This window comes from Pleurodeles waltl, chromosome 4_1 (assembly GCF_031143425.1).
Source record: "Pleurodeles waltl isolate 20211129_DDA chromosome 4_1, aPleWal1.hap1.20221129, whole genome shotgun sequence".
In the NCBI taxonomy this organism is placed as follows: Eukaryota; Metazoa; Chordata; class Amphibia; order Caudata; family Salamandridae; genus Pleurodeles; species Pleurodeles waltl.
The window spans coordinates 710954566-712107998 of NC_090442.1; the positions used below are offsets into that span (position 1 = coordinate 710954566).

At 46.3% G+C, this 1153433-nt stretch overlaps 2 protein-coding genes across 5 annotated transcripts; one reads left to right on the top strand and one right to left on the bottom strand.

Annotated features, from left to right (window-relative positions):
- Positions 1–91306: 91306 nt before the first annotated feature.
- Positions 91307–851195, bottom strand: TASOR2 (transcription activation suppressor family member 2). 3 transcript variants are annotated; one of them, XM_069229294.1, is made up of 40 exons: positions 850500–851195; positions 821507–821652; positions 821312–821407; positions 812240–812312; positions 798438–798529; positions 760029–760166; positions 759771–759907; positions 759665–759684; positions 759449–759548; positions 715336–715436; positions 714075–714178; positions 697182–697254; positions 697009–697101; positions 660187–660978; positions 614114–614407; positions 610538–611474; positions 533697–534141; positions 514127–514171; positions 503053–503106; positions 502565–502642; positions 500724–500801; positions 494173–494250; positions 423211–423273; positions 422706–422786; positions 422350–422427; positions 415412–415489; positions 414894–414971; positions 414381–414452; positions 413878–414078; positions 413453–413533; positions 371581–371667; positions 371258–371305; positions 343375–343452; positions 339368–341608; positions 210566–210691; positions 194017–194170; positions 178742–178847; positions 156083–156264; positions 141589–141697; positions 91307–92249 (listed from the first exon to the last, which is right to left on the bottom strand). In XM_069229294.1, coding segments are annotated over exons 1-40 (7956 nt in total). In that variant the 5' UTR covers positions 850618–851195; the 3' UTR covers positions 91307–92248. The 3 variants fall into 3 exon arrangements, with proteins under 3 accessions (XP_069085395.1, XP_069085396.1, XP_069085397.1); XM_069229295.1 differs by lacking the exon at positions 371258–371305; XM_069229296.1 differs by lacking the exons at positions 371258–371305; positions 371581–371667.
- Positions 851196–1023717: 172522 nt separating this feature from the next.
- On the top strand, positions 1023718–1117001 carry ASB13 (ankyrin repeat and SOCS box containing 13). Of its 2 annotated transcripts, XM_069229297.1 has the most exons (6): positions 1023718–1023854; positions 1037851–1038038; positions 1073472–1073622; positions 1092463–1092597; positions 1111427–1111618; positions 1114461–1117001. In XM_069229297.1, exons 1-6 carry the CDS (start codon positions 1023824–1023826, stop codon positions 1114586–1114588), a joined length of 825 nt encoding a protein of 274 aa, XP_069085398.1. In that variant the 5' UTR covers positions 1023718–1023823; the 3' UTR covers positions 1114589–1117001. The 2 variants fall into 2 exon arrangements, with proteins under 2 accessions (XP_069085398.1, XP_069085399.1); XM_069229298.1 differs by lacking the exon at positions 1092463–1092597 and having other exon boundaries at positions 1023727–1023854; positions 1114461–1114750.
- Positions 1117002–1153433: the final 36432 nt, after the last annotated feature.

Sequence of the window (1153433 nt, forward strand, 5' to 3'; positions counted from 1 at the left end):
CTTCGTGGCCAGTTCGCCGGTCCCAGTCACTCCTGTCGCGGATCCATGGCATTCCAGGCGTCACCAGCTATTAGTCTGCCTGGGGGGGCACCTCCTGGTCAGATGTAGTCAGATTTTGTCACGGGGGTCGGGGTTATTTATATGAGCTCCCTGAAGCTCCCTTACATTGTGGCCATCTTGGCTGCAGCCAAGCCACGCCCCAAGTTATCATTGTTTAGATCCTTGCATAGACTGCTAAGCATGGAGGGGAGGGAAGATAGTTTGTTCACAATATGGATGGTATCGACAGCTAAGTTGTGCACTAAGAGAGTCAGACTGTGCTTGTTTGAAGAGTAAATTGAGCTCCCCTAGCTTCCCATCAATGCCCACAACAAGGGTGTTAAGTAGGGTCAACTGAATGTCCATTTTATCTGATTGATATTGGAGAACCTCCACCATAAGTTGCATAGTTTTTAACAGAGATGCCTAGGCACTGTCTGCACTTGTTTGATCTGTGCTCAGTCAGTCCTCCCTGCCAGAGTTGGCCTTTTCTCCTCTGCCCCGCTGGAAGCCTTGCTCAGCCTTGTGTGCAAGCTGTTGGGTTGTGGGCAAGGGATGTACCCTGTGAATTGGCTGTTAACATATCCTCCTACTCTTGCATGCCCAGATATGATAGTAAACCTTGCTCTTCCACTACATGCCCTTGAGTTTCTTCTTGGTGCACCTGATGCACGGAGTATGAGTGGTATGATTTGTCACAGTTTGATGGTGGAGAGGGCTGTGTTGGTTAGAGTTTACTGCAAAATCCGAACCTTAGTTTCCAAAGGGGATGAGTTGTCCTCCTAGATAATAGTTAATATCTCATTTAGTTGACAATTCTGCAGCTATATACTGTGTCTTTCGCCATTTTGTGGATCATGTTCTTCCTTGGTCCTATTTTGTGGTCCTGGCATGAAAGAGACTGTGTCCCATGCTGTTGTGTTGTGTCTTTGTTCATTTCTGCTGGGTGTGTCTGCACCCAGGTTCCGCTCATGTGCTGCAATGACATCCAACCGGACCATTAGCTCTGTTTGTCTTCGCGCTAGTGGGGCTTGGTCTGAGGTTGTCAGGCTTGTAGTGGTGATTGGGCTGGATCCTAGCCCTCTTTCTGCCTTAGCATTGGATAGCCAGAGGGTGCTTGCCTCTAGCAGCTGGAGAAAAGAATGCAGGCCTTGGACCTTACTATTACCTGAAAAGAGGACCCAATCTGCATCTTTCAAGAAGCAGAACTTTGAATATATTTTAGGCTGAAGTGAGTCAGTACAATGTCTGTTTACATAAACGATTGGCTTGCCAGTGTTGCTACTTGGTTTTTATTCTTTGTCTGACTCAGTCTCTATAAGTGGTGAGCAAGGCTGCATTTTTGCGTGATTTGCTGTTGATTGTGATCTCCTCTTCTGCTTTCTTCCCACAGATTTGCTGGAGGGAGTCCTTCTTACTCAACCTGACCTCATCATGTATTCTTCTATTGACCTATTGGCCGGTGAGATTGGGCCTGGTAGTCAGAAATCGATGGGCACTTCTTACGTTAGGCTAGGTCCAGGCAAATTCTCAAATAGATTGCTCTTTAGTTAGCAGCGCTTCCCACCCCTTCCAATGTGGGTAGTTCCTTGTTAGGTGAGGGGACACGAGCATGCGCAGCTGGTGAATGGGAGACAAATCTATGTGGGTGAACGTGCCTTTGCTCCAAGTACCCTCCTTCCCAAACTGAATATGTAGGTTATCCTGTGGTTGGATAGCGCCGCCACACCCCCTTCTCGTGGGTTCTTGTTTAATGAGGGTGGCCTGGGCACGCTTGTTTTGGAAATTTGATTAAAGCAGCGCTCAGTTGGCTCTCCCCTGTGGAGCCACTCTACGCACCCCCAACTCTCCTTGCCAGAAGAGGTTAGGCTTTTAATGCTGCTCAAGGATCTCCTTGCACATAGAGGATTGAGTTTAGGCTTTAAAGTACTTTGGAGTGTCAAGCATTGAACTGTAGGAGGGTGGCGAGGGGGGTGAGATCAAGGGGAAGATGGGCGAGGAGCAAGTGAGTCTCACCAGGTCCCTGCAAACTGCACCCAGCCCTAGATGGGCCGCTTCTATGAGGTCCTGGGGCACACTCTTAGCAGTGGCTACTTACAGCCACCGCACTCACCCTCCACTGATTCCTGTTACAGCCTTGCAGTTGGTGCAGAAGAATACTTAAAATACTTCAAGAGCTTCAGAGACTCAGCTCTCCTACTTCTTTTTGCGACTTACGGCTGCTCTGCTACTTCCTCCCTTGCACTTCAGCAGCACCGGCAACCCTGGACCATGGTCGGCAATCCCCAGAGATATTCCAGATCTCTTCTAGCTCTCCTGGCTGCGATAGCTTTATTTGTGCAATCATTTTCAAAGAATCATCACACTTAATATTATTATTGGATCCTCCATTCTTTGAGATTTACAAATCTTCCAGTGACATGTTGAAATTTAACAAGGAGGCAGCAATTTGTTCTTGTTAAATATACTAACACATTCTGCACAGGTTGACAGAGTTACTTTCCTTTTTTTGTGTGGATGGTGTGAATCCACTTCAGAATTCCTGCACACTTTACCACAGTGTTAGTCGTCAAAATCACTTGATAGGGGCCATACCACCCTTTCGCAAACAGTTTTTTCTGCATGCTTCAGGACCACTATACAGTCTCCTGTATTCCATCCATGTCAGTATATGTCTTTTGGTGCTTGTGTTGCCACATTCACTTGAGGGGAGACAGATTTTACCATATCATTCAGACCTTTTCAATAATCTAGCAGGGTGTCATCAGTTGTTGAAAGAAACTAATTTAGTTGAATGAATATGAGCAATTCACATTGCTCTTCCCTTAACCACCTCATGAGAAGATAGACCAGTCTTCTTGTCAGGGGTACATCTGATACTCATCAAAACATATGAAGGGCATACGGTCACATTAAACCAGTTGAAGCAGAGACTTTAGCATATTTGTTTTTGAGAGGTTCATTCATCCTCTCAACCACTCCAGAGAACTGAGGATGATAACTACAGTGGAACCTCTGATTTACCAGGAATGCAGTACAAATTATCTGCAAAATCTCATTTTTAAAGTGTGAGCCACGGTCAGTTTCAATTGATTTTTGAGAGGCCAAACTGATCACCAGGTGGGGTATGCCTTGACTCATTTAGAAAACAAAGAATGAGCAAGATGTATTTTAAATCATTACAAACTGCCATCTCAACAAAGTCTGCTTGGAGTCCTGCAAAGATATTGTAGGCCTTCTGATTTGTCAACATGATTCATTACAGTCAGCGTTTTCTTTCCCTGGTTGTTTCTTTGACATCCCAGACACCTAACACACAATTTTTCAGAAGCATTTCTTAAGTTTGATTTCCCAATATTTGTTTTAATATACGGACAATCAAATCCATTCCTTAGTGTGTTTGATTGTGCATATACCTTGCAAAGGGATATAACATGGCTTTAAATAGGTTGTACTTATTTTCAAAAGTAATATACAAGTCTTGATGATTTTTCTTGTAGACTAGTTTTCCCCATTTCTTTGAATCATCTTCTGTAGCTTCCTCCCGAGTGTCTCTAAACTCACTTGAAGTCTGAATTGAATTTAAAAAGAAACAGTTCACATTTTATGCATGCTGTATGGTGTTTATTCTTGAATCATTAGTTTCTTGGACCACTCTTTCACTTTCAAGAGCACATTATCAAGCTACTTGATCAGCATAGTTATTAACATGAGTAACCAAATATTTTCCAGAATATGTCATAAAACATCTTTGTGACCACACTTGACCAAAATCCTGCATCAAACTAAAACCATGCTGACTGTACGTATATATTGTCACATTCACATTTTCTGATGGGTAGCAAGCTCTTGTCAGTGCAGCTAACTCTGCTACTTGAGCTGAAGTTACATTCAGTAGGTAGGATGCTTCAAGAAGTTTGTTCATTAAATTTACTGCATAGGCAGCATTCAGTAATCCATATTGGACTCAAACAAGAGCCATCAACGAATATTGTTAGATCATCCATTTCTAATTGAGTTCTTTTACATCTGGTCATAGTTTAGTGCAATCCTGTTCACTTTCATTATCCTCTTCTTATTCTCATCAATGTCACTGTCTTCACAAGCTTTGTCTAGAATCAGAAGTAGTGTTGCAGGGTTGTGCAAATTGCATGTTTCAGTTGAGATGTTCTTTTCTGCAAGAATGACCCACTCAGACCTGGTCAGTCTGCTGTTTGTCACGTGCTGAGTCCTTGTATGTGTTAACAGGATCTCAAGAGAGTGTGTGCCATATACAATTAAAGTATGGCCCCATCTCAATTTCTTTACTTTGTTAAGTGGCAGTGCAAACAGCTGCAACCAACATCAAACAACCAGAAAAAACTTTCCAGATCTCTCTTCAGAATTTGACCAAGGATTGAAGTACTTTCTATATACTCTTGTGGGACCATACAAGAACTTTATTTTGGAACTGATGTGCAAATAGAAATTGAGAATATGGATTGGCATGTCAATGACTGTATACCACTCTGCATCTGAAGGAATCTGGAACAAAGTTACTACTGGTATTGGTACAACCAGACAACATGGGATGACAATGTTATTAATATTGCGAAGATCTTGAACAGTGCACCACTTTCTACTAGGCTTCTTTATCCCCATTACGGGAGAACTGCAAGGGCTACCAAGCATCTCCTAAAGAATTTCTTACTAAATCATTTTCTCAAAAACTGGTATTATTCCTTCCTCAGCTTCTTTCGAAAGTTTATACTGTTTAATTCTGTAGCAAATAGCATCAGGTTTAATTTAATTCAACTGGCTCCGCACTTTTATCAGTCGTATCTCTTTTCCAGAAAAATCACATACCTTTTCTTTGACAATATACCTTAAATCCAGAGGCAGATCACCTTTTGTTAGAGCTGGGAACAGTTAAATCCTCGAGCCTTGTGATTTGACTAAAACACAGAGGGCCTGATTACCACCTTGGCGGATGGGACACTTCATCACATAAAATGACGGATATCCCATCCACTGTATTACAAGTTCTGTTACATTCTATGGAACTTGTAAAACAGCAGTGGGATATCCGTCACTTTTGTGACAGAGTAGCCCATCTGCCAGGGTCACAATAAAGCTCTATGTCATCATCTTCTGTTTTAATTGTAACACCATCCACTGTCCAGTAAATCACGCAATTCATCTTGCAAAGCAAGTCTCTGCCCAACAGGTTCACAGGATTTCAATCACAAATATGAACTGATGTTTATTCTCCATAAGTCCTTCTGATGTAACCTAATTAACAATGTATAACTGACCACTACCATTTGGACTTCTCTTCCTGAGAGGGATAGGTTTGGGACTTCCACAAAATGAGTTTTAGAATGGGTAGGTCTTGTATCAGTCAAAAATGAAACGGGGTGGCCATTGACTTCACCATCCATGTATAAGCCACTTTGCTCTACCTCTGGGACTTTTCAAGTAAGCTTCCCTCCTATCTCAGTCAGAGTCATTAATAATTATTTCCCGAAGAAAACTGAGAAAAATCGTTACTCAGGGTCAGTGGAGTCTGTTGGAAACATGTACAATATATCATTTTGTTCTTAATACTTGATGTTACACTGGGGCTGAAGGCATCATTATGCTAAAATGTTTCTGATCAGGTACACCGTGCACAGAGGTTCACTGAGTCGGGAACATTAGTAGTGTATTTTTCTGAACATGAGGAACAAATACCTGGATTTTGTCTGCATTCCTGTTTCCAGTGCCCAATATTTGCACAGAACTGATGAGCAGTATTCCTTTTTAACATTTCAATATTCACATTTGTTCCTGGATTGTTCAACATCCCTTTTCCACCACCTTGCATTTGTCCATTTCCTAAACTTGCACCTTGCATTTGAATCATCTCATTCACTGCAACATTCTCAGACTGAACATAAACTTTATTGGAACCCATCCACTGATTTTGGGCACTCCTCTCAGATTGTTTTGTTTTAGCAACCATCAATTTCTCCTTGATTCTCTTCTGCTGTGCATCAAAATAATCACTTCTGTACTTGGCCAGTTTCAAAATTTAATCTGTGCATTGCCAGCACATTTCACTCTGTTGTATCTGACTACTCAAGTCAGGACGCAATCCTATATCAAAAGCAGAAACTAAACCACTGATACTATCCTTCTCAGGATTATCAACTCCGCTGTGTGTTTCGGAAATCCACTTGAGCCTCTCACATTAAGCATGCATTGGATGCCTTTGGTTCCTGTGAAGTTCTCAAAATCTTTCCCCAATTAGTGTCCTTTTAAGGCACCTTCTTTTTTTAAGTGTTCAGTCACCAACCTATGTTTATCAGCTACCTCAGAAGGAGCATTATTAGGAGCAACTCTAGCTGGTTCTTCATTTGACCAAGCAACAGCCTCTTTACATTCAGACCACAAATTACTAGGGATCACAATTTCAAACAATGAATTTAACTCAGTCCACAGCAACTGTGAAATTTTTGTCAGCCAATAAACTTCTTTGCACCACTTCTCTGGCTCCTCTCAGTTTGTAAATTTAGTAGTAACAGCCAGTGCTTTAAATGGAAAAATAGAAGTGCAGAGTACCTGCTTGTTTCTGAGAAGTGCTGGTACTCTCCAATTGAAAGTATTAGGTTTTTCAGAGAAGTGCAGGTACTCTCCCTCTCAAAATACAAAAGTGCCAGTAGTCAGTACCAGACAGTACCACCCCATTCAAAGCACTGGTAACTGCATAACGATCAGCTCTTGTCCAGGGCACATACACTAGATTTTCTCCATGTACTTCTCTCAGTGGAAAATCTATAACTGTTCTTCATCCCACTTTGGAATCGTCTAACAATCTCTTTGCCATTGTGAGGAAATGGGGTGTATTATGTGTTTAATACACTAACCATCACTTTAGGTCTAGTAGGTTTTGTCTGTAAAACCCTCAGCTTAATCCTGGGTAGCTGTGGTACTGAGCAGCAAGGCTTACACAGAGGAACAAGTGTTAGGCATTTAAGCAGCACCAAAACAATTGAAGAAGAAATCAACAAAAAACCCAAGAAAACTGACACCAACTTATAAAAATAGACTGCTTTGTAAGATTTTAGACACTAGAATGATAAAAAAAATCCACCAGAGGGTTCTGGAGATAAAGATTTTGCATGGACCTCCCCGATCTGGCTGAAGTCCAATCATCACTGGACTAACAGTCACCTGTTGTCACTGTCACAGGCCAATCTTTCCTGGGTCGATAAGTTTCCTCATGAGGGTCCCAGCAACTCTCTGACAGTACTTTTTGGCTCAGTGCAACTCTGTGCGTCAGGTCTTTGTCGGCGGTGCTGCAAGCAGCAGTGGTAGCGGCTTAGACTTTGGGCTACCAACTTGCTCCTGCAAATGTGTCCCTGTGCTGCAAACAGTAGGCCAGTCAGCTGACCCTTGGAGGCAGCTTCTCCCTGAGCAGGACACGGCAGGCACAGTCCCTCTCTATGCTAGCCAACAGGTGCAGAAGATGCAGTCCTCTCTTTGCTGGTCCGTCAGTGCAGCAGGGAAGTCCTTCTTCCGTCATTCTACAAGTTTGTCGAGATGTGAGGTCTGAGTGCCCCCTTTATGCTCGGAAAGTGCTCTCATGGCAGGATGCTGTTGGCAGCAACTAGGCTCCCAGGTTCCCTCCAACCTGGTAACCACTTCCTATGGACTGTAGTATCTGGCTATGCCAGGATGCACCATTCTACCCACTCCTAAGATGGAGAGACCCCTCTCTTGGTGTACAGAACTCACTAACCCACCCCCAGGGTGTGGCTACCTCTGGGCTACACGTTCCTGAGGAAACAGGTTTGGTGACTGGTTTCCCCTTTCTGCTTCCTGTGCCAGCCTGTCTACCTCAACAGTGGGGCAGCCATCCCCCATGGTGCTACACTTCTGCCCTTCAAAGACGGCTTGACCTTTTAAGCTTGCCTTTTGAGATAACATCCAAGTGACTTCCTGCAGGAAAGAGGTGATACCTCCCTGGCCTGCAATCCCTCATTTTACTCTTTCCTGAGAGTCATTTGTTTGTCTCTCCAGGAGGGCAGAAAGCTGCCCCGTTAAGCAGGCTCCATATGTGCGCTCGGAAAGGCACATGAGCTTTAAGGGCAACAAAGTGACAGCTCTGTTAAAGTTGTACAGTAGAACAAGTTATATTAATTTCAACTTCAAATACAAGTCAGGCTTCATGTAACCAGTTGTTTGATACCTTAGAATGCCCACTTTGGTTGCACTGTTCAATAGTTAGCACAGCTGATGTGTCAGCATGTAACCCTGACTCATCAATTGTGCGACCAAGTGTTTCCACAGCAAAAACAGTTGATTTGTGTGTTTTACTGTCAGGACATGTAAAATACATGTCCTGCCTGAGTCATATTTCACACCCTGCCTTCAGGGCTCAGTAGATCTGCCAGAGGGGTGACTTACACACATGTCTAGAGGAAGTGGTGGCTTTGCCATTGCTTTCAATGGCAAAATTGGGCTAGAAGTGCTCTACCAGTCTGCAGTGGCAGGCTGGGGATCTTTATTTTACTTGGGGGACTTCCAGGGTGCAAGGTATAAGGTACATGCCCTGGGTACCATGGTACCATTTGCTAGTGACGTACAGGTATTTTAGCCATTCCTAATTGGGTATAGCCAATTTGACATACACTTTAGGATCAGGGCACTGGCACTGAGTTCTGGTTAGCAGGCCTCATGCACTCGAAAAACCAGCAGCATCTGCCAAGAATCTTCGGGTGATCATACAAAACGAGGCAGCCATATTCTTGCTGGCATTTCCCTTTTTTCATCTTTCTCTGTGTTTCTTCAAATCACTTCATTCACTTGTTTTCTCAGTTTAATCTGTAATGTGAGCTTTAAGTTATCAAACCCATTTCTTTTATTTCTTTTTGTGTCAAATCCATTTTATAGTTTTACCTCCACTCTTCATCTTACCAATATCAACCTCACACTCGTCAGCTAATTCCTCTAATTTATCATCTGCTTCATTTGCACAGCTGGCTCCTTTGATCAAATGCCTCCTTTCATCAACAATCAAATGTCCCTTGTAGTGTTTCTCCAAATTCGATTTTTCAAAGACCAACATTAATAGTTCTTACTTTAGGAGTTTCTTGCCCCACAACCGTAGTAACAGGTGGATCGCCTTGAGTTTGAGAAGCAATAGGTGTATTTCTGCTAGTACCTGCCACTGCAGTCAATCCAGCTTCAAGTGGGACACTTGGTATTTGGCTAGCAGCTGTAGGTGAAATCTGTGTCTCTAACACTGCACTGTCTCCTGCCTCACCCATATCAGGTACTCCACCAGGACCTACATCAGTTCCTGTGCCCTGTCAATATATGTAGGAGGTATTGAATTCAAAAGCTCATTAATAAAAGTACTCTCCTCATCTCTACCCTGATTCTTTTTATCATTGGCTTCTTTAACTATTGCAGGAAAAACTTTCACATCTTCCATTGTATCCTCTTTCCAATATTTCTCCTGTCAATCCCATTTGCTCTCCAACCATTGTCTGAACAAACCCTTCACTTGCTTCACTTTCTTCCTTTCCTTTTCTTTGGCAATTCTATCCCACCTATTCAGTGCCTCAAACTGTGTAGGTCTAGGTAACAGCTTTTACCCATACATTACTTGTCTCAATAAATCTAGATTTCTAATGTTAAAAGTACTCTCTAAAGAAAACTGAGGGGAAGATTTATCATTCTTTCATGCAATGAAGCAAGTCACCTTGCTGTGTGAAAGGGTAGGAATGTTGAAGGATGCCTGCATTGTAGGCAGGATGTTTTTGTGCAGAAAGGGACACTTTCCTACACACAAACAATCCTGAGAGGTATTCTTCTCCTTCTATGGATGCTGCTGGATGCAGAAGTGTAGAAAGAGAAACAAACAAAGAGAAATAAATATATGTCTCCTCTTTATGCCCCACCTAGGGAGGTGTAACATTTTGATGTATTCCCACGTCTCCCAATAAAGGTAAATCTGAGAATGCGCCAAAATCCATGGGTTGATGCGTGGGAACACCCACACTCCACCCATGGAATGCTTCCCTGCTGCAAAATAACGCAAGGCAGCAAACGGCGCTGCCTTGCCGTAGTCTAGATATATGATGCCATGCAGGGCCATTGAATGTGGCATTGCGTAGTTTGATAAATCTCACTTAGGTTCTGCATCCCTAGTGTGTGGTGCAAGACCGATGCAAAACCTTGACAAATATGGATCTAATTCTATCAAAAGCAGTATAATCATGCCGTTCAGAAATCCAGGTACGTGTAAAAATTCATCATTTTGCATGCAGGCGTTCCCTTGGCAGTTATTTTCTGGCCATTCACAGAAGACAGTATAGAACCCTTAGACTTTTTCAATACAGCACCCATTATTTGGTTCAAAATGATCTAAAAAACACAAAAACATCTAACAAACAACAACCAAAGATGCTCTGACAGCAGCCAACCAATAACAGCATGGCACTGTGGTGACGTCACACGAAACCTAGTGTGGTTTCCTGGCTGACTAACCAATCACAGCATAGCTTTTCTGTGAATGAGTAAAACAATTACAAAACCATCTTAGTTCAATTTACACAAAATAAACCCTTGTCTGCTGAACCTAAATCAGAAGAAAGTCGGCAAGTAAAAGTAACACAAATCAATCGTAACAAGAACAACAATCTTCACAATGCTGTTTAAAGTCTCAATTCACACCAAGTAGACCCCCCCATCCAGCGGAAATCCACACTGGCTAATGCTTTTACTCTTGAGCACTTAGTAGCTGAACAAACCAACCTCCAGTAGGCACACAGCCCTGAAAAGAAAAACATGTTATTTCAGAAATCCCTGTCTGTGTGCATGCTGTGCCTCACACCACATGCTACTTTTTGCAGACAAGTAAAACTGCAATATCTTGAGATCTTAGATTTCAACAAATCTGATAACCAAACCAACATACAGTAAGCAATTTTTTATAAATCAAAATTACCAACAAGAATAATACATCAATACCACAGTCATCAAACCACCAAACCCAGAATCTACATCACATTACCAAAACCTGCATAAAGCACAGCAATCCATCTCACAAACACAGAACTTAATAGTATATCTCAAACACCTCAAATCTCACAGAATATTCCACCCTATTGATACTTACTCTCCAAACCATTCAGGAACTACGCGGCTAGGCAGACTTCTCTGTAAAATCTTGACACTAGGAACTACACAGGAAAATCCACTAATTCCTGGGACCAGCCATAACGGGTGCAAGGAAATTAAATAGGGTCTCTTTGTAAACAGAGGTGCTCCTTAATGTGCAGCCATCCTCTGCTACCAACTTTGTGGCAACAAAACCACAACCCTAAATTTAGACACCCCAGAATTTTACCTAATCCGGTTATCCCGCTGTACAGTGGACTGTAGAAAGCGCTGAACCTCAATTTAATGAGACAAGGTGTTCCCCGGGAAGGCACCTCCACAACATCAATTAGCAGAGTAAAACAGTTCAATAAGTAATAGGACCGAATCAATAATTAAGACATGATCAATGAAAAGTTACTGCAAACATTTTAAATCAAGAAGTACAAAGTCAATGCCATGAAGGCTCCCAGTGGAATCAAACATTCTAATTGTAGATTCCTCACATTAGGATATTTCCCACGCATCAGATTGGATCTGGAAAACTTGAGCAGTACTTCCAACATAGCTTAGGTAGGAACCGCACATGTTACGCATTGTGACAGTATGGTGGGACTTTTCTTGTTTTTCACTTTTCTTGTTACCATTTTGCTTCTAGCATGTTTCATCATTCTAACCATTGCAATTCATGCCATTTTATCTAAGACACAGTTGTTTCAATAAATCTTATTGAACCATTTCCTGCCTCTGTCTGTCTTTGCATGTGTGAGACTTATGTAACTGAGAGAACAGGATGAGATCTGATAGACTACGATTTCCCTGAGAAGTCATTCTTGTCATGTTCCTGGTTGTCACAATCTTCCCTGTTCTCGGACGAAGATGAAGTGCTGCTAGTTTGCTGTGAATTAGGCCGACAGTTATTACATGGTGTGGGATTGAAGTCAGTTCCCCACAATTCAGGTGATGCTGCTGCCCGAATCCAGCAGCCTCATTAGGATAATGAAAGCCCACGCAACAGTTTGTGTCTGGTGCCTAGGGTTGGGCCACAACCCTAAGGACTCCACTGAGTGCAAGTCGATGCACCCCAAGGCTATTCACGAGCGGACAATGAAGCTCATGGCAGCATGCCAGAAAAAGACTCTGCGTCGCCCCTTGTCTCGTGGAAGGTCTTGGAGCCAGTACTGGAGGATTGTATTCTCACTCCAAGACTTCTTCCTCTAAGTCAGGTAAGTGCAAGATTCGAAAGAACTCAAAGCTTTATTCACTTTTCCCCTTTTAAATATCATGTGTTGAGGTCCTGACCCTGCACTGTATGCGGAGCCGGCATCCGGGTCTGCTCTGCACTTCTCCAGAGCATCTCCTGCCCAGTTAAAATAATTTGACAAAGCCACGTACACCATCTTTGGGCCACCAACTCCCACTGCCACGCCTTCTGGGTCCACAGAGCCGTGAGGTAGGTCCCAGCTCGCGGCTGGGCCCTCTGAAACCAGCTCTGGGTCTGTTTTGATGACACAACAACTGCCAGTACCCATCCAGGCCCCTGTCCGTCCAGTGCCAGCCCTGACACCACCGGCACCACTAAATGATGAATCCATCCATATCTCCGACAACTGTGCCAACCAGACCATCTCCACCCCTGGACTTGCCGCCTTTGGACACATCCTTCCTGTCTGAAGGGGACGATGAGTAAGACCGGTATTGCCCCTTTGAGGATGAATTTGACCAGGAAGAAAACTGATATGAGAAGCTAAGTGATGTCAGTGGCCTGGACACCACCCCAGAATCTAGCATGCTTTCCTCTTTGGACCCTGTTTCTGAGGAAGGCACATGCTTTGCGATTGTGACGTGCAGGACAGCGGGGGTCCTTGATGGAGGTGCTTTCCCTGGGGGCAAGCTCTGCCCGTTCCTTCATTCTTTTGGGGGCCTGGGATAAACCTTGCACGGGGTCTCCTGATGCACCACATGATTGCCCATCACCATCGTCTTGACCCAGCCTTCTCCCAGCATCCCTTCCCTGAGAGCCTGGTGATACAGACTCAGCAGCCAATGTCAACCAAATGTATTCCCTTCTGCTGCACCGAATAGGGAATCCAAGAGGCTGAATACTTTTGGGAAGTACATTTTCTCTTTTGCCAGCTTGGCCTTGCAGTCAGTGGACACCTCGTGTCTCTTGGGCCGAAACTACCATGCTTTATCGGACTCTGATGCACACCTGCTCCCCATTTTTCCTGATCGTTGGGCGATCCTGAATAAATTCTTGGAGGATGGTTGAGATGCAGTGAAGCTTCTCATCAGGCGTGGGCTAGGCACCATGGACTCCATAATCGGGGCCATGGCTTTTGCCATGATGCTCTGTCACCACGCCTAGTTGAGATCCTTGTGAAACATATTGCAGCTAACTTTAGAAACACAGAATTTGACTTTGAAAGGGGCTTGTAGGACCAATATGCGAGGCCTACTCTTGGAGAATAGGTGGAGGTAGAACATGCTACGTGGGATAAGGTGAGATAGAACATCTAGCTGAGTAGCACATATATTCACAAATACAACGTACAAGGAGTGTCCTTTTACAAACTGGATATAACGCAATTTACATTATGAAAATGGGTAGTAACTTTAGGGTGTTTAATGGCATTATCTACCGTGTGAATCGTATGTACTTACTGTGGACCTGATTTAGAGTTTATCAGACAAGGTACCCCTGTCTGCCCACCCTAATATGAGTTGGTCGGACTGCTAGGTTTACATCGAGGGAGTAAAATTTACTCCCTCTGCATAAACCTTCATCTGACGACCTGAGCAAGTACTTGACGTCAGATAGGAGATAAGTCATCCAACTGGCCGCCGTACTTGGAGTGAGCGGTCTCATGGCTATTTTTTTCAGTGCATCTAAAACTAAAAAAAAAAATGATCCCCCCAGTCCATATGAGAAATCACCCATGTGTTGGGGCCATTAGTTTTAACTTTCCCAGTATCAAACTCCTGCTTTGGGAGTTTGTTTTTGGAAAAGAAAATCATGTAATCGTTCACCACCAATGACAGTTGCACACTAAACTTTGAAATTACTTTGTAGGAACTGCTGTTGAGATGACACATACAAACCTGTAGAGTTCACCGCTGGGCCGACGGTCGACCCTTAAACTGGGGAGAGCAGTAAAGGCAGGGTGACCGACGTAAATCCCTCCGCCACCCTGACGGCCTCTATTCTGTCGAACAACATTTAATTCATATCTCTGTGGCCTCCCTGTACCCCCGGACCAAGCATACTCTTCACTTGTCGGCCTAAGTGCTTCTGGTGGCAGAGTTGGCGCAGGTGTTACTGAAGTTTTGGAGAGGAGTCCTAGAGCTCTTGGAAAGAGGCTGGACCTTATTGGGGAATCGAAGCGCACTAGGGCCAATTTGGGCCGGTCATCAAGGGCCAGTAGCTCCAGGGTAGCGGGGTCCATTAATATGGAATCTATAATGGACCCTTTTCACTCCATTATAGTTACAGCTCTGGATGCTAAGCTGGAGCCCATTCTTCAGCGCTTGATGGCAATTGAGATGGAACTTTTTAATCTTTCTACACACAATTGCCCAGGGGCAAAGAGCGGCCAATGGTTGAAGGGCCAGCGAGGGTTGAGGGGTAAAGAGGCTACAGATGGGGCGACCACCCTACCCTATACGTCTTAAGGGGGTATTGTTGATGGTAGGGCACATGCATGCCCACAAGGCTCTGGGTCGGACATCACAATTAGGGGCGGTACAGACATTTCCAGAAATCGGACTGTGAGATCCCCTTTGTCTAAACCTGTGCATCTTAACTTACCCCCTGAAGCGATGCCTTATGTCGTCATCCTGAAAAACGTCCTTCCGCTTTCGGTTGACACTTCGGAGTCTTTCTCCCAATTGAGGACAAAGTTGTATACAGACTAGGCAAGAATACTGCAATGGGGGATTTTGTCTCTTCTATCTTGGCTCTCTCTTTTGTTTTTTTCTATAGATCCCTGGCTGGCACTCCCACATATGATTCTTGGCAAATACCGAGATGGCAGGCACAGGTGAGGGATGGTCGGACTGTGGCTCCATCATAGTTGACACTTTCTAATAGTTTCGCCTCCCTGTCTTGTTTGGATGCATGTGACTGATTGTTACGATGGGAAAAGGCTGCTGTGCAGAACACCCAAATGTTTGGCAAGGAGTTGGTTAATCTTTCCAGTACCCTGAGTTTCCCTTAGATTGTAACCCCTGGAATGTATGTAAAAGTGTCACTTGGAATGTTGCCGCCATTGCAGGGAAACTTGACATAAAACAGCTGGGTTTTGTCAGAGGAATCAAAATAATCTGTCTTCAAGAGACAAGGACAATTGAGAATGGTAATTTTTTACAAGGTTACAAAACCTTTTTACCGGCGCTGGAATCCAGGTCTGGTCGCCCTAAGGGGGGGTTGATTATTTTTGTCTCATTGGCAATCAAAGAGTGGCTTGAAGTATTACCTACTGGTGTTTCCACCGTGCAGGCGTCACTATTCTCTATTTGTAGGTTGTTAATGTTAAATTTCTATAATGCCAAATCCTTCTCACAGGAGGCCTGTAATGTACAAATTCTGGGTTCTTTTGTGAAAAACTTGGGGTCAGATTTACAAGGCCCTAGCGCCTCTTAGTGCCACACTAGCATAATTTTATTTATGCTGCTGTGATGCTAAGAAGGCCATTCTCCTTCGCCATGTTTTCAAAGAGGCGCATTGCTAGTATTCTGCCACTTTGAAACTCCTTGCACCATATTATACATGTGCCGGGTATATTGTATGCTAGGGGGGCGTTCCCAAGCAGGGAGGCCACAAATCATGGCGCAGTGAAACCTACAAGATTTCACTGCAACATTCTTTCCATAATTTTTAATGTCTGCTCGGGAAAGCGTTAAAGTGGCGGGCCCATAATAGCCTATAGGCCCCTCTAGTGATTTTCTGCACTAGCGCCATCATTTATGGAGCTAATCCAGCAAAGCATCACAGTAGCATCATCAATCATGACACTATTGGGGAAACAAGTACCATGGTGCGCAGCATTGTAAGTACGGTGCAACCTGGTGCTGTTAGGTGGGGCAGCGCAAGAAAAGTGGCGCATCGGGACTGATGTGCCACTTTCTTGTAGATCTGGTCCTTGATGTGTACAAAATTGCTTTTGGGATATATTGTGGTGGCAGGGGATTTTCATGTTCACTTGTGTGGGGACCCGAGGACAAAAGGGGTTTGAAGTGTAGGTTGCCCTCTTGTGTCAGTTACTCATTGAGAACATAGTCAACAGGGAACCTGTTTAAACACACTGTTGAATGAGCTCGATCTAGCCTTTATAATGTACAAGATGTCACTAACACAAAAGGGTATTAATCCTACCTTTACAGGAAGACAGGAAGAGGTTGTGAGTCATTCATATATTTTATTTTCATTTCCACTTTACTCTTGCCCTTTATTTTTTAAATGTGGATCCCTTTGTTCCCTTTCAGCAATCACAATCCAGTGTATGTTTCTTTCTGTCGCATCCCCCCCCCCCCCTGATATTAAGCCCTAGGGTTTATGCCAATATGGTTACAAAGCCAGGGGAGGAGATTGGAGTGGTCTCAGATAATACCAGAGGACTTTTATTAGTCCTTATATCTTGGTTGTGAAAAGGAGTTTGAAAACTGTGTATCTTCCATGAGCACTCATTGTGACATCCTGAGGTCCTTTTCGGAGATCTCTAAAGTAGTGTCTAGTCTCTTGGAGATGCACATGTCCCGTAAGTTAAATAGGTTTCCCAGATGGTTTGACTTCGGTTGCTCAAAGGTGTTGGGGGAGCTTAAACGAGCTTTCCGCAATAAGCATAGGGATTCGGCTCTGGTGCCGATGCTTGTATATAAGCGATCTGGCTAGGCGCAAACATGATTTAAGGGAGGAGACCTGGGCAGATTTGATTGAGGCTAGTACCTTGAACTGTAGCTCAAAATTCTGGGGCATTATTAATGGAACCATATTTTCCCCGGAGTTGGCAGCTCGATCGAAGGCACGTATCACCGAAGACTCATGGATTGTCCATTTTGAGGACATCTGTAGCTCAGTCCTGTTGGAGCTATAGGGAAGGGAACATGAGTTGAGAGGGACTACCAAGTTGATTTTTTCTTGTAAAGAAGTAAAAAAGCGTTGTAGGAAGTTGGCTATGTATATACTATCTCAAAGTAAGAGATAGTGTGCAGAGTCCACGGGTTCCCTTTAGAGGTTGATAGTGGCAAAATTAGATAATACTAATGCTCTATTTTGTGGTAGTGTGGTCGAGCAGTAGGCTTATCAGAGGGTAGTGTTAAGCATTTGCTGTACACACAGATGCAATAAATGAGAACACACACTCAAAGACTTAACTCCAGGCCAATAGGTTTTTATATAGAAAAATATTATTTTCTTAATTTATTTTAGAACCACAAGATTCAGAAGTTAGGTAAGTACATAAATTGTAAGGTACTTCACACAGGTAAGTATGGAACTTTGAATTAAAGCAGTAGTATACTCAGTTTTGGCAAAAATAGCAATAAGCTATTTTAAAAGTGGACACTGCAAAAATCAACAGTTCCTGGGGGAGGTAAGTAATAGTTAGTTTCTCAGGTAAGTAAAGCACTTACAAAATACACCCTCAGCGGCACAGGGGTGGCCGGGTGCTGTGTGCAAAGTAGGTGTTGGGTTTTGCGTTGAAATCAATGAAGGGACCCGGGGGTCACTCTGGCGATTTAGGCAGGGCACAGGAAGGCTTCTTGGGCCAGCCACCGACTGGGCTAGGATGAGGGCCACCTGGTGGTCACTCCTGCACAGGTAGGTGATTTCTCTCGGTCCTGGGGGATGCGGGTGCAGTACTTTGTCCAGGCGTTAGGTTTCTTTGTTACCAGGCCGTCACGGTCAGGGGGGCCTCTGGATCCTCTCTGCAGGCGTCGCTGTGGGGGTGCAGGGAGGTCGACTCAGGGTGTCCACATTGTTGGAGTTGCCTGGGAGTCCTCTCTGCTGTGTTAGTTCTCCTGAACTCGAGTCTGGGTCGTCGGGTGCAGAGTGGGAAGACTCACGCTTCCGGAGTGAGGCGGGAGTCTCTTTAAAGTTGGTTTCTTGTTGCTGTTTTTGGACAGAGCTGCTATCCTCAGGAGGTTCTTGGTCCTTTAGGTGCAGGTCAGTCCTCTGAGTCCTCAGAGGTCACTGGTCCTGCTGGATGTGTCGCTGTGTAGGTTCTTTGAGGTTGGAGACAGGCCGGGATGGCTGGGGCCAAGTCAGTTGTTGTCTCCGTCGTCTCTGCGGGCCTTTCAGGTCAGCAGTCCTTCTTCTTTCTTCAGGTTGCAGTAATCTGTTTTCCTGGTTCAGGGTCGCCCCTAAATACTCAATTTAGGGGTGTGTTTAGATCTGGGGGGCAGTAGCCAATGGCTACTGTCCTGGAGGGCGGCTACACCCTCTTTGTGCCTCCTCCCTGAGGGGAGGGGGCACATCGCTATTCCTATTGGGGGAATCCTCAAAAACAAGATGGAGGATTTCTTAAGGAAGGGGTCACCTCAGCTCAGGACACCTTAGGTGCTGTCCTGACTGGTGGGTGACTCCTCCTTGTTTTTCGCATCATCTCATCCGGACTTGCCGCCAAAAGTGGGGGCTGAATCCGGAGGGGCAGGCATCTCCACTAGCTGGAGTGCCCTGGGGTGCTCTAACACCAGGGTTGAGCCATTGAGGCTCACCACCAGGTGTTACAGGACCTGCAGGGGGAGGTGGGAAGCACCTCCACCCAGTTCAGGCTTTGTTCCTGACCACAGAGTGACAAAGGCACTCACCCCATGTGGCCAGAAACCCGAATGGATGTGGCAGGCTGGCAGGAACTGGTCAGCCTAACACTAGAAATTGGACTGGTATACAGGTGGCATCTCTAAGACGCCCTCTGTGTGCATTTTTCAATAAATCCCACACTGGCATCAGTGTAGATTTATTGTGCTGAGAAGTTTGATACCAAACTTCCCAGAATTCAGTGTAGCCATTATGGAACTGTGGAGTTGGTGTTTGACAAACTCCCAGACCATATACACTTTTTGGCTACTCTGCACTTACAATGTCTAAGATTTGGCTTAGACACTGTAGTGGCATAGTGCTCATGCAACTATGCCCTCACCTGTGGTATAGTGCGCCCTGCCTTAGGGCTGTAAGGCCTGCTGGAGGGGTGACTTACCAATGCCACAGGCAGTGGGTTGTGGGCATGGCACTCTGAGGGGAGTGCCATGTCGACTTAGTCATTTTCTCCCCACCAGCACACACAAGCTGTGAGGCAGTGTGCATGTGCTGATTGAGGGGTCCCCAGGGTGGCATAATACATGCTGCAGCCCTTAGAGACCTTCCCTGGCCAAAGGGCCCTTGGTACCAGGGGTACCTGTTACAAGGGACTTATCTGTGTGCCAGGGCTGTGCCATTTGTGGAGGCAAAAGTACAGTTTAGGGAAAGAACACTGGTGCAGGGGCCTGGTTAGCAGGATCTAAGCACACTTTCAATCATAACTAGCATCAACAAAAGGCAAAATGTTAGGGGGTAACCATGCCAGGAGATGCATTTTCCTACAAGCGTAATTTGGGTTTACCTACCAACAAGGTCTCTGGCCCAGTAAGAAATTCCGCTTTACGTATAGGTAAATGATGTGGGTGCATGCGTGCCTATTTTTACATCCCTTATTAACGGAGCATTAATGGTTGGTCCTCCACAGTCATGGGCTATGTCTACTATTGTACAAATCTTTAAGAAGGGGGCAAAGATAGCCATATGCTACAGGCCTATCTCTCTACTTGATTCAGTTGTTAAGGTAGTAGGTTGCATGCTATTGGAGAGAGCTTCAGTGTGGCAGAGGAAAATAACGTGTTGTCAGAAGCCAAATATGGGTTTGGTGCAGAAAGGTTCACTATAGATTGAACTTGTGTTTGATGTTAGGGAAATACACAATTGCACGTTCTGGTTCTATTTATCTAGGTTTGATGGACCTCTCATCTGCATTTTTTTGAGCTAACCAATCAAAATTGTGGCAGATTATGCTGGTGTTGGGGGTGGACCGGGACATCATCCTGTTCTACGTGATCTCCATAGGGGCACCAAGGCCTCAGTTCACTTCTCTAAAGACTTACAGTTTTCACATACTTTTAGTATTAACAGAGGGGTACGACAGTTGTATTTTTGCCTCTTCTCTGTTCAACTTGTATATTAACTGTTAGGGCAGGCCCTGGTTGCTGTGAAAGCACATTGCCTGCAAGTGGGGTCCCATAGTCTACCGGTTTTACTCTATGCAGATGACGCTCTCCTTATGGCCAGAACAGTCAGAGGTCTCCAGTCCCTGCTGAACTTTTTTGCAAGGTCTATGGAAGAGCTGTATTTGTCGATAAAGGAGAAGAAATGTTTTGTGATGGTAATTTAGGACTCTGTGCTCTTCCTAAGGCCAGAGCATTTTCTTACTTGGGGTTGTTATTTGACTCAGCCTTAAGTTGGCACCCATTAATTAACAGGAAAAATGAGGACTTGTTACTTGCGAATGCCGCAGTTTTTAGCTTTGCCACTAGGCTGGGTAGTAGACCTATCAGGGCCCTATTGCAGATTTATAAAGCAAAATGTATTACCAAAGTTATCTATAGGAGTGAAATTTAGGGTACATTAAACAGGCTGAGCTACAAATAGTGGAAAACAAGATTTTAAGGAAGTTTTTTTGTCTTCCACAAAGCATCCCTTCTCTTTTGGTGCACAGGGAGTTCACATAGGCTGCATATCAAACTTCATGGCCTTTTCGTCCTCTTGCTTTTTGACTGGATATCTGGTTTAGGCCAGATATCAAACTTAGCAAGGAGATTTTGCTAGACTGTTTGTCCATCGACCATGCACTTTACATCTCTTGGCTTAAGTATATTAGGGCCTCGTTCCAGAATCTGAGTAGGAGTGACCTTTTTAGTTCTCTGGAGGGGATTCGAAAGGCTGATTATACTTGGGTTAAAGCACACTTCTTCAGACAAAGGCTTTTGAATAGAGAAGGGTCTTCTCTAGTAAAGCTCTGTACCTGACAACATGCTATGCTGAAGACAGTGCCAATTACAGAACCCTATCCTCTCTTTGTTAATAATAGGCATGATCGATTCCTGTTAACCAGGTTTCGACTGGATTTTTTACCATATTTGTTAGCTTATCCCTGGGGTAAGAATAGGGGGTATAAATTTGCACCCTGCAGCTGCGACAACAGGTCTCTGCAAGCTACTTTGTGTAAGAAAGCACCCTTTTTTACATGGTTAGCCCCTACTTTTTGCCTGGTATCCGATGTAATTCCAACTGAAAGTTCACTGGGTTCCTGCTGACCAGGTCCCCAGTGCCAGATCAGTTCCCCAAAATTTCACAGTTGTTTCCCCAATTGGCAAAACCTTTAGCACCCTTTGTAAGTCCCGAGTATGTGGTACCCCTGGTACCCAGGGCCTGGGGTACTAGAGAGGGTCTCTAAGGGTTGCAGCATGAATTGTGCCACCCTAAGGGACCTCTCAACAAGCACATGACAGGTTGTCATTGCTAGCTGCTTGTCTTGGTGAGGACAAAAGTGAAAACACGACATGGCACACATCATTTGTGCCATGTCCCCTAGCACTGCATGCAATTTAAGTAAGTCACCCCTCTAGCAGGCTTACAACCCTACAGCAGGGTGCAGTATATGACATGGGAGGGCATATCTGCATGAACAGATGTGCCCCTGCTATGTCTTTGTTTATTCTCAGACATAGCAAGTGACCAGGGAAGCCATTTTAAATACCTGTGCAGGACACTGGTCACTACGAGTTCCTTAGCTACTTGATGGCTTCACTGAAGATAGGGATGTTTGGTATTAAACATCTCGTACTGGTGAACCCACACTGATGCCAGTGGTATATTTACCAATACGGGCACCCAGAGAGCACCATAGAGGTACCCATGAAAACCTACCAACTCCTAGTGTGTTAACTGACTGGTCCTGATCAGTTCAGCCACTTTAGCTAAATTTCTGACCCACTAAGGTGACAGCCAGTGCTCTTGTGGGCCAGAAACAAAAGCCTGCACTAGGTAGGGGTGTTGACACCTCCTCCGGACTGGATGGACATTCCTGGGAGGGAAGCTTCAAAGGCCTAGCCGCCTTTTGTAATGCGACCCAGGTCTCTCCAAATGACAGAGATGACCAACCCCCTGTCCTAACCCCACTTTTTAGCAGCAAGACAGGTGGAATAATTTGTCAGATTAGGAGGTGTGCCCACTTCATGCCAGTCCCACTCCTAAGGTGGACGAGCTAAAGTGGACAACACTTTTTAAATTCCTCCTTCTTGTTGTGGGTGGAATTAGACCTCTAGGGTCAGGGTTATGCCTACTTCCCAACAGAAGTGGTTATAAAGAGGGTGTAGTCACCCTAAAGGTGGGCAACCCATTTGCTGCCACCTAGCACTCCTTGTAACATCCCTAAATTGAGCATTTGGCTGGCACTTCTGAACCCAAGAAGTCAGATCCCTTCTCTGAAGAAGAAGGACACTGAAGATACTCAAAAAGCAAGATCTGAAGATCCGTGATGGACTCGGCAACAGCCCTGCCAGCCTGCCTGTGGACTTGAAAACTGCAAGAAAGACTCCTCGTCCTCCAGGTGCTGAAACTTGCAAAAGCTGGGAAAACTGCCAGCCTTCATCCCAGCACGAGGAACTCCAGTGGAGTAGCGGAGCTGTTCTCCTGGATCCTTGCAGCGACCCAAAAATCGTTGAAGAAGTCTCCAGACCACCAAAACAGCTGCCGGACAGCACCACTACACCCAAGCCCTCCAGTCCGTGTTGAAGTGGGTCAACGTGCCAATCTGGTCCTCATCCTCTCCAGAGACAAAGTCCATTGTGGGTTCCCCGCTGCGACCTTCACACTGACGTCTGCAGCCTTTTTGGACAGGCACCATCTCAACCGCGGCCGTTTGCGGTGACGGTAACCCCAACGGTCCACTGCTCCTCTGCACCCGGATACCCTGGACTGAGAAGAGGAGGACCACTGGTGTTACCACATTACCCAGACTCATGAGACTTGAGCCTACTTGTTAGTACACCCGGACTGCATTCCCAGTCCACGCCTGCAGCCTGTTCTGTGGGCCCCCCCTTCACCGCGACCAGTGACAGACATCTGATGTTCTAAGAACCCTCTGCACCTGGACACTCCGGACCAAGGAGAGGAGTACCACCAGTGTCCCAATGTCCCTGAGCATCACAAGACCTGAGCCCACTTGGTGGCTCATCTAAATAGGACACCCAGTCTTAACCTGCAGCCTCTTTTCACATTGACTGATGTCAATAGAAATGCGTTGGGCACCCAATGCTGGTTTGCACCCTGCACCCGGCAGCCCCTATGCCACTGAGGGTGTACTGTGGGTGCTGCCTTGGATCTTGCCCTCTACTCACTTTAAACCCAGGAGATTGGTTCTGTAAGTTGCTGTAATCTACTTGTTTGCTTACTTTGTTTTTCTCCCATAGGTTAAGATTCAAGAACTCAAAAATTGCACTGTGTCCATTTTTGCATGTGAAAAGTATTTATGTTTGAAAATGTGCTTATCTCGTAACGATGTTCTTGGTTTCGAAGTTTACATAAAAAGAAATGTTATTTTTCTAAATTGGTCTTGGGTTTATTCTTTGAGTGTGTGTCTCATTTAGTGCCTCTGTGAATACAACAGACGTCACTTTTGAGTGCATAATGCGTTAGAAATCCTTCAAAAAGTAATGCATTTAAAAATGCTTTCCCCATTCATTGAAAGGAAATTATGGAGCAGGCAGCAGCAGCCAGGGGAACAACCCCAACAACCCCAGCACTAGCCAGGATGTCCAGTCAGAGTCTGAAGGGAAGAAGAGTATTTTTAGTGAAAAGGAGAATCACGTACTCATAACAGAGGTGCCAAAAAATGAGCAACAACTCTTTGTCACCTCAAAATTGCTATTAGGGCAGAAAGAGGCCATATGGAAGGCCATATTGGATACATTAAACAGTGTAGAGCAGGTCAGAAGGACAATGACAGAATGCAAGAAGTGTTGGCATGACTACAAGCACAGGACCAAGGAGAAACTGGCCAGAAACTTGAAGGCAGGCATGTGGATTGGAGGAAGAGGAGGAGGACCTGAGGTCCATGAGAAACTGACATCCTTGAAGGAGCAGGTGGCATCAGACATCCCAGCCGAGTCGGTGGCAGGAGTGGAAGGACATGACAGTGCAGCCTATGAAGACCAATAAGACACACAGTTAAGTGGAAACAAGGGACAATATCACCAAGTATGTCAAGTTCAGTAGTTTCTGCATTATATTATTGTAAGGGAAAGGGATAGAAATGGCCACATGTCCAGTCACACATCGTAGAATTGTAACTTAAGAAAAGTACTCACATGTTGCACAGCCCAGTCTACATCGGTCTTGTGTGTTCAGTCCATGTGTGGTGTGCTGCACCAGTGCAGCTTCACCGTTGTATCTTGGGATTTTTTTGGGCAATGTATACCATCAGTGTCCCGTACTACAAGTCCCACAATACCATGCAAAAGATCTGGGGATTGTTCAGGACAAAACTGTTGAAGTGGTAAATTCTTCCAGGGATAATCCCTATCTTGATTTAGAATTATAACATGTTCTGCATGGAGTTAATATGAATTCATTTAGTGTAGATAAATCTTCAAGTTTAGCACACAAGCTCCCAATGAAAGACAGCCAACATGTGTTTCACCTTCTCGTGGCTTTGAAGCCTTGGGCTTTTTCAAGGCTACAATACATAGTACATGTGAAAGCATGGTACACACAGAAAGATATACAGAGATATAAGGATAATATTTGGAAACAGATTACCAATATACCTGTTATCAAGGAAGAAAAGAATTGGTGAAACGAATAATGAAAATCAGATCCAACAGAGAAAAAAGGAAGTGCACCCTAACACAAAAATGGTAACAGTCCATTTTCAGGCAGCAAGGTCAGGTAATATAAGGAAAAAAGTATACACAATTAACTACAGCCAATAACCTATTTGAAATGAGTAGCAAGTACAGGTATTGTGCCTCAACATTGTATAAATGACATGGCAAATACACAAGGCCACACACATTGCAGCACAGAGTGGCATTGTGGCAGGCAGTTGGCACACAGATGGAGGGTGGCTAGCTATCCTCCAATTGAACCAGTCTGTTGGACACCTCTCCAATACTGACTCATTGACTTTCCTGGAACCCCTTTAATTAGTTTATGTAATGAGATTCAAGCATTAACATGTGGCCCTTTGCATATCCTAGTGTCTGTCCATACATGTCAGTTTGGAATTTTACCTTGAGGAAGTGAACTCAAACCACAGCCATGTGATGAGTGTGTGCATGAATGTGTACGAATATCTTGTGTTGTACCTTGCAGTTATTTGCCAAAAATGAATCAAGGGTGCCAGTTTTTATAGGTGAGCCAGTACATGTAACACCACCAATGGGTGGACTGTGTAAGGACCTGCATGCTGACAACACAGTGCAGACATGCATGTGGTACTTCACACATTGGCTCTTTACTTCACAAAATACGACAAAGGCATGATCATGTGTCAATTATACGACATTAGGTATATGAGGGCCTGAGTCAGGCATGTAACTGTATTATCATGTGTGGACTGGTGACGTGCCACATCTAGTCATACCTATTTTGTCTGCACTGAGGTGGGAGTCCTCATATCCTGTGTAGACCTGCCACACAAAATGTCCATACATTGCCATGTGTGCAACTGTACTAGCAATAGGCATCAGACAGGCAGATGGAAGTTGAACCGTCCAAAGGCATGTTCACATAGACTTTCACATAGACTGTCTCTCCAATATCCTTGAAACTAACATGGCATGTTGGTAATTGCTCCTCTGCCACCCCCATCTCAAATGTCACTGATATGCAGAACTCTGAGGGATGCTCAGGTAACCATGATGCTGGATGACAGTTGCCACATATCATGATAAATGTGGTCTAAGTGATGAACCCAAGTAAAGAATTACTATGGACAATGCACTTAAACACTCATAGCAACACACAGGGATATGCCATTTGCCCACAGGATTTACTATAATGACTGATACATATCAACTTTGCCACATCACAAATACATATAAAGCATCTGTACTTGGAAGTAATTTTGTTTTGTGATGCCTAGTCTGCTCACATGGTCACACAAGTTTATTGGATTTCAAATTTTGGTAAGACGCCTAGCTACTGCTACATGTATTGATCCAAAAATATTTTGTTGTTTGAATTACATGAATGTCTGAACATACCTTAAATCCCTCACAATTGTGGAAGGGATGACAAATGTATTCTGCACGTATGGCATAGTATTATATGAAAACACAATAGGAAGACTATTACCTTATTAAAGATGTTCATTGTTGACTATTGGTACTGTTATGTGGGAAATGTGTTACACCCCCAAACACACCTGTGACCTGGTCCGATTTGGCTTAATGATAAACATATGTATGCCATGTTGCAGTGTTTACAGATAACATCAGAGAAATCACGTCTCAGTGCACAGAATGCAAAGTACCAAACCATCCTTCCTTGCTTGCTACATGGTGTAAGGATGCCTGACTTGGATGCCTATGTGAACAGAATAAAATGACAGACCACAGTCTGCAAGGTGTTAATTTTGCTGGCCCTTCTCAAATCAATACCTGTTCCGGACAATGCTACACACATCAGACAGTAGCCATGCTTGTTTTTTTCCTTCACTAAGCTCCTTACATGTTACTACTGCCAGGTAAATGATCATTGTCCATTCATGCCCAGTACCTGCCCATAAAGGAATTGTGACCATTTTCCAAATAACATGTATGTTAAATTGTTATGGGTGCACCAAACAGCCTGTCTAATCTGTGGTGTGATGATGTGAGTGTGCTCCCCTGCAACATACATGGTGGGTGACCCCACAATTTGGAGTCAGTAATGATCTAGCAGCCCAGGTGACAACACTCCCTGCACAGTGCTGGATGGGTCCCCAACAACCTTTGGGCCTCCCCTGCACTGCATTGTCTGTTTGGGCTAGTGCAAGGCCAGTGTGAACATGCCTCTGTGGCAGGATTATTTTGAGCAGAGTTCACCAACTTCAATGACAAGATGATCAATAAGATCTGTATCCCGGATAATCACATTTGCCCATCTGTGCTTTAGTTGGTGGACAGTCCATTGTACGCTGAAGGCACGGCTCATGTGGAAGCGTGCCTTCTCCCGCCCCTCCTTCCTGTCTCGTGTAGGGCAACCCTGGCTCACTCTACCCCTGTGGCAATCATGTTTGACAGATAATGGACCAGGAGCTACAGGAGGCTACCAAATTTCTCCTCTGACAGATTCTTTGATCTGCCCCTCCCTGACATATTCCTATCCAAACGAAATACCCTTAACTACAACTAAACTTAACCTAACATTTCCCCATCCCGAAAACTACAAATCCCTATATAGACAAACACCCAACAATACAGTTCACAAAACAATACAAAATACAATAACAATATACAAATAACACTTTTGGAATATAACAGAGACAACACAGACACCAACAAGAGAAAAAAACTCCACCAATCAACCAAGCACACCAAACACCTCCACCAGCCAGCACAGACAAAAATACTGTAAGTAAAAGTGGAGGTAAATTCACACTTCCTAGTTTGCAGCATGGCAGCCATTGCATTATTTCCTGGGTGGATGTGCCACATCTTGTTTTTACAAATACATTGGGTTTTCTGTCACATCATTGGAGAATTAGGCAATGCGTGATTTACACACCACGTGTGCCAATGCAGAATGCATTATTTTTTAGGCATTAGCGTGGATGCGTTGCTTCTGAGCGATGTACAAGGTGCAATGCGTCTCATAAAAGGCTAATGCATCTGTTTTTATTGACGCAACTAGTATATTGTGTGTGGTACAGTGTAGTGCATTGTGCAAGGCAGGTAAACACTCCAGGGATCAGTTGTCTTGGTCAAATTTTGTTAGCTGACATGTTTGACGACTTGGGATGTATTGCATGTGTGTGTTAACAGTGCTCATATGTGTGACTCGTTGCATTAATGGTGCAGACACTAGAACACACAATATATCACTATGAAATACACTGACATATTGTGAATTGTTGAGACCTTGAAATTATTTACATGTCTTACAGTTTGTTTCATGCTTGGCTGGACGTAGATAGCTGCTTAGTAGTTTTTTGTTTTTTTACATTTCAAAGATATTGCAGTCCTATGCAAATGTAGTACACATTGCCATGCATGATCATGCCATAACTTGAGGAATATACTAGCTGTCTTCATTACTGACACGGGATGTGTTACGGATGCAGTACACACTCAGGGGCTGAGATACACTGGCTGCTTCAGCCAGTCCAAAGTGTATGTGGCACTCAGGTCACAGATTGGCTGTCTAGTTATGTAAGGCAGTGTTGTCCAACCTTTTTATCGCCGCGGACCAGTAAATGTTTGATCATTTTTCCGTGGCCCGCTTGTCCCATTGTGTGACAAGTGGGCCACGGAAAAATTATCAAACATTTACCGCCCGCAACAGTGGGGCGGCCCGGTGCCGATTGATCCACGGACCGGCACCGGTCCGCGGCCCGGGGGTTGGGGAACTCTGATGTAAGGTATGTGGCTAGGCCTATATGACACCTGTTAATATGTGTGAGACAGCATTTACCAGATGAAAATACCCAACAAACACCATATAATGTTGTGGGGCACACACATCAGCTGTCTGGGCTTGGTGCCTGGAACAATATGTGTGGTACATGCACATTACCTAAGCATACATGTTTTTGCCTAAATTTTTAGCCTATATTTTGATCATCACGAGGCCAACTTCAGCATCCAAAACAAGTGCGATGACTTCCAAGTAGGAATATGTTTACCATTACCCTGCATCACATTATTTGGCTACTTAGAATGTGAGTAGGCATTCACACCAGATGGTCATGTGTGCGTTTACTGTCACATTACGCCACTCTAACCTGGAATGCATCAGTGCATGCTACCTTGGCAGAAGTGATATTGCATGTAGTTAGACATTCACATCTATTTAGGGTTTTATTTTCCTTGATGCTACCTAAAGGACTAATGCACAGGAGGTAAACTGAAGAACAGGATGCCTTTTACGTGGATAAAACAGTTTAAAAAGTACAATTGCGTGTTAATCGCTATTGGACACTGCATTAAGTCTTCCTTCATTCAGACAGAAGGACATTAGGTAAAGTGCCGGTGCATAGAAAGCACAGATGAGAAGGGGAAATCCTTTAGGGCATGATTCCTTCATTTGACTGTATGATCACTTTGTGTTGATGTTCCACAGTGATAGTAAATTTTACCAGGCAATTCTTATTTCAGGGCTCTGGCATTGCAAGCAGAACAAGGCTTGGCAGCATGTCCTTACTCCATTAGCATTAAAGAGGTTGCGTAAAAGCTTTCTGTGTGCCAGTTGCAAATTAGGACATAAGCATAATAGATTGTTGTGATCTGGGTCACATGAGTCTGTCTTCGCTGTTTACCTCGTCTTCGTCTCGGCTGCTGGTTACAGGTTGCTGGGGCCGCCTGCCTGCCTGCGCTCCTGCCGCCTTACCGCTTCACCGCTTGCGGCCTGTGGCCTTCTTCGGTTGGCAGCCCTTGCTGTCTCGCGGCTACGGCTTTGTTCTCCTCTGTAGCCTTTGCGGCCCGCGGCCTCCCACGGCTACCAGCTGCCTGTGGCCCCGCCCATCTTGCGGCACTGCAACTTCCAGGCCTCGGGGATAGCCTTGGGTTGTGCAAGAACCTGGGACAAGGATTTATCGATACAGGGGGCCTGGTGATCGGCGGGAGCCGCGGGACCGCCCCTCGCTCCACATTAGTGCCGCAGCCCCAACCCCAGGCCCAGGACCTCACCCCAGGCCTTCGCTTAGACCGAAAAGGAGTCAGCGGCTAGGACCAGCTAGAAGCTAGATGGGTAGAAGAAGATCCTCTCCCCCTGTTAGTCCGCGACTACAGCGAGAAAATGCCCAGAGAAAGCCGGAAGAAAAGCATGGCTGCGAGGTGTGAGCGCTGGAGCACATCCTGCAGTCGCCGACTATCGACAGCCAAAGCTCCCACTGTCTGGGAGCCCAATGAGCCAACACCAAGCTAGGAGCACAGGAAAGGGCAGGAAAGGCCAGAGCTGAGCAGTGGAGGGGCAACGGTGATGCGGTGAGGGCGACTGTGACTTTTGAAAACCCAGAGACCTAGCCCGACCTGATAAGACGCTGTGAGTTCCTGGCTTTCTCCATCTATATCCTTCTGTATCCATCGCTGTTTGTTACAGCACATGTGTAAGGAAATGCCTCCTTGGCATGGTTACCCCCTGACGTCTTGCCTTTGCTGATGCTAAGTTATGATTTGAAAGTGTGCTGGGATCCTGCTAACCAGGCCCCAGCACCAGTGTCCTTTCCCTAAACTGTACTTTTGTCTCCACAATTGGCACAACCCTGGCACCCAGGTAAGTCCCTTGTAACTGTTACCCCTGGTACCAAGGGCCCTGATGCCAAGGAAGGTCTCTAAGGGCTGCAGTATGTCTTATGCCACCCTAGGGACCCCTCACTCAGCACATGCATTCTGCCTCACAGCTTGTGTGTGCTGGTGGGTAGAAAATGACTAAGTCGACATGGCACTCCACTCAGAGTGCCATGCCAACCTCACACGGCCAGTGGCATAGGTAAGTCACCCCTCTAGCAGGCCTTAAAGCCCTAAGGCAGGGTGCACTATACCACAGGTGAGGGCATATGTGCATGAGCACTATGCCCCTACAGTGTCTAAGCAAAACCTTAGACATTGTAAGTGCAGGGTAGCCATAAGGGTATATGGTCTGGGAGTTTGTCAAACACGAACTCCACAGCACCATAATGGCTACACTGAAAACTGGGAAGTTTGGTATCAAACTTCTCAGCACAATAAATGCACATTGATGCCAGTGTGCAATTAATTGTAAACATTCACCAAGAGGGCATCTTAGAGATGCCCCCTTGAAACATACCCAACTTCCAGTGTAGGCTGACCAGTTTCTGCCAGCCTGCCAAACACCAGACATGTTGCGGGCCACATGGGGAGAGTGCCTTTGTCACTCTGTGGCCAGGAACAAAGCCTGTACTGGGTGGAGGAGCTTCTCACCTCCCCCTGCAGGAACTGTAACACCTGGCGGTGAGCCTCAAAGGCTCAACCCTTTTGTTACAGCGCCCCAGGGCATCCCAGCTAGCGGAAATGCCCCCCCCCCCCTCCGGCCACTGCCCCCACTTTTGGCGGCAAGGCTGGAGGAGATAAGGAGAAAAACAAGGAGGAGTCACCCACCAGTCAGGACAGCCCCTATGGTGTCCTGAGCTGAGATGACCCCTGCCTTGAGAAATCCTCCATCTTGTGAGTGGAGGATTCCCCCAATAGGATTAGGTTTGTTTCCCCCTCCCCACAGGGAGGAGGCACAAATAGGGTGTAGCCACCCTCAAGGACAGTAGCCATTGGCTACTGCCCTCCCAGACCTAAACACCCCCCTAAATTCAGTATTTAGGGGCACCCCAAAACCTAGGAAACTAGTTTCCTGCAGCCTTAACAAGAAGAAGGACTGCTAACCTGAAGCCCTGCAGAGAAGACGGAGACGACAACTGCTTTGGCCCCAGCCCTACCAGCCTGTCTCCCAACTTTGAAGAAAACTGCAACAGCGATGCATCCAACAGGGACCAGCGATCTCTGAAGCCTCAGAGGACTGCCCTGCACCCAAGGACCAAGAAACTCCTGTGAACAGCGGCTCTGTTAAAAAACCTGCAACTTCTTTGCAACAAAGAAGCAACGTTAAAGACTTCACGTTTCCCACCAGAAGCGTGAGACTTCCCACTCTGCACCTGACGCCCCCGGCTCGACCTGCAGAAAACCAACACCTCAGGGAGGACTCCCCGGCGACTGTGAGCCCATGAGTAACCAGAGACGATCCCCCTGAGCCCCTACAGTGCCGCCTGTGGAGAGAATCCAGAGGCTCCCCCTGACAACGACTGCCTGTAACAAGGGACCCAATGCCTGGAACAACACTGCACCCGCAGCGCCCAGGACCTGAAGGAACCGAACTCCAGTGCAGGATCGACCGCCAGGCAACCCTCTGCCTAGCCCAGGTGGTGGCTACCCCGAGGAGCCCCCCCTGTGCCTGCCTGCATCTTTGAAGTGACCCCCCGGGTCCTTCCATTACTTCCTATACAAAACCCGACGCCTGTTTGCACACTGCACCCTGCCGCCCCTGTGCCGCTGAGGGTGTACTTTCTGTGCTTCTTGTGTCCCCCCTGGTGCCCTACAAACCCCCCTTGGTCTGCCTGCTGGCAGACTGGAACCGGGGCACTCCTGTTCTCCATAGAAGCCTATGTGTTTTAGGCACCTCTTTGACCTCTGCACCTGGCCGGCCCTGAGCTGCTGGTGTGGTAACTTTGGGGTTGCCTTGAACCACCAACGGTGGGCTACCTATGCCCCAACTTTGAGACTTGTAAGTGTTTTACTTACCTGCAAAACTAACCTTTATTTACCTCCCCCAGGAACTGTTGATGTTTGCACTGTGTCCACTTTGAAAATAGCTTATTGCCATTTTTACAAAGACTGTATGTGATATTGCTTTTATTCAAATTTCCTAAAGTATATAAGTGAAGTACCTTACCTTTAAAGTATTAACTGTAAATCTTGAACCTGTTGTTCTTAAAATAAACTAAGAAAATATATTTTTCAATATAAAAACCTATTGGCCTGGAGTAAGTCTTTGAGTGTGTGTTCCTCATTTATTGCCTGTGTGTGTACAACAAATGCTTAACAATACCCTCTGATAAGCCTACTGCTCGACCACACTACCACAAAATAGAGCATTAGAATTATCTACTTTTGCCTCTAAAGGGAACCCTTGGACTCTGTGCACACTATTTATTACTTTGAAATAGTATGTACAGAGCCAACTTCCTACAACATTCCTCCCTGTTATTTCACCAGTTTCTTTGCCTTGCCCTGCCCACCTTCCCTTTGGGTCAAGATCTAGGAAAGATCTCTGGCATACCCTGGGAAATTTAAGAGACTTAAACATTGACAAGCAGCTCATCTGCCTGTGAGTTCAGCCCTACAAAGGCCGAACCTGTCTGTGTGACATACAAATAATGCAGAGGTTGTAGAAAAAGGGAAATAAGACAGGTGCTCAAGGACTGAGTAAGGCACAAAGTACAAATACAGTGCACTCACAGGGGAAACACCCAAACCCCTGTAGTTTACATGGTAAACAAACATTTAAAAAAAAAACAAAAAAAAACAACCAATGTAAGTCACTCATTAACAAATGATTATCAAACAATCTAATGGAAAATATGTATAAGAAATGAATACCACACTTGTTTATAGGCTTGATATATTCTTAAAAGTCAGAATACTGCAAGAACAACTTTTGAGGAAGTTAGTCAGTCTTTTTGGATTTATTCACAAAGTAATTTGGAATCCAAATATTGGTAAAGCTTCCTCAGAAAAGTGCGTCAAATCCATATGATGCACCTCATAAAATTCCCAGGTACTATGTAGATACAGTTCAAGAAAACACAGCCCATCATTGATGGGATCTTTACATCTTGAACAACCTGACAGCCAACACGTGTTTTGTCTAAGGGGAATAACCCCAAGGGCTTCCGCAGGGCTGAAATTTCATCAAAACACAAACTTGAAATAAACAATAGCATGAAATCTGTATCAAAGCCAAGCCACCACCTTGTGAATATGAAACCAAAAGGAAAGAAACTGGACGCTGTAGATGGGAAACCAGAATAAAAAGAGAAAAACAGGGATAACAAACCAGAATGATATATATGCAAATTAGTAGTGACATATGATAACACTGAAAAACACCCAAAAGAAAAACACCCTATAGGTCCCCAATTCTTACATGTATGGTAAAAACACCTGTGCTTCAGTGTATTTACAAAGACCAAATTTAGCCAATACCTGATAGAATAATCGAAGATCATGTTTATGATCCAAAATAGAGAACAATGTATAAGCACTCTTTTAGTACCGGTAACCACCAATGTCGAGCGTCAACACCAACTGTTGTATATGAACACAAGACAAAATGCCCCAATATATCAAGTCACACATTAAAAGTTGAACAAATAAAGGACAGATCAGACAAGAAAATATATAATGACTATATCCTCTCGCAAGCTCACCTGCATGTAGAGTATCTTGAATGCGTCAATTTCAATCAAAATCCGATTCATAGGTACGCTAACCGGACCGCCAAAAGAGACTCATTAAATAGACCACAAAAGCATACACATAGAAAGCAGACTACTGTGGGGAAGACGATGGAATAAACATAGAAAACGGACTAGTGTTTATGACTTATAACGATCTTGCAGTAAAAATTGGTCTAATAGAGGACAAATTAGACGAGAATTATATGAATAGTACTTTTTCTGCTAACTCCCCTCTAAGTTGAATATCTCTAACTGCATCAATTTTCATTAGAATCTGATTCGAGAGTACGCTAACCAGACCAATAAAAGGGAGTTGCTAATTGGACCACAAACATACACATGGAAAACGGACTATTGCAAAGGAATGAAGGGTAAACATCAATATGCATCAACAGATATCTACAAAGATATAAGATCATCATTCAGAGATATATGTGTAAATGAATAACATCAAATTAGTCCCCCCAAAAATACTCCAATTCTCTATCAGAGTTAAGGCCCATTTCAACCGCTTTAAGTCTCATTATCCAAATTGCCTCTTTTCTACGTAGAGTAAGTTCCCTATTGCCCCCTCTCGCATTTATTGGAACATGTTCAAAACCAAAAAATTCTAAGGTTTTGTAACTGCCCTGTGAATCACAGGCCAAAATGTGTGCAACTACAGGATATCTCGCATCCTCATTTTTTAGTGCCCTAATATATTCTTCAATCCTGATCTTGAGAGGGTGACTAGCGCTTCTGATGTAAATGTGTCAAATAAATCACAAAGGAAGTGTTACAATCAATTGCTGATTTAAGCCTAAATACCTGATCAGTTGTCACCGAAAACTCCTTGGTACCGTGACAGGCCCAATGGCATACTCCACAACGCCCACATTTGAAAAAAACTTCCCTATGCGTGGAAAGCCAAGTGTTAAGGGGTCTTCTCACTGTGAAACTAGGACTAAGAAAACTTCGCAAGGATTTACCCTTGCGGAATGTAGTAACCACCTTGTCTGCTATAAAGTTTCTCAAAGTCGCATCCTGATATAGAATATTGCAATGCTTTTTGAAAATCCTACCTAGGGCCAAATACGCACAAGTATAATCTGTGACAAATCTCACCTTATCAGATTCATTTTCCAATCTGCCTTGGCTCCTAGACTTCAATGTATCACTTCTATCAATATGTCTGACCCTACCCTGAGCTTTCTTAATCACATTTTTGGAGTAACCCTGTGTCTTAAATCTAATACTCATTTTATCAACACAATTCAGGAATTCGTCATCCTTGCTGCAATTACGTCTAGCTCTCACCATCTTCCCAAACTGCATCGACGTAATCTGATGTTTCGGATGTGCACTCGTAGCGTGTAAAATAGAGCTGCAAGCCGTAGCTTTACAAAATAATCTACTATGAATCCTGTTGTCTTCTATAAAGAGTTCAACATCTAAAAACTCAATTACCTTGGAACTGTATTGATAAGTAAATCTGACATTCATAGTATTAGAATTCCAAAAATTACAAAATTCAATTAATTCTTCTACAATACCTGTCCAAATCATGAGACAATTATCTATGTACTGACCCCAGTACAGAATATGTGTTTGCATTGAGTAGAATCTGGTCCCCAGACCCATCTGTCCTCAAACCACCCCATAAAAAGATTTGCATATGATGGGGAAAATCTGCAGCCCATCGCTACCCCTTGTCTCTGTCGATGCCATTCCTCATTAAAAAGAAAAACATTGTTTGTAAAGATTATATCAATCATTTCAATCAACATTCCTGTATGTTCCCAGAGGCTAGCCGACCTCCTGTTCAAGAAATTTTGCACAGCTGCTTGTCCTAGGTCATGGTTTATACAAGTATAGAGTGAAACAACATCCAGTGTAACCAACAACATGTTGCTATCCCATTCAACATCATTCAGAATGCTCAAAATATGTGTAGTGTTCTTAATGAAAGATGGAAGATTACAAACAAAGGGTTGTAGCAAAAGGTCCACATATTCAGAAAGTTTTTCGGTTGGCCCTGCAATACCAGATACAATATCTGTATGGACATGCAGTCCTACGGACCCAAAAACCAGGGGAAGGGTTCCTGCATAATCCCCCAGCCCCTGCCGTCCTTGTCACCTGCAACTTCCAATCTGGCAACATAAGGATCTGCAGGCGCAGCCAAGGCCTCTAGCATCACCACCACTATTTTGGACAGCTGAAAGCCCAGCACCCACGTCCAACACCCAACCCCAACAACCTTGCCGACTCAGTGGCCGAGACTGGCTGAGACCGCGGCGTTGGCCTCGATATAGGGAACAGGGCACAAAATTGGGGAAAACTGCAGCAGCAAGCAGCAACGAGTAGCAGTGGGTAGCGTGCTCGTGCCCCCTCCCACTCTCCCAAGGGTGGGTGTAGCAGCGCTCAACCCACTCCAGCATACGTCAGTGCAGCGCACACAGTTTGATCAAGTGGCTTCCTTCCTGGTCCTGTGCCCTGCGTTCCACTAGGTGCATTGCGCAATACGGGTACTGCAGTATCAATCGGAATGAAGCACCAAGAAGGATGGGTAAATGAAACAAGCACTACGGCTGGCAAGCAACTAGTAGACAAGAACAAAACTCTAATGGACTCCAAGACCATCCTCAAGCGGAAGGCTTCCAGATCAAAGAAAACTTACATTCACAATTACTTTACAAGAGCAAGACTCGGTGCAGGTGAAGGAGACGAAGAGGGTGACTCCATCATTCTTTGGGATAACCCCACTACACAGGCTTCACAGGCCCCAGCTACCCTGCTATCCCCGACACTGGAGCACGTCACAGTGCCAAGGCCAACACAAGCTGAATACAAACGAGAATATAGACAGGAGCAGAAGCAAGAGCTGGACTCCACAAGACATGTGACAAGCTTTGGTATGGGCTCCTCAATAATCGAAGAACTGGCTGGATTGGCAGACACTGCCTCGGATGAGTGCTGGAATAGCCCCAACGGTAAAAACAATGACAATGACAAACACTTGCCTTGTGGGGGAGCCAAAAGAAGCAAAAGAAGCAATTTGTAATTGAGTCCCGAGTACGAGCTGGAGGAATTAGGTCCAGCATCCATTAGAGGGATCGTCAATTTGGATGATGGAATCTCCAAGTGGGAACAACCGGGTAACAGTGGTCGAGATTCACCAGCAGCCTCAACCACAAATCGAGGTGGTTCAAGCAAACAAATCCACAGACAAGGGATGCCACTAGATGGCTTGATGAAAGCCTAACGGGAATGGCCAAACATATTAGAGCAAGATGATTGGCCACTGCGAGAAACAAACATGGGAGCACAAAGCACCAAGGAAGGGACCAAGAATCCCAAGGAGGAGAAGCCACTCCAAAACAACCCCCACAAGGACAGGGGAGATGTGGTTAGACCAGAGTACATCATAGAGACCATCAATGCCTCCCTTTTAGCCGCCATAAAAGCTTTAACTTGGCAGTCACACAAAATGGAGATCCATCTAGAACTAACCCACATGCTAGCCCAAATTAACTATAGATAGCAAACTGAACTCTTTGTGTGGGAAACTAGACAACTGGGACCATCGCGAAAGAGAGGATAAGGCGGCCACAGGGGCCCGAAATGAAGAAATAATAGATAAACTGGCAACCCTCCCAGATCTACTAACCAGCATTATCCAGCACTGCAAAACAGCTGTAGGAAACTGTAAAAAATGGGAGTAGTGGACATCCAGCAAGAGACTGTTCCATTTGAGTTACCCTTCAAAGAAGGCCCAACAGTGCCCACAAAAGGGGAAGAGGGAAGTGGGGTGTCGGAATCAGACAATATGCAACAAAAAGCAGAACCCCTAGAACTGCAGCCTTCTGTAGTAACTAATATGTCAGTAAACAGTATAGAAGAGCAAGTCCCTGAGGTAAACCACAAATCATGGTGCGAGCATGATCTTGGGGCCAAGCAGCAACCACAATTAACAAGTCGGCAGAAAAAGAAGCTGAAAAAAACATTTACAGTGGCAAAGCAAAAAAATAAAAATTACAGACACCGCGGATTTGGGGACCCTCAGCAGCCATCCGGGCAGATCGAGTCCTATCCAATTTTCCGGCAGAGGCCACAATCAAATGTGCCACATGAAACCTGTGTCCAGGAACAGACTGGTAGAGCAATTGACCAGGATGACACAAGGAAGGTAAAGTTTTACAAGGTCATAAAAATTAATGAATGCTCTACCATAGGGCCTATTGAACACAAAGCAGCCATGGATTCAACACTCTCCAATGGCATAGAAGGGGCAGTCAACAGGAAGCAGCCCCCCTCAACCAGTCAGCCGGCCCCAGTCGATAGAAGGAGCATTACACAGGACAAGGAAACAGAAATTCCCTCATATATTAACAATTACGCTCCCAAACGGTATGAAACATACAATAGAAAGGTCATGAATAGTCCTGCAACTCTATACCAATTCCAGGAACCACTCACACAAGGTCGCAGTAACCAACCAAATAGAATGGAACAGGAAGGGAGACAGGAGGAATACCTCTGGGAATCTAGCCCAAGCGAAAAAAGAGCTGATTGGAAGCTCATCGAAGAATTTCCTGCATGTACAGACGCAAGGGAGATTGCTCAGGGGGACGCCTGGAGCAGAGATTATAGACAGCAAATACTTACACACAACATCAAATCAGAACAGACCATTATAAATAAGTCAGAGAAAGAGCAGGTGTACCAGGGGTCTTCAAATACAAATAGCATAAATTGGAAGGAAATCGCAAACAGCCGACAATGATATTCTCCCCCCTATACGCATCACAGGGCTCCTGGGATATACTAAATAAGTCAAACATCCTGAGATTATTGCATCACATACCATCATTTCTGATTCTCACATCGGGGGACCTCCTAACAGTAAATTTTAACAAATACCCATGGATTTGCCCAGGAGAATCTACATTAACATCTTGGGCCAACCAGGCCTTGGTTGATAAAATTGTCGACTACGAGTGACTCATGGAAGAATGGGGCAAAAAAAAATTGCAAACCAAGAAAGAAGCACTATCCGCTAGTGCTGACCAGGGAAATTCAAGCCATACGCTCGATAAAAAGGCCATTTAGCGCCTTGAGAGGCCCTCCGGCGGTAGAACCATTGATAATAGAAAAGAAGATCTCCGTTCAGCTAATAAAGCACGCTGGAAAGCCCCAACTGGAGAGCGCAAGAACAGACTATCATATCTCAGGTAGGTCGACCTGGGACTGGCTCCCTACAGCTTTGAACATCAATGAAAAAATGTGTCTTTAACTGTCTTGGTCCCCCACCAAGCAACATAGACAATACGATTAAGATCATCAGTTGGAATGTGGAGGGGCTAGCCTCTCTCATTGCTAGCCCCAACATTGAGGACTTCCTAAAAAACGCAGATATTCTCTGCTTCCAGGAAACCTGGATGAAGGAACCACAAAACATTGCCGGTTTCGCAACCACTAATACCCCCGCAAAAAAGAAAAATGTGTTTGGAAGACACATGGGCGGTCCCGCAACATATGTCAATTTAGAACAAGCAGTGAAATCAGTCCCATGGGAGAAATTAACCAACGAGGTCCATGTAATAACCACATATGGCTTTGCCCTGAATAAAAAAGCAACACCAATTGCAATCATAAATTTATACTTAAATCCTAACTGAGAAACTAAACAGACAAAATTTAAGTCAATCCTGTCTACACTAAAGGAATATGCATATGAGTACCGGGATCATGAACTTCTAATCGCGGGTGAATTCAACATTTGACAACTTGGGCAGGGTGCCAGTCTCCCTGGAGATTCTTTGAGATCCGCCCTAGAGTCCTTTTTTACAGAACACCAACTGAGATTATCACATGTTAAGACGACACGGCAAGGCCCCTCTATTCCAACAGTTAAAAATATCTCTATATTAGATTAGATCTTTCTGAGTCAGGCCCTATTGCATAGATGCCTAAATTATGAAGTGGTCCAAAGATCTGAGCGTGATCACAACCCCGTTAAAATAGAAATCACCTTGGAAGCAACACGTCTGCCGTCCTACATAGCTGGTGGCCAGCAATCAGTAACTAACCTGTGTCCATTGACAAAGAGAATCAAATGGAGTGAGAAGGATAAGGAAAAATATGAGCTCTGGAAGAAGGCCCATGGTCCTCCAACTTTAGAAGGAGAGATTAGCAATATAGGTAAACAGTGGGCACATATGATAAAAACCTTACGTTCCTCATTAAGCAGTCCAGCTCAACAAGGGCTCATAGACACCAACCGACAAAAGGTATGGCTGCCCAATTCAACAAACGAAAATGTAGGCAGCTAGAAAAAAGATACAGATGGAACAAATCCCCAGCAGTAGAAACCCTCAGGAGACTGGCGAGGAAAGATCCTAAGGGGAAGGTATGGAAGCTGAAGCAGAAGGAGATTGAAGAGCGCTGGATCCACCTACAAGCTGTGTTGCCCCCTAACAAACGTAGAGAGTTCTGGAATTACATAAATGCCCTAGAACATGGGCCACTACATTAACAGTCACAGCCAAGTCGACTAAAATTATCCTAAATAGTATTAGGTGGGACGGAGCTCCAGGCCCAGGTGGTCAACCCCGGGGCATATTTAAGGATGACCAAGACTTTTGGGCAGCCCCCTTGACCACCTTCTTCAACAACTGCCTATGTCAATCAGACGTTCCTGGAGCCTGGAAAGGCTCATTATTGCTTCCCATTTTTAAAAAAACAGCTGCTCAACCACTCTTTGCGTGCTTCTTCGACTACAGTGCGGCTTTTGATGGCGTAGTACACCACAGTCTGGAAGAAGTTGGCCTCCTGGGGGATACCAGGGAATTTACTGGCGGCGATAATGGCACTCTATTCTGACACATGGGTGAGAGTAAAGGTTTCGAACATGAATGTGACCAAAAGAATACATGCTAACAAAGGCTGTGTCATTGCTCCCACCCTTTTCAATCTTTATACGGCCGACCTTGGTAAGGACCCACTCATAGGAAATACATTTCCCCGAAACTGGGAAAGAAAGTGCTTCCAATAATCCAATATGCTGATGATCTAGACCTGCTTGCCCAGACTTAACTGGGCTTAAAAAGGGTCTTGGCCATCCTGCATGATTACAACGAAAAAAACGCTCTGAAGGTTAATGCAGCGAAAACCAAGGTATTAGTGTTCGGATGCCAGTTGCAGAAATATCCAAGAGCATTGGAAGCTTGGTGCTTTACGAATAGACACGAAGGAAAAATACCAGTACGTTGGGATATGGCTATCTAATGCCGGTAAAATAGTACACCAGGCTACAGCACTAAGGACAAAGGCAGAGAGAACCTCCTACACTTTAGCTAAACTCTTTCTCCGGCTCCAAGCCCCTACATCCGAATCAATTAGGAGAGTTATAAAAGCTAAACTTCTACCCACTATTACCTATGCCCATTTAGCATACCCTGGCAGGGTAACAAAAACTCTGGAGAAATGTCAAATGAGAGCATACAAAAGGATTTTTCATATCCCTAAATCCACCAGACATGCAGGGATACGTCTAGAATTTAACATAACAAGTATGGATATAAATTGTAAAATGGACATAATTAAGTTATTTCATGCTGTCTCCAGGGCCAATACCAACAGTTTGAGGGGTTCGCTGAAAGTAATCTTTGAAGACATTTCCAGCAGCTGGGCCATCTATCTCAGGCACGCCGAGTTTTTTTTTAATCTATTCCCCTCGTATTCATCAGATCCCTTAATATCGAAGGCCCTCTTGAAAAAGATACTGAGAGGTCATGGCACCCAAATCTCAAGAGTACAGGACATCGCCATAATCAGGGAAATTAGGGGGGCAGAGGGTTTAGACGTGTTGTGTAGTGTCGCTAACCTTCAGCCGTATATGACAGCAGCCCTGGGAAATTTTCAAAGCATTTCACATATGCAACTCCTAACACTACCGGCTTGGGAGTTTAGACACAGTTGGAAATCAAAGTGGCGACTCTCTCAGGAATGTAATTATCCCACTGAATCCATTTGTCATTTAATATGCTGCTGCCCGGGTTTGGCCTCAGAGAGACATCGACTTCTAAAACCTCTTTTTCTGAAATATGGTCTAAGGACATGTAAAGAAGCCGTTAAATACATATTTACTGCAGAAATTCCCATGGAGCTGGCTCGTCTTGGGAAATTCTTCATCATCATGAGGAAAAGCCTACTGCAAGCACATGCCCAACAACTTACAGGAATTAAAAAGTGGGAGGTAGCGCCTAAAGCCATGTTGTTAACTAAGTGGCTGTCGCACCCACCCAAATTTTGACTAGGAATAGTTTCAAGAAGGGCAATGGTGCGCTCCAGCGGCACTTACATTTGACACCCAACATAGACCCTGTACATTAGTACACTATCAAAGAGGGCAGGACCCGAATGGAGGCAGATTATGTATTGCAGAATATCTGTATCTATATTTTAAGGGGCATATTTATACTCCGTTTGCGCCGGAATTGCGTCGTTTTTTTTGTACGCAATTCCGACGCAAAACTAACTCCATATTTATACTTTGGCGTTAGACGCGTCTAGCGCCAAAGTCCATGGAGTTTGCGTCATTTTTTAGCGTGGACACCTACTTTGCGTTAATGATATGCAAGGTAGGCGTTCCCGTCTAAAAAATGGACTCCGAGGCATGTGCGTCGTATTTACAATCCCGGGCAAAATTCACGCCCGGGAGTGGGCGGGTCAAAAGAAATGACGTACGGCCGCTTTTGCGCCGTTTTTTAACGTCTGGTCAGGGCAGGCGTTAAGGGACCTGTGGGCTCTGAAGGAGCCCAGAGGTGCCCTCCCATGCCCCCAGGGGCACCCCCTGTCACCCTTGCCCACCCCAGGAGGACACCCAAGGATGGAGGGACCCATCCCTGGAAACTTAAGGTAAGTTCAGGTAGGTATTTCTTTTTTTTTTGGGGTGGCATAGGGGGGCCTGATTTGTGCCCCCCTACATGCCACTATGCCCAATGACCATGCCCAGGGGACAGAAGTCCCCTGGGCATGGCCATTGGGCAAGGGGGCATGACTCCTGTCTTTGCTAAGACAGGAGTCATTTCAATGGGGGTTGGGAGTGAAAAAAAATGACGCAAATCGGGTTGAGGCGAAAAATTTGCCTCAGCCTGACTTGCCCCATTTTTTCACGCCCAAACTCCATATCCCCCTATGCCGGCGCTGCCTGGTGTACGTCGTTTTTTTCCACGCACACCAGGCAGCGCCGGCGGCTAACGCCGGCTAACGTCATTGATTAAATACGGTGCCCGCATGGTGCTTCAGAATGGCGTTAGCCGGCGCTAATTTTTTTGAAGCAAAACTGCGTTAGCGCAGTTTTGCGTCAAAAAGTATAAATATGGGCCTAAATGTCCTTTAGTTAACTTTTATACATACGGTTATAGATTTGGCCTATTTCACTTATTTTTTTGGTATTTTATTATACTCTTTTTAGGCATTAATTTTATCTGTATGTTTATAACAAGTTTGTTTTATTTATGTCATGTAGGTTTGTACACCCCATACACATTGCAGCCACTGTTACATAATTCCCTCTAATAAGCTCTCATAAGCGCGCCCAGTTCCTACAATTTTAATAGGTGCAGGGAATCTTTCTTATGTCATAAGTAATAATATGTTTCGCAAGATGTGGGTATGTTACTTTTTTAAAGATCAGCTACACGTCATTTAGCATTCTATAACCATAACCAAGTTTGGTGATTTAAGTCCTCTCTAGTTTAAGAGAACTTTATGTAATGGCACGATGATAGATGTCCTGAAGAATTTTAGCTTGGTAGCTGTTTTATCATATTTTCCACTTTGATGGTCTTTGCAAAGGTTTTAAATAATCATGCAAAGAAAGATTATTCATGCTAAAAATAATAATATGATTTGTCCGACCCCTGACACAGCATGCAAGACATTGAAGTCGGTTCTGGGGCCCATGGAGACATTGCGTCCTTTGTTGGTAACAGGTCAAATCTGAACGCCAAAGATCTAGATGTGTAAAAGCCTCTGATGGTTTTGAAGAAATAGCTCTGTGGCGATTTGTATGTATTAATACATAGCCACGAGTGTTTACACTCGTAAAAGCGTTCTTTGTCTTGCACGCGGGATAGAAGCCTCATTTGTTTGTTCACTGCGAGTTAAAGTGTGATGTGGTATGTGTGCTTCCTCGTTTGTTTGTGTACTGTGAGTTAAAGTGTGATGTGGTATGTGTGCTTCCCACAAATGTGGCGAGGCCAGTGCTACTAAAGCCTCACTTCTAGCCTGAGTCCAGCCATTCATTTGGCTGTTGTACTGAATCTCTTTCCAGATTAATGTTTTTAGAGTGTTCGGAGGGCTTGATCTTAAGGCCGACAGGTGCTTCAGGAGGGCACTTTGCTGTACTAGACCTTGCTTGTTAAACCCAAATTCCAACCGGATCAGTGCAAGTGATGTGTATTGTGGGAGACCGAATATCAGACAGTAGACTTTACTCTGGGCATTGTTCAGAAACAGACTTAGGCTCTCATTTTGACATTGGCGGTAAATCCCACTTACTGCCATGCTGACTGCTGCCAACATACAGTCACTGCGGCGGATATCTGTTCACCATATTATGACACACACACATCAATCTGTCACTATACAGACACAACTCCAGCACACCAAAGGTCAGTGATAAACTGATGGTACCAAAACCCACACCGTAACGCCAACAGAACTACGCCCACCACATTATGACCCACGAATCACCACAGTGGACATTCAACGGTGGTAAACCATTGGCAGTACATACCACTGCGCTCAAAATACACACACTCAAACAAAACACCACCACATTGGACACCACTATAATACACACACCCACATTATCCACAACCCTTTATGAATACAAACCATTGCCAACAGACTGACATCACAACTACAGACAAGACCAGACCCACACACCACCATCACCTATACACCACCCATGCACCATACATCACACACCCCAACACATCACCCTACACACCCTCACCCACAATACTCACACAACACCCATGGCACCACAACAACACCCCAGATTCTCTGAGAAGGAGCTAAGGGTCATGGTGGAGGAAATCATCCGGGTATAGCCACAGCTATTTGGAGCACAGGTGCAGCAAATATCCATTGCTAGGAAGATGGAGCTATGGTGAAGGATCGTGGACAGGGTCAAAGCCATGGGACAGTACCCAAGAACAAGGAACGACATCAGGAAGAGGTGGAACGACCTATGGGGGAAAGTATGTTTCATTGCAGCAAGACACCAACTCGTTGTACAGAGGACTGGCGGTGGACCCCCACCTCCTCCCCCACAACTAACAACATGGGAGGAGCAAGTCTTGGCAATCATGCATCCTGAGGGCCTGGCAGGAGTAGCAGGAGGACTGGACTCTAGTAAGTCAACTCTATACTACTATCACCCCCCTACCTGCATGCCAGAACATACCCTCACCCTCATCCTCACTCCCATCACTCCACCACCTCTCACATACCCCATCACATACTGACTCACACAAGTGAAAGCTGCCAGGGCAAAAACAACCATAGAGGGCAACCCACCCATGCACAACATGTCACACACAGAAACAATAACACTCCATTTACATCCCCAAGGTATCTCAGCCAATGTCACAGAAGAAGAGGTGCCAGCAACATCCATTCCCCCCACAGAAGAGGCCCACAGTGATGACAGTGACTCTGCTCGCCTGGATCTGGATGTCCAACCTGGCCCATCAGGGACCTCCGGACAGTCAGTTACCGAGCCACAGTCACACACCACCACAGAGCCTCCCCCCTCAGGAAACACCACCACAGCACCCACCCAGCATGCCCATACCTCTGTCCCCAGGACAGGTCAATCAACAGTGTGTCCACCACTACGGGGACCCCAGGGCACACCACAAACCCAAGACAATCAGGGGCCTGGGGTCAGTGGCAGTGGGCACACCGTTCAGGGGACAGAGGCACAGGACAACAGGGAAGCTGGGAGGACTGCGGTACGCCAGGGGGAGGACAGGCCCAGGGAACCAACTCTCCAGGAGGCACTCACGAGATCCTGGGAGCATACCAACATTCCCAGGATTTGCTGGGCCAGATCCTGGACAACGTGCAGGAGAACAGGCGGCTGCAGGAGGGACAGTACCAGGGGATCACGGAGGACTTGCAGGCCATTAACACCACGCTGGTCTCCATTGCAGGGGTGCTGGCAGACATGGCCAACATTATGAGTGAGGCAGTGTCACACCAGCGGGCCCCTGCCACTAGCCACTTACTAGTGGACTTACTACTGAACAGCCCTCCACCTCCACTGCCGCCAGTGGCCAGGAGGCCCCGCCACAGGACCAAAAGGCCACCAGCACCCCTCCCCCTGCAGATGGAGAACCACCCCACAAACATTCCCTGAGATCCAGGCAGCGGAAATAAGACTCTACTGATTGTCACCCTTGTGTCACACCTGTCCACCTCGAACTGCCATTGCTCCCCTTCCCATGCCCCCTTGGACAATGCACCTGGGCTGCAAAAAGACTAGAACTATACCCTGGACTTTGCTCCGTCATCACCCAGCCCATTGCGCTTGCCCCTTTACTGCTTAGCACTTAAATAAACACACTTTGAAAAAATACAAGTATGGAATATGTCAGATGATTGAAGTATGTATTTGTTTAACAAGGTTTAAACATTGCAATTCAACTGTACAGTTATGTTAACATAGGAAAGACCTGTAGTTGGCTGCAGTGACACCAGGAGCGAAAGTGGGGCACCAACATTTGCAAAAAGAGTTGCCAAAGGGAACATTGAGTGGCCATAGAAGTGGGAAATCACAGCCTGCCAGTGACAATGTGAAACAAAAAACTGACAATAAAATGTGAAGTAACACTGTCTTACCTGTGTGTAATTGGAAGTATTGTCTAGTAACTGCAGATCTGTTGTCCTTATCCTCATCCTCTGCCTCCTCATCTTCACTGTCCACAGGGTCCACTGCTGCCACATGGCCATCTCCAGCCTCCTCCTCCTGCAGAAAAGGCACATGGCATCTCAAGGCAAGGTTATGCAACATGCAGCATGCCATGATTATCTGGCAGTCCTTCTTTGGTGAGTAGCAAAGGGATCCACCAGTCAGATGGAGGCACTGAAACCTGGCCTTCAGGAGGCCAAATGTACGTTCAATGATCCTTCTTGTTCGCCCATGTGCCTCATTGTAACGTTCCTCAGCCCTTGTCCTGGGATTCCTCACAGGTGTTAGTAGCCATGATAGCCATGATTGCCATGATTGGGGTAACCTGAGTCACCTGCAAAATTCGTTGGACAACTGTTAGCCACATACTATCCCTTATGGCCCACACACACCATACCCATATACCAACATCCACTGGGTGGGAACCAGGGCTCACCTATTAGCCACACACGGTGCCTCTGTAGTTGGGCCATCACATTTGGGATGCTGCTATTCCTCAGGATTAAGGCATCACGCACAGACCCAGGAGACTTCGCATTGACATGTAAGATGTACTGGTCCACCAAACACACCATCTGCACATTCATCGAGTGAAATGTTTTTTGATTTCTGAAGACCTGTTTATTTTGCTGGGGGGGGGGGAACAAATACAATATGTGTTCCATCAATCGCCCCTATTATGTTGGAGATATGTCCAATTGCATAGAAGTCAGCCTTCACTGTGGCCAAATCATCCATTTGGGGGAAAACAATGTAGCTGCACATGTGTTTAATCAGGGCACCCAGCACTCTTGTCAGCACAATAGAGAACATTGGCTGTGACATTCCTGCTGCCAAGCCCACTGTCACTTGGAAAGAACCAGTTGCCAAGAAAGGGAGCACAGATAGCACTTGCACAAGAGCGGGGATCCCAATGGGGTGACGGATAGTAGATATCAGGTCAGGCTTTAATTGGGCACACAGCTCCATGATTGTGGCCCTGTCAAGTCTGTAGGTGAGGATAATGTGCCTGTCCTCCATTGTTGCCAAGTTCACCAGGGGTCTGTACACAGGGGAATGTCTCCATCTCCTATTCATCTGAAGCGGTTGCAATCTATGGGGCAAAAGAGTAAAATGTACATTGTGGCAACTACAGTTCAGTGCATGATGTGAATTTTAAATGTATTAGTGGCATATGTCCTGAATGTACAATTGTGATCTGTGACGCAGTTATGCTCAATGCACTGTCCCCGATATGGCGTCTGCCTGTGCTGTATGGAGGGACAGGTGGAAGTGAGGTAATTCTGTTGATGTTGTGCGCCGTCGCGGGAGGCGGTCGCGATCCGTTGTGCAATGCCTCATTGGTTAACACTAGGCCCTACGGGGTACAGTGGCCAATTGTGATGTACGCCGGCGGTGACGGTATGCACCGCCGCAGACATCACCCCCATTGTCTACCTGTTTACTCACTTGCTACCTGACCTTCAACAGGAGAGGACTTACACTGCATGTGCTGCTGTGACCTGTGTCTGGAACCTAACATGGCCGTGTGACTGGGGAAAGGGTCCCTGCCTTCACCTCGACGGAGGTGGATGGGGTCCTACCCCAGTACGGACTGCTGTATGGGCCTCCAGACCAACACGTGAGTACACTGTTAGCACGATGCATGGGGCATGAATTCATGGAGTACTGTGTGTGAAGGACTCGTGTCGGGGAGAGTTGGTGGATGGGCCCTGGGCAGCATGCAGCATGTAGGCTGAGCCATGTCTGTGCGAAAGGGGATAGGAAGGGCTATGGTGGGCCATGACTGTAACAGGCAGGACGGTCTGAGTAATACCTTTCCCTGTGTGTATTTTCTCTGCAGGTCAGCGCCCATCAAAAGAAGGGTATATGGCTTCGCCAAGGACGTGCGGACCCTGGGGGTCTACGGCAGGCAGAGCACCCACTGTCGGAAACGGCGGAAGGACCTGAGACGCTGGGCACGGAAGATGGCAGAGGCCCAGCTGGGGATGGCCTCCCAACGAGAAAAGGGTGCCCGTCAAACCCTGACCCCCCTGATGGCCCGCATACTGGTGGTGGCCTATCCGGAGCTGGATGAGCACTTGAGGGCATCAAAGCAGCCACAAGGCGGTGAGTACAGTGCCCATCATTACAACTTACGCCCGGTGGGGTGGTATCTGGGAGGGGGATGTGTGTCTGTGGGTACCCCTAGACCAGGCCTGACATTGCAGAGTAGGTCCCATGTTGGGCTTGAATCTGATCTAAAATTCCTCCACACTAGCTAGTAGGCATCCACTACTGGGCAGGGCTGTGTGGGTCCCAGGTATGCTGCAGTTGGCGGTATGTGTCCCTCCCCGTGCCCTGGTGACTAGCATAGTTACTAGTAGTGCATTGCATAGTGCGTAGGGCTGTTCCCTGTGTGTGAGGGTGGTATGTATGCCAACAGTGGTGTTGGTGCAGCCATTAACCAAGTGTATCCTTTGTCTCTACCCCTTTTTGTTTTGGCATCCTGTCCTTTTGTGCATTAGCATCATCTGTTGGAGGAGCAGAGGCACCTGCGACGAAGGGAGCTGCATCCCACAGGACCCAGGAGGCAGAGCCCACTGACGCTGAGGGCACCAGTGGGACGGAGGGGAGGGGAGCACCACCGCGGAGGTTGGAGGGGACAGTTCGGACATGGATACCTCCTCCGATGGAAGCTACCTGGTGGTGGCGGACACCTCAGTGACCACCCCAGCTACAGGTACAGCCGCCACTCCCCGTACCAGCACCGCCCTCCCAGCAGCCCCTCAGTGAGTTGCCCGTGCCCGCTCACCCAGGAGGGTGGGTATCTCATTCGCCCCAGGCACCTCAGGACCTGCCCCAGTCAGCCCTGCTGCCCTGAGTGAGGAGGCTATTGACCTCCTACAATCCATCTCTGTTGGGCAGTCAACCATTGTGAATGCCATCCAGGGGCTGGCAGCCCAAATGCAACAGACCAATGCATTTCTGGAGGGCATTCACACTGGCTTGGAGGCCCAACAGAGATCAATCCAGGCACTGGCCTCCTCTCTGATGGCAGCCATTGTCCCTGTTTACACCCTCCCCCCTCCAACTTCCTCTTGCCAATCCCATTCACCTCAACCCCAACCTATCCCAAGCACACAGGCAGACGAGCATGCACACAGGACAACACACAAGAGTGGACATGGCAAACACAAGCAACACACATCATCCCACAGGCACTCACACAAACACCATCCAGATGCAGACATACCAACATCCACTGTGGCCCCCTCCTCCTCGTCCACCACCGACCTACCAGTTGCGTCTACCCTCACACCTGCATGCACTACATCCTCATCCACTACCTCCCTCACCAGCACACCTATCAGAACACACACCTCACTGGCAGTCACCACCCCAACATCCATGCACACATCCCCTGTGTCTTCTCCCACTGTGTCTGTCACCCCCCTCCCAAAGTACACAAACACAAGCACTCTGACACCCAACAGCCATCCACCTCACAACAGCATTCAGCCCATGCATCTGCACCCAAACACAGCAGACAGACACCTTCTACAACCACTCCCTCTTCCTCCACTCCCAGACCTTCTCCCTCTTCCCGCCTGAATGTCCTTAAGCAGCTTTTCCTCTCCACCATTGACCTCTTCCCTACCCCTCCCCTCGCCACGTCCTTCACGTCTGACCAGGGTGGATAAAACCCAGACAAGCACCTCAGCCACCCAGTCAACGGGCCCAGTAGTGTCCACAGCAATTCATGGTGGAAAAGGATCCTGGGCACCAGGCAGACACATGGAAAGGGTGCCTGCCCCAAGTGCTGCCGGGAAGTTCAGGGAGCCCTCCCCAGCTGCTGCCAGGAAGGTCAAGGTGCCACCCCCAGCTGCTGCCAGGAAGGTCAAGGTGCCACCCCCAGCTGCTGCCAGGAAGGGCAAGGTGCCAACCCCAGCTGCTGCCAGGAAGGGCAAGGAGCAATCTGCAACTGCTGCCAGGAAGGGCAAGTAGGAATCTCCAGCTGCTGCCAGGAAGGGCAAGAAGCAATCCGCAGCTGCTGCCAGAAAGGGCAAGGAAGAATGCCCAGCTGCTGCCAGGAAGGACAAGGAGCAATCCCCAGATGCTGCCAGGAAGGGCAAGAAGGAATCTCCAGCTGCTGCCAGGAAGGGCAAGGGGCCTGCACAAGCAGGCAGAAAGGACAAGGGGCCTGGTGCTGGGACTCAGTCGGAGCCCCCACCATCAACCATGGTGGTGCAGCCATCCGAGGTTGCAGGGGATGGACAGGAGCCTCCTCCCACACCGCCACCAGCAGCATCAGCACCACCACCAGCAGCAGTGGGCAGCCATCCGAGGCTGCAGGGGATGGGCAGGAGCCTCCCCCCACCACCAACAGCAGCAACACCATCACTGAGCAGCCGTCACCGCTGGCGGACAGCCTGTAGTCCTGCATCCATGGGCTGTTGTGTGGCCTGCCCCCTGCAAATCCTGTGGGTATGACATCCATCTGAGACACTCCCCAAGATGGGCACCACGGGGCATGATGCCCCCTCCAGAACCAGTGGGTAAGGCACCCACTCACCCCATCCTCTCCAGGATGAAGATCACAGGGCATGATAACCCCTCCAGAACCAGTGATAAAGACACCCACTTGACAGACTGTGGCCTTGCACTCCCCAGGACCAAGCACAGGGCATGTTGTTCTCTCCAGAGCCAGTGGATAAGTTACCCACTTGAGAGACTGTGGCCTTGCACTCCCCAGAACCAAGCACAGGGCATGTTGCCCTCTCCAGAGCCAGTGGGCAAGTTACCCACTTGAGAGACTGTGGCCTTGAACTCCCCAGGCACAGGGCATGTTGCCCCCTCCAGAGCCAGTGGGCAAGTCACTCACTTGAGAGACTGTGGCCTTTCACTCCCAGGACCAAGCACAGGGCATATTGCCTCCTCCAGAACCAGTGTATTTGTTCCATCTGCCGGCTGAGGTTCCCCCCCTTGTTCCCCATCCCCCTGAGGTGTCAGCCTATTTTTGAACTGATGCCCCTGCAGTGTTCTATCCGTATTGTTGCAGGAGTCAAGTGGGGCTGTGGACTTTGTAATGTGGCCCTGTGGCCCATGCACATTGAGGACTGGGCAGTCTCCCTTGTTTGTACACATGTATATACTTTTTGATTGAATTTTCGTATTCTACTATAATTAAATTATTACACTCACTTTCATCTATTCCTGTGGTCCTTGCATTATTCCTGAGGGGTACTGGGTAAATATGTTACTGCATCTGCTTGTGTGCATGGTGTTGGAGGTGGGGGTGTTGCATGTTGCATATGTGTGTCACTCTCTTTTTCCTCCCCCCTTCCCTGTGTGCTAGGTGGCTGTACATACCGAGGTCGTCCTGGTGGAGCAGGACGTAGAAAAGCATTGGGAAAATCTGCAGTTCGGACTCCATGGCGGCGTGGTTCTTTCTTGAGTCTCCAATGGTGAGTAGTTTCCCTTCTGTGCAGTGTTTCCGACAAGCTTTTGATGTCGTTGGTACTGCCCCAGAAAAGGTGGCGGATTGGGCTGTCATAATACAATAGGTGGCTGTCTGTCTAAGCTCTTTCCGCCATGGTCATAATTTGGCTGTGTTTACCGCCAACCTGTTGGCGGTATTACCGCTGCTTTATCACCGACTGCCAGGGTTGTAATGAGGGCCTTAGTATCCTCTTTTGCACCCAACCACATTAGCTATAGAAAAAATGCTTTACCTTATTTGCCTGTTGATCTATCAATGTGCATATAATATGTATTTTATTTTTATGCAATAACCTATGTAATATTACCTATGTAATATTTTGCATATTATTACTTACTAGCTCATATATAAGTATTAGGAAGTTATTATGTGCTTATGAGCTCCTATCTGATACAGTTATCTCAATTAACAATCCAGGGATGCTGTGAACACTGCAGCGGCTCATTTAGGCCGCTTCCATTTTATATGTGCTTATTTTGCATATTATTATATCTTTTAGTAGAAAATTGATACTATTATGTCTTTTTCCTATGTAGATTGATCTATTTTTATTATGTATGTTATGGGCACTGATGAAACATCATGGACACTTAGGCCCTCATTACGATCCTGGCGGATGCCGGTATTATGTAGATTAAAATCCCCTTGGGCTCCCTGAGGCTTTGTTCACAGCTGCTGCTGTGAACAAAGCGAACATTGGAATGTTGGCGCTGCGGGCTTTTACCAGCCAGTAAAAGCCCGCAGCACTTCATTGTTTTCAAAGGAGCTGCCAACATTCCAATGTTCTAATATTTATTTAGATTACTGGAACAGCAAGATTACAAGGGGGAATCATTCTCCTCAAATGCTGTATAGATAATTCGATTGCAGTATACATGATGCTTCATGACAGCCATATTTAATCAGCATTATATGGGTGTAAGTTATTTTTAAACTTGGTTAAAATGGTGTCCCGGTAAGAGGCTATTGGGTATTTGAGGAGTCCGAGATTGTCTTCCCTGTGTAACGTGACGCTTTCCGCCTGGGCACACGTGAGAAAAGAGTGGGTGCAAGCAACCAGTACTGGGGAATCAGGTGACTTCCACCTCCTAGTAACGAGACGTTTAGCGTTATGAAACCCAGGTCCAGGAAGCGAGTGGTGGCACTGGTTTTCTTGTGTCTGTGGAATAAGCCTAAAACACACACCTCCCATGTGTGTAGACCCGGCTGGTCAGTACTGGTAGATGGTGAGACGTGACCCCTCGCCAGAAGACCTGCAGTCGTGAGCAAGTATACAGCATATGAAGCAGATCTACGTCACTTTGATGACAGCAAGGGCAGGCTGCGTCTGTTTGATGGAAATACTGATTAATTTTAGCAGGGGTGAGGTATGGCCTATGTATGATATAGAATCAAATTAATTTAAATCAGACACTATGCAGGACATATGCTGGGCCTTCCAATAGGGAAGCCCATTCTTCGTCCTTGCCATGGATGGGACAAGTCAGTATCCCATTTCTGTTGAAGGGCCATAAGTGGCAAGGTGGTGTGGATGCACAGTGGTTCGGCAAACCAATGTATCAGATTTGCCAGCTCTTATCACAAGGAGTTTTGAATCGTGAGGTGAGTGGGAAGTTCATGTGACATATCCCCCTCTTTATCTCCCAACAAGGCCAATAAGGAGTTAGTATAGCATAATAGGAATTGTCCAGGGGGCAAGCCCCCATCTGTCATTAACAATGTATTTGGGAGAAGGATGCCCTCCTGGTACAGGTCGCCTAGTGTGTGTATATCAGCAGTATGCCATACAGTTAATTATGTTGTGGAGATGAAGTTGTCAACCCGGGAGTACCAAGAACTGCCTGTGCTGGTGCATAAGGGACCTGGGATCACTTGAGGTGAAGGCACCCATGGTAACAGTGATGAGCAAATCCCAGCTCCAGGGGATCAGGAGTTTTCATTTGGAAGCATTGGTGAAATAAGTGAAGGATGGTGGGTAGAATCCAGGTAGGTAGGGTCGTGGCTGTATCTGCCAGTTGCCAGCCAGCTAACCATCTGGCAACCCATTGGATCGGAGAAGCAACATAGTAGTGCTCCAGATGCAGTATTGCAAGTCTGCCCTGATTCAGGGGTGAGTATAATTTTGCCAAACTACTCTGCAACAGGAGGTATGCACACAGCCTTAGGTCTAAAGGGAGGCAGTGATGTGTTCTTCGGTATTTGGAGAGCAGTGGGGGCTCACATTTCATCCTGCAAGAGATGCACCTGACGTCTATTGAAAGTAGGGCCATAGTCTCAAAACAAAAGTGTATTTAGCGTGCCTTCTCAGATGAGGCAGAACGAACGCTGGGATGGAACTGATAGATTTTCAGACCCACGGCTCGGGTAGGTGGGTCATTGGGATATTGAAATGTCATAATTATAGCTTTGTATATGCTAGTTTTTACAGTCCTAACTCCGACGATCCTACCTTCATCACATCCTCAGCTGGATTGTAAATCGAGCACTACTTCGAGATGAAAAATTAGGAAAGATTTTGGATAAAGAGACCAGTGATTGCTTCAGAATTCATTATGGGTCCGCCACCTTCCATTCCCTCATCCCCCACATATAGTCTGGGATACCTACAAGGCATTCATTTTTGGGACTGCATGTAAACAAGCCTCAATTAAGAACAAGAGTGAATGGGAGGAGTTGAGCTCCATTGAGAAAGAGATTTCGTCCCTTGAGAGCATTCTGCATACGCATAATTCACAAATAGATATGAAACAAGTCCTAAAGAAACTTGAAGAGTTTCAGGAGAGCTATAAAGTCAGGGATGAATTGAAGTGTCTGAAGTGGATGGCCAATGATCTGAGACTTTCTGAATAAGGAGAAAGGTGTGGGGCTCTGTCAGCATTGAAAGTAAAATCAGACAGATCGAGGAATCATATTAGAGAGCTGATGGTTAATAGCAATGGGACGACCTCCAATAAAAAGGAGAAATGAAGGAATGTTTAATCAATCTGTTTAAGTCTCTCTACACAGAAGAGGCTAACCTGGATATTCTTAAGTTAAGGGACTGGCTAAGGGACAGAGGTCTGCCCCTGCTAACAGATGCAGGGAAACACTTTTTATAGCACGGATCACAGAGGAGGAAGTTAGGGGACACCTAAAAAAGGACAAGAATGGGAAAGCTGCAGGTCCAGATGCTATCACTGTAGAGCTTTACAAACTTGTAAAGGAGTCAGTTATTACAGTGTGGAAGGACCTGTTTAATTCAGTCTGCTCTGTGGGTACCCGATCCCAGATATGTGGAATGAGGCCACTTTGGCACTAATTCTAAAACCGGCAAAGGAGCCCAAGGACTAGACCGTTCTCTATTAAAAAGCGATTATAAAATCTTCACAAGCATCCTCACTAGTAGGAGGGCCAAGTTAGCGCCACAAATTATTCACCCTTACCAGAAAAGCTCTGTTCCAAAATGGCAGATACACAAGCTTTCTCAACTCCTAATATATTGCAGCAACTCATTCAGGCCAGTTGGTGGTAGTAATGATTGATGCAGTCAAGCCTTTCAATAGAGCCTGCCAGGAATACCTTTGGAAGATTTTGAAAGCCCTGGAAGTTAGCCCCAATTTTATCAGGGTACTTCAAAACTTGTATGGGCCTTCTTCTGCCTGAATACTGCTTATTGGTTCGTTAACGAAAAAAATGTACATATCCAGATGTACTAAGCAAAGCTACCCTCTCTCCTCCCTCTTCTTTGACATATATAGAGAGCAGTTGGCACAGTCTCTCAGGTTGGACCCGAAGGTAATCCCCTTCATCTCTCAGGGTTTCAGAAACAAGATAGCCTTGTATACAGAGGACCCTGTAGTCTACCTGGCCGACCCGACTAAGACCAACCAGAGATTGGAGAAGTTAATTGGGGACTTCGGGATTTTTTCTGGTTACAGTATAACTGTGGAATGTGCAATATACAGACGGAGCAGTTAAGCTTGCCCTTAAATCGGTATCACCATGTTCCATACCCGAGGTGAAATACTTCAATACAATTTGGGAAAGGTGGTTAAAGATATCAACCAGCTTTTGGCTAAATGGAGGAATATGCAATTAACAATCTATGGAAATGTAATCTAATAAAAATGTCCATTATTCCAAAGGTGATGTAGCTTTTCAATAGCATCCCTCTCTCTGTCCTTAAAAAAACCTCTACTGGATATTCAAGGGAGGATAACATCTTTCATTTGGGCCTCAAAAGAAATCAGGCTCTTGTGGAAAAAGCTAAGTCGGAGATTGGAGAAAGAGGGCCTATCACTCCCAGACCCAACTGTGACGACTTCCAATTTGAGAACTGTAGGATGTTGTTGACTTCCCCTGACACTTCGACCTGCATTTTTCTGCTTAAGGCTATGCCTAGTAATCTGGGATAAGTCTCTATAAGTTTGGGGCACTGAAATTCTTTAAATTTAAAAAGGTTCGGCTTAAAGTCCTATGGGCTACCCATAATCTTTGGCTTTGATAAAGATGCTTTCTGGGTATGAAATGTTATTCTGGCTTTGCTCCCATTTGGTACTCCCCAGGCACCCTAGAGCTCCAAATAGACCGTTTAAGTCTGCCATTAAAAAAGGCTGATATTACTTTCTGGGTCAGCTTCAGACATTTCAAGGGTTGATACCATAGGAAATGCTGCACGGGATGACCAGTGGGAAACTTTCCATATTTAAATATTTCAACTGGCCTTGTGGTATGCTGTGGAGAGGCAGGAGATAGGAGGCTCCTGGGACTTTGAGATGAAAGTACCAGCCCCGCGGGCTCTGAAGAAAGAGGTCTCCAGCTGGTACTGGGTGTAGGAAAGTCACTCTTTTTGGCATGGTTACCCCCACTTTTTGCTGGTTATCAATGTGCTTAGACTGTTTTCACTGAGATCCTGCTCACCAGGACCCCAGTGATTCTGCTCTCTCCTCTAAATTTGGTTGTCTTGGTACCCTTTACACCCCACAATTGGCATACTGGTGTACCCCTGTAAGTCCCAAGTATATGGTACCTAGGTATCCAGGGCATTTGTACACCAGGGGTACTATGGCACCTATGGGAGCCAATGCAAATTGTGCCTGCCGGCCTGCCATTTGCAGCCTTAGTGAAAAGGTGCATGCACCCTTTCACTGCTGGTCACTGCATCAGGTCACTGTAAGTCACACCTATGGTAGGCCCTCCTAGACCAGAGGGCAGGGTGCAGGTCCCTGTGTGTGTGGGCACCTCTGCATGAGCAGCGGTGCCCCTACGAACTCTAGTTCCAATGCACTGGACTTCGTAAGTGGTCCTCTTCAGCTCTGCAAATCCTCTTTCTGTCCCGATTTGCACTTGCCAAGGCTTGTTAGTGGACCTCCTGACCACTACCCCGTCTGCAACGCAGCGAACAGCACGGGGCAGCTTCTGCATAACTTCAGGGACTCCTCTACAGCTTCTGGGCTCCACAGCTGACTTTCATCTTCCACTGTTGACCCAAATCTTCACCCACAAAAGGGTGGGCAGTGGCTCCTGCCCCACCTGGACATTTCTGCGTGGACTGGACTCTGTGCCCTTCTTTTGCACGTCCTCTTCATCCAGGATCCACCATTGGGTTCCACTGGACTGATCTGGTTCTTGCAAACTTCCTTTTCCAAGTCTCCTTGTTAGTCTTTGGAAAGACTGCTGGGGGTCATCTAGGTACTCACCTTTTGGGGTTCCAAGTTCTCCCAGCTCCATACTAATTACTCCATATCATTGGGTGGGGGACTTAACTTCCCATTCTACTATTTTAGTAAATGGTTTAGCCCCCTATAGGGCCCCACCTATTTCTGCTAGTACTTGCCAATGCTTGTTGTTTTCTGGGCTCATTCCTAGTGCTTACCGTGTATATATAGTGTATACTTACCACCAGTTAGGGGGCTGCCTATAGTAATTTTGTTCAGTGTTACTGTGATAAAGTCCCTTTATTTTTGCAACACTGTGTGGTTCCTTTCCTGTGAGAAACGTTACTGTGTGACTATCGTGGTATTGCAAGTGATTTACACTCCTCCTAGATAAGTCTTGGCTGCTCACAGCAGCTACCACTAGAGAGCCCTGGCTTCCTAAAAACTGTTCAATCACTAATAGGGGTTGCCTGGACCTGGTATAAGGTGCAAACACCACAGGTGTCCACCACACACCAGGCCAGCTTCCTACATTGGTGGTGCAGGAGTGGGATAAGACATTTGCAATCGCCTTATCACTCTGTCACTGGTAACTTTCTACAGGAAAGTCCACCACTAGTCTATAGGTTACACTAGACTTGGTAGTTAGGATCACTAGGCTTCTAGTTTAGGTAAGTTGGGGGTCTGGCATAACCCTTCCTCTAAACTTTTAGAAAGTCTAGTTACTTAGAGTAGGTAGGTGCACCCACACTACTGTAGGGAAAATGTATTCAGTAGAAAACATAACTCAGGCCCCAGACTCTTAGTATGAGGGCCTCACCTGTCTGGAATTGAGGGAGATGTGTCCTTCTAGGAAGCTGAAGACAGAGAGATTGCTTCTTCAGATTAATAGCCAGAGCACAGCAGGCCAGGAAGAGTAGGCGATAGAAACTGGCCCTCCAGTATTAGATAAGGTAGACCTAGATTTCACCTGAGAGAGTCAAAAAGAAACTGGGGAACACACCGGTCCTGTAGGGAGCACTCGTGAGAAAGGGACACACACCAGTAGGTCCACTGTTACTCCCAGTGGGTAGATCCTCCTCATCTGTCTACACCCATGTCACAGCAGTATCTGATGAGACTAAACACTCTAGCTCAGAGGAGGAGTCCCTAGATAGGGAATTCAGCAAGCTGAGGCTAGAAGAGGCCGGACCGAGGCTGCAGCAGCAACAGTTAGCCCTAGGAGGCCTTGGCAGTGGAGAGGGAAAGGCAGAATTTGGAGCTACCCCATGGTGGCAGCAACAGCTTTAGGGACACCAGGGTCAGGGAGGACTCATATGACTCTAGGAACCTAAGTAAAATTGTCCAACCTTACAAGGTTGGGGATGATGTTCACTGCCTTGGAGAAGGCCGGTAAGGTACAGAGGGTCCCTCAAAGACAGTGGGCAGCCATCTTGTGGCTTTTCTTTTCTGACAAAGGCAGGGACAAACTCCTCACTGTCAGGGAGGAAGAGGCAGACAATTATCGAGCACTTATGAATGCACTCTTTGATGTATTTGGGTTAACGACAAAGGAATATAGAATCAAATTCAGGGAGACTAGGAAGGTGTCTTCCCAGGATTGGGTAGATTTTGTGGACAGCTCTGTCAAGTACCTGGAAGGCTGGTCTCATGGCAGCAATATACATGATTATCAGGGCTTGTACAATCTTCTTGTGAGAGAGCACATTCTTAATAATTGCATATCTGATAAGCTGCATCAGTACCTGGTGGACTCAGATCTGACCACTCCCCAAGATTTCGGAAAAATGGCAGACAAATGGATTCGCACCAGGGTGGGTAGGAAAACTCCAACGGGGGGGGGAACCAGAGGAAGAAAGGTTCATTCAAGAATCAGGACAAAGGTAGGGACAAATCAGCCAAGAAAGAGCCTTCATAAGGCCCACAAAACTCTTCTGGGAGTGGGTCTAAATCCTCTTCCCACAAGAAACCTTGGTGCTACATCTCTAGACAAAAAGGCCACAGGGCAGGTAACAGCCCCTGTCCTAAAAAGAGCCTGCTACTACCACTACCACTTCTACCCCTAATGCCCCTAGCTAGCAGTAGCAATTACAATGGTAGTAGTAGTCATTCCAAGAGTGTAGAGGGCTCTGGGTTTGCCAGAGAGACCACTGAGGCAATTTTGGTCTTTGCAGGTGGCAGTGACCTTACCACCCTAGCTGCTTGTCCCCTTCCCTTAATATGGGTAAGTACAGACAGCATCCCCTTATGAATGGTGTTGTGACTAAAGCCCACAGGGACACAGCTGCCAGTGTCACAATGGTGACTGAAAAACTAGTGTCACCTGAATAACACCTACTTGGTCACACTTACCAAGTTGCTGATACTCACAACAATACTCAGTGCCACCCCATGGCTATTGTTGACCTTAGCTGGGGGTGGAGGGGTTTACTGGCCCAAAGAAAGTTGTGGTATCTACTGACCTACCTGTAGAATGTCTGTTAGGTAATGATTTGGAGTCTTTAGCTTGCGCTGAAGTGGAATTGGAAGCCCATGCAGTGATGCTGGGTATCCCTGAGAACGTCTTTGCTTTAATAAGAGCACAGGCCAAGAAACAGGGAGAGCAACGAGCAATTGAGCCTGGAATAAATAGCCCAGGTAGCTCCCAAAAAGAGAGACAGGCAGGGTAAAACGTTACCCCCGTTCAGGCTTCAAATGAGGATCCCATTCCTGAGAGAAGGAACCTGCCTCTTGGGTGAAACCTACACCAGAGGAGCTTAAAGCTGATACAGCTGAGCTCTTAGGTGCAGGAGGGCCCAACAGGGAGGAACTTTACCTAGAACAGAAGTCCTGTCCTACTCTAGAATGTCTGAGGAAGCAAGGTGCAGCTCAGGAAGCAGGGGATGTCAGTGTGACCCATAGGGACTACTGGGACCATAACCTCCTTTATTCTGAGGCAAGGGACCGCAAACCTGGTGCCACCAAGAGAGTTTAGAGAGTTTTTATTGACCTTGGCGCATGACATTACCCTTGCAGGCCATCTGGGGTAAAGCATGACTTGAGACAGACTTGTCCCTCACTTTAAGGGGCCTCACATGTCTGAGGATACAAAGGAGTTTTGTCACTCCTGTGTTACCTGCAGGAAAGTACCCTCTTTTTGGCATGGTTACCTCCACTTTTTACCTGCTGTCAGTATGCTTAGATTGTTTTCATTGGGATCCTGCTAACCAGGACTACAGTCATTGTGCTCTCTCCCTCTAAATGTGGTTGCCTAGGACTTTGCCCACCCCACAATTGGCGTACTAGTCCCCCCTTATAAGTCCCTAGTATATGGTACTTAGGTACCCAGGGCATTGGGGCACCAGGGGTCCCCATGGACTGCAGCATGTATTGAGACACCCATGGGAGCCCATGTAAAATGTGTCTGCAGGCCTGCCATTGCAGCCTACGTGAAAAAGGTGCATGCACCCTTTCACAACAGGTCACTGCACCAGATCACTGTAATTCACCCCTTTGGTAGGCCCTCCTAATCCAGAGGGCAGGGTGCAGATCCCTATGTGTGAGGGCACCCCTGCATGAGCAGAGGTGTCCCTACGAACTCGAGTTCCAATGCACTGGACTTCATAAGTGCGGGGAAGCCATTTTACCCGTGTACTGGAAACGTATTGGTGTCCAGCTACATAATGTTAACTCCGAACGTGGGCTTTGTTTGGTACCAAACTTGTTGGAATCATACCCCAATACTGTTGCCAGTATTGGATGTATGATTCCATGCACTTTGGGGGCTCCTTAGAGGACCCCCAGCATGGCCCCTACCAGTCTTCTGGGGGTTTCTAGGCAGCCCACGCTGCTGCCACCCCTCAGACAGCCCTCCTGTTGCTTGACTAGCTCAGGCAGAGGAAGGCAGAACAAAGGATTTCCTTTGGGAGGGGGGGTAACACCCTCTCCCTTTGGAAATAGATGTTACATGTCTTGGGAGGGGTAGCTTCCCTAAGCTACTGGTATGCTTTGAAGGGCACATTTGGTGCTCTCTGTGCGTAAAGCAGTCTACACCAGTCCAGGGACCCCAAGCCCCTCCTCTGGTGTGCAACTGCACAAAGGAAAGGGGTGTGACCACTCCCCTGTCCATCACCACCCTAGGGGTGGTGCCCAGAGCTCCTCCAGGTGGCCACTTGATTCTGCCATCTTGGAAACAAGATGTGCAGAGGCCCCTGGGTGCATTTGGTTTGTCAGGTCAGGTAACTGATGTAAGTGACTCCCTCTGATAGGTAGTCACCCTGCAAAGTGACCAAGCCCCCTGTTAGGGCAATTTAGGGACTCCCTTGCGGTGGGTCCCCAGATTCGTCATGCAAGTCTCCACTAGGACTCCTCTCCATCGACCTCTTCTGCTCCTGGCCACCAGGCCGCTGCTGGACATCACAGGAATCAAACAAACCTGCAACTCCAGAGTCAACCTCACCTTGCAACATTGTTTCTCTGGCTCCTTCTAGCAATTGAAACATTTCCAGGGCTGTGCATCCTCTGGGGTCAGCTGCACTTCTGGGACTCCTCTGCAGCTCCTGGGCTCCACAGCTGACCTTCATTTTCCACTGCCGACCAGGATCTTCACCCACAGCAGGGTGGACAGTGGTTCCTGCCCCATCTGGACACTCCTGCATGGACTGGACACTGTCACCTTCTTTTGCAGGTAACCTTCATCCGGAATCCACCGTTGGGTTCCACTATACTGGACCGATTCTTGCAAACTTCCTTTTCGAAGTCCTCTTGTTAGTCCATTGGAAGGCCAGGTAACTTACCTCTGCTCTCAGGCCGCGGGGGAGGTGGCATCTAGGTACTCACCTCCTGGGGTTCCAAGTTCTCCCAGATCCCTACTAACTACTCCACATAATTGGGTGGGGGGGCCAACTTCGCATTCCACTATTTTAGTATATGGTTTGGCCACCCTGTAGGGCCCTAGCTATTTTCTACTATTACCTTCTAATGCTTGTTGTTTTCTGTGCTAATTCCTAATACTTACAGTGTACATATAGTGTATACTTATCTCCAGTTGGGGGAGTCTGCCTATAATAATGTCGCTCAGTGTTATTGTAATAAAGTACCTTTATTTTTGCAGCACTGTGTGGTCACTTTCATGTGAGATTAGTTACTGTGTGACTACTGTGGTATTTCAAGTGCTTTACACTCCTGGATAAGTCATGGCTGCTCACCACAAATACTGCTAGAGAGTCCAGGCTTCCTAGACACTGTTCACTCACTAATAGGGGTTGCCTGGAAATGGTAAAAGGTGCAAACACCAAAGTGTTCACCACACACCGGGCCAGCTTCCTACACTGGGAACCCCTGGAAGGAGGGAAAGTTGAAGAGTGCGTACCAGACCTGGAGGGCTTGATGCCGGAATAAGAGTTACAGTATTTAAGGCAGGTATCTGAAACTTGTATATTATACAGTTAAATCTGCCGCCCTAAAAATAAACCATTTCTGCACTCTCCATAGGATTTACTGAACTCCTCAGAAGATCACAAGATTTGCAAATAACTAGATATCCTGAGGAAAGTGCAGATGCACTGAAGCTAACGATGAGCATATGTTTGTATCCTGCCCATACCTCTTTGTCTTTTTGGACATTGTAAGTACTATCATATCCAAGATCTTTGCAATCAGAATTGAGGTAAGCCCTGTCCTCATCTTATTTGGCCTGGAGATGTCATCATACAGTCTCCTCAAGCTCCCTCAGAAATGTTTGCTATTCATCCTAATATTGCTTGTTAAAAGGGAGATTTGTAGAAAATGGTTAAGCTCTGCCCCTCCTTCATGCTGTGCATGGCTGGAAGTAGAACACACAAACAAACTGGACATCAAGGGCTCTGTTGGTAGAAAGGTGGGTGAGGTTTGGTCCTGTTACACCTCATGGGAGGGTAAACAAACCCCTTCAGTCAAAGCATTGTCCAATGATTACATCACAGTGGCCAAAGTGGCTTGTGCTGTAGCTGCCGGGCGCATTTGGATTTGGCAAACTTATCTGCATGACGCAAATGATGCTCCCTCCCTAGCAGTCTGATTGGAAGCCTCTGCCTGGTGATATGAGGACCAAAAAAAAACCAATGCTTATCGTTCCTGGGCAAGCACTGTGATAGAGATTAGCTAAACAGCTATTGTTTACTGAGAGAAGGCATGCTGTACGATCCATTTTAGGAAACTAAATATATAACTAAATATATAGGCTATTTTCTGCTAAAATTTAGCATAGCACAAATAGCAATAGGGTGATAAAATTTTAGTAACTTACCAATCATGTAAGGGATGTTCATATTGTTTTCAATGACCAAGGCGTGTTTTAGTGTATTTTATTTTTACCTTCTGCTTGGTTACCACTTACATTTAATGTACTAGACTTGTTTTTTAGAAACAAACATTTTAAAGTTTATTCCATTTCTCAGTGCTATTTTTGAGTGTATTATTCATTTACGAAACAGGATATGGAGTTTCACTGTGTCCCTAAACACATTGAGCGGGACTGATCGTGACCATAAACAACTTTCTTTTCAGTACTGTGTGGGTTGCAGTCCAACTGGATTTCCATTTCATATTGGTGCACTCAACTGAGTCCTTACATCAAGAGGTTAGAACACCAACTCCTGTGGCTATAGAGGCAGGCCCAGATCATGACCAGAGTGATGTCCCAACATTCCAACCACCTCCAAAGCACAGAGCCTCCTCGTATGTGGCCCAGGAACCCACTTCGCCCGGCTTGTTGCAGTACCACGCCAGTGGTGTTGTCCGTGAAGACCTGTACCAGCCTCCCCTTGATGGACAGTAAAGATATCTTCAACACCAGGCGTATGGGTTGCAACTCCAAACAGATTTAAATTGAGGTGATTTTTTCCTCAGGCACCACAGTCCCCTAATCTTCATCTCTCACAGATGACCTCCCAGCACAGCAGAGATGCATTTATTACTACTGTAGGCTCTGGATGGGGAAGGGAGAGAGTCCTGTGCTATGTAAGGTGGCAGTTCAGTAGCCTCCACTGTAGATCTTATGCAGCCTCTTTCGAAGCCTGGATTACATTTGACAGGTTTCCTTGGGGCTGGACCCACAGGGACTTCAGAGACTTCAGATCCTACTGCAGAGATGCATATGTCACCTAGTGAATGCCGAAGAACAAGTTACTTACCTTTGGTAACTTCCTTTCTGGTTGACACTCTAACTGCAGATTCCACGCCTTCAGAATATACCCATGAACTAGACTTGGTCCGGAACATTTAAACGACGTTGCTCATGCACCAAGGCAGGTGGCACAGTGTAGCTCCGTGTTGACTTTGTTCCGCCCTGCAAGTAGCGATAGAGTTGCATATAAGTGCCACCCCATGCATCAACGTCAGTTTCTTTCTTAGCTCTGGTACCAGTATGCCAAACTCTAATTTAAGAGCTTTTCAGATGTAAAAAGAGACCATTCCGCAGAATGGGGAAGAGGGAGAACAATGTAGAATCTCCACCAGAATGTTAGCAAAATTAAGTAATTTATTCTTCTGATGGATTCTTATAAGTGCAGATTCCTCACCTCTAGAACAGATATCAAAGTAGTACCTGTCAAGGTGGTGAGTCTGTGGAATGGATCAGATCAAAAAGTCCTATAGGAATGAAAGGGCACAATGTCTTTCTGTCAGACCTGGCTGTCAAGTCCTTCGCAGTGCTTCATGAATGTGCACTGACAGCCATGTTACTGCCTTACATATGTCAAGGACAGGCACTCCATGTGCTAGCACAGTAGTAGCAATCTTGGCCCTGGTGGAATGAGCCCTCAACTCTTCCAGAGGTTGCTTCTTGGTCAGTGCATAGTAGATGTTAATGCACAGGACTATCCAGGACTATTCTGCACTAAAAAGTCTTTCTTTGCTTCAGAGAACCCCATAAAGAGCTGACCATCCACTAGATGGTCTTTGGTGTGATCGATGTAAAAACTTTAAAGCTCTTTTGGGGTTTAGCCGATGAAGTCTTATTTCTGCTTTTGGGGGGCTAGAGTGGGGCAAAGAACATGGGAGAGTGACAGCTTGCCCAGTGTGGAAAGCAATCACAACTTTTGGTAAAAAGGCTGTTTCTGATTTCTGGCTGTGAGGTGGGGCAAAGAACACTGGGAGATTGATGGCTTGCTCAATGTGGAAAGCAGTCACAACTTTTGGCACAAAGGCCGTCCTGGTCCTTAACACCACTTTGTCTGGGTAAAAGGCAGGGTACGGTGGCTGCAATGAGAGAGCTTGAAGTTCACTCACGCAAGACGTCGAAGGCAATACGAAAAGAAACACAGTCTTCAAAGTCAGGAGACATCGTAGACAGCTGTGCATTGATTCGAATGGTGTGCACATTTAGACCTTTTAGAAATTTCATCACAACAGGTGATTTGAAGAACTGCTGGTCTGGTAAAGATTAGAAAGGCTAAACAAGATGACAAATAAGAGGCAGCAGCACAAAGGCATACAAGTGCCCGGTGCGTCACTCTATCCAGCATAGCCCCACAACAGATAACCTTATTCGAAACACCAGCATGTAAAAGTTTTGACACTGTGCGTTCTTTAAAGTGGCAAAAATATAAATCCTGGGTTCACCCCATTGCTAGAAGGTGCCCTGTGTCACCTCTGGGTGTAACCACCATTCGCGATCTAGCAGGCACTGCTGGCTCAATTTGTCCACCCTTGCACTGAAAGATTCTGCAAGGTGGTCCCTGACCAGGAAAATGCCTTGACATTTCACCAGCTTCAGGGACAAAAGTATCTCCTGGCACAGGACCCAGTTCCCCACCTTGCCCTGCTTGTTGCAGTACCAGACTGTAGTGGTAGTGTCTGTAAAAACCTGAATCACTGATTTTCATCTCTCCCAGAGGCCCGCCACAACCCAATAACGATACATCCATTACAACACAAGGCCGGAATGTCGTGGACTCTGCTTGAAAGGCACAAAACTATACCATAGCCTGACCAGATCCAATGAACGAGAGCATCTATGAAGGAGTCAAGTGAGACTTGAGCATGTTGATAGTGAACCCCAACAATGTTAAGAGGTTCACTATCATCAAGAGGTGGATGACAACTGTCTGGGACAAATCAGCCTTCAAAAGCCTGTCAGATTATACAGGAAATGGTTTAACTAATCTTGCAGTTCCTAGCCCAGCAGGAGCAATGGATTACAAGCCACTAATCCCCCTTTGGTGCTTTTTTGAGCAGATGAATGTTGGTATGCTCATTCACAGAGGGGTACCAAGGGGGTGGGAGGTATGGGATGAGAAAGAGATAAGACAACTGCCACACTGGTGCCTCTCTAGAGGATCAAGGAGCCTGTTTTGTTTCTTCACACAGCTCTACTTCACAGAGGATACTTTCGCCATCTGATTTTACACATTATTCATCAAACACAGAAATTATCAAGATGAAGCCATTGCTCTTTTTACAATGCCCTATGCATTCTATTCTAACAGTGTAGGAAGTTGGCTTTTTATGTAGTGTACCAATGTAGGGGTACACCATGCAAAAGGTCCAGACAACCCTTATTGGTTTACAGGTGCTTACTTTAATAATCCCAAGGGCTCTATTTGTGGTAGTGCAATCAAGCAGTTTAGGCTTATCAGAGGGGAGTGTTGAGCATTTATTGTACACACAGAGTCAATAAATGACACACATTCAAAAAAGAAATCTGAGACCAATTTACAAAAAAGAACACAGATTGTTAGATAAACTTAGACACCAAGATCATCAATATTGGGCAAGTGCTTTAGGAGTTATGGATTTTTACAGAAAAACAGTAAAAATAGCAAGCTGTCAGATTTGAGGCATGAGCTTTGAACGCAGTAATGTTATCCAACTGGAGAAACATTCACTGCATTGGTATATTTGTAAATGGTTCTAAAGGGTGCTCTTAGGGACTTAAGGTGCTTAGGGAACGAGGTCCAAAAAACCACCAGCAGTTCAAATGTACCTGTCCTTGTGAGTCTGGGTGCAAAGGTGCTGGTTGCATTGGTAGCTTCGAATGATAAAAGTCAATGGCAAGGTACCTAGAAAAGAAATGCTGCAAGGAGGGACGTGGGGACAAGTTCGGCAGAATCCAGAGGGGACTTAAGCTATTGAGGGTCTCTTGAGCACAGGGACACATTTGGCTTCTGTGAAACTGGCTGGGGGACCGAACTGGGGGACTTGGGTGCAGAGGATCTTTGTTCGGAAGGTCGTTGAAGTTAGAGGCTCTCACTTAGTGTTGGTGCCCTGTATAGGGAGAGAAAACAGGACAGCAGGACCACTCTCGTTGAAGGCCTCGTGGATCCTGATGTCCCTCAATCGCAGGTCAGTGTTGGCATCAGTGATGTCTAGATTGGACATTCAACAACCTTTGATAGTTGCAAGGGATCCAGAACCCAGGGTATTGGCCCTGAGAGTCTCCTGGTTTAATGAAAATGACAGGGATGACCTCCTGAACTCATGTCAACCTCTTTCTGGTGAGTTGCTCCCTGGTGGTGCCGATGGCCAGTAACACAAAGTACCGGGTTGGTGCTGTGATGCCTGCAGATGCAGGGGGATGGCTCCTCCACTCCAAGAGAGATGCTGCTTGCTTGTTGAAGGAAGGGTAGAACAGTCCACCAGGGGCTTGGGGAGGCTATTTTGCTTTTGGATGTGTCGGTCTTCATGATTATTGTGATGCAAGCAGCCAGGCAGGGTTTGGTGCCAATTTCACTGCAGGCCCTGTTTTCTTATGACTTGTGCTTTCTTTGTCCTTTCTTCAGTTCCCAGTTGACAAGTCTGAAGTCTTTCCTTTGGTTCCCAGTAGACGAATCTGAAGTCCTGGTGTCCCCTAAATACTGAATATAGGAGGATTTAGTGGAGTGTAAGGAAGGGAGTAGCCAATAGGCTAGTTACCTCTGGGGTGATTACACCCCACATATGACCACTACCTGTGGAAAGTGGGAAAATTCTTGACCCAGAGTTCCTGGTTTTACCAAAAACAAGATGGTAAAACTCTTCCTAGAGTGTCCACTTCAATAGCCCACCTTAAGGGTGAGACTAGCGCAGAAGTGCAACACGCCTCCTGTATATCTAATTTCCTGTCTGCTCCGGGTACAAATGGGCCTCAGGGCAAGGGGGTGGCATTCTCCAGGTCTGGGGGGACGCCAGGATCACAAAGGTGGCAGGGGCTTTGAAGCCCCTGGCCCTAATATCCTAAATTGCTAGCCTTCCAGCTGGAAGAGGTGTGATCGCGTTCCTTCAGAGCAGGCATTGTTTCTGGCCTCTGAGAGCGCAGCTCCACACTTCCACCATTCCACGCGTTATGCAGTGGCCTCCTGCATGTATTTGAGTGTGGGTCCCTTTGAGTGGCATAATACATGCTGCAGCCCTTAGGGACCCTCTTTAGTAACCATTCCCTTGTTACCAGGGGTACCATTTACCAAGGACCTACAGGGGTGCCATCCTCGGTACCATTTACCAAGGACCTACAGGGGTGTTAAAGGCCTTGCCAATTGGGTTACAATGAGACATTTATCTTGTCTAAAGGAAAAAAAACACACTGGTACTGGGGGCCTGGTTAACAGGGACCCAGAGCACCTTCAGCCAAAAAGCATCAGTACTAGGGAAAAAAGTGGGGGTACTATTTTAAAAAGAGCACTTTCCTACAGATAGTACTTGGAAACAGTGCTAAACATTCACCTTTTAAATAAATGGTGATTACGTTGCTTTCAGGATGGTCTTTAGCAGATTATTGTTGGACAACCTTAAACTTTCTCCAGTCCAAATGCTGTCTACCTAACCTGAGTTAAACTTGCATAGTTTAGACTCTTCTTTAAGTTCTGGGGAACTGTGCTTGTTTTTCTTTTAAAACACAATGTCTTGGCTTGTGTCCCTGAACTTTTATCGAGAATGACCCTCTTGTTCACCTTTCTACTTTTACTAAACTTTTCATAAGTGTTTAACCAATCTTTGCGCACACTAATGGTAAGTGTGTGGTAAACACCCAAACTTATACTCGTCTGATTTTGTTGTCTTTTTGTGAGGTCGAGCATGCAAGTGCTCTGGCCTGTTGTAATCTACCGGTGGGCTTTTAACCACGGCCACTGCACACCCATCACTATCAATCGTTCATGGGCTTGCCTTTCAAAAATCCTTTGTTATCATTGTTATGCTTTATGTTTGTCCCTCCTTAGGGCAGTTCTGTTACCGCCTTGGCCATCAACCAAGTAAAATGGATAATTGCACTTTTGACGATATGTTTGACTGCAAGTGAACTTCTTTTTCCTTTTGTGTCTCTCCTTTGCACTCATGCTGGCCATGGCGCTTTGAATCGGCTCGCCTATTTCAATTGTTTTACTTTTCATTTTCAATTTATGTTGCAAGAAAAGTCCAGTTAGGAATTAACAATGCTAATAGCTATAACTTGAGTAAACGCAAGACCCCTTGCATTGCAAACGCTTGTTTTTTTGCAGGTCATCGAAAGTCGTGGCGAACGCTCTGAAGATTTTTTGATCGGGATAGGGAAGGGCATAAGCCATGGAAGAACCAGAACCTCGATTCTCTGGATACTCGTGGGTAAGTGCCAGAGCTCTTGCTGGCAGCTGCTGCAGGACAGGAAATCATTTGCCAAGCTACACGTGGTCCACTGGGCCTGGCCTCTAGAGACCTGGTTCCAAAATGGCTGCCTTAAGAAGTTATTCGGCTTTAAATGGGTTTCTTTGTGCTTTTTTGTGTGAGTGTGAAGCACGTTTCTTGCAACAGCTGCAGCATGCTTAAGAGTTATGACATAAATGTTATAGCCAGATTTATAACACTTCAATCCTCTTCTCATACAGTTTCTCCAGGCCGAACGCTTGGTGTTCAATCTATGGGGGAGTGTAGTGTGCCTTGGTGCTTGGTACGCAGCACACATAATATCGTGAGGTCTGTGTCAGTACCCCGTCTTAACGGCTGCTGTCCCGGCAGTATTCCAGGCTTATTGGGGGATTTTGTAAATTAAATGTTTGCAAGAGCTTCTGTGCGTCGAGAAGTTGTGCAGCGGGTTCCCATGACTTTTCCTCTGGTCAAAAACCCTTCCAGTCTACCAAATAATATACTTTTTCTTGTGTTATCTTGGAGTTCAGTATTTGCTTTACCTAATATTCAACCTCTCAATCAACAATCTCCGGTTTAGGTTGCTTAACCAAGTGAATCTCTTGATGCCACAGTTTGAGTAAGGAGACGTGGAACACTGGATGGATTTGGAGTGACGAGTACAATTACCATCGTGCTGTGTGACTGGATTTATTGGTTTATTTATACCAAAATGCCCCAGAAAGCTTGGTTTACGTTTTAAGCGTCTTTTTAGGTTTAAATGTTTGGTGGCCAACAAAGCTCAATTTTTCACCTCAGGTTCTTTCGAATGTTTCTTGTCTGCATAGTATTAAGCTCTTTTTTCTCGCATTATTTACTTGCATCTTAGCCTTATTTTGGATATTAAAGAGGTGCTGATGATGTTGTTGGGCTGATGGTAAAGGGGAGGGCTCTGCCCATTCGAATGGTAGACTGTCGGGGTGACAATGGTAGAGCCAGTAAAACTTTTTTGATGAATATAGTTGTAACCAATGAATAGAAATGATGTTGCATGATTTAATCATAATGTTTAGAAGTGTTTATTAATGCAGTGTAGTTGTGTCACATTTTCTTAGAGACACCATATATTACTATAGATGCAATTTCTAGTGTTTAGCTCACCTTGTTCCTTCTCACTCCCCCTCACAATTAATATCCGGCTGAGTCTTCTCTCTCTCTACAGTTTCCCTGGAGCAGAGGGCACTGTGACAATTGTTTTCCTTAGAGAGCAGATATTGTGATTGAAACTTTCCATCGTGTTTCTGATGTGTCTTTCCGAAGCGCTCATACACTGCAAACTCCAATATAGGTTTGCTAGCACACTAGTGTAAGGGTGTTTGTTTGAGAATGTTTCATATTGTATTTTATACCTCCAGATTGCTGTTGCAGTGGAAGCTAATGGAAGATTCCTGACTACTTTAGAAATAGATTTCTGGAATAATAATTTTAATGATGATCTTGCTTCTGATTTGTCCACTATGTGCTAACAATTGTCATGCCATGCTGATTTTGCAGGTTAGCTAATTGTTTATGTATAAACGGGTGTATAATACCCACCCCCTAGTTCTGGTAGTGAGACAGGATGACGTCCCTTTTCCTACCACAGATGCTATTGGTTTCTGAAAGTTACATTGAAGAGTCTTTCACTTTTCCTTTAGGGACACTGTCTGTTCCATTTATGATTTTTGCTGTCAAACCAGACTTGATTTAATTCTAATTCTGACTGTGTACTCTTTATCTGTGCCTTAATGGCATTTACTGCATTGTCCTGTATTGCCTTATTGAATATGTTACTTATCTTCGGTAATGTCTCATCTGATCGACGCTATCTAGCTGCAGATTCCTTACTTTTGAATTCTTTGAAATCATCAGGATGGATCCGTAAGTTTTTTTGTGAGGTGTACCCCAGCGTGTCGATCAGCTTTGCATCAGTTGTCAGTGCCACAAGTGACTTAGTGTCAGTTTCTTTTCATGACATTCCATGCCAGAAGCGCAGAACTATGAAGAACGGTGACCACAGCTGTGTCATAACTAGGGCCCTTAAAGGGGTCATCCCTGTCCCTAGAAAACTGTTCACAGAGCGGGGTAGATGGGTGGGTCGGTAAGGATCTGCTGCTAGAAATAGGGCCTGATTTAGATCTCAGCTGAGGGAATACTTCGTCACAAACGTGATGGATATCCTGTCCACCGTATTAAGATCCCTATCAAATATAATAGGATCGTAATACGGCAGAGAGGATATCAGTCCTGCCAAGATCTACACCAGGCCCATAGCCTCTACTCGAAAAGGTGTTACCAAAGGCAAGTAACTTGTTCATCTGATGGAAACTTCGAGCCGCAGATTCCTTACCTTTGAATGGATACCCAAGCAATACCATCCTCGGAGGTTGGTCTGCGAACTAATTTCAAACGAGGAAGTCCTACAGGACTGAATTGGCAAAGTGCCCATCCCTGGGACCTGACTGTCCAGGCAGTAGTGTTTGGTAAATATGTGCAGAGATGCCCACGTTGCTGCCTGCTAGATATCCAGGACAGGAAGTCTGTCTTCTAATGCAGTGGTTGCAGTTTAAGATCTGGTGGAATGAGCTCGCAAACCTTCAAGAGGTTGCTTCTTGGCCAGTGCATAGCAGATTCTGATGCAGAGTATGACCCGAGAGATGGATTGCTTCTGCACAGCCAGACCTTTCTTCGCACCCACATATCCCATGAAGAGTTGGTCAGCTACCCGGAACTCATGAGTACAGTAAAGGTAGAATGCCAACCCTCTTTCCGGGTCCTCTTCCTTAGAAGGATGTGATGGTGTGTAAAAAGTAGGCAGGGTGATTGACTGGCCTACATGAAAAGATGTGACCACCTTTGGCAGAAAAGAGGCCCTTGCGCGAAGCACAAGTTTGTCAGGATACAAAGAGTTAAGGCAGCACTCGAAGAGCTGATGTAATTGCCACAATGAAGGCTGTTTTCAGTGTGAGAAGCCTGAAGGGACAATTGTGGAGGGGCTTGAAAGGAGAACACGTAAAATTTTTAGAACCAAATTAAAGTACCACTGGGTATAATGAATGGAAAAGGAGGGAGGAGATGAGTAAGATCTTAGAGGAACCTATGTACAATAGGGGCTGTGAACAAAGAGGGTAGATCAGGCAACCGCAAGAAGGCAGAAATGGACGATAAACAGTCCTTACGAGTGCCCAAAGCAGACCCCGGCTGAGCAAGGGAAAGAATGAAAAGTAAACCCTCAGAATGCGGGGCAGAAAGGCGATCAACAGATTTTTCTGTATACCGTGCCATACATTTCTACCACTAGCGGGAGTATATTGTCTTGGTGGAGGGATGCCTAGCTTTAAAATTAACGTTACAGAGTTCAGGAGGAAGGTCAAAAGCTGTCAACTGCCGCCACTCAATCTCCACGCAAGAAGGTGGAGAGTGGACAGGTTCGGATGAAGAACCCTACCCTGCTGCTTCAACAGAAGATCTTCCCGAAGGGGCAGCCTGATTGGAGGATCAATTGGCATGCTCAGTACCTTGGAATACCAGACTTTCTGTGCCCAGTCTGGAGCCACAAGAATGACTTGGGCCAGATTGTTCCTGATCTTGAGAACTCTGGGCAGGAGTCGTATGGGTGGAAATGCATACAGGAGGCCTGAGTTCCACTTGAGACAAAAAGCAATTCTGAGCGTGAGCCACCTTGGAAACTCTGGCATGCAAAACTGCTGACAATGCACGTTCTTGGCAAACAGACCTAACCAAGGCTCTCCCCGCTGCTGTAAGAGACCTTGCGCCACCGCCAGGTGGCGACGCCATCCGTAATCCACTAGACATCTTCCTTGAAGCACTCGATCACCGAATCTGCCTTGTCTCCAAAGAGACGGATGCAATCGAAGGGCATGTCCACGAGGGATGCTTGGACATCCCCCAAAAAAACAGACATCCTCAGCCAGGGGTATTTGCCGTGGGAACTGCTCTGCCTTGCGAGCAGGTCGTATCAAGTTAGCAATGAACTGTGAACTTTGCTGCATCACTCTCCTCGATGGCTGCTTGGGTGAGTATGGTCCTGGCCTTCTCCGGACCTGTGGCAGCACTTGCGCAACTGTGTCCCGCAGATTGTGGGAATAATGGCCCAAAAGGCATGTGGTGTTCACGGACTGCAATGCCACGCTAGCAGGAGAAAACATCTTCTCAAGAGTACATCCTCCTGAGGATTGAGGCCTAAAAGGCTGATGTTTCCTCGTCACATCGGCTGACGGATGAAAAGTCGAAGACTGCTTCGGCTTCTTACTCTTTTTCTTGTGCTTCGACTTATCCAATTGTCCAAAGGACTTGGAATGGAACGAAGATGACTTCAGACTGTGCGACCAGTCCAGGGACCTTCCCCTTGACCTTGACTTGCGCAGAGTCGCACAATGGGCTCTCACGAGCCTTAGGAAACGCTCCCTCAAAGCCTTAGGGTGCATGGCCAGGAAATCGGAGCACAACTTTGGGTCGTGGTCGGACTCCAAACATCACGGATAGATGAGGTATGGATCCGTCCTCAACATCAGCCGGTGAGAGGCTCCACAGGCATTAAAACCAATCTTAAGTGATGACATCTGTGACACACCAGGAGGAAAAACTTCAGGAATGTTGAAGAAGTCCAGTCAAAAACTGACTAAGGGGTAGCTCTTCTCCAGATCAGTGCTGGCTAACGTGGAAAGAAGAGTACTGATGCAAGTGCGCCTAGGTGGCACCTATATAGGTATCATGACGTCAGTTCTGGCACAGACGATGCTGACGATGGACGCAGAGCCAATCGATGCCACCTACCAGCACAAAGGGGTACTGCTCAAGAAAAATCTTTTGAATCTAGTCAGAACCCTGGGGAGAATTCAGAGGTACAGAATCTGAGGCTAGAAGTCTCTATTAGGTACAAATAATAAAGCTCTTTAGCATTTATTGATCTAGAACTCAGTGAGTGGTCTTAGTCGCTATTAAATTTACTCTGCTAATTTGTTGAGACTGACGTTGTGGAGGGTGGTGACTCATCGCTAGAACAAGGATGTGTGAGCCAAACCATCAGAGGTAAATTTTAGGGTGTAGAAAATATTGTGTTTCAGTGAATTATTGGGGTCTGGGCTCCCACAGGAGTGCAACCCAAACTAGAATGTTTGGTTTTATTAAAGACAAATTTCACCATCTGGAGGCTTTAGTTCCAATTGTTCCCATGCTGAATAGCTAAACAATGCAGACATTCCCCTAATTTCCGATTGAGTCATTCTGTGATACCATTGGTCTCAGAAACCTAGTTGAACATTTCAGCATCAATTTTCAAATTTATACAGTGAAACTAGTTGCCAATGTAGCATCAGTTTTCAATGTTTTACTTTGCTGTTGCCAGCAATGAGATGTAAATTGTGTACCTTGATCAGTGCTTATGATGCTGGGAATGGCATGTAACCTAAAGATGTGTTGGGTAAATACTTGGGACAATATTGGAGCTGGGGTCGTTTGGGAAGGGATAAGTGCCCCATTTTCATTATGTGGGCTACTACCACTAAGATGACTCTCTTTTAGTCACTACAGTGTAGCTCTACTAATAAGTCCATAGAAATTGTCTGGCAAAGAATGGGTGGTACTGAGATGGATCTGAGAAAACCTGTAGGCATATGCCAATCTGACTTGAATTGGGTGCATATTGCGGAAACAAATATGTAGGGTTCAACATTAGATTTTATACCTGGCCAACAGAAATATTGTAGGATTTGAGCCAATGTTTTCTGTGTTCTCAAGTGTCCTCCTAAGTCTGAATTGTGTGCCAATCGAATTACTTCTTGCTGTTGTTCTTGAGAAAGAATGACAAAACATCTTCATGGTACAGCAAATCTCCTTTTTGTATTTACTTGGTTGTTCCCAAAGCCAGGAATCTGTGTCTACTTTTCAAATGTTTACTCGTAGTGTGTTCAAGAACTCCTTCTGTTTCAGTTTGACTGTCACTTTTTTCACCTCCCTTGTTTTTCTGCGTAGAAAGAGAGGCAGTTCTAACATTATTTTCTGGCTTTCCTCCAATGGATCATAGGCTTTGGATAAGGCATCTGCTTTTCTGTTTTGGGGTGCAGGACAACAAGTTAACAGGAAGTCAAAGTCAGAAAATTGTTCTCTTAAAAGAAGAATAACATGTTCACAATGTGGGGTTAGAGCTCTTGAAGACTGGAAAAGTTGGAGGTGGAGGTTTCTATGGTCTGACTAGACTTATATAGTGTACTCAGCACCCACTAAATAATGGTGCCCTTCTTTGAATGCTCTCCTAATTGCTAGTAATTATTCAATGGAGATGCTATAATTCACCTCAAAGTGAATTTACGAAACTAAAATGCTCTTTGGTGGATTTGGCTGGTCTCCAGATGGCTTTGAGGCAAAACCTCACCCACAGTATGGTAGGAAGCATTCGCTTCCAAGACGAAAGGTAGCAGCATATCAGGATGCCATAGCACAGGAGCCTGCATAAAATTTCTTTTAAGGATTCAAAAAGCATCTTCTGCATCTGGGGTTCATTTGAAAGGCACCTTTTGTCTTAACAAATGGGTCATAGGTTGGATGATTAATGCTAAATCCTGTATAAATATTTGGTAGAAATTTGTGAATCCTGAAAAGCTTTGCAGGGATTTCACTGAGGAGTGGGGTGGCCATTGTACTATAGTCTGGACCTTGTGGTTGTTAATCGGAATTTAAGTAGGACTTATCAAATACCCTAAAAACGCAGTTTCAGAAACATGTAATAGGCATTTCTCTAATTTGGCAAACAGGTGATGTTCTTGTAGCTGTTATAGAACCTCTTTAAGATGGTTGACATGTTCCTCCTCATAATCATGGTAAATTAGTATGTCATCAATTTAGATGATGCAGAAAACATATAAGTACCCTCGTAGAACATCATCAATAAAATACTGAACACTGCCAGATGTTACAGAGTCCGAAGGTCATGACTTAATATTCGAAATGTCTGAATCTGGTCCTAATGATGGGTTTCAATTTGTCATCCTGTCTATCTCTTACAAGATAATATGTACCCCAGAGGTCTAACTTGGTAAAGATGACTGACCATTTTATTTGGTCCAAGAGTAGTGGAATTAGGGGCAAAGGATAGAGTTTTTAATCATCATTCAATTAATTGCCCGGTAATCAATACAAGCTTGCAGCTCTCCTCCCTTCATGGGAACAAATAGAGGACATGACGCTGGAGAATTGGTTGGCCTTATAAACCCATTAGCCAAATTTTTACTGAATGTAGTCTTTTAGATGCTGAGTTTCTGCCTCACTCAGAACATACATCCTACTACACAGAATATTGGTTCCTGACTCTAAGTCTATTTGACAATCAGAGCTGTGATAGGGAGGAAGCTTGCTTGCCTTTAGCTTGTTGAATACTTCACAAAAGCCTTCACAACAGGTGGGTAGAGTAGTGAGGTAAAAGAATTGAGACCCAGTACTCCCATGAGTTAATAACGGGGCCAGGCTCTCAGTTATGTCTGACCAAATTAGTTTGGGTGTGCAGTGATGTTTGCAAAAATCAGAACTTAAATGTACTGAGTGGAAGGCCCATTGTACTAATGGGTCGTGTAAGGTTAACCATGGTGTTGGAAATGGCCATTTCTGAAGGGTTATCCCCAAACATTTTTACTCCCTCCTCCTATTTTTTCTGACCTTCTTTTTGTTAGCCTTAGGTCTCTGGGCACTTTACCACTGCTAATCAGTACTAAAGGGCGTGTGCTCTTTCCCCTATAATTTGGTATGAATGGCTTACACCTGATTGGCATATTTAATTTACCTGTAGGTCCCTTCCTGATAAAGTGGTACACCATATACCTAGGGCCTGTAAATTAAATGCTACTAGTGAGCTGACAACGCAGATTGCGCCACCCACAGAAGTAGCCTTTCATATCTGTCTAAGGCCTGCCACTGCAATGCCTGTGTGCAGTTTACTGTCACTTTGACTTGGCATTTCAAACTACTTGCCAAGGCCTAAACTCCTCTTTTTATTACACCTAAGTCACCCCAAAGGAAGGCCATATAGGATGTGTCCTGCCCTCACACAAAGGGCAGATGAACCCCCACTGATGTCTGGAGCCAGGGCTGGGCTGAAAGGGGTTTGGGTTACACTTGTAAGTGTTCCTCTGAAGTCACCCCTTGCATCAAAGACATTTTGAGTGTAAGTACAGGGCTCTGTCCCCATGCTTTTTTTTTTTAGCACTTTTGGAAGTGGGACTGAGCCTCTGTCAGAAGGACTGCGGATCTGCAGAAAGGACTCATCTGGCCTGCTCTTCTGCTGTTGCCTTGCTGCCTACTACTTACTGGGTGACTTGAGGGACTTACTGGTTTGCTTTTTTGCTTGAGGCCCTGCTGCCAGCTGCTCCCTGACCCTATACTACTTAGGTACGTAAGGTACTACTAGGAAGAAATACCATCCTACATAGCTCTGTTTGTTTGCTGCCTACTTACTGCTGGACTGAGAGAATGACAGTCACTTTGCTAAAGAGGTCCCTTGTGCTGGCCTTACCTTAGTGCCCCCAGTGTTCTCCAGCGGCTGTTGCTTACCCCTACCCTGTGAGCTCTCAGGGCCCCAAGAGTTCTAATGTACCCTACTATCGGGATACCCTGTCCAGCACGGTGCGAGTCAACACAGGGCTGTGTGATTGTCCAGACTAGGGGGTATTGAGCAATTTGTTGCTTTCCCCTCCTTCAGCATTTACTGAGCGCTCTTCATGTGAGAGAGCAGCCTGGATGGTGTAAACTGGCGCTGTAGCGCCTAAGAGCTGATTGTTTGATTCCCCACCCATGTGGCCGGAAGTCTTAAGGGGCTTGGATTGCTCTGCAGCCTAACAACCATTGCAGGGAAGATTTTGCGCCTACACGGATCAAACTCCAGCATGTCACTTGAGGCCGGCGGCTCTTAGTGCAGCTCTCTTAGCTGCCTGAGATGCATTGCTCTGGCAACTCTGGGAGGGTCCGAGACAAAGGGAGCACTTTCTGTCCCCGCCCACCCTGTGTTACAAAGCCTAGAGGACAGAGAATGGGAGAAACAGACGGCCGAGGTTCTGCAGAAGCCTCCCTGCCCTTCTTCATGAATGTCCTGTGTTTTCTGCAGCTGCACTGAGCATTCATGGCCAGCTACTCCTTCTACTCTACTCATGGGAGACCAAGCAAAGTCTCCTCGTAGGGTACCGCAGTGTGTGGGTGCCCCAATGAACGGTACCTCTGGGAATTTGTTCTTCCCCCTTCAAAGCCTTATGGTTGTAGGAGCCTCACACCAGAGAAATTCCTGTATACCACCTCGGAGGACAGGCCTGCCTCTGCCCAGCACCATAGGCCTGGAAAACATCCCTTTCAGTAGGGCTCATGGAATCTACTGCATTTCACTTAATAGGAGCACAGGTGTCCTGACCCCCTATGAGTAAATATGGGGATTTGTGTGTGTACCAAACCGTATTGCATTATTTACCCAACATTTATGGTGCCATGTTGTGATTCATGTGTTGTACTGATGCATTTCAGGACATCCAACATTTGTAGACCCCAAGATACAGAGCGTGTTGGTTCTTGCATTGTCATCATTTGGAGTTCCATGGCAGTGACTGTTTCACATGCTCAATTTTTATGATTTCTGCTGTGTTGGTTATGATATATATATAATATAGAAACATTTTTTACATGTGGAGTCTCTTTTGTGGTATATTTACTTTAACTTGTAGGAGACTGTTGCAGAAATGCTTTACAAAGTGCTTCTGGGGATAAGCCTGACTTCGCTGTGCCAAGCTACCAGGGGTGAGCACAGGTTATCTTTGGTGTGTAACTCACTTGCCCTGACTAGAGTGGTGGGTTCTGCCTGGCTTAGATGGATACCCCACCCAGCCAGAAACCCAATTTCTAACACATGGCATTCCCAGAATAAGCTTAAGCTGTGGCTCATCTATCAAGTAAAAAAGAATAAGTTCCCAATGATTATCACCAATGTGCATGATTAAAGGCCTGATACGATAGCACAGCTCGTCCTATTTAGGTGAGCCATCAACTGCTTTTACTGGTTATGGTGTTTTTGATAATATACGCATGATTCCAAATCTTTTGGCGTAACTCAGGTCTATAAAATATCCTATCGCCCCAGAATTTAGCACTATGGATATCTCCAGTTGTGAACCACAAGGTAGTTATAACTTCACCAGGATGTTTAAGTGAGCTACTGCAGCCTATTGAGTGTTGGACAAATATTTCAAGGCCTCAGATAGGGAACCTCGGTCAAATCTGAGAGCTTTAGTTTTCCCACTCCACACTATTATCGGTTTCTGTAGAGGCAATTGCCTGATTTTATTTGCTGGGGGTTTTACCTCAGAATTCCTACCCCTAGCCATGCAATATTTATGAAGTGGCCACTTCTGCCACAGTACATGCAGAGTTTAAGCATCCTTCTCTCATCTCACTCTTCATGGGTCAAAGGACCTCGGATTCAGTTTACCTGCATATGTTCTATCCTGTTGGATGGTTTTATGACTTCATCAGTGATCGCCCTACTGGGCTGTACTATGCACAACTTTGGTTCACCTCAGGTTTGGTCACCTTGCATCTCTAATACCCTGTGGTCTGTTGTACTGTTTGGTGCAATCAAATCTTCACAGGATTGTGAGGCTGACTATCTGAGCCAGAATGTCTTATAGCTGTCCTTTGAATCCTGATAAAAGAGAGAAGTTCTCTGTTCTTCTGGTCACTTGGTTTCTATAGCTAGTGGGTTAAGATTGGAGATATATGTCAAAACATCTTGTGACCCCTGTGTCAAGGTTAGTCATTCTTTTTCTAATGACAGTGTGTGTGTTTTGGGATCAAATAACTTCTGTATCTCTCTGCAGAAGGTACTAAGATAATACAAATATAGAATCATTCTTCTCAATAATTTGATTTGAACAGCTTGCCATGTTTCACCTCAAAGAGGACAAAACAAATAACTTTTGGGTCTGGTCCTCCGAAAAGTCAGCAGGTTTTCACAAAAAATTTAATGTGCACTGGTTTAGGAATATTACATACTTTTTGGGATCTCCATAAAAGCGTTCTGTCTGGGCCCAAATTTATCTGCGCTGGCTGTACAACCAGACGTGTGTATGGGACCAATGGAAGTTGTGTTCCTTTTGAGGGAGAAAGGGTTGTAGAACCCATAGAGTTCGTCATAGGTGGTGGCAGGGTCCAGGACTTCAGATTAACTCATTTTCCAGAGTCTGGTTTTCCTTTATGGGAGGTCAGCTATCTTCCTACAAATTTTCCGCAACTGCTTCCTTAACTCCTGAATCTCCAGACGGGAGGCCTGCCTTTCTTACTGCAGGGCTGTTTTAGTATCTAGTATAATGGCAAGAATACTATTAGTGTCCATCGCTCAGGCTGGGTCAAAATGTGGGCTTGGAAATCAGTCAGATTACGCAGGAAATGCTTAGACTCCCAGCGCAAGCGATGGATGATACAAGCCACTGATCCCCTTCAGCGCTTTCCTGAGCAGGTGTAGGTTGCTACACAGGGTTGACGGCACGAGGAAGAGTGAAGACATCTGTGGTACTGGTGTCACTATGGAGGATCACAGAACCTCGTGTTTTTTCACACAGCTCTACTTCACTGAGGATGTCTTGCTGGGAACGCAATACTTCCTCACTGTTTTTACACACTATTCATCAAACGCAAAAACAAGCAACATTAAACCCTTGTTCTTTCTACATTGTTCTATACTATTAATATTTGGAAACAGTTCTGAATATTCACCTTGTACTTAACTGTGATCAAATAACTTGCCCACATGCAAGCAAATTGTCTTTGGCAGTTTCTTTTTGGACAACCTTAAACTTACTCCAGCCCAAGTGGTGTCATTGTAATCTGAGTTAATTTGCACAGTTTAAACTCTTAAATTACCGGGCACTGTGCTTGTCTTTCTTTACATAAAATGTAATGGCCCTCTTTTTCACGTTTGCACTTTTACTAAAATTCTCATAAATGCCTTGTAGGTCTTTGCAAACACTAACAATAATTATGTGAAAAGCACCCAATCGTGTACTCACTTTGTTCTTGTATTCTTTATTTTTTATAGGTTGCCGCAAGTCCGGGCTGAAGCTGTGGAAGAACCAGAACTTGAATTCACTGGAGACTTGTAGGTAAGTGTCAGAGCTCTTGCAGGACAGTCAACTGTTGCCAAGCAACGAAGGTCCACTGGGTGCAGACTTTATGGGCATGGCTCCAAAATGGCCACCTAAAAGGAAGTTTTGGTTTTCTGGAGTCATTGGCTTTCTTTGTATGAGCGCAAAGCACTTTTTTTCCCCAACAGCTGTGGAGTGCTTAAGAGTTATGACACATCAATGTTTTAGCCAGATTTATAACACATCAATGCTTTTCTCGTACACAGTTTCTCCAGGCCCGAAATCTTGCATCCAATCTGTGGGAGGTTAGTGTGACTCGGTTCTGTGTACACATGAAATTGAGGAGGCTGTGACACAGCCAGTCATCGAGGTAAGGAAAGACTACTGTCCCTGATTTCCGAATATGTGCTGTAACCACAGCCAACACTCGAGGGGTGCTGGTGAGGCCTAAGGGGAGCACTGCGGACTAAAAATGCGTTTGGCCCACAATGAAATGCAAGTACTGCTTGTGGGTCTGCATGATGGGAGATATGAAAATTAGCACCATGCAGGTCTAATGTCACCATTCAGTCTCCAGGGCAGACAGAACCTGGGTTAGCGTAAGCATCTGGAATTCGTCCTTCTGCAGGAAAGCATTGAGAGGGTGAAGATCTAAAATAGGACAAAGACCTCTGTCCTGCTTCAGCACAAGAAAGTAGCATGAGTAACACCCAGTTCCTACTTCCAGGGCTGGAACCCTCTCTTTGGCTCAAAGGGCCTGCACTTCCTGCTGCAAGATGCACAGATGGTCCTCAGTCAGCTGCCCTGAAGGTGGGGTACAAAGGTATGGGCGGGCATAGCTCTGACCAACAATGTGGAGGGCCCAATTGTCTGAAGTAATCGCCTGCCACCCCTGAAGGAAACATCGGATCCAGCCTTCAACAGGGTGGCTGTGTGCTGGCAAGGCCACACTTTACTGGTTTTGTGGCTGCAGCTACGGGACTGAGCTGCATGTTGTCCTTGCTGAAAAGCGTGCTAGGATGGTGGAGGAATCTGGCATTAGTGAAATGGGAAGCCCTCACCGTAGCCCCTGAGAGGGCAAAATTGGGGGTGGAATTGACTTGTGGGAGCAGAAAAGGCCAATGAACATGCTGTGACTCTGCTCTCCTTAAATTGTTCCAGGGATGAGTCTGCTTTGTCACTAAAAGGCATAAATAGACGTCATTCAGGCATGGTGCGAAAGAGCCACTCAATTACAGATTAGTCGTGTCCAAGCTAGAACTTATGAGAAACTTTTCAGCATTGCAACAGATTTGAATAGCTCAGGTAAGGGATGCCCGTAGGTTGTCTGGAACAGCTGGTAAAACTTGTGCCATTGTACTCCACAGGCACTACAGTAGCAGCCTAGCAACCAGCTGACATTCACTGATCACAGGGCAAGGGTCATAGAGAAAATCAGCTATCCAAATGTCAATTTTTTCAGATTCACGATCACAGAGTGGAAGGAAAAGAGTTGAGATTGACCTTGCTATTAGATGCCTATACCACCAAGCTCTTTGGTGTCGAGTGTTGGGCAAGAAAGCTTGTGCCACATGGTTCAGGAAAACGGGAGCTGGGTCTGGTTGAAATACCTTTGTTAACACATCAGTCTTCACTTCCATAGTGCCTGCTGCCTGTTTCTTAACAACTGAGAAGGCACTTTTCTTTGTGGCATGGCCAGAGGGAGACATAAGACCTGTAACTGGCAAAGTATCCACACCACTGGCATCTTTATGTTCTTCATTTCAGTTTACTTCATCATATTAGGGAACACAGTTGTTCCTGTTATCGTAATTGGCATTGTCCGAATGAGTGCCAAAAAGACTGTGCAAAGTTCAGGTCCTACCACTTAGTAGGGATAAGGTATCAGAATCTGAGGGATTGCCTAATGACTGCATGCTGGTCGAAGCTGGGAGTGATCCAGTTGAGTTTTTTTAATTTTGTTTTTGCAGTTATTGGTAACAAAACCCAAACAGAGCAAAGCTCTAAGGCCAACTGATAAAGACGAAGGTCAGCAAAGAGTACAATTCACAACTGGTGACATAGGAACCATCAAGAGTGTACATCAAGGAGAAGGTGGCATACCGCCGTGAGGCGATGTGTAAACAGAGCCGCATCATGACAACATCCAGATGAAAACAATGTGAGACGAAGAGCGAGATATATAAGAGGAAGAGCAGAATACAGAGGAAAAAGAGAAAACAAGGGAAAAAAAGGAAAGAGGGAGGGGATAACCGAACACCGTAGCCTACAAATCGCCATCAGGAATTTAAATAGTAATTGAATGGCATGTGAGGGGAGCGCATCTATTGCATAATCAGTGGTAAGCGTTTGGCGACCGCATGTTGTTCAATACATGAGCCTCCAAATAAGATTGCAGGGGGGCTCATATTTCTCTCTACCGCAAACCCTCAGGCATAAGCTCCCAGTATATGAGCAGTTGCTCCTGACAGTACGCAGCATCCTGCAATCAGTCACAACAACAGGGGCCCGGGGGGGGGTCGAGCACGGGTCCTTCCCGGGCTTCAAAATGGTCACGATGAGAGCCTCCCGTAACAAGGCTGGGAGAACACTGTTCTTAAGAGCTTACGCATATACCTCCAGGAGGTGCAGCACCAATATATAAGCATATTCCTTATAGAAGGACGGCGTTAGGCCGTCCAGCCCAGGGGCCTTATTGCCAGGCAGACTACAAATCGCTTGAATAACATCGTCCACCGAAAAGGGAGAGTCCAGATATTGCCTATGTGAATTCTCAAACCACAGCAGCCTGATATCCTCAAAGTAGTCAGAGATATCCTCAGATCCCTGTCCCGAGTGCTTGGCATACAGGTCAGAACAGAAATCAGTAAGGACCTGCCTGATCTCCTCAGTACTGGTATATCTCACGCCAGACCACGCCAATCAGTCAGCTCTACAATATAATTATTTGCCCACAGCTTACAAAGCATTGCTGCTAGCGTGCGGCCGGCCCTCTCACCCTCACCATATCTCCGCGCAGTAGCATCTTTCCCTAGGAAGTGAACCTCGCGGAGGGTGGCCTCCTCAAACTGTGTCATCTTTCCCCTCAGTTAAGCCAGAAGATCACCACACCAATTAGAGACCAATCGTCTCTCAAAATCGTCAAGCTGAGCCTCCAGATCGGCCAAGTCTAGCCTTAGCACCTTCACCACACCGTGCTGTTTAGCGAGACAGAGCCCCCAAATCACCACCTTGAAAGCCTCCCATACAGTGCCCACAGAAGACACGAACCCTGATTCTCAGCAAAGTAGAGGACAATGGCTTCACGGATCTCATCCCTAAAAACGTGATCCCTAAGAGCACCATGAGGCAGCCTCCACATGAAGGCACGACCGGGGCCTCCAGGGACAAACAGCTCCAGCGGGACCGGCGAATGATCTGACAAGGTGCAAGCCTTATGCTCAATTGACTGTGTCCAAAGCTCTACATCTCTGGTGCCGAGCCATCTGTCAATGCAGGACCAACTGCTATGCACATAATTGACACAGGTGCCCTCCCTGTCAGTTTCAGGCTTAGCCCTTCATAGGTCAACCAAAGCACCTTCAGCCATCGCAAGAGACAAGGCCTTGGATGATGCCACATGCTGTGGTCTAGCCCGGCTTTCATGGTCCGCCACAAAATCTAGCACCATGTTGAAGTCCCCCCCACCAAAGCAGGAACCATGACCTAGGGAGCCAATCAACCGCCACACTTCCCCAAAGAACTCAGGGTCATCAGTATTTGGTCCATATATCGACACCAATCTGCAAGGTCTATCTAACAGTGTGCCTATCATCATTACATAATGACCATTCAGATCCACAAGCACCTTTTCAGTACGCCATTGCAGCCCCTTCTGGATCAAGAGCGCCACGCCGCATGCTTATCTCGAATACAGCGCAACATGCCACTCACCAATCCAACCGACTTTCACTTGGTGTTTCGTGGGCGCCACCAGATGAGTCTCCTGCAGCATACAAATGTCTATTGCATGCCGCTGCATGTAGGCGGATAACAACCTCATCTTTCGCCCATCATTCAGCCCACGGATGTTCCAACTGAGGCAGCGTACAGGCATCACGCTGTGTTGCACCATCCCAGCAATCTATCGAAACACACCACTCCCCAGACCATCACAAAAATGGAATTGGCTACGTGAAGTGGAAAGGACAGGAGAAAAGGAAAGAAGACATGGAAGAAAACCCCAATACAAGACATTGCAAACCCCCACCCACGCCGATCCCCCCAATCGGGTCAGTACTACAATCCCACCCAAACCCAAATATATTTCCCACAACATGACAATAACCAGCTTGAATAGCCTCATCCAATGGGACGTCAGCGAGGCCATCTGAAAACCATCCCAAATGAGATGGCTGGGAAGGGGGACTCCCAAAATAAGACATAGCAGTACAGACCGCCCTGACATGTAAATAATCAACAAATTAGTGGGCCACAGGGCCCCAGGCAAAGCAACAAGGCCCCAAACGAGAGAGGAAATTCAGTCATTGTCGCTAAGAGCATCGCCCTCTTTACCGTCAGCCTGCGGGGCCCTCCGACGGCGCCTTTTTCGGAACAGATTTAGCATATTTAGCAGCCAGTTTCGGGTCAGTGAAAAAGTGCAGATTGCCCTTATGCTGCACTCACAGTTTAGCTGGATAAAATGAGGGAGCATTTGACATCAGTCTGGCTAAGAGTGCGCTTGGCCGGCTGGAAGGCCTTACGGCCACCTGCACCCCAGGAGTGTAGTCGGGGAAGAAACTCAGTTCAGTGTTATTATAGATCACATGTCGACGCTCTGTGGCGAGTCTAAGTATAGTATCTCTATCCCTGTAGTTCAGTACGCGTACAATAATAGGACGTGCCGGTGCTCCTAGCAGAGGCCGCGGCCCCAGAGACCTGTGGGCCCTCTCCACCACTAACACCCGGGAAAGCTCGCTGAGGAATAGCGCAGACAGCATGGTCTCGACATAGTCCTCCATGCGCCCCATGGCGGTAGACTCTGGGAGGCCCAAAATGCGGACATTATTAGGACGGGAGCGGGCCTCAAGGTCCTCGTCTTTATTCCGGTTCACCTCCAGCATGCACTCCGTGTGCAGCAACTGTTCCCAGTCTCCGCGGCGATTGTCCTCCAAATCCGATGTGAGTGCTTCCAGCTGCTCAAATCGCGTGTCTCTTGACCATCTTCACGTTCCTTCAGACGGTCCATTTGCTCAGTTAAGTGGTTGAGCTTGGCATCAATACTGGCGAGGCTATGCATGAGGTCCAAGAACTTAGCCTTAACGAAGGAAGCGGCGGCCTCCTCCTCAAGCATCAGATCATCTGCCGGCCGGACTGATTTTCTTTTTCCCACCATCAAAAGTGAGCTTAGGCGGTCTCTGATCCGCCTTTCCCATCCTCCACGCAGCCGACCAGGCCAGCAGCCAAGGGAGCGCCCACCACTCCACACAGTAGTAGTCGTCTCAACCTCAATAGGGCCCCAAGGAACCGAAGATTCACGTGGGCACTCCCTCCTGCCCGTCGTACACAGCCCAGCCAAGAAGAAGGCAGTTGGGAGACGTCAGGCACCAAAACTACTCATGCGCGCCACTGCGCAGCCGACAGCGGCCACAAAAATCCGGCTAACAGCAGCCCCCAAAAGCAGCACACTCGCCCATGGGCCGCGCGGCTCGAGCCCCGCTGCTGATCAGGCCCCGCAGGGGATCAAATGGAGGGCCCTGGCCTGCCAAAGAGGCCAGGCCCAGAATCGCCAGCAGGTCACAGAAGGAGAAAAAAGGAAGGGTGGGGAGAAAAGCCCACACCCCAGCGCCCCAAAAAAGGCAGACCCCACAGGCACAGCGTACCCCCACCCTCTGAGACCACCAAAGCACGGGAGGGGCGACCAGAGGAACCAGTCCCCACACCTGCCAGCGATTAGCACCCCCGCGGAGCCACGCGGCCCGACCAAGCCGCAGCCCAGGCCCCGCAGGGGCAGAAAGCAGGGCTATGGCCGAATAGGCTGCCGCAAAGGTCCCTTGCACTTAGCAGCAGCCCGCAGCCTCCCCAAACTTTTCCCAACGGCTCCCAGGGAGGACTAGGAGGCGGGCGGCCACGCGGCAGGAGAAAAAGCATGGAAGAAGTCCCCCGCCGGCAGAGCCTCACAGTGTGGCAGCCATCTTGTGAGACGGCTAGGCCACGGCCCCCCAATCCAGTCGAGTTTATGGTGGATTCTGCTTGGAGCTGGATAACATGATGGGCTGTATATCCTACTCTGGTGTCAATGCGGCAGCATCAGCACTGATGCAATGGATTCTGCTTGGAGCTGGATAACATGATGGGCTGTACATCCTCCTCCGGTGTCAATGCGTCAGTATCAGCATTGATGCAATGGATTCTGCTTGGAGCTGGATAACATGATGGGCTGTACATCCCCCTCCGGTGTCAAAGCGTCAGTATCAGCGTTGATGCAATGGAAATGGGTGCAGGGAAAGAAGAGGGTATCAGAGTCGGTGCTGAACCAATACAGGTTCAAGGGACACAGATGTTGTTGAGGTCAGCTCCACTGGTGCAAGTCCATCTGGAGGCCCCTGTGCATCATTGGAGACTGAAGGCGTGCCAGAGGGAGCCAAGTAAAGTGACAAATATGTGCAGTATGGTTTCTCTGTTTGACTCTACTTGCTGTAAAGTCACCTATGGACGTGGACAGACTCAGGATCCTCCCCAATTGAGATCGGGAGTGAGAGTGGAAGACAGGTCGAGACCCTCACAACCTCACTAGAGTTCAAGAGTGGCAGGCAGGAGCGGATTCCAGCTTCAACTTCTTGGACATACCTGAAGACTTTGACTGCAATTATGATCTGCTGAGGGAACAACTTTGGGAACGAGAACAGGACCTTCCTTTCAAATTTGCCAGGTCACGACGTAGAGCCTTCTTGTATTTTGGGATGTGAAGTTTAGCCTCATGGTCTTGTATAACCTTTCAGTGTCATCTGGGCGCTGGCATCACAGGTTCTGAAGTCGTGCTCAGCCCTGAGATACCATAAGCATAATTTCTGAGGATCCATCACAGACACCTGTTTGCAACAATGCCTACATGCTTTAAACCCAGTTGTTTTAGAGGGTGACATTTTCCCTTGCACACTGGTAAATTTTTATGATATTCGTGCTGTAAAGACCAAGGAGGAGCTCCGGATACATGACTGATCTCAGTATGAGTGGGGCTTAAATGTGGCTGTGCTTGTCACTTCCAGAGTAGAGTAACATTGGCAGGGGGCTGCAAGACACCAACTACTTGCATGAAGTAGTACAGCTTTAAAGTTTTCAGACCCAGTCTGATGTCCAGGGAATAATCATGAGGTGAGGAATCTGCAGTTAAAAGGATCCATCAGAAGCACGATTTTACTGGATTTCATTCATTTGGCCGACACAGGGAACATAAGGGGTTGAATAGATGTTATGGCCATGAGGGAGCTTGCACACACGAAGTGTAGTCTGCCACCTTGACTCTGCCCAATTACCCTATTTTTAGCCTATTCTGTTACGCAGTATTACAGGCATTAACTAAATCCAATTAAATAACTTTTGCTTTTTTTTTTTTTTTTACATTTCATAATTCCATGTCATACAATCACAGAAGAGACTGACAAAGTGGAGTAAACATAAATAACTCTATGTAAATGTTGTTTACTTCAAAATGCTCATTTGTTTTAGGGAAGCACTGACCTGCAAAATGTCCTGTGCTAATCAGTGCAGGGAGGTATGGTGAGGTAATGCCACCAAAGGAGGGCCCCCAGACTATATTTACATAATAGCTAGCTCCATCAGAATCCTGCTTGCAATGTTTGAAAGCGTATGTTTGGGAAGATTTAAATGCTGCAATGAGAGCCGTAAGTATTTTCCTGGTACTGAGCAGTCAATAATGACCAAAACATGCACATGCTTGCTCTTATTGTAAGAAAACCACCTAATAAAGGTGCTACATTTTATTTTATAGCAACAAAATAGGCAACCTCATAGTTGAGATCTAGTTCTATAAACATATGCACAGATATTGAATGTTATGCCTCTAGTTACATTTTAAAAAACATTTCCAATATGGATTTTCTTAATTTGCATGAATGCACTTTTTTAATGTACAGGTAACAGCTTTATGAAGTTCTCTATCATACATTCATGACGATTTATATATTTTTATAAAAAATACAAAACTCTCTCCAAATACAATCATTCTTAGTTCCTTACATGCTTTTCTAGCTCTGGTTTTCTTAGTGTGCCTTATATTTTTTGGATGTTTTGCTCTTTTACACTGTAAACCTGCTGCTTTTGATCAACTGCATTGTCTAGTTTCATAGATACAGGTACAAAATGTCATGTCTTTACAAGAGAAAAATCCATTCATCATTTGTTTTCGAAACTGTAATTTTGATGGGGCACCAAAAACAGGAACATGTGAATCTGTGTGCTCGGAAACCTTAGTGTTTGAACTTAAGCTTTTTTTTTTTTAAACAGTCATGCCAAAAATAGGAAACAGAAGAAAACCTGCACCTAAACATCTTGTTCGTCATATGTACATAAAAATAGTGACTGCTTTAATCGGCACCCCTCCAAAATAAAAAATATACATTAAAGTGCACATATACAATACAACCACTCTGCCTAAGACAGCAAACAAAGCAAAGCAATCGTTTTTCCCTTTTAGAAAAACAAACAGATCTCCTAGAGAAAATAGGTTTTAATTCTGGTATTAAACAAATAAATTAATTCCTTTGATAGATGAAAAGTCAATAAATAAACCTAAAAGCCGAGTGGCATGCAGGAAAAAGCCTGTTTTTAGAAGGCGCAGCATTGCCAGCCTTGAATATTCTTTATATAATATAAAGACTGATTAAACGCCGCGCTTTTCTTGATGTTGAAAGTTTCCATTATGCTCCTCTGACAGAGTACCGTCTCTTTTAAACGTCTGGGTCTGCCGTCAGGAGGCAATTGTGGTATTGCACGATTTCTTGTTGAAACTCTAGCCACAAAATGCTCTTGGTCCATTATCTGGTGAAATGAGAGATTTAAAAAACAAATCAATCCGTTTTTCACTAATAAACAAAACACATTATTTGTAGTCATCAACAAACAGCTTTAAATAAACTTCATCTGTGCTCATTTCTCAGTATTATAAAACAATATTAGTGACTTAATAAAATATTCTGAAAAATGTCTCTCGATGTTGACTGTAAAAATAATTGATAAGTCTCTATTAACTTACACAGCTGGTTCCTGCTCACTCCTGATAACACTTCTTCCCAACGACTGATGTCCCCAAATGTTTCGGCATTTCCTTATTCATGCTATTCTCACACAAACAACAAGTTACTTACCTTTGGTAACGCTCTTCCTAGAGGATACCCTATCAAACCGTGTATTCACCTTCAGACTATTCCTGGGTCGCCAGGCTGGACATGGAACATTAGCTTTGTGTGGCTCTGCAATGACTCCAAATCCCCCCACGACATGACCACTAGAGCCGCATATTTGTATTACCCTAGTGTTAACACATATGACTTAATTAAAAATGATTAATGAATGTTTATGTGTTCTAATAATGAATTTGATAGAAAATAATTAATGTAGGAAAATAATGTGCACGTTTGAAATTGTGACCTCGGAGAATTGCCACTAGCATTCACGAAATGTACTAAATGAGTGATTAACATACATGAAATATGGAAAACGTATTAAAATTATGTAGTAATATGTCATATTGAGAGCTATAACCTATGTCTTGCAATAATTGTAGGCCTTAACTTAGTGAGTGTCTTGGCCTAGTCTTGCCAGAGAGCTGAATTTCTTAAGCGTCTAATAGAAATATGCTGACGAAATGAACGGACCGTGAACTGCTCATAGTTTTAATAAAATGCTTATCTCAACCTTTTTGTGAGAACAGACGGACAGGACATGATGTTCTAGTAATTGTAATAAATTATGTATAACGTGCATGAGATGTACTTTCCCTTGGCTCGAACCATGAAGGCACTGACTGGAGAAGAAGATGCAACATTTTTGATACCTGATGAACCAGATGATGAGGACATTGTAAAGCGGATCAATCAACGTCATGTGAACTGTGAAATATTAGAATACATAGATTTGGAATAGCACAACTATTAGATAGAGTCATAACTTGTGATTAATTGACCAATTGGGGGATAGTCGGGGTAACTTCGATATAACAACGTGACAGAGAGATGAGAGTTCAGAAGATGATGCTAGGGGAGGGAGACTGTGAAATTATAGAGGTGATTCGAGATCCTGTCACTGGGCTCATACTCTTGAGAGCCTGATGTGATGCTGATCGACTGATTACTTAAAGACGAAGACTGACTCTGTTGCTGATCCATACCGAGGATAGGTAGATATGACAATGTGACTGAATTATATTTTTGTGCTTTTCTTTCCAGGTACCGACTGCGCTGTCTAAATAGCCTTCTTAGCTAGATGTTTTTCCAAAATTCTTGTTCTAAATTGTTTTTGCATGAAGTCCCACATGTTGATGCTAATCTGGGTTAGATGAGGTTTTTCTTATATGATTGAAAGATTCAGAGACAAATGGCTGACAGACTGTTTTGCTGAACTCTATGATTAGAAAAGATCTATTGCCTTTGTTTCTTCTGTTGAGCTTTGCTAATGCTTTAGAATATGCTTTGATGCAAGTTTTGATTAGATTATGTTTTTGACGCCTTCTAATAAATCAATACGGATTTTGATTGAATTGAATTGCGTTGAATTAATCTCATTACTTAGTATTGTAATTAATAGGGAAATAAAACCACTAAAACGTATAACAAGTTGTGGTTATTCATAAGGGTCATGGTTTGACATTTCATTGATTAAATATTAATGATGACTAATGCTTATTGAGTTTTCTGTATTGACCATTCAGAACCCCGACCATATCCTAGCTAGGATACTCCATGTGAATCAAAAGGTTCATCGACCTATGCGCGTCCCCTTGTAAGTTTAGTTATTAAGGACCAGGCGCGCTAACACTAGCATGCTCACATCAATTTCCTGTCTTTCCTTATTCTGTGCCCTCAGGCACAGAGCATGAAAAATGATTGGTAACAATGAAGAGCATGAAAAATGATTGGTAACAACGTGTTTATTACTAACTTGAGACCTTTTTCAATGTTAAAAAGAGACCACCTCAGGGTTTGTGGTTAGCGTCTAACAAGATGGCCACAATGTGAAACAGCTCCGCGACTGGAAGACCCTGGCCCCACCATCCGATCGTCAATCTGCCCACATCTGAAATGAAACTGTACGCCCAGGGGGTGTGGGGGTCCTGGAGCCCTGTGGGCGTCAAGAAGAAGCTGCCAGAGCCGTTGGGCGATGCGGCAGGCAGGGGAGGAAAGCTGAGAGGTGGCGAGGCTGTGTGGTGCTGGAGGCTGGGCCTGAAAGTGAATGCGGTGAGGCCGGGGAAACCTGCGGCAGCGCTGCCTGCTGACTCTGGCGTCGCTGGGGACCGGTGCTACACCTTCTTCTCTGCACCACCCCCTCGGCCCAAACGACATGGCAGAGAGAGCGACTGGGGCCGAGCTGGGAAGAATGGACCTGGGTGAGACAAGCCAAGACCTCGGCCTGCTTACAAGGTGAGGCGCGAAGTGTGGCAGCGGGTCGAAGCCACGCTGACTGAGCAGGGCCCGTCTGGTCGTGGGTGAGAGAGCAGCGCCACAGCAGGATGGAGCAGTAAGAGCTGGAGTGGCTGGCGTGGAGGCCACTTCATCGGACGGACCCCGAAGGTCCGATCCATTGAGTTTGCGTGGAGACCTGAGGTTTATGGATCGTCGGCCCAGGCGTTGAAAGGTCCATGGCTGGAGTTTGATCCTGGGGCTCTGGTTTTGCAAGAGGGTTCAGGCCCTGGAGCCGGATGGGGGATTATGGGTCCTGGTTGACACTAGGCATGGAGCGGAGGCCCCTCTTCCTTGCTTGACCCTATCTCCTCCATCTTTCTTTACTTAAACACAGTGCGCACTGAAAATTAAGGAACCGTCCCATTCGAAAACGCTGGCACAGACAGGCACAGGTGAGGAATAGTGTCCCTCCAATTGAGAGAGGAGTACATACTCAGGCACAGTAGTTAATCCATTCGAACAGACCGATGGAGACACTGGGTGAGGGAGCTACGTGGAGGTCTGGAGCGCTCACATCAGCACCCAGGGAATAGCATGATGGTTAAACCTAAGGGTCAGACATCAACGCAATCAAATAAAACAGACAAATATGCCACACCTAGGCCCCCTCAAGAGGCCAAAGAGAAAAGCTTAGAGACCGTGGGAGGGAAAGAGCTCTTCATGAGCACCATAATCGCAGCAATACAAGACCTCAAGAGTACGCTGGAACCTAAAATTGACACCATCATCATGCATGTCGCATTTCTGAGGACGAATGTCAAGAAAATCTCTGAAAAAATTACGGTGGCAGAGACACAGATCAATGTGCTGCAGTCAATTACTAAGTGATTAGAGGAGCAAGTTCAGTGCCTTATGAAGCAACATGTGCAGATGGCAGCTAGGGTCGAGGACCGGGAAGGCATGATGCTGTATCGGGCGAAGCTAAGGGTGTTGGCGGAGGGGAAATCGTGGTACTTTAACACACTGACAAAGGTGTGGGAATGGATCGAGGGCTGGCATCTGCCCAAGCAACGCTCCACTAGGGAGTCAAAGAGGGGGCGCCCGTTGAGTCAATCAACAGAATACGGTGCAGATACTCAAATGCAACATTCCAGCGCAGCTGCTGGGATGGGTGCTGGGCTGAATGATGGGAGGAGGTAGGTGCTGCAGCCAAGTTGAGAACTGAAGACACAGTGGTGCCAGATTTGGAAACTGAAAGGGTAGTGAGTGAATGATCTATACACTGAAAATGAGAAACCTTTAATTGTTTTAGCCAATAGTCTTTCAGATGCGGGGACATGATTTAACTGTAATAAGGGACCTGTCATAGGGGCTAAAGCAGCCTGATATGCTCTACAAGTTGGGGGGGGGGGTGGTGACTAACAACCTACTAAGCGGGTTGGCAGGGAGGGGGGAACTTTGTTGGGGTTTGAAATGTTATATCGTTCTTGTGGTTTTACATTTACTACTTTTGTTATGTACAGTATTTTCAGGCCCAGTATAAGGAAGACTGCGCTTGGGGTGGGAGGAAAGCGAGACTTACTTCATAGGATACATTGAGAGGGGACATCACATGGCGAGTGTTAATATTCTATCACACAGGGGATCAGACCTGAAGGTCATGTTGTGGAACGTTAGTGGCCTGTGCAATAAAATAAAACACACGATTGTGATGCAGTATATCCGCAGACACGCACCAGATATAGCCCTACTTCAGGAAACTCACCCGAGAGGATAGCACTACAAGGTGTATGATCAAAAGGAATACGCCCTCCAATCACAAACAGGTTTTACCACAAATCCAGGGGTGCGGGAATCCTCGTTAAGTCCTCTGTACTGTGCATACCCGTTAAGACATGGCATGACCTGCTAGGTTGCTTCATGGCGCAGACTGGCACCTGGGAACGGCACACACTCTCGGTTCTATGCTCGGTTTATATACTGTAAGGCTACACATGGACACGATGCAAGACCTAAGTGTCCAGCTGCTCGAATACCGCTTGGCACTCTCATCCTTGTGTGGACATGAACACCACCATGGACCGAGAATAGATAAGATGGCAGGAGCTATGCCGTATGTTTACAGAAGCTATAGGTTTTATAGATCTCTGGCAGAAACACAACCCAATGGTTAGGCAATTCAAATATTTATAGGCACCACGCAGCAGTTTTTCTAGGCTAGATTATTTGTTCACTCAATGCACACAGGTGGGGCACTTTCGGGATACTTCCCACCTGGCGAGGGGTGTCTCAGATCACTTTCCAGGGGAGGAGGTGTGGCCCTACCAGGTCCTGGACACTGCCCCCCAGGATAAACCCATGGCTACTGAAGGACAGGAAAATACAAGACAAGCTCCGAGCGTGCACAGGAAAATATTTTCAAGTAAACAAAGGTATGGTGGAATCGGCCACCACCTTGTGGGAGGTCTTCAAGACAGTGCTGAGGGGTCGCTCCCAAGCGCTGATAGGCGGTATACGTAAAGAAAGACACATGCAAATCAAGGCTCTAGAGAAGAATATAGAACAGTTAGAGTCGGAACTATCCAGGGATGAGACACCTGATCCCGCCTTAAATCACAAGCTCCAACTCCGGCAGCGGGAGCTTAGAGACCCTGCGGAAGACGCAGCCTGGACTCACGTTCTAGCTGTTCACCTCGACGACACTGGCGATAAAGCTCACAAACTTTTTGCCTGGCTAGAGAAGCGGGATAGAAGCAGAAACTGGGTAGTGGAGATAAGAGACGCAACAGGAGATGCAGATTACATGGGAGGCCATAGCCAGGATCTTAGCAAGATATTACGAAGACATCTACACAACCACATATCAGACAGACGAATGCTTCTTGGAGACCTCAACCTTCCTGGCTTTGTCCAGAGAGGATAAGGTGGCTCTAGATTAGGACTTGACAGTGGAGAAGGTTAGGAGAGCTATCAGGGAGCTCCAGCCCAGGAAGGCGTCGGGGACAAATGGCCTCCCCATGGAGCTGTACAAATGTTTATCCACCAAGGCTGCTAAACACGTTAGCAATATTTGAAACGGCTAAACCAGAGTCGCCTGCCGGTGGATGACTACCGTCGTCGTAATCCCTATGCGGGACAAACAACCGGCCAAGTGTAACTCTTACAGACCGATCGCACTCCTCAATGTGGAAGTCAAGCTATTAACCAAGATGCTGGCCAAGACTACATAAAGTGATCACTACTGTGATTCATCCAGACCAATCTGGGTTTTTGTCACACAGAGGCACAAGACTGAATCTCCATTGTCTCTTTGGAGTCCTGCACACAACCGGACCGCCCTACGACTCTGATGCCATGCTGCTCTCATTGTATGTGAGGATGGCGTTCAACAGTATCGAATGGCCGTACTTATTTGAAGCCCTCGACAGGCTGGGCTTTGGTCCCCGATTCTGTGCTTTGGTCCCTAATTCTGTGCTTGGGTGAGGCTATTATATCAGGATCCCCTGGTAAGGGTAAAGGTAAATGGAGCACTGCCCCGCCTTTCGCTCTTCACAAGAGCACTAGACAGGGCTGCCCCTTGTCCCCGATGATCTTTGTGCTGGCGTTGGAGCTACTGGCGGCATGGGTGAGGCAGGATCCCCTTACATGGGTAATTCCAAGGAATGGAGGCTGTGAAGAGAGAACTTCTTTATACATGAACATACCAATATACGTGACGCACCCCCGTAAAACAGTAGATAGAATACTTCATATTTTTCAGATATTTGGGAGCTACTCCAGATATTACATCAGCTGGGATAAATCCTTTATTTTCCGCCTAGCGGGGAGAAGGTCGGCCTTCCCACCCATATGCGAGGCTCCAGTGGTGACAGGTGGCTTCCGATATTTGGGTATTTATATAACACACAGTACAGCAACATTCCTGGTGAAAAACCTCACTCCACAGTTGGAGCGGTTACGTGGGGATGTCGACCATTGATGAACCCTTCTGCTGTCTTTGGGTGGCCGAGCGAAACTCTTTAAAATGTTGATGCTCCCTTGGCTCTTAAATGTTTCGTAGAATACCGTGTATTGAGTGTTGACAGACTACTTCTGTAGGATCAATGCGAGCTTCAGAGGCTCCTCTGGGATAGGTTCAGCTCCCGCATAGCACTTACTAAGCTCCAGACAGGGGTGTTCGAGGGTGGGTGGGAGTCCCTGATGAGCGGCTAGACTACCGGGCAGCCCCACAGGCCACAATTAATGAGTGGGTTTTTGCAGCTACTGAGGAGCCTACATACCAAGTCGACAGAGAAGCTATGGGCAGCAGAGGATATCCCTCAAACCTTTATACCAGGAGTCTGGAGAAACGTCTCCTGAGGCATACAGAGTCAGTGGTGAGGATATGGAGAGAGGCCACCAGATTCCTGGGTTGGGAGCATAGGTGTATAGATATGAACCCACTGTGGGATAGTGACCAACTGCAAGAGGTGGGACACTTGAAGGGCTTCCGCAAATGGAGCCTGTTGGGAATCTAACACCTCAGAGACATTTGGAAAGGGGGGGAGTTTATATCCTTTGAGAATTGGCAGACTGAATATGATATGAGAGAATCAAACGGCTTTAAATATCTACAACTAGGCCATGCAGTGCGTTGCTATATGACAGAATGGGACGAACTCCCGGAAGGGTCTCCAACTGGAAGATCACTTATTGTTAGATCCTATGCCGTCCAAAGCTATGTCACTGATATACAAAAAGCTAATGAAGAACTCCCCAGAACCTCTGCGCACGCTAATGGAAGCCTGGGAGGGTGACGTGAGACAACTCGGGCAGGATTACTGGGAAGAGGCGACTCAGAGCCCAAGAGATACTGTTCAGATTAATACACCTCTGGATATTGCACAGGGCATATTACTCCTGTACATTACTAAATCGACAGGGACGTTGTGATTCCGCCCGGTGTGTTAGAGACTGGAGGAGGGTTAGGATCCTTTTTTCATGTCCTGTGGGCCTGTCCCATAATTCAGGAATAGTGGCGAAAGGTGATGAACATAATGACTAGGGTAACCGGGCACACCGTGCCGTTGGAAGCTCGCTGGCTTATCCTACACATAACGTGGGGGATGGGGGATGGGAGGGTGGCCCTATGTAGGAAAGGACTCTCTTTCTTGGCATGGTTATCCCCATTTTCTGTCTGCTGTCAGTATGTTTGACTGTGTCTACTGGGTTCCTGCTAACCAGGACCCGAATAGTTTTGCTCTCTCCTCTAAATTGTACCTTTTTCTTCCCACAATTCTCATACTGGTCCCCCCATGTATGTCCCTAGTATATGGTACCTAGGTACCCAGGGCACTGGGGTTCCAGGGAATCCCTATGGGCTGCAGCACTTATTCTGCCACCCATAGGGAGCATATGCAAAGGGTTCTGCAGGCCTGCCTTTCCAGCCTTGTAATAGGTGCATGCACATGTTTTCACAACAGGTCACTATAAGTCACCCCTAAGGTAGGCCCTCTCAGCCCAGAGGGCAGGGTGCCGGTACCTGTGTATGAGGGCACTCCTTAACTAGCAGAGGTGCTCCCACAAACTCCAGATCCATTTTCCTGGACTTTGTGAGTGCGGGGACGCCATTTTGCACGTGTACTGGACATAGGTCACTACCTATGTCCAGCTACATAATGGTAACACCGAACCTGGGCATGTTTGGTATCAAACATGTCGGAATCATACCCCAATACTGTTGCAAGTATTGGAAGTATTATTCCAGCATTGCTACCACCAGTCTTACAGGGTTTTCCGGTCAGCCCAGCTGCTGCCACCCCTCAGACAGATTTCTGCCCCCCCTGCTGCTTGATCTGATCAAGCCCAGAAAGGCAGAGCAGAGAATTTCCTTTGGGAGAAGGAGGGTAACACCCTCTCCCTTTGGAAATAAGTGTGACTGGCTTGGGAGGGGTAGCCTCCCCAAACCTCTGGTTTGTTTTGAAAGGCACATTTGGTGCCCTCCGTGCATAAACCAGTCCAAGCCGGTTCAGGGACCCCCGGTCCCTGCTCTGACACGAAACTGGACAATGGAAAGAGGAGTGACCACTCCCATGTCCATCACGACCCCAGGGGTAATGTCCAGAGCTCCTACAAAGGGTCCCTGGGTTCTGCCATCTTGTTTCCAAGGTTGGCAGGGAACTCTGGGAGCAACTGAGTGGCCAGGCCAGGCAGGTGATGTCAGAGCACCCTCCTGATAGGTGCTTACCTGGTTAGGTGCTAATACCCCTTGCAGGGCTATTTAGGGTCTCTCTCTTGGGTGGATCCTCAGATTCGGCTTGCAAGATTCCAGCAGGACTCCTGTACAACCTCTGCTTCGACTTCTGGCCACTGGAACTGCAACTGGACCCTCCAGGAATTGACAAACGCTGCTACAATGAAGAAGACTCTTTTGCAACTTTGTTACTACATCTCCGTTCAGCTTTGGAACATTTTCCCGGGCGTGCATCCTCAGAAGATTGCAACTCTTCAGCCTGCACAAGAAGAAGAAGGAATCTCCCTTGGAGTGAAGGAGTCACTTTCCTGCAACTGCAGGCACCTACAACAAGTGACAACCGGCTGCGTAGATCTCCTCTTATCTTGAGCTGCGTGGATTCTGAATTACGGGTGGTTGTCCGGAGTAGTCCTCTTGGTCCTCTCTGCCAGCTGTCCAACTTTGGTGGAGGTAAGACTCTGCCTTCCCACACAGGACAGTACCCCTGTCACTGCGTCTCTTACAGCTGCCAAGGCTTGTTTGCATCTCCTCCAAGGGATCTTCAGGCGACATGTAGCTCCAGCCCTCCATCTGGAAAGCACACCCTTCTGCGTGGTTCTCCTGGGGCGTGGGCTTCTTCTGCAACTCCTTTGTACCCGTCATGTCGGACTCCTGTGGGTGCTGCCTCTGCTCCTGTGGACTCTGCGACACTGAGGGTCCCCTGAGACTCTCCCTCCCGGGTTGAGTCCTCCTCTGACTTGCTGTTCCCCGGCAGCACCTCTTTTCCACTGACCGCTAGTTTGCCTTTGCTAAGGCTTGTTGGTGGAACTTCTGCACCAACACACGCCTGCAGTCTTCCTTCCAGCTTGGGATATCATCAGCATCCATCAGGAAGGTGTAAGTACCTTAGGTACCCACCACACACCAGGCCAGCTTCCTACACCCAGGCATAAGAAGACATGGTTAATGTTGGCAGCGGGCGTGGCAAAGTGAAAAATTGGGAGGTCATGGGGAATAAATCGCTCCCCTGGGAGACAGGAGTGGGAGTGAGACATGGATTGGTGCCAAAGAGCAGAGCAAGTGATTTATAAAAGCTGAGGATGCCTACAAAAATATGAAAAGATATGGAACTCTTGGATAATGTACAGGGAAGGAGGGTAGGGGTGGAGGGATGCGGGGAATGCCCAGGGATGGTCAGTACTTCTGACAATCATTGTAAGACAATTTTAGAACAGGATGAGGAGAGGTGTATGGTTTTCTCTTTTGACTGTGTTGACATATTGGTACATAATGATGTCAAGTTGGTGTACTGAGTAAAAGTTTAATAAAAAGATTAATAAAATAAAAAGAGGTCACTTTACGCACTGCGGAGGTGGGACAGCAGTGAATACTCTACGGTTAGATAAAGCATCCACCAGAAGGAGAAGTGCTGAAGGTATAACTTGTTCCATCGATGAGTACTTCTAACTGCTGATTCCTCATCATAGACCCAATACCAAAGTAGTACCTCCTTAAGATGGAGGATCTGTGCTGTGGGATTTAGTCAGACAGTCCTGCAGGACTGAGTGGGCAAAGTGCCCTTCCCGTCGGACTTAGCTGTCAAGGCAATTGTGCTTCATGAACATATGAACCAATGCACACATTAGAACTGGCAGATGTCAAGAACTAGTGTGGGAAAGTAGCCTCTTTTTGGCATGGTTACCCCCACTTTTTGCCTGCTGTGTTTTGACCTGCTAACCAGGACCCCAGTAACTGCTATCTCCGTCTAAAATTGGTTGTCCCTGACTTTCTGCACCCTACAACTGGCATACTGGTGCTACCTTGTAAATCCCTAGTAAATGGTACCTAGGTACCCAGGGCATTGGAGCACCAGGGGTTCCCCATGGGCTGTAGCATGTATACTGCCACCCATGGGAGCCCATGCAAAATGTGTCAGCAGGCCTGTCATTGTAGCCTGTGTGAAAGGTGCATGTACCCTTTCACTACAGGTCACTGCACCAGGTCACTATAACTCACCCCTATGGCAGGCCCTCCTACCCACAGGGCAGGGTGGAGGTACCTGTGTGTTAGGGCACCCCTGAATGAGTAGAGGTACCCCCACTAACTCCAGCTCCATTTTCCTGTGCTTCGTGAGTGCGGGGAAGCCATTTTACCCGTGTACTAGACATAGGTCACTACCTATGTCCAGCTACATAATGGTAACTCCGAACCTAGGCATGTTTAGTATCAAACATGTCAAACTCATACCCCAGTACTGTTTCCAGTATTGGTTGCATTATTCCATGTTCTCTGGGGCTCCCTAGAAGACCCCCAGCTTTGCTCCTACTAATTTGCAGGGTTTTCCTGGGCAGCCCGCACTACTGCCATCCAACAGACAGGTTTCTGCCCTCCTGCTGCTTGAAGAGCTTAAGTCCAGGAAGGCAGAACAAAGGATTTCCTTTGGGAGAGGGAGGCAACACCTTTTCCCTTTGAAAACAGGTGTTACTGGATAGGGAGGGGTAGATTCCCCAAACCACTGGTACGCTTTGAAGGGCACATTTGGTGCCCTCCTGGCATAAACTGGATTGCACCAGTCCAGGGACCCATGGCCCCTGCTCTGCCGCGAAACTGGACAAGGGAAAGGGGAGTTACTACTCCCCCGTCCATCACCACCATAGGAGTGGTGCCCAGAGCTTCTCCAGGTGGCCACTTGATTCTGCCATCTTGAATCTAAGGTGGGCAGAGGCCCCTGGGAGCATCTGAGTGATTGTCAGGCAGGTGACGTCACAGCCCCATCTAGATGACCAATCCTCCTTTTAGGGCTATACAGGTTCTCCCTCTCTGGAGTCTGTCATTAGATTCAACGTGCAAGATTCCAGCACGACTCCTCTGCAACGTTTACTTCCACTGGAACTGCAAATGGACTCCACAGGATCCTATAATCTGCAGCTCCAGTGATGACTTCACTCTGCAACATAGTTTCTTGCGCTCCTTCCAGCAACTGCAACCTTTCCATGGCTGTGCATCTTCTGAGGGTGGAAAGTCTTCAGTCTGCACCAAGAAGCAAGAAGGAATCTCCCTTGGAGTGAAGGAGTATGCATCCGCAGGCACCAACTGCAACGACGACCGGCTGGGTGAATACTCTCTCCTGCAACTCTGCATGGATCCTGCAACACAGGTGGTAGTATGGAGTAATCCCCTCGGACCTCTCTACCAGCTGTCCACAGGATGGCACCCTTGTGCACCGCAACTCTTCCAGCTACCAAGGCTTGTTGGCTCTTCTTCTGGGGGATCTTCAGGCTCCCTGTAGCCCCGGCCTCCAGCACTCTTCTCTGCAACGTGTAGTCTCCTGCCTGCTGCTCAAGTGACGTGGGACTCCTTTCCAGGCGCGCTGAGTGGGCCTTACTGCAACTCCTGTGCTTGCTGACTGTGATTTGCCTGTGGGGGCTGCATCCTCGACTTCTGGTTCTTCTCACAGCTGAGGGTCACCTGGGACTCCCCTCCTTGGATTGAGTCCCCTCGGATCTTCCTAGTCCCCAGCATCTCTGCAACTCCTCTTCTGCTACTCTTGCCTTTGCCAAGGCTTGTTGGTGGTTTTTCAACACCACTGACAGACTGCAACTCTTATTTCGACGTGGGACCACGACTGCATCACTTCTGGAACTCTTCCTCTGCTCCTGTGCTGTACAGCCGGCTCCTGGTCTTCACAGTCGACCTGACCCTGCATCTCCAGAAGGGTGGGTAGTGTCTCCTGCCCTAACCAGATACTCCAACCGGAACTGGACTTGGTCCCCTTCATTTGCAGGTCCTCGTCTGTCTGGATCCAGCTTCTGTTCCTTCCAGTCTTGCTTGGGACTTGCACAGTCCTTATACAAAGTTTCTATGTGGGTTTGGGAGAAAAAAAACATGTACTTACCTCTTCTCTCCTGATCGCTGGGGGGCACTCTGGTACTTACCTTTTGGGGTTCCTAGTTCCTCCAGCTCCCCTCCACAGATTCCATTTACTTGGGTAGGGGTCTGCCTTTCGCATTCTATTTTTTAGTATATGGTTTGGACTCACCCTAGGGTCACTATTGTCTATTATTACACTGTTTTCTATTGCTTTCTATGCCCATTCCTGATAACTAAGGTGTGTATAAGTGTGGTTACTCACCTGCTAGTAGAGTATTGCCTATATAGTATTTTAGTATATGTGTGTCACTAAAATAAAGTAAATTTTTGTAAGACTGTGTGGTTCTTTCATGTGTGTAAGTGCTGTATGACTATAGGTGGTATTACATGAGCTTTGCATCTATCCTAGAAAAGCCTTGGCTGTTCATCCTCACCTACCTCTAGAGTGCCTGGCCTCACTAATAGGGGATACCTGGACCTGGTATGCAGTGCTAACACCATAGGTGATCACCACACAAAAGGCCAGCTTCCTCCAACTAGCACCCTGCAAGCCAACACAGAGGTAGCCTCCGTAACTCTGTTGGTATGGGTTTTGAGAACATCCGGGGGCTGTTTCTTTGTGAGTGCCTGACAAATTTTAATGGAGATGACTGTCCACCTCAATAGAGTCCTCTTCTGCACAGCTTTCCCATTATTTGCTCCGGAGAAGCCTACAAAAAATTAGTAGTCATCTTGATGGTCAATGTAAAATCTCAAAGCTCTTTTGGAGCAGGCTGATGCAGCCTCTCCTCTTCGTTCGAGGGATGAGGAGGAGCAATGTATGAGGAAGAGTGATGGATTGCTCTACGTGATAACGGGAGTAACTACCTTATGAAAGAATTGCTGCCTGAGTATTCAGCACCAGCTGGTCTGGGAAAATGATAGTGCATGGTGGCTGCACTAAAGGTTCTTGGAGTTTACTAGTGCACTGAGCTGATGTAATCGCGACAAGAAAGACAGTTTTCGAAGTCAATAGATGAAGCAAGCAACTATGCATCGGCTCGAAAGGCAACCACTTTACAAATGTCAAGACCAACTTTAGGTACCAATGTGACATCAGTAATGACTTTGGAGGGAACATGTGCATCAAGCCCTGTAGAAATCGCATCACAACAGGTGATTTAAACAAGGGCAGCTGATCATTTGAATGTACAAGGCTTGGCAGCTGATCCTGTGAACATACAAATCTTGAGAGGGATGATAAATAACATTTAAAAATGATTAATGCAAGACCTTGCTGGGCTAATTGAAAAGTTACCTTTGGTAATGATCTAGCTGCAGAATCCTTACCTTTGACTTTCCCCAGACGTCACACTGGATCCAGAAGATGTTTTGTGAGCAGTACCCCTTTGCGCCAGCAGGTGGCATTGATTGGCTCAGAGCGCGGAGCAATGACATGCACTGACGCTGATGTGTCCAAACTAGGGCATAGAAGTACAAGTTACTTACCTTCGGTAACGAAATATCTGGTAGAGACATATTCTAGTTGCAGAATCCTTACCTTAGAATTTTCCCCCAGGCGTCAGACTGGATCCGGAGATTTTTCTTCGAGCAATACCCTTGCATGTCGGAAGGTGGCGTTGGTCGACTCCACAGGAGTCGTAGGCATTGTGGTCGCCATGATGACGTCGGGAGTAGTACATAGACGCCGCCCTCGCGCAGTGACGTCAGTTTCTTTTAACGACTTTCCACGCCAGAGCGCAGAGCCGCTAAGAACACTGAGACTGGTGCGCCAGAGCTAAGGACCTGAAAGAGAGAATCCCTGTCCCTAGAAATCAGTTCGCAAGCGGGGAGGATGGGTGGGTGGTAAGGAATCTGCAACTAGAATATGTCTCTACCAGATATTTCGTTACCGAAGGTAAGTAACTTGCACATCTGACAGAGACTTCTAGTTGCAGATACCTTACCTTAGAATAGATACCCAAGCAATGCCATCCTCGGTGGTGGGCTGCGAACCAATATCATCTAGAAAGTCCTGCAGGACCGAACAACCAAAGTAGCCGTTTCGACGGACATGACTATCCAGGCAGTAATGCTTAGCAAACGTGTGCAGGGATGCCCACATAGCTGCCTGACAGATATTCAGGACAGGAACTGCGCATGCTGACGCAGTGGATGCAGCAGTTGCTCTGGTAGAATGAGCCCGCAAGCCTTCAGGAGGTTGCTTTATAGCCAAAGCGTAGCACATTTTGATGCAAAGAAGCACCCATCGAGAGATGGTACGCTTTTGCACCGCCTTCCCTTTCTTCGCACCCACATAGCCAACAAAGAGTTGATCGTCCACCCGGAAATCTTTAGTACGATTGAGGTAGAACGCCAACGCTCTTTTTGGGTCCAGACGGTGGAGTCTCTCCTCCTCATGGGAAGGATGTGGGGGTGCGTAGAAGGTAGGCAAAGTGATGGACTGGCCTACATGAAATGGTGTAACCACCTTAGAAAGGAAGGAAGCTCTAGTGCGTAACACCACTTTGTCAGGGTGTACAGACAAGTATGGAGGCTTTGAAGAAAGGGCCTGAAACTCACTCACCCTGCGAGCAGAGGTAATGGCGATGAGAAAGACAGTTTTGAATGTGAGGAGCCGCAAGGGACAATTATGCATTGGCTCAAAGGGGATTCACATCAAGTAAGTAAGTACAAGATTAAGATCCCACTGAGGCATGATGAAGGGAGTGGGAGGAAATAAGTGGGTGAGCCCATTTAAGAACCTACTCACAATAGGAGATTTAAAGAGTGAGGGCTGATCAGGAAGCCTAAGAAAGGTGGAAATGGCAGACAAATACCCTTTAAGAGTGCCCAAGGCAGAGCCTTGCTAAAGAGTGCCCAAGGCAGAGCCTATGCTAAAGAAAGAATGAACAGAAGAACCTCTAATAGAGGGGCAGAAAGGGGGTCAACAGATTTGTTGGTACACCATGCCACAAATTTATTCCAATGACAGGCGTATACAGTTTTAGTCGATGGACGCCTGGCTGCCAAGATATCATTACAGACTCCGGTGGAAGGGCAAATGCCGTCAACTGTTGCCGCTCAATCTCCACACATGAAGGCAGAGGTTCCACAGGTTAGGGTGGAGAATCGTCCCCTGCAGCTGCGACAGACGATCCGCCCAAAGAGGTAGTCTGAGTGGAGGATTGATGGACATGCTCAATAGCTCTGGATACCACACTCTTCGAGTCCAGTCCGGAGCCACCAAGATAACTTGGGACCGGTCGTACTTGATTTTCCTGAGAACTCTGGGCAGAAGAGGGATAGGGAGGAAGGCATTAAGGAGGCCGGAGCTCCACTCGAGATGAAAAGCATCTTCGAGCGAGTGCCGCCTTGGAAACTCCAACGCGCAAAATAGTTGACATTGCGATTTCTCTGCGGAGGCGAACAGATCTAACCAAGGCTCTCCCCACTTGAGAAAGAGACCTTAAACCACCTCCAGATGGAGACGCCATTCGTGATCGGCTGTGCGTCGGCAGCTGAGTTCGTCTGCTCTGGCGTTGAGAGAGCCCGCCAGATGTTGAACCATTACGGTAATGCCCTGATGTTTCAGCCATATCCAGAGGCGTAGTGCCTCCTGACAAAGGGTCCTGGACCCGACCCCGCCTTGTTTGTTGGGGTACCACATGGCGGTAGTGTTGTCCGTGAACACCTGCACCACTTTCCCTTTGAGAGAGAGAAGGAATGCTTTCAACGCAAGCCTGATAGCTCAGAGCTCTAGCATATTTATGTGGAGTCCCGACTCCGCCGGAGACAAGAGGCCTCTGATTTCCGCCTCCCCATGTGGCCACCCCAACCCAGAAGTGACGCATTTGTCACTATAGGGAGATCTGGGTGGAGAAGGGAGAGGGATCTGCCGTTGACTCAATCGGGATTCGAAAGCCACCAATGCAGGTCTTTCGCAGTCCCCTCAGAGATCTGGACCATGTCGGAGAGATTTTCCTGATGCTGCGCCCACTGGAACTTCAGGTCCCACTGCAGAGCCCGCATATGCCATCTGGCATGTGTTACTAGCAGGATGCAAGAGGCCATGAGGCCCAGCAGCCTCGGAGTCAGTCTCACCGAAACCCAAGACCGAGGCTGAAAGATCGGAATCATAGCCTGAATGTCTTGGACCCGTTTTTCGGGAGGATAAGCCCGAAACTGCACTGTGTCCAGAACAGCTCTGATGAAAGGGAGCGTCTGAGAGGGAGTCAGGTGTGACTTCGGCACATTTATAGTGAACCCCCGCTTGTGCAGGAGGTTCGCCGTAGTCTGAAGGTGGGAGACAACTGTCAGGGGTGAAGGCGCCATCAACAACCAGTCATCTAGGTAGGGGAAGACTGAGACCCCTAACCTGCGCAGATGAGCTGCAACCACCGCCATCACTTTCGTGAACACCCCAGGGGCACTGGTAAGGCCGAAGGGGAGCACAGTAAACTGAAAGTGCTCGTGACCTACCACGAATCATAGGTCACGTCTGTGGGCGGGCAGGATGGGGATGTGGAAATAAGCGTCCTGCAAGTCCAGCGCTACCATCCAGTCTCCTGTGTCCAAGGCAGACAGAACATGAGTCAGGGTGAGCATTTTGAATTTCTCCTTCTTGAGGAAGTAGTTCAGGTCCAGAAGATTTATGATAGGACGTAAGCCTTTGTTCTTCTTTGGTATCAGAAAGTAGCGGGAATAACAACCACGACCTACTTCTGGCACAGGGACCTTTCTATAGCTCCCTTGGCCAAGAGAGCCGCGACTACCTGATGGAGAAGCACCAAATGATCCTCCGGAAGATGATGAAAGGATGGCGGCATGTGTTGTGGTGCAGATTCGAAAGGGAGGGAGTAGTCATTCTGAATGATCTGCAAAACCCACCCGTCAGTGGTGATATGTTCCCAGTGGGGCAGCTGATGGCGGATCCTGCCACCAACTGGGTGGGAGTGATGGGACGGACTAGGATGGTTTGGAGGCTGCAGCGGGGGCAGAGGCGGACTGGACAGACCTCTGGATCCCTGTCCCACCGCCACATAGGATTCCGTGTCCATGGCCACGCATAGGCTGTCCAGCGTGCATGGCACGGTGGCTGGGAAGAGGACGTGACCGTGTCCACAAAAGGGACGAAAAGTGGACTGCGGTGGGCGTTTGGCGGAGGAAAGACCAAGGGACCGAGCAGTAGCCAGGGGATCCTTGAATCTCTCCAAGGCCGGGTCGGCTTTCTCTCCGAAGAGACGAGTGGCATCAAAGGGCATGTCCATGAGTGACTGATGGACATCCCCAGAGAAGCCAGAAGTGCATAACCAGGCATGGTGCCGTAAGGCCACTGTTGTCGCAACCGATCTGCCCAGAGAGTCAGTCGTATCCAGCCCACAACGGATAGTGAACTTTGCTGCGTCTCTACCATCTTTCACTGCTTGGGTGACGATAGCACGGGCCTCCTCCGGTATCTGCGGCAGGACTTGCACAACCGTATCCCACAGTGAGTGGGAATAACGGCCCAAAAGACATGCGGTGTTTACAGACCGCAGTGCGAGGCTGGAGGAAGAAAACTTCTTACCAAATAGTTCCTGCCTTTTGGATTCCCTATCCGGGGGTGCGAAAGGGAACGCACTAGAAGAAGAGGAAGCCTGGATTACAAGACTCTCAGGCTTAGGATGGTGGGACAGGAACTTTGGGTCGTTCGGCGTGGGTCGATGGCGGCGAGCGATAGTCCTGTTCACAGGAGCCCCTGTGTTAGATTTGGACCATGTACCCAAAAGGACATCACTGAGGGCCTAATTGAATGGGAGAAGGGGTTCCGAAGTAGAAGCTCCAGGCTGAACACCTCTGTCAGGAGATTAGACCTGACTTCCACAGTAGGTAGCCCAAGGCCAAGGACCTCAGCCGCTCTACTAACCACCATACTATCAGTAGCTCCATCTGCTGTAGCCACAGTAGGAGGAGACAGCATGCCAGCATCAGGAGAAGTATCCAGACCACTGGCTTTGCCCAAGTCCTGTGCCCAGTCCATAGTAGGGTTATCCTGGTATTCATAAGGGTCCAGGGATCCCTCCAATTCCTCCCCGTATTCGTACCCTTAGGAAAATGGGTCTGAATCCGACCTCGGGCAAATAGGGCCCACTGAAGCCGATGGAGTCGTCGGACGATGCCGCTCTCACTCCGAGTCGTCGGGGATAGGAATTGGCACTACCAACGTCGGGAGCGCCGATAATCGACCCGGCGCCGGGGAAGGTCTCGAAGGTGCGACCGGCGTCGGTGCCGATCCACGGACGTATCCGGAGGCTACCTCGGTGGCCCCTCAGCCGAACCCCTTGGGCCTGAGGTGCCGTATCGGGGTCAGCCCGCCCAGGCGCATGGCCTCGTAAAACTCTTTAAGTTGGGCGGAAGTCGCTCCGGCTCCGGGAAACTCAGGGAAGCGTGGAGTCGACCCAGACACAGGCTCTGAGGACGGAGGCCTAGTGCGTGGACACTTGTCCCACGTAGCGTTGCCGAGCGACGGGGTGAAGTCAGAGAGCGATGGGACTTCTTCGACTTCTTCTTCTTACCTTGACCCGAGGACTTCGAAGAAGGCAAGTTGTGATGACTCCGCGACCAATCTCAAGACCTTCCTCTCGAGCGAGACCAGGAACTACACAGAATCGAGTGCCGGGCCGCCATTAGCTTCAGGGACCATTCCCAAAAAGCTTTCGGGTGCATGGCCCGACACTCGGAGCACGACTTTGGGTCGTGGTTGCACTCGAGGCACCACAGACAAACTCGATGAGAATCCGTCACCGACATCGTCCGATGACAGTCCTCAGAAGGCTTAAACCAGGTCTTCGGGGACATCTCGACGCACCAAAGTTGTAACAAAAACGTCGACAAAACGGTCGAATTCGGCCAAAAAATAGCCTAGGGTAGCTTTAAGGAAATGCATCCTTGGCATGGTTACCCCCTGACTTTTTGCCTTTGCTAATGCTAAGTTATGATTTGAAATTGTGCTGGGAACCTGCTAACCAGGCCCCAGCGTTCTTTCCCTAAACTGTACCTTTGTCTCCACAATTGGCACAACCCTGGCACTCAGGTAAGTCCCTTGTAACTGGTACCTCGGGTACCAAGGGCCCTGATGCCAGCGAAGGTCTCTAAGAGCTGCAGCATGTCTTATGCCACCCTGGGGACCCATCACTCAGCACATGCACACTGCCTCACAGCTTGTGTGTGCTGGTGGGGAGAAAATGACTCTGAGGGGAGTGCCATGGCAACCTCACACTGCCTTTGGCATAGGTGAGTCACCCCTCTAGCAGGCCTTATAGCCCTAAGGCAGGGTGCACTATACCACAGGTGAGGGCATATGTACATGAGCACTATGCCCCTACTGTGTCTAAGCAAAACCTTAGACATTGTAAGTGCAGGGTAGCCATAAGAGTATATGGTCTGGGAGTTTGTCAAACACGAACTCCACAGTTCCATAATGGCTACACTGAAAACTGGGAAGTTTGGTATCAAACGTCTCAGCACAATAAATGCACACTGATGCCAGTGTACAATCTATTGTAACATACACCCAGAGGGCACCTTAAAGGTGCCCCCTGAATACCAACCCGACTTCCAGTGTAGGCTGACTAGTTTCTTGCAGCCTGCCCCACACCAGACATGTTGCTGGCCACATGGGGAGAGTGTCTTTGTCACTCTGTGGCCAGGAACAAAGCCTGTACTGGATGGAGGTACTTCTCACCTCCCCCTGCAGGAACTGTAGCCTCAAAGGCTCACCCCTTTTGTTACAGCACCACAAGGCATCTGAGCTAGTGGAGATGCCCACCCCTCCGGCCACTGCCCCCACTTTTGGCAGCAAGGCTGGAGGAGATAATTAGAAAAACAAGGAGGAGCCACCCACCAGTCAGGACAGCCCCTAAGGTGTCCTGAGCTGAGGTGACTCCTGCTTTTAGAAATCCTCCATCTTGAGAGTGGAGGATTCCCCCAATAGGATTAGGGATGTGCCCCCCCCTCCCTACAGGGAGGAGGCTATTGCCCTCCCAGGCCTAAACACACCCCTAAATCTAGTATTTAGGGGCACCCCAGAACCTAGGAAACTAGATTCCTGCAACCTTAACAAAGAAGAAGGACTGCTGACCTGAAGCCCTGCAGAGAAGACGGAGACGACAACTGCCTTGACCCCAGCTCTACCGGCCTGTCTCCCAACTTCAAAGATAACTGCAACAGCGACGCATCCAACAGGGACCAGCGACCACTGAAGCCTCAGAGGACTGCCCTGCACCCAAGGACCAACAAACTCCTGTGAACAGCGGCTCTGTTCAAAACCAGCTACTTCTTGGCAACAAAGAAGCAACTTCCAAAGACTTCATGTTTCCCGCCGGAAGCGTGAGACTTCACCCGACGCCCCCGGCTCGACCTGCAGAAAACCAACACCTCAGGGAGGCCTCCTCGGCGACTGCGAGCCCGTGAGTAACCAGAGATGACCCCACCGAGCCCCCACAGCGACGCCTGCTGAGAGAATCCAGAGGCTCCCCCTGACTGCGACTGCCTGTAACAAGGGACACGACGCCTGGAACCAACACTGCACCCGCAGCCCCCAGGACCAGAAGGAACCGAACTCCAGTGCAAAAGCGAACCCCAGGCGACCCTCTGCCTAGTCCAGGTGGTGGCTGCCCCAAGGAGCCCTCCCCTGTGCCTGCCTGCATCGTTGAAGTGACCCCCCGGGTCTCTTCATTACTTTCTATACAAAACCCGACGCCTGTTTGCACACTGCACCCGGCCGCCCCTGTGCCGCTGAGGGTGTACTTTCTGCGCCTTCTTGTGTCCCCCCGGTGCCCTACAAAACCCCCCTGGTCTGCCCCCGAGGACACAGGTACTTACCTGCTAGCAGACTGGAACCGGGGCACCCCTGTTCTCCATAGAAGCCTATGTGTTTTGGGCATCTCTTTGAAATCTGCACCTGACCGGCCCTGAGCTGCTGGTGTGGTAACTTTGGGGTTGCTTGAACCCCAACGGTGGGCTACCTATGCCCCAACTTTGAGCCTTGTAAGTGTTTTACTTACCTTCAAAACTAACCTTTACTTACATCCCACCAGGAACTGTTGATTTTTGCAGTGTCCACTTTTGAAATAGCTTATTGCCATTTTTACAAAGACTGTACATGATATTGTGTTCATTCAAAGTTCCTAACGTATCTAAGTGAAGTACCTTACATTTAAAGTATTAACTGTAAATCTTGAACCTGTGGTTCTTAAAATAAACTAAGAAATGAAAATGTCACTTACCCAGTGTACATCTGTTCGTGGCATCAGTCGCAGTAGATTCGCATGTTTTGCAATAGCTCGCCATCTGGTGTTGGGCCGGAGTGTTACAAGTTGTTTTTCTTCGAAGAAGTCTTTCGAGTCACGGGACCGAGTGACTCCTCCTTTTGTCTCCATTGCGCATGGACGTCGACTCCATCTTCGATTGTTTTTCCCCGCAGAGGGTGAGGTAGGAGTTGAATTGTAGTAATAGTGCCCATGCAATGGAGTGACTAAGTATGCACCTATTTAAGGTTGAGATGATACATATATAAATAATTGAAGGTAACTTCCAAACTGCTACAGGCTCCCGGGGAGGCGGGTGGGCACATGCGAATCTACTGCGACTGATGCCACGAACAGATGTACACTGGGTAAGTGACATTTTCAGTTCGATGGCATCTGTCGCTGTAGATACGCATGTTTTGCATAGACTAGTAAGCAGTTATCTCCCCAAAAGCGGTGGATCAGCCTGTAGGAGTGGAAGTAGTGTGAAATAATGTTCTTAATACGGCTTGACCCACTGTGGCTTGTTGTGCGGATAACACGTCTACACAGTAGTGCTTGGTGAATGTGTGAGGCGTAGACCATGTGGCTGCCTTACATATTTCTTGCATTGGGATGTTTCCTAGAAAGGCCATGGTAGCACCTTTCTTTCTGGTTGAGTGTGCCCTTGGTGTAATGGGCAGCTGTCGTTTAGCTTTAAGGTAGCAGATTTGGATGCATTTAACTATCCATCTGGCTATACCTTGTTTTGATATTGGGTTTCCTGCATGAGGTTTTTGAAATGCAATAAATAGTTGTTTAGTCTTTCTGATGTTTTTTGTTCTGTCAATGTAATACATCAATGCTCTTTTGACATCTAATGTATGTAGTGCCCTTTCAGCTACGGTATCTGGCTGTGGAAAGAACACTGGAAGTTCCACTGTTTGATTTAGATGGAACGGTGAAATAACCTTTGGCAAAAATTTAGGATTGGTCCTTAGGACGACCTTATTCTTGTGTAGTTGTATAAAAGGTTCCTGTATTGTAAACGCCTGAATCTCGCTTACTCTTCTTAGGGAAGTAATGGCGATGAGAAATGCCACCTTCCAGGTTAGGAACTGTATGTCGCAGGAGTGCATGGGTTCAAAAGGTAGACCCATAAGTCTAGTTAGGACAACATTTAGGTTCCATGAAGGAACAGGTGGTGTTCTTGGTGGTATAATTCTCCTAAGGCCCTCCATGAATGCTTTAATGACTGGTATCTTATATAGGGAAGTTGAATAGGTAGTCTGCAGGTATGCAGATATTGCTGCAAGGTGTATTTTAATGGAAGAGAAAGCCAGGTTAGATTTTTGTAAGTGAAGCAAGTAACCCACTACATGTTCTGGAGTTGTGTGTAATGGTTGTATTTGATTAATATGGCAGTAGCAAACAAACCTCTTCCATTTACTTGCATAGCAGTGCCTGGTGGATGGCCTTCTGGCTTGTTTTATGACTTCCATACATTCTTGGGTAAGTTGTAAGTGCCCGAATTCTAGGATTTCAGGAGCCAGATTGCTAGATTCAGCGATGCTGGATCTGGGTGTCTGATCTTTTGGTTGTGCTGTGTCAACAGATCTGGCCTGTTGGGCAATTTGATGCAGGGTACTACTGATAGGTCTAGCAGCGTTGTGTACCAGGGTTGCCTTGCCCAAGTTGGTGCTATCAATATGGGTTTGAGTTTGTTTTGACTGAGTTTGTTTACCAGGTAAGGAAGGAGAGGGAGAGGAGGAAAAGTGTAAGCAAATATCCCTGACCAGTTCATCCATAGGGCATTGCCTTGGGATTGTTCGTGTGGGTATCTGGATGCGAAGTTTTGGCATTTTGCGTTCTCCCTTGTCGCAAACAAGTCTATCTGAGGTGTTCCCCAGAGTTTGAAATAAGTGTTCAGAATTTGGGGGTGAATTTCCCATTCGTGGACTTGTTGGTGATCTCGAGAGAGATTGTCTGCGAGTTGATTTTGGATCCCTGGTATAAATTGTGCTATTAGGCGAATTTGGTTGTGAATTGCCCAACGCCAAATCTTTTGTGCTAGCAGGCTTAACTGCGTGGAGTGCGTCCCCCCCTGCTTGTTTAGATAATACATTGTTGTCATGTTGTCTGTTTTGACGAGAATGTATTTGTGAACTATTATTGGTTGGAAAGCTTTTAGTGCTTGAAAAACTGCTAGAAGTTCTAGGTGATTTATATGCAGTTTTGTTTGATGTACGTTCCATTGTCCTTGTATGCTGTGTTGATCGAGGTGTGCTCCCCACCCTGTCATGGAAGCATCTGTTGTTATTACGTATTGTGGCACTGGGTCTTGGAAAGGCCGCCCTTTTTTTAAATTTATGTTGTTCCACCACAGAAGCGAGAGGTAAGTTTGGCGGTCTATTAACACCAGATCTAGAAGGTGACCCTGTGCTTGTGACCATTGTGATGCTAGGCACTGTTGTAAGGGCCTCATGTGCAGTCTTGCGTTTGGGACAATGGCTATGCATGAAGACATCATGCCTAGGAGTTGTAGTACCATCTTTGCGTGTATCCTTTGTGTTGGATACATGCGTTGTATGATGGTGTTGAAATTTCGAATTCTTTGTGGACTTGGAGTGGCTACTCCTTTTGATGTGTCTATTATGGCTCCCAGGTATTGTTGTACCTTGCGCGGCATAATTTTGGATTTTGTGAAATTGACGGTGAACCCTAGTTTGAAGAGGGTTTGTATGATATGATTTGTGTGATTTGAGCACTGTATTAACGAATGGGCCTTGATTAGCCAGTCGTCTAGATATGGGAACACATGTATTTGCTGCCTTCTTATGTGTGCAGCGACTACCGCTAGGCATTTGGTAAAGACTCTTGGTGCGGTTGTTAATCCGAAAGGCAGTACCTTGAATTGGTAATGTATTCCCTTGAATACAAACCTTAGGTATTTCCTGTGCGATGGGTGTATTGGTATATGGAAATAAGCATCCTTGAGGTCTAAAGTTGCCATGTAGTCGTGTAGTTTTAGCAATGGCAATACTTCTTGTAGTGTGACCATGTGAAAGTGGTCTGATTTGATGAAAGTGTTCACTACTCTGAGGTCTAGGATTGGTCTCAGCGTTTTGTCCTTTTTTGGTATCAGAAAGTACAGTGAGTAAACTCCTGTGTTTATTTGTGTGTTTGGCACTAATTCGATTGCATTCTTTTGCAATAGTGCCTGCACTTCTATCTCCAGGAGATTGGAATGGTGTGTTGTCAAATTTTGTGCTTTTGGTGGTATGTTTGGAGGGAATTGTAGAAATTCTATGCAATAACCATGTTGGACAATTGCTAGAACCCAAGTGTCTGTAGTGATCTCCTCCCATGCTTTGTAATAATGACTTATTCTTCCCCCCACTGGTGTTGTGTGGAGGGGGTGAGTGACATGTGAGTCACTGTTTAGTAGTAGGGGTTTTGGGGCTTTGAAATCTTCCTCTATTTCTAGGGAATTGCCCTCCTCTATATTGTCCCCGAAAACCTCCTCTATACTGTCCCTGGTAACTGGACGGTGTTGCTTGTGAGGTGCTGGCTTGTGTGGTCTGTCCCCGAAACCCCCCTCGAAAGGGCGTTTTACGGAATGTGCTGTAATTCCCTCTGCTCTGCGGGGAGTAGAGCGCGCCCATGGCTTTGGCAGTGTTCGTATCTTTTTTGAGTTTCTCAATCGCTGTGTCCACTTCTGGACCGAACAGTTCTTTTTCATTAAAAGGCATATTGAGAACTGCTTGTTGAATCTCTGGTTTAAATCCAGACGTTCGGAGCCATGCATGCCTTCTGATAGTTACAGATGTATTAATTGTCCGTGCAGCTGTATCTGCAGCGTCCATGGAGGAGCGGATCTGGTTGTTGGAAATGGTCTGTCCCTCCTCAACCACTTGTTTTGCCATATTTTGTAAGTCCTTGGGCAGATGTTCAATGAGATGTTGCATCTCGTCCCAGTGGGCTCTGTCATAGCGCGCAAGTAGTGCCTGGGAGTTCGCGATGCGCCACTGGTTTGCAGCTTGTGCTGCGACTCTTTTACCAGCTGCATCGAACTTGCGGCTTTCTTTATCTGGGGGTGGTGCATCTCCAGATGTGTGAGGGTTGGCCCTTTTCCTAGCTGCTCCTACAACGACAGAGTCTGGTGGCAGCTGTGTAGTGATGAAAACCGGGTCTGTAGGAGGCGCCTTATACTTTTTTCCACCCTTGGTGTGATTGCCCTACTTTTGACCGGCTCCTTAAAGATTTCTTTCGCGTGCCGGAGCATACCAGGGAGCATAGGCAGGCTTTGGTATGAGCTGTGGGTGGAGGAGAGTGTGTTGAATAAAAAATCATCCTCGACCTGTTCTGAGTGGAGGCTTACGTTGTGAAATTGTGCTGCTCTAGCCACCACTTGAGAATACGCGGTGCTGTCTTCTGGTGGAGATGGCTTCGTAGGGTATGCCTCCGGACTGTTATCTGACACTGGGGCGTCGTATAGGTCCCATGCGTCTTGATCTTGGTCACCCTGGCTTATGGTGGTGTGAGCTGGGGAGTGTGATGGAGTTCGTGCTGGTGAGACGTTAATCACGGGCGGAGGAGAGGGTGGTGGGGTAACTCTTTTCACCACTTTTGGTTGTGGTGTCTGTTCAGTTTGGAACTCCAACCTTCTCTTTCTTCTAATGGGGGGAAGGGTGCTTATTTTTCCTGTCCCCTGCTGTATGAAGATACGCTTTTGCGTATGGTCCACATCAGTTGCTTGTAGCTCTTCCTCAAACTTATGCTTTTGCATTTGGGAGGTTAGCGAGTGCTCTTCTGTATAAGAGCCTGAAGCTGGGTCGCTTGCAGTTTGTTTCGGCATCGAAACCCTGTCTGTGTGTTTTTTCGGCTCCGAGGTGACTTTTTTCTTTTTCGGGGCCGAAACCTCTCGGAGTCGATCTTCTTCGGTGCCGCTGTCTCGGCGTCGAGCCGTGTCCACACCGGCATCTCGGTGTCGAGGCTTGTCTCCAGCACTTTCTCGGTCCCGAGAAGGCTGCGTGCCGGTGTCTCGACCGGAGTCGGACGACCTCGGCACTGTTTGGGCCTTTTTCGGTGCCGACGGTCGGTCACCGAATTTATGGGTGGAGCCATGGCCTGATGGCAGTGGCGTCCCCTGGGCCTTGTAAATCTTTCTCTGTGTGGTTTTCGACGTCTTACTCACGGTTTGTGTATCGTCGAATCCTTCGGAGTCCGATTCTTGGATCGAGAAGGTACCTTCCTCTTCCTGCTCCTCGAACTCTCGGTGGGCTGTCGGCGCGGACGCCATCTGAAGTCTTCTGGCTCGACGGTCTCGGAGTGTCTTTCGGGACCGGAACGCACGACAGGCCTCACAGGTGTCTTCACTGTGCTCAGGTGACAGGCACAGGTTACAGACCAAGTGTTGGTCTGTATAGGGGTATTTATTGTGGCATTTGGGGCAGAAACGGAACGGGGTCCGTTCCATCGGCGTTCTTCAGCACGCGGTCGGGCCGACCAGGCCCCGACGGGGGATCGAAAAACTACCCCGAAGGGCACCGGAGCTCTTCGATCTTCGATGCGGTGTAGAATCTAAGTACGCCGATCCCGAACGCAACAATACCGACGAAAATCTTCCGAAAATAGCTAATTTTCCGTTCCGAAACTCGGAGCGACAGGAACACGTCCGAACCCGATGGCGGAAAAAAAACAATCGAAGATGGAGTCGACGCCTATGCGCAATGGAGACAAAAGGAGGAGTCACTCGGTCCCGTGACTCGAAAGACTTCTTCGAAGAAAAACAACTTGTAACACTCCGGCCCAACACCAGATGGCGAGCTATTGCAAAACATGCGTATCTACAGCGACAGATGCCATCGAACATATATTTTTAAATATAAAAACCTATTGGCCTGGAGTAAGTCTTTGAGTGTGTGTTCCTAATTTATTGCCGGTGTGTGTACAACAAATGCTTAACACTACCCTCTGATAAGCCTACTGCTCGACCACACTACCACAAAATAGAGCATTAGAATTATCTATTTTTGCCACTATCTTACCTCTAAGGGGAACCCTTGGACTCTGCATACTATTTCTTACTTTGAAATAGTATATACAGAGCCAACTTCCTACAGTAGCTCTCTCTGGATCAGCGCGTGGCGTGGAAAGAAAAGAACTGATGTCACTGCGCGAGGACGGTGTCTATGTACTACTCCCGACGTCATCATGGTGACCACGACGCCTGCGGAGTCGACCAACGCCAGCTACTGACTCGCAAGGGTATTGCTAAAAAAAAAAAATCCGGATCCAGTTTGATTCCTGGGAGAAAATTCTAAGTTAAGGAATCTAGAAATCTCTATCAGATAGGGATCATCCCTAACCCTAGAAATCTGTCCACATATTGAGGAGGATGAGTGGATCAGTAAGGAATCTGTGGCTAGAAATTGTTTCTGCCAGATAAGGCATTACTGAAGGCGAGTAACTTGTTAATTCTGATAGTCTTCTAGCTGCAGATTCCTTACCTATGAATAGATACCTAGGCAATGCAGTCCCAGCTGGTGGGACTGCCGGCAAATTTAAACTAGGAAGTCCTGTAGGACCGAATGGGAGTAATGCCTGTCCCTGCAGACCTGACTGTCTAGACAGTTATGCAAAGCAAAACACAAACGCTGTGGGATAGCGTAACTGGATGGACGGAATGCAGAACCAATCAAACATTCACCCCCAGTCACAGATCTGGGTTTAATCCATCCATTATTTTGCTCACCATGCCACCCCAGGTTGAACCTAGCCATATGCAAATCAGTCTTGACCCTGTTCCTCATGGGAACAGTCCAGCCCGAACTGCCAGGCCAGGTTCACCCTGGATCAGAAACAAGCATCCTGGGACCGGTTTCGGGGATTCACTCCTCATCAGCCAGGCTAGCTTGAATCCAGTGGCACAGTGAGCCCGGGACCCACGTCTGGGCATACCCGGCGCACTTAGGGCGGCAAAAGCAAAACACAAACGCTGTGGGATAGCGTGTCTAGACAGTTATGTTTGGTAAACGTGAGCAGGGATGCCTATGCTGCTACCTGGCAGATGCCCAGTACTTGGACTCCATGTGCTAACGCAGTGGTCGCAGCTTTAGCTCTGGTGGAATGAACCCACTCAGGAAGCTGCTTCTTTGCCAGTGTGTAGCAGATTTTGATCCAGGGAACGACCCATTGCGAGATGATTCGTTTCTGCACCACCTGACCGTTCTTCACTCCAATTACCCACGAAGAACTGGTTTTCCACCTGGAACTGTTGTGTATGGTTAAGTTAGAACACTAAGGCTCTTTTTGGATTCAGACGCTCCTCTAATCTGGAGGGATGTTGGGGAGCGTAGAAAGTGGGCAAGGTGGCGGATTGGCCTACATGGGATAGTGTTACCACTTTCGTTGTTCCAGCAACGTTTAGAGGAGCACAGCCTCTTGACAAAGGGTCCACAACCCTACCCCACCCTGTTTGTTGCTGTACCACATGGCAGTGATGTTGTCTGTGGACACCTGCCCTAGCCTTCCCTTGATGGAGGGTAGAAAGGCTTTCAATGCAAGTCGGATCATTCAGAGCTCCAAAAAGTTGATGTGGAGTCTGGATTTTGCCAGGGTCCTCTGACCTTCTCCTCTCTTAGACAGCCGCACCATCCCAGGAGCAACACATCTATCACTAGTGTCAGATCTGGTTATAGAAGGGAGAGGGGTTTGTCTCTGACCCAACTGCGGTTCGTGAGTCACCACTACAGATCTTGTCCAGTTCCCTCCGAGATCTGGACCATGAGATTCCCCTGATGCTGCACCCACTGCAACTTCATGTTCCACTGCAGAGCCTGCATATGCCATCTGGCATGAGTTACTATCAGGATGCAGGAGGCCATGAGGCCCAGCAGCCTCAGAGTCATCTTCACCGAAATTCAGGACAGAGGCAGAAACATCAGTATCATGGTCTAAATATCCTGGACTCGCTGTCCCGGGGGTTAAGTCCAAAACTCCACTATACCCAGAAGAGCTCTGATAAAAGGGAGTCAGGTGTGACTTCAGCACATTTATAGTGAAACCCAGCGAGTGTTGGAAGTTTGCTGTAGTTTGGAGGTGGAAGATGACAGCCTAGGGTGAGCTTGCCTTTAACCTCCAGTCATCGAGATAGGAGAATACTGGATCCCTGATCGTCACAGATGTGCTGCGACCACCACCAACCATCACCTTGGTGAACATCCGAGGGATGTAGGTAAGGTCAAAAGGGAGCACAGTGAACTGAAAGTGCCCATTGACTACTGTAAACTGAAGTTAACGTTGGTGGGCAGGCAGGACGGGAATATTAAAGTAGGCATCCTGCAAGTCCAGCGCTACCATCCAGTCTCCTGAGTTCAGGGCAGACAAGACCTGAGCCAAAGTGACCATCTTGAACGTCTCCTTTTTGAGGAAGAGGTTCAGGGTTCGTTGGATAGGATCCAGATCCTTGTCCTTTTTGGGAATCAGTAAGTAGCAGGAATAGCAACCACAGCCTGCTTCTGGCCCTGAAACCTTCTCTATGGCTCCCTTAGGCAAGAGAGCAGTGACTTCATGCAGAGCAAGGACAAATGATCCTCTGACAGACGGTCTTACGATGGAGGGATGGGGTGGCGGGGTAGATTTGAAGGGGAGGGAGTAGAAGGGGAGGGAGCAGCCGCTCCCAATAATCTGTAAAACCCACCTGTCCTATGTTATGGACTATCGGTGGTGCAGATGATGGCAGATTCGGCCACCAACTGGACAGACATGATCTTGAAGGACCAGTTAAGGTGGGTTAAGAGGCTGTAGCTGGTGGGTAGGGGTATGTGGTTGTTGCTGACCTCTGGCTACCCAACCCACGGGGTCTGTAAGAACTGCACCTCTGCCCACACATAGGTTGGGAAGCTTGCGCGGGACAGTGGCTAGGAGAGGGTTGACCTGGTTGAATGCCTCTTCCATAGACAGAAAAGAGTAAAAGGCAGACTGGGGTTGATGCAGGGGAGCTGAGAGGCCCGAGGACTTGGCCGAAGCCCGTGAGTCATTAAAGCGCTTCAGGTCAGAGTCTGCCTTGTCTCTGAAGAGAAGTTTGCCATCAAAGACCTGGTCCATGAGGGAAGCTTGGACATCCCCTGAAAAGCCAGAGTTCTAAGCCAGGCGTGGCGTCTGAGTGCCACCGTAATAGAAAACCCTCTACCCAGCAAGTCGGTTATCTCTAAACAACAGCAAATTGTGAACTTTGCCGAGTCTCTCCCGTCCTTGACCGCTTGAGAGAGAATGGCCCGGGCCTCCTCTGGGTCATGTTGCACCATGAGCGCAACCGTGTCCCACAGTGCGTGAGAATAGCGGCCCCATAAGTATGCGGTGTTCATGGACCGCAATGCAAGGCTGGTGGAAGAAAACATTTTCTTTCAGACGGTATCCAGCCTCTTGTATTCCCTGTCCGGAGGTGCGGCAGAGAACGTGTCATGGGAAGTGAAGCCTGGACCACCAAGCTTTTCAGGGTGGGGTGTTTGGTGAGGAAATTTGGGTCCCCAGGGACAGGATGGTGGTGGTGGGCAATTCTCCTATTTACTGAAGCCCCTGTGCTGGGCTTGGACCAGGTTCCCAGTAGGACATCTGTAAGTGCTTCAATGAAAGAAAGCAGGGGTTTAAAGGCGGAAGATCCCAGTTGTAGCACTTCTATCAAGATGTTAGTCTTGACTGCCACATAGGGCAACTCGAAGTCCCAGACCTCAGCTTCCCTCTTCACCACCACAGTGTATGTAACTCCCTCCTCTGTAGCCACGGGAGGGGAAGAAAGCATACCAGTCTTTGGAGACGTGTCCAGTCCACTGGCATCATCCATTTCCTCACACCAGTCCATGTCCTGATCTTCAGAATGGTATTCTAAAGGGTCCAGTGACCCCTCTCATTCTTCCCCGAGGCCTAGCCCTTCAGAATAGGGCTGAGACACGAACCTAAGACACACGGGTCCTGTCGGCACCAAGTTAGCATCAGTTGTTGCCACTCAGACTCGGTGTCAGATTCCGGAATCCAAAAGGGCTAGCATCACCAGTGGGTGCCAGGAGCATTGGCGTTGGGACCTGCATTGGGAAAGGTCACATTGGCACAACTGGTGCCAGTCCAGATCCATGATTGGATCCATGGGGGGAATGGCAGGGACCATCGGAGCTAGTGCAGCAGCTGTCGGACCGAAACCCAATGACCCCCCGCACCAACCCTGCGAGGCCTGAAGGAGCTCCAGAGTTGTTACCCACTCTAAGATGGGGAACATGGAGTTGCGCGGGAGTCGTTCCAGCTCCCAGAAAAGCAGGGAAGTGTGGAGTCGGCCCTGGTGCAGGCTCTGAAGAGCAGTGCCTCGAACGCCAACGTTCTCTGTAGGAAGCTGGCTTGGTGTGTGGTGGACATCTATTGTGTTTGAACCTTATACCAGATCCAGGCAATCTCTATTAGTGAATGAAGACAGTGTCTAGGAAGTCAGGGCCCTCTAGTGGTAGCTATGGTGAGCATCCAAGACTAATGTAGGACATTAGTCTTGGCATGTAAAGCACTTGCACTACCACAGCAGTCACACAGCAGCTTATCACACTGGAAAGGAACCACATAGTGTTACAAAAATAATGGTACTTTATTATAGTAGCCATGAACTTTATTACTTATAGGCAGTCCCCCAACTGGAGGTTAAGTACATACACACATATATATATATATACATACAATGTTAGAAACGGGGTCTCTAGTTGGCAGCGGGTTTGCACCTTGTCCAAGTAGGGACCCTCACTCTAATCAGGATAAGGGAGACACCTGCTCACCCCCTTGGTAGCTTGGCACGAGCAGTCATGCTTATTTCGAAGCAATGTTTAAAGCATTTGCACATAACACACAGTAATAAGTGAAAACACTACACAAGGACACCACACCAGTTTTAGAAAAATAGCCAATATTTATCTATATAAAACAAGATGAAATACAATACAAATCCAAAATACAGTAATTAAAATATGAATTCTGCAAGATTTACTAAAAAATGCAGTTCCTTGAAGTTGATAGCTCCACCTGGGACTATCATGGTGTCGTGATGAGCAAAGCCAACAGTTCAGGCCGGCCGCGGCGTTGCGGGCCAGCTACGGTTTGGGAAGACCCTCAAACAGTACCTTGGATTTGCAGGGCTTCGTGATCCTCGCGGTGAGCTTTGGAGAGTGGCGTCGCTGACGTCACAGTGTCGGTTCCAGAGTCGGTGCAGGAGTCATTGGGCCCTTGAGGTTGCGGATTGAACTCCAGGCTGATGAAGTCAGGTGGGCCGGCGTGGATGCCTTCGGGGCTGCGGTTCGTAGCGGGACGATGCAACGCATTGGTGCCCACAGGTCACAGTGCAGGCATCGCCTTGGTGACGGCGTTCAGCAGCGTCGGTAAGACCAGGGCTGCGGTGTGAAGCGGGGCGGTACGACGTGCAGTGTCCACAGGTCACAGTGCAGGCAGCATTGTTGTTGCTGAATCGCTGTCGTCGTTAGGCCCAAGCTAACAGTGTGGGACGGGACGGTGCTTCGTGACCCTCACGAGCGGTGTCCACAGGCCACGGTGCAGGCAGGATGCCTGGTGACGACACAGGAGTCAATGGTGTTGGCATCGGTGGACCGGGGCTGCAGTGTGGGACGGGACGGTGCTTCTTGTACCTCACGAGCGTTGTCCACAGGCCACGGTGCAGTCAGCAGCACCGGTGTCAGCAGGAGCGGCATCGTCCGGGATGCCCAGGCTGCGGTGTGAGCAGGCGATGCCGGAGTGCGGGGATTACAGGTCGCGGTGCGAGCAGCGGCTCAGTGAAGTCGTCCGATGATGGCAATGGGTAGACCAGGGTTGCGGTGCGAAGCGGGGCAATGCAACTCCGTGTGGTGCTGGCAGGTCATGGTGCAGGCCAGTAGCGTCATTGGTGGCATCGCAGTGGTTTCTCCTCTTGAACAGCACAAAACACACAGTTCCCAGTGCTGCAGGTCGAGGAAACTGAAGTCTTTGGTAACCCTGAGACTTCCAACAGGAGGCAAGCTCTACTCCAAGTCGCTGGAGAATTTTCTCAAGCAGGACACACAGCAAAGTTCACCCTTTGCACTCTTTTCAGGCAGAAGCAGCAACAGTAGGCCAGTCCAGCAAAGCAGCACAGCAAATAGACAGTACTCTTCCTTCAGCTCTTCTCCTCGCAGAGGTTCCTCTTGATTTCAGAAAGATTCTAAAAGTCTGGGGTTTTGGGACTTCTTCTTATACCCAGATCTGCCTTTGAAGTTGGCAAACTTCAAAGCAAAGTCTCAAGTGTTTGCAAGATCCTTCCTTGTGCAGGCCAGGCCCCAGACGCACACCAGGGGGTCGGAGACTGCACTGTGTGAGGGCAGGCACAGTCCTTTCAGGTGTGAACACCCGCTGCTCCCTCCTCTCTAGCTCAGATGGCTCATCAGGATATGCAGGCTACACCCCTGCCCCTATTTGTGTCACAGTCTAGAGAGGTGTAAAACTGCCCAACTGTCAAACTGACCCAGATAGACAATCCACACACAGGCAGAGCCACAGAATGGTATAAGCAAGAAAATGCCTACTTTCTAAAAGTGGCATTTGTAAACAGACAATTTAAAAAACAACTTTACTAAAAGATGTATTTTTAAATTGTGAGTTCAGAGACCCTAAACTCCATATTTTCATCTGCTCTCAAAGGGAATCTTCGCTTTAAGGATATTTAAAGGCAGCCCCCATGTTAACCTATGAGAGGGATAGGCCTTACACAGTGAAAACCAAATTTGGCAGTATTTCACTGTTAGGACATATAAAACACACTAGTATATGTCCTACCTTAAACATACACTGCACCCTGACCATAGGGCTATCTCGGCCTACCTTAGGAGTGCCTTACATGTAGTAAAAGGGAAGGTTTAGGCCTGGCAAGTGGGTACACTTGCCAAGTCAAATTGGCAGTTTAAAACTGCGCACACAGACACTGCAGTGGCAGGTCTGAGCTATGTTTACAGGGCTACTACTGTGAGTGGCATAATGTCAACACCAGAGCAGTACGCGCTCTATTGGCGACTAGAATGCAAAAACCCAGCACTCTCAAAACAACGTAATTTATGCATTGTGCTGATATGTTGTGGTTTTACCTTTTGCATTGCAGAGTTCAATCCTGAAAACTTATTTTTAATATGCTTACAAATACTGTTCCTTTGCAATGTATTGCTGCAGGTTTTCAGAGTGTGTTAGGGTGTGGCCCTTTTCCAGTGCCGTCCAGAGACTTTCCCTGCAACATGCCTGGGCGTGGTTGTGGGCTCGGCCAAGACTCTATAAAAGAGAGCCAGCCCAACTCCCAGTGCTCACTATCCAGAGGTCCCAGTGCAGAGCAGCAGCTTCTTCCAGAGCTCCTGTCCCGGCGGCCTATTGGAACTTCCAGGCTTCTGCCCTTCATCCTTCATTGGTGATCATTGTTCCAGGCGGTAAGACGGTGGTTGGACTGTCCCGACACCGTTAATTCTTTAATGATTAACAGATTATTTGCGCGCTACCATTTCTTGACATTTATATGGTAGTTTACAAATCGGCAAGACGCGCGATTTGTTTCATAAAGGTTTGACTTTGTTATTCATTGTGCGCTACCATTTCTTGACATTGTATGGTGGCTTACGAATCGGCAAGATGCGCGATTCGTTTCATAATGATTTGACTTAGTTATTCATTGCGCGCTGTTATTTCTTGACATTTGCATGGTGGCTTAAGAATCGGCAAGACGCGCAATTTGTTTTATGGTGTTTTCACATTGTTGTCCATTGAGTGCTACTATTTCTTGGTATTTACATGATGTCTTACGAATCGGCAAGACACGCGATTCGTTTCATGAGGATTTAACTTTGTTGTTCATTGCGCGCTACCATTTCTTGACATGTACATGGTGGCTTAAGAATCGACAAAAGACACGCGATTCGTTTCATTGTACTTTGATCTTGTTAGTCATTGTGAGCTGTACATTGTGGTTTACAAATCGTCAAGACGCGCGATTCATTTAATGATGATTTGACTTTGATATTTATTGCGTGCTACTATTTCTTGACATTTTACATGGTGACACTCGAATCGGCAAGACGCATGATTCTCTCCTCGAGTTTAATTCATGTTGTTTATTGTATGCCACTATTCTAAGATATTTATTATGTAATATTCGAGTTGACAAGTTATGTGATTTGTTTCCCGAATCCATATTGTGTTATTCATGGTGCACAATCCTTTTATGGTGTTTACTATATATATATATATATATATATATATATGGAAAATGTCACTTACCCAGTGTACATCTGTTCGTGGCATTAGTCGCTGCAGATTCACATGCTGTGCACATCCTGCCATCTGGTGTTGGGCTCGGAGTGTTACAAGTTGTTTTTCTTCGAAGAAGTCTTTTTTCGAGTCACGAGACCGAGGGATTCCTCCCATTTCGACTCCATTGCGCATGGGCGTCGACTCCATCTTAGATTGTTTTCCCCGCAGAGGGTGAGGTAGGAGTTGTGTATGCTAGTAATAGTGCCCATGCAATGGAGTGAATACGTATGTACATAATGAAGTTTAAAGTAATATATTTACAAATTTACAAATGTTCAAGATCAACTTCTAAACGGCTACAGGCTCCCGGGGAGGCGGGTGGGCGCATGTGAATCTGCAGCGACTAATGCCACGAACAGATGTACACTGGGTAAGTGACATTTTCCGTTCGATGGCATGTGTAGCTGCAGATACACATGCTGTGCATAGACTAGTAAGCAGTTATCTCCCCAAAAGCGGTGGTTCAGCCTGTAGGAGTTGAAGTTGTTTGAAATAATGTTCGTAGTACAGCTTGACCTACTGTGGCTTGTTGTGCCGTTAACACATCTACACAGTAGTGTTTGGTAAATGTATGAGGCGTAGACCATGTTGCTGCCTTACATATTTCGTTCATTGGAATGTTTCCTAGAAAGGCCATGGTAGCACCTTTTTTTCTGGTTGAGTGTGCCTTTGGTGTAATAGGCAGCTCTCTCTTTGCTTTAAGATAGCAGGTTTGAATACACTTAACTATCCATCTAGCAATGCCTTGTTTAGAAATTGGATTCCCTGTATGAGGTTTTTGGAAAGCAATAAATAGTTGTTTTGTTTTTCGAATTAGTTTTGTTCTGTCAATGTAGTACATTAGTGCTCTTTTGATGTCTAATGTATGCAGTGCTCTTTCAGCTACATAATCTGGCTGTGGGAAGAACACTGGTAATTCTACCGCTTGATTCAAGTGGAACGGTGAGATCACTTTTGGTAAAATTTTTGGATTTGTCCGTAGAACTACTTTATGCTTGTGTATTTGAATAAATGGTTCTTGTATGGTAAATGCTTGAATTTCACTCACTCTTCTTAGAGATGTGATGGCAATTAAAAATGCAACTTTACATGTTAAATATTGCATTTCACAAGAGTGCATGGGCTCAAAAGGTGGACCCATGAGTCGTGTTAAGACGATGTTGAGGTTCCATGAAGGAATTGGTGGTGTTCGTGGTGGTATAATTCTTTTTAGGCCTTCCATAAATGCTTTTATGACTCGTATCCTAAATAATGAAGTTGAGTGCGTAATTTGCAGGTAGGCTGAAATTGCGGTTAGATGTATCTTTATTGAAGAGAAAGCTAGCTTTGACTTTTGCAATTGTAGTAAGTATCCTACTATATCTTTGGCAGATGCGTGTAGGGGTTGAATTTGATTATTATGGCAGTAATAAACAAATCTTTTCCACTTATTTGCATAGCAGTGTCTAGTGGTAGGTTTCCTAGCTTGTCTTATGACCTCCATACATTCTTGTGTGAGGTCTAAGTGTCCGAATTCTAGGATTTCAGGAGCCAAATTGCTAGATTCAGCGATGCTGGATTTGGATGTCTGATCTGTTGTTTGTGTTGTGTTAACAGATCTGGTCTGTTTGGTAGTTTGACATGAGGTACTACTGAGAGGTGTAGTGTTGTGTACCAAGGTTGTCTTGCCCATGTCGGTGCTATTAGTATGAGTTTGAGTTTGTTTTGACTCAATTTGTTTACTAGATATGGAAGGAGTGGGAGAGGGGGAAAAGCGTAAGCAAATATCCCTGACCAGCTCATCCATAACGCATTGCCGAGACTGATCTTGTGGGTACCTGGATGCGAAGTTTTGGCATTTTGAGTTTTCTTTTGTTGCAAATAGATCTATTTGTGGTGTTCCCCACATTTGGAAGTAAGTGTTTAGTATTTGGGGGTGAATCTCCCATTTGTGGATCTGTTGGTGATCCCGAGAGAGATTATCTGCTAACTGGTTCTGAATTCCTGGAATAAATTGAGCTATTAGGCGAATGTGGTTGTGAATCGCCCAATGCCATATTTTCTGTGTTAGGAGACACAACTGTGTTGAGTGTGTGCCTCCCTGTTTGTTTAGGTAATACATTGTTGTCATGTTGTCTGTTTTGACAAGAATGTGTTTGTGTTTTATTATGGGTTGAAATGCTTTGAGCGCTAGAAATACCGCTAACAGTTCTAAGTGATTTATGTGAAACTGTTTTTGCTGTATGTCCCATTGTCCTTGGATGCTGTGTTGATTGAGGTGTGCTCCCCACCCTATTATGGAAGCATCTGTTGTTATTACGTATTGTGGCACTGGGTCTTGGAAAGGCCGCCCTTGGTATAAATTTATACTGTTCCACTTTTGAAGCGAGATGTATGTTTGGCGGTCTATCAACACCAGATCTAGAAGCTGACCCTGTGCTTGTGACCATTGTGATGCTAGGCACTGTTGTAAGGGCCGCATGTGCAACCTTGCGTTTGGGACAATGGCTATGCATGAAGACATCATGCCTAGTAGTTTCATCACCAGTTTGACTTGTATCTTTTGATTTGGATACATGGTCTGTATCACATTGTGAAATCTTTGTGGACTTGGAGTGGCAATCCCTTTTGCTGTGTTGATTGTTGCTCCTAAGTATTGCTGTGTTTGACACGGCAGAAGGTGTGACTTTGTGTAATTGATTGAGAAACCTAGTTTGTGGAGGATTTCTATGACATATTTTGTGTGTTGTGAACACCGTCTTAGCGTGTTGGTTTTGATTAACCAATCGTCTAGGTACGGGAACAAATGTATTTGCTGCTTTCTGATATGTGCAGCTACTACTGCTAGGCATTTTGTAAAAACTCTTGGTGCAGTTGTTATTCCGAATGGCAACACTTTGAATTGGTAATGTATCCCTTGGAATACAAACCTTAGGTACTTTCTGTGTGAAGGATGTATTGGTATATGGAAATATGCATCCTTTAGGTCTAGTGTTGTCATGTAGTCTTGTAGTTTGAGCAGTGGGATTACGTCTTGTAATGTAACCATGTGAAAGTGATCTGATTTGATGCAGGTATTTAATGTTCTGAGATCTAGTATAGGTCTCAGACTCTTGTCTTTTTTGGGTATTAGAAAGTACAGGGAGTAAACTCCTGTGTTTATTTGTTGTTTTGGTACCAACTCTATTGCTTCTTTTTGTAGCAATGCCTGAACTTCTAGTCCTAGAAGATCTATATGTTGTTTTGACATATTGTGTGTTTTCGGTGGGATGTTTGGAGGGAATTTGAGAAATTCTATGCAATAACCATGCTGGATAATTGCTAAGACCCAAGTGTCTGTTGTTATTTCCTCCCAATGTTTGTAAAACTTGGTTAGTCTCCCCCCCACAGGTGTTATGTGTTGGGGATTTGTGACCTTGAAGTCACTGCTTGTTTGGAGGAGTTTTGGGACTTTGGAACTTTCCTCTATTTTTTTTAAATTGTCCCCCTCTATATTGTCCCCGAAAACCTCCCCGCTGATACTGGCTCTGGTAAGTGGGCTTTGTTTGTGAGGTTGTGGCTTCTGTGGTTTGCCCTCGAAACCCCCCTCGAAATTGTGTCTTTCGAAATGTGCCTCTGCTCTGTGGGGAGTAGAGTGCGCCCACGGCTTTGGCCGTGTCAGTGTCTTTTTTAAGTTTTTCGAGCGCAGTGTCCACCTCCGGCCCAAACAATTGCTGTCCGTTGAATGGCATATTCAGCACAGCTTTCTGTATCTCTGGTTTAAATCCTGATGTACGCAGCCATGCATGTCTCCTTATTGTTACAGCTGTGTTGACAGTTCTAGCAGCTGTGTCTGCAGCATCCATTGCTGACCGTATCGGATTATTGGAGATACCCTGTCCTTCTTCTACTACTTGCTGCGCTCTTTTTTGGAACTCCTTGGGTAAATGTTCAATAAGGTGTTGCATCTCATCCCAATGGGCCCTATCATATCTGGCTAGCAAAGCTTGCAAATTTGCAATACGCCACTGGTTTGCTGCCTGTGCCGCCACCCTTTTGCCTGCAGCATCGAATTTTCGACTTTCTTTATCTGGAGGTGGTGCATCTCCTGAAGTATGAGAGTTGGCTCTTTTGCGCGCTGCTCCCACTACAACAGAGTCTGGTGTTAGCTGTTGTGTAATGTACACTGGGTCTGTTGGTGGCGGTTTATATTTTTTATCTACTCTTGGAGTAATGGCTCTCCCTTTAACAGGCTCCTCAAACACTTGTTTGGAGTGTTTTAGCATTCCGGGCAGCATAGGAAGACTCTGATATTGGCTGTGTGTGGACGACAGTGTATTAAAAAGAAAGTCGTCTTCAATGGGCTCTGAATGAAGGCTGACATTATGAAATGCAGCTGCTCTTGACACCACCTGTGCGTAGCCTGTACTATCCTCTGGTGGCGATGGTTTAGCTGGATAGCATTCTGGACTATTATCTGACACTGGTGCGTCAAAGGTCCCATGCGTCAGGGTCATCTTGACTCATTCCTGTATGAGTTGGGGATTGCATCATTGGTGGAGTGGCTACCGGTGATGGTTGCGGAGAGTGATGCGGGGATGGTGGCGGTGTTACTTGTTTAGCCACCTTTGCGTGTGGCTGTTTGTCTTTGTCTTGGAATGCAAGCTTGCGTTTCATTTTGACTGGAGGAAGAGTGCTGATCTTCCCTGTATCTTTTTGAATAAAGAGCCGTCTTTGTGTGTGATCTGGCTCTATTGCCTGTAATTCCTGTCCAAATCTATGTGTCTTCATTTGTGTGGACAGTCCTTGTTCCTCAGTGTAGGAACTTGTTTTCGGTTCCGAGGCTGGATATTTCGGTACCGAAACCTTTTCGGCTGCTTTTTTCGGCTCCGACGAAACCTTTTTAACTTTCGGCGTCGTGCTCTCTCGGTGCCGACCCATTTCGGTGCCGCTGTCTCGGTGACGAATCTTCTCTGAGCCACTATCTCGGGCTCGAGATTGCTGTGTGCTGGTATCTCGACCGGAGTCGGATGACTTCGACACCAGCTCGCCCTTTTTCGGTACCGATGAACGGTCACCTACTTTTCGGGTTAAGCCATGGCCTGTTGGCGGTGGCGTCCCCTGGGCTTTAGCGCTTTTCTCGTGAGTTCTTGCTTTCGACGTCTTACTCACGGTTTTCGGTGTTTCCTCGGGCTCGATCTCCTCAGAGTCCGACTCTTGGGTGGAGAATGTTTCTTCCTCCTCCTCGAAACGCTCTTGTCCTTTCGGCACCGACGCCATTTGTAGTCTTCTTGCTCTTCGGTCCCTGAGTGTCTTCCTGGACCAAAACGCTCGACAGGCCTCACAAGTATCCTCCTTGTGTTCTGGTGACAAACACAAGTTACAGACCAGATGTTGATCTGTATATGGATACTTGTTATGGCATTTTGGACAGAAGCTGAATGGGGTCCGTTCCATCAGCCTTTAAGAGACACGTGGCCGGGCCGACCAGGCCCCGACAGGGATGGAAGAAAACCCCGAAGGGCCACCGGAGCTCTTCTTAATTCGGTGTCGATCTGTTGTAACTAACCCGATACCGAACGCAAACAATACCGACGATTTTTCCGAGATTCTAACTAACTTTCCGACCCGAAACACGGAGCGAAAAGGAACACGTCCGAACCCGATGGCGGAAAAAAAAACAATCTAAGGTGGAGTCGACGCCCATGCGCAATGGAGTCGAAATGGGAGGAGTCCCTCGGTCTCGTGACTCGAAAAAAGACTTCTTCGAAGAAAAACAACTAGTAACACTCCGAGCCCAACACCAGATGGCGGGATGTGCACAGCATGTGTATCTGCAGCTACACATGCCATCGAACATATATATATATATATATATATATATATAAATCTGCAATATGCGCAATTTGTGTTGAAACATTTTAAGAGTACACAGAAGGCCAGAGTTTCTAGATGGAATATTGTATGGTCCTAGTATGCATTCTCAAAAAAGGATTTATATGACTGGTTTAAAATTTAGTCAGAATGTTTTTCTGATTCTCATGTAAACGAAAGTACTTGAATAAGAAAGTTTTCATTTAATCCATCTTGATTCCCTTACAGGTTCCGGCCATCTTGAAACTTAGTCATTTTAAACTTAATTCTTAGATTGTTCATGTTTTCAGAATGACTAGGCTTAGAATCATAGTCTAGTATTGATTTCAGGAGATATAATTTTCATATTGTGTGTTCTAACCTTTTTCTTACTTCAGGTCTCCTTCCCACCTGTTCCCTTCCTAATCCCCTCTTCACCTCTTGAACTCTCTTAGCCTCTGTGATTTATCTATCAGAGTCTTGGAGCTGTTCAGTGGTGGACGTGTTGGGAACGTGCGCAGACCCTGAGGATCTGGTGACTCTTGACACATAACCAGTGCTGCAGGCCCACTAATAGCATTTGATTTACAAGCCCATGGCACCTCTGGTGCACTTTACCAGGGACTTACCAGTAAATCAAATATGCCAATTATGGATAAACCAATCCCAAATACAATTTAGATGGGGAGCACGTGCATTTTAGCACTGATTAGTGGTGGTAAAGTGCGCAGAGACAATAAACCATCAAAAACAGAGTCCAAAACCAGGAGGTCAGAAGACAAAAAGACAGGGAAGACACGCCAAAAAGCTGCCAGGTCTAACAGTAATCATTAGGAATTAGCATATAGAAACAACAAGCACTGGCAAAACTTTGTGAAAAATAGTCAGAGCCCTATGGGGGATCAAACCATATACTGAAATAATAGTGGAATGTGAAGTGAATATCCCCACCCAAGTATTTGGGGTAGTTAGAGGGGAGCTGGGAGAACTGGGGACCCCAAGAGGTGAGTACCTAAGTGAATCCCAGTGACCAGGAGAGCAGAGGTAAGTACCTGGTCTTCCCAAAGACTAACAAGAGGACTAAGAAAGGGGAACACTGCAAGACCAGGATCAGTCCGATGAAACCCAACTGTGGATTCCGGGAGAAGAGGACCTTAAAAAGAAGGGGACAGAGTCCAATCCATACAGGAGTGTCCATACGGGGCAGGAGCCACTACCCACCCTTCTGTGGATAAAGAACCAGGTCGATGAGGGAAGATGAAGATCAGCTGTGGAGCCCAGGAGCTGCAGAGAAGTCCTTGGAGCCGTGCAGATGATGTCCCACGTTGGTCGCAGCGTCGCAGATGGTCAGTGGTCAGGAGGTCCACAAACAAGCCATGGCAAATGCAAGTTGGAGCAAAAGAAGAGTTGCAGAGCTGAAGAGGAGCAGCAAGGTCCAGGGGACTCAACTCTTGGAGGGGAGTCCAGGCTGACCCTCAGCAGTCGGGAGAGCCAGCAGAAGCAGTCAAAGTCCCCACAGGCAAACCACTGGCAGCAGGCAAAGTAAGTTGCAGTGAGGCCCAGTCAGTATGCCTGGAGAGGAGTTCCACGTCGCTGTACTTGCAGGGATGAAGTGCTGGAGGTGGGGACTACTTGGAGCCCGACGATCTCTTGGAGAAGAAGTCAACAAGCCTTGGTTGCTGCAAAAGTCGCGGTGCACAGGGGTACTCTCCTGCAAGGACAGGCAAGGGCTCACCGTCTCCCCAGTTGGACAGCAGGTAGAGAGGACCAAGGGGACCACTCAGACCCACCACCTATGTTGGAGATTCTTTCTGAAACCGGATGGCAGAAAATCCCAACAGGTCACTGTTGCCATTGTTGCCTTCGGTGCCTGCGGATGCAGGGGTGTGACTCCTTCACTCCAAGGGAGATTCCTTCTTGCTTCTTTGGTGCAGCTGAAGTCTTGCCGACCCCAAAGGATGCACAGCTGTGGAAATGTTGCAAATGCTGGAAGGGCTAGAGAAACAATGTTGCAAGGCGAGATCATCTCGGGAGTTGCAGGCTTGTTCAGTTCCAGAAGAGTCCGGTTGCGGTTCCGGTGGCCAGGAGCAGAAGAGGTCATTGCAGAGGAGTCCTGGTGGAGTCTTGCATGCTGTATCTGGAGATGCACCTTCAAGGGAGTCCCTAAATAGCCCTACAAGGGGAACTGGTCACTCTGCAGGGGGCACTGACAGTCACCTGTTCTGACCAACCAAATGCTCTGAGGGGCCTCTGCACATCTTGTTTTCAAGATGGCAGAATCAAGTGGCCACCTGGAGGAGGTCTGGGCACCACCCCTGGGGTGATGATGGACAGGGGAATGGTCACCCTTTTTCTTTGTATGCTTTCGCGCCAGAACAAGGACCAGCAGGGACTGGAGGTACCTGAACTGGTGCAAACCGGATTATGCAAGGAGGGTACCAATGTGCCTTTCAAAGCAAGCTGGTGACGTGGGGAGGCTACCTCTCCCCACCCATGTAACACTTATTTCCAAGGAAGAGGGTGTTGCCTCCCTCTCCCACAGGAAATCCTTTGTTCTGCCTTTCTCAGCTTGAGCTGGGCAAACATCAGGCGTACAGAATCCTGTCTGAGGAACTGCAGCAGCATGGACTGCCCGCAAACCCTGGAAGACTGGCAGGAGCAATACTGGGTGGTCCTCTAAGGAGCCCCCAGAGTGCATGAAATCAAGCCGTCAATACTTGGATTAGTATTGGGGTATGATTCCGACCTGTTTGATACCAAACATGCCTAGGTTCGGATTTGAATTATGTAGCTGACCACAGGTAGTGGGTGACCTGGGGCCAGTACACAGGTAAAAATGGCTTCCCCACACTTACGAAGTCAAGTGCATTGGAAATGGAGTTCGAAAGGGGCACCTCTGCTCATACTGCGGTGCCCACACACAGGCACTTGTACCCTACCCTCTGGGCGAGGAGGGTGTCCACAAGGATAACTTGCAGTGACCTGGTGCAGTGACCAGCAGTTAAAGGGTGCATGCACCTTTTCACGCAGGTTGCAATGGCAGGCCTCTAGACATAGGTTGCATGGGATCCCATGGGTGGCATAATACATGCTGCAGCCCATGGGAGACCCCTGGTGTGCCAATACCCTGAGTACCCTTGTACCAATTGTGGGGTGTAAAGCAACCACATTTGGATGAGAGAGCACAATCACTGAGGTCCTGGTTAGCAGGATCCCAGTGAAGACAGTCTAAACACACTGATGCATAGGAAAAAAGTGGAGGTAACCATGCCAAAAAGAGTGACTTTCCTACATTCCCTTTTCGCATCGGCTGACGGGTGAGGAGAAGTTGAAGCACACTGAAACTTTTTGTGCTTTTTCTGCCTCTTACCTGAGCATCCTGATGATTTCTAGTGGGACGAAGAGGATTTGGGGCACCGGGAGCAGTTCTGGGACCTTCCTCTCAACTGGGACTGAAACCTCCAAGGAGTCGCATGAGGAGGATTTGCCTGCCAGACTGCTAGCAGCTTTAGGGAGCACTCCCTTAAAACCTCCGGTGTTATACCCTGGCAGTCAGAGTACGACTTGGAGTCATGGTCGCACTTCAGACACCACAGACAGAAAAGGTGTGGATCCATAACCCACATGAATTGGTGACAGGCGTCACATGGTTTAAACCCTGTCTTCCTCGAAGACATCCTCAACATACCAGGAGGTAAAACTTAAAAAAAACGTAGTTAACAAAACACCGAAAAAAATCCTGTCAAAAAACAACAGCCCTTCTCTGGATCAGCATTAACTAGCACAGAGAGCAAAGAACTGATGACTACGCGCCAAGGTGGCGCCTATATAGGTGACGCATATGTCATTTCCTGCGCAGATGCCGCTGCATGGAGCAGATCGATGCCACCTACCGGCGTGCAAAGGGGCACTGCTCCTGAAACATTTTCTGTTTCCATTCTGACACCTGGGGAAATTCAAAGGTAAGGAATCTGTGGCTAATAGTCTTAATCAGATATTAAACAAACGAAAGTACATTCAGCAGTTTTGCTTGCAAGGGATCAGTCTTATGATCACCCCATAAAGCACTCTAGCTCCCAGTACAAATAGGAGAGTGTCTGGCGGCATGGATGACATCCACCAAATCAGACGTCAGGTCAAATGAAGTCTGTTGCCACAACTGAATTCCCCTACATTTGGGTGGTGATTTTCACAGATTCGAGAGGAGAACTTGATCACTGCAACATAACATCTTCCCAAAGTGTGAGCCTGATAGCAGAACAGATGCTCTTGCACAGAGGTTCTGGATACCACACTCTCCTGGCCCAATCCAGAGCCTCTAGGATGACTTTAGGCGTGGTCGACCTTATTCTTATTTCAGAACCCAAGGCAGGGGAGGGAAGAAGTACATTGATTCATTCCAATGAGTGTACTGGAAACTCCAATACGAAAACATTTTACACTGCACATTCTAGATGGTGGTAAAAAGAACTAGGCAGGGTTTTCCCCACTTCTGGAAAATGCCCTGCACCACTTCGGGATGAAGACACCACTCATGATCTGCAAGGCGTAGCCTGCTCAACTCATCTGCTTTGACATTCAGGGACCCTGCCAAGGGGTTCACAGCCAGGCAAATGCACTGGAACGCCAACCAAACACAGGACTCAGGACCCCAAACTGTCCTGTTTGTTGCCATTCCAAATGGTTGTGGTGGTGGTGTCTGCGAGAACCTGCACCAGCCCCACTCAATGGAAGGCTTTAAGCACCAGATGAACAACCTGTAACACAAATAGACCGGACCTGGAGTCAGTTGTCTGTCAGATACCAGAGTCCTCTGATCCCCACCTAAATCAGATGACCTTCACAGGCCAGCAGTACCCGTCCTCCAGCACTGTCAGCTCTGGGTGAGAAAGGGGACTGCGACTGGACCAACTACCCTGAAGCAGCCCTCACTGCAGATCTATAGCCATCACCTCTGAGATCAGGATGCTATCCAAAAGATTTGCTGGATGCTGGGCCCATTGAAACTTCAGATTCAATTGCAGAGACCACATGGGACACCTGGAGTAGATGACAAAGATGATGCAAGAAGCCTCATAGCCGCCATTACTGTGATCCAGGTCTGAAACTCAAACATTTGAATCAAAGTCCGAATGGCCCAGACTTGCTGAAAGAAGGGGATGGCCCGGAAATGCACTGTGTCCAAGACACCTCCAATGAATGGAAGCCTCTGCGAAGGAGTCAGGTGTGATTCTGGCCAGCTGCTAGTGAACGCCACAGATGTCAGGAGGTTCACTGTCTTTTGAAGATGTTCTAGAACTGATTTAGCAAGCCCTCCTTCAACAGCCAGTTGTCAAGGTAGGAGAAGAGTGGTATTCACGACCTCCAAATGTAGGCAGCAACCATCACTTTCATGAACACACAACAGGCACTGGTGATGCCGACACGGAGTACATGAAAATAGAAAATGCTGCTTGCCTACCTTGAACCATATGTAATCTCTGTAGGACTGTAGGACAATACGCTCACTACAGGTCCAAGCTCGTCATCCGGTCGCTGGGGTTCTGGGCATACAGGATTTGGGCCAATTTGGCAGGACGGTATTCAGAGGCCGAAGATAGAAAATAGGCCAAACACACCTCTTTGTCACAAGGAAAAAACATGCAAGAACCCTCTCCTTGTTACCAATGTTGTACCCTCTAGGTAGCGCCCTTAGAGAAAAAGTTTGCATCTTCTGCAGCAGAATAGACAGGTAATCTTCTGAAATTTTGTTTGAAGTTAGGGAAATATCTGGCGGGACATAAAGAAAAGGTAGGGCACATCCATACTGAATGATCTCTAAGAACTATCTGTCAGACGTGATGGCTGGATCACCTTGGGAGGAAGTGTTGAATCCTGAACCTCCATTGGGTGGGTATGTGCCACTAAAGGCAAACTGAAGCTGTTTGGAGGTCGTTCCCGAAGGGGCGAAGAAGTGTGAGGGCTGATACCCTTGCTGGCCTATGAGCTGCCTGCCGGATCCACAACTGCAGACTTGAAAGAATTGGGGTAACTTCTATATTGATAGAGAAGACTGCCTTTGCCTTTGCTTTTATAACAACCTTCTGGAATAGCCTCTGAAATTCTGAATGACTGGAGGCCTGTGTGAATCTTTAGGTCCCAAAAGTGCTGAAGGAGAGCCGGAAAAGAACAGAAGATCTGCAGTGTGGCCTCAATTTGCTGCAGCGTTTCCAATTGCCCGGGAAACTCAAGGAGCACAGGGCTCAGCTGGGAAACCTGAGGTGGGACAAATGCAAAGGTTTCCACTTCTTATGTTTGGCGACATACAACATTCCTCTCAGACCCGGATCGCCTTTGGGTGTATATATGGGTGCACTTGTTGCACAACTTCAAGCCGTGCCCAAGCCCAAACACTAGACAATCGTTGTAAGGCCCACAAATGAGTGAGTGGAGTTCCTGATCCATGTTGGAAGGTGTAGAAAAAAAGGAACGTACGTTGGTAAGCAGGAGTGGCGCTTGTATGCAGCTCCACTCCATCACTTCTGGGTCAGTGCAGAGCTGGCACAAAGCCACTGGTATGGGGAACAACAATAAGAAACTTTTCAGGGCCAGTCTGGGGTCTGGAAAGTATTTAAATGTGAGGAATCTGCAAGTAGAAGTATCCATCATAACACAAGGCACTCTGGATATTGCTTGTTGGAATGTCAAGGGCCAATGAAATCTTCAGACTGCATAGTAATTCGTCCTTGGAATCCAAGTGTTCAAAAAGACAACACTAAAGCAATGACTCCATGGGAGCCCCCACCCAGGGTTTGGGACTTCATAACACCACACATTACAACAATTTCATCATATTACACATTTATGACATATTTAAAAAGCTTGATGTTTCAATTACATCTACTGCCAAAGGGGTTTCTGTATATTATGCCAAGTCCTGTAGTCTCTATAAAGTCCTCAGTTTATATTTATAAATTACGTATTCCCATATTACTGTACACATCCTTTAGATTAATTATAACACACTGCCAGACTTTTGCGTTTGTATCCACATTATGTGCAAAATACAATCATGTCAGATGTAACATGTTTGGTATGATATTATGCTGTTCTTGCTGTTGTATGGGTTTTATGTAGTCTTGTCAATAACATGTTGCCTGTGAGCTTCTCTCCTGAAACCATGGGAAGCTTTTCAAAAGATGGGTCTTTCCAAGGATGTTTATATGATACTTATGTATTATACAGAAACACTAATACACTGAACAACAGATCATCTTAAAAACACATTTTCTTACCAGATGTTAAATGGAACAGTCATCTTCTGAACAGTTTCTATAAATGTATTCACATCGACCACAACGATTCCATGTTTTGTACATGTTTCTTTCACAATACTTGGCTTTTCTAAAAGTTGAAAATGTAACAGTTAAAACACAGAAAGTAGAAAATAGTATATTAGCACTTAAATTATAATTCAAGTGCAAGAAATTGTGCCCATCTTTGAGGAATTTGTGGATATAAGTTGTTTTAAACAGACATTTGTTCTCTCAGTATGACAGAGATGGAGAAAGCATACAAGCTTCCAGAAATGTCCTTTGGGTTAGAGACAGATTAGGTCAGGCCCACCAGAAATGTTTTTTTAAAATTTCTGCTCACCAGAACAGAATAGGACCCATTCAAGTATGTTCAACCTTTGGAGCATTTGGTACCACTCAAGGATTTCAAAGCCTGTCTTGGTTAAAAATATTTCATGTAATGCAGGAATGAAGTTTAATAATGCAGTTTGAAACAAGGCTGCTAAAATGACACTGCGATTTTTAATGCAGCTTCTACATTTCCAAGCAGTTTTTGTCAATACTAATCAGCCAACAGCTCTACTCTCAGGCAGGCAGCCATTCGTCCAGGCACTGGTCCTAGTGCAGAAACATGAGCACACTGTGGCCCTCATTACAACATTGGCAGTAAATCTTGCTTACCGCCGTGCAGAAGACCGTCAACACACCGCTGCAGCGGCGGAATTCCGCTACAGCTATTACGACCCACAGCCCGGAATCCGCCAAAGTCCAGACACCCACACAAGTCCCCCACACCAAAGGTTAGTGATAAACTGGCGATAACAAAACCGACACCGTCACGCCAACAGGAATACGCCCACACTATCACGACCCACGAATCCATGCGGCGGTCTTTCAACCGCGGTATTCCATTGGCGGTACACACCGCTGCGCTCAAAATACACACACATTTACAAAACACAACCACATTGGACAATTCGAAATACACACACATAATACACATACACACACCACTCCCACACACACAATACAATATAAAACACACACCCACATCACCCACAAACCCCTACGACAAAAATTGAGAAAGAAGCCCAGAGACAAAGACACCCGAAACAACACTAGCATCCACAGGCACACAACACCATCACTCACACAACATCCATGCACCTCAGACAACACACACAAACACATCCCCTCACATATCACAACCGACACCACCTCACACATCACCTACACCACACCATGGCACCGCAAAGACACCCCAGGTTCTCTGAGGAGGAGCTCAGGGTCATGGTGGAGGAAATCGTCCGGGTAGAGCCACAGCTATTCGCATCACAGGTGCAGCACACCTCCATAGCTACGAAGATGGAGCTATGGCGCAAAATATTAAACAGGGTCAACGCAGTGGGACAGTATCCAAGAACATGGGATGACATCAGGAAGAGGTGGAACGACCTGCGGGGGAAGGTGCGTTCCGTGGTCTCAAGACAACAGACTGCAGTTCAGAGGACTGGCGGTGGACCCCCACCTCTTCCCCCACAACTAACAACACGGGAGGAGCAGGTCTTGGCTATACTGCATCCTGAGGGCCTCGCAGGACTAGCAGGAGGAATGGACTCTGGTAAGTCAGATCTTAACTATTACATCCCCCACCCTACCTGCATGCTATCACATACCTCACCCGCACCCCTATCACTCCAACACCTCACAAATGTCCCACTATCACAATCCACACATCCCAACACCAAGCCCTGCATGCAACACCAAAGCATGGACACCCATCACCAAAGCATGTCCACTACAGATACCCACACAGATCCCCAAACCAATTATCACACAAGGTCCTACACAAGAATGCAAGCACTGAGGTACAGGGTCACCCACCCATTGCACATGATGGCACACACAAATGCAATAATCATGCCTTTACACACCTGCAGGACCCTACCCAAAGTCACCGGACAGGAGGTTCTAGACTTGTCCACTCCCAAGAGGACATCCCATCTCCTTTTGAGATTTTCAGGGAGCCCTATGATCATGCCCTTCAATGTCTTGTTGAATATTTCCACAAGACCATTGGTTTGTGGATGGTATGGTGAATTTGTAAGTCACCCCACACTCATTCCACATGTGTTTCATGTATGCTGACATGAAGTTGGTACCCCTGTCAGACACCACCTCCTTAGGAAATCCCACTCTGGTAAAGATACCAATGAGTTCTTTAGCTACTGCATGGGCAGTAGTGGACCTAAGGGGAATTGCTTCAGGGTATCTAGTAGCATGAACCACTACTACTAGTATGTACTGGTTCCCTGAGGCTGTGGGAGGTTCAAGTGGACCCACTATGTCCACACACACTCTTTCAAAGGGGACCCCCACCACTGGAAGTGGAATGAGGGGGGCCTTTGGATGGCCACCTGTCTTACCACTAGCTTGACAGGTGGCACAGGAGACACAAAAATCCTTTACTTTCTGGGACATGTTGGGCCAATAGAAATGGTTGACTAACCTCTCCCAAGTCTTGGTTTGTCCCAAATGCCCAGCAAATGGAATATCATGAGCCAAGGTCAGAATGAACTTCCTAAACTCCTGAGGCACTACCATTCTCCTAGTGGCACCAGGTTTGGGATCTCTTCCCTCAGTGTAGAGGAGTCCATCTTCCCAATAGACTCCATGTGTTCCAGTGATTTTTCCTTTGGTCTCTTCAGCAGCTTGCTGCCTAAGGCCTTCAAGAGAGGGGCAGGTTTCTTGCCCCTTACACAACTGTTCCCTTGTGGATCCCCCTGGGCCTAAGAGTTCAACCCGATAAGGTTCCAACTCCATGGGCTCAGTCCCCTCAGAGGGCAGAACTTCTTCCTGGGAAGAGAGGTTCTTTTTCTTTTGTTGTGTTGAAGCTGGTTCCCCAGTCTTCTTTCCTTTTCTCTTGGAGGGTTGGGCCATTATTCCAGGCTCCAACACCTCTTTTTCACCCTGAGCTCTGCACTGTGCCCTTGTCTTGACACACACCAGTTCAGGGATACCCAGCATGGCTGCATGGGTCTTGAGATCTACCTCAGCCCATGCTGAGGACTCCAGGTCATTTCCAAGCAAACAGTCTACAGGGATATTTGAGGAGACCTGTTTCAGGCCATTAACCCCTCCCCCTTCTAAAGTTAGCATAGCCATGGGATGTACTTTAATCTGATTGTCAGTGTTGGTGACTGGATAAGTTTGTCCAGTCAGGTATTGTCCTGGGGAAACCAGTTTGTCTGTCTCCATTGTGATACTGGCACCTGTATCTCTCAGGCCTTCTACACTAGTCCCATTAGTTAAGAGTTGCTGCCTGTATTTTTGCATACTAGGGGGCCAGGCAGCCAGTGTGACTAAGTCCACCCCACCCTCAGAAATGAATATAGCTTCAGTGTGAACCCTGATTTGCTCTGGGCACACTGTTGATCCCACCTGGAGACTGGTTATTCCAGTGCTAACTGGAGTAGAAGTTGAAGTGGAACCTTCCTTGGGACAGGCCTTGTCTCCAGTTTGGTGTCCCTGCTGATTACAGCTACGACACCAGGCCTTTTTGGGATCAAAGTTTTTACCCTTGTACCCAAAACTGGATTGTGAAGAGGCTTTAAACCCTCCCTCCTGAGCAGGTTTTTGGGGCCCTGTAGAAGACTCTTTACTTTTACCCTTGGATGTCTCAACACTCTTCCCCTGGAGAGTCTTTGTGACCCCTTTCTTTTGGTCACCCCCTGTGGAAGTCTTGGCCACCCTAGTCTTGACCCAATGGTCCACCTTCTTTCCCAATTCTTGGGGAGAAATTGGACCTAGGTCTACCAGATGCTGATGCAGTTTATCATTGAAACAATTACTTAAAAGGTGTTCTTTCATAAACAGATTGTACAGCCCATCATAATCATTTACACCACTGCCATTAATCCAACCATCCAGTGTTTTGACTGAGAAGTCAACAAAATCAACCCAGGTCTGGCTCGAGGATTTTTGAGCCCCCCTGAACCTAATCCTGTGCTCCTCAGTTGAGAATCCAAATCCCTCAATCAGGGTAGCCTTCATGAGGTCAGAGGATTCTGCATCTTTTCCAGAGAGTGTGAGGAGTCTATCCCTACACTTGCCAGTGAACATTTCCCAAAGGAGAGCACCCCAGTGAGATTTGTTTACTTTTCTGGTTGCACAAGCCCTCTCAAAAGCTGTGAACCATTTGGTGATGTCATCACCATCTTCATATTTAGTCACAATCCCTTTGAGGATCTTTAGCATGTCAGGAGTATCTCTGACCCTATTTAAATTGCTGCCACCATTGATGGGAGCTAAGCCCATCTCTTGTCTTTCCTTTTCTATGGCTAGGAGCTGTCTCTCCAAAGGCAATCTTTTGGCCATCCTGGCTAACAGGAGGTAATCTTCATTGAGGCTGCCCTCAATGCTTTCAGAGTTGCTGCACTCCCCTGTGGGAGAAGCAGCATCTCTGACTATCACTTGTGGAGTCAGGGTTGGAGAAACTCTGGTCTCCCTAACTAGGACTGGAGGTGGGAATTCCTCCACATCACTAGTTTCCCCCTCCGTGAAGACATCATCAGAGGGGTTGTTTTTAGCAAACTCTGCCAAGAGCTCCTGGAGCTGTACTTTGGTAGGGTTTGAACCAGTATTAATTTTTTTGATTTTGCAGAGAGACCTTAACTCTGACATACTAAGATGCAGGTAACGGGTGAAGTTGAGCTCCACCACCATCTCTTCTACAGCAGACATTATTCTTCTAAAAGTTGGAATACTTTTTAAGAATCTAAAACTATCTCTAGAACTTAATCCAAACGTTTACGAAACTTTTAAACTCTAAAAAGAAATGCTAACAGGGACTAACACAAGGCCCTAGCAGGACGTTTAAATTTTTTGAAAAATAGCTCAAATTTCAAAAATCAGTTTCTAATGACAATTTTTGGAATTTAGTCGTGTGATCAGGTATTGGCTGAGTAGTCCAGCAAATGCAAAGTCTTGTACCCCACCACTGATCCACCAATGTAGGAAGTTGGCTCTATATGTACTATTTCAAAGTAAGAAATAGCATGCACAGAGTCCAAGGGTTCCCCATAGAGGTAAGATAGTGGCAAAAAGAGATAATTCTAATGCTCTATTTTGTGGTAGTGTGGTCGAGCAGTAGGCTTATCAGAGGGTAGTGTTAAGCATTTGTGTACACATACAGGCAATAAATGAGGAACACACACAAAGACAATTCTAGGCCAATAGGTTTTTTATATAGAAAAATAGCTTTTCTTAGTTTATTTTAAGAACCACAGGTTCAAGATTTACAAACAATATTTTAAATGAAAGGTATTTCACTCAGGTATCTTAGGAACTTTGAATCATCACAATAGCATGTACAGTTTTGGCAAAAATGGCAATAAGCTATTTTGAAAATGGACACAGGTAAGTAAAGCACTTACAGAGTTCAAAGTTGTGTCCAAGGTAGCCCACCGTTGGGGGTTCAAGGTAACCCCGAAGTTACCACACCAGCAGCCCAGGGCTGGTCAGGTGCAGAGGTCAAATAGGTGCCCAAAACACATAGACGCCTACGGAGAACAGGGGTGCTCCGGTTCCAGTCTGCCAGCAGGTAAGTACCTGCATCCTCGGGGGGGCAGACCAGGGGGGTTTTGTAGAGCACTGGGGGGACACGAGAAAGCACACAAAGTACACCCTCAGCGGCCCAGGGGCGGCCGGGTGCAGTGAGCAAAGCAGGCGTTGGGTTTCAGATAGGAAACAATGGAGGGACCCAGGGGTCACTCTAGCGGTGCAGGCAGGCACAGGGGGGGCTTCTCGGGACATCCACCACCTGGACAAGGCAGAGGGTCGCCTGGGGGTCACTCCTGCGCAGAGGTTCGGTTCCTTCAGGTCCTGGGGGCTGCAGGTGCAGCGTTGGTTTCAGGCGTCGGGTCCCTTGTTACAGGCAGTCGCGGTCAGGGTGAGCCTCTGGATTCGTCTCTGCAGGCAGTCGCTGTGGGGGCTCGCCTCTGGTTACTCACAGGCTCACAGTCGCCGGGGAGTCCTCCCTGAGGTGTTGGTTTTCTGCAGGTCGAGCCGGGGGCGTCGGGTACAGAGTGTAAAGTCTCACGCTTCTGGCGGGAAACGAGAAGTCCTTGGAAGTTGCTTGTTTGTTGCAAAGAAGTAGCTGGTTTTGAACAGGGCCGCTGTTCACAGGAGTTTCTTGGTCCTGTAGTCCAGGGCAGTCCTCTAAGGCTTCAGAGGTCGCTGGTCCCTGTCAGATGCGTCGCTGGAGCAGGTTTTCAAAGGTGGAGACAGGCCGGAAGGGCTGGGGCCAAATCAGTTGTCGTCTTCCTACTTCTCTGCAGGCTTGTAGGTCAGCAGTCCTTCTTCTTTCTTCAGGTTGCAGGAATCTGATTTTCTGGGATCTGGGGAGCCCCTAAATACTGAATTTAGGGGGGTGTTTAGGTCTGGGAGGACAGTAGCCAATGGCTGCTGTCCTTGAGGGTGTCTACACCCTCTTTGTGCCTCCTCCCTGAGGGGAGGGGGCACATCCCTAATCCTATTGGGGGAATCCTCCAAAACCAAGATGGAGGATTTCTAAAGGCAGGGGTCACCTCAGCTCAGGGCACCTTAGAGGCTGTCCTGACTGGTGGGTGACTCCTCCTTGTTTTTCTCATCATCTCCTCCTGACTTGCTGCCAATAGTGGGGGCTGTGTCCAGGGGGCGGGCATCTCCACTAGCTGGAGTGCCCTGGGGCATTGTAACACGAAGCTTGAGCCTTTGAGGCTCACTGCTAGGTGTTACAGTTCCTGCAGGGGGAGGTGTTAAACAGCTCCACCCAGTGCAGGCTTTGTTTTTGGCCTCAGAGAGCACAAAGGCTGTCATCCCAGGGGGAGCAGACACTCGTCTCAGTGGCAGGCTGGCACAGACCAGTCAGTCCTGTACTGGAAGATTGGGTAAAATACATGGGGCATATTCTAAGATGCCCTCTGTGTGCATTTTGTAATAAGACCAACACTGGCATCAGTGTGGGTTTATTATTCTGAGAAGTTTGATACCAATCTTGCCAGTATTCAGTGTGGCCATTATGGAGCTGTGGAGTTCGTTTTGACAAACTCCCATACCATGTGCTTAATATGGCCACACTGTACTTACAATGTCTAAGAATAGACTTAGACAATGTAGCGGCATATTGCTCATACAACTATGCCCTCACCTGTGGCATAGTGCATCCTGCTTTAGGGCTGTACGGCCTGCTAAAGGCAGTATTTTGTGGGTATGGCACCCTGAGGGGGATACCATGTCGACTTTCCCTTTTTCTCCTCACCAAAACGCACAATCTGCAATGGCAGTGGGCATGTGTCAGGTGAGTGGTCCCTTAGGGTGGCACAACACATGCTGCAGCCCTTAGGAACCTTCCCTGGTAACAGGGCCCTTGGTACCACTGGTACCTTTTGCAAGGGACTTATCTGTGTGCAGGGGTGTGCCAACTGTGGAAACAATGGTACATTTTTAGTGAAGGAACACTGGTGCTGGGGCCTGGTTAGCACGGTCCCAGCACACTTCTCAGTCAAGTCAGCATCAATATCAGGCAAAAGGTGGGGGGTAACTGCAACAGGGAGCCATTTTCCTACACTCTGAGAATCACAGAGATTGACCCGACCAGAAACTGAACAGCCTCCCCAAACCCCCTGCAGGACTGTTCTCACCTTCAACAACCAAACAGCATCTCCCTTGGGGTGAAGGAGCCATCACCCTCCATATGCAGGCACCACAGCATCAGCATGGTATATCGTCTTGTTTTCCATCGGGCCCACTGAGAGAGCAACTCACCAGGAGGAGGTTGTTGTGAGTCCATGAGGTCAGCCCAATCACTTTCACCAAGTATTGAGACGTTGCCCCTACAGGAACCTCTTTGCACCAATACCCTGGGTACCAGAGCCCTTGCAAATACCCCAAAATAACAGATTTGTCATCTGGTATCTTGCTGTGCTTAAGGCAATACAATTGTCCTCAACTATAAAATCATATACTCCTGAGCTTCCCAAACTCTCCCTTCCCCTCCAAAAGTTGCGCCCAAGCAAAATGTATAAATCAGGCTGTTAAGACTTATCCACACTCGTCCCATTAGTACAGTCAAGTAACAGGAAAATCCAATAGCTGCCTTCAATGACTGGGTTTGTGGGGTGTATGTTATCATAAAGTAGTTCATGTAGACATCCTCTGTCCTAGGAGGGGTTTGGGGCAGGTGATCCCAACAGCAATGGTTCTTGACACAGGGTTCCTGGTTCCTTTAAGCAATCCACTAGTGACTCCCAAGCCTGGGCTACATCTAGCGAGCCCAGACCCCTTCTAGCTTCTCTCATCAATACTTCTCCTTCATATCCAACCCATATCTCAAGTTCCATACGCCACATGGCAACTCGAAATCCTCAAATGGAGGAACCTCCCCAGTGCGGATTAAGCCCCCAACTCTCATCACACCTGCGGTGGCCCACACCGCTGGTCCTCCCCAATTACCACCATGGGGAAGCACTGTCAGCACAGTCATGGACAGGTAAGGTGAATATAAGACTTGCGTTCGTGTCTTTTGTAGACATCTAATCCAGCAGGGGCACATTACTCAAAATTCTTGGGTGTCATCATCTACACCCCCGCATTACTCGGTCTGGGGACTGTCTGGCTGCCATCCACTGTGTGAATCACTGCAGCTGTGCTGGTATGTGGTGGTGGTATGTTTCATACTCAGGTACAGCCAGACCAACTTCACTCATCGGGTGCTGCATAGGATAACATTACCACGTTCGAGGCTCATGCCTCAAATGTGACAGCTTACTATTTTTACTGTTTCTCCAGTAAAATTCAATAACGTCTAAAGTACTTACCCAATATTGTTTATCTTGGTGTCTAAATTTATATAAAAATCTGTATTATTTTTCTAAATTAGCCTCAGATTTCCTTTTGAGCATGTGTCTCATTCATTGACTCTCTGTGTAGAACAAATATTCAACACTCACCTCTGATAAGCCTAAGCTGCTCTACCACACTAACACAAATAGAGCACTTAGGATTATTAGAGTGTGGCCCTGTAAACCAATAAGGGTCATCTGGACTTTCTGCATGGTGTACCCCTACACTGATACACTACGTAAAAAGCCAGCTTCCTCCAGATATGAACCAGGTTGCGGAACTGTACTCACTGAAAAAAAAGTCTTTCTGACGTTGGCCCAGCTGAGGATGCTGGTCTTCGGTCTTGGAGCCCAAGAGAAAACTCAGTTCTGGGTTGGAGGGAAACAGCTGTCAGGGGAAGGGTGGCCTCTGGTTCCTCTTCAATGTCCTTGCTGAAGATGTCTGGAGTGTCATCACCTTGTCGATGCACCATCATGCATGGAGAAAGTCAACAATCGCACCAGTAAGTGAGGCTCTTTTTGGACCAGATGGTGGGGTAGGTGGAGAAGGAGGCCTTGTTGTGCTCAGGGAATATGCAAATGTTTCAGACCTGGTGATGATTTATCCATGGAAATGAGCCACACTGTGGATGACACTGAAATGTCGTTATTTCTTTCATGGTCTGTGAATTCTCAGTCAAAAACCCGGGAAGGTTAAGGCCCTGAAATGGGGCTCTGAGAAGGTCCCAGCCCCAGAACCGATGTAATCACGTTTGCGTTGAACCAATTGAAAAACAAAAAACTATTTTCTCTTCCCAATGGGAGTGGAAGAACCACAAGTCAACGACGCTGAAAACCACATGGTGCCAACCCGGAGTTTTATCTATGCCCATCTGAACCAGACTAGTGGAAGTAATCGAATAAAGGCGCAGATGCCCATGCGCATTAAAAGTCATAGGAGGAGTCACTATAGCTCCTGATCTGAAAGACTTCTTCAACTAAAAACAAGTCCAAGCCCAACACTAGATGGTAGGAGTATGCAGAGCATGTCTATCAACAGCTACACATGCCACAGACATTCTGGTTGTGTCATTCCCTATTTAATTTGCATCTAGTGTAAAATTATCCACCCTACTAATTTTAATATCTGCGAACTGAAGTAATAAATACATATCTTAGTTGTGTATGCTAGATACAACAGAAACATCGTTTGAAATTGGTGCTACCTATTCCCAGAATTATTAGCATAAGGCATCTGCAGAACATGTGTGCCAGATGATCCAAGTCACTGATGCATTTTGGGATTCATTTTGAATTTACCAAGTACACTTTATACCTCCTTCTCAGAATGAGAAATTAGCTACTTAATACATCTGCTTCCTGTATGCCTAATTCACAAACTTCCATTAATGCCACCCCAAAATCCATCATCCATTGTGATAATTATATTTAATTTTGAATATCAGTTGTCACTTGATTAGAGGGCAACAAATTCTGCAGGACAGATTGGGCAAGATTTAGAGTTCATTTAAGGATACCTAAGAAAGACGTAATAACTTTGATCAAATGGTTTAAGGGGAGAAAGGTCTTCTTTTTCAAATTCATTGTAGAAAAAAATGTAATCTTTATTCAGTTTTGAGAAACTAAGCTGTAGTAGTGCTGCACATGAAGGTTTGAACACGGACGGAATAACTATTTCCGCAACAAGATCATACAAAAAGCCCCCTCGCTGTTGTGTGATTTTCTCCAGTAAAATAATTCATTACAGAACCATAAATGTATGTAAAAAACGATATTATAGCATGGTGACCCAGTCTTCAAATGGGTCCTCCCCTGGTTGGTGGATCGTGGGACACGTCAATAGAAGGACCTTTCAGGTCAGCAAGCACAGTCGCCCAGGCTCTAAGATCATCTTCTAATCTAAGCGGACATGCTTCATACGGATGTCTTCGGCCACAGCCCATTCAGTGACATCTCTGATACAGTCTCTAAATTTCAGAGGGAAAACACTCAGCCATTTTATTGCTATTAGGCGTTTTGCCAATGTAAGACCCTATAGAGCACATTTCCTGCTGAAAATTCTATCAGAGTGGGAGGGAATGAGACTCAATGTGTATTTTTAACAGTATCTGCATCCAGAGGCCCTATTTATGTTTTCCAAGACTGACCGCCAATAGGGCGACAGTTCCGTGCATTCCCAAATCATGTGTATAACTTTCGCCATCGGGCTTTTGTATGGTGGACATGTGTCGGGTACATAATATGCAAGGTGTCTGGAGATAAATAGGTTTGGTGAATAAAGTTATATTGAATTAATGTAAATCTGGCATTGGCGCTGGCATTTTGAACTCCCTCATGAATAGAGACCCAAATCCTTCCCCGATATTGGCTCCACTATCATTCCCTTCCATTTAGCCTGGAATCGGAGAGGCTTCTCCAGGAGGTCCACCGCTATGGCTTTATAAAGGTGCAAGATTAAATGTCGACCTCCTGCCATCTCCAGCAATGTGGTTAACGTCTTAGAGGTGGGAAGAGCAATCAGAAAGGTAGTGCAAATCTCTCATTACGTAGCCGAGGTTTTCATGTATTGTAGGAATTAACCCATGCCGAGAGTGAAGGACTCCACTGCAGCCCTTTGAGACCCTCAGGGGTGAGTAGCCGCGCTTTACAAAAACTGATTAATTGATTGGAATACAGCGCCCCTTGAGGTATAAAACTCCTAGAGTGGTGCAATCCCCATCCACCCATTTCCGAATCAACATCGATTCTGCTATCTGACGGAAAGGCTGCAGGATCCAGAGAGGGAGATCAGGGGCATAAGGAGCATGGCGGATCATCCTCTTAACCACCCCTGCCCATACCTCAGCCACCTGCCATATTAAATAAGGTGTGTCATGGGGGACTCAGAAGCCACTCATCAATAATACAAGGAGGTTGGCGTCCACATGGGAGCCCCTAAACAGGGTCTTCTCCCAGGAGTTCCCTGGGTAAAGCCAAGAAACAGAGTGCTGCAAGAGCGTCGCCATATAGTATAGTTGAATGTGGGGAACCTCCAAGCCACTTCAAGTTCATGTTCTCTTAAATACAGGGAGTCCTACCCATTTATGTTTGTTCACCCAAAGTGGGTCGCTGATGAGACTATTGATTGTTATAAATTACCAACTAGGAATCGTATGTAGAGACATCGTGGGAGCAATATAATTTTTGTAATCCCAATTTTCCCCATAAAGGAACAAAGGCAAGTCTCTCTAAAATCACACAGAGGCTCACAGTCCCTGCACTACTCTACCAATATTGAGGTCCAAGAATGTTTCCTCGGTAGGGGCTAGTTGAACCCCCAGATAACTGACATTTCTTGGCTCCTAGGGGAGCTCCAGTGGCGGCACAGCAATAAGCGGAAGCTCGGTGAGGGACCCAAGGTGGTAATGTTTGGATGTGGAGGGGCTCACCCGTAGTCCGGAGACCTCCCTGAACTCCTACATCATATTCATAAGAATGGGTACAGAGTAAGTCAGGCGACGAAGGTATATCAGGGCGTCATCTGCATAAAGAGAGACCACATGAGTGGTCTCCCCTATGGTCATTGCCCATGGGCCCAACACCCAGCGGAGTCTCCCAGCCAGTGGCTCCATCACAAGGCATCCCTGTTTAGTACCCCTGTATAGCCTAAACAGGGAGAGACCCTCGAACCAGAGCGCACCCAAGCACAAGGATCAGCTTATAATAAATTGACCCATTCGATGAATTTAGGGCCCATCCCAAACTTCCTCAGGACGTGCCAAAGGTATATCTAGTTCAGTGAATCAAATTTCTTAAATTCCATCATGCATAGTAGCTCAGCTAAGTTGTCTGATTCACGCAGAATCATCAGTACCGAATCTCAAGATTGCCTCTGGAAATTCAAGGCTTTGATAACAGAAACAGAGCAAAGACAGGGGAAGGAAAAAACAAAGAAATACTTCAAAACGGTTGCACTGTAAATAGCCCTGTTCTAAATTTTATTACAGAACACGGATAAAAGTGATAGCTTTAGGTCTCCCATGTTGGTGGAATATAATATTTAGCACTGGTTTGATTCCTTTGATCTTACTAATGCATTTCTTCGTATTAGAGATCTGTGGGGCCCGTCCATTAATCTAGTATTTATTTCAATTTGGAAAGCCCAAACCACTGTGCTTTTTTTAAAGTATCTCCTAAGAAATCCCTGGAAATACGAGCGTCCCAAAAAATCTATATATACACACCCAAGACTCAAGTGTCTTTTAAGCTTTACTTCATGCTGGTGTTGGTCCCATAAAAGTGGAAAGGATATCGTACAGTAAGCTCTAATTGCTGAACACATCCACTACTGAAGGATCAAGTATCAAAACAGAGTAATTTGGTTCTCCAAATAAGAGTGCAACAGTAAACAAGACCACCCTCACAAGCCACTACCAGTTACCATTTAGTATTAAGGACTTCAAGAAAAGGACTCACAACACCCAGTGCCCCACTCACAAGCTCCTCACTTTGTGGCGTTTGTGACTGTTTGAAAGGTAGGTTCCAAGGAACAAATGGAGGATTAATGTATTTAGCTGACAAAATGGGTGTAGAGGAAACATCCTGGGTTAGCATTCATTTATCATAGACAATACTTAATAAAATGTTTTGATTACGAGACTGTTAATAGAAAGCTTTTACACAAGAGGAAAATAAACACTAGTTGAGTTGCCATGATGTATTTACTGCTCTTTGAACAAAAAATTGTTGAAGCTCTTTATGCCCAAAAAGAACAATAAAATGTGCATGCACTAGAAACACTCTTACGAGTTAAAAATATAGCAAATCTAGAGCTGATGTTTTGGATCAGTAGGCTTTAGGTCTCCCATGTTGGTGGAATATAATATTTAGCACTGGTTTGATTCCTTTGATCTTACTAATGCATTTCTTCGTATTAGAGATCTGTGAGGCCCGTCCATTAATCTAGTATTTATTTCAATTTGGAAAGCCCAAACCACTGTGCTTTTTTTTAAAGTATCTCCTATGAAATCCCTGGAAATACGAGCGTCCCAAAAAATCTATATATACACACCCAAGACTCAAGTGTCTTTTAAGCTTTACTTCATGCTGGTGTTGGTCCCATAAAAGTGGAAAGGATATCGTACAGTAAGCTCTAATTGCTGAACACATCCACTACTGAAGGATCAAGTATCAAAACAGAGTAATTTGGTTCTCCAAATAAGAGTGCAACAGTAAACAAGACCACCCTCACAAGCCACTACCAGTTACCATTTAGTATTACAGGACTTCAAGAAAAGGACTCACAACACCCAGTGCCCCACTCACAAGCTCCTCACTTTGTGGTGTTTGTGACTGTTTGAAAGGTAGGTTCCAAGGAACAAATGGAGGATTAATGTATTTAGCTGACAAAATGGGTGTAGAGGAAACATCCTGGGTTAGCATTCATTTATCATAGACAATACTTAATAAAATGTTTTGATTACGAGACTGTTAATAGAAAGCTTTTACACAAGAGGAAAATAAACACTAGTTGAGTTGCCATGATGTATTTACTGCTCTTTGAACAAAAAATTTTGAAGCTCTTTATGCCCAAAAAGAACAATAAAATGTGCATGCACTAGAAACACTCTTACCAGTTAAAAATATAGCAAATCTAGAGCTGATGTTTTGGATCAGTAGGTTCAGTAAACACGCCAAGTCCTCAAATTTGGGAGGTGATTTGGAGTCACATTGGTGATAATGAAGAACCTCCACTATGTTGGACTCTTGATACGACTTGAGCATCAGTTCCTTTTTCTTAGCAATATAATTCACCCTGTTCGGACAGAGAATTGAACATAACTTAATATTTTTTTAAATCAAAACTCAATAGTGTTTGAATTACAAGTGGCTTAGTACAGTACAAAGTAAACAATGTTGACCATGATTATGCCTGCTCAGGCACTCTTAGTTGTGTAAGATGTGATAAATATTGTTATGCATTCACTCACCAATGCCAAGTATCAGTTTAACTTACCAACTGCTAGTGCTTTATATGGAAATACATAAGTGCCAGGGCCGTTCTTCAGGAAGCCACTGCAGCTTGCATAACCCATTGCCTCTCTCACCTCTGCCAACGCCAGTACCAACACAACTATCAACCATCACACTCTTATAAGTATGACAATTCTGACTATTCCAGTCCACCCAAAGCTATGAGAATGACCTAGGCAACAGGTGTTATTCATTTTTAATGTATGTTGAATTATTAAACACTTGTTGTGCCACCTCAAAATTAGACAAACAGCGCCACCATGTAGTGAACTGTCTTAAGTGCTGGGGTTGAAAATTAAGTGCAGTGCCAGCTCAATTTAAGCACTACCAACTGCTGTCTCTCTTCACGCTATTATTCCTCATGAGAATGTGTGTTTCTCTGTAATAGCCTATGCTTGATCTGAAGTGACAACACATACGCAGACGTGTATTGGGAACTAAGTCTACTTACAAAGACATCATAGCCAACAACTTTATCACCATTCTTTCTGTTACACATTATGACACACGGAAAATTTAGATCGCTTTCTGAAATGCTTGTATCCTCTCCTGTGTTGAGAAAGCTTGAGCTAACTGGGTATCCAAAGTTGCTCTCATAAAATTCTGGGTCTTCAATGGTTGCAGATCGGACGTTTGGTGTTGACAGCAAACCTTAAATGATGAAGTTGAAACACTTTTTTCTTGAGTATAAGCTGTTTTCCCCTTTACTAGCCAACTGTAGATAAAAGTAAGCATGTATTACCTGCCGCTAGATAAGAGCCGCCACAATAGCAAGAAATCTGGTAAACACTCTTCCAGAAGATTTTATGTCAAAGGTACAACTGTCCATTTATAATATTTCGCAGCTATACAGGGAGTGCAGAATTATTAGGCAAATGAGTATTTTGACCACATCATCCTCTTTATGCATGTTGTCTTACTCCAAGCTGTATAGGCTCGAAAGCCTACTACCAATTAAGCATATTAGGTGATGTGCATCTCTGTAATGAGAAGGGGTGTGGTCTAATGACATCAACACCCTATATCAGGTGTGCATAATTATTAGGCAACTTCCTTTCCTTTGGCAAAATGGGTCAAAAGAAGGAATTGACAGGCTCAGAAAAGTCAAAAATAGTGAGATATCTTGCAGAGGGATGCAGCACTCTTAAAATTGCAAAGCTTCTGAAGCGTGATCATCGAACAATCAAGCGTTTCATTCAAAATAGTCAACAGGGTCGCAAGAAGCGTGTGGAAAAACCAAGGTGCAAAATAACTGCCCATGAACTGAGAAAAGTCAAGCGTGCAGCTGCCACGATGACACTTGCCACCAGTTTGGCCATATTTCAGAGCTGCAACATCACTGGAGTGCCCAAAAGCACAAGGTGTGCAATACTCAGAGACATGGCCAAGGTAAGAAAGGCTGAAAGACGACCACCACTGAACAAGACACACAAGCTGAAACGTCAAGACTGGGCCAAGAAATATCTCAAGACTGATTTTTCTAAGGTTTTATGGACTGATGAAATGAGAGTGAGTCTTGATGGGCCAGATGGATGGGCCTGTGGCTGGATTGGTAAAGGGCAGAGAGCTCCAGTCCGACTCAGACGCCAGCAAGGTGGAGGTGGAGTACTGGTTTGGGCTGGTATCATCAAAGATGAGCTTGTGGGGCCTTTTCGGGTTGAGGATGGAGTCAAGCTCAACTCCCAGTCCTACTGCCAGTTCCTGGAAGACACCTTCTTCAAGCAGTGGTACAGGAAGAAGTCTGCATCCTTCAAGAAAAACATGATTTTCATGCAGGACAATGCTCCATCACACGCGTCCAAGTACTCCACAGCGTGGCTGGCAAGAAAGGGTATAAAAGAAGGAAATCTAATGACATGGCCTCCTTGTTCACCTGATCTGAACCCCATTGAGAACCTGTGGTCCATCATCAAATGTGAGATTTACAAGGAGGGAAAACAGTACACCTCTCTGAACAGTGTCTGGGAGGCTGTGGTTGCTGCTGCACGCAATGTTGATGGTGAACAGATCAAAAAACTGACAGCATCCATGGATGGCAGGCTTTTGAGTGTCCTTGCAAAGAAAGGTGGCTATATTGGTCACTGATTTGTTTTTGTTTTGTTTTTGAATGTCAGAAATGTATATTTGTGAATGTTGAGATGTTATATTGGTTTCACTGGTAATAATAAATAATTTAAATGGGTATATATTTTTTTTTGTTAAGTTGCCTAATAATTATGCACAGTAATAGTCACCTGCACACACAGATATCCCCCTAACATAGCTAAAACTAAAAACAAACTAAAAACTACTTCCACAAATATTCAGCTTTGATATTAATGAGTTTTTTGGGTTCATTGAGAACATGGTTGTTGTTCAATAATAAAATTAATCCTCAAAAATACAACTTGCCTAATAATTCTGCACTCCCTGTAATAAAACAAAGGCACTGACAGTGACTGGGATGCATTGGGATATGAAAGTAGGCATTATTGAGATTGAGTACTGATAAGATGTCACCTTGCAGGTACGGGATCACCTCCTTCAAAGTTGACATCTTGAATGGTTTGCAGGAAGCTACTCAGGATCAGATACACAGATCTAAGATGGGATACTGTGTGCTGTCCTTTTTTGGCACTGACCTAGATGCACTTCCTCGACTACCCCAGGCTTAACAACAAATTAATTTGTACTAGCAATAGTGGTTCATGATCTGTGGTGATTTTGTACTTTAGTGGAGGTATAATTGGGGGTGGGTGCATGAACTCAATAGAGTTTCCAGGTATCACTGCGGACAATACCCATTTGTCTGTAGCAACCTTCTTCCAATCCTAAGGACAGTCTTTCATCATTCCCCAATCAGTGTTTTGCAACTGGGGAGAATGCACAAAGTTACTGCTTAGACATTCCTTGCAAATGGGAGTCTCTGCTGTGGCCCCGTCTATTACCTCGAAACTCTCGTATCAGAAAAGATTGGATGTGTAAGGTTTGCTGCTGTGCTTACTGCTGAAAATTGTGTGTATCTCGAAAGGCTTGTCTATTTGGAGGAGTGACTCACAGTGTTTGTTTGTCATGTCAATTGCCACTCCTGCCTGCCATAGCAAGATATTTGCAATCCTTTTCCCTTCAGCGGCACCAAGATTATGGATCCCATTCTGTCAGTGTGAACCACTATAGAGTGCAGAGACAAGCGACCTTGAATGTAAGAAGGATCCTGAGGTGCTGCTCTATATTTACTTTCTATTTGAGGGGACTCATTTCCTAAAAACCCATTGTAGGAAAGTGCCACTGTTGGCATGGTTACCCCCCACACACACACTTTTTGCCTGATGTTGACGCCACCTTTGATTGAAAGTGTGCTGGGACTCTGCTAACCTGGCCCCAGCTCTTCTTTCCCTAAAACTGTTCCCTTTTTCCTACAATTGGCGCAGCCCTGGCGCATAGTTAAGCCCCTTGTAAAAGGCACCCATGATACCAAGGGCCCTGTGGCCAGGGAAGGTTTCTAGGGCTGCAGCATGAATTATGCCACCCTGGGGACCCCTCACTCAGTACATGTAGAACATGCACACTGCCTTGCTGTTTGAGTGGGCTGGTGGGGAGAAAAAGGCTAAGTCGGCATGTCACCCCTCTCAGGGTGCCATGCCCACAAACCACTGCCTGTGGCATAGGTAAGTGACCCCTCTAGCAGGCCTTACAGCCTTAAGGCAGGGTGCACTATACCACAGGTCAGGACACAGCTGCAGGAGCAATATGCCCTTACAGTGTCTAAGTCCATTCCTAGACATTGTAAGTGCAGTGTACCCATATCGAGTATATGGTCTGGGGGTTTGTCAGTACGAACTCCACAGCACCATAACGGCTTCACTGAATACTGGGAAGTTTGGTATCAAACTTCTCAGCACAATAAACCCACACTGATGCCAGTGTGGGATTTATTGAGAAATGCACACAGAGGGCATCTTAGAGATGCCCATGCCCATTGTATGTTAGCCCAACTGCTAGTGTACGACTGACCGGTCTGTGCCAGCCTGCCACCTTCAGACGAGTTTCTGACCACATGGGGTGAGTGACTTTGTGCACTCTGTGACCAGGAAAAAAGTCTGTCCTAAGTGGAGATGCTTCACACATCCCCCTGCAGGAACTGTAACACCTGGTGGTGAGCCTCAAAGGCTCAAGCCTCGGAATACAGTGTCCTCAGGGCACTCAAGCTAGTGGAGATGCCCACACCCCGGACACAGCTCCACATTTTGTGGCACGTCCGTCGGGAAAATTAGGAAAACAGGGAGGAGTGACCACCCCAGCCAGGACCACCACCCCATGGTGTCCAGAGCCGAGGTGACCCCCTCCCTGCAGAATACTCCACCTTGGCTTGGAGGACTGGGACCAATAGGGATAGAAATGTGCCCCCCTCGCCAAAGGGAGTGGGCACAAGGAGGGGGTAGCCACCCTCAGGGACAGTAGCCATTGGCTCCTGCCCCCTGACCCTAACACGCCCCTAAATCTAGAATTTAAGGGCCTCCCTGAACCCATCTCACCGGATTCCTGGCGACCTACAAAGAAGAGAAAGGACTGCTGAGCTGAAATCCCTGCAGAGAAGAAGGAAGACGACAACTGCTTTGGCCCAAGCCCTACCGGCCTGTCTCCTGCTTCAGAGAACCTGCAAAAAGAACAGCGACACATCCAGTGGACCGCCCTGCATCCCAAAAGGACCAAGAACTCCCGAGGATAAACTTTCTACCAAGGACTCCTAACTCACTCCTGATGCCTGAGTCCTGACCTCTGTGCACCCGACACCCACGGCCCGTGTCCAGGTGGTCCACCCAGCAAAAAAGGGTCCCCAGGTGATTGGGAACAAGAGCCAACCCTGGGTTTACCTCTCCAAGCTGCCACCACGATGCCTGCAGAGAGAATCCAGAGGACCCCTCCTTCCCCTCCCCGACCGCTAGCTCTGGACAAAGATATCACACACTGCACCCGCAGCTCCCAGACCTTGGAAAACCTTACCTCCAATGAAGCATCAAAAAGCAGGAGGCCCTATCCGACCACTGCTGTGCCCGAGACACCACCCCACCACCGACCTCGCTTGCAGCATCTGAGTGACCCCGGTCTCCCATTGATCTACATTGCAAACCCAATGTCCTGTTTGCACCCTGCACCCGGCCGCCCCTGGGCTGCTGAGGGTGTGTGTTTGGTGCCTGCTTGGAGCCCCTCCAGTGTTCTTTCAATCCCCCTCGTCTGCCCTCTGAGTCGCAGGTACTTACATGCTGGCTGACCAAGATTCGAGTCTGCATAGGAGCCAACGTTAAATTAGTTCCTCTTTGATCTCTGCATCTGACCAGCCCAGTGTTGCTGGTGGTGGGTGTTGGGTGTTAACACAAACCCCCTACGATGGACTACCTAAAACCCAGAGATAGGAACTGTAAGTTGTGTACTTACCTGTTACACTGTTCAATCTTTTCTTCCCCCAGGTAATGTTGAAAATTGCACTGTGTCTACTTTTAAAATACCTTTTGCCATTTTAAAGAAAATTGTATACATTGTTGGTACCATTCAAAGTTCTAAGTATTACTATGCGAAGTACCTTTCAGTTGATGTACTTACCTGCAAACTGAATCTTGTGGTTCTACAAATAAACTAACAAAATATATTTTTCTATATAAAAAAACCTTTGGTCTGGAGTTAAGTCATTTAGTGTGTGTTTCTTCTATTGCTTGTGTGTGTACAACAAATGCTTAACACTACCCTGTGATTAAGCCTAACTGCTCGATCACACTACCAAAAATAGAGCATTAGTATTATCTATTATTGCCTCTGTCAAGCCTCTGGGGAACCCCTGAAGTCTGTGCACACTATATCTCATTTTGATATAATATATACAGAGCCAGCTTCCTACATTGGTGGACCAGCGGTGGGGTCTACGACTTTGCATTTGCTGGACTACTCAGCCAATACCTGAGCACAAGATTAAATTCCAAAACTGTCATTAGAAAATAGTTTTTTGAATTTTGACTGTTTTTCTACACTTTTAAAAGTCCTGCTAGGGCATTGTTTAAGTCCCTGTTAGCATCTCTTTTTTAAGTTTAAAAGTTTGGTAAAAGTTAGGATTTAAGTACTAGAAGTAGTGTTTAGTTTCTAAAAAGTAATCACAACTTTAGTAGCATAATGAGCAACTCAGAGGAAATAGTGATGGAACTCAACCTCACTCCATACCTCCATCTAGGGATGGCAGAGCTAAGGTCCCTCTGTAAGTTGGAAAAAAAATAGACCTGGTTCCAACCCTTCCAAGGTCAAGCTCCAGGAGCTCTTGGCAGAGTACACCAGGGACCATCCTACTGAGGAGGAAGATCTCCCCCTCAGATGGGGAAGAGGTTAAGGATCAGGAGGTTGAACTCCCCACTCCTAACCTAACTAGGGAGACCAGGATTCCAGGATCCCTGTCTCCAAAGATAGTACTCACAGGATCTGGATCTTCCACAGGGGAGACCAGTTCCTCTGGGAACACCGAGGACAACCACAATGAAGAGGATATCCTTTTAGCAAGGATGGTCAAGAGGCTAGCTTTGGAGCAACAACTCCTAGCTATAGAAAGGGAGAGAGCAGAAATGTGCTTAGCACCCATTAGTGGTGGCAGCAACATAAAGAGGGTCAGAGAGAATACTGACATCCCACAAATCCCGAAAGGGAATGTCTAAAAATATGAAGAGGGTGATTGTATGAAAATGCCTGCTTGGCATGGTTTTGCCTTTGCTGATGCTAAGTTTTGATTGAAAGTGTGCTGGGACCCTGCTAACCAGGCCCCAGCACCAGTGTTCTTTCCCTAAACTGTACCTTTGTCTCCACAATTGGCACAACCCTGGCCCTCAGGTAAGTCCCTTGTAACTGGTACCCCTGGTACCAAGGGCCCTGATGCCAGGGAAGGTCTCTAAGGGCTGCAGCATGTCTTATGCCACCCTGGGGACCCCTCACTCAGCACATGCACACTGCTTGCCAGCTTGTGTGTGTTTTGTTGGAGAGAAAATGACTAAGTCGACATGGCACTCCCCTCAGAGTGCCATGCCAACCTCACACTGCCTATGGCATAGATAAGTCACCCCTCTAGCAGGCCTTACAGTCCTAAGGCAGGGTGCACTATACCACAGGTGAGGGCATATGTGCATGAGCACTATGTCCCTACAGTGTCTAAGCAAAACCTTAGACATTGTAAGTGCAGGGTAGCCATAAGAGTATATGGTCTGGGAGTTTGTCAAACACGAACTCCACAGTTCCATAATGGCTACACTGAAAACTGGGAAGTTTGGTATCAAACGTCTAAGCACAATAAATGCACACTGATGCCAGTGTGCAATTTATTGTAACATATACCCAGAGGGCATCTTAGAGATGCCCCCTAAATACCAATCCGACTTCTAGTGTAGGCTGACCAGTTTCTGCCAGCCTGCCACACACCAGACATGTTGCTGGCCACATGGGGAGAGTGCCTTTGTCACTCTGTGGCCAGGAACAAAGCCTGTACTGGGTGGAGGTGCTTCTCACCTCCCCCTGCAGGAACTGTAACACCTGGCGGTGAGCCTCAAGGGCTCACCCCTTTTGTTACAGTGCCCCAGGGCATCCCCTCTGGCCACTGTCCCCACTTTTGGCGGCAAGGCTGGAGGAGATAATGAGAAAAACAAGGAGGAGTCACCCACAAGTCAGGACAGACCCTAAGGTGTCCTGAGCTGAGGTGACTCCTGCCTTTAGAAATCCTCCATCTTGAGTTTGGAGGATTCCCCCAATAGGATCAGGGATGTGCCCCCCTCCCCACAGGGAGGACGCACAAAGAAGGTGTAGCCACCCTCAAGTACAGCAGCCATTGGCTACTGCCCTCCCAGACCTAAACACACCCCTAAATTCAGTATTTAGGGGCACTCCAGAACCTAGGAAACTAGATTCCTGCAACCTGAAGAAACAGGATGGACTGCTGAACTACAAGCCTGCAGAGAAGGAGGAAGACGACAACTGCTTTGGCCCCAGCCCTACCGGCCTGTCTCAAACTTCAAAAACCTGCAACCAGCGACGCATCCGACAGGGACCAGCGACCTCTGAAACCTCAGAGGACTGCCCTGGACTAAAGGACCAAGAAACTCCCGCGAACAGCGGCCCTGTTCAAAACCACCTTCTTCTTTGTAACAAAGAAGCAACTTCCAAAGACTGCACGTTTCCCGCCGGAAGCGTGAGACTTCTCACTCTGCAACCGACGCCCCCGGCTCGAGATTCAGAGAACCAACGCCTCAGGGAAGACTCCCCGGCGACTGCGAGCGCGTGAGTAACCAGAGACAACCCCCCCGAGTCCCCACAGCGAAGCCTGCAGAGAGAATCCAGAAGCTCCCCCTGACCGCGACTGCCTGTAACAAGGGACCCAACGCCTGGAACCAACACTGCACCCGCAGCCCCCAGGACCTAAAGGAACCGAACCTCAGCGCAGGAGTGACCCCCAGGTGACCCTCTGCCTAGCCCAGGTGGTGGCTGTCCCGAGAAGCCCCCCCCACCCGTGTGCCTGCCTGTACCGCCAGAGTGACCCCCCGGGTCCCTCCATTGTTTTCTACCTAAAACCCGACGCCTGCTTTGCACACTGCACCCGACTGCCCCTGTGCCGCGGAGGGTGTGTTTTGTGTGCCTACTTGTGTCCCCCCCCAGTGCTCTACAAAACCCCCCTGGTCTGCCCCCCGAGGACGCAGGTACTTAACCTGCTGGCAGACTGGAACCAGAGCACCCCTGTTCTCCATAGGCGCCTATGTGTTTTGGGCACCTCTTTCACCTCTGCACCTGATCGGCCCTGAGCTGCTGGTGTGGTAGCTTTGGGGTTGCCTTGAACCCCCAACGGTGGGCTGCATATGCCCCAGAACTGAGACTTTTAAGTGTTTTACTTACCTCCTAATCTAACCTTTACTTACCTCCCCCAGGAACTGTTAATTTTTGCACTGTGTCCACTTTGAAAATAGCTTATTGCCATTTTTACAAAGACTGTACATGATATTGCTTTTATTCAAAGTTCCTAAAGTATCTAAGTGAAGTACCTTGCATTGGATGTGTTTACTGCAAATCCTGAACCTGTGGTTCTTAAAATAAACTAAGAAAATATATTTTTCAATTAAAAAACCTATTGACCTGGAGTAAGTCTTTGAGTGTGTGTTCCTCATTTATTGCCTGTAAGTGTACAACAAATGCTTAACATTACCCTCTGATAAGCCTACTGCTCGCCCACACTACCACAAAATAGAGCATTAGAATTATCTACTTTTGCCACTATCTTACCTCTACGGGGAACCCTTGGACTCCGTGCACACTATTTCTTACTTTGAAATAGTACATACAGAGCCAACTTCCTACAAGCGCTGCACTGGGCGGAGTTGTCATCACCTCTCTCAGGCAGGATGGACATTCTAGGGCAGGAATCTTCAAAGGCCTTGCCGCCTTTGTAATGTGACTGAGGTCGCTCCAAATGGTGGAGATGACCAACCTCCCTGCCTTGACCCCACTTTTGGCAGCAGCACAGGCGGGAAAAATAGGCAAATTAGGTTGTGTGCCCACTTCATGTCAGTCCCACCCGTAAGGCGAACGGGCTTAAGTGGACACAACTTTTCAAATTCCTCCACCTTGCTTGGAAACAACTAGGCTACTAGGGTTAGGGTTAAGCCTACTTCCCAAATGAAGTGGTCATAGAAGGGGTGTTGTCACCCTAAAGATGGACAGCCCATTGGATACCACCTGGCACTCCCTGTAACACCCCTAAATTGAGTATTTAGGCGGCACCCCTGAACCCTAGAACTCAGATCTCGATGACCTACGAAGCAAGGACAAAGAAGAGTCGCACCCATGCAGAAGAGGCAAAGAAGAAGCAGCTGAACAAGTACCAGCCCTACCTGCCTGCTGACTTCACTGGACTCTGCCCAAGAAGATGACTCATCCTGCAGCTGAGTCTCCAAGAAACCCAGTAGGACTGCCTGGCTTATTAAAAGGCTTAAGACTCCCATGAGCAGTGGACCTGCTCAGCACCAAAGTAACAAGAAAGGACTCTGCAGCCTCAAGAACAGCAAAGACCTGACAACTGAAGTGACCTCTGCACCTGACATCCACGACCAGAGGCAAAACGAACCAATGGTTTCCCAACTGTCCAGAGTCTGAGTCCACTTCAGTTTAACCTCTCCTGGACTCTCCCATGATGTCTGCAGCCACTAGATGTAGGCTCTCCTCTACTTCAGCCTTGTGGAAAGAGGAAATCTGACACCTCCAGCAACCACTGCACACATTGCCCCGACGCAATCTGAGGTGGGCTACCAGTGCCACGACGTTCCCCGGCTCCTAAGGGCTCGAGTCCACCATGGGTCCACCCCTGCTGAACTCCCCGATAACACCTGCAGCCTCAACACTCAGGACCCCCTGACCGCAAGTGTTCCCGGACAGAAATACCTGATGCCTAAGGAAACCCCTGCATCTGCCATCCCTGGGGCTTGGAGAAAAGGACCAAGGCTGCTCCTACATCCGCGATCATCTCAAGTCTTTTACCTACCTGTTTGTTGTCCCCAACTGGCTTCCTAGACAGAGCCTGCCTTCACAAGGACCAATTTCCCATAGGAAACCTTTGGGCACTCGATGTCTTTCTGCACCCCTGCACCTGGCAGCACCAGTGCTGCCCGGAGTGACCTGCTGGTATTGTTCTGATCAGTGCCCAGTACTTACCTTAACTCCCTGAGATTGGCTTTGTAAGTCGTTAACAATGTGTTTGCTGAACATTGTTTTCCTCCATAGGATAACACTGAGAGAACTCTGAAAACAGAAAGTGTACATTTCTGGACCTGCAAAGTATTTATGCCTACCTACCTGATTACAATCTTCTTGGGTTTGAAACGTATATAAAAAGAATTGTTATTTTTCTAAATTGGTCTTGGATTTATTGTTTGAGTGTGTGTCTAATTTTTTGCCCCTGCCAGTACAACAAATGCGTAGCACTCCCCTCTGATAAGCCTAACTGCTCGCCCACACTATCACAAAACAAAGCATTAGCCCTATCTACTTTTTCCTCTGCAAAACAACTGGGGATACACCAGACCCTCTGCACGGTGTATGTCTTTTTAGTACACTATACAGAGAGCCAGCTTCCTACACCAATGCCTAAAGACACCCCTGCATCCGCCGCCCTAGGTCACAGAAGAGGACCAAAGGTGCACCTATGTCCCCGAGCACCCCAAGTAGACTACTTACCTGCCTGTTGTCCCTGACAACTGGTCTTCCCAGTTGCTGCCTGCGGCTGCAGGGGAGTGACTCTGTCTTTCCAAGGGAGATTCCGTCTTGCTTCTTGGTGCAGACTCAAGACTTGTTGCCCTCACAGGATGTTGCAGTTGCTGGAAGGAGCCGGAGAAACAATGTTGCAGAGCAGAGTCGTCAGTGTAGCTGCAGATTGAAGGTTCCTGTGAAGTCTAGTTGCGGTTCCAGTGGCCAGAAGTCAAAGTAAACGTTGCAGAGGAGTCCTGCTCAATCTGTAGCTACTGCTGGAGTCTTGCACAGCGACTCTGAGGACCCACCCAAGAGGGAGACCCTAAATAGCTCTGGAAGGGGGATAGGTCACCCAGCAAGGTGACCACCTATCAGGAGGGGGCTGTGACATCACCTGATTGACCTGGCTACTCAGATGCTCCCAGAGGCCTCTGCCCACCTTGGATTCAAGATGGCAGAATCAAGTGTTCATCTGGAGGAGCTCTGGGCACCACCCGTGGGGTGGTGATGGACAGGTGAGTGGCTATACCCCTTTCCATTATTCAGTTTCGCGCCACAGCAGGGACTGGAGTTTCCTTAACAGGTGTAGACTGGTTTATGCAAGGAGGGCACCAAATGTGGCCTTCAAAGCATACCAGTGGCTTGGGAAGGCTACCCCTTCCAAGCCATGTAACACCTATTTCCAAAGGGAGAGGGTGTTGACTCCCTCTCCCAAAGGAAATCCTTTATTCTACCTTCCTGGGCTTGAGTTGGTCCAGCAGCATGAGGGCAGAAACCTGCCTTAGGGGTGGCAACAGCGTGGGTTGCCCGGAAAACCCCAGAAAGCTGGTAGGAGCAATGCTGAGGGTCCTCTAAAGAGCCCCCAGAATGCATGGAATCATACAACCTATGCTGTACAGTATTGTGGTATGATTCTGACATGTTTGATACCAAACTTGCCCAGGTTCGGAGTTACCGTTATGTAGCTGGACATAGGTAGTCACCTATGTCCAGTACACGGGTAAAATGGCATCCCTGCACTCAAGAAGTCTAGTACCATGGAACTAGTGTTCATAGGGGCACCTCTGATCATGCAGGGGTGCCCTCACACACAGGTACCTGCACCCTGTTCTCTGGATTAGGAGAGCCTACCATAAGGGTGACTTCCAGTCACCTGGTGCAGTAACCTGTTGTGAAAGGGTGCATGCACCTTTTCACGCAGGCTGCAATGGCAGGCCTGTAGACACATTTTGAATGGGCTCTCATGGATGGCACAATACATGCTGCAGCCCATGTAGAATCCATGGTACCCAAATGCCCTGGGTACCCAAGTATAATTTACTAGGGGACTTATATGGGGGCACCAGTATGCCAACTGTGGGCTGTGCAAAGTCCTAGACAACCATATTTAGAGGGAGAGAGCAAAATCACTGGGGTCCTGGTTAGCAGAATCCCACAGAAACAGTCAAGGCATACTGATATCAGGTAAAAAGTGGGGGTAACCATGCCAAAAAGAGGGTACTTTCTACATGCATAACATATTTAAATACATTTAGTTATCCATCTAGATATGCCTGATTGTGATAAAGTTTTCCCCTTATGCAGTTCAGAAAAAGCAACAAAAAGTTGCACAGCTTTTGAAAAAACTTCATGCTATCCACATAGTACATTAAGGCTCATTTAACTTCTAAGGTATGAAGAGCCTTTTTGTGCAACTGAGTCAAGTTGAGGAAAGAAAACTGGGAGTTTTATAGATTGGTTAAAGTGGAAAGGCGAAACGACCTTAGGAAGAAATTTCGGGTTAGTGTGAAGGACAACCATATCTTTATGAACCTGAAGCCTGGAGGTCACTGACATGCCTTAGTGAAGTAATAACCATGAGAAAAGCTACTATCCAAAAGAGAAACTGAACGGAACATGACTGGAAGGGCTCAAGTGGAGGACACATGAGTCTTGTGAGGACAATGGTGAGATTCTACACGTGGGGCTGAGGGGACCAGAGGAGGAAGGGCTCTCCTAAGTCCCTTCATAAATATTTTAATGACGGGAAACCTAAATAGGAATCCTAAAGTGGGAGCTGTGTTGCTTATTTTGAAGATAAGTAGCCACAGCACCCAAGTTTAGCCAAACGATGGTGAAGGTTACTCCATAGGTTTGTAGGTGAAGTAGGTAATAAACAATGTTTTGGGCATTAGCTGCTAAAGGTCAATATGGTTTGGCAGCATCAGGCAAACCTCTGCCAATTGGCAGCGAAATGGGCACGAGCAGTGCACCTGTGTGCTTATTCAAGTATATTCCTGCATTTAGTAGGCAGATTGAGGTAATCAAACTCTAAGATTTCAGAAGCCAGATCACAAGTTTGGAGAGTCCTGATGTTGGGGTGCCTGATCTCTTCCTGGTTCAGTTTGAGAAGGTTTGGCCTGTTGGGGAGATTCTTGTTTGGGACCACTTAGAGCTTGATGACAGTGCTGAACCATGGCTGACTGGCCTAGGTGGGAATCAATACAATGATGGTGAGGGAGCTTTGCTGAAGCCTTTGAACTCCAAATGACAGGAGTAGGAGAGACAGAAAAGTGTAGGCAAATATCCCTGATCAGTGAATCCATAGAGCATTGCCCATGGACTGTGGGAATCTGGAGGCTACAATAGGGGATTTTGTCTTTTCTGCTGTAGCAAAGAGGTCTACGTCTGGAAACCCCCATCTTTTGAAGTACTGGAGGGGAACTCCTGGGTGGACTTGTTGTTGCATCCTGCTGAGGAGGTCGGCAAAATCATTGCTCACCCCAAAAGGTACTCCGCAAGCAGGTGGATGCTGTGTCGGAGAACCCAGGGCCAGATGGACTTGGCTAGTTGAGGAAGATGGGGAGAGTAAATGCCTCCCTGCTTTTGTAGGTAATACATGGCTGTTATGTTGTCCATCCGGAGAGGAACACCTTGCCAATTATATGTAAAGGAAGGCCTTGAGGGCTAGATGGATAGCTAACATCTCTAGATAGTTGATAAGGAGGCCCCTGTGACTGGGCTCCCACTGTTCCTGGACAGTCTAGACCCAAGAAGAAGTGGACAAAGAACCGCTGAAGAAGTGAGAACTGTGGGTGACTGGTGGACTTTTGGCGCAAAACCCTACCTGCTACTGTCCTGACAATTGTAACATCCTGACTCGTCCTGCAGCTATGGGGACTCCAAAATCCTCTGAGGTTCTCCAGCACTTTACCAGCTCATCAGTACCTCCCTTGGAGTGGAGGAACCACTTCCCTGCTTCCTACAGGAACCAACTGCAAATTCCTGTCCACTGATCTGCTGACCAGACTTGTCCCCAAGTCCCCCCACCTTGCAGTCTCTTTCTAGGTGGCCCCCCTCGTCGTCAACAGTGCGGTGTGCAGAACACACTACCAGCACCACTGCACCCGCAAACCCTAGGGCAGGTAAAACTGTCTCGATCGACCTAGCACCCTACAATCCACAGCGGACCCCTGAGAACTGTTTGCAAGAGCCCCTTTGCAGTAAAATTACTTTGGAACCTTTACTGCCTAAAAACACATTTGAGTAAAAGTGTTACTTGCTAAATTATACAAATTGCAACAATACTTCTCTTCTTTGAAGTTTTCTGGTGTTGAAACATTATATAAACAAAGTAACTATTTTTCTAAACATTGGTCTTTAGTTCCTTCTTGAGTATGCCTCATTCACTCTTTGTGTTTAACAAATGCTTAGCACTACTCTCTGATAAGCCTAACTGCTTGCCCACTCTACCACAAAAGGCAGCTTTTTATATTATTAAGTTTACCCCTCTAAACTTGTAAGGGTCACCTGTACTATCTACATAGTGTTCACCAACATTTGGTACACTGCATAGATAGCCAGCTTCCTACATTGGTGGTTCAGCAGTGGGATGGAAGACTTTGCATTTGCTGATACCACTCTGTCAAAAGGTGTTACCAAGAACAAAACTCACAATTGACTTGTGCTTCAAATAAAAATTCTAATCTTTTTCGATTTTTTAAAAATGACTTGTAGAGCCTTGTGTTAAGTCCCCCTAGTTCAACTGATTACGAAATGTAAAAAGCTTATTAAGTAGTTAGGCCTGTGAAACTGTTTAGAATCTGTTTGTAGATTCCTAAAAAAGGTCCCAACTGCTTTAAACATGTCTGGCACAGAGAAGAGAGTCCAGGAACTCAACTTGACTCCTTTCCTGTAGCTCACTATGCAGCAGCTAAGGAACCTCTGTAAGGCCAGCAAAATAAAAAGCTTTACCATCTCTGCGTCTTTCTTTATCTTCTCCAACAGCTCGTCAACCTGGGGCCTGAAGGGCAGGTGGAGAAGATGTTGTTGAATGCAGGGGTTAAACCCGGAGACATGGAGCCAAAGCGTGTCTGCAGAGGAGCATGCTGGGGTTGATGCCCCAGGCACCTGTGTCAGCAGCATCTGGGGCACATCTAATGGTGATGTTTGAGATGAGCTTACCCTATGTGACCAGCTCTTGCCCTCTCTTACGGTGCTCCTCTGGGAGATATTGGAGAAGTTCCTCCATTGCGTTCTAGTGGGCCTAGTAATATCTGGAAAGCAGACCGATGGAGTTGGCGATGAGCCAATGATTGACGAACAGTGCTGCAACTAGCTTGCAGGCAGGGCCTATGAGCTTCCTTACTTTATCCGGCAGAGGGGTATCACTGGTACTTTGTGCGTTGGCCCTTTTGCGAGCAGTATGCACTACTAGGGATATAATGTAGAGGGGGGTCTGATGGTTAAGCCTTATATTTTATATTGACTTGGGGTGTTAACTTGAGCCTTCACCAGCTTCTTCAAAATGTCAGGAGTGGATTTGAGCATTCCCTTTAACATGGGCAGGTACTGTGTGAAACTGTGGGCAGAGGAAAGAGTTTCGAAGAAGTTCTCTTCAATGAGTTCCTTATGCTAGTCTACCCTATGGTGTGATGCAGCCCTACCAAGGACCTCATTGAAGGAGGTAGTGTTGTCTGGAGGGGACAGTCAGGCAGAGCAGACGGGATCTGTATCCTCTGAGGGATCCACAAGGCAGAAATCCCATAGGTCTCCTTGTATGGACATGTCATATGGCTCCCCCAGCCATGTTTGGCAGGTCTGAATGTGGTGACTGTAGTTGTGCATGAGAAAGTGGGTCAGCAAAATAAGCAGGGGAGATGGTGATGCTGGAGGCCTGGGTGGTGTGGTGGAGGGAGCAGAAAGTAGAGATCAGGAAGAGGATAGGTTGCCTTCTTTTGCTTGGGTTGTGACTGGAGCAGCTAGAGGGCTTCTTCGAAGCTCAACTGCCTCTTTGGAGGGTGAGTTCCTGACCCCAGAGGCTCTGTGAAGATTTGGCTTGTCTGGGAGTGGATAATATGCCTCTAGTGAGCGTCAAGCTGGTCCTGCAGTTTCTGGAGGACTGGTTTGACAGGCCAGACGGCTGATTTTCCTGTTGGCACCAAATGCTACAGTGCTGGTGTCAATTTGTGTTTAGACGTTGATGGTTTCGGATCCAAGGGCTGGGTCGACACTGATATAGGACTGGACGTGGCCGAATGGGTTGGTCTTAGGATCTTCTTTGTTGCTGAGCAGAAGCTGGGAGTGGGATCTGAAGTGGATGGTCATGCTGACCCATTGCCTGAAGACAGTGGCGACCCAGAAGCCTGTCTCTGTGGGTCCAGAGCAGCTGAACTCCTCTTATGGGGTGGAAGCTAGGACTGCAAGCAGGGTTGAAGGGATAAGGAGCGGGAACCGTCCTCACGACCTGTTGAGCGGGTGGAAGGTCTTCAAACACACTGTTGGAGTTGGAACTGGCATTGGGAATCAAAGTCTTCTCATCAGCGGCCGACAAATGGGTGATGTTGCCCCTTGAGATCCCGAGTGCCAAAGAGGTCCATGGTGCCTATGCCGCTACTATATGACATCTCCAGTTGACATGCTCATCTGTCTCAAAGAGTCTTTTTTTGACCGGAAGGAGCAGCAGGTGTTGCAGGTGGCCTTCTTATTTCTTCAGGTTGCAGGAATCTGATTTCCTGGGTTAAGGGTCACTCCTAAATACTCAATTCAGGGGTGTGTTTAGGTCTGGGGGGCAGTAGCCGATGGCTACTGTCCTGGAGGGTGGCTACACCCTCTTTGTGCCTCTTCCCCGAGGGGAGAGGGGCACATCCCTATTACTATTGGAGGAATCCTCCAAAACCAAGATGGAGGATTTCATAAGGCAGTGGTCCCCTCAGCTCAGGACACCTTAGGGGCTGTCCTGACTCGTGGGTGACTCCTCCTTGTTTTTCTCATTATCTCCTCTGGATTTGCCGCCAAAAGTGGGGGCTGTGTCCGGAGGGGCGGGCATCTCGACTAGCTGGGATGCCTTGGGGCGCTGTAACAACAGGCATGAGCCTTTGAGGCTCACCACCAGGTGTTACAGTTCCTGCAGGGGGAGGTGAGAAGCACCTCCACCCAGTGCAGGCTTTGTTCCTGGCCACAGAGTGACAAAGGCACTCACCCCATGTGGCCAGAAACCCGTCTGGTTGTGGCAGGTTGGCAGCAACTGGTCAGCCTAACACTAGGTATTGGAGTGGTATACAGAGGGCATCTCTAAGATGCCCTCTTTGTGCATTTTTCAATAAATCCCACACTGGCATCAGTGTGGATTTATTGTGCTGAGAAGTTTGATACCAAACTTCCCAGATTTCAGTGTAGCAATTATGGAAATGTGGAGTTCGTAATTGACAGACTCCCAGACCATATACTCTTTATGGCTACCCTTCACTTACAATGTCTGAGGTTAGGCTTAGACACTGTAGGGGCATAGTGCTCTTGCAACTATGCCCTCAACTGTGGTATAGCACACCCTGCCTTAGGGCTGTAAGGCCTGCTAGAGGTGTGACTTACCTATGCCACAGGCAGTGGGCTGAGGGCCTGGCACTCTGAGAGGAGTGCCATGTCGACTTAGTAATTTTCTCCCCACCAGCACACACATGCTGTGAGGCAGTGTGCATGTGCTGAGTGAGGGGTCCCCATGGTGGCATAATACATGCAGCAGCCCTTAGAGACCTTCCCTGGCCACAGGGCCCTCGGTACCAGGGGTACCAGTTACAAGGGACTTATCTGCGGGCCAGGGCTGTGCCAAATGAGGGAACAAAAGGACAGTTTAGGGAAAGAACACTGGTGCTGGGGCCTGGCTAGCAGGATCCCAGCACACTTTCAATCATAACTAGCATCAACAAAAGGCAAAACGTTAGTGGGTAACCATGCCAAGGGAGGCATTTCCCTACACATGAGAAGGGGAATGTGATTGAAGACTGACGGAGAGACAGGAACCTTGAAGGCCGAAAAGAACACCGCAACGGCATTGGTCCAGAGTACGGGAAAAGAGTGCCGAACCGACAATGGAAAAAACAAAACAATCTAACAGTGGAGCTGATGACCCTGGAACTGATTACCTTGTGAGTCAAGAAGAATTCTTCAAAGAAAAAGCCTTTGCATGCTTCAGGGCCTGAAAACAGACGGTAAGAGAATGCCAGGCATGTGTATTTGGAGGCACACAAGCCTTGAACATTAATTTTCAACATGCCATGACACCCTACCTTATGGGCCATAAGGCATAAATAGGGGTGATGTACCTTACTAATATTTAAAAGGGAAGTTTTAATCTGTCAAAAAAGGTTATTTCACCAGGTCACACTGCAGGTTTTACACTGTAGCAGTCAGGCTGCAATGGTAGTCCTTAAGTCATGCTTTCCATCGTCACACTAGTGGATGGCACATAAGTGCTGCCGTCCAGAAGTATCATTTAACTTTTCATTTCATGGGTGTATTTCTGCACCATATTCTAAGTATGGCCTTAGAGAAAAGTTAAATAGGCGAATCAGGGGTTAGCCAAATTCTACATGTTTTTGTGGTCACAGCACAAAAGCTTGGCGCAGATACTCAGTAAAAAAGTGGGTGACTATTCAAAAAAGAAGCATTTTCTCACCCTCTTTCCCTGAAAAGGATCACTTTAAGCCAAGCCTCATAGGCATTTGTATCCTCTTTGTCTTTTGATGAGACATTAATGTCCTCCAGCACTTTTCAGTGAACACACAACATAAATTTGTCCTGCTTCAAGCAATGACGTTTCCACTCAATACAGGGATGAGTAAAACTGCAGAGATATGTCAATGATTTCTTGATTCAAGATGTGAACCCTTCCTGAAACAAGTAAAAAACAGATACAACTCCATGTTTAGGAATTCAGTTGTATCACCACTGAAGCAAAGTCGATTATTCTGCATCCAGTTGTGGATCCATCTGAGGTATTTAAACAAATACTGGAGCTTGCCAGGTTCATCAAAAAGAATGAGGTGAAACCTATACATGTCAGCACAGATATATCTCACCTTTAGGATGGTCATGTAAGCACTGACCAGGGTTTGTGGCAAGGCAAGTCTTAGGATCAATGAAATTGATGGAGGATATTCTGGAGAGAAGTGGCAGTGCTTCTGTAAGAATGACACAAACAATGGCAAAGAAGCTTATGAAGTGTGCCAAAGTATCACCAAAGATATGTTGTAAACAGGGTGAGTTGATGTATTTGAATGAATGCAACTACTGAATCTACCTTTTCACAAATCAATTTAATTAAGTATTAAGTGGTGTTGGTTGTTACCTAAATGGGCGAATCAGTAAAATGAATCTTTCACTTGAACTGCAAATAGTCTGGGGCAGGATAGGGAAAATGCAAACATTTGCAATATTTGTATGGACTTAGGATGGATGTAGCATTCCTCAGGACTCTCACCTAAAGATCAACTTTAATAACTGTCATCAATCATAAGGAGTCCCAGATAGCTGTCTGCTATAGTACCATGACCACCATGGGAGTACATGGTTTTGGTTACAGAACAGTCAGCAATCAGCATTAACAGAACCCAATAGAACTGGGTTATTGCAGAAATCCAGGGGTAAGATGTACCCTAATTATCGAATTATATCCAAGTAAATCAGTTGCTGTGACAAAATCTATTTCTCCTTGATGGACGGAAATGTTTTTCTTGTTGATTTGCTTGCTCAAAATAGGATGTTAAATATGTCTTAAAAGTGTGACTTAACTAATTCTAAAACACTACCCAATTCTTTGATTATTGGATACTATATGGATTGGACAGATGCCTAAACTGCAGCGAAGTCGCCTCTTAATTTGCTTGCTCGAGGTTTTGAGGCATTACACAAGTAGTGGACAGTTTTAGGCAGCATTTTTACTGGGCATTGATGGAGATACATTATAAGATGCATGGTGAATGGAAATGGAAAATTTACTCCTGGATACTGAATGCGTTTCACCAATGCTATAGACTGATAGCTACCTTTGAAGACCTTCATATGCACAGACAATTATGTATTTGGAACAAAGAGAAGCAAAAAGACAAGGATGTAAGTATATGCTTAAAGGTTTACTGTAGTCTAGTTAAATACTCAACCTTTAAAAGAATAATCAGATCTTTGACTTGTGTGTGGACTGTTCCATCAACTAATGGGTTTTTTGCATGCATGTCAGCACGCTTAACATCATCTTACCATTATCATAGTGTGGCTTATTTTACTAAGATATATTATCTAGTCCGCAGCCTATTTTATGAATATCACTCTGACTCAGCGTACTATCAATTTATTTAAGTCCTAAATGCACCTCCATCTGACTGCCTCATAGCAAATAATGGTTCCAATATAGGCAAATGGAATAAGTAATAGCACTCTTCGGTACTGGAAGTTAGTAGGTGGCCCAGTGGTAATCCTAAGTGGTGCAGCTCATTGGGTCCTACTTGTTTAGGATTGCCAGATGAATCATGGAGCAAGTCTTTGAGTTGAGGAAGTCGCAGAGTAATGGCACTTGACATGGAAGTGGGTGCTGAGCAATTTGTGGCTTGTAAGGATGTATTTCCTTGTGTAGACTGAATACATAGAGAGTTGTGTATACTTTTGTTAACAATATAAACAGAGCCATGGTAACTACAAAACTTATTTTCTAATTCTGAGAGGTCAGACTTTTTGCATTCACTGTCTATGTGTTTGATGTTCTTTGCTAAATCTGAAACCAGCAAAATTATTTCTAAAGCCGCCTATTTACAGAATGGCATTGTAATGTAGCCTGGATTACATATTAGCACGCTGTAGGATGGCTGTTACATTTTAAAAAGGATGAACATTTGCAACAATTGCAGGAAATACGGACTGGTATCACAACTCTGTTGACGTCAGTTGTAGAATGTATGTTTCATGGCCATGAAGTACAGGCGCAAACTGCTAATGCTATTTTAGGAAATCTCTGGAGAAAGTGGTGGTGACAGGCTGTACCTTCAGGACTGTTTCTCCTCTGCTTGCTCATGAAACATGCCTTTGTGGGTTGGTTACAGATTGGAAACCCAACTGTTGGTGATGACCAATAAAATACTTGTAATTTAGACGAGTCTCAATCAGTGCTTAATTTGTGCTTGTTGTTTACGGTGCAGAGCATCCGGCACTTATTTTTTAGGGCTTGTGCTTATTCTTCTGCCTTAGGCATTTACTGTGAGCAAAATACACATATGGGAAAGACGGGGGAAAAGAAAAACAAAAAAGTGTCAAAATGGGAGAAAACAGAAAGCTGCAAGAGTGAGCTGAAGGGGCAAGGAGTGGCTTTAAATGGATTGAAGAGACCGGAGATGGCTTCAGGATTAGGCTGCCTCAGTGTTCTGTGTTCACACATTTAATTGCAGCAGCAAGGTATTTAAGGGGAGGGCTTTGGGCACTGGTACGTTTTATTTACAAATTAAGCACTGGTCTCAATGCTACATTTTCCTCTGCTTGCTCACAAAACATGCCTTTGGGATCAGTTACAGGTCAGAAACTCAACTGTTGCAGAACACCAAGAAGATATTTGTAGTTAGAGGAGTCTTGTTGCTACTGTTTTTCAGGTGCAGAAACAGAAAGTGAATGTTGGAAATAGGGATGACTGTTAAAAATGCATACCCCAAAATAACCCTGTAGCCAAGTTGCTATTTAAAGTGGTTACACAAGTATAAACATAAAAAAACGAGTAAATAGTTAAATGTTACCTAGCTTCTTCTTTCATCTTTTTCCTTTCCCTGTAGTGAAGGAGCCACTTCCACCTTTCATGTCGATTCAGCTTTTCCAAAAGTTTGAGAATGTCCTGTAATTCCCCTGCAAAATTATTTTAAAAGCGTTACAGGTATGTAAAACCACCGGGAATTCACAACAGCATAATAACCTTGTCTAAAAGCATATAAGCCACAACTAGATTTTGATAAATTTAGTACAAAGTGCTCTTTAAATCTGATCCCATACCTGCCTAGACCATCTCCTTGATGGCAGTACATTATTTTTATCACATACATTCACATTACCTCAATATCTGATTGCGAAGTCTCTAGTGAAAGATGCTTCACCCCCAAAAATATTTTTTGAAACTATAATTAATCATAATCGATGCATACATACGCAGTGTTTACCGGCACCACAAAACTACATAGACTTTGGTATTTAGACCTTCAAGTATGTACTAGAATTGACAAAGCTAGTGTGGTTGTTAGCTGGACACGCCTGCAAACATCCATGATGCTGTTAACTGTAACCTGGACAAGTTACAAAGAATCTGTAATAAGTTACTATGGTGGTCATTACAACCCTGGCGGTCGGTTTTAAAGCGGCGGTAAGACTGCCAACAGGCCGGCGGAAAAAAATGAAATTACGACAGTGGCGGAAACCGCCAACAAAGACAGCCACTTTAACACTCCGACCGCCACGGCGGTACAAACAAACAGCACGGCGGTCACCGCCAACAGACAGGCGGAAGACAATGTACCGCCCACAGTACCACAACCTGCCAATCCGCCACCTTTTCCGGGGCTGATTCACCGCGAACAAAAGCACGGCGGAAACAGGACCCGAAGGGAAAACGCTCACCTCTGCACACCCCACGAGGAACCAGGACCCCATGGAAACAGAGCTCCATATTTTACCAGCCTTCATCGTCTTGCTCCTCTACCAGGAGCATGAACGCCGGCAGCGAAGACCACGGTGAGTACTGCACCTACGACACAGGGGAGGGGGGAGGGAAAAACAGTGACACACACAGGCAATACCCCCACCCTCACCCACTACAACACACACACCAATACAGCATGATACATTACAGTTACACCCCCCAAAGTCCCCGGAAGAATGCAAAGACAAAAGGAAATGAGCTGAACGATTGTAATATGTATCAAAATTCAGTAGTCAAATAATATACATACACTATTTACAAATATATACACCAAGAATATTAGTCCAGGGTATTCCACCCTTAAAGTCTGTGGACCACTGGGCCCACACTGCATGGGCGAGGCCCACACAGGTCATCCGAACATGACGGAGAGAACACTGCAGGGGCATCAGATAGAAATAAAACAGGCACCTCAGGGGGAAGGGAAAGGGGGGGGAGCACCTCAGCCGGTTGAGTGCATGACGTCAAATCCACGAGGGGGCCACATGCCCACTGTTCAATCCTGGGGAGTGCAAAGCCACAGTCTCTCAAGTCTCTACAGTGGGTGGTTTGCCCACTGTTCAATCCTGGGGAGTGCAAAGCCACAGTCTCTCAAGTGGGTAACAGTCTCCACTGGTTCTGGAGGGGGCTTTGTGCCCAGAGTGCTTCATCCTGCCAAGGACTGAGGTATTGGATGCCTTTCTCCACTGGTTCTGGAGGGGGCTTTGTGCCCAGAGTGCTTCATCCTGCCAAGGACTGAGGTACTGGATGTGATACTCCACTGGTTCTGGAGGGGGCTTTGTGTCCAGAGTGCTTCATTCTGCCAAGGACTAAGGTAGTGGATGTGACACTCCACTGGTTCTCGAGGGGGCTTGGTGCCCAGAGTGCTTCATCCTACTTGTGGCGGCCTCAGTAGCGTCAGTGCATTTGGCGCTCGTGGGACTGCGGTGCTTGTGGCGGTCCTGTCTTGGGCAGCGGTGCTTGTGGCGGTCCTGTCTTGGGCAGCGGTGCTTGTGGCGGTCCTGTCTTGAGCAGCGGTGCTTGTGGCGGTCCTGTCTTTGGCAGCGGTGCTTGTGGCGGTCCTGTCTTGGGCAGCGGTGCTTGTGGCGGCCCTGTCTTAGGCTGCGGTGCTTGTGGCGGTCCTGTCTTTGCCAGCGGTGCTTGTGGCGGTCTTGTCTTGGGCAGCGGTGCTTGTGGCGGTCCTGTCTTGGGCAGCGGTTCAGCTGCTGGCGGTCCTGTCTGGGCCAGCGGGGCTGCTGGCGGTTGCCTCTTGGGCAGCGGGGCTGCTGCTGGCGGTCCTCTCTGGGCCAGCGGGGCTGCTGGCGGTTCTGTCTGGACCAGCGGGGCTGCTGCTGGCGGTCCTCTCTGGGCCAGCGGGGCTGCTGCTGGCGGTCCTCTCTGGCCCAGCGGCTGCTGGCTGTTCTGTCTGGACCAGCGGGGCAGCTGGCGGTCTTCTCCGCCGTGGTGATCTTTCCAGACTTGCCGGGTTTCTTGTGCCCCTTCCCCACCTTGGAAGGTGTCGCTGCTGACTCCACACTCCCACCTGTGCCCTTGTGAGCGGCTTTGCTGGCTGTTGTCTTCCCCCTCTCCCGCCGGGCACTGGCCAACTTTTGATGCTTGACAGGTGGGGGACTGTCCGTACTGTGGCTCCTTGCCACAATGGCTGCCCTGCTGCCTGGTGCACTCCAGAATCCGGTGACTACTGGCACCACTGGTCCCAGAGATGTTGTGGCTGAGGTGCTAGGTTGGGACCTGGAGAGTCGGGTCCTAGGAGACTGACGGCATGGGGGGAGGTGAGGGAAAGAGGTCAAGGGTGGCCAGGAAAAGTTTCTTAGGAACACTGGGACGGGTAGCTGGAGGGGGTTTGGGAGTGGAGGAAGAGGTGGTGGTTGTAGGAGGTGTTAGTTTAGTGACTTTGGGGAAGACAGAAGAAATACAAGTTGAGTGCATGCATTACAGCTACCGTTGGCGGACACAACAGGCACAGAAGCCCCCTGCACTACGTCGCGCACTTGGGGTCCATTATTCAATGTCTGGTAAATGGCCTACAAGGCTATGGCTGATATCTGCACACATGGATGTCACAGGAGCCAGACTAGGTGTAGTTGGCACTGTACCCAGGTGGGGAAGGTGCCACAGGGTCTGCCTGAAAAAGGGGACTTAACTAGCACACTCGTCCTGGCCTAGGTAAACCCACAGCCCACTTCCCCCACCCAGACATCTCCACTGCGCGCTGAATCAGTAGAATGAGAGTGTACTCACCCCCTTGTTGCTACTGTGATGCCCTCAAGCGCCCATTCAACTCCGGGTACGCCACCGCCAGTATCCTGTACATCAGGGGGGTCATGGTGCGATGGGCACCCCTCCCACGTTGGGAGGCCATCCCCAGCTGAGCCTCCGCCGTCTTCTTGCTCCAGCTGCGAATGTCCTCCCATCTTTTACGGCAGTGAGTGCTCTGTCTGCGATAGACCCCCAGGGTCCGGATGTCCTTGGCAATGGCATGCCAAATATCCTTCTTCTGGTGGGCGCTGACCTACAGGAATTGTACAGGGGAAAAAGAGAAGTTATTACCAACTGCACCGTCACAGTCATTGGCCCGCATCCCTACCCTTGACATGTGGCACATGCACTCACCGTCGTTTCATGCACGCCTCATTCTCCCCCCCTCTCTTTCATCCACCACACTCCATAGCATCAGGGATGTCCCAGCCTATGTTTTCCAATGTGTTGTCCAGAGTGTTGTCTGCCCTGCTGAAACACATGCAGAGCTATATCGTGTACCCTCAGGTGGAGGATTTGCCTACAGTGAAAGGTGACTTCTATGCCCTTGGACATATCCCCAACATCATAGGTGCCATTGATGGGACACATGTGGCCTTGGTCCCCCCCGCAGGAGTGAACAGGTGTACAGAAACCGGAAGAGTTACCATTCGATGAATGTGCAGATGGTGTGTTTGGCCGACCAGTACATCTCCCATGTGAATGCCAAATTCCCTGGCTCAGTGCATGACGCTTACATCCTGCGGAATAGCCACATCCCTTATGTGATGGGGCAACTCCAGAGGCACCGGGTGTGGCTATTAGGTGAGCACCTGGAACAAAATTGTTGGGAATAGTTGTCTGGGTCTGGGGATATCCCTACAGGTTAGTGTGTGTCTAACAGTTGTCCCTCGCCATTTACAGGTGCCTGGCTACCCCAACCTGTCATGGCTACTGAACCCAGTGAGGAATCCCAGGACAAGGGCAGAGGAACGCTACAATGAGGCCCATGGGTGAACTAGGAGGATTATAGAGCGGACCATCATCCTCCTGAAGGCCAGGTTCAGGTGACTCCATATGACAGGTGGTTCCCTATTCTACTCACCAAAGAAGGTGTGCCAGATCATCGTGGCCTGCTGTATGCTTCACAACTTAGCTTTGCGACAACAGGTGCCTTTTCTGCAGGAGGATGGTCCAGGTGGAGGTGTTGTGGGAGCTGTGGAGCCTGTGGACAGCAAAGACGAGGAAGCAGAAGAAGAGGATGTCGACAACAGGGACTCTGTGATCCTGCAATACTTCCAGTGAGACACAGGTAAGAATACAAACCTGCCTACTACATGTACTTTAACACCACTACCTCTCTACTGTCTGTCCTTTTCACCCAGTGTATGGTCACTGAGTTGTCACTTTCCCTTACAATTTCACAGATGTGGGTCTCACTGTGTGACATCTGCTTTGTTTCCTCATGGACTATAGCTGTGTGACATAGGTATGTTGACATTACAATTGAAAGAGCATTTTGTCACTGTAATTGCTAATGAAAATGTCACTTACCCAGTGTACATCTGTTCGTGGCATCAGTCGCTGTAGATTCGCATGTTTTGCAATAGCTCGCCATCTGGTGTTGGGCCGGAGTGTTACAAGTTGTTTTTCTTCGAAGAAGTCTTTCGAGTCACGGGACCGAGTGACTCCTCCTTTTGTGTCCATTGCGCATGGGTGTCGACTCTATCCTCGATTGTTTTTCCCCGCAGAGGGTGAGGTAGGAGTTGTATTGTAGTAATAGTGCCCATGCAATGGAGTGACTAAGTATGTACCTATATAAGGTTGAAATGATATATATACAAATAGTTGAAGGTAACTTCCGAACTGCTACAGGCTCCCGGGGAGGCGGTGGGCACATGCGAATCTACAGCGACTGATGCCACGAACAGATGTACACTGGGTAAGTGACATTTTCAGTTTGATGGCATCTGTCGCTGTAGATACGCATGTTTTGCATAGACTAGTAAGCAGTTATCTCCCCAAAAGCGGTGGCTCAGCCTGTAGGAGTGGAAGTAGTCTGAAACAATGTTCTTAATACGGCTTGCCCTACTGTGGCTTGTTGTGCGGATAACACGTCTACACAGTAGTGCTTGGTGAATGTGTGAGGCGTAGACCATGTGGCTGCCTTACATATTTCTTGCATTGGGATGTTTCCTAGAAAGGCCATGGTAGCACCTTTCTTTCTGGTTGAGTGTGCCCTTGGTGTAATGGGCAGCTGTCGTTTAGCTTTAAGGTAGCAGATTTGGATGCATTTAACTATCCATCTGGCTATACCTTGTTTTGATATTGGGTTTCCTGCATGAGGTTTTTGGAATGCAATAAATAGTTGTTTAGTCTTTCTGATGTTTTTAGTTCTGTCAATGTAATACATTAATGCTCTTTTGACATCTAATGTATGTAGTGCCCTCTCAGCTACGGAATCTGGCTGTGGGAAGAACACTGGAAGTTCCACTGTTTGATTTAGATGGAACGGTGAAATAACCTTTGGTAAAAATTTAGGATTAGTCCTTAGGACGACCTTATTCTTGTGTAGTTGTATAAAAGGTTCTTGTATTGTAAACGCCTGAATCTCGCTTACTCTTCTTAGGGAAGTAATGGCGATGAGGAATGCAACCTTCCAGGTTAGGAACTGTATTTCGCAGGAGTGCATGGGTTCAAAAGGTGGACCCATAAGTCTAGTTAGGACAACATTTAGGTTCCATGAAGGAACAGGTGGTGTTCTTGGTGGAATAATTCTTTTAAGGCCCTCCATGAATGCTTTAATGACTGGTATCCTATAAAGGGAAGTTGAATAGGTAGTCTGCAGGTATGCAGATATTGCTGCAAGGTGTATTTTAATGGAAGAGAAAGCTAGGTTAGATTTTTGTAAGTGAAGCAAGTAACCCACTACATCTTTTGGAGTTGCGTGTAATGGTTGGATTTGATTAATATGGCAGTAGCAAACAAACCTCTTCCATTTACTTGCATAGCAGTGCCTGGTGGATGGCCTTCTGGCTTGCTTTATGACTTCCATACACTCTTGTGTAAGTTGTAAGTGTCCGAATTCTAGGATTTCAGGAGCCAGATTGCTAGATTCAGCGATGCTGGATCTGGGTGCCTGATCTGTTGGTTGTGTTGAGTTAACAGATCCGGTCTGTTGGGCAGTTTGATGTGTGGTACTACTGATAGGTCTAGCAGCGTTGTGTACCAGGGTTGCCTTGCCCAAGTTGGTGCTATTAATATGAGTTTGAGTTTGTTTTGACTGAGTTTGTTTACCAGATAAGGAAGGAGAGGGAGAGGAGGAAAAGCGTAGGCAAATATCCCTGACCAGTTCATCCATAGGGCATTGCCCTGGGACTGCCTGTGTGGGTATCTGGATGCGAAGTTTTGGCATTTTGCGTTCTCTTTTGTCGCAAACAAGTCTATCTGAGGTGTTCCCCAGATCTTGAAGTAAGCGTTCAGTTTGGGGGTGAATTTCCCATTCGTGGACCTGTTGGTGATCTCGAGAGAGATTGTCTGCGAGTTGATTCTGAATCCCTGGGATAAACTGTGCTATTAGGCGAATTTGGTTGTGAATTGCCCAATGCCATATCTTTTGTGCCAACCGGCTCAACTGTGTTGAGTGTGTCCCCCCTTGCTTGTTTAGATAATACATTGTTGTCATGTTGTCTGTTTTGACGAGAATGTATTTGTGAACTATTATTGGTTGGAAAGCCTTTAGTGCTTGAAAAACTGCTAGCAGTTCTAGGTGATTTATATGCAGTTTTGTTTGATGTACGTTCCATTGTCCTTGTATGCTGTGTTGATCGAGGTGTGCTCCCCACCCTGTCATGGAAGCATCTGTTGTTATTACGTATTGTGGCACTGGGTCTTGGAAAGGCCGCCCTTTGTTTAAATTTATATTGTCCCACCATAGAAGCGAGAGGTAAGTTTGGCGGTCTATTAACACCAGATCTAGAAGGTGACCCTGTGCTTGTGACCATTGTGATGCTAGGCACTGTTGTAAGGGCCTCATGTGCAGTCTTGCGTTCGGGACAATGGCTATGCATGAAGACATCATGCCTAGGAGTTGTAATATCATCTTTGCTTGTATCTTTTGTGTTGGATACATGCGTTGTATGATGTTGTTGAAGTTTTGAATTCTTTGTGGACTTGGAGTGGCTACTCCTTTTGTTGTGTTTATTATGGCTCCTAGGTACTGTTGTACTTTGCACGGCAGGATGTTGGATTTTGCGAAGTTGACGGTGAACCCTAGTTTGTAGAGGGTTTGTATGATTTGATTTGTGTGGTGTGAGCACTTTGATAACGAATGGGTCTTGATTAGCCAGTCGTCTAGATACGGGAATACATGTATTTGCTGCCTTCTGATGTGTGCAGCGACTACTGCTAGACATTTTGTAAAGACTCTTGGTGCTGTTGTTAAACCGAAAGGCAATACTTTGAATTGGTAATGTATTCCTTTGAATACAAACCTTAGGTATTTCCTGTGCGATGGATGTATTGGTATATGGAAATACGCGTCTTTGAGTTCTAAGGTTGTCATGTAGTCGTGTAGTTTGAGCAATGGTAGCACTTCTTGTAGTGTGACCATGTGAAAGTGGTCTGATTTGATGTATGTGTTTACTATCCTGAGGTCTAGGATTGGTCTTAGCGTTTTGTCCTTCTTTGGTATTAAGAAGTACAGTGAATAAACTCCTGTGTTTATTTGTGTGTTTGGTACTAATTCGATTGCATTCTTTTGCAATAGTGCTTGAACTTCTGTCTCCAGGAGCTCGGAATGATGTTGTGATAAATTTTGTGCTCTTGGTGGTATGTTTGGAGGGAATTGTAGAAATTCTATGCAATAACCATGTTGGATAATTGCTAGAACCCAAGTGTCTGTAGTGATTTCCTGCCATGCTTTGTAATAATGACCTATTCTTCCCCCCACTGGTGTTGTGTGGAGGGGATGAGTGACATGTGAGTCACTGCTTAGTTGCAGGGGTTTTGGGGCTTTGAAATTTTCCCCTATTCCTAGGGAATTGCCCTCCTCTGTATTGGCCCCGAAAGCCTCCCCTGTACTGTCCCTGGTAACTGGACGGTGTTGCCTGTGAGGTGCTGGCTTGTGTGGCCTGACCCCGAAACCCCCCTCTAAAGGGTGTCTTGCGGAAGGTGCCGTAGTTTCCTCTGCTCTGCGGGGAGTAGAGTGCGCCCATTGCTTTAGCAGTGTCCGTGTCCTTTTTAAGTTTTTCTATCGCTGTGTCCACTTCTGGACCGAACAGTTCTTTTTCATTGAAAGGCATATTGAGAACTGCCTGCTGTATCTCTGGTTTAAACCCAGACGTTCGTAGCCATGCATGCCTTCTGATGGTCACGGATGTATTAATTGTCCTTGCAGCTGTGTCTGCTGCGTCCATGGAGGAGCGTATCTGGTTGTTTGAAATGTTTTGACCTTCCTCAACCACTTGCTTTGCCCTTTTTTGTAGGTCTTTGGGTAGATGTTCAATGAGGTGTTGCATCTCATCCCAATGGGCTCTGTCATAGCGCGCAAGTAGTGCTTGAGAGTTGGCGATGCGCCACTGGTTTGCAGCCTGTGCTGCGACTCTCTTTCCAGCTGCATCGAACTTGCGGCTTTCTTTATCCGGGGGTGGTGCATCCCCAGATGTGTGGGAGTTGGCCCTTTTCCTAGCTGCTCCTACAACGACGGAATCTGGTGGCAGCTGTGCAGTGATGAAAACAGGGTCTGTAGGGGGCGCCTTATACTTTTTTTCCACTCTTGGTGTGATTGCCCTACTTTTGACCGGCTCCTTAAAAATTTATTTTGCGTGCCGGAGCATACCAGGGAGCATAGGCAGGCTTTGGTAGGAGCTGTGGGTGGAGGAGAGGGTGTTGAATAAAAAGTCATCCTCGACCTGTTCTGAGTGGAGGCTTACATTGTGAAATTGTGCTGCTCTAGCCACCACTTGAGAATACGCAGTGCTGTCTTCTGGTGGAGATGGCTTTGTAGGGTATGCCTCCGGGCTGTTATCTGACACTGGGGCGTCGTATAAGTCCCATGCGTCCTGATCCTGGTCACCCTGGCTCATGGTGGTGTGAGCTGGGGAATGTGATGGAGTTTGTGCTGGTGAGACGTGAATTACAGGTGGAGGAGAGGGTGGTGGAGTAACCTTTTTCACCACCTTTGTTTGTGGTGTTTGTTCAGTTTGGAACTCCAGTCTTCTCTTTCTTCTAATAGGGGGAAGGGTGCTTATTTTCCCTGTTCCCTCCTGTATGAAGATACGCTTTTGCGTATGGTCTACATCGGTAGATTGCAGCTCTTCCTCGAACCTATGCTTTCGCATTTGGGAGGTTAGTGAATGCTCCTCTGTATAAGGGCCTGAAACTGGGTCGGTTGCAGGTTGTTTTGGCGCCGAAACCCTGTCTGCATCTTTTTTCGGCTCCGGGCTGACTTTTCTTTTTTTCAGGCCGAAACATCTCGGCGTCGATCTTCGTCGGTGCCGCTGTCTCGGCGTCGAGCCGTGTCTACACCGCTATCTCGGTGTTGATGCTTGTCTCCAGCACTTTCTCGGTCCCGAGAAGGCTGCGTACCGGTGTCTCGACCGGAGTCGGACTGTCTCGGCACTGTTTGGGCCTTTTTCGGTGCCGACGGTCGGTCACCGAATTTATGGGTCGAGCCATGGCCTGGTGGCAGTGGCGTCCCCTGGGCCTTGTCAATCTTCTTATGTGTTGTTTTCGACGTCTTACTCACGGTTTGTGGGTCATCGAATTCCTCGGAGTCCGATTCGTGGATCGAGAAGGTACCTTCCTCTTCTTGTTCCTCGAACTCTCGGTGGGCTGTCGGCGCGGACGCCATTTGAAGTCTTCTGGCTCGACGGTCTCGGAGTGTTTTTCGGGACCGGAACGCACAACAGGCCTCGCAGGTGTTTTCACTGTGCTCAGGTGACAGGCACAGGTTACAGACCAAGTGTTGGTCTGTATAGGGGTACTTGTTGTGGCATTTGGGACAGAAACGGAACGGGGTCCGTTCCATCGGCGTTCTTCAGCACGCGGTCGGGCCGACCAGGCCCCGACGGGGGATCGAAAAACTACCCTGAAGGGCACCGGAGCTCTTCGATCTTCGATGCGGTGTTGAATCTAACTACGCCGATCCCGAACGCAACAATACCGACGAAAATCTTCCGAATTTAGCTATCTTTCCGTTCCGAAACTCGGAGCGACAGGAACACGTCTGAACCCGATGGCGGAAAAAAAACAATCGAGGATAGAGTCGACGCCCATGCGCAATGGACACAAAAGGAGGAGTCACTCAGTCCCGTGACTCGAAAGACTTCTTCGAAGAAAAACAACTTGTAACACTCCGGCCCAACACCAGATGGCGAGCTATTGCAAAACATGCGTATCTACAGCGACAGATGCCATCGAACTACAACATTTCGAAATCACGGACAGACTCCAGATTGTTTTGTGCTTTAAAGGTGTTTATTTAAGTGCTAAATAGTGGAGGGCGTTGTAAAATGGTGAGGGTTGATGGTGGAGGAATGTCCACGCAGAGTCCAGTCTATTAGTCTCACAGGTGCATTGTCCAAAGGGGCATAGGAAGTGGAGCTGGGGCAGTTTGAGGATGGACAGGGTGACAAGGTGAGACAAAAGGATGACATTCAGGGTGGTCTCATTTCTTGGCGGGGTCTTGGCATTGTTCTCTGTCTTTGTCCTGGATCTCAGGGACCGTTTGCGGGGTGGTTCTCCCTCTGCAGGGGGTGGGGTTCTGGTGTGGTGGTCCTGTGGCGGTGCCTCCTGTCCACTAGCGCCGGTGGAGGTGGTGAGCAGTTCATCGTCCATGCTAGTGTCAGGGGCCCCTTGTTGTGCCTCAGTGTCCCTCCTGGTGTTGAGGACTTCCTTCAGCACCCCTACGATGGTGCCCAGGGTGGAATTGATGGATCTGAGTTCCTCACTGAAGCCCAAATACTGTTCCTCCTGCAGCCGCTGGGTCTCCTGAAACTTGGCCAGTACCGTTGCCATTGTCTCCTGGGAATGGTGGTAGGCTCCCATGATGTTGGAGAGGGCCTCGTGTAGAGTGGGTTCCCTGTAGCACAGCAGCCCTCCCAGTTCCCATTTCCCTGGGCCTCTGTCCCCTGGACCGTGTGCCCACTGCCCCCAGGGCCCTGTTGTTGTTGGGTAGGTGGGTTAGCCTGGGTTCCCTGTAGTGGTGGACACACTGCTGATTGACGTGTCCTGGGGACAGAGGTATGGGCCCGCTGGGTGGGTGCTGTGCTGGTGTTTCCAGAGGGGGAAAGCTCTGTAGTGGCCTGTGACTGTGTCAGGGGAACCAACTGTCCCGAGGTCCCAGATGGGCCGGGCTGGTCATCTAGATCCAGTTGGACAGAGCTGCTGTCATCACTGTGGGCCTCTTCTGTTGGTGGTGTGGACATGTCTGGACCCTCCTGTGCAGTGACGTTGGGTAGGGGTCCTGCAGGGGTATAAAAGCATGATTATTGCATCTGTGTGTGCCATGGTGTGCAATGGGTGGGTGACCGTGTACCCCAGTGCTTGCGTTCCTGTGTGAGACCTTGTGTGATGATGGTTTAGGGGGGTGCATGGGTATGTGCAGTGGCCATGCTTTGGTGATGGGTGTCCATGCTTTGTTGTTGCATGCAGGGCTTGGCGTTGGGATGTGTGGTTTGTGATATTGGGACATTTGTGAGGAGTTGGAGTGATGGGGGTGAGGGCAAAGGTGGGGGTATGTGATGGCATGCAGGTAGGGTGGGGGATATAGTAGTAAAGAATTGCCTTACCAGAGTCCATTCCTCCATCTACTCCTGCGAGGCCCTCAGGATGCAGAATAGCCAAAACTTGCTCCTCCCATGTTGTTAGTTGTGGGGAGGAGGTGGGGGTCCGCCGCCAGTCCTCTGAACCGCAAGGTGGTGTCATGATACCACAGAACGCACCTTCCCCCGTAGGTCGTTCCACCTCTTCCTGATGTCATCCCTATTTCTTGGGTGCTGTCCCACTGCGTTGACCCTGTCCACTATTCTTCGCCATAGATCCATCTTCCTAGCTATGGAGGTGTGCTGCACCTGTGATCCGAATAGTTGTGGCTCTACCCGGACGATTTCCTCCACCATGTCCCTGAGCTCCTCCTCAGAGAACCTGGGGTGTCTTTGCCGTGCCATGGGGTGGTGTGTGTTGTGATGTGTGGGGTGATATTTAGTGGTGTGTTGTGAGGTGCATTGAAGTTATGTGGGTGATGGTACTGTGTGCCTGTGAATGCTTGGTTGTAGTTTGTAGTGTCTCTCTCTGGCCTTCTTTTGGGATTTTGGTCGTAGGGGTTTGTGGGTGATGTGGGTGTGTGTTTTATACTGTATTGGGTGTGGGGGAGTGGTGTGTGTATCAGGTGTGTGTATTTGTAATTGTCCAATGTGGTAGTGTTTTGTATATGTGTGTGTATTTTGAGCGCAGTGGTGTGTACCGCCGATGGAATACCGCGGTTGAAAGACCTCCGCGTGGATTCGTGGGTCATGATAGTGTGGGCGTATTCCTGTTGGTGTTACGGTGGAGGTTTTGTTTTCGCTAGTTTATCACTGACCTTTGGTGTGGCGGACTTGTGTTGTCTACATTTTGGCGTATTCCAAGCTGTGGGTCATAATGACCGTAGCGGAATTCTGCTGCCGCAGCGGTGTGTTAGCAGTCTTCTGCACGGCGGTAAGCGGCTTTTACTGCCAATGTTGTAATGAGGGCCAATGGGTCATAATGAAAGCACAAGATTGCAGATAGTGAATACATTTTTCTATGGTACTTTATGACAATGTAACATTAATAAGAAATAATGGTTCATAAGCAGGGCTGCTCTAGAGGGCTTACTTGATGCCTATAACACTTGGATGTCTGATTTCAATACTACCAATATGTTTCCAAAATGCCTGTTTCGTTTTGTCCCCATTAATTTGCTCTTTCTAGCTTCCACTGGTCCAACCACTCCCCTCACCACTTCTCATTCTCCTATTAATCATACTTTACGCAATTTTGTAGGTGGAATTCAAAATTATTACTTGGTCAGCTGCGTAATTAAATGACCATATTCCAACACACCCTCATCAACAGAATCCACAGCATCGGCATTGAAGCAAACACCATCAAAAAGATTGCCTCCTTCCTGACAGGATGCACCCAGAGCATCCGGCTGCCTCCCTTCACCTCCGAACACAAGGACATCATATTCGACGTACACAAGGCTCATCCCTCAGCACCACAATGTTCAACATCTATATGACCCCCAGGCGGACATCGTCAGATCCCACTGTCTCAACATCATATCCTATGTGGATGATACAGAGCTCAAGCTCTCACTCACCGAAAACCTGCCCACCACCAGGACTAACGTCTGCGAAGCCATGACTAGCGTAGTCCACCTGGATGAAAGCAAACTATCTCAAACTCAACTCCGACAAAACAGAAGTTCTAATCTTTGGGAGAAACACATCCATCTGGGGCCACAGCTGGAGGCCAACCAAACACGGACAAACCCTCCACACCTACGGAACACGCACTGAAACTCGCCTTTATCCTCGACAGCGAACTGACCATGAAGCGACAAATCAACAGTCTCCTCTGCCTGCTTCCACACACTCCCTATGCTACATAGGATCTTCAGATGGATCCCTAGGCACCACCAGGAAAACCGTCACCGAGGCCCTCTTCACCAGCCACCTCAAATATGGCAGAGCACTCTACTCCAGCATCTCCACCCAGCGCAATGCGGCTAGACTCATCCTGGACTTCACCAAACATGCCCACATCATCCCCCACCTAAGAGACTTCCACTGGCTCATATCCAGAAGAGATGCCAGTTCAAGACCTTAATGCACACCAACAAGACCTTACATGACCAAGGACCAGCCTACATCAACCAACGACTGAACTTCGGTCAACCTGCCAGACACTTGCGCTCCTCCTCACTTGCCCTTGCACACACACCCCAAAACCATCACAGGCGCAGTGGTGACTGCTCTGTCTCCTACATCGCCGGCAAGGCCTGGAACGACCTACTCCTCCACCTCCGTATAGTACCCTCCGTAATGGACTTCAGGAAGAAACTCAAGAGCTGGCACTTAGAAGAAGACCTCGCACCCCAGCCCCCAGATACGCCTAAGGGTGATAGTGTTGCACTCTAGAAATGAAATGATTGATGGACTGATTGATTTAACCAACCCAGAGATATAAAACAATCATAAATAGTGCCAGTGAAGCACCTCACTCATTGAAAAACAAACATTCAGGGTTGAGAATGCCAGCCAGCCAGCCTAGAAATATCTATTATTAAAAAGTATTAGTCTGAAAATCACACTGTGGGTGAAGATTCCATGGAGTTTTCTTAATCCTTGGTTTAAACTCCATATTAAAAGTGCTTTGATACTGGGGTATACTGCTTCCTATTATTGTGCCATGAGCCTGATCGTAGCAGAAACAAACAAAAAGAGGAACTTTCAGATGTACACAGGCAATTCACAACAAAGGACATTCAAAAAACGTTTAAAACTTAACCTCAGCTGGCAAAACACAGCTTCAGAGAGGCCACGTGGGCATGGACTTTTCATGATTTAAAAACATGTCTTAACAAGACAGAACATGTCCTTGCCCCCTTGCTTAAAAACATTTTTTAATAACAAACTGATGTATGTTATGAATAAGTATTTGCCTTTGCATTGCGCTTGGTTTCATCAGAAAGTGTATTACTAGCTGTATCTACAACCGGAAAGCAGAGGCAGTGTTATTTTAAAACAATAATTCTGGAATACCATGCTGTAAGGTTTTCCCATAGCTTGTATGGTAAAAATAAAATATGGTATTGGGGAGGAGAGGCCCAATACAGGATTTTGCTAAACATTTTAGTGAGCACTAAGGCGAGGTACTGTAAACGATTTTGCCAAACCTTCCAGTGATTTTGCCAAACCTTCCAGTGAGCACTAAGCCCTAAAGGTGGCAACAATTTAGAATCCAAAATCAATTGCCTTTCAGAAATTCCACATTTTGAGAGTTAACAGGTGTCTTATTGGTCACATTTATTCAATGACAATGAAAAATAATGCTCACCTAAAGTTACATTTTCCAGGACTGTTTCGTCTGATACAACAAAACCTCCTGAGTGGAAAAGCTTTTGATAAGTGCCATCTGTTATATCTTCAGGACTGTCCACTCCAGCAAATGTCACACTTGGTAGCATCTTCAGCTGGAGCAGATCAGGAATCTATAAAGGCAGAAAAAACATCTCTAAAGGTTTTCTTAGATAAACCTTGACTGCTGTGCTGTTCTCAAACAATACATGTAATGCAAAATTACCATGGCTTGTGCCAATTTTCTAAATAAACATACACATTTTGAAACAGGCATTGTGTAAGTAATATAATCATGTAAATTGACCACTGTTCATAAAAATATTATTGCTATTAAAACAAGGAGACTGCGACTAGCCGGTACTAAGGGTCTCAAAGAAAGCAGAAATTACTGAGTATAGGCAACCCTCAGTGATAGTGAGTAGGTGTCCACATAGCATAGGCTCTCTGGGGATAGCTGAAGCGAGCAGTTAAAGCTTATCCAGCAGGAGGAATGTAAAGCGCTTGCAATACCACAGTAGTCAGACAGAAACTCACTCACATGAAAGAACCACACAAATGTTGCAAAAATAAAGGATACCATATTACGGTACCTTCTAATAGACTAACATTGGTATATCTCACTTTGGAGATATCTACACACAACATGTACACAAAATAACCACCAGTAATAGTATAAAAATACACAAGGCACTATGGGAGGGCCGAACCATATACTAAAAAAGTGGAATGTGAAATAGTGAACCCAACCAAGGTAAGTGTGGTACTTAGCTAGGGGAAGATAGAAATGCCAGAGATAAGTACAGTAAGTGTTCCCAGTGACCAGGTGCAAGGTAGTTACCCACCCAGTCATCCCATAGGTTAACGCAGAGAGTAGTGGTTAAAGTTAGTGAATTCAGTATCCTTCCCAGTGGACCCCGAGGAAATCAGCAGAAAAGAGGAAGGATGGAGAGTGCCCCTACCCCTGGATGCCCAGAAGACAGGAGTACCTATGCCAGGGACCCGGATGCAGAGAGGAGAAGGGACTCTCTCTGAAATCAGTGGAAGCCTCAGATTGTCCAGCTGCTGTTATGACCCGTGGATCAGGCCGGTGGAACACATGGGTGGATTCCAGACGTGGAGGACCAGCAAAGGAAGGGGACAGAGTCCAGCACCCTTGGAGATGCCCAGGTGGTGCAGGTGGCAATGCCCACCCTCCGGGAGCTGAAGTTCCTGCAAGTCAGTGAAAGAAGTCCAACTGCAGGGTCCAGGAGCTGCAGAAGATCCCAAGAGTTTCCTATGAGCTGTCCCTGGACGGCCGCCGGATCGCAGGAGGGTTAGTGACAAGCCAGATCACCAACAAGCACTGGCAAAGTTTTGGGGACCAGCAAGGTCCAGGAGACTCTACCCAGAAGGAGGAGTCAGGACTGGCCCTCAGCACACAGGAAGTTGATGGAGCCCCCACAAGTGACCCACAGGCGATGGACACAGGGAGTCACAAGAACGCCTCACCAGCACAACAAAACAGAAGTCCCACGTTGCAGGACAGGGGCTGATCTTCGAGTTGCAGAGTGCTGGAGGCCGGGGCTTCTTGGTGCCTGGAGATCTCCTGGAGGAAGTGTCAACAATCCTTGGCAAGTGCAACAGTTGTAGTGCACAGGGGTTCCAGTCCAGTGGCAGGAGCAGGGACCCACAGTCTCCCAAGTTGGTCAGAAGACAAGCAGGACCCAGAGGAAGCCACAGATCCACCACCTGTGAAGCAGAGCCTTTCGATGTTCGTGGAACAGCAGACCCCACCAGCCGGTCGATGTTGTCTTGAGGTGCCTGCGGTTGCCGGGGAGTAACTCCTTCACTCCAAGGGAGATTCCTTCATGCTTCCAGGTGCAAACAGAGCCCTTGTGACCCTGGAGGATGCACAGCCTTGGATGTTGAAGAATTCTTGCAGGATCCAGAGAAACAATGCTGCAATGGGAGCCTTCCCAACAGGAGCAGATGTGTTTCAGTTCCAAAGCAGACCAGGAGCGGTTCCAGAGGCCTGGAGCAGAAGATGTCTTGCAGAGAGTTTCTTACAGAGTCTTGCTCGACGAATCTGAGGACCCACCCGCGAGAGAGCCCTTAAGTAACATTAAAAGGGGGTTGGTCATGGTCTGAAGTGACCCACCAATCAGAGGGGGTCAGGGACGTCATCTACCTGGCATAACCAGTCAGATGCTCCCAGGGGCCTCTGCCCATCTTGTTTCCCAGATGGCAGAATCAAGTGGCCACCGGGCAGAGCTCTGTGCACCTCCCTAAGGGAGGAGCTGGACAGAGGGGTGGCCACTCCCCTGTCCTTTGTGTAGTTTTGCGCCAGAGCAGGAACCTGGGGTTCCTGAACTTTTGCAAACCAGATTATGCAAGGAGGGCAGCAAATGTGCCCTTCAAAGCAGTCTGGTGGTGCTCAGAGGCCACCCCACCCCTTAGACACATAATACACAGTGGGAGGTGGTCACACCTCTCCCTTGCAGGAAATCCTTTGTTCTGCCTCTCTGGCCTCAGCCATGCTCACCAGCAGGAGTGCAGAACAGTGTCTGGAGTCAGCAGCAGAGTGGGCTGGCAGCTAGACCCCGTAAGGCCGCACAGGCAAAACTGGGGGATCCTCCAAGGAACCCCAGAGTACATGGTATCATGCAACTAACACTGGAATTGGTGCAGTAGCATGATTCCAACATGTTTGATACCACACATGCCTAGGTTCGGAGAAGCCATTATGTAGTTGGACCACTCGTGTTGACCAGTGTCCACTACATACCTTCAAATGGTTTCCCCACACTTTCAGAGTCAAGGAATTGGCCTGGGGTCTGTAGGGGACCTTGCTCATGCAGGGTTACCCTCACAATTTGGAGAAACTTCACAAGCAGGATACACAGCACAGTCCAGTCCAGTCTTTGTTCTCTCTAAGGCAGAAGCAGCAACTGCATGCCAACCCATCAAAGCACACACAGCAAATGGGCAATACTCCTGCTCACAGTTATTTTTGCTTATCAGAGGTTCCTCTTGATTCAGAAGTGTTCTAAAGTTGTGGGGTCAGCAGCCCAATACTTATACTCATTTCTTCCTTTGAAGTAGACAAACTTCAAAGGAAAGTCTTTGTAGTGCACAACACCCTGCCTTTTCCTTGCTCTGCCACAGCCACACTCTAGGGGGTTGGAGACTGTATTTTGTGAGATCAGGCACAGTCCTTTCAAGTGCAGGTATTAGCTCCTCCCGCCAACTCGAGCCTAGGAAAACCCATCAAGATATGCAGGACCCACCTCAGCTCCCTTTGTGTTACTGTCTACAGTGAATTCACAAACAGCCCAACTGTCAGTCCGACCCAGACGCAGATTCAGCAGTCAAGCAGAGGCACAGATTGGTTAACCAAGAAAATGCCCACTTTCTAAAAGTGCCATTTAGAAAACTCACAAGCTAAAAACTTTACCAAAAGATGTTTTTTTAAATTGTGAGTTTAGAGACCCCAAACTCCATCTGCTGCCAATGGGAAACTGCACTTAAAGGTATTTGAAGGCAATCCACATGTTGACCTATGGGAGAGATAGGCCTTGCAATAGTGAAAACCAAATGTGCCAGTATTTCACTATCAGGACATGTAAAACACATCAGTACATGGCCTACCTTTTAAATACACTGCACCCTGCCCACGGGGCTACCTAGGGCTTACATGTACTAAAAGGGAAAGTTTAGGCATAGCAAGTGGGTGCACTTGCCAGGTTGACATGGCAGTTTAGAACTGCTCACACAGAAACTGCAGTGGCAGGTCTGAGACAGGTTTATAGAGCTACTTACTCATGTGGGTGGCATAATTAGTGCTACATGCTCACTAGTAGCATTTGATTTACAGGCCCTGGGCACACATAGTGCACTTTACTAGGGACTTACCAGTAAATCAAATATGCCAATCATGGATAAACAAATCACCAACCCAATTTAGATAGAAAGCAGTTGCACTTTAGTACTGGGCAGCTGTGGTAAAGTGCCCAGAGTCCTGAAATCAGCACAAATAGATCAGAAATAATAGGAGGAAGAAGTTAAACGGTTTGGGGATAATCCTGCAAAAAAGGCCATTTCAAACAGAGACAATATTAAGATAACCTCCTGATAAGGCCAACTTAAAGATCATACAAAAATGTCGAAGTAAACTAACTTTCACCTGTGCTTTTTCTTTCTCATAACTGGCACCCAACACGGCAAAGAGATCCAGAGAATCCTCTTATTACCAGATCCAATCAAGTTTTTTTTAAAGGGACTCCAATTGCTGACTAAAACATGATTCTCTCTACCCAATCAGCATCTCTGTCGGTCTTTCCAGGGCCTGGGGCGACTCTAAACCATATGCGTCTTACGTATATCAGGAGCACTCTTACAATTGAAATTCAAGATGGCCAGCAAGCAGCTAAACTAATCTTTTGCTGCAATATGGATACTACTCTCTCTATGGGTTGAGCTATGGCTTCATCACTCATGCTATGTCGCCATGCCTGGTTGCGTGGCTCCGGATTTTCAGAGGCGGTCCAAGCCACATTGCTTGGCATGCCATTTGATGGTGCCCATTTATTTGATGCACAGGCACACTCAGCTTTAATTAAGGGCGTTTTCGTGACAGTAGGGGTGGAACAGCAAATTAGCTTGGTTCCTCTCTACCTTTTGGTCTGTTGATAACTCCCGTACTCGCTGATAGGGGGTTGTGTTTACTTATTTTAAGGATCAGCCATGCTTCAGGAGGGCTATGAGGCTTTTTCAGTTCTAGGTAAATTCCATCTAACTATGCCACCCGGTGGGTGTTCCTGCTTTCAGCAGGTGTTATTTTTCCTTAAATTGTTTTTGGGGTAAATAGTGCATTGGAACCCTATGGTGCTTTTCCTGCGTGACGTTTCAAGACTGGAAAATGAAGTATGTGCTTCTATGCCGGTGGGCATTCATACATATGTGCATAGTTGGGATTCCTAAACCTGTGGGCTATTACACCTTCACTTGGGGGCACAGAGTTGTATCCTCTGCAGAGAGTTAGTTTTCTAACTTGTGATATTATGGAATTATACTAGTATCCCTCATAGGGAACTTGCAATATTAACAGCTCCTTGGGTGTGTCAGTATACTGTTTAATCTCTGTTTAAAGAGGTTTCTTTATAAAGATTCTACAGCACTAAGGGTGTCTGTTTACTAACTCTATCTGGTACTGTCAAACAAGGTAGCTGTTGATCTACACTAATTGTGGTGTTCATTCTACTTTTACCTATGATATGGTAGTATCAGTTTTCTACTTTTGATAGATTTAATAATTTAAAAGCCAGAAAGTATCACCTTGGGGACTTTAAGACTTTCCTTGTTTTGCTCTTAAGGATTTTATATTAGACAGCCATCACAGTTTGACAGATTTTCAACTCTTTGGTGTAGACAGTAGTATGGTGTCGACATGTTCTTTGAACATTATTATTTTCTTTTCTAGGCTTATGTCAGTTTATCAAGGGTCTTCATTGAGACATCTCTCTCTGTGGATTCTGTTCAGTCTCTTGTAAGGAATAATTAATATTATTGACACTCTAGGAGTTGTTCTGCGCTTTTGCATTTAAGAACTCCTTCCTTTTGGAAGGGTTTTACCCTCTTCGGGGGTATTTCTTCTTCTCTATGAAGATATTTATATCTGTTGTGCATAAGAAGGTTAGATCTTAATACATCATCTAGGTACAACTGTTTTTATCGTTACCTGACTCTAGTTATAGTAGATTGGTTTCACACTTTTAGAATTGTTGACTTAAGACCGAATATACAAAATCGGACAGATTATTTTATTTCAGAATCCTGTTAATTCTCTGTTTTTGCATCATTGACATCTTCTTCTAGTTCATCTGTAGATGATGCTTGTTCATTATAAGAGCCACATTCTCACCTTGGTTTTTAGTTTCCACCACACTACTAAGGCCCCATTTTTCATCAGTTATATATATGGAAAATGTCACTTACCCAGTGTACATCTGTTCGTGGCATGTTCCGCTGCAGATTCACATGCTATGCAAATTATGCCATTTAGTGTTGGGCTCAGAGTGTTACAAGTTGTTTTTCTCCGAAAAAGTATTTTCGAGTCACGGGATCGAGTGACTCCTCCTTTTCGGCTCCATTGCGCATGGGAATCGACTCCATGTTAGATTGTTTTCCCGCAGAGGGTAAGTTAGGAGTGATAGAGTATAAAGAAAACAGATGTCCATGCAAATGGAATATATATATATATATATATATATATATATATATATATATATATATATATATATATATATATATATACACACACATATGTACAAGTGAATGTTGAACATAAACGGCTACAAGATCCCGGGGAGGTGGGAGGGTGCATGTGAATCTGCAGCGGAACATGCCACTAACAGATGTGCACTGGATAAGTGACATTTCCGTTCGATGGCATGTGTAGCTACAGATACACATGCTATGCATAAGCGGTGGTCAGCCTGTAAGAGTTGAAGCTGTTTGAAATAGTGTTCTTAGTACAGCCTGTCCTATTGTGGCCTGTTGTGTTGCTAACACATCTACACAGTAATGCTTGGTAAATGTATGCGGTGTTGTCCAAGTGGCTGCTTTACAGATTTCGGCCATTGGTATGTTTCCTAAGAAAGCCATTGTAACTCCTTTTTTGCGGGTGGAGTGCGCCTTATGTGTAACTAATAGCTGCCTTTTAGCTAACACATTTGGAAGCATTTTTTCTATCCATCTAGCTAGCCCTTGCTTTGAGATAGGGTTACCAGTATGTGGATTTTGGAATGCCACAAATAATAGGTTGCTTTTCCTAAATGATTTAGTTCTATCTATGTAATACATTAGTGCTCTTTTAATGTCTATTGTATGCAGGGCTCTTTGTGCTACAGAGTCTGGCTGTGGGAAGAAGACTGGTAGTTCCACGGTTTGATATGAAACGGTGATATAACCTTTGGGAGAAATTTAAGGTTTGTTCGAAGTACAACTTTATGCTTGTGTACTTGTGTGAATGGTTCTTGAATAGTGAAAGCTTGTATTTCACTAACTCTTCTTAATTAGGAAGGCAACTTTCCATGTGAGGTATTGAATTTGACATGAATGCATAGGTTCAAATGGTGGACCCATGAGTCGTGTGAGTACTATGTTAAGATTACACAATGGCACTGGAGGTGTTCTAGGTGGAATAGTGCGTTTTAATCCTTCCATGAAGGCTTTGACTACAGGGACTCTAAATAAAGATCTGTGTTGTATATTTTGCAAAATACACAGAGATTGCAGTGAGATGTATTTTAATGGACGAGAAGACTAGGTTTGCTTTTTGTAAATGAAGCAAATAACTTACAATGTCTTGTATTGACGCTGAAAGAGGGGCAATTTGTTTAGATTGACAGTAATATACAAACCTCTTACATTTGTTTGCATAACTCTGCCTGGTTGTGGGCTTTCTTGCCTGTTTAAATACTTCCATACATTCAGTTAGTAGTTGTAGATATCCAAACTCTATGACTTCAGGAGCCAAATCGCTAGATTGAGCATTTTGGGATCTGGATGCCTGATCAGTTGTTTGTTTTGGGTTAACAGATCTGGTCTGGTGGGGAGTTTGATATGTGGTACCACCGAGAGATCTAACAGCGTTGTGTACCAGGGTAGACGTGCCCACATTGGTGCAATAAGTATGAGTTTGAGTTTGTATTGACGCAGTTTGTTGACTAGAAATGGAATGAGCGGGAGAGGGGGAAAAGCGTAAGAAAATATCCCTGACCAATTCATCAGGAGAGCATTGCCCTTGGATAGAGGATGTGGGTACCTGGATGCAAAGTTTTGGCATTTTGCGTTTTCGCTGGTGGCGAATAGGTCTATGTCTGGCGTTCCCCAGTGGTGAAAGTATGTCTGAAACACTTGGGGTTGAATTTCCCACTCGTGTGTTTGTTGATGATCTCGGCTGAGAACGTCTGCCAATTGGTTGTGTATCCCTGGAATTTATTGTGCTACTAGGTGAATGTTGTTGTGGATTGCCCAATGCCAAATCTTTTGGGTTAGGAGGGACAGTTGAGATGAATGGGTCCCTCCTTGATTGTTTAGGTAATACATTGTTTTCATGTTGTCTGTTTTGATAAGGACGTTCTTGTGAGTGAGAAGAGGCTGAAAAGCTTTGAGTGCTAGGAATACGGCTAGCAATTCTAGGTGATTTATGTGAAATTGTTTGGTGTCCCATTGTCCTTGAATGTTGTGAATGTTGAGGTGCGCCCCCAATCCAATCACTGATGCATCTGTTGTAAGTATGGTGTGAGGCACAGGGTCTTGAAAAGGCTGCCCTTTGTTTAGATTTGTGGAATTCCACCACTGACGTGATATGCATGTTTGGCGGTCAATCAACACTAGATCTTGGAGTTGACCGTGTGCATGGGATCATTGCTGTGCGAGGTACTGTTGTAAAGGCCACATGTGTAATCTTGCATTTGGGACAATGGTGATGCATGATTCCATCATGCCTAACAGTTTCATTACGAATTTGACTGTGTACTATTGGTCTGGCTGAATTTGTGCTAGTACATTGTGAAATGCTTGCACTCTTTGTGGACTTGGACTCTTGCAAGTGCTGTTTGTGTATTTAGCGTGGCTCCTAAATACTGTTGAATTTGCGCAGGTTGTAGGTGGGATTTTTGGTAGTTTATGGAGAACCCTAGGGTGTGTAGGGTTTGTATTACATAATGTGTATGACTTTGGCACTGTGTATGACTGGTGGACTTTATTAGCCAATCATCGAGATATGGAAAGAGATGAATGTGTTGTCTTCTTAGGCAGGCGGCTACCACCGGCAAACATTTTGTAAAAACTCTGGGAGCTGTTGTTATCCCGAAGGGTAACACTTTGAACTGGTAATGTTTTTCTTGAATTACAAACCTGAGATATTTTCTGTGTGCTGGATGGATGGGTATGTGAAAATACGCATCCTTGAGGTCTAATGTTGCCATGAAATCTTGCTGCTCTGCAGTGGGACCACATCCTCTAGTGTTATCATGTTAAAGTGTTCTGACAAGATGTAAAGATTGAGAGTTCTGAGATCTAATATTGGTCTTAAGGTTCCATCGTTTTGGGGGATTAGGAATTACAGTGAGTAAACCCCTGTTCCTATCTGATGTTGTGGTACAAGCTCTATGGCTTGTTTGAGCAATAGCGATTTCACTTATTCTTGCAACATTGAGATATGTTGGGAGGAAAGATTGTGTGGTTTTGGAGGTATATTTGGGGGAATTTGTGTTAATTCTATGCAATAACCATTGCGGATAATAGATAATACCCAGTTGTCGGTTGTAATGGGTAGCCAATTTTTGTGGAACCTTTGCAGTCTTTCCCCCACAGGTGTGGTGTGAGAGGGGAAGAGATGGAGTAAGTCACTGTTTTGGCTGTGAGGCTTGTTTTGTTGGCTGATATTTTCCCCTGCCTCTGGGGAATTGGCCTCTGTAATTACCTTTAAACCGACCTCGTTGGTATTGAGGTTGGTAGGTTGGCTTTGATTGTGAAGTGGATGTGTAGGAAGTTGGCTCTGTATATACTATTTCAAAGTAAGAAATAGTGTGCACAGAGTCCAAGGGTTCCCCTTAAAGGTAAGATAGTGGCACAAGTAGATAATTCTAATGCTCTATTTTGTGGTAGTGTGGTCAAGCAGTAGGCTTATCAGAGGGTAGTGTTTTTATATTGAAAAATATATTTTCTTAGTTTATTTTTAAAACCACAGGTTCAAGATTTACAGTTAATACTTTAAATGTAAGGTACTTCACTTAGATACTTTAGGAACTTTGAATGAAAACAACATCATGTACAGTCTTTGTAAAAAGGGCAATGAGCTATTTTCAAAGTGGACACAGTGCAAAAAAAATCAACAGTTCCTGGGGGAGGTAAGTAAAGGTTAGTTTTGGAGGTAAGTAAAACACTTACAAGTCTCAGTCCTGGGGAATAGGCAGCCCATCGTTGGGGGTTCAATGCAACCCCAAAGTTACCACACCAGCAGCTCGGGCCGGTCAGGTGCAGAGGTCAAAGAGGTGCTCAAAACACATAGGTGCCTATGGAGAACAGGGGTGCTTCGGTTCCAGTCTGCCAGCAGGTAAGTACCTGCGTCTTCGGGGGGCAGACCCGGGGGGTTTTGTAGAGCACTGGGGAAGGGGGAGAGGGGGGCACAAGTAGGCACACAAAACACACCCTCAGTAGCACTGGGGCGGCCGGGTGCAGTGTGCAAAGCAGGCGCCGGTTTTTGTATAGGTTTCAATGGAGGGACCCGGGGGTCACTCTAGCGGTGCTGGCAGGCACAGAGGGGGTTTCTCGGGACAGCCACCACCTGGGCAAGGCAGCGGGTCACCTAGGGGTCACTTCTGCATCGAAGTTCGGTTCCTTCAGGTCCTGGGGGCTGCAGGTGCAGTGTTGGTTCCAGGCATCGGGTCCCTTGTTACAGTGAGTCGCGGTCAGGGGGAGCCTCTGGATTCTCTCTGCAGGCGTCGCTGTGGGGGCTCAGGGGGGTCGTCTCTGGTTACTCACGGGCTTGCAGTAGCCGGGGAGTCCATCCTGAGGTGTTAGTTTTCTGCAGGTCGAGCCGGGAGCAGAGTGTAGAGTCTCACGCTTCCGGCGGGAAACGTGAAGTCCTTGAAAGTTGCTTCTTTGTTGCAAAGAAGTAGCTGGTTTTGAACAGGGCCGCTGTTCACTGGAGTTTCTTGGTCCTGTAGTCCAGGGCAGCCCTCTGAGGCTTCATGCGTCGCTGGTCCCTGTCGGATGCGTCGCTGGAGCAGGTTTTCGAAGTTGGAGACAGGCCGGTAGGGCTAGGGCTGAATCAGTTGTCGTCTTCCTCCATCTCTGCAGGCTTGTAGGTCAGCACTCCTTTCATCAGGTTGCAGGAATCTGATTTCCTGGGATCTGGGGAGCCCCTAAATACTGAATTTAGGGGTGTGTTTAGGTCTGGGAGGGCAGTAGCCAATGGCTACTGTCTTGGAGGGTGGCTACACCCTCTTGGTGCCTCCTCCCTGTGGGCAGGGGGGCACATCCCTATTCCTATTGGGGGAATCCTCCAAACTCAAGATGGAGGATTTCTCAAGGCAGGGGTCACCTCAGTTCAGGACACCTTAGGGGCTGTCATGACTGGTGGCTGACTCCTCCGTGTTTTTCTCATTATCTCCTCCAGCCTTGCCGCAAAAAGTGAGGGCAGTGGCCGGAGAGGCGGGCATCTCCACTAGCTGGGATGCCCTGGGGCGCTGTAACACAAGGGGTGAGCCTTTGAGGCTCACCGCCAGTTGTTACAGATCCTGCAGGGGGGAGGTGAGAAGCACCTCCACCCAGTACAGGCTTTGTTCCTGGCCACAGAGTGACAAAGGCACTCTCCCCATGTGGCCAGCAACATGTTGGGTGTGTGGCAGGCTGGCAGGAACTGGTCAGCCTACACTAGAAGTGGGTAAGTATTCAGGGGGCATCTCTAAGATGCCCTCTGAGTGTATTTTACAATAAATTGAACACTGGCATCAGTGGTGCATTTATTGTGCTGAGAAGTTTGATACCAAACTTCCCAGTTTTCAGTGTAGCCATTATGGAACTGTGGAGTTTGTGTTTGACAAACTTCCAGACCATATACTCTAATGGCAACCCTGCACTTACAATGTCTAATGTTTTGCTTAGACACTGTAGGGGCATAGTGCTCATGCACATATGCCCTCACCTGTGGTATAGTGCACCCTGCCTTAGGGCTGTATGGCCTGCTAGAGGGGTTACTTACCTATGCCACAGGCAGTGTGAGGTTGGCATGGCACTCTGAGGGGAGTGCCATGTCGACTTAGTCATTTTCTCCCCACCAGCACACACAAGCTGTGAGGCAGTGTGCATGTGCTGAGTGAGGGGTCTCTAGGGTGGCATAAGACATGCTGCAGCCCTCAGAAACCTTCCCTGGCATCAGGGCCCTTGGAACCAGGGGTAACAGTTACAAGGGACTTACCTGAGTGCCAGGGTTGTGCCAATTGTGGAGACAAAAGTACAGTTTAGGGAAAGAACACTGGTGCTGGGGCCTGGTTAGCAAGGTCCCAGCACACTTTCAATCATAACTTAGCATCAGCAAAGGCAAAAAGTTAGGTGGTAACCATGCCAAGGAGGCATTTCCTTACAGGATGCCTAAGGTGTTTGTGCTCTAAAACCACCTCTGTATTGGGGTTTCCGAAAGGATCCCCTGTATTCTGTCGTATTCAAAGCACCCATGGCTTTAGCGGTGTCCGAGTCTTTCTTCATTTTTTCAATAGCCATATCTACTTCAGGGCCAAAAAGCTGTTTTTGATTTAACGGCATGTTAACGACTGCCAGTTGAATTTCAGGCTTAAAGCCTGAAGACCGAAGCCATGCATGTCTCCGTATAGTAACAGCAGTATTCCCGACTATTTGTTGTGCCCTTTTTTGTTGGTCTTTGGGGAGATGTTGCATGCATGTTATCCTTCATCTCGTCCCAGTGGGCCCTATCATACCTAGCCAATAGTGCTTGGGAGTTGGCTATCTTCCATTGGTTGGCTGCTTGCGATGCTACTCTTTTGCCAGCAGCATCAAATTTCCTGCTCTCCTTGTCTGGTGGTGGTGCATCACCAGATGACTGGGAGTTGGCTCTCTTCCTGGCAACACTAACAACTACAGAATCATGAGGCAGTTGTTGTGTAATGAATGCCGGATCAGAGGGAGGTGGTTTATACTTTTTCTCCACTCTGGGAGTAATTATCCTGGCTTTGACTGGCTCTTGAAATATCTGACGTGCATGCTTTAACATGCCTGGAAGCATGGGAAGGGACTGGTAGGTAGAGTGTGTGGAGGATAATGTGTTGAAGAGAAAATGATCCTCCAAGGGCTCGGTGTGCATGGTAACATTGTGGTATGATGCTGCCCTAGCCAGAACCCGAGTGTATCCGGTGCTATCTTCTGGTGGTGATGGATTCGAAGGATAGCAGTGTGGGCTGTTGTCAGGAATGGGATCTGGATCATAGACATCCCATGGATCCACATTGTCTTGTGAATCAAAAGAATGTGCAGGAGATTGTACAGGTGTGGGAGTAGTAGGTGGAAATACAAGCAGGTGAGGAGAATGAGGAGATTGAGGAGGTGAAAATTGTGGAGGGGGAGTTTTTTGTTTAGGCCTTGGCACTTTATCTGGTGGCTGAGCAGTGTCCAATTGTTCGTGAAAGGCCAGCTTCCTCTTAGGTTTCAGAGGAGATGCAGTTATGATCTTGCCAGTGTCTTTGTGAATGTGAATTCTGGCCTCCATTTGTGTGTGTTCCTCCGAAAATGTATGGCTTTCTTTAAGTACTTTGAAAAGTCCATGCTCCTCCGTATAAACTGGCCTTTTCGGCTCTGAAGATGTTTTTTTCGGGATCGAAAGGCTGGGAGTGGATGTTGGCCTCGGCTCCGAAAGCGATTTTCGCGGATTCGACTCGAGGGTTCAACATCAGCTTGCTTCGGAGCCAGTGCCTCGGCTCGAGTCCGAAGGCTTCAGTGGCGTGGCCTTTTTCGGTGCCGAAGTTGTTGCTTGGTCACCGAGGGTCTTTTTGCGGGTCGAGCCATGGCCTTCCGGCAGTGGGGTTCCCAAGGCCTTATGTTTGAGCTTGGATGGGACAGGGGCAAGCGTACTCACTTGCTGTCCTGTCGTGACCGGTCTGTCCTCCTCAGACGGAGACTGCGGTGTGCTCGATCTCCTCTTCCTCGACGTCGAGACGTTCTGTGCTCTTTGACGCCATCTCCAGTCTCAGTGCTCTTCTGTCTCGGAGAGTTTTCTTCGAACTGAAGGATCTGCAAGCCTCACAATTTTCATCTCGATGGTCTGGGGAGAGACAGAGATTACAGACGAGATGTTGGTCTGTATATGGGAGTTTGACGTAGCAGCGAGGACAAAAGCAGAATGGGGTCCGGTCCATGAGGCTTCCATGTGGTCGGCCCGAACAGGCCTGAGTTGGGGTGAGTAAAGATGTTTGATCCGACGGTACCGCAGTGTCGACGAGAGATGTTACGCGATCGAAACAATACTGACGAGAATTAACGAGTTACAAAACTTTTCCGACTCGAACTATCAGAGCGAAAAGAAACACGTCCGAACCCGATGGCGGAAAGAAAACAATCTAACATGGAGTCGATGCCCATGCGCAATGGAGCCGAAAAGGAGGAGTCACTCGATCCTGTGACTCGAAAATACTTCTTCGAAGAAAAACAACTTGTAACACTCCGAGCCCAACACTAGATGGCAGAATATGCATAGCATGTGTATCTGCAGCTACACATGCCATCGAACATATATATATATATATTTTGTTGGTTACTACATAAGTGGTTGTTTATTATACTCTGTCAGTAGGTGTGTGCGTGTGTGTAATGTATATATATATATATATATATATATATATATATATATATATATATATATATATATATATATATATGTATAATATTTTGAAGATGCATGCTTTTAGCATCTCTAGCTATATTTCCTGGCAAAAAGTATAATTATATGCCAAATGGTTGCTATTGTTGTCTTCAACTTCTTTAAAAAAAAAGAGCAATTTCATTTTTATCTGCAAGAGATAAACATTCTATGTGCGTCTTATAGTGTAGGTCTGGTTAGGATATACTTTTATGTGGTAAGAGGTATTGCTCAATGACATGTCATGCTGCTCTGTGTTCCAACACAGTAGAACATGCAGTTTCAGTCTACATATAAGGACAAACAGATTGATCTTCACTAGCTCATTTGGCAATACTGTCCTACGGTCACAGATAGGGTTTGTTACCTGTGTTTTCTTTTTCTACATGACTTTCATTGTTGTGGTCCTTGACACAGTACTTCTCATGCTTGGGCTCGGATCCCATTAAGGGAGCAAGTAGTTTTATATTCATTTTGTCAGTTCACCTCTAACACCGATTGGCCATATTAACATGGATTTTCTTTATTCCATGTTTTAATGTTTATGACTCTTTATCTGTTTTACGTCATGAAATATGTTAGGGCTCACGTACATTCTTATGAATGCCCGGTCTTTTTGAATTATTCTAAACTGCTTTTGTTCTAGGGACAGATTTGTAATGGTCTCGATCAGGGGTGATGCTATCTCCATGCTTTTAATGTTTTTAGAACTTTTTCCTACTGTGGTCTTCTACACAGTTCGTTTAGTAAAGAGGATATATTTCCTCATAGGTATTCTCATGAATACATGGTCTATTTTTCTTGTACTAGACCATTTTGTTTCTGGTTAGAGACTCTAAATATAGTTGGGTCACTTCTGACACACAATTGACATAACAATATGGATGAATTTATTCTCATGTTTTTTCATGTCTTATGGTTGTATTTATTTGTGGTTCCTTCCACAGGTTTTGATGGTGTAGAGTATATTAATACTCACCTTGATTATTATGACTGTCAGGTCTTTTTCTCTTGTTATAGACAGGTTTTGTGATACTGCGACACTTTTTTTTGGAGGTCTTGGTTTGCATTCCCTCCTCTGGGTTACAATGACTTTGGTATCTGATTCTAAAGTAAATAATCTGTGGCTAAATGTCTCTGTCAGATGAACAAGTTACTTACCTTCACTAACACATTATCTGATAGAGATGGGATGTAGCCCAAGATTCCTTAACAACCCTCCCATCCTCCCCGCTCTGTGAACTGAGTCCTTTTTCGTCTCAGAAGATTTTGTTATGGAAATCTACAAGTTAAATTAAGAATTTCATGATTATTTGAAACAAGGGTGTCTTTTGTGCTAGCACACTGTTTCAATAGGCAGTTTGTATATGTGGCTCAATGTTTTGGGAGTGGAAAATAGTAACGGAAGAAATGGACTCAGCTGACGTCACATTCGGTGGACGACGCCGAGACGGAGTCGCGCAACGCCCTGTTCCAACACGCAGATGTGCAATGGGAAAAAAGCTTCTGGATCCAGACTTGTGCCTAGGGAAGATTCTAAAGTAAGGAATCTGCAGCTCGATGTCTCTGTCAGATAGTGGGCATTAGACATAAAAAAAATACATTGCTTGTCAATATGTTTTTGGATTATTAGCTTTAACGAAAAGTATGGATTGCAACAAAAAGTGTTTTAAAAGTAAAACTATTTCCTTAACTTGGATGAAATAGTCCTACCATAAACAATATTTTGGACTTCTAATATGTGATTCTATTGTCAAATTAAAAAGGTAAGGATTTGAACACCACTTTAAAATTTCAAGAACCTTAGAAATATGATCAGCCAGTGGCAATATTTCCTTTAATGCAAATAAACATTAATACAGATCAAAATTAAATACTGTTGGAGGAAGGGTCCTCCGACAATAGTATCTAAATGAAATCTGTTTTCCACAATATCTTCTACAATCACCAAGAACCAATGGCATCCATACAAAAAACATTAAGAACATGCTTTTGAAATACATTGCTTCTCTCTTACATGCAATTAGGAAATACAGTCTCGAAGTTGGGGAAACAAACAACAGATTTTTTTTCTGTCCATTAAATACCTTCTGAAGGACATTAAACCCACCTCCTGGGCATGCACAGCTATGTCCTCATTCCTCATGATGATAGTTAGTACACTGTCTTCTGTTCGATCTGCTTGGAAGAATTGAAGAGGTTCCATTTCACTGTAGCCATCTAACTTTAGCATTGCCTGAAACAGAAATTGGTTCCATCGTATTTAAAAGTCTAGTAAGCAAAGCAGAAAGGCAAAAAATATTTATTGAAAAAAGTGAACAGGTTACATACCCAGGTTCTCTCATTTTAATTACTCATAATCTGTGAGACCAAACTCCCAGGAGAGACATTTACTTCCACTGTAAGGATATTGTAAGTCACAGAGGAGTTTCATGACCCTACAGAGGAACGAGGTGAAAGCCCGAGTTCCTTTATAGGGTTATGGATCGACGAGGTGACTAGCAATATCCTTATGTATGGCGTAGGGTACTTTATTCTGATAATACATAGTCAAACCATCACCTTTCCCACAAACCACTTCAATCCTTGGTGCGTAGCTCTAGCATAGGAAAGGGAAAGCATTTTTGCAAACATGACAAATAAAAATAGAATATCTAGTGCAAAATTAAGCTCATCAATAAAGCTATTGGACATCTGTTGCAAAAGCATATCAGAATCAGTTTAATACAAGCCAGTTTTGTTTAGCAATAAGGCTCAGTAGCTTGGAACATTTAAAAATACCCAGAAACATTCTATCTTTTCTATATATACCCAAGTAGTGCAAAAAAATAAACATGTTGCCATAAATATCCCCTTTCTGCCTGTCACAGTACAGCTAGAAAAACAGTGCAGAAGAAAGAAATGCCATGTTCTGCTTTCATTTTTTAAAGAGCTGCTTTGATTATACTCTGTGACCTGATCTGCCTTTCGCCTCTGCTGCCTGCTCTGGCAGCAGGCATTGTGCTGCCAGAACTCAACTGTTATAAATAGTTATAGTGGAGAGGCTATGTCATTTCTTTATAACAGGTGACTGGTTGCGTCACAAATCGCCAACTATATAAAGAATCATAGATGGGTAACAGTAAATACAGGATGTTTTTGACAGAGTGGTTCTGAGCAACATCACAAAGACAATGAAAACAAAGCTCGAATTGTTAATGATGTCACTCAGAACCTCAAGTTGAAAAACATCCCCGCAATTAACTTTTTATCCATGTACAATTGTATGCTATGTATGGTCTGCCCCTGCTTTCAGTGCTTGTGTAAAGGAGTAAGGGGGAGCCATATAAAACATGGCCTCTGTTCCCTGCCCCAAATGTTTAAAAAATCCTGGCTTCTTCCCACCCGTTCACACACTCTGTGCCTTTCCTTTTCTACACTCCAGAAATTGTGCTCCCTGTTTACCAGAACTGGCCTGACAGGCTCTCTGACAGCCCTGCCAGAGAACCCTAGAATTTCTTTATGACGTAGCAACAGTGGGCAACAGCTTTTGTTAAAACTGTGAGTTACTGAATTTGCATCCAGTTATCCCCACTAATTGCTCTATCTGAGAGCCATACATAACAATACTATACATTTTAAGGCCCATACCAAACCTACCTACCCCACACCCTGCACCACTTCAAAGTAGGTTCACAACACCCAACAGTACTTGTGCCATTTTTCTCTCTGAAATTTAAAAGGGAATCTGCTTGGTATGCTTCCTCACTCTGAGATGTTAATCTACTAACAAAATCTATCTCCTGTGAACTGTCTGCATCTATCATCAGTCTCAAATATTTGTATACAGCAGCATGAAAGTTAATAAATGGGCAAAAAATGTGATGGGATATTATGTAAGTCTTGCTAACTTCAAAAAGAAAATGAAAAATCTAGTGGAGGATAATTCTATCTGAAAACTAATTTTATTTTGAGACATGTAAGGGACATGAAAAGAATTACTAGCCTTGTAGAAAAACAAAGAACATGGGTGGTTTTAAACTGATGAACCTGGGTCACAGGACGACTCAATGACGGCTAAAAAAGAGTTTTCTTGGCCCGACTTTCAGATATGAATAAAGCTAGATAGTACACAATTTAATTGTAAAATGAAATGAAACCTATAAAGCAAGGTTGTTCGGTTGAAAACAAATGCAGTCCTCCACAAGCTCATTATGCCAAGAATTCCTGATATATTGTCCATGTGCCATGTAAAAATGCATCAAAGACCTTCTAACTTGCTTTCCACATCAAAATATTGAGAAATATCTGAAAAATATATGAGAAACTATAGCCAACAGACCAGAACTTTTGAACTATTCTCCACACATGCCTCTCCAGCCTACAGCTGAATCTACGTTCGCCTCTATCCTTCCTTTAGGCCCTGGGTCTAAAGTTCTGAAGATTGAAAACAAGATCAAAGCCTTTAACCTGCACATATAACCTGACTGTAGTAATATGTTAAATAAAAAAAGGCTTCTAGACATTTGCTCACTGCATTATTGATCTTCTTAAAAACACTTCTTTGCAACTCCAACATCCGTAACAAATAAGTTACCTTCTGTAACACGTTTCATGTGGTAGAGACTCGATCTAACCGCAGATTCCTCACCCTAGAATATTACCCAAGCATCAAAGTGGTCCGAAAAATCTTGAGTACTACCTCTGTGTGCCGATAGGTGGTGTTGTTCGGCTCCGATAAGAAGCTGGTTTATGGAGGTTGGACCAACAGAACCTAAAGCTCACTGACCCTCGTCGCCGATGTAGTGGCCACCGGGAACACTGTTTTCAGAGTCAAGAGCTGCAATGGTGCTCAAAGTGAGAACACGTAAGAAACACAAGGACCAAATTAAGGTCCTATTGTTGCATCATAAAACAAGTAGGTGGGAACAAATCTAAACCTTTCAAAAACTGAGTGACTGAAATAGGGTGGGCTGATCCGGCAACCGCAGGAAGGCCAATATGGCTGATAAACAAACTTTAACAGTGGCCAAAGCAAGGCCTTGCTGGACTAAAGAAAGAACAAACAACTAAACCTCCACAAGAGACACAGAAAGGGGGTACACATGGCATGAAGTCACATACTTATCCCAACTGCAGGCGTAGACAGTTTCAGTGGAAGGATGCCTGGCTGCCAAGGTGACATCACAATCTTCGAAAGGGAGATTGAAAACTCTTCACTTATGTCGCTCAGTCTCCATGCATGAAGGCTGAGCATGTGTTGGTTCAGGTGTAGGACCTTACCCTGTTGCTGCGAAGGGGCAGCCTGAGTGCAGGGCAGATGCTCATACTCAGAAGTTCTGGATCCATAGTCATAGTGCCCAATCCAGAGCTACCAGGACATTTGGACTCTGTCAGTCCTGATCTTCTTGAGAACTCTGGGGAGGAGTGATATTGGCGGAAAGGTGAACAGGTGTCCCGGGTTTCAGAGTGAGAGCCACTCTGGAAACTCCAGAGTGCAGAAGTGCTGACATTGTACATTCTTGGTGGCAGCAAACAGACTGAGCCACAGTTCTCCCTAGTCCCGGAACCGACTGTGCGCCACCTCTGGATGTGGACGTCATTCGTGATCTGCAAGACAATGACAGCTGAGAAAATGTCTCGAGTTTCAGCCATGACCAGAGGTGGAGAGGCGGAGAGCCTCCTGCACCGGGTTCACAACTGCACCTTGCCCTGTTTGTTGCAGTACCACATGCTGTTGTTCGTGAATATCTGAACCAGCCTTTACCTGATGGATGTAAGGAAGACTTTCAATGCCAAGTGAACAGTCCTCAGCTCCAACAAATTGATGTGGAGCCTGGATTCTGCTGGAGACCGGAGTCCACTGATCTCCACCTCTCCTAGGTAGCGCCCCTAACCCAGGAGTGACTCATATGACACCATGTGAGCTACGGGTAGGTAAGTATGAGGAGTCTCCCAATTACCCAATCAGGGTTCATCAGTCACCAATGCAGATCTTTTGCAGTCCCCTCCAACATCTGGACCAGGCTAGAAAGATTCCCCTGATACTGCTATCACTGGGACTTCAGATCCCACTGCAGACCCAGCCCATGCCACTGTGCATGTTTTACCAGCAGGATGCAAAAGGTAATGAGACCCAGCAGCCTCAGAGCCAGTCTCACCGAAATCCATGGTAGAGGCCAAACACTGGAATCGGACCCTGAATATTGTTGACTCGCAGCTCCGGAGGATGGGTACAGACCTGCACTGTGTCCACAATGTCTGATGAAAGGGAGAGTCTGGGAGGGAGTCAGAAATGACTTTGGCATACTGACAGTGAACCCTAGGAAATGCAGAAGGTTCGCTCTAGTCTGGTGATGGGCAACAACTGCCTTAAATAGCCAGTCATCGAAGTAGGGGAAGACAGGAACCCTTTATTCACGTTTATGAATACCTGAGGGGCACTGGTGAGGCCAAAGGGGGAGCACAGCAAACTGGAAATGCTGGGGCCAATGTAAATCACAGGTAATGCCTGTGGGTTATCAGGACTGCATGTGGAATCCTGCAGGTCCAGCGCCACCGTGTAGTCTCCAGGATAGGCAAAACTTGAGCTGATTTGCACATCTTGAAATTCTCTTTTTTTCAGGAATGTGTAGAGAGGGTGTGGATCTAGTACAGGGCTGTGTCCTCCATCCTTCACACCAAAAACTATCAGAAATAAAAACATGGCATACGTCTGGTGTGGGTACTCTCTTGACGGCCCTTTTGGCCCAAAGAGCCTGCACTTCCTGATGAAGCAAGAAGAGATAGTTTTCCATCAGCTATTCTTGGGCAGACTGAAGGGACTAAGGTGTTTCTAATAATAGTATGGCATAACCCTTCCACACAATCTAAAGCACCTACATGTGGGATGTAATCACAGACCATTAGAGCAGGTGGTGCCTGACTCTCTCGCCAATGGGATGACTGCGCTGGATGAAGAGTGCACTGTAGGGGCTTGGAGGCTGCACAGCTGGAGGGGTGGGATACTAAGCAGCACGCTGGGACTGGCTCTAATGTCCTTTCTGGGATTCCCAGCTCAGTCCTTTAAAGGACTGCTCAGGCTACTGGACTTGGGACAGCTTGTACTACGGGCACCAAAGACTTCCCCTTGCACATCTGTGTGGGGGTGAAAAAACTGCTGTTGGGGCCAAGTTGGAAGGAACAGGCAAACGGATCTGGCAGTGAACCTGCTCTTGTGAAAGTGCTGCATTGGCCATGTCGCCAAGCAGGCGGAAACCATCAAAGGGCATGTCAATCGGTAAAGACTGGACATACCCTGAGAACTCAGTGGAATGTAACCAAGCATGGCGATGCAAAAGCACTGTATAGGTTACGGCTCTACCCAGGGAGTCTGTGGTATCCAGTTAATGTCGGTTGCCAAGCTGTGCTTCATTCCTGCAGTCCACCAGAGCTTGGCTGAGGGTGGCACGGCTATCCCTGGTCAGCAAACAAAGTAGCTTCACAACGAATCCCACAATGCATGGGAATATCAATTCAAGAGGCATGCGGCGTTCACCGACTGCAGGGCAAAGCTGGTGGAAGAAAAGACGCGCTTCCCACAGGTGTTCATCGCCTTGGATTCTCTATCCAGTGGTGCAGTAGGGAACATGCTGGGTTGACCTTCAATGATGAGGCCTGCACCACCAGGCTCTTAGGGGATGGGTGGTAAGAAAGGAAGGCTGGGGCTCTCAGGACAGTACCAGTGGGCCTTCATTCGGTGCAAAGGAGCCTCTGTGTAAGGTTTAGCCCAAGCCACAGGAGCATGTCAGGGTTGGCCTCGTTAAAAGGGAGCATGGGTCCAGATGATCCTGCCTAAGGTTGAAGCAACTCTGTCAAGATATTGGTCTTGACCTCAATGGCCGGCTGGCGGTTATCGAGAACCTCTGCCGCCCTGTGCATTACAGTGGCAAAAGATGCACATTATTCTGAAAAATGGCCCAGAGAGAAAATCCTGCCAGAGTCTGGGGAGGTATCCAGGCCATTGGTGGCTCCCAGCTCCTCATACCATCTGTCATCATCAGGGTCCTCGAGCGGACCATACACCTCCTCCAGGGAAAGCCTGTTTGGTGTTGAGGATGGTAATCTGCTCGCACCAGCAGCACACAGGAAAACAGTGGAAGGGATGGAGGTGGGGTGGATGGAAGCACCTGAAGGAATATGTGAGATTTAGGTGGCCAACCGCTTATAATGGTGGTAATTTACTGTGGACCTTGATTCTCAGTGAATTATTTTGATCTACTCTGAGACTATCTCAGTGGAATTCAACTATGATAAAAGGGGGATTATTTTTGCCAGCTGCCATCAGAAGGCAGGTCAAAGTTAGACAAATCTGTGAAGTTATGAAGTGCCCAATTGGCATCTGCTGAGGGCCTTTTTCCTTCAAGTCTGGGCACTCGCAAAGATTGATACATTTTATTGCAGTCGAGTGCCAGGATCAGCAGTGAAGGACTATCAGTTGCGTTGGGACTACACTTACCAAAGTCCCAGGTGCCTTCAAACGCTGCCAGCAGGGGCCTAGTTTTGCAGGCCAGGGCTCCTGCAGCACAGGAGGGAACACACCTAACTGGTGCAGGAAGCCAGGAACAGCAGCAGAGTGACTTTCGGGCAGTGCAGGGATTACGTTTACCTAAGTCTCCAGTGCCTTCAAGCCTTCACCAATGACCTATTTCTATGGGCCTGGGCTCCTGCAGTACAGGACTTGACAAGGCCATGGATGAAGATTGGCCAAAATGCATGCCAGCCCACATACCCTGAGCTACAGGATGAGGCCATTGTGGGTCAAAACCCTTTGGTTTTTCTGTCTAATGCTGCTGTTGTTGCTGTGAATAATGTGCAAGGGGAAAGTGTCCTTGTCAAATGAGGATACAGGCAAAGATAAGAAGAAACAGGCATCACACGCTTTGGACTCTTTGACAAAAGGTGGTAGGTGCATTGAATGCTGAAACTGCTCATCCAGAGCTGTCCTTTAAGGCTACTGACAGCGTATAAAGAGATGCCTTCTGGGGGAGCTTCCAATTGTCAATTTGTTGGCACCCAAGTTTGCGCAACTGCTGAGGGTAGTATTTTTACCTATCTTCCACTCATTTTACCCACTACTTCTTTACCTGCTACTGCCCCAGTAGACAAACAACCATTTCAATTCTTATTCCTATGAATATTGCTAACTCAGATGAACTCTGGGGATGGGCATTTTCTTATTCCACAGGGCTTCCTAGAAAGAAAATATGTTAGTATGATCAACTTATTTACAGAGAAACTAGTGAAAAATAAAGAAACGTTCATAGCTTTGCAGTGAAACCCTCCTGTATAGATGCCGCAATGCAAACTTTGGACTTACAACTTTCATCTCCTGATCACTCTTTAAATCATCCCAACACTCTGCTGTCCTATGTCCGAACATGTGGCAACTTCCTGCCATCCTCAGGACAAATTGATATGATGCAAGAGTGCTGGGATGCATCAACTACACTAAGGAAAGGGGCACCTGCACATCTCTAGAGAATCCTGTGGCACACATTCAATGTTGATTTTGGACCACCACACTGGTATACACAGCAATGTCAACGCAGTCTGTAGCATCCACTCTAGACCTTAAAATGAAAATGTACTTGTCTGCATCTTGCCCACTGTGAAACATCTGACTGAACAAGCACCAAAACCCCTCAGGTACAATGGACAAGATCTTGCTTTCCATGTTCCAGATGGCAAACGTGTACACCCATTGCTTAATTGTCAAAAATAAATGAAGAGCCAGGGCCCCCAATATTACGTACTGATCCACTGCAGCTGGCACATCCCATGTGACTTTAAAGTACAAGTTACTTACCTTTGGTAACAATATATCTGGTTGAGAAATATTCTAGTTGCAGATTGTAGGAAGCTGACCTGGTGTATGGTGGGTACCTGAGTTACTTACACCTTGTACCAGGTGCAGGTGTACAAAAATAAAGGTACTTTATTTTTGGTCAAGCAATACCACAAAATACTAGAAGGGCAATTCTCCGATAGGAGGCAAGTATTACACTAATTATGTACATTAGTAAACAGCAATAGGCATAGAAAAGGTTAGAAAACAGTGCAGTTGAAAATAACCAATAGTGACCCAAGGGGGAGCCCAAACCATATACTAAAAAAATGGAATGTGAACACAGGATCCCCACCTAGGTAAGTGGAATGTGTAGAGGAGCGCTGGCAGTACTACAAAACCACAGAGGTAAGTAACACAGTACCCCTCAGCGACCAGAAAAGCAGGAGTATATCACTGGACATTTCCCCCAAACCAACCAAAAGGAAGGAAAAGAAGACACCCAGACAAGACTGTAAGAAACCAGTGGTGGATTACTGGAGAGGAAGATGTTTAGAGAGAGGGGAACAAATCCAAAAGTACTACCCACCCAGCTGTAGTTGCAGAAGTTGGTCGATGGAGAAGAGAAGAAGGTCAGCACTGCAACCCTGGAGCCGGAAAAGAGTTCCTGAGGGTTGCAGCCGACGTCCAACACTGGAAGAAGAATTGCAGTCGAGTGTTGGTGCAGGAATTCCACCAACAAGCCTTGGCAAAGGCAAATGTCACGGTTGGCGAAAAGTGGTGCTGCCAGGGACCAGCAAGGGCCATGAGATGGAGTCGCAGGGGACCCTGAACGATACAGAGAGCCCATAGGAGCAGAGGCAGCTCCCAAAGGACGGTGACACAGAAGTTGCAGAAGGAGCCCAAGCAGCACACAGAAGAAGGGTCCCAGGCCGCAGGAGAACCACGCAAATGGCTGTGCGTCGCAGGAAGGAGTCCTGAGGGCCGGAGCTGCACGTAGCCTGAAGTTTCCTTGGAGGAGATGCAAACAAGCCTTGGCAGCTGCAAGAGATGTGGTGCATGGGGCTACTGTCCTGTGTGGGAAGGCAAGTTGGAGACGACCAAGAGGACTACTCCAGACCCCCCCTTGATGCAGTATCCATGCAGCTCAGGATGAGAGGAGATCCACGCAGCCGGTCGTCGTTGCAGTAGGTGTCTGCTTATGCAGGGGAGTGACTCCTTCACTCCAAGGGAGATTCCTTCTTTTTCCAGTGCAAGCTGAAGACTTTCAGCCCTCAGAGGATGCACAGCCAGGGAAATGTTGCAGAAGCTGGAAGGAGCTGTGGAAACAATGTTACCAGAAGAGTCTTCTTCGTGGATGCAGATTTGTCGGTCCCTGGAGGGTCCAGTCGTGGTTCCAGAGACCAGAAGTCAAAGTAAGGTTGCAGAGGATTCCTGCTGGAATCTTGCAAGCCGAATCTGAAGACCCACCCAAGAGAGGTCACCTAGCTAGTTGACAACCTATCCGGAGGGGGCTCTCACATCACCTGCCTGACCTGGCCACAGAGATGCTCCCAGGGGTCCCTGCCAACCTTGGATTCAAGATGGCAGAACCCAGGGATGTTCTGGAGGAACTCTGAGCACCACCGCTGGGCTGATGATGGACAGGAGAGTGGTCACTCTCCTTTCCATTGTCCAGTTTCGCACCACAGCAGGGACTGGTGGTCCCTGAACCAGTGTAAACTGGTTTATGCACGGAGGGCACCAAATGTGCCCTTCAAAGCATACCAGTGGCTTGGGGAGGCTACCCCTTCCAAGCCATGTAACACTTATTTCCAAAGGGAGAGGGTGTTACCCTCCTCTCCCAAAGGAAAGCCTTTGTTCTGCCTTCCTGGGCTTGAGCTGTTCAAGTAGCAGGAGGGCAGAAACCTGTCTAAGGGGAGGCAGCAGCTTGGGCTGACCGGAAAACCCTGGAAGACTGGTAGGCGCCATGCTGGGAATCTACTAAGGAGCTTCCAGAGTGCATGGAATCATACTTCCAATACTGGCAACAGTATTGGGGTATGATTCCTACATGTTTGATATCAAAAATGTCTAGGCCCGGAGTTACCATTATGTAGCTGGATATAGGTAGTGACCTATGTCCAGTACACGCATAAAATGGCGTCTCCGCATTCACTAAGTCCTTGAAAATGGAGCTGGTGTTCGTGGGGGCACCTCTGCTAGTGCACACAAGTACTTGCACCCTGCCCTCTGGGCTAGGAGGGCCTACCATACGGGTGACTATAGTGACCTGGTGCAGTGACCTAAGGTGAAAAAGGGTGCATGCACCCTTTCACGCAGGCTGCAATGGCAGGCCTGCAGAACATTTTGCAGGGGCTCCCCATAGGTTGCATAATACATGCTGCAGCCCATGGGGATCCCCTGGTACCCCAAAGCCCTGGGTACCCGTGTACCATATACTATGGACTTACATGGGGGCACCAGAATTCCAAATGTGGGGTCAAAATGGTACAGGTTACCAAGTTAGAAGGGAGAGAGCATAGTCACTGGGGTCCTGGTAAGCAGGATCCCAGTGAACACAGTAGAACACAGTCAAATACCCAGACAACAGGCAGAAAATGGGGGTAACCATGCCAAGAAAGAGGGTACTTTCCCACACAGATTCCTTACCTTAGAACTTCCCCAGATGTCAGACTGGATCCGGAAATTTTTCATCAAGCAGTACCCCTGCACGGCATCAGGTGGCGTTGGTCAACATCGCGGGTTTTGTTGGCGTCGTGTTTGCTGTGATGACGTCACAGTCGTATATAGGTGTCACCCCAGCGTGCTGACATCAGTTTCTTTTCACGACTTTCCACTCCAGTAGCGCGGACCCATGAAGAACACTGAGAATTGTGCACCAAAACTAGGGCCCTTAAGGGAAGTTTCTGTCCCTAGAAATCAGTTTGCAGTACGGGGAGGATGGGCAGGTCAGTAAGGAATCTGCAACTAGAATATGTCTCGATCAGATATATCGTTACCAAAGGTAAGTAACCTGTACATCTGATAGAGACTTCTAGTTGTAGATTCCTTACCTTAGAATAGATACCCGAGCAATACCATCCTCAGCGGTGGGCTGCGAACTAAGATCACACCAAAAACTACGACAGGACTGAACTGCCAAAGCAGTCGTCTCTGTTGACCCGGCTGTCCAGGCAGTAATGCTTGGTAAACGTATGCAAAGACGCCCACGTTGCTGCCTGGCAGACATCCAGGACTGGAACCCTGCGTGCTAACGGCTGTGGTAGCAGCAGTTGCTCTGGTTGAATGGATTCGCAAACCCTCAGGGAGTTTCTTTTTCACCAAAGCGTAGCACATCGTGATGCAGAAGACTATCCATCGCAAGATGGTCTTCTTCTGCACTGCCCTTCCTTTCTTCGCACTCACATAACCCTCAAAGAGTTGATCGTCCACTCGGAAATCTTTGGTTCAGTTTAGGCAGAACGCCAACACTCTTTTTGGATCCAGGTGGTGGAGTCTCTCCTCCTCATGAGTGGGATGTGGGGGGCGTAAAAAGTAGGAAAGGTGATTGACTGGACTACGTGAAAAGGTGTCACCACTCTCGGAAGGAAGGAAGCTCTGATACAAAGCACCACCCTCTCAGGATGTACTGCTTGGAAAGGTGGCTTCAAAGAGAGAGCCTGGAGCTCACTCACTGCGAGCAGAGGTGATGGCAAACAAGAAGGCAGTTTTAAGGGTTAACAGACAACAGTTGTGCAGCGGCTCGAAAGAAGCACATGAGGTATGTGAGAATCAAGTTCAAATCCAACTGGGGCATTATGAACTAGATTTGGAGGAAACATACGTGTGAGTCCTTTGAGAAGCCTCCCAGCAATGGAAGATTTGAACAAAGAAGGTTGGCCTAGTAATCTTAAAAAAGCAGAAATGCCAGACATATATGACTTGAGGGTGCCCAGAGCAGAGCTCTGCTGGGCAAGAGTGAGAATAAAGAGGAGAACCTCTGAGAAAGATGCAGAGAGGGGATCAAAAGACTTGCAGATACACCATGCCACAAATTTGTTCCAACAACAGGCATATAACGTTTTAGTGGAGGGATGCTTGGCTGCCAAGATAACATTACAGAATTCGGGCAGAAGGTTGAAAGCCGTCAACTGTCGCCGCTCAATCACCATGCAAGGAGGCGGAGACTGGACAGGATTTGGGTGAATTACTGTCCCCTGCTGCTGCAACAGAAGATCCTCCCGAAGGGGCAGTCTGATCGGAGGACTGATGGCCATGCTCAATAGCTCGGGATACCAGACTCTTCGTACCCAGTCCGGAGCCACCAGGATCACTTGGGCATGGTCTTGCCTGATCTTCTTCAGAACTCTGGGCAGAAGTGGTACTGGCGGAAAGGCGTACAGGAGGCCTGAGTTCCACTTGTTACTAAAAGGGTTGCAGAGCGAGTGCCACCTTGGAAACGTCAGCATGCAAAACAGCTGACATTGCGTGTTCTCTGAGGAGGTGAACAGATATAACCAAAGTTCTCCCCACTGCTGAAAGAGACCTTGTGCCAGCTCCAGGTGGAGACGCCATTCGTGATCGAATATGCATCTACGGCTGAGTTAGTCTGCTCTGACGTTCAGCCAGCCCGCCAGATGTTGAACCACCATTGAAATGGCCTGGCATGCCTCCCATGTTCAGAGGCGAACAGCCTCTTGACAAGTGGTCCACGACCTCACTCCGCCCTGCTTGTTGCAGTACCACATGGCAGTGGTGTTTTCGGTGAACACCTGCACCACTTTCCCTTTGAGAGAGAGAATGAACGGTTTTAATGCAAGTCGGATCACCCAGAGCTCCAAAAGGTTGATGTGGAGCCCAGACACCGCTGGAGACCAGAAGCCTCTGATTTCCGCCTCTCCCATGTGGCCGCCCCATCCCAGGAGTAAAGCATCTGTCACTACTGTGAGATCTGGTTGGGGAAGGAAGAGGGATCTGTCGCTGACCCAATCTTGATTCGACACCCAGCACTGCAGGTCTTCCGCAGTTCCCTCCGAGATCTGAACCATGTCGGAGAGATTCCCCTGATGCTATGCCCACTGGAACTTCAGGTCCCACTGCAGAGCCCACATATGCCATCTGGCATGTTGAACCAGCAGGCTGCAGGAGGCCATGAGGCCCAGCAGCCTCAGAGTCATTCTCACTGAAATCCAGGATACAGGCTGAAACATCGGGATCATAGCCTGAATATCCTGGACACGCTTTTCAGGAGGATAAGCCAGAAACTGCAGTGTTCAGAATAGCTCCAATGAAAGCGAGCATCTTAGAGGGAGTCAGGTGTGACTTCAGCATGTTTATAGTGAACCCCAGCGAATGCATGAGGTTAGCCATATTTTGGAGGTGGGAGATGACTTTCTGGGGCGTGTCCGTCTTCAACAGCCAGCCGTCCAGGTAGGGGAAGACTGGAACCCCTAACCTTCGCAGATGAGCTGCAATCACTACCATCACTTTCATGAACACCCGAGGGGTGCTGGTAAGGCCAAAGGGGAGCACAGTGAACTGAAACTGCTTTTGACCTACCATGAATTGTAAGTAACGTCTGTAGGCTGCCAAGACGGGAATGTAAAAATAATTGTCCTGCAAGTCCAATGCTACCATCCAGTCTCCAGCATCCACGGCAGAAAGGATCTGAGCTACAGTTAGCATCTTGAATTTTTCCTTCTTGAGGAAGAGATTGATGGACCAGAGATCTAGGACAGGACGAAGGCCCTTGTCCTTTTTGGGCACCAGAAAGCAACAGGAATAACAACCTACTTCTGGTGCAGAGCCCCTCTCTATTGCTTCCTTGGCCAAGAAAGCCTTGACTTCCTCGTGGGAGAAGTGCCATATGATCCTCCGATAGATGACCGTATGATGGTGGCATGGCTGGAGGAGAAGTCTCAAAGGGGAGGGAGTAGTCCCGTTGGACAATTTGTAACATTCACCTGTCCATGGTAATGGATTCCCAGTGGGGCAGGCGATGGAGAATCCTGCCGCCAACTGGTTCCGGATGATGTGATGGACTAGGAAGGCTTGGAGGAATAGGGGGGCAGGGGTGGGCTTGATCCACAAGCTTGTGGGATCCAGCATCTGCGGCCGCGCAGGGGCTGCACTGCATACACGGGTCGGTGGCCAGGTGGAAAGGAATGCAGTTGGGTGCCCGTTTCATAGCCATAAAAGGAGCGAAAGGCAGACTGTGGGGGGCAAGGAGCAGCTATGAGGCCAAGGGACCGAGCTGTAGCCCGGGAATCCTTCAAGCCCTCGAGCTCTGAGTCCGCATTGTCTCTGAAGAGACGGGTGCCATCAAGGGGCATGTCAAGGATTGCTGGACATCTCCTGAAAAGCCAGACTGTTAGAAAGTGCCCTCTTTCTTGGCATAGTTACCCACATTTTCTGCCTGTCGGTGTGTTTGACTGTGTCTACTGGGATCCTGCTGAACAGGACCCCAGTAGGTTTGCTCTCTCCCTTGAATTGTACCTGTTTCTTCCCACAATTGGCATACTGGTCCCCCCATTTAAGTCCCTTGTGTATATAGTACCTGGGTACCCAGGGCATTGGGGTTCCAGGGGATCCCTATGGGCTGCAGCAGTTATTCAGCCACCCATAGGGAGCCCATGCAAAGGGTTCTGCAGGTCTGCCATTGCAGCCTGCGTGAAACGGGTGCATGCACCCGTTTTCACTACAGGTCACTGTAAATCACTACTATGGTAGGCTCTTGTAGCCCAGAGGGCAGGGTGCAGGTACACGAGTTTGAGGGCACCCCTGCACTAGCAGAGGTACCCCCACAAACTCCAGTTCCATTTTCCTGGACTTTGTGAGTGCAGGGACGCCATTTTATGCATATACTGGACATAGGTCACTACCTATGTCCAGCTACATAATGGTAACTCCAAACTTGGGCATATTTGGAATCAAACATGTCGGACTCATACCCCAGTACTGTTGCCAGTATTGGTAGTATGATTCCATGCACTCTGGGGGCTCCTTAGAGGACCCTTAGCATTGCTATCACCAGTCTTACAGGGTTTTCCGGGCAGCCCAGCTCCTGCCACCCCTCAGGCAGGTTTCTGCCCTCCTGCTGTTTGATCTGATCAAGCCCAGGAAGTCAGAACAAAGGATTTCCTTTGGGAGAGGGAGGTAATACCCCCTCCCTTTGGAAATAGGTGTTGCATGGCTTGGGAGGGGTAGCCTCCCCAAGCCACTGGTATGCACGAAAGGGCACATTTGGTGCCCTCTGTGCATAAACCAGTTGACACCGGCTCAGGGACCTCTAGTTCTTGCTCTGGTGCAAAACTGGACAATGGAAAGCGGACTGAACAGCCAAAGCAGTCGTCAGAGCCCCCTCCTGATAGGTGGTCACCTGGCTAGGTGATCAATCCCCTTTCCAGGGTAATTTATGGTCACCTTCTTGGGTGGGTTCTCAGATTCAGCTTGCAAGATTCAAGCAGGACTCCTCCGCCACTTCTACTTTGACTTCTGGCCACTGAAACCGCAACTGGACTCCACAGGAACCTAAAATCTGCAGCTCCAGCCACAACTTTGCCCTGCAACATTGTTTCTCCGGCTCCTTCCAGCTTCTGCAACATTTTCCCGGCTGTGCATCCTCTGAGGGCGGCAAGTCTTCAGTCTGCGCAAGAAGGAAGGAGGAATCTCCCTTGGAGTCACTCCCCTGCAGCTGCAGGCACCAACTGCAATGACGACCGGCTGCATGGATTTCCTCTCATCCTGAGCAGCGTGGATCCTGCATCATGCTAAAAGAGGCTACTTTCCTACACTAAATGCAACAGAATATGAACCACAAGAGCAGCTCACGATTAAGTTAGTTTTTCAGGTGCTCCTGCTCAAGGGCTTGTGTGCCATATTACTCAGAATTATGCAAACAGGGGTAATCGAGTAATTCAGCATCAAAAAACTAAGGAGAAATTACTACAATAACTATAACGCAATGAACATTTCACCCAGGCCTGATCTTTAGGGCTGACAGAAGCTGCAACATGTCAGAGCTCTGTCTAAAAACTATGGAGGAGAACATGAGATCCTCAGCAAAACCAGACATTAGGGATAGACAGTGATGAATTTTGACAATGTTGCATAAGGAGTGAAGCTTGTTGGGCTAGGGTCTGGTAGGGATTCGGCCTAGGTTGATACCTGGTCATCTGTCTCTGGTGCTTTGAAGACCAGATTGCCTGCGATGCCGCACCTTTAGTCTACTGAAACATAATGCCTACGAAGAAGCTACAGAAACTAACAATGTGGAAACTGCTTTCTTTATCCCCATGTGGTTTGGAGCAGCTAAATAATCAAGATGATCAGAGACTGGAGATCTGGGTGCCAGGGATGGTTCTTTTTCAGTGTGAAAATTTGACATACCTGAGGAGCTGCAAGATCCCTATAATTGTATTGAAGGCAAGGTTACACATCTTGCAACAACCCTGAGGAGAATGGAGCACAGGGTGACTGCCATGAGCAATCAATGCACAATATGTATTTAGGCTGATATCTGTGGAAAAAGCCATTTAAGAACATGAGAGAACGACAAGGAGCTCCAGAAATGTGCAAAACGTGTGCTCTCATAGACTGCACATGTGGCAACCATTGACCTCTGAGGCTGGCGCTTTATGTAATGAGGTGCTCTTCATTTTTACCATGAAGACGTTTGAGAATAAGTGGTGTCCTGAAATTTATGTGGTTAAAAGGGTTAGCTTTCCCCTGACAGTGCATGGTAAGAGGTGTAGAAGCAGTATTGGGCACTGTCACGGAGAACATGAGAGATTCTGGTTAGCAAGCATTGCGAGCAGGACAAAGGGTTGCCTGTGGAAGAGTGGAGAAACAATATTTACCTAGATATCACTCATTTGACCATGGTAAGGGACAAGGACAGGCAGCAGATTTAGAAGGAGCTTACTGTCTAGGGGTTCAATAGCACCCTCCAGTTCCCCACTAAACATCTGTCTTAACGCACCAGAAGCTAAGCTAAATTCTTAAACTCTGAGAAAGGCAGCAGTGTGCCACATAAGAACACTCAAGCCTGGAGGTGGAAAGCCCTCAAACGTCTTTAAGGAATGGTGAAAGTTGTGGTGATCAGTTGGTCTGGCTACTTGCCTAACATTAGCCTGTTTGGGCCACTTGGGTTCATGTTTTTTACGCTCTATTGTGGGCTAACAGTGAGTTTCAACTTTTAATGGAACACACAAAAGTGAATATGTTCGACTGGAGTCAATTAGCCTCTTCATATCTGCATTTGCAGCTACAGTGAAGCTAGGCCAATTTGCTTATTACTAACGTTATGGTTATGGATGTTCACTAGAAGATTTAAACCACAAATGGTGGTGTAGAGTGGAAGAGAACTGGAATATTATCTTTAAACCTCTCTGACCCACTAGCTTAAATTTTCAGATAGTGATTGTTTGTGAATGTATGCCTAGTAGATCATGATGCTCACTTCTGTATGTGAGGAATGGGTAGGTTCCCTGGAAAAACCTAGGAGTCTATGTCCCAGTGCATTGTGGGGTTTTGGATTACGTATGGAGGAATCATTCGAGTCATGCTTGCAGCTAAAACAAAGACTCGAAGATAAAGAGAAAACATACATTTTCTGAGACCCAACACTAGGTGACACTAGGATGCCCAGTATGTGAATATAAAATCTTATAGGTCCTCCAAATAGTGTGTTTAGACAGAAAAGATCTTTCATATACTAAAAAACAAAGGAGCCTTTAGTGGTTGTGGGGAAATGTGATTTTGTATATTATTCAGTGAAAATTCTAAATATCCACACTGGAAATCCAAGAAATGTTTAAAAACTATGGGCACCACACCTCCAGTGTTAGCCAGAACATTGCTAACTCAGTTCGAATTTTCACTGCTCTCCTTATTTACTTTTGCAGTTTTATGTAGCATGAAGTTGGCCCAGGTGTGTTAGAGAGCTTTACAATAGGAGTTATATGTAAGTAGGTTAAAGGTGTACCAACACAAATCTGTACACCTAAAATTACAAACGTGGAAAGGCATGCCAAGCCTGAGACGATGGCAGACACCTGAATCTGAGATCCTGCCTGGTCTCTGCTAATCTCCCATGGGCATTTAATTTCCCCTCCAGCTGGCTCCCAGCAGTGAAGGTGTCCGTATCAGGAGTTGTGCAAATCTGACAACCTGTAGATGCAGCAGAGAGACAGAAAGAGGTAATCCAAATAGCCTGCCAATCCAAATGGCCTGCTCTGCAAAATGGCAACTCGAATGCCTGTAGGTCTGACCTCTCCAGCACCCACTGGAGCTGGGAGGTGAGTGTTGGGGCGCAACAAGGCCGACCCATGCCAGGACACCTCTTATGAGTGCAATTGGAGATGCTGGCCAAAGACACCTCATCGAGTTCTGCTGAAGAGGCCTAAGGGTTATGAAGAGTGAAAATGGAGGCGTGATCCCAAATGCCTCGTAGCCACCCCCCCCACCCAAAAAAAAAAGGGTAGCTGTGCTGATCCACATGATGCAGATGGCTGGAGGATCCCCAACTGTCTTCGAGGTTCCTAGCACAAGTGCAAGTACTAACATAGACTGGTGAAGGAGTGTGGGGCCAGGGGAGCTCCTGTGTGACAACCAGTGAGAATATTTACTTGCTGAGAGATCCACTGACCACCTATAGCAGAAAGGATGCAAAGTGGGGACTTGCAGCAGCCAACAGTCTAAACCTGCATCCCTGAGAGACCCTTTAGTAGTCGGTACGCTGTGCTCCCATCGCAATAGATAAATGAAAAGGTTACCAGCAAGAAGCCCATTGTGTGTGGAGCAAGCCAGAACCCCAGGGGCACACACAAGAACTGCCTAGGATGATGGAGGGATCCCTACCCCACTCACAGGCCAGTACCCCATCTGTTGACAGTGGAATGTGTAATATCTTCAACCAACTGCAGCAGCAGCACTGTTACTGGGGTGTGACAAAAAAGGCAGCCTACACATTGAATATAAGCAATAGAAGAGATAGAAGAGGACTGGAGTATCCTGGAACTGTGTATGGAGAAGATAGATGGCAAAGTAGACCCACAGGACTTTGCAGAACATTGAACGATCCGGCATTACAGTTGAGGCCAAACAATCTGGAGTTTATACGGTTCCACAAGGTCTCATTACTTAGACCATGTATATGGAATTTTAGATGAAAAATTCAGCTCTGTTCGCCATCTCGAAGAATGGCTTTAGGGTTGAGGTGCCTGGCTGGAATCCAGACTTTAACTATGATGTGCCAATGCAAATCATCTACAGTATGTCCTTTTTCTAAAGCACAGGTAGTCTTTTCGTCTCAGAACATATACATATGCATCTGGAATCTTTTGAGTGAGCATTACCACTGCATGCCATCGGGTGGCTTGGTTCAGTTCCGCGTGGTGTTGATGCCGGAAGTGACATTGCGGTTACCTATATAAGTGCCACCCAGGTGCGTGGACATCAGTTGCTTTTCATGACTTTCCATGGCAGAATACCAGAGCCATGAAGTGAACTGATAGATGTGTATCAAAACTAGGGCCCTGAGAGTGGAACAACCCTAGCCCTAAAAATCGGTCCAGATATTGTCTCTATCAGATAATGCGTTACCAAAGGTAAGTAACTTGTTCATCTGATACAGACTTCTAGGTAGTGATTCCTTCCTTACCTTTAAATAGATACCCAAGCCATAACCTCCTGGTGGTGGGCTGCGGACAAAGTTTCTAAACTATGAACTGCAGGACAAAACAGGTGAAATGCCCACCCCTATGGACCTGACTGTCGAGTAGTAATGTTTGGCAAATGTGTACAGGGACGCCACGCTGCTGTCTGGCAGATGACCAGGAATGGGACTGCACGAGCTAAAGTCGTGGTTGCAGCTTTTCCTATGGTGTAATGAGCCCTTAAGCCCTCAAGCGGCTGCTTCTTAGCCACAGCTTAGCAGATCTTGATACAGAGAATAACACAGAGCGAAATGGTTTGTTTCTGTACTGCCCCACCTTTTTTTAGCTACTATAAAACATACGAAGAGTTGGTCGTCCACCCGGAACTCTTTTGTGCAGTCAAGTTAGAACGACAATGCTCTTTCTAGGTTCAGACAATGAAGTCTCTCCTCTTCTTTAGAAAAATGTGGAGAAGCGTAAAAGGTGGGCAGGCTGACAGACTATCCTAAATGAACTTTGGGAAGGAAAGGGACCGATGTGAGAAGCACCACATTGTCATGGAACAGAGCAAGAAAGGGACGCTTGGATGATAAAGCCTGCAGCTCACTCACCTAGGGGGCAGATGTTATTGCTACTAGAAAGGCTGTCTGGATGGTAAGCAGTCAAAGGGTGCAATTGTGCAGTGGCTCAAAAGAAGCACACCTAAGGTATGTGAGAACCAGGTTCAGGTTTACAATAAGGGACTTAAGGAGGGTTGGTCAGGCAGCCGCAGGAAGGCGGACAGAGCAGAGAGATAACCCTTGCTGGGCAAGGCTAAGAATGAAGAGTAGAATATCAGAAAGAGATGCAGAGAGTCAATAGGCTTTTCTGTACAGTATTTTAGACATTTTTGACAAGGTCAGGTGTATACCGTTTTGGTAGCCTGCTGCCTGGCTGTCAAGATAACTTTACAGACTTTGGGAGAAAGTTCGAAAGCTATCAACTGTTGCCGCTCAATCTCCACACAGGAAGGTGGAGAGTACACAGGTTCGGGTGGAGGACTGTCTCCTGCTGCACCGACCGAAGATCCTCCCTAAGGGCCCGTTGGATTTTCAGAAGCTCAGGATAACAGACTCTCTGCCCAGCCTGGAGCCACAAGGATGACTTGGGCCCAGTCGTTCATGATCTTATTGAGAACTCTGGGTAAAAGGGGTATGAGCGGAAAGGTGTACAGGAGGCCTGAACTCCACTTAAGACGAAAAGTGTCTCCAAGCAATAGCTGCTTTGGAAACTCCAACATGTAAAACTGCTGACTCTCTTCGGAGGTGAACAGATCTAACCAAGGCTCTCCACACTGCTGAAAGAGTCCTTGTGCCACCTCTGAATGGAGACACCATTTGTGATACGCTAGGCATTGATAGCTGAGTTTGTCTGCTCTGGCATTCAGAGAACCTGCCAGGTGTTGAACCACTAGGGTTATGCCCTGTCATTCCAGCCATGTCCAGAGACGTAGGGCCGCTTGACAAAGTGTCCACAACCCCACCCCACCATGCTTGTTGCAGTACCATGTGGCAGTTGTAGTGTCTGTGAACACCTGCACTAACGTCCCCTTAAAAGAGGGAAAAAAAGCTTTCAATGCTAGCTGGATTGCACGGAACTCCAACAAACTGATGTGAAGTCCGGATTCAACTGAAGAATAGAGTCCTCTGATCTCCACCTCTCCCAGATGGCTGTCCCATCCCAGGAGTGACTCATCTGTCACTACTCTCAGATCTTTTTGGGGAAGGGACAGGAGTCTACCTTTGACCCAATCATGATTCGTCAGCCACCACTGCAGGTCTTTTACAGTTCCTTCCGAGATCTGGACCATGTCGGAGAGATTCCCCTGATGCTGTGCCCACTTTAGAGCCCGCATATGCCAAATGGCATGATTCACCAGCAGGATGCATGATGCCATAAGGTCTAGCAGCCTCAGAGTCATTCTCAACAAAACCCAGGCTAGAGGCTCAAACTTCGGTATCATAACCTGAATATCCTGGACTCGCTGCTCTGGAGGATAAGCCTGAAACTGCACTGTATCTAAAAGAGCTCCAATGAAAGGGAGCATCTGAGAAGGAGTCAGGTATGACTAAGGCACATTTATAGTGAACCCTAGCCGTAGTCTGAAGGTAGGAGACAACAGTCTGGGGTGAGGTCACCTTCAGCAGCCAGCTGTCGAGGTAGGGGAAGACTGAAACCCCTAACCTGCACAGATGAGCTGCAACCACAGCCATCACCTTGGTGAACACCGGAGGGGCACTGGTAAGGCCAAAGGATAAGTCCCTTGTAAAAGGTACCAGTGGTACAAAGGGCACTGTGACCAGGGAGGGTCCCAAGGGGCTGAAGCATGCTATGCCACCCTAAGGGACCCCTCATCAAACACATACACACTGCCATTGCAGATTGTGTGTGTTGGTGGGGAGAAAAAGGCAAAATCGACATGGCATCCCTCTCAGGGTGTCATGCCCACAAAACACTGCCTGTGGCATAGGTAAGTCACCCCTCTAGCAGGCCTTACAGCCCTAAGGCAGGTGCACTATACCACAGGTACCGGAATAGCTGCATGAGCAATATGCCCCTACAGTGTCTAAGTCCGTTCTTAGACATTTTAAGTGCTGTGTGCCCTATTAAGTATATGGTCTGGGAGTCTGTCATTGTGAACTCCACAGCTCCATGATGGCTTCACTGGATACTGGGAAGTTTGGTATCAAACATCTCAGCACAATAAACCCACAGTGATGGCAGTGTTGGATGTATTGAAAAATGCACCCAGAGGACATTTTAGAGATGCCTCCTGTATTTACCCATTCCTCTAGTGTAGGACTGACTGGTCTGTGCCAGCCTGCCACTTGCAGACAAGTGTCTGACTCCATGGGCTGAGGGCCTTTGTGGTCTATAAGGCCAGAAACAAAGCCTACTATGGGTGGAGGTGCTTCACACCTCCTCCCTGCAGGGTCTGTAACACCTGGCGGTGAGCCTCAGGCCTCATGTTACAGTGCCCCATGGCACTCTAGCTAGTGGAGATGCCAGCCCCACAGACAAAGCCCCACTTTTGGTAGCAAGTACGGCAGGAAACTTAGGAAAAACAAGGAGTGACCACTTCAGCTGGCACCACTCCTAAGGTGTCCAGAACTGAAATGACCCCCTCCCTGGTTTGGAGGACAGGGACCAATAGGGTTAGGAATATGCCCCCCCCCTACCCCAAGGGAGTAGGAATGGAAGGATGTAGTCACCCTCAGGATAGTAGCCATTGGCTACTGCCCTCTGACCCCTGAAACACCCCTAAATCTTGTATTTAAGGGCTTCCCTGAACCCAGCTCACCAGACTCTGGTAACCTTATAAGAAGAAGGATTGCATAGCTGAAACCTCAGCAGAGAAGAAGGAAGACGACAACTGACTTGGCCCAAGCCCTACCGGCCTGTTTCCTGCTTCAAAGAACCTGCACAAGCACAGCGACGCATCCTGTGGGACCAGCAACCCCTGCTAAGCTCCAGAGGACTGCCCTCCATCCACTCCCTGACTGCAAAAGCTCCAGATGGAGATATCCGACACCTAAAGACACAATGCACCCGCAGCCCCCAGGCCTTGGAGGACCCGACCTCTGGTGTAGCAACATTTGCAGCCCTCCTCCCTGTCCAGCCTGTGGTTTGCCCCAGACGACCTCCTGGACCTCGCCTGCAGCCTCTGAGTGACCCCTGTGTCCCCTCATAGAGAATCACTGGAGACCCGACATCTTGTTTGCACTCTGCACCCAGTCGCCCCAGCGTCGCTGAGGGTGTATGTTTGATGCCTAGTTGTGGCCCCGCCAGTGCTCCTCTAAACTTCCCAGGTATGCCCCCCAAAGATGCAGGTACCTACCTGCCTGCAAATCTGAAACCGAGTGCCTCCAGTCCCCATAAGAGCCCATGTTAATTTTGCCTACACTTTGACCTCTGCACCCGACCGGCCCCATGTTGCCGGTGGTGGTGTTTGGGGTTAACTTGAACCCTGATCTGTGGACTTCCTAACCCAGAGAGACTGAAACTGTAAGTGTTGTACTTACCTGCAAATCGATCTACCTTTTCTTCCCCCCAGGAACTGTTTCTGAAAACTGCACTGTCAACTTTTAAAACAGATAATTTCCAATATTTAAAAAAATGTATAACTCATCGATTTCAAACAAAGTGCTATTGATACATGTGTGAAATACAAACTATTGAAGTACTTAAATGCAACTTGAATCTTGTGGTTCTAAAAATAAGTTAAGAAAATATATTTTTGCTATATAAAACCATTGTTCTGGAGTTAAGTCATTGAGTGTGTGCTTCTTCTATTGTCTGTGTGCGTACAACAAATGCTTTGCACAACCCTCTGATAAGCCTAACTGCTTGATCACACTTCCACAAAAGAGAGCATTAGTATTATCTACTTTAGCCTCTGTTAAGCCTCTGGGGAACCCATGGACTCTGTGCACACTATGGCCCTCGTTACTAGTTTAGCGGACCTAAGACCGCCAGACTCATGGTAGCAGTCGGACCGCCGAGGTCTGACTGCCACATTACGACCCTTGCAGAGCCGCAACGGTTCGACCGCTGACACCGCCAGGTTGCGGCTAGTCAACTGCCTGGTGGTTTCAACGGTTGTAATCCAACCGCAATGGAAAGGCTCGCGGAATGGAGGCCCCCTGGGGGCCCCTGCACTGCCCATGCACTTGGCATCGGCAGTGCAGGGGCTCCCTTGGACAGCCCCGTCACGCTTTCCACTGCTCCAATTACAGGCAGTGGAAAGCATGGTGGGTGCTGCTCCGCACTGCCACATTGCCACCGGCTCGATTAGGAGCCGGTATCAATGTTAAAGCCCTGTTTCCTGCTGGGCCGGCAGGCGGAAACATTGTTTTCGCCCGTCGGCCCAGCGGGAAACTTGTAATAGGGCCGGCGGTGTTCTGGACGCACTGTCAGTACGAGTTTAACTCGCAATGAGGGCCTATATCTCATTTTGATATAGTATCTACAGAGCCAGCTTCCTACACCAATCAGCTAGCTCCTCTGTTAATTTGTCATCAAGTCTTGCGCATTTTATTGGACTTCCCTCAGCTATAGAGTACTAATTCATCTTTTTCTTGTTTGCCCAATGTTGGTTACCTTGAATACAACCCTGGATGCATTTGTGTATGGCCCTTAAAGGCATACATTTACATTTCATCACATGTTTTTTTCTTCTCTGAGATTTCCCTACCAGGCAGTGTTTAAACTCAGGTTTGTAAAGTCACCTTGTATTTGTGCAGCAGTCTGGCAACCACCTCTGTCCAGAATATCTTCACTTTTAGGCAGCTCCTAGTCAAGCACATTATATGAGAACCAGTCTAGCCACATTCTATTATTAAAATAGGCCCTCCCTGGGTAACTCAACCCTAATATCTGCAAGGTCAGATAGGTTTTATGAAGATAATAAAATTGAACCAGTTCGAACCTTGCCTTGCTTGATAGCCCTTTCACCTGCAAGCATGATTTTTCCCAATCTTTCTTACTATCAGTGAGCCATTTTTATGACTCCATCACAACCCCGCCTCAAAGCGAGGAATATGTAGGCTACCTGAGTCACCCTTATATTAGAATTTGCATAATTTCCATTGTGTAGGTCATCTCTAGAGCTTCCCAAAGGCTGTTTGCTTTATCCGTGCATGCTGCAGAAATTGACCACGTCTATCTGAAGTACTCCATTGCCTCTGAAAACTCAATGAACCTATTACCGGGGTATAAGTCTTTCACAGTTTCACACCACAATACCCGTATGTCTGCTGAAAATGGAGTTCTTTCAGTACTGTCCTGCCCACTCTGTTTTATTCTTTAACCACCAGTCTTATGACATACGGCTAACCTTTTTGTAAGATGCTGCCTATTATCAATATTTTTGTAGAAGTTCTTGAGCATACCATTTCTGTGGCATCCTCTTTCCCAGTTATCACCATCAATACAACTGAGTTCTACAGTTGGGACGCCATATATTACATCTATGTCAAGTACCTTTAGCCCTCTTAATTCCAGGGCAGTTTCACCATGTTCAATATTACTCTCCTCTACCTAACTAACCAAATCAACAACATCAGTAACTGGTTTCCTAAATAAATGTGATGTCATGGGGCACATTGATCCATGCTAGATACGCAAACAGTGCATTAGCACATTTCCTTCCAAAACCGTGGCCATGTTAAGTGGATACTGCTCACTGAAATCATGGGACAACTGAATTTCCAAATCTCGAAAGCTTGCATTTGGTGTGAGGACCGCTGGAATCCGAGCTGGTCACGTCTGTTTTAAATTCGTTTTACACTTCATATTATATTGATTTTAGTAAATCTGCTTTTGGCAATGATTTTTACATATTGTTATCAGCTTGCTTTTACTCTAGGGATACCAGGAGCAAGATACTTGTTTAGTTAGCCTTTGCCCGAAATAAAATCAGTACCTTATGTCCAAGGTTAAAGAACACTCTACACAATATGCTAGTTGTGTTGCCTTGCCTGTTTAGGAGACAGTTTCTAACATCTGAATACAACATTGCATCAGAACTGTACTTCCAGTACAGTTTGGTTTATTATATAAATGGTGCCACCCAGAAGGGGCAGAGAGCATTCCGGCCACAAATGTCATGGCACACATGCTGCGAGACATGGCGCTTGCCGGCACTAATCTACAAGCCTCCTGAGAGGATTGCCATCGGCGACACATGAGGGCTTCCGACACTGTCTCCAGGTAAAGGAATGGGACTAATTCCTTAGATTGAGCCAGGCAGAAGGATACACCCGCTATGCTCTCAGCGTAGACTTAGGGTTAGGTAGGAACCTTTAGAACTACATCAGCCATGGTTGGATTGTTTATCTTCTTTACCTTGTTTGTAATGCTGATTAGGTTGCTTTGTTTCATCTGCCCAATTATTGCAGCTCACACTATGGGCCTGATTCTAACTTTGGAGGACGGTGTTAAACCGTCCCAAAAGTGGCGGATATACCACCTACCGTATTACGAGTTCCATAGGATATAATGGACTCGTAATACGGTAGGTGGTATATCCGCCACTTTTGGGACGGTTTAACACCGTCCTCCAAAGTTAGAATCAGGCCCTATGTGTCAGAATGTGATTGTCTCAATAAGTCCCAGACTGTCAATAAATACCAACTTCTCAAGCCTGTCACTGGGGTCACTTCATGCACCACAAGGCAAAAGTAGTCCCAGCAAGCCACAGCCACAGTGCATGGTCGAGGCTGCAGGTGTGGGGACATTGGCTTCCTTTATTGATCCTTGACACAAACCTTGGCACCCATGGCATGCACTCCCAGCAGTGCTAGCCATAGCAGAGCATGGCACAAGTGCAGCTACACTGCATGGCACTCCTTGGCATCCCCAGTTCACTCATCCCATACAGCCATTCATGCAACTCACCTCTTTCATCAGGTGGGTCTCCCATGCACTCTACACCCTTTTACATAAACATGTGCCTCTAGTTACATTACACAGTGCAGTGCTTTACATGGGAGAAGTGCAGGCACTCACTCTGAGAAGTGCTTGGTACTCTCCCAATACATTTACTGCAGCAGCGCTGAGATGCAGATACTCTCCCTCCCAAGTAGAAGTAGTGCAGGCACTCACTCTGAGAAGTGCTCAGTACTCTCCCAATACATTTACTGCAGCAGCTCTGAGATGCAGGTAGTCTCCCTTTCAAGTAGAAGTGCAGGCACTCACTCTGAGAAGAGCTCAGTACTCTCCCAATAATTTTACTGCAGCAGCGCTGAGATGCAGATACTCTCCCTTTCAAGTAGAAGAAGTGCAGGGACTCTGAGAAGTGCTCGGGACTCTCCCAATAAATTTCAATCTCTTTAGTAACTGATGGTTAGACATATAGGTAGTACCTGGTGCAGTGAAAATGGCTATGAAATAGTGTGTGCACTATTTAACTCAGGCTGCAGTGGCAGTCCTGAAGGAGTGTTTATATGAGCTTATTATGGGTGACAAAAGAAATGCTGCAGCCCATAAGGATCTTCTGGAACCACAATGCCCTAGTGATAAATTTGGTACACAGGGAGAGCATAAGCACTGGAGTTTTGGTTAGCAGAACTCCAGTGACACAGTCAAGCATGCTGACAACACAGTAAACCACACTGACATATAGGCCACAAACTATGAGCACTGAGGTCCTGACTAGCAGGATCCCAGTAAGACAGTAAAATCACATTGCCAAACTGGTTGAAATTGGGGGTAACCAAGAAGGATGGTACTTTCCTATCAGGCCCTTTTTGTATAAGATAAAAACAACTGCTTCGAAAGTATATGTCAAAGGGCCTAATTTAGAATATCAACAGATGAGTTAATCTATCACAACGATAACGGATATTCTATCTGCCGCAATCTAAATCCCATTCGATCCTATGGAATTTAGATTTTGGCGGACAGGTTGCTCCGTCACAACGGCGACAAGTATCCCGTCTGCTGAAAATCTAAATTCCATTCATCCTATGGATTTGGATTTCAGCGGATGGGATGTCCATCGCGGTTGTGACGAAGTAACCTGTCCGCCGAGGTCTAAATCAGGCCCTTAGTAATACGCAAACAGTATATAGTGTTCATAAAAAGTATACTTTCCAAAACTCAGGTGATAATACATTTAGGTTAATTCTCAAAAAGAATGAACCTGTGTCTCTATAAACTTCAAGTGACTCCATTGTTTAAAGCCTAGACTGGTTCCCGAGCAGCTTGTAATTTAACCAAATTCGCACATTTACATTTCTTTTGGGTAGTGGGAACTCTCGCGAGAAAGCTTTTTTCTTCTTCAGATCTCTGACCCTTCAGCTTCACAGCACAGGAGATGCCCAAACCCTCTCACACCTGCCCTCTCTTCCCTTTCACCCACAGACATCTCAGGGTCTGCATTAACAGTTGAGGGATGGTTGCTTTTTAACAAAACTCTGGGAATTGTTTTTGTAAAATAAAGAAGAGCAGGGGCATGTCAGTCATGATAGATCCCGCCCACTTTGACTTCTGTCCAGATGTCCTTTGAGGTAGGTCAAGAGGGACCATGGCAGGGAGGAGACTAGCAGGGTTACATTCAGACCCAGAGCCCTGATGGTTTGGAGCCCTGGGTCCTCCTAGTAATGTTCCAGGAGAAAGCGGTAAAGTGCAAGTTTTAAGCATATCGTCAACGAGATGGTCCAGAGGAGGTGATGTTATCTGGAGCTACTCAATTTTTTGTTTACAAATGGACAGACAGATTCCTCAGATGGATGCCCTGAGGAACGCGGGGGCTCATTACAAGGCACAGTCACTGACATTAGTGCAGCAGGTACAGTGGCACCGACATCAGGGGTTTCAGGGGCCATTTATCCTAAATTATGGGTCTATTATTAGCAAAAATGGGATGGGGTCCATTTTCCTTGCTTGCATTAGGGACCATGGGCCAGATGTATCAAGCCTTTTTGCATTCGCAAACGGTGCGAATGCCCTTTTGGAGTGGGAAAATAAGAAATTGCAAAAATAGCAATTTGTAGCGAATGAGACACGATTTTGCGTGTCGCAAACAGCGTATCGCAAGTAGCGATATGATTTGGGTTGTGATTGGTGGTTAGGGCTGAGATTCTGATTGGTTGCTGGTTCTAGGGCTGGGGCTGTGATTGGTTGGCAGGATTAGGGGTATGATTGGTGGTTAGGGCTGGGTCCCCCATTAGTTGTTAGAATCAGGGTTACAAATCTGATTGGTTAGGGTTAGGACTAGGTTTCTATTGGCTAGTAGGGCTATTTAAGCCTAGGACTCAGGACGCCTCAGCCCGAGCGTCGAGGAAAAGGGCGGAGAGGACAAGGGCAGTTGCCTGTTTGGGCCTGTTAGAGGACAAGGGCAGTTGCCTGTTTGCGCCTATAGGAGGACAGGGCAGTTGCCTGTTTGGGCCTGTTCGGGACTGGTAGGACCTAGGACCAGAAATGCTGCCCAATTCTCAATTAACCAGAAATGATTTCACTCCCTACACATCCATCCAAATGCAAACACATTATCTGCAAGGACATTCAACTCATGCATCACAAAATGACTGCACACAGATTGCAATGTCCCATCATCCAACACAATACCTATTATATAACACATATACACATATCCTCCACAACTACAACAGTCAAACACCTGCATTCTCACAACAAACACTACTCTGTACACTCCCACTAACACAACCTGCCATCACCCACACAACACAAAACCACACTATACATTTCCTACACCCTTCCTGATACACACTCCCTGTTCATATAAACCAACAACACTATCCTCTGTGTGCTCCACATAGACCACCTTTCATCATGACAATGCCCAAACCCAGTCTTCCAACACACCATCTACAAATACCCTTCCCCTCTCTTCACCAATTACACACAACCATACAATCCCCACACTCCACCACATATATTACCTCTTCCAGTCATCACAACTAACACAAACTCCCCTGACACACATCCATCCCCTCTTACACACCTCATACATTAATCTCCAAAACACATCAACACCCCCTGTAACACTCTAATTCCACTCACCAGCACTAACTCACATACAGATCCCTCACCAAAAACAACTACATCAATATCCCCTCTCACTATTCCACAAAAACAATACAGACCACACACATCAGCACATGCAATCAACACAAACTTTCATTATACTGTATACTCGTCACACCCGCTCCTACCCTCATGACTACACAAAGAATACAAATCCCGTCCAAACTTTACCCCTATATTCTCACTCTTCACAAACACCTACCACAAGCACCCCAACCCAGCAACTTTCATTCACTCGCCTCTCCTCCATTGCACAATTTAGAGCCTTACATCATGACCCACATGTTCCTCTACCACCCTTAACCCATACTCCTTCCACACTAAGCAGACGCAAACAAAATAAACAACATACCACGCTTAACTTTGCATCCCCTTGTCTATTACATAATAAGGCTACCCTACAAAAAAACAGTACAAAAACAGTAAAAAAACATGTCTCTCTCAGCCATCAAGTCCACCACCCACGCACACAGACCCAGCAAAATGCCTCCTAAAGCTGCTGGAAGAGGAACACTATACTGAAAAACAAGACTATTGTGAGCCTAACACAGTTATCAAAACTAACAACACACCTGCTTCAAGCTTAAATTATACTGCTTACCCTTCTCCTAAACAAAACAACACTGCCACTAACACACCTTTTCTAAACTGCCAGCTCATAAATGGTCGATCACTCTAAAAAATAAAAAACACCACATCTACGACCTGCTCACAGACACACAACCTGACTTACTATTCATGACAGAATCGTGGTTGGGAGAGGACATGGCCCCAGTGTTGCACGAAGCCCTTCCTCCGGGCTATCAAACCATCACACAAAACTGTATAGGCAAGAGAGGAAGTGGACTAGCTATTATATTCAAACAGGCAATAAATCTCAGTAAAACAGACAACATTTCCATACAAGGTTGTGAAGCCCTACTCACCAGATGCCACCCTACTCCAACTTCCTCCTGTAACTTTCTCCTCCTTTACAGACCTTCACCTAACAACTCAACATTCCCAGATGCTTTTCTAGATACAGTCTCAAACCTTATTACACTATACTCCAACCTATGCAGTCTTGGGGACCTAAACATTTGGTTTGACAAACGCAATATGCCCCATCTAAAAGCTGTCACCACTGGCCTAGTCGCATTGAACCTACATCAGATTGTACACAATCCCACACACATCGCTGGACACATCCTAGATGTCATTTTTGCTAAGCATGAACTAGTTACCGTTTATAGCATCACGCAAATCACATGGTCTGACCACCATTTGATAACTTTCCGACAAAAAACTCCACAAATCAACACACCCCACAACTATTTACATACATGCACCTATCAACCATGGAGCAAACTCAATTTGGATGACTTAGAAACGCAACTAACAGCCAACACAGATCTAGATACAATCATTTCTGTTCCAAAACTTTATGAGTGGCTATAGGAAGCTTTTGATATCTTAATACCACTCAAATCAGAAAGTTGCAGCAGACCTGGCTCAAAACAAACAACAGTCAAGACAAACTGCAGCTACACAAACTTAACAGAATATACAAATCACCAATCAAAAAAGCTAAAAAAGGTACTACTCCGACAGAATTAAAAATGCGAAATCTATAAACAAGGAATTTTATAAAATTCACAATGAATTTCGAAAACCTACATGCAAGGAAGGAAGTCACCCCACTACTCAAGATTTCACAAACAAACTGGCAACTCATTACACAACCAAGGCAGACACATTGGACTCCTATTTAAAACAGAAGAAAACCATCAGAACCAACCCCTTTCCTAAAATCCTCTCTAAGAATAAACCGACCCAGCCTCTACAGTCCTTCAAACAAATATCCCAAGGTGAATTTATGGATTTGGTCAAAGCAAGCAGGCCTTCCGGTTACCCTTCTGACCCTTGTCCACCACAAATCTTCAAGAACATTCTTTTATCTACTTCTGCTGCCACACATGTAAGAATCATCAACAACTCTTTATACAGGAACTTTTCCTGTAGACCTGAAAAATTCATATATATGACCATTATTAAAGAAAACAAACCTACACCTGCAGGACCCCAACAACTACAGACCAATCACAAATGGACCTTTCCTGGGCAAACTGATAGAAAGAGCAGCATTCGCCCAGATGTCACAATTCATTGAAGACAATTCTATACTTTCAGACTTCCAAACAGGATTCAGCCCAGGAAGAGGCACTGAATCGGCACTCATAGCAATCTGGGATGATCTTAAAAACACAGTCGACCACAACGGAGTTGCTATACTTCTTCTCTTGGACCTCTCGGCTGTCTTTGATACGGTTGACCATGACACCCTAATTCAAAGACTACACGAAGCCGGCATAGAAGGGACTGCTCTCGACTGGATTACATCCTATCTTCAAAAAAGATCTAATATCATCTATTCACCCCCCTTCTCATCCAAACCCTACCTCACAAAAGCAGGGGTCCCCCAAGGATCAATCCTCTCACCTTTGCTTTTCAACATCTACATGATATCATTACCAGAACTGATCAATGATTTTCACCTCACATGCTACAACTATGCAGATGACACACAAATACTACTTAAATTAGAATGCCCCAAAAACATTGAAAACTCAGAAATCTTCAGTTTCCTCAGAGCCGTTGATCAGTGGATGACCTGGAGCCATCTCAAACTGAATACCTCCAAAACAGAAATACTCATATGTGGTGACTGGAAAAGTTATGACCCACTGTGCGCCTGGCCTGACGATCTCTGACCACCTCCTCAATTATCCAAGGAAGTTCAAAACCTTGGAATCACCATGGACTCCAAGTTAACTATGAATGCCCAAGTGGACAAATTAGTACGAACAAGCTTCATCACCTTGAAGACTCTACGACACATCTTCCCCCACCTCGGATTTCCACACAAGGTGCAAGCTACTATCTCGCTTGTACTATCCAAACTGGATTATGCCAATGGCCTCTACCATGGATCATCTCTATCTATTATAAAAAACTACAACGTATTCAGAACTCCGCAGCCAGGCTACTATCACATGTAAAGCATCAAGCCCACATCTCCCCTGCCTTGAGAGCACTACACTGGTTACCTGTTGCCAGAAGAAAGATGCACTTTCAAGCTGCTTTGTATCACCCACAAAGCTATACATGGAACAGGACCGCTTTTTATCAGAAATAAAATAACCAAATACATTCAACAAAGAAACCTCTGCTCAAGATTGGCACCCCGCCTTAGAACACCACCATACAAGAAAAAGACTATAGGTGGTACATCCTTCTCCGTTCAAGCAGCCAAACTATGGAATTCATTACCCCCAACTATAAGAGCCCCAGATAACTTTCTTGTCTTCAGAAAACTACTCAAGAGTTGGCTCTTTCCTTTATAACCATCATAGTCAAACAACTATGGACTGCATATGCCTATGTTGATAAATATTTTTTCTCATTATGTGTATATTCTAATTATGTATAGTTCTTTAGAAAATATGTATCACTACTATGTCATAACAATAAACTATACACACACTCTTTAAACCTGTTTAACTGAGTATATTTACTCATGGTTTTAAATATGTATATGTATGTACATATGTATGTGCATATGTGTGTGTATTCATGTGTGTATGTATATGTGTGTGTGTGTGTGTGTGTGTTGTTGTTCTGTCCTTGGCATGTTCGTGGGTCATTGCATGGCTCCTGTGTGGGTTGCTATACTAGATATCTATGAATCCCTGCTCTCATTTAATTCACCCTTATCTACCCATCACCATATGTCATTTCTCTATCAATCTATCCTCTATTCCCACTCTAGCTCATCCCAAATCCATTCTACTACTTTCATCTCCTAAATAACTCTGCCTAAGCTCCCTCCACTTCCACATCTAACTCACCAAACCTCACTTTACTACCATGATCTCCCAAACAGCCCTACTAAATTCTCCCTCATTTATCTCACCCTGCTACTATGATCTTCCTAATCCCTCCCACAGACTCCTCCCTCCTCCCTTTACTCATCCCAAGCCTAAATCCTTTTACCATGTACTCCCAATTAACACTTCTGAATTCTTTCCTCCTCCAACCCTTCATTACTCCAGTCAATCTAACTAACAAACTCTCATACCCGCGGCTCAAATTAACTCATAATAATACTAAAACTGTACTCATATTTCCCTATACTAATCCATCACTAGTTCTTGTTGGGTTCCGGAGTAGCGTGCTACTCGCCGAAAAGCGCTTCAACGCCTCGTAAGGGGTAGTAAGCGCTATATAAATACTATTACAATACAACTACATTGAAAAAATATCTCACATCTTTTGCGTCTCGCCTTGGCATGCATGATTAACAATATGAAAAAGTAAACTCTGTTTCCACAACTTTCCTGGGGAGTCAGAATGTCATGATCAGGTTGCCATAATCACAATTTACCCGTGTGAGTTTTGGGGTTTGGGTGAGGCACTATGAGCTAGCCATGAGTTAGGCCGACAGTTACTAACAGTGTGGAAAGACTCAGTCTTCCACACTGTGCCATTCTGCAGTCCTAAACATGCAGTCCTATTATCTGAGTAGGAACTGCATAACACAGCCCCACCAACATATCAAGGTCAGGTACTTATTTAACGGGTATCCTGAGTAGTTTTCTCCTGTATGTCTAAGGTGCCCTATTCACCGTTTTGCTGCGACACCCATGGTGCAGGGAAATATCCTACTTAGGCAGTACCTATACGTGTCTGTAGGTTGTTCAAGCCTGAATGTTAATAGGGTACCTCACTTAGGGTTTCCTTCTCTGAATTCCATTTTTAAAAATGGTGAATCCAGTAGTTATTCCAGTAAATTGTAGACATGCTGTCACAACATTAACTTCAGCATGGGCTACTGAATGGGGGTGGAGATGTTACGTTTGTTGTTGAGGCATATAAAGCTTACAAAACTGAAACATTTTACTCATGGGTCAACTTTCCTGCAACTGATGTCAACACAAATGCATTTCACACATACACAGTGGCTAACCCACCAGCACAATCCAGAGTATACAACTATTTAGAAATATCAACATATCAGGAACAACAAAATTGTCTCGAAGGCAACCTACTACACGTTGTTGAACAAGTTAAATTAGGTCACTTCTTTCATCACAGGAACACATGGCCAGTTCTAGCTGCCTATACTCCATATCAAAATATACAACATTTAGCAGCAGCACATCTACACCAAATATATACTAATATAGTTAGACTATATACATTCTTACCACAATTTGTAATATGAACATTGCCCGAGCCAGGGCTGCTCCAGCTGTCCAACAACAATTGGCTACAACAGGGATTAACCCAGTGACTATTAAGGCTATTATGGATAAAGTACCCACCAAACGGAAAGAAATTCCATTTTGGATTGCTCAAAAAACAAATAAGCAAGTGTTTCCCCATACGGGACCCAAGGTAAACATCGAATTCTCATAATGTGCTTGCCACTTGGGTTGGTACCCTCTATTGATGATTGAGCTACTCGGAGCACAGTTTTTGCTGCAATATATACAATAATTAATGGTACACCATCTTTTGTGGTTTTACCGGAAGTGTTAAAGCAAATACAAAATTAATATGGGGCTGTTTTGGGGCTGAAATTGATAGGCAACTTTGCCCCAGTGTCCTCAATCATTTCATAAAACATGAAAAGGGAAGCAGCAGCATTTGCTGTTCACCAAAGTTTTGTGCAAGTTCCTTTAGTAGATCAGGAACAGGAGTCACCAAAACCAATTGCAGAGGCTTATATGTGTATAGGTTGCAGTAATTTGGGGCCAGACCAAATAAGCTACAGCTTAAAGGTAATTCTGATGGATAATGGTAAGAAAGAGCAGGAGTCTTCTAAAAATCGCTGGACAAACAAAAAACAAATAAAGAAAACTAAAACCACTGGGAGGATCTCCGCAGCCTGAAAATTGATATAATTTGCGTAAATTATTGCTTGGAACAACTCGACAGATAACAGTATACTGATACACGGCTTGGAATTTTTACTGTGATTGAGCCTCACTACAGGTGCCTCACCCACAGTAGTAATCACACGATAAACGGACTGCATGTGTTTACTGGCAGAGTCTGTCTTTTAAGATAAAGCCGGTGCTATGCAGCAAGGGTAAGGCTTGGCTGGATACACGTGAACACGTGTGAGGCTGTGCGTGGAGACTATTATTGTACGCAGACCGGTAACACCGTACAGGTAGCTTGGTGCAATGGGGACTCTGCAGGGATAGGTATTCACATGGGATAGGCCTCATGAGAGTAGTGTACACTATTAGGGAAAGTCAGTGTGCTTTACTGTTTTAATGTAGTGACCTCCCATTATGCACATAGGAAGGGAACTGCCTTAGAGTAGTTTCAGTTCTCCTGGGCCTACAGTGACCACTGACGTTTTGATTAAGAGTGTAACCTTCGCGAGAAAACTAAATATGAAACTTCAAAAAGGATAACTGTGTATTTTGTGGGTCATTCATATTTTCCTCACTGAGCTCTGGATCAGAGCCCAGGTCTGTTGTCACCATGCTGTGTCCAGTAATTCCGTTTTCACCAGCAGCAGTAACAAAGGCCACCCGCACAAAAGGAGCAATTAGCACTACTTCTCCTTGCTCCTGAGCAGGAAAGGGGGTGGACCCTAATGCTGTGTATCAATCACCCAGCTGTCATTATGCACCAGGGATGGGACTGCCCAAGCCCACTGAACAAAGGAGAGTTTCCGGACAACTGTAGCCAAAGCACTGGAAGGCCCCCTTAGAATTCCTAGTGTGCCAATCCCTGGCAGTGATGTCAGCTAAGGGTGGCTCTGAGACCCCAGGAGCTGATGTGACGAGTGGTTCCTTGATGATGCCATTTTGTATTGTCCCAACATCCTGCGCAGGAGGGTTGGTACAGGGGTGGAGAGGTGATGTGGCACCCCAGGATTGGTTAGGGGTGCCTGTTCTCTGGAACTTTCCTCTCCCCTTTATAAACTATTGCACCAGGGAAAGACTTCTCTTGCCTGCGGATATTTTTACCTACTGCACTGCTAAATCATAAGACTGCATGGAGAACTGGAAGGAGGAACCCCCTGTCCCCAATTCAGGACCCAGGACTCTGTGCAGTTGACCCCAGGACCAATGGGTCTCCACGAGGGCCCGTGAGGCTGGCATCTCACTCCCCCTGAGGACAAGTTGGGGGAAACCCTGGACTTTTCTGCACCCACTAACAAAGCCCGAAAGGAAAACTGGGGCACAATGCCAGAATGACCAGGGTTTGAAGGGCTGGGTCCCCCCAGTACTGCAAGGATGCGGGATTGGAAAACCGAAGGAGCCCAGGGTCCAATCCCTTGGCCCCAGTAGGCAGCAGGAGGCTACCACAACCCTACAAGCCTGCCTGCTGGAGCGGGTAGACACACAAAAATGCTGCTTGTTCCGGCAGTAGCACAGGAGCCAAGCGAGGGCAATTGGAGTTGGGCTTCCCATTCTGCCCTCCAATGACTGCAATCTCTGGTGTGCCGCACGGAAGGAGAAACACCACTCTATCGTCACTGCAGCTCTCCCTGGCTCCATGGGAGAGCTGATACTACTGCACGCGGAAACCTCGTTCCATAATGCTTTGCAGAGCATTTCTTTCAAAACACAATTTTTGCTCATATCTTAGCTTGTGGTGGTCCTAGGACGATGGGACCACCATCAAATTACTCAGCATGATCAGCTCTTGCTCTTAGGAACATTTTCTGGGTTCCCACCCCGGGACCCCCAAATCATCACCTGTTCCACTAGCCACAGCATTATCAAGCTCTCCCAAGGCTACAGGTTTTGCTCCACAGCTGGGAGTTATTTGCCTTCGAGAGGCCTTGTGTATGATAACGTTTTAGAAGGTCTGGAAAGCCTAAGAATGTATAATGCACTGCATATTCTAGGGGCTTAATGTATGGTTACAATTCAATGTTTTTCACTCTCCTGTTCTCATGCAGTTTACGCCCTCTAGGGGCTAATTATATGGTTATGCTACAATGCTTTTTCAATATGCTATTTGTATTGTGGTGTTCTCTAGGGGCTGTCCTGACCATTACAGTATAATTGCAAATATAGCAAAGAATACACAAACACAAAGCCTATTTCTGATAAATGTTTTTATTGGGTTCCATGATGACTGCATATGTTCTGAGCCATCATTATCGCAATTATGACAATGATGCATGCGAAAGTAATATTCTTATTACACAATGACTGTTTGCACTCACTTGATATGGTTGGGTGACCCCTCTAGGGAGTCACCAGTGATTACACAATGTCATCTATGGTATGTTCCGTCTGCCAATAAATATTTTTAAGTTACAGTACAGTATTTAGCAGTGTGGGCGTAATAAATGTACTTCGCCCTTTTCTAATGAAAAAGTGTTGACTGGACAATCATTTACTGAGTGTTATTATTGCGTGACAGTGATTGGTTATTCCTAGCCCAAGCCAAGTCCCTTGAGTAGGCCTTAGACTGCCCCACCTCGCTACCCTGACAGAGTCAAGCGGTACAATGGGGTGTTTAGTTCCAATGAAGACAACTGAGGAACTATTACTTGTGCTGGCCACACAACTAATACCCCAATTTCCAACAGAGAGAGAGAGTGGGCAGTCAGAACGCAGACACGAAGAGTACTTGAAACCAAAAAAGGACTCACAATGCTCATCTGACGTCATCATAAAGAACAAAGAGAAACTTTCTCAACAAAAAACCCAATTCAAAAACAAGAAGATTGTGGGAATCGCAAGCAAAATATGCCACAGATACTGAGAGCCTTATTGCGGAACAGGGCGTGGGCAGTGACTCTGCTAGATAGCGCGTCAGAGGTCACAATAGTCTTCCAGAATCTTCAAGAGTTTCTGGATGTGAGAGTAACTAACAGCTACACAGAACTCGAAACACCTGTCAGACGAGTCGCCCCTCCAGACTGAGCCCATAAATTAAATAAACAAATTGATGGAGACATAATGTGCAATTTTCTGGGAAAGATTAACACTTGACATTCTCTTGGATGAAAAAGATTGGCCACCAGAGTTTGTTAGACCACTCCCAAAGGGGAAGATGTGATTTTACTGTCTTTCTCACTCCTCATTCCAGAGCAAGTAAAGCAAGTGTACGCTGCAGATTGGGCCCTTGCACACACCCTGGCACTACAGCGCAAACATGTGTGCTGGAATAAGGATTTTCCTTACCATATAATACCCATAACGTCCAGCGGCAAGTGCACCACTTTACCCCATAAAACATCAGACGAAAGCTCCTGTGAGCATCAGGGAGTAATTGAACCTAATGTATCTCCAAAGAACAACCCCTTGTTCCCAGTAGCTAAGCTAGATCATTCCTATAGAATAGTCTAAGATTATAGACACTTAAATAGTCACACAAGCATGTTTGCAATACAAAACTCAAACAGTACAGCACTAATGAACAATATTGTCTGCAAAAATACAAAACAACTTTGTGCATCTTTGTACAACTTTGTACATCTCCAACAAGTTTTTCTGCCAAAAATTAGCATCTGAAAGCAGGGATTTAATTGCTTTTACTACACTTCGCTACCAGTACCAATTTTAAAGACTTCCTCAAGGGTATAAGAACAGCTCAGGATTGTTCTCTGCCCATGTGACATCAATATTGCATGGTGTTGATCCAGGAGCATTGTCCTATGTTGATGACATATATCTAACAGATGATGACTTAAACTCAGATTTAGCCACGGTAGATTGCTTTGGATTGGGATTTGCTGTATATGGCTACAACGTCTACTTTAAGAAAACAAATATTGCTTTTCTCAGTGTCCTATTCCTGGGATACAAGCTTTCAAATGAGGTACAGAGTCTGGCATCACACTACCTTAGAGAAGTATGCAATACAACTACTAAAAAACGACAATCCTTGCTAGGATTTTTAAATTTTGGCAGAATGTACTTACCAAATCATGCACAACGCATAAAACCACTTAGTGATTTAATTCATCCAGATTTTTCAAACAAACACTGGACACCAGAACACACACAAATAATCAGATTACTACAGACTGACATGCTTGAAGCAAAACATCTACACAGACGTGAAAACAAACCAAATCTGGTCATCAGCATAATTTCGGGTGCCACAGCTTTACCTATGTCACATTCAATGAAGACAACTGCATAAGAATCACATTTGTCTCTAATGCTTAAATGTGTTTTGTATCCATGAAAAAAATACTAACTGCAGTTTAAATAGCTTTCGTTAAGGAAAGACCACTGGCTCAGGTAAAACACATCATTGCTGTAACCCCATTTCCACCCTTAAAGGCTGTGACAAAGGCTAGCGTTCCAAATGCAAAAGCTTTACATCCTAGATGGATACAATGGGCCACTTCCTTGACTGAAAATGATTTAGACTATGGCCCTCATTAAGACATAGGCGGTAAATGGCGCCTACCGCCATGGCGATGGATGCCAAAAGACCGTCGCTGTGGCTACCAGCTGACCGCCATATTATGACCGTAGCTGGAATTCCGCCAGAAGGCTGGCGGAATTCCGGCTACGGTCATGGGGCGGACGGCGGTAAGGTGGCGTTGCTGCCAGCAGCAGCGCCACGCCAGTAGACCGCCCAGACCATATCATGATCCATGATACGCCCTGGCGGTGTTTTGCTGGCTGACGCTGCTGCTGGCAGCAGCACCCCGTCCCCGTCTCCTGCCGGATGGGGTAAGTCGGGTGCTCTGACAGGGAAGGGGGTGGTGTGTGTGTGTGAGGGTGTGTGTGTATGTTTATGTGTGCATGCATGCGGGAGTGGGGGGTGTGGAATGCGTGTGTGCATGAATGGATGTGAGTGTGCGTGCATGGTGTGTTGTGTGAATGCGGGTGTGCTTGTATGTATGTCAGTGTGTGTGGATGTGTGAATGCATGGATGTATGCATGCGGGGGTGAATGTGGGTATGTGTGTGTGTGTGCGTGTGTATGTGAGTGTAGGTGTGTATATGTCAGGGGTGTCGGAGGGGGAGGGAGGGAAGTGCTCTGGGGAGGGGGCAGTGGAGTCCCCTATCAGTGCCAGGGAAGGGATTCCCTGGCACTGATAGTGCCTACCGACTGTAGTCTCCAGCCCGCCGGTCGTCACCACCACGGCGGTCGGTGTGGTACATTGGTGGTTTGGCTTTTGCCAAAACGCCAATGTCATAATATGGCGGTATGTACCGCCAGCCTGTTGGCGGTACTACTGCCACTATAACACCAACCGCTGGGGTCATAATAACCCCCTTTGTCTTGGACCCGAAACTGAAAATTCAAGAGTTTTTCCAGTACAAACCTGGGTACCACAATGCCCACTAACATCATGACTCTTGATCAGTATAAATAAATTAATTACACTGATGGTTCAGCTCAACCTACTGTAGGTACCAAACAGCAATATTTTGCAGCTTGCACAGTTGTTTATGGAGTGATGAGGGATGGAGAATTCCACCCTCAACAAACATTTACACAGTCCCTTGGGGATTGCACTGCATAGGTAGCTGAACTTAAAGCATTGGCACTGACAATCAAACAATCGGACCTGAATACCCAATCCTTAAAGTGTGTGTGTTTTTTTAATACTATGCCTAGTCTTTCAATTAAAATTTGCATTACTGACGCCTCAATGGATTCACAGACTTTAAAGGAAACACTATCAAACATAAAGGGGGTCATTACAACCCTGGCGGATGGCGGAGAACCGGCGGTAAGACTGCCAACAGGCTGGCGGTCTTACCTTGGTGTATTATGACCATGGCGGTTACCGTCATGGTCATCCGCTGGTTCTCCATCCCGCCCGCCAGGGCGGAGACGACCGCTGGGCTGGAGAACTGGGTCTCTAGCCCTGCGGCCATCAGTATACCGCTGGCGGTATTTGGACCCGGCTTACATGCCAGTAAGCACCATCAGTGCCAGGGAATTCCTTCCCTGGCACTGATCGGGTCTCCCCCACCCCCCACCCCCACTCCCTCCCCTACACCCTCACCACCCCCCAAAGAAGGCAGGGCCCCACTCCCCACCCCGACCCCCAACATAACATTACACACACACACCCGACACGCATGCAGGCGCCACCAACACACACACGCAAACACCCTGACATACATGCCTACATCCACACACACACGCACACCCACATTCAAACATACACGCACACATCCATACAGACATACCCACAGCCATACACGCACTCATTCCCATACACACAACACCCCCGCAAGCATTCACGCACTCACACACCCCCATGCACGCACACAACACACAACTCCCCCCACCCCCCTTCCCTAAAGGACGATCGACTTACTTGGTCCGTCGATCCTCCGAGAGGGGACGGGAGCCACGGGGGCAGCTCCGCCGACACCACACCGCCAACAGAACACCGCCACGGCGAATCACAGGACGTGATTCGCTGGGCGGTGTTCTGTTGGCGTGGCGGTGGAGCAACCTCCACTTCCCCGCTGCCCGCAAGTATGGCTGTTGGCGGCTCTCCATCGGAATAACGACGGAGAGCAGCCAACAGTCATAATATAATACGGCGAGTGGCAAACCGCCTGCACAGGCGGTCTTCCGCACGGCGGTCCCTCGGCGGTCTTGCAAAAAGACCGCCGAGGTCGTATTGACCACCCATGTGCTTTGGGGAAAGTTGGCAGAACTCAAAGACACACTGCCACAGACTCATGTAATACATGTTGTAGGGAATTCACTGGCTGTTGAAGCAGCCGAATCTACAGTTGTTACTGCAACTGTAGCTGCGATTACTCGTTCCCATACGAGGGTAGATGAAGAAATACTGGGTGCTGTGAACGCCTCAGCTGATGCCATCCCTTTACCGAAAACACATCCAGCAAAATCCTCCTACCATGTAAGTGCCCAAAACATTCCTCATGTAACTATTCCAAAAAAGCTATTGGTGGCACTGTCTGTACAATCAGACAAAACGGTATGTCCTTAGTTGTGACATTTGACAGCAAATTAAAGGTTCCACTGTTAAGCGCCCCCCACAGACACCCCTCTTTGTCTTAAACAAGCCTATGTAGTGTGTGTACCTGGACCACTGTGGACCCTTAAATTTGGATGGTGCATACAAATACATTCTACTTGATGAAGATTCTTGCTCCAGATTCCTTTGGGTGTGGCCACAATGATCGACTGACACTCACACTGTTATTAAAGATTTTTAAGTCTTTATCAGTTCATATGAAGTAGCAGCATTCTTGTCAGACCAGAGCCCTCCCTTTGCCTCCAAAGAATATAGTGATACCATGAGAACGTAGCGATGCATTATTTTAGCCTATAATCCCAAGAGAAATTCAACAGTGCAGAGAAAGAACCTAGACTTAAAACAATCCTTAACATCTTAAGTGTTAGGTAGCTGGATTCATCATCTTTAAGGGGTCCAGAGAGCATTTAATAACCTGCCTAGAAGATCTTTGGGAAGCCGTACTCCATATGAAGTCCTGTTTGGCATCCCAATATGTGTCCCAGATCTTGATGGTCCTGGCGCAGCGGAAGCAGAATCTCCTTTTGACATAAATGAACATCTCACTGTCTTACACGAACTACAGCACTTCCCTGATTAACGTTCTACTATGCATGCAGCCACTGACTGAATGAGTGATACGCCAGCATTCACTGGGTGGATGTCTACAGGGAGTGCAGAATTATTAGGCAAATTAGTATTTTGACCACATCATCCTCTTTATGCATGTTGTCTTACTCCAAGCTGTATAGGCTCGAAAGCCTACTACCAATTAAGCATATTAGGTGATGTGCATCTCTGTAATGAGAAGGGGTGTGGTCTAATGACATCAACACCCTATATCAGGTGTGCATAATTATTAGGCAACTTCCTTTCCTTTGGCAAAATGGGTCAAAAGAAGGACTTGACAGGCTCAGAAAAGTCAAAAATAGTGAGATATCTTGCAGAGGGATGCAGCACTCTTAAAATTGCAAAGCTTCTGAAGCGTGATCATCGAACAATCAAGCGTTTCATTCAAAATAGTCAACAGGGTCGCAAGAAGCGTGTGGAAAAACCAAGGCGCAAAATAACTGCCCATGAACTGAGAAAAGTCAAGCGTGCAGCTGCCACGATGCCACTTGCCACCAGTTTGGCCATATTTCAGAGCTGCAACATCACTGGAGTGCCCAAAAGCACAAGGTGTGCAATACTCAGAGACATGGCCAAGGTAAGAAAGGCTGAAAGACGACCACCACTGAACAAGACACACAAGCTGAAACGTCAAGACTGGGCCAAGAAATATCTCAAGACTGATTTTTCTAAGGTTTTATGGACTAATGAAATGAGAGTGAGTCTTGATGGGCCAGATGGATGGGCCCGTGGCTGGATTGGTAAAGGGCAGAGAGCTCCAGTCCGACTCAGACGCCAGCAAGGTGGAGGTGGAGTACTGGTTTGGGCTGGTATCATCAAAGATGAGCTTGTGGGGCCTTTTCGGGTTGAGGATGGAGTCAAGCTCAACTCCCAGTCCTACTGCCAGTTCCTGGAAGACACCTTCTTCAAGCAGTGGTACAGGAAGAAGTCTGCATCCTTCAAGAAAAACATGATTTTCATGCAGGACAATGCTCCATCACACGCGTCCAAGTACTCCACAGTGTGGCTGGCAAGAAAGGGTATAAAAGAAGGAAATCTAATGACATGACCTCCTTGTTCACCTGATCTGAACCCCATTGAGAACCTGTGGTCCATCATCAAATGTGAGATTTACAAGGAGGGAAAACAGTACACCTCTCTGAACAGTGTCTGGGAGGCTGTGGTTGCTGCTGCACGCAATGTTGATGGTGAACAGATCAAAACACTGACAGAATCCATGGATGGCAGGCTTTTGAGTGTCCTTGCAAAGAAAGGTGGCTATATTGGTCACTGATTTGTTTTTGTTTTGTTTTTGAATGTCAGAAATGTATATTTGTGAATGTTGAGATGTTATATTGGTTTCACTGGTAATAATAAATAATTGAAATGGGTATATATTTTTTTTTGTTAAGTTGCCTAATAATTATGCACAGTAATAGTCACCTGCACACACAGATATCCCCCTAACATAGCTAAAACTAAAAACAAACTGAAAACTACTTCCAAAAATATTCAGCTTTGATATTAATGAGTTTTTTGGGTTCATTGAGAACATGGTTGTTGTTCAATAATAAAATGAATCCTCAAAAATACAACTTGCCTAATAATTCTGCACTCCCTGTAAAGTTGGGGATCCAGTTTGAGAAAAGATTGTGGTGAAGCAGGAATTCGGTCCATCATACTGTGCACATGTACCTTTGAATTCGAGGTATCAGAACCGTGATCTTGCCACCACATGTTGGGCTCATTACGATTTCGGCGGACGTAAAGCCCGTCTGCCAAAATTCCAACAGGGAGGTTGCCACCATTGCGGCTGCCTCCCCGCCGGGCCCATTACGAGTTTCCCGCTGGGTCAGCGGGTGGAAACCAGTTTCTGCCCGCTAGCCCAGTGGGAAACGGCCCACAGCATTGTCTCCAACTAGTAATCGAGCCAGCGTCAATGCTGTCGTATGCAGGGTGACCACCATGTCTGCCACTGCGAACCTGGCGGTAATAGACTACCAGGTTCATAATAAGGCCCTTTGTCTCCACTGATCAAGTAAAGTTGCATCATGTGGCTGATCCTACACAGCAGGCCCAGAGGACTCCTAGGTAGTTCCCTATCCCATCTCACTACCACACTGGAAAAAACTCCTGAAGCTCCAAAAAGCACTGAAATTGTTTCCCCTAGCTGAAGGGAGCGGAAAATGAACTTTTGTTGATTCCAATTACTGCTACAAGCACCAGAAACGCAACACACCAAAAGCGATTCTACAGTCCAACTATTTCTCAAAACCATGGCAGGGGTGTGGAATTTAACAAAATATCTACTTGTCCATGGGACAGGTTGCTTCCTAAATCTACTTGTCCTGTAAAAAAATCTACTTGTCCCTTTGGTGCCATGTAGTGCGGCAACAAATAATGGCAGCAATCTCAGTAAGTAAGAGCTCTGATAACAGCCTCTTTGATTATGCCAGGTCTACTACTTAAGTAGGGCTTGAATACTTTACATTTCAGTCCCTACTATAGCAATTCCCTTATTTTGCCACCATTCCGCAGATCTACATACTGGAGGAAGCAGTAAGCAAGAGTTCTGGGGTTGGAATGCCATTGAGTCTGCAAACGTACTAACTTGCATGTTTTAAGGATTTTCACCAGCTATTCGCAAATCTTTTTCTATAATGAGAAAGGTTAGAAATATATTCCTGACAACAGCAGAAGCAGAAGTTCTTCCAGGGTTGTGAAAAAAAAATGCCTGGAGGGAAAGTGAACTTGTAAACGTTCAATAGATTTTCACATTAGCAAATCTACACATGCATATTTGTTCGTGCTAAAATACAGTTCACAAATATTTTGTAGGAGTGCGATTTCCTGATCTACTTCTATAAGTTCTTGTGAATTCATGAAAGCCACTAATTCAAAGACATATACCATGGGCGCACTTTTCTGACTTTCTCTAAGAACTGGGTCCCTAATTGGGTCTGGCATTAACAAAGACAGTTTGTTTTTATTAAACTTCTATTTCTCTCTCTATCAGCTGGCTTTACTGTGAGTGATCGCAGTCTGCTCTTCCACAAGGACCTTATTGGTACATAAAGTAGTTTTGTTCAGTGCCAGGAACTATTGTGGCAATCAGTGGCATAACGAAACTGGAGGTGGCTCCCCTGCAAAAAACATGGAGGGGACCCCTCTCTGCAGACTCCCTTAGCATAGGTGCTGTGCTGAGTGGAATCCCTGGAGGGGGGCTGCAGGGCCTTTGTAACGCCACCAGTGTCAGTGTGTGCTTTTTGAGACCAAAAACATTTTTTTCCTTTTAGCCCATGTTTGTTAAAATGGTGAAGGCCTGGCAGCTCTCACAACAGTAAAGGGTTACAAAAGCCATGTCAAAACAAGACATGCATTGACAAAACCAAAAGATCCACAAAAAATGTTGGATCGGTTGGCTTTGCCAGTGCTTGTTTATTTTCATGCTTCCCATAATCTTGCTGAAAATGGTTACACGGATTTTCCATTAGAAATATTTTTCTGAAATACAAGCATGTATCAACAAATTTTCCTAAATGACCCTTCAAAGAAATAGCACCTAAAATTTCATAGTAGCGAAACGTTTTTATCCTACTTGCATTTTTTTCTGAACATTTTATTTTGAAAGCAAAGAACCATCACTCTTTCTTACAAGCTTCTGCAAACATTTGCACCTAATCAGAGAGCATTCTGGGAGCATACACTTCTTTTTTTTTTAACTGGAACCATTGTCCGCAGTGCAGTGTGACCATAAAACGTTTATTTACAGCACTCACCCTATTAATGAAGGTTTTTATTTAATGAACCATAAATACACGTTTGAACAGCATTAATGTACGGACACACATATTACCTCAACTGAAGACAGTTCCCTTCTGTGTAAACTGACAGCCAAAGGGTTTGTGCTGCAGGGGTTGGGCCTACTTGTCCTAAGGACAAAATAAACATGAAATCTTGTTGCCCTTGACCCCAAACAATATATCCCGGGCGTCGGGAGATAGGAGTTCTACATCCCTGCCATGAAGTGAACCACCTTTAGAGGCATCTACCAGTACCCTTTCACCAGCAGTGGCTCATGTCTTCACACAGACTGCTACTAGGTACTTTGTCGACATTGACAACTTATTCTCAGACTCTACTGAAGCTTCTCTTCATGATATACGTAACCTTTTTTATTGGCTTAAATGCACTTATTCTAACAGACCATGGTCCTAGTCATGGATTACACTTACTTTGCTTGCTCTCTTTTTATGGATTGGATTTGTGACAGTTTTCTTCTTCCTGTACACTCTGCTGTTGAACTGGTAGATGAGATACTGAAGCCTCATATGTCTTCTCACAAAGTGCAAACATACTCGTTGTTAGTGAACATTTCTGCTGTCCCAGTTCTAGATGGGATTGTTGGGACAGGGTTTCATATGATATATTTGGTCCTACAGAATCTATTTCCGTATGTTCTCAAAATTTCTATGGACGATATTTTAACACCCAATGTTGTGTCTGACGACTGGGATGTGAAAACAGTTTCTTCAGTGCTTTATGAGCTTGAATATCATACTGTATTTGAAAGTGAAAACAATGTATATGAACTCTGCAAATTATAGCTGCAGTAACAAATTATCTGATAGAGACATAGGGGGTCATTATGAACATGGGGGTAAATACCGTTCCCCGCCATGGCAACAATGAACAGAAACCCGCCTTTGGCGGTGAACAGAAACCCGCCATATAAAGATGAAAAAATTTGAATCCGTCAAAGCCACCAAACACCGCCAGGACCTTGTCGGCAAAAATGCAGGACATCCCACCCCGCCACTGCTAAGCACACAAACTCCCCGCCCTCCAAATAATGATGCACAAATCACCACGGCATTCAGTGGAAGTCGACTGACCATTGGCGGTACAGACCGCCACGGACAGCAATGGAAACCAACAGTAAGAATTGCACACATTGGCAAGTTTAAAACCCACACACCTGACACACATCCACAACACTATAAAACAATCACAGACACACCCCACAATCCTTTGCATCACCAATAGGACAACTGAGATTGAGAACTCCACAAGCAGACACTGAACACCACAACAGATGAATCACACACCCAACCACACAATAGCACCTTCACCTAGATCCACACAACACACCACTCACACACACCATGGCACCCCCCAAGCACCCACGCTTCACAGAAAGGGAGCTAAGGACTCTGGTGGACGAGATACTGAAGGTCGAGCCACAACTATTCAGGGCACAGCTCCAGCACACACCCATCGGCAGGAAGATGGAGTTATGGCAGACCACGGTCAACAAGGTCAATGCCGTGGGACACCATCCACGCACGAGGGACGACATCCGCAAGAGATGGAACGACCTGCGTGGGAAAGTGAGGTCCATGGCATCCCGGCACAACATCGCAGTCCAGAAGACTGGGGGAGGACCTCCACCAACACCACCCGACTACACTGACTGGGAGGAAGAGGTACTGGCCATCCTGCACCCTGAAGGCCTCACTGGACGAATGGACTCGGGCAAGTCGTCTACAATTACCCCATATCCATCACACCACCCCTCTAACAGCCACCAGGACCACTACCCCACCCAGGCCACAATCACATCTATTCACCCTGCATGCCCAAAAACCGACCAACAGGCCCACATACCTCCCCCTGTGCACAGCCTCCTACTCCTGCAAGTGATCACAAAGGCACTACACCACCCACAATGCACGTTCACATCCTAAGCAAAATGCAATGGCAACCTCACAAAGGGACCCTGCAAAGCCCAAAAGTGGAAGACCTGCACAAAACAGCCCAGCCCGTGCACCCCCATCCGATTATGCAATTGTAACAGACATGTCCATTCCCCCCAACAGGCACCACCACCCATGCCACCCTGATGGACAGGACAAGGAGTGGCAGTGCCCCACGTGGCAACAGAGGCACCACCCAGGACACTGGAGAGGGAACCCTGGACAGTGAGGAATACCCTGGCCCCTCACAAAGTCTTGGACTGTCACCATCCAGCAGCCCCACCCAGGACACCACTGACACCCTTACCACACACCCACCAACATCAGACCAGGGCAACTGGACCCACACCTGTGTATCCAGGCCACAGACTGGTGAAACACAAGGACAGAGGCCACAGTCACCACCTACAAACAGGCAGGAAGACGATGGCCCCAGTACAAGTGGTACAGCCAGACCTTGCAGAGGACACAGGCACAGGGGGCTGGGCCCAGTGGGAGGGCATCAGTGGCCCAGGGGGGAGGCCACAGGATGGATGCTGCAGCCCAGGACGTGATCTCTGAGGTCCTGGGAGCATACCACCATACCCAGGACAGATTGGCCCAGATTGTGGCCACCCTGGAGCAGAGTCAAAGGCTGCAGAGATCCCAACACCAAGAGATCATGGAGCAGTGGAAACTGCACAATACCACCATGGCCACCATAGCAGGTGCGCTGCTGCACCTTGTCCCAAACCAGCCTGAGACCCCCACAGACCAGGAAGCCCCTCCTACAGGCCAAAATACAGCCCAGCCAACAACAGCAGCAGCAACTGTACAGGGGCCACCATCTGAGGACACACAGGAGACCTGCACCTCAACCCATACAGGCCAACACCAGCCACCCCAATGGTCCCTCAGGCCCAGATATGGCGCTGGAACACCTGCCAAGACCAAGGCCCCCTCTAAGAAGTGACTCTGACAAGAACTGTCCTCCAAGTGTGCCACTGAACCACCGTCCACACCGTGCAATAACAACCCCAAAAACTGTAAATAACAGATGGACATATTACCACTGCCAACAATCGCTGAGACCATGTAGCGAATATGGACATCCACCAGTAGCCCACTCCCATCACTGTAAAGAGCACAATGGCATCCCTGACACCAAATAAAACACCTGTTCACCAATGTAAATGTCCCCTGTCATTATGTTGAATCAAATGGAAGTGTGCATGCAATTGTCATTGAAATCATTTATTCATTTCTTAATTGCAGGAATGGCACCCCCGCATAACATGAAGTTGTGCCAACAGAAATGTCAAACAAGTTGTCCATAATGTCACATGTCCTATGCAAACCTGGTCACAGTGACAATGTCTATAGACCCAACACCCCCACTGAGGATAAGAAATACCTGCAGTATGCTGCACAGACAGCAACAGCATCAAATAGTACCACTTACTTACTGGAAGTGCAGTTGGATCAGTTGGTTCCCGGAGTGAACATCTTCCCCCTTGTCATCACCATCACTCTCATCCCCTCTCTGAGGAAGCTGGTCTGGATATACAGCCCCCTCACAGCCACGTTGTGCAGCATGCAGCAGGCCACCACTATTCTACACACCTTTTCAGGCTCATAGGCCAGGAATCCCCTAGAGATATGGAGGCAACGGAATCTAGCCTTCAGGAGACCTATTGTGCGCTCTATCACCCTCCTAGTACGTCCATGGGCCTCATTGTAATTCCTCTCTGCATCTGTCCTAGGATTCCTCACTGGTGTCAGGAGCCAACGCATGTTGGGGTAGCCAGAATCACCTGCAAAAGGGGGCAAAACAGGACTGCCACTGACAACCCTCAGTTGCAGACAGCCTGGCTGTCTGCTAAGTGCCAAAAAGTGTCAGACACACTTACCTATGATCCATCCTCTGTCCCCTTGTAGTTCCATCATATGTAGCGTACTACTGTTCCTCAGCACAAAGGAATCATGGACTGATCCAGGGAACATGGCATTCACATGTGAGATGTACTGGTCTGCAGTACCCACCAATTGAATGTTCATGGAGTGAAAGTTCTTCCTGTTTCTGTACACCTGTTCACTTATTCTTGGGAGAATGAGAGTTATGTGGGTTCCATCAAAGGCACCTATCACATGGGACATGTTGGCAAAGGCATAGAAGTCTGACTTGATGGCAGGGTCAGCAGTTTGGGGGAAACCTCCCATAGGACTGCAGGTGCCGTACTAATGCATTCAGGAATCTGGACAGTATAATGCTAAACACTGGCTGTGAAAAGCCTGCACCCATGCCCACTGTCACTTGAAATGAGCCTGTGGACAGGAAATGGAGTGCAGAGAGCACTTGCACTTCAGTAGGGGTGGCATGCTGATTCCGATTAGCCGGGCTCAGTGCTGGATCCAGTAATGCACAAAGTTCATGAATAGTAGCACGGTTAAGTCTGTAATTGATAATGATGTGACGCTCCACCATGGTCCCCAAATCAACAAGTGGTCTGTACACCGATGGGGCCCTCCCTGGCCACATGGGTCTGTACCTAGGGAGGAGTTGAGAACACATGTGAGGAACACACGTACATCTGCCCAACATGTTAAATATTCAGCACTGCTGGCATACAGGTCGATGATACATATGCATGGTAGGATGTTAAACTGAAGTGAACTGTCCTTAATGAAACATCAGGACTCTTGTGGTGAGTAAATGTATATTTGTTCATGCCTATGAGGGTTGGGGACAATAGGGCCTGCATGGGCCAAATGAGAAATTAATAACTGCGTAGTAATGGCTGAAATGCCTGCCCCCTGTAATCCAGAAATGTTGTAGTGGAAGTGACATCATACCGCTAGCGGTTGGCGTAATAGTGCAAGGCAGTGTTCACCGCCATGCGACCGTTTATTGGTTAACCTGGTTGTCAATGGGGAATATTAGCGTATCATGATCGGCGGTGACGGTGCACACCGAAGCGGAGCGTACGCCATCTCGTCACCCCAATTTCACTTGGCTCCCGGATTACGTGCATGCAGGTACTCCACTGAGTGTGCTGCTGTGTCCTGACTTGGGTCCTGGAAATGGCACGAGTGGCAGGGGAAAGGGCCCCGGCCTTCACCAGCGAGGAACTGGACAAGATCGGGGACGGGGTCCTACCCCTGTACATCAAGCTCTATGGTCGACCAGAGGTACAGGTGAGTAGGTGGATTGGGGGGCATGGATGTGTGTAATGGTGGTAGATGGCTGTAAACATGGTGCACGTTTGACACTGTACAGTCATGGGATTCATGACATGCTGCGTGTGTGAGGTCCTGTTCTGCTGTGGCCCATAGGGGACATATAGCCAGCTGTATCTAATGGGCATTGTCTGACCTCTGTGTTACTTTTTTTGTGTGTCCCATATAGGTCAGCTCCCATCAGAAGAAGGGACTCTGGCATGCCATCGCCAGGGAAGTGCGCACCCTGGGGGTCTACAACTGGTGGAGCACCCACTGCAGAAAGCTGTGGGAGGACCTGCGGCCCTGGGTGAGAAAGACCTGCGAGGCCCAGCTGGGGAAGTCCTCCCAACGAGGAAGGGGTGCCCATTGGGCCCTGACCCACCTAATGCACAGCATTCTGGCGGTGGCGTATCCGGACCTGGAAGGTCGCTTGAAGGCTGCACAGCAGACACAAGGGGGTGAGTACAGAAACAGAAACCATTGAATGCCTCCTTGATGGATGTGTGCGTGTGCTGTGGTATGTATGCTGTCTATTGGCAGGGACTCTGACTGATGTCATTTTACATAATGGCCCCCATGGGAAGTCATGTTGTAAGGGACAGGTCTGCATTACTTCAGGTCCCTCTGTGCTGTAGGAAATAGCTGTACAGCAGGGTTGTAGCCAATATTCAGGGGCACAGCCATGTGTACAGCGGTAGGTGCTGCATGGTGGAATATTTGCAGGGTGGGTGTATGTGTGAACCAGTTATGTACCTCTATTCAGCTGTTTAAAAGTGTCTCTCCTGTTTTGTCTCCCATCCCTGTTCTCTTGTGTTGTCTGTGTAAATCAGCATCATCTGGCGAGGGAGCTGTGGCACCGGCAAGTGGGTATGCAGCGGCCCACAGTTCCACAGAGGCAGAGTCGATCAACGACAAGGGGACCAGTGGGTTGGAGGACGAGGGGAGTACCTAGGGGAGGCAACTACCACTGGAGGTAGTCACTCCGATACCTCCTCCGATGGGCGCTCCCTGGCAGTGGGGGACCCTAGTGGGCCCACCCATGCTGTGTCATCTTCCGCCACCCCCTGAACCATCACCGCCCTCCCATTTGCTCCCCACGGAGTTGCCCGTACCCACTCACCTAGAATGGTGGGCGTCTCCTTCGCCCCAGGCACCTCATCCTCTGCCTCAGTCAGCCCTGCTGCCCTCATGGAGGAGTCTTTTGACCTCCTGAGGACCATCTCTGTAGGGCAGACAACCATCGTCAAGGCCATCCAGAGGTGCAGCAGACCAATGCCTACCTGGATGGCATTCACGGTGCCATGTCTGGCCTACAGAGATCTTTTCAGGCTCTGGCCTCCTCTTTGACGGCAGCCAGTGTCCTTGGTTTTTCCGTCCACCTCCAACCACCTCTACCCCTTCCAGCACCCCACTCCTTCCACCCGTCCAAAGCACACATTCTGACAGCCATGCACATGCCTCAACACAGAAGAAGCACACTGAAAAACACAAGCACCACACTTCCCACCACAGGCCAACATAAAAGAGCACACACACCAACATCCACTTCCCCCAGTGTGTCCACCTCTTCCACCTCCCTGTCTTTCACCTCTACAAGCACACTCACAGGCACTGCACCCTCATTCACTGTTGCTGACCCCAGTCTGGCAGTCACCACAAAATCAGACATCCATTCATGCACCCCATACACCACATCTGCATTCGCCACAACGACTTTGGTTGACACATGCAGCACACTCACCAAACTTGCAGACACACAGACAACATACATTTACGTTGGCAGCCTGTCTTGTCCCACTATGTCCACCCCCCCTCCTCCCAAGACACTCAAACGTTCCAAAACACCCACCCAACACACATCCACCACACCTCAGCATACTCTACAGTCACCTGCACCCACGTCACGCACACCTACACCTGTCATGACCACTCCCTCTACCTCCACTTCCACGCCTTCCTCCAGGTCTACGCCGATTGCCCCTAAAAAACTTTTCCTATCCCGTGTTGACCTACTTGAACCCACTGGCCCACCCAGGCTTGTCACCTAAACGTGCTCACCTCCTTGCCCTGTCCACTCCGCCCACGTCACAGCCCGCCCCTGTCCGCCCTTCCCATTCCCATGCTACCTCCTCTGTGAGCAAGAGGCCCCGTGCTGGCCCAGGTACATCTGCCGCACCCCAGTACAAGGCCGCACCACCAGCTTCAAAGACCAGACCCAAGCCCCCTCCACCTCCCAAACGTAAAGCCAACCCCCCCCCAGTCGTAAGTCCCAACCCCCACCACCCCCTGCCCTTGTTTCCTGAGGTGCCTGGATGACCCATTGTTGCCCCCTTAAGGTGGAGTACCATTTGCACTTGTGGGAGCCAGGTTGGGGCCATTTGGGCCCATCGGACTTTGGGCTATGGACTGGCCATTGGACTTCTGTTGCTCATTGAGCTTAATAAAAGTTTGTGTGGACAGTGTTGGTTTTGGCACACTCTGGATCCATGGTTCATTGTTTCTTTGTGGGGGGGTGTTGTGCACATGTGTGTCCTTTGGGCAGGTTGTCTTGGACCTGTGTCGGGTAAGTACCTCTTGCTCTGAGGTGTATGGCTTGTGCTGTTGTGAGGGGTAGTGGGTACTTTGCGGGGTAGGTGGAGTGGGTGGGTATGTAACTGTGCCCTTTCTTCCCTTCTGTAGTAGGTTGCAGGACTTACCGTCGTCGTCGGCGGTCTTGGTCGTGGAGGTATGTGGCAAGGAGCAGGAATGCCATGATTTGAAACTCTCTATCCATGTCTGCTGCGGCGTGTTGTGTGAGCCTCCGGTGAGTGTTTCCTTATATTTGGTTCATTTCCGCCTGTCTTTGCGTGGCAGTGGTTCCTGCCCCGGAACTAACGGCGGTCTAGAGCTTCATTATTTGATGGGCGGGTAGGGCCTTTCCGTCGGCTTGTGGGCGGCCTCAGCCGTCGTTGTCGGCACTCCTCTGCTGGCGGTGAGTGGTTTTCAGGCTGCCTGTTTTTCAGGTGGGTCATAATTTGGCAGCCCAGACCGCGTGACTGTTGGCGGTTGTTACCACCATCGCCGTCGGAGCGGTCTTTCCCGCCATGTTCATAATGAGGGCCATAGTCTAGTTGCAGATTCTTTACCTCAGAATTTCCCCCAGGCGTCAGTCTGGATGTGGAGATTTTTCTACGAGCAGTTCCTCTGTGCGCTGTCAAGTAGCGTTGGTTGATTCCACGTTTGTTGTTGGCATTGTGGTCGCCGGATAGGACGTCGCAGGTCATAAATAGGCACCACCTCAGTGCACTGACGTCAGATTTTTTTCACCACTTTCCACAGCAGAAGCACGGAGCCATGAAGAACACTGACCCTGGTGTGCCAGAACTAGGGCCCTGTAAGAAGCTGGCTTAGTGTGTAGTGGGTACACAAGGTACTTACACCTTATACCATATCCAGTTATCCCCTCTTTGTGAAGTGTAGGCAGTGTCTAGAAACCAGGCTCTCTAGAGGTAGCTATGGATGAGCAGCCAAGGATCATCTAGGAGACATGCAAAGCACATGCAATACCACTGTAGTCACACAGTACTTACACACGCAAAAGAAAACACTCAGTTGTACAAAAATAAAGGTACTTTATTTTTGGAACACAATACCACAAAATGCTAGAGGGGCAACCCTCCAACAAAATATATACACTAGTAAACAGAAATAGGCATAGAAAAGGTTAGGAAACAGAGCAAATAGCAATAAAAAATAGTGACCCGAGGGGGAGCCCACACCATACAGTAAAAAAATGAAATGCGAACACAGGACCCCAACATAGGTAAGTGGAATATGTAGAGGGAGCTGGGAGCACTAGAAAACCAGAGAGGTAAGTAACACAGTACCCCCAGTGACCAGGAATGCAGGAGTAAATCACAGGAATTTCCCCAATCCACTCAAAAGGAGGAAAAGGAAGAAAAGAAGACACCCAGACAAGACTGCATGAAACCAGCGGTGGATTCGTGGAGAAGAAGATCTGTAGAGAGAGGGGACCAAGTCCAAGAGTCACAGTGGAGTCCAGGAGGAGTTGGAGCTACTACCCACCCAGCTGTACTTGCAGGAGTTAGTCGATGGTGATGAAGAACAGGTCAACACTGCAGCCCTGGGCCCGGAGAAGAGTTCCTGATGGATGCAGAAGATGTCCTACGCTAGAGTGAAGATTGCAGATGGGTGTTGGAGCAGGAATTCCACCAAGAAAAAGTGTGCTGAGGGGGACCAGCAAGGCCCAGGAGGACTCAACCCAGGAGGGAGAGTCACAGGGGACCCTTAGCAACACAGAGGACCCACAGAAGCAGAGGCAGCACCCACAGGAATCCAACAGGACGGGGACTCAGGAGTTGTAGGAGGAGCCCACACAGCACTTCAGGAAGAGATCCCATGTCGCAGGAGAACCACGCAGAGGGCTATGCGTCACAGGAAGGAGTGCTGGGGACTGGAGCTTCCTGAAGATCCCTTGGAGGAGATGCAAACAAGCCATGGCCGCTGCAAGAGACGTGGTGCACAGGGGTACGGTCCTGCAAGGGAAGGCAAGGGATTACCCCAACCAAAGTTGGACAGCTGGCAGAGAGGACCAAGAGGACTACTCTGGACCACCACCTGCGATGCAAGATTCATGCAGCTCAAGACAAGGGGGCTGTCATTGCAGTAAGTGCCTGAGGATTCAGGAGAGTGACTCCTTCACTCCAAGGGCGATTCCTTTTTCTTCTTGTGTAGGCTGAAGAGTTGCGGTCTTCAGAGGATGCACAGCTGGGGAAATGTTGCAAAGCTGGAAGGAGCCGTGGGAAACAAAGTTGCAGACGAGTATTCGTTGACACCAGAGTAGGCCTGAAAGGGGGATTGGTTCCTAGCCAGGTAAGCACCTATCAGGAGGAGGCTCTGATGTCACCTGCCTGGCCTGGCCACTCAGTTGCTCCCAGAGTTCCCTGCCAACTTTGGAAACAGAATGGCAGAACCCAGAGACCCTCTGAGGAGCTCTGAGCACCACCCCTGGGGCGGCTAATGGACAGGGGAGTGGTCACTTCCCTTTTCATTTTCCAGTTTAACGCCAGAGCAGGGACTGGGGGTCCCTGAACTAGTGTGGACTGTTTTATGCACAGAGGGCACCAAATGTGCTCTTCAAAGCATACCAGTGGCTTGGGGATGTTACCCCTCCCAAGCCAGTCACACCTATTTCTAAAGGGAGAGGGTGTTATGTCCCTCTCCCAAAGGAAACCCTTTGTTCTGCCTTCCTGGGCTTGATCAGATCAAGCAGCAGTAGGGCAGAAACCTGTCTGTGGGGTGGCAGCAGCTTGGGCTGCCTGGAAAACCCTGTAAGACTGGTGGTAGCAATGCTGGGGGTCCTCTAAGGAGCCCCCAGAGTGTATAGAATCATACTTCCAATACTTGCAACAGTATTGGGGCATGATGCCGATACCAAACACGCCCAGGTGCGGAGTTAGCATTATGTAGCTGGACACAGGTAGTGACCTAAGTCCAGTACACACGTAAAATGGCGTCCCAGCACTCATAATGACCTGGGAAATGGGCCTGGAGTTTTTGGGGGGCACCTCTGCTAGTACAGGGGTGCCCTCACACACAGATATCGGCACACTGCCCTCAGGGCTGAAAAGGCCTACCATGGAGTGACTTACATGGACCTGGGGCAGTGACCTGTAGTGAAAACGGGTGCCTGCACCAGTTTCACGCAGACTGCAGTGGCAGGTCTGCAGAACCCTTTGCATGGGCTCCCTATGGGTGCAGAATAATTGCTGCAGCCCATAGGGATCACCTGGTACCCCAATGCCCTGGGTACCTAGGTACCATTTACTAGGGACTTACATGGGGGGACCATATGCCAACTGTGGGAAGAAAAAAGGTAAAGTTACCAAGTTAGAAGGGAGACAGCATAGTCACTGGAGTCCTGGTTAGCAGGACCCCAGTGAACACAGTCAAACACACTGAAAACAGGCAGAAAATGGGGGTAGCCATGCCAAGAAAAAAGGCACTTTCCTACAGGCCCTGAAAGTAAAGTCCCTGCTCCTTAAAATCAGTTTGCTGAGCGGGGAGGATTGGTGGGTCTGTATTGAATCTGCAACTAGAATATGTCTCTACCAGATAATTTGTTACTGAAAGTAAGTAGCTTGTTCATCTGATATAGACTTCTAGTTCCAGATTCCTTACCTTTGAGTAGATACCCAAGCAATACCATCCCTGGAGGAGGGTCTGCGAACCAAGGTCATACTAGGAAGTCCTGCAGGACCGAATGGGACCTGACTGCCCAGGCAGTAGCGTTTGGTCAACATGTGCAAGGACGCCCACGTTGCTGCCTAGCAGATGTCCAGGTCTGGAACTTTGCCTACTATCATAGTGGTTGCAGCAGTTGCTCTGGTAGAGTGAGCACACAAGCCCTGCGGCGGTTACTTTTTAGCCAAGGTGTAGCACATTTTAATGCAGATAACCTATCTACAGATGGTTCTCTTCTGCATTGGCCGACCTTTCACACTCACATAACCCACAAAGAGTTGATCATCCACCTGGAACTCTTTGGTACGATCAAGATAGAACGTCAACGCTCTTCATGGGTCAAGGCTGTAGAGTCTTCTTAGAAGGATATATGGGGGCATGTAAAAAGTAGGCAAAATGATGGACTGGCCTACATGAAAGGGCGTGACCACCTTAAGTAGAAAGGAAGCCCTGATATGAAGCACCACCTTGTAAGGATGGATAGAGATAAAAGGTTGCAGCCTTCAGCTCACTCACTCTGCGGGCACAGGTGATGGCTACAAGGAAGGCTGTCTTCAGAGGAAGAAGCTGAAGTGGCAGTTGTGAAGTGGTTCAAAACGAGGCCACATCAGAAAAGTAAGAACTAAGTTCAAATCCCAATGGGGCATTATGAACAGAGAAGGAAGAAACAGATGGGTAAGACCCTTTAGAAATCTTCCAACAATGGGAGATTTAAACAAGGAGGGTTGGTCAGGCAATCTAGAGAAAGCCGAGATGGCAGACAAATAACCCTTGAGGGTGCCCAGAGCAGAGCCCTGCTGGGCTAGAGAAAGAACAAACAAAAGAACCTCAGAAAGAGGGCTAGAGAGGAGGTCAACAGACTTGTCTGTACACCATGCCACAAATTTGTTCTAACGATAAGCATATACCGTTTTGGTGGACGGACACCTGGCTGCCAAGACAACATTACAGACTTCGGGCGGAGGATCAAAAGCGGTCAACTGATGCTGCTCAATCTTCAGGCATGAAGGGGGAGACTGGACAAGTTCGGATGGAGAACCGTCCCCTGCTGCTGCGATAGAAGGGGCAGACTGAAGCGGCAATCTGATTGGAGAATCGATGGCCATGCTCAGGATACCAGACTCTTTGTGCCAAGTCTGGAGGCACACAAATTACTTTGGCCCGGTCGTTCTTGGACAGAAGTGGTATCAGCGGAAAGGCGCACAGGAGACCTGATCTCCACTCGAGACAAAAAGCGTTGCTGAGCAAGTGCCACCTTGGAAATGCCAGCGAGCAAAAAAACTGACATTGGGTGTTCTCTGTAGAGGCGAACAAGGTTCTCCCAACTGCTGAAAGAGACCTTGCATCACCTCCAGATGGAGACGCCATTAGTGATCGACCAGGCATTGATGGCTGGTTTTGTCCGCTCTGGCGTTCAGAGAGTCCGCCAGATGTTGAACCACCAGGAACATGCCCTGATGTTCCAGCAATGTCAAGAGGCACAGAGCCCCTGACAAAAGGTCCACGACCCCACCCCGCCCTGCTTGTTGCAGTACCACAGGCGGTGGTGGTGTCCGTGAACAACCGCACCACTTTCCCTTTGAGAGAGGTAAGGAATGCTCTCAATGCTAGCCTGATCACCCTGAGCTCCAAAAGATTCATATGGAGCTCGGGCTCTGCCGGAGACGAGACCAAACACCTCTGACCTCCACCTCTCCCATGTGGCCACTCTATCTCAGTAGTGACACATCTGTTACTACGGTGAGATCTGGCTGGGGAAGGGAGAGAGATCTGCCTCTGACCCAATCATGGTTCAAAAGCCACCACTGCCCACCTTGAGCAGTACCCCCCGAGAGCTCGACCATGTGGGAGAGATTCCCCAGATGCTGTGGCCACTTGAACTTCAGGTACCACTGGAGAGCCTGCATATGCCATCTGGCATGTGTCACCAGCAGGATGCAGGGGGAAACGTCCGGAACAACGAGTATGGAACAACGCTGTAGTTTACAACGCAAGCATCACCGCGCTTGCCAGAAAAACAACTCCCTTTTTCCTTGCATTAACCACACATGTGCTGAACAACGCACATGTGTGGTTAAGGCAGATAAAAAGGTAGATTGCATCAGGAGAGGACACGGTCAGGTAAGTGGGGCTGGGGTAAGGTTGGGGGTAGTTTTTAGGGGTGGGTGGGGGGTCGTAGTTATGTTTTTAGGGCAGTGGTGGGGGGTCGTGTAGTTATTTTTTTAGGGCGGTTGGGGGTTTGGCTAGTTATGTTTTTAGGGCGGGCGGGGGTTGGGGTAGTTCTGTTTCTAGGGCAGATGGAGGTTGGGGTAGTTTTGTTTTTAGGGTGGGTGGGTTTTTGGGTTGGAATGTTTTTAGGGTGGGTGGGGGGTCAGGGCAGTAGTGTTTTTAGGGTGGGTCGTAGGGGGTCAGGGGACTTGTGTTTTTAGGGTGGAGGACTTGTGTTTTTAGGGCAGGCTAATTATGTTTTTATGAAGGGTGGGGGAGTAGTAGTAGTGTTTTTAGGGTGGGTGGGGGAGTCGGGGTACTTGTGTTTTCAGGACGGGTGGCGTACTTGTGTTTTTAAGGCAGGTGGATGTGGCGGGGTAATTATGTTTTTAGGGCGGGTGGGGAGGGGTTGGGGTGGTACTGCTTTTAGGGCGGGTGGGGGGGTCAGGGTACTTGTGTTTTAAGGCTGGGTGGTGGGGAGGGGTCAGGGTGGTTATGCTTTTAGGGTGGGTGGGGAAGTCGGCTAGTTATGTTTTTAGGGCGGGTGGGGAGGGGTCGGGGTAGAAGTGCTTTTAGGATGGGAAGGGGGCAGGTAGTGTTTTTAGGGCAGGTGGTGGGTAGTCGGGGTACTTGTGTTTTTAGGGTAGGTGGGAGGCGGGGCACTTGTGTCTGTAGGGTGGGTGGGGGGCAGGGTACTTGTGTTTTTAGGGTCGGTGGGGAGCGGGGTACCTGTGTTTTTGGGGTGGGTGGATGGGGTAGGGTACTTGTGTTTTTAGGGCGGGTGGGGGAAGGATGGGATAGATATGTTTTTAGGGCAAGTGGGGGGTTGAGGCAGTTATGTTTTTAGGGTGTGTGGGAAGGGGTCGTGGTAGTAGTGCTTTTAGGGCGGGTGGTGGAGGTCGAGGTACTTGTGTTTTTAGGGTGGGTGGGAGGTCAGGGTAGTTATGTTTTTAGGGCGGGTTGGGTAGTTATGTTTTTAGGGCAGATGGGGGGGTGGCATGCTAGAACCATGCATGCCGTTCCCACATATGCCTTTACTAGGCAGGCTTTTACAACGAAAAATCATTGCAAAGGCATGCATGGTAAAGGCATGCGTGGCAACAACGTAGTCGTTGTTCCGACTACGTTGTTCTGGCATGCGTGGTTCATGCATGCGTTGTTTCATCATACAACTGATGCAGGAGGCCATGAGGATCAACAGCCTCAGAAACATTCTCACTGAAATCCAGGATGGAGGCTGAAACATCGGTATCATAGCCTGAATATCCTGGACTCACCACTCTGGAAGATAAGCCAGAAACTGCTCTGTGTCCAGAACAGCTCAGATGAAAGGGTGAATCTGAGAGGAAGTCAGGTGTGACTTTGGCACGTTTATAGTGAACCCCAGCAAATGCAGGAGGTCCACTGTAATCTGGAGGTGGAAGACGACAGCCTGGGGCGAGCCCACCTTCAAAAGCCAGTTATCGAAGTAGGGGAAGACTGAAACCCCTAACCTGCGCAGATGAGCTACGACCACGCCATCACTTTGGTGAACACCTGATGGGCACTGGTAAGGCCAAAGGGGAGCACAGTAAATTGAAAACGCCCGTGACCTACCACGAACCGCAAGGGAGACGGGGATTATGGAAATATGGGTCCTGCAAGTGCAACGGTATCATCCAGTCTTCTGGGTCCAGGGCAGAGAAGACCTGAGTCGGAGTGAGCTTTTTCAACTTCTCCTTTTCTAGGAAGAGATTGAGGGACCAAAGTTCTACGATAGGACAGAGGCCCTTGTCCTTCTTGGGCACCAGAAAGTAGCGTGGATAGCAACCACAACCTACTTCTGGCACAGGAACCCTCTCTATGATCCCTTGGCCAAGAGAGCCGTAACCTCATTGTGGTGCCAGATGATCCTCGGTCATCCGTAGTAGGATAATGGCATGGATGGAGGGGTAGTTTTGAAAAGGAGGAAGTAACCCCTTAGGACAGTTTACAAAACCCCTCTGTCTGACGTGATGGTGTGCTAACAGTGCAGGTGATGGAGAATCCTGCCCGACTGGTCCCTGATGGGGAAGACTCATACAGGGATGGTTTGGAGGCTGCGGCTGTAAGATGTAGGGAGGGGGGATAGGGGTATGGAGGGTGTGTGGACTGGCTAGACCGCTGGCTCCCTGATCCACGCAGATGCTGATTCCCACATCTTTGGCTTACAGAGGCTGGGCAGGATGTGCAGCATGGTGGCTGGCGGGGAAACTGACATGGCTGGGCGTCCCTTCCATAGCCACGAAGGGAAAAAAGGCAGACTGAGGGGGGCGAGGGGCAGCTGTGCGCCCTAAGAACAAGGCTGTAGCCCGGGACTCCATAAAGCACTCAAGCACAGAGACTGCTTTATCTCTGAAGAGACGGGTACCATCAAAGGGAATGTCTATCAGAATGGATTGGACATCCCCTGAAAAGCCAGATGTCCTCAACCAGGGTGGCAACTGAAGGCCACTTTTGAAGCAACCAATCTGCCTAGAAAGTTGGTCGTATCCAGCCAAAATCTGATCCTAAACTTAGTTGCGTCTCTCCCGTCAGCAACAGCTTGGAAGAGAATGGCCAGGCCTCCTCTGGGACCTGTGGTAGCACTTGCGCAACCGTTTCCAGTAAGGTATGGGTATAACGGCCCAAAAGGCACATGGTGTTCATGGACCGCAATGCCAGGCTGGAGGACGAAAACAGCTTCTTCCCAAGATGATCCAGCCTCTTGGATTCCCTATTCGGGGGAATGGAAGGGAATGTGCCATGGGATGTTGAGGCTTGTATAACCAATCTCTCAGGGGTAGAGTGTTGGATTAGGAACGCCAGTTCATTAGGTGCAGGCGCTATGGCGGCAGGCTATTGTCATGCTGACAGGAGCCCTTGTGATGGGTTTTGACCAGGTCCCCAGCAGGACATCAGTGAGGACTTCAATGAAAGGTAAAAGGGGTTCTGACATGGAAGCCCCAGGCTGAAGCACCTCAGTCAGGAGGTTAGTCCTGACAGCCACCAAAGACAGCTCAAGGTCAAAGACCTCAACTACCCTTTGCACTACCATGGAATAAGACACCCCCTCCTCTGTAGCAATGGTAGGGGAAAAAGCATGCCAGCATCAGGGGAGATGTCCAGACCGCTGGCTTCACCCAGAGCCTGAGCCCAGTCCACAGAGTGTTCAAACTGGTATTCTAAAGGATTAAGGGACCCCTCCATACTCTCACCGAACACATACCCATAAGAACAAGGGTCAGGATCTGACCTTGAGAACAAGGTCCCCACCGAAGTCGTAATCAGCGCTGAGTGATGCCGCGCTGGCTCTGTGTCAGAGTCGGCAATGAATATGGGATTGAGAGCGCCCACAGACCCGAGCGACGTCAGGAGCGTCAACGCCAGAACTGTCACTGGGGAAGGTCGCACTGGTATGACCGACCCAAGTTTGGATCCAGAAGCAGATCCCTGGGTGCCCCCTGGAGCTGGGTCCGAAGCTGCCACACGGAACCCAAAGGGGCCCCTGCTGGCACTTCGACGTGGGCAGACATCCCAAAGATGAGGCACATGGCCTCGTAAAATTCCTTCAATCAGGCAGGGGTGCCATCTGGGAATTTCAGCTGTATTCCATGCGCATGCGTACGATACCTGCAATGGCGAATTGTCAGAGAGCTATATATTGAAGTGTTGCCAAACCAAATCTGATCTCCTATTCAAACCAACACAATTCAGCCTGTTAATGGTGCTATGAATCTGTAAGCAACAAAAGAACACAATAAGTATAGTGTCCCGAATCTTCCATAGATCCATGAAATCCACTTCACCCATGAGCCTTATGTGTTTCTGACATATCTGGTTTAACCTTGTCCTTAGGTAGGTGCCCAAACATTTGATAGTCAATGATACAGCCAGTTATGTCTGTGTAGGCCAATGTTGCTTAGACTATGTCCTGACAAAAACTGCCATCAATGTTTGGTACATACATGTTGACAAGACAATTTTAACCCATCCAAAACATCGATGTCCAAAACATATCTTCCGCCTAGATCTATTTCCACCCCAGTTATTTGAAACAGGATACATGCAGCCACCCATGTTATTACGCTTGTGTGAAATTTGCGTAAGCGAAGGTTAAAACTGCCCATGCCACATTATTGTATTCCTTTTCATCTCCTGTAGAATATTGTATCTGAAGGATCTTAGGGTATGCATTGATGCCTTGACTTTCAACATTAGTAGCTCCACTATCTCCTTATTGTGTTTTCTGCTTTATTCATCCACCCTCCCCTTATCATAACTGTTTGTACTACCTATGCAGATGGTGGCACCTTGATTAACACCTTCTGTCCCGCTCTTCCGCCACTGTGTTCATAAATTGTGACTGTTTCCATTTTGTGCAATGATGTAGAGTGTTATAAATTCTACCGCACCATTTCCTTGGGCAGGAACCTAAACGTATTTCTTAAGGTGCAAACATGACTTGTGGTCCAAACTGTAGTTCTGAACTATACAGCTGTTTCCTCCACATTTAGCCTGTCTTATTTTAAACTTATACTAGAACATAACATGCATCTATAAATCCAACAGGTACATATAAAGGCCAGTGAACAATGGCAACAACAAAAAAAGCAGAACAAATCTTATTGTAATTTCCTTCCTAGCATATTCCTCAACTCTCAATAACAATGCCAGCCCTAGATTTCAGTAAAACTGAAGTACGGCCCCCACAAGGCCAGGAAACAGTACGATCGAGCCAATTTAAGCAAAAACGTCCTCCCTTTTAGAACATTTGGCATCACTCACCTTCTCAATTGCAATGCTCCACCAGTCATGAAAGTAATTTAAACGAGAAGCTTAAAAACCCTAATTTTTCTGATCCCGGCTCCACTTAACAACCTTCATATCTAACAAGTTACATAGTAATGTCTCACCACAATCACGATCTCATCACTCTCTTGTATTTATCTCTATCCTGCCTAGTCCACAGTTGAGAGTACCAGTCAGTGTACCACTGCAGTTGTACTCTGTGAGGTAGCATATTGTTGCTGAGTGGCTCTGATTTTGCTATGAATGAACCATCATCCTGAGCTTTGATTCTCCTTTTTATCACTTCGGTGTCTGACATGTCCAATGCTGCAGTTATTCTTGGTATTCTCTCTGGTCTTGCAACAGTTCAAGTATTTCTGTTGGTCCTGCTATTTTGCACCTATTTGCATCCTCCTCTTTAGAGGGGTGACATGGAGCAAAGAACGCTGGAAGAGTGATGTTGTAACCACCATGAAAGGGAGTCGCTACCTTAGGACGGAAGGAGACTCGAATCCACAAAACTACCACGTATGGGTAGAACGTAGAGTAGGGCAGGTTAACAGAGAGGGCCTGCAACTTGCTGACCAATTCCATGTATGTTACAGCGGCAAGAAAGCCTGTCTTGAGAGTAAGGACCCTAAGAGACAACTGTGGAGGGGCTCTCAAGGCGCAACATGAGTAAAATGAGGATCAAATTGAATGCCCATTTGGGCATAACAAATGGAGAAGGGTGGAACAAATGTTGTAACCCTTTAAGGAAACATATCTTAAAGGGTGATTTAAACAATGATGGCTGGGCCGTTAACCATAAGAAAGCAGAAAGAGCTAACAGGTATGGTTTAACAGTGCCCGAGGCAAGGCATTACTGCGTGAGGAACAACACAAGCAACATAAATTCTGACAGTTTGGCATGGAGTGGGCCAATCTGTTTAATAATGTACCAGGTAACAAACCTATCCCAAAGGCAGGCATATGCAAATCTGGTTGAGGGACACCTGGCTGCCAAGACGACATTTACAACTTCAGAGGAATGTACAAAGCACTGAACTGTTGTAGCTCAAACTCCAAGCACAGAGGTGTAGGATGGGAAGATTCTGAGAAGAACCTTGCCCTGTTGCTGTGACAGGAGATCCTTCTGATGAGGCTGCGTGACCAGAGGACAAATGATCAAGCACAGGAGTTTGGGAAACCATACCCTCATTCCCAATCCAAGGTCACTGGGACAGGAGAGGTATTGGCAGGAAGGCATACACAAGTCCCGAGTTCCACTCTACGCGGAACACATCAATGAGCGAGACACACCTTGGTAACTTCAATAAGCAAAAGTGCTGGCATTGCACGTTCTCAGCGGTGGCAAAAAAACAAAAAAAAAAACAAATTGAGCCAGGGTTCTCTCCACTTGTGTAAAAAGATCCTATTCCCCATTGAGATGTAACTGCCATTCATGATCCGCAAAGGGTTGGCGGCTTAGTTTGTCCACCCTGGTGTTCAGGAAACCCGCCAGCTGGGGTATCACCAAAAACATCCTTGGTGCTCTAACCATGCCAGAGCAAAGCCTCCTGGCACAGGTTCCACAACTTCAACCCGCCCTGATTGATGCAGTACCACATGGCAGTGTTGCAGTATGTGACCTCCTGCATGAGCTTTGATGGAGTGGAGGAAGACTTTCAAAGTCAAGCGGATGGCTCTCAGCTCAGAAGGTTGATATGGAGCCGGACCTCCGCCGGAGATCAAACACCTCTGATCTCCATTTCTCCTAGATGGCCTTCCAACCCAGAAGCGATGCATCATTCACCACTGTGAGATCTAGGTGCGATAAGGAGATGGACTATAGACAACACTTGCGTAAAGGAATCCCATGAGCATGAAAGTGGTGGCCTCAGAGGCAAATGGCATTCACTCTACTGTCCAAAGCCTGCACCAGAAGGCTCTCAACAGTTGAGTGCTGTGTGAGGAAAGATGGACCAGCCGGAGCAGGACAATAGTATTTGGGAATGCACAAGTAGACCTGGGTAGGGTTTGGGCCGGTTAGTTTAGAAGTGAGAGCCTCATAAAATGGAAGTAGGGCCTCAGAACCCGACTTTACAAGCTGCAGTTCTGCCGTAAGAAAATTGCTTTTAACTTCCTCAGTGGGAAATTGAAGATCAAAAGCCTCCACTGCCCCTTGCATAACCAGAGCAAATGAGGAGCTGTCTTCTGTGGCAGGCCATGAGAGGAACTAGTCCATCTGGCATCATGGAGATTTGTGTACTAGTTATTCTCAAGGCAAGGCTGGGTAATCTCATACACAGCATCAAAGCTCCCATTGTAGCAGTTAGTGCTGAATAACTCATGAAGGACATGAGCCATTCCAGAATGTAGAGGCACAGTGTCAGAATCTGAAGGGTGGTAAAGAGGTTGTGTAGGAAAATACCCTCTTTTTTGGCTTGAGTACCCCCTTTTTCTGCCTGATGTCAATGTGTATGACTGTGTCCACTGGGATCCTACTATCCAGCACCCCAGTGATTATGCTCTCTCTCTCCCAAAGTCTGTATTTCATCCCACATTTGGCATACTGGTGCCCACATGTAAGTCCCTAATATATGGCACCAAGGTACCCGGGACATTGGGGTACCAGGGGATCCCTATTGGCTGCAGCATGCATTATGCCACACATAGGGACTCTATGCAAACTGTTTAGCAGGCCTGCCATTGCAGCCTGTGTGAAAGGGTGCATGCACCCTTTCATACGAGGTCACTGCACCAGGTCACTGTAAGTCAACCCTATAGCAGACCCTCTCAGCCCAGAGGGCAGCGTGCAAGTATCTGTGTGTGAGGACAACCCGGCACTGGCAGAGGTGCCCCCACAAACTCCAGCTCCATTTTCCTTGACTTCGTGAGTGCGGGTATGCCATTTTATGCGTGTACTGGACATAGGTCACTACCTATGTCCAGCTACATAATGGTAACTCCGAACCTAGGCATGTTTGGTATCAAAAATGTCGGAATCATACCCCAATACTGTTACAAGTATTGGAAGTATGATTCCATGCACTCTGGGGGCTCCTTAGAGGACCCCTAGCATTGCTACCACCAGCCTTACAGGGTTTCCCGGGCAGCCCAGCTCCTGCCACCCCTCAGGCAGGCTTCTGCCCTCCTGCTGATTGATCTAATCAAGCCCAGGAAGGCAGAACAAAGAATTTCCTTTGGGAGAGGGCGGTAACACCCTCTCCCTTTAGAAATAGGTGTGACTGGCTTGGGAGGGGTAGCCTCTCCAAGCCACTGGTTTTGCTTTGGTGCCCTATGTGCATAAAACAGTCCACGTCGGCTCAGGGACCCCCAGTCCCTGCTCTGGTGTGAAACTGGAAAATGGGAAGGGGAGTGACCACTCCCCCTGTCCATCACCACCTCAGGGGTGGTGCCCAGAGATCCTCCAGGGGGCCCATGTGTTCTGCCATCTTGATTCCAAGGATGGCGGGAACTCTGGAAGCACCTGAGTGGCCAGGCCAGGCAGGTGATGTCAGAGCTCCCTCCTGATAGGTGCTTACCTCGTTAGAAGACCAGTCCCACTTTTAGGGCTATTTAGGGTCTTCCTCTGGGGTGGGTCCTCAGATTCGGCTTGCAAGATTCCAGAAGGACTCCACTGCAACATCCACTTCGACTTCAGGCCACTGGAACTGCGACTGGACCTCCCAGGAACCGACAAAGCGGCAGATCCACGAGGAAGACTGTTCTGCAACATAACTTCTAAGACTCCTGCCAGCTCTGCAACACTTCACCAGCTGTGCATCTTCAGAAGACATCAACTCTTCAGCTTGCACAAGAAGGAAGACAGAATCTTCCTTGGAGTGAAGGAGTCACTCCCCTGCATCAGCACGCACCTACAGCAACAAGGACCAGATGTGTTGATCCCTTCTACTGCTGAGCTGCGTGGATCCTGCATCACGGGTGGTTGTCTAGAGTGGTCCCTTTGGTCCTCTCTACCAGCTGTCCGAATTTGGGAGGAGGTTAGCCTTTGCCTTCCATGCAGGACAGAGCCCCTGTGCACCGCTTCTCTTGCAACTGCCAAGGCCTGTTTGCAACTCCTCCAAGGGGTCTTCAGGTGACCTGCAGCTCCAGCCCCTGGCACTCCTTCCTGCAAAGCACAGCCCTCTCCGTGGGATCTCCTTTTTTAGTGCTGCATGGGCTCCTCCCTGCACTTTCTGTTTCCTTGTCCTGTGGGACTCCTGTGGGTGCTGCCTGGGCTTCGGTGGGCTCTCTTGATTGTTGAGGGTCCCCTGCGACCCCCCCACCTCCTGGGTTGAGTCCTCGTGCACATTGCTGGTCCCCAGCAGCTCCACTTTTCTCCAACCACAAAGATTGCCTTTGCCAAGTATTGTTGGAGAAACCTGGACACGCAACCCAGTCTGTAATCTTCTACCCAGCGTGGGACATCACCTGCATCCTCCAAGAATTCGACTCCATCCTCAAAGGTGCAGTGCTAACCAACCTGCGTCCACCAGTGATCAACTATTGCATCTTCAGTGTGGTGGGTAGGGTCTTCTGCCCGCACTGGACTCTGTTGTGCCTTCAGGACTTGGTCCCCTCTCTCCACAGGTCTTCCTTCAACGGTATCCACTGCTGGGGTCTTGCAGCCTCTTCTGGATCCTGCATTTCTTCTCTTTTCTTCTTTGTGGGTAGTCAGGGGAAAATCCACTGGTTTACTCCTTCCTTCCTGGTCGCTGGGGGGAGGGGTGTTGTGGTACTTACCTCTGTGGTTTCCTGGTACCCCCAGCTCTCCTCTACACATTCCACTTACCTGGGTGGAATTCCCATATTCGCATTCCATTTTTTTTAGTATATGGTTTGGGCTCCCCCTAGGGTCACTATTCACTATTGTGATTTACAGTTTTCTATGCCTATCTCTAATTGCTAGCCTGCTAAGGTAGTATTGCCTCATTGCCTCTACAGTATTTTTGGTATTGAGTTACCATAATAAAGTACCTTTATTTTTGTAACACTGTGTTGTATCTTTCATGTGTGTGAGTGCTGTGTGACTACAGTGGTATGGCATGAGCTTTGCATGTCTCCTAGATAAGCCTTGGCTGCTCATCGACAGCTAAATCTAGAGAGCCTAACTTCTAGGCACTGCCTACACTACACTAACAGGGGATACCTGGACCTGGTATTAGGTGTAAGTACTTTAGGTACCCACCACGCACCAGGCCAGCTTCCTCAGGTTGTGGCTAAGATAAAAGAGCGTGCAGCCTCGGTGGAGGTTTGGGCAATGTCATTTCAGTGTTACATAGTGCTATGGGTTGGCTTTAGTTGTCTGGATTCAATGACACTGGCATAAGTAGAACATGTTCCATGGTTTGGTTTGTGGCACCAACAAGGGCATCAGCACCAAAGTCGGCCAGGAGTCCTGAACGGATATAGAAGGCCCCACTGGCACTGAAGGCAGATCGGCACCAGAAACCAGTTAACAAGACCGCCGAGGGACCGCCGCGTGGAAGACCGCCAGTAGTGGCGGTTTGCCGCTCGGCGTTTTATGACTGTTGGCTGCTCTCCGTCCTTTTTAGGACGGAGAGCCGCCAACAGCCATACTGGCGGGCGGCGGGGAAGTGGAGGTTGCTCCACCTCCACCGCCACGCCAACAGAACACCGCCCAGCGAATCACGTCCTGTGATTCGGCGCAGCGGTGTTCTGTTCGCGGTGTGGTGTGGTGTCGGCGGAGCAGACCCATGGCTCCCGTCCCCTCCTGGAGGATCGACGGAACAGGTAAGTCGATCGTCCGTTAGGGGAGGGGGTGGGGGGGTGTTGTGTGGGTGCATGGGGGTGTGCGTCTGTGTATGTAGAGGGGGTGTGTGAGTGCGTGTATGCTTGTGGGTATGTTGCGTGTTTTGGGAATGAGTGCGTGTAAGTCTGTGGGTATGTCTGTATGGATGTGTGCGTGTATGTCTGTATATGGGTGAGCGTGTCTGAGTGTGTGGATGCAGGCATGTATGTCGGTGTGTGTGCGTGTTGGTGGTGCCTGCGTGCGTGTCATGTGTGTGTGAGTTATGTGATGTTGGTGGTCGGGGAGGGGAGGGGAGGGGGGCCCATGTGTGCCATGTTGTCTAAATACTGCAGATAATATTTTTAAGTCACCCCTACAGCAGGCCTTACAGCCCTAAGGTAGGGTGCATTATATTACATGTGTGGACATATCCGCAAGAGCAGATAAGCCCTTGCTATGTCAAGTAAGTGAACAGGGAAGCCATTTAAAAAAATGTGCTGGACAGTGGTCAATATGAGTTCCCCAGTTACAAGATGGCTTCATTGAAAAACCCTCATTGATAGCAGTGATAGATTTTTTAATGCATGCACCCAGAGGGCTACTAGAGGTGACCCCTGAAAACCTACCAACTGCTGGTGGGCTCACTAACTAGTTCTAGCCAGCCCACCACCAACAGATGATATTCAGATCCCAGGGGTGAGAGCCTTTGCTCTATGGCGGTCAGAAACAAAGCATCTTAAGGCAGGGGTGTTAAACGCCCCTTCCCAACTGGATAATCTGCAAATATGCATTCCAAGGCAGGAGGCTTTAAAGAAGGCCAACGCCTTTAGTATGCAGATCTGAGGCCTGCCTCAGAGGAAGATACTATCCCTTCTGCCCCAGGGCGCATCTGACACCTGGACAGGTGGGAAAATTAGCTATGCTGGAGGCTTGTGGCATTTCCAGGCTGGACACACGCCTGGGTGACCAACGTGAAATGAACACAGCCTTAGGAACTCTGCCATCCTGTGTGTGTGGAATTAGGGATTTTAGGACAAGGTGATGCCCACTCCCCAAAGAAAGTTGTCATCTGGGGGGGGTTTTGGGGGGAAGGGGGGGTAGGGGGTAGTGGCCCCAAGGGTAAGTAACCCTTTTGTTACTACCGTTTACTCCTATTAACACCCCCTAAATTGAGTATTTAGGGGACCGCTGACATCAGGACTTCAGATCTTCACTGGACAAAAAAGGAGTGGACAAGAACCCCTGCTGAACCCGAGAACCGAGGAGCAAGACGGACTTTGCACAAACCTTGCTAGCCAGCCAACTGACCTGCCACTGCAGCATTCAAGAAACCGGGAGAGCTGCCAGTGCTTCGCAAATTGCCAAGAAGAACTCCCTTGGAGCAGAGGAGCTGCTTCCCTGCATCTGCCAGAACTGCATCTGCCAGAAAGAACTGTGAGACCCAGGCTGCAAAAACATAGGACATCATCACTGCACTGAGCCACCTAGCCTGAGCTGAGGTGAGTCAATGGTAGCAGCATGTTTCCCAGGCCATCCAGAGGCAAAGCCCACCTGGACTTCCCTACGGCATATGCAGCGTCTTTCTGAAGGCCCCACGTCAACCATGAGTGACCTGGAGACAAAGAGCCAATGCCTCGAAATACCTCTGCAACCGTCCGCTCTCGACTAAGGAGAAGAGGACCAATGGAGCCCCCACATCTCCAAGCCTCATGAGACTTGAGCCCACTTGTTGGCTTGGTCAGACTGGACCCCAAGTCCACACCTGCAGCCTGTTTCTGTGGGTCCCCTTCAACCGTGAGTAACTCCAGCACTAAGACACCAGTGCACCTCAGCCCCACAGTCCAAGAAGAAGTGGACCAACGGTGTCCTCATGTACCAGAGGACATCAAGGGTCGAGGACCCACCCCTGTGGATTCCCCCAGACTGACATTCCAGTCCTAGCTTGCAGGAACTTCTCGACCGGACCGTTTTCCATTGAATGGGACACCCGATGCTGTAACACACCTCTGGCCCCCGAGCCTCACGAGGTGACCTGTTGGTGGGCCTTGGAACCTGCCTCATTCTCATCTTAAGTCCTGGTAAACAGTTCTGTAAGTCGCTGTGCAGTGTCTGAATGAAGTACGTTTCCCGCCATAGGATAACATTACAGCACCCGAAAACTGCACAAACTTTTGAAAACTGTAAACATTTATATCTCGAAAAGTCCTCACCAGTCATCTTGGTATCTAAATTTATATAAAAGTATGGTATTTTTATAAATTGGGGTCAGGTTTCTTTATTGAGTGTGTCTCACTGCCTATGTGTGTGCTGTACATGCTTAGCACTACCCTCTGATATGCCTAACTGATCGACCACACTACCATAAAAGAGAGCATTTGGGATGTCATTTGTGCCTCTGTGATACCTCTGGGGTTTGCCTGGACTCTTTGCACAGTGTACCTCCTTTTCGATCCACTATATCAAGTTCCAGCTTCCTACAGAATGTATGTGGGATTTCCCCAAATTAAATTCTGTCTACATACCTGGACTGTCCAATGTTTTAGCGCACAGTGTTCTACTCATAAGGTAATTAAGAGGGGGATAGAGGATAGCCTTGTTGAGAACATTTGTATGAGGGGAAGCCGAGGTTTTCTCCCATATATTAAAATTGTGTATGAGCTGCACCTTTTGCCAAAAAGCATGTTGTTAAGTTACTTTGAAGATATTCAATGGTAGGTGGCCACTTTCTTTAAAAAGAGCAGGTTATGATTATCTGGGAATCTGCTTTATCTACAAGCGGAGTTGGTCAGATCATACTGACAAGGCATAAACCAACTTGAAATGCACATCAAATGGAATTCTTTAGCTCAAATATAACATTGGTTGCCAAGCACTGAGCGTTAAACTCCAAGTTTAAAGACAGAAAGTTGTTGCCTCTGCACCATACGGTGCTGCGTTATGGGGATATACTAACACTAAGTACCTGCAAACCACTAGGAACAATGTTTAAGATCCCTTCTAAACCTCAACCTGGGTACGCCTCTTATAACGTTGTACTTGGAGTTGGGACTACATACTATTTCTGATATTAATGTCATTGGTCCTGTGATGTACAGATTGGGTCTAAATAAAGATCAACATGGAGCATCTTACTTAAAAGTCACGATTGAATTACCTTCTTGCCAAACAATCATGGAGGTTGGAATATTATCCTAACGCAATAGTGGGGAGGCACAACACACCTTATATGTTAAATTTTGCATACATGTTTTTCCTACTAGATCTTATTTGTCCAACTTTGCAACTAACCCAGGGGGAGTGATTCTTTGTTGCACTTTCTCCTATTTCACAAAAAAAACATCTGCACCATAAGAAGCTAGTGTCACTATTCAAGAAGCTTTCTATTTTAACATGTAATACTGCACTTTTTTTTATAGAATTGACGTTGCACTGAGTTATATGTTGGTGGTAAATTACCACTCAGCTGCTTGGATCAGGACAATAAGGTCAATGCCAGCTACTTGACCAAGGTTTTTCCTGTTGATGGCATACCCGGAAGATTTGTTCACGAAGTGTTGCATGTGCATTCTACTTTTCATTTTTGTTGTCTTTAAGTTGTTTGAAGTGTGGACTACTGTTGTTATTCAACTAAGTCACATTTGCTGCAAATACAAATAGACTGGACCAACTATGTGAAAATATTTTTTTAATTATTTTTAGTTGGCCGTAAGGCTGTAGTTCATGAATCGTGGACGCTTTTTTAACTGTCACTGTCTGCTTTAATTCTTGTTTCTAACAATGGTAATTTTAGTACTACGCAACTGTTGTGATGACTTATTCCGCAAAACAATAAGGGATTGTTGTTGTATGTTACTAACCTCCAGTACTGATCTTTTTGGTGGATCTTACTGCAGATGTCTCACCGGATATAACGATGGAGCTGTATATAAGCGACCCATGAGTGTAGCTGTAAGGTTTTTTTTTTAAACACTGTCTGTGATCTCAGACATGCACCACAACAATATTCAGAGGTACCGGTGGGCAGATCTCTAGTTTAGGACCTCCTAAGGTGGAAAAATAGAAACCATTCCACAGAACGGAGAGGATATGTGAGGAATGTAATATGTTACTTACCTAGTAAGCATCTGTTCATGGCACGTGGTGCTGTAGTTTGTGGTCTGGTGTGGCAACCGCCACTGACTTGTTACATGTCAAACTGTTAGATGACTTAGTATGGGTCTTATCTCTGCCCCAGCAAACACTTGCAGAGGAAACTGTTAAAGGTTATTTCTTGGCCCTGTCGGCTGTTTTTGTGTGTGTGCCGGACCAGCTACCCTTGTTCAATTCACCTGTTCTGATGATGTTTCTCTAAGGTTTGACACATTTTGTCCCCCACACCTTTTATGATGCCACAGTGAAATCTCAAATTCCTGTGTAACCCCTCTGAACCAATGTACAGCTGTTCACTAAGTCTCCTGACCCTGACCACTGTGTTCCTGGTCATGGTAACTTGGGCTCACCGTTTGAATGAACCCCAAGCATTATTGGTGATGCCATTTACCACCTTTTTCAGGATCAAGTGGTGCTGCAGACCAGGACTTCTATTTTTTCCAAAGGTTGTCACTGTTTTTCATATTGGGCAATCCATCTCTCTCCCAACATTCTTTGCTCTGCCTCACCCCTTGAAGGAGGAGGAGAGACTCCATTGGCTGAACTCCCGTCAAGAGTTTTGAGCTTCTACAATGCACCAAAGACCATGAGGTGGATGATCAACTTACTCTTTGTGGGGATTTTGGGGACACAGGAAGGCAAAGTGGTGCAGTAGAGGAATCTGTCAAGGAGGATACTCCTCTGCATCAAAATCTGCTACGCACTGGCCAAGAAGCTGTCTCCAGAGGATTGAGTGCACTTTTCACCAAGGCTAATTAAGCTACTACTACGCTGGCATGCAGCGTGCCGATGCTGGACATCTGTCAGGCTGCACCTTTGGTATCAGTGCACTACTGGCATTGTCAGCCAGGTCTGATGGGAAGGGCATTTTGACCATCCGGTCCTGCAGGATGTTTTGATGTGAGCCATTCCAAAGACACACCACCCTGGGAGGCACTGCTTTGGTATCTAATCTAATGGTGAGGAGTCTCCGGTCAGAATTATCCATCACAAGAACAAGTTACTGACCTTTGGTAATCATCCTCCTGAAACCACATGTTCGTGGCATGTGTAGCTGTAGATACAAATTCTGTGTCTACTCGTGCCATCTAGAGTTGGGATCAGAGTTGTGCAACTTATTTTTGTTCAAACAAGTATTTTTAGAGTCACAAGGTGTTGTGATTCCACCTACTGCAGGTAATGGGCATGGGGTTCGGCTCCATAGTTGGATTGGGTTTCCCGGAGGCCAATGCTGTAGATAGAGCATAGAGATACAGAAAAGGCGACAATGCAAAGTAAATAATTAATGTAAGAGTATCTGCCACTGACTCCGGGGTTGGAAGCATGTGAATCTACAGCATCACATGCCATGAACTGATGCTTACAGGGTAAGTCACATTTTCTGTTTGTGGCATGTGTAGCTGTAGATACTAAGTGGTAGTTTAGCCTGAAGATGCTGAAGAAGGCATAAGCCATTCCATGAAGGCCTTAATGACTGGTTGAAGAGCGAAGTGTGCTGCCTATTCTGTAGGTAAGCAGCCACTGCAGCCAGATGTAACTGAATGAAGTTGTAGACAAGGACTGACAGTTCAAGGTGAAGACGGTAACAATGTCTTGTACCAAAGGGTGAGAGAAGATTGATATATTTTGGAAGGCTATATTGCATAAAATATTTCCATTGGCTGCATAGCAAGTCCTGGTAGTAGGCCTGTGTTCTTCTGTTAGGTTGAGGTAACCAAACTCCAAGACCTCATGAGCCAGACTTCAAGATTGAGCTGCGTAGAATTGGCACAGGAGAGTTCTGTGGATTTGCATGAGAAGGTCTGGCCTGTTGTGAAGCTTCTCATGAGGAATTAGAGAGCTCCAGTAGAGTGGAGTACAAGGATTGCATGGCCAGGTTGGGGCTACTAGAATGAGGGAAACGGCGTCTGCCTTACCTTGCGAACTGCGAACGGTAGGAGCAGAGGGGCAGAAAAGCATATGCAAATATCCCTGACTAGTTCATCAATAGGGCATTGCCCTGGACCACAGATGTATTAATCCAGCAGTGAAGTTTGGGTATTTTGTGTTTTCTGTGGCGGCAACCAGATCTATAGGTATGATTTAAAACATGGCAGAGGAGAATGCTCGGTCACAAATGTGACAGATATTCCGTCCACCGTATTATGCTCCTATTATGTCCTCTGAGGATCGTAATACAGCAGACAAGATATACGTCACATTTGTGCTGAAGTATTCAATCCACCAAGTTCTATGGCAGATGGCCCTATATGACGAAAACCCAATGCCAGAAATAAATGAATAGGCTCTGGGAGTGGAGTTCCCATTCATGGACTCGTTGACGAGTCCTACTGAGCAGGTCAACTAAGTCATTGGCCACACCTAGGATGTACTGTGTAAGGAAATGCCTTCCTGGGCATGGTTACCCCCTAACTGTTTGCCTTTTGTTGATGCCAGTTATGATTGAGAGTGTGCTGGGACCCTGCTAACCAGGCCCCAGCACCAGTGTTCTTTTCCTAAACTGTACCTTTGTTCCCACAATAGGCACAGCCCTGGCACACAGATAAGTCCCTTGTAAATGGTACCCCTGGCACCATGGGGCCCTGTGGCCAGGGAAGGTCTCAAAGGGCTGCAGCATGTATTATGCCACCCTAGGGACCCCTCACTCACCACATGCACACTGCCTCACAGCTTGTGTGTGCTGGTGGAGAGAAAATTACTAAGTCGACAAGGCACTCCCCTCAGAGTACCATGCCCACAACCCACTGCCTGTGGCATAGGTAAGTCACCCCTCAAGCAGGCCTTACGGTCCTAAGGCAGGGTGCACTATACCACAGGTGAGGGCATAGCTGCATGAGCAATACACCCCTACAGTGTTTAGGACCATTTTTAGACACTGTAAGTGCAGTGTGGCCATATAAAGTACATGGGCTGGGAGTCTGTCAATTACGAACTCCACAGTTCCATAATGGCTACACTGAAATCTGGGAAGTTTGATATCAAACTTCTCAGCACAATAAAAGCACACTGATGTCAGTGTGGGATTTACTGTAAAATACACCCAGAGGGCACTTTAAAGATGACCCCTGAATACCAGTCCGACTCCTAGTGTGGGGCAGACCAGTTTCTGCCAGCCTGCCACAACCAGATGAATTTCTGGCCACATGGGGTGAGTGCCTTTGTCACTCTGTGGCCAGGAACAAAGCCTGTACTGGGTGAAGGTGCTTCTCACCTCCCCCTGCAGGAATTGTAACACCTGGCGGTGGGCCCGAAAGGCTCATGCCTTTTGTTTCAGTACCCAGGGCATCCCAGCTAGTGGAGATGCCCGCCCTTCCGGCCACTGCCCCCCTACTTTAGGCGGCAAGGTCGGAGGAGGTAATGAGAAAAACAAGGAGGAGTCACCTACTAGTCAGGACAGACCCTAAGGTGCCCTGAGCTGAGGTGACCCCTGTCTTTAGAAATCCTCCATCTTGAGTTTGGAGGATTCCCCCAATAGGAATAGAGATGTGGCCCCCTCCCCTCAGGGACGAGGCACAAGGAGGGTGTAGCCACCCTCAAGGACAGTAGCTATTGGCTACTGGCCCCCAGACCTAAACACCCCCCTAAATTCAGTATTTAGGGGCGACCCTGAACCCAGGAAATCAGATTCCAGCAACCTACAACAAGAAGAAGGACTGCTGACCTGAAAGCCCCGCAGAGATGACGGAAATGACAACTGACTTGGCCCCAGCTCTACCGGCCTGTCTCGGGACTCAAAGAACATGCACAGCGACGCATCTGACAGGGAAAAGTGACCTCTGAGGACTCAAAGGACTGCCCTGAACCTAAATGACCAAGAAAATTCCATAGAACAGTGGCACTGTTTAAAACCTGCAACAACTTTGCAACAAAGAAACAACTTTTAAAGAACTCTCTCTTCCCGCTGGAAGCATGAGACTTCACACTCTGCACACAACGCCCCCGGCTCGAGTTCAGGAGAACCAACACCGCAGAGAGGACTCCCAGGCGACTACGACGACGTGGGCACCCTGAGTCGACCCCCCTGCACCCACACAGCGACGCCTGCAGAGAGGATCCAGAGGCCACCTTGACCACGACTGCCTGGTAACAAAGGAACCTGACGCCTGGACCAAGCACTGCACCCGCAGCCCCCAGGACTGAGAGGAACCACCTACCAGTGCAGAAGTGACCAGCAGGCGGCCCTCATCCTAGCACAGTCGGTGGCTGGCCCAGAACGCCCCCTGTGCCCCGCCTGCATCGCCTAAGTGACTCCCGGGTCCCTCCATTGTTTTCAATAGCAAACCCGACGCCTACTTTGCCTACCGCACCCGGCTGCCCCTGTGCTGCTGAGGGTGTGTTTTGTGGGCTTGTGCCCCCCCCCCCCCCTCACCCCCAGTGCTCTACAAACGCCCCCGGTCTGCTCCCCGAGGAAGCAGGTACTTACCTGTAAGCAGACTAGGACCAGAGCACCCCTGTTCTTCATAGGCGCCTATGTGTTTTGGGCCCTCCTTTGACCTCTGCACCTGACTGGCCCTGTGTTCCTGATGCAGTGGCTTTGGGGTTGCCTTGAACCCCCAACGGTGGGCTGCCTATGCCCAGGAGACTGACTGTGTAAGTCCACTTTTAAAATAGCTTAGTGCCATTTTAACCTAAACTGTGTGTAATTCTATTTTAAATCAAAGTTCTATACCTACCTGTGTGAAGTACCTTGCATTTTATGTACTTACCTCAAATCTTGAATTTTGTGGTTCTAAAATAAATTTAAGAAAAATGTTTTTTCTATATAAAACCTATTGGCCTACAGTTAAGTCTTTGAGTGTGTGTTCCTCATTTATTGCCTGTGTGTGTACAACAAATTCTTAACACTATCCTCTGATAAGCCTACTGCTCGACCACACTACAACAAAATAGAGCATTAGTATTATCTAATTTTGCCACTATCAACCTGTAAGGGGAACCCTTGGACGCTGTCACACTATCTCTTACTTTGAGATAGTATATACAGAGCCAACTTCCTACATACTGTACATCTGCACCTTGTGATGTATCACCCACCTCTAGATGCTCTGGGCTAGAGCAAACAGTAGGGTGAGTGCATGCCCTCCTGCTTTGTAGTTAAAACATGGCTGTGTTAATGTGGACTAAACAACATTGTTGTCAATGAGTGGAAGGAATGCTTGAAGAGCAAACTGAAGAACTATCAATTCCAGGTGATTGGTGTGGAGGCCCTGCTGTGTGGGCGTACACAAGCACTGTATTGTGTGATCATGCAGATATGCTCTGCATCCAGTAAGCAAGGCATCCGTTGTCATGGTCTCCAGTGGAACTGGGTCTAGAAAGAGCAGTCCCTGCAACAGGCTGTTGGAGTTCCAACACTGCAGAGAGTGATGTGTAGGGCGCCAAATCAAAACTAGATCCTCCCCACAGACCCTCTCACTGACAACTCAGTGTCCCTAGGCATTGCTGCAAGGAATGCATGTGCAAACCTGGCATACTTAACTATTGAAAAGCAGGATGCTATCATGCTTAACAACCGCATTACTGTACTGACGACTACCCGATGCTCTGGTTGAAAAAAAGAGGCAGCACATTTTGAAAAGCGTAGACCCTGGCAAGGTCTGGGTAAGCCTTCCCCACCGTTGAATCTAAAGTAGCCTCAACTCCGAGGGGATGAAGGTGAGATTTGGCTATATTTAACATATAGCCCAACTTGTGAAGAAGATCTATGGTCGCTGTTTGTGCACTAGACATTGCTGTTGTGTGGCGCTCTTGATCACCCAGTCATTAAGGTAAGGGAACAGAGGAATGCCAACCCGCCTGAGGTGAACGTCTACCTCAGCACAGTAGCACCTTGAAGTTATAATGTTGTCCACTCGCCACAAACCACAGGAACCTTTGATGGGCTGGGTGGATGGGAATATGGAAGTAGGAGTCCTTCAAGTTGAGATTGGTCATGAAGTTGCCTTGCCACAGTAGAGGAGTAACTTCCTGAATTGTGACCATGTGGATAAGTTTGGACAGGATGTACTTGTTGAGGGACTGAAGGTCAAGTGTGCGCCAGAAGGAGCCATCTTTCTTGGGAATGAGAAGGAGTACAGCCCTTTTCTGCGATGTAGTGGCAACGCCGGCTCTATGACTCCTTTGGCAAGTGGTGCGCGCATCTCCTCTTGGAACAGATGCTGGTATTCTGCAGACAACTTGTATCTGAAAGGAGGGATGTTGGGTGGTGTTTGGGTGAGTTCTAAACGATGTTCCTTCCATATGTCTAGAACCCCCCGGTTGGAGGTAACTGCCTCCCCCCCAACAACCTGCTCTTTATAAGTGCTGGATGGTCGGGGGGAGGAGAAGAGTGTCACTGTTTTGGGGTGGTGGCTCCTTCAGGAGCTGCCCCTTGGCCTCTACCCTTGTCATTACCCTTCCATATCCTCCCCTGCAGTATCCCAGTGAACTTGTCTTCTGCTGTTATCTGGTGTAGGTGGTAGAAGTCTCGGGTAAGTCAACTGCCTTGGCTGCCCGACAGTACAGCGTGTGGCAAATGAGCTCCGGGCAGAGGGAGTCTGTGGGGCACCTGTGGCCTTAGTTGTATTAGTGTACTTGTCGATCTTTTCGAGCATCTCATCGCCCTCAGGGCCAAAAAGATACTTGCTATCAAAGGGCATATTAAGGAAGTTTTGATGTACCTTCAGTTTAAAACTGGAGATGCATAGCCATGCATGGTGGTGGAGAAGACTAGAATTATTGCCGCGAGTAGTCTTGTCTGCAGCATTCAGAGCACCCCGGATGTTTGTATTGGATATAATCTTCCCCTCCGTTACCAATTTATGCCCCAATCTGCAGTATTGCTCTGGGAGATGTTGGATCAGATCCTCCATCTGGTCCCAGTGAGCGTGATCATGTCAGGCGAGGAAGCCCACGGAGTTGGTGATGCGCAACTGAGTGCTAGATTGCTAGCAGCAACTATTTGTTTGCTCTCCCGGTTTGTAGGGGCGCATCACTCTCCTGGTCTTGTGGGGGAGCATCCCCAGTGCCCTAGGAATTCGCTCTCTTCCTTGACGTATGGACCACTGGAGAATAAGGGGGGTAACTGACCTCTCATGTAGGGAGGGATCAGAGGGAGAAGCTTTAAAGTTTTTGGTAAACCAGAGCATGATGATGCTGGCTTTGACTGGCTCCTCCCTTAAGATGTCCCTACAAGGCTTGAGCATGGCAAACACTGGAGGGACCTCTGTGTGGAGGAGAGGCTTTACAGGGGAACTCATCATCCTCAAGATGAACATGCAACTCAACTGTATTTAAAACAGCCACCCTATATATGACAATTTCCATACGAGTTGTCATTATTAGGGGGGTAGAGGGTCTGGCTGGGTACAAACCCGGGTTTGTGTCTTGTGGGGGATCGACCTGATAGCCCTCCAAAAGTCAGAAGTCTGTAGCTTAAAAGGTGCATCACAAATATCACAGGGAGATCCTGGACTGCCCCTATCCCCTGTATAAGGAGATCTCTGTGGTGAATATGGGTCAGGATCCACAGACAGCAAGGGGGAGGTAGGAATAGAAGGGGATGAAGGAGGAGGTGTAGAAGGAGAAGGAGGAGAAGGAACAGACCTGAAATGGCAAAGCAGCAGCCAAAGAGGGTCCACGTCTCAAATGTACCAAAGCAGGTTTTGGTTCTGAAGCTTTCATTTAGAATGCCCAGTGGTCGGTTCTGGCTCCGAAGCTTTAGAATTAGAGTGTGGCTGAGCCTATGTATTTGAATCTGGAGCCAAAGTGGTGGTTGACGTTGAGGGCCTAGGCTTTGAGGTGGACTTCGCACCAAGGGTTGTGAGGGTGCTGGGTTTGGCGCCAACCTTGGCCATGAGGCAGTGGTTGCCTGGAGCCATCTGAAGAAGCATGAACGCTTCAGGCCGGTGACTCAGAAGGGCGGGTGGCAGTGGTACTCACTGCAGTCCACAGAAACAGGTGTTGGGCCTTTGGGGCCCCTTTGGTTTCAACAGATTAGGAGGCGGCCTCTTCCGATAAAAATGCCTTCTCGATCTCAGCACAAGATGTGCCCAGCTCCATCAGAGCTTCCTCCTCGTCTTCGCCAAAGATGGTTGGAGTGTTTCCTTCTCACTGGCTGTGCCCCATTGAAGCAGAGGCAAGGTAACATGCCCTTCGGTTCAGAAGAGTCTTCTTGTTATGGAACGTAAGACAAGCCGCACAGGATTCTTCTGGGTTCCTGAGGGTGGTCTAGGGATAGACACAGGTTACAAACTTCATGCAAGTCTGTCCTGTGATACTTGGCGTGGCAAGATGGGCAAAACCAAAAAAGAAGTCCTTCCCATCACATGAACATTTTTGACTGTTGAAAGTGATGGGATTCGAAGGGCCAGATCCCTGCTGTGGAGAACTACTCAAACACTTAAAATGGCATTGAAGTAACACCAGATGGCAGACTGCCAAAAAGTAGGACTATTTAAACTGATGAAGCCCTGGTGAAAATACCAAATGGTGTCGAACCCTCCTTGACAGAGTCCTCTACTGCACAGCCTTGCCTTTCTTGGTCCCCAAAAACCCAACAAAGAGTTGAACATAAACATGATGGTCCTTGGTGTAATGCAGAAGCTCAAAGCTCTTCAGGAGTTCAGTCTCTCCTCCTCCTTCAAGTGATGAGGCAGAGCAAAGAATGTTGGGAAGAGGGATGGATTGTCCGAAGTGAAAAACAGTCATGACCTTTGGCAAAAAGAACGCGCTGGTCTGCAGCACCACTTTATCTGAAAAAAGTGGTGTAAGCCGGCACCAATAGTTCTTGGAGTTCACTCAAAACGTGAGGCAATGTTACGGCGACCAGGAATACAGTCATTAGGTTCAGGAGACTTAGGACACAGCTGTATATTGGTTCAAGGGGGGGGGGGGGCTACACAGGAATTTGAGATCTCACTGTGGCATCATAAAAGGTTTGGGGGGGGGGGAGCCAAAGCTTTGAAGAACATCATCAGAATAGGAGATTTGAACATGGACGGCTGGTCCAGCAAACAAAAAGCAACTGACAGGGCCAACAAATAACCTTTAATGGTGGTCACTGCAAGTCCTTCCTGGGCCAGAGATATAACACGTAACAGGCTGTCTGAAAGTGTGGCCTGTAACGAGTCAGTGGCAGGTGCCACACCAGACCACAAACGTGACCCGACGTAAACAGACTTTGTGCAGGAACGCCTGGTGACAAAGATGACATCCATAACTTTGGGATAAACATAGAATGTAGTCAACTTCCTTTGCTCAGTATCTATAGATGGAGTTACAGGTTGAATTGGTTTGGGTGAAGGACCCTGCTCTGTTGCTTGGAGAGAAGCTAATCCCTAAGTGGTAATCTGACCGGGGGACATATGCTCATGCCCAGATGTTTAGGCTACCACGCTCTCTTGGCCCAATACGGTGCCACTAGGATGACTTTGTCCCAGTTGTTCTTGATTGTCTTTAGAATTCAAGTCTGGAGAGGCAGTGGTGAGAAGGCACAAAGGAGTCCTGTGCGCCACCCTATTTGGAACGTATCTCCGAGAGCCTTCTTGAGAACTATGGCATGTAAATGTTTTGATACTGCACATTCTCGACAGTGGTGAAAGGATCTATCCAGGGCTCTTCCTATTACTGGAACTTGCCCTGTGCTACCTCGAGGTGTAACCCCCATTTGTGAGTACCTAGGCACAGATGGCTGTGTTTGTCTGCTGTAGTAGATTCCACCAAGTGGATTACAACCAAGGAAATGCCCTGATGCTCCAGCCAGCTCCAAAGACAGAGTGTCTTTTGGCACAGGACCTGCCCTGTTGGACCCAGAAACCTACCCTGCAGTGTTTGTTGCAGTACCACAAGCAGCTGTGTTGTCTGTGAGAACCTGAGCAACCCTCCCTTTTGATGAATGGTAGGAAAGCTTTAATTGGCAGACAAATTACCCTCAACTCCAATAGGCTGATGTGTGGATGGGTCTCCGCCAGATACCAGAGTTCTCTGATCTCCACCCCTCCCACAGGACTGCTCCATCCCAGCACAGTCAGCTCTGGTTGGGGAAGGAAGAGGGGTCTGCTGCTAGTACAATTGCGACTGAGCCACCACTGCAGGTTTTTGCCACCTGCTTAGAAATCTGGATAGACTCAGAGAGATGCCCATGGTACTGGGCCTACGGATGCTTCAGATTCTATGGCACATTCCACATATGCCACCTGACATAGTTGAAGAGCAGGATGCAGGATAAGAGGCACAGAAGCATCAAATCCACTTCTAGGACAGAGGCTGAAACACTGAGATCATAGCCCAACTGTTCAGAACTTGTGATGGAAGGAAGGCCCAAAACTACTTCGCATCTAGAATGGCTCCAATTAAATGAAGCTTGGGCAAAGGAGTCAGGTGTAACTAAACACGTTGATGGTGAACCACAGTCATGTCAAGAGGGATGTTGCTTTCGTAGGGAGGTTGTCTATGACTCAGCCCGCCTTTAACAGCCAGTTTCTGAGATAGGGGAAAACTAGAATCTCTGACCTCTGAAGGTGTGTTGCGAATACCGCAATCACTTTTGTGAACACCCAAAGGGCACTGGTGAAGCAGAAGGAGAGCATGGCAAATGGAAAATGCTCCAGGCCCACCTTCAACCGCAGTAGTGAATGTGGGATTGCAGGACGGATGTATGAAAGTAGGCATCCTGCAAGTGCTAGTCACCCATCTAGTCACCTATATCTAGGGCAGATATAAACTGGGCCAGCATGAGCATCTTGAATTTTCCCTTCAGCAAAAAAGTGTTTAGAGGAAAGAGATCTAAAATTGGACAAAGGCCTTGGTCCTTCTTTGAAATAGTGAGAGTGTCAGTCAGTCCCTCTCTGCAAGGCTTGAATTTCTCTATGGCTCATTGGCCAAAACAGCCTGTACGTCTTTGAGCAAGATGGAGAGGTGCTCCTCTGAAAGAGGTCTGATGTGGGTGGGAAAGGAATGGCACAGCATAGCTGCACTGGACAATATGAATGACCCATCTGCCAGATGTTATATTTTCCTACTCTCTGAGTAAACGTCTTATCCTTCCTCCTAGAGAGTGGTTGTGCGCCACTAATGGCAAGCTAAAGTGGACTGGAGCTGTATAGGAAGCTAGCTCTGTATATGCTATATCAAATGAGATACAGTGTGCACAGAGTCCAGGGATTCACCAGAGGCTAAAGTAGATAATACTAATGCTCTCTTTTGCGGTAGTGTGGTTGAGCAGTTAGGCTTATCAGAGGGTAGTGCAAAGCATTTATTGTACACACACAGACAATAGAAGAAGCACACACTAAATGACTTAACTCCCGACCAATGGTGTTTTGTATTGCAAAAATATATTTTCTTAGTTTATTTTTATAACCATAAGGTTCACGTTGCAGGTAAGTACCTCAAACATTTTGTATTTCACACAGGTATCAACAGTACTTTGTTTGAAATAGGTAAGTGTAGGAAAATGGCTCCCTGTTGCAGTTACCCCCCAGTTTTGGCCTGATATTGATGCTGACTTGACTGAGAAGTGTGCTGGGACCCTGCTAACAAGGCCCCAGCACCAGAGTTCTTTCACTAAAATTGTACCATTGTTTACCCAATTGGCACACCCCTGGCACACAGGTAAGTCCCTTGTAAAAGGTAACAGTGGTACCAAGGGCCCTGTTACCAGGGAAGGTCTCTAAGGGCTGCAGCATGAGTTGTACCACCCTTAGGGACCCCTCACCTAACACATGCACACTGTCACTGCAGATTGTGTGTGTTAATGGGGAAAAAAAGGCAAAGTCGACATGGCATCTCCCTCAGGGTGCCATGCACACAAAATACTGCCTGTGGCATAGGTAAGTCACCCCTCTAGCAGGCCTTACAGCCCTAAGGCAGGGTGCACTATACCACAGGTGAGGGCAGAGCTGCATGAGCAATATGCCCCTACAGTGTCTAAGTCCATTCTTAGACATTGTAAGTTCAGTGTGGTCATATTAAGTATATGATCTGGGAGTTTGTCAAAAACAAACTCCACAGCTCCATAATGGCTACACTGAATACAGGGAAGTTTGGTATCAAACTTCTCAGAATAATAAACCCACACTGATGCCAGTGTTGGATGTATTAATAAATGCACACAGAGGGCATCTTAGAGATGCCCCCTGTATTTTTCATAATCCTTCAGTGCAGGACTGACTGGTCTGTGCCAGCCTGCTGCTGAGAGACGAGTTTCTGAACCCATGGGGTGAGGGCCTTTGTGCCCTCTGAGGCCAGAAACAAAGCCTGCTCAAGGGTGGAGGTGCTTCACTCCTCCCCCCTGCAGGAACTGTAACACCTAGCAGTGAGCCTCAAAGGCTTAGGCTTCGTGTTACAATGCCCCAGGGAACTCCAGCTAGTGGAGATGCCCGCCCCCTGGACACAGCCCCAACATTTGGTGGCAAGTCCAGGGGAGATAATGAGAAAAACAAGGAGGAGTCACCCACCAGTCAGGACAAACCCTAAGGTGTCCTGAGCTGAGGTGACCCCTGCCTTGACAAATCCTCTGTCTTGAGTTTGGAGGATTCCACCCAATAGGATTAGGGATGTGCCCCCCTCCCCACAGGGAGGTGGCACAAAGAGGGTGTAGCCACCCTCAAGGACAGTAGCCATTGGCTACTGCCCTCCCAGACCTAAACACACCCCTAAATGCAGTATTTAGGGGCTCCCCAGATCCCAGGAAATCAGATTCCTGCAACCTGAAGAAACAAGAAGGACGGCTGACCTACAAACCTGCAGAGAAGAAGGAAGACGACAACTGATTTGCCTCCAGCCCTACCTGCCTGTCTCCAACTTCGAAAACCTGCATCCACTGACGCATCCGACAGGGACCAGCGACCTCAGAAGCCTCAGAGGACTGCCCTGGACTAAAGGACCAAGAAACTCCTGTGAGCAGCGGCCCTGCTCAAAACCAGCTACTTCTTTGCAACAAAAAAACAACTTTCAAAGACTGCACGTTTCCCGCCGGAAGCGTGAGACTTCTCACTCTGCACCCGACACCCCCGGCTCGAGATTCAGAGAACCAACACCTCAGGGAGGACTCCCCGGCGACTGTGAGCCCGTGAGTAACTAGACACGACCTCCCTCAAGCCCCCACAGCAACGCCTGCAGAGAGAATCCAGAGGTTCCCCCTGACCGCGACTGCCTGTAACAAGGGACCCGACGCCTGGAACCAACACTGCATCTGCAGCCCCCAGGACCTAAAGGAACCGAACCTCAGTGCAGGAGTGACCCCCAGGCGACCCTCTGCCTTGCCCAGGTGGTGGCTATCCTGAGAAGCCCCCCACCGTGCCTGCCTGCACCGCTAGAGTGACTCCTGGGTCCCTCCATTGTTTACTATCTGAAACCCCATGCCTGCTTTGCACACTGCACCCATCCGCCCCTGTGCCGCTGAGGGTGTGTTTTGTGTGCCTACTTGTGTCCCCCCCCCCCCAGTGCTCTACAAAACCCCCCTGGTCTGCCCCCCGAAGACGCAGGTACTTACCTGCTGGCAGACTGGAACCTGAGCACCCCTGTTCTCCATAGGCGCCTATGTGTTTTGGGCAACTCTTTGACCTCTGCACCTGACCGGCCCTGAGCTGCTGGGGTGTTAACTTTGGGATTGCCTTGAACCCCCAACGGTGGGCTGCCTATGCCCCAGAACTGAGACTTGTAAGTGTTTTACTTACCTCACAAACTACCTTTACTTACCTCCCCCAGGAACTGTTGATTTTTGCAGTGTCCACTTTGAAAATAGCTTATTGCCATTTTTACAAAGACTGTATATGATATTGCTTTTATTCAAAGTTCCTAAAGTATCTAAGTGAAGTACCTTGCATTTAAAGTGTTTACTGTAAATCTTGAACCTGTGGTTCTTAAACTAAACTAAGAAAATATATTTTTCTATATAAAAACCTATTGGCCTGGAGTAAATCTTTGAGTGTGTGATCCTCATTTAATGCCTGTGTGTGTACAACAAATGCTTAACACTACCCTCTGATAAGCCTACTGCCCGACCACACTACCACAAAATAGAGCATTGGAATTATAACATTTTGCCACTATCTTACCTCTAAGGGGAACCCTTGGACTCTGTGCACGCTATTTCTTACTTTGAAATAGTATATACAGAGCCAGCTTCCTACACTGACCATCTAGGATGGCTTGAGCCAGGTTGGCCTAAAATTCCTAGTGAACTGTGTACAAGATCTTGCCAAGCATGTCCCATAAAGCATGGGAATATTTTCAAAGCACACTTCTGGCATGGACAGGCTGGAGGGCTACACAGTCCAAGGAAAACATGTATTGCCTGAATGCTTCTATTCGTTTGGACAAATAAATAAATTGTGAATAAATTGTGGTTCACTCTGTTAGTGGAAGCCTGAAGCAACAAACTTTCTGGAGTGAGGTGCTGTGTCAAACACACTCAGCGTCACCTGGTGTTGGCCTCCGGCAACCTGCCTTTTCACCTGCAGGCAGGAACAAGGCTTAGACCAAATCCCATTAGGGTGTCATTCAGGGCTTCATTAGATTGAAGTAAGGGTTCAGAGCAAATTTGTCCAGGTTATAATATTTCAGTTAATACATTAGTTTTGACTTCTGTAGTTGGCATCTGTAAGCCTACAACCTCCGCTGCCTATCTCTTCACCACAGTAAAGGGGGCCACTCTATTCTGTTGAAGGCCGAGGGAGAGAACGCAACCCAGCATCTGGAGAAGTGTCCAACCCACATATACGTTTCCAGTGTTATAGTGTGGGGGGAAATAGCTCTCATTATCGCCACAGTTATCATCAAATGCTGGGTGATTCTGATGAGTGTCAGAACCGAAAAAGTGTTGGAGCTCTGGTGTGCAGCTCTGAGGAAGAAGCATGGTTCTGCCTGAGTCGGATTGTACTGGAGCTGGGTACTCTGGTATGGTGCCCGGAAGTGACTTCAGTTAGTACCGAAATGAATACAGCTCAGAATCAGAAAGGACAGTAAGGATAGGATCCTATGGAAAAGGATATGTAATTAGTTATGCTTTAAATTGTTTCCTTATATTACTCTTCACCAAAATCTAATAGCACTGTGAGTGCTGTTTTGGATTTCTGTATTAGGCATTAAAAGTGATACAATAATAAAAAACATACAACTGAAACTGACTTTTTTTAGACATAAAACACAGGGGCAGCACAACTGCAAAAAATAGCAGCTGCAAATTTGATTTCAACTTCATCCATCCACCCTATTCAAATGAAATGTAGTATTCCATACGGTAAACTGCTGCAAGCGAGAAGAAACTGTAGTAATGGTGAGTTGTTTTTAGAACAAACTAAAACAATAGCCTCAAAATTTCTGAGAAGAGGTCACAAGGACAGCCTATAAAAAAGCAGAGTTTGAAAGGTGATGAGAGTGCAGAGATGCAGTTTGCTAACTAACTTTAAGTAAAAAGTTTCCAAGGTGAAACACCAGAAACAATATCAAATAGTATGACTGTAAAAACATAAACAGTCCCAAGAAATTAACAAAATAATTTTAAAAGAGTGGTATTTATTCTGCAATGATCAAGATCATGGGATGGAAAACAAGTAAATCATTTATAGAAAAATGCCTAGTTTGAAGGATGTAGTGACACAAATGTGTTGTTAAGAACAACCTACAAAAAACCCACACCTGGTTCTTCCCATTACTGAAAGGGTTCTATTGTTGTGGGCACTATAGAGCAGAGAATCTAAATTTGTTTAAAACAGAATAAGTGAATTTTATTATGGTAATCACCTTGATAAAAGAGTTGAAAAGTGCTCCTTCTTTGAAGTGTTTATCAATTTAAATATTTTATGTGATAATCTGTACTTGTAGAGAACCAGTGGGAAGTTACAGGTTTCGAAAGTGAGAATTCTAGGGCATATGCATGCTGTGGAAAATCCGATTTACAGTGGATGGAACAGCTTGATGAGTATTCAAGTAATGTCAATGAGCTGCCGTTCTACACAATTGATAAAGTGATCTAAGATCGAAATCATGACAAGAAAGGCACGTAGATGACAAAAGTATATATAGATTTAATTTAAGATCTGGGGAGGAACAAATACAAGCTCTGAACTCAATTGGTTTCCTTGAGCCATCTAGCTGAAGTTTCAAATATTAACCAAAAGATCACAGATATTATAACTGAAGTACACAAGAGGATGCTCACTATAATGCTGTGACCATAAGCCTAGTGAAAGAATAATAGACATTATAAGATTGCTGCTGATTTATTCTTTTAATGAATGAAGAAGGAATTTTAGGTTTATTGTGGCTTACATAACATGCTAACCATGAATAATAGTTTTATAAGAAATAAGCCCAGTGTAAGGAAACAGTACATGAATGGCTTTTCTGTCTGCAACTGACTGATTATAGAGGTGGTTTGGAAGTGGAAAGGATGATAACTATAGCACAAGTGATTAGTAGAAATATTGAGGCCATTAGTAGTGCAGATGAAGGAGCCACGCAATGCAGTACGATTTTCCCTTCATGTTTTTAATAATTAGTGTGCCTAAAGCCAATAGAATCATGATTGTATTAGCACTTCCAGATGACAAATCACATAATTTATTAGAGCATATTAATAACATTTGAGTAGGATGAGAGCTGGACTATTTAAGTATTTAATTAAGGATAAGTGAAGCAATCTATTAAGTAGTCAGTAATGTACAAGTTACTTACCTTGGGTAACGAAATATCTAGCAGAGACATATTCCAGTTGCAGAATGCTTACCTTAGAATCTTCCCCAGGCGTCAGACTGGATCTGGAGATTTTTCTTCGAGCAATACCCTTGCACGTCGGTAGGTGGCGTCTGTCAACTCCCCGAGCATCGTTGGCGTCGTAGTCACCGTGATGACGTGGGGAGTAGTATATAGACGCTGCCCTCCCGCAGTGACGTCAGTTTCTTTCAACGACTTTCCACGCCAAAGCGCAGAGCCGCTAAGAACACTGAGATTGGTGCGCCAGAGCTAAGGACCTGAAAGGGGGAATCCCTGTCCCTAGAAATCAGTTCGCAAGCGGGGAGGATGGGTGGGCGGTAAGGACTCTACAACTAGGATATGTCTCTAACAGATATTTTGTTACCGAAGGTAAGTAACATGTACACCAGATAGACTTCTAGTTGCAGATTCCTTACCTTAAAACAGATACCCAAGCAATGCCATCCTCAGTGGTGGGCTGCAAACCAAGATCATAGTAGGAAGTCCTGCAAGAACGAACGATCAAAGTATCCGTACCAACGGACCTGACTGTCCAGACAGTAGTGCTTAGCAAACGTGTGCAGGGACGCCCACATAGCTGCCTGGCAGATATCCAGGACCGGAACTCCGCATGTTAACGCAGTGGAAGCAGCAGTTGCTCTGGTGGAATGAGTGCTCAAGCCCTCAGGAGGTTGCTTCTTGGCCAAAGCCTAGCACAATTTGATGCAAAGAAGCACCCATCGAGAGATGGTATGCTTTTGCAACGAATTCCCTTGTTTCGCACCCACATACCCAACGAAGAGTTGATCGTCCACCTGGAAATCTTTAGTATGATTGAGGTAGAACGCCAACGCTCTTTTTGGGTCCAGACGGTGGAGTCTCTCCTCCTCATGGGAAGGGTGTGGGGGTGTGTAGAAAGTAGGCAAAGTGATGGACTGGCCTACATGAAAGGGTGTAACCACCTTAGGAAGGGAGGAAGCCTTAGTGCACAACACTTCTTTGTCAAGGTGCAGAGACAAGTATGGGGGTTTTGAGGAAAGGACCTGAAGCTCACTCACCCTGCGAGCAGAGGTGATTGCAACAAGAAAGACAGTTTTGAAGGTGAGGAGCCGCAAGGGACAATTATGCATTGGCTCAAAGGGAGTACACATCAAATAAGTAAGTACAAGATTGAGGTCCCACTGAGGCATGATAAATGGAGAGGGAGGAAATAAATGGGTGAGTCCTTTTAGGAATCTAATCACAATGGGAGATTTAAAGAGTGAGGGCTGATCAGGTAGCCTAAGAAAGGCCGAAATGGCAGATAAATAGCCTTTAAGGGTGCCCAAAGCAGAGCCCTGCTGGGCCAAAGAAAGAATGAACAAAAGAACCTCGGACAGAGGGGCAGAAAGGGGATCAACAGATTTGTTGGTACACCATGTCACAAATTTATTCCAATGAAAGGCTTATACAGTTTCGGTTGAAGGACGCCTGGCTGCCAACATAACATCGCTGAGTTTGTGTGGAAGTGCAAAAGCCGTCAACTATCGCTGCTCAGTCTCCACGCATGAAGGCGGAGGTTGGACAGGTTCAGGTGAAGAACCGTCCCCTGTTGCTGCGACAGAAGATCCGCCCGAAGAGGCAGTCTGAGTGGAGGATCGATGGACAAGCTCAATAACTCTGGATACCATACTCTCCGTGCCCAGTCCGGAGCCACCAAGATGATTTGGGCCCGGTCGTTACTGATTTTCTTGAGAACTCTGGGCAGAAGAGGTATAGGCGGAAAGGCGGAAAGAAGGCCGGAGTTCCACTCGAGACGAAAAGCGTCTCAGAGCGAGTGCCAACTTGGAAAAACCCAACGCGCAAAACAGCTGACATTGCGCATTCTCTGCGGAGGCGAACAGATCTAACCAAGGCTCTCCCCTTGAAAGAGACCTTAGTGCCACCTCCGGGTGGAGATGCCATTTGTGATCGGCTGTGCATCGACGCCTGAGTTCGCCCGCTCTGGCGTTGAGGGAACCCGCCAGATGTTAAACCATCAGGGTAATGACCTGATGTTCCAGCCATGTGCAGAGGCGTAGCACCTCCTAACAAAGGGTCCAGGACCCTACTCCGCCCTGTTTGTTGCAGTACCACATAGCGGTAGTATTGTCCGTGAACACCTGCACCAGTTTCCCTTTGACAGAGGGAAGGAATGCTTTCAATGCAAGCCTGATCGCCCGGAGCTCCAGAAGATTGATATGGAGCCCAGACTCCTCCTCTCCCATGTGGCCGCCTCAACCCAGAAGTGACGCATCTGACACTATAGAGAGATCGGGTTGGGGAAGGGAGAGGGATCTGCTGTGGACCCAATGTGGATTCAAAAGCCACCACTGTAGGTCTCTCGCAGTCCCCTCGGAGATCTAGACCATGTCGGAGAGATTCCCCTGATGCTGCGCCCACTGGAAGAAAACAAGTTACTTACCTGTAACTACAGTTATCCAGTATTGGTATCGTTCATAAATTCACATGCTTGAATCATCCCCGTCGTCGAAGTGGGAGTCCCACGGTACATAAAATAGCAATAAATAATAAAAAAAATGTTTTTGCCATAGGCTATAATGGAGCCAGAACTTGCTCACATAGCCTATCCATGTCCTTTTGTGAAAGGACCCAAACCTGCCTGCTGTCCAATCAGGCACCAGCACCCTCTAGAACCTTCTCCAGAGAAGCTCCCTTCCTCAGATTTTCCAGCACGAGAGTGAAAAATTAGAACCTGAGAGGAAATGCGAGCATCAAAGGGGAAAAGGGTGGGTCGCATGTGAATTTATGAAAGATACCAATACTGGATAACTGTAGTTACAGGTAAGTAACTTGTTTTCTTATCCAGTATTGGATCTTTCATAAATTCACATGCTGCGGAAAAAAAACAATCGAAGATGGAGTCGACGCCTATGCGCAATGGAGACAAAAGGAGGAGTCACTCGGTCCCGTGACTCGAAAGACTTCTTCGAAGAAAAACAACTCGTAACACTCCGGCCCAACACCAGATGGCGAGCTATTGCAGAACATGCGTATCTACAGCGACAGATGCCATCGAACATATTGTATCCAGCGTGGGTGGAGGGTGCGAGCATGAAAACCCTCTATCTCCAATATAAATAATAATAATAATAATAATCATCATAGTAAACTCATACATTTCTGATAGTGAGTTACAAAGGAATACAGATACTGTAAGTACGTGTACCTAAATAGTAAAATTCATGCTGTAAATACCGATATATATATATATATATATACATATATATATATATATATATGAATACATATCTATAAATACATACATACACCTTACATATTCACATGGAAGCATAATAGAAACATGGTTATTTGCATTTCAAACCATATGTCTATAACTAAGGAAAGGTCTCACCTTAATGAAAGAGATGGCGTAGCACAGCTTGTCCTACTAGAGAGTCTGTTCTTTGTGATGACTCCAAACAATAGTGCTGCGTAAAGGAGTGCGTAGTTTTCCATGTCGCAGCCTGGCAAATTTTATCAAGGCAATACCTTGAAACAAAGCAGCCGATGTGGAGACTGCTCTTGTGGAGTGGGCTCTCGGGCGCCTAGTCAAGGGTTTTCCTGCCTTGGTGTGACAAAATTGGATTGTCGAAGAAATCCATCGGGCTATAGTGGCCTTGGTTACTCCTGTTCCCTGTCGTCCCAGAGAATAAGATACTAGGAGTTGGTCTGATTTTCTGATGTGTTTGGTACTTTGCAGATAAAACTTTAGGCATCGTTTGATGTCCAAAGAGTGGAGAGTTTTCTCTGCTATCGTAGTAGGGTTTGGAAAAAAGGTTCGTAGAATAACGGGTTCATTGAGGTGGAACGAAGATGGAACCTTGGGAATATATTTGGGATTGGTTCGGAGCATAACGAAGTCTTCAGAGAAAACTAAAAAGGGTTCTTTAGTAGTGAACGCCTGTATATCACTGACTCTCCTGGTAGAGGTGAGAGCGAGCAAGGTTGACACTTTCCAGGTGATGTACTTGAGCTCCGCCCTATGAATGGGCTCAAAAGGAGCTTTCATGATTTGGGAGAGGACAATATTAAGATGCCACTCTGGCGGAGGTAAGCGTACCAGAGGAAAGGTGCGGGAACAGCCCTTTCATAAACTGTTTGATGACTCTGGATGAGCCAATAGATGGCATGTCAGCCGATCGTCTGTAAGAGGCTATAGCTGCTAGGTGAATCTTGACTGATGCGTGGGAAAGACCAGCTTTGGAGAGGGAGAGCAGGTAAGAAAAAAATTGGTCAGGATTAATCTGAAATGGGTGAAAATTATTCTGAGAGCACCAAACACAGAATCTCTTCCATTTGAGTTTGTATGTCTTGTTCGTGCTCTCTGCTCGTGCCTTAGATAATATAAGTCTACATTCTTGATCAATGTTCATATCTTGGAACTCTCTGTACTCAGGAGCCAAGCATGCAAGTGTAGTGAAGTTGGGTCGGGATGTAAGATGAGACCCTGATTCTTCGGTAGAAGATTGTGGTTGCAAGGGAGGCGGACTGGACTGGCTACTGACAGGAGTAGGAGCTCCGTGTACCAGTACTGCCTCGGACACTTGGGGGCTATGAGAATGATCCTGCAGCATTCAGTCTTCATTTTCCAGAGGAGCCTGGGAATCAGTGGAATGGGGGGAAAAGCGTATGCAAAGATCCCGGACCATCGTATCAAAAGAGCATTTCCCCACGACCCCGGGAGTGGGTATCGACTGGCGTAAAACTGGCATTTGGCGTTCAGATTGGTGGCGAACAAATCTAGGATCGGCCGACCCCATCGTTGGAAGATGTCCTCGAGTATGGTCTGGTTGAGTTCCCACTCGTGACAGTTGTCGTCCGTCCTGCTGAGAGTCTGCTAGAGCATTGTTGACCGCAGCCAGGTGCTCCGCCCTGAGGCAGACGTTGTTCAGTGTGAGCCAATTCCAGAGAGACTGAGCTTCTCTTGAGAGGGAGAGGGATCTTGTTCCTCCCTGCTTGTTGATGTAGAACATGCTTGTTGTGTTGTCTGTTCTGACTAACACTGATGATCCTGCAAAGCGTGGCAGAAAAGCTTTGAGCGTGAGATGAATCGCCTTCAGCTCTAACAGGTTTATGTGCATCTCTTTTTGGAGCTTGGACCATCTGCCTTGAATGCGCATGTCCTGTAAGTGGCCTCCCCATCCTTCCAAGGAGGCGTCCGTGGTGATGACGAAATCTGTTATTGGTGCTAGAAAAGTTAGACCGTGGGAGAGGTGGATGATGTGAGACCACCATTCTAACGCCTGCCAAATCTTTGGTGTGATAGTTATTAAGTCGTCGAAGGATCCTTGCGACTGGGTCCATTGAAGTTGCAATTCTTCTTGCAGCGGCCTCATTTTGAGTCCTGCTAGCCGTACTAGGACTATGGCTGAGGAAATCATGCCCAGAAGTGATTTGAATAGTCGTACTGAAACGAACTTTCTTGCGGAGATTGTGACAGCCAATTGGGTCAGCTTCTGCTGCTTTGCTAGGGTAAGATATGCCTTGTTTTGGATAGTGTCTAATTCTGCTCCCAGGAAAATTCTCCTGCATGCGGGAAGCACGACTGACTTCTGTAGGTTCACTGTTAGACCCAAACCGTTGATTAGTTTTAGGCAGGCGTTTGTCGCTTTGGAAGCTAGTAGAGATGACAGAGCTTTTATGAGACAGTCGTCCAGGTATGGGAACACCTGGAAACCCTTGCTTCTGAGGGAGGCTGCGACTGGGGCAAGGCATTTCGTGAAGATTCTCGGAGCTGATCTGAGGCCAAATGGTAGGACTCTGAACTGATAATGGGCACTGGCTACTGTAAAACTGAGATATTTGCGATGCTTTTGGTGTATTGGAACGTGGAAGTAGGCGTCCTGGAGATCTAGAGTTGTCATAAAATCTCCAGGATTCAGGAGGTGCAAGATATCTGACAGTGTGATCATCCGGAAGGATTGTTTCCGAAGGAACTTGTTGAGTTTCCTGAGGTCTAGTACAGGACGCCACTCTCCCGACTTCTTCCTTATGAGGAAAAACCGGGAGTAGAATCCGAGACCCCGTTGTTGCAGAGGAACTGCCTCTATAGCCCCTTTGGCGAGAAGGCTGAATACTTCCGCTTGAAGCAGACGAAGATGGAGAGACCTGCCTGATGTTGGTGGGTGAAGCGGTGGCTTTTGTGTGAATTCCAGGGTATGACCTCTTGTCACTATATCCAGCACCCATCTGTCTGATGTTATTTTCTTCCACTCTTGGATGAAGTTGGAAATGTTTGCTCCTATTTGCTGATGTCGTGCGCATTGGGGGAGCATAGCCGGTGCCTGTAGATCATTGTTTTCTGGGCTGATCTCTGGATTGCGAACCCTGCCTTCGTTTACCTCCTTGTCTGGTATAGGAGGCAGTCGATGATTGCCTGTACTGCTGGTGGTATGAAGGCCTGTACTGGGATTGCTGGTATTGTCTATGGAAGGAACCTCGAAATGAGGTGAAACCTCTTCCTCTAGCCCCTCGAAAGGGCTGTTTCCGGTACTGCAGGGTACCCAGGGACTTGGCGGTGTCCGTGTCCGTCTTGATGGCTTGAAGTGCGTCATCCACATGTTTGCCAAATAGAGATTCGCCATCGTAAGGCATGTCTAGGATTCGGGACTGCACTTCTGGTCTAAAAGATGTGGCCTTGAGACAACCTTGCCGTCGTAAGACCGCGGCACCCGCTAGTTGGCGGAAACCAGTAGAGGCTATGTCAAGAGCGCAGTCGATAATTTCTTCCGACGTACGCTCACCTTCCTGTAGGATCTTTCGTGCCTCTGCTTGTTTATTTTCAGGGATGAGGTCCAGGAAAGGTTGCATGTCGGACCACATTTGGCGGTCATATCGGCCTAGAATCGCTAAAAAATTTGCTGCCCTGACAGTGATTGCAGACATGGAGGAGAATCTCTTGCCTATATTGTCCAGTCTGCGACCTTCCTTGTCTGGAGGAGTAGAGATAGGCGTCGATGGATTTTTGGAGCGCCTTTGAGCAGCCTGTGAGATGACTGAGTCAGGCTTTGGATGGCCAGTAAGGCATGCCGGAGAATCTTGGGTTGCCTTGTATTTCTTATCCAGTTTTTTTGGAACTGGAGGAACCGTAGCCGGGTTTCGCATAACCTTTGTGCCCTCGCTCCATATGAAGTCAATAATCGGAATGGACCGTACTGACTTCCATGATTGCTCCTTGAAATCATGTAGGAAACATTCCGACTGGGAGACAAATGTTGGCAGGTGAAAACGTACTGCAGCTCTGTCCATAAGATTATGGAAACCACCTATGTCCTCGGGCGGACAATCAGAGGGGCGAGGAGGTGGTGGAGAGGGAGTGGGGGCCAAGTAATCATCCCATTCCTCGGTAGGATGTTGTGGAGTGGAAATTTCTCCTCCTTCCTGTTCCTCTTCCCCTGAAGTGGAACCTTCATCTCTGGGGGTGCAGCTAACACCGAGTGGGATGTCAATCTTGGAGTAGCTGGAGGAGGAGGAGCATTAACTGGTGTCACCGGAGAGACTGGCGCTGGTGGTTGATCTTCCGCTGCCAGTGGGAACCTTCTCCTATAATCCTGAAGCATAGATTGTAAATCCTGGATTAAGGAGGAAGGCATTTGTACAGTATCTCTGTGTTGAGGCTCTCGTGTTTCGTAATACTGTTCCTGATGAGAGTAGTATGGTTGGTATTGTTCATACTCATCCTCTTCATCCTCATCTTGGTACTTGACATGGAGCTGCGAGGGGCTATGTGCATCTCCGAAAGGACCTTCGTCAGATTCCTCCCAGTCAAGAAGATGACTGGGTACTAAAGCCGACACCTTGTTTGGAGATGTGTCAGTTGGATAAATGTCCGGTGCAGGTAGAGATCGGATCCTGACCATGGCTCGGAGATCTGGAGACCTGGAAGAGGCAGGAGTGGCCTCAATCTGTCTACTAGGCACCAGTGCTGTCGATGGCGTGAAAGTTGATGCAGCCGTGGATGGTACAGATTTTTCTGTCGACGGTGGTGTCGTCGACTGTGGTGTCGTCGACTGTAGCTTCTTTGTCGATGGCGAAAGCGCCAATGACAATGGCATCGCTGACGTTATAGTCGACGGGGCAGTCGTTGACGGTGTCGCAACCGACGATGTTTTTGCTATACTCGTCGACGGAGTTTTGAGAGAGGGGATAGGATCCCTTACCGTCGATGTTAAGGTCGTCGACGCTGACGACGGTCTCGTCGACGATGTAGTGGAGACGGTAGTTGTTGGTACCGTCGTCGTCGTCACGGTCGTCGACGGTGTTGTCGTCGTCGATCTAATTTTTAGAGTAATTTTTCCAGAAGTGGAAGGCTCTGAGGAAGGAGATAGACGGTAGGACTCCTTCTTTTGAAGAGGAGAGGAAGGCTCAGAGGAGACTGAAGTCTGTAATCCCTTCCCATGATGTGATTTCTGCCTCTTCCTGGATTTTTCTGTGTGGCCCAGGTCCTCAGATCTGGACCTTTTGTGTGGCCTCTCTGACCCACTCTCCTCACCTGAAGTACAGGATTTGGCCTGTAACCATGTCAGGAGCCTGCCCTCACGGTCTCTGAGGGTCTTTGTGGAGAAGGTGCGACATATTTTGCAGTCCTTAACCTGGTGTTGTGGGTAGAGACAATAGAGACAGTCTTTATGTGGGTCATCCACATGGAGCCTTTTCTTTCCACAGGTCTTACAAGGGCGGAAAAGCCCTTTCCTAGAAGAATCCGACATATTTTCAACTCTTTTGAGAGAAAAAGTTCTGAAGTAGAAGAAAAACTGAGCAGAGCTCAGGGAGACTCCCTTCACACGACGTGCAGTAGAAAATCTGAGGAAGGGAGCTTCTCTGGAGAAGGTTCTAGAGGGTGCTGGTGCCTGATTGGACAGCAGGCAGGTTTCGGTCCTTTCACAAAAGGACATGGATAGGCTATGTGAGCAAGTGCTGGCTCCATTATAGCCTATGGCAAAAAAATGTTTATTTATTATTTATTGCTATTTTATGTACCGTGGGACTCCCACTTCGACGACGGGGATGATTCAAGCATGTGAATTTATGAAAGATCCAATACTGGATAACTTCAGGTCCCACCGTAGAGCCCGCATATGCCATTTGGCATGTGTTACTAGCAGGAGGCCATGAGGCCCAGCAGCCTCAGAGTCAGTCTCACTGAAACCCAAGACCGAGGCTGAAAGATCAGAATCGTAGCCTGAATGTCTTGGATTTGCTTTTCGGGAGGATAAGCCCGAAACTGCACTATGTCCAGAACAGCTCAGATGAAAGGGAGTGTCTGAGAGGGAGTCAGGTGTGACTTTGGCACGTTTATAGTGAACCCCAGCGAGTACAGGAGCTTCTCCGTAGTCTGAAGGTGGGAGAAAACTTTCTGGGGCAAGTTCGGCTTTAACAGCCAGTTGTTGAGGTAGGGGAAGACTGAGACCCCTACCCTGCGCAGATGAGCTGCAACCACCGCCTTCACTTTCGTGAACACCCGAGGGGTGCTGGTAATGCCGAAGGGGAGCACGGTAAACTGAAAGTGCTCGTGACCTACCACGAATCGTAAGTAACATCTGTGGGCAGGCAGGATGGGGATGTGGAAATAAGCGTCCTGCAAGTTCAACGCTACCATCCAGTCTCCTGGGTCCAAGGCAGACAGAACCTGTGGCCAGGGTCAGCATTTTGAGTTTCTCCTTCTTGAGGAAGTAGGTTAGGTCCCGACGTTCTAGGGTAGGACGTAAGCCCTCATCCTTTTTTGGTGTCAGAAAGTAGCAGGAATAACAACCATGATCTACTTCTGGCATAGGGACCTTTTCTATAGCTCCCTTGGCCAAGAGAGCTGCGACTTCTGGTGGAGAAGCACCAAATGATCCTCTGGAAGGTGACTGAAGGATGGAGGCATGGTTGGTGGAGCAGATTCGAAAGGGAGGGAGTAGCCCTTTCGAACTATTTGCAAAACCCGCCTGTCCGTGGTGATGTTTTCCCAGTGGGGCAGGATGATGGCGAATCCTGCCACCAACTGGACGGGAGTGAGGGGACGGACTAGGAGGGTTTGGAGGCTGCAGCGGGTTCAGAGGTGGACTGGGAAGACCTCTGGTTCCCTGTCCCACGGCCACGTGGGATCCTGCATCCCCGGCCACGCAGAGGCTCAATAGCATGGGTAGCATGGTGGAGGATGTGACAGGGAGCCCCTTCTATGGCCACGAAAGGGGCGATAAGCGGAGTGTGGAGGGGCGAGGGGCAGAGGAAAGTCAGAGGGAGCAAGCCGTAGCCTGGGAATCCTTGAATCTCTCCAAGGCTGAGTCCGCTTTGTCTCCGAAGAGAAGCGAGCCATCAAAGGGCATGTCCATGAGTGACTGTTGGACATCCCCAGAAAAATCAGAAGTACGCTACCAGGCGTGGCGTCGTAAGGCCATCGTCGTAGCAACCGTTCTGCCCAGAGAGTCGGATTGTGAACTTTGCCACATCTCTCCCATCGTTCACAGCTTGAGAGACAATAGCACGGGCCTCCTCCATTATCTGCGGCAGGACTTGCGCAACTGTATCCCACAAAGAGTGGGTATAGAGGCCCAAAAGGCATGCAGTGTTCACAGACTGCAGCGCGATACTGGAGGAAGAAAATAACTTCTTGCCAAACTGTTCCAGCCTTTTGGATTTCCTGTCCGGGGGTGAGGAAGGGAACGTGCCTGAAGAAGAGGAAGCCTGGATAACCAGACTCTCAGGCGTGGGTGGTTGGGACAGGAATTTAGGGTCGTTCGAAGCGGGCCGATTGCGGCGTGCGATGGTCCTATTCACAGGAGCCCCTGTACTGGGTTTGGTCCAGGTACTCAAAAGGACATCGGTGAGGGCTTCATTAAACGGCAAAAGGGGTTCTGAAGTAGAAGCCCCAGGATGAAGCACCTCCGTCAGGAGATTACACCTGACCTCAACAGTGGGAAGATCAAGACCAAGGACCTCAGCTGACCTACTGACCACCATAACATAAGTCCCTCCCTCTGCCGTAGCCACGGTAGGAGGAGACAGCATGCCAGCGTCAGGAGAAGTATCCAGACCACTGTTGTCACCCAATTCCTGAACCCAGTCCATAGAAGGGTCATCCTGGTATTCATAAAGGTCCAGGGACCCCTCCAATCCCTCCCCATATTCGTAGCCATAAGAAAAATGGTCCGAATCCAACCTGGGGCGAATAGGCCCCATCGAAGTCAAAGGTGGACTCGGCCAACACCGCTCCGACTTTGAGTCGTCTGGGATAAGAACTGGGTCGACTTCAATAGTGGGCACTACCGACGTCGGGAGCGTCGACAATCGACCCGGCACCGGGGAAGGTCTCAAGGGTGCGACCGGCACCAGTGGGGATCCGGAGGTGACCTCGGTGGCCAGAGCCGAAGCCACCGGCGCGGAACCTGAAGGGCCCTCATCCGAACCCCTTGGGACCGAAGGCACCGTTTTGTGTCGGACCGCCCAAAGAAGAGGCACATGGCCTCATAAAACTCTTTAAGCTGAGCAGGGGTCGCTCCGGCTCTGGGAAACTCAGGGAAGCGCGGAGCTGACCCAGACGCAGGCTCCGAGGACAGAGGCCTTGTGCGTGGACGCTCCTCCAGCGTCACGTCAGCCGAGCGACGAGGCGAAGTCGGAGAGCGATGGGATATCTTTTACTTCTTCTTCTTACCTTGACCTGAGGATTTGGAAGAAGACGAGTGGTGATGGCTGCGTGACCGGTTTCAAGACCTACCTCTCGATCGAGACCGGGACCTACGCGGAGTCGAGTGCCGAGCCACCATGAGCTTTAGGGACTGCTCTCTCAAGGCCTTCGGGTGCATGGCCCGGCACTCGGAGTATGACTTCGGGTCGTGGTCGCACTCGAGACACCACATACAAACCCAATGAGGATCCGTCACCGACATCGTACGATGACAGTCCTCGCACGGCTTGGGACCGGTCTTTGGGGACATCCTCAACACACCAAAGTTCTCACAAACACTTGACAAAATGGCTGAAGTCGGTAAAAAAATAAACTAGGATAGCTCTTCTCCGGATCAGCGCGTGGCGCAGAAAGAAAAGAACTGACGTCACTGCGTGAGGACGGCATCTATATACTACTCCCGACGTCATCACGGCGACCACGACGCCCACGGAGTCGACCGACACCACCTACCGACGTACAAGGATATTGCTTGAAGAAAAATCTCCGGATCCAGTCTGACGCCTGGGGGAAATTCTAAGGTAAGGAATCTGCAAATAGAAGTCTCTATCAGATGTTTTTTTTAAAAATGTGGGTATAAAAATGCACAACAGTGGCACTGTAACAGTCACTGGCATTTGTAAAACCCTTATAAAGTGCTGGATGGTCAGCTCGAAGCACAAACAAACTATGCTGCTCTCTTTGTGTGAATGTTTGTTAGCTGTAAGGTTAATAGAAAGAAACCTCACTGACTTAATTTACCCGCATCAGATTCTGGAAGTGCTGCCTGTAAGACGTGTTTGACAGCGACTGCCTAGATACATACCTGCATATCCATTTCTACATCTAATCTGTTTAACTCATTTCTTAAAAAATTAACAATTAACCCGTTCAGAGTTCTTATCCGTGTCAACAGCAAGTATCATCATAGGAATTTTCACTCTACCTGTCAATTCAATCAAATGCAGGCCTAATGGTGTCAAATTTAGTTTTCTTTTTACATTCCCATTGATTCGGCCTCTCAAATATGGTATCAAGAAATTCCAACCTTATACTTATAATGACAGCCTTGAAGGTATCCCAAAGTGTGTTTAAAAAATCTTGTTCATATTGCTCAGTATGGAGTACTGTTCTATCTGGTCTTTTAAATGTAACTCATATATCCTACTGTTTAATATAGTGGAATTAAATGTCCATGTTTTACCTTTTTTTAGATGTTCCCACTGCCTCAAAATGTCAAATCACTCGGGCAAAGTCTGACATGTTAATTAGGCCAATGTCTATCTTCGTTGTTGCCCCCAGACAAGGAGGTATAGCACCAAATCAAATCAATTCTGAAGAGTTCACTGAAGCTATGAGAGAAAAAAATGCATTTGTTTTCTGCTGGATGTGCATTTCTCCAAATATTTTGCACACTCAGTGTTCCAGTCATTGATCATGATATGTCATTGGTAGTGTATGTACCTTTAGGGTAACTACTGGAGCTATATTGAAGTCAAACACCCAAAATAGGTCTCCCACTAGCATGCCCTGTTATAGTTCTATTGTCGTGGTGAAATATTTCTCATGAGTATAACATATCTACTCTCTTTTCTATCCTGAATTATTTCCTTGATTTCAAATGCATGAACTTTGCAGCCACGACCATCACTCCATTTGCTTTCTGTTCCGCAGATGCAAAATACTGAGGCCCTCATTACAACCTGGCGGTCGGTGTTAAAGCGGCAGTAATACTGCCAACAGGCCAGCGTTAACAAAAATGGAATCACGACCACGGCGGAAACCGCCAACACATACAGACACTTTACCACTATGACCGCCACGGCAGTAGCAACAAACACCACAGCGGTAACCGCCAACAGATTAGCGGAAGACAATGTACCACGCACTTGATTATAACATGCCCATCAGCCAGCGGGGCGGTACCAACGCCATCAAAAGCACGGCAGAAACAGTACTTGGAAGGGAATCCACTCACCTCTCGACACTCAACTAAGAACCAGGACGCCATGGAGCCCGAACTGCACGTCCTGCCCATGCTAGTGTATCTTCTCATCTATCAGGAGTACGAACGGCGGCGGAGAAGACGACCACGGGGAGTACTGCACCTAGCACACGGGGGGGAGAGTGACACGCAACACCTCCACCCCCACCCTCACCCCCAACACCATACACACATACATCAACATTACATATACACCCCGTAACCCTCATGAATAACGCGAGGAAAAAGGAATTGAGTCAAATTAGTGATATATTAGAAATAGTCAGATATACAGGGAGTGCAGAATTATTAGGCAAGTTGTATTTTTGAGGATTAATTTTATTATTGAACAACAACCATGTTCTCAATGAACCCAAAAAACTCATTAATATCAAAGCTGAATATTTTTGGAAGTAGTTTTTAGTTTGTTTTTAGTTTTAGCTATGTTAGGGGGATATCTGTGTGTGCAGGTGACTATTACTGTGCATAATTATTAGGCAACTTAACAAAAAAAATATATATACCCATTTCAATTATTTATTATTACCAGTGAAACCAATATAACATCTCAACATTCACAAATATACATTTCTGACATTCAAAAACAAAACAAAAACAAATCAGTGACCAATATAGCCACCTTTCTTTGCAAGGACACTCAAAAGCCTGCCATCCATGGATTCTGTCAGTGTTTTGATCTGTTCACCATCAACATTGCGTGCAGCAGCAACCACAGCCTCCCAGACACTGTTCAGAGAGGTGTACTGTTTTCCCTCCTTGTAAATCTCACATTTGATGATGGACCACAGGTTCTCAATGGGGTTCAGATCAGGTGAACAAGGAGGCCATGCCATTAGATTTCCTTCTTTTATACCCTTTCTTGCCAGCCACGCTGTGGAGTACTTGGACGCGTGTGATGGAGCATTGTCCTGCATGAAAATCATGTTTTTCTTGAAGGATGCAGACTTCTTCCTGTACCACTGCTTGAAGAAGGTGTCTACCAGGAACTGGCAGTAGGACTGGGAGTTGAGCTTGACTCCATCCTCAACCCGAAAAGGCCCCACAAGCTCATCTTTGATGATACCAGCCCAAACCAGTACTCCACCTCCACCTTGCTGGCGTCTGAGTCGGACTGGAGCTCTCTGCCCTTTACCAATCCAGCCACGGGCCCATCCATCTGGCCCATCAAGACTCACTCTCATTTCATCAGTCCATAAAACCTCAGAAAATCAGTCTTGAGATATTTCTTGGCCCAGTCTTGACGTTTCAGCTTGTGTGTCTTGTTCAGTGGTGGTCGTCTTTCAGCCTTTCTTACCTTGGCCATGTCTCTGAGTATTGCACACCTTGTGCTTTTGGGCACTCCAGTGATGTTGCAGCTCTGAAATATGGCCAAACTGGTGGCAAGTGGCATCGTGGCAGCTGCACGCTTGACTTTTCTCAGTTCATGGGCAGTTATTTTGCGCCTTGGTTTTTCCACACGCTTCTTGCGACCCTGTTGACTATTTTGAATGAAACGCTTGATTGTTCGATGATCACGCTTCAGAAGCTTTGCAATTTTAAGAGTGCTGCATCCCTCTGCAAGATATCTCACTATTTTTGACTTTTCTGAGCCTGTCAAGTCCTTCTTTTGACCCATTTTGCCAAAGGAAAGGAAGTTGCCTAATAATTATGCACACCTGATATAGGGTGTTGATGTCATTAGACCACACCCCTTCTCATTACAGAGATGCACATCACCTAATATGCTTAATTGGTAGTAGGCTTTCGAGCCTATACAGCTTGGAGTAAGACAACATGCATAAAGAGGATGATGTGGTCAAAATACTCATTTGTCTAATAATTCTGCACTCCCTTTACATTATACGTTGAAAAACAGTATCTACAAAAATATACAATATGTACATAAGGGGGTACATTGTCCACTCAAAATGTCTGTGGGCGACTGGGCCAAAACTCATAGGCCAAGCCCACACTTGACTCCTGCCTCAATATGGAGAGAACACTGCAGGGGAATCAGGTCGAAAACACACAGGCACCTCAGGGGGACAAGAAAAGGGGAGGCACCTCAGCCGGAAGATAGGACAACGCCACTGCTCCTCGAGGGGGCTCCATGCCCACAGCGATGTCCTGGGGAGTGCAAGGCCACAGTCTCTCAAGTGGGTGGTTTGCCCACTGCTTGGTCCTGGGGAGTGCAAAGCCACAGTTTCTCAAGTGGGTGGCTTGCCCAATGCTTGGTCCTGGGGAGTGCAAAGCCACAGTCTCTCAAGTCTCTCAAGTGGGTGGTTTGCCCACTGCTTGGTCCTGGGGAGTGTAAAGCCACAGTCTCTCAAGTGGGTGGTTTGCCAACTGCTTGGTCCTGGGGAGTGCAAAGCCACAGTCTCTCAGGTGGGTGCTTTGCCCACTGCTTGGTCCTGGGGAGTGCAAGGCCACAGTCTCTCAAGTGGATGCCTTTCTCCACTGGTTCTGGAGGGGGCTTTGTGCCCAGTGTGCTTCATCCTGCTAAGGATAAGGTGAGTGGATGCCTTTTTCCACTGGTTCTGGAGGGGGCTTTGTGCCCAGTGTGCTTCATCCTGCTAAGGATATGGTGAGTGGATGCCTTTCTCCACTGGTTCTGGAGGGGGCTTTGTGCCCAGTGTGCTTCATCCTGCTAAGGATAGGGTGAGTGGATGCCTTTCTCCACTGGTTCTGGAGGGGGCTCTGTGCCCAGGGATGCAACACTTGGGGGGTGGCAGTTCACAGTCCCTCAACTGGGTGTCTGAGCCACGAGATTTGCAGTGCCCAGGGTGCATGATAGTCCATGGAGGCAGGGCTAGAGTCCATCTGGCGACGGCTACGGCTGCACAGTGGTGGTAGTGCTGGAGGGGGGTGCTGCCAGTGGTGAAGGGAGGCTCCAGCCCCTCTCCTGCAGCCTCAGAAGGCTGCCCACGAGGCTGCTGCTGGAAGTGGTGCTACTGTCAGCGGTGCTTGCAGTGGTGCAGGTGGTGGTGCTGCCCGAGGTGCAGGTGCCGGTGCTGCCAGTGGTGGGGGGAGGCTCCAGCCCTTCTCCTGCAGCCTCGGACGGCTGCCCACTGGGGCTGCTGCTGCTGACAGTAAAGGTGCAGGTGGCGGTGCAGGTGGCAGTGCTAGCGGCGGGGCAGCTGGCAGTGCTGGCTGCGGCGCAGGTGGCGGTGCAGGTGGCAGTGCTTGCGGCGGTGCTGGCGGTTGAGCAGATAGCCACCAGGCCTTCACCAGCAGGCTCGGACGGTTGAAGTGCCTTGGCTGGTGTTTTGTGTCCCTTCCTGACCTTGGCAGATGGTGGTGTCACTTTGGGTCTGGTAGCTGGAGTCTTTGAGGTGGCCTTGCTGGGTGGTTGTGGCTCCTTCCCCTTGCTGGATGCTGTCCTCTTCTTCACCTTGCCAGGTGGCAGAATGGTTTTTGCCTTGCCAGGGGTTGGTGGCACACTGGCTGGTCTGACGGGTGCCCCCTTTGAGCCTCTGACAGCTGCAGGAACCACAGCGGACGTCGACTTGGTTGGTGAGGTGCTTGGCTGGGTTTTGGCCACCCTGGCCCGAGGGAAAGGGGGGGGGGGGTGGTACTGTGGAGGTGGGAAGTGGGAGAGAGGGGGTAGGGAAGAGGTCAATGTTTGCCAGGAAAAGCTTCTTAGGGACACTGGGGCGGGAAGAGGGAGAAGGTTTGGGAGTCGAGGAAGAGGGAGTGGTTGTAGGAGGTGTCTGTCGGCTGAGTTTGGGTGCAGGTGCATGGGCTGGGTGCTGTTGTGAGGTGGATGGCTGTTGGGTGGGTGGGTGCTTGCGTTTGTGTACTTTGGGAGGAGGGGTCACAGACACAGTGGGAGAGGACATAGGGGACGTGTGCATGGATGTGGGGGTGGTGACTGCCAGTGAGGGGCGTGTGGTAATAGGAGTGCTGGTGATGGAGGTAGTGGATGAGGATGTAGTGCATGCAGGTGTAAGTGGAGACGCTACTGGGAGGGAGGTGGACGACGAAGTGGAGGGGGACACAGTGGAGGCAGTGGATGTTGGTGTGTCTGCATGGGGATGGTGCTTGTGTGAGTGCCTGTGAGATGAAGTGTGGTGCTTGTGTGAGCCACTTCTGTGGGTTGATTTAGGTGAATGCTGGTCTGAAGGTGAGCTTGGGATAGGCTGGGGTTGAGAGGATTGGGTAGAGGAAGTTGGAGGTGGGAGGCTAGAGACTGGGACAATGGCTGCCATCAGTGCAGAGGCCAGAGCCTGAAATGCTCTCTGTTGGGCCGCCACGCCAGAGTGAATGCCCTCCAGGTATGCATTTGTTTGTTGCAAATGCCTCTTGACACCCGGGATGGCATTCAGAATGGTTGACTGCTCAACAGTGAGGGATCTCAGGAGTTCAATAGCCTCCTCACTGAGGGCAGCAGGGCTGACTGGGGCAGGGCCTGAGGTGCCTGGGGCGAAGGAGATGCCCACCCTCCTGGGTGAGTGGGCACGGGAAACACGCTGAGGGGCTGCTGGGAGGGCGGTGCTTCTAGGGGGTGTGGCCGCTGTACCTGTTGTTGGGGTGGGCAGAGAGGTGTCTGCCAGCAGAGGCGGAATCGCTGTCTGAGGTGTCCCCCTCCTGTCCCCGTCGTGGTGCTCTCCTCGCCCTCTGTCCCACTGGTGTCCTCAACGTCGATGGATTCGGCCTCCAGGCCCATGTGGGATGCAGCTCCCTCCGTCGCCAGTGCCTCTGCTCCTCCGCCAGATGATTCTAAAGCACCCAAGGACAGGGTGACAAAACAAAAAGGGGGGGAGAGACCGAGGATACACTTGGGTCAATGCCAGCAACAACACTACCGTTGGCGTACACAACTCACAGGGAACAGCCCTATGCACTAGGTCATGCACCACCTGTTACAATGCTAGTCACCAGCCCATGGGGTACAATGCCTAACGCCATCAGCTGCAAACCTGAACCAAACAGGGCCCTGACCAGTAGTAGATGCCCACCAACACTGTTGGGGTTGGAGTGCTTCAGAGCCTACCCAACAAGGGATCTACCCTGGCATGTTCACCCTGGCCTAGGGGCACACACAGTCCACATCCCCACCCAGGTAAAACCTTAACGCGCAAAGTAATGAATCAGATTTTGTACTCACCCCCTTGTGGCTGCTGTGATGCCCCTAAGCGCCCATCCAACTCCGGATAGTCCACCGCCAGGATGGGGAACATCAGGGAGGTCAGGGTACGATGGCCACCCCTTCCTCGTTGGGAGGCCAGCCCCAGCTGGGCCTACACCGTCTTCCTTGCCCAGCGGCGCAGGTCCTCCCACTATTTGTGGCAGTGGGTGATCCGCCTGTCAAAGACCCCTAGGGTCCGCACCTCCTTTGCGATGGCACGCCAAATACCCTTTTTCTGATGGGCCCTGACCTGCAGAAAAAGACAGCAGAAAAGGGAATTAGTTACCCGTCCGGACCGTCACACTCATGGCCCACCATATCCCTCCCATCCCCTGACGCACATACATTGACCACCATACATGCAGCACTCTGGCCAGGACGCCTCAGCCCCCCCCCCAGATATGGCTTACACACACAGCACTCCATACATTCATGGCCCACGCATCATGCTCACAGTGTACTCACCTGTTTGTCTGGAGGACCGTAGAGTAAAGTGTACTGGGGTAGGACCCCATCCACCAATCTCTCCAACTCCTCCACAGTGAAGGCAGGGGCCCTTTCCCCAGACACATGAGCCATTGTCGCTTCCAGACACAGGTCACAGCAGCACTTGCAGTGTAGGTCCTCTCCTGTTGAAGGTCAGGTAGCAAGTGAGTGAATGGATAGAAAATGGCGGTCATGTCTGCGGCGGAGCATACCATCACCGCCGGCGTACATCGCCATTGGCTCCTGGAACCCATAGGGCCCAATGATAACCAATGTAAAGTTGGGCCACGGTCATCGACCGCCTACCGTAATGTTGCACAACGCCAATGGAATTACCTCATTTCCACTTGTCCCTCCTACAGGTCAGGCAGCCGCCATTTCAGGGGGGCCCAGGCCATGGCACCTAACCGCATCACAGTTGCACAGCACATTGGCACAGCAAATGACTCCCCGATTCCCATACTGGTTCTGTAAAAGAAGAAATGCATCATTATTGCAATAGTGTGATTATGACCCTCTGCTCACCGTTTTCCTCCACAGGCTTCAACCACTGAGGATGAGCATGAGATGGAGACATCCTCCAGTGTACAGACCCCTGGTGGGCCTTGCAACAATGGAGGACAGACACATTATACTAACATACAGACTTGATCGGGCCACAATCCAAGAACTGTGTGCCCAACTGGAGCCAGACCAGCTATCCGCCAGCCCACAGGTATTCCCCCTCTAGTGCAGGTCCTGTCAGTGCTCCATTTCCTGGCAAGTGGTTCCTTCCAAACAACAGTGGCCATGGCATCAGGGATGTCTCAGCCAATGTTCTCCAACGTGTTGTCCAGAGTGTTGTCTGCCCTGCTGAAACACATGCGCACATTGTATTCCCACAGGTGTAGGATGTGGCCACAGTGAAAGCTGACTTTTATGCCCTGGGACATATCCCCAACATCATTGGTGCCATTGATGGTACACATGTAGCATTTGCCCCCCCACCCCCTAGAGAAATGAACAAGTGTTCAGGAATAGAAAAAGCTATCACTCTTTGAATGTGCAGATGGTGTGTTTGGCGGACCAGTACATCTCCCATGTGAATGCCAAGTATCCTGGCTCTGTGCATGATGCCTTTATCTTGAGGAAAAGCAGCAACCCATATGTGATGGGCCAACTCCAGAGACACCAGGTGTTGCTAATAGGTGATCCCATGGTCCCCACGCAGTATATGTTGGTGTCTGGGTATGTTTCCCTGTAGGCTTGTGATAGCTCTGTCAGCTTTGCCTTGTGTGCGTGGTGATTCTCTCTAATGGGCATGCTTTGGTGATGGGTGTCCATGCAGGTCTGTGATGGGTGTCCATGCATGGGTGTTGCATGCAGGGCTTGGTATTGGGGTGGGTGGGTTATGATATTGGGGTATTTATGAGTTGGTGGAGTGATGGGGGTGAGGGTAAGGATAGGAGTTGGTGATGGCATGCAGGTAGGGTGGGGGTAGTAAAGATTTGACTTACCAGAGTCCAGTCCTCCTGCTACTCCTGCGAGGCCCTCAGGATGCATTATTGCCAGGACTTGATCCTCCCATTTTGTTAGTTGTGGGGGAGTCGGTGGCGTCTACCGCCAGTCCTCTATACTGCTACCTGGCGTCTTGCAACCATGGAACGCACCTTCCCCCGTAGGTTGTCCACCTCTCCTGATGCCATCCCTTGTTACGGGGTGCTGTCCAACGGCGTTGACCCTGTGGACGACTCTCCGCCATAGCTCCATCTTCCTTGCAATGGACGTCTGCTGCACCTGTGATCCGAATAGCTGTGGCTCTACCCGGAAGGTTTCTTCCACCATGACCCTTAGCTCCTCCTCTGAAAACCTGGGGTGTCTTTGGGTTGCCAGGGATGTGGTATGTGTGGGGTGATGTGTTGGGGGGGGAGGGGGTGAGGTGCGAGGATGGTGTATGGGTGATGGTGTTTTGTGGCTCTGATTGAGTGGGTGCTCCTAGCTTGTGTCTCGCTGTTTGCTATATTTTTTTTTTTTTAGAAAGGGTTGTGGGTAATGTGGGTGTGTGTTTTATAGTGTTGTGGGTGTGGTGTGTGTATGTGTGTCAGGTGTGTGTGGTTTGAATTGTCCAATGTGGTGGAGTTTTGTTTGTGTGCATGTATTTTGGGCGCAGCGGTGTGTACCGCCAATAGTTTATTGCGGTTGAAAGACAGCCGCGGGTCCGGATACTGTGGGCGTAGTTCTGTTGGCGTAACAGTGTGGGTTTTGGTACCGCCAGTTTATCACTGACCTTTGGTCTGGTGGACTTGTGTGGGTGTCTGTGTAGTGGCGGATTTCTCAGTGTGGGTCATAATACCGTAGCGGTATACCGCCGTGGTCACGGTAAGTTGGCGGCCGTCAGCACGCCAGTAGGCAGCATTTACTGCCTGGGTTGTAATGAGGGCCTGAGTCAGTTACAGTGGAGTCTCTTTAGCGATCAGATTTTTTTTTTGCAGACATATTAGATTCAGAAAAAAAGATTGCCATATGTTTTTGGGAAAGCCAAGTTCCCTCTCCTCTCATGTGAGTGAACATAAAGGAAAATGTTACTTACCCAGTAGACATTTGTTCGTTGTATGTAGTGCTGTAGATTCACATGCTTTGCATAGACTGTAAAGCAGTCCCCCCCAAAAAAATAAGCAGTGGTTAGCCTGTAGGAGTTGGAGTAATTTGAAATAGTGTTCTAAGTATTGCCTGTCCAACATTTGCTTGTTGGCGAGATAACACATCCACACCAGTGTTTAGTAAATGTGTGTGGTGTAGACCATGTGGCAGCTTTACATATGTCTGCTATTGGTATATTCCCTAAAAATGCCATTGAAGCTCCCTTTTTCCTATTGGAATGTGCTTTAGGAGTTACTGGTAACTGTATTTTATCTTTCAGATAGGAAGTTTGAAAACACTGAACTATCCATCTGGCTAATCCATTTTTAAAAAAATAGGATTACCTTTGTGAGGTTCTGGAAATGCCACGGAGAGTTGTTTGGATTTTCTGAAATCTTTTGTTCTGTCTATTTAGTACATGAGAGCTCTTTTAACATCAAGGGTGTGAAGAGCTCTTTCAACAACTGACTCTGGCTGTAGAAAGAAGACTGCCAATTCCACTGACTGGTTGATATGAAAAGGTGAAACAACCTTTGGTAGGAACTTTGGATTTGTTCTAATAACTACTATGTCTTTATGTATTTGAAAGTAAGGTTTTTGTAAAGTGAACGCTTGAATTTTACTAACTCTTCTTAAAAAAGTGATTGCTACTAAGAAAACAACTTTACAAGATTTAAACTGTAGAGTACAAGAATGCATGGGTTCAAATGGTGGCCCATAAGTCTTGTGAGTACAATATTAGGATTCCACACAGGGGCTGGAGGAACTGTTGGTGGAATAACCTTTTTAAGACCTTCCATAAACGCTTTTATAACAGGAATCCTGAACAGGGAAATATGCTGTTTTGAAGGTAAGCAGCTATAGCTGCTAAATGAATCCTAATAGATGAATATGTCAGGTTTGTTTTTTGTAAGTGTAGCAAATAGCAAACAATATCTATCCCTACTATAGCAATTTCCTTATTTTGCCACCATTCCGCAGATCTACATACTGGGGCTAGAGGAAGCAGTAAGCCAGAGTTCCGGGGCTGGAATGCCATTGAGTCTGCAATCCTACTAACTTGCATGTTTTAAATTTAAGGACTTTCACCGGCTCTTCTCTAATCATTTTCTATAGTGAGAAAGGTTGGAAATTTACTCCTGACAATAGCAGATGTAGAAGTACTTCCAGGGTTGTGAAAAAAAATGGCTGGAGGGAAAGTGAACTTGTAAACGCTCAATAGATTTTCACTTGAGCAAATCTACACATGCATCTTTGCTTGTGCTAAAATACAGTTCACCAATATTTTGTAGGAGTGCGATTTCCTGATCTACTTCTATAAGTTCTTGTGAATTCATGAAAGCCACTAATTCAAAGACATATACCACTGGTGCAATTTTTTTTTAACTTTCTTTAAGAACTGGGTCCCTAATTAGGTCTGGCATTAACAAAGACATTTAGTTTTTATTAAACGTCTATTTCTCTATTTCACCCTCAATGTAACGGCTGGCTTTACTGTGAGTGATCGCAGTCTGCTCTTCCACAATGACCATATTGGCACACAAAATAGTTTTGTTCAGTGCCAGGAACTACTGTGGCAATCAGTGGCGTAACGAAACTGGAGGTGGCCCCCCTGCAAAACACATGGAGGGACCCCTCTCTGCAGACTCCCTCAGCATAGGTAATGTGCTGAGTGGTACCCCAGGAGGGGGGCTGCAGAGCCTTTGTAACGCCACTGGTGGCAATGTGTGCTTTTTGAGACCAAAAACATTTTATTTTTGCTTTTTGCCCATGTTTGTTACAATGGTAAAGGCCTGGCAGCTCCCACAACAGTAAAGGGTTACAAAAGCCATGTCAAAACAAGACACGCATTGATGAAACCAAAAGATTCACAAAAAATGTTGGATCGGTTGGCTATGCCAGTGCTTGTTTATTTTTATGCTTCCAATAATCTTGCTGAAAATGGTTACACAGATTTTCCATTACAAATATTCTTTTTTTAAATACAAGCATGCATCAACACATTTTACTAAATGACCCTTGAAAGAAATAGCACCTAAAATGTCATAGTAGCAAAACTTTTTTATCCTACTTGCATTTTTTTCTGAACATTTTATTTTGAAAGCAAATAATCATCACTGTTGCTTACAAGCTTCTGCAAACATTTGTGTCTAATCAGAGAGCATTCTGGGAGCATTATACTTAGTCTCATATTGTTAAACTTTTCAAACATGTATGTACACTTTTTTTTTTAACTGGAAGCATTGTCCGTAGTGCAGTGTGACCATAAAACGTTTATTTACATCGCTCACCCTAATAATGAAGGTTTTTCACTAATGAACCATAAATACACGTTTGAACATCATTAACATATGGACACACATATTGCTTCAATGGCAGACAGTTCCCTTCTGTGGAAACTGGCAGCCAAAGGGTTTGTGGGTTTGTGCTGCAGGGGGTTGGGCCTATTTGTTCTAAGGACAAAATACACAGGAAATCTTGTTGCCCTTGAACCCAAACAATATGTCCCGGGCGTCGGGAGATAGGAGTTCTACATCCCTGAGAAGGAAGGGATGAAGAATGTGGTGGTGAAGACTGAGGTTGTTGCGTCGCATTTTGTTTCTCCTTCTGTTTAAGGACTTTAAAAGTTGGAGACCCAGGGTCTAAAGTCTCTTGAAAAGTCAGTTTTCTTTTAATTGTTGGAGGAGGAGATGCTATGATCCTTCCTGTTTGTTTGCGTATATGAAATTTTTGCTGTTTAGAGCACATAACCTCTAAAAGAGGTTGTATCTCCGATGACTCCTCAGTAGCTGGAGAATGTTTACGACTGGCAGCTTTCGATTCTGAAGGTTTGGATATGGAAAGCTTGGTTCAGACCGAAAATGTTGGCTTTGAAAGTGCTGTTAATTTTTTTGGCTCCAAAGTGGGAAAGTCCGATTTTCGGCTCGGTACTGAAACAGATGTGGTAGTTTGTTTAGTATATGCCAAATGTACTTTGGTCTTTTGTTTCAGTGCCGAACCCAAAGGTTGGCAATCCAAAGGTATTTTTCGGGTCCGACCGAGGCCTGAAGGCAGTGGAGGACCAAAGACTGATGTAGGAGTCTTTTTAATTGTCCTTGTTTGGTGTGACGGGCCTAGTGTACTCATCTATTGCATCAGTGGGATGGACGGGCTGTCAACATCTGAATCTCGATCCGAATCTGAACCTGCAATGGAACGGCTACATGCTGTCCTACTTCCTCTTGCGCATGTTCTTCTCCAAAGATGTCGGGTGTGTGATCTGATGACTTGGACGCCATCACCATTCGACGTGCTCTTCGGTCCCAAAGAGTCTTTTAGAATTAAAACGATCTACACGCGTCACAGGTCTCCTCTCTGTGTTCCGGAGACAGGCACAGATTGCTCACCAAATGCTGATCGGAGTAGAGAAATTTTGTGTGACACCGAAGACAGAATCAAAATGGAGTACGTTCCATCAGCCTAACATTGTTCGACTGCAATGTGTCGAAGTAGGTCCAAAACGGGCAAAGTCGCCCCTATGGGTGTGAAATCGACCCCGACAATTACAATCGGATCAACTGTAAGAGTGGAAAAACACGTTCAAAACTATACCGACGTTTATAGAAAGTTAGAAGACGTTTAGAAGATACAGAGTGGAGATGTCCCAGAGTAAGAGCAAACACATCCGAACCCGACAGCAGAAAGAAAACAATCTAACAAAGGACTTGATGCCCATGCACCGTATTACTGAGAGGAGGAGTCACTAGATCCCGTGACTTGAAAACCTTCTTAGAAGAAAAACAACTTGTAACACTCCGACCTCAACACTAGATGGCGGACATATTCAAAGCATGTGTATCTACAGCTACACAAGCCACCGAACATTTATGTTTCAGGTGACAGACTCTCATTCTGCTTTGCTCCCACATTCTTTATACTACATAATCTCCCCCTGAGCTGCCCTGGCTGTATTTGTGTCCAGAGCACCCCTTGCTGCTTCCCTAGCTCTATAAACATTAACTGAGAAGTAGAGAGGTTGATCTCCACAACAACATTTATCCTTAAGATGGGGGATTGGATGCACTCTAAGTGAGTAGGTGAATCTATGGTCAATGTTTCTTTTACCACTGAAGGCCCGTTTAGTATTCGATTATTCTGTGTCAGTTGGTGGTTTGTGACAAGCTTACCTAGCGCTTACTGTGTCCTCCAAACAATCATCTAGCTGGTGACTGTTTATCTCCCCTCTTAGTGCTGCTTATTCATTCCTATTTATCATCACATCAGCATTAGGTTGTGCATCTTGATTCACACTTTCAGTGCTGCCAGTGTTTGCAATTTCCAATATTGCTTTCCCCTTCTCAGGTGATTAAATGGCATGATGTGCTGACTTAAATCAGACTAACAAGGCAAATAGAAAGGCCCTTCTACATTTAACCTGCCTTTCCGTAAGTTCTCTTGTTACCACATTTAGGGCTCTTCTTTTGATCAATGTGCTTGCAAAAGGTTCTGAAAGAGTTGGAATGTGTTGTCTTCGTAGTCAATACTTAATACTTAATTTTCGATTCTTAAAATATTTTGTCCTGCAGTATGCACAATATTAAATGCCCATTCAAAATGTTATGCAGTCTCAATCACCCAAACGTCTCATCACACTTCCCCTCTTACTTGAAATATTAATTTCTCACTGGTGAACTCCTTTACACATGATCCAGAAGTAGCTTACTCCTCACCAGGCCCCACACTCTAGCAGCGTCTCCCTGCCTGTCTTTCTGCATATTCTACTATGGAACGTTGTCAGTTCTACAACGTTGAGATGCCAAAGTTGGGCCCAATACGGCCCACTCCACCTCACATAACAGTACATCCCTCTCAATCTCCCATCTTTCTACCAGGCACCAATTGGAATCTGCCACTCCCAAGGTAATGTCCCTCACTTGTAATCTGTGGCTGGACTTAAAAAAAAAAACAAAGGCAGCACTTTCTTTGGGTGGAGAGGGGATCAGGACAGATCACCCTTCTGGAGCTACTTCACTGCTCTGGTGCTGGCCAAACCCCATTACACAGTTTGACGCACAGGACTCTCCATCAGAATCAGGTTCATTTCGGGACTGTCTTTCCCTTTATTGCACCGGCAAAACCAACAAACAGCTGACCATCCAGGCAACACTCCTTAGCAATAAAGAAGCTCAGTCATGTTTTGGATATAACTGTTGCAATCTCGCCTTCACCGTAAATAGATGAAGAGGCACAAAAAAAGTGTGACGAACAATGGATTGCCCAACATGAAAGGATGACACCACTTTCTGAAGAAATAATGCACGTTCCAAGTTTATCAGTAAAGAAAGTTTTATATGGAGATTGACAGAACAAAGACAAAAGCTTGCTTATGTGACAAGCAGACGTGCTCGCAATGACATGGATAGTTTTCAGAACAGAAAGCTGAGGAGCGCAGCAATGGAGAAATTCAAATGGCACACATCACAAAGATCAACACCAAACTGACAAAGGGAGTCATGGGAAACATATGAGAAAAACTTACATTGAAACACATAATTACCAGTGAATTGAATAATGAGGGCTGATTGGCCAGACAACAAAAGTCCAAAGAACCAATAAGATAAATGTTACTTACACACTAAGCATCTGTACGTGGCATGTAATGCTGTCGGTTCACATGCTTAGCATAATCCCGCAATCTAGTGCTGGGCTTGGAAGTGTGCAAGTTGTTTTTGTCCGAAAAAAGTCTTAAGTCACAAGGTAGAGTGACTCCTCCTCTTGCTGGTAATGGGCTCGGGCATCAATCCATTGATAGATTGTTTTCTTCCGTCATCACGTTCAGGCGTGTATTCCTCTGCTCTATCTCAGCATACATCAGAATTGTTTTCGGTTAGTACTTGATCCTTATTCGATAGTTCACCAACGTCTGCCTTGTGGGGTCAACTCGGTTCGATGGCAGGCTTCTTTTGTCTCTGCCCTTTGGGCAATACTTCTACTTCGATAATGTCTGCACCATGTTTGGTGATGGAATGGATGCACTTGTGGGTCTGCCCTCGATGTCACACTAAGTTTCCATGCACAGACCAACATTAGGTGTGTAACTTGTGCCTTTCTCCAGACTTCTTTGTTCTTGAGTAGTTTCCCACATTTCAATTGGAGGAGTCCTGATCACCTGTTATCATCTTCCTCAAGCCACGAAATCCTGCTCCTTTTATACTATTATCTATCCCCCAACCATTAATATTGGACTTTGGAATGCTGTCTCTCTCTCTAACAAAGTTACACATACCTGTGATCCGTTTTGCACCTGAAACATCGAATCCTTTGCAATTTGGATTCAAAACTGCAATATTGTTATTCCTGCTATTTGCACTAGTTCCAGTTTCTATTTTTCTTGTTTCCCAAATTCCACGTGACAGTGGGAAAGATATTATTTTTCATCTTTCCTTAATTGTTTCCAACTCATGTTATTCCCTCACCATTGTTTTCTGACTTTGAAATCCATTAAAAAAAAAATGTCATCCCCCCATTCCCTATTGGTTCTCTTCCCTCTGCTTCTTGTCAAATTGTTTTTGAAGCAATCAGTCTACAACTCATCCCTTCTATGCCAATACTTCATTTTGTTCTATTCTGGATTTTTACCACTGATCCCAAATACTCTTCCCTTCCTCCCATACGCGGTATCCTTTATTTTCTTCTCCCTAGCCATCTCCTGTATCACTGCTGCTATTCTTATTTCCATTGACTTCAACATCCCCCAACTCCAGTATCTCCATGGGCATGGTCCCTTGTCTTTGCAGTGATCTTTGCTTTGCCTCTGAACTCCATTTCGTTTGCACGCATGTCAGTTCTACTAGTCCTACCACTGCTTCTCCAACCAGCTTTGCTCATCTCCGAGTTATACTCTCTTTATCACTTTTCATACAGCCATTTTCAATCTTTCTTTCACTTCTTGTCCATTCTTGCAATCTTTAAAACATGCCAATATTTTTAGTCAATCCATATTCTTTCTAAACGCCTTGAATGTATAGTGCCTGTCTTTTGAACCTAATTGGCTTCCATCATGCTGACTCAACCAAAAACTATATTTGCCCTGTCTCTTTGCCTTGTCTCCTACCATCCTCACTATGCCAGCCACTCTATGCTTTCTTCCTTACGTATTCTTCTTGACTTTTCCACAGTGTCTGACACGGTGAATCACACAGACCCTGCTCTCCACCTTGTCCTCTCTCGTCTTCCCTGGCACTGCTCTTTCTAGGTTTTTTCTTATCTTTATAACTGTATCTACTCTATCTTCTCCCATCTTACCACAAGGATCTATTCTTTGCCCTGTCCTTCTCTGCCTATAACTTCTCTATGTCTAGGGTTATTGCTCTTTAGTGACTATTAAGATCTGTGAGCTGATGACTCCAGATTTTCATCTCTTCTTTTATTCCTACCCTCCATGACTCCATTTCTTTCTGCCTAACAAACCATAAATAGTCATTCACAGATTTTTCTCATGCTATAACCTCAATTTGCCCAATACCCAACATCCTTTATTATCCAAAGGTCTCATCTTACTTCTCATCTCAGGATTCCTTGATCTTTTTTTGACCACTGTAACTTTTCTCTCCAATTATATTTTTTCAGCTCAGCTGTTCACAACAAATCTCTACTGCCTCTCTCTCTAACCGTTTTCAGCTACTCAGACTACAAAATGTCTACACTGATTTTCAAAACTCGTATCCCTGCTTTTATTTCCCCTGCACTGATTATTGTTCTTTGCTACTCACTGCACTTTCTGCAAAATCAAGTGCGCCTTTAAAGATTTTTTCAACTATGATAATTTGCTTCTTTTTAACTCTCTCCCATCTCTACTTTATTTCTCTCTGCTGGATTACATTTACTTAGCCTTTTCAGCTGCGTTTTTTATGCATAGTCATTAAATGTGTACCTAGCCTGGCTGCCCTAACTTTCTCATCCAGCTCTACATTGCTATTCACTATAATTAAGTTACCAGTTTCATATGGATTGTTTGTGCCGATCTGTCAATTTCAATTTTTTATTTTCTTGCTCGAAAAGGATTATGATTCTTACCCTGTAAGCATCTGTTCTGTGCATGTAGTGCTGTAGTTCCACATGCTCAGCATACTTCTGCCATCTAGTGTTGGGTCTGGATGTCTACAAGTTGTTTTTTCTTCAAAGAAGTCTTCAGAGTCACATGGTATAAGTAACCCCTCCTTTCTGTGATACTGTGCATGGGCGTCGACTCCATTGTTAGATTGATTTCCTGCAGTCGGGTGATAACGGAGGGTGAATATAGTGTTAGTAGAAGATCTTGCCAATAGTGCTTGAGTGTTCACAATTTTCCAGTGGTTGCTTGCCTGAACCTCTAACCCTTTTGTCTGATGTGTCAACAAGCTTGGATTCTTTGTCTGAAGGAGGTGCGTTTCCAGATTTAGATTGTTTACGAGCATTGTAAACTACTGATGAATCTGGAGAAAGTTTCCCCTTAGAATAAGCAGGATTAGATGGGTGAGGTTTATATCTTTTTGTCAACCCTGGGTGTAATTATTTGAGCACTAACAGGGGCTTTAAAAATGTCACCAGCATGTTGCATCATCCTCTTTAACATGGGCAGATACTGAGATGCCCTAGTGGTGGAAGAAAGGGTTTCAAATAAGAAATCATCTTCTATAGGGTCCTTATGTAATGGGACTTGGTAGTATGCAGCAGCCCTAGCTACCAACTCATTGAATGATGTGGTGTCATCTGGTGGAGATGGTTTTGCCGGATATAAATCTGGATCTGTGTCCCCTTGGTGGTTCAATATCATAAGTGTCCCAAGGTTCTAATGGCGTCTGCTGTGTGTAATCAGCCCTCCCCTGATCTTCTACATAGGAGTGGGTCGATGCTAATGGAGTTTCCTCTACTGAATCATCTGCCTCTGAGTGTGAGTGGTGTGGTGAGGGAGATGGAGGAGAGGGTAGTTAAGATGGAGATATCGGACTGGTGGCAAGGCCGTTTTTCTTCTGTGGAGGTGGCTGGATATCAATAACCTCCTCAAATGAAGTTTGGGGCTTAAAATGAGAAGATTTAGCCATGATTCGACAAGTATTTGATTGAATATTTATAGTCTTTTGTTTCGGATCGAGCTTCTCTGCCATAGTCTGTAAAATAGGCTCGGCACCGATACAGATGGTTTTGATCCGAATGGTGAAACTTTCGATGGCGAATAAGGTTTCAGTTTCGGTGCCAAAATGCTCGATACCGATGTTGTCAGAATCGAAGGCAGCCTAGCTTACGTCGATGCTGAAACCTTCTAGGCCAGTTTGTGGGTGGAGTCTTTAGGCTTGGCCTTCGGTGCCGAACCAGAAGGAGGGGCATCCTTGGTAATTATTCGGTGCTGACCATGCCCTGATGGCAGTAGTGGCCCAGTAGCCTTAGTCTCTCTTGAAGCCAAATGCTTCTTTGTTATAAGGGCCTTTGTACTCACTGTGTGCTGCGTCAATGGTACCTGCTTTGGCCGCAAGCCCGCCTCTGTCTCTGAAATGGATATGGCCTTCTCTTCTGCTGCAGAAGCCTCATGGAATTCCTACTGCGACTGGATGTCCTGGAGTCCAAAGATGTCGGGTGTTAATACGAGTTCTTTTCACTGCATTTCTTTCCGACACGCCTAACAATCCTGCAACGTTTTCTTCAACCGAAACGATCAACAGGCCTCACATTCCTCCTCGTTGTGATCGGGTGATAAACAAAGGTTACACACCAAGTGGTATATTTGGCGTGACACCTAGAACAAAAACGATAAGGTGTCCTAATCGGGCAAGGCCCGAATGCAAAATTTGTCAACCCGACGAATTGTGGTTTGTATCCTGAGTTCACAGTATATGAATTAAACACGAACAAAAACAATACCGCTGAGTATGGCAGTCTAAGAGTGGTCCAAAGGGGGCCCGAAAGGGTCTCGAACTGGAGCACCAAAAAACACATCCAATCCCAATGGTGGAAAGAAAACAATCTAACAATGGAGTCAATGCCCATGCGCAGTACCACCAAAAGGAGGGGACACTTTTACCTTGTGACTCTGACGACTCCTTCAAAGAAAAACAACTGGTACACATCCGGACCCAACAATAGATGGAAGAAGCAGTCAGAGCATGTGTATCTACAGCCACACATGCCTTCGAACATGTGGTTTTCCCTTGCCTTTCTATTCCTTCTGTATCAAAATCTTCCGGTGCTCTTATCTCCGCCACAAAGCATTTGTAGTAAGCTTCTCACACCCCACTGCATAAATGAAGCAGCTTTTCGTGATCTTACTCTATTTTATTGCAGCTTTTATGATTTATTGTTCTCTGCACAGAGCATTGGCATGTGTGCAATATAAAAATAAAATAACAAATTTATGTGTTTTCATCTTTAACGCCAAGGTAGCTGTTTTAAATGAAATGGAGTCTCTTACCCTTAGCATTGTCTTCATTGCTTTGTGAGAGAAACACATACACATGCAAGTTTATATTTGGTTATTGAGGCTGCAGCATGGCATTCCATGTCTTAAGCTAGGCTAGAAATTGTTCGAGGCAATCTTTCTTCAAGGCTCAAATCAGAAGGTTGTATCATGCAACTATCACTACCTTCAGCTAAAGAACCATTAATCATTTTGTTCCATCTCAATATGTCCACAGTGAGAGTGTTACAGCATTTCTTACTACCCTGGCCCATATCTTTGTCCTGATCAGCCAGCCAGGGACCATTCAAAATAAAGTGAAAAAACTCTTTTTGAGTCTGAACCTTTAGGATTCCCTCTTCTTGTCTTAAAACAACTGGATTGGGCAAACCACCGGTTTAATATCCCTCTATACAACAAAGGCACATCATATGACGTATTATGATAACACAGTCCAATTAGCACAGGTCATCTAACTCCACTCTCCTAGAAGGTGCAAAATTACGTCAACAGAGATGCAGCAACCAAAGATTCTCATTCTTGGCTCTAATGCTATGGAAATCCCATCCACATTCCCTCAAGATTAACATGATTTTTTGGTTTTACGGATAATCGCAATCTGTTCCATAACACCTGCACCCACTGGCACGAATTTCTATTGTTTCTGCGTTAAATTTGCCCATCATCTATTTCCATCTTCACTCTCGGCGCACCCATTTCTCCATTTTCATACTATTGTTAACCAATGAATAAGTATAAAACGTGCACCTAGCACATGTTGTTTGCATGGAGACATGTGAGGCTGTATCTCAGTGTGGATATGAGCATATGAGGTTGCACTTCGCATATGATAGCACTACTTGAGCATGCAAGCCACTGCCTGGTACAACAAGCATTGGCAAAGCCAATAGATCTCATCTATGTGAGAGCTACTGGCTTTGCCAATGTCTTTTAGCAATGTTGTACAAGTTGTACGGCAGCGTGGCTCAAATGTTAGTGGCGTGGCATAGAGTGGAGAAGAGGAGAGTGGAGTGGTGTCGTTGTAGGGCCCGCTATTAGAATCTATTTTAGATTTCCTTTTATACTTGACATCTTTTTTTAACATTAACTAGATACATATTATCCTGTAACATGAGAATGTGGTACATAAGCATTTATTCTTGGCTGGCACTGTCACCTTGTAGTCTGCAGATTTAGTTCCAGGGTTGTCCAATCAGAATGCAAGTCCCTTGTTTTATTTTTTGCGCTTGTCGGAGACAACTTTTTTTTATTACTTGACACACTAATGAGCTGTCCTGTATCTCTGCCACAGTACGATAAGGACCGTGATTTATATTATAAACAGCGTCCATGCTACACTCGATGCGAGGAGCACTTCATGCTGAGGTTATCATGGAACTGCTGTGCACTGTGACTGAGATGCTGACTCCGATGTTCATCCTGAGAAGGAAGATAATCTGTACACCTAGATGGGTGGATTAGTGAATGCACTGAGAACGACACCCCGACACATAATAATAAGTTATGGGGTTAGACCATCCCAACAGGTCTGGCAGAGGGTACTCCCACTATGTTCTCTTTAGTAAAGCTATTAGTGACAGATAGGAGTAACATCACTAACAAGTAACATGGTTGAATTGTTTGTATTTTTCTAATAATGCTTATTACAATTATGTGTTTTACAATTATGTGGTCCTTTGAGCTAGCCAAAACAAAACATTTACTGATGATATGAGTAAACCAAGTCTCTATATCATGAATTTCTTGTTGGCATAAGAAACAGTCCTACTAAATGTGTAGGAACAGCGTACAGTGACGTGGCAAGGAGTAGTATGGAGTGGCATAGAATGGCAGTGTGGAGTGGAGTAGTGTAGCATTGAGTGGCATAGAGTGGCGCAGAGTGCTGTAGAATGACATTGTGAGGAGTACTGTAGAGTAAAGTGGCATGGAGTGGGGTAGAGTTGTATAGAATAAGTGGTGTGCAGTGTCAAAGAGTGGCATACAACAGCATTGTGTGGAGTGGAGTAATGTAATGTAGAGTGGCATAGGTTGCCAGGGAGTGGAGTGAGGTAGAGTGGTACAGAGAGTAGAGTGGTGTAGAGTGAAGTGGCGTGGAGTGGAATGGTATAGAGTGGGGTGGCAGTGTGCAGTGGCATAGTGTACAGTGGCACAGCATAGAGTGGCATACAGTGCCGCAGAGTGGTATTATGTGGCGTGGAGTAGGGGGGAAGTGGCATAGTATAGAGTGGTGCAGAATAGGGTAGCATAGAGGGGGTGAAGTAGAGCGGCATGTAGTACATTGAGTGGATTGGCATAGACTGTCAGAGAATACAGAGACAGAGGAGAGTCCAGTTGAGTGGTGTGGAGTGGCACAGATTAGAGTGGCACAGAGTAGAGTGGTGTGGAGTAGAGTGGCTTAGAGTGGAATGGAGTTGCACAGAGTGGAGAGGAGTAGAGTGGCATGGAGTGGCTTAGACTGGCGTAGAGTAGAGTGGCATAATGTAAAGTGGAGTAGAGTAAAGTGGAAAATAGTAGCTGAATATAGTTGCATAGAATAAAGTAGCACAGCTTAAAGTGGAGTAGAGTAAAGTGGAGTGGCGTAGACTGGAGTACACTAGAGTGGAGTGGTGCAGAGTTGCATAGGATGGGTAGAGTGGCTTGGCATAGAGTGGAATGGTGTAGAGTGGCACAGAGTGGAGTGGCGCATAGTGGAGTAGTGTGTAGTGGAGTAACGTATACTGGAGTGGCATAGAGTGGCACTGTGTGGAGTGGAGTAGAGTCGCATGGCATAAAATGGCATAAACTGGAGTGGCGCAGAGTGGCACAGAGTGGCATAGAATAGAGGGGCATAAAGTAGAGTGCCACAGAGTGGCATAGAATGGGTTGGAGTGGAGTAGAATGACAGAGTGGAGTGGAGGAGAGTGGTGTGGCGAAGAGTGGCTTGGCGTGGTGTAGGTTAGAGTAGCACAGAGGCTTCAACAGAAGACAGCAGATAGGGTGAAAGGAAATCACATTGCACTTCTGGGAATAATACTGAAACAGATGGTGCATTGCAAAAAGATGAGGTAGAACAAAAACAAAGAAGAACATGTGTACTCGGTCTGTGCTCCATGGAGTAGCTAACACAAGAAAGGAAGGGAAGCCAAGGGCAGATAAGCAATCGAAAAAATTGAAATGATACGGACAATGAAAACAACTAATGGTATGCTGTGGGTGGGTTGTGACACTATGGGCCTGATTACAACTTTGGAGGAGGTGTTAATCCGTCCCAAAAGTGACAGTAAAGTGACGGATATACCACCAGCCGTATTACGAGTTCCATAGGATATAATAGACTCGTAATACGGCTGGTGGTATATCTATCACTTTACCGTCACTTTTGGGATGGATTAACAGCTCCTCCAAAGTTGTAATCAGGCCCTATATCTTGCAGGCAGCACATGTGCTGGGAAGGTGAGACCTAAAAGGATGTACCTACGTACAATAAGGCATGCAACTGGGCATTCAATGCTGCATTTGATACAAATAAAAGCTGTTCATATTAGCTTAAGCAAATGTTTAGTCCACAAATGGGCTCTTGGCCCAGTTCTCATGAAAGTACACAGAATTCCTGCTCTATATTCTCCTTCTCTTTCTTAACTACAATCCTCTTCCATCCTATTTTGTCTGGTAAACACAGCTATGAGAAGCCATCTTATAAAACCTATAGGCAAGTGGGGTTGAGCTGCATCTTAAAAGATTTACTGTTTTTTTCCCCATGTGTTCCTACAGTACGGTCAAACTTTACTCAAGCACATGTAACCATTTTAAAATATTTTGAATGTACACTATACACTTGACTTCTTTATGGTGAGGTAAGCTGAAATCTCCTTCCTTCCACTTCGCATCACATGTCCTGAGAATTTTACAATTACACCAACTGATACTATTACACTCTTTAAAACGGATAAGAAATTTCAAGGATTCAATTTACTAAATAGGGGTTTTGAAGCATTTAACTATCATTAGTAAGCAAATATCTTTGAGGAATTAGGACTATTCGAGCAAAACTGAAAATTCTAAATTAAGTAAACAGTAAATGAAGAATAAGTCATCTTGATAGAACTTAGGAGTAACCCATCAGCACCTGGTATATTCAAATGACAGCTGTGATAATATATATTTTTTAAAGTATAAAGAGTGTAAAGCATATGAAAATACACATACCTTTATCTCAGAAAAGTAAGGCTCTGGTTCGATTTCAATAATGTAAAATGCTAGGAGCATCTTGCAGGCCTCACTAGCCACACTGTTTAGCCTGGATGCAATGTTACTGCATAAGCTTGTAATGATATTTTCCAAAAAGACTGGCTCTTGGGAAACAGATGTAGGTATTTCTTTTTGAGAAACTGGTGCTCTTTCTTGCTCTGAAGTTGGCCGTTCCTGGTCTGGGACAGTGCTCTGATCTCTTAAGGTATTGCCAGATGCATTGTTACCTAGCAGTACGTTGCTAGACTGCAAACAGTCACTTGTCCGAGGGGATGGGTCAACATTCTCCACTGCTTTGCTTTTGTAACTTAATCTATTAAAGTGGAAAGGAGTTGCTTGTTCACGTGTCCTGGGTCTATGCTTTTTTGTATATATAGAGCCTGGAACTTGTTCCGAGAATCCGGGTTTTAGAGATGATGCTTCATATTCATCCTGTATGTAACACCCAGCTCGTCGATTAGTAGCCCCTCGTCTTTGTTCTGGACACAATACTGTTATAACTAGTGGACTTCGACACCTGGCCTCTTGCGTTTTTCTAGAAGACAGCCTCTCTTCTGATGTTGGGCTATAACAAGTCTGACTCTTTATGACCTGATTCATGTTGTGAATAAAACGCAAATATTCAAGATCTAATGTACTCCGGGTAACATCTCGAACTATACATCTATTAGTCCATGAAGACAGGAAATCTGATCTTTCTGAAAAACTGTGATCCCTTGGAAACCCTCGTACGGCAATTCTCGTTTCTTTTACGTCTTTTGTAACAGAAAAATTTCTATATGTCCTTGACATTCGGTATCGTTCATGCTTTACCAAGTTTTTCTGATTACATTTCAAATGTGGAGTCCACTTTCCTTCATGCACAGAATCCTGTCCACACCTACAGTCACCAGTTTCACACTCTATGTTGTTGTAATTATGCTTTTTTAATCGTGTTCTTGGGGTGACATCATCCCTTCTTGAAGCTGAGGCAGTGCTGAGTTCAACTGTGGAGCATTCGGGGATGCTGTCAATTGATATATCTGCTAAATGCTGGGAACAATGGTGGTCTGAGCTCTGACCTCCACTCACACCTTTCAGAACATCTTCAATAGGTACTGCTGTTGATGCACTTGACCTGTCATCAGTATGGTTGTCAGTATCTGTACATGGATCAGCCAGGGGGAAATTTGAAGCACTTTTTGGAGAGGGACAGAATGTTTCTTCTTTAGTAGTCTGAGAAGTTTCGGTCACAATTAATTCATCAACAAATTCTCTTTCGAACTTGTCAGTTATATCACCAACAGGTTTCTCGTCAGGAGTGCTTGCAGGGCTAATATCTACTATGTTGTCAAAATATAATACACATTCCTCATGTTCATCATTTTTTGCAGAATCTGGTAAATCAGCTGCAGAAGCCTCCTCTGTGACACAACACATGTTCTCTTCGTGTTCAGGGCCCAACACATCTTTCTGGCCTCCAACATAGGATGACTGGTGCATCGGTGGCAAGTTGTTTCGCTGTAAACTGAAGTGTTTATAGACCACCCAACCGGCTGATGGTGACTTCTCCACTCTAATTTCGCCGGATGATTTAGCCTCACTGTATTCCATTCCGAGAAAGGAATTGAATCCTCTGTTATGGATGTTACTTACTTGGGATCCCGATCTGGCATGATGATCTATTACAGACTCGTTTTGATTATCTGATCTTTGATTTTCGGACCTCAACGGTATAGGAGAAGCATTATTACTGTACGAAGAACCATAAATCATAGACTCCTTTGCAGATACACTAGTGCATTCACTGTTCCTCATGTTCAGATGGTTATAATCAATCATGTCAGATTGTACATGGCTCACAGCATACTCCTTCTGAGATGTGACAATCTCATTTAAAGGTGTTTCATAATCCTCTTTGTCATCTAAAGTCATAAAAACATCACCCAATGAATTGTCATTTTCAGAAACAACTGTTTCGTAGTAAACCACAGGCTGTGCACTGTCCATATGCTCAGATGTTTCAACAGCTGTGCTGGTTCTATCTTTAAAGACAGGTCCTTCATTAACTAGGGTACAGTTTGCATCATCTTGTCGAAAGCTGGTAGAATGGTTCTCGTGTGCTACTGCTGAATTGTAGCAATTGTCATAAGAAAAGCTGCCACAAATGTCTGTGACTACTTCAGACTCTACTACTTCCTCTGTAACATTCTCGGTTACCTGTAATTACAAAGTTAAATGTTAGGAGTTTAATGCAATTAATTGCATTCCTTGGCATTTATATTTTAAGCAATAAGGAAGTTAGGAAAGATATGATGATATCATGCTTGAGATATTCCAAGCAGATAACTATGGGCATTTAGAGTCACTTGTCAAGCATATGTCTTTCAAAACCATGATTAAAGGGAAAAAACTGCAATCTAGATACATTTAAAGGAGAAAAACACAAATAAAAAAACAAAAATAGGTTGGGGCCCAGTATCTCGATCATTTTTTTCAGAAATATGCCACCAGTTTTAATCATTGGGGGAAGGGGGTAGGACTTATCTGGTGTAAATACTAGCCAGAGGGGACTTTTTTAACTCTTAATTCAAAACGACTTTGGCTGTCTATAACTGAGAATGGTGCCTCAAATTAAAATAAAATTTTAATGCTTTAAACATACATCAGTAAAGCAATAGATTTACAAGAAAACATTTTAGAACAGCAAATCAGAAACCTAGAATTTGTCATTTCGTATACTCTATCAGAATATATATATATACATATATATATATACATATATATATATTTGATTTTGGAAGTAGTTTTTCTAATTTTCTCTTTGAAACAAATAATGTTGTTGTTCTCCCTCCAAAGGAGGTAAGGCTAAATCATTCTGTCAAACCTTCGAGTACTACAACACTGGAATCCATAATGTGGGTTGGCTAGAGCCACCAGCAATTTTTTCTAGGTTGGACCAAGACATAATGGCACTAAAAGGTAGTTGTAAAATATTAACTACTGACCTGCAACATGCAAAGTGTTGTCAGGACAGAGTGTGCAAAAAGAAATGCAGAGGGAAAGGCGTAGTAGACCTTTTCATTGTGCTACAGATCCCTCCTAAAGGCTCTACTGATTAGGAGGGCATTGTTCACTGTGACGAAGGAAAGTCTTTTAGCGACGCAGAATTTCAGCTCATCATTTACAACATGGTTAGCTCACTTAGAATGACGTGTTGACATGCCCTTAAGCCTGACGTATACGGGAGAAACAATATATTATATAAACACAGATGATTTGTCTTGAGAATGGTGCATGGAAAAAACACATGCAAGAATACTGTAAGCCCTAGGTTTCTGTCTGGCTAGACTGCGTCCATAGGTAAGCCAAGAAGCTTTTCAATATAAGGAAAGTAGGGCAAATACAAACATATCTCTAAGGGGTTGGATTTTGTTTCCTCTGTTAGTTTTTTTACAATACTGTTTCAATAATTGCTCAATGAGCATGTTCATTTTTCATATAGAGGCTTGAGAGTACAGTACTGCTTTTGAAAAATACATTCAAATCCATACTGTTTCATTTACAGCACTATAAACATATTATTAGGAAATACACTTAATGAACCTACCAATTTTCCACTTCCAAGTGAGACCACTGGCCTACACATTGGTGCTAAGTCACAAAGGCAGGAGTGCAAAAAGTAATATTTCAGGAGTACTCTTCCACATATTCATAAACACCTTTGTGAATAGTCATGAAATACCCAACACCCTATTAGAAAAACTGCAAACATGTCACTGTCCTTTCTATTTGTTCTAAATGTATATGACTATTGCTTGAATTTTTCGATTAAAGTGCCATTTTAAACATGTCTGAGGTCAATTCACAAAGGCAAGTACTACAGTAGCCCTACTCTGCATACTCCAAAATGCCTATGTGAATGCACTTTCATAAACCCATCAATGAAGTTCAGGAAATTAGTAAACCATAACTGCAATTCACACCTGAGTATCAGTACTACAAACTTCTTCAACAGCTCCAAACTCCACCATTTCTTCTCTTATAGTTTTAGGTTCACCGACCTGTAAATTAAGAAGGTTTATAGTTAAACAGTCATTGAAAAAATCTGGGCACATTCTTTTAATTCTCAACCTTATCTGTTTGGTTTACAAGTTCCTGTTTCTACATGACTGACACCCAACCCTTACCTGTTGACAAGACTACATCTTCAGAAACTCCTAACTCCAATCTACTATTCAAGTCTGTCACACTTAGTTTATTGTGCTAAATGTAAACAAGTGTATGATATGCCTTTCTTTGCCACCTACAGACAACCAAATTGTCACTTCTTCACAACACTTTGTCAAAACCTAATATGTATTATCAAAATATCGTCCTTCTGCGGCATACATTGTCTGACACATAAGCCAGCTGCTCCAATTTCTTGTATCTGAAACTTTCTTACATTTTTCATTACATTTGTTCCCAAACTGAGCCTACACCCTGGTCTAAGCTGTTTAAAATCGTTCTAAAATCATCTTCAGTGGTTTTCTCGGAACACTGTTCGGTTGGGGTTTATCCAGAAATCTGCATGGTACGTTATAAACATTACTGCTTCTTCCCTGCTCACGTTATAAATATTACTGCTTCTTCCCTGCTCACATCTTTAACGTCTCCAATGAGTCACTGTCTTTCAAATATTTACTTTAAACTAACGAGTTTCAGTTAAGGCTCCAATTCTTTAAAATTGTCTTCTGTGGTTTTCTCAACACACTGTCCTGTTAAAGTGTATCCAGAATTCTGCATACTACCTTATAAATATTCCAGTTTCTTCCCAGTTCATCTCTTTGACATCTTGACTATGCCACTGTGTTCCAAAAATGTATTTTAAATTAATGAGTTTTGGTTAAGTTTCCAATTGTTTAAATTTTTCTTGTGTAGTTTTCGCAACAAACTGTTCTGTTTAAGTTTGTTTTACAGTAATGATTTTTGGTTATAAAGTGTTTCCATAAATAGTTAAATAAATCACAACGCTGCAGCCTAATCCAGATTCATTTATGTTTCATGTAACAAACTTGCACTGTTCTTGGATAGCTCCAATAGGGCTGTCAGTTGTAGCTTTCCATCCCATACTTTGATCTGATAGATAACCCTAACTTCTGTATTTTCTTTGGGTGCTAAATCCCAGGGTGCCTTAGAATAAATTGCACAAGAACTTGACTCTATTTTAAACTTAAATTATTGGCAGTCTACGCAGACATGATCTTAACAACTGATCACAAAATTATAATTTTACACTACAGTATCACAGCACTCTCATGTTGTTTTCTGGAACATTTCATTTATTGCTGGCTGTCCAACACAAGAAATTTTGCAACAATCAAACTACAGCTATACACACTGATTATGATCATGTTCTTACTTTTCATAATATTGATATAAAGCAGCTTCTAAAACCTTCATTAGTTAGTGAACCTGATGTTCATTTACTTGGCAGACTCACAATTTCAGTGAAAAGGAACTTGTGGTATGCGTCAGAAACTTACAGTACTGTTGTTTATGGTTGAGGCCTAGGGCATAAGCCTTCTCAGGAAGCATTGGCCATGTACCTCTTATGTTTAATACCAGCGTAAAACTAAATTCTCAAACTTAAGTCAGGAATGAAGAGTGGGGAATGAAAACAGCAAGGAGCACTGAATAAAATTCCAGTTTCTGATAAAAAATTACAAACCACATTTCCTTGGTAGACCAAATGGCCCTGCTGAACCACAAAACCATTAGTTGCATCTAGTTAGGGCCACTACCACCTCAGAATCCTGCTGGTGCACTGGGCGTACTTGGCTTCCCCACCTCCAATCGCTACAACGTTTTGGCAGGGATTGACATATCCTCTCCCTCTCCTCTGGTCCAACAGATGTTTCTTCAGTAAATCATGATCAGGTCGTGGATATGGTGATGAATATTTCCAGGGCAAAGGGTGGAGCCATCATCTCCCTAGAGCAAGGTCCTCTTAGCCCACTTTCAACTGGGCCACAGAGTAATCTAGGCTCTGGGGCTGCCTCTACTCAAACACATTTTGGGATAATGGGGAGCTCCTCCTTGACGTTACCGAAACAAATAGATCACTCTGCAAATATAAGGTAAGCTAATCACTCTGTTCTCAAAGCTTCTAGCCTACAAGACTCACACAGACCAGTTCCCTATAATAGAGGGAAGGCCTCTTTTACCATAGCATCACCCCATCCAAACTCCCCTGTGCCTAGGGACGGGAGACCCAGTCACAGTTCCCTGAATGATATCGAATTCAACTCTCCTGAGCCTGCCTTAAGACTGCTCTCCTGGAATATTGCTGGGCTCACTTCCAAACTAGACTCCCCAGAGTGGGCATAGTTCATTGACCTTGATGGCCTTTGCCTATTCCAGGAGACCTGGTGTATTAAGCCTGTATATCGAATGTGCTACACCAACTACAGTAAAGCTGCTACAAAACTGGGCAAGGGTAGGCCTTTTTTTGTCAAATTGGGTCAGCTCAGTGCTGACTTGTAGGGTGGAGGAAATACCAATTACTACCCCAGATGTCTTCTGCATTTCCCTCAAGCCACCTTTTACATTTATAATCTATATACTAGGTCCAGGCACATAAAAGAGATTCACTAGTTCTATAAATAAGATTCACTAGTTCTATAAATACTAAAAACACTTATGGCCTCTGCCCCGGCTGCCATTAGGAAAATTGTGGGAACAGACTTTGTCAATTCAAACCCTTAGACAGTAATATTGAGGTAGTCATCCAAGAAGAAAATAAAACCTGGTTCATAACCCCCCTGACCATTTCCCCATTAAAAGCTGGTCCCCCCTGACACTACAAATTAACACCCTGACCCTGAATCAGCGCCTTCGGGCAGCCAACGGTAGAACTACCTCTGATAGGGAGGGTAAGCACACATTAAACCGCTCTCAGAGTACCAGTCTTATCCATTATATCTTGGTGGATGTGAGGGTCTGGCAACACCTCATGGATATATGGTACTGATGAGGCAGGGTAGTGATCATAATGCCTAAGACTTCAATATAGCATTCCCCTCCTGTTGCAAAAAAACTAGCTCCATCAAACCCTTCGATCAGAGGTTGAGGCCCTCTAATAACATGCGTAGAGCAAGAAGGCGCACTCCTAAGAGATGGTTGAGGCAATATAGAAACCTGTAGTATCAAGTATGGAAGGCCTTTTATCCCTCAAAGGGGCTCTGGACCTCAGGGAAATTAGGAAAAATTTCACCAGCATTCATAGTATTATGATCGAGGGGCTTGAGAAGCTCTTTTATGTTGAAACCAAAAGGGCTGTGTCCCTGAGGGACACATTTTGTCCACTGACTTCATGGTCAGAGGAGACTTCAACTTTCACTTAGAGGCACTCCATGACACTGACTTCTTAGACAGACTTGATCTTGCCCAAATTGTTACCGGCACTACCCATCAGGCTGGTCACACCCTCACGGGATTTTTACCAAGAAATCTTCAGGCAGTGTAAAAATCACGCCTGTAGTAGGATCTGATCGTAGTGCTGTCTTTTTTGACATTGCTTGTAAACATACCAGACCTAATATTAAAGCCACGTTACACCTCCTACTAATACTGTTCGTGCTTGGCATATCATTCAAACAGACCTTTTCTCCAAAGTTCTGAATGATTCAACACCTTTGCTTTCCTCTGATCCAGCCACAGTGGTCACTAAATATACCTTATTGTTAGACACCGCAGCAAATATTGTAGCCCCAATAAAAAAGATTAGGCTAAAATGTAATACCATATCAGCCGCATCGTTTACGGCGTAACCTAGAGCGCTTAAACAAAGCTGTTGCTGACAGGAAAAGAGATGGAGGACTGATTACAACTATGAAGAAAAATCTAATATAAGTTATGCTTGGCTAACTACAATACTCCTATCGCCAAGAAAAAGGCCACATGCTTCACCAGGAAGATAACAGAAGTCAAAAACTCTACTAGAGAATTATTTCAACCCATCAACGTGCTGACTAAGAACTCCCCCAAAAATTCCTGCCCTACTACCCTATCCTTTTGCAACTCTCTGGCCACCTTTTTCATGCGTAAGATGGAGTCATTATATAATAAATTCACTTCTTCTACCTTATTCAATTGCAATGACAGGCCTGCAAATCTTCCCATCAAATTTAATAGTTTTAACAAATTTACTCAACCCTTTCTAGGGAAGGTCACCAAATTACTAAGATCTACATCATCTGGGTCTCCTCTTCACCCGTGCCTCCCAAAGGAGGCCAAGCTTGTGGCTGAGAACATCGCCCCTCAACTTGTAACTAATTTTTGTCATATGTTCCAGTATGGCCTTTTGTCACTGGCGTGGAAAAAAGCCTTGGTGATTTCCTTGCTAAAAAAGGCCTAAGGATCAAAATAGCTACTGTCCTATTTCCTGTCTCACCCTGCCTGCGAAAATTGCAGAGAAAATTATGAATATACAACTTACTGAGTAAATCCAATCTAACAATGTTCTAGATGCTACTCAATTTGGCTTTTGTAGCAGCCACAACACAGAAACGCCCCTGATCAAGGCCACCAAGGAGATCAGGCAGGTGCTTGATCATGGAAGAAGTGCTGCCCTCATACTGCTAGATCTCTTGGCAGCGTTCGACACGGTCAACCACCAGCTGCTGTTAGATTGACTAGCCAAAACGGAAATTTGCGTCTCTGCTTGGGATCTGCGGAAATCCTTGCTTTCCGGTTGTGAGCAGTCGGTAAGATTTGGTGAGCTTATTCGCTCATCCTTTTTCACTTCCCTGCGGGGTCCCGCAGGGATTTTTGCTTAGTCTAACACTTTTCAATGTCTAAGTCACCCCTTTTGCCAAACTGATACAGTCTTTTGGTTTCACTCTAGCCTCTTATGCAGACGACACGCAAATCGCTGTCTCCTTTGCTAACGAGACAGGCTTAGGTCCCAGTTTCTGGGAATGCACGTATGCAGTTAACAGATGGATGGGCAGGAACTGCTTGAAATTAAATTCAGACAAGACCGAAGTGATTATTTTTGGTGCCCACCTCTCCTTTTGGATCCCAACCTGCTGGCCACGGGACATGGGCTTCCTACCTACACTTGTCAGAAAGGCACGTAATCTAGGCATTCTTAATGACGGCAAACTAGTTACATCGATCAAGTCAATGCAGTGACACTCTCAGCCTTTCTCATGCTCAGAACTCTAAAGATATTCCCATATATTCCTAGTCATCTGCAAAAAACTCTGGTCAGGTCATTAGTGATGGATAAAGTAGACTGTTGTAATAGCCTCTACCTCAATGTTCACATTTACATTTTAAATAAATTACAAACTCTCCAGAATGCTGTAGTTAGGCTTCTCATAAAGATCCTGAAATACCACTCTGTGTCTAACTCAATCAGAAAATTACATTGGCTGCCTATGAGACAGAGGATCACTTTCAAATCACTTTGTATTGTTTACAAAACTCTACAAGGCACAGGCCTGGAATTTCTACAACACAGTCTCAAACGGTACTCCCAAGGTAGGACCCTACGCTCGACCAATGCCAAACTTATCTTACTCCCCAGGTTTAAGCGATCAGCCTGGGATGGCAGGAATTTTTTGCTAGATGCCTCGAAAGCCTGGAGTGCACATGTTTTGGACAATAAGAATGCCCCCAACCTAACAGTCTTCCGGAATGGGCTAAAGACATGGCTTTTTAAATCTCTGTAGACTCCTGTCCCCCCCTTGTGTTTTTTCAATGTCTAATAGCCAGTGCCAAAACACCTATGGGTATTAGTTGCGTTTTAGAAATTTTCATAACATAACACTTCTGGCAATCTCGAACCAAACCTGCAAGATCACCAGAGCAGCCCTGATGCTTGCAATCAGGCAACATGATAGAAGTGCGACAAAAGACCGGTGAGTGGCTTATAATAAGACCATCAACCAAGCAAAAATAGCGTGGGAGCCTGAGAAGTGGGAAGGCTTGTTGGAAGTGGTATGTCAAGGCGACCAGCAGGCCTTTCGGAACATCGTCTGTACTGGCTCTCTTGAGGGTTTTCACATAATTGAAACCTCTGTTCCAGCAGCAGAATGGGTTGTCCAGTTCTATAGCCTGTACACTACAATTGAAAGACAGTGCCCATATGACTGTCTTTAGCAGTGCTAATATTGATACTACAGCATTAAAGAGAGAATGGGCAGAGACACCCCTATCACGACCCAGGAGGTGAGTTCAGCGATTCTTAAGATCGCTCCTAACAAAGCTGTGGGGCCTGACAAAATCTCTGGCAATTTGTTCTTATGCGAGGTAGGTTTACGAGTTCATACTGCTCTCTGCTCTTCAATGCCATCCTAAAGGGGGTACTCACCCCCCAACCTGGCAGGGGTCCAAAATTGTTCCAATATACAAAAAGGGACACAGGCATCAGGGTTTCTATCCCGATGTTTACGGACAATATTCTGCTACTTTCCAAGTCCCCTGTGGGGCTGCAGAGGATCCTTGATAACTTTGACACCTTTTGCAGTCAGCAGGGGTTGGAAATAAATGTGGCAAAACAAAATATATGGTTCTCAAACCCTAACGTTCCACTATATCCAATCCCAGGTTCAAAGGTGTGTCCTTGGAGCAAGTGCACACTGAGTATTTTGGGCTGATTCATACAGAGCTGCTGGAGTGGTGTAGCCACATTGACAGGTGTAGGTTCAATTTGGAGCAACATATAGGGGGTAGTCAAAATTCAGACCCTAATTTTGGCTAATCCTACAAGCACTACAAACTCACAAACAGCAGATTCAAAGTGCTGTCCTTTATAGTGCAGAGCTCTGGGGACATAAGGATTCAGTGACCCTAACAGTAGTGGAAAATTGATTCTTGCGCCAATTGTTGAACAACCCCGTTACAACCCCTATAGTCCCCCTTAGACATGAAACAGGGTTGAGTCCAATCTCCAAAGGGCTAGGCACTAAGACCAATCCTTTACAGGAGGAGGATCTGGGCCACTCCTGAGCTTCTTTCTTATCACCTGGGGTTGGAAGACATCTTGGGCCTTTCTGGCTCCAGTAACATACCATGGATCAAGTATGTAAGGGAAACCCTCATAAAGTCAGACAGTAGGATTCTGTGGGATGACCCCTCATCAGACCCTTCTATTAGTAAGGAGAACTACGGCCAGTACAGACAAAGCCTATTGCAGGCACAACCCTCCTCTGGGGCCCTGACTGATGCCTTCCTCCTGGTGAAGTATGCTTAGCAGTGGAGCCGTTTATGCATGAGATAGAACTTGCGGCCATCCAGAAACTCCACCTTCAATTCTGCTACAGCACATTATCCCCCTCTTCCTTTACTCATACGTGGGCTCGGACAGGTAACCCTGTCTGGTAGGCTTGCCCCTCCTGCTCGGACACCAATGAAACAGAGGAACAAACTCCGTTCTTCTGTCTAGCTTACTTAAAGGGGAGAAAGAGGTGGAGAGTCCAGCCGTGCCAGAATTTGGGAGTCAGGAAATACACTGAGGCACTTTGATTACTGAAACACGATATGAGGCAAAATATCGTCTTTGCAGTTTCACAATATCTGCAATCAATGATGAGGATTAGGCAAAAGATGTGCCTGTCAAACACTGCCTCAGTTTCCCAGGATTTTGGCTCTCCCACCAGATCCGGCCTTTAAGATGGCATTTGTACTTTATCGCTTAGGGCTAGATTGCTAATACATGTATGTTTTCTAAAGTTTTACCGTGACTTAAGAAAGGACTGGTGGCACTGTTTATCCACCAAAACCTCTATTGATGGCAACCATTGTTTGATTTTTACAGAGCACTTGCATTTTAGTGTGCTGGGCAAGAAAGCCATTACATATATATTTCCTGCTGCTCTAATGTGCTTATGATTGCATTAGTTGTATTGTTTTATTTAAATGTTATTGATGGTAATTTATTCTTTTATGACTATTGTCTGGATCAAAATACTCTCAATTTATCTGCTTTGATGCCAACTGTTGATGCAATATTACAGGTTTTATCCTGCGTCTTTTTTATATGTGGTTTTATGGCTTACAGCCAAAATAAAGATTATTACATATGGCAAAAAATGTGTATTTAATGCTCACTCATTGTCCCAATTTGTGGGAGCATATTTCCAAACACAAATCATTGGGTGGAATGGGTCAATGCGGAGTTCAAATAATTTTGGAACATGTTTACAAAGTAAAAACAAGAAAGTCATATTTGAAGAGTACATGTCAAGTAAGCAATGTGGTTGCTCTTTAAATTTCCTTGATGAGAACATGCCCGTGTGAAGTGAAAGGTGATGCCTTGGGTTTTTTAAGGTAAGCATGGACCAGCTTACTGATGAAATATGTAAGAAATAATCCAGCCAGCGCTGCAAATGGTGGCTCGTTCATACTTTTGGCACTGTAAAAAAAAGTAAGACACTGGGAGTGACAAGGACTCAACACACTGTATAAACCCCAAGACCTTCTCACATTCAGAAAGAAAAGCATTTCCTCCAAATGACAAAAACATTTTTCTTTGAAAGACAACTTTGCCAGGCAATAAAACTTGGAAATGCTCTCCCCAAGAAGGATGGGTAAATATACAGATCAACAATGTAATTAATGAAAGAAGTCTGGAAAATAAGAGTTCAGAATTTGAAATTATGCTTTGAACAAAGATGGTCATTTATGGTGGGTGCCTTCCATGTTATAAAGCTCCAAATTCAAAGCTGATCTGGACAATGAAAACTACTTGAACAGAGACATTCCATAAGTCCTTAATATCTTCCAAATACCTAACATTCATTAGCAGTATTAAATGCTTCCACACTGTAATAAGTAAATTACATTAAAAATGGTAGCAAGTTTTTGTTTAACATTTGGCATTGCACCAGTCACATCATTTTAGTTTAGAGTTTTAAAAATGTTCCTGTTTCTTCCTAGCACAAATATATTCTATTATAATGCCAAGCAAACATGTTACTTGTGTTGTGTGCTGTATTAGTTGCAGCTGACCTAAAATATGTCTGATTCATAAACAAAAAGGCAAAATATTAAAAATCTAAATCTGTCATTAAATTTATATCCATGCTCCAACTGTTTGCAGCAAAGTAAAACCTAATCAATCCCAAAATAAGTTTTACCTTAACTGGTGTAACTGGTCATAGGAAATAGGGGCTAGCTCAGAGAGTGATCACTTAGGTAGACAAATGCTACTTACTCCTATAAGAATTGGTTTGTGGCATGGAGTGCTGTAGATTCACATGCTTGACACACTCCTGCCATCTAGAGTTCGGCTTGGATGTGTGCAATTTGTTTTTCTTTGAGGAAGTCTTTCAAGTCACAAGGTGTAGTGATTGCACCTATGACTAGTAGTGTGCATGAGCATCGGCTCCACTATTAGATTGTTTTCCTGCATGGCGGATAAGAATGAAAATGAAGCATAGAAAAGCAAATTAAATTGATCATACAAAGAACAAGAAATAAAAGTTATTGCAATAACCTGAGGCTTCTGGGGAAAGAGAGTGGGCTGTGTGAATCTAAAACAATAGATGCTACAAACAAATGCTTACAAAGTTAAGTAACATTTTGCAATCAAGGAAAGTGTAGCTGCATAGACTGTAAAGCAGCACTCCCCTAAGTGGTGCCTAGTTGGATGATGTCCCAAAGGATTGGAAAAGTGTACGTAATATTGCCTGGCCAACATTAGCTTGTTGGTGTACTAAAACATCCATGCAGAAATGCTTACTGAATGTGTATGGTGTGGACCAAGTATCTGTTTTACGTGTCAGCTATGGGGCAGTTGTGAAGGAAAGCCATGGAGGCCCCCTTTTTACAGGTGGAGTCGGGCCTGGGTGGTGCAGACAGTCAGCCTTTTGGCTTTAGCACAGCAAGTGTGAAAGAATTTGACTAGCCACTTTGGGAAGAGACTGGCCTTTGTGTGGTTTTGTGAATGAGACAAAAAGATGTATCTTCTGAAAGGGCTTTGTTCTATCATTATAGTATGGGGGCTCCTTTATGTCTAGTGTCTGAACAGCACTCTCTACCACGTAGTTTGTATGTGGGAAGAACACTGGGAGTTCAATAGTTTGGTTAGGGTGGGAGAGTGATATTGCCTTGGGCAGATATTCTGGATTAGAACTAAGGACAACTCTAGCATTGTGCACCTGAAAGAAGGATTCCTCAAAGGTAAGAGCCTGAAGCTCACTTACTTGCCTATGAGATGTGATGGTGTCTAGAAAGGCTACCTTCAAAGAAAGAAACTGTAGATGGCACAAACGAAGGGACTCGAAATGATTGCCCATGAGTTGAGTGAGGACAACACTGAAGTTCCAGACATGGGCTAGAGGTACCCTAGTTGGTATAACCAGTTTCAGTTACTTCATAATAACTTTCATGACTAGGACCATAAACAAGGAAGAATGTTCCCTGTTAAGAAGGTAAGCTGCAACTGCTTCTAAGAGGAGATGCCAGAGGTAGCAAACTATGTCTTCAACAGCTGGTTTCAATGGATCAATAAGTTTAGGTAGGCAGTAATGAACAAACCTTTTCCATTTGACCCTATAGCAAGACTGTGTGGTGGGTCGGCAAACCTCCTTAAGGATGGAGAGGCACAATGAGGAAGCCAAATAGCAAGAGTGAACTGCCTGGGGTTTGGGAGCCTGACTGTGCTTTGGTTCTGGCAAGGAAGGTCTGGCTGATTGGGCAGATTCTTTCGGGCTCTAGGGATCAGTCGAGAAGGGTGTTAAATCAAGGCTGCCTGGCCCACATGGGGGCTACCAGGTTGAGATAGGTGCTTGCTGAAGCTTCCAGACCATGCATGGTAGAAGTGGGAGAGGAGGAAAAGGAGCGGCTAATATCACTGACCAGTTCTTCCATAGTGCACTGTCTATGGACTGCAGGAACCTGGAAGTGAAGGTTGGGCATTTGGTGTTTTCGTTGGTGGGGAAGAGGTTTATGTCAGGGAACCCCTCACAACAGAAATACGAGAGTAGGACTTGCAGATGGAGTTACAACTTGTGGATATGTTGCAGCATCCTGCTGAGCAGGTCTGCACAGACACTGTCTACTTCCGGTAGGTACTCGAAGACTAAATGGATTTTGTGGTGTAGTGTCCACCGCCACACTTTCTGTGCTAATACCGATAGCTGATGCGAGTGTGTGCCACCTTGTTTACTGAGGTAATACATGGCAGCCGTGTTGTCTTTCCGGATGAGGACTACCTTGTGTTGTATGTGGCAGAAGAAGGCTTTGAGAGCCAACTGGATGGCTCCAGGCAGTTGATGTAGAACCCCAACTGGTGGGTTGCCCACATGCCTTGAACGTTGAGGTCCTGTAAATGAGGCCCTCACTCCATGAGCGAAGTGTTTGTGGTGATGGTCACTTGCAGAACTTGGTCGGGAAAGGGAAGGCCCTGCAAGTGATTGCAGCTGTTCCATCACTGAAGACAGATATGTGCCTGCCCAAATCAAAACTAGATCTTTCCAGTGACCCCCTGCTTGTGACCATTATACAGCTAGGCACTCTAGTAATGGACGCGTGTGCAGTCTGGCATGGGAAAGTATGACAATACTGGAGGCCAACATGCTGAGGAGGCCCTACATGCAATCTGACTGAAAAAAGGCAGTAACAACTAGGAAGCTTGAACCTAGGCTTGGCTGGAATACGGTTTCTCAGTGATGAGTTGAGAACTACTCCTAGGAAAAGACTTATCTAAAAGGGCTGAAGGCAGGACTTAATTGTGCTGATGGTGATCCCCAGATCATGCAAGAAATCTATGGTTGACTCGGTATGCGCGAAGCACTGTTCATTAGCGCTCTTGATCAGCAAGTCATCCAAGTAAGGGAACAGGTGGAGGCCACAACCCTGAGATGAGCGGCTACACTGGCAAGACATTTTGAGAACAACCTGGGGCTGTGGTGACCCCAAAGGGCAGCACTTTGAATTCAAATGCTGGCCACTTACTACAGACCACATGTACCAGCAATGTACAGGGTGGATTGGGATGTGGAAATAAGCGTCCTTCAGGTCGAGTGTGGTTTTGAAGTCACCTTGCTGTAGTAGAGGGATGATGTCCTGGAGCATCATGTGGAAGTGCTCTGACAGGGTGCATTTGTCGAGGGGCCTGAGGTCAAGTATAGGCCTGACTGTCCCGCCCTTCTTGGGGATAAGGAAGTACGGGGGGGCTGCTGTTCTGGCGAGAGGGTATGTTTGCAGAGAGGGATGTTTGGTGGTGTTGCAATGAGTTCTAAGCAGTAACCCTGTTTGACGATGGAGAGATCCCACTGATCGGAGGTAATTTCTTCCTACCGCGAAAGAAACCTCTGCAGTCTCCCCCAACAGATGTAATGTGATAATGGGGGGAAGCATAGTCACATTTTGGGAGGGACAGCCCCTTTACATGCACCGTCTTCTCCCCTGCCCCAGGAGTTCTTTTCCCTGTAGCCTCCCGCCAGAGAAGCCCTGTGTAGGCGTCTTTTGTTGTTGCCTCCAGTAGGAGGTAGAAGCTTTGGAGGATGTGGCTGTGGCACCCACTCTTTACTGGGTCCCATGAAAGGAATCCTGGGGAAAAAAGTGTTTGAAGAGCTCCCATTGCCTTGGCAGTATCCATGTCCTTTTTAATTTTCTCCAGCATCTGATCAACCTGTGGTCCTCAGAGGTGCTCCCCATTGAAGAACAGGTTGAGGAGATAGTGGTAAAACTCCGACTTAAAGCCAGAGACATGCAGACAAGCATGGTACCTAATAAAGACACTTGAATGTATGCCCCTCGCACCGATTGGTAGTGTTGGAGATGTCCTTCCCCTAGAGATGAGCTCATGGCCCCGTTTTTCGTACTGATTTGGAAGGTGTTATAGGAGCTCTCCATCTCGTCCCAGCGGACTGATCATACCTGAAGAACACTCCAACGATGTCTGTGATTTGCCAGTGAGTCAATGGCTGAGAAGCAACCCTCTTGCATAAATCTTCCTGCTCTCCTTATCTGGCAGAGGTGTATTGCCTGTGCTCTGGGCATTTGCATGCCGAATGGACCACTAAAGTGTCTGGTGGAAGTTAACCATGGATGTAGGGTGGGTCAGAGGGTAAGGGCTTTCTATTTTTTATCTGCCCTTGAGGTGACTACCCTGGTACACAGGCTCCTTGAAGGTCCTGGGAGCAGGGTTTAACATGCCTTTAAGCATGGGGAGGAACTCCAGTAAGTGCTGGGTGGTAGACAGAATTTCTGCGAGGAAATCCTTATCTTCCCAGACCAAATGCAACTCTACACTATGGAAAGTGACAGACCTGTGAATAACCTCGTGACAGGCTATTTACAAGTATCTAGGCACACTGAATAGGTAGTAGACAAGTCCAACAATCAATAATTCATGATTCATCGAAGTGCTGGTTTATTTCTCAAACGGAAGTTTGACAATATCTTCACAGAGTGCAGCAGCCAACACGTGTTTCGTCCCTTGGACTTTTCCAAGGCTTCATATATCTATATATAAAACAATGAATGTAACAGTCTTGTCACTGATGAATCAACAATAAAGGCACACTCTGTAGCAACACCTTTTTGGTGGATTGCACCCTATGCCCATACAGGAGCAGATTAGCATGTGATATAAAAATTGTACCATATATGAGATTTCATAATCTTGTAGCGTGCTACGTCGAAGAAATTCGAAAATTTAAGTAAAAATCCACCACAACGAAAGTATAAGTAAAAACCATTAACAAGTGCTAACAAGGTGATCAAACTGCACCGAGATCCCGTGATGAGGAGGAAAAACATTCTAAGAATGTGAGCAATCATGACCACGAGTGCAATTGATTGGTGAAATATGAAGAGGTTAAAAGAAGAGTAGTAAAAGAAGAAACATTACGGAAAAAAGCCACGGAAAGCTTATAAGGAACCTGTTGTGTCTAATGTGACAAAGGAGTAATGAAGTGGTCAGGTCAGATGATTGTCAAATCAATTGCTATGAGAAAAGTAAATAGAAATGACCCATAGCAACAGACTACTCCTGGATGTGCGGGGCACTTCAGCCCTGCCATCCTTGTATTAGGAGGTGGTATCGCGTGCAAGGGATAGTTTGGTTGGGGTAGAGGTCTTGGTCTCTGTCCCCAGGTGAGTTGCTGTTGTAGTCGTTCCAAGGCCATGGGGTCAAATGGGGCCTCGCAGGGACCTAGCTGGTAAGAGGAACTCCCCCCCCCCCTCCAAATGATAAATATGGTGAACCTTCCGGAAAATGAGGCAATGGGGTCCCTGTGGGGGCAGTGAAGTGGGAAGAGTAAGAGGGGAAGAGGATGGAAGAGGAGGAACATGTGAATGTGGTAGTTTAGGTGGTAAAGGACTAGTACCACCGTCCCAATACTTTCTGATATTGGCTGGAGGTTCAGGCTCCAAGGCAAGCTCCTCCTCGAAGGTCAGCTTCCTCCTGTGAGGATGATGTACTAGACATTTGGAGGCAGGCTTAGTGACTATCTTGCCGGTCTGAGGTTGGGTGAGAATTAACTTCTACCAAACACTGACCTCAGCCTGTAGACGTAGGAGGAGCTGCTCCAATTCCTCGTTTCCAATAGAGGGTTGTGCTTTGGGCACTGAGTGCATCAGCGCTGAAGCAGTCTTTTTTGTGTAACAAATGTCATTGATTTTTCTGTTTGAACATTCCATCCATATACAACAGTGTGTGGCATGTATTCCGTAAGCGTATCAAATTCAACATCTGTGTTCCCATGCCCCTTACCCTGCTTGTCACACTACAAAAAAGCTAAACAATGAAACAACTCAATATCTCTCCCCCTCTCCCCTCACTAAGACACAACCCTTTGGCTTTTCTGTGACCAAATCAGCTACTTTGTCAATGTCATCCCTCGCAGTAAGCAATGTTCTCTCTGCTTGAGTAGTTCCATTCACTGATTTACTATTCCTAGTCCCATTTTTGGGGGGAGGAGGCAAATCTTGGCATTGATCGTGTCATCGGTATAGAGATAAGGTAGTGCTGCAGTGGGGTACAAACGTTCACTATTTGTGTTTTTACACCAAGTTGTATGTCATTCTCTTTAGGCCATGGTTTGCCATAGAATTCATATCCACAATTCTGTTGGTGAGGCCATTCTCTTTTTTCCAGAATGTTGTGATTAATGGGTTACCTAGAAGTTCCCCAAAACAACATTTTACATCCCCCACTCTTTTCTGGGTGTCCACCTACTACTGCGATCAGAACCGAGGCGGGTTCTTTCGAGATTGTGAACCCCATTATGGAGGCTATGTATTTTAAGATTTAGAATTGCTGGGCATAACCATCATATGTGGATGAATGTACCTTTGTATCACATCTTCAGCAGTGGTACAATGTGGAGGGGAACATGGTTTTAAGTTCATTAAGTGTGATGTACCACCTCATGACTAGTGTATAAGCTGCCTCCCTATATTGAAGGCAACATTTTGCATAGTGCTTGCCATCGTGAGGTCGACATTTTATCTCTGTATGCTTGCACTAGTTCATTTTTTGTCATGCTTTTGCTAGGACCATTTTGATATTGCTGATTTCTCCAAATTTTATAGTGTCCTTATGACCCATTTCGTGGTATCATAAGTGCTCAACAGTTTTTTAAACGGTGCAAGGGTTCTAACTGCTTGGGCTTTAATCCCCGGGGGCGCATAACCCAGTGTTGTATTTGAACATATTGCATTTTATCAGATTCAGGCACCTTGAATTCACTTTTGCAGTCTTAGAAGGTTTTTATTGTTCCCTTGTGAAACATGTAGTGTATTGTGAGCCAACCCCTTTTTTCCAGTTCTGGAATCTCCTGTGTCAAGGCCCAGACTGAAATTGAGATTTGCGTGAATTGATGTGTTGGATGCCACTAATGTGGACTTTTTGTTTTGAATATGTTGGCCCATAATTCTAATGCTGATTTAGCTATATCTGATAAATAGAGCGATGTGGGTTTATGAGATTTCAGCAGCCATGGCAGGTTCCAACAATCCCTGCCAGCCGCCACTGTGTCTAGAAAGAGACAGTGCTTTTCAGATTCGGCCACTGACCATTGTATTAATATATGGAAGCGGGCAGCTTGATAAAATTTGGAGATGTCTGGTAGCATCAAGCTGCCTTTCTCCAGGGGAGCCATCAATATTTTCTTCCTAAGCCTATCTCTATCTCCCACCATACACATTTAATAATATGCTCCTGTAGGGATTGCAACTCAGATTTAGGTATAGCTGTGGGTATAGTTTGGAACAGATACAGGAGGTAAGGGAGTATATTCGTCTTCACTATGTATATCCTCGCTGCCAAGAAATAAATTGCCACTTCCATTTATTAGATTTTCTAGTATCTGCACCTTTAATCTAGGCCAACTGGTCTTGGTCCAAGTGTCAACCGGATTGGTGATATGGACACCTAGGGTATTTTTACTTGTTTTGCCCCATTTCATTTGGCAGTTTGCTCTTGGTTGTTCTTCTGGATTACTGGGAAGAGACACATTTAGTATCTCAGATTTATCTGTATTTATCTTGTATCCTGGTCTCTTTTCATAATCGCTTAAGGAGCTGTGGAATGCCTCTAGTGACATTTCTGGCTCCATTAGGGCCAACAACTCCCTGGACAGCTCCCAGTCTGGCTTCCACAGCCACCACAGCAAAGAGACAGCCCTCCTGGCAGCCACCGAAGACATCCGATTACTCCTTGACCGTGGCCACACTGCAACACTCATACTCCTCGACCCCCCAGCAGCTTTTGACATGGTCTTCCACAGCACCCTGCGCACCAGACTCCACGACATAGGAATCTGTGGAAGAGCCCTGAAATGGATCCACTCCTTCTTCTCCAGGAGGATACAGAGGGTCAGACACTCGACCTACACATCCAGACCCACAGGAGTCAATTGCGGAGTCCCCCAAGGATCCTCACTGAGCCCCAAACTGTTCAACGTATATATGGCCCCTCTTGCAGCCATTTGTCAGAAGCCACGGTATGAACATTGTGTCATATGCCAATGACACACAACTCATTTCCCTCACTGAAGACCCGGACACTGCCAAAAGGAACTTCCACTCAGGAATGGAAGCCGTCGCCACCTGGATGAGAGAAAGCTGCCTCAAGCTCAACTCGAAAAGACGGAGCTCATCATCTTCGGAAACGCCACCTCAGCTTGGGACGCCTCCTGGTGGCGTACATCCCTCAGCACCGCCCCTGCACCAACTGAGCACGCCCGCAACCTAGGCATCAACCTTGACTCCTCCCTATCCATGACCCGCCAGGTTAACTTAGTCCCCTCCTCCTGCTGGCACACACACTGCAAACTTCGGAAGATATTCAAATGGATCCCAGAAGACTGTCACAGGACAGTCAGCCACGCCTTAGTCACAAGCAAGCTCTACTACAGCAACGCCCTCTATGCCAGCACCTTAATTAGAAACATCAAAACGTACAACTCATCCAGAACGCTGCCGCCAGATTCATTGTGGACCTCCCACTCCAAGAACACATCTCCCAGCACCTGAGGACCCTCCACTGGCTACTGGTGAAGAAGCAAATCACCTTCCAGCTACTCACCCACATGCACAAGGGCTCTGCCCAGATGGCCCTGGCCACCATCCCTCGCATCCGCAAAACCACCCAGAAGGACGATCGTCACCTACATTGCAGCAAAGAGCTGGAACAACCTCCCCCTGCGCCTCAGACAAAGCCTGTCGCTCACCATCTTCAAGAAGAACCTCAAGTCAGGGCTCTTTGGATGAGGTCCCCCTCCCCAGTGCCTTCAGACCCTCACGGGTGAGTAGCCACTCTTTACAAAAACTGATTGATTGATTGATTAGGGTCAAGAAGATGTCATCAGCGAATAGGCTATTTTGTGCTCCTTACTGCCAAAGGTCACTCCCTTTATCTCAGGATCGGTTCTAATTCACAATGGTAGAGGCTCGATTAATAAAGCAAATAGGAAGGGGGAAAGTGGAAGTGTGCCTCTCCCCAGTGTGATTCTATCCATGGCCTTCCCACTAACCTGGATTCGGGCTTCAGGGTGCGCGTAATTTGCAGGGATCCAGCTTTTTAATTTAGGCCCTAGATGTATACTGCCCTGAATAGCCCTAAAATAATGCCAGCTCATCCTATAAAATGCGTTCTCCTCCTCAACAGATACTAGGATGGCTGGGACTGGGCATTTTCTGCATTTCTCAACCATGTGGGCAACCTTCCTCATAATGTCTGCACCATGCCTGCCCTTGAAAATCCCTACTTGGTCAGGTTCCACCAGGAATGGGAGGATTTTGGTGAAGTACTCCGCCAGAATTTTAGAGAAAATCTTCACATTTATGTTCAGTAATGCTATGGGATGATTTCCATTCTGTTTTCCGTCTGCTTAGTTTGGGAATCATTATCAAAGCTACCTCTCTCACTGTGGGCTTCACTATCCCCATCTCCTGAATGGAGATGTAAATAGCTGTCAGTCGTTTTGAAAGCAGCCATGACAATTCTTTATAAAAGGCCCCACTCAGGCCGCCTGAGCCCGACGCCTTTTGGGAGTTCAGGGATGTGATTGCTGCTATGAACTCTTGTGGTGAAATAGGCTCCTCCAGAAAATGTTTTCATTCTGAGGGAATCATTGGCGATGTGAGTTCGTCCAAGTAAGAGGCGGTTGTCTCAGGATCCCCCTAGGAATGTATCTTTAGAGAACTTTAGGAAAACATTAATTTTACATTTCTTGTCTCTAATCTCTCCGCCCTCTGATGTGTATAGTGGGGGGATGTATTCCTTCCTCTGCTGCGCTTGGAGATTGCTGGCTAGCAGTTTCTTTGTTTTATTCCCTTTTTCATAAGATGGCTGTTATGATCTCAGTAGAGTTATCTCTGCCTTTTCAGTTCTAAGGACCGTGAGTTGCCCTTGAATTTTATCTCTCTCTGTTTTGGACTTTCTGGTGGGTAGGCATTTGTGTCGTTCTAGCTCTGTTAGGAACTTCTGCTCCCTATGTCTTATATGTCTCTTTTTATCAGCCTTTAGTGAGATGGGCGCCTCCCCTAAATGGTGCTTTGATTATGGGAGGTGCTCGGATTTGTCATTAAAGTAATTGAGTATCGTTTTGGCAAGTTGTTCTCTATGAACTACGTCCATTACAATTTTGGGCTGGGACCACCAAAGTCTATGTGCGGCTTCGTTCACAGAGTCTTCCATGTCCACTTGACTGGGGTTTGATATGGTAACCCCTTTGATTTGAGTATCTATATAAGGGCCCAGTAAATCCTTGTTGAGGAAGAACACATCCAGTACTGTACATGATCCTTTGGACCAGTAAGTGGAAGGTGTACTTATCCCTGTGGGGATATTAAGTGTCTTCAACAGTCTATCATGCCAAGCTCCTTTAAGTGTATTTTCAATTTGTTGGAAGCTGCCCTTGAGACACGCATGTTATGGGGTGTCCTATATCGCTCCAGGTGCCATATCAGGTAAAAATCCCTCTCATAATAATGCTTTTCTCCACAGGACACTCCAGCGGGGACAGAACCTGAGCAAGGAAAGTTTCCTGATGAGTCTTCAGTGTGCAGATATTGATGAGTGTATAAGGGGAGTCCACTATCAATTCTTGTAGAGTAGGCTGCTGCCTTCCTTGTCTCTTTGTATATGTTGCACATGTACAGGAAGGATTCTCATGAAAAAGATCGCCACCCCCTTGTTTTAGTCTCCCCTGAGCCCAAAAATGTGATGGGTAGCCCTTATGTTTCATTCTAAATGGGTCCCTATGAGGAAATGGGGTTATTTATATGGTGTGATTGTGCAACTTCACCGTGTAACACACGTAGCAACCCATGTAGGTCCAGTATGTTTCATCTGTAAAGCCTTCAGCTTCACACTGAAGCTATGGCACTGAGCAGCAAAGCATACACAGGGGAACAAGTGTTAAGCATTAAACCAGTTCCAAAACAAGTGAAAAAGAAATCGACTCGACACTCAAGAAATCTGACACCAATCTATACTCAAGTTAGACTGTATTTTTTATAAGAAATTAGACATTAGAATGAAAAAGATCTACTGGAAGGTTGTAATGATATAGATTTTACAAGCAATAATAAATCAAAGAAATTCCACTCAACTGTGAACAAGCTTTGGCAAAGACAATAAACTGGGAACCTGGAAACGTTTTCAAGAAAAACTTAGGTAAGTGTCAATGCAGTTGAATATAAGTACTTGGAACAACCAACTCGGGAAAGGAGCCAATCAGGGGGACCAGCAAGGTCTGCAAGAAAAGTTACCTTCAGAGACGAAGCGGTACTTCAGCAGTTCTAGGTACTTGATTTGCGTTGCAATGGATTCCTATGCAGTGGTCCTGATACAAGGGATGAGGAACGCTGAAGATGCTCCAAGGATGATGTGGATGTGACTTGGTCAAATGGGATCTACCTGCAGGGATTCCTCAGCCAACGAAAGAACTAACGAAGGAAGAAGTTGCAAAGTTTCTGGCATGGCTGAAGTCCAGTGGCTGCTAACCTGCCTTCCGACGGTCCCAGGAACTCTGACAGCACTCCAGGGTCCCAGTAACTCTGACAGCACTCCAGGGATCAGCAAACCTTGATGCAGCTCTATGCAAGGGGTCTTGGTCCGCGGTGCACGGTGGCGGTGGTAGTGGTTTGAAGACTTTGGGCTACCAACTTGTCCCAGCAGGCTTCTTCAGCTGTCGTGTCACTGTGCTGTGAACAGGAGGCCAGTCAGCTGGCCCCTGGAGTTCTCTTGGCTTTACTGTGCTCTGGAGACACCTGCTCCTTGAGCAGGACACGGCAGGCACAGTACCTCTCTTTGCTAGCTACCAGGTGCAGACCTAGTCTGTGCAGCCTCTCTTTGCTGGTCCCCTGGTGCAGCAGGGCAGTCCTTCTTTCAGGTCTGTCGAGATTTAAGGTCTCGGTGGCAGGGATGCCAACCTTATGCTAGGACAGTGCCCTTAGGGCAGGATGCGGTTGATAGCCAATGGGCCACCAGGTTCACCCCTCGCCTGGTGACCACTTCCTGTGGAGTATGGCATCTGGCTATCCCATGATGCACCATTCTGCTCACTCCCAAGATGGCAAGACCCTTCTCTTGCTGCTCAGACCTACCTACTCCCCAGGATGTGGCTACCTAAAAGCTACACACCCTTGTGAAAACCAGTTTGGCAACTGGTTTTCCTACTCTGCTTCACAATGCTAGCCTGTCTACCTCAATGATGGGGCAGCCCTCCCACCTGATGGTACACATTTGCCCTTCCAAGGCAGCTTCACCCAAATGGCATCCTGTACAAGGGAGGTAACACCTCCCTGGCCTGCAATGTCTCATTGTTCTCCTCCCTGAGAGTCGTTGGCCCATCTCTCCAGGATGGCAGAAAGCTGCCTCCGAGAACAGGATCCATTTGTGCCTGGGAAGGCACAGGAATTTTAAAAGGTAACAAAGCAGTAGCTTTGCTAATGATGCACACATTTCGATTTGAGGTACAAGTCGGGCTTAATGTAATGAGTTGTTTGATACCTTGGAGTGCCCACTTTGGTCACACCGTTCAGGAGTTAGCACAGCTGAGTGGTCACTGTGTAACCCTGTACATGCAAACTGAGTGCCCATGTCTTTTCCATAGTAAAAACAGCAGTTTTGCGTGTTTTACTGTCAGGACATGCAAAGTACATGTCCTGCCTGTGTCATATGTTGTACCTTTAGGACACAGTAGGCCTGCCAGTGGGGTGACTTATACAGATATTCAGGGGAAGTGTCAGCTAGGTCTTTGCTTTAAATGGCAAAGTCAAGCAAGCGGGGGACTTATTTTACTTGGGGGACCCCCAGGGTGGCACAATCACTGCTACAAGTCCTGGAGTACCCCTCCATCTTAAATGCCCCGGTTACCAGGGTACCAATTACCTAGAGACTTACAGGTAAGTTAGCCATTTCCAAATGGGTATAGCCAATTTGACATACACTTTAGGGCACTGGAACTGAGCCCTGTTTAGCAGGCCTCAGTGCACGCTCAGGGACAATAAAAACAGCAAAAGCATCCAAAAAACCTAGAGGGTGACCATACAAAAAGAGGCATTTCCTTACACAGTCCTGTTTCAGCAATTGTGTCTCTTGTAGGAATATAATATCTGCTTGCTGTTGGTTTAAATAGCGCCAGACTAAGCACTGTGTTTGTGGCAAGACCATTACATTCAGGATTTTAATAATGGCAGTTGTGTTGTGTCTGCTTAGGGGGCACTGGGCCCATGTGCTGCACTACCCAAGTGTTGTGTGTTGAACTTAAACCCCTGCAACAGAACTAAATAAACCAACCCAACTAGTATATTTCCTCTTTGGACAGAGGAACCCCTTGTCTTTATGCAATTGTGATCAGTATCCTGATCTTCTCGTCCTCCAGGTCATATTCTGAGGATGGACTCGACAGTGTGTGGTTTTGTGTAACTGGCAATTGCTTGTAATGGTGGCTATCCAGCTCTGTACCGTCTCCCCCTTCATATGGACCCCCCCCCCCAATTATAACCTGGTGAACCCACCAGGTCTATGGGCTAAGTGCAGTGATGCACACTGTCCATGAGTTGATTGTCCCCTGATTCCTCTTATTAGGTGTGTCCATGTCTCTGCCCTTCAGACACATGGATTACTTCTCTTGCTAAGTCACTTGTTACCTGCTCCTGTAGAATGGTCCTCTATTCACTTCCTCTCAAGGCAGGCCGGGATGAAAAATCCCCTCACTTTCTTGCCATGGCTGGTCTCAGGCACGCCGTTTATCTCTTTGCTTACCCCACAGGAAGTCAATGTAAGGTCCGTATTTTCTCGCTTTTCATTAGATTCCCCTTATAGCCTCTCCACTGTGCGGAGTAGCCTTCCACCCTGGTTGCTCTCCTTGTCACCGTTAAGAATGTCCAATACTTGTCTGCCTTCCTCTGGGGTTTTCATTATGTTTTCAGAGCCTTTCCAGGTGAATTGAAGCCCCTAGGGGATACGCCAGTGGTAGTGGATCTGTTTCTTGTTCAATTTCGTTGTCACCATTTAACGTCCATGCACCACTGCAGCACTGCCACTGAGAGATCCTGAAATAGTGAAATCTCACTGTGTCCATAGTGGGTTTTCTTTATTTTGTGGACATCATCATTATGAGTTCTTTCATAGGAAAGCCAGTAAGTTTGATTACAATGTGCTGTGGTTTATCTTGTGTCTATATATTTTTCCGCCTCACTCTGTGTGCTCTCTCTATACTGATAAGTCAGATCTGTATCTGCTTAGAGGACCGCTCTGAACAGTTCTGTGATTCACTTGATTATATCATGGCCCTCAGTTCCTTCTTCCAAGTTGTGGATCCAAACATTGTCTCGTCTTGACCTGTTCTCCAAGTCTTTCCATTTGTTAACCAGCCAATACACCAGTAACTCAAGGTAGCAGACAGTGAATGTGACTACCCGGTCTATTTCTGTCAACATTGCTCTAAATTCCTCTGTTTTTTCAATTAGTTGCCCCATCAATTGCAGGTAATCTTTTAATATATGCAACATCTTTCTCAATTTCTGCGCATATTTTTTGTAACGTGTCATGAAAAGCCTTTCCAGGTCTTGTTCATCAAAGGCATCTCCTTAGCCACCCTGTGCGATTGTGAGGATTGGTTTGTACTTTTGCCACCAGTAGATTGTGAAAAATAGCCTGTGATAGGCTAGTTGTGGTGTTTCTGAGCCCAGGGCATTTCCTATCTTTGACTGCATCTCTCTAGCCAATTCCTCACTGCAGGGTGTCCTCAGTTGGGGTATAAGTTTGCTGTACATATTCATTTCTTAGGATTTGTAGTATTAAGCTAGTGTGCAGTTTTTGGCCAGCTCTTCCACCTTTTATTCAAAGTGTTCTATGGGCTACATAGTCACTTGCAGGCCAGGTTCAGGCCTGTATGTCCCCCTAAAGGCTCATTTGAGGGTCCTATCTGCGTAGCCACTTTATCAGTTGCCTATGGTCATTTCGAACCACCGTTCCTTGTCACTTGCACCCTGTGTATGACTTGCTGTGGATAGTTGGGGCTGCCTGGCATTGGAGCTGCTGTGCTCTTTGTTTATCAGTGTTTGTCAGGGGGTTGGAACATCTTAGTAGCATGCATGAGGCTGGAGCGGCCTTCGTTTCATTGCATCTCACCTGTCTCCAATGGGCCATGTCTCAGCGCTGTCACCCTCTAGTCACTGCCATATTTGATCAAGTGGACTTTGTCAGGCCATTTCTACCACAGCCCCTGGTGGGTGGGTGGCCTATTCCCCGTACAACGCTCCATGAGCCAACCACACAGTTCACTCTACATGGTCCGCCACAAGCTCCGTTGTGACCCGACGTGTCTCTCTCCAAGATGTTTAAGGCCACGCTGGTTAGCATTTACTGTGTCTTCTGTGGGGGCGATTTGCTGTTGCCCCATTTCATTACTCATACGGTCTAGCTCCTGATGCGTTTCACTCTGATGCCATCTTACCTGGTGCTCTCTGGAGGAGTGTCTTGACCCACTGGCACCGAAGGAGCTGTCGGCGTCAATGGAGTCTATGGAGACGGGACGGCTTCCTGATCGCTTTCAGGGTCAACACCAAAGGAGCAGTCAACGTCGAAGACATTGTTGGCACCTGAGGAGGGGTCTTGTATGGCTGTTTCAGCACTAGTGGCTGACTGAGAGTCAGATCTGAAGTCTTTTGTCAGTGCTGACCATGGCCTTCAGGCAGTGGTGGACTGGAAGCCAGACGCTGGGCTCCAGGGCTCGAAGGGATGTCGTGCTCACGATCAATGTCTTACAGTGTGGTTGTACCTCCAGGATCAGTGGCTCCTCCATCTTAGTCCGAGTGCTTACCCGAGAGTTGCCGCTCTGGATACTCTTTGACATCTTGGTCTCTGAAGAGGTCAGGGGTGCAGTCTTCTTGCTGCTGCAGTCTTTTTGGAGTAGAAGGCAAAACAGGTGGAGCAGGAGGCCTCATCATGCTATGGAGACAAAGGTTGCAAACCTGATGGAGATCTGTAGAGGGGTACTTGAGTGATACAATGGACAGTGCTGGAAGAGAGTCTTTTCCATTATGGAGTCAACATTCTCAGGGAAGGAAGACAAAATAGATGGCCCCGAAAGGCATGTTTGGTAGAAGCCAGTGGCAGAGCTCGACGAAGGTTGTGATGACACAGAACGAACTGCAGTAAATAACTGCTTTCACCAATGGGAATGGAAGAACCGAAGGTGTCAGACGATGAAAACCACGAGTTGCCGACCTGGAGCTCAGTGAGTACACATCTGAATCCAATGGCAAAACAAAACACTAACAACGGAGGCAATGCCCACTTGCATTACCAGTAATAGGAGAAGTCACTATACCTCATGACTCAAAAGACTTTTTTGAAGAAAAGCAAGTTACATTCGTCCAAGTCCGAAGCTAGATGGCAGGATTATGCAGAGCATGTGTATCTGCAGCTGGACATGTCATGACCAATAGCTTTCCATTGTAGCAGTTTGATAATTATTGATAGTTAATTGTTTAAAATGTGTATGACGTTTAAAGCAAACAGCACCCTACAGAAAAAGATCTATGAAGGAATGGCACAAGGATTTTCTGCAGCGAGAGAGCAAGTAAAAGGAAGCTGGCTCTCTATAAAGTGCAATAAATGAAGTACACCTTGCAGAGAGTCCAGTGGATCCCCTATTGGTATTGCAGAGGCAAAAGTAGATAGGACTAGTGCTCTATTTGTGGTAACGTGGGAGACCAGTTAGGCTTATCAAGGAGTCGTGTTAGGCATCTGTTGTACTCACAGAGGAAACAATGCAGACACACTCAATGAATAAATCCAAGACCAATTAAAAAAAGAACCTTTCCTTTTATATATGCTTTGAACCAAAGAACTTCGTTATGCGGTAAGCAGTTTTTAAGAGATGAATAATTTTCAAAGATCAACACAGTGCAATGTTTCAGTTCAGCAATGTTAACCTATGGGAGGAAATCAAGAATGCAGTTTTTTAGGTAAATACATGACTTACAAATCCAGTCTTTGGGATTTTAGGATTACACAAGGGCAGGTTCAAATCAGTACCAAGACTGCACCCACAGCGTCACAGGAGCAGCCGGGTGCAGAGGTCGAATCTGGAGTCGGGTGCCCAGTGGTAACCAACGGAGACGTGGGAGTGAAAGAAGATGCGCTGCTCACAGGGGAGTAAAGAGGTATCAGGGGTCAATCTCCTAGGGGTGAGATAAGCACTAGGAGGGCCACAAGGCATCACCAAACGTACACCCTCAGCAACACAGCGTCGAGCACCCAATATTAACCAATAGAGACTAGGGGTAACCCAAGATGCGCTGCTCACAGGTGAGTAAAGTGGTGTCAGGGGTTGATCGCCTGTTTGAGGTAAGCACCCATGGTGGGCCAGAAGACAGCACCAAACTTACACCCTCAGCGGCAGAAGGGCGGCCGGGTGTAGAGTGCTGACACAGGGTTGGGCGCCCACTGCAAGCCAATGGGGGAGATCAGTTTTGGGAAAACAAACTGCAGGCTCGAGCCAGGAGGCTTAATGAAGAAAACCCACAGCTGGCCAGGCAAGTTTTGATGCTAGAGGATGTAGGGACATTGACGGTCCAGCTCCGCAAGATCTAGGGGCTCTGGGTGCAGGGGTGTCCTTTGGTACAGGGAGCAGCTTACCAGACAGGTTGCGGTCAGGTGGAGTCTTCAATTTGAGGCTGCAGGCTTTGACGCAGAGTCCAGCAGGGGTCATCCCATTGTGGACTCACAATCGCTGTGGAACCTTCGCGGACCTACTACAACCAGAACCCAGCTCCCAAGGATTTTTTCCAGCAAGAGAAGTCCCTGCTTACTGAATACTGGATGAATTATATCCTTCTCCTGCTGATGCGAGGGGACTATTTCTTTATTTTTCTTTTAGCACATCACTGAAGTGCATTGCTTTCCTTTCTTTCTCCCTCAGCTCCGTCCTTTCGGTGTCTTTATTCACACCATTCCAGCTGCACCCACTTTCATCATATTATTGTTTCCTCCCTTGCCATATCCTCTCCCCCCATTTTTTTCGTTTGCACATTTTTTTGAGAGTGACAGCTGCATACTGCTGATGGCTGCTCATATATACTCATTTCCACAACTTCCCCATCAGCTATTCTGTAACACTGACCTATATCAATGGTATAACAAAAGAAAATTCAAGATAGCCACTGCGTGTGACCACGCATGGGCACACACTGGCAGCCATTTTAAAATTACTTTTTGTTATACTTTAACAAAAAACATTCCAAGATCGCTGGCTGCCTGCATGCATAAACAGTCCTCTTGGAATGCTCAAACCCACGAAGTATGCAATTGCGTGTGTTTTAAATGCAGCGTGTGGAATGGACCTATACCATGCGGTGAAGCTACAATGGCTGTAATCTGTACTGTGCTGGATCACTGCAGAAAGCTCTGCAGGGTGGTGTGGTGCCAAGCATGAAAGAGTTGTAAATGAACGTTTCCCCCTCTTCAGCCTTTAAAAACAAAAAGCCATCGGCTCACAGTAGCAGTTAGAGGGAGTTAAAGATATGAAATGGATGGAGCTGATATGTCAGTATAAATTTAAACTTAAAGCTGGCAGGACCTTCCTTAAAGCAGCAGGCCTAACTGTGCAGTAAAGCCAAACAAAGAGCATCATTACCGATGTATATGGAACTACAAGCCAAGAGCAATCACAATTAATGATAAAACATGTCAACCTAATTCTCACCTTTCCACCCCGGTAACCTAAATAGTAGTAAAGTCAAATTCCAGATTGCCAACAATGTGTTTAACAATTTGAATTAATTTAGCAAATGTGCCAATGTCAGTATGTCTTGGATGTGACATTTAAAAATGGAAAGCCTTGAGACAAAAAGGGCACAGTGTGTTATAACGTTCCATATGCAATAGGTCTTCCTTACCTCGACAAAGGGGTCAACATGAATACGGAAACGTTGGTTATCTGTAATCTGTAAATTAAAGCCGTTTATGGCATTACTGTCAAATTGCCAGAACGTGATGATCTTATAGAATAAAATATGCGCAAACCTTAACTTAAATAATTAGTGAAGTGGTTTTTACTTTCTTTGTGATACAAATTCACCACTGTGAGACCATTACTTCCTGAAATAGAGTGACAACCGGAATCCCAACACTGTGAGGCATGCTTCCCTGTGCTATACTTATGTGTAGTTCATTCAAGAGAGGCAACTTTTTATTTTGCCTTTATTAATGTAAAAAGTACCTTGGGAGGACCGTTACAAATCTGCACTATGGATTCGGTTTCAGTGATATTGTCTCGTCCGGACACAGACTCAGTGACTTGAAACACCTGGATGCAAAGTAAAAAAAACAAAGGACTTTGTATCACTGGAAAGCGGTTTTGCTTCTTTGTACTTCAAGCAGCAGCACCAGTAATAAATATATCATACCACTGAGAGAATGTTAGCCAAAACATCGATTACTACCATTCTTTAATAGTCTGTTGCTTGCATTAATGGGAATAAATTAAGATTTTACATCAAATTTAAACTACATTTACAATCTCAGATTCTACTTCACATGGGAAAACTGCAATTTCATCAACTTGAAAGGTATGTGGTGCCAGCACGTCAAAGCATCGGTAAAAAAAAAAAAGATTTGAGTGTCTTCCTGTTGCTTATGAAGTGCACATACTTGAAAAATAAAAAGTTTTCTAAATTTAAAAACAGAAACTAGATTAAAAAGCCCAAAATGGGTGGCAGTTTGTTTTCATTGTATGATATGTTGCTTAAACGTTTTTGATTAAATTGTTGCAAAAACAAATTAATGTTGACGTTTTCCCTAGCTTACAGCCTCAGAAAGAGACAGTGAAGCTGTGCCTGTGCATTTAAAGGAGATACATGGTTAATCAAAAAGGGGAGATCACTAGCAACATTATCAAAAGGAAAATTGCTGAACAAATGGTGCATGCTTAAGTGTGAGCATGTACACAAGTGCAAGCATACAAAAGATTTAATTTAAACTCACTTTACAACAATTACTTTGCTACTGATTAACTTATCTGAAAACCATAGTGTTTAATTGATTTCTCATTATCTGTAGACTCATTTTCTAGCCGCGCTCTCTACTTTTTAACAAAAAGGTCTCCAGATTAGATGCGTGTTCAGCTTGTGTTGGTAGTTTTACAATCCATAATTTCAATATACATTTTGTGTTTGCTCATTTTATTCGTATGGTGTAGTTTCAACTCTATAAAAAATTATATTTATTTTCTACTAGACAACTATGACTGTAACTCAATCAAAAAGGTGCCTACCTTGATGGCAACACCATATAATGCACATAAGCATCTTAACACAAAGTCTATGTCTTGTGTGCCTTCAAAATCAGTGGGGAAATACAAAAAGATCCTTGTCTCCAGAAACACAGAACATGATATACCACAACCCGAAGCTAATAGTCATTAATCAACTATTAGCTACTGTATTAGCTTCAAATCGACTGGCATCTTTCAAGAATAGCATTGTATTGTGAAAAGCTTTCTCTAAATGGTAATGCTCGGGGAGCCGGATAGGTCACTGAAAAACACTGTGCCCACTAATGCAACCGCACGTGATTTTAACTAGAAAAACTCTGGCATCAGGGTCACCCCCACAAGAGGGATCTAAGAGCTTTTTAAATGTGCATAGAATACCAGAATCATAAGTGCACATGGGGGATGTGCTCAGTCCCACTGTGATTACCAATGCGCTATTCGAAGCTTCGAATACAAGAGGTTTCTAGAGATTATACGCTAAATCACACACTGCAATCAGCAATTGATGTGAACCTTGAACTTTTAAATCAGAAATGCTGCTTCAAAAGAAAGAATAATATTTTACAGAATGGAGGGGGATTCCTTTCTTTCAACGAAGGATAAGTTTGGTGAATTTAGTGAAATTATGGAGTCACCTTTAAGGCACTAAAGGACAATCTAAGACTGTGATCTTAGTAATGTAATGAAGTTCATCATAGAAAATTGTCAGTAATGAAGAAGCGAAACACAGCATCTGCGAAACACGTGCAGGCTTTAAAAAAAATTACGATTTTTTAACAGCTTTTAAATTAACTTTTGAAGGCTGCCAAATTTTTTTGAATAATTATTTGCTTTTTATTTTACGTATTCATAGTTTGTAAAGATTATAACTTGAAGATTGAACATATTGAATTGTACCCAATTTATCTATTAAACTATTATATTGCACTGAGATTTGAGGCCTATACGTCGTTATCATTAGCTCCCAATCACGTACAGTGGTTTGTGCTTTAGATTCTTTGCTAGGTAGGCTACTGGCTTGATGAATAGTAGCATTGCAGAGCCACAGGATGCACCCTCCTATGACCCTATCAACCTATGTAGTGCTGTTTTGCACAAATCTTTTAACCTGCAGCTCTGAGCAGAATGCTTACTCTTCTGTGATGGTCCAAAGAGTCCCCGGTAACCTGGATCACTTGTCTATCCTCATGTGGGATACAGCATGGGTGCTATATGCGCTCTTTGCCTACAGACTGTGCCACACTTCCTGGGGTGGGACTTCATCCCCCAGCTGCCTTGTAACCTGGAGGAGCAGCTTCACGTTGTGCTACAAAAGTTTGCTCTTTGCCCACAGACTCTGCTGCACTTGCTGGGGTGGCACTTCATTGCCTAGCAGCCTTGTGACTGGGAGGAGGGGCCTCACACCAAGCTACAAAAGTGCTTGGCTTTTCCCGCCACACAGAAAGCTCTTGAGCCCAGACCGGGCCAAGAGAGTGCCACGTATGCAACTCTTAGAGAACAGAAGAGGCCGGCTGGGCCCCCCAATTTACATCGTCGCCTTCAGTACAAAATGGGTAAGTGGAAATCTTTTAGTTGTACTGCCCCAGCTCCCCAAAGAGGATCCCAGCCCTGCACATCCACTATTTCGTTTCTCAGTTTTGCTGTGGGAGCCTTAAATGATGAAATCCAGCCTGGGGACGGAGGACTTTGCCTGGCGAGAGAACCCCTTAAACTTGCCATAGCTTGCCAAACGAAGGAGAAAAAGAGCTGGGCAGTCTCAGGCTCGGCATGTGGGCAGGATGTCGCCCCACTAAGAGAGGATGAGCAAGAGCTGAGATCCATCCTGAACCAGGGACCTCCTCTTTCCAGCTGGTCCAGAATGTTAAAATCAGAGAAAAAGAAATAAATGGTTGCTAGAAAGCGGCTTGCCATTGGAAAAGTTAACTCTAATGAGGGCAGTATTGTCTCCTGGTGGACCTATTAACTCAAGAAGCAAACTGGGACTTAACTCGTTTATCGAGCAGTGTAATGATGTGCACTGAAATACTGTTGAATCTATTTGAAAAAATTGCACTGTTAATTAAAAATGCTTTGGTAGGTCTGTATGAAAAACTGACATTTTTAGAGTTTCATTTTGAGAATCTGGATCCTACTTTGGATGAGAAAGCGAAAATGAGGAGCAGACAACACACACCCTTATATAGAGGCTCCAAACCCACCTCAAGGGTATTATATTATAGTAATATCATTCAGAATCATACCACTATCAATTTTTCCAACACTTTTGAAATGAATGTGCCCCCTCTCTCCAAAAAAATAGAATAGTGAATCCCAGATACAGGCTACAGTTACCCCTTAAATACAGCACTCTGGTAGCAATTTTAACTAGAGTTCTGCCATTAAGACCAGGAACGAAAAAAAATACTCTCCAGCTAAAAACAAAACAAAGTTATGCATTGGTGTAAGAGGCAGATGGGGGAGGAGACTTGGCAACCCACATTAACGCGGCCAGAAGAACCGAGTGGGTAGGATTTAGTGAGAAAACCTGAGAGGGGGAGCTGCATTATTAATAACTTTGATCAACCAGATATTGCTGGTTATTTAACACACCAAACTTCCCAGATTAATTCCTCCTCCAAAGGTTCAAGGTACTTCCGCTAGGTTACTTTTATCCGTCAAGTGTCACCGCAAATGACAGAAATCCATTGAATCTGCTAGGGATACATGCAAGCAAGCAGGATATGACAAACTTTTACAAGTGACAAATAGATTTGATCCCAAAGCATCTTGGATTGTAATGATTGACTGACCAACTCTGATAAACATGCACTCACGCAAAGGGTGAGGGGGGGAGGTTTCTGGTTGTAATTTAACGGCCAGCTAACCAAACAAATACCTAATAATGTATATTAGTCAAATACCCTCTTTATACTTCTGAGTTGGAACGCTGCCATCCTAGCCAATAAGAAACCTAATGGCAGGTGGCTGAGTTTCGTAAAAGGACATCATATTGTGGGGTTTCAAGAAACACATGATAGAGGCAGTTCCTTCCATACAGATGGGTATATTTCATCCCCCCACCCCTCCCAGCCTTGCCCTCTTCAGCAGGAAGAGCTAAGGGTGGTCTCTGTATCATGGTTTCTCTAGACATTACCTGTAAGACCTTTCAAATTGACACTGGTTCACAGTATTTGATGGAAGTTCAAATTGTTTTTAAAAAGCCCCCAAGCGTTTTCTTAATTAATTTTTATTAATTCACACTCACAGGATATTGGCTTTAAAGACCTTCTAAGACATCTATGCTGAAAAGCAATGTGCACCTTATGTGGTGATTTTACTTGGTGATTTTAACATTCACCTGTGCCCTTTCCCATGTCAAGCTGGTGATCAGAACTTTTTTGATGGTCAATGTCATTTTGAATTTATGAAATAAGGAGATTTACTTATCTCTATTCTGGCTGACTACTATGTGGTCCTTGTAGATCAAAATATAAAGAGCACAAGACCCCTAGAAGCCACCCCTACATTTACTGGGAGAGGCTCTAACTCTATTACTAATTATATATTTAGTTCTGCATATTTAGTCTGTTTCTTTAACCAATTTAGGGTTATCTGTAATCAGCTTAGTGATCATAATCCACCTTTTAGTGAAGACAGGAGGAGGATGTAGTGAGTAAAGTAGTTCCCGAAGCCCAGGATATCAAGCCTGTAGACCAGGGATGTAGTTTGAAGGGGATTAAGGTAATCCAAGAGGCCCTCCTAGATAATCTTTACATTGTATGTGGTCAGGACATTTGTAACTATCTAGAGGTTACCTCTAAATCCGCTTTCAATGGGATCTGTTTTCAAATCTCAAAGAGTTTAACCTGTGTGGTTGGTAAAACCAGGGTACGTAATAATAGATAGTTTGACTACAATTGCATGGTGGCTCATCAAAGCTTAATTCTAGCTCTTATGCAAACGTCAAGAAATAGCACCGAAATTACCTTCTGTAGGGAAAATTACAAACAGCAATATCTGTACTATGAGAAGTGAAGCTTGGGATCAACTTCTCCAGGTCAATATTTGTAAATGCAGGGCCAGAATCTGGGAGATAGTCATTCACCCTTATTTTATGGGAACTGCCAATGGACAGGTGAAGTGCCATATACCCCCCTTCTGCCTGAATGCAGCATTTATAGGGGATCTGTGGTTTCATCACTGCTGGAGTGACAGCTCCTGACAGGGAGGATTCTTATGGTAAACGCAACACAGCATTACTTGAGGTAATTGAAAATATTATTTAATTGTCTAAAAACAAGACCCAGACAGAGTAGCTGCTAAATTATATAAAGCAGGTCATAAAATATGCAAAATTCTTAGCCAATGTGTTAAACGCTGTGAGTAAAGTGGGTATGCCTCAATCATGGGCCAGGTCAATAATTATACCTGTGTTTAAGAAAGGGCAGGGAAATAAACTACAATGTTATAGGCCCACATCACCCATAAATTCAGTGGTTAAGCTCATGGGGCGTGTTATTCTCACCAGGTTTGCCACGTGGTAGGATGAAAATAATGCTTTGTCTAATTTGCAGTATAGTTTTAGTGATGGTAGAAAAACCTTAGATTCATGTCTGAAGCTGCAGATGATTATAGGGAAATTGCTAAGTGATGCTCGTTACATCTAGCTTCATGGATCTCAAATCAGTCTTTGACTGAGTGAAGAGGGGCAAACTGTGATCAATCCCCCTAACATGAGTATCGACAGAGATATAGTATATTTTCGGCATGAACTACATAAGGATCTGTCTGCCATAGTCAGGTATGATCAGTCTGGGAGTTCCACCTTGCCATTTAAGGTTCATCAGGGAGTAAGACAGGGGTGCATACTGACTCTACTTTTATTCACATTATATATAAATGATTTTTGAACAACATTATGTACAGCCTTCATAAAGGCATCCCAAGAGCAGGATCGCATCTTATTCCTGCTTGATTTTATGCTAACGATGCAGTGTTTTAGAGAGAGGCCCTGTGGGTCTACAGCGCCTTCTTAAGTCTTTTGTTAGCTTCAACAGCCTGAATTTGACTGCCAACAGTAATAAATCCCATACAATGGTCATGGGTTCTGGGGGCAAGGGATACAGAAGAGGGAGGGGAGATCACTAGAGCAAAGGCCTTTAAATATCTTGGGGTCTTATTCGTTGAGATTCATGGGCCCCTTTGGTGTTTGATTTTGCTTGTCATTTAGGAGCTAAGCGCATTAAGGCCTTGAGGATCAAAATCTATCAATCTAAATGCATCTCTTTGGGATCTTTTGGTAGTGACATTTGGGGTTATATAGGGGCCTCTGAGTTACAAGTAGATGAAGGCAAGTTCATGAGGTGCCCATTATAGTTGCCCCATTCCACTGCCTTTTTTATTTTGCATGATGCATTAGGTATGGGATACATCTCAGATTTGTTAACACTGCAACCCCTACTTACATAGATCTAGATATAGTTAAACCCAGAGTTGGGATTGAATAAGGTTATACTGAAGGACTGTATGAAACTCGAGAGGGCTGGTAGCATTCCTTAGCTTAGCTATAGTAAATAAACATTTGAGGAATCAATGCATCTCAATTTATGCACTCCCCTGAAAGGATCATCTGTGAGGACATTATGTCACTATGTAATCATGTGGGATAATTGGGCCTTAACTCACATTGGTCACAAATCCTTAGCATTGCTTCCTTTTAACAAGATTGAGATTAAATCTACTGCACTGGCTTTTGGCAGAGCCACTGGGCTGGAATGATAAATCGAAAACTCAGGAGCTTGTAGCGCAAGATACCATGCATTTAGTAATGTTCTATGAATATTACAGCACTTACCGCCATCAGTATATTTTACCTTTGCTGATAGGGAAAAAATTAAACAAGCCAGACCTGCTTTAATCTTTTTACAGATGTTGCACAATTAATATGTTTGTTTTAATGTGGCAAACTTTCTAATAGAAGCAATACGACTTAGACGAAGGAAGGTTTTCAGTGATTTTTGATAGTGGAGAATGAAGGACCGCCTGAGATGCTAGTTATATGGTCTAAAAAGGAAAGCATTTTTATCACCATTTTTATTTGACTATATCTAAGAGTGGGGTGCTCTTATCATGATTTTATGTCTGTTCTATTTATATGTGTCCGTTGTTTAAGGAACACTTTCAATTATATTGATCGTTTTAATTGTATGTATCTTATATGGTTTTAAGTAACTATATAAAGATTATTTGATGATAAGGTAGATGAATAGTGATATGCACTAGGGATACCATCTTTAACAAGCTAATGATTGCTATTCATGTTCTGCTGAATCACAACGAATGTAAAAACTACTTTGAAAGCAGGAAAGGAAAACTTTAAATGAATGCTTTATGTTGTAATTGCCTTTTGCAGTCATGTGTAATGTTTGCAGTAGAACATCATCTGGCTACTTTGAAGATTTAGAGGTTTAGTAGCCAACTATGCAGTTGATGCCTAGTTGCTCTTAAATTCAATGCAAGCACATCATTGTCTATTGTCTTTGTGGTATGAGAACCCTGTGCTGTCTGCTAGCTATCACTGCGTTATGCAATGGTTAATATATATCCCTGACATGAAGATCCTCATGCCAGCAACAACAGCCCATGCAAAGGCTGTTATTTTCACAATATTGTTGCGAAGTCTCTTTCTATGAAGCTCATGGGCAGGTAAAGAAAACTAAGTCAATTTAATATTTGATATTTAATCAATCAATCGGTGATTTCTAAAGTGCGGCTAACCACACAGAGTCTCAAACCGCTATTTGAGGGTGTGCTGCTCAGTTGAAGAGCCAGGTCTTGAGGTCCTTCCTGAACTGCGTCAGTGATGCGGTCTGCCGGAGTTTGAGAGGTAGAGTGTTCCATGTCCGGGATGCAAATTAGGAGATGGATCTTCCTCCTACTCTGCTTTGCTGGATCTTGGGAGAGCTGCAAGGGCGAGCTGGGAAGAATGGAGTTGTCTGTTGGGTACGTAGAAGGCGAGGCAGTGGTTGTGGTATGCCGGTCCTATGTTGTGTAGTGTCTTGTAGGTGTGGATCAGGAGTTTGTATGTGATGTGTTTGTTGACTGGGAGCCAGTGTAGGTCTCTGACCTTGAGGTGCGAGGAGATGTGGTTGTATCGGGGATGTCCAGGATGTGTCTGGCTGCTGCATTCTGGATTCTTTGTAGTCTTTATTGCAGATTCTTGGTGAGGCAGGCACAGAGTGTGCTGTCGTAGTCCGGTTTGTTAATAATGAGTGCTTGGGTGACTGTCTTTCTCGTGATGGAGGGGATCCACTTGAAGATGTTTCGAAGGAGTCGGAGGGTGTGGAAGCATGACAAGACGGCGTTGACTTGGCGGGTAATGGATAGAGAGGAGTCCAGGATGATGCCCAGGTTGTGTGTGTGTTCTGTGGGGATGTTTACCAGTACGGAAGGCCACCAGGAGTCATTCCAGACGGAAGGGGTGGAACTGATTACGAGGATCTCCGTCTTGTCTGAGTTGAGTTTGAGGCAGCTGGCTTCCATCCAGGCGAGGACTGCTCTCATCCCATTGTGGAAATTTCTCTTGGCTTTTACAGCGTCGTTGAACAGGGAGAGGGCCAGCTGGGCATCGTATTACGTTTGGAGTCATCCTTGAGTGTGTCACTATAGGCACCAAATATTGTGCATTGTTTTCCAACCGGGAATTCAGGGTTTTACAGAACCTTCTGGCTAATAGAAATGTAATAAAGCATTTCTGAGTAGAGAAGTGCACTGGTGAAAACTGCTTCAGCAACATGAAGTAAATGTTTAGGTAAGGGCTGAAAACACAAAGAGCCTGGTCTTTTTCCCTGTATTGAGAAACTGATGCTATATAAACTATCGAAATATGGTGCAATTCAGACTTCATCAGATGAAAAAGATAGAATAGCTAGTGATTAGATGAAAGTTATAATCAAACATCACATGCACAATCCTTTTGATTTATGACCATTCGTTACATTGGGAGATCTTGCTGTGAAATGAGCTAGCACTTTTAGGCAATCTTGAGAAATAAAAAGCCAGTGGTACTCTACACCCTAGACCTTGGAAAACAACCACAAATGCAACTTAAGAGGTAACCAAAACACTCAATGCCATCACTATGCAGAGAGTGATTTTCTTAAACAAAAATTGATTTATTGAACAAACAGATAAATAGAACAGTTAGAGATTATATGAACAAAACAAAACAAATTTTGCCAGACCCTTCTGGAGCCAGATTACAACCCATATGTGAATACAGCTACTACCTGCTAAACACTAAGCCCTCTGACTACTGTTTGCGTACAGGGCTCGGTTCAGGTTGACTTAAAAATGTTGAGGAGAAAGTGGGGCTAGTTGCTTGCAACAGGGTTTAAGAGTTTCAGCGTATACACCAAACTCTGGTCCAAGTCCAATCTTGGAAACTGTTATATAACTCAGTGGACTGAAGCCTCAAGTCGAAAAATCTCTAAAACCCACCAAATAATCAACAAGGTCCCCGAATCCAGTCAGCTCTATGGTGGTCATTTAAAGATCTGGTGGTAAGGTTAATGGTACAGGATAAAACAGGCTTTTCAAGGATCAGATATGATACTGAGCCTGTACCCACATACTGGGCACCCACCGAACTATGGGCACAGTACTCACGAAGACCAGTGGTGTCACAAGTCCAAATTAGTAACCAGTGGTCTGGGCTTATGACTTGGCCAGAACTTTAAAGGTTGAAACTTTTACTACTGGACAGATGGTTCAAACAGTTCCAAAATCACAACAGCTTCCAGTTAAGAGCACTCCACCGACATGCAGGTATGAAGTCTCTTTGCCTCACTTTGCAGTCCTTCCAATTTTTTTCACAACCTTATTCCAAACCTAGGTGGATCCATTAAACTTCACAAGGAACCTATGGGTAAAATATACACTTTACACTATGTGAAATATGCTACATTTGATGGAGTGGTGTGAGGAAATGGGGTGTATTATATAGTGTTGTTGTATAACCTCACAGTGTAATACATATACCAAACTCTTTAAGATTTGTCTGTCAATCCCTCAGCTCAACCCTGGGGTGCTGTGGCACTGAGCAGCAGAGCCTATACAGAGGAACATGTGTAAACCATTTAAACACCACCAAAATAATTGAAGAAATTGACACATCACCCATGAAATCCAACATCAATTTATAAAAATAGACTGTATTTTTATAATAAGTTAGACACTAGAACAAAAAAGATCCACCAGAGGGTTCTGGAGATATGGACTTTACAAGCAATAATTCCCTAAACCGTGAACCAGCCTTGGCAAAGTCAACAAATTTGACACTTAGAAACTTTTTAAAGCAAAACTTGGGTAAGTGTCAATGCCATCAGTTAGAAGTCTTGGGGTGACCAATTAAAGCAGGGGGCTAGTCAGGGGACCAGAAAGGACCTCAAGAGCAGTTAGTTTCATAGAACAAGGAGTCCTCCAGCAGTTTGGCACGTTATCCATCTTGCAATGGTTTCCTATGGAGTGGTCCTGATGCAAGGGATGAAGGGTGCTTAAGATGATCCATGGATGCCCTGGATGTGATGAGGTTGACAGGGATCTTCCTACAGGGATTCCTCGGTCCACAAAGATAGTGAGTGGGTCCTGGTTGCATGCTCGACGTCAACGAGGTCCTCTCCGGTCTGGCCAAGTCCAGCCTCCCAGTCCTGGGGTCACAGGCAAATCATTCCTGGGTAGATAACTTGCCTTCTAAGGGCCCCAGCAACTCCCTGAAAGCACTTCTGGGTTAAGCAAACTCAGGTGCAACTTGGGTCTTGGTCCTTGGAGCTGAATGGCGGCGGTAGTAGCGCATTGAAGACTTTGGGCTACCAACTTGCCCCAGCAGGCTTCTTCAGCGGTTAAGTCCCTGTGATGCGAACAGTACGCCAGTCATCTTGTCCTTGGAATTCTCTTGGCTTGAATGGACTCTGGAGACAGCTTCTTCCTGAGCAGGACACGGCACACAAGGTGTCTCTCCTCCCTAGCCAATAAGTTCCACAGAAGCAGTCCTTGTCAGTGCAGCCTCTCTCTGCGGGTCACTCGGTGCAGCAGGGTAGTCTTTCTTCTGCCCTTCTTTCAAGTTGGTCGAGATCTGAGGTCTGGGTACGAGGGGTGCCCCCTTCATGTTCAGAAAGTGCTCTCAGGACAGGATGCGGTTGATTACGAACAGGCTCCAGGGTACCCTCCCACCTGGTGACCACTTACTGTGGAGTGTGGCATCTAGCTAGCCCAGGATGCACCAGTGTGCCCACTCACAGGATGAATAAACCCTTCTTATGGTGTATAGATCTCACTAACCCACCCCCGGGATGTGGCTACCTCAGGGCTACACATCTCTGAGGAAATCGGTTTGGTGATGGGGTTTCCCTTTCTGCCTCCTGTGCCAGCCTATCTACCTCTGCTTCTCCTTTAAGTAGCTTCCTGCAGGAGGGAGGTGACACCTCCCTGGCCTGCAATCCCTCATTGTTCTCCTTCCTTAAGAGTTGTTGGCACGTCACTCCAGGAGGGCAGACATCTGTCTCGTGGAATGGGCTCCATGTGTGACCTGCAAGTCACAGGAGTTTTAAAGACAAAAGAAGTGGCAGCTTTGCTAAACATGCACATTGCAATAATCTCGACTTGAGGTACAAGTCAGGCTTAAAGTAAAGAGTTGTTTGATATGTTGGTATGCCCACTTTGGCTGCACTGTTAAGGAGTTAGCACAGCTGAGCGGTCAGTGTGATACCCTGTACTCGCTGACTGGATGCCTTAGTCTTTCTACAGTAAAAACTGTAGTTTTGAGTGTTTCATTGTCAGGACATGTAGTTGACACAGAACCTCATCTGTTTCCCCCTTTTAGCATTAGGTAATGGCACCGGGACCACTGGAGTGGCCCATAGACTACTGGAGACTGAAGCACCCCAGATCCAACATCTTCACAACCTCAGCCTTGATCTGGTCAGACAATTTGTAAATGTTACTTTTGACAGGCAAGCTGTCACTGGTGTCCACATCATGGGTGCACCATTTTGTCAGACCTAGGGCCAGAGAGAACCGTCCAGCAAACTACTCCAGCAAGTGATAGCAGGCCCCAGGATCCCTCAACTTTCTCTTGGGGTCTTCTGTGCTCTGGTGGTGACACACACCCATTCAGAGATACCCAGCATGGCTGCACGTGCCTTTCTACATCTGCCCAATCAAACATTTCTTTGTCACTGCCCAGCAAACACTCCACTGGGATAGCTTGGGACACAGCTACCTTCTCTGGGCCATCAACTCCTCCCCACACAAAGTCAGCCACATACATTGGGTGGCTTTTTTTTATATTGTCAGCATTGACAATTTTGTGCACCACCTCATGTAGGATCTGGTCTGGAGAAAACAGTTTAGCCATGACTATGATTATACCGGCAACCATGTCCAACAGAGCCTTCACCTCCACCCCACAGATTTTTGGCCACTGCCTATATTTCTCCATGCTAGGAGGTCAGTGGGCCAAAAGCTCAATGTTCACCCCACCCAGGGACACTAACGTGGCCTCCGTGTACTCTTTGGGATCTCTGGGGGAAACCTCCCATCCAATCCCTACACTAGCCAACCCTTGGACTGGTCACCAGTGGTTACATTTTTGGTGTACATTGCATCCCCTCTTTTGTGCGCTGCCTTGTTACAGTCAAAGAACAACCCTGCCTTCAAGGGGTCAAACATATTTCCCTGGTACCCCTTCCCCTTTGAATGGGATGTGGCTCGGGACAGCCTAGCTCCAAACCCCCAGGCTACATTTGGGGGCTCTTTGGGGCTATCTTTCTCTTTATCCTTCCCCCTCTTTTTTCTCTGAGAGGGGGACTGACCACTTTTCTACTGGTCACCACCCAGGGACCTTCTTAACCACTCACCAGCTATCTTTCCCAGTTCCCTTAGGCTACACAGCTTGGAGTCCATCAGATGCTGGTGCAGCTTCTTTCATTGACAATTTGTAAAAATGTGCTCCTTAACTCTTTGTTGCTTTTAATCCAACCATCCAGTGCTTTAACTGAGGTGTACACAAAGTCTACACAGGCTTGTGTAGTGCCTTTCTGAAGGGATTGAAATATATGACTATACTGTTCAGGAGTAAACATAAAAAGCTCAACAATGGCTGCTTCCATGTGGGTCTAAGATTCAGCTACCTCCTCCTCTATCAACCTCTGGTACTAACTCCCATAGAAGTGTTTCCTGGTGGTGTTGTGTCCCCATCTTCCTCATCTGGAGAGCTCTCTTATATGACGCCAGCCACTTAACAATGTCATCCTTGGAACATACCTAGGGACAACCGCTTTCGGCAATCTTACACCATGGGGACACCCATCAGGACCTCCAGATCTGCTTCCACAATCTTCTCTGGGCTCCAAGCAGAGTTTAGCCCTCCTTTCCTCTAAGACTAACTTCTCTCAGCCAGCGTTAAGGCCCTCTCCTCCAAGTAGAGGGCTGCCATGCTCTCCTGTATGGATTGTTAGCTGTGTTCAGAGCCAGCCAGACTGTGGACCCTAAGGACCCGCCGGGTCCCTTCAAAGGGATAGGGGGCAGGTTTCTGCCTGCCGCACTGACTCCACTCAACAGGCTGTGATTGTCCTCAACCTCCTCTTCATCCCCACTACCTTCGGGTAATTCATTCCTCAGGCATGGCGGTGTCCTGAGAGCCTATTCCCAAACTCTCAGGGCCTTAATCAGAGCAAGTTTCTTGGCTTTAGCTCCCATGATGATTTTTCTCTCTGCACAAAATGCCCTCAGATCATGTACGAGAACAGATTTGCAAAAGCGAGCTCCATGTCTCCTTGCCAAAAAGTGGCTCCTGACCCTTGTTCAAAAACTTGTGAAAAACGTTTCCCTCCTTTATTTAACTTTGTAGGAACTTTACAAAAACTTTTTCAAACTCTCCTTCACTCACTGGGAAAGTTCTTATGAGTTTTTGGAGACAATACTCTGAAGTTCAACAATATCTACAAAAATACTTTTTGGGAGCAAGAACTTTTCTAGGTGTCTACCTATGCAAATTTTCAGAGGTCTCAACTTCAACAACTGTATCACACAGCTAAAGTCAAGTTCTGGATCCCACCGCTAGGCACCAATGTGCAGAAATGGGGTGTATTATATAGTGTGTTTGTGTAACCTCATAGTGTAATACACTTACCAAACCTTTCAAGGCTCTTAGGTTTTGTCTGTTAGACCCTCAGCGCAACACTGGGTAGCTGTGGCATTAAGCAACAACGCTTACAAAAAGGAATAAGTAAAGAATCTAAACAGCACCAAAACAATTGAAGAAGGAATTGAAACGACACTCAAGAAACTTGACACAAATTAATAAAAATAAACTAGAAAGAAAAATAGACGCTGGAGGGTTATGGAGATATGGCTTTATAAGCAATAACAAATCAGAGCAATTTCACTCAACTGCAAACAAGTCTTGGCAAAGTCAACAATTTTGACAGAAACTTTCTCAAGGAAAACTTGGGTAAGGGTCAATGCAGTAGGTTAGAACTTGGGGCGACTAGCTCCAGCAGGGCGCTAGTCAAGGGGGTCAGCAAGGTCCTCAAGAGCAGATACCTTCATAGAAGAAGCAGTCCTCCAGCAGTTCCAGGCACTTTACTCACATTGCAATGGATTCCTATGAAGTGTTCCTAATGCAAGATACAAGGGATAAAGGATGCTGAAGATGCTCCAAGAATGCTGTGGATGAGATATGGCTGCCTTGAGTCTTCCTGCAGGGATTCATCGATGGTGAGGGGGGGTCCTGGCTGCAGGGTTGTTGTCCCACAAGGTCCTCTCCATTCTCGCCGAACTCCAACCGCCACTGCAATACCAGTTACCTGGTGTCGCGGTCGCAGGCCAATACTTCTTGGATCGATAAATCACCTTCTGAATGCCTCAGCAACTTTCAGACATCACTCCTGGGTTCGGCGAACATGGGTAAAACTCTGTGGGTCAGTTCTTGGTCCTGCATGCCGACTGTGATAATGACTTTGGCTACCAATTTGACCCAGCAAGCTTCTTCAGCTGCGGTATCCCTGTGTAAAATGTAAATTAGCACTTGTATAGCGCACTACTCACCCGTTAGGGTCTCAAGGCGCTGTACTCATACCGCTATGGAACCCCTCCTGGCTTTTCCCTGTGAGGCGCCCACTCCTGAGCACCCCCAGGGTGAAGCCAGGCTTCCAAGCGCTGTTGGGGCCGTTGTGGAGATTAAGCAAGCTATTGCCCAGAGTTGCAGAGTGGGACCCATGAATTAGATTAGGCACCGAGGCGAGAATTATCTGGTCAAGGGGAATTGAGCCCAAGACCTGCCGAAGCGGGACTTGAACCCTGGTCTTGAGCCAGATCTCTGCTTCAGGGTCTGCCGCTCTAACCATTGAGCCACACTTCTCCACCAGAAGAGACCAGGTGACTACTTCCTGTAGAGCATGGCATCTGGCTATCCCAGGAGGAACCATTCTGCCTACTCCCAAGATAATGAGTCCGCTCTCTCACGGTGTTCAGACCTCATTAGCCCAACCCCGGGGTGTGGCTACCACAGGACTAAACACCCCGGGGACACAAATTTGGCAACTGGTTTCCCTTCTCTGCTCCCCGTGCCAGCCTGTCTACCAAAACAATGGGGCAGCCTTCCTCCCTGGTGTTGCACATCTGCCCTTCGAAGGCAGCTCCTTTAAAGTAGGCCTTTTGGGGCGAACACCCAAGTGGCTTCCTGCGTGATGGAGGTGACACCTCCCTGGCCTGCAATCCCTCATTGTTCTCCTTCCTGAGAGTCGTTGGCATATCTCTCCAGGAGAGCAGAAAGCTGTCTCATGGAATCAGCTCCATGTGTGCCCGGGAACCATTGGGCCCTTTGCAACCGGTAAAATGCCATCTGGCATGTACCATCCTCGCTATTAGGAACGGGCGTGCCAAGGGCGTCCCTTCCTAATTGTGATTCGCAGGGGGACGTAAAAATGTTTTGCAACCGGGAATGCGGGCACGAAACATTCGCAGTTACCACCAACTTCAAGTTGGTGCTAACCCATTTGCAACCTGGAAGAGGCCCCCAAGGGACCCCTCCACTTTGTGAATAGGAGCGAAAATGCTTTTTCAGGACAGGCAGTATTCATACGGACCACTGGCTACTCTAAAAAAATGAAACAAAAACATTTTATTTTTATTTTTTAAATAAAGCCTGTTTTCCTACAGGGAAACGGGCTGCATTTCGGAAAAACAGACTGCTTTATTGAAAAAGCAGTCACAGACATGGTGGTCTGCTGACCCGAGCAGGCTGCCATCCCCGTGAGTACGGCCATTCACAAACGGTTCGCAAATTGCGACCTGCCTCATGAATATTAATGAGGCAGGTCCCTTGTGACCTATTTGAGAATCGCAAACAGTGAGATTAACCGTGTTTTACATTGTGTTTTGCAACTCACAATTGGCAACTGCATGCAAAACCTCAGGAAGAACATTTATCTTGACTTCAACTGAAGGCAGCTGTAGGTCCAGGACCTTAGGTACACCACTAACCACTACGGCAATATGCATTACTCCAGTCTAACTAACAAACTCTCATATCCGCGGCTCAAATTAACTCATAATAATACTAAAACTGTACTCATTATTTAACGATACTAATCCATCATTAATTCTTGTTGGGTTCCGGAGTAGCGTGCTACTTATCGAAAAACGCTTCAACGCCTCATCAGGGGTAGTAAGCGCTATATAAATACGATTACAATTACAATATATGCACTCCCCTCAGTTGAGCTTCCATGGGGTGACACCAACACTGTCAGAGGCGGTATCCAGCCCACTGGCTTCCTGCAAGTCCATATAAATTTCATCAGCACCATAGTGTGGGGGTAAGTAATCCTCCCAAGCACCATTGTAATTGCCAGGTTGATCAGAGTCTGAGTCAAAAAGGTGATGAAGCTTCTGATCAAGGCACAGCGGAAGCAGAAGTGTTTTGTCTAAATCAGAGTGTACAGGGATTGAATGTGCTGGAGTGGAATCAATGTGCAATTTCAGTCAGGTTCAAAGCGAATTCAGCTCAATGTTGGACACTGGAGTCAGCAGGAACGCGACCTCCACCATCAGCGATGCCAGAACCAGAGTTGATGATGTCAGAACCAGAGTGGATGGAGAAGGAACCTGTCAGATTTGGATCCGGAACAGAAGCAAGCATCAAGTCAGTGCAGAATCTGATGTGGGTCCGAAGGGCACAGACAGCCCAGAGGATAGATCAGCCAGCAGCAACACAACTGGAAGTCTCTGTGAATCTTTGAGGACCGAAGGAGCACCAGAGGAAGCCAGGAGAGTGCAGAAAATACTCTGCATGGTCTCTTTAAAGGTCTTGTTGTGCTACTTAAAGGTCTTGTCCTGCTGCAGTGCCACTTATGTTCCAGGAAATTCAGGAACAACTGTACCAGTTGATGAATCAGCTCAGTAACAGATGATCGGGAGCGAGATCGATTGGTATCCTGACACCCTCTCTTTGGATAGACAGTGGTGGAATGGGGTAATATCCACCTTCAACTGATTATATTTATTTTTAAATTCAGATTTCAACTTACCGTATGACCTGGACTGCAAAGAGGGCCTATAGCAGATAGGAATCAAAAGCGGGAATGAGTGTGTAACCCAGACTTCGAGTGTTAGTGGGACTTACAGGAGATCAGTGAATTCTTTCAATGTTTGGCAACATATATTTTCGCCTCATGGTCCCAAATCAATTTTGGGTGCATGAGAGCACATTCTTCGCACATCTTGGACTACCGGTGCATTTCTTGCTGATCCGTTACAGACATCTGTTTCAGGCAGTTATGGTATAATCTGAACCCAGTAATCGTCAGTGGGGACATTGTTCTCCTGCATACCTGAAATTACTTTGTGAATTTGTCAATCAACAAAAGAGAATCGGAGCTATGGATCCACATTAGACAGTGTGGAAAGAAAGGAACTGCTGTTGGCACGCTAGGGTAGCACAAATATCCAGGAATGCTCTGTCACTTTTGGGGCGGAACAAGTCCAGTGCAGAGCCACATGACACCACCTATCACAGCAAACACTGCTGGGAAAATCTCTGGATTCAGGCTTGTGCCTGCGGAATACTGTAGGGGTTAGGTGCAGAGAAATCATGCATCCCGGCATAAAAAGGAGGGGTAGGAAGAAATGTAATTTGAATGACATGAAGTCTTTTGGAAACATCCGTCTATTTAATGAAATAGGACTGCAACTGGGCACAAGACATGAGTTAATAATATAATACACTGTTTTTCACCATCATTGTGAAGCAACTTGCTATAAGGATACAGATGAATTAATGCATAAAAAGTAATATAATTATGGAGAGATGAACATTAAATCAGCTTCTTCATTGAATATTACACTTTCACTGCACAATTTAATTGTAAGTGGGACCCCCGCTTCTTCTCAAAGCTAAGTAAAATGGTTGCGATAATGATAATCAGAGCCACTTCCAGGCTGAACCAATGCAACTCCTGTAAAGCCAGCAAGACACACTGCAAAGCAGGCTTTTACTGTTTACAAGGTAGGTGAGAAATCCAGAATACCCCAAAAATGTGTTAGTTCCAATAAGAAATGGAACTAAAAACACAATACAAATAACGCTGTTTCAGCATAAAATACCACAGGTTGGAAGGTTCCCAGAAATCTGCAACTATCACAGCAAGACCTCTGACAAGATTCCATTTCTGAAACGATGCACAAATCCGCATGCCACACAGAATAATATGCAATATATTTCCTCTTGTAACCGAACAAACAAAAAATACAAATGTCAAATCATCATGTTCCAATACCACACATGTAATCCTACAACTTTTAAAATCTCAAAAGTGTCCACATTTATCAAGTTTTCCACTGCTTGCAACACCCATGCACTCTTTTCACTTCCATCACTCAGCCCTCCTGTTTTACATTCTCTCCTTGTCAACAAATTCAACTGTCAACTAACTCACTTACTACTACATCAGTCTTGCACTTTGACAATATTCCACTTGGCATCTTATATTCCTTTTTAAATATAGTGGAAAGGATCATTATTATGTATAAAGGAAACAAAACTGTGACAACCCTCTCTTCCGAATGGGCTTCTATTTCACATGCGCCAGCTCATCTACATAAAATCTCATCCCCAGCATCAAAGACCTCATTATCAGAATCTGTGCCAAATAATTAAAGAACATGAGCCTTTCCGTGAGGTAGAGACATTGTGTCATAATCTGAAGGTTGGTAAAAAGGTATGGTGTATAAAAAGGAGTGTGCAGGCTCAGTACAGGAGGGTCGGATATCATCTAAAGTTGATAATATGTCAGTCCGGAGCCCTGAGCGTATTCAGAGGGTCGATGTGGTGCTGTGGGCAGATGTGCCAGATGATGTGCTGTTGGGAGGCCACTAGGCTCCATGGCCCACGCAGGCTCACCAGAGGGAGCCAACTCAGAGGCCAGAAACAAAACCTGCTCCAGAATAAGGTGATCACACCTCCTCCAGCAGGATGTCATCTACTGGGAACGAAGGAAGCACAAAGAAGAGCCAAAGTGGAGAGATCAGAAGTCCTGCACTAAAATTGGCACCAAACCCTGCCTGGCTACTTGCACTGCAACAATCACAAAGAACGTCTCGTTCAGAAGCTGAACAGCCTCCCCAAAACCCTGGACGACTGGTCTTACCTTCAACGACAAAGCAGCTTCTACCTTGGGTTGGGGGCCATGCCATGTCCCTGCATCGATCGGCACCACAACACCGGCTTGGCACCTCGTCTTGTTGGCCATCGTGTCCACCAAGAGCATAACGCGACAGGAAGAGGTTGTGGTGAGTCCAGGCTGACCCCCTCCAGGAGTACCTTAGCGCCAATACCGTGGGTAATGGAGCCCTTGCAACTACCAAGGTTTGGTGAGTATCCAGTTCAGACACCTCGGACACCAACCTGCCATTTGAGGGAGGTCAGGATCCACAAGGCCTTCAAGGAGAGTGGCCCTGATGTCCTGCTTTCTCTCACTCTCCAGGTCACCAAAGCGAAGTGAGAGCCTCCAACTGCAGAAAACCGCCAGACCAAACACATCTGCACCTGAGCCCCCTAGCCTGAGTTCCCAGAAATGGACTGTGTCCCTGTGCTCCGGAGACCCTCAAGAGCTGATACCCCATTTAGGTTCTGCTGCATTTGTCCCGAAGTCCACCCATGCAGTATTTCTCTTTCAGGTACCCTGCAATTAACTTTGATGTGTAGCATTCAAGGTTAACAACAAGACCAGCACCTCTGCCCCAGACTCACCAGGGTAGATAAACCTGAACTGCTGGTGGTTTTTTGGACCTCGAACCCTAAGCACCTTAAGACCGAAAGGGCACACTCAAGAATCATTTGCAAGTATACTTATGCAGTGAATGCTCTTCCGATAGGATAACGTTAGCGTTTTTGAGGCTGATGTCTCAAAGCTGATAGCCTGCTATTTGACTGTTTTTCTTGTAAAAAATTTATAAAGTCTAAAGTACTTACCCACTATCCTTCATTTATATAAAAAACCTGTGTTATTTTCCTAAATTGGTCTCGGATTTCTTTTTGCATGTCTCATTTGTTGACTGTGTGTACAACAAATGCTCACTATTCCCCTCTGATGCGCCTAAGCTGCTTGACCACACTACTACAAACCGAGCACTTGGGATCATTAAAGTAGGACCCTGTAAACCAATAAGGGTCACCTAGACTAAAAAGCCAACTTCCTACACCCATTATCAGTATAATGAAGGAAAGCAGGTTATTTGCTACTCATTTGAAATGTTTATATACACACACTGAACAGCATCAAATTTGATTCAGCCCCTGATAGTACTGGTGTTGAGGCAGAGGATTAGAGTCTAGTTGCACTTGTGCAGTCTTGCAGTGAGACATAAGCCTGGAGTGGGTCAATGATGGTTTGTTGTTGGAGGCCGATGTAGGAGTTGGATCGAGGGCTGGTGCCGGCATAATCGGTATTGATACTGGCAGGGAAGGGCCTGGGGTGGGCCCAGGGGCTCAGGTGGAAGTCTGAACAGGTCCAAAAATGGATCCCGTAGGGTCCAATAGTGCAAAGGAAGGGAGCACTGGCATAAATCCAAGTGGCACACCTCATACCTCCTTGCGGCATGGATACTACCAGCCTGTCTAAAGTATGCAAGTCCACAATAAGGTGAGATCTCAGAGTTATTTCTTGTATTAGAAAACTGATGCATGGCAGATTCTTTATTTGCAAGCATGATGTCTGCACTTTTGATCATGGCGGTTTGGTACCATAATTTATTTATCTAATGTTTGTCTTTGCTTATGATGTTTTGGGTGTATTTTACTTGCCACATGGACAGGTTATCCACTGCTTTAGAGCAAGCATTGTTCTAACGGTTGACAAGCACAGTGATTTGGTTTTTAGTCAGGCATGGAGTTCAGTTAAACTAGGTGGTGGCTCTTTCCCTAGTCTTTTTTTTTTTTTTTAGAGTTACAGATATTAGGTATTGACGATTTAAATCATAGCTTTTCCCCCTGATTAAAGGCACCAGGTGCTCTAAATGCATTGCAGTTCAGTGTTTGATTGATTTAACTGGATGCATTTAATTCATAAGAATCTGGTGAATAAACCTGATGCTCAGGCCCTTTCAAGGAGGGGAGCACATACCTAACTCTATTGGTCCCTACCCTTCAAAACAAGATGGAGGATTCTGCAGGGAGGGGGTCACTTCAGCTCTGAAAACCTTAGGGGTAGTCGTAGCTGCAGTGGTCACTCCTCCTTGTTTTACCTAATTTTACTGCCAGACCTGCTGCCAAAAGTGGGGCTTTGTCTGGATGGTGGGCTATCTGGAATGCCTTGGGGCACTGTAATAGGAGCCCTGAGCCTTTGAAGCTCACTGTCAAGGGTTACAGTTCCTGCAGGAGAGAGGTGTGAAGCACCTCCACACTGAGCAGGCTTTGTTTCTGACCCCAGAGAGCACAAAGGCTCACCCAATGGGGTCAAAAACCTGTTTGTTAGAGGCAGGCTGGCCCAGACTGGTAAGTCCTGCACTAAAGGGTTGGGTAAAATACAGGGGGGATCTCCAAGATGCCCTATAGGTGCACTGTACAGTAAATCCAGCACTGACATCAGTGTAGGTTTATTGTGCTGAGAGGTTTGATACCAAACTTCCAAGCCTCCATTGAAACCATCATGGAGCTGTGGAGTTCGTAATGACAAACTCCCAGCCCATGTACTTGATATGGCCTTGTTGCACTTACAATGTCTAAGAATGGGCTTAGATACTGTAGGAGCATATTTCCCATGCAGCTATGCTCTTACCTTAGGTATAGTGCACCCTGCCTTAGGGCTGTAAGGCCTGCAGGAGGGGTGACTTACCTATGCCACAGGCACTGGTTTGTGGGCATGGTGCCCTGGAAGGGGTGCCATGTTGACTTTTACCTTTTTCTCCCCACCAGCACCCATTATCTGTAATGGTAGTGTGCATGTAATTGGAGAGGGGTCCCTTAGGGTGGTACAATAAATGTTGAAGCCCTTAGGGACCCTCCCTAGACACAGAGGGCATTGGTACCACTGGTACCTTTTACAAGGGACTTAGCTGTGTGCCATGGGTGTGCCAATTGTGGGAACAATGGTACAGTTTAGGGAAAGAACACTGGTGTTGGGGCCTGGTTAGCAGGATCCCCGCACACACTCAGTCAAGCTGGCATCAATCCCAAGCAAAAAGTGTGTGGGGGGTAACCATGCCAGCAGGGGCACTTTCCTACAGCACAGGCTTAACCCTATATTCACTTCTAGAGACCACATTCAATACAGCCATACCACTGAACTCACATGGACCAACCACTCAATCCCCAACTTCATCATCACAACACCCATCCCCTCTCCACTGATGCAAGCCAATGCCGAACAGCACGTTTGGAACAAAGCCTCAGAGAACGAATTAACCAACACCCTCGCCCTCAACCTGCCCAAACACCACAATAATGTGAACCAGGACATCAGAAGCTTCAACACCTGGATCACTGATTGCTCTGACATCATCGCCCCCATCAAGAACAAGAAATATAGAAGATCCACCAAGCAAGCCAGCTGGTACACCAAAGACATCAGGACAGCCAAACGCCACTGCAAGCACCTCATGAGAAGGTGGCACACCAACAAAGACCCAGCCAACAGAACTGCCTACAAATCAGCACTCAATTTATACCACTGCCAACTACGTGAGACAAAAAAAAAGCCTGGCATACGCACATCGAAGCTAACTTGAAGGAATTCACCAACAGCAACAAGCAACATCTCTCCCTCTCAGGACCTATGCAACAGCCTTGCAGATTTCTTCCATGCCAAGAGTCCCAAATCTACAAAAGCTTCAACCCCAACTCAAGCATGAAGACTTTTTCAACGCCCATACCTCCACACATATGACCATCCCAAGGCTAACTACCTGAAACCACCTTACCACTCAGGATACCTTCACCATCACCATCATGAAATGCATCCACTCCGGGGCCCCATCCGACCCGTGCCCCACCACATTTTCACCCTAGGAGCCTCCAGGATCGGTCTCAAACTTTCCACCCTATTCAACACCTCACTGGATTCTGCCACCTTCCCAGAAGACTAGAAGCATGTAAAAATCGAACCCTTGCTGAAGAGACCTTCAGTGGAAACCTACAAAATCAGCAACTACAGACCCATCTTCCTGCTCCTTTTCCTGGCCAAAGTCAAAGAAAAGCCATCAACTAACCAATTCACCACGTAAATGGAACACAATCAAATCCTAGATGACTCCCAATCCAGATTCCGCAGCAACAACAGCAACAAACACAGCCCTGATCGCAGCCACAGACAACATCCTGGCCCTCCCCCACCCACAAAGGAGAAACAGCTGTCCTTATTCTCCTCGATCTCTCAGCACCCTTCAACAACGTCCCCCACCAAACAACCATCATCAGACTTCACGATATAGGCATTCAAGGAGCCGCTGGCAGATGGATCACCCCCTTCTTTACCGACAGACCACAACGAGCCCACCTTCCACCCTTTGCAAACACAAAACAATCATCAGCTGAGTCCCTCAAGGCTCGTTACTCAGCTCCACCATCTTCAACATCTACATGTCCCCCTTGTCAACATAGTCAGGTCCCATGAAGTCAACATTATATCCTGCGCTGATGACACGCAACTCATCCCTCTCCCTCTCTGAAAACTCTATCACCCCCTGAACCAACTTCCACCAATGCATGACCAGGGTTGCGGACGGGATGAGGAATAGCTGCCTCAAGTTCAACACAGACAAAACAAACTTCCCTTAGGACGCCTCCTGGTGGCTCACTGAACTGGGGATCACTACAACCCAAGCTGAGCATGTCAGGAAGTGCTGTATAAGCCTGGACAGCAAACTCACCCAGAGATCTCACGTCAATGCAGTGTCATCCTCCTTCTTCTTTATCCTGTGCATTTTACATAAGATTTTCAAGTGCCTTTCCCGAAATGCAAGACCCACCATCACCCAAGCCCTCATCACCAGTCGACTATGGAAACACCCTCTATGTGGTAATCAAGGTCCACCCATAGACCAAGACTACTGACTATCTAGAATGCCACAGCAAGACTCATCTTGGATCTCCCTTGTCACACCCACATCACATCCCACCTCAAAAAGCTCCACTGGCTCCTGGTTCAGAAAAGGTGCCAGTTCATGCTCCTCACCAGTGTGTTCAAAGCTCTGCACAACTCTGGACCTGCCTACATCAACCACCGCCTGAGATTCCACAAACCCTCCAGACACCTCTGCTCCACCTCCCGCGTGCTGGCACATACCCATTGCATACACCGCAGCAGAGCAGGAGGGCGCTCCTTCCCCTACCTCGTAGCCAAAGCCTGGAACAGCCTCCTCTTGCACCTCAGAACCTCCTCTACTTTACAGTGGTCCATTAGGAAGCTGAAAACCGACTGAGACCCTGCCAGCATATTGATACCTTCACAGGCGACAAGTCGCATTCTACAAGTCAACTGATTGACTCATACAAAAGGCTTATATTAGAAGATTCTTTGGAAGATTTATAATTGATCTGAAATTGCTACGCTAGATGCAACCATTGGCCAACTGTTTACATTCAAATGATTTTTTTGTGTAAAAATAAATGAACGTTTGAGTACAAGTCAAAACAATCAAGTTTCTTTTGGACAATAAAATATTTGAGTGGGGGACTGAAATCCTTGTAGGTTTCTTTCTGCAATAGTGAGCAGTGGGTCTGCATACAAGTTGACATGCATTAGATTACCTAGATTCTTCTAGCTGTGCCCCGTGGCACAGAGCACACCACTGCATCACACCAATAATTGGTTTAATTAGAAGAGAACTACCTTATCTTACTGGATTTGCCTCAAGATTATTCTATAGAAGTGCAACTGAGAAACACCCCTATTTTAGAGAGGCAAGCAACACCTCATGGAGTTGCAGCTTGGCCTTCTTGAAAGTCGCCCTTTGATGTGGGGTACGAGATGGCCTAGGGAAATGTGAGGGGGGGTGAGGTGACAGGACCTTATGCTGGCCGCGTCGCAGTCAGCAGGCACTTGTGGGGTATGAGCGTTTGATTGACACCATTGTGATGTTTCAACTAATTTCTTATTGTGTGTCTTTGACCTACTGGAAGACTATGAACATGACTTCTTGCTGGACCGGGTTTGTGAATGGGTTTGCCAGCAGCCCCACGACTTGGACCGGGACTTATATTTTGAATGCAACCTCTTAGGTTTGGCAACATAGAGTTTTGCCTCCCACTGTCTTCAGGTGCATGAGGGCAATTTTATCACATGACTGAACGGAAAACAGAGTCCAAGCATCAAAGACACATGTTATGAGTGTCCCTGACTGTTAGACCTGACAGCCTTAGGGTGTCATCGCCAAACCTTTTGCCTGCCTCCCTCCACTTTTCTGACACTGATTTTGCTGGTTTTAGGACTCTGCACACTTTACTACTGCTAACCTGTGCTAAAGTGCATATGCTCTCTCCCTTAAGCATGGTAACATGGTCACTTCCCGGTTGGAAGGTGCGAGATTTCCAAGTTCGAACTTTCAATTTATATAAGATTATAATCACATTAGTTAGCACAATAGGTTCCACTGAGGAAAACTCAGAAAACAACTTCAGAATCCACTCAGTTGTCAACTTAAAGACAAGGTATGTTAACTTGGTGTGCTGCTTACTGAGTCAAATGGCCACGATACTCTCTAGTTTGGCCTGTGGCATCTGGAGATAAATTACATACTAATCTCTTGCTTGACAGTTTTGAGGACATTTGGTACACCCCAGACAGATAACTGTATTATGAGGGTACAGTGTGAACTGAGCTATTTGCATACCTGTCAAATGGTGAAATGTCAAGTATGACAACTTGGGCAGCAGCACATTTTACATGTAGTGATTTTCTGTACCTATAGGTACAAGACTGCAGCATGGCACTGATTGAAGGTACCACAAATGACATGGGAACTATCTGTCATCTTTGAAAAAGCAGAGGTTGAGAGCCATTTGTGGTCTGAAAGAGCAGAAGTTGGCGACTAACCCATAAGTAATACTTGAATGCTGAGCAAGTAACAGTCTGCTCTACAACTTTCCTAGTATTTTGGGACATGTAGTGAGGGATCCTAAATTGCTGATATGAGAATACAAAGAAAAAAACAGGATAGAATTAATTAATCAATTTTGGCACAGGGCAACTTGCGACCTCAGTTGCAGTGCCAATTAATCACATTAGCAAGCGGGGCCAAATGTCATTCAAGGTAATCTTTCTTGTAATCTACAAACTTTGCACACCTTTCCAGTGATACATAAAGAAGGGAGGACAGAAAAATAAACCCTTTTAAACATGTCACAATATTCATCTAAAGTAGGAAAAACACTCTTCGATTTGCTAAATATAGCAGATTGGTACCTACTGCATAATTTCCTAAAGTGACGTTTCTTTTTTGAGCAATATGTTAGTACAACCTACATGAAATGATACCTAGCTGGAAAATATTTACTTCAGCTCAAAGGATTATTTCTTTTAGGATCCCAGCCCACAATATCACCTGTCTCGACGAAAACATTCTTAGCTGTGTGGGGTGACTGAATATCTTAAGCAGTAAAGTGCATCCTGAATTGTTTTGCAAATGAGCAGGTCCCCTGAAAACCTGAAATGCCCCATTTATATAGTTCTAAAACAATGCCATTAAATTCCTAAACATTCAGAGCCAAAGGAAAGCCATTTGTGGTTTCCAAAGACCTTTGCACCTTTTGTGACCTTCCAAGAGGGATCTTTCCTTTACTTCTCCCTCCCTCGTTCAGAACCAGCATCTTGCGTAACACTTTGAAATACGTATGCAGCGAGGGGGTGACCCAGACTTTATTTGACTCACATGGCTGCCCCTCTCGCCCCACTTCGAAACCACTGTGGGCGCATATAGTAGAGCAACCTGGGCCGTCCCCTTTCTCCCAGTATCCTACAGCCAGCTCCTAATCCCCCTCTTTACAGCCCAGACCGATCTGCTTGGCGCTAACCTCATTCAAGCCCTTGAACACATTTTTATTTGCGCTTCTCAGCACGTACGCCGAACACCTACTCTGCTTGCTCGCGTCTACTGCCTCTCTCGCCTCCTTTTTTCTTTCAGCTCCCCCTAAGCCTCTGCTCCCACACCTCCTTACCCCTGCATGTGTTAGCCTCTCCTTTCCCTTGATTTTCACAGCTGCTACTGCTGCAGGTTCTCCAATTTGAGTCACTATGGGCCTTCCTGTACACAGCAGTTCCTCCTTAGTGCTTTTGGCACAGTCTGCAGTACAGGCGCTGCATCTCTTTCCTCTTCCCCAGAAGGGGATCCTTGTGACCCAGGGGTCCCTCTGTTAATAATTAGCCCCAACAGATATCACGTTTTGGAAACACTGGACCCTGTATTTAGTGATGAGGTCACGCAGCAGGGCTCAGCGTTGATGGGATCAGAAAGGTAAGGGCTGCTGAGCACTGCAGCCCCCTCCCCCCAACTTCATTTCAAGCCTCATGTTGAGAGGCTTAGCCCACCTTTGAAGATGATAGACACAGCAAATTCAGGGGGGCCAGGGTTAGAACTGGCCCCAGGGAACGAAGGAGAAGGACAGGAGCAAGGGCAATGATCAGACCGAGTTAGTCCATCTATTGTGAGATGGAGTTAGTCCATCTATTGTAAATCCATTCCTGGATGTCCGGAATGGATTTGAGATTCCTAAAGTCAATCAGAAGGAAATAAGAGGACTGTGTGAAGATATGGGGAAAAAGGATGATCCATCAGGTAGTACAGCTATCTTGGAGGAAGCAGTGGGGGACCTTTAAATCTGCATTGGAAGTAAATAAGGATGAAATTCGGCAGTTGAAGGTACACAAGGAGGGGTGCTTAGCTAAACTGGAATCCTTGGAAAATAATCAGAGGAGAAACAAGTTAGGAATTCTGAATATACCCGAGAGGTTGGAGGGAGAGGATCTGAAAGCTTATGTCATGTGTTTCATCAAGGGGCAGGTACAAGTGGAAGAATTTAAGGAGGTCACTGCGAAAGACATCCAGAGAGTCCATCGGGATCCTTACCACTGCCAAAGACGTTATGGCATGAGGAAGTTTGGGAAGGTTCTCCAAGGGTTTGGAGATGGAGGGAGTGGGGGTAGGGGTGGGGGGCATGTGGGAAAACATCCCAACAAATGTCCTCAGGAACCTATGAAACTTTTAAAGTGCTAGAAATGTTGACGTCTGTTATTGGAACAAAGGTAAGACAGTCAAGGGGTGCGAGACGTTGGACACTGAGATTACTCTCCCTTTTAATATTTTGTCCTGGAATATCAATGGGCTGCAGATAAAAAGCAGGCAGGTAAAGTTTCTGCAGTATCTAAGGGACTCCCCAGCACATGTGTTTGTCCTACAGTGACTAAATACAAGAGTACAGATCTGTTCAAGCCAATAAAGTGGGAACAACAAATGGTATGAACGAGTCAAAATGTGGGAACAAAAGACATTGCTATAGTGCTCAAGAAAGAACCAACATTTTCAATTGGGGAAAGCGCTGTAGATAAGTCAGGGAGGTGGATAATTTCGAGATTGACAGTACATGACAATGCATAAACTCTTGCGGGTTACTATGGGCCGAATGTTGATGATACCGTTCCTTTGACTGACATGTTCCAGCATCTGCTGCAATTTCCTGACACTACTATTCTGACGGGAATCTTGAAGCTGAATTAAGATTTGGATAGATCATCAGGCTGTTAAGTCGAGATCTAATGAGAAGATGCAGTTCCAGAGAAAATAAATGATGAAACAGCTGGGGTTATGTGATGTGTAGCCAAAAAGGATGGGACTGCTGTAAGGGTACAATTTTAGCAATAAAAAATACAGGCACCATATATCTTAGTTGACTGGAGGCTAGTTCAGGATGTTTGTCATGTGGGGGCCCACCGGTCAGACCACTCTGCTGTGGCCCTAAATATCGACTCAGATGTTAAGGCTGAGCAGCGCAGATGGACGTTAGATCATACGTTGTTGCTGGATGAGAACATGATCAATGAGCTCTGATCAGATACAGGAACTAAATTCGGCCTCTCTGGGAATGGTGAGGGATTCCTTCAAAGCCTTTCTATGGGGTAGACATATTAGGCTGGCTTCTTTTAAGAGAAAGAATTACAGCAAGGAGATGAATGAGCTGGAGTTAAGAGTGAGGGAGGTGGAGGAGAAGTTGTCTCAGTGGGGAAGGGATTGGTCCTGGGGAGACAGAACACCTGAAGGAGCTGCTTCAATCAGTAATGGACAAGCTGGCATCAGTGGTGGAAGGAAGAGTCAGGAGAGATGTGAGGCTAACAGACAAGCTCATTTTGAATATGGGGACAACTGTAGGAAGCTTCTGGCCTGGAAGATAAAATCGAATCTGGCAAGAACTACTATGAGTAAAGTTTGTGGGAGAACGGGGGCCATCTTAAGAAGTAGTAAAGATACTGGAAACACCTTCCGGGAGTTTTGGGAGAACTTATACTCAGACGATTTGGAGGTTACGGAGAGGATGGTGAGGAGGTGGGACAAGGACAAAGACTCAGGTGCAATAAGTGATGAGCAGAATGTGCTACTTAATGGTTAGACTGAACGGTTTGAAGTACAGCAGACAATCAAGACTAATAAGGTGAGGAAAGCTCCAGGCCCAGACGGCCTGCCTTTGGAAGTTTATAAGGCCCTGAGGGATAGTATAACACCAATTATGACCAAACGTTTTGGAGAGATCTTGGAATCAGGCACCTCGCTACCACCATTTTGGAATGAAATTATTGTTACTTTAATCTTGAAAACTAGGAAATGCCCAAGGAGCTGTAATTCATATAGGCCAATATTGCTTATAAATTGTGATTATAAGATATTCGTGAATATATTGTCCGACAGACTGGGCGGTGTGGTTAGTGAGTTTATACATGAAGACCCACAAAGGTTTTCTGAAGGGTAGATTTATGCATGAGATAACACATGGTCTGATTAGTTCAATAGATTTAGCTTTGGCATGTGAGATTCCACTGGCCGTAGTTATGTTAGATGCTACAAAGACGTTTGATAGAGTGAACTGGACTTACCTACATAACCTGTTTAAGATCTTTAATTTAGGAAAGATTTTTTGCTGGGTACTACAAAGTATTTAACAGAATTCCCAGGCAAGAGTTCTGGTGAATGACTCCCTGACTTGACCTTTTAAAATAGCGAAGGGGAATAAGGCAGGGGGGTCCGTTATCACCTTTATTATTTAACTTGTGTATAGAGCCCCTTGCGTGTAAAATCAGAAAGGAGAAGGGTATAGTACCATTTAGGTGTAATGATTGGCAGAGGAAGGTCGCACGTTATGCCGATGATTTAATGGTATACACGTCTGCCTTAAGGGGTGTGCTACCATCTCTGGAGAGATTCAGGGCTGAGTGTGGAAGGGTGGCAGGGTACCTGGTCAATAATGCCAAGACAGAAGTTATGGTCTGAAATATGTCAAGGGAGTGTGCATTAATCAAAAGTGAAATGAGGTATTTGGGGGCACTGATTACCCAGGACATCAATAATCTTCCAGAAGCAAATGTTGCCAAGGTTATGAGTAACTCCGGTAGGTTAATGAACAGCTGAGAACATCTTCCTATTACCATTTTAAGGAGAGTTAATTTGGTCAAAATCTGCATTTTGCCTAAATTTACGTTTGTGTTTAATTCAGTGCCATTCATGTTAAAAAAAAAAATTGGTTTGATAAATTGTAGGGCAAGATAAACAGTTTCACCTGGTGAAGGAAAGTGTCACTGTTGGCATGGTTACCCCCCCCAAGTTTTTCCTAGTGTTGATGCCAACTTTGATTGAAAGTGTGCTGGGACCCTGCTAACTGGGCCCCAGCACCAGTGTGCTTTCCCTAAACCTGTAAATTTGCTTCCACAATTTGCACAGCCCTGGCACATAGTTAAGTCCCTTGTAAAAGGTACCAATGGTACCAAGGGCCCTGTGGCCAGGGAAGGTCTCTAAGGGCTGCAGCATACATATATTATGCCGCCCTAGAGGACCCCTCACTCAGCACATGCCCACAAACCACTGCCAGAGGCACAGGTAAGTCACCCCTCTAGCAGGCCTTACAACCCTAAGGCAGGGTGCACTATACCACAGGTGAGAGCATAGCTGCACTCTGTGGTCAGAATCAAAACCTGTCCTGGGTGGAGGTGCTTCACACCTCCCCTTGCAGGAACTGTAACATCTGGAGGTGAGCCTCAAAGGCTCAAGCCTCAGGTTAAGGGGCTCCAGGGCGCTACAGCTAGTGGAGATGCCCACCCCCTGGAATACAACTGATTTGGCCCCAGCCCTACCGGCCTGTCTCCTGCTTTAAAGAACCTGCAAAAAGACCAGCAAGGCGTTCAGTGTGCCCAGCGACTTCTACCAACTGCCCTGCACCCAAAAGGACCAAGAACTCCAGAGGACTGCCCTGCACCCAAAAGGACCAAGAACTCCAGAGGACAGCGGGTCTGTCTGAAGAAACCTACAAGTAAGGACTCCCACCTCACTCCAGATGCATGAGTCCTGACCCCTCTGCACCTGACGCCCAAGGCCTGTGTCCAGGTGGTCCACCCAGCAAGAAAGGGTCCCCAGGCGATTGGGAGCAAGAGTCCACCCTGGGTTGACCCCTCCAAACCTCCATGACGATGCCTGCAGAGGGAATTCCGAGGACCCCGCTGACTGAGCACCGGACGGAGAAAACCAACGCCTAAAGGACACATTGCAACCACAGCCCCCAGGCCTTGGAGAAACTGACCTCCGGTGCAGCATTGACCAGCATTCGGGCCTCCTCCCTGTTCAGCCGGTGGCTGCCCGAGAAGCCCCCCTGGACCTAGTCTGCAGCCTCAGAGTGACCCCCGGTGTCCCCTCATAGAATTGCAATGAAAACCCGATGCCCTGTTTGCACCCCGCACCCGGCCGCCCTAGAGCAGCTGAGGGTGTGTGTTTAGTGCCTACTTGGGGCCCCTCCAGTGCTCTCTTGAACCCACCTGGGCTGCCCTTCGAGTCACCGGTACTTAACTGTTGGCTGACCGGATTCCGAGTACTCCCTCTCTCCACAGGAACCCACGTTAACTTGGTTCCTCTTTGACCTCTGCACCCGACCGGCCCCGTGTTGCTGGTGGTGGGTGTTTGGGGTTAACTTGAACCCCCAACAACAGACTACCTTGGCCCCTGAGATAAGAACTGTAAGTTCAACACTTACCTGTAAAATGGTACTATCTTTTCTTCCCCCAAGAACTGCCGAAAATTGCAGTGTCCACTTTTAAAATAGCTTTTTGCCATTTTAAGAAAAACTGTATACACTGTTGAGTCTATTCAAAGTCCTGATTATTTATATGCAAGGTACCTTTTATTTTATGTACTTACCTGCAAACTGAAACTTGTGGTTCTAGAAATAAATTAACAAAACATATTTTTCTATATAAGATCCTATTGGTCTGGAGTTAGGTCATTGAATGTGTGTTTCTTCTATTGCTTGTGTGTGTACAACAAATGCTTAACACTACCCTCTGATAAGCCTAACTGCTCGACCACACTACCACAAACAGAGCATTAGTATTATCTATTTTTGCCTCTGTCAAGCCTCTGGGGAACTTCTGGACTCTGTGCACACTATATCTCACTTTGATATAGTATATACAGAGCCAGCTTCCTACACCTGGGCTTCAAAGGGGATATGTATTGCTTGGAAGAAACCGAGGAGGAAAAAAGAACAAGGGAGGTTGACACTTCCTGATCTTCATTATTAGGCATAGGCATTTTTATTGAAAAATTGCAAGTTTTTGTTGAATAGCCCAAGGAATTTAGGGGTAGGGGCTAATAATATGTATAAATCTGCTGACTCGAAGTGTTTAAAAAAAAATGTGAGGCTTATGCTGTTACAAGAATCATGGTTTCAAATTAGGAAGGCCACCAATATCCTGTATTATAAAGGTATGCACCTATACTGGACTCCACAGGCTCCCCGGAATGGGTCAAAGATAATCTTCCTGCGCTCTTGAGGGAGGCGGGTTTTCAGGAGTGGGGTCAATTTTGTCAATGTGGGATATTGTCATCCTGGGAGAATTTGCAAGTAGAGGTGGGCAGGAAAGTATCTAATTAAAGTATCGCCAAGCCCAAAATTGGGTACAGAGTATAAGGTGGTGGTGCAGGGGGGTTTAAAATGAGCTGGAAGAGGAAAATAAGTTACTTACCTGTAACTATAGTTTTACAGTATTGGAATCTCGCATAGATTCACATGCTTGAATCATTCCCTGTCGTCGAGATGGGAGTCCCCAGGTACCTTATAATAGCAATGTAATGTAAAGCATAATTCATTAAGGCCCTGAGGCCTTTACTTTTGTAACATGTCTCAGTGCATTTAAAAAAGAGACCAAAGATAGGTTTCTGCCAATCAGGCTGTCCCTCCCTTTAGAACACTCCTGTGAGAAGCTCCAGTCCCTCAGATTTTCCTAGGCACGAGTGCTGGAGAACCAATGGTAAAGAAAGGAAGTAAAGAGAAAACGGTGAGCTTCTCAGGGGAGGAGGGAGGATCACATGTAAATCTATGAAAGATTCCAATACTGGAGAACTACAGCTAACTTATTTTCTTACTCAGTATTGGAACTTTCATAGGTTCACATGCTTGAATCAGAGTAGCAAGCAGTAGTGAAGCACACTGAATTTTAAGCATACCAATTATAATTGTTAGCATATACAAATATCTTTTAATAAAGAACATTGAAATCCCACCAATTTATGAACCTTATGTAAATACACGTCATTATCATAAAGGACTATGAAAAGAAATAGTAGACAATGCAGAACAGAAACTGGGATGGCGGGAAAAGGAAGAACATAATAGCTCACTGTTATTGGAGCAGATGTCTCAGCACAGCCTGACCCACTGCAACGTCACCTTCAGATGTTGACTCTAAACAGTAGTGCTTCATGAAAGTGTGCGCATTCTTCTAGGTGGCTGCTCTGCAAATGTCCTCTATGGGCACACCAGCAAACAGGACTATAGAGGTTGCTAGGGCTCTTGCTAAGTGGGCATGTGTTGGTCTCTGCAGAGGCTTCCCTGTGATGGCAGAAATTACTTGTGCTGGATATCCACCTAGCAATACCTTGCTTGGAGAGCGATTGACCTTTTCTAGGGTGCTAAATGCCACAAACAGTTGGCAGCACTTTCTAGAGCTTTTGGTCCTATCTAGATAAAATATGAGACAACCTTCCCAAAGAGGGAAGAACTTGTTCCGCAGGTGTTGTAGGATTTGGAAAGAACGATTTTAAAACAACCGGTTGATTACTGTGGAAGTCCGAAGGGACCCAGGTATGAACTTTCTCAACCTGCTGAGAGTGTCTGCTAACACATTCTGCTTTCCTGGCACATGCTCCGCTCATAAATGCATTCCATGAAGGATGGACCAATTCCAGATATGTTGCGATTCTTGAGATAAAAGAAGCTATCTGGTCCCTTCATGTTTGTTAATATAGTGCATTGCTGTAGTGTTCTCCATACGTATGAGGACTGTGGAGTTTTGTATGCTTGGGAAGAAAGTCTAAAGGGAGAGGCAAACAGCTTTCAGCTTGGGAAGATTACATGAAAGCTTTTGTGTAGCTTTTTCCACTTGCCACTGACTTGTGAGTCCTGTAGTTAGGCTCCCCTTCCCTCCAGGGAAGCGTTGGTAGTGATGACCCACGGAGATGGTGGAGTGAGGAGTGAGAGACTGACTGATGGATCCACCAGAAATTCACTGAGATCATAGCTTTTGTAATCATGATGGTATTGTCAAAGGAACCTGTGGACTGCGCCCACTGACTGTCCAGCTCTTCTTGAAAGGGTCGCATTTTGAGATGGCAGAATGGAATGAGAGGTATAAAAGATGCCACCATTCCTAATAGCGACTTGAGGAGGCGTACTGAAAGAGGCTTTTTCTTTGAACTGATTTCGCCAAGGTTATCAGTCTTAGCTGTCTTTCCTTTGTAGGAAAAGCTTTGTTGAGTGATGTGTCTAGTGTTGGCCCCAGGAAGGTGATGTTTTTTGAGGATTAAAAATTAGATTTTTTGTTGTTAATTATGAGACTCCATTTTTTTAACAGATTTATGCGGGCTGTGGTCGATATCTGGGCCTTAATTAGCCAGTCATCTAAATATGGGAATACCTGATGTTTTTGTTTTCTCAGGAATGCTGCAACTGGAGCTAAACATCTGGTGAATATCCTGGGGGCCGACTTCAGGACAAATGGCAGGACCTTGAATTGAAAGTGACTTCCAGTTACAGTAAATCTGAGAAACTTCCCGTAGGAGGAATGAATTTGGATGTGAAAGTATGCGCCCTGGAGGTTTAAAGTGGACATATAATCCCCAGGATTTAGAATTGAGAGGATATCCTGCAGAGGTGTCATAGAGAAGGACTGCTTCTTGAGATGTGTTCAACTCCCTGAGGTCCAGAATTGGACACCACTCTTTCCACTTCTTGCAGACAAAAAAGAAACAGGAGTAAAACCCATCCTTCTTTCTGCAACAGGAACTTTTTCCATTGCTCCCTTCCAGAGCATTGTCAAAACTTCTCTTTTGAGGAGATGGAGGTATTTTTGAATCTGTGGAAGAGGAGGTCTTGTTGGTGGAATCTGCACAAACTCCAGTGTGTGACCAAATTGAATAAGGTTTAAAACCCATTGGTCCGAGGTGATGTCTTGCCAAAGCAAGAAATAATGGGAAATCCTTCCTCCTAGCTTTGGGATCGAAGAAGTAATGGTAGCCAGAGTTTGGGAAAAGTCATTGTCTATGGCATGTGTCCTTTCCCTAATGCCCTCTGCTCTACTTTTCTGCATGGGTCTGCTGCAGGAGGCCTATGGAGGCCGCCTCTGTGGATATCGAGGTTGAAATAACTGGTAAGAAGAGGAGTATGCGGGTTATCTATACTGCTGGAAACCTCCTATGTAGGAAGGAAAGCCCCGTCCCTCTGGCGCCACGAAAAGGCTGTTTTCTGAACTGAAGGGTCCCTAGGGACTTGGCCATGTCCGTGTCGGTTTTAATAGCCTGCAAGGTTTTGTCCACATGTTTTCCAAACAGGGCTTCCTATCAAATGGTAGAACCAGAATCTTGTTCTGGACCTCAGGCCTGAACATAGTTGCTCAAAGCCAACCTTGTCTTCTAAGAACAGCAGCTTCGGACAATTGTTGAAAAGCTGTAATAGAGATGTCCATCGCACAGTCAATAACCTCTGCTGAGGCCTGCTCCCCCTCTTGTAAGATTTTCCTTGCCTCTGCTTTGGCCTCCACTGGTAGTTGATATAAGTAAGGAGTGATGTGCGCCCACAGCTGCCTATCATACCTACCTATAACAGCCGAGGAATATGACACCCTGACAGTAAGAGCCGACATTGAAGAAAATGTTTTCCAATATCATCTAGCATCTTCCCCTTTTTGTCTGGGGTGGGGGGAGCACAGAAATTGGGGCAGAGGGGTTCTTTGATCTACGTTAGTCTGCTTGAGTAATTAAGGGGTCTGGCTTAGAGTGACCCGTTAGGCAGGCTACAGTGTCCTCTGGATCTTTGTATTTTCTGTCCAGATGCGGCAGGACTGCGGTGACTGTGGCAGGGTTTTTCATCACCTTCAGGCCCTCTTCCCAAATATTATCGATTATGGGCATGGATCTCACACTCTTTTGGAAGGGCTCTTTAAAGCCATAAAGAAAGCAGTCAGTCTGGCATAGGTAGTGCACATTTTTTCGCAGCTCTTTCTAATAGATTCTGGAATCCTCCAATGTCCTCTGGTGGGAAATCAACTGGGTTGACATCTATCAAATCTCCTTTCTCCCTGTCCTCATCAGAGGTTGCTGGGTCTTACAGTAAAGGCTCCTTGAGGTGTATACCTGTCAACTTCAGATAGCGGTAAAGTCATCTGTATAGGTGTGGAAGGCAGCAGTACTGGTGATTTTGGTGGCACAGGTAACTTCTGCGTAGCTGTAGAAGTAAGTGGACATCGCTTCCTGTAATCCGCCAGCATTAACTGCAAGTCTCATATGACAGACCTAGGCAGAGGAACCATTTCTTCCTGATAGAAGAATTGCTCTTGAGGGTTAAAAATGCTTGTGAATCAGACCCTCATAGACTCATTTTCATCCTGGTCGTCTCCCGCCTCCTGGCATTTTACATGTTATTCATATGGGCTGTGCGCCACACTAATTGGACCTTTGTTATCTGAATGGTCTTCTTCCAGGAGATGTGCAGGAATCAGAGATGATATCTTGCTAGGAGAAGTGTGAGACGGTGTTAAAAACTTGCACTTGTCCTGTTTTCTACTTTTTTTCCCCTTGTTGACAGTGTAGTTGATTTTATTGTCAGCTGTGTCGTCAATGGCGTGTTCTGCAGTGATGCAGCGAGTGGGCTGTTGATGGCAGTAGAGTGGCCGTAGACAATGGCATTGTTGTCGGTGGTGCAGAAATAGATATCTTTAATGTTGGCGGTCTACCTTAAGAAATCATCGACGATGGCGTCGTCTGACACGTTGAAATACTGCACACTGTGGAGACTGGCTGCGTACTCGCCGACACTGCCGTAGATGTTTTTGTCATCGACGATGGGGGTCTCGTTGACGATGCGGTTCTTGTCAGCATCTCGATAGACGGCAGTACAGAAGAAGGCTTCTTGAAAGAGTGTTGAACCCTCAGAGGTGGTGTAGGGGGATCTGAAGAAGTCTTTTGAAATCTTTCTGAAGTAAAATGTTGTTTTTTCCCTTTGTGCGAAGATGATGATCGCCTTTGAGGAGAACCTGAATGACTGCGACCTTTATTAGACCCCCTGAGTAGTCTTTTTTTAGGCCTTTTTGGGGTGCTCGCTAGAGGCACAGGAGTGAGGGGATCTGTCCCTTTTGTGTGACCTTCCTGAGGACTTAGATGATTCCTCACTGTTGGAGTCAGACACAAGCTCCTTTCTTGATTTAAATTTTTGGAGCCAAATTAACAGTCTCCCTTCTCTGTCCTTCAGAGTTTTATTAGAAAATGTTATTTTTTCCCTTTGTGCGAAGATGATGATTGCCTTTGAGGAGAACCTGAATTACTGCGACCTTTATTAGACCCCCTGAGTAGTCTTTTTTTAGGCCTTTTTGGGGTGCTCGCTAGAGGCACAGGAGTGAGGGGATCTGTCCCTTTTGTGTGACCTTCCCGAGGACTTACATGATTCCTCACTGTTGGAGTCAGACACAAGCTCCTTTCTTGATTTAAATTTTTGGAGCCAAATTAACAGTCTCCCTTCTCTGTCCTTCAGAGTTTTATTAGAAAATGTCTGACATACCTTACAGTCCTTCGCTGAATAGTATGGGTAAAGGGAATATATGCAATCCTTAATGTGGATCTTCAAAATGAAGTATTTTCGTGCCACAGGACTTGCAGGCTTTCAGAGACTCTTTCTCCTTATCTGACATGGCTGGTGAAAAAATTAAAATCAGATAAACACCAAATCAATAAAATGGTGTAGGAAATATTAGGTATGAGAAATAGAAAATTGTTGGAAATTTTCCCAGAAATATCTCTGAAAAGGTGTGACTGAGCAGAGCTCAGTGGAGACTCTCTAGCGCGACGTGCGGTAGAAAATCTGAGGGATGGGGAGCTTCTCACAGAAGTGTTTGAAAGGAAGGCTAAAACCTACCTTTGTTCTCTTTTATTGAATTGCTACAAAAGTGAAGGCCTCAGGGCCTTAATGCGTTATGCTTTAAATGAAATTGCTATTATAAGGTACCAAGGGACTCCCATCTCGACAACGGGGAATGATTTAAGCATGTGAATCTAAGAAAGTTCCAATACTGGATGAAGAAGGAAATTATGAGATGGTAATGGTTGATGGTGGACCTAACAGATGGAGACTTCTCGCTGCCAGAGGAACTGTTTGGTGAATGCTTGCCAGGGATGCAGTTAAGAGACCTATGGCAAGTATAAACAAATCTTTTGTACAGCACAGTCAAACCTGCCTATTTAAATGAAACCACCTGTTTTACATTTACAGGGCTTGCTGGACCCCGGAAACATTATCAACAATAAAAACAGAGAGCTGTAAGAAGTGAGGGCTTGGAGGTGCTAATTATTTGCATATGTTTGTTGAATGCCCAGTAATTAGCAACTTCTGGGAAGACGTGTGCAATGCAGTGGGTGAGATACTTTCCATAAAATTTCAGGTAAGCCCCTCTCTTGTTTTCTTTGCAACCCTGCAAGACCAAGTCAAGCCAAACAATGACAGTGCTAAATTGCTCTTCTATATGATTCTCTTAGGTCGAAGGGAGAGATGTAGAAGGTGGCTCAGCTGCCTTTTACCATCATATTCAGACTGGAAGGGGCCACTCATCTACAATTTGAATTTGGACGTAAAATACGTAGAAAGTAAACTTAATGAGGTGTGTATCTTAGTTGAATCATCCTATGATTACACTTAATTGGTGCTGTGGCTCTTTGATACCGGGCCTTAAAGCAATGGTGCATCAGAGAATTGGGGCTATTACAGGAAGGAGTCTTTCCGTGAGAGATCTGAGACAATGGCAGTTCTTAACACCTGGAGTTGATTGAGAACTAAAAACAAAAAAACTAACAAAAAAATCATTCAGAGCATTTTAGCATTTCCATTGTATAAATCATTAGGAGCCCTAAAAATTCTGAAGTAGAAAAATGTATTACTTAATGTTTTGAGACTTAACAAGAAATTCTCCATGATCCAGGTGTTACTTCCAACCAACAACTAACACTGCTTCCTGGATTACCTATACCTGTGCACCACAATAACATTAGGTTTATAGAGGCAGTCTAAGCACAGACAGGAATATAATCAACAAAACTAGCATCACCTAAGAATTAATTACATTTTATGGTAGATAAACGAAAAATAAAAAGAGAAATTGATAGTAAACATGTACTTGATACTTGTGGAATGTTTGTGATGCTACAAGAACAACTGTAAAATAAAAAATAGATCTCCCCTGTCCTTTGTTCAGGGTGAACCATTTCTGACATTCATTAAGTCAAGCAAAGACTAATGGGCTGATTTAGCACTTGTAGTTCTATATTTTGTTTATTCGGTTGTGGGACCAAATTATGTCCACCACCTTAAGGGACAGAAGACTGTCATACTGACTCAATGCCAGCCTAGCAGTGATTTTGATGTGTTCACAAAAGCCACAGCCATGACAGCTTCTGTGTAAGCAATCGCCAGTCAACAAATCATGTTGTTTTTCAGAAACAAACTTCCAAAACCAAAGTTTGTTTATAGTGAACAAAAAAAGAATGGTCCCACCCTTTGTAAGCTCTCTTCCAGGGCATGTGGGGGGCGTTACTTTTTTTCTCTATATTAAGACAGGAAAGAAAGAACATCAAATTGTTCACTCTCAATTGATGTGCAGTCTGATGCCCTTGCTCTGACGGTCCCTATTTTGTCAGGCTTTTGGAGTACGTTTTTCAAGGGCAGAGTCAGTAGGGGGCACCACCATTAGCAAACTGATGGTCTGCTCTACTAAAAAAAAAAAGGCAGGTGGGACAAGGGTTTTACAGCCAGTGTATTCTGTCTGGTGCTTTTTTTTAATGGAGTACCCTGTCTGCCAAACTAATTCAGGCATTAGTTTGCGACCTACCAAAGGAGCTAAATTTTATGCAAAGGCTGGACTGCTGTATGACGACTCTGACCTGCAATGTATTATTTGCATCTCTTCTACCCCAATCCAGCATGTTGCAATCATGGTTTACATAAAAGCCTCTCTTTTACTAGCTGATATGTACTACTTCCTTTAATTTCTGTTATGCACTTCTTGTCAAGACGTTACACAAAGCTAACTAAAACAGAACAAGTACTAACAAGCTAAAACTGAATAAATGAAATTAAGAAATATAGTGGGTAAGTGGCATGCTTTTAAATGGTGCCTTGTGCAGATGCATTTACACAAGTAAATTACAACACTAGCATGGCAATACTAGTAAAAATCAGAACTTTTCAATCTATTTCAAAATGTTAATGTTGATTAGAACAACCTTTAAGAAAGAGCACAGAAAAGAACACAGAGTATTAATCTACCACTCAAAACCAAACATTCAATTTGTTTTATGCAACATTCGTTTTAGCTACTAAACATACTCACCGTGTAGCACGGAGCAGTACAAGATTCCAGTGGCACACACAAGAAAAAGCCCACAAATGTCTTGCAGAACGGATATGACTGTTTAAGCCTTCAACCTTTTCAAAGTGACTTATGCTTATCAAAACAACTTACAACATGTCAAACAGTAAGGAAAACAAAATTTGGCACACTACCTGAGGTATATTACTACTAGTTAGGTCCACCACTGTCGGAGGTCGCCTTAATTCTTTTCTTGCAGCAGGAGTTCCTTCAACCTAAAAATAGTGTGTTTAAAACAGGCCATGGATTCAAATACAATGTCTATCATTTTTCTTCATTCTAATATTGAAAACGTTGATACAGAAAACAAACAAAGAGATTAAGCAGCTTTGGCTTGGAATGGAATGACTATGTCAAAAGAGCAATTTATGTTTGGTAATTTGTGTTATTAGTAATTTAGAATCATCTTAAAATTGTTACACAATTAAGTGAAATCATGCATGATTCCAGCATTCCATCTCGTTGATTCATGCAGCTGAGAAAAATCAAGTTCCCAATATTCCTTACACCCACCATCCCACTGCTTCTGTGCATGCATTTTTGTCCTACTAAACTTTACCATATTATATAATTGTGTGCTCCACTCAGTCAGCTGCCCTCCCCTTTTTTGTGCGATGATGTACTTTTTCAAAGCTCGACACTGCATTTCAGGAAAGGAGGAAACCAGAATTGGACAAGGTACTTGTGTTGCACTACTGCATACTTCCACAACTGATTCAGGCTCTTTCACTTCTTCGCTTTCATTTTCATTTTCATTGTCCTGGAATTATTAATTTCGTGGGTTACTCTAAATCAATGCACTGCATTTACTACCACTCTTAAAACACAGGTATGACATTACAACATCTCCTGTTTAATTTGTTTTTGGAACAGCATTGTATGTGAGCCCTTTATATGCCAGCTGCTAAAAATCTCATCACTTAAACATGTGATCAATATTATTAAATACTTTTATAGGCACATAATTTGCACATTAAGCGATATAAAATATTCCAAACCAAGCTGAATTTACTACAGCTCACTCAACAGATTTCAGCTAAGCAGAAGCATATTACACAATACCTGTGAGTCGCTACTGCAGACTTCCACAACTGATACAGGCTCCATAAATCCTTCAATTGGATTTTCATCAACCTGAATTGCAAAATGTATTTGTGAGCTTTGACACTTTCAGAACATTATACACACGTAAATACCCAAAATAAGTCATTCTGTGAATTAGAAAAGTTTGTTTTACTTATGCCTTCAAGATAGACACAATATTCTCTTTTTATCAGGTAAAGGTCACACCACTCAAAAAAATGCAAGAGAATGGCCACCAGTCCCCACATCTATGTTTGCACCTGTTCTCCATCACACCTCTAGAAATCTCCTTTAAAAAGAAAATAAATACATGTCCTTCTAGAATTTTCTAAATCTAGTCACTACTATCTAATGTTTTAAAGATGATTTACATTTTGGATTTTACACATCATGTCACTTCTAGTCCCTCTTTTAACTTTTAACACTAATTTACTTTTCCTAAATATGTCATTGATAATATAAAATATGTAGGTAAAATAGGATTATCTGTACCTGTGGTGCAGTAGTACAAGCTTCGACCACTGTTTCAGGCTCAGACACTGTGTCCTTTTCAGGGAACCTATCATTAACCTAGAATTACATTTTTTCAAAGAGAGTCAAATAAATTGCAATTTACTTTTGTTGTTGCCTTTATAAAATAATTATAAAATAATTAAACAGAAAAAGCAACATGAACAACATGGATGTGTTCTGCTAAAACGTGGGTCTGTTGAAGACCAAATGTATTTCTTCTGGCAAATTAGGATCAGAATACCTTCAATAATGTCTGCCAAAATATACATTTCATTTGCAAAAACTGCTTCTTTCTAACTCTTTCACTAGAAGACACTCACCTCATTTGTGAAATATCATTTGTAACAGACCATAAACTTAACATCCTACTGTTTTCATGAATGCCTCTTCCTGTTATTAGATAATACATATCACATATGAGGCAGCACATTTTCCCACCCTTTTATCTGCCCAAGGCAAATGCATTAATTTGAGGACATCAGAATTTTGAACAGTACCTGTGATGTACTAGTACAAATTTCCACGAAATGTTCAGGCTCACACAATACTTCTTTTCCAATTTCATTTTCCTCGACCTGAAATTATAAAGTTGAGCTTTAATATCACTGCATTCGGTACATTTAACTCAGCCGTGACAGTTTATGTTGTTCAGCAACCTACACTGGACAAGGAAAAGCTACTCACAGTAGTCCTAGAAAGTCTTAAATACTGAATAGTCCCACCCACGCACAGGATTTCGGAGGACTGAAAAAAACACACACACATTATATATGTGTTTGTATATACATGTGTGTATATGTGTGTGTGTGTACAATACATTTCAGTAGAACCAGACTTCAAATGAAAAACAAAAAACTTTACAGACTAACAAATCGTTAAACATTGATCAGATGTCATGTATTTAATTAAAAAAAAAAATCCAATTATATCCAAATAATGAGTATTGAAATAATAAACTATTACAAAAAATAAAATAAATAACTAGCAACATATTTCATAAACTATTCTGAAGGAAAAGCAGAGCAATGTTAGCAGACAGGCTGCCATAGAACATAGCTGAAAAAATATCAGCATCTTTAAGGAATTGCCCTCCTCCAGTGTCACATCTTGCCCACAGTTGACAAGTGAGGTCAATTAATTTTTACAGTAGAAGAAAAACAAAACATCTTGTATCAAAATTCTGTGACAGAAAACACTCAAATCTAAGATCAATACATATATGCGTAAAGATAATTCTCCTCCTACATATTTTAATAGATCTAATTAGTTCTGAAGTGTGGGAAGATCCATCCACATCACTCTATCTGTGTTAAATTGGGCACTCATTTACCATCTCATTAATATAAGTCTTGCATCTGAGCGAACTTCCATTTTCAATTTCTAATTAAAATGTCAAATATGTTGCCTTTTCAATTCAATCAGTTATGATCCTCACTTGTTGCCAGCTTCATGGTTCATATTTGAAAAGGCATTCATATAAAGTTACTATCAACTAATAAAAACTAATGATGTTCAAACATTTTCTCACTTTCGAATTATTCAAGTATAAAGTAAACAGCTTAATTAGATATAAAGGTTTCCCTGTTCAGCCTCATTTCCTCCATCATTTAAAAATCTGCAACTAATGGAGCTTCTGCAGTATCAACAATATGAGTGTCAGATTTTTGCTTTTTACTGGATAATTGTGAACTAGATATACCACCCGCATGAATGAACTAATGAACTATATACCAATATTCATTTCGGTCATAAGGACAAGAAAAAATACATTAGGTTAGGATAAGAGGATGTACAAGTATATGGGAAAATATATGTCACACTGTTATATATTGTTTTAAACAAATTTTTAATACTATTACTCATTTCCATTTTGCATTCTTTATGTTAGCAATGCTTGTGATTAGCAATTTTGCTTCCAGTTTCTGTAAATGATGATTTGGACAGTTAATTAAACTACAGGATCACTGGTGTTGAAGGAGTCTTATCACCGGGCATTTCTATTTTGTACAAAAGTTTTGTTGTTTATTTTAAATCGGGTGCAAGGTAAACATCCTGAATTGTTCTTTACCTAATCTTTTCTAGGTCGTCCTGACATTGTGAATTGGCTTGGACTGATGTTTGGCTCCCTTTTTCAAACCAGAACGTAACAGAAATAAATTCTCATTCCATTTTGGTGATGAGGTAAATCCTCCACAGCTTCTTTCTCCTCCAAGGCGTTGATCTCCCATGGAGTTGCTTTTGATAGTACTAAGAGGATCTTTCTGGAGAAACATGTAGGAAGAAGCACATGAATCTCAGTTAGTATTAACTCTGAGCAATATTAGAATCCATCTCTTCCCTGTTATTTTATTTTTTGCCACTCTTCCAGATGGTTTACAATGCTTCCCTCCATTGCAATTACTAACACAGAATGGTCTATAAGGGAGTCACTGATCTGGTGGTAATTTCTTTGTGGACACATTTAATTCCTCACCACAACTTCCTTTTTAGAATTACAGTGATGGTAAAGCTGTCTTTTGTTGGTGTTGTTGCTGATGTTTGGGTCATCCAGAAGTTTGAACCCTTAGTGAGAAGTGGTGTCCATCAAAAGGTTTACAGCGCCTTTTATGCCGTTAATGTCTCCATCTCTGTCTTTATTCTATTCATCTCTTCATCTGAATGCAAGCCACATACTGACTTTTCTGAGAAGTGAAGGTTCAGGATGCTTTGTTGAATCTCTAATTTCAGTTCAGTCAGGCAAAGCCATTAACAATGCTTCAAGCACAATCCAAGGCAATATCCATGAGCTGCCACATTTCAAGAATCTGCAAGAGCATAAATCACTTTATTCCAGACAAGCGTGCCTTCTTGAAACACCTTCTGGATGTCATCTGTTCTTCTGAGGTAACTTCTTCATGATGCAATGCAGGGACTACTATGAAGACACGTAACGTTGTCCTCATATGGCATTAGCACTAACCATCTTCATAGCTGTAGCCAATCTCCAGCACATTTTTCTTACTATGGAGTCCATACACTTATGCTCTTTATCATGTGCTGGAGGGGATCAGTGGAGATTAGTGCTATGGAAAGTTACCTCCGAGCTGCTGAGACTATCACTGTATCCAGTTGAGGATCAGTTTTAAGAAATGCTGGGTCTTGAGCATATAGTATATGTTTGTTCACAAGTCTAGCTGGAGCAGATAAAGCCCATGTAGGATTGAGAAAAAGCTGCATAGCCAGATCTCAAAGCACTGAACTCAAAGGTAGAAGTGCTGTAGAGGCTGATAGATGTTGAAGGGTATCACAAATAACTGACGAGGTTTCAGGAGAACCAGTCATCAGTATATTTAGATTAGCCACTCCTCTAATAAGAACCTAATTAGAGGTGGTTATACCATCTGTTTGTGAAATGTAAGCTAGAGGAGAATCCATGAGGGTAGTGAAATAACCCCGAAAAGAGGAACAGGAGGCTTTAGATGTCACACAAGAGCAAGCCACAATGGACATCAGGACCTTCTTCCAGAATCCCTTGAGTGCCCAGAAAGACACTATCTGATTGATAGAAACAGTTAGTTGCAGATTCTTTACCTTAGAATTTCCCCCAGGTGTCAGTGTGGATCTCAAGACTTTTCTACAGCAGTAGCCCTGAGCGCTATTAGGCGATGTCGATCAGCTCCACGACCATCTATTGCATTATACACACAGGATATGATGTCTCAGGTCCTACATAGGTGCCACCCCAGCGCGCTGACGTCAGTTCTTTTCTTTCCGTACAAGCCAGCACTGATCCGAAGAAAGAGCTACCCCATAATTGACTTTTGCCAAAGCTTTTTTGAATGTTTCTACTCCTGGTGCATCAAGGGATGTCTTAGTGTAAGACTGGGTTGCCCTGCGGATCCTGCTATCGAACAATGTCCATAATGGATTCACACCTCATGTGCTTTTGGTGTCTGGAGCATGACCACGACCCAAGTCGTGCCCAGAGTCCCGGGCCATTAATCCGAAGGCTTTGAGGGAGTGATCCATAAAGCTGATGGCAGCCACACGGTCAGTCCCAATCTCGGACAAGAGGAAGGTCTTGGGATCAGTCACGGAGCCCCCTTTTTCTTCGTCCCACTCGAAGTCCTCTGGACTTGTAAGTCGAGGCATAAGAAGAAGTCGAAACATTCTTCAACATCAACTTGTCCGTCAGCCAACAAGACGAGGGAGTGACGTCGATCGAGGCCTCCATCTGAGATCTGAGGAACCTGCATCTGGACTGACATTTCACACTTTTCTGGAGCAGGAGTGACCCCTGCCCAGCTTAAAGAGTTTTATGAGGCCATGCACCTCATTTTTGGGCAGTCTGACTCTGCTGGCAAGCCTTCAGGCCCGCAGAGTTAGAAGGGGCCTCTTTGGGTTCTGCACAGCCGGCTTCGGCTCTGAGAAGCGCATATTAATCCATTCATGGATCCAAATTGTCACTGGTCATACCAATTCGACCTTCCACAGTGCCGGTTCTGATATCAACGTTCCTGCCTCCACCCATGCCCCTGGTGGCGGCACACCCCCATCCTCACTGCCGACTCTGACACAGAGCCGAATGGGCATCAACTCCGGTGCTGGCAGGGGCCTTGCCCCCTATGTCAGATGCTGAGCCTTATTTCCATGGCCTAGGATACATAGAGGAAGGGGAGGGGCAACTAGACCCTTTAGAGTACCAGCTCCAAGACTCCATGGACAGGCTTACAAACCTGGGTGAAGCCAGGGGACTGGATACCTCCCAAGATACTGGCATGCTCTCTCCCCCTACCGTAGTTCATATTCAATGGTGGCACGGAGAGCAGCCGAGGTCCTGGACTTTGAGCTGCCTTCGGTGGCAGTCAGGATAACCTCCGACAGAAGTCATTCAGCCTGGGGCTTCATCCTCTAAAAACCTGCTCCCCTTTAATGAAGCCTTTACATATGTCCTTCTGAGTACCTGGGCCAAACCAGCATAGGGGGTCCTGTAAACAGGACTACTGCCTGCCGCCATCGCCTTTCCCAGGGTGACCCAGGTTTCCTGATGCAACACCCCACCTCTCAGTGCTTGGTTATCCAAGCCTCCACTTACCAGGTTGCACTCCATCCTGCATCCCTGGATAGGGAATCCAAGAGGCTGGACACACTTGGGAAGATGATGTTTTCCTCTGCCAGCCTGGCATTGAGGTCCATGAACACCACATGCCTTTTGGGCCGTTATTCCCAAATGCTGTGGGATATGGTTGCACAAGTGCTTCCACAGGTCCTGGAGGAAGTCCGGGCTATAATATCCCAAGCAGTTGTTGATAACAGAGATGCAGCAAAGTTTGCAAACCCATGTGAACTGGACAAGATCGATTCACTGGGCAGAGCAGTTGCTTGGACAGTGGCTTTGAGGCGCCACGCCTGGTTGAGGTCGTCTGGCTTCTCAGGGGATGGCCAAACTAACCTTACGGGCATGTCCTTTGATGGCACCCATCTCTTCGGAGAGAAAACAGACTTGGTGCCCAAGTGCTTCAAGGATTCTCGTTCTACGGCCAGGTCCTTGGGCCTCACTTTCAATCTGCTTTCCGCCCCTTCTCGGCTATAGAAGGGGTGCCTAGCCACAACCGTTTCTCCTCCAGCCACTGTGCGCACATGCTTCCCAGCCTCTGCATGGCTGGGGACGTGGGATCCACTGTCCTTGTGATAAGGGAGCCAGTGTTCTGGCCAGTCCCCCATCCCCCCTCTACAGCTACTTCCAAACCTTTCTAGTATGACACTTACCCACTAGGGATCAGTCAGAGGCAGGATCCACCATCATCTGCTCCGCTGGGAGTCCATCACATCAGACAGGTGAATTTTGCAGATAGTCCGAAAGGGCCACTCCTTCCCCTTCAAAACTACACCTCCATCCATGCCACCATCCTACGATCGAATGACGGAGGATCACTTGGTACTTCTCTGAGAGGAAGTTACAGCTCTCTTGGTCATGGCTGTTATTCCCGTTACTTTCTGGTGCCCAAAAAGGACAAGGGCCTCCACCCTATTCTAGATCTTCGGTTCCTCAAACTCTTTTTCAGGAAGGAGAAGTTCAAAATGCTCAGGTTCTATCTGCTTTGGATCCCGGAGACTGGATGGTAGCATTGGACTTGCAGGATGCTAACTTTCATATTCTGTCCTGCCTGCCCATAGACGTTACTTGCGGTTCATGGTAGGCCATGAGGACTTTCAGTTCACAGTGCTCCCCTTTGGCTTTACCAGCGGTCCTCGGGTGTTCAAGCAAGGCGATGGTGGTGGTCGCACCTCATCTGTGCAGATCAGGGGTTTCCATCTTCACCTATCTAGACGGCTGGCTGTTGAAGGTGAGTTCACCCCAGGCTGTTGTTTCCCACCTCCAGAATACGGTGGACCGCCTGCATTCGCTGGGGTTCACTATGAACATGCAGAAGTCACACCTGACTCCCTCTCAGGTGCTCCTTCTCATCTGAGCTGTTCTGGACACAGTCCAGTTTCAGGCTTATCCTCCTGAGCATTGAGTCCAAGTTATTCATGCTATGATACTGATGTTTCAGCCTCTATCCTGGATTTTGGTGAGAATGACTGAGGCTGCTGGGCCTCATGGCCTTCTGCACCCTGTTAGTAAGACATGCCAGATGACATATGCGGGTTCAGCAGGGGGACCTGAAGTTCCAGTTGGCACAGCATCAGAGAAATCTCTCCGACATGATCCAGATCTCGGAGGCAACCGTGAGAGATCTGCAGTGGTGGCTAACAAACCGCGATTGAGCCAGAGGCAGATCCCTCTTCCTTCCCCAACCAGATCTAATAGTGACAGATGCATCACTCCTGAACCCTCTTCATAGATGCCAGAAAAAAAGTACTGACTGACTGTCACCTGAAGGGCATGATCGGCACTGGACGATGGCGATTCCTGAAATACATTCTGAATACCTAGTTCTGTGGCAGCCTATTTGCCAACATCGCCCTACTTTTCATTTTAAAAGGTTTGGAAAAGCTTTATCCAGCCACTTTTATTGAATTTGTGACTATTTGGCTTTAATTGGCTTTTTTAATGGAAATAAAGGGAATTCGGCAGATTTTAGACTTTAAGTTGCAAAGTTTATTTGTATCATTCAAAGGGTGTTTTTCTACAGAACATATACATAAATATATTTTTATAATACTCTGGAATCCTGCATGTGGTCTGGGACATTTTTTGGTTATGACTTTGATGACGATCCCCTATGGAAGAATGTTTAATATTGACATTCTTCTTAAGAAATTCCAAAGAATACATTACACATACATTGTTTAAACTAGTTCCTTAAAAAAAACAGGTTTTATGTTTCTATTGTAAGCATTTCTCTGCTCTAGCCACTAAGACTACTTCTCTTGCATGCACAATAATGCAAGAATAGGAAATGCATTATTGAACTTCAACACTATGGGACAGCAAAATTACACACATTACCTGGGGTACATTATTACAGACTGCCTCAACTGCCAAATGCTCAAACACTTCTTCTACGACAGCATGGGTTTCATTCCCCTGTAAAAACAAATATTAAAGATTACCCTTTTTGCATAATGTACTGTTCCTAGCTTTCTTTACTTCAACAATCCCATTTGAACTTTATCTCCGAGACTATCAATAATGTAGCTCAGAAAAATAATTAACTTCACACTGACAACATACTGACTTTCCTCTTAGCTGTAGGAAACGCACTAAACATCATGCTGTCAAAACCCAGGGCATTGCAGAATGCAGAAGATTCTAAAACGTCCTGAAATTAGAATATCAAGCTTTAATATATATTTTAACTGTACCTGTGTTACACTACTTCCGCAACTTTCTTCAACTATTTCAGGCTCCACAAATTCTTCTCTCTCTGCTTCGTGCTCATCAACCTGGAAAGACATGGTAAAAAATAGATATTACTAACAGCACTGAATACTATTTTCACTAATGTTATTTTTCATCTTTTCAGTCCCTACGAAACAACCTGAACGTGATTAAACCTACTATACTGCAGACAATCATTAAAAATACTATCTTTGTGAGATGTTATCCCCTATGATTTCACATAATGCTCATAAGAGAAATGTAGAAACCAAAAATAAAATGACATATTGTTAACTGTGACACCTTTCTCTGGCACAGACTTCCACTTTGTCAAATAATGTATTACAAATTACGTTAAAAAAAATCAACCACTACCTATGTGTGTTGGTACATGCCTCTGTCTTTAAAAATATTATCATTCAACAAACAATTACTCAATCAAGGGCAGTTAGTTAATAAAGAAATGGGAGCAACAAAAGCAGACAATACCTGAGATTCATTGGTAGAAACATCCACATCATTTTCCGATTCCAATAACTCTTCTCTTTCAACCTGTAATTGCAAAATAAAACAAATCAGATGCCTACAGGTGAAACACAGATGTTTCCATGACTGTTCTGTAATCTCATCCATCTCACTGAAATATAATAGATAACCATCAATTATACAAAGTAGACAAACTGCTACATGAAAGAAAGTGGATTTGATACTTATTTGCCAATGGCACCTTCTTTACATACGAGTGGGACTAACTACAAACTTTCCTAGGTAAAACATAACTTTTTAACATCTCAAACAATAGGGTAACAGGTCACTATTGGGAGATTCCTGGGGGAAGACTTTTGTTTAGGAATAACAGAGGTCATCACTTTAGTACCTGTTTAAAATATATGGGATCCAAACAAGCAAGAAAGGGCAACAGTATTATAGACCATGCAGAGATTGTAAAATTAAACTTTAACAAATGGTTGCCAGAGAATAACAAGCATTTGCAATGCAATGGGTCTCGCATTTGCTCGAGCAAATTAGCGTTGTAAATTCCTAACTGGACTTTTGTTGCCACTTAAATTGAAAATGAAAAGTAAACCAGCTGACATAAGCAAGCAGATTCCAACAGCCATGGCTGCCATGGGAATGAGCCCGAAGGAGGGACACAAAATGAAAAAGAAGTTTGCTCACAGTCAGGCGTATCGGCAATCGTGCAATTATCCATATAACAGTCTGCATGGCGGTAACAAAACCCCAGGAGGAACAAACGTAAAGCAATGATAAAGGATTTTTTAAAGGCAAGCCCATGAACGAGTGAGAATGATGGGCATGCAGTGGGCATGTTTAAAAGCCCACAATTCTTAAAATAGGTCAAATTGCTTGCGCGTTCGACCTAAGAAATGCACTTGTGTCTATCCAGCACACTAATGGATGGCACGGAGCATTAAATACAACTAATTTCACATAAACAATGGTCAGATCACACACAAAACTCCAAGAATGTATTACTCAAAACAATGCTCACATGCCTCCTAGTATACACACACTGACATCAGCTACAAACATAACTGCTTGAAACAAGAGACAAACTATGGTGGTCATTCTGACCTCGGCGGTAAAAGGCGCCTACCGCCGGTCAGAAATCCTCCATAATTCTGCCGCGGTCGCGGTAATCCGCCACGGTCATTCTGACCCGCAGCAGCCAAACGTCCGAAAATCCGACAGCCACAACAGACCGCCAGACCAGCGGCCGGCGGAAAAGTGGAAGTGACCAAACCTCCACCGTCACGCCAACAGAAATACGCCCATGCCATTACGACCCACGAATCCACGCGGCGGTCTTTCAAACGCGGTTTTCCATTGGCGGTACACACCGCCGCGGTCAGAATACACCCAAACGAACAAAACTCAGCCACATTGGACGATTTGAATTCCACACACCTGATACACATACACACACCACTCCCACACACACAATACAATATAAAACACACACCCACATCACCCACAAACCCCTTTGACCAAAATCCAAAAAGAAGCACTGAGAGACACAGCAGCGATCATAGAACACCATCACACAGAGGCACACTACACCATCACCCACACAATATCCACACACAAAACAACACACACCACCACACTCAACACACTTAACTACACATACTCCACCCCACACATCATACACACCACTCCATAGCACCCCAAAGACACCCCCGCTTCTCAGACGAAGAACTCAGGGTCATGGTGGAGGAAATCGTTCGGGTAGAGCCCCAGCTCTTCGGCACACAGGTCCAATACACCAGCATTGCCCGGAGGACGGAGCTATGGCAGAGGATTGTCGACAGGGTCAACGCTGTGGGACAGCACCCCAGAAATCGGGAAGACATCAGGAAGCGATGGAACGACCTACGGGGGAAGGTGCGTTCCATGGTATCCAGGCACAACATCGCCGTGCAGAAGACTGGCGGAGGACCCCCACCTCAACCCCCACAATTTACAACATGGGAGGAGGAAGTCTTGAACATCCTGCATCCTGACGGCCTCGCAGGAGTCGGCGGAGGAATGGATTCTGGTAAGTTGAAGCTTCAATACTGCTTCCCCCCCACCTGCATGCCAAATCATACCCCAACCCTCACCCCCATCCTCGAACCCCACCCTCACCCCCACCCCCATCCTCACCCCCACCCTCACCCCCACCACCATCCTCACCCCCACCACCATCCTCACCCCCACCCCCAGCACACCTATTCCCTGCCAATGTCTCACCATCACAACCCACACATCCCAAAACCTAGGCCTGCATGCGTCCACTAAGCATGGACACCCATCACCAAAGCATGCCCAATGCATATACACATCCCCCCCACAAGCCACCCTCACCAAAGCCCCCACACACGAATGCCAGCACTTGGGGACACGGGAACCCACAGATACACCCATATGGCACACATTGAAACTATAACCATACCTCTATACCCCTGCAGGACCCGACCGCCAACACACCGCCACGGAGGGCCCAGAATTCTCCACACCCCCCACCCAAGAGGCCGTCAGCAGCTCTGTCGACCTGGACACTGATGACCAGCCCGGACCATCGGGGACCTCTGGACAGTCGGTTCCCCTCAGACAGCCACAGGCCACTACAGACCTAAACCCCTCTGGGAACACCAGCACAGCTCCCACCCAGCGGGCCCATGCCTCTGTCTCCAGGGCGCGTCAATCTGCGGTGTGTCTACCACTACAGGGCACCCAGGATAACCCACCACCCCAACAACAACAGGGACCTGGGGGCAGTGGTAGTGGGCACACCGGCCAGGGGGCAGAGGCCCAGGGAAACAGGGGAACTGGGAGGGCAGCTGTGCGACAGGGGGGGGACGGGCCCAGGGAACCCACTCTCCACGAGGCCCTCACCACCATCATGGGAGCATACAACCGCTCCCAGGAGACGATGGCGACGGTACTGGCCAGGTTCCAGGAGATCCAGGTACTGCAGGAGGAACACTATCGGGGGTACAGGGAGGACATCAGAGCCCTCACCTCCACCCTGGTTACCATGGTAGGGCTGCTGCAGGAACTCATCAACACCAGGACGGACACTCAACAACAACAAAGGGCCCCTGCCACTAGCCTGGACCAAGAACAGCCAACCACCTCCGCCGGCGCTAGTGGACAGGAGGCCCCCGCACAACAGCAGCCCACCAGACCCCCACCTCCTGCAGGAGAAGAACCACCCCGCAAGAGGGCCCTGAGATCTCGCAAGAAGACAGAGTAGGATGTCAAGACCCCAGCCAGCAAAGGATACCACCTGATGTCATCCCACTGTCCCACATTGTCACCCTGTCCATCTTTGAACTGCCCATGCTCCATCTCTCCACAGGCCTATGGACAATGCACCTGTGTGACTGTTACTCTGGACTCTGCCATGGACATTCCTTCACCATAGCCCCCACCCACTTGAAACCACCCATCCCATTTTGAGCACTGAAATAAACACCTATTTTGCACAAAACTATCTGGAGTCTGGCTGTGATTTCAAAATATTGTAATTGACATGACAGTGCAAATATGTCCTTGTACATAGTGAAGTCAACAACCCGCTGCCACAAAGCTGTAGTCCATGGGGAAACGAAGCACAGGACTCGTAGTGGGGACCCCAGATCTGAAATAGGGAGGGAAAAGCCACAACTCAGTCATCATACACTGGGGCAAATAGACAGGCAGCAGAGATGCAGGAGAGTAGTTTACATTTACAAAATTATGTTTGAATTGTTACCTGTGTCCTATTGGAAGTACTGTGCAATGATTCTGTCCCTGTTGTGTGTTTCAGCCCCGTCGTCTTCCTCCTCGTCACTCTCCACAGGTTCCACAGCTGCCACAACACCACCGTCTCGACCATCCTCCTGCAGGAAAGGCACCTGGCGGCGCAAAGCCAGGTTGTGAAGCATGCAGCAGGCCACGATGATGTGACACACCTTCTTAGGTAAGTACATTAGGGATCCACCTGTCATATGCAGGCACCGAAACCTGGCCTTTAGGAGGCCGAAGGTGCGTTCGATCACCCTCCTAGTACGCCCATGGGCCTCATTGTACCGTTCCTCTGCCCTGGTCCGGGGATTCCTTACTGGGGTCAGTAGCCACGACAGGTTGGGGTACCCAGAGTCCCCCAATAGCCATACACGGTGTCTCTCTAGCTGTTCCATCACGTAAGGGATGCTGCTATTCCTTAGGATGTAGGCGTCATGCACTGACCCAGGGAATTTGGCATTGACATGGGAGATGTACTGGTCAGCCAAACACACCACCTGGATGTTCATAGAATGGTAACTTTTCCTGTTCCTGTACACCTGCTCTCTTTCTTGGGGGGGGGACCAAAGCCACATGGGTCCCATCAATGGCACCAATGACGTTGGGAATATGTCCAAGGGCATAGAAATCACCCTTCACTGTAGCCAATTCGCCCACCTCAGGGAAAAGGATGTAGCTCCTCATGTATTTCATCAGGGCAGACAACACTCTGGATAACACCTTCGAAAACATGGGCTGAGACATCCCAGAAGCAATTCCCACTGTTGTCTGAAATGACCCACTTGCCAAGAAATGGAGTACTGACAGGACCTGCACCAGAGGGGGAATCCCTGTGGGTTGGCGGATGGGGGACATCAGGTCGGGCTCCAGCTGGGCACACAGTTCATGTATAGTGGCACGGTCAAGCCGGTAGGTCAGGATAATGTGGCGTGCTTCCATTGTCGACAGGTCCACCAGCGGTCTGTACACGGGAGGATTCCTCCTTCTCCTCGCCAAACCCAGCGGACGGTGCCTAGGAAGGACAACATGGAGCACACTGTCAAGCAACCCACAGGTACGTACTCACAGCTTGCACAGTAAACGATTCTCTATGCAGTGAATGGCGTGTATGAGTGGCTATGCAAGGCCTAGGCCTGTGTGACGCAGTTGAAATTGAGCCATGTGGACCCTCGAAATGGCGGCTGCCTGACCTGTGAAGTGTGACAATGGGATGTGAGGTCAATGCGCTGGCGCGAAGCCGCATTGGATAACATTGAAGCCTCTGGGTATCAGGAGCCAATGGCGAAGTGCGCCGGCGGTACGCCCCGCCGCGGTACGCACCGCCGCGGGCGTGACCGCCATTTTCTATCTACTTATTCACTCGCGACTTGAACTTTCACAGGAGAGGACCTATACTGCAAGTGTTGCTGTGACCTCGGTCTGGAAGGGACAATGGCTCATGTGTCTGGGGAAAGGGCCCCTGCCTTCACTGGAGAAGAGTTGGAGAAACTTGTGGATGGGGTCCTCCCCCAGTATGCGCTACTCTACGGTCCTCCAGACCAACAAGTGAGTTTAATTCAATATGGATTTGGGGCCACTGGCTGGCCTGGGGGCCTGGCGGAGGGCATGTTGGGCCTGGCGGGGGGCATGGCGGGGATGGGGGGCATGTTGGGCCTGGCAGGGGGCATGGCGGGGATGGGGGGCATGTTGGGCCTGGCGGGGGGCATGGCGGGGAGCCTGGCGGGGACGGGGGGCATGTTGGGCCTGGCGGGGGGGCATGGCGGGGGGCCTGGCGGGGATGGGGGGCATGTTGGGCCTGGCGGGGGGCATGGCGGGGGGCCTGGCGGGGATGGGGGGCATGTTGGGCCTGGCGGGGGGCCTGGCGGGGATGGGGGGCATGTTGGGCCTGGCGGGGGGCATGGCAGGGATGGGGGGCATATTGGGCCTGGCGGGGGCATGGCGGGGATGGGGGGGCATGTTGGGCCTGGCGGGGGCATGGCGGGGATGGGGGGCATGTTGGGCCTGGCGGGGGGCATGGCGGGGATGGGGGGCATGTTGGGCCTGGCGGGGGGCCTGGCGGGGGGCATGGCGGGGGGCCTGGCGGGGATGGGGGGCGTTGGGCCACTGGCAACGAAAATGCAGACAAACTTGAACGTGGTATTTCTCCCTCCCTGTACGTGTCACATAGGTCCGCGCCCATGAGAAGATCGGGATTTGGCGTGCCATCGCCAAGGAAGTCCGGACCCTGGGGGTCCACCATCGACGGGGCACCCACTGCCGCAAGAGGTGGGAGGACATCCGCCGCGGGACCAAGAAGACCGCCGAGTCTCTGCTGGGGATGGCCTCCCAACGTAGGCGGGGTGCCTGCCGTCAACTGACCCCCCTGATGTTCCGGATCCTGGCGGTGGCCTACCCTGATTTGTATGGGCGCGTGAGGGCAGCACAGCAGACACAAGGGGGTGAGTACAAGCATAATCTTCTCTGTTGTCGCGCAGTGGAGGTGTCTGGGTGGGGGAGGAGGGCTGTGGGTCCCCCTAGGCCAGGGCGATATCTGTAGGCTGGGCACCCCCGTAAGCCCCTGTGTCCCCAGCCACCACCCTCAGTAGTGTGCCAGTACAGCCATCCCTGGGCCGTGTCATCCATGGGTGCAGTTGTCAACTCTAGGCGTGTAGGGCATGTTCCACGGAATGCGTAGCGGACCCCAAGTGCGCAACTTAGTGCAGGGGGCATCTGTGTCTGTCATGTCCGCTAACTGTACCGGTGATCCATGTACTCAAAATCTCTTTATTTCTCTCTCCCCCCCCCTTTTTGTTTGTCTTTCTGTGCTTGTGTGCATCAGCATCATCAGGCGGAGGAGAAGTGGCATCGGGGCAGGAGGGAGCTGCATCTCACATGGCCCAGGAGGGCCATGCCACAGAGTCTGACTGGACCAGTGAGACGGAGGGCGAGGGGAGCTCCACAACGGGGACGACTGGACCCTGCAGCGACACGGACACGTCCTCGGAAGGGAGCTCCCTTGCGGGGGGGTCAACATCCGTGCCCCCCGCCATTACAGGTACAGCCGCCACCCAGCGCACCATCTCCGCCCTCCCAGCAGCCCCTCAGCGTTCGCCCCGTGCCCGCTCTCCCAGGAAGTCGGGCATCTCCTTCGCCCCAGGCACCTCAGGCCCTGCCCCTGTTACCCCCGCTGCCCTCAGTGAGGAGGTCATTGACCTCCTCCGAACGCTCATTGTTGGGCAGACTACCCTTTTGAATGCCATCCAGGGGGTGGAGAGGGAGGTTCATCGCAGCAATGCGTACCTGGAGGGCATTCATTCGGGTCAGGCTGCCCATCAACGATCGTTCCAGGCTCTGGCCTCAGCACTGACGGCAGCCATTGTCCCTGTCTCCTGCCTCCCTCTACTAACTCCCTCCTCCCAGTCTCCTGTTCCTCTGCCTGTCCCACCCACACCATTAGACCAGCCTGCACACACCTCAACACCCAAGAGCAGCTCATCCAAACATAAGCACCACAGATCACGCAGACATTCACACAAGCAACATTCCGATGCAGACATGCCAACAGTCACTTCCACCTCTGTGACCCCCACCTCCTCGTCTCCCTCCTCCCTCCCTGTGACGTCTACACTCACACCTTCATTCACCTCACCATCAGCCAGTACTTCCATCACCAGCACACCCACCAGAACAGTCCGCACACGTGCAGTCACCACCCCCACTGCCATTTACACGTCCCCTGTGTCCTCTCCCACTGTGTCTGTCACCCCCTCTTCCACACCACACAAACGCAGCCACCCACCCACCCAACAGCCATCCACCTCACGACAGCCTATCCCTCCTGCACCTGCACCCAAAGACAGCAAACGTCACTCACCTACAACCACATCCTCTCCCTCCACTCCGATTCCCACTGTACCTATCACTCTCCATTGTCCCAAGAAAATCTATCTCTCTACTGCTACCTTCTTTCCTGACCCTGAGCCCCCCCCCCTCCTTCTCGTCGGGGTAAAAAGAGCACCTCAGCCACCACCAGCCCTGCAGCCCCCTTGACAAGGGTGCAGGGGTATTGGAGCCCACCAGCCCGCATGTCTGGATCTTCGCCCAGCAGCAAGGGGACAGGCAGCCCACCCCCTGGGAAGAGGAGCAGAAGGCGGAAGGGCCGCCGCAGGAGCCCGGGTTCTATATCCCCCCAGGACACTAGCCAGCCACCGTCAACAGCCACAGCTCCAAAGGGAGGAAAGGGCCACAGACTCCCGACTAAGGAGGGCAAGGGCAGCAAGGCGGAGAAGTCAGGCAGCAGGCCTGCTGCCCATGGAGGACCCGTCACAGCTGCCCAGGAGGAGCCCACAACCCCCATAGCCGCTGCCCAGGGAGGAACCGTCACAGCTGCCCAGGAGGAGCCCACAACCCCCATAGCCGCTGCCCAGGGAGGAACCGTCACAGCTGCCCAGGGAGAGCCCACCACCCCCATAGCCGCTGCCCAGGGAGGACCCAGCCCAGCTGGCCAGGAGGGCCCCACCACCCACAGCCCAGGTGGGCATTGAAGGAGCACCATCCCCGCTGCCCAGGAGGGCACCACCAGGCAATGAGCAGTTGGCCATAGAATGGCCGCCGTCTCCAGCACCGCTCCGCTGGGGACCGCCGTCTCAAGAACCGCTGAACTGGGCCCTTCAAGGCAAGAACCGCTGAACTGGGCCCTTCAAGGCAAGAACCGCTGAACTGGGCCCTTCAAGGCAAGAACCGCTGAATTGGGCCCTTCAAGGCAGGAACCGCTGAACTGGGCCCTTCAAGGCAGGAACCGCTGAACTGGGCCCTTCAAGGCAAGAACCGCTGAACTGGGCCCCGCCGTCTCCAGCACCGCTCCGCTGGGGACCGCCGTCTCAAGAACCGCTGAACTGGGCCCTTCAAGGCAAGAACCGCTGAACTGGGCCCTTCAAGGCAAGAACCGCTGAACTGGGCCCTTCAAGGCAAGAACCGCTGAACTGGGCCCTTCAAGGCAGGAACCGCTGAACTGGGCCCTTCAAGGCAGGAACCGCTGAACTGGGCCCTTCAAGGCAAGAACCGCGGAACTGGGCCCCGCCGTCTCCAGCACCGCTCCGCTGGGGACCGCCGTCTCAAGAACCGCTGAACTGGGCCCTTCAAGGCAAGAACCGCTGAACTGGGCCCTTCGAGGCAAGAACCGCTGAACTGGGCCCTTCGAGGCAAGAACCGCTGAACTGGGCCCTTCAAGGCAGGAACCGCTGAACTGGGGCCCTTCAAGGCAGGAACCGCTGAACTGGGCCCTTCAAGGCAAGAACCGCTGAACTGGGCCCCGCCGTCTCCAGCACCGCTCCGCTGGGGCCCGCCGTCTCAAGAACCGCTGAACTGGGCCCTTCAAGGCAAGAACCGCTGAACTGGGCCCTTCAAGGCAAGAACCGCTGAACTGGGCCCTTCAAGGCAGGAACCGCTGAACTGGGCCCTTCAAGGCAGGAACCGCTGAACTGGGCCCTTCAAGGCAAGAACCGCGGAACTGGGCCCCGCCGTCTCCAGCACCGCTCCGCTGGGGCCCGCCGTCTCAAGAACCGCTGAACTGGGCCCTTCAAGGCAAGAACCGCTGAACTGGGCCCTTCAAGGCAAGAACCGCTGAACTGGGCCCTTCAAGGCAAGAACCGCTGAACTGGGCCCTTCAAGGCAGGAACCGCTGAACTGGGTCCTTCAAGGCAGGAACCGCTGAACTGGGCCCTTCAAGGCAAGAACCGCGGAACTGGGCCCCGCCGTCTCCAGCACCGCTCCGCTGGGGACCGCCGTCTCAAGAACCGCTGAACTGGGCCCTTCAAGGCAAGAACCGCTGAACTGGGCCCTTCAAGGCAAGAACCGCTGAACTGGGCCCTTCAAGGCAGGAACCGCTGAACTGGGCCCTTCAAGGCAGGAACCGCTGAACTGGGCCCTTCAAGGCAAGAACCGCTGAACTGGGCCCCGCCGTCTCCAGCACCGCTCCGCTGGGGCCCGCCGTCTCAAGAACCGCTGAACTGGGCCCTTCAAGGCAAGAACCGCTGAACTGGGCCCTTCAAGGCAAGAACCGCTGAACTGGGCCCTTCCAGGCAAGAACCGCTGGCCCTTTGGCAGACGTGGCAGGGCAGGATCTGTCTCGGGCAGGGCTGCAGGATGTCCTCTGGCCAACATGCCTCCTCCAGTGGCAGTGGAGTCTGTTATGGACTGTTTGGACTGTGGCTTTGCACTCCCCAGGATGGCCCAGTGGGCAGGCCACCCACTGTATGGACTGTGGCTTTGCACTCCCCAGGATGGCCCAGTGGGCAGGCCACCCACTGTATGGACTGTGGCTTTGCTCTCCCCAGGATGGCCCAGTGGGCAGGCCACCCACTGTATGGACTGTATGGACTGTGGCTTTGCTCTCCCCAGGATGGCCCAGTGGGCAGGCCACCCACTGTATGGACTGTATGGACTGTGGCTTTGCACTCCCCAGGATGGCCCAGTGGGCAGGCCACCCACTGTATGGACTGTATGGACTGTGGCTTTGCACTCCCCAGGATGGCCCAGTGGGCAGGCCACCCACTGTATGGACTGTGGCTTTGCACTCCCCAGGATGGGCCAGTGGTCATGGAGTCCCCTCGTGGATCTGGCGTCGTGTACTCAAGTGGCTGAGGTGCCCCCCCTTCACTTCCCCCTGAGGTGCCTGTCCTTTTTTCTTTCTGATGCCCCTGCAGTGTTCTCTCCGTGGAGTTCTTGTCGTGGGACTGGGCCTTGCCCCTTTGCTCAGGACCCCTGTGGTCCACGGACAGTGGTTGGACTACATATAGTAGATGTATATATTTTGTACATAGTTTATTTATTTATTTGGATTACTGCTGTCCATTTTTCAATATATCTGCCCGTTTAAGATCTCTTCTTTTGGTCTTTGCATTATTTCGGAGGGGGGGGTTTGTGGGTTGTGACAGTGATCTGTGGGAATGCATTGATGTGTGTGTTGTAGTGGGTGTGGGTGGGTGGGTGTGTGCCGGTAATCTTTTCCCTCCCCGGTGTCGTAGGTGCAGTACTCACCGATGTCTTCCGCGCCGCCGGGCGTGCTCCTGGTACAGGAGCAGGTATAGGAGTGCGGGGATGACCTGTAACTCGGGTTCCATACTGCCAGAATCTCGCGTGGAGTATGTGGAGGTGAGCGTTTTCCCATTCGTAGTCTGTTTCCGCCGTGTTTTTATCGGCGGTGCTCCCGCCCCGGAAAAGGTGGCGGATTGGTGGGTCGTGATAGGGTGGGCGGTACATTGTCTGCCGCCTGGCTGTTGGCGGTGCCCGCCGCGCTGTTTGTTTGTTCCGCCGTGGCGGTCGTAGTGTTAATGCGGCGGGCTGTGTTGGCGGTTCCCGCCAGGGTCAGAATTGCATATTTTGGACCGCCGGCCTGTTGGCGAGTTGGCCGCCGCTTTATCACCGACCGCCAGGGTCAGAATGACCCCCTATATCTGACAACAGACTCCAATCAGTAAACTGAAAAGTTGTATGCCATGATATCAAGTAAAAACACTCTCTCCTTCAAACAACATTACAGCCAGAATATCGACTAACACAGTGGTTCTCAACCTGTGGTCCGCAAAGGCTACTCGGGGCGGGTCCACACCTGCTTAATAAAGTATATATAAGTGAAAACACAAAATGTAAAGGTGAACATTTTAAAACATTTTGTTAATATGATGGATTTTGAAATGTAAGGCTAAGAATTAAGTTAGTAATCTCAGACTGAATCATGGGAGCAGTACAAGTGCATCGAACAGAATATATAGTATGTTTAATGAGTGGCCTAATTTGAATTTAGAAAAGCTCTAACCTCTCCATTTAAATTATAATTTGGTTTATATTTGTTTGTGAATTAAATTAAATAGTTCATCATATATGTATTTGTTTGATGAATGCTTGTTTCACCATTGTTTGTATTTTTATTGTCGAAAATGCTTATGACATGGTTTCTGGCTTCCAGTAATGACTCAGTGGAGGTCCTCTGATTCCAGTAATGATTCAGTGGAAGTCCTGGGTTCCAGTAATGATTACAGGGACGGGTGGGAGTTCATAGAACTGAAAGGTTAAAAACCATTCGACTAACACAATACTGTGGAAAAAAAATAAAATGGAAAATGTCACTTACCCAGCGTACATCTGTTTGTGGCATGTTCTGCTGTAGATTCACATGCTATGCATTAGTCCGCCATCTAGTGTTGGGCTCGGAGCGTTACCAGTTGTTTTTCTTCGAAGAAGTATTTTTCGAGTCACAGGATCGAGTGACTCCTCCTCTTCGGTTCCATTGTGCATGGGCATCGACTCCATTGTTAGATTGTTTTCCCGCAGAGGGTAAAGGAAGGAGTGCTAGAGTATATAGGTATAAAGTAAGAGATGTCCATGCAAATGTAAATGTATATACAAATGTGTTCGTTTAAACGACTACAGGCTTCCGGGGAGGAGGGAGGGTGCATGTGAATCTGCAGCAGAACATGCCACGAACAGATGTACACTGGGTAAGTGACATTTTCCGTTTGATAGCATGTGTAGCTGTTAATACACATGCTGTGCATAGACTACAAAGCAGTTTGTCCTCCAAAAAATAGCGGTGGCTAGTCTGTAGGAGTTGAAGTTGTTTGGAATAATGTTCGCAGAACAGCTTGACCTACTGTGGCTTGTTGTTGTGATAATACGTCTACACAGTAGTGTTTAGTGAATGTATGTGGTGTTGACCATGTAGCTGCTTTACATATTTCAGCCATTGGTATATTCCCTAAAAATGCCATTGTTGCACCTTTCTTTCGTGTAGAATGTGCTTTCGGGAGTATCTAAAAGCTGCCTTTTTGCTTTGATATAGCATGTTTGTATGCACCTTACAATGCATCGTGCTAAACCTTGTTTTGATATAGGATTGCCTGGATGTGGTTTTTGGAAAGCTACAAATAGTTGTTTAGTCTTTCTAAATGGTTTAGTTCTGTCTATATAGTACATTAAAGCTCTTTTGATGTCTAATGTATGTAGAGCTCTTTCTGCCACAGAATCTGACTATGGAAAGAAGACTGGCAGTTCCCACTGTTTGATTAATATGAAAAGGTGATACAACTTTTGGTAGAAATGTTGGATTTGTTTTTAGTACAACTTTATATTTGTGTACTTGGAAGAAAGGTTCTTCAAGAGTAAAGGCTTGGATTTCACTTACTCTTCTTAGAGAAGTAATTGCTACAAGGAAGGCAACTTTCCATGTTAGAAATTGAATTTGACACAAGTGCATTGGCTCAAATGGTGGTCCCATAAGCATTATAAGCACTATATTTAAATTCCAAGATGGAACTAGTGGTGTTCTGGGTGGAATGATGCGTTTTAAGTCTTCCATGAAAGCTTTAATGACAGGAACTCTAAATAAAGAGCTATGTAGTATATTTTGTAAATATGCAGAAATTGCAGTAAGGTGTATTTTTATTGATGAAAATGCTAAATTAGATTTTTGTAAATGAAGTAAATAACATACAGTATCTTGCATTGATGCTGTAAGAGGTTCGATATTTTTAGATTGACAGTAATATACAAATCTTTTCCATTTGTTTGCATAGCACTGTCTATTAGTGGGTTTTCTTGCTTGTTTAATAACTTCCATACATTCTGACAGGAGTTATAAATATCCAAACCCTATGACCTCAGAAGCCAAATTGCTAGATTGAGTGCTTTGGGATTTGGATGTCTGATTTGACCTCTGTTTTGTGTCAACAGATCTGGTCTGCACAGGAGATTGGAGTGTGGTACTACCGATAGATCTAGTAATGTTGTGTACCACGGTTGAGGTGCCCAAGTTGGTACTATGAGTATCATGTTGAGTGAAGTTTGACGCAACATGTTGACTAGAAATGGAAGGAGTGGGAGAGGGGGAAAAACGTATGCAAATATCCCTGACCAATTGATCCATAGAGCATTGTCCCTGGATAGAGGATGTGGGTGTCTGGATGCGAAGTTTTGGCATTTTGTGTTTTCGCTTGTTGCGAACAGGTCTATGTTTGGTGTTCCCCACTTTTAAAGTACTTTTGAAGTACTTGAGGATGAATCTCCCATTTGTGAGTTTGTTGGTAATTTCTGCTGAGGATATCTGCCAACTGATTGTCTATCCCTGGAATGTACTGTGCTAATAGATGAATTTGGTTGTGGATTGCCCATTTCCAAATTTTTGGGGCTACAAGGGCCAGTTGGGATGAATGTGTCCCTCCTTGTATGTTGAGATAATACATGGTTGTCATGTTGTCTGTTTTGATAAGAACTGTGTGAGAAGAGGTTGAAGCTTTGAGTGCTAGAAAGACAGCTAATAACTCCAAGTGGCTTATGTGTAGCTGCTTCTGTTTGACATCCCATTGTCCTTGAATGTTGTGAATGTTTAGGTGAGCTCCCCAACCAATCAGTGATGCATCTGTTGTAATTATGGTCTGAGGCACAGGGTCTTGAAATGACCGCCCCTTGATTAGATTGGTAGAATTCCACCACTGAAGGGATATATATGTTTGGCAGTCTATCAACACTAGATCTTGGAGCTGACCGTGTGCCTGCGACCACTGTTGTGCAAGGCACTGTTGTAAGAGCCGTATATTTAGTCTTGCGTGTGGAACAATTGCAATATAGGATGCCATCATTCCTAGAATTTTCATGACAAATCTTACAGTGTATTGTTGATTTGGTTGTATTTGTGGAATTAGATTTTGGAAAGCTTGTATCCTTTGTGTATTTGGATATGCTCGAGCTTGTTGAGTATTTAGTATTGCACCTAAATACGGTTGTATTTGTGCTGGTTGAAGGAGTGATTTTTGGTAGTTTATTGAGAAACCTAGTGTGTGTAAGGTTTGTATTACATAAAGCGTATGATTTTGGCATTGTGTACGACTGCTTGATTTTATTAGCCAATCGTCTAGATATGGAAAGACATGTATATGTTGTCTTCTTAGGTAGGCTGCCACTACTGCCAATCACTTTGTGAATACCCTTGGTGCTGCTGTTATTCTAAAGGGTACAAATTTGAATTAGTAGTGTTTTCCCTGAATAACAAACCTGAGATATTTTCTGTGGTCAGGATGGATGGGTATGTGAAAATACGTATCCTTGAGGTCTAAGGCTGTCATGAAATCCTGTTTTTGTAGTAGTGGAATGATATCCTGTAAAGTTACCATGTGAAAAAGTTCTGACAGGACGTAAAGATTGAGGGGCCTGAGGTTTGGGAATTAGAAAGTATAGTGAATAAACTCCTGTTCCTATTTGAGACTGTGGAACTAACTCTATTGCTTGTTTGAGTAGTAGAGATTGGACCTCTTCTTGTAACAGAATTGTGTGTTCTGTGGTTAGTTTGTGAAATCTTGGTGGAATAGTTGGCGGAGTGTTTATCAATTCTAGGCAATAACCAATGCGGATAATTGATAGCACCCAGTTGTCTGTGGTAATATTTTGCCAATGTGTGTGGAACTGCTGTAGTCTTCCCCCCACAGGAGAGGTGTGGAGTGGAAAGGAGTGAGGGAAGTCACTGTTTTGGGTGTGTTGCAGGCTGCTTAGAGGTCTGGAATTTTCCCCTATTTCTGGAATATTGTCCTCTATATGTGCCTCTCAAACCACCTTATTGGTATTGTGTTTGGTAGGCTGGTTTTGTTTGGGAGGTTGATGCCTCGGAGAGCTGTAGTCTGAACCCACATCGCAATTGAGGTTTACGAAATGACCCTCTATATGGTGTAGAATAGAGTGCACCCATTGCTTTAGCTGTGTCGAAGTCTTTTCGTAGCTTTTCTATTGGTGTGTCTACAAATAGATGGCCCAAAAAGATGTTTTTTTTAATCAAAATGCATGTTTAACACAGCCGGTTGTATTTCTGGCTTGAATCCAGAAGATCGGAGCCAGGCATGTCTACAGATAGTGACTGTTGTGTTGACACTCGTTGCAGCAGTATCTGCTGCATCTAGGGCAGATCTTATCTGGTTATTTGTGATAGCTTGCCCTTCCTCCACTACCTGTTGAGCTCTTTTCTGGTGTTCTTTAGGAAGATGTTGTATTATATCTCACATCTCGTCCCAGTGGGCTCTATCATAACGATCTAGTAGCACCTGTGAGTTTGCTATCCTCCATTGGTTTGCCGCTTGGGCGCAACCCCTTTCCCCGCAGCATTGGATTTCCTACTTTCCTTATCAGTAGTGGGTGCATCTTCTGAAGACTGACTATTTGCTCTCTTCCTGGCAGCACTAACCTCAACAGAATCAGGTGGTACCTGATGGGTGATATAATCAGGGTCCGAAGGTGCAGGTTTGTATTTGTTTTCTATTCTAGGTGTTATAATGTGTGCTTTCACGGGCTCATTAAACATTTGATCTGCATGTTTTACCATGCCTGGGAGCATAGGGAGGCATTTGTACCTAGAATGAGTTAAGGATAACGTGTTGAATAAAAAATCCTCTTCTAGTGGTTCTGTATGCACTGTAACCCCATGATAGGCTGCAGCCCTAGCTATGACCTGGTAATATACAGTACTATCCTCAGGTTGTGATGGTTTAGAGGGATAGCTGTCTGGATCATTGTTTGGGATGGGATCAGGGTCATAAAGAACCCATGGATCAACAGTGTCCTGTTGTGATTCATACAAAAGAGTTGGCAAATGTATTGGTGTAGGGCTAGTGTGAGGAGAGATAGGCAGGTGCGGAGAATGAGGAGGAGAATGAGGAGAAGACTGAGGAAGTGCTGGCTTCTCTTTCTGCTTTGGCACTTTAGCTGGGGGCTGCATAGTGTCCAATTACTCCTGAAATGCTAGCTTCCTCTTTGTTTGTAAAGGAGGTGGTGTGACAATTCTCCCTGTTTCTTTATAGATGTGGATCCTGGATTGCCTCTCATCCATAATTTGAGGTATTGGTTCTATTTCTGACTCCTCCTCACAGGTTTTGTGGCTTTCTTTAAGTCTCTTAGAAAGTCTGTGTTCCTCTGTATATGCTGGCTTTTTTTGGCTCCGAAGTGTGTCTTTTCGGGATCAAAAAGGTTGAGGAAGGTCTTGGCTCCGAAACAGTTTTTCTTATTTTCGACTCTGAAATTTGGTGTTTACTGGAGTCTGAAACATAGCTTTTTGTCAACACAGAGGTTTTCGGAGGGGTGGCCTTTTTTGGTGCCAAGTGGAGGGTCGGTCACTGACAGTCTTTTTTTCAGGCCGAGCTATGGCCTTCTGGCAGTGGCATACCCAAGGCCTTTTGTTTTTTCTTTTGTGAGGGTGCAGGAGCAGACGTACACACATGCTGTCCGGCTGTGACGGGTCTGTCTTCCTCAGATTCCTGCTCTGACTCTGAATCCCGGACTGAGACCGCTGTCTGCAGTAGTTCTTCTTCCTCTACGTTGAAATGTTCTCCACTCTTCGACGCCATTTCGAGCCTTCTTGCTCTTCTGTCTCTTAAAGTCTTTTTAGATCAGAAGGATCGACAGGCCTCGCAGTTTTCCTCCTGATGGTCTGGACAGAGGCAGAGGTTGCAAACCAGATGCTGGTCTGTATATGGGTCCTTCCCATGGCACCGAGGGCAGAATTGGAATGGAGTCCGATCCATGAGGCTCTCCACGCGGTCGCACCGAATAGGCCCGAGTTGGTTGCGCGCGCCCCGAAGGGCGAAAAAAGTTGTTTCCCAATGGTTCAGCTGTGTCGATGGAAGAATATTAACCCGATCGATACATTACCAACGAAAAGAAAGTTTTGCAAAGTTTTCCGAATCAAAATCTCGGAGTGAGAGGAAACACGTCCGAACCCGACGGCAGAAAGCAAACAATCTTACAATGGAGTCGATGCCCATGCGCAACTCCGAGCCCAACAAGAGATGGCGGACTAATGCAAAGCATGTGTATCTGCAGCTACATATGCCATTGAACATATATATATATACACATATGGAAAATGTCACTTACCCAGTGTACATCTGTTCATGGCATGAAACGCTGCAGATTCACATGCTGTGCATATCACGCCATCTAGTGTTGGGCTCGGAGTGTTACAAGTTGTTTTTCTTCTAAGAAGTCTTTTCGAGTCACGAGATCGAGGGACTCCTACCCTTTCGGCTCAATTGCGCATGGGCGTCGACTCCATCTTAGATTGTTTTCCCCGCAGAGGGTGAGGTAGGAGTTGTGTATATAGTAATAGTGCCCATGCAATGGAGTAAGTATGTATGTACATAATGTGTCTAAAAGTAATATATATATTTACAAATTTACAAATGTACAAGTTTTATTTTTATCAACTTACAACAGCTACAGGCTCCCGGGGAGGTGGGAGGGCGCATGTGAATCTGCAGCGTCTCATGCCACGAACAGATGTACACTGGGTAAGTGACATTTTCCGTTCGATGGCATGTGTAGCTGCAGATACACATGCTGTGCATAGACTAGTAAGCAGTTATCTCCCCAAAAGCGGTGGTTTAGCCTGTAGGATTTGAAGTTGTTTGAAATAATGTTCGTAATACTGCCTGTCCTACTGTGGCTTGTTGTGTTGTTAACACATCCACACAGTAATGTTTAGTGAAATTATGAGGCGTAGACCATGTGGCTGCCTTACAGATTTCTGTCATTGGTATATTTGCTAGAAAGGCTATGGTGGCGCCTTTCTTTCTAGTGGAGTGTGCCTTTGGTGTAATAGGCAGTTCTCTCTTTGATTTAAGATAACAGGTTTGAATACACTTAACTATCCATCTGGCAATGCCTTGTTTGGATATTGGATTGCCTGTATGAGGTTTTTGAAAAGCTACAAACAATTGTTTTGTTTTGCTAAATTGTTTGGTTCTATCAATGTAATACATTAGTGCTCTTTTTATGTCTAATGTATGTAATGCTCTTTTAGCTAAAGAGTCTGGTTGTGGAAAAAATACTGGGAGTTCCACTGTTTGATTTAAGTGGAACGGTGATATAACCTTTGGTAAAAATTTGGGATTTGTACGTAGAACCACTTTATGTTTGTGTATTTGTATAAAGGGTTCTTGTATGGTAAATGCTTGTATTTCACTTACTCTTCTAAGAGATGTGATAGCTATTAGGAAGGCTACTTTCCACGTTAAGTATTGCATCTCACAAGAGTGCATGGGTTCAAATGGTGGACCCATGAGTCATGTTAATACAATATTAAGGTTCCACGAAGGAACTGGTGGTGTTCTTGGGGGAATGATTCTTTTTAGACCCTCCATAAATGCTTTTATGACTGGGATTCTAAAGAGTGATGTTGAATGTGTAATTTGCAGGTAGGCAGAAATTGCTGTGAGATGTATTTTAATGGAAGAAAAAGCTAGCTTAGACTTTTGTAAGTGTAGTAAGTAGCTTACAATGTTTTGTGTGGACGCGTGTAATGGTTGAATTTGATTATTATGACATTAATAAATAAATCGTTTCCATTTATTTGCGTAACAATGTCTTGTAGTAGGTTTCCTAGCCTGTTTAATGACCTCCATACATTCTTGTGTAAGGTCTAGATGTCCAAACTCTAAGACTTCAGGAGCCAGATCGCTAGATTGAGCGATGCTGGATTCGGGTGTCTGATCTGTTGTTTGTGTTGATTTAACAGATCTGGTCTGTTTGGTAGCTTGATATGAGGTACTACTGACAGGTCTAGTAGTGTTGTGTAGCATGGTTGGCGTGCCCAAGTTGGTGCTACTAGTATTAGTTTGAGTTTGTTTTGACTCAATTTGTTTACTAGATACGGAAGGAGTGGGAGAGGGGGAAAAGCGTAAGCAAATATCCCTGACCAGCTCATCCATAACGCATTGCCCTTGGAGTGAGGGTGTGGGTATCTGGATGTGAAGTTTTGGCATTTTGCGTTTTCATTTGTTGCGAATAGGTCTACATGCGGTGTTCCCCAGTTTTGGAAGTAAGTTTGCAGTATCTGGGGATGAAGTTCCCATTCGTGGGTCTGTTGGTGATCTCGACTGAGATTGTCAGCCAACTGGTTTTGAATTCCTGGGATGTACTGCGCTATTAGGCGAATGTGATTGTGAATCGCCCAATGCCAAATCTTTTGTGCTAAGAGACACAGCTGTGATGAGTGTGTCCCTCCCTGTTTGTTTAGGTAATACATTGTTGTCATGTTGTCTGTTTTGACAAGAATATGTTTGTGGGCTATCAACGGTTGAAATGCTTTCAATGCTAGAAACACTGCTAGTAGTTCTAGTTGATTTATATGAAGTTGCTTTTGTTGAGTGTCCCATTGTCCCTGGATGCTGTGTTGGTTGAGGTGTGCTCCCCACCCTACCATGGAAGCATCTGTTGTGTTCACTTTTTGAGGCACTGGGTCTTGAAATGGCCGCCCTGGGTTTAAATTTATAGGATTCCACCATTGAAGTGAGGTGTGTGTTTGGCGGTCTATCAACACTAGATCTTGAAGTTGACCCAGTGCTTGTGTCCATTGTGTCGCTAGGCACTGTTGTAAGGGCCGCATGTGTAATCTTGCGTTTGGGACAATGGCTATACATGAAGACATCATGCCTAGAAGTTTCATCAGTAACCTTACTTGATACTGTTGGTTTGGGTGTATGCTTGGTATTACGTTTTGGAATGCTTGTACCCTTTGTGGACTTGGAGTGGCAATCCCTTTTTCTGTGTTGATTGTTGCCCCTAAGTATTGTTGTATTTGACATGGTTGTAAGTGTGATTTTAGGTAGTTTATTGAGAACCCTAGTTTGTGAAGGGTTTCTATGACGTATTTTGTGTGTTGAAGACACTGTTTCTGAATGCTGGTTTTTATTAACCAATTGTCTAGATACGGGAATACGTGTATGTGCTGTCTTCTGATATGGGCGGCTACTACTGCAAGGCATTTTGTAAATACCCTTGGTGCTGTTGTTATCCCGAATGGTAACACTTTGAATTGGTAATGTACTCCTTGGATTACAAACCTTAAGTATTTCCTGTGTGAAGGATGTATGGGTATATGGAAGTAAGCATCCTTGAGGTCTAATGTTGACATGTAGTCTTGTTGTTTGAGCAAGGGAATCACGTCTTGAAGTGTTACCATGTGAAAGTGATCTGATTTGATGTAAAGATTTAGTGTTCTGAGATCTAAGATGGGTCTCAGTGTTTTGTCTTTTTTGGTATTAGAAAATACAGGGAATAAACACCTGTTCCTTTCTCATGGTTGGGTACTAGTTCTATTGCCTCTTTCTGTAACAACGCTTGGACTTCTAGTTGTAACAGATCCAAGTGCTGTTTGGACATGTTGTGTGCTTTTGGAGGCACATTTGGTGGTAATTGTAGGAATTCTATGCAATAACCATGTTGGATAATGGCTAGGACCCATGAGTCTGTAGTTATTTCTTCCCAATGTTTGTAATAATCTGTGAGTCTCCCCCCCACTGGTGTTATGTGTTGGGGATTTGTGACATTGAAGTCACTGTTTATTTTGTGGGGTTTTTGGGCCTTGGAATTTCCCTCTTGTTTTAGGGAACTGTCCACCTCTATACTGTCCCCAAAAGCCTCCTCTTTGGTACTGGCCCTGGTATGTGGGTCTGGCCTGTGAGGTTGAAGGTTCTGTGCTTTGGGCTCGAAACCCCCCTCTAAAGTGTGGCTTCCTAAAGGTGCCTCTGCTCTGTGGGGAGTAGAGCGCGCCAATGGCTTTGGCCGTGTCCGTGTCCTTCTTTAGCTTCTCTATAGCTGTATCCACCTCCGGCCCAAACAACTGTTGCCCTTTAAAGGGCATATTAAGCACGGCCTGCTGGATCTCTGGCTTAAATCCAGAGGTGCGTAGCCATGCATGTCTCCGAATAGTGACAGCTGTGTTTACAGTTCTGGCGGCTGTGTCCGCTGCGTCTGCTGCGTCCATAGCCGAACGTATCTGGTTATTGGAGATACTTTGGCCCTCTTCTACCACTTGCTGTGCACGCTTTTGGAACTCCTTGGGAAGATGTTCAATAAAATGCTGCATTTCATCCCAATGAGCCCTGTCATATCTTGCCAATAAAGCCTGTGAATTGGCAACGCGCCATTGATCGGCTGCCTGTGCTGCAACCCTTTTCCCCGCGGCATCAAACTTTCGACTTTCTTTGTCGGGAGGTGGTGCATCTCCAGAAGTCTGTGAGTTTGCCCTTTTCCGGGCTGCGCCTACTACCACTGAGTCAGGTGTTAGTTGTTGCGTGATGTACACAGGGTCCGTAGGGGAAGGCTTGTACTTTTTTTCCACCCTAGGTGTAATCGCCCTGCATTTTACGGGGTCTTGAAACACTTGTTTTGCGTGTTTTAACATCCCTGGTAACATCGGCAGACTTTGGTACTGGCTGTGTGTTGATGACAGAGTATTAAATAAAAAGTCATCCTCAATAGGTTCAGCATGCAGTGCTACATTGTGAAAAGTAGCTGCTCTGTAATGTAAGCAGTACTGTCTTCTGGTGGTGACGGTCTTGCCGGGTAGCAATCTGGACTATTGTCAGAGTCTGGTGCATCGTATAGATCCCATGCATCTGGGTCATCCTGGCTCATCCCTGTGTGCGTTGGAGATTGCATCATTGGGGGTGTTGCAATTGGTGACAGTTGCAGTGAGTGCTGTGGTGATGGTTGTGGCGAAAAACGTGGTGGAGTTTTTCTTTAGCCACTTTTGCTTTTGGCTGTTTATCCGTTTCTTGGAAAGCAAGTTTCCTTTTCATTTTAAAAGGGGGAAGAGTTCTTATTTTCCCTGTGTCTTTTTGAATATGGAGCCTTCTTTGTGTCTAGTCTGGTTCTTCCAGCTCCAATTCTTGTCCAAATTTATGACCTTGTAGTTGTGATGAAAGGCCTTGTTCTTCGGAATATGAGCTCTGTTTCAGCTCCGAGACTGGGTGTTTCGGCACCGAAACTTTTTCCGCAGTCTTTTTCGGCTCCGAAGCCACCTTTTTTGGTTTCGGGGTGGCGATCTCTCGGGCCGACTTTGGTCGGAGCCGGTATCTCGGTGTTGAGTTTAGTCGGAGCCAGTATCTCAGTGCCGAGTATACTCTGTGCCAGTATCTCGACCGGAGTCGGATGTCTTCGACACGTGTGTGCCCTTTTTCGGTGCCGATGGTTGGTCACCGTGCTTACGGGTTAAGCCATGGCCTGCCGGCGGCGGCGTCCCCCGGGCTTTCATGATTTTTGTGGGAGTTTTGGCCGGGGCAGTTTTACTCACGGTTTGTTGCCTCGCCGGCTGCTCACTTTCGGCCTCGTCCGAGTCCGAATCAGGAATGAAGAAAGTCTCCTCTTCTTCGACATTGTGGTGTCCTGCCGGCGTCAACGACATTTGAAGCCTTCGAGCTCTACGGTACCGTAGCGTCTTCTTCGACCGAAATGCCCGACAGGCCTCGCAGGTATCCTTCTTGTGTTCGGGAGACAAACACAAATTGCAGACCAAATGCTGGTCTGTATAAGGATACTTAGTGTGGCATTCGGGCAGAAGCGGAATGGGGTCCGTTCCATGAGCCTTGAAGACGCACGCGGTCGGGCCGACCAGGCCCCGCTGGGGAAGGGAAGCTCCGAAGGGCTACCGGAGCTCTTCTTTTCTTCGGTGTCGATCTGCTATTACTAACCCGATACCGAACGCAAACAATACCGTCAAATTTTCCGATATTTAACTAACTTTCCGAACCGAAACACAGAGCGAAGAGGAACACGTCCGAACCCGATGGCGGAAAGAAAACAATCTAAGATGGAGTCGATGCCCATGCGCAATGGAGCAGAAAGGGGAGGAGTCCCTCGATCTCGTGACTCGAAAAGACTTCTTCGAAGAAAAACAACTTGTAACACTCCGAGCCCAACACTAGATGGCAGGATAATACACAGCATGTGTATCTGCAGCTACACATGCCATTGAACATATATATGTATATATGTATATATATATATAAAAACTTAGTGGTGGTCCCCACTAGATAGTTATACTTAGGACCATGTTTCCATTGAAAAAGCGTTTTTTGACTTGCCTATATCTTTGGCACTGTTTGTCGGATCTTCAGGAAATTTCCCCAAAAATGTGCCCCAGTGATTCTTGTTGTGCACGGAAAGTTTCGGGGTGATCCGTCAAGCAGGAGCCGAGAAAAAGAGGGGGTCAAAAAATTGTGTTTCCCATGTTAATTACTATAGGACCTTTAGTCACGACTGCAGTCAGAACCACTGGACAGAATTACACCAAATTTGGCAGAAAGCTAGATTTCAGTACGGAGATTACACTTTAGGTTATTTGGTGTAAATCAGTTCAGAAATTTTTGAGAAATTTAAAGAAAATCCAAATTTCTATACCTCTGACCGCAATGACTTTGCGAATAATGACAAGCTTGTGCAGGAAAATGCACAGCCCTGACTGGCTGCCAACACTTCAACCAGGAAGCGTTGGCAGCAACCTTGGGACTAGGCTTCAGCCAAGCCCCTCAAAACAAAATGTGGGAAAAAAAATAAGGGACCAGGGAAGAGACACCCTGACCCCTTAGCTCTGGAGCTGAGGTCCCAGAGGGACACCAGAAGGGAGAAAAAAAAGCTTTTTTTTAAAAAAAATGTTGCCATGAATTTGCAAATCTGCGGCAATAAATAAAAAAACAAAAACAAAAAAAACAAGTGTTGGCCCTGTGTTTTTTTTGTTAAAGTCCCCTGGTGGGTCAGGTCCCGGGAGCAAAGGAAAAAATAAGGCGGAGGGTGCACGAAGACCCCATCTGGGCTTGTCCGTGCCCTGGGGACCACCACCTTCCAGGGGCTTCCTTTTCATTTAATGCGGGGGTGGTGGTTTCGTGGGTGGCAAAGCCCCCCCCTTGCAACACTGGGGACCACCACCACCTCCCTGGCCCTGATGTATTTGAATGCGGGGTGTGGACCATGCACCCCGGGGACTGCCAGACAAAGGGAGGTGGACAAAGTTCTGCCAGGTGGCCACTTGAATCTGCCATCATGGAAATAAGATGAGCATATGCCCCTGGGAAAATCTGAATGGTTAGTCCAACTGTGTGACGTCGCTGACCCTCCTTGATAGGTGGGCCACTGCAGAAAATGTCCAACCCCCTTCTGGGGTTACTTAAGGGTTCCCCTAAGGGTGGAACCCCAGATTTGTCCACAAGACTTTAAGACCCATCTGCAAGTCTCCTCTGCAAGACATTTCTGTAACCTGGGCACTGGAACCGCTGCTGGTCTTCGCTGGGAATGAGAGCAAGACTGTAACCAAGTTCTGCAAAACCTCTGCAACATCTGTGGCCGTGCATCCCCAAGAGTCACAGGGACTCTGCCTTCACTTAGGATAGCAAGAAGAAATCTCCTTTGGAGTGAAGGAGTCAATCCCCTGCATCCGCAGGCACCTTAATGTAGACAACCGGTTTGTGGACCATGCTGTCCCACTGACTCTTAAAGGCTCTACAACACAGGTGGTGGTTCTGTGGCTCCCCAAATGTCTGGCCTGTCTCCTCTGTAACTGAGAAGTCTGTGGTTTCTCACTGAAGCTGCTTGGCTGAAACCCCTGTGCACCTGTGTCTGTTTGTTGTTGCCAAGGCTTGTTGGCTCTCCAGTCCGGAGACCTCATAGCTCCAAGAGGCCTCCAGCACTACACAGTTCCAAGAATAACGTCCTCCCTGCAACTCCTGTGATGCGGGCATCCCTCTTTGCTGTGCTCTTGAGGCCTCCCTGAGGCTCCCTGTGCTTGCTGCCAGAGGGTCCACCTGGGGACTCCAACGATTCCTGCTGGCTCTCCTGATTGCTGAGGGCTGGCCCAGATCTGCAAAGGTTGGGACACCTGGACCTTGCTGGTGCCCACAAATCATGCAAACTTCGTGCAGGGCTGTCCTGCATTTGCCAAGGTTTGTTGGTGGTCCCACTGACCACCGATCCCTCTGCAATCCGACGACCGGCGTGGGACAACTCGTATATGACTCCAGAGGTCTTCCTGCATCATCTGGACTCCACAGCTGCACATTTTTGACAACCGTTTACCAGGAAAGCATCTCCAAGAAGGGTGGGCATTGCCCTCCTGCACCGCCTTGACACCTCCGGGTGGTCTGGACTCTGTTCCCTCTTTCCTTAGGTCCGCTTCTTCAGGAATCCATGCCTGGGCTCACCCAACCTGGTCCATGGGTCACGACAGCAGCTTGATAATCAAGGTCCCCACTGACTTCAACGGGGAGATCTGACACGACTTCACCCCTATGCACCTGGGCTCTCTGGTGTAGGAATGCCATAGTTCTGGGCATCCATGGGTGGGGGCCCTATCCAACCTCCCTGGTCCCAACTGGCATCCTCAGGGTCCTCTGAGAAGGGTCCCAAGCAAAGCTCCCTGTAAGGTGTGTGCGCACTCTTCCTTCCCCCACCGCGCAGGCCTCTTTGCCAAGCGCGCACGTTTCTGCCACGTCACTGCCCGCATCACGCGAGAGAGTGAAACCGTTTGTCAGCGCTGCGTTTAAAAAAGAAACAGTGCGAAAACACGGTCACTGTCTTCGCGGCAGAGCAGGACAAGAAACGGCAGTACAGCCATCCGAGGAAATCATTGTGCACAAGGAGAGCACCAAATGGAATCAGATACGTGTGTTTAGAGGGCCTTGGGGGAACAGCAGGCGTCTCCTCTGCATATGCCATGTACTGAGGAAAGGTTGGAGTTAGGCTGTTGTTCCAGCCTTACTTACAGCTCTGGTTCCCAGCAAGCATTACATTTTCTGCAGTGCTCAATCTGTAAATAACCCCCCCCCCCTTTCTGTCACTCTGTATCTCCCTTTCCATCACCAGTAGCCCTCTTCTTCAAGGTCTCATGGGTGACCTCTTTCTACCTACTGCAGAATCCCTTTCCGTTTTGCCATCCATAAATTCCAATACTGCACTGTAATCCTCTTGTGTATGATGCTCGGCAAATTGCTAAATTTAGAGTTGCTCAGTTTTATTATTTTCAAAAACTAGGAGTGATTAGAAATATATTGCATGCTGGTATTAAACACTACATCAATGTCTGCACGTTTTCATTGAGGCTCACAAGTGCATGATTGCATTCCTCTTGGTTTAGTTCAGATGTAATGTTGACAAATCTATCTTAGAAATCTTTTTTTTTATTTTTATTAAAGTTGTGTGCTTTAATGACTGTAGCACCAGCACCCTAGAAGACATAAGCTAGCACTGGACTTCTGTCTTTGAACCAACAGCGAATGTGACCAGACAAAAACAAGATTTAAAGGCACCTTTATTGCTCATTCACTGTCTGAATGGGCAGAACACCTTTTTTGTCAGCTTGCCAGAACGAGTCAATAGGCCTAAAAATGCCTCACCCAGATAAAATCTGATTAGTCGTAGCGAGTGGGTGAGCAGATATCTTGAGACTGTAAAGGCTGCATCCTCCAAGGTCTAACACATGATGTAGGTTTCTAAAAGGATGATAATATGGAACCAGAGTTCATCTAAACTGAAACCCCAGGTAACTATTCAATTGCTCTGGATCTGTCATGCATAATGTTTTTGTAACTCCTATAACATAAGCTAAATATCTTCTTTCCAATTACAGACGGTCAACATTTGAGTTTGAAAGGGCAGGCGTGAGTTCTAAGGAAGACCAGGTAATTCTGAAGACGTTCCAGGTGGGATTAAGGGTCTCTAGATAAAGCACGTTCATGATCCATACCTTTGCTTCTCTTACAGATTTGTCGAACCGAGCAAGTTATAGATTTGAATTGCCCGACATGCGTAGAAGCATAAGGATCAGGTAATTATTTGGTAGGTCTTCCATCTGGGTCACCTGGAACATTATAATATGACAACATGCTGTAACCAACTGTTAGCCATCTTTTCTTTTGTTGCAGGCATCTCAGTCAGTACTGTTCATAGAGGAGGATGGGCAGACCGGAGCAGCAGCAGAGAGAGCAGGTTATTATTTGCTAGTTTTTCCTTATGGTGCATCTGAGACATTGAAATGATCAGGTGCTTTAATCATGTTTTCTTCTTTTACAGGCACCTTATACCCTGCTACACATAAATCTGAACAGGCACACGTGAGTAGAAGTAGAAAGACAAGGTAATAATTTAGCAAATTTTCATTGTGGTGCACCTAGTACAGTAGAATATGACAACCTACTTTAATCACCTTTTCTTCTGTTGGAAGCATCTCCGACAGCACTACTCATAGATTACAAAAGGCACATGTGAGTCGAAGTAGAATGACAAGGTAATTATTTGGGAGGTTTCACTTGTGATTCACCTAGTACATTAGAATATAACTACATTCTTCAACCCTTTGTTTTCTTTTGCAGGCTTCTTAGACAGTGTTAATCATCGGTTAGAAAAGGCAGATGTAACCACAAGCAGAAAGGCCAGGTAATTATTTAGAGGTTTTTCCTTGTAGTACATCTGAAATATTGGAACATAAGCATGTGCTGTAACCATTTTTTTCTTCTATTGCAGACATCTTAAGTGTTACATCTACATTTAAATGGGCAGACATGAAACAGACAGACCAGGTAATTATCTGGCAGACCTCACTTCTAGTGCATCTGGTAGATTAAAAGCTAACAACCTGTTTGAATCATCTTTTCTTCCATAGCAGCCAATACCGACAATAATTATACAGAGTTGGGCAGGCAAGTATGAGAACAAACAGAAAGGCCCAGGTAATTACTTGCTACATTTTCTAAGAGATATCTCAGACTTGTCTGATAGATTGCATTCAATAGCATAAGAAATAACTTTAAATAATGTTCCTCACTTTAAATAATATTCCTCTTTTTTTGCAGGCTTTGCGGCGTAGTAGGCTAAGACTTCTGCAGAGAGCAGTGCTTCACCACAAATGAAGAAATGCTGTCTTGTGTTCAAAGAAGAATGGCTGAATGAAATTATGGACACTGAGACACAGAAGTCACAGAGCAAGGTTTGCGTACAACTGGGAGAGCTATTTCTATACAATCCCGAAGTAGGCCTGATTTGCAAAGTAAATGCAGAAGCAAAGATTGCAGGGGACTTTTCTACTGGGAAGAAATGGAGTGATGGCTGGAAGCTGGACTACTTAAAACACCATCTATGTAACAAAGTTCATGAATCTGCTTTGGTGACCCTAAGAAATAAAAGTGCTGCTGCTTTGCTGGGTTTTGGAGTGCACACCATGCTGACGGAAAACGCCAGTGACAGAGCAAACAGACTATAAGTGGTTGAACGGCAAAGATCCCTGCCTGAGGAGATAAAGATTCTCAGCAAGAATGTGTTGCTAACAGTCAAGATGAACACTTCAATGTTATCTGTTCAAGACATCCATGGCCACGTCGCATTGTATGTGAAGATACCAGACAGCTGGAGGAGCAAGAACTATGCCTTTGAGTTTTGGAGGCCATCAATAGCGTGACACGCTCTGACTTCATGGCATACCTTCGCAGTGCTCGGTATCACACATTGATAATTGATGAGAGCACAGATATTTCAGATACAAAAATGCTCATCCTCTACTTCCGACCTGTAACATCAAGAGAGCACAAACAGTGTTTGGGGGAATTGTAACTCTGAGTACATGTAAAACTGAGGCTATCACTATAGCTGTAAAAGACTTCTACACTGGCAATAAACTGGACCTTATGAAAATGGTCATGTTTACATCAGATGGTGCATCAGTGATGCTGGGAAAGAACAAGGGTGTTGCTACCTGGCTCAAACAATCCATTCCCCATCTAGCCGAGCAACACTGTGTTGCGCACAGAGAAGATTTGGGAGTTGATGATGCCTGGAAAAAAGTGCTGATGATCAGGGAAATGGAAACATTAATGAGGACTGTCTACACTGTGAGGAAGTCCAAGCTAGCCGAAATTGCTTTGGTCACCGAATGTGAAGCGGTCTCCTTTCGGCCACTGAATGAAGTGCGGTGGCTTTCAAGGCAGTTTGATGTTGGTGCACTCTTGAGTAGTTATGAGGTTGCTCTCAAATACTTTGAACATGAAAGAGTTGAGTAGAATGAACCAATTGCTAAATATTGCTACAAAAAACTGACTGGCTCAAGCTACCATATTTCCTTTGCAGCACTGATTGACGCTCTGGGTGAACTTGCATCTTCGTGCAAGTTGTTCCAGAAAAGCTCTTTGACCACTGTTGAAATAAAGGAACAGTACTTGGGCGACACTGTCTTTTGGAGCAACACAGTAAGAGATCTGATGGCTTTGTACAGAGAAGACCGAGAGAATTATAGTGAGACGATATTTTCTTTTTATTAAACATCTTTGTGAGCATATGGAAAGAAGGTTCCCAGAAGATGAACTAAAGGAATGGACAAGTTTTGATTTCCATGCAGTAGCAACACAATCACAGTTTGATTCTGGGAATGAGAATGCACAAAGACTTTTTGAAAAGTATAAGAAGGTCTTGGTCCTTGGTGATTGTGACACACCTGCTGATGCTGTTCAGCAATGCAGAGATTATACATATGTGGTGGCAGAACGTGTAAAAGGCGGATTGTTTAGGACCTTTTAAGACATGGTTGTAAGGAAATGCCTCCTTGGCATGGTTACCCCCTGACTTTTTCCCTTTGCTAATGCCAAGTTATGATTTGAAAGTGTGCTGAGACCTGCTAACCAGGCCCCAGCACCAGTGTTCTTTCCCTAACCTGTACCTTTGTCTCCACAATTGGCACACCCTGGCATCCAGGTAAGTCCCTTGTAACTGGTACCCCTGGTACCAAGGTCCCTGATGCCAGGGAAGGTCTCTAAGGGCTGCAGCATGTCTTATGCCACCCTGGGAACCCCTCACTCAGCACAGACACACTGCTTGCCAGCTTGTGTGTGCTAATGGGGAGAAAATGACTAAGTCGACATGGTACTCCCCTCAGGGTGCCATGCCAACCTCACACTGCCCATGGCATAGATAAGTCACCCCTCTAGCAGGCCTTACAGCCCTAAGGCAGGGTGCACTATACCATAGGTGAGGGCATAGGTGCATGAGCACTATGCCCCTACAGTGTCTAAGCAAAACCTTAGACATTGTAAGTGCAGGGTAGCCATAAGAGTATATGGTCTGGGAGTCTGTCATACACGAACTCCACAGCACCATAATGGCTACACTGAAAACTGGGAAGTTTGGTATCAAACTTCTCAGCACAATAAATGCACACTGATGCTAGTGTACATTTTATTGTGAAATACACTCCAGAGGACATCTTAGAGATGCCCCCTGAAAACATACCCGACTTCCAGTGTGGGCTGACTAGTTTTGCCAGCCTGCCACACACCAGACATGTTGCTGGCCACATGTGGAGAGTGCCTTTGTCACTCTGTGGCTAGTAACAAAGCCTGTACTGGGTGAGGTGCTTCTCACCTCCCCCTGCAGGAATTGTAACACCTGGCGGTGAGCCTCAAAGGCTCACCCCCTTTGTTACAGCGCCACAGGGCATCCCAGCTAGTGGAGATGCCCGCCCCCTCCGGCCACTGCCCCACTTTTGGCGGCAAGGCCGGAGGAGATAATGAGAAAAACAAGGAGGAGTCCGTGGCCAGTCAGGACAACCCCTAAGGTGTCCTGAGCTGAGGTGACTCTGACTTTTAGAAATCCTCCATCTTGCAGATGGAGGATTCCTCCAATAGAATTAGGGATGTGCCCCCCTCCCCTCAGGGAGGAGGCACAAAGAGGGTGTAGCCACCCTCAGGGCTAGTAGCCATTGGCTACTAACCCCCCAGACCTAAACACCCCCCTAAATTGAGTATTTAGGGGCCCCCAGAACCTAGGAAAACAGATTCCTGCAACCTGAAAACAAAGAAGGACTGCTGAGCTGAAGCCCTGCAGAGAAGACGAAGACACCAACTGCTTTGGTCCCAGCCCTACCGGCCTGTCTCCCCACTTCAAGAAAAACTGCAACAGCGACGCGTCCCCCAGAGTCCAGCGACCTCTGAAGCCTCAGAGGACTACCCTGCATCTAAAAGGACCAAGAACTCCCGAGGACAGCGGCCCTGTTCCACAAAGACTGAAACTTGCAACAAAGAAACAACTTTTAAAGGACTCCACGTTTCCCGCCGGAAGCGTGAGACTTTCCACTCTGCACCCGACGCCCCCGGCTCGACCTGCGGAGAAACAACACTACAGGGAGGACTCCCCGGCGACTGCGAGCCTGTGGTTTGCCAGAGTTGACCACCCCCTGAGCCCCCACAGCGACGCCTGCAGAGGGAATCCAGAGGCTCCCCCTGACCGAGACTGCCTGCTTCAAAGAACCCGACGCCTGGTAAAGACACTGCAACCGCAGCCCCCAGGACCTGAAGGATCCGACCTCCAGTGCAGAAGCGACCCCCCAGGTGGCCCTTCCCCTTGCCCAGGTGGTGGCTACTCCGAGCAGCCCCCTCCTTGCCTTCCTGCTTCGCTGAAGAGACCCCTGGGTCTCCCATTGAAACCAATTGCAAACCCGACGCCTGTTTGCACTCTGCACCCGGCCGCCCTGTGCCGCTGAGGGTGTACTTTTTGTGCTGACTTGGGTTCCCCCCAGTGCCCTACAGAACCCCCCTGGTCTGCCCTCCGAAGTCGCGGGTACCTACCTGCTGGCAGACTGGAACCGGGGCACCCCCTTCTCCATTGAAGCCTATGTGTTTTGGGCACCACTTTGACCTCTGCACCTGACTGGCCCTGAGCTGCTGGTGTGGTAACTTTGGGGTTGCCCTGAACCCCCAACGGTGGGCTACCTTGGACCCAACTTTGAACCCTGTAAGTGCTTTACTTACCTGAAAAACTAACAAATACTTACCTCCCCCAGGTATTGTCGAATTTTGCAGTGTCTACTTTTAAAATAGCTTATTGCCATTTTTGCTAAAACTGTACATGATATTGTGTTGATTCAAAGTTCCTATGATACCTGAGTGAAATACCTTTCATTTGAAGTATTACTTTTAAACCTTGAACCTGTGGTTCTTAAAATAAACTATAAATACTCTTCAGAGTTAGGCCAGGAAGTACCCTGTACTTCAGGTTCTTACTCAGAGCATGTCCAAGATGACTCAGATAAAGTCCTAGAGGATTATCCTGGGCCTGTAGAGGGATGTATTAATAGTACAGAAGGGTTCCACACAGGTAGGTCCACTTTTACTTACCCTAGGAGGGTCCTAAGGATTACCAGGAGGAACAGACCCTCCTCAACTTTGTCCTCACTCTGCTCAGCATCCTGTGCTGAGTCCACCCATTTTAATAGCTCAGAGAAGCTACCATTAGATATGGGTTACCACCTGCTCAAGCTTCAGAAAGCTACACTCAGGCTGAAAACGGGAGCAGCTGGCCACTGAAGGGTAGGCCCTAGAGCTGGAGAGGAAATGGAAGAGTTTGGGGTTAGAACCCAATGGTGGCAGCACTTGAGACTCCAGGGTCAGGGTGGAACACTTTGACTCTAGCAATCTCAGCAGGATAGCTCCCCCCTCACAAATCTGGGGATGACATCTACAAATGGGTAGCTGCTCTGGAGAGGGCCTGTAAAGTCTAAAAGGTCCCCCATAGGCAGTGGGCAGCTATCCTGTGGCTCTTCCTTTGCAGACAAAGGTACAGACAAACGTTTGGCAGTCAGAGAAGAGGATGCAGACAACTACCAGGTTATGAAAGAGGCACTGATTGATGGTTTTGGGCTTTCTACTGAGGAATACAGAATTAGGTTCATAGAAACTCAGAAGGAGTCCTCTCAAGACTTTCTTCATTGTTGTGAGTTATCAATGATCCTTCAGCAGGGTCATAGGAACACCAAATTATGCAGCACGGGAAGACCAAATTATGTGACAAGAAAAGGTAAATTATGCAGCATACTGCGCTACAATTTGTAGCAATATTACTTCATTATTTGGTCTTTATTACACATTAACACTCTAGCCAAAGGTTTCACCTCATTATTATTACCTTAACACCTATGAAGCGCAATCAGTAAATGAAAGATGACAAGATAACCTTTGCAAAGGACCTTCAATTTAGTAGTAACATTTTAGAAAATTCTGATCCGTCTGAGTTAGAAACAATTTTTTCTATGAATCGGCACATTATAGAGCACATGATGGGTTATGTGGCAATTGCAGCAAATCCATACTTAAATAAAAAACACTGAGGCCGCATAATTTCAGTGGCCTTGCCCTTATAGTGAGGGGGAAGCTACTGATGGCAGGATCCTGACAACACCTCCTTGTAGTAGAACACTCTCTAGCACATTGCAGACCCTGCTCCACAATGCACAATTTGCTCCACCTATTCCTCCAGTCCTGGTTTTCACACCACCATCATGATGTATTATGGTCTGTAGGAAGCTGGCTCTGTATGTACTATATCAAAGGGAGATATAGCGTGCACAGAGTCCAGGGGTTCCCCAGAGGTTTGACAGAGACAAAAATAGATAATACTAATGCTCTATTTGTGGTAGTGTGGTCGAGCAGTTAGGCTTATCAGAGGGTAGTGTTAAGCATTTGTTGCACACGCACAAGCAATAGAAGAAACACACACTCATTGACTGAACTCCAGACCAATAGGAATTTATATACAAAGAATCTTTTGTTAATATATTTTTCGAACCACAAGTTTCAGTTCACAGCTAAGTACATAAAATGAAAGGTACTTTGCATATATATAATCAGGACTTTGAATAAAATCGACAATGTATACAGTCTTTCTTAAAATGGCAAAATGCTATTTTAAAAGTGGACACTGCAATTTTCAACAGTTCTTGGGGGGAGAAAAGATAGTACAGTTTTACAGGTGAGTGTTCAACTTACAGTTCTTATCTCCGGGGTTTAGGTACTCTGTCGTTGGGGGTTCAAGTTAACCCCAAACACCCACCACCAGCAACACGGATGCAGTCAGGTGCAGAGGTCAAAGAGGAACCAAGTTAACGTGGGCTCCTATGGAGATAGGGGGTACTCGGAATCCAGTCAGCCAGCAGATAAGTACCTGGGACTCGGAGGGCAGACCAGGTGGGTTCAAGAGAGCACTGGAGGGGCCCCAAGTAGGCACCAAACATGCACCCTCAGTGACACTAGGGCGGCCGGGTGCAGGATGCAAACAGGGCATTGGATTTTCATTGCAACTCTATGAGGGAACCGAGGGATCACTCTGAGGCTGCCGACGAGGTCCAGGGGGGCTTCTCGGGCAGCCACCGGCTAGACAGGGAGGAGGGCCGCCTGCTGGTCGATGCTGCACCAGGGGTCAGTTTCTCTAAGGCCTGGGGGCTGTGGGTGCAATGTGCCCTTTAGGCGTCATATATCTTCATCCGGAGCTCGCGGTCAGCGGGGTCCTCGGGATTCCCTCTGCAGGCATCGTCGTGGAGAGGTCAACCCAGGGTGGACACTTGCTCACAATCAGGTGCACAGGGGTCAGGACTCCGGCATCTGGAGTGAGGTGGGAGTCCTTAGTTGTAGGTTGCTTCAGACAGAGCCACTGTCCTCAGGAGTTCTTGGTCCTTTTGGGTGCAGGCAGTCCTCTGGAGTTGGCAGAGGTTGCTGGGCCTGCTGGACGCGTCGCTGGTCTTTTTGCAGGATCTCTGAAGCGGGGGACAGGCCGGTAGGGCTGGGGCCAAAGGAGTTGTCATCTTCCTTATTCTCTGCTGGGGGTTTCAGTTTTGCAGTCCTTCTTCTTCTTGTAGGTCGCCAGGAATCTGGTGAGCTTGGTTAAGGAGGACCCTAAATCCCAGATTTTGGGGTGTTAGAGGTCAGAGGGCAGTAGTCAATGGCTACTGTCCCTGAGGGTGGCTACACCCTTCTTGTACCCACTCCCTTTTGGTGAGGAGGGCGCATTCCTATCCCTATTGGTCCCTGTCCTCCTAACCAAGATGGAGGATTCTGCAGGGAGGAAGTCACCTCAGCTCTGGGCACTCCTCCCTGTTTTCCCTAATTTTCCCGTCGGACGTTCCGCCAAAAGTAGGGCTTTGTCCGGGATTGGGGGCATCTCCACTAGCTGGAGTGCCCTGGGGTACTGTAACCCGAGGCTTGAGGCTTTGAGGCTCACCAGCAGCTGTTACAGTTCCCGCAGGGAGAGGTGTGAAGCTCCTCCACCCAGGACAGGCTTTGTTTCTGACCACACAGTGCATAAAGGCACTCGCCCCATGTGGTCAGAAACTCGTATGAAAGTGGCAGGCTGGCACAGACCGGTCAGTCCTACACTAGCAGTTGGGCTAACATACAGAGGCATCCTCTAAGATGACCTCTGAGCACATTTGTATTAAATCCCACACTGGCATCAGTATGGGTTTATTGTGCTGAGAAGTTTGATACCAAACTTCCCAGTATTCAGCAGCCATTATGGTGCTGTGGAGTTCGAAATGACAAACTCCTAGACCATATACTCAATATGGCTACACTGCAATTACAATGTATAAGAATGGACTTAGACACTGTAGGGGCATATTGGTCATACAGCTGTGCCCTCACCTGTGGTACAGTGCACCCTGCTTAGGGCTGTAAGGCCTGCTAGAGGGGTGACCTACCTATGCCACAGGCAGTGATTTTGGGGCATGCCACCCTGAGAGGGGTGCCATGTTGACTTTGTCTTTTTCTCCCCACCAGCGCACACAAGCTGCAAGGCAGTGTGCATGTGCTGAGTGAGGGGTCCCCTAGGGTGGCATAATACATGGTGCAGCCCTTGAAGACTTTTCCTGGCCAGAGTCCTTGGTACCATGGGTATCTTTTACAAGGGACTTAACTGTGAGCCAGGGCTGTGCCAAATGTGGAAACATAAGTACAGTCTTAGGGAAAGAACACTGGTGCTGGGGCCTGGTTAGCAGGGTACCAGCACACTTTCAATCAAAGTTGGCATCAACACTAGGCAATAAGTGTGTGTGTGTGTGTGTGTGGTGGGAGGGGGGGGGGGGTAGTAACCATGCCAACAGTGGCACTTTCCTACATGGCCCATGTAGTTTGTTTCTATCACCAAACCTTGGCTAGATCATGCCCTAGAGGTGGTTCTCTGTTCAGTATCATGGTTCCACGAGCATAGTGGGTGGACCCAACTGGCATAAGGGCAGTTTGGGGTGGGGGTGGGGTCGTCCCCAGAGAAAATTGTGAAAAAAGAGTGGACAAATGGTGCATTTTCAAGCACATTTGAGAAACGTTTAAACTGTTTGGCCGGGCTAATATGGTTTCCGGTCCGTGCATGTTTCAGTTGACCATTTATAAAATGTTTTCCCCCTGAACTGTGCTGATGGCATGCAGGACTGGGCCAAGTAATAAACTGCTATCTGGAATAATCTATTTGTCTCTTTGAATTGGCTGTAGGTGCTTACTGACTGCAGAAAGGATGTTTCCTTAACTTGTTACATTGCCATTCTGGGTTTTTCACAGGACATTTTAGCACATTATACAGAAGTCAAATGCCACAACTGGATCCAGTTAAAACCATTTGGAAGCCATCAACTGGAATGTCCTCCATGGATCTAAACTTTCTACCTAGATGTATTTAGATTCTGCTGCCCTTAAGGCCAGAGATGCTGCTTTCAGTTGCTAAGATACTCACTGCCCGAGTCATGATCACAAACACAAAAGGCCTCGCTTATTTGTTCATTAACGATTTGCTTGTGCCAGAACAATCGAAAAGCTCAGCTGTAATTTGAGCATCCTTAATAGGGGGCCTTGTCTTACTTTCAGCAGGAAGCGGCGCAAACCAGTGGGGAGGTCTGGATATAATGGAGCAGAGCCTGTGAGTGCTGAGACCTTGCCACCGGGATTAATGCATCAGAGACACCCTCAGAGAGGAAGAGCAACTTTCACACCGGGGACCTGCATTTGTGGCACATATGCAGCAATGGCATTTGAACAAGGTATATGTTTCATGCAAGCAAGTTTTTGTGCCTGTGAGACAAATCCATACTAGTATAAAAAACACTGTGGCCACATAATTGCATAATTCCAGTTGCTCGGCCCTTATGGTGTGGGGGAAGCTCATTCTGCCATCAGGGGGCACTCACAAGTCCCAGTGGATACTGCTTTTGGACCGTCTTATTGTAGAACACTCTCTAGCACATTGTACACCTTGTGCCACAATGCACACCTTGCCCCATATATTATCCAGTCCTGGTTTTCACACTACCATCATGATGCATTATGGTGCATTTATTTTTTTCTGTAACCAAACCTTGCCTAGATCACGCCCTGGAGGTGGTTCTATGCTCAGCATCACGGTTCCAGGTTCCTAAGTATATTCTGACCAGTGGTGGCTGCTGACATTTGAAAGTGGTGGGGCGTAAATGTTCGGGATGAGTGCCCGGTGGCGAGCAAGCTCGACTGACATTAGTGGCTGTTCTCCCCCCAGAGAAAGTTTTGAAAAATTAGTGAGCAAATGGTGCATTTTAAAGCAAATTTTAGAACTGTTTAAATTGTTTGCCACGGAGAATATGGTTTCCAGTCTGTGCATGTTTCAGTTGACCATTTACAAATGTTTTCACCCGCACCGTGCTGAAGGCGTGCAGGACTGGGCCAAGTAATAAATTACTATTTTTGCTGTAGATGCTTACTGGTTGCAGTAATGATCCATCCTTAACGTGTCAGATTACCATTCTGGGATTTTTCATAGGACATTTTAGCTCACTATTAAAAAGTCACATGCCACAACTAGAGCCACCTAAAACCATTTGGAAGCCATCAAATGGAATTTCCTCCATGGATCTGAACTTTGTACATAGCATTATTTAGATTCTGCTGTCTTTAGGGTCAGGAATGCTGCTTGCAGTCGGTAAGTGAATCGCTGCATGCATCACGATCTGAACACATAAGGCCTCGCTTATACGTTCCTTAAAGATTCCCCTGTGCTAAGAACAATGGAAAAGCTCAGCTGTAGTTTGAGCCTGCTTGATAAAGGACCATGTCCCACCTTCAGCAGGAAGCTGCATGATACAGCCGAGCCTGTGGCAGCGCTGCAACCTCACCACTGGGATGAATGCGTCAGAGACACCCCCAGAAAGGAAGAGCAACTTCCACACAAAGAGGCATTGCCATTTGTGCAATGCAGCGGACCTACAATTGTGCCACATCTGCAGCAATGTGCATTTGAACTAACAAGGCGTATGTTTGCAAGAAAGCAAATTTTTGTGTCTGTGCAGCAAATCCATACTTACATAGAAAACACCATGGCCGCATAATTGTATAATTCCAGTGGCTGCATGTGTACGTGTATATCTGTGTTTAAGATGGTATGTTTGCAGAGAACAGACAACTCTACCTGCTTTGGGGTTCTGTTCCGGCAGCTGTTCCTGCCTAATTTACTCTTTTAAATTAAAAAATAACAAACCGGGGCAGACAAAATAATAACAAATAGCAGGTTTCTTAAGAGCTGCTAAAACTGCCTGACAACTGACTCCGTTGTCAACTGCTCGCCCATAGCAATCAACAATCACAATTACTTAGAAAACTTTTGCCTGTTAGCAAAACAAAATACTTGCATTTACTATTAACAACAGTGCTTTCTATGACTAATTATAAAGGGATTATCTGAAATGGTAAGAGTGCTCTTTTGGACTAGTAAAACAGAGATCGACTGGTGTCATTACCAAGTGCGGCCTCTACTCATTATAATGTGTATAGTGTGTCTGGATCCTCACATCCATTAAATTTCACAAGTGTAAGCTTCAGCACCACTATGCCTAGGTGACTGTTTGCACACTCCACCAATTCACAGATGGGAAAAATTGCTGGGTCCTGCTGGGAGTCTGGGTCCCGTTCATGAAGAACTGCCATTGTAATTGTAAGTGCTTACTACCCCGGACGAGGCATGAAGCTCTTTTCGACGAGTAGCATGCTATTCCAGAACCCAAAAAGGATTAGTAGTGGATTAGAATTGGGAAATATTAGTTCATTTAGGCGGTCAAACTTTTCAAGAAAATCAAAGGCCTTAGTTCAAAGCAAAAGCAAATAGATCACATATTTTAGTCTCGACATGCGATGCCCCAGTAGCACTGGGATACCACATTCACGGAGATAACACATTCGCGGAGGGATTCAATGGCAACAGCTTAAACAGGCTAACTTCGATTGCTTTGTCATGAAATTAATCATTTGTATGCCCAAGTGATCCAGAAATCTGCGGCCGAGTGTGTTGGTAGAGAGAGAGCAGAACATCTGATAACTAGCAAAACAAAATACCAAGCAATGGACGTTTCACTGAATCTCCGAGCAAGCACAAAACACTGTTAAGACTTAGTCGGATTTACGTACAGGTGATCCATTTAGTGGTGGAGCTACACTCCGAATAGTTAACAAACCTTTAAAATTCGTTTTTTAAAGTATTAATTCAAGGCGTTTTTGGAGAGGGTATACATTGCTTATTCAGACTAACTGGCTCTGGTCGATCCAGATTGACACTACCGCGGTGTTAGCTTACGAAGGGGTGGACGAGGCTTCTGGGGCATCAGTGTGCTCGTACGGGAAATGAAGAGGCTGTATGTGTTTGTACACTCTTTAAAGGTGAGGATTACTCGGTCTATCCTGCAATGCGAATCAATCTCCTCTTGTGCACTTCCTCATAAGGAAGTATCCAGGGAGATGAAAAATAACAGAAGCTGGATCCCACTCTGTTCCAGTCTTGCATACAGCCACCCACGTCCAAAGAGGCATGAATGAACTGACAGTGCGATGGAAAAACAAACAGTAGCACAGATAGACGAATGTTTAATTATTGCTCGGGAGATGCAGTGCTTGCATGCAATATGATTTCAATTAGCGTCTTTACCGTTATGACAACACTTGTTTTAAAGCAGTACAAATACATTGTTGGTCACTTCAAGATTTTAGAGGCGAAGACCCTCTCCTCAAATTGGAGCCATCACCCCTCCTCACAGATATAAATCAGTGAAACCGTGTGATCCTGCACAGCTAAATATGCTCAGAATCAACTCCACAGCACATTAAATGTATGCTGCTGCTCACCTACCAAATGAGCAAGAGATTGATTGTCTGCCTGCAGGCCTGTGCGTGAAGTACAGGTCGCTCTTGGCCTGGTGTTTGTGACTCTCCCTGCTCCAGCAATGCGCAGTGCATGAAGAAGGGGGGGAGACAGGCTGGATGACCAGCCCAGCAATGGCAGATATGGCCACGCCTCCGCTCAGCCTCAAGTGCACACACTGCATCAGAGGCCTTGCAGCGTCTCTCAGCCAATCTAGACAATGCTCCCTTGCTTTTACACAGCATGACAGCAGCACCAGGATTGGCTTGAGCAGGCAAACTCACCGCTCATTAGGAGACCGGGGTTGAGGCTTTGAGCACCCTCCGCTTACTAATGTACAGGTGGAGAGAGGCCTCTACTGGAAGTCGGGATGACCGCAGAAAGGCAGCTGGCATGCGCACATTGTTGGCCAAGATGGAGATGACATGCGTCACCAGGATGTGTTGTCTATCAAATTGTTTAAGCCCCACTCCCTTTCGGAGCCACCGACAGAAACAGGCCCGCAGCCGAATGCTGACTGCCACGGGAGCGATATAAACTTTGAAAGTTTAATTATATTTATATATTTCACATATTCACATGCAATAGGGGGGCCAAAGGTGAAAACATATTTGTGGGGCAATGCCCTAGTGCCCTAAGGCAGGAATCGCCGCTGATTCAGACCCATACTTACATGCTTTCTGGATTTGTTTTTACTTTTTCAGCTCAGATCCACACGTTCCAGGTTTCCATGTTTCCTTTTCTTGTGCCTTATGGCTTTCCTACTCCTTGCTTCTCCAAATCCCAGTGCAACCTTCCCTTTGTTGGTGGATCACTAATTCACAACACATGGTTAAGTAAGCACACCTGGTTTTCTTCCTACACATGTGCTCCTCTCCTGGGCTTCCAGCAGTTTCTTACCTGTGATCTCAGTGCCAGTTATTCTTGTCCCCATCTTTTCTGCTGAGGTCCTGCACCCAATTGCTTTTGCTTTAAGATTTGCTACTTTTTTGTGTGTGCTTTGGGCATTCTTTGATACTTCTTTTTCTAATGTTACCTTTATTACTATTAGCTTCTCTGTTCTTTGTGTTCTGGCACCGGTCACCACCCACGTGTCTGAGGGCAGCCATAATAACTCACTTGTCAGACTGGGCATTAACAGGGGCAGATTAGAAAATATATTTTACACTCGGAAAATTACATGTAACTATGTAACTGCTGCACATGCAAGATGTTTTTGCCTCTGCAGCATTAATTCTCCTTTGGAGTTCTAGCAATGTATTTTCAATGCAATGATAGGAAGAAGCAACACGAGGGAGGAGGCTCGACGGGCAGGTGGTGGCAAATAAAATGCAGGCAGTGGGTGGAGGGCGGGTGGTGGGTGACAAAGTAAAGTTTAAAAAAAAGAAAAAGCACTATGACAAGGGCAGCATTGACGCATCATGGAGCTTTTTTTTATTTTTTAATATGTATGCCATGTTACACAGCAGTCTGCGCTGCTGTGCAACATGTAAAAAAAACAGAGCAGGAGAGCTATGGGGAGGGGTGTCAAGCAACCCAAGAGGGGCAAGTAAACACAATAGAGAGCCGGAGGTTAAACACATCAGAGATCTGAGGTGGATGAAAAATAAAGGAGGGTGGGGGCTAAAGAAAGGGTCTGCTGAAACATCCATTCAATAACAGTGCATCTCCAAAAGTAACAATAGTACTTGCAGAAGCCTGCGGCCAATGGAAGGACACTGACCACAGGAAGCTGTACTTGGTCCCTGCTCCACAACACTGATGAAAGCTTGAAGCCCAGGAGGAAGCTGGAGGCGAGGAGGAGGTGCTGACCAAAGGGAAGCAAGAAAACAAGAGTGACATGGGAGCCAACCAATGGTAAGAAAAGGAGAGGAATGGGCTGGCTCCAGGCTCCCTTTATGATTTTTGTTTTTTTAATTGACATGAGATTTCACAAGCGATATGCAAGTGAAACCTAAAAAAATCTTGCTACCGCCCAAGCCCAACACTAGATGGAAACATGTGTTTCTATAGAAACACATGCTTTGAACATGTGTCTTTTGTTTAGATTTGTCCTCTACAGGCATTACTCAGTCCCATGAACAGTTTTTAGATCCCACTCTGGTCCAGTTTTCACCTCTCATCCTGTCCTTCTCCTGCCGAGTTTTCAGGTACTCCAATTGCATGTGCTAAATCACCCCACCTAAAATCAATTTTTCCAAAAGAGAGCAAGCTTCTCATTTTAAGCTAGTCCCGGTTTCAGCAGCAGTCTTGGTGGACTGCAAGAACTACCCAAATACATTCTTGAAGAGTTTTTTTGGCAAATCAAAATCCAAGCGGCCTATTTCTATAGGCAAACACATATCGCCCTAGCAGGGGTTTACATTTTGCAAGAAAGACCCATGGATTAACTTATGAGAAAAACATAAGTTTACATGACATATAGTACCCCCTATGCCAGGTTGACCCTTTCATGCTACATTACGTTTCCATTTGTGATCATGACTCCCCACCTAATGTTAGATAGTGAAATATATTATGTCAGAAAATGTTACTTACCCTGTAAGCATCTATTTGTAGTGTGTAGTGCTGTAGATTCACATGCTCTGCCTAATACTGCCTTCTAGTGTTAGTTTCAGACATTTGCAATTTGTTTTCTTCAAAGGTGTTTCCTGATTCACAAGATATACTGTGACTCCTCGCTTGATGGCCAATATACTAGGACATTGACTCCATAATAGCTTGTTTTTCACAGAGCGGATAAGAATGTGTATGGAGTGTAGAGTGAGCACAGCATCCTCATTATGAGCAGTGTGCAGTTTCAATTAGTTATTAACATAAAAGATGTGCAACCAATGTAAGCTTCCATATAGTAGGGTGAATCCACAGCACTGCACGCTACGAACAGATTTTCTGTTCATAGCATGTGTAGCTGTATATACACATGCTTTATATACACTATAAAGAAGGACTTTCATAAAGTGGTCTTTAAGAATGCTGGCATGCTAAGATGCCCACACAATAAAGCCTGGTAAACGTGTGGCTGTTTTGCAGATGTCAGCTAACGGAACTGCATGGTTGTCCCTATTTTTATGAGTGGAGACGCCCTGGGTGGGACTGGGAGGACTTTCTTCGCTTTGTAGTAGCAAGTCTGGATGCACTTGACTAACAATCTTGTTATGGCAGCCCTAGAGATGCAATGGCTTTGTGAGTTTTCACAAAGCCAACAAAGAGCTGATAAGACTTACCAAAAGGCTTGGTCCTGTCGATGTAATACTTGAAAGATCTTTTGATGTCTAGCATGTGTAAAGCTCTTTCCCTTACCGAGTCAGGCTACAGGAAGAATACTGGGACCTTTACAATCTCATTAATGTGGAAGGGTGATAGCACTTTCAGGATAAATTTAGGATTGGTTCCGAGAACAACCCTATCTTTGTATACCTGAATGAAATGTTCTTGTAAACTCAGTGCTTGTAGCCCACTAATGTGTCTGAGGAAAGTAATGGCCAAGAAGGACAGCTGCCTTCCAGGAAAGGGACTGTAGGGGAAACAAGAGAAAAGGATCAAATGAGCCTTGTGAGGACAATGCTAAGGTTCCACACTTGGGTAGAAGGTATTCTGGACGTATGACCCACTTAACACCCTCCTTGAAAGCCCTGGCTACTGAAATTCTGAATAGAGATGAATGTTGCCTGTGTTGCATGTAGGCCACAAAAGCAGCTAAGTGTAGGCATATTGATTTATAGGTAAGTAATGACTTCTGCAGATATAACGGATAGCAGATGATGTCCTGGAAGTTAGGCTTCAAGAGGTCTGGGTATTCGGATATACTGTAGTGAACAAATCTCTTCCGCTTTGCTGCATAAGAGACCCATGTTGTGTGCCTATGTGCTTCCCATAGAATGGGCATACATTCTTGGAAAAAGTTTAATTAACCAACTGTAAGACTTCATGTGCCATATTGCTAGGTTGAGATGCCCGGGTGTGGGTGTCTGATCTGGCCTTGTCTCTGTTTGAGCAGGTCCGGCCTGAGTGGCAAGTTCTTGTGCTGGACTGAAGGTAAATATCCAGGAGCATGGATTCCCTGGATTGCCTAGTCCAAGTGGGACCACTAGGATGAGAGTCAGAGATGTTTGTCTAATCTTCCTCACCACATAAGGGAGAAGTGGGAGATGTGGAAATGTGTAGGCAAAGATCTCTGACCAATTCATCCATACTGTATTGCCCGTAGAAACCTGGAGGCGAAGTTTGGCCATTTTGTGCTTTCAGCGGTGTTCTACTGGTGTGGGGACCTAATGCTGGAAGGACTTGTAGGTGGAATTCCTGCTTGATGACTTGTTTATGCATCTTGCTGAAGAGGCCAGCACAGTGGTTTTCCACTCCTGGAAGGTGTTATGTTAAGTGTGGTATATTGTAGTGGATCGCCCATTGCCAAATCCCTTATGCCAGTGATGCGAGGTGGGGAAAGTGAGCTCTACCCTGTTTTTGTAGGTCGCAAAGAGGGGCCTTCCTGTCTCTCTTGATGAAGACTATCTTCCCTTGAATGACCTGGAAGAAGACTTTGAGAGCTAGTTGTATTGGTAGCAGTTTCAGAAAACCGATGTGGCAACCTTCGTACAGAGGGCCCAACATCCCCTGAATGGTCATGTAGTTGAGATGCACATTCCAGCCTGTGACTGAGAAATCTGTAGTGATGGTCACTTGTGGCATGGGTCTGCGAAAGGCCTGCCCCCAAAAAGTTGTTGCTGTCCACCAGTGCAGAGAGCGGTGAGTACTGGACTTTAAAACTCAATTTTTCCAGTGACCATCTGTCTGTGACCGTTAGCAATCTTGTAGAGGGTGAATTTGTAGCTTGGAGTGAAGTACAGTGGAGATGCATGGAGCGATTATCCCTAGAAAGCACATCACAGGTCTGTCACTGAGTTGACGATTTACCTAAGAAAATGTTAGCTGCTGCTAAAGTGCCAAAACTCTCTGTTGGTTGGGGTCACTTTCTTTGTAACTGCATTCCACAGGGGCCCCAGGAAGGGCTGGATTTGTTCAAGTTGGAGATGGGATTTGGAGGCATTTATGGTGAATCCCAAGTCATGGAGCAGGAAGGCAGTTGCATGAGAGTGGGCCAGGCGTTGCTGTCTCCCATGGCTCTTCATCGTCCACTCATCGAGGTAGAACAAGACATGAGTGTCCCGCTCTGCAGGTGGGCAACCACCACTGCTAGACACTTCATGCACACCTGTGAAGCTGAAAGGAAGTGCCTTGAATTGGTAGTGATGGCCAGTTACCATAGAACAAAGATACCGGTGATAGAGAGGATGGATGGGTATGTATAAGTAGGCGTTCTTGAGGTCAGGCGCAGTTATGTAATCACCTTGTTGGAGCAAAGGGTTGATGTTGTTTTGGGTACACATATGGAAATATTTCTATTGACTGTATTTGTTCTGTGACAGGCCAAGGGGAGCTGTCCTTTTTGGGGATGAAAGAAAGTATAGTGAGGAGACACCCTTTCGCTGCTGGTATGAAGGCACTCTCTCCATTGCACCTTCCTGCAGAAGCCCTTGGACCTCTTCCTTGAGAAAACAGAGATGGTCTCTGATAAGAAGTCCTGTAGGATGGGATGTTTGGAGGAGTGTGTAAAGGTCTAGGCAGTAACTGTGAGGTCCCACCGCTAAGAACCACGGGTCTAGTTTGACTTCTTCCCAGTGAGAGAGGAAATCATCTATTCTCCCCACAACACTTGAAGTGATCGGGAGTGGAAGGAAAGGTCACAGTTTGGAGGTGGAAGTTTCTTTACTGGAGACCCCTTTGTCCTTGTCTCTTTTGATGGACCTTAATGCACGTCTGGGGTAGAACCTACCACCCTGCTGATGGAAGGTCTTCTGCTGTAGTTGATAGAACTGCACCTGATCAGTTGAAGTGGGCCTGGCTTCTCCCGTAAGTTGTTGCTTTTTGAAAGGAATCTCTCATGGTTGGAATTTGCAGGGCACCTACAGACTTTGCAGTCTCGCATCCTTCTTTATTTTCTCAAACATCTTGTCAAACTGTTGGGTAAAGAGATGCTCCCCGTTGAATGAGAGGTTGATCAGATGCTGCTGGACCTCTGGTTTGAACCCAGAAATAGAGAGCCACGAGTTTCCTCTATTTCCGCCCCACTTATTCTGTACTCCTCTGGGAAGTGTTTGATCAATTCCTGCATCTCCTATCAACGAGACCTGTCATTTAAAGAGAGGAGTCAGACTGAATTGGCTATATACCAATGGCAGCTGCCCTTCGGCAACCCATTTGCCTGCAGTATCAATAATGTTACTTTCCTTATCAGGCGGGGAATATCTCCTGCAGCTTTGGCAGAGGCCCTTTGGACGGCACTATGGAGGGCTATGGAGTCAGGAGAACCAGGCTTCTGATGCAGACAGGGTTGTTAGGAGAGGGCTTATATTTTTTCCCAACCCTTGGCGTCACCATTCGAGGCTTGACTCGCTCCCTCAAGCTGTTTGGGGAAACTTTGAGTAGGTGCAGAAATTGAAGTGTGAGGTCCCATTTGGAGAGTTTTTCCATGAGGAAGACCTCTTCCTTCCCTAGGATGTGCATATCTACTTTGTAAAATGCAGTGTCTCTGTATGATCTTACGACAGGCCATGGTATTGTCCAGTGGGGGATACCCTGATCAGGGAATGGTCCCAATCAAGGAGGTCCAACGGGTAGACGTCATAATCATCCTACGGGTTGTCAGCGGGTCCTGGTTCTAGGGGCTGATCATATGGGTGACAAGATTGTATAGGCTGCGCAGGTTTCAAAAAGAGGGAGAAGGCCCCTCAGGTGACTTTAGAGGAGGCAGAGGTGGTGGCGTACATAAACGTGGTGAAGGAGGTTTTGTCAGTGACAGACTGGAGGAAGTGGACCACAACATAAGAGGCTGGTGCTCCGATACGTGTATTTCTTCAGTGCCAGTTGGGTAGGGGCCTCTGTAGAGGGTTCTCTCTCAAAGGTGAGCCTTCTTTTACGAGGCAATGGCTCTGATGACTCCAGAAGAGGTGGCTTTGCCAAGATATTACCATTGACAGAATAAATGAAAACACAGTTCTCTTTGGCGTCAAGTTGCTCCTAAAACCTCTCCAATACTGGCTACTTGGACTCTTCCGATCCAGCTCTCATCAAAGCTCTCAGCGATCCATCTGTCAGCAAGTTGCGGTGCAGCCGTAGAGGCTTGACACCCTTAGTGTGGGTGGGGCTTGACAACCGGTGAGGGTCAACACCCTTGGGCAGAGCCTTGATAGACTCTGAAGCTTTCTCCCAGTGCCGAGAGGACTCCAGCAGTGGGGCATTTGAGGGCCCAATCTCTTAGGTCTATACTCAGGACCTGATATCAGGCTCCTGCTGGAGATATGCTCTACTCTGGCATGGAGCTGTTTATTTGATCCTGCCTTGGTAGCATGAGTCTCTGAGCCGGGTGAATCATACTTACACACTTGGGCGTAGTCTTCATTTAAAGGACACTGGTCTTCGGAGCTGGCCTGACTTTCTCTTCCTGTTGTCTGGGGAGCTCAAGGAAGCCGTCTTCGGACCGCATAATGCATGTGATGCAGGGATTCCAGAAGGACCAGCCTCCTCACCTTCTTCAGCACTTAAGGAGTCTTATAGTATGTCTGTTAGTGCACCTTATAATATGTCCAGTGCCACTCCCAACAGTACTTTAGGCCTTCTTCTAGTGGAAGAACTTGGAGGAAGTGATTTTGTGGTCTGAGGAAAAGACAGATTATAGAAGTCGGGATTAGGTGACCACAGATATTTAGAGTTGCATCGGAGGCAATGTCTGTTCCACCAAACCCTTCCGGTTTGTATTCTTTGGAGTCAAAATTTAAAGCAGAAATACCTTTGCTACAGCCCTGCCAAGTGCCACACATAAATGCAAAAAATTATCGCATCACCACAAAGTCTTATCTTTGTCATGCAATTTTCTTATCAGGACTGATGGTGTTAAAAAAGGAATATGTTACTTACCCTTTATGCATCTATTTGTAGCGTGTAGTGCCATAAATTCATATCCTTAGCACACTCCTGTCATCTAGTGCTGGGCTCTTTCGAGACACGAAGCAGAGTAACTCCTTCTACAGTATGGGGTTGTGCATTGTCATCAACTTCTTTGCTAGACTGTTTTTGGCACATCATATGAGCTTACGATAGCAGTAGCAAAGATCAACATGCAAGTTAAATTGAGTAAAGATAAAGTTGAGCAAGAGAGTGCGTTCATTATTCATCAGCTTCCGGGAGGAGGGTGGGTGCAAATGAATCTACGACACTAGACGTTACAAATAGATACTTACAGGGTAAGTACCATATTTTATTCGTAGCATGCGTTGACTGTCGATACATATGCTTAGCATCAAATGTAAAGCAGTGCTCCCCAACTATAGTGGCTAGCCAATGACTGGCGTAGGCATTTGAAAAAGTGTTCATAATACACCTTGACCTACATTAGCTTGTTGATCAGCTAGAACAGCAACACAATAATGCCTGGTGAATGTATGTAAGTTATTCCTTGTGGCTGCTTTGCATACATCCACTAATGGAATGTTGCCAAAGAAAGCCATAGAGGTTCCCTTTTTACAAGTGGAATAAACTCTTGGAGTTGCAAGCAGCACTCATTTAGCTTTGTGGTAGTAAGCTTATATGCATCTTACCATCCACCTTGCAATCCCTGCTTTTGAGATTGGGCATCCTTCTTGAGATCAGAAAAGGCTACGAAGAGCTGTTGAGTTTTATGAAATGTATTTGTTCTCTCGATGTAATATGTTATGGCCCTTCTGACATTCAGTGTGTGTAGAGCTCTTTCCGCTACTGAGTCTGGTTTTGGGAAGAAAACTGGGAGCTCAATGGCCCAATTTACATGAAAGGAAAAAAACACTTCAGGGAGAAATTTAGGGTTTGTTTTTAGCACCAATTTCTCAGGACAGACTTGGAAAAAAGGAACTTGGTCTTGCAGTTCACTGATCCGTCTAAGGGATGTAAAGCTACTAAGAAGGCTACCTTCCATGTGAGGAACCACAGATCACATGAATGGTATGGTTCGAAAGGAGGACCCACAAGTCTGGTAAGCATTATGTTATGGTTCCAGGCTGGTGCCGGAGGAATTGAGGGTGGAATAACTCTTTTAAGGCCTCCCATAACAACTTTGATAACTGGTATTTTAAATAGGGACATGCATTGTCTATTTTGCATATATTCAGCAAGCGCTGTTAAGTGTAACTGAATGGAGGTGTATGCAAAGCCTGCCAGCTGTAAATGGAGTAAAGGTAGCAAATAAGAACGTTTACCATAGGGGAGAGCGATTGGATCTGTTGTGTTAAACAATGCTACACAAATGTCTACCATTTTGCTGTGTAGCATGTCCTAGTGGTAGGCCTACAAGCTTGTATAAGAATGGTCATACATGCTTGTGGAAGTTTCAGTATCCTAACTATAGGATTTCAGGAGCCAAAAATCTAGATTTATCTGCTTGGGGTTGGAATGTATGACCCTGACTGCTCCTGAGTCAGAAGGCGTGGCCAAATTGCCAACTTCTCATGTGGCACAACTGATAGCTGTACCAGAGTTGTGAACATGTCGAGCCCATGTTGGGGCTATTAGAATTAGTGTGAGGGATGTTTGCCTGAGCTTCTGAACCACATAAGGAATGAGCGAGAGAGGAGGAACAGTGTAGGCAAATATCCCTGACCAGCTGATCCATAAGATGTTGCCCTTCTGGCCGGGGTGAGGAAACCTGGAGGCAAAGCTTTGGCATTTCGCGTTTTGGGTTGTGGCAAACAGATCCACCTCTGAGGTTCCCCATTTTTGGAAGTATGAGTGGAGTACTGTTGTATCGATCTCCTACTTGTGTTTCTGTTTTTGCATTCTGCTTACCATATCTGCAAAGTCGTTGTCCAACCCTGGTAGGTATTCTGCTAGGAGATGTCTGTTGTGATGTATGGTCCAATGCCATATGTGCTGTGCTGTACGTGACAGTTGTATGGAGTGTGTGCCTCACTGTTTTTATATGTAATACATGTCAGTCATGTTGTCAGTGCAGACCAGAACCACTTTGTGCTGAAGATGTTGTTGAAAATCTTTGAAAGCTAACTGATTCGCAAGGTCTAGGTGACTGATATATAAATACTTTTACATTGGAGACCACTGGTCCATGACTATGAAATTTTGCATGTGCGCTCCCCAACCGTGTGAGGACACGTCTGTTGTAATGGTCACTTGTTGAACAAGGGCTCTGAAGGGCTGACCCTGCAACAGACTATTGTTGTTCCACCACTGCAGAAAGTGATGGTACGCTGGCCCTATTAACACTTGATCCTGCAGATACACCTCTGCTTGAGACTATAGTGACTGTAGACACTGTTGTGGGAGAGCATGTGCAGTTGTGCATGTGGCACTATGGTGATACACAAGGCCATCATGCCTATAAGGCTCATCACTGTTTTGACAATGACGATTTGGTTGAAATAGAGGCAACGCAAGATGGATCTTTTGTACTCTAGGAAGGATGGGAAAAGTCTTGGTCGAAATAGAATTTAGAGTAGCACCAAGGAAGAGCTGCACCAGTAAGGGCCATAGGGGAGATTTTGTAACACTGAGAGTGAAGCTTAGATTGGCAGAAGGTTGACTACCTTCTGAGTGTCCTTCAGACAGTGTTTGCCTGCACTAATGATCAGCCAATTGTCTAGATATGGAAACACGTATGTGCCCCCTCTCTCCCTTATGAGATGAGCAGCTATCACTGCAAGCCCGTTTGTAAATACTCATGGTGCAGTAGCTACTCCGAATGGCAACACTTTGAACTACTAATGTTGGCCACTTACTTGGAAAGGCAGATAGTGCTGATGGGATGGATGTATTGGTATGTGAAAGTTGGTGTCCTTGAGGTCTATGGCCATCATGAAGTCTCCTTGGTGTAGCAGTGGTATGACTTCTTGAAGTTTAACAATGTGGAAGTGTTCGAGCAAGATGTACTTGTTAGGTGGCCTGAGGTCTAGTGTAAGTCTTAAGGTGCCATCTTTCTTTGGTATAAGGAAATATAGTGAATACACTCCGTATCCCCGATGTTACATAGGAAGTGGGTGTAGGAAGCTGGCCTGGTGTGTGGTGAGCACCTATGGTGTTATCGCCTTATACAGGTATCCCCTTTTAGTGAGGAGTAGTCAGGGTCTAGAAGCCAGGGATCTCTAGAGGTATCTGTGGATGAGCAGCCAAAACCTATCTAGGAGACATGCAAAGCTTATGCAACACCACTGTAGTCACACAGCACTTACACACATGAAAGAACCATACAGTGTTGCAAAAATAAAGGTACTTTATTATGGTAACACAAATACTGAAGTACTGTATAGGCAATACTCCACTAGCAGGTGAGTAAACACACTATTATATACACATCGGAAGTCTGGAATTAGAATAAAAAGCAATAGAAAACAGTGAAAACGATAGTAAGTACTGAAGGCCCTGGTGGAGACCAAACCATATGCTAAAAAAGTGGAATGCGAATGTCGGGCTCAAGGAAGTGGAATCGGTAGAGGGGAGCTGGAGGAACTAGGAATCCCAAAAGGTAAGTATCAGAGTGCCCACCAGCGACCAGGAGAAAAGGGGTAAGTACCTGTTTCTCCAAAAACCCACTAAAAGGACTTCAGAAGAGGAATTTGCAAGACTCAGAAAAGACTGCAAGAAACCAAAGGGGGTTTGTGGTAGAGGAAGACCAGTAAAGGAAGGGGACCAAGTCCAGTTCAAGTTGGAGTGTCCAGTTGAGGTAGGAGCCACTACCCACCCATATGTGGATGCATGACCAGGTCGATGGTTGACAAAGACAGTCAGCAGCATAGCACTGGAGCAGCTGAAGACTTCCTGAAGTGATGCAGTCGATCTCTACGCCGGAAGAAGGATTGTAGTCGGTCTGCGGTGTGGAAAAACCACCAACAAGCCTGGGCAAAGACAAATGTCTTTGGAGAAGAAATGCAGAGCTGCCAGGGACCAGCAAGGTCTAGGGGGACTCAACCCACGAAGGGGAGTCCCCGGGTGACCCTCAGCAGTGAGGAGAGTCACAGCAAGAGGAGGCAGCACCCACAGGCAGCAAGCACAGGAGTCACAGTGAAGCCCATGCAGTACACCTAGAAAGGAGTCCCATGTCGCTGGAGAAGCATGCAGAGGGCTGTGCTTTGCAGGTAAGAGGGCTGGGGCTACACAGAGCCTGAGGACTGCTTGGAGGAGATGCCTACAAGCCTTTGTAGCTGCAAGAGACACAGTGCACTGGGTATTGTGTTGCGGGGAGAGGCAAGGACTTACCGTCTCCCAAGTTGGACAGGTGGCAGAGAGGACCAAGGGAACCACTCCAGACCACCACCTGTGATGCAGGATCCACGCAACTCTGGAGGAGAAGAGATCCACGCAGCCAGTCGTTTTTGCAGTTGGTGCCTGCGGATGCAGAGGAGTGACTCCTTCACTCCAAGGGAGATTCCTTCTTACTTCTTGTGCAGACTGAACGCTCGCTGCCCTCAGAGGATGCACAGCCGGGGAAATGTTGCAGTTGCTGTAAGGACCTGGAGAAACAATGTTGCAGAGCAGAGTTGTCACTGTAGTTGGAGACTGACGGTTCCTGGAGTGTCCAGTGGCCAGAAGGTGAAGTAAACGATGCAGAGGAGTCTTGCTGGAAGCTTGCACACAGAATCTGAGGACCCACCCAAGAGGGAGACCCTAAATAGCCCAGGAGGAGGGTTTGGTCACCTAGCAGGGTGACCATCTATCAGGAGGGATCTGTGATGTCACCTGCCTGCCCTGGCCAATCAGATAGTCCCAGAGGCCTTTGCCCATCTTGTATTCAAGATGGCAGAATCAAGTGGCCACCTGAAGGAGCTCTGGGCACGGGGAGTGGTCATTCCTCTTTCCGTTGTCTAGTTTTGTGACAGAGCAGGGACCGGGGGTCCCTGGACTGGTGCAAACCGGTTCATGCAAGGAGGGCACCAAATGTGCCCTTCAAAGCAAACCAGTGGCTTGGGGAGGCTACCCCTCCCAAGCCATGTAACACCTATTTCCAAAGGGAGAGGGTGTTGCCTCCCTCTCCCAAAGTACATCCTCTGTTCTGCCTTCCTGGGCTTGAGCTGGTCAAGCAGCAGGAGGGCAGAAACCTATCTGTAGGACGGTAGCAGCACGGGTTGCCTGGAAAACCCTGCAAACTAGTAAAAGAAATTGTGGGGGTCCTCTAAGGAGCACCCAGAGTGCATGGAATCATACAACCAATACCGGCAACAGTATTGGGGTATGATTCTGACATGTTTAATATAAAAAATGCCCAGGTTCGGAGCTACCATTATGTAGCTGGGTCACAGATAGTGAGTGATCTGTGTCCAGTATACACATAAAATGGCGTCCCTGCACTTACGAAGTCCATGAAAATTGAGCTGGAGTTCGTAGGGGCACCTCTGCTCATGCAGGGGTGCTCTCACACACAGTTACCTGCACCTTGCCCTCTGGGTGAAGTGACATGAAGTGAAAGGGTGCATGCACCTTTTCACGCAGGCTGCAATGGCAGGCCTGCAGACACATTTCACATGGGCTCCCATGGGTGGCATAATACATGATGTAGCCCATGGAGAACACCTGAAGCCCCAGTGCCCTGGGTACCATTTACTATGGACTTATATGGGGGGCATCGGTATACCAAATGTGGGGTGTGTGAGATCCCAAGCAACCAAATTTAGAGGGAGAAAGCACATTCACTGGGGTCCTGGTTAGCAGGATCCCAGTGAACACAGTCAAAACACACTGACAGCAGGCAAAAAGTGGGGGTAACTATGCCAAAAAAAAAGGGTACTTTCCTACAGTAGCTCTATGGCTCGCTCCTTTTTGAAGCAGAGCTTGAATTTCCTCTCGTAAACAATGTAAGTATTTTTTCGACATGGTTTGTGACGAGGTGGGATTTTGGTGGCTATGATTTTGATTTGAAACAATATCCGTCTTTTATTATAGACAGGACCAACTGATCTGAAGTGATTTTCTCCCAGTCTGAGTGGAAGTCCTGAAGCCTTAAGTTGTTAAGTGTTGGGGGAGGGGGCAATCAGAGTCACTGCTTAGTGGATGTGGTTCCTTTGGTATTGGATCCTCCACCTACGTTAGTACTGCTTCTGTAGTGTGCTCTAGAGTAGGACCCTCTAGTAAACTGGGGTTCATAGGGTCCGTGCTTTTCAAAGATACCTGTGTCTGTAGAGGTTGTCTGTTTGGATGCACCTCTGTACTGACACCTCCAAAAGGATCTTCTGTCTTGATATGTTTGTAAGACACCCATTGCTTTAGTCCTTTTTTATTTTCTCTAAAATGTCATTCACTTGTAGTCTGAAGAGGTGTGCTCCATCAAAGGGTAAATTGAGGCGATACTGTCGGACATTGGGTTTAAACCATGATACTCTTAACCACATGTGGTGCCTGATTATGATGATAGTGTTGACTTCCACTGCTGGTGTCAACTGCATCTAAGGCACCTTGGATTGTAGCATTACAGAAGATTTTTGCCCTCTCCAACTAGTTCTGTTCCCCTCTACTTCAATTATTCTGGGAAGCGCTGCAATAACTCCTGCGTTTTGTCCCACTGTGCTCCATGGTAACTTGAGAGAAGGCCTACAGAGTTGGGAATTCTAAGATGCTTTGTCACCTGCACTGCAAACCGTTTACCTGCAGCATTTTTACTTTCTTTGGCTGTAGGGGGAGTTATCCCTGTTTCTTGAGAGTTAACTTGCTTTCTTGCTGTGTGTACTTCGAGAGAATCAGCTGGGGACATGTCCCTTAACACATGTAGAGTCAGTTGGAGTAGGTATATATATGGAAAATGTCACTTACCCAGTGTACATCTGTTCGTGGCATTAGTCGCTGCAGATTCACATGCTGTGCACATCCCGCCATCTGGTGTTGGGCTCGGAGTGTTACAAGTTGTTTTTCTTCGAAGAAGTCTTTTCGAGTCACGAGACCGAGGGACTCCTCCCATTTCGACTCCATTGCGCATGGGCGTCGACTCCATCTTAGATTGTTTTCCCCGCAGAGGGTGAGGTAGGAGTTGTGTATGCTAGTAATAGTGCCCATGCAATGGAGTGAATGCATCTGTACATAATGAAGTTTAAAGTAATATATTTACAAATGCACAAATGTTTAAGATCTAGTTCTGAACGGCTACAGGCTCCCGGGGAGGCGGGTGGGCCCATGTGAATCTGCAGTGACTAATGCCACGAACAGATGTACACTGGGTAAGTGACATTTTCCGTTCGATGGCATGTGTAGCTGCAGATACACATGCTGTGCATAGACTAATAAGCAGTTATCTCCCCAAAAGCGGTGCTTCAGCCTGTAGGATTTGAAGTAGTTTGAAATAATGTTCTTAGTACAGCTTGACCTACTGTTGCTTGTTGTGCAGTTAACACATCTACACAGTAGTGCTTGGTAAATGTATGAGGCGTAGACCATGTTGCTGCCTTACATATTTCGTTCATTGGAATATTTCCTAGAAAGGCCATGGTAGCACCTTTCTTTCTGGTTGAGTGTGCCTTTGGTGTAATAGGCAGTTCTCTTTTAGCTTTAAGATAGCATGTTTGAATGCACTTAACTATCCATCTAGCAATGCCTTGTTTTGAAATTGGATTTCCTGTATGAGGTTTTTGAAAGGCGATAAATAGTTGTTTTGTCTTTCGAATTAGTTTTGTTCTGTCAATGTAGTACATTAGTGCTCTTTTGATGTCTAATGTATGTAGTGCTCTTTCAGCTACAGAATCTGGCTGTGGGAAGAACACTGGTAAATCTACCGTTTGATTCAAGTGGAACGGTGAGATTACTTTTGGTAAAAATTTAGGATTGGTCCGTAGAACAACTTTATTTTTGTGTAATTGAATAAATGGTTCTTGAATGGTAAATGCTTGAATTTCACTCACTCTTCTTAGAGATGTGATGGCAATTAAAAATGCAACTTTCCACATTAAGTATTGCATTTCACAAGAGTGCATGGGCTCAAAAGGTGGACCCATGAGTCGTGTTAAGACAATGTTGAGGTTCCATGAAGGAACCAGTGGTGTTCTTGGTGGTATAATTCTCTTTAGGCCTTCCATAAACGCTTTTATGACTGGTATCCTAAATAATGAAGTTAAGTGCGTAATTTGCAGGTAAGCTGAAATTGCCGTAAGATGTATTTTAATGGAAGAGAAAGCTAGTTTAGATTTCTGCAAATGTAGTAAGTATCCTACTATCTCTTTTGCAGATGCGTGTAAAGGTTGAATTTGATTATTATGGCAGTAATAAACAAATCTTTTCCACTTATTTGCATAACAGTGTCTAGTGGTAGGTGTTCTAGCCTGTTTTATGACCTCCATACATTCCTGTGTGAGGTCTAAGTGCCCGAATTCTAGGATTTCAGGAGCCAAATTGCTAGATTCAGCGATGCTGGATTTGGATGTCTGATCTGTTGTTTGTGTTGTGTTAACAGATCTGGTCTGTTTGGCAGTTTGATATGAGGTACTACTGAAAGGTCTAGTAGTGTTGTGTACCAAGGTTGCCTTGCCCATGTTGGTGCTATTAGTATGAGTTTGAGTTTGTTTTGACTCAACTTGTTTACTAGATATGGAAGAAGTGGGAGAGGGGGAAAAGCGTACGCAAATATCCCTGACCAGTTCATCCATAGTGCATTGCCCTGAGACTGATGTTGTGGGTACCTGGATGCGAAGTTTTGGCATTTTGAGTTTTCTTTTGTTGCAAATAGATCTATTTGTGGCGTTCCCCACATTCTGAAGTAAGTGTTCAGTATTTGGGGGTGAATTTCCCATTCGTGGATCTGTTGGTGATCCCGAGAGAGATTGTCTGCTAACTGATTCTGAATCCCTGGAATAAATTGTGCTATTAGACGAATGTGGTTGTGAATCGCCCAATGCCATATTTTTTGTGTTAGGAGACACAACTGTGTCGAGTGTGTTCCTCCCTGTTTGTTTAGGTAATACATTGTTGTCATGTTGTCTGTTTTGACAAGAGTGTATTTGTGGGTTATTATGGGTTGAAATGCTTTCAGAGCTAGAAATACCGCTAACAGTTCTAAGTGGTTTATATGAAACTGTTTTTGCTGAATGTCCCATTGTCCTTGGATGCTGTGCTGATTGAGGTGTGCTCCCCACCCTGTCATGGATGCATCTGTCGTTATTACGTATTGTGGCACTGGGTCTTGAAAAGGCCGCCCTTGGTTTAAATTTATACTGTTCCACAATTGAAGCAAGATGTATGTTTGGCGGTCTATCAACACCAGATCTAGAAGTTGACCCTGTCCCTGTGACCACTGTGATGGTAACAGGGCCGCATGTGCAACCTTGCTTTTGGGACAATGGCTATGCATGAGGACATCATGCCTAGGAGTTTCATTACTAATTTGACCTGTATCTTTTGGTTTGGATACATGGCTTGTATGACATTTTGGAATGTTTGGACTCTTTGTGGACTTGGAGTGGCAATTCCTTTTACTGTGTTGATTGTTGCTCCTAGGTATTGCTGTGTTTGACACGGCAGAAGGTGTGACTTTGAGTAATTGATTGAGAAACCTAGTTTGTGTAGGGTTTCTATGACGTAATTTGTGTGTTGTGAACACTGTTTTTGCGTGTTGGTTTTGATTAACCAATCGTCTAGGTACGGGAACACATGTATTTGCTGCCTTCTGATATGTGCAGCTACTACTGCTAGACATTTTGTAAAAACTCTTGGCGCAGTTGTTATTCCGAATGGCAACACTTTGAATTGGTAATGTATCCCTTGGAATACAAACCTTAGGTACTTCCTGTGTGAAGGATGTATTGGTATATGGAAATATGCATCCTTTAGATCCAGTGTTGTCATGTAGTCTTGTTGTTTGAGCAGTGGGATTACTTCTTGTAATGTAACCATGTGAAAATGGTCTGATTTGATGTATGTATTTAATATTCTGAGATCTAGTATAGGTCTTAGTGTTTTGTCTTTTTTGGGTATCAGAAAGTACAGTGAGTAAACTCCTGTGTTTAGTTCTTGTTTTGGTACTAATTCTATTGCTTCTTTTTGGAGCAATGCTTGAACTTCTAATCCTAGAAGATTTATATGTTGTTTCGACATACTGTGTGTTTTCGGTGGAATGTTGGAGGGAATTCGCGAAATTCTATGCAATAACCATGCTGGATAATTGCTAGTACCCAAGTATCTGTTGTTATCTCCTCCCAATGTTTGTAAAATTGGCTTAATCTTCCCCCCACAGGTGTTATGTGATGGGGATGTGTGACTTGTGAGTCACTGCTTATTTTGAGGACTTTTGGGGCTTTGGAATTTTCCTCTACTTCTTTGGAATTGTCCCCCTCTATATTGCCCCCGAAAACTTCCCCGCTGATATTGGCTTTGGTAAGTGGTCCTTGTTTGTGATGTTGTGGTTTCTGTAGGTTGTCCTCGAAACCCTCCCCTAAAAGGTGTTTTGCGAAAGGTGCCTCTGCTCTGCGGGGAGTAGAGTGCACCCATGGCTTTTGCCGTATCAGTGTCTTTTTTGAGTTTCTCAATAGCAGTGTCGACTTCCGGCCCAAACAACTGCTGTTCATTAAATGGCATATTTAGCACGGCTTGTTGAATTTCCGGCTTGAACCCTGACGTGCGCAGCCATGCGTGCCTTCTTATTGTTATTGCAGTATTTACTGTCCTTGCAGCCGTATCTGCTGCATCCATTGAAGACCGTATCTGATTATTAGAGATACTTTGTCCTTCTTCCACCACTTGTTGTGCTCTTTTTTGGAACTCCTTGGGTAAGTGTTCTATCAAATGTTGCATCTCATCCTAGTGAGCTCTGTCATATCTTGCCAAAAGCGCTTGTGAATTGGCAATGCGCCATTGGTTTGCTGCTTGTGCTGCAACCCTTTTGCCCGCAGCATCAAATTTGCGACTCTCTTTGTCTGGAGGTGGTGCGTCTCCCGAGGTATGAGAGTTTGCTCTCTTACGAGCTGCCCCGACAACTACTGAGTCTGGAGTTAACTGCGTTGTAATATAAACAGGATCTGTTGGCAGTGGCTTGTACTTTTTCTCCACCCTTGGAGTTATGGCTCGGCCTTTAAAAGGATCCTGAAAGATTTGTTTTGAATGTTTTAGCATTCCTGGGAGCATAGGTAGTCTTTGGTACTGGCTATGAGTGGAGGTTAGCGTGTTAAACAAGAAGTCATCCTCAATTGGTTCTGAATGCAAGGTGACGTTATGGAAAGCAACTGCCCTTGCGATCACCTGTGTGTAAGATGTACTGTCCTCAGGAGGGGACGGCCTGGTAGGGTACGAGTCTGGGCTGTTGTCCGATACTGGAGCATCGTAAAGGTCCCATGCATCGGGATCATCTTGACTCATGGCAGTATGAGTCGGTGAGTGCATCAGTGGAGGAGTTGCTACTGGTGATGTGTGCACTGATGGTGGTGGAGAAGGTGGTGGAGTTGTTTTCTTTGCCACCTTTGCCTGTGGCTCCTTGTCCTTTCCGTGAAAGGCAAGTTTTCTTTTTGTTTTAATTGGAGGAAGAGTGGTTATCTTCCCTGTGTCTTGATGAATGTGGAGCCTCCTTTGAGTATAGTCTGGCTCTACAGATTGAAGTTCCTCTCCAAATCTATGTTTTTTCATTTGTGAGGCTAATCCTTGTTCCTCTGTATAGGAACCTGTTCTCGGCTCCGAGGCTGGATGTTTCGGAACCGAAACTTTTTCGGAGGTCTTTTTAGGCTCCGAAGAAACCTTTGTAATTTTCGGCGTGGTGGTGTCTCGGTGCCGAATTTGTTCGGTGCCGCTGTCACGGTGCCGAGATTTCTCAGAGCCGATGTCTCGGGTCCGAGATTGCTGTGTGGCGGTATCTCGACCGGAGTCGGATGACTTCGACACCAGCGTGCCCTTTTTCGGTGCCTTGGCTCGGTCACCGCTTTTTTGGGTTAAGCCATGGCCTGTTGGCAGTGGCGTCCCCTGGGCTCTTGTTGACTTCTCGTGAGTCTTATGTTTCGACGTCTTACTCACGGTTTTCGGCGTTTCTTCGGCCTCAAGCTCTTCCGAGTCCGATTCGTGGATAGAGAAAGCTTCCTCTTCTTCCTCGAAACGCTCTTGTTCTGTCGGCGTCAACGCCATCTGCAGTCTTCTGGCTCTTCGGTCTCTTAACGTCTTTCTGGACCGAAACGCTCGACAGGCCTCACAAGTATCTTCCTTGTGCTCTGGGGACAAGCACAAGTTACAGACCAGATGCTGATCCGTATACGGATACTTGTTATAGCATTTTGGACAGAAGCGGAATGGGGTCCGTTCCATCAGCCTTGAATTCACACGTGGCCGGGCCGACCAGGCCCCGACGGGGGATCGAAAAAACCCGGAAGGGCCACCGGAACTCTTCTAAATTCGGTGTCAATCTGTTGTAACTAACCCGATACCGAACGCAAACAATACCGACGTTTTTTCCGAGATTCTAACTAACTTTCCGACCCGAAACACGGAGCGAAAAGGAACACGTCCGAACCCGATGGTGGAAAAAAAACAATCTAAGATGGAGTCGACGCCCATGCGCAATGGAGTCGAAATGGGAGGAGTCCCTTGGTCTCGTTACTCGAAAAGACTTCTTCGAAGAAAAACAACTTGTAACACTCCGAGCCCAACACCAGATGGCGGGATGTGCACAGCATGTGTATCTGCAGCTAAACATGCCATCGAACATATATATATATATGTGGTTTTTTTTTTTTTTCTTTTTTTTTTTTTAAATCAACCCTCAGCGTTAGGACCCTTGTTTTAACACACTGTTTAAATATCTCTGTTCGGGGTTTTAACATGTCTTTTAGCATAGTTAGGAAATGGAGAGTATGTTGCATTTTCGATAGTGTTTCTACAAGAAAATCATCTTCATCCTCCACTATGAGCATATGAACTTTATAATATTCACCAGCCCTGCATAATACCTCATAGTATGTGGTGGTGTCATCAGGAGGGGAGGTTTTGGAGTTCTACAGATCAGGGTCTCTATCCCCTTGAGTGTTCAAGTTATAGTCCTTCCAGGGCACAAGTGAATCAGGGTCACCCTGTGGGTCTGGCAGGTATGGGTTGTAGTAGGGGTCAATGTGTCCCCCTAGTGAAGAGGTGGTAGGAGACCCACGTGGCTCAATATTTAGGGAGTATTGTGGTGAGACTGGTAAACGTGGAGGTGTGGACGGTATTGGCAGGAAGAGTAGGAGGAGAAATAGTAGGAGTAGGTAGATATGGAGGAGTAGGCAGAGCTGGAGGAGTAGGTGGTAGCAAAAGGTGGAGGTTCCACTGAGAAATGCATGGGACTGGTGCCCCTGTATTTGTCCTTTTTGTGTCGCGGCTTCTGTGGTGGAGTCCCATAATCACCACCTCAAAAATGTTCTTGCGTTTCAGCAATGTTTCTGTAGATGGGAGAGGTGGTTTGGTCACCACTCTGCCTGTGTCTGGGTATATACAACCAGAAACCTTTGTTTGGCATTGAGTTGTTTCTGTGGCTTACTTAGAATGGGTTAAACAGACCGTTGTTTTGGGTCTGTGTAAGATTGCATTGTTTACGGTGCTGATGTTGTTTTAGGCGCGGACAAAGGGGGTTATTACAACTTTGGAGGAGGTGTTAATCCGTCCCAAAAGTGACGGTAAAGTGACGGATATACCACCAGCCGTATTACAAGTTCCATAGGATATAATGGAGCCTGCCTGCCACATCAAGACGGGTTTCTGGCCACATGGGGTGAGTGCCTTTGGGCACTCTGTGGCTAGGAACAAAGTCTGTACTGGGAGGAGGTGCTTCACACCTCCCTCTGCAGGAACTGTAACACCTGGTGGTGAGCCTCAAAGGCTCAAGCATGATGTTACAGCGCCCCAGAGCACTCCTGCTAGTGGAGTTCCCCCCCCCCCCCAGACACAGGCCCCATATTTGGTGGCAGGTCCGGAGGAGATAATGAGATAAACAAGGAGCAGTCACCCTCCAGCCAGGACAGCCCCTAAGGTGTCCTGAGCTGGGGTGACCCCTGCCTTAGGAAATCCTTCATCTTGCTTTGGAGAATTCCCCCCAATAGGATTAGGGATGTGCCCCCTTCCCCCACAGGGAGGAGGCACAATGAGGGTGTAGCCATCCTCAGGGACAATAGCCATTGTCTACTGCCCTCCAGCCGTAAACACACCCCTAAATTGAGTATTTAGGGGCTACCCTGAACCCAGGAAACCAGATTCCTGACAATCTGAAACAAGAAGGACTGCTGACCTGAAAGCCCTGCAGAGCGTTACGGAGACAACTGACTTTGCCCCAGCCCTACCGTCCGGTCTCCAGCCTCAAAGAACGTGCAACAGCGACACATCCAGCGGGACCAGAGACCTCTGCTGACTCAGAGGACTGCCCTGCACCCAAATGACCAAGAAACTCCCGTGGACAGCAGCTCTGTCCAAGCAACAAAGAAACAACCAACTTTAAAGGGACTCCAGCCTCACTCTGGAAGTGTGAGTCCCCAACACTCTGCACCCAACGCCCCCGGCTTGTGTCCAGAACTAACACTGCAAAGAGGACCCCCAGGTGACTCCAATGACGTGGACAACCTGAGACGACCTCCCTGCACCCCCACAACAACACATGCAGAGAGAATCCAGAGGATCTCCCTGACTGCGACTGCCGGGTAACAAAGAAGCCGAGGCCTGAAAGAAGCACTGCATCCGCAGTGCCCCAGGCCAGAGAGAAACCAGCTATCGGTACAGTAGTGACCAGCAGGCGGCCCTCATCGTTGCCCAGTCAGTGGCTGGCCCGAGAAGCCCCCCTGTGCCCTGCCTGCATCGCCAGAGTGACCCCCAGGTCTCTCCATTGATTTCAACCTAAAACCCGACACCTACTTCACACACTGCACCCGGCTGCCCCTGTGCCACTGAGGGTGTATTTTGTGTGCCTGTGTGTGACCCCCCCTAGTGCTCTTCGAAAGCCCCCCTGGTCTGCTCCCCGAGGACACAGATACTTCCCTCCTAGCACACTGGAACAGGAGCCCCCCTAGTCTCCATAGGCGCCTATGTTATTTGGGCCCTACTTTGACCTCTGCACCTGACCGGCCCTGTGTTGCTGGTGCTGGGTGTTTCGGGTTGACTTGAACCCCCAACGGTGGGCTGCCTATGCCCCGGAGACTGAACTTGTAAGTGCTTTACTTACCTGATAAACTAACTTGTAGTTACCTCCCCCAGGAACAGTTTGACTGTGTCCACTTTAAAAATAGCTTATTGCCATTTTTGCCAAAACTGTGTACATTACTGGTTTAATTCAAAGTTCCATATTTACCTATGCCAAGTACCTTACAATTTATGTACTTACTTGAATTCTGAATCTTGTGGTTCTAAAATAAATTAAGAAAATAATATTTTTCTATCTAAATACCTATTGGCCTGGAGTTAAGTCTTTGAGTGTGTGTTCTCATTTATTGCCTGTGTGTGTACAACAAATGCTTAACACTACCCTCTGATAAGCCTACTACTAGACCACACTACCACAAAATAGAGCATCAGTATTATCTAATTTTGCCACTATCAACCTCTAAGGGGAACCTTTGGACTCTGTGCATACTATCTCTCACTTTGAGATAGTATATACATAGCCAACTTCCTACAGAACCCTCTCAGGTTGCCATGCCCACAAACCACTGCCTGTGGCATACGTAAGTCACTCCTCTAGCAGGGGTTACAACCCTAAGGCAGGGTGCAGTATGGTGAGGGCATAGCTGCATGAGCGATATGTCCTTATAATGTCTAAGTCCATTCTTACACATTGTAAGTGCAGTGTAGCCATATTGAGTATGTGGTCTGGGAGTGGTTATTACGAACTCCATAGCTCCATAATGGCTTCATTGAATACTGGGAAGTTAGGTATCAAACTACTCAGCGCAATAAACCCACACTGATGCCAGTGTGGGATTTATTGAAAAATGCACCCAGAGGTCATCTTAGAGATGCCCCCTGTATGTTAGTCAAGGCGGTAGTGCAGTACTGACCAGTCTGTGCCAGCCTGCCACTATCAGACAGGTTTCTGACCACTTGGGGGGAGAGCCTTTGTGCTCTCTTAGGCCAGGGTGGAGGTACTTCACACCTTCCCCCTGCAGGAACTGTAACACTTGGTGGTGAGCCTCAGAGGCTCAACCCTCTTGTTACAGTGCCCCAGGGCACCCCTGCTAGTGGTGGCAAGTCCGGTGGGAAAATTAGGGAAAGCAGGTAGGAGTGACCACCCCAGCTAAGACCACCCCTAAGGCGTCCAGAGCTGATGTGACCCCCCCTCCAGAATCCTCCATCTTGGTTTGGAGGACAGGGACCAACAGGGTTATGTTTGTGTCACAAGAAGGATGTAGCCACCCTCATGGACAGTAGCCATTGGGTACTGCCCTCTGACACCTGTAATGCCCCTAAATCCAGGATTTAACCCCCCCCCCACACCCCAAACCCAGATCGTGAGATTCCTGGTGACCTAACCGGAAAGAAGAAGGACTGCCAAGCTGAACCCCCAGCAGAGACGAAGGAAGACGAAAACTGACTTGGCCCCAGCCCTACCGGCCTGTCTCCTGCTTCGAAGAACCTGCAACAAGAAAGTGACGCATCCTGCCGGACCACCGACCTCTGCGAAACTCCAGAGGACTGCCCTGCGTCACAAAAGACCAAGAACTCCTGAGGACAGTGGCCCTGTCGAAGAAGAAACTACATACTCTGCACTAGATGCCCAATGCCCATGTCCAGGTGGCCAAACCAGCTAGGGAGGATCCCCAGGCGATTCTGAGCAAGTGCCCACCCTGGGCTGACCTCTGCTGCCTCACATGACGATGCCTGCAGTGTGAATGCAGAGGATGCCCCCTGACTGCGAAAGCTCTGGACGAAGATATCCGGCACCTAAAAGTACACTGCAACCGCCACACCCAGGCCTTGGAGAACCCGAACACCGGTGGAGCAACAATCAGCAGACGGCCCTCCTACTTGTTCAGCCTGTGGTTTTCCCGAACCGACCCCCTGCAGCACTTAAGTGACCCCCAGGCTCCCCTCATGAAAAAGCTTTGGGAGCTCGACGCTCTGTTTGCACACTGCACCCAGCCGCCCCAGTGCCGCTGAGGGTGTATGTTTGGTGCCTATTTGTGTCCTCCCCCTCAGTATTCCTCTAAACTCCCCAGATCTGCCCTCCGAAGACACGGGTACTTACCTGCCAGCAGATCTGAAACCGAGTCCCCCCCCAGTCTCCATAGGAGCCCATGTTAAATTTGCCTCAACTTTGACTTCTGCACCCGGCTGGCCCCGTGTTGCTGGTGGTGGGTGTTTGGGGTTAACGTGAACCCCAACCTTTGGACTTCCTATTCCCCACAGACTAGAACTGTAAGTCAAGTACTTACCTGTAAATTGTACTAACTTTTCTTCCCCCCAGGAACTGTTTCTGAAAATTACACTCAGTCAACTTTTAAAATGGATAACTGCCAATATTTCGAAAACTGCATAAGGTATGGATTTCAAACACAGTACTATTGATATATGTGTGAAATACGAATCTATTGAAGTACTTACTTGCAACTTGAAGCTTGTAGTTCTAGAAATAAATTAAGAACATATATATTTTGCTACATAAAAACATTGGTCTGGAGTTAAGTCATTGAGTGTGTGCTTCTTCTATTGTCTGTGTGTGTACAACAAATGTTTTTCACTACCCTCTGATAAGCCTAACTGCTCGACAAAACACTACCACAAAAGACAGCATTAGTATTATCTACTTTAGCCTCTGTTAAACCTCTGTGAAACCCCTGGACTCTGTACACACTATGGGGGTCATTACAACCCTGCGGTCAAAGACCGCCAGGGCTGTTGTGGCAATTGCACCGCCAACAGGCTGGCGGTGCAATCCAGGGAATTATGCCGCGGTCGCACCGCCGGGGCCGGCGGTTTCCCGCCACATTTGCCCCGGCGGTGATAATCCCTGGGCTGCCCAGGGGATTACGAGTCCCCGACCGCCAGCCTTTTCCTGGTGGTTTGAACCGCCAGGCAAAGGCTGGCGGTATGGGGAATCGTGGGGCCTCCCCCAGTCCTCCCCAAAGCTAGCCCAGGGGAATAGGGCTTAGACTCCCACTTAGGAGGCAAGGCTCCTGTCTGCTTCAGAGTTGGCATCAGGGGACGCCAATCTGGCTCTATGTAGGACTCGTGGATGACAATGGGATGGTGCCGCTGGGAGTGTTGGCATCAGGACCAGCATCAGGGAATGTCAAAATAGTATGACCGCAGACACGATGGGGCCCCCCTCCAACTCCATGGGCTCCAAAGGCGCGCCAACAGGTTTGGACTGCCCAAAAATGAGGCACATGGCCTCCTAAAACTCTAAGTTGGGCAGGGGTCACTCTGGCTCCCGTAAAGTCGGAGAGGTGCAAAGCTGGGCCAGGTGTGAGGAATGAGGCCTAGAATGTCAATGCTCCCTCGTCGTGTCGGCCGATGGACAGGGAGAAGTCAAAGACCGCTTCGACTTCTTGCTCTTCCTGTGTTTCGACATACCCAACCTTCCTGAGGACTTGGAATGAGACAAATAAGATTACGGACTCCTTGACCGGTCCCAGGACCTTCCCCATGACCAGTACCTTGACTTGCGCTGAGTCACGTGCCAGCCCGGCATCAGCGTTAAGGACTGTTCCCTCAAAGCCTTCAAATGCATGGCCCGGAAATCGTAGCATGACTTTGGTCATTTTCGCGCTCCAAACACCAGACAGACGAGGTGATGATTCGTCACCAACATCAGCTAGTGAAGGGTTCCGCAGGGTTTAAAACCCATCTTGCGAGATGACATCCTTAACACACCAGGAGCCCAAATCTTAAAAACTGTTGACAAAAAGTCAAAAAAGTCCAGCCAAAAGCTGACCGAGGGGTATCTCTACTGTGGATCAGCGCAATTTCTGGTGCAGAAAGAAAGGAACTGACTTCAGGAGCCTGGGTGGTGCCTACACAGGCTCTGTGACATCACTTCAGGCGTGGATAATGCCGACAAAGGATGTAGAGCCGATCTACACCACCTACCAGCGCTCAGGGGTTCTGCTCACAAAAAATCTTCCAGATCCAGTTTGACGCCTGGGGAGAATTCAAAGGTAAGGAATCTGTAGCTAGAAGTCTCTATCTGATTCCTCTGTTCAGGAAGTACTTAGGGAAATGTCTGCAACCCTTCCAGAGCAGTCTCCTTACCGCAAAGACACCTAGAACTTGAGTAAAGAACAACTGGTGTACCAATCAGCTGCTCACTCAAATTCCTCTATCATACCAGCAATAAATGTTCCAAGTGAAAGCTTCCTCAATATGTGTGGAAACCTACCAATATATGGCATGCTGCGAAGAAAAGTGCCCTGGATAACCAACTCTTATCTTCCAAGTTTATGACCCAAAGCGATGTCGCAAAATTCTACTGAATTATTCACACTTGTGAAAGGTTTTGGACTGTACTTTACGTTTGGACACTGTTTTGCCTTGGGGCACCCAGGTGTACCCATTTCGTGGCTGAGGGAAATAATGTAATGATTCTCCCATCCTGCCAGCAGGAGGCACTCATGAAACTCCTGTGGGACCCGACTTTAGATCAGTTAATGTTTGAATACTCTACATCATACTACACACTTTGTTCCAAGTTAACTCGTGTCCTGGTTTCATACCACCAACAAGATGCATTAGGGTCCATATACTTTCTTCTGCCACCAAACAATGCCAAGATCACGTCCAGGAGGTGGAGCTTTGTTCAGTATCACAGTTCCTGTTTCCTATGAATATCCTGACCCACATGTACATGTTTTTTGGACTTTTCTCTTTCTCAGCTCCGCTCCACACTTCATTTCTGGTTTCCTTGTTTTCTTTCTTGAGCTTTCTGTCTTTCCCATTCTTTCCCTCTCCAAGACCCACTGCAGCCGATGGAGAAAAGGTTGCACATGGACTCAGAGACGAAAAGACTAGGAAAGACATTAGTGGATACTTGATTCACAGCACCTGGTAAATTACATTACCTAGTTTTCTCACTGCATGCATGCTCCTTCCTTGAGCTTGCAGATTCTTCTTTCCCATTAATTGTTGCCGTCCTCAAGGCCATTTTCACTACTGCACTAGTGGTGTTTTTTGCTTTAAAACTTCCTCCTAGTTTCTGGGTGTTTGGCCATTTTTTATCACTTCTGTTCCCATTATTCGTATTTGTACTTAAGATTCTCTGCTCCTGTTCCTTGTTTCAGCTCTTCTGCCTTGTTGTATTCCAGTGTTTAATGTGCATACTTCCAGTCTTTCCTGTTTCGTCCTTCCCTGGTATTCCAGGTTTTTTCAGTCTATATACTTCCAGTCCAATCCTTGTTTGTGTGCAGATTCCTTATACTGTATTTCAGTGTTTCTTGATCTGCATAATTCTAGACTAGTCCTGTTCTTATATCTTAAAATACGGTCCTTCATTTCATCTGAGCTTTGTTTCTGTGATCCGCTCCTCTTTCTTTGTTGACTTTCTCCTTTCTTGTGTTCATATTGAAATCGTAGTTCTTGTTACTAGAGGGTGACATGGAGCGCTGAGGCTTGATGTGCACTACTCACTCAACACTCTTCTGCCACAAGAGCTGCTGAGTGTCATCCAAGACTCGGTGAGATTAACTGCTTATTGCCTTATTGATGGATCTGTTCTGTTACAGACAGATCACTGTCCACAGAGCTTACGCGCAATCATTTACGTTGTTTTCCTTCCAAGTTTTAATACATTTCCATGGGTGTGCTACACTCCTTCTCCTGATTTCTCTTGTTCCTGTAGAGTGAAGCTATTCATGTTAATCTACCCGAGACCTCAGCATGGGTATTGACAGCTGAAGAAATTGTGCAATGTTGATTTATTTGCTATAGCGTATAGAGGAATGTCTCATAATGAGCTACATGAGGCGTGAGAGCAACGGTGACACACATCCTTGCAGATGGGTGACTGAGAGGCACAGATTGTGTCACAGGTGAGCCTGGCGCAGTGAACAGAGTAACTTGTTATTTGCCTTCAGAATATGGGCCAATGTTTGCCTTGTGTGTGAAGCAGCTGTGATGAGGCACTTATGTTCTCTGCATGCATCCCCAGTTGGTATGTCCCCGAATAGAGTCCTTATCAGGAACTTCCTATTCCTTTATGTTCCCCTCCTACTTCCCACAAGGTTGCATCTGAGCATATGCGCAGGATTGAAATTCACTTTAAGGGGTTGAGGCCTTCTTGCATGATTTCTACCTTAGAAGAGCGCAAGGTGTGCAATTGTGTATGTGTGATGTAAGATTAAAGTTATTGGATAGCTTTTGTAGTTACAGGCAAGTTTCTAAGGCTTACAGTATTTCCAAATAAGTTGCTCATTCAGTGTAGTATGGTATGGGTTTCCAAATGGAGGTCCTGCCCCCCACCAAACCTTCTGATTTGTTTTCAACCATGCTGCTGTGCTTAGCTCCAGTATGATGTAGCCTCAGCTGCCCATTTAGCTCAGAATACAGTCACTTCTACAGTTTTTCTTTGCCTGCTGTGACTATTCTACATAAATTACACTGTGGGTGTTTAAGGATAGGTGGGCTTAAAACCAAGTGTTTAAGAATTTGCAACTGTATATGTGTGTGTGTGATAATTCATTGCTAGTACATGTTAAGGTGTTTACTTTCAAGGCCTTGCAAGCACAAGTGATAATCGGCCTCCCTCTGCTTTTGGCAAAAATATTGTAAACAACAGCTCCTGATACATTTGCTCAATGATTATGTTTCTTTCAGTTTGAAAAAGACCAAATATCTTGTGCTAAGATCTAACATGCTCACTCCACAAACGCGGTTTGCCAATTTAGCCTTTGCCTGCTAAAGTCCATTTTGTAAAATGTAAGCCTCACTGAAGAAAAGAAAACAAGACTGGAGTATTTCCACAGAGGACATCCATAAACCCACACATTATCAACCATGTACAGTGAATGTATTTTCTTAACTATCAAGATGTTTCAGGTGCAATGTCAGGGGTATTTGACTTTAAAACTGCTCCAATACAATACTGTTAATGTTAATAGTAGTGTTTCTGTGTTGTAATTGTGACTCCAGTGCAGTTGTGATATCATGGTAGCACTTTAATTAGTATTCTTAAACTGGACGATTAACAGGCTAGATCGATATTTCTGGGATACATATTGTACGAGGTTTCGAATTTTTAAAATGTCCCCATAATCATGTTGGCCAATTTCAGTCCCTGCTGCCTGTTCAGGATTTCACTTTCTGGAATCAAATATCTTTGTATATTCTGTTCAATTCTTTAGGGAAAAATGCTTTCTTTAAAAAAATGTCCAAGGTCTGTAAATTAACTGCTTGAAAATACTTTTGAGTGTGCTCCAGTACACCACTCTACATTTATAATTTGTCAGGTCCACTGCCAATGAATTTCATAAAACAATATCATATTAAATGTCATACCTGTGGTACATTACTGCAAATTTCAACAACTGTCACAGACTTCAGCAATTCTTCTCTTTCGAATCCGTGTACATTCACCTAGAATTGCATAATTTTAATTTTTTTTCAATTTCAACATATGTTTGTTTTCTTTCAAATCACACAACGAACGAGTTACTTACCTTCGGTAACGACTTTTCTGGTGGATACATTAGCTACCTGTGGATTCCTCACCTCATGAATACTCCCATGGCGCCAGCATTCTACGGAAATCTTCTTACTAGTCTCTGCACGTCGACGAGGACGTCACTGTCTCGCACGCGACGCCGTCTGACGTCATACAGGCAATAAGAGGTCCTCGACGACGTGCGGACGTCAGTACCAATCATTTTTTACGTGCATGAGAACAACCAGGCAATGCAATGAAAGAACAAAGCAACATCCATTATATTGTAAAAATACACCACATTGTATGAATAACTGTAAATCTTTTTTATGTCCATATATATATATATATATATATATATATATAAAACTCTTTCTTTTTGAAAATATATACACACACCAAGTATATACATAAAGATATATACACATATACCCATATATATATATATAAATATATTATATATATACATCTATTGCACCCTCAAAGATCAAGAGGAGCGCACTCAAGGATTACTTGGCAAGACCATAAAGGCAACGGGGAGGCGGGTGGGACCGTGAGGAATCCACAGGTAGCTAATGTATCCACCAGAAAAGTCGTTACCGAAGGTAAGTAACTCGTTCTTCTGATGGATACAACTACCTGTGGATTCCTCACCTCATGAATAGAGTCCCAAAGCAGTACCACGCCCGGCGGTGGGTGCCTAAATGGTCAAACCAAGAAATCCTGCAGCACTGACCGTGCAAAATGGCCGTCCCTTCTAACCTCAGAATCTAAACAGTAATGTTTTGCAAAAGTGTGAAGGGACGACCAAGTTGCGGCCTTGCAGATGTCGACCACAGGAACACCTCTGGCTAAGGCCGAAGTGGCCGACTTAGCTCTGGTGGAATGAGCTCTAATGCCCTCAGGAGGATCCTTCTTTGCCAAAGAGTAACATATTTTAATGCAAAGAACAACCCACCTGGATAGTGTTCTCTTGTGGACTGCCTTTCCTCTCCTCTTGCCCACGTATCCAATAAACAGCTGATCCTCCAGCCTGAAATCCTTTGTTCTATTGATAAAGAAGCTCAACGCTCTCTTTGGATCCAGACGGTGCAGTCTTTCTTCCTCTTTGGAAGGATGAGGCGGAGGATAGAACGTGGACAAAGTAATTGCCTGAGCCAAATGGAAGGGTGAAACAACCTTCGGGAGGAAAGCAGCCTTGGTCCTCAACACCACCTTATCCCCATAAAAAGTTGTATAAGGGGGTTTTACTGATAAGGCCTGCAACTCACTCACTCTCCTTGCTGATGTTATAGCTATCAGGAAGACTGTTTTTAAAAACAAAATACCTTAAGGGGCAAGAATGCATAGGTTCAAAAGGGGACCCCATAAGGAAAGTCAGGACTAAGGACAAATCCCATTGCGGCATAACGAATGGCTTTGGAGGATATTGATTTAGAAGACCTTTCAAGAATCTGATAACAATAGGGGATTTAAATAAAGATGGTTGGTCTGGAAGACATATGAAGGCTGACAAGGCCGATAAATAACCTTTAATGGTAGCCACTGCACAACCTTTCTGCGCCAGAGATAGAGCAAAAGACAAAACGTCCGATAGATGAGCTTGTAAAGGATCAATCTGCCTCTCTCCACACCACGCAACAAATTTAGACCACCTATTAGCGTAGATAGATTTAGTGGAGTGTCGCCTGGCCGCTAATATAACATCCACTACCTCAGGCGGGAGAGAGAAGGAATTCAGGTTGCCCCGTTCAATCTCCAGGCATGTAGGTGCAGACTCTGGAGGTTGGGGTGTAGAACCTGCCCCTGCGACTGCGAGAGGAGGTCTGCCCTGAAAGGGAGACGGAGCGGCGGGCACGTTGAGAGTTGGAGAAGGTCGGAGTACCACACCCTCCTTGGCCAATCCGGAGCTATTACGATTACTAGAGCCCGGTCTTGGCGAATCTTCCTCAATACTCGAGGAATCAAGGGTATGGGAGGAAACGCGTAAAGCAACTGGCCGCACCAGGTCATTTGAAACGCGTCCCCCAATGCTTCCTGCATCGGATACTGAAGGCTGCAGAACAACGGACAATGCGCGTTCTCTCGAGTGGCGAACAGATCTACCCGAGGAAACCCCCACTTCTGGAAGATTAAACGGACTTGATCTGGATGGAGACGCCACTCGTGGTCTGCCGAGAAGTGGCGACTGAGACTGTCCGCACGCACGTTCAAGACTCCGGCCAGATGGTTTACTATCAAGCAAATCCGATGGTCCTTTGCCCAGGACCATAGTCGAAGAGCTTCTCTGCAGAGAAGGTACGACCCCACTCCTCCCTGCTTGTTTATGTACCACATCGTGGTAGTATTGTCCGTTAGGACCTGTACCGACTGACCACGAAGGGAAGGGAGGAAGGCCTTGAGAGCCAGACGTACAGCCCGTAACTCTAACAGATTGATGTGAAAAATCTGTTCCTCTGGAGACCAAAGACCTTTGATCTCCAGATCCCCCAGATGAGCTCCCCACCCTAGAGTGGAAGCATCCGTTATGACTGTGGCCACTGGTGGCGACTGCTGGAACGGTTTTCCTTGTGAAAGATTGTTGCTTGCAATCCACCACTTCAAATCCACAGCAGCATCTCTGGAGATCTTGACAGTACCCTCTAGATCCCCTCTGTGTTGAGACCACTGCCTTCGGAGGCACCACTGAAGAGCCCTCATGTGCCAGCGAGCATGCGTGACCAACAGAATGCAGGAGGCAAAAAGACCGAGCAGACGAAGGACCTTGAGGACTGGAACTACCGCTCCGTTTCGAAACATTGGAACCAAATCCTGAATATCTTGAATCCGCTGAGGCGGAGGAAAGGCCCGACCCAATGTCGTATCCAGTACTGCCCCTATGAACAGGAGGCGCTGAGAGGGCTCCAGGTGAGATTTGGGCTCGTTCACCGAAAAGCCCAGGTCGAACAACAACTGGGTTGTTGACTGCAGATGACGCAACACAAGCTCCGGGGACTTGGCTTTGATCAACCAATCGTCCAAGTAAGGGAATACTGCTATCCCCTTCCTTCTGAGCTCTGCCGCAACCACCGACATCACCTTCGTGAAGACTCGAGGTGCTGAAGTAAGACCAAACGGAAGGACCGCAAACTGGTAGTGTTGCGATCCCACCACAAACCGGAGATACTTCCTGTGTGACTTGAGTATCGGGATATGAAAGTAAGCATCCTGCAAGTCGACAGACACCATCCAGTCTTCCATGTTCAACGCCAAAAGCACCTGTGCTAGGGTCAGCATCTTGAACTTTTCCTGCTTGAGGAACCAATTCAAGATCCTCAGGTCCAGAATTGGTCTCAAACGACCATCCTTCTTGGGAATCAGGAAATACCTTGAGTAAACTCCTTGACCCCTTTCCTGCTCCGGGACCAACTCCACCGCGCCCTTTAAAAGGAGGACTTCCACCTCCTGTTCTAGCAACAGGAGGTGTTCTTGTGAACAATACGAAGGGCGGGGCGGGATGAGGGGCGGAAACTCCCGAAAGGGAAGGGTGTAGCCTTTTCCCACAACACTGAGAACCCAAGTGTCCGACGTAACAGTCTCCCATTTGGTGAGAAAATGCTGTAATCTTCCCCCTACAGGAGAGGAGTGAGTGGGAAATGGTGGAAGCCTAAGGCTGCTTCCCCTGCTGCACCCCGCCAGAGGATGAGGAAGAGGCAGAGTGCTGCTGAGAGGCTCCCCTGGTGCGGACCCTACCCCTCCCCCTAAAAGATCTATAGGGGTGGGAAGAGGCAGGTTGCTGATATCTTCCCCGAAAGGAAGAGGAGGAAGAGCCACGCCCAAATCCACGAAACCTCCTGAAGAATCTGGAAGAGGCCGTGGAAGAAGGAGCTTGGAGTCCCAACGACTTAGCCGTGGCCCTGCTCTCCTTAAAACGTTCCAAGGCCGAATCAGCCTTAGCCCCAAACAGTTTGTCCCCATCAAACGGGAGATCCAACAATGTGGACTGTACATCTGCCGAAAAGCCCGAGTTACGTAGCCAGGCCTGTCTCCTTTCCACCACAGTTGTGCCCATTGCTCTGGCTACCGAGTCGGTGGTATCCAGTCCCGTCTGGATAATTTGGGTCGCAGCAGCCTGGGCATCAGAGACAAGATCCAAAAGACCCTGGGGAAGCTCTGTAAACGAAGAGGAGATGTCATCCATCAGAGCATGAATATACCTCCCCAGGATACAGGTCGCATTAGTGGCTTTTAACGCCAGACTGCAGGACGAAAAAATCTTCTTCGACTGCGCCTCTAGCTTTTTTGAGTCTCTGTCCCCAGGCACCGTCGGGAAAGAACCAGGCGCTGATTTGGACGAACAGGAGGCCTGCACAACCAAGCTCTCCGGCGTAGGGTGCCTAGAGAGGAAACCAGGATCAGTTGGAGCCGTCCGATACCTCCTGGCCACGGCTCTGTGAACTGCTGGGGAAGATGCCGGCTTCTTCCACACCTCTAAAACCGGATCCAGCAGAGCGTCATTAAAAGGTAATAGAGGCTCCGCCGCGGCTGAGGCCGGATGCAACACCTCTGTCAAAAGGTTTTGTTTCGCCTCCACCACCGGCAAAGGCAGGTCCAAAAAACTAGCTGCCTTCCGTACCACTGTATGAAAGGAAGCAGCTTCCTCGGTATATTCCCCCGGGGACGAAAGGTCCCACTCAGGGGAAGTGTCCAGCCCACTGGCCGACTCCAGTCCACGCAGCCCATCACCCGAGTCCTCTAGCTCTCCTTCCTCTAGGGCTCGTTGGTACTCCTGCTCCTCTAGTACCCGGAGAGCACGCCTCCTTGAATGCAGTCGTTGCTCAATCCGCGGAGTCGACAACACCTCCGCCGAAGTCGGAGATCGGCGCCGATCTTCCGAAGCCACCGACGCCGCATCCGGCGCCACAGGTAACTTCGGCGCCGACTGAAGAGCAGATGAAACGGATGGACCCACCGGAGTCACAGGCCGAAATCTCGACGTCGACGGGATGGAAATCCCTGGGGCCAATCCCTCCGAAGCCATCGGAGCGGCCACCGGCGCCGACACTGGCGCCGAGCCCACGTTCCCAAACGGGAGAAAGGGCATAAAGGGTGCCGGCCGAAGAGGCGCAGGATCACCCAAAGAAAAGGCCAAAGGCCCAGCCGGAGCACCCCCTGGAGCCATCTGTTGGAAGATGGCATACATCGCATTCAAGAATGCGGAACTATCGGCTCCAGGGGTGGGAAAAGCCGGATACTGGGGTGCCTGACTCGGAGGCGACCCCGACGCCGGCCTCGGCGTCTGCGCCGGAGAAAACACCTGAGGCTCCAATACCTCAATCACCGACGCCTGTCCAGGCGAAGTTGGAGACGTCGGAGAGAGCAACGGCGTCGAAGGATGCGGCGTCACCGTGGGGCTGACCTCCCATGTCCTCCGGCGCCGATCCGGAGACCTGGAACGAGCCTCCCTTGAATGACGCCGAGATTCTCTACGGCGCCGGGAGTCTCGATGACGCCGATGTCTTGGAGAAGACTTTTTCTTGTGATGCTTCTCCTTTGACTTGGCCATAAACAGCTTCGCCTCGCGTTCTTTAATGGCCTTCGGATTCATGTGCTGACACGAATCACAAGTCGAGACGTCGTGGTCGGAGCTCAAACACCAAAGGCAATCGGAATGAGGATCCGTCACCGACATCTTGCCTCCACACTCACGACAAGGCTTAAATCCAGACTTTCTCTGCGACATTATTTCCACAGAGAAAGAGTACGCAGCAAGATATACACTGTAACCGCAAGAGTAACAGTTGCTCCCTCGAAGATAACCGTTTCGAATGCACGGAAAAAAGGGAACTGACGTCCGCACGTCGTCGAGGACCTCTTATTGCCTGTATGACGTCAGACGGCGTCGCGTGCGAGACAGTGACGTCCTCGTCGACGTGCAGAGACTAGTAAGAAGATTTCCGTAGAATGCTGGCGCCATGGGAGTATTCATGAGGTGAGGAATCCACAGGTAGTTGTATCCATCAGAAAAATACAATTAAACACTTGGCAACTGCAATTGATACAGATGACTGCAGGAAATGTTTTAAATAATCACCTATTAATGCTTTGTTGAATAAGAGTTCAACAAACAACACATTTCTTGTGATTGTTCAAGAATAAAATAATTGAGACAAAAATTCTAATTTCGGGAAAAACCTATTAGGCTTAAAGTGTTTTAAGATTTTTAGCAATCATTTCTCCGAACATAGGGAAAAAGATCTGCAAGGTCAATGAAACCACAAAGTCTAACAATATTGATCACTTTTTGGACTGACAGAGTTCATACATTTATCAACTCTTGTAAATCATACTACATGCTTATTTAGTAAAAACACCTATTTTAAAATAATTTAATTACATTGAATAAAACTAGAACAGTAAACCTTACCTGTGGCACACTGGCACAAATGTCTGCCACTGTTTTGGGTACAATTAAATATTCTCTATCCATTTCACTTTCTTCAACCTGGAATTACAAAGTCTGACATGAATCTATTCACACTGCTCCAATTTTCAAGGTTTGTAGCTCTCCTTGTCTTTCTCAATTAACCAGTATTTCTGCATTTGTATTTATATAAGGTAAACCTATCTATGGATCATAGAAGTGATGTACATTGTGGGTTTTTTTGGATCAAGAAAAGATTTCACCATCAAGAGGGAAGTTATACATTTAAAATACAAAATTACATTTCAGATATTTACTATTTAGGAACATGTAGGACCATGTCAAGCAAGCAATTTGCCCACAATTACACAAATGTAAGCTAAGTACAGTCATGATTAGAAACAGACCGCAAGGTTCCAAAGTAGGCAGCTTATTGAACTTTACTTTCACTCATGTTAGCTAATAGCTCTTTTCTTTGGCATCACTGGTACTTACTTTCACTCATGTTAGCTACTAGCTCCTTTCTTTAAAAAAAAGATGCTATATATTGGCATCACTGGTACTTACTTTCACTCATGATAGCTAATTGCTTGTTTGTTTTCAAAATATTTTATATATTGGCATCCCTGGTACGTTATTGTGCTTTATAAATAAAGACACCACACAATAAACAAAAAAACATCCTGAGCAAAAGAAAGACACTGTTAAATTTGACTTGTAGTGTGTGAGGTCTTCAAGTTCTAAACTGGTATTAAAGCTTGGGGATGAAGCAGGTGGCAAACGCTCCCCATGAGTAAAATATTAGTATGAGATGGGAAAAGTTTTCATTTCAATAGGTAACAGACGATGAAATTGTCAAACATAAATATTGAGTATTTCACTATGGCTATCACTGCCCTTTCTTTTCAACATTACTTTTGTGATGGAGAAAGATGGCTGTAAGAGCTGGTCTAAGGAATGCAGTCTCTGGAGAGAATATTTTAACAGTTACAGACTTTTATTGCAGGAATTGGTGGAATGTAAATCCTTAATTCCTAAATGTTAGAGCATGCAGCATTTCAGTAAAGCCACCAGCTATGTCCTGCAATCTCTAGTGGCAGTAAGATGCTACCTTTGATATGCCATAGGAAAACCAAGAATGCATTTTCAGTATTTACGTTCTCACTAGGTCAGATTGAAAGGGTGAACTCTGTGCCAGATTCACAGTTAACACTGTAGATTAGGAATGGTAAAGCACACTGAACCCACATGTTTTGTATTTTACTGTACCAATAAGGGTGAATTAAATAACAGTGCTTACAGAGAACACATAGGGCCTGATTCTAACTTTGGAGGACGGTGTTAAACCGTCCCAAAAGTGGCGGATATACCACCTACCGTATTACGAGTTCCATAGGATATAATGGACTCGTAATACGGTAGGTGGTATTTCCGCCACTTTTGGGACGGTTTAACACCGTCCTCCAAAGTTAGAATCAGGCCCATAGTTCATTAAAAAGAATTAGCTATGTAGGTATGAATCCTGGAAAGGTGAATATGCTAAAGGGGTTCATCAGAGACTGGGGTCCAGATACATGTAGCTGTTCCAACATTTTTAAGAATTTTGGTCTGATATGGAAGAGAGCTCCACATAATGGTACAATGTCAGTCCCACAAGCTCCCACTGTGGATTGAAAATAGGTAGGGCATATAACAGGAAAGTCAAGAAAGCTCTTTAATGTCACCCAGATTGTCAAACTCAGTAGGATCAACAGCCCCAACATTAGCTGTGACATTGAATATTCTGCTATCTTTGAGGCAATGTCTTTAAAATGGAAAAAATATCAGAACATCACACACAGTACCTGCGTAACACTACTAGTAATTTCCTCAAAAGGTTCCGACTCAATAAAATCTTCTCTTGAAGCATCATTATCATCGATCTGGAAGAAAGATACATGATTATGCCTTTTTTTTATTGAAACCTTGCATTTAGACTACAGACCCACTTTGGTGTAAAGTTACTTTAGTACCTTATTTGAAAAGGGATTCATGAAACAGACTTTCATTGGTGAAAAACAACACCTAATATGAAAATTAAAGTGCACATTAAACTTTTATTGTCATCTCTTTTTGGCAAAGAGTTGGACAAAGCAAATTCTAGATGTGTCATTTTACTCCTTCTCTCAATACCCTATTTATGCTACAAAATGTCCCCCAAAGCGGGGCACTGTGTGATCTATTGTAAACCTAATTTTAGGAACCAATTTCAATTTTCTGAGACACTTGTAAAATATTTCAAATATACAAATAGACCTTCTAACAGTAGCCATTTATCACTTCTGAAAATTACCTCAATTATTTCAGAATCCAATAGTTCATTTCTTTCACCTTCTTCCTCATGCATCTGGAATAACAAATCATTTACTGAAACCTCTAAGTTTTCACAAAGTAAATAAGAGGAAAATATTTGCAACGTTTCTAAACACATTTCTATTTAGTTACATAAATTAAGCAAGACACCAGGATACCATCCACAATATTGTGCTGAGATTATCTCCTACTCAAAAGTGTAAATATTTTTTAACTGGTCATTGGGGACATACATTTTGTCTGCGCCACTATGACAGCAATCACATAATAAAAAAATACCCTTTGCTCCAAGCCTTCAGTGCTACATCTATACCTTAATGAAACTAACTGTTTTGTTTTCTTTAGACATACACAGATTCATTGTGTTCTTTTTCATAATTTTCTTTTAATCTTATATCTTGTTACTTTGTTGTAGTCCTCTTGATTCCCCTTTCTCTAAAGAACCTTTCAATTATCTCCACCATGTTATGTTTTCTTTTCTTAAAAGGGCCGCAGCCTTAAGATAATTTTCTTTTCCATTTCTTCTTTCTTTTGACAATGTTAGCAGGTTAGCTGGATCCCAGTGAAAACAGTCTAAGCATATGATAGCAAACAGGGGGGGAACTATGCCCAAAACAGGGAACTTTCCTACAACCCAGAGCAAGTCAGTTTTTGGAAACCAAGGCTCCACTTCTAGGAGTGCCTCTGCTTAGGCCAAAAAAAAGGGTGCTTTCCTACAACACGGAGCAAGTCAGTTTTTGAAGACAGAGGCTCCAGTTCTAAGAGTGCCTCTGCCTCGGCCCTTGAAGCCGTTCCCTCTAAAGGAGCCTTGTATGAAACCACTGTCACTCTGTGGGTGATAACCCTGTTTCTGCCTATAGTATGATGGGGTGTAATCTGGGGAACTGACTTTCGAGCCATCTCTAAGTCTGCTGCCTGCAAAAGGAGCCCCTCCCACAAAGAACTTGAAGGGCACCCATCGTCTTTACTGTACCTTTTGATCTTTTCGAGCATGGTGTCAACCTGCGGTCCAAACAGGTGCTCACTATCGGAACGCAGGATGACGAGGTGCTCCTGCAACTCTATTTTGAAGCTGGACATGGGGAACTAGGAGTGGCACTGAAGGATGACTGAGGTGTTCACTCACCTGGTTGCTGTATTTTCTGCATGCAGTGCACATTTGATTGTTGCACTGGATCCAGCCTTGACTTCTTCAACTAACTCACCCTCCCTTTTATGAAACTGATCAGGGTAATGCTGAGCTCTATCATAGCGAGAAAGGATGCCTACTAAATTGGTGATGAGCCAGTGTGTGGTAACACTCACTGCTACTCTCTTCCCTGCAGCATCAATCTGCTTGCTTTCCTTGTCAGAAGGCTAAGCATCCTCAGTGGCCTGGGCTGCTTCTCTCTTTTTAGCCATGGTGACTAGAATCAACTCTGGGGGGATGTAAGGGGGTCAGAGGGCCCCGTTTTATATTTCTTTCCAGTATGTGGTATCACTGCATATCCTCTTGAGCACTGGGAGGTGCTGGACTGAGCGCGCAGTCTTTGAGAGAGTCTCCACTAAGAAGTTATTCGTCTCAGGGTTGGCATACATTTCCACCTTTCCACCTTATGTTAAGTGATCAAGTGCTAAATGATGCTGTGCTACGCAGTGGCGTCATCTGGCAGGGAATCCCTTAATTGGGACATGTTCTAAATCCAGATCCGTTTGACAGTCTATGTTGCAATCTTCCCATGGATCTCCTGAGGAACCCGTGTAGACTTGGGGAAAGTCCTCAATGCTTCAACCACCTTTGGAAGAAATTTAGGATTGGTATGAAGTAACACCCTATCTCTAGGCAATTGGAAGAAAGGTTCTTCTAAAGTTAGTGCCCGAAGCCCACTCACATGAGTGAAGTAATAGCGACTAAGAATGTTACCTTCCAGGATAAAATCTGGTAGGGGCAGGATTGGAAGGGTTCAAATGGAGGATATAATCTTGCTAATACAATATTCAAGTTCCACATAGGGGGTGGTGACATCCTAGGAGGTATTACTCTTTTAAAACCTTCCAAAACTAATTTGATGACTGGAATCCTGAGTGGGAAGTGTGTTGTTTGTTTTGTAGCTATGTGGCTACTGCCGAAAGGTGTAACCTTAGAGATGTAAAAGGTAAACCAGAGGAATACAAATGAAATAAATAGCAGACAATGTCTTGAACTTTGGCTGCTATTGGATCAATGTGTTTGGGATAACAATAGTGACCAAATCCTTTCCATTTAGCAGCATAACAGGCACGAGTGGTAGGCCTGCATGCTTCTTTAAGAATGTCCATACACTGCTGAGGGATATTCAAGTAACCAAACTCAAGGACTTCCGGAGCCAGATCACAAGGTTGAGGGACGTGGGGTCTGGGTGTCTGATTTCTCCATGATTCTGCGTGAAAAGGTCCTGCCTGTTAGTACTTTATGTGGAACTATTCAGAGTTCTGGGAGTGTCGGTGAACCATGGTTGCCATGCCCAAGTAGGAGCCACTAGAATGAGGGTGAGAGATGTCTGCTGAAGTTTGCAAACCAAAATGGAAGCAGTGGGAGAGGTGGAAAAGCATCAACAAGTATCCAGGACCAACTCATCCATAGTGCATTGCCACTGAATTGGGGATTTGGCGTTTTCTGCTGTGGCAAAGTGGTCTATTTGCGGTTGACCCCAATGTTAGAAGTATGAGAGGAGGACTTGAAGGTGGCGTTTCCATTCATGGACTCCTGCTGAGAAGATCTGCAAAGTAGTTGTCCACTCCTGGGAGGTACCCCACTCATAAGTGAATGTTGTACCGGAGGGCCCACCTCCAAATGGGCTGGGATAAATGAGAAAGTTGAGGGGACCTGGTGTCCCCTTGTTTTTGGAGGTCATACATGGCAGTCATGTTGTCGGTTTTCATCAGGACTACCTTGCCAATCAGTTGAGGAAGGACAGCTTTTAACGCTAGGTGAACAGCTAACAACTCTAGGTGACTGATATGGAGATGCCTCTGAATGGAACACTTAGATCTTGGGAATGCACTCCCTATCCCGTGAGGGAGGCATCGCTGTTATGGTTCTCGGTGGAACTGGGTTTTGGAAAGGCCATCCTTTCAGAAGGTTGTTGGTAGTCCACCACCGCAGAGAGTGGCAAGCTATATGGCCGACCAATACTAGATCTTCCCCATGACTCTCTGCTGGAGACCACTGGTGCACTAAGCACTGTTTCAACAGAGCATGTTCAGTCTGACTTGAGGTACTATGGCTCTACATGAAGCCATCACAGCAAGCAGACGCATGAATGTCCTCATTGTTACCTGTTGATGGGGCTGGAACTGGGGAATGAACGTCTGGAAGGATTGTTTCCTGGCAGTATTGGGGTAAGCTATCCCCCGTTACGAGTCGAGGAGTGCTCCCAGGTAGGGTTGTAGTTGAAGGGGTCGGAGGTGGGATTTGACTGTGTTGATGGTAAAACCTAGTTGATGAAGAACAAGTTACTTACCTTTGGCAAAGAATTATCTGGTAGAGACATCTTCTAGTTGCAGATTCCTTACCTCAGAATTTACCTCAGGCGTCTGGATCCGGAGAATTTTCTTCAAGCAGTATCCTTGCACGCCGTCTGGTGGCATTGGTCCACTTCCCATCCGTTGTTGGGGTTGTGTTCGTCGTGATTACGTTGAGGTCGTATATAGGCACCACCCCGGCATGCTGACGTCAGTTTCTTTTCATGACTTTCCACACCAGAAACGCGAAGCCATGAAGAACACTGAGATTGGTGTGCCCGAACTGGGGTCCTGAAAGGGATTTGTTACCAAAAGTAAGTAACTTGTTCTTACCTTAGAATAGATACCCAAGCAATACCATCCCTGGAGGTGGGTCTGCGAACCAGGATCATACTAGGAAGTCCGGCAGGACCAAACGACAAAACAGCCTGTCTGTCCAGGCAGTAGTGTTGGTGAATGCATGCAGGGATGCCCAAATTTCTGCCTGGCAGATGTCCAAGACTGGAACTCCACGCGCTAACGCAGTGGTTGCAGCTGTTGCTCTGGTGGAGAGAGCACACAAACCTTCAGGGGGTTGCTTTTCGCCAGAGCACAGCACAGTTTCACGCAGAGAAAAACCCATCTACAGATGGTTCTCTTCTGCACTTCCCGTCCTTTCTTCACACCTACATTACTTCCAAAGAGCTGATCGTCCACCCATAAGTCTTTGGTATGATTGAGGTAGAACACCAATGCTCTTTTTGGATCCAGACGGTGGAACCTCTCCTCCTCACAAGAAGGATGTGGAGGGGTATAAAAAGTAGGCAAGATGATGGATTGGCCTACATCAAAGGGCGTGCCTACTTTAGGGAGGAAAGAGGCCCTAGTACAAAGCACCACTTTGTCAGGATGAACGGAGATGAAGGGTGGCTTCGAAAAAAGAGCTTGCTCTCCATGCAGAGTTGATGGCCACAAGGAAGGTTGTTTTTTTTAATGTGAGGAGCCGTAGAGGTCAATTATGAAGAGGCTCGAAAAGAGCATATATGAGGAAAATAAGTACCAGGTTCAAATCTCAGTAGGGCATTTTGAACAGGGTAGGCGGGAACATGTGAGACCTTTAAGGAATTGCACCACAAGGGGAGATTTAAACAATGAGGGTACAGATAACACTTAAGGGTGCCCAAAGCAGAGCCCTTCTCAGGAAGAGAGTCAATAAACAAGAGGACCTCAGACAATGGTGCAGAAAGGGGATCAACGGTTTTGTTGGTACACAATCCCACAAATCTATGCCGACAGGTGTATACCGTTTTGGTGGAGGGACTCCTGGCTGCCAAGATAACATCACAGACTTCAGGCGGAAGGTCAAAAGCTGTCAACTGCTGCAGCTCAATCTCCATGCAAGAAGACAGAGACTGGACAGGTTCAGATGCTGCTGCCACAGGAGATCATCCGGAAGAGGCAGTCTGAGTGGAGGATCGATGGTCATGCTCAGAAGCTCAGGATACCATTCTCTCCCTGCCCAGTCTGGAGCCACAAGAATCACTTGGGCCCGGTCCTTCTTGATCTTCTTGAGAACTCTGGGCAGAAGTGGTATTGGCGGAAAGGTGTACAGGAGGCCTGAGTCCCACTTGAGGCGAATAGCATAGCAGAGCGAGTGCCACCTTAGAAACTTCAACACACAAACAGCTGACATTGCACGTGCTCTGCTGAGGCGAACAGATCTCACCAAGGCTCTTCCCTCTGCTGAAAGAGTCCTTGTACCACCTCCAGATGGTGACGCCATTCATGATCGACCATGCATTGACGTCTGAGTTTGTCTGCTCTAGCTTTCAGAGAGCCTGCCAGATGTTGAACCACCAGGGAAATGCCCTGATGTTCCAGCCATGTCCAGAGACGCAGGGCCTCTTGACAAAGGGTCCACAACCCCACCCCACATGTCGTAATACCACATGGCAGTGGTGTTGTTTGTGAACACCAGCACCACTTTCCCTTGGAGAGAGGGAAGGAATGCCTTCAATGAAAGCCTGATCGCCCTGAGTTCCAGAAGGTTGATGGGGAACCTGGAGTCCGCCGGAGACTAGATGCCTCTGATCTCCGCCTCTCCCATGTGGCCACCACATCCCATGAGGGACGCATCTGTCACCACTGTCTGATCTGGTTGGGGAAGGGAGAGGGATCTGCCTCTGACTCAATCTAGGTTCAGTAACCACCACTGCAGATCTTTTGCTGTTCTCTCAGAGATCTGGACCATGCTGGAGCAATTCCCCTAATGCTGCGCCCACTGGAACTTGAGGTCCAACAGCAGAGCCTGCATATGCCATCTGGCATGTGTGACTAGCAGGATGCCATGAGGTTCGGGTGCCTTAGAATCATTCCAATCGAAACCCATGATAGAGGCTGAAGCATTGGTATCACAGCTTGAATATCCTGAACTTCCTGCTCCAGAGGATAAGCCCAAAACTGGACAGTGTCCAGAACAGCTCCGATGAAATGGAGCATCTGAGAGGGAGTCAGGTGTGACTTTGGCATGTTTCTAGTGTACCCCAGGGAATAAAGGAGGTCTGCCTTAGTCCAGAGGTGGGAGAAGAAAGCCTGGGGCGAGCTCATCTTCAACAGCCAGTTGTCGAGGTAGGGGAAGACTGAAACCCCTATCTGGCGAGGATGAGCTGTGACCACCACCGTCACTTTTGTGAACACCCGAGGGATGTTGTTAAGGCTGAAGGGGAGCACGGTGAACTTTAAGTGCTTGTGACCTACCACGAAGCGCAAGTAACATCTGTGGGCAGGCAGGATGGGAATGTGGATATAGGTGTCCTGCAAGTCCAATGCTTCCATCCAGTCTCCAGGGTCCAGGGCAGAAAGGACCTGGGCCAGTGTAAGCATTTTGAGCTTCTCCTTCCTGAAGAAGAGATTGTGGGCCCTGAGGTCTAGGATAAGAGGAAGGCCCTTGTCTTTTTTGGGCATCAGAAAGTAGTAGGGATAACAACTACAAACTACTTCTGGTCAAGAGAGCCATAACTTCCTCGAGAAGTGCCAAGTGATCCTCCATCATCCGATCGTAGGATGATGACATGGCAGGCATCTCGAAGGGGAGGGAGTAGCCCCTTCGGCTGATTTGCAAAACTCACTTGTCCATCATGATGGATTCCCAGTGGGGTATGTGATGACCAACCCTGCCATCAACTGGCACGTGATGAAGCGACAGACTAGGAAGGCTTGGAGACTGCTGTTGGGGGAGGGATGGATGGACTGGGTTGACCGCTGGCTTCCTGATCCACTGGGACGTTGGATCCCGTGTCCTCAGTCACGCAAAGTCTTTGTGGCATGGTTGGCAAGGTGGCTGGAGGGAAATTACATGGTTGTGTGCCCCTTCTGTAGCCATGAAAGGGGCAAAAAGTGGACTGAGGGGGGCGTGTAACAGATGGGAGGCCAAGGGACCGAGCCGTAGCCCGGGACTCCTTAAAGCGTTCAAGCAATGAGTCTGCTTTGTCTACAAAGAGACAGGTGCCATCAAAGAGCATGTCCGTAAGTGACTGCTGTACATCCCCCGAAAAGTCAGACATCCTCAACCAAGCGTGGCGCAAAAGAGATATTGTGGATGCAACAGATCTGTCCAGTGAGTCGGGGGTGTCCAGTCCACATTGAATTGCGAACTTGGCTGCATCTCTCCCATCAGCAACAGCTTGGGAGAGAATGGCCCGGGCCTCCTCCGGGACCTGTGGCAGTACCTGCACGACTGTATCAAAAAGTATGGGTGTAGAGTCCCAAAAGGCATACAGTGTTCATGGACCGCAATTCCAGACTGGAGGAAGAGAACATTTTCTTTACAAGATGGTCCAGTCTTTTTGATTCCCGCTCCGGGGGTGCGGAAGGGAATGCATCAGAAGAGGAAGAAGCCTGAATGACTAAGCTCCCAGTCCTAGGGTGTTGGGTCGGAAATTTAGGATTATTAGGCGCAGGCCTATGGCGACGGGCTATTGTCCTGTTGACAGGAGCCCCTGTGCTGGGTTTAGACCATGTACTCAGCAGGACATCAGAGAGGGCCTCATTGAAGGGCCATAGAGGTTCTGATGTAGAAGCCCTGGGCTGAAGCCCCTCAGTCAAGAGGTTAGTCCTAACCTCTACTGAAGGCAGCCACCTTCAAGTAGGAGGCTCCCTCCTCCATAGCCATGGTAGGGGGAGAATGCATGCCAGAGTCAGGGGTTGTGTCCAATACACTGACTTCACCTAATTCCACAGCCCGGTCCATGGGTCTTCAACCTGGTATTCTAGAGGGTCCAGCGACCCCTCCATACTCTCACAGTACCCATACCAATAGGACCCGTCCTTTTCTAGGAATAAGGAAGTAGCCGTGCTCTGCTGATGGACTGGCACTGGTTCCACAGCACTATTTTAAGGAGTGCTTAAATGTCTTCCCTGAGCAACAGCTGATGTTGTGGTGCAAGTTTGTGCTTGCAGGGTGGAATATTTGGAGGTGTGGACGTGATCTCCAGACAATAACCATGTTGGATAATAACCAACACCCACTGGCAGGATGATGTTTTTCACCAGGCAGGAAACAATCCCTTGCATGCAGCCACTGACAGGTGAAACGTAATCAGGGGAATGGTTGGCAAGTCAGGGTTTGGTGGTTGTGGCGGATGTGAATCCACCCTTGCCTCGACCTTTAGAGTTGTTACCCTGAAGGAGTCTCTATACTATCCCTTAGGTGAGGTGGTTTGTGCCTGGGGATGTAGGTAGGAGGTGTAAGTCCCCGGGAAGGTGGTCTATGAGCCTCCACAATAAGAGGAGCATTGAAGGGAGCCGCAGTGAAATGGTGATTGTAATGCTACCATAGCCTTAGGTGTCTCATTGTCCTTTTGGATCTTCTCAAGGAGAATGTCAACTTGAGGACCAAAAAGAAGCTCTCCATGGAATGTGAGAGCCTAGAGGTTCTGTTGGACCTCAGGTTTAAAGCCCGAGGCGGGCATATCTTCTCAGGAGCATGCTGCAATTTATGCCTCTAGCTGCGGTGGCAGCAGCGTTGACAGCACAGTGGACAGTAGTGTTAGAGATGAGCTTAACGTCTGAGGCATTCTGGTAACTCTCTTTTTATGCTCTTCTGGGGGATGTTGGTGGATTTCCTCCATCTCATCCCAGTGGACCTAGTGGTAATGTGAGAGGAGGCTGATAGAACTAGCGATCTGCCATTGGTTGGCAGACTAGGCAGCCACCCTCTTTCTTGCTGCAATAATTTTCTTACTTTCTTTATCTGGTGGGGGTGCCTCACCAGGTGTTTGGGAGTTCGCCTTCTTGCATGCTGTGGCAAGTACGAGGGAATCAGGTGAAAATTTCCCTCTCATGTATAAAGGGTCGTTGAGTAAAGTCTTATATTTCTTGTCGACCCCTGGAGTAGTTACCTAACAGGGTCTTTGAATATATCTGTGGGTCTCAACATACCTTTTAGCAGCAGCAGGTATTGTGCGGAGGGTGTGGTGGAGGAAAGGGTCTCAAACAAAAAATGATCCTCTAGTGGCTCAGTGTGCAACTGCACTTTATGTAAGGTGGCAGTTCTATCTATGAGGCCATGGTAGGTGGTGGTGTTGTTGTGAGGGAGAGGGTTTAGCAGGATACCAAACTGGGTCTGTATCAGCAGATGGTTCTGGATCATAAGTATCCTATGGACCATACTGTGGTAAGAAAGAAAAAACATCCCCTTCCCCCATCGAGCACCCCCACCCCCCCCCACCACCCACCCCGGGGCTGCAGGTGAAGCCAGTGGTAAATGTGTGTGCTGTGCAGCAGGTGTTGGCGATGGGCTGATGTGTACCGGGCTTGTGGTCTTGTCTAACCTCTTTCTATGCTTTGGTGGAGGTGGGGTATCTCGATCCTCTGGAAAGGACAGAGGTCTCTTAGATGGCTGTACAACAGAGTGTGGAGGTCTTGTGATGATGCATCCAGTGTCTGGATCAATCATAATATGTTTTTGCCTGGAGTCTGTCTCCTCCTGTGGGCGCTGAAGCACAGGTTCGGAACAGTGTCCCGGTTAGTCCAATGTAAACGTTTTGATTCCGCTGTGGGGGCTTTTGGTGCCGATGGTTTCGGGACTGAAGCAAGCGGTTTCTGCGCTGATATCGAATGGAGTTTCAACCCCGAGGATTTTGCCTCAGATGGTCAACTCGGCTCTGATGCAGCAGGAGTTGGTTCAGGAGTATGTGTGTGTTTTCGACGTCGAGACGAAGCTAAGCGTGTCTGAGACAGCCAGTCAGTGCCTACCATGGCCCGAAGGAAGTGGTGGCCCAACGGTAGATTTTGGCCTGTCTGGGTTGGGAAGTTGACCCTTTGTGGTGGTCACCTGAAGTCAGAGTCAATGTGGAGGGGGCACCGTAGCGTATGCCTGCACCTCTTTTTGAAGGTCCTCGGGTCCAAAGAGGTTCACTGTCCTTCGACAATGCAGCGGGACATTTCAAGACGTCGAGCTTGATGATCACGCAGTATCTTCTTGGACCAAAAAGATCTACAGGCCTCACAGCTGGCCTGGTCGTGTTTAGGGGAGAGGCACAGGTTACACACCTGGTGTAGATTGTGTGTGGGTACTTGGCATGGCATCGGGTACAGAAGTGAAAGGGAGTCCGTTCCATAACTAGGGGTACATGGTGAAGGTGGAAAGCCAGAGATGTAAGGTCCCCCTGAAGGGCAAAGGCCCACGAGGGCCGCGGCTGACTCCAGTCGCTCCGACGAAGACTGCCACCAATGAGCGAGCTAGAGAGAGAAAAAAACAACGATCTAAACAATACCGAGAGTGACGCCTAAAAGAAATAAGCGAGGATGGTGTTGAACTGGAACAGATGAGCACACATCCGAACCTGACAGTGGAAGAAAACAATCTAACAATGAAGTCGATGACTATTCACATTACCAGCAAGAAGAGGAGTCACACTACCTCATGGCTCAAAAGACTTTCTTCAAAGAAAAACAAGTTGCACACATCCGAGTCCAGCACTAGCTGGCAAGATTATGCTAAACACATGCATCTACAGCCACACATGCCTCAAATATTCTGCTTCTCTGTGAGGAAACTGTCATAATACCTGTTATAGTCCATCATATCAAACTTGGCCCATTCACAGAACGAGGCCTTTTAGTACCTCATGTTTTTAGAGATACGTCTGTCAATCTTACTAATATGCTGAGTGAGGTATAGGTGAATATGACAGGTAAAATAATTGGGAATGTTGTGCAGAAAATAAATATTGCACATACTGGTCTCCATATCTCTCACAGAACCGCTTTATTAAGGGACTCTATCAATGCACAAATAAACAATGGTGGTATGTAGACTTTCCCTAAGGAATGCACATTTTAAATCCCCATCGATTTCAAACAGATCAATTCCTGTGTTCATAGGCAGAGTCACTTCAAAGGTGACTGTCGGACAAAGGCAAACATTTCACAAAGATGTTTCATAATAAGAATATTATGCACCCATTAGCACTCACCAACGTAATGTAGCAGACATTTCTAGAGAGTAATGAAATCTGGCTCATATCAAACATGTCCAAGTATAACAACAATGTGGAAAAAAGTGAGAGGGAAGAGATGACAAGCAGTACCTGTGACTCACTGATGCAGATTTCCTGAACAGGTTCAGGCTCTAACTAGGGAGGTAAAATATTACACAGTTAACACTTCAGCACATTTCTATACTGCTATACAACATTTTAAAACCACTAAGGAGAACTTTTGTAAAAAAAAATGTAAGGTCCAGGGTACCTCTTAAAAACACCTCAACAGCATCCACTTACTGAAGTTTGTCATTTTAGAGTCACCTTTTCTCAGACGGCAGTGTGTTTTGCAGTTAATAAAAACAATTGAAAAAACGTGGAAAAGACTGTAAATATTTTTATGATTAGAAGAGATCTTGTGACATTCATATTAAATAACGAATGACTTTACCTGCTACGTCCGACTATCATACTCATGCGTAGCTAATTACCTTTATAGGATATGAAGCCAGCGCATCATAAGATAAAAGAAATGAGTGATGTTAACAGTTGGACTTCTGTTACACCAGCCTTTAAACCACTGAAGAGGCTAACTAAAAATGCACACATTTAGGTAATGTGCGTAAAGCCATTCATTATTTCAGAGAAACCGAAAAGTCTGTCTCAATCACCCATTTAAATTACACAATTATAGTTAATATTTAAAACCAATACTTTTTATATCACATTTATAACCTCAGAGCAAGACAGTTCACTTCCTTTCCACCTTCATTATGCTGGAATTTAAAATATTAAATCCGAACCTTTGTTGCAGAGTATTTTGTCATAGATTTCATGTTGAGTCTGATACACAGAAAAGATCTAAATAACTGATGCACAGACCTACAAATAGTAATGCCTTCTGCCCTTTCTGGGTCACAAAAGCACGAAAAGTGCTCAAGGGAAATTGACACTGTTTGTTAATTGTATGGCTTCCACATCTGTACCGTAACCGTGTGTATGCAAATCCTCTTGCATTGCAAAAAATCTGCAAGTCAAAGTTAAGGGTTAACATGAAATTTTACATTTAGATTACTCTGGTAAAATGTTACGACATAACTATTTGTAGCATGAATATGTCACCCGGAAGGCTATCCACGTGAATAAAGAGGGAGATGGGAAGTGTGGGGGGGTGGGGGGAGGTGGTTTTGGCCTCACTGGGGCCTATTAGAAGAGCCGAGTTTTCAGTTCTTCTGGAATTCCAGGACAGATACTAGAGGCTTTGATGTGGTGGGGGGGACCTCATTCCAGGTTGCAGAGGCGATGTAGAAGGCTCGACCTCAGGCTCTCGCCTGGCTGTTGTGGGGCATATGGGCGAGCAGAGATGTCTGGTCTGGTGTGAAACAGATACTGTTGTTGAGGTATGGTGGCCCTGGTTTATGTAGTGCATTGTAGTAATGTGTGAGGAGTTTTAAAAGATTGCATATGTGGACAGGGAGCCAATGGAGGTTTCTCAGGTGCATGGAAATTTGAGTGCGGTGAGACAGTCTTGCGACTGGGTTCTCTATGACCTGGGTGTTTTGTGATGAGCTGGGTGGTGATGCTGATGTAGAGGACGGTGTTGTAGTTGAGCCTGTTGGTGACGAGGGCTTGAGTTATGGCTCTTTGAGTGTCCAGGGGTGCCACATGAAGACATTCCTGAGTGTTTAAGGGTATAGGAGCAAGTGGAGGTGACTGTGTTGACTTAGTCATGGAGATTTTGTTGTCGATCACGATGGCCCAGTTCCTGATAGTACTGGATGCATGGGCCATCAGTCAGTGGACCATAGAAAGCTGTCTTTGCTAAAGAGGACAACTTTGGTTTTGTCGCTGTTGAGCTTGAGGCAGTTCCTTTACATCCAGTCTGCTACAGAGGACATGCAATCGACAAAATTTGCTTGAGTGGCCGGGGTGTCTTTTGTGCGGGAGAGAAGAAGCTGAGTGCTGCCTGAATAGATGATGCTGAATCCATAGGAGCAGAAAATGCTGGTGAGGGAGGTCATGTAGATGTTGTACAATGTAGGGCTCACAGACAATCCTTGTAGGGCACTGCTTATCAGATTGATGGCTTTGGGTGGGTAGGGGGTTTGGCTGACTGTCTAGGTGTGTCCAGCAAAGAAGGAGCTGACCGATCTTAGTGCAGGGCACAGAATGCTGGTCTTGTGAAGTTAATGGATGAGACTGGGGTGGGAGATGGTGTTGAAAGCGGCTTAGAGGTCAAGAAGAAAGAATGCCCATGATGAGGTGACTGTCATTGATGGCAGCAATGAGAGTTGTCTCAGTGCTGTGATTGGGTCTGAAATCTGACTCTGAAGGGTCAGGAGGTTGGTGTTGTACAGTTAGCTGGCAAGACAAACGATGATAAGCTTCTCCAGGACTTTGGATGGGTACAGGAGGAGGGAGATGGGCTTGAGGTTTAAGGAATCCCTTTCATTCATATCACTGTTCACAGTTCAGATATCTGACTTAGACATTAAATATGCTGTAAGAACTAAGCACATTGAATCCTTCTTAATCAAATGTGATTAGGTGCCAGATTCTCCCGTTATCTGTTGCAGATATTGGAAACAGGGACAAAAAAGAACCAGTATTCTGCACAGACACACTGGAGAAGTTCTCAAGCAGTCAGAAGCATGAGGTCAATTCCAAGTAACAAACAGTGATAGGGTTAGGATTCTTTGCCTCTCAGACTAAGGGGGTCATTATGAACACGGCGGGAAACCCCACCACCATGTTCATGCTGGCAGTCTTATCACAGACCGCCAGCCCCCTTGAGACCCTGCCGGCCCAGCAGAATGCAGGGCCAGGACATTGCCGACGGTTCCACATGGAGCCATCATCAATGCCAATGTGCGGCTGGTGCAGCAGCACCCATCGCGCAGATCACTGCCCGTAGATCGGGCAGGGACCCGCGCGACGGGGCACTGCACAGGGGACCCTGCACTGCCCAGGCCTAGTGCATGGGCAGTGCAGGGGCCCGGACCACATGCCCTATCGGATAAAGTAATCCGCAATCGTAAGGCTGCCTGTCAGCAGTAGCCTGGCGGTGGCCCGCCTGTGGCGGCCCTCCCTTGTTCAGAATATGGCAGTTCAGACCGCCATGCCGGTGCCGTTATTTTCCGCCACCGCCGGCATGGCGGTAGGGCCTAAGTCTATGGTTGGGCTCGCTTTGAACGCAGAGTTCGCAACCACATTCTGATTACTTGTCCTCTTGTTGTATTACTTTCTTCCCCCTTTCCAGTCAGGCAGTTAGCTTGTTGTACTTAAGGTGTTTTGTACAGATTTGTCTCTTCTTATTAACCATAGATATTCATACCAGATGTTCTTCTGGCCCCAGTGTTTCCTGGTACTGGAGGGACTTGTTATTAGCAGCTAATGGAGACTTCCAGGTAAGCCAGAGGCAGACCTGTTAATTCATTTCCATGATCCCATAAACAGTGGGGTATTATCTGTAGAAGTTCATATCGGTATATTTGGTTTCTAAGACATCCATTCCCACTAACACCTTTTAAAAGGCCATTATTCTCAAGCAAATGTATCCCTCGACTACACATTGTGCAGCTTCCTCTATCACTCCTCCCCTTTTAGTTCTCGCATACCTGAAAGTGCACTGTCTGGTTGTGAAAGATATATTGTGAGCTTACAGTGAGTTCACAGCCCAGCCATTGCTGACCATTAGTTGAATTTACTGCCATCCGTTTTACATGCTGCTTATTTGAAAGCTTGTCTTCCTCTTTTTGTGTTTGTCCGTCCCCTGGGGCACAACTTCCTTACAATCCTTTTAACTGATGAACATGTACCGTTCCACTGTGCAATTTCGGGGAACTACTTTTTTTTATTTTTGATTAAGCACTCATAAGAGCACATGTGTTTTCCAGCTCTCTCGCTTGTGTGTTTGTTAAGCTGCACATATGCTGTGCTGCAAACAGCTTGCTACCCCAAAGAACGTCTTTGATGAAAACTATGTGTTCCTCTAAATCGGAAAAGCAATGGTCTCAAGGAGGGATCGTATCTACTTGTGCCACAAGGAGCATTTGGGAAAACAACCTGAACCTCAATACTAAACATTACAACTTGAAATAATACAGTTAGAATTGAGCCCCTTAGCAGAGCACAGGATCCTACTGACAGGAGATACTGCTCCACGTGCATGACAGGCCACTAAACGTTCCGACAACAACCTTTGATTCGTAACACAGTTAGTGTAACATGCACTTATCATCCGAGTGCCCCTTTTTATTATTGTAGTATGATTGATTTATTTTTTTCTATACTCTCGATTTTTACAGCAGAAAACATACATTCCTGCACCACGTAGGAATGTCCATCAATTGGTACACTATTAAATATACACAGGGTGCTCTGCAGTACTCGCAGAACCTGCCTCATTCAGAAGAGTGATCATAGATTTTGCCTTATATTTGCCCATTTTAGGCAAACCACCAACGATAAAAGAGAAAAGCAGGCACCACACATTTTGTACACTGAACAGCTGACTATGCCCCACACCCTTTTTGTTCACCTGGGCAGTGGGATGAGAACAAAAGGAGAAACTGAGATTAGCATGATGAGAAACAGACAACAAACATATCAGACAATTATGTAAGCTCTTCATCATTGTTTACAGCTTATAACACGTAACATAAATAAATACGTTTTAAATAGATATTGTCTCAACAGAAAACAAGCATACACATTTTCAAAAAAGTACACAGTGCTTTCATTCCAGATTTGTTTTTACCATTTTCCATTTTTTCATGGTCCCCATTGATACCTCCCTACCTCTCTCTGGGCTAGCTCCTCCACACCCTCTCTTCTATTGCTTCCCAGCCCTCCCCTCGTGGTATTCTTGTTCCGTGAAAAATGTTTAGAAAAGGTTTTTGGGAGGGCCCATCAGCTGAACGTTGCTGCTGTTACAAAAGTAATTGGTCATAGTAGGTAGGACCAATTTCTTTTGTAACCCATTGTAACCAGGTTTTAGGGTTTACTGGGTTACCACCTTTGTATTAATATATTCAAGATGCAGCGCGGATGCTCCTTTTGAAAATGCACTTTTGCAAATTTAAGGTAATAATTGTTTTATATACTAATGTACTGCTCCGAAATTGGCAGACATCTTGGAACTGTAAATAAAAAAAGCTGGTGGCTGTGTCATGCCATATGCACAAAAACACACACACACATACATACATACATAAGTGGGTTGTCAGGGAAAGGACATCATGTGCGGTGACACATAAGCATGTTGCATCACAACGTTGTTCTTCAACAGCAGAGCAACATCAGTGGAAATCATTGGCCAAGCCAACTGGTTTTTGTTGGCGACAAAAACAGAAGACCTACTGGTGTCGCCAATGCTTGGTTCTGTAAGGCCTTACCGTAAATAGTTGGCACTATGCACAACTGTTCGTTAGAGCCTCAGTGGCAGCTTGGTGGATTTTTCATTAACTCCATACTTTGAAAACATTGCTTTTCTGACACTGGCACCCTAAGCAGCAGGAAATCTTTCCTTGCAAAAACATTAGGTGCTTGCATTCTATTCTGGCACTTCAAAATGAATATCAAATTGTACAGATATTCCTCTTCGTACGGAAGCAGAAAGAGTAATCCCTTTTAAGAAAATGTAAGTTATAGGTAATCACACAGAAGATACAGAGATATTTTAACAAATCACACAGTGAGTTATTGACTAGTCATATTTCATCAATTTAAAGACATCTGAAGAACTGATCTGCTCCGATTTGCTTTTTTCTTGCAAGACAGGTCCACAAAAATATGCTCTTTCCAAACTCAATCCATCATCCTCATATCTTGACTTGGACTTTTGGTGTGCGCCTGGGTTTGATAGTGTGGGAGCAGGAGGGTCACCCCTGGTGTGCGGTAGCTCGAATGACTATGTGAAGGCTATGTGATTTTATATTGAAAGCCACCTGGCCACATGTGGAGCATAGTGTTTCCTGTTCTGATGCCTTGGAAGGTCATATGTCTGCGTTTCATTTCTTTCAAGGCACATGTCATGCCAACAGCATTTTAAATAAAAACGCAATTTTGTGTTGGCTAAAAGGTCAGGTCAGCCTCATGGTAAATATATATGATAGGGTGTCACTTGGCGGAAATGCTATCTGTGCAGAGTGTTTGCGGTGCTGTCAAGGAGTAATGGCATAACGTCCTACGAAGGGAGGTTTTTCCTAAAAACAAGTGGATACAAAATAACATCTAATCCTAAAACAAAGGACTAGGGCAACTTCCCAAAGAGTATCCTAAGAGAGATCTACTACCTCTTCTAGGCAACAACATTACTGTAAGGTACACAGCAAGAAACCTGAGCACAGTTGTTAATCGGGTCCTACGACTATATAAACACTTTGATGAAACCAAGCAAATAAAAAATGAATCAAGATTCATTGAAACATCTTACCATTTCTTCCTGAACAACTGAACACTAGCAGCCTGATACTAAACCGATTAGTGAATGGGGAACAGCAGGCTCAATCACAACTGTCAATCTCCCCAGGACATTATTCAGTAACCATGCACTTAATAAAACTAAATGAAACAAAACCCCCACAATGAGTCTATCTCTTGTTATTAAAGTTTGATAAACGTTGCCGATCACTGAGCAGCAATATTAAAGCATTTTGACTGTGTAACTCCCATGTTATGAACTTTCAAATGCTACTGGCTAAAAATATATCTTTAAAGACAACCTGGATTGTGCAAATATGCTCTATGTGAAGTGGGAAATCCACCATTAACTTTGCTTGCACTCTAGCATCCTCATTTCAGAGGGGAGGAGGACTGTGGTGCGACTCCCCCTCAGAAAAGCCACATCCTGAGGGACCTTCATAACCTCCAGCATCATAATAATGCTGAGGGGGCCATCCCCTCCACACAAAGCGCTGGTCGGCACTGAACTTTGCAATGGTGGAGTCTGCTCACTCTCAGTCTCTCTGTTGCCCAGCCAGATCAATTCACTGCTGATGACGAGCCCACTAGTTCCCTACTAAAGTAGAAACATGGTTAAGTATGAAGCAACCCAAAGATGGCTCTTTTGCCAACATGTAGGCCAAAACGTAGCAGGAACTGCTCTCAGGCACGACGCACCTCTACAGGACCTCAGATCCTCCATCAACCCCCACTATACTAGAGTATATGGAGGGCTTCCTTGCCGAGATATGCTTCTAATTGGGTTCCCTAAAGGCAGAAATTAAATCCTGCCTCTAAAGGTTGCAAGGAAGCAGCGAACTCGGCAACAAAATGGACGATGTTTAACGCTCCCTGGACTCCCGATTGTTGGAATAGGAAATGCTGTGCCAGCGAATCCATAGCCTGGTACACCAAAATCCGGAGCTTCAGATGAACCAGGAGACCTGCAAGAACAGAAGCAGGTGGAACAATATTAACTTTAGGGGCATGCCTAGGAGAGTGGAGGATGAGGATATCATGTCCTTCACCCATAAACTACTCCAAACAATTTGTGACCAGAGCAATGAGCCCCCACTGAGACTGGACCATGCTCATAAGACGGCCCTTGGGACAACCTGAGCCGATAGTACGTCTAACATTCTGACCTAAGCCCTTTTTGTTTTTTTTAAGACAAGGTTATGCACACTGTAAGCGGGAAGGATGATCTTGTCTTGGGGGGGGGGGGGGGGAAGAGGGGGGCAATACAGCTCTTCCAAGATTTGGTCCTCACCATGCTAAAATAACACAGAGACTTTCAACTGATTACAAACTACCTACAAGAGCACATAGTAAATAACAATTAGGACAACCTTTTAGCCTAATTTTCCAACAGAAAGGAAAATCCACATTGATCCGCTCCCTTGCAGAAACAGCAGCACTCCCGGGAATTCACTAAGGACATCAAAGCAACCACACTGCAAACACACAACTGTGAACGACACACGGAAGCGCAGCACCTGAGTTCCCGGACAGAGTCAAAGCGGACATTATCACTCGTGTCAGAAACATGAACTCGGGCGCAGGGCCCTCACCAGAGCCACCACCAGTGGAGTCCCCACTGCCTACATCATAAATTCCCTCCTAGAACGGTCAAATATCCCTTGCGTGTGGGGCCCAGCAGCTGGCCGTGTTGTGGGGAGGGACCCGAAACAGAGTTCCCTATTCTAACATGTTTGGAGACCCTGCCACCAAAAATCTCCCAGGCGTTCTTTCCTCTGTATAGAACATCCTCAACTAAGGAGGGTTACACCTCTGGAGTGGTAGACAGAGCTTGTCATCTTACCCACAAATGGATGGGAGATATTGAAACCGACCTGGTTGGCCGTTGTGTTCCTGTTTAGTGTTGACTCTTAATATTTGTTCCATCCCGGGCATGACCTGGTTGCCTGGGGCAAGGAGCAGGGGACTACCGCAATCAACTGCTGCATCTACCTTTTTACTTCATGTAAGGGGACACACACCTTGCTTAACTCCTATCCCTATAGGAGAAGGGGCCTTAATTCCCCCAACAAGCGTACACAAATCTGGAGATTTTCACTCAGGATGATCATTGCATAATTTTCTTGTAAGTGGCACATCTCCTTCATAAAGATCAGCACCGCATGCCCCACTCCAAATATCCCTATCAGTTCTGGGCATCCACATCAGGCAAAACAGCAGGGGTGGCCTTCCTCTGTAAATCCCACATTGTGCCAAAACAATGTTCGGGGACCAAAGCAAAGAGGGGTGCTTCCTCAAGCTTCATGTCCAAAGGGCAGGTGCCTCCCATTACTTTTTTTTAAAAATACGCCTCCAATTCCGCTGAAGACATCTTCCTTCATTCCCTGCTACAAGAACAGTTACAGGATTCCTCGGGGTCAATGTGGTTGAGGGTGACCTCAATCTGGTTTGGGACCTAATGCTGGATAGAAACCATAGTACAGGGTATGGGACGAGGTTATCCCTCCTTAAAAAGGATATTACAGAACTTGGCCTAGTGAACACCTGGCGCCACAAGTACCCCAACAATCATGACTGCTCCTTCTATTCACATGTTCACTCTTCCTACTCCAGGATCAACTATCCCTTGGTCACGCATACAATTCTTCAAAAACTGAGATCAGTGGTGCTATCCTATATCTCCATCTCAGACCACACAAGTGGAGATACAATGGAACAGTTAATGCTGCTCTACTACCAATCCCTTGTAGCTCCATATCCAGTGAGACCCAATGAACAGATATATAGTGGCAACCTCCACTGAGGAATATTTTCAGGTCAGTGCTCAACTCATGTGTGCTTTGCACACTTTATAGGATGCCATTAATGCTACAATCCGGGGCTCTCTTGTCACCCTTAATTTTGGTCGGGCTCAGGAGGCACAACTCTTGAGGCACACCCCCGGCACGGAAATAAAGACAATAGAACATCAGAATAAACAAAGTCCAATCAAGCGACCTGTGAAAAATTAGCTGCCCTGTGTAGCCAACTTTGGTCCAAAGAATGAACGGGACCTGGTGGCTCGCTGCTTTACCTGAAACAACACTTTTCCAACAAAAGGGAACAAGGTGGAAATGTTATTAGCATGTAAACTCTGCCTTCAAAGGGCCAAGACATATATAGCCTGAATCAAACTCCATGATGGCACTTAGGAGATCAGGGAACCCGCGAAACATAGAGCGCTTCACAACTTTTACCAGACCCTTTACAGTTAGGGTAACAAACAAATTCCCTGACATACAAGCCTACATGCACAACAGCGAATAGAACCCCATGTCCCCACTCACAGGTAACTCCCTGAAAACCCCATAATCCCGGAGGAAACACAGAAGAGACTTCGAACAATGCCCGCTGGGAAATCCTCAGGACCGGAAGGCCCCCATATCACGTTACTACCACTCTTTGTGGATCACCTCACTCAGCTTTTTATGGATCAAATCTGTTTATTAGTTTTCAATTTTCAGTTTCAAACATCGCATATGCAATACAATACTATATTGCGAGAAGACTCAGTAACAGCTTACTTAATGCGAAACAATAGAAAATAAAATTAGTAATTAATACAACTAAGTTTCCCCACTGCCAGCTAGCCATTCCATGATCATACCCTCCCAGGCTCTGATACCCAGTGGAACTAATACTATAATCATATCTCCTTACAGGTACCCTCCCTTACAATCAGTTCAAGTTCAAAACCCTCAAATAAACTGGGCATGTCAGCTCTGCAAACTCCTCGGACAGAATACACAAAAATGTTTGCCAAAGATCCCTAAAGTCCTCAGCTCGCTGCTGAGAGGTCAGGCTGAGCTTTTCCATAGCAAGGATAAACCAAAGTCTGTGCAGCCACAAGACTGTTGTCGGGATTCGCTCTGTCCCCCAGTGAGATAACAACTGAACTGCTGCGTTCAAGGCTAGAGCCATCTGTCGACCTCTCAATGATCTCAGGGGGAATGTCAGAGAATTGGGAAGGCCCAGCAAAACATATGCAGGAAATCTAGGGATCTGAGTATCAAAAGCCCTGTCCACCTTGTCTAGTATGTCCTTCCAATACCTGTGTAGCTTGGGACAGTGCCATAGTAAATGCACAAGTGTACCTCCACCCCACAACCCCTCCAGCAGAGACTAGATTTATTATGATCGCAGGCGTGAATCCTACTTGGGGTATAGTACCAGGAGGAGGCCACTTTATAGGCTGTCTCAGTACCTGCTGAGTGGTAAGCTGTGTGATGCGCCCTATAGAAGACACTCTCCCACTCGTCGTCCGATAACTCTCTCTCGAGTTCCCTCTCCCATCTCAGCTTCCCCTTAGTCTTGGTCGGGCGAACCGCCTCCCGTAGAAGGAGATAAAGCTCGGAAACCACACGCTTGTCGTCCTTTTTCATTAGAGTCCATTTTTCAAACCGTGTTAATGGCCTATCTATTAATGACCTGTTGGCCGGGAGAAGGGCCCAGTTTCTTATTTGATAGTACATCATCCCGTCAGCTTCGGTTAGGCCTTATAGCTCCCTCATCCGGTCAAAAGGGATGACCCCCTGCTCATCAAATAAAAACCCCAGCCTCTTGCAGCCCCCCTCATACCACTGACGCAATGCTTCAGACTGTAAGCCCGGGCCAAAGCCGGGGTTCGCGCCCAGAGGGGTCATTGGAGATGGAAAGGTCGTCAAGCCCACTGCGGCGGCCACCCGATCCCACACGCTCATCGAAACCCCCGTGACCGGAGATATATATACAATCCCTGTGCTCTGTGACGGCGCCTAAGCCAAGGTTCCTTCCATATATGAGAGCCCGCTACTGCTTGGTCCATAAAACACCAATGCTTCTCGGACGACGGGCAGCTCCATTCCAAGAGGAAACGCAGCTGAGCGGCTTGGAAGTATTGAAGAAGACAGGGGACCGCCAGTCCCCCCTCTCTTGGGGCGATACAGGATCTGCTGCGATAACCACGCCGTCCTCCCTTCCCATATAAATCTTAGCACTGCCGTTTGGAGGGTCGCTATCGTCCGCGGGGAAGGCTCGAACGGGAGCGCCTGAAACAGATAAATTATGCGTGGTAGAATGGTCATCTTCACTGCCGCAACCCTACCCAACCAAGACAATTTAAGTTTCCCCCACGCCTCTAAGTCTCGATGGACCTCCTGAGTCAGTTTCGCATAATTCACCGTCACTGTGCGGGCGACTGTGGATCCCAGCTCGATCCCCAAATATGGGAGCCCTGTGGAGGACCATGTGAAGCGGAATCGGGCCTTCAGGTCCCGTTCCTATTCCGCACTAATAAACTTGCTCATAGCCTGCGATTTAAGCATATTCATTCGGAACACCGAGACCCGCCCAAATTCTTCCAGGACACCCATTAGCGCCGGGACCAAAGTCGTAGGCTCCGCCAGAGTAAGGATGATATTGTCTGCATAAAGTGATATGAGATGTTCGTCTCCCCCAAACTTCACGCCCCTAATCTGAGGGTTATCCCGAAGCCTCTGCGCCATAGGCTCCATATAGAGCGCAAAAAGAAGGGGCGAAAGCGGACACCCCTGTCTGGTGCCTCTTTGGACGGCAAACGGCAAGGAAAGTGTCCCATTAACCCGTACTGCCGCCCGAGGTGCTTGATAAATGCAGCGGATCCATGCCATAAAGCCCGGTCCCAAACCAAACCGCTCAAGCACCTGGAACAGGTATGACCAGTGAACCCTGTTGAACGCCTTTTCAGCGTCGATGGAGAGAAAGAGCGCCGCCCTACGAGAGCGTTCGGTTTTATCCAAGAGGTGAAGCAATCGCTTGGTATTATCGCTACACTGCCTATGCGGTATAAATCCCGCCTTGTCTGGATCCACGAGCCCCGGCATATAGTAGTTAAGACGATGTGCCAAGATGCCAGTAAATAATTTAGCGTCAATATTCAGAAGGGAGATCGGCCTATACGAGGCACATTCCTCAGGATCTTTCCCCGGCTTCGGGATAACCACGATGGTCGCATCTAACATACTAGGTGTAAGAGCGCCGGTTTGACGAAAGGAGTTAAAGAGTCGCACCAAAACGGGAACAAGTTTCCCACAAAAAGATTTATAAAAAAGGGCTGAGAATCCATCAGGACCAGGTGACTTCCCGGTTTGCAGCCGAGCGATTGCTGAAATAACCTCTTCCGCCCTTATAGGTAAATCTAGGTTGTCTCTTTCAAAGACAAGGAGTGATTGCTATATCTTCTAAGAAGGATTCTGGGGTTAAGGTACCGGGCTCTTCAGCTCTGTATAGATTCCGATAGAATTGCGCAAAAGCCTGCGCTATTTGGTCACTCATGTGTGCTTCTGTTCTCAGCTGTTTTCGCACCTTCTCGAGCTCTCGCCATATTCTAGGAGCACCCATACGTTTATGTGAGCGCTCCAACACCCTTACTCGCTGTTCTAGGTCTTCCCTAAGTCTACTCCTTGCCTTATTATCCCTAGAAGAAAGGGACATCAATTCACCTCTCACCACAGCCTTCAGTGCCTCCCACAGTGTTGCAATGCTTACTATCCCATCCTCATTAAAACTAAGGTAGTCTGTTATTGCCCCTCGAATCGCCTCTACCGTCTCAGAGTTCTGAAGCATCGAATCCCTAAATCGCCATCCCGATGTACCAACCCTCTCCACGTCCATGTGGATCTCGACTGTAATTGGGGCATGATCTGAGAGGGCCCACGGCTCAATCTCTGCGTCTCTAATCCTAGAGAGAAGCTCCTGTGATGCCAGAAAGAGGTCCAACCTAGCGTATGTTTTGGTTGCAGAAGAGTAAAAGGAGTAGTCTCTCAACGAGGGGTGCACACTTCTCCAGACATCCACTAGACCACACTCGCTGAGCCATTGCCTCCCCGCGACCGATAGAGACCCCGTCTGCCCGTGTCGCAGGCCTGAGCGATCCAAGACCCCGTCCATCACCAGATTAAAATCACCCCCCAGCAAGACAGCACCATCAGGGGATTGGAGCAACAGAGTCAAAGACTGTCTGAGGAAGAGTTCTTGTTGGGAATTAGGTGCATAAATGGAAGCGATTGTGAAGGAAAAACCTCCCAGTCTAAGTCTCATAGCCAAAAGCCTCCCTGGGATCTCATGCAGTTTTGATATCACTTCCCCCGGAAATGGACGTGATAGAAGTATCGCCACCCCTGCATGCTTTGATGGTAACGAGGACCAGAACTGCCTGGGGAACCACTTAGAACGCATACGGTAGGTATCTTTAAAGACAAGGTGCGTTTCCTGCAAGAGACATATATGACTCTCCGATCTCTCTAGAGCCGACAAGATGGCAAGTCTCTTAGTAGGGTTGTTGAGCCCCCTCACATTTAAACTTAAACATTTAATGATCATAGCCTATACTGAGGGGAGCCAACAGAGAAGGCTGGGGCACAGCAGAGGACCACCCCCTACATTAACATCTAGACCACCTAGAGCAGTCAGGCCTAAGAGTATTTCCCTAAAAAGCCAGCATCGCAGCGAAACACAACAACAAACACATGATAAGCACAACAGATGCATAGAACACAGAAGTCCTCGACTGTCGACAATCACGAGGTGCAGTTTCCACGGGGCAGTATATCCAACCAGATCAAGTGGTCAGGTCCACAGCCCCCGCCGCCCCGACCTTCTTCAACAGTCAGTATATTGTTAGCGATGCGGCCAGTAGCAATCCCGGTCGCCCCTGGGGGACCGAACTAGGTCGAGGTTCCGGCGCCACATTGTTCAAAGCGACCTCTCTCTCCAACCTCAACTCCGAGGCCGTCGGGCGCTGCAGCTTCCTTTTCTTCTCTTTTCTCTGCCAACGAAGAGAGCCCCGCGCCGGCAGAGCCGCTCCCCCGCTCGACTCACGGCCAATGTCCTCCAGACCCAGGACGGTTTTCACCTGCCGGACCTGCTCCTCCCAGCGGAAAACCAGTCGGAAAGGGTGGCCCCAGGAATATGACACATTGTGTGCCCGCAGATGATCCGTGATCGGTCTAAACTCTCTCCTCCTCTGCAAGGTCCGCACCGACAGATCATGAAATAGCTGGAGTTCATGCCCATGAAAGTGTACACTCTGGAGATTGTGGGCCCGCTGTAGAATCTTTTCTTTAAGGACAAAATTGTGGAGACAGGCTAAAATGTCAGGGGGGCGATCTCCAGGACCTCCAGCGCGCCCAACTCGATGTACCCGGCCCGGCCCAGGGCCACCTCATGTGTCTCGTCCGCGCCAAGCAAGGAGCGAAACATGTCCACCACATAGCCCACGATGTCCTCCTTTTCAACCCCGACCGGGGCCCCTCTAATGCGAATATTTTGTCGCCGTGAGCGGTTTTCCAGGTCTTCAACCGCCATCTGGAGAAGGTCCTGCTGCTCTCGGAGACGGACCACCTCCTGCTGTAGGCCCGCAACCTCCTCACCGCGCGGGATCTCATTATCCTCTAGCTGCGAAACACGCTCACCCAAGGAGGAGACCTCTCCCCGCAACTCCTTCAGCTCCTGTGAGATGTCCCTACGCAGCTCTTGGATGTCTCCCCAAAGCGACTCAAACAAGGAGGCCAGAAAGCCCTTCGTAACAGGAGAAGTCTCCGCTGGATCCGTCTCCCCGCGGCTCTCCAGGGCCCTCGTCTCAGGTGAATCCTCCACCGCCATGCCAGATGTCAGGCGCTTCCCTGCCAGCATGTCCCTCACCGAGCGCTCGCGCTTAGACGCCACCATGGTACGCCGGCCTGGTCACTCCACGCCGGTTCTCTGCCTCAGGGAATCCAGGGTCTCCGTCAGGGGCCGATCAGTATGGTCCCCCCAGGCCGGGACCGCGCCCAGGTCCAACCTCCAGCGGCCTCCTCCGCAACAGTTATCTCTTGGCGCCCCTTCCTCAGATCTGCGGGGCCACAATCGTCAAAAAATCAAATAATGGGGTGAGGCCAGACCCCTAGGCCCTACCTTCTGCTGGGGGCCCGCAGCTCCAACGGCCCACTCCAAGGACCCAATGTGAGGAGATCTTGCCTGTCCCTCTCAATCTGCCACACACGTGGGAGCACCTTCTCCCCCAGGCGCCCAGGTCAGCGCAGGCCAATCCACCTAATATGGGGCCCAGGGTGATCCCCAGGCCATCCGCTCCTCAGCGCTCGGCACGGAGGAGCCGCCAGGCAGAGGCCCGTTCCGCGGCCCAAGCCGCCTCCTGCGCCGCTCCGCGGTCCCACCCCTGCTACGGGGCCGAGGCCAGCTCCCCTCGGGGAGCAGCACACCCTGGTCCCGGCCGCCGCCGAGCGAGGCAAACCCCCGGGGGCACCTCACAGTATGGAGGGAGCCTCCAGGCTTCCCCCCCCCCCATGGGCCGCGAGGCACTGTGATGGATCGAGGCGGCGGAGCGCTAGCAGACACGTCCTAGCGCTCCGCCATCTTGGACACGCCCCCCTCACTCAGCTTTTTAATTCCTTCACTCATGCCTCAAGTTTGACTCCTACCATGTGTGAGGCAGAAATCGTATTAATCCCGAAGTATGGAAAGGACGCCACAACGTACACCTCTTACCGCGCAATAGCATTGTTAAACACAGATGGCAAACTCTGCACTAAAGTCCTGCGGTATGTCTGGAACTCTGCCTCCTGTCCTTATTGACCCGGAGCAGCTGGACTTCATCTGCCACCGCCAGGGTGCGGACAATGTCCGGCATCTTGCCCACCTAGTGGGAAAAGTTCACAGGCATAACATGACTCCTGCTTTCATTAGAAGTAGAGAAAGCCTTTGATCTGGTAAGCTGGGCATTCCTAAGAGACGTCCTGGGCAAGTTAGTCTTGTCATTAGTGAAAATTAAGATCTTTTAAAAATTTGCTCACCAAGTGTCTACAAGTTCTTTTCTAGGAGTCTAGGTGTGGCCCTGTGGGATCTAGCCAGAATGAATACATGATACTCATTTCATACGCAGGACTCAGACATTCCTTGGGTTGGTGGAAGGTTAATTTCTTGGTCCTGGGTTAATAGGCTACAGATTGGGGCAGACTGGAGTGGGGCAGACTGTTCTGGAATGCAGTGGGGCAGACTGGAAAAAAGCAGAAAGCTTTGGACTCGAACAGGGCAGACTGGAGTGGGGCTGATTGTTTTGGACTGAAGTGGGGAACAGTGCTTTGGACTGGAGTGGGGGAAATTGTTAGGGATTGGAGTGGGGCAGATCGTTTTGGATTGGAGTGGGTCAGATTGTTTTGGATTGGAGTGGGGCATACTGGAGTGGGGAAGACTGGAGTGGAGAATATTGTTTTTGGATTGGAGTGGGACACACTGATTTGGATTGGAGTGGGGCAGACTGTTTTGGATTGAAGCAGGCCCTCTGGAGTGGGGAAGATTGTTTTGGACTGGAGTCGAGCAGAATGGAATGGGGCAGATTGTTTTGGATTGCAGTGGGGCAGACTGTATTGGCGAAGATTGTTTTGGATTGGGGTGGAGAAGATAGGAGTGTGGCATTCTGTTCTGGATTATAGCAGGCAGATTGTTTTGGATTGGAGTATACTGGAGTGGGGTAGATTGTTTTGGACTGAAGTGGGGCAGGTTGGTTTGGAGTGGGGCAGATAGTTTTGGAGAGCGGCAGATTTTTTTTTCGATTGGAGTGGGGCTGACTGTTTTGGACTGGAGGAGGCAGACTGGCGTGGGACAAATTGTTTTAGATTGCAGTGGGGCAAATTGGAGTGGGGCCAATTGTTTTGCATTGGGTTGGGGCAGACTAGAGTGCAGCCAACTGATTTGGATTGGAATGGGCAGATTGTTTTGGATTCATGTGGGGCAGATTGTTTTGGATTGATGTGGGGCAGATTGTTTTGGATGGGAGTGGCGCAGATTGTTTTGGGTTGGGGTGGAGTAGACTGTTTTGAATTAGAGTTGGGTAGATTGTTTTAGATTGGAATGGGGCAGATTGTTTTGAATTGGAGTGGGGCAGATTGATTTGAATTGGAGTGGGGCAGATTGATATGGACTGGAGTGGGGCAGATTGATTTGGACTGGAGTGGGGCAGATTGTTCTGGATTAGAGTGGGCAGATTGGAGGGAGGTGGTTTGGGAGGACTGGAGAGTACTGGATTTGTTGTGAGAGGTATGGATTGGAGTGGGGTGGATTGGCATTGAGTGGGGTGGATTGATGTGGGGTGGACTGCCGTTGATGGGAGTGGGGTGAATTGAAATGTACTACACGATTATGTGTTGAAATATAGTTTCAGAAATTACACATAACCAGGAAATAAACTCGCTGTGCAATATTTAGAACAAGATACTCATCATCATTTGAGAGCAGTGCCCACAAGAAAAAACAAAACACAAACAAACAGTGAGAAAAGAATACTTGGCAAAAAAGAATGTTTTTGCCAGTCACATGCCTTCTGTTTGCAAGGCACTAGAAGTTAAAACAGTACCTCAGTGGCGTTGGGAGAAGCAGACGGATACTGATTAAGTTGCACCAATCAGTGCTTGGTCCCTGTTTCACAGAGAGGAACACAAATGATGCCAGGCCTGCAGTGACAAATTACAAGGCTGTAAAGAAGAGTGCCAGGCAAGGCAACAAATGGCAAGCAATGGGCAGGCTCAAAACCTTTTTAGCTAACATAAGTGTCTTGCAAGCGAGACGCATGCACTAACCCACGCTATCACAAGCGAGACCCTAAAAGGTCATGGGAGGATGCTTGGAATAAGTCTAACTACTGGCAATCGCTTAAGGTATAATTTTAAACATCATTTTTTTGCCCACCATGCCACTTCAGATTAGATTAAGCCATATGCAAATCAATCTTGACCGTTCTGGGTCCAAACTGATGTGGCATGGTGAGCAAAAGAACAATGGATTGGGATGCTACCCAAGGGACTACCAGTGGTTAAACAAACTGCAATCATTTATCCCATCACCTTTTGTACATTTGATGTAACACCCTGATCAGACTTCAGTCCCTTGCTCATTGTGCCATTGGAAACAAGCTAAAACTAACTGATGAGTCCTAATCAGGGCAATACCAGTGTTAGGTTGCTTGTGTTCCTGTTCAGGAAGGACATAGCTTGGCAGTTTGGGCTGCATAGTTCCCATGAGGTGCAGGGTCAAGACTGATTTGCATATGGCTGGGTCCAAACTGAAATGGCATGGTGAGCCAAAAAACAATGGGTTAGGATGCTGCCCGAACGATTGCCAGTGGCTAGATAAATTACAGTCATTCCCCCTATCACTTTTTGGGAGTTTGGCATGAGCACAAGCAAGACATGAGGGCACAGGTTGGGCCTGTCAGATCATCAAGTGGGACTGGAAAACTGGGGTTTAGGGTGGTATCTACAGACCATACAATGTCCAAATAGTTATGGAAACAGGGCAACATAGTGTACTGCTACACACAGAACTAGAATTAAGAGCGGAATCTCTATGTCCCTCTCGGGATGGTAAGATACCGGAATAGGTGAAAAGGGTGAATCAGAGAGAATGAGTGGACTTCACCCTCGCCACTAGGATGCCCTTTGCTGCAATTCTGGCCAGTTGGGTTCCAAGTTACTTGAAAATGATTGTTAAGATATCTCATAATACAGTTCTGAAAATAGAATAGTTATAGCCCTTGAGGCTCCATTGAGATGATCATAAGGCGGGCTTCAGTTACCTCACGGGTTGTCCTCTTTGAAAATGGCCCCCTCTTTCTCTGCCAGGCAACCTGCCATGCTCTTCCTCCGGACAGGATGAAAAAGAAGTGATCTTGCAGATCCCTAACTGGTTTATGTCCATAAAGTTAACCAGAAACAAGCACGGTCCTCTTCTTTGTAAGAACCTCTTTGTGTAAAGGCGTTGAGTCTTGAGTGAAGATGAAGTTCTATCACATAGAGATGAAGGGATCCCCTGTTCATCTGATAGGTCCAGGAAATGCTTGTGTTTAGCTCGGGTATCAAGCAGCTTGGCAATTCATCTTCTGCTGCACAGAAGCGATAAACTGTGCACTTCAATTACTGGCAAGACCTATCCTGTAGGTCCGATAAGTTTTTACTCTTCCTGTTAACCCTATAATAAAGGAATGATAGGGAGCCTCTTGGTACAAAAAGGACCCCAATCTGAAAATAAGATGTCATGTCTCTAGGACTTCTGTAAAAAGTAAATTCTGAGCTATGTTATGTTATATTACAAGGAATTATATTGAGAATGGTTGCCTTGGACTGGGCTTCCCAGGGCACCCAGTAAGCTGCGAAAAAGATTACATATAGGTTAATGAAATCTACAAACATTGCTAAAAAAACATTCTTACCATATAATTAGTGCATGATGTATCAAAGTATCCACTTGAAGATACACAATGCTGCCCTTCATCAGGCATAGAATTGTCCTCGTGCTGTGATCGAGCAGTAAGGCTACTTGTTGATGAGGGTTCGTTACTTGAAATATGGCTGCTGGAAATTGGAATATCGCATGACTTTTTGCTGTATGTTGGCTCCTGTGCAATAGCCTCAACTTCAGACGGTGAATCTGCAAAACCTACATTTGGTTTCTCACTTTCATTCCCATCTTCAAACAGTTCAAAGGAATCAAGAGTGCTATTTATAGAGACATATTTAGCTGGGTTGTTATGTTCTACAACTTTTCGAGCTGCCGTATTCAGGAGTTTGCTTGGCTTAGAATAAAACAGGGCTATCCACATGTGAAGGATAAGCTTCACATCTTCCACGTGATTAGGAATATCAGAATCCCAGGGTCTATTAAAAAAAGAGAGATAATGGTTAGTTAAAAGATATGAATAACCACAGTAAAAGAGAACCATAGTGGGCTATACATTACAGAGCAGGTTTTCTCTTACTGAAACTCTGTTAAGCAGAGAAGGAACCCCAAGAGCTAAATACAGCCTCAGAATTGTAAAACCCCAGTATGCAGTTTTCTTTATGTCATATATATATATATATATATATATATATATATATATATAAATATATATACATAAATATATATACATATATATATATATATATATATATATTTTTTTTAAATAGATGGTGTGAATTGAGTCTTAGTCTGCAACATGAAAGCAGACAAAGGCCCTCATTATGAACACAGCGGTCGAAACCGCCATGTTCATGCTAGCGGTCTTCCCAGTGACAACCCGGAACCCAGCTGGCCATATAATGGACATTCCTCTGGGCCGGCGGGTGGAAACATTGTTTCTGCCCGCCCCGCCCAGAGGAATGCCTGGCCGGGACATTGGCAGCGGCTCCACATGGAGCCGCCGTCAATGCCTGTGCGGCGGGTGCAGCTACACCCGTCGTGCAGATCACTGCCCGTAAATCAGGCAGTGACCTGCGCGATGGGGCACAGTGCCAGGGTTCCTGGGGGTGCCCCGGAGCACCCCTTCTGCCTGCCTTTCCCCGGCAGGGAAACCTGCCAGGGAAAGGCTGGGGGATTTGGGATCATTATCCGAGGGGCAGCTGCGCTGCCCTGTCGGTTAATGGTGCTGTCCACCGCCAGGCTGCCTGACGGAGGAAGTCTGGCGGTGGGTGATTGCCGATCTGGCTTCATTATGTGGCGGTGTGGGCTGTGGGCCGTGGGCCGCCATGCCGCCTGGCGGGATTTCCCGCCACCGCCGGCATGGCCGCCCACACCGCCATGTTCATAATGGGCATTCCCCATGTGACGTGAAGAAAAGGCGCAGACAGGTGACTGCACTTAAAGTACGAGGGCCTCAGAGCCCTCCGGGGGTGATAGTAGACTCCATGTTAATACGTAAATTGTATCAGTCGAAATCTTACAGAAATTGACAATATTCAGGAGGTCATGCAAGCCTCAATCCATTCCTCATCTAACCTTCCCGGAACCTCCTCCCACCTAGTTTGCAACATGTCAAAGACTGCAGTCCTATTAATTATCAAGCATCAGTAGACCTCTGAGATGCCCCCTTTACCAAGGAGTTCCAACGTTAGTTTAACTTCCAGTTGAATATGGGGGGTTTTTCCCCAGTGATATCTCTCTACTTACACCTTAGACCTTCTGCTTCAACTTCCAAGTGTTTGGCATTGAGGGTAAGACTTTGAGTCTGAGGTTTTTGGCTCACATTCACTGTGATCATGAGGAATTGTGAGAGTATGGTTCTGTGTTCTGGAGCTTTCATAGGCTTTTTCAGGCCCTCCTGACCTTCAGGGCTCATGGTGAACTAGCGTTCACAGATTTGTATAAGCTTATACATGCTTTTTCACTTGTACAGTAACAAATGTCAGAAAATCTGTAAGCAAAAGTAGGTAAGCAAGTAGTTAAAAGAATTATTAAAGTATGGGAGACTTAACGAAGGACAGAATGTTGCTGTGCGCACAGCTGACACTTTTACACAATCATACATCACCAATTGTGATGCAGATAAATGTTGTTCTATAGTCATCAGTGCAAATTTGGAAGATCTACTTTCTCTGAATCCAGACTTCATTAAAGCCTTGTTTTTCACTGACTATTTTTTTTTTTTATTGTATTTAAGCTGAACAAATACAGAGTAAATCAAAAAAACAACTAGGAGACCAAGTTGGGCCTCTTGACAGTAAGTAGTACAGTAAATGACCAGGGAGGAATTTAGTAAGGACTAGGTAAAGAGCGTAAAAGACATGTGGTCCCTACAAATTTATACAAGTCAAGAGCAGAGGACGCCCCAGTGGCCCATGCCTCGTACTAAATCAAAGGTCCCCAAATACAAGTACGTTTAGTGGGGCGTCCTCTTGCTTTATATACAGTCTCTTTTATAATGGTGCAGTGATCCATTGCTAAAAGCTAGTCCATAACAAATGGGAGCCCAGGAACCCTAAAAGTATGGGTAATATCCTTTTTGGTCACTAGAAATTTTTATGCATTGTACAGTGGAATTGACCGTGTGTATTGGGAAACCTGGCTTGTGAGGAAAGCTTATTGTTGTTTTCTAGAGTTGGAAACAACTCTCATAGTTTTTGCTTTTCATGAGACAGTTGTCTAGATATGGGAAAACATGTATGTTTTGCCATCGCAAATGGCAAAATGCTCTGCAAGAATGTACCTGTTTAGAGGTCTTAAGTCCAGTATTGGTCTTAGAGACTTGTCCTTTTTGGGTATTGGGAAATATAGTGAATATATCCCTGTGCCTTGTTGTTGTGAGGTACAAGTTATACTGCACCTTTTTGCAGGACAGCTTATACTTCCTGTGTGAGCAGCTGTTGATGGTCTATGGACAGTTTATAATTACAAGGTGGAATGTTTGGAGGTGTGGATGTGAGCTCCAGGCAATAATCATGTTAGATATATCCAACATTCACTGATCGGAGGTGATGGTCTGGCAGATGGGAAAGAACTGTTTAAGTAGTCCTTCGACAAGTGTTGTGTGATTGGGGGAATAGTTGGAAGGTCAAGGTTTTGTGGCTGCAGCATAAGTCTTGGAGAAACCGCCTTTTCCTCTACCACTGGAATTATTACCTCTATAGGAGCCCCTATAGTATCCTCTAGGTGATGAGATTTGTGAATGGGGACGCTGGTACGATTTAAAGGTGTCTGTGGATGAGGGTTTTGCAACTCCACAATATGACTTGCGCCGAAATGTACCTGTTTGTGTGGACGTTTGTAATGCGCCCATGGCCTTGGCTGTTTCATTGTGCTTTTCCATTTTCTCAAGTAGGGAGGCCCCTTGAGGGCCAAAAGGTGTTCACCATCAAATGGGAGTGCAAGTATATTTTGTTGCACCTATGGCTTAATCCCAGACATCTTAAGCCATGAATGGCGTCTGATGAGAACGTTAGTATTAATTCCACTGGCATCTGTGTCAGCTGCACAAGAACACATTTAATTGAAGTGTTAGCAATTAGTTTTCCTTCTCAGGCAATCTCAAACACCCTATTTTTATACTGCTCTGGGAGATGTTGGAGTGTCCCCAGATGCTTGGGAATTTGCCCTTTTTCTTGCAATAGCACTTACAAAGAAGTCAGGTGGTAACTGGCCTTTTATATATGCTGAGTTGGTAGGAGAAGCCCCTTGGTGTTAGAAATCTCGACTTCACTGGGACTTTGAAAATATCCATGATACATCTTAGCATGGCCTTAAGCATTGGTAGATATTCAGTTGACCTTTGTGATGAGGAAAGTGTTTCAAACAGGAAGACATCTTCTAAGGGTTCAGTGTGTAGTTGAACTTTGTGAGAACAAGAGGCCCTTTGTATGATGTCATGGAACGTGTTGGTATAACCTGGTGAAGAGGGCTTTGCTAGATACCGGTCAGGATCTTTATCAGTATGTGGGTCTGTATCATACATGTCCCAAGGATCGTCCTGGGATGGAATGGAATACTGATCTCTGTCATCCCTGTTATCATCAATATCCCCCTGGTCTTGGAAGAAATGTATAGACTCCTGTGGAGAGTAATGTGTGTCTGCAGGTGGAGAAGGTGGTGGTGAAACTGCCCGTGGACCTATAGGTGGTATGAATAGGGTAACTGGTGGTCAGCTGGTGGCTCTATTAGCTCTTCAAGTGCGCTTTGGAGGGCATGTTGGTTGTATAGATTCGACAAAGTGCAAATATCTTTTAGCCGTTAGTTCCTTGGTTTGAGGAGGTGGAGTCAAAATGTGGTCAGTATCTGGATGTATCAGCAGTAATTTTTGCTTAGAGTCAAGATGATCTTGTCAACGCTGTAGCACGGGTTCTACAGTCTCAGTGTCATCTATGCATTTCGGACTGCTGTGCAATTTTGATTCTGAACCTGTTTTCAATGTTCAGTTCCCAGGCCCTGCAGTGGTGGCCCGTTCAAACACTTCTGATGATCTGGGCAGGAGAGTCGACCTTTCTGGATATTTGTTTGAGACTGTGGCCGAGTTGGAGAGGGCAGAGTGCTCACAGTCTGTCCCATTGGTATGTCCTGGATCTTGAGCTTAGACCCATTTATTGTATGAGAAGGTGCCCTCATCTGATACCGCCACGTGAACTTGGGTCTGATGTTGGAACTCTTTGGTGGTGCCAAAGACGTCGGGAGTGTCCTCGACGGTGCGTTGAAACATTTCGACTCCTCTTGCCCATCGATCCCACAATGTTTTCTTGGATCAAAATGATTGGCACACCTCATGTGTCTTCATAATGGTCTAGAGAAATGCACAAGTTACACACCAAATGTTGGTCCATAGACAGAATCGAAATGGTGCCCATTACACCACCAGATGGACATGGCTTGATCAGGAAAGTCTAAAAAGAAGATTTCTGCTGAAGGTCAAAGGCCCTCCTTGCCCTGATCAACCGGAATTGCTCAGTGACCGATGAAGATGCCTAAATAACTGCAATTAATACACAATACCAATGGTTAAGACCTAACTAGTAGGATTTATGCAACTGAGATGGGCAGAGAAGCACAAGTCCAACCCCAATGGAGTCGAGGACCATGCACTTTGCAAGCAAGAGGAGTCACTACACCTCATGACTCGAAAGCCTTCTTTGAAGAAAAACAACTTGCACACTTATGAGCCCAACACCAGATGATGGACTTATGCTAAGCAAGTGTATCTACAGTCACACATGCCATAAAACATATATCTATATTCACTGAAAAAAACAAAGGATACAGGGACTTTATAGTTAGGAAATAGCATTAAAAAACATAGAAATTCACTTTAAAAAAACAAAGGTTACAGGGATGTTATAGTTATGCTCACATATTAAACGTACCAATCTGTTATAGTTAGTGTTATCTAAAGTAACCATATCTTGTGCCCTAAGGTAACTATAACTTGCGCCCCCGCCATACACAGTTTTTTCATGGATAATTTTACAACAAATGATACAGTAATATTGTCAATGATGTTATAAAAGATGTCATGATTGCTGTAATATCTGGGGTACTAGGCAGAGCATGACGAGGGTGCGGGTTATAGTTACTGTAGGAAGCTGGCCTGGTGTGTGCTAGACATGTATGGTGTTGGCACCTTATACCAGGTCCAGGCAACCCGTATTAGTGAATGTAGGCAGTGTCTAGGATGTCAGGGCTCTCTAGAGGTAGCTGTGGGTGAGCAGCCAAGACTTATATAATAGACATGCAAAGCTTCTGCAATACCACAATAGCCACACAGCAACTTATCACACATGAAAGGAACAACACAGTGTTACAAAAATAAAGGCATTTTATTACAGTAACACTACACTAGATTACTTATAGGCAGTCCCCCAACTTGAGGTAAGCACACACTATATCTGTATGTATGTATGTATACAGGGAGTGCAGAATTATTAGGCAAATGAGTATTTTGACCACATCATCCTCTTTATGCATGTTGTCTTACTCCAAGCTGTATAGGCTCGAAAGCCTACTACCAATTAAGCATATTAGGTGATGTGCATCTCTGTAATGAGAAGGGGTGTGGTCTAATGACATCAACACCCTATATCAGGTGTGCATAATTATTAGGCAACTTCCTTTCCTTTGGCAAAATGGGTCAAAAGAAGGACTTGACAGGCTCAGAAAAGTCAAAAATAGTGAGATATCTTGCAGAGGGATGCAGCACTCTTAAAATTGCAAAGCTTCTGAAGCGTGATCATCGAACAATCAAGCGTTTAATTCAAAATAGTCAACAGGGTCGCAAGAAGCGTGTGGAAAAACCAAGGCGCAAAATAACTGCCCATGAACTGAGAAAAGTCAAGTGTGCAGCTGCCACGATGCCACTTGCCACCAGTTTGGCCATATTTCAGAGCTGCAACATCACTGGAGTGCCCAAAAGCACAAGGTGTGCAATACTCAGAGACATGGCCAAGGTAAGAAAGCCTGAAAGACGACCACCACTGAACAAGACACACAAGCTGAAACGTCAAGACTGCGCCAAGAAATATCTCAAGACTGATTTTCTAAGGTTTTATGGACTGATGAAATGAGAGTGAGTCTTGATGGGCCAGATGGATGGGCCCGTGGCTGGATTGGTAAAGGGCAGAGAGCTCCAGTCCGACTCAGACGCCAGCAAAGTGGAGGTGGAGTACTGGTTTGGGCTGGTATCATCAAAGATGAGCTTGTGGGGCCTTTTCGGGTTGAGGATGGAGTCAAGCTCAACTCCCAGTCCTACTGCCAGTTCCTGGTAGACACCTTCTTCAAGCAGTGGTACAGGAAGAAGTCTGCATCCTTCAAGAAAAACATGATTTTCATGCAGGACAATGCTCCATCACACGCGTCCAAGTACTCCACAGCGTGGCTGGCAAGAAAGGGTATAAAAGAAGGAAATCTAATGACATGGCCTCCTTGTTCACCTGATCTGAACCCCATTGAGAACCTGTGGTCCATCATCAAATGTGAGATTTACAAGGAGGGAAAACAGTACACCTCTCTGAACAGTGTCTGGGAGGCTGTGGTTGCTGCTGCACGCAATGTTGATGGTGAACAGATCAAAACACTGACAGAATCCATGGATGGCAGGCTTTTGAGTGTCCTTGCAAAGAATGGTGGCTATATTGGTCACTGATTTATTTTTGTTTTGTTTTTGAATGTCAGAAATGTATATTTGTGAATGTTGAGATGTTATATTGGTTTCACTGGTAATAATAAATAATTGAAATGGGTATATATTTGTTTTTTGTTAAGTTGCCTAATAATTATGCACAGTGATAGTCACCTGCACACACAGATATCCCCCTAACATAGCTAAAACTAAAAACAAACTAAAAACTACTTCCAAAAATATTCAGCTTTGATATTAATGAGTTTTTTGGGTTCATTGAGAACATGGTTGTTGTTCAATAATAAAATTAATCCTCAAAAATACAACTTGCCTAATAATTCTGCACTCCCTGTGTATATATATATATATATATATATATATATATATATATAAAATACACAGTAATAATTAGAAATTGGCACAAGAAACGACAAGCATTGGTAAGAATTAGTAAAAAAAATAAAGGGCCCTAGGGAGGACCAAACCATATACTAAAATAGTGGAATGCGAAGTGAAGTCCCACACCCAAGGATATGGAGTCGCTTGAGGGAAGCTAGAAGAACTAGGGACCCCAAGAGGTGAGTATCTAAGTGCCCCCAGCAACTAGGAGAGCAGAGGTAGGTACCTGGTCTAACCGAGGACTACCAAAAGGACTTAGAAAAGGGAATGTGCAAGAACAAGACCTAACTAGAAGAAACCAAAGGTGGGTTTTGAAAGAAGAGGACCTGCGAAAGAAGGGGACAGAGTCCAGTCCATGATGGAGTGTTGCGTGGGGGCAGGAGCCACTACCCACCTTCCTGTGGATGAAGATCCAGGTCGAAGGGGAAAGAAGGACAGCTGTGGAGCCCAGGAGATGAATAGGAGTCAGAGAAGTGGTTCAGATGGTGTCCTACGTCGGTTGTAGGGGTGCAGATGGTCAGTGGTTTAGGAGAACCACCAACAAGCCTTGGCACATTCAAGAAGAAGAAAAAGAAGAGTTGCAAGGCTGAAGAGGACCAGCAAGGTCCAGGGGACCCGACCCTTGGGGGGAGTCCAGGCTGACCCTCAGCAGCCGGGAGAGACAGCAAAAGCAGGCGCAGCAACCACAGGCAACTCACTGGCAGCAATCCACTGGCAGCAGGCACAGTGAGTTACAGTGAGGCCCAATCAGCACACCTAGAGAGGAGTTCCACAATGCTGAAGCAGCAGAGAGGAGACTGTTTTTGGCAGGGTGAAGTGCTGGAGGTCGGGGCTACCCGGAGCCTGAAGATCTCTTGGAGCAGGAGCCAAAAAGCCTTAATTGCTGCAAGAGTCGCGGTGCACAGAGGTATTGTCCTGCAAGGAGAGGCAAGGCTTCACCGTCTCCCAAGTTGGACAGCAGGCAGAGAGGATCACCACCTGTGATGCAGGATTCACGAGGAGAGCAGATCGGCACAGCCGGTCGCCGTTGCTGCAGGTGCCTACAGCTGCAGGGGAGTGACTCCTTCACTCCAAAGGAGATTCCTTCATGCTTCTTGGTGCAGGCTGAAGTCTTGCTGACCCAAGAGGATGCACAGCTGGGGAAATGTTGCAGTTGCTGCAAGGAGCCGGAGAAACAATGTTGCAAGGCGAGGTCATCTCAGGAGTTGCAGTCTTGCCTGTTCCTGAAGAGTCCAGTTGCGGTTCCAGTGGCCAGAGGTAGAATTAAATGATGTAAAGGAGTCCTGGTGGAGTCTTTCATGTTGAATCTGGGGACCCACCCGCAAGGGAGCCCCTAAATAGCCTTAAAAGTGGGGTTGTCACCTTGCACTGTGACCACTTATCAGACGGGGTCTCTGACATCACCTGCATGACGTAGCTACTCAGATGCTCCCAGGGCCTCTGCACATCTTGGTTTCAAGATGGCAGAATATAGTGGTCACCTGGAGGACCTCAGGGCATCACCCCTCGGGTTGTGATGGGCAGGGGAGTAGTCACTCCCCTTTCCTTTGTCCAGTTTTGTTCAGATCAGGGACCAGGTCCCTGGGCTGGTGCAAACCAGTTTATGCAAGGAAGGCACCAAATGTGCCCTTCAATGCAAACTGGTGGCTTGGAGAGGCTACCCCTCCCAAGCCTTGTAACACATATTTCAAAGTAAGAGGGTGTTACCTCCTTCTCCCACAGGAAATCCTTTGTTCTACCTTCCTCTGCTTGAGCTGGTCAAGCTGCAGAAGGGAAGAAACCTGTTTGAAGGGTGGCAGCAGCGCAGGCTTCCTGGAAAACCCTGGAAAACTGGTAGGAACCGTACTGGGGGGGCCTTTAAAGAGTCCCCAGAGTGCATGGAATCATACAACCAATACTGGCATTAGTATTGGGGTATGATTCCGACATGTTTGATACCAAACCTGCCCAGGTTCAGAGTTACCATTATGTAGCTGGACACAGGTGGTGACTGATGTCCAGTACACAGGTAAAATGGCTTCCCCACACTTACGAAGTCCAGTACAATGGAACTGGAGTTCACAGAAGCACTTCTGCTCATGCAGGGGTGACATTCCATACAGGCACCTGCACACTGCCCTCTGGGCTAGGAGGGCCTACCATAAGGGTGGCTTACAGCGACCTGGTGCAGTGACCTGTGGTGAAAGCGTGCATGCACCTTTTCACGTAGGCTGCAATGGCACACACATTTTGCATTGGCTCCTCTGGGTGGCAGAATACATGCAGCAGCCCATGGGGGACCCTGTGCCCGATTGCCCTGGGTATTTAAGTACCATATACTGGGGACTTATAAGGGGGCACCAGTATGCCAATTGTGGAGTGTACAAAAGTCCTATGCAACTAAATTTAGAGAGAGAGAGCACAAACACTGGGACTTGGTTAGCAGGATCCCAGTGAAGACAGTTTAAGCGTACTGACAGCAGGCAAAACGTGGGGGTAACCATGCCAAAAAGAGGGTACTTTCCTACAGTTACCTTAGGCTACCCACATCCTGTGAAAGCCGGCATTGCTCCCACAAGCAGGGAGCTGCTTTAAATTGCAGTGGTGGTCCCCGGGCTTGCAGGGTGCCCCCCCCCCGCATTCAAAATATAAATGTCACTGTGATCTGGCCCACCCGGGGGACTCACAGAAACAAACATGGGATCCGGTGCTTGTTTTTTACTTTGAATTTTCTGGAGATTAGCCGATCTGCCAAAACTCCAGCCAAAAAAAAAAAAAAAATGCTCTCTTATTCTGATGTTTTTGTATTTTTCTTCTGGGTCCCAGTAACACTTGTTGAAGTGTTGGCAGCTGATAAGATCTCAGCACGAGATGGGGAGGGGTTGCAAATCCTTCACGTCCCTATATATACAAATTTGTATTTTTTTTAAATATCCCAAAAACTACTGAACAGATTTACACCAAAAAAATAAAGGTCTCTTTCTGGATCAAGAGCTACATTTCTGCCACATTCGGTGTAATTCCGTCCAGCGGTTCGGACACTATCACTGCTCAAAATCCCTATGGGAATTAACAGGGGAAATTACTCCTTTTCTGACCCCCTCTCACTTTATTTTTTCCTCGGCCCCCCCGCTTGATGGATTACCCTGAAACTTTCCAGGCAGCAGCTGAAGCGAATTTTTTGTGAAAAGTTTGAGAATATTCGTCAAGTGGCACCAAAGATATAGGCAAGTGTAAAACCCTTTTTCTGTAGAAACTGGGTCCTAACTATACCCAACTAGTGGGGACCGCCACTAGGCTATATATATATATATATATATATATATATATATATATATATATATATATAGATATAGATACACATACATATACATATATAGCCCAATAGCAGTCTCCAATAGGTAGTTATAGGGAGGACCTAGTTTCTATAGAAATGAGTTGTTTACTTGCCTATATCTTTGTTGCCACTTGATTAATCTTCACAAAAATTTCCAAACAAAGTGTTGCAGTGATTCTTGTTGCGCACAGAAAGTTTTGGGTTGATCCGTCAAGCGAGGGCTGAGAACACACACCAGACATCTTCGGAGATGAACACGTGCAAGAAGTAGGACATCCATTGCAGATTCGGATCGAGACTCCGATATCGACAGCCAATATATACCACCAGAGCAACACGCAAGTACACCAGCCCCTTCACACTAACAAAGACTATCAAAAAGACTCCTGCATTGGTCTTCGGACCTCCACTGCCTTCGGGCCATGGTCGGTCCTGAAAATTATTTTTGGAGGACCAACCCTTGGGTTCGGCACTGAAACAAAAGACCAAAGTGCTTTTAGCATATACCAAACAGACTGCCACATCTATTTGGTACCGATCCAAAAATCTGACTTTTCCACATTGAAGCTGAAAAAATTTGCAGCACTTTCGGAGCCAACATATTTGCATTAGAATTCTGTATCCAAACCTTCGGAATCGAAAGCTGGCAGTAGTAAACACATCAGAAATACAACCTATATTAGAGGTTATGGACGTTAAACAGTGCAAAATCCACATACATAAAGAAACAGGAAAGATCATAGCCTCTCCTCCTCCAACAATAAAGAGAAAACTGACTTTTCAAGAGGCTTTAGATGTCTGGCTCCACCTATAAAGGTAAGGCAATCTAACAGTCGCAGCCTTCACCACCACATTCTCCTATCCTCCCTGCTACCCCAGCACACCTTCACAACACACTCAGCACAGTTTTCTACCCAGGAATCATGTACATCACCACATACAGATGACCTAGTTAAACCCCAACTAGAGATAGACCCATGGGATATATATATATATATATATATATATATATATATATATATATATATATATATATATATATAATGTCACTTACCCAGTGTACATCTGTTCGTGGCATTAGTCGCTGCAGATTCACATGCTGTGCACATCCCGCCATCTGGTGTTGGGCTCGGAGTGTTACAAGTTGTTTTTCTTCGAAGAAGTCTTTTCGAGTCACGAGATCGAGGGACTCCTCCCATTTCGGCTCCATTGCGCATGGGCGTCGACTCCATCTTAGATTGTTTTCCCCGCAGAGGGTGAGGTAGGAGTTGTATATGCTAGTAATAGTGCCCATGCAATGGAGTGAATAAGTATGTACATAATGTAGTTTAAAGTAATATATTTACAAATATACAGATGTTCAAGATCAACTTCTAAACGGCTACAGGCTCCCGGGGAGGCGGGTGGGCGCATGTGAATCTGCAGCGACTAATGCCACGAACAGATGTACACTGGGTAAGTGACATTTTCCGTTCGATGGCATGTGTAGCTGCAGATACACATGCTGTGCATAGACTAGTAAGCAGTTATCTCCCCAAAAGCGGTGGTTCAGCCTGTAGGAGTTGAAGTTGTTTGAAACAATGTTCTTAGTACTGCTTGGCCTACTGTGGCTTGTTGTGCCGTTAGCACATCTACACAGTAGTGTTTGGTAAATGTATGAGGCGCAGACCATGTAGCTGCCTTACATATTTCGGTCATTGGAATATTTCCTAGAAAGGCCATGGTAGCACCTTTCTTTCTAGTTGAGTGTGCCTTTGGTGTAATAGGCAGTTCTCTGTTTGCTTTAAGATAACAGGTGTGAATACACTTAACTATCCATCTAGCAATGCCTTGTTTAGAAATTGGATTTCCTGTATGAGGTTTTTGGAAAGCAATAAATAATTGTTTTGTTTTGCGAATTAGTTTTGTTCTGCCAATGTAGTATATTAACGCTCTTTTGATGTCTAATGTATGTAGTGCTCTTTCAGCTACAGAGTCTGGCTGTGGGAAGAACACTGGTAATTCTACTGTTTGATTTAAGTGGAACGGTGATATGACTTTTGGTAAAAATGTAGGATTTTTCCGTAGAACTACTTTATGTTTGTGTATTTGAATAAATGGTTCTTGTATGGTAAATGCTTGAATCTCACTTACTCTTCTTAAAGATGTGATGGCAATTAAAAATGCAACTTTCCATGTTAAGTATTGCATTTCACAAGAGTGCATGGGCTCAAAAGGTGGACCCATGAGTCGTGTTAAGACAATGTTGAGGTTCCATGAAGGAACCGGTGGTGTTCTTGGTGGTATAATTCTCTTTAGACCTTCCATAAATGCTTTTATGACTGGTATCCTAAATAGAGAAGTTGAGTGCGTAATTTGCAGGTAAGCTGAAATTGCTGTAAGATGTATCTTAATGGAAGAAAAAGCTAGCTTTGACTTTTGCAGATGTAGTAAGTATCCTACAATGTCTTTGGCAGATGCGTGTAAGGGTTGAATTTGATTATTATGGCAGTAATAAACAAATCTTTTCCACTTATTTGCATAGCAATGTCTAGTGGTAGGTTTCCTAGCTTGTTTTATGACCTCCATACATTCATGTGTAAGGTCTAAGTGTCCGAACTCTAGGACTTCAGGAGCCAGATTGCTAGATTCAGCGATGCTGGATTTGGGTGTCTGATCTGTTGTTTGTGTTGCGTTAACAGATCTGGTATGTTTGGTAGTTTGACATGAGGCACTACTGAGAGGTCTAGTAGTGTTGTGTACCAAGGTTGTCTTGCCCATGTTGGCGCTATTAGTATGAGTTTGAGTTTGTTTTGACTCAACTTGTTTACTAGATATGGAAGGAGTGGGAGAGGGGGAAAAGCCTAAGCAAATATCCCTGACCAACTCATCCATAACGCATTGCCCTGAGACGGATGTTGTGGGTACCTGGATGCGAAGTTTTGGCATTTTGCGTTTTCCTTTGTTGCAAATAGATCTATTTGTGGTGTTCCCCAACTCTGGAAGTAAGTATTCAGTATTTGGGGGTGAATCTCCCATTCGTGGATCTGTTGGTGATCCCGAGAGAGATTGTCTGCTAACTGATTCTGAATTCCTGGAATAAATTGTGCTATTAGGCGAATGTGGTTGTGAATCGCCCAATGCCATATTTTCTGTGCCAGGAGACACAACTGTGTTGAGTGTGTGCCTCCCTGTTTGTTTAGGTAATACATCGTTGTCATGTTGTCTGTTTTGACAAGAATGTGTTTGTGGCTTATTATGGGTTGAAATGCTTTCAGCGCTAGAAATACTGCCAATAGTTCTAAGTGATTTATGTGAAACTGTTTTTGGTGAGTGTCCCATTGTCCTTGGATGCTGTATTGATTGAGGTGTGCTCCCCACCCTATCATGGAGGCATCTGTAGTGATTACATATTGTGGCACTGGGTCTTGGAAAGGCCGCCCTTGGTTTAAATTTATACTGTTCCACCATTGAAGCGAGGTGTATGTTTGGCGGTCTACCAACACCAGATCTAGAAGTTGACCCTGTGCCAGTGACCACTGTGATGCTAGGCACTGTTGTAAGGGCCGCATGTGCAACCTTGCGTTTGGGACAATGGCTATGCATGAGGACATCATGCCTAGGAGTTTCATCACCATTTTGACTTGTATTTTTTTATTTGGATACATGGCCTGTATTACCTTGTGAAATGCCTGAACCCTTTGTGGACTTGGAGTGGCAATCCCTTTTGCTGTGTTGATTGTCGCCCCTAAGTATTGCTGTGTTTGACACGGCAGAAGGTGCGACTTTGTGTAGTTGATTGAGAAACCTAGTTTGTGGAGGGTTTCTATGACATACTTTGTGTGTTGTGAACACCTTTCTAGCGTGTTGGTTTTGATTAACCAATCGTCTAGGTACGGGAACACATGTATTTGCTGCCTTCTGATATGTGCAGCTACGACTGCTAGGCACTTTGTAAAAACTCTTGGCGCAGTTGTTATTCCGAATGGCAACACCTTGAATTGGCAATGTATCCCTTGGAATACAAACGTTAAGTACTTTCTGTGTGAAGGATGTATCGGTATATGGAAATATGCATCCTTTAGGTCTAGTGTTGTCATGTAGTCTTTTGAGTAGTGGGATTACGTCTTGTAATGTCACCATATGAAAGTGATCTGATTTGATGTAGGTATTTAATGTTCGGAGATCTAATATAGGTCTCAGACTCTTGTCTTTTTTGGGTATGAGAAAGTACAGAGAGTAAACTCCTGTTCCTTTCTGGTGTTTTGGTACTAATTCTATTGCTTCTTTCAGTAGCAATGCCTGAACTTCTAGTCCTAGATGATCTATATGTTGTTTTGACATATTGTGTGTTTTCGGTGGGACGTTTGGAGGGAATTTGAGAAATTCTATGCAATAACCATTCTGGATAATTGCCAGTACCCAAGTGTCTGTTGTTATCTCCTCCCAATGTTTGTAAAATTGGCTTAGTCTCCCCCCCACAGGTGTTATGTGTTGGGGATGTGTGACTTGGAAGTCACTGCTTGTTTTGAGGGGTTTTGGGGCTTAGGAACTTCCCTCTATTTTTTTGGAATTGTCCCCGTCTATATTGCCCCCGAAAACTTCCCCGCTGATATTGGCTTTGATAAGTGGGCCTTGCTTGTGAGGTTGTGGCTTCTGTAGGTTGACCTCGAAACCCTCCCCTAAATTGTGTTTTGCGAAATGTGCCTCTGCTTTGTGGGGAGTAGAGTGCACCCATGGCTTTTGCGGTATCAGTATCTTTTTTGAGTTTTTCAATAGCAGTGTCGACCTCCGGCCCAAACAACTGCTGTTCATTAAAGGGCATATTCAGCACGGCTTGTTGTATTCCCGGCTTGAATCCTGACGTACGCAACCATGCGTGTCTCCTTATCGTTATTGCAGTATTTACTGTCCTTGCAGCCGTATCTGCTGCGTCGATTGATGACCGTATCTGATTATTGGAGATACTTTGTCCTTCTTCTACCACTTGTTGTGCCCTTTTCTGGAACTCTTTGGGTAAGTGTTCTATGAAATGCTGCATTTCGTCCCAATGAGCTCTATCGTATCTTGCCAAAAGTGCTTGTGAATTGGCAATACGCCATTGGTTTGCTGCTTGTGCTGCAACTCTTTTACCCGCAGCATCGAATTTGCGACTCTCCTTGTCTGGAGGTGGTGCATCTCCCGAGGTATGAGAGTTTGCTCTCTTGCGAGCTGCCCCAACAACCACAGAATCTGGTGTTAATTGCTGCGTAATATAAACAGGGTCTGTTGGTGGTGGCTTGTACTTCTTCTCCACCCTTGGAGTTATGGCATAGGTAAGCTTTGGTATTGGCTATGAGTGGAGGAGAGTGTATTAAACAAAAAGTCATCCTCAATTGGTTCTGAATGCAAGGTGACGTTATGAAACGCAGCTGCCCTTGAGACCACCTGCGTGTAGGATGTACTGTCTTCAGGTGGCGACGGCCTCGCAGGGTAACAGTCTGGGCTGTTATCTGATACAGGAGCATCATAAAGGTCCCATGCATCAGGATCATCTTGACTCATTGCAGTATGAGTCGGGGATTGCATCAGTGGTGGAGTGGCTACCGGTGATGTGTGCATTGATGGTGGTGGAGATGGTGGTGGAGTTGTTTGTCTTGCCACCTTTGCCTTTGGCTGCTTGTCCTTTTCTTGAAAGGCAAGTTTTCTTTTTGTCTTAATTGGGGGAAGAGTGCTTATCTTCCCTGTGTCTTTTTGAATGTGGAGCCTTCTTTGAGTGTAGTCTGGCTTAACAGATTCAAGTTCCTCTCCGAACTTATGTCCTTGCATCTGGGAGGACAATCCCTGTTCCTCTGTGTAGGAACCTGTTTTCAGTTCCGAGGCTGGATGTTTCGGAATCGAAATCCTTTCGGTCGCCTTTTTGGGCTCCGAGGAAACCTTCTTTATTTTCGGCGTCGTGGTGTCTCGGTGCCGAACCATTTCGGTGCCACTGTCTCGGTGCCGAATCTGCTCGGAGCCGCTGTCTCGGGCCTGAGATTGTTGTGTGGTGGTATCTCGACCGGAGTCGGATGACTTCGCCACATGCATGCCCTGGAGACAGACACAAGTTACAGACCAGATGCTGATCTGTTTATGGATACTTGTTATGACATTTTGGGCAGAAGCGGAATGGGGTCCGTTCCATCAGCCTTGAAGAGACACGTGGCCGGGCCGACCAGGCCCCGACGGGGGGATCGAAAAAACCCCGAAGGGCCACCGGAGCTCTTCAAAAGTCGGTGTCGATCTGTTGTAACTAACCCGATACCGAACGCAAACAATACCGACGATTTTTCCGAGATTCTAACTAACTTTCCGACCCGAAACACGGAGCGAAAAGGAACACGTCCGAACCCGATGGCCGAAAAAAAACAATCTAAGATGGAGTCGACGCCCATGCGCAATGGAGCCGAAATGGGAGGAGTCCCTCGATCTCGGGACTCGAAAAGACTTCTTCGAAGAAAAACAACTTGTAACACTCCGAGCCCAACACCAGATGGCGGGATGTGAACAGCATGTGTATCTGCAGCTACACATGCCATCGAACATATATATATATATATATATATATATATATATATATATGAGATATAGATCCCATTCTCCCTAATGATCAAGATTTATACCCAACAAGACCATCTCCCTATGAACATACCACTGCTTATAATCAAGTTATAGCTACAGAAGCTGCGTATCATAAAGTACAGTTACATACAGATCCTATTGAGGATGACTTTCTATTTAACACACTAACATCTACTCATAAAGAGTATCAGTGTCTCCCTATGCTTCCAGTTATGCTTAGACATGCTGAAGACATTTTTAAAGAACCTGTGAAAGCAGGAACTATTACACCCAGGGTGGATAAAAAATATAAACCAGAACCCTCTGATCCATTTTTTATTAGGACACAATTACCACCTGATTCCATATTCCAAATTTGATGCAGCGGGTAAAGGAGTTGCTACTAAGGCTGCTAACCATTGGAGGATTGCAAACTCCCAAGCTCTCATAGCAAGGTATGACAGGGCTCATTGGGATCAGATGGAAGACTTGATACAATATCTTCCACTGAAACATCAAAAAAGGGGACAACAAATAGTAGCAGAAGGATAGCCTATTTCTAACAACGCAATTAGATGCACTACAGATGCAGCTAATCTAGCAGCAAAGGGAGTCAACATCAGCATAAGCATTAGAAGACATGCATGGTTAAGAGTTTTAGGGTTTAAGCCAGAGATACAGCAAGCAGTATTAAACATGTCCTTCGATAAAGAACATCTATTTGGACCAAAGGATTGTTACCACAATAGATAAACTTAAAAAAGACTCAGAAACAGCTAGAGCTATGGGTGCGTTATACACCACACCAACTGGGGGCACTTTTTGTAGGCCACAATTTAGAGGTGATCTCAAATCATCAACTACAGACCCATCTACCTCTCAATAAAGACAAGGGCCACATTTCTAGAACGGAGATTCATTCAGAGGCGCTTACAAAAGATCTAATTATAGAGGAAGAGGTAATTCGGCTGCTTACAGATGTTCCTCCACCTCTACAAAACAGTGACTTCTTGCAAATTCCCACAGTGCATACATCTCATGTAGGAGGAAGACTGGCAACATTTTACCCACAATGGCACATCACCAAAGATCAATGGATTTTATCAATTATCCAACATGGCTATTGTCTAGAGCTCATCTCTACTCCACCAAACAAACCCCCTCGTACACACAGACTCACTCAGGAGCATCTCAGTTTAATAAAACAGGAAGTATAATCTCTACTACTCAAAGGAGCCATAGAGATAGTACCTATATCCCAACAGGGGTCCGGAGTATATTCACTATGCTTCCTCATACCAAAGAAACATGGTACTCTCAGGCCAATTTTAGATCTCAGACCCCTCAATATATACATCCTCTCAGAAAACTTTCATATGGGCACTCTACAAGACATAATTCCCCTACTACAAAAACAGGATTACATGACAGCATTAGACCTCAGGGATGGTTATTTCCACATTCCCATACATCCAGCAAATCAAAAGTATCTAAGATTTGTTATAACAGGAAAGTACTACCAATTCAAGGTGCTACCATTTGGGGTAACAACAGCACCAGTGGGGGTGTTCACCAGATGCTTAGCAGTGGTTACAGCATTCCTCAGAAGACAACACATACATGTCTTCCCATATCTGGATGATTGTCTCATAAAGGCCAATAAAATTCAAATTTGTCAACAATACACTTAATATACCATATAGACATCCTACACAGTCTAGGATTCACAAGCAATTACCACAAACCTCACCGGCAGTCATCACAAATGCAACTGCATCTGGGAGCAATTCTGAACACTCAAGTCAGGATTAGCATACCCAAACCCAGTGGGAATTTAAGCATTTCACCATCTTATATCTCAGCTAGAATACAACCAGACTTATACAGTAAACTTAGTGATGAAACTAGTTGGAATGATGATTTCATGCATGGCAATAGTACCCAAAGCAAGACTGTACATGAGACCACTACAGCAGTGTCTTTCTCAAAAATGGTCTCAGGTCAAATTCAGTATCTAATGTTGTTGGACCACCAGACTCACCGCTCTCTGCAATGGTGGAATTACACCAACCTAACAAAGGGGTGGCCCTTTCAGGGCTCTGTACCTCAGACCACAATCACAACAGGTGCATCAATGATAGGTTGGGGAGCTCATCTCAACAACCTCACTATACAGGGGGAATGGAACTCAATTCAACAGACTTATCATTTAAACCACTTGAGATTACTAGCTGTATTCCTAGCACTCAAAACCTTTCAGACGCAAATCACACACAAGATAGTGTTAATAAAGACAGACAATATGACCACAATGTATTATCTGCAAAAACAGGGGGAACACACTCATCTCAATTGTCCCTTTTACCACAGACAATTTGGAAATGGGCAAATCACAATCAGATTCAATTATTGGCAGAGTATATTCCATGGATACACAATCAACTAGCGGACCTCTCAAGCAGGATGCACCAACAAATACACAAATGGGAGAGTCACCCACAGGTGATTCAACAATACTTCCAATGTGGGGAACCCTAGACTTAGACCTTTCCGCCACAAGAGAAAACGCAAAATGCCAAAACTTTGCATCCAGGTACCCAAACCCTCAATCCAAGGGCAATGCTCTATGGATCAATTGGTCAGGGATATTTGCTTATGCTTTTACACCTCTGATCAAAAAGATGAAACAGACCTCGCTCACAATTATAATTATATCTCCCACATGGGCATGTCAACATTGATACACAACACTCTTGGATCTGTCTATAGTACCACATCACAAACTACCAAACAGATCAGATCTGTTGATCCAAAGAGAGGTCAAATCAGACATCCAAATCCCAGCATACTCAACCTGGCTATTTTGCTCCTGAAGTCACAAGTTTGGCTACTTACAACTTCCATCTGAATGTATGGATATTCTAAAGGAAGCACGCAAACCCACAACTAGACAGTGTTATGCAGCTAAATTGAAGCGTTTTGTCTACTACTGTCAGCCTAAAAACATTAACCAACTTTAAGCTTCAATACAGGATATTGTTTGCTATTTGCTACACTTACAAAAAGCAAACCTCGCATACTCCTCTATTGGAATACATTTAACAGCAATAGCTGCTTACCTCCAAAACAGACAACATACTTCACTCTTTAGGACTCCCGTTATAAAGGCTTTTATGGAGGTTCTTAAAAGGGTTATTCCACCTAGAGCTCCACCAGTCCCTGTGTGGAATCTTAACACTGTGCTCACAAGACTTATGGGGCCACCATTTAAACCCATGCATTCTTGCCCTCTTCAGTTTTTATCATGGAAGGTTACTTTTTAGGTAGCAATCACTTCTTTAAGAAGAGTTAACGAAATTCAAGCGTTCACTTTAGAGGAGCCTTTCTTTCAAATTCACAAAAACAAAAAAGTTCTTAGGACAAACCCAAAATTCCTCCCAAGGGCAGTTTCACCTTTTCATATCAATCAGTCAGTGGAATAGCCAGTCTTCTTTCCACAGTCAAATTCAGTTGCTGAAAGAGCTCTTCCCACCCTTGATTTTAAAAGAGCTCTCATACTCTATATACAGAACAACATCACAAAACCAAATAAAATGATGGACGGAGTGTTGAAACTTTTCAAACACACACCCCCAGGCAGATCTGGGTTTAATCCATCTTTATTTTTCTCGTCACATCACACCAGGTTGGACCCAGCCATATGCAAATCAGTCTTGACCCTGTTCCCCACGGGAACAGTCCAGCCCGACCTGCCAGACCAGGTCCTCCGTGGACAGGAAACAAGCATCCTGGGACCGGTTTCAGGGTATTACCCTTCATCAGCCAGGCTAGCTTGAATCCAATGGTGCAGCGAGCAAGGGACCCACGTCTGGGCATACCCCTGCCACTTGGGGCACACAAAGCAACATCACAAAACAAAATAAAATGATGGATGGAGTGTTGAAACTTTTCAAACACTCACCCCCAGTAGACAGAACAAACGATTTCAGAAAATACAAGCAACTCTTTGTGGCATTTCAACAACCTCACAAAGTTAATCCCATTTCAAAAAATGGATTATCACGATGGATAGTCAAATGTATACAAACTTGCAATCTTAACGCTACAAGACACTGTAGGAAAATGCCACTGTTAGCATGGTCATTCCCTACCTTTTTGCCATTTGTTGATGCTAGTTATGACTGAAAGTGTGCTGGGACCCTACTAACCAGGCCTCAGCACCAGTGTTCTTTCCCTAAACTGTACCTTTGTCTCCACAACTGGCACAGCCCTGGCACACAGATAAGTCCCTTGTAAATGGTACACCTGGTACCAAGGGCCCTGTGGCCAGGGAAGGTCTCGAAGGGCTGCAGCATGGATTATATGTATTATGCCACCCTGGAGACCCCTCACTCAGCACATGCACACTGCCTCACAGCTTGTGTGTGCTGGTGGGGAGAAAAAGGCTAAGTCGGCATGGCACTCCCCTCAGGGTGCCATGCCCACAACCCACTGCATGTGGCATAGGTAAGTCACCCCTTTAGAAGGCCATACAGCCCTAAGGCAGGGTGCACTATACCACAGGTGAGGGCATAGCTGCATGAGCACAATGCCCCTACAGTGTCTAAGCCAATTCTTAGACATTGTAAGTGCAGGGTAGCCATAAAGAGTATATGGTCTGGGAGTTTGTCAAACACGAACTCCACAGTTCAATAATGGCTACACTGAATACTGGGAAGTCTGGTATCAAACTTCTCAGCACAATAAGTCCACACTGATGCCAGTGTGGGATTTATTGAGAAATGCACAGAGAGCATCTTAGAGATGCCCCCTGTATACCAGCCTAACTACTAGTGCTAGGCTGACCAGTTTCTGCCAGCCTGCCACATCCAGACGGGTTTTTGGCCACATGGGGTGAGTGCCTTTGTGCACTCTGTGGCCAGGAACAAAGCCTGTACTGGGTGGAGGTGCTTCACACCTCCCCCTGCAGGAAATGTAACACCTGGTGGTGAGCCTCAAAGGCTCAAGCCTGGTATAACAGCGCCCCAGGGCACTCCAGCTAGTGGAGATGCCCGCCACCCCGGACACAGCCCCCACTTTTGGCGGCAAGTCCGGAGGAGATAATGAGAAAAACAAGGAGGAGTCACCCACCAGCCAGGACAGTCCCTAAGGTGTCCTGAGGTGAGGTGACCCCTGCCTTAGGAAATCCTCCATCTTGCTTTGGAAGATTCTCCCCAATAGGATTAGGGATGTGCCCCCCTCTCCAGAGGGGCAGGCACAAGGCTGGTGTAGCCACTCACAGGGACAGTAGCCTTTGGCTACTGCCCTCCAGCCCTAAACACACCCCTAAATTGAAGGGAGTAGGGTTTTCACTTTTAAGCTTCACTTTAGCCACCCTGTCAGGGGACCACTTGCACTTGTGAACGAGGGTTGGGAGATATCTCTACACAAACCTAAGCAAGATGTTGTGGGCTATGTACTAGGTCAACGTTCTAGGATGGCAGAGTACAAGGAGAAAGCATCCAAAACTCTGAGGCCAGCTAACCGCTCCAGAAGCAGTGGTATGACCAAAAGGCTGCACTGGTGGAGCTTAAACCAGGGCAGAAGGTGTGGGTTCTGGAGCCTGTGACTTCCAGGGTACTTCAAAACAGATTGTGAGGCCCTTACCCTATCCAAGAAAAGAAAAGTGAAGTCACCTACTTGGTAGACCTAGGCACTGGCTGGATACCCAAAAGGGAGATCCATGTGAACCGCCTCAACCATTTCTGTGACGGCTGATGTAACCATGCTGATAGTTACTGATGAAGATCAGGAAGCAGAGAGTAAATCTCTCACTGACCTCCTCTCTCACAACCCTAAACATGGATCAGCTGATGGAGTTGCCTACTCAGACACCCTCACTTCCCAACAGCAGGCTGACTGCAGGCAAGTCTTGCAGCAGTATGCAGAGCTCTTCTCCTTAACCCCTGGACAGACACACTGGTGTACCCATGATGTGGATAGTGGGGCCACATCGCCTGTCAAATCCAAGATCGTCAGTCTGACCAAGTTAAGGAAAGCATCAAAGTTGAAGTCAACAAGATGCTGGATTTAGGGGTTATTGAACCCTTTGACAGCCCCATTGGCTAGCCCAGTGGTCTTAGTCCCCAAGCCTCATCCCCAGGTTGGAAAGAAAGTAATGAGTTTCTGTGTGGACTACAGAAGTCTCACCTCTGTCACTAAGACAGATGCTCACCCCATACCCGGGGCTGATGAGCTGATAAGACAAATTAGGTGCAGTAAAGTTCCTCAGTACCTTTGACTTGACTGCAGGGTACTGGCACATTCGCTTCGCACCAGGAGCAAAAGAAAAAAACAGCTTTCTCCACACCTGATGGGCATTATCAGTTCAATGTTATTCCTTTGGTTTAAAGAATGCCCCTGTCACCTTCCAAATGTTAGTGAATCAAGTCCTTGCTGGCTTGGAGTCCTTTAGATGATATTGCTGTCTTTAGCTCATCCTGGCAGGATCACCTGGTCCACCTGGAGAAGGTTTTGCAGGACCTACAATCTGCAGGCCTCACTATTAAATCATCCAGATGGGGCAGGGCACTGTTGTATACTTGGGCCACTTTGTAGGTGGGGGCCAAGTGCAGCCCTCATAGCCTAAAATCCAGACAATTCTAGACTGGGAAGCTCCTACCACCCAGGCTCAAGTCAGGGTATTCCATGGCTTGACTTGTTATTACAGGGGGTTTGTGAAGAGGTATGAATTCATTGTGACCCCTGCTCACAGAACTTACCTCTCAAAAGATGCCCTAGAAAGTTAATTGGACAGTTAGCTGTCAAGAGGCCTTTGGCACCTTGAAGCAGACAGTGTGCTCAGCAACCGTTCTCAAAGCTCCAGACTACTCTAAGCAGTTCATTGTGCAGAGAGATGCTTCTGAACAGAGATGCTTCGTTTGGGAGAGGGTTGTGTAGAAAGTGCCCCTTTTGGCATGGTTACCCCCACTTTTTGCCTGATATCTGATGCTAACTTGACGGCATGTGTGCTGGCATCCTGCTAACCAGGCCCCAGCACCAGTGTTCTTTCCCTAAATGGTACCATTGCTTCCACAATTGCCACACCTCTGGCACACAACTAAGTCCCTTGTAAAAGGTTCCAGTTGTACCAAGGGCCTTGTGGCCAGGGAGGGTCCCTATGGGCTACATCATGTATTATGCCACCCTGAGGGACCCCTCACCAAGCACATGCACACTGCCATTGCAGCTTGTGTGTGCTGACAGTAAGAACAAGGTAAAGTCAACATGGCATATCTCTCTGGGTGCCATGCCCACAAACCACTGCCTGTGGCATAGGTAAGTCACCCCTCTAGCAGACCTTAGAGCCCTAAGGCAGGGTGCACTATACCACAGGTGAGGGCACAGCTGACTGAGCAATATGCCCCTAAGTGTCTAAGTCCATTCTTAGACATTGTAAGAGCAGTGGGGCCATATTGAGTAATGGGCTAGGAGGTTGTCATTACGAACTCCGCAGCTCCATGATGGCTTCACTGAAGACTAGGAAGTTTGGCATCAAACTTCTCAGCTCAATAAAGCCACACCAATGCCAGTGTTGGATTTACTGAAAAATGCACACAGAGGGCATCTATTGGGTATTTTACTCAACCCTTTAGTGTAAGACTGACCGATCTTTGCCAGCCTGCCAATAACAGATACGTTTCTCACCCCATGGGGTGAGAGCCTTTGTGCTCTCTGGGGTCTGGAACAAAGCCTGCTCTGGATGGACGTGCTTCACACCTCTCCCCTGCAGGAACTGCAACACTTGGCAGTAAGCCTCAAAGGCTCCTGCCTCGAGTTTCACTGTCCCAGGGCACTCCAGCTAGTGTAGATGCCCAGACCAGGCCCAGCTTTTGGTGGTAGATCTGGCTGGAAAATTAGTAGTCACCAGGAGGAGTGTCCACTCCAGCTGGTACCAACTCACGGGTGCCCAAAGCTGAGGTCAACCCCCCCTGGCAGAATCCTTTATCGCGCTTTGGAGGATGCCAACCAATAGGAATAGGAATGTGTCCCCCCAAAGGGAGTGGGCACAGGAAGGGTGTAGCCACCCTCAGGGACAGTAGCCATTGACCTCTTCCCTCTGACCCCTGTAACGCCCTTACATCTAGTATTTAAGGGCACCCCTGAACCTTGCTCCTCAGATTCCTGGCGACCTCAAGAAGAAGAAGGACTGAAGAGCCGATCCCAGCAGTGAAGACTCCGGATGACATTTGACTTGGTCACAGCCCTACCGGCCTGTCTACAGCTTCAGAACTCCAGCTACAAAAAGGAGATTAATCCAGCAGGACCAGTGATCTTTGCACACTGTCAGAGGACTGCCTGCCCACAAGAGGACGAAGAACTCATGAGGACAGCGGCCCTGTCCACAAGAAACATCCAAGAAGGACTCCAGAACTGCCCCCCATCTCCGAGCCCTGCCCACTCTGCACCTGACGTCCACGACCCGAGTCCAGGTGGTCCACTGGTGCAGAGAAGGTCCCAAGGTGATTCTGATCTCAAGTTCACCCTGGGTTGACCCCTCCTGGCCAACACAACGATACCTGCAGCCTAATTCCAGAGGACCTCCCTGACCGCATCCAACTAAGATTTCCAAAGCCCCAACCGTGCCCCTGCATCCGCAGCCCCCAGGCCTTGGTGAATCCGACCGATGGTCCAGCAATGTCCAGCTGGCTCCTCTCTACTTGTCCAGCCTTTGGTTTTCCGCACCCGAATCCCTGGACCCAGCATACAGCATTTTTGTGATCCCCGGGGTTCCCCCTCTGAAAAGCATTGGGTGCCTGGCGCTGTGTTTGCACCCTGCATCCGGATGCCCGTGTGGGCTCAGGGTGTGTGCCTGGTGCTGACCTGTTGCCCCACTGTGCTTATCTAAACCCCCCCAGGTCTGTGTCCTGAAGTTATGGGTACTGACATGCAACCTGTTTCTTTCCAAGTGCCCCAAGGCTCCATAGGATTCCATTAAAAACTAGACCCTAAATTTGACCTCTGCATCCGGCCGGCCCTGTGTTGCCGGTGGTGTGCTTTTGGGGTCAACTTGTACCTTGACACGTGGACATCTTAACTCCCGAAAACTGAGAACGTAAGTCAAGTACTTTCCTATAAACTGTGTTAACACTTTTCCTCCCCTAGGACTGCATTGTTTCCTATTAGAAATGGCACTTTCTACTTTTGAAATTGAAAATTGTTATTTACTTGAAAACTGTTTTATCTGCAAAACTTAAACAAAGCCCATTTGATATATAAGCTTGATACAAAATTACAACTGTACTTACCTGCAACAAAGATCCTTTTGGTTGAAGAAATAAGGCAACAAAGTATATTTTGCATTAAAACACTGGCCTGGATTTAGTCATTGTGCGTGTGCCTCATTTCTTGACTGTGTGTGTACAACAAATGCTTTGCATTACCCTCTGATAAGCCTAACTGCTCGACCACACTACCACAAAATAGAGCATTACTATTATCTATTTAAGCCTCTCTAAAGCCTCTGGGGATCCACTGGACTCCGTGCAAACTATACCTCACTTTGGTATAGTATATACATGTAGGAAAGTACCATCTTGCCTGGCATGTTACCCCCATTTTTCACTGTATATATGTTGTTTTAGTTGTATGTGTCACTGGGACCCTGGTAACCCAGGGCCCCAGTGCTCATAAGTGTGCCTGAATGTGTTACCTGTGTAGTGACTAACTGTCTCACTGAGGCTCTGCTAATCAGAACCTCAGTGGTTATGCTCTCTCATTTCTTTCAAAATTGTCACTAACAGGCTAGTGACCATTTTTACCAATTTACATTGGCTTACTGGAACACCCTTATAATTCCCTAGTATATGGTATTGAGGTACCCAGGGTATTGGGGTTCCAGGAGATCCCTATGGGCTGCAGCATTTCTTTTGCCACCCATAGGGAGCTCTGACAATTCTTACACAGGCCTGCCACTGCAGCCTGAGTGAAATAACGTCCACGTTATTTCACAGCCATTTGACACTGCACTTAAGTAACTTATAAGTCACCTATATGTCTAACCTTTACCTGGTAAAGGTTAGGTGCAAAGTTACTTAGTGTGAGGGCACCCTGGCACTAGCCAAGGTGCCCCCACATTGTTCAGAGCCAATTCCCTGAACTTTGTGAGTACGGGGACACCATTACACACGTGCACTACATATAGGTCACTACCTATATGTAGCTTCACAATGGTAACTCCGAATATGGCCATGTAACATGTCTATGATCATGGAATTGCCCCCTCTATACCATCCTGGCATAGTTGGCACAATCCCATGATCCCAGTGGTCTGTAGCACAGACCCTGGTACTGCCAAACTGCCCTTCCTGGGGTTTCACTGCAGCTGCTGCTGCTGCCAACCCCTCAGACAGGCATCTGCCCTCCTGGGGTCCAGCCAGGCCTGGCCCAGGATGGCAGAACAAAGGACTTCCTCTGAGAGAGGGTGTTACACCCTCTCCCTTTGGAAAATGGTGTGAAGGCAGGGGAGGAGTAGCCTCCCCCAGCCTCTGGAAATGCTTTCTTGGGCACAGATGTGCCCAATTCTGCATAAGCCAGTCTACACCGGTTCAGGGGACCCCTTAGCCCTGCTCTGGCGCGAAACTGGACAAAGGAAAGGGGAGTGACCACTCCCCTGACCTGCACCTCCCCTGGGAGGTGTCCAGAGCTCCTCCAGTGTGCTCCAGACCTCTGCCATCTTGGAAACAGAGGTGCTGCTGGCACACTGGACTGCTCTGAGTGGCCAGTGCCACCAGGTGACGTCAGAGACTCCTGCTGATAGGCTCCTTCAGGTGTTAGTAGCCTATCCTCTCTCCTAAGTAGCCAAACCCTCTTTTCTGGCTATTTAGGGTCTCTGTCTCTGGGGAAACTTTAGATAACGAATGCAAGAGCTCATCCGAGTTCCTCTGCATCTCTCTCTTCACCTTCTGCCAAGGAATCGACTGCTGACCGCGCTGGAAGCCTGCAAACCTGCAACATAGTAGCAAAGACGACTACTGCAACTCTGTAACGCTGATCCTGCCGCCTTCTCTACTGTTTTCCTGCTTGTGCATGCTGTGGGGGGTAGTCTGCCTCCTCTCTGCACCAGAAGCTCCGAAGAAATCTCCCGTGGGTCGACGGAATCTTCCCCCTGCAACCGCAGGCACCAAAAAGCTGCATTACCGGTCCCTTGGGTCTCCTCTCAGCACGACGAGCGAGGTCCCTCGAATCCAGCGACTCTGTCCAAGTGACCCCCACAGTCCAGTGACTCTTCAGTCCAAGTTTGGTGGAGGTAAGTCCTTGCCTCACCTCGCTGGGCTGCATTGCTGGGAACCGTGACTTTTGCAGCTACTCCGGCCCCTGTGCACTTCCGGCGGAAATCCTTTGTGCACAGCCAAGCCTGGGTCCACGGCACTCTAACCTGCATTGCACGACTTTCTAAGTTGGTCTCCGGCGACGTGGGACTCCTTTGTGCGACTTCGGGTGAGCACCGTTTCACGCATCCTCGTAGTGCCTGTTTCTGGCACTTCTCCGGGTGCTACCTGCTGCTGAGAGGGCTCCTTGTCTTGCTCGACGTCCCCTCTCTCTCCTGGTCCAATTTGCGACCTCCTGGTCCCTCCAGGGCCACAGCAGCGTCCAAAAACGCTAACCGCACGATTTGCAGCTAGCAAGGCTTGTTGCCGTTCTGTCGGCGGGAAAACACTTCTGCACGACTCTCCACGGCGAGAGGGATCCGTCCACCAAAGGGGAAGTCTCTAGCCCTTTTCGTTCCTGCAGAAACCTCAGCTTCTTCTGTCCAGTAGAAGCTTCTTTGCACCCGCAGCTGGCATTTCCTGGGCATTTGCCCATCTCCGACTTGCTTGTGACTTTTGGACTTTGTCCCCTTGTTCCACAGGTACCCTAGATTGGAAATCCACAGTTGTTGCATTGTTGGTTTGTGTCTTTCCTGCATTATTCCTCTAACACGACTTCTTTGTCCTTAGGGGAACTTTAGTGCACTTTGCACTCACTTTTCAGGGTCTTGGGGAGGGTTATTTTTCTAACTCTCACTATTTTCTAATAGTCCCAGCGACCCTCTACAAGGTCACATAGGTTTGGGGTCCATTCGTGGTTCGCATTCCACTTTTAGAGTATATGGTTTGTGTTGCCCCTATCCCTATGTTTCCCCATTGTATCCTATTGTAACTATACATTGTTTGCACTGTTTTCTAAGACTATACTGCATATTTTTGCTATTGTGTATATATATCTTGTGTATATTTCCTATCCTCTCACGGAGGGTACACTCTAAGATACTTTGGCATATTGTCATAAAAATAAAGTACCTTTATTTTTAGTATAACTGTGTATTGTGTTTTCTTATGATATTGTGCATATGACACTAAGTGGTACTGTAGTAGCTTCACACGTCTCCTAGTTCAGCCTAAGCTGCTCTGCTAAGCTACTATTATCTATCAGCCTAAGCTGCTAGACACCCTATACACTAATAAGGGATAACTGGGCCTGGTGCAAGGTGCAAGTACCCCTTGGTACTCACTACAAGCCAGTCCAGCCTCCTACAATACAGAGCCAGCTTCCTACAGTGTGATCTTGTCTTTCCAAGAACTGTGAGGGTGTTGCGTCATTCAGACTATGACATAGATATGGCACCTGATGCAACATCAGTCTGGGACAAGTGCCTAGTTATCACACTGTCAAGGTCAAATAAGAGCAAACACAAACATATACTCAAAACAGTGTAGTCTAAATTGACTTCCATTTACCTTTTCCGAACATTAGAATATGTCTGGGAAATACACCTTGACATGAATAATCTGTCAGCTTATGTCAGAAATGCCAGTCCTTGATACAAGATAGTACAAATGGGCTGCCTCTTGACCTCATGAGAGATACTTTGCCCAGATTATTGCACAAGACACTACCAGAGACGGTCTTGACTACAGCCTGCACACCAAGAAGATGCTCCATCGCACCTGTGAGATGACAAGCGGAGACCAGGAGAAAGGACGTTTCTGCATCATGTGTTTTCTTTTTGCAGGAAACACTGCCTTGAAATGAAATGAGAAAGAATTTCTAAAGCACACTTAACCCAAGGGTGTCAAAGCGCTAAACCAATCAAGGAAGATGCACAAGCCGCATGAGAGACGATCTCCTATACACAGAAAACTAAAAAAAAAAAAAACAGATTTTTAAGATGTTTAAGGAAGGCAGCCAGAGTCCTGATTTCAGGAATGCAAGCCAGTAGGATATTCCATAATTTCATCCCCATGTATCTTCTGAACTTCAGAACCACCACCTTCCTGCTCGATACCGATCGAAGCGGCCTGCTTGGCACATACCACTGAAAAGAAGATCAGTTAAGCTGAGGTCCTTTTTGGTGTAGTGCTAGGAAAACTGAACAAAGTGCTTTAAAGATCATTTGCTTCCTAATTGGGAGATAGTGAAGTGCCTGAAGGCATTCTCTGACAGAACAATGTTTTGGGGTATTTAAAATAAGATATGCTGTAGCGTTTTGAATGACCTGAAGCTTATTCAATGAAAATTGATTGATGTTCAAATAGAGTACATTGCAGTAATCAGACCACTGCCCATTGATTTACGAAGATCCTGGTATAAAAGGTAAACTTTTCTTCAGATTTCTAATAATGTAGAAGCAGATACTAGTAATGTGATTAACCTGCATATTAAAATTAAAGAGTTATCAAAAAGGACCCCAAGGTTTTTGGCTAACGCCACACAATTCTGGTCACCATAGTTCAGACCAGATGGACTACTGGGCCCCAAAGACCAAAACCTTGGTTTTATCTGCATTCAACTTTTAAAAAGTTGCCTTTCATCCAGATACTGATACCAGCCAGTGTTTGAATTTACAACAGAACCTGGATCCCCAAGGACCGCCCCAACGCCACTAGGGAGGAGACAAAGATTAAAAAGATCAGGGTTAAGTGGGGAGCACTGCGGCACCCCAAAGGTAAATCAAAAGCCTTATCCCTAAACTGTCCGCAACAGACAAAGCATTTTGGAATCCACACCAAGGTGCTGCAACCGGTGGACCATGCGCGTGCGTGAAACTGTATGGAAGGCTTCCGATAGGCCCTGCATAACAAGGATGGCGGCTCCACCTGGTCCAACATGCGTCTAATGCAGTCTGCTGCTGTTACAAGCACAGTCTCAGTGCTATGCCCACTCCTGACCCATTCTGAGAAGGGTTAAGGAGGTCATAGGAATCAACTGATTTCATCAATTACTGGTTGATGTTTTTCTACCATAAGTTTTTCAGGGGGCGGCAACACAGGTATAGGACGATCATTTTGCAAGTACTCTAAATCTGCATTGGGTTTCTTTGGTAAGTGAATGATAATGGCTTCCTTTCAGAGCCTAGGAAAGATTCCCATTTCCACAACCTGATTCAAAATGTTCACCAAATATTGTGACTAAATCAGAAGGGAGTTGCTGAATTTTTTCAGGGGGGCAGGTGGCAGGCATCTACAGGGGAACCACTTGTAATACCCAACAAAAGTTCCTTGACTTGAGGAGCTGAAATCGGTGCCATGGCAGATTTCATAGGAGGATGTGTCAACAAAGAGAAGTGAAGGATCTTAATAGGACTCTCAAGGGTAGTGAACTGATCAAACTAAAAATATATATTTAAAATGTTATCTCTAAAGAAGTTACCTCATTCGTCACAGAGAACTTGCAAAGTATTCATAAGTTGGTGAGAGGACGTGTTGGAAAGACACTTAATAACTTTGAATAGCTCCTTAAAGCAATTTTGGCTGTGATTTATTCATATAAAAAGTAGATCTGGCCTTGCAAATGGAGCACTTATATGTTAAAAGTAAAGATTTGTGCTTGCTTTTCTCGAGTGGATTCAAATTAATGCTCTATTTGTGCTCTTATCTATGGCATAGGTGCCTAAGTTCTCTGAGTTTATCCGAGAACCAGGAAGCAAAATCTTTGATCCTAGTGATATTCTTGACTTTCGGAGGGGCCACAATACTTTAAGCTGCCTTCATCTGGCTTCCAAAATCTTTCACTGGCCAGCCAAAAGAAAGGTCTATATGCGATGGTGTGATGTTAAGGGCACTCAGCATATCTTCCAGCATGATCATCCTCCAATTTCTACAAGTCGCATGTTCTGTGCTTGTCAGAGGTTAAGGAAAAGAGACCCCAAAAGTCACTGCCCAATGATCGGACCAACAGAGGGGGGTTATTTCTCTAATACAAATCCCATCAAAGTTGGCAAAACTCCAGTCCAATGTATGCCTAGCAATTTGGGTAGAATATTGAACTACCTAGGCATAATCTAGGTTTACTATAAGAGCAAAAAAAGAAAGTAGAGTCTTGACAGGAGGAACCCTCTAAATAAAAGTCCCAAGTATAGTAAAATTGAGTTGAATTAAAAACAGCTCCAAGACATGGTTCCAGGAGGCTAAAAAATTAGCATGAGAGCAAGGGGGGGGGAGGGGGCTGGCCAGTAGTCCAGAAAAAGTAACCTCAGCATTGACTTTCAATCTAAAGGATTCCACTTCACCTACATCATGGAAAAAGGGTAGCTACTTGAATCAAGTATGCAAATAAGTGAGTCCCTAAAAATTATCGTTTAACGGCCGTCCATCCTAGAGGTGAGGCCCAGTCTAGCAATCAAGTACTCTATATGGACTGCTGAAACAAGATCTGGTCCATGTCCTCTGTTGCCCATGCCTCTGTGATGAAGAGATAATCTAATGCCATGGATTGAACTAGATCCATGACTTCATAGTTATGTTTAATAAGAGAGCCTGCGTTGACTAAGGCCTATTCAATCTTCATATTACTATCCGGTTCGTTTGACATTACCTCTGTGCTAACCTTCTCAGGAAGAACGGAAAGATTTGTACCGCCTATTAGATAAACGTGAAGAGCACAGTTAAGTCAAGAAATCTCTGATATTTAGTATAAATTAATAGGATGACACCATGTATTCTTACCTTCAGAGCATAGCTCCAATAACTGAGCTCTAGAGTATGGCAAAGATAGCGGAGCCTTTAAATCTGCCCCCGAACCGGCATCATCCCTGGTGCCTGGCGCACTTCAGGTGTGGACAGATGGCGACAGGTTTGCCTTTGGCATGCCCACTAATTATACAGCCCAGCCTTTAAAGGAGGCATGGCTAGCTGGGAAGAGATGCTATCGTAAGAGGGGGCTGCTGGGTGTTGGGGGTTAGGCTAGCTGGGAAGAGATGCACTCTTAAGGCAGAGGGGGAATAAAAAGAAACCAGGAGTCCAGCAACTCACGCCTAATAGTGGAGGCTCCCCTTTACAGTAGGCATACTGGGAGATGAAAATAAAATTAAAATAACAGTGAGAAAATAATTAAAACATCTAAAATGTACTAAACAGGTATAGCTAATATGGCACTTCTGGAAAGAGCCACGCAACTCCAAAAAGCGGTGCATGCTCTGTACAAGGGAAACGGAGATGAAGCAATGCGCCACCTTAGCGTTAAGTCAAGAGAATAGTGAGGGGGAGTTTCAACCCAACAGGGTTGCTTCCAGAGATTTAGGTACAGTGTCCCAGATGGCTGAGTGGATGCACAGGCAAGCAGGATATATAGTCGAGCCTCTAAAGGCGTGGCTAGCTGGGAAGCAATGTGCTTGTAAGGCATGGAGGGGAGTGCGCTGGAGTTGAGCAAATCCTGCCAACTAGTGGAGGCTTCCCTTCACAGTAGGTATATTGGGAAATGGAAAGTAAACGAAAATAACAGTGAGAAAATCAACAAATAAAAATAATGAAAACATCTGAAGTGTACTCAACAAGTAAAGTTAATATGGTGCTTCTAATGTGGAGATTGCAACTCTGAAAAACGCTGCATGAAAACTAAAATGAAGCAATGCATCACCTTAGCATGAAGTCAGCAGGAGAGCAGTGAAGGGGACCGTAGAGAGCAACCCAAATGGGCTACTTCCAGCAGTTTAGGCCTCAAGCCTCTTTGGTAACCACAGCTTTGGCTGTCAAAAAGGTATGCAGTGCGTTGCTTCTCCCTAAGAAAGTCTAGGTTGCAAGTTCTACTTTCCATGCTCTCTTAATGTAGAGAACAGATGTAGGTTCTAGGGTGTTAGGTTTTAAATGGTATTTTAACCATGTAGAAATGTTCATTTATTTTTGTTTTTCACAACGTACCCTTTTTGCTATTTTTATAATATTCTTTGTGGTCATTTTAAATGTGCTGAGAAAAAGGTTCACCCTGGCACAATAAATGCTTTTAGTTAAAACTGTCCGTTCTCTTAGCGTCATTTGTGTGAGTGATAATAGGGAACAGGTTTGTTTCTGTTACCACAGTGCCCCACGTACCGGTTTAGGGATTGTAAGTAACCCAAAATCAATTATTCCACTTCAACAATGTACTGGATGATGTTCTGCGGGGATACAATAGCCTGTCTTTCACAGTCAGCACTGGTGCACTGAACGTAGTTCACCTGTCTCACCAATAGGTGGGACGCCACAGTTGCAGTTTATGCAACAAGTGGCACCCAACACGGGGACTGTATCGTATGGTTACGCCCTGAGTAGTTCTTTCAATATTCTCATGCAAGTGAACCATTATTACATCACTACGGAGACATCCCTAGTAAGGACAATGTTACTTACCCAGTAAGCATCTGCTTGTGGCATGCAGTGCTGTAGATTCACAGGTGCTGCATACTCATGCCCTCTAGTGTTGGGTCCTGAGTGTTGCAAGTTGTTTTTCTTCAAAGAAGCATTTGTGAGTCACAGGATCGAGTGACTACTCCTTCTCGGTGATATTGCTTATAGGCATCAACTCCTTTGTTAGACTGTTTTCCCGCAGGCAGATGAGAAAACGAGTGTAGAGGAAGTATAGAGAAAGAGATGTTCATGCAAATGTAACTACATATGTACAAGTATATACAAACAGAAAGTAACTGGAATGGTCACAGGCATCCAGAGAGGAGGGAGGGTGCATGTGAATCTACAGCACTACATGCCACAAACAGATGCTTACTGAGTAAGGAACATTTTCTGTTCAATGGCATGTGTACGCATGCTGTGTATAGACTGTAAAGCAGTCCCTCCAAAAAGCGGTGGCTACCCTGTGGGAGTTGCAATTGACTGGAAAAGTGTTCAAAACACAGCCTGACCTACACTGGCATTTTCACGTGCTAGTACATCGACAGAGTAATGCTTTGTAAATGTATGTAGTGTACACCATGTAGCTGCCTTACAAATGTCAGCTATAGGTATGTTTTCAAGGAAATCCATAGTGGCTCCTTTTTTCCTAGTAGAATGTGCTCTAGGAGTAATAGGTGACTGTCTCTTTGCTTTAGCACAGAAAGTCTGAATACACTTCACTATTCATCTAGCTATCCTGTTTTTAGATATTGGACAGCCTTTTCAAAAAAGCTACAAAGAGCTGCTTAGTTTTCCTAAATTCTTTGGTTCTGTCAATGTAAAACAAAAGTGCTTGTTTAATATCTAGAGTGTGGAGAGCTCTTTCTGCAACTGAGTCAGGCTCCGGAAAGAAGACTGGTTGATACAGAAGTTGCGAAACCACTTTAGGAAGGAACTTCGTGTTTGTGCGAAGGACCACCTTGTCTCTAAGAATTTGGAAGAAAGTTTTTTAGGGCCTGGATCTCACTAACACATCTGAATGACGAGATAGTGACCAAAAACTTCACTTTCCAAGAAAGCTACTGAAGAGGACATGAATGAAGAGGGCTCATGAGCCTGGTAAGCACAATATTGAGGTTCCAGTGTGGTGCAGGAGGGACTCTGGGTGGAATAACCCTTTTAAGGCCTTGCGTGAAAGCTTTGATGACTGGGATTCTGAACAAGGAAGTATGTTGTCTGCTTTGTAGATATGCAGCTATAGCTGCAAGATGTAAGTGAATGAAAGTGTAAGCTAAATTTGCTTTCAGTAAATGCAGCAAATAAATAATGTCTTGGGCAATAGCTGTAATGGGATTAAAATGTTTGGGTTGGCAGCAGCATACAAAACGTTTCCATTTTGCAGCATAACATGCTCATGTTGTGGGTCTTCGAACTTCCCTGAGAATGTCTATAAATTCTGCAGGCAATCCTAAGTAACCAAACTCTACGACTTCAGGAGCCATATCGCAAGGTTGAGTGGCCTGGGGTCTGGATGTCTGATCTGAGATTTTGAGTGAGAAGGACCGGCCTATTGGGGAGCTTCTCGTGGGGAACTACTGAGTGGTCCAGAAGTGTAGTGAACCATGGCTGAAGTGCCCAAGTGGAAGCTACAAGGATCATGGTGAGAGGTGTCTGCCTGAACCTCTGAACCAGATATGGAATGAGAGGGAGAGGTGGAAAAGCTTAAGCAAATATCCCCAACCAGTTCATCCATAGAGCGTTGCGTTTGGATAGAGGCTGTGGGTACCTGGGGGCGAAGCTTGGGCATTTTGCGTTTTCTACTGTGGTGAAAAGGTCTATCTGGAGAGCTCCCCACTTTACGAAGTAGTTTTAAAGGATTTGCGGGGGGAGTTCCCATTCGTGGACGTTTTGCTGCATCCTGTTGAGCAGGTCTGTAAAGTCATTGTCCGTTCCTGGAAGATACTTTGCCACTAGGTGAATGTGATGGTGGAAAGCCCACTTCCATACTGTCTGAGAAAGTTGTGACAATTGGGACAACCCTGTCCCCCTTGTTTCTGTAGGTAATAAATGGCTGTCATGTTGTCTGTGCGGACTAAGACAACCATGTGAGAGAGGTAATGAAGAAATTCTTTCAGGGCTAGAAAAACTGACTGAAGCTCGAGGTGACTGACATGTAATGATTGGCGCCTGAGATCCAAAAAGCCCTGTACTGTGAGCTGTTGAAGGTGAGCACCCCAACCCGTCAGTGATGCATCATGGTCAGAATGACCTGAGGCACAAAGTACAGTAGAGACCGCCATTTCAACAGGTTGGGGTCTTCCACCACTGCAGAGAGCGGCACGTATGTCAGTCTAACAACACTGGATCTTCCAGGTGACCTTGTGACTGAGACCACTGACGACACAGATACTGCTGTAGGGGACGCATGTGTAGTCGGGTATGGAGATTGATGGCAATGCAGGAGGACATCATCCCTAGCAGGCGCAAGATAGTTCTGACTGTATATGCACGATTCTCGTAAAGCTTGTAAATAGGGCTGTCTCTGAAGAGGCTGGAGATGGGAATTGACAATGCTGACTGTGAATCCCATCGTGTGAAGAAGGTCTACTGTCACCCGAGTGTGACATTGGCACTGTGGTAGTGTGCTGGATTTGATGAGGCAATCGTCTAGGTAAGGGAACATGTGTATGTTTTATCTTCTGAGGTGTGCAGCGACTACTGCTAAGCACTTTGTGAAAACTCTGGGAGCAGTTGGGACTTCGAAAGGCAGGACTTTGAACTGGTAATGTTTGCCTGCAACCACAAATCTTAGGTATTTTCGGTGTGCAGGATGGATGGGAATATGGAAGCAAGCGTCTTTTAGATCTAGGGCCGTCATAAAGTGGCCTTGTAGAAGTGGAATAACGTCTTGAAGAATAATCATATTAAAGTGCTCCTGAGAGATTGCAGTGGTTTATAGGCCTGAGGTTCAGAATAGGCGTGAGTGAGTTGTCTTTTTTGGGAATGAGGAAGTAATGGGAGTATACTCCTGAACACTGGTGTTGTAAGGGGACAGGCTTGTTGGCCCCTTTGAGAAGAAAGGATTGAATCTCTTGCATGATAAGGGTGAGGTGCTTGTGAGATAGTCTGTGAGAGCGAGGGGGAATGTTTGGAGGAGTGGTAATGGGCTCCAGACAATAACCATGTGGGATAATGGAAAGGACCTATTGGTCCGTGGCGATGTTGACCCATTCAGGATAAAACATTTAGAGTCATTCCCTGACAGGTGTAGAATGGGTTGGGGGAAGACAGATAACCACTGCTTTGCAGTGGAGGTACAGCCTTGAGAGGCGGTGCTCTTACCTCTGCGCTTGTTGTTATTGCCCTGTCTGAGCCCCTAAAGAAACCCCTAGAATAGGAGGGGTAAGGCTGTCTGGGTTGGGAGGTAGACACCTCCAAGGATGTGGATCTGTAACCTGCTCTGAAGGTACGGTGAGGAAAAGTGCCCCTTTGTGTGGGGGACTCTACAGCACCCATGGGTTTTGCTGTGTCCATGTCTTTTTTCAGCTACTCAAGGGTAGAATCCACTTGAATCCCAAAAAGATGCTCCTTATCAAAGGGCATGTTAAGCACCGCTTGCTGGACCTCTGGTTTGAACCCAGAGCATCGAAGTAATGCATGCTACCGTATCAAGACACTGGTGTTAATGCTGCGTGCAGCTGTATCTCTGGCATCTAGGGCACGACATATGGAGTTATTAGTAATGCTTTGCCCCCAGCAACAATTTGCTGCCCTCTTTTGCGGTGCTCTTCAGTGAAAAACTGGAGGAGCTCCTCCATTTCATCTTAGTGAGCCCGGTCATACCTGGCTAGTAAGGTCTGTGAATTGGCAATAAGCCAATGGTTAGCTGCCTGTGCAGCCGATCTTTTGCCTGCAGCATCTGAATTTTCACTCTCTTTCTCATGAGGAGGAGAGTCCCCTGTGGCCTGACTATTGGCAGCTACTATAGAGTCTGGAGGGACCCAAGAGCTAATGTATACCGGATCTGAAGGAGCAGGCTTATACTTGTTATCGACTCTAAGGGTGATAACCTTAGAACGGATGGGCTCTTTAAAAATGTCATCATCGTGACGAAGCATGCCAGGAGGCATACAAAGAAACTGGATATCCCTGTTCAAAGGGGTCCCTGTGCAGCTCTACATTGTGGAAGGAGGCTGCCCTTGTCACTAAATGCTAGTAGGATGTACCATCCTCTGGTGGAGAGAGGTGTACGGGTTACAAATCTTGGTCATTGCTCAATATGGGATAGGGTCAAATATGTCCCATGGATCTGGGTCCTGCTGGGTCCCATTACAATCTTCTCCCACATATACAGGAGATCCCTGAGGTGTAAAATCTCTTGCAGTAGGTGAGGCAGATAAATGAGGAGGGGAGGGAGGTGGAGGAGAAACAGGGAGTGGAAAAGGTAGAGAAGAAGGAGGAGGAGGAGGTGGAGAAGGCTTGTGAGGTGTGCTGGTAGCCTTGTCCTTGATAGTCTTCTATGGAGGTGGAAAAGTGTCCAAAGCCTCTTGGAAGGGCAGTTTCCTCTTCAAAAGTACAGGGAAGAAGCAATAATGCACCCTGTACCCTCCTGGATATGGAGAATGTGCTGACAAGCGTCCCTCGTCTCCAAAATGGGTTCCACAGGGGAAAGCGTAGCTGAAGACTGGCTAGAGTCTTTCTGCTCTGATGTTCTCGGTTCTGTGGTTTATGGCTCTAAAGATTTTGGTCGGTGCGATTTGCTTGGCACCAAAGCGGTGGTAGTAGCTGGTCGGCTCAGAGCCGAAGTTCAGATTGAGATGGCAATGATATCTCGGTCTGGCGACCTCTGCAAGGGTTTTTTTTTTTAATAGTCTTAGGGCAAGAGGGGCCACAGTACTCACGGGTTGCACGGATGTTACCTTGTGGCTTTCGATATCTGACTGCATGTCGGAGTCCTGGATCGAAAAGGCCTCCTCTTGTTTCGACTCCTGGGCGTGTTCCTCCACAAAGATGTCCAGAGTGTAGTCCGGAGTCTTGTGCGCTATCTCCAGCAGATGAGCTCTTCAGTCCCAAAGGTTCTTCTTTGATCGGAAGGATTTGAAGGCTTCGCACGTAGCTTCCTGGTGATCGGGGGAGAGGCAATGGTCACACACCAGATGTTGGTCGGTGTGGGAAAATTCCACATGGTACCAAGGACAGAAACGAAACGGCGTTAGTTCCAATACTCAGCATAATGCTTGATGCCACGTGGTGAGGTAAGCCTGAAACTGGCGAGAACGCCCCAGGGGGCGGCCAGTCAGTACCCAGACCAACAAGTGGAGACAAATGCAAAGGGGTCGATGCCCATGCGTAGGATCACTGAGAAGGAGAGTTACTCAATCCCGTGACTCGAAAATGCTTCTTTGAAGAAAAACAACTTGCAACATTCTTGACCGAACACTAGATTGCAGGAGTACACAGAGCATCAATATCTACAGCCACACAGGCCATCAAACTTATGGTTACTTCTTATTTGGTAACCATAATAGTTGCACATGAAGAGTATGCCTCTGTGATGTTCTACTCATGGGGGGAGTTTGAACTTCTTGATGCTGCTTCAGGGTAGTTTCAAGCTTACACAGCAGTGCACTGACTGCACACTATACGGCCTACCAAGATATGGAAATGCTTTCGACTTACCAGGAACACCAGAACTGGTGCACTGGTCAAGTGCCACATACACACAGAAATGTTAATTTGGGGTCCCTGAGCAACGAATGGGCTACGTTGCCAGTCTTGGTTGGGTACACACCAGTTCCACACCTTGACACATTAAAACTTGCTGGTGTGTTAGGAATTTTAAATTACACAGTTGTCTTATACAGGAGACATGTACAATCTGTACAACGTACTCTGAGCGGCAGACATGCTCTAGCAGTAGGACCAGCAGTTCAAGCACAACCACAAACCATTAGTGGACAGGCTATTAACGCTATCATGGGAAAAGCACCCACAAAGTGTGATAAAAAAAAACTTTCTGGTTGCTCTTAGACCAACTAGTTTGAGGCAGTGTATCCATATACAACATCCCAAGAAAAACACAGAATACTTACCATGTGTCTTGCTCTCAGGTGGTGCCAATAGTAGAAGAGTGCAAAAACTTGGGAAGCATATTTGCATGCATTTACACCAGCACGCATGGCATGTCTTACTTGGCGATTCTCCCTGAAATACTTAGGCAGGACCAGAAAGAGCACGCAGCTGCACCGGCTCTGGACTTGGGAATCAAGTTAAAGGAGGACTTCAGTTTCCTCTATTATCCTAAGCAATATTAATGGAGAAGCTTCGGTTCTGGCTATAGATCAAAGACTGAAAGCGGTTCTGGTTCAAGTTCAAGTTCGGGAACTAACGAAAATAATAACAGAAGTTTCTATCTCTGTGTACCACAATAGCTTGGGTATGCGAGCCATGAAGCCTCATTTAAAACTTAAAAGCGACAGTGAAGATTCAGTTAAAGAGAAATCTGCAACAGAAGGGATGAAGAAACAGAGAGAGAAAGAGAAAAGACAGATCGGATTCACCTGTTCTCTGGAATCTAGTAGGGATGTTTACAACTTAAGAGACAGCAAAAACATGATAAAACCTCAACAGTATCAGTATTCTGACAGCTGCAATCCATGTTGTGTTCTCAACACAATGGCAAACAGGCAGAGAGAGGGAGCCGATCTGAGTTTTGAAGAAAGGAGAAGCAGGAAAAGTGATCAGGACGAGAGACTGACATCGGCATAGAGAGGGAAAAGATAGGATTTGATTCTAAAATTGTATTGAAGAAGAAAATAGTAGGACTTTCTAAAAAAAAAAAAATACTTGTCCTCCTGAGAAACAGGACTTGAGGGAGAGCACTTCTAGTTAGCACAGCTGAAGTCATGATAGTGCGTCAGATGCCTCAGAGGTGAATCCAACTGATGAGTTTATACAAGTTGAGACTCCAGATAAACATTTAAATCCACCTGATAGGGCTTATAATTTAAACATACAAATTGAAGGGGATATATCATGGACCATTAAAGCAGTCTTTACATTAGTTTGATGATTATGACATCCTAGCTGAAGAGGACTGGCCTCCAGCCTTTATTAGTGATGCACCCCTGGAGGAGGAAGCAATCAGAGTGGCTTTTACTTCTATAGTACCTGAAGATATCAGGGAAATCCATACCAGTAAATCGGCTGCAAGACGGCTCTGGCCTTATACCGAAAACAAGTGGGGTTGGTTAAACACTCTCTTCCACATGTCATTCCCCAATGAAGTGAACCTCGAGCACAGGCTCAATACCCAGAAGCAAAATGTGGTATAAAAGAAATATCAGATCAAGTGTATTATCAGGGCATAATAGCGCCTTGTCTGTCACCAATAAACACGCTCCTTTATACTGTCTCTAAGACAGACAGACCATATAAAATAGTTTTAGATTATAGGAATCTAAATTTGCATACGTGGACCTACCTGGTGCAAAATGCTCATAGCACAGGTTTAATGACCAAACTGGTGCGGAAGAACAAGTTACTTACCTTTGGTGATGCCTTGTCTGGTAGAGATAATATCTAGTTGCAGATTCCTTACCTTTGAATTTCCCCCCGGCTTCAGACTGGATCCGGAGAATTTTCTAAGCAGTGCCCTTGTGCGCTGTCAGGTGGTGGTGATCAGCTCCACGTCCGTTGTCCGCATCGTCTGTGCTGGGTATGACGTTGCTATACCTATACAGGCATCATTCCAGCAAGTTGATGTCAGTTTCTTTCACAACTTTCCACGCAAGAAGTGCAGAGCCATAAAGAGACTGGCTACTGGTGCCTCAAAACTCAGGCCCTGAAAAGGAAATCCCTGCCTAAAGAAACCAGTTTGCTGAGTGGGGAGTATGGGTGGGTTGGAAGGAAGAAATGTGTTACTAGATATTATCTCTACCAGATAAGGGGTTACTGAAGGTAAGAAACTTATGATCTGATATAGACTTCTAGTTGTACATTCCTTAGCTTTCAATAGATAATCAAGCAATACCATCCCCAGAGGTGGGTCTGCAAACTAAATTCATACTAGAAAGTCCTGCATGTCTGAGAGGGCAAAGTGCCTGTCTTTACAGACCTGACTCTCCAGGCAGTAGTGTTTGGTAAACATGGGCAGAGACGCCTATGTTGCCGCCTGACAGATGTCAAGGACTAGAACTCTGGGTGCTAATGCAAGGGTTGCAGGTTTAGCTCAGGTAGGATGAGCATTCAAACCCTCATGGGGTTGCATCTTGGCCAGTGCGTAGCAGATATTAATACAGAAAACAACCCACCTGGAGATGGTCCGCTTCTGCACTGTCCAAACTTTTTTCGCACCCACATAACTGACAAAGAGTTGATCATTCACCCGAAACTCTTTTGTACGATCAAAGGTAGAATGCCAATGCTCTTTTTCAGTCCAGGAGGTGGAGGCTCTGCTCTTACTTAGAAGGATGTGGGGATGCGTAAAAAGTAGGCAAGGTATTGGACTGGCCTACATGAAACGGCGTAAACACCTTTGGCAGAAAGGAGGCCTTCGTGCAAAGCACCACTTTGTCAGGATAGATGGAAAGGTAGAGCGGCTTAGATGACAATGCCTGCAGCTCACTCACCCTGCAGACACGTCACAAGGAAGGCTGTTTTCAAAGTGAGAAGCCTGACAGGGCACCTGTGGAGAGGCTCGAAAGGAGCGCACATCAGAAATGTCAGAAACAAATTCAGATCGCATTGGACCATAATGAATGGGGATGGAGGAAAAGATGCGAAAGACCTTACGTACAATAGGGGACTTAAACAAAGAAGGCTGATCAGGCAACCTCGAAAAAGCAGAAATAGCAGACAAATAACCTTTAAGAGTGCCCATAATAGAGCCCTGCTGGGCCAGAGAAAGGAAAAACAACAGGACCTCAGAGAGAGGGGAAGAATGGGGGGTCAAAAGACTTCTTTGTGCACCATGACACAAACTTCTTCCAGCGACAGGCATACACAGTTTTTGTGGAGGGACGCCTAGCTGCCAATATAACATTACAGACTTCGGGAGGAAGGTCAAAAACAGTCAACTGTCGCCTATCATTCTCCATGCAAGAAAGCAGAGTGGATAAGTTCAGGTGCACAACCCTCCCCTGCTGCTGTGACAGAAGATCTTCCCAGAAGTGGAAGGGCAGAAAGGTGAGAAAGGTGTACAGGAGGCATGAGTTCCACTCAAGACGAGAAGCGTCTCCAAGTGATTGCCTCCATGGAAACTCCATTGCACAAAACTGCCTCCTCAGAGGTGTCCAGATCTAACCCTACTACTGAAAGAGACCTTGTGCCACCTTCGGATGGAGACACCATTCATGATCCACTAGGCATTTTTGGCTGAGTCTGCCTGCTCTGGAGTTCAGAGATACTGCCAGAAGTTGAACCACCAGGGATATGCCCTCCTGTTCCAGCCACGTTCAGAGGTGCAGAGCCTCTTGACAAAGGGTCCATGACCCCCTCCAGTCCTGCTTATTGCAATACCACATGGCAGTGGTGTAGTCCGTGAACACCTGCACCATCTTTCCCTTGATAATCGAAAGAAATGCTTTTAATACTAAAAGGACTGCACAGAGCTCCAACAGTTGAGGTGGAGTCCGGATTCATCCCGAGACCAGATGCCTTTATTCTCCACCTCTCCCAAATGGCTGCTCCCGCCCAATAATGACTCATCTGTCACTAATGTCAGATCTGATGGGAGAAGGGAGAGGGATCTGCCGCTGACCGAATCATGATTTGTCGATCACCACTGCAGATCTTTCGTAGTTCCTTCCGGGATCTGGACCTTGTCGGAGAGAATACCCTGATGCTGCACACACTGGAACTTCAGGTCCCACTGCAGAGCCTGCATATGCCATCTGGCATGTGTCACCACCAGGAGGCCATGAGGCCCAGCAGCCACAGTCATTCTCACTGAAAATCCAGGATAGAGGCTGAAACATCAGTATCACAGCATGAATATTATGCATGCGCCGCTTGAGAGGATAAGCCCGAAACAGCACTGTGTCCAGAACAGTTCCGATGAAAGGGAGCATCTGAGAGGGAGTCAGGTGAAACCTCGGCATGTTTATAGAGAACCCCAGTGAATGCAGGAGGTCTCGAGTAGTCTATAGGTGGGAGACGACAGGCTAGTGTGAGCCTATCTTCAGCAGCTAGTCGTCAAGATAGGGGAAGGCCGAAACCCCTGATCTGCGCACATGAGCTGCAAACACAGCCATCATCTTGGATAACACCCGAACGGTGCACATAAGGTCAAAGGGGAGCACAGTGAACTGAAAGTGCTAGTGGCCTACCGTGAATCACAATTAAAGTCTGTGGGCAGGCAGGCTTGGGATATAGAACGAAGTGTCCGGCAAGTCCGATGCTACCATCCAGTCTCCTGTGTCCAAGGCAGATAGAACCTGTTCCAGAATATGCACCTCAAACCTCTCCTGTTTGAGGAAGAGATTGAAAGACTGATGGTCTAAGATAGGGCAGAGGCCCTTGTTCTTTTCCAGAAAGTAGCAGGAATAGCAACCATGTCCTACTTCTGGCACGAGAATCCTTTCTATGGCACTCTTGGCCAAAAGAGCTGTAACTTCCTTGCAGAGGAGGGACAAACTATCCTCCCTCACCTGATTGTAGGATGGTGGTATGGATAGTGTGGTAGTCTCGAAGGGGAGGGGGGGGGGGGGGGGCAGCTTCGGACTATCTGAAAACCCACCTGTCTGACATGATGGATTGCCACCAGAGCAAGTGATGGCAAATCCTGCCTCCAACTGGCTCTTGTTGGGGGAGAGTCAGACTAGGAAGGCTTAAAGGCTGCTGCTGGGGGGAGGGGGGGGGTCAAACTCTCCAGACCGCTAGCCACCTGATCCACGAGGACAGCGGATCTAGCGCCCTCGGCTATGCAGAAGCTCGGTAGCATACACAGCATGGTGGCTGGCTGGGAATGCCCGCAACTGGAGGCCCCCTCCTTAACCACATGGATGCAAAAGGCAGGCTGGGAAGGATTGGGGGGGGGCAACTCGTAGCCCAAGGACCAAGCCAAAGTACGAGAATCATTGAAGAGCTTGTGCGTCGAGTCTGCCTTGCCTACAAAGAGACCATTGCCATCAATGGGAATGACAATCAAAGTAGCTTGGACATCACCTGAAAAGCCAGATATCCTCAGCCAGGTGTGGCGCCTCAAGGCCACTGTCGATGAAACCGCTCTGCCTAGAGAGTCGGTTGTACCCAGTCCACAACGGACTGTGATCACTGTGTCTCTCTCATTGGCAACAGCCCCCAAAAAACTAATTTTCCCACCTGTGCTGCCCCAAAAGTGGGGTCAGGACAAGGGGCCAAGTCCTTTGATGCTCACCGCTCTAGAATTTCCATCCTGCCTGGAAGAGGAGGTCGCACCTCTGTCTAGAGCAGGCCTTTGTCTCAGGCCCTCGAGAGCGCTAGCTGTCACCTTAGGGGGCCATAAACACACCTGTGGTGACTGAACTGGTCAGGACTAGTCAGTCAGCACACTAGTAGCTAGTAGGTTTTCAGGGGGCACCTCTAAAGTGCTCTCTGTGTGCATTTTTTAATACATCTGTTACTGGAGTCAGTGAGAGTTTATTATTCTGAGGTGGTATCAAACATCCCAGGTTTCAGAGAAGCCATCATGTAGTTGGGGGAACTCGTAACAACCAGTGTCCAGCATATGCATTTAAAATGGCTTCCATGTTCACTCAGAATCAACAAAGATATAGCAGGTGCATATCTGCTCATGTGCCCTGATGCACCCTGCTTTGGGGGTGACTTAAACCTGGTACATGCAGTGATAGGGGGGCCTGGCACACAGGGGTGTGTGTCAGGTCATGTTTTCAATTTAGCCTGCACCAACACACACAGTCTCCAAAGGCAGCAGTGTGTGGGTTTGGTAAGGGGTTCCTGGGGATGGCACAACTGGTGCTGCAGCCCCCAGGGACCTTCCTTTGTACCCCAGGCCCTAGGTACCAGGGGTACCATTTACTAGGGATTTACAGTGGATGTTAAAAGGTGCACCAATTGTGCAGAACAATTGTGCAGTTTTGGGGAACAGATCTGGCACTGGGGACCTGGTCAGCAGGGACCCAGTGCACTAACAGTCGAGGCTACATCAGAAACCAGGCACAAAGTGGAGGCTCACCATGCCAAATAGGGTGCTTTACTACACGCATGATAGTCGTGACTGTATATGTGTGATTCTCCTGAAATTGGGGGACATGAGACTGAAAACTCTGTATGCGGGCCAAGTTGGGGTATGCTAACCCAACTCTGCATTGAGAATGGCTCCCTGACAGAGCTGAATCTGAAGAGGTTGTGGATGGGATCTGAGAAAGTTGATTGTAAACCCTAATATGTGAAGCAGATTTACTGTGATTTGAGTGTAAGACTGACACTGCTGTAGTGTGCTAGCTTTGATGAGTCAGTCATCTAGATAAAGAAACGTGCATACTTTATCTTCTGAGATGTGCAGTGACTACAGCTAAGCACTTTGTGAATACTCTGGGAGCAGTTGTGACTCCGAGGTAAGGTAGGTCTTTGAGTTGATAATGTTTTCCTGCAAATACAAACCTTAGATACTTCTGTTGTGCAGGGTGGATGGGGATATGGAAGAAGGCGTTTTTTTTATTTTTTTATTCTAGGACCGTCATAAAGTCGCCTTGTTGAAGAAGGGGAACAGTATTTTGAAGAGTAACCATGTGAAAGTGTTCTGAGAGAATGTAGTGGTTTAATTGTCTGAGATCCAAAACAGGCCTGATAGATCCATCCTTTCTGGGGATGAGAAAGTAAAGGGAGTATACTCCTGATCCCTTGTATTATAATGGAAAAGGCTCTATGGCGCCTTTGAGAAGCAGGGACTGTACCTCCTGTTTGAGAAGTGTGAGATGTTTGTGGAATAACCTGTGAGAATGAAGGGGGAATGTTTGGAGGCGTTGTAGTGAGCTCCAGGAAATAACCATGTTGTATAATGGAAAGGACCCATTGGTCTGATGTTATGATTACCCATTGTGTATGGAAATTTTGAAGTTGTCCCCCTGCAGGTGCGGTGTGGGGCTCCTGGAGATGTAGGTGGTCACTGTTTAGATATTGAGGAAGAGCTACGGAAGTTAGTGCTCTTGCCTCTGCCATTGTTACCTCTATAGCTTCCTTTGAAGAAACCTCAACAATATGGAGGTTGAAGGTTGTCTAGTTTGGGAGGTAGATGGTTCTGAGATTGTTGGTTTGTAACACCTCTAAATGTAGGGCAAAAAGAATTGCCTCTTTGTGGCTAAGACTGAAGGGCTCCCATGGCTTTAGTGGTGTCAGTCTCTTTTTTTCAGCTTCTCAAGGATGAAGTCCACTTAAGGGCCATAAAGGTACTCCTTGTCGAGCACCGCTTGTTGTACCTCTGGCTTGAAGCCAGAACATCTAAGTCAAGCATGTCTCCTTAACAGTATGCTAGTGTTTATACTGCGTGCAGCTGCATCTGCAGCATCTAGGACACAGCAGATAGAATTATTGGAGATTGTTTGTCCTTCTGTAACAATCTGCTGGCCTTGTTTGCAGTGCCCATATGGGAGATATTGGGAGGAATTCCTCCATTTCGTCCCAGTGAGCCCGATCATACCTTGATAACAAGGGCTGTGAATTGGCAAAGTGCCAATGCTTTACCGCTTGTGCAGCAACTATTTTGCCTGCCGTATCCAGTCTTTTGCTCTCCTTGTCTGCTGGAGGAGAGTCCTCTGTGGCCTGGCTTTTGGCTCACTTACTTGCGGTAGAGGCCACTATTGAATCTGGTGGGACCTGAGACTTGATATACAGTGGATCAGGAGTACGCTTATACTTTTTGTCCACTCTAGGGGTAATAATTCTAGAGCGGGCTGGCTCCTTAAAAATGTCATCTGCATGATGGATCATACCAGGGAGCATTGGAAGGTAAAGAATATCCTTATGTGTGATAGTTAAGGTGTCAAACAGAACATCTTGTTCTTTTGGATCCCTATGGAGCTGGACATTATAAAAGGCATCTGCTCTTGCTATGACTTGCTGATAACTAGTAGAGTCCTTTGGTGGGGAGGGTCTTGCAGCATACAAATCTGAGTCCATATTTATCATGGGATCAGGGTTATATGACTCCTATGGCTCTGGGTTGTAATGTGTTCCATCCAAATCTTCCCCTACTAATAAAGGTGAGCCCTGGTGTGCGAGGTCTCCTGCAGTAGGAGATGCAGGAGAACGAGGAGGGGAAGGAGGTGCAGGAGAAGCATGGTGAGGAAGGGGGCTCAGGAGGAGGAGGAGGAAAAGGCTTAGGCAGTGTAGTGGCAGCCTTGTCTTTAGAGGCCTTTTTTGAGGGTAAAAAAAGGCCTCTTGGAAGGATAATTTCCTCTTGAACATGACAGGGGAGGAAACAATAATACGTCCTGTACTTTCCTGGATATGGAGGCAGCGGTGTTTTAGCGTTCATAGTTTCGAATATAGGCTCAATTGGAGATGGCGAAGTGGAGGATTGACTTAAGTCCATGTTCTTCGAAGGAGTTGTCATCCTTGTTTTCGGCACATATGGTTTTGGTTGGTGACCTGTTGTCAGTACCGAAGCAGCTGTTGATACTGGTCTGCTTGGAGCCGAGATGCTCGGTCCTGAAGGTTTGCTGGAAACAGCTCGGACCGAGGAGCTTGAGGTCAATGTTGAAGACGAAATTGTGGTCTTGGCTGGTTTCCGAGCCAAGCTGAACAGCGGGGCAGCCAAAGTACTTTTCGAAACCGGGCAAACTCAATGACTAACTCCAGCCTAATGTTTTTATATAGCAAAAATATACTTTGTTACTTTATTTCTAGAATCCAAAAGGATCTTTGTTGCAGATAGGTACATTTGTAAGTTTGTATCAAGCTTATATATCAAATGTACTTTGTTTAGGTTTTGCAGATAAAATAGTTTTCAAGTAAGTAACACTTTTCAATTTCAAAAGTAGTCTGCAATTTCTCGTAGGAAGCAATTACAGTCCTAGGGGAGGAAACGTACTAATACAGTTTACAGGTAAGTACTGGACTTACAATCCCAGTCTTTGGGGTTAGGATGTCCACAGGTCAAGGTTGGGGTTGACCCCAAAACCGCACATGGGTCAGAGGGCAGTAGCTAATGGCTACTGTTCATGAGGGTGGCTACACCCTTCCTGTTCCCACTCCCTTAGGGGAGGGGGGCACATCCCTTACCCTATTGGCTAATATCCTCCTAAGTAAGATGGAAGATTCTGCCAGGAGGGGTTCACCTCAGCTCTGGGCACCCTAGGGATGGTCCCACCTCGAGGGTGGACACTCCTCCTGGTGTTTATTAATTATCCTGCCAGACCTGCCGCCAAAAGTGGGGTCTAGTCCGGGTGTGGGCATCTCCACTAGCTGGAGTGCCCTGTGGCAGTGTAAAAGGAGGCAAGAGTAGAGGGTTGAGGAAAATACAGGGAGCCTCTTGTTCGTGCTGTTCCTGCTTGTGCTCCTCCTCAAAGATGTGCAGCACTTCCAACCTACGAGCTCCTCAGTCCCAAAGGGTTTTTTTTGATCTGTAGGTGTCGCAGGTTGCTTCCTGTTGATCGGGGGAGCGGCACAGATTACACACCTGATGATGGCTGGGTGGAGGGGCATTTTGAATGCCACCGAGGACAGAAACGAAACAGCGTCCTTTCCATCAGCCCAGCATTCTCTTCGGGCCCACGTTTAGGTAGTCCTGAAAACGGGCGAGGTCACCCCAAAAGATAATCAGTTGGTATGCGACCCAACGATTGGAAAGAAAGAATGCAAAGGTGGAATTTCATGATCTAGAGAACAATACTGCTGAAAAGTTTCAAACCTGAGAGAGTCGAAAACAGAGCGAAGATACACACGTCCGAACCTGACGGCGGAGAGAAAGCAATCTAATAAAGGACTCCAGGCCCATGTGCAGTATTACCGAGGAGGAGGAGTCACTAGATCCCCTAACTCAAAAATGCTTCTTCGAAGACAAACAACTTGCAACCCTCTGGACCCAACAACAGATGGCATGAGTATGCACAGCATGTGTACATACAGCCACACATGCCATCGAACATTTAAGTACTGCGCAGTGGTGCACGGTGTAGTTAAAAATTGTGACTTTTGTTGACAGTGTACCCACACTAAAGTCCTAGGTGACAGCACAGCGCAACATGCAGAACTTCATGCCCTGTTACTTGCATTACAAAAGGCTGACTTGTCCGTTCCCACACTCACTGTGGCCAACTCATCCTTCTGTGTGCAAAATGAGAAACTTGACTTGCCACAATGGTGCTTTAACGGATTCATCGATTAAAAGGGAAAATGTATATAGAATAAACATCTGCTTTACAAGATAAACTCCCACTGGTCCATGTGAGGCACAGTTGGGGCACCAAGTGTGATTGATCTCGCACCAAAGGGAACTGTGTGGGTGACTTAGCTGCAAAGGCTGCATAAGACTGTTTGAGTAGCAGTCCTAACCAGGTCTCAAATGAACATCAACACAGATACCTTAACAGCCATTCACACCACCAAGCAAGTTTGAAAGTCTCCTGCAGGCTTTCCTCTTAAGTACTTTTGCACACCCTTAATTCAGACTTTACTCATGTAGTTACACTACTAGGCGTGAGAGACAGAACAATACCTAATAAACTGCACAGTTTAGATTTAATCAAATAAGCTCATGAGGGATTGGCATCTGCTCATACAGTGGTCAATGCAATCATAGCACTGCTACAGCAGTGCTATTGCTGTCCTGGCTTATTTAAACAGAATGATTATGTTTGATGTGTGATATTCGTCAACAAATTATGCCTTTAAGGGTCAAGAGACCCTTGCTAACTCTTGTCACAGTCTACGACCAGCGGCGGCTCGTCTGTTAGCTGAGAGCCAGATGCAAACATGAAAAATTACATGCTAATAAAACAATTTTATGAGTATTTTATTTTTCATCACTAAGCTGAGTCTTAGGGTGGGACGGGGCCATCCTGAAAGACAGCAGCAAGAAGGAGGCGGGGTGGCCGGCCGTCTTAGGACGACCAAACCGATATGCACACTTAGATTTCCCCACCCGAGCTGTGTTGCACAGCCGGATGGAAAAGAGGCACAGGCTCTCTGTCCCTGAGTGAGCGACAAAGCAGCACATCCCTAATGCTGGGTTAGAGCATTACCAGCATGACAGCAGGTCTGGATTGGCGTAGGGGAGTCTGGGAACCTGTGTGCACAAGCGCATGGACTGCCAGGACAGGAACAAAGAAGCAGTCTCCTGTACCTATGTGTCTGACAAACAGAAAACACAACTCTCGTTCATGCCAAACCCTGTCTCGTGAACACAGTGTGGAAAAATACAGAATAGCTGTGATTTCAACAGGTTAAAATCGAATTCTAGTTGCCTGCTTCTTTATTTTGGGTACGTAAGAGGCATCAAGGGAGGCTGCCACCACTTCTCACTAAGGGTCTGTTAGTCAGCCTGCTGCAGTATGTATTGAATCAGAGAGGACGAGCACGGCAGAGGTTAATATGGCTGTCAGTGTGGATGTCTCTCCCAGTGCCCTTCCAAACTCTCTCAGATACTTTGTGGAGGGGCGATAATGTGAGTTAGCAGAACAATAACGCTCCCAAAAGACTCAGGTTTGTGAGGTGATGACAACAGCATTTGTCAGTCAGTGGCAGGCCAGAAGACCCCGCTGCATGCTTGTCTATTAAATGGCGGGCTCCGCTTCTCCTGTGGAAGATGCATAGTGTTAAGAAATACATGAGAATCAATGGTCTTTTCCTGCCTGCTCTGCACTGTCATGTTTGTTAAAAAGCATGTTTGCTGGTGCCGTGTTTTATGGGGGAATGCCTAGAGGACAGTCTGGCTGCAGTGACTGAGCTCACCTGAGCGCGCATTTTGCACTGCTTTTACTTCTGAGCAGCAATCATAGAGGTCACAGAGAGAGATTTGGGAGCTAATCGCCTGTTTCTGCCACACCACGTCGCAGGCTGGGGACTTGTGGGTGCACACGTGCAGGTTTTGTGGGTGGGTGGATGGAGCGGTGTTGGGGGGGGTGCAAGGAGGGACACCATGCAGGGTTGGCCTTGAAACCAGTTGATAACACAGAGTCCTGCATGCATGTGCAACTCTGTTCAGGTGCTGCTGAAATCAAAGATTAACAACATTAAAGCAGATGTCATCTGGGGGAGAAAAATATGTTTTGCACATTGTAGCCTGATATTTCGGAGAGGACAGGCAGAGAATTGTCGTTCAAATTTGTCTAATGATAGAGTCTTGTCAAACCTTATTCTCATTGTTTAGCTGGATAAGAAGACTACGGCCCTCATTACAAGACAATGGCCCTCTTTTAAAAAGACCGCAGAGGCTGCAGGAGCCAGAATACCGCCAGTTCTGGCGGTATTCCTGGCTCCCTATTATGACTTTTCCACTGGGCCAGTGGAAAAGTCACATCAACATTGCTGCCGGCTCGTAAAAGAGCCGGCGGCAATGCCGATATGCAGCAGGTGCAGTAGCACTCGTCGCGCATTTCACTGCCCGAAATTTGGGCAGTGAAATGCGCGACGGGGCTATGCCTGGGGTCCCCTGCAATGCCCATGCCAAGTGCATGGGCATTGCACAGGCCCCCAAGGGCACCCCAAGTCCCCCTTACCACCAGCCTTTCCATGGCGGTATTTACCTATGACAGCCAGGCGGTATGTTGGAGGGGCCAGCAGTATGGCCGTGGCTATTGCGCCAGAGTCATAATAGCTGGCGGAACACCGCCAGCCTGTTGTCGGTGTTACTGCCAGCCGCCAGGGTCGTAACGAGGCCCTATGTTTGGATTTTTTTTTCCCTTACCTCTTTACTTGCAAAAAGCATACATGCATGTGCACTAAGGGTGTGTGAAGGGGATGTTAAAAGTGGGCTTTCTTTTACCTCTATTGTTGGTGGAAGAGAAGTTAAAGGCAGTTTAAGTATTTATTTATTTTCTTGGAGAGCATGAGGCGATACAGAAAATGATGTTCGTGAAGGAGTCACTTAATGCAGCAGCTTCCAAAATGCAATTTAGATTTTTTTTAAATGTTAGACTATGAACACCATTGTTAGCAAGCTTGTGTAAATCCAAAGTACGCCCCTCCTCGTCACGTTTCTCTGCTAAAAGTTTAATATTTATGAATAAGGGTGTCGCACACTAAGGTATCAGCAAGATACACTTGTATAAGGGTATACCATGCAATTTATTATTTTGGGTGCTTTTAATAACAACAAGCTATTCAACTTATTATCCTTTGAAAGCAGTAAAAGTGAAACTCATTTGCATGCACTACTCGAACTTGTCTTTAAAGGAATAGGTTCTCTTATCTGGCCCTCTTGTAGCTGTGAAATTCTATAAAAATCATACTCTGGGGCTAACGGTCACTCAGATTTTGTTATTTAAGATTGAATACAAATTCTCAGGAGTTATTGAGAGGCTGCATGTGCACTGTGCAAAGAAAATGCATTTACATAATCAAAAAGTGAACCCAAACAGCAGAAGAGCATCGGGGTTGTTGCCGGCAGGCAAGTACTCTTATTTTTTTGTTGTTAATCTCCCGAGCACTGCCCCACCACTTTTCTTTGACAGCAGCCGCCACTGTCTCCGACATTCTTTTCAGGTGATTTCTTTGGACCACACTGGTCCAATAAATTCTGTTAACCGATATATGTATATATAGGTGGCAATCCGTGTTCTGGATTTCTGATAGTGTGGTCACAGAGAAATGCATGTGCTTCAGCCATCATAAAGTATTTGCAGTGACTGATAACGATACGGGCAGTACATTAATTTCACTCATAACGGTCCTGCGTTTGCATTTAAAGCCTAGAGGGATTCATTGTCTGCTTTGTGAGTTTGTCTGCAATTCAGCAATCCATCTAAAGCAGTTTAACTCTGTATTTGCATGTGCTAACAGCATGATTAAACAAGCCTTCACTGCTAGGGTACTAAGTTCAGGTCTTAGTTGGTCCCATAATCTGTATGGAGTTCAGAGAGCATTAAATAACATGCCTAGACAAGTATTAAGAGGCCGCACTCCATACAAGTTTCTCATTGGAGTTCCTATGTATGTGCCTAGCTTAAGATGATCCTGGGAACTTTGCAGATGAGAAAAAATGTGAACTAGACAAACGTTTGAATATTTAAAGTGTCTCCAACCAGTTGATCATGAGCTACCAGTAGCTTCTACACACCTCCAGAGTAGATTGTGGCCCTAGTTTAAATAAGCACAGGGTCAAATTTCCCTCTTAAAGTTAAGGTAAGGCTGTGCTTATTTTGCATTACTATTATCAGGTTGGAGAGAGCAGGACCTAATATTGAGCAAGTCTAAATCAGAATTACGACCCAAGCAGCAGCTGGGAAACAGAGGTGAAAAACTGAAGCACTGAGGTATTTAACTCTTAAATAAAAGTCCTTGTCCACTCAACATTGGAAAGTGAGAACCAAATGATGTTTTTGAAAGCTATTAAGTGGGAGAAAATTAAAATGAAAAGTTATCTTAATGATTAAGTTAACTCTTCATTTTAGATTTTTGCCAGTTTAAAGTGTCATATTTACAAATAGCAGGCCTCTTACTCCCAAATGGCCAGTAGACACCGTGCTATACATAAAACCGAAAAATACAGTATTTCTGTTTTAAATGGGATAAATTTAAAGTGCAGAAAAATGTTCCATATTTTTTACATTTCTGCAAAATATTTTGCTGCACTTTACATTTCTCACATTTAAAAAATGGTGGTATTTTTTTTGTTATACATGTTACGGTGACACATATTGTGAAAGGTATATCCAGTGGCACCAATACACATATATTCCATTCATATGCACACATGCTCTTACATCCCCAAACGATTACACTTTAACTGACACACATGGCAGCCCTGTCACAGTGCCCCAGTCAAAAAGGTTTGTTCAACACATAGTATCTGGCTCTATGGACATCAGGCTTAAAGTCAATGAAGCTGGCCGTGGGGGTGTCTGGTAAAAATGAACAAGTTGTCTAGCCTTCAGTTGCTCACTACGATTTTCACTGATCAGAAGTAGCTCTCACTACAGAAAAGGTTGGAGACCCCTCTTTTACAGAGTATCCAAGAGGACAGAGACAAACTGCCTAATGTCAACAAATCTGATCCTGTCACCTGTGAAGAGAAGGTTATAACTGCTGCTGATGGATGAATTCCCAAGGGGACCTAGTTTATGAAAAAATGCACGACAAGCAAGTTTTTGAACCATCCTACAGATCAGATGTTACAGTCCTTAGGGAAAATGGCAACATAACTGTCATCCTGCCTTCTTTGTCTGGTTCAAGGAGAAACCAACAGGTGTCCATTTACCACACGAAAAAGCATTATGTGGCCGATCTTCTACAGAAGACCATCGCAGACACCAAGAAAAATTCAGAGTAGAACCTCTTCGCCTCTCTCTACTACATGAACGAAATACCCTTTTAATGAAAGCAATGACATTACTGGTTCAGTTTCCCAGATGGGAATATTTGAGTCAACTACATCTCTAATTCTACACAGAGCATTAAGTGACATAGTCAAATCTGATGCTGCCATTACTACAGTTGCAATTTGTAGGAAAGTATCCTCTTTCTTGCTTGGTTACCCCCACTTTTTGCCTGTTTGCAATTTGTAAGAGTATTGGAAACAAATATTGATGATAAAAAGTATTTAGGGAACCACATTTTGACAAAGTTGAGGCAAAAAGGAATTATTTTGAGCATGAATACCTAAAGAGATATATTTCTGAACAGAACTATCCAGCAGACTACCTGTATTGGATTTGGTACAATGAATGACTGAAAGAAACCTTCTTTAACAAAAGTTAATTTGACCTTGTTCAATAAATGAAACTTTCAAATGGATATGTTAGAATCAGAAGTAAAACGAAATGATCCAAAATGGAACTTGTAATTCTGCTCAGTTCTCTACTGAAGGTTTTAGCCTTATGGCTATATGATTATGACAGCTGAAAGCATTGTTTTCTTTCCATCACTCTTACACTTAAAACTAATCATCTTGATCCACATTATAATATACAAACACCTTCAACTGTCACTACACATAACATAGGTAAGCTATGCCAAGGAAGATTAGAACATTCAAGCCTTTCAGCTCTGAAAGAGCATTTTTCCTTAATTAGACAAAACATGGATGTTTCATTTTTTCTTCTAGGACCACTTCCTACTAGAAATAAAAGATTCCTGGCCTAGGAACATATGCCTTTCACAATGAGTTAAAATGTATTTAGAAAAGGAAGCTAGAGAAAGAATTAGGCAAATAGACCAAGAATATCTGCTAAGTCTTTAAAGTTATCGACAATGCAACACACACTCTTTCTAAAATAGTGTACTCAATAAACCATATTCTTTCCTCAGCCTTAAATCTAACAAAAGTTGGAGTTATTACAACATGGACAAGTCCAGTTTAGAGCTATCATACAATTAAACGGGGCACAGTAAACACTCAGGTCAGGTTTTGTGCTTGGCAACTTTTAAATCAGACAGCTATTTTTTTTACCTTATTATCTGACACTAAAACTGAAAACAAAATCCACATATGCATTGTTGAGTACACAACAAATTGAAGAGGCACCATTTTCAGTTAGTGGCACACCACCAGTGCCATGGTTAATTCATGGTATCATTTCTCTAGAAATTACTAACTTTCATTTTCACGACTGTCAAACATATCTATCTGCAGGCTGGTAAAACACCAAGGACAATTCACAATTAATACATTCATGGAAGTTTCCTTTTTCTTACAAGGCTTTAAATTAAAATGAAGATGCCTATGCATATATCAGTACAGATAATATCAGAAAAAAACCGGGATACTTCTTTCAGTGTGATGCTGTATTGTTGCAGGAAATGTGCAACACCTTGATGCCAGAAATTCCAATCATTAATAAGCGATAGTATAAAAGGGCTGCAATTTGACCAATTGTCAGGAGAGTTCCTTTGCCCAGATTACTGCACAAGATACTGCCGGAGAGAGTCTTGACTGCTGCCAGCACAACAAGAAGATGCTACATCGCACCTGATGCAGATAACAAGCTGAGGCCAGGAGAAAGGACGCTGCCGCATCATGTGTTTTCCTTTTGTGTATCTGGGACATACACCTTAATGCATATAATCTATGTAAGAAATTCCTGAGCTGGAATGATATAGAGTGGAGTGGCAGACTGGAAAAGCATACAGTGGAGTAGGGTACAGTTTAGTTGCATACTGTGAATTGGTGTATAGTGGATTGGCATACAGAGTGGTGTAGAGTGGAAAAGCGTACTCTGAGTGGTGTACAGTGGTGTAGAGTGGGTGTGAAAGTGGAGTGGTGTGGAGTGGAGTGGTATATTGAATAATCTGGAGTGGTGGAGTGGATAACTGCGTAGAGTGGAGTGGCGAGGAGTGTAATAATGTAGAGTGGAGTGAGGTACAGCATAGGGGGGTACAATGGACTATCATAGAGTGGAGTGGTGTACAATGGAGAGGCGTACACTGGGATGGCGTGCACTGGAGTGGGACAGAGTGAAGTGAGGTACAGTATAGTTGCATACATTGGAATATCGTAGCCTGGAGCAGTGTAGAGTAGAGTGGCGTAGAACAAAATACTAGAGAGTGGAGTGTTCGAAAGTGGAGCGGGGTACATTGCAGTGGGATAGATGGTTGTTGAGTACAGTGTAATAGCATACTGAAGTGGCTTAGAGTGAAGTGTTGTGGAGTGGCGTACAGTGGGACAGTCTTGAGTGAAGTGGCATAGAGTGGACTGGCATACCGTGGAGTAGTGTAGTATGTAATAATGTTGCACGTAGTGGCATACACTGTAGTGACAGACTAGAGTGTCATATTGAGAAACAGCACAGAGTATAGTGGCGCAGAGTGGAGTGTTATATAGTGGAGTAGCGTACAGTGGAGTGGCATGCAGTGGAATAGCGTACAGTGCAGTGGTACACACTGAAGTGCTGTACAGTGGAGTGGCATAGAGTGGAACAGCGTAGAGTGTAGTGTCAGAGTGGTGTTGCGTACAGTGGAATAGTGTACAGTGGAGTGGAGTAGAGTGGAGAGGCATATAGTGGAGTGCCGTAGACTGGACTGTGGTAGGATTGAGTGGCTTAGAGTGTAATAGCATACGGCGGAGTGCCATATAGTGGATTAGCGTGCAGTGACGTAGAGTGGAATCACAGAGTTGAGTGGCGTAGAGTAACAGACATGGTGTGAAAGTGGGTGAACATATATAGTTGTAATGTGGCAGGGATATACACTACAAGGTGTAAATGGAAATTTGGGGGATTATGTGTAAATTGTTTAAGTAGTGTTAAAAGTTTAAGTTTTAAAATACTTAGTTACATATATTGTGCTGGGGTACAAGTGGATAAGAAAGTAGTATGTGATTTACCAACGGCTGCGTTGGCCAAAAGTAAAAATCAGCCATGTTGTTTTCAGTACATTATTGCTGTGTTCTGTGTTTCGTTGCATTCTGTTTTAAGGGCTTAGTTATAGGTAAGTAGAAGGTTTTATTGTTCTTCCCTACCTATTACCACTTCATCAGAGTGGTAATAGGTAGAGAAATGTATTTATTTATATTTTTAAATATGTTTTTAAAGCATTTTACAGAGAGCTGTGCTTTACTCTTTCACTTTTGTAGTGCAGTAATTTTAGGTATAACCACAATACTCATTTTCTGGTAAATAATTACACATGTAAAACATGTAAAATGCACTATAGTACATTATATTTGTAATACTTAGTGTAGTACAATGTATTTTAAATTTAACATATTTAGGGGGTCATTCTGACCTTGGCGGACGGCGGAGGCCGTCCGCCAAGGTACCGCCGTCAGAACACCGCACCAAAAGACCGCCGCCAAAAGACCACCCGCCAGCCCAGGGCAAATCAACCTTCCCACTAGGATGCCGGCTCAGAATTGAGCCGGCGGAGTGGGAAGGTGCGACGCAGACACTGAAATACTTTTTGGGGCCCTCTTACGGGGGCCCCTGCCGTGCCCATGCCATTGGCATGGGCACGGCAGGGGCCCCCAGGGGCCCCGCGGCACCCCCTGCCGCCATGAACAGGATGGCGGTAGGGGGTGTCAGAATCCCCATGGCGGCGGAGCGTGCTCCGCTGCCATGGAGGATTCAGACGGGCAGCGGAAAGTCGGCGGTACACCGCCGACTTTCCGTTTCTGGCCGCGGCTGAACCGCCGCGGTCAGAATGCCCAGCGGTGCACCGCCAGCCTGTTGGCGGTGCTACCGCCGACCTCCGCCATGGCGGTAATTACCGCCATGGTCAGAATGACCCCCTTAGTTTTTACATTTATTTTAAGTACTGCGGCAATCCGTACATTTGTTTTTAAATATAAAGTAACTTATGAATAGTTCTCCCTATCAATTAGTACTTTAACAAAGTACTATTATGTAGGGAAAAATTTCAAACTCTATATCTAAGGACGTAAAGCAGAACAGTCAAACTGTTCCTAAAAACAACATGGCTGCCTTACACTTTGGTAAAGGCAGTCTTCAGTCAATCACATAGGGCCCTGTCATTGCTTTGTATGACGATAGTCTGCGAAATACTAGGTATTTTGCAGAGGTATTGCAACAACAGTATTATGACGACAGTTATCACTGAATTAAAATGCCTCATAAGTTACAAATACTTACCCGTCTCCCCTGTAATACCCAAAGGGATTCTCTACACACCCTAATGTCTAATCCTGCCACATTTCATGTAAATCTGTCAACCATTTTTGCCCTAGTGAGATACAAATGTCCATGGAATATGCATTGGTGGAAAAATGCATTCTGGGGCCCTCTTTTCAGATTGGAGACCTCTTGACTAATCACGGCAAAACGTTCCATCCTCCCACAATGTAGGACAAGCATTTTCAATGCAACTGGTCTCGCATTTGCTCGAGTTAGACTATTAGCTTTGTAAACTCCTAACTGGACTTTTCTAGCCACACAAATGAAAAGAAAAAAAAAAAAACGCTGCGCGATCACGTGTGGCAAGAAAAGTCCGGTTAGGAGTTTACAAAGCTAATAGCTCTAACTCGAGCAAATGCGAGATCAGTTGCATTGAAAATGCTTGTTTTGGGAAGGCGTAGCTGCTGGAGCTTTTGGCACGTTCCACTAGCTCTCAGATGTTATTTGTTGCAGGCATTGGGAGGCTTTTAGAAAGACAGAAAGGGAGGGAGGGGAAAGGTAGAGAGAAAGGATTACAGAGGGAGAAGAGAGAAGGAGATAGAGAGAATGGATGGATGGAATGAGAGAGAATGCGGGGGAAGAGGAAGCAAATGGGGCTGGTTTGAGCATTTTTGCCAGGGCTTCATTTGATTCCCCAGTCCGGCTTGGTGCATAAGGAGCCTAAACATGTTTCAAGTTCTAAAAACTATACAGATGCAAAAATAAAATACTACTTTAGACATTATTGAAATAATAATGAAGTATAAGATAGCCACATATTTTATTCTTCAAACAAAGTACATTTCAGTCGGCAGAGCTAGCTGCAGTAACTTTAGATACACGCTGCTAGCACTTTTACCTGACCACAATACGTTTTTAGAAACTGGATAGGAAGTACGGAGGGAGCAGGGCCTCGAGCAGACAGTCTTTAAAAACACAGCAAGCCCCTTCTAGAAACGTCAGTCAACCAATTCAGTAATGGATCACATTACATTTGTAGTCTTAGCCAGCAATTTTTAACATATTAAGCGAGAAGCGAGAAGCATTAAAAAAAAGTTTGCGCGCAGTTGTCTCAATCGCTATTCGCCCCTTGCATTGTTCGGCATTTTTCTATTTTCCTGTCTGGCTAATAAACTAAATGCACACTCCGTGTCTAACCTTGGTATTCGTCTTCATTGTTTTGCTCTTAAGTCACTTCTACCTATATCTCATCAGAGCCTTCATCTTTCTTCCCTCCCTCTCGCCTACCACAAATCCGCTTAAAATGGCTGAATGTCCTCATCCATCTTCATTTCATGCACCTTAGGCTGACGTTCATTATTTACCGATTCGTTCTCATTTATCAGAGCATCAGCTACCACGCATGCTTGTAAATATCGGAACTATGCCCAGCTATTACTTATGAATGAACATAGTGTAAAGAGGGTTAGCTTTAAAATAAGGGGCACTGGTTCTGCCCTTAATTATTCATCAGTTTTCACACTGACACGAGAGACGAGTGAGAGCTTTTCTAAACAAGCATTTGGAATGCAATAGTCTCGTGTGTGCTCGAGTTAGAGCTCATAGCGTTGTAAATTACTGACTGGACTTTTATTGCCACACAGACTGAAAATAACAAGAGGAAGAGAGTGAGAGCGAGCTGGCCCTCAAAAAGCCCCCCTCTGATGTTGGTTTATGTTTACAGAGGGAGCTGGTGGGGAGGAGGGACGGAACACACACCCACAGTGCAAGGCAAACAGGCCAATACTGAAAGAAAAAGTCCCCTTCAGAAGAGATAAACAGGACCTAGCATAATTACACAGTACTTTGTGCTGCTCCCAAAGTGAAACAAGCATTTACAATGCAACGGGTCTCGCGTTTGCTCATGTTCGAACTGATCGCGTTGTAAACTCTTAACCCGACTTTTCACCTATCGGGCAAAAGTGCATTCATGTACATAACCCGAAAAAGTGAAATCAAGTATGTAAAGCGCTCGACTTCTGCCAAGCGAGATCGCGCTCGTAAATTAGAGAAAAAAAAGTCCACAAGCCTGATGGAAAGCAGCGAGCCTCGCATGTTTTCTGTACTTGGTCGCTGCGCTAGAGGAGGGCTAGCCACCGGAAAGGCATGCCACATACGTGCCTTCGACTAATGAAAGCAAGGAGATTTTATTAGGGAAGCCCACGAACCAATAAAAACCACTGACGTGAAGTTGACAGGGCTCTGAGCCCTTTTCTAAATACAAGAGAGCCTTGCTGCGATACGCATGCACGAGAGCATGCAACTCAGGCTCGACCCTAAAAAGGCAGGACAAAGAGGCAGAACTGACCACTAGCAAGCAATGATTTCTGAAGGACACTGCAATTAACAAATCAAAACGCTGGAACTCACTCTATTGTATACTTTAGTATATAGCAGGCCGAACGCTAACACTTGACCTAAAAAACCATAGGTCTGGGAAAGTTTGAGGAGATTTGTTAAACAGAGGCAGAGTTATTAGCAACCAAAATTCTGAGAAACTCCTATTCCTAGAAAGCATAACTATAACAACATGCTCGGCATACTCTGCCCGTTTAGTGTTGGGCTTGGACATTTGCAGTTGCTTTTCTCTGAAGAAGTCTATAGTGTTACAGTGGTGTGATTCCCTCGCAGTACACAACACGCTTTGGTAGGCTGTGGAATTGTCGGATAGGGATGCCCAGAAGAAATAGTTATTCACATCTGGGTCACTCAGGAGTCAACAGTGTAGCTGTCACAGGGGCATCTGTGGACCCTGGATCTAAGGGTTGGTCATATGATCAGTAGGATCAAAAGGGACTTCATGGATCACCCTCAGGTGACTAGCAGAGGCTGAGGGGGTGGTGTGTGAGCAGAGCAGAGGCTGAAGTCAGTGGCAGAGGTAGAGATGGTGAAGACGTTGGAGGTGGAAAATAGGGGAGAGAACTAGTGCCCCTGTCTTCATGTCTCTTCAATGCTGGTTCTTGTGGGGGTGGGGGATTAGGGACTGGTTCTTCCATGTATGGAAACCTAATTTTGTGATGATAAAATGATTTGCCAAGATTTTCTCTGTGACAGGAAGGATGACGAGGTACTTCTGTCTGGGTTTGAATGCCTCTTGGAGCCTCTACAGGATGGGCAGCTCAAATTCAATGTCAACAGTGCTTTCAGCGTCGATGGGATTTTGGATGCCTTCAAGGGTTTAGGTGTAGGCTTCATTGGTGTCTTGGGCACCCGCTTCGAGAAAGGGTGCTCACACTCTTGGGCTGTGTAAGGGCTTCATGGGTGGAAAAAAGTAGATTCCCCTGGGTGGATCCTTCTTTGGTTCTAAGGCTTTTCTCATTGGCGACCAGAGACTGAAAGCGGTGGAGGGCCCGGGAGACGGCGGTCTCTTGTTAGTGGGGCATGATGCCTGACTCCTGTGTAAGAGATGCTCTACTTCAACATGAGACCTCTTGTGAGGATTGAGCAAGTGTCCGGCTGAGTGGCATATTTATGAATCTGGGCATGGTCGTGGTCCAAGGGCTGCTGGTCTTCAGTGCCGGCTCAACATCCTCTCCCTCTTCATGTTCAGATGTGCTCAAGGAGATTGACTCCTGACTGGGGGTGGCTGGGCTATGAGTATTCCAGAGGGGGCAGCCTCTTCCTTAACAGCACTAAAGGGATCGTCAAAGATGTTGGGACAACTGCTGGTGTATTTTGCGAGCCCATCGCCTCCCCCTTCAGTACCATATGGTTTTCTTGGAGCAAAAGGCAAGACTGGACTCACAGAGGCATCACTGTGGTCCAGAGAAAGGTAGAAGATGTAGATCTTGTGATGGTCTGATCACTGGCACTTGCTGTAGCAGCAGGGGCTGTTTTGAAAGGGCATCCATTCCATTACCCTCAGAGTGTGTCTGCTGAAGACCGCAATTGAAGCTGAACAGGGACTGGTCCTTCCAAATTGTTGGTGTTGAATTTTAACTGAGGTTGCACAAAAAAACATGTGAAATGTGCCAAAATTCATAGGAGCCGCCTCGGTGTACATCCAAACCTGAAGACGGAAAAAACACAATTTAACAAGGAGCCGGTGCCCATGCGCGTTGTCTACTAACGGAGTAGTCACAGTCCATTTTTGTAAGTGTAAAGACTTGGAAGAACAGCAACCGGCAAACATCTAAGCCCAACAGCAAAGTTTAGGGTACAAACAGTACTCTCAATGGTAAACAAGGCAAAGGTTGAGTGCACCTGAAGTGGGTTACAGAGGTATGTTTAAAAAAAGATTGCTGCTTAAAGCCAAAGTCAGTTACAAGAAATCTGTGAGAAAAGCCAGGGTTTCAGTTGATAATATGTCTGGGCACTTGTTCATGATGAGTAATTTTTGTTGGAGGCTGGTTCAGTTTATGGTGTACACCTATGGTGTGGCACCCTATACGGAGTCCAGCCAACCCTTAGTGACAGTGTTTAGGTGTTCAGGTAGTAAGAGCTCTCTACGGGAAGCTGTGGTGAGCAACTAAAGCTTATCTAGAAGGAACGTGAAGCACTTGCAATACCACAATAGTCAGTCAGTAACTGTACACAAGAAAGAACTACACCAGGTGTTGCAAAAATAAAGGTATCTACACACAAAATATACCCTTAGAAACAATCAGAAATAGCAAAGAAATACATAGGGCCCTACGGGGACCAAAACATATATTAATAAAGTTGTATAAGAATGAAGGTGCCCAACCATGATAAGTGTGCTAGGATCCCAGGGGTGTAAGAAAATACCAGAGGCAAGTAACTGTAATCTGACAGGCGCCCGGGTGCAGAGTTGTTATAGAGCCGGGTGTCCCATAGGCAAACACAGGACCTCTGTGTTGGATTTTTATGGATTCAGAACCCTTCCCAGTGGACCCTGAAGAAACCAGTTGGCACAAACAAGGTTGGAGAGTGGCCCCACCTGTGGATACCCAGAAGACTGGAGTACCTACACCAGGGAGCCCAAGTGCAGAGGGGTGGATTGACATTGAAAACCCTTGTTGATGTTAATGTAAGCCTCGGTTGTCCAGCTGCTCTTGCACCCTGTGGACCAGGACGGTGAAACCCAAGGTAGAATCCGAACAAGAGAAACCTGAAAAATAAGGGAAAAGTGTCCAGACCACTCAGAGACCTTCAGGCGGTGCAGGTAGGCAATGATCACACCCTTGGAGGTGAATTTCCTGCAGGACAGTGAAGGAAGAAATCCAGCTGCGGAGTCAAGGAGGATGCAAGAGATCCTTGGAGTCACCCACGAGCTGTCTCACATCTGTCACCGGAGTGCAGTCAGGTCAGTGACTAGCAGGGTCACCAACAAGCCTTAGTAAATGCAAATAGTGGTTGCAAGGTAAGTTGTAGGTTTTTGAGGACCAGCAAGGTCCTAGTGTCTCAACCCTTTGATTAGTCAGGGCAGTCCTTCAGCAGGAAGGAAAGCTAGCCAGAGCCAATGGAGCCCTCATGAGTGACCCACTGGCAGCAGGCACAGGGAGTCACAGAGAGGCCACAACAGCACACCAACACAGGAGTCCCACGTCACAGGAGCTGCAGAGTAGAAGCTGATCTTGGAGTTGAAGAGTGCCGGGGCTTCTTGGAGCTTGAAGAGCTCCTTCGAGGAAGAGCAAACAAGCCTCGGCAAGAGCAACAGTTGCGGTGCACAGGGGTTCGGTTCCAATGGCTGCAGCAGGGGTCCACAGTCTCCCAAGTGGATCAGAAAACAAGGGGAACCCAAAGAGGACCACAGAACAACCACCTGTGATGCAGAGCCTTTCAGTGTCCGTGGAACAGCAGGATCCGCCAGGCAGTCGTCGTCTTGAGGTGCCTGCAGATGCAGGGGAGTGACTGCTTCACTCCGAGGGAGATTCCTGCTTGCTTCTTGGATGTAAGCAGAGTCATTGTGACCTTGGAGGATGCACTGCCTTGGATGTTGCAGAATTCTTGCAGGACCCAGAGAAACAATGTTGCAATGGAACCCTCCCACCAGAAGCAGACTTGTTTTGGTTCCAGCACAGACCGCCAGCGGTTCAGAGGCAAGGAACAGAAGATGTTTTGCAAAGATTTCATGATAGAGTCTTGCTCGACGAATCTAAGGACCCACCCACAGAGGAGCCCTTAAGTAACCCTAAAAGGGGGTTGGTCACTCTCTGTAGTGACCCACCTATCAGAGGGGGTCAGGGACGTCATCTACCTGGCCTAACCAGTCAGATGCTCCCAGGGGCCTCTGCACATCTTGTTTCCAAGATGGCATAACCAACCGGCCTCCTGGCAGAGCTCTCTGCACCTCCCTAGTGGAGGATCTGGACAGGGAGGGTGGACTGTCCTTGTGTGGTTTTGCACCAGTGCTGGTACCAAAGGCCCCTGCACTGGTGCAAACTGGTTTATGCAAGAAGGGCACCAACTGTGCCCTTCAAAGCAGTCTGGTGGCACAGAAAGGCCACCCCACCCCAGCACAGAACATAATTCTAAAGAAGAGGAGGTCACACCTCCCTCCTACAGGAAACCCTTTGTGCTGCCTTCGCCGTGCTCGAGCTGGATGAGCAGCAGGAGGGCAGAACAGTGTCTTGGGGTATGCAGCAGCGTGGGCTGCCAGAAAGATCCTGGAAGGCTGTACAGGTAGATCTGGGGGATCCTTTAAGGAACACCCAGAATACATGGTATCATGCAACTAACTGTGGCATCAGTGCTGTTGCATGATTCTGACATGTTTGATACAAAATATGCCTATGTTCAGAGAAACCATTATGTAGCTGGACTACTCGTACTGACTAGTGTCCTATAAATGTCTTAAAATGTCTTCCCCACACTTGCAAAGCCCAGAGAATGAAGACTAGGGTTTGTAGTGGCACTCTGCTCAGGCGGGGGTACCCTCACACATGCGCCGTTTGGGCTAAGGGGATACCAGAGGGGCGACTTAAAGTGCTTAAGTGCAGTGACCACAATGTGAAGCAACCCTTACATTGGAGGCGAAAGGGTGCATGCACCATTTCCCGAAGGCTGCAATGGCAGGCCTGCAGATAGTTTCCATGGGATCCTATGGGTGGCATACTACATGCTGCAACCCATGGGAAACCCCAGGTGTATCAATGCCCTGGGTACCTAAGTACCATATACTAGGAACTTACATGGGTACCAAATTTAGAGGAAAGAGCACAGCCATTGGGGTCCTGGTTAGCAGGCTAAACATACTTACATCAAGCAAAAAGTGTGTGTGTGGGGGTAACTATGCAACAAAGATGGTACTTACCTACACCGACAACTGAGGACGATGTGACAATTCTCAAGCAACAGGTTTCCCAACTGCTGTCTAAAGTGGCAGTTCTGGATGATCAGGCAGAAGATGCTGAAAATCGCTCAAGCAGAAACAATGTACCCCTTACTCGCTTGTAGGAGGGAAATGAGGGATCTAGAATGGATGATCTTCTAGAGGAATGGTTTTCTACAAAGGTTCCGGCCAACAAATTGTCTCGATGCTACGTAGTGGAGAGAGCTCACCGAGCCCTGACCAAGAATCCTCCATCAGGGGTCCTGCCCCATCCTGTTGTGGTACGCATCCTCAACCATCAAGATCGAAATGCCATGCTCCGTGAGGCTCGGGATCAACCTGATCTGAGACACTCTAATGCCAATGATTTCATCTTCCCATATTATACCAGGGCATTTCAGTAATGTCGCTGCTCCTTTGAGGAGGTAAAGCAAGAACTCTGAGCACTCAACATTTGCTACATGCTCCTTTTTCCCCCGCCCGGCTGAAGGTAATCTTTGCCTCCTCTACTTACTTCTTCGACACCCCTAAACAAGCTTGGGAATGGGTGACGGAACAACTGCTGTTGTGCCTACCGGGCTCTATGAACCAAGTGGGATCTGAACTGAGGGAATGTCCTCCATCACATCCTGCCCAGGAACCCTATAAGCAGTGCAATAGATCCTGGAAGACTGGATCACCGCAAGGCTGGAAAAGATATTCAGCAAGTCCAACTCCGGCTTGCAAAGCGCTCGGGCCTGTGGATCAGGAGGCATCCCTTTCCGATACCCATTGACCTTCAGAGCTTGGCAGACTCCCTACCTTGACTGCTTATGAAGACCCTACCTGGAATACTACGCAGGTCTTAATACAAGATAGTACATTGCATGAGGCCCGACCCGCATTGGTAATGCATCATTAACAGACGGACCCCCAAATTGTACTGGGGCCAGATGACGTAGTCTTTTAAAACATTTTCTCTCAGCTTTGTGAATATGGGGCTCTTCTGCTGTTCATTAATTGATGCTGTCAGGCAAATTATCCTTGCAAGGATGAAAGGAGTTGTGGACAGTGTGCTTCTTGATACCACCCCACCTTGAGTTTGATTATATATTATTCTTTATAGGGGTGACAGATGCTTTGAGGGAGGAACTATGGGGCGGGGCATTGAGGGGGTATGTTGTTTTGTATAAGGATGTTGCTTTTGCTTCTGTTTCTTTCAGGCAATCCCTACATAAGGTATCCACACAAGAGTTCTGATCCCAGGGCAGAATTTTGCACGATTGTACACCGCCTTCACCCGAGTTAAGGGGCTTATTGAGTTATTTTGTCACTTCACAACATATCTCCCACGTAATCAGGGTTGTCTCCTGGAACGTAAACAGCTTCTTAGACTGTAATAGGAGGTCTGGGGTTTTGAGATACATGAAGAGGTATAAACCAGATGTGGTCGTTCTTCAAAAGACATCTTCTGGGGGCCTTTATGTGCTTTCCTGGGTCGCTTTGGGTATGATTGTGTGTATCATGCAGGCTATTGTCAAGGCTCAAGAGAGACGCAGATTTTTTTTTTTACATAAACCTTTTCCATTGGCGGAATCCATTATACATGCAGATCCACAGGGGCGGTATGTTGGCATTGGAAGGAGTTTGGAGACTATCCAATTCAATTTTGTTTGCTCCCCCACATCTCTTGCAATCCACCCTGGAAGCTCTCTGGTCCTCAGTGGTGGAGCTGCCCCCAGGTATGACCGTGATTGGCAGGGATTTTGATGCAGTCCCAGACCCCATGCGGGACACGCCGGACACTACACGACCAGGCAGGGTGGCTCGTTCTGATAACCTGATTTTGTGGGCTGACTCCATGGGCCTCTGCGATGTCTGGCATTCCTATACCTCCATGCAGCAGATCCTACACCCACCTGCCTGCAGCTCATAGAACTGAGTCCAGGATTGGCCTTCTCTGGCTGCCGGCATGTGACTTACTGCGACTGCAGTGCATCTGGATTTTACCAAGGGGCAACTCTGATCATGTTCCTCTGATTCTTGAGTGGGTCACCTCTGTGGCAGGCCTCGCCCGATGTGGAGATTCTACATGTGGTACTTAGCTGACCAAGATTGCATGGATTTTGTGGAAAGGGAACGCCACGCCTTCTTCCAGACCAATAAACAAATGGTGTCCTCGGCGGGGACTCTCTGGGTGGCAAGAAAACCTACCTTATGGGGTAGTATCAAGGGTTATGTGTATCGGGAGGAGTGATGTCGGCAGGCATGAGTAACGTAGTTCGAGACACAGATTCCTGATTTGCAATGACCAACCAGTGATGCGAGATCAGGAGAGCTAATGAGCTGTGTGGAGATGGCGAGCTCTAAGCTGCGTCGGATCTCCTTGGAGGAGGCCCAGTAAAGTTAGTGGGCATCTACCCAACGGGTATACGCTTCAGGAGATAAATCAGGCAACCTACTATATTGGTTAGCTACTAGATGGTTTTCCAGCAGAGCTGTCCCTACTATTAGGTAATCCTCTGGCATCCTTCAGGAGGAACTGTCTGCCATCGCCAAAACGTTTGCAGCCTTTTACCAAAAGTCATATGCAACACGCCCGATCCCACCACGCAAACTTGCATACACCCTTTTACTACATGTGCCTCTGCTGTCCATTCCTTCTTTCTTGGCCCGAGAACGGGATCTACCACTATCAGCTGAGGAAATTGGACAGGCCATAACTGAGCTTCAGCCCAGCAAGACCCCGGGTCCCGATGGGTCCCCCATCTAATTTTTTAAGCACCACCACAATATATTGATGCCTCATCTGCTGGCCTTCTACATAGAGACGCAGAAAGGTGGACCTCGATATTCTCACTATTGTGGTTATACCGAAGGCAGGACAACCGGCTGACCATTGGCTCATCATTTCGCCCAATATCCCTCATCAACACTGACATTAAAATCTTCGCGAAGATCTTGGCGACCAGACTAACTCGAACTCTTACATACCTTATCCATCCAGACCAGTGTGGCTTTATGCCCAGTAGGAGCACTCGTCACAGTATCTAAAGAGTGTAACTGGCCCTTTCTCAGCCATCCCAGCTGGAAGGTAGTCTGGCCCTCCTTTTTATAGACTTTCACAAAGGGTTTGATACGGTCTCGTGGTCGTTTCGTGATGCTATTCTCCAGAGGTCGGGCTTTGGGCCTACCTTTCGCAGACTAGTGGGATTCTTATATAAGCCCTCTGCACGGGTACAAGTGAATGGGATTCTTTCCCCACACCTCCTAATCTGCAGAGGGACGGGCAGGGCTGTCCCCGCTGCTTTTCACCCTTGCCAAAGAACTGCTGGCGCGCCTGAAGCAATATGACGCAGAGGTTTGGGGCTGGCGCTGGTGGGATGGCGTAGAGTACTGGATTGACCTCTATGCGGACGACGTCCTGCTCTTCCTCAGTGAACCGCATATGTTTTGGGTCCTAGATGTCTTGAGATAATGCAACTCTATTCTGAGGCTTCTGGCCTACAAGTGGACACTAATAAGTCAATTCTAGTGGAAGTAACTGGCGACACTGCAGGTCGATATTGGTGTCCTGACGTTCCAATCAGACACAATCAGACACAACTCCTTCATGTACCTAGGGATTCACATCTCTGGTCTTCCACACTTGGCATGGGCTCTAAATTTCCACCCCTTTGCCTCAACACTAGATTGTGATTTACACACATGGCCCACGTCTTATTGCAGTCTTCAAAACGATGTGCCTTCCCCCGGTATCTATACATCTTGGTGAACTACCATTATCCAATTCCACGTGCATGGTTTCAATCTCTTACCTCGAAATTGACATCCTTTATCTGGGTGGGAGGGTGGGGGTCACTGTGTGGCTTTCACTTCAGCTCGCAAGCTGAAGCTTGACAGGGGCCTCTGCATCCCAGACTTAAATACTTATCTGGTGGCGCATCTCATCAGGGTAAACAAATGTTTTTCTGGAGAGTGGGTTGACCTAGCATATAGACTTGAATCGCATCGCTTGGGTTTTGACAGGCTTCTTGACCTACTCTATGGTTATCCCTTAGTTTAGTTTAGTTTAATAAATTTATAAAGCGCATGGCTACCCGAAGGCCTCCCAGCGCTGAAAGAGGACAAAGGCACCATAGTGAGAACTTATGCTGGAAAGAGTAGAGTCTTTAATTTACCTCGAAAAGAGAGTTCGGAATCGTCCATTCGAAGTGACGGGGGAGGGAATTCCATAGATTCGCTGCTTTGAATGTGAAGGACCTACCCTCCCCATCTTTTTTTTTTTTTTTTAACACAGCAGGTGTTAATTAGAACAGCAGACGAGGATCTAAGGGATCTCTGGGGGGTGTAGGGTGTGATCATGCGCTTGATAAAAGAAGGTCCCCTATCATGAAGAGCTCGATGTACCATAAACAAAGCTTTCAAATTAATCCTTTGCTGGATAGGAAGCCAATGGAGGGAGGTTAAGGCTCGTTTGGCCGATACAGTTCTGGGGATGGCCATGAGTAGCCGGGGCTGCCGCATTCTGCACTATCTGCAGTCTCCTTAATACACAGATGGGAGAACTCAGGAACAGCACGTTCCCATAGTCTAGGAGGGATAATATGACGGCTTGAATAATAAGTCTTTTGGCAAAGAAGTGGAGAGATTTGAAAAAATTTCTAAGCATTCTTAGAAAATTGAAGCAAGAAGCCGATAATTTTTTTGCATGCTGTTTCATCGATAGACGGGAGTCTAGCCATACTCCTAGGTTTTTTATGGTTTTCTTTGGGGGAGGAAGTCTTTTCAATTCTTCTGGAATTGAGATGGGAGATTTAAGTAGGGAAAAATTGCCAAACAACATTACTTCAGTTTTTTCATCATTTAGCTTGAGCTTACTATCTGACATCCAGTTAGTGATGTCTGTAAGGCCGGAGGATAGCGCTTCTTGATCAGAATTTACATTGGTGCTAAAAGAATAGGCCAGCTGGTTATCATCAGCATAAGATATCAGAGAAAGACCATAGGGTTCCACAATTTTAGCCAAGGGAGACATAGATGTTAAAAAGAGTGGGACTTAGAGAGGAGCCCTGAGGAACCACACAGCTAAAGGAATGGATATCAGAAAAAAAGACCTATCCAAAACCTGAGACGACCTACCTAAGAAGGATGAAAGCCAGTTAAAAATAGTACCTTCGAATCCCACTTGAGAAATTCTTTGAAGAAGGATTTTATGATCGACTGTGTCAAATGCTGCACTTAGGTCTAATAAAATAATTGCTGCATAGCCACCAGTATCTAGTTGTTGTCGAATTTCTTCTGTCACTGCCAAAAGGGCGGTTTCCGTACTATGTTGAGGTCTGAAACCTATCTGAGTGGGACATAGGAGCTTATGTTCTTCTAAGAAGACAGAAATTAGTTTGTTAACATGCTTTTCCACTATTTTGGATGCTATAGGAAGAACAGCAATAGGTATAAAATTGCTTAGTAGAGATGCATCAAGCTTAGGCTTTTTCAGTAGAGGTTTAATAATTGCGTGTTTCCAAATTTGGGGTAGACTCCCAACTATAAAAGAATTGTTGAAAATATTAGTTAAAATCAGCGCTATGACATCCAAACCTTGAACTAAAATGGCTGGAGGAGCAGGATCCAAAGGAGATCCTGATTTTATTGTTAACAAATAATTTCCAAGTAGATCTCCTGTCATCGGTTGGATGACTGAGAGAGAGGGTCTGGAGTGATGGTGTTCAGTCTGAGATAACTTTTTAGGATCTTTAGATGAGTCATTAGAAAAGGTTGACAGGGTCTCAGAAATTTTATTACGAAAAAGAAAGCTAAATTATTGCTGTGTTCTTTGGAAACTTCTAGAAGACTGAAGGCAACAGGTTCATGAGCCATTTCCTTAAGTATAGAGAAGATCTCCTTAGGAGAATTAGAGGATTGTTCTATTCTAGAAGCATGATAAGCTGCCTGCACAGATTTGATTTCCATATGATATAATCTGACCGATTTTCTGTATTCCAATCTGGAAACATCACTGTAGATTTTCCTCCATTTCCTTTCAAGCCTTTTACACTCCTTTTTTAAAAGACGCAGCTGGGGGGAGAACCAAAGTGGCTTTTTGTGGCCCCCGTTTTTAACCATTGTCTTGGTCGGTAAAATGATATCTAGGGAACTAGAAATCCATTCATTAAATCTTTCTGCTGAACATGATTCTATTGGAAAAGTGCGGGTATACTTTAGGGTGTCTGACCCTCCAAGAGCTCCCTGTGTAACTCCACAATGTGAAAGGATGCTCTCCTATCAGCTCTTGAAAAGTGGAGATAGTGGGGGAGGAGAATGAGGTGATAGTGGCTGTGGAGGTAGCCTTGTCCATAGTCTTCCACTTAGGAGGAAATGGCATCTCTAATGCTTTCTCAAAAGTGAGCTTCCTTTCAGGTGGTGGTGGAGATGAAGCTTTTGCAAGTATACGTCCAGTCCCAAATGGCATATGGATCTTCTTCTGCCTGATTTCCAGTTTCTCCTACAGCTTGTGCTGAATGGGTTCCACTGGTGAATCTCCAAATGGCATGTGGATTTTCTTCTGCCCGATTTCCAGTTTTTCATCCAGCTTGTGCAGAATGGGTTTCACTGGTGAATCAGGGGCAGAGCTAGTCTCTAATTTTCAGCTCTGAGGTTTTTGGTTCTGAAGATTTTGACTCTGAGTGGTGAGGCACTGTCGGCATTGAGGTGGTGAAAGTCAACTGTCGGGCCGACACCGAAGGTCAAGACGGTGCCGAATGCTGGTCTCAGTTCGAGGAGGTCGATGAGAAGCATTTATCTTCACATGTGCTTTCAGTGCTGGGCACAAGGGCAGGGCATCCAAAGCAGTTTTCTGGTGCCGACCATGGCCAGACTGGGGATCTCAGGTTCTGCGACTAGCGAAGGCCAAAGTTTCTTGGTCACCTTGGTTTGGAGGGCAAAGGATGCAGTACTCACAGGTTGGGGCAATGGAATTTCTTGCATTTCGAGATCAAACTCAAGGTCAGAGCTGGAGCTTTCGTCGATAGAGAAGGCCTCCTCTTCTTCGATGGAATGTTGTTCCTGTGCTTGCTCCCCACCAAATATGTTGGGAATGACGTCTGTGGCTCTGTGAGACATCTCAAGGGGATAAGCTCTGCGGTCAGGAAGGGTTTTCTTGGACCTGAAGGACTTAGACGTGTGGCAGTCTGATTTCTTGTGATCTGGAGACAGGCACAAGTTGCACACCGAGTGTTGATCTGTGTGTGGGTACTTTGCATGGCAACATGGACAAAACCAAGAGGGCGTGCATTCCATTACCAGTGGAGCATTTTTGGGAAAACTCATAAGGGTGTCGAAGTTAGGCCCCAAAGGGGGGTCCCTGAAGGGGTTTAGGTCAAACAGAATCAAACCGGCTGGATTCTCCAACAAAGCGCAGATGTAAGAAACGCAAACAGTAACAATACCAATGAAGGGGCTGGAAAAAAGACTTACAGTTTAACCAAAATGGAGTCGAAACACGAAGCACAGACACGCACGTTCAAACCTGATGGCGGAGAGAAAACAATCAATGGAGTTGATGCCCATGAGCATTATCAACAGCAGGAGTCACCACTCGACCTTGTGACTCGAAATAATTCTTCAAAGGAAAAACAATGTGCACAACTCCGGACCCAACACTAGATGGCATGAGTATGCCACTAGATGGCAGGAGTATGCAGAGCATGTGTATCTACAGCCACACGTCATTGAACAATTTGAATCCTCGTGGTTTCTGGATATGCAGAGATTACAGACCATAGATGGTATAACTATAGGAATTTTCTGGTGCTCTTCGATCAAAACTGGAAGAGCGTGTTCTCCATAACTCACTCAAGTATCAGTCATTTTCATATGACGTGGCCTCATAACAACCTCCGGGTTGTCATATGATGTTTTCTTTGAACACTGGAGAAGATTCTAGTGTCTGGACAACTGTTCTTTTAGAATTCCACAGATTCGAATCTATGAAGAGTACAGCAGAAGCAGAAGACTGAAAAACAATCTAAAGCGGTCTCTTTTGTACTGGTGCATTGTGGGTTTCAGGGAGGGATCATGAGTCACCTCGAAACCGAAGCTTTTACGTCAAGAAAAACAACTTGAAACACCCTTGCCCAACACTAGATGGCAGGAGTGTGCAAAACATGTGATCTACAGCCACATGTTACAAACATTATGTTTATGTGTGAAATTGTTAAAGGCATGGATAGATTAATATATTTTGAGTTGAGGGATCCCAAATCAAAATCAGAACTTTTACTGCGTTTCTCTACGGAAAGAAACCATTATTATGAGCATTAATTGAGACAGCTGCTATTAGGTTAGCTTTCTAAAACTTATCAGCAGCATATCAGCATTAAATTGTCAACATTTTTTAGACCCAGAATGAGCAACTGATTTTTTTAAATAATAGTTGCCACTTTTGCACGGGTTTGCTTCTTATGGTTCCTTCTGGGTTGTAGACTGATATTACTGACTTACAGCAAATGATTCGTCCCATTCAACAGATACTTATACTCTCAAAATGTCTTTTCCAAAATTTCAATTTGCTTGACATAATCCCTTTAGTAAATAAACATTTTAAAAAATACATTGAAGCATGCAGCAGGTACACAAGATGATGCTCACCAGCTTGCACTGTGTGCTGTTCAGAACAAATGATGGGGATGCTAAAAGATACTGCACGGTAAAATTACTGATTTGCATTACATTCAAGTTACTGCAAATGCATTGTCCTAGCCATGAATAATTTAATAAGAGAATGGCAAAATAATATTGATAAAGAAACCTTTGTGTTGGCTTTTGTTTCAAAGACAAGAAAACTGCTAAATATGTGCAAAACAATAGTTCACAAATTACATAAAAAACATTAGCCCACAACTTACCCATGCAGAGCTCGATTGATAGTTTTCTCTAGCGGATCACTAGTGTATTTACTGTCACCATGGAAGAGATAGTCTTCTTCCCAATTAAAAGTCACTTTAACCTTCCCATATCGTCTGAACACAGTACGTGGGCATATGAATCCCTTATATTGACCAATAATGCCTCTCTTCCTCTTCTCAGTCAAAAACTCCGATTCCTTTGGTGAGCTTGTAGTGTCTTCCTGAGGCCTAAAAGGCAATACTCTCCCAATGGGAGCCCCTTCCTGCCAGCCTTTGCCCCTGTTTCTTGTGTTGGATGGTGGGACCCCTTTAAGAAGTTGACCTCGTCGTGCATGTTCTGCAGTTGATGAAGCATATGAGTGTTCAAGAGCTACCTTTTTTGGAGAGGCAGTATCTGGATGCACCTTTGAAAAAAAAACATGGCCTCTTGTGGATCCTTGCCTTGAATGGATTTCTTCAGCTGTAGTGTTATTTTCTAATTCGAGATTAGTCACCTGAGGAGACTTACAAAGACTGCTGAGAATAGGACTGCTGCACTTGGGAAGTTTGGTTGCCCTTGAATATTCATGATCCGAAACTGATCGTGCCAGTTTCTCTCCCAAGAGAGCCTGCTGCTCCTCTATTGACAAGTCTTCGCCAAAGGTTGCTGCACCATATGCTGAACCAGAGCTAAGAGCTAGATCTGCAAGCAAGTTAAGTGCATGTGATTCATACACATTTAATCTCTGAGCTAGAGCACTCACATCTTCTGCGCCTGCTAAGAGCTCATCTGGCAAGCTTTTCTTGAAAGCCTCTCGTTCCACAGAGGATTTCACTACTGCCTCAATAGTTTTGCTTAAAGAGTCGCCATTCTCCAAAGCTGCCTTGGCTATAAGAGCTGCTTTTTTGTTGAGGGGCTTATGTCCACTAGCCCACTGCTTTTCATGAAATTTCTTCACTAAAAGGGAAACACAAACATCAGAAATAATACATAGAACATTATTAAATACAATACATTGAGACTCTCATTACAAGTTGCCCGTTGCGGTTTCCCAACGGGAAAAGAGACTACCTCTCTGTATGACAGCTACAGGTTTTCTGGAAATAAATGTGGGCCTGGAAAAAATGGACCTAGAGACGTGTGAGACTTGTATGTAGCTGCTCCACTTGATCCCCACCTTTCTTCCTACTTCAGCACGCGGGACAAGCATAGAAAGCTTTCTCCAACTGAAGGAAAAAAGTCTACCCTCCTGCCTCTCTCTGCACACACTCCCACCAGGGCCACACAAGAAATGCACGCAATATTTGCCTCCTGCTCGAAGGAGGTGGTAAAGGTGTTGGGATTTGGGCCTGTTACATACACAGGAAGGTGGAAACCAATGAAGAATTAGGCTTGGTATTCTTCGGTCCATGCATTATTTCCCATTCTGGATGGCATAACCTGTAAACTCCAATAACTAATGGAGTGATATCACTGGACTTGTTAATTTCGGTACCACTATCCTCCAGCAGACGTAATGGGAATGCTGTACAGTTCGAATACTGTGAGAATGTGATGAATGTATGAGTTGCTGGAGTCCGAGTATGAGGTGAAGTCTGGGAGTTGATTACAGATGAAGGGAGAATGTAGCCTTAACAGTACCTATCTTATGTGAATGTAATCTCGGGCCTAACATGGAATAAAGAACTTACCTCCTACCTGAATGGCTGCAAACACTTGTGATAAGCCCTGCTCGCCATCTACAGCATGTTTGTGTCGAGGTATTAAATGAATGTGTGTAGACATGCAGCAGAACTCTGGTGACATTTGGCAGCTGGTGCAGATAGAGGAGGGTGCTTGACTATTGATGAACAGCCTTGTGACCACGGGGCAGTAGTCTGGATCGAAACCTCCACTCCACAGGCAGGTGGTGTCAGTACTAGCTGCCGTGCAGATGGAGCCCAGTGAGCAGGGTGAACAGGACAAATTATTGGCTAAAAAGTGTAAAAACTGAGCTGCAGTGTTCAGTAGGTAGCGAGGAGGTGTTAAGGACAAAGAGCATAAGACGTGATCCATTCCTATCGGCACAGTGTCTTCAACATCAAGCAGCCTTTGTAGAGGTAAGGGCTGCGAGAAACAAGCCATGAACCTGTTTTCACAAGCAGCATTAAACAGAAGGAAGGTCGGGCTGCCTCAAAACACATACATAAAAATAAAGAAACATACATTCATCGAACATATACACAAATAACAGCACACCGTATGCAATACACAAATAAAATACATATAATAATTGGAATTTTCATTCTAATAGAAAGGTTGGAGCTTTTAATGTTTGTTTTTATTTCTAAAAGTTGAAGAAATATGCCAGTTTCTACCATATTTATTTGTATTTTTATGCTCGTAACACATGTTTTATTTATATCACTCACACCAGTGCTTCATTTAAGGCTACCACTCACTCGTACTACATTTCATTTGATGTACTTGTGCTGCTCCCAAAAATGAAGCTAAAGATACCAGCGTAACTTTTAACGTTACATTTTAATCTTGATCACATTTACAGATTGCTCACAATTTTGCTTTCATATATAAACTTTATAAATCTGCTAAAACTGTTTAAGACAGTGGCGGACCCTGGTTTTAGGAGTAGCAGACTCCCAGGTTAAAAAAACGTTGCTTTAAGTCAGTCCTGTACCCTTGGCATCGGATTCCTGCTATGTCTGGGAAACTCTGTCGCCTTTAGGATGTTCTCTTTGTCCAACAAGCCCAAGTGCTTAGCGGGCATTTGTTTTCTCTGGGTCATGACATAAGGTACCCAATGGTGTTTATCTCTAACTTTTAGGGCCCTCTGTTTGAAGGCCTCACACACTTTACAACTTTTTAACTTATGGTCCTTTGTATGCACAAACTGCAATCCTTGTGGGGGTTCTTCTATGCCAGCTTATGGTGGCTATTGGTGTAAACGCTAAACAGAGGTTTCCATTACTTTTCTTACTCGAATGAGGCCTAGGGATAACTACCAAACCCCATTAATGCATGCTCCAAGCCAATGTGATTGAGGCCAAACTCCAAAATCCTTTCTGTTGCACTTGTTTCAATGTCTGCTATTTTGTCATCAATGTTCCCTCTTTGTAATGTGCTCCTGACCTCAGCACCACCTCTGGCTTCTTAATCGAGGAATGTCAACTTGGAGCCCCTGACAATAACTTAGAAATCTACGATGGAAAAAGAATCTGAAGATGGCAACCACATACTGGGGTACTTTGGACTTATTTTTGACGTCCAACTGCCCACCTCCGATTGATGACCACATTTTTTAAAAAAGGAAACAAAAAGGGAGCGTTCTGAACACAACCACTACAGATAGAATAATGAACAGCATGTGAATCCAGAATGCTGTTGAACTGCCTGAGCCGGTCCTCGGAAGATGCCATCTACTTATGTTTTGATATTTGGTGGGCTCTTTAAGTACTGTTTGTCATTTATATTAACATATTAATATTTTAAAATTCTTGCTAAAGTTGTAACATAATACAAACTAGAGAAACATTAGCTCATGATAGAGTAAAATATTTTGCACTCAAAGCAATTTAAATAAGCAAATGGTGATTTACCTAGTCTGGATTCCTTCTGAGCCGCCAATTTACCTCTCTCTTCTGTCTTACCCATCACTACATTTCGCTTCTGTAATTTCTTGTTGGCTTCTTTGCGGAAAGGAATACTTTTGGAAGGTATACTCATTAGTCGTTTCGACCTCTTCACATTGGGTTCAGAAGAAGCATCTTCTTGCATTTGAGTTCCTTTCTTCTCCTGTAACACTGCTTCAGTCTCTTCCTGTGACACAGCTGCTTTATTAGAAGGATCAGACTCTGTTTTGTGCACAACTTCCGCAGTTAGTACCTCAGCTCCTACAATGCGAACGTGTTTAGAAACTGTTGAATTCATGAAAAGTAATAAATTTAAAACAGTTTTAAAATACTATAGCTATCTTTTGTTTTGCTTAATCACATATGCTTGTCCTTAGCAGAGTCCCAAACCAAGCAGAAATTTGACCAAGTGTTTCCAAAAATGAGAAACGAAGCCTAAACATGAGACTCTAATTGTATCAAGTGATATACCTGGGTATCAAATGAAAATCATTGCAGCTACCCTTAAAGAGTTTTACAAATGGTTTCTGGCACTCCTGTGCTCATAGTATAGACACTGTACATAAAAGAGGCAAAGCAAAGTAGCCCGAATGGCGTATTAAGAACTCCTCAAACTTTTGAATATTCCAGCACCACTGACTAAGGAACCAAAAACTGAACCACAGAATAAAGCTAGTATTTTGTGTACTGACTGATGATAATAACCTACGTTAAAACATTTAATAAAAATAAACTAAATGGAACTCAGGTAAAACCATGTAAAATGCATATCAAACTGAGGAACAGATTGAAGCCAGACAACAGTAACTAAACGTAACACAAAAACAAAAGTAATACTTAATCAAATCTCACATTTTTCCAATCAATTTCCAGTCATACAAACCTCTGGTTCTCACATCACATAACAACTCTGCCTACAGTCTGGGTCAATTCTGTTTTAGGGCAGAAGGTGAGGACTAAGGCTCTTTCTTTACTTTATTCCGCTCAAAAGTCAAAACTAACAAAACATGTTAAACTACATTTCCCATGAACCAGGAAATTAGAACACCAATCGCATGCGATTAGAATAAACAATCGCAGTCTATAACAAAGGTAAAGACTGAGAACCTTCTATACTGCTCCCTCCTTTTTTCTTGCTCATCAGCATGAGATAAAATGTTCTCCTTTTATAATTCAGCCTAGGTTTGGAGCTCCAGCAGCACACTATACAACTGAAGCAACACTCAACATCAGGTCCTTGCTTAGAACAAAGGTGTTCCCTTAATTTTGCTGAATGGTGAGCGAGCGTGAACACAGTGCCACGCCTGTCGTGCAGCAGTTAGCTCTGCTCACAGTGAACAGAGTGTCATAAAGATAAATGTACTTATTTATTTAAGATCTTAATTAGAAAAGGTGGGCAGGCTCTCAGTGTAGGAAATCCAATTATCATTTGAGGGTTCATGTAATAGACATGGTCCAAAGACACTCCAGTTCTGTATAGAAAGGACGAAACAATAGAAGAGAAAATTACCTTTTTAACTGAGGTGACAGCTTTAAAGAGGCCCTTTAACTCTCAGAGCAATGGGCTAGTCCAGATGACTTCAAATCCCTGAGCAAGCAATTGTGGAAACTAATCAGAATGAAGCCTTAATCCCCTTCTGCATGATAAAGACTGTAAGGATCAGAACTACATACAAGGAACAATAAAGCAAAGAGGAGGGAGCCCCATTAGGTCTTTAATAACTTTGGATCATTAGAAGGAAACTTTGAGCACAAATGTACACATCGTGTGCCTTCTACACTCCAGCTGACAGGTTCTAAGCATGGTCTTTTGACACGGTGAAAGATGAATGGGGGTCCTCAGGTCAATCTGAAAAGCGTTCCAAGAAGGACAGACACTGGTGACCGAGCCACAACTGTAAACATAGTAGACAAGAGGAGCAAGAGATAGACTTTCCTGAACGCCTGGAAGGGGGACAAATAGTAAGGAAGGAGATGGGAGTTTAAATTCTGACAACATCTGTCATTGTAAATTCTTGGACACCTCGAGCAAAAAAAAAAAAAAACATTGTCAAAGCCATTACCTCTTGTCTTTGCCAATGTTTGTATATAATGCATTTACAAAAAAAAAAGCAAAACCTACAAAATTCAAAATACTGGAGGAAAACTAAACATTTATAAACAAAACCTAACATTTACACTGAAATTAATATTTTCTATTCTAGTTAATAATGGCCTTTTGTATTTTTCCACTTCTTTTCAATCAGAAAACTCTGGTCATAATTTCAAAAGAAAAAGGAAGTGTCAACGTTTAAAGGAAAATGTTTGCTGAGGCCTAATTGACTTTAACCAGTTATCAGAACTGAAACGTTATCCAGCAATTTAGTCCTCTGCAGTAGCCCGAGCTCATTTTTATGAGTCTCTAGGAGAAAAAAAAAACATCATCTTTTCAGGTATGTTAAGTACAAAATTCTTCTTAAATGCCAGATGAGTGAGTGCACCAGGCGACCTCCTCCAACAGCATCATAAATGCCGTGCTGTGACAAGACCTATGCATTCCTGCAATATGTGAAATGCAGGAGATAAAACAAAAACAGTCCTTAAAGTCTGCACACCCCAGGATAAATATAGCTATTGCTGTGCTTCTACAGACAAGTTGTGGAGAGCAACATGTAGAACACAGGATAGGAGAGGGTTTTGTTGCAGAGACGCAGCTCACAGTGGAGACAACTACAAATCATGCACATGCTGAATAAAAACTAAAGTAATTCCGGAATGTGAGTAGCAGAAGGATACAATTCATCCAATCGAAAATATGGTAAAATCGCCATGCTGCAGAAGAGTGTCAAACACAAAAAGAGGAAAGAAAGCCATCAAATAAGAAGAAAACAAGTGTGGCAAGAAAATCAACCAATGGTAAGCAATGGGTTCCCTTTTCTAATATTTTAATCAGATCGTCTACTTCTCTCCGATCTTCAAAATGATACATTACTTTCAAGGAAGCCGGGAATTTCAATTTGGTCATAACCCCCAACCCCTTCAAAACATTGATTCTTTTCCCTAACTCCCATTGTTTATTCGCTGTCATACTTGATAGATCTGATCTAATCTCAAAACTAATTCCTTCCACCATTGGTGACTTCTTTTTCAACGCATCTGCTAAGATACGCTCCTTAACTGCATACGTATGAAAACTGACCAATATTTTCCTAGGCTTTTCGCTGGGGTTTTTCTAAAAGGATATCTGTGCACCCTTTGAATATCCCTTACAATAGCTTCTTCTGTGTCTTCAACCTGCACTCCTGCTTAATCAGGCGGACTACCAATCCTTTCAGATCAACCCCTGCCACGCCCTCTGGGACCTTTAAGAATCTCAAACAGTTTTTTCTCCGATTGTTCTATAAAGATTTGAGCTTAGACAAGACACTTTCCTCCCCAGCTTTCAAATTTAGAATTTCAACCTTGTTTATTTCCATTGTAGTCTTCAAGTCTCCAACTTCTTCCTCAAGGGCCTCAATCCTCCCTGCAAGGTCATCGATCTTTTTTCCAAGGACCTCACATAGACCTCTTATCACCTTCTGGTTAGTGTTCAAGGTCTCAGAACCACCTCTCCTGCAATGGATTGGTTGGGAGGCTCTTCTACTAAGCAGCACTCCTATCCTTTCGCACCCCCCACCCCCCACACACTCTACCCCGATAACGATCAGGAAGGGATCTCATTTATTGGACTTATAGACCGGAGCCCTCTAGCCTGCTGCTGGATGCCCCCAGCCGTCATTGAAACCTTATCCATCTCAGATCCCTGAGATGCACTATTCAACTCCCTGTTTATAGAATCAACTAGCGAGCCATGACAAGAGGGTCTGTCACCTTCCATTTCCATCTTCCTCACATCTGCATCTTCCAGAAGTTGAAACCTGTTGGGGCTAAACTTGATCTGCCTAACTCGATTTACCCCTGTGCTCGTACTGCCTCTATGGAGCAGCATTTTCCATATGTGCGCCTTGTTGTGCTGTCTCTCTTTTTTCCATATCTGAAGAACTGGGCAGAAGTCTGAAGTATGTTTTTAAAGAAGGGGTAATCCTAAGTATCTTGCTCAATAAACTCTCACTTTTAGAGGTAGTCTTATCATTATTTCTGCTTTTATCCCTGACTTGGTCCCTTTGACTACCAAAACTCCCAAATTTAATAGTTTCACAGGGGACCTCTCCCCTACCAGAAGCTAGTTTTCCTTTGGCCCCAGAAATCCTCTTACAATTTCTCAAGGGGTAAGCCGGTATAGATTTATTTGCCCCAGCTGCCTCTCCTTCCCTTTTATTGCCCTTCAGCCCCCTGGAGCCATACATAACAGTATTCTTAGTTCCTATTGATTTAGTAATGGTCCCAGGTTGAACAATGGAACAAAAGGGGAGGGCATAAATTAGCTTTGTTTTGTGGAGCCGTTTTCAATACGGGCCTCACTGCTTCTCTATTCTCAGATGTCCTTCTATTACATGTGCTGCCTCTGCCACTTCTCCCCTGAAAGGAGATACTTGCAGCCACCTCCCTGTCGCGTTGGATCCCAAGCGCCGCTCAGGATCAGGGTCCGGGCGCGGCACATCCCCGGCCCCCTCTCCGCTGTATCTCCTCCCGCTCGGTACGCGGCCTAACACGCAGCCTTAACCGAGCCCAGTAAAGTCCTCCCGCAGCCCACTCCTAGCTGGCCGCCGTGCCCCCCCCCCCCCAAAATGCTTTCAACAACAGGCAGCTAAATTCTGTTTGCAGGTGAGACTTAAAAGTTTTCCAGTATGTGCACATACAGTTGCACAAAGCTCTTAAACAAAGAGATCAGAGCTGCTTAAGCGCAGAAGGTCCAGGTCCCACTCTAGAGGGGAAGGTTGTGCAGACAGGAAACACTGGGAGCAAAATGACCACCTCTACTGCTTAGTTTGTTAGGGGTCCTAAAAAGGATACATACTGCTCCTGAAAAGCATGACACTGCTGATGAGAGCATACCCAAAACCGGCAGCTTTCAAGGCAGGTGTAGTCGTCCAGGCTAAGTAACTGAATACCTTTACCTCCTTATAAAGGCATTAAAGGCATTCATTAATATACCCCAAGATTTTGCACGGGTAGGTAGTGCCATGGGGCATGCAAGTTCTCATAGAGGTACGGGCTACCATAATGGCAACCTGTATAGAGTTGCCTTCATCTGCAGATCTAAAGCATGACAGGGTTGTGGTGCACAGGACAACTTTAAAAGCTTCATTAGTAACACTGCTGAAGGTGCCCTCCCTTCTAACATCCAGTTTACTTACAACTAGCATATCCTAACAGGAGAAACTTGAGTAGTTTTAAACATGACAGGATTTCAAACTAATTTTCATGTGGCCCCAATACTGATTTTCTGGCAAAGCGCAGGTCCTGGTAAATGATGTACTGGAGGCAAAGGTGCTGTCACGTTGGCTCTCATTATGCTACTGAGGCTGCTGGATTTGAGTGGCAGCATCACCTGAATTGTGGAGAACTGAGTCCAATCCCACCCCATGTGACAACTGTCGGCCTAATCTGTTTTTGGACAGCTAGCAGCACGTCATCTCTGCTCAAGAGCAGGGATGATTTGTGGCAACCGGGTGCATGACATCATGATTTCTCAGGGAAATCGTGGTGGATCAGATCTCATCCTTTTCTCTGGGTTACATTAGTCTCACACACGCAGAGACAAACAGAGGCAGAAAATGGTTCAATAAGATGTATTGAATCAGGGTCATGTTAGATAAAATGGCATCAAATGCAACAAATGAGAATGATGACACATAATAGAAGCAAAACGGTGGCAAGGAAAGTGAAACACAGAAAAAGTCCCACCATACTGTCACTATGTACACTATATGCAATTCTTACCTAAGCTATGTTAGAGCACAGCAGGATAAGCGCTAATTCACCCTTCAAGATAAATGTTAGTAAGCTAAAGGGCACAAGCAGCAGGCCTAGTTGCTAAAATAATGTACCCAGAGACATCACTAAAATGGCTAGACAACACCCTCCCCTTGTAGGCTCAGAAGTGGTAAAGCAGCCTAGTCTCTAAATAACAACTAAAATGCAATGCTTCAAAACATATATACATAAACGTCCATTGTGACAAGTTAAACACACACTTCAGCATGTGAAATATTGGAAAAGGTTAATTTCGAATGTCAGCAGCGGCGCCAATAAAACCAAATTTAAAAATCAATGGCATTTTTAAAATATCCAATTACAGCTGGGACAATTGAAGCAAGCAAATATTCTAGTTCGGTAGGTGGTAATATGACCAAATACTGCATACGGGCACTTAGCAAAGATTTACAGGACTGTTCTTCTGGAATTAAGTTAAATATGGGGCAAGGTCCAAGCCAACACCAATAGGTCACCTCTGTGGGCTCTGGGGTTTCCGGGTGGAGTGGTTCTTTTCAGCGTTTGGTGCCCCGTTGATTTCAATGGGAAAAATGTCCTGTTGAATAGAGGCTGCATCAAAGGTTACAGAGGCCAGTCCAGGGGAACCCACAGAACTGATCTGATCTCGAGGGTCCTGGGCACACAGGGACACCGTTGGTTCATAGCAATCTGGGCAGAGAGGCTCGTTTGCAGTGGTGTTTTGTCAGACTGGGTCATTCTCTGGGTCTTTGTGTACCTTGCAGAAAGAGGCTGCAGGCGTGAACTGGGGGTCCAGTCCGGCCAAACCTAAAAGAGGGGCCCAGCTCTCGAGGTTCTCAGGGCTCCGTTGGCCCACTTCACTTGGGCTGGGGACTTGGGGGTAGTAGTGCTTTCTGGTGTTTGGTTTGTGGTGGTCCAGGGCTCTCACAGTTCTTGCTTTCCAACAGAAAAAGAGGCTGCCCTCCCAGGCTTTTGGGTGCTGGTCAACTGCAGGACGAGTCGCTGAAGGAAGCTGGCTCTTTATGTGGTATGCCAAAATTAGGTATATCTTGCAAAGAGTCCAGGAGTTCTCTTACTAGTGGACAGAGCTCACTCTAGCAATCCCAAGGTTCTCTTTTGGGGGGTAGTGTGGTCGAGCAGCCTTAGGGTTATCAGAGAGGAGTGTTAGACATCCACAAATACAGTCAATAAAGAGGCACACAACTCAATAAGAAGATCCACACCAATTTACAAAAATAATAAGCATCTTTATATATATTTTGGCACCAGAATCAGTACGATCAGTATGTTTTGCAAGAAAAATCTTTACAGTTTAGAAAAGTCGACACAGTGCAATTCTTGAAAGCGGCAATGTTATCCTACAGAGGAAGAACAAATACAGCAAACAGGTATAGTACAGCGACTTATGGGACCAATCTCCTGGACTTAAGGTAGCTATTGAGCAAGGGACAAGGCCACAACAACAGGTCACACCGAGCGGCAGTGGGGCGGCCGGGTGGAGGGGGGTAAGTCCTGCATTGGGTGCCCAATATTAGTCAATGAGGATTGGTCCGGTTGAAAGAGGCTGCAGGCTAGGACTGGGGATTCAGTCAGGGTGAATCATTGAGTGGGCTCAGGTCTTGCGATTCTTGGGGACGTAGGGACACTGTGGTCCTCTTCTCCTCAGTCCGGGGCGCCAGGGTCCAGAGGGTTCTTTGACTGTCGGGTTTTTGTCACTGGGGGCGGCCGTGGTGGAGGAGGCTCACAGAAACACTCTTCTCCTTTCAGTCTGGGGTGTCTGCGTGCAGAAGTGCCACCGACTGTCGGGCCTCCGTCACCAGAGGTGGTCACGTTTGAGGGGGGGCCTGAACAAAGAGGCTGCAGGCATTGGTGTGAGGGTCGCAGTCGGGAAACCCATGATGGACTTTGTCTCTAGAGAGGCTGGAGACCACGTTGGCATGTTGGCTCACTTCAGCTCAGGCTAAAGGGCACAGATGCAGTGATGCTGTCCTGCATCAGGATTTGGAGGTCCGAAGTTCGCTTCAGGGTTTCTTGGGTGCCTGTAATGCTGCAGAGAAGAAGCTCTGCTGCTCCACAGGAGTTCCCAGTGCTGAGGTGAAGGCTGGCAGTCTTCCCAGGCTTTTGGAAATTTCAGCAGCTGGAGAATGAGGCATCTTTCTTGCAACTGTTGAAATGAGCATGCAGACTGGCAGGGTTGGCGCCGACTCAGTCACTGATCTTCCGTTCATGCCTTCTGTGTCTCTGGAGTGTACGTCCTCTTCAGGTCAGCATTGATCTGATTTCCTGGTTCTGCCATCACCAAAATGGCAGACTTTCAAAAGTTGTGTCCACATCAGGCAGCTCACGTTAGAGGTGGGACTGACATAAGAGGTGGACATGCCTCTCTGACTACTAATTTTCCCGCCTGTTCTAGTGCCAGATGGGCCCTAGGGCAGAGGGGTCAGCATCCTCTCCTTTGAGGGAAGCCAGATCTACATATCAAGTGCGGTGGGCTTCTTTAAAACCCCCTGCTTTGGAATGCAGATTTAAAGGTCATGCTTTTGAGAGGGATGTGCTAACACACCTGCCAGAACAGGCTTTGTTTCTGTCCGCCCGAGAGCAAAGGCTCTCATCCTTGCCGGCCAGAAACCTCTCTGGTGGTGGCGGCAAGCTAGTCAGAACTATTCAGCCAGCACAGGAGTAGTGGTAGGCTTTTCAGGGGGCCCCTCTAAGGTGCCCTCAGTGTGCATGTATTAATAAATCTATCACTGGCATCAGTGAGGGATTATTAATATGGGATGAGTGACACCAAACATCCCTGTTTTCAGTGAAGCAATCATGTAGCTGGGGAATTCGCATTGACCAGTGTCCAGCAAACTTACTTAAAATGGCTTCCCTCTTCACTCACTATGTCTAAGAATCGACAAAGACATAGCAGAGGCATATCTGCTCTTCCAGATATGCCCTCATATGTAATATGATGCACCCTGCCTAACTGCTGTAATGCCTGCTGTAGGGGTGACTTACATATATTGCAGGCAGTGTTAGTGGACATGGCACACAGGTTGTTTGCCATGTTGTTTTCACTTTTAGCTGCATCAGAACATGCAGCCATTAGTGGCAGTCTGCATGTGCTAGGTGAAGGGTCCCTGAGGGTGGCACAATACATGCTGCAGCCATTGAGGACTCTTTGGTACCCATGCCCTAGGAATCAGAGGTACTATTTCCTAGGTACTTACAAAATTGCCAAAGGTATAGCCAATTATGGAACAATTATACAACCTTAGGGAAAGAGATGTGGCACTGGGGACGTGGTTAGCTGGAACCCAGTGCATTTTCAGTAAAAATTGCACCACTTACCAAGCAAAAAGTGGAGGTGACCATGTCAAAAAGAGGCACTTTCCAGGTCAGCAGGGTTGGCTGCTCCTCTATTCTTGCGGCTCTCTGGTGTCCTTCTTCTTCACGGGTTAGCAGAATCTGCTTTCCTGGTGTCTTGGGCTCCCCTAAATACTAGAGTTATGGGTGTTACAGAGAGTGAAGTGTAGTCGCCAATGGGCTACTTACCCTTGGGGTCACTACACCCCCTATATGACCACTTCCTGTAGAGAGTAGGCATAACCCTGTCCTAGAGGTCCTAATTCTGCCACCACCAAGGTGGCGGAATTTTCCTCAAGTGGGGCGCATCAGGCATCTCACCTTAGGGGTGTATCTGACCTAGGTGTACTCCACGCCTCCTAGCATTACTAATTACTGGCCTGTCCCGATGCAAAATGGGTCTGAAGGCAGGGAGTGGTATCCTGTAGATCTGGGGGATGTCGGCATCGCATTTCAAAGGTGACAGGAACTTTAAAGTCCCTGGCCTTGGTGTGCTAAATCACGATCCATCCTGCTGGAGGAGGTATGAACATCTTACAATGGAGCATGCATTGTTTCTGGCTTTCGAGAGCCAGGGCTCTCACCAGCAGGGGGGAGAGAAATCTGTCTGTGGTGGCAGGTTGGACTGAACCAGTAAGCCAGCACAGTTGACTAGCAGGTTTCAGGGGTAACTCTAAGGTACTCTCTGGGTCCATGTATTAATAAGTCCACACTGGAATCAGTGCAGGTTTATTAATACGAGGTGTTTGATACCAAACAAAACATGTTTCAGTTAAGCCATAATGTAGATGGGAAACCCGTTATGACCAGTGTCCAATACATACCGCAAGATTGCTTCCCTGTTCCCAATGTCTAAGAATTGATTTACTTGTAAACTGTTTTATCTGCAAAACCTAAACAAAGTGTATTTGATACATAAACTTGATACACACTTACAACTGTACTTACCTGCAACAAAGATCCCTTTGGTTCTAGAAATAAAGTAACAAAGTATATTTCTGATCTATAAAAACATTGGCCTGGAGTTAGTAATTAAGTGGGTGCCTCATTTCATGACTGTGTCTGTACACCAAATGCTCTGCACTACCCTCTGATAATTCTAACTGCCCGACCACAGTACCACAAAAGAGAGCATTAGTATTACCTACTTTAGCTTCTGTTAAGCCTCTGGGGATCCACTGAACTCAGTGCACAGTCTACCTCATTTTGGTATAGTATATACAGAGCTAGCTTCCTATATTGGGGGCAAAAGGAGCCCTGACTCAGGAGAGGTATCAAGGCCTTGTATCAAGGTACTAACGTCTTGTAGGTCATCACACTAATTCTGTTTGTGATACGGCTGAACAATCTCATCCCCAGTGTCATAATCATTGTCCAAATCCGTGTCCCAGCTGAGGTTAAACTGGGTCTGAGTCAGTGGGCACAAGAGGTGCCTCGATGGAGGTGACATTGAAGCTCTGGGAACCTGTGTGGACTGAGAAGTAAGTGATGGAGTTATAACTTGAGCCAAAGGTGGCCCCGTGATGGTGGGTGGTGGAGGTGAAGAATCTATGACTAGAAGTCTCTATTAGAAAATACAAAAACAAGTTAAAGGATTGACACACAGTAGCGTCATCTTGACAGAACTGTCCATCAAACTTTTAATACATTGACAGCGGTTTCTGACAACGTTAAGAGAAGTCCATTGGGCTTGCAAACGTCTCTAAATTGGGAGCAGGGTTACCTTCTCTTAGGGCAACAAAGTATTTTACTATGTTTTACTCAACAGCCCTGACAGAGTAAATAATGCACTCAGAATTGTAAATCAGGTCTTTAAGCACTTAAAAGGGTATACCCTGTTGGAAACCATTAATATTTTTTTTTAAAGTGAATATAACAAAATATTGAGTTGCAGAAAAATGGTATGGATCATGAAACAAAATATCTATGAGGTAATGTGAAGCACATAAAGCAGGCAAAATATTAGCACCCAACCTAAAAGTTTAACAGTCTAACTCCAATATTTTACAGATGAAAGACAAAACAGGTACAATCTATAAGAATGCACATCAAGCAGCACATACATCTAAATTCGTCTCTTAAGCTCTGTATGCTAAAAACACAACTATAAACCCAGAGAGCTGCAAACAATATCTCAACAATCTACATTGATCTCAGAAGAGACTGGACAGTCTTGACAGACCAATCGGTCTGACATTGCTCTATAGAGTAGTACAGAAACTAAAATTAGGTAATTCCACAGGCCCAGAAAGGTTCACAGCACAGTTCGAAAAATTCTTTTGGGATCAACTGAACACCATGTTGCTAGATCTATTCCATTAGGTTGAAAATTGGAAGAAGTATGTGGATCACTGTTAGAAGCTGTGATTCTGGAAACCTTCAAAAGAAGAAAAAGGTCAGACACAAGCCAAGGAGATACAGACATGTAGTGCATGTAGTGTGTATAAATGTAGACTGCTAAATCTAGGCCAAAGGTTTATGAATCAGGTTGGAACCTAAATGTTCTAAAATAACTGAGCAAATACAAACTGGATTAATGAAAACATGATTTTCAGGTGATAATACCGGGCCTTCCTGCCACATCGTAGAGAATGCTAAATAATCTTACACTTCTACAGCAGCCGTACTCTTAGATGTAGGGAAGGCTTTTGATATAATTTTCTGGTGTTTTCTGAGGGCTCTGCTGCATAAATATAGCTTTGGTCAAACCTTATCAATAAGTGCATGGCCTTATACCCTGATCCAACTGCCAAAGGAAGAAAAGGAAAAGTCATTTCACAGCCCTTTTCACTTGAAAAATACATGAGACAGTGCTGTGTGTTATAGACTGACCTATTTCATTTATTAACAGGGCCACTTCCAGAATCAATTATATCAGATTCTATGACGTCAACAAACCGTCAACAAGTTAACATACAAAGTTACTTTGAAACAAGCACTATTACTACTTTATGTAGGAATGGTTGACTACTCGTTTACATTACTGCAAGTGATACAGAATGCTGCAGCCAAGCTTATATGCAATAAAAACAGATATAGTTTGTAACCCTCCACTGGCTGCCAATGCACCAAAGAGTGACTTTTAAACTCTGCCATGCCCACAAAGCTCTTTACAACATAGGGCCAGAAATCCTACAAGTTAGAGTGGTATTCTACAATCCTACATGTGACCTAAGATCATGCAATCTTGCTTTGGCTAAAACAAAATGGATAAAAAAAATCAGATTCTGTGGCCGTTCTTTCTCATATGTGTGAGCTGTCTAGTGGAACACACTACCTTTGGATCTCCACCTTACCGATGACCACCTTAGGTTTAGAAAAATGTTACAAAACATGGTTGTTTAGAGCATAAGGCCAACACTGTACTTTGCGAGAAGACTGCCTCGGTACCATATCCAAAAAGACAGGTTGCATTTTAGTGCAGTGATATCCTCCTGGGATGATTGTCACGCTCTACAAAATACATAAATAAAATAAAGCGGCTACCTATGCTTATATCTTTTTGGTATTCATGGAAACACTCCATCCCTGCACTAGACAAAACAAGTGATATTAGGCACGGGGACCGGGAAATTCTTTCAAAAGGTGAGACTACAAAAGTCCAACAGTTAAATAGAGTACAGAGGAAGTTTGGGATGACACCAGCTTGATATGGCAATCACGATTAAGTAAAACATAATGAAAAAACACTAAAGAAAATTCAAACTTTCAGGAAAGTTGGTCTACCAAATTTCTCAAATAGTCTGGAAGAGCAGCAACAATTAAAATGATTACAGCCATGATCAGGATGATCACGATTAGACTCTCTGACTTGAAGTGACACCTAAAAACAGTCAAACAAAACTGACAACAAACTGGAAGTCAGAAGCTAACACTTCAATCTTGCTTCTCTTTGGTTCAATAAAACTTAAACATTGAAAGCTCTACAGTACTTCGGGATGACTGGATTTAATCAGATATTTACTGGATTAAAGGTTTAGGTTCTAAAGATGATTCTAAATCTTTTGCTAGTCTCCAACAAACTTCCCTTTAAATAAGGTATAATTCTACAAATTTCCTAAGCTGAAAGTAGCAATATTCAAGCAAATCAATATTGACTTAAATAATTTATTGCTGTCATTAATCACAACACGCCATAAGGTTGAACATAATGCATACCATCTTCTACATCCTAACAAAACTAAACTTCTTATAATACAATTAAAATAGAACACAGAATGTTCCTCCAGCTAGAACACAAGAACAAGTTATTTACGCCCACCATCACTGAATAGGACACTCCATCCTCCGTAACCATGGTAGAGGGAGAAAGCATGCCAGCATCAGGGGAGGTATCTAGACCACTGGCTTCTCCCAGGTTCTGAGCCCAGTCCATGGAGTCATCAAGCTGGTATTCTAAAGTCTCCATACTCTCACCATACCTGTACCCATAAGAATAAGGGTCAGGATTCAACCTGGGGAGCAGGGTCCCCCCATTGAAGTCTGAATCAGCGTCAAGCAATGCCGGTCCGGCTTCATGTTGGAGTCCGCAGTAAGTATGGGATCGATGCCGGCCCGGGCACCGTTGATGTCTGCACCGCTGTCAGGGAAGGTCGCAGTGGCACGACCGATGCGCTCTCCAGGGCACGAGGCCAAAGCCACCGGCACAGAACACGAGGGGGGGCAAAGGTGCTACAGCAGGGTCAGACCTCCCAAATATGAGGCATATGGCCTCCTACAACTCGCGGAGTTGGGCAGGGGTGGCTCTGGCTCCCAGAAACTCAGGGAGGTGTGGAGCTGACCCAGAAGTAGGCTCTGCGGAAGGAGACTCTCCTTTTTCTAGCGGCGTGTCATTTGATGCGATGAGGTGAAGCTGAAGACTCTTTGCTCTTCTTCGTCTTCTTTTTGTGCTTAACCGACAGCCTCAAAGATTTTGAATGGGATGATTCAGAGGGTGTGCTCCGCAAGCGGTCTCGGGCCTTCCTCTCGACCAAGACGGGAGCGACACGGAGCCGAGTCCCGGGCAGCAAGATGCTTTAGGGACTGCTCCCTCAAAGCTTTCGGGTACAAAGCCCGGCATTCCAGAGCACAACTTTTGGTTGTGGTCATGCTCCAAACACCAAAGACACACGAGGTGAGGATCCTTCATGGACATCATCCAATGACAGGAGTCACAGGGAATATGTGACAGAACAACTAGGTCCTAAACAACTCTAGCCTAAACCACTACTGCTAAACAACTAAAAAGTCTCTACAACTAAGTACTGAACATATATATATGGAAAATGTCACTTACCCAGTGTACATCTGTTCGTGGCATGAGACGCTGCAGATTCACATGCTGTGCATTATCCTGCCATCTAGTGTTGGGCTCGGAGTATTACAAGTTGTTTTTCTTTGAAGAAGTCTTTTCGAGTCACGAGACCGAGGGACTCCTCCCCTTTCGGCTCCATTGCGCATGGGCGTCGACTCCATCTTAGATTGTTTTTCCCCGCAGAGGGTGAGGTAGGAGTTGTGTATATAGTAAAGGTGCCCATGCAATGGAGTAAGTATGTATGTACATCATGTGTCTAAAAGTGATATATATTTACAAATTTACAAATGTACAGGTTTTATCAACATATAATATACAATTTTCATCAACTTATAACGGCTACAGGCTCCCGGGGAGACGGGAGGGCGCATGTGAATCCGCAGCATCTCATGCCACGAACAGATGTACACTGGGTAAATGACATTTTCCGTTCGATGGCATGTGTAGCTGCAGATACACATGCTGTGCATAGACTAGTAAGCAGTTATCTCCCCAAAAGCGGTGGTTTAGCCTGTAGGAGTTGAAGCTGTTTGAAATAATGTTCGTAATACTGCCTGTCCCACTGTGGCTTGTTGTGTTGTTAACACATATACACAGTAATGTTCTGTGAATGTATGAGGCGTAGACCATGTGGCTGCCTTACAAATTTCTGTCATAGGGATATTTCCTAGAAAGGCCATTGTGGCGCCTTTCTTTCTAGTGGAGTGTGCCTTTGGGGTAATAGGCAGGTCTCTCTTTGCTTTCAAATAGCAGGTTTGAATACATTTCACTATCCATCTGGCAATGCCTTGTTTGGATATTGGATTCCCTGCATGAGGTTTTTGGAATGCTACAAACAATTGTTTTGTCTTGCGAATTTGTTTTGTTCTATCAATGTAATACATTAGTGCTCTTTTGATGTCTAATGTATGTAAGCCCTTTTCGGCTACTGAGTCTGGTTGTGGAGAAAAACTGGGAGTTCCACCGTTTGGTTTAGGTGAAACGGTGACATAACTTTTGGTAAACATTTGGGATTTGTGCGTAGAACTACTTTATGTTTGTGTATTTGTATAAAGGGTTCTTGTATAGTAAATGCTTGAATTTCACTTACTCTTCTGAGAGATGTGATAGCTATTAGGAAGGCTACTTTCCAGGTTAAGTACTGCATTTCACAAGAGTGCATGGGTTCAAATGGTGGACCCATGAGCCGTGTTAATACAATATTGAGGTTTCATGATGGAACTGGTGGTGTTCTTGAAGGTATGATTCTCTTTAGACCCTCCATAAATGCTTTGATAACTGGGATTCTAAAGAGTGATTTTGAATGTGTAATCTACAGATAGGCAGATATTGCTGTGAGATGTATCTTAATGGACGAAAAAGCTAGATTTGATTTTTGTAAGTGCAATAAGTATCTTACAATGTTTTTTGCGGACGCATGTAGTGGTTGAATTTGATTATTATGGCAGTAATAAACAAATCTTTTCCATTTATTTGCATAACAATGTCTTGTAGTAGGTTTTCTTGCTTGTTAAATGACCTCCATACATTCTTGTGTAAGGTCTAAGGTGGTCATTCTGACCTCGGCGGTAAAAGGCGCCTACCGCCGGTCAGAAATCCTCCATAATTCCGCCGCGGTCGCGGTAACCCGCCACGGTCATTCTGACCCGCAGCAGCCAAACCTCCGAAAATCCGACAGCCACAACAGACCGCCAGACCAGCGGTCGGCGGAAAAGTGGAGGTGACCAAACCTCCACCGTCACGGCAACAGAAATACGCCCATGCCATTACGACCCACGAATCCACGCGGCGGTCTTTCAAACGCGGTTTTCCATTGGCGGTACACACCGCCGCGGTCAGAATACACACAAACGAACAAAACTCAGCCACATTGGACGATTTGAATTCCACACACCTGATACACATACACACACCACTCCCACACACACAATACAATATAAAACACACACCCACATCACCCACAAACCCCTACGACCAAAAATTCAGAAAGAAGCACTGAGAGACACATCAGCGATCACAGAATACCATCACACAGAGGCACACTACACCATCACCCACACAATATCCACACACAAAACAACACACACCACCACACTCAACACACTTAACTACACATACTCCACCCCACACATCATACACACCACTCCATGGCACCCCAAAGACACCCCCGCTTCTCAGACGAAGAACTCAGGGTCATGGTGGAGGAAATCGTTCGGGTAGAGCCCCAGCTGTTCGGCACACAGGTCCAATACACCAGCATTGCCCGGAGGACGGAGCTATGGCAGAGGATTGTCGACAGGGTCAACGCTGTGGGACAGCACCCCAGAAATCGGGAAGACATCAGGAAGCGATGGAACGACCTACGGGGGAAGGTGCGTTCCATGGTATCCAGGCACAACATCGCCGTGCAGAAGACTGGCGGAGGACCCCCACCTCAACCCCCACAATTTACAACATGGGAGGAGGAAGTCTTGAACATCCTGCATCCTGACGGCCTCGCAGGAGTCGCCGGAGGAATGGATTCTGGTAAGTTGAAGCTTCAATACTGCTTCCCCCCCACCTGCATGCCAAATCATACCCCAACCCTCACCCCCATCCTCGAACCCCACCCTCACCCCCACCCCCATCCTAACCCCCACCCTCACCCCCACCACCATCCTCACCCCCACCACCATCCTCACCCCCACCACCATCCTCACCCCCACCCCCAGCACACCTATTCCCTGCCAATGTCTCACCATCACAACCCACACATCCCAAAACCTAGGCCTGCATGCGTCCACTAAGCATGGACACCCATCACCAAAGCATGCCCAATGCATATACACATCCCCCCCACAAGCCACCCTCACCAAAGCACCCACACACGAATGCCAGCACTTGGGGACACGGGAACCCACAGATACACCCATATGCCACACATTGAAACTATAACCATACCTCTATACCCCTGCAGGACCCGACCGTCAACACACCGCCACGGAGGGCCCAGAATTCTCCACACCCCCCACCCAAGAGGCCGTCAGCGATGACAGCAGCTCTGTCGACCTGGACACTGATGACCAGCCCGGACCATCGGGGACCTCTGGACAGTCGGTTCCCCTCACACAGGCACAGGCCACTACAGACCCAAACCCCTCTGGGAACACCAGCACAGCTCCCACCCAGCGGGCCCATGCCTCTGTCTCCAGGGCGCGTCAATCTGCGGTGTGTCTACCACTACAGGGCACCCAGGATAACCCACCACCCCAACAACAACAGGGACCTGGGGGCAGTGGTAGTGGGCACACCTGCCAGGGGGCAGAGGCCCAGGGAAACAGGGCAACTCGGAGGGCAGCTGTGCGACAGGGGGGGGACGGGCCCAGGGAACCCACTCTCCACGAGGCCCTCACCACCATCATGGGAGCATACAACCGCTCCCAGGAGACGATGGCGACGGTACTGGCCCGGTTCCAGGAGATCCAGGTACTGCAGGAGGAACACTATCAGGGGTACAGGGAGGACATCAGAGCCCTCACCTTCACCCTGGTTACCATGGTAGGGCTGCTGTAGGACCTCATCAACACCAGGACGGACACTCAACAACAACAAAGGGCCCCTGCCACTAGCCTGGACCAAGAACAGCCAACCACCTCCGCCGGCGCTAGTGGACAGGAGGCCCCCGCACAACAGCAGCCCACCAGACCCCCACCTCCTGCAGGAGAAGAACCACCCCGCAAGAGGGCCCTGAGATCTCGCAAGAAGACAGAGTAGGATGTCAAGACCCCCGCCAGCAAAGGATACCACCTGATGTCATCCCACTGTCCCACATAGTCACCCTGTCCATCCTTGAACTGCCCATGCTCCATCTCTCCACAGGCCTATGGACAATGCACCTGTGTGACTGTTACTCTGGACTCTGCCATGGACATTCCTTCACCATAGCCCCCACCCACTTGAAACCACCCATCCCATTTTGAGCACTGAAATAAACACCTATTTTGCACAAAACTATCTGGAGTCTGGCTGTGATTTCAAAATAATGTAATTGACATGACAGTGCAAATATGTCCTTGTACATAGCGAAGTCAACAAACAGCTGCCACAAAGCTGTAGTCCATGGGGAAACGAAGCACAGGACTCGTAGTGGGGACCCCAGATCTGAAATAGGGAGGGAAAAGCCACAACTCAGTCATCATACACTGGGGCAAATAGACAGGCAGCAGAGATGCAGGAGAGTAGTTCACATTTACTAAATTATGTTTGAATTGTTACCTGTGTCCTATTGGAAGTACTGTTCAATGATTCTGTCCCTGTTGTCTGTTTCAGCCCCGTCGTCTTCCTCCTCGTCACTCTCCACAGGTTCCACAGCTGCCACAACACCACCGTCTCGACCATCCTCCTGCGGGAAAGGCACCTGGCGGCGCAAAGCCAGGTGGTGAAGCATGCAGCAGGCCACGATGATGTGACACACCTTCTTAGGTGAGTACATTAGGGATCCACCTGTCATATGCAGGCACCGAAACCTGGCCTTTAGGAGGCCGAAGGTGCGTTCGATCACCCTCCTAGTACGCCCATGGGCCTTATTGTACCGTTCCTCTGCCCTGGTCCGGGGATTCCTTACTGGGGTCAGTAGCCACGACAGGTTGGGGTACCCAGAGTCCCCCAATAGCCATACACGGTGTCTCTCTAGCTGTTCCATCACGTAAGGGATGCTGCTATTCCTTAGGATGTAGGCGTCATGCACTGACCCTGGGAATTTGGCATTTACATGCGAGATGTACTGGTCAGCCAAACACACCACCTGGATGTTCATATAATGGTAACTTTTTCTGTTCCTGTACACCTGCTCCCTGTCTCTTGGGGGAACCAAAGCCACATGGGTCCCATCAATGGCACCAATGATGTTGGGAATATGTCCAAGGGCGTAGAAATCACCCTTCACTGTAGCCAATTCGCCCACCTCAGGGAAAATGATGTAGCTCCTCACGTATTTCTTCAGGGCAGACAACACTCTGGATAACACCTTCGAAAACATGGGCTGAGACATCCCAGAAGCAATTCCCACTGTTGTCTGAAATGACCCACTTGCCAAGAAATGGAGTACTGACAGGACCTGCACCAGAGGGGGAATCCCTGTGGGTTGGCGGATGGGGGACATCAGGTCGGGCTCCAGCTGGGCACACAGTTCTTGTATAGTGGCACGGTCAAGCCGGTAGGTCAGGATAATGTGGCGTGCTTCCATTGTCGACAGGTCCACCAGCGGCCTGTACACGGGAGGATTCATCCGTCTCCTCGCCAAACCCAGCGGACGGTGCCTAGGAAGGACAACATGGAGCACACAGTCAAGCAACCCACAGGTACGTACTCACGGCTTGCACAGTAAACGATTCTCTATGCAGTGAATGGCGTGTCTGAGTGGCTATGCAAGGCCTAGGCCTGTGTGAAGCAGTTGAAATTGAGCCATGTGGACCCTCGAAATGGCGGCTGCCTGACCTGTGAAGTGTGACAATGGGATGTGAGGTCAATGCGCTGGCGTGGCACACCGCGGCGGTCGGCGGTCGAAGACCGCGGCGCGAAGCCGCATTGGTTAACATTGAAGCCTATGGGTTTCAGGAGCCAATGGCGAAGGGCGCCGGCGGTGGCGGTACGCACCGCCGCGGTACGCACCGCCGCGGACGTGACCGCCATTTTCTATCTACTTATTCACTTGCGACTTGAACTTTCACAGGAGAGGACCTATACTGCAAGTGTTGCTGTGACCTCGGTCTGTAAGGGACAATGGCTGCTGCGCCTGGGGAAAGGGCCCCTGCCTTCACTGGAGAAGAGTTGGAGAAACTTGTGGATGGGGTCCTCCCCCAGTATGCGCTACTCTACGGTCCTCCAGACCAACAAGTGAGTTTAATTCAATATGGATTTGGGGCCACTGGCTGGCTTGGGGGCCTGGCGGGGGGCCTGGCGGGGATGGGGGGCATGTTGGGCCTGGCGGGGGGCCTGCCGGGGATGGGGGGCATGTTGGGCCTGGCGGGGGGCCTGGTGGGGATGGGGGGCATGTTGGGCCTGGCGGGGGGCCTGGCGGGGATGGGGGGCGTTGGGCCACTGGCAACGAAAATGCAGACAAACTTGAACGTGGTATTTCTCCCTCCCTGTACGTGTCACATAGGTCCGCGCCCATGAGAAGATCGGGATTTGGCGTGCCATCGCCAAGGAAGTCCGGACCCTGGGGGTCCACCATCGACGGGGCACCCACTGCCGCAAGAGGTGGGAGGACATCCGCCGCGGGACCAAGAAAACCGCCGAGTCTCTGCTGGGGATGGCCTCCCAACGTAGGCGGGGTGCCTGCCGTCAACTGACCCCCCTGATGTTCCGGATCCTGGCGGTGGCCTACCCTGGTTTGGATGGGCGCGTGAGGGCAGCACAGCAGACACAAGGGGGTGAGTACAAGCATTATCTACTCTGTCGTCGCGCAGTGGAGGTGTCTGGGTGGGGGAGGAGGGCTGGGGGTCCCCCTAGGCCAGGGCGATATCTGTAGGCTGGGCACCCCCGTAAGCCCCTGTGACCCCAGCCACCACCCTCAGTAGTGTGTCAGTACAGCCATCCCTGGGCCGTGTCATCCATGGGTGCAGTTGTCAACTCTAGGCGTGTAGGGCATGTTCCACGGAATGCGTAGCGGACCCCAAGTGCGCAACTTAGTGCAGGGGGCATCTGTGTCTGTCATGTCCGCTAACTGTACCGGTGATCCATGTAGTCAAAATCTCTATTTCTCTCTCCCCCCCCCTTTTTGTTTCTCTTTCTGTGCTTGTGTGCATCAGCATCATCAGGCGGAGGAGAAGTGGCATCGGGGCAGGAGGGAGCTGCATCTCACATGGCCCAGGAGGGCCATGCCACAGAGTCTGACTGGACCAGTGAGACGGAGGGCGAGGGGAGCTCCACAACGGGGACGACTGGACCCTGCAGCGACACGGACACGTCCTCGGAAGGGAGCTCCCTTGCGGGGGTGGCACCATCCGTGCCCCCCGCCATTACAGGTACAGCCGCCACCCAGCGCACCATCTCTGCCCTCTCAGCAGCCCCTCAGCGTTCGCCCCGTGCCCGCTCTGCCAGGAAGCCGGGCATCTCCTTCGCCCCAGGCACCTCAGGCCCTGCCCCTGTTAACCCCGCTGCCCTCAGTGAGGAGGTCATTGACCTCCTCCGAATGCTCATTGTTGGGCAGACTACCCTTTTGAATGCCATCCAGGGGGTGGAGAGGGAGGTTCATCGCAGCAATGCGTACCTGGAGGGCATTCATTCGGGTCAGGCTGCCCATCAGCGATCGTTCCAGGCTCTGGCCTCAGCACTGACGGCAGCCATTGTCACTGTCTCCTGCCTCCCTCTACTAACTCCCTCCTCCCAGTCTCCTGTTTCTCTGCCTGTCCCACCCACACCATCAGACCAGCCTGCACACACCTCAACACCCAAGAGCAGCTCATCCAAACATAAGCACCACAGATCACGCAGACATTCACACAAGCAACATTCCGATGCAGACATGCCAACAGTCACTACCACCTCTGTGACCCCCACCTCCTCGTCTCCCTCCTCCCTCCCTGTGACGTCTACACTCACACCTTCATTCACCTCACCATCAGCCAGTGTTTCCATCACCAGCACACCCTCCAGTACAGTCCGCACACGTGCAGTCACCACCCCCACTGCCATTTACACGTCCCCTGTGTCCTCTCCCACTGTGTCTGTCACCCCCTCTTCCACACCACACAAACGCAGCCACCCACCCACCCAACAGCCATCCACCTCACGACAGCCTCCCGCTCCTGCACCTGCACCCAAAGACAGCAAACTTGTCTCGCCTACAACCACATCCTCTCCCTCCACTCCCATACCCACTGTACCTACCACTCTCCATTGTCCCAAGAAAATCTATCTCTCTACTGCTACCTTCTTTCCTGACCCTGAGCCCCCCCTCCTTCTCGTCGGGGTAAGAAGAGCACCTCAGCCACCACCAGCCCTGCAGCCCCCTTGACAAGGGTGCAGGGGTATTGGAGCCCACCAGCCCGCAGGTCTGGATCTTCGCCCAGCAGCAAGGGGACAGCCAGCCCACCCCCTGGGAAGAGGAGCAGAAGGCGGAAGGGCCGCCGCCGGAGCCCGGATTCTATATCCCCCCAGGACACTAGCCAGCCACCGTCAACAGCCACAGCTCCAAAGGGAGGAAAGGGCCACAGACTCCCGACTAAGGAGGGCAAGGGCAGCAAGGAGGAGAAGTCAGGCAGCAGGCCTGCTGCCCATGGAGGACCAGTCACAGCTGCCCAGGAGGAGCCCGCAACCCCCATAGCCGCTGCCCCGGGAGGAACCGGCACAGCTGCCCCGGGAGAGCCCACCACCCCCCATAGCCGCTGCCCAGGGAGGACCCAGCCCAGCTGGCCAGGAGGGCCCCACCACCCACAGCCCAGGTGGGCATTGAAGGAGCACCATCCCCGCTGCCCAGGAGGGCACCACCAGGCAATGAGCAGTTGGCCATTGAATGTCCGCCGTCTCCAGCACCGCTCCGCTGGAGACCGCCGTCTCAAGAACCGCTGAACTGGGCCCTTCAAGGCAAGGACCGCTGAACTGGGCCCCGCCGTCTCCAGCACCGCTCCGCTGGGGACCGCCGTCTCAAGAACCGCTGAACTGGGCCCTTCAAGGCAGGAACCGCTGGCCCTTTGGCAGACGTGGCAGGACAGGATCTGTCTCGGGCAGGGCTGCAGGATGTCCTCTGGCCAACATGCCTCCTCCAGTGGCAGTGGAGTCTGTTATGGACTGTTTTGACTGTGGCTTTGCTCTCCCCAGGATGGCCCAGTGGGCAGGCCGCCCACTGTATGGACTGTATGGACTGTGGCTTTGCTCTCCCCAGGATGGCCCAGTGGGCAGGCCACCCACTGTATGGACTGTATGGACTGTGGCTTTGCTCTCCCCAGGATAGCCCAGTGGGCAGGCCACCCACTGTATGGACTGTGGCTTTGCTCTCCCCAGGATGGGCCAGTGGTCATGGAGTCCCCTCGTGGATCTGGCGTCGTGTACTCAAGTGGCTGAGGTGCCCCCCCTTCCCTTCCCCCTGAGGTGCCTGTCCTTTTTTCTTTCTGATGCCCCTGCAGTGTTCTCTCCGTGGAGTTCTTGTCGTGGGACTGGGCCTTGCCCCTTTGCTCAGGACCCCTGTGGTCCACGGACAGTGGTTGGACTACATTTAGTAGATGTATATATTTTGTACATAGTTTATTTATTTATTGGGATTACTGCTGTCCATTTTTCAATATATCTGCCCGTTTAAGATCTCTTCTTTTGGTCTTTGCATTATTTAGGAGGGGGGGTTTGTGGGTTGTGACAGTGATCTGTGGGAATGCATTGATGTGTGTGTTGTAGTGGGTGTGGGTGGGTGGGTGTGTGCCGGTAATCTTTTCCCTCCCCTGTGTCGTAGGTGCAGTACTCACCGATGTCTTCCGCGCCGCCGGGCGTGCTCCTGGTACAGGAGCAGGTATAGGAGTGCGGGGATGACCTGCAACTCGGGTTCCATACTGCCGGAATCTCGCGTGGAGTATGTGGAGGTGAGCGTTTTCCCGTTCGTAGTCTGTTTCCGCCGTGTTTTTATCGGCGGTGCTCCCGCCCCGGAAAAGGTGGCGGACTGGTGGGTCGTGATAGGGTGGGCGGTACATTGTCTGCCGCCTGGCTGTTGGCGGGGACCGCCGCGCTGTTTGTTTGTTCCGCCGTGGCGGGCGGAGTGTTAATGCGGCGGGCTGTGTTGGCGGTTCCCGCCAGGGTCAGAATTGCATATTTTGGACCGCCGGCCTGTTGGCGGTTTGGCCGCCGCTTTATCACCGACCGCCAGGGTCAGAATGAGGGCCTAAATGTCCGAATTCTAAGATTTCAGGAGCCAGATTGCTAGATTGAGCGATGCTGGATTCGGGTGTCTGATCTGTTGTTTGTGTTGAGTTAACAGATCTGGTCTGTTTGGTAGTTTGATATGGGGTACTACTGACAGATCTAGTAGTGTTGTGTACCATGGCTGGGGAGCCCAGGTAGGTGCTATTAGTATTAGTTTGAGTTTGTTTTGACTCAATTTGTTTACTAGATACGGAAGGAGTGGGAGAGGGGGAAAAGCGTAAGCAAATATCCCTGACCAACTCATCCATTGGAGTGAGAGTGTGGGTACCTGGACGCGAAGTTTTGGCATTTTGTGTTTTCTTTTGTTGCGAATAGGTCTATTTGTGGTGTTCCCCAACTTTGAAAGTAAGTTTGTAGTATCTGGGGATGAATTTCCCATTCGTGGGTTTGTTGGTGATCTCGACTGAGATTGTCGGCTAACTGGTTTTGAATTCCTGGGATGTACTATGCTATTAAGCAAATGTGATTGTGAATCGCCCAATGCCATATCTTTTGTGCTAAGAGACACAATTGTGATGAGTGTGTCCCTCCCTGTTTGTTTAGGTAATACATTGTTGTCATGTTGTCTGTTTTGACAAGAATGTGTTTGTGAGCTATTAACGGTTGAAATGCTTTCAATGCTAGAAATACTGCAAGTAGTTCCAGATGATTTATATGAAGTTGGCTTTGTTGAGCGTCCCATTGTCCCTGTATGCTGTGCTGGTTGAGGTGTGCTCCCCACCCTACCATGGAAGCATCTGTTGTGATCACGTTGTGAGGTACAGGGTCTTGGAATGGCCGCCCTTGGTTTAAGTTTATAGGGTTCCACCATTGAAGCGAGGAGTGTGTTTGGGGGTCTATCAACACTAGATCTTGAAGTTGACCCTGTGCTTGTGTCCATTGTGTTGCTAGGCACTGTTGTAAGGGCCGCATGTGTAGTCTTGCGTTTGGGACAATGGCTATGCATGAAGACATCATGCCTAGAAGTTTCATCACAAACCTCACTTGATAGTGTTGGTTTGGGTGCATGTTTAGTATTACATTTTGGAATGCTTGTACCCTTTGTGGACTTGGAGTGGCAATCCCTTTCTGTGTGTTGATTGTTGCTCTTAAGTATTGTTGTATTTGACACGGTTGTAGATGTGATTTTTGGTAGTTTATAAAGAACCCTAATTTGTGAAGGCTTTCTATGATGTATTTTGTGTGTTGAAGACACTGTTGCTGAGTGTTGGTTTTTATTAACCAATCGTCTAGGTAAGGGAATACGTGCATGTGCTGCCTCCCGATATGAGCAGCAACTACCGCAAGGCATTTTGTGAATACTCTTGGTGCTGTTGTTATCCCGAATGGTAGCACTTTGAATTGGTAATGCACGCCTTGTATTACAAACCTTAAGTATTTCCTGTGGGAAGGATGAATAGGTATGTGGAAGTAAGCGTCCTTGAGATCTAATGTTGACATGTAGTCCTGTTGTTTGAGCAAGGGAATCACGTCTTGAAGTGTCACCATGTGAAAGCGATCTGACTTGATGTAAAGGTTCAGTGTTCTGAGGTCTAATATGGGTCTCAGTGTTTGTCCTTTTTTGGAATTAGGAAATACAGGGAGTAAACACCTGTTCCTTTTTGATGGTTGGGTACTAGTTCTATTGCCTCTTTTTGTAACAACGCTTGGACTTCTAGTTGTAACAGATCTAAGTGTTGTTTGGACATGTTGTGTGCTCTTGGAGGCACATCTGGTGGTATTTGTAGGAATTCTATGCAATAACCATGTTGGATAATGGCTAGGAACCACAAGTCCGTAGTTATGTGTTTCCAATTCTGGTAATAATGTGTAAGTCTCCCCCCCACTGGTGTTGTGTGTTGGGTGTTTGTGACGTTGGAGTCACTGTTTAGTTTGTGGGGTTTTTGGGCTTTGGAATTTCCCTCTTGTTTTAGGGAACTGTCCACCCCTATATTGTCCCCTAAAGCCTCCTCTTTGGTATTGGCCCTGGTATGTGGGTCTGGCTTGTGAGGTCGAAGGCTCTGTGCTTTGGGCCCGAAACCCCCCTCTAAAGTGTGGCTTCCTAAAAGTGCCTCTGCTCTGTGGGGAGTAGAGCGCGCCCATGGCTTTGGCCGTGTCAGTGTCTTTCTTTAGTTTGTCTATTGCTGTATCCACCTCCGGCCCTAACAATTGTTGTCCGTTGAAAGGCATATTCAGCACAGCCTGCTGGATCTCTGGCTTAAATCCGGAGGTACGTAGCCACGCGTGTCTCCGAATGGTGACTGCTGTATTTACTGTTCTGGCAGCTGTGTCTGCTGAGTCCATCGCTGACCTTATTTGATTGTTGGAGATGGTTTGGCCCTCCTCTACAATTTGTTGGGCACGCTTTGGAACTCTTTTGGAAGGTGTTCAATGAAATGTTGCATTTCGTCCCAATGTGCCCTGTCGTATCTTGCCAATGGAGCCTGTGAATTGGCAATTCGCCATTGATTGGCTGCCTGTGCTGCCACCCTTTTGCCTGCAGCATCGAATTTCCGACTTTCTTTGTCAGGTGGTGGTGCGTCCCCAGAAGTTTGCGAGTTAGCCCTTTTCCGGGCTGCTCCCACTACCACTGAATCAGGAGTCAGTTGTTGCGTAATGTATACTGGGTCCGTAGGGGGAGGTTTATATTTCTTTTCCACCCTAGGTGTGATGGCTCTGCTCTTCACTGGGTCTTGAAACACCTGTTTGGCGTGTTTTAGCATGCCTGGTAACATTGGTAGACTCTGATACTGGTTGTGTGTTGATGACAGGGTATTGAATAAGAAGTCATCTTCTATAGGCTCGGAATGCAATGCTACGTTATGAAAAGTAGCTGCCCTGGAAACCACCTGCATGTAAGCAGTACTGTCTTATGGTGGTGATGGTCTTGCCGGGTAGCAATCCGGACTATTGTCAGAGACTGGTGCATCGTACAGATTCCATGCATCTGGGTCATCTTGGCTCATCCCTGTGTGCGTTGGTGACTGCACCATTGGGGGTGTTGCTACTGGGGACATGTGATGAGCTTGGTGGTGATGGCTGTGGAGAAAACTGTGGTGGTGTTTTTTCTTTAGCCACTTTAGTTTTTGGCTGCATTTCCGCCTCATGAAATGCGAGCTTCCGCTTCAGCTTAATTGGGGGAAGTGTACTTATTTTCCCTGTGTCCTTCTGTATATGGAGCCTCCTCTGTGTATGGTCTGGCTCTCCCAACCCCAGTTCTTGTTCAAACCTGTGGCCATGTAGTTGTGATGAAAGGCCATGTTCGTCCGTATAGGAGCTTTGTTTCGGCTCCGAAGCTGGGTGTTTCGGCATTGAAACCTTTTCAGCAGTCTTTTTCGGCTCCGAAGAACCCTTCTTGGATTTCGGGGTGCCGATTTCTCAGTGCCGGGTCTGGTCGGAGCCGGTATCTCGCTGCAGAGTATATTCAGTGCCGGTATCTCGACCGGAGTCGTATGTCTTCGGCTGCTGTGAGGCCTTTTTCGGTGCGGATGCTTGGTCACCGTGCTTTCGGGTAAAGCCATGGCCTGTCGGCGGTGGCGTCCCCTGGGCCTTCATAATTTTTGAGTGAGTTTTAGCCGGGGCAGGTTTACTCACGGTTTGTTGCCTCGCCGGCTGCTCACTCTCGGGCTCGTCCGAGTCCGAATCTGGAACGGAGAATGTCTCCTCTTCTTCGATGTCGGTGTTGGTGTGCCCTGCCGGTGTCGACGCCATTTGAAGTCTTCGAGCTCTCCGGTCCCTCAGCGTCTTCTTCGACCGAAATGCCCGACAGGCCTCGCACGTATCCTCTTTGTGTTCGGGGAACAAACACAAATTACAGACCAAATGTTGGTCTGTATAAGGATACTTAGCGTGGCATTTGGGGCAGAAGCGGAATGGGGTCCATTACATGAGCCTTGAAGACGCACGCGGTCGGGCCGACCAGGCCCCGCTGAGGAGTGGAAGCCCCGAAGGGCTGCCGGAGCTCTTCTTTTCTTCGGTGTCGATTTGCTATCACTAACCCGATACCGAGCGCAAACAATTCCGTCAAATTTTCCGATTGTTAACTAACTTTTCCGAACCGAAACACGGAGCGAACAGCAACACGTCCGAACCCGATGGCGGAAAAAAAACAATCTAAGATGGAGTCGATGCCCTTGCGCAATGGAGCCGAAAGGGGAGGAGTCCTTCGGTCTCGTGACTCGAAAAGACTTCTTCGAAGAAAAACAACTTGTAACACTCCGAGCCCAACACTAGATGGCAGGATAATGCACAGCATGTGTATCTGCAGCTACACATGCCATCGAACATATATATATATTCTAAACAACTAATAAACCATAAAAAAAACTAAAAGAAAACTGTTGCAATATAGTTGATAAACAATGCAGGGTATAATTTATGGGGAATCTATAGAATAAAAGAAATATAATAGTTGTTAGAGATTATAGTTTATTAGAAATGGTAGATCCTTCTCCCCTATGTCTGGAGATGGTACATTCGGAATGTGGAGAACAGGAGGGCACATTAGAATGCTGATGAATCTGTGAGAGGAAGGTGGACAAGAAAAGCTGTATGAAGGGCATGAAGAATTGAAGCAGTGGAGATGAAAAATAAAGGCTGACTTATGAGAAAATTGTGCGCCATTCGACTTTATATCAAAAACCTTACCTTAAAATTAGTTGTTCAGGCAATTGTTATTCAGGCACAATTGTTGTTTAGACAGTAGTTGTTCAGTACTTGGTTGTAGAGACTTTTTAGTTGTTTAGCAGTATTGGTTCAAGCAAGTAGTGGTTTAGACCTAGTTGTTCAGGATGTTTCCCGTCACAGGGCTTGAATTCCGTGACAACATACTTGATGCACCAGGAGGTCAAAAAGCTTCAACGGAGTTGAAAAAGCCAGTCAAAAAGTGTCTGTGGGATAGCGGAGGTTGGTGCAGAAGGCAAAGAACTGACATCAGAGCGCCAGAGTTGCACCTATATATGACCCGCTATAGCATATCTGGCAACCACGATGCTAATGACGGACACAGAGTTGACAGACGCCACCTAACAGTATGCAGGGGTCCTGCTCGAAGAAAAACGTCTGGATCCAGACTTACGCCTAGGAGAAATTCTAAGGTAAGAAATCTGCAACTAAAAGTCTCTGTCAGATACTGCTACTATTTAGTGTACGTTATTTTGTACAAATTCCATTTTATCCATCATAACACACGCTGGAACTTTTGGACACATGTTTTTTTTATCTTCCCCCTCCTAAAAGAGTTCTGGAGAAAAATCGATTAATTAATCTCTGAAATGTTTCAAACAAAAGCTCCTCATAAACTTTGTCTCAATAATAAGGACCTTCAACTAATTGATCTCATGCTCGTGCTAGGCATAAAAACTATACTCTGTAATTTGAAGTTCATCAGTAAAATTTCATACTACAAATGGTGGGAATGGCTATCCTTCATCAGAAGTGAGGACACCATCCCACTAAGACAATCTCCATGCTTGTCCACAATATGTCCAATTTGGGAAAAACTACCTAGAGACGAAAGAAAGCAAACCCCTCAAGCAGTGGGTTTAACTCTCACTACACATACTTAATCTTGTGTGCATTATGTTTCCAGAGCCCCAATCTATAGGCAAGGTGAGTTGCATCACATTTTATGATCTTTGCCAATCTCTCTTCAGGTGTCAGCAAATTCTTATTTTTTATCCTATTAATGTTCCTTTACTTCATGTATTCATCTTCTATTCACTATGCTCTTTAGTTGCTCTTTTGCCAAGTGTACCTTCATGTCTTCGCCTACCCACAAGATTATACAAATGTATAAAATGTGTTATTCAGGACAACAAAGATGTATTATCTCAACCAGGCTGAAAGCTCTTTAGAGTTCTCATGAGAGTGGCCTACTGTAAAGAAATGGCTCCCTGTTGCAGTTACCCCCCACTTTTTGCCTGATACTGATGCTGACTTGACTGAGAAGTGTGCTGGGAACCTGCTAACCAGGCCCCAGCACCAGTGTTCTTTCACCTAAAATGTACCATTGTCTCCACAATTGGCACAACCCTGGCACCTAGGTAAGTCCCTTGTAACTGGTACCCCTGGTACCAAGGGCCCTGATGCCAGGGAAGGTCTCTAAGGGCTGCAGCATGTCTTATGCCACCCTAGGGACCCCTCACTCAGCACAGACACACTGCTTGCCAGCTTGTGTGTGCTGGTGGGGAGAAAATGACTATGTCGACATGGCACTCCCCTCAGGGTGCCATGCCAACCTCACACTGCCTGTGGCATAGGTAAGTCACCCCTCTAGCAGGCCTTAAAGCCCTAAGGCAGGGTGCACTATACCACAGGTGAGGGCATATGTGCATGAGCACTATCCCCCTACAGTGTCTAAGCAAAACCTTAGACATTGTAAGTGCAGGGTAGCCATAAGAATATATGGTCTGGGAGTCTGTCAAAAACGAACTCCACAGCTCCATAATGGCTACACTGAATACTGGGAAGTTTAGTATCAAACTTCTCAAAATAATAAACCCACACTGATGCCAGTGTGGGATTTATTACAAAAGAGAGAGATACCCCCTGTATTTTACCCAATTGTTCAGTGCAGGACTGACTGGTCTCTGCCAGCCTGCTGCTGAGAGACGAGTTTCTGACCCCATGCGGTGAGAGCCTTTGTGCTCTCTGAGGACAGAAACAAAGCCTGCTCTGGGTGGAGGTGCTTCACACCTCCCCCCTGCAGGAACTGTAACACCTAGCAGTGAGCTTCAAAGGCTCAAGCTTCGTGTTACAATGCCCCAGGGCACTCCAGCTAGTGGAGATGCCCGCCCCCCTGGACCCAGCCCCCACTTTTGGCGGCAAGTCCAGGAGAGATAATGAGAAAAACAAGGAGGAGTCACTGGCCAGTCAGGACAGCCCCTAAGGTGTCCTGAGCTGAGGTGACTCTGACTTTTAGAAATCCTCCATCTTGTAGAAGGAGGATTCCCCCAATAGGATTAGGGATGTGCCCCCCTCCCCTCAGGGAGGAGGCACAAAGAGGGTGTACCCACCCTCAGGGCTAGTAGCCATTGGCTACTAACCCCCCAGACCTAAACACGCCCTTAAATGTAGTATTTAAGGGCTCCCCTGAACCTAAGAATTTAGATTCCTGAAACTACAAGAAGAAGAAGACTGCTGAGCTGAAAAACCCCTGCAGAGGAAGAACAGAAGACACCAACTGCTTTGGCCCCAGACTTACCGGCCTGTCTCCTGCCTTCCAAAGAAACCTGCTCCAGCGACGCTTTCCAAGGGACCAGCGACCTCTGAATCCTCTGAGGACTGCCCTGCTTCAAGAAAGACAAGAAACTCCCGAGGACAGCGGCACTGCTCCAAAAGAACTGCAACTTTGTTTCAAGGAGCAGATTTAAAGACCCCTGCAACTCCCCGCAAGAAGCGTGAGACTTGCAACACTGCACCCGGCGACCCTGACTCGACTGGTGGAGAACCAACACCTCAGGGAGGACCCTCCGGCGACTCCGAGACCGTGAGTAACCAAAGTTGTCCCCCCTGAGCCCCCACAGCGATGCCTGCATAGGGAATCCCGAGGCTCCCCCCCTGACCGCGACTGCCTGAACTCCATTTCCCGACGGCTGGAAAAGACCCTGCACCCGCAGCCCCCCAGCACCTAAAGGAACAGAACTCCTGTGCAGGAGTGACCCCCAGGAGGCCCTCTCCCTTGTCCAGGTGGTGGCCACCCCGAGGAGCCCCCCCCTTGCCTGCCTGCAACGCTGAAGAGATCCCTTGATCTCTCATTGAAAACCATTGTAAACCCGACGCGTGTTTGCACACTGCACCCGGCCGCCCCCGCGCTGCTGAGGGTGTACTTTTTGTGCTGACTTGTGTCCCCCCCCGGTACCCTACAAAACCCCCCTGGTCTGCCCTCCGAAGACGCGGGTACTTACCTGCTGGCAGACTGGAACCGGGGCACCCCCTTCTCTCCATTGAAGCCTATGTGTTTTGGGCACCTCTTTGACCTCTGCACCTGACCGGCCCTGAGCTGCTGGTGTGGTAACTTTGGGGTTGCTCTGAACCCCCAACGGTGGGCTACCTTGGACCAAAAACTGAAACCTGTAAGTGACTTACTTACCTGTGAAACCTAACAATACTTTACCTCCCCCAGGAACTGTGAAAATTGCACAGTGTCCACTTTTAAAACAGCTTATTGTGTTTTATGTAAAAAGTATACATGCTAATGTAATGATTCAACGTTCCTTAAGTACTTACCTGCAATACCTTTCAAATGAGATATTACATGTAGAATTTGAACCTGTGGTTCTTAAAATAAACTAAGAAATGAAAATGTCACTTACCCAGTGTACATCTGTTCGTGGCATCAGTCGCAGTAGATTTGCATGTTTTGCAATAGCTCGCCATCTGGTGTTGGGCCGGAGTGTTACAAGTTGTTTTTCTTCGAAGAAGTCTTTCGAGTCACGGGACCGAGTGACTCCTCCTTTTGTCTCCATTGCGCATGGGCGTCGACTCCATCTTCGATTGTTTTTCCCCGCAGAGGGTGAGGTAGGAGTTGAATTGTAGTAATAGTGCCCATGCAATGGAGTGACTAAGTATGCACCTATTTAAGGTTGAGATGATACATATATAAATAATTGAAGGTAACTTCCAAACTGCTACAGGCTCCCGGGGAGGCGGGTGGGCACATGCGAATCTACTGCGACTGATGCCACAAACAGATGTACACTGGGTAAGTGACATTTTCAATTCGATGGCATCTGTCGCTGTAGATACGCATGTTTTGCATAGACTAGTAAGCAGTTATCTCCCCAAAAGCGGTGGATCAGCCTGTAGGAGTGGAAGTAGTCTGAAACAATGTTCTTAATACGGCTTGACCTACTGTGGCTTGTTGTGCGGATAACACGTCTACACAGTAGTGCTTGGTGAATGTGTGAGGCGTAGACCATGTGGCTGCCTTACATATTTCTTGCATTGGGATGTTTCCTAGAAAGGCCATGGTAGCACCTTTTTTTCTGGTTGAGTGTGCCCTTGGTGTAATGGGCAGCTGTCGTTTAGCTTTAAGGTAGCAGATTTGGATGCATTTAACTATCCATCTGGCTATACCTTGTTTTGATATTGGGTTTCCTGCATGAGGTTTTTGAAATGCAATAAATAGTTGTTTAGTCTTTCTGATGTTTTTTGTTCTGTCAATGTAATACATCAATGCTCTTTTGACATCTAATGTATGTAGTGCCCTTTCAGCTACGGTATCTGGCTGTGGAAAGAACACTGGAAGTTCCACTGTTTGATTTAGATGGAACAGTGAAATAACCTTTGGCAAAAATTTAGGATTGGTCCTTAGGACGACCTTATTCTTGTGTAGTTGTATAAAAGGTTCCTGTATTGTAAACGCCTGAATCTCGCTTACTCTTCTTAGGGAAGTAATGGCGATGAGAAATGCCACCTTCCAGGTTAGGAACTGTATGTCGCAGGAGTGCATGGGTTCAAAAGGTGGACCCATAAGTCTAGTTAGGACAACATTTAGGTTCCATGAAGGAACAGGTGGTGTTCTTGGTGGTATAATTCTCCTAAGGCCCTCCATAAATGCTTTAATGACTGGTATCTTATATAGGGAAGTTGAATAGGTAGTCTGCAGGTATGCAGATATTGCTGCAAGGTGTATTTTAATGGAAGAGAAAGCCAGGTTAGATTTTTGTAAGTGAAGCAAGTAACCCACTACATGTTCTGGAGTTGTGTGTAATGGTTGTATTTGATTAATATGGCAGTAGCAAACAAACCTCTTCCATTTACTTGCATAGCAGTGCCTGGTGGATGGCCTTCTGGCTTGTTTTATGACTTCCATACATTCTTGGGTAAGTTGTAAGTGCCCGAATTCTAGGATTTCAGGAGCCAGATTGCTAGATTCAGCGATGCTGGATCTGGGTGTCTGATCTTTTGGTTGTGCTGTGTCAACAGATCTGGCCTGTTGGGCAATTTGATGCAGGGTACTACTGATAGGTCTAGCAGCGTTGTGTACCAGGGTTGCCTTGCCCAAGTTGGTGCTATCAATATGAGTTTGAGTTTGTTTTGACTGAGTTTGTTTACCAGGTAAGGAAGGAGAGGGAGAGGAGGAAAAGCGTAAGCAAATATCCCTGACCAGTTCATCCATAGGGCATTGCCTTGGGACTGTTTGTGTGGGTATCTGGATGCGAAGTTTTGGCATTTTGCGTTCTCCCTTGTCGCAAACAAGTCTATCTGAGGTGTTCCCCAGAGTTTGAAATAAGTGTTCAGAATTTGGGGGTGAATTTCCCATTCGTGGACCTGTTGGTGATCTCGAGAGAGATTGTCTGCGAGTTGATTTTGGATCCCTGGTATAAATTGTGCTATTAGGCGAATTTGGTTGTGAATTGCCCAACGCCAAATCTTTTGTGCTAGCAGGCTTAACTGTGTGGAGTGCGTCCCCCCTTGCTTGTTTAGATAATACATTGTTGTCATGTTGTCTGTTTTGACGAGAATGTATTTGTGAACTATTATTGGTTGGAAAGCTTTTAGTGCTTGAAAAACTGCTAGAAGTTCTAGGTGATTTATATGCAGTGTTGTTTGATGTACGTTCCATTGTCCTTGTATGCTGTGTTGATCGAGGTGTGCTCCCCACCCTGTCATGGAAGCATCTGTTGTTATTACGTATTGTGGCACTGGGTCTTCGAAAGGCCGCCCTTTGTTTAAATTTATGTTGTTCCACCACAGAAGCGAGAGGTAAGTTTGGCGGTCTATTAACACCAGATCTAGAAGGTGACCCTGTGCTTGTGACCATTGTGATGCTAGGCACTGTTGTAAGGGCCTCATGTGCAGTCTTGCGTTTGGGACAATGGCTATGCATGAAGACATCATGCCTAGGAGTTGTAGTACCATCTTTGCGTGTATCCTTTGTGTTGGATACATGCGTTGTATGATGGTGTTGAAATTTTGAATTCTTTGTGGACTTGGAGTGGCTACTCCTTTTGATGTGTCTATTATGGCTCCCAGGTATTGTTGTACCTTGCGCGGCAGAATTTTGGATTTTGTGAAATTGACGGTGAACCCTAGTTTGAAGAGGGTTTGTAGGATATGATTTGTGTGATTTGAGCACTGTATTAACGAATGGGCCTTGATTAGCCAGTCGTCTAGATATGGGAACACATGTATTTGCTGCCTTCTTATGTGTGCAGCGACTACCGCTAGACATTTGGTAAAGACTCTTGGTGCGGTTGTTAATCCGAAAGGCAGTACCTTGAATTGGTAATGTATTCCTTTGAATACAAACCTTAGGTATTTCCTGTGCGATGGGTGTATTGGTATATGGAAATAAGCATCCTTGAGGTCTAAAGTTGCCATGTAGTCGTGTAGTTTTAGCAATGGCAATACTTCTTGTAGTGTGACCATGTGAAAGTGGTCTGATTTGATGAAAGTGTTCACTACTCTGAGGTCTAGGATTGGTCTCAGCGTTTTGTCCTTCTTTGGTATCAGAAAGTACAGTGAGTAAACTCCTGTGTTTATTTGTGTGTTTGGCACTAATTCGATTGCATTCTTTTGCAATAGTGCCTGCACTTCTATCTCCAGGAGATTGGAATGGTGTGTTGTCAAATTTTGTGCTTTTGGTGGTATGTTTGGAGGGAATTGTAGAAATTCTATGCAATAACCATGTTGGATAATTGCTAGAACCCAAGTGTCTGTAGTGATTTCCTCCCATGCTTTGTAATAATGACTTATTCTTCCCCCCACTGGTGTTGTGTGGAGGGGGTGAGTGACATGTGAGTCACTGTTTAGTAGTAGGGGTTTTGGGGCTCTGAAATCTTCCTCTATTTCTAGGGAATTGCCCTCCTCTATATTGTCCCCGAAAACCTCCTCTATACTGTCCCTGGTAACTGGACGGTGTTGCTTGTGAGGTGCTGGCTTGTGTGCTCTGACCCCGAAACCCCCCTCGAAAGGGTGTTTTACGGAATGTGCTGTAATTCCCTCTGCTCTGCGGGGAGTAGAGTGCGCCCATGGCTTTGGCAGTGTCCGTATCTTTTTTGAGTTTCTCAATCGCTGTGTCCACTTCTGGACCGAACAGTTCTTTTTCATTAAAAGGCATATTGAGAACTGCTTGTTGAATCTCTGGTTTAAATCCAGACGTTCGGAGCCATGCATGCCTTCTGATAGTTACAGATGTATTAATTGTCCGTGCAGCTGTATCTGCAGCGTCCATGGAGGAGCGGATCTGGTTGTTGGAAATGGTCTGTCCCTCCTCAACCACTTGTTTTGCCCTATTTTGTAAGTCCTTGGGCAGATGTTCAATGAGATGTTGCATCTCGTCCCAGTGGGCTCTGTCATAGCGCGCAAGTAGTGCCTGTGAGTTCGCGATGCGCCACTGGTTTGCAGCTTGTGCTGCGACTCTTTTACCAGCTGCATCGAACTTGCGGCTTTCTTTATCTGGGAGTGGTGCATCTCCAGATGTGAGAGTTGGCCCTTTTCCTAGCTGCTCCTACAACGACAGAGTCTGGTGGCAGCTGTGTAGTGATGAAAACCGGGTCTGTAGGAGGCGCCTTATACTTTTTTTCCACCCTTGGTGTGATTGCCCTACTTTTGACCGGCTCCTTAAAGATTTCTTTCGCGTGCCGGAGCATACCAGGGAGCATAGGCAGGCTTTGGTATGAGCTGTGGGTGGAGGAGAGTGTGTTGAATAAAAAATCATCCTCGACCTGTTCTGAGTGGAGGCTTACGTTGTGAAATTGTGCTGCTCTAGCCACCACTTGAGAATACGCGGTGCTGTCTTCTGGTGGAGATGGCTTCGTAGGGTATGCCTCCAGACTGTTATTTGACACTGGGGCGTCGTATAAGTCCCATGCGTCTTGATCTTGGTCACCCTGGCTTATGGTGGTGTGAGCTGGGGAGTGTGATGGAGTTCGTGCTGGTGAGACGTTAATCACGGGCGGAGGAGAGGGTGGTGGGGTAACTCTTTTCACCACTTTTGGTTGTGGTGTCTGTTCAGTTTGGAACTCCAACCTTCTCTTTCTTCTAATGGGGGGAAGGGTGCTTATTTTTCCTGTCCCCTGCTGTATGAAGATACGCTTTTGCGTATGGTCCACATCAGTTGATTGTAGCTCCTCCTCAAACCTATGCTTTTGCATTTGGGAGGTTAGCGAGTGTTCTTCTGTATAAGAGCCTGAAGCTGGGTCGCTTGCAGTTTGTTTCGGCACCGAAACCCTGTCTGTGTGTTTTTTCGGCTCCAAGGTGACTTTTTTCTTTTTCGGGGCCGAAACCTCTCGCCGTCGATCTTCTTCGGTGCCGCTGTCTCGGCGTCGAGCCGTGTCCACACCGGCATCTCGGTGTCGAGGCTTGTCTCCAGCACTTTCTCGGTCCCGAGAAGGCTGCGTGCCGGTGTCTCGACCGGAGTCGGACGATCTCGGCACTGTTTGGGCCTTTTTCGGTGCCGACGGTCGGTCACCGAATTTATGGGTGGAGCCATGGCCTGATGGCAGTGGCGTCCCCTGGGCCTTGTAAATCTTCCTTTGTGTGGTTTTCGACGTCTTACTCACGGTTTGTGTATCGTCGAATCCTTCGGAGTCCGATTCTTGGATCGAGAAGGTACCTTCCTCTTCCTGCTCCTCGAACTCTCGGTGGGCTGTCGGCGCGGACGCCATCTGAAGTCTTCTGGCTCGACGGTCTCGGAGTGTCTTTCGGGACCGGAACGCACGACAGGCCTCACAGGTGTCTTCACTGTGCTCAGGTGACAGGCACAGGTTACAGACCAAGTGTTGGTCTGTATAGGGGTATTTATTGTGGCATTTGGGGCAGAAACGGAACGGGGTCCGTTCCATCGGCGTTCTTCAGCACGCGGTCGGGCCGACCAGGCCCCGACGGGGGATCGAAAAACTACCCCGAAGGGCACCGGAGCTCTTCGATCTTCGATGCGGTGTTGAATCTAAGTACGCCGATCCCGAACGCAACAATACCGACGAAAATCTTCCGAAATTAGCTAATTCTCCGTTCCGAAACTCGGAGCGACAGGAACACGTCCGAACCCGATGGCGGAAAAAAAACAATCGAAGATGGAGTCGACCCCCATGCGCAATGGAGACAAAAGGAGGAGTCACTTGGTCCCGTGACTCGAAAGACTTCTTCGAAGAAAAACAACTTGTAACACTCCGGCCCAACACCAGATGGCGAGCTATTGCAAAACATGCGTATCTACAGCGACAGATGCCATCGAACATATATTTTTCTATAACAAAACCTATTGGCTGGATTTGTCTCTGAGTGTGTGTTCCTCATTTATTGCCTGTGTGTATGTACAACAAATGCTTAACACTACTCCTTTGATAAGCCTACTGCTCGACCACACTACCACAAAATAGAGCATTAGTATTACCTCTTTTTGCCACTATCTTACCTCTAAGGGGAACCCTTGGACTCTGTGCATGCTATTCCTTACTTTGAAATAGCACATACAGAGCCAACTTCCTACATTGGTGGATCAGCGGTGGGGTACAAGACTTTGCATTTGCTGGACTACTCAGCCAATACATGATCACACGACAAATTCCAAAAATTGTCATTAGAAATTGATTTTTGCAATTTGAAATTTTTCTAAATTCTTAAAAGTCCTGCTAGGGCCTTGTGTTAGTCCCTGTTTAGCATTTCTTTTAGTGTTTAAAAGTTTGTGAAAAGTTTGAATTAGATTCTAGAACTAGTTTTTAGATTCTTAAAAAGTATTCCAACTTTTAGAAGCATAATGTCTAGTACAGATGTGAATGTGGTGGAACTCGACACCACACCTTACCTCCATCTTAAGATGAGGGAGCTAAGGTCACTCTGTAAAATAAAGAAAATAGCAATGGGCCCCAGACCTTCCAAACTACAGCTCCAGGAGCTGTTGTCAGAGTTTGAAAAGGCCAACCCCTCTGAGGATGGCAACTCAGAGGATGATGATAGTGACTTGGAGGGTGATTCCCCCCTACCAGTCCTATCTAGGGAGGACAGGGCCTCTCAAGCCCTGACTCCAAGCATAATAGTCAGAGATGCTGGCTCCCTCACAGGAGGGACCAACCTCTCTGAAATCACTGAGGATAACTCCAGTGAAGAGGACATCCAGTTAGCCAGGATGGCCGAAAGATTGGCTTTGGAAAGACAGATCCTAGCCATAGAAAGGGAAAGACAAGAGATTGGCCTAGGACCCATCAATGGTGGCAGCAACATAACTAGGGCCAGAGATTCTCCTGACATGTTGAAAATCCCTAAAGGGATTGTAACTAAATATGAAGATGGTGATGACATCACCAAATGGTTCGCAGCTTTTGAGAGGGCTTGTGTAACCAGAAAAGTGAACAAATCTCACTGGGGTGCTCTCCTTTGGGAAATGTTCACTGGAAAGTGTAGGGATAGACTCCTCACACTCTCTGGAAAAGATGCAGAATCTTATGACCTCATGAAGGGTACCCTGATTGAGGGCTTTGGATTCTCCACTGAGGAGTATAGAATTAGGTTCAGGGGGGCTCAAAAATCCTTGAGCCGGACCTGGGTTGATTTTGTAGACTACTCAGTGAAAACACTGGATGGTTGGGTAACTGGAAATTAAGTGCATGACTATGTTGGGCTTTATAATTTGTTTATGAAAGAACACATTTTAAGTAACTGCTTCAATGAAAAGTTGCATCAGTATCTGGTAGACCTAGGTCCAATTTCTCCCCAAGAATTGGGAAAGAAGGCAGACCACTGGGTCAAGACTAGGGTAACCAAAACTTCCACTGGGGGTGACCAAAAGAAAGGGGGTACAAAGCCTCCCCAGGAGAGAGTGGGTGACACTAGAAATAAAGAAATAGAGTCCTCTGTAGGCCCCCAAAAACCAGACCAGGTGGGTGGCCCCCGAGACACAACCCAAAACAAAGGTGGGTACCAGGGTAAGAACTGGGATGCCACTAAGGCATGGTGCCATAACTGTAGACAGACAGGGCACCACACCAAGGACACTTCTTGTCCCAAAAACAAACCCCCTAGCAAAATCCCAGGGGTGACCAGTGTAGCCATTGGGGATGACTTCTCAGATGAGGAGGTCTTCATAGCCTTCAACTGGAAAAAGGGCCCCACAGGTGAGTTGGAGATTCCAGAGGGAAGTAGACACTTCCACCACCTACTGGTGAATGAAATCCCAGCCACTGCCCTGAGAGACACTTGTGCCAGTCACACTATTGTGCATGACAGGCTGGTGTTCTCAAACCAGTACATCCCAGGTGAGACTGCCAGAGTAAGAGTTAGCCCAGACAGGGTCACTGATAGGCCTGTGGCTTTTGTGCCCATAGAAGTGGGTGGGACTTTTAGCTGGAGAAGGGTGGTAGTCAGTACTGACCTCCCGCTTGATTGTCTCCTTGGAAATGACTACCCAGAGGTTAGTCGGAGCACAGGAGAGGAACTGGTCCAGGGCCAGTCATCTCCCAAGGACTCTGGAGGTGCTACTCCTGCAGTAACTGCAAGTAGGCCCCAGAAGAAAAAGAAAGGAAAACAGAGTAGGAAAGGTGGACAACCTTTAGCCAAGGTTCCAGCAAGCCAGGGAGATTCTGCTCCAGTAGGGGAGAACTCCAAAAATGGCACTGTTAAAGTCCAACCTGACCCACAAGAAGTCCTGGCTAGTCAGGCAACTGTTAAGCCTGAGTGGGTGGCTCCTCAGCTAACAGAAGAAAGAGTGGAAGAAGGGTGTTTACTACAAGATGTGGTAACCCCCCACTCTAATACAGCAGACAGGCACCCTGAACCCAAAGAAGCCGGTAACTTAGCTAAAGGTGTGGTTCTGGGCACTGACAGCTGTCAGTGGCCTCTGCTGGGTGTTAACTTTATGGCTGCACTATCCTTGGCATGGTGGTCGGACCCCATGCCAAATAGCAAGTTAGGCCCCCTGACCCTGTTGGTCATGGTGGGGTTACTCCAGCTCTGGGTAACCTCTTTGGGGGAGCTAGGGGTGACCCTGGCTAAGATAAGATTAGCAGAGGTGGATACCTCTAACCCCAAAATAGAGATAATGGTTGGAGACATTAAAAGCACAGACAAGAGGCAGTTCAGATTAGGTCCTATCACTGTGGAAGTGGGTCAGTTCCCCAGAGGGAATGACCTGAACAGGAGGATGTAAGGCAGAGTAGGCCCTGCAACAAACCAGCCTATTTCCTCTACTCTTCCTCGCCTGACAGACTAGGAAGACTCTCCCAGCTTTGGCTGAGTCTCCTGGCCTGTGGGCTGGGGGGGGGCTTGTGTAAAGAAATGGCTCCCTGTTGCAGTTACCCCCCACTTTTTGCCTGATACTGATGCTGACTTGACTGAGAAGTGTGCTGGGACCCTGCTAACCAGACCCCAGCACCAGTGTTCTTTCACCTAAAATGTACCATTGTCTCCACAATTGGCACAACCCTGGCACCTAGGTAAGTCCCTTGTAACTGGTACCCCTGGTACCAAGGGCCCTGATGCCAGGGAAGGTCTCTAAGGGCTGCAGCATGTCTTATGCCACCCTAGGAACCCCTCACTCAGCACAGACACACTGCTTGCCAGCTTGTGTGTGCTGGTGGGGAGAAAATGACTAAGTCGACATGGCACTCCCCTCAGGGTGCCATGCCAACCTCACACTGCCTGTGGCATAGGTAAGTCACCCCTCTAGCAGGCCTTACAGCCCTAAGGCAGGGTGCACTATACCACAGATGAGGGCATATGTGCATGAGCACTATCCCCCTACAGTGTCTAAGCAAAACCTTAGACATTGTAAGTGCAGGGTAGCCATAAGAATATATGGTCTGGGAGTCTGTCAAAAACGAACTCCACAGCTCCATAATGGCTACACTGAATACTGGGAAGTTTAGTATCAAACTTCTCAAAATAATAAACCCACACTGATGCCAGTGTGGGATTTATTACAAAATGCACACAGAGGGCATCTTAGAGATACCCCTGTATTTTACCCAATTGTTCAGTGCAGGACTGACTGGTCTCTGCCAGCCTGCTGCTGAGAGACGAGTTTCTGACCCCATGCGGTGAGAGCCTTTGTGCTCTCTGAGGACAGAAACAAAGCCTGCTCTGGGTGGAGGTGCTTCACACCTCCCCCCTGCAGGAACTGTAACACCTAGCAGTGAGCTTCAAAGGCTCAAGCTTCGTGTTACAATGCCCCAGGGCACTCCAGCTAGTGGAGATGCCCGCCCCCTGGACCCAGCCCCCACTTTTGGCGGCAAGTCCAGGAGAGATAATGAGAAAAACAAGGAGGAGTCACTGGCCAGTCAGGACAGCCCCTAAGGTGTCCTGAGCTGAGGTGACTCTGACTTTTAGAAATCCTCCATCTTGTAGAAGGAGGATTCCCCCAATAGGATTAGGGATGTGCCCCCCTCCCCTCAGGGAGGAGGCACAAAGAGGGTGTACCCACCCTCAGGGCTAGTAGCCATTGGCTACTAACCCCCCAGACCTAAACACGCCCTTAAATGTAGTATTTAAGGGCTCCCCTGAACCTAAGAATTTAGATTCCTGAAACTACAAGAAGAAGAAGACTGCTGAGCTGAAAAACCCCTGCAGAGGAAGAACAGAAGACACCAACTGCTTTGGCCCTAGACTTACCGGCCTGTCTCCTTCCTTCCAAAGAAACCTGCTCCAGCGACGCTTTCCAAGGGACCAGCGACCTCTGAATCCTCTGAGGACTGCCCTGCTTCAAGAAAGACAAGAAACTCCCGAGGACAGCGGCACTGCTCCAAAAGAACTGCAACTTTGTTTCAAGGAGCAGATTTAAAGACCCCTGCAACTCCCCGCAAGAAGCGTGAGACTTGCAACACTGCACCCGGCGACCCCGACTTGACTGGTGGAGAACCAACACCTCAGGGAGGACCCTCCGGCGACTCAGAGACCAAGAGTAACCAAAGTTGTCCCCCCTGAGCCCCCACAGCGACGCCTGCAGAGGGAATCCCGAGGCTCCCCCCCTGACCGCGACTGCCTGAACTCCATTTCCCGACAGCTGGAAAAGACCCTGCACCCGCAGCCCCCAGCACCTAAAGGAACGGAACTCCTGTGCAGGAGTGACCCCCAGGAGGCCCTCTCCCTTGTCCAGGTGGTGGCTACCCCGAGGAGCCCCCCCCTTGCCTGCCTGCAACGCTGAAGAGATCCCTTGATCTCTCATTGAAAACCATTGTAAACCCGACGCGTGTTTGCACACTGCACCCGGCCGCCCCCGCGCTGCTGAGGGTGTACTTTTTGTGCTGACTTGTGTCCCCCCCGGTGCCCTACAAAACCCCCCTGGTCTGCCCTCCGAAGACGCGGGTACTTACCTGCTGGCAGACTGGAACCGGGGCACCCCCTTCTCTCCATTGAAGCCTATGTGTTTTGGGCACCTCTTTGACCTCTGCACCTGACCGGCCCTGAGCTGCTGGTGTGGTAACTTTGGGGTTGCTCTGAACCCCCAACGGTGGGCTACCTTGGACGAAAAACTGAAACCTGTAAGTGACTTACTTACCTGTGAAACCTAACAATACTTTACCTCCCCCAGGAACTGTGAAAATTGCACAGTGTCCACTTTTAAAACAGCTTATTGTGTTTTATGTAAAAAGTATACATGCTAATGTAATGATTCAAAGTTCCTAAAGTACTTACCTGCAATACCTTTCAAATGAGATATTACATGTAGAATTTGAACCTGTGGTTCTTAAAATAAACTAAGAAAAGATATTTTTCTATAACAAAACCTATTGGCTGGATTTGTCTCTGAGTGTGTGTTCCTCATTTATTGCCTGTGTGTATGTACAACAAATGCTTAACACTACTCCTTTGATAAGCCTACTGCTCGACCACACTACCACAAAATAGAGCATTAGTATTATCTCTTTTTGCCACTATCTTACCTCTAAGGGGAACCCTTGGACTCTGTGCATGCTATTCCTTACTTTGAAATGGCACATACAGAGCCAACTTCCTACACCTACGTTCCCATTAGGTCTATTTAACTTACAAATTTCTTTATGATTTGTCTTAATTCGTCAATATATAACCAAAATAAAATAACTTTTTAAATAAAAAAAGAAACAAAAAAATTGTAGCGTAGCTCCTTAAGTGCTCAGCGGAAACAGCCCTCTTGTCAATATTTCACGCTTAAGCCTTCATAACGTTTTCCCCACAAAAGATTTTCAGTCCAAATCTGCATCCATTTTCCCCATGTATTGGGGACTGTAAAGGTATCCAGAATTTTTGGTTCTGCCCAGAGGAACAAGGGGGAAAAAAAAAAGTGATGCAAAATGTAGTACTGTGCGCCAGAAGGAATGTGGATTGTTTTCTAAAAATATAATCTACAAAACGTTTGCTGTGCTAAAATGAATCACTTCCAAGCTTTCAACAACAGTAGAAAAGTAATCTTTTCACCACAGTTGTTTCCATTTTCGAAGGCGTGGTCAGTAATTTCTATTTTTGCATTTTATGTCAAATTGTAAATAGTGTTAGGAAGAGGTGTGAAACCCATTAACGCACACAGAAAACTATACATTTCTAAAGTCTCTACAAAGTTCTTAATTCGACAAAGGCTCATGTGTGTAGATAATTCATAGCTTTCGCAAACAAATTGCTAAAATAAACAAACTAAATGTGCGAATCATTAGCATTTTTGTACCAAATGTCAATCTACATATGTAATACACCGTTATGTTTGTCAGACCCTTTTTGGTAGCACAGATGTATGTTTGTTAAGATTTCCTGAACCATCAACCAGACCTATAATGATTTTTCAATGTGTTTCGAACATACATCAATTCATACAGGTAAAGCTCCTGAAGAAAATGGGTATATGGTCATTAAATGTATTCTGATTTTACCCATACTATCTGGTGATGATTCTGAAGGCATTGTACACAATGTGTTCTTTTAAGTACACTGTACTACATTTGGATACCAAAAACGTAGCAAAATTCAATAAATAGAAAAGTCTACTTTACACATCGTATCCACCATGTGCATGTGGTCCTACTGCATGGGATAGAAAAGACCCAAAAATACACCACAGCAAGGTGAGTTTTTCCATTTGAATTACATCAATTGTTTGTATAGATGGTATTCTAGCAAGGTTGTAGTTCGATTATTTCCCCCTTTAAAAATCCGTAATTTCTTAAAAAAACAAAAAAGCCACCTTACAGCTAGCTCACCTGGCTAACATGGTTATACACATTGCCACCAAAGACTGCTATCATTCAAATACAGACTATTATTTTTTTTTGCCATGATATATTTGAACGAGATCAAGGCATATTATAAAGAGGACTGGTAACAACAAAGGGCAAGCAAAAAATGAAAATGTGTACTTTTACACAACTATTTCACACTTCTGACCTTTCATTTTAACTAACATATTTCTCAGAGATTGGTACATTGCTAGAAATATTTCAGATAGGTGGTTGTAGTCGAATGGCCAAAGCTGGCTGCTCACACATTAAATGGGCAATTTTCATTCTTATTGTTTGATAAAGTTAGGTTAACACCACGGAAGGGGAAATCTCATAACCATACTGGCAATCCAAGACAATGGTACATGGTAAGAATGTGACCTAAAGTCATCACCTAAATCATGTGATTTCCAATGTTTTTTTCTGATTTCCACCAGAACGAGCCCCATCGTCTCTCAGGCTGCAGCCATCAAAAGTTATATGGAAACAAACAAAAAACACAAAGATGGCATTACACTAACCTCTTTTACGTCTCTGCGGGAATGATGCACTCGCTAGTTTAAGGGTTGTCTCACTTTTTCCATGAACACCAGCTTGCTCCCTTGAGGGTGGACGCTTCGGTTCTGGAACGACCCGTGTTGTTCGTCTCAAACTTACCACTTTTTTGGTAATAGGGATGACAGTTTTCGGTGCAGACTTCTTTCGCTTTTTGGCACTTAAAATGGCTCTACGAAGCTTCTTTTTAGATTTTGCTTTTTTCAGGCTCTTGTTTTCTTTGGTTCGCTTAGCACAAGAGCTTTCTGTAACTACATTCTGCTCATGGGTACCATTGATTTGAACCACACCAACTTCCATGTTATCCTCCACTGTTTCTTGGGGTGTTAAAGAAGAAACATCTATTTTAGGACTCTGATTGGGAAAGGAATACGTGGATACGCTACAGCGAGCAAAAAGCTCCACAGCCTTGGATATTTGCAAAGCATAGATGCTTGAATTTGAGATATATGTTCCCAGCTGCGAGAAGCCCAGCTGGCTACACACTTCAGGCGTTGGAAAGTCAGTCCACATGTCAAAGTAGAGTGGGGAAGAGGTGGTGCTGCTGCTGGTGCTTTGTGGGTCAGAAGGTGACAATGCATCCTTTCGGAGTCTTACAAATTCTTGAAAATATTCTTCAACCTGAGCACCCCTGTGAATGGACTCTGCTAGTTGAGCTTCTTTCGCTTGTCGCAGTGCATATTTTAGAGCCGGCAAGAGGCTAGTTACTGTGGCTGACATTTTGTTTCCACGTTTTCCAATGTTAACGTCTTCCATATCTATATTCCATAGTAAAGAAAACCAATGCAGAAAATATTAGTTACAGAACATTTTAAAACATAGCTTGCAATATTACAAAACTTTGCTACAACAGTTCACACTATACATTTATACATTAAAAGGGCTGCTGGGACATGATCTCATATCACTTGTTTAAAAGGTAATATTAGGTTTCTCTCACATGCCATTGATTGCCAGCTATGGTTACTGTTGTTGATTTTGATGCAAGGGACAACATCGTTGCCCAAAGGAGGAAAAGCTTCAATCAAAAAATAAGATCTCTTTGATAAAGCAGCTTCATTTTTGGTACAGTGTTTGAAAAACAAACTAGGACTAGTGCTGTGAACATTTTTACAAAGACCTCTGATAGGGCATTTTTAAAAGGATGATCAGAAGGGATTTATTTCTGGCTGAGATATATTAAGGCAAACCTCAATGTGCTATTCACTTGTCTCCAGATTTGCAATTAGAGTCACTAGACACAAAAAAGCACCTGAATGAATCATTCCAAACAAAATAAGAAGACGTAATGTAGTATTTTCTACAGATATTTTTTCAGTATTTTTGTCTTGAAATATAATCTCATTAATTGGAATTAACTGGTTACTATTACAGTGACTGCAATACCAGGAAGAACTGGCCTTACAGCCCAACCCTTTTCACCTTTATCAAACCACTTAGACCAAGCATTTTGTGTTTTTTAAAAGTAATAACACTGAAGTAAAGATGTGCTTCTATGTGGATTATCTACTATTGAACACCGCCATTTGCTTTCACAACTTGTGTGTGGCAACATCAGAAAGTTACTTGATTGCAAATCTAGTTCTTCCCTCAATGTATAAAAGGTAGAATATCTGAGAGCATGCACGAGACACCAGCATACAATTCTTTCATACAAAATGAGAATGTTTTCCAATCTAACCAAATTAGCACAAAACATGCCCAAGAAGGAAATATTCACTGTCCTTTTGCCAATGAGCCAAAATACAAGTAAAAAAAACTGCATTTGGTTGAAAACACGACTTTAAAAGCAGCGTACCGTGAGACTAAAACAGGAAATGAAACTCCAATGTAAACCATACACAAATTAGGATGTAAACTCTGTGTCTTTACAAATCCTTAAGACTGCACTTTCCCATCATGCCTAGCAGGATGTCAATTAGGTAGTTCACTTTTGGAGCAAAGTGAAGATACATTCACATTATCCAGTTCAAAATCTGTGGCCCTAAATGAGGGGGGGTGGGTGGAGCTTTCATGAATTCAGAAAGTATACCCAGGTTGACGAACTAGAATTACAAATAACTGTTTCTTCTTTACTATGCATTTCTATCTGATACTCATAAAAGTTAAAATAGACTAGCAAAATAACCCAACAGTAACTGTGTGATCAATGCACAGAACTGAAATCTTAGGCAAGCAAGTTATGTGAGTGACCCACTAAAGTATTTGTCAGCGTCCAGACAATAATGTTACACTAACGTATGAACTGATCTTACAAATGTTGGGAGTGGTGACATTTCTTATCAGAGAAGCAGTGCCAATCACTTGTAAAAAGGGTTCTCTGCTTACTGTGAAAAGACTGTGTAAGGACTTATCAGCTTTGTAATAACCAGTAACAATATAAGAAATGATTTATAGATATGGTCTGTTTGGAGCAAGCTGGGTCTGTCCGTACAGCATCATGACTGTCACAGAGCTGTTTGACCTTACAAATCGTTTTAGTTTTATTCAAATAATAATATAATGCAATTTTGACATCAAAAGTATATAATGATCTCTCTGGGAACGTTGGATTTGGGGAAAACAAAATAGTCTGATTTGTAAATCGGAAACACTTTTTTTAGAGAAAGGGGTATGTTCTTTATTACACTTTATTATAATGGAAAACAGTGTTCAATTCATTGGCACACACAGCCTGAAACGCACTCACATTCCTTGCAGATGTAATAACCATTAAAAAACAACCTTTCATGAAAGGCGCTGTTAATCAGCCTCATGGACTGTTTGAAAAGGAGGATCTGTTAATTTAGAGATTATCATATTTCAATTCCCAGGGAGGAAAAAGCCTTCAATTGGAGGAAACACTTTCCTTAAATACTCGAGTAAATCTTTAATTTCAGGAGTAGAGAAAACGATGCTTGAGACGCAAGCGGTGATGGAAGACAGGCATAAGCAGGTTATTTTGCATTTTGTTTGGCTGTAAAAAAGTTAATTTCTTGATGTCCCCAACAGTAGGAGATGTCTGCAAACACTTCCTCATTTAAAAGCAAATCGTTCTGCTGTGACAAATGACAACTCAATTTTGTTGCTTTTGTGCTTTGCAATCCTTGACGGTTCAGGTGTTTCAGTGGATCACCTCTTGCTAACAGCCAATGCAAAGTGATTGTCAGGAAGAACATAGTTGATATATGGTTTGTCTGAAGTAGAAGAGAGCCTGGTGACATCACTGACAGGAAAGACTTCAGTGCCAGGTGAACTGCCATCAACTAAAATATGCTGATGCAATACATTTTCTGTGCAGAGGGCAACAAACAAAAGTTAAGATTGCCCATGTAAGCATCATCCCATCCAGAGAAGCATTTGTAAACACTGTCTATGAGGCAAGCAGAAGATGGAGGAGTACACAAGACTGAGGGTTTTCTTCATGTACAATCAATGCAAGTGCTGCCGATCATGAGATGACACGTAGTTTGTGTCCTAATTTCTTGTGTTCTAAAACCAATATTCTTCCACACATTCTTGCAGGGAATTTCATGTGTAGCCTTGCATCCAGGATCAGAAAAATGCATTGAAACTATTGATTACAGAAGCGAGAAAACGACCAACTGAAGGTCACTGAAACAGTCCGAGTCGAAGGCATGTCTGATTTATCAAACAACAATTCTTAAGACAAATAAACTTTATATTTCTGTATGTACACTAGGAAAGCTCTTAAGTGCAGAATTATTTATGTAGGAAGTAATGATGATTTTTTTATATTCAGCTGCAGGCCCAACTTGAAGAACAGGTCTAGTGTAACTGGTGGCCCCGAAGAAGATTTGGATGAGAGAAAATCTTAATCAATCAATCTTCCACCTGTGAGTAAATAAGCATTCCTTATCTCCAGGGGTATGCTGGTACTACCGAAGCATCCTTTGAAAAAGCACTGGGAGCGGACTTCAAGCCAAAAGTATCAGGGTACCCCTGTATGAGCAGGGTATCCCTACAAACCCCAGACTCAATTTTCTGGGCTCTGTAAGTGCGGGGAAGGCATCTTAAGGTTTGTAGTGGACATTGGTCAACACAAGTGGTCTAATTACATAATGCCTTCTCCGAACCTAGGCATATTTGGTATCAAACATGTTAGACTCATACAACTACGCTGATTCCAGTACTGATTGCATGATCCCATGTACTCTGGGGATTCCTTAGAGAATCACCCAGTTCTGCCTCTGCAGTCTTACAGGGTCTGGCTGCCAGCCTATGTTGCTGCCGACCCCAGAAACTGTTCTGCCCTCCTGCTGGTGAGCCTAACTCAGGCAAGGGAAGGCAGAACAAAGGATTTCCTGCACGGAAGAGGAGTGACCACCTCTCCCTTTGAAATAGATGTCTATGTGCTGGGATGGGGTGGCCTCTGAACGCCACCAGACTTGCTTTGAAGGGCACATTTGATGCACTCCTTGCATAATCCGATTATTATTATTTCAGGAACCTCTGTTCCCACTTTGGCACAAAACCACACAAAGGAAACAGGAATTACCACCCCCTGTCCAGTTCCTCCCATAGGGAGGTGCAAAGAGCTCTGCCAGGTGGCCATTTGATTCTGCCATCTTGGAAACAAGGTTGGTAGAGGCCCCTGAGAGCATCTGACTGGTTAGGCCAGGTAGATGACGTCCCTGCCCCCTCTGATAGGTGGATCATTGCAGAGTGTGAACAAACCCTTTTTAGGGTTACTGGAGGACTGCCTCAAGGGTGGGTCTAAGATTATTTGAGCAAGACTCTACACCATGAACTCTCTGCAAGACTCTTCTGCTCCTGGCCAATGGAACCGCTGCTGGTCTGCTTTGGAACTGAAACAAGACTGTATCAATTTGGGAGGGCTCCTACTGCAACATTGCTACTCCAGATCCTACATGATTTCTGCAACACCCTTGGCTGTGCATCCTCCAGGGACACAAGGACTCTGTTTGCATCCAAGAAGCAAGAAGGAATCTCCCTTGGAGTGAGGGAGTCTCTGCTGAATCTGCAAGCACCTCAAGACAATGACGACTGGCTGGTGGATCCTGCTGTCCAATGGACATTGAAAAGCTTTACAACATGGGTGGTGGTTCTATGGTCCTCTTCAGGTCCCTCTTGTCTTCTGATCCACTTGGGAGACTGTGGGCCCCTGTTGCAGCCACTGGACAGGAACCCCTGTGCACCGCGACTGTTACTATTGCCAAGGCTTGTTTACTCTTCCTCCAAGGAAATCTTCAGGCTTCAAGAAGCCCCAGCCACCAGCACTCTGCAACTCCCGGATCAGCTTCCACTCTGCAGCTCTTGCAACTTGAGACTCCTGTTTGTTGTGCTGTTGAGGCCTCTCTGTGATTCACTCTGCCTGCCACCAGTGGTTCACTCGTGGGGGCTCCATCGACTCTGGCTGGCTTTCAATAATGCTGAAGACCTGCTCTGACTCTCTTCCAAGGGTCGAGTCACTAGGACATTGCTGGTCCTCAAATACCTACAACTTACCTTGTAACTACTATTTGCCATGGCTTGTTGGAGGCCCTGCTGGTCACTGACCCCCTGCACTCTGGCGACCAACATGGGACAGTTTGTGGGTGACTCCAAGGATCTCCAGCATTCCCTGGACACCGCAGCTGGACTTCTCCTTCACCGTGCTGCAGGAATTTCACCTCCAAGAGGGTGGGCTTTGCCTATCTGCACCACCTGCAAATTTCAGAGTGGTCTGTACACTGCACCCTTCTAATTTAGGTTCCTCTCGTTTGGAATCCACCTTTGGGTTCCACCGACCTGGTCCACGGGTCGCAACAGCATCTGCGCAACCGAGGCTTCCAATGACTCCAACACCTGGGCTCCCTGTGTAGGTACTTTGGTCTTCTGGGTATCCACATGTATGGGCACTCTCCAAACTTCTTTGTGCCAACTGGTTTCCTCTGGTCCACTGGGGAGGAGAAGGGTCCTGGATCCATACAAATCCAACCGCGATAGTAGTCCTGTGTTAGCCTATGGGACACCTGACTCAATAACAACTCTGCACCCAGGCGCGTTTAGGTTTACAGTTACTCACTTCTGGTATTTTCTTACTCCCCAAGCCTCTGGGATCCTAACAAACCTACCTAGTTTGGGAACCTCCATTCTTATACCACTTTCTTAGTATATGGTTTGGTCCCTCAATAAGACCCCATGAATTTCTATGCTATTTCTGATTGTTTCTAAGTGTAAATTTTGTGTGTAGATCTCTCCAAGTGGAGATATACTAATGTTAGCATAGTCTTTAGTGCTGCAATAGGGAAACCTTTATATTTGAAACAACTTGTGTGTTTTTTCTTGTTTACTGTTACTGACTGACTATTGTGGTATTACTAGTGCTTTACACTCCCCCTAGATAAGCTTTAGCTGCTCACCACAGCAACCGCTAGAGAGCTCTTGCTATCTGGACACAGATACAAGCAATGTACAGAGTCACATTCTCAACGGTTAAGCGAGAGACATGAAGTAATACGAGAAGGGGAGTAGAAATAGATGATGTAAAAAGATATATGGGGCAGGGAGATAAGTAAAGTAAAAAATTAATATAAGATAGTCATAAGGAAACATAAGGAGAGGTAGAAAGAGGACGATCTAGGTAGAGAAAGAGATACAGAAAAATGGGTGAGGTTATAGTGTGTGGAAAAGAGAAGTAGAGAGGGGGAGACAAATGTAGAGAGACGCAGGGGAGTACTGCGAGGCAGAGGGATAGGTAATGGAGAAAAATGTGAATTAGAGAGCGGTAAAGGCAGCAAAAGGTAGATAGACAGATTTGAAGAAAAACACAGATGAAGGGTAGAGATGGGTGAAATGAGAAGACATACAGGAAAATGGGTCATGTAAAGAGTGTAGTGGAGAAGAAAAAAGTTGAGAGGGGTGATGGATAGAAGGACAAATTTGATGTAGAGCAAAAGGAAGTTGAGAGACCCAAGTGAAACAGAATAGAGAAAGAGAGTTTAGGCTTATACAGATGCAGAGATTTGTGAGATAGAAAAAGAAGAAGAGATGGTGAGGTGGTGAGAGCTACACAGAAAGAGGTTGAGGTGGAGCGGCTGATTTGAAATGGAGACTGAGGTCTGTAAAGAGATAAGTGTTTATGTGTGTGTGAAGAAAAAGCAAAGGAGTTGAAAAGAGAAAAAAGATGAAGACAAACAAAAATAGCCAGAAAGGAGCATTATATTTACAGAGATGAAGGAAAGTAAACCTAGGATGAGAGAAAGATGAGGTGAAGCGATGAGGATGTGAACCAATAGTGAGCTAAACTGAGAGGTTAGTGAGCTAAATTTAGAAGTTAGGTGGGAAGAGAAAAAAATCACAGTGGAATATAGAGAGGTGTGGTAGTGAGGGAAATTGAGAGAGAAATTAGATAAAGAGGTGTGGCAAACTGGTGATGCAGAGAAAGAGCTGAGTGAGATAAGGTAGCAAAGACATCGAAAAAGACAGATAAATGTGTGATGTAAAGACAGAAACAAGGTGGGTGTGAGAAATGAATAGATGAGGGGAGATACAGGGAGGTCAAATAGAAAAGGTACAGTGAGGAAGAGAGAAAGTGGTCAGGTAGAGAGCGAACTGAGGTGCAGAGACGGGAGCAAGAGTGATAAATATAGATCTTGTCAGAGAGGGAGAAAGAAAGAGAAGCAAGGTAATGAGACAGAGGTTGATATGAAGCAAAATTAGATGTTTTGGGTTTATTGAGAGAGGTGAGGTAGGAAATAGAGCTAGTAAGTGGATTGTGAGAAAGAGGTTAAGAAACAGAGTTAACAGAGATTAAGTGAGGAAGTAAGGGAAGAGAAATGAAATGGAACGGCTGGGAAAGGCCAACCACTGCTTGCACGAGTGAGGGATAAGGCTGAACAGGCCAGGCATGCACACACAGGAGCCGATTAATAGTTAGTGCAATGCAGTAAGTAAGCAAAGTTGCTTTTTTGATGAGTTGCTCAAGGGAAGAAACAGAACAGAGCCAAGTTACTAAAAATGACCTGATCCTGCTCACTTTCTTTATGCAGGTGGCTACCTTTTGCACCATAGTGCAGAGGTATGTGTGAACTGTCTAGCACAAAAGGTGTACTTGAAGCATAACGTTTCAAGTACAAAACTCTATGCCAAGACAAATTCTTACATTTTCCACTTGTTTTATATGTGCTGCATAGTGCAGCTAAAATGCAATGCTTGACATGTTTGCAGAAATTAAACATCTCTCCATGATAACGCCTACTACAATGAGGCATTATTTCTTGCACAAAACCCAGTCTGGCTATTGTAGTAGATCAGTCTTTGTGTCAAAATAAAAAATAAAAAAAAACTATTGGTGCTTGCACTAATCCACCCAAGCAATGCTCTATTCAGGCGCTATTAAAACTGCAAAAGGGCACCCTTTGGGAGAAAAATAATACTGGCACTGGAATGTAAATATCTTTGCTAGAGTTTGCACTGCTTTGTGTCCCTTTGCATTACTTTTCTCTGGTGGAAATCCTTAGCAAAATAGGTCCTATATTTCTGTTAAACATGCCCAGATGAGAAAGTAAAAAACAATCTGCTGATCAATTTTACTGTGGTAGGAATTTCAATTGTCCACTCACTTTATTGTGGGGGTGGCTTGGAGGTTGAGGCCCTGAACAATTGCCCACTTTGACCATGCCTTAAAGTCTATGCCTTCTTTAAGGCACCAGAAGTTTTCTGCCCTTTGCCTTTCCCTCAGGAAGACTTCTGAAAAGGACTATATAGGAAGCTGGCTCTTTATAAGGTATACCAAAAAGAGGTATGCTGTGTAAAGTGTCTAGGTATCCCTTTTATGTGGACAGACGATTGCTCTGGCAATTGCAAGGTGCACCATCTGGGGCAGTGTGGTGGAGCAGCCTTAGGCTTATCGGAGATGAGTGTTAGACATGTGTTGCATACACTGAGTCAGTAAGTGATAAACACACTCAATAAAGAGACCCACACCAAGATAGAAAAATAACACGTATTTCTATAATTTCTTTTAACACCAAGAACTTCGTAATTATATAATTACTTTTTAAGTTACACAGAAATAGACTTGTACTTGTATCTTTAAAATGGTAATGCTATCCCGTAAGGGAAAGAAACATATACTGCATCTGGGTACTTGGTAACGACTTACAGGACTGTCCTTCTGGAGTTAAGGTAATTATGGGGCACGTCCAAGGCAGCAACAACAGGTCACCGCGGTCGGCCCTGGGACATTCGGGTGCAGAGGTTCTTTTCAGCATCAGGTGCCCCATTGATTTAAATGGGAAAATGGGCCTATGAAATGAGGCTGCAAGCAAAGACTGGGAGTCCAGTCCAGTGAAACCCACAGGGGGGCTCTTTTCTCGAGGGTCCTGGGCCCCACAGGGATATCAATGGTCCACAGAAATTTGACTGGGGGGCTCGTGTGCAGTGGCATTTTGTCAGGCGGGGTTGTGCTGTGGAAGGCACTCACGGTTTTTGGATGCCTGCAAAAACAGGCTGCAGATGGGGACTGGGTGACCAGTCTGGGAAAACTCAAAGGGGTAGGATCAGCAGTGAAGGGTCTCAGGACCCAGTAGGCACTGTTGGTCCACTTCTTCTTGGACTGTGGGGCTCGGGTGAAGTGGTGCTTTCAGGTGTCGGTCACGGCGCTCCAGAGGCTCTTGCTGTTCCTGTTGCCCTGCAGAAAAGGGTTGCAGGCAGGGACTGGGGGACCAGTCTGGCTAAACCCAAGGGGGGAGTCCATCTCTTGAGGGTCTCTGTGCCTCACAGATGGTTCACATCAACTTGGGCTGAGGCGATCGTGTACAGTGCAGCTCTGTCCAGCGGGATTGTGCTGCAGAGGCTCTCAAGTCGGTCTTTTTGGTGTCTGCAGAAATACACAGATGTAGCTCAACTACTCCATGAGAGATGCTGGCTGTTTCTTAAAATGCTGACAGCACTCCTGGGGTTTTGGAGGCTGCAGCCCTCAGGAACCCTCCCTGGGAGCCACACCCTAGGTACCAGTGTTACTATTTACTAGGGACTTACAGAGGTTCTAAAGGTATTGGCAAATAAGGGATCAATTGCACAGCTTTAGGGAAAGAGACCTGGCACTGGGGGCCTGGTTACCAGGAACCCAGTGCACTTCAGTCAAAACTGCATGAACTAACATGCAAAAAGTGGGGAATACCACGTCAAAAAGGGCACTTTCCTACAGAATGCTTCTGAAATTTTTGTCCATCTATCTTTTGTTTCCTAATCGAGATCTGTAAGTGTTTTCCTTTACTACAACATTTACACTACATCTGTGGAAAATCCTTGCTCTCTTCTAGGCCAATAGAACTTACAGTCTTCTCTTCCATTTTCATATTCTGGATTTCACCATCCACTTGAAAACTACAAAGAGATGCTCTACTAAAAGGCAACTCCAGCATCTTATGTTATGCAACAGGCAACAAAGTTATAAGCTTAAGCCAGAAAGTGTGTATAGGCAAGGTTATCGTTCTTTTATAAAAAAGGCAACTCAATCCCCCAGGGGAAGGGCGGTTGGGGGTCTATGTATCTGGGTCAAGATGTCTGAGATGGTTAGGGTCAAGGAAATTGCTGTTGATTCTTGTGATATTTTAGCCATAGTAATACAGCCTAGGTCTAGTACCCCTGTGCTGTGTATTAATATCTATAACCGTCCAGGCTCCCTTAACCAACAGTCTGATACCATTTATCGCTTGCATAATGTTCTTTCAGAATTCCATTCTAAATATCGAGTCATTATTGCTGGTGATCTCAACGCCCAAATTGAATTTGGCTCAGCCTTTGCTGAGTCCACTCAGGATGAGGATGTAGTGTGGAACATTCCCCCACTTCAATTTCATCCTACGCCACTCACTCCTTCCCCTAGGGTGTCTCAGATAATAGACCTTGCACTTACCTACGGCCTCCGCTTTGGAAATGGCCGATTTCCAAATGATAACCCTGCTAGGCCCACTTTTTTCAGAGGTAATTATAGTAGTTGTTTGGATTATGTCATCTTGGATTTACGAGTTTGGCATCTCATAACTAATGTAGAGGTGGGTCTTCCCCGCACTAGCGACCATGCCCCCCTGCAAATTGCATATAACGTAGCCCTGTTTGATCTACCCGCAGGTTTGGTTGGCCGAAGTGTTCTGTCAAAACTTTCCACTAATAAGCTTGCGGTAAAGTGGCCCTCATTTTTAAAATCTGACTTACTGAACCATAAGCTTGGCATGGTGATGACCCGTCACCAACTTTTTGAGGACTCCATTGCATTATCTCCTTCAGAAATTTTGTCCGCCCATGTGGGGTTTTTTGCGGAACTTAAGGAGCTTTTCACTAAACCTTCCAAATCCCAAACAAAATCTTCTGCTCCTAGGTGCAAATGGTTTGACAAAGAGTGTCGGCTGGCCAAGCATCTTCTATCTGAAGCCTTAAAGGCAAAGAACCAGGACGACATTACACATGTGAGAAAGAACTATGGCGGTCATTCTGACCCTGGCGGTCATGGACCGCCAGGGCCGGGGACCGCGGGAGCACCGGCAACAGGCTGGCGGTGCTCCCAAGAGCATTCTGACCGCGGCGGTATGGCCGCGGTCAGAGACGGAAAACCGGCGGTCTCCCGCCGGTTTTCCGCTGCTGCGCCGCCATGGGGATTCCGACCCCCTCACCACCATCCTGTTCCTGGCGGTTTTGACCGCCAGGAACAGGATGGCGGTGAGGGGTGTCGTGGGGCCCCTGGGGGCCCCTGCAGTGCCCATGCCAATGGCATGGGCACTGCAGGGCCCCCGTAAGAGAGCCCCTAAAAGATTTTCAGTGTCTGCCATGCAGACACTGAAAATCGCGACGGGTGCTACTGCACCCGTCGCACCCTTCCCACTCCGCCGGCTCCCTCGTGGGAAGGGGTTTCCCGCTGGGCTGGCGGGCGGCCTTCTGGCGGTCGCCCGCCAGCCCAGCGGGAAACACAGAATAACCGCGGCAGTCTTCTGACCGCGCAGCGGTATTCTGGCGGCTCCCGCCGGCACCGCGGTTACCGCGGCCGGCGGGAGTCAGAATGACCCCCTATGTGTCTACTCTCACTCTATCAAAACTCAAATATGAGGAGCATTTATGGGAGTGTCTGGCGGAGGCTGCTAGCTCTCGCGACGCCAAGCTCTTTTGGACTTTGGTTGCGCGCAGCGACCCAGGCCTGTCATCCACTACTGAATGTCATATCGACCCAGGAACCTGGCTCTCTTATTTTCGTGAACTGTATGGCTCTCGGATGGAGCTTTATGATACTTCCATAGATTATGCACTGTGCCAGCCTGAAATGCCGCCCTTCACCCTAAAAGAAACAGAGATGGCAATTTGCGCTCAAAGATCTGGTAGGGCCCCTGGCCAAGATGGTATTCCCTCGGATCTGTACAAATCAGACCTATCTGTGTGGACCCGTTATATAAACAGGGTATCAAACACTGCCATGGCATCTCGATCCTATCCGCTCTCGTGGAAGATGGCGATTATTGTCCCCGTTCATAAAAAAGGAGACAAGAGCTCCCCCGGGAATTATAGGCCTATCAGTCTATTAGACAACTTGCAGAAAATCTTTTCGTACCAGTTGCTTACTAGATTAAAACAATGGATAATGAAAAATTTGGTCTTAAGCCATCTCCAGGCAGGATTTAGGGACAAGATCAGCACTATCGACCAGATCTTCCGATTTACCACCATCAAGTGGAAGACCGTAGATGCAGACAAAGGCCACTTATTTGTGGCCTTTGTTGATTTGAAGTCTGCGTTTGACCTGGTCCCGCGTGCCAAGCTTCGGGAGGTCCTTAGTACCACCGGTGTTCCGGGTTCCATGATTAATATTATCAAGGATCTTTATTCTGATAATTGTGCTAAAGTCCGCTGGGGTACCATTGGCGATCTGACCCCTGCTTTCCCAACTGCACGGGCGTGAGGCAAGGCTGTGTCTTGGCGCCCACCTTATTTCTCTTGTTTATTAATGCCTGTTTGCCATATCTCTTAGACTGTCAAAGTGATGCTCCTAGCCTGGGCAGGCAGAAGATTCCCTGTCTTCTGTTTGCAGATGATACCCTATTGCTATCACGTACTGCTATGGGCCTTTCTAGGCTGCTCTCCAGATTCCTGGAGTTTTGCACTGACCATGGGTTATCAATTAATTCAGCAAAAACAAAATACATGGTTTTTGGAGATATTAGAAAAAAAATTAAGAGGCCTGTATATTTAGATGATGTCCCTTTGGAAAGGGTGGATACCTTTGATTATCTAGGTATTAAAGTGGAAGATTCACATCTTTGGCATGCCCAGCGCCATAAATCTTTATTATGCCTGAAGCAGAGGGCGGGTGGAATTGTCAGATTTGCCTCTAGTTCCCCGAAATTTGCAATATCTCCTGCACTGGAAATATACAAAGCTCAAGCTAGGGGGGCCGCCTTATATGGAGCCGAACTTTGGGGCCATTGTAATCTGGCGAATCTGGCTAGGGCGGAAAATCAGTTTTTAAAAATGATGTTAAATGTTCCATCGAGTACCCCATCCTTGCCCATTCACCTGGACCTAAATCTTTTTTCAATCTCACAGATTGCTGCCCTAAGGCCCCTGCTGTTTTGGATTCGGCTGTGGACAACTGATGCCTTAACCCCTTTTCGGTGTGGCTTCCTAAATGTGGTGGGCCGTGATTTTAGTATTAAATCTAAATGGTGTGTTTTTGTTGAACAATCTTTTTCCCGTCTGGGGTTAGATTCCTATTGGCATGATCCTATTTCTATTCCTAAAAATGCTGCACAGCTGTTAAAGGATGCTTATTGGCATAATGTTCAGGTTGGACAATTTGCTGGTTCTATTCCATTGTCCATGTCCGACAATTTTTTACTTGTTAAATGTCATTACGAATTTGAGCCCTTTTTGGATGCAAAGTTATCTCCATTTGCTCGTGCCCTCTTTATCAGGTTTAGGATTGGGTCTCTCCCTCTGTGCTGCCTTACGTACAAATGGTCCAGTTCAACTAATAGATCTAAAGGTTGCCCGATGGGTTGTAAAAGTGAAGAAACTGTTTCACACGTTTTCTTCCACTGTCAAGCATATCACAAACAAAGAGCACTTTGGCTCATCCCGCTTTTCAAACAATTAGGAGTTAGATCCTGTCTCCATGCTGAGAGAATTTTAAAATGCGACCCGTCCGACCAGATAGCTTTACCAGTGGCAAGTTTTCTCGAGTCTATCTGGCGGTTGAGATTAGCAAGTTTAAGGGACAAAATTGTGTAGTCATTGTTCAGTTTTACCTATGTATATTTATTTAACTTGGATGTATGATTGTAGCTTTTTTTTGTACAGGACATAGACCTTGGTTTGGTTCCTTAAGGATTATTTATAGACCTATGGAACTGATCCCTTACTTTATGTTGTGAGAATTTTAAAACGAAAATCATCCACCCAGACAGTTGTTTTAATGGGGGAAAAAAGGGGATTTTTTTTTGTATTATAATGACATCTGAGATCAGCAATTTTAAGGAGCAAGAGTGGGGAATTAATTTTTAGACTTATCTATTTATATTTATCAAATTGGATGTGTGATTGCTCCACAGTATACAGATATTGGTGTATTATATTTTTAACCAGTGCTGATTCATGGAATTATTCTCATTATTGAGTATTGCTTTTCATTATATTAAGTGATGTTTATCTGACTGCTTATTTCTTGTTTGTTTTTTAAAACTTGTCCTGTCCCTCTTAACTGTGCTTTTACCTTATTTTTTTAATACCTCCCTGCTTTTAGAAGTCCTCTCTCTTTTTGTTGTATATTGTACTTTAATGGTTTGTTTTTACTCACCGAAATAAAGTTAAATGATGATGAAAGTGTGTCTTAACAAGATCCCAAAACAAACATCCACTGTGGCCCGATCAGCTGTACCCCAATCAGGTTATGCCACGTTAGAATGCCACAGTGACAAAAAACAGTTAACAAAAACAACTGACAGCTTTTACTATCAGCCTTAGTCTGACATACTTTTATTCACAAGAAAAACAGTTTTCACATTCTCTTTCCCTGGAAAAGTACAGGAAGGTGAACCAGTTGCTTTATATTCCATCTTTATCGGTGGCTGCGACTAACAAATATATAGAGACCACCTCCTTTAAGAATATGGGATACGTTAGCTGATCTAAAATTCTTTCACAAGGGATGTTTGGAAGTTAGAACACAGAAGGAAATAATTATAGTGTCCCTTATAGGCTCTAGTAGTCCAGGTTTAAAAAAAAAAAGAAATGGCCAAAGATGTCACAGTCTGCAGACTAAACTTTCTAGGAGCCTAGTAAAGAGTTCATGGAAAGCGATCAGGTCATCAATAGGAGAGATCTTGGATGGAACTGACTCCAGAGAAACTGGTGAGAAATCATGGAAACCAGAATATGACCCGTCCTCGTCTAAATGAGGCAGTGCCATCTCTGGGACTGGGAGATTCAGATCGAAGTCCGGCATGACTGCTTTGTAAACAAGCTTCTTTTATGGAGATATCTCTTGACTCCCAAAGATGTTTCTTCTGGGACCTCACACCCTTCTAATGAGTTGGATGACAGGGTCTTTAGTTCATAGATTAATTGGGACTTCCAAAGACGGTTGATGAATCTGTTTGAGAAGAACCTTTAGTGGAGAACTTGGTGCAGGTGGATGAGATTGTTTATTTTCTGAAGAAATTATCACCAATCAATCCTCAGTATTGGGAGGAGAGGATGAAGACAGGACAATGATTCTCGCCATGTGGCGCAGTCAAACCAGAACCCTTCCAAACTCCTGATTCTATTACAATCCATATCTAATTTGCATACTCTGTCCAAAGCTTTCTTCCAATCACTCAAAATGGGTTAAGTACCCTTCAGCCAGTTCACACAAATCTCTCTCATTGCCAGCAAGCTCAGGTATAAGAGAAGGCATTTTTGTCTGTAAAATATACAAGAATTGAGCTGGCCATCTGTTCCAAACATAATCAGGAAGGGGCCTACTGGGGTCTGAATACCAATGACCTGAGATATCACTCTGCGTATGCCTTCCCAATATCTGTGCAGCCTAGGGCAAGAGGCAAACTTGTGTATCATTGGCCTTCTTCTCCTCACGCGGACCGCAGCAAGGAGTAGCACCTATGCAAATTTTCCCACCTTCCTCTGGGTCACATATATTCTAAGGAGCGTAAAAACATTTATTTTTCCTGAGGGATGCCGATTTAACTGTGGAATAAAGAAGGCGTAGAGATCTGCCAGATATATGGTTGTGCCTCTACTGGCAGGTATCATGGGGCTAGGGGGCAGGGTCTAAGGCAGCACCATCGGTCACCTCGGGTGGCACTGCGGCGGCTGGGTGCAAAGGTGCTTTTCAGCGTTGGGTGCCCAATGTTAGTAAATGGGGATCGGTCCGGTTAAAAAGAGGCTGTGGGTTCGGCCTGGGAGGCCAGTTAGGCTAGCAAGTGGGCTCATCTCTCACAATGCTTGTGGACGCGGAGACACCTTAGGTCCTGTTCTCCATGGACCAGGGAGAAGAGGTGCAGAGGTGTCTTAAGGAGTCAGATTTTAATCACCGGGAGCACTGGCAGTTGAGGGGGCATGCAAACAGGGGCTGCTACTGGCGTTGGTGAATTCACAGTGGGCAAGTCCAAGGTGGGCATTGTCTCTGGAGGGCTCGAAGGACCACGATCGCACCATTGGTCCTGGTTTCAGGTGTTGGGGTTTGGTGGTCCAGAGTCCTCTCAGGTCTCTTAGGGTGCCTGCAGAGAAGAAGCTCCACTGCTCCACGGGAGTTTCTGGGTCATTGATAAAGGCACGTAGTCCTCCCAGGCAGTGGGCATCACCCTGTCCCAGAATTCCTAATTCGACCACACACAAGATTGTGGACTTCTTAAAGCTATGTTCATCTGAGGATGGTCACCCTAGAGATGTGTCCAGCCTGCAAATGCAATACACCTCCTGCATAGCTAATTTTCTTGTCTATCCAGGTGCCAAATGGGCCTGGGACAGTGAGTTGACATCTCCCTTCTGAAGGAAGCCAGATATGCATACCAAGGGCAGTGGGATTCTATGACGCTCCTGTGCTTTGGAATGCAGATTTGCAGGTCATCCTGTTGTAAGGGGTGTGTTAATTTCCCTGCCTAATAGGTTTTGTTTCTGTTGGTGGCAGACTGGTAGAAACTAGTCAGTCAGCTCACCAATAGTTGGAAGGTTTTTAGGGTACACCTTTAAGGTGCCCTCTGGGTGCATGTATTGATTAATAAATCCATCACTGGAATCAGTGAGGGTTTATTAATACGAGATGTTTAATACCAAACATCCCTATTTTCAGTGAAGCCATAATGTAGCTGGAGCACTCATGCTGACCAGTGTACAGCATATGTATTTATAATGGCTTCCCTGTTCACTTACTATACTAATATAATGCATCCTGCCTTTGGGCTGTAAGGCCTGCTGTAGGGATGACTTACAAGTATTACAGGCAATGTTCAAAGTGTGTGCCGTGTCGTACTTTCACTTTTTAGAGCGCCTTGCCATGCAGCGGCAGTCTGTAAAAGTTTGGTGCTTGGTCCTTTAATGTGGTACAAGCTATGCTGCAGGTCTTGGGAGATGCTCTTTAATACCCCTGCCCTAGGTACCAGAGGCACCATTTATTAGGGACTAACAATGGTGCAAAAGGGCCTTGCCACTTGGGGATCAAGTGACCAGGTGTCTTGTTTTTTGGAAGGAACACTAGCCTGGGGGACCTGGTTAGCAGGAACACATTGCACTTCAGTAAAAGTTGCATCAAAAACCAGGCAAAAAGTAGAGGGCTTCTGTAACCAGAACCCAGTTTCCTACACAACTTCGCCCATCCAGCCAACACACCAGGAGACTCAACCACAACCTGGGAGGTCTTCTTAGTCTGTCAGGCGAGGAAACAGGCTGGAGGGTTGCAGGGCCCATTCTGCCTTACATCTTCCTGTCTAGGTCATTTCCTTTGGGAAGCTGACTTACCTCAACAGTGTGAGTGCCCCATTTAAAATGTACTTTTTCTGCTTGTTTAGTTTCCTTGCCCATTCTATTTTATTTGGGATCAGAGGTGTCCACCTCTGGTAAACCTATCTTAGCCAGGACAACCACTAGCTCGCCCAAAGAGTTCATCCACAACTTGAGCAACCCCACCATGACCAACAGTGTCTGGGGGCTTAGCTTTCTATCTGACATGGGGTCAGACCACCATGCTAGGGACAGTACGGCCATAAAGGCTAACTCCCAGCAGAAGTCACTGACAGCTGTCAGTGCCCAGAGCCACAGCTTTACCTCTTCATTGACAGGTGAAGGGGCTAACTTACAGGTTTCTTTGAGTTTAAAGGGCATGTCTGCTATTTTAGGTTGGGGCCTGGTACTACACCCAGTACCAAACATCCTTCTCCCACTCTCTCTCATGTTAGCTGAGGAGCCACTATCTCATGCTTAACAGTTGCCTGACTATTCAGGACTTCTTGTGGGTCAGGTTGAGTTTCACCAGTGCCAACTATGGAGTTCTTCCTTACTGGAGCAGTATCTTCTTGGCTTAGTGGAACTTTGGTTCAAAGCTGCCCACCTTTCCTACACGTTCACCGTTTTCTTTTCTTCTGGGGCCTACATGCACTGACTGTAGGTACAGCACCTCCAGAATCCCTGGGAGAGGACTGGCACTGGACCAGTTCCTCTTTTGGGAGCTGGCCACCCTCTGGGAGGGCATTTCCAAAGAGACAAACAAGGGCAAGATCTGTACAAACTACCACCCTTCTCCAACTAAGGGACCCAGCTATTTATAGGGGTGCTAAAGCCACAAGCCAATCAGTAAAATCCCCTGTGATACTCCTTACTCTTCGAGTCTCACCTGGGATATACTGGTTTGAAAGTAATAGCCTGGCATGCACAATGGTGTGACTGGCACAGGCACCTCTCAGGGAAGTCGTTGAAATTCCATTCACCAGTAGTTGGTGGAAGTGTCTGCTTCTCTCTGGAATCATCAATTCACCTTTCGGTTCCACTTTCCAGTTAAAAGCTACAAGCAATTCCTTATCTTAAAAATCATCCTCAAAGACTACACTGGCAACCTCTGGGGGCACACTAGTGGGTTTGGTTTTAGGGCGGAAAGTGTCCTTGGTTTGGTGCCCTGTCTGCTTACAATCAAAACACCAAGCCTTTTTTGACTCCCAGTTTACCCTGGCACCCACTTGTTTTGAGAGGTGTTTGGGCACAGCCTCATGGACTGTTTTTAGGGGCCTCCAGTGGACTCCTGTTCTTTGTTTTAAGAGCAGCCCACTTTCTTCTCTTAGGGCGGTGGGGAAGGGGTGAGGGGGGCTTCACAACCCTTTCTTTTGGTCACCCCCTCCTGGTATGGTGCAGGTATTAGGATTAGTGAGCCGGTGGGGCTATATGATTTAACAGTTGGGAAATATGGCAGGTGGGGGGATGTGGGTGGGAGGAGTCTCTGCAACTGGTGCCTGGAGTTGAAATGGTATGGTGTCCCAGGCAGGAGATGTTGGGTGTTTACAGATTTGATGTGCTTCCTCCCAATGCACGGCAGAGCTTTGTGCCATGCTGCATCGAATGAGCATGGACTGCCATTGGGAGCGAGTGTGAGATCAGGGGCGTGCCAGTGCATGGTAAGAAGAAGTTTTGCGAGTAGTAGTGCACAGTTAGAGAACCAGGCTCTGATCTTTTGGGCTGTGCGTCGCGGGTATATATTTCAGGGCAGTGGACCCCCATGTATTAAGTTTTGGGTGTTCAGTTATGACTGCGAGGGCAGAGTGCACGTCCCGCTGAAGGTGGTTATGACTGGACCTGCCCATAGCATGTGCTGTAGGTCTGCTGAGGGAGACTGACACCAAGGGAATGTCAGTGAGGCCACAGGGAACATTCGAGGTAGGAGTTCTGGGGTTAGGAATACTCTGTGTAGGATAGTGTACTTCTTAAAACAGGTATTCCTTGAGTTGGTAAGTTTTAAGAGGACACCTCTGGGTGTAGGTATTAATAAATCCATCACTGGAATCAGTGAGGGTTTATTAATACGAGATGTCCACTACCAAACATCCCTATTTTCAGTGAAGCCATCATGGAGTTGGGGAACTCGTATTGACCAGCACATGTATTTAAAATGGCGTCCCTGTTCACTTAATATGAATCAGAATCAATAAAAATATAGCAAGGTATGACTGCTCTTGCAGATATGTCCACACATGCAATATAATGCACCCTGCCTTAGGGCTGTAAGGGTGACTTACAGGTATTAAAGGCAGTGTTAGGGGACATGGCACACAAGTGTGTGCCATGTCGTGATTTTACTTTATGGAGTACCTTGTCACACAGCCTGCAGGGGCGTCTGTATGAGTTTGGTGCTGGGTCCCTTAGAGTGGCATAATCCCCTTTAGTACTCCTGCCCCAGTACCAAGGGCACCATTTACTAAGGACTAACAAAGGTGGTAAAGGGCCAAGCCACTTGGTGATCAAGTGACCAGGTGTCTTGTTTTGGGGAAGAAACACTGGCACTGGGGACCTGGTTAGCAGGAACCCAGTGCACCTCAGTCAAAGTTTCATCAAAAAACAGGCAAAAAATGGGGGGCTTCTGCAACCACAACCCAGTTTCCTACACCAAACCTCCAAGAAAGCCCACAGCACCTTCAAAATAACTTTAAAAAAATAAAAAAAATAAAAAAACATGGTCCCTAAACCTGAACAGAAATCCAACCTGTCTAACAGAGTTCAGAATACCTGCATCAATTCTGCACCTCCTCAAATTGTCTGGCCTACTAAAAGCATTCTACTATTCCCGAATTGGAGAGAAAGTAGAAATAAATGTCCAGAAGCACTACCCCTCCTTTTTCCAACTTTCTTCATAGTTTCTTCCAGCTCAGTCTATAACTCTTGAAGGCCCAGACAAAACTCCCTAATCTCTCTTGCACTTTGGGGAACAAAAGAGGGATGTTATCAAACAAATAGGTTAGCATGCGAAGGATTGCAAACTTGACCAAATGTGCCTTGCTATAAAGTGTTAATGGAAGGGGCACAGACCATCCTATTAGTACCTCAATCTCCTTTCTCACACTACTCAGATTATACTTCGGTATGTCATGTAACTTATGCATAACTGTGATTTAAAAATACTTACTCTTTGTTTTAATAACGCAACCTTGTGCTGTCCAAATTCTATGCCACTACCTCAGTCTTCTCCTTATTTCCTCCACACATCCCTCTGCACAGAGACCAAGCTTAATCCTGTGGATCTGGAACTTAAAAATCACTATCTCAATATCTGCCTGAAGGCCTGCACCAGGGGCTCAATATACAAATCAAAATGTAAATGGGAAAGTGGACAACACTTACGTGTCCCCTCTAGAGAGGTTAATTCTCTTTCTCAGGATCTCACTGACCAAAATCTGAGCTGATGGCGCTGTAAAAAGAGCTTTGACTACAGCAATGAACCCAAAGGGGAGGCTAAAGATCTCTAAAATCTCACAGGTATGCCCAGCACACCCCGATGATCGCCTTGGTTGCGTTAACAGTTAATAAAGCCAATGGATCTAAGTTTGCAGTTGCCATGTCAATTGACAATATCAACTAATGAGTAAGATCATGCAACTGCCTACCAGGCACAAATCTCTTCTGATCTGGGTGCACTATGCTACTTATCACCATAGAGAGTCTTATAATCATAAATTAATAAAGAAATAGGTGTATACGAGTTGGCCTTCAGCAGATTTTTCAAAGGTTCAACAGTAAGGTTATTACTGCTTTGTTAGAAGATACAGGGGTTGCTATGCTGCCTACCAACAACTCAATAAATTATTCCTTCCATATTAGAATTCTTATCTCTTTCATAGCCTTATAAAATTCACGCGTAGGAGCATCCGGGCTTGCTGCATTCCCACCACAACAATAATGTGGTATGATGCGGGCTCAATAACATCGTTAACTTTTGCCACTGTGAAATAATTCAATTTAAAACTGGGATATTAGAATCAATCAAATCAATAGACGTATTCAATAATTATTATATGATTCTCCAGGGCTCAAATAATCTACTCGGCCACTCGCTATGGCTAGTCTTATCAGATCAGGTAGAGCTATTGTTAGGAGTTAATCGCCCCTTCTGGCGAGTTGACAAGGAACAAGTATTCTGTTCAGTTTAAAAGTGGATGGGCAATAAAAGATCCCTTTAAATCTTGTTCTTAAGTCACATTTGCTCTGTGTTCACAGACAGTGGTCAAAAGGTAGTTTGTCTTACAATTACTTTTCCTTGACTGCAGAGTTCCAAGGCTTTGAAAGGTGAACTGTGTGACGTGATGTTTAGAAAGTATAATAAACGGATATAGTGTGTCAGGTTTTTCCTAACACACAACTAAGCTACAACGACTAAGTGAACTGTGCAAACATGTCAAAATATATTTCAGTAGTTGTGAAACCCCATTTGTTTTACATTTCTGTGTGACGAAAAAAATATTTTAATAGGATGAAAACAAATCAGAATACTTTACGTGTTGATGTGCAAAGAATATGTTTTCTGAAACCCAATTTTCACAGATTGTTAATACACTATATAGTTTTATCAGTAAAGCTGCAAGTTAGTTGAGAGGTTTTTGGACATTTCTTGGAAATGTACTGTGTGTAGATGACAATATGCTACCACATCATGGTTTAGTAATATACTTATTAAAATCGAGTGTTTAAACAAATTGAGAAACACTCCTGCCTAATGGCAATGCTGTTAGTAAACTAAAAGAAGTCATGGGTCATGTGTCCCCTACATGTGGGCTAGATTCTTGGGATGCATGCAGCAAACTTTAGTCTACTTAATCAAATAAAGTAGTTTTTTGTACTCCAGAAATACTTGCCTCACATATTTAAAGTTGCAATCCAATGTGAGAATGAAGAAAAAGGTGACTCTGTAAACTATTTGTCTAGGATTATACAATTTCAGACCCATTTACGGGTTCAGTACATTACAATTAGGTCAAGTAGATTATTTAAGTTACTCGACCTGCAGGTGTAGTAAAATTTTTATGATTTTTCGAGGCCTGTTGTTCATGTAGTGTTTCCACTTTACAAAGCAGTACCCTGGAGCACCGTGAAAAATATCTCAAACCTGTCACCATTGAACAAAAACACTAAATCAAATCAAGAATTCTGTACAAAACTGCATCTTTCTTCTTTGTATTGAAACAAAATGTGGTTGCACAAAATACTTAATGCTATCTCCATGGAAACTGTCATCCAGAAAAATAATTTTTCGGGGCAGTCATTCCCTGTCCTTGTTCTAAAGTCCGTAAAACTCACTTGTTCTTTTAACATTTACGCAGATCGCACCTTCTGTAGATATTGTTGATGTGCTTATGCCAAACTTCATTCGCAGGCCTCTTCAGGACTAGGAAGACTGAAGTTCCTTAAATATGCACAAAAGCATACAAAGCACCTCAAAATGAGAATCACCGCCAAATTTAAACTGCGGGGGGGGGGGGTGCTTGGGGAGGACACCGCTCTCCACCAATGTTTCTTAAATCATGACCACCAGGCTAATATAAGCAATATCAACGCCTGGGAATCTATACCTGCCGCACAGTATGCAGCCGGGGTAACTCTACAGACATGCTGGCCAATGTTGTAATCGTCCAGTTCTCAATGACGCTTACAACATGAGGAGTTGGAACAGAGAGGTTCTTCCCCCTGTAGTTTAAAACTGGCAGTGATTCTCACTTTGAGCTGCTTCTTTACTCTGGGAATCCCAGCTGCCAACCTCTTTGGCGATTCACCTAGTGCTACCTCAAGACAAATATTGAAATCGCACCCCAATCGCTACTGGGGCTTTAAATTCCAACAGGCTTTCATTTAAGTCGGCAAGAAGAGAGATGATATCACAGTTCAGGCAATAAAAGCTTGTGCATGTAAACTTATACGCTCATAAAGTCAACTTGACTATGTCTCATCTTCCTGAACAATCCATTTTAAAATCCACAATATTTACACCAATATTATGCCTAATAATGAGTGTGTTGGAAATGTCCCTTTTTGGAGGGTTATCCTCAACCCTTTTGCCTTCCCCCTTCTATTTGTTCTGATTTGTTTTAGCTGGTTTATTGTCCCTGCAAACTTTACCAGTGCTGATCGGTGCTAAAGTGCAAGTGCTTCTTATGTAAATTGTATTGGTGTTTAATTTATCCATGATTGGCATATTTGATTTACTAGTAAGTCCCTAGTAAAGTGCACTAGAGATGCCTAGGTCCATAAGTAGCCTTCTAAACATGGCTCAGACCTGCCACTGCAGAGTCTGTGTGTGCAGTTTTACCCACTTGCCAGGCCTAAAACTACCCTTTTTATACATGTAAGGCACCCCTAAGGCAGGCCCTAGGTATCCCCAAGGGCAGGGTGCAATGTATGTTAAAGGTGGGACATGTACTGGTGTGATGTACATGTCCTAACAGTGAAATACTGACAAATTCGTTTTTCACTGTTGCAAGGCCTAGCTCTCTCATAGGTTAACATGGGGGCTGATCTTAATACCCTTAAAGTACAGTTTCCCTTTGAGAGTAGATAGAAATGTGGAGTTTGGGGTCTCTGATTTCACAATTTAAAAATACACCATGTTGTAAAGTTGGTTTTTAAATTGAAAGTGAGCATTTTCTTGCTTAAACTATTCTGTGCCTCTGCCTGCCTCTGCATTCCACGTCTGGGTCAGACAGACAGTTGGGCTGTTGTGAATTCTCTCTAGACAGTGACACAAAGGGAGCTGGGGTATAGCCTGCATATCATGATGAGTCATCTGAGCTAGAGTGGAGGGAGGAGTGGTCACTTATACCTGAAAGGACTGTCCCTGCCCTCACACAACCTCCTGGTGTGTGTCTGGGGCCTGGCCTGGGCAAGGCAGGATTTTGCAAACATGGAGACTTCCCTTTGAAGTTTGTCACCTTCAAAGGCAGAAAGGAGTATAAGTAGGGGACCTAAAACCCCAGACTTTTAGAATCTTTCTGGAATCAAGAGGAACCTCTGCCAAGGAGAAGAGCTGAAGGAGAAGTACTGCCCCTTTGCTGGGTTGGCCTGCAGATGCTTTTTCTGCCTTAAAAGAGAGCAAAGGGTGAACTTTGCTGTGTATCCTACTTGAGAAAGTTCTCCAACAGCAGTGAGTTGAGCTTGCCTTCGTTAGAAGTCTCAGGGACACCAAAGACTTCAGTTTCCTCGACCTGCAGCACTGTGAACTGTGTGTTCTGTGCTCGAGACAAGAAAAACCACTGCGACGCTGCCAACGACACCGCTGGCCTGCACCGTGACTTGCCGGCGGCGCACAGAGCTGCACTGCCCTGCGTGGCGCCGCAACCCTGGTCTCACCAACGCTGTCATCGTACGATAGCACCGTGTCCTGTGGGCCCTGCACTCCGGCATTGCCTGCTCACACCACAGCCTGGGCATCCCCGACAACGACACTCCTGCTGACACCAGCGCTGCTGCCTGCACCGTGGCCTGTGGACACCGCTCGTGAGGAGCACAAACCCCTGTCCCGCACCGCAGCCACAGTCCACCGATGCCAGCACCATCAACTCCAGTGTCGTCAACAGACGTCCCCGTCTGCACCCTGACCCGTAGACGACGCACGGAGCCATCACGCATCGCTGACTTGGGCCTACCAACGATAGCACTTCAGCAACAATGACGCCACTGCCTGCACCGTGATCTGGTGGCAGCGTACGTCGCACCCCCACGCTTAACACCGCAGCCCTGGTCTCACCGATGCCACTGGACACAGTCACTGAGCCGCTGCCTGCAGCGTGACCTGTGGGCACTGCACATTGCATCGTCCACTTCGCACTGCATCCCCAAAGCCATCCACGCCAGTGCTACTGACTTCATCAGTTTGGAGTTCGATCTGCAACACGTGTGACTTCAAGGGCCCGACGACTCCCGCACTGACTCCGGAACCGACACCGCAAAGCCGTTCTCCAAAGCTCAATGCGAGGATCACAACTCCATGCAAATCCAAAGGTACTGTTTGCTGGTCTTACCGACACCGTAGCTGGCCTGCGACGCTGCAGCAGGCCTGAAATGTTGGTTTTGTTGATCATAACAACGTGATAGCCCCAGGTAGAGCTATCAACTTTAAGGAACTGTATTTTTGAGTTAAATCTTACAAAATTCATATCTTTAGCGCTTATGTTGGCTTTTTATCGTTTTGGTCTGATTTTACACAGATAAATATTGGCAATTTTTCTAAAACTGGTGTGGTGTCCTTCTGTAGTGTTTTCACTGTGTTACTGTGTGTTATGTGCAAATGCTTTACACATTGCTTCTGGGATAAGCCTGACTGCTCGTGCCAAGCCACAGAGGGGGTGAGCAGGGGTTATCTGAGCGGGTATCTCCCTCAGCTTGACTAAAGTGAGGGTCCCTACTTGGACAGGGTGCAAACCGACTGCCAACTAGAGACCCCATTTCTAACAGTGGTTGTCAGCGGTGAGGATAGGACTTGCATTTGCACTTGACCCACAGTGATTGGTGTACACTACCACCATATCGCAGACCACTACGTGTCACATACAGATTTTTGTTTTTGATTTTTTTCTCTTTGACACATTTTTGATCTTGAGTTCAAGTGAACCCCAACTAAATCATGTCTCAGTCAAGAGCATCCACACTTGCATCCCATGATTTGGTTTTGAGGATGATGGGTACCTAAGGTACTTACACCTCATACCAGGTTCAGGTATGCCCTCTTAGTGAAGGGTAGGCACTGTCGAGAAGCCAGGCTCTTTAGGGGTAGCAGTAAATGAGCAGCTAAGGCTTATCTAGGAGACATGCAAAGCTCATGCAATACCACTGTAGTCACACAGCACTTACACATAAGAAAGAAAACACTCAGTTCTACAAAAATAAAAGGTACTTAATTTTTGGAACAAGTAACCACAAAAAACTAGACAGGTAACCCACCTTTAGGAGGTAAGTAATACACTAAATATATACACTAGTAATCAGAAACAGGTACAGAAAAGGTTAGAAAACAGTGTAAATAGCAATAACCAATAGTGACCCTAGGGGGTGCACAAATCATATACTAAAAAAATGGAATGCGAATAAGGTACCCCCACCTAGGTAAGTAAAATGTGTAGAGGGGAGCTGGGAGCACTAGAAACCCACAGAAATAAGTAACACAGTAGCCCCCAGCGACCAGGAATACAGGACTAAAACACTGGATTTTCCCCAAAAGGAGGAAAAGGAGAAAAAGAACACACCCAGACAAGACAGCAAGAAAACCAGCAGTGGATTCCTGAAGAAAGAAGACCTGTGGAGAGAGGGGATCAAGTCCAAGAGTCACAGTGGAATATAGGAGGCATAGAAGCTACTACCCACCCAGCTGTGAATGCAGAAGTTGGTCGACAGTGATAAAGAACAGGTCAGCACGGCAGCTCTGGAGCCACAGAAGAGTTCCTGATGGATGCAGATGAATTCCCACGCTGGAAGGAAGATTGCAGATAGGTGTCGGTGCAGGAGTTCCACCAACAAGCTTTGGCAAAAGCAAACTCCCAGTTAGTGGAAAAGAGGTGCTGCCAGGGAACAGCAAGGCCCAGGAGGACTAAACTCAGGAGGGGGAGTCACAGGGGACCTTCAGCATCTCAGAGAGTCCACAGGAGCAGACAGAGCACCCACAGGAGTCCCACTTCACGGGGACACAGAAGAAGCCCACGCAGCACTACAACAGAGGATCCTACGCCACAGGAGAACGACGCAGGAGGCTGTGCTTTGCAGGATGGTGTGCTGGGGGCTGGAGCTACACTTCGCCTGAAGATACCTAAGAGGAGATGCAAACAAGCCTTGGCAGCTACAAGAGACACAGTGCACGGGGGTACTGTCCTGAGTGGGAAGGCAAGGGCTTACCATCACCAAAGTTGGACAGCTGGCACAGAGGACCAAGAAGACTACTCCAGACCATTCACCCGTGATGCAGCATCCACACAGCTCAAGATGAGGGAAGATCCAAGCAGCCGGTGGTGCTTGCAGTTTCAGGGAAGTGACTCCTTCACTCCAAGGGAGAATCCTTCTTCTTCTTCTTCTGCAGGCTGAAGAGTTGCAGACTTTGGAGGATGCACACGCGGGGAAATGTTGCAAAGCTGGCAGGATACTTGGAAACAAAGTTGCAGAAGAGTCTTCTTTGTTGTAGCAGTGTTTGAAGATTCCTGGAGGGTCTAGTCGTGGTTCCAGTGGCCAGACATCAAAGCAAAGGTTGCAGAGGAGTCCTGCTGGAATCTTGCAAGCCAAATCTAAGGACCAATCCAAAAGGGAGAACCTAAATCGCCCTGGAAGGTGGATTGGTCACCTAACCAGGTAAGCACCTATCAGGAGGGGACTCTGACATCACCTGCCTGGACTGGCTACTCAGATGCTCCCAGAGTTCCCTGCCAAACTTGGAAACAAGATGGCAGAACACAGGGACCCTCAGGGGGAGCTCTGGGCACCATCCCTGGTTTGGTGATGGTCAGGGAAGTGGTTTTTTCCCTTTCTATTGTCCAGTTTCACGCCAGAGCAGGGACTGGTGTCCCTGAACCGGTGTGGACTGGTTTGTACATTGAGGGCCCTTCAAAGCAAACCAGTGGCTTGGGGAGGCTACCCTTCCCAAGCCAGTCACACCTATTTCCAAAGAGAGAGGGTGTTACCTCCCTCTCCCAAATGAAATCCTTTGTTCTGCCTTCCAGGTTTTGATCAGATAAGCAGGAGGACAGAAACCTGTCTGAGGGGGTGACAGCAGCTGGGCTGCCCAGTAAACCCTATAAGACTGGTGGTCACAACGCTGGGGGTCCTCTAAGGAGCACCAAGAGTGCATGGAATCATACTTACAATACTTGCAACCGTATTGGGGTATGATGCTGACCTGTTTGATACCAAACATGCCCAGGTTCAGAGTTACCATTATGTAGCTGGACATAGGTAGTGATCTATGTCCAGTACATGTGTAAAAATGGCATCCCCAAAGTCCAGGAAAATTGATCTGGAGTTTGAAGGGGCACCTCTGCTAGTGCAGGGGTGCCTTCACACACAGGTACCTGCACCCTGCCCTCTGGGCTGAGAGGGCCTACCATAGGGGGTGACTTATAATGACCTGTTTCGCGCAGGCTGCAATTGCAGGCCTGCATAACTCTTTGCATGGGCTCCCTATGGGTGGCAGAATAACTGCTGCAGCCCATAGGGATCCCCTGGAACCCTAATGCCCTGGGTACCTAGGTACCATATACTAGGGACTTACATGGGGGTCCAGTATGCCATTTGTGGGAAGAAAAAGGTACAATTTAGAGGAGAGAGCAAAACTACTGGGGCTCTGGTTAGCAGGATCCCAGTAGACACAGTCATACATACTTACAACAGACAGAAAATGGTGGTAGCCAAGCTAAGAAAGAGGGTACTTTCCTACAAGGAGGATTGGTTGGAAACCTACACCGTGAAGGAACTGAAGGCAGTTTGCAAAAACCTCAAAGTACAGGTCAGAGGTCTCACCAAGAAGGAGGAGCTACAAAGGGTGCTGAAGGCCTGGGTAGCAGCCAGAACTTCCAGTGGGCAGTCTGAGGATCCAATTGAGGAGTCCGTGGACCCAAATTCTAGTGAAGATGTGCTGAGGGTGCAGGAGCTGCTGGGGGGGGGGGGGGAGGTGGGTGTACTCCCTGTGTCAAGCAGCAGTGGTGGATCAAAAGGCCTTACTCCAGAGGACCTGGAGGACAGGAGAAAAGTCTGGAGGCATCAGATAGAAATGGAGAGATTAAAAATGGAGGCTCAGAGGGAGCTGCAAGCCGTGCAGAAGAAGAAGAAGATGCTTTTGGACAATGAGCTCAGAGTAAAGCAGCTGGATCAGATAAGTAGATCCAGCAGCCAGCAATGGTGACAGCAATACATCAGTGCAATCAGACAAAAAGTACACATTCCCAAGAATGTAGGGAGAGAGTAGAAGAAGAGAGATGATATCCAGAGGTGGTCCCTGAAAAGCATTGGGGAGCGGGATTGTGGAACCACTTCACAGAGGAGGGGATGAACACTTTGCTATCTTTGGTTAAGGGGTACAACTCACCTATGCTGACATGAAGGAGGCCCTTCTCACCATGTACGGTCTCACTCCTGACAAGTATAGGGATCAGTTTAGATGGAGTAAGAAAACTGATTCCCAGACCTGGTTAGGATGTGTAGATTATTTTTGCAGAGCACTGGATGGTTGGGTGAATGGCAGTAATGTGACAGATTTTCAGGGCTGTACAACTTAATTGCGTAGGAACTCTTGTGTAGTCTGTGTTTTGCAGAGCTGTGCCAGTACTAGACTGATAGTAAGCTGACTGACCCCAGGAAGCTTGCTATGGAGGCAGGTGGCTGGCTGAATACCAGGGTCCACACGAAGGATTATGTGGGAGACTCAGCTAAGGGTGGGCAGGGTCGCCAACAGAAGAAGGAGTGGGAGGTCAAGGGAGAGACAGACAGGTCCCAGGATAAAGGGGGAGAAAAAGGTTTCCATGTCCCTTGTGACAGGAAGGAGGGCAGTTCTGGTGTGCGGGGGCCCAGGGTACCTCATTTTCAACCCCGGTGCTTTGAGTGTTCCCAGTTAGGACACAAGCAAGGGGACTCTGTCTGTCCAAAGAAAACCCCCACTGGTGGCCCCTCTACAGGGGTGGCCAGTGTGGCCTTAGGGGGAGGTAACCCCCAGGGGCAGGTCATAGACCATGCCATGTTATTCCCTTAGTTGTGAGATAAGCTCAGAGAGTGAGTTGGCGATCCCTGAGGGTGGGAGTCGTCACTTCCACTAGGTGATGGTGAATGAGGTCCAAGTCACTGCTCTGAGGGACATTGGGGCTAGCCATACCATGATGGTGGAAAGGCTTGTCTCTCCAGAGCAGTACACCAGCCAAGTGTGTAGGGTGACACCAGGCCATGGACAGGACTTCTTCTGCACTATGGCCCTGGTATCCCTTAAGTGGGGAGGCAACCCAGAGGAGAGTCATAGCCAGTCCTCAGATGCCCATAGACTGCCTTCTGGGGAATGAGTTGCCCCAGGCGTCAGGGGAAGTGGGAGGGGTGGCCCCAGAGGCGCCCTCACAGTTCAGTTGTCTGGGGGCACCACTCCAAGGCGGAAGATACAGGGCCCCAGAAAGAGAGACAGGAGGAGGGAAAGCCCACCCCCTGTTCATCCTCAGGGAATGGACCAGTCTCCACCCCTGGACTGATGGGAGGTGAAATAGAAAAAGGGTGCAAGTCACTTGGGGTTACTGCCCCCCACTTTTCGAACCACAGAGGCTAGAGACCCTAGGATGGCCTGGGGCCTGGCTCTTGACACTGACAGCTGTCAGTAGCCTCTATTGGTTGCTATCCGTGTTGTAAGAGTTTTCCCTTGGAGGGGCACTGAAGTAAGATCCCAGAGGTGGAAGGGACCACATCACACTGTTGGCCATGGTTGCTACTGGGATGCACCTGTGAGCAAGGTAAGGTTAGGTGCTGCGTAGATGGATTCCTCAGATCAGGGGAATGGTTCCCCCAGGGTTAGTTCAGTGGGCCCTGAGAGTGGTGACTGAGGGATCCACCTGGGTTCAGAGGGCATAGAACTGGCAAGAACCCCTGCAGTAGTGGACAACCGTCCAGGTTCTATCGCCCTCAGCAGGGAAGTCAAGGAAAGTATTGATTGGCCTACCCTGGCTTTAGGCTGGGAGGGTGTTGTGTTGGAAATGGCCCTTTTTTGCAGGGTTATCCCTAAACTTTTTGCCTTCTTTCTCCTATTTTGTCTGATTTGTTTTTGCTGCTTTATTGTCTCTGCGCACTTTATCACTGCTGATCAGTGCTAAATTGCAAGTGCTCCCTATGTAAATTGTATTGGTGATTGGTTTCTCCATGATTGGCATATTTGATTTACTAGTAAGTCCCTAGTAAAGTGCACTAGAGATGCCTAGGGCCTGTAAATCAAATGCTACTAGTGGGCCTGCAGCACTGATTGTACCACTCACATAAGTAGCCCTCTAAACATGACTCACACCTGCCACTGCAGTGTCTGTGTGTGCAGTTTTAAACTGCCAATTCAACCTGGCAAGTGTACTTACTTGCCAGGCCCAAACCTTCCCTTTTTATACATGTAAGGCACCCCTAAGGTAGGCCTCAGGTAGCCCCAAGGGCAGGGTGCAGTGTATGTTCAAGGTGGGACATATACTGGCGTGATATACATGTCCTAACAGTGAAATACTAACAGATTTGTTTTGCAAGGTCCATCTCTCTTATAGATTAACATGGGGGCTGCACTTAATATCTTAAAGTGCAGTATCCCTTTCAGAGCATATAGAAATATGGAGTTTGAGGCCTCAGAACTCGCAATTAAAAAATACACCTTTTGGTAAAATTGGTTTTTAAATTGTCAGTTTGAAACTGCCACTTTTAGTAGTTCTGGCTGGACTGTTCCCATGAGGAACAGGGTCATGACTGATTTGCATATGGCTGGGTCCAAACTGGGGTGGCGTGGGGAGGAAAACAAAACAATGGATTATACCCAGATCTTTGTGACTGGAGGTGAATGTTTGCATTGTTAAGAATTAAGTCCATCATCTGTTCTTTTTGCACTTTTAGAAAGTGGGCATTTTCTTGCTTAAATCGTTTTGTGCCTCGGCCTACTTGTATATTCCATGTCTGGGTCAGACTGTCCGTTGAGCTGTTGCAGATTCCCTCTAGAAAGTGACACAAAGGGATCTGGGGTGGAGTCTGCCTATCCTGATGAGCCATTTGAACTAGAGTGGAGGGAAGAGCGGTCACTTACACTGGAAAGGACTGTGCCTGCCCTCACACAGAACAGTCTCCAACCCCCTGGTGTGTGTCTGGTGCCTGGCATGGGCAACGCAGGATCTTGCAAACAAGAGAGACTTCCCTTTGAAGTTTGCCATCCTTCAAAAGTAGAAAGGGGTATAAGTAGTGGATCCAAAACCCCAGACTTTTTTAATCTTTCTGGATTCAAGAGGAACCTCTGGCAAGGAGAAGAGCTGGAGGAGGAGTACTGCCCCTTTGCTGTGTTGGCCTGCAGTCGCTGTTTCTGCCTTAAAAGAGAGCAAAGGGTGAACTTTGCTTTATATCCTGCATGAGAAAGTTCTCCAAGGGCTTGCCTCCAGTTGGAAGTCTCAGGGACACCAAAGACTTCAGTTTCCTCGACCTGCAGCACTGGAAACTGTGTGTTCTGTGCTGTGAGAGAGAACAAAACACTGCAACGCCGTCAACAACGACACTGGCCTGCACTGTGACCTGCTGACGCAGCACGGAGCCACACTGCCCCACTTTGTACCACGACCCTGGTCTCACGAATGCCGTCATCAGACGGCTTCACCAAGCCGCTACTCTGACCACAAACTGTGGACCCTGCACTCCAGCATCGCCTGCTCATACTTCAGCTCTGGGCATCCCCACCGCCACTCCTGCTGACACCCGCGCCGCTGTCTGCACCGTGGCACCACCACGCTTCTTACCTCAGCCCTGTTCTCACCAACACAGCTGGATGCCATCACCGAACTGCTGCCTGCAGCGTGACCTGTGGCATCGTCCCACTTCGCACCGCATCCCTGATGCCATCCACACCAGCACTACTGACTTCATCAGGCTGGAGTTCAATCCGCAATGCGTTTGACTTAAAGGGCACGACGACTCCCGCACCAACTCCAGAACCGACACCCTGCAAATCCAGAGGTACTGTTTGTGGATCTTCCCAACACCATAACCGGGCCGAGACGCCATGGCTGGCCTGAACTGTTGGTTTTGTTGATCACGATGCCGTGATAGCCCCAGGTGGAGCTATCGACTTCAAGGAACTGTATTTTTAAGTTAAATCTTACAAAATTCATATTTTTAGCACTGTGTGTTGGATTTTTATCGTTTGGTCTTGTTTTACAAAGATAAATATTGTCTATTTTTCTAAAACTGGTGTTGTGCCCTTTTGTGGTGTTTTCACTGTGCTACTGTGTGTTATTTGCATATGCTACACGCATTGCTTCTGAGATAAGCCTGACTGTTCATGCCACGCTTCCAAGGGAGTGAGCAGGGGTTATCTGAGCGGGTATCTCCCTTATCCTGACTAGAGTGAGGGTCCCTACTTGGACAGGGTGCAGACCGACTGCCAACTAGAGACCCCATTTCAAACAGAGTGCTACACCCTTGGAAAACAGGGTTTGTTTAGAACAGACTACCTGATGAACTAATGCCTGACCACGAAAGAGACCCTTACACTCTGATGCTGTCAAATGTGTCTCCTGGAGAATTATATTCTGGGCAGGTCTCTCTTGAAAATACTGACTATTCAACATTTGTCTTCTTCTAGACCACTGACACCCTGCGTCAATATCCTCATCTCCTTAACTACTGTCCCCATTTTTCCTAGTCTCCACCCACTCACTGATTAAACTGCTGTTTCTTACACTGAAGAAAGAAAAACAACTGATAAAAAAGGAAGAGAAGGTTGGATTTAAAATACCTAAGATGGCTACAAGGACATTTTTGCCAGTTTGTATTTTATTCCCCCATTATGCTTCCTACCCAGAGCCCTCCTGTAAGGAAATCCCCGGCTATTAGTTGTGGCATATTCCTCTATGGCAATTCAGGATATTATAACCACTGATAACTACCATGCCTAGCCCAGCATCCCACACTAAAACAACAGCAAGAAAGGACAGAAGGGAAAGGATAGGCTAACTACAAACAAAACATAGTGGTGCACAGGGTCAAACAGTGCATTCTTCAACCGTAGGACAAGCAATGTATTTTTGTGATGAGATCATCAGACTGCTCGGCTCGCCTAATGGTATGCATCTCGTTGTTCCAAACTACTCGGAGCACGGCCGGGACCTTAACTGGGCCTTGGGTCCTAACAACAACTCCTCGATCCTCTGTCTCATCTCCCACTGCCTCTGTTCGGTGACCATAAAAATGTTTGATCTGATGGCGTATGAAGAACCATCCCCGGCCAACTCCCCTTGTCTCAAAACCAGATTCAAAATTTGTTCCTTTGTGCTGTATGACAAAAAAATGTAAAGTATCTTCCTGGGTTTTCACTTAGGAGATTGATCACAAAACCTTTCAGGTCTCTCGACATTGTTTCCTCTGGGACAATAAGAACATTAAGTTATTTCTTAGAGAGATTTTCCAGTTTTTCCAATTCATCTTGCAGATTATGTGACATGCATGCCTTCATTGAGTGGAATTTCTCTTTACCGCTTAATCTAGCTTCTCCAAATTCGCCCCAGGCAGCTTTGTCCCCTCACAGACACCATCCAGCTTTGCCTCCAAGGTGTGACAAACTCCCTGAATGCCTTCTTGATATGGTTAAGAGATTATGAATTCCCTCTGCTTTTCCTGATGAAGATCCGAAAGAACCTGTTTGACTGTGTTTCAGACCACTGTGGCATTAACCTGGGCAGAAAAAGTTATTTCCATCTGCTTGGGCGATGATTCTGTCTAGTCTAGAGGGCATTCCATTTCTGCTAGACCACTTAAGAGCCGGTATGTATTCTCCAGTGTAACTCCGAATGACACCTCAGAGCTACACACCTTGAAGCTGCAACCCTCTCCCTGTATGACAGTCATGGGGGCTGAGGAAGGGACAGTATAAAAAGTTCGGGTGGCTCAGAGCATAGGAGTTTCATGCTTCCCGGCTACCAGGTAGATGTATGAAAATTGAATTACTCTGGAGCTGTACAGCGGGCAAACACCATCTGAGGATTTCTCTAGTGGTGATCTCCCTGGACAGAGCCAGCACAAGCACAGGCAAGCTGAGGATGCTGGGACCAACACGCCTGGAGGAGGCATTGAGAATTTCATCGCCCCCACCCACACAACTCTGTGGTCTTACCTGAAGGTGTAAAGGGAAAGGGGTGGCAGAGGCTAGAGTGAAAGAGCAAGTACAGGTGTGGGGGGATACAGTTTTATGGGAACAGCAGGTGCTACAGCTGAGATCCATGGCATAGGTACATGCAGTACACACAGTAGTCTGAGAGGGAACCAATTGAATCCCTGAGTAGTGGGGGCACTGCAGGGCACAAGTAGGAAAGGCTTGGCTATCACCCGATTAATGCAGCTTTGAGGGGGTCCCAGTCCTTTAGGCCAGGAAAGCGTCAATAAGCCCCATCTCTATCGTGCAGTGCAAGAGGACTGTGGCAGCGAGAGAGTTGAACGAGGGCCCGGATGGACCAGAGGCAGGAAACAACATCAGTCAACTGCATCAGACTATTCTCCATTAAAATCTAAAGTTACTCCCTCATTCAAGTCTTTTTTGTTTTTTAAATCATGTCACTCAAGGGTATTCTGTAACTGACTCATTTTAAGAGTAGCATGGATGCTAGTTGCACCTCCCAATCTGCCTCATTGTTATGATCTTGCAAGTCAGCATCATAAAGGCAGTAAAAGCAAACATGCACTTTTGTGTATTACGGGTTAAACAATGATTATAGCAGACATTGTGAGAAAAAATTACTTTGCTGTGCTTAAAGTAAGCAGAAAAAAACAATGACATCAATATATTATCTGGGGACAGGCTGATTTTACCATGCAAGCAGTAACGGATATAGCACACTGTGAGAAAAAATAAAACATAAAACTTTGCTGTACTTAAAGTAAGCGGAAAAAACAATGACATCAATATATTATCTGGGGCCAGGCTGATTGTTTTTTTTTAGTACAGGTATCTAACAGGGTGCAACTCCATAAGCAACCTCTCTCTCCATCCCAGTGCACATTATAACTGTTCCCTCAAACCACCCTGAGGAAAATGGCAACTCTCAAATCTACTCTATCTTAATATTAATGCTGGTGTTAATCACTACAAAGAAGGTACATTTTCAAGCACATACCATTTATTGAAGAACCAGTTGTAAGACAAGTTATTCTTGATGAAGGAAAAAGAAACAGAGCATGGAGATTTATAGGTCCATCCGTGCCCAGGTCTGTAAAGATTAAAACACGGGTCATTTTTAAAGTTCACAAAATATTACAATACCACTTTTACATTTGTCATAGGCTCTACCTTGGTTGGGTTTCAAAACTGTCGATGTTATCAAAATCAGAAACCCCTGATCCCGTAGGAATTTGACGATGGCCTATAAAAAATAGAACAGAAATGTAACGGGTTTTGCAGCTACACATATTACTTTCAAAATATATTACAAAAAGAAAAACAGTGAATGTGCAAATTCTTGGGTGACGAAGCTATGCAAAAATGTAGGCCATTTGAAAGCTTTTGCACTTGTTCGTTAGGTCATTTGAAAAGGAAATGCTATTAACCATTTGCCAGTCATCGACTCCTCACCTATACACGTCGCGGTATCAAATGGTTCTTAAACTTAATGAATCTCTCAAGCAATGTTGAAATCCATACCTTATCAGACAAGTCTACTTTCCCATTTTAATAATATTGATCAACTTTATTGACAGTTAATTAAAACCATATAAATTAATAGGCAAAGGTAGAAAATAGTTCTAACAATGTGATAAAATGTTAAAATTGAGTCTACTTCTTGCCAAGCAAAATCGCAGAAACAAAGACTTTCTAAAACAAAGGCATTCACAATAAGCAGGTATGAAAAGGCCTAGAGGGTAAACTGGAAGAATTCTTTCCAGGTCACTAACAGTAAAATGTCAGTAGAAAGAGTGCAGAGTCAATTCCTTCACTGAATCATGCCCTACTCTGGTTCACTCTTTCTGTTTTTTCAGAGACATACACCAGGAAGGGAAATGTCCTAGGAATGAAAATGCTAAATATACGAGGTTCTGGGATTTTAAAATAAAGCCCTTCTTATGTATTATTAATACATATTCTGGTGTTTTTGTTTGAAGTCAAATAAGTTTGCAAAGGAATAGAATGAAAGGAAGCTATGTTAGTAGTCCCATTATTTCAATACTTCAGGGCAAGTTTTATTTCACCCACCCTTCTTTGGCCTGTCTTGAAATCCTCATTCTCTGGAGGGAATTTGTCTTTGCAGGTGAAAATAGAATGGAATGTAACTGTCAAGAGGTTATACAGGCAGGCTTGGGCTGCACGGCTGATAATCTAGTCACTCCCTCCTGCACTTACTCCCCATTTACCCCAAGCAGCGAGCAGCCAGACATCAATTAATCTGTTAAGGGGTATGATACGACAAGAGTACACTATAGCAGATTGACCACTACTCCTGCCATTGGTCGTTTACATACACACCATTTCATCTACAGCACTAACAATCAGTTTGCCATAATGTCACTGATGGGGCTAGCCTTTCGATCGCTGTACTGCTACAGTCCCTTTCACTGTGAAGCCCTTTACGATCTGGCATGCTTATCTTCCTGATTTCCCATTTAACAATGGCAATATTGTTTTCTTTTCCCTATTTACTAAGTAACATCTTTTTTCCAAAATATCTTTTTCAAGAAATTACTTCTTTAAACATTTTTTTTTTACAATACCCTTGTTTTTCTGTAGTGTATTATTTTCACCAAAATATCTTTCCCTCAATTTGAACCTTCGCTTACCTTTCCCCATCTACCTTTTAAAACTTGCATTATGGTTGTATCTATTTCTAGTCACATACACATATATACCAATAATGGAAACTGTCTAGAGCTATCTCACTATAGGTCACACTTGCCAGTGAGTGTTGGATGCTGGGTGAGCTGCAGACAACGGAGGATGGCTAATGGCAGGAGGCACTCAACAAATGCTGTAATTTGTGCTGCCCACCCATGTACAAACTACCAATTTTCCAACAGCACAGAAATTACAAAATTAAAAAAAAATATCAAGAAGACGTGTTGTGTGCACTTGCATCCATAACTGGCAAATCTGAGTGTTTTTTATGTTTAAACCACAGCCATAACTGACTTTCCATCTTTATTTTTTCAGTGGAAAATACATGTCAATACTTTAGGTGCAGGAATTGACCGTCATTTTCTGAACGATTAGATCATGGTTTGCAACTTTTGCATTGGGAAAAAAATTACAAATGATATTATTCTTTTCGAAGTATATTTGCACATTCTTTTATATAGGGGGTGTCATCTGGTTATAATACAAATAACTGAAAAGATGAATGAATTAATGAACGCATGACTGACTGATGGATATTTATATAGTGCACGGCTACTCCCAGAGTGTCCCGGTGCTTTGGCATGAGAGGCTGAACGGACGTGGAGCCTGAACCAGTGTCCCCTATCTCCTAGCTACTAAAGTATGTTTTAATGCTTTTTTAAAACATCCTTCCTCAGCCATTACTCTCAGCTGTCTCAGAAGCTGGCTCCACAGACCCGCGGCCAAGACCATAAAGGAAAACCCCCCTCTACATTGTTTATTAAAGCAGGGGACTGTTAACAGGCCAGCCTGACTGGAAAACAGCATTCTCCCAGGACTGTAGGCCTTGATCCTTTCATTCAGCTAAGAAGGGTCGTAGAGGGCTTGATGCGTCAGAGTTAACGCCCTGAACATTATTCGCTTACGCACCGTAACCAATGAAGCCTCCTGTGAAAAAGCGATAAAGAAGCATGCTTTGGGAGCTTATACTGTAAGAAAACCGCCATGTTTTCACTACCTGTAGGTGCTGGATTAGATATTCTGGAATGCCCGGGTAAAGGACACTGACATTGTCCAGCCATAATAGTATCAATATCCTAACCACTGTGACCTGTGTCTCCCATGGGTTCAAATGCAGAAATATTCAAAGCAGGTGAAGAACCCAAATGCAGGATTTCACCACCGATGAGACCTGGCATTAAAGGATAATTCTGAGTCGGACAATACACACAGGTTCCATGCCACCTCTGTAGGGGGTGGCAGAGGTGGAACGTTGTTCAGCCAGGCCTCTAGCCATCTCAGAGATGGATTTTAGCGCAAACAACGGAACCTCGGTCTTATGTGGGTTACACTGAAGTTTGTTCTTTCTAAGCAACTCAAGAAGTGCTTTTAAAGCAGCGAGCAAAGGTTTCTTTGACGGTGGCCGAGTCTCCTTCGTAGGTTAATAGGAGCTGTGTCCTATTGTCCACATAGTAAATTATCCTAATACCGAATAGTTCCTCCAAATACGCCAAAGAAGGCAGGTAAATGTTAAAAAGGGTGAGGCTCAGTGCAGAACCCTGAGACACCCCCAATGTCAGATGACTTTGGAAGGGTATGGTTTCATTCAAACAACCTGCTCTCTGTCCTCCAGGAATGAATCCACCCCTCTGAGGGCAGTATCCGCCACACCCAGATGTTCCAGCCTTTTTAATAAGATACTGTGGTCCACAGTATCAAATGCTGCAGATACACCAAACAGCACCAAGGCCACATTAAGATCAGCATCTAGATTCAGCTTAACCCCTTCAGCAATTTCTAGCAATGCTGTCTCGGTACTGTGTCAAGTGCGGAAGCCGAACTGGGATGGGTGTAGGAGTTTATTGTTGGCAAGACAAGTATTGATCTGGTTGTTTATGCATTGTTCCAAAATCTGCAGGCAATAGTTTAACAGGTTGCAAATTAGCTGAAATTTCTGGGACTGCACTGGCCTTTTTCAGGAGATGTACAACATTAGCTCTTTTCCTGGGCTTAGTGATAATTCCTGACTGAATACAGCTCATAATATGTTGGAGGAATGTTGTCCGAGACAGCCACCAAAATATGCCGGGGGAATGGATCCTCAGGTGATCCAGATTTGCATCTTCAGATCATCTACCGTAGGAGATAATGATAGTGTCAATTTAGTACCTGCTGGCAGCCCTAAAAATTCACCAGACAGATGCATGGGCATTGAAATTCTCCATATTGGCCTGGATTTAAAGAGTCTTGACCTCAAATAAGTAATTTAATCTACTGCACATATCTTGATCAGACACTGTGAGGAGGGGTGTTTAGCTTTGGAGTAAAAAAAAAAAAAAAACAACAACAGACAATCTTAAGATTTCCCTTTTGTCATTGAACAGCTTCTCTACTTCGAGGAGTGTAAAAAAAAAGCTTTGTGAATTTTCCCATGGTACACATTGAGGGCCTTTTTGTAACAGATTATGGCCTTTTTGTAACAGATTTGATCCTCTTCTAGGTAATAACGACCCCACAGTCTCTCAAGCTGTTTACAAGCCACTCTCTCCCAAGCCAATTCCTGGGTGAACCATCGGGCTCAGAGTACTTTATGTCCCTTCCTAGTGGACCTTATAGGTACTATTGAATCAGCCAATTTCAGGAGCCAATCTGATGTTGTTCTATCACAGTCATTAACTCTACCTGAAAGTGAGGGTCTTGACTCATCTAGGGCATTTTTTAGATCAGTGAGTGAGGACTTATACCAAGATCTAATATTTTGAATAAGAAAAAAAGGTAAATGGTGGTCCCTCTAACTGATTTGCTCACCAATGGAAATATAAGTTTGTGTGAGGGTCAATTAATCACAGCACTGGCAATTTGTCTTGTACACCATTTGTCGGGCCTAGCCTTGTTGACTGTTATGGGCCCAACCCCTTCTTCTTGGTTTAGAGCTAAAACAGCAATTTCCAAGCCTGGTGGGCATTATCACTTCACTGTGATGTCCTTTGGTATGAAAAGTGCACCTGCCACATTCCAGAGGTTGGTGAATCAAGTTCTGGCAGGCCTAGAAGACTTTAGTGCAGCATATCTAGATTTTACTCCTGTCTTTAGCTCTGCCTGGGAGGAACACCTGGTTCACCTCAGGAATGTACCTGACCCCTTGAAAAAGGCAGGCCTCACTATCAAGCCTACCAAATGGCAGACAGGGAAGAGCGAAGTGGTTTACCTGGGCCACCTTTTAGGTGGAGGCCAAGTTCAACCTTTACCGAGCAAAATCCAACCCATTAAGGATTGGGCTGCTCCAACTATGCAGGCTCAGGTCAGAGCTTTTCTGGGCCTGGCTGGGTATTGTAGGAGATTTGTAGAAGGGTATGGCTCCATTGTGACCCTCTTGAATAATCTCACCCTCAGAAATATGCCTGAAAAGGTACAATGACAGTTAGCTGTCAAGAGACCTTCAATGCCCTGAGAAAGGTCATGTGCTCAGCTCCAATTCTCAAAAGCCCTGACTACTCACAAAAATCCATTGTTCAGACAGATGCTTCAGAAATAGGAACAGGAGCAGTACTATCTCAACGTAAGTAAAAGGGCCAGGATCAACCGGTAGCTTATATCAGCAGAGGTTTGACCCCCAGAGAGAAATGTTGGTCAGCTATTGAGAGGAGGCCTTTTCTGTGGTCTGGGCCCTGAAGAAGTTGAGGGCTTACCTGTTTGGCACTCACTTAATTGTTCAGACAGATTACAAGCCCTTCTTGTGGCTTAAACAGATGAAGTAAAAAAAATTAAGTGGATGGAATTTTCAGTGGAACATGGGCCTGGGGGTAACCATACAAACATAGATGGACTTTCCAGATTTTTTCACCTAGAAAATGAAGACTTACCTGGGTAAGGGTAGTCTTATCCTCTTTTTTCATTGGGGGAATAGGGGTATGTAGGAAAGTAGCATCTTTCTAGCATAGCTACCCCCACTTTTCACCTGGTGTCAGTGTGTTTAGACTGTAGTACAATGGCATCCTACTAATCAGGACCCCAGTGTCAGTGCTCTTTCCTCTAAATTTGGTTGTATGGTGATTTTTACACCCAACAATTGGTTTACTGGTGCAACCAAGTAAGTCCTTTGTATATGGTACTTAGGTACCCAGGGTACTGGTACAGCAGGGATCTCCCGTGGGCTGCAGCATGTATTGTGCCATCCATGGAAGCCTATGCAAACTGTGTCTGCAGGCCTGCTATTGCAGCCTGCGTGAAATAGTGCATGAGCAGAGGTCCCCCTACCAACCCAAGACTCCATTCCCTGGACTTTGTAGTGCAGGGAAGCCATTTTGAGGTTATGTAGTGAACACTGATCAACACGAGTAGTTCAACTGCATAATGGCTTCACCGAACCTAGGCATGTTTGGTATCAAACATGTTGGAATCATGCCACTACACTGATTCCAGTGTCAGTTGCATGATGTCATGCACTCCTGGGGTTCCTTAGAGGATCTCTCAGATCTGCCTATACAACCTTGCAGGGTCTGCATGCCAGGCAGTGCTGCTGCAGACTCCAAAGACTGTTCTGCCCTCCTGCTGCTGAGCTTAACTCAAGCAGGGAAAGGCAGAACAAAGGGTTTCCTGTAGAAAGGAGGCGTGATCTCCTCTCCTTTATAACTAGGTGTCTCTGGGCCAGGGTGGGGTGGCCTCTTAGTGCCACCAGACTACTTTGAAAGGCACATTTAGTGCCCTACTTGCATAAACTGGTTTGCACCAGTACAGGAATGCGCGATTCCTGCTCTAACATGAAACCACACAAGGGACATGGGAGTGACCACCACCATCTAGCACCTCCCCTAGGGAGCCAGACAGAGCGCTACCAGGTGGCCACTTAATTCTACCATCTTGACATCTTGAAAATAAGATCGCAGAGACCCCTGGGAGCATCTGACTGGGTAGGCCAGCTAGGTGATGACCCTGACCCCCTCTGATAGGTAGGTCACTGCAGAAAGTGTCCAACCCCCTATTAGGGTTACTTAAGGGCTCCCTTAGGGTGGGTCCCCAGATTAATTGAGTAAGACTCTACAATAAACTCTATTCAATACTCTTCTGCAACCTGGCCTCTGGAACCGCTGCTGGTGTGCCTTAGGAACTGAAACAAGACCGAACCCTGTTGGGAGGGCTTCCACTGCAACATTGTTTCTCCAGCTCCTGCAAGATTTCTGCAACATCTGTGGCTGTGCATCCTCCAGGGTCACAAGGATTCTGTTTGCATCAGAAAGCAAGAAGGAATCTCCCTTGGAGTGAAGGAGTCACTCCCCTGCATCCGCAGGCACCTCAACAACCACAACCGGCTGGTGAATCCTGCTGTCCCACAGACATCAAAAGGCTCTGCTACACAGGTGGTGGTTCTGTCGCCCTCTCAAGGTTGAACTTGTCTTGTGACCAACTTGGGAGACGGTGGGTCCTTGCTGTAGTTAATGGGACAGAACCCCTGTGCACCGCATCTGTTTGGGGTTACGAAGTTTGTTGACTCTTCCTCCAGAAGACCTTCAATCTCCATGAAGTCCCAGCCTCCAACACTCTGCAACTCCAAGAACAGCATCCCCCCCTGCAACTCCTGCAGCCTTGGTCTCCTTCTTTGTTGTGCTGCTGAGGCCTCCCTGCGACTCCCTCTGCCTGCTGCCAGTAGGTCCTCATGGGGGCTCCAACAAATCCTGCTGGCTCTCTTGCGTGCTGAGGGCCAGCCCTGACTACCCTCCAAGGGCTGAGTAGCTAGGACCTTGCTGGTCCCCAACATTCTGCAAAATTCTCTGCATCTTCTTCCTGCTTGCGCGAATGCTTGTTGGTGGTTCTGCTGACCACTGACCCCTCTGCAATCCGGCGACCGATGTGAGATAGCTTGTGGGCGACTCCAAAGACCTTCCTGTATCACCTGGACTCCGCAGCTGTATTACTTCCTTCACCGACCTGCAGAAACTTCTCCCCAAGAACGGTGGGCATTGCCTACCTGCACCGCCTGGACATATCTGAGTGGTTTGAACAATGTCCCCTTCTTTTTCAGGTTCTTCTTGTCTGGAATCTGCCCTTGGGTTCCACCTACCTGGTCCTCAGGTTGCGACAGCAGATGGGCAAACAAGGCTCCCACTGAGTCCAACAAAGATTTACAACATCACTTCACCCCTATGCACCTGGGCTCCCTAGTGTAGGTACTCCACTTTCCTGGGTATTCACAAGTGGGAGCACTATTGAACCTTCCTTGTGCGAATTGGTTTCCTCGGGGTCCTGAATCCTAAAACTTCCAACCACATCTGTCCTGTGTTAGCCTATGGGGCACAAGGCTAGGTAACACCTCTGCACATGGGCGCTTGGGGCATTTCTATTACTTACCTTGGGTGGTTTCGTACTTTCCCAACCTCTAAGATCCTAACACACTTACCTTGGTTGGGCAGCTCCAGAGGTGTCATGTAGACACTGAAGACGGTGGAGCTAAGCAATGATCCTTGAGGAACCCTGCAGATGAGGTTCTTAGGTTCAGAAGTTTAGAGCGGGAACCTAACACACTCTGCCCAGATATAGCTGGCCTGAGAAAAGAGGTCAGCCATATCAGAGCAGGTCATTGTTCTCTAGAGTTTTGGAGTCTTGTGATGAGGTCAATCAATCAATCAGTCGCATTTATAAAGCGTGCTACTCACCCGTAAGGGTCTCAAGGCGCTGTGGGGGGGGGGGGTTCAATGCTCGAAGAGCCAGGTCTTGAGCTGCCGTCTGAAGTGAAGGTGGTCTTGTATGGCGCGAAGGTGGCTGGGAAGGGAGTTCCAGGTCTTCGCTGCTAGGTAAGAGAAGGACCTGCCTCCGGCAGTGGCTTTGCGAATGCGTGGTACGGCTGCCAGGGCTTGTCCGGTCGAGCGTAGGGTGCGAGGAGGAGTGTAGAAGGAGATGCGGTGGTTGATGAGTTCTGGTCCGCGGTTGTGCAGGGCTTTGTGTGCGTGGGTGAGGAGTCTGAAGGTTATCCTCTTGTTGACTGGGAGCCAGTGGAGTTTCCTCAGGTGTCCGGAGATGTGGTTGTGGCGGGGTATGTTCAGGATAAGTCGTGCAGCAGCGTTCTGGATTCGTTGTAGTTTCCTCTGTAGCTTGATGGTGATGCCGGCGTACAGAGCGTTCCCATAGTCCAAGCGACTGGTGACGAGGGCGTGGGTGACGGTCTTCCTGGTGTCGGTGGGGATCCAGCGGAAGATCTTGCGGAGCATGCGGAGGGTGTTGAAGCATGCTGAGGTCACCGAGTTGACCTGTCTGGTCATGGAGAGGGAAGAGTCCAGGATGAAACCGAGGTTGCGTGCGTGGTCGGTGGGTTGGGGAGTGCTGCCTAGGGCAGGAGGCCACCAGGAGTCGTCCCAGGCAGTAGGTGTAGGGCCGAGGATGAGGACCTCCGTTTTCTCTGTATTCAGTTTAAGCCGGCTGTCTGTCATCCAGTTCGCTACTTCCTTCATGCCTTCGTGTAGTCTGGTTCTTGCTGAGGTGGGGTCGTTGGTGAGGGATAGGATGAGCTGGGTGTCGTCTGCGTAGGATATGAGGTTGAGTCCGTGTTTGCGTGCGATGTTCGCCAGGGGGGTCATGTAGATGTTGAAGAGGGTGGGGCTGAGGGAGGATCCCTGGGGGACGCCGCAGATGATCTCCGTAGCCGTGGATCTGAAGGGGGGGAGGCGGACTCTCTGAGTTCTTCCGGAGAGGAAGGAGGTGATCCATTCCAGGGCCTTGCCTCTGATGCCGGCGTTGCTTAGGCGACGTATCAGGGTGCGGTGGCAGACCGTGTCGAATGCTGCAGAGAGGTCCAGGAGTATGAGGGCCACGGTTTCTCCTTTGTCGGTCAGGGATCTGATGTCGTCCGTGGCTGCGATGAGGGCGGTCTCGGTGCTGTGGTTAGCTCTGAAGCCGAACTGTGAGGGGTCGAGTGAGTCGTTGGTTTCCAGGGCGGTGGTGAGTTGAGCGTTTACGATTTTCTCGATCACTTTGGCGGGGAATGGTAGGAGCGAGATGGGCCGGAAGTTTTTGAGTTCGGTGGGGTCTGCTGTTGGTTTCTTTAGGAGGGCGTTCAGTTCAGCGTGCTTCCAGTTCTCCGGGAAGGTGGCGGTGGAAAAGGATGTGTTGATGACGTCTCGGAGGTGGGGTGCGATGATGTTGTCGGCTTTGTTGAAGATGTGGTGCGGACAGGGGTCGGATGGTGATCCTGAGTGGATGGAGTTCATGACGCGGGTGGTTTCCTCAGTGGAGGTTGAGTTCCAGGTGTGGATGGTGGTGTTGTCGGTGGCGGGTTCCGGTGGAGGGTTCGAGTTGGTTGTGGTGAAGCTGTTGTAGATGTCGGTGATCTTGTGGTGGAAGAAAGCTGCGAGGGAGTCGCAGAGGTCCTGTGAGGGAGGGATGGAGTTGTTTTCGGCGTCGGGGTTGGAGAGCTCTTTGACGATGCCAAATAGTTCCTTGCTGTTGTGGGCGTTGCTGTCTAGTCTGTTCTGGAAGGCTGATTTTCGTGCTGCGCGGAGGAGTTGGTGGTGTTTGCGGGTGGCGTTTTTGAGAGCAGACATGTTTTCGTCGGTCTTGTTGAGGCGCCAAGTCTTCTCGAGGGTGCGGCATTCTTTTTTGGAGTCCTTGAGGTCGGGGGTAAACCAGGAATTTTTCTTGTGGCTGTTTCTGTTTGCTTGGGTCTTCAGGGGGGCCAGGAGGTTGGCGCAGTCTGAGATCCAGCTCGTGAGGTTGTTGGCGGCTTCGTTGGGGTCTGTAGTGCTGGTGGGTGGGTTCTGAGAGAGGGTCGATATGAGTTGTTCCGAGGAGATTCGGTTCCACTGTCTTCTTGGTGGTTGTTGGGCGTGGTGGTGTTCGTTGGTTTTCTTGAAGCTGAAGTGGACACAGCTGTGGTCTGTCCAGGAGAGTACAGTGGTGTGGCTGAAAGAGATGTGTTTGCTGGAGGAGAAGATGGGGTCCAGCGTGTGTCCGGCGTAGTGGGTGGGGGTGTTGACTAGTTGTTTCAGTCCCAGGTTGGCGAGGTTGTCCAATAAGGCGGTGGTGTTGTTGTCGGTGCGATTCTCCAGGTGGAAGTTGAGGTCCCCTAGGAGGATGTAGTTGGTGGACGGGAGTGCGTGTGGGCTGATGAAGTCTGCGATGTCTTCGCTGAACTTTGTGCGTGGTCCTGGTGGTCTGTATATCAGGGTGCCTCTGAGGGTGGTCTTGGGGTAGCTGTTGATTGAGAAGTGGAGGTGCTCGGCGTCGGGCAGTGAGTTGTCGGTGTAGGTTGAGATGCGGATGGAGCTCTTGTGGGCGATGGCGATGCCTCCTCCGGTGCGGTTGGTGCGGTCTTTCCTGATGATTTTGTAGCCGTCGGGGATGGCTATGGCGATGTCGGGTGCCGAGGAGGGGTTCATCCAGGTCTCGGTGAGGAAGGCGATGTCCGGGTTTGTAGAGTCGATGAGGTTCCACAGTTCGATGGCGTGCCTGTGGACTGATCTGGTGTTGACCAGGATGCAGTTGAGGTTGTTTCTGGGCGAGTCGTTCCTGTTGGGTGTGGTGTGAGTTCGTAGGAAGGTGAAATGGCAGTTGCGGCAGGTGAAGGGTCCGTGGGTCCGCTTCGGGGTGGCGCGGCAGCAGGCCGGCGTGCGGCCGGGGTTGAGAGCAGTGAGGAAGGCGGAGTTGTGGGTCAGGCGGGGGAGGTGGGGGTCGCGGGGGCCAGGGGTTGTGGCGCTAGGCGTGGTCCAGGCGCGGACGGGCGCAGACGGGCTTGCCTTAGGCGCGCCTTCGGCGCGCCAGCGGCGCGCCCGCTGCGCGGCCTCGCAGCGGCCGCCATTTAAGGGTAGCCGGGGAGGAGGGGTCAGCTGGGAGGCGGGAGGCGGGCGGGCGGGGGAATCTGGAGGTGGGAAAAAGAAAAAGCAGCGAAAAAGGCGGCAAAAAGAACGGCGGCAAAAAACGGCGAGAGGCCAGGTAAAACTCTAAAGGGAGGGGCTGAAAATGAGGGAGAACGGCAGGAGGGGGCACACGGCACTCACGGGGACACGCACGGGATACACGGGAAGAAAGGAGGATTCCGGTCAGTCAGTCAGCACAAGCACTCGGGGTACACGGGTAAAGAGGGGGCACACTCGCACACACTCACAGGATGAGAACGGTGAGGAGGGCAGTCAGGGACTGGTGGCGCTGCGTGAGCAGGGGAGCGACCTACCCGAGGGTCAGTGGTCGCTACCTCTGCCTCGCAGCGGCCGCCATTTAAGGGTAGCCGGGGAGGAGGGGTCAGCTGGGAGGCGGGAGGCGGGCGGGCGGGGGAATCTGGAGGCGGGAAAAAGAAAAAGCAGCGAAAAAGGCGGCAAAAAGAACGGCGGCAAAAAACGGCGAGAGGCCAGGTAAAAGTCTAAAGGGAGGGGCTGAAAATGAGGGAGAACGGCAGGAGGGGGCACACGGCACTCACGGGGACACGCACGGGATACACGGGAAGAAAGGAGGATTCCGGTCAGTCAGTCAGCACAAGCACTCGGGGTACACGGGTAAAGAGGGGGCACACTCGCACACACTCACAGGATGAGAACGGTGAGGAGGGCAGTCAGGGACTGGTGGCGCTGCGTGAGCAGGGGAGCGACCTACCCGAGGGTCAGTGGTCGCTACCTCTGCCTCGCAGCGGCCGCCATTTAAGGGTAGCCGGGGAGGAGGGGTCAGCTGGGAGGCGGGAGGCGGGCGGGCGGGGGAATCTGGAGGCGGGAAAAAGAAAAAGCAGCGAAAAAGGCGGCAAAAAGAACGGCGGCAAAAAACGGCGAGAGGCCAGGTAAAAGTCTAAAGGGAGGGGCTGAAAATGAGGGAGAACGGCAGGAGGGGGCACACGGCACTCACGGGGACACGCACGGGATACACGGGAAGAAAGGAGGATTCCGGTCAGTCAGTCAGCACAAGCACTCGGGGTACACGGGTAAAGAGGGGGCACACTCGCACACACTCACAGGATGAGAACGGTGAGGAGGGCAGTCAGGGACTGGTGGCGCTGCGTGAGCAGGGGAGCGACCTACCCGAGGGTCAGTGGTCGCTACCTCTGCCTCGCAGCGGCCGCCATTTAAGGGTAGCCGGGGAGGAGGGGTCAGCTGGGAGGCGGGAGGCGGGCGGGCGGGGGAATCTGGAGGCGGGAAAAAGAAAAAGCAGCGAAAAAGGCGGCAAAAAGAACGGCGGCAAAAAACGGCGAGAGGCCAGGTAAAACTCTAAAGGGAGGGGCTGAAAATGAGGGAGAACGGCAGGAGGGGGCACACGGCACTCACGGGGACACGCACGGGATACACGGGAAGAAAGGAGGATTCCGGTCAGTCAGTCAGCACAAGCACTCGGGGTACACGGGTAAAGAGGGGGCACACTCGCACACACTCACAGGATGAGAACGGTGAGGAGGGCAGTCAGGGACTGGTGGCGCTGCGTGAGCAGGGGAGCGACCTACCCGAGGGTCAGTGGTCGCTACCTCTGCCTCGCAGCGGCCGCCATTTAAGGGTAGCCGGGAAGGAGGGGTCAGCTGGGAGGCGGGAGGCGGGCGGGCGGGGGAATCTGGAGGCGGGAAAAAGAAAAAGCAGCGAAAAAGGCGGCAAAAAGAACGGCGGCAAAAAAACGGCGAGAGGCCAGGTAAAACTCTAAAGGGAGGGGCTGAAAATGAGGGAGAACGGCAGGAGGGGGCACACGGCACTCACGGGGACACGCACGGGATACACGGGAAGAAAGGAGGATTCCGGTCAGTCAGTCAGCACAAGCACTCGGGGTACACGGGTAAAGAGGGGGCACACTCGCACACACTCACAGGATGAGAACGGTGAGGAGGGCAGTCAGGGACTGGTGGCGCTGCGTGAGCAGGGGAGCGACCTACCCGAGGGTCAGTGGTCGCTACCTCTGCCTCGCAGCGGCCGCCATTTAAGGGTAGCCGGGGAGGAGGGGTCAGCTGGGAGGCAGGAGGCGGGCGGGCGGGGGAATCTGGAGGCGGGAAAAAGAAAAAGCAGCGAAAAAGGCGGCAAAAAGAACGGCGGCAAAAAACGGCGAGAGGCCAGGTAAAACTCTAAAGGGAGGGGCTGAAAATGAGGGAGAACGGCAGGAGGGGGCACACGGCACTCACGGGGACACGCACGGGATACACGGGAAGAAAGGAGGATTCCGGTCAGTCAGTCAGCACAAGCACTCGGGGTACACGGGTAAAGAGGGGGCACACTCGCACACACTCACAGGATGAGAACGGTGAGGAGGGCAGTCAGGGACTGGTGGCGCTGCGTGAGCAGGGGAGCGACCTACCCGAGGGTCAGTGGTCGCTACCTCTGCCTCGCAGCGGCCGCCATTTAAGGGTAGCCGGGGAGGAGGGGTCAGCTGGGAGGCGGGAGGCGGGCGGGCGGGGGAATCTGGAGGCGGGAAAAAGAAAAAGCAGCGAAAAAGGCGGCAAAAAGAACGGCGGCAAAAAACGGCGAGAGGCCAGGTAAAACTCTAAAGGGAGGGGCTGAAAATGAGGGAGAACGGCAGGAGGGGGCACACGGCACTCACGGGGACACGCACGGGATACACGGGAAGAAAGGAGGATTCCGGTCAGTCAGTCAGCACAAGCACTCGGGGTACACGGGTAAAGAGGGGGCACACTCGCACACACTCACAGGATGAGAACGGTGAGGAGGGCAGTCAGGGACTGGTGGCGCTGCGTGAGCAGGGGAGCGACCTACCCGAGGGTAAGGTTGAGAAAGGTTGAGTAGTATGAGCGCTGTAGTTTCCCCTTTGATTGTTCAGATGTAGTAGGTTGCTGCAATGAGGACAGTGTCCGAGCTGTGGTTGCTGTGGAATCCAGAATGCAAGATGCCTAGAGGGTGGTGTTGTTCAAGATGATTAGCTTTCTCCACAACTTTGGATGGGCATTCAGCACACGGGTGCAACACTCTCCACCCCTTCCGACTGCAGGGGTTCAACACCACAACCAAGTAAACGGGGAGCACCAGACACAGCAAGTGCTGTATCAATTGGCTTCAGGCTCACTAGTGGCTTTGGTTGTGGTTGTACCTTTGAGGTCTCACACTGTGTACGGGCCACTACTCGAATCCCTGTGAAACGCATTCCTTGGCTCACCGCTATCACACTGACCTACTCCGTATCACACCTCCCCTTTGTGTCAATGGGACATCAGTGGCCATGTTAGCAAGCACTAAAGCCACAGCCCCATACTTTATATATTTTCAATGGATATTATGCAGTTATTTTCTAATGGGGCTTTGTAATATTTTTAGACGTGAACGGGGGAACAGCTACGAACATTACAGAAGAAAAATAAGTTCTACAAACACTGGTTGGTGTTACCAGGTCATTCTATGTCAGCAAATCCATACTTTCAGTCCTCTGCTTTAATATAAAAAACATTTTATGTGTTAGATGGACTGAAGGAAACCCCCACTATGTTTCCAGAAAGCACTATGATGTCAAAGGAATATACAGGAGTGGAAATGCTATATCTTGCTGACTCTAGTCACAATACTATTGTGTTTTACTTTCCAGAGCACAGTGTGGCAACCCAGCGGAAATTCAGATACTGCTGCAGGACAAAAAGATCACCCAACAGAAAAATATCCATACACTGACAAAGTCTAAACAAAATGGCACAAATATCGAAATATGAAGCAGTGAAACCTTAAAATTTACTTTGGTGCAAGTACAGGAAGACAGACTGCAAGCAGGTTCTAGTTCCACCAAGCTAGCACAGGTGGAACTTGGATAGGTACACCACTTAGATTTTCTCTAGTGCCTCACCACACAGCTTTGCCTAATTCTTGCTTGAAACAATGCAACAAATGCAAGATATTTTTAATGTTAATGTTTGTTTTTCCAAGAAGTATTGAAGTAGGACAGCAGCTTAAGTCACAGGTAAATTAATGCCTAGTTCATTTGTATGTTTAACAAATACAACATATCACAACCTACAAAAAAAAGGGCTATTTTTTAAACTCATAATCTCTTTCTTAAATTTTATTCAAAGCAGGCGGCGACAGTTGTGCTACATCACAACATCAGGTATGGAGCTCACATAGCATAGATTAGCATGAGGAATTGCAAGTAACAAGATACATGAAGTGCAATGTTAACCATTCGTCACACAGCATAGCCTCAGATTATCTGTAACGCAACAGGTGCCATCTACTGGATTAATGTGGAGGAATTCAAACACCCAAAGAGATAACAAGAACGCGGTTGGGGGGGTCCAGGTCAAAGCAGGCAGTGTGTCTTGGTGTCAGCTCGATCTTGGAGTATTAAAAGATATCGTAGCTGTTCCCTTCGCTAGGCAATGGTGTTACAGTCGATTACTCAGGGCTGCAACATTGACGGATCAGGCAAAGAGCTGGAGCACCTGCAGTCTTGGTGGGTTGAAGCAAGTGAATTCTATGCAGGTAGATATTTTATCAGGGGTTGCCATACTGACTGGAAATTGGATTCTGTACCATTTAAATTGTGGGATATCTGTTCCATCGCCAAGGTATGCCTTAGGCGCGAGAACCATTGGGGGGAGGGGTGGGAGTGGTCTTGTTCTACCCTAGGGCCACAAGTTGTCTGGCCGTCTGGAGCATGTAGCTCATAAGCATCCAATTAGTGTGGGTCATCAATTTCAAATCTAGGGGTTGCAATCCCAGGATAACCATAGTGTAGGAAGATGGAAGGGGGTATCTTACTGTGACCTTAATATGGCTTTACACTTCCTAGAAGGCAGCGATAGGCTGCAGGACCACCATATGCAACTGAAGTCTCTTGGTCCTGTTTACATCGTCAGCACAAAGAGGATGTGCCAGGGTAGATAGTCGAAAGGCGGGCTGGGGTGTAATACTATTGATACTGTTTCCCTGAGGGAGATGCTATGATATGCTTTTAGTATGTCATGCCACAGGGCACCCCACTGGCTAGGTGATATGCCTTCCGCAGTGGCAGACTGCAAACTAGTCTGATAACTGCAGGTGCGGGGGTGTAAAGTGTGCAGTATGTTTTGGAAATTAGCCCCCCCTGAGCCTCAATACTCTCTCACACAGTAAGAGCTATTTTAACACCTAATGTATATCTAGCAGTTTTAACCAACTCTTGATTCTCTTACCCCAGGACACACAAAACACTCGATGAGCAAAATAAGCTTTTGAACTGGCTGCCAAGCCATCTACATGCTTTTCTTCATTCATTTATTATATTGATGCACACCGTTACTCTTCAATGTCTCACAGTTAGAGGGGAGAAAATGGCTAACATGGCTAGTGGGAAGCAAAATACATCTATCAATGGCAGTGGAGAGAGTACCCAATCATTTAATTCTACCAAAATGAACTTATTTAAGATAAGCAAAGACATTTCAGAGACACTTAGTACTATGTCACCTGGTAATACATACATGTAGAGAGATCCATCAATAAAACTGATCATGCTTACCAACTCCTTCTTCTTCATGTATTCTTTCAACTTCTGCAGTTTCTCTTCAACAGAACTGGATGTCACTACGTCATACAGACTGCTATAAATACCTTCAAAGTTCACTGGGAAAGAAGAGCAGTGACAATCATTGAAAAGCGAAGAAAGATATCAATAGCAAAATTCCCATCTAAATGTACATAGAAGTTAATCTCAAAAGATATATCTTGTAAATAACTAGTAATGAAAAGCCAATTATTTCTGGTTTCGAAAGATCTAAAAACTCTTTGTTTCCCAGCAACTATTTTCTTCTTTTATACTGTTTCTTTCATCCCTAGAGCCAGGAAATCTCAGGGTCAACATGTACTCAAAAAGGAAAAATAAGGACAGAATTGTGAAATAAGGGTCTAGTAGGTAGGACTCTGCATTTATAAAAACTTGAAGTACCAGGGACACTCAAATGATCTTAAACAGGCTCAGAGTGTAGGTAACAACCAACTTTTTTTTCGGTCAGGTGGTTTGTCGTCTTACTGAAGCTCCAGCACTGACCGCATTCTTTCTATTACACCAGTCAACATCACTTTCGCATCTCTTGTGGCTCCAAAAAATAAAGGCTGCCTTCTCCCTCTCTTAAGCACTGAAGTCTCTCAGCACAATGATCTTAGCAGCAGAGAAGAGAGGAAGTATTTCCTGCAGAGTGGCAGCCCTTGGGAAGCACTAATTTTATTTCCAAATCCTGAGCCCAGGCAGCTCCAGTGATTTTAACAAGCATGGTGGGGTACACCAGAAAACAACCATATTTGGAGTAAATGGGTTTCTTTCATGTATTTGTTCTTAAGAAAGGACAGCTGTTTGAAAGTGAATTTGGTAGCTTATTGAGATTAATGTAGTTTACAGAAAGTTAGGAGTGGGCATTAACTGGTTGCTACAGAAATGCACAGATAAATCAAATGTATCATGCTATAAACCATCTACAAAATTGGGCAAATGTTAAGACTACACAGCAAATACACTACCTTAAACATAGTTTACAAGTTACTTTAACAAAATTAGAAGCAGGCCTCATTTTCTTATTTTTTCACACAGAAGTTTATAATACTGTGTTTATGATATTTATATGCAGTGACCTTATTTAGGCCTCATTTTTGTTGCGGAAAACAAATGATCAAATGAATAATAATACCCAGAAGCTATTTGCATCAATAATAACTGGATGACAGAAAAAACACCCCAAAAGATATCTCAAACAAAATAGCTCTTTAATTCAAGTTTAAAACTATACCTTCTTTATCGGTGTAATTGCACTTATTGAAAATGTCCTCTGGAAGCATTTTCTTCAGATCAGATATATTCATGATATCTTTAATTTCGAGTGTATCCGACCTATTGAAACCAAGTACACGGAGGTATAAAGGAATGCAGTTATAGTAGTAAATGGTAACTTTTAGCATACCCTAAAACCAACAACCCAACCAAGTCAAAGAAAAAACAGGCCAAGCACTAAAAAGCATTTCATAGCTACCACATTACTCTCCTCTCCCTTATGTACCACCCAACCTTTAAATACTGAAGATCTACTCATCATCCATTGGATGAAGACAAGAGCATGTGTTAATACAACCTTATAAAAAGGAACTGTTTCATAAATCATAAACATACAATTGCATTCATCTCACTGCGCACTACCACAGCCACAAAAAACCCACAAATCAAGCACAAATGTACAACATCAACGGTCCACAAAGTACATACGTAATGCCCATCATTGAACTCTCAGGTATTTGCCTGTCAAACAAAGCCAATAATATGATCAGTAGCAGGGTGTATCTAGTGTAATTGTTAAAGGCAATGTTTTTAGGTCTTGCTTTTAGTGGTCTGGCTGTGAAAGATCTTTTGTGGGCTATACCCAGAAATTACAGTTAGCTTTTGTAGGAAAGTACCCTTTTTGACATGGTAACCTCCACTTTTTTTCCACTGGTACTGAGGCTTTCCGACTAAAAATACACTGGGTTCCTGCTAACCAGGTCCCCAGTGCCAGTGCTCTTTCCCTAAAACAAGGCAAACTAGTCTACACAATTGGCACCACTTTAGCACCTCTGCAAGTCCCTAGTAAATGCTACCTCTAGTGCCTAGGTCATGATTACTAAAGAAGGTGCCTAAGGGCTGCAACATGAGGTATGCCACCCTAAGGGATCACTCTACAAATTGCATGCAGACTGCCATTGCAGGCTTTGTGGCATAGTGCAAACCATGAGTGAAAACACAACATGGCACACTCATTGCATATAATATTGTGTAAGTCATCCCTACAGCAGGTCTTGGAACCCTAAGGCAGGGATCATTATTTTTTATGTGCAGACATTTCTTCAAGAGCATATCATCTAGTTTGATTACTAGATATCACAAGTGAACAGGAAAGCTTTTTAGGGTATGTAGTGGGCACTGGTCATTACACGTTACCCAGCAACATAACGGCTTCACTGAAACCTACGATGTTTGTTATTAAACACCTTGTCCTAATAAACCCATGCTGATGCCAGTATTGGATTTATTGTGACCCGTACCCAGAGGGCACCTAAGAGGTGCCGAACGAAAACCTATGAGTCTTCTAGTGTGCTGGCTGACTGGTATCAACCTGCCTGCAACCACAGATGAGTTTCTGACCCCCTGGAGGTGAAAGCCCACGCTCCCAGAGGCCAGAAACAATGCCTGCTTGGGAGGAACGTGTTATCACCTCCTCTAGCAGGATGTCTAGTGAATCTGCATACCAAGGCCAGGGACTTCAAAGCCTCTTCCATCTTTGATATGCAACTCCAGCTTCCCCCCCCAGACAAAGGAGATGCCACACCCTGCCCTAAGGCCCATTTGTCATCAGGACAGGCAGTAAAGCTGCTATGCAAGTAGGCGTGTTGCACTACCAGGCTAGTCACACCTTTAATGTGGGCTGCTTCATGTGCTCCACGAAGGAAGGGTCCCACCATTTTTATTTTGGTGGAACTAGGAGCTCTGGGACAGGGTTATGTCCATTCCTTACAGGAAGTGGTCATATATGAAGTGTAGTCAACCCAGAGGTAAGTAGCCCATTGGCTACTGCCCTACACTCCCATAAAAGCCCTTACATTGAGTATTTAGGTGGCACCCTGACACCAGGAACTCAGATTTGACTGACTAAAGAAGAAGAAGGAAAACAGAACCGACCAGCATGAGAACTGAGGGCTAGCTGTGGAATTTTGGTGCCAAACCCTGCCTACCTGCTACTGTTCCGACCACTGTAAAGACTCGACTCTACGTGTTGGAACTGTGCATTTCCCAAAAGTCCAGGAGGTCTGCCAGCACTCTGACAACAGGTCGGTATCTCCCTTGGAGTGGAGGAGCCACTTCCCTGCACCCGGCAGGCACCAACTGCAACTGTCCAGTTCTCTGTTTTGCTGCCCATCAGGTCTACCTAGGGAGCATCTTGGCAACAAAAGGATCCCGAGTGTTCAAGAGTGCAGCTCGTCAACGTAGCCCGTCTTCAAGACGCTGAGCCTGCCCGGAGCCTCCCTGCACCAATACCAAAGTACCGCTGCCAGTTGAAAGAACCAAGGCTTGTTTAGTGTTCAGTCCAGACACCAACACTGTCAAGATCATCCTACCGAGGAGTGAAGTCAGCAACACCAAGGCCTGCACCGAGAGTGGCCCTGCTGTCTTGTTTTACCCCCGTAACCAGGTCAGTCCCAAGAAGTGATAGCCTCTAATGCAAGTGATGTGCCAAACAAAAAACCACTGCACCAGAGTTCAAGCCAACCGACAGTGTCTCCCTGGCCCCAGAGACCCTCAAGAACTTGTCCCTAAGTCGCCACTTGGAGCATTTTTCTGCTTACAGGTTTCTCCATAGATTTTTCCGCTCAAAGCTACCCTTGCGATCAACAGCTCTGCACTCGGGCACACCAGGGCAGGTAACCCGAAATCACTGGTGGTTCTAAGGACCTTGACCCCTACTTACCTTACGTCCAGATGATCGACCCTGTAAGTCGTTTACAAGTGACCCTGTGCAATGAATGTTTCCCCCATAGGGTAACATTACCGCGTTCGAGGCTCATGCCTCCAATCTGACAGTTGTACTGTCTAAGTTTTTAAATATTGCTAACTCGAAAAGTACTTACCTGAGCTTGAAGATCTTGGTGTCTAAATTATTATAAAAATCTATACTATTTTCCTAAATTTGTTGAGAGTTTCTTCTTCAGTGTGTCTCTTCCAACTAATGCTTAGCACTAACCTCTGATAAGTATAAACTGCTCACCCACACCTCCACAAAAGAGAGCATTTAGGGTTACTAATTTAACCCCTGTAAGCCAATAAGGGTTGTCTGTACTATCTGGATAGTGTACCCCTACATTTAGTACACTGCATAGATAGCCAGCTGTCTACAGCTTAGAGTTCTGCTTGTTAGTTTTATTGTCACTCATTTGTTTATCTGATGGCCTCCCTTCCACTTTTTTTTATTTGTCCCTCCACCGTAGCATAGCCGCTATACCATCATTTTGATCAGTTGACTTTTGTCCTTCCACTTTTCTCTTTAAAGGGCCACATGTAAAAACATCAGGCTTTGCAACTCATAAATTGCGAGATTTAGCAACTCACAATCTGAGAGTCTTAGGCACTACTTGCGATTCACAAATAGGTTCCACAGGACCTGTCTCAATAGTATTTTATTTGCAAATGGCCGCACTCATAGGGATGGTGGCCTACTGGAGTCAGCAGACCACCATGTCTGTGACAGCGTTTTAAATGAAGCTGTTTTTTTGTTTTGTTTTTTTAAATGCAGCCCATTTTCCTTGAAGGAAAGTAGGAAGCATTACAAAAAAAAAAAATTACCTTTTCATTTTTTCAGAGTACGGAGTGGTCCGTAGAACCACTGCCTGCCCTGAAAACATGTTGGCACCCCATCCACAAAGGGGAAGGGGTCCCTCTGGGTTATCATCAATCTGAAATTGGTGGTAACTGCAATTGTTTTGTGACCGCATTCCCGGTAGCAAAACAATCATACACCCCACTGCAAGTCGCTATGATGAAGTCCCTTGGCATCCCTTCCAAATAGGGAGTAAAAGGTTACTGAATCACAAAATGTTGTTTTGTACATTGGAAAATGCCTTTTTTTGGTCGCAAATAGCCTGATTATGTGAATCAGGTCGTTTGCGACCAAAAAAAAAAAAGCAATGTACATGTGGCCCTTAGAGTTACTTTTTTAATTCAAGCACTTAGTAAGGGAACATGTATCTTCCAACTCTCTTTTGTATGATTTCCCCCCTACCAAATGCCCACCCCTCCCGCATTCTGTGTTGCTTACCCCTTTGTGCACTTATCACCAACCAAAATCCCCACACTCTTTTGTGTGATGCTTTCCTCTCATTTATCCCCCTCTAGCTTTATTTTTACTTATTTTAATCCCTTTGTCCAGACCCCAAAGCTTTACCCCACCTTCTCTTCTGTTGACTGCTCATCCACCCCCATTTTGGAAGGCCTAGCAGCTCCAACTTGGACCAGGATGCTTTGTTTGCTCACATGCACTTTAGCTCAATTTAAAAGTATCTTTTCAATCACTGTGCCAAATGGCATCTGCTATCCTGGATAAGTAAATAAAAAACAAATAATAATATTGCACCCAATGATTCAGTTGGAGCGCGCTTGCCTGGTGTTGCATGTGTGCGCCCTACAGAATGATGTGAGTGTCAGAAACATCACATGTGCATGCATCACATCATGACATGTTTTCTTTTTTCATTGGCAAAAGGTCACAAAGGCAAGGTCTACTGCCTTTCTCAATGCTTGTTTCGTAACTGTACCAACCTGTGGTACTAACAACATTAAATGAGAAATATTCCTAATCACAATACAGTGGAAGGATGGTCCTACCACTGGGAGACCTCCACAACAAAAAATGCACTAAATCTGGGTGTAGGTAGCTGGCTATAGATGTAGTGTACAAATGTAAGGAGACACTATGCAGATAGTCCAGAGCAACCCTTGTTGGCAGACAGGGGCTAAAATGACCCTAAATGCTCTCTTTTGTGGTAGATTAGGCGAGCAGTTAGGCTTATCAGAGAAAAGTGGTAAGCGTTTATTGCACACACACAACCAGTACGCACTTTACAAAAAAAAAAAAGATTTTTATATGAATTTATGCACCAAGATCATCGGAATAGGGTATGAAAGATATGGATTTTCTTAGCTTTCTAAACTAACACTAACTTCAATTTCTGGAGTAGTATTGTTTTCCTATGTCGCAAAAACATATACTGCATTCAGGTACTCGTCAGCGACGGACTTAAGGTGAGTATGGGGCTAGGTCCAATGCAGCACCAAAAGTTCACCCCGGGTGGCACTGGGGTGTCCGCATGCAGAGGTGCTATTTGGCGTTGGGTGCCCTGTTTTAGTCTATGGATCGGTGCAGCCACAAAGAAGCTGCAAGCTGGGACTGGGAGACCAGTCCAGGCAAACCCACAGGGGGGATCTCAGTCCTTGAGATGCTTGGTGTAGGAAGTTGGCACTTTATATAGTATACAAAAGTGAGGAATACTGTGCAAAAAGTCTAGGTATTCTGTTATAAGTGGACAGGAGCTTGCTCTAGCACTCCCAAGGTGTTCTTTTAGGGGGTAGTGTAGTCGAGCAGCCTTAAGCTTATCAGACAGGACTGCTTGACATCTGCTACAGGTACACAGTCAATAAATGATGCACACGGCTTAATAAAAATAACATATCATTATATAAGTTTAGGCATCAGAATCAATACGATCAGGTAAGTACATTTTGAAATTGACATTTTTACATTTTTGAAAAGTCGACACAGTGCAATTTTCTGAAGCTGCAATGTAAACCTATGGAGGAAAAACATGTACTGCAAACATGTGCTCAATGGTGACTTACAGGACCAAGCTTCTAGGCTTAAGTTGAGTACAGGGCAGGGTCCTAGGCCACACCAACAGGTTACCTCGGGCATCACTGGAGCGGCCTGGTGCAAAGATGCAGTTCAGCATCGGGTCCCCTGTTAAAGTCAATGGGGATTGGTTCGGTCAAGAAGATGCTGAAGGTTGGGACTGGCGGGCCAGTCCGGCTGAACCAAAATGGGTGTTCAGGTCTTGCGATGCTCGGGGACACCTTTGGTCCTCTTCTCCTGGGGCTAGATCAGTCCAGTGCAGCGGTGTCCTGAGGCATCAGATTGAGGCAGTCGCGGTAGAGGGGGCCTGCAGAAAGAGGCTGTAGGCTGAGACTGGGGGTCGAGTCCTGCTGATCCAACAAGTGGGCTCAGGTTTCACAAGGCTGGGGGATGTGGGGACAGCTTTGGTCCTCTTCTCATTGTTCTGGATCAGCCAGGTGCAGAGGTGTCTGGAAGGGTCAGGTTTTTGCCACTGGGATACTCGCAGTAGACGGGGGCCTGTACAAAGGGGCTGCAGGTGGCGTTAGGAATGCCAGTTGGCAAACTCAAGCTGGGCTTTGTCTCTGGAGGGTCTGGAGACCACACTGACACCTATGTTCCACTTCAACTCGAGTAAGGCGGCATGGGTGCAGTGGTGCTTTCTGGTATTGGATTGTGGCAGTCCAGAGTCCTTGTAGTTCTTTTGGGGTACCTGCATGATGCATGGGAGCACCTTCCCTACTCCACAGGAGTTCCTGTGTCTTGGTTGAAGGCTGACAGTCCTCACAGAGTTTTGGAGGCACTGGCAGTTGCGGGACAAGTCGTCTTTGACACAACTGTTGAGGACAGCAGGCAGGTCGGCGGGGCTGGGGCTAAGTTGGATGCAGGTCTTCTGTTCTTGCTTTTGTGACTCTTCACAATCCATCTTCTTCTTTCAGGTCAGCAGGATCTGCTTTTCTGGTGCCAGGGGCTCCCCTAAATACTGTATTTAAGGGTGTTAGGTGAGTGTAGGGTAGTAGCCAATGGGCTACTTACCCCTGCGGTCACTACACCCACTATAAGACCACTTCCTGTGTGAAGTGGGCAAAACCCTGTTCCTGAGTAACTAATTCTGCCATCTCCAAAATGGCGGACTTTCAAATTTCGTGGTAGGTCACCCTTGGGATGGAATTGGCCTAAAGGTAGACATGCCTCTCTGACTACTAATTTTCTAATCTGTCCAGGAGCCAAATAGCCCCTTTGTCACGTTGGTCGGCATCCCCTCATCCCCGAGGGAAGCAAGATTCACATACCAAAGGCTGCAGACTCTTTGAAGCTCCCTGCCTTGGAATGCTAATTCACAGATCATCCTGTTGGAAGGGTTGTGAAACACCCCTGTCAGAACAGGCTTTGTTCCTGACTGCAAGAGAAAGTAGGCTCTCACCCTTGGGGGTCTTAAATGTGTATTTGGTGGCAGGTTGGTTAAGACCAGTCTCCCAGCACACTGGTAGTTTTTCCAGGGGGTACCTCTAAGGTGCCCGCTGAGTCAGGGAATTATAAAGCCATCACTGGAATCAGTGAGGGATAATTAATGCAAGATGTTTGATACCAAACATCCCTAGTTTTGTTGAAGCCATCATGTAGCTGGGGGACTCGTATTGACCAGTGTCCAGCACATGCACTTAAAATAGGTTCCCTGATCACTTACTATGCCTAAGAGTCCAAAAGACATAGCTGGTCATATCTGCTCTGGCAGATATGTCCACACATGTAATATAATGCACCCTGCCTTAGGGCTGGAAGGCGTGCTGTAGGGGTGACTTACACATACTGCATGTAGAGTTAGTGGGCGTGGCAAACAGGCTGTTTTTACTTCTGTCTGCATCAAGACACGCAAACTGCAATGGCAGTCTACATGAGCTTGGTGACGGGTCCTTTACGGTGGCACAATACATGCTATAGGTACCTGGGGAACTAGGGATTATAGGGTTGCCAAAGGCTTTGCTAATTGGGGAACAATTCTACAGTTTAAGGAAAGAGATCTGTCACTAGAGACCTGGAGACCAGAAACCTACTGCACTTTCTGTCAAATTTGCATCGAACACTAGGCAAAAAGTGGGAGTGACCATGTCAAAAAGGGGCACTTCCTACACTCTGGCATGTAGGGACACCATTGGTCCACTTCTCCTCTGGCTGTGGGGCTCGGTACAGTGTTGCTTTTAGGTGTCAGGTGTGGTTAAGGAGATACTCATGGTTGGAGGAGGCCTGCAGAAAGTCGCTGTGGCAGTGACTGGGAGTCCAGTCTTGCCAAACTCAAGGGTGGGCTCAGCTTTTGGAGGTTCTCAGGACCCCGTTGGCACCGTCATCTCCCTCGGACTTGGGTTGTGGGGCTTCGGTGCAGAGGTGCTTTGAGGTATCGGTCACTGAAGTTCAAGGCTCCACTGTTTCTTGGTTCTGCAGAAGCGGGTTAAAACAAGACAGTTGGGTCGCTCTTGATGTGGGCCTCAAAGTCCTGCAAGTCCCTCAACGTGCTGGTCGGTTTTCCTCAGTGTAGTTGCCCAGACTGGACACAACAAGCCTTGGCTACTACAACTACTGAGGTACCCAGGGTATTGGTGCTGTGGGGCTCCTGGAGGGTCAGTGTCTCAGAACTTGCTGGGATCTGACCTCCTGGAGCCTCAGTGACCTCTTCCTGGTAGTTTGCTGCCTTAGTGGACCCGATGGTCAGCAATACAGAAGATTGGACAGCAGCTTGCAGTGCTCTTTGTAAAGTTAGTCTCTGTGGTGGTCACCTGCAGGGCTGGGTCGAGAAAAGGCTGGCCCTGCAACAGATTGTTGCTGTTCCATCTCTGAAGAGAGCAAAATGTGCTGACTCAAAATCAACATTAGATCTTGTTAGTGACCCTCTGCCTCTGACCATTGTGTTGTTAGACAATCTTGTAAAGGAAAAATGTGTAACCTGGCATAGGGAACTACAGCAACACAAGAGTGTAGGAAGCTGGCCTGGTATGGTGAGGACCTATGGTGTAATCACCTTATACCAGGTCCAGGTATCCCATATTAGGGAGGTGTACACAGTGTCTATGAAGCTAGGGCTCTCTAGAGGTAGCTGTGGACGAGCAGCCAAGACTTATCCAGGGGACATGCAAAGCTTATGCAATACCACTACAGTCACACAACACTTACACATATGAAAGAACCATACAGTGTTAAAAAAATAAAGGGACTTTATTATAGTGAGACAAATACTAAAATACGGTATAGGCAAAACTCCACTAGGAGGTGAGTAACCCCACTATTATGTACACATCAGAAGTCAATGAATAGCATAGAAAGCAATAGCAAATAATAAAAACAATAGAAAACAGTGAAGGCCCTAGGGGGAAACCAAACCATATACTAAGTAAATGGAATGTGAAAGGCAGTCCCCCACCCAAGGAAGTGGAATCAGTAGAGGGGGGCTAGAGGAACTAGGAACCCTAAAAGGTAAGTACCAGGGTGCAACCCAGAGACCAGGAAAGAAAAGGTAAGTACCTGTTTGTTCTCCAAACCCATAGGAGAACTTTGGAAAAAGGACTGTGTAAGACCCAGACAAGACTGGAAGGAACCAAAGGTAGACCCTGACAGAAGAGGACCACCGCTGTAAGCCCCTAGTAAATGGAACCTGGGGCATGGGACCAAAGAGGGTCCCTAAGGGCTGCAGCATGTGTTGTGCCACCCTGTAAAGCTATCTGTATTTAACCACTGGTTCCATCTTGACAACTGACTCCATTTTGAGCTTAGCTTAGCTTCAAACGCCGTCACATTGGTCCCACAGGTATTTTTCTGTGCATAGCTTGTTAATGTGTTTTCGCTTTTGTCACTAGGGAAGGGAACATAATATGGGGGAGGAATGCAGATACATAAGGTCGAAGGGGAAGCTTGACAGCTGAGAGAAGAAAGAACTCATCCCCGGGAATGGACGCATTGCCCAGAGAGTAATCCCATCAGGATTGTTCTCTTTGTCTCTGTTGTCCATGGTTCCACAACCTGAAGTTGGCAGACAAGGAATGATGTTGGAGTCAAGCCCCACGGTGATGCATTTTTTATTCTTCTTTCTAGCTTTGCGGTGTGCATGCATGAGTGCGTAATCACTATATACATATATATGGAAAATGTCACTTACCCAGTGTACATCTGTTCGTGGCATGAGACCCTGCAGATTCACATGCTGTGCACATCCCGCCATCTAGTGTTGGGCTCGGAGTGTTACAAGTTGTTTTTCTTCGAAGAAGTCTTTTCGAGTAACGAGATCGAAGAGACTCCTCCCCTTTCGCCTCCATTGCGCATGGGCGTCGACTCCATCTTAGATTGTTTTCCCCACAGAGGGTGAGGTAGGAGTTGTGTATATAGTAATAGTGCCCATGCAATGGAGTAAATATGTATGTACATAATGTGGTTAAAAGTGATATATTTACAAATTTACAAATGTTAAAGACAAATTTTTCTCATCTTAAAACGGCTACAGGCTCCCGGGGAGGTGGGAGGGCGCATGTGAATCTGCAGCGTCTCATGCCACGAACAGATGTACACTGGGTAAGTGACATTTTCCGTTCAATGGCATGTGTAGCTGCAGATACACATGCTGTGCATAGACTAGTAAGCAGTTATCTCCCCAAAAGCGGTGGTTCAGCCTGTAGGAGTTGAAGTTGTTTGAAATAAAGTCCATAATACTGCTTGTCCTACTGTGGCTTGCTGTGTTGTTAACACATCCACGCAGTAATGCTTAGTAAATGTATGAGGCGTAGACCATGTGGCTGCCTTACAGATTTCAGTCATTGGTATGTTTCCTAGAAAGGCCATGGTAGCACCTTTCTTTCTAGTTGAGTGTGCCTTTGGTGTAATAGGCAGTTCTCTTTTTGCTTTTATATAACCGGTTTGAATACATTTAACTATCCATCTGGCAATGCCTTGTTTGGATATTGGATTCCCTGTATGAGGTTTTTGGAAAGCAACAAACAATTGTTTTGTTTTGAGAATTTGTTTTGTTCTATCAATGTAGTACACATTAGTGCCCTTTTGATGTCTAATGTATGTAACGCTCTCTCAGCTACAGAGTCTGGTTCTGGAAAGAACACTGGGAGTTCCACTGTTTGATTTAAGTGGAACAGTGATATGACCTTAGGTAAGAATTTAGGATTTGTTCGTAGAACTACTTTATGCTTGTGTATTTGAATAAAGGGTTCTTGTATGGTAAAGGCTTGTATTTCACTTACTCTTCTGAGAGATGTGATAGCTATTAGAAAAGCTACTTTACATGTTAAGTATTGTATCTCACATGAGTGCATGGGTTCAAAAGGAGGACCCATGAATCGTGTTAATACAATGTTGAGGTTCCATGAAGGAACTGGTGGTGTTCTTGGTGGGATAATTCTTTTCAGTCCCTCCATAAATGCTTTTATGACTGGGATTCTGAATAATGAAGTTGAGTGCGTAATTTGCAGATAAGCTGAAATTGCAGTGAGATGTATTTTAATGGATGAAAAAGCTAACTTTGACTTTTGTAAGTGTAGTAGGTAGCTTACGATGTTTTTAGCAGATGCGTGCAATGGTTGAATTTGATTATTATGGCAGTAATAAACAAATCTTTTCCACTTATTTGCGTAGCAATGTCTTGTGGTTGGTTTTCTAGCTTGTTTTATGACCTCCATACATTCTTGTGTAAGGTCTAGGTGTCCGAATTCTAAGATTTCAGGAGCCAAATTGCTAGATTCAGTGATGCTGGATTCGGGTGTCTGATCTGTTGTTTGTGTTGAGTTAACAGATCTGGTCTGTTTGGCAGTTTGATATGAGGCACTACTGAGAGGTCTAGTAGTGTTGTGTACCAAGGTTGTCGTGCCCAAGTTGGTGCTATTAGTATGAGTTTGAGTTTGTTTTGACTCAATTTGTTTACTAGATATGGAAGGAGTGGGAGAGGGGGAAAAGCGTATGCAAATATCCCTGACCAACTCATCCATAACGCATTGCCTTGAGAGTGAGCCTGAGGGTACCTGGATGCGAAGTTTTGGCATTTTGCATTTTCTTTTGTTGCAAATAGGTCTATTTGCGGTGTTCCCCATCTTTGGAAGTAAGTCTTTAGTATTTGGGGATGAATTTCCCATTCGTGGATCTGTTGGTGATCCTGAGAGACATTGTCGGCTAACTGGTTTTGAATTCCTGGTATGAACTGCGCTATTAGGCGAATGTGGTTGTGAATCGCCCAATGCCATATTTTTTGTGCTAAGAGACACAACTGTGTCGAGTGTGTCCCTCCCTGTTTGTTCAGATAATACATTGTTGTCATGTTGTCTGTTTTGACAAGAATGTGTTTGTGGGTTATTATAGGTTGAAATGCTTTCAACGCTAGAAATACTGCTAGTAGTTCTAGGTGATTTATATGAAGCTGTCTCTGCTGAGTGTCCCATTGTCCTTGGATGCTGTGTTGGTTGAGGTGTGCTCCCCACCCTATCATGGAAGCATCCGTTGTGATTACGTATTGAGGCACTGGGTCTTGAAAAGGCCGCCCTCTGTTTAAGTTTATAGTGTTCCACCATTGAAGCGAGGTGTATGTTTGGCGGTCTATCAACACTAGATCTTGAAGTTGACAGTGTGCTTGTGACCATTGAGATGCTAGGCACTGTTGTAAGGGCCGCATGTGTAATCTTGCGTTTGGGACAATGGCTATGCATGAGGACATCATGCCTAGTAGCTTCATCACTAATTTTACCTGGAACTTTTGTTTTGGGTGCATGGCTTGTATTACGTTTTGGAATGCCTGCAGGGGTGTCGAATTTATTAAAATATCTACTTGTCCAGGGGACAGGTTGCTTCTCAAATCTACTTGTCCTGTAACAAGATCTACTTGTCCCTTTGATGCCATGTAGTGTGGCGACAAATTATGGCGGCAATCTCATTATGTAGGAGCTCTGATAATAGCCTCTCTGATTATGCCAGGGCTACTACCATAGTAGGGCTTGAATACTTGCAGTTTCAATCCCTACTGTAGCAATTTCCTTATTTTGCCACCTTTCTGCAGATCTGCATACTGGTGCTGGAAGAAGCAGTAAGCAATAGTTCCAGGGCTGGAATGCCTTTGAGTCTGCAAACCTACTAACCTGCATGTTTTAAAGATTTTCACCAGCTTCTCTCTAATATTTTCCCATAATAAGAAAGGTTGGACATTTACTCCTGACAATGGCAGAATTAGAACTTCTTCCAGGGTTGGGAAGAAAGTGGCCGGAGGGAAAAAGAACTTGCAAATGCTCAATAGATTTTCACATGAGCAAATCTACACTTGCGTATTTACCCATGCTAAAATACAGTTCACAAATATTTTATAGGGGTACAACATATACCATGGGTGCACTTTTGTGACTTTCTTTAAGAATTTGGGGCCACATGTAGGTAGGTTCAGATTTGCGACCCGCAAATTGCGAGTCAGAGCGACTCGCGATTTGCGAGTCGCAAATCCGAATGTAGGATGGTGTCCCTGACACCATCTGTGATTTGCAAGGGCTTCGCAAATGCCCACCTAGTGAATAATCATGAGGTGGGTCGCAATTTGCGACCCCCTTGCGAATTGCGGCCCTCACAGGGATGGTGGCCTGCTGGAGGCAGCAGGCCACCATGTCTGTGACTGCTTCCTTAAAGGAAAACGAGATGCATTACAAAAACGAAAAATGAAACGTTTTCGTTTCAATTTTTCAGAGCAGGCAGTGGTCCACATGACCACTGCCTGGTCTGATTTTTTTTTTACAGTGACATTCACAATGGGGAAGGGGTCCCATGTTGACCCCTTCCCTTTTGCGAAAGTGTTAGCACCCATTTGAAATGGGTGCAAACTGCGATTGGTTTGCGCCCGCGTTCGTGGTCACAAAACAATCCTACAATGCACTGCGAGTCGCAAACCCGTTTTGCGATTCGGTAACCAAGTTACTGAATCGCAAAACTGGGTTTGTGCATCGCAGTGTGCTTTTTGCACGTCGCAAACAGCGAAAGTCGCGGTTTGCGACATGCAAAAAGCTACCTACATGTGGGTCTTGGTCCCTAATTAGATCTGGTGTAACAAAGACATTTTGTTTTTATTAAACTTCTAATTCTCTCTCTTTCGGCTGGCTTTACTGTGAGTGATCGCATTCTGCTCTTCCACAAGGAGCATATTGGCACACAAAGTAGTTTTGTTCAGTGTCAGGAACTACAGTGGCAATCAGTGACGTAACGAAACTGGAGGGTGCCCCTTTGCAAAGAACATGGAGGAGCCCCCTCTCCAGACTCACTCAGGGCAGGTGCTGTGCTGAAGGGGCCCCCTGGAGGGCGGCTGCGGGGCCTTTGTTATGCCACTGGTGGCAACGTGTGCTTTTAGAGTTCAAAAACCTTTTGGGGGGTTTTTGCCAGTGTTTGTTACAATGTTGAGGGCCTGGTAGCTCCCACAACAATAAAGTGTTACAAAAGCCATGTCAAAACAAGACACGCATTGATGAAACTAAAAGACTTATAAAAATATGTCAGACCAGTTGGCTTTGTCAGTGTTTGTTTATTTTCATGCTTTCCATATTCGTGTTGAAAATGGTTACACTGATTTTCCATTAGAAATATTTTTGGGAAATACTAGCATGCATCAACACATTTTACTAAATGACACTTCATTTGCATCTAATCAGAGAGCATTCTGGGAGCATTATACTTAGCCTCATAGCCTAAACTTTTCAAACATGTGTATACACGTTTTTTTTTTTTGTACTGGAACCAACGTCAGCAGTGAAGTGTGACCTTAAAACATTTATTTACAGCACTCACCCTAATAATGAAGGCTTTCAAATAATGAACCATAAATACAAGTTCGAACAGCATTATCTTTTGGAAACACATTAACTCAACTGCAGAGAGTTCCACTCTCTGTAAACAGGCAGCCAAAGGGTTTGTGCTGCAGAGGGTTGGGCCTACTTGTCCCAAGGACAAAGTAAACATAAAAACTTGTTGCCCTTGACCCCAAACAAGATGTCACTGATTGTTGCTCCTAGCTGTAGGTGTGATTTGTTGTAGTTGAGTGAGAAACCTAGTTTGTGAAGGGTTTCTATGACATACTTTGTGTGTTGTGAACACCGTTCTTGCGTATTGGTTTTGATTAACCAATCGTCTAGGTACGGGAACACATGTATTTGCTGCCTTCTGATATAGGCTGCCACTACGGCCAGGCATTTTGTAAAAACTCTTGGCGCTGTTGTTATTCCGAATGGCAACACTTTGAACTGGTAATGTACCCCTTGGATTACAAACCTTAAGTACTTTCTGTGGGAATGATGTATAGGTATATGGAAATACGCATCCTTGTTGGATAATGGCTAGGACCCACGTGTCTGTTGTTATATCCTCCCAGTTTTTGTAAAATTTGGTTAGTCCCCCCCCCCCACTGGTATTATGTGTTGGGGATTTGTGACGCTGAAGTCACTGTTTATTTTGCGGTGTTTTGGGACTCTGGAACTTCCCTCTATTTTTTGGGAATTGTCCCCCTCTATATTGTCCCCGAAAACTTCCCCTCTGATATTGACTCTGGTAAGTGGGTCTTGATTGTGAGGTTGAGGGTTCTGTGCTCTGTCCCCGAAACCCCCCTCTAAACTGTGATTTACGAAATGTGCCTCTGCTCTGTGGGGAGTAGAGTGCGCCCATGGCTTTGGCCGTATCTGTGTCCTTTTTAAGTTTTTCAATAGCAGTGTCCACCTCCGGCCCAAACAACTGCTGTCCGTTAAAAGGCATATTCAGCACCGCTTGTTGAATTTCCGGCTTGAATCCTGAGGTGCGTAGCCATGCGTGTCTCCGTATGGTGACTGCTGTATTTACAGTCCTAGCAACTGTGTCAGCTGCATCCATTGCTGACCGTATCTGATTGTTAGAGATACTCTGGCCTTCTTCCACCACTTGTTGTGCCCTCTTTTGGAACTCTTTGGGTAGGTGTTCTATGAAATGTTGCATTTCGGCCCAATGAGCCCTATCATATCTAGCCAGCAAGGCCTATGAGTTGGCAATGCGCCATTGATTGGCTGCCTGTGCCGCGACCCTTTTCCCCGCAGCGTCGAACTTGCGACTTTCCTTGTCTGGTGGTGGTGCATCTCCTGAGGTGTGTGAGTTCGCCCTTCTGCAAGCTGCCCCTACTACCACTGAGTCTGGTGTTAACTGCTGCGTGATGTACACAGGTGTCACGACTCACGTGCTGCTTGCGCCTGGAATTTGCAGATCTGGTGGCGTGGATCTTCAATGTTCGACTTTGGCCCAAAAAGGGGCGACTCTTTCTGGTAGCCACGGTGCTGTAGGCAATGGAGACGCCAAGAACAGACCGTGCCCTTCAGAAAATAGCGCCAGAGGGAAAAAAACCCTTAGAAAAAGGGGAAAAACCTCCAACAGGAAGATTCCTGGAAAAAACAAGAACAAACAAACAAGAATCCAAAAGGAGCAAAAGTCAGGAAACACAGAATGCTGAAATCCAGAACCAAAAAGGGGAGGAAATCAGGAGCGAAGACACTAACTGAGCAGAAAGTGTTGCAGCGCAAGGAAATGAAGAAAACACAGCCTTTATATACCAAAAGACAGGAAGTGACCCACAGGAAGTAAAAGGACACCATATTAGACAGGGAGAGGTACATAGAACAAAACAGAATAGAAACCATAGAGAATAGGGAACAATGAATGCTGGGAAGAGAAAGGTAACCTGGGAAGGGAAGAAGACATAAAAAAGGTACAACAAAAAAGACCCCAGAAAGAAGAAAAGAAAGAGGATAAGAAGGAAGAAAGAAGAACAGGTAAGGGGGGTCAGGAGACCCCAGCAAGGCGGTGGAAAACGACAGAGCGAGGCCCCATGCAATGCCTGGGTCCTCGAAAAGTGCATGAAAGCCGGGGGCGCGCCGCGTTTTAGAAACGCGCTGTGCGGCCCCAGCCGAACGCCCGGCTTGTGCCGAACATTCGGCTCGCGCCGCACCACGCGGCGCGACAACAGGGTCTGTTGGTGGCGGTTTGTACTTTTTCTCCACCCTTGGAGTAATGGCCCTGCCTTTCACAGGCTCCTGAAACACTTGTTTTGAGTGTTTCAGCATTCCCGGTAACATAGGGAGACTCTGGTACCGGCTATGTGTGGACGAAAGTGTATTAAACAGAAAGTCATCTTCTATTGGTTCTGCGTGCAGGGTGACATTGTGAAACGCAGCTGCTCTTGACACCACCTGTGTGTAGGCAGTACTGTCCTCAGGTGGTGACGGTCTCGCTGGATAGCAGTCGGGACTGTTATCTGATACAGGCGCATCATAAAGATCCCATGCGTCAGGATCATCCTGACTCATTCCTGTATGAGTTGGAGACTGCATCATTGGTGGAGTGGCTACCGGTGATGGTTGTGGTGAGAGTTGTGGTGATGGTGGCGGAGTTATTTGTTTTGCCACCTTTGCTTGTGGTGCTTGTCTTTCTCTTGGAAGGCAAGTTTCCTTTTAATTCGGATTGGAGGGAGAGTACTGATTTTTCCTGTGTCCTTCTGAATGTGGAGCCTCCTTTGAGTGTAATCTGGCTCCCCTGCCTCCAGCTCGTGTCTGAATCTGTGTCCTTGCATCTGTGAGGACAGGCCCTGTTCCTCGGTGTAGGAACTTGGTTTCGGCTCCGAGGCCGGATGTTTCGGTATCGAAACCTTTTCGACCGTCTTTTTCGGCTCCGAAGACACTTTTTTGCCTTTCGGTGTTCCGATCTCTCGGTGCTGACTTTTTTCGGTGTCGCCCTCTCGGTGTCGAGATTGCTCTGACCCGGTGTCTTGGGCTCGAGTCTGTTCTGTGCCGGTGTCTCGACCGGAGTCGGATGACTTCAACACATGTGTGCCCTTTTTCGGTGCCGATGGCCGGTCACCTAATTTTCGGGTTAAGCCATGGCCTGTTGGTGGTGGCATCCCCTGGGCTGTTAATTTTCTGTGAGTTTTGGGCAGTGACGTCTTACTCACGGTTCTCGTGTCTGTTCGGGATCGACCTCATCCGAGTCCAAATCCGCGATGGAGAAGGTTTCTTCTTCTTCCAAGTGTTGTTGCCCTGCCAACGCCATTTGTAGTCTTCTTGCTCTTCGGTCTCTTAGCGTTTTCGTAGATCGAAACGCTCGACAGGCCTCGCAGGTATCCTCTTTGTGTTCGGGAGACAAACACAAATTACAGACCAGATGCTGATCTGTGTAAGGATACTTGTTGTGACATTCGGGGCAGAAGCGGAATGGGGTCTGTTTCCATTAGCCTTGAAGACGCACGAGGTCGGGCCGACCAGGCCCCGCCGGGGAATCGAAAATCCCAAAGGGCCACCGGAGCTGTTCAAAATTCGGTGTCGATCTGTTGTAACTAACCCGATACCGAACGCAAACAATACCGTAGAATTTTCCAAGATTTAACTAACTTTCCGAACCGAAACACAGAGCGAAGAGGAACACGTCCGCACCCGATGGCGGAAACAAAACAATCTAAGATGGAGTCGACACCCATGCGCAATGGAGCCGAAAGGGGAGGAGTCCCTCGATCTTGTGACTCGAAAAGACTTCTTCGAAGAAGAAAAAACTTGTTACACTCCGAGCCCAACAATCGATGGCGGGATGTGCACAGCATGTGTATCTGCAGCTACACATGCCATCGAACATATATATAGATATATATATATATATATATATATGGAAAATGTCACTTACCCAGTGTACATCTGTTCGTGGCATTAGTCGCTGCAGATTCACATGCTGTGCACATCCCGCCATCTGGTGTTGGGCTCGGAGTGTTACAAGTTGTTTTTCTTCGAAGAAGTCTTTTCGAGTCACGAGACCGAGGGACTCCTCCCATTTCGACTCCATTGCGCATGGGCGTCGACTCCATCTTAGATTGTTTTGCCCGCAGAGGGTGAGGTAGGAGTTGTGTATGCTAGTAATAGTGCCCATGCAAATGCGTATGTACATAATAAAGTTTTAAGTAATATATTTACAAATGTACAAATGTTTAAGATCTACTTCTAAACGGCTACAGGCTCCCGGGGAGGCGGGTGGGCGCATGTGAATCTGCAGCGACTAATGCCACGAACAGATGTACACTGGGTAAGTGACATTTTCCGTTCGATGGCATGTGTAGCTGCAGATACACATGCTGTGCATAGACTAATAAGCAGTTATCTCCCCAAAAGCGGTGCTTCAGCCTGTAGGAGTTGAAGTAGTTTGAAATAATGTTCTTAATACAGCTTGACCTACTGTTGCTTGTTGTGCAGTTAGCACATCTACACAGTAGTGCTTGGTAAATGTATGAGGCGTAGACCATGTTGCTGCCTTACATATTTCGTTCATTGGAATATTTCCTAGAAAGGCCATGGTAGCACCTTTCTTTCTGGTTGAGTGTGCCTTTGGTGTAATAGGCAGTTCTCTTTTAGCTTTAAGATAGCAGGTTTGAATGCACTTAACTATCCATCTAGCAATGCCTTGTTTTGAAATTGGATTTCCTGTATGAGGTTTTTGAAAGGCGATAAATAGTTGTTTTGTCTTTCGAATTAGTTTTGTTCTGTCGATGTAGTACATTAGTGCTCTTTTGATGTCTAATGTATGTAGGGCTCTTTCGGCTACAGAATCTGGCTGTGGGAAGAACACTGGTAATTCTACCGTTTGATTTAAGTGGAACGGTGAGATTACTTTTGGTAAAAATTTAGGATTGGTCCGTAGAACTTTATTTTTGTGTATTTGAATAAATGGTTCTTGAATGGTAAATGCTTGAATTTCACTCACTCTTCTTAGAGATGTGATGGCAATTAAAAATGCAACTTTCCACGTTAAGTACTGCATTTCACAAGAGTGCATGGGCTCAAAAGGTGGACCCATGAGTCGTGTTAGGACAATGTTGAGGTTCCATGAAGGAACTGGTGGTGTTCTTGGTGGTATAATTCTCTTTAGGCCTTCCATAAACGCCTTTATGACTGGTATCCTAAACAATGAAATTGAGTGCGTAATTTGTAGGTAAGCAGAAATTGCCGTAAGATGTATTTTAATGGAAGAGAAAGCTAGGTTAGATTTTTGCAAATGTAGTAAGTATCCTACTATTTCTTTTGCAGATGCGTGTAAAGGTTGAATTTGATTATTATGGCAGTAATAAACAAATCTTTTCCACTTATTTGCATAACAGAGTCTAGTGGTAGGTTTTCTAGCCTGTTTTATGACCTCCATACATTCCTGTGTGAGGTCTAAGTGCCCGAATTCTAGGATTTCAGGAGCCAAATTGCTAGATTCAGCGATGCTGGATTTGGATGTCTGATCTGTTGTTTGTGTTGTGTTAACAGATCTGGTCTGTTTGGCAGTTTGATATGAGGTACTACTGAAAGGTCTAGTAGTGTTGTGTACCAAGGTTGCCTTGCCCATGTTGGTGCTATTAGTATGAGTTTGAGTTTGTTTTGACTCAACTTGTTTACTAGATATGGAAGAAGTGGGAGAGGGGGAAAAGCGTACGCAAATATCCCTGACCATTTCATCCATAGTGCATTGCCCTGAGACTGATGTTGTGGGTACCTGAATGAATGCGAAGTTTTGGCATTTTGCGTTTTCCTTTGTTGCAAATAGATCTATTTGTGGCGTTCCCCACATTCTGAAGTAAGTGTTCAGTATGTGGGGGTGAATTTCCCATTCGTGGATCTGTTGGTGATCGCGAGAGAGATTGTCTGCTAACTGATTCTGAATCCCTGGAATAAATTGTGCTATGAGGCGAATGTGGTTGTGAATCGCCCAATGCCATATTTTTTGTGTTAGAAGACACAACTGTGTCGAGTATGTTCCTCCCTGTTTGTTTAGGTAATACATTGTTGTCATGTTGTCTGTTTTGACAAGAGTGTATTTGTGGGTTATTATGGGTTGAAATGCTTTCAGAGCTAGAAATACCGCTAACAGTTCTAAGTGGTTTATATGAAACTGTTTTTGGTGAATGTCCCATTGTCCTTGGATGCTGTGCTGATTGAGGTGTGCTCCCCACCCTGTCATGGATGCATCTGTCGTTATTACGCATTGTGGCACTGGGTCTTGAAAAGGCCGCCCTTGGTTTAAATTTATACTGTTCCACCATTGAAGCGAGATGTATGTTTGGCGGTCTATCAACACCAGATCTAGAAGTTGACCCTGTGCCTGTGACCACTGTGATGCTAGGCACTGTTGTAAGGGCCGCATGTGCAACCTTGCGTTTGGGACAATGGCAATGCATGAGGACATCATGCATAGGAGTTTCATTACTAATTTGACCTGTATCTTTTGGTTTGGATACATGGCTTGTATGACATTTTGGAATGTTTGGACTCTTTGTGGACTTGGAGTGGCAATTCCTTTTACTGTGTTGATTGTTGCTCCTAGGTATTGCTGTGTTTGACACGGCAGAAGGTGTGACTTTGAGTAATTGATTGAGAAACCTAGTTTGTGTAGGGTTTGTATGACGTAATTTGTGTGTTGTGAACACTGTTTTTGCGTGTTGGTTTTGATTAACCAATCGTCTAGGTACGGGAACACATGTATTTGCTGCCTTCTGATATGTGCAGCTACTACTGCTAGACATTTTGTAAAAACTCTTGGCGCAGTTGTTATTCCGAATGGCAACACTTTGAATTGGTAATGTATCCCTTGGAATACAAACCTTAGGTACCTCTTGTGTGAAGGATGTATTGGTATATGGAAATATGCATCCTTTAGATCCAGTGTTGTCATGTAGTCTTGTTGTTTGAGCAGTGGGATTACTTCTTGTAATGTAACCATGTGAAAGTGGTCTGATTTGATGTATGTATTTACTATTCTGAGATCTAGTATGGGTCTTAGAGTTTTGTCTTTTTTGGGTATCAGAAAGTACAGTGAGTAAACTCCTGTGTTTAGTTCTTGTTTTGGTACTAACTCTATTGCTTCTTTTTGGAGCAATGCTTGAACTTCTAGTCCTAGAAGATTTCTATGTTGTTTTGACATATTGTGTGTTTTCGGTGGAATGTTTGGAGGGAATTTGATAAATTCTATGCAATAACCATGCTGGATAATTGCTAAGACCCAAGTGTCTGTTGTTATTTCCTCCCAATGTTTGTAAAACTTGGTTAGTCTCCCCCCCACAGGTGTTATGTGTTGGGGATTTGTGACCTTGAAGTCACTGTTTGTTTGGAGGAGTTTTGGGACTTTGAAACTTTCCTCTGTTCCTTTGAAATTGTCCCCCTCTATATTGTCCCCGAAAACCTCCCCGCTGATACTGGCTCTGGTAAGTGGGCTTTGTTTGTGAGGCTGTGGCTTCTGTGGTTTGCCCTCGAGACCCCCCTCGAAATTGTGTCTTTCAAAATGTGCCTCTGCTCTGTGGGGAGTAGAGTGCGCCCACGGCTTTGGCCGTGTCAGTGTCTTTTTTAAGTTTTTCGATAGCAGTGTCCACCTCCGGCCCAAACAACTGCTGTCCGTTGAATGGCATATTCAGCACAGCTTGCTGTATCTCTGGTTTAAATCCTGATGTACGCAGCCATGCATGTCTCCTTATTGTTACAGCTGTGTTGACAGTTCTAGCAGCTGTGTCTGCAGCATCCATCGCTGACCGTATCTGATTATTTGAGATACCTTGTCCTTCTTCTACTACTTGCTGCGCTCTCTTTTGGAACTCCGTGGGTAAATGTTCAATAAGGTGTTGCATCTCATCCCAATGGGCCCTATCATATCTGGCTAGCAAAGCTTGCGAATTTGCAATACGCCACTGGTTTGCTGCCTGTGCCGCCACCCTTTTGCCTGCAGCATTGAATTTTCGACTTTCTTTATCTGGAGGTGGTGCATCTCCTGAAGTATGAGAGTTGGCTCTTTTGCGCGCTGCTCCTACTACAACAGAGTCTGGTGTTAGCTGTTGTGTAATGTACACTGGGTCTGTTGGTGGCGGTTTATATTTTTTATCTACTCTTGGAGTAATGGCTCTCCCTTTAACAGGCTCCTCAAACACTTGTTTGGAGTGTTTTAGCATTCCGGGTAGCATAGGAAGACTCTGATATTGGCTGTGTGTGGACGACAGTGTATTAAAAAGAAAGTCGTCTTCAATGGGCTCTGAATGAAGGCTGACATTATGAAATGCAGCTGCTCTTGACACCACTTGTGCGTAGCCTGTACTATCCTCTGGTGGCGATGGTTTAGCTGGATAGCATTCTGGACTATTGTCTGACACTGGTGCGTCATAAAGGTCCCATGCGTCAGGGTCATCTTGACTCATTCCTGTATGAGTTGGGGATTGCATCATTGGTGGAGTGGCTACCGGTGATGGTTGCGGAGAGTGATGTGGGGATGGTGGTGGTGTTACTTGTTTAGCCACCTTTGCGTGTGGCTGTTTGTCTTTGTCTTGGAAGGCAAGCTTGCGTTTCATTTTGACTAGAAGAAGAGTGCTGATCTTTCCTGTATCTTTTTGAATAAAGAGCCGTCTTTGTGTGTGATCTGGCTCTATTGCCTGTAATTCCTGTCCAAATCTATGTGTCTTCATTTGTGTGGACAGTCCTTGTTCCTCAGTGTAGGAACTTGTTTTCGGTTCCGAGGCCGGATATTTCGGTACCGAAACCTTTTCGGCTGCTTTTTTTGGCTCCGCCGAAACCTTTTTTACTTTCGGCGTCGTGCTCTCTCGGTGCCGACCCGTTTCGGTGCCGGTGTCTCGGTGCCGAATCTTCTCTGAGCCACTATCTCGGGCCCGAGATTGCTGTGTGCCGGTATCTCGACCGGAGTCGGATGACTTCGACACCAGCTCGCCCTTTTTCGGTGCCGATGAACGGTCACCTACTTTTCGGGTTAAGCCATGGCCTGTTGGCGGTGGCGTCCCCTGGGCTTTAGCGCTTTTCTCGTGAGTTTTTGTTTTCGACGTCTTACTCATGGTTTTCGGCGTTTCCTCGGGATCGATCTCCTCAGAGTCCGACTCCTGGGGGGAGAATGTTTCTTCCTCCTCCTCGAAACGCTCTTGTCCTGTTGGCGCCGACGACATTTGCAGTCTTCTTGCTCTTCGGTCCCTGAGTGTCTTCCTGGACCGAAACGCCCGACAGGCCTCACAAGTATCCTCCTTGTGTTCTGGTGACAAACACAAGTTACAGACCAGATGTTGATCTGTATATGGATACTTGTTATGGCATTCTGGACAGAAGCAGAATGGGGTCCGTTCCATCAGCCTTGAAGAGACACGTGGCCGGGCCGACCAGGCCCCGACGGGGATGGAAGAAAACCCCGAAGGGCCACCGGAGCTCTTCTTAATTCAGTGTCGATCTGTTGTAACTAACCCGATACCGAATGCAAACAATACCGATGATTTTTCCGAGATTCTAACTAACTTTCCGACCCGAAACACGGAGCGAAAAGGAACACGTCCGAACCCGATGGCGGAAAAAAAACAATCTAAGATGGAGTCGACGCCCATGCGCAATGGAGTCGAAATGGGAGGAGTCCCTCGGTCTCGTGACTCGAAAAGACTTCTTCGAAGAAAAACAACTTGTAACACTCCGAGCCCAACACCAGATGGGGGATGTGCACAGCATGTGTATCTGCAGCTACACATGCCATCGAACATATAAAAATATATATATATATATATATATATAAAAAAAATATTAATTGTCGATGTATTGCATTTTTTTTATCATTATTATTCTACTGCTGTGATTATTTTAAGAGTTGTATGTGATGCTCACGTTATTATTTTCATGTCATTTGGGAAGTACCTTAAAAAATTCATTACTCAGACTAAGAGTGCTGCATTCTTTGCATTCCTTTCACTTCATTCCCTCTTGGTCTGAAGTAAAGCAGAACGAATTGGTGTAGCCAGCAGTACGTGGGAAAGTTGAAAAGTGTAAGATTAAAAAATGAAAAATGTTTGTTAAGAAATCAAAAGCAGCTTCACATGCAGTTTCCCAGGTTTCACATGAGATTCCCGGGTGGGAGAAAGAACCTTATACTGTTCTTGCAAATGAATGGTCTCCTAGTGCTGGTTTATGTGAGAGCTGGGACGGATGTCTTAGCGATGCTGAGCCAAAAATTGTTTTAATGTGTTTACAGAAAGTACCTCTTGAACGGGGTTGTGACTTATCTATTTTAGGCCAAAGAGGCTGGATTCTGTTATCTGCTTATAGAAAAATGCATGGAAAATGTAAGCAGCTGGAACAAGAAAACAAGCAATTAGAGAGGCAGCTAGTTGAAGCTATAAATAATGTAAATCATGCTGTCTTGTCAGAATAAGTTATTGCAAGATAAGACAGATACTTATCAGTCTGACACGAGAAAGCAGCTGTCAAAGTCGCTCACCACAAGTATCAGAAACAAAGGGGTAAAATCAAGCAAAATAAAGTTAATTTAGCTACTGCTAAAGCAGGTTTAGACTGTGACCCCGAAAAATGAGATTTGAACATTTGGTAGTCTACTGATCTTTCAAATTCCAGTGATGAAAAAGTTGAAAAAGATGGGAGCCAGTTTGAGCCAGATGAGCGGAAAGTGGTTCGTGCACAGCCAATATTTACACGAAAAATACAGGGCACTCCACAGAACCCGGGAGGAATTGAAATGCACTCCCTAGAAGCTTACATCCAGCAAGAAGTCAATGATATTATAGACAGATTCAAACAGAAATCTGACGAAGTACTGCTTATGTGGATGGTGAGGTTGTTTGACACGGGTGCCTCAGGAGTGGCACTAGATGAGAGAGATTCAAGGAAGTTTTGTACTCTTAGCTCTGACCCCAATACAAAAACAATTTACAAGTTATGGGAATCAAGGAGAGACTAATTTGTTGCAATTGGCAGTTATGGGATGTAGTCACAAATATTGTACTAAATCAGACTGGCCGCCAAATGATAAGCCTTGGTATACGTTAAGAGATGCTATGCAAAGAATTAAAGACAAAAGTATGAAAACTGCTATTCTCTTGGATGAAGCTCACAATTTGTTAGATGCTCCCTTGACAATTTCAGTATGAAATAAAATTATTCACCTTGCTCCCCCAGCTTATAAGCAGGTAATAATGACTCTCCTAATTAGTCAGACAAGGCAGATATTGAAAGATGTGCTGGAGGCAGTTTGCAAGTTGGGAGAGCTGGGAGACTGGAAGAAACCCAAGAGAGATCTGAGGGTCGTACAGATAATAGAGTATCTAGGAGACACGTTTATGGCATTACTGAAGGATGGTGTCAACAAGGAGCAGATTGAAGGGATAGATACTAAAAGCTTGTTGGAGATGTACCAAAAGTGAGGGCTGGACAGAAAAGAAGGCAGCAGGAAAGGTAACAAACAAGATAATAAACAAGTGGATCAGGGCCAGCCGCAGACGCAGGAGGACGGAAAATAAAGGGAAATAAATGTTTCTTCAGGAGGGAAAGAGGAGGAAGATTTGGGCAGCGAGTGGTTAAGTGCTGGGAGCAGGGAAGGAGAGCAATCTACTCGCAGATAAGAAAACATATATCCAGACCTGACTTGGGCAAAAGTTGACAGGTTTAAAATCAGATTAGGAAACAGGTCAAGTTCCAGTACAGGGATTGGCTCGTAAAGATACTACACCCCATGTTGATTTAGAAATACATTGGAAGCACAACAATGTTTAAAGGGTTTGAGCATTAGTCGACACTGGGGCGGAGGTCTCATTAATTTATGGAAATCCAAAAAAGTTCACCGGTCAGAACTACACCATCACAGGTTTGGGTGGAAAACAGACACCTGCCGGGCAAACTACTGTTCAAATGAAAATAGGAAAAACACCAAAAAGATAATATACTCTTTTGATTGTGCCCCTCCTAGAATATATACTGGGAACTGACATTCTAAAGGGGATGACTTTATACTTGGATGATGGTTATTATCAATTTGGATCAAAGAGATACATTTAAGTGGCAGCAATGAAGGTGAGTCATCTGAAGATACCTCCAGTGAAGGTGCACCCTGCAACCAAGGTGATTCATTTGAAACAGTACAGTATTCCAGGACGGCATGAGGAATTAAGCAAGACTATACAGGAGTTGATTGAGGCTGGTGTGATAGCTCCAGTTACCAATGAATGGAATAATCCTCTGTGGCCCGTACGCCGACCTGATGGGCACTATAGAATGACAGCTGATTACCGCGAGTTGAATACATTTCCCCCTCCCTTTTGACTGCTGCAGTCCCCGACACCATCACTGTGATTGAAAGAATACAGAAACATAAAGGGAACTGCTAATGCTTTATTTTCCACACCATTGGCCCCTGAGAATGAAGAGCAATTTCTTTCTCTCACTATGGCAGACAACTCTGGATGCTACAACTCCCTCAAGGCTATTTACATAGCCCCACCATCTGTCACTGGCTGGTGGCAGATCACCCGGATGAAGTATCTGTCATTCCAGGGGTGCAATTGACCCATTACATTGATGATGTGATGACTGAGGGAGAGTACAAGAACAGGTACAGACTCAGGTTGTGGAACTCTTGCAGAGCAAAGGGTGAAAATGTAATCCAGAAAAGACATAGGGACCCTCTCAAAATATGAAGTTTCTAGGAATTAGTAAAAAATGTAAATTAGCACTTGTATAGCACACTACTCACCCGTTAGGGTCTCAAGGCGCTGTACTCATACCGCTATGGAACCCCTCCTGGCTTTTCCCTGTGAGGCGCCCACTCCTGAGCACCCCCAGGGTGAAGCCAGGCATCCAAGCGCTGTTGGGGCCGTTGTGGAGATTAAGCAAGCTATTGCCCAGAGTTGCAGAGTGGGACCCATGAATTAGATTAGGCACCGAGGCGAGAATTATCTGGTCAAGGGGAATTGAGCCCAAGACCTGCCGAAGCGGGACTTGAACCCTGGTCTTGAGCCAGATCTCTGCTTGAGGGTCTGCCGCTCTAACCATTGAGCCACACTTCTCCACTGAGTAGTGGAATCAGTGGAATCAGAGACATAGAGAGGTGTTGCCGCAGGCAAAGCAAAAGATCTTAGAATTTGCCACTCCCCGCACTAAGCAGGAGACACAGCGATTGATTGGATTGTTTGGTTTTTGGAGACAGCATATCCCTCACTTGAGGCGATTTTGGCCCCTTTGTACAAAGTGGCAAGAAAGAAGCATGAGTTTGAATGGGGAGAATAGCAGCAGTGTGTGTTTGACTTGGCAAAGGAGGTGATTCAACAGGCTTTAGACTTATGGCTGGTACAGGAAGGAGACACCAAGTTGCATGTAACTGTTCAGAGGCAATATGCCAACTGGAGCATGTGGAAAAGACAGGGAAGAACGAGGGTGCCCATGGGTTTCTAGACTAAAAAGCTGGAGAGTGATATACTCCCTTTGAGAAACAGTTACATGCTTGTTACTGGGTTCTAGAGGATACTGAGCAAATTATCCTGTCATAATGTGATTCTGAGACTTGAGATTCCAATATGCACTGGGTGATGAGTTCACCTAAACTCACTGTATAGGAAATGCACAAGAAGCTAGTATCATATTGTAAAGAAATGGCTCCCTGTTGCAGTTACCCCCCACTTTTTGCCTGATACTGATGCTGACTTGACTGAGAAGTGCGCTGGGACCCTGCTAACCAGGCCCCGGCACCAGTGTTCTTTCACCTAAAAATGTACCATTGTCTCCACAATTGGCACAACTCTGGCACCCAGGTAAGTCCCTTGTAACTGGTACCCCTGGTACCAAGGGCCCTGATGTCAGGGAAGGTCTCTAAGGGCTGCAGCATGTCTTATTCCACCCTAGGGACCCCTCACTCAGCACAGACACACTGCTTGCCAGCTTGTGTGTGCTGGTGGGGAGAAAATGACTGGCCAGTCAGGACAGCCCCTAAGGTGTCCTGAGCTGAGGTGACTCTGACTTTTAGAAATCCTCCATCTTGTAGAAGGAGGATTCCCCCAATAGGAATAGGGATGTGCCCCTCTCCCCCTCAGGGAGGAGGCACAAAGAGGGTGTACCCACCCTCAAGGATAGTAGCCATTGGCTACTAACCCCCCAGACCTAAACACGCCCTTAAATTTAGTATTTAAGGGCTCCTCAGAACCTAGGAACTCAGATTCCTGCAACCTAAGAAGAAGAGGACTGCTGAGCTGAAAAACCCTGCAGAGAAGACGGAGACACCAACTGCCTTGGCCCCAGCTCTACTGGCCTGTCTCCCCCCTTTGGAAGAAAACTGCTCCAGCAACGCTTTCCCCAGGACCAGCGACCTCTGAATCCACAGAGGACTGCCCTGCTCTAAAAGGACCAAGAAACTCCCGAGAACAGCGGCCCTGTTCACCCAAGACTGCAACTTTGTTTCCAAAGGAGCAACTTAAAGACAAACTGTGTTTCCCGCCAGAAGCGTGAGACTTGCAACTCTGCACCCGACGCCCCCGGCTCGACTTGTGGAGAAACAACACTTCAGGGAGGACTCCCCGGCGACTACGAGACAGTGAGTAGCCAGAGTTGCCCCCCCTGAAACCCCACAGCGACGCCTGCAGAGGGAATCCTGAGGCTCCCCCTGACCGCGACTGCCTGACTCCCAGATCCCAACGCCTGGAAAAGACCCTGCACCCGCAGCCCCCAGGACCTGAAAGATCGGAACTCCAGTGCAGGAGTGAACCCCAGGAGGCCCTCTCCCTTGCCCAGGTGGTGGCTACCCCGAGGAGCCCCCCCCCCCTTGCCTGCATCGCTGAAGAGACCCCTTGGTCTCCCATTGATTCCTATTGAAAACCCGACGTGTGTTTGCACACTGCACCCGGCCGCCCGTGCTGCTGAGGGTGTACTTTCAGTGCTTACTTGTGTCCCCCCCGGTGCCCTACAAAACCCCGCTGGTCTGCCCTCCGAAGACGCAGGTACTTACCTGCTGGCAGACTGGAACCGGGGCACCCCCTTCTCTATTGAAGCCTATGCGTTTTGGGCACCACTTTGAACTCTGCACCTGACCGGCCCTGAGCTGCTGGTGTGGTAACTTTGGGGTTGCTCTGAACCCCCAATGGTGGGCTACCTTGGACCCAAACTTGAACCCCGTAGGTGGTTTACTTACCTGCAAAAACTAGCTAACTCTTATTCCCCCTAGGAACTGTGAAAATTGCACTGTCTAGTTTTAAAATAGCTATATGTGTTTTATTTGAAAAGTATATATGCTATTGTGATTATTCAACGTTCCTAAAGTACTTACCTGCAATACCTTTCATTCAAAGTATTACATGTAAAATTTGAACCTGTGGTTCTTAAAATAAACTAAGAAAATATATTTTTCTATACAAAAACCTATTGGCCTGGAATTGTCTCTGAGTGTGTGTTCCTCATTTATTGCCTGTGTGTGTACAACAAATGCTTAAAACTACTCCTTTGATAAGCCTACTGCTCGACCACACTACCACAAAATAGAGCATTAGTATTATCTCTTTTTGCCACTATCTTACCTCTAAGGGGAACCCTTGGACTCTGTGCATACTATTCCTTACTTTGAAATAGTACATACAGAGCCAACTTCCTACACATATGTTGGAAATGGTACATAAAGGACATGGCTTGAGTGGGACCATCAGAGACAGCAGCTCTATATGAACAGGTGTCACAAGCAGGATGATGAGAGGGTGCAGGAGGTACCACAGATAAAAGAGTCACCAGTGATATGGGGTGAGCCATTTGACTCCTTGTCCCCGGAGGATAGGAAGCATGTATGATTTACCAATGGTTCAGCCAAGTATGTGGGGGCCAAAAGACACTGGACAGCAGTGTCATATAACCCATTTACCAAGAAGTTGCTATCTACGACAGGAGAAGGGAAGAGTAGTCAATATGCAGAATTGTGTGCTGTGTATCAGGTACTGAAACAAGAATTAGCTGGAAATTGTCATATTTATACTGATTCTTGGTCTATCGCCAATGGCATAGCCACCTGGCTTCCCACATGGCATGCACATAACTAGCAAATACATTCAAAGGAGGTGTGAGGCAATGAGTTGTGGCAAGAAATTTGGGAAATTCTAGAGCAAAGTACTGTTACTGTGTATCATCTGGATGCCCATTGTTCTACAGATTCACTAGAATGCTGGTTAAATTCCCCTGTACATGACAAAGCCAAAATCTCAGCGGCAGAAGTGGTGACCCAGGATTCTGATTTGGTGGGGACGGCTAAGTGGCCGCACCAAAAATGTGGACATCAGGAAAAGAAAGCTGCTTAGAGGTGGGCAGAAATCAGAGGGATGCACATTCCCCTAGACTTGATAAAACCAGTGATCATGCAATGTCCTTTTTGTCAACATACACAACAGAGATCTGTCTCGCAAACAGTCAAAGGTCAGTTGGGGAGAAGGAAACTGCCAGGGCAGATATGGCAAACTGATTACATTGGGCCACTACCGATTAGTCATGGGTGTCAATACACTTGTACAGTAGTGGACACTTATTCTGGTTACCTGATTGCCTTCCCTTGCAAGCATGCCACCCAATACATCACTATAAAGACTCTGGACTTGTTAATGTTATATTATGGAGTTCCATTCCAAGCCCAAAGAGACCACGGTCCCCATTTCAAATGAAAATTTGTACAAGACTATTGTTTACAACACAATATTGAGTGGATTTATCACATTCCATATTATCCACAAGCTGCAGGACAGGTTGAGAGAATGAACGGCTTGCTGAAGGCCCAATTATGAAAACTATCAGATGGAACGTTGAAAAACTGGAGAGAGCATTTAATTGAAGCCCTCCAAATATCGAATAACAGACCACTAACAAATGCCGAGACTCCGCTAATGAGGATGTTAACCCTAGCATTACAGATACAACCTCATGTAACGACCAACACAATCATGTATTGGGAAATAAAACCAGGAGCCTTAGCTCCTTACCGAGCCACACCAGAATCTGCAGGTCTTGACCTACATGCCTTAAAGGCTTACACATTGAAACTAAGAGACACAGCACTCTTTGAAACAGGTGTTGGAATATAGATTCCCTCGGAGCATTTCGGATTGATAGCTCCTAGATCTGGGTTGGCACTCAGAGGTTTTCAGGTCATTTCGAGGGGGAGTGATCGATGTAGACAACTGCTACCAACAGACAAATGTCCAACCTCAAAGGAAGAGAGCCTCTGCTATCAGAACGTTAGGAACAAAGCCTGCTCTGGCAGGGGTATTAACACACCCCTCCCAACAGGCTGACCTGCAAATCTGCATTCTAAGGCAGGGAGCTTCAAAAAGCCCACCACCCTTGGTTTGCAGATCTGGCTTCTCTCAGAAGTGAGGAGATGCCGACCCCACTGACCCAAGGCCCATTTGGTAGCTGGACGGGGGGGGGAAATTAGTCATCAGAGGGATGTGTCTACCCTCAGGTCAGTTCCACTCCAAAGGTGAGCTGTCTGATGTGGACACAAAATTTAAAAGCCTGCAATCTTGGTGATGGCAGAAGTAGGAACTCTGGGACACTGTTATGCCCACTTCCGACAGGAAGTGATCACATAGGGGACAAAGTGATCCCAGGGGTAAGCAGCCCCTTGGCTACTACCTTACACTACCCTAATGCCCCTAAGTTCAGTATTTAGGGGCACCCCTGGCAACAGAAAAAAAGAATCTGCCAACCTGAAAGAAGACGATGGACCATGAAGAATCACAAAAACAAGAACAGAAGATGAGCAGCTGACTTGCAGCCCACCCCCCCTCACTCCCCGGCCTGCCGGCTGTCCTCGCCAATTGCACCAAATACTACTTGTCCTGCAATGGCCTGTGCCTCCAAAAGCCTGAGAGGACTGTCCGCCCTCAACCAAAACCCAGGAACTCCCGGGGAGTAGCAAAGGTGCTCCCCTGCATCCTTCAGGCACCGTGGAAGAAATGCAAGGACTCCAGACCGTCAAAACCCAACACCAGAAAGCACCAATGCACCCATGCTCCCTAGCCCAAGTTGAAGTAGGTCAACAGTGCCAGTGTGGTCCCGACCCTCCAGAGACGAAGTCCACCTTAGAATTGCCAACTGTGGACTTCCTGACACCATCTGCAGGCCCCCCTCCAACCACAAGGGTCTCCTGCACCGGAATCCAATGCCAAAAGCAACCACTGCACCTGAACCCCACAGCTTGAGGAGAAGTGAGCCAACAGTATCCTTACATGCTCGAGGATCTCAAGGGTTGAGCCTTCCTGCTGGTTACCCCAGACTGCCCGCCCTTGTCCCTGCAAGCAGCCTCTTTCTGACCAGACTTATCTCCATTGAAGTGAATAGGACACTGTATGCAGTAACACACCTCTGCACCCAGACGGCCGAGAGCCATCCCCCCCCCCCCCCCCCCCCAAGGTGACCTGTTGATGTAGCCTTGGACCTTGCCCCATACTCGCCTCATGTCAAGAAGTACGGTCCTGTAAGTCGTTGCTAAGTGCCCGAATGGAGTATATGTTCCTTTTCCCATAAGATAATATTAGGGCACCCAAAGCTGAAAAGCACCTCTGCACCCAGACGTCCCAGCGCCCCCCAAAGTGACCTGTTGGTGCTGCGTTGGACCTTGCCTTATACTTACCTTAACTCCAGAAGATTGGTCCTGTAAGTTGCTGTTAAGTACCTGTATACAGTATATGCCTTTCCTCCATAGGATAACATTACTGCTTCAGAAACTGCACCAAGTGTTGATTTTTCAAACCTGTAAGAATTCATAACTCGAAACGTACTTACCTGATCGTGATGATCTTGGTACCTAAATTATATAAAGATAGGTGTAATTTTTATAAACTGGTGTGGATTTCTTTATTGAGTCGTGTGTATCATTTATTGACTGTGTGAATGCAGCAAATGTCTAACACTCCTCTCTGATAAGCCTAAGGCTGCTCCATCACACTACCCCCGAAGGGAGCACCTGTGATATTGCTAGAGCAAGCCCTTGTCCACTTATTTATTTTTTAACAGAATTTAATTCCATTTTCTTGTTCATACATGCATATAGCATCGTAACAACACCATTTATTTTGTATCAGAAGAACATACAGTATGGAAACTTTATAGTTTAATATCTAGTTACAATCTGTGCTATCCTGTAGTGCATTTTTTTCCTTTTGATTCTTCTCTTAGCATAGTTGCACCGTTAGCATGTCATTTCTTAACTTTCATAACTTGTCCCCCCCCCCTTGCGTGTATGTCTCGGTCACATCACTGCTCCTATATCTCATTGCATGTATGTCTTGTTGTTAGGGCCCAGGTAGTGCAGCGACTCTCAGTGTGTATAGTTGGTTTATTGCCATGTCTATGTTTCAAGTGGCTATTGAGGCATGACCCTAGCCATTTACGTGGACACCAATACTCCCTCCAACATGGACTTTATTCTGTTCTGCCCCTGTGGGGAAGCCACCTTCTGTTATGCTTATTCTTTGAGGGCATCCGTTAGAGCCTTCCATGCCTGTGCTCCCTCTAGCAAAGTGCGGCCTCTCTTGGCCTCCCTGAGTCTAACCTCAGATTTGTATCCCACCCATTTGGGGAATTCTGATTTCCATGTGTCTATACTCAGGCCCCGCTTGCTCTTCTGGTTTCTGGTCATTTCTCTTTTTCCAATCACATAAGACAAGTCTTGGAAGCGGCTAGTGATCTTGTTTTTTCGATGTGTGTGGGAAACAGCTCAACCAACACCTGCCCGCCGAGCATGGGAACTCTTTATCCTGCACTGTCTAGAGGGTGCTGTAATTCCCTCCCAGAAACCTCCCAACCTAGGACTTTCCCAAAGCATGTGAAAGAATGTGGCATGTAGTTCATTGCAGTGATTGCATTGAGCTGTTTGTATGTGATATAACCTATTGAGTTTTTCAGGTGTAAGAAATGCTCTGTGCAATATTTAGAAATTCATCAACTTAAACAGGGAATTCCTTGTGGCTTTTGTTGCGTTATATTGGATATTCTCCCAGTCCTTGTCTCCAATCGTCTTGTCCAGGTCTGTCTCCCATTTTGTCTTCAGGCTCTCGAATGGTTTCATTACTTCTGTACGTAATCTCTTTCACATGCAGTTTGCTGCTTTATACTTCCCTGATGCTATCACTAGTTATTGACAGCTAATTGATTGGCCTGGTTCTTCTACTTCTGTTTTCCAGTGTCTCTTAATGGCGTCTGTTACTGCTCTATATAGTAGGAAATGGCATCTTAGTAATTCATATTGTGCCCTAAAGTCCTCAAAAGGAAGGATCATCCCACTGCCATAGAGCACTCCAACCTCTGTCACCTCTGCTTCCTCCCAGGTCTGCAAACCCCGCCAAGAACCTCTGTGTGGAAGTTCGTCCAAGAACTCCATCGGCGAATCTGGGGAATATGGAGCCCTTGTGTTCATTTTCCTGAGGTGTCGTGCCCAGCACTGCCGTAGGACTTGGAATTCAGGTCTACGTTCTCTACTTTTGTCTGGGAGCCATAACATTGCCCTGCCGAACACGGTTAGGTCAGGGGTCAATATAGGAAGTGGTCTCCCGGTGTCCATTGTCCCATCACCCATTGTGTAAGCCATTGCAGCTGAGCTGCTAGGTAGTAAGCCTCAAACTCCGGGACCGCAAGTCCTCCCTCAGTTTTTGGTCTTTGTAGGACAGCCAGAGCAACTCGTCTGCGGCTCGTGCCCAATATATATCCCATTATGATCTTATCTATTTCTTTAAAGTATACCCTTGGTACCCAGAAGGGTAATGTCGTAAAGCAATACAGCAATCTTGGAAGTGCCACCATTTTAAGTAGAGCCACCCTCCCTGCCACTGAGAGCAGCAGTGTAGACCAAAATGCAACACTTGCCTTTAGACCTCTTATGGATTTTCCCAAGTTGCCGTCCAGTAGATCAGCCGTGCTGGGACATATGTGTACTCCCAGGTAGGTAATAGAAGAGGGTTGCCAGGTCAAAGGCCTTAGTTCATCTGGGGGCTCGCCATCTGCTTGTATGGGAAATAGGCTGGATTTGATCCAGCTCACATGGAGTCCCAACAGTGTTTAATAGTGCTTCAGCATATTCCGGGCTCCCGGGAGGTCTCTCAGGGCATTTCGGATGAAAAGGAGCATGTCATCTGCATATAATTCTATATAGTGCTCCTTTCGGTCTATTTCCAAGCCTCAAAATATCGTCCCCCCACGGGCCCAGCATGCTAAGTTTTCTAGGGCTAGTGCAAATAGCAGGGGCGATAGGGGACACCCCTGCCTGGTTACTCTCTCTACTCTATAAGCTGGGGATATTTGTTGTCCTGTGCGGACTCTAGCTGTCGGGTTCGTTCAAAGCAATCGGGTCCATGCAATAAACGCCTCGCCCAGCCCCATTTGGTCCATCACTGTATATAAGAAAGGCCATTCCAGACTATCAAAGGCCTTCTCAGTGTCAACTGCTAAAACTGCCGCCTCTTGTCTACCTGTTGCAACGGTCCTAAGGATTGCACAAAGGCGCCACATGTTATGTGCTGTGCTTCTTCTTGGGATAAATCCTGATTGATCTACGTGCATCAACATAGACATGTGTGGCAACAGGCGCGTTGCTAATATCCTAGTGTCCGTATTTAATTTTGATAACGGTCGATATGTTCGCTTGTCATGCAGTTCTTTGCCTGGCTTTAGCAAAGGTATAATTAGGGTATCTTTGATGAACTGAGAGAGAATGCCAAGGGTCTTGGCCATATTTAGCTTGGTGGTCAACCTAGGAGCTAGGGTTTCTTTATAATTATCATAAAACTCAATAGGGAGCCCATCAGTACCTGGTGTCTTATTACGGGCCATGAGTTAAATTGCCTCCCGTACTTCTTGAACTTTGATTTCTCCACCCAATACCTATACCTGCTCTGGAGGTAATCGTGGTAAATGTAGGGCGTCTAGGAACTCCCTCAGACCCATCATTGGGAGTTCTGCACGTGCTCATTATAGCTGGGCGTAGCACTACTTGAATATTGTATTAAATCTCTTCCTGTCTGTACCGCCTCGAACCATCGCCTGCCTCCAATTCTACAATAATCGACCCTCTTTTGGTGGGATTCGCCAACCAGGCTAGGAGTGTGCCTGTACGATCTCTTTCCGCATGGGCTCGCACCATATAGTTTCGATAGTCAAAGCAACGTAACTTTTCAGCTTTAGTAGCTACTCCTTCCTTTGCCGCAAGGAGTTCCTAATGAATCTCCGCACGTCCAGGTCGGTCTTTTTCACACTCCTTAAGTTGTGTCTCCACCTCCAAAACCTCCTGAAGTAACCTTTCCCTGACCCCTACGGCTTCTGATATGCATCTCCCTCTAATCACTGTCTTAAATACATGCAATTCCGCTAATGAGGATTCTGCTGTGCCCGTGTTTTCGTCGAAATAGTGATAAATAGCTGTGCTTATTTCAGTCTTGAAGGCTGGATCCTCCAAGGTCTTGGGTCGCAAGCACCATGTCGGGATACTGGGCCGCTCCTCACCCCATCTAAGTCCAAGTAATAGTGGATTGTGATCGGAAAGGGTGCCAGTCAGATACTCTGCCGCATGTACCTCAGCATGCATAGCTGGGGAACATAAGATGGTAACTAAGCAGACATGTAAGTTGTAAACACCGGAATGGTAAGAATAGTCCCTTTCACCGGGGTGTTGCTCCTTCAGGAGTCTATTAGCCCCCATTCTGTTTACCATCTTACAAAAGCACAAGCCACCCTCTCAATCTGTGTTCCTGGGAGGGGTCGATATGATCTATCTTGGGCGAGGTCCACCACACTGTTGTAATTCCCCCCGCCCCCTATCAGTACTGGTCCCATTAGGAAGGGGGCCAACACCCTGGATACGCCATTGTAAAATTGTGTTTGTTCTACATTCGGACCATAGATCCTCCCCAGTGTCACGTCTCGGCCATCTAATCTACCTTGTACTACTACATATTTACCCTCTGTGTCAATCTGTTGCCTCAAGCATTGAAACAGTACCACCGCCCAAATCCAGATCAGGGCCCCTCGCGCATATGCAGAATATGTTGTATAATAGAGCTGCCCTCCCCATCTGCGCTGGAGTGCTAGTCCTTCCTTACTCGTCAGGTGCATTTATTGCAGAAGGGCAATCTGTATTCCCCTCCGTTGCAGGTAGGAGTGAACCTTATAGCGCTTGGCCATGGTATGCATCCCTCTTATATTTCAAGTGATTATCTTATATGGTGTGGTGTCCGCCATGCATAGTTTTTCCTACCCATATATCAATTCTACCCACCTCTGCCCGGCCCCTCCCCGGCAATTCTTTGCCTACCTGCAGTTTGATTTGTGTGGTGATGTGACTCCGGATCCCACTTGCCCCAACACAAACTAACCGTAAACAATCCCCAAAACTCCCCATCCCCAGGACAAGTAGGTCCCCCTTCCTCATCCAAACTATAGCATGCAACGTAACATTGGCGGGTTGTCCACCAAACAACACCGTGGGGCGGGGTTGCCATCAGCAGACGGTGTGCCGCCCAACTCCATCTCCACCCCCCATCAAGGTCATCAAAGATTTGCGCCCAATTTTTGTGCCACTATGCGCAGACAACTTAACGTGAGTAACCAGTTCTTGCGTCCTCATTGCCAGGCCCCCCAGGTTCAGGTCTGGCGGGCACACCCATTTTATGTTTTGAGTTAGAGTTCTTGTGTCAGTTCCTGTTTTGGGCTCATGATGTGTATGAAGTGTCTCATCTCCTCCGGTGGGTGTCACAGCTTTCTGTATGCATATTACCCAGACTCAGAAACAGTCATCTGCCGTGTGGAGGGTTATTTTAGGCAGTTCATCCTCAGAATGTTCAGTAGAATCCTCGCTGCTGGAGATCGAGACCTCGTTATTTGTGTCCGTCCCTTTTGGGCAATCACCTTCTCGCCCCTTCCGGCTCAATTCAGTTACTGTTCCCACTGCTCTTTGCTGTCCTCTCTGAGCCTCAGTTTTAGTTGGTGTGCCTCCCAGGAGGTTTCGCCTCTTCTTTCTGATAGTATTCTTTCGTACAGTTTTACCTGTTGGCATTGAGTGGCTAGAGCCAGGGTGCTCTTGGAGTTCCAGCCAGTCCCATACGTATTTAGGTGTGTGAGACAAATGTGTTCCTTCAGCAGTGGAGACGAGCAGGAAACATCCTGGCATAATTTATATTTAAATGTGTTAGTCTCGCATTAATCTAAAAAAAGGGGGGGGAGGGACCGGGAGGTTGTGTGGTCCAGTGTACGTTCTCCCAAACTATAATCAAATATATAAAGTACACAGTTCCAATAAAATCTAAGGAACCACTGGTCTCAGGAGCGAGAGCCCTCAAGCATCACAATGGATGACTAGTATCATCATCGGGAAGTGCTCCACACCAGGCTGGTGCTGCAATGCCTGGTGGACACCCCACCAGGGGGGCTCTAGACCATGTTGTTGTGACTGGTAAACTTTACTGTACAGTCCAAGATGCTTCAATTCAAGCACCAGTGCAAAAGAGAGGTCAAAAAACTGGTTAAAATTGGTTATTCATCTTTAATAGAAACCATCAGAATTTTAATCAGTGTAATAAAGATGAAGACCAAGATTAAAAACAAACAATGAAAGTCGTGTGTAGAGTATCATGCTCCTAAGACTTTCACAAGATACAATCTCTACGGATTCCCAACAATTTTTTTTTATATATATATGGGTGCCTTTTAGAACAGGTCAACATGTTTCGCGTCTATCGGTCCATCCGGATCCATTGACGCTTCATCAGGACCAACAAAAAAATTACCTCTTCATAAGCCAAAAAAGAACAAATCAACCACCCCTTCCAGAGGGTAGGTCCATAGTTTGGACCATCGACAAAACTAGTGTCTATCCGAGTCCTAGGAACGTGTTTCCCAGGGGGGCCTTTCTCTACTTGGGGAAGGGTGACCAGATGTAACCAGTGTACTTTAATGTAAGTTACCGGTCTCTCTACCCTAATAGGGGTGGTTGATTTCTTCTTTTTTGGTTTGTCTAGCGTGATCTCTTGTTTCTATCGTGCCTTTTTTTAGGATATGGTCTTGATCCCGGTAGTGTAAGAGATGAGCAACTATTGGTCTAGGCGGCATGCCAGGTTGCAGCGGCTTTGCTGGGACCCTAAGTCCCTCTCCAACGAACAGAAGGCGGAGAGACCCTCCGGTGCTATCTCTTCTCGCAGCCATTTCTCCAAGCGTTTCTCCTCTCTATTTTTTCAGGCATCCCCACAATTCTGATATTATTCCTCTGGGATCTGTTTTCGCGGTCTTCTGCTCTGAGTTATAGGGTGTGGACTTTCGCCTCCATCTCTGCTAGCCAGGATTGTATTATGCCCACCCTAGGGTTAAGCTCTGGCAGTGTTTTCTCCGTTGCTGTCACTCTTTCAGACAGTTTCCGGTGGTCATCCTTTAGAAGACTCAAGTCCACCCCCAGCGCATCTATCTTGGTTTTGAGTGATGCCCTTGTGGTGGAGATGGCTTGCAAAATGTCAGTGAGCGTGAGGTCGCGTTGGGGCATCTCCATAGCAGTCTTCTGGTTTTCTGGGAGTGCTCCATTGTTCTTCTTTGTTCCTCCTGCTCCGTCCTTTTTTTGTCATTTTGCCCATGGTTGTCCAGTCGGGGGTATCTGGTCATTTCTGTTCTGCTCTATGTTAATTGCGTGTGCTGCGGCCTTCCCACCCAGGGCTCCTCGAGGTGCCACTTGCACAGTGTTTAGCGCTCTACTACTGTCCCCGGTCGCTAATTTCTCAGGAGCAAGGCCCAGTTTCCTGTGGCTTCAAGGGTTGTTAAGCTGGCTGTTGTCAATAGTTTTATGGGCACTGTTGGATGTTCAGTGCACCATTCATCTGCCTCTCTGAGCAGCGAGGACTGAAATGTTCGCAAGTAGGTCTTTCCTCTGCGATGGCCATGCTATTGTTCCAGTGGCAGCACAGTACTGCGTGGTATTAAGTATTGTTCTGCTTGTGTACCTTGGTTGATGGCCATAGGGCCCTTACATTTTTCGTGACGGTCCTCACAGTCAGCTGACCTCTATCTCATTCTGCTCTGCCGGTGCTTTTATCTTACGCTTTCACCTCTGTGCCTTTTTTATTCGATCACCTTGGCGCACCTTGAGAGCACTGCTCTAGTGCCGAACACACTGCAGTCTCCTCCATTTGGCTGCTGCTTAGGACCACTTGCCGCCATTCTGGGCTAACCATTCTTGGCAGTCACCAGCGTCCCAGGCCCTCCATGATCTCTTGCAGTCCTCCTGCTGGTGTGTAGGTCCCCACTCGCTCCATAGGCTGTTTCTCAGCGCCGCCATCTTGTCTCGGCTATCGAGCAGCGGCACAACGCTTGCAATAGCACCATTTTTGGTTAGGTCTTTTATTTTCTGGGTTCGCCATCAGCTTGCCAGCAGTTTTAGACAAGGGGTTTCGGTGGCCCCTATCTCATTAAGTCCCCCGGATAGGCAGGATCATTAGGGATGTGGGGTCACCGGCGGGAGCTTGGCGGCTCGCGTCCTACTCCATCTGCCCCAGGCCACGACCCTGTCCACTTATAAGGGACTCCCTGGTCTCTGCATGTACACCTCATTTTGGTATACCATATTAAAGAGACAGCTTCCTACAGTTGTTAATAACCCAAGTGGTTGGGGTTATTTTGGCAACCCCTCAGTTTTTAGCCATTCTGTCATTCTGTCTGTGCAGGCGGCAACATCAGGATGGGCAAACAATGACCAGTAAGATGTCAGGAGCTAGATAATGTGTTCTAGATCACACACAAGCACTAGACCCCTCCAGGGAGTAAAACCTTAAGAAAATAATACGGATTAACTAGGCAACTGGATGGTGTGACGGATATCCACAAAATCACTTTTTAAGAAATTCCTGATCACAATCAATATTGAGATATATTGTCAGAGAGCACAAAATGATATTTCACCTCTATTGTATAACCAACCAGTCACGTTTGAAGTACCATGTGTGTTCCTTAACATAGCACATTTGAGTTTCCTTCCCCCATGATGGCCTACAGTTCGCTTTGATTGTTTGCTTTGGATACCTCTCGAGAGGTAAATGTCTAAAAGAAGAAACATGGCCATCTACTGAAGTGCAGGTGTGAAATCCATTTTAATTCAGGTCCCGTTCTATGAGATTCAGTAGGAGCAAGCCTGCAAAACAGGCGAAGGCCTGCTGGCCTTTAAGTGAACTTGGACTATCTGTAACACTGCTGTAACCATAAATTCTTGAGACATTACAGTGTCACAAGTGTTTGTCTCATACACTTGGTATGCTTCATTTGCTGATTTTATAAATCAATGCCCATGAATGGCTAAAGGTTTTATTCTGATTAATGTTTGGATAAATGATTGGCAAACACCTGTATCGCCAAGCAGCTGGTTCTCATTGGCTGTGTATAATTTATTCAATTTGTGCAACATGTATTGTAATCCATAAAACCCCATGTTAACATCTGTAAATTGAGCAAATATGCTTTGATACTTAGCTCCATGCAGATGTTGAAAGATAAAGCTACATTTTGAATCATACTGGTTTGTGTCTATATTATTTTAGGGTTCTATATTTCTAATGGTGAATTTGTGGCTTGATTTGTGCCCCTGATAAATTCTGCCAGTAGGAGAGACCTCTGCACTAGTGAGTGTGGACAATCTGTCAGATGCCCTGAGTGCCCCATCAGAATCTTTCCGCTATCACGGGTCTCTGCCCACGCATTTCCACCTCACCACAGGTCAGTACTTTTTATTTTTTAAACTGTGCACGCTTTCATTGTACCAACTGAACTGGGTCAACAGGGTTAAACTGGTAAACAATACTACCCACCAAAGATATTGCTCTGTAACCATTAACTCCCTAGGATACCAAGAAAAGGCTCTGTCCAGTCTTAAAAACTCTAAATGTACAGTGTGTGGTGGTCTAGTACAAATCCTGGGCGCTGTAACTCAGACTATTCAAGACCGTATATGCCATATTTTTCTACACAGAGAACATCAACCCCACTGTTCCTTGGCCCTACACCTGCAAAATATGGAATTTTTAAGCATTTATAATATTTGACATAATAACAACTGACCGACATCTCAAGGTTTGTGCATTAAAGCAACTTTAGGAAACTGGAGCTGCTTTCAGGTTAGAGATCAGTGTGTTTGTTGCAGGGATCTGTATACAGCTTGTATGCATCCCATAGGCGACATAGACTCCATTTGAGTCCTTTGTCAAAGACAAAATGAACATATTGTTCTATATTCAAGCATACGATACATGACCAATGAGACACTGTCTGTTTTGACAATTATAGTAGATAATAAGAATGAACTTGCAATTTATCTATGGGATTTTAGACAGATTGGCAAGTCCTTCTTATAATAAAGATGGTATTCTGGTTACACCTACCTAGAAAAGGAAAGGAAAACTCTTTGAAATCTCCATGTAAGAAATACAGGTTTATCACTATGATGGGCACAATTAATTTTGATGACGCTGAAATACAACAAGGGAAAATTGAAGGCTTTGGGTTGTGCTCCATTGACCTAAAAAATATTATTTATCCACGTTCTTCCAACTAATCAGATACAGGAAATGACTGGGTGAAGTTTCAGATGTAAAAATTACCTGTGGGGATGAGAGAAAGAAAGCCACTACCAGGAAGGTGTGCATTCAATAAGGAAGTCCAAATATGTGTCAACAGATACATCGCAGTAAAAGAAGTTCTGATGTGCCCACACCTAATAATTAATTAGTGGAGAGGAGACTAATTAAACAAACAAGGAACTGGCTCCAAGCCCTGTCACACTTAAATATCATGGAGCATGTTCTTGTTCTCACCTGCCAGTGGATGTGAACAAGACAGAAAGTATACAGGGTTATCACAGGAAAACTATGCATGAGGGTTCCCATAGGCTAATACTTGTTCAAAAGAATAAGAAGCTGGTGAGTGCCTAACCAGGATGAAGCAAGTGTGTTCAGTACTTTTCCATAAATGCATATTTGGATTTTCAATCAACAAAATGTTACATCTTTAACTCCTCAGCACAAACTGGTGCTGTGCAGAATGCTTTTAATCTGCATTTATACAGAACTGAAGTCCATCTTCGTTTAACTAGTGATCATTCAGAGTACCAAGTAGGAAAGTCTTAGTGGACTAACTCAATTGCTGGTGAGTGCACTATGCAAGCTGTGCATTAATAAGCCGAAAAATCACCAATTTGTTCATCTGGACATTTAATGGGGTGTCTTAACATTACTTAATACTAGGGGAATATTGCATATTGAAATCTCTTTCACTCTTAGGTAGGAATGACCTCTTTCCTAGGTCCGCAAAGTGGCATATAAAGTGCGAAATGTGCAGAAAGCGGATCATCACGTGACTGCTGGCAAAAATTTGAAGAAAGACACAAGGGGGTGGGGGAATGAATACAAGGGAAGCCTCAATTTCTGATAACCCATCAACCTTATGGTTCTTCTCAGACAGCACAAAAATTCAAAACACTCCACTTTCTTACACTGAAATTATTTTGCGTTGGTTATGTTGAGCAGAGGCCACCACAAAGGAAGCTGATACTTTGGATATATTTTCTACTAGGATTCACCAACAGAAGTTAACAAATAGGAATGATAATAAACAACTGGTAAAATTGATGGAGATAGCAGCTGCCACTTTAAAAACAACTTTAAATGGGTAAAGTGACGACTTACAGCTGGGCAGGAAGGAAAGCACCATGGGGTGACTTGAATACAATATCACACAATGGCCGGCCAAGAATAAGAAGCTGTCCACTCCACACACTGTAACACTCTGCAAGTCAAATAAAATAAAAATAAATGTAAAAACAAAACCATGTCAAAATGAATTTCAACAAACGTAGCATGGGCAAAATAAACAAATGAGTAATACTAGCAGTTAAATCCTACCTTCAGTGTTGCGCGTGATTCTGGTGAGATAAAGAGAACAAAAAAAGATGATCAGAAAGCAGAAGCTGGTACTCAAAACAATCAAAGCAACCAGAAATCAGCTTACCTGTGTTTATCTGAACTTGCACCTGTAGTTTGGTTAGTCTGTAGAGGCTCGTTGTACTGGAAGGCCAGAATTACATATGGGCAAACTTGTCTTGGCCTCTTAACAAAACTGTCCTTCTGTAACTCATAGACATAGTACTACAAACAGAAATGATGGAGAAAAGCAGGTTAAATCTAGGTAAAGCTAAAATTAATCCCTGCCACAAGAAATTACTTATTAACCATTAGAATAATTTGCTGCTACGTAAGCATGTTTTACCTGATTTAACTCAAAGGCCTGAAAATGGCTGGTTTTGACTGAAACCTTGCTGTTCTTTGCAGACATGTGGCAATCATAACCGGGTGAAGGAACTGTATAGTTAGTAGTGTAGTTCTCAGGCACAACTTTGACTTTCCCCTGGAAAATATTAGATGGAAATAAGTAAACAATATATAAATTAAATAAGACATGTAGAATATTTCGAATCAGGCTCTTAAACATAAATGCAACCTTCAGCACTAGGAATTCAAACTGCTGGCACAGGAGAATGACAGTGAGATGCACCAGAGGCAAAAAGAGTAAAATAACTCACTGGTGCCTTTAGCACATTAGAGAGTCACCATTGAAAAAAAGCAAGAATACATTTGGGTTTACAGTGTGGTTTGATGGTAAGGCCTTACTAGTGAGAAACCCACTTGGAATCTTCCAGCCTGAGCAAGGTAAGAGCGGACAGGGTGACTTTTGGTAGCTGAACAACAAGTTGAGGGCCTGGAAGTTGGGTAGGATGCAGACAAAATATTGCACTGTGAACAATGTACAGTGTTGTGATTTGAGCCTTCATTAATCAGGAGTCATTGTACAGCTTAGAAGGTGGTGTGCTCTGTTTGTGCCTTTTAAGGACCGTTAGACATCAAAGTGCAAAAGGCATGTGATGGTGCAAGGTATGTGTATTGAAAGTGATGACAGCACATGCAAATATTATTCAAACTTACAAATTATTACCAATTTGTTTAAATCAAATCTATGTGTTATCTTACTTTTAAAAGCATTGCATAGAAAGATAAAGAAAAAGGATATAAGGCAAGAAACATCTGTGCAAAAGGCATGTGATGGTGCAAGGTATGTGTATTGAAAGTGATGACAGCTCATGCAAGAATTATTCAAACTTACAAATTATTACCAGTTTGTTTAAATCAAATCTATATGTTATCTTACTTTTAGAAGCGTTGCATAGAAAGAGAAAGAGAAAGGATATAGGGCAAGAAACATCTCAATGCATGTTGGTCGGAATCTTTACATTGAACCAGCCAAGCCAGAAGGGCATGGTCAGTGTAAAGCATGACATTTCTACCCAGGAGATGCAATTGTAAGACTCAACGAAGATTCATATAACCCAGACATTTTTATCTATCATGAACTATCTTATCTCATGGGTAAGAGTTGACAACTGATGTATACAGCCAGATGAATCCTTCTTAAGACAGAACCACACTTAACTTGACACCTTCTATATCAGATTGCAAATGAATGAAGGTTTGAAATCGAGACAAATTAATACTGGTAATTGTAGGGCTGTAAGAAGCAAAGGCCACATCCAATACATCAGTTCATTTTATTTTTGTTAGAGCAGTGATTTTCAGCAGATATTATAGTATTTTTAGTACTCAATAGAAGCCCAGGAAAGCTTTGACCTCAGTGATGGGTATAACAACTTGCATAAAAGTTTCAACTTTCTTTAGCTATGATTTGTTGAGTCTAATGTTGTCAGAGTGTTGAGAACTTTAAGGTGCTCTAAGTACATTTTCCCATTAATTGAACATTAGTATCATCCAATCACTCAGATGAAAACTACTGATGTTTTCTGAGGCGGTTATACATCAGTCTCTCTAAAATGGACAATAAAGCTTGTAGTTCAAATGGAAGTATGTGAAACTAAAACCATCTGTTTTAGTTTATAACTATTTCTGATCTTATAGGTATTTCCAGTACCCTTTAGTTACTTCTAACACAGCTATAAACTGGGCATTTCTAAAATATTTGAATAAGCCACTGATTTTTTGAGGGAAAGAGGAGTTAAAGAAGGTTTGACTTATTCATTGGAAATCGAAAAATAATCTTGATGATCTTCCCGAATTCGGTACACTTGTAACTGATGTGTACCAGTCTTTTTTCCACATTACATATTAATATTAGTTTCCCTACTTCCAGCTTAACTACTGTATTTTGGGATGCTAGAACCCTGTAAGGCCTTTCCTGTTGTTTGGTTTGGATACTGTGTTCAATAAAGGTAGTAAGTCCAGGCTGTAAAGAAAACAAAGAGTCCACTTACCTGAACAGGTCAAAGAGAACTTGTTTTTGTATTTTTGACAAGGCACACTGTTTATCCAGATTGAGACATCTTTCTAATGTTAATGAGGGTCTAAGTCATCTGTGATACTGTATGCATTTGTATAGTGCACAGTAACTCCAGAAAAGGGTGCCCTGGAGATAGTTTGAGTTCGGATGGACCTGCCCAAGTCACTCACTAAAAAGAATAAAACAGGTAAGTTTTAAAGAATGTTAGCAATTTTTCTGCTTTCTGCCTTAAAGAGAGCGCATACCAGATAGTCGGGACAGCCAACGGACACCCTCCTATGAATCTGGGAAAGGAAACCAGAAACAAGGAACTGGACTTCAGTGTCCTGGGGGGATTGCAGGCAGAGAAGCAAGAGACCAAATAATTACTTGATTAAAAATCATAAAGGGCTTTCTGGAAGAAGTAAAATACTTTCAAAAAGACTACTTTTTTTACTGGGAGCAAATAGAGACAGCTTAAATGAGTGGAAATATGAGGAAGACTATGTAACCTTAAGACCAGATGGACTGTGGTGTACTGGACCAACTGTAATCTAATAATTGGGTAGTCTGGGAAAACGTACAAGCAATGAATAGTCTAATCTGAAAGCAATGATAGCCAGAGTTAAACTTTTCTGTGAAGAGTTTGGCAAAAACAGAGTAATCTTTCTTATACTATTTAACATAAAGAAACCGTTAGAGGTAAATGTATTATTATGGCCTACAAAAGATGGTGGATGATGAAGGAAAAATCCTGGATTGGACACAGACTCGGAAGTGGGAAAAGACAGAGTCCTTCAGAACACCAATCTGGCAATCACACCGAAGGAGTGCCAAAAGATAGAACTTTTGCCTTGTGTGCATTTAAAGTTGAAGAGTTTTGTCCCATCAGGTTTGCAGGAGAGGTGAGACCGTTTTTGAGCTGCGATTGTAATGCTTGTAAATTGGCATCCAAGCGGAGAATAATATGCATATCTTCTGCATACCTAAAAAACACAGCCCAAAAGAATCAATGAGTGTGGCTAATGGCACAGCATGCTGATTAACAATGGTTGGGCTGCAGGAGAAATACTGAGGGACGCTACAATTAATGGACTTGAAAGAGGAGCAAAATTAACCAGTAATACAGCCTGGCCATGATTAGAAAGAAATTATGAAAAACTTCATCAACCCCAATGTCGCTGAGCTGTTTCAAACGAATGTCAGGGGACACAGTGTCAAAGGTAGTCAAAAGATCTAGAAGAATGTGGAGAGCTGCACCTTCAACATTGAGAAGCATTCTGAAGTCAAGTCAAATTAAACTTTAAACGGTTTTAAGCAAACCATAAAAATACATAATAAATGCACATCATGTGTATAAATAATGACCATATACATTAAAAAGGCAGAACCATAAGTAACAGGTCACTTATTATAAAAAGAAGTTTCATACAATAGAACAATATTAAAAATCCCGGATGTACAGCAAATCTGGAAAGTGTATTAGAATATATAAGATAAAAACTCGAACGGAAAGTTAAAAACACAAAAGGAATAGACTTGAAATGCAAGAGGTCAATGGTGCAACTCAAGAGACATTAGAGCTAACGTAGGGACCCCTTCACTAGGAATTCCAAACATGTGGAACCATAGTACAGTCACCTCACAACTGTTTCCACAACCGCACTACTGTGGCAATGAATATAAATATAGTAAGGCAAACCGCCTCTGTCTAATTATACGGTTCCACTGCATTACTTTCTGCCATTCTGTTTTCATGTGGTTATGCCCTCTAGGGGCTGACAATATGGTTACATGACCATGTTTCTAACAAGTGCTATTTTTATTTTGGTGTCTTTATTTTGGTGTCCTCTAGGGGCTGTTCTGAGCATTATAGTAAACACACTACGGGAACTTGCCCCATAATGCTGTGCAGGGCATTACTTTTACAGAACAATTTTGCTCATACGTCAGCCTGTGGTAGTCCAAGGACAATGGGATCACCTTCAAAACATTCACCACCACGTGCTCGTTGGGTGCCCACGCTAGGTTAGTGGGGACCCAAAAATAATAACCCCTCCCACCATTCAATGTCTTTTTTAAGATCTTTCATAGCTGGAACTTTTGTTTTGCAGCTGTCAGTAATTGTGTGTCAAGGGCCTTTTTTGAAATATTGTTGTAGTAGGCCTGTTAGCCTTCAAAATGTGTAATGCACTACACCCTCTAGGAGTTAAATATGTGGTTACACTGCATTACTTTCTGCCATTCTGTTTTCATGAGGTTATGCCCTCTAGGTGCTGACTATATGGTTACATGACCATGTTTCTTATAAGTGCTATTTCTAGTGTGGTGTCCTATAGGGGCTGTTCTGAGCATTACAGTCAAAATACTACAATATTCGCAGGCACGAAAACTCGTCCCCTAATGCTTTGCAGGGCATTACTTTTACAAAACATTTGTGCTCATAACTCAGCCTGTGGTGGTCCTAGGACAATGGGACCACCTTCAAAGCAGTCACCACAATGTGATCTTTCTGTCTACATCACCTCTGGGTCGCCACACTAGGTCAGTGGGGACCCCAAAGTAATAACCTCTCACACCATTCAATGTCTTTTTAAGTGCTCTCATGGATGTAACTTGTGGTCTACAGCTGGGAATAGTTTGTGTTTCAAAGTCCTTGTTAGTAATTTCATTGCAGTAGGTCTGCTACCCCTAAAAATGTGTAATGCGCTACATATATGAAGCTAAGTATATGACATCTCAAATGACATATTTGATGACAATTATCAACAGGGAGTCAGTGGAGCTCTTTGATATGGGGTGAGATGTGGGTGCAGCATGGGAGGTTAAGTAGGGGTCTTGAGGATGCATTCTGGATGGTATGAAGTCTGTGCAGGAGCTGCGGGAGATTCAAGCTTAAGGTGTGTTGCTGTAGTTGATTCTGCTTGTGATGAGTGCTTGTGTTGTGGTGCGTCTGGTATTCTGTTGCAGTCGCTTTAAGATCTTACAAAGCATATGTAGGATGGAGAAGCAGGCAGCTCTCACTTTATTTACTTGTGCCACCACACTGAGCTTCTCACTCAAGATGACCTCTAGATTTCAGGCATGGTCGATGGGTGTTGGTCCTAGCTCTGTCATCCACCAGGTGACATACCACAGGGAGATCCTGGTTTTGGACCAGTACTTGAATCTTTTCAGAGGTGAGCTTCAAGTAGCTTCCATCCATTCTGTTACAATGGTTATGAAATTGGTGAAGTTAACTCTGGAGGTGGTTGTCTTGTCTTTTAGGGAGAATATGAGTTGGGTGTCATCTGCATTAAAGATGAGGGTGATGCATTGGGATCGGATGATGTTGGCAGGTGGAGTGAGGTAGGCGATGAACAGGGTAAGGCAGAGAGACGATCTTTGGGAGACTCCACCGATCAGATCAAGCTCTTGGCCTCCAATGTGAAGGGAGGCAGTCTGGCATTTTGAGTTCCCCTGGAGAAGGAGCAGAGCTAGTTGAGTGCAGGTCCTTTGGTGCCGAGCTCGTGGAGCCTTCTGATGAGAGTGTTGTTGGGGACCATGTAAAATGCAGCTGAGAGGGCTTCTGTTTCTCTTTGGGCCAGGATGGTCCATATGTTGCTGGTAGCTACAGCTGTTTTGTGCTGTGTTTTTTTCTGAATCCTGATGGGAGTGTTGTCCAGTAGATGGTATTGTTCGAGTAGTGGTACAAGGCTCGAAAGTATCAGTAGTGGTGAATATGTGTGCTGTGAAAGTACACAGAGCTAGTGTGCCTGCAATGGGACATTACATAGAGGTCCCTGGCTTCACTCTTGGGTCCTTCAATGAAAGCGATAATGACTAGAATTTTGAAAAGGGAAATGTAATGTTAAAAATGTGTACGCTACGTTTGCTTTTTGCTAATGAAGAAGGCAGGTAAGAATACCCTCCACTGAGACTTTGAAAGGGTCCCATCGTTTGGACGGACAGAAGACAAATCATTTCTGCAAACATGCTCTAGTGGTGGACCTGAGCGCCTCTTTAGGAATATCCTTGCCTTCTTGAGGCAGGTTAAGGTATCCAAATTCTATGACCTCATAAGCCATATGGCAAGATTTAATTCCTTGGGATATGGGTGCCTGATTTGACCATGGTTCTGAGTGAGACGATCCAGGTTAAGGGGAAGCTTCTCGTTAGGGAATACTGACAGTTCTAGAAGGGTGGTGAGCCACGGATGCTGGGCCCATGTGGGAGCCACCAGAATCAATGTGAGGGATGTTTGCCTGAGCTTACGACCCAGAAACAGAAGGGGTGGGAGAGATGGGATAAGCATAAGCAAATATCCCTGACCAGTTCATCCATACAGCATTGCCTTTGGACTTGGGGTGCGGAAACCTGGAGACGATGTTTGGCCATTTTGTGTGTTTTTTTTTTTTGTTGCATACACGGCTATGTCTGGGAACCCCCATTTCGAAAGTAGAGAAGGAGGACTTGTGGGTGGAATTCCCACTCCTGGACTTGTTTCTGCATTCTGCTGAAAAGGTCAGCAAAACTGCTCTGTGTCCCTGAAAGAACCTCCACTAGTAGGTGGATGTTGTGGTGAATGACCCATTGCCAGATCGTCTGAGATAAGCGAGGCAGCGGTAGAGAATGTGGCCCACCCCCCCCTGCTCCTGATACATGGTTCTCATGTGGTCTGTGCGATTTGGACAACTCTGTTGATCAGGTGAGGTGTGAACACTTTCAGCGCTAGTTGAACAGCAATAAGTTCTATGTAACTGATGTGCATACTGCAGTGTTTGTGATCCCAGAGACCTTGGACTGTAAGATCCTGAAGGTGATTACCCCACCCTTTATGTGAAGTGTCCATTGTCAGAATGATATGAGGAACAGGGTCTAGGAAATGCAGGTTGTTTTTGTTCCATGCAGAGAGCGATTGATGTGGTTGTCTACCAACACCAGATCCTCCAGACGACCCTGTGACTGAGACCATTGAAGAGCTAGGCATTCCTATAATAGGATGCATATGCAGGCAGGAATTTGGCACTATGGCAATGCAAGAGGGCATCTGTAGTAAAGGAGCCTCTTTCTTGCTTGATTACCCCCACTTTTTGCTTGTTTGTCAGTGTGTTTGACCATGTTCACTGGGATCCTGCTAACCAGGACCCCAGTGACTGTGCTCTCTCCTCTAAATTTGCCGCTGATAACTTGTTCTTTCCACAATTAGCATTCTGGTCCCCCATATAAGTCCCTAGTATATGGTACCTAGGTACCCAGGGCATTGGGGTTGCAGGGGGTCCCTATGGGCTGCAGCAGTTATTCTGCCACCTAAAGGGAGCCCATGCAAAGGGTTCTGCAGGCCAGCTATTGCAGCCTGCGTGAAACGGGTGCATGCACCCGGTTTCACTACAGGTCACTACACCAGGTCACTATGGTAGGCCCTCTTAGCCCAGAGGTCAGGATGCAGGTACCTGTGTGTGAGGGCACCCCTTCACTAGCAGAGGTGACTCCACAAACTCCAGATCCATTTTCCTGGACTTTGTGAGTGCAGGGACGCCATTTTACGCATGTACTGGACATATGTCACTATCTATGCCCAGCTACATAATGGTAACTCCAAACCTGGGCATGTTTGGTATCGAACTTGTCGGAATCATACCCCAATACTATTGAAAGTATGATTCCATGCACTCTGGGGGCTCCTCAGAGGACCCACAGCATTACTATCACCAGTCTTACAGGGTTTTCCGGGCAGTCCAGCTGCTGCCACCCCTCAGACAGGTTTCTGCCCTCCTGCTGCTTGATCTGATCAAGCCCAGGAAGGCAGAACAAAGGATTTCCTTTGGGAGAGGGAGGTAACATCCTGTTCCTTTGGAAATAGGTGTGACTGGCTTGGAAGGGGTAGCCTCCCCAAGCCACTGGTTTGCTTTTAAGGGCACATTTGGTGCCCTATGTGCATAAACCAGTCCACACCGGTTCAGGGATCCCAATTCCTGCTCTGGCGCAAAACTGGACAATGAAAAGGGGAGTGACCACTCCCCTATCCATCACCAACCCAGGGGTCGTGCTCGGAGCTCCTCCAGAGGGTCCCTGGGTTCTGCCACCTTGATTCTAAAGTTGGCATGGAACTCTGGGAGCATCTGAGTGGCTAGGCCAGGCAGGTGACGTCAAAGCCCGCTCCTGATAGGCGCTTACCTGGTTAAGTGACAAAGGCCTTTCAGGGCTATTTAGGGTTTCTCTCTTGGGTGGGTCCTCAGATTCGGCTTGCAAGTTTCCAGCAGGACTCCTCTGCAACCTCTGCTTCGACTTCTGCCCCCAGGACCGCGCCTGAAACATCCAGGGTCTGACAAGCTGCTTCCAAGAAGAAAGGACTCGTCAACATTGTTTCCTGCCACCTTTGCAACTGTTTCCTCGCCCTGCATCCTCAGAAGACTGCAACTGTTCAGCCTGAACAAGAAGATGAAGGAATCTCCCTGCAACCACAGGCACCTACAACAAGCGACGACCCGGCTGTGTGGATCCCCTCTCCTTCTGAGCTGCGTGGATCCTGCATCAAGGGTGGTGGTCCAGAGTAGTCCTCTTGGTTCTCTCTGCCAGCTGTCTAACTTTGGTGGAGGTAAGCCCTTGCCTTCCCACGCAGGACAGTATCCCCAGGCACTGAGTCTCTTGCAGTTGCCAAAGCTGGTTTGCATCTCCTCCAAGGTAGCTCCAGCACATCATCCAGTATAGCACAGCCTCCTGCGTGGTTCTCCTGCGGCGTAGGATACTATTTTGTAGTGCTGCGTGGGCTTCTTCTGCAACTCCTGTGTCCCCATCTGGTGGGACTCCCATGGGTGCTGTGTCTGTCCCTGTGGACTCTCAGACGCTGCGGGACCCCTGTGACTCTCCCACCTTGGTTGAGTCCTCCTGGGCCATGCTGTTTCCTTGCAGCATCTCTTTTCCACTAACCGCGAGTTTGCCTTTGCCAAGGCTTATTGGTGGAATTCCTGCACCGACACCCGTCTGCAATCTTCCTTCTAGCGTGGAACTTTATCTGCATCCATCAGGAACTCTTCTCTGGCTCCAGGGCAGCAGTGCTGACCTGTTCTTCATCACCATCGATCAATTTCTGCATTCACAGTTGAGTGGGTAGTTGCTCTTACGCCTCCTGTACTCCACTGTGAATCTTGGACTTGGTCACCACTCTCCACAGGTGTTCTTTCCTTAGGAATCCACTGTTGGGTTTCTTGCAGTCTTGGCTGGGTGTCTTCTTTTTCTCCTTTTCTTCCTTTCGGGTGGTTTGGTGTAAATCCAATGTGTAGGAAGTTGGCTCTGTATGCACTATTTCAAAGTAAGAAATAGTATGCACAGAGTCCAAGGCTTCCCCTTAGAGGTAAGATAGTGGCAAAAAGAGATAATACTAATGCTCTATTTTGTGGTAGTGTGGTCGAGCAGTAGGCTTATCAAAGGAGTAGTGTTAAGCATTTGTTGTACACACACAAGCAATAAATGAGGAACACACACTCAGAGACAATTCCAGGCCAATAGGTTTTTGTATAGAAAAATATATTTTCTTAGTTTATTTTAAGAACCACAGGTTCAGATTCTACATGTAATACTTTGCATGAAAGGTATTGCAGGTAAGTACTTTAGGAGCTTTGAATAATCACAATAGCATATATACTTTTCAAATAAATCACATATAGCTATTTTAAAACTAGACACTGTGCAATTTTCAACAATTCCTGGGGGAGGTAAGTATTTGTTAGTTTTTGTAGGTAAGTAAACCACCTACGGGGTTCAAGTTTGGGTCCAAGGTAGCCCACCGTTGGGGGTTCTGAGCAACCCCAAAGTTACCACACCAGCAGCTCAGGGCCGGTCAGGTGCAGAGTTCAAAGTGGTGCCCAAAACGCATAGGCTTCAATGGAGAAGGGGGTGCCCCGGTTCCAGTCTGTCAGCAGGTAAGTACCCGCGTCTTCGGAGGGCAGACCAGGGGGGTTTTGTAGGGCACCGGGGGGGGACACAAGTTAGCACAGAAAGTACACCCTCAGCAGCACGGGGGCGGCCGGGTGCAGTGTGCAAACACACGTCGGGTTTTCAATTGGAATCAATGGGAGACCAAGGGGTCTCTTCAGCGATGCAGGCAGGCAAGGGGGGGCTCCTTGGGGTAGCCACCACCTGGGCAAGGGAGAGGGCCTCCTGGGGGTCACACCTGCACTGGAGTTCCGATCTTTCAGGTCCTGGGGGCTGCGGGTGCAGAGTCTTTTACAGGCATCGGGATCTGGGAGTCAGGCAGTCGCGGTCAGGGGGAGCCTCGGGATTCCCTCTGCAGGCGTCACTGTGGGGGCTCAGGGGTGGCAACTCTGGCTACTCACAGTCTCGTAGTCGCCGGGGAGTCCTCCCTGAAGCGTTGTTTCTCCACAAGTCGAGCCGGGGGCGTCGGGTGCAGAGTAGCAAGTCTCACGCTTCCGGCGGGAAACGCAGTTGTCTTGAAGTTGCTCCTTTGAAACAAAGTTGCAGTCTTGGGTGAACAGAGCCGCTGTCCTCTGGAGTTTCTTGGTCCTTTTAGAGCAGGGCAGTCCCCTGAGGATTCAGAGGTCGCTGGTCCTGGGGAAAGTGTCGCTGGAGCAGTTTTCTTCCAAAGGGGGGAGACAGGCCGGTAGAGCTGGGGCGAAAGCAGTTGGTGTCTCCGTCTTCTCTGCAGGGTTTTTCAGCTCAGCAGTCCTCTTCTTCTTAGGTTGCAGGAATCTAGTTTCCTAGGTTCTGGGGAGCCCCTAAATACTGAATTTAGGGGTGTGTTTAGGTCTGGGAGGGCATTAGCCAATGGCTACTGTCCTTGAGGGTGGCTACACCCTCTTTGTGCCTCCTCCCTGAGGGGAGGGGGGCACATCCCTAATCCTATTGGGGGAATCCTCCATCTGCAAGATGGAGGATTTCTAAAAGTCAGAGTCACCTCAGCTCAGGACACCTTAGGGGCTGTCCTGACTGGCCAGTGACTCCTCCTTGTTTTTCTCATTATCTCGCCTGGACTTGCCGCCAAAAGTGGGGGCTGGGTCCAGGGGGCGGGCATCTCCACTAGCTGGAGTGCCCTGGGGCATTGTAACACGAAGCTTGAGCCTTTGAGGCTCACTGCTAGGTGTTACAGTTCCTGCAGGGGGAGGTGCAAAGCACCTCCACCCAGAGCAGGCTTTTGTTTCTGTCCCCAGAGAGCACAAAGGCCCTCACCACATGGGGTCAGAAACTCGTCTCTCAGCAGCAGGCTGGCACAGACCAGTCAGTCCTGCACTGAACAATTGGGTAAAATACAGGGGGTATCTCTAAGATGCCCTCTGTGTGCATTTTTTAATAAATCCAACACTGGCATCAGTGTGGGTTTATTATTCTGAGAAGTTTAATACCAAACTTCCCAGTATTCAGTATAGCCATTATGGAGCTGTGGAGTTCGTGTTTGACAGACTCCCAGACCATATATTCTTATGGCTACCCTGCATTTACAATGTCTAAGGTTTTGCTTAGACACTGTAGGGGCATAGTGCTCATTCGCCTATTGCCCTCACCTGTGGTATAGTGCACCCTGCCTTAGGGCTGTAAGGCCTGCTAGAGGGGTGACTTACCTATGCCACAGGCAGTGTGAGGTTGGCATGGCACCCTGAGGGGAGTGCCATGGCGACTTAGTCATTTTCTCCCCACCAGCACACACGAGCTGGCAAGCAGTGTGTCTGTGCTGAGTGAGGGGTCCCTAGGGTGGCATAAGACATGCTGCAGCCCTTAGAGACCTTCCCTGGCATCAGGGCCCTTGGTACCAGGGGTACCAGTTACAAGGGACTTATCTAGGTGCCAGGGTTGTGCCAATTGTGGAAACAATGGTACATTTTAGGTGAAAGAACACTGGTGCTGGGGCCTGGTTAGCAGGGTCCCAGCACACTTCTCAGTCAAGTCAGCATCAGTATCAGGCAAAAAGTGGGGGTAACTGCAACAGGGAGCCATTTCTTTACACAATGTTTTACTCCTGCATCCCTGGTCGCTGGGGGCTACTGTGTTACTTACCTCTGTAGTTTTCTAGTACTCCCAGCTCCCCTCTACACATCTTACTTACCTAGGTGGGGTACCTTGTTCGCATTCCATTATTTTAGTATATGGTTTGTGCTCCCCCTAGGGTCACTGTTGGTTATTACTGTTAGCACGGTTTTCTAACCTTTTCTATGCCTGTTTCTGATTGCTAGTGTATTACTTACCTCCCAAAGGTGGGTCACTATCTAGTATTTTGTAGTGATCTGTGCCAAAAATAAAGTACCTTTTCTTTCATGTGTATAAGTGCTGTGTTACTATAGTGGCATTGCATGAGCTTTGCATCCCATAGATAAGCCTTGGCTGCTCATCCACAGCTACCTCTAGAGAGCCTGGCTTCTACACACTGCCTACACTTCACTAAGAGGGGATACCTGGACCTGGTATAAGGTGTAAGTACCATAGGTACCCAGCACACACCAGGCCAGCTTCCTACACCATCCCCCCGACATGGCTCATGACACATCTGACTGTGACTTGATGATTGGGGCAAACACACAAATGTTTTGTTTGAAAGTTGTGTACCTTTTACGCTAATCCCAGCTACGTGTTCAGAACTGCCCTGAGATAAGGTTGGATCTGAAGAGGCTGAAGATGAGATTTCTGGAAACTGATAGTGAAGCCTAGTTAATGAAGCAAGTCTACAGTGACTTGGATGTGATGTAGAGATAGTTTGAGAGTGCTGTCTTTAATAAGCCAGTCATCTAGACATAGGAAATGTGAATATTCTGTCTGAACAAGGGAGCTGCTACCACTGCGAGACATTTTGTGAACACCCATAGTGTAGCAGTTAACCCGAACAGGAATACTTTGAATTGGAAGTGGTTGCCTGTTATCACATATCTGAGGTATTTGCGATGTGCTGGGTGTATAGGAATGTGAAGAAGGTGTCCTTCAAGTCTAGTGCTGAGAGGAAATGGCCTTGCTGAAGGAGCTGGATCACATCCTGAAGTGTTACCATGAGAAAATGCCCTGACAGGATGTAATAAATAATGACCTGAGATCTAGAACAGGACTGCATTAATGACCCATCCTTTTTGGGGATCAGGAAGTACAGGGAGCATACTCCTGTTCCTTGATGGTGTGTAGGAATGGTTTCTATGACTCCTATGTTTAAGGGAGCCTGAACTTTCTGTGGAAGCAGACTGAGGTGTTATGGAGAAAATCTGTCAGTGGGAACATTGGGAGGTGTGGAAATGAGCTCCAGACAGTAACCATGTTGGATAACATCCAACACCCATTGATCTGATGCTATATTTTGCCAGGTCGGGAAGCCTGTTGTAGACATTTCCCAATAGGTGTTGAGTAGGGTTAAGGAGAAAGAAGTCACTGCTGTGTGGCAGTTGAGGAGCCATGTGGGGAGGGTGTTCTGACTCTTCCTTTTTTATTTTCCCCTGTATGAACCCCTATAGAAGCCTCTATGGGAGGATGTCTGCCCTTGGCCTTTGTGAGAGGACGAGGAGGTGTCTGTGGTTATGGAGGGTGGTTTATATGATGGCCAGCGAAACGACCCATGTGCAACAGGGGCTTGTGATTTAGCGACCTCTGTGTCCTTCATTTTTCGAGTGCCTGGTCAACCTGCGGGCTGAAGAGGTGCTTTTTGTCGAACAAGACATTTAGTCTCACCTCAAGGTTTGAATCCGGAAATGCATAGCCACGCAAAAGGATGCTTGTATTAATTCCTCTGGCAGCTATGTCAACAGAATCTAAAGCCCAGCGGATTGAATTATTGGAGATAAGCTGTCCCTCACTATCTCTTAGCTTCTTTTTCTGTGCTCCTCTGGGAGATATTTGAGGAGTTCCTCAATCTTGTATCAGTGGCATGGTCGTATCTGGTTAACGCCCTTGGGTGTTTGCTATATGCCAATGTGTGGCAGCTTGGTCTGCCATCCGCCTTCCAGGAGGCATCTAAAAGCTTGCTCTCCTTGTCTGGAGGTGGTGCATTACAGACTGTCTGAGAGTTTGCTCTCTTCCTAGCATTGGAGACCATCAACAAATCAGGGGGAATTTCTTTGATCTTCTGTTGCTGCAGTTCACTATGGCGGGCCCTTCGTTCCCGTAGAGTCATATTAGATCTAAAAGACAAGTAATCCTCGCAGTCCTCCTCTCTGTGTTCGGGAGACAAACTAAGATTGCAGATCTGGTGTTGGTCAGTCCACAGGAACTTTGCGTGGCACTTAGGAGAGAAACGGAAGGGAGTCCGTTCCATCAGGAGTTCATTCTCGAGTTGTTCAAATTGAGAAAATGGCAGCCCGAGGACCTCTGACGGAGCATGTCAATTCGATGGGTGATTTTTTCCTAGTCCCGAAATAAAAAGGAATGGAGGTGCATGTTCAAAAACAATACTGACAGTGGGGGATGTACCAAAACCAAAAGAGTCTGAAAAGTTGACCTCGACCCAGAGCTCAATGAAACACAGCCAGGCCCGACGGAAAAAGACAACAATCTAACAATAGAGTCGATGCCCATGCACATTACTTGCAAGGAGTCGTCCCCACACCTTGTGGCTTGAAAGACTTTTAGAAGAAAAACAACTTTCCAGACCACACACTAGATGGCAGAAGTATGCAGAGCATGTCTATCAACAGGCACACATGGCTTAAAACCTAGTTTTTTTTGTACGTGAAGTAAAACATTTTAACCACACCTTACTACACTAAACTCTACACCACACATGGCCTTCGGCCGTGTGTGGTGTAGGTTTGGGTGCAAGGCCTTGCTTATAGGCAGGGCCTGAGTTCAAACTCCTGTGGACAGGTACCCCACACAAGGGTACGGTCTTTGCCCAGGCCCAGTGTGAGGTTGAATGCAGGGCCTGGCCAACCCCATGGGCAGGTAATCCTTTGCCGAGCACAGCCTTCAGCCACTTTCGGCAGAGGGTTGGGCGCAGGGCCAGCTGTTGCACCCAAACCTCTTCCCCACTACCCTCTCTGTGGGCAGCCAGCCATGCATGGCATGAGGTTGTGTGCAAGGCCTGGCCGGAGTCCAGGCCCTGAAACAAGCTGCACTTGGTCAGCCAACCCTATGCCAGGCATGGCGATCAGCAATGCACAGCGTGGGGGGTTGGGCACAGGCTCTGGCCACTGGCCCCTGTTTTAGGTCTTTAAGATCTTCCATATTGTATGTTCCAATGTTATGTCATATAGATTGTCAGGATGCATGGATTACATCTTCGCCAGCTGGTCGAGTGCTGGCAGAAGGGAAGCTATATACCTGGCAGGCTGCAATAAAGTCTTCATTTCAAAACTACGGATTGTCTTTCCTTTATTTCACTACATTTTGGCAACGATCTGCCAGCATACAGCCTGCCTGTCATATAGCTAAGGCCCCCGGCAGATGGCAGTACAGAGGTCGTACACTTCGTTGGAGGACTACTGCTAACTGGTTTTCTTAATGTCGGATAGTATCAGAATTTGTGACTTTACCGAGTGCAACTAGTGATTTTAACAAGAGCGTGGAGTTGAAAAAACGAATAATCTTATGTTTAGTTGTAACGGCACAACCTAAGTCAGCGCATATGTTCACTGACAGCGCGAGCCTGTTTTGAATGGTGCACCAGCGCGAGTATCATCACAAGCCCTGAAGGCACGAACACTGTCAACTCTGTCTGTGCGTGCAATTAGTTACAGTGCAAGCCTGTTTTGAAGAGCGCACTGAGCCTTCATGATCGTTCGAACACGTTCCATTTTGTGCTCAAGAAGAACAATCAACTTGCCTAGTACATTCACTTATCAAGGCTTTGATACACATTCAGGAAAAACTCTTGAGTGCTATTTTTTTTTCAAGCTTCACGCTGTCCTTACCTGTTTGACGTGTTTGCCTTTCTCTATGTTCTTAAGATGAAAGGTCTAACATTTGGAGGAAGAAGAACATAGACAGTGAGGAAGAACTCAAAAACAACAATTGCTCCAGCATTAAAAAAAGCTACTTTACCTTCCTCATGAGTGCCTTATTTGCCTATAATATTTTAGATTCTAGTTTTGACTTTTAGATCTATGCAATTAATTTTAATTTGCATGGAAAACAGCTTCATATTAACACCTCCAGTCTTCCTGGCACATCAAGGTTCACCTCCAAAAGCGTGGGAGGATTGGATAGATATGTTTGAAAACTATTTACTAGCCCTAGACGGACAAACGTTTAGAGAAGGAAGAAAAAAGCACTACTATTAAGTGGGGGAGTAAGGGTCAACACATATTCAAGTACTCACCACAAGTAGTAGATGCTGAGAATCATCCTATCGTAGATGTGTATTAGGAGGCGAAGTTATGTCTGGAGCATTGGTTTTTAAAGGAAACCAATATATCAATGTTAAGATACACATTTTATACGCATCCACAGAAATCGGTTGATTCGATTCCATTGATATTTTTGTTTCTAGACTACGAGAATGGTCTATATAGTGCCAGTTTGGACAAATGACTGATGAACTAATAAGGGACCAACTTATAGTGCAATGAAGAAGTAAATCAATTCCTGAAAGATTATGGGCAGCTAAAACTCCCTTTTTGAAAAATGCCATACAGGATTGCAAAAATAGTGGAAGAGTCAGAGTTTTGTATGCGTGATGTCTCCTTGCTGAAGGAGGTGGTGGGTGTCAACCATACATAAGAAAAAAAGAGGAACAGGAAAGGATGGGTGTGTTGAATAAGTATGGTAAGAATGTGAAAAAACTACAGAAGAAATCTGTTGCCCAGAAACCACTCAAAACTGCTTTAGGTGGGGGAGCAATTTTCACCTAGGGGATTCAAAAAACGGTTTTGCTACTAATAAAGAATGTCTTAAATGTAGACAACGGGGACACTATGCTCGGGTAAGTAAGGGGAGTGCTAGATCTAGTGTGGCAGTAACAGGAGTGGAAGAAATAGCACATGACATTTGTGAAGATCACATTTTGCATGTGGACCTCAGTGGTGATTATTTGGGCAGAATAACTCATCCCGTAGCCTTGTTACTGGTCATAGGCAGGGAAGTACATCTGATGGTAGATTCAGGATCCAAGTTTACCATATTTCCCAAAATATTATTTTGTGAAAATAATATTTTTTTTTAAAGTGGCCTGGGATGGAACTCTCCTTTCAAAAGATATCAATCCCATGCGGTATCGAGTAGACACCATAGACATTTTCGGTTATTTTTTCAGCTACATTAAATTTGAGTCACAAGAGATAACAGGCAAAGTGTATGTGGCAGTGAATGGCCCTACACACTGGGATGGATATATCAATTTGGTTTACATACTGTTATGAACCCAAGGGTGCCTACCCAAGTGATGGTGGTTGGTGAAATCAATTGTGAGAGAATATTTGAGGAAGCTACGCATATGTTCACAGAAGAATTGGCCAGCTGAAAGGTCATGTTCATGAGAGTAAGCTCAAGAAGGGAGCCATACTGGTGAAACATAAGGGGAGAAGAGGGCCTGTTGTAATAAGAAGTGAGGTTAGAAAATTACTTGATGACATGATCCGTGAGGGGGGAACTGAACCTGTGGAAGCCACTTGCTGGGTGTTTCCAAAGGTTATCACATAAAAAAACAGATGGTTGGTTGCACTTCTGAATGTCATTGAAGAGTGTGAATCATGAGATGGTTACTGACAGTTTTCCAATGCCTAATATTAATAAAATTATTTTTTTTGTTGACAGGAGGAAAATGTTGTCTAACTTAGACCCCAAGAAGGCTTACCATCACATTTGCTTACATGAAAATTCTAAAAGTCTTACAGCATTTCTAAGGGTGGAGAGAACATTTAAATTTACCAGAATGTCGTTTGGCCTTTCCACTGCGGCCAGTGTTTTTCAACGTATGATCTCAGAGGTTTTCATAGATGTAAAGAACACCATCCTCTTACAAGACGACATTCTGGTATTTGGGAGGACGGAGGATGCACTTAAACAAACTTTGAGGAGGTTGGGCTCACCTTGAAAAAAGATAAATGTAAATTTCTTGTTCAATAGATTGATTATCTTAGACACACTATTACAAATAAAGGAGTCTGGCCATGAGATGATCTGCTGAAGGCAATAAAAATGGCTCCTGTACCACAAGACAAAGACCAGTTACATTCATCTTGGCTCTTGGGGAATGTTATTCTAAATTTGTCAACAAATTTGCTGAGAAGACAATGTTTGTGAAGCCTTTTGTGGAGGGGTTGTAATTTGGATTAGGGAAAAGAACAACAGGACACCTTTGAAATAAACAAGAAAGAAATATGCAATGCTGGTATCCTAGTGTCTTTTGCCATTTCATTAAAGACAATTCTATTCGTAGATGCCAGTGCCATGGGGAGGGGAGCCATTATGTCTCAAGTGCACAATGGAGTAGAAAAATCTGTGGCTTTTGCTTCCCGATGTTTAACAGATACAGAACAACATTATTCGTGATAGGCAATAGAGGCAGCCTGGACTGTAGAATATTTCCGTGAATATGTGTGGGGGCTGGGATGTGAACTTTGTAATGAACACAGGCCTTTAGTAGGGTAGGGTATTGATGCCAGGAAGGGCAGAAAAAAGGGTCGGCTAAACTTGCGAGATTAGCAGCAAGACTACAAGAATACAGGTACAAAGTGGAGTAAATTCCTGGGTGGAAGAACACGCAAGCAGACTATTTGTCACATCTTTCTTTAGAGTGAAGAGAAACAGACAAGGAAACAGTAATAGCTAAGGAACATGAAGGAGCTGTGGCATGGTTGACCAGCGTGGAAGATTTTGATGATGGGGCATGTATCAAGGAGGGGTGGAAGAGGGAAATGGAAAGTGACGAAGTGAGGAAAGAGGTAAAAACATTTGATTGTGAAAGGGAGTAGGAGAGAAAGTGCAGTTGCCCTTGGGGTAAGGCCTAATTTGAATATTTTGGAAGAGTTATCCTCAAGTGGACAGGAAATTATCATGAGGAATGACAAATTTGTACCCCCACAAGGACTGAGGAAACGAGTTGGGTCTTTAGTCCATGAGGGGGCATCTGGGGCAAACCCTCACTAAGAAAAGATTACGAGAAACATTTGGGTGGCCAGATATGGATGGAGGTGGCATGAGCTGGGTGTTATGATGTTAATTCTGTAAAGAGGGTGAGAAAAAGTTCAAAACAGGTGTACAGTCTGAAGGACTTCATATTGAAAATGCTGGAAAACCACTGAGCAATGTTTCCAAGGATTTTATTGGGCCCATAAATGACATGAGATCAGGTTTGAGATATGCCCTCGTCATGGCTGATGCTCATTTGAAATGGATAGTGGTAACATTTATGAGAGAGGTGACAGCAAGAAATATCATTTTGATGTTGAACACATTCTCCTAGAAGAAGGTTATCCCTTAGTACTTATTACAGATAATGGCAAACAGCTCACTTCACTTGAAATGAAGGAATTCTTAACAAAATGTGTCATCAAGCACAAACGCATAGCTCTTAACAACCCACAGGGCAATGATCTGGTGGACAGGGCCAACAAGTTGGTTAAAGGTATCATCTTGATGGGATTTTAGAGTGGTGAAGATGTAGAGAGAATGGCTGATGAATTAGTGTGGGCTTATTGCACTACGGAAAATGGTGGAAGGAAATTTCTCCCTTTGAGTGTATTATGGGAAGGAAAACAGGTACAATAATACTGCCTGCACGGTTGTTAATGCAAAAGGATATGATCAAGATCAATGAGGGTGCTTTAAGAAGTAGAAATGACAAAATGGAAGGAGATTGGGTGAAGGTCAAGAAAGGTCAGTTGGGAGCAGTTATGTCGAAATCTATGGGACCTTTTAGAGTTAAATCAGTTCAAGATTGGCATATTGTGCTTAAGTATGGAGACAGATACCAGGAGGGTTGCGTAACATCAGAAGGGAGACGAAATTGATACGCCTACAAACAATTGTAACAAGGGCATTCGTGGATTTATGATGATGGAAGATAGGGACATTATTGGGAAAGAGTGGAAAGTGAGAGACAGAGGTGTTGCTAATGGCTGTAGAGAGGGAGATAAGGGAGTCAGATGTTGCAGGCTTCCCTTGTTTTTAAAAGATTATGTTGTGAAAGGAAAATGTCACTTACCCAGTGTACATCTGTTCGTGGCATTAGTCGCTGCAGATTCACATGCTGTGCACATCCCGCCATCTGGTGTTGGGCTCGGAGTGTTACAAGTTGTTTTTCTTCAAAGAAGTCTTTTCGAGTCACGAGATCGAGGGACTCCTCCCATTTCGGCTCCATTGCGCATGGGCGTCGACTCCATCTTAGATTGTTTTCCCCGCAGAGGGTGAAGTAGGAGTTGTATATGCTAGTAATAGTGCCCATGCAATGGAGTGAATACGTATGTACATAATGTAGTTTAAAGTAATATATTTACAAATATACAAATGTTCAAGATCAACTTCTAAACGGCTACAGGCTCCCGGGGAGGCGGGTGGGCGCATGTGAATCTGCAGCGACTAATGCCACGAACAGATGTACACTGGGTAAGTGACATTTTCCGTTCGATGGCATGTGTAGCTGCAGATACACATGCTGTGCATAGACTAGTAAGCAGTTATCTCCCCAAAAGCGGTGGTTCAGCCTGTAGGAGTTGAAGTTGTTTGAAACAATGTTCGTAGTACTGCTTGGCCTACTGTGGCTTGTTGTGCCGTTAGCACATCTACACAGTAGTGTTTGGTAAATGTATGAGGCGTAGACCATGTAGCTGCCTTACATATTTCGGTCATTGGAATATTTCCTAGAAAGGCCATGGTAGCACCTTTCTTTCTAGTTGAGTGTGCCTTTGGTGTAATAGGCAGTTCTCTTTTTGCTTTAAGATAACAGGTTTGAATGCACTTAACTATCCATCTAGCAATGCCTTGTTTAGAAATTGGATTTCCTGTATGAGGTTTTTGGAAAGCAATAAATAATTGTTTTGTTTTTCGAATTAGTTTTGTTCTGTCAATGTAGTACATTAACGCTCTTTTGATGTCTAATGTATGTAGTGCTCTTTCAGCTACAGAGTCTGGCTGTGGGAAGAACACTGGTAATTCTACTGTTTGATTTAAGTGGAATGGTGATATGACTTTTGGTAAAAATGTAGGATTTGTCCGTAGAACTACTTTATGCTTGTGTATTTGAATAAATGGTTCTTGTGTGATAAATGCTTGAATCTCACTTACTCTTCTTAAAGATGTGATGGCAATTAAAAATGCAACTTTCCATATTAAGTATTGCATTTCACAAGAGTGCATGGGCTCAAAAGGTGGACCCATGAGTCGTGTTAAGACAATGTTGAGGTTCCATGAAGGAACTGGTGGTGTTCTTGGTGGTATAATTCTCTTTAGGCCTTCCATAAATGCTTTTATGACTGGTATCCTAAATAGAGAAGTTGAGTGCGTAATTTGCAGGTAAGCTGAAATTGCTGTAAGATGTATCCTAATGGAAGAAAAAGCTAGCTTTGACTTTTGCAAATGTAGTAAGTATCCTACGATGTCTTTGGCAGATGCGTGTAAGGGCTGAATTTGATTATTATGGCAGTAATAAATAAATCTTTTCCACTTATTTGCATAGCAATGTCTAGTGGTAGGTTTCCTAGCTTGTTTTATGACCTCCATACATTCATGTGTAAGGTCTAAGTGTCCGAACTCTAGGACTTCAGGAGCCAGATTGCTAGATTCAGCGATGCTGGATTTGGGTGTCTGATCTGTTGTTCGTGTTGCGTTAACAGATCTGGTATGTTTGGTAGTTTGACATGAGGCACTACTGAGAGGTCTAGTAGTGTTGTGTACCAAGGTTGTCTTGCCCATGTTGGCGCTATTAGTATGAGTTTGAGTTTGTTTTGACTCAACTTGTTTACTAGATATGGAAGGAGTGGGAGAGGGGGAAAAGCGTAAGCGAATATCCCTGACCAACTCATCCATAACGCATTGCCCTGAGACTGATCTTGTGGGTACCTGGATGCGAAGTTTTGGCATTTTGCGTTTTCCTTTGTTGCAAATAGATCTATTTGTGGTGTTCCCCAACTCTGGAAGTAAGTATTCAGTATTTGGGGGTGAATCTCCCATTCGTGGATCTGTTGGTGATCCCGAGAGAGATTGTCTGCTAACTGATTCTGAGTTCCTGGAATAAATTGTGCTATTAGGCGAATGTGGTTGTGAATCGCCCAATGCCATATTCTCTGTGCCAGGAGACACAACTGTGTTGAGTGTGTGCCTCCCTGTTTGTTTAGGTAATACATCGTTGTCATGTTGTCTGTTTTGACAAGAATGTGTTTGTGGCTTATTATGGGTTGAAATGCTTTCAGCGCTAGAAATACTGCCAATAGTTCTAAGTGATTTATGTGAAACTGTTTTTGGTGAGTGTCCCATTGTCCTTGGATGCTGTATTGATTGAGGTGTGCTCCCCACCTTATCATGGAGGCATCTGTCGTTATTACATATTGTGGCACTGGGTCTTGGAAAGGCCGCCCTTGGTTTAAATGTATACTGTTCCACCATTGAAGCGAGGTGTATGTTTGGCGGTCTACCAACACCAGATCTAGAAGTTGACCCTGTGCTTGTGACCACTGTGATGCTAGGCACTGTTGTAAGGGCCGCATGTGCAACCTTGCGTTTGGGACAATGGCTATGCATGAGGACATCATGCCTAGGAGTTTCATCACAATTTTGACTTGTATTTTTTGTTTTGGATACATGGCCTGTATTACATTGTGAAATGCCTGAACCCTTTGTGGACTTGGAGTGGCAATCCCTTTTGCTGTGTTGATTGTCGCCCCTAAGTATTGCTGTGTTTGACACGGCAGAAGGTGTGACTTTGTGTAGTTGATTGAGAAACCTAGTTTGTGGAGGGTTTCTATGACATACTTTGTGTGTTGTGAACACCTTTCTAGCGTGTTGGTTTTGATTAACCAATCGTCTAGGTACGGGAACACATGTATTTGCTGCCTTCTGATATGTGCAGCTACGACTGCCAGGCACTTTGCAAAAACTCTTGGCGCAGTTGTTATTCCGAATGGCAACACCTTGAATTGGTAATGTATCCCTTGGAATACAAACCTTAAGTACTTTCTGTGTGAAGGATGTATCGGTATATGGAAATATGCATCCTTTAGGTCCAATGTTGTCATGTAGTCTTGTTGTTTGAGCAGTGGGATTACGTCTTGTAATGTCACCATGTGAAAGTGATCTGATTTGATGTAGGTATTTAATGTTCGGAGATCTAATATAGGGCTCAGACTCTTGTCTTTTTTGGGTATGAGAAAGTACAGAGAGTAAACTCCTGTTCCTTTCTGGTGTTTTGGTACTAATTCTATTGCTTCTTTTAGTAGCAATGCCTGAACTTCTAGTCCTAGAAGATCTATATGTTGTTTTGACATATTGTGTGTTTTCGGTGGGACGTTTGGAGGGAATTTGAGAAATTCTATGCAATAACCATGCTGGATAATTGCCAGTACCCAAGTGTCTGTTGTTATCTCCTCCCAATGTTTGTAAAATTGGCTTAGTCTCCCCCCCACAGGTGTTATGTGTTGGGGATGTGTGACTTGGAAGTCACTGCTTGTTTTGAGGGGTTTTGGGGCTTTGGAACTTCCCTCTATTTTTTGGGAATTGTCCCCCTCTATATTGCCCCCGAAAACTTCCCCGCTGATATTGGCTTTGATAAGTGGGCCTTGATTGTGAGGTTGTGGCCTGTGTAGGTTGACCTCGAAACCCTCCCCTAAATTGTGTTTTGCGAAATGTGCCTCTGCTTTGTGGGGAGTAGAGTGCGCCCATGGCTTTTGCGGTATCAGTATCTTTTTTGAGTTTTTCAATAGCAGTGTCGACTTCCGGCCCAAACAACTGCTGTTCATTAAAGGGCATATTCAGCACGGCTTGTATTTCCGGCTTGAATCCTGACGTACGCAACCATGCGTGTCTCCTTATCGTTATTGCAGTATTTACTGTCCTTGCAGCCGTATCTGCTGCGTCCATTGCTGACCGTATCTGATTATTGGAGATACTTTGCCCTTCTTCTACCACTTGTTGTGCCCTTTTCTGGAACTCTTTGGGTAAGTGTTCTATGAAATGCTGCATTTCGTCCCAATGACCTCTATCGTATCTTGCCAAAAATGCTTGTGAATTGGCAATACGCCATTGGTTTGCTGCTTGTGCTGCAACTCTTTTACCCGCAGCATCGAATTTGCGACTCTCCTTATCTGGAGTTGGTGCATCTCCCGAGGTATGAGAGTTTGCTCTCTTGCGAGCTGCCCCAACAACCACAGAATCTGGTGTTAATTGCTGCGTAATATAAACAGGGTCTGTTGGCGGTGGCTTGTACTTCTTCTCCACCCTTGGAGTTATGGCTCTGCCTTTTACAGGATCCTGAAATATTTGTTTGGAATGTTTTAGCATTCCCGGGAGCATAGGTAAGCTTTGGTATTGGCTATGGGTGGAGGAGAGTGTATTAAACAAAAAGTCATCCTCTATTGGTTCTGAATGCAAGGTGACGTTATGAAACGCAGCTGCCCTTGAGACCACCTGCGTGTAGGATGTACTGTCTTCAGGTGGCGACGGCCTCGCAGGGTAACAGTCTGGGCTGTTATCTGATACAGGAGCATCATAAAGGTCCCATGCATCGGGATCATCTTGACTCATTGCAGTATGAGTCGGGGATGGCATCAGTGGTGGAGTGGCTACCGGTGATGTGTGCATTGATGGTGGTGGAGATGGTGGTGGACTTGTTTGTCTTGCCACCTTTGCCTGTGGCTGCTTGTCCTTTTCTTGAAAGGCAAGTCTTCTTTTCAAATTAATTGGGGGAAGAGTGCTTATCTTCCCTGTCTTTTTTTGAATGTGGAGCCTTCTTTGAGTGTAGTCTGGCTCAACTGATTCAAGTTCCTCTCCGAACTTATGTCCTTGCATCTGGGAGGACAATCCCTGTTCCTCTGTGTAGGAACCTGTTTTCGGTTCTGAGGCTGGATGTTTCGGAATCGAAATCTTTTCGGTCGCCTTTTTGGGCTCCGAGGAAACCTTCTTTATTTTCGGCGTTGTGGTGTCTCGGTGCCGAACCATTTTGGTGCCACTGTCTTGGTGCCGAATGTGCTCGGAGCCGCTGTCTCGGTCCCGAGATTGTTGTGTGGCGGTATCTCGACCGGAGTCGGATGACTTCACCACATGCATGCCCTTTTTCGGTGCCGATGATCGGTCACCTATTTTTCGGGTTAAGCCATGGCCTGTTGGCGGTGGCGTCCCCTGGGCTTTTGTTGTCTTCTCGTGAGTTTTATGTTTCGACGTCTTATTCACGGTTTTCGGCGTTTCTTCGGGATCGAGCTTGTCCGAGTCCGATTCCTGGATGGAGAAGGTTTCTTCTTCCTCCTCAAAACGCCCTTGTCCTGTCGGCGCCGACGCCATCTGCAGTCTTCTCGCTCTTCGGTCTCTTAATGTCTTCCTCGACCGAAACGCTCGACAGGCTTCACAGGTATCCTCCTTGTGCTCTGGAGACAGACACAAGTTACAGACCAGATGCTGATCTGTATATGGATACTTGTTATGACATTTTGGGCAGAAGCGGAATGGGGTCCGTTCCATCCGCCTTGAAGAGACACGTGGCCGGGCCGACCAGGCCCTGACGGGGGTTCGAAAAAAAAACAAAGGGCCACCGGAGCTCTTCAAAAGTCGGTGTCGATCTGTTGTAACTAACCCGATACCGAACGCAAACAATACCGACGATTTTTCCGAGATTCTAACTAACTTTCCGACCCGAAACACGGAGCGAAAAGGAACACGTCCGAACCCGATGGCGTTTTTACACACTGATTGTTGCATATCTTTTTTTGTAGGTTGTTAATTGTAAGTGGTATGTTAATTCTGAAACCTACCCCTACACTGTATCGTTCAGTAAGGCAAAACTGCATTGTTATCTTTACAATATGTTCTAAGTTATCGTAATATTTTTATGTTCACAATGTTCAGGTTTCTGCCTCCAGTTTCTTACCTTCTGTTTTTAGCTCTCTGTATTTATTGCTATAAGGGAGGAAGATGGGTTATGTCTTAAAGATCTGCCATATTTTAGGTTCCAATGTTATCTCATTTAGATTGTCAGGATGCAGGGATTCCATCTTTGCCAGTTGGTCATTTGCTAGCAGAAGTGAAGCCATATACCTGGCAGGCTGCAATAAATTCTCTATTTCGTCTTTGCTTTATTATCACTACATTTTTCTCTCTACATCTTGAGGGTCCCTAAGGCCCCTTCAGGCCCTCCTCCTGCCCTACGACATGTTGTGGCAGCTACTAAAGGACTCAGGGACATGGTCCTCATTGAAAAGAATTGTAGCAATGGCCAGGTTTTCAGGGTTACAAAAATGAGCACATTAAAAGGTAACAGTTTTAGTCACATATAAATCATTTGCTGTTGGTGATATACTCGTTTTAGGAATTCTACTGATTTCTCAGGTGATTTTGCCCTGTGAAAAATGCTGACCCTGTAAGAGAGAACGTGAGAGATTGTTATTGCAATGGTCTGTCTATACAATGACTTCAAAGTGTCACACTAGCAAGATGTTTGCATCAAGAGCTAGCTATAACATTTGAACCACAGTACAGCAGAGTCACCTGTGGTATTCTGATAAAGTTCTTGGACTGACAATCAGTAGGTTGAAGGTTCAAATCCTCCTGTATCATGGTGGTGTGTCTGTTTATTTACTAATGTTTTGAATGTTAAACATTTTTCATGCCCCAGGGACGCCATCTTTCTGGGACTTAATGCTTTAATTGAAATACACCACCTCCCCAGAACTGTTTTGATTATATATGGGGGAGGGGTAGTGCACCCCTGCCCCCCCCCTCCAACCCCGTGCTGGAGCCCCAGGTACCACCATCTCCCTGGGGCATAAAAACCTCAATTACATGCAGGAATACATCTGTGACAGCAATGCCGATAGTCACAAGAGGCTGGAAGCCAGCTGGGACGGCAGGGACCTTCAGGTTTCCCCCACCGGTCCTACTGCACACTGGGTGCCCTGAAGGGCACCCTGACAGATGGCCAAGCCCCAGGGGATGGGGTTCCTGGGGTCAAAATCAGCCCAGGGGTGGTGTTTTGCTTCACAGGTATGCACTGTGACAGCTCCTGCCAAGTAAGAGCTAACACTCCACTGGTAGCAAATGAGAGCTGTCAAATAGCTCTAATTTACTGTGAGAGGAGGCTTCCTCTGTTCCCCTGCTTGCAGAGATGCAGGCAAGGAAACAGAGGAAATAACTGCTCTCTGTGACAGCAATACTGGCTACCGCAAGTGGCAGGGACTTCAGGCTCCCAGGGGATCCCGTGGCACACTCAGTGCCCTCAGGACAGATGGCCAGGCCCCAGGGGATGGGGGCCCTAGGGCCAAAATCATCCAGCGGAGTTGGGCCCCCCAACAAAATATGTTAAGGCCAGGCCCTGGTGGATGGGGTCCTCAGGCTGAGATCGCTGGGGGAGGAGGGCCACGCAGAATGATTAGGTCAGGCCCTGGGGCCAAATCAGCCTGGGGAAAAAGAAAATGTTATAGCTGGGCCCCAGGGGATGGGGTCCCCGGGACCAGGATTGGCCGGGGATTGGGGCCAGGTGGTCCCCCTCCTCCATTTAATGAAGGCTGGCCCAAGGGGATGTGGTCCTTGGGGATAGGATTGCCCCAGGGAGGGGTGCCACGCGGACCCACCTCCCCCACACTGGCCATTTACCCAAAGAAATAGCACTTATTAAATAACCACTAGAAAGTGCTCCCTTTTACGCCCACTCACAACCACATAGACACTCACACCCATTCTCACACGAGACAGACACTCTCACAGCCATTATCACACCCAGAAACACCCTCTCACACCCAGAAAGACGGGTGCTGCGGCCAACTCCAGCCGCAACACGGCCAAACCCCATGTGCAGTGTAGGGTTGGGTGGTTATAGGAGGTTGGCTGCAGGGCCTGGCCAGAGGCCAACCCCCGCTGTACACGGCCAAAGGCCTTACACCGCAGTGGTTGGATTAATGTATAGTAATGAAAATTACTTTACGTTAAAATAACCCTAGAAATTCACTGAAAAAAAAACAAAGGTTACATGGACATTATAGTTAGGAAATGGAACTCGCGGCCTAAGGTAACTATAACTGGTGCACGCAGCATGCATTACTAATTACCCATGATATTACAGCGCTCACGACAACTTTTATAATGTTAATATAAATCTCTCTGAAACATTAGAAGTCAAATTATTGGAGAAAAAACTGCGCATGGTGGGGGCGCGAGTTATAGTTACTTGAAATAACTGTAGCTATAACTACTGAATTTCTCTGGTTTTGTGCTAGTAAATTCAGAACATAACTATAACATCGCTGTAACCTTTAGTTTTTTAAGTGACTGGCGCATTGGCAGAATTCAAAAGGAGAGGAATCCACAGGTAGCTATTGTATACACCAGAAAAAGCATTACCAAAGGTAAGTAACTTGTTCTTCTGATGGATACAACTACCTGTGGATTCCTCACCTTATGAATAGAATCCCAGAGCAATCCCGCACTCTGAGGTGGGTGCCTGACTGGTCAAACCAAGAAATCCTGGAAAACAGAACGTGCAAAATGGCCGTCCCTCCTAACTTCCGATTCCAAACAATAACGCTTAGCAAAAGTGTGGAGGGAAGCCCAAGTTGTGGCCTTCCAAATTTCAACAACTGGGACACCTCTAGCCAAGGCTGAAGTGGCACACTTAGCCCTGGTGGAATGGGCCCTAATACCTTCAGGAGGAACCTCCTTTGCTAGCGAGTAACAAATCTTTATCCAAGAATGACCCACCTGGAAAGAGTTCTCTTGTGGACGGCTCTGCCCTTCATCTCGCCCACATATCCAACGAAAAGTTGATCATCAACTCTAAAGTCTCTTGTCCTCTCAATCTAGAAACTCTGAGCCCTTCTTGGATCCAAGTGATTAAGGCGATCATTCTGGCCCTGGCGGGCGGCGGTTGCCGCCCGCCAGGCGGGAACCGCCATTTGGCCGCTACACGGTCAAAAGACCGCTGCCGGCATTCCAACCTTCCCGCTGGGCCGGCTGGCGCTACCCATGGTAGCGCCGGCCGGCCCAGCGGGAAGGAGGCCTGCAACACAGAAGCCGGCTCCGAATGGAGCCGGCGGTGTTGCGGGCGTGCGACGGGTGCAGTTGCACCCATCGCGCTTTTCACTGTCTGCTAGGCAGACAGTGAAAAGCTTCATGGGGCCCTGTTAGGGGGCCCCAAGACACCCGTTCCCGCCAGCCTCTTCCTGGCGGTGACAACCACCAGAAACAGGCTGGCGGGAAGGGGGTCAGAATCCCCATGGCAGCGCTGCTTGCAGCGCTGCCCTGGCGGATTCGCCCAGCCGGGGGAAAACCTGCGGGAAACCGCCGGTCACGGTTTTCTGACCGCGGCTTTACCGCCGCGGTCAGGATGGGCATGGAAGCACCGCCAGCCTGTTGGCGGTACTTCCGTAATTCGCGACCCTGGCGGTCAAAGACCGCCAGGGTCAGAATGACCCCCTAAGTCTTTCCTCCTCCTTCGATGGATGGGGAGGAGGGTAAAAGGACGAGTGTTTTAGACTGACCCATATGAAAGGGAGTGACCACTTAAGGAAGGAAAGCCGTCCTGATTTTCAGCACTACCTTGTCAGCATGAAAGGTTGTAAAAGGAGGTTTCACACTAAGAGCCTGAAGCGTCAAGCTGACGTGATAGCCATTAGGAAAACTGTTTTAAAAACTAAAAGCCTCAACAAGGGAAGAATGCATAGGCTCAAACGATGAACCCATCAAAAAAGTCAGACCCAAAGTCAAATCCCCCTGAGGCATGACAAATGGAGTGGGAGGAAAATTGTTAGTGAAGCCTTAAAGGAACCTAATAACTATAGGGGACTTAAACAAGGAAGGCTGATCAGGAAGGCAAAGAAAGGCAGACAGCGCTGACAAATAACCCTTCATAGTCGCAACTGCACAACCTTTCTGTGCCAAGGAAAGGGCAAAAAGCAAAGTATCAGACAAATGGGCATTTAAGGGATCAATTTGCCTCTCTCCACACCCAGTAACAAATGTTGCCCATCTGTTGGCATAGACAGTCTTGGTGGAGTGTCGCCTGGCCAATAAGATAAAATCCACCACTTCTGGAGGGTGAGAAAAGGAACTCAGATTGCCCCGTTCAATCTCCAGGCACGTAGGTGCAGGCTCTGGAGGTGGGGGTGTAGAACCTGCCCCTGCGACTGCGAATGGAGGTCTACCCTGTAAGGGAGACGGAGCGGGCAGGCACAGTGAGAGTTGGAGAAGGTCTGTGTACCACACCCTTCTTGGCCACTCTGGGGCTATCAAAATGACTTGGGCCCGATCTTGGCAAATCTTCCTCAGAACTCGAGGAATCAAAGGTATGGGGGGGAAACGCATAAAGCAACTTATCGCACCAAGACATTTGAAACGCGTCCCCCATAGCCCCCTGCACCGGATACAGGAGGCTGCAGAACAACGGGCAGTGTGCGTTCTCCTGAGTGGCAAACAGGTCTAACTGTGGAAATCCCCACATCCAGAAGATGTGAAGAACCAGGTCTGGATGGAGATGCCACTCGTGATCGGCCGAGAAATGGCAACTGAGACTGCCCGCACGTACGTTGAGAACTCCAGCCAGATGGTTTTGCAAATCCGATGGTCCTGTGCCCAGGACTAGAGCCGCAGAGCCTCTCTGAAGAGAAGGTACGACCCTACTCCTCCCTGCTTGATGATGTACCACATCGCAGTAGTGTTGTCCGTCAAGACTTGAACTGATTGACCGCGAAGGGATGGGAGGAAGGCCTTGAGAGCAAGACGTATTGCCTGTAATTCTAACACACTGATGTGAAACATCTGTTCCACTGGAGACCAATGACCTTTGATCTCCAGGTCCCCAGATGAGCTCCCCACCCTACAGTGGAACCATCCGTTATGACCGTGGCTACCGGAGGTAGTAGACAAAACGGCCTTTCCTTGGGAAAGGTTGTCGTCCACAGCCCACCATCGTAGATCCACTGCAGCGTCTCTGGATATCGTTATTGGCTCCTCGAGATCCCCTTTGTGTTGAAACCACTGCTTGAGGAGGCACCACTGGAGAGCCCTCATGTGCCAACATGCATGAGTGACCAACAGAATGCAGGAAGCAAACAGACCGAGCAGACGTAGGACCTTGAGGACTGGAACAGTCGCCCCATTCTAAAACACTGGAATCAACACCTGAATGTCCAGAATCCTCTGAGGAGGAGAGTGGCCCGGTTCAATGTTGTGTCCAGTACTTTCCCTATGAACAGGAGGTGCTGAGAGGACTCCAGGTGAGATTTGGGCACATTTACTGTAAAGCCCAGGTTGAACAACAACTGGGTTGTCATTCACAAGTGATGTAGCACGAGCTCTGTGGACCCGGCTTTGATCAGCCAACCGTCCAGGTAAGGGAATATAGATATTCTCTTCCTTCTGAGATCTGCTGCAACCACTGCCATCACCTTTGTGAGGACTTGAGGTGCAGAAGTAAGACCAAAAAGAAGGACCGCATACTGGTAGTGTTGCAACCCTACCACAAACCGGAGGTACTTCCTGTGCGACTTCAGAATAGGGATATGAAAATAAGCATCCTGCAAGTTCATAGACACCATCCAGTCTTCCTTGTTCAACGCAAGAAGCACCTGGGCTAGGGTCAGCATTTTGCACTTCTCCTGCTTGAGATACCAATTCAAAATCCAGGTTAGGCCTAAATCGACCATCCTTCTTGGGAATCAGGAAATACCTTGAATAACATCCCTGACCCTTCTCCTGCTCTGGAACCAACTCCCCAGCACCCTTTAACAAAAAGACCTGCACCTCCTATTGAAGCAACAGGAGATGATCTTCCGTGCAAAATGAATGACGGAGAGGGCTGGGAGGGGAACTCCCGATAAGGAAGGGCATAACCTTTCCCCACAATATTCATCACCCAAGAGTCCGATGCGATTAACTCCCACTCGTGGAGAAAATAAGACAACCTTCCCCCTACAGGAGTAACATGGTGTAAAATGGAGAGAAAACTACGGCTGCTTTCCTTGATGGGCTTCCCCAGAGGAAGAGGATGAAGCGGAAGGCTGCTGAGTAGCTCCTCGCATTCTAACCCTCCCCCAACCTCTATAAGATCTGTAGAGAGGGTTGGCAGGCTGCTGAACGCTGGATTGTGGCCTTCCACGGAAAGGGGATCCCTGGCCAAAACTCCAGAACCTTCGAAAAGACCTAAAGGGTGTAGACAATGAGTCCCAAAGACCTTGCAGTAGCCCTGCTGTCTTTAAATCGTTCCAAAGCTGAGTATGCTTTGGACTCAAACACCCTCTCTCCATCAAAAGGAAGGTCCATAAGAGTAGCCTGAACATCAGTGGAGAAACCAGAAGCCCTGAGCCATGCATGCCTTCTCGTTGCCACTGAAGTGCCCATCGCTCTGACAACCGAATCTGCTGTGTACGAGCCAGATTGAATAACCGGCTTGGCTGCAGCTTGACTGTCCAACAGGAGTTCATCAAACTTTCCCTGCACATCCTGAGGCAATCTTGGCACAACAGCTCTTGCCGAGTCCATCAGGGCATGGATATACCTCCCCAGCACACACACAGCATTGAGAGACTTCAAGGCCATACTATACGAGGAGAAGACCTTTTTAGCTGTTTGCTCCATACGCTTATACTCCCTATCAGAAGGAGTCGCAGGGAACAAACCAGGAGCAGACCTCGCAGAACAAGAGGCTTGCACCACCAAGCTCTCAGGCATAGGATACTGTGATAGAAACTGCGGATGCCCTGGAGCAACTCTGTACCCCCTAGCCACAGTCCTGGAAACCGCTGGAGTCATGACAGGCTTCCTCCAAATGTCCAGAATGGGCTCAGTAAGGGCATCATTAAAAGGGAGGAGAGGCTGAGAAGAAGTAGCCAATGGATGTAACACCTCAGTTAAAATGTTTGTCTTTGCCTCTGATGCCAGCACAGGAAGGTCCAAAACTCAGCAGCCTTTCTTTTTACACTGTGGTAAGAAGCTGCCTCTGCTGTGACCTTACCAGGGGATATGAAATCCCAAACCACCTGCAGAGTCTAGGCCCTGAAATCCACCTATGGGCTCCGGAATTTCTCCTTCCTCCAACAGTTGTTGCCGATACCTCTGCTCCTCCAAGAGCCTCAAGGTCCTTCTTCTCGACCTCAGTCTAGACCCCAAACGCAGCATCGACAGAGAATTAGCCAACGTCGGCGATGCCGGTTTCAAAGCAGATGGACGCTCCGGTGGAGGAGAGGATGGAGAGACACTGTGGGTTGAACGGGATCCATCCGGCGCCGGCATCAACTCCATCGGCAGAATCCTCCGGGGTGGCAAAGTCATTGGCGCGAACCAGCACTTTCACCTGGATAGAAGGGTACAAACAGAGCCTGCTTGTACAGCGCCGGAGAATCCAGCGTGAATGCTAACGGACCTGTGGGACCAGAAGGCGCACCAGTGAGGGCCATAGCTGTTAAAAATGCTAAACATAGCATTGAGGAACGCTGATGGATCTGCTCCCGGAGTCGGGAAGGCAGGAAACCTCTTCTCCTCCTGAGGCATCTGAACCGACTCCAATGCCTGCACACCCAACTTCTGACCAGGAGTGGACACAGGAGAAAACTGAGCCGTTGGGTTCACTGGGGACTCGGAGACCTCTATCAAAGTCGGCACCGGAGAATCCTGTGGACTCTGAGGAGTCACCGTAGGACTGATCTTCCACAGTGCCGTCTCCGAGGGAACCAAGACCGATTCCTGCAAGAATGGCATTGAGATTTGTGCCGGCATTGCTCCTTTCTAACTTCAATGACTTATGCGAAGAATTATCCCTTGCCATTGATCTTCGATGACCCCTTTTCTCCTTGTAAGCTTTTGCCAAGAAGAGCTTAGCCTCTCTCTCCTTCAAGGCCTTCAAGTTCATTCGCTGGCAGGACACGCATCCCTCCACGTCGTGGTCTGAGCTCAGGCACCACAAGCAATTCTCATGAGGATCCGTCGCCGACATGCGACCCCTGCACTCATGAAAAGGCTTAAATCACGATTTTTTCGGTGGAGATGCTCAACAACAATTTCTAGAAACAGTAACTGTTCAAGAGGCAAGAAAAAAAACATTAGCGTCAAAGGCGTGGAAAAAAAGGGAACTAATGTCAGCACACCAGCGAGGACTTCTTATTGCCACGATGATGTCAGATGGATTTGCGTGCGGAGCTGTGCAACTGTGACGTCCTCGTCAACGTGGCCAGCTAGGAAGAAAATTTCAATTGAATGCTGGCTCACTGGGAGAAAAGGTTAAGGGTTAAGGGCAAGGTGAGGAATCCACAGGTAGTTGTATCCATCAGAAACAACTGGACCTTTCCTGGGCAAACTGACAGAAAGAGAAGCATTCACCCAGATGTCACACTTCATTGAAGATAACTCCATACTTCCAGACTACCAAACTAGATTCCACTTTGGAAAAGGCATAGAATGTGCCCTCTTCGCCATTTGGGATGACCTTAAAAACACAGCAGACCGCAATGGAGTTGCTGCACTACTGCTCTTGGACCTCTCAGCTGCCTTTGACACAGTTGACCATGACACAGTAATACAAAGACTCTATAAAGAGGGCATAGAGGAGACTGTTCTCGACTGGATCACATTCTACATTCAAAACAGAACAAATATCATCCATGATCCCCCTTTTTCATCCAAACTGTTCTTCACAAAAGCAGGTGTCCTTCAAGGATCAATCATATCACCCATGCTTTTCAACATCTACATGAAGTCATTACCGGAAATGATCAATGAATTTCAGTTCACATACTACAAGTACGCAGGTGACACACACATTATCCTTAAACCAAAAAGCCCCAAAGACATTAGAAACTCACAAATCTTCAGTTGCCTCAGAGCTGTTGATCAGTGAATGACATGGAACCTTCTCAAACTGAATGCTTTCAAAAACGTAAATACTCATGTGGCGATTGGAAAAATTATGACCCACTCTGCCTGGCCTGACAATCTGGGACCACCTCCCAAAGTATCTAAGGAAGTAAGAAACCTTGGAATTACCACTGAGCACCGGGACAGTTCAGAGACACTCGCAGACTCACTCACAGACACTTTCAAACCCCCTTACACACCCACAGATATAGTTTCAAACCCACTCACAGATCCACAGACTCACTCTTAGACCCACACAGATATTCACACACCCACTCAGACACTCATACATCCCTTCACAAAACCACGCACCCACTCAAAGAGGGACACTAATACCTACTCACAGATCCACTCAGACAGTCTCAGATCCACTCACACATCCACAGACACACACTCAGATCCACTGTGAGACCCACTCAGGCACTCACACACCCACTCACAGACCCACTGAGACACTCATACACCCACTTAGAGACCCATTCTGACACTCATACACCCAGTCACCGACCCCCAGAGATACTCACTGACACTCACAGACCCACAGTGCATTATATACACCAATCCCAACCACATAAAATCAGCTGATCCAATAAGAGACACAGAGATTCTAAGATGGCATCATAAAAAAAACGAAACAAAACTTACATTTCAGGAACTTCCATAACCGAAAACCACTGTGATCCAGCCACCTGAGAACATGCTGTGATAAAAAAGCAAGGTACCAGCATAGACCTGCCACATTTCCACTATTGATTTGTGCAAAAGTTTGTTCTTTCTCTTGTTATTACATATGCTTGCTCCAGTTCAACAAAACATATTTGGAATGATTTCTGAGCCACAGTATTCAAACTGTGGTATTGGGCCCTACAGTTCTGAACTACCAACTACTGGTGGGAGCATTTAAAGCCTGTTATCTACCCAATGGATAATCACCAAGGCCTACACTCCCTAAAATTTAAATGTCTATTATGCTTGAAGGCAACCGATGTATTGCAAATCCACAGGTTTTGCTTTAATGTAATTAAGAAAACTTCTAATAAAGTTTTGCAAAAAATTACTTTTGTCTACATTTATTATATTGGTTTACAGAAGTGCATTCTGTCTTCAGTATGCCCTTGTTCTATTTCCATTTAATCACTCTCCATTCATGCTGCAAACGTTAAACAAAAAAAAGGCCTTGCTCCCCTTGCAAATCAATTCTATTATTTTCAGAAGTTACCCCCATTTCTTATGCAAACTATTTATAACACCTACATAACAATCTTACTTCTTTAACTTTATGTGTCTTATAAATACTGGCTTGGTCAGTCATATTCAAGAACAATGTGTACAAAATTATGATCGGGGACCATTTAGAAATTAATTATCAGAAAGCATATGTATTCATCTGTTTACCCAACTAATATTCTGGAGATAATTTATAATCAAGAAATAATGTCAGGTTAGTGCATACTTATGCAAATAGCTGTTGAGCTTGTATTCGCCTGAAAACAGTATGCCTCTTTTTTACAGGAAAGAACAACATGGTCAATTTATTCATAACAGTTATGCCTATGTACATACCTATCAAGAGGTTATGGAATGTGTCACGGGGAGCTGATTTATTTTCAGCTCTCTATTTGAAAATGTGAAATGCAGTGATGGAATATTACTTTACATATTATCTCCCAGATGTTATTCCCAATTTTGTGATTAATTTATTTTTCTATATTTATACTGATATTTAAATAATTCTAAACAACCTGTGCTTCAATTTCCTGTCACAGAAATCTAGTTCATAAAATTGTATAGATTAACAACAGCTTAGTTACTGCAATTGTTACCAGACAATTACCTCAATACATTAAATGGCAGTAGCAATATATAATTTATTTATAATATATAAATGTATTAATAATTATATAATATTTTAAGAAATGTGTAAATAAACCAAATACATGTTCCAGATGGAGCTAATTAATCACAATGTTGGTCCAGCAAGATACTGTGCAATTTGGAGATACAAGATTTTATTCCATTCTGATCTGATTGTAATTCAAGAGACAACGTCTCTTCATTTCAAAGTCATCTAAACAGACTACTTTTCCCGATTAGCAGTGATGAGGCCCATAGCTTAAGAAGTAACACCTCACAAAGGCTGCATATCATAACATACAGCCCTGAAGACACTAAGGGGGTCATTCTGACCCTGGCGGCCGGTGACCGCCAGGGTCACCGACCACGGGAGCACCGCCAACAGGCTGGCAGTGCTCCCTCGAGCATTCTGACCGCGGCGGTTCAGCCGCGGTCAGAAACGGAAAGTCGGCGGTCTCCCGCCGACTTTCCGCTGCTCGGGAGAATCCTCCATGCCATGGGGATTCTGACACCCCCTACCGCCATCCTGTTCCTGGCGGGTCTCCCGCCAGGAACAGGATGGCGGTAGGGGGTGCCGCGGGGCCCCTGGGGGCCCCTGCAGTGCCCATGCCAATGGCATGGGCACTGCAGGGGCCCCCGTAAGAGGGCCCCGCAAAGTATTTCAGTGTCTGCAAAGCAGACACTGAAATACGCGACGGGTGCCACTGCACCCGTCGCACCCCTGCAACTCCGCCGGCTCCATTCGGAGCCGGCATCCTCGTTGCAGGGGCATTTCCGCTGGGCCGGCGGGCGCTCTTTTGGAGAGCGCCCGCCGGCCCAGCGGAAATGTAAGAATGGCCGCCGCGGTCTTTTGACCGCGGTGCGGTCATTTGTCGGCGGGACTGTGGCTAAGGGCATGATTTAGATCTCAGCAAACAGGTTACTCCGTCACAATGGTGATAGATAACCCGTTTGTTAAAATATAAATCCCATGATATTCTACAGGATTTATATTTTGGTGGATGGGATATTCGTCACCGTTTTGACAGAGTACCCAGTCTTCTGAGATCTAAATCAGGCCCTAAGTTAGTCTCCTAGCAATTGCCAATTCTTTAAACTTAATATGTGCTTGTATCAACATACTATGCAGCACAGAGTGACATTAGGAGCTCTCTCGTGCTACCCTTCCAATATTCCCCAATTCTGGTTTACCCAAACATCTGCAGCGAGTTTAAGTTTAGTTTAGGCCCCCCCCATCATCACCTTATTTTTAGTCTCTCTGCTGAGGTTGGTAACAAGAATGGCAATCAAGGGTAAACTTATATTATATTTTTTATAGGATGTTTCCCAGGAGATTAACTAGGACTAAGATACTAGTTAACATGTGGCACGAAAAAGATGGTAAAGGGCAAGATTACATTTATATAGGATATGAGGCATAGGAGATTAACTGGAACGAGTTATCAGATGGTATACAGTAAAGGGTTTCTATCATGACAGACTCGAGTCAATGTAGTACTTGAAATAATACCACTCCAGCTGCAAGTAGTTAGGAAGTAAACAATCAAATAAAATACTGATGGTCTTGGTAATAATCCCAGTGAATGAGGCAAGTAAATTTAGGATTATTTTTTGTTATTAACGTACCTTAAGGAGTTTGAATATAACAATGTAGCCTGCTTTCCCCTGATACCAAGGTCTTGGATGGAGATAATCAGCATACTTCGATACATAAACACCTATAAAAGGAACAATTAGTTTTGTTTTTTTTAAATATGTTTTGAACTGTCACATATAAAGTTTTCTAGATTTTTGAACCAAGTCAGTAGCTTGGAATGTTTTTCATTACCACGAAGGAAAAAGGAGTCAAAACCTATGTCTCTGGGGACAGAATCATTAGGTTTGTCACAAATGGCAGGAACTAGCAAATCATTGGGACAAACAGGACAGGCACTGATAAACCAAAATACATCTGGGAGAGAGACCACATACCTCACTTAAGGAAGTAGAGGGATGAAGTAAATATTACCTCTAAGTCAGGTTACATTACAGGAGGTTTACATAGGAAATAGGAAAGAAGTGACAATTACAGGTTTGGCAAAAAGTCAGCCTTGAAGAATCCACAAGGCAGAATGCAATCAACAAGATTTGGAACACACGTAGGGCAAGCAACACATCTCACATAAAATATACACTTTGCAGATTTGTGGAATTCCACTACAGCAGGGTACAACCTTAAATTTTTTTAATTATTTTTGGGTCTATTCTTGTTTAACCAAAATCAAATCTATCAACTAATCTGCCACCAAAAGAAACATAGCATGGTATTATCAAGATCTTGTGAAAGCTAACATTCCAGCCCCAAGCCTAAAGCAAAGTAATAAGACCAACATTAATCAAACCCCATGTTAAAAGGCAATTAAAAAGGCTTAGAATTGAAACTCAGAGACAAACTAAACATTCCGCCACCACAGCATTATATGATCTTAGAGAATAGTATTCAATGACCGAGCATTAAGGCAGTAGACTAGCAGTGGAGAACTTTCTCTGGTCTAGCTGAATGGTAAAAGTGTCATCTCAATTAGAAAAAATATTAATATAAGACCTAGAAGTTTATAGAGAATTGAGGCTGACAGTGTGTGTTAATGGAAGCTTTTATTTTTACAAGTTTACAGTTGAGATTGAGATCATTCCTGTGACATATTAATGCCTGCGTAGTTTTTCCTCTTCACTATCATTTCCTTGTAAACATAAGGCCTGATTACAACTTTGGCGGAGGGGGTTATTCTGTCCCAAAAGTGACGGATATCCCACCCACCGTATTACGAGTTCCACAGGATATAATGGACTCGTAATACAGCGGGTGGGATATCCGTCACATTTGGGACGGATTATCCCCCTCCGCCAAACTTGTAATCAGGCCCATTAGGCCCATAGTACTCAGTTTTGCATTTCACAAGGCCTCTGATAAACAATGCTAACCCTGAAGAGACTCAAATATGAATCTAAGGTGATACATTTTCTCAGTGCTGTGATAAGTCTCTGCCCCTGTCCTTTTTCCCGATCGACTGGCGGATAGGACAAGCTTATGTAATTGACTGTGTGATCTAATTTGGGCACAAATTACTTAAACTATAGTACGATTATCGCTTTGTACCATTTCCTTGTCTTGATACTTACAATATAGGGGCACTGCACTGCTTCCAATTAAAAAAATAAAAATAGTTTAGAGTCCCTTCGTTTCCAGTGGGAGAGTACAAGACGTTTATCGGTCTACTTCTTATCCTGTTTTTTTCTGTCTCCTCTGAAGCAGGTACCATGGAAGACTTTGTGGAACTAATAAATGCTCAGGGCATCCCAGCTGTATCAGTAAGAAGAACAGCTTACTGCTATCCACACTTTCAAGTGGGTCATGCAAGATACACAAACATTTTGTGGGGTTTTGCAAAAACCATCATACATCACTACAATTACTAGGGAAAATAAAAATATAACATTTAAAAACAAATAATCACATAATCAAGTGTTTGAAAACCACTATGCCAATCCAGAAACTAATCGGGAAGAATACTTACTCTGAGTCAAAAGGAATCTAGGAACGCTACCCTCATGGGTACTTGTGTAGAAGCACCAAGACTTTGACTGAACCCACTCTCAACCACCTAAACTGTATACACATGGTAAAAGCAGATTACACAGAGGCTCCGTGCTGGGTGTCTCATGGTAATAGGGAAATAGCTCTTAGTCATTGTATTTAAAAAGGTCAGCTCATCTCAACAATTTAAACAAATACAAAGTGTCTATCTAAATATGAATTGTAACCTTATGTGGCAGTGCTAAAGTTCTGATTGAAACCGCTCTCCAACTTATAAAGGCCAACATTATAGGCAAAATAACTTTGCATCATAGTATTTAAAATTGGGTTGTTGAATTCATCTATGCAAATAAATACAATAAGTGTCTACCAGAATGTGAATTATGCAATGTGCTGTATTCAGGCATTTGACATAAATGTGGGCAACATACTGCATAAAACAAAAAAACAAGAATGGACAGAGCACAGCATATTGTATATCTAAAAATAATCCCCAGTTGAACCAAGTCTGCAACAAGCATAACTAAGAAAATGCGAAACATCCATCCATCCATCCATCCATCCATCCCACTGAACTCATAACGCAGATGTATTACATTGAGAAGAAGCTTACGAACTAAAAGGTCACTAGAGAGGCATGAAAGTCTACTCACATGCATGAGCAATATCAGAAAGGCTGCTGTTACAACTTATAATTCTATGCCTCTGTTATGTTTTACACTGACCACAATGTCATTTGAGCAATGACAATGATCATTAGACTGTACAATTAAGGCTTTCATTAAAAAGGTTGGTCTTCCATATCCATCTGCTTTGCATAATGGTGAGTAGAATATCCACATAGTGTTTCTGCATTAAAACCTTCACAACCTAACAAAACCTCAAATACCCACCATTTCATTTAGTGTGCTTGCTGTTGTTCTGTTCTATAGTTATTCACCCATCAGGCACTGGGTGCATTGCACTGTATTCAACACTGGAATTGTAGAATACTTTTCCCACCACCAGAGGAGGAGGGCTTTGGAGCGAGGGAGGAGAGGAGTTTGGGGTGGGGCAGGAATGGGGTGACATAGGGGGAGGCACCCCTCCCACACCTGCATCGGGGGAGGGTGTTAATCATCCAGTCCTCTGCACCCATTTGCTGTGATCCACCTTCCTGATGTGCATTTCTGTCCCCTGCTTGGGGTGGGGTGGTGGGTATTGGGCGCACTTTTTAAAAAAATATATTTTTATTAACAATTTGCTGTTTTACATTATGCAAGTCCATTAATGGTAACATCTTGTTCTTTTCATACACATCGTTTAAAAGATACATATTTATACTAAGCGTTACATATGTTTTGTATCTCGACTTATTGTTCATTTTGACCATCTCTTGGTCTTCATTTATCCTTAAATCTAATGTTCTGACGTTCCTGTTTCAAGGGGTCCTACGCCCTATAATTCTGTGTTACACTTTTATTTTATATGTCCGCATAACAGCTTTAAGTCAATATTAAACTATATTTAAACATGATGGCTTCTTGTGGATGGCTCCTGTGTTAACTGGGGGAAGTCCTCCACAGGGGACTGCATTATGTGGGGGGGAACTGAGTATCCTCCTTCACTCTCCTACTGCATTGTTGTGACAGTACGTGACCATCCCTGTCCTGTCCCGCATATCCTAGTGCGGCTTGCTGGTGCACTCGTCAGTCTGTGTTTTTGGTGTCGGGAGCCCTCCCCAAGGGGCGACTCTATTGGGCGCATCCGTTGTCTCATCCTTATACTCACTCATGGTCCTATTTCTACTGGTTCCGCATTTGGAGCTATTGATCCCTTCACTAGGTCGTCCCAACTCGTCACTAAGTCCTCCCATTCTGAGGCGATGGGAGTTTGTTGGATGCCTTTGGCTTCCTCAGCTTTCAGGACCTGTAATTCAGCCCTAGTCCATTTTGTGACGTCGCTTTTCCATTCAGTAAGCGAGGGGTGGCTAGGGGCTTTCCAACCCCTCGTGATCAGCCTTCTATAAAGGGCTAGGGCGAGGTCTAAGAAGCGACTCCTGACTTTCCCTCGTGGGGTACAGTTTTTGAGGCCCAGCAGACATATACCGGGGGTTAACGGCAGATCCGTGCTAAATAGTCTTGATATGAACGCTGTCACCGCCCTCCAGTCAACCTGTAACACTGAGCATTTCCACATCATGTGGTCGAAGGCAGCCTCCCCATCGCCACATCTGGGGCATGTCCTAGGTGTCCCCCCATATATACGGAACAGTCGGTGAGGGGTAAGGTACGTCCTATGTAGGTAGTTGTTACGTGAGATCGCCCGGGGATAAGCCACTCCGTCTCGGACAGGTCGCGCCCGACCGTTTTCTCCCACCTCTCCCTCAGGGAGTGCAGGGGATCTAGTGCAGCTTCAATCTGGGCCCGATATATTTTAGCAATCAAATGGGGTTCTTCACCTGATGTCAACAGGAGATGTAACACTCTGTGGACAGTGGGCTCTGCATTAATCGTATCCCAGTGGTCTTTCAGAGCATGCACCAACTTCCTAAAGAGCAGGAATTGACCCTGGGGAACCCCCCCTCCTACTAGGTCGGTGAAATTCCTCAGCACCCCTTCCCTGAAAAGCTCTACCACCGTCCCTATTCCTGCTCCCGTCCATGGTCCCAGCCCCAGGCCCCTCGGTCCCATCCCCTTCGGGTCCACGACTAGGACTGACAACGGCAGCGCCGGGGAGTAAGGTGGGCCCACTCCAACCCTTCTCGTACATCTCTTCCGACATGTCATCGCAACATTAGTCATTAGGTTGTCTCCAAGGGGGGCAATCTTCCTCTCTGCCATTCGTGCTACTATTCGAGCTGTGTCCAACGTACCGTGGGAAGTAAACAAGTCCAGCTGTCCCCTGCCCACCATCCAGCCGGACACCCATTGTAACTGGGACGCCAGATAATATGCCTCGAAGTCAGGGGCCCCCAGTCCACCTACATTCGTCGGCCTGCATATGGTCGTCAGTGCCGTACGTCTGCGACTATCGTCCCATATTAGCTCCCGAAGCAAAGCGTTCAATTCACGAAACCACGCCGGAGGGATCCATAACGGTAAATTAGCAAAGTAATAGAGGAGGCAGGGAAGCATAATCATTTTAGACAACGCTACTCTGGCCATTATTGTTAACTTCAGTGATCGGCAGAACCCGACCGAGGACCGTAGGGAGCGGAGCGTCCCACCTAGGCTGCCTTTCCCAGTTCATGGAATATTTGAATGCCCAAATATTTAAAGGTCCGTGGGGCCCAGTTCACGTCTCTCGGGCATGTTTCAGGGCGTATACAGTCCGGCAGCATGGGAAATACAAATGTTTTGCCTCGGTTAAGGCGAAGCCCAGACAACCCCCCGAAATCCTCCAGGGTCCTCAGAGCCCAAGGGAGACCACTGATTCCATCTCTCAGATAAACAAGTATATCATCAGCGTATAGGGAGATAATATGCTCAGTTGGTCCCCATTTAATTCCTTTACCCGCTCCCTCCTGTCGCAGCTGGGCCGCCAGAGGCTCAATTGCCAAGGCAAATAGCAGTGGGGACAGGGGGCATTCCTGTCTAGTTCCCCGATATACTGGGTATGTGCTAGATATCGTTCTGCCCGTCTTCACCCTTGCTAGCGGGGATGAGTACAATAGGTCCACCCATTTCACCCAGTCCTCCCCTAGTCCCATTTTTAACATCACAGCCCTGAGGTAGTCCCACCTAATCGAGTCGAAGGCCTTCTTGAAATCCACCGCGAGCAAAACCCCTGCAGGGGGCCTCTCCTCTTCTGGCATATGTAAGATAGTGAAAATTCGCCTTGCGTTCAACGACGTGCTGCGGCCAGGGACAAAACCGTTTGGTCCGCGTGCACGAGTGTGGTCATGAGGGGGAGCAACCTGCCGGCCATGACCTTACTAAGGATCTTAAAGTCACTGTTCAGCATTGATAAGGGACGAAAGTCAGTCACTGGTGCTTCTCTGTTTTTTGTCTTGGGGAGCAGCACCATCAAGGCCTCTCGAAGCGTGCACGGCCGCTCCCCCATTTTGCAGAGCCTCCGTGTACATTTCCGCTAGCTGGGGAACCAATAATGTCTTGTATTTTTTATAAAAGTCCATTGGGAGGCCGTCTGTGCCAGGAGTCTTCCCGGGAGCCAATTGCGATATGGCCTCACTTATCTCCTCCGCTGTCACCGGTCCCCCTAGGCTATCCCTCTCTTCCGGGTTCAATATTGGGAGTGGGATTTGCTGCAGGAGGTCTTCAAAGGCCACCGCCCCAGGTCGTTAGGTTTCCTATACAGGTGCATATAATATTCCTTAAATGCGTCGTTAATTGGGCCTGGGCTATGTCTACGAAGTCCCTCTTTGTCTTGTGCACTCGTAATGGGCTCTCCACCCCCATTCGGGCGCACAAGCCACGCTAGTAGCTTCCCTGATCTACCTTCCTCTGATTGTAGTGATGCCAAATATTTTTGCATGCTATGACACCTAAGCTGCTCCTCAATCCGGGAATGTTCTCTGCGGGCTCGGTTATATTCCTCGTTCTCCTGGTCTTCAGGATCCTGTCTCAACTCCCCTTCATGTATTTCCTTCTCTAAAGCAGACAGTTCCCTTTTCAAGTGTGCGCTTCACTCCCACCGACTGACCCAGGCAGAAGCCCCTCGTCACCACCTTAAGTGTCTCCCATTCTGTAGCCCTGGATGGGGTGGATCCACCATTGATCTCAATATATTCTGCCAGGTGGGACCGAAGGGCGTCTCTATTCGCCTGATCTTCCAGCACCGCAAGGGACAGTCTCCATGATGGTATGGGGGGCCTATCCTCCGAAACTCTTAGTGTCAGCAGCAAGGGATTATGATCTGACGGTGTGCGGCCGAGATACTCAGAATGGGTCATGTTACGCGCAAGGCCCGGCGTGCATGTCACTCTATCGATTCTAGTGTGCAGCCGGTGGAGGCCCGATTAATACGAGTAGTCTCTGTCTTTTGGGTGTTGCTCCCACCAGACATCCACAAGCCCCCAGGTGCCCAGCCATTCACTTAGCTTTTTGGCTATTCTAGTTGACACTGCCCCCTGCAGCGGTGGGGTTGACCTGTCCATGTTTGTGTCTAGTATTGCATTGAAGTCCCCCCTATTAGCAGTTCTCCTGTACATTGGTGGGTAAGGTGGCTTGATAACCTAGTCAGAAAGGGGATCTGGTCCTGATTGGGGGCATAAATGCAACTCATAACAATCAGGGTACCATGTAGCCTCCCCTCCAATATCACAAATCTACCGTCCCGGTCTATGCTGGAAGAGTCTATTATTAAAGGGACCCCGGCCCTGACCCATATCATTATGCCTCTTGCATAAGCTGAGTACTCCGTGGCAAACACTTGTCCCCTCCATCTGTGTCTCAGTTTCTCCACCTCCCCAGCTACTAAATGGGTCTCCTGTAGCATTGCCACTTGGAATTGCCACTTGCATTGCCACTTCTCTTTAAGTAGGAGAGGATTCTATGTCTTTTAGCCGGTGTGCCCATCCCCCCTAACATTCCATGTTAAGAGATTGTAGTCTGCCATTTTAATATAATAGTCTGATAATAGTGCCCTTGGTTCCCATAGACCTTTGACTTACCCCTTCCCATGTTCAGACCTTCGCTACAGCCAGGTAACGCCACCCACTTTGCCAATTTAACTTGTAACTGTAAACCCCAACTCTCCCTTCCCAGGGCGCCTACCAACCTGTAGGTAGCCCAGAAAACTATGCAACAGTGCAACTTGTTCAAACATATAACTGCAGTTCTCGCCAGCCTGAATGGACAGGCGAGGTTCTGGACTGGGGGGTGGCCAAGTCCGGAGGGGCCTCTCGTTCACCCGTTGCACCGTGTCTCCGGGTCCTCCCATGTTAGGATTATCCGAGTTTGTCAGCAGTTTGCGGTGTCACCCTGGGAGCACGCGGCAAGCAGCCCGATTCCCCAGCCGAGGACACCACTGTATCATCCGACTCCTCTCCCGAACCCTCCGGGGGGGGGACACTCCTCCACTCACTCGGGCTACCGCCTCCAAGGCCACCCTCTTGGCTTTTTCTTTTTGTGTTTGCGTTGGCGCCAGCCGCGGGCGATTCCTGGGCCTCCGCGCCCTCAAGCCCGGCGAGTTCGACTCCCAGCCGCGCCCTCACCCACAGGTCGCCCCACCTGGGATCCACGTTTCTTGAGCCATTCCCATGCTTCTTCCGGGGACTGGAGGAATGTGGTCTTCCCTTCCAGTATCACTCTCAGTCTGGCTGGGTACAACAACGAGTATAGAATCCCTTCTTCTCTTGGGGCCCGTTTGACTGCTAGGAATGAAGTTCGCTTGTTCTGGACATCCAATGCATAGTCCGTTCACCTCTCCGTTTGCTACTTTAAACAGACCCATCTTTCTAGCCTTCTGTATAAGAATGTCTCTGTCTCTGTAGTGTAGTAACTTGGCAATCACTACACGGGGTGGTCTGCCAGGGGCAAGAGCCCTCGACGGCATCCGGTGCGCACGTTCCAGCGTGTAGAAGGGGGACAGGCATCCGGGAGCAACCGTTGTGCTTAACCATTTCTCCAAAAACTAAACCATGTTGGCTCCTTCAGCCCCCTCGGGAGGCCCACCATGCGCACATTGTTCCTCCTGTTTCTCCCCTCCGCATCCTCGGCTCTTTGTTCAAGCCGTGCCACTCTAGTAGCAAGGGAGGTCACCTCGGCCACTAGATCTTTCTGTTTCGGCCCAATGTCTGCCAATGTGGATTCCGTTTCTTTGACTCTGTCTACCAATTTATGGTGGTATGCTCTCAGTAGACCCACCTCAACCGCTACTTGGTTGATGTTGCGTTGTAGTGTTGTCTTTGTGTCTTCTATCGCCCCTAATATTTTGTCCAGGGTTTCCTGTACGTTGAACTGAGAGTGGCCCTGTACTTCCATTTCTTTGTGCCCCAATGGTGTCACGGGGTCCATGATTTTACTCTTATGTCGGGCTTTGGGGGGCATCGATTGGAGAGGGCGGGGGGATCACACCCCAAGGGCGCAAGCCCGGGTCTTATCGCAAGCTCTCCTCCTTCTGTAGTTCCGCACCTCAGTCACCACAGGCCAGGCCACGATCCCCAGGCGGGCGCGAGGCAGGCCCACCAAGACCGCACCAGCTATCTCCGGCTTGCCGCTACGGAGTCAGAGGGTTCCGTGCTGTCAGCCAGCGGGTAACCGCTACTCTCTTCTGTTCTGACCTTTTCGATCGTTCCTCTGCGTGATTCGCACCCCAGGTCACGGTTCAACTAGCTCCGCCGCAGCGTCACAGGGCCACTCTCCCAGTGGCTCAGGGGGGCTCCCCCGGAGGCCCGCCCCAGTCCAGCGACTCGCCGCAGGTCCCAGGCCGGTCACACACTCTTGCAGGGTCACATTCACCTCCTCAGAGCACTCACTGCGGTGTTAGCAGCTTATTTAGGCGCACTCCAAATCACCCAGATTTCAGTCCCACCAGGTGTACTATCTGCAGTGCTACTCACTTCAGGAGTCACCGACGCTCACAGGCTCAAGGGGCGACCAGTGGACTGCTTGTGTCAGGCAGTCTGCCAATTGTGTTCTCCGTCGGTTGCCTTGCTTCCTCCTTGGCTTGGGCCGTCCAGGAGGCCGATTCTATCTTGGTGCAAAGTTCATCTACTCGGTCCAGCCTCCAGCTTCTCCTGCTCAGTGGGGACGCAGGCTCGTTCCAGCCCCAGGCGGGGGCGAGTTTGGCCTTTTATCCCAGCTTATTCCAATCTGGCAATGGCCCCTGGGGCCCCTGGCCATCGGGGCCCACCGTCGTCCGCGCCAGCCCAAGGGCCGGCGTCTCCTCCCGATGGCACGGCAGCCCCCCCCCCCCCCCGGCTCCAGGTCCGCGCCGCCAGCACTGTGTTAAATGTCCCCAACGGGGCCCCAGCCGTGCGCTCGCCTATCGGCTCAAGTACCATTCAGGGCCGTGCCCTCCTTCAAAGTTAGCAGTGTGTTCTGTTTCCACAGGGCTCGGGAGCGGCCCTGCGCCACTCACCACACTTCGCGGGGTCCAGTCTCAGGGCCCCGGGGCCTCACCGGCAGGGAGACCCGCCCGGTGCCCCACCCGGGCTCCGGTCGCCAGTCCAGGCCCAGCAACAGCACTGTGGGGCTTAGTCCCTCTGGGGCCCTCCGGTCACCGCCGGGCTTCTCCGCTCTCCGGGGGACCGGGCGCGGCCCAGCGCCACTCGTTTCTCCTCCCGGTGGCAACTCCCAGGCTCCGGCGTCGCTCCCTCAGGGAGAACCACTCGGGCCTCCCTGCAGATTTTGGCCGTCTGCCCACGCCCGGGAGCGGCTCACTGCCTCACGCGGGGCCCCGGCTTCAAGCGCAGGGACGGGCCGCCAGCCTCTCCTGCGGTGGACAGCCGGGTCCGCGTTGTCACGCACTTCGGGGCTAGAGCGGAGGCCCGGCCGCTTCCAGGACCGCCCCCCAGTTCCCCACCTTCACTCGGGCACCGGATTGCCCGGAGATGGCACGCCTTTCCTTCGGATTTGTATCGGAAGCGAGGGGATTAAGCGTGCGCCATCTCCGGATCGTTGGCCACGCCCCTATTGGGGGCGCTTAGGAGGGGTTCCACCCTTTCTAGGCCCAGATGGCCCTGCTACTGGGTGCAGTATATTGCACCAACATAGAGGGATGTGCAGGGTTCACAGAGTTGCCTCCCCTCCACCTCCAACAGGCATCCACTTACAGTGCAAGATGAGGTCAGACTGCATTACCGTCCTTCTTATTGTAGCCCACCAGGTACTCACTCTTTGTATGAGCTTCAAGCTTACATTGGCAAAGAAACCCCTCCAACATGCAGGACATCGTCTTTCCACTCGGTAGCCTGATCAGCCTCACAGAGATCTACATGGAGCCCTCAGTATCATCCACCACCAATTCTCTATGTACCTGCGCTACTCTTTTTTGGGTCCCCTAAAGGAGCAGCTCAGGGGCCTAGGGCATCCCTGGCACGACCCCTTCACACAATGGTACAGACCATCAGGGAGAGTCAGTCCAAGTCCTGAAAGAGGCAGGGTCCTGGGCCCTGGGTCCTCCCCCTCAGGGCATCAGGACCTCTGCCGACAGGCAACTAGCTTTTCCTTGACGTCTCTTGGGCATTTAAAGCAAATGGCTGAGCACGGAATTCTACTTATGCAGCTGGCTGGAGCACAGCTTCAGCTCCCTGTGTCTTACTCCTTGTCCAGGCTAGCCACAACCCCCTTCCCCCATCCATTTACTACAGCACATTTTGGTAAAGTGGTTAGCCTAGGATTAGATTTAAAGTCTCTGACTGTCATAGCCAAAACCTATCCAATGAAACAAATCTATCAGTCACAGTTGTTGTGGTGGTGTCTGTCCACCTCAGTGAATGAGTGGCCTTGATTCTGTAGAGGTGGTGTGCTTGGCATTCAGAAGCGATTCGCCTTCTGCTTCGCCAGTTACAGCACAATCGTTATAGTGCACGTGCAGCCATAAAAACCCTAAAGAGTTCCTGTTAGTGGCAGGCTTGTCTGCATGTTGTCCAGAATGTCAGGTTGAGAGTTCAGAGGAAGGGGCATGGTGGTAGGTCAGATCAGACACCCACGATAGATCAAGGGCAGATTGTCAAGTATTCTATTTCTCTTCTTGTGCCTGCCATACATTGACAGTGCTATTTTTTTGTGATGATTAGGACTGCAGATATTCCCAACAAAGATGATCTTTTTCCCAGTTTGTGCTCCAAGAGTTGAACAAAAGACTAACTAAAACTAAAGACCACGGAATGAGTATTTACACTGTCTATCAGTGGTTCCATTTATCAATGTCCCTGTGGAAGTTGTTCTGGTCAAAAGATTCACAATGCTAGTGAAGAGGTTACAGTTGCTACAGATTTCTACTAATGTGACAAGCCTATCCTCAGTGAAAGTTTCATCCAACGTGTGTCCAGATGCTGGTTTGGAGAAGTTAAGGTCGGTGACAGTCTCTTAAGTCTTCTACTGCCAATTTGCCCTTAATTCTTGCCATCAAATGACAATGCTGTCCCACACCATCAAACACAGCTGCCAGGGAATTTTAAGGCAGTCTAATGCAGCCTCTGTGGTGTGGAAGCAGGGTCTACAAGGAGCTCTCGACAACCACTCTTGCCCTTTGGTTTTGTGTGGTGCCTCAAACCTCCCACTGGTGCAGGTTTACTCACCTGCAGTGCAACAACGCATTTTCTCATACTCTAGCCTGTTTTTATGGAGGATCGTGATACTGCCTTAGACCTTAGTTGTGACACTACTACGCTTTTCTTGGCACTCTTTTTGTTCTTCCTGCCCTATTCCTTTCAGAAGCAGCCTTTTAGGCTGTGTAATAGGTGGTACAGAAGGCCTGTTTTATTCGCACAACTTTTTCCTCTTTTCTGCCATTTTGGATTTCTGGACTAGGAAAAGCTACATTTCCAGTTCCAGGAGTTACTTCAGCACAAATATTAATCATCTTTTTCTTCACATATCATATATATATTGAACCAACATGGTGGAGACTTACTTTCTATCTAACAATATTTTGTCTTCTAGATCAATCAATAATCTGGTTATAAAAGGGGACGATCCCGGCATTTGTGCAAAGTACATCTCCTAGAGGCCTCTACAGTTACATTGCTTGCCCTGTTTTTTTATTTTTATGAATATCAACCATTCAACCTCCAGGTTTTCTGTCTTGCACCAGCCTGTTAACTGCCTTGCTCCAACCTGTTACCTATTTAGCTTGCTTCAGCAAATTATATTATGAAGCCTAGTAACTTGCCCAGGGCTTTTCCCCATCCCCGTTTCCAGGTTTTTCCTCTGGAGGGCCAGATTATAATGTAGTGAAATTTTAGTCTCTCACTGTGCAAGCTTTCTGGTCGAACTCCAGGATTTTACGGTGGTAGAAAAAACAGTAGGTGTTATCTTCCCCAAAAGAAGTCCTGGACCATTAACCAAAGACCACCCCTTAACTAAATGCTTCATTTTAGTGGCTGCCGTAGGGTGAGCAGCATACAAGAAGAGATTCACATCCCATCTTTAAAAATTGTGATCTTATATGCACTTTTGAAGACAACTGCAACGCCGCCTTTTGTCTTCTTTGGGTTTGTTTCTTTCAGCACATTAAATTCGGAGTAACAGTCTCTCCTTTGGCAAATGGTCTCCACTGAATATTTGTTAACAAGGTTAATTATATCACCCAAGGGTCAATGTTTTTTCTTTGCGATCATCTAATTTAGAACCCTGATGCTATATTTTATTTCTTTGTCATATGACGCACCCATATCATTTAACTACATGTGTGAGTTGAGTACTTAAGTGCACAGCACACCAAAGGAATCTTGAGTACAAGTTTGGTACACTACAAACATAAATGTATAATCTTGCTGTGAACTGGAGGATGCAGTTAAATACAAGATGACAGATTTGCATGTCACATTTCTGAAATTCTTACATAACCTCCCATTATATTTGCCCACCCTTCCAAGGTCTGAATATGTGATTAAATGACAAGTCACCAACTGTATAGAAATGCATCGAACGCAAGGGCACAGAGAGGAATCCTCCAGAGAAACTGACTGAAAACCTCAAACAAAGATTGTATATATGAATTTCTGCCAGTCTTGTTTCACTCTACAGTTAAATGCTAAAGATTTTTATTGCTACACCCAAATACTCTGGATGTAGGAACTCTTGCCTGTGTAATTAATTGGAGATCAATGGTGTGTAATTACTTGTACAGCCTATTATTGATGTATATAGACCAGTACGTTGCAGATACCAAAACAAATGTACATTAAACAACATGCTTTAACATTGAAAAAGAGAGCAAAGTTTTTCAGGCGCTTCCTCACCTGCCTTGGGGTCACCCAGTGTCGTAATACTACTGTTGCCAACACGAAGCCCATTCTTGCACACTACCATTGCCTTTAAAATTAAATTAAAAAAACACATTAAATCCACCATTGGTTTACATGCAGCTACAGAATATTTTAATACTAAAAGGCAATATTATTATTCAACAGACACAAGATGATACTGAAGGCTGGGACAAAGACTATAGGTTAACGTTGTCCTGGATGCACAGAAAAAATAGGTTTGAGAGACAAGTGACAAAGAGCTACAGATTTCTATACTTTTTTAACATGCTTAAGACAGAATAACAATGTTACTTGAGTCTCACAACTTCATATATGGGGCAAATCTCACAACCTTTATGACGGGGCACAATACCCTTAAAATACATTGCAGTAAATACCAGGTGTAGAGGTACTTACAAAGATCCTTCCTTTTAAGCACTAATTATAAACAAGACAGCCACTAACAGTTGTGCATATGTATGTGCAATTGACAGAAGAAAGCACACATTTATAGACGGATTTGTGGGATCTAGGCAGAGCAATGAAGTAATTTTATCAAGGATACACCATTCTTGCCATAAGGCAAAGTAAAAGATGCCATGCACAGATGCAGTTTCAAGTCACTAGGCAAACTTTTATAAAAAACATACTTACTTTTCTATCTTCGGTTAGACTAGCATGGTTGGAATAAGATAATGACAAAGCATCAAACACTTTTTCCCCCTGCAATATCCCATGAGGACTGCAGACAAAGTCGGAACACAATTACACCACAAAAAAAAAAAATCTAGCTCTTGATCTAGAAAGAGCTTTTGTGTGATTTGGTGTAAATCTTTTCAATAGTTTTTGAGAAATTAATGTTCAAAATGTATAGATATCTCCCAAAGCTGTAACTTTGTGGCACTTCCAGAGTATTGCAGCTCAGAGTGTTTAGTACATCACATTTTACATCACTCATGACATGTTCTATGACATCGCTGAAAACATCAATGCAACATTTTAAATGACATCATTCATGATAAAACTACATTGTGAGGGCGTGAGTTAATTAGCATAACTGGTGAATTTCAGTGCTTTTACGAGTTCAAAATGTAACTTTTTAACTGGCATTTTCACCTAAATATAATGCCACTATAACCTTTGTTTTTTTCACTTAAGTGAATCCCACAGCCACTGCAGGCAGCCAACCCTATGCTGCACATGAGCTTCGGCCTTGCATATTGAGGCAACTGTACAGGGCCTGGCCTGTGACCAGACCACTGCCGAACTGACCCAAAGTCAGACAAAACCCCATACAGGTTGTCAACCCCAGACCAAGCACAGCCTTTGACGACACAGCGTAGGGATGGCCTTCGGGCCAGAGAAGTCAGTCATGGGTCCAAAACCCTTGCAAGCCTTTTAGGCCCCAGGGACCTCACTCCCCTGGGGCAGCAACTTATCTGAATGGAGAAGGCCCCCCCTAGCCTATTTTGGCCCCAGGGAACCCATCCCCAAGCTCCTGCATCAATTATAGGAGGGTGCCCGGTTACCCATCTGGGGCACCCAACAAGCTGGGGCTTGTGTGGGGGAGACAAGGGAAGGGCCCTAGGGCTTCCGTGGTCCAAGCCTGCTCCTTATATGGTGGCATTGCTCCCACCGCACCGCTGTTTTTGCATGCTCTCTCCGGTAGCAGCAATTTATGTTTTTTTTTTCCCTGCCCACACTCCTACAGGCAGGGAAATATAACACGAGTCTGCTTTCAGCAGGCTGGAGCATTTTTAAATCTCACACTGACTGGGAGCGGATTTGAATGTTTGCTTCAGTTTGGCGAGATATTTAAAAAATGCTCCCCCCCAGATGCCAGAGAGCAAACGTGTTTACCTGTCCACTGAAATGCGGGCAGAGAAACTACTATGCCATGGGGGGTGGGCACCTCAGGACACAAGTTACTGAGCCGGTCCAAGGGGATGGGGACCCGGTCCTTTTTAAGGCTCAGGAGGGGGGGGGGCCATGCAGCCCTCCTCCCATTTTGTTTATATTTTGTCCCAAGAATGAGGCCGACGGGCCCTCTTTAGGCTCCTACATGTCTTTTTTTTTGTACAATATTTTTAGGACTCATGGCTGAGTCCAGAATCCCAAGAAGGCTGCCACCACGTCCTTGTTGTTCCTCAGTGGAGTGAAATATACAAAAAATGTTAACATTAATTGCTCAAAGATTAATGAACGGATTTACACCTAATCGCAAAAAATAATGCTTTATGGACCATGATCTAGCTGTCTGCCAAATCTGATGTAAATCCATTCAGCAGTTTGGGCTCTAGCTATGTCTAAGTTCCTATGAAAAAATAAATGGGGAAAAAGCGTTTTGGGCCCCTCTTTTTTCCTTGGCTCCCGGTTGACAGGTCAGCACAAAATGTTCCATGCACAAACTAGTCAAAAAGTAGAACTTTTTAGGAACGTTTTCTAGACATTCACCAAACAATGTCAAAGTTATGACTACCCATCGGTGACCCGCCAGTAGGATATACCTATATACACACATATACATACTGTTGCCAGTAGGCATAGTTAGGACATATTGCTGTTTGGAATGTTTGGGGGTAATTCGTCAAGCTGGGGCCAAGGAACGAAAGGGGGCAAGGGGCCAAAAGGCCTTTTTCCAATGCAACATCCCCATAGAGGTTTTAGACACATCTACAGCCCTAACAGCTGAACAGAACTACACCAAATTTGGCAGAACGCAAGATATTGGTCCCAAAAGAGTGCTGTTTGTAATTTAGTGCAAATCTGTTTAGTGGTTTTGGAATTATTAAAGAAAAAGGATTGTACAGACGCAGAGGGGCTGTGGATTCGGCAGATATCAAGCTGAGATCTGATTGGTTGCTGCCACTTCAAAAGGAAAAGGCCAGGCGCAGTGTGGGGTTGGCCTCAGGGTCTAGCTGCACATGGCCCTAAGGTAACAATAACTCGAGCCCTCGCCATGCACTGCTTATTACTCCACATATTACATCAGTCATCACATCTTTATGACATAAATCATAATATCACTGCAACATTTGCAATGAAATTAGAAAACTGCATGGTGGGGGCGCGAATTACCTAGTTACCTTATAGTTTCTTGCAATAATTATAACTGCTGAATTTCTATGGTTTTATGTGCGCGAAATCTGAACCTTCCTAGAACATCCCTGTAAGCTTTGGTTTTTTTGTGTATCTCTAAGGTTTTCTGAATTCTATTTTCTAAATATAACATACCTGTAGCCTTTGGATTTTTAGTGAATTTCTAAGGGTTTTTTTTATTCTATTTCCTAACATCACTGTAATCTTTAATATTTTCAGTGATATATGTGAAAGAGGCATGGCAAGAACCACAATAAAACACAATAACTGCATCTATGGTACATCAATATTCATATCTAAACATTTAGGACCATCTTTCTGTATCAGGGATGCCTTTGAGAAATTCCATTTATTTCAAGAACGTCCTTGTAAAAACAAAAAGGAACCAACATTGATTGTGGGCCTTTGGACAGTCAATTAGGAGCAAGGCGACTCACCCCTTACCAACAGATTTATTAACAAGAATTGCCAAAGCCAACATGTCTCGCCGATGCAAGGGCTATTGCCTTCAGCAATGTGGTTTAGCCATGCTGTACACTGGTATGCTGCTGCTCAGCATGGCTAAAAGTTAGTGGTGTGGAATTCAGCAGGGTGGGGTAGATTGAGCTATGGTGGAATGGGGTAAATTGGGGTGGAGTGGGGTAGTGTAGGGTGCCGGCTCTCTTTATGGTGCACTAAAAAGAAGTACACCGCACAGAGAGTCCAGCCGATCCCCAATTAGTTTGAAGAGGCAATGATTTACGAGGTCGGGCTCAGGGAGCACAGGTAAGTACTGGGCACTGATTAGAACCATACCAACAGGTCACACCGGGCAGCACAGAGACAGCAGGGTGGAGGAGTGCAGTAAGGTGATGGGTGCCTAATGGTTCTCTATGAGAGTTGGACCTCGTGACAAACAGGCTGCGTGCTCTGGCTAGGAAGCCAGTCAGGGACAACAAGCAGGTAGGTATTAGCCTTTGGGTGCTCAGGGACGTAGGTGATCCTCTGGTGCTTTTCACCAGGGCCCAGGGGTGATGGATGCAGGGGTGTCCTTAGATGTTGGGTTTTCTCCTCTGGGAGCACGCGCGGTCAGGGGGGCCTGTGTATTGAGGCTTCAGGTGTCATCAGGGAGTCTGTCAGGGGTGGACTCGAGCTCTTAGGAGCCAGGGGATGTTGTTGGCACCAGTGACTCACCTCAGATGGGGTCAGGGGCGATGGGTGCAGAGGTTGCAGGAGGTGTGGGGGTTTCTCTCCCCACTAGGCTGCGGGAGAGAGGGGGCCTGCGTGCAGAGGCTGCAGGCATCTCGGGTGCATACACAATGGGTGAGATTACATTGGACTCAGTCTCTGGGCAGCTGGGGAACCGCGTTGGTACCGTTGGTTGGTTTCACCTCAGGTCGTGGACGTCAGGTCCTGTGGTCCCTTCAGGTGTCGGGTTTTTTGGGGTTCCAGCAGCTGCAGAGTCTTTTCCTTGAAGTTGCAGAGCAGGTCTGCTGCGCGCAAGAGACTTGAGTCTTTATGGAAGGCAGAACGAGTTGGCTTCTTGGGCAGAGTCTTTTGAGGTCAACAGGCAGTCTAGAGTGGTCAGTTGCTTCATCTTTTCCTCTTCCGCAGGTGCAACTCTTCTTTGTCCTCATCTTCTTACGTCATCGGGATCTGAGTTCTAGGGTTCGGGGTGCCCTCTAAATACTCAATTTAGTGGTGTTGCAGGGAGTGCTAGGTGGTAACCACTGGACTGCCCACCTTTAGGGTGACTACATTCTTTCTACGACCAATTACGCTGGGAAGTGGGCATAACCCTAACCCTAGTGGCTTAATTCCTTCCAAACAAGTTGGAGGAGTTTAAAAAGTAGTGTCTACTTCAGCTCTTCCACCTTAGGGGTTGGACTGGCATGAAGTGGGCACACCTCCTATTCTAATTTCCCCGCCTGTGCTGCTGCCAAAAGTGGGGTCAGGACAAGTGGGGGGGGGGGGGGGGGGGGATCTGTCATCTCCACCATCTGGAGAGACCAGAGTTGCATTACAAAAGGCGGCCAGGCCTTTGAAGATTCTCTGGAACGTCCTTTCTGCCTGGGGGAGGTGATAACACTCTCGCCCAGTGCAGGCTTTTGTCTCTGGCCCTCAAGAGCGCTGGCTCTCACTTTCGGGGTCCAGGAAAGCATCTGTGGTGGAAGGACCAGTCAGACAACCCAATAGTAGCTGGTAAGTTTTCAGGGGACACTTCTAAGGTGCCCTCTGGATGCAGTTATAAATAAATCCCTCAATGGCATCAGTGAGGGTTTATTAATCTAAGATGTTTGATTCCAAACATCTCTATATTCAGAGAAGCCATCATGTAGCTGGGAAACTCGTAATGACCAGTGTCCAGCACATGTACTTAAAATGGCTTCCCTTGTCATTTACTATGTCTGAGAATCGACAAAGACACAGCAGGGGCATTTCTGTAAAATAATGCACCCTGCCTTAGGGTTGTAAGGCCTGCTAGAGGGGTGAATTGCATATATTGCATGAAGTGTTTAGGGGACATGGCACACAGGCTACGTGCCATGTTGTGTTTTCAATTTTGGGAACACCTTATGATGCAACCTGCTGGGTCCCTCAGAGTGGAACAAGCTACTTTGTGGCTCTAAAAGGCCCTCTTCAGTACCCATGTCCTAGATACCAGGGGTACCATTTACTAATGATTAACAGGGGGCTGAAAGGCTTGGTCACTTGGGTATCAAGTGACCAGAGTCTTGTTTTTAACGAAGGAACCCTGGCATTTGGGACCTGGTTAGCAGGAACCTAGTGCACCTCAGTCAAAGTTGCATCTACAAACCAGGTGAAAAGGGTGTGTGTGTAGGGGTGGGAAGGTACTTTAATCCAAACCCGGCTCCCTACAGGTAGATTGGTGTAGCGTGGAGGGTGGATGGAGTGGTGTGGATTGGGGTAGACTGGAGTGGGTTGGAGTGGGGTAGATTGGAGTAGGGAAGTTGGGTAGATTGGAGTGGAGTGGACTACACTCGAGTGGGGTAGATCGGGATACATTGGGGTAGAGTGGAGAGGAATATATTAGGGCAGATTAGATGGAGTGGGGTGTCCTGGGGTAGATTGGAGTAGGGTAGACTGGAGTGGAGTAAGGTAGATTAGAGTGGAGTGGACTGTGGTAAATTGGAGTGAGGTAGACTGGGTGGATTATAGTAGAGTAGAGTGGAATAGAGGGGGGACAGACTGGGGTAGTTTGCAGTGGGGTAGATTGTGATGAGGTAGACGGGGGAGTGGGATAGCTTAGAATGGGGTGAGGTAGATTGAGTGGGATTGAGTGCGACAGACTGGGGTAGAGTTGGGCAAACTGGCTAAGAGTGTGTAGAGTGGGGTAGATTGCAGCAGAGTAGATTTGGAGTGGCGCGTGGGGTAGCAAGAAATGGAGTAGATTGGGATGGAATGGAGTAGATTGGGGTGGGGAAGGTTGACGTGGGGTACACTGGAGTGGGATATACTGGAGTAGTTTGGCATGGTGGGGGTGTAGTGGAGTGGGGTAGACTGAAGTGGGATAAACTGGGTTGAACATGGTAGGGTAGACGGGAGTGAAGTTGGGAAGACTGGACTAGATGGGAGTGAGATAGGTCTGGGGTAGATTTGGGTGGAGTGAGGCAGATTGGAGTGGAGTAGGTTGCAGTGGAGTTGGATGGAGTGGTGTGAGGTAGTCTGGGATGGTGTGGTGTAGAATAGAGTAGGTTTGATTAGGTTAGGATGAGGTAGACTGAAGTGGATTGGGAAATAATGGAGTGGGGTGGAGTGGGGTAGACTGGAGTGGGGCAGATTGGATGGGGTAGACTGAGTAGAGTACTTTTGGGTTGAGTGGGATAGAATAGATTGGATTAGGATGGAGTGAAGTGGGTGAGATTGGGCTGGAGTGAGGTAGATTTTAGTGGAATGTGGTAGAATGGAGTGGGGTGGATTGGACACATTAGAATGAAGTATGGTAGATGGGGGTAGATTGGGTGGAACAGACTGGGTAGAGTGGAGTGGGGTAGATTGGGATGAAGTGGAGTTGGAATGGATTGGAGTGGAATGAGGTAGATGGACTGGGGTAGAGTGTTGTAGGGTGGAGAGGGGTGGATTGGAGTGGGTTAGATGGGGAGTAGTAGATTGGGTGGGGTAGATTGGAGGGGTGTAGTGGGTTAGACTAGAGTGGAAGGGGGGTAGATTGGGGTGGAGTGGAGTTGGAATGGTTTGGAGTGGAATGGGGTAGAGTGGAATGGGGTAGAATGTTGTAGGGTGGAGTGGGGTGGATTGGAGCGGATAGATTGGGGTGGAGTGGAGTTGGGATGGAGTGGAGGTGGAATGAACTGGATTGGAGTGGAATGAGGCAGAGTGGTAAATTGGGAAGGAGTAGAGTGGAATGGAATGGGATAGAGTGAGTGGTATGGGGAGGGTGGGGTAGTGGACTGGAGCGGAGTGGGTTAGATGGGGAGGAGTAGATTGGGGTGGAGAGGGTTAGACTGGAGTGGAGCGGGGTAGATTTGTGTGGAGTGTGATAGAAGTGGGGTAGATTGAAGTGAAGTGGGGGAGTGGAGTAGACTGGAGTGGTGTGGGTTAGATTGGGATAGACTGGAGTGGGGCAGGTTGGAGTGGACAAGAGTAGACTGGAGGGAAGTGCAGTAGATTGGAGTGGGGTGGGGTAGATAGGAGTTGAAGTGCAGTTGGGTAGGTTGGAGTGGAGTAGAGCAGATTTGAGTGCAGTGTGGTAGACTGGAGTGGGATAGCGTGAAGTGGAGTGGGACTGATCTGGGTAGAGTGTAGTGGGGTAGATTGGAGTGGAGTTTAGTGACGTAGATTGGGTGGAGTGGAGTGTGATAGACTGGAGTGAAGTGGGTAGATTGTAGTATATTGGTGTGGGGTAGACTGGAGTTGGGTAGATCGTGGTAGATTGGAGTGGGGTAGATTAGAGTGGCAAGGAGTTGAATTGATTGCTGTGGAGTTTGGAGTGGAGTGTGGTAAATTAGAATGGGGTAGATTGGAGTGGGGTGGGGTAGACTGGAGTGGAGTTAGGGATATTGGAGTGGGTAGGATGAGGGTACAGTGGAGTGTTTTGATCATATTAAAATATATGTTTCCACCATGCTTCAGAACTACAGAAAAAAATGTGCTTCATTTGTACTAATTCTGAAATATCTGAAACATCACCACAGTTCATTTTTTTGTGTGGTAGAAGACATAAATCCTACATCCTCTCCTCTTACATGGGTACTCAGCAGGATTGTCACAAAAATTCTCTAACTTTGGAATCAGAGAAAAAACAATAACACTATGCTCTCTGGAACAGACTGTCTGATATATGACCTTTGTCTTTGAAAGCACAGCTAGAATTCAGAAAAACAAGGTTTGGGCAAAGGTAGGGACAAACTCAAGCTGGATAACCTAACTCAAATAAAGTCAGCAAATAGAAAGCTACAAATGTGAATTACAACCCACAAAACCAATGGTAAGCAACAGAGGTACTGCATTCCTAAGTCAGCTTTCCAAGTGTCCCCAAGATGTCTTTAGCAAAAAAAGGAGAAAAATATGATTTCCCTCCACTCCAGAGATTTTTTTTTTTTTTTTTTTTATCAAACAAGTTATCCAATTTGGAGAGTTCAATCACGTTTTGTCTGCAGACAATTGTCTAGCAGCCTGGAACTGCATCAAGTTGCGTAATGGCAGCAAACGGCTATGATGATGGTGCCTTTAGGCAAGTCCAATTTGCTTACCTGTTTTCCTCTGTCCAAAACTGAGGGAATATCTGTTATGCGAGCCGAATGTTGGACAATTAATGTAGTTACTATTTACAGATATCTCAAATAAGTCAGCTAATAACTAACTTTTGCCAGAAATGTGAGTAAGCCTAAGCAAACACCAGCACAAATATATTGGAAACACAGTGGATATACAATGCAAACCATTCAGATTAATAGCAAATGCAGTCAACAAAGTAGGGCACATTAAGAACTGCAAGTATCTGCTTACATCGTTTTCACTGTCAAAAAGTAGAAATGCAAAAGACTCCTTCAGTTCCTCTTCTGTATAGCCACTTTGTTTCTTCTGCTGAGCAAACATTTTGAACTGCATTCAAAAAATAAAATAAAAAAACAATTAGCTCAAAACTAACCAAAGTGCATAACAGTCAATTTCTGTTTTTAGAAAACAAATACTAAACTTGACCTCTTTTGTGAAGGTTTCATTGGTCACAACATGTGCTTGGCTGTACTGGAAACAATTCTTAGATGCTGGAACCAGGAAATTGCTCTGTAGCAATGAATGGATCGCGTCAAAGGTAGGATGTGAATCTGGGCCCACTTCCTGAAACACTGAAGGGAAACAAGACATGACAAAATCATCATGACACAAAAATCACAAAGCAACCAGCTGTACACCTACATTGTGTCCAATGTTCTGACAAAGGTAAATAATCACTCCTTCTAAAGGACTATATCTATCATAATGATATGGGGTATTACTGAAAACATATCTGCAATATGCTCGGTGCTGCTTTGTCTTGGTGCTAATTCAGTGTATGTGACCGTTTAGAACCAGTTACAGCTTTTTGTTCTTGTGCAATTCTCACTCAAACAACACAGTGCAACTAGAACTCATTGTCCCAACAAACAGGTGTAGCTACGGAAAGCACAATTTGAATGTTCTAAATGAATGCTCTTATCACCATAAACACAAACATAGTAAGTCTGGAACGGTCACAGCTGATATGCTCACCCAAGGCTCGTCAAAAGGCATAAGGAGAACCATGTTTTCCAGTTTTGGAGGACATTATATGCACTTTTAGCAGTACTACTATCTTGTTTAAGAGTGCAAGCATCATTTATTTTTTAATTGGGGTTAATTGTTCAGGCCGACCTTGGAACTGACCACCAAAGCCTTGAGTTGCCATTGTTCCACCTTACATCACTGAATTTGTTAAAGCAGTGGCTGGAGGCGAGGTAAGTCTATATTTCACTTCTGGATCAAAACAGGTCTTTTCATGACTAGCTCAGAGACTGCAGAACTCAATTTCTGATCACAGTAGCCTGAATCCCAAACAGTTGAAAACCTGAAATCTGAGTAATGGTCCAAAGGACTAAAAAAAAAAAGCTGCACGTGCCAGCAGGAGAAGATCATCAAAAATCAAACAATTCACACTGGGAACTAATGCTGTTTGTTATCTCTGAACAGAACACTACTTACAGTCTTCTATTCAACAGTAAAACATGTCATAGCAGAAGATCCATCAGTTTCTCCATCTTAGAAATAATACATTTCCGAACTGAATGGGAATCTAACTTAAGGGAAGGGGAAAATATTCTAAAATGAAAATTTTATAAACACGGTGTTGTCAAAAGAATCTACTTTTAAGAAATTTCCAATGATTCCAATAAGTTTTAAAAAACCTACGTGAAGAAACTACAACCTATTTTTAGTAAGAACAAAATATGTACTTTTCAGAATACATAATATACCTTGTAAAGATGTTTGGAATCATGATAGTAATCTTCACTATGGGCTAGTATAAAACCCTAATGCCATTCAAGCCCAGGTTTTTAATAGAAAATCGGTTTGAGTTCTTCCTCTTAATGCTTTAAGCACTTCAAAACAATTTTGTCTTCAATGTGTTACATGACAGGCACAAGCATTACCATCTACTTCACAAATCTAATGCTGGAATGTCACACAGGGATGGGAGAAAAAATGACAAAAACGTTTTCAGCAGGCAAGACATTAAGAAACAGAACACAAACATATCAGTTTCAGTTTATTTATTTAACAGTGTTCAGTTAATTAAAACCATTACACAAACAATAAACACAAGTAATAAAATCATAAAGCACTACAAAGACCAATTTGACAGTGTGCAAGCTTAATTGTGGATTATTACAGAATTGCTTGCTAATTATCCACGTACATCCAAAGCGCTCGATCTCCATGAGCTGGCGTCCCAAATTTGTCCAAAAATGTTACCAGTCTGCAGCTGAGTTGCACATTGTTCCCTTTGAATCCAGCCAAAATTGCCAGCCTGCACCTGCGCAGTCCCCTTCGAGGCCACGCTGGTCGTAGAAGCCTTTTACTGCCCACCATAGTTTTTTTTCAGAGGCATATCTGATGCATCAGTGTTTCCGGGGCCAGCCCGCAGAGCCGACAGACGCCAGTCATGTTGCTTAGCATCCACCTTGGGAGATGGGCGTATGTTGGACAACAGCCCATTCAGTTGTTCATAAAGGAAGCTTTGATCCGTGGGTTGCCTGCTGACCCAGGTAAGACTGTGAGACAAGGCTGTTGTATGATGACCAGACAAGCCAGGCATGGCTTCGTTTTGATTGGACTTCTTTGTCCATTAACTGTGAAAAATATTTGGCACTTTCTTTAGTCACACGCTTGACGAGCTGACATGAGCTGAGTTGGAGTAGTTGGTCTGCCAGCCCCAGTGCCGTCTCAGAGGACTCAAAATAAAGACGGAAAGGAGAATTGGATTGCACAGATTTCAGCCCAGATGAGGTAGCATACAGTGCCTTGTCTTGCTGTCTTGAGTTTGTAGCATAAGTTAATAAATGTCCCCTTCCTCGCAAGAGACTGTTTGACCAGGCCAAATTCAAGATGGACCTGGGCTGGCGAAGCGAGATTTGGCAAACTAAACAGCCCCTTGAAGAGCATAGCAATCATTTTGTTAAAATTCCACTCCTCTACCCCTCAATGCTTTACTGCCATATGTAACTGTAGGGATTAGTTTGGCTTGAATGACCTTCAGTAGGGGGAGGTATATTAAGCAACCAGTGGCATTAACGTGCCTAAATGCAAGAGTAAGAGAGATGGATTTCCGGGTGAGACTTTCCAGGTGGGGCTTAAAAGAGCTGTTGCAGTCAAGAAAGGACGCCTTGGTATTTGTATTCGCGCACCGATTCAATGTTGCTGTTGCTCAGGTACCACTGGTGCCTTGGCCGTGCTGTCGACCTGAACGACATGATTTTTGATTTCCCTAAATTGATGAGAAGAGCGTTTTCTTCTGCGAATTCAGCCATTGTATTGAGTAACTTCTGGAGTCCTATTCTGGTATGGCTGAAGAGAATAAGATCATCAGCATACATCAAGCATGCCACAGCAGTTTTCCCCAATCTTGGTGGATGAGAGTTCACCTTGTCCAGTCTTATTGGTACATCAGCCAGAAAGAGGTTAAAGAAAAGAGGTACAAGCATGCATCCCTGAGAGGTTGGAATTTCTCTAGAGAGGTGCATGCCATCACATAGTTTGACCCTCACCCTTTGTGTGGAGAAGGGTTATTGCTTTTAACAGGGGAGCTGGGATGCCCCACTTTGCAAGTTTAAACCATACTTTCCTTCTGTCTACAAGATCAAATCCTGCTTCATAGTCTATGAAAAAGGGGAAGAGGGGCTTCTTGGTATGCTAACATTGGTCGAATAATAACAATGCAGCCATAAGATTAGCATTTGTGCCTACTCCTTTGGAGAAGCCAGTTTGATTGAACATGATCAGATTGTTGTCGGCAATCCAGGTTTCAAGTTCCTCCAAGAGCATCCCTGCAAAGATTTTGGACTCAATGTCTAAGAGTGCAATTAGTCGGTAGTTAGCTGGATCGTTAGTCAAACCCCTTTTGAATATTGGGAAGATGATTGCGCCTCTCCAGGATTGCGGAATTATGTTGGTGGTAATTATGGTGTTGTAGAGTGCCAAAAGATGTTTAACCCAAAAGTCAGAATCCTCTTTGTACGATGTGGCAGGGATACCATTGGTTCCTGTGGCTCCCTCCCACCGACACTAGTTGATTCTCTTTTGCGCTGTTTCTGAGAGAATGTGAGGGCAGCTACATGGTTGTTAAGAAAAGTGAGCAGTACTTTGAGCTTGAACTTGAGTTTTTTGCTGGGACCAAAGACACTCACCTAGGTCCCTGAGTCGGGGAGCTGAAGTGGCAGGAGAGATATTGATACCAGGTGAACATATCTATTATGTTATGGATTTAGTGGAAGATCAATAAAGACATTAGCACAGAACTTCAAGTGATACAGGTATTAGATGAGTCTGCAATATTAAACTATGCAAATTAAATCTTGATTAACCAGTAAACTTGGCACAAAAACATTCAAATGATGTAAAAGGTGTCATCTGTTTATCTCTCGGATAAACATAAGGTATAGTGTCAGAAACAGAAACATGCTTAGGTAGGGGCCCGATCTTAAAAAGTGCAATAGGATAACCCTTGACATATTTGTTCTCTATAGATAGACATGAATCAGTGTGGCAGCTGTGATAAATATTATCATGTCACTACAATATTTGATATAGTGGATAATTTCATTCACTATTCCGATGAGATGCTCGAGCAGCTCTTTCAGAAAATGTACTGATGATACTATTGAATTTTTAAAAAAATTAGCAGGGGTGTGGAATTTATTCAAATATCTACTTGTCCAGGGGACAGGTTGCTTTCTCAAATCTACTTGTCCTGTAAAAAGATCTACTTGTCCCTTTGGTGCCATGTAGTGTGGCGACAAATTATGGCAGCAATCTCATTATGTAAGAGCTCTGATAATAGCCTCTCTGATTATGCCAGGGCTACTACCATAGTAGGGCTTGAATACTTGCAGTTTCAAACCCTACTGTAGCAATTTCCTTATTTTGCCACCTTTCTTCAGATCTGCATACTGGAGCTGGAGGAAGCAGTAAGCAATACTTCCAGGGCTGGAATGCCTTTGAATCTGCAAACCCACTAACCTGCATGTTTTAAAGATTTTCACCAGCTTCTCTCTAATATTTTCCCATAATAAGAAAGGTTGGACATTTACTCCTGACAATGGCAGAATTAGAACTTCTTCCAGGGTTGGGAAGAAAGTGGCCGGAGGGAAAATGAACTTGCAAATGCTCAATAGATTTTCACATGAGCAAATCTACACATGCGTATTTACCCATGCTAAAGTACAGTTCACAAATATTTTATAGGGGTACGACATATACCATGGGTACACTTTTGTGACTTTCTTTAAGAATTTTGGGCCACACGTAGGTAGGTTCAGATTTGCGACTCGCAAATTGCGAGTCGCAAATCCGAATGTAGGATGGTGTCCCTGAAACCATCTGTGATTCGCAAGGGCTTCGCAAATGCCCACCTAGTGAATAATCATGAGGTGGGTCGCAATTTGCGACCCCCTTGCGAATAGCAGCCCTCACAGGGATGGTGGCCTGCTGGAGACAGCAGACCACCATGTCAGTGACCGCTTCCTTAAAGGAAAACGAGATGCATTACAAAAACGAAAAATGAAACACTTTCGTTTCATTTTTTCAGAGCAGGCAGTGGTCCGCAGGACCAGTGCCTGCTCTGAATTTTTTTTTACAGTGACATTCACGATGGAAACACTTTTTGCGAAAGTGTTAGCACCCATTTGAAATGGGTGCAAACTGCGATTGGTTTGCGCCCGCGGTCACAAAACAATCCTACATTGCACTGCGAATCGCAATTAAGAAGGGAACACCCCTTCCTAATTGCGAGTCGCAAACCCGTTTTACGATTCGGTAACCAGGTTAATGAATCGCAAAACTGGGATTGTGCATCGCAATGTGCTTTTTGCACGTCGCAAACAGCGAAAGTCGCTGTTTGCGACATGCAAAAAGCTACCTACATGTGGGTCTTGGTCCCTAATTAGGTCTGGTGTTAACAAAGACATTTTGTTTTTATTAAACTTCTATTTCTCTCTCTTTTGGCTGGCTTTACTGTGAGTGATCGCATTCTGCTCTTCCACAAGGAGCATATTGCCACACAAAGTAGTTTTGTTCAGTGTCAGGAACTACAGTGGCAATCAGTGACGTAAAGAAACTGGAGGGTGCTCCTTTGCAAAGAACATGGAGGAGCCCCCTCTCCAGACTCACTCAGGGCAGGTGCTGTGCTGAAGGGGCCCCCTGGAGGGCGGCTGCGGGGCCTTTGTTATGCCACTGGTGGCAACATGTGCTTTTAGAGTTCAAAAACTTTTTTTTTTTTTTTTGCCAGTGTTTGTTACAATGTTGAGGGCCTGGTAGCTCCCACAACAATAAAGTGTTACAAAAGCCATGTCAAAACAAGACACGCATTGATGAAACTAAAAGACTTATAGAAATTTCAGACCAGTTGGCTTTGTCAGTGTTTGTTTATTTTCATGCTTCCCATATTCGTGTTGAAAATGGTTACACTGATTTTCCATTAGAAAGATTTTTGGGAAATACTAGCATGCATCAACACATTTTACTAAATGACACTTCATTTGCATCTAATCAGAGAGCATTCTGGGAGCATTATACTTAGCCTCATAGCCTAAACTTTTCAAACATGTGTATACACCTTTTTTTTTTTGTACTGGAACCAACGTCAGTAGTGAAGTGTGACCTTAAAACATTTATTTACAGCACTCACCCTAATAATGAAGGCTTTCAAATAATGAACCATAAATACAAGTTCGAACAGCATTATCTTTTGGAAACACATTACCTCAACTGCAGAGAGTTCCACTCTCTGTAAACAGGCAGCCAAAGGGTTTGTGCTGCAGAGGGTTGGGCCTACTTGTCCCAAGGACAAAGTAAACATAAAAACTTGTTGCCCTTGACCCCAAACAAGATGTCCCGGGTCGGGCGATAGGAATTCCACATCCCTGTATTAGTAACTTTGTTTGAAAAAGAGTGTGGAATTGTATGCGTTTTAAATTCTAAATATTCGTTATGCTATTTGTCTTAATTATTAGGTAAATACCGGTAGAAATGTAATGTATTTGGAACTCAATTTGAGAATATTCACCACCAAGAACATCAAGTGAACCAGCTATAATTAAATTACACTAAATTCCTGTTGTCTTTTTCTTTCATTTTCTACATTTTTTGAGTCTTTGAGCAACCATTGTTTGAAGATTTAATCACTACTTATGTGAAACTGGCCTGCATGGTTAGATCCCATTATTCAGTCCACAGCCTCAAACAGGTTTTAAAAATTAAAGCTTTGACTCATACTTGAGAGTTTGGCTGTTCAGAGAGGGTGAACACACTTTCAGTGCTTAGCAAACTAACATCACAATTCAGCACTACAAATAATAAACTCCACTATCAACCATCAGTAATAAAAAAAAATTAAAAATAAAAATCAAGAAAAGTCCCCGCACCTCCAGAAGAAAATGTACGACTTGATACTCATGGATAGGCATACGCTGATGGGCCTTACAGTTCAAACAAAACAGCCAAAAGTAGGACTTGAGTACATGTTAATAGATGCTTTAGGTTCTAGGTGAACCATGCTGAATGAGCAGGTCCCAGACAAACAAAACATAAGGATCCTTTTCCTTGAGCAGAACAAACTAAGCCCATCACAGTCAGTGCCTTACCCATCACCAGTCGATGCAAAAGAAAGAATGTTCATGAAGAAAATCAATTTACTAGAAGTTGGACATCAAACGAAGTGAGAAATCAATCAATCAATCATAGCATTTGAAAAGCACACTACTCACCCGTGAGGGTCTCAAGGCGCTGTGCAGGAGGGGGGGTGCTGCTACTGCTCAATCAGCCAGGTTTAGAGGTGTTTCCTGAAGGTTAGCAGGTCCTGTGTCTGTTGCAGGTGGATAGGAAGAGTGTTCCACGTCTTGGCGACAAGGTGGGAGAACGATCTGCAACTGGCGGTCGTTCTGTGGATGCGTGGAACGGTGGCAAAGGCAAGGTCAGTGGAGCAAAGCTGGCAGATCGGGGTGTAGAAGGAGAGTCGTCTGTTGAGGTATTCGGGTCCGGCGTTGTGCAGTGCTTTGTGTGCATGGGTGAGGAGCTTAAACTTTATTCTCTTGTGGGCTGGGAGCCAGGGCAGGTCTCTCAGGTGGGCTGTGAATGATCAGGATGAGTCGTGCGGAGGCGTTCTGTATGTGTTGCAGTCTTTTCTGGAGCTTGGCCGTGGTTCCTGCGTAGAGGGTGTTGCCGCAGTCCAGTCTGTTGTTTACGAGGGCTTGGGTGACCGTCCTTCTGGTTCAGGTGAGGATCCATTTGTAGATCTTCTGAAGCATGTGGAGGGTGTTGAAGCAGGAGGAAGAGACGGCATTGACTTGCTGGGTCACTGATAGCGATGAGTCTAGGATGAACCCCAAGTTGCGTGCATGGTCGGTGGGTGTCGGTGCAGTTCCCAGTGTGGCAGGCCACCAGGAGTCATCCCAGGCAGAGAGGGTGGAGCCGAGGACGAGGACCTCAGTCTTGTCAGAGTTCAGTTTCAGGCAGCTGTTCATCATCCATTCGGCGATGGCCTTCATTCCTTCGTGGAGGTTGGTATTGGCGATGGCAGGGTCATTGGTGAGGGAAGAGGATCAGCTGAGTGTCATCGGCATATGAGATGATGTTGAGGTCGTGTGATCGGATGATGTTTGCGAGCAGAGCCATGTAAATGTTAAAGAGGGTCAGCCTGAGGGACGACTCCTGGGGTACGCCGCAGATGATCTGGTTGACTTCAGAGCGGAATGGAGGGAGGCGGACTCTCTGGGTTCTGCTGGTGAGGAAGGAGGTGATCCAATCCAGGGCTCTGCCGTGGATCCCTGCGTCGTTGAGGCTTGTGTGGTGGCAGACGGTGTCGAAGGTGGCCGAGAGGTCCAGGAGGATGAGGGCAGCGGTTTTGCCATTGTCAAGTAGGGTCCTGATGTCGTCGGTTGCGGCGATGAGGGCGGTGCTCTCTGGGAAGGTGGCAGTCTCAAAAGGAGCTGTTGATGATCTTCCAGAGTTGGGGTCGGATAGTGTGCCGGAGAGGATGGTGTTCATGATTTTGATGGTGTCGTCGTTGACGTGGGATCAGGAAAGCAGGAGGTTGGTGAGGCTGGGGGGTGGTGAGTCTGTGGTGTTGGTGGATGACGGGGCGTCTGGGTATTGAAGCTGTCATGTAGGTCTGCAATCTTGCAGTAGAAGAAGGTGGCTAGGGAGTCGCAGAAGTCTTGCGATCGCGGGATGTCATGGACGTTGGAGCCGGGGTTGGAGAGTTCCTTCACGATGTTGAAGAGCTCCTTATAGCTGTGTGTGTTGTTGTCAATGCGTTCTTTGAATTCGTTTTTTTTGGCGGTTTGGATGAATTGGTGGTGTCTGTGGATGGCGTTCTTGAAGGCTGTGTGGTTGTCCGGTGTCTGTTCTTGGCACCACTTCTTCTTGAGTCTTCAGCATGTTTGCTTGGATTCTTGGAGGTCGGACGGTGAGCCAGAAGGCCTTTCTGTCGGTGCGTCTATTTCAAGGTTTCTTGACCAGGGAGAGAGGGTTGGCACAGTCGTCGATTCATTGCCTGAGGTTGTGGGCAGCTGTGTCAGTGGTGTTGATTGGTTGGTTCCGGGAGAGGGTGGTGATCAGCTGGTCTTGGGGGACCTTGTTCCATCTGCGGTGGGAAATCCACTGCAGGTGGTGGTGCGTTGTGGGTTTCTCGAAGGCGAAGCGGATGCAGCGGTCACTCTTCATTAGAGCTCCCATCTGGCTGTGCCCGATCCACAACATCACAACATAGGTGCATGGTGGGAGACTAGACTCTGAGACAGGCTCTGGCTGCACGTGCTGCCCAGTCAGAGACTCTGTGGAGCTAACAGGCTGTGGAGGGCTCTTTCCTCCTTCGAGAGCATATGCCCACTGCATATCTCGCCTCTGATTTCTCCACTGAACGGCTGTGCAGGCAACACTGCTTGGCCATGGGCCGTGACAAACTTGCAGAGGTGCAAGGCCAGTCTACAATAGACAAGTTCACTGCCTTATCATCAAGTGCCACAGTTCGATAGTCGCCTGTGAGGCCCAGGATCAGGCCACTGCTCCACGAGCCCCTTCCCCGACAGAAGTCACCAGAGCCATCCTGCTGACGTTTCAGTCCTCCCGACCAGCGCCTGAATCCAAAATCGTAGTAGTGGAGGTGAAGGGGTCACTTCTGCGGCAAGATCTGCGAGGTGTTGCAGACAGAGTGAAAGAGGCCAAGGGACAAGTATCGGTAGTGGAGGACAAGCTGGGAGAACTATAGGCCACAGTCTTGTGGTTGATGGGCTCTACACAACATCTGGAGGAGCATGCCAAAGATACGGAGAATAGAGCCCTGTGCTGTAACTGTGGTTTCATGGGCTTTCCAAAGGGCGTGCAGCGATTGGCCCAAAATAGCTTGCTGGAGGATTGGATCGCCTGATGGATGCCGGCCTCCCAGTTGTCCTCCTGCTTCATGGTGCCTCTGGCACCTAGGCAACCCCCAGAACCCCACATAATCATCACCAAAATTCTCTATCACAGAGACCGTGATCAAATCCTGTAGCATTCACGACAAGCTGGAAACCCTATTTATCAGCACAACAAATCACGATATTCCCGTACTATACCGTCAGATGTAACAGGCCTGGAAATCCTATGATAAATGAACTTGCAGTATATGCTGATGTTCCCAGCGCGACTCCAGGTCAGTCATAACTCCAATGTCTTTTTTAACATTCCCAAATCAGCCTAGGAGTGGACAACGGTACAGCAGCCCACCCAATACCTTGGGTGGGGGGATATGGGTGAGGGGTGTGGGGGGGCGGGGTTCTGGGTCTCCTTGGTTACTCATTGAGGTCGTAGAGGCAGGGTTGGCTACAGATTCTGACTCAAAAGCAAAGGAATCACGCTCTTGGGTTGTGCCCTGTGGTCCCTAGGGACTACCCTCACAGCGGCTGCCCAATCAGCCCATAGTCCACGAACTGTCCGCTGACTTGATGGTGACTTCTCTATGTTACATCATGTCATCACAACAGTCTCCTTCATCCATAACACACCGGCTCATATCCAAGGGGAAGGGGTGGATCAATTTCCCAGACTTGCCCTTAAATATGCGTTTATAGTTCGGCAGGGGTGACATGCTTCTGGGGGGAAGCGTGGGGTGGAGGGCCGTGGGGGGGGGGGAATATTAATGTTTACTGTGGTTGTTGTTTTGGTTTTTTTTGTGCTATAGTTTAGGATGTTTTGCTACTTCACACCACACCATTGTGATCACGAAAACAGAACTTGCACTCTATTTCCACAACGGTTTATGTCACCAATAAACAACTTTATGCAGAGACAGTCTGCCACTCACAAATTATGCCTCCTCCTTTGGGGATGGCCCATTTCACGTTGATGATGTGGCACATCAATGGTCTTAATGATCATATTAATCGGGGGCGGGTCTCTGCTTTGCCAATCGTTATGGCCCTGTAGTCCTGCTCTTACAAGAGACTCACCTGCTCGGTACCAACACCTTCTTTAGGGCTAGATTTGGGTTTGACAGAATTTATCATGTCAAGCACATCTGGAGCTCCAGAGTAACAGCTGTACTCCTCCATACAATATTCCCCCAGAGGTCTCACAGATCCATCTAGACTCCTTGAGAAGGTACGCTGTGGTGGAGGGCACCCTAAACGGGTACATACGCCAGCATTTATGTCCCTCCCACTAAGGATGAATTGCAAACGCAGGTCCTCCAGCTCACTCAGGGTATTACCTTTATTGAAGAGGATTTTAATGACATAATTGTTCCCAGGACTGACTCAATGGGGCTGGGGGTCACCAGAGGCAGAGAGGGGAAGGGGTAGAAAACTGGTTGGAAATTTTAGGTCTCTGTGATGCGTGAAATGTGTGGAATCCCAGAACCTCGGCACACACACCCATCCCCTGCAGCTCACAAATTCTTGTCCTGCGTTGATTTAATCCCGCTTCTGGACTCCCTTACACCACTGACTCACATATACTGCCTCAAAATATTTCTGATCATGTCCAAGTAACCTTCACCTTTGGCAGACAGCACATGGGCTCTTGCCCAATGTGACAACTCAATGCCTGCCATCTGCAGCAAAGCAAATTCAGGGTCTTCCTAGCGCAGGAGGCATGGACAGTAATATGATTTGAATCAGGGCACCGGGAGTTCCCCAGGCACCCTATGGATGGCCAGTAAGGCTGCAGTGCGTGATATGATGAGATCTCACCTGCGGGGGAAGGAGCCAGTCAAGCCCCAAACAATTACTGAGCTAGAGTCCAATATCCTTGAATTTGAATTTAGAACTATGCCATATGGACGGCTGTGAGCTGCACCAGCTACCTTTGAAGAGAAGATCACTTCAGCAATTGGCTCTCGAGGAGGCTCTCCAATATTGGCTGGCCTCGACATCAAGGGTCTGTGAATTTGGGGAATACGCCTGGCAAGCTCTTTACTGGTTGGCAACGCATGAGGCTGTCTCTCGGAGCATTTCTTTAATTGATACTGGAGATGAAGCAGTAGCAGAGAGGGCTGCAGACACAGCAGCCAAGTTTGCAGCCTTTTACGGTAATTTATATGGCTCCAGGGAGTGGCCTCCTAGGGAGGACACTCCGCTTGTGTTAGACATTCCTGTGCCCAAACTAATGGGAGTGATGGGCGGATCTGGACCGCCCCATTGCAAGGAAGGAAATAATTCTGGGAAGATCCCAGGACCAGATGGGTTCCCCATTGAATATTACTGGCACTTCCAAGTCCACCTGACGCTCCACCTCCTGGGCCAGTAGCAGGACATGGTAGACAAAGCTCAGCAGAGTCACAAGGCCCTGGCTTGCCTCTTCTTGGTGAGGACCAAACTGCTCTCTTTCTACTAGATTTTGAGAAGGCATTTGAATCAGTCAATTGGCTCTTTCTGGAGGAGGTGATGACAAAGGTGGGCACAGGTTCAGATCCTTGGTCCAGGTGCTGTATTCCAACTCCAGAGCCTAGGTCTGTGTCAAAGTCCATCTCCTTTGGAAGTGGCCAGGAAATCCTCCAGGGATGCCCCATGTCAACGCTTCTCTTCACGCTAGCAATAGAGCCCCTGATGGATTGGGTCAGATGCGATGTCCACGCTTAGAGGTTGGACTGGGGGCTGGCGACTGAGGACTCCATTGTTATATACACATATTATGTGCTTTTATACATCTCCTGCTGTCCCTTATGATCCCCGCGTGCTGCAGATACCCTAGAAGGTGACACATTCGGACTACACATTAACTGTCCCAAATCAGGCCAGGTCCTTTTGACAAGACAGCCTATACACCCAGAATGGCAGGCGCTGCTCACGGTACACAGGCTTAGTTTCCAAAACTTGAGAATGCATGTAGCTTCTCTACCCAGGGCTTACATGTCGTCTGGGCGAAACTACCCCTTAATACACTGGGTTATATAGCCTTGTTCAAAATGACTGCCTCGCGTGCAGTATGCCATGCAAAACTACCCCCTGCTCCTGTCACAGCACTGGTGGCGCAACCTCTCACCCAAAATACAGGATTTTTATTTGGCTAAATAGCCTACTCAGATTGCCTATGGGAAATACACGGAGTCCACCTGGGATGGTGGGAAGGGTATGGCAGACATTTTCCTTGATTACTGAGCAACCCTGCTGCTGATGGTCAATTAATGGCTGAGTGGGATCTGGGGAGATCCAGCCTTTGGGATGGAAGTGGCTGATTTGGGTTGGGATAAGATCTCGAGGGATGCTACACCGAAACACCATCTTCTCACATCTCCCTGAACTCACCAGCGTGGTTCTATTGACCTGGAGCCTACTGCTAAGGTGGACTGGATGCGGCATAAAGGTCACACTCCAGACCCTCCCTCTGAGAGGGCAGTTGGCTGGGTCACCTCTCCTCCTTATCTGGGATCAGCAGTTGGGACAAAGCAGAAATTCCACGGTGGGAGTCTGGCAAGATGTATACATCAAAACCTACCAGACTCTACAGGAGGAGCGTGGTCTGCATAGGTCTATACTCTTTAGGTACCTTCTGTTGCGCCATACCCTTGAGCAACACCGAGACTCCCTTGTAAGTGTCCCCAAATGTAGATCCCTGGAACCACAAATCCTTAGGAGACCCATTAAGGGAGTGGGGGGTCTCTCGGATTTACAGATCCTTCATAATTAACAACCTGACCTATTCACAACCCTAGGATCCCAGTAGGAACAATGGGTGGGACCCCTAGACGATTCAGACTGGAGGGGTGCCGCCATGTCTCCAAGGGTACAGGTCACTTCATCAAGGCTCTGACTTATCCAACTTAGTTTTCTACATATGATATATAGACCACCAGTGCAGCTCTGGCACGCTAGAGACACCGGCATGCTGGTGCTGTTCTGAACCACCACTTCTATCACACGGTGTGGGAACATCCTGTTATTGCCAGGTACAAGCAAACTATCCCCACCACTCTCTTTAGATTGTTTGGGAGACCATATTGGCTATTTTTCTAAAACTGGGGGGTGTCCGTTTGTAGTGTTTTCACTTATTACTGTGTGTTATGTGCAAATGCTTTACACATTGCTTCTGAGATAAGCCTGACTGCTCGTGCCAAGCTACCAAGGGGGTGAGCACAGGTTATATGAGGAGGTATCTCCCTTTTCCGTACTAGAGTGAGGGTCCCTACTTGAACACGGTGCAAACCGACTGCCAACCAGAGACCCCATTTCTAACAGGGGGCATGAGTGAAGAGGCTCAAATGGTGGACCCAAGAGTCTAGTAAGAACAATGTTAAGGTTCCAGGGAGGGCCTGGGTAGAACCCTATGGGATCTGACTCATTTGAGTCCTTCCTTAAAAGCTTTAATAACTGGTATTTTGAACAAAGACAGATGCTGTCTAATTTGGAAATAAGCAGCTACTGCATCCATATTGAAGTGTAAGCTAAATTTGCTTTTGGCAAATGAAAGAGGTAGCTGGTGATGTCCTGCACTGTGGTTTTCACAGAACCAATATCTGTGGTTTGGCAGCAGCAAACAAAACGTTTCCATTTTGCTGCGAAACATGCTCTAGTGGTGGGTTTGCAGGCTTCCTTAAAAATGTCCATATATTCTTGTGGTAATCCAAGGTGGCCAAAATCTATGACCTCAGGAGCCAAATTGAAAATTTGAGCAACTTGGGGTCTGGGTTTCTGATTTATCCTTGATTCTGGGTGAGAAGGTCTGGTCTGTTGGGGAACTTCGTGTGAGGGACTACTGAAAGGTCTAGAAGTATGGCGAACCAGTGCTGGCGTGCCCAGGTGGAAGCCCCAAGCATCATGGAGAGCTTTCAAACCAGAAACAGGATGAGAGGGAGAGGTGGAAAAGCACAGGTAAATATCCCTGACCAGCTCATCCATTGTGCGTTGCCCTTGGATAGGGGGTATGGGTACCCGGAGGTAAAGTTTGAGCATTTTTCATTTTCTGCTGTGATGAAAAGGTCTATCTGAGGGAACCCCCACCTTTGGAATTATGACTGGAGGACTTGAGAGTGGGGTTCCTATTTGTGGACTTGTTGATGCATCCTGCTGAACAGGTCTGGAAAGCTGTTGTCTGTTCTCAGAAGGTATTTGATCAACAGGTGAATGTTGTGGTGAAGATCCCACTTCCATTTGGTCTGAGACAGGTGTGGTAGTTGTGAAGACCGCGTTCCCCCTTGCTTTAGTAGATAATACATGGCTGTCATATTGTCTGTCCAGACTAGGCCAACCGAGTGAGACAGGTGAGGAAGGAAAGCTTTCACTGCAAGGTAGATCGCCAGAAGCTTCAGGTAGGATGTTTAAAGACTGATGTCTGTAATCCCAAAAACCTTTCATTGTCACGTCTTGTAGATGGGCACCCCAACTCCTCTGTGATGCATCTGTGGCGAGAATGATGTCATAAACAGGGTCCAGGAAAGGCTGCCACCTTTAACAGATTGTTGGAGTCTCACCATTGAAGAGAACAACGAGTGTGGCGGTCTATCAACACTTGATGTTGCAAGTGACCCTGTGACGGAGAGCACTGGTGAGCTAGACATTGTTGCAAACAATGCATATGTAGTCTTGCATGAGGAACTATGGCAACGCAAGATGCTATCATTCCTAGTAGTGGTATAACTGTCCTTACTGTGAGTGTTTGGTTTGACTGGAACTGGGGCAGGTTTGCTTGAAATTTCTGGATTTGAGCAGGATTGGGGTAGGCTAATACTAACTGTGTGTTTAGGATTGCTCCTAAATATAGCTGAACTTGTAATGGTTACAGGTGAGTCTTGGAGAAGTTGATAGTAAAGTCTACATTGTCAAGATGATCTATTTTCATCTGAGTGTGTTGTTTGCAATGATGACGACTGTTGGCTTTGATGAGCCAACTGACCAGGTAGGGTAATACATGGACATTTTTCCTTTGCAGATGTGCTGTGACTACTACAAGGCTATCTGTGAACACTCAAGGTGCAGCAGTGTCAACGCTACGGCGGTGTTCGTTCTAGGGCCCACCCCAAGCCAGAGCAAATCTCCATGCTCTTTTTCCTGGTCCCTTTGGGGCATTGGTGGTCATCTTCACATAAAACTCATGGTTACATATAGGGTGTGATCATGCTTATGTGTAAGCAGAGTTCAAAGACTAGCATTATCTGTGTCATAATTGTTCATTGACAGCGCTACGCATTTCTCTCATCTGCTCAAGGTCAGAGTGTTGATTAAAGAGTCGCATTATCTGAGTTAAATGTTATTATTCTGACTCGTGTGAATCTCGTGCTTGTGATTTATTGTTGCACTCTTAAGGAAAGGTTCAGTACTAAGTATTGAGTGAATGAATGGAGATCTTTGGGGGGCATTGTTTTGAGTGTTTGAGGAAGTGTGACAAGAACACATTGAGGGCCACATATTTCTATGAGTCTTTATCATCAGAAGATTATTATTGTGCAGCACCACAATTTGTTGATCTTCCAGAGAAGTTCCTGGACTGCACACAAGTTGTTAATATGGCCACCTTTGATGACCTGCTAAAGGTGATCAGGCAAATGTAGCAGGATTTGAGTCAAAGAATGGCACTGCAGCAGTGGCTGACAAGGTAGTACAGGTACAAGATAAGGTTGGGAAAGGTAGACCAACTTCCTTCGCGAATCCATGGCAAGCAACCCCACCACAAGCTTCAGGTCCATCTTAGCCCACCAACATATCTCTTACAGTCCCTACACCAATACCTTTAGCCACCTAGAGCAGTTTTCACGAGATCCTGGTAAGGCCTTTCCAGACCCACAGTCTTGTATTGCTTTTCTAATTTCGTACTTATCAGGCAATGCAACAACCTGGGCTGTTCTGTTGGTCCGCCAAGACAGCCCTCTACAGTATAACTGAAAATGTTTGTCCAAGAATTTGAGAATGTCTTTGATCGAAGAATAGTCACCTTGTCAGCAGATCGAGAGCTGTTAGAATTGCAGCAAGACAATAAGGAACTGGTCTCGTACTTGGCTCATTCAAACACTTAATAGGGGAAACAGCATGGCCTCAGGAAAAAAGGGTGGCTCTCTTCTATTAAGGTTTGAAAGACAACTTGAAAGATGTTCAAGCACAAACTGACCCACGACCAACCGCCTGCTGAGACCTCATTAATCTTGTGTTAGGATTAGACCACTGCCTCGCAGAACAAAAGGGAGAGTGACGAAAACCAGAAAAAGGAAACTGGCGATATGAGCAAGGGGAAGATCCAACAACCACATAGTGATGCTACCACAGAGCCCACGGAAATCAGAGCATTCTCTATTGTGGTCGTAAAGATCACTTTCCAAAAGAATGCCCAGTGAAGCCAAAAGGTAAGACATTGTTGTCAAAAAAGAGTTTACCAAGTACAGAGATAGGAACGGAAATGTAGATCGCACAAGTGGTAGAGAAGGGTTACTCTTCGGTGTGGTGTCAATCCCTTCTCGGGAAAAAGTCCCTAGTGCACCAGTGAAACAGCTCATTTGCAATTGGACTTTGAATTGCGTGTTTATGAACAAACTTACAGAACAAGTGTACTAATAGACTAAGGAGCCACAGGCAACAATATTGACACTCAGATGGCTCGATCAGTGAACATTTCCTGTATAAAAAAGACAACCCCTGAAGTGGTGCAATCTGTCAATGAAAAGATATTGGCAGGTGGTCTGGTTACGTTGCAAACCGTCTTATTACATTTGAAATGTGGAAAGCAAGACACACAAAAAAGACACTCTGAACAAATCACGTTTGATGTTATAAACGCCCCTCGATATGGTATCATCCTAGGAATGCCTTGGTTGAGTCTTCACAACTTCCATACTGAGTGGAAAGAACAAACGTTAAAATTCACCTCCTCATTTTGCATTCACGTGTGTTCACAAGTTAAAGAACCTGGGTTTCCTTCTAGATCACAAGTAGCCACAGCTGCAGATAAAGATACGGACTTACCACCGTAATATGCTCAACTTAGGAATAGCTTGTGGAGTGGTGACATGGAATACAGGCACACTTGTGCCTTGACTAGATGCATTTGATGAAAAGGAGGCAGAGGTAATGCTACCACACAGACCATGTGACTGCCAGATTGACCTACTATCTGGTGCTCCAGTTCCTAGTTGTTGTATCTATGCCCTATCTGATCTGGAAACTCAGCATCTGAGAGACTATTTAGACCAATACTTGGCCAACTGGTTTATCTGCCCTTCCAAAGCCCCCACTGCATCACCACTCTTCTTCGTCCCTACAGCCAATGGAGATTTAAGGAGCTGTATAGACTACAGAGCTCTAAATAAAATCACTGTAAAGGACAGATACCCCCTACCCTTGAGTCTGGTTCTTTTATATCAGGTGAAGAAGGCAGCCATCTAGACAAAATTTGACTTGAGGGGGGGCATACCATTTAGTCAGAATGAGAGCTGCAGACGAGTGGAAGACTGCCTTTAATACATGTTATGCCCTGTTCGAGTACACTGTAATGCCATTTGGTCTCTGCAGTGCCCCAGCTGCGTTCCAGTTCCAAATGAATAATGTCTTACATTAATATCTTGACCTTTTTGCAATACTATGAATCGATGACATACTCATATATTCCAACAACGAAGCGGAACATGAACAACATGTTACAGAGGTTCTACTAGCCCTTTGAAAACATTATTTATACTACAAATTGAAGAAATGTGAATTTCATGTTAATATAGCAGAATTTTTGGGTGCAATACTTACCCCTGAGGGGATGAAAATGGCTGAGAGAAAAGTACAGGCAGTAGCAGTATGGCCTATTCCCAAGTCAGTACGGGATGTGCAATGCTTACTTGGCTTTGCTAATTTTCATTGCCACTTAATAGAACATTCTTCACAAACAGTGTAAGCCATCGCCAGGTTGCTAAGAAAAATGAGCCATTAGTGTGGTCACCTGAAGAGGATGGAGCGTTTGTAACACTTAAAAAGGCTTTCACTACCCCACCAATCGTGGCCCTTCATGATATAGAACATCCATTCAGAGTGGAAGCAGACACTTCTGCCATCGCAATTGTTGCCATCCTTTCCCAAAGAATCACAACACGGGACAACTTCACCCAGTTGCCTACATGTCCAGTAAACTCAACGGTGTCGAGCAAAATTACGTCAGCGCAGAGAAGGAGCTCTTAGAAATACGAGAGGCTTTCAAAGAGTGGCGGCACTAAATACAAGGAGTAAAAACCTACAATCACAGTTTACACAGATCACCGTAATTTGCAGTTCATGAGTGCAGCTCGTCTCCTAACACCCAGAAAGTTACAATGGATGCTGTTTCTTTTGCAAAATTTGACTTTATTATGACTTTCCAACCAGGGACGGACAACCAGAAAGCAGATGCTATATTGTGGCAGGAGTCTACGACCATACATATAGTATGCCCTCCTCAAGCTATAATCACCCCAGAAAAGGTTCTATGTCTCACTGATACGGAGAACTTCTATGAACTATTCAAGATCTTATTTTCATGGAGGGTTGGCAAACGTGGGTTCAAGAACAATTACAAATGAGAGTACGGGGGTTCTTGTAACGTAAGTAGGTCAATAGTGTATCAATTGTGACACTAGACCACTCGTATACCTCAACTAGCTCAATTACAAGGGCAGAAACATGTCGGCTACTCCTTTTAGATAGGTGACCTAGTGAGTCATTGCTCTCACACCAGTTCCCCATTCCTTTTTAATCACACCACACAGAACCCTCTATTAAACTTACCCGGGTATCTGAGTAGGTGTTTTTATTTCCCTAGCATAGCTGGATCCCATTTTCCAGAAATTAAACTAATTTACGCACTCCCTCCTGTTCCTTTAACAGTGAGGTTGAGTCCGCCCAGGTGGCACTGTCCTACCCGGGTGGGGCTAGGTGGTCATATGATGAAGCATGACACTATATAGTGTGTGAGACCACCTAGTCCGTAAAGGAAATCCCCCCCCTCAGACCATACACCACTTCACAGCTCACCCACTTTTCACCTCTAGTCGAGGTATACGAGTGGTCTAGTGTCACAATTGATACACTATTGACCTACTTACGTTACAAGAACCCCTGTACTCTCATTTGTGATTTAGTATTGTGTTTCTTTGGGAGTCGAGTACGGCGTGTGTTCCTCTTGCTCCCATTTACTCTCCCTTTGTGTAATGTTCAAGAACAATTAGTCAAGGATTCCCTGTACATGAGTCTTGTTTGTTCATCCCTACCTCAGAACTATACAGCACAGTATTTCAATGGTTCAATGGTTACATGCCAACCCCATAGCAGGACATCAGAGAACACCAAAAACTAGAGAACTTGTTCAGTGATACTTTTGGTGGCACACCTTGAAAAAAGATATTAGAACGATGGTCACAAACTGTGAAACATGTGCAAGAGCTAAAACTGGCCATTCAAAGCCCAGAGGTCATTTGCAACACCTTCCAACTCCGAAGAAACCATGGAATATATAACTCTAGACTTTATTACTGGACTTTCTAAAGGTGCAACATCACTCATGTAGTTGTGGACAGCCTCACAAAATATGCTCACTTTATTGCTTGTACTGAACTACTACCCTGAAGTCAACTGGCAACCATTCTTTTGCAATAGTTGAATAGTTCGACTTCATGCTCTACCTAAAGTTATCCATTCAGATTGTGGGTCCTAGTTTTCAGCCCATTTTTGGCAAACATTGTACAAGGCTCTGCAGGTCACTTGTACATTGTACACTAGTCACCATCCACAAAGTGATGGCCAGACAAAACGTCTTAATCAAACTTTAAAACAGTATCTACGACGTTATGTAGAGGAAGCCACAGACTCATGAGTAATGTTATTCTGGCTGGCCAAAATAGCTTACAACAATTCTTATCAAGCCTCCACAGGCTTAACATCCTTTTACGGATTATTTGGGCACCACCCTTATACTTTACCAATTACGATACCTCAGGAAACAACACTAACACCCGCTGTTACAGATGCAGTACAACAAATTTACAACACACAAGAAAAAATCCAGAAACATTTAGAAAAGGCCAAATCAGTATACAAAAGACAGTATGACAAAAAACATTGCTTAGATTCTATCAACAAACCAGGAGATAAGGTGGCTCTCCACACGTGTAGTGAAATATGTGTTTTGACCACTGACTTTGTGTTGCACCACTCTGCACCTGGATTAGCTGCCTAGTGTTTACCACTTACAGGCTACATTTAGTATTCAGTTTAGCCTTAGATTTGTTCTGCCTATTGACTTTATTGTAGCATTAGACACTGCCATGTTAAAGGCGGACCGTGATTTTCCACATTGTAAACTGTGCATTCGGTCTTGTTTTCGTGCTTTTTCTCACCAAGGCTTTGGTTGATAAGGATGTACTGAAACGGCAGAGAACAGCCTTGTTCTGACTTGACATCTTGGGATTACGGCCAAACCCCAACGTGTTATTTTCAAAGCATACCTAAACTAGCCAGCATGTTTGAGTTGCAAAATGGTGTTTTTTTTCCGGAAAGCTCCTTTTGTTTTTTAAGATATAAAAAGACCCAGTGCAACATTGAGAGGATCAGTGGCCTCAATCAGGATTCTAGATGTCGGATGCCTGATATCTTTCCTGTGAGGGTAGAGATCTCTTTCTCTTTCGCAGTCGAACGGGGTCATCGTCTTGCTGGCATGAGAAAGATGAGGAACCTGACAGGCCCTACAGTGATGCCTTTTTATTTCATTATTTGCCTTGATAATAATATATATGTTTTCCTTTCATTGCTGTGACTATTTTTAAACGTGTGCTTTCAACATGCTAATCTCCTTTTAGGAACCTCGTGGTGAAATAATAAATGTCTTCTTTGAACTAACAAGTGCATTCCAGAGATTTTTGTCAGCTCGGTCATTAGTGAAAAGCAAAACAACACGCCATATTATTTTAATAAGCGGCATATAAGGAAGAATTGCCCTGATCTTTGCACATCCATCCAATCTTACACACTTCCCTTTTAAAATTGGCTCCAAAACACTGCAGTGTTCGAACCCACCCCATGTGTTGATACACGGTGTGTGGGAATATGAGGTTCAAACAATCTTGAACCAGAGAATGACTCCTGGGTTCTGGCCCGCGATGTGCATGCACCTCCTTTACTGCGGCGCTTCCATCTCCTCCATTCCCATAAGTTTGGCCCTAGACCATAGACAGGAGGGGGAGTACTATTTACGTTGCAACAGTGCGCGTTCACAGGCTCACCCCAACCCAGCACAAACCCCTATACTCTTTTTCCCTGGTCTCCTCATTGCCACCGACATGCAAGGGGTGGTTCCCCTTGTGGTAAACTCCATTTGGTCCCTTCCGGGCATTGGTGGTTATATTGCCCCAGGGCTCATGGTTACATATAGGGTGTGATCATGCTTATGTGCAAGCACATATTTTATTGGCTAAAACAACATCTATAGGCTAATTCTTAAATGTTTCCTCTTTTTCATTTCCAGTCCTTGAATATGGACTACAAGTCCCAGCTACCACGGTGGCAACCATCTTGGGTGCAGCAACCTCTATTTAAGGCTGCCCCACCCTGCAGAAGCCGCTCACTAGCCTGTGATCATCAGGAACATAGGAGCGCTGGTTTGGTGATGGGGATCTCAGCCTCCAGTCACCTTTGGTAACGCACTGTGAGCATGTCTCTTTCCTACTGCTACCGATTCTAGCTCGGCTCCCTCTGCTGCATTACCGCCCGGGTCCCGCTAGAGATCAAAGTACAGCTCCCACAGTAAATCAAGGACCACAGTGTAGCCATGCTCAGCTTGGAACGGTAAGCTGTCTCTGCGATCCGTATTCCTTTTTCTCTGACAAAATGCTTCAGGCTCTCACCAGGTTATTTTAACAGCACCAGGCATTTGCTTTGTCAACTCAAGGTCAGAGTGTTGTTTAAAGACTTGCATTATCTGTCAAGTTTGTTCATTGACAGAACTACACATTTGCCTCATCTGCTCAAGGTCAGAGTGTTGGTTAAAGACTCACATTATCTGAGTTCTGTTTGTTTATTCTCACTTGTGTAAATCTCAGGCTCGAGATTTACTGTTGCCTTTTTAAGAAAAGGTTCAGTACTGAGTATTGAGTGCACAAATTAATGCAGATCTTTGGGGGACATTGTTTTGAGTGTTCGAGGAAGTGTGACAAGCGCACTTTGAAGGCCACATATTTGACAAGAGCTCGGATGTGTTTATAGTCTTTCTATGAGCCTTTATCATTAGAAGATTAACATTGTGCAGCACCAAATTTTATGGATCCTCCAGAGAAGTTAGATTATGTCACCAACTGCAATACACCATAACGGCTGGTTAGGATTTATATGTTGGCACACTAACCTTTTTCCTTACAGATCTCCTGCCTCGCTGTTCCCTTCCCCTCATCTGGCCACTCTTATCCTCAGCGCTATTAAAGTAAGTTGAGTTAGAGCTGCCTGGAGGTGAGCCAACTTAAAAATACATGCAGAGCATGAGGACTGGTCATTTTGACAAGTAGTCACCAAAAACTAAAGCACTTTGAATTGGTAGTGTGTACATGCTATGACAAATCTTATGTATTTGCAATGCGCAAGATGTATCAGTTTGTGAAAGTAGACATCTTAGGTCTAGTGATGACATATAGTCACCCTGTTGTAGAAGTGAAATGAAATGCTGTAGAGTAACTATATGGAAGTGTTCTGAGAGATCTCAGACCTCTGAACAAGTACATCCTAAGATTGGTCTGAGCGACCTGTCCTTTTTGGGGATTAGAAAGTATAGAGAGTATACTCCTGAGCCTTGGTGTTGAGGAAGAAAGGGGTCTATAGCCCCTTTCAGAAGAAGGGCTTGGATCACTTGTTGGCAAAGTGTGAGATGTTCCTGAGACAACCTGTGAGTGCGAGGGGGGATGTTGGGCAGCGTGGTAATGAGCTCCAGAAAATAGCCATGTTGGATAATGGCTAGTACCCACTTGTCTATTGTGATGGTCTTCTAGACTGAGTGGAAAAACTGTAGTCTGTCCCAGACAGGTGTTGTGTGGTTGGGGGAGAAGGTGTAGGTAGTCACTGCTTCATAGTGGATGTTGTTCCATATCCGGAAGCACCCTTTTCCCTTACTTTATTGTTAGTACCTCTTAAGGAATCTCTTGAATACACCATGGTGTGGGATGAATGAGGCTGCTTTTGTTTGGAAGTGGAGGCGTCAGTGGATGTAGATTTGTATGTCCCAATATAGTCTGGATGACAAAAAGAGCCCCTGGGAGTGGAAGTCTGTAATGCTCCCATCGTCTTAGCTGTATTAGTGTCCTTTTTCATTTTACCCAAGGTAGAATCTAATTGTGGTCAAAAAGGTTCTCCTTATCAAAGGACATAGTTAAAACTGCCTGCTGGACCTCTGGTTTAAAAACAGAATAGCGTAGCCATGTATTCCATCTAAGGAGGACACTAATGTTAATACTTCTGGCTGCTATGTCCGCTGCGTCGAGGGTACATCGGATGGAGTTATTTGTAATAGCCTGCCCTTTAGTGACAATTTCCTGTCGTCTCTTGCGATGTTCTTTTGGTGAGTACTGCAAGAGTTCCTCTATCTCATCCCAATAGGCTCTATTGCAGCGGGCCAAAAGGGGCTGCCGTTTGGCGATCTCTCAATGGTTAGCGGCATGTGCTATGACTCTCTTACCGGCAGCATCAATGTGCTTACTCTCCTTTCCAGGAGGAGGAGTGTCTCCAGTGGCCTGACTGTTTGTATTTATACAGGCAGTGGTGGCAACAATGAAGTCAAGAGGGACATGACCTTTAATAAACAAAGGATCCGAAGGAGTTGCGTTACAATTTGTTGCCCAGCCAGTGGATGAGGACCCTGGCTCGGACTGGCTCCTTGAAGATATCCTCGGCATGACTCATCATGCCAGGAAGCATGGGCAGAAATTAGGTGTCCTTATGAGGTTAAGATAGGGTGTCAAAAAGAGAATCATGCTCTGGGGGTTCTCTATGGAGCTCAATGTAATGGTACGCTGCTGCCCTGGAAATAACTTGTTGGAAAGAAGTGGTGTCCTCCGGAGGGGAGAGACAAGCTGGATAGAGGTCTGGATCATTGGGGGTAGTGGGATCAGTATCATATTTGTCCCAAAGATAAGGATCACCTAATGGTTTCCCTATCTTCCAGTGCTGGATTGTGGAGACCCTTGGGATGAAACAACAAGTGGGTCATGTGTAGGAGATGATGGTGGTGGAGTATGGGGTGGGGAAGGAGGCAGATGTGATGGTGGTGGTGGAGGAAATGGCTGGTAGACAGGGCTGGTGGCCTTGTCCTTCGTTTTTTTTTCTTGGGAGGAAGGGGCATGTCCAAAGCTTCCTCAAAAGACAACTTCCTCTTTGGAGGTGGAGAGAGGAAGGAGTTGCAATGAAGTAGCCAATGCCCTCCTGAATCTGTACCTCTGTCTGGCATCCATTTTTTCAACGACCGGCTTAAGAGGTGAAGTAGAGGCCAAAGACGGTCTGGAGTCTTTTGGCTCCAAAGCTTTCGATATAGAAGGCTTGAGCTTGGCCGAGTGAGGCTTAGTTGGCGGCCGGGTCAAAGGAGGCTGCTGCCGAGTCGGGACTGAGAGTCGTCTTGTTGCCGAAACATACTCTCGTCCGATAAGCCTGAGGTTGATGTCAAGGGCTTAGCCTTTTTAGCAATCTTTAGCGCCAAGCTTGAAGACGGGGAGGCTGAGACAGTTTTCCAGAACCGATCATGGCTGGGAGGCAGTGGTGGCCTGGTGACCTATAACAGAGGTAGCGGGGACATTTTGGAGGGCTTCGGTGGTGAAGCAGGGGTCACAGGACTCATGCACTGGGCATTTCGAGACTGAGGTCTACACTGGAGCTAGAGCTGTTTTTGACGTCCTCTTCAGCAGTTGGCTCCTTTTGGGCATGCTCTTCCCCAAAAAGATCCAGAGTGTCGTCCGAAGCCTTCCAAGTCATTTCAAGTTGTGGAGCCGTCGGGCCCAGAAGAGTCTATTTTTACCTGAATAACTTGCAGGTGTCACAGTCAGGTTCTTTATGGTCAGGTGAAAGGCAGAGGTTGCACACGAGATGTTGGTCATGTGCAGATACTTTCCGTGGCAAAGCGGGCAAAATTGGAAGGATGTACATTCCATAAGAAACGTATCTTCATCAATTCCGGAGATACGCAGGAAGTTAGACGTGAGACGTCTGGTAGCGCCCAGAAGGGCGGGCGGTCAAAGCCCAAACCGACAAAATTCGAAAGCTGTGCAGGAAAGGAAAAGCGCGATCAAAACAATTCTGTTCAGACAGTAAAGAAAAGGGAAGAACCATACAGAACAGAGTCGAATACGTGGATCAGAGGCACTCACATCTGAACCGGACGACGGAGACAAAACAATCTAACAATGGAGTCAGTGCCACCAAGAAGAAGAGTCACTCGACCTTGTGACTCAAAATAATTCTTTGGAAAAAAAAAAAAAAAACTTGCACAACTTCGGACCAAACTCTGGACGGCAGGAGTATGCAGAGTATGTGTATTTACAACCACACGTCATTGAACAACACTACCCCTTCCACAGATATTTGAAATGTTTAATTTACCCTCATGTTTTCAGAATTGAAAAAAACTTAATTATTCACAGCAAAATCATTGTTTTTAATAGGTCTGGTTTACAGAGCGGGTGCCCAGCACTCCACCTACATCCATGATCATTCTAACAAACCCTTCTCCTCTGCTGTATTCTTCTTCCTGCTCCACTCTCTTCCCAAGCCTCTTCCTGCTATCTTTCCTGCCATATTGCCCTTTTCCTGCTCCCTTCTCCAGCTACCACTTCCTCCAGTGTCCCCATTTCCTTACCACTTTTTTGCCAGCCCCCTCACCACCTCCCAGTGCCCAAACCAGCTCCCAGGACCTACATAGTGGCAGCAGGGTGCAGCAGCCGCGCCGAAGACACACCAAAGGCAAGTCTGCATGTGCCTGTCCACACCTGGTGCCAGAAACCCTGGACAAACCACCACATGCAGATACATTTCTCCAGCTATCCACTCTCTCAACCGTGGAAGCTGTCACGAACACTGCCACTGCAACCCACAACCTTCCACAGTAGGACCTTTCACCTGCACCCTCTCCCACTTCACCTGCCACATGCCCCCAATTCGCTCACTAACACTCAGCCCACTTGAAACGCCAAAACCGCTACCCACCACTTTCTAATATGCACCCTTCTAAACACTTGCTCACTCAGCAAACATGCCACCGAGGTCTGAGACCTTATCAACATTCTTGCACCTGACATTGTCTACGTAACCAAGCAGGTTACATCCAGGCCCTTCTCAATAAAGGAAAGGCCTTTATCGTCCTCAATCTCTCAGTAGTCTTCAACACCGTCCCCCACCACATGCTCATTGCCAGACATCAAGACACAGGCATCCAAGGAGCCACCCACAGATGAATCTCCTATTTCCTCACCGACAGAACACAAGTCTACATTCCACCCTTGACCTCCAAACCAATCATCTGCAGAGTCCATCAAGGGTCATCACTCAGCCTTACCCTCTTCAACATCTACATGGCCCACATGCCAAAAGTCAGAGCCTACAGACTCAGCCTTATCTTCTATGCCAATAACATGCAACTCATTGTCTCCCCATCCGAAAACCACCACCAGAACCAACTTCCACCAATGTATGACCAGCGTTGCCATCTGGATAAGGAATAGCTGCCTCAAGTTCAACACAGACAAGACAGACGTCTCGATCTTCAGAAGAAACAACTCTTTCTTGGATCCAGTCCAACCCCAGCTGAGCATGCCAGAATCTCTGTATCATCCTGGCCAACAATCTCACCACGAGATCTCAAGTCAACCCAGTATCATCCTCCTAATTCTTTATCCTGCACATTACATAAGATTTTCAAGTGGCTTCCTCAAAACTAGAGACGCACCATCACCCAAGCCCTTGTCAACAGTCGACTGGACAGCGGAAATACTATCTACGTGGTAATCGAGGTACAACCAGTTTAAAGACTACAAATAAATTCATACAGAAAAATATATGTATTTATGTATGTATTTGTATAGTGCATTCCAGCCATAGCATCGAAGCCCTGAGGAGAGTCAATGAGTTACAGGGATGCGAAGCAGAGAGGGGGCCCATCGCCAAGGGCTTCCAAGAGTCCCAAGACTCCTTAAAGGGAGAGCAGCCAGGTTTTCAATTTCTTTCTAAAACAAAAATAAGACTCTACCTGCCTAATGGCAAGAGGGAGTGTGTTCCAGAGTCTCGCTGCCCCTACCGAGAGGGCTTTGTTCCCCCATCTCACCCTATGGCAGCACAGCACAGCGATAAGCTGCCGGGTAGAGGATCTAAGCGGCCGGATGGGCTGGTAGAGTTGCAAGGTCGACCTAAGATAATCGCAACCGACCTGATGAAGGGCTTTGTAAGTTAAGCAGAGTGTTTAAAACGTAATACGTTTTTCCACAGGAAGCCTTTGAAAATTTTAAAACGTTCTGTAAATGTGAAGGAATTCGAAATTAGAGGCTAAAAATTAAGTTAGCATCCTCAGCTTGAGAGTGGGAAAAGTTAAATAAAGTGCATTGAACAGAATATAATTTGGCCTCAATGTAATTTAGTAAAGAACAAACCTTCCCATTAAAATCAAAATTTCGATTTTTGTATATTTGTGAAATAAAATATTTTACCATTTGTGTATTTGTTGATGAATGCTAGTTTCAGCATGTTTGTGGGTTTTTATGCGTATGCGATAGTTCCCAGGTTCAAGTAATGACTCAGTGGGAAGCACTGGATTCCAATAATGAATAAGCGGGGGTCCCCTGGACCAGCCGGTCCACGGACGTCGAAAGGTTAAAATCTACAGCTCTATACAAACCTATCTACAACAACCAATCACAACCGGTCGATTAAAATCTGAGAAAAGTACGGAAACAATTCCCATCAAGTATAAAATTAGCAGTCTGGTTCAACTGCACTCACTGTACAATGTGAATAGCATAACACTATTTTGGACTCACCAGAGCTGGATGTAGCCACAGTATCCTCCTCCTCCTCATTTCCCCTCATACTTCTCCCTCCTCCTGAGGACCCAGTAGGGCCTCTCTTAGTTCTACTGTCGATGCCAGCCTTGGTCATTGGACTGCGACCCTCCTCCAAGTGCTCCTCTTGAGCAGACCTTCGCCCTCTTCCTCCGTGATTCCTGTACCAGTGTGCACTTTCTTTGGGTCTTGCCCCCCTTAGTGCGGGCCCTAATGCAAAAGCACACGCCTGCTGTCAAGAATCCTTGTTCACCTCTTCGTTATGTATTTTCTAGAGCCTCTGGCTCATCTTGGTGCCGTGGGTCATATAGCACGTCTCATGAAGAATGTCCTCACCCTTTGGGGCTCTTCTTCTTGCACTCAGCAGCCTGGGCTGCTCAGTCTCTGCTTAGCACAATATGGGGCGGGCTTACGGACTGGCCCAGCCCTCCAGCGCAGACAGAGTGCACTGATCTCATGTAAAACACGGGGCGTATACAACAGTATAAAGTCTCGACTGCGGCGTCACGTTTAAGTAGAAGGGTATTACGCTCTTGTCCTTGTGCTACGGTCTGCAGACAGGCTACGGTTGCACACTAGGGTGAGGATGTCCGCGGGTTTCGTACAGAAAAATACACAATGCGAGTTACAACTTGGATCCCTCCTCCGTTCACTTCTGCTCCGGAAGTACTATACGTAGGAGTAAACACACAATGTGAAAACGAAACCTGATCCGGAAGAACATGAAAGAAACATCGGAAGTTATGTCATGAAAATGGCACCCATCCCCAATACTCTGACAGCACCAACGGTCGCTGCCATTTTATTTGCTCAAGGTAGTGCAACGCTTTCAATACGCTGGAAATGCCACGTTTGAAAGTGTTTTTTTTCAAGTTCTAGTGAAACACCTAGGAAATGGTGTTTTGTGTGCAAAACCATCTGGAAATAGTACTACATACACAAGAGTGGTCCACAGTTGCCAGGTTTCCAGACTACGTTATGAGTGACATTTCAATGGTTTCAATGTGTGACACTTTCTTGCAAGTAAATTCATGTTCCTTACCTTAGGCACTGTCATGATTTAGTGGAGTAGGGTGGATTGGATTAGAGTGGGGTAAATTGAAATGGGATGAGTTGGGTGGGACTGGGGTGGATTCGAGAGGGATGGATTAGATTGGATTGAGGTGGGTGGTTTGGATTGGAGTGATAAGGGTGAGGTGGATTGTGTGGGGTGGATTAGATTGGAATGGAATGGATTGGATTGGAGTAGAGTGAATTGGATTCACTGGATTGGAGTGGGGTGGATTGGACTGGAGTGGGGTGGATAGCATTGGAGCAGGGTGGATGGACAGGAGTGGATTGGATTTAGGTGGATTGGGATTATTTTACGTGACATTAGCATTGTTAATAAAGGGAAATAAATATTCTAACTTTTACCAAAAGGTGTGGTTATTCGTGACTGAAAGGTCATGGTGCATGACGTTTACTGACTTAAATTTATTACTAATGCTATAAGTTATCATTGATTATTGATGTTATTGATTGGTTATTGATTAATGATCTACATGTACAGGATATATGGTGAGAACATCTTAAATGTGAGTCAAAAGGTTCATCGACCTATTCATGTCCCCTTGTAAATTTACTTGTTAATGTCAGACACGCCAACAGAGTGGGTGGATTGGAATGGGGTGGATTGGATTGTAATGGGGTGGAGTAGGTAGGGTGGACTGGAGGAGTGGATTGTTTTGGGGTGGATTGGATTGGGGTGGGGTGAATTGGATTGGGGTGGATTGTACTGAGGTAAGGTGGATTGGATTGGAGTGGGATGGACTGGAGCGTGGTGGACTGGACTGGGGTGGGTTGGATTGGGGTGTACTTGATTAGGGGTGGTGTGGAGGGGAGTGGATTTGAGTGAGGTGGATTGGGTTGAGTGGGGTGGAATAGAGTGTGGTGGATTGGATTTAGTGTGGTGGATTAGATTGGGTGGGGTGGATTCAATTGTGGGGTGGGGTGGACTGGGTTGGAGTGGACTGGAGTTGAGTGGGGTAGGGTGGAGTGGATTGGACTGGAGTAGGGTAGATTGGAGAGGAGTGGATTGCACTGCTGTTGGGTGGATTGGATTAGTGTGAGCAGAATTGAATAGAGAGGGGTGGACAGGATTGAAGTGGGGTAGATTAAGGTGGTTTGGAGTGGGGTGGATTAGACTGGAGTAGGGTGGATTAATGCGGATTGTATTGGCGTGGGATGGAATTGGAGTGTGCGGGTGGACTGGAGTGAGGTGGATTGGACTGGAGTAGGATGGGTTTGATTGGAGTGGGGTGGGATGGGATGGAATAGGATGGGTTGGATAGGAGTGGGTTGAATTGGAGTAGTGTGGGCTGGATTGGAGTGGGATGGACTGGAGGGGTGGATCAGACTGAGCAGGGTGGACTGGAGTAGGGTGGACTGAACTGAAGTGGGGTGGATTGGTCTGGAGTGGATTGGGGTGGATTGGATTGGAGTAAAGTGGATTGGATTGAATGGGGGAGATTGGACTGCTGGATTGCAGTGGATTGGAGTGGAGTGGACTGGATTTTAATAGGTGGATTGAAGTGGGGTGAAGTGGGTTGGAGGGGGGTGGATTGGATTGAGGTGAGGTGAATTGGATTAGAGTGGGGTGTTTGGGATTGGAGTGGTGCAGGTTGGAGTGGGGCAGGTTGTTCTGAATGAAAGTGGGCCAGAGTGGAGTGGGACAGATTGAAATGGATTGGAGTAGGGCAGTTTGTTCTAGATTGAAGTAGGGCGGGATGCCTTGAATTGGAGTGGGGCCAATTGGTGTGGAGCAGATTGTTTTGGATTGGAGTGAGGCGGATAGGAGTGGGACAGATTGCTTTGGATTGGAGTGGGGTAGATTGTTTTTGATTGTATTGGGGCAGACCGGAGCGGGGCAGATTATATTAGGTTGGATTGGAGTGGGGTGGATTGGGTTGGTGTGGAGTGGATTGGATGGAAGTGGGGTGGATTGGAGTGGGGTGGATTGGATTGGGGTGAGGTGGATGGGATTGGAGTGGGACATATTGTTTTGGATTGGAGTGGGGCAGATTGGAGTGGAGCGGATTGGAGTGGGACAGATTGTTTTAGAGGTGAGTGGGGCAGATTGAAGTGGGGCAAATTGTTTTGGATTGGAGTGGGGCAGATTCAAGTGGGGCAGATTCAAGTGGGACAGATTCTTTTGGATTGGAGTGGGGTTGATTGTTTTGGATTAAAGTGGGGCAGATTGTTTTGGAATGGAGTGCAGCAGCTTGCAGTGGGCAGACTGTTTTGTATTTGAGGGGGGCAGATTGTTTTGTATTGGAGTGGGGCAGATTGGAGTGGGCAGATGGGAGTGCAGCATATTGCTTTTAGTTGGAGTAGAGCAGATTGTTTTGGAGTGGTGCAGAGTGTTTTAGATTAGAGTGGGGTGAATTGGAGTGGGGAAGAATAGATTGGAGCCTTCTTTTTTTTGGGCCTCCTCTCATTGCATGGGGCACTTTAAAAAATCAGGTGCACTTGCACTGACTAACACAATTAGCACTGAGATCTAGGTGAGCCCTGCCAAGGGCAAGTGCCACACATTTAGGGAGAAGCACCTCCGGAAATGAAGAGAAGCTAAATCGTGCATTCAAGTGCGCTGAAGCGGTGAAATACTCTAAAATATGTTGTATTAACCCTAAATGCATGGCACTTTGCAGGGCTGGTAGTCAATCTTATTAAGCTTGCCTACGTGATTTCTCTTTATATCAGTTGGCGGAATGTGACCAAGTATTCCTGTCGTTCTTAATGCACAGATACATTTGTTTATTCAGAGCAAGTGATGTTGTTCATACCTCTCTGTAATAATGTGACAGGTAAGGTGAAGCAGTTATATTGCTCAGTTTAATTACCAGCAGTCTTCATTGCTCTTAACCATACTCCTCGTGACTCCACCTATCCGACAGAAAAAACATCACAGAATTTTAAGTAAGCTCCAACCACCTTCCTGGGTACTATATAGAGGTAGTTCCCTAGAGTCCTGTTTTATCTAAGCATAGTCAAAGGCATGAAGGGAAGGTGGCTGGGATTGCAATGGCTGTGATGAGGATGAGTAGGACTAAGATCAATGAAGATTACCGGTAAGTAATCAGGGCATTACCTCTATGTTCCTCGTCCTAATTACACTTCAAGGTTTACCAAATCATATGCCTTTGATCAAGAAAAAATAATACTTAATCACACGTATGCACAGCCAATAATCTTTCACGCACACTAAAATGATGGCAGAATTAATAACCAAAACAGAGTCTAGATTACTCAAGAACTGATTTCATAATCCCCTACACCAAAATTTGCCTCAGAGTCAATAACATTATTTAGTCTGTAAGGTTTCACAACAGTAGAATGTAAAGGCCAGGTAGCAGCCCTATATATCTCTTGAATAAAGGCCCCCTAGAGCATAGCCCAAGAGGAGGCCATGCATTTAGTGAATCTTCCCTGAACTGAGCCACCTTCCAAGGATCCTTGATCAGCCTGCAGTGTAGTAGCCTTCAACTATCTTCTCAAAGTCATCTTGCTCCTCTTCCTGCTTGTCCTAAAGTTACAAACAGATGGACGTTTTTCCTGAAAGGCTGTGCCTGTGAAGATAAATGGAAATAACTCATTTAACACCTAAAGAATGTAGAGAAACGTGGCCCTGTGAGGAAGGAGAAGGAAAAATGAGGGAAGAATCACTTCCTATGACTTTTGAAAGGAAGAATTGACGTTAGACAGGAAGGAAGGATCTGGTCCTTGAACAATCATAAGAAGGGTGGTCGACAGAGCAAAGCAGTTAGGTCCCCAATTCTGTTTACCACAGTTATGGCTACTAAAAAGACAACCTTATAAGAGAGAAACTTTAAGTCTCCCTCTTATAAAGTTTTTAAAGGAGGAGCCTGAAAAGATTTAAGAACTGTAGGAAGATCACAAGAAGTAGAGGAGGAGTTCAAGATAGGTCTCAAGATTAAGAAAAGTTTACATACTGTAGTGTCAGTCTCCTTCTGAGTTATGGAAACCCCCCTGAAAGCCTTAATATAAAACCACTGTGATTTGAGTGTACAAAGAGAAAGTTGAAACCCCCGACCAGGGACTGTACACAGTGGATAAAGGACAGGATGATGCTGAGAATTCTTATAAACAACACCATTTTTTTAATGTCGCCCAATGCCTAGAATAGGACTTCAAAGTTGAGGGTCTTCTTGAATTGTGGACCATCTCAACTAAATACAGTAGAAGATCCTTATTCAATAAGTTCAACCTCTTAGCCTCCAAACAGATAGACCCAGATTTACTGGAGTAGGGCAAGATGTCTGATGGGAGATGATAACGGAAGAAGAATCCACAAGGAGAACGTTGCCAGACTCTTCACTGTTGGGAATTATGAAAATCTTGGCCAATAAGGCACTATTAAGATTACACCCGTCTTCTCATGCTGGATCTTGACAATGTCTTTGTGATTAGAGGAAAAGGCGGAAATGCATAGAGAAGTCTTTGAGGCCAGTTCACCAACAGAGCATCTATCCTCATGCTCCCTTTTCCTGAAACTTTGAACAAAACCTTTAAGCCTCGGCAGCATCCTTCTATGCAAAGAGGTATAGAAATTGAGTTCCAAACCTCCTGCAGACCTGTTTGAAGATGATTCTAAGAGATAATGAGTGGCTAATTGAGGAAACAAAGTTTCTGCTGAGATGATCTGCCTTTACCTTGTCTGTCCCCTTGATGTGTATTGACAAGAGTTTTAAAAGAGTGAATTCTGCCCATAGTCCAATTGATGTTGCTACCTAATTCAAGGATTTGGACCTGTTGCTCCCCAATGTATGATATATGTTATAGAGATTGTTTTGTCCGATCTCACTAAGACTTCCTTTTGAAGAATCAGATCCCTGAATCTTAGGAGAGCTCTGTGGATTGCCACAGGTTCCCTTCCGTTCAATGATCTCCTCTGTTCCAAGATGGACCACTTGTGTTGGCATGATTGTCTCAAAACTATTGCTTCCCAACCAATCCTGCAGGCATCTGTAGTGAGAACCACAGGCTGTTGAGGATGCATAAGCATGCCCTTCAGAAGATTGTTGCAGTTCATCAACTATAATAAATCCAGCTTGACTAGATGGGATAAGGGAATGGGGAGCCCCAAAAGGTGAATCTTCGGAAAACAGAAGCTGTGCAGGTGCCAAAGTAAGGTACACAGATGAGACCATACCTATGAAACAGTAAATAAACAAGATATCATGTGTCCTTGAACTTCCATGCTTAAGCAGGCTGGAACATCTGAGCTGAAAAAAAGAAAGACCAAATTCTGTAGTTAAGTGATCACCTCTAAGGGAAGAAAGACCTTTCCCAGGCTGTCCTGAAAACGGCTCAGATAAACTTGATCTCCCTTGATGGTACAAACTGACATTTTGGAATATTGAGCAGACAATCCAACCTGCTGATCACAATCATTGTGGTTTCCAAAACCCTGAATATCTCCGGAATGGAAGGAGTTTAAAGCAACCAGTCGTCGAGGTATGGAAACATTGGTTTTCTCAACAGATGAAGTTCACTACCATCAGAGACATCAACTTTGTGAAATATCTGGGAGGTGATTTGATTCTGAATAGTAGTACCGTGAGTGGCCAATGCTGATTCCCTACTGCAAACCTCAAAAACTTCCAGTCCTCCTTTGATATGGGGAAATATAGATATGTTTCATGAGGTCAAGCCTAATTGTGAAACTTTGCGATTGAATCAAAAGAGTAATTCTCTGTAAAGACTTCATTGTTTTAAACCTTTATTTTCAGTTTTATAATGAACAACAAAACAGCAGCTTTGTAGAGAAACGGACATACAGTTCAGAGGGGTGGTCTAGCAAAGTACAGAAGTGACCACTCAGCCCATGTCTGACCTGAGACACACAACAGATAACCTCACACCTTTACAGATGCACATGTTATGAGTTGCTGTCTCTCCACGAGGATTCTCAATCCTTTCCTGCCTGTACTCCCTCGCTTCCTGTATGATCCAAACATTCACTGTCTGTGGAGTCAGTAGCGACTTCTGGGTCTAAAAACACAGCACATATGTCTCCCCACACTGCAAGGTCTGCTCTCCACTATCATCCCACCTACTGAGCCTCATGTGGGAGTCCTCACCCACTGCCCATTCCACAACATCTCTGCGCCAACAATCAAAATCAGGTGCCCTCCGTACTATCCATGCGATGGCAATGTTGTACCTAGCTAAAATTAGCACCAGTTGCAAGAATTAGTATGCCATTTTCTTACCCTTCAGTCGTTCAACATTATTCATTAGACAGCACAGTGGTGTGAGATCAAGGAGTAAGTGTACCGTTTTCTGAACTCCCCCACAACCCGCGCCCAGTAGCACCGTACAAATCGGCACTACCAGGCTAAGTGTAATAAGTCCGCTCCTGCAATTCCGCATCTGGGACGTGTCCGGTTGAGTGAAGGCTTTTGGGAGTAAGGTAAGTCCTGTGTAGAAAATTATAGTGAACCAACTTAAAGCAGGCATTTTAGGATACTGTATGTGTAAGGTCATTTATACGTGCCCGTCCCTCTCTGTAAGTGGATCATCTAATTCAGTGTCCCAGGCTATACGGGATTGTAGGATAGGTCCTGCTGCATCCAAACACATGGCTTTATATAAAAGCATGATCAAATGACAGCCGGTGCCACAAGTGAAAATAATTCTGAGAGTGGGTGTGGCTTTTAGAGCAGCGAGATAAGAGGATTAGGCCACCCTAGCTACTTCTGCTAAGCCAGCATGGTGTAAAAAAATGACCGGGTCCAAGTGTAAATGCATGTCAGGCCTCTTCTAAGGAAATGAAGAGCTCACCTTGGAACAAGTCCCCAAGAAGTTCAAAACCACCCACTCACCACAGCTGAAAGGACATATGGTCTATCATTCGACTGACGGGTGTCAATATCCACATCAGAATTTCTCTGTGAAACAGAGCACGTTTCAAAACTGTCCGAACAAACTGATGCCAAAGTATGGCCGTGTGCCTAACTATATGAGGGATCTCCAGCGGAAGGCCTGCACCCTCTGCCAGAAGTTCAGGCAGACATTCAGCAGCGACTCTACCGGTCAGTAAGTTGTCAGCTAGCTTCTGCCAGTGGGCCACATGCTGTAACTGGGCAGCAAAAGTCTCCATTTTTAATTTGTTATCCAGTGAAAATTAGTTGAGATTCTTTAGGTCTCTCACCAGAAGATGACTTTTAGACACTTTCAGGAATTGAGGAAATGTCCAGTCCTCTCTCTTTCAATGGGACTGAACATTTTTTCCTTTTCTTTAATAGAGAAGCAACCCCCTCCATCAAAGCTTGATTTTTGAAGGTGTCCCTGGGGACCTAGATTTAAATGGTACCTGATGGAACTGGGGAGACTGAAACTCCATCTGATAACCTATTTTGACAATGTTGAGAACCCACTTGTGTGATGTGATTTCCCTCCTTACTAAGAAACATTTTCTTATCAGACTTCTAGCCTGTATTGGTGGGCTATTCCCAGCATAGTCAGGAACTCTGAGGCTTTGTTTTGAATCCTGCTTCTTTTTTCAAAATGATCAAAAGGAGGAAGAAGATTTCCCCTCAACTCTCCCTTGTCTTCGTCACAGTTGTCTGAAATATTTAAATTTTGAGGCTGCAGAAGACCTAGGAGTGTTTTTCTTGATAGATGATGAATGTTTCCTTTCTTTGACTAAACAACCAAGTTTATCCTCTAACCCCCCTCCGAACAAGTGGTATCCCCCGAAGAGCATTTTCAGATCAGTGGACCTTTGTGCTTTGTGGCATTCCAATCCTTCAGATATAATTTACGTCTGGCTGGAATTGAGGCTCCACTGGCTAAAGCAGAAAGAGATGTTCTGTCGTTCCATAGTCTTCAATACCTGAAAACAGTTTTGCATTCGGAATAGCCTGGAACAAAGATTTAGGCCCTCATTACAACCCTGGGGGTCGGTGATAAAACGGCAGTAATACCGCCAACAGGCCGGCAGTAAAAAAATTTAATTATGACCACAGCGGAAACCGCCTACACATACAGCCACTTTAACACACTGACCACCACAGCGGTAGCAACAAGCACCAGTACCGCCCACTGTATTACAACAGGCCTATCCGCCACCTTTTCCGGGGCAGTACCGACATCAAAAGCACAGTGGAAACAGAACACAGAAGGCAAAGGACTCACCTCTGGACACTCGGAAGAACCACACGCCATGGAGCCTGAGTTGCCCATATTTCCCATGATTGTATACCTCCTCATTCACTACGAACATCAATGCCGGCGAAGATGACCACATTGAGTACTTCCGCCTAGCACACAAGGGAGGGGGGAGGCAAACAAGAGTGACACACACATGCAACACCCCTACCCCCACCCCCAACACCATACACAAAAACAGATGCTCTAACATGACATATACACCCCGTACCCCTCAGGAATAATGCAAGGACCAAAGGAATTGATTAAAGATCAAGCTTTGATGGAGGGGGTTGCTTCTCTATTAAAGAAAAGGACAGGACGACAGAGTGGGACACAAGGGTGACAATCAGGGGAGTCTTATTTCCTGGCAGGGGTCTTGGCAATGTTCTCTGGCTTCTGCCTGGATCGCAGGGACCGTTTGTGGGGTGGTTGTCCTTCTGCAGGGGGAGGGGTACTTGTGGCCTTTTGTTCCTGTGGCGGGGCCTCCTGTCCACTAGCGGCAGTGGAGGTGGAGGGCTGTTCATCGGTGTGGCTAGTGTCAGGGGCCCCGTGGTGTGCCACTGCCTTGGCTATGACTGCCAGCACCCCTGCAAAGGTGACCAGAGTAGTGTGGATGTCCTTCAGGTCCTCCCGGATCCCCAGGTATTGTCCCTCCTGCAGCCGCTGGGTCTCCTGCAACTTGTCCAGTATTTGGCCCATCATATCCTGGGAATGGTGGTATGCTCCCAGGATATTGGTGAGTGCCTCGTGGAGAGTCAGTTCCCTGGGCCTGTCCTCCCCTGTCGCACAGCAGTCCTCCCAGCTTCCCTGTTGTCCTGTGTCTCTGTCCCCTGAACCGTGTGCCCACTGCCACTGACCTCAGGTCCCTGATCGTCCTGTGTTTGTGGGGTTGCCTGGGGTTCCTGTAGTGTGGACACACTGCTGATTGACGTGTCCTGGGAACGGAGGTATGGGCCCGCTGAGTGGGTGCTGTGCTGGTGTTTCCTGAGAGGGGAGGCTCTGTGGTGGTATGGGACTGTGCCTGGGTAACCGACTGTCTGGAGATCCCTGATGGGCTGGGTTGGTCATCCTGAACTAGGCGAGCAGAGCTACTGTCATCACTGTGGGCCTCTTCTGTGGGGGGACTGGATGTTGCTGGCACCTCCTATCCAGTGACAATCGGTGGGGGACCTGTGGGGATGTAAATGCAGTGTTATAGTTTCTGCGTGTGACATCTTGTGCTTGGGTGTGTTGCCCTGTATAGTTGTGATTGCTTGTCAGCTTTGCCTTGTTTGAGTAGTGATTTTGTGGGCTAGGTGATTCTCTCTAATGTGCATGCTTTAGTGATGGGCGTCAATGCAGGTCTGTGATGGGGTTCATGCATTGCTGTTGCATGCAGGGCTTTGTATTGGGATGGATGGGTTGGGTTGTGATGGTGGGGTATATGTGAGGTTGTGGAGTAATGGGGGTGAGGGTAGAGGTAGGAGTTTGTGATGGCATGCAGGTGGGGGGTTGATAGTAAAGAGTTGGCTTACCAGAGACCAGTCCTCCTGCTACTCCTGCCAGGCCCTCAAGATGCAGTATAGCCAAGACTTGCTCCTCCCATGTGGGGGAGGAGTTGGAGGTCCACCGCCAGTCCTCTGTACAGCTATCTGGTGTCTTGCAACCACGGAACTTACTCTTCCTGATGTCTTCCCATGTTCTGTGGTGCTGTCCCACGCCATTGACCCTGTCCACGATTCTCCACCAGAGCTCCATCTTCCTGGCAATGGATGTCTGCTGCACCTGTGATCCAAATAGCTGTGGCTCTACTCGGATGATTTCCTCCATCATGACCCTTAGCACCTCCTCTGAGAACCAGGGGTGTCTTTGTGGTGCCATGGGTGTAGTGTGTGTGTGTGGTGTGTGTGAGGGTGTGTGGGGCGATGTGTTGGGCTGTGTGCTGTGAGGTGCGTGGATGATGTATGGGTGATGGTGTTCTGTGGCTCTGGTTCTGTGGGTGCTCTAGGTGTGTCTCTCTCTCTCTCAGTTGTGAATGTTTTTGAGTCGTAAAGGGTTGTGGGTAATGTGTATGTGTTTTATAGTGGTGTGGATGTGTGGGTGTTGTGTGTGTATGTGTCTCAGGTGTGTGTTATTCAAGTTGTCAAATGTGTTGTTGTTTTGTCAGTGTGTGTGTATTTTGAGCGCGGCCGTATGTACCGCCAATGGTTTACCGTGGTTGAATGTCTGCTGCAGTGATTCGTGGGTCATAATGCTGTGGGCGTAGATCTGTTGGCGTAACTGTGTGGGTTTTGGTACCGCCAGTTTGTCACTGACCTTTGGTCTGGCGATCTTGTGTTTGTGTCTGTATAGTGATGGATTGCTATGTGTGGGTCATAATATTGTTAGCGGTCAACCGCCGCAGCAGTGGTATGTTGGCAGCAGTCGGCATGGCGGTAAGCTGGACTTACCGCCAATGTCATAATGAGGGCCTTAATGTCCAAAATCAAAGATTGTGCCATATAGGCACCATAAATCCCAGCTCTTTAAGCAATATGAGAACTTGTGAAGACATTCTTGAGAGAAGAATCCACCTTTTAATCTGCAGAATGCTTCAATATATTCTCCACCATTACAAATTTGACAACTAGGCTGGCCACCAGCGAATCCACAAGGATACTCTCTGTGAGAACAGGATCCATATTCTCCAGGGGATAAATGTCGTCGTGAACCTAGGGCGAGAGATCTTCTCCGGGTCTTTCCACTCATGTTTAATGACTTCCAAGATGTGCTGATGTATGGGCATTCCTGAACGGAGAGGCCTCTAGAACTGGCGTGACACTAAGGGAGTTATTACAACTTTGGAGGAGGTGTTAATCCGTCCCAAAAGTGACAGTAAAGTGACGGATATATCACCAGCCGTATTACGAGTCCATTATATCCTATGGAACTCGTAATACGGCTGGTGGTATATCCGTCACTTTTGGGACGGATTAACACCTCCTCCAAAGTTGTAATAACCCCCTAAATCCTGCAAAGTGGAAGGTTTCTCTGCTGGAGCAAAACCCATGCTTTCCCTTATATGGAACTGAAACTACTGCAGCATCTCCTTGGAAATGTATTTGCCGTTGTAATCCTGAGGAGAGCAAGGAGTTTTGCTGACAGATGAGATATCTGAAGCAAAAAGCATTCCACCAGTCCATTTCTTGATGGTATCTTTCTTAATGTTGTCGTTAAATACTTTAAAAGTGTGAAAGCTGAATTAATTACCAATAAATGTGCATTGCTTAATGGCTAAGAATGAACATGAATTAAGATAACATACAGAAAATGGTGCATCTTGGAAAATGTTCCCACTTGAGTGGCCACCATCACAATTACGACAATTAATAAATAATTCACATTTATAGTTTAAATAATGTGCACATGTAGAATAAAATGTATTAATGGATTAGACTAATGAATTGATGTAATGTATGTGTTTAACTGATATTAGGCATTGATTAATTATGAGGTTTGGGCCTAATCCACAGAGCCTCATGTTAAGTTCCATGGCATAAAATAAATGTACGTAAATGTTTTGTGAGAGCAGAAAATTAATATTGTTTATTGTTCACATGGCGCTGACCAAGCGATTTGTAAATGTCTTAAACTTTCTCATGAGAACTGCTTACTGAAACGTCTTGTACTAGAAGTTGATACTTTGTAGATTTGATGCGTGAGAAGAAGATGTTCCCAGGCCTGAAGAATGACTGCCCTGACTGAAGCTAGGATTGCAACTAAAAGTGTTACCTGACGAATTTGGTGATGGGAACAGGAGAAGACGTGTGAAAGACTATCTAGTTATATTTTAGATTAAGAATTTAGAGCCTGATTACGACCTGGGCGGACCAGATTACTCCATCACAAATGTGATGGATATCCCGCCCGCATATTACAAGTTCCAATTATATCCTATGGAACTTGTTATACGGTGGAAGGAATATCCATTACGTTTGTGACGGAGTAACCCCTTCCGTCAAGGTCCTAATCAGGCCCTTAGTGTTTTTCGTCCTACTGTGAACGTAAGATATTCTGACCAATCTTGGCGTGAGAAAATGCTTTATGGATTTTAGTATATGCAGATTACACTCTATAGAAACGGAGTCAATCAGGCAGTCAGTCAGTTAGTTAGTTTAGTCAGTTCAGTCATTCTTGCATTCTAGTCTTGTTCAGGGAGCTGAGCAGTTCCTGGTGTCTTTCCTAACTTTAGTTTCAGTGCTTCGATTGTTAATGCTGTTGATGCTGGTTCCTTAGTTTATTGTTTTCTAAGTTGGTTCAGTTAACTTATAGCCCAACCATGGCTGAGCCAATCCCTCTCACTGTCCCATTGCCGACGCCGACCCAACGGATGTCTAACTGACGAAGTACTTACAGCTTGTTGATCAACTCAGGAGAGGCATATGAAATGTTATTGTTTCTGTTGCAGATTTTTGTTCTTTTCTTTTAGGTGCGAACCACTATTTTGATAGAACCCTATTTAGATGTTTTCCAAATTAACTTTTGACTAAATTGCTTTTGCATGAAGCCCAATCATGCTATTCTAATTGAAGGGTTAGTTAGTATGCCCAATGTGTCGACAAATGTTATTAAAAAAAAATTGATTTTGTTCACCTGTTGAATCTAGATGTATGCTATCTCTGTTGTTCAGTTAGTCATGCTATTAATCTGTACCATAACTCTTTAAATGCCTAATAATTAATGCATTTCTTCCCTTTGGTGAGCCTGTGTTGCACATGTTCTATTGCTTTTGGGTAGCTTATGTGTGAAGATTGTGTACATGGTGGAATCACTCTAAGCTTAGTCAAAAGGTCCATCAAATCTCTAACGCGTCCCCTTATAAAATAAATTATCAGAGATCAAATAAGGCCAGACGCACTCACAGATTTTGGTAGCAGAGGATGGTTATGTCTCCTTAAGAGGCCACCATAATTCCAGTTATTGATAGAAGAATCGGAAGGTTATGTCTCCTCAAGAGGCCACCGGAAGTTTTTCCCTGATTTCAGTAGCAGTAAAGGAGTGTTGCGTCTTCTTAAGAGACTACTATGATTTCCCAGCTATAACAGGCATAATATTCCAGATTTTGGTAGTGGAAACAAAAGATTTTGGCCCTCATTACAACCCTGGCGGTCGGTGTTAAACGGCGGTAACACCGCTAACAGGACGGCAGTAAAAAAAAATGAGATCACGACCATGGCGGAAACCGCCAACATAGACAGCCACTTTAATACCACCACAGCGGTAGCAACAAACACCGCGGCGGTCACCACCAACAGACAGGCGGAAGACAATGTACCGCCCACACTATTATGAGAGGCCAATCTACCAGTTTTTCCGGGGCGGTACCAACGCCATCAAAAGCAAGGTGGAAACAGTACATCGAAGAGGAACCACTCATCTTTCGACACTCCACGAAGAACCAGGACGCCATGGAGCCCGAATTGCAGATCCTCCCCATGTTGGTGTATCTGCTCAGACACCACGAAGTAGAAAGAAGGCGGCGACGACGGTGAGTACTGCACCTAGCACACAGGGGAGGGGCGGAGGGAAAAGAGAGTGACACACACACACGCTGTACTCAACACCCCCACCCCCTACCTTCACCCACAACAACATACACACAAACACATCCAACAATACTGATACACCCTGTCACCCCCTGGAAGAACGCAAGGACAAAAGGAAATGAGTCTAACCAGTGTTATATTGGAACATTCAGATATAGCAGTAGAATTTAAATAAACAGTATATACAAATTGAACATTATATACATAGGGCCGTACACTGTCCCTTGTAAATGTCCGTGGACCAGAGGTCCAAAAAAGCATGGGCGAAGCCCACACATGACACCTGCCTCAAAACAGAGAGAACACTGCAGGGGCATAAGGTCGAAAAAACACAGGCACCTCAGGGAGAAGGGGAGGGGGGGCACCCCAGCCGGAAGATGGTACGACGCCACTGCCCCCGAGGGGCCTCCATGCCCACTGCTTGGTCCTGGGGAGTGCAAAGCCACAGTCTCTCAAGTGGGTGGTTTGCCCACTGCTTGCTTCTGGGGAGTGCAAAGCCACAGTCCCTCAAGTCTCTCAAGTGGGTGGTTTGTCCTCTTCTTGCTCCTGGGGAGTGCAAAGCCACAGACTCTCAAGTCAGTGACATGTTCCACTGATTCTAGAGGGGGCATTGTGCCCAGAGTGCTTGATCCTGCCAAGGATAGGGGGAGTGGATGCATCTATCCACTGGTTCTGGAGGGGGCAATGTGCCCAGAGTGCTTCATCCTGCCAAAGATAGGGGGAGTGGATGCATCCATCCACTGGTTCTGGAGGGGGCATTGTGCCCAGTGATGCTGCACCTGGAGTGTGACAGTTACCCTCCTGTCACCTGGGTGTCTGAGCCACGAGATGTACATGGAACGGGTTGCATGATACTCCATGAAGGCAGAGCCACACTCCATCCTGCGGCGACTTAGGCTGCCAACTGCTGCTCGTGCCAGTGCTGGTGGTGGTGCCTCAAGTGGTGTGCCCAGGGTCCACAAGGCCACCTGCAGCCTCGGACGGCTGCACACTGGTGATGCTGCTGAAGCCCGATATAGTGGTACTTGCTGGGGATGTTGTGGTGCAGATGGTGGAGCAGGTGGCGGTGGCTGCGGCGGTGGGTGCGGCGGAGATGCTGCTGGTGCTGGCCGTGGTGCAGGTGTCTGTTGTGGTGGAGGGAGACACCATACTGTCTCCGGCAGCCTCGGATGGCTGATCCTTGGAGAGGATGCTGCAGACTGACGTTGTGGCAGTGGCGGTGCAAGTGGCGGTGCAGATGGCGGTGCAGGTGGCGGTGCAAGTGACGGTCGTTGCGGTGGTGGTGACTATGTTACAGGTCGCTGACTTTCCTGAGGAAATGGTGGTCGTCAGCCCCTCACCAGGAGGCATTGTGCCCTGAGGTGACTTGCCCTTTGTCTTGTGTCCCTTCCCCACCTTGGCAGTCACTGCTGGGACCTTGGCACTGTCCTCTCTGTGTTTGGCATCAGCCTTGCTGGGTGGGTGGTGTGACTTTTTCCTGCTAGAAACCGGCCCCTTTTTTACCTTGTCAGGTGGCGGAATCGGGTGGTCCTTCACATCTGTAGGTGGAACACTGGCAGCTCTGACGGGTGCCCCCTTCGATCCACCTGAACTTGCACGGATCACAGCAGACGCAGATGTGGTGGCTGAGGTGCTGGGCTGGGATCTAGACATCCTGGCCCTAGGGGACGGGCGAGGGGGGAGGGGTGTAGGGAAGAGGCTAAAGTTAGCTAGGGAAAAGCTTTTTAGACACACTGGGACGGGAAGATGGAGAGGGTGTGGAAGTGGAGGAAGAGGTAGTGGTTGTAGGAGGTGTACGTCTGCTGAGTTTGGGTGAATGTGCATGGGCTGGAGGCTATTGTGAGGTAGTTGGCTGTTGAGTGGGTGTGTGCCTGCGTTTGTGTACTTTGGGAGGAGGGATCACAGACACACTGGGAGAGGACACAGGGAACGTGTGAATGGTAGTGGGGGTTGTGATTGCACGTGAGCGGTGTGTTGTGATGGGCGTGCTGGTGATGGAGGCAGTGGCAGATGATGTAGTGCATGCAGGTGTGAGTGTAGACGAGACTGGGAGGGAGGTGAAGGATGTGGAGGAGGGGACACAGCGGAATAAGTGGATGTTGGTATGTGTGAATGGGTATGGTGCTTGTGTGAGTGCCTGTGTGATGTGTGGTGCTTATGTTTTCCTGAGCCACTTTTGTCTGTTGATGTATGTGCATGCTGGTCTGAAGGTGTGCTTGGGATAGGCTGAGGTAGAGGGGATTGGGTCTGGGTAGTGGAAGTTGGAGGGGGGAGGCTGGACACAGGGACAATGGCTGCCATCATTGCTGAGGCCAGAGCCTGAAATGCTCTTTGTTGGGCCGCCACGCCAGAATGAATGCCCTCCAGGTATGCATTTGTTTGCTGCAAATGCCTCTCAACACCCTGGATGGCATTCATAATGGTTAACTGCCCAACAATGAGGGATCTCAGGAGGTCAATAGCCTCCTCACTGAGGGCAGCAGGGCTGACTGGGGCAGGGCCTGAGGTGCCTTGGGCGAAGGAGATGCCCACCCTCCTGGGTGAGCAGGCACGGGAAACACGCTGAGGGGCTGCTGAGAGGGCGGTGCTGGTAGAGGGGGTGGCGGCTGTACATGTAGTTGGGGTGGGCACAGAGGTGTCCGCCACTGCCAGGGAGCTTCCATCACAGGAGCTGTCGCTGTCACTGGTATCCCCTCCTGTGCCCATCGAAGAGCTCCCCTCACCCGCTGTCCCACTTGGCCTTCACCCTCTGTGGAGTCACCCTCATGGGCCATGTGGGATGCAGCTCCCTCCGTCGCCGGTTCCTCTGCTCCTCCACCAGATGATGCTAATGCCCACAAGGACAGGGTGACAAAACAAGAAGGGGGGAAGACAGAGGACACACATGGTCAATGCCAGCAACACCACTACCGTTGGTGTACATAACACACACTGAGCTGCCCTATGCACTAGGCCTTGTCCAACCACTCACTATGGTAGTCACCAGCCCATGGGGTACAATGCCTAACGCCAGCACATGCACATCTGACACCCACAGGACCCTGCACACTAGTAGGCGCCCAATTGTACCATTGGGGTAGGGGTGCTTCTGAGCCTGCAAACAAGGGACATACCCTGACATGACCTCCCTGGCCTAGGGGCACCCACAGCCCACACCCCCACCCATATACTTCCTAAACCGCGCAGAGTCAGCTTTATGACACTGTACTCACCCCCTTGTGTCTGCTGTGATGCCTTCAAGGGCCCATCCAACTCCGGATAGGCCACCGCCAGGATGCTGAACATCAGGGGGGTCATGGTGCGACGGTCACCTCTTCCACGTTGGGAGGCCAGCCCCAGCTGGGCCTCCGCCGTCTTCTTGCTCCAGCGGCGCAGGTCCTCCCATCTCTTGCGGCAGTGGGTGCTCTGTCTGTGATAGACCCCCAGGGTCTGCACTTCCTTCGCGATGGCACACCAAATACCCTTCTTCTGGTGGGCGCTGACCTATAGGGAAGGTACAGGAGGAAAGGAAATTACTCACCCATCCGGACCGTCATACTCATTGCCCACCAGTTCCCATTTATGCCCTGACGCACATACACTGACCATCCTCACATGCAGCACTCAGCCCACCCCCCAACATGTTCCTTACATCCACACCACTCCAAACAGGCATTGCCCACGCATCATGCTCACAGTGTACTCACCTGTTTATCTGGAGGACCGTAGAGTAGCTTGTACTGGGGGAGGACCCCATCCACCAGTTTGTCCAACTCCTCCGCAGTGAAGGCAGGGGCCCTTTCCCCAGACACTGTAGCCATTGTTGCCTCCAGACTCAGGTCACAGCAGCACTTGCAGTGCAGGTCCTCTCCTGTTGATGGTCAGGTATCAAGTGAGTGAACAGATAGAAAATGGCGGTCACGTCCGCGGCGGTGCATACCGTCACCGCCGGCGTACATCGACATTGGCTCCATAGGGTCCAATGATAACCAATGCGGAGTTGCGCGGCGGTCTTCGACTGCCTACGGCGACGCTGCATAACTCCAGCGCAGTTACCTAATTTCCCCTTGTCCCTCCTCACAAGTCAGGCAGCCGCCATTTCAGGGATGCACATGGCATGGCACCTAACTGCATCACAGCACATATTGGCACTTATACGGACTCACGATTTCACACACGGATTCTCTAACATGACTTTGGACACAGTTGTGCTACCTATGTGGTAAATGACCCTTTGCTCACCGTTCTCCTCCATAGGCTACAACCACTGGGGCAGATGATGAGATGGCGGCATCCTCCGGTGTATAGACCCCTGGTGGACCTGTCGACAGTGGAAGACAGACACATCATAATCACATGCAGACTTGATTGTGCCACAATACAAGAACTCTGTGCCCAATTGGAGCCAGACCTGATGTCCGCCAACCCACAGGTATACCCCCTCTAGTGCAGGTCCTGTCAGTGCTCCATTTCCTGGCAAGTAGCTCCTTCCAAACTACAGTGGCCATGGCATCTAGGATGTTTCAGTCAATGTTTTCTAACGTGTTGGGCAGGTTGTTGTCTGCCCTGCTGAAACACGTGCGCAGCTACATCGTGTTCCTCCAGGTGGATGATTTGGCCACAGTGAAAGCTGACTTCTATGCCCTGGGACGTATCCCCAACATCATTGGTGCCATTGATGGTACACATATAGCATTTGTCCCCCCGCAGAAATGAACAAGTGTACAGAAACAGAAAAAGCTACCATTCGAAGAATGTGCAAATGGTGTGTTTGGCGGACAAGTACATCTCCCATGTGAATGCCAAGTATCCTGACTCTGTGCATGACGCCTATATCTTGAGGAATAGCAGCATCCTTTATGTGATGGGCCAACTCCAGAGGCACCAGGTGTGGCTAATTGGTGATCCCAAAGTCCCCACACAGTATGAGTAAGTATCTGGGTATGGGGTAGTCCCTAAGGGTTAGTGTGTGTCTAACAGGTATCCCTCGAAATTTGCAGGTGACTCTGGTTACCCCAACCGCTCATGGCTACTGACCCCAGTGAGGAATGCCAGGACAAGAGCAGAGGAACGCTACAATGAGGCACATGGGCGAACTAGGCATATTATTGAGAGGACGTTCGGCCTCCTAAAGGCCAGATTCCGGTGCCTCCATCTAACAGGTGGCTCCCTGTACTACTCACCGAAGAAGGTGTGCCAGATCATTATGGCATGCTGTATGTTGCACAACCTGGCATTGAGATGCCAGGTGCCTTTTCTGCTGGAGGATGAGCCTGGTGATGATCTTGTGGCAGCGGTGGAGCCTGTGGACAGTGAGGAAGAGGAGACAGAGGAAGAAGATATTGACAACAGAACGAACATCATCATGCAGTACTTCCAGTGACACACAGGTAAGAGACTGTAACTCCTCTTCACATTCCAGTATACTTTAGGATATTGTACATGGCAGCCTCTTAACCTCTGTCTATAGACACTGACTGTTTCCTTTGGATTTCCTTTTTTTAGATCTGTGCACCCCATTCTGCCTTCTGCTATGTGTACTGCTGTCCAACAACTGTCATACATTGGTATGAGTAAATGAACATTTACATTACAATTCTTTTCTAATGTTGTGATAATACATTTGTGAAAGATCAGACTGACTCCAGATTGGTTTTTGATTAAAGGGTGTTTATTTAGGTGCTAATGGGCCTAGGGGTATGTGCAAGGGCCTGGGGTGATGGTGGAGGAAGGTCCATGGTAGAGTCCAGTCTCTTGGTATCACAGGTGCATTGTCCAAGGGGGCATAGGAAGGGGAGCAATGCCAGTTCAAGGTGGACAGGGTAACAGAGTGGGACAGGAGAGTGACAATCAGGAGAGTTCTATTTCCTGGCGGGGGTCTTGGCAATGTTCTCTGTCTTCTGCCTGGATCGCAGGGACCGTTTGCGGGGTGGTTCTCCTTCTACAGGGGGTGGGGTGCTGGTGGCCTGTTGGTCCTGTGGCGGGGGATCCTGTCCGCTAGCGCCGGCGGAGGTGGAAGGCTGTTCCTCGGTTTGGCTAGTGTCAGTGGCCCTTTGTTGAGCCACAGCCAGCACCCCTGCTATGGTGCCCAGGATAGTGTATATTTTGGTGAGGTCATCCCTGATCCCCATGTAGTGTCCCTCCTGCAGACGCTGGGTCTCCTGAAACTTGGCCAGTACTGTGCCCATGGTCTCCTGGGAATGGTGGTATGCTCCCATGATGTTGGAGAGTGCCTCGTGGAGAGAGGGCTCGCTGGACCTGTCCTCCCACTGTCGCACAGCAGTCCTCCCAGCTTCCCTGTTGTCCTCTGCCTCTGTCCCCTGAACTGTGTGCCCACTGCCACTGACCCTAGGTCCCTGATCGTCCTGGATTAGTGGGCTTGCCTGGAGTCCCTGTAGTGGTGGACACACTGCTGATTGACGTGTACTGGGGACAGTGGCATGGGCCTACTGGGTGGGTGCTGTGCTTGTGTTTCCTGAGGGGGGAGGTTCTGTGGTGGTTTGGGACTGTGGCAGGGGAACCGACTGTCCCGAGGTCCCAGATGGGCCAGGCTGGTCATCCTGATCCAGGCGTGAAGAGCTGCTGTCATCACAGTGGGCCTCTTCTGTGGGGTGGCTATAGCCGGCACCTCCTGTCCGGTGACGTTGGGTAGGGGTCCTGTTGGGATGCAAATGCATTGTTATTGTATCTATGTGTGCCATCTTGTGCAATGGGTGTGTTTCCCTGTATAAATGTGCTTGCACTGTCGCCTTGGCCTTGTGTGATTGCTGATTAGGTGGGCTGGGTGAGTCTATCTAGTGTGCATGCTGTGGTGATGGGTGTCCATGCAGGTCTGTGATGGGTGTCCATGCATTGTTGTTGCATGCACGGCTTGGTATTGGGATGGGTGGGTTGTGCTAGTGGGGTATATGTGAGGTGCTGGAGTGATAGGGTGATAGGGTGAGGGTAGGGGTAGGAGTTTGTGATGGCATGCAGGTAGGGTGTGGGGGATAAAGTAGAAAAGATTTGCCTTACCAGAGACCAGTCCTCCTGCTACTTCCGCGAGGCCCTCAAGATGCATGATCGCCAAGACTTGCTCCTCCCATGTTGTTAGTTGTGGGGGGGAAGGTGGGGGTCCACCGCCAGTCCTCTGTACAGCAATCTGGTGTCTTGATACCACAGAACGTACCTTCCCCCATAGGTCGCTCCACCTCTTTCTGATGTCATCCCTGGTTCTTGGATGCTGTCCCACGGCGTTGACCCTGTCGACAATTCTCCCACATAGCTCCATCTTCCTTACAATGGATGTCTGCTGCACCTGTGATCTGAATAGCTGTGGCTCTACCCGGATGATTTCCTCCACCATGACCCTCAGCTCCTGGGGTGTCTTTGAGGTGCCATGATGTGGTGTGGGTGTTGTGTGAGGTGATGTGTGGGGTGCTGTGTTGTGATGTATTATGTGATGTGCGTTGATGGTGTATGTGTGATGGTGTTCTGTGCCTCTGGGTGAAGGTGTGGTCTTTGCTTTTCTCTCTCTGCTTGTTCTAATTTGTTAGTTGAAAGGGTTGTGGGTAATGTGGGTGTGTGTTTTATAGTGGTGAGGGTGTGGTGTGTTTATGTCTGTCAGGTGTATGTATTTTGAATTATCCAATGTGGTTGTGTTTTGTAAGTGTGTGTGTATTTTGAGCGCGGTGGTGTGTACCGCCAATGGTTTACTGCGGTTGTAAGACCGCTGCGGTGATTTGTGTGTCGTGATACGGTGGGCGTATTCCTGTTGACGTGACGGTGTGGGTTTTGCTATCGCCAATCTATCATTGACCTTTGGTGTAGCGGACTTGTGTGGGTGTCTGTATAGTGGCGGATTTCTCAGTGTGGGTCATAATACCTGTAGCAGAATACCACTGCGGTCACAGTATGTCGGTGGCCGTCGGCACGGCAGTAAACGGAATTTACCACCAGGGTTGTAATGAGGGCCTATGTCTCCCTAAGAGTCTACCATGACTTTCTTAGGACTTTAAAGTTTGCCAATGCTTGTTTGAAGATGTTCTCAGCGTTTCCAATGAGAGTGTGGATGGATTAGTGCTTTGCGCTTGCACAGCTTAAGCAAATCGCAGGTGAATTGTGATGTTTGTGATTGAATAGGGAGTCTGCATACTCCAAAGGAAGTTGTTTAAGGAGTTTGCATGCTCCAATGAAGTTGTTTAGGGAATTTACATACTCCAAAGAGTGTGTGTATGAAAGTAGTTCAACTTCACATTTGCGTGACGCATTGTGCTAAAAAATTGCCCATTGCCCATGTGGTTGTTGTTATATGGACCCTGCGTGGTGTACTCCGGAGTATTGTACAAGTGTATGAGACATTTGGGTTGATGTTGTAATTTGTCTGTTTAATAGGTCAATCGGACATGGTGGACAAACTCGGAGTGCATGTTAAAGTGATTGATGGTTTTCGATCGACATTTGGTGAGTGCTATGTGCACCAGGAGGATCCAATGATCAGTTTAGAGTAAAATTTGCTGGTCGAATTTTGCTTGCAAGTCAGGGAAACTGAGATAGAAGGAGTATCTGTTAGAGCTAAAAGCCACAGATTGTGTTACCTACCTGTAGTAAGCAGACAAGTTGTGTGCTGATTTTTATTTAGTGCTCGCAATATTTGCATTTAGTTTAGCATAGATCTGAATCGAGGAAGACAAGCCGAAGGGCTTTATCAGCCGCTGTACGTCTGAGTGTGACATCACTAGAGCTGCACTGGGATAGGTTGGTTGGTGAGAAAAGCTGCAAATGGATTGGTGGACAACCGTGAAGCGTAATTGGCTGAGAAGGCAGACCAAAAGGTTTGAAATTCACTTCCTGATTTGATTGAAGTGTAGTGTAAATTACAGAAATGACATTTTTCAAAGCATTAAAGAGTGACCTAAGGGGAGATGTGTTCATTCCAATTAGAGTAGGAGAAATTACACCATCAGAAGCTTCGTCAGCATATATTGTATTTGAAGAACAAGGTGCTGTGACATGTCTTTGGTTAAAACATGGTGCAAAGAGACAGAGAAAGCAGGGAGCTTAGCGTTTCCTGTCCATGGAACATTCAATTTGAGAATCTTAGAGGATTTGAGGAGAGTAGTATATGATTTAAAACCTCCTCTGAGACCTGCACAATTTGAAGCATTAGCTATTTGGGAGTTAGTGGCCACACAGCAGTAGCAACATAAATTTGAGAGAAGAATGAGAAAAGCTGAGAAAACTTTAGCTGAAGTGAGATGGGATAGTGAGCAGAAACTTTAGAGAACTGAGATTTAACAGGGAATTAAGATGTTTCCTGCTTTTATACAAGAGGATGAGAGCAATGCCAGAAAGAATACCAAGAAGAAGGATTCATATTCTTCTGATGAAAAAGAGCAGAAATCAACAGTCTAAAAAGTCTTTGACTTATGATGAAGAATCAGATGATGATGAGCTTATTTTGCAATTATTAAGAAGTCGCTCCCCACCATATGTAGCACATAAGATAGGTCAAAGCACCAGTTCAGACCCTACAGCTCCAATACCTATTGAAACTACCCAGAGACAGATACAGGTTAACCCTATTGTCCCAAACATGGCCACAGTTCAGACACCTATGCCGCAGGTTGACGTAGGGAGAATTTCCCAGATGTACCTATTGTAGATACTGCAACAAGTTTAATGGTGCCAACAGGACACGTTTCACAGATGAGATGTTTATCAGAAGTTGACCCTGATCCAGATAGTGTCTACCCCTAATTTAATGTCTCTGATGCAAACACAGGCAATCCCAAGATACACCCCTCACATCAGAGATCTCTGCATTAACAAGTCAGAATACAGGAGTAATATACCCTAGAGATCAAAACATCTGACCGAGTCCGAACTCTGTGTCAGTACCCATTACTATTGGTCCCTTTATACCATTGTTTGCCCAGAGAAGCAATAGGAGCAGTGAACAGAAATTGTAGAATTCAAGTGTAGAAATGGAAAGGTTCAATGTAAATACAGGAGTAATGACTCAGATGAAACAGACATTTGATATGACAGGTCGTTAATTGACTTGAGTTAATCCAGGACTCCACCGAATAATCCGGGGTATCAGACGTAGGTCCTAACCCAATTATGATGACACCAGAGACTCTGGTGGTCATTCCGAGTTTGGCGCTCATTACCGAAGACCGCCATGCAAGTGGCCGTTGAAAGTGCGAAGGCCGCCGCATTTCGAGTCACCCACACAACACCACCCAAAATGCACCCAAAAAACGACACCATGGTCCGAAACGACGGCGTGAAGAAGGCGGCTGCACCACCAGCCCCGCCACGCCAAGAGCATCCTGCCTGCCAAATAAGGATACACAAATCAGCACCGCGGTCCCAAAACCGCAGCAATCCACTGACGGTCCGAACCGCCGCAGGAACAAAAAGGCACCTCCACTAGAACACTGCACCACATTGGACAATACCATTACCCAACACCTGAGACACATACACACACCTGTCCCCAGCACTACAAAACACTCCCCCCACTCATACCCAGAACCCTTTGCAACTAGAAACACTGATAGAGGCAAGAGCACACTGAAAGGAGGCACTGCACCTAGATATCACAGGCACCATCACACTGAACTTGCATCACACAACACACCACTGCACACAAACACCATAGAGCACACACACACATACCACTACACAAACTCACACCAACAAACAGCACACCCAGCATCCCTGCGCAACATACACCCCCACCCACAACACAGTCACAATGGCACCACCAAAAAATGTGATTCACAGACGAGGAGCTGAGGGTAATGGTTGACGAAATCGTCAGAGTGGAGCCGTGACTGTTTGGAGCACAGGTCCATCAGACATCCATAGCCCAGAAGAACAACTTATGGCAGAGGATAGTCACCAGGGTGAATGTAGTGGGGAACCATCCACGCACGCGGGAGGATATTGGGAACAAGTGGAACAACCTACGGGGGAAGGTACGGGCTATGGCTTCCAGGCACCAAATCGCCATCATGAGGACTGGTGGTGGGCCCCTCCCGCCGAATTGTCATCATGGGAGGAGAAGGTCCTGGCTATTCTACATCCAGTAGGGCTGACGGGAATACCTAGTAGATGGACACTGGTAAGTCAACTTTACTCCCTGGCCAACATGTACCCGCGCACAGCATGTACCCCTATCAGCCTCTCACCCCCTCACACCACCCTAACATGTACAAGCCCACCATGGACCCAATACCCACCCTTGCATGCCACAGCACCCTACTGACACCATTCCCTCACAGGCCCACCTAGTGAATGGACACTCACACTGCAGCAAGTACCACAACTACCACATTGCAACATTCTCTACCCTTGCATGACTGCTACATCCACATCACATCTCTGCAATTGCACATTTTAAACCATGTCACTCCCCATCACCAATAAGCAGGAGGAATGCATATCAGTACATGGCAATAACAGTAGCAAGACAAACATTAACTATTCACCAAAATAGGCCCATTGCAACATCCCACTGATGGTAACACAAGCAGTTGTTAGGCAACTGTCAATGCCATTACTGCCCTGCAAACCCAGTCAATGATGACATATAACCATGTGTGTCACTGCTACAATACCATCATCTGACACAATACCTCTTATTACACAGTTCTCCCAAATACTGACACACAGCAGAGGAGCCTAGTGACAAAAAGCCAAGGCCTGGAATCAGGCCCACTAGGGGGGGACTCCCCTAGAAGTCTGGATATGGACGACGAACCTGGCCCATCAGGCATGAGTGGTCAGTCCACCCCCACCAGCCTCACCCTGCCCACAACTGAAACCACCTCCCCTGTGGCAGCCAATGGACAGCAGAGCCCACCTTCCCATACCAGTGTCCCAAGGTCACATCAAACATCAGTGTGCCCCACAGGACAGGGGCAGGAGTCGACATGGCAAAATGAAGACAATGACGGTCCTGGTGTCAGTGGGAGGGGGCACACTGCACCAGGGGCAGTGGCACAGGGGGCAAGGGCTAGTGGGAGGGCAATCGTGGGCCAAGGGACAAGACAGGTACAGGACACGACTGGCCAGGAGGCCGTCACCAGAGTCCTGGGAGTCTACCAGCAATCCCACAACAAGATAGGCCAGATAATCACCACCTTGCAGGACACCCAAAGGCTGTAGGGGGAATATCACCAGGAGGCCATGCAGCAGTGGCAGGCACTCAATGCCACCATGGTCTCCATATTAGGGGAGTTCAAGGAATTGAACAATATACTGCGGACATCCTCCACCCAACAACAGAACCAATCCAGTAGTCAGGCAACACCACGGCCAACAACATCAGCAACTGCTACTGGAATGGAGGCCCAGCAGGAGGACCCACAGTCCACTAGCACCCCTTCCCCTGCAGCTGAGGGACAGCGCTGTAAAAGAGGTTGCCTATCCAGACATCCTACAGTACCTGAGGCCAAGACCAATCCCCCCACCAGGAAGTGATCCCTCTTCTAAACTGTCACCCTTGTGTTCCACTGTTACGCCCTGTTGGCTGTCCAAAACCAAGCTCACATCATACCGGGCAAATGGATACAGGAGCTGTGAGACAAACAGCTGTACCACCCACTCTGATCAGCACCCAGACCATTACCCCACTCCTCTGGACTGTGATGTCATACACTTAATAAACACAATTTAACACAAGTCATGGTGCACGTCTCTTCATTGTATGTAGTGGCAATCCTGTTTTCCAAGCAGCAAATATATACACATGTCGGCACCACAACAATGCTGAAGTGACAGATGTAGTGGGACACCCCAGCAGGTGTGTGAGTACATCCAAATCGAAATGATATCCAGTGTCAATGATGGCAACAGACAATACAGTAATCAGCTTGCAGACAGAGATGTGACCTGAAGAGAAAAAATTAAATTGAAACAGGCACAATATTGTAAACCATGTGAACCAAGTCATACAACCACAGCATGTGAACACATACACAGGATGACTGACCCAGCAGCTATGATACCACATATGTTAGAACCTGCATAGGCACTCACACACGTGTGGGACAGGAAAGATGGAACGTATGTAACATCCCCTATTGTTCACCTCCCAGAGTAGTCAGGAACAGGTACTTGCCATGCAGCAGCTGACATTGCAGCATGACATGCCTATGCAACAGTACAAGACTGATAAGTCCCCCTAACATTTCCCCAAACAGGCAGACTGAGGAGCCTAAACCTTTGGTACAATTATAAGGCTGTACCACAATGGCACCAGCATTCTACACGTCCTAAGCAGCAGTGCATTACCACTACTCCTCATGGTAAGTCACCTACCTTTCAGGGTTGGAAAGCAAGATGGAATGCTGTAGTCCCCACACACACCTTGATGCATGCAAATACTGGCAACAGACTGGCTTCAGCAATACATTTTCCATGTGCAGATGACATACAATTCACACATACCTGTACATCATTGAAAGTAGTGATGAATCATGTCAGTCCTGTAGTCATGTGCCTCATCCTTGGCTTCCTCCCCCCCCAGAGTCACTGGCCCCAAACACTGCTCCAGCATCAATGCCCCCCTCCTCCAACAGTGGGATGTGCCTTCTGAGGGCCAGATATGAAGCATGCAACAATGATCTTGCAGACTTTCCCTTGTCGGTACTGTAGGGCACCACCGGACACATGGAGGCAACGAAATCTAGCTTTCAAGAGACTGAAAGTCTGCTCAATCACTCGCCTCATCCGGCCATGTGCCTCATTGGTGCCAGGAGCCAGGGCAGGTTGGGGTATCCAGAGCCACCAATGTGGAAAAGGATACATGACTATAGGTAACAATGCTAGGCTGAGTGCTGACTGCGTTTGGAGGGGTACAAACATCTGACATGGAGAGCAGTACACATACCTATGAGCCAGGCCGTTTCTCCCTGTAGCTGTGACATCATTGCAGGGACACTGCTGTTCCTCAGGATGTAGGAATCATGTACTGGTCCTGGGAAGTTTGTATTTACATGTGTTATGTATTCGTCTGCAAGACACACCACTTGTTCATTCAGTGAATTTGTACTCTTCTGGTTTCTCTAGACCTGTTCATTGGTCCGCAGAGGTACCAAGGCGATGTGAGTCCCATCAATGGCCCCAATTACATGTGGGACATTTGATATGTTGTAGAAGGCTGCTTTTACAGTGGGCAATTAAGTACGTTGTGGGAACCTAATATATCTGTGCATATGTTTGAGTAGGGCATCCAGCACACCCTGCAATACCTTACCGAACTAGGGCTGTAAAAACCCTGCAGCCAGTCCCACTGTAACCTGAAAAGAGGCACTCGCCAGAAAATGCAGGACTGACAACACCTGGACCTTTGGAGGAACAGCCTGGGGATTTCTCAAACCCGGCATGAGGTCTGGCTTCAACTGAACAACCAGTTACATGATCCACAAACGACTAAGTTGATAGGTCAGGATGATGTGGCGCTCTTCCATGGTATCAAGATCTACGAGTGAGTGGTAAACTAGTGCATTCCTCATCACTCCATTGTGGCGATATCTGTGCGGGAACACAAACAATAATCTGGGAACCTCTCACAATGTAGGGCACCAAGTACGACATATGACATTCATGTAGTTTTATTCATGCAAGTTGGCTGTCATGTTGTGAGAAGACACATTACTCCACACCCCATTCCTAACCAGACAATGACATGTACACGTGCACCTTCCATGTGTTCCACTATAAGGATCATATATGCTGACAACTGTAGTGACAAGTATGGTGATGTCACCAGACACTCAATACATATGTCATTATCCACAATGTGTAACCTAATGTATCTATTTGGGACGACATGCAGGTAATCACGCAGTGTGAACCCCGGACAGTCATGTTACAGACAAATATGGCACTCTGCCTATCTGGCATGCATTGGACAGCTGGAAGTGATCTCGTTCCGCAGGCGGAAGTCATCACGGTGCTGCACCGCCATGCAATTCCTCATTGGTTAACATTGACATCTATGGGAGACTGGTACCAATGATGATCACTGCCGGCGGTGACGGTCATGACCGCTGCGGTCGAAACCGCCATTTTGTATAGGCCAGCTCACTTGACTCCTGGCATTCGGGCAAGGCAGACCTCCACTTCGTGTGCTGCTGTGTCCTTTTCTTGGAGCAATGATGGCACGCACTGCAGGGGATAGAGCCCCAGCCTTCACTACAGAGGAACTTGTGGAACGGGTCCTTCCTCTGTATGGGTGGTTGCACGATGCTCAAGGTCAACAGGTCAGTAAAAAGTCCTTAGTCCCTCAGGTCGGGTGGTGTTTGATGACATATGCGTGTGCAAATTGACATGTAATGACTGATCAGGTGTTTTGCATGCACATGGTATGTGTGGGATATTGGCAGTGTGCATTGTCCCTGTTTGTTGTGTGCTGCCAAAGGTTACAGCTGTACTGGTATTATGTACATAATTTCCCCCATTTTTGGAATGTTTCCCATGCAGGTCAGCGCCCACCAGAAAAAAGGGTTATGGAGAGCGATTGCCAAGGAAGTGCGGACCCTAGGGGTCCGTAGCCGGTGGAGCACCCACTGCAGGAAGCATGGGAGGACTTAAGACGCTGGGCCCGGTACACCGCAGAGGCCCAGATGGGGATTGCCTCCCAACGTTGGAGGGGTGCCTGTCGGACCCTGACCCCCCTAATGGCCAGCATACTGGCAGTGGCCTCCCCAGAGTATACAGTCATGTAGGAGTGTGTCACGTTAGCTATGTTGAGCCATGCAGGAAAAGAAGTGGTGGTACTGTGACACATGTTCACCAGTACGTATGCTATCATGTCACTGGCTGCATCCTCCCTCTCTGCATGTATTGTAGTAGTACAAGGTGGTCCCATTGGTACTGCATATGGGTAATGGCAGGCATTTTACGTGAACATTGCTATTGCTTCACTTGCTACATCAATGTACCTCTGTACCACATGTACTCCACACATTCCTGTCAGTTAGTTAATGTGCTCAGTCCCTCAGAGCTCTGATTTATATCATCCCATAATGGATGACATGTGGTTGGGTATGTTCCTGGGCTGGATTGTTGTATAAGTCATTCATGCAGTTGATAGGCATGTGGTGGTCTTCATTCAAGTGTTTAGGCTGCAGGGTTGGGGTGATCTCTACTGAGTTTGGGTATCGCTTGCATGACTCAGTTGTAAATGATTGCATAATGGTCCCTTGTTTGTCCGGCAGGGGCTGTAATATGTATTGTTTGTATATGAAGTGGATGTGTGGGTTGTATCACCATTTCCTCCCTTTCTGTTTCTCCCACCCTCCTTCTCTCTCTCCACCTTTGTCTATGTGTGCATTAGCATCATCTGGTGAAGGAGGAAGGGCACCGGCGAGTGGGGCTGCAGCAGCCCATGGAACCCAGGAGGCCCCTCGTCACCAGTGAAGCTGAGGGGACCAGTTGGCAGGGGAGCACCACAGGGGAGTCTGGAGCAACCAACACATCTGATACAGATTCCTTCTCCGACGGCAGCTCCCGGGCAGTGGCAGACCCATCCGAGGCCACCCCAGCACCATTCTTGTCTGCCACCACCTTTGCCAGCTCCACCCTCCCTGTAGCACCCCACCCAGTTGCCTGTGCCCACTCACCCAGGAGGGTGCCATCTCCTTTGCCGCAGGCACCTCTGCCCCTGCCCCAGTCAGCCCTGCTGCCCTCAATGAGGAGGCTATTGACCTCCAAGGGCCATCTATGTGGGGCAGACAACAATTGCGAATGCCACCCAGGGACTGGCATCCCAGATGCAGCAGTCCAATGAGTTCCTGGAAGGCAATCACGGTACCTTGTCTGGCCTACAGAGATCGTTTCAGGCTCTGGCCTCCTCATTGATGGCAGCCAGTGTCCCTTCATCTTCCATCCCCCCACCAGCCGCCTGTTCCCAATCCACTATCCCTCTCCCTACAACCATCAGACCAGCATACACCCACTACAACAGACAAGGTGCGCATAGACAGTCATAGGCATCACAAACGTTCACACAAGCATGCACACACACAACACACATCTGTAAACACAACAGACACTTCCCCCTCCATCTCCTCCCTTACAGTCACATCTCTACTCACACCTGCCAGCACTGCATCATCACACACTGCTCATGCTAGCATTCCTGCCATACCATCAATCACCATAACAGCAGACTCACAGACACACACGCCACACACTACATCCGCACTCACCATGACTCTGCCACCTGCAGCACATCCATCTCACTTGGACACACCACTGCAACATTCACTCACACATCTCCCATTCCCTGCATCCCTAACCCCCTCCTCCCAAAGAGTTCACACTCACCCATTCACCCACCCAACATTCACCACACACATGTACAGATTGCACACACCAGCATCCACATACAGCACACAAACACGTCAGACAAGCACTCCTTCTACCTCTACCTCCACTCCCAACCCTCAATCATGTGACCACACAGTATACCTAAGAAAGTTTTCCTTGCCGCCCTTGACTTCTTCCCTACACCTCTCCCACCCTGTGTTCCCTGTAAACACTGTGTCTCCCTGCCCCTCGCAGGCCCTTCCACATCCCATTCTCCGGGTGCCCCTCTAGTGTTTCTCCTGCTCCTCCACCCAGCAAGAAATCCCACCCCTTCCAGTGCCAAAGTCACCCCTCCCAAGTCCAAATCAAAACATGCCCCTTCCACATCCAAGACTCCCCACCACACCCATGCCCCTGAGATGTCTGCCTGTCCCATTGATGCCCCTATGACGGGGAGGCCTATTTGGTGTCAGGAGTCAAGTTGGGGCCAAGATTTTTGGACAACGTGTCCTGAATTTCTGGACACTGGACTTGCCATCGGCACATATTGTGTATAGTTTATTTTAGTATTTTGTTGTTGAATACAACTGCCCACATTGCTGTGGTTCTCAAGTTGAGATGCTTGTCCTGGCTTCCTTCTACATGGTGGTGTGACATCTGTGTGCAATGGTGTATGTGATCTGTGTATGGGTTGTGTCTGTGTTGCTGCATGTGCTGGGTAGCTGGGTTGTGCCATGGGCATGTTGTAATGTGTCTGACTGCTTGCTTGTGGGATTGTGTGGGGTGTAGTGTGCATCCGTGCATGGTGCTGCATGTGTGGATGTCCTTGATTGTTAGTTTTACGTGATGTGTCACCTGTGTCATTGTTTGGATTTGTGTTCACTGCTATTGATAGTGTCATTGCTACATACAGTTCATGGTGTGAGTGTATGTGTGGTGTTGCACAACATGCCTGTCTATGCCTGTGTTGAGGTGTTTGTGGTCTAGTTGTCGTTTGTGGTTATGGGGTGTGTTGGTGGTGTTTGTGTGTGTTGTGCTGTGTTGTGCTGTATGTTTGGCACGTATCTGATTGGTTTTGTGTGTGTATAGGCACTTGGCATTGACGTATATTGTGTGTGCCTGTGTGTGACCTTTGCTGTCTGTGCGAGAAACGTGTGTTATGTGTGGGAGTGTATCACTGCCATTTGCTCCCCTCTATGCTAGGTGTACTTACGGTTGTCACCTTCATCGTTGTCGGTGGCCCTGAAGGTGTATGGTGAGATACAGCGCTGGGAAGACTAGCAGTTTGTTTGCCATGGCGGCCGCAGAGGCCTCTCTGTGCCTGGAGGTGGGTGTCCCCTTTTGTACTTTCTGTTTCCCCCAGGTTTTTCGTAGCGGCAAGTCCGCCCCGGATATCCTGGCGGCGTGGTGACTCAGAATATGGTGGGTGGTACATTGGCTTCTGCCAGCATGAAGTTGGCTTCCGCCGCCGGATGCTGCTCGTCCGCGGTGGCGGTGCTGACGGTGAGTTGTCTGTGTTGCGTTGGATTCACTGCTTTACTCGTTATATGGCGGTTTGCACCACCACCCTGGTGGCGGTCATAATACCGCTGCCGGTGTGGTGGTCAGGTTACCGCCAAACTCGGAATGACCACCTCTGTGTCTAACTTTACAGCAAGTGCCCAGTGCAAGTAATAACCATATCTTGTTACTAGGTTTGACAGCCCAGCAATTAACTAAATGCCTGGAAAGGCTGAATAGCACACCAGGAGATTCAAATGGAGGCAGTCCACTGAATTTGACCAGGCTTAAATTAGAAGTAGAAGAGTTAATTGAGGGAACAATCGGGTTAAACAGAATTGACTCATATAGTGAAGAGGAGTTGTGCTTTTTGTGCAAACTAATTACCAACATAGCAGGATTCATACATCAGAAATGAGCAGATCTGGCAGAGAACTACGACGTAGAGATTGAGAAAATGAAGCATTTGAGAAGAAGTTACAGATTAGAATTTGACACAAAAGACATTGAGAACATGAAAATACCAGGAATAAAAATTCACACTAGGGAATTAATCCAGAGCATTTAAACATGGGGAGCGTTAGAGAAATTGGAAGGCAGATGGGCAAAAAAACAAGACAAGAAGAAAAGGGATTCTGCAAATCTGATTACTAGTGTGCAGCAAACTGATAACCCAGTGAATATATTACTAATGAGAGAAATTCCAGGAGGGAATTTGGTCCCTGTCACTTGGAGCAGAAGTGACATTCTGTCATTTACAAACGATTACCCCAGGTTGAGTGAGAAACCAGTGGAATGGTACTGGCAAACAGATAGGTTAAAAAAACTTGCAAAATGCCTGTGGGAGGATTTGAATACACTATTAGAAACAGGATTTCCAGCAGACTTGTGGGTTGAATACAAGAGGAGTGTAGACAAGAGAACCTCCACGAGATTCGGCTACACATGAACCATCTCCGGAGGTAATGAAATACTATTACTGGGAGACCGAATTTTGAAGACAACAATTTCCCCCAAGAACATATGACAGAGGAAAGACAGGACAGCACAAGAAGGAAATACATGCGTATTTTGAGAGATTGTTGCAGGCATTCAAACATTGCAGTGGTACTGAAACAATTGAGCTGAAAGACATGATTAATTTTGTGTTTAGGTTTGTTGAAGGATTGAGACCTGAAATTGGCCAAATGATTAAGAGTAATTTGATTTGTTGGCAAGCAAAGCCAATTGATGTGAAGTACTGCAGTATGCCAAGTACTGTAGTGATGAGATTGAATTTAAGGAAAGAAAGTTGTAAGAGAAGGCAATGGTGTTGCAGATTAAAGTGCAATCAGTGCTGCAAGGGAGTTTTCTGCAGCAGGAAAACATGTGGTTTCAGAATCAGGTGAAAGGTAGAGGTCGTGGTGGAACTGGAAATGTGAATCGTGGTGTTGATTTGAATACAGTAGATGCCCAGAATGATATGCAGGCCATGAAAAGGACATTACCATGTCACGCTTATGGATGCCTCGGACATTGGTGGCAGGAGTGTCCGATGCTAGCATAGGAAGGTGTTGTTCCACAGATGAATGGAATCAGTCCTTTTCCAAACATAAAAATACCAAGAACAAGAGGTCAAAAGTTTAATTTCCAAAGTAATGTGAATCATGTGCAAGGTCTTCAGCCTATGCCTCAATGCAAATGCCACGTTTGCAGATGCCCGAGTCTCGGCAAATGCAACCCCAAGTCCAAATGGTACCTAGGCAACCAATTCAGATACCTCAAGCCCCAATGGAACAGCAGCAGGTGATGCTTCCTCAGCAGGGCACAGGTCAAAGTTTTAAAACAAGTAATAATACAATACACCAATACTCATTATACCGTGAGGATGAATCGAATTATGACTGTGTGAGTGAGAGTTCAGATGAAGAAGAATGTGTGTTAGGAGCTTAATTAGAAGTAGACCAGAAGAGTCCATATGTTAAGGGAAGAGTGATGGGCCACAAAGTATAATTTTTAGTTGACACGGGAGCTACACGCTCTACAGTGAGAACTGCAGAAGTTCCCAACTTGTCCCTTTCAGGGAAAACAGTACAGATTGTAGGAGTTGTAAACCAGTATTTAACAAACACGATTACAGAACTAGTTTAAGTTAAAATTAGAAACTTCAAAGGCTTACACAAATTCGTAGTTTGTGACTCGAGTCCGGTTTCCTTACTAGGAAGAGATCTGCTATGCAAGACGAGATGTTCAATTACCTGTTCAAATGATGGATTGCCATTCAGACAAACAGGGATGATGAAGAAGACCAATGTGAGGTAACAGATTGTGACTTAGTGAATGAAGAGTACCCCTTGATCAGTTTTTTTCCTGTTTTTACAATACGAGATCTTCCTTCTGACTTACAGGGAACAGTTAAAATGAATGTATGGGATTTTTCAGGGAAAGACATTGGTCTAATGAGAGGAGTTGAGCCATTTAAAGTCCCCGTCAAACCAAATGCAATTTTCCCTCAGATTCCCCAATACCACATGCCACAGGAACTATTGAATGGATTGGACCTATAATTGCAGAATTTGTAAGGCAAGGTGTTCTAAAAGAAGTATTGAGCAGCCCATGTAACTCACCTATCATGGGTTTACGAAAACCCTGTGGGAAAGTTTCGAGTGTTCAGGATTTTAGGGAAATCAATGATATTGTATTTAATGTTGTCCAGTGGTGCCAAATCCAACAGTCATATTGTTTCTGAAACCATGTGATGCTGAATGGTTCATCGTAGTGGACTTATCACAAGCATTCTTTTCTGTACCTCTTCACTAGGCTAGCCAGTTTCGTTTCTGTTTTAAATTCCTTGATCGAGTGTACTGTTGGTGCAGAATTCCTCAACGATTTTCAGAGTGACCATCCATTTTCAATCAGATACTGAAAAAGAAGTTGGAGTCTTTTTTATAAATGCCTTTCCAATTGAGATTGGTTCAGTACATTGATGATTTGTTAGTCTATCAAATACACATGAAGCATGCAGGCATGATACTATTGCCTTGTTAAATAATTTGGGAAAGAACGGACATAAAGTGTCCCCAGCAAAATTGCAGTATTGTCAGAAAGAAGTAAAATATTTGGGACACCAAAGTGAAAAGGCAGCTAGAAAGATTTCCAGAGAGAGAGAGTCACATCTATATTGCAGATGAATCCCCCCATTACGCAGAGAGATGTCAGGATGTTTCTGGGAATAGTGAGCTATTGTCAACAGTGGATTCCCAATTTTTCAATCATTTCAAAGCCACTGCAGACGCTGACTCACAAAGAGGTTACTGATCCCCTTGCGTTGGACCAAGCTTGCATGAAAGTCTTTACTGAGTTGAGGGAAAGAGCTCTAGCTTTGGGAATGCCTGACTACACAAAACCATTTATGTTGTTTTCTCATGAGCATGATGCATGTTCTCTGTTTGTCCTGATGCAGGTACAAGGTGGTGTAAACCGCCAAATAGCATATTTTTCAGCTACTTTGGACCCAGTTGTAGCAGCGTTATCTGGTTGTTTGAGAACTGTAGCAGCGGTTCGATTGAGCCTCACTCAGAGCGAGAGCATTGTGATGGGACATCCTGTAACTGTTTTGGTCCCTCACTTCATTGAAGTTTTGCTTACCCGAACAAAGATCCAACATCTGACAAATTCTAGGTTGACCCGATATGAAACTATAATTTTGGGTTATCTAAATGTTATTCTCAAGAGGTGTACTGTGCTTAACCCAGCAACGGTGCTTCCAAAAGAAAATGTTGAAAATGATAAATTAAAAGATGTTGAATATGACTGTCTGGAAGTTACTGATTTGTGCACGAAACCTAGACCTGATATTTGAGATACCTGACTGGAAGAAAATGACCAAATTATTTTTGTTGATGGTTCCTGATTAAGAGATAACATGGGAACACTGAAAGCATCGTATGCTGTGTGCACAATTTCTGGTGTACTAGAACATTCCCAGCTTCGAGGAGCATGTTCCGCACAGGTTGATGAATTAGTGGCTCTTACTAGGGCATGCCATGTCTCTGCACAGCTTAAAGTTACCATTTATACAGACAGTCAATACGGATTTGGAATAGTCCACAATTTTGGTCAGCAATGGTCACAGAGAGGTTTCCTGACCTCTTCTGGTTTGCCAGTTAGAAATGGTGATTGCTGTGGTGCAATGCAGTGCACACCAGAGATCGCAAGATTTTGTATCAATGGGAAATGGATATGCGGATCAAGTCACAAGGTTTTGCGCATTGACTTGTATATCTTTCAAGGACAAATGGGAACTGTTACCTGAAGAAGAGGTTTGCACGAATTATGCTTTTACTGTGATTGACACTCGTCAATAGCTGAAAGCTCTACAAGAAAATGTTGACAAAGATGAAAAGAAAATGTGGGTTAAAATGAAATGTGTGCAAAGGGAGGAGGATGTCTGGGTGTCAGGGGAAGGCCAAATAGTCCTGCCAAAATAACCTGTTGACTCAAATGGCTAGATATTATCATGGTCAAGCACATGTTGGGAGGGATGCTATGATTCACACTTTTAAGCAGTTTTGGTTCAATCCACAGTTTAGACAGGTTGCCGAAGCAGTTTTCCACAGTTGCATTATTTGCCAGCAGATGAAAGTGGGTAAAAGAAGTGTGGTTAATATGAGCCACATTGGAAGAGCGGGAGGTCCATTTAGCAGAATGCAGATGGATTGTATTGAGATGCCTGTGTGTGGAGGATTGAGATATGTGCTGGTGATTGTTTGAATTTTTAGTCACTGGATTGAAGCCTACCCCACACAAAGGAACGACAGCCTTACTGTAGCAAAGCTATTGCTTAGGGAACTGATACCTCATTTTGGTTTTCCGGTCTCTTTAGTATCAGATAGAGGAAGTCACTTCATCAATGAAGTATTTAAATTACTATGTTCAACCTTAAACATTGAGCAGAAATTACATTGTAGTTGTGCATCAGGACTTGTTGAGCAAATGAATGGTACCCTAATGTCAAGACTTGCAAAGATGTGTGCGTACGCAAATCTAAAATGGCTAGACGCACTACTGTTAGTTCTGATGAGTATGAGAAACACACCTGACAGGAAGACTGGACTGTCGCTGCATGAAATCCTCATGGGAAAAGCAATGAGGTTGCTAGTGGTTCCTTCCAATGCTCTTGTAAACATAACACATGATATGGTGTTGGACTACTGCAAGGGTCTGGCTGATGTAGTTCGTTCTTTCTCTCATCAGGTGGAGGCCACAGCTGTGCAGCCATCCCAAGATCAAAGCCACAACCTGATAGCTGGAGACTGAGTTGTGATCAGAAAACCCATGAAGAAGACTTGTTTGGAGCCTTGGTGGAAGGATCCTCATCAAGTAGTACTGATTACTACTACTGCTGTGAAGTGTGCAGGAGTTCCGACCTGGATTCAGTACAGCCATACTCGGAAAGTACCATGGGGGTGATTCTAACCCTGGCGGTCGGTGTTAAAGTGGCGGCCAACCCGCCAACAGGCTGGCGGTCCAAAAAATGGAATTCTGACCCTGGCGGGAACCGCCAACACAGCCCGCCAACTTAACACTCCTACCGCCGCGGCGGTACAGACAAACAGCGCGGCGGTCACCGCCAACAGGCAGGCGGCAGACATTGTACCGCCCACACTATCATAACTCACCAATCCGCCACCTTTTCCGGGGCGGGAGCACCGCCGATAAAAACAAGGCGGAAACAGACTACGAACGGGAAAACGCTCACCTCTACGCACTCCACGAGGACGGAGGACAGCATGGAACCCGAATTGAACATCATACCTGCTCTCGTCTACCTTCTCATCTACCACGAGTACGAAGTCCGGCGCAGACGACAACGGTGAGTACTGCACCTACGACACACGGGAGGGGGAGGACGAAAGGTTACGGGCACACACATATGCGCCACCCCCCCCCCCCCAATCATGTACTCACCAATGCAGAGCACCAAGTCACAGTGACACCACCCAAACACCCCTGAAAAATGCTAGGACATAATCATATTTGGAATAAATATTTATGTACCAAAAAGCTCCAGAAAATTAGCGTACAACCATGAAAGATATCCACAACAAAACAAATGACATACACATCAGTGTATAACTGAAGTACCAAGTCCTGCACATCCTACGAATTCAGCATGTCCGTGGGCCAAAGTCTTGAGAAACAAGGGCAAAGCCCACACAGGAGACCTGAGTCCTTTGGAGAGAACACTGCAGGGGCATCAGATGTAAAAACTACAGGCACCTCAGGGGGAAGGGAAGGGGGGGCACCACAGCCACATGAGTCCACGACGCCAGATCCACGAGGAGCCACCATGCCCACTGTTCAATCCTGGGGAGTGCAAAGCCACAGTCTCTCAATGTCTCTACAGTGGGTGGGCTGCCCACTGGACCAACCTGGGGAGTGCAAAGCCACAGTCTCTCAATGTCTCTACAGTGGGTGGGCTGCCCACTGGACCAACCTGGGGAGTGCAAAGCCACAGTCTCTCAATGTCTCTACAGTGGGTGGGCTGCCCACTGGACCAACCTGGGGAGTGCAAAGCCACAGTCTCTCAATGTTTCTACAGTGGGTGGGCTGCCCACTGGACCAACCTGGGGAGTGCAAAGCCACAGTCTCTCAATGTCTCTACAGTGGGTGGGCTGCCCACTGTGCCATCCTGGGGAGTGCAAAGCCACAGTCTCTCAAGTCTCTGCAGTGGGTGGATTGCCCACTGGACCATCCTGGGGAGTGCAAAGCCACAGTCCATCATGTGGATGACAGTCTCCACTGGTCAAGGAGGAGGCATGGTGGGCACAATGAACCATCAACGGTGCTTGAGACGGCGGTGCCCTGTTCAGCGGTGCTTGAGACGGCGGGGCCCAGCGGAGCGGTGCTTGAGAGGAAGGGCCCAGCGGAGCGGTGCTTGAGAGGAAGGGCCCAGCGGAGCGGTGCTTGAGACGGCGGGGCCCAGCGGAGCGGTGCTTGAGACGGCGGGGCCCAGCGGAGCGGTGCTTGAGAGGAAGGGCCCAGCGGAGCGCTGCTTGAGACGGCGGGGCCCAGCGGAGCGGTGCTTGAGACGGCGGGGCCCAGCGGAGCGGTGCTTGAGACGGCGGGGCCCAGCGGAGCGGTGCTTGAGAGGAAGGGCCCAGCGGAGCGGTGCTTGAGAGGAAGGGCCCAGCGGAGCGGTGCTTGAGACGGTGGGGCCCTGTTCAGCGGTGCTTGAGACGGCGGGGCCCAGCGGAGCGGTGCTTGAGAGGAAGGGCCCAGCGGAGCGGTGCTTGAGAGGAAGGGCCCAGCGGAGCGGTGCTTGAGACGGCGGGGCCCAGCGGTGCTTGAGAGGAAGGGCCCAGCGTAGCGGTGCTTGAGAGGAAGGGCCCAGCGGAGCGGTGTTGAGAGGAAGGGCCCAGCGGAGCGGTGCTTGAGACGGCGGGGCCCAGCGGAGCGGTGCTTGAGACGGCGGGGCCCTGTTCAGCGGTGCTTGAGAGGAAGGGCCCAGCGGAGCGGTGCTTGAGAGGAAGGGCCCAGCGGAGCGGTGCTTGAGAGGAAGGGCCCAGCGGAGCGGTGCTTGAGAGGAAGGGCCCAGCGGAGCGGTGCTTGAGACGGCGGGGCCCAGCGGAGCGGTGCTTGAGAGGAAGGGCCCAGCGGAGCGGTGCTTGAGAGGAAGGGCCCAGCGGAGCGGTGCTTGAGAGGAAGGGCCCAGCGGAGCGGTGCTTGAGACGGCGGGGCCCAGCGGAGCGGTGCTTGAGACGGCGGGGCCCTGTTCAGCGGTGCTTGAGAGGAAGGGCCCAGCGGAGCGGTGCTTGAGAGGAAGGGCCCAGCGGAGTGGTGCTTGAGAGGAAGGGCCCAGCGGAGCGGTGCTTGAGAGGAAGGGCCCAGCGGAGCGGTGCTTGAGACGGCGGAGCCCAGCGGAGCGGTGCTTGAGACAGCGGGGCCCAGCGGAGCGGTGCTTGAGACGGCGGGGCCCAGCGGAGCGGTGCTTGAGACGGCGGGGCCCAGCGGAGCGGTGCTTGAGACGGCGGGGCCCTGTTCAGCGGTGCCTATCTCCACGGCGGGGCCCTGTTCAGCGGTGCTCTTCTGCACCGCGGGCCCTGTTCAGCGGTGCCTATCTCCACGGCGGGGCCCTGTTCAGCGGTGCTCTTCTGCACCGCGGGCCCTGTTCAGCGGTGCCCATCCAGCAGGTCAAGGGAGCCAGACCTGGCCTGGACTCCCTGTTCAGTCGCCCTCGGACCGTGACGTATCTGGACCCTTCGGGGACGGACTCCTGGCCTCCTTAGTGTCCTCCTTCCCAGCTGGGATGTGGCATGTGGGGTCCACCTTCTCCGCGCTCCTGCTGCCCTTCCGCTCCTTTGATGGGGCTCTCGGGCCCTTGCCTCCCCCAGATGGTGTGGGTGGTGAAGTGGCCGCACATTGCTCCTTGGGGGCAGCCCTGTCGGTCCTCGCACGGCGGTCCTTGGTTTTGCGGGTCCTCTTGCCGGGGGGGGGGGCTGGACGTGTCCTTGCTGCTGATCGATGTGTCACTGCTGCCAAAGGGTGGGCTCCAGAACCCAGGCACAACAGTGACACCCGAAGCTGGGCTGGTGGTGGCTGCGGTGCTCTTGGGACTCTTTGAAGATGGATGGGGGAGGTCATCGGGGGGAAAGAGGTTAAGGTTAGCTAGGAAAAGTTTTTTAGGGCCAAGGTAAAGGGTAGGAGAAGTGGAGATGGAAGTGGAGGTAGAGGAGGTGGTTGTAGGAGAGTCAGGTGTGCTGTCATTGGGTGAAGGTGCTGGTGCTGTAGGCTGTCGTGAGGTGGATGGCTGTTGGGTGGGTGGCTGCCTGCGTTTGTGTGTCTTGGAAGAGGGGGTGACAGACACAGTGGGAGAGGACACAGGGGACGTGTACATGGCAGTGGGGGTGGTGACTGCACGAGTGTGGACTGTACTGGAGGGTGAGGTGGTGATGGAAGCACTGGCTGATGTTGGGGTGCATGCAGGTGTGAGTGTAGACGTCACAGGGAGGGAGGAGGGAGACGAGGAGGAGGGGGACACAGGGGTGGCAGTGGCTGTTGGCAAGTCTGCATCTGGGTGTTGCTCGGGTGAGTGTTTGCGGGATCTGTGGTGCTTGTGTTTGGATGAGCTGCTCTTGGGTGTTGAGGTGTGTGCAGGCTGGTCTGATTGTGTGGATGGGATAGGCTGAGGAACAGGAGACAGAGACAGGCTGGAGGCAGTCAGAAGAGGGAGGCTGGAAACAGGGACAATGGCTGCCGTCAGTGCTGAGGCCAGAGCAGTGAACGCTCGTTGATGGGCAGCCTGACCCGAATGAATGCCCTCCAGGTACGCATTGCTCTGTTGCACCTCCCTTTGCACACCCTGGATGGCATTCAGAAGGGTCGTCTGCCCAACAATGAGCGTCCTTACCAGGTCAATGAGCTCCGCACTGAGGGCAGCAGGGGCAACAGGGGCAGGGGCTGAGGTGCCTGGGGCGAAGGAGACGTGCGCCTTCCTGGGCGAAGCGGCACGGAGCGAAGACTGAGGGGCTGCTGGGAGGGCGGGGCTGGTGCGCTGGGTGGCGGCTGTACCTGTAGAGGCGGGGGGCACGGATGTTGCCGCCACCCCTAGGGAGCTCCCATCCGAGGACGTGTCGCTTTCGCTGCTCTCACCAGCGGTCCCCGTCGTGGTGCTCCCCTCGCCCTCCGGATCACTGGTGCCCTCGGTGTCTGTTCCTGGGCCCACCGGGGCCTTGTGTCCTGCAGCTCCCTCGTGCTCCGATGCCATATCTCCTCCGCCTGATGATGCTAATGCACACATGCACAAGAAGATGAAGAGAAAGGGTGGGGGGAGAAAAAAGAAGACCAGGTTGAGTGCATGCAATGTCAACACCGTTGGCGGAGAGGACAGACACAGGTGCCTAATGCACTAAGCCGCGCATTCGGGGTACACTACTCAGTACTACTGACTAAGACAACAGGCCAAGAGACGTCAAACGCGCACATGGGAGATGCTGGACCTTCAATGGCTGTACTTGTCACCCTACAGAGGTGGGGGCCGGGGGCACAGGGCCATGCCTAAGGGAGAGGACTACACTACAGAAAGCGCCCTGGCCTAATGTCACCCACAGCCCTCCTCCCCCACCCAGACGCCTCCACTGCGCAGAAAGATAGGAGAATGTGCTGATACTCACCCCCTTGTGTCTGCTGTGATGTCTTAAAGCGCCCATCCAATTCAGGGTAGGCCACTGCCAGGATCCGGGACATCAGGGGGGTCATGGTGCGACTGGCACCCCTCCTAGGTTGGGAGGCCATCCCCAGCAGTGTTTCTGCGGTCTTCCTTGTTCCGCGGCGGATGTCCTCCCACCTCTTGCGGCAGTGGGTGCCCCGTCTGTTGTGGACCCCCAAGGTCCGGACTTCCTTGGCGATGGCACGCCAAATATCGATCTTCTGATGGGCGCTGACCTATTAGACATGTACAGGGTGGAAAGGAGGAAATCATCAATGGCCTGCATGTTAGATGTAATTGGCCCCCCCAAACCACTTTGCCATATGGCACATGCTCTCATCTGTCGGGCGTTGCACTCCTCATTCGCCCCCCACCCCACCCCACCAACTTACATCCACCCCAATCCACACAGGCATAGCCCATTCCATTAGCACCCGGGGTACTCACTTGTTGGTCTGGAGGACCGTAGAGTAGCGCATACTGGGGGAGGACCCCATCCACGAGCTTGTCCAATTCTTCAGACGTGAAGGCAGGGGCCCTTTCCCCAGTCACAGCAGCCATTGTATCTTCCAGACCGAGGTCACAGCAGCACTTGCAGTATAGGTCCTCTCCTGTGGATGATCAGGTCTCGAGTGATTAAGCAGATAGAAAATGGCGGTCACGTCCGCGGCGGTGCGTACCGCGGCGGTGCGTACCGCGACCGCCGGCGCACTTCGTTATTGGCTCCTGAAACCCATAGGCTTCAATGTTAACCAATGCGGCTTTGCGCCGCGGTCTTCGACCGCCTACCGCCACGGTGTGCCCCGCCAGCGCAGTGACCTCACATCCCATTGTCCCACTTCACAGGTCAGGCAGCCGCCATTTCAAGGGCCCACATGGCTTAATTTTGACTGCGACACACAGGCCTAGGCCTTGCATTGCCACACATACACGCCTTTCAACCCATTGCCATTCTTTAACTGTGCAAGCTGTCTGTACGTACCTGTGGTTTGGCTGACTCTGTGCTCCATGTTGTCCTTCCTAGGCACCGTCCGCTGGGACTTGGGATGAGAAGGAGGAATCCTCGCGTGTACCGACCGCTGGTGGACCTGTCGACAATGGAAGAACGCCATATAATCCTTCGATACCGACTTGACCGTGCCACTATCCATGAACTGTGGGCCCAGCTGGAGCCAGCCCTGATGTCCCCCATCCGCCAACCCACAGGGATTCCCCATCTGGTGCAGGTTTTGTCAGTCCTCCATTTTTTGGCCAGTGGGTCATTCCAGACCACAGTGGCCATGTCATCTGGAATGTCTCAGCCTATGTTTTCAAAGATTTTGAGCAGAGTGTTGTCTTCCCTGATGAAACTCATGCGGAGCTACATCATTTTCCCCGAGGAGGGTGACTTGCCCACAGTGAAGGGTGATTTCTATGCCCTTGGACATATCCCCAACATCATTGGTGCCATTGATGGGACCCATGTGGCTTTGGTACCCCCAAAAGACGATGAGCAGGTGTACCGAAACAGAAAGAATTATCATTCGATGAATGTCCAGGTGGTCTGTTTGGCTGACCAGTACATCTCCCATGTAAATGCCAAGGTCCCAGGGTCAGTGCATGACGCGTATGTGATGCGAAATAGCAGCATCCCCTATGTGATGGAGCAGCTACAGAGACAACGTGTGTGGCTAATAGGTGACTCTGGTTACCCCAACCTGCCGTGGCTACTGACCCCAGTAAGGAATCCCCGGACAAGGGCAGAGGAACGCTACAATGAGGCCCATGGGCGTACAAGGAGGGTGATTGAGCGAACCTTTGGCCTCCTGAAGGCCAGGTTTAGGTGCCTGCATATGACTGGTGGATCCCTAATGTACTCACCAAAGAAGGTGTGCCATATCATCGTGGCGTGCTGTATGCTTCACAACCTGGCTTTGCGACGCCAGGTGCCTTTCCTGCAGGAGGATGGTCCAGATGGTGGTGTTGTAGAAGCCGTGGAGCCTGTGGAGAGTGAAGAGGAGGAAGACTCTGAGGACGACACAGACAATAGGGACAGAGTGATACAACAGTATTTCCAGTAACACCCAGGTAAGAATCACCCACGCCATTTCACAATTGCTTCTAGCCTCCTGCATCTATACTTTCTGTAGTTCCCCACAGATGTTTTTTATTAATTTATGCCTTTCCCTTCCCTTCCCTTCTCAGTGCTGTCTGACTCAGTACCTGACTTCTGCTTGGTTCGCCCATGAAATACAGCGTATTGACATTGGTATGTTGTCATGACTAATTGACAGAACAGAAATTGAACAGTAATATGTTATCCCTTTGGTAATAATACAGCATGACTCAAAACAGGTTTGTGTGCAAAATGTGATTTATTTACAGTGCTAGATACCGGTACATGTGATTCTAAGGGGGATGGGTGGGGGTGGAGGAATATCCATGGCAGAGTCCAGTTCTCAGTCTCACAGGTGCATTGTTCTTTTGCCTGTGGAAGGATGGAGCATAGGCAGTTCATGGTTGGACAGGGTGGCAATGTGGGACAGTGGGAAGACTTGAGGGGGTATGTCCTGCTGGCGGGGGTCTTGACATCCTACTCTGTCTTTTTCTTTGGTCTCAGGCTCCTCTTACGGGGTGGTTGTTCTTCAGCAGGAGGTGGGGTTCTGGGGGGCTGTCGAGGTGTTGGGACCTCCTGTCCACTAGCGCCGGCGGAGGTGGTAGGCTGTTCCTGGTCCGGCCTAGTGACAGGGGCCCTGTGTGGTGCACCATGGTCCCGCAACGCGTCCTCTATCCTGTGGAGGGCCAGGACGATGGTCCCCATTGCGGTCCCGATGATTCTCAGCTCCTCCCTGAAGCCCATGTAGCGTTCCTCCTGCTGTGCCTGGATCTCAGTGAACCTGGCCAGTACCGTCGCCATCGTTTCCTGGGAGTGGTGGTAGGCCCCCATGAGGGTGGTGAGGGCCTCTTGGAGAGTGGGTTCCCTGGGCCTCTCCTCCCCCCCCCGTCGCACAGCAGCCCTCCGAGCTGCCCGGTTTCCCCCGGCCTCTGTCCCCTGGCCGGTGTGCCCGCTCCCACTGCCCCCAGGTCCCTGTTGTTGTTGGGGTGTCGGGTTAGCCTGGGTGCCCTGTAGTGGCAAACACACCGCTGATTGAGCTGTCCTAGAGACAGAGGCATGGGCCCGCTGGGTGGGAGCTGTGCTGGTGTCGGCAGAGGGGGTCGGGTCTGGTGTGGCCTGTGTCTGGGTGAGGGGAACCGACTGCCCAGAGGTCCCCGATGGTCCGGGCTGGTCATCAGGTTCACTGTCGACAGAGCTGCTATCCTCAGTGTGGGCCTGTTCCGGTGGTGGGATGGACACTTCTGGACCCTCCTGGCTGGTGTGTTGTCGTTCGGGTCCTGCATGGGGTAAGAGAGTTTGGTTATTGTTTCTGTGTGTGCAATAGCATGCGTGTTGTGGGTGCCCTTGTCCCACAGTGCAGGCATTCCCTGGAGGGAGGTGTTGTGAGGGTATTTAGTGGGGGGGAGGGGTTAGTGCAGTGGTCATGCTTAGGTGATGGGTGCCCATGGTTTGTGTTGGCATGCAGGAGTTGGTGTTGGGATGGGTGGGTTGTGCTGGTGAGACATTGTCAGGAAGGATGTGTGCTGGGGGGTTGGGGGTGAGGGTGGGGGTGTGGGTTGGCATGCTGGTGGGGTGTGGGGGATATAGTAGTTGAGATGGGACTTACCAGAGTCCATTCCTCCGGCTACTCCTGCGAGGCCCTGAGGATGCAGGATGGTCAAGACCTCTTGTTCCCACGATGTAAATTCGGGAGGGGTGGGTGGGGGTCCGCCGCCAGTCTTCTGGACCGCGATGTTGTGCCTCGAGACCATCGACCGGACCTTCCCCCGTAGGTCGTTCCATCTTTTGCGGATGTCCTCCCTATTCCTGGGATGCTGTCCCACCGCGTTGACCCTGTCCACGATCCGCTGCCATAGCTCCGCCTTCCTGGCTATACTGGTGTGCTGCACCTGCGAGCCGAAGAGCTGGGGTTCCACTCTTAGGATTTCCTCCACCATGACCCGGAGTTCTTGGTCCGAAAACCGTGGATGCCTTTGGGGTGCCATGGGGTGGTGTGGGTGAGGTGTGGGGTGGTGTATGTGATGAGGAGTGTGTTGGTGAGTGGTGCTTTGTGCTACTATGTGGTGTGTGTGATGGTGTAGTGTGCCTCAGTGTGTCTTGCTTTGGATTGTCTGCTGTGTCTCTCTCTCCTTCTCTCAGTATTTGGGGTCGCAGGGGTTTGTGGGTGATGTGGGTGTGTGTTTTATAGTTGGTTGATTGTGTGGGAGTGGTGTGTGTATGTGTATCAGGTGTGTGTTTTTCAAATTGTCCAATGTGGCTGTGTTTTGGTGATGTGTGTGTATTCTGACCGCTGCGGTGTGTACCGCCAATGGAATACCGCGTTTGAATGACCGCCGTGTGGATTCGTGGGTCGTAATGGCATGGGCGTATTTCTGTTGGCGTGACGGTGGAGGTTTGGTCATCTCCAGTTTATCGCTGCCCGCCGATGTGGCGGGCTGCAGTGGAGGACGGATTTTTGGAGGTTTGGCCGTTATGGGTCAGAATGACCGTGGCGGTTGACCGCGGCCGCGGCGGTGTTATGGCGGTCTTCTGACCGGCGGTAAGGGCATTTTACCGCCGAGGTCAGAATCACCCCCATGTCCTTTGGACAATAGAGAAGAGTTGTTGAGAGTACCAACAACCTCTGGACATACTCCAGAATCAGAGATAGAAGCTGGAAAATCAGAGACAGACTCCTAGCAGACGGGAGGCAATCCAGACACTCCTGACAGAGACAAAAAGGAGGACCTACATCAGAGTGATACTGAACCAACCTCAACTGAGGCAGCAGGAGAGTCTACTCGGAGGAGGGCTCACCCAGAAGCAGACGATCTTGAAAGACAAACGGCAAGCTACAGACCCGGTGGAGGGAGTTGAGTTGGATGAAAGTCAAAATGATCTGACTCCTCCAAGAGAAATCACAGGTACATCAAATCAAAATCCTGCAGAACTAGAAGAAGCTGAAAGTCCAACCTTGAAAGGAGCATTAACCATGGGTCCACTGAAAGGAGATAAGTGGCCGAAATCACAAGGTAAGAGAAAATAATCAATTACAGTGTCAACAATCAAAGAAGAAGTAGACACCACAAGAAAGGAAGATTTGAGTGATGGAGAGTTAAATGGAGATCGAAGAGTGAAAAAAAGCGAATTGCAAATCGAAGATACACACGTTCTGAATAGGCATATGCAACAACTAGTGACTGGCAAAATTAATTTTAGTCATTTTGTTTTGATCATGAAATTCCAGGTCAATACTTTGGCACGTGAAGTTGGCCTATGAACTGAACCTTGAGAATTCTGTGCACTGAAAGCAACTGAAAGTAACCTGAAGAGGCTTTTGAAGTGAACTGATTTGACAAGCTGCTAAACTGATTTTGACAACAGTTACCGATTTAACAAAAGGTTCTGGAAGAGAGACTGAAAGCTGTGAATAATCGCCAAGAAGATTTTTGTTTTGCCGCATAGATATTTTTTACTTTTTTCTTCTTCTTTCTGATCCTTTACAGCTCACGAGTAACTACAACGAGCAGGTTAGAAAGAATATATGTTGTAGATACATAGGTATTAGATTAGCAATTGTGTGTATGATAGTATGTTTGCTATTGATTGTGAGTATGAACTTTCTCAATAAAGTTGTAGCTAATCATACCTCTGCTTTAGAAACTACTGCTACACTTACAGAATTAGACAAGTTTAAAAGGGATGAGGTATATTTACACGTAGATAATTCACAAGGAGATCTTTCTTCTAATGTTTTCTTTCTTTTATTGCATGAGTGTGTTGAGACAATGAATGCGAGAGAGTGTTATGTTTGCACACAAATTCCTTCATCAGTGGAAGAAGGGATAACTTATCATAGTTTGCCACTAACATATGGAATTAGTTGCAGTCTTTTACTAACAAGGTTCTATAACCAAGACTACATCCAGGTTTTTTATTGAAATCATGATTTGGTGTTTTTGTTTGCTCCTATTGTAAAATATCTGAGTAGAATGGCTAAGAATTAGTGAATTAGTGAGACGTTTCTTTGAACCTACATTGACATTTGGCACAGCTTATGTGCACAGGAACAATCTGACATGCTTGCGTACACTAATAGAAAAGAGTTTCTTAAATCAAACTGATGACAGGAGGAAAGCATCAAAGGAGAAATTAGATAAGGGCTTAGTGAAAAGGACATTTAGAAATGACTATGCATTTAGTGAAATAAAAACACAAGGGGAGTTGGCTTTAGATGCACAACACGTATGGAAGCTTTGTATATATACGCCAAAATCAAGAAGTGATTTATTATTTGTGGGAATAAGTGCATGCAGACATGTGTTTCTCTTTCAGAGTAAATAGAATTTTATGTTACATGGACAAGACCCAGCAATTCCAGAGGATTATTACATCTGTGGACCAAATGCATATTGCTGTCTTCCGAGAGGATGGTATGGCACATCTTTCTTGGGAATAGTTTTCCCAAAGATTTATCAACTTGAATGAGAAACCTAAACTGAATGAATTAAACCTTACTAGACCAAAGAAAGAATCTTACTCTGGCATAATTGGAGATATATTTGGAGCAAAAACTCCTTCAGTGGGAGTTATTCTAAATTGTCTGAAAATTCAAAAGTTGTCTACTATTGTGGATAACAAGCTGACTAATTTCTCAGGAGCCATGATCCTATGGGACACTGAAATGGCTGCGGTAAGATCTATGACTCTTCAGAACCGCCTTGCTTTAGACATAATTTTAGCAAAGGAGGGCAGAGTTTGTAAAATGCTGAAATTGCAACATTGTTGCACATTTATTCCTAACAATAGTAGGGAGATTAAAAGCTTTATTAAAAATCTGCCTAATATTAATTCTGACTTAAAAGTTTTGGAAGAACCTGGAGTTTGGGAAAAGGTTGGCAAAGATTTTGCTTCTGTGGGAAATTGGCTGGGCAACCTAGGGAAAGGTGTAATTATGAAAATAACACAGATAATATTGATTATTTTCAGTCAGTCAAAAGAACTTTATTTCGGGTACAAGAGCCACAAATGCACGGCAACAATAAATAATTACACAGATTTAAATCAAATATATGCAATACATGTGATTAGATAAAATAATAAAATAAAATAAAAATAAGTACACTCCCAGAGTAAGTTTATACATTCTTGCTAAAACCATTATACAGATAGAAGTTTCCCTCTGACAATCCAACTTGCCCCAAGGAATTTGGCAGCAGCAATCCCTAGCATAGGGCGAGTGTCTGATCTAATAATTCGGAGAGCTAAGTCGGACCTGCGAACTCCCAGCAGTCTACAAGTCGAGGCCAGCCATTTCCTGCATGAGACAGTGTATGCAGGGCAGACAAATAGGACGTGAGGGAGGTTTTCAATGGGTGCTTTACAAGCTGGGCAGATGGTTGTTTTGTCATGTGACCAGCAACTAGTAAATAGTCTTAATGGCAGGGTGCCAATACAGAACTAGAAGTAGAACTTCCTTTCTCTTGGCACTGTGATTATGTCCCAGAAAGCCTTATATTTGCACGTCTCTTTTAGGTTGGTGAAGTCACATGATAGTGTGGAGCGAAGAGCAACCCTCATGTCTTCAGAGTCTACCATATGCCAGTACAATTTTTAAAGATCACTTTTTGAAGAGAAGGAAGTAGTGGTTGGGAGTTCCAAAGTTCTCTAAGCCCAAAAGAGTAAAGTGGCCCCTTGATGTGTCTGAACCAGGGGATACTAAGAGAGTGGTCAGCTTCTAAGATGACCTGCAGGGCTTAGTAAAGGAGGCAAGCTCCAGAGCGGTCCAAAGACGCCGCCAATACAAGAGGGGACGTAGGCGGGTTTTGTGGTCAATGCGTTTCATGCCTAGGTGTTTAAAAAGGGGAAACAATAGAGTACTTGGCGGGAGGGACACTAGGTTTGTTAAGAAATTATTTTCAGAAACTTTTATTTCTTGGGCTTTGGCATAGCCCCAAAGGTCAGCTCCATAAAGGGCTGAACTTACTGCCTTGGTTTCATATATCCAGATTGCGGGCGTATTGGTTTAGTATGTGAAAGGTTAAAGTCCTTTATTAAGACCCCCGCTGTTTGCTTTAACTTCAGTGCTTGCTTTGCAATATGTGATTTCCAAGAAATTTTTTCAGTTAACATTATGCCCAGGTAACTAAAAGTACAATCTTTTCAAGTGGAGTTCCCTCTAGAGTGAACTTTCCTCTAAATGATCTGTGTGGATTAAGTGTCATCAATTTCATTTTAGAGGCATTGATTTCAAGTCCCTGTGTGGAGCAAAATTCCTCAAAACACAGGAGAAGTTTACGTAATCCACTTGGGGTCTTTGATATCAGTAGTGTATCGTCGGCAAAGCGCAGGACCGGAATTTTCTGTGTGCCTAGCGATGATGCATCAGCCTCCAGTCTGAGTAAAGTGGGAACTATATCATTTATGTACAGGGAAACAGTGTCGGGGCAAGGACACACCCTTGCCGCACACCCCTTGACACCTGAATTCTGTCAGTTAGCTGCCCCCTATCGTCCCACCTGACTTGTGCATAGTTCCCCTCATAGAGCCGAGTTAGTAATACAGGACTGTGCTTGGGGATTCCCCTTTGGGAAAGAACTTCCCACAGCTTGTTACGGGATACTAAATCGAATGCGGATTTCAAGTCCACAAAAGCAACATATAGGTTCCCTTTACCAATAAAAACAGTTTTCCAGTATAAGAGCAGAAACCTAAGGGCTTGCTCAGTGGTAGATATGTTTTGCAAAAACCTGCCTGGAGGGGACTAAGGATGTTGTGTTCCGTCATCCAGTCTTGAATCTTGCTCAGAAGGAAATGACAGATCACTTTCTGCACACAGTCTATTAAACTAATTGGCCTATAAGTACTGGGGAGGCTTCTGTTGCCCTTTTTGAAGATTGGGACAACAATGGCCCCCTTCCAAGATTCAGGGATTGGCGCCCCAGATGCTATTGCATTCGTTATGATGGTGATATATCTTGACCCGATTGCTATATTGGTTAAAAATAGGTCTGCTGGGACACCATCCGCACCAGGTGCCCTACCACGCTTTAGAGAGCCTAAGGAGTATGCTATGTCCACTTAGGAAAATAGTTGCAACACTGGAGGGGTGGGTGTTAGGGTAATATTTGGGCAAGTGTCCTTATGTCGAGAGTAGAACTATCATGGTTGCAAGAATACAACCCACTAAAGTGGTCTACCCAGTCCTTTGGTGCAATATTAGTTATAATGTTCAATTCGCTGTTTGCAGGGCCGCACGCTGCCAGGGACCAAAATGTGCTGCAATTCCTCTTTTGTGCAGCGTCCCTAAGTGCAGCCCACCACTTGTCATCTTGTTCACATTTAGCTGTGTTGATAGCTAATTTGTAAGACTTCCTGGGTGAGCTTACTGCATTTACATCCTTAGATTTGATAGCTTGGATTAAATGCTTGCTTGAGGAGCGACACTCTTTGTTAAGCCAGCAATGCCTACCCTTCAGCCTCTTACTATCAGAGGCTATGTCAGCCCAGAAGAGGGCCGCAATCCCCTTGAAACATGAGGTGTGAGTTAAACTTATTTCCTCGTTGGGGATGGCGGAACCCACCTCTAATCCCGTCAATGTGGTCCTCAAGGTGTTGTTAGCAGCGTCAATGAGTCTAAGTCGAGCCAGAACTTGGTTCCACTTTAGGTGGCGTTTGTCATTAACCAGACTGATTCCCTTTGGTACTTTAACTGAGGTGTTGATCAAGGACAGGTTGTTGCTTAAAGCTGACAAGTGGACTGAGGGGATTATGGTCACTTTCAGATCTCTCAGTAACCATCATGTCAATGACTAAAGGCTATAATCTTATGTCGACTAGACAATAATCAATTCTACTGGTGTGGTTAACTTTGTTATACGTGTGACAGCCCTTTACGTCTGATTTGGTCCTGTCATTGAGTGCCCTATGTCCAAATTCCATAGTCAATGATTCTACTTGAACAGCAACTTGTGACCACCTTTTAATGGGCGGGATATCCAGGACAGGGATAGACCATACCTGATCCTCCTCATGGGTGGACCCAAGATCATCCCAGTCAAGAGGTTCAAATGTGATGTTAAAGTAACCTGCCACAATAATTTGGTGATGCCGGGGACAGTTTTGCAGAAATTCCTCCAGAATGCAGAGGGTTTTGGAAACCCAACCCTCCCCCCCCTTGAAAGTTAGTTCAATGATAAACCTGCAAGAAGATACAATAGTGGCGAGAGTCAACAGTGCCTGCTTAGAGAAAATGTTAGGGGGGTGGCCCAGCCCAGCCTCCTCCGGGCTACGACAGGTGTGGACGGGCCCGCCCGTGGCCTGCGCGAGTCCCGCGCCACGAAATGCCCCCATGTGCTCGTTGGTCTGGTCAAGTGGATGCAGGTGCTGGTAAGATGGCCGCCGCCTGGGGCTACAAAACAGTCTGGGATATGTAGTACCTTTCAGAGTTCCAGGTGCGTCCCGCGCCTCAAAGTGCCCCCACGTGCTATATAGCACTCATTGGTCTGGTAAAGTGGATGCAGGTGCTGGTAAGATGGCCGCCGCCTGGGGCTACCAAGCAGTCTGGGATATGTAGTCCCTTTAAGAGCTCCAGACGCGTCCCGCACCGCGAAGTGCCCCCCTGCGCTATATAGTGCTCGTTGGTCTGGTCAAGTGGATGTAGGTGCTGGTAAGGTGGCCGCCTCCTGGGGCCACAAAGCAGTCTGGGATATGTAGTCCCATTGAGAGTTCCAGGCCCGATTATTAAAATTTGCATCATTGGATTATGGGGAATTCATAAATTGTATAACGTGATTAAAATGAAGAAGATGAAAAATGATCAGAGGAGGGAAGAAATTAAGTTAGAAAGATACTTTGATGAAAATTGGAAAAAGAATAGAAATGTCAAAGGTTGTAATGAAACAAAATTTGGGGTAAACTAAAATAGTGTTATACGATGTAAGGTGTGATGACACATTTAGTCATCAGAGGAGGGATTGTGAAAGCTGAATCAATTACTAATAAATTAGCATTAATTAATGGCTAAAAATGTACATGAATTAGGATAACATAGAGAAAATGGTGCGTCTTCGAAAATGTGCCCACTTGAGTGGCCACCATCACAAGTATGACAATTAATAAAGAGTTCACATTTATAGTTTAAATAATGTGCACATGTAAAATAAAATGTAATAATGGGTTAGGCTAATGAATTGATGTTATGTATTTGTTTAACTAATATTAGACATAGATTAGTGTTGAGGTTTGGGCCTTGTCCACAGAGAATCATGTTAAGTTCCATGGCATAAAATAAATAAATGTTCGTAAATGTTTTGTGAGAGTAGAAAATTAATATTGTCCATTGTTCCCACAGCGCTGACCAATTGATTTATAAATGTCTTAAACTTTCTCATGAGAACTGCTTACTGAAACGTCCTGTACTAGAAGTTGATACTTTGTAGATTTGATGCGTAAGAAGCAGATGTTCCCAGGTCTGCACAATGACTGTACTGACTGAAACTAGGATTGCAACTTAAAAAGTTACCTGGCAAAGCTGGTGATGGGACTGGGAGAAGAGGAGCCAATCATCAATGTGTGAAAGACTCTAGTTATATTTTAGATTTAGAATTTAGGCCCTCGTTATGATGTTGGCGGTCTGGGCCGCCATGCCGGTGGTGGCGGTAAATTCCGCCATCAGGCATGGCGGCTCAGACCACCACATAATGAAGACAGGGAGGGCCGCCATAGGCGGCCCTCCTCTACCACCAGGCTGCCTCCGACAGGCAGCCTGATGGTGGACGGCATCATTATCCGACAGGGCAGCGCTGCTGCCCCTCAGATAATGATCCCATTTTCTCCAGCCTTTCCCTGGTGGGTTTCCCCGCCAGGGAAAGGCTGGCGGAAGGGGTGCTCCGAGGCCCCCATGGGGGCCCATGCACTTGGCATGGGCAGTGCAGGGGCCCCTGTGCAGTGCCCCATCGCGCAGGTCACTGCCCGATTTATGGGCTGTGATCTGCACGATGGGTGCAGCTGCACCTGCCCCACAGAGGCATGGAGCCACCGTCAATGTTCCGCCCAGGCATTCTGCTGGGTCGGCAGAGTCCCAGGGGGGCTGGAGGTCAATAGAAAGACCCCCAGCATGAACACGGCGGTGTTAACCGCTGTGTTCATAATGAGGGCCTTGGTGTTTATTGGTCCTACTGTGAACGTATGATATTCTGACCTATGACGGCATGAGAAAATGCTTTATGGATTTTAGTATATACAGACTACACTCTGTAGAAACGGAGTCAGTCAGTCAGTCAAGATTGTTAATGCTGTTGATGCTGGTTCCTTAGTTTAATGTTTTCTAAGTTGGTTCAGTTAACTTAGAGCCCAACCATGGCTGAGCCTAAGCCTCTCACTGTCCCATTGCTGACGCCGACCCGACGGATGTCCAACTGACGAAGAAATCGCAGCTTGCTTATCCATTCAGGAGAGGTATATGACATTTTATTGTTTCTGTTGTAGATTTGTGTTCTTTTCTTTTAGGTACCAACCACTATTTTCATAGAACCCTATTTAGATGTTTTCCAAAATAACTTTTGACTAAATTGCTTTTGCATGAAGCCCAATCATGCTATTCTAATTGGAGGGTTAGTTAGTTTGCCCCATGTGATGACAAATGTTATTAACAAACAATTGATTTTGTTTACCTGTTGAATCTAGATGTCTGTTGTTATTGATGCTATTAATCTGTAACGTAACTCTTGAATGTCTAATAATTAATGCATTAGTTAAATTGAGATTCTTTAGACGCTTTGGTCAGCCTTGTATATGTTTATCGTTTGGTTTTGAGGTTAATTTACGTGATATTAGTATTGTTAATATAGGGGAATAAACTTTATAATTTTACTAAAAGGCATGGTTATTCATGGCCACAGGGGTCATGGTGCTTGAAGATTACTGACTCAAAGCTTTTGATAACTGATTAGTTGCACATGTTATATTGCTGTTGGGATAGCTTATATGTAAAGATTGTGTCTATGGTGGAATCACTCTAAGAGTAGTCAAAAGGTCCATCAAACCTCTAACGCGTCCCCTTATAAATACATTATCAGAGATCAAATAAGGCCAGAAGTGCTCACAAAGGTTTCCAGAATAATTTTGCGGATCACTCTTCTTTATCTTCATCTCCACCTCTCATGCGTCTCTTAGGATAGGGAGAGGAGTCCCCATACAAATATGACGAGGATGGGGATCTAGAAGGAGAAAGATGTCTCCTCTTTGAAGAAGTCTTGCCTTTCTTGACTCAAGACTACAATGGAAAACACTCATAATGCAGCAAACATTGAAAAAATATATACAGCCATCATCAATAATTTGACAAGAATGCTTACTTTTGGTGAGGCTTCCCCTACAAACATACCAACAGGCGCACTTCCTCCAGATTGCTGAAATGAAAGCTTTCACACTCACAGAGAGAACAGTTCTCACACACATGTGTGACCCCTGCTTCACTGCCTCCAGCATCTTGCGCCCGTCAGGTAAAGGAAATTCCTCACTGAGTATCATAGCCAGCTGATCCCAAATGACTCCCGTTGCTCTCTCACAGTGTCACCATACTAACCGGGAGTAGGAGCAGACACTAATGACCAGCAACCCCCCCTAGCATGGTAAGTTCTGTAATAGAATCCCCAAGGCACAGGATTCACTCCCACAATGTAGGAGAGGAGAGCCTTGTGAGCCCAGCAGGCGAGCAATCCTCCAACTTACTGGTTCTATGTTACATTTTCCTCGTCGAAGAACACAGAAAGTCAGGAGGATTCTGGGTAAGCTACCCTTGTATAGCACTCAGAAGGATGGGTACGGGTTACTTAGAATTTTCCTGTGTTTTGTCTGCTAGAGAGATGGAGTTATTTCAAAGTGTTTAATGACTGGGGACATAGAGATAATGGCAATATAAAGGAAAGCTTGACATTAGCTCCATCCGATCTCTCATTGCCAACAACCATGCATATCCTTACATTACACAGTTTGTACACATGCACACATATTCCGAAAACACTTTAGTATACACCCACAATTGCACACCCTACAGAACAACTGTATGTCAGGACCAGGTTAGATAAAGAAGTGTGAGAGATAGGCATGTAATTTCGGGTTTTCAGCTGGCAGATTTGAGCAGCTTTGCGAGTACTCATTATGTTCTTAGTCCACTTAACCTGCTATTGCACAGTTAGCCCTACCAAGAAACATGCATCAGGGGTTCGACTAACTCATTTTAGTGCTGATGTCTGCTTCACTGCAATAAAATGTATTAGTCATGCATATTATAGCACTCTGCATCCACCCCACAAAGTGCCTCAATGAGGAGCTGCAGGAAGCTGCACTGGAGGCGAGTGTGTTCTGTCAGAATATACTGATATAACTCGGTCTTGTTTACCTTTATTTGGTGAGTCTTCAGTCATTAATCGTGCACTCCGTGAGACACGTACCATTCTGAGAATCAAAATCACTCACAACCAGCTTCAACCCGGCTCTGAGCATACCACGTGGCCTTTAGGCAGTGCTCTTGTGGATTCAGGGGGTAAGCCTTGACTGTCGTGATTTTCCAGCAAAGTGCCGGCTCCTGTGACCACTTAGTGATTGATTGTCCCCAGATCAGTACAGGAGGCAGCTTTGTTTTTCATCCCCTGCATTTGGAGGTAATACAAATAGAATTCAACAAAAGGTGTAAACCAAAACATCTGAAGGGACCAATAACATAAAAAAAGAAAAAAAAGCATATAATTTCAAAAATGGAAAGGCCATAAGCCCGGTTTTAATCAATCTTCACAAAGTTCTCTTGAGCTCTTGTGATTTCTCTACAATATGCACATATTGACACACATATATAGCAGCAGAGCTCTAGTCACAGCATCAAACATACCTGTGTCAATAGTAAGGACATGTGTACCCGAGTATCCACAAGCTTGCGTACTGCACGGATGCTCTGAAAGCTAAATACTATTTAGTTAGCTGTTAGATGCATTAGTCTAACTCCATTTCCCAATTCTAGTGAGGAGGCTTAGAGTAAAAAACCACCAGAATCATGCAAATGTGATACTTATATGGAACACTGATTTTTGATATTGACCCCAAAACTCTGACTACCCCCATTTTAGGTGTGTGATGTCATAATACAAAATGTCCACTGCAAGGGCCAATAAAAGATCCTAAATATAATATTATTGTTCCAGAACATAATTGTAGTGGTCTTTTAGCCAAGGATCTCAAGGAAGTTGCAATTTAATTGACTCATAGCACACTATGATAATTATGTGGATATATGGTAAATATACAGGGTGTTCCACATAACTTCCTCACTCCCCTTAACGTTTGACTGGCTAATGACAGCAATTTCAAACAAAAATCATGGTTCTTAAAAAATATCTAGTTTATGTTGTTACTATTTTAGGGGCACTTGGGCCCCATATACAGGGTGTACCAAAAGTCTATTACAAATTTCCAAATGACACCCTGCATATTTTTGCTAAATATTTTAACATAATATAAAACCGGATTTTGTAATATTTAAACATTAAAACATTTTTATTGAAAAAGTATCAAGATACAAATAATATTGTTATTAATGTTTATTGTTATTTTAGTCAACAGTTTTTTTTTTAAAGTTACAATTTGGTCAGTCATCTAAAACATGTCCTCCTGATTGCACTGTCCATCACAAACACAAAGCCTAGTACATGGAAGAGACAATTGTTTACATTTACAAGCATGAGTACGAAATGTTTTACATCCACACTTAACAAATTCCTTGCAGTATTTTGAAGCATCAGGCAAAAGAGACCACAGATGTTCATATCCAGAAACTACCCTCTGCCATCCCCTCTGAGCTGGATCAGGTATATCCGGATATACACCTAACCCGCTTGAAAAATAGCTCTCTTGCTGTGCTGTAAAAGAGCAGCCTCACTTGGTGGCATATTTTCGAGAGTGCAATTAAGTTTTGTCACCATTGTTAACAGATTCTGTTTTAATGTTCTTATTGTATAATCTAATTACAAATTGCTGAAGCTGACTGAAACTGTTATTTGGAATATCTGGTTGGCAATGAGAGAGCTCGATAAATGTTTATATGACAGCCAGAAAATGTTGTTATGTTTCCCAACCTGTTTTCTTGCCACAGCTTGCAAACTCAGGTTCAGTGTTGCAACCTGTAAATGCATGGAAAAATAAAATACCATGACAAACACTTTTGCCAAGTTTATTAGCATACTCATAGATAGGCAGTAGTGTTTGATGTTTCCCAATACCAAAATCCTTCCACAAATTTGAAAGATTTAAGCTCAAGATCAATAGCTGTTGCATCAAAATCAACAGTAAGTATAGTTATAGAGTTCTGGCAACTTTCTCTAGCATGGTTTTCATGTAATAGTATTCTGGTATCAGCTTCTTCTTGATAACATAGTCTGAGTTCAGTTACATTCAGATTTTTTAGAACATTCACCACATTATCATCCTTTTGTCAGAACTACAATTTACCCTCTGGTATTTCAAGAAAAGTTAGAAGCCAAGAATTGGAACAAATATTCTTTGTTATCTTCATTTTGTAGAAAAGTTGCCCAGTTATTTGGTATCTTTGTTAAGCCTTTTACACAATAGCATAGACCAAAACCTTGCCTATTTCTTTCTTACTTTTTCAGACACCCCTCTATTTAACGGTCAAATACTATGGGGGTCATTCCGACCCTGGCGGTCCATGACCACCAGGGCCGGGGACCGCGGAAGCACCGCCAACATTCACCGCCATTCTGACCGCAGCGGTAAAGCCGCAGTCAGAAAAGGGCAACCGGCGGTTTCCCACCGGTTTACCCCTGGCCCAAGGAATCCGCCATGGTGGCGCTGCTTGCAGCGCCGCCATGGGGATTCCGACCCCCCTCCCGTCATCCTGGTCCTGGCGGTAAATACAGCCAGGAACAGGATGGCGGGAATGGGTGTCGTGGGGCCCCTGGGGGCCCCTGCACTGCCCATGCCATTGGCATGGGCAGTGCAGGGGCCCCCTAACAGGGCCCCACAAAGAATTTCAGTGTCTGCTTTGCAGACACTGAAAATCGCGACGGGTGCCACTGCACCCGTCGCACCCCTTCAACTCCGCCGGCTCCATTCGGAGCCGGCATCATTGTTGAAGGGGCTTTCCCGCTGGGCCGGCGGGCGGCCTTCTGGCGGTCGCCCGCCAGCCCAGCGGGAAAGTCAGAATGACCGCCGCGGTCATTTGACCGCGGTACGGTCTTCTGCGGTTCCCGCCAGGCGGGCGGCTTCCGCCGCTCGCCGGGGTCGGAATGACCCCCTATGTCTACTCGTTTCAATTTGTTAAGTATGTTCATTACATAAGGCTGGAATATATAGGTGCTGTAGTCTTGAAAATTGCATACATTGTTAGGGTTTAAGAAATAGATTATTGCTGATCCATTCATAACAACATTACTTGCAGTGTCTGGAATGTTATTCATGTTATTTACAGTACCATTCAGCTTTTCCAAACAAGAGATGGTGTCAGACTTGGTCTCTTTTCTTAGCAATCCTCCCTCAGAAAGTGATGGGGGATAATCAAAATTCTCATGGGCAAAAAATTCCTTTAAATCTCTGTGGCCTGACCCTGGAGACACCAGAGCACCCGCCACAACTCCAGAGAGTCGTGGCACCTGCGGTGAGTGGTAAGGGACACAACAGAAAGATAAAGGGGGTGGATCTCAATAGTGCTGAGAAGAGTGTTGTCTGCTCTGATAAAACACATGTGCAGCTACATTGTTTTCCCCCAGGTTGAAGATTTGGCCAAGTGAAGACCGAGTTCTATGCAATGGGACATATCCACAATATAATTGGGGCGATTGATGGAACACATATTGCATTTGTGTCCCCCCTGCCAGAATGAACAGGTGTTCAGAAATCGGAAGAGTTTCCACTTTATGAATGTACAGATGGTGTGCTTGGCGGACCAGTACATCTCTCACGTCAATGCAAAGTATCCTGGGTCGGTGCATGATGCCTTTGTCCTGAGGAATAGTAGCATCCCAAATGTGATGGCCCAACTTCAGAGGCACAGGGTGTGACTAATAAATGAGCCCTTGTTCCCACCCAGTTGATGGTGTATGGGTCTGGTGTGGGCCATATGGGATAGTGTGTGCCTAAATGTTGCCCCTCAAACTTTTCAGGTGACTCTGGTTACCCCAACCTCTCATGGCTGCTGACCCCTGTGAGGAATGCCAGGACAAGGGAAGAAGAACGTTATAATGAGGCCCATGGGCGAACCATCCGATAGGTGGATCGTTGTGCTACTCACCGAAGAAGGTCTGCCAGATAGTGGTGGCATGCTGCATGTTGCATAACCTGGCCCTCAGACGCCATGACCCATTCCTGCAGGAGTAGAAGGCTGGAGATGCTCGCGTGCCAGCAGTAGACTCTGTGGACAGTGAGGATGAGGAGGCAGAGGCTGACGGATGAGGACAATAGAACATCTGTGATCAGACAATACTTCCAATGACACACAGGTAGGACAGTGTTACTTCACATTTCAATGATATTTGTTTGACTTTCTGTGGCACTGGCATGCTGATATTTCCCAATTCTATGCCCACTTACTGTTCCCTCTGGCAATTCATTTTGCAGATGTTGGTGACCTCACATATACTCCTGGTGTGATCACTGCAGCCAGCTAAAGGTCATTAATCTATGCTCATTTTCCATACAGTTGATTTGCAATGTTTGTACCTGCTTCAATGAATACATAATTGATATACATGACATACTCCAAACTTCTTTTATTTCCAAGGGTGTTTATTGCAGTGTTAAAATATATAGGGGGCAAGTGCAATGGGATGGGGTGATGATGGAGGAAAGTCCAGGGTATTGTTCCAGTCTGTTTGTCGCACAGGTGCACTGTGCAAGGAAGGGGAACAATGGCAGTTCAAGGTGGACAGGGTGACAGAGTGGGACACAAGGGTGAATATCAGGAGAGTCTTATTTTCTGGCGGGGGTCTTGGCAAGTGTCTCTAGCTTCTGTCTGGATCACAGGGAACGTTTGTGGGGTGGTTCTCCTTCTGCAGGGGAAGGGGTGCTGGTGGCCTGTGAGTCCTGTGGCGGGGCCTCCTGGTCACTAGCGGAGGTAGAAGGCTGTTCAGACGTCTGGCAAGTGGCAGGGGCCCGCTGTTGTGTGACTGCCTCTCTCATTATATTGGTCATGTCTGCCAGCACCCCTGCTATGGAGATCAGGGTGTTGTTGATGGGCTGCATGTCCTCCCTGATCCCCTGGTACTGTCCCTCCTGCAGCCACCTGTTTTCCTGCACATTGTCCAGGATCTGGCCCATTGTTTCCTGGGAATGTTGATAGGCTCCCAGGATCTCTGCAAGTGCCTCCTGGAGAGTCATTTCCCTGGGCCTGTCCTCCCCCTGGCACACAGCAGTCCTCCCAGTGTCCCTGGTGGCCTGTGCCTCTGTCTGCTGAACCGTGTGCCCACTGCCACTGACTCCAGGTCCCTGATTGTCTTGGGTATGAGGTGTCACCTGGGGTCCCTGTAGAGGTGGACACACTGCTGATTGACGTGTCCTGGGGACAGAGATGAGGGTACGCAGGGTGTGTGCTGTGGTGGTGTTTCCTGATGGGGGAGGCTCTGTGGTGGTGTGCGACTGGGCCTGGAAGGTCATCCAGATCCTGAAGACCAGAGTTGCTGTCATCACTGTGGGCCTCTTCTGTTGGGGGACTGGATATTGCTGGCACTTCCTCTCTGCTGCCATTGGCTGAGGTACCTGTGAGGATGTAAATGATGTGTTATGGTTTCTGTGTCTGACATATTGTGCATCCGTGGCTTGCCATCTTCGGTTGTATTTGCCCTGGCATCTTTCACTTGTGTACGTTGGTGTATGGTGGGATAGTTAGTTCTGTATAGTGTGCATGCTTTGGTGATGAGTGCCTATACAGGGCTGTGAGTGGTGCCCATGCATTGATAGAGCATGCAGGGCTTGGCGTTGGAATGAGTGAGATGTGATGGTGGGGTGTCTAGAAAGTGGTGGAGTGATAGGAGTGAGGGTGAGGGTGGAGGTATGTGATGGCATGCAGGTAGGGGGGTAGTAGTAGTAGAGAGTTGACTTACCAGAGTCCAGTCCTCGTCCCACTCCGGCCAGGTCCTTCAGGATGCAGCATTGCCAAGACTTGCTCTTCCCATGCTGTTAGTTGTGGGGGAGGAGATAGGGGTCCACCGCCAGTCCTCTGTGCAGCAATCTGGTGTCTTGCTGCTATGGAACGTACCTTCCCCCATAGGTCATTCCACCTCTTCCTGATGTCATCCCTAGTTCTGGGGTGCTGTCCCACGACGTTGACCCTGTCCACGATTCTCCGCCATAGCTCCGTCTTCCTAGCTATCGATATCTGCTGCACCTATGCTCCAAATAACTGTGGCTCTACCCTGATAATTTCCTCCACCATGACCCTTAGCTCCTCCTCTGTGAAACGGGGGTGTATTTGTGGTGCCATGGGTGTTGTGTGTGGTGTGTAGGTGAGGGTGTGTTGGGTAAAGTGTTGGGGTGTGTGATGTGGGGTGCGTGATTGGTGTATAGGTGTGACTAGTGTGTGGCTTTAGTTGTGTTTGTGGTCTTGATGTCTCTCTGCTGGCAATGGGGTGGAATGGTAAAGGGTTGTGGATAATGTGGTGTGTGTTTTATAGTGGTGTGGGTGTGTGGGTGTGGTGTGTGTATGGGTGTCAGGTGTGTGTTGTTTGAATTGTCCAATGTGCTGTTGTTTTGTATGTGTCCATTTTGAGCGCAGTGGTATGTACCGCCAATGGTTTACCTCCGTTGAATGTCTGCCAGGGTGATTTGTGGGCCATAATGTGATGGGCATAATTCTGTTGGCGTAACAGTGTGGGTTTTGATACCGCCACTTTATCACTGACCTTTGGTATGGCGGATTTGTGTCTGTAGCTATATACTGACGGATTGGTGTGTGTGTATGTCATAATATGGTAAACGGATATCCGCAGCGGCGGCGGTAAATTGGCGGCAGTCCGGGTAGCTGTAAGTGGGATTTACCGTCAATGTCATAATGAGGGCCATAGTGTCTGATCCGCAGACAATCCTTTGATGCAATAATTGAGAGGCACAATCGTGGCGTGTCATGTCTAATTCCATGTTGCCACAGCCCCAGCGTCCATTTACCCTCATCCTTCCTCACCCTCAATGCTTTGTAGGCAGACATGGTATAATCCCCAGATACCTCAAGGTTGGGAGGCAATGGGCTGTAGTTCTCTGTAGTTGTCGAACTGCGTGCTGCAGTACGTCATATCTGTGTGCTCTTCTCTGTTGGTGGGAACCGGGCCACATGCCCAGTGCATGGCGACTATACGCCTGACTAGGAGCAGGCCTTTTGCTACTAGCCTCATCGCTGCACTTTTTACATCTCTATCGTACCCTAGCAATGCCAGCAGTGGTCCTCTGGGCAGGGGTTCAGCTGTAATGGCTTCCAGTGCCTGAAATACTTCCTCCCAGAAACCCTAATTCCTAGGCAGAACCGTGCTAAATGGGCGAACATAGCCTCGTCCTCTCCACAGCGTGCACACTGAGCACTATCTCTTAGTCCATATCTAGGTAGTCTGGCCTGCGAGTAGTACACTCTGTTTACATATTTAAAATGAATAAGTCTGTGCCTGCTGTTTAGTGAAACTGTTTTAATAATGATGCAACAATAGTGCCACTGATTACCTTTTATTGTGATGCTCAGTTCTCTCTGCCACTCAAGTCTCGCCTTGGGGAGGACCAGGCACTGCACTTCCTGTGTACAGGGATATATTTTGGTTATTATAAGTGCTGGTGTGGTTAACTGCAGTATAAGGATGATGCCTGTATTTCCAATGTCCCCCAGGGTCAGAGTTTCCCAGTGCACTCTGGGTTGTTTCTCCCTCCCATTCCAAGCGGACCATATGCACCCGCAGTGTGTCCCAGAGTGACTTGGGAAGCAGAATGGGGATGGTTAGGAAGAGGAACAAGAAGCGTGGGAGGATCACCATCTTCATAATTGCTACACGGCCTGCCAGAGACAGCGGAAGCCTGATCCAATGCTCCACAGCCTCAGCCAACCTCTGTGTTGCTTTGCTGTATTTTTCCTGAAGCACTACCTCAAGATCCAGGTGGACCTCGACCCCCAAATAGCGCAAAGGGTCAGTTGTCCACCACAACGGATACTCAGTGTGGACTGGGGTTGTTGCCGCAGATAGCGGGAACAGGACTGTCTTGCTCAAAGTTATACCACGCCCTGAATTACTTCCGTATACGGTCACCTCCTGCAAGACTGGTTCATGGTTGCTCTCACGATTATGAATATGTAGCAAAGTCTTGCCTGCATATGCTGAGACAACAAGACTATAGCCAGGAATCTGGAGGCCCCTGAACGCATGATACTCACGAAGTGCACAAGGAAGCAGCTCCACCACAATTGCATATAGGAGTGGGGCAGGGGGCATCCTTGCCTGGTGCCTCTGTCAATTTCAACCGGTTCTGATATCATGCCATTGATTCTTATGTGGGCAGACGGTTTCATACATAGAACATTAACCAGTTGTAGGAATTTCAGTATGGATAATGGCTGATAGGATGAACAGTTGTTGGTGTGTTTACCTTGTTTCAAAAGAGTAACTAAGAGCGCCTCCCTCATAGGTGTAGGCATTTGCCCATCCACTGCCATTTCTTCAAACAAAGTAACCAATTGAGGAATCAGGAAGACCTGGTAGGCTTTATAAAAGGCCACCGTAAGACCGTTTGTGCCAGGAGCCTTTCCAGACCGCATCTGCCTAAGGGCTGCACATATCTCCCCTGTTTGCAGGGCCATCAGCCTTTCTCTGTGCTCATTAGTGAGCCACTGCATGGCTATATGTGCCAGATACTCCTCTGTTGAGTCTACATCTTCACACGCCTGTGTTTTGTATAAATTAGTACAAAATTACCTGAAGCTCTCCACTATTGCTTCAGGATTTTGCACTGTGCACCCCTGATCGTTTAACACTTCCAATATCACATCTTCATCCCATCTGGCTTGTAACAGGATGGCCAGGGTGGCCCCAGGACGTTCCTCCTCCCCATAAACTCGGGCCACTCCATATTTGCTTAATGATTTACTTTACTATGTGCTAAATCATGGTATTTATCTGTTTTGTTTTAAGGGTGGCCAGTAGAGACTGATCACCAGTCTCTCTATGCTGTCTTTCTATGTCTGCAAACTCTGCTTCCAGTCTAGAAAGCTGGTTCCGAATGGAGCAGAGGAGCCCTGCATGTTTAGACAGTGTGACACCTCTGATATAAACCTTAAATGTTTCCCAGACTGTGGCAAACTTATTATCGGATCCCACATTAATGCGTAAAAACACTTCTATGGCTTGTGATACGTCTTCCCTAAACGTGAATCTAACAGTGAATATGGAGGGAAACACCTTGTGAACAGGACTCACCGTTGGGCAGGTAAAGCCATTTCTACTACAACTGGCGAATGGTCCAAGTATGTGTGTGGAAGGAGCTTGCAGTCACTGACCCATGGCATTAGTTTACATGCTGCAAGCCAATAGTCAATTTGCCTATGCAAATCGCGGACTGAGGAGTAGTGAGTGTAGCCTGGGTCATTAGGGAACAGATGACACCACATGTCATGAGACCAGTCTGTTCTGCAATCTCAATTATCACCTGTGCTGCCGCAGGCAAAGCTGCCTATGCTTTTGTGCTTGGTATAATGCAGGAGGGTTTTGGATGTCAATACCCTAGACATTGCAGGTAGAGTATATTTCCCAAAATGGTGCCTGTTTCCACTTTGAAATGCACTAAAATGTTTTCAAGATCCTTAGAGTATCCTCATTTTCCAAAATAATGCAAAATTATGTGTGATTAGGGGTTTAAAGGCTTGTTTAAAGGCTTGTGAGGAATGTTTTGAAGAATTCAGCACAGATCCTATATGGCAATTAATAATTTAATTGCAAAAGCCATTTAAATCTGGGTCTAGATGGTTCTTTTGGCTTATGGCCGAGGCAGGTATCAATATTTTTTTTATTCAGAGGTACAGTCATGATTGAGTAAAATACCATTATTACAAAAACCACCAAGTCACTCGTCCAATAATATGTAGCGATCCTGATACATAAATATGGCTATAAATACTCAAAAATATTGCACAATTTTAAACTCTCAGAGAAACTGAATATATAGGATCCTCCCACATCACATTTAGTGGTGTTAGTTTACTGTAAACCATCCACAAAATGATCCCACAATTTATATGACTTGGTCAAATTGCCTGTGCGTGCAGCAAATAGATTTTTATTTTCTTTAATACTTCATTTTTCTAAACAATTCAGCGAAAGACGGTATTAACTTTGTCCTCCATCTTTGCAATAAAAGTGATCATGCCACCAATATTGATATAAAGATCAGCTTTTGGTGACTAATGGTATTTTCTGCATTGAGTAATAGCCCAATAGAAAAGTGTAGGACTAAGGGGGATTCACATGTGCAACTGATATTCTAGTATATTCACCATTATCTGTGGATTCACCCCAAAACTGTGGTTGGGGCACCTTGCATTAACCTTTTTTAAGTACCGTGGGGTCTTCCATAGTAGCTGCTTGAAATAAAATCTCATTTTGCAAAAGTTTGCCCCTTTTAATACTGAAAGATTACATTCCTTAATTTTTTGCCATATTTCTCGTGTTAAAACAATGTCTTTCTCTTTTGCTCATCTATTCGAAATCTTATGATAGTTATCAACTTTATCAATCAACAACAATATTTTTCCCATCTTCTTTGTAGAAGGGTTATTGATTACAACTGGTTAACGCTTTAGGCTCTATGTGGTCTAACATGGTATAAAGCACCTTATAAGACCACTGTAGCCAACGCTTATCACTAGTGATCAGGGGTTCAATATCAGTCTACGTCTTCCCTTTTGCAGCAAACCATTAACCTTCTACCTGGTCTCTGTAGCCAGACCCATTGCGCCATCATTTTCTCATTCTACTTGGGCCAGGTTATGTTTTCTGAGTTAATACAGGGGATGTTTGTAATATTTGAAAAATTGAGCTAACCTTTTGAAAAAGCATTGTAGTGATTTACATTATACCTTCTTAGGGGATTTTGTTAACCTTAAAATATATCTTATATGGTTGTCTCTTAATATCATATCCATCAGGTAATTTTGAAAATAAATATGTAATATGTGAACTTTTCTAGATCTAAATGCATACTGTGCAAAGTTTGCTTGATAGTACATTTTCAAATGAGAAAGTTCTAATCCTCCTTCTTTCGTGTTGCTATATAAAGTGCTTAGTGCTAATCTCGCCATAGAAAAAATATAATCATAGATTCAATATCTTTAAAAAATATAATGTAATATATATAGTACAGCTGAGAACAGAAAATATAACTTGCGTGAGGACCACTTTTATTAAAGCTACCTTTCTTATAAGAGTAAGGGGATGTTGTGTCCACTTTATCAGTAACCCTTTACTTTGGTGAATAGGGGTTTCTAAATTAAATTGTATAGATTCTCTAAATGTTTTGTATGCTTAACCTCCAAATGGCATTTAAGTAGCAAACGTTATATAAAGCAATTACTTTAAATTACTTTTGTCTTGGCTTTATTGATTTTATAACCCCTTAGAGCCTGAAATAACAAAAATATTTCAAATACTCTTTTACCTCCTGCTTTGGGCCAAGAATCAACATGATATCGCCTGTAGCAGCTAAGCCTAGCCATCTGGGCAGGGGGCTGAATTATCTTTTCATTGCTAATACCTAAGGCCATGGGTTCTATTAAAAAGGAGAATAGCAGGGTTAAAGAGCTCAGCCTTATCTCGCCCCCCTGCTGGACTCTAAAAAACCCTACATCAAATGAATTTAAAATTAGCTTAGTCTCCACCTTATAATGTATGCTCTTTATTAACTGCTAGATCTGGGAAGAAAATCCAAATTTCTCTAGAATGCTGTTAGGTTCAATATACTTCTCAGGAGCTGAATGACAGAATTTCCCAATGCCTACCTCTGAACCCCTAAAACCTCTAAATGTACCTAGAGGCATGACAAGTTCCAAGGGGGAAAGAGGCTAGTAATGAAAAGAAGAGTCTTCCTCATCCAGACCTTATATGCTTATCTTCACTCGCTCTTGGTATGGCAATGGTACTGCGTGGTTGAGGAACTGTAATAATTCAATAACAATAACTAATGCTAAATTCTCAACAACTGACTCATGTACTGTGGTTAAATGTTGGACTAAATCTTTCAGTGCTGGTAATGTGATTTCTTTAGAACTTACCAAAGAATTTGGGTGTCTTCCAAAGTACAGGATAAATGGTGAAAAGCTAGTAGATGCATTTTTGCTAATACTGCGTGCAAATTCAGCCACTCAAAGAAGATCTGGTCAATCTCCCTCCTGATCTAAAAGAAATACCCTCAAATATTGTTCTAACTCTTGATTTGCTGTTTCTGTTTGTCCATTGGTGTCTAGATGATAACTAGTGGAATATCTAGTTTCAATATTCAACCCTTCTGTAAAGGCCTTCCAGAAATGAGGCAAGAATTGGGAGCCTCGATTTGAAAGGACCACCTTGGGGAAGCCATGAATCTTTACTGTATGTTGGCTAAATTGCTGAGGTAACTGTTTGGCATTTGGAACCTCCTTCAGGGCAATGAAATGGACCATTTTTGTGAACGCATCCACAAAAAATGAAAATTGTGTAAACCCTCTACTGGAAGGTAGGTCAACTATCAGATCCATGGTTAGAAAGTGCCAAGGATAAGGGGAAATAGATAATGGTTACAGAAGCTCTTGTTGAGCCTCTCTATCCAATTTCCCCTGGGCACAAATCTGCCAGGTTTTCAATATTGGTGAATGTCTCTAGTCATGTTTGGCCACCAGAATTGACGTTTAATCAGATCTGCAGTTTTTTGTATATCTTTATTCTCTGCTAATGGACTGTTGTGACATTCAACTAAAATCTTTTCTTGGAAATCTTGAGTTGCTATATACAAAACTCCATCACAACAAGGTAACTGATTTCAAATGTCTCTGCTTGTTTGTTCCTTAATCCATCCCTTACCCAGTCATCTTTTTTTGGATCATTTCTTTCAGACTTTTAGTAGAAACAGTTCCAATAATATCAGAGTATGGTATGATGTTTTGAACTTCAATTGAGTTTTTTGCTATTTCCAGATTGATTCGGGACAATGCATCAGCCTTTATGTTTTTACTTCCTGGATGATAGGTCATCACAAAGTCACCGTCTGCAAAGTACAAGGCCCAATGTAAATTTATAGGAGTAAGTGTTCTTGCAGACCTCACGAATTGCATGTTTTTATGATCTGTAAATACCGTGAATGGTTGTCTTGCACCCATCAAGTAGTGCCTCCACTCACTAAATGCATCTTTAATAGCCAATAGTTATTTTCTGTAATGGTGTAATTCAACTCTGCTGGAATCAATTTTACTAAAACAATACACCACCGGATGAAGTTTCCCTGTCTCTTTGTATTTCTGCGATAACACACCACCTCTGGTTTGATCGGATGCATTGGTTTCCACATACAGTGAATCTGAAGGGTCGGCATGGAGCAAGATTTGTGCAGTGGTAAAATATTTCTTTAAAGGTATGGGGAAGATGTACGACCGTCGAGTTTCACGACTTGCGATTTTTAGCGACTCTCAATTTGCGAGTCACAAAACCTGATGTACAACAGTATCTTGGACACTGTTTGTGATTCCCAAATGGTTTGCAAGGGACCTGCCTCATTAATATTCATGAGACAAGTCACAAATTGTGATCCATTAGGAATGGCGGGCACTCACAGGAATGGTGGTCAGTCTGTAACTGTTTTTTAAATAAATCAGTTTTTTTAATGCAGCCCATTTTCCTTAAAAGGAAATGGGATGCATTTCAGAAATACACATGGAAAGTTTTCTTTTCATTTTTTAGAGTAGGCAGTGATCCTTGGAACAAATGCCTGCTCTGAAAAAATGTTTGGGCCCCCATTCACAAAAGGGAAGGGATCCCTTGGTGACCCCTTCCCGTTTCTGAATGGCTTACCACTAAATTTGAAATTGGTGGTAATCTGCAAATGATTTACGACTGCATTCTCGGTCGTAAAACCTTCATACTTACCAGTGTGACTTGCTATTAGGAAGGGCCGCCCTTTACATGCCCCTTCCTTATAGCTACTTGTAAACCCTATTTTGCGTGTCAGTAATAGGTTACCAATCCGCAAAATAAGGTTGGTACATAGGAAAATGCATTGTGGTAAATGCATCTTACATCTGAGCCTTCAGGCTTCTTCAGCTTCCAATGACCATTTGAAGAGAACTCCCTTTTTAAAAATCTTGGTGAGTGGAATTATTCGGTAGGAGAAGTTTTTTATAAATCTCCAATAGAAGTTGGCGAAGCATATGAAGCTTTGAGTTTCTCTCACAGAAGTGGGGAATGACAACTCAGTAACTGCCTTCACCTTTTGTTCATCCATAGTAACTCCATCGAGAGACGACTGATGGTTTGGTAATCAATTCAAGTTCTCAATTCACCTTGTTTCTGAGGGACAAAAACAAGAAGTGAAGATAACGGGGACTCTGAAGGTCTAATGAATCAATTGGCCAAATACTTTTTGTATAAAATCCTTTAAATGTTGATTCTCTTTCTTGATTAAGGAATAGATTCTACTGCATAGTAAATTGATGCTTGCCTCCAAATCAATTTTACAGTCATAAGGACAGTGTGGAGGGAGTTTCTACGCTTCTGTTTCACTAAATACTTCCTTGTAGTCTTCGTTTTTGGATGGTAATGGTACTTCATGGTTAAGGAACTGTAACAATAACAATATGTGTATGTATTAACTTTCCTAGCTATCAAATCCTCGCATATCTATAAACAGTGTGGTCACTTTAATAATTAACATACCCATTTGGATTAAGTCTTTAGCTTCTCTCTTTCTTATTGTACAATGTCATTTTCTTAACATTCCTTAATCGTGTTAAATATTTACATTCTTGTAATGTTCCATTCTTGTGGCAAAAACATTGCTGTACTTCCTTTTTAGGGATACGTGCGTGCAGCGCTTAATTTGTAAATAAAAACGTGCCCAAAGCCCTCCTCTGAAACACGGGGCTGGTGCATTTAGATGTGCGAACACGGAATACTGAGGCAGCGTAACCCTGAAGCCATCTCTGGCCTCTTTAATCTATTTAAAGCCACTCGCCGTCCCTTCAGCGCACTCTAGCAGCTTCCTGCTCTCTTCCTCTGTGACGCTTTTTCGTTTTTTTCTTCCCCCATCTTTCCCAAATGTGTCTTTTGCTCTCAGTAAATGCTTGAGGCAGAAGAATAAGCCCCGGCCCTAAAAAATAAGTGCCGGTGCTCAGCACCGGAAACAACAAGCACAAATTAAGCACTGCGTGCGTGACTGGAAGCACTGCTGGCAATGCACAGCCTTCTTGGCTGCTGGACACTGAGGAAAATATGGTAAGTGTTGCTGCAGTTCCTTCTTTCTAATTGCCAGATGGCTCTCTACATGACCGCTAGAGAGGTATTGTAAATTATTTTCAAGCCAGTACGATGTGGAGATAGGACTGCGCAGGGGGAAAGCCTTGCTTCAGAAACGAAGCGAGAACACTTCTTGCATGTGCATGGTCTGTGACTGGAATTTAGAGTTAGTATCAACAAGTTGCAGAGTCACTAATCCCTTTCATTTTGGAAACGTGCTGAAAACTCCCTGTAAATGAAGAACTGAGATCCTAACATCCGTGCATGGACAAGAGACGCGGAACACCGATCCTCCGGATATTTTTAATACCACCCACCAATACTGTTGAGCTTTCACAACATTCATATACTAATTCTAGTGTGCCGAAAAGCTTCAAATACTCTATGTACAGACGGAACATCGAGAGCACATGACTAACTCTAAGGTACTACGCACCTATCACTAAGAGCTCTAGTCAAGGGAAAAGCTTCAGTGAAGTGTGCATTTTAGAACACTGCCCGCTCTAAGATTCTTGATTAAGTACTTTATATTGGTATTTAGCTGGCGACGGGCAATAAAACCATTTTGGTCTGCATGAATTAATTTTGAGGCCACCTTGTTAACACCTTCATCATAATTTTATTACTCCAATTTATAAGTTAATATGGCGTTATGCATTCACATCTTCAGGATCCGTCGCCTTCTTTAGTAAACTTACTGTGTTTCCTGTGCCAAAGGAGTGGGGACTGTAATCCCACCCAAAAAAAAGTTAGCTCAACACAATATGTGAATATGTAGAACGTCTGAAAATTCAGAGGGGAATCCATCAGAGCGACATATTTTATCCCCCCTTCCCTTTTGGTAGGTTTGCAATGACCTCCTCAAGCTCCTGTTACAATAAAGGATTAACCATAAACTTACTATCTTCTTTTAAAATCACTGGGATAGGGATTCGACCTAAAAAATGATTTAATTCATTCATATATACAGGTGGGGAAACATGGTAGATTTCATTGTAATGCTGAAAAAACTGAATTAATTTGTTCCTCCAAACTTCTACAAGGACAATTTAAGGAGCTAATAGCTCTGTTGGATATCTGATTTGCTCCCAAGCTTGCCTTAAACCTTCCTGCATTATCCCTATCCTCATATATCTTTTGTAGGTAGGTAGGATTCTTTAAATAGATTTTGGTGTATTAGTGCTCATTGAAAGCAGATTTCGCAATTTCATGAGCCTTTCTATTTCTTACTGTAATATGTGTTAAAAATAACTTGTAATCTTTTCTAATTCGACTTTCCAGTTTAGCCTTTTTGTCCTTTATTGCTTTATTTGTGGCTCTATTTTTAGTGATTATATGAGAAATTAGCATCCCAGATCAAACTCATTGAGGCGGTGCCCTGATTTCTTTCAGAAAAGTCCTCCATTTCAACTCTAATCCAGTGGTTTTCATACTTTTTAATGCTGCGCCCCCTAGTGAAAAAATAAAAATCATCACCCCCCAGAATTGTTCACAAAATTATTCTATTAAGACGCCAATGTTTAAATATGTCTAGACTTCTTTAAGCATTGCAGTAATGTTACCTTTTTTTTTTCTTAAAACAAAGCACATTAGCTGCATAATGCTTCTTTTAGCCAGAGCCTGGTGCCTCCCCTGGGATCACTTGAGGCCCCCCTCGGCTTGCCCCTCCCCAGTTTGAAGACCCCTGCTCTAAACCCTTCTGCCCATTCTTTGTCTTCCAAATAAATCTTATTAAAATTCCATCCACAATGTTTAAAAATTCTGTGCTGAGTAATTAGAGAATCCGTTCAGCAACGTCATCAAACGCTCAAACCTAATAGTCAATGAATCAAAAAAATAATCAATGTGTGTAGCAGTTTTAAACCTAGCAGAGGTGTGGATGAATTTCTTATGTTTGAAAGCAATTCTCCAAGGGTCAACTAATCTCAAGTCTTTGTGACACTCACAAAGATTTTTATGCTGTCTCATAAATGTTTGTGGTATCAACTTTGGATCTCGTAAGAAATAAAAGTCTCCTCTAATTACCATTTCCTCAGGAATTGTAAAAAGTGACTGAAACAATTTAGTAAATGGTCCTGGGTTGTCTTCCACTTGATTATACAAATTGACCAGCATTAACGGTGCAGGTGCAATTGTACCATTTAACCAGCACCAGTAGGCTTTATTGTGACCCTGCCACGTATGAATTTCAGCATTAAAATTATTTTTTTAAATAAAGGTGGCAACTACCAAATGTGCAGCATTCCACGAAGTAATGCATTTATAGCCACCTCAAGTTTGAAAGATTAGAACTTTAGATAAATAGTTAGAGCCTAAATGGGTTCCTGTAAAAAAAAAAAGCTATTGGGCTATGCCCTCTCACCAAATCTTCCATTGTTTGTTTTTTCCTCTTATTGTTTAAAGTTAAACCATTACCATTCAGTGAGAATATCTTCAGCATTTTATAAAAATAATTTGAAAACACTTAACAGTAACACCTGCTTTATACTAAGTTAACACCCTATTCTAAGCAATTTGCTCTGGCTACGCAACTGCCTCTGTCTATAACGTAAAGTGCCTCTAGTGCTGGACCCTTAATTAAAAAAAACTACCTAGTGCAGGATACATATTAACACATATCCAGAGCAATATTTATCCATAAAGTTCATAAATGCTACCTGTGCGAACAGTAATTCGAAGTGCATGCCACATATATCACAAATGTTATGCTTATTCAGTGGAAAGTCCGCTCAACAAAGCTCCTTGCATGAGTTCATAAAACCTGTGCAATGTATCAAGACTGCACATCCAAAAACCTATATCATTCTCGACCTCCTCTTTTTCCTGTGCCCCCGTCCTCCCATGACCCTCACCCTTGAATGCACCCTTGAACCTGAGTGCTCGAGCAGGAGTTCCGTCCAACTTCCTACTCCTGCTCCTCACTCTTCCCAATTGCCTATCGCATCTCTGCACCATTAACATGTGCCTGTCCTTCCGGTCATCTGCGACTATCCACCCAACCCCTACCTGCCTTGCCCTCAGATCATCTCTTTAATAATACATTCAGCCCATAAGCTTCAAGGAACAGGTGGCATCTTTAACTAAGTTGAACATTTTAATTTTTTCTTTATGACACACTATTAAGCTAGAAAGTTGAGCAATAGATGCCTATACTCCTTTTGCTCACATTTTCGGCATCATGTTTTTAAATTCTTCTATCTACAAGCTGTTTCACTGATCATGTTCGAAAAAAACTTCTTCTTGAATGTCTTAGCGAGAATCGATTCTTTCACCCTGTAACCCAAAAAATTCACCAAGATGGATCTGGAATACATCGCTTGGGCGGAGGTTTGTATATGAATTCTATAAGCTCCCATTATGGTTAAGTCTTGGCCATATTTTGGCAAAACTTGTGCTTTTAGCTGAGCCTGTGTGTATGATACAGATCCCAATGCATCCTCTTTGTACCCCAGTAAGACACAGATTAGAGTGTCTGCAGTGTTCTTCAGTTGCTCTTGTTTATCTCTGAGTGATAATAGTTCTCTTTTGAGTTGATCAGTTAATTCACTGGTAGAGTGCATTTTATCCCCACAATCTGACGCTTGCCATTCCATTTCCTCCACTCTAGCAAATAGCTGGACCATCTGTTCAATCATACTGCCCAGACATTCCTTCGTCGCATTCGCCATCTCCAACTGGCTTGCTTTAATTGACCTAACTTGAGTCAGCACTTTCTCTAATATGGCAAAAAGATCCTATATCCTGTCTTCCGTACTACAATCTCCATAGGCTATTATAGGATCATAATATGGCAGATGCGATATCTGTCACGTTTGTGACAGAGTAACCTCCTCCGCCAAACTCTGAATCAGACCCTTAGTGTTTGGGGACACATTTCTATTCCCCCTACGGTGTCTGGTGGATCTCCCCATGGCAAGTTTATGTCTAATGGTCGCTGCACTCCACTATTCTGCAAATTCTGAGCCCCCCGTTTAACACCATTCATTTTGATACCAACAGGTTCCTCAATTTGTTTATCTTTACCACTGTTGTTATTAGTTGCAGTTTTCATAGTAACCTTATGTGACTGGACAAATGAAAAAACTCCACTCGTTTATCTGCCCCCTCCTACTGTCATAGCGGGAGACCCTGTTGAATTAACTTTTTGTGACATGCTTGATGTAGCAGTAGAAAAGGAAGATGGAGGGCTATTTCTGCCAAAACTTTCTGACCACCTCCCACCTGAGCAAATCAACTCAAGGAAACCCCTTCTTCCTTATTGAGAGTTGAACATTTTGCAGTTTTTAGGAACTTAAACACTTTAGCAGGCATAGTTGGTGTATTTCTCCCTGTGGTGTGGAGCCCTTGGTGCCAATGGTTTCATGTGTGCAGTTGCCTTGCAACTTTAAGCTTCTCTTACCCTTCTTGTGTACATATTCTAAAGAGGTCCAGGTCAGACAGAAGTAAGGTGATTTACTCACCGAACTGGTGGCACTGCAGATGTGACACCTCAGAAAACTGAGCAGAAGTTGGTGCAGGACACAGGACACAGAAGGTAAACACTCATGGCAGCTCTGTCCCCTGTAACATAACACATGAAGCAGGTGAGGAACCAGGAAAGATTTGACCCCCACCCGGGGTCTCCTTCCCAGCGGTGGAGGGACACCCTTTATGTCCTCAGGGTCAATTTAGCAGAGAGTTCACAAATCAGACGGAGTCACCAACTGGAGGAATAAAGAGAAGTTTATTACATGGATTATAGCTCGAGCTAATACAGAGTCCCAGGACAGTCAAGTGACTATCCTACAGAGGCTGCCCCTTCACTCTGGGGCACCCAACCTTATATAAACACAAAACTGCTTAGTCAGAGGACAACTCCACCCCTAGCGTATTCAAGGTCCTCTACGGCCTTCAGAATATTTCAGGGATACACGTGTGGTGGGAGAAGGTACAGATACAGCTGGCAGGAGGTGGCAACGACCTGTACAAACTTGTTCTGGCAGTTACTGATTAAGCACGACAATTCTCTGAACTGTAATTGGAAAAAGTAATATGGCAGCGATAAGCAGATTGCTGCGCAAGGCTGCAAGCACAAGGTCAATCATCAAAGTTCAAGAGGTTTGTCGAGCACATGGCAACATAATAAAGATAAACAGATGCCTAGCAGCTATGGTGTATGATTAACTTTATGTACATTTTCTCACAGGCGAGCCACAAGAGTCAAAGGGAAGACAAAAGATGCATAAAGGTTTGAAGGTTAAGAGGCACTGAGTACGTCTTCACTCCTTAGGCACTGTGGAAGCTGACTGTACCACATCTTGTGCACGGTTTCCATTACATTATCGTGCCCCCTCTTCTATTGTAGCTTACCGTGGTCATCCGCTATACTTGCCTATGTCCTTCTAGTCCAAGTGGACCATGTAGTCGCCCTCTCTTAGGAGGTCTCACAACAAGTGGATCCCCTCCATCTTGAAATGTTGGTATAGGACCTAGGTGTTGAATCCCTTGGGACTGATCACTGGATGGAAGTCTCTGCATTGTTTGTCCAGTAGGAAGATGTTGCTGATGAAACTTGGGAGATGTAGGGTGCAGCGAGCTATGGCTTGCTTCTGAATGAGTGGTGCCAACTCCTGGCCTACGAAATGTTGTTTGTGAGCAGGGAAGTGTCTCTGGTGTGAGATGGAGGCCTGAGAAGGATTCACATAGAAATCCAGGCAGATGCCTTGCACCATCTGAAGGACCCATGCGTCCTGATTTATCCAAACCCAATTGTGGCTTAAGTGCCAGATTTAGGGGGCAGAACCCTAATTATGGATGGAAAGAAGGGGAGAGACTTGCCTTGGAAGGTGGCATTATTAGATATTCCCTGGAAACCTTTGCGGTGGAATCGGCCTCTGGAGCTTCTTGATCAGGAAGGAAAGAAGTGGTATCCCCTTGGTGAGATGCTCCATCCTGGAATTTCTTTTTAAGCCTGGCCTCAAAAGGAGGGTCCTTGATACTGAAAACAGCTGACAAAGCGACCCCTGTCTCGACCAGCCCTGGTGAAATGGTGAGACTAAAAAACCTTTGTTAGACTAGTTTGTGCATTGTCAGTGAGGCAAAGGTATTCACAAGTCATGCACTTTCCTTTGCAAACAGGCAGGCTTTGTTGGTCGCTAGTTCACAGAGTTTTGGGTCTATTCTGGAAGTATAAGGTGCAATTCCATAATAAGCAGATGGCCCGTTTGGCCCACCCAGCCAGAATATCTGGGTCAAAGGAATTACATGCTCTTTGGCCCCAAAGGCCTTATCTCACATTTTTGACAATTACTAGAAATGTCTAAAAGCTTGTCCTTACAAGCGGTCCAGGATCAATCAATCTCTTTTTAGGGTACCTGCCGAATTTCCCCAGGAAAGTAGACAACTTTGGATCAATGTAGGAAAGTCATGGCCATTTTACCTGACAGGAAAGTTCTAGGGCATTTTGTCTGCAAGTGATTCCTTATTTCTTTGGGGGAAGAACATCAAGGGGAGGGAGGATGAATGATGTCCTTGGGATCAAAGATATCCTGCAACAAAGGGGATTGAGTTTGGGAACCCATTAGTCCCTCCTGTGAGTCCGGCTCTTTAAGAGTTCTCTTTTTCATGCTGGTAACCAGGATCTAGTGTCCTCATTGTCTAATGCGTCTGGATCTCCATCAGCATTCTGATAGTCTTGAAGATATATTGTACTCTCTGGAACTTCCTTGCTATAATCTGCCTCCATAAGGAAAGCCATGGAGTCTATGTAGAATTTATTTAACTGTTCCAAAGCATCTGTTTTGGACGTGGCTTTTGTGTGTGCTTTAGTCTGTGCCGAAGAATTTCGGGGAGTAGAGTGAGGCAAACCAGCAACAAAAAACTTACGTTTTTCAGCCATGGGGCCTAAAGAGGCAGCAATGATCTTATGAATGTACATTTGTATGCTTGGGTCATTGTCGGTTATATAAGAAACTCAATACAAAATCTGAAACGCTGTCCTGCATCAGGTCAACAGATACAATAGAAGGATTGGACTGAGGCATGGTACTTGCTCAGTGCTAGGCAGATTAAATTTAAATCGCCACAATAAATCACCCTAGTTTTTTACAGAGTAGCACTCGTTTCTGCCACAGGCACGCCCAGTTACAAAAGGCACGAGACCGTGGCAAGGTACAAATAAGCAATTGATATATAGCCAAAGTACTGGATCAGGCACCAAGCGAGAGAAAATCCACCCACAGGCACTCTACTCTCCTGCCATCAGTTATTATAACAGCCCAGATGATGCGGTTGTCCCTGGGGACAAATATTATTTTAGCTCTGAACAGGGCGTGTCACCAGTGAAGGTTCGCCTCTGAGGGAGGATGAGGCCTACAAAGGGGGCAGAACAAAAACTCAAAGTAAGGCAGAGGAGGAGCGCACGACTGCACTGCAAGGACTGTAATTGCGAGTGTGGGCTCTCCCCAGATGGAGAAAAATAGCAAACAATCGGATCGGCAATTGAATCTCTGTGAACAGCAGAGTAATATTAATTCAACTGAGTCGCTGCTCCTGAGGGATTATGCTCGCGTCCATTGCCACAGATAATTGTATGCTGAATAAAATGGTGGCAATGCAGGCAGCAAATGGTGCCGACCACCTGCGGAGCAAACCCCCGACCGGAGTCCATGCAGTAAGGGAAAGTAAAGAATGACAACAATAAGAAAAATACAATTAGATATACTATTAGCTGTAAATATATATACGCAAAACCAAACAATTATAATATAATAGAATGGCATATGAGATATAAGGCACTTAACATGACCACCAAGCAGCAAGCAAGAGGTGGTGATCGGGTTTTTTAGCCTGTTTTTAGAGCACCCTAGGCTCTGATTGGTTATCACATAAACTACTACAGGGATCTGTAGTTTTAAACTTTGTTTTTGGGGGTTTTGTAATTTTTCCTCGGCCATTCTGTTTACAATGTTTTGCTTACATGTGTACTGTATTAACAAAAGCAAAGAGGAGAATGCATAATCTGAAGCTTCGTTCATACCATAGAATTGTTATTGAACTTATTTAGATTGTTGTTATATGCATTCTTGAGGGCTGATGTGCATTAGGATTGTTAAATGTATTTATTTTTGCAGTTTTATAAAGCACAAACTCAACACGAAGGTATTGGTGCGCTTTACATGAGCACCATTTACATTACACTAGGTCATATTCATATCTTTTTATTTTAGGCATGGAGAAATTAAGTGATTTGCCCAGAATCATGTGATGCTGAGGCGACACGGAGTCTTGAAATTAGTTCCCCAGTTCCAAAGACGTCAGCTCTGACCGTAACTCCACATCCTCTAAAAAGACTAAAGAATTTTATGAATTCCCTAATGAAATATACTGGGCACATAGTAACTAGTACGAGCACGCCATTATTGGTTCAATTCTGTGTCAGGACTGGAAGTGAGGATTATGCATTCATTTCTCTGCTTTATTGAATAGTAGACATTTATAAGATTCTTAATTTATTTCAATGAAAGACTTGAAAAAGCACGTCCCAGCAACCTTTGGGAGCCCATAATCATAGTAACAACCCTCCAATCATAGTAGCGGTCCATGTGTAGTTTGCAGTGAAGTTCCTTCCTGTTCCTCTTTCGTCACTGCACCTCAGTTTAGTCGCTCTTTCCTTAAATGCTTACCTCAATTCTGATACAATATTGTTGGTAACATTGACTATGACAGGATTGCTGTTTATGCCTTTTTCCACTACTCAGTAGGCAGCCGTGCCCAAGCTCGTTAATTAACCCCTTGCGGGGCCCTGTTTGGCACTCTTTCACACAGCTGACACAGCTGACCGATCCCTGTCTGGTGCATTGCGCCCTTGCAGGGAAGCCCTGTGCACTCCTCAAGGTACACAATGCGCATACGGGAATTCCCTTTGTGGTGCTCTGTGGAGTTCCCGGTATGTAAGTCCCTCCAACCGTCGCCTGATGCTGCACTGCACCAGGAACTCTGTGAGGCCGATCCGCTTTTGGCGCCACCTGACAGCTGAAATTGGGAAGTTTATTCCATGCACAACCTGCTAGCAACAAAGTAGTGGGAGGAGAGCCCCCCTTAAGATATTTATTTAAGGGCGTTTTTCTTGACGGCCACAAAGTTGGCTGGTGGTGCTCTCATCCTTAAAAAAAATGAATTCCTCCAAGGACCACAAATATTCTCACTATCATGTGGGAGAGGAGGAATGGCCCATTGAGGGGTGATGCTTACCTGCAGAGGTTAACAGAATACCTACTTAGGCTGTTTCAAAGGCTCTTACCCCCTTGCAGGAACAAATTGATAAAATAGCGAGCAGACTTCCAAGGATATTTGGGTTGACTAACACATTGGGAGCAGAGGCAGGTGGGCAGACTGCCTCATTACCTAAGATGGCCACAAAGCATGATGTGTGGTACCTGGATGGCTTTGATAAACTATGTGAGACCTTCTGTAAGAGTGCGCGCACACTGAAGAACACCCCGTACCGGTAGAAAGAATTCTCCAGAGAAATCAGGCGACTGGGAACATTTGTGGCCATGTTCTCTGCTTTAGATAAAGCTCAGACATCCATTAGGAAGTTTTTTCCCATTTTCCCAGGAAAGGTTTGTGCTGGGGCTGCTCGAGGCAGGGCCACTCTTCCTGTTATCCCTACCTGCAAGGCTCCTTTAGAGGACACAGCAAGAGGAATAATGGATAGCATGAGGATGTCAGACAGGGGCCTTCTTCCCTTATAGAAGCTCCCCGCAGAGAAAGAGACAGCAGAACATGCAGAGGTGGAGCAAATGCCCTAGGAGGTTTCTCTGGTAAAGAATACCCTTTCTTTCCTCTCCAGGTCGGGGGGAGGTTATGGTGGTTTGTACACAAGTGAAAGGAGATTTCGTCAGACCCATGGGTCATAGAAACAGTTCAAGGGTTCCACACAGAGGTCTTCGACTCCCCATGACAGAGATCCCTTCCAAGACCTTTTGAGTTTTTCTTATCAGGAAATTACTCTGATAGATGACAAGGTCTATTCTATTCTGTGGTTTGGCACGCGGTAATGTTACCGCGTGCCGAACCTATTTCTGCGTGCTGCCGGCTGTTGCATTCTCCCGTGCTCTCGAGCGCGAGGAGAAGAGACGGTTGAAGGCTGCGGAGCCGGAGGACGTGACAGCGGCGGTCCTTGTATTAGATCGAAATAAACGTCTCCAAATCTTTACAACGCTTCTTACCGTGATTTCACAACATCAGAATTTGGCAACGAGGGAGCCAGGACCGCCGCTAGGCACCCACGCATTACTGTGTAGACTGATCTCCGCCTTCTTCCTGCTGGGAGCATAAGGTACCTGTGAGCCTGGCTGGAGGAGGATCGTTTGACTAATGGGCAGCAGACAACTGGAATGGAACTCTGCATGTGCTGTATTTGGCAATTTTAAGCGCCATCTTGTATGTAGTGGTTGTCAATGCTACACTGGGCCACAGTGTTAAGGATAACAGCGAATATACTTTTACTTTGGACGTTATTGTCATCTACGCTACATTGTATCATTGTAGCAGGGACTACCGAAAAAAAAATACGTCTGTAGTGTTTTAATGTACTACAGTTTTATTGTAACAATATTCATTTGAACACGTCCTGGCCTGTTTTTGTTTTAGGCTGCTTATTGATCGGTGCTATGCAGTCTGTTAATCCTCCACCACCCTTTTTGGAAACTCCAGGTGCTCCTCCCATCCGTTGGAGACAATGGTTTGACGGTTTTGAGACTTACCTTGGAGCTATTGGAGCCTCTCGTTTTCGCCCTGAAAGGAAGAAGTGTCTTCTTTTACATTCTTTGGGATATGAAGGTAGAGAGATCTTCAAACATTTACCGGACCTGCCGCAAACTGATGAAGAGCTTGATGAATATGATATGACCACCAAGAAGTTGTCCACAAGGTTTGATGTACTCCCGAGTTTGGTGGTTTTACGGCACAAATTCTTCAAGCGTCAGCAGTCTCAAAGTGAGGATGTTGACACATATGTCAGCGCACTGAGACAATTAGCCGCGAAGTGTGAATTTAGAGATTTCCAAGACCAGTTAATAAGGGACCAGTTTATCGGTCATTGCTCAAATAAGCACATTCAGCAGAAGCTACTTACCATGGGCAATCCTACCTTGGAAGATGTCATTAAAAGAGCTAAAAGCGTTGAACTGGCGCAGATATCTCTAAAGGAACTTTCAATAAGTACTGGGCTGAAGGACTCTGATCAAATGCATGTGAATACCGTTACTAAAATGAGTGCGGTAAAGAAAGGCGACTCGAGAAAATATGACAATCCATTTTTCAGGTCGTCTAACATATGTTTTAGATGTGGGAACATGCCTCACTTTAAGGATGGCAAAAGTTGTCCAGCAAAGAATGCTGCATGTAGGAAGTGTAGTAAAGTAGGTCACTTTGCTAAAGTCTGTCAATCCATGTTTAAAAAACAAGCTAAGGTGTCCACAGTGGTAGAGGAAGAGGGGGAAAATGAAGAGGATTCTTTTGTTAAGGCCTATCAAGATGTGATTATGGTAGTCACTGAAAGGGTATGTGGAGTCAAGGAGCAAAACCAATGCGTAGATCCTCTTGTTGATATTTGGGTTGGTGATAAGTGGCTTCGGTTGTTAGTGGATTCTGGGGCACGTATTACTATGATCACATCGGATCTTTTCCACAATGTTTGGGGTGATAGGAAGTTATTGCCTCCCGACAGTTCACCTGTGTCTTATGAGGGCAGGAAAATTAACCTGGAAGGCTACATAGAAGATAGTCTTGAGTTCAAGGATCGGAAGATCTTCGGTAAAATTTATGTGGCGTATAAAGGTTTGAACATTTTAGGATGGTACCATCAAGGGCTGTTTGGCATGGTGTTGAAACCTGGTGCTAAAGAACAAGTCCTTGTTGTAGGGAACTCAGAATCTAAGGCACCATTTGAAGAGGAGTTTCCTAGCATTTTTGCACAGGGTTTGGGAAGGATTGCTGGTTTCAAGCACAAAATTAAGGTAAAGGATCGGGCTATCCCAGTGAGACATAAGGTCAGGTCGGTGCCATTTAGTCTAAGAGAGGATCTTAAAACTGAATTGCACAAACTACAAAATAATGGTGTAATTGAGCCTATTGAGTCCAGTTTGTGGCTTTCTCCATTGGTGGTTGCCCGGAAACGAAATGGGGACCTGCGTTTATGTGTGGACCTGAGGAGTCTCAATAAGGAGATATGGGTAGACTCATACCCTTTACCTAAGATTAGCGACCTGCTCGATGAGCTCAGAGGCTCTGTGTGGTTTTCCAAAATAGATCTTGCTTCAGCATATCACCAGGTGGTGTTGGATGAGGATTCGCTTCATTACAGAGCTTTTAATTCTCCGTTTGGCACTTTCCAGTTTTGCAGGATGCCATTTGGGTTGGCCTCTGCTGCGTCAGCGTTTCAACGCATCATGCACAAAATGTTGGGGGAAGTACAGGGCATTCTTGTTTTCCAAGATGATGTCTTGATTCATACTAGGGATTTGGAAGGTCATCATGAGAAAATCAGATCTGTCTTAAAATTTTTTCAGTCTTATGGCGTCTGTGTAAGGAAAGAAAAATGTGAGTTTTACAAGAATAAGATAGAATTTGTGGGTCATTGTGTGTCTGGGGATGGTGTTGCACCGCGGCCCGGTTTGGTAAAAGCGATTGTGGAATCGCCTAATCCCAAGGACAAAGACGAGTTGCGATCATTTGTAGGCATGTGTGAATACTATTCTAGGTTCATTTCCAATTATGCTAGCAAAATGAAGATTTTGTCTAACTTGCTCAAGAACAAAGTACCGTTCATATGGGACAGTGTGTGTCAAGCTACATTCGAAAGGGTCAAACAGGAGTTGGTCGATGCTAGGCCATTGAGTCCGTATGACCCCAGCCAATTGTGCACCATCACTGTTGATGCTAGTAGGTATGGGTTGGGTGCGGTGCTGTCTCAAGGTATGGGGAAGGATGAGAAGGTTATTAGTTATGCCTCTAGAGTATTACGTGAGCCAGAACTCAATTACTCTGTGATTGAGAAAGAGCTGCTAGCATGCTATTGGGTTAGTGAGAAATTTAGAAGCTATTTATGGGGAAGAAAATTTGTTGTTCAAACTGATCATAAACCATTGGTGTACATTTTGAATGGAGACAAGATCAATTATACAACCCCTCGTATAGCACGCCTCACCACGAAACTGTTACAATATGGCTTTCATGTCAGATGCATTCCAGGAAAAGACAACTTCACAGCTGACTTTTTATCTCGTTTACCTATTAGTGATGAAAGTACTGTTGATGTGGAGGATGATGTGGAGGATTGTTTTATAGCGGCTGTGGATGCCGATGAATCCAAAGTGTGCACGGAAACGGTATGGAAGATGGCTGAAAGCAATGATGAGGTGCTTTCCAGTGTTAAGCAATATATTGTCAATGGTTGGCCTAAGGAAAGGAATTTGAATTCAGAAGTCCAACCGTATGCCAAGGTGGCTGATGAGTTATCAATTGAGGATGACGTGTTAAGGAATTATAAATGTGTACCCCCATGTGAGCTTAGACAAAAATTGGTGGACCATGCGCATGATGGGCACCTTGGTGGCACCATGACAAAAAAGACGGATCAGGGCGCTGTATTGGTGGCCTTCTATGGATAAGGATGTGGAAAGGGCTGTTCATGGATGTGTTGTGTGCAATGGTGCTGAAAAAGGGTTGAAGATTGTGAAGCCACCATTACAACCCATACCTTTACCAGAGAAGGCTTGGGTTAAAGTGGGTGTTGATATGGTTGGGCCTTTCAATTTTCTCCCTAGTCACATGCACTATGCTTTTGTACTGATGGATTATTTTAGTAAGTGGCCAGAAGTGCGGTTTTTCGCTAAGCCTTCGGCAAGTTCTGCCATACAGTTCCTCAAAGAGATTTTTTGGAGGGAAGGTTTTCCAGAATATTTAATCTCGGACAATGGTGTACAGTTTGTGAGCAATGAGATGGAAACCTTCCTAAGAGAGTCTGGTGTGAAACATTTGAAGAGTTCGCTGTACCATCCTCAAACGAATGGTTTAGTTGAAAGAATGAACAGAGTGGTTGTGGAATGCATAAAGTGGGCTAAAGCGAGTAGATTGGATGTGGAAGAAGCTGTGAATTCGATGTTGTGGTTTTATCGTACAACACCACATTCAGTGACGAAAATCTCCCCATTTGAACTGTTGAAAGGTAGGCGTAGTACGTCTAAACTTTTCCCGGCTTGGTTAGCCAAGATTGTGTCGGGTAAATTTCCTGATGTGGTGGACAAGGATAAAGTTAGGGGTGAGGTAAAGAAAAATCAAGACAGGGTGAAAGCTAGGTATGACCAGAAAAATTCTACAAAAGAACGCTCTTTTCAACCAGGTGATAGTGTGCGCATCAAGTTACAGACCTTTGTGAGGAAAGGGGAAGCTTGTTATGGAAGTCCAGTTACAGTGAGGAAAGTGTGTGGTAATGCTATCATGGTTGAGGGTGGTCTATGGTGGAATATGAGTAAAGCTGTGAAGGTGAATGACGACAGGGACGGTGGAATGAAAAGGTGTAGTAGAGCGGTATCAGAGGGCATGGTTCAGGAACGGTTGGTTTTAGACACTAAGTTGGGAGTTCCCCAAACACTTAGAAGATCTGTTCAAGTGAAACGGGTGCCGCTCAAACTTAGGGTATATCATTGCCCTTAACAGGAAATCTACTTGTTGCTATGGTTATTTTTGCCAAGACTGTTTAGTGGTTTAATGTAATGTTATTATAATGTTTGTTCTAATGTTGGGTTGTGTTTCTCTGGTTTGGAAGTTAAAAAAAAAAAAAAAAAAAGAATAAGATATTATGTTGTGTTCTGTGGTTTGGCACGCGGTAATGTTACCGCGTGCCGAACCTATTTCTGCGTGCTGCCGGCTGTCGCGTTCTCCCGTGCTCTCGAGCGCGAGGAGAAGAGACGGTTGAAGGCTGCTGAGCCGGAGGACGTGACAGCGGCGGTCCTTGTATTGGATCGAAATAAACGTCTCCAAATCTTTACAACGCTTCTTACCGTGATTTCACAACAGACTTCCTATCCAAAGGCACAATTTACAGGTCGGTACTTCACCCAAGATGTTTCTTGTACAACATTTTCTTGGTGGAAAACAAGGACAAAGGCTTCAGACCAATCATAAATTTGAAAGAGCTCAACGAGTGGCCGGTGTATCACCACTTCAAAATGGAGGGTATTGACCCCTTGAAAGATCTTAGTAGGGGATTGAATGGTGCGGTTTTACCTAAAAGATGCACATTTGACCATACCCATTTACACCCCAATAGGAAGTTCCTCTCATTCTCTTACAGGGGTCAGATCTTCCAGTTCCTGGTGCTCCCATTCGAGCTATCCTCAGCCCTGTGGTGTTTCCCTGAACTTTTACGCCTTGTACTGAGGATGAGAGGGGCCAGAATGATCGTATATCTGGATATGGTTCAATGTCATTTTCAGTTAAAATCCAATTTGAACACAACTTTTGCACTATTGCACAACCTGGTATTTATAATCAATGAGAGGAAATCAGAGCTGAGTCCATCACAGGTAATGTCCTTCCTGGGGCTTGTGATAGACTCCACCTAGGCCACACTGAGTCTGCCAGATTTGAAGATCACTGTAAGGAAACAGGCTTTTTGCAGGTTTCCCCACAATTTTTGCCCCCATTTGGAATATTAGCTGCAGGTTTTCAACTTTGAGAGTGCACTGAGGCCTGCTAACCAGACCTCAGTGTCAGTGTTTTAACCCTATACAAATTGCATGGCGAATTCAATACACTGAGTTGGCAAGCCTGACTTACTTATAAGTCCCTAATATATGGTACCCAGGGTACCTAGGCCATGTAAGACAGAGTGTCCACTCAGGGCAGCAGCACTGTTTGTGCCACCCTTTGTGATAGGATGCAAAATGCCCCCCAGCTTGCTACTACAGACTGGAAGGACAGTGTTTCACTGCCAGTTCAACCTTGCCATTTAAACCTATGGCAAAGCCACACTATCCCTTGGCATTATATATGTCTCACCTAAGGAAGGCCTATGGAGTCCCATGGCAGGGGGCTGAATTTTGTTGTCAGACATATGTTTTACAATATGTTTTTAGCAGCAACACTTCTTAATTGTTGTTTTGTTGTGGGTAAAGTTGGTAGCCTCATTGGCTAATAGAGAGTTGCTGAGAGGCATCCCCACCTGGCAAACTTTTGACTTGGACTACCAAAATGGGTCAAGTAAGGTATCAAATTAAAGGGGACATTAAAAGTGACTCAGTAGTGCAGTCGACATTTATGTCAAATTTCATGCTGGCAACATTTGCGAAAATAGCCATTCTTTGACACATCTAGTCTAGGGATGTTACAGAGGCACTGGAACTGAGTCAGGTTTCTGCCCTCCCGAGGAGACATGTGAACTACTTCCAGGCCAGGAACAAAGGCTGTGGTTGTCCTTTAGTTGTGACCCCTGCCCCCTCACAGGATGGGCTGCAAAGGGTGTTAGTCCAAAAGGTAGGCATCAAAGGTGATACCACCTTTGAAGGGCTATTGTGACAACACTCCCACGCAGGAAGCTTTTATGTTCCCCTAAACAAGGTAGAGCCAGGGCCAAGGAAGGGAAAACCCATTTCAGAACCAGTTTTCAGTAATCTTTGGTAGCCCCCCCCCCAGGAGTGGGCTACCTAGGTCCTTACACTCGAGGAAGACTTCAGCCATGCTATTTGTGGCAAGAACATTGCACTCTGGGATAGCAAGATGCTACACATCACCAGACCTGTGTCACCAGAGAGGAGGGGACCAACTAGGCCATTGGTTAGGTACCACGCTGTCCCCTAGCTGGGATATAATGGGCACCCCTGGTGCTGGAGTCTTCAGTACGTGCTGGACTTGGAAGGAAGATGAGAAGAAGACCACTTTGCACCTATTGGAAACACTCAAAGAGAGGCTGCGATGCAGCTGCACTTTGGGCTAACAGAGTTTGGATCCTGTTCTGGGTGCCTGACTCAGGGGGGGGGGGAGTTGATTCCCAGTGCCAGTCCAAAGCAGAGTCTCGAAGGATCAGTTGGCTCACCCCCTTCCCCCAGAATGGCAATTATCCTTATCTGCTCCCCAGGGGGCAAAAAGCCCACTAGGCATCAGGGATTACCTTTAGTTTTTTTTATTTGTATCGGCGGGTGCTCCCCAGCATGGGCATTGCCATTTCTCCCCCACCCCTCCCAAAAAAAGGGAAACAGTCTTTCTGATCCCCCATGGCAGATGGGGGCAATTGCCCCAACTGATGTCAACCGATGTCATTAGGAGTCCCCATGCAAGGGTTCCCTTTGCCCTTGGTTTGATACGTTCCTTTCACTGGCACTAGGCCCAGCCACACAAGTGGTGCAGCATTTTTATTGGCACAAGTGAGGCAATGCTGGGTGGTAGGAATTTTGTGGATTCCTGTGGATTATGGAAATTTCCATCTCAGAAATGTAAGGAAACTGTGGGATTTCAGGCAAAGTTTGAGGTTTGCAGGACATTGTTTGTAAAAAAACCCTCATGAAATTCACGCAAGTCACTGCATCCTGGATTCCCCCAAGTGTCTAGTTCTAAAAAATTTTACAGGTTTGCTAGGTTTTTCCAGAGGCCAGCTGAGCTAGGGCCCAAATACCACAGTTACCCACTTTGCATAAATGTGTCAGTTTTGCGTGGACATTTTTTATGTATCTATGTTGCCTTTTGGGCAGTTTCCTGTAGCGGGCAGTAGGCCTACCCACACAAGTGAGGTACCACTTTTATGGGAGACTTAGGAGAATGGTGGGTGGAAGGAAATGTGTGCCTCTGTGCAGATTCCAGACCTTACCATTACAGCAATGTAAGGAAAATGTGTTTTTTTAGTAGATGTTTGAGGTTTGCGGAGGATTCTGGCTGAAACGACCTGGTGAGTGACATGCAAGTCACCCTATCCTGGATTCCCCTAGGTATCTAGTTTTCAAAAAGGTACAGGATTGCTAGGTTTTCCTAGATGCCAGTTGAGCTAGGGCCCAAAACCCACAGCTACCCACCTTGCAAAAAACAGGTCAGTTTTCTGTGGAAAAATGTTATGTATCCATGTTGCATTTTGGGCTGTTTTTTGTAGCGGGCAGTAGGCCTACCCATACAAGTGAGGTACCATTTTTATTGAGAGACTTAGGAGAATGCTGGGTGGAAAGAAGTCCGTGTCTCTGTGAAGATTCCAGAAGTTTCCATCACAGAAATATGAGGAAAATGTGCTTTTTAGAAGATTGAGGTTTGTGATGGATTCTGTATAAAAGAACCTGGTGGGAGTCATGCAAATCACCCCATCCTGGTTTTCCCTTGGTGTCTAGTTTTAAAAAATGTACAGGTTTGCTAGGTTTTCCTAGATGCCAGCTGAACTAGGGCCTAAAATCCACATATACATACTCTGCAAAAAAGGATCAGATTTCCGTGGAAAATTTGTATGTATCCATGTTGCATTCTGAGCTGTTTTCTGTAGTGTTGTAGAGCCATTTTAGTGATGTTTGTGGGCACACTATTTTTGCAACTAGGCTTGCTGCCTGTGCCCTTTAGCCTAGTAACGTTTTCTTTTATTTCATTTTATTCTTAAAAACGATCTCATTTGTATTGATGTTTTATTTTCCTTTATCTTGCTGTCCTTTCACCTGGGAGAGCATTTACATTTCTTAGCACAACATTCTTTCACTCTGTGTTTTCTTCAAGGCTGTGACAAAATAGGATTGCCGGCACAAGTGTTACACCGCGTCTCTAACATTTCACAGAACCATCTGTATTTTTATACAAGGACATTTTCTCTTTATTATAAAACATCTCTCTGTCTCCTGCAAGTTGGAGGGAGGTTCCAGCCAGAAGATCACTACCGCATGCTGTCTGACTTCGTTACAGCTACTCACTGAGACCACTGGTTCCCTGGTCTATATAGGGATGGTGTCTATATAGATGACCGACTCCTTCACTCTTGTCATATTCTCATATAGGGGAATGATGTCTTCCTAGGGGTCCTGAAGGGCGGATTAGGATTTATCCTGCTGTGCTCTAATATAGTGCATTAGTGGCTTAGGTAGGAATCGCATATCTTGCATAGTGACAGTATGGTGGGTCTTTTCTTGTCTTTTACTTTTTTTGTCACCATTCTACGTTTCATCATCCTAATTATTGCAGTTCATGTTATTTTATGTAAGATGCAGCTGATTCAATAAATCCTATTGAACGGTTCCCTGCTTCTGTTTGTCTTTGCTTGTGTGAGACAAATGTAACTGAGAGACAAGAGATCCACCATGATTTCCCTGAGAAGTCACATTATCATGCACCCAGTTGCCAAAAACCATCCCTACTCTTGGGCAAAGGTGAGGGGCTGCTAGCTGGCCGGAAATGGATTAGGCTGACAGTTGTCACATGGTGTGGGATCGTACTCAGTTCCCCACAATTCAAGTGATACTGCCCCCCAAATCCAGCAGCCTAATTGGTACAATGAGAGCCAGCGCGACATGGCGCTGCCAACGTTTGGTCAGACACTGATTTTCAGATACTTAGAGATAAATCTGTCCCTTCAAGACCACCATAGCTGGCTTGATGGCTCCCTCTCCCACACAATACTGCATGTTAGGTCCTCTGAGTAATGATGGTTCTACCTGGCCCTTATTGGCAACATACACACCACATCCTGATGCAGGCACCTTGGCGGTAGCTGAGGTTCGCCACTTATAAATTGAGCTTGCAGAAATATTTAGACTCTTAGTACACTTTGTAATGCAAACATTAAATGCTAACCCAGTATGTGTTTCTCCAGCGCAACTGCATGCAGTCACACCAGGCATTAACCCTGCAACTGTACATTCAATTATAGATAAGGTACCCGCCAACCGGGAAAACATTCAGTTTTGGTTAGCTCAAAAAGTAAACACACTGAAGGCAATATTTCCCCATACAAGACCTCAAGATAAACATAGAATTCTCACTATGCATATGCCATTTGGGATGGTTCCCACAATAGATAACTGCAAGATTTAGGGCACGGTATTAGCCTCGCTCTATACCACTGCACACTGTACACCAACATTTGCCAGTCTTCCGGAAGTGTTCAAACAAATTTAGGATAAATCTGGGGCTGCCCCAGCCCTATATTTGGGGATGCAATTAATGGGCAATTTTGCCACTGTGTCTGTAATAATATTAAGTAATATTAAAGGGGAAGCAGTAGCACTAGGAGTGCGCATGTGGCTCAGGGACATTCCTGTACAGGATCAAGAACGCGAGCTGCCAAAGATTATCGCCAAGACCTAATCTAGTATTGGTCGGGATAGTCTAGTAGTCAGACCTAGTAAACCGTGATTACAGGGTAAATCCAATAAGGATTCTACCAAGCAAGTACCAAAATGCTGGGATAAACAAAAACAAACACCTAAAAAAGAAAAGGGAGAATCTCCGCGTTCGGAGACCCCTCAAAGTGGCTATAATCCTAAAAATAGATATAATATAAAAACTCCTGATAGATATCAACATAATGATACACACCAATCTCGTTCCTTTCAGGACTCATAGGATAAACGCAGTGAAAGAGGTGGCCGATCAGGGCAGTGAAATGAGTACGTGAAACCGAGAAAGGAGTCACAACACTCATCAAAAGTTTCTGTTAAGAAGGAAGAGAATCTTCCCCAACAAAAACCTCAATGCAAAAAAAAGAAGGTGGCAGCAATTTCTATACGAAATGCCACTCAATATAACAGCTTTACTGAAGAACAGGAATGGGCATTGGCCCTGCTAGACAGCAGCAGAGGTCACAATAGTTCGCCATAATTTTCAAGAGCATCTGGAGGTGAAAGCAACTAAAGATTTTTTACAAGTCGAGCCTGCAGACATGTGTGTCTCCACACCTAACAGGGTGCATGAACTAAAAATAAAATTAGACGGAGACATTGAGTGCACAATTGACGCTATCTTTTGGGATCGTGTAACTACCATTTATGATATTTTATTGGCCGAAAAAGATTGGGCAGAGGAATTTGTCCGTAATCTCCCATATGGGGAAGAGATAATTGAACCATTTCTCTCGCCTCTTGTTCTAAGAGAGCTCAGGGAAGCTTGCGCTATTGATTGGGCATTGGCGCAGGCACCCGCACTGTATCATAACCATGTACAGTGGGATAAAGATTCTCCCTACCAAATAATACCAATTAGGTCCCAACCACAACCTCAACACCAATATCCAATTAAACATGAAGCTAAAGCACTCGTGAGAGAAACACTCACGTGGTTAGAGCACCAGGGCATAATTGAACCCTGTGTCTCACCAATTAACAACCCGTCATTGTTTCCTGTAGCTAAACCGGATCATTCATATAGATTAGATTTATATTACAGACATTGAAATAGTCATACACGTACATTTGCCATTCAAAATGCACACAGTACAGCACTTATTAACAATACAGTGCGTAAAAAAAACACAAAACAACCTTGGATATTTCAAACTGTTTCGTTTTCTGCCAAAATATAGCACCTGAGAGTTCTGATTTAACATGTTTTAGTGCTTTAGGCTCATTAAAAACGTTTTGCAGACTCCCACAGGGGTATAAAAACAGTCCAGGATTGTTTTCAGCTCGTGTTACTTCAATTTCACACAACGTTGACCGTGAGGCATTGTAGAATGTTGATGATATCTACCTTACAGATGAGGTTCCTTTTCAACATATAAGACATATGAACCGCATTGCCGTGGCATTTGTCGACATAGTCTACAAATTTAATTTAAAAAACACAAAAATAGCCTTTCTTAGTGTCCTATTTTTGGGATACGAGTTATCAGACGAAGGCAAGAGCCTAGCGCCGCAATTTCAAGAAACATGCACACAATTGCAACCACAAACACTATGAAAAGGCTCCAGTCATTGTTGGGCTTTTTAAACTTTGGCAGAACTTACATTCAAGATTATGCACAACACATTAAACCATTATATGAGTTAATACGTACTAATTTTTCAAGTAAATATTGGACAGCTGAACACACATGCGCTCTTAGAGCATTACATTAAGACATGCTTGCAGCTAAACCCTTACACACAAGAGACAACAAAACACATCTGGTCATCAGGGTAATTGCTGGTGCCATTGGTTTCACCTATGTAATGTTTAATGAGGGTGATACCAACCCAATAGCATACAAATCTCATCTGTACTTCATAACTGAACAACGCTTTGCTCCCACAGAAAAAATTCTGACTGCTGTTCAAATGGCTGTCATTAAAGAGAGACCACTGGCCCAGAGGAAGCACATTATTGTCGTATCTCCGACCCCAGCCCTCGAGGCTGTCACAAAAGCCAGCATTCCTAATGCCAAGGCACTACGTCCACGCTGGATTCAATGGGCAACGTTTCCGACAGCCACTGATGTTGATTATGTTTTTGACCCTAAATTACAAACTCAATAATTTATCCAGTATGAACTAGCATACCTAGTTCCAGCAAACACTTTCCCTATTGAACAAAATCATAAAATTGTTTACACTGATGGTTCAGCCCAACCCGCAATAGGCACTAAACATCAATACTCCGCCACCTATGTGTTTGTGAGTGGCTACATGAAGAATGGTGAAATCCATCCACAACATACTTACACGCAGACCTTAGGGGACTGCACTGCACAATTAGCAGAGCTCAGGCTTTGTTGATGGCACTGGAACATATGATCCAGAACAATTAACATTAATCGTCTGTGATACGTACTATTGTGTCCAGTCCTTCATTGAATACCAGCATTACTGGTGGCAGAATGGGTTCAGAGATTCAAAAGGCAACATCATCAAACACAGACTACTGTGGGGAAAAGTAAGGGATCTGAAAGAAATGCTACCCAATGTTCATACTTTAGGGCATCAATGTGTTGGAATACACAGAATACACGTTACAGGCAATTCCTTGGCTGATGAAGTGGCCAAATCAGCAGTAGCTATGGCTTCTGTTGCTGCAATAACTCGTTCACGGATGACGCTGGATGATGAAACATTGGCCGCTGTGAAAGCTTCAGCTGAAAGAAGCCCATGCCAAAGGCAAACCCTGCTAAATATTCATACCAAATATCTAGCCTAAATACTGTTCTAATAACAATACCAGGGGTGGGTGATCATGTGATCCCCAACCAAGATCAATGACCTGAGATGATTAAAGCAGCGAATGAGGGAGTTTCTTCTGCCCATGCTGGTTTGGTGGCTACTATATCACTATTACAATCATGTTACTGGTTGCCAGGTCTATACAAACAGACCAAGCAGTATGCCCTTTGCTGTGACATCCAGCAGCAAATAAAAGGAACCACTGTTAAATGCCCACCGCAGACACCCGTCCTAATTTCCAATAAACCTCTACAATGTGCGTACCCGGACCATTGTGGTCCCTTGACACCATACAAATACATCTTAGTCGCTGTCTGTCAACACCAGAACAGTAAAAAAACATCACTTAAAAAATAACATGATTCATGCATTGTGCTGATATGTTGTATTTTACCCTTTTGCATTGCAGAGTTCAATCCTAAACACTTATTCTTAATATGTTTACAAATACTGTTTCTTTGCAAGGTATTGCTACAGGTTTTCAGAGTGGGTTAGGGTGTGGCCTCTTTCCAGGGCTTTCCAGAGACTTTCCCTGCAACATGCCTGGGCGTGGTTCTGGGCTGGGCCAAGACTCTATATAAGGAGAGTCAGCCGAACTCCCAGTGCTCACTATTCAGAGGTTCCAGTGCAGAAGAGCAGCTATTTCCAGAACTTCAGTTCCAGTGGCCTTTTTGATCTCCCAGTTCTGCTTTGAAATCTTCAGTGGTGCATCTTGTTCCTGGGTGGTAAGACGGTAGTTGGGTTTATTCCCAATACCGTTTATTTTATCTAGAATTATCTCATTCTAAGATCTGATCGTTTATTTATGTTAACAATTTGTTTTAAGGTCATAGTCATAAAAAGTGCACTCGAGTATTTTTGTTAAAGTGTGTACATGGATGTTTATGAATCGGCAAGAAGCGCGATTCGTTTATAGTTTTGAAACTCATGTTACATTGCGCGCCAGTATTTATTGACATACACGTGGATATTTATGAATCAGCAGGAGGCGCAATTCGTTTGAAAAGCTTTGAAATCTTGAGTTGCATTGCGCGCTGGCATTTATTGACACATACATGATTGATCATGAATCGGCAAGAGGCGCGGTTCGTTTATGAAGCTTTAAAAGCTTGTGGAACATTGTGTGTTACTATTTATTGACATTTAAAAGAAGGTTTTGAAGTGGCACGATGTATAATTCAATTTAAGATAATTTCAAAACCTGTCGCTATTTATTGTGCAACCATTTCTTGACTTTGCATGGTGGCATTCGAGTCAGCAGGACATGCAATTTTTTATTAGAGTTTATTTATGTTGTGAACTGCATATTACCATTCCAGGATAATTGCTTGGTACAATTCGAGTTGACAAATATGGGAAATATTTCTTGAACTATTGAACCCATTGAAAAATATTTCTTCTCTAGTGTTTTAAGAGTGTAATCTGTGTTGAAAACATTTCAAGGAATATATATATAGGATCAGAAGTTCTAGATGCAATATTATATGCTCCTATTATGCATATTCTTGTTATTCTAATTCATGCTTGAATAAGAAAAGTTTTATTTCAATTAATCTTGATTCCATTACAGGTATCTGATCATCACAAAATCTGTTCATTTTTAAAACTGCAATTCAAGATTGCTCATATTTTCAGAAAGACTATGTTTATTAATATTTACTTCAGGTTATATTGTGTGTTCTAACCTTTTTTCCCATTAAAGGTCTCCTTCCCAGCAGTACCCTCCCTAATCCCCTCTTCCCCTCTTGAACTCTCACATTCTCTGTGAATTGTCTATCAGAGTCTTGGAGTTGTTCATTAGAGGACGTGTTGGGAAAGTGCGCAAACCCCGAGGATCTGGTGACTCTGACAGAATAGTGAGCCCACAAATTATTATCCTCCTGGTTTGTGTATGTTCTCAGCATGGCCACGCTAGACGAGTTAGTTAAGGCTATCACCCAGCTCCAAGCAGAGGTGGTATCATCCAAAGAATTGACAACCAGCTTAGCAGAGAGAGTGAGTCAGTTGCAAGATAAAGTAGAGAAGAAGGAGCAAAGTCCCACAGGGGTGTTTTGGCCAGGTACTTCTTCTCAGGCTTCTGGAAGTAGTCCAATTTCCCTAAATGTTCCTGCTGCTATTCCGTTAGCTCCCCCAGAACGTTTCTCAGGTGACCCATTGAAAGCGCAATCTTTCCTGGTTCAAGTGGAACTACACTTCACCTGCAGACCAAATACCTTTCCCGATGCCCAGTCCAAAGTAGCTTTCTTGTTATCATATCTGACTGGAGATGCAGCTACTTGGTCAATTCCTCTTGTGCGTAAAAATAGTCCCTTGTTGTATAATTGGAGAAATTTTGTTCGTGAATTTGAGAGAGTTTTTGATCGTAGAACTGTAACGCAGTCAGCAGATCATGAATTATTAAACTTATGCCAAGGAAATCAAGACCTAGTGTCGTATTTAGCCAACTTTAACCGGCTGGTTGATGAGACTTCCTGGCCTGAAGAAAAACAAGCGGTCTTGTTTTACAAGGGACTCAAAGAGGAATTAAAAGATATCTTAGCGCAAATCGATCCACAACCTACAGACTGTGAAGAGTTAATAAATCTTGTCTTGAGACTTGACCATCGTTTAGCAGAACGTAAAGGAACGCACAAAAAGATTGAAAAATATTCATGGCGCGTTCATGATAACAGAGATTCAAGAACTCCGAAAGAAAGAACGTCAGAACCGATGGAAATTGGAACCATCAGAAGACCTTTGACTAAAGATGAAAAGGACTTACGCAGAAAAAATGGACAATGTCTTTATTGTGGGCGAAAAGGTAATTTTGCCAAAGATTGTCCCATCAAACCAAAGAACAAGCACGGTCCAGTTCAGAAGGTCGCAGCCAATGCACCAGTCGAGTTGGAAAACTAAAACACCCGAGATGCAGAGAAGGGTTGCTCTTGGGTGTCACCGTGGACCCTTCACAATCTAGACATCTTAAACTGGAAATAAGAGTTCAGGTCAAGAAAGAGATCTATTTAAAAAAAGCTCTAGTCGATTCTGGAGCTACTGGGAATTTTGTTGATGTCCAATTGGTTCGTGCATGGGGGATCCCATGTATTGAAAAGAAAAACCCAGAAATCATCCAGGCAGTCGATGGAAAACTCTTGACTGGTGGTCCGGTAACTCTTCAGACTATCCCCTTGTCAATGATTTGTGAAGATAAGATTCTAAGAAAGAAACATGAAGAGATAATCATTCTAGATGTGATCCATGCTCCCCAATATGGGATTATCCTCGGCTTGCCATGGTTAACTCATCACAATCCAGAAATCAATTGGGCAGAACGACAAATCGTGTTCTCATCTGCGCTATGTAATGAACAATGTCTCCAAAAAAATCAAGTACCAACAGTTTGCAACTCTAACATAGCTACTGCTGCGGAGAAAGAAACTCAGTTCCCCAAACAGTATTCATCGTACAAAGATGTATTTGATGAGAAAGGAGCAGAGACTCTACCTCCTCATAGATCTTATGACTGTCAAATTGACCTAGCCCCAGGTGTGACACTTCCCAACTGTCGTGTATATGCTCTGTCAGAACATGAAAACCAACATTTACGAAAATACCTAGATCAAATTTTGGAGAATGGCTTCATTCGCCCCTCTAAGTCTCCTGCAGCTTCGCCTTTATTTTTTGTTCCAAAAGCTAATGGAGAACTTCGAACTTGCATTGACTATAGAGGTTTAAACAAAGTCACCATCAAGAATAAATATCCTTTACCCCTAATTCCGGTGTTATTGGAACAAGTAAAGAGAGCAAAGATGTACACGAAGCTTGATCTTCGAGGTGCTTATCATTTGGTCAGAATGAGAGAGGGTGACGAATGGAAAACAGCGTTCAAGACAAGATATGGCCTTTTTGAATATACTGTCATGCCTTTTGGTCTGTGTAACGCTCCAGCAGCTTTTCAATTTTTCTTGAATGACGTTCTTAGAGAGTACCTTGACATATTTGCCATAGTCTACATCGATGACATTTTGATCTACTCAGACAATGAAAATGAACATGTACAACATGTCAAGAAAATTCTTGCAGCCCTTCGAAAACACCATTTATATTGTAAACTAACCAAGTGTGAGTTTCATGTTACCACGGTGGAGTTTTTGGGGGTTATTCTTACCCCTCAAGGTATGGTGATGGCAGAAAAGAAAGTAAAAGCTGTATCTGAGTGGCCCATTCCAAAAACTGTTCGTGAAGTACAGTGCTTCCTGGGGTTTGCAAATTTTTACCGGAGGTTCATAAGTCATTTCTCCCAGACAGTGGCTCCAATCACTAAGCTACTAAGAAAGAAAGAAAAGTTTGTATGGTCCCCAGAAGCTGATCAAGCCTTCTCGACTTTAAAGAAAGCTTTCTCCACTGCCCCAGTTTTAACTCATCCTGATGCGAATCAACCTTTTATAGTGGAAGCTGATGCTTCAGATGTAGCAATAGGAGCCGTCTTATCACAACGAAATAAAGACACTGGTCAACTTCATCCTGTAGCTTATATGTCTCGGAAGTTGAACGAAGCCGAACAAAACTATGTCATTGCTGAAAAAGAACTTCTGGCAATTCGGGACGCCTTTAAAGAATGTAGACATCATTTATTGGGTGCCAAATACACTGTTACAGTATATACTGATCATCGTAATCTTCAATTCATGAGTTCCGCCCAAGCTGATCCCAAAAGGTCAATCAAACAAGGTTTACCCTTTCATGACGCTCGTTTATTCATACCCACTATCAAACTTCGCAAGATAGTGTTTCATTGGTTACATGTTATACCTACGGCAGGTCATCCAGGTATTCCTAAAACTCTTGAACTGATCCAACGTTATTTTTGGTGGCCTACCCTAACAAAAGATGTAAAAGCAATGGTAAACAACTGTGAAGTTTGTGCTCGCATTAAAACAAGTCATTCTAAACCAAAAGGATTATTACATCCACTTCCAACTCCAAGTCGTCCATGGGAACACATTTCATTAGACTTTATTACAGGTCTGCCAGTGGTTCAACAGCATTCAGTAATTCTGGTGGTAGCAGATAGTCTCACAAAATATGGACATTTTATTGCCTGTAAAAAATTGCCCACTTCTAGTGAATTGGCAAACATTTTACTGAACAGAGTGGTTCGTTATCATGGACTACCAAAGGTTATCCTCTCCGATCGGGGGTCACAATTTTCCTCCAATTTCTGGAAGACATGGTGTAAAACACTCCAAGTGACATCTACACTATCTACTAGTAACCATCCTCAAACAGATGGTCAAACAGAAAGACTAAATCAGACTTTAAAACAATACCTACGTGCCTACGCTGAAAAGGCACTTCATTCTTGGACATCTATGCTCTGGTTAGCTGAGTTGGCTTACAATAACTCATTCCACACTTACATTGGCGTTACACCCTTTTTTGGTTTATTTGGTTATCATCCTGACACCTTGCCCATCACAATTCCTCAAGAAAGTTCTCTTACTCCAGCTGTGTCAGAAACCATTCAGCATTTACATCAAACCCAGAAGCTGATTCAACAGTATCTAGAAAAAGCCAAACAAAAATATAAAAGACATTATGATAAGAAACATTGTGAGGGACCGCAATATCAACCAGGTGACAAAGTGTGGCTTTCCACAAAACATATAGACTTCAAGAAGAAGCACATGTTTAACCCCAAATTCATAGGTCCTTATACTGTCCTTCAGCAAATCAATCCAGTGACTTATAAACTACAATTGCCTGTATCCTTACGGATTCATCCAGTGTTCCACACTTTTCTCTTGAAAAAGGAAGTCCAAAAGGTCCATCCTCATCCAGCTCCTGTTTTAGTACAAGGGGAAGAAGAATATGAAGTCAAGAAAGTGTTGGATTCTAAACTGAGAGGACGTAATCTTTGGTATTTAATCTCATGGAAAGGTTATGGTCCTGAAAGTAACTCATGGGTTTCCGCATCTGATGTTCATGTTCCAGTACTTGTGAGACACTTTCATCGTCTTAATCCAAGCAAACCAGGCCCTAGAGAACGTCTGGGAGAGGGGAGTACTGTCAACACCAGAACAGTACGCGCTCTATTGGCGTAAAAAAATGCAAAAAAACATGACTTTAAAAATAACATGATTCATGCATTGTGCTGATATGTTGTATTTTACCCTTTTGCATTGCAGAGTTCAATCCTAAACACTTATTCTTAATATGTTTACAAATACTGTTTCTTTGCAAGGTATTGCTACAGGTTTTCAGAGTGGGTTAGGGTGTGGCCTCTTTCCAGGGCCTTCCAGAGACTTTCCCTGCAACATGCCTGGGCGTGGTTCTGGGCTGGGCCAAGACTCTATATAAGGAGAGTCAGCCCAACTCCCAGTGCTCACTATTCAGAGGTTCCAGTGCAGAAGAGCAGCTATTTCCGGAACTTCAGTTCCAGTGGCCGTTTTGATCTCCCAGTTCTGCTTTGAAATCTTCAGTGGTGCATCTTGTTACTGGGTGGTAAGACGGTAGTTGGGTTTATTCCCAATACCGTTTATTTTATCTAGAATTATCTCATTCTAAGATCTGATCGTTTATTTATGTTAACAATTTGTTTTAAGGTCATAGTCATAAAAAGTGCACTCGAGTATTTTTGTTATAGTGTGTACATGGATGTTATGAATCGGCAAGAAGCGCGATTCGTTTATAGTTTTGAAACTCATGTTACATTGCGCGCCAGTGTTTATTGACATACACGTGGATATTTATGAATCAGCAGGAGGCGCGATTCGTTTGAAAAGCTTTGAAATCTTGAGTTGCATTGCGCGCTGGCATTTATTGACACATACATGATTGATCACGAATCGGCAAGAGGCGCGGTTCGTTTATGAAGCTTTAAAAGCTTGTGGAACATTGTGTGTTACTATTTATTGACATTTAAAAGAAGGTTTTGAAGTGGCACGATGTATAATTCAATTTAAGATAATTTCAAAACCTGTCGCTATTTATTGTGCAACCATTTCTTGACTTTGCATGGTGGCATTCGAGTCAGCAGGACATGCAATTTTTTATTAGAGTTTATTTATGTTGTGAACTGCATATTACCATTCCAGGATAATTGCTTGGTGTAAGGAAATGCCTCCTTGGCATGGTTGCCCCCTGACTTTTTGCCTTTGCTGATGCTATGTTTACAATTGAAAGTGTGCTGAGGCCTGCTAACCAGGCCCCAGCACCAGTGTTCTTTCCCTAACCTGTACTTTTGTATCCACAATTGGCAGACCCTGGCATCCAGATAAGTCCCTTGTAACTGGTACTTCTAGTACCAAGGGCCCTGATGCCAAGGAAGGTCTCTAAGGGCTGCAGCATGTGTTACGCCACCCTGGAGACCTCTCACTCAGCACAGACACCCTGCTTGCCAGCTTGTGTGTGCTAGTGAGGACAAAACGAGTAAGTCGACATGGCACTCCCCTCAGGGTGCCATGCCAGCCTCTCACTGCCTATGCAGTATAGGTAAGACACCCCTCTAGCAGGCCTTACAGCCCTAAGGCAGGGTGCACTATACCATAGGTGAGGGTACCAGTGCATGAGCATGGTACCCCTACAGTGTCTAAACAAAACCTTAGACATTGTAAGTGCAGGGTAGCCATAAGAGTATATGGTCTGGGAGTTTGTCCAACACGAACTCCACAGCACCATAATGGCTACACTGAAAACTGGGAAGTTTGGTATCAAACTTCTCAGCACAATAAATGCACACTGATGCCAGTGTACATTTTATTGTAAAATACACCACAGAGGGCACCTTAGAGGTGCCCCCTAAAACTTAACCGACTATCTGTGTAGGCTGACTAGTTCCAGCAGCCTGCCACACTAGAGACATGTTGCTGGCCCCATGGGGAGAGTGCCTTTGTCACTCTGAGGCCAGTAACAAAGCCTGCACTGGGTGGAGATGCTAACACCTCCCCCAGGCAGGAGCTGTGACACCTGGCGGTGAGCCTCAAAGGCTCACCCCTTTGTCACAGCCCAGCAGGGCACTCCAGCTTAGTGGAGTTGCCCGCCCCCTCCGGCCACGGCCCCCACTTTTGGCGGCAAGGCTGGAGGGAACAAAGAAAGCAACAAGGAGGAGTCACTGGCCAGGCAGGACAGCCCCTAAGGTGTCCTGAGCTGAGGTGACTCTAACTTTTAGAAATCCTCCATCTTGCAGATGGAGGATTCCCCCAATAGGGTTAGGATTGTGACCCCCTCCCCTTGGGAGGAGGCACAAAGAGGGTGTACCCACCCTCAGGGCTAGTAGCCATTGGCTACTAACCCCCCAGACCTAAACACGCCCTTAAATTTAGTATTTAAGGGCTACCCTGAACCCTAGAAAATTAGATTCCTGCAACTACAAGAAGAAGGACTGCCTAGCTGAAAACCCCTGCAGCGGAAGACCAGAAGACGACAACTGCCTTGGCTCCAGAAACTCACCGGCCTGTCTCCTGCCTTCCAAAGATCCTGCTCCAGCGACGCCTTCTAAAGGGACCAGCGACCTCGACATCCTCTGAGGACTGCCCCTGCTTCGAAAAAGACAAGAAACTCCCGAGGACAGCGGACCTGCTCCAAGAAAAGCTGCAACTTTGTTTCCAGCAACTTTAAAGAACCCTGCAAGCTCCCCGCAAGAAGCGTGAGACTTGCAACACTGCACCCGGCGACCCCGACTCGGCTGGTGGCGATCCAACACCTCAGGAGGGACCCCAGGACTACTCTGATACTGTGAGTACCAAAACCTGTCCCCCCTGAGCCCCTACAGCGCCGCCTGCAGAGGGAATCCCGAGGCTTCCCCTGACCGCGACTCTTTGAACCTAAAGTCCCGACGCCTGGGAGAGACCCTGCACCCGCAGCCCCCAGGACCTGAAGGACCGGACTTTCACTGGAGAAGTGACCCCCAGGAGTCCCTCTCCCTTGCCCAAGTGGAGGTTTCCCCGAGGAATCCCCCCCTTGCCTGCCTGCAGCGCTGAAGAGATCCCGAGATCTCTCATAGACTAACATTGCGAACCCGACGCTTGTTTCTACACTGCACCCGGCCGCCCCCGCGCCGCTGAGGGTGAAATTTCTGTGTGGACTTGTGTCCCCCCCGGTGCCCTACAAAACCCCCCTGGTCTGCCCTCCGAAGACGCGGGTACTTACCTGCAAGCAGACCGGAACCGGGGCACCCCCTTCTCTCCATTCTAGCCTATGCGTTTTGGGCACCACTTTGAACTCTGCACCTGACCGGCCCTGAGCTGCTGGTGTGGTGACTTTGGGGTTGCTCTGAACCCCCAACGGTGGACTACCTTGGACCAAGAACTAAGCCCTGTAAGTGTCTTACTTACCTGGTTAACCTAACAAATACTTACCTCCCCTAGGAACTGTGAAAATTGCACTAAGTGTCCACTTTTAAAACAGCTATTTGTCAATAACTTGAAAAGTATACATGCAATTTTTATGATTTAAAGTTCCTAAAGTACTTACCTGCAATACCTTTCGAATGAGATATTACATGTAGAATTTGAACCTGTGGTTCTTAAAATAAACTAAGAAAAGATATTTTTCTATACAAAAACCTATTGGCTGGATTTGTCTCTGAGTGTGTGTACCTCATTTATTGTCTATGTGTATGTACAACAAATGCTTAACACTACTCCTTGGATCAGCCTACTGCTCGACCACACTACCACAAAATAGAGCATTAGTATTATCTATTTTTACCACTATTTTACCTCTAAGGGGAACCCTTGGACTCTGTGCATGCTATTCCTCACTTTGAAATAGCACATACAGAGCCAACTTCCTACATTGGTGGATCAGCGGTGGGGTACAAGACTTTGCATTTGCTGGACTACTCAGCCAATACCTGATCACACGACAAATTCCAAAATTGTCATTAGAAATTCATTTTTGCAATTTGAAATTTTTCTAAATTCTTAAAAGTCCTGCTAGGGCCTTGTGTGTTAAGTCCCTGTTTAGCATTGTCTTTTAGAGTTTAAAAAGTTTGTTAAAAGTTTGAAATTAGATTCTAGAAACAGTGTTAGATTCTTTAAAAAGTCTTCCAACTTTTAGCAAAATAATGTCTGATACAGAGATGAATGTGGTGGAACTCGACACCACACCTTACCTCCATCTTAAGATGAGGGAGCTAAGGTCTCTCTGTAATATCAAAAAAATAACCATTGGCTCCAGACCTACCAAAATTCAGCTCCAGGAGCTGTTGGCAGAGTTTGAAAAAGCCAACCCCTCTGATGATGACATCACAGAGGAAGAAATTAGTGACTTGGAGGCCAATGTCCCTCCTCCAGTCCTAAATAGGGAGAACAGGACCCCTCAAGTCCTGTCTCCAACTGTGTTAGTCAGAAATAGTGAGTCCCTCACAGGAGGGTCCCACATTTCGGAAATCACTGAGGATGCTCTCAGTGAAGATGACCTCCTGTTAGCCAGGATGGCCAAAAGATTGGCTTTAGAGAGACAGCTCCTAGCCATAGAAAGGGAAAGACAAGAGATGGGCCTAGGACCCATCAATGGTGGCAGCAATATAAATAGGGTCAGAGATTCTCCTGACATGTTGAAAATCCCCAAAGGGATTGTGACAAAATTTGAAGATGGTGATGACATCACCAAGTGGTTCACAGCTTTTGAGAGGGCTTGTGTAACCAGAAAAGTGAACAGATCTCACTGGGGTGCTCTCCTTTGGGAAATGTTCACTGGAAAGTGTAGGGATAGACTCCTCACACTCTCTGGAAAAGATGCAGAATCTTATGACCTCATGAAGGGTACCCTGATTGAGGGCTTTGGATTCTCCACTGAGGAGTACAGGATTAGGTTCAGGGGGGCTCAAAAATCCTCGAGCCAGACCTGGGTTGACTTTGTTGACTACTCAGTGAAAACACTAGATGGTTGGATTCAAGGCAGTGGTGTAAGTAATTATGATGGGCTGTACAATTTATTTGTGAAGGAACACCTATTGAGTAATTGTTTCAATGATAAACTGCATCAGCATCTGGTAGACCTAGGACCAATTTCTCCCCAAGAATTGGGAAAGAAGGCGGACCATTGGGTCAAGACAAGGGTGTCCAAGACTTCAACAGGGGGTGACCAAAAGAAAGGGGTCACAAAGACTCCCCAGGGGAAGGGTGATGAGACAACCAAAACTAAAAATAGTAAAGAGTCTTCTACAGGCCCCCAAAAACCTGCACAGGAGGGTGGGCCCAGAGCCTCTTCACAAAACAATGGGTACAAGGGTAAAAACTTTGATCCCAAAAAGGCCTGGTGTCATAGCTGTAAACAGCATGGACACCAAACTGGAGACAAGGCCTGTCCCAAGAAAGGTTCCACTCCAAACTCCCATCCAGGTAACACTGGTATGGCTAGTCTCCAAGTGGGATCAACAGTGTGCCCAGAGCAAATCAGGGTCCACACTGAAGCTATTCTAGTTTCTGAGGGTGGGGTGGATTTAGCCACACTAGCTGTCTGGCCGCCTAACATGCAAAAATACAGACAGCAACTCTTAATTAATGGGACTAGAATAGAGGGCCTGAGGGATACAGGTGCCAGTGTCACCATGGTGACAGAGAAACTGGTTTCCCCTGGCCAATACCTGACTGGAAAAACTTACACAGTCACCAACGCTGACAATCAGAGAAAAGTACATCCCATGGCAATGGTTACTTTAGAATGGGGAGGGGTCAATGGCCTGAAACAGGTGGTGGTCTCCTCAAATATCCCAGTGGACTGTCTGCTTGGAAATGACCTGGAGTCCTCAGCATGGGCTGAGGTAGAACTAAAAACCCATGCAGCAATGCTGGGTATCCCTGAACTGGTGTGTGTGAAAACAAGAGCACAGTGCAAGGCACAGGGTGAACAAGTAGAGCTGGAGTCTGGAAGAATGGCCCAGCCTACCAAGAGAACAGGAAAGTCAGTTGGGAAACCAACTGCAACACAGCAAAAGAAAGGGAACCTCTCTTCTCAGGAAGAAGTTCTGCCCTCTGAGGGAACTGAGCCTTTGGAGCTTGAACCTTATCAGGTTGAGCTCTTAGGCCCAGGGGGACCCTCAAGGGAGGAGCTGTGTAAGGGACAAGAAACCTGTCCCTCTCTTGAAGGCCTTAGGCAGCAAGCTGCTGAAGAGTCCAAAGGCAAGAAAAATGGAACGCATAGGGTCTATTGGGAAGATGGACTCATGTACACTGAGGCCAGAGACCCCAAACCTGGTGCCACTAGGAGAGTGGTAGTGCCTCAGCTGTTCAGGAAGTTCATCCTAACATTGGCCCATGACATTCCCCTTGCTGGACATTTGGGACAAACCAAGACGTGGGAGAGGTTAGTCAACCACTTCTACTGGCCCAATATGTCCAACATGGTTAAGGAGTTTTGCCTCTCCTGCCCCACCTGTCAAGCCAGTGGTAAGACAGGTGGACATCCAAAGGCCCCCCTCATTCCACTTCCAGTGGTGGGGGTTCCCTTTGAAAGAGTGGGTGTGGACATAGTTGGTCCACTAGAACCTCCCACAGCCTCAGGAAATATGTATATCCTGGTAGTAGTGGATCATGCTACCAGGTATCCTGAAGCTATTCCCCTTAGGTCGACTACTGCCCCTGCAGTAGCCAAGGCCCTCATTGGTATCTTTACCAGAGTGGGTTTCCCTAAGGAGGTGGTGTCTGACAGAGGTACCAACTTCATGTCAGCATACCTAAAGCACATGTGGAATGAGTGTGGAGTGACTTATAAATTCACTACACCATACCATCCACAAACTAATGGCTTGGTTGAGAGATTCAACAAGACATTAAAAGGCATGATCATGGGGCTCCCAGAAAAACTCAAAAGGAGAAGGATGTCCTCTTGCCATGTCTGCTTTTCGCTTACAGAGAGGTGCCACAGAAGGGAGTAGGATTCTCACCCTTTGAACTTCTGTTTGGTCATCCTGTAAGGGGACCACTTGCTCTTGTTAAAGAAGGCTGGGAGAGACCTCTCCATGAGCCAAAACAAGACATAGTGGACTATGTACTTGGCCTTCGCTCTAGAATGGCAGAGTACATGGAAAAGGCAACCAAAAACCTTGAGGCCAGCCAACAACTCCAGAAGTTTTGGTATGACCAAAAGGCTGCACTGGTTGAGTTCCAACCAGGGCAGAAAGTCTGGGTTCTGGAGCCTGTGGCTCCCAGGGCACTCCAGGACAAATGGAGTGGCCCTTACCCAGTACTAGAAAGGAAGAGTCAGGTCACCTACCTGGTGGACCTGGGCACAAGCAGGAGCCCCAAGAGGGTGATCCATGTGAACCGCCTTAAGCTCTTCCATGACAGGGCTGATGTGAATCTGTTGATGGTAACAGATGAGGATCAGGAGGCAGAGAGTGAACCTCTCCCTGATCTTCTGTCATCAGACCCAAAAGATGGCACAGTAGATGGAGTGATCTACTCAGACACCCTCTCTGGCCAACAGCAAGCTGATTGTAGGAGAGTCCTACAACAGTTTCCTGAACTCTTCTCCTTAACCCCTGGTCAGACACACCTGTGTACCCATGATGTGGACACAGGAGACAGCATGCCTGTCAAGAACAAAATCTTTAGACAGTCTGACCATGTTAAAGAAAGCATCAAGGTGGAAGTCCACAAGATGCTGGAATTGGGAGTAATTGAGCGCTCTGACAGCCCCTGGGCTAGCCCAGTGGTCTTAGTCCCCAAACCTCACACCAAAGATGGAAAGAAAGAGATGAGGTTTTGTGTGGACTACAGAGGGCTCAATTCTGTCACCAAGACAGATGCTCATCCAATTCCAAGAGCTGATGAGCTCATAGACAAATTAGGTGCTGCCAAATTCTTAAGTACCTTTGATTTGACAGCAGGGTACTGGCAAATAAAAATGGCACCTGGAGCAAAAGAGAAAACAGCATTCTCCACACCTGATGGGCATTATCAGTTTACTGTTATGCCCTTTGGTTTAAAGAATGCCCCTGCCACCTTCCAAAGGTTGGTGAATCAAGTCCTTGCTGGCTTGGAGTCCTTTAGCACCGCTTATCTTGATGATATTGCTGTCTTTAGCTCCACCTGGCAGGATCACCTGGTCCACCTGAAGAAGGTTTTGAAGGCTCTGCAATCTGCAGGCCTCTCTATCAAGGCATCCAAATGCCAGATAGGGCAGGGAACTGTGGTTTACTTGGGACACCTTGTAGGTGGAGGCCAAGTTCAGCCACTCCAACCCAAGATCCAGACTATTCTGGACTGGGTAGCTCCAAAAACCCAGACTCAAGTCAGGGCATTCCTTGGCTTGACTGGGTATTACAGGAGGTTTGTGAAGGGATATGGATCCATTGTGACAGCCCTCACTGAACTCACCTCCAAGAAAATGCCCAAGAAAGTGAACTGGACTGTGGAATGCCAACAGGCCTTTGACACCCTGAAACAAGCAATGTGCTCAGCACCAGTTCTAAAAGCTCCAGATTATTCTAAGCAGTTCATTGTGCAGACTGATGCCTCTGAACATGGGATAGGGGCAGTTTTGTCCCAAACAAATGATGATGGCCTTGACCAGCCTGTTGCTTTCATTAGCAGGAGGTTACTCCCCAGGGAGCAGCGTTGGAGTGCCATTGAGAGGGAGGCCTTTGCTGTGGTTTGGTCCCTGAAGAAGCTGAGACCATACCTCTTTGGGACTCACTTCCTAGTTCAAACTGACCACAGACCTCTCAAATGGCTGATGCAAATGAAAGGTGAAAATCCTAAACTGTTGAGGTGGTCCATCTCCCTACAGGGAATGGACTTTATAGTGGAACACAGACCTGGGACTGCCCATGCCAATGCAGATGGCCTTTCCAGGTTCTTCCACTTAGAAAATGAAGACTCTCTTGGGAAAGGTTAGTCTCATCCTCTTTCGTTTGGGGGGGGGTTGTGTAAGGAAATGCCTCCTTGGCATGGTTGCCCCCTGACTTTTTGCCTTTGCTGATGCTATGTTTACAATTGAAAGTGTGCTGAGGCCTGCTAACCAGGCCCCAGCACCAGTGTTCTTTCCCTAACCTGTACTTTTGTATCCACAATTGGCAGACCCTGGCATCCAGATAAGTCCCTTGTAACTGGTACTTCTAGTACCAAGGGCCCTGATGCCAAGGAAGGTCTCTAAGGGCTGCAGCATGTGTTATGCCACCCTGGAGACCTCTCACTCAGCACAGACACCCTGCTTGCCAGCTTGTGTGTGCTAGTGAGGACAAAACGAGTAAGTCGACATGGCACTCCCCTCAGGGTGCCATGCCAGCCTCTCACTGCCTATGCAGTATAGGTAAGACACCCCTCTAGCAGGCCTTACAGCCCTAAGGCAGGGTGCACTATACCATAGGTGAGGGTACCAGTGCATGAGCATGGTACCCCTACAGTGTCTAAACAAAACCTTAGACATTGTAAGTGCAGGGTAGCCATAAGAGTATATGGTCTGGGAGTTTGTCCAACACGAACTCCACAGCACCATAATGGCTACACTGAAAACTGGGAAGTTTGGTATCAAACTTCTCAGCACAATAAATGCACACTGATGCCAGTGTACATTTTATTGTAAAATACACCACAGAGGGCACCTTAGAGGTGCCCCCTAAAACTTAACCGACTATCTGTGTAGGCTGACTAGTTCCAGCAGCCTGCCACACTAGAGACATGTTGCTGGCCCCATGGGGAGAGTGCCTTTGTCACTCTGAGGCCAGTAACAAAGCCTGCACTGGGTGGAGATGCTAACACCTCCCCCAGGCAGGAGCTGTGACACCTGGCGGTGAGCCTCAAAGGCTCACCCCTTTGTCACAGCCCAGCAGGGCACTCCAGCTTAGTGGAGTTGCCCGCCCCCTCCGGCCACGGCCCCCACTTTTGGCGGCAAGGCTGGAGGGAACAAAGAAAGCAACAAGGAGGAGTCACTGGCCAGGCAGGACAGCCCCTAAGGTGTCCTGAGCTGAGGTGACTCTAACTTTTAGAAATCCTCCATCTTGCAGATGGAGGATTCCCCCAATAGGGTTAGGATTGTGACCCCCTCCCCTTGGGAGGAGGCACAAAGAGGGTGTACCCACCCTCAGGGCTAGTAGCCATTGGCTACTAACCCCCCAGACCTAAACACGCCCTTAAATTTAGTATTTAAGGGCTACCCTGAACCCTAGAAAATTAGATTCCTGCAACTACAAGAAGAAGGACTGCCTAGCTGAAAACCCCTGCAGCGGAAGACCAGAAGACGACAACTGCCTTGGCTCCAGAAACTCACCGGCCTGTCTCCTGCCTTCCAAAGATCCTGCTCCAGCGACGCCTTCTAAAGGGACCAGCGACCTCGACATCCTCTGAGGACTGCCCCTGCTTCGAAAAAGACAAGAAACTCCCGAGGACAGCGGACCTGCTCCAAGAAAAGCTGCAACTTTGTTTCCAGCAACTTTAAAGAACCCTGCAAGCTCCCCGCAAGAAGCGTGAGACTTGCAACACTGCACCCGGCGACCCCGACTCGGCTGGTGGCGATCCAACACCTCAGGAGGGACCCCAGGACTACTCTGATACTGTGAGTACCAAAACCTGTCCCCCCTGAGCCCCTACAGCGCCGCCTGCAGAGGGAATCCCGAGGCTTCCCCTGACCGCCACTCTTTGAACCTAAAGTCCCGACGCCTGGGAGAGACCCTGCACCCGCAGCCCCCAGGACCTGAAGGACCGGACTTTCACTGGAGAAGTGACCCCCAGGAGTCCCTCTCCCTTGCCCAAGTGGAGGTTTCCCCGAGGAATCCCCCCCTTGCCTGCCTGCAGCGCTGAAGAGATCCCGAGATCTCTCATAGACTAACATTGCGAACCCGACGCTTGTTTCTACACTGCACCCGGCCGCCCCCGCGCCGCTGAGGGTGAAATTTCTGTGTGGACTTGTGTCCCCCCCGGTGCCCTACAAAACCCCCCTGGTCTGCCCTCCGAAGACGCGGGTACTTACCTGCAAGCAGACCGGAACCGGGGCACCCCCTTCTCTCCATTCTAGCCTATGCGTTTTGGGCACCACTTTGAACTCTGCACCTGACCGGCCCTGAGCTGCTGGTGTGGTGACTTTGGGGTTGCTCTGAACCCCCAACGGTGGACTACCTTGGACCAAGAACTAAGCCCTGTAAGTGTCTTACTTACCTGGTTAACCTAACAAATACTTACCTCCCCTAGGAACTGTGAAAATTGCACTGTGTCCACTTTTAAAACAGCTATTTGTCAATAACTTGAAAAGTATACATGCAATTTTTATGATTTAAAGTTCCTAAAGTACTTACCTGCAATACCTTTCGAATGAGATATTACATGTAGAATTTGAACCTGTGGTTCTTAAAATAAACTAAGAAAAGATATTTTTCTATACAAAAACCTATTGGCTGGATTTGTCTCTGAGTGTGTGTACCTCATTTATTGTCTATGTGTATGTACAACAAATGCTTAACACTACTCCTTGGATAAGCCTACTGCTCGACCACACTACCACAAAATAGAGCATTAGTATTATCTATTTTTACCACTATTTTACCTCTAAGGGGAACCCTTGGACTCTGTGCATGCTATTCCTCACTTTGAAATAGCACATACAGAGCCAACTTCCTACACTTGGTACAATTCGAGTTGACAAGTATGGGAAATATTTCTTGAACTATTGAACCCATTGAAAAATATTTCTTCTCTAGTGTTTTAAGAGTGTAATCTGTGTTGAAAACATTTCAAGGAAAATATATATAGGATCAGAAGTTCTAGATGCAATATTATATGCTCCTATTATGCATATTCTTGTTATTCTAATTCATGCTTGAATAAGAAAAGTTTTATTTCAATTAATCTTGATTCCATTACAGGTATCTGATCATCACAAAATCTGTTCATTTTAAAACTGCAATTCAAGATTGCTCATATTTTCAGAAAGACTATGTTTATTAATATTTACTTCAGGTTAAATAGTGTGTTCTAACCTTTTTTCCCATTAAAGGTCTCCTTCCCAGCAGTACCCTTCCTAATCCCCTCTTCCTCTCTTGAACTCTCACAGTCTCTGTGAATTGTCTATCAGAGTCTTGGAGTTGTTCTTTAGAGGACGTGTTGGGAACGTGCGCAAACCCCGAGGATCTGGTGACTCTGACACTGTCGACTCATGCTCCAGATTTCTATGGGTCTGGCCACAATGCTCAGCTGATGCTCAAACTGTTATTAAAGATGTGCATGTCTTTATCGGCACATATGCAGTTGTGGCTTTCCAGTCGAACCAGGGTGCTGCTTTGCCTCAAGGGCATTCAGGGACACCGTGGCTTTGTTAGGGGTCCAACTGTTTTATTCGTCTCCATATCATCCCAAAGAAAATAGTGTTGTGGAGCAAAGAAACTGGGACTTAAAGCAATCCTTAAGAGCAAGAGTATTAGGCACTGGTCATAGTTGGCTTAATCACCTGTATGGAGCCCAGAGAACACTTAATAATCTGCCCAGAAGCTCTCTGGGAGGGTGTGCCCCATATGAAATCCTATTTGGAACACAAATATATGTTTCAGACCTTGATGGTCCTGGAGCGGAGGCAGCACATACACCTTTTTTATATAAATGAACGTGTCACAGGACTAACAACAGTTCAGTGACGACAACGCATCTCCGTGAGAACAGGGGATGCACCAATAACACCAACCGTCTGGATTCCAAAAGTTGGGGATCTAGTGCGTGAAAAGATTGCTGTGAAAAAGGAGTTTGGTCCTTCTTATCGTACACCGGTTCCAGTCCTGCAAATACATGGTACCAGTACTGTTATTCTACCACTGCTGCCTGGTTCTAAAGAAAACCACTTTGTCTCCATCGACAATGCCAATTCTGCCCAGCAGACCTAGAGGACTCCTGAGTAACACTCGACTTCCTCTCGCTGCAGACCAGGATGTTCCTCTACAGGTTTTGAGCAGCAAAGCTGACACTTCCCCAATCTTGGGGAGGGTGGAACATTATCCGAAATTCAACTCAAACAAATGGAATTGTTTACTAGGAACCACTAAAGGAGACTTCTGCCAGTTCTCCTAATCCAAACAGGGCTCCAGTTTTTGCACGAAGTGCTTCTGGATATTTTGCCAACGTCAACAACTCTTTCACTGACTCATCTGCCTCTTCTGCAACAAGACTGTCAAGAGCACTTACGCTGTTAAATTGGCTCAAAATTAACTATTTAATTTGTCTATGGAGCCATCTATGGCTCTTATTAACTGTACCTGCCTTCCTTCTTTGGATTGGGTTTGTCATTGTCTTTTTCTTAATACATGGTCATTACCTTCCTGAACCCTCTACAGTTGAACTGGTGGGTGAGGTCTTAAAACCACATTTTTCCATCCATAAGGTCCGTCGTGATTTGTCCCTAGTGAACATTTCAGCTATACTAATTCCTGATGGGATTGTTTGGGATAAAGTATCTTTTGATATGTATGGCCCGATGGTGGTTATGCAAATTCCATATGTATTTAAACTTTCAATGAATTATGTAATAACACCTGGAGTTGATTCTGATTATTGGGATGCAAAAACAGTTGATTCTATGTTATCTGAACTAGAGTATTTTACTGTGTTTGAAAGTGAAAATGTTTATCAATCAAAATAAATTATGGAGCTATGTTTTATTACAATTATTATGGACATCATTTCATTCATAGAGCAAGTACCCCAAAGACTACTTTTAATTACATACAATGGGAACATTGTCCAACTCCGCCAGTGGAGAGTTCTAAAACATACCCCGAAAAGTTTGCATATTTTTCTGGGCACAATGTTAAAAATGCTGAGTCATATTATTTTAAATTGCCTATAATGGAAAGGCACAATGTTTTATTGGCTGATACAAAATGGATTTAATCCGATTCCTTTGTTTCCCGGTTGGCTATAAAAGGCCTTGAATATTGACTGAAGTCGATGGACTTAAAGAGTGTATGGGGAACTAAAAATTGGCAAATAAGGGAAAAGGAAGCTTTATTTAGATTATGCTAGATACCTGTTCAAATTATATTTATAAATGAAACTGTACAACAGACAAGTTGTTTAGGCTTAGCAAAAATGAAGGAATTGAATGCGCACAGTATCCCTTCTCCTGCTAAATTTGATAAATGGCAAAAATATATTAATGCAACTGAAGATCAGCTCGATGGGTGGGTCCAAAATGGAATATCCAACACATCACTTCAATGTCCTGGCGGGTACCTATTGTGGCCAGTGGACACAAATAGTTGTCATGAGCGTTTTGTAAATTCCACAGGGGGTTTTAGAACTAGTAGACCAGACCCTTGCTTTGTGTCATCAGAACATTTAGGTATAGTAACAACATACAGTGCAGGAAAATTATGCCAGCATGGTCAAAACGTTCCTCCCTAGAAGCTATTAAAGAACACCTCAGTCTCCTGTCAAACAACACAGACTTGCAGGATTTCTTTTTAGGCCCCAGAAGACAACGTAAAAAGCACTTCTTATATGCAGATTATAATGAAATTTTGAAACTTTCCCAACAAGAAGCTACTGCTCGATTAAGGCAAATAGATCAGGAGAATTTTCAGAAAGCATTAGTCTTTGTAGATAATGGGATTAACACCATTCCCTACCACATATAGGCCCTCATTTCAATCTCGGCAGTCTTCTCCAGAAACCGCTGAGGTTCTGCCGGGCTGAAGACCGCTGGTGTTGGCGGTCTTTCGCCAACCATATTATGACTGCTGGCAACCCTCCGCCCTTTTTTGGACGGAGAGCTGCCAGCAGCCATACTGGTGGTCGGCGGTGTAGTGGAGGCTGCTCCACCGTCACCGCCACGTCATAGTACGACTCAGTAGTCGGTGTGGGGGTGTTCTGGTGACGGGGTGCAGGCGGCGGAGCAGCCCCCATAGATCCCGTTCCCTCCCGGAGGATCACCGGAACAGGTAAGGTGATCGTGCCTTAGGAGAGGGGTTGGGGGGATGTTGTATGGTGTGTGCATGCATGGGGGTGTGCGTGTGAGTGTGTAGAGGGGTAGTGTGAGTGCGTGTATGCATGCAGGGGTGTAATGTGTGTAGGGGAAATGTAACATGTATGTGTGTGTGCATGTGTGCATGTACGTGCACGTGTATGTGTGTGAGAGGTGTGAGCGTGTATGTAGGGGTGTGTGTAGGGTATGTGTGGGGGTTTCAATGGGGGTGGGTCCTACTACCTTTGTGGTGTAGTAGGGGGGTCATGGGTGTTGGGGGAAGACTCAGGGGAGGGGGCAGGGGGAGCAGGAGACCCCAATCAGTGCCAGGGAACGAATTCCCTGGCACTGGTGGTGCATACCGCCATGGATTTCGTGGCGGTTGCAAACCCCACGAAATCCATGGCGGTATGCGGGGTCCTGATACCGCCGGTGGACTAGTGATGACCGTTGTCTCCAGCCTGGCGGTCGTTACCGCCGTGGTGCACAGTGCGGACACTGGCAGTTTGGCATATGCCTAACTGCCAATGTCATAATGGGGCAATAATGACCGCCGGCCTGTTTGTAGTCTAACTGCCCTTTTTGCACTATCCGCCACGGTTGTAATGAGAGCCATAGACTTTAATCAACATTGGCCCTCATTACAACCCTGGCGGTCGGTAATAAAGCGGCGGTAATACCGCCAACAGGCTGGCGGTAAGAAAAATGGAATTATGACCACGGCGGAAACCTCCAACACATATAGCCACTTTAACACTCTGACTGCCACGGCGGTAGCAACAAACACCACAGCGGTAACTGCCAACAGCCAGGTGGAAGACAATGTACCGCCCACACTATCATGACACACCGATCCGCCACCTTTTCCAGGGCGGTACCAACGCCATCAAAAGCACGGCAGAAACAGTACGCAGAAGCGAAACGAATCACCTCTCGACATATAAGGAAGAATCACTACACCATGGAGCCCGAACTACACATATTTCCAATGCTGGTCTACCTCCTCCTACACCAGGAACACGAATGGTGGTGAAGACGACCACGGTGAGTACTGCAACTAGCACACAAGGGAGGGGGGAGGAAAAAGAGAGTGACACACACATGCAACACGCCCACCCCCAACACCATATACACAAACAGATGCAGCAACATCACATATACAACCCGTAACCCTCTGGAATAACGCAAGGACAAAAAGAATTGATTAAAGTGAGTGTAATATCACAAATTTAGATATATACGTCCTTAAAGCAATAAACAGTATGTACAATATATACAGATGGAGGGACAATGCCCACTCCAAAATGTCTGTGGCCCACAGGGCCATAACACATAGGCCATGGCCACACTTGACTCCTGCCTCAATACGGAGAGAACACTGCAGGGGCATCAGGTGGAAGACACACAGGCACCTCAGGGGGATGGGGAATGGGGGGGGCACCTCAGCCGGAAGATGTCACAACGCCACTGCTCCTGGAGGGGGCTACATGCTCTCTGCGATGTCCTGGGGAGTGCAAGGCCATAGTCTCTCAAGTGGGTGGTCTGCCCACTGCTTGGTCCTGGGGAGTGCTAAGCCACAGTCCCTCACGGGGGTGGTTTGCCCACTGCTTGGTCCTGGGGAGTGCAAAGCCACAGTCTCTCAAGTGGGTGGTTTGTCCACTGCTTGGTCCTGGGGAGTGCAAGGCCACAGTCTCACAAGTGGATGGCTTCTCCACTGGTTCTGGAGGGGGCCTTGTGCCCAGTGTGCTTCATCCTGCCAAGGAGGGGGTGAGTGGATGCCTTCTTCCACTTGTTCTGGAGGGGGCTTTGTGCCCAGTGTGCTGCATCCTGCCAAGGAGGGGGTGAGTGGATGCCTTCTTCTACTGGTTCTGGAGTGGGCTTTGTGCCCAGTGTGCTTCATCCTGCCAAGGAGGGGGTGAGTGGATGCCTTCTTCCACTGGTTCTGGAGGGGGTCTTGTGCCCAATGCGCTTCATCCTGCCAAGGAGGGGGTGAGTTGATGCCTTCTTCTACTGGTTCTGGGGGGGGGGGCTTTGTGCCCAATGCGCTTCATCCTGCCAAGGAGTGCCCAGTGTGCTTCATCCTGCCAAGGAGGGGGTGAGTGGATGTCTTCTTCCACTGGTTCTGGAGGGGGCCTTGTGCCCTGTGATGCTGATCCTGGATGGTGCAATGTCACAGTCTCTCACCTGGGTGTTACACCTACAGGTGTTGCAGGGGCCAGGATGTACTGCAGCCCATGTAGGCACGACTACACACTGCTGGTGGGCGGTGACGGCTGCTCAGTGGATGGCAGTTGCGCTGCAGGTGGCGGTGCTGTCAGTGGTGGGGGGAGGCTCCAGCCCTTCCCCTGCAGCCTCGGATAACTGCCCACTGGGGCTGCTGGCAGTGGTGATGGTGGCGGTGCAGGTGGCGGTGGTGCCGGCGGTGCAGGTAGCTGTGCTGTCAGTGGTGGGGGGAGGCTCCAGCCCTTCCCCTGCAGCCTCGGACAGCTGCCCACTTGGGCTGCTGCTGCTGGCAGCGGTGCTGCTGGCGGTGCAGGTGGCGGTGCTGCCAGCGGTGCAGGTGGCGGTGCAGCCGATGGTGCAGGTGCCAGTGCTGTCAGTGGTGGGGGGAGGCTCCAGCCCTTCCCCTGCAGCCTCGGACGGCTGCCCACTGGGGCTGCTGCTGGCAGTGGTGCTGCTGGCGGTGCAGGTGGCGGTGCTGCCGGTGGTGCAGGTGGCGGTACTGTCAGTGGCGGGGGGAGGCTCCAGCCCTTCCCCTGCAGCCTCAGACGGCTGCCCACTGGGGCTGCTGCTGCTGGCAGTGGTGCTGCTGGCGGTGCAGGTGGCGATGCTGTCAGTGGTGAGGGGAGGCTCCAGCCCTTCACCTGCAGCCTCGGGCGGCTGAAGTGCCATGGCTGGTGTTGTTTGCCCACATGCTGCTCCAGCCCCAGGCACCAGATCCATCCTGCCTGTGGCGTCAGTTCCCTTTACATTGGCCTTGGCAGCTGTTGTCCCCTTCCTGCCCTTGGCAGATGGTGGTGCCTCCTTGCTTCTGCCAGCTGGTGTTCCCTTCCTGCCCTTGATGGCTGGTGTTCCCTCCTTCCCCTTGCTGGCTGGTAGTGCCTCCTTCCCCTTGCTGGCTGGTGGTACCTCCTTTGTCTTGCTGGCTGGTGTCCCCTCCTTGCCCAGGCTAGCTGGTGGCCCCTTCTTGCCCTTGGCAGGTGGTGCAGGCACACTGGCTGAGCTGACGGGTGCCTCCTTGAAGCCTCTCACACCTGCAGTAGCTGCAGGAACTACTGTGGCCGTGGACTGGGTGGCTGAGGTGCTGGCCTGGGTTCTGCCCACCCTGGCCCAAAGTGAAGGACGGGGGAGGGGCAGGGAATAGGTCAAGGGTTTCGAGGAAAAGCCTTTTACGGATACTGGGGCTGGAAGAGGGTGAAGGTTTGGGAATGGAGGAAGAGGGAGTGGTGGTAGGAGGTGTCCGTCTGGTGTGTTTGGGTGCAGGTGCATGCGCTGGATGCTATTGTGAGGTGCATGGCTGTTGGGTGTCTGAGTGCTTGCGTTTGTGTACTTTGGGAGGAGGGGCACAGATACAGTGGAAGAGGACACATGGGATGTGTGCATGGATGTGCGTGGAGATGGTGACTGCCAGTGAGGGGCGTGTTATGATAGGTGTGCTGGTGATGGAGGTAGTGGATGAGGATGAAGTGCATGCAGGTGTGAATGTAGACGCGACTGGGAGGGAGGTGGACAAGGAGGAGGAGGGGGACACAATAGAGGCAGTGGATGTTGATGTATCTGCATCTGGATGGTACTTGTGTGAGTGCCTGTGGGATGAAGTGTGGTGCTTGTGTTGCCTGAGCCACTTATGTGTGTTGATTTGGGTACATGCAGGTCTGAAGGTGTGCTTGGGATAGGCTGGGGTTGAAGGGAATGGGACTGGGTAGAGGAAGTTGGAGGGGGAGGCTGGCGACAGGGACAATGGCTGCCATCAGTGAGTTGCCCAGAGCCTGGAATGCTCTCTGTTGGGCCGCTACACCAGAGTGAATGCCCTCCAGGTATGCATTTATTTGTTGCAAATACCCTGCTAGACCCTGGATGGCATTCAGGGGGTCATTCTGACCTCGGCGGTAAAAGGCTCTTACCGCCGGTCAGAAGACCGCCATTCTACCGCCGCGGTAACCCGCCACGGTCATTCTGACCCACAACTGCCAAGCCGCCAAAAACCCGACATCCACAGAAGGCCGCCTCATCAGCGGGCAGCGATAAACTGGAGATGACCAAACCTCCACCGCCACGCCAACACAAACACGCCCATGCCATTACGACCCACGAATCCACATGGCGGTCATTCAACCGCGGTATTCCATTGGCGGTACACACTGCCGTGCTCAAAATACACACCCAGCCCCAAAACCCAGCCATATTGAACGATTTGAAATACACACACCTGATACACATACAAACACCACCCCCACACATCCAAGCAACTATAAAACACACACCCACAATCCCCCACTAGTTGGAAATCGGAGAGAAGGCGATAGAGAGAGAGCGAGCGAACACAGCAATCGAAAACCCCAACACACACAGGAACCCAACATCATCAACCACACCACATCTAGGCACACATCACCACACACCACCACTCACATCACCACAAACACCACCCCACACCTCATCCACACCACCCCATGGCACCCCAAAGACACCCCAGGTTTTCGGACCAAGAACTCCGGGTCATGGTGGAGGAAATCATAAGGGTAGAGCCCCAGCTCTTCGGCACACAGGTGCAACACACCACAATAGCCAGGAAGGCGGAGCTATGGCAAAGGATCGTCGACAGGGTCAACGCTGTGGGACAGCATCCCAGAAACCGGGAAGACATCAGAAAGCGCTGGAACGACCTACGGGGGAAGGTACGGTCGATGGTCTCCAGACACAACATCGCTGTGCAGAGGACTGGTGGCGGACCACCACCCACCCCTCCCGAATTCACAGCATGGGAGCAAGAGGTCCTTAACATCCTGCATCCTGCGGGCCTCGCTGGAGTAGGCGGAGGAATGGACTCTGGTAAGTCTAGTCTCAACTACTCCCCCCCCCCCAACCACCAGCATGCCAACCCACACACCCACCCTCACCCCCAACCCCCCAGCACACATCCTCCCTGCCAATGTCTCACCAGCACAACCCACCCAACCCAGAACCAAACCCTGAATGCCAACACAAACCATGGACACCCATCACCTATGCATGACCACTGCACATACCCATCCCCCCCACAAACCACCCTCACAACTCCTGCCACAAGGGAATGCCAGCACTAGGGGACAAGGGCACCCACAAATCGCACACCATGGAACACACAGAAGCAATAACCATACTCTTTCACCCCTGCAGGGCCCGAACGCCAACACACCGGCCAGGAGGGTCCAGATATGTCCATCCCACCACCAGAACAGGCCCGCAGTGAGGACAGCAGCTCTGTCGACCTGGAACCTGATGACCAGCCCGGACCATCGGGGACCTCTGGACAGTCGGTTCCCCACACACAGACACAGGCCACAGCAGACCTAACCCCCTCTGGGAATATCAGCACAGCTCCCACCCAGCGGGCCCATGCCTCTGTCTCCAGGACAGGTCAATCAGCGGTGTGTCCGCCACTACAGGGCACCCATGCTGACCCAACACCCCAACAACAACAGGGACCTGGGGGCAGTGGTAGTGGGCACACCGTCCAGGGGACAGAGGCCCGGGGAAACAGGGCAACTGGGAGGGCTGCAGTGCGACAGGGGGGGGGAGGACAGGCCCAGGGAACCGACTCTCCAAGAGGCCCTCACCACCATCATGGAGCATACCACCGCTCCCAGGAGACGATGGCGACGGTAATGGCCAGGTTCCAGGAGATCCAGGCACAGCAGGAGGAACGGTACATGGGGTACAGAGAGGAGCTCAGGAACATCGTCCAGGCCCTGAACCTAATAGTCACCACATTGCGGGACCATGTGGCACCCCAAAGGGCCCCTGTCACCAGCCCGGACCAGGAACAGCCTACCACCTCCGCCGGCGCTAGTGGACAGGAGGCCCCCACACAACGACGGGCCACCAGAACCCCACCTCCTGCTGAAGATCAACCACCCCACAAGAGGAGCCTGAGATCACAAAGGAAGACAGAGTAGGATGCCAAGACCCCCGCCAGCCTAAGATCCCCCCGGATGTCATTCCACTGTCCCACATCGTCACCCTGTCCAACCTTGAACTGCCCCTGCTCCATCCTTCCACAAGCATATGGACAATGCACCTGTGCGACCGAGAACTGGACTCTGCCATGGACATCACTCCACCCCCACCCATCACCGTTTTACTATCATGGACCTATATGTAGCACTTTAAATAAATCACTTCTTGCACTTAAAACACTCAGGAGTCTGCTTGTATTCTTAACAAATGTATTACACATAACGGTTCAAAAATGTACAGTTACATTGTGATGACAACATACCAATGTCAATTTGCTTTACTCCATGGCCGAACAAACCAGAAGTCACGCAGTGGGTCATACAGCTCTGAAAAGCCAAGGGAAAGTCACAATTCAGTTGAAAGGAACTGGGGGGAAACACAGAAAGTAGAGGTGCAGGAGGCCAGAAGTAAATGTAAAATGGCGTGGGGATTCTTACCTGTGTGCTACTGAAAATACTGTTGTATGACTGTGTCCCTGTTGTCTGTGTCGTCCCCGTCGTCTTCCTCCTCTTCACTCTCCACAGGCTCCACAGCTGCTACAACACCACCATCTGGACCATCCTCCTGCAGAAAAGGCACCTGGCGTCGCAATGCAAGATTGTGAAGCATACAGCAGGCCACGATGATCTGGCACACCTTCTTGGGTGAGTACATTAGGGATCCCCCTGTCATATGCAGGCACCTAAACCTGGCCTTCAGGAGGCCGAAGGTCCTTTCTATGATCCTCCTAGATCGCCCATGGGCCTCATTGTACCGTTCCTCTGCCCTGGTCCGGGGATTCCTCACTGGGGTCAGTAGCCAAGGCAGGTTGGGGTAACCAGAGTCACCTATTAGCCACACACGGTGTCTCTGTAGCTGTTCCATCACATAGGGGATGCTGCTATTTCGCATAACATACGCGTCATGCACTGACCCAGGTGAACATGGCATTTACATGGGAGATGTACTGGTCAGCCAAACAGACCACCTGGACATTCATCGAATGGTAACTTTTCCTGTTTCTGTACACCTGCTCATCGTCTTTTGGGGGTACTAAGGCCACATGGGTCCCATCAATGGCACCAATGATGTTGGGGATATGTCCAAGGGCATAGAAGTCAGCCTTCACAGTGGCCAAATCACCCTCCTCAGGGAAAATAATGTAGCTCCGCATGTATTTCGTCAGGGCAGACAACACTCTGGACAAAATCTTAGAAAACATAGGCTGAGACATCCCTGATGACATGGCCACTGTTGTCTGAAAAGACCCACTTGCCAAAAAATGGAGGACTGACAGAACCTGCACCAGAGGGGGAATTCCTGTGGGTTGGCGGATGGGGGACATCAGTGCTGGCTCCAGCTGGGCACACAGTTCATGTATAGTGGCTCGGTCAAGTCGGTAGCAAAGTATTATATGACGTTCCTCCATTGTCGACAGGTCCACCAGCGGTCGGTACACGGGAGGATTCATCCTTCTCCTCGCAAGTCCCAGCGGACGGTGCCTAGGAAGGACAACATGGAGCACAGAGTCAAGCAACCCACAGGTACGTAACTACAGCTTGCACAGTACACGATTCTCAATGCATTGAATGGCTTGTATGAGTGGCAATGCAAGGCCTAGGCCTGTGTGAGGTAGTAGTAATTAAGCCCTGTGGTCCCTTGTAATGGCGGCTGCCTGACCTGAGAAGTGTGACAGTGGGATGTGAGGTCAATGCGCTGGCGTGACACACCGTGGCGGTAGGCGGTAGAAGACCGCGGCGCAAAGCCGCATTGGTTAACATCGAACCCTATGGGTTTCACGAGCCAATGACTAGCTGCGCCGGCGGTCGCGGAACGCACCGCGGCGGTACGCGCCGCCGCGGGTGTGACCGCCATTTTCTATCTGGTTAATCACTCGAGACCTGATCATCCACAGGAGAGGACCTATACTGCAAGTGCTGCTGTGACCTCGGTCTGGGAGATACAATGGCTGCTGCGACTGGGGAAAGGGCCCCTGCCTTCACTACAGAAGAGTTGGAGAAACTTGTGGATGGGGTCCTGCCCCAGTATGCGCGACTCTACGGTCCTCCAGACCAATAGGTAAGTACACTGTGTGCACGTTGAATGGGCTATGCCTGGGTTGTGTATGGTGGATGTAAGATGGTGGGGCGGGGGGACAATGACGAGTGCAAGGCACGACAGATGAGAGCATGTGCCACATGGCAAGGTTGGGAAGGGGGGGCCAATCGCATCTATCATGCGGAAAATTGATGATATTCCAATTTCCACCCTGTACATGTCAAATAGGTCAGCGCCCATCAGAAGATCGACATTTGGCGTGCCATCGCCAAGGAAGTCCGGACCCTGGGGGTCCACAATAGACGGGGCACCCACTGCCGCAAGAGGTGTGAGGACATCCGCCGCGGGACCAGGAAGACCGCCGAGTCACTGCTGGGGATGGCCTCCCAACCTAGGAGGGGTGCCAGTCGTACCCTGACCCCCCTGATGTCCCGGATCCTGGCGGTGGCCTACCCCGATTTGGATGGGCGCGTGACGACATCACAGCAGACACAAGGGGGTGAGTACCAGCACATTCAGCTATCTTTACGCGCAGTGGAGGTGCCTGGGTGGGGGAGGAGGGCTGTGGGTGACATTAGGCCAGGGCGCTTTCTGCATTGTATTCCTCTCCTTTAGCCATGTCCCTGTGCCCCCGCCCCCCACCTCTGTACGGTGACAGGTACAGCTAGCCATGGTCCTGCATCACCCATGTGCGCGTTTGTTGTCCCTAGACCTGTTGGCCCAGTCACAAGTACTCAGTAGTGTACCCCGATTGCGCGGCTTAGTGCATGAGGCTCCTGTGTCTGTCCTCTCCGCCAACGGTGTTGACAATGCATGTACTCAACCATTTTTTATGTCTCCCCCCACCCTTTTTCTTCATCTTCTTGTGCATGTGTGCATCAGCATCATCAGGCGGAGGAGACTTGGCACCGGAGCACGAGGGAGCTGCGACTCACAAGGCCCGGGTGGGCCATGGCACAGACACCGAGGCCACCAGTGATACGGAGGGCGAGGGGAGCTTCACAACGGGGACCCGTGGTGAAACCAGCGACACCGACACATCCTCGGATGGGAGCTCCCTAGCGGTGGCGGCAACATCCGTGCCCCCCGCCTCTACAGGTACAGCCGCCACCCAGCGCACCAGCTCCGCCCTCCCAGCAGCCCCTCAGCCTACGCTCCGTGCCCGCTCGCCCAAGAAGGCGGGCGTCTCCTTCGCCCCAGGCACCTCAGCCCCTGCCCCTGTTACCCCTGCTGCCCTCAGTGAGGAGGTCATTGACCTCCTGAGGACCATCATTGTTGGGCAGACTACCCTTTTGAATGCCATCCAGGGGGTAGAGAGGGAGGTGCATCGGAGCAATGCATACCTGGAGGGCATTCATTCGGGTCAGTCTGCCCATCAACGATCGTTCAATTCTCTGGCCTCAGCACTGACGGCAGCCATTGTCCCTGTTTCCAGCCTCCCTCTTCTAACAGCCTCCACCCTGTCTCTGTCTCCTGTTCCTCTGCCTATCCCATCCACACCATCAGACCAGCCTGCACAACCCTCAACACCCAAGGGCAGCTCATCCAGACATAAGCACCACAGATCACACAAACATTCACCCAAGCAACACCCAGATGCAGACATGCCAACACCCTCTACCACCTCTGTGTCCCCCACCTCCTCGTCTCCCTCCTCCCTCCCTGTGACGTCTACACTCACACCTGCATGCACACCACCAACAGCCAGTACTTCCATCACCAGCACACCCTCCAGTACAGTCCGCACACGTGCAGTCACCACCCCCACTGCCATTTACACGTCCCCTGTGACCTCTCCCACTGTGTCTGTCACCCCCTCTTCCAAGACACACAAACGCAGGCAGCCACCCACCCAACAGCCAACCACCTCACGACAGCCTGCAGCCCATGCACCTTCACCCAAGGACAGCACACCTGACTCTCCTACAACCACCTCCTCTTCCTCCACTCCCATAACCACTGCACCTACCGTTTACCTTGGTCCTAAAAAGTTTTACCTCTCCAATCTTGACCTCTTTCCCTCACCTGACCCACCCCCTCCATCTGCTAAGAGTCCCAAGAGCACCTCAGCCACCACCAGCCCGGGTTCACGTGTCAGCGTAGTCCATGGATTTTGGAGTCCCCCCTTTGCCAGCAGTGAGACATCGGTCAGCAGCAAGGGGACAGCCAGCCCCCCCCTGGAAAGAGGACCCGGAAAGTGAGGGGCCGCCGCGAGAGGAGTGCCACGGCTGCCCCCAAGGACCAAAGTTCGGACACTTCACCTGCCACAACATCCAAGGGAGGCAAGGCCCAGAGAGCCACAGCGAAGGAGGGCAAGGGCAGCAGGGCAGAGAAGTCAGGCAGCAGGAGCGCGGACCAGGAGGGCCCCACAAGCCCCATCCCGGGTGTGAGGGAGGACACCCAAGGGCCCAGGACACCGTCACCGAAAGGTCCAGCAACTGCACGGTCGGAGGGCGACTGAGCAGGGAGTCCTGCCCAGGTCTGACTCCCTGGAATTACAGGACAAGCACCGCTGAAGAGGGCCCCGCCGTCCAGAAAGGCACCGCTGAAGAGGGCCCCGCCGTCCAGAAAGGCACCGCTGAAGAGGGCCCCGCCGTGCAGGAAGGCACCGCTGAAGAGGGCCCCGCCGTGCAGGAAGGCACCGCTGAAGAGGGCCCCGCCGTCCAGAAAGGCACCGCTGAAGAGGGCCCGCCGTCCAGAAAGGCACCGCTGAAGAGGGCCCCGCCGTCCAGAAAGGCACCGTTGAAGAGGGCCCCGCCGTCCAGAAAGGCACCGCTGAAGAGGGCCCCGCCGTCCAGAAAGACACCGCTGAAGAGGGCCCCGCCGTCCAGAAAGGCACCGCTGAAGAGGGCCCCGCCAAGACAGGCCCCGCTCCGCTGGGCCCCGCCGTCTCAAGCACCGCTCTGCTGGGCCCTTCCTGTCAAGCACCGCTCTGCTGGGCCCTTCCTGTCAAGCACCGCTCCGCTGGGCCCTTCCTGTCCAGCACCGCTCCGCTGGGCCCTTCCTGTCAAGCACCGCTCCGCTGGGCCCTTCGTCTCAAGCACCGCTCCGCTGGGCCCCGCCGTCTCAAGCACCGCTCCGCTGGGCCCCGCCGTCTCAAGCACCGCTCTGCTGGGCCCTTCCTGTCAAGCACTGCTCCGCTGGGCCCTTCCTGTCCAGCACCGCTCCGCTGGGCCCTTCCTGTCAAGCACCGCTCCGCTGGGCCCTTCCTGTCAAGCACCGCTCCGCTGGGCCCCGGCGTCTCAAGCACCGCTCCGCTGGGCCCCGCCGTCTCAAGCACCGCTCCGCTGGGCCCTTCGTCTCAAGCACCGCTCCGCTGGGCCCTTCGTCTCAAGCACCGCTCCGCTGGGCCCTTCGTCTCAAGCACCGCTCCGCTGGGCCCCGCCGTCTCAAGCACCGCTCCGCTGGGCCCCGCCGTCTCAAGCACCGCTCCGCTGGGCCCTTCGTCTCAAGCACCGCTCCGCTGGGCCCCGCCGTCTCAAGCACCGCTCCGCTGGGCCCCGCCGTCTCAAGCACCGCTCCGCTGGGCCCTTCGTCTCAAGCACCGCTCCGCTGGGCCCCGCCGTCTCAAGCACCGCTCCGCTGGGCCCCGCCGTCTCAAGCACCGCTCCGCTGGGCCCTTCCTGTCAAGCACCGCTCCGCTGGGCCCTTCCTGTCAAGCACCGCTCCGCTGGGCCCCGCCGTCTCAAGCACCGCTCAGCTGGGCCCCGCCATCTCAAGCACCGCTCCGCTGGGCCCTTCCTGTCAAGCACCGCTCCGCTGGGCCCCGCCGTCTCAAGCACCGCTCTGCTGGGCCCCGCCGTCTCAAGCACCGCTCCGCTGGGCCCTTCCTGTCAAGCACCGCTCCGCTGGGCCCTTCCTGTCCAGCACCGCTCCGCTGGGCCCTTCCTGTCAAGCACCGCTCCGCTGGGCCCTTCCTGTCAAGCACCGCTCCGCTGGGCCCCGCCGTCTCAAGCACCGCTGGCCCAATGACAGTACCGGTTCTGTGTCGTGCTAATGTTCACGCTGCACTCGGGCCATCCTGCCTCCTCCATTGCCTGTGGAGACTGTTATCCACTTGATGGACTGTGACTTTGCACTCCCCTGGATATGACAGTGGGCAAGCCACCCACTTGTGAGACTTGAGAGACTGTGGCTTTGCACTCCCCAGGATGAAGCAGTGGGCAAACCACCCACTGTAGAGACTTGAGAGACTGTGGCTTTGCACTCCCCAGGATTGAACAGTGGGCAAGCCACCCACTGTAGAGACTTGAGAGACTGTGGCTTTGCACTCCCCAGGATTGAACAGTGGGCATGGTGGCCCCTTCTTAGATCTGGCGTCGTGGACTCATGTGGCTGTGGTGCCCCCCCTTCCCTTCCCCCTGAGGTGCCTGTAGTTTTGTCATCTGATGCCCCTGCAGTGTTCTCTCCAACGGACTCAGGTCTTCTGTGTGGGCTTTGCCCATGTGTTGATACACTTTGGCCCACGGACATTTGCAATTTCTGTGACTGTGCGGGACTTTCTGCCTCTATTTCTCGGTCACGCAATGTTTACATTTGGAATTTTTTGCATCATTTTCCTATTTTACCATGTCTTCAATGAACCTATTTTTTACATAAATGTTGTTTCTCACTTTAATCATATCTTTTCGTTATTCCGGGGGGTTTGGGTGGGGTCACTTTGACTTGGTGCTCTGCATTGGTGTGTAGATAGTTGGGGGGTGGGTGTAATGCGTATGTGTGTGCCCGTAACCCTTCCTCCTCCCCCCTCCCCCCTCCCCTGTGTCGTAGGTGCGGTACTCACCGTTGTCGTCTGCGCCGGAGTTCGTACTCGTGGTAGATGAGCAGGTAGACGAGAGCAGGTAGGATGTTCAATTCGGGCTCCATGCTGTCCTCCGTCCTCGTGGAGTGTATAGAGGTGAGCGTTTTCCCGTTCGTAGTCTGTTTCCGCCGTGTTTTTATCGGCGGGGCTCCCGCCCCGGAAAAGGTGGCGGATTGGTGAGTTGTGATAGGGTGGGCGGTACATTGTCTGCCGCCTGCCTGTTGGCGGTGACCGCCGCGCTGTTTGTCGGTCCCGCCGTGGCGGTCGGAGTGTTAAAGTGGCGGGCTCTGTTGGCGGTTCCCGCCAGGGTCAGAATTCCATTTTTTTAACCGCCAGCCTGTTGGCGGGTTGGCCGCCGCTTTATCACCGACCGCCAGGGTCAGAATGACCCCCTCAGTATGGTTGACTGCCCAACAGAGAGGGATCTCAGGAGGTCAATAGCCTCCTTACTGAGGGCAGCAGGGCTGACTGGGGCAAGGCCTAAGGTGCCTGGGGCGAAGGAGATGCCCACCCCCCTGGGTGAGCGGGCACGGGAAACTCGCTGAGGGGCTGCTGGGAGGGCGGTGCTCGTATGGGGGGTACCTGTTGTTGGGGTGGGCACAGAGGTGTCCGCCACCGCCAGGGAGCTTCCATCGGAGGAGGTGTCGCTGTCAGAACTGTCCCCACCTGTCTCCCTCGTGGTGCTCCCCTCGCACTCCATCCCACTGATGCCCTCACCATTGGTGGATTCGGCCTCCAGGCCCATGTGGGATGCAGCTCCCTCCGTCGCCGGTGCCTTTGCTACTCTGCCAGATGATTCTAATGCACACAAGGACCGGGTGACAAAACAAAAAGGGGGGGAGAGACAGTGGACACACTTGGTCAATGCCAGCAACAACACTACCGTTGGCGTACACAACTCACAGGGAACAGCCCTATGCACTAGGCCATGCACTACCAGTTACAATGCTAGTCACCAGGCCATGGGCACAAAGCCTAACGCCATTAGCTGAACACCTGGAACCCACAGGACCCTGCCCAGTAGTAGATGCCCACTAGCATTATTGGGGTTGGAGTGAATCTGAGCTTGCCCATCATGGAACCTACCCTGCCATGTTCGTCCTGGCCTAGGGGCACCCACAGACCCACATCCCCCACCCAGGTAACACCTTAACATGCGCATAGTCATGATTCTGAATCTGTACTCACCCTCTTGTGGCTGCTGTGATGCCTTCAAGTGCCCATCCAACTCCGGATAGGCCACCGCCAGGATGCGGAACATCAGGGGGGTCAGGGTACGACGGGCACCCCTTCCTCATTGGGAGGCCAGCCCCAGCTGGGCCTCTGCCATCTTCCTTGCCCAGCGGCGCAGGTCCTCCCACCGTTTTCAACAGTGGGTGCTCCCCCTGTCAAAGACCCCAGGATCCGCACCTCCTTGGAGATGGCAAACCAAATACCCTGTTTCTGATGGGCGCTGACCTGCAGAAAAAGATATAACAGAAAATGTATTATTCATACCGTCCGGACTGTTATACTCATGGCCCACCATATCTCTCCCATCCCCTTACACACAGACATTGCCCACCAAACATGCAGCACTCTGCCCAGGACCCCTCAGCCCCCCCTCCACACAAGGCTTACACACAGCACTCCATACATTCATGTCCCACGCATCGTGCTCACAGTGTACTCACCTGTTTGTCTGGAGGACCATAAAGTAAAGGGTACTGGGGTAGGACCCCATCCACTAGTCTCTTGAACTCCTCGGAAGTGAAGGCAGGGGCCCTTTCCCCAGACACTCGAGCCCTGGTCGCTTCCAGACACAGGTCACAGCAGCACTTGCAGTGTAGGTCCTCTCCTGTTGAAGGTCAGGTAGCAAATGAGTGAACAGATAGAAAATGGCGGTCACGTCCGTGGCGGTACATAGCGTCACCTCTGGTGTATATCACCATTGGCTCCTGGAACCCGTAGGCCCCAATGATAACCAATGAGTTCAACCGCTAAGGATGAATAGGAGATGGAGACATACACCTGTGTACAGATCCCTGGTGGACCTGGTGACAATGGAGGACAGGCACATTATCCTAACTTACAGACTTGAGAGGGCCACAATCCAAGAGCTGTGTGCCCAATTGGAGCCAGACCTGATTTCAGCTATCTGCTACCCCACAGGTATCCCCCCTCTAGTGCAGGTCCTGTCAGTGCTCCATTTCTTGGCAAGTGGCTCCTTCCAAGTGACAGTGGCCATGGCATCAGGGATGTCACAGCCTATGTTCTCAAACATGCTGACCAGAGTGTTGTGTGCCCTGATGAAACACATGCGCAGCTACATCGTATTCCCCCAGGTGGATGATTTGGCCACAGTGAAGGCTGACTTCTATGCAGTGGGACATATCCCCAACATCATTGGTGCTATTGATGGTACACAAATTGCCTTTGATCCACCCTGGAGAAATGAACAGGTGTTCAGAAATCAAAAGAGTTTTCACTTTCTGAATGTGCAGATGGTGTGTTTGGTGGACCAGTACATCTCCCATGTCAATGCAAAGAATCCTGGCTCTGTGCATGATGCCTTTATCTTGAGGAATAGCAGCATCCCATATGTGATGTCTCAACTCCAGAGGCACAGGGTGTGGCTAATAGGTGAGCCCATGGTCCCCACCCAGTTGATGTAGGTATATGGGTGGGGGGTTGGCCCTAAGGGTGAGTGTCTGGCTAACAGGTATCCCTCAATATTTACAGGTGACTCTGGATACCCCAACCTTTCATGGCTACTAACCCCAGTGAGTAATCCCAGGACAAGGGCAGGGGAATGTTACAATGAGGCACATGGGCGAACAAGGAGGATCATTGAGTGCACCTTTGGCCTCCTGAAGGCCAGATTCCGGTGCCTCCATCTGACAGGTGGATCTCTGTACTACTCACCCAAGAAGGTGTGCCAGATCATCGTTGCATGTTGCGCAACCTGGCCTTGAGACGCCAGGTGCCTTTTCTGCAGGAGGATGAGGCTGGAGATGGTCGTGTGGCAGTGGTGGAGCCTGTGGACAGTGACGAAGAGGAGGCAGAGGAAGGGGTTGTGGACAACAGAACTACTATAATTCAACAGTACTTCGAGTGACACACAGGTAAGACACTGCAACTTCACCTTCCATTGCAGTTTTGTGTTGGACATAGTACATGGCAGCCTGATTTTCCTATTTCTATGACCACTTACTGTACCCTTTGGCATCTCTATTTTCAGATATCTGTGCCCCACTCTGGCTCATGGTATGTTTACTGCTGCCCACTACAGGTCATACTTATGTATATATAACTGTACATTTGAATTGCAATGTTTACAGCTTGTTAAACTAATACATATTTCAATCAATTGACAGACTCCATACTTGTATTTGATCCAAGGGTGCTTATTTCTGTGAAAATAAGTGTAGGGGGTATTGCAATGGGCTGGGTTGATGGTGGAGGAATGTCCAGGATAGAGTCCAGTCTCTTGGTATCACAGGTACATTGTCCAAGGGTGCATAGGGAGTGGGGCAATGGCAGTTCAAGGTGGACATGGGTGTAGTGTGTGTGGTGTGTGTGAGGGTTTGTGGGGTGATGTGTTTGGGTGTGTGCTGTGAGGTACGTGGATGGTGTATGGGTGATGGTGTTCTGTGGCTCTGATTCAGTGGGTGCTCCTGGCGTGTCTCTCTCTCAGTTGTCAATTTTTTTTTGTAAAGGGTTGTGGGTAGTGTGTGTGTGTTTTATAGTGGTGTGGGTGTGGTGTGTGTAGGTGTGTCAGGTGTGTGTAGTTGGAATTGTACAATGTGGTGTTGTATTGTTAGGTTGTGTGTATTTTGAGCGCATTGGTTTGTACCGCCAATGGTTCACCGTGGTTGAATGTCCGCTGCGGTGATTCGTGGGCCATAAAGCTGTGGGCATATTTCTGTTGGCGTAACGGTGTGGGTTTTGGTACTGCCATTTTATCACTACCTTTGGGCTGGTGGACTTGTGTGTGTCACTGTATAGTGGCGGATTTCTATGTGTGGGTCATAATACGCGTAGCGGTATACCACGGCGGTATGTTGGCGGCAGTCAGCATGGCCGAAAGCGGCACTTACCGCCAATGTCATAATGAGGGCCATAGTTTCATCTGCAATAGACATTGTACAGTGCCATGTCATTTCTACAACATGGATAGAGCCAGCTTAGGTCCATTATGCAGTTGAACGGACACTACAAACATCAAAATATAGTTGCATTCCCTGGCAACATGTTAGCGCAGGGGACATTTTTTTCAGCATTTAATTTGCCACAACAGCCACAAATAATGCCTAAGAAGGAAGCAGCTTATGTTATGCTAAACATCGAAAAGTTGAAAGAGTTGCCTTTCACTGTGGCTGAAATACCATTTGCTGAGTGGTTAATACATGGGGTTATCGATCTGCCTAGTTCAATGTGCAATTCACATCCTGCTTAAAACACATTCCAGTGGGCAGATATGAAAGACTAAGGGATAGTTACATCCATGAGGTCTGGGAGCTGCCCTTTTCGCACAAATGTCTCAATGGCATGAAAGAGGTTTTTCTTAGCTGCAGGGAATGCAAGACTTCTGTGATCAATTCAATGGTTGGTAAGCAGCTGTCTTTGCACCGGGTCAGCAATGCTTTGGCAGTGAATTGAGCTTGCTATTTGAAGGGAGTTTTAGTCCCCTTGATTAGACCAGTGTTCCGGGTGCTCTCTAATGGTAGTTAAGTGCTTCTTAATACTGAGAGATGTTGCATAATGTGAGCAGGATTTGCTTTTGTAGTTTCAGTCTCCCAAATTGTCACCTATTGCGGTAATGTTCTTTCTCCCTCCACGCAGCCACCAAAAGTAGCAAACATTTGGCCTCACATTGCTACTTCAAATGTGAATTTTGAGTTAAGTTAAGCAAACTAAAAGCTCTATTGTTTCAAAAATATGTGGCACTGACATATGTGTGCAAGACCTATGCACAACAATTAGCAAGGTCATCTGCAGAGATACAGTCCCTTTTAAATACAAACTTTTCAAGACACTTTGGTGAACTCGTGGGATGAATTTTTAATGCATCTAATACTACAGGGATTGTACACTCCTTTAAGGCTGTTGGTTCTGGTTTCCTCAGCACCTTCTCCTCTATATTTGGCATAATACCTTCAGCCATACACTCAATATTCTTGAGTATTTTGGGGGGATTTCCAATAACTTTTACTACATATGGTGGCATCTTGCAGCTCCTATTTTTTAATCGCAAAGATTGTCCCATCGCAGCAATTGTGTTGTGAACGCATGATACAGTATTTCATAGCACAAATCCTGGAAGAACTGGAGTGTAACTGGTCTCTGTCATTCAGACCGGTTTTGGATTGTGTGCAGCCCATGTTTTGGTGGCTCTGGTGCCGTTTCGAATGTGCACTGAAAGTTCATCTTTCTGTGCGGCGCTTACTTCCATTGGATGCTGATCTGTTGATGTTCTCTGTGAGGGCTCATTGCCAGACATGCGTGTTGAGGGTGCCTTTGCTAGGGGAATCCATTTATGAGCTGCACTTCGTGGATCATGCGGCTCCTACCTCAACATCTGGCACAACACGGAATGCTGCGGTCTCAGCTGGAGCTCAGGCTTTGGAACGTAAGTGCTCTTTGGTTTTCCTTGGCACTGATTTGGTGACATTACGACCTGCCGAAATGGAACATTTCCTTGATTCAATTGTCCCAGCTGTAACTGGAGATTTTCAAAATGACACTGACTTTTAAATTCACCTTCATTTGTGCCACTGCTAAGATTTTAAATTGTTCATTTCAATTTTTAAAATCTACCTGCTCAATTATGTTTCGATTTGTCACAGTTGACTTTTATGTATATATGTTTTTAAAGTATTGCATTTTAGTTACTTTTAACTTAAGGACTAGGCTGCTTTACCACTTTTGAACCTTCCAAGAGAGGGTGTTGTGGAGCCATTTTAGTGATGTTTGTGGGCATGCTATGTTAGCAACTAGGCCTGCTGCCTGTGCCCTTTAGCCTAGTAACGTTTTGTTTTATTTCATTTTATTCTTTTAAAAACAATCACATTTGTGGTGATGTTTTATTATTTAGTTTATCTTGCTGTCATTTCACCTAGAAGAGCATTTACATTTCTTAGCTTGACATTATTTCACTCTGTGCTTTCTTCAAGCATGCAACGAGATAGGATTGCCGGCACAAGTGGTACACCTCATCTCTAACATTTCACAGAAACATACATATTTTTATAAATGGACACTTTCTAAGAACACCAGCTGTTTTATTATAAAAAGATCTCTCTGTCCCCTGCATGTTAGAAGGAGGTTCCAGCCAGATGAACATGGGCGCATGCTGTCTGACTTCGTTACAGGTGCTCGCTGAGACTATATGGAGACGGTTTCTTTATTGATGACAGGCTCCTTCACTACTGTCATATTCAGGTATGGGAGATGATGTGTTTCCGGGGGTCCTAAAAGGCAGATTAGGGCTTATCCTGCTGTGCTCTAATATAGTACATTTAGTGGTGCTGGTAGGAATCACATATCTTGCATAGTGACAGTATGGTGGGTCTTTTCTTGTAGTTCCCTTTTTTTGTCACCACTCTGCTTCTAGTATGTTTCATCATCCGAATTATTGCATTTCATGTTATTTTATCTGAGACACAGCTGATTCAATACATCCTATTAAACCATTTCCTGCTTCTGTTTGTCTTTGCATGTGTGAGACGAATGCAACTGTGAGAAAAGGGTGAGATCTGATCCAGTTTAATTTCTCTGAGAAGTCACAATGTCATGCGCATGGTTGCCACAAATCATCCCTGCTCTTGGGCAGAGGTGAGGCACTGCTAGCTGGCCGGAAACATATTAGGCAGAGAGTTGTCACATGGTGTGAGATCGAACTCTGTTTCCTACAATTCAGATGATGCCGGCGCCCAAATCCAGCGCTCCATTGGTACAATGAGAGCCAATGCAACAATAGTGGGCACTAGGCCTACTCATACAACTGAGGTACCATTTTTGGGGGGAGACTTAGGAGAATGCAGGGTGGAAGGGAGTGTGTGGCTTTGTGCAGATTCCAGAACTTTCCATCACAGAAATGTGAGGAAAATGTGTTTTTCTTTAGTAGATGTTTGAGGTCTGCAAGGTATTCTGGGTGAACCAACCTGGTAAGAGCCAAGTCACCCCATCCTTGATTCCTCTAGTTGTCTAGTTTTTAAAAATGAACAGGTTTGTTAGTTTTTCCTAGATGCCAGCTGAGCTAGAGCCCAAAAACCACAGCTACCCACTTTGCAAAAACACAGGTCAATTTTGCGTGGAAATATTTTATGTATCTATGTTGTATTTTGGCCTGTTTCCTGTAGTGGGCACAAAGCCTACCCACGCAAGTGAGGTACCATTTTTATCGGGAGACTTGGGGGAACACAGAATATCTTAATAAGTGTTATTACCATTTGTCTTTCTCTGCATTTGCACCTTCCAAATGTAAGACAGTGTGTAAGAAAGAAGTTATTTTGAGAAATGCCCTCTAATTCATATGGCAGTATGTGTACCCACAAATTCAGAGATGTGCAAATAATCCCTTCTTCTAAACTCTATATCATGTGATATTTTTCATTATTTATATTTCGCCATATGAATTGCTCTATACCTGGTACACAATGAAAAACCATTGCAAGGTGGAGCTCAGTTATTGGCTCTTGGTAGCTTGAGTTCTTGGAAAACACACAAGCCTTATATATGCCCACAACTAGAAGGGTCTAGCAGATGTAATGGTATATAGCTGTTGTGAAAAGGGCCATTGTGATGAGAAGTTACAAATAAAACTGTTGTCACAAATGCCCATTTGTTCCTACTAATTATCAATATTTATTCATTTTAACACTTGTTTTTTTCCGGAAAACCTTGAAGGATCTATACAAATGACTCCTTGCTGAATTTAGAATTTTCCGGGATACACAATGGGTTTCACACCAGTTTCCACCAAAAACTAGAGGGTGAAAGCACAAAAAATAGGAAAGATGGGCTATCTCCCAGTACAATGCCAAAGCTGTGCTAGAAAATTTGTTTTTCTGAATCAACTATGTCTGTTTCTGAAAGCTGGGAAGATGGTGATTATAGCACCACAAACCTTTTGTTGATGCCACTTGCAGGGAAAGAACAGACACTTTCTTCTGCAGCACTTTTTCACATTTCCCCCCCAAAAAACAAAATGTAGATAAACTTTGGCTGATTTCATGGTCCTCTCCAGGGGAATCCACAAACCCTGGGTACCTTTAGAATCCCTATGAAGGTTGGAAAAAAGGACACAAATTTGGCGTGGATAGCTTATGTGGACTAAATGTTATAGGGGCCTAAGTATGAACTAACCCAAATAGCCAAAAAAAGGCTTAGCAATGGGGGGAGGAAGGCCTACCGACGAAGGAGTTAAAAGTTATTTATTGCTTATAAAATCTGTATCTCCGGAACCCTCCAGTGGATTTTAATGATTAGGGTCTCTAAAAATTCATAAAAATAAGCTATAGTCTTATAAATTGGAGTCTTGTTTAGTTTGTGTCATGGTACTTTATTTTGCTGTTTGGTGCTGTTAAATGCTTTACACATGGTTCCTTTGCTAAACCTTACTGCGCACGGCCACAGCTACCCAGGGTTGAGCTTAAGGTTAAGTTAATGTACCTGACTGGCCCCAAGACAGTATTTGAGAGTGTACGACACAGTAAGGCTACCCAGTCATATCATATAATACACCTAAATCCTCACAATCACAAAAAAGAAAGAAGGAACTGCGGAAGGTCTTGTGACAGGATAGAATATCCCCAATATCCCCCTGCCAGTTGGCCAGGAACATTTGAGTGTTGTCGTCTTTGACACAGGCCACTTTTCCAGGCCCGCTCCATAACAGAGCCTTACTGATACTCAAGGTGGCACACCTCAGAAGAGGTGTGACATATTCAGAACTGATTCCACTTTTATCTGATATGGAAAATGGAAATTCAATGGTGGGCAGACCATGTGGATGCCTAAAATGGCCAAGCGATCTTCAGAACCTCATTGGATTTTGTCATAGAGTATCACACTAGCCATTGTGATTGGAGAGGACGGTGCAGCGACATCTCAATGGGAGGCAGATGTTCAGAAGAACTATTGGTCCATATCAATTGTCTAGAGAACCTAGTGGGATCAGGTCCCTAACCAAAGAGAGGGTATCCTGCTGTATCCTCCTGAAGATGGACAATGTGTTGGCGGTGTGATGCATAAACCACTTAGGGGGTACAAGATCGAAAAATCTGTCGGACCTAGCAAAAGACTTGTAGCATTATTGCCAGGAGAAGCAGATTTTGTTTATGGAGGAATATCTTTCAGGATCTCAGAACAGGATCGCGGACTGGAATTCCAGGTATATCAAGGATAACAGCGACTAGGGACTGAATTGCAAGATATTCAAAGTCCTCATGTACAGATTGGGACCTTTTTACTTGAATCTTTCTGCATCCAGACAAAATAATCCGCTTCCAAATTATGTCAGATGGTGACTTAATCTGGGAGACAAAAGCAGTCTACGCTGTCCTCAAATTTGGTTCAGCAGACAATTATATGCCTTTGCTCCACCTGTGATGATTGCCAGAGCAGCATCTCAAGCCAGACGTCAGAAGGCATCAATGGTTCTGGTGACCCCGATTTGGAAATCACAGGCCTGGTTCCCCACACTGATGGAGCTATTGTGGGATTTTCCAGTATCACTACCTTCATAACCCAATGTGTTGCAGGATTGCCAAGGTCACCCTCATCCACTGGTCCCACAAGTTCACCTCACACTCATGTCTTGGAGTGTTTCAGGGGACGCTGGGAAAGCAACCAACTTTCAACTGTTGCTGTGAAGTTCATTCAGCAGGTCTGGGCTTCTGGTACTCTCAAGAGGTACCGAGCAGGATGGAGACGATGAGTTTGTTGGTGCCTGGAACAATGTCTAGATCCCCTGGGGGCTGAGATTACATATGTCCTGAATTTTCTGGCAGAAGTGGCACACTCTGACCTTGCCTATAACACAATGAATTCCTTTAGTCCAGCCATCTTTGAGGTGTTCCCGTGAAACACGTTCAGGTGGGCGAATACCCCTCGATTTGTAGATTGATGAAAAAGGATTTGAATGGCAAAGCCCCTGGAAGTCAGCTATTCCAGCTCATGGGATGGTAATATTTTTCTATGACTACTTACGGGATGGCAGGACAACCAATACCTTTACAGGAAAGAATTGCTTTCTTTTTTTTTTTTCTTTTTTTTTTTTAATTTTCATTGAGGATGCACAGACTACAAATACAAAAGCAGGAAGAAGGCTGAATACATTAAATAAATACACATCATTACATAAATTCATTTCATCAATCTACAGCAGATATCAAGACCACTGAGAGGGGGCGTATGAAATAACCTGTTCATGACCATTAGAATACAAATAAAGTGCCAAAGCTGAGCATAATTAAATAAATGAATAGATCCCCTACGAGCCTGATTCAGTTATTACCTAGCCACTGTGCAAACGGGGCCCAGATAGCTTCACCCAACCGTCTACGCCAGCGGCCCTTACACGCATAAGCGCCCATCTCTAAATAAAACAATGAGCACATCCGAGCCAGCCAATGGTTAAAAGTTGGTGGAGTTGACTCCAACCAATCAGATGCAATACAGCAGCGGGCCACAGACATGGTTAGAAACAAAAACCTCTGTGAATATTCTGGGGATACCACTCCATCAGTTCCAAGTAATACCAATTGCGGTGAAATTACCAACTCCCGAAGGGTTAGCCTAGTTAAAAAGTTAGCCATATCAGTAAAAAATTCATTTAGCCTGCTGCACTTAAAAAACATATGTACCAGGTCGGCCGATACACTCTTACATCTGGGACACACCACACCCCTTGAGCTACCCCAATTAAATAGCTTAGCGGGAGTATAATATAAGTGAAAAATAGTTTTATAATGTTGGGCTTGTGGCCCCGCAGATAATATAAAGCGCAGTGCCATATCTAAGGAAATACGAACTGCCACTTCAGAAGCTCCAATATTCCGAGCCCACCTCTCCGCCTGTTTACTCAAGTCATCTGGCATTAAGTTCAAGAAGAGCGGATAAAGCGAGCAAACCCGCCATCTAGTGGAATTATGAAGAACCTCCATAACTGGGATTCTATCCCCCACCTGGCCAGATGCTGATCTAAAATTTACCCCCAAAAAATGTCTAATTTGCAAATATTTAAAAAAATCCTTGGTGTTTAATGAAAATTCACTTGTCAGTTCTTCAAAAGATTTAAGGTGGGTATTCCCATAGAAATCACCAATACACCGAACACCAAGCTGTGCCCACCTGGTACAGTATTCATCCTTAAAAATGTCAGGAAGTACCGACGAATTCAAAATTGGGGTGTAAAAATTGATCCGACCGATTCCAATTTTTTTTTTAACATTGGTCCAGACCTTAAATGCAGCCCAGACAGTCTTGAACTTAACTTTTTTAAAGTAACTAGGCTCCACTGTTCTCAAGAAAGCTGCATTGGCATGACTTCCCCAAATCATATTATATATAGTAGGACAAATTTCGCCAAAATCTCGATTATCAGCCTGTCGAATAATTAATGGTTGGATATATTGCAGTGCAGATGCCCAGTAATAAAAAAGAAAATGAGGGGCCTCCCACCCCCCCCTCTCTCTGGGTAGCACTAAATACTTATATGCCGCCGTACTTTTTTAAAAGACCAGATAAAACTAGTCGCTAAACTCTCCATATGCTTACACCATTCTTTGTTAAATTCCAGCGGGATAGTACGGAAAAAATATAGGACCCTAGGTAAAAAAATAATTTTAATAAGATTGCATCTACCAATAATTGTTAAATGCAGATTGTTCATATGATGCAACTCTTTTCTGGTTTTAGCTAAGACAGGAGCCAGATTGCTCTCTACTATCAAGTCCAAATTAACCGACAATCTGACACCTAGATAGGTCACTTGATTAGCCCTCCTGTTGTCTTCAATAATGGCCCACTCATTGCCCAATATTTGGCATTTACTCCTATTTAATGCATAGCCTGAGATTTGCCCAAACTCCGCAGCTAGTTTCTCTATTTGTTCGATCGCCTTCCCTGGTTCAGGAGTAGTGACAGCTATGTCATCAGCATATGCCAAAATTTTAAACCTGCCCTCCGCCATTACCATAGGCGAGATCAATGTATTTTGCAATAACTTCTGAATCAAGGGGTCTATATAGAGTGCAAACAATAAAGGGGAGCAGGGGCAGCCCTGCCTAGTTCCTCTTGTAATATAGAAGGGTTCTGAAATTGCCCCGGCTAATTGAATTCGAGCAAGGGGCTTCTGATATAAACCTTGTATAGCCTTAATAAACCCAGCCCCTATATTAACTTTACTGAGCACTGTCCATAAGTATTTCCAATTGACCCGGTCAAAAGCCTTTTCGGCATCTAATAATATTAATGCCATAGGGGCCGCCATAGCCTGAGATGCGTCTAACATGGTGATAACACGACTAACATGATTGGCGGTCCCCCGCCCGGGAATAAACCCATGTTGCCAAGGAGAAACAAGCCCACCAATAACTCGGCTAAGCCTAACCGCAAGGATTTTGGCATACCATTTGGCATCTGCGTTTATCAATGAGATAGGTCGGTAGGAGCCTGGTAAAAGAGGGTTCTTCTCTTTTTTTAAAAATATAACAATGTTAGCCTCCAGCCATGAGCCCGGTGCCCGCTCTCCAGCCTGTACTGACATGAAGAGTGCCATGATATCATCCTTTAATTCCTCAAAAAACGTTTTAAAGAATTCTAATGGGATCATATCAGGGCCAGTGGCTTTCCCATTAGATGTAGCAGTTAGAGCCGAGATAATCTCATCCAACTCAATGGGGGCAGTCAACTGACAGACCTCCTCTTGCGATAACTTTGGGCACGACATATCACTCAAATACTGAGCAATCTTTTCGTCTCTCTCATCCGAGAAGAGATTTTCCTGCTGGTACAATGCAGAATAATATTCTTTAAACACCTGTAATACTAATGTATCTCCATACACAATCTGCCCCAGCCTATCTTTAATTGCCAAAATGGCACTCCGAGCCACCTTTTGTCTAGTCTTATATGCAAGCACCTTACCCACCCTCTCACTAAACTCATAACATTCCTGCGTACGACTCTGGGCTTTAATGATGTCTTGGTCTAAATACAACTGAATGATCTTGGCCTTCGTGACCGTCATCTTATCCAAAGTATCTTGTATTGGAACATTATTCCTTGAAAGCACCACTATCTGACTCTCCAAAGAAGCCAATTCAGTCTGGGCCGCAGATATAGCTAGGTGCCGTTGTTTCTCCCGCCTAAGGGCGTAGCTCAGAGTTTCCCCGCGGATAGCAGCCTTTAAAGCGTCCCACAACATCCCCGGTGGGGCCGTACCCCTATTAAAACCCAAAAACTCAGTTAGCCATACTTTCATCCGTGACACATAAACTGAGTCAAACAGCAAGCCCCGGTCAAAAGACCAGGGTCTCAGATGTCGCTCCTTACGCAAGTCCGAGAGTTGTACTACCAAGAGATTATGGTCAGATATGACCCTAGGGAATTTTTCCACCAGAATTCCTTCGCATAACGATGAAGACAGAAAAAAGGAGTCTAACCGGACAGACTTACGGTGGGGGTATGAAAAGAAAGTGTAACCAGGATCCATAGGCATACAATGCTGCCATGCATTCACAAGACCATGAGTCTGCAGCAACATTTGTAAGGCGCGAAACACCTTCGGCTTTCGTCCGACGTATGAACCCTGATTCTGTAAGGGGATATTAGTCTCAGTATGTATATTAAAATCCCCACATACAATAAGCGGTAAGGCCCAGAGCGCAAGTTCAGTATTCCACATATTAATACCAGCCGGATCATCAACATTAGAGCCATAAATAGAACACACAGTAAAATTCAATTGTCCCATAGCACACTCTATTATCACCCATCGGCCCATGTTATCAACCTTTTTCTTAACCACCTTAAGAAGATCTTGCCGTGTAAGTACTGCAACCCCTCTAGTGTTCGTATTTTGTGTGGTGTATGCAACTAATTGGAAACCAGGAAAATCCAACAAATACTTTTTAGCCCGGGTAACATGCGTTTCTTGCAAACAAATTATATCTGCCCTTAATGTTCTAAGCTCATGAGCGGCAAGACGTCTTTTCTTAGAATCATTTAGCCCACATATATTTAAGGTGGCTACCCGTAAAACATTACGGTCCGCCATTGAAAACTGTAACAAATACACCCAAACTTACATCTTGTTTCATCATACACCTAATAATCTCCTGTGCCTTCAAATACATATTTCTGTGCATCTCCCATGCAAAACCTACCAAGCCCCAACCCACCCCACCGATCAACTCCCCACCCACAAAAGGAGACCCTACCCCCCACCCCCCCCCCCACCCAACCAAATGAGGCTTCCAGACTTGTGTCTGTAAGATGTACAAGCAGCCCTCCCCCCTTGGAGGGCTCCTGCAGCGACTCCTAAATTAAGCTAATTAACTAACCAAAGAAAAAATTGTTTCCCCTAAAAGACTAGACCCCCACAAACCAGCCATTTGAATAAGAGCACCCCTCTTCCTCTTCTGCTCTCCCCAAGCTACCCACCTCTATCACCCGCCCCTTTGATGTTTCCTTTTCTTTTTTTTTAAATAAGCCATACTTTTTTTTTTTAACCATGTATCAACCATGTATCAACAGTTAAATCAAAGACTGCAAGTACTCCTTGGCTTTGATCTCAGATGCAAACACTCGTATCATCCCGTTATATATAGTCTTAAGTCGAGTCGGGGACAGTAGATAGGCTTCCGCTCCCTTCTCCTGGAAGGGGCTAATCAGTTGTCTCAAACGCCATCGTCTCTCTACCGTAGCATGGCAGAAGTCGGGGCGGGAGAAGAATGTACAGTCCTCACAGCTAATCCTAGCATCAGGGCGGGCTTTCTCAAAAACTATTTGGCGCAGCAGATAATTGCCAAAATAGACTATAAAGGCCCTAGGCTGTTGCTGGGCTGTTCCACTTGCTCCTGTTAATTGTTGATTCCTCAGACGTAGTGGAAACCGATGGGCTCTCTGTATTTCTTTCTCCCAATCCCATCCAGTCTGCTCCGGGAGTGCTGCTTTAAGCAATCTAATTATAAAGGCTCTTGAGTCCTGCCCTTCTACACCTTCTTGTATCCCAATTAAGCGCAAGTTGTTACGATGTTGCTGGTTTTCAAAGTCCTCTACTTTCCACTGAATATCAGAGAGTTGACTCTCATGCATAGCGGCTTGTTTTGTCACTGCACCCAAATCTGATTCCAGTGCGTCCGCCCGGCACTCTATAGCAACAACCCGCTCCCCAATTTCAGAGCATGTCTTTGCAACCTTACTGATTGCCACTTGTAGTTGCTTCGTGGCCACCCTGGCTTTCTTGCTGTCCCTCTGTGTTTGCTTATGCTGTGACGTGATGGTCTGATAAATGAGGTGCAGAGAAGGGGAAGGGGGCGCAGACTCTACATTCAGAACATTAACCTCTGTTTGAGCTGGAGCCACTGAAAGATCACCCATACTATGCAGTAGTTGTTGTGTTTCTGTGTAGTCCCAGGACATAGCTCTCCTCCTAGATACCTTCTTCTTTTTTTTCCCCTCTTCTCGCTGGACTCACCAGCTTTGTCTAGTCTTGTTATCTCAGTGTGATTTGATTGACGTTTGACTGTGGTGCCCCTCAACACAGAAATAGGGGTTAAAGGCGCTGTAGAACTATCACAAGTCTCTGAGTCTATGGAGGGGGAGGTGCTGTCCGCATCCGAGTCTTGAGATTGATCCGACAGGGAAAAAAAATTCTCCCCAACTTCACCCTGAGCTGATAAGTCCACTCTACCCTGCCGGTAATCACGGATCGCCTCCAGAGTACAAGCCGGAGCTGACGGGTCGGTGCTTGGCAATAAGCATACTGCTGCTGCTGCTACTTGCTCGCAGTACCCTGCCCCTGACACTACTTCTTGCGCCAGCCCTACATTGCTTTGAATCCCGGGGGGCATATAACGGCAAATCAATTTCCTCTCAGATGCAGCTGCAAGCCCGTTACCCCCTACACAAAAAACAGAAGCCTGTGGGGATCCCCCAGCACTGCAACTTACAGTTTGATGTACATCCAGAAAGCGGCTACCAACATTGGGTTTCACCTGAAGTGACCCTCCACTATCTGAGGAAGCCAGACGTCCAGGACCAGTGCTGTCGCCATCCCCAGCCATTTCTGCTGCACTTTGTATAGGTCCAGTATCAGAGTCCTTTATAGTAGGGCTGCCCCCCGTAGGGGGAGAGTTATGAAGGGCTTTAAACATCCGGGGTATAGTCACCACTTTCTCCTTTTCTCCAGTCTGTTTTGCGCCATTCTGTGCCTTGTACGTCTGCCCCAAAGCTGCAGAGCTCCCTGGGGCTGGCTGCCTGCCCTCAGGCGCATTCTCACCACTGCCGGTGTTTCCAAAGCCGCTGTTCATGGTGATCCCCCCCCGAATGAGGGGCTGGGGGTCCAGAGGTCGTCGTTCCTGCGACCCTGGTTTTAGCCGGCTGCCGCGTGCAGCTTTCGGGGCCATCCGCCGCTGTTTGCCGCGAGGGGGTAAGAAAATAGCAAATGTCCAAATGAGGAAGCCACGGCCGTTATGGCCGAAATCACCCAGGGAGCTCCTAATAAATCCGTCGATTCCGCGCGCAATACTGCTCGGCAGTTGATTACCGCAAATGTACACGGGTAATGCCTTCATCTGAAACCGCCCGCATAATCCTCCCCGCGGGGGAAACAAAAACGCCGCACAGGAGCCGGGGGGAAGGATAGCTTTCTGACCGCTAGCAACTCGCGGCCGCCATCTTGCCTCAAGTCGTCCCGAAAGAATTGCTTTCAATGCTCTTGTGTCTGATCTCTTGTAAAAGAGTTTCAGAAATGAGAGCATTGAATATATCTGCTTGAGGGTTCATACTGGAAAATGTGACGTTTAGGGTGTCTCAGAAGATGAAGACAAGGAAGACATCTGTAGGAAGTTGGCTCTGTATGTGCTATTTCAAAGTAAGGAATAGCATGCACAGAGTCCAAGGGTTCCCCTTAGAGGTAAAATAGTGGTAAAAATAGATAATACTAATGCTCTATTTTGTGGTAGTGTGGTCGAGCAGTAGGCTTATCCAAGGAGTAGTGTTAAGCATTTGTTGTACATACACATAGACAATAAATGAGGTACACACACTCAGAGACAAATCCAGCCAATAGGTTTTTGTATAGAAAAATATCTTTTCTTAGTTTATTTTAAGAACCACAGGTTCAAATTCTACATGTAATATCTCATTCGAAAGGTATTGCAGGTAAGTACTTTAGGAACTTTAAAGCATAAAAATTGCATGTATACTTTACAAGTTATTGACAAATAGCTGTTTTAAAAGTGGACACTTAGTGCAATTTTCACAGTTCCTAGGGGAGGTAAGTATTTGTTAGTTTTACCAGGTAAGTAAGACACTTACAGGGTTCAGTTCTTGGTCCAAGGTAGCCCACCGTTGGGGGTTCAGAGTAACCCCAAAGTCACCACACCAGCAGCTCAGGGCCGGTCAGGTGCAGAGTTCAAAGTGGTGCCCAAAACGCATAGGCTAGAATGGAGAGAAGGGGGTGCCCCGGTTCCGGTCTGCTTGCAGGTAAGTACCCGCGTCTTCGGAGGGCAGACCAGGGGGGTTTTGTAGGGCACCGGGGGGGGACACAAGTCCACACAGAAATTTCACCCTCAGCAGCGCGGGGGCTGCCGGGTGCAGTGTAGAAACAGGCGTCGGGTTCGCAATGTTAGTCTATGAGAGATCTCGGGATCTCTTCAGCGCTGCAGGCAGGCAAGGGGGGGGTTCCTCGGGGAAACCTCCACTTGGGCAAGGGAGAGGGACTCCTGGGGGTCACTTCTCCAGTGAAAGTCCGGTCCTTCAGGTCCTGGGGGCTGCGGGTGCAGGGTCTCTCCCAAGCGTCGGGACTTTGGATTCAAAGAGTCGCGGTCAGGGGAAGCCTCGGGATTCCCTCTGCAGGCGGCGCTGTGGGGGCTCAGGGGGGACAGGTTTTGGTACTCACAGTATCAGAGTAGTCCTGGGGTCCCTCCTGAGGTGTTGGATCTCCACCAGCCGAGTCGGGGTCGCCGGGTGCAGTGTTGCAAGTCTCACGCTTCTTGCGGGGAGCTTGCAGGGTTCTTTCAAGGCTGCTGGAAACAAAGTTGCCGCCTTTCTTGGAGCAGGTCCGCTGTCCTCGGGAGTTTCTTGTCTTTTCGAAGCAGGGGCAGTCCTCAGAGGATGTCGAGGTCGCTGGTCCCTTTGGAAGGCGTCGCTGGAGCAGGATCTTTGGAAGGCAGGAGACAGGCCGGTGAGTTTCTGGAGCCAAGGCAGTTGTCGTCTTCTGGTCTTCCGCTGCAGGGGTTTTCAGCTAGGCAGTCCTTCTTCTTGTAGTTGCAGGAATCTAATTTTCTAGGGTTCAGGGTAGCCCTTAAATACTAAATTTAAGGGCGTGTTTAGGTCTGGGGGGTTAGTAGCCAATGGCTACTAGCCCTGAGGGTGGGTACACCCTCTTTGTGCCTCCTCCCAAGGGGAGGGGGTCACAATCCTAACCCTATTGGGGGAATCCTCCATCTGCAAGATGGAGGATTTCTAAAAGTTAGAGTCACTTCAGCTCGGGACACCTTAGGGGCTGTCCTGACTGGCCAGTGACTCCTCCTTGTTTTTCTCATTATTTTCTCCGGCCTTGCCGCCAAAAGTGGGGCCTGGCCGGAGGGGGCGGGCAACTCCACTAGCTGGAGTGTCCTGCTGGGTTGGCACAAAGGAGGTGAGCCTTTGAGGCTCACCGCCAGGTGTGACAATTCCTGCCTGGGGGAGGTGTTAGCATCTCCACCCAGTGCAGGCTTTGTTACTGGCCTCAGAGTGACAAAGGCACTCTCCCCATGGGGCCAGCAACATGTCTCGGTTTGTGGCAGGCTGCTAAAACTAGTCAGCCTACACAGATAGTCGGTTGAGTTTCAGGGGGCACCTCTAAGGTGCCCTCTGGGGTGTATTTTACAATAAAATGTACACTGGCATCAGTGGGCATTTATTGTGCTGAGAAGTTTGATACCAAACTTCCCAGTTTTCAGTGTAGCCATTATGGTGCTGTGGAGTTCGTGGTTGACAAACTCCCAGACCATATACTCTTATGGCTACCCTGCACTTACAATGTCTAAGGTTTTGTTTAGACACTGTAGGGGTACCATGCTCATGCACTGGTACCCTCACCTATGGTATAGTGCACCCTGCCTTAGGGCTGTAAGGCCTGCTAGAGGGGTGTCTTACCTATACTGCATAGGCAGTGAGAGGCTGGCATGGCACCCTGAGGGGAGTGCCATGTCGACTTACTCGTTTTGTCCTCACTAGCACACACAAGCTGGCAAGCAGTGTGTCTGTGCTGAGTGAGAGGTCTCCAGGGTGGCATAAGACATGCTGCAGCCCTTAGAGACCTTCCTTGGCATCAGGGCCCTTGGTACTAGAAGTACCAGTTACAAGGGACTTATCTGGATGCCAGGGTCTGCCAATTGTGGATACAAAAGTACAGGTTAGGGAAAGAACACTGGTGCTGGGGCCTGGTTAGCAGGCCTCAGCACACTTTCAATTGTAAACATAGCATCAGCAAAGGCAAAAGGTCAGGGGGCAACCATGCCAAGGAGGCATTTCCTTACACAACCCTCCCCCAAACGAAAGAGGATGAGACTAACCTTTCCCAAGACAGTCTTCATTTTCTAAGTGGAAGAACCTGGAAAGGCCATCTGCATTGGCATGGGCAGTCCCAGGTCTGTGTTCCACTATAAAGTCCATTCCCTGTAGGGAGATGGACCACCTCAACAGTTTAGGATTTTCACCTTTCATTTGCATCAGCCATTTGAGAGGTCTGTGGTCAGTTTGAACTAGGAAGTGAGTCACAAAGAGGTATGGTCTCAGCTTCTTCAGGGACCAAACCACAGCAAAGGCCTCCCTCTCAATGGCACTCCAACGCTGCTCCCTGGGGAGTAACCTCCTGCTAATGAAAGCAACAGGCTGGTCAAGGCCATCATCATTTGTTTGGGACAAAACTGCCCCTATCCCATGTTCAGAGGCATCAGTCTGCACAATGAACTGCTTAGAATAATCTGGAGCTTTTAGAACTGGTGCTGAGCACATTGCTTGTTTCAGGGTGTCAAAGGCCTGTTGGCATTCCACAGTCCAGTTCACTTTCTTGGGCATTTTCTTGGAGGTGAGTTCAGTGAGGGCTGTCACAATGGATCCATATCCCTTCACAAACCTCCTGTAATACCCAGTCAAGCCAAGGAATGCCCTGACTTGAGTCTGGGTTTTTGGAGCTACCCAGTCCAGAATAGTCTGGATCTTGGGATGGAGTGGATGAACTTGGCCTCCACCTACAAGGTGGCCCAAGTAAACCACAGTTCCCTGCCCTATCTGGCATTTGGATGCCTTGATAGAGAGGCCTGCAGATTGCAGAGCCTTCAAAACCTTCTTCAGGTGGACCAGGTGATCCTGCCAGGTGGAGCTAAAGACAGCAATATCATCAAGATAAGCTGTGCTAAAGGACTCCAAGCCAGCAAGGACTTGATTCACCAACCTTTGGAAGGTGGCAGGGGCATTCTTTAAACCAAAGGGCATAACAGTAAACTGATAATGCCCATCAGGTGTGGAGAATGCTGTTTTCTCTTTTGCTCCAGGTGCCATTTTTATTTGCCAGTACCCTGCTGTCAAGTCAAAGGTACTTAAGAATTTGGCAGCACCTAATTTATCTATGAGCTCATCAGCTCTTGGAATTGGATGAGCATCTGTCTTGGTGACAGAATTGAGCCCTCTGTAGTCCACACAAAACCTCATCTCTTTCTTTCCATCTTTGGTGTGAGGTTTGGGGACTAAGACCACTGGGCTAGCCCAGGGGCTGTCAGAGCGCTCAATTACTCCCAATTCCAGCATCTTGTGGACTTCCACCTTGATGCTTTCCTTAACATGGTCAGATTGTCTAAAGATTTTGTTCTTGACAGGCATGCTGTCTCCTGTGTCCACATCATGGGTACACAGGTGTGTCTGACCAGGGGTTAAGGAGAAGAGTTCAGGAAACTGTTGTAGGACTCTCCTACAATCAGCTTGCTGTTGGCCAGAGAGGGTGTCTGAGTAGATCACTCCATCTACTGTGCCATCTTTTGGGTCTGATGACAGAAGATCAGGGAGAGGTTCACTCTCTGCCTCCTGATCCTCATCTGTTACCATCAACAGATTGACATCAGCCCTGTCATGGAAGAGCTTAAGGCGGTTCACATGGATCACCCTCTTGGGGCTCCTGCTTGTGCCCAGGTCCACCAGGTAGGTGACCTGACTCTTCCTTTCTAGTACTGGGTAAGGGCCACTCCATTTGTCCTGGAGTGCCCTGGGAGCCACAGGCTCCAGAACCCAGACTTTCTGCCCTGGTTGGAACTCAACCAGTGCAGCCTTTTGGTCATACCAAAACTTCTGGAGCTGTTGGCTGGCCTCAAGGTTTTTGGTTGCCTTTTCCATGTACTCTGCCATTCTAGAGCGAAGGCCAAGTACATAGTCCACTATGTCTTGTTTAGGCTCATGGAGAGGTCTCTCCCAGCCTTCTTTAACAAGAGCAAGTGGTCCTCTTACAGGATGACCAAACAGAAGTTCAAAGGGTGAGAATCCTACTCCCTTCTGTGGCACCTCTCTGTAAGCGAAAAGCAGACATGGCAAGAGGACATCCCATCTCCTTTTGAGTTTTTCTGGGAGCCCCATGATCATGCCCTTTAATGTCTTGTTGAATCTCTCAACTAAGCCATTAGTTTGTGGATGGTATGGTGTAGTGAATTTATAAGTCACCCCACACTCATTCCACATGTGCTTTAGGTATGCTGACATGAAGTTGGTACCTCTGTCAGACACCACCTCCTTAGGGAAACCCACTCTGGTAAAGATACCAATGAGGGCCTTGGCTACTGCAGGGGCAGTAGTCGACCTAAGGGGAATAGCTTCAGGATACCTGGTAGCATGATCCACTACTACCAGGATATACATATTTCCTGAGGCTGTGGGAGGTTCTAGTGGACCAACTATGTCCACACCCACTCTTTCAAAGGGAACCCCCACCACTGGAAGTGGAATGAGGGGGGCCTTTGGATGCCCACCTGTCTTACCACTGGCTTGACAGGTGGGGCAGGAGAGGCAAAACTCCTTAACCATGTTGGACATATTGGGCCAGTAGAAGTGGTTGACTAACCTCTCCCACGTCTTGGTTTGTCCCAAATGTCCAGCAAGGGGAATGTCATGGGCCAATGTTAGGATGAACTTCCTGAACAGCTGAGGCACTACCACTCTCCTAGTGGCACCAGGTTTGGGGTCTCTGGCCTCAGTGTACAGGAGTCCATCTTCCCAATAGACCCCATGTGTTCCATTTTTCTTGCCTTTGGACTCTTCAGCAGCTTGCTGCCTAAGGCCTTCAAGAGAGGGACAGGTTTCTTGTCCCTTACACAGCTCCTCCCTTGAGGGTCCCCCTGGGCCTAAGAGCTCAACCTGATAAGGTTCAAGCTCCAAAGGCTCAGTTCCCTCAGAGGGCAGAACTTCTTCCTGAGAAGAGAGGTTCCCTTTCTTTTGCTGTGTTGCAGTTGGTTTCCCAACTGACTTTCCTGTTCTCTTGGTAGGCTGGGCCATTCTTCCAGACTCCAGCTCTACTTGTTCACCCTGTGCCTTGCACTGTGCTCTTGTTTTCACACACACCAGTTCAGGGATACCCAGCATTGCTGCATGGGTTTTTAGTTCTACCTCAGCCCATGCTGAGGACTCCAGGTCATTTCCAAGCAGACAGTCCACTGGGATATTTGAGGAGACCACCACCTGTTTCAGGCCATTGACCCCTCCCCATTCTAAAGTAACCATTGCCATGGGATGTACTTTTCTCTGATTGTCAGCGTTGGTGACTGTGTAAGTTTTTCCAGTCAGGTATTGGCCAGGGGAAACCAGTTTCTCTGTCACCATGGTGACACTGGCACCTGTATCCCTCAGGCCCTCTATTCTAGTCCCATTAATTAAGAGTTGCTGTCTGTATTTTTGCATGTTAGGCGGCCAGACAGCTAGTGTGGCTAAATCCACCCCACCCTCAGAAACTAGAGTAGCTTCAGTGTGGACCCTGATTTGCTCTGGGCACACTGTTGATCCCACTTGGAGACTAGCCATACCAGTGTTACCTGGATGGGAGTTTGGAGTGGAACCTTTCTTGGGACAGGCCTTGTCTCCAGTTTGGTGTCCATGCTGTTTACAGCTATGACACCAGGCCTTTTTGGGATCAAAGTTTTTACCCTTGTACCCATTGTTTTGTGAAGAGGCTCTGGGCCCACCCTCCTGTGCAGGTTTTTGGGGGCCTGTAGAAGACTCTTTACTATTTTTAGTTTTGGTTGTCTCATCACCCTTCCCCTGGGGAGTCTTTGTGACCCCTTTCTTTTGGTCACCCCCTGTTGAAGTCTTGGACACCCTTGTCTTGACCCAATGGTCCGCCTTCTTTCCCAATTCTTGGGGAGAAATTGGTCCTAGGTCTACCAGATGCTGATGCAGTTTATCATTGAAACAATTACTTAACAGGTGTTCTTTCACAAATAAATTGTACAGCCCATCATAATTACTTACACCACTGCCTTGAATCCAACCATCTAGTGTTTTCACTGAGTAGTCTACAAAGTCAACCCAGGTCTGGCTCGAGGATTTTTGAGCCCCCCTGAATCTAATCCTATACTCCTCAGTGGAGAATCCAAAGCCCTCAATCAGGGTACCCTTCATGAGGTCATAAGATTCTGCATCTTGTCCAGAGAGTGTGAGGAGTCTATCCCTACACTTTCCTGTGAACATTTCCCAAAGGAGAGCACCCCAGTGAGATCTGTTCACTTTTCTGGTTACACAAGCCCTCTCAAAAGCTGTGAACCATTTGGTGATGTCATCACCATCTTCATATTTAGTTACAATCCCTTTAGGGATTTTCAACATGTCAGGAGAATCTCTGACCCTATTTATGTTGCTGCCACCATTGATGGGTCCTAGGCCCATCTCTTGTCTTTCCCTCTCTATGGCTAGGATCTGTCTTTCCAAAGCCAATCTTTTGGCCATCCTGGCTAACTGGATGTCCTCTTCACTGGGGCTATCCTCAGTGATTTCAGAGGTGTTGGTCTCTCCTGTGAGGGAACCAGCATCTCTGACTATTATTTTAGGAGTCAGGGTTTGAGGGACCCTGTTCTCCCTAGATAGGACTGGTAGGGGGGAATTTTCCTCCAAGTCACTATCCTCTTCCTCTGAGTTGCCACCCTCAGAGGGGTTGGCCTTTTCAAACTCTGCCAAAAGCTCCTGGAGCTGTATTTTGGTAGGTTTGGGGCCCATTGTTATTTTCTTTATTTTACAGAGTGACCTTAGCTCCCTCATCTTAAGATGGAGGTAAGGTGTGGTGTCGAGTTCCACCACAGTCACATCTGTGCTAGACATTTTGCTTCTAAAAGTTGGAATACTTTTTAAGAATCTACAACTGGTTCTAGAATCTAATTCAAACTTTTACAAACTTTTAAACTCTAAAAGAAATGCTAAACAGGATCTAACACAAGGCCCTAGCAGGTCTTTTAAGAATTTAGAAAACTTTTCAAATTGCAAAAATCAATTTCTAATGACAATTTTGGAATTTGTCGTGTGATCAGGTATTGGCTGAGTAGTCCAGCAAATGCAAAGTCTTGTACCCCACCGCTGATCCACCAATGTAGGAAGTTGGCTCTGTATGTGCTATTTCAAAGTAAGGAATAGCATGCACAGAGTCCAAGGGTTCCCCTTAGAGGTAAAATAGTGGTAAAAATAGATAATACTAATGCTCTATTTTGTGGTAGTGTGGTCGAGCAGTAGGCTTATCCAAGGAGTAGTGTTAAGCATTTGTTGTACATACACATAGACAATAAATGAGGTACACACACTCAGAGACAAATCCAGCCAATAGGTTTTTGTATAGAAACATATCTTTTCTTAGTTTATTTTAAGAACCACAGGTTCAAATTCTACATGTAATATCTCATTCGAAAGGTATTGCAGGTAAGTACTTTAGGAACTTTAAAGCATAAAAATTGCATGTATACTTTACAAGTTATTGACAAATAGCTGTTTTAAAAGTGGACACAGTGCAATTTTCACAGTTCCTAGGGGAGGTAAGTATTTGTTAGTTTTACCAGGTAAGTAAGACACTTACAGGGTTCAGTTCTTGGTCCAAGGTAGCCCACCGTTGGGGGTTCAGAGTAACCCCAAAGTCACCACACCAGCAGCTCAGGGCCGGTCAGGTGCAGAGTTCAAAGTGGTGCCCAAAACGCATAGGCTAGAATGGAGAGAAGGGGGTGCCCCGGTTCCGGTCTGCTTGCAGGTAAGTACCCGCGTCTTCGGAGGGCAGACCAGGGGGGTTTTGTAGGGCACCGGGGGGGGACACAAGTCCACACAGAAATTTCACCCTCAGCAGCGCGGGGGCGGCCGGGTGCAGTGTAGAAACAGGCGTCGGGTTCGCAATGTTAGTCTATGAGAGATCTCGGGATCTCTTCAGCGCTGCAGGCAGGCAAGGGGGGGGTTCCTCGGGGAAACCTCCACTTGGGCAAGGGAGAGGGACTCCTGGGGGTCACTTCTCCAGTGAAAGTCCGGTCCTTCAGGTCCTGGGGGCTGCGGGTGCAGGGTCTCTCCCAGGCGTCGGGACTTTGGATTCAAAGAGTCGCGGTCAGGGGAAGCCTCGGGATTCCCTCTGCAGGCGGCGCTGTGGGGGCTCAGGGGGGACAGGTTTTGGTACTCACAGTATCAGAGTAGTCCTGGGGTCCCTCCTGAGGTGTTGGATCTCCACCAGCCGAGTCGGGGTCGCCGGGTGCAGTGTTGCAAGTCTCACGCTTCTTGCGGGGAGCTTGCAGGGTTCTTTCAAGGCTGCTGGAAACAAAGTTGCCGCCTTTCTTGGAGCAGGTCCGCTGTCCTCGGGAGTTTCTTGTCTTTTCGAAGCAGGGGCAGTCCTCAGAGGATGTCGAGGTCGCTGGTCCCTTTGGAAGGCGTCGCTGGAGCAGGATCTTTGGAAGGCAGGAGACAGGCCGGTGAGTTTCTGGAGCCAAGGCAGTTGTCGTCTTCTGGTCTTCCGCTGCAGGGGTTTTCAGCTAGGCAGTCCTTCTTCTTGTAGTTGCAGGAATCTAATTTTCTAGGGTTCAGGGTAGCCCTTAAATACTAAATTTAAGGGCGTGTTTAGGTCTGGGGGGTTAGTAGCCAATGGCTACTAGCCCTGAGGGTGGGTACACCCTCTTTGTGCCTCCTCCCAAGGGGAGGGGGTCACAATCCTAACCCTATTGGGGGAATCCTCCATCTGCAAGATGGAGGATTTCTAAAAGTTAGAGTCACTTCAGCTCGGGACACCTTAGGGGCTGTCCTGACTGGCCAGTGACTCCTCCTTGTTTTTCTCATTATTTTCTCCGGCCTTGCCGCCAAAAGTGGGGCCTGGCCGGAGGGGGCGGGCAACTCCACTAGCTGGAGTGTCCTGCTGGGTTGGCACAAAGGAGGTGAGCCTTTGAGGCTCACCGCCAGGTGTGACAATTCCTGCCTGGGGGAGGTGTTAGCATCTCCACCCAGTGCAGGCTTTGTTACTGGCCTCAGAGTGACAAAGGCACTCTCCCCATGGGGCCAGCAACATGTCTCGGTTTGTGGCAGGCTGCTAAAACTAGTCAGCCTACACAGATAGTCGGTTGAGTTTCAGGGGGCACCTCTAAGGTGCCCTCTGGGGTGTATTTTACAATAAAATGTACACTGGCATCAGTGGGCATTTATTGTGCTGAGAAGTTTGATACCAAACTTCCCAGTTTTCAGTGTAGCCATTATGGTGCTGTGGAGTTCGTGGTTGACAAACTCCCAGACCATATACTCTTATGGCTACCCTGCACTTACAATGTCTAAGGTTTTGTTTAGACACTGTAGGGGTACCATGCTCATGCACTGGTACCCTCACCTATGGTATAGTGCACCCTGCCTTAGGGCTGTAAGGCCTGCTAGAGGGGTGTCTTACCTATACTGCATAGGCAGTGAGAGGCTGGCATGGCACCCTGAGGGGAGTGCCATGTCGACTTACTCGTTTTGTCCTCACTAGCACACACAAGCTGGCAAGCAGTGTGTCTGTGCTGAGTGAGAGGTCTCCAGGGTGGCATAAGACATGCTGCAGCCCTTAGAGACCTTCCTTGGCATCAGGGCCCTTGGTACTAGAAGTACCAGTTACAAGGGACTTATCTGGATGCCAAGGTCTGCCAATTGTGGATACAAAAGTACAGGTTAGGGAAAGAACACTGGTGCTGGGGCCTGGTTAGCAGGCCTCAGCACACTTTCAATTGTAAACATAGCATCAGCAAAGGCAAAAAGTCAGGGGGCAACCATGCCAAGGAGGCATTTCCTTACAACATCGTTCTGAGTGGAGATTGCCGCTGTGCTTATCTCTGTAGCTCCTTCATTTGGGAGGAGGGGGATATGTGTCAAGGTCAGCTATTCCTCTCACGTTGCTCCACCACACGTTATTTCGCAGGAGGAGTGGTATATAGACAGTTGAATGTGTCGAGCATACGGCGGTGCCTTTTGTGAGCATGCCGCACTATTCCTGTCACCATCGCTCCTCCGTTCATCAAGTAGCAGGAGGAGTGATTATTTCAAAGAGTTTCATGTTCCCAGCTGTGTCTCGCTGCTACACATTGCTGTGTAGAGCTTCGCCTCTGTGCCTATCCCTTCAGCTCTTTCACTTGGGAGGAGCGGTATTCGCGACAAGGTCAGCTTTTCCTGCTGTGTTGCTCCGCCATATGTTACTCTATAAGAGGAGTGATATGTAGACTGTGGGCGTTGTGGAGCCTCTGCAGTGTCTTTTGAAGTGCACGCCGCTGTTATTCCTGTCACATCGCTCCTCTGCTCGTCAATTTGCAGTGGGAGTGATACACTCAAAGAGCTTGACGTTTTCAGCTGTGTTTCTCCGCTACACGTTGCTCCAGTAGGAGGAGTGACAGGGGAGTGAAAACTAGCCTGACAATTTGTATTACCTCTCAAGCAGTTTCATCATCTCTCTTGGGGATAAACAGATTTCTTCCCATTTTTTAAATGGTGTGACTTAAAGTGTTTGAGATATTTAACATTTGCCAGTAAATAACCAGATAACTTTTTTTATTTAATTTGTTTTAATTCTTTTCTTAACTATAGGGACATCTAGGCTGTGTTCTGTTATAAAGGAAAAGGAAAAATATTCTATATATTCATTTGTATATGTATATATATAACTACAGTGTCATAGAGGTCAAGTACAAGATGTGTTTATCTACATAGTTTTGTGTTGTAATTGCTTACCTCTAGTGGTTACAGGGGGAGTTAAAAGTGCATTCCTGTCCACTTATGGCTGCTGCAAGCATGACACAACCACCTCCTTTCCTTCTTGATGTGGGGGAACCCACTCTACCATGGAAAGAATGAGCAAAAATATTTGATTTATATTTAATTGCTAATAGAGTGGGACATTTTTCACAGGTAAGAGAACAAAATATTCTGTACATAATATGGAAATACATGGTAGAAAGATTTATAGGAGTTTGACAGAATCTGAAGCGGATGTAGAAGAAGGGGCCGAGTAGGTACAAGATGTCTATCAAAAGATTTTTCACAAGCTAGAGGCACATTTTAGGCAAAAAGTTAATGTTGGCTTAAAAAGACACAGATTATTCTGCAGGAAGCAGGGAAAAAATGAGAAAGTAACTAGTTACATAGCTAGTTTTTTAAGAGGATCGGCAAACGTGTGAATCTGCATCCTTAAATGACTCATTAATAAGAGATCAGTCGGTGCGCTGCACCAATAATCCTCACATGCAAGAAAAACGGTTGGCCCGCAACCCTGACCTAAATGTAGCCATAGACATTGCCAAGAGTGTGAAGCATGTGGCAGAATGTGTTAAAAAATTGAAATTTACCACAGAATTTGACACCATAAAGGTAATTAGTCATTTGAATTCTCAAGGAGACTCTTCAGTTAATAAAGATGAAGAACAAAAAGTACATGATGTGCGTAATAGGAAACATGCTGATTTGGACAAGGAAGAAACAAAGACAAAGTGTTATTGCTGTGGTAGTGGCAGTTATTGGGCTAACAACTCTAACTGTCCTGCAAGGTACAGTGAATGTAGTAAATGTCATAAAAAAGGATACTATGCTTGAGTGTGCAAGAATATAAAAAGTGCAAAAAAATTGTTCAAGTGATTAAGGATGCGTACAACAAGGGTAAATTTGTGTTTCAGGTGGATGGGGTTAGTGTGGACTCTACTTATCCCCCATTTCGCTAGATGGAATTAAGGTAACAGCATTTGCTGATTTGTGTTCTCGCTATACTTTCATTGATCAAAATGCATTCAATGATAAGTTCCGTGGGTTAGATTATGTTCTACAATGTGCTGATATTCAACCAGGTGGATACAATAAGGACCCTATACCTCTAATAGGTATGATTAGGATGCGCATCATGTTTTAAGATTGCCAGACAATAGGCAAAGTGGATATTGTTAAAAAGGGATCCAATTTTGGGGGATGGAGGCATCAGAAGGAATTGGGAATAAAATTGGACCTAACCAACACAGAACACGTCCTTACAGTTGAAAGGTTGTTCACTGGGAAGGAGATTTGGATAGAATTTCCCAATTTATTTTATGACAGGTTGGGGCTTTAAAAAAAAAAAAATTCTACCACCACAACAGATTAATTGAGAAGGCAGTACCTGCTGTGCGTAAAGCCTGCTCAAATCTGCATCTGTTGCAAGAAACCCTAAAGGTAGAATAAAAGAAATTGGTTACCTAAGGGGCCATTGAACCAATTGAAAACTCATTGTGGTTGGCTCCTATAGTCGTTACCAGGAAACAAGGACTCAAGGTATTAGATTATGTGTGGATCTAAGGGTTTTGAATGCCAGCATCTGGGTAGATCATTTTCCACTTCCAAAAATAAACTAAATGATTAGTATAATAGGGGATGCTAGCTGTTTTAGTGTAATTGACTTGTCCTCTGCCTACCATCAAATAGAATTGCATTCTGATTCCAAGGCTCTTACACCATTTGGGGCATACAGGTGCTGTAGGATGCCTTTCAGATTGGCCTTGGCAGCAGCTGTTTTCGAGGGAGTGGGGCAAAACCTCCTGGATGGCATAGAGCATGCGGTGGTATTCCAAAATGACACTCTGGTTTATAGGGATACTGAAACAACACACAACCACATGTTGAGAAAAATGTTTTTAAGGTCCTGGATGAGACAGGATTAACTCTGAACATGGATAAATGCCAGATTGGAGTAGGCTCAGTGGAATACTTGGGCCACATAATTTCTAAGGATGGGGGTTAAACCCAAATTAGATTTGGTCTTAGCAGTTCATGAAGCTCCAGCACCTACCAATAAAGATGAATTAAGGTCAGTTTTGGGAGCGGTGGAATTAATGTCCAAATTTGTCAAAAATGTTTCTGATACTACCGAAACCATGAGAGTATTACTGAAAAAAGATAAGAAATTCATGTGGAACTTTGCTTGTCAGAGGTCTTTTGAGGCAATCAAGTCAGCCATAACAGATGCTCCTAATTTAGGGAATGTTGACAGTAAGAGAAAAAACATTCTTACTACCGATGCTACTAGTAAGGGGCTAGGAGGTACCTTATCACAAGTTGTGGAGGGAAAAGAAAGGGTCATAGCATTCACGTCGCGAGCTTTCAAAGAAGCTAAATACAATTATTCTACCATCCAATGTGAGGCTTTACTTTACTTCTGGGCAATGTTACAATTCAAGTTTTTCCTCTGGGTTATGCCATTCTGTTTGAGAATTGATCACAAAGCCCTCACTTACTTTTTTTCTTCAAACAATAGACACAATACTACTCCTCGAATGTCTAAATGGTTATTGGGTCTAGAAGGTTTTAATTTCAGAATTGAATATGTACCTCTTAAGAAAAACTTAGCTGCTGATTGCCTCTCTAGACTTCCTGGGGAACAGGAAAGTGAAGAATACCTGGATAGCCTGTATTGTTGGTAGATATGCCGACCCTATTAAAAGAAGACTGAGATAGAGAGGTCAGGGAAGATCCCATTTTCAAATTGTGCAAAGAGAAAATAGTCCAAGGCTGGCCACCTATGCAAACAAATTTGCAAGAGGAGCTTAAGTGTTATTGAGACTTACGAATGGAATTGATCATTTGCGATAATCAGATTATGAGAGGAGAAAGGATAATACTGCCCAAAGAATTGTGAGGCAGACTAGTTGACACAGCTCATGAAGGTCACCTGGGTAGAAACAGCACCAAGTCTAAACTTAGAGCAACTTATTGGTTTCCCACCATGGATCATATGGTGAAGACCAAAGTAAAAGAATGTTCAATGCCCAATGAGTAATAAATCCAAACACATCCACAAAACACGTATTTCTCCAGTAGAAGTACCTCTTACACCCTGGGATAAATTGGGGCTACATATAATTGGTCCCTTGAGTTTTTCTACTTGGGCGGGAAAGTACATTTTTGTTTTGGTTAATTACCATTCACACTGGATTGTCACATAAATAGTAAACCACACGACCACACAGGAGCGTATAACTTTTCAGTCTGATTCTTTAATGACGGAGGGGATACCTAGAGTTTTAATAACGGATAATGGGGTACAGTTCACCTCTGATACTATGAAGAAATTCTTAATGACATTGTCTATACAACACCTCAGGACTGCTCTATATTACCCAGGGACCAATGGTTTAGTAATAGGGTAAACTGGATGATTAAGGAATACTCGCGCCGAGCCACTAACTCTGGTGAGCCTTTAGACATAACATTAAAGAAGATGCTAAGGTCATACCACATTGAACCTAACACTATCATGGGGATTTCTCCCTTCTATTCACTAAAAGGAAAAATACCAAGTACAAAATTAAATCCTAGTTGGTTTAATGGAGGTGAACCTAAATGGGTTTTAAGGTAGAATGTAAAAGAGAAAATACAACAGCATCAGAGGAAGTATATAGACAGATACAATTGGAAAAATTGGGTCAAGGAAGGGAGTTGTAAAGTGGGGCAATGGGTAGTAGTCAAATTACCTGAGGCATGACAAAAAGAGTGTAACAAATACTCTAAACTGTTAAAAATAATAAAAGTTAAAAATAATGCAGTCATGTTGGAAGATGGTAAAGTTTGGAATGTGGAGAGGTTGTCAAAGTGTCAATTTATCCCACCATATCATTCCACAGTATCGGGTTTTGGATCACAAGTTACTCCTGATATAGAGCAACCTGTCAGACCTGTGAGAAACAAAGTTGTACCCATGTGGCATAAAGACTAAAAATGTCAATAATGTAAGGGGGAAAGATGTGTTGTACTCTGTTATAATGAAATGTAAACCATTCTACTGATCCCATGACACATATTGGGAATTTACTTTCACTATTATTGTTGTTTCATCTCTTTTATATCTTGTTTGACATTATGTTAATATATTCTATTAAGTGTTATGTTCCTCCCTTCTTCCTCCCCCTCCTTCCCTGGGTTCTGGAATGCTCCAAAGACTGTGATAGAATGTTGAGGCCTGAGTAAGCAGATGTTCTAGTGTCCTGACGAGGTGGTTTGAGGCTTCTTAGTCTTGGAATAAAGGATTCAACCTTGTTGGATATATTCTTTTCATTCATCTCATCACTTTTATGGGACATTCTATCACTGCCTTTGGAGCATTCTAAAACTTGGGCAAGGGGGGGAACAAGGGAGGAACATACAACTTAATAGAATGTATTAACATAATTTCCTTTATCGCAAATGACCCCGCCAATAACTCCAGGCAGTTGATATGCAACTGAAGCTCCTGCGAAGACCATCTCCCCCCCGTCGAGACGTCCCCGCATCTCGCGCCCCAGCCCCAAAGGCTGGCATCCGACTCTATCACCGTCTCGGGTTGGGAGCTGAAGATGGCTCTGCCGTTCCACGCGTCGACCTGGGACAGCCACCAGCTGAGTTCCGCATGGACTTCCTCTGTCAGAGGGACCAAGTCTGAATATGACAAACCCCTTTGGAGATTACGTATCTTGAGTCTCTGTAACGCTCTGTAATGGAGGGGACCTGGAAAGATCGCCTGGACCGAGGATGCCAGGAGACCCACAATCCGTGCGATCTTTCGCAGGGACAATGACGTCTTGGACAAGGCCACCTGAAGCTCTTTCTTGATGGCTCGAAGTTTGGTCTTGGGAAGAACCAGGAGCGATCTGTCGGAATCTATCTGAAAACCTAAGAATTCTACAGTCTTGGAGGGGACCAGGACCGATGTTTTGTCGTTTATGACAAATCCGAGATCCTGAAGAAGAGTGACAGTTGTGAGACCGTGTTGCCTCAACAGGTCCTGGGACTGAGCCATGATCACGATATCGTCTAGATAGACGATCAAGCAAATCCCTTTCTCCCTCAAAAATGCCACTACTGGTTTGAGCAACTTGGTAAAACACCAAGGCGCCGACGAGAGCCCAAAGGGCAGAACCAAGTACTCCATCCAAGTACCCCTCCACCTGAACTGGAGGAAACGTCTGTGGGGATGCCAGATGGGGATCGTCAAATAGGCATCTTTGAGATCTAGTCGTATCAGCCAGTCTCCCGGCTGAAGGAGATCTGGTAAAAGATGGAGACCCTCCATCTTGAAATGCCTGTAAACTACGAAGGCATAGAAGTCTCGAAGATTTATGACTAAACGGTGGCCTCCTCCCCTTTTCTGAACTAGGAAGATATTGCTGCAGAATCCCGATGGATGGGGATCGCACAGTGTAATGGCTTTTTTCCGGAGCAGCATTTGAATCTCGGAATCCATGATTTTGGCGTCTTGTCGGGAAAAATGGAGCGGGGGAGGGACCCTCTCCTGCATTGGAGTCTGATAAAACTCCAGACGGAAACCTTGAACGGTTTGCAACACCCATGCATCTTGAGTAACACGAGACCAATTGTGAAGGAAAAATTGAACACGACCCCCCAACTGGATGAAAGAATCGTTTAATGCTCTCACCTGTAGACAAGGTTGATTGGGAGGTGGATCTGGCACTGCCTCGTTGACCGCGTCGCTGGGAGAATCGGGAGCGTGAGGGGAAGAAAGCACCTCCTCTTTTATACTCCTGGCCCCGGAAGGAGCCACGTTGGGAGCCTCGCCCGGCCCGGCCAAAAACACCAGAATGAAAAAACTTTTTTAGGTTTGCTTGCGCCTTATCCAGGGTTGTAAAAGTAGTTACATATTTGGCAACGTCTTTGACAAACTTATCGCCAAAAAGATGGCCATCAGCCAGGGGCCCTGCATCCGCCGCCGCCAACTCCGTTAATGTTGGATCAATCCTCATGAGGAGGGACTTCCGGCGCTCAGAAGAAATAGCGCAGTTCGCATTCCCCAATAAACAGATTGCCCTCTAAGTCCACTCTGCTAGTGTATGGGGGTCGATAGGCTCGCCAGACTCTTTAGCTCTGAGGGCCATTTCCAAAATTTTTGCCAAAGGACCCGCGAGGTCCAAAAGTTTGTCCTGGCATGAGCGCCAGGCCCTGTCGATCCCTTTCTTGGGGTCCTTGGCGAACTTCTTGAGGAAGGTCAGCATGCTGGGGTCTATATCCGGTGTCTCTGCCACCTTATCCGGAATCTCCGGCCTGGGGCACTCAGCCCGCAATCTGTTACGGACTTCCTTGTCAAAACCCTTCCACAATTTGTCGTGGAGATAATCTGCCACGCCCTCTGCTGGGGCCCAATCCGCAGAGCGAGGATGAATAATATCCTCTGGGTTAAATTGGAAGGGGTTAGAGGGCGAGTGAGACCTTTCCTTGCTTTGAGAAGAGCTGGATTTACGAGCTCTCTTGCGTTTACGTAAAGTACCGCTGGAGTGAGAGGACTTAGAGGAGGTTGAGTCCGAATCGGATGAATCTGCCACCTCTAGAAGAGGGCCTTTAGAGGTAGACGGCAAGGAACAATACACATGGTCCGCGGAACCCTTGGCTAACGCTGACAAGGCACCATCATGCGGCCAAGAAGAGACCTGGGGAGTAGTCGCTGTCTCAGGGCCTTCCCTTACTTTCTCCTCTGGCAGGGGGGCCAACCCCTGCTTTTTGACAAATGAATCGAATTGCTGAGTGAGGGGCTTGAGAGCTGCAAGAACAGCTCGGTTAATCCTTTGCGGTACAGACACCGCCAATGCCCTGCTCAAAGATTGTTGTACGGAGGCATTAATCACCTCAGACAAACCTGCTCCCAACTGGGGACCGAGGGCGTCCTCAAAACCAAACTCAATCTCCTCCTCCTCAAAGGGCAGCCACTCGGTCATGGTTACACCAATATGCAAAATCGACTTCACAAGTTCAGTTTGAACACTGAATTCAGGCAGATAAGGGGGGAGCCCAACCCCTAAGTGCAAGAAAAAAACAGTACTCAGGCTCCTCGGCACAGCCGTAATAGAATTATTGCAGCCCCTTTTAAACGCAGCCAGGGGCGTAAATGAGAGCCACAGGAGAACTTCCAAATAGCGTGCACGCCGCTAAAGAATGCAGGGCAAGCTCAATTATTGCAGCCAGAGCTAGGCGTGGAGCAGCCGATGACAGACGCGCCAGGAATGCGCGAATCTGAGGTTCTGTCAACGCTGGAGGAGGAGAAATTGACGACGGAAAGCATGTAGCCCAACTAGTGGAACTAGTAGGATTTGGGCTACATGCGCCGTTGCGCTCCTAGAGTCGGGCTGCACAAGGGAGAGGCACCGATCCAGCGCGATGTGCTAATTATTATGGCCAGGGGCAAAGCCCTGAAGAAAAAACACAGAGGAGAATAACAAACCGATGCGGGAGCGGAGACTCCCGGACTGGGAGTCCGCTCTGCCCGGCACAGAGCTGTCGGAAGAAAAACCTGCCGGGGGAAGCCCCGAAGGGAAGTAACAGCGGGGAAAACCAAAGCGTGAGCGGAGGATCCCAAAATGGGAGCTCGCTCCGCTCGGCACGCCTGAAATGAAAGGAAAAAGCAACGCCAATAGAGCTAAGCAAGCGCGCGCTCGTAACAGCACAACAGTAACGAAGCATTTATCTCAGTGAGGAGCAGCAAAGAAAGAGGAAGTCCCGAGGTGTTGATAGACTCTAATATGAGTAAAAGACTGTTGATTGGTGGACATTTGTTACATTGCTTTGTGGGAAATGTAGTTTGTGTTTTGATTGGCTGCTATTATTTGAGAAGTAAAGAAAGAGAAGCATAATCTGAGCCTCCGGTCCTGACATAGAATTAAAAAGTAGTACAGAAACCATACCAAAAATATGGAGCCTCATATGTTTTCAGTAGTTAGCCGGTGCGCTCGAGGCGGGCTAAACACCAGAAAAGGTATGAGGTATGCATGCCTTTCACTAATTAAATGAAGCGAATTTTAAAAGTCAAGCCCACTAACCAATGAAAGTGGTGGGCGTGACATTGGGCGTGGTTAAAAGCCCACAGAGAGATGATACCAGGGACAGAACGCTTTGCGCTGGACCCTAAAAAAAAGCACTCAAGCTAGATAAGCATGTTCGGAGCCTCCGATCCTGACACAGAATCATAAAATAAGCTGTTGTTGTATTGGAAGGAGAATTAGAACCTCAAGAGGTTCGAGAACGCAGGGCGCGAAGAGGGAGAGTGACGGTTGTGTCAGGAGAGGAGGTTGGGATTTTACTGATGGAAACTTGGATTACGGAAAAATAAGAATAAAGAGAATATCACAGTTCATCATTCTGAGTCCCTTATACATTATTACACTGGCGACGAAGGTGGTCAACTCTGCGTGTTGACATCCCAACTCCTTTCGATGTTTGGCGGCGCTTCGGTTCGTCTGCTTACTTCGAGAACCGTTCAAGACTGAAATCAACTCATACTAACGATCGGGAAGTGGAAACGAGAGGAGTTCTTCTGGCGGTCATCGTCCAAAGAGGTCGGGAGTTTAATTTCTTCGTGGACGTTTGTGTGTTTATTGAAACACATTTTATCAAGGACTGCGCGTGCTGTTTCCTAGCAACGCGTACACACCGTCAACCCGGCATTTTGGTAAGGATTGCGTGTGCTGTCTCCTAGCAACGCGCACACGCTGTTAACTCGGAGTATTTCTAATCATCCAGACGTCATCGTGCCGCTCGAAACTTGAAGAGTTCTGCCGGCTGTCTTCATCCAATTGACTTTCGTCCATTGACTTCGGTGTGTTGGTGAAGGCATATTTTGCGTGTTGCTCCTAATCTTTCAGACCGCACCGCAGCGTAGTGCCGCACCTTTGTGTTCTCTTGGCAACCAAAAGACGCTTTTCAGTGATTCATCTGCAACTAAAAACGCTTGTTCACATATGATTGGGAAATCATTTTAGTCTTAGCATTTTATGTTGTACTAAGAAGTTATTTCAGTTCTTATGTTTTGTTTTACTAAGGTTAGCTTTTAAATAGGTTAAATATATTTATGGGTATATCTGTTATGGTATAGATTAGATACATTACTAATTATTTTTATTTACTCTTTCTACAAATATGCAGAATGTTTCCTCTCCTCCTTTCTTTCTTTCCACTCCTGGTGAACCCCCAATTAAGTGGGCTAAATGGAAGAAGGTTTTCGAGAGGTACTCCAGGGTGTGTGGTACTTCGTTGAGTAATGAGAGGAGGACTGCTTTACTTCTTCATTGTTTAGGAACAGAGGGTCAGGAGGTTTTTGACCATCTTCCTGATCTTCCTGACAGTGAAGCGATCAATTTGAATGAGTATGAAACATGTATTAGAAAGTTAGATGTGCATTATCTTCCTAAGGTTAGCACAATTCTTGAGAGGTATTATTTTGGGAAGCGATTTCAATTGGAGGGTGAATCTATTGAAAATTATATCACTGATTTGAGACGTTTAGCTTCATCATGTAAATTTGGGTCCGCAATAGATGAGAGAATTCGTGACCAATTCATGTTGGGATGTAATGTTGAAAAAGTACGGAGTGAACTATGGCTTTTAGATGATCCTCAGATTGATCAAGTCATTTCTTTAGCTAAAAGAATTGAACATTCTCTTAAGTGTGTTGATGCTGTGAAACACTGTGATACCAAAGAGGTTCATGTTGTTGGTGATACTAAACCCAAAATAATCAAACCTTTTGATAAAGAATTATCCTCCAGTATTTCTAGCAAGAAATTTTTAAGGTGTGGAAGAGTGTGACATCTTGCTAATAGTAAGCTTTGTCCAGCTCTTAATAATTTTTGTTTGTTTTGCAAAAAGAAGGGTCACTTTTCGGTGGTGTGTAATCTGAAAAGAACAAAACAACATGTGAGAGTGGTGGATAATGATCCTGATGTCTGTAAGGCTGAATCTGATCTTGCCTGTGGTCAAATCATACTTCAAGTTGGGAACAAGTTGTCTGGCCCTCTTGATTATATTACTGTAGAGGGTAAAAGAACTAAAGTACTTTTTGACTCAGAGGCAAAAATTTCCATTGTGTCTAATCAGTTTTATCAAAATGAGTTGAAGGGTAAGGTTAATCTTTTGAAAGCTGATATCAAACCTTGTGGTTATGGTGGCGAGCCCATTGATTTACATGGGTATTTTGTTGGGTTGATAGAGTATGATCAACGATTCACCTCTGGAAAAGTCTATGTTTCAAAAAAGGGGGATAGCATCATAAGTTGGTGGCATCAGAAAGATCTTGGTGTGATGCTTGATCCAAATAGTTCGCCTCCTATTATAGTGAAACAAATAAGGGATATGGGTGATGTGGATACAATTTCTACGACTGATCTCACTGAGAATTTGTGTAAAGAATTTCCGAATGTTTTCAATGACAGAATAGGTTGCATGAAGGGGTATTCTCATAGAATTAAGTTGCTTCCTGATGCTATACCGTGTTGTAGTAAAGTGCGGAATGTTCCTTTTGCGGTTAGGGATGAGTTACAATCAGAACTAAAAAAAATTAGAAGATCAAGGGATAATTGAAGAGGTGGAGGGAACTAACTGGTTGTCCTCCATAGTGGTGGCTAAAAAACCTAATGGTAAAATTAGACTTTGTGTGGATCTTCGCAAGCTTAATAGATGTATAATGGTGGACAGATATCCTCTTCCCAACATTTCTGAGTTATTAACTATGGTTTCTGGTGCTAAGGTTTTCTCTACAATTGATTTAACTTCAGCTTATCATCAGATCATCTTAGATGAATCTTCAAGAGATTTAACGGCTTTTGTCACACCTTTTGGTACGTTCAGATTTGTTCGATTGCCTTTCGGTTTAATCTCAGCTGCGTCTGTTTTTCAAAGGGCAATGGAACGCATTTTAAAAGGAATCGATGGTGTGTGTGTATATCAGGATGACATTCTGATTTATGGGGGGAACAGTAGTGCTCATGATGAAATACTCAGGAGAGTGTTAATGAAAATTTCGGAATATGGTTTAACCATTAAGGTGGAAAAATGCAAATTTGCTGTGGGAAACATTGACTATCTTGGACATACTATAACTGGGGGTGGTCTATTTCCAAAGAAAGATCTTGTTGATACGATAAAGAGTTTGGCTTCTCCTAACTCTAAGGAAGAATTGATGAGATTTTTGGGGATGGCTGAGTATTATAATAAGTTTATTCAGAATTTTGCAAGTTCATGCTTCAACATGAGACAGTTATTAAAGAAAGGTAAAGAATTTCTGTGGGATGAGGAGTGTGAGAAAGAATTCATTAAGTTAAAAAATTGTCTGTGTAACGCTCCCAAACTGAAGAATTTTAATCCTAAACTGCAATCTATACTGACAACTGATGCCAGTGGTAAAGGGTTGGGTGCGGTTCTGCAACAAGGATGTTGCAGTGCACAGAATACCATAGCATTCATCTCCAGGAGTCTGAAAGATACTGAGACAAACTACTCTGTTATTGAGAGAGAGGCTCTTGCGGTTTATTGGGCAGTAAAGAAATTAAAAAAGTTTTTGTGGGGAAGATCTTTTGTTGTAAAAACGGATCACAAACCTTTGGTTGAGATTTTTAAGTCCAAAGGTGTTGATGCCATCTCAAGCAGAATTACCAAATGGATCATAGCTCTGCAAGAGTATGATTTTCAAGTTGAGTATGTTCCTGGGACTGATAATTACTCTGCGGATGTGTTATCAAGATTGGTATCTCCTAAACTGTCAGATTTTAAAGATGTAGAAGATTTTGAGCAATTTGATAGTGTTTGTGTGTTGGATCTTGAAATGATTCCTGAAGATAAGTGGCGTGAAGATAGCAAGTCTGACAAAGTTTTACAAGAAGTACTCAAGTTAATTTGTTCTGGTTGGGAGAGGAAAAATCAAGGCAGTGTAGAGTGCAGAGAGTTTTGGAATGTAAGAGATCAGTTAAGTGTTGATCGAGATTTATTACTTAGAGGGATGAGGTTGATTCCACCATCTAGTGTAAGAAGTTTACTTATTAGTCAAGCACATGACAGTCACATGGGAATATCTAAAACGAAGGAGAGGTTGAGATCATCCTATTGGTGGCCTGGGATGGATACTCATGTAGAGAGAGTTGTTCGTGACTGTATGCAGTGTGCTCTTAATGAGAAGACGATTAAGTTTAGGATTCAACCGATGATAGTTAGAGACAAATCGAAGGGACCTTGGGAGGATATTTCACTAGATATTTTGGGTCCTATATATGGTGATGGTGCTGTTGATTATGTTATTGTGGTCATGGATATGTATTCTAGATGGCCTGAGTTATTTTTCACCAGAGGGATTGATACGCGGATAGTAATAGAGAATCTTAAAATTCTCTTCACTAGGGAAGGCATTCCTTCCACCTTACTTACTGATAATGGGGTACAGTTGACCTCGAGAGAGATGGAAGATTTTCTTAAGAAATGTGGAATAAAGCATAAGTTATGTGCATTATATCATCCGGAGTGTAATGGATTGGTTGAGAGGTTCAACCGAGTTTTAAAAGAAACTATATCTTTGGCTAAAGATAATCATCTTAACTGGAAACAAGAAATAATTAATAAAGTTGCGGTATATAGACATACTCCACATTCTACTACAGGGCAGACTCCTTTTGCTTTGTTTCGAGGAAGACGAGGGAATACCATACTTGAGCCACATTGGGTCAATGAATTTTTGAGGGAGAAAGGAAGGAAGAGTGTTAATGAGGATTGGAAATTCAGGGAACAAGAGAAATCTTTTATGAGTAAAAGTTATTTTGATAAAAGAAATGCGGTGAAGAAAACTTTTGTAAGTGTTGGTGATTGGGTTATGGTCAAGAGTCCGGTGTTGAAGACTAGTAGTAAGAGATTTTGTTTTCCTTTAAAGGTTGTAAAACTTTTCACTAATGCTGTTAAACTGAGTGATGGCCGAATTTGGAACTTAAATAGAATAAGTAAATGTAATGCTGATGCTACAGGTTTGGATACTTTAAGGTGTCAACATGAGAAGAAAACCTGTCCTGCTGACGATATGGAAACGAGGAAGTCTGAAAGAAACATAAAGACTCCTTCACACCTAGATGACTACATCTTGAATGGACGGAGAGACTATATTCATAATGCGGCGGATGAAAGGTCTAAAAGAAGTATCAGAACTCCTTATCATCTCAAGAATTTTGTGATGTATTAATGTATATCTTTGTAATATTTTATGTTCGTTTTGTATTTGAGTTTTGTTACATAGGAGGGAGATGTGTTGTATTGGAGGGAGAATTAGAACCTCAAGAGGTTCGAGAACGCGGGGCGCGAAGAGGGAGAGTGACGGTTGTGTCAGGAGAGGAGGTTGGGATTTTACTGATGGAAACTTGGATTACGGAAAAATAAGAATAAAGAGAATATCACCGTTCATCATTCTGAGTCCCTTATACATTATTACACTGTTCTTTGTAAATGTTTTGGGTACAAACATTCTTAGTCTTTGTAAATGTTTTGGGTACAAACATTCTTAGTCTTTCTTCGACGTATAAGTCCTGTCTATGGTGGCAAGTGTTGCCATTATTTATACATTAACAATAACGTCTGCACGTGGTCATTTGCGTAAGCTGTACAGAAATTCTATAAAGGGCGAGACGCTTTCATTTTCAAAGTAAAACATGCTCTTCAAAGTTAAAAAACGTCAATTTTTTTGTGAGACGGAAATGCAGCACAACGTATGGTCCTTTACCTATAAAATCAAGGGGGCGGGGGTTCCAGGGCTGCATACGTAGCCACAATAAAGCCCATCTAGAGACTGCACTACGATGACGTAGCCTCTGCTGTGTGCAGTGCTGCTCGAGCTGCAGGCAAGCTGAGACACAGCTCTCCGTAGGGGCGGAGCCAGCTTAGCTTCCTGTGAAAGTGGAGCTGAAACACAAAGCTAGATACTGCAGGAAGCGGGAGGTGTCCAGAATATACGCAAAGCGCAAGCGATACGTGTATTACGGAGAACGATAAACTTTGTAGAACAGTAGCAGGGCATAGTCCTCGGAGGAAGAGGAAGTGTATTTGGACCAAGACTTAGACTAGGAACACCTGCAATTCATGAGTACGGGTTGAATGTTTCTAAGAAAAGAAACTAAAACAAAGCAGCGCTTTAACAATTAAGCAGCCAAATACATTGCCAAATCATTTAAAGTTAATGTAGAGAATGCTTTCAAGGCTAGCGAAGTCGATTAGTGGTTTATCAGTATTTGTGAACTCAGTGCCTAAGCAATATGGCTTTCATTTGGAGCCGAACGTGTTGGTGTATCCCTTACGAGTGCCCGGGCTAGTTGTTTATGTTTTCAATGAGAAATAGTCTGGCCTCAAGTGGAGCTGTATGCGATGGGCGAAAGAATGGTTGAACGAGCCGGCACCGAGGGGCAGCGGTGAGAGGAGCCATGGCCATGTACACCGCAGGTGGAGACATTGGTGCGTGGGGAGTAGCAACTGAAAGCAAGCCTGCAGTTGTTTATCCTTCAAAACAGTGGGGTAGGCGAGGCGTAATGTAGGCTGCCTAATTAACAGGGGTCGGAGGAGCAGCTTTACCATGAATGACGAGGCAGTGAGGGTTGTTATACTATAAAGAAGAGAGACAAAGAGAGTTGTTATACAGTTCAGAAAGGAAATAGACTAGGGTTATGCTGGTTATCTCTGCTTTGCCATATCGGTTGTTTTACCATCCAGGATGACCACCTTAGTGCACCTCACCAGGGACTGTATTTTTCTACTCCTGAACTTTTGTGTGATAACCCAGTGCATTTTAGGGGTGTTCTTGGTTTGCTGGAAATTATGTATAAGGGTAAAGTCAAAGGCTGAATACAGACACCTCTCAAACTCTGTAGTCTCTAAGAAGGGCGAGTTTACGTGGTTTTGGAGCGGAGCCCATTGAAATCAGCTGAGATGGAACATTTTGTAATGCGAAGAGTGTTTTTAGGATCCAGTTAAAGGCTGAAAGGCAGTTTGCTTTTTTCAAGATACAGATGAGCTCTCCAAACGAAAGTGGGGTGAGGAATACTCCCAACAGTGACAACAAAATAAACCCCTTCTATTTTCCCGCATGGTTGGTTGGTGTTTGCTACATTTTGAGTGTGGTTATTTGGTAGTTCTTGTGCAACCTTAACCAAAACTGATACTTACCTGGTGACAAGATACAGAACAAATTTAACTGCTGGATCCTGTAACAGCACTTGTCTTGTTGGTTCAGGCCATGCTTTGCTCACATGCGCAGGAGTAGCCCGAGCCTAACATTTGACATTCATAAAACATCTTCTTTACTTTGGCCAAAATGGACTATGTTGCTGGAACATTTGTAGAGTTCCTTCATTGCTGCGATGTAGAACAATCCAGTGGTGAAGCAATCTGCAATGGTGGGGGTAAGATAAGGAAAAGGAGAAGCGGTTCACAGTGAGGGAAAATAAGCATGGTGGAATAACCACTAGAGTTAATGAAAACAATACAAATACTACACACTTATCCTTTAACAATGACTAAACGATGCAGATCAATTTTAGACAAAGAAAGGGTACTTTTTTGTTTGTTTTAGAAATGACAGTTTTTAGAGTAACCGCAAAATATCCTCCAAAATGTTTGGATCCTTTTGAGCTTCTTAGTACCACAGCACATCGATTTCCTTTGTTGTCACCTCTAGTGGAATTGCCACAAATCAAGTTACTTTCTTCATTGAACCCTTCATGATATTGGAAATCCATCATAGCGTTCTTTGCTTCATACTTGACACTGATCACAAACCACCAGCAAATCATCATCAGAAATAAGTTCATGATCCTTTTTTCTTACACTTATCCACTCTATTGAGACACCGCCTTTTCCGGTTATCTAGTTTAACTGGAGACCTAGGCTTGTAAATCACTCTAATTGAATTGCTAAACTTCGACATACTTTCTCTGCAAATCTAATCTTGACCTGATTCCCAACTCTGATTACACAGTCTTTGGGCCCTCTCTTGGAGTCATGCCATCTCTTTATCTTCTCCAGGCTGAGTCTTGAGGATCAGTATCATGCATATTATCACACACTCTGCAGGACTTATCTTTTGAAAACCAGTTTGGATTCATAGTATAACAGGTAATGTGACCACCTTTGAAATCCCAAATAATAAAATCCTATTGTTGCGTGGAGTCTGGTGTTATGCCCAAATATTCTCTTGTATATGTATACTCCTTGACATTTCTTTTGTTGTCTTTGACATACTGAATACAGTCACTCTTAATTCTGTTAACTCTTTCTAGTAGACCATTGTTTTGGGGAGCATATAAGCTGTGTGTGTAGTTATGTCTTAGGACTTGACTTCTCCTCACTTAACTCATCAGTCATTGTTTCCGTAGCATAACTCATCAACCATCATTCCTGTAGCATAAAATACTGAAGTAATGGCACACTCCTACTGGTCATAAAGCCATGTCTTTAGGTGTTTCCTGAAAGTTAATAGGTCTTGGGTCTGGCGAAGGTGGAGCGGTAGGGAGTTCCAGGTCTTGGCGGCCAGGTGGGAGAAGGATCTTCCTCCGGCGGTGGTGCGGCGGATGCGGGGAACGGAGGCGAGGGCGAGGCTGGCGGAGTGAAGTTTGCGGGTGGGGGTGTGGAAGGTGAGTCTTTTGTTGAGGTATGCTGGGCCTGTGTTGTGGAGGGCCTTGTGTGCGTGGATGAGGAGTTTGAAGGTGATCCTCTTTAGTATTGGTAGCCGGTGTAAGTCTCTGAGGTGGCGGGTGATGTGGTAGCGGCTTGGGACGTCCAGAATGAGTCGGCAGATGCGTTCTGGATTCTTTGCAGCTTTGTTTGGAATTTGGTTGTTGTTCCTGCATATAGGGCTTTTCCGTAGTCCAGTCGGCTGCTGACCATGGTGTGGGTGGCAGTTTTCCTGGTTTCGACGGGAATCCACTTGAAGACTTTTCAGAGCATGCAGAGGGTGTTGTAGCAGGAAGAAGAGGTGGCGTTGACCTGCTGAGTCATGCTGAGTCTCCTTTGTCGAGCATGGTCCTGATGTCGTCTGTGGCAGCGATGAGTACAGTCTTGGTGCTGTGGTGTTTGCGGAATCCAGATTGGGAGGTGTTGAGTGCCTTGCTGTCTTCCAGTAATCGGGATATTTGGCTGCTCACGAATATTTTGATTACTTTGGCTGGGAATGGGAGGAGGAAGATTGGTCGGTAGTTCTTCGGGTCGTCTGGGTCTGCCTTGGGTTTTTTCAGCAGGGCGTTGACTTCTGCATGCTTCCAGCTTTCTGGGAAGGTGGCTGACCTGAAGGAGTTGTTGATGGTGTTGCAGAGGTGGGGAGCGATGATGATATTTGCTTTATTGAAGATATGGTGTGGGCAGGGGTCCGATGGTGATCCGGAGTGGATGGAGGCAATGGTGTTGGCGGTGTCGTCTTTGTTGACTGGGGTCCAGGTGGGCGAGGAGGTGGGTGTTGCTTGGGGGGTTGGGTTTGTGGGTGTTTGTAGTCAGCTGGTGGGTCTGGGGGTTGAAGCTGTTGTGGATTTCTTCTATCTTTCGACAGAAGTGGGTTGCGATTGGGTTTGCAGAACTCCTGTGATGGCAAGGGTTCGTTGGAGCAAGTCTTGGGAGTGGAGAGCTCTTTGATGATGCCGAAGAGCTCTTTACTGTTGTGAACGTTGGCATCAATGCGGTTTTTGAAGTGGGTCCTTTTGGTGGTGCGGATCAGTTGGTGATGTTTGCGTATAGCATCCTTGAACACAATGTGGTTGGAGTTGGTAGGTTCGCGGTGCCAGGTTTTTTCCATTCTGCAGCATAGCCGTTTGGATTCCTGTAGGTCTGGGGTGAACCATCTGGCCTTGATTCTGTGGAGGGTGTTTTTTTTTTTTTTTGAGCAGTGCAAGGGTGTTGCCGCAGTCCTCTATCCAGCGATTCAGGTTGGTGGCGGCTGTGTTGGGGTCCGTGGTCTCGGGGGTGGGTCCTGGGCGAGTGTGGAAATCAGTTGATCCGTTGATATTTTGCTCCAGTTGCATCGGGGGGGTTGTGTGCGGTGGTGGTGGGTGACTGGCTTCTGGTAGGAGAAGTGGATGCAGCGGTGGTCTGTCCAGCTGAGTTCGGTGGTGTGGCTGATATAGATGTGGTTGCTGACTGAGAAGACGGGATCGAGAGAGTGGCCTGCGGAGTGGGTGGGTGAACTTATGAGTTGTTGAAGCCGAGGTTGGCGAGGTTGTCTAGCAGGTTGGTGGTGTTGGCGTCGTTGTTGTTTTCTAGGTGAAAGTTCAGATCGCCGAGGAGGATGTACTCTGTGGAGTCAAGGGCCTTGGTACTGACGATGTCGGCGATGGCTTCGCAGAATTGAGAGCGGGGGCCTGGGGGTCTATAGATCAGAGTTCCTTTGAGGGTGGTGTTGGCGTTGATGTGGATTCTGAAGTGGAGGTGCTCGGCGAGTTTGAGGGTGTCATGGGTGCTGCTCGAGACTCTGATGGTGCTTTTGTGGACTATGGCGGTTCCTCCTCCTGGTTTGTTGGTGCGGTCTCTTCTGGTGATTTTGTAGCCTTCAGGGATGGCTATGGCTATGTCGGGTTCTGAGGCCGAGTGTGTCCAGGTTTCGGTTAGGAAGGCGATGTCCAGTGAGGTTGAGGTCAGTAGGTCCCAGAGTTCAATTGCATGTTTGTGGATGGAGCGGGTGTTGAGTAGTATGCAGCTGAGGTAGTTGTCAGCAGGTCTGTTGTGGTGCTTTAGGGTGCAGGTGTGGTGGCAGGCTTGACAGGAGGAAGGTCCGCTGGTGTTCTTTGGGGAGGACAGAAAGCAGGTGGAGGGGCGTCCTGGATTGAGGGCGTGGAGATCGCTGGCAGTATAGTGGCGTGGGGAGGTGTGGGGGCCTTGCGGGCCAGGGGGAGTGGCGCTGGGTGTGGTCCAGGCACGGATGGGCGCAGACGGGCTTGGCTTCGGCGCGCCAGCGACGCGGCCGCTGCACTCGTCCGCACCGCGGCTGCCATAAGAGGGGAGGTGGGAGGGTGTGGCAGTTGGGAGGAGGGAGGGCTGGGCGAATGGGAAGGCTGGGGGGATGGGGCCGCAGGGTTCAGCGGCGGGAAAGGAGAAGAGGTGGGAGAGGGGGGCAGGGCCGCGGGGACGCAGCAGCAGGGTTTTGGGAAAAGAAAACGGACGAAGCCCAGGAGGCAAAAAAAAACAATAAGAATAAACCAGCAGAGTGGAGGCGGCGCGGGGTGGCGGCGAGAGGAGCGACCTGCCTGCTGGAAGCAGGGTAAGGGTTGCTCCTGTTACCGCTTCACGGCTGCCATAAGAGGGTAGGTGGGAGGGAGTGGCAGCTACTGGGCGAATGGGAAGGCTGGGGGTGTGGGGCCGCAGGGTTCAGCGGCGGGAAAGGCGAAGGAGAAGAGGTGGGGGGAGGGAGGCGGGGCCGTTGGGGACGCAGCGCCTGGGTTTTGGGAAAAAGAAAACGGACGAAGCCCAGGAGGCTAAAAAAAACAATAAGAACAAACCAGCAGAGTGGAGGGGGCGCGGGGCGGTGGCGAGAGGAGCGACCTGCCTGCTGGAAGCAGGGTCGAGGGTCGCTCCTGTTACCGCGCCGCGGCTGCCATAAGGGGGGGAGGGAGTGGCAGCTGGGAGGAGGGAGTGCTGGGCGAATGGGAAGGCTGGGGGGGTGGGGCCGCAGGGTTCAGCGGCGGGAAAGGCAAAGGAGAAGAGGTGGGGGAGGGGGACGGGGCCCCGGGGACGCAGCAGCAGGGCTACGGGAAAAGAAAACAGACAAAGCCCAGGAGGCTAAAAAAAACCAATAAGAACAAACCAGCAGAGTGGAGGCGGCGCGGGGCGGCGGCGAGAGGTGCGACCTACCTGCTGGAAGCCAGTACATTGATAATTTTATAATTTACAGTGTTGAAATCCTCAGTCATTTGTTAAGACTATTCAAATTTAGCATGTTTTTCATGAGTACCCTCATTGATGAAGTATTCATGGAAAAAATCCTCCACAAAATCAGAATAATATTTGCATAGAACTAAAAATGAAGCAAATTGATTTCTATTCCCAGGAGGTTGCACTTCTTTGATTGCTTTTATAGGTTAATGTTTTGGCTTATTTTGAGCATCAGATGTACTGTTCCCTAAATATTCCACTGCCTTACATAAAATATGTACAATACTCCATTAAAAAATGCTATGCCTTTACTCTGAAGAGTTTCAAGTAGTTTGCATTTATGTTCCAGCGTGATTGTTGGAAAATCTGACGCTTACCCCCAATCTACTGCCCAAGGTAGGCCCCTGTTCATAATCACTTATTCCGTTTGAATGGATGAAGTTTACAATTGAATGCGAAGCGAAGCGTGTCAGTATTCCTTAGACTCATTTCGAGTACAAGATATAAACAGCATGAACTGTCCTGCAGTGGGGAGCAGCATGAGTTAATGATTAAGTCCGTGTTAATTCATGAAACTAGTGCTTGCATGAACGAGTTACCCATGCATCAGTGTGGGCCTGTTCATAATATATGGTGAGCGATTCCATTTTTGGTTTGATCCAACGCCCCTGTTGCACAGTCAAATATGGTGGGTTCTTGGTCTGTTATGTGACTGCTACATTTGTTTGTATATTGTGCTCAGGTTCAGGAGTATCACGATCTCCATAGCTCCAGCTTGCTCCGTAGGGACATCTTCAGTTTATAAGGAATCCGCCTGCAAAGGCTGGAGAATATGCACCTTTGTCAGATTTGCACCCTCACTTTTCTATAGGGCATAAAACTGCGCATCTGGAATGTGCCAGACAGTTCCCATTGGCTTTGTTCAGTCCGCTGCATCTTGTACAGCTCATACTGGTTGTTAAAATGAGTTTGCAGAGCTAAGAATATCTTATCATAGCCCCCTTTGCTACTCATGCAGCCAAATAGAAAACCAAGACAACAGAAGTGTATTTTTCACATATGTAGGGTCAAATGGGATGATCTGTTGCATATAAGTATGGGAAAATATTAGCAATGTTTTATAAGGACAGGACTAGTCTTTTAAAAAAAGGGTCAAAATGGAAGAAAAAGTGATGCTTACCATCCTGTGAGGAGAAATGTTATTCCTAGTGGTAATAAGCATGCCCCCTGGAATGATGTGGCAGAGGAGCACCAAATGATGTGTCAGGATTTACTAAATTATGGAGCAAGAAAAGGCAAATTATATGGGATAATGCAACACATTTTTGATAGTATCACTTCATTACTGTATCATTTTTACACTTGGTAATACTGTCTGGGCAAATATTTCACCTCATTAATACCTGTTCGACAACCGAAAACAGAAAATAAGCAACTGGTCTATGACCAGCTATGCTTTGCGAAGCATCTTCCACTACGTGCCAACATGCAGCCACGTTTTTAGTACATTTTTATTCATTTGAGCTAGAATTTTTTTTTGTGTTAAAATCAGATGATGGATTATGTGGGAAATCCATAATTATGCAAAAATGCCGCCAAAATGGAGTCGCATTATACAAAATTTCCTAGTTATTGTAAAGGAAAGTTTTCAGTTCTATCAAGACACGAAGGCAAGGATTATTCTGTTCCTTCTTTGCTTTTTTATTAGCAGCAGCCATAAGAAAGTTCACATAACATAAAAATACTAAAACTGTACTCATATTTCCCGATACTAATCCATCACTAATTCTAGTTGGGTTCCAGAGTAGCGTGCTACTCGCCAAAAAGCGCTTCGACGCCTCGTCAGGGGTAGTACGCGCTATATAAATACTATTACAATACAATACAATACAATAACATAAAAAATATCTTTCCCATAAACGCCTGGGAAGGTAGAACTGAAAACATTGATACAACAGCCGATCACAGCCAGTCCATTAATAAAGTCTTTTGTCTATAAGCATTCCCCCCTTTCTTCATGCTACGAACAAAGCGTTATCGGAGTTTTCTACTCTTGTTTAGAGGAATCAGTATCTGGAAAAAACAACAGGGCATAAAGACAGATTCTACCTCTACCATAGAATCACATGATCATACACTTAACTATATCATGAATCATACACATCAGAATTTTAAACAACAGTGACTACACCAGCCCGTGACTTGTACAACAACATGGCCAAAAAATGTCATCCCAATTTACAAAGAATAAGCATTGGGAGGGAAAATACTGGTGTCCGATCAGTGGGTGGGAATAATCCTCATCTCTGTATCCTTAATAGAATCGAAACCTTTGATTTACAGTAGTTAGGCCATTTTGTATTTTGTCCCAGAACCGGAGGCGAGGATTATGCTAGTACACAGCTTACTCACCACCAAACAAGCCATGTCCATTACCGTCGGACCCCCTAAGAAGGCTTCGCGGACCCCTAGTGGTCACCGGACCACAGATTGGGAAACACTGCCCTAGTGCCTCTTACCGTGTGTGCTCCAAACATACAGGTATTGATGCTTGCCTTTTGCATCACGCACCTGACCCAGTGGGCTATGATCAGGGAAAAAACTGCCTTGAAAGGTTTCAGAATGGAAATCAACAGTTGACTATCACCAGGAGGTTGCAACTCCTTTGTCATTGCCTCATAGGCCTCAATGCATCTCACTAAACAGTGTTTGGAGTTGTCTGGAAAAGCAGGGTAAGACATTACTCTGGTGTGTGTCCTAATGCGTCTAGAGATATGGAAGTTAACCCCGCCTGGGTAAAAACCTTACCTATATCTCCAGAACACTGACATCTGAAACTCTATGGCATGACACCAAGCAAAGGAGCATGGCCAAGTTACCTGAATGTTCCCTCCTTGAAAGATACTTATTACTCTGCCATGAAAAGAAAAAGATGGAGCACACGATTAACATCCCAACAGGATGAGTATCTTGGAGTCGGAGACACAAACAGACGGATGCCCGGTAGTAATTTTTGCACTAGCAGATGTTCTCCCAGGGAGGCTCTCAATAGGATCATGATCCGCTGAAATCGCTTAGCGGAATTAATTTACTGACCTGTAAGCCATCCCACTGGCCGCCAATTCTACTTAATAGTTCAACATCAAGACAATCCCGGAGCCCACAGGATCCAGCTCCCGTTGCACACACCAAAGTGACCACCTGTGCCAGGCAGATTTATATCTGCATACTGTGGACGAGGCCCATGCTTGTGTGAGATCTTGAGCTTGTTGTGAAAGGCCTAGAAGGTGTCCTTGTTTCTGGTAATCCACCACAATCTTGAAGATGCTGGAAGTTCCTCTCCACTATCGTGTTGGAAGATGCCCGAAGGTGTTCCGCCGTCACTGAGACCTTGTGTGAGGGGCAGTATTCTCAGAAGTCTCTGGCAAAATCTGAAAGCGTTTTGGATTTTGTTCCCCCAGACAGTTGATGTAATGTACTGCAGAGATGTTGTCCATCTTCAGTAAAACACAACACTGGACTCTGTTCTTGGTCTAACATTTGACTGCAAAGGAAATATGTAGGGACCTTTCTTGAGAAGACCAACTTCCACCTGTGAATAATTCTCCACAGCGGACGCCCCAACCTATCATGCTGGCATCTGACTCGATTATGAGGTCCAGATTAGAGCAGAAGATGGCTCTCCTTTTCCATGAGTCCATGTGAGATAGCTGCCACTGCATTTCCTCCTGTGCATCTGGAGTTAAGAGCACTAGCTCCACGTCGACAGACCTTGAGGAAGGTGTAAGGCCTTCAGGCGTTGTAAGCCTTGCTAGTGCAGGGGTCCTGGAAAAATCACATGTATTGAGGAAGAGAGGAGCCCCACTATGTGCGCCACCTGCCGCAATGAGGGTTTGTCCTTCACCTGAGTTTTGCAGAGAGCCTGTCTGATAAACGCCAACTTATTGGAGGGCATGCTGAGTGAAGATGCTACCAGGCCTCGGACAAAGCCAAAGAAGGTCAGAGACTTTGCTGGGATCTGATGGATCAGACTCACAATTTGCAAGTCGCAAAAACGGATTTTGCTACATCTGGTCCTAAGTCCCCCAACTTAGGATCCACTTTAATCAAAAACGATCTGAGGTGCTCTCTTGACAAGGTGCAGTTAGTACTGCCCAGTAAAATGTTGGCCATTGGGCCCAGTTAGAAAGGATCTCATGGGAGATAAGGGTCCCAGAAACCTTGGCATCTTCCTCCATGTCTAACATCTTTGTTATGGGGCCTGAGACGTCGAGGAGCTTGTGCTGGCATGCTCTCAAGACCGATCAATGCCCTTCTTTGGGTCTCACATATATTTAGCAAGAAGGATTGCCATTTTGGAGTCCATTTCAGGAGTGAGCACAGCTTTGCCTTCTAAGGAGGGGCGGGCATTCCACCCAAAGGCGGTTCTGGACCTCTTTGTCCAGTTTCCCGATTTGGCTCGCCACATAGGAGGCCACTTTTGGACTTGGGAATCGTTCAGCAGACTTAGGGTGTATTAAATTGTCAGAATCCAGCATATCTTCGAAACCCGTTGTGGCGGCAACTGGAGGAGAACCCCTGAGGAAGGGCACCAAGGCCTAGATTATTCTCCATCCACGCAGACCCTGCTGGGGGATCATCAGCACCTGGGTCAGTTGAGGGAGGCGGGTTGTAGCTGTGATGGGTCCACAAAAGGTCCCCAGTGGGCAGAAGGGGAGTCTCCAGAGTCAGAAAAGCTTGCTTGAGCCTTGCGAAAGCATCCTCATCCCTAGTGCTTCCACTGATAAAAGAAACCTATTCTTAACCCAGTGGACCCCAAAAGCTATCGTCCAATATCCCGACTTTCACTGCTGGTCAAGATAGTGGAGAAGACCATGAATCAACAACTAGCCACCTTTATACAAAAAAAATAATCTTCTGGATTAAACTCAGTTTGGATTTGGATGTGGCCACAGCATTGAGACGGCCTTGATCATGGCAACAGAGATCAGGAAGGCACTTGACCAGGTAGTGAGAGCTCGATCTTTCAGCTGCGTTAGAAGCGGTCAACCACGAGCTGCTGTTAGATTGCCTTGACAGCCTCAGAATCAAAGGGGCCGCGTTGGTCCTGCTAAGATCCTTTCTTATCGGATGAGAACAATCGGTGGCATTATAGATGGTTGTGTCTGAACCCTTCTCTTTGCTCTGCGGGGTTCATCAGGGGTCCTGGCTAAGTCTAACATTGTTTAACGTGTATCTCACCACAGCCGATTTAATCAGATCCTTTGGAATCTCACTCAAGTCATACACCAATGACACACAGATTGGCGTCTCTCTTTTCAGCAGTGACAATGACACTGAAACTAGATTCAGTGATTGTATGCGGGCAGTGAGTGACTGGAGGAATAACAATTGCTTGAAATTAAACTCTGGGAAGACCGAGGTCTTTCTTTTCGGCAATCAGGTTTCCTTTTGGTCCCCGACCTGGTGGCCGCAAGAGTTGGGTGATCTCCCGACTCTAGTCAGGAAGGCTCGAAATCTGGGAATGTTAGTGGACAACAAGCTAACATAAGATGACCAGGTCAATGCAGTCATTTCTTCCTCCTTCTATATATTGAGGATAATTAAAAAAAATCCTTCCTTACATCCCTCCTGACTCACAGAAAACGGTAGTCACATTCCTGGTGCTCTCGAAAATAGACTACTGCAAGGGCCTATACACAAACATGCAACTGCAATTTGTGAACAAACTGCAATCTCTGCAAAATACAGCAGCATGATTGCTGCTATGGATCCCAAAATTTTAATCCGTCTCTAATGCCATTAGGAAACTTTATTAGCTACCAGTCAGGCAAAGAATCATCTTTAAGGCGCTGTGCATTGCCTACAAAGCTCTGCACGATATAAGGCCAGACTATTTGAAAAGCAGCTTAAAATGATACTGCCCATTTAGGACTTTGCGGTCGTCTACAACCAAAAACGCCATAGTTCCTAAATTCAAACACTCCTCTTGGGGCAGAAGAAATTTTGTAATCTGCACAGCTAAAGCATGGAATACTTTACCCATCCATGTTAAATCCATGACCAATCTCCTCTCGTTCTGAAAAGCCTTGAAAACATGTCTGTTTGGCTAACGGTGTGCTCTCTCTCAATCTGTTATAGCAGAGTTAGTGCCAAGACACCTCTGGGTATTGGAGTGCTCTAGAAATATTCATAAAATAACATAACAGAGTTTTTACTTTTGATCTTAGCTTTACCGGGTTGAGGAGCAGAAAAAGGTAGCCCACGAGGTGAAGCGCCCGAAGGCACGGAAACACCTTATCTCTCAAAGATGGGTGTAGGGTAGGCAGCTGCCAGCCATTCTAGTTTCCTCCCAAAGAGATCCATCGCATATGACACTGCAGTGTGGCTGCATTAGTGCACTGCATCACAGAACTCATCCGGAGGAAAATATTGGATCTGCTCCTCCTCTGTAAAATATGTCTTCTCGTCCTGCATGGCAAGGATTTGAGGCTCAAGGGATAGCAAGAGCAGTCAGCGGTGTGATTAGCTCGAAGGGGCAAACCAGTTAAACCAGTGTTAAATTAAATACGGACCACAAGGAATGTCATATGAAAAGATGTGCTCTAAGCAGAAGAATAATTGAGACCCTCGACACAGCAGGGCGTCACACTCCAGGCTCAGCGGGTAAACAGACCCGGGACCGCGATTGGTTGCACAGCATGTCTGTTACACTTTATTTGAAGCTTGGCCCAATCACAGGTCCCAGGGGAGCGACACACACTCTCTCTATTTGCAGAGGTGTCCCTTCAAGCAGTCAGCTGTAGACACTTCTCGCCGATCCTGCCAAAGAACTCATTAAGGGACGAGAACTTTCCTGCAAGGTGCCGAACTGCAAGGAGTAGAAATGGGGAAAAACTCACCTGAAAAGACGCATAGGTAAGAATGGTTTTGCGTTTCCCAATTTGAGAATTCCATTTAGAAATTCGCAAATTGGGTAATGCAAACCCTATGGTGCTGGTAGCCTAAGGCCCTCTCTGATGCAGCCCTAAAAATATTTGTGGATATTTGAAGCACACACATGCCCTAAAGGCATGTGTGCGCTACATGTCATTTTTAAAAATGCATTTATAATGCATTTAAAAAAATTGCACATGCTTACCAACAAATTGGATTGGTGGTAATTGCATTTCCTAAATGCCCAATTCGTATTTAGGAAATGCTTGATACATGTGCTTTGGAAATTGCAAATAGGAATTCCCTATTTGCGATTTCATATTTAGAGAATCGCGATTTGCGATTCTCTAAATGGGGTCGCAAATTTTAAGGAATCGCTATTTTTGCGTTTCCCTAAAATTGCACAGCGAATGCCTTTCCTACATCTTGAAAGGCATTTTTGCATTCGCAAATGGCCGAATTTTGCGATTCGCACCGTTTGCGAATGCCAAATTGCTTGATACATCTGGCCCTAAGTGACTTGCTGGTGACCTGACTGGTGACCTGACTGGCGACATTATACAACGTTTTCTGGACAAGGGCTTTGTGACTAATACAATGGCAGCATTAAATATCACATTAATATCTAAGGAGGCAAAGCCTCTAGAACTCTGCACATCATATTGCATGATAGTTATCTTCACTGTAGAATTAAAAACCTACATGAAGGTATTGGCTAAGCATTTGTGGCACTAATGCTTTAATAGGTACACCGAGCAGCCTGGACACAGATAGACATTTAGCAACATCAGACTGGTGACTTACATGGTTGAGGGGGTGCAGAAGAAAAAGGTTCTGGTAATGTTGATAGGCCTCAATGCTGATAAGGCTTTCAGCTGGGTTAACTGGTTTCCTTGAATGGATGCTGTGGAAAGTTGGCCTAGGGTATAATATGCTACAGTTGATGTGGACTAATTATGCCCATGCCACGGCGAAAGTGCTTGGTCTATAGTATAAGGCCTGAAACATTCTAACTGGGTAAGGACAGATACCATTTTCCTTATGTACATTGTTCCCCCATCGACAAAGCAGAGCCACAGTGATCCCCAACGCATTAGCTTGTCTTCATAGATGTTTCATTTCACACTTTTATTACACAAATTGCTAGTGCTCCATCTCTTTGTACTCCACTACTACAAACTAGGCTGTGGCTTTCAGCGTACTTTACTATTTGCTATTTTCTTATTGCCTGTAGTCTCGACCCCTCACTTGTTACGTGAGGCTCTGATGTAAAAATATAAATATTTGGAGATTTATAGCATGAGTAACTGTTTAGTGTTGCAAATATGAGTTGAATACACAATTCACAGTTTGTTTTAACCTTTGAATAAATCAACTGTATCTCACCAAAAATGTGCAAGTATACATTCATAGATTATGCCGCAAAATAGAAGCACCTCCAGGCCCATCTACTCAATCCATATCTATGCCATTACTAGTATTGTCTCCTAATTGCATAATATACGGTACCTCTAGTTGCTTTGATAACATGCTGACTTGTATAAGTTCATGACAATGCGTTTCTCCATGCAAACCCCAGTCAATAATACAGCAATTGAGAGGAGTTTCTCATGTAATCCAACTTATTTTTTCCAGGGTCTTAACTTTTGCTTATCCTTTTATTTAGGTTCTTGGGCGGACAGGACACCAGTCCATGAAGCTGCCAGAGAGGGTCAAATTCTCCTGCTAAAGGAACTCATTGACAGTGGATGCTGTGTGAACCTTGTTACAGTGGACTCTATAACACCTTTGCATGAAGCCTGTCTGCAGGGACAAACTCAGTGTGCACAGTTGCTGATTACAGCTGGAGCTCAGGTTGGTAATTCCGGAAACTGAAAAGCAAAATATTCTTGCAAGGTTAGGCACAAAATTCTGTTGTTTACTTTTTACAAAGGTTCAGTTGAAGGTAATTCCAAACTGCCAGAATTCCACTCAACAGCACCGATTTTCTGCATCTCTCTTCTTTAGCTACAAAAAGATTGTCTTGCTTAGTGTTTATAACAGTTTTGTGCTGATAGCTTGGTGCTACAAAAGTCCTTTTCAGTCTTACGCTGAGCCCTAAAGTTTGGTCTTCGTATCTAGGTACATATTGGTAAGTACTCTGGTGATCAAAGAAGTAATTACAGCATTCATTTATGAACAATCATTATTGGTCTGGGAGATTCATTTCCTCCTAGGGGACGTTTGCTGGCACAATTAGCATAGGCGGGTAGCCCAGGCCAAGCTTTAACTCCCTGTGGAACATGAGGGCCTTTGGGCACTCAATTCCAATGAGTGGCCTGTTGGCTGGCGGTCCGTTGTATGGAAGACACAAGGTTCATTGATCTGCTTATGTCTGGAGGCACCCTTCTTCATCTTACGTACATTTAGACTTGTGACCCCTGAGACATACCCCTTCTACCAGGGGTGGCCCTCACATGCTTAACACAGTCGCTGCACCTCACACAACACCTATCCCGGTACACCCCAGCAGTTCCCTTGCTGGGCTTCCCGATGTGGATGGGCTACCTTTTCGATGTGTGTGGGAGGAAGCTGAATTTAATACTGTGGGTGACCTCTTTTGGGATGGCCATTGATTGACATTTGAAGTACTGACTGAACAGCACCACTCCCCGAAGACCAGTTCCTTTTCTATGCTTGTAAGGAAATGCCTCCTTTGGCATGGTTACCCCATAACAGTTATGATTTAAAGGGTGCTGGGACCCTGCTTACCAGGCCCCAGCACCAGTGTTCTTTCCCGAAACTGTACCTTTTTCCCCACAATTGGCACAGCCCTGGCACACAGATAAGTCTCTTGTAACTGGTACTCCTGGTACAAAGGGCCCTGTGGCCAGGGAAGGTCTCTAAGGGCTGCAGCATGTATTATGCCACCCTGGGGACCCCTCACTCAGCACATGCACACTGCCTCACAGCTTGTGTGTGCTGTTGGGGAGGAAATGACTAAGTCGACATGGCACTCCCTTCAGGGTGCCATGCCCTCAACCCACTGCCTGTGGCATATGTACGTCACCCCTCTAGCACGCCTTACAGCACTAAGGCAGGGTGCACTATACCACAGGTGAGGGCATAGTTGCATGAGCACTATGCCCCTACAGTATCTAAGCCAAACCTTAGACATTTTAAGTGCAGGGTAGCCATAAAGAGTATATGGTCTGGGAGTCTGTCAATAACGAACTCGACAGTTCCATAATGGCTACACTGAAATCTGAGAAGTTTGGTATCAAGTTTCTCAGCACAATAAATGCACACCGATGCCAGTGTGGAATTTATTGAAAAATGCACATAGAGGGCATCTTAGAGATGCCCCCTGTATACCAATCCACTTCCTAGTGTTAGGCTGACCAGTTCCTGCCAGCCCGCCACAACCAGACGCGTTTATGGCCACATGGGGTGAGTGCCTTTGTCACTTTGTGGCTAGGAACAAAGCCTGCACTGGGTGGAGGTGCTTCTCACCTCCCCCTGCAGGAACTGTATCACCTGGCGGTGAGCCTCAAAGGCTCATGCCTGTTGTTACAGCGCCCTAGGGCATCACAGCTAGTGAAGATGCCCGCCCCTCTGGACACAGCCCCCACTTTTGGGGATAATGAGAAAAAGAAGGAGGAATCACCCACCAGTCAGGACAGCCCCTAAGGTGTCCTGAGCTGAGGTGACCCCTGCCTTAAGAAATCCTCCATCTTGGTTTTGGAGGATCCCCCCAATAGGAATAGGGATGTGCCCCCCTCCCCTCAGGGAGGAGGCACAAAGAGGGTGTAGCCACCCTCTAGGGCAGTAGCAATTGGCTACTGCCCCCAGACCTGAACACACCCCTAAATTCAGTATTTAGGGATGACCCTGAACCCAGGAAATCAGATTCCTGCAACCTGAAGAAAGAAGAAGGACTGCTGACCTGAAAACCCTGCAGAGACGACGGCGTCAACAACTGACTTGGCCCCAGCCCTACCGGCCTGTCTCCAGACTCAAAGAACCTGCACAGCGACGCATCCAGCCGGTCCAGCGACCTCTGAGGACTCAGAGGACTGACCTGTACCTAAAGGACCAAGAACCTCCTGAGGACAGCGGCTCTGTTCAGAAACAACAACAAAGCAAGCAACTTTAAGGAGACTTTAACTTCCCGCCAGAAGCGTGAGTCTGCCCACTCTGCACAAGACGCCCCCGGCTCGAGTTCAGGACAACCAACACTGCAGAGAGGACTCCCAGGCGACTCTAATGATGTGGACACCCTGAGTTGACCTCCTTGCACCCCCACAGCGACGCCTGCTGAAAGGATCCAGAGGCACCCCCTGACGCGACTGCCTGGTAACAAAGGAACCCGACGCCTGGACCAAGCACTGCACCCGGAGCCCCCAGGACCGAGAGGAACCACCTACTAGTGCAGGAGTGACTAGCAGGCGGCCCTCATACTAGCCTAGTCGGTGGCTGGCCCGAGAAGCACCCCTGTGCCCACCCTGCATCGCCAGAGTGACCCCCGGGTCCCTCCATTTTTTTTAATACAAACTGTAGGAAGTTGGCTCTGTATGTGCTATTTCAAAGTAAGGAATAGCATGCACAGAGTCCAAGGGTTCCCCTTAGAGGTAAGATAGTGGCAAAAAGAGATAATACTAATGCTCTATTTTGTGGTAGTGTGGTCGAGCAGTAGGCTTATCAAAGGAGTAGTGTTAAGCATTTGTTGTACATACACACAGGCAATAAATGAGGAACACACACTCAGAGACAAATCCAGCCAATAGGTTTTGTTATAGAAAAATATATTTTCTTAGTTTATTTTAAGAACCACAGGTTCAAATTCTACATGTAATATCTCATTTGAAAGGTATTGCAGGTAAGTACTTTAGGATCTTTGAATCATTACATTAGCATGTATACTTTTTACATAAAACACAATAAGCTGTTTTAAAAGTGGACACAGTGCAATTTTCACAGTTCCTGGGGGAGGTAAAGTAATGTTAGTTTTAACAGGTAAGTACGTCACTTACAGGTTTCAGTTTTTGGTCCAAGGTAGCCCACCGTTGGGGGTTCAGAACAACCCCAAAGTTATCAGACCAGCAGCACAGGGCCGGTCAGGTGCAAAGGTCAAAGAGGTGCCCAAAACACATAGGCTATAATGGAGAGAAGGGGGTGCCCCGGTTCCAGTCTGCCAGCAGGTAAGTACCCGCGTCTTCGGAGGGCAGACCAGGGGGGTTTTGTAGGGCACCGGGGGGGACACAAGTCAGCACAAAAAGTACACCCTCAGCAGCACGGGGGCGGCCGGGTGCAGTGTGCAAACACGCGTCGGGTTTTCAATGGTTTCCTATGAGAGATCAAGGGATCTCTTCAGCGTTGCAGGCAGGCAAGGGGGGGGGTCCTCGGGGTAGCCACCACCTGGACAAGGGAGAGGGCCTCCTGGGGGTCACTCCTGCACAGGAGTTCCGTTCCTTTAGGTGCTGGGGGCTGCGGGTGAAGGGTCTTTTCCAGCCGTCGGGAAATGGAGTTCAGGCAGTCGCGGTCAGGGGGAGCCTCGGGATTCCCTCTGCAGGCATCGCTGTGGGGGCTCAGGGGGGACAACTTTGGTTACTCACTGTCTTGGAGTCGCCGGAGGATCCTCCCTGAGGTGTTGGTTCTCCACCAGTCGAGTTGGGGTCGCCGGGTGCAGTGTTGCAAGTCTCACGCTTCTTGCGGGGAGTTGCAGGGGTCTTTAAATCTGCTACTTGAAACAAAGTTGCAGTTCTTTTGGAGCAGGGCCGCTGTCCTCGGGAGTTTCTTGTCTTTCTCGAAGCAGGGCAGTCCTCAGAGGATTCAGAGGTCGCTGGTCCCTTGGAAAGCGTCGCTGGAGCAGGTTTCTTTGGAAGGCAGGAGACAGGCCGGTGAGTCTGGGGCCAAAGCAGTTGGTGTCTTCTGTTCTTCCTCTGCAGGGGGTTTTCAGCTCAGCAGTCCTCTTCTTCTTGTAGTTTCAGGAATCTAAATTCTTAGGTTCAGGGAAGCCCTTAAATACTAAATTTAAGGGCGTGTTTAGGTCTGGGGGGTTAGTAGCCAATGGCTACTAGCCCTGAGGGTGGGTACACCCTCTTTGTGCCTCCTCCCAAGGGGAGGGGGGCACATCCCTATTCCTATTGGGGGAATCCTCCATCTGCAAGATGGAGGATTTCTAAAAGTTAGAGTCACTTCAGCTCAGAACACCTTAGGGGCTGTCCTGACTGGTCAGTGACTCCTCCTTGTTTTTCTCATTATTTTCTCCGGCCTTGCCGCCAAAAGTGGGGGCCGTGGCCGGAGGGGGCGGGCAACTCCACTAGCTGGAGTGTCCTGCGGTGCTGGCACAAAGGGGTGAGCCTTTGAGGCTCACCGCCAGGTGTGACAGCTCCTGCCTGGGGGAGGTGTTAGCATCTCCACCCAGTGCAGGCTTTGTTACTGGCCTCAGAGTGACAAAGGCACTCTCCCCATGGGGCCAGCAACATGTCTCTAGTGTGGCAGGCTGCTGGAACCAGTCAGCCTACACAGATAGTTGGATACAGTTTCAGGGGGCACCTCTAAGGTGCCCTCTGGGGTGTGTTTTACAATAAAATGTACACTGGCATCAGTGTGCATTTATTGTGCTGAGAAGTTTGATACCAAACTTCCCAGTTTTCAGTGTAGCCATTATGGTGCTGTGGAGTTCGTGTTTGACAGACTCCCAGACCATATACTCTTATGGCTACCCTGCACTTACAATGTCTAAGGTTTGGCTTAGACACTGTAGGGGCACAGTGCTCATGCACTGGTGCCCTCACCTATGGTATAGTGCACCCTGCCTTAGGGCTGTAAGGCCTGCTAGAGGGGTGTCTTACCTATACTGCATAGGCAGTGAGAGGCTGGCATGGCACCCTGAGGGGAGTGCCATGTCGACTTACTCATTTTGTTCTCACTAGCACACACAAGCTGGTAAGCGATGTGTCTGTGCTGAGTGAGGGGTCTCCAGGGTGGCATAAGACATGCTGCAGCCCTTAGAGACCTTCCCTGGCATCAGGGCCCTTGGTACCAGAGGTACCAGTTACAAGGGACTTACCTGGATGCCAGGGTGTGCCAATTGTGGATACAAAAGTACAGGTTAGGGAAAGAACACTGGTGCTGGGGCCTGGTTAGCAGGCCTCAGCACACTTTCAATTCAAAACATAGCAGCAGCAAAGACAAAAAGTCAGGGGGTAACCATGCCAAGGAGGCATTTCCTTACACAACCCCCCCCCCCGCAAACGAAAGAGGATGAGACTAACCTTTCCCAAGAGAGTCTTCATTTTCTAAGTGGAAGAACCTGGAAAGGCCATCTGCATTGGCATGGGCAGTCCCAGGTCTGTGTTCCACTATAAAGTCCATTCCCTGTAGGGAGATGGACCACCTCAACAGTTTTGGATTTTCACCTTTCATTTGCATCAGCCATCTGAGAGGTCTGTGGTCAGTCTGAACTAGGAAGTGAGTACCAAAGAGGTATGGTCTCAGCTTCTTCAGGGACCAAACCACAGCAAAGGCCTCCCTCTCAATGGCACTCCAACGCTGCTCCCTGGGGAGTAACCTCCTGCTAATGAAAGCAACAGGCTGGTCAAGGCCATCATCATTTGTTTGGGACAAAACTGCCCCTATCCCATGTTCAGAGGCATCTGTTTGCACAATGAATTGCTTGGAGTAATCTGGAGCTTATAGAACTGGTGCTGTGCACATAGCTTGTTTCAGGGTGTCAAAGGCCTTTTGGCATTCTACAGTCCAGTTTACTTTCTTGGGCATTTTCTTGGAGGTGAGTTCTGTGAGGGCTGTCACAATGGATCCATATCCCTTCACAAACCTCCTATAGTACCCAGTCAAGCCAAGGAATGCCCTGACTTGAGTCTGGGTTTTTGGAGCTACCCAGTCCAGAATAGTCTGGATCTTGGGTTGGAGTGGCTGAACTTGGCCTCCACCTACAAGGTGTCCCAGGTAAACCACAGTTCCCTGCCCTATCTGGCATTTGGATGCCTTGATAGAGAGGCCTGCAGATTGCAGAGCCTTCAAAACCTTCTTCAGGTGGACCAGGTGATCCTGCCAGTTGGAGCTAAAGACAGCAATATCATCAAGATAAGCTGCACTAAAGGACTCCAACCCAGCAAGGACTTGATTCACCAACCTTTGGAAGGTGGCAGGGGCATTCTTTAAACCAAAGGGCATAACAGTAAACTGATAATGCCCATCAGGTGTGGAGAATGCTGTTTTCTCTTTTGCTCCAGGTGCCATTTTGATTTGCCAGTACCCTGCTGTTAAGTCAAAGGTACTTAAGAATTTGGCAGCACCTAATTTGTCAATCAGCTCGTCAGCTCTAGGAATGGGATGGGCATCTGTCTTGGTGACAGAATTAAGACCTCTGTAGTCCACACAAAACCTCATCTCTCTCTTTCCATCTTTGGTGTGAGGTTTGGGGACTAAGACCACTGGGCTATCCCAGGGGCTGTCAGAGTGCTCAATTACTCCCAATTCCAGCATCTTGTGGACTTCCACCTTGATGCTTTCCTTAACTTGATCAGACTGTCTGAATATTTTGTTTTTGACAGGCATGCTGTCTCCTGTGTCCACATCATGGGTACACAGGTGTGTCTGACCAGGGGTTAGGGAAAAGAGCTCAGCAAACTGCCGCAGGACCTTCCTACAGTCAGATTGCTGTTGGCCAGACAGGGTGTCTGAATAGATCACTCCATCCACTGAGCCATCTTTAGGGTTTGATGAGAGGAGATCAGGGAGAGGTTCACTCTCAGCTTCCTGGTCCTCATCTGTTACCATCAACAGATTTACATCAGCCCTATCATGGAAGAGTTTTAGGCGGTTTACATGGATCACCCTCTTGGGGCTCCTGTTTGTGCCTAGGTCCACCAGGTATTTGACCTGACTCTTCTTTTCCAGGATTGGGTAAGGGCCACTCCATCTGTCCTGAAGTGCCCTGGGAGCCACAGGCTCCAAAACCCAGACTTTCTGCCCTGGTTGAAATTCAACCAGTGCAGCCTTTTGGTCATACCAACACTTCTGGAGCTGTTGGCTGGCCTCAAGGTTTTTGCTTGCCTTTTCCATGTACTCTGCCATTCTTGAGCGAAGGCCAAGGACATAGTCCACTATGTCTTGTTTAGGCTCATGAAGAGGTCTCTCCCAGCCTTCTTTAACAAGAGCAAGTGGTCCCCTTACAGGGTGGCCAAACAGAAGTTCAAAGGGTGAGAATCCTACTCCCTTCTGAGGCACCTCTCTGTAAGCGAAAAGCAGACATGGCAAGAGGACATCCAATCTCCTTTTGAGTTTTTCTGGGAGCCCCATGATCATGCCCTTTAATGTCTTGTTGAATCTCTCAACAAGGCCATTAGTTTGTGGATGATATGGTGTAGTGAACTTATAAGTCACTCCACACTCATTCCACATGTGTTTTAGGTATGCTGACATGAAGTTGGTACCTCTGTCAGACACCACCTCCTTAGGGAAACCCACTCTGGTAAAGATACCAATGAGGGCCTTGGCTACTGCAGGAGCAGTAGTCGACCTAAGGGGAATAGCTTCAGGATACCTAGTAGCATGATCCACTACTACTAGGATGTACATATTTCCTGAGGCTGTGGGAGGTTCTAGTGGACCAACTATGTCCACACCCACTCTTTCAAAGGGGACCCCCACCACTGGAAGTGGAATGAGGGGGGCCTTTGGATGTCCACCTGTCTTACCACTGGCTTGACAGGTGGGGCAGGAGAGGCAAAACTCCTTAACCTTCTGGGACATATTGGGCCAGTAGAAGTGGTTGACTAACCTCTCCCACGTCTTGGTTTGTCCCAAATGCCCAGCAAGGGGAATATCATGGGCTAAGGTCAGAATAAACTCTCTGAAACTCTGAGGCACTACCACTCTCCTAGTGGCACCAGGTTTGGGATCTCTTGCCTCAGTGTACAGGAGTCCATCTTCCCAATAGACCCTATGTGTTCCATTTTTCTTGCCTTTGGACTCTTCAGCAGCTTGCTGCCTAAGGCCTTCAAGAGAGGGACAGGTTTCTTGTCCCTTACACAACTCTTCCCTTGAGGGTCCCCCTGGGCCCAAGAGCTCATCCTGATAAGGTTCCAGCTCCATAGGCTCAGTTCCCTCAGAGGGCAGAACTTCTTCCTGAGAAGAGAGGTTCTCTTTTTCTTGTTGTGTTGCAGCTGGTTTCCCAGCTGACTTTCCTTTTCTCTTGGTAGGCTGGGTCTTTCTTCCAGACTCCAGCTCTACTTTTTCACCCTGTGCCTTGCACTGTGCCCTTGTCTTGACACACACCAGTTCAGGGATACCCAGCATGGCTGCATGGGTTTTCAGTTCTACCTCAGCCCATGCTGAGGACTCCAGGTCATTTCCAAGCAAACAGTCTACTGGGATATTTGAGGAGACCACCACCTGTTTCAGGCCATTGACCCCTCCCCACTCTAAAGTTACCATTGCCATGGGATGTACTTTAGTGTGATTGTCAGCATTGGTGACTGGATAGGTTTGTCCAGTCAGGTATTGGCCAGGGGAAACCAGTTTCTCTGTCACCATAGTGACACTGGCACCTGTATCCCTCAGGCCCTCTACACTTGTCCCATTAATTAAGAGCTGCTGCCTGTATTTTTGCATGTTAGTAGGCCAGGCAGCCAGTGTGGCTAAATCCACCCCACCCTCAGAGACTAATGTAGCTTCAGTGTGACACCTGATTTGCTCTGGGCACACTGTTGATCCCACTTGGAGACTAGCCATTCCAGTGTTAGCTGGAGTGGAGTTTGAAGTGGTATTTTTCTTGGGACAGGCCTTGTCTCCAGTTTGGTGTCCAGACTGACTACAGCTACGACACCAGGCCTTTTTGGGATCAAAGTTTTTACCCTTGTACCCAGAATTGTTTTGTGAAGAGGCTCTGGGCCCACCCTCCTGTGCAGGTTTTTGGGGGCCTGTAGAAGACTCTTTACTATTTTTGTTTTTGGCTGTCTCACCACCTTTCCCCTGGGGAGGTTTTGTGACCCCTTTCTTTTGGTCACCCCCTGTGGAAGTTTTGGACACCCTAGTCTTGACCCAATGGTTCGCCTTCTTTCCCAACTCTTGGGGAGAAATTGGTCCTAGGTCTACCAGATGCTGATGCAGTTTATCATTGAAACAATTACTTAACAGGTGTTCTTTCACAAATAAATTGTACAGCCCATCATAATTACTTACACCACTGCCTTGAATCCAACCATCTAGTGTTTTTACTGAGTAGTCTACAAAGTCAACCCAGGTCTGGCTCGAGGATTTTTGAGCCCCCCTGAATCTAATCCTATACTCCTCAGTGGAGAATCCAAAGCCCTCAATCAGGGTACCCTTCATGAGGTCATAGGATTCTGCATCTTTTCCAGAGAGTGTGAGGAGTCTATCCCTACACTTTCCTGTGAACATTTCCCAAAGGAGAGCACCCCAGTGAGATTTGTTCACTTTTCTGGTTACACAAGCCCTTTCAAAAGCAGTGAACCATTTGGTGATGTCATCACCATCTTCATATTTAGTTACAATCCCTTTAGGGATTTTCAACATGTCAGGAGAATCTCTGACCCTATTTATGTTGCTGCCACCATTGATGGGTCCTAGGCCCATCTCTTGTCTTTCCCTTTCTATGGCTAGGATCTGTCTTTCCAAAGCCAATCTTTTGGCCATCCTGGCTAACTGGATGTCCTCTTCACTGGAGTTATCCTCAGTGATTTCAGAGAGGTTGGTCCCTCCTGTGAGCGAACCAGCATCTCTGACTATTATTTGTGGAGTCAGGGCTTGAGAGGCTCTGTTCTCCCTAGATAGGACTGGTGGGGGGGAATCACCCTCCAAGTCACTATCATCATCCTCTGTGTTGCCATCCTCAGAGGGGTTGGCTCTTTCAAACTCTGCCAACAGCTCCTGGAGCTGTAGTTTGGAAGGTCTGGTTTACAGAGTGACCTTAGCTCTCTCATCTGTAGATGGAGGTAAGGTGTGGTGTCGAGTTCCACCACATTCACATCTGTATTAGACATTATGCTTCTAAAAGTTGGAATACTTTTTAAGAAACTAAAACTAGTTCTAGAATCTAATTCAAACTTTTACCAAACTTTTAAACTCTAAAAGAAATGCTAACAGGGATTAATACAAGGCCCTAGCAGGACTTTAAAGAATTTAGAAAAATTTCAAATTGCAAAAAATCAATTTCTAATGACAATTTTTGGAATTTGTCATGTGATCAGGTATTGGCTGAGTAGTCCAGCAAATGCAAAGTCTTGTACCCCACCGCTGATCCACCAATGTAGGAAGTTGGCTCTGTATGTGCTATTTCAAAGTAAGGAATAGCATGCACAGAGTCCAAGGGTTCCCCTTAGAGGTAAGATAGTGGCAAAAAGAGATAATACTAATGCTCTATTTTGTGGTAGTGTGGTCGAGCAGTAGGCTTATCAAAGGAGTAGTGTTAAGCATTTGTTGTACATACACACAGGCAATAAATGAGGAACACACACTCAGAGACAAATCCAGCCAATAGGTTTTGTTATAGAAAAATATATTTTCTTAGTTTATTTTAAGAACCACAGGTTCAAATTCTACATGTAATATCTCATTTGAAAGGTATTGCAGGTAAGTACTTTAGGAACTTTGAATCCTTACATTAGCATGTATACTTTATACATAAAACACAATAAGCTGTTTTAAAAGTGGACACAGTGCAATTTTCACAGTTCCTGGGGGAGGTAAAGTAATGTTAGTTTTAACAGGTAAGTACGTCACTTACAGGTTTCAGTTTTTGGTCCAAGGTAGCCCACCGTTGGGGGTTCAGAACAACCCCAAAGTTATCAGACCAGCAGCTCAGGGCCGGTCAGGTGCAAAGGTCAAAGAGGTGCCCAAAACACATAGGCTATAATGGAGAGAAGGGGGTGCCCCGGTTCCAGTCTGCCAGCAGGTAAGTACCCGCGTCTTCGGAGGGCAGACCAGGGGGGTTTTGTAGGGCACCGGGGGGGACACAAGTCAGCACAAAAAGTACACCCTCAGCAGCACGGGGGCGGCCGGGTGCAGTGTGCAAACACGCGTCGGGTTTTCAATGGTTTCCTATGAGAGATCAAGGGATCTCTTCAGCGTTGCAGGCAGGCAAGGGGGGGGCTCCTCGGGGTAGCCACCACCTGGACAAGGGAGAGGGCCTCCTGGGGGTCACTCCTGCACAGGAGTTCCGTTCCTTTAGGTGATGGGGGCTGCGGGTGCAGGGTCTTTTCCAGCCGTCGAAGGGGTCGCGGATGACGGAAGCACCGCCAACAGGCTGGCGGTGCTTCATAGCCCATTCTGACCGCGGCGGTAAAGCCGCGGTCAGAAAACCGGGGCCGGCGGTTTCCTGCCGTTTTTGCCCCGGCTGGGCGAATCCGCCATGGCAGCGCTGCCATGGGGATTCTGACCCCCTTACCGCCAGCCTGTTTCTGGCGGTTGTCACCGCCAGGAAGAGGCTGGCGGTAATGGGTGTCTTGGGGTCCCTGGGGGCCCCTGCACCGCCCATGCCACTGACATGGGCAGTGCAGGGGCCCCCGAACAGGGCCCCGGCCGGCTTTTCACTGTCTGCTTAGCAGACAGTGAAAAGCCCGACGGGTGCAACTGCACCCGTCGCACGGCCGCAACACCGCCGGCTCCATTCGGAGCCGGCTTCTGTGTTGCAGGCCTCCTTCCCGCTGGGCCGGCAGGCGCTAATATGCTTAGCGCCCTCCGGCCCAGCGGGAAGGTTGTAAAGCCGGCAGCGGACTTTTGCCCGCGTAGCGGCCAAATGGCGGTTCCCGCCTGGCGGGCGGCTAGCACCGCCCGCCAGACTTGGAATGACCGCCATAATGCCTGGTGCAGAAGAGAATGTGGTGGAGCTCGACCTCACACCTTACCTCCATCTTAAGATGAGGGAGCTAAGGTCTCTCTGCAAAATAAAGAAAATCCCAGTTGGCTTAAGACCCTCCAAACAACAGCTCCAGGAGCTGCTGGCAGAGTTTGAAAAAGCCAAGCCCTCTGACGATGACCTCACAGAGGGGGAAGATAGTGACTTGGAGGAGAATTCCCACCTTCCAGTCCTAATTAGGGAGATCAGGGACCCTCAATCCCTGACTCCAAACATAATAGTCAGAGATGCTGCTTCCCTCACAGGAGGGGCCAGCACCTCTGTTATCACTGAGGAGAGCCTCAGTGAAGATGACCTCCTGTTAGCCAGGATGGCCAAAAGATTGGCTTTGGAGAGACAGCTCCTAGCCATAGAAAGGGAAAGACAAGAGATGGGCCTAGGTCCCATCAATGGTGGCAGCAACTTAAATAGGGTCAGAGATTCTCCTGACATGTTGAAAATCCCTAATGGGATTGTGACTAAATAAGAAGATCGTGATGACATCACCAAATGGTTCACAGCTTTTGAGAGGGCTTGTGCAACCAGAAAAGTAAACAGATCTCACTGGGGTGCTCTCCTTTGGGAAATGTTCACTGGAAAGTGTAGGGATAGACTCCTCACACTCTCTGGAAAAGATGCAGAATCTTATGACCTCATGAAGGGAACCCTGATTGAGGGCTTTGGATTCTCCACTGAGGAGTATAGAATTAGATTCAGGGGGGCTCAAAATACCTCGAGTCAGACCTGGGTTGATTTTGTGGACTACTCAGTAAAAACACTGCATGGTTGGATTCAAAGCAGTGGTGTTAATGATTATGATGGGCTGTACAATTTATTTGTGAAAGAACACCTATTGAGTAATTGTTCAAATGATAAACTGCATCAGCATCTGGTAGACCTAGGACCAATTTCTCCCCAAGAATTGGGAAAGAAGGCGGACCATTGGGTCAAGACTAGGGTGACCAAGACTTCCACAGGGGGTGACCAAAAGAAAGGGGTCACAAAGCCTCCCCAGGGGAAGAGTGTTGAGACATCCAAAAACAAAAATAGTAAAGAGTCTTCTTCAGGCCCCCAAAAACCTGCACAGGAGGGTGGGCCCAGAGCCTCTTCACAAAACAATTTTGGGTACAAGGGTAAAAACTTTGATCCCAAAAAGGCCTGGTGTCGTAGCTGTAATCAGCCTGGACACCAAACTGGAGACATGGCCTGTCCCAAGAAAAGTACCACTTCTAACTCCACTCCAGCTAACACTGGAATGGCTAGTCTCCAAGTGGGATCAACAGTGTGCCCAGAGCAAATCAGGTGTCACACTGAAGCTACATTAGTCTCTGAGGGTGGGGTGGATTTAGCCACACTGGCTGCCAGGCCTCCTAACATGCAAAAATACAGGCAGCAGCTCTTAATTAATGGGACAAGTGTAGAAGGCCTGAGGGATACAGGTGCCAGTGTCACCATGGTGACAGAGAAACTGGTTTCCCCTGGTCAATACCTGGCTGGACAAACTTATCCAGTCACCAACGCTGACAATCAGACTAAAGTACATCCCATGGCTATGGTAACTTTAGAGTGGGGAGGGGTCAATGGCCTGAAACAGGTGGTGGCCTCCTCAAATATCCCAGAAGACTGTTTGCTTGGAAATGACCTGGAGTCCTCAGCATGGGCTGAGGTAGAACTGAAAACCCATGCAGCCATGCTGGGTATCCCTGAACTGGTGTGTGTCAAGACAAGGGCACGGTGTAAGGCTCAGGGTGAAAAAGTAGAGCTGGAGCCTGGAAAAAGGGCCCAGCCTACCAAGAGAAAAGGAAAGACAACTGGGAAACCAGCTGCAACACAACAAGAAAAAGAGAACCTCTCTTCTCAGGAAGAAGTTCTGCCCTCTGAGGGAACTGAGCCTATGGAGTTAGAACTTTATCAGGTTGAGCTCTTAGGCCCAGGGGGACCCTCAAGGGAGCAGTTGTGTAAGGGGCAAGAAACCTGTCCCTCTCTTGAAGGCCTTAGGCAGCAAGCTGCTGAAGAGTCCAATGGCAAGAAGACTGGAACACATAGGGTCGATTGGGAAGATGGACTCCTTTACACTGAGGCAAGAGATCCCAAACCTGGTGCCACTAGGAGAGTGGTAGTGCCTCAGGAGTTTAGGGAGTTCATACTGACCTTAGCCCATGATATTCCTCTTGCTGGGCATTTGGGACAAACCAAGATGTGGGAGAGACTAGTCAACCACTTCTACTGTCCCAACATGTCCCAGAAAGTCAAGGAGTTTTGTGTCTCCTGTACCACCTGTCAAGCCAGTGGCAAGACAGGTGGACACCCAAAGGCCCCCCTCATTCCACTTCCAGTGGTGGGGGTCCCCTTTGAAAGAGTGGGTGTGGACATAGTGGGTCCACTTGAACCTCCCACAGCCTCAGGAAATATGTACATACTAATAGTAGTGGATCATGCTACTAGATACCCTGAAGCTATTCCCCTTAGGTCGACTATTGCCCCTGCAGTAGCCAAGGCCCTCATTGGTATTTTTACCAGAGTGGGTTTTCCTAAGGAGGTGGTGTCTGACAGAGGTACCAACTTCATGTCAGCATACCTGAAACACATGTGGAATGAGTGTGGAGTGACTTATAAATTCACTACACCCTACCATCCACAAACTAATGGCCTTGTTGAGATATTCAACAAGCCATTAAAAGGCATGATCATGGGTCTCCCTGAAAAACTCAAAAGGAGATGGGATGTCCTCTTGCCATGTCTGCTTTTCGCTTACAGAGAGGTGCCTCAGAAGGGAGTAGGGTTCTCACCCTTTGAACTTCTGTTTGGCCACCCTGTAAGGGGACCACTAGCTCTTGTGAAAGCCTTCATGAGCCTAAACAAGACATAGTGGACTATGTACTTGGCCTACGTTCAAGGATGGCAGAGTACATGGAAAAGGCAAGTAAAAACCTTGAGGCCAGCCAACAGCTCCAGAAGTTTTGGTATGACCAAAAGGCTGCAATGGTTGAATTTCAACCAGGGCAGAAAGTCTGGGTTTTGGAGCCTGTGGCTCCCAGGGCAATTCAAGAAAGATGGGGTGGCCTTTACCCAGTGCTAGAAAGGAAGAGTCAGGTCACCTACCTGGTGGACCTAGGCACTAGTAGGATCCCCAAGAGGGTGATCCATGTTAACCGCCTTAAACTCTATCATGACAGGGCAGATGTAAACATGTTAATGGTCACTGATGAGGAGTGAACCCCTCCCTGACCTCCTCTCCACTGACCCTAGAGATGGCTCAGTAGATGGAGTTGTCTACTCAGACACCCTCTCTAGCCAACAGCAAGCTGACTGCAGGAAGGTCATCCAGCATTTTCCTAAGCTCTCTTCCTTGACCCCTGGTCAGACACACCTGTGTACCCATGATGTGGACACAGGAGACAGTATGCCTATCAAAAATAAAATATTCAGACAGTCTGACCAAGTCAAAGAAAGCATCAAAGTGGAAGTCCACAAGATGCAGGAGTTGGGAGTGATTGAACACTCTGACAGTCCCTGGGCTAGCCCAGTGGTCTTGGTCCCCAAACCTTACACCAAAGATGGAAAGAGAGAGATGAGATTTTGTGTGGACTACAGAGAGCTCAACTCTGTCACCAAGACAGATGCTCACCCCATCCCAAGGGCAGATGAGCTCATTGACAAATTAGGTGCAGCCAAATTCTTCAGTACCTTTGACTTGACAGCAGGGTACTGGCAAATCAAAATGGCACCTGGAGCAAAAGAAAATACATCATTCTCTACACCTAATGGGCATTATCAGTTTACTGTTATGCCGTTTGGCTTAAAAAATGCCAGTGCCGCCTTCCAAAGGTTGGTGAATCAAGTCTTTGCTGGCTTTGAGTCCTTTAGTGCAGCATATCTAGATGAAATTGCTGTCTTTAGCTCCAACTGGCAAGATCACCTGACCACCTGAAGAAGGTTTTGCAGTCCCTGCAAGCAGCAGGCCTCTCTATCAATGCATCTGAGTGTCAAATAGGGCAGGGTACTGTGATTTACTTGGGACACCTTGTAGGCAGAGGCCAAGTTCAGCCACTTCAACCCAAGATCCAGACTATTCTGGACTGGGAAGACTCAAGTCAGGGCATTCCTTGGCTTGACTGGGTACTATAGGAGGTTTGTGAAGGGATATGGATCCATAGTGACACCCCTCACAGAACTTACCTCCAAGAAAATGCCCAGGAAAGTTAACTGGACCTTGGACTGTCAAAAGGCATTTGACACCCTGAAAGAAGCTATGTGTTCAGCACCAGTTTTGAAAGCTCCAGCTTATTCAAAGCAGTTCATTGTGCAGACTGATGCCTCTGAGCATGTGATAGGAGCAGTCCTGGCCCAAACAAATGATGATGGCCTTGACCAGCCTGTTGCTTTTATTAGCAGGAGGCTACTCCCCAGGGAGCAGCGTTGGAGTGCCATTGAGAGGGAGGCCTTTGCTGTGGTTTGGTCCCTGAAGAAGCTGAGACCATACCTGTTTGGTACTCCATTCACAGTTCAAACTGACCACAGACCTCTCTGATGGCTGATGCTAAACTGTTGAGGTAGTCCATATCCCTACAGGGAATGGACTTTGTAGTGGAACACAGACCTGGGACTGCCCATGCCAATGCTGATGGCCTTTCCAGGTTCTTCCACTTAGAAAATGAAGACTCTCTTGGGAAAGGTTAGTCTCATCTTCTTTCGTTTGAGGGGGGAGTGTGTAGTGAAATGCCTCCCTTGGCATGGTTACCCCCTAAATTTTTGCCTTTTGTTGAGGCCAGTTATGATTGAAAGTGTGCTGGGACCCTGCTAACCAGGCCCCACAGTGTTCTTTCCCTAAACTGTATATTTGTCCCTACAATTGGCACAGCCCTGGCACACAGATAAGTCCCTTGTAACTGGTACCCCTGGTTCCAAGGGCCCTGTGGCCAGGGAAGGTCTTTAAGGGTTGCAGCATGTATTATGCCACCCTGGGGACCCCTCACTCAGCACATGCACACTGCCTCACAGCTTGTGTGTGCTGGTGGGGAGAAAGTGACTAAGTCGACATGAAACTCCCCTCAGGGTGCCATGCACTCAACCCACTGCCTGTGGCATAGGTAAGTCACCCATCTAGCAGGCCTTACATCCCTAAGGCAGGGTGCACTATACCGCAGGTGAGGGCATAGTTGCATGAGCACTATGCCCCTACAGTGTCTAAGCCAAACCTTAGACATTGTAAGTGCAGGGTAGCCATAAAGAGTATATGGTCTGGGAGTCTGTCAGTTACGAACTCCACAGTTCCATAATGGCTACACTAAAATCTGAGAAGTTTGGTATCAAACTTCTCAGCACAATAAATGCACACTGATGCCAGTGTGGAATTTATTGAAAAATGCACACAGAGGGCATCTTAGAGATGCCCCCTGTATACTGGCGACATTATGTATACCAGTCCAATTCCTAGTGTTGGGCTGACCAGTTCCTGCCAGTCTGCCACATCCAGATGAGTTTCTGGCCACATGGGGTGAGTGCCTTTGTCACTTTGTGGCCAGGAAAAAAGCCTGTACTGGGTGGAGGTGCTTCTCACCTCCCCCTGCAGGAACTGTAACACCTGGCGGTGAGCCTCAAAGGCTTGTGTCTGTTGTTACAGCGCTCCAGGGCATCCCAGCTAGTGGAGATGCCCGCCCCTCCGGACACAGCCCCGCATTTGGTGGCAAGTCTGGAGGAGATAATGAGAAAAAAGAAGGAGGAGTCACAAATCAGGTGTCGTGAGCTGAGGTGGCCCCTGCCTTAAGAAGTCCTCCATCTTGGTTTTGGAGGATTCCCCCAATAGGAAAAGGGATGTGCCCCCCTCCTCTCAAGGAAGAGGCATAAAAAAGGTGTAGCCACCTTCCAGGGCAGTAGCCATTGGCTACTGCCCCCCAGACCTAAACACACCCCTAAATTCAGTATTTAGGGGTGACCCTGAACCCAGGAAATCAGATTCCTGCAACCTGAAGAAAGAAAGTCTGCTGACCTGAAAGCCTCTCAGAGACGACGGAGACAACAACTGACTTGGCCCCAAGCCCTACTGGCCTGTCTCCAGACTCAAAGAACCTGCACAGCAACGCATCCAGCGGGACCAGCGACCTGTGAGGACTCAGAGGACTGACCTGCACCTAAAGGACCAAGAACCTCCCAAGGACAGCGGCTCTGTCCAGAAACAACAACAAAGCAAGCAACTTTACAGAGACTCTAACTTCCCACCAGAAGCGTGAGTCTGCCCACTCTGCACCCGAGGCCCCCGGCTCAAGTTCAGGACAACCAACACTGCAGAGAAGACTCCCAGGTGACTCCAACAACGTGGACACCCTGAGTTGACATCCCTGCACCCCCACAGCGACGCCTGCAGAGAGGATCCACAGGCTCCCCCTGACCGCGACTGCCTGGTAACAAAGGAATCAGACACCTGGACCAAACATTGCACCCGCAGCCCCCAGGACCGAGAGGAACCACCCAGTAGTGCAGGAGTGACCAGCAGGCGGCCCTTATCCTAGCCCAGTCGGTGGCTGGCCCGAGAAGCACCCCTGTGCTGTGCCTGAATCGCCAGAGTGACCCCCAGGTCCCTCAATTGTTTTCAATACAAACACGATACCTACTTTGTACCCTGCACCCGGCCGCCCCTGTGCCACTGAGGGTGTGTTTTGTGTGCTTGTGTGTCCCCCCCCAGTGCTCTACAAAACCCCCTTGGTCTGCCCCCGAGAACGCCGGTACTTACCTGTTAGCAGACTGGAACCGGAGCACCCCTGTTCTCCGTAGTCACCTATGTGTTTTGGGTCCTTCTTTGACCTCTGCACCTGACCGGTCCTCTGTTGCTGGTGCTGTGGCTTTGGGATTGCCTTGAACCCCCAACGGTGGGCTGCCAGTGCCCAGGAGACTGACTGTGTAAGTGCTTTACTTACCTGAGAAACTAACGTTTATTTACCTCCCCCAGGAACTGTTGATTTTTGCAGTGTCCACTTTTAAAATAGCTATTTGCCATTTTAACCAAAACTGTGCGTACTTCTGTTTTAAATCAAAGTTCTATATTTACCTGTGTGAAGTACCTTCCATTTTATGTATTTACCTCAAATTTGAATATTGTGGTTCTAAAAATAAATTAAGAAAATATATTTTTTTATGTAAAACTTGTTGGCCTTGAGTTAAGTCTTTTAGTGTGTGTTCCTCATTTATTGCCTGTGTGTGTACAACAAATGCTTAACACTGCCCTCTGATAAGCCTACTGCTCGACCACACTCCCACAAAATAGAGCATTAGAATTATCTAATTTTGCCACTATCAACCTCTAAGGGGAACCCTTGGACTCTGTGCACACTCTCTCTCTCTTTGGTCCAGTGCAGAGCCAACTTCCTACAATGCCTCTCTTGGAAGGGTGATTGATGATACTTGGGCAAGATAGGGGGTGGAGACAGTCATGCATCAACTACTCCAAATGCTGCATACCTGTGGCTCTGGCCACAGACTCACTACATGTCTCACTAGGGCCCTCCTCGCTCACACACAAATGTCCCTACAGCCCCTAAGGGAGACATGGGAGGGCGAATTTGGCAGACCTCTCCATGACAAGGAGTGGTGAACGATCCATAGCTTACCCACCACTAGAGTCTCGCAATTCCAGGCTGAAGTTGATCAGAATTCTTTTTTTTATCCCTCAAGCGAATAGCCCACATCTTCCCAGGCTCTCCTTATATGTGGGCCAGATGCAACGCCCCTCTGGCCGACCTGACACACGTCCTGAGGGGTTGCTCCCAGCTGAGATTGCACTGGACAATGATCCTGTCTCAGTGGGAATACATTAAGGGGATTCCCAATATCTTCTTACGGGAGGTGGGAGCACTGGGAATATATGCCTAAATCCTACCCTGATTTTAACTAAGAAAACAATTACAATGCGCTGTAAGTCAGCACTCCTTCGAAGCCCAGACCACTGGCGGATGTTGCTCACCTGTTGGTCCAGTGCAGAGACAACTGTACTACACTTTGTGGATGCTAGGGGGTGGCGATGTCACCCATTAGCACCAGGATGTGAAGAGCTGCTCTCCAGCAACACAAAAGGATGATGGACGGAGTGTTGAAACTTTTCAAACACTCACCCCCAGTCACAGATCTGGGTTTAATCCATAGTTCTTTTGCTCACCATGCCACCCCAGTTTGGACCCAGCCATATGCAAATCAGTCTTGACCCTGTTCCCCATGGGAACAGTCTAGCCCGAACTTCGAGGGCAGGTCCTACCTGGACCTCAAACAAGCATCCTGGGACTGGTCCCTTGCTCACTGTGCAACTGGATTCAAGCTAGCCTGTCTGATGAAGGGTGATACCCTGAAACTGGTCCCAGGATGCTTGTTTCCGATCCAGGGAGGACCTGGCTTGGCAGTTCGGGCTGGACTGTTCCCATGAGGAACAGGGTCAAGACTGATTTGCATATGGCTGGGTCCAACCTGGGGTGGCATGGTGAGCAAAAGAACAATGGATTAAACCCAGATCTGTGACTGGGGGTGGGTGTTTGCATTGTTCAGCACACCGTCCATCATCCTTTTGTGTTGCTAAAGAGCTGCTCTCCAAACTGATTGACCCACCCCCAAATTTCTCCTCAGATACTGAGTCTACTGACCCATAAACAACGAGATGTACCATGAGCACCTTTTCAGCTAGTGGCCCAATCGTTCACACTTGGGGCGGGACGGGCTCACTCCCAACTTTTGAAGATAATGTAGTTCCACTAGTTCAAGGTCTCTATACTCCCCTCACCTTCTCCTGGCCATCCCCCCCAACCATTCCCCACCCACGTGGGGTCGATTCGACACCAAATAGCCTACTGCCTCCTTATGCTTTCAGGTATGCATATACTTTACATTGTTTTGATAGTACATGTTCCTCCTTGTTAATAGCTATGCCTATGCAACCGTGTATAAAATCTCAATAAAAACACAGTTAAAAAAAGAACCATCATTAATAATGAGATTCTTTTTACGCCATTAGTGATGGGATATGAGTTCCATTGTTTTTCTGGTTCATTATTGCGAAATGGGTTACATTTTGTGAGACTAACGGGTTTTGAGAGGTCCTAACCTTGTTTCCTAAAACTCCACTTCCTACTTTGGGGTTTTGGGATAAGAGGTGATTGTGGTTTTGTCCCTCATGTAAACCTTTGTGTCTATTGTGTAAAAAGGAGACGCCCAGTGACACATTTATCAAAATACGCCCTTCTTGCCTTCTTTCTTTTGTACCAGTGGTGGTTGCCATTGCTACGCTGTGTCCCCCTCCCCAATTTTGTTTTGCCCAGTAATCTGATACACAATTTTAATCTCTTCATTGCATTTGGCTTGCGAGTTATGGCTTTCATGGCTATTGTGCAAGTTATGGATTGTGCTCCTTACTTTAATTTGAGAATTTTTTTGTTTTTTTTGGTTTAATTTCATACCCTTAACTGCACTTCAACTTTGCTTTTTAAAGTGAATTTCTATTGCTTTTTTAAACATAAGTAAAGATGTTGTAACCAAAGCTAACTACAACTTCAGGCCGGCGGCCAACTCTGGCTGCGCACAGCATTTGGCCGTGTGCCATAGTGAGTAGTCTACATGATCTGGATTGTGGGCAAGCCCTTAACTCAGCCGGCCATGAAAAGCTGCGCATAGCCTAAGAGTCAACAGATGCTAGGTCTTTGATTTGTGGTGATGCGCCTCAGAAGAGTTGTTTAGGGTTCTTATTTGGTGGTTTATACTGTTTTAACTTTCAAAAAAGCTGCTTTGGCAAATAGCCTCTTTTGCATTTCTTTTCACCGTGTTACTGATGAAAACAGGCTTTTATTTTCTCCTCACCAAGTCACCTTTTGATATGGGAATCTCCCACTCCATGCAGTAGAGAATAAACATTTTACAATGCTGATTATCTCGTGCTGTCCCTTCTCTAGCACATATGTAGGACTGCGTGGCAATGAGTTGCCTACCAGGGCTACAGCACGCAATCTGTCCCTCTGCCACCCTGAACACCCCCACGTATGCTTCAGCTTTAAATGTCAGCAAGTGGTTGACGTTTGAAAGGAGTAGTCACCTAGTGTCCCCCTGCTCAGCTTCTGTAGTCCTGCATACAGTTATCATATTCTCCTGGCCCGGGCGAAATTTACATTACGGATGTGTAATTTACATATGAAATTACACTATTTTGCCACATTGCATAATTATGCGACATTCGCAGTAAACATTTTCTATGAACGCACAGAGGCAACACGAATGACAGAGCGTGAGTGACTGTAGTTAGCGGTGCTTTAGTGTGTTTGCACTATTTTTTTTAGCACAAAATACATTCATTAATCCATAATGGACGCGAGGTTGCATTTCGGTCTAAAATACAGTACCAAACGGCAGTTTTGCATAATTACATGTATTTTTGCAGAACATGTGTGTCATTTCACAAATGCAGATTACACAAACTTTGTAGACCCCTAATCTTCTCCGCGTCAGGAGGGTTGAAAACCCCCAAACGTCAGACTGCTTCTCCACCTCTGCAGTCTCTCCATGACACTAACGATATTCTTCATTATCTTCGTTATGTTGTGTAGCAGTAGAGGATGGTCGAGGAAGATCTCTTTCTTTAGATTGTACCATCCTAGAGTCAAATGAAGCTGTGAGAAGCAACAGTTCCTGATCAGGTCTTTTGCTCCTCACAAAACGGTGTATGTGCCTCGTGTTGCCAAGGAAAAGTCCCTTTTTTCATGTGTGAGAAGGTTACTGATGCTGTCAGTCAGTGATAAGCTCAGAATGTCCTTTAAAATGTGAAATATTCCACAGACTACGCAGAATGTCCAGTCCTTGATACTAGGCCTCCCAGGTCCTTGGTCTAGTGAGTGAGGCTGCAGACTAGGTACAATAAAAAAGAAGCATTTGCAATGCAATTGGTCTCGCATTTGCTCAAGTTAAGGCTGTTAGCGTTGTAAACTCCTAACAGGACTTTTCTTGCCACATAAATTGAAAATGAAAAGTAAAACAGTTTCACATAAGCAAGCCGATTCACAGAGCTACGGCCGCCATTCGCACCAGCGTGAAGAGACAGACAAAAGGAAAAAGAAGTTCGCTTGCAGTCAAACGTATCGGCAAAAGTGCAATTAGCCATGTAACAGGGGTGATGGCCAAGGCGGTAACAAAACCTCCCAAAGGAGGGACAACCGTGAACCAATCACCAATGTCATCAAATGATTTTTGAAGGGCAAGCCCACGAGTGGTACTGATGGGCGTGAGGCGGGCGTGGTTAAAAGCCCAGATACATACCACCATGTTGTAAAAGCAGCGCTTGCGCGCTGCCATGCTCAACCTAAAAAGATTAATTCAATATGATTGCCCCCTAAAATACAATGCGGTGCGAGAACACATGTAAACGGGTCATTTTATGTGTGAATAGGTAGTTTCGTTTAGCTCCTTACAGTCCATTAATAATCCTCACACTATTTTCCAAAGCAGAGGATTCGACATCCCCAGGATGGTGCCAATAGTCCTCAGTCCCACAACTAGACTTGACACTCAAACAGGCATCAAACTCTTGAAGATCGGAGCCCGTAGTCTGCAGTCTCTGTACTGAGGCCATGGGCTATGGAAGGAACCCAACATTGGTACATGTAGTCTCGGGTCTTGTCTTCAAGGCCATGGACTCTGCACATTCAACATGGCACCCATGGTTCGTAGCCTTGATGGCAGGACTGTGGGCTATGAAACCCATGCACCTGTGTTGTGTCACCTTCAATAGTCCGAGGTCTCAGTGTCAAAACTTCAGACTATGGGCCATGGACGTAGGGGTCTGAGCATGTCATTGATCATAGATCCTGCAACATGGCAATTGTTTCTCCCACTTAGCATTAGGGAGAAGGGGTCAGGATGTGTTCACCCTGGCCGCCTAAGCAGTGCTTAATTTGTAAATAAAAACGTGCCAGTGCCAAAGCTCTCCTGTGAAACACGCGATTGCAGCAATTAAATGTGGGAACACGGAATACTGAGGCAGCGTAACCCTGAAGCCAACTCTTGCAGCTCCCTGCTTTATCCCATTGTGATACTTTTTTGTTTTTCACTTCCTTCGTCTGAAAAAATGAATAGGGAAAACGTGTTTTGGAACCCCTCCAATTTTCTTGCCCTCCCCGGATGGATCACCCCAAAACTTTCCAGGCAGCAGCTGATGGGACTAGCAAATTTGTTTGGAAAGTTTTGTGAAGATTCATCAAGCGGTGCCAAACATATAGGCAAGTAATAAAACGCTTTTTATATAGAAACTAGGTCCTAACTATAAATATACATATATATTATCTAGTGGCGGTCACCATTAGGTAGATATAGTTAGGACCATGTTTCCATTGAAAAAGTGTTTTTTGACTTGCCTATATCTTTGGCGCCATTTGATGAATCTTCACAAATTTTTTCCCCAAAAAATGTTCCTGAGAATCTTGTTGTACATGTGAAGTTTTGGGGTGATCTGTCAAGCGGGGGCTGAGAAAAAGGAAGAGGGGGTCAAAAAAAGTTTCCCATTATAATTCCATAGGGATTTTAGACACAACTTCAGTCCGAACCACTGGACGGAATTACACCAAATTTGACAGGAAGGTAGCTCTCCAGAAAGAGTGCTTTTTTATTTGGTGTAAATCCGTTCAGTAGTTTTTGAGATATTAAAAGGAAAAGAATATAGATATCTAGAAGCCCGAAGGATTCATGAATAATAACAAGCTTGTGGAGGGAAATGCAGAGCTCTGATTGACTGCCAACAACTCGACCAAGAAGTGTTGGTAGCCATCTTGGGACTCCGCTTCAGCGGAGTCCCATAAAAAGAGAAAAAAGAAAGAGAAAAAGGGGCCACCGTGACCCATTAGCCCTAGTGTTGGGGTCCCAAAGGAACCCCCCCTGGGCAAAAAAAGCACTTTTTATAAAAAGGTTTTGCAGCAAATTTGCGAGGAATTTGCAGCAAAAATTAACACAAAAAACATAGGCGCAGTCTCCCTAACTTGTTTTTACTAAATCTCCCGGGTGGACCAGGTCATGGGGGCATGTAAAAATAAAGGAGGGGGGTGTATTGGGAACGCCTCCTGGGCTTTTCTATGCTCCGGGGACTGCCACCTCCCTAGCGCTCAAATTTAATTATATGCAGGGGCTAACAATTAATGGGGGGCGCACTGCCCCCCCCCCCAAAGCCCAGGGGACCGCCACATCCCAAAGCTAATGTTGAAGTATATGCAGGGGGCCCCCGCAATCCCATAGACGCCACCTCCCCGGGGCAAACATTTAATTTAATACAGAGGGGCTGTGCGCCCCCCCCCGCAGCCCCAAGAACCGGCACCTCTCTAGAGCTAAAGTTGAATTATATGCAGGGTCTGCACGACCTCCCTCCCCGAGTCTTCGGGATTGCCACCTGACTGGGGTTCATAGTTAGTTATATACAGGGGCTGCGCCCACCCCCGAGGGGCCGTCACCTCCCTGGGGCTAACAATTAATGGGGGTGTGCGGCCCCCCCACAGTCCCTGGGACCGCCACCTCTCTGAGGCTAATTTTGAAGTATATGCAGGGGACCACGCACCCCCCGCAACCCTGGAGACTCCCACCTCCCGGGGCAAACATTTAATTTAATACAGGGGGTTGTGCACCCGCCCCCACAGCCCCAGGAACCGCCACCTCTCTAGGGCTAAAGGTGAATTATATGCGAGGCAGCCCCACGGTCCTCCTGCAGCTCCAGGGACCGCCACCTCCCCAGTGCAAACATTTCATTTAATGCAGGGAGGCCGCACCCCACCGCATCCCCAGGGACCGCCACCTGCCCATGGGCCCCACTCATGGAGCAGTAGATGGTCCTAGGGACCGCATCCCTCTGGGCCGGCTCCTGCTATGTCTGGGGGTGCCTACACCTGGGACATAGCTGTTTGTTCTGACTTAGCGGGAGCTTTGACAGCTCCTGCCAAGTCAGAGGAAACACTCTGGTTCCAGCAAGTGAGACCTGTCAAACAGCTGCATAGATGCTGGCAGGAAAACAGAGGAAACTATTGCTCTCACAGAGAGGAAGCCGTATCTTTAGCAGCTCCCTCTCTTTGACAGCAGTGCCAGCTCCCGCAGGAGGTAGTGAGCCGGCTGGGAACGCGGGGCCGCTGAGGCTCCCCGCGGTCTCGTTGCACACTGGGGTCCCTGGAGGGCACCCAGGAGAGATGGCCAGACCCGGGGATGCGGTCCCCAGGGCCAAATTCAGCCCGGGATGGGGGCAGCATAGCCCCCACTCCCCTATTTAATAGTGGTGGGCCTTGGAGAATGGGGTACCCGGGGCCAAAATCGGCCAGGGAGGAAGGCTGCGTGGCCCCCCCCCAAAAAAATATTTTGAGGCTGGAACCAGAAAGATAGGGTCCCTGGGGCCGAGATTGGTCTGGGGAGGGGGTCTGCGTGGCCACCGCATCCCCCCAAATATAAAATGTTTAGCCTGTGCCCTAGAGGATGGGGCCCCTGGGGCTGACATTGGCAAAGGGGGGGGGGGAGCCATGCAGCCCTCCTCCCCAAAAATATTTTTAAAATTATAGTGCCAGGCCCCGGGGAATGCGTTGCCTGGGGCCAATATCGTCCTTGGAGGGGCTTTTCTTGGAATTATAGTACACATTTTACCAACGAGACAGCACTTACTAACTAGCCAATAGAAAGTGCTCTAGTTGGATGGGCATTTTGTGTAAACTGTGGGCTCTTTTAGGATAAACAAGCAGGTGAACGTATGTTCTGGCCATGATGTTCATTTCAGAGAAATTAAACCTGAATAGGAAGCACTTACAAGTATGAACATAGCGGTGCCTCAGTTGAAGCCCGCCCTTTGGAAAGGACAAATGATCCTAACTCCTGGGCTTGGCGAAGGCAAAGCAAGTGTGCTTACTTAACAATTCCATATTTAAGAATGATCTGAAATCCTTTGTGGAGGTAAAGGCATCTTTCATCTATTGTAGCGCAATCAGACACTTTCACACCCAATCTCACACCCACATAGTCCTCTCACACCCAGCTAGACACTCTCATAGTCACTATCACACCCAAAGACACCCTCTAACACCCAGAGAGACAGGCTCTACGGCCAGCTCCTGCTGTGCATGGCCAAAGGTAGTGCGCAGCGTGGTATTGAGTGGATGGGAGTGTTGGCCGAAGGGACTGGCCGCAGGGCCTGCGTGGGGTTGGGTGGTTATAGGAGGTTGGCTGCAGGGCCTGTTGGCCTGCAGCCAACTCCTGCCATGCACGGCCGAAGGCTGTTCGCGGAGGTGGTTGGATTAACGAAAAGTAATGAAAATTACTTACAGTTTAAAAAAACAGAGAATTCACGGCCTAAGATACCTATAACTCGTGCCCTCGCCATGCACTGCTAATTACCCCACATATTACACCACTCATGAGAACTTTTATAACATCAATTAAAATATTATTGAAACATTAGAAGTCATATTATTGAAGAGGAAACTGTGCATGGCGAGGCGCCTGTAATATTTACCTTTGGCCGCGCACTATAGTTACTTGAAATAACTCTATAACTGCTGAATTTCAGTGGTTTTGTACAAGTGAAACCTGAACCTTTAACCCTTGTTTTTTAAATTACTTTCTAAGGTTTTTTAAAAATTCTATTTCCTAACTGTAATGTCCCTGCACCCTTTGTTTGTTTCAGTGAATATATATATATATATATATATATGTGTGTGTATATGTATATATATATGTTTATAACTATTTATATGTGTGTACCTAGATAGATCTTATTTTGCATGTAATCTCATGTGTATCTCTTTTTTACCACTAACTCTAACACAATGCCCACTTTTCCCTTCCTTTTCTTACTTTTTGAGGTACATTTTTTAAAATATGTATTTTTTTAGATTTCCTTATTTAGTAATCTGAATACTACATGCCCTTAATATATGTGTAATAATTAAACTTACTACTTGTTTTCTTGTCTGTGATGTAATGTACCTTGTGATGTAGTGATATCCGATATAAGGGCTATAAATGCTGTAGTATGTAGAGACTTCTGATATGCAGTGTTCTGGATCTGTAGTTGTGGGCACCTACAGATAATGGATGTGGTTCACCCATGTCTTTGCTTTGCTGAGCTTTGTCGGGGATCTACAACAGTTAAGCAGGATGAAGGGGTTCAGGATAAACTTGAGAGTGGCTGCCTTATTCATATTTTGCTTAAAATCTTTTTCTATCACAATGTATTTTGGGCTTTTTCTTCTAATATTTTCTTAGCCACAAGATGTTTTACCTGTGTCTAGACCGAAGGCAACAATTTTTGCATATGTGTATGGGATAATTGGAAGATGAAAAGAAGTAGTTTTGTTGTATGTTATGTTTTTTGCATCCGTTTGGCCGGCCCAATAATGGTCAAAATAACTCCGGCCCTGCAGCTGTCTTGAAGTCAGACATACAATGAAGCTACCATAAAACTCCACTTTGACGGTCATGTTAAGGTTCGGTTGTTCATGAATTTAACATAAAGTTATCCAATTTATGGAATCCATGATTGTGATGGACAATTTGAAGAATTATGGCACACCATCAAGCCTGGGTCTGCTGTATCATAGCAAGCATTGCCACAGAGTTGTACCATTAATACCGATCAATCAGGGAACAGACTAGACACATGAAACAGGTTCACACAACTTGAACAAAACAAATCTTACTCAAGAGAGCTTGAACATGTACATGCTGAAATCAGTGAAGTGACTACATAAGAACACTCTCCTCTGCCTTGTGTATTTAAAAACTCCAAGTGACTATCCCCTGTTGGCACCTTCTTCCTTCCACTGTTCTCTTTGCTGTCGTTTTTTTCTTTCATTTGTTCCTAAATTCTACTATGCATCCAGCACAAATTGAAGATTTGACTTCTGCAAAATTGGAATAATAACTATAATGAAACAAACAATGATCAGTTTTTTCCAAATATGTTCTTTATGCATTTGTAGGAAATTCTCCCTTTCTGCAGGGTCACCCTAGATTTTTCGAATTTTATTGGACCCTATTTTTTTGCTGGTTGTAGAACCCTGTGCTTTGTGCAGTTCCATAGGAAACAATGGCTTACATTATTACATTTAAAAATACTAATTTTGGTTATAAAACAGCTAGAAAAGCAATTAAGCAACTGTTTGTAATAGTTATTAAAATCATATTCATTGGTGTAGTCAGATTTTTTATAAATATTAAGGAATGGGTGCTTTTAGAAAGTTACCATTTTCTTTCCTAAAGCCTTGGAGGCCTGCTTGTATTTGTTCTCCAAATTCTTCCAGTCATTAAATAGCATTTAAATTGGTGTGAATGGGTGTGAAATGCCTCCAAGGAGTAAACAATAGGCTGACCTAAATTAACAGAGATTACCCCTCTGAAACTGACAGAATATGCCGGGTGGGGCTGCATGTGTCATTTTTGACATTGTAGTGTCAAAATCTGCTTGTATGTCAAATTCTGCATGACAGGTCTACTGAAGTTTTACATACAATACGTAGGCCACAGTTCAAAGAGGCCTTCCCTGTCACAGTCACTGGTAGCTGACACCTGGACTGGGTCCTTCCTTCAACCACCCCACTCCCCCCTTATCAGGGAGGCAATCTGGGCCTCATTTTGACATTAGAGTGTCAAATCCTGCTTGACACGTCTGCTGGGGTTTTACATGCAACACTTGGGGTGCACTTCAAATGGTGAAAACAGGATGCCAAAACAATTGTATATACACAATCTGGTTGCTAGAAAACTCTGCTTTGTTCTAGCAGACGTTTGTCTCTAGGTTTATTGTGGGTACAGTGACTGCCCCAAAACAGGATTTTAGTGTTAGATGGGGGAGAAAACTAGGATCACCATAGTACACTTCCCACTCATAACCTAGCCCTCAGAGCCCAAGTTTGGTTTGGCCGACGACTTCTGCCATCTTGAAAATGCCCGAGGTTGATAGTGTTGGCCCCGGGAGCTTTTACCCGATTGGTTAGGGCAAGTCTAGGGGTCATTCTCACCCACAGCTCATGCCGGCCATAAATGTACCATCTCCATACATCCACTTCAGGAGACTCCTGGACTTGAGGAAGATCAGAAGAGGACCGAACCTGCTGTCTGCGACCTGAGAAGAGCCCTGTAAGGGCTGGATCGACTCCCTCCTGGACCCAGGGCAACGAAGTGGACTCCAAGGATCATAAGGCGGACCTCTTATCAAAGCTACAAGGACACAGCAAGCTACAAGAGGCCTTTTCGCAACTTTCCGGCTGATCAGTGGCAACTGCACCTGGACTAGACCCTCCTGTTTGGCCTCTGCCTACACCCAGTAATTCCTGCCCAGAGGGCAAAAGCCAAGGTCCTTGGTGGGGTGGGCGAGGGGGTGCATTAGTGATGGACTGCTGTGGTGGATTGGGACTTAAAGGACTAAATTCAGAAGGTAAGATCTTTGTTCAGAACAAACCTGAATGGTGCATGTGACCCGCTCTCCATCACGGGTAGTTTCAATTGCAGCTAGGTCCCACTCTACTGCGACAACTGACTATTATTGGCACATTATGCTTCTATTCCTACTTAAAACGTTAAAGATTCAGGTCTCCATTTCCCTTTATTATATATTTGTAATTTTGATGTCATTTGGTTTATTAACTTTTACACTATTTGTCTAATTTGTTTTCTAATTTATTGTGTTGCATTTCAACGTTAGTACTCTTTTGGTACTGTATAAGTACTTTATACATTATCCTAATTAAAGCTGTCCACTCTGTGCCATAACCACAAGGGGGTAAGCTCAGATTAATTTAGCGACTCAAGGGTTCACCTACCCGGCTAATTATCAGATTTCTTATAGCCTTCATTCATAACTAACACATCAGTGAATTGTATGGGTACCGTCCTGCCCAGCGCCCATTTCTTGTCTACATTGAAATCACAGCTATCCGTCTTGCAGTTCTTGTTGCCTAACAGTATCCATTTCCAGACCCCCTACTTTCCTCTTGCAGCGGTGCTTTTTCTTTTGTGTCAAATAACCTCTGTGTGCTCAGCTAATGAAAGCATGTTTCATATTGTTATTTCCCCGTATGGTCCAACATTAGGTGGCATGTCATTGGAGATGCTTGAATGTGATAGGGCTCTTCCAGCGTCATAGTCTCCCATACCATGCATGCCATGTAGGGACCACTATTTGTTTCCATAATCTAGCAGTTGTGAGATGGGCTATCAATAAAAACTGGTATATTACAAGATAAGTGTCCTTTTCCACCTCCTCCCAGCCATGAGGTCACATGCCCAGCACTGTAAACTCTGGCTGTTATTCCAGTTCAACACAGTGGTCTAACTTTAATGTGTTTTTCTTTCTGCAGAAGTACTTTGATGTGCTAATTTGAAGCACAATGTCAGTTGAGGTACTAAAATAAGCCAGCAAGGCTCAACGCACATCTCATGTATAGATATGCCAAAATACCGATACTTTAACTTTGCTTCATAAATAATACTGGAATCTGCAGGGGGCCTAGCAGAAATTTGTTGGTGGAAATCAGTTATTTATTACGTTTTTAAGATTTTCTTTTGTTAGTCCACAGAAACGGTTAGTAAAACGATTTGAGATTTAAAAAAATGTGAAAAGTTTCAAAGCACAGGATAAAACTGAATAGAAATGCTTAAACAGAAACTTAGGAGTATTTTTAGCTTTTTCTTCTCCTGTTTTCTGCATGTGATCTAAAGATTGTGACAATTTGCATCATGATTTGCGCTATCATTCAGATTTATTATGCATTATGTTGTGCAGACGTCTGCACACAAAGGCAATTTTATCACCAAGTCTTTTGTGGTGATATCTTTTGGTATAGTGATATATCAGTAACCACTGAAACTTAGTTGGTGTGTAGTATTTCTGAGACATAGGATGTTTGCTTGATTCTGCAGTGAGGTTTATCCCACATTAAATAAATCACCTTGAACAGTTAGCGTCACCATGGTCTTAGTCACATGGTTGACAGGTTTCTTCAGTACAATGCATACAGCAGTGCGAAAAAAGGCATCATCACACCTAAAGTGACTGGACACTGGATGATGTGCAGAGCAGTCAAGTACGTTTCTTTTAAGAATTAGGTGCACACCAAAGCCTTTGGGATTGGGAGCCGAAACAGTGAAGTTTAATTTGGGGTGAGCATTTATTATATGCCTTAACCCTGGCATAACACTTTGCATTAAGCATGCACTTAATTCTAATTGGCAAATTTGGAGCATGTACCAGGCTCCTCTGTTAGGGCGGAGGAGCGTTGCTGCACCCCACCAGCAGCAGCAGCTGCAAACCTTTTACTACAAAATGATTATAAACTGTGTTTATTATTGTTTTGTATTAAAAAGGAGCGGGGCATTGGGGATGACCATCACTGAGGGGGAGTGCTTAGCACTCCCCCTCATTGTGCATGATGTTTGTCCGGCTGTCTCGGGCCGGCCAAACACACATGCGCACTGTGCTTTCTCCAGCCCGGTACTGTGTGCCGGGCTGGAAAGAGCAGGCAGAGGCTTCCAGTCTCTCTGGTAGTGCCCTGGCTGGGCGCTCCCAGCCAATCCTAATGCTGCTCTGAGCAGCGTCAGGATTGGCCGCAGGGCAGTCTGGGAGCCTGTGCCTGCAGCAGAGGAGGGGCGCAGTGGTTGCGGCGACAACTATGATCCAGGTAGGTGTTTTTAAAAAAAAAAAAATCTCCACCCCCTTCCCGCGTGCTGTCCCACCCCTTAAAAGTACCGCGAGCCGCTCCTGGCATGTACTGCAGTAGTGTTTGCTGCATTCTGTGGCACTAGAGTAGGAAGGCATTGGGAGTTGATAAAGGTTGATATTTTCAACGCTTCATAATTGTAATCGTTTGATAAGCAAAGGAAAACCATTGATGCTGCTATTTGGGGAACAGAAGCAGTTCTCTCACTAATTGTCGATGACGAAGAAAGGGGAAACGATATGCCTTCTGAGCATTGAGAAGTCTTGAAATTAATTATTTAGTTGTGGATAGACAGGTGCACTCACTTGTTTGTGAATAGGTGTAATGTTTAGTATGCCACTTTTCCTATGATGTGTAATGTTTCCTGCGTATTCAGACCACAAACCTCTGGTTTGTGCCTTTTCATGCAGAAACTGAGAGGCCTTACTAGTGTGGCAAGTTAGGTGAAAAAAGTTGAAAATTTTAGTTTTTAGGTTAAATATTTGCAGGTGTGAGTTAAGAAAATGTAGTTGACTGCCTGGCAAAGGTGCCTTTGGTGGAGAATGGTAGAAAGGATTTGACAAAGATGGACACACAAGTGCCAATAAGTGGTAAAGAATGGCATGCAGTGTGCAGCCAGTGATAATGTTTTGGTGGTTAGGAAACTTGCTATTGTTCCTGGTGGATATTTCTTGTGGTCATTGAGTATTTAGGATTGAATGTTATGAAGCAGAAGGCATAGCTATGCCAGAGAGGTCTCTGCCTGAGATAGTTGGTTATCACATTGTTATGTTTTGTTATATGTATTTGTAAAGCGCACTATCACCCGCGAGGCTATTCTAGTGCTGAGCAGGTCTGTGTGCATAGCTCTGCCTATGGTAGGTTGGTTAATTGATACCGGATCTCCAGTTTCTTGGGAAATTCAAGAAAAGAGAGGAGGCTCTGATGTGGAGTGAGAGGTGGTGCCATGCATCAGGAGCAATGTAAGAGGAGGCCCGTCCTCCTGATCTGGTTCTGTCTATGCGCGGGATGTGTGCGACTAGGGGTCCTGCTTTGCAGAGATATCTGGGTGGTTTGTGGAACGAGATGCAACTGTTCGGGTAAGTGGGCCCAAGTTGTGTACCCTCTTAAATGTGTGTAAGAGGAGTTTGAATTGAGTGCATTTGTGTATCAGGAGCCGGTGTAGTTTCCTGGGGTGTGGCGGTGATGTGAGTTCTGTGTGGGAGATGGAGGTCTGGGAGATGAGATCTAGCTGCCAAGTTCAGAATGATTTGTAGTCTTTTAGTAAGTTGCTTGGTAATCCCAGACTAGAGGGTGATCTCATAGTACCAAATTGGTAGTGACTAGGGCATGAGTGTCAGTTTTTCTAGTGTTTTCTGGGGCAACTCATTAGGTGAGTTGTACTAGAATTTTTGGAGAGAGTGTCTATGAAAGTGGTCATTGCAATCTTGAAGAGGGTTTTCGTAGATAAATGCTTTTCAAAGGTTTTAGCTAAGGAAAATGAATGGAATAAGTGAGATTCAAGGAATTTCTGGCAAGTGTGGCGATATAGTGTCTATGTTTGCCATTGTATTACATCGTGCCAGTTATCAGGAGGAGAAATAAATTGCATGATGAAGCACGGTGTTCAGTTAGGGCAGGCAGTAGAATTAATGTTGAAGAGGCCTTGTGGTGCCCCGCAACTCATCTTCTTAAAACTATAGGTACACAGTGGAAGATGCACTGCTGGCTTCATGTCAGATAAGTAGGATTTGAGCCAATTGTTAGCCGTGTTGGTTATGCCGACTGCCCTCAGCCAGTCCAAAATGATGTAATAAGAGACCGTATTGAACACGGCTGAAAGGTCCAGAGTAACTGCTGTTCTTTTTCCTGTATTCGAGTTGGATTTGACAAATCCTGCCACCACTAATAGGGGCGCCTCGGTGCTGAAGCCACCACGAGAGTGCATATGTTTTCCAACTGTCTCCTTCAAGTGCTCCTCTCTCCCCTGCTCGTGTTTTCTCTCTCATCTGTGTGCTTTTCCCGCCCACCCTCCTCGCAGCTCTTTTTCATTTCATTTTGTATGTTTTCCAGCTGTATGCTTTGTGTGATTTTCTTCCCCCGCCAAGGTCCATGCCTCTTCCTCCACGAGCTTTTCTTCTTCCTGTCATTTGTGTTTCTCTCCCTCGACCTGCACTCCGTCTCTCTCTCGCCTCCTTCCTCCCACACCCACTCTTCGGTTACTTCCCCACACCTGCCCCCAGCACCGGCTGGGATTTTTTTAATCAGCGCTTTTGCACTAAAAAACCTTTTTTTTTTTATCCCAGTGCCTCCCGCTAGTTTATGTTGGTAAATAGAACATTAAACTAAATGGGGCCCTCATAATTAGATTTGTGCGCTCATGCGTTTAGTGGAATCACGCAACTGCCAGCACTCCATGTTATTTTATATTTTGACGGTGAGTTTAGCGTCCTGACGCAATTTAGCTCTGCAAAAAGCATAGGCAGAACCCGTTGGTTTTGCCAATGCTTATCGAGTTTACTGGTTATTGTTTAATTTTCATTTTTGTGGTTTTCATTGGATTGGGCATTTGATTTGTGTTCTTATAGTTTTGCTGTTATTTAAAAGCTATATAAGCTGTCCATTTGCTTTCTTTTCCATCAATGAATATGTAAGGAATGTCCCATTGTATGAAAAGCCTTAACCAAAACCAGTAATTGGATACTAATGGTCATTTCTTAAATAAGGTTCCTGCGTTGCATGTCTCCTATACAGGTGGATGCCCGAAACATTGATGGCAGCACCCCACTCTGTGATGCCTGTGCTTCTGGCAGTCTGGAATGTGTGCAGCTCCTTCTTGCTAATGGAGCCAAAGTGAACCCTCCTCTCTTCACAGCCTCACCACTCCATGAAGCCTGCATGAGTGGTGAGCATTCCATACTTCGTGTCTGAAAGTATGACTTCATCTCACATATTGCAACTTATTCTAAGGAAGTCGTTCTTATACAGCAGGACAAAGGGCAGATGTTGACCTATACTGCCTGAGTTGTATCAGAAAACAAAAGCCAAGTGTAACCCTAGAAAATGTGACAACATAATGCTCAAACTAGCCACTCAATTGAAAAACAAAAGATGCCAACACACCAAGCAAACACAAGTATAACACAAAATATGTTAATGCATTTTTCTGAATAGACTGTAATTCTTTTTTTTAAATGGTACTATTGTGTTTGTGATTTGCAAGCAAAACATATTGAGAAATGCTATGCTATTGGACTAGTATTATTTAGGAAAAAGTTTTTTTATTTTATTAATATGATGTTTTTTCACTTTGTAATAACCAAGGCCTTTTACTCTTCTAACGCTGTTATGGAATTAAGTCATTCTGCAACACTGGCAGACTTTCTGCATTTCTAAATGCACTTCATGATTATTGAATTGCTCTGTAAATCACGATTGGGATTCTAAATTGGGGGAATGCATATTTAGTATGACTCAGGGCAATTTAAATGTATGCAAAGCTTTGTAAATCGGGCCCGATGGTTTTACTGTAGTAAAATCGAGCAGTTAACAATGGATTTCAGGTAAAGTTGGAGGGTTTGATTATGCTGGTTTAAGTCTTATAGGCACTATTGCAAACTAATGTCTGTGACAGAACCCCACAAGATGTGTGTCTGGTGTTTGTGGTCGGTCCATGGCTCCGCATCCTGTGAGAAGTGTGCCCTTATGCAGCCGAAGGAAATCCAGGACGGTGAAGCCAAGCTGTACGTCTCCAAGCACTGCAGGAAGTTGCTTAAGGCTTGCTCCCGCTCGAAATCAAGGACACAGAATTGCCAGGCTGCTGGAACCTGTCCCACGACAGGTCATCATTGCGGTCCAAGTCTTCGGGTAAGTCCAAATCTAAAAAGAAGCATAAGAAGTTCGAGTGAGTCTCTTCTCAGTCAAGTTACTCTCTGCCTGAGACTTTGCAAAGACGTCAAGATGCCCCACGGTCTTGCTCCTGGTCTTCTACCAAAGAACCGTTGTAGCTGATTCCAATGCACACTGAAATCCTGGGTCTGCAGGCGATGCTACAGTAGATTGAGGCTTTTTAAGAAGCCATTCTCCGCATCTTCGGCACTCTACCGGCTTCCTCTGGCACGCCCTGGGGACCGATGGATCTGCAGCGTCCTTCAGTTTGGTTACTGTCGGAGGATCAACTGTCAGCTCTGTCTGTACCTTCTGAATACACTTTGTATTCAGCTTTGGCTCTGGAGGGACTCCACAACAGATACCACGATCCAAGGCCAGTTACTAGCATGTTGAAGCCAGCACCAGCGCTGCAGGAGAACATTGATCTTATTGTTCTCTCCGACTCCAAACCACATCTGCCTCGACCTTGGCAGAAACGTTATTCTGGTCTCAAATCCTACACATTCGTGTAGTGTGTTATGTTCCTTGCTGGAATGCTCGTGATGCTGACTTGGGGAGATTCCACGTTCTAGTACGTGCAGTCTCCTGAAGTCAGTTGAGCCTTAGCTTGTCCCTGAACGGACCTGTTCTTTCCGTCCCTACTTTCAAATAAAGGAATTGTACCTACTTGGCCTGTGAGCAGTCTTCACTTCAATTTGGCGACGAGGGAGCCGGCTTTATCGAACCTTCAACATCTGTGTCGTCGTTCTCCTCTCTTTGACGCTTCACCGCCTTGTCTGCCCTTGGCTGCTGCCTTGGGGGCTGCCGACATGGGACGGGACGTTCTTGTAATTATATTTGTTATATATTTTTTATATATTTAAATCCTTCCTCCGTGTTTTTTTTTTGTTGTTGTTCGTGCCCTGCCCGGCCGTTGGTGTAAGCGCGTGCAGAGCGGCGCGAGCAGAGCAGCGCGAGCGTCCTCTGTTCAACGGACGTGTACGCGCAATGCGTGTCTCCTGGGCAACGTACCCCCAGGGACACTGACTCCGCTTCCTCTGCGTGTCTCCTTAGCTATGGGCACGCTAAGGAGACTAACACCGCTTCCGCTAGCGTCTTCAAGGAGACAGAGACGCTAGCCAGACTAACACCGCTTCCGCTAGCGTCTCCAAGGAGACGAAGACGCTAGCCTTTTAATATTAATAAGAAAAGAAAAAGGACTTGGAGAAAATAATTAAAAAAAAAAGAAAAAGCAGGAAGGAGGGAAGAAAGAAGACAATTAAGAAGGCAATTTTTGTATTTTTGTAAGACAACATTGTTTTTTTCTAATGTGAAGGTTTTTACTCTTGAACAGGAACAGGTCCGAGAAGGGAAGAATACTTTTCAAGTTAATTAGTATTATTGAGTGGCACTTGGAGTCATTGTGTGTACCTTATAATTAGCCACTGACATGGCACAGGCCAATTTTACAATTGTTCCCCCGCAGGCATTTTGGGCTATGGGCAATTCACCACCTATCAAGTGGCAAGAATGGAAAGACTATTTTTTTAATTATTTAGGTGCCATTGATGTGGATAACAAGATGCCTGCAGAACAGAAAAAGAGGATCCTGTTGCATTCCTTGGGTCCTATGGGTCTAAAACCATTTAATAAGATGCCCAAAAAACACCATAAGCGGCGATATTTGTGTTTTTAATGCCGCGATGCTAGATCTCGAAAAGTATTTTGCTCCAAAAGTATGTATGGGAATTGTCCGTTATAAGTTTTTCCAATGGAAACAAGAAAAAAATGAGCTAGTGGATGACTACGTTGCGGACTTAAAGAAACTTGCTCTGGACTGTAGATTTGGGACAATTCATGACGAACTTATTAGGGATCAAGTAGTCATGCATTGCTGTAATCAATCTATTCAAGAAAGACTTTGGATAAATGGTGACTCTCCTCTGGAAGAAATCTTAGCTATTGTAAGGAAAGCAGAGTTCTCTGAAAGATTTTTATCCAAACTAAAATCTACAGGGAAAAGTGTGGACGGCATTTACAAAGTGATTAACCGCAAACCTGGAAAAAGCTTACAGAGTGGGGAAACTGATTTCTTTTTTACAGATGCGATAACAAAGATCATTTGGCTCACTCCAAGTTGTGCCCAGCGTTAAAATTGAAATGCAACAAATGTGGAATTGTGGGCCATTTTGCTAAAGTATGTAAAAGTAAAAAGAAAATAGCTAAGTGTATTTATGAAGGTGATTATACAGCAAAAAGGAGGAGGAGAAAACAACGGATTCCAGGGTATTGGATGAGGATAAGAGTTTCATCCTTAATATAATGGAGGTAAACACTAAGGAAAAACCAATATGTAACATGGAAATTGGTGGAGTACCAGTTACAATGTATGCTGACTCTGGCTCACCATTCACAATCGTGAATGAGGATGTGTGGAACAAGTCCTTTGTGGATAAAATTGGCAAGCAACTTGCTCCGCCGGATATTCAACCAGAAAGCTACACAGGAGAAAAGATAGACCTGTTAGGTTTTAGATGGTTGGCATTCTCATTGAAGAACAGGAGTGCCAGAGGAAAATTATATGTAGCTAAAAGAGGGCCGTCTGTTCTAGGTTGGAAGGATCAAGGACAGTTGCAAATGATCCTGGATCCTAACGGTAAAGAAAAGGTTTTAATGGTGAATGATGAATGCTCTTTGACCTCTGTGATGGAAGCTACGTTTTCCAAAGTTTTTCACAAGGGTTTGGGGAAACTTACCGGTTTCGAGCACAAGATCATATTAAAGAAGGAAGCTCTACCAAAAATTCATAAGGTCAGAACTGTGCCGATCATGATCAGAGAAGAGGTCTTCAAGTAGCTGGACCAATTAATTTTAATAGATGTGATTGAGCCAATTGAAAGTTCAGAATGGATTTCGCCTGTAGTAATAGCTCGGCGCAGTAACGGAAAAATCAGTTTATGTGTAGACTTAAGATACTTAAATAATAATATCCTGATTGATCGGTTTCCTCTACCCAAGATTACGGAAATGGTTTCTAGTCTTGAGGGAGCGTGTTGGTTTTCTACTATTGACTTGTTGTCTGTGTATCATCAGATTCCCTTATCTGAGGACTCCAAAAGATTAACAGCCTTCATCACACCCTTTGGATGCTTCCAATACAAGAGGATGCCCTTCGGCCTTGCGTCTGCAGCAGCTGTTTTTCAACGTCTAATGCACAAACTTTTTGGGAAAGTCAAAGGGGTTATGTGCTTCCAAGATGACATTTTAATTTTTGGGAAGGATAAGTGCATGCATGATGAGCGGTTGGAACATGTGTTGGAAGTTTTGGGCGATAAGGGGTTAACAGTGGAACTAAGTAAGTGCAAATTTGCGAAAAGGATTGTGGAGTATTTGGGACATGAGATAAGTGGTGAGGGTGTTAGACCTAAGACCTCTTTGGTGAATGCTATAATCGGGGTGTCACCTCCTATGTATAAGGATGGGGTAAGATCTTTTTTGGGCATGGCTGAGTTTTGTGCAAAATTTATTCCGAACTTTGCCAGTAAGGTTTACAATTTAAGATCTTTGCTCAAAAAGAACTCTCCATTCGCGTGGAGTGAAGCATGTAATCAGGAGTTTGAGAGAGTTAAAAAGGAGTTAAGCAAGGCTGCATGTTTAGAAAGTTTTGACCCTAAGTTAGATACTTTTGTTACCACAGATACAAGTAATAAAGGCTTAGGTGCTGTTTTGTCTCAAAAGGATTGTAATGGTAAGGAAAGGATTATACTTTTTGCTTCCAGATCGTTGTCTCCTTCAGAAGAGAAATACTCTGTTATAGAGAAGGAAGCCTTAGCCTGTGCTTGGGCTTTAGAGCACTTCCGTGCATTCGTGTGAGGAAAAGACATAACCATTCGCTGTGACCACAAACCTTTAATTAAACTTCTTACAAGTGAAGGAAGTGTACTGGCTTCTGCTAGAATATTAAGGTTGTCTATGCGTTTAAAGGATTACACTTATCGTATTGTGTATGTACCAGGCAATAGTAATGTAATGGCGGATTGCCTTTCTAGGTTACCTAATTTGCTGGAAAGATATGTTGATGACCCTTGGTATGAATGGAGTGTGGCCCTTATACATGATTCTGGCAGCCCTGCACTTAATGAAGATAGTTGGAGGAAGGAAATGCAGGTAGACGCTAGTTTACAGTCCGTCTTAAAATTAGTTTTAGATGGATGGCCTAAGAAGGATCTAATACCTGAACAATGCAGAAGTTTTTGGGAGGTTAGGAACGAACTCTCTGTTGTGAACAGTGTTCTTTGGAGAGGTGATAAAATACTTCCCCCATCCGGTATAAGGGAGGTGATTTTAGAATTATGTCATGAGGGACATTTTGGCATTGTTAGAACTAAGTCTGTGATTAAAGAGCTGTTCTGGTGGCCTGGTGTTGATAGATCGGTGGAAAGATTTGTCAGAACCTGTCATATATGTTCTTCGGCTGACAAGAGTTTGTGTACCCTTAGACCACCTATGCAGCAAGCGTTCATTCCCAGACAACCATGGGAATATGTTGCTATTGATCTCTTAGGTCCGGTGGGCAACTCTCAAGAGTTTGTAATAGTCCTTATTGATTTGTTTTCCAAATGGCCAGAAGTTGGCATTTTAGAAAAAGCAGACACTGTAAGCGTGTTGGAGTTTTTGGATAAGGTTTTCCTTGCAGAAGGCACCCCTTCTAAATTGTTGAGTGATAATGGTGTACAGTTTATGTCAGATGCTGCAAAAAAATATTTTAGGAGAGTGGGAATTGAACATAAAACCACTTCTCTGTACAATCCCAGTGGAAATGGCGCAGTAGAAAGGTTCAATAGAGTCATTAAAGGTATAAATCAGAGTGCTATGAATGGTGGAGAGGATTGGCATATTGCCATCTTTAAAGCTGTGTGGGCGTATAGGATAACTGAGAATGTTACTACTGGTCTCAGCCCTTTCATTATTATGAGGGGAAGAAGCCCGAGAAGCAAACATAACCCTGCTTGGTTGATCAAGACTGGTATCCAACACTGGTCAGTGGAGAATGTAAGGGATTGTTTGAATAAGTCTCTTGAGAAATCGAAGTCTTATTAGGACAAGCTCCATCATGTCAAGTCTGTTGATATCAATATTGGAGATTTGGTTAGAGTTAAGAAACCCTATAAAGTTAAGAGGGGTGAGAGCCAGTACTTTAATCCTGAACGTGTTATGGAAGTTTTGCATAACGCCGTAAAACTGAGTGATGGTAAGGTGTGGAATCTTAAGCGCGTTGTCTTACTTAGGAACGGAGAGGAATTTGGATGTGGTGGAGTTCACACTAACAGTAAGGAGTGTGAGAAGGGAAAGGCTGAATGGTTGGAAGATGAGGTTATGAGTCACAATGTGTTTAATAAGAAAGCGTCTCCACACGTACTTGGTGATTGTGTTTTGTGTGAGGAGGAAGATGTGATGAGTGATTCGGTTGCCGAGTCAGAGAATGGGAGTGTAAGTTTATCCGGTTGTGTACAACAGTGTGATTCTGTAGAAAGGAAAAGGAAAGTGACACCTCCTGGTTGGTTGAAGGATTACGTGTTAGGATACTTAGCTGACGTTTCTGATTTTCATGTTTAAGATTTTTCTATTGTTCTGTTAATTATTTTTTTTTCCTTTCTTTGTTTTTATTTTTTTTGTTCCTTATTTTCTTGTTGTAAGAAAAGAAGGGGGATATGTAGTGTGTTATGTTCCTTGCTGGAATGCTCGTGATGCTGACTTGGGGAGATTCCACGTTCTAGTACGTGCAGTCTCCTGAAGTCAGTTGAGCCTTAGCTTGTCCCTGAACGGACCTGTTCTTTCCGTCCCTACTTTCAAATAAAGGAATTGTACCTACTTGGCCTGCAAGCAGTCTTCACTTCAATTTGGTCCCAATATATTTTGGCTCTGATAAGACAGTGCCTTTGTCTAGGAGCCATCCCCAGTCCTCCAACAACTGTTCAGATGAGACTCTGACCGGAGCCAGTCAGCTTTTGGTGATGATGATGATGATGAAGGGGGTGGTGAGAATGAGTTCTTCCCTAATATGATGATGATAATTTTTATCTCGACTTAAAAGAGGCCAGTGGGCTGGACACTTTCCCAGACACAGGGCTGGCTTCTCTCCTGGCTCTTCAACGGAAGAGTCTGCTTTATTCGCTACATCATTAAACTAGCGGCAGAAGTTTTGTATCTGGAGATGCCTTCTTTTGAGGTAACAACCAGTATCTTTGTGGAAGTGTTACAACCAGGTCAGTTCTCATCTGTACCCCTACTGCAATCCAACAAGACCCTGACCGACACCCTCGTGGGCACTTGGGCAAAATTCTGCTCCTACCCACCTGTAAACAGATAGGTGGCCATTTGTCACTAACTCGCAATGGGTGACCCTGGCTTCTTAATGTTGCACCCTACTCTGGAGAGCCTAGCAGTAGTGTCCTCCACTGGAAGGTTTAACCCCAATTCTTTTCCTACCATCCCTCTGGACAGAGAGTAATAAAGGATAGAGGCATTTGAGAAGAGGATGTTTTCTTCCAGTAGCCTCTTCATTATATCAGTCAACCCCAGCAGTTTGTTGGAAATTTATTCCCAGGACTTATGGGACTCGGTCGCTGAGATCTTACAAGAAATCCCAGAGGAATTTTACCCAAATCCCACAGACCACTCAATATGGCCAGGATGTGGCCAAGTATGTCACCTGGTCAAGCCTAGACACTAACTGTTTAGGCAGAGTGGTTGGCACAACTGTGGTGCTCTGGGTGGATGAGATCTACAGACCTTTCTGGTGCATTCAGGCGTCACTGATTGGATATGCCTTTGGACGGGTCTTGCATCTTTGGCCAGAAGGCTGTCTCTGACCTCAAGCGCTTCATAAAAAGTAGAGCTTCTTCATACTCCCTCGGTCTTTCCCCAAATGCAAGGCAGTATCCCGAACAATTTTGCACCTCTCAAGGCATCACTAGTGGTTCCGCTTTCAGACAGTGTCAAGGCCCACCACCCCAACAATGGGCACTTCAGTCCTTTTAAGCTCTGGGTAGGGGATCCGGCAGAATGCAGCCGGGCCTTCAATGACACCTAACTTCCTAGCAGCCTCCAAGCCACTTTAGATTGCGCTTAGCAGCAAAGGACTGCCCTGTGGGAGGAAGAATCAGTCATTTTTTCCATGATTGGTAAGCAATAATATCCGACAGTTGGGTCCTGCAGATAGTCCATTGTGGCTACGCACTGCCATTCATTTCCAGCCCACTGCATCTTCCATCCACATCAAAGCGGCTTTTGGAGGACTTTTTGTCCAGTTTGCTACTACTTTGTGAAAGAAGCAATAGAGAGGGTTGTGAAACTCAGTATTACTGCCACTATTTCCTAGTGCTGAAAAAAGGCAGATGCATTCACCCTGTTTTAGATCTTTGTTGACCACTCCGTTTCTTCCTGCAGAAGAACAAATTCAAGATGCTCACTCTGGAACTAGGTTACTTCTGCCCTGTATCGCAGAGACTGGATGGTAGCGATGGACTTGCAGGACGCCTATTTCAGTATTCCTGTACTGCTCCTTTCAGCCTCATCAGTACCTCTTCGGTATTCACATAGTTGATGGCAGTGGTCGCAGCACACATTTGGGGGTTTGGGTACCAGTCTTCCCCTACCCCAACAACTGGCTGTTGAAGACAGGCTCGCCACAGTCAGTCATTGACCACCTTCAGATGATAAGTTTCCTTACGTTGCCGGGGTTCATAATTGGTGTGCCAATGTCACACTTGACTCCTTCGCAGAGGCTCCCCTTCATCACAGCCATCCTGGATAAGGTTTCCCTCTGGATTACCAAGTTCATGACATTCAGGCTGTGATTCTAGTATGTCAGCCTCAGTCCTGAGTCTCAGTGGGGGTGGCGCTGAGGCTTCTTGGCCTATTGGCCTTTTGCATCCTGCTCATCGACTGTGCTGCATGGCACATGTGGTCATCCAGGTTCTGGAGGAGGCTGCACAAGCTCTGCAATGGTGGCTACTAGACCGCAATTGAAACAGTGGCAGACCCTTCTCCCTGCCCTGTCAGTAGCTGACGGTGGTCCCTGCTGGGTTTGGGCAGTCATTTGAGGGAAGAGGTGAACAGAGGGCTATGATGGTAAGCCTCCTCCACATCACTGGAGTTTTGGGTCATCCACTTAGCGTTAAAAGCCTTCTTGCTGTGCGTCAAGGGAAGGCTGGTTCAGGTCCTCATGGACAGCACCACAGTTGTGTGGTACTGCAACAAGCAGGACGAGCTCCAGTCCTAGACTATGTGCCATTCTTCCCTGTGCCTCTGAATCTTGTTGGATTGTCAGGGCTTCTCCTTCATTATACACCACCTAGTAGGATCCTTAAATGTCAGAACAGATGAACTCAGCTAGTGACGCCTAGCAGATCACAAATGGCAGTTACACTTGGTGGTGGTGCAAGTGTCTTCCAGCAGTGGGAAGAACCCTGGCTTTATCTGTTCGCCACATCAGAGAACATGCAGTGGCAACACTTGGGCTCTCAGTCTGAGACACATTCTGCTTAGAGTGGAACATGGGACCACTGTGTGCCTTTCTGCTGCTACCTCCCCAACCTGAGTTCTAAAGAAGATTAACAGTGGCTAGACCCAAGTCATCTATCTTCCTCCGAAATACACCCAGAGAGTGTTGTATCTCCTATCAGGCTGCTGCTTTGGGAGTACCTTCTGTTGCAGCAGGAGGACTGGGTCCTCCACCCTGAACTGCGCAATCTACATCGCTATGCACGGAGATTGAGTAGTGGCAGTTGAGTGCAGTCAGTCTGCCTCCTGAAGTAGTAGATATCATCCTGGCAGCCAGAGTCTCTTACTTTAGATGTTGGAACACGTTTGTGGCTTGGTGAGGCACCCACACCACAGATTTGTTGCAGGCCAAACTTTCAGATGTGTTACTGTTTGTTTTGTCTTTCGCCCAGCAAGGACTTCCAGCGGCACAGTTAAAGGTTATCCGTCAGCCCTGGCTGACCAGTGACATCGTTATTGAAAGAGTTTGTCAATATTTTCATCCTCTCACCATCATGCAGTTTTTTCTACAGGGTAGTATGCTTATTACTTTTGATTTGGGACTGTTTGCAGCATTTTGGTTTGCACTTTGTACAGAGCTACGCATTGTACACACAGTGCTTTTTTTCTAAACCATTATTCTCTCTGTAAATGCGCCACCTGTTTTTTCTAGAGTCTTCAGATGATCCTCATAATCAATGGAAAAACTGGGTTGATGCTTTTGAAACAAATCAGGAGCCATTGGAGCTCTGAGTTTCAGACCGAAGAGGAAGAAATGGTTAGTACTGCATTCTTCGGGGTTTGAGGGCAAAACTGCACTTAAACATAGTGCTGATTCAAATAATAACACAAGTAAAGGTTTAGACAAATACCAAATTGTAGTGAAAATGTTGGAAAACATTTTGATGTGATGCCCATTTTGATTTTAACACAGCATATGTTGTTCAAGAATTTTACACTGAAACTGAGAGTGTAAATTCCTACACTTCAGCATTTAGAAGACTTATAGCAGATTGTCAGTTTGGAGAGTACGGTCATCAATTGGATAGAGACCATCTTGTAAGCCACTGTTGGGACAAAGGTATACAGAATTAATTTTTTCCATGGGGGATCAATTATTTTAAGAAGAATTCACACAGCAAGGAGAATAGAAAGGTCCCAGTTGTGTGTGAAGTAATTGGATGAGAAAAATAAGGTGGAATCAGTTGGAGCGGTAGAGACGAAAAATGACAAGTCATCAAAGAATACCAACAGAATTAATACATTTTTTAAGCAGGAGAATATTTGTTTCCGTTGTGGTTATCCGATACATGTGAGAGGAGATAGTTGATGTCCTGCACAAAATGTCTCTTGCTGGACATGTATTAAAGTAGGACATTATACCAAAGTGTGTCAAAATTCCAATCAACCTGCAGAGAGAGTTAATGTTGTGGAAGATAAGTGCATGTGGTGTTGGTGATGATGATGATGTGAAAGAGTGTGTGGATTCATATGTGGAACCAGAATTACCTTGATTACCAAAGAGCTGTTTGAAGAAACATGAAGAGATAGAAGGGTAAAACAGCAGTTAGAGCTCCAGCATTGAGCGGTGGGGCTAATTTGAGAACGTTTTGAAGTTTTGAGGTTAGCAAATTCAAGGGAAGAAATACCTGGCAGTGAAAGTACTAGGCATACATGGTTGGTATCACCAAGTTTTATTTGGCAAGCTGTTGAGACCAGGGACAAAGGAGCAAGTTTTGGTTGTTCAGAAAGGTTTGTTAGCCAAATTCTCTAGAGTTTTCGATGATCGTCTGGGTAGAATCACTGGTTTCAAACATAAAATCAGAATCAAAGACAGAGCCATACCTGTTAAGCACAAACTAGGAACTGTGCCTTTTAGCATAAGGAATGATTTAGAAACTCATCTTAATATGTTATGTGAAGAGGGTATTATTGAACCCATTGAATTCTCACTGTGGCTTTCTTCACTGGTTGTGCATCAAAAGAGGTCAGAGGAACTCAGGATAAGTGTTGATCTTAGAAGTGTCAACCGTAAGTTGTGGATTGATTCACATCCTTTGCCTAAGATATGTGAAATCTTGAAGATGTTAAGTGGAGCTTGTTGATTTTCCAAACCAGATCTGGTGGCAGCTTATTGTCAGATGGAAATTGAAACCAGGATCTCAACATTTCGTAGTTTTTGTATCTCCATTTGGAAGGTATCAGTACATCAGAATGTCTTTTGAGCAAGTGTCTATGGCTTTGGTATTCCAAAGAACAATAGATCAGATGTTGAAGCATATCAAGGGAGCGATAGTATTTCAAGATGATGTGTTGGCTTTTATTTCTAGTAGGGAGGAACACGACAGAGTGTTAGCACAGGTGTTAATCAGCATTCAGGAAAGAGGGGTTGTGCTACCCAAGGATGAATGTGAATTTTTCAAAAATATCTAGGACATGTAGTGTCAAAAGATGGCATTTCACCACAACCAGGTTTAGTTGAGTGAATCAAGAACGCTCAGCAAGCCAAAGATAGAACTAATATAATGTCATTTTTAGGAACTTGTAAATTGTATTTAATATTTTTTGCCTGAATCTGCATAAAATATAGAGTGTTAAAGGAATATGTTACGGAAAGATGTTGAGTTTGTTTGGAATCAGGATTGTGAGAAGGCGTTTCAATGGGTTAAATAAGAACTCATTGATGCTTGAGATCTTAAGGCTTACAATCCTTCTTTAACTTGTACTAGCTCGATTGATGAAATAATGTAGGGTTAGGTGCTGCTTTGACTCAGAAAAGTGGCACTGTTATCTACACAGTGCGTTTTGCTTCCAGAGTTTTGAAGGGGTTGGAGATGGCATATTTGATCATTTAAAGGGAATAGCTTTGTTGTGTATGGGCGATAGAGAAGTTCAAAGCATATTTATGGGCTAAGAAGTTTACGATTGTTACAGATCACAAAACACTGATTTCCATGCTCAATGGGAGAAATGCGAAAAGCTATGCTCTACGGATTGCTCTAATATCTTCTAGGATTTTACAATACCAATTTGACATATTACAGATCAAAGAGGGAAAAATATTTTTCCGGATATTCCATGGGAGATGCAGAGGGAAGTGTGATAGATGATGAGGCGGTTAAAGAAGAGTTGGAATTGTGTTTCATTGCCACCATAAATCAGATGTTGTTTTTACAGGAGGTAGTGAGGTTGTATGTGATATATGACCAAGAAAGGGACAGCTGATGGAGATGGTATAACCTTTTTGTAAAGTTGGTGACCAGTTTACTGTAGAGGATGGGTTACTTTTACAAGCTGACATGTTGGTTCCTCCAGAGATGTTGAGGAGGGATCTTATCAAGTGTGATCATGAGGGACATTTGGATGCTACATTGACTAAACATAGATTGTGGTCACATTATTGGCATCTTCAATGGATAAAGAAGCCGTTGAGGTAGGTAAGAATTGTTATTTGCATGCCAATAGTGAGAAAGGTATTGTCACAAGAGTGCCACCAATAACATCTGTAGAATTACTAATCAAGCAGTGGGAAAAATTGGTATTGGTTTGTTGGGTCCATTAATGCCTTAGATGTAAGGCATACATATGCAGTTGTTTAAATGGACTACTATTTTAAGTGGCATGAAGTTAGGTTTATGGCTGAAATGATTAAAAGAAGTATCATTGAATTTCTTAAAGTTTTTTTTTCAAGAAAAGGATTTCCGGAGTATTGATTGTGGGATAATAGGCTACAGTTTGTGAGTCAGGAAATGGAGGAGTTTCTTTAGAATGTTGGGGTGAAACATTTGAAGAGTTAATTTTAATATTCCCAAATGAAAAGTTTGTTTGAGGAGAGGAATTGGATGGTGTTGAATGTATCAAAGTGGCTGTAACAAATGTGAAATAATTAATGCTATTAGAACTATGTTATGGCTCTATCGTTGTACACCCCATACTAGCACAGCAGTTGCACCATTTCATTTGTTGAAAGGGAGGAAACTGGTTTCGAAAGTTTGTCCCAACTGGATAAGGAAGTTGCTTGAAATGAATGTTGAGGATAAATTTGAAATGGATGAGGATGTGATGTCCAGAGTTGATGCTGTGCAATTTAAGCAAAAGGAAGATTTTGGTTAGAGAAATAGTGTCAAGCTAAATTTCTCATTCAAAGTTGTTGATGTGGTCCACATTAGGAAACCAGGACATCTTTTTAAAGGGAGTACCACATTTGGTGAACCTGTGGTGGTTGCCAAAATATGTGTGGCATGCAGTCAGAGTGGATGGTATACAGCAGGGGAATATGAACAAAGCTGTCAAACTGTCTGAAGACAAGATAAGAATGAGGAAGGGAAAATGTGGCAGTCAATAGAGATTTGGGGGAAAATACTGATGTAAGTAAAAATGTTGTCATAGGAGTTTGAGGAGAGGTTTTATACTTATATGCAATAGGGACTGAATGTTTGCTTTTTAATCATGTTGTTTAGAGATACAGTTTAAACTGTTTTGAAGCGTTGTAGAAGTTTTTTGTTGTTGCTAGTGTGTGTTATGGGTGTTACGTTTCTTTATATGCGTTAGTCTATTTTCTTTTATTGTTTTTTGGTGTTGTTTAATTTTTGCTATTTGTGTATACATGATTTGTAAAAGAATATCCAATGTTGGATTTCTACTGGACCAGTTGCTCTAACACATATTCCAACAAGAAGTTTAATTTCTGTGTTGTAATTGGAATGTTAATATTGTAAAGTGAGTCAGTCAGCTTATTCCTGTCTGCTGTTGGATGGTGGTGCTGGCAGCTCGCTGCATTTACATTGAAAATAAATCTTGGACTTCCATAACTTACCTGGAGCCAGATGTCTCTTCCTTCTATAGATATCATATTTGGTCCACATTTTTCCTCCTAAACCCTTCGGTATTCCACAGTACAACTTTAATGTGGTTCTTTCTTTTTGAGCCATTGCACAGCTGTCCCCTGTGTCTTCTGACAATAAAGAAAGACTTTCTCATCCCTACCACCTCAGCTAGTTGCATGAGTGAGCTTCATACTTTGTCAATCGTGCAGCTGTACACCATCTTCTTTCTGGACAAATTGGTGCTGAGGACTAGAGTGGCCTTTCTATCACCAGTTGTGACTCCATTTCATATCAGACAGTCCATTAGTCTTTCAACGTGTTTCCTACACCTCACCCCTTGAAGGAGGAGGAGGAGGAGAGACTCCATTGCTTGGTCCCCAAAAGAGAACTCAGGTTTTACAATGATCGTACCAAAGAATGTTGCATGGATGATCAGCTCTTTGTAGGGTTTTCTGGAGCTAACAAAGGCAATGCAGTGTAGAAGATTACCTTATTCAGTTGGATAGTTCTCTGCATTAAGATCTATTGTCCGAGAAGCAGTCTCCTGAAGGATTAGGGACTCACTCCATCAGGGCAATGATTGCTACCATTGCGGAGTGCCTGTCCTGTATATCAATGAGGCTGATGTGTGTACATCAGTGCACACATTCACACAGCTTTATTGCCTTGACAGGCAGGTCTGATGGGAAGGGCATTTTGACTGTTCAGGACTTTTTGTCTTTGTCCGAGTCATTCCACAAACTCTCCACAAGGGGAGGTTCTATTTTGGTATCTTTTCAAAATATGAGTAACCTGTGGTTATAAGTATCCATCAGAAGACCAAGTTGCTTACCTTTGGTAGTGCTGTTTCTGGTAGATTGGTGGATACTCCTGAAAGAAACTGATGCTCCAGCTGCCACTTCCAGGGCAGAGTGAATTTAATGGGGAAGCGTACAACGCCATTTACTGGCGTGCAGGGTCTATCCTGAAAACTCTTCTAGATCCAATCTGGCACCTGGGGATATTAAAAGGTAAGGAATCTGCAGTTATATATTGTAATTACCAATAGAATGTTACTGAAAGTAACTTGTTCGTGGGTCCTTTTTTATTTTCGGAGTGAGTTGCTTTATAAAAGATGTAAAGGCATTGAAATGTAGTAGGTACAGGCAAGAGGTGCTAGACAGTTCATTTACGATGGGGTGAGGTGATGTGGTTGAATATTTGTGACCTATGTTTTGGTGGGTAGCTGCTTGGGATCCATCCTTAATAGGTTCCTGAGTGGTACTTGAAAGGCTGATTAGAAACACGTTGGCCCAGTAAAAAAGATATGGGATAAGGGCTTGTACAACCGATTGGGAATTTGTGGGGTTAGAGTAAATGGTCTTACGAGGCTAAGTTGTTACAAAGAAGTTTGTCTTTTTGTTTACTTAGTATAGAACCTAAGAGAAATGTCACTTGCTGAAAGAGCATTATAAGCCCTTAATGTTTGTGCTTTATAGCCAAACTTAAAGATAGCTTGTTGGCTTCACTTACATTGTATGTCATTTTAGATCGCCACTAGACAGCACTAGCGTTATCTCTCTGATACATGCTGTATATACTTTGAGGGCTTACACCCCACTAACTACGTTTCATTTATTTATGTCAGTGTCCTCTTTGTCCCACCTTTTCATCAATTGATTACTCCCATGGAGCAGTGCCCTAGTACTTGTACTCTTCCACTTGTCCCATTTTAGCAAATGTGAAAAGGACTACAGTTTCCTTTTTTCAAGAGCACTGCACACAAGCGCTCAGTCTTTTCAGAGCTTCATTACAACAGTGCCCTATTTCATGTGTCACCATTGCGGCCACATCATTATGTAGCGTGATCTCGACCTGAAGGTATTCAACCGCTTTACATGAGTGCACAGGGAGATTAAATAATTTTCTCAGAATGTTGAGCTGACGCCGAGACTCAAACCCACATTATTAGATAGCGCGATCTCGACCCAAAGGTATTCATGCACTTTGCATGAGCGCACGGGGAGATTCGCCCAGAATGTTGAGCCAACAACGAGACTCAAACTCGGTTCCTTCAAATCCACTGTCGGCAGCTCTGGCTGCTAAGCCACAATCCTCTCCCCAATTATTATCTTGGGAGACAGTCATTTTAAGGTCATTCAAATTAAATGGGCAACATACTAAATTTCTAATTTAAGTGCCTGGACATCAAAACATAAACATATTTCAATAGAAAATACTTCTGTAAAGATTACGTGAAGTTTAAATTATTATAACATGCAAAGATGTAAATAATTGTGAATAAAATTGACCGTAACATTGTCAGAAAGGTAATCTTTTGTCCTTTGTTTCAGTATGCATATCACGTGATGTAATTGGCAGTCATGTCTTTCTTTTGTTTCAGTGTTTGCATTGCCGTGCACTGCCAGTCACCATTGCGGCCACATCATTATATAGCACGATCTCGGCCCGAAGGTATTCAAGCGCTTTACATGAGCGCATGGGGAGATCAAACAATTTACCCAGAATGTTGTGCTGACACAGATGCAGTACATTTTCACATGCATTTGTGTAATTCACAACACTTAAGAACTCTCATAGTGTTCAGTCTCCATATGTACAATCAGGCGTACTTCTTACATGGCTACCCCTGCCCCAGTAATCTAGTGTGGCAAAAAAAACAATGGCAAACAGTAGGGCTGCATTGGCATCCAAAAAGCAAGACCTATTGGATTATGCCAGTGCTTGTTTGCGACAGTTCTAGTTAAAAGTGTGTGGTTAGGTCAAGGAGCACCTGTGATGTAAGACAGTTCTAGAGTAGCAAGATAAATTTGGGTTGGTCTCTCTACTAATTGTTGTAATGACAACATTTTTAGCAAGTGATGCAGTGTTCAAAGTTATTCTTTTATCACTGGAATATACAAAATGAGGAAATTTAAAGTTTTTCTTTTCAGGACACAGCTCTAAAAATGTTTTTCTGCTCTTGACATGGTCCTTCAGTTTCATCACAGTGTGCTAGTCTGAACAAAGTGTAACCTCTATGACTCGCTTTGCTGCCTCTGTGATTGCCTCTCTTGTGCCGTAATCACAGCAGGAATGGCTGTAGAAGGAGTCAGCTAACGCTTGTTTACAGGTGCCCCTTCAGAAGCTCTTTCCCTCCAGACATTTGATCACACCCACATTATTTAAAAATGGGATGGAGTATATGAAAAGGCATGTATTACCTGCACCCCTGAAATCTGCTGTAATTGCAGTTGCTTCTTCGCTTGCATGTAATGTCACCACATTACTGGTATCTAATATCCTTTGTACATGTGATGGCTCTGGCACCATGTCATATAGAGGCTTCTGCCCCTGGCGTGTTCTGGTTAGAAACTTACCCTTGACGATAGTAGTCACGGCTTTAATTGGTAATGCATGCTAGGCACATGATGGCAGCGCCCATGGCAAATGGAGGCTTCGCCCAGACACGATTGGCATCCACCCTGAAATGTAAATGCTGCAGCCCTGCCATTTAATGACTCCACTCAAATTATCAGATGATTGCAGCCTTGGCATGCATGTAGTGGAAGGTCACTACAAACTGCGAAATCTGTACCACAGCCATGCAAAGCTTCACCCCCTGGATATTATATCTGCACCCCTGACATGTAATGTCTACCCCCTGTCATGTGGTGTCTGCCTTCCTTGACATGAGATGTTGGCACCTCTGCCATGTGACGTCTGCACCCCTGGCATGTGAGTGCAGTATGTTGGGTTCTTACTAAAGACAGCTGCACCTTTGGTTGATGATGACAGTCCCTTGGTGAAGTTTGGGGACTATGATGGCAGTATAGGAATGCAATACCCTAGCATATTAAACAGTAAACTAAGCATACATTGACAGTATCTTTTTTTTGTGGCAGTACAGCTAGCCTAAGTTGGCTTCACCTCTGACAATATAAATGAATTGTCCCAGGCATAAATACACCAGCCATGTGATGGCACAACACCTAGCATATAGGGGGTCATTACGACCCTGGCGGCCGGCGGTAAGCTGGCGGTAACACCGCCAACAGGCTGGCGGTGTTCCACCAGCTATTATGACCGTGGCGCAATAGCCACGGCCATATTGCCGGCCCCTCCAACATACCGCCAGGCTTCTGCCTGGCGGTCATAATCCCCAGGGCAGCGGTGCAAGCAGTAAAATGCGCGACGGGTGCTACTGCACCCACTGCACATCAGCATTGCCGCCGGCTCTATTACGAGCCAGCAGCAATGTTGATGTGACTTTTCCACTGGGCCAGCGGACGGTAACACTGTTACCGTCCGCTGGCCCAGTGGAAAAGTCATAATAGGGAGCCAGGAATACCGCCGGCAATGGCGGTATTCTGGCTCCCGCAGCCTCGGCGGTCTTTTTGAAAGACTGCCGAGGTTGTAATGAGGCCCATAGTCTTAACTCTGGCACATAATTTATGCACTTTATAAATGGTTCCGTTTTCTAGTAATAGCTGCAGTTCGCTAATAATCTGTTTGCTTTGCCCAAGGTCACTCTGAGTGTGTGAGACTCTTGATCAGTGTTGGTGCAAACCTGGAGGCCCACGACTGCCACATTGGAACCCCACTGCATGTTGCTTGTGCGAGGGAGCATATAGATTGTGCCAAAATACTGCTGAATTCAGGTATATGGTCTATTTTATTCATGCTAACCATTGTCGGTTCTCTTTGATTGCTACAGCATCAGCTGTTTAATTTGTGAAATATCTATATGTTTATACTAATTCCTCAGCATTTTCCCAAATTTGCATTCAATATCGTTGACCACTCTTTTGATACTCCCCCCTTTTGAGCATCTTTTCTCATATCCTGCTCTTGATAAATTACGCTTTGTGACTGATTTAGATCTCAGCAGACGGAATACGCTGTCACAAACGTAACGGATATCCTGTCCACTGTATTACGATCCTCATAGGGTATAATGGGATCGTAATATGGAGGACGGGATATCCGTCACGTTTGTGCCAGAGTATTCTCCTCCTCCTGGATCTAAATCAGGCCATATGTCATTATGTTTAAAGCTTTTCACTTTTCTGTTGTGGACCGTAGATCTTTAATACATCTAAGGTAGAATTCAAAGGTTAAAACATTTTGCTTAAGAGAGCCAGAGTTGCAAAAATTGTTTTGCTAGTCACTCTGTATGTTCTTGCTTCTAGTTTCCTGTACAAGCCCACGTTTTAAAAGTGGATGTTTGTGTAAATGATCACAGTTGTTGTTCGTGTCTGTTCTTTGTCAAGGACCAATTTCTTGTTGGCTTCTACTAACCCAAAACAAAGATGTTTGTTTTATGATATAACCAGAGCTTTTTTCTTGCAGCACATCTAAAACAATACCTTAATGGGTAATTTCTCTGTTCATATCATGAGATCAGCGTACAGCAATCTTGTAATTTTCAGCCCCTCCTGCTCGTCAGGTAGTCACATTTTAACATGGGTTGTGCTGTGATTTCCAGCTCCACAACCTTTGTAAATGTTGTGCTTTTCCTAATTAACTTCCTACAAAAATTCCTATTTCTTCTCGTATCCGCTTCTGCTTGACTTTTGTTCTTCGTTTTTACTTGGTGTTTCCCTCTAGCCCCCTTATGCTATCTTTTAATTCCTCTTGTAGGCGCTTTTGTGTCTGTCCCATAACTTCAGTTTGTGCCTCTTTTGGTACCTCACATTAACTCTTCTTTGTATTCTCCATTGTCTCCTTTCTAAAGTATTCGAATGTATTAATGTTATTGTCCTTCATAACTCTCATTACATGACCCCTTTAATGTTCCCTACTATTACTCTCTCTCAGGCTTACAGTTCTTACTGGTCTCCCCTTACACGCTATGTACTAAATGTTATATTTGTTTGTTTTCACTTTTGGCTTCAAAGCTTTGGAATCCCTCTGTCTATTTACTCTGTCTCTAATTTGCACTTCTTTTGTCCTGCTGTACTGATTGTATTTAAGTTTTGTTCAGTGGTTTGGTTAAAGTGCTATATAAGTTCAGTAGTATTATTTGACATCAAATTATAGTCAATTATCTGAAACTACATATAGCAATGACTGCATTAGTTTTGTGGTGACTCACTTTCCGAATTTTTAGATCTAGAAACGTTGTGGCAAAGTAAAAATGGCAATTTTCCAATAAACGTTTCTGCACCATATGCTAATAAGGGAATCAACTTTGTTCTTGCCAAAGTTGAAATTAGCTGCATAGACTGATTTGACATTTTCCTAGCCAGCAAACAAAATGCTAATTATTCAAGTGACTTTTCACTGTCTCTGAGGCTAAATGATTGTGGCATACAATATTGGCCGATCACTACACTTAATCTCTGTAAATCAGTTCCTGTTTTGATGTAGCACTTTATTTTCTATATCTTGCACATATATAATGTGTTGATTAATGGCCTTTGGAGAGTCTCGTACTATGTCATGGAGCAATGTGGAACTGCCTTTAAGTATGTTAATCAACATTAGGAATTATGGGAGCAGTTAGAGGAAAATAATTATATTTTAAAGAATGGTTAGCTACCAGGGTTACCAATAAAACATAGTCAACCAGAGTAGGTGTGCACCTGTGTGCATGTAAGGTTCTTGAAAACCCTGCAATAAGGGCATTGACTGTGGAGCATCAGACAAGCCACTTGTTTGTCGGCCAGGGAAGAAGCTAACAAAATATATTTTCCAGGAAGTAAGGTTGATACACGTGTTGGTAAGGTAACTGGTTCTTCTGTGACTCCTTTCCATCCCTGAGCAGATTTTTCTGCCCGGGATGTGCCCTTCCTTTTTGATTAGGCCTGGGCGGAACTTGCAGAGTTTCACTCCACGGAATTCCGCAGAGTTACCTAAAATTTCCGCACAATTCCGCAGAGTTCAGGGAGCGGCAGAATTCCAGTATGTCATGTTGCTCGTGCTGAGTTTTAGCGCCAGGAGCTTGTCCCACGCTGTAAAATCTGTGCGAACTGCAACATGCAGCACTCCAGAGGATGATACTTCTTTCTGCTGCTAAAGTAGATTTTATACTCGAGTGGCAAATTTCTCAAAGCAAGCAGCAACTCTCTCACCATGAGCGATCACGGCCTGCTGCGACGGCCAGCCTTGAGACATCTCGCCGAGAAGCGGTCTAGCGCTCGATTTTCTTGCTCGCCAACTTACTGTTGGTGAGCCGTGCACAAGAAAAAACTCTGCCACGTGGTAGTTGGTGGAGTTTTCCTGGAACTCCGCACCTCAAGCAGAGCGCAGAGTGGGCAAGACTCAGCGATCTCCACTGAAGGAGCAGAGTTTACCGCCTGCCTCTATTTTTGATATGGCAGTCTATTGTGAGAGGGAAGGCCTAGGAGATCCTATCTGATAATTAGCTTACCTTGCCCTCTTTCTTTGGTGGTTCTTCACCATGTCTACTCCATCATCATCAGGACAATATTGTGATAAATGCAGGTCCTGACCCTCCAATTGTAGTGTGTTCCCTGAGGACATTTTCTCCCACTGAGGGTTGCGTGTGTTATGGAGTCGTCTCACTCGAACTTGTATTTCTGCTGCCTCCCTGCTTGTGGGTACTGAAGACCACTGAAGTGCCTGGTTAGACACAAAGGCATGGTTAGATCTGTGATACTCTGGTGGTCTAATGTACCTGTGACTGCCCAAGATTAAAACCAAGACTGCTGTTCACTCATACAGGATGGACAGCCTGGTATACATAGCACAGTTTCCATCCAATGATAGTGGTCATGCTTTTTCATCAGACCATCAATGGACTTCGAATGGGTGCTTGTATATCAAACCATTCATACCTCCACAATGGGGCAACTACGGATTTTCAATTTTCTACTGTTTCTCTGGTATCTCTATCTTTCCTTTTCATTCTTTATAAATTTGATGGCTGTAAATAAGAAAAAAGAAGCCCTCATCTAATATTTAAAAAATCTAATCCTGCATTGTTGCTTATTTGTCACCTCACCTTGTGTTCTTCTCATTCATCTTTGGTGCCAGAATGCTGTTAATTCCAATACTTGGTCACTCTATTTTATTGGTTTAACTAGCATTGAGGGGTTAGCTGCATTACCACAAGCCATTATTTCCAGAGGCATGATCATGGCATCCTGAATATGCAATACTTACATGTCACCGTTCCACTACCTATACCTATTTGAATGTAGATTCTACTGCTACAGTTGCTTCTGCGTCCAGCATTACATGTGTTTCCAGGTGCCAGCTCTCTCTTCTTAACAGAGTAAGACCATTTCTTCCAAAAAGTGACTGCAGAACTGCTATTCAAGCTCTGGTACTATTGTATCCTGAAGAGGGTAATGGTCCACTCCATAACCTCCTAAACTCCCCACCGACATCTTCTAGGGCATCCTACTCACTGCAGCACATCTCAGCCAGGGCCTGAAGAAATATGATTGCATCACCCCACCCTGATGGCATTCTATTAGGTCCCCTTGTGGCCCACACCATCTTCAAAACCAACTGCATGGTTTACAGAGCTACCATGACCAGCGCTTCTCTTGCAGAGAAGATTACCATCTCTAGTGGTTCTCTGCACACCCTCAGCCAGGATCTCATCCAACTGCAGACTAAGAAGTGTTAAACAGACATAAAATAATGCAGCTGGAGTTTTCCACTATGCACCCAGGATCTGGAACAACATCCCTGTGCCCTTCAGGAGAGCTCCAAAGCTGCTCCAATTTACAAAATAGTCGAAGACAAACCTCTTTAAAGAACACTGCATCACAGTGCATTAACAGTCCACATACCAGCTACCTCTCCTATTGCTAATTTACTTTATGATTGTTTTTGTTACTTTAGAGCTCTTGGCAGCTTTATTGTTTCTGTTCACTGTATAGAAATAGCACAGCAACCAGGTATGTGCCATGCAGTCTACACATATCAAAGGGCACAACATACACTAGAAATGTTAGCCCTAGGATCTGGGTAAGCGCATCGAAGCATCACTACACAGTGGGGCAGTAGGCCTCTACTCCAGTGACACAGATAAAAGGTCTGGCAACAACCAGTGTTCTAAACCCGTGACAGGGATAGAGACCACTGTCTGGTCAATTAGGGTGTATTTGGTGTGCCCCTTCAGGTCACAGGACAAGCCTAAGACCTCACTCATGTCAAGAGAGAGGCCGAGGCTTTCACACACTTACTAGGTTAGTGTGAGGCTAGGCTCAAAATCAAAAATGTCAGTTATCAGATACTGGTAGTTGGGCACTTAGGGCAGGGGAATACGACTGTACACCATGCAGGTAACATTCCCATCCCAACAAAGATATCTGGATGTAGGTGGATTCCAAAGAGATTCACAATGAAAGAGAGAGGCAGGTATCGGGAATTCTAAGGTAGAGTGGTTTAACATTGAAGTTGTTGAAATGTAAATTTGATAGACAGGATATTCAAAACTTGGAGCATTAGATTATTGTAAATGAGGATAAAGATCCTCTTGACTTTATGAAGGTGGCATAGGGTATGCCCAGACCAGAGAAAAAGGAAAGAGTTAATAACTTGTCTTGGCAGGGTTGAAATCCATGCAAAGTTTAATAAGAATCGAGCCAGCCAGCCATGAATAATGAGAGGTTTGTTGATAAATGGCGAGGATTTTGTTTTGACCGAGATGTGTGAGAATGACTTCAGTCAGTAAATAAGGAGTTATCTATGGCAACAAAGTTGCTGTGGTTTAAACCTGGTGAGAAGTGTTACTTGAGCACAGATGTCAGTCTCAAAGATCTTGGTGTAATGCTTTTGCAAAAGATTGGTGGTGTAGACAGGACTAAAACGTTTGCCTTTAGATTCTCAAGAGTTCAGATAAGAATTATTCAGTCATTGAGTAAATGGCATTGGCAATGTTTTAGGCCAATAGAAAGATTAAGAAGTTTATTTGGTGCACTGACTTTTTGGTCATTACTGATCACAAAACTCAATGTATCTAAATTAGTGCACAAAGTGCACAGAAATGTTGCAGATGAGGATCAGATAGATCTGGAGAAGAATGAGAATGTTTGTAGTGTCTAAGAGTGGTGGCGGATAAGGATGAGAAGTTACAGAAAGTATGTAAGTGCATTGCTGCAAGTGAGAGTGACAGGAAGAAGTGTGATCGGGGCCTGACTCGGCCTTGGTTCATAAAGGAAGACTAGTGCCTAGGTAACAAAACAACTGATCTTAAAAGAGATGGCAATTTCTTAAATTAATTACTCATGAAGAAGTGTCCATTGTATCATCTCAAGAGCAACAATATGATAGAGAATGTTTTCAGCTATCAAAAAGTGCAGATACAAATTGTAAACAAGAAACAAAGGTGGGAGTGTATAGATTTACTCCACATGCAACATCAGGAAGAGTATCTTTCTAATTGCTTAGGGCAAGAATTGTAACTCGTTTCTCAAGGAGTATTGCGTAAGTGGGGAAAACAGAGTGCATGCAATGGGATGATCAGAAGAGGTTGCAAAAGAAGAGAGCGAAACAAGTAAACCGAAAAAATAGATACAACATTTGCAAAGCTGCAAGTTTGTTGAACGTATTTGTGAATGAGATGGCCGTGAGAGCCGTTATGGGCAGACGAGCTCATTCAAAATGTGCTAACTCTTTGAGAATAGAGAAGATGTTTAAGAATGCAGTAACACGAGATGGCAGCATTTTCAATTTAAATCGTGATTCTTTGCATAGATCGGGGGAGCAGGATGGTGGCGGATTAGGCTGAATTGTGTTCAGTTTTTGTGTCTCGTGGTTTAAATTGGATGCATTTATGGCTTTTGTCTTTAGTTGTAACTGGTTTTATTTTAGTTTTGGTTCAGAGTATAGTTCCTGTTTATCCTCTCTAAATGTTATTCTTCTCTGCACTAATTTTTTATGTGAAGTAGGGGTGGTGTGCGATATCTTGTCCCTGCTTCCTCATGAAATGTTACCTGCCTGCTAGCTGTACATAATTGGATTTAGATTCTCGTGGACTGGTTGCTTCTTGTTTCATTTGTGTTTAGCCTGTGGATGTGATGCGGCTATGTTGAAATTCATGCTTTTTATATAACTAGCGTTTATTGACACTTTTATATCATTCAAGTATAGTGCAGTGTTATATATAAACTCATACACATATTGTAGGGGCAGCATACGATGTAACCGTTGTGGCAAAAAAAATGGTACCTAATAAAAATTATGCAGCAAGAAAGTACATCCTTCTATGATAGCCTTACTCTAAACCGAATGTTCACTCTATGAGCCCTCTATCCTTTGGTGCTTGACCAGGCATCCACTCACTTGGTAAAATACTTCTTTAGTTTGATCACAATCGTCCAGATTCCTCTGTCATTCTATAAAGGAGAGGCTCTGTCCGAACACCAGCAAAAGGAGATATTTGCATTTTGCTCAGAAGGAATTCCAACACCACCAGGGATTGTCTAGCACATGAACCTCCTATCCCTCCATGATGTCCAGAAGTAAGATGTGTGAGTTCCACAGGTCAATGCACGACCTTGGACAGCATATCTGTCCTTAACTTGTTACCAGTAAGCATGAATGACCGGTCCAGTCCAAACCATGTTAGCAGAAACAGGTTGGAATGGACAGCATATCTGTCCTTAACCTGTTACCAGTAAGCATGAATGACCGGTCCAGTCCAAACCATGTTAGCAGAAACAGGTTGGAAGTGATGTTTGTGCATTGTTCATAGTTTTTCAGGTGTGTAATGTGTTTGGTGCAAGAATTTAAGCTGGATCCAGCACAGCCAGGTGGAAGATACCAGCTTTGTTTTTACATTCATCGTTCAGTGTCTACTCAACATCTGTATCTACATTAATTTACCAATTTTAGGGGGTGCTAATTACGCAGACACCGGCATTTGAACAATCACTTTAAGAGTTTCTTGAATATTTTTATGCATGCACATGTCATTCTGTATAATGGCATTACTTATTTGCTAATGTACTATTTCTCATTGGTCTTCGGATTTGTTCAACAGACAACTACTATAGCTCGTGCCCCTGCCATGCACAGTGCTGTCATCAATGATTTAATGTCAGATGTTACAGTCATGTTATCAGTGATGTCATAGAGCATGTTGAGTGATGTATTATATGAGGTTATTAGTAGTGCATGGCGAGAGTACGGTTATAGTAACCTTGGGGCTCCTATTAGGCCAGGTCATCTGATCACAAGGGCTATTTAAGCTGAGGGTTTAGGGTGCCCAGTCTTAGTGTCCAGGTAAAGAGTGTCTGATTCAGGTTGCTGTCTGTTTGGGCCTGTCAGGGCCTGAATATGGGCAGGAACTCAGAATTTCTACTATAAAAACTTCATGTAAGCAGCCTCTCATTTGCAAAATCATTACCTGTTAATACTCCCTAAATTGTACCTATACTAAATGCAACTACTAAACCACCCACATCAGCCATACAACCTCTTTAACAACACAACCTTGCTTGCAGGTAGGTCGCTCCCCGCTCCACATCCCTCGCCACCTCCTTTCCCATTCCCTCTTTGCTTTTTCCCCGCCGCTGCATCCCCTGCGGCCCCTCCCACCTCCCCTCTCCTTTTCTCACCGTTCTCCTCTTTGTCTTTCCCCGCCGCTGCGTCCCCTGCGGCCCCTCCCGCCTCCCCCCTCCTTTTCTCACCGTTCTCCTCTTTGTCTTTACCGGCCGCTGCCTCCCCTGCGGCCCCACCCCCCAGCCCTCTCATTGGACAGGCCCTCCCGCCTCCCAGCTGCCACTCCCACCCTCCCCTCCTCTTATGGCAGCCGCGGCGTGCCAAAGGCAAGCCCGTCTGCGCCCGTCCGCACCTGGACCGCGCCCAGCGCCAGAACCTCTGGCCCGCTCAGACACACCTACTCCCCCCTCACCCTCCATTCTCTCAACCCAGGCCCCCGTCCCACATGCACCACATCTAGCCCCACACACACTCATGGCCCCTTCACCTGCTACACCTGCCATTTCTCCTGCTCGTCATCCCTCACACCACACACCAACCATAGCGACCCCACCTTCAACAAACACAACACCCCCAACACAAGACTCACCCACCCTGCCCTCACCAACCAACCCCGCAGCACACCAGCTCACAACCAGAACACACCCCGCAACAACACCTTCACGCACCACACCAACGCCACCCACCACAACCACCTGAACTGCCTGCTCCTCAACATCCGCTCCCTTCACAAACATGCCGTAGAACTCTGGGACCTCATCACTTCACACTCACCTGACATCTCCTTCCTCACGGAAACCAGGACCAACCCCTCCTCTGAACCCGCCATAGCCACCTCCAAGCGATACAAACTCCAACGCAAAGACCGCCTCAACAGGCTAGGCGGGGGCATCGCCATCCTACACAGAGACACCATCAAAGTCACCACCAGCTCCCAAGACACTATCGGCAACACTGAACACATGCACTTCCTCATCCACATCAACAACAACTCCACCCTCAGAGGTACACTAATCTACAGACCACCCGGACCACGCCCCGCCTTCTGCAACACCATCGCCGACAGCATCAGCCCGTACGCCCTCACCTCCACATACTACATCATCCTCGGTGATTTCAACTTTCACTTAGAAAACCCACACGACCACAACACTACCTCTCTCATAGACAACCTCAACAACCTCGGACTCAAACAACTGGTCACCGCACCCACCCACTTAGTAGGACACACGCTGGACGCAATCTTCACCTCAAGCCAACACATAGCCTACACCCACACCACCGAACTCCTCTGGACTGACCACTGCTGCGTCCACTTCTCCTTCACCAAACCCCCCACACACTTCCATCAACACACCACACCCTACCGCATGTGGGACAAGATCCCCACAGAACGACTAAACTCCCAACTGGCCCACAACCCCCCCCACACCAACGACCCCAACGCAGGAGCACACAACCTCTCCAAATGGATCACTACCTGCGCAGACACACTAGCACCCCTCAGAAAACCCATCACCACCGCAACATCAAGAACGCCCCATGGTTCACCCCTGAACTCCAAGACTCCAAACGCAAATGCCGCCAAGCCGAGAAAATATGGAGACTAAAACCCTCCTCAACCAACTTCTCCACCCTCAAAACCACCATTCGCACCCATCACCAACTCATACGCACCGCCAAAAGAGATCACTACAAGACACGCCTTGACAATAACTCCCAAAACAGCAAAGAACTCTTCACCTTCATCAATGAACTTGCCAAACCCAAAGCCAGCAACTTAGACCCCCCCACACACACACAGCCCCTATGTGACGCCCTTTCCAACCACTCCCTCCACAACAGCTTCATATCACACACACCCACCACACATACCCCTCACTCACCCAAATCAACCCCCACCCAAGACCCCCCCACCACACTATCCACATGGACCCCTACCACACACGAAGAAACTGAAAAAAACATGAACTCCATCCACTCCGGTTCCCCATCCGACCCCTGTCCACACCGCATCTACAACAAAGCTAGCCCTACCATCGCCCCCATACTCTACAACATAATCAACTCCTCTTTCGACTCTGCCACCTACCCAGACCCCTGGAAGCATGCGGAAATCACCGCTCTCCTAAAAAAAAACAAGCCGCCCGGAGATCCTCTCCAACTACTGCCCCATCTCCCTCCTCCCTTTCCCCGCCAAGGTTGCAGAGAAATTAGTCAACACCCGCCTATCTCACTTCCTCGAAGCAACCAACACCCTTGACCCCTCACAATCTGGGTTCCGCAATAACCACAGCACAGAAACCGCCCTCATCGCATGCACTGACGACATCAGGACCAAAGTCGACAAAGGCGAGAGCGTCGCACTCATCCTCCAAGACCTCTCCTCAGCTTTTGACACCGTCTCCCACCACACACTCCGCACACGCCTCCACAACATAGGAATCCGCCACAAAGCCTTGGACTGGCTCACCTCATTCCTCACCGACCGAACCCAGAGAGTCCGCCTTCCACACTTCCACTCCAACACTACCAAGATCACCTGCGGAGTCCCCCAAGGGTCCTCCCTCAGCCCCACACTCTTCAACATCTACATGATCCCCCTAGCCAACATCCTCCGATCACACGGAATCACTATCCTCTCCTACACAGATGACACCCAACTCATCCTCTCCCTCACCCGCAACCCTACCACCCCCAAAACCAACCTACACGCCGCTCTCCTAGACACCGCCAACTGGATGACCACTAACCACCTCAAGCTCAACTCAAACAAAACCAAAATCATCATCTTCTGCCCCAACAAAACCACATGGGACGACTCCTGGTGGCCCACCCCCTAGGTCCCGCACCCACCCCCGCAACCCACGCATCATCCTTGACCCCTCCCTCTCCATGACACAGCAAATCAGTGCTCTAACCTCCTCCTGCTTCCACACACTCCGCACTCTAAAAAAATCCATCAAATGGATCCCTCCAGAAACCAGAAAGACAGTCACCCACGCACTCATCAGCAGCAGACTGGACTACGGCAACGCCCTCTATGCCGGCACCACACTCAAATTCAAACGCAAACTCCAAAGAATCCAGAACACAGCCACGCACCCCGTCCTTGGCCTCCCCCGCCACAAACAAATCTCACCACACCTCAAATCCCTTCACTGTCTCCCCATAGACAAGAGAATCACATTCAAGATCCTCATCCATGCACACAAATTCCTCCACAACACCGGCCCAACCTACCTCAATGAAAGGGTAAACTTCCACACTCCCACACGCAACCTCCGATCAGCCGACCTCGCTCTAGCCACAGTCCCCCGCATCCAACACACCACCACAGGAGGCAGGTCTTTCTCCTACCTCGCCCCCAAAACCTGGAACTCCCTCCCCACCGACCTTCGCAAAACCAAAGACCTACTGGTCTTCAGAAAGAACCTCAAGACTTGGCTGTTCGACCAGTGACCCTCCCTGGCACCCCCGCCCCCAGCACCTTGAGACCCTCATGGGTGAGTAGCGCGCTCTACAAATTTCTTTGATTGATTGATTGATTGAACCAACCACTAGACCTACACCACATAACCTATCAAAACAATGCATCAATTCTAAAACCACAACCAAAAGAACTAGCAAACACAATGTCACTCCTCAGAAGAAAATTGAAAATGAACAAAAGAACCTATGATCACTAAGTTCCCTGGTTGTACCTTCCCCCAGAACCCTCCACGCCTCATTCAAACGGCCTAACAACACAGCAGTTACAACACCACTATCATTCACAAAAGCCCTCCACAAACACATCTCAAATGTCTGAATTCTCTACCCAATCACCCGTCCACCTCCACACCAAGCTGAAACCAGATTACCCCCACCAACACTAAAATCCCCTATGCCCATATTGCCCCCACACTACATCAAATGATCACCTCAAAGCATCCTGAGATAAACAAGAAAGAGGCACAACTACAGTGCTTACTCTTTACTGCAAGATCCATGATCAAAAATCACTTCAACATTTTTGACCTACTCTCAGAAACCATACCAGAGCTCACCGTCATTACCAAAACATGGCTCGGCAAGAAAAATGGTATTGGCAGAATTGGAGGAGTCCTGACTGTTATCCATTAAAAGTCACTAAAAATAACATAAATTAAAAACAACACCATAAACAGATGCAAATCCTTGATAAGAAGTCACCCCACTCTACTTGCACCTTATTCCTTACTCTTACTATTTAGAGCACCACTCTACAGAGCATACTTTAAAGATTTTCTTCAAGATACAGTCTGGAAGACCCTTCTAGGCCACCAAAACATATACAGATCAGCAGACCTTAGCATCTAGTTTGACAAGAAGAATTTAACCACAACCACTGCTGTCATAACCAACCTTGAAGCCTTCAAATTTCTTTTAACTCTTTTTATTAAATAGCCCTCAGCATCAGCATACTGTGGATTCGTTAGATAAGTTGCAGTAATCCTCTTGCATACATTTTGACCAGAACATATTGTATAGGTATAAGCACATACATACATTGGTACATTTAAAATAGACCCCATTTTGGCTGTAGATTTCGCCAGTTCACACATGATATCTCATTACTATGCAGCACAACCCCTCTCTCATCATGCCCTCTAACCCCCTTTTCAGTACCCACAAAGGGATCTCCAGAGGCCCCACACCTTTTCCCACTTCCTGGGGCAACCTCTGCTTTGATAAACAACTTGCTCTGCCCGCTGACACCAATCTAAATCCTTTTCTCAGTCCTCGACTTGTGGAGCATGGGCTGTGCCCCAGGCCCATGCAGTGTTTTGTTTGACCACCTCCCCGCCAGCGTCAACCAGATTTGTTGATACCTCGTCCAGAAGATCTCCCCTGAAATAGACAGGAGGTGACATTTCGGATTTAAGGGGACTGTCACAGCCAATACCTGATTTATTCTCTGCACCACCTCTCCCCAGTAGGGCTATACTGTGGGGCATCCCTCGAGAATGTGCTAGAATGTACCTCCCTGTCCACATCCCTGCAGGCAAAGAGCAGAAGAACCCCTTCCTATCTTATGGAGTAGCACCCTGGAGAAGTATGACCTCTGCAGGATTCTTAGTTGTACTAATCGGAACCGGCCATGGATCACTATCACTCGCAGGCTTCAGCACTTTCATCATCCTCGAGGGCTCCCAGATCTCCTTTCCATGCCTCTCTCAGTGCCACCATGGGATCTGGGGAGTTATTAACCAGTTTTTTATAGACAGTTGGGTTGGTGTGGTCTGTTATGGGTTCTGTGAGAAAGGCGGTCTTCTAATGGAGTTGCCTCTGGCAGTTGTTCCCCTTCAACTATATGTCTCTGAAGGGCGTAACCCAGTTATAAGTATTTGTACCTTTCGGTCTCTGCCAGATCATATTCTTGATGTAGGATCTCAAATGTGACTAGTGCAATCCCCCTCCAAATATCACCCAGGAGCTCTGTGCCGATTAGGGCCCACTTTAAAAATCTCTGTAGAGTGCCCACCTCCCTTAGGAGATCGTAGTCCCACAGTAGAGTTTGAGTAGTAAGCTTGTTAAACGATCGTAAGTAGTGAGTGGCTTCCCTTAAGACTCTCACTACTGTTTGTGTGTGTGTGTCGGCAGGTCCCATTCTTGCGCTCTTCAGTATAGTACCCCTTCTTGTTGTCTTTGGCCCATTGCTTCCTTGTCCATCCGGTATGCCAGTTCCTCTTGGTCAGCAAATACCCACTCATTCCCCACCACCAGTTGCGTCACCCAGTAATATCTGACTATGTTCGGGACTGCCAGTCCCCCATCATAAACCCCTCTCTGGAGCTTGTGCAATGCTATACGCAAGCTACTACCATTCCAGAGCAGTACTCTATCCTCCTTCTCTATTTTCTGAAAGAATGCAGGAGGAACCTTAAAAGGTGTATTCTGAAAGACGTAAAGGAGGCGGGAGAGGGCCATTATTTTGTTTAGGGCAGCAGTAGGTGTCTTCAGTGATCTCCATCCCTATGCAGCCTGTGAAAACTGCAGGAATACGTCCCTATCGCAGGAATTCAGCTAAATATCAGGTAACATATAGTCCAAGGTATTGGAAGCCATTGGGCACCAACATGGCGTGCAACAGGAGGTAAGTCTCAGAATGCCAGGGGGAAGATGAGGGACTTAGTCCAAATAATGCAGTATCTCAAGTGATCCTCAAAGGTAGCAAATATCTGCAATATTCTGTCAATAGAAAAGGTCGGCTTAGTGATAAAAAGTAGCACATTGTATGAGTAGAGAGAAATGTGATCTTTCCAGCCCCCTCACTCCATATTCCCTGAATGAGCAAATCTTGGTGCACCCATTTCGCAAGCAGCTCAAGTGCCAGTGCAAATATCATAGAGGATAGGGGACACCTTTGCCTCGTGCCATTCTGAAGGTCAAAGAGTCTGGACACCGCATTATTGACTTTAACCAGTGCAAGTGGTCCCTTGTACAGGAGTTTGACCCAGCCACAGAGTTTGGGACCAAAGCCCAACCTCATCGGAGCAGCAAAAATATAGTTCCATTCGATGCTTTCAAACACCATTCGGACATCTAGGGAAGTCTTCAATCTCCAATAGATTGTTTCCAGTACAGCTGACTCAGCTAGACACACTATAGATGTCATATTTATACCCCTAGGACAAGTCACAGTTAGAGAAAACTCCTCCCTAAGCTGGAACCTACCACACTATCATAATTTTCCAGTTTTACCTATCTGACAACACTCCAAAGAAAACAGATGCCCATACAATGTAAAAAACTAGACATCTAAAAACTCGACTCCCATCTTGAAGGATCTGTCACATGCTGCTGGTCTTTTAGAGGGTTTTAATGTAGCCTACCACTGCATGTTTCAAATAACTATACTCTATGACCGCCACTGCATGTTTCAAATAACTATACTCTATGACCGCTTCTTTTCATCTCACAATTACACCTTGAGATGGGATGATAGTAACAAAGCCCATACCAGCAGATCGCTCCTCTTTGTTTCTTTCCCCAGCCATGCTATCTCAGGACCTAAGCTATAAACAAGATTGCTGTTTGGACAACCATAGTGCAGTAACCAGCTAAATAGACTCTAATCATAAGTATAAATAAATAAAGGGACCTGTAGAGCTTATCAATGCTGTCAGTTTACTGAAAGCCATAAACTGCATGTCTGTCTCTTCCACCTCATCATCTACTACACTACTGAGCTCTGTGTCCCAGAACACAAGCTCCCCAACTCAGTGGTGTCTTTGAGATTCAACACCAAACAACAACGTTATTTTTTAACCAGAATGCTAAAAGATATTGGCTATCCTCATGTAGAGGAATGGAGAAGAACACTTGGCACAAGTCACTGACTGTGTTCCTTTCTGCATCTGTGAGAATCATCAACAAAATCACAGCATGATTCGGTACCATTGGATAACATGGTAATACAATTTTATTTATTTTCTTAGGATCTTGGACCAACCTCCAATTTCTGCTTGTTTTTTAATGTCCAATACCGGATAGTTACAAGGACTACCAAGTACTTCTCATAGGATAACCTGTTCTATAATTTTCTCAATTACGGCTTCATTCCTTCCTCTGCTTGTCATGAAAGTTTATATTGTTGAGTCCTGCAGTAAACTGCATCTGGTTTAACTGTAATTTTTACTGGCTCTGCACTGTTTATCAACCCAGTTTCTTCACCTGTAAAATCCAATGCCTCTTCTTTCACTGTGTGTCTTAAATCTTGAGGCAGATTTTCTGTTGTAAGATCTGGCAACACCTGAATTCCTGCCTCTTGTGATTGAATTTTAAATGCTGAATCCTCATCTTGAATCTGAATTGTGATTTCATCAAGTGTACAGTAAATCACATTTCCAGAGTAAGTGCCTGCCAAGTGAATTAACAGGTGGTCATTTTCCATAGACCCTGTTTTAATTGGGACATTTTCTGAAACCTGATTTGGAGCTGCTTACCACTGATTCCCTTAATTTGGATTTCTTTTCCAGAGCGGGGTAGTTTTGGGACCTCCATGTAATGAACCCTGGAACGGGTAGCACCAGAACTGACCTAAAATAATACGAAGTGGTCATTCACTTCACTGGCTACTTATTGGCCACAGTGGTCTACCTATAGGACTGCACCAAGCATGCAATCCCCCTCCTTCCTCAGGCATAATCATTGCTAATTAGTTTAATTCAGTATAATCTGGGGAAAATCACTAGTCAGGATCAATGGGCTCGGCTGAAAACCTAAATTCTGCAGCAGAATTTTATTGCTCGTGATTTGCCGCAACAATGGAGTTACAGGCATATTCATATGGAATTACCTCTGATTCTGCACATTTTGCATATAAGTCCGTTGGGCTCGGACAGCAAACTGTGTCATGTGATTTGCATTCTGCTGTGTGGGGAACAAAATAATTTAGAATTTTATCTGGATTCTGTCTACCATCTCATTTTCAATGCCCAGACCTCACACAAATGACAAGAAGTGCTTTTCTTAAGCATATTGACATTTGAATTCATTCCAGGACTATTAACAAACCCTCCACCTCTGCCCCTGCAGGATCAGATCCCCAACCTGTGTAGACATCATGCTATTTCCCTTCACACCAACTCCTTGCGAAACCTACACTCCAGAATTTTAATTTGCGCTCACACCAAAATTCACAGATGGCCAAAAATCAGCATCTGAATTCACCATCTTGTTTTTATCACCTATCTTTTCATGTTCCATAATAAGAGCAATTTTAGAAATTTTAGACATAACCAACTAATTTCAGTGCGGATATGCCAAATATCAACCAGTCACAGTGTGATTTACAGTGGCAGCTAGCCAATGACAGTATAAGTCGTGGTGACGTCTCACAAATCCCTGCGCGACTCTCTGCGGCAGTCAGCTAATTGCAGCTCAACTACTTTGTAAACAGAAATCAACACTGCACTTTCCTCCACAGCAGCACATCCAAATAAAATAAATCTTGTCTGCTCAACCTAATAAAAGGAGATAACAAAGGAACTAAGGAAATCAATCTTGCAAATCAGTAGAAACTGAACCAGTTACCTTGCGGCACTTGTCAATCACAAGTTCATACCAATGCAGATTCTCATCCAGTGTTAATACACCTCTGATTAGCTGATTTATTCTTGTATGCCAAGGAATAATCAAACACCAATGTAGATTAGAACATGTTCAACATAAAAGTTCTGATTAATTCTTAAAAATCCCTATCTCACTGTGCATGTGGTGCCTTGCAAAACACTCTACCCTGCAGACAAGTTCGACAGTATGTATTTTGAGATCTTGGATTACGACAAATTTGATTACCTTAACCAACCGTAGACATAGAAAATCCAACAGCTTATGCTACACAAAAGCAAAATCAAGCCCTTCTCATGAAAAGGAACACAATGGCAAACACCAACTCTTAGCTCACAGATACGACTAAAAATTGTGGGTCCTGTCACTTGGATCATCTGCATGGTAGTGGCACCCAGGTTGCAGGGTGTGGGACAGTGTTGACCACAAGAATAGATGAGGCAATGTGTCCCTACGAACAAGATTCAAAACATAATTGCAAAAAATATCGCCAATTAAGAAAAAAGGGCTCACAAAGAAATGAGTTTGAGATCATTAATTCAGGGAAAACCGTGAAGGTTTATTAAAAAATTACAGTACAGAAGGCAAAAATATAGCTCAGTCATAATCAGTCATAGGACATAGAAAATCAATTGATGTAAAGACTGTCGATATTAGTATATGTAATAATGAACAAAATTAGAAAAATAGCTTAAGTCCCAAATGAACAGCAAATTGATGGAGGAACAGGTAGCATCTCTTGTAGAAACCCAAAAGTGTCTGGTTTGCCCCCAAATTTGAGGGCTTTTTGCAGTATTTTCTAGCATATAAAGCAATGAAGATGTGCACAGTCAGTACAGGATGAGTGAATGTATCTATTCATTGACAGATCAGAGTACAGTATTATAAAACGTCATATAAACCCACTATACTAGCACTAGTCCCTACTATGAGTATATTAAAATCTTTCTGACCGAATGTCTTCGGAGGCGGCAAAGCAAATGTGTTACAATAAATAATGAAAAGATTCATGAATGTTCTATCTACAGCTTTCAAGCAGGAAGAGCCCTGGATGTTACAAAGGCTTCCCCCGTTGTTCTTTGAGAACAGCAGCATATCATTATAAAACACACAGTGCATATTATGCTTCATGCAGTGTCTGAAAGAGAAAATAAACGCACAGTGATTATTTCCATAGCCATCTTTTGCAAGCTAGAGACCAGGCCTAGTCTAGGCCTAATTAAGCATGGGCCTGAAAATGCATTTTTAAACAGCTCAGTAGTTTATTTTCAATTGCAATTGATTCCTGTTAACAGCAACATATGATTCTAATAAGAAAGATACTCCAACAGTGATCATCACACACTACATAGAAATACTTTCCACATAGGATCACAAAACGAAGACAACAACTTTTCAACCACACACACACACACACTACATGGCACCCCTTGCTGCCCTTGCAGGCAAGCATTTGAGTATCCCGCTTAGGGACAGTAAGCGCTTTATAAATGCTGTGATCAAATTCAGTGCAATATAAATGATTTGCTGTGGATTAAGCAACAGTGCAGAAATCCATTTTTGTTCTCTAAGGATGATGTCCCCAGCAATATCATCCCTTCTTGGGTCGCTTGATCTTTGTTTCCAGGACAAACCACTATACTACTTCCCCCTTATGTTTTTCTAAAGCAAAATCTTTTACTGCAGGGACAGTCTCTTTCTTTTTTCAGATCGCTGGTCCATGCTCGATGACACTATTGCTTATCTCCATTTTACTTTGTTTTATAAATAAATGCTCAGAATTTGTTTGCTTCCTGTTCAGAAATTGTTTTGCTCGTATGTTCTTATGCTGTGGCTCATGGATTGTGTTTTATACATTGGCTACCACCCACTATTTCAAACTAAGAAGTAATGATTATGTTTTAGATTATGACGTTTTCACATTTCCTTATTTAATTAATATATCCACGCTTTCTCTGCTATTTGTAGGAGCAAATGTGAACGCAGCAAAGCTACACGAAACAGCTCTTCACCACGCGGCCAAGGTGAAAAGTAAGGATCTGATCGAGATGCTGATAGAGTTTGGAGGGGATGTTTATGCAAGAGACAACCGAGGGAAGAAACCAGCCGACTATACCTGGCCGAGCAGCCCACTGGCTAAGTGCTTTGAATACTATGAGAGTAAGTCTTTATCTCTACCTTTTGGGTAAAGCAAACTATGTCAGTGCTTTGTTTTCAGAAAGTGCTGACTAGCAGAATATAAGGTCAATGCCCTGCAGTGATAAATCACATGCTAAACGTCATGCAGTGTAGTTTTTCTGGTGCAGCAAAAGTACCATTTAATGACTGGATCCTCTGTATCTGCCTAAAGTGTGGATTTTAAAACTTGCACCTCATGCAGAAACGTGTTTTTGATTGATGTTGTCATCTACAAAGGCAAAAGAAGTCTGAGCAAACCAGTTCAGACTACAAAGAAGTAAAAGAAAAACATAAATATTGTGGTCGTCATCTAGGGCTTGGTGGGTGGTCTATTGTCTGCTAGAGGGGCAAAGATATTAACCTCCGCTGCCCTGGTGGGAAAACTCGCACTATGATTAGACATCTGTGCTTGCCCGAGGAAGATCTCTGTCTTCAGAGGAGTTGCTTCCATGATTTATTGCCCGATCAGCAAACGTTATTGTTTTACAAAAACAAGCTTCCAAAGCATGCCCCTGACACTCTGGAAGATTTACCCCAGAGTGTGGGGTCATTTTTAGGGTCGAACCTGGGAGTGCATGAGTCTTGCTTGCGAGACTCTGTTGTGTACTATAAAGGGCTTGGAGCCCGCCTGTTGCTCACCATTTGTTTGTTTGGTTGGCACTCTTCTTTACTGCCTCATAATTTGTCAAGGCACGCCTGGCATCATTTCTGTTCCTGTGTGTGGAGCAGAGACTAGACACTGATTGATTCAACTTAATTAGTGCCCATCTGCTGCTCCCGATGATGTAGGTATTAAATTGTTCTTTTTAACTTCTAGTGCCCTGCAAGCAGAATGCCTGTGACTGTCAAAAACGTTCCCAGCAGGGCAAACAAAATTGCAAAGTTTAATTTTTTAAAGCTAACTTTTTTATTTTGCCAAGTCGTCTTTTCCCACTTTCCACTCATGTTCTCTTTTCTTTTTGCTGGTGGGCACTCTTCTCAAAAGATGGCAATTAACTTGTTCGAAGTATTGTAAAGCAACAGTGTTTCTTTATTATGTTTTGTTTGTTAAAGGTTTTGCAGCTTCTGCTGCTGGCGGGGCGACGTTCCTCTGCCATAACAGAGGAGCCACCCCTGCTCTCTAATCCACCCCACTCCAAACCACCCACTCACTCCATTCCACCACACTTTACTCCAGTCCACCCACTCTATCCACTCCACCCCATCCCAGTTCAGTCTGCCCCACTTCAATCCATCCAGCCCTCCCCAATCCAGCCCACCCCACTCAATCCAATCCAACCTACTCCAATCTAATCCACCCCACTTCAGTCCAATCTAATCCACCCAACTCTGGTCCACTCCCCCACTCCACGGCACTAACTTTTAGCCATGCTGAACAAAAGCCACAGTGGTGCACAATAGAGCAAAACACAGTGCCTAAGCCAATAGCTCTTTTATAGGCAAGCACTATTGGCTTTGCCAATGCATGTTAAATTTTCTGTTCGGGACAGCCAGGGTTTTCCTGGCAGTCCTGAACAGAAATAAACAAAATGTATATCAGACCTCCCCCTTTAAATAGGTCTGAGGTACTTAGACTGACAGCGAGAACTCTGTCAGGCTGTTGGTCTAAGGTTTCCTCCACTGTGAGTTTTGCCGGCGGGAACATGACAGTCTGCCCGACTCTAAATGTAGAGGGCGGACTGTTAGTTTAATGGACAGAGTACTCTGCCACATTCCTGGTGGAGTTCCCTGGCTGCCAAACTCTAAATGAGGCCTTTATTTGCCCCCATCCAACCTATGGTGTGTGCTTGGAGAGAAGATTAGATGATATATTGGCACAGTGTATCTGTAGCAATGCGAAGATGACGGAGGAGAATATGAAGGGCAAGGTCATCTGCCAGATTAGAACTTTATAAGACGATAAAACAATGGTAGCTGCTACATCACAGTTAATCTTAAGTGCTTTTGAAGAACTTGTCCTGTAAAAGCTCTTGCACATTGGGCTCTGCTCAACTGACTAGAGTTGGTGATATTTGTCTGGGAGTCCCTCTGTTGAACCCATGTTTATTTTAGCGTCACCATCCAATTTAGATAATGTCCAGATTATTTAATCACAACTAGGGTGTTGTGGTGGAAGAAAGGAAGAGGGATTTTTAATAAAAAAAATACCTACCTACCTGCGATTACCTGGTTCTGTTCTAACTGTAAAATCGGAGTATTAGGTGAGCTGCCCTAGACACTGTGCAGATATTGAGCTGCCCTAGACACTGTGCAGATATTGAGCTGCCCTAGATACTGTGCAGATATTGAGCTGACCTAGACATGGTGCAGATATTGTACCAGGAAAGTGAGAATATACCCAACCTGATTGGAATGTGCAGTAAGTGAGACAGATTCACCCTTTTTTTAAAGATTCGGCTATGGATCTGGTTAAAGGAGATAACTTATCTTTTCACATCTCACCTATTAAAATGCAATTTGAAAATAGTGAAGGAAATTTGAGCTGTGAAGTAATCAATACCTCTTCAGTCCCTTTTCTTTGTGGTGCATACAACTCCACACCCAGAGCAGTGAAGAACGAGGCAATGGGCTTACAAGAGACACGCTGCCATTTTGAACATGCCTAAGTGTTGCTCTCCTGGACAGGCATTTTGGACAAGAGCCGCTTGGAAGGATTAAGCTCTTAGTGCTTTACATAAACTCTTCTCCAAACTCTAGCGAACAGTTCACATTCTACAGTGGTCGTGTAACCAGCCTAGCATCGTGAGAGCCGGGCATAGAGACGTGTATACCATGGCTTTTCCTCCCTTTTTTACCTAACTAAATGCATAATCTTTGCTTTCAGAGACTCCGAAGACTTTGGCACAGCTTTGTAGACTCAGCCTGCGGAAAGCAATTGGCATTCGAGGACTGGATAAAGTTGCCAAGTTAAATATCCCTCCAAGGTTAATAGAATACCTTTCGTACAACTGAATCACTGTACGAACAATTTAGGACAGAAACTGCATCTCTCAAAGTGATGAAGCATATGTGTAAATAGAAAGAAAGAAATGACTTTCGTAAATGGAGCATCCCAGTGTCCGAGGCACAAAGAAGAGCACATGAAGTCTTCGCAATAAAAACACAGATTTCTAAGGACTTTGCTATTATTTGTTTGAAATTCTTTGTTTTTGTATGAATTTTTGTATCATTTTCATTGTTTATTTATTTGTCAATGGAAAGTAATGTTCTGTTCTGGTTGTAGGATTGCTTCTTTTTCATTCCTTTCACGCAATTTATCATGTACATAATGACTGTGAGTCTCTTTCCCGGCCCTTCGTGGCTATGATCAGTCACACAGAGGCAGCCAGCACCTGATTCCTTCTCTCTGGTACTCTTTCAGCACCTTGCGCCTTGAATCTATTTGCCTCTCCTTTGTAGGTTTGCCTTTTCACCTGTTGGCACTCTGCGTGTATATTGCTCTCCTTTATGGGTTTGCCCTTTCCCCCTTTGGCGCGTGGATGGGATTCTTAAACATCAGGCCCCCTCAGTGTCTTTGGCTTCATTCCCCGTTTTGATTCTTTTCCTAGGAGCATCCTGAATCCGTTTCACCTGTTGGTGTGATCCTTCGCTCTCTTTCAGTAATGGGTTCTTTCTCCCAGTGACCCGACCTCCCATTCTCTGTGACTGGGATTGTTCCCCTAGTGCCACCACTGTGATCCTTTCCCTCAGTAATTTGGTCATTCACCGCCATATCATCCTTAGTACTTATCCCTGCTCTCAATGATTGTGTCCCTTCTCCCCGTGGCACCGTGAGTGCCCTTTCTGTGCACTGAGGGTGGGCTCCCTTACCCTGTGGTGCTGCCTCGCTCCACAATTCCCTTACGCTACGTTCTACGCTCCGTTCTAGCTACGTTCTACGCTCCGTGTGTGCTTCCCGTGGCAGCTTGAGTCCCTCATTACCACCAGTGGCTGTCTGCCTCCCCTATAGCTTGAAGTAAATCAGTCATTCTCCGCAGATAACGATCCAATGGCCATACAGTTGTAGTGATTTTGTAGACTGTCTGGTCCTCCCCTTAATCCCAAATAATTTCTTTTCTACCCTTCGTTTTTGCTCGGTGATTCACTGAAGAGTACCAGGAGACGTGGAAAAGCTACAGAATGGGTATTCAACAAACAAGAAAGTCTCTGGGTCCTTGGGCAGTTTCCTGTTGGGGTCAGCGGGTCAGTGCAGCTGCTTCTGTTTTCCATCGCCCAACTTTGTTATTAAATGCTTAGCTCGAGAACTGCCTTTGCAGATTTCCCACCAACATTTAGAGTAAATGGATAGGCTGAGAGTGTAAGTGTAAATCCCATGCAGCAGCATAACATAACTCTCTATTTTATACATCTCAGTGTTATATTGTTCAGTATTATGTAGGATATAACCATCAATGAACAAGTGACATTTGTACATATGTAAATCAATGAATGTACGTTTATTGCTTAGTTATTATATATACATGTGATTATTACATATTAGAATTGTAATATCCTTGCTTTATAATCTGCCCAGAACTCTGCCCCATGAGGTGCAGTCGCTACAGTTTTCTGCCTATAGACTTTCAAATTTGCACTGATTGGCTGTGTGTGTCCTGCGGGCGCTGAAACACCCCTAGTTAGAGTTGCCTTTTCTGCATGACAGCACCAGTTGGTATTGCGATGACAGCGCATGACCTAATAGTCGAAACAGACACCTTTATCCAGCAAATCTCTATTGATTTTAAAGGATCTCTTTATGAGTATCCCCCCCACCCGTTTTCAATAACGACCTTCGTTTTTTTTTTTTAAATGTGACAAATTTTTGTTGCTACTATAAATTAAGAATTTCTCCATCATCGTATGCATTGATTTTTCAGTTAATGATAATAAAATGGCATTGCTTGCTTATAGCAGTATAAGCAGGGCTCAAGTCCTAAAAAAAAGTGTGGGGGGACTCACCAAGTTAGGCAGAATGGCTGTGACATTATAGGAAGTGACTTGCATGCTTAGTTGGTCTATCATGAGTACTCTTCAATTTATTGAAAGATTTAATAAGTATTATGGTGATCAGTACGTGGCATACTAAACTTGACACCATGAACAAAGCAGTCAACACGTGCAAATAAAGATGCTAGAAACTGCAATTGTGAACAACAAAATATTTTAATCTACCCAAGGTAGCACCATTGTATACACCAACAATTATAAACACTCTGATCATTATAAGAAAAAATGCAAGTTGCACACTGTATTTGATATTCTGAGCATGGTGATCACTGTTGTCTCCTAAGTGTGCAGGAGCGCCGACACAGCAGTGCTATGTTGGAGGATGGACCATGGCAGGTGTGAGCAAGACAAATAAATGGGGCTGCAGGCAAACACGTAAGCAGGAAGCTGTGTTTAATTGGATGACTGTGGGGATAACATCTGTAAGCTGTGGCAGATAAAAAGAAGATTACATATATTATAAGACTATACGAGTTTTGGCAGTTGAATGACAGTTGACATCATGCTGGCTCGGTTATTCATTCTATAGAAACACTTCAGAAGCATTCTATGGATATCCATCAAGCTGGAACCCACAAATATTAATATTCCAAAGAGCTGAAGGGATTTTGGCTGCTGAAGGAGGAGTACGTTGCCTTTAGTGAAAATTAGATCAAGTTCCATGGAACAATTTGTGGTCCCTGGTGCAAAGAATACTGAAAATAGATTGGAGATCTGGCATCATAGCACATGCCCACGTAGTGAGAGAGTTACAGGTGGAAGGGTGTTTACATAAGTACTGGGACGAAGGAGTGTGGTTCAGAGTGCTGATGATTACCAGTAAGTAATAAAACCATTAAATCCTCATCCCCTTCCTCGTTCCATTCCTTACTCAATGAAGATATATGTTTTTTAAAAACTTTTTTCATTGAAACCAAGCACAGGGTGTCATCTACATATATTTGCGGTTACAGGTCAGCTTAGAACAACAGCAGCGATTACATCAATTATCCGTTTGCCTTATTTATCTTAACTTCATTTAATTTCTATCTTAACTTTATTCAACTTTTACAGCCCAAGCACAATTAGCTTAGGGCATATCGTACAGCATCTAACCCCCACCACCCAGTGAGTGCCGATGTTAAGAACCAGGATTTGAGTCCCCTCTAACTGCTCACCAAGATCCCCAGAATTTCTTCCATTTTTGAGGGCATCCTCGGCTCTGATAAACTACTTTCTCGGTTTGTTGACACCAGTCTAGGTCAGACTCCCACTGCTCCATGGTCGGTGGAGCAGGTTGGTCCCACTGCCTCGCTGTGTTACGCTTAGCCACCACAAATGCCAACATCACCCATATCTTGGCGTATCTTGGCACTGGCTCATCCCCTGTTATATGAAATAAAATCCACGGTTCAGATATGGGGTGCTTGAGTCCTAGGGTCTGCTTTACTCGCGCAGTGATCCCTGCCCAGAAGAACTGAATCACCAGGCAGGCCCACAGGATGTGAAAAAAGGTACCCTCTTGTTTGCAGCCCTGGAGGAAGGTGGATGTATCTGCTTTGTGAATTTTGTGGAGAAGGGATCTAGAGCAGTATAATCTGTGTAGGAGTTTTAGTTGTATGAAACGGAATCTGGCTCAGATAGCAGTTTCCCTTGGGCTCTGTAGTGCCTCTTGCCAGTCCTCATCTGTTAATTTACCCAGGTCTCCAGACCACACTTCTCTAAGGGATCCCGATGATTCCGAGATATTATTTAGGAGTTTCATATAGATCAAGGAAATAGTATTGTCTGGTATGTGTTCTGTGAGGAGCCTATCTTTCAGCGGTGTGGCGGGTGTCAATTGTTCTCCCTCTCTAATGTGGCAATGCAAGGCGTGACCCAATTGTAGATACTTATATTGTTCTGATTCTCTCATACCGTATTCAGTTGTGAGGGTTTCAAAGGAGATGTACGCTTGGTCTCTCCAAACATCTCCTGGGCGCTTAATGCCCAGAAGCTTCCATTTGGAGAACTCCTCCAGATTACCCACCTCTCATAGTAGATCACTGTCCAACAAGGGGGTTAGTTCTGTTATTGTGTTTTGCAAGCCTAGGGCTCTATTAGCTTCACTCCAGGCCCTCACCACTGCCCTCATGTGCTGGAAGCGTCTTCTCTACTTTATCTATACAGGACCATTAAGTAATCTCTACCCCCCATTAGTGACCTGTCCTCTAAATAAGATGGTTCGTCTCTGTCGGCAAATACCCATTCATTCACCACCGCTAGTTGCGAGGCCCAGTAGTATTTAGAGATGTCTGGGATCGTCAGACCCTCTTCAAACACCCCCCTTTGAAGCTTGTGAAGTGCATTGCATGGGACCCCGCCATCCCATAAGAGGAGCCTAAGCACTTGATCAATTTGCAGAAATAAAGTCAAAGGGATTTGATAGGGCGTGGTTTGAAGGATGTATAATAGTCAGAGGAGAGACATTATTTTGAACAGGGCTGCTTTGCCCGTGAGTGACAGGGGCAAAAATCTCCAGTGTGAGACATCAATTTTAAGTCAGTCAATTTGCGGCATGAGATTAGCTTCTAGAAACTTCTGGGGGTTCCTTGTAGCATTTATCCATAATTATTTAAAGCTGTCTTGCACCACCGGTATAGTACAGTGCTGTGGAGGCTGTGGAAGAGTCCCTGCCAATGGCAAAATCACTGATTTGGACTAGTTTATTCGGAAGCCCGAATAGTCGCCAAACATCTGGAAGGCCTGCAGAACTTTGTCCACTGAGTGAGAAGGCCGAGTAAGGTACAATAACACACCGTCAGCATAGAGTGAGATACGCTCCTCCCAGTCGCCATTTCCCGAGATTCCATGTATCAGGGGATATTGACTTACCCAGGCACCCAGAGGTTCTATGGCTAAGGCGAATATCATAGGGGAGAGGGGACAGCCCTGTCTGGTTCCCTTGTGTAGAGTGAATACCTGAGATACCATGCCATTCACTTGAACTCGTGCTGCAGGGGAACGATAGAGAAGGCGTACCCAGCTGCAAAATGTAGGTCTGAAACCCTTCTTATGGCGTGTGGTGAATAAATAAGGTCATTCAATACTGTCGAAGTCCATTGTGGCGCCTAGCGCCATAAAGACTGATTCCTCGGAATCAGGGCTGCTTGTCATATAGATTGCTCCATAAGGCCACGGGAAGTTGAGTCTCGTTCCCCTAGGAGGCATGAAGACCGAATGGTCAGGATGGATCAGTAATGTTGTAACTGTGCGGAGCCTACCTGCTAAGACCTTTGCTAGGATCTTTGTTTCCGCATTTAATAAGGAGACCGGTCTATCGGAACTGCTTGTGTTTTCCCTGCCTTATGTATCACCACAATGGTAGCCATGCATTGGTCATCCAGGAGGATGCCTTCCTGCAGTGTGGTCTGGAACATGGCCAACAGATGCGGTGCTACTTTATTAGCCATTCCTTTATACACCTCGATCGGCAGTCCATTGGGGCCCATGGCCTTCCCCGACTGCAGCCCACGCATGGCCTGCGTGATCTCATCCATCGTAATGTCCTCCTCCAGAGCCACTCTTGATTCCTCTGTCAGCTCGCTGAGGTGGATATCTCGCAAAAATTCCCTACAATCAACATCTCCCATGGTGGTGGCTGGTTAATATATGTCCTCATAATAGTCAGTGAATGTGTCGGCTAACTTAAGACCATCTCGCAGGAGTCTTCCCTCTTTGTTTTCTATCTCCAGCACCCAGGATCTTTCCTGATCTCTCCTATCTGGCCACACCAGAAGCTTGTTTGCCTTGTCACCAACATCATATAGACGTCATTGCATTGCAAGGGCATAGCTGTAAGGGGCTCCCTCAACCAAGTCCCAGAGGTCTATCTGTTTAAGCCATAATTGGTGACTGAGTTTGCTGGTTTGTTCTGTCTGCATCCTCAACTCTAAACGCTCGATGTCCCATTCAGTCTTGTTACACTGGAGGTACATTTCTTTCTTCTTCCCCCCTATGAGGGCTTCTGCCTGGCTCCGTGTTTCCATCTTGAATGCCTCCAGTAGAGTACTTGCGGAGGCCAATTTACCTTTATTTTCTTGGAAGTATACTTCAGCCCCTTTCCTTAGTGCCTCCCTAATATTTAGGTCTTTAAGGTACCATATACTAATCGTCGGGGTAGAGTTGTGATCTGAATTGTGTTTTGCAATCTAACCTCGACCGGGAAATGGTTGGAGACTCCCCGAGGTCTAATACTAGCCTCTTGGAATTTGTGCATGTCTGTGCATTGTGTAAACAGATAATCAATCCGAGAGAAGCTATTGTGAGAGGATGAAAAGTAGGTATATTCCCGGCTGTTTGGGTTATGTGTCTACTAGCCCCAAGGCGTCCACAAAGGAACTCAGCAATCGGGTTTCGCTTCTAATGGAAGCTCTGGAAAGCCTATCCAGCGCTGGGTCCATAACCACATTGATATCTCCCCCCCAAAATCAGGGTCCTGTGTGGCACGTCTAGTAAAGATGCATTTATTTCAGGGAATGTCAGCGAGTGTAGGCGCAGGAGAATATAAACAAAACCCACATTTAGGGTCATCCCAACCCATAGGCCGCATATCACAACATATCTGCCCAACGCGTCATGCCAACTATGCTGCGGTGTGAAGGGAATCGATTTCTTGACCATTATCCCCATTCCTCGTGAGTCGCTAGTGTAGCCTGCATGGGATAGGAGTTTGTAACCAAATCTGTCTAGTGCTTTGCATGTTGTGCCCCATAGTTGCGTGACCTGGAGAAGCACCAAATCTGGAGAGTATTTCCGGAGGTATTGGAGAACCAGTCTGCGTTTTATCTTATTACCCAGATCATTTACGTTCCAGGACCATATGAGTAGGTTACATAGCGTTGTCATTGTTGTAGTTTTGAGGTGCAGCTAGGGGTAGAGAATTAGTGTCACTCCTTTTCCTAGAGTGTGGGTCTTGTCCCTGGCAGTCTGCCATACAGTGCTTCACTGTCCCATAAGGAGCATTACCTGAGCAATCATTAACACAGTTTAACATATCTTGAAACTTAACCTTAAACATTTCTGATTTCCTTAAAACGTTCCCCTCCCTGCTCCACTGCACTATAAGTCGTAAACCACCCACCTCCCCAATTGGCAGACAGCCTATCACCCTAGTAACTTAAACAAGTGTGAGCATGGCATTACCGCGGCACCAGAGCATTCATGATATTGAATACGTCTTTGTTCAAACTCCTCATCTTCCATAGTGTGAGGGGATATTACACCACCCACCCGACCGCCCAATTTACCATGTGCTGGACTTTTAACATTCTTATATCTCTGATGGATGCTGTTTACTGCTGTTGCCCGAGGATCGTCGGCTGTTTGTGCCTGACTGAGGACCTGATGATTGTTTTTGAGTCTCCTTCTTTTGCTTCTTTACTCGCCAGCCCTCTAGCCATTCCTATGCCTCTTCTTGCATTTTGAAGATCCACGTCTTACCCTCTGCACTGACCTTCAGTTTTGCCTGGAATAACATCATGTATTTAACTTCTGAATTCCACAGTACTCGCTTTATTTCATCAAAGCACCTGCGTTGTCTCTGAACCTGTAGGGTAAAGTCAGGAAAGATACATATGCTGACATTCTCTATTTTGAGGTCTTCCTGTGTATGAGTGGCCTGTAGGATGGCGCCCGATCCCTGTAATCAAATATCCAAGCTGTTATTGTCCTTGGTGGGGGGAAAGGCACACAGAGCCCCGACCCCTCGACCTCTGTGTGCCTGCTCCACTGTAAAGAATTTGGAGAGTCTTTGCGGCTGTAGTAAGTTGAGGACCAGGTCCTCCACAAGTAAATCAACTCTATGGCCCCTGGCCCCCTCAGGCATCCCCACTATACAGATATTGTTCTGCTGTGCCCTGCCTTCCCGCTCTTCGAGGCAGGCAGTGAGGCCGTGTTTTGTTTCATAAGAGTCTGTACCTGTTCTTCCAGGCATTTTGTAATAGATTGTAGTCCTGAGATGTGAGTTTCAGCCACAGTTAATTTCTCTAACTTTTCGGAGGTCAGCCCTTATTAAATTCACTTCAGGCGTTACAGTGTCAACCTTTGGTTCCAAGGTGTCTTTGACACTCTGAATCGCAGTCATAACGCCTCGTAATGTGGGCTCCGCTTACTGCGGGGGATCCAGATGTTCGATTCCTGGCCCATGTGGGCTAAGTGTTCATTTAGCTGCCATTAGTGAGACTGCATATTTGTCGATGCTGTTTGTTTGTTTGCACAGGATGGGGCCTCAATTTCCCCGCAGGAAACTGGACTCTGTTGGCCTTTGCCTCTTTTGTTCCAATTCCGCAGGGCTCAGGGTTCTGTCAGGGGAATATTAGATATGTCACCGCTGGTCATTATTTGCCCCATCTGATAGAGACTTCTAGCTGCAGCTTCCTTACCTTAGAATTCCCTGGCGTCAGCTTCGAATCCGGAGTTTTTTCTGAGCAGTACCCTGCGCGCGCGCCGTCTGGCGTCGTTCAGATCCGCGTGCGTCGACCAGCTCCGCGTGCGTCGTCAGCGTCGTTGGAGCCGTCTATGACGTCACGGTTGTCTATATAGACGCTGTCTCGGCGCGCGTACGTCAGTTCTTTTCCTTCCGCGCCGGTTAAGCGCAGTTTTGGAAAAAGCTACCCTGCTTCGACTGTTTGTTGACGCTTTTTTAGGCTGTTTGGAGTCATGTCTTCGAGAAAGACAGGATTCAAGCCGTGTGGTACGTGTCATTGCACCATGTCGGTGACGGATCCGCACCGAGTTTGTCTTTGGTGCTTGGACAAGGACCACGATTCCACCTCGTGCTCCGATTGTCAGGCCATGGCGCCGAAGGCCTTGAGGGAGAGATCCCTTAAGCTTCTTGCGGCCCGACATTCGTCTTCGGTCGGCGTGACTCCGCAGAGGTCACGGTCTCGCAGTAGGAGGAGGTTGCGACACCGCTCCCGGAGCCCCAAGTCCTCTTCCTCGCATTCGAGGTCATCGGAAGGTAAGAAGCACAAGAAGAAGAAGAAGTCCAAGCGGACTTCGTCTTCGCCACGCCCGTCGACCGACGAGGCGTCTAGGGAACGTCGATGTTCCGAGCGCGGTTCTGCGGAGCCGTCGCCAGGGTCGACTTAGAGTCTTCCCCCCTTTCCGGGGACCGGATCGACCCCCGCTCAAATAAAAGAATTCTATGAGGCCATGCGTCTCGTTTTTGAGCGGGCTGTACCCTCGGGTGTGTCTTCGGGCCCCGCGGGGTCAGCAGGGGCCCCTTTGGATTCGACACAGGCGGCTTCGGCCTCGGTGCCGTTGGGGACCTCAGGATCCGATAACGGATCTGGACCGGCGCCAGTCTCTCACAGTCGGCCTCCTTCGTCGCCTGGTCCGACGTCGATGATTCCGCCACCGGCGCCCACCGGTGGCAGCCCCATCCTTATTCCGGATGATCCGGAGCGACATCGTACGACGTCGACGGAGCCGATTCGGCCCAGATCATTGTCTGAGCATTATTTGGAACAGCCAGACGCAGAGAGGAATGGGAGGGGTCTGAGGACCCTTTAGAATCAGGATTGGAGCAGGACTGGTATAAGGATCTAGGGGAGGCCAGTGGACTGGACACCTCTCCAGATACTGGTATGCTCTCTCCTCCTAATGTGGCTACGGAGGAAGGGGCTTCTTTCGCTATGGTGGTGCGAAGGGCAGCTGAGGTCTTGGACCTAGATTTGCCTACGGTGCCAGTCAGGACAAATATCCTGACAGAAGTGCTTCAGCCGGGGGTGTCAACATCGGAGCCGTTGTTGCCCTTCAATGAGGCTCTTACAGACATGCTTCTGGATACGTGGTCCAAACCCAGCACAGGGGCTCCTGTGAATAGGACGGTCGGCCGCCGCCATAGACCTGCTCCCAGCGACCCTAGTTTCCTGACACAACACCCCACTCCTGAGAGCTTGGTTGTCCAAGCCTCTACTTCCCGTGGTGCCTTCCCTTCCACTCCCCCGGATAGGGAATCCAAGAGGCTGGATCAGCTTGGGAAAAATATGTTTTCTTCCTCCAGCCTGGCATTGAGGTCTGTAAACACCTCTTGCCTATTGGGACGTTATTCCCATACTTTATGGGATACGGTGGCGCAAGTGCTGCCCCAGGTCCCGGAGGGCGTACGGGACACTCTCACCCAGGCTGTAAAGGATGGGAGAGATGCAGCCAAGTTTACAATCCAGTGTGGCTTGGACACAACCGACTCGCTGGGCAGAGCGATTTCATCGTCAGTGGCCCTACGTCACCACGCCTGGCTACGTTCTACTGGTTTTTCAGGGGATGTCCAGTCCAGCTTGATGGACATGCCCTTTGATGGCTCTCGCCTTTTTGGTGAAAAGGCAGACTCCGTGCTTGAGAGGTTCAAGGATTCTCGAGGCACGGCCAGATCCTTGGGCCTTTCAGCGCCGGCACGACAGCAGTCTGCCTTTCACCCCTTCCGAGGCTTCGTGAGGGGCATGGTACCACGCCAGCCACAGTTTAGCCACCGTCCTCAGGCTTCACAACATCCCGGAAGAGGACGTGGTCGTGGTACCATCAGACCCAGAGGGTCCGGCCAGAGGTCGGCCACCACACAGCCCCCCTCCACTGCGCCCAAGCCCTCCTAGTGTGGTTCTGCGGATCATGTCCGTCCAGTTGGAGGGAGGATTCGTTTTCATCTCCCTCACTGGCTTTCCATCACCAGGGACAAGTGGGTCCTGCAGATCATACGGAAGGGCTACTCCCTTCCCTTCCAGTCTTTTCCTTCTTCTATCCCTCCGACAAAGGAATGGCTGATGGAGGACCATCTGGCTTTGCTCCGCGAGGAAGTTACAGCTTTCTTGGCCAAGGGAGCCATAGAAAGAGTCCCGATATCAGAAGTAGGCAGTGGTTGTTATTCCCGCTACTTTCTGATTCCCAAAAAGAACAAAGGCCTTTGCCCTATCTTGGATTTAAGGGACGTCAATCTCTTCCTCAAGAAGGAGAAATTCAAGATGCTCACTCTTGCTCAGGTTTTGTCTGCCCTAGACCAAGGAGACTGGATGGTAGCGTTGGATTTGCAGGATGCATATTTCCATATTCCTATCCTGCCAAGCCACAGGCGTTACCTGCGGTTCAAGGTGGGCCACGAGCACTTTCAGTTTACCGTGCTTCCTTTCGGTCTCACCAGTGCCCCTGGGGTGTTCACAAAGGTGATGGCGGTGGTGGCAGCTCATTTGCGCAGGTCAGGGATTTCAGTCTTCCCGTACCTGGACGATTGGCTGTTGAAGGCTCCTACGCCCCAGGCTCTCGTCACCCACCTCCAGACGATGGCGGACCTCTTGCATTCGCTGGGGTTCACTATAAATGTGCCGAAGTCACATCTGATTCCCTCTCAGAAGCTCTCTTTCATTTCATCGGAGCTGTTCTGGACACAGTGCAGTACCGGGCTTATCCGCCCGATCAGCGGGTTCAGGATATTCAGGTTATGATTCGGATGTTTCGGCCTCTATCCTGGATCTCAGTGAGACAGACTCTGACGCTGCTGGGACTCATGGCTTCCTGCATCCTGTTGGTCAAGCATGCCAGATGGCGCATGAGGGCTCTGTAGAGGGACATGAAGTTCCAAAGGGCACAGCATCAGGGAAATCTTACCGACGTGGTTCAGATCTCGGAGAGGACTGCGGAAGATCTGCAGTGGTGGTTAGTGAACTGCGAGTGGGTCAAGGGCAGACCCCTCTCCCTTCACCAACCAGATCTAACGGTAGTGACAGATGCGTCACTTCTGGGATGGGGCGGCCATCTGGGGGAGGTGGAGATCAGAGGTCACTGGTCTCTGGCGGAATCCGGGCTCCACATCAACTTGTTGGAGCTTCGGGTGATCCGGCTAGCATTAAAGGCATTTCTTCCTGTTGTGAAAGGGAAGGTGGTGCAGGTGTTCACGGACAACACTACCGCAATGTGGTACTGCAACAAGCAGGGCGGTGTGGGGTCGTGGACCCTTTGTCAAGAGGCTTTACGTCTCTAGACATGGCCGGAACAGCAGGGCATAACCCTGGTGGTTCAACACCTGGCAGGTTCTCTGAACGCCAGAGCAGACGAACTCAGACGAAAATGCTTAGAGGATCACGAATGGTGTCTCCATCCGGAGGTGGCGCAAGGACTCTTTCAGCAGTGGGGAGAGCCTTGGTTAGATCTGTTCGCCTCCGGAGAGAACGCGCAATGTCAGCAGTTTTGCGCGTTGGAGTTTCCAAGGGGGCTATCGCTAGGCGACGCTTTTCGGCGCGAGTGGAGTTCACGTCTCCTGTATGCTTTTCCGCCTATACCACTTATGCCCAGAGTTCTCAAGAAAATCAAGAACGACCGGGCCCAAGTAATCCTTGTGGCTCCGGATTGGGCACAGAGAGTTTGGTATCCAGAGCTTCTCAAAATGAGCATCGGTCCTCCAATCAGGCTGCCTCTTCGGGAGGATCTTCTGTCGCAGCTGCAGGGGAAGGTTCTCCACCCGAACCTGTCAACTCTGCGCCTTCATGCGTCATGCGTGGAGATTGAGCGGCGACAGTTGATGGTTTATGACCTCCCTCCCGAGGTCTGTGATGTCATTCTGGCAGCCAGGCGTCCCTCTACTAAGTCGATCTACGCCTGCCGTTGGAAAAGTTTTGTTTCATATTGTTCAGAGAGGTCTATTGATCCTCTTTCTTCTTCTCTGTCTAACATCCTTTTGTTTATTTTGTCTCTCGCCCAGCAGGGTTCCTCCTTGGGGATTCTCAAGGGCTATCTTGCAGTCTTAACGGCTTTTCTTCAGTTGCCTGATCAACCATCTCTGTTTAAATCACCTATAGCACAGAGGTTTTTGAAAGGGCTTGTACATCTGTTTCCGCCTGCGCCTTTCGTTATGCCCCAGTGGGATCTTAATTTGGTTCTTACCTTCCTTATGTGTGCTCCTTTCGAGCCCTTGCATAACTGTCCTCTCCGGCTGCTCACTATTAAGACAGCCTTTTTGGTGGCAAATACATCTGCCAGGAGAGTGAGTGAGCTGCAGGCTTTATCTTCTAAGCCACCATATCTCATGATATATCCTGACAAGGTGGTGTTAAGAACTCGTGCCTCTTTCCTCCCCAAGGTGTTGACCCCTTTCCATCTGGGTCAAAATATCACCCTGCCCACCTTCTTTGCACCACCGAATCCCTCTAAGGAAGAGGAGCGTCTCCATCGACTGGACCCAAAAAGAGCGTTATCGTTCTACCTTGACCGCACTAAAGAGTTCCGACCAACTCTTTGTGGGGTACGTTGGTGCAAAGAAGGGTCGGGCAGTACAGAAACTATCCATTTTGCGCTGGGTCGTTCTCTGTATAAAAATATGCTACGCTTTGCGCTTTGCGAAACACTACTGCCTGGATAGCCAGGTGAGAAGAGAGGGGCATTTTGCCCGTTCTGTCTTGCAGGACTTCCTAGTGTAAAAAAAAAAAAAATCTCCTTCAGACCCACCGCCATGGGTTATAGCTTGGGTATCTATTCTAAGGTAAGGAAGCTGCAGCTAGAAATCTCTATCAGATGAACAAGTTACTTACCTTCGGTAACGAGGTATCTGGTAGAGACTCTATCTAGCTGCAGATTCCTTACACCCACCCAAGCCTCCCCGCTCTGGGGATATTTCTTCTTATGTGGATACGTGTATATATATGTATATATATGTTTCTATGGGTACATATGTATATTTTTGATTTTGGCAACTTTTGCCTTTCTGATAGGCATGAAAGTGTTTTTACTCCAAACAGTCAAAGAGGTTAAATGTATATTGGTTGGTTCTTCCATGACTCTGCGCTTCTGGTGTGGGAAGTTGTGGAAAAGAAGTGGCGTACGCGCGCCAAGACTATATAGACAACCGTGACGTCATAGACGGCTCCAACGACGCTGACGACGCACGCGGAGCTGGTCGACGCACGCGGATCCGAAGAATGCCGCCCGATGGCGTGTGCGCAGGGTACTGCTCAGAAAAAACTCCAGATTCGAAGCTGACGCCAGGGAATTCTAAGGTAAGGAATCTGCAGCTAGATAGAGTCTCTACCAGGTACCTCGTTACCGAAGGTAAGTAACTTGTTCTTTAGCGCGCTTGTCTCAATAAGGCTGTGTTATGAAGTTCCTTATACTTTTGGGAAGGCCCAGTTTACAGTCCTGGACCAAAGGGCAACACCCTCGACTCTTGAATGTCCACTGCTGGGCCTGCACTGTTATGCCCTCGAGGAGAGTTCAACTCCGGTCAGTATTCCTTCGCCTACGCAGCTTCAGGCTTTCCACCTTTGCCTCTCTGATTCTCACTGCGCAAGCCACCCTGGTACTGCCCAATCAAGAGATTACTGTTTGGAGGGGGTGCGGGTTTCCGTCTCTCATGTGCGGAGCTCCCCACTCACTCCCTTTGTCTCCTGACATGTCTCCTCAGTTGGATCACGGGAGTGTCCAAGTCTCTGTCACGCCCCAGCGAAGGCCCCACCACCTCTCGGTCTGCACTGTTTGCCAGCAAACCCAGAAACAGCTATGGCAATCAATCTAGATGTGCCTCCTCACCTCTCAGCTGCAAGGCAGCAGCTCGGGTCTTCATGGGCTCCAACACTGGGCTTGTCACCAGGCCCCCAGTCCCTTGAGGTTGTCGGCCATGTTGCTTCCTTTTTCCTTCGCTCCCCGGTTTCCAGTCATTTCGCTTTCAGCCTCCGGTTTAATCGGCCCGGGGATACAGCTAGGTGTTGGGTGGGTCATATGCAATTTGCAACCCCTCATGGCAGGATTTTTGACAGATGAACGGGAATTTGGTTTGGCGACGGCTGGAGGGTTGCTAGTGTGTGGCCATCTTCGCCGCTGGCTAGCCATGCCCCCCCACACCCCCTCAGTGAGGATATATGCAAGCACCATGCCTTTGCCACGATCCACCAAGATACTGGCAACCACTGCACCACCTAGACACTGGCAAGCATATGAGAGTAAACAAACCCTCATACTGTTTGTGTGTAAACTACCGCAAATTATACACACTCAAAATTACTCCTATGAATTTGTGTTAGGGACCTGATAGTGTTTCTGCAGATGTTAGTTTATTTTTATGTGAAGGACACACATAAAGATATAACCTGAGCAGCAAAATTCTTAAGTACATGTTTCCTTGAGCTTTATCCCCATGTCTTACACTGCTGTGAGAAACAGTAATAAATGAAAACATGAAGAGCATGTCCATATATAATAATGAAGTGGGCGACATCAGTAAATAAGCAAAATCATCTAAGGCCGGTATTCCTAGCCTTTATCTATAAATACGTCAAACAGCAAATAGAAATACAAAACACCTTTAAATGTATTCTAAAGCTTTAGTATTGATCCATGACTACTAATTAAAGGAAACAAAGACAGAAAGGAAATGTTACAATAGAATATATACCGTTTTGTTTACAATCCTATATAGTATCATGTGCAGGCAGTGCAGACTCTTAAGACAACACCAAACCACCACTTGCACTCTAACTGCTCTTCTTTACGTATCCCTAACTCTCCTGGTACCCACAGGTCCTCCACTCTAAGTGCTTTTATATTTTGCTAAGGATAGTCATTTAATAATTATGGTACATGGTGGGGGGGGCAGAAAAGGCTGATAAGATGGGACACCTGCAACATTATTGTCAACAGCGCAGGCTACGGCAGTCCTTTAAAACCAGTTCCAAAGCACTACGAACTCCCTTCTAGTGTTGCCAGATTTTTAGAACACTCTCTAGCCCAAAGCGGCCCAAAAGGAGCTCAATTTTGCTACTTTAAAGGAGGGGCTTGGACACCATCATGCAGGCATTAAATGAAGATGGTTGCTGGACCTTCTTACAGAGGTTGTGCTACGAAAAATGTCTTCCCCTGCTAACTGCTTCTTATGTCTCTAGTGAGTCCTCGCAGCAGTCCTGTGAAGTTTCCCAGGTCCGTGTGTGGTGCTGTTCCAATCCAAGTTTTTTTTTGGATCCTGGGACTTGTAGTCTTGTTTATTCCATTATAAAGCAGGACTACAAGTCCCAGAATTCAAAGACAAAACCTGGACAGGACAAGCACATCAGGCATAGTGAGAGCCGGACAATGGAGCAGTATAAATTAGCAAACCAAGGATGCCATGTGCAAGCCAGGGAAATTGTCCCTTGGACTGTTGAGGTAGTACAATACAGCAAATATGAAGTATCAATGGGACATTCAGGGCTTTGGGTTCTGGTGCCACTGCACCTGCTGCACCAATTGTAGCTACACCCCTGGAAGGACCCCTTTCGTATCTACATGACTTAGTCACGATCAGGTGGGCAACAGGCTATCACTCATTCCCAAAAATTGTACTTCACCTTCAGTTTTAAAACTTCCAAAACGTATGTAAAAGTAGCATTTGATGCAATTGGAATATGGCAGTTGGGTTGGATTTTGGAGAAATGCCTTCCTATCAAGATTTTTCATGTAGCTTACCGCAGGCTCCCAATGTCTTTAAGCGCAGTAAGGCAATTTACCTCTGTCTGTATTTTGCGCAAACTGGATAAACGTGAATGGAATTTAACAAAAACTGATGAATGACTAGCCCAGTGGTTAAACCAGCAAAACTTTCATGCATAACCGATCACGAGTTCCAGTGCCAATATAGTAGAGGATTTTAAAATGGTCATTGCAACATGCTTTCTCTCTGTGTGAACAGTTTATCATTAATCTGAGAACTGTGCATAGAAACTTCTGCAAATCCAGCTGAATAATGGAGGTGGGTTAGTGTGAAAATATACGTGACAAAGCTGCACTTGTAAGTGCTTCAGTCACACTTCATATAAGGCTACTCTGCTGGCTGAGAATGTTACACAAAATAATTTCTAGCACAATACCCAGAAAATAGCACAAAGTCGTTTTAAAAATATTCCAGTATTTGGCAACCTGCACAAATCAAAGATTCCTCTCTGGGCAAACGTCCTTAAAAAAAAAAAAAAGTGGGGATACTAACCAAGGTAGGAAATATGCAAGTTACATCATGGTGCGTGACAGCGCATGTGGCATCACAAACCATGCCCTCAAAGAAAGTGACATCAGATCTTAAGACCTCACATATGTTTAGCAGTTATAACATGAGTACATTTGAGCTCATTACATCATTTAACAAATGAGATTTTGCATTGGGAGTGTGCCAAAATATTGATGCAACACCAACGCAAAATATGGGCCTCAACTTATACATTTTTTTCAAACCCTGCCAAAAAGAAATTGCCAACAAGAAGAAACGTGGCAATAAATCTGTTCTGCTTAGTTGGTTGCAATGTCTATATTTAAAAAAATATATTTTATGGGGTTAAGGCACCTGCTGCAGGGATCTTTGTGTGCCAACTTAATCTCAGGGAATAATAATAACAATAAGATAACTCTGGAGGATAATGTATTTGCTGGAGAGATCTGTGTTTTGCCTAGTTTTAGTTTTGAATCACAGTAGCAAAGAGGGTTAATATATCTCCTGCAAAGCACATTATGTAACACACAGATGACAGATTTTTATTTTATGTGAATGAGTTCATGCTTTTGAGACAGAGATCCTTTTGTTATTTGCAGTTCATATATTGTAATCCTTCTAATATGGCATTGTGAGGTATGAAGGACATGGGGCTCCTACACCTTGCAACCCTCACTGTCTTATGTAACACATTGATGTACACACACATATGATTTATTGTCAATGTATAATCTGTAAATGTAATGTAAAGCACTCTGACATCCTGCATTGGGATGAGTATTGGCTTCTTGCAGCCTATGCAGAGCTATACCTGAGTTGCTCCTATCCATAGCAATTGGCTTCTGATATATCTTGTGTAAAAAATCTGGTTGGTCCTCTGGGAGACTCACCTCCTCTCTAGCTGACTGAAACATGTTCAATAGATGTTCCCCGATTTTACCAGTCATTTTACCAGCCTACAGGCATGCGATTGGGCCTCATTGCCTACCTGACTGCAAGTCCTGATCTAGTGCAGTTCAGTCCTCATCAGTGAGGGTCGGAAGGGTAAGGTCTCGCAAGAAGCTAGCACAGTCCTCACCCGACATAGTGGTTGAGGAGGTATACAGAGCCTCAAAGTATATGGCAATGTTTTCACCTTTTTCAACCGTTGTCTGTAAAGTCCCCTCGCAGTCAAGGATCTCAAGGATCCTGTTCCGTCCCCTGTTTCGCCACTCTAGCCATGCAAACAGCTTATTGGCTTTGTCCCCAACATCGTACAGGTGATGTTGGGTTGCCAGTGCGTGGGCGTGCGCTCTATCTTCAACCAGCTCTCTCAATTAATGGTGGGCCTTATTCTCAGTAAAAGATAATTATAATAATCAGAAATCCTCCTTTAGATAACTCAATGCAGCGTGTAGAATAAAATGCTACTGTAGCCATCCATGCAACCTCCTCAGCCAACAACCTACCATTCCATATGACATACAAATATTCTACATGACACTGGCATCATTCTCACAGGATCCTTACTTACACACCGCACCCAGGATATAGCACACTCCTTATTTTAACAAGAACACAACATATAACTATATTACAACTAAAATCCTAACCACGACTAACCTCTACTTCACGGCCCTAACATGATCACGACACAAAACCATCCAGTTTCTTAAGACGGTAGTTATTATGTACACTATATCTTACCACATTCACTCCAGAAACAGAATCATCCCCAGAATTCCTCACTTTAGCCTCATTAGGCAATTCTTGATTTACAACCAACCCTTAGGTATGTGAAGAAATCCCAGGTGATTCAACATCCAGGTACACATTATCATCACCATTAACCCCCTCAACCACAGCACTATTTGGGCACACACTATCTCAGTGCACTAATAATGTATTCCAATTCCATACCTTCCCAACTTCCACTCTTGCTGCTCTCTTGAAAACTTGAATAACTTTCTGAGAAAGTGCTTACTGTGGAAAATCATTACCCTTGTTCCTTGTTCACTCTGATTAATTGGGTAACCTGGACCTTTACTCTTGAAAAATGACCTCTTCTAGAATCCATCCTGTTGTTCATCCTTGATTTGGCTTCCTTCATATGATTATACATGTCATTCAAATCCTGAACTACTTCCTTCCCTTTATATTTCCTTAACCACCAATGAAACACTCTTGAACCAGGAATGCAAACTTCAAAATTTGGCAAAAAAAACACTTTTCCCTCAGATTTCGGTGATAGAAAGTTCTGGAGTCTGAGAGGAGCCACAAATTTCATTCCACCCCGCATTTCCCCAAGTCTCCCGATAAAAATGGTACCTCACTTGTGTGGGTAGGCCTAGTGCCCGCGACAGGAAATGCCCAAAAACACAACATGGACACATCACATTTTCCCAAAGAAAACTGACCTGTTTTTTGCAAAATGTCTAGCTGTGGATTTTGGCCTCTAGCTCACGTAGGAACACCTAGCGCACCTATATATTTTTGAAAACTAGACACCTAGGGGAATTCAGAATGGGGTGACTTTTGGGGCTCTCACCAGGTTCTGTTACCCAGAATCCTTTGCAAACCTCAAACTTTGGCAAAAAAAAAAAACTTTTTCCTCACATTTCGGTAATGGAAAGTTCTGGAATCTGAGAGGAGCCACACATTTCCTTCCACCCAACATTCCCCCAAGTCTCCTGATAAAAATGGTACCTCACTTGTGTTGGTAGGCCTAGTGCCCGCGACAGGAAATGCCCAAAAACACAACATGGACACATCAAATTTTTACATTGAAAACTGACCTGTTTTTTGTAAAGTGCCTAGCTGTGGATTTTGGTCTCAAGCTCAGTGGGCACATAGGAAAACCTGCATTTTTTAAAACTAGACACCTAGGGGAACCCAGGACGGGGTAACTTGTAGCGCTCTCACCAAGTTCTGTTACCCAGAATCCTTTGCAAACCTCAACATTTGGCAAAAAAACACTTTTTTCTCACATTTTGGTGATATAAAGTTCTGGAATCTGAGAGGAGCCACACATTTCCTTCCACCCAGCATTTCCCCAAGTCTCCTGATAACAATGGTACCTCACGTGTGTTGGTAGGCCTAGTGCTCGCAATAGGAAATGCCCCAAAACTCAACATGGACACATCAAATTTTTACATTGAAAACTGACCTGTTTCTGCAAAGTGCTTCGCTGTGGATTTTGGTCTCTAGCTCAGCTGGTTCCTATGAAAACCTACCAACCCTGTGCAGTTTTGAAAACTAACACCTAGGGGAACCCAGGATGGGGTAACGTGTTGCGTTCTTACCAAGTTCTGTTACCCAGAATCCTTTGTAAACCTCAGAATTTGGCCAAAAAAACCCTCTTTTTCCTCACTTTCAGTGATAGAAAGTTCTTGAATCTGAGAGGAGCCACAAATTTCCTTCCCCCCACTACTCCCCCAAGTCCCCCGATAAAAATAGTAGCTCCCTTATGTTGGTAGGCCTAGTGCCTGCGACAGAAAACTTCCTAAAACGCAACATGGACACATCAATTTTTTACATTGAAAACTGACCTGTTTTTTGCAAAGTGCCTAGCTGTGGATTTTGGTCTCTAGCTTAGCCAGTACCTATGAAAACCTACCAAACCTGTGCATGTTTGTAAACTAGACACCTAGGGTAACCCAGTATGGGGTAACTTGAGGCATTCCCACCAGGTTCTGTTACCCAGGATCCTTTGCAAACCTCGAAATTTGGCAAAAAAAACACTTTTTTCCCACATTTCGGTGATAGAAAGTTCTGGAATCTGAGAGGAGTCACAAATTTCTTTCCACCCAGCATTCCCCCAAGTCTCCCAATACAATTGGTACCTCACTTGTGTGGGTAGGCCTAGTGCCCATGTCAAATGGATCACACAACAGTCAATGTTAGTCCTTACACGAGGTCAACTGTTGAGGGTGATCCATTCTTGACCAGGCACTAGGTACAGGCACTCAAATGTGGTAGCGTTTTTATCAGGGCAGGTGGGGAAACACTAGGTGGTAGGAATTTTGTGGATGCCAGCATATTCATGTCGTTTGTATGACGGAAATGAAAGGAAAAATAGAGTTTTTATTCAACATTTCACCTTTGCAGGGTATTCTGTTTAAGGACTTTGGGGAATCCACACAAGCCACACCTCTGTGGACTCCCCCTGGTGTCTAGTTTCCAGAAATGTCTGGGTTTGGTAGGTTTCCTATATGGCCACCGAGCCCACGACCAAAAATGCCTTACAAAACCAGGTTGTTTTGTGATAGATAATTTTGATGTCTCCTCAATACGATTTGGGCGGTAGAATTTGAGGCTGAACTAAATTGGGGAGCTCCCAAGAAAGCACTCTCTCTGTGCTTGCCGCCACATGCACCTGCTCAACTGCAAGAGAACTGGTAGTGTGTGTGTGTATACAGTATATATATATATTAAAAAAAAATATATATATATGTGTGTAAAGAGATCACTTTTATATGTGGGTGTGGTTTTCCTGGGGGCCGATTGCAGCCCCCAGTGAAACCACACATTCATTGACAAAAGTGATCTCTCTCTCTCTCTATATATATATATATCTATATATATATATCTGTATATATATCTATCTATATATATATATTTATTTATCTATATATATAGCTATACATATCTATATAAAGATCTATATTATTATTATATATATATATATATATATATATATATGGATCTATATTATTATTATATATATATATAGATCTATACATAGATAGATATATTTTTTGATAGCTGTATGGTTTCCCTATGGGTCATAGTGGCCCCCAGGGATACCATACAGCTATTCAAAAAAATTGCCCCTACAGAGGGTCAGCCCTGCTCAGGGGTGACCCCCTGTGAGTTTCTTTTTTTGTAAAAAAAAATATATATATTTTTTTTTAACCCCGGGTTGGGGGAGCGATCGCGCCCCCCCCAGGGGTACACTGGCAATTATTATTTTTTAAATACGCCCTCGGAGTGTGGGGTGTGTGGCACATTTTCAGAGGGGGCCGACCCCCCCAAGTGAAATTCCTTATGTCTAGTGGGGTTTCCTGGCCCTGGATCGAAGCGAATCTCCCCTTTCAAATGAGGCCTTTCCGAACAGTAGGGAGGTCCGTTTTTCCCCACCGGAGTAGGAAGCGGCCTTACCTGCTGCTTCCTGCTTCAGTGGGGAAAACAAGGTGATGTCACAAAGGGGCGGGTGGGAGAGCGGGGGGAGACAGGAGACACAGAAGCTCTTCGGTGTCTCCCGGTGGTGGGGTTATATAAAAATAAATCCTCCAGTGCAGTGCACCAGAGGATTTTTCAAACTCCACCCTGGTGTTGGCCACTGGTCGTGACCCGCACCCACACCTATGGGGTTAATAGACTTAGCTGTTTTATCAACAACAACAATTACCCAGTTGTTAATAACAGCATCCATAGATGGCCATCAGTACAATTCTGTTGGGTAGACAACATACCCAGAAGACCTTCAAGGCACAACCCAATAATTTCCTCGCTTAGCCCAGTAGTAGGGACAATCTTATCACCCCTTAAAACAATACCATTCAAGATACTCAACTCCCTGCCCTGAAAAAAAACCGAAACTAAAGGTTTCGTTTTTTTTTTTAAGTGCAGCTCGTTTTCCTTTAAGGAAAACGGGCTACACTTAAAAAAAAAAAAACTGCTTTATTTAAAGCAGTCACGAACACGGAGGTCTGCTGACTACAGCAGGCCTCCATGTTTGCGAGTGCCTATACTCGCTATGGGGCCGCAATTTGCGACCCACCTCATGAATATTCATGAGGTGGGTCATTGCGACCCCATAGCGAGTTGCAGTCGGTGTCTGAGACACCGTACTGCATACCAATTTGCGAGGTGCAAATTGCGAGTCGCATGGACTCGCACTTTGCACCTCGCAAATTTTTACGTTGCTACATCTGGCCCCTAGTATCTTCCTTTAACATTACGTGCTGATAAGCAGTAGCCAAATTTTATGTCGTGAAAATTGCAGCACCAGCAAAAGTAGAAACAAGTTTATGGATATTCGGTAAAAGATGTTGATCAACCCACATAGCCTCATTCAAACTGTGGAGGTCCAAACACAACTTGTAATCTCCAGAGGATTTCAAAGATATCACAACAGGAAGACCCAAGGAGAAGACGTTTTTGGTTCAATGATGTCACGATCACATAGCTTCTTGAGTAATGCTTGAGTCTATCTTTATAACTAATCTGAACATTCCTTACTTTATACCATACCAGAATTGCATTATCCTTGAGAATTATTTTATGTTTGAAACCTTAGTACTCCTCCAGTTGCTCATTGAATTCTCCAGGAAATGTGTCAGCTATGTATTTGAACAAAACACTGTCCCCATTATCCAAATCTGTGGAGCAGTATAAGGATTACATTTTATGCCAAGATCCTACTGATGTGGCCACCCTTTTTCAGCAACAAAGATTATCCCTTTGGAAGATCACCCCTAAACTTAAAAGAGGCCATAAAATCCCCACCATCTTAATGCAATGTCAGGAATAGCCTCCAGGACTGACTTCTGTGGGAATCAACTCTCTACCAGGCCAGACAATTTGGGATAATTCATGGGCGATTATGAATTATCAAGCACAGGAATCAACCATAATGTGGACATTATTGCCATCTAGATTTATGTCCGGGGAAGGCAACTTCTTCTGAATCCGTTTGTCACTAACACAGAACACTTGTTTGGGGTTTATGGCCTGATGTAGATCTTGGCAGTAACAGGTCCGCTGTCGCTTTTTCATCTGACAACCCGTCCGCCAACATGACGGTCCACCTGCTGGGTTTAGATGTTGGTAGTCCCATGGAAGATAGCTCGCATTCGTCCTGCCGTCTCTGCCAAGAAACTCCTCCAGTGTCAACAGCGCCATAGGAAATAGTGGCTGACGGTGGGACCCCAGCCACCTTTACTGGCGTGCATCTCCGGATGTGCCTTACCATCAAGCAAAATGTGGCTGTCCAACCTCCACACTTGAGTTGGTGGATTTGGGGAAAATGTGGTAAAAACATACCTTTCCCCCAATTCCACTTCCGTTTTCGACTGGACACGACTAGACAAGACCTGCTGTTACTGCTGCCACTAACCTCCCCCCGTCGCTGAACTTGAAGATAGAGACACCACATTGCCAGGATACGTTGGGTGGGCACATCACGTTAGTTCGGGACCACTACAGGCATATACATGTCACAGTATTTTTTTTTTATTACTGTGACATGCATATGTCAGGTACACAATTGTGTCACATATGGATGGGGACACACTGGCACAACACGCATATTGCACACATAAACACGTCATTGTGATGTCATTATTCATTGCCAAGTGAATGCTGGCACCACAATGATGGTGCAATCATACTTGTCAACTGTGTAAATTTGTGCGCATTGTCAGGGGACCTGTACTGGTAAGGTTGTGCTTTCTGTTGTGTATGTGAGTCAGTACATGTGTGTGTGAATGAATTGGCTGGTAGAGGTGGAGGGAGCTGAGGTGGGTGATGTGATTGAGTCTGTATTTGTGCCATTTGCATGTGAGTTCAAGGTTGTGTATGCTGTGTTGGTATGTGCAACATTTAGGTGAGTGTTTTTGTTGTGTGGCGGTCATTATTGTGATGTCTGTAGCTGTGCCTTTGTGTGAGTGTGTTTATGTAGCTGAGTGTGTAGTTGTGTTGGTTGCTGTATGTGGGTGCAGTGTCAGTGGTGTGTATGGATGTATGGCAATGGGTGTGTTTGGCATGCACGGGTTGTGTGGTGTTGGAATGGCAATGGATAACTGTGTGTATATGGTATGTTGTTTCCTATGCTGTGCAAGGGGACACATAGCTAAGGTAGAGTTTGTGTGTGACTTACCTGTATTCCTTACCCATTGCCATTGTTGGATGACCACTGGGTTCAGTGACAGGCACCCTCGGCAGCAATCCACCGGTAGTACACTGCCTGCACAGCTGAAACATCTAACTGGCTGACAACTAGGAAGAACGCTCCGTCATGGCGGTGTTCGGCTCAGCCGCACTACATCTAAATAGAGTGGGTGGAACACAATCAATTTGACTGAGTATTCGGGTCTGCCGTCGATGTGGCTTGGCTGTAATGCCATCAAGATCTAAATCAGGCCCTTAGTCTATCATATGAACCTTCAGTATCATCAGTTACCTTAGTGACTTTTTTATGATGGAGATTTGCACGTCCAAGCAAAATCTCCTTTTTTCTACATTTTGCACACATTTTTTTTGCCAGCTGGGTAGCCCTTAAAATTACCCAAAAGAGTGTAACTCCCACAACGAAAACATTGCAATCCTTTCTTCCCTACCTTCTTATTGCTTTCCATTCTTTCTTCTTTATTTTTTGTAGATTTATTGTCTCTAGGATATTTATCCCCTACAGCATTTATCTCATTGCTCTTGCCTCTGATTTCCTGCACACATTTCTCATAATTTTCAAACCCTTTGTCTAAATTTACAGTTTGATTCAATGTAAATCAGAACACACCTGTCATTGTTCCTGCACTTTATTATTCTTACAATTCATAAGAATTGGATCCCTCAAAACTTTCTCATAATTAATGTGTTGAAAATCACATTGCAAAGCTCAAGATCTCAAATCAGCTAAATACTCCTCAATAGTTTCATTCATCAGTATTGCATGAAAACCCTTTCTGTGTGGTAAACTCCTGTCTGGCATCAGATGTGATGAAAGATTGGACCCTAACACTGTGTTTGCATGCTTTGCTGTTCCTGCAGGGTACAAACCCAGGGGTACATATCCTACCTCCTGTATTCTGTGTCCAAAGGATCATATTTTTGTAAAGCATGTCCTTCAAATTCTTGGAACGTCTAAATGTAATACTGGGCTGTGGAGGCATGAGCTGTGGCAAGATATTTTCTGTGTGAAGGACATGCCAATGTTTTCTTAGGATTCCCTTAATGTTGTTGGCTTGTCTACTTTATGTGGTAATAAACCTGATCCTACTTCCTCATGGAATTCACTTTCTTAACCGCTGTTGATAAAACGTTGGTATCATACTCTCTTTGCTCAATTCTCTGAAGCATCACCTTCTTCTCAGTCTAAAATGCAACATCACTACTACAGTTTCGTCTGGCTCTAATGGGTTCCCCATACGGTATACTCTGAATCAGACTGCTGGGATGACTACTCGTAGCATGTAATAAACAGTTGATTTACAGAACAGCTTAGTTTCAAGTTGGGTGTTGTGAATTTCCAATTTCAGGTCCAAAACTTCTAGTGTGAACTGATCAATATGACTGGTCAGTCTCAAATTTAGTGATTTCAGTTCTTTCACAAACTACTGGGCAAGTTGCTGTGATCCCTTCCAAATGACAAAAATGTTATCAATGTTTCGGGCCCAGAGCACTTTGTGGTTGTGATAGAGATTGAGATTGGACATTTTATATGTATATACCTCCAATAAAAAAGTGTTCTAATGTAGAAGAGAGTCATACACACTCTAGGTGAAGCATATATTCAATGAGGTTTATTGCAGGCAATGAACCGAACGCATTTCATAACCCCTGCTCACCCCCTTGGTAGCTTGGCACAAGCAGTTAGGCTTATCCCAAAGGCAATGTGTAAAGTATTTGTACTAACACACACAGTAATACAGTGAAAACACTACAAAATGGACACCACACCAGTTCATAAATAAGAGGCAATATTTATCTAAATGAAACAATACCAAATCAACAAAAATCCAACATACGCAAGTCAAGATATGAATTTTCAAAAGAATAAGAGTCTTACTCCATCGAAAACAATGGAAACGTTGATTTTACACAAAGTACCTGGTTTGCGTCAAAAATAAAGCTGCACGGGCGAGCGTACGTCGGAAAAGTCAGCGATGCATTGTTTCCTTATTCGCAGGTGAGGCCGTGCTTCGTTTTCTTCTCCGGTCATCGCGATGCGTCATTTTTCTCCCTTGCAAGAGAGCAATGCGTTGATTTCCAGACGGGGTACCTCCGATCCGCGCCAGTTCACAATGACTTTGATGCCCAGGGATGATGCGTGAGAAATCCGGTTGCATGGTGTTCGAAAACCGCGACAGGGAATCCACAAACAGGGAGTCACAAAATGGTTAAAGCAAGAAAATGCCTACTTTCTAAAAGTGGCATTTTCAAAATAACAATCGAAAAGCCAATTTCACTAACAGATGTATTTTTAAATTGTGAGTTTAGAGACCCCAAAGTCCTCATTTCTATCTGCTCTCAAAGGGAATCTGCACTTTAAGAATATTTAAAGGCAGCTCCCATGCTAACCTATGAGAGAGATAGGCTTTGCAACAGTGAAAACCAAATTTGGCAGTATTTCACTGTTAGGTCATGTAAAACACATCAGCACATGTCCCGACTTTAACATACACTGCACTGGGGCTACCTAGGGATTACCTTAGGGCAGAGGTCTTCAAACTGGGGGGCGGGCCCCCCTAGGGGGGCCTCAAGTGATCACTGGGGGGGGCGCCAGACTCTGCCCAAAAGAAGCATTGCACAGATAACAGGCCTTTGTTTTAAGCAGAAGCATGTTATTGCATCTTTGAAAAAGGTAACAGTACTTAACTGTAATGTTTAAATAGGTCTATACATATCTAAACATTGCCATCTTTATACAATAATTGTGAAAAATTCTGAGGATGGGGCCCAATGATTTTTATTTTTCAGCTGGGGGGGCGCGGCATTAAAAAGTTTGGAGACCTCTGCCTTAGGGGTGCCTTACATGTATAAAAAGGAAGTTTTAGGCCTAGCAAGTGGGTACACTTGCCAAGTCGAATTGGCAGTTTAAAACTGAACACACAGACCGTGCAGTGGCAGGTCTGAGCCATGTTTATAGGGCTACTAATGTGGGTGGCACAACCAGTGCTGCATGCCCACTAGTAGCATTTGATTTACAGGCCCTGGCACCTCTAGTGCACTTTACTAGGGACTTACTAGTAAATCAGATATGCCAACCATGGAAAAGCCCATTACACATACACTTTACACAGGAGCACTTGCACTTTAGCACTGGTCAGCAGTTTTAAAGTGCCCACAGTACCAAAAACAGCAAAAACGGAGTCCAGCACACATCAAAACATGGGAAGTAGAGGCAAAAAAGACAGGGGAGACCACACCAAGGATGCCAGGTCCAACTGTTTGCAACTGCAATACAGGTGGCACAAAAAAGTTATGAAAATCGGAAATTTGAGCAGGAGTGTTAGAAGCCGGAATGTGTGGTAGAATGATGGGGAAATACCAATATAACAAAACAAAAACAGTATATTAAAAAAACACAGCTCAGTATGAGTTGTCTGAGGAAGGTGAATGGTTACAGAGAGGGAAAGGTTGTAGGTTGCCAATGGAGGACCAGGAGAGGAGGAAAGGGGGAACAATTGGCTTCCATCATATGCACAAGTGAGGGTAGAAGGGTGAAACGGTCTGCACAGGAGTCCACATTTGTAAAAAGAAATGTCAAAAGGTATATTTGAGGATGACACCATGAGTGGAATGTGGGAAACATGAATATGGATACAAAAGGTCTCCCCCATTAATAGAAATTTCAGAAAATTAGATGCTCAGTGTCTTTTCAAAGGAAATTACATTCTTTATGAAGGGTCTGATAGATCTGCTCCGGCAGTGCCAGGTCAGATGTGTCAGTTTGGATTTGAGTAGGCATAATTTAGTCTAATATAACACCATTACTTTTACAAGCTTTAAGTGACAATAAGTGAGGCTCAGCATACAAAATATGCCATGGAAATATTTACACAAGTGATCTGGGAGGGAAAAAGACTGTAAAGGCAACGAAGATCTGCTTAGTGCTAGCTTGGCCGTCCTATGTAATACCACTTTTTTATTCTGAGATAAAAAGAAAAGAGGATCCACAGTCAGAGTAGTTTATTAGAAATATCTTGGAAAGACATTTGCTTTATCTGAATCCCATCAACCACAGAAGGCCACTAGAACATTTCAATATTTTACGCAATACTCCACTGTTTAGTCATGTTTGTAGTCTTCTGCCATGTAAATATATTGATTGCTGAATAAAAGTGTGCTGCGTTATTCTGTATATCCAAGATAGATGTGGAGTTTGAAATTCTTTTAAACAAGTTCTCTTTTATCAGCTATTAATGTATTCAGTGACATATCTAGGCCGCTGAGGGAGATAGCTTTTTTTTTTGTTGCAATTTTATGTACAGCAAACCTGACCCAAAGGTATTGGAGCGCTGTACATGAGCACCAGTTAAAATACACAAGTGCACCTTCATTTTTGGTAGGCACAGAGAGATTAAATGGATTGGCCATAATTATAGGATGTTGAGCGGAAACCTGAGACTCAAACCTGGTTCGCCTGTTCCACAGTCTGCAGCTCTGGCCATTACGCCATAACCTCTCTCCCAAATCTTAAAACATAATACAATACATATATGCATAATTGACCAAAGATGTCAACATATCATATTAACTGAAAAAAGAATGCTAAATGTTTTTTTCAAGACTAAATCAGTAGGAATAAATATGCCGTGCATAGTTAGTGGTGTAACTAGTTTACTGTGGGCCTTAGGACCAAAGAGTTTCAGATAGGTGCGAACACACTTGGTGAGATGTGACCACCTTTTCTCCCCCGAGAATATGCTAACAAAGCCGTGGAATGCCATTCCTAGCAGTGTAGAATATAAGTCACTTGATGCAGAGTTGAGTGCTTCGGCACATAGTTGGGTCATAAAACAAGCAGTATATTTATTTTTATAGTTTTATGTAGCACATACCTCACACAGGACTATCACATCACTTCACACGAGGTAGGTGCAATACAATAGCAGCCACAAGCAAATATACTTTAAAAAACATATTTTTAAACATACAATGTGGGCCATCTTTGGTCCGGTTGGAAAGCCCAAATACATAGTATAGGCTTAAAAAATCTCCTCTTCTTTTACAATTCAAAAAGGACCTATAATTTCAGGTTTTTTCATTGCTGCGTTTCTTTTACTTGGATGTACCTGCCAAAATCTTAATAATGTATGTTTTTTAACGTTGTTTCTTTGTCATTTCTCACCCAATTTTGTTTCTAAAATTCTGAATAAAGATGTATTGAAATCAATGCATTTTTGCATTATGTGCTACACCACAGTTATACAGCTGTTACATTGTACGGCCAATTTCTTAAAGATTGTTGCTAGAATGAAGATAAGACCTTTTGCCTGTGGAACAGACCTATGAAAAACTCTAAGACTTTTGGCTGCATCTCAAGTCGGGACTTCGTGTCCTAGGGTCCTGTTGGTGCTGCGAGAAGGGGCCGCAAAAATGCTCATAAAGCCCTTGCCCACACCCTGCAATGTGGGAGACGTTTGGCTGCATCTCAAGTCAGAACTTTGTGTCCCAGGGTCCAGCTGGTGTTGGTGCTGCGTGGAGGGGCCATATCAATGCACATAAAGCTCTCATCCGCACCCCACGACACAGGAGACTTTTGGGCACATTTCAGGTCAGGACTTCGCGACCCAGGGTCCAGCTGGTGTTGGTGCTCTGAGGAGGGGCCGCATCAACGCACATAAAGCATTTGCCCGCACCCTGCGGCGCTGGAGACTTTTGGCCGCATCTCAAGTTGGGACTTTGTGTCCTAGGGTTCTGCTGTTGTTGGTGCTGTGAGGAGTGGCCACAACGATGCGCATAAGCACTCCCCGCAACCCATGATGTGGGCCCGTCTTTGCCCGTCATCACTGGAAGAGTCTGGGCTGGACCACTCTCCTTTCGTCTGCACTTTAAGATACTGATGTTTTTTACTTTGCTCCTGGGTTTTGACTAAAGGGTTCTTCAGATTTCTTGCCATGGAGAAATGCATAGCTACTCCCTTGATAACCTACATCTTACACTACTTTGGATGGCTTCTTGCAGAGGGCATTGGAAGTGACCAGCGAGAAAATTAAATTGGCAGAGCAACATCTATCCTTGTCCTCCCTACCTGACTCTGAGTCTTTGCAGACTCTGTCCGAGGTAATTACAGCTGTCGAGGGCTCTGATTCAGTCATGCACGCTGAGAGACTTGGTTCTTCAAACACTCCAATTGGTCCTATTGGTCCTGGCGTTACCGCAGTTGTAAAGCCCATTGGACATTCTGAGGGTACACAACTCCAAGCCTAAGCACCTGCTAATGGGCGCTAATCAAAGAGAAAAGAGGGTAAGAGGGTAAGAGGAAGCGAGTGTTCTAGGGAAAATTTAAGAGACAGTGGCTGGACCCTCGACGTTATTGCCAAGCCCAGGTTCAGGGCCTAATAGCAACAACATGTGTAAAGTAGGGGAGAAAGCACCTGATCCATTTGAGATTTGCAAGTGTGTATTAACATCCTTCAAGTGCGCTTTGGGGCAGATTTTGGCTCTCAGTGAGAAAATCGAGAAAGCAGTGCCAAACCTGAACTTAGCTTTTGCGGAACATCATTCTGCAGGGCTACCGCCATCCAACTTTGGAGGCCCTCTTCCGACCACAGTCCCATCCACTCTGTCATATATGCAGAGTATATGTGGATTTGGCCAGCACTTCTACTAGGCAGGTTGACCAATCAAGAGGGGTCAAGTGCAAAGGTGCAGAGAAAGAACTCAGATCACAAGGCAGACTTGATGGGGGAGATGGGTCTCTGGAACAAATTAAAGGGCACTGTGGCTTCATGAGCAATAGTTCTGGTCGTATTCAAGAGACCTTGCTCTCAAAGCTCTCCACAATAGAGCTACCCCCAGGCAACCCTCTTATCTTGATCCTGAAAGTACCTCTCCTTTGAGGCATGACATATGGGAGGATCAAGATCAATTGGTAAATGAAGTGATGCACTGTGTTAATGGAAAGCCTGGGGGCCCGGGGCTACTTCATAGCCAGATTCATCTTCTCCAGAAAGTCTCATTGGTAGGAAATACACTGAAGCCTGATAATAACACCTGCATCATTATTAATTTCAAGGACAGATTGGTGACCAATATTGTGACTAGGCTCAACTTCACTGAACCTACTTCCTCGACAGTTGAAGCACTGGGTTATTTTTACAGACCAGTTGGCAGAATGATATCAGTTTCCATGAACTCTCCTCATCCTGTTACTTCCCCAAAGAGATGTATGCCTATCTTGCAATTGGACCAGCTGGATTGACTTTTTATCCTCCTAGAATATGGCTGGTTTGGCAAACCAGTTGGGTAATCTAGATTGGTGCAAATGTACTGAAAGCTATGCAGTCATTTGCCTGCAGGAGACTTGGCTAACTGACACCATGGGGGTCATTCTGACCCCGGCGGTCTTAGACCGCCGGGGCCAGGGTCGGCGGGAGCACCGCCGACAGGCCGGCGGTGCCCCGCAGGGCATTCTGACCGCGGCGGTAAAGCCGCGGTCAGACCGGCAACACTGGCGGTCTCCCGCCAGTGTACCGCCGCCCTATTGAATCCTCCAAGGCGGCGCAGCTAGCTGCGCCGCCGAGGGGATTCCGACCCCCCCTACCGCCATCCAGTTCCCGGCGGTCCGCCCGCCGGGAACCGGATGGCGGTAGGGGGGGTCGCGGGGCCCCTGCAGTGCCCATGCCACTGGCATGGGCACTGCAGGGGCCCCCGTAAGAGGGCCCCTACAAGTATTTCACTGTCTGCTTGGCAGACAGTGAAATACGTGACGGGTGCAACAGCACCCGTCGCACCTTCCCACTCCGCCGGCTCGATTACGAGCCGGCATCCTCGTGGGAAGGGAGTTTTTCCCTGGGCTGGCGGGCGGTCTTTTGGCGACCGCCCGCCAGCACAGGGAAAAACTTAGAATACCCTCCGCGGTCTTTCGACCGCGGAGCGGTATTTCGGAGGGGGAAGTCTGGCGGGCGGCCTCCGCCGCCCGCCAGACTTAGAATGACCCCCCATGTCTGTTGACGGTTTTGCTACTTATTTCATTCCGGCAGTCCCAGGTTCCGTAGGCAGGGAGAAGTGAGTTCTTATTACTTTTATTTCCCATACGTTCCCGGCTCAGGTTATATGGTAAGGCCTGTGTTCTGTTTAATACCAACATATTTTGCTTCAGTGCCTAATCAAGCAGATGTTATTGATAAATATCTAATACAAAGTCTTTGATTCAAGTAATGTGGAAATGGCAGGATGACTGCATGATGACACTGATAGCTGTGTGAAAAAACAGAAGAGGTAGCTACGTGGTTGTATTTTTTGGGGATTTCAACATAAGGCACTGCCAACTTTCCTCATCCAAGTCTTGCGTGCTGGTGGATGATGCTGGGGATCATATTATCCATTTTGCCCATTGCCCGTTTGGTGATGAACTCATGTTGGGGCTCATGAAATATAACCCAGTATTTGCTTTTGAGTCCCTGAGCTCTGACCCAGTTATTCCCCTACTTTTATTGGCAGAGATAGCCACAGCCTAATTGACTTTATTTTATTTTCAGTAAATTTGAGAGATTGGGTAGTGGACTACACTGTAGCAGAATCTCCCCTCAGTGATTATAGACTTCTGGCTTTATCAGTCTTGGCATCCTTCTTTGCCAAGAGGCATATAAAGGCCAATCCCCTGTCGCTGTTGTACTCCAAGAACAAAGAGGTGATTAGAAGTTAGACAAAGGTGGACAAGGATTCCTTTTTGTCTGATCTGTTGGCATCAACACTTCCCGACTTCTTCATATGTCTAAGTGAAAACTGTAATTCTAGGGGAGGTTCTTAGTTACTAAATGGATTTGATAGAATCTGTAACACACAGAATCTCGTCTTGACACATTGATTCCACTGAAAGACTGGGCTGAACATTTTGCTCACCTTTATTCTGACCCTATCTCCAGGGAGGGTTTCACACCTGCAGATGCAGATATAACTTCAACTCGAGCATCCCCAGGTTTCTTTTTGTTTTCTCTGCCCTCGTTATGCCATCTCTGGACTGGAGATTGAAATGAGCGTGGTAACAGGAGCAATAGGCTGATACCCTGTGGGGAAGGGGTAGATGGGAAACCGGCCGATCTTTTTAAGGCAAACATACCTTTGTGGACTTCTCTTCTGACATATGTTTTTAACACCATATCAGTAACGGGTTCACCGAAGGCCTGGTGCTATGTGACCATTATATTTATCTTTATATCACTGATTAACTCAACTGCCAAGATAATGGGAAGAATCTGTATCGCTTGCAAATTTAAGCAAATGAGCATAAATTGCTCTCGGAGCTTGAATTTGGTTTTCGCCCTGGCTAAGTTGAGCAGTGTCTTAATTAAGTGACTACATTGTTGTCAAGAAGGGTAAGCTGTATATAGAATTTATGGATGTGAGCTCATAGAACCAAGCTGTGGAGCATCACGCTAGACCTTGGGTTAGAACCAAATATTGTCAAATCCTTGACAGAACTTCATATAGAGGTAACTGCCAGTGTGAAGCATGGCCCGGGGGGAAGGGAGACAAATGAAACTTTTAAACTATCCAGAGGTGTATGCCAGGGCTGCGTCTTGGCCTCCCTTTCTCTTCTCTTTGTATGTAAATGGTTTAGAAGAGAAACTACTGGACTTTAATGTTTTGTTTTTTTAAAACTTTATTTTTCATTTCATGTCAATTTAAAGAACAAACATACAGCAATGCAGTTCATATATAATATACAGCATATAAATGATCAGGTGGTCGCATATGTCATATATAACATAATCTTGTATGTCCTAAAGGCTGTTGAGCAGCAAGGGATGCAAAAAAGGAGAAAAGAAGATATAGTCAGTACTGTAATAGACCGATTGACATGTAGAACTTGAATTCAACATGAGCTGGTATCAGTAGTTAGCTGTAATGCAGGAGGTGTGACGGCCAACGCAGATAAGTAATCCCATAGCAGCTGCCAAATGTCCATAGGCCTAGAGCTCACAGGCTGCAGTGAGACATATAGTTCACTATTTGTGTCACAGTACGTGAGGCTGGCCAACCAAGGGTGAATGCTAGGTGCATGTTTGGACCTTCATCGGATTGCAACCTCCCATTTAGCTAGTAGAAGCAATATCTCTGTGAGGTGCCCTATGGATTTGGGAAAGTCTCCAGTATAGCCAAGAAGAGTCGAAAGCGGGTCCGGTCATGAAGGCCGGCCCACAATGGCTGAAACTCTGTCACACACCTCACGCCAAAAAGGGCCAATGTAAGGGCAGGTCCAGGACATTTGTGAAAAATCAAAGCGCAGCACTTGGGGCAAGCAGTGGAGTGGCTCGGGTCAATTCGAGCTATGTCTTTAGGGGTGACATATACCCTTCTGAGAAATTTGAAGTGTATTAAGTTGTGGCGTGGGTCAGGTGAGACAAATCTAGTCTGTGCATAGCATGCCTCCCAGACCTTTTGAGATAATGGGCGACCTAAATCTCTCCCCCAGGGTTCCTTAATCACACATCTTGAACAGGTAGAGCTGCAATGCAAACATGAGTAGAGTCTGAACACAAAGCGCGCTACCAAGGCTGCTGTAGCAACCAGGGTAAGTGGTTTAAACTCCACAGGAGCCATTGGATACGTACCATAGCATGCTCGCATAGCGTGTTGCAGCCGGCATAGCACAAAGTGTTGCAGGTGTGTAGCGTCTGCAAAATGAGTATCTGTAGTGCGTGAGAATATGTGGTCATCCGGGAAAACATCCCCAAAAGTGTGAAGCTGAAGAGCACGTAATGTATGCTGTACAAGCGCCTCCTGTGTGATGGGTATAAATGGATTGTTAATCAGGGGCAATGCCGGTGAGTACAGATTGTCGTATTGAAGCAGACGCCCCAGTCTGTGCCATTCCCAGCTTGTTGTAGAAATAGTCTGAATGTCGCTGCAGTGCAGGGAGACACCCCCAGGCAAAAGGACACTAAGCAGAACAGGATCCGCCAGGTCTCGCTCCAGAATGGAGTAAGGGAGACCAAGGGATGATACCAATAAAACACGTACTGACATTACGCTACCAAATAATAAAGTTGAAGATGTGGGACCCTGAACACGGCCATGCGGGAGAGTAAGGATCTCCCATCATATGCGTGGATGTTTATCTGCCCACACTAGTCAGATGACCAGGTTACGGAGAGTGAGAAAAAAAGAGTTAGCGGGCTGTATTGGGATATTTAGAAATAGATATAGAAATTGGGGGAGAACCACCATTTTTATGAGCGATATCCGGCCTGCCATACAGATCCACAATATCACCCATCTCTACACCTGTGCAGTGAATTTCTCCACCACAGGCCCATAATTGAGCTGTATCACTTGCTCTCTATCTCTATGCAGATATATACCCAGATAGTTCACCGAATCAGGGCACCAGCGGTCTCTGGTGGGCGAGTAATGTCGGTCAATGGGAACAGCTCAGATTTGCTCAAATTCACATGCAGCCCAGAGAATTCGCCAAAGCAGGTCACCACTGCCAGTACTGGCGCTAGGTTCGTGTCTGTATGTCGGAGAAATAGCAGGATGTCATCCGCATATAATGTACCAAAAGCTGTCCACTGGATCGCTGCAGCCCCCTGTGGTTATGTCCCTGGCGTAAGTGGCGCACCAGGAGATCCATTACCAGGATAAAGAGTAGAGGTGATAGAGGGCATCTCTGCTGTATGCCCCGCGTTATGGGGAAAAATGGAGAGAGCACAACATTTAGCCGAATAGCTGCTGTTGGCTTCGAATACAGTAGAGCAACCAGTTTAGTGTAACCGCGGGAAAACCCATGCTTATTAAGGACAGCAAGTAAGAAGGGCCATTCAAGTGAGTCGAAAGCCTTTTTGGCATCCTGTTTATCACGGAAAAGACAGTGCAAAGATTAATAGAAGTAGAGTTATGCGGGACAAACCCAGACTGATCAGGGGAAATAATTGTGTCCAACAGTAGGGAAAGATGGGTGGCAATCATTCTGACCAGGATCTTATTGTCGAAATTATTCAGGGATAGGGGGCGATATGATCCACAGTTTCTTTGCCGGTTTTAGGCAAAAAGAGCGATGACTGCCTCTCTCATAGATGCTGGAAGAACCCCAGCCTCCAGAGCCTCAGCATTCACCGATAACAGATGAGGGCTCAGAATATATTTGTATTTCTTGAAGAACACCCCAGTGAACCCATCCAACCCTGGGGCACGCCCCCCCTCCAGCAAATCAATGGCCTGCAACACCTCCTCAGCAGAAAAGGGTTCACTAAGGAACTGCTGCTGTGCAGATGTGAACTCGACCATGGCTATGTCATTTAAATAGTCCTGTAATTCAGGGCCAGATGGTCCTGCCTGTGCAGTATAAAGTGTAGAGTAGTATTTGAAAAACTCCTGGACCACCTCGGTATCAATCTCAACATCGTCATCAGATCTTTTAATTTCAAGGATATGGGACGCAAAATGTGGGGGCCGAATCAGTCTGGCTAACAGCTTCCCGGGTCAGACTCCTTCATCATATCTACAGGCTGTTGTGTATTTGCCTATGTGATGAACTTCTCTCCCAGCTAGTTCGTTGATTTCATCCAGCAGAGTTCTGCATCACCCCAGGCGAGGGCCCACATCACCTGCCACAGTCACCCAGTCAAGGTCAACAAGCTGAGCATCCACCTTCCCCAGATCGCGACGAATATTCCGCAGGACACCAGAATGTGTAGAGATGCAGATGCCCCTGATGTAAGCTTTAAATGCATTTCACAGCACCGCCCACGTACACACCGAACCCACGTTCAGCTTAAAGAAGTCGACCACTGCCTCTTGCAAGGCCGCGCCGAACGGGGCTTCTAGCAACACCATGTCTAGGAATCTCCAATTTATTCTGGCCCGCACACCCCTAGTATACAGAGTGCCATCAGCACAAGGAAGTGGTCCAACAGCATCTGAGGTAAATGTGTGACGTTAGTAACCTACTGTACTATTGCGCCTGTCAACAACCAATAGTCAATACGCGATCACTTCTCATGGGGTGCAGAGTGAAATGTATAAGCCAACGTGCCTGTGCCATAGAGCTGCCAAGGCTTATGTAGAGCGAAGGTGGTGCATAAGTCCCCCAGAGCCCTAAGGGAGCGGGGCTTAGATGTCGGGACCCGGGAGGTGGTATCTACCTTTTGGTCCCCACCTAAATTAAAATCCCCACCCAGCAGGATTCACTCTGCATCAAAACTATCAATGTGCGAATGGTCATTGTAGAAGAATTCAGGAGAGTCATATGCATTTACAAGTAGGACCTTACGGTTATCCAAAAGCCCTGCCACCATCACGTATCTGCCATTGTCATCCACTCGGGTCAACAGTAGTTTAAACTGAACTGTTTCATGAATCAAGATACACACCCGCTGAGAATATGAGCTATAACTGGCAAGTATTGATGTGTGCCCCGCGCAGCGGCAAAGGAGTGCGCAGCACCAGCAGCAAAATGCGTCTCCTGCAGGAAAGTGATCTGCACACCGTGCCTGCTGCCTGCGAAGATACTGTAGCACCATTTTACCTTTCCGGGGGTTATTGAGACCACGTATATTCCAGGAGAGAAATGTGAGGCCCAGTGTGTTTTTCATCACTGGAATGCCAGCCCTAGAGAACGGGATCTGTGCAGCCATGTGGAGTTAGTGTAGATGTATATAGAATCTGCATTGCATAGCAAAACAACATTACAACACATAGCCCATGTAAATGAAACAAAGCCACCGGCCACCCGGCCCAAACATGACAAGCGAATCCCATAATTCCCAAAACCCAGGCCATTACAATAAAAGAACAAATTACATGGTATCAACTGTGGGAGCATGATGACGCAGCCGTGGAGCACTCCTAATTGTAAATGGGATTGATTGTCTGACATAGGGGAATACAACCTGACTTAAAGAGAGGACATGAATAATAAACAGTAGAGCAGCACACAAGCAACCCTTTTTTGTAGGTACAGAAGGAGCACCGATTATGTCAACGTGA

What these genes read in the sequence shown, in the direction of transcription:
- ASB13 (XM_069229297.1), top strand. Translation starts at nt 1,023,824, where the DNA reads ATGGCCATGTACACCGCAGGTGGAGACATTG. An exon ending in TGATTACAGCTGGAGCTCAG is followed by an intron (nt 1,038,039 to 1,073,471) that starts GTTGGTAATTCC and finishes TCTCCTATACAG; the next exon opens with GTGGATGCCCGAAACATTGA. An exon ending in GTGCTTTGAATACTATGAGA is followed by an intron (nt 1,111,619 to 1,114,460) that starts GTAAGTCTTTAT and finishes CTTTGCTTTCAG; the next exon opens with AGACTCCGAAGACTTTGGCA.
- TASOR2 (XM_069229294.1), bottom strand. Translation starts at nt 850,617, where the DNA reads ATGACCAAGGCTGGCATCGACAGTAGAACTAAGAGAGGCCCTACTGGG. An exon ending in TTTCTACCAATGAATCTCAG is followed by an intron (nt 422,787 to 423,210) that starts GTATTGTCTGCT and finishes ATGTCTTTCCAG; the next exon opens with GTTGATGAGCACGAAGCAGA. An exon ending in ATTTGCTATATTTTTAACTG is followed by an intron (nt 141,698 to 156,082) that starts GTAAGAGTGTTT and finishes TTCAACTTTTAG; the next exon opens with AAAAGCCAAGTATTGTGAAA.